Below are 1120065 nucleotides of genomic sequence, written 5' to 3' on the forward strand. Positions count from 1 at the left end.
GCGAAAATATTAATATCTCTGTTTTGTTATTGCTCATATTTAATAAGCAAATTAAATTTAATATCTTTGGCTTTGTCACAGGTTAGATAATGAAACCCTATTTATCATACCCTTAATTAAAATAAACTTGACAAGTTTTTCTAAATTTTTCCAGTTTTTTTTTTTTTTAAAGAAATAATCAAAATTGTCATCTTTTTTGTGTAATGCACAAACGGTCCCTGGCAGAGGTGGATTTGAAGATTTGCCCCCCCCCCCCCAACCATGCAGGCTTACCTTGGTTCCATGGTGGGTCGACGCGATGTCAGCGGCAGCGAGGTGGCCACGCTAAGCTTGTAATAAAACTCAAATAATGGTTGCATTGTCAACATTGAAGTTACGCTAATTATAGTTGCAATTATTGTTTTTACCATAACATACGAGATGTCACAACATTTATCAACTGGCAAATTACTAAAATATCATGAAAAGAAAGTTGAAAAATGTCAATTGGATTAAGGACAATCACATTAAAGAAGATATATTTAGGAATTACAATACAATAACTCGACTCTGATTTTAATAATACTTAGATTTAGGATTTAGGTCATCTGAAATTTATTATTTTGTAATTAATTATTACAAGTAATTTTTTCACATATTTTTAACTGTTTGAATAATTTATTTTTACCAAAATTTGCCACGCCCTGTATTCTACTGCCCTGGGCCCCATTCAGCCCATATGTAAATCCAGCCCTGGTCTTTGGTTTTAACCGATAAAACAACAATCCAGTACTTTTAGGAATTACTCATAGAAACCAAAGTTCGTTAAAAGGCATTCTTGAAAATGCCAAAATAAATCATTTAAGCAATAATAAGATATAAATAGTATAAAATTGGCTGCACAACAAAGACATGCATAGTTTTAATTACATCCTAGTCTGTGTATGAAAACTAAGATTATTTTAAAACATTGATATTAAATAAGTGTATTATCATCATACTCTCACTGTATTGGTGTTTACAAGGCATCAAAATAAATACATCAAGTACAAAAAAATCAATATATTTAGATAATCAACTACTTATTATATACAACAGTGTACAATATTGAAACAACAAACAAAAATTCTTATTACTTACTACATACATATACCTGAAAATTTGACGTGAATGAAAACTAACTATAAATAATTCTATACATGATTGTATACATTTTTTACTGGAATAATCCATAACTAATACTACCATATAATTTATTTACATTTCATTAGAGAAGATAAATTTTTATAAAATATTACAATTTAACAGTCATAACAGTAAATAAATGTGATTACTTTGAAGTTTGAAATTTGAGATCAACTGATTGTGAGAAATAATTTACTATAGGTCATAGACCAAGAGAAACTAACTAACGTATAGTTAGAGAACTTAACAGTTTTTACAATATGTGGTGCATTCACTTAGGTGATAAATTAAAAGTCGGTGCTAATTGTAGTGGTACATAAAAAATAGTTACAACAATAAATTATTGGTTAGAGACAACAATTAATGATTATAGTTCTTTCAAAAGTGCATTGCTGAGGGAAATATCATGATTTTGTTATTATCCATGGTCACTTGGTGTAGAATCTGGCAGTTTCAGAATTTCACACAGCAGTTACGCTTGTAGGAATCATTAACAGGAACCTTCAACAAGGCGTTTTAATTTTCAGTACGTGGCGCAAGGTGACCACCAGAATTGTACATAATACACGTAGGAATTTAATTTGCGCACCAAATGTGGAGCTTTGGATTCTATCCTTTTTGTCTAATCCAATATTTTGGAATTGAATACTATGTTTCTGGATTACTAGAGCTGTACAAATCTTAAAATTTGGAATCTGGTTCTTCATAATAACCAGTATGTAGGGATAGGAAACGGTTAATGTTGTCACAACTACAAAAACAGTTTTTGACATAAATTTATTATTAAAAGTAGGTCTATAGACATTTCTTAAAAGGAATTTTTTAATAATTAAAAGAATTTATATTACGATACTTAACTGATAGAATTTTTTAGATAAAATAAAATTTATTTGATTTAGAATACAATGATAAAAGTTAAAAAAACAGATCACTTAACATTAACATAACATTTTAATTTTTATAGAAATATTTTGTATGGGCACTTTGAAGCATTTATGCTATTGATTTTTTTTAATATACCGATGTTCAAAATTTCTGAGTATAGAATACAAATATAAAAAAAAATATTTATTTAATGCCAGTATCAAATTATTGCAGTTTAAAGTCATGTTAGGTTATTTTATATAAAGAAAAATGAAATAAAACAAGACAATAAAAAATTATACACACACTAGAGAAACAACATTGGATTGATTATACAAAATCATTCTGAAGTTTAAATGGACGAATGTACCAGAATTAATTTAGGATTTGAACTCTACCCTCAAACCAAAACTTCTGTCATGGTTCACATTTAGAGTAAGAAGCCTAATGAATCACAACAAAAGTAATATAATTATTCAGATAAATGTTATAGAATTACTAAAGAGTACATCTTACAGTATTCACTCTCCAAACCTTAGCCTTATAAACATGTTGTTGAAATCAATAGCAAAATTTTAGATTCATTTTAAGTTATGTTTTTAATGTACCATATTTCAAGATTTTTATTGTAAAATAATTAATTACTTCTCACATGCTACAAAATTACTTTGATGAGATAAAATATGCACAATCACAGGTTTTATAAAATACTCTTCCACAAAAGGTAACATGTTAACTTATTAGTGCGTCACAAAATACATGACTCAAATAAATATGTTTTTTCCATTAATTGTATAAATTTAACTTAACTTTCCTCAAGACCACTACTGTTTCTTCTTGCTTCATTCAGAAGAACATTTGCAATTTTAAATCTGGCCATTACTTTCTGAGAGTTTGTTTTTTCTTTAACGGGTTGTTTTTTATTAATATCTTCTTCTCTACTTTCTTTTCTTTGTTGCTGTAAACTAACGTGTTTAACAGTATTTTGGGATGAAACATCACTCTCACCACTCTCTCCACTTTCAAAATCATTTGTTAGTTTTTTAATGTCTTGCTGTGAACATTTATAGTTTTTTATTTTATTTTCATCACAAGGAAAATCTTCTACATCATTCTCATCCTCACTATTTCCTTGATCACTGTTATCTTCTGTATCAGATTGATCTGTATAGTTATCCTCTTTCATCTCATCATCTTCACTTTCAGCATGTTCATTTGATTCTTCACTATCATTACTTGATTCCACTGTGTTACTTTTAACTGTAGATTTATTTTCAAAATTTTCTTCTGTAGATTTGTTCTCTTTAGCTTTAACCTTTTTGACACCTCTATTGGCTGTGTTTAACTGTGATTTTGTAGTTTCTTTAATTTGTTGTTTCCTGATTTTACTTTACGAACAATAAATTTGCTTTGATCATTTTCATCTTCATCATCATTCTCTGACATTAACTGGTTCTCTTCATCGTTAACATCATCATCTACAGCACGGTTCTCTGTTGATGATATTCTATTTTCTTTTGTAATTGTATTACCTTTCTACTTATGAGCCTTCTTGGTGTTTTCAGGAGAATCTTTACTATCTTTTTCATTAAAATTCAGCTCTTTCTTGGGTTTATTATTTTTCATGTTCTTATTACTCTTCTTAGTTTCGGAAATTTGATTGATTTTCTGTCGTGATTTTCCTTTTTTTAATTTCCTTTTTGTAACTTTAAACTTTTCTTCACTATCTATATCTGTATCACAATTCTTTTTTGTTCTTGTTTGGCCTCCCACATCATCCAATCGCTCTGCACTCTCTGTCTGAATTATTCGGATTTCAGGAATGTCTGACCATCCGGAGTTAATTGAATCTTCTCGCTCTTTACTCATTGATTGTTTTTCTTTGGGTGATTTTTTCTTATAATTTCTTTAGTAACATCCTCCTCTTTAAGAATTTTCTTTTTGGTGTCATCTTTTTTAACTAACAGCTCTGAGTATTTTTGTACCTTGGATATATCGTACGGCAGTGAATCTTGATGCTCAATGTCAGTACCTTCCCCTGCTTCTTGAACTCCGTTTTCTTCTTCGGATGTACCTGAGGGCATTCTCTTCGCTTTTTTCATGAATTCCTCAATAAGTTCTGAAACAATACTTGACAATAGTTTAATACTTTTCTAGATATAGCTAAAATAACATGAAGATTTCAAGATGCAAACTATAAATATCAGTGAGATAATAAATTATTTTCTGACTCTTTATCTGAATGATAAATGAAATCCTCTCAAAATCTGCACAAATATAGTACTTTATGGGAATTACTATAAATAATTATAAATACGTACAAGAATAATATTTAAAAATCAATTGCATAACTAATTTTTACCTCCGTCAAATGTAAAAACAACTGTGAGGTCCCAAAATTGACATATTTTGGAAATCATTCCATCATCAGACAAGAAGATAATATAGGATCCACTGAATGGCTTCATTCTTGCAGTTAAAGTCATATAAAACACAAAAAATAAAATGAACAAACACTTATTTCACAGAGACATATTAAAAGTTGTAGTCTGTGATGGAATGATTTCCGAAACATGTAACTTTTGACAACTCACAGTTGTTTTTTTATTTGATGGAGGTTTATTAAATATAGATAAACCCATTGCTGATGAAACTTTTATAAACAAGCTGTTAATTTGGTTAATATGAAAAATTCTTAATGTGAGAAGTTTTTAGTATAAAATCAACAGTGAGTTAATATCTTGTGATAAAGTGGATATTATGTCTGAAGAAAAAGGAAAATGTTGTAAAGCACTATTAATGACTTTAACTAAAGAACAAGCGTTATTAAATTTTGAATTAATTAGGAATGATATATTTTGAACATTGGTATAACAAACTTAGTTTAGCAAGTATTAAAATTATTTTTCTATATCAAAGAAACAGTAACTTAAAGACTCTAGTGACTTAAAAGTCAAAACATATGAATTCAACAGATTATTTATAAGCTTGTGATTCTCTATAATAAGTGATTATATATGATATATACATAAAGCATTATTACTAATTTTTACCATCTCTAATTTATTTCTTCTAGCATTTGATAATAGATACGCTACATTCTATTGTATTAAACAGTATTGAATTATTCTAATTGCACGCAAACGTACCTATATTACGGCCGTTGGCTACTCAACTAAAAATCGCCAACGGCCGTAATATAGGTACGTCACGTTTTTCGCCTGTAATTTTCTTATAGTTCATCTGATTGCCGCGAAATTTTGACTAATCGATAGTCAATTAGTTGCTTTGAAACCACAAAATTGTTTATTCCTTTATGAACCGTTTGTTTGGTCGTATTTGAGCTTCGCAGCTGTTGGATTGTTTGGTAGAGAGTGAGGTTACGTTCGTGTTGCTGTGCGTTGTTTACGTTTGTATTTCTCTCATTACTTTTGTTGCTAGGGCATTTTTATTATGCCCCTTTTATTAGATTTATTGGGACTTCCATATCAGGAGATGCTGTACAGATCATCAAGAATAGTCAACTATTATCATCTTTTTATTTTTCTGCTTTCAACAGCTCATAGATTATTCTTAATGATGCTATTTCCCAAGCACTAAACTTATTTTAAAATAAGAAATCCCGATTGAGATTTACTAACCTTTTCATATATGAAGACCAAAGTAATATCTGACCTTCACTGAATAATTTAACCCTTCCAACGCGGCTAACGCCTATAGACGCGGAACTGCTGATGCTTTAAACGCGGATAACGTCTACAAACGCAAAAGCTTTACTTTTGAAATGGTGAGGAATTAGTTGTTAAAACTTCCGTAAGAGAACAGATCGATGTTCCTTTCGACTGTCGGGACTAGACAAAACGCTTTGTCATCGTTGGTGGACGTTGCAACGGTATCTACTCGGGTTGAAAGCAATCGCCGCCATTTTTTTTTATATGGCCTGTGACGCGGCATACGCCTACAGACGCGTTCGTTTCATTAAGCTGTTTACTACGTGTGTGTTGGTCGTATGTTGCTTATATTGTTAAACAAAGTGTTTTGAATCAGTCCGTTGTTATTCTAATAGTGTTTTAGTTTGTTTTTACTAACATTTAGTATAATTTTTTGTTATAATGGCTAATTCAACTTTTATCATGTTACTACGAACAACGTAGTTTGAGCGCATTTTTGGTATATTATATGTAATATTTTTTCTATTAATTGTTTTGTATTTTATACCAGTTTCACCATACAAGTCCAGTTTATTTATTCTAAATAAATAAGGTTTATAACTACAATATTTGTTTCATTTCCCTTGTAGGCTATCGTATAAATCAGTTTGTGTTGAATTTCATATTATTACAATTAAAAATCTTATAGTGAACTTATTTATTTTTATGTACTAATTATACAGAAACTTCAGTTACAATTTACTTATTATAAATAACCTGTATAAATGTAATGTAATCTGTCAAATAGTGTTCCTATGTACATTATCCTGCAATGCAGTTTATTCAAAATTTCAAATATTTTCGTGCGTATAAAATTCTCAAAAATATTTAATCTTACAGGTTTATTATTTTTTCTTATAAAGGTAATACCAAGGAATATGGAACAAAAATTAACATTGGGAAATTTGAAAAAAAATATTTTTTATGTCTTAGCGTTTGACAGTAATTTAAATTAGCGCTTTAAGGGTTAAGAACATTATGTGTGTATAATCTGTCCATATGTATTGCATCACCATTTTAATCGGTTTGTACCTCTGTGAAGATGGCAAAAGGCTAATTTGGGAATGGGAATGCTGATTCAACTAAAATTGTATGTTTTTACTTCATAGACTGCTTTCATTTTTTAACAATTGACAGCCGACTATTGGCAGCATTGATAGTAGTTTTCATATAATTTATTTTCACACCCATATATATAATATAATATTTTAAAATAAACTCATAAAAATAATATACTTGATTATTCTAGTCGTATGTGGTCTGGATTTATAAAAAATTTCTTTATTTGAAAATAGTAGTTACCAAATATAGTACCGGTATAGTATTTTTGCCACTTTTATTACAAAATCAATATTTATTATAAAATATCTAGAATTTGTAGTTCTGAGAACACTAAAAAGAACATATTTCCCATTTGAGGTAAATTTAAAAAGTATTGTTTTACAATTAATAGTCGTATTATTTGCAGTATACACATTTTCACATTGTAGTATATTTAAAGACAAATAATTACGAGAACAAAACAAAGACTTATCTAACAATAGACAGCATAAGAACTATTTTACATCACTCTGTTTGATAATGGGCTATATTTCCCTATACAGCTGAGATCTGTGAAAGTCTTGTTTCTTTCGTAGCTAACTCAGCTTTTCCCTCTCCCAAACATTACTTTTATGTCAACATCTCTTTCTCTGTATAAACATTTCAGTGTAATTGCATTATTTGTTTTGACAGTCCTATATTCAAACAGCTGATTTTAGCACCAAAATAAACTGTAAAATAGTGATATGTTTCCTTATGGAAGAATAATTACTGGACTATGAAATGCCAGATAGTCTTTTAACAGAATTAATTCTTTTTGCATCATGGTGAAAATTATCCATCAATATTCCTCTCAATAGTTCATTGCAAGGCTCGATATTATTGTCCACACTCGGCTTCGCCTCACGCGTAAATGCAATCTCACCCACAATAGACTAGTAATGAAACTTATGAGACTAGCAATGAAATGTACTATTCCTTGTACACCTGTTAACAAAAAAGTATCTGTGTTGTATACAGTATTAAACCAATAACAAACACTATTTATACATATTTTCTGTTTGATTAAAACATGATTAAGGTAATTGAAACTTACCTGTATTAGAAGTAGTAGTGGTGGGGGTGGTTGATACCATTGTTTGTGTTGTACACACTGGAAGTGAAATCCGCTGATCAGTACGGGTTGTAGTTGACTGTTCTGAAGGAACAGTGTCACATACAGTTTTGATGCATATTTGTTCCACTAATGTGCTTTCAGGAGAAACTGAGTCACTGGAAGTTGATGAACTTGTAAAATCAAAATCCTGGGTAGATAATTCTATTGAACTCGGGTAATTATCAGATGGTGTAGAGTTTTCCACAGTCACATCATTGTTAGTCAGTTCTGTTAATTGTGTTGTCTCGGATAAGCTAGGGACATTTGTGTTTACTGCAGTTTCACCTGACTCTTGAACACTTTCACTGACTGTAGAGTCTGTAAAACTACTGTCAACACTAAGAAATTCATCAGAATCTTTGAAATCATTAATTTGGTCACTATCAAATTCTACTTCAAAATCTGTTGTTGAATACGGATCTAGACTTGAGTACATTCCCAGATTAGTAGATGTTGTATCATCAAGCCCAGTCAACTGTGAAGAAGTGGTCAGATTCTGAGAGCTTGAATTGTATAACGGCGTTGAAGGAAGAGTTGAAACACTACTGAAAGAATGTCCATCATTAGAAGACAATGGAGTAAATGTACTATTTGTAGCCCAAACAGACATGAGTACAGTCATCATGGTAATTGCTGTTGTTGAAGAACAAGGAACAGTTATATTCCTACAATTCATAAATTTTTCAGCTGACAAAGTTGAATTCCATTCATAAGTATATGGTTCTGATATGGAGAGGGATTTTGGAAACTTAGCTCCGACTTGGTAAGCTGCTGAGGGAGGCTGAGATGTTGTAAAAGAGTCATTCTTTGGTCTGAGAGGTTGAAGTGTGTTGCTCTGAAATAAACACAGTAAACTTTTAGATAAGTTTCAACATATCTCAAACAATCAGTAATTTTGATCTGTGTACACTTACTTACTTATAAATACGTTAACATACATTAGATTTTGGTTAAGAAGTGAATTAAATAACAACAAATACCAATCAATTAATTGAACTTACCATCTCATTTATTTTTGAGAACGAAGCAAAAATCAAAGTGTAAATGTTCAATCAATTTAAAGCCATAATTCTGAAATCAAAACAAATTATTATTTTCATTAGATTTGACTGCTCGGACTGTGACGTAGATACTGCAAAAATTTGATATTCTAGGCATTGCATAACATATAAAAAACCTATAATACCTACTGGAGGGTAGAACCGAACGTTATGAAATCAATAATGAGTCAGTAGAATCATACTGGTTGTTAAGATCAAAACCACTATAATGTTATAGGCATACCTCAAGGATCATTCTTAGATCCTATATTGTCTATACTCTTTCTCAGTGACCTTTCAAGCTGTATTATGTCTGCACTCAGCTTCAAATGAAGACTGTTGCATCATTGGACATAAAGCAAGTCTCTCAGGAAGTGGCTAACTTAGAGCTCCCTAGGCTAAACCACCCATAACTACCCCGACAGAAAATAATCCTTCTTACATTGGAGTAAGACTACACGAATCCTCATGGATGACAACAAGGACTTACCACTAAGAGGCAGCTAGCTATTTGAACATGCTTTTTACATTAAAAAAAAGTTTCCTCAAGTCATCCACTACATTACACAAAAATATTACACCTTGTTTATATTCTTTTATCCGTATACATACTTAACAGTACGAAGTAATTGACACTAAAAATGTCTGAAAGTGTTGTCATTAAGGAATTTGAATAATTGAATCATAGCTAAAGTTGTGTTATGTTTATCCCATTACACATTAGCATAGTATTGACTGTTTTTGTATTGGTAAGACTGAACAAGCTACCTGGCTAACGGCATACACAGTTTCTTTCTAGGATGATATTGTTCAATGATGCCAAGAACTTCGAAAAAGGCCAGAAATAACGTGGTGATAAGTGAGACGATGGTGATCTCATTCTTGCGCCAACAACCGTTCTCAGCCTCAGGTTGTGTCGAGCGATGTACCACGAGTATCACAGCATACACTGACGAACCCAGCAACCACAACACGTTCAGGTGTGCGAATACACGCAGACTGGTGACCTTCCAGCTGTCACAAAGCACTGGCATTAGAAACTTATATCATGACGAACCCAGCAACCACAACACGTTCAGGTGTGCGAATACACGCTGACTGGTGACCTTCCAGCTGTCACAAAGCACTGGCATTAGAAACTTATATCATGACGAACCCAGCAACCACAACACGTTCAGGTGTGTGAATACACGCAGACTGGTGACCTTCCAGCTGTCACAAAGCACTGGACATTAGAAACTTATATCATGACCAACCCAGCAACCACAACACATTCAGGTGTGCGAATACACGCTGACTGGTGACCTTCCAGCTGTTACAAAGCACTGGACATTAGAAACTTATATCGTGACGAACCCAGCAACCACAACACATTCAGGTGTGCGAATACATGCAGACTGGTGACCTTCCAGCTGTCACAAAGCACTGGCATTAGAAACTTATATCATGACGAACCCAGCAACCACAACACTTTCAGGTGTGCGAATACACGCAGACTGGTGACCTTCCAGCTGTCACAAAGCACTGGCATTAGAAACTTATATCATGACGAACCCAGCAACCACAACACTTTCAGGTGTGCGAATACACGCAGACTGGTGACCTTCCAGCTGTCACAAAGCACTGGACATTAGAAACTTAACAAAACAGAAACATTATTTACATGGTAATCTAAATTATTTGTGATTTTTATGAAAATTGTATTTCTTATGAACAATACAGTTACTACATGTTTAGCCTTTAATAGAAAATAATTATTAGTGCATAGCAAAGTAAATAAATTTAAGTTAAGATGTATTAATTTTTCTTACATTTTTGGCAAAACTTCTCTAATAACATCGTTGAAAGTGCCCCGAAGATATATTAGACATGTTCCAGAATTCTTTTAATGTACATCAGTGTCTTAAGTAACATACAGTTGGACTTTGCCCGGCTATCAACCAAAGTTTTGAAGGAAGTTTAAACTAGCATTTTAAAAATGTTTCAACAATATGATTGCATTTCCCTTTGTAATATTTCCCATTACACTTATCAGTAAGCACACATTTTAAATGGTTTTAAATTCTTCTCTACAGAGGTTGGAAACCTCACGTGACTGGGAGTTTTAATTGCCATAGACTTACAGGAGGCTGATTCTCCTCAGAGTTATTTATAGGTAGGAATTTTCAAGCTACCCGAGTTCAGATATTTGTCGAGATAGAAAACTCATAAAGTACAGGAGATTATAAAATCTTCCAGGTGCAAAAAGTTTTTAGGGGTAGAAAGGAAAGTGGAGACACACATTTTTTATGGTCTATGAGCCCTATAAAGTGAAATCTGCCACTGCTCCTGAATACATACCATTGTGGTATTGGCCAATGGAATCACTGGACAGCTTGACTGCAAAGAGAAGTTTCTTGATCGGGTGCCAGGTGGAATCCAACCCCGTTGATACAGCTAAAACCAGAGGAATCGATGCTTTGATTTAGAAGGCGATGCAGGAAGTAAACATCTTGAAGAAACTCAACTCAAGTGGAGGCTCAACTCAACTAAAGTATAGTATTCTAGACAATAACTTGAGCAAATATTTGGATGTATTTGAATAATCAATATTTAACCTTAACAGTAAGAGTAATAATTTACTCTTTTGATCCTAATGTCCGTATACATGGACATCCACTATATCTGCATAAAATCCAATGTCCATATTAACAGACATTTACAAATTAACTGTTTTAAAATATAAAAACTTAACATTACTTATACTTGTCAGCCATTCCACAAATACAGAGACATACATTTACAAATTAACTGTTTTAAAATATAAAAACTTAACATTACTTATACTTGTCAGCCATTCCACAAATACAGAGACATACATTTACAAATTAACTGTTTTAAAATATAAAAACTTAACATTACTTATACTTGTCAGCCATTCCACAAATACAGAGACATAAGTGTAAAAACTAAAATAATTTTTTTCAACATTTAAATTAAGTTAACAATAAATAAAAATAGTATTTGAACAACACCTAATCATTTTTTCATTATCAAATAAAATTAAACATGTTTTTACCATGGTTAAACTTGGTGTTACTCTGTGGTTGCTACAGGGTGATGATATTGGTGAAATAAAGTCAAAAAAATCACTAACCATATGACACAATTTCAGTCTGCTGACTATTTGGAGGGAAACCAGCTCTTCTGCACATTTCAGAAATATAGTTTTCATTCTCATTTTATCGTTTATAGTAATGGATTTTTACTTGTTTTGAAGAAGAGATTGAGTGTCCCGTCCGTCACAATAAAGGTAAGTAAGTTTATTTTTACAAGTTATTAAAAATAAAATGTGTGATTCAATAACAAATCTTCTATTCACTGAAGCACCCCGGCCTAACCTCAAAGTTTTTAGATTTTTCTAGTTCTGTTTCTAGTTTTTATTGAATTTTGAAAATTGTCCCGTCCGTCACACTTTTTAGCAATATCTCTATACCCCATGCCCTAAATTCGTTGTTAATACTTAAATTTATTAACTAATGTTACTTTTTGAATGTACAAGTTACTAGGCCTATCTAGGCCATTGTGAGATGAATCTAGGCTAATCTTATTTTTTAATTTTATGTAAAATAGTTTATTTCTCCCAATTTCAAAATATTATGACACCCTACTATTTGTAGATTGTAAGTTATACCTACACCTAGTTTTAATTAGAACTGTAGTTGTAGTACTGATTAGGCTTTGAGACTGTTTATGCAGTGAAATATTATTTGTAGCATTTAATTAACATTGTGCTGATTAATTTGACTGATTAAAAAAATTTCTAAAAGAGCTGATTAACTACAAGATCCCACACCAAATGTCAAAATATTAAACATTAATGTTAATAAAGGGTTTTAGAGTCAGATAATGCCCTTGCACATGGGCTTACAAAAAAATGTCATGGAATATTTGCGACATCTTGTTGCGATATTGCAGTCAACTAAACATTGTGATTCTTGTAATATTTATTTACTCTAAAAACTACACGAGTTTTTGTTGATTTCAGATATCTATGGAAATGGAGACAAATGAGCTTTTAAAATCTAGAGAGAAGGCGAGACTACGAAAACAACGAAGCAGAGAAAAAAAGAAGACGAATAAAGAAGCCTGGGAGAAGAGTTTGAAGAAAGATGCAGAGAGAAAGCGAATATCGAGAGCTAAGGAAAAGGAAAAGTTAGTTACAATTAGTTCTACAAGTGCAGGTAAGAAAGAACTCAAACTTAAAAGATGCAAGGAAACTGAAAGAAAAAGAAAATACAGGTTAAAACAAAAAGAAAAGCTAGAACATGTATGTGATAAAAATAATGAACTTGGAACTTTTTCAAACAGGCAAAGCCTAGGAAAGGCTGTAGTTCGTGCAAAGAAATTTTTACCAAAAAGTCCTTCAAAAAAACTTGCTGTTGTAAGAAAACTAGTTTATGAAAACTTCCAGCTGCCAAAAAGTGATCGCTTTTTTATTAAAGAACATGTAGAGAAAAAGACGGTTTTGTCTAAGGAAACTGAAGAAAAAGTTATAGCTTTCTACAGCAGTGATACAGTCAGCAGACAAGCTCCTGGAAAGAGAGACTACAAAACAGTCAAAAGCAAAGTTTCAGGTGAAAAAGAAAAATTGCAAATTCGACATATGGTTATGACAGTAAAAGAAGCGTACGCTTTGTTTGTTGAGGAAAATCCTGGTATTGGTATCAAAAAAAGTAAATTTTATTCTCTAAGACCAATTCATATACGCTTGAGCTCAGAAATGCCACATAATGTATGTGTTTGCAAACTACATGCAAATTTTAATTTCCTTACTGAATCATTGTCTAAAGCTGTTGTAGGTTTTCCACCTACAGGTAAAGAACTGTTGGCCGCCATATGTTGTAACATAACAAGTGAAGCCTGTATGACCGAGTCTTGCAACAAATGCAAAGATACAAATTTCTTGACTAAGTTTAGTTTGAATATAGATTTAGAGGCTCAAATTTCTTGGAAGCAGTGGGGAGAGGTAAATAAACGACCAGTTATAACATATGTAGAGACTACTATTGGAGAAGCAATGGAAATGGTACAAAATATGTTAGGAAAGTTCAAAGTGCATTGCTACATAAAAAACGTACAGAGTGAGTATTTTGAGTACAAAAAGAAAAATGCAACACAAGGTGAAGCTGTCTTACAGATAGACTTTGCTGAAAACTACAGTTGTATTGCACAAGACGAAATACAGAGTGCACACTGGAGTAACACTCTTGTAACCATTTTTACAGGTGTAGCATGGGTTCCCAATGGAAAACAATGTTATGCTTTGATTAGCAATAACCTTACACATGACAAGTTTTCAATTTGGTATTTTCTTAAAAAAATAATAAGTGATCTAAAACAACAGTTCAAAATTGAGGAAGTAGCGATTTTCTCAGACGGCTGTGCTGGCCAGTTTAAAAATCGTTATACATTATCCAATCTGACATTTCTGGACAAGGACTACCAAGTAACTGGAGAATGGTGTTTCTTTGCCACTTCTCATGGGAAGGGGGCAGTGGACGGTGTAGGTGGCACTGTGAAAAGGATGGTGTGGGAACAAGTCAAATCCAGGCGCACAACAGTTACTTCTGCTGAAGAGTTTTTTGAGTGTTGTCAAAAACAGTGTGAGGCAAACAAAATCAAAGTGATGTATGTTGATGTTAAAGATATTGAAGAGTGTCAAGAGTTATTGGAGTCTCGATGGGCAGCTGTCAGACCTATTCCTAAAGTCCAATCAATGCATTATTTACGGGCATCAACACTTTACCCAGGAAGTATTGTAGCCGGAAATACTGTGAAATCAGAGCTTCAACTCTCAGAGTCTTGGAACAGTCATGATGAGTCAATTAATGAAAAACTTTCTGATGAAGATTCCTTAGATTCTGACTTTCTCACTGAAAATAAAAAGGTCCAATATTTAGATGTATATAGTTCTGAAGATGAGGACTCATATTTAAGACCTAAACCTTTAAAAAAAGATGAAATAGAAGCTGGACAGTACATATTAGTAGAACTTGTAAGTGAAGGTAAACAGAAGAGAGCTCATAAGTATTTGGCTATAACCCAGGGGTGCGTAGAAGAAGACAACAACGTGGAGGTCTTGTTCATGAGATTAGTGCAGAAGACTAAAACCAAGGACCAACTATTTGAAATAGACTCTTCTAAAACATACATAGTGTCTGTTTCAGAAATACAAGGAGTTTTTGAGGGGCCAGAAGTAAAAGAATTGAGAAATAGTATTTATTATAAGTTTGCAAAGTCAATCGAGCTGTAAGATGAAAAACCCTTGTAAATATTTAATTTCAATTATAACAGGTTCTAGTTGTAAGTAAATTTAAGTTAAATAGTTGAGTAAAAGTGTTCATGAATAAAAAAGTGTATTAAGTAACTGTTTGTTGTTTTTATACACAAGTAACCTTTTGTCCCGTCCGTCACGTCCCGTCCGTCACACGTCAACTGCTAAATTTGAATTTTTTTGTTGTAACACAGAGTTTTAAAATGGAATATAAAGCACATGATTACCAGAAAAACAACTTTACAAAACGTATACTATTATTTAAAAAAAATAATTATTGTACAATTCACAGAAAAATGTAGTAAAAGTTAGTGTAGTTTCTGTAGTGTCCAAATTACGTCCCGTCCGTCACACGCTTTAAAAATGCTGTAACTCATTTATATTTCAAAGTATTTTTTTTTAAGTGAGTTTAAAAAATGCTTAAGATATGCTGAAAAAACTGCAGAAGGTTTTAATGCATGATAACTTTTTTTTATAGATACTATAAGGAAATTTATCTCTCTGCTTGTCCCGTCCGTCACAATGGAATGGCTGTTGTGCATTACCATAATGATCACAATGAATCAATCTTTCTAATAAAGTTGCGAACCAAACTTTATAGCTAAAGTATTATATAAGTATAATCGGTGGCATTTACTTGCTATATTTAAATCAGCTGTAAAAAAGAACTGTCTATGCAGCTTATTGAAGGGTAAAATCGTATCATTGTTTGACTTCATTACTTCCTCAGAACTATTATTCTTAACATTTTTATATTTATTTTACATGAGTGTTTTTTGTTGTTTTTACTTAATGTTAACCCTATTTAATTTGATTTTAACCAGTAATTCTAAATACACTTTAATTCTTGAAAAATGTATAAATTTATCAAAAAATCCCATGTAGTTTACTTATTTATTGATAAATAAATATAATTTGGAGTGCTTGTTCATTTTTAACAAAACATTTAAATAAAGAGATCAAATAAGCGCTTACCATTTTTGACATATAGTCTATCTCTCATAAATAACTCTGTAAAAAAATGTTTGAGGCAAGTTTTATTTTTAAAGTAATGCAAGAATAAATATTTTCAGCAGTTATTATTGTGTAATTTAGAATAATCACCAGGATATGATTCAATAATTTGCCTGGAGAAATTCTGCATACACCACATTTCATGCTAAATAAAAAAAAAAAATTAAATATTTAAAAATAATTTTTGTACATACTTTTCATAGGCTTTTTTCCATAGGCTTGAAAAACAGGCCAAAGGTACTAGTTTAAAAGACCCAATTCCCATTATTTATTGATTTTCCAAAGAGAAAGTGTTTAATAAGCAACACTAATAGCAAAACTAAATTTTTCCTAAAGGGAGAAAATCCCTCTTGAGTAGTATAGTAGGCCTTTGGTAGGCTCTCAGGTATGGTGTTGACTCTTGGGTTGACAAGACAGTCTGGTAGTTAGTTTAAAGTACATTTTTATTGCTTCACGAACAAAATAACATTACTGTTATGTCATATGCAAGTCATTATTTTTTTTTTTAAATACCAGTACCTATTTTAGTTCTAAATGTATGTTGAATAAGGAATTCCCATTGAAGGATTTACTTACTCTTCTTCAAATATTTCTTATTAGCTTTTACAATTTTTAAAATCTTACTATTCTTTTTACAACCTCCTCTGTCATAATAAAGAGTTTATCACTCAATCCTTAACACTTTTCTAGTATTTTCCATTATTTATGAAAAGAGGGATTCGTAAACGTTTACTGGGCAAAGAACTGCTGAGATTGGGTAGGGTACGATAAGCGGACCTGGTTTTTTATATTGATATTGACAAACGATATTACTTAATTATAACTTTCGATATAACTAACCGATACTGATTTTGAACAATAACTAACTTGTATCAACAATAAACACTTTTTCTAAAATAAACGTATTTTATTTTATAGATAATAACAGACAGTTGAAAGCTCGTGGAGGACCGTGAAACGAAGTTTAAAAAGTGGCAAATCAGCTGACCTGCTTGCAGATCATCTCTGTATTTGTGCAGAAGAGAAGTACGGTTTACTAGACAGCCATTCCAGAAATAATGAGCCCAAGTGCAAAAAAATAAAATTATATTATATTATAATATTTTGTTAGAAAAGGCATTTAAACATTCTAAATTAACAAAATCAAAAGGTTAAATTAAAAATTTTCTTGTTAATTTAGTTTTTTAGTACTATCAAAGTTGGACTAGCTGGTACTGTGTACAATGCCTTTAAAAGTCCTCAAGTTGCACACCTGATTTTCTTCTTTATTTTTTGTCAAATCTCATCTGTTTGGTTTTTTACATCAACATAACCTCAAAAACAAACACTGTCAACCTGAGTTTACTTGTTTGTGAGTTCAGAGCTGTTACAGATATATCAACTTCAAAAGTGATCACTGGTGTCCTGTACGGAACCAAAAAGTTGGAAAAGTTAACTTCCTGAGAAAACTAACGAAGACAAATTCATCAAACCCTCCAAAAGTTAGGTAAGTGAAGTCATCAATACACTTGTACAATCAATAGTCTATAAAACTCAGTATTTTTATATGAAACAATAGTTCCGTACGGGACAGTTCCGTACGGGACATTTGTATTGTGGTTCCAAAAGTCGCATTAAATGTCTGTTTAAATGTTTTACAGCCAAATTTCAACAAGAGCCTTATGGCCCTAAATCATTTTAACCTAGAGTTAAACCATTAATATGTATTTATCTTTTCAGAAAATGGAAAACAAAGAAAGAAAGAAAAGAATTTTGAAAAGTTACGATTGGATCCTCAGCGACTTGCTGCACACCGGGAAAAGGAGAGGCAGCGTATTACAGCCATAAGAGCTAAGGAGAGAGATCTTCTTAAAGGTAGGCCAGATATCTTAGAAAATAAAAGAAAATCAGAAACTTTAAGGAAACGAGAACAAAGAGAGCGGAAAAGGTTAGCTAAATTGGGTGAAGACTCAAATTGTCCTAATGTAGACTCTTCAGAACTTGGCTCATATAAAAGACCTCAGAGCTTAGGAAAGGCTGTGAAAAGGATTAAGAAAATGTTACCAGAGAGTCCCTCCAAGAAGCGCGCTGTAGTCAGAAAACTGATTTTAGAATACCCAAATTTGATATCGACAAAAAACCCTCATAAATGTAAAAGTAAACTTTCCGATGCTGTAACGCAAGATTTTTTTACTAGAGATGATATAAGCTACCAAGCTCCTGGAAAAAGGGATACAAAGTCAATAAAGGATACTGTAACAAATAAAAGAATTACTGTGCAAAAAAGGTTTCTTGTCATGTCCGTCAAAGAAGCCTACCAACAGTTCATTAAAGAAACAGGCATGCATCAAGTGACAAAGACCACATTTTATGAACTGCGACCTTAATATGTCCTTTTAGTTAGTGATACACCACATACAGTATGTATGTGTAAATATCATGGAAATTTTAACTATCTGTTAGAATCTTTACATAGCAATAAAATACTCAACAAGGATCTTGTACCAAATGGTAAAGAATTATTGAGAAAACTGGTTTGCAGCTTAAACCAAGAAAACTGTATGTTAGGAACTTGTGCCCAGTGTAAAAGTGTGGCTGAAAATGAACTTGAACATGTGTTAACATGTGATGATTATGATGAAGGGAAAAAAATAGTCTGGAAACAATGGATAGACATTGAAAATAGGCCGAAACAAGTTGAGCACAGCGGTACTGTTAAGGAAATAAACTTAATGGTACTGTTACTGTTGGTACTGTTATGTGAAATAAAAAAAACAATTGCCTACATTTAGAGTTCATTGCTATGTTAAAAATGTGCAATCAGAAGAATTTGAAACAAGGAAACTCGAAAATGATCCTAAGTTAGGAATTCTGCAGATTGATTTTGCAGAAAACTTTTCTCTTATTTCACAGGATGAGATCCAGTCTGCACATTGGTCTCATCAACAAGTAACCTTATTTACATCTTGTGTTTGGACTGGTACTGCAACAACTTCATACACCATTGTGAGTGATGACCTATCACATCAAAAACTGAGCATTAAAGTTTTTCTGTATAAACTAGTTGAAGACATTCTAAAGAGGTTCCCTAATGTAGAAAAACTATCAATCTTCTCTGATGGTCCCTCGTCTCAATTTAAAAACAAATACACAGCTTCACTATTGTGTTCACTGCAAAATGATTTTAAAATTGATTTTGACTGGTTGTTTTTCGCAACTTCACATGGAAAAGGCTCTGTTGATGCGATAGGAGGAGCCATAAAGCACAGAGTATGGATCAAAATCAGGTCAAGAAAAAGAATAATCTCAAATCCTTATGAGTTTTATGAATGCGCCAAAGAAGAAATAAAAGGGACACATATTTTCTTTGTGTCTGAAGAAGATGTACAACATCATGCACAGGAAATGGAGAAAAAAATGGTCAGACATAAAGTCAATTCCTGAAATTCGGCAATGCCATTACTTTATGCCGTATGACTCTACAAGTATACTTGTTGCACGGACTGCAAAATCATTAATGAAAAAATACAATATTTCCAAAGCGGAAGAAGACCTCTCAAGGCAGCCCCGCCTACGCTATGAGGATGTCTATTCTTCGAATGAATCTGATGATGAGGAAATTTGTACACCTACTATACTACCAAATGGTGATGAAGAGATAGCAGTGGGGTCATGGGTTGCAGTGATATATGACAGCCAATGGTATCCAGGTAATGATTGTTTATTTTAAATAGTGTTTAATATTTTTAAATAAATTACTTACTTATACTTAATTGATGATTGATACCTAGACTCAAGAGGTTACAGGAATTCAGAACTTCTAAAAAAATTACATGCCTATATTAATATTACAAGGCAAATTTTGTAACAATTGTACATTACAAGTTAAGTATTTTACAGGGATCGTTGAAAAGAAATCGGAGCAAGACATAGCGGTCTCCTTCATGGCTAGAGTCGGTCAAAGATTCTTTTGGCCATCAAGGCCAGATATCCAAACACTTCATCATGGAAATATAATGTGCAAGATCAAGGAGCCACCACACCCAGTGTCAAATCGTCATTTTGAAATCAACGGAATACGCCTATACGATGAGATTTTCCAAAAATTAAATGTTTAGTTTTAACCTATTATTTAGAACTTATTCCTGTTTTGTAGTGTTCTCAAGAAATGTGTTCTTTAGATTGTTGAGTATTAACCATTAAACAGAGCTGTAATTAACAGGTATCAACCTCTTAAAATACAAAAACGTTTGTCATGTAAAACGTCACAATATTCAATAATTTAAAATGATATTTATTTAACAGGGCCTAAATAGCAGCATTATGATTTTAACTAAGTTGAGTACATAGTTTTGTAAGTACATTTTTAGCCTACATTGTTTTTTTTGTTGTTGTTACAGAGAAGATGCTTCAACAACTTCTCAAAAACGGTTTATCATTGCTATGCAGGAGAAAACATATAAATAATTACGCAAATTTCGTATTTCCTGTTATAAATGTTTTTTATGTTGTTATCATTACATTATTATTTATGAGTTTTTCTTATTTCCAGTTCTAATAGTTTGTTTGATCGTTGAAGCTCATTTATTATTTATAAGATTCTCACTATGTGCGTTGTATTAGTTATTTAAATTTAAATTATGATTGTGACAATGGGTATAGATACATTGATATGATTTATAAAAGCGCATTATAGTATCAATAATTGTAGGCCTACTAATCAATATAAAAAAACTGGGCCCGCTTATTGTACTCTACCCCTGAGATTTACAGCAGATAATCAACAAGAATTTTTAAAGATATTTTGCAAAAAATGTTTGGGATTGAAAGAGTTAAGGTTTATGCTGATAGTAATCTATTGTTGGGATAGTAATATATTACCAAACAACACATTCAGTATATCAACCCGGGATATCTACATATAATAAATATACTTAAATTTCAAATTTTCTGTAATGTATTTACATTTTCACGAGAATCCTCATATTTCTTCAATTTAGATGTATAATCTTAGATATAATGGACATAGTAAATCTAGTCCAAGTTCCCTAAACAAGACTATTCAAATGTAATGTTTTAAAGAATTTGCATCATTATAGCCTGATAAATTATTTTAAATGTATTGCATCATTATAGCCTGATAAATTATTTTAAATGTATTGCATCATTATAGCCTGATAAATTATTTTAAATGTATAATATACTGAATATACAGGGTGAGGCAGATTATTCGTAACAACTGAAACCCACCTAATTCCACCCCAAAGAATTTGGAGAAATTATTTTGAAATCTCTAAAACTCCCCAAAAGGGTAGTTTTTGGGGGGTAGGGGTGGTTTTTGGAAAATTTTCAAATGTAAAGGTATGTTGAGTTATACCTCATTTTAAAGGTATTTCTTCACTGATTATTTTGATGCAAAAATTTTGAACCTTTCTTGCCGCTTATGTACAGGGTACACCAAAACAATAACAAAATTAAGGGGTTTGTGGGTAATTTATTGCAACTACCTACACAAATGTAGAGAGATGATATTTTTATTGAAAAATAATGGTGAGATGGCTTATCGAAAAATATCATCAAATGCCACCCTACCCCAAAATTTACACATTTTAAAAATACATAGAATTTTGAAATACTTAACAGCCCCAATCTAAAAAAAATCAAATAGCAACCTAGGTTGTGTTGTACATAATTAGATAGGTCTTTAAAAATAAACATTTTCTACATTTAAAGTTTGTCTCTATCTCCAATGGTTTCAAAACTGTAGTACAAAAATAGATTTTTTAATAATTTTACCAAGTTAGTTTGTATTAATATCAAAATCTAATGAAACAAATGGAAAACAAGTTGTACTTTTAAGTTTAATTTGTTTTTTTTTTTAAATAATGTAGTAAAAAACACATCAGGATTTCTATCAGTGTAACATGTTTCAAAAGCAATCTAACCGTGGTGTTCATGTTTTAACAATCCCAAATACACGAGTTGCCCCTGGAAGAACTTTGGAACCAATTCGTAGTCTCTTACCTAATCTCTGTTATTATCGTCTCCCTATTCAGTTGTTCTTGTGACCACGTGGTATGAGGTGGTTAATTTAAATTTTTTTTAAAGAACGTACTGTAAGTTTTGTTTGTTCTAAAATGCTGTTCTCAAATGAGGAGGTATTCCAGATGCTTATGGTGTTAGGGGAATGTTTCCAAAATTACTCAGCTGCCGCTCTTCTTTATGCCCAACGTTACCCAGACCGCGAACATCACTTCAGGAACGTTTTTCAAAGACTTGCTAGTGGAGTTCGTGAAACAGGTCATGTTCAACCTGACCACAACAAAGGAAAGGAACTCGCTAGACCTTTTTCGCAAAGAGGTTTTGGCAGCCTTTGAACTGAATCCGCACGATTCTACACGAAGAGTAGCTCTTGATTCTGGTATGAGTCAAAGATCTGTTTTAAGAATCGTTCACGATCATAAAATGCACCCATATAGGATGTCATTACATCAAGAACTCCATGGAGATGATTACCTTCATAGAATTAACTTTTGTTAGTGGGCTCGAGAAAAACTACAACAAAATCAAAACTTTCACCGTAACATTCTGTGGTGTGATGAGGCCACGTTTAGGAGTAATGGAAAAGTGAACGTTTGCTCCTTTGTAAGACCTGGAGCAAAACATGATGAAGTCACTGAGGATGTAGAGCAGCTGGCTGGAAAACTTACACACAACGACCACCTTCTGATCATTGCTGGTACAAACAATATCCAGAACACAAGCATAAAGAGGCTCACTGACGGTATTGACAAGTTGATAAATAATACACAACATACTAATCTAATTCTGAGCACAATACCCATGAGATATGACCAGCCAAACCTTGACCTCAAAATTTCCACAGTTAATTCAAAAATTAAAGAAATAGTAGTGAAACTCCCAAATCTAAAACTTCTCCCTCTTCATCTTCTTCCCAAACATCTTTATGCTTCTGATAGTATCCACTTTAACAAAAAAGGAAAAGGCAGAATAGCGGAATTGGTCTTTAAATTGCTACATACCAATAAAGGTCATTTGAAGAAAACAGTTCTTACTACAAAAGATGTATCTGCTAGTGGATCTTCTGTTCTTGAGACTGCTATTACTGTTGTTGAAGACAATATGAGTAATATCTTTGAACAATACAAGAATAATACAACAGTTGACTTGGCACATACTGTGTCCCGTGACTTCCATATGTCGGCAGGTGTGGCGGTTAAATTTCATGACAGATTTGGCCACCCATGTGAATATGACCTCATCTACAAAAACTTAGCACACCAGAAAATCAACAATGGCCCATCTGTGTACAGCTTGGTGACTAAGGAGGTGTACTGGGGCAAACCAACTAAGGAAGACTATAATGAAGCTTTCCGTCAACTAGATTTGGACTTTCAACCCAAGAACTAAAAAATATTGATGTGCTCTGCAGTGGGCTGTGTTAGAGACTTAATCCAGCCACATCACTTTGTATAAAATATAACTAAGTTTCAGAAAGCCACAGGAGCAAAAGTGTACGTAGTGTCCTATGATCAAACAGCAAGACGGAAGCTCTGGAGTGGACTAACTCACAATGAATTTGTTAGGCTACTAAGGAACTTGATAGCAGCTGCTCAACTCCAACCACAAGAGGACAGCATAGCAGTACAAGAAACTCTGCAGGAGGACCAGTCAACAAGATCTGACACCTACACCTCCACTACCAGTGTTGAGCTCCAATCACCTGCTGCCCTCTCTGGGTGTGCAAACAGTGTTGTGCAGTGTGAAAATGGTCATTATGTTATCGAAAGTGCTACCCAAGAAAATAGTGTCCAGGAGGAAAGTTTGTCTTTGCATGATTGCTCTAAAAATAATACTAATGTTCAACTATATGTAACACAACAAAAATCACTTATACAAAATTTAAACTCCAACAAATGTAACCTTAATGTTAATGACACCAGTTTTTTAGAATAATAGACAACACAACTGTAAAAAAACCTTTAAAAATCCTTCAACTCAATATACAAAGCATTAGAAATAAACTTTTAGAATTAGAACAATTTTGCAACATTGAAAATATTGATATTATTTGTATTTCTGAACACTGGTTGCTTTCTGATGAGGTAGATCTGTACACACCACAGGAATTTGTGTCAGCTAGCTTTTGCTGTAGGAGTAATAAAAAAATGGGGGTACAGGGATTTTTATCAGACCAAACATTAAATATAAAGTAGTACAGTTTGAAGAATTTAGCAGTGAAGTAGATTGTGAAATTTGCTGTATAAAATTGGTGGAACAAAATATTGTTATTGTTAGTTTGTACAGATCACCTCAAGGTAATATTGATAAATTTTTTCAAAAATTTGAACAGGCAATAAAACACGTATCAAGTATTGATACACTGATAACTGTTTCAGGAGATTTTAATATTGAAATGGTTTTATTACGGGTTCATAAAGCTATAACCTTTTCCAACTTACGTAAGTCACTAAATTTAAAATGTACTGTTCAGGTTCCCACACACTGTACATCTTGTATAGACAATATCTTAGTTAATTTTACAGAGAATTTGTATACAATTAAGTCTTTTCAAGGATGTTTTGCTGACCATAACTCTCATGTGCTAGAGGTTTATTCTAATAAATATTGCCATAAATCTTCAAATATTAATGCAGGCAATAAAAATTTGGTGTGCAAGCAGTCAGAAAATGAAATTAATTTATTTATTGATCTTTTAAAAACTGAAAATTGGGAAATGGTTGACGACTTTAACTGTGATAAAATAACAGTAGAAGAACTATGCAACAACTTTTTAAAATGCTATATAAATCTTTGGCATTTCTGTTCTCCACCTATTAGTAAAAAAAGTAAAGATAAAATTAAAAAAGTGCAATGGTACAACCAGAGTTTAGCACAAGAGAGAAATTATATGCTTAATTTATACAATATTTATAAAAGTTTAAGAAACAGTAGCTCAGAGGGTTGGGAATTAGCTTATAGGACCTACCGTCAATGTAAAGGAAATTATAGAAATAATTTAAAGCATGCCAAGAGACGAGCATGTGAAAGATATATAGAAAAAGACCCTAATAAATGTAAAGCCGCCTGGGATATCATCAAGCAAGAAAGTAATTCCAGTACACAACACATAGTTACACTCGAACCAACAGAATTGAACAACTTTTTCCTAAATTCTGTCTCTGAACTTTCAAACAGCATCCCATCCACTAACGTTTTATTCTCTGACCTTCTAAGAAATAATCCAGTCCCTCCTAAAATTTTTAATTGGCAAACCGTTACTGTGGACCAGGTAGTAAATGTTGTATTAAATTTCTCCAACTCCAAAAGTACGGATTTATATTGGATTTCAAATTTTTTAGTAAAAAAAACTATTTATATTATCAAAGAACCATTAGCATTTATTCTTAGCAAATGTTTCGAGTTTGGTTACTTTCCTGAGTTGCTTAAAACCTCCAAAATTGTTCCAGTTTATAAGAAGGGCGATAGGCTATTGCCTCAAAATTATCGACCCATATCCATTGTTCCAATATTTTCTAAAATATTAGAGTCACTAATGCATAAACAGCTATCCCATTACTTTGAACGATTCAATCTTTTATCTGATTCCCAATTTGGTTTCCGGGAAGGTCGCTCAACTATAAAAAAGCCGTCATGGAAGTAGTAAATTAATTACTCTCTTAATGCCTTTGAAAATAAAGAATCAGTAGCCCTTTCGATGATGGATTCAAGTAAAGCATTTGACTGTGTCCCCTTTAATATTATCATAGAGAAATTGAAATTTTATGGTGTCTCAGAAGAATCATCTAATCTAATTAGGTCTTACTTAACTAATAGAAAGCAATATGTTTCAATTGGGGGTAATAATGCTTCTGTAAAACCAGTGAAAATGGGTGTCCCCCAAGGCTCAGTACTTGGCCCCTTTTTCTTTACTATTATAATAAATGATCTACCAAATAATTTGAATGTTAGTTCAGTAGTCTACGCAGACGACACTTCCCTTTTTGGAAGTAATAAAAACCTCCCTTATTTACTCACTAAAATGAAAAAAGCTGAAAATTAAGCTTTGAAATGGTTTTCCTCTAACAAGTTGCTATGTAACCAAGAAAAAACTCAAAATATTATTCTTAGCTTATCCAATAACTCTCAAGATGTCCAATCCGCAAAATTACTCGGTATTCACATTGATTCTAAACTAAACTGGTCCCATCACATTAATAATTTATGCAGTAGGCTCTCGCCAGTAAGTTATCTTTTTTGGAAACTAAGAGATGTTGTTTCTAATGAATACTTGAGGACAGCATACTTTGGTTTATTTCAGTCTCATATTTCTTATGGATTAATACTTTGGGGACATTCTTCTCACGTTAAAGATATTTTGATAATACAAAAGAGGGTTTTACGAACAATCTGTAGGGCTGAATTCTTAGAACATTGTAAACCACTTTTTATTAGTTTAAAAATTCTCACAATTAATTACAAACCTATACATCTTCCATCTATTATTACATGTAAATACTAATCTGCGCTCATTCACACTTAGACAGGATTTGCATTCGTATAATACTAGAAATCGTGATAAGCTTGATATACCCCAGCACAGGCTGGCCAAAACAGGTTCATCTCATATGGTGAACAGCATTGTTTTCTTTAATAAACTTAATGTAACAGCTTGGACTGCCTCAACTGGTGTGTTTAAGAGTAAGTTATTGCGTTGGTTACAACAAAATCCATTTTATAATCTAGAGGATTTTCTAAATCATGATGTGGATGTAGAATTTTAATTCTGAATAACTAAATAGTGCCAGAGTAGTAATTAAACTCATTGTAAAACCGCAATTGTAAAATTGTACTGTAAATTTTACGTGTCTAATTTTAAACATATTTTATCTTATGTCTATTATTATTAATACATGACTATGCCTATTTCATTATATGTAAAATGTGATCAATGGCAATAAAAATTATGATTATGATTATGAACCGTCACAGTATGAGATACTGGGCGTTTGAAAACCCACACTGGATGCAAGAAGTGGACAACCAAAGGTACTGGACACTAAATACCTGGTGCGGTATTATCGGTGACAAAATTGTAGGGCCATTCTTCTTTGACGATCGCCTAGACTGAGTAGTTTATATCAACTTTCTCATTGGTCACTTGTCTAATTTATTGATCGAAATCCCTGAGGAAGTCTTACAACGTATGTGGTTTATGCACGATGGGGCATCAGCACCAAAGATTCTTGATTAATTCTAAACGAGCAATACCCTGACAGGTGGATTGGAAGAGGCGGCCCTGTGAACTACCCAGCGAGATCTCCAGATTTAACGTGTATGGACTTTTACTTGTGGGGTAGACTAAAAGAACTAGTGTATAAATCAAGACCAACAACTAGAGAGATCATGATGCAGCGGATAAGGGAGGCTATAAACACGATCAGTAGAGAAGAGATAATTAGAGCTGTAGATAGCTTCATCTCAAGGATTGAACTCTGTCTGGAAAACAATGGGTTGCAGTTTGAGCACCAGTTTTTAACTCTTCATGAGGTCAGTTACTAGGTTATTGTTGGTTTTAGTTTGATAATTGATAATTGTCATATTGATCATTTACCATGATGCTGCTGTAACATGGTAGATTTGTTTTCAAAACCAGTTTGAAGTGTTTATTTTTTAATAATGACAGGATACTCCTTCCTTCCTTGGCATTCACATCAATGATTAAATAACAACAGGGTTTCTCCTATACATTTTGTGTAATTTAAGTGTAAAACTTTTTATAATTGAAAATGTACTAATTTAATAACTGGGTAATTTTCCTGTTTCATGAGAGAACTCAGCACTTATCGTAAGACATTGTAGTTTACAGTGTCCCAATACCTTTTTAAATTTTAAAAGACTCTTTTAAAAATTGGATACAGCATTTTTTTCCAATCATAAACATAAGAGACGAGTTTACTGTTGGATTTTTTTTTACTTGCATATTGCACTGACTTTTATAAATTATACATTGAGTAAAAGTATTAAAAAATCTATTTTTGTACTACAGTTTTGAAACCATTGGAGATAGAGACTTTAAATGTAGAAAATGTTTATTTTTTAAAGACCTTTCTAATTATGTACAACACAACCTAGGTTGCTATTTGATTTTTTTTTAGATTGGGGCTGTTAAGTATTTCAAAATTCTATGTATTTTTAAAATGTGTAAATTTTGGGGTAGGGTGGCATTTGATGATATTTTTCGATAAGCCATCTCACCATTATTTTTCAATAAAAATATCGTCTCTCTACATTTGTGTAGGTAGTTGCAATAAATTTACCCACAAACCCCTGATTTTTTTATTGTTTTGGTGTACCCTGTACATAAGCGGCAAGAAAGGTTCAAAATTTTTGCATCAAAATAATCAGTGAAGAAATACCTTTAAAATGAGGTATAACTCAACGTACCTTTACATTTGAAAATTTTCCAAAAACCAACCCTACCCCCCAAAAACTACCCTTTTGGGGAGTTTTAGAGATTTCAAAATAATTTCTCCAAATTCTTTGGGGTGGAAATAGGTGGGTTTAAGTTGTTACGAATAATCTACCTCGTTTGGTTTGGCCGCTGTACGTACTGTACGGGTGGTTTGCCTCACCCTGTATTAGTTTAATAACTGAATGAAAATACTGGTTAGTTTGGTTATTTTAATTTAACCGATTAGTCGGTTATTTTTGCTGCAACCAGTTAAATTAGTCTTAAGACTAAATTTTCTACAAGTTAAGTGATTGTGCAAACTTCGTCTATACTTGAATTAGTCGTTTATTCTAATAAATTATTTTAGTACACCAGTCTCGTACTTTAACGATCACCTTTAGGTTTTTTTGTGATTCGCAATTAAAATAAATTATAATATTGCCATTTAAGCGGTAATTACATTGTAGCCTATTAGATATTATATGATAATAACATTTCTTAACCACTGTATAGTCAGCATTGTGTTCCTGTCTTAACAGGAATAGCTCCTTTCCGCAATCCATCCCTCTGACGCCATTTGTATCAAATAATCAGTACGTGGACGGACACAGTAACGAATTCGTGATTATGGTGTTTAAACTTATTGTTCATTGTGTAATTGACGGTGACGGGTGATAAAATGGTATTTTAAAATGCAAATGAAAAATGTTCAAACATTTATTTTAGACCACTTGTAACCATTTTGTTCACGATTGAATTTGTGTGTTTTATATGTTTTAATTAGTCATTGTTACAAGTGAATACAGTGCGTTCATTTTTTTCATTTATAATTTTTTAGTTTTCTTTTGTTCTTGTAAGGTTCCATAGAAAATGTAATAAAAAGGAAAACCTAGTGCACTAATAAATAATAATAATAAATAATGAGTGTTTTGTGGTTGAGACTTACTAATTTTATTTATTATACTCTGTATATTAAATTATATTTTATTTATGTTTTATTTTTAAGTTACCAATTTTGTTTTCTTCTAATGTACTCTTAGTTGTGATTTGATTTGAAAATGTTAAAATTACATGAAATAAAAATATGAAAAACAATAATTGCAGACCAGTTTTAATTCTGATTTATTTATGCCTTATTGGAAACATGATCTACTTAACTCCAAATCGAAGATTTTCCTTATCAAAAATAAAATATTTACTTTCTTATAAGATATAGATAAAAAGTTTATGTAGCCGTTATGGTCAAGGTGTTTTGTGAATATAAAGTTTTGTTTAAATATAAAATAGGAAAATTCATTATATTAAAAGTGCAAACTCTGAAACAAGAATAAAACCTATAATATTACTAAATAAATTGCGGCAATTCAACTATTCATCTGATTAATGTGAAGTATACAATTAAGTGAATTAATCAATCTGGATTGAATTAAAAAAGTAATCGGTTATTCATTCGACTAAAATAACCGATTAACGACAAAAATAACTGACTGGTTAGTCGGTTATAAAAACGTCGGTTATCCTATCACTAAATGTATTTGCACAAATTGTTAGTAATTAAAAAAGTCAGACTATCACTCTAAGGGTTTATTTCAGCACACCTATATGAATCACTGATGAGTGATCACTGACTTCACTCATTAGTCTGTATCGTGACTAGTGCTCTCTCTAATCTCTAACAGCTGAATTTCTACTTGTAATGTATGCTTAGTCTGTTAATAAATTTTTTTTTAAACCCTTGCACGAGGCTCTAAAACATGCCGCCACTACAGGAAAAAATGACCGCCACTAGTAGGGTTAATCCGCCCTGTATTATTCTCTCACTCGCCCTAAAATGAGTGGGAGAAGTGAAAACATTAAAAATATAAATTAAAAGTAATATATATAGAAGTATATATTTTTGTGTTCAGAATTAAACATATAATAATATTAGCATTTAAAGTTGGCCTTAAAAAAATTGTTACTAAAAATTTTTTCCCATGAAATTCAAAATTTACATTTTGTTTTTAATTTGGGGGGGACCATACCTAGCAAACCAAGTTATAGTAAGAAAACTATAAAAGTGAGATAGCCATTTTGTGTCAAATTTATTCTAGTTTCAGGAAAACATTTAAGCATTATACAAATTTATGAAACGATAATAACGCTATATAACAAAAAGCAGCGATGCGCATAAATTGTGAAAATAGGGTGTATATGTAAGAGTTTGCTAATAAAAGTTTTACTAATACAGTTTTACTTGAATACATGTTATATTGCATATTTTATTACTCAGAATGAAGTAAACTGTACAGCAGCTTTCTGAAAAGCTTGAAAAAATTCAAATTTACAATAAAATACACAGTTTTACAAAATATGTTAATATTTATTTACATCACTGAAAATTGATGAATTAGGTTGAATTGACCATAAGAAAACAGTATAAAAAAAATTAAACTCACTTATTTTTAGTCAGACTCGCTTGAAGACCTTGGTGATACGGCTCGCTTCTTTTTCCTGCCACAGTATGTGGGACGCCAGTAGTGTTTCAGTTGTAGCTCACACAGTTTGTGGACCCCAACATTACAGCCAGGGCACCAACGGTTGGCACGCTTCCCACATACACCGCAGACCCTCAACCGATTTGATGGTAGGTACTCCGCTTTATGTGAAGGATCATCACCTCCAGGGCCAGCACCACGAATGGGCTCAGGATCAGAGGCAGAAGCCAGGCTTTGTATCACCTCCAGGATAAAGTTTTTCCTGTCCATGGGTGCATCAGGAATGCACTGATGTGCGTACACAACATACGCATTCGACACACACATGTCTAGGAGGTTGAAAAATAACGTTTTCCAGTAGTGACGAGTAATTCGAGTGCATGACCTGTGGTAGAGGGATTTGTCCTTACAATCAACTCCACCCATCAGCTGGCTGTACTTATCTATAAGAACAGGTTTGATGGCCTCCAAACCACTTTTACGACTGCGGATAACCCTGTCCTCTGCATGGTACGCAGTCGAAATCAGGTAGACCGGCTTTCTTGTAGGTTTCTGCTTGTAACCAACAAGAAGAACTGGGCCTCGCCTGAAGTACACAGACTTTTGCGAACCAAGCACAGTTCTCAGCACAGATTTTGGCAGGTCCTTTGAGTTCTTGTTCACAGTCCCTGTCAAAAAAGTGTTGTTATCCAACAGTCGCTGGGCTAGGGGCAACTTCGTGTAGAAGTTGTCGGTAAAGACATGGTAGCCTTTATCAAGACATCCTCCCTGTTCCAACAGATTCATAACAACCTTCTGTGTGAAAGGAGCATTTCCCTTTGCCAGATGGTCATTCCCAGAATACATGTCAACATGTACGACATACATGGTTTTGGAGTCAACAAGCTCGAACTTCTTCACTCCAAACCTTGCATGTCGTTTGTTCGGCATGTACTGGATGTATGCACACCGATTCTTCATCCCTACCATACTTTCATCTATACTCAGGTCCTGGTATGGCACGTAATGTCGCCTGAAAGCATTATTCACTGCATCCAAGAAAGGCCAGATCTTTCCCCAAGGGTCGTAGCCAGGCTGACCTTTAGGCACCGTTTTCTTGGATGTCAGATGCAACATTGCATGCAACGCCTGGAACCTGCGGCACGTCATGGTCTGACTTACCCAAGGAATGTACTGGATTGGATTGGTAGACCAATACTCAGATATAGGCTTGCGTCGGGTAAGCCCCATGTACAATACCAAAGCCAAGAACTTTTTCATTTCTTCTAATGTTACATTATGCCAAAAATGAATGCGTGAATGTTGCTTTAGTTTACCAGACCTCTGCATTTGTTCACGCTTATTTTTGGCATAAGTGTTTGTCGCCCTGGTGATGACATTTATTTGTCCTTCCGACACAAACAGATTGAAGTAATCAATCGGTTTGCGATCAACAGGACAATCTCTAGGGCCTGGCTGTCTGACACTGAATAATGAGGTCACATCCAGAGGCTGTTCCTCATACACCCTTACCCATGTCGATGGCCCATGTTCTGGCTGAGGACTGGCAGAAGGCTGCATGTCATCATTCTGCGTGTCATCATCATTCTGCGTGTCATCATCATTCTGTGCAGGTCCAGGATGGCTTGAAGATGGTTGCCCCTCATTGACCGGTCTTGAAGGTTGTGAAGAGCGGAGAGGAGCTCTCGAGTCATCTGATTCGAAGTCCCCCCCAGACTCATAAATGTCCTCACTGCCAGACGAGGAATCCAAAAATGATGGGTCATCTAATATATTGTCTATATCTGACCAATCACTAAACTCGCTATCTGAGACCTCCTCAACTAGTTCTCTCAAATCACTTGAGGTCTGAGCTCGATCCATCGTTACAATAGTCTACAGTTGCCTACAATAAATCACTATTTTTATCACCAATATTCAAGAAAAAATTAATTTCTTATTACTGAAAGACTAAATGAATTTCTTATTAGTCTGACCAAGACAAAATTTTGAATCCACAACTACATGTACCGGTATTACTAAAATAACAGTATATACGCGACTAACAATGACCCTGGAATGGTCCAAACAGTTACGCTGTGGCTATATGGCCGGCTACCGTCTGTAGATTAGACAGCCGGGCGATGAGTGGTGACATCAACCGTGACGTAACGAAAGGGCCTCCAGCCATGACTGTCACCTTTACACCACTGCCTTAGAAATATAAAAAACACAATTTGTAGAATATTTTATTAATTACATAATGCATTGGTAATGTATTGAACGGTAATGTAATAAAAGTGTACGCTTAAATAAATTTAAAATAAGAAATATACAACTAAAAATTAACTATGTACCAGAATCTACACTTCTCTCAATTTTACTGGAATGTTTCAATTAATAGCTATTAAGAGAAATCATAATTAAATATAAATAACTTTTGTCTTCTTCCATTTACCGATTAAAAATAGTTTTATTATCACTATTATCACTTATGTACTATCGGACTTTAGCAGGACTGTAAGTTCTTATAGAAGGGATCTTGGTACAGTTTAAAGTATATAGCATACAGTCTACATCACTACCTAACTTTTCTATTGTTTTCGGCAAAATACTGTCAGTTATACAAACGTCTGGATGAGTCAGACAGATGTAAAGTAAGGCAATTGTTCTCGAATCACTTATTCTTTATTGAATATGGTCCGTATTTTCTTTATTATTGATAAAAGTTTTCAACTGTTCAAAAGAACTAAACTTTCTACAACCCGCCATTTTAATAACAATGCACAGTGCTAGTGCTATTTCAAAGCCTTTGGCGTCACAGTCTGTGACGTCATAGTCGTTCCCGTTCTTTGAAACCAAGACCGGTAACCGGGCATTTAGCCACTCCGAAACAGTTATCATACATAACCAAAGAAATTACGGTAAATATATATTTGGTTGTGAAAACTATCTATTTACTAAGACTAAATATTGTTATTTCAGAACTAAAAGAGTGCCTAAAATAACGTTTAGTGAGTGAAAAACAATAACAAACTACGTGAAATGAAAATTTTAGCGAAGTCATTTTGCCATGCCTACACAGGTTCGATAATTCATCAATCATATTTCAGTAAAAAGAAATTTATTTATTCTAAAATATATTTATTTGCACTACTGCAATATCTAACAACTCACTACACACTAAACACGACACTAAAACTACTAAAACTTACTAATAAACACGACTCATCACAAAATCAAATCAGAACAACGACAACATGGCGGTCACAACACAATAAACTGCATCGTTTTCTTTTACGTTCCAAACTACGAAACGAACTTGGTACGTTGCAATTACAATACAAAGAGGAATACAACTAGAGTATTCCTTAGGCCTTTTCTTCCCGAATCCAATGGTGCATGAATCGAATCGATACGTTGCCGGAATATATTGTAATAAGTGATTATGCAAGGGAATGTTGAACAACATTACAGGATGGAAAATAACCGACAAAATTTTGTGGAACAACACTTGGAGGGAGGGGGGCAAAACCAATAAAAATAAAATATTAATAATACAAAATATCTCTTAAAATCCAAGCCACTGTGACATGACAAGTTAGGATAGATGGCATTACTAATTAATTTGTTTTTGTTAAATGTGTAAATATTGGGTTTTTATTTTAAAATAAACACATTGTGTAATATTATGAAGAATGATCAGCTGAACTGGTTCAAAGCTTGACCTTGACTCCCCACCCTCCAGTTTTACATATAATTCAGCTGTTCAAAGTGCTTTACTGTGTAGCTGATGCTATTATCAAAAGGTGCAATGTTTCCTTTAGTCATCAGGATGTACCACTAATTTAAACTGTATAAGTATTACATTTTGAAATAGTATATTTAGGAATAACATACATTTATATATGCTAGATTTGAACTGATAATTTTGAACTTGTAGTTTGAACACCACCCAGCTATACAAAGTGGTGGATTGAATAGAAAATGATGGGGAGACTAATGGGTACAAAAATAGACCCTCAATGTAGCCTAGTGTTAAGCTTAGTAAGCTGTGGCTCTCTTTCTTACCAAGTCATCAGTTGGTTACCAATCAACATAGATTTGCAAATGGGTTTGGACTCTTTTTCCTTAGAGTAATTAGTATATTCATATGAAAATGTCATTGTTGTAGAAAGAAGTGCCTCCTCCAAAATATATTCTTGGTTAAAAATCTACCAGCAATAGTTCATTCTATATGATAAAATTGTAATTTATCTTATTAAATCAACTTAATTAGGCAAGTTACAAAGTGCCATTATTGACTCTGAAAACAAATTAAATGGTATAATCTTTAAGAGTATAACCACTATTCATTGAAAAAATTCTTTAGAGTGAAATATACACTGGTCTAATTATTTCACTTTTCACTAGCAAAACAATAGCGATTACAAGTACTATATAAAACCGATTTTCCTAGAACCATTTCACTAATTACAAAACATAACATGCCTTCCACTATATTTTGCTTTCCTAACTCACGTATTTCTGTCATTCTTGAAAACAACTGTGACAATTATTGTTACAATTTCTTACATCCATTAATTATCTTTATCAGATTGCACAACGACCAACTTTTAAGTGGAAAACAATAGTGTTGTAATTTTTAGTTAACTTACGAAATTCATATTCAACACAAGAATTTTATCTGATCATTTTTAAAAGATGTCTCGTAGAATTATTTAAGATTATGAAGAGGATATTCATTTTGTGAGTATATGGAAAGGATATTTGCCTTCCTGTCCATTCAGTTTATTATCCTGTGGCTAACTTGTTACTATTTTAAAGAGTTCTCCAAGTTGTGCAAAAATATAATGTAGCAACTTCGACAACAATGTTTATATTTTGTGTGGAGTACCCATTTCTTCATCCATACTTCAAGTTCGGTGATGCCAACCACACCTGAGTATGAGGCAAATGTTCTTTATGTGGTATCAATTTACAATAACGTGACCATGGAAAGGTACCTATGTTCATTTTTTTCCCCTGAAAACAATAGTGAAGAAAAAATTCGTCGGCAACGAAAATCAAAGGAGTTACGATTTTTTGAAAACTCTGTTTTTGACAGTATCTCTGGCAATTTTACTGAAATGATGCTGACAAGTACGTTAATTCTGTCAACGATGCCTGCCCGCTGCGCAGTGCTGCGCACTGCTTGCTCTTTTAGAAAAAAAATTAACTCGAGCTTGCAAAAGTCGAATCCCAGATCACGTGATGCCCCTGATCCTTAACCCTCTAAGTGTTGTTTGACAAAATTTTGTCGGTTATTTTCCATTTTTAACGCAATAATGCCCGAAAGGCATCAATATAATACAATAATATACTTTCCCCCCAGTTTATATGCACCTGTGATAATAATACTTGGCTATAAATGCCCAACCCATGAAAAAAAGTCCATTTTTCATGGTCACGGTATTGTAAATAAATACCCTTTATGTGTCTAATCAGAATCATAACATACTTAACAGGTTGGCATTATGTAATGACTGTGAAGTTTTTTAAAATAGCTGTTATGGCGTTTATCTTTTTGTCCCAATTTATTGTGGGAGCAGTCATTCTGAAAAGTTACTTGTAGGTAACTTATGGAAATATTTATTCCAAAATTAATTTATCTTATTAGAAAAAACTCAATCTCAATGTATTAGTAAGTTTTCATCTTCTATTCAAAATTGTATATTTAGGAAATAATTAGGATTATGAGAAATGATATTGATAGTTTTACGACCATGTCTGATGTCCATGTCCACAATACTAGGCTTAGAAATAAAATTGATATAACAAGGTGTAGATTGACAAGGACACAACAATATCACAATACACTTGACGCAAAATTGTATAATAAGCTACCAATGTGCCTGGTAGAAGTAACATGTGGTAAGATTTTCTCTGACAGACTGTTTAATTGGCTTAAAATACATCCTATGTATTCTGTTGATAGTCCGGTCAATTTAGCCAAAAAATAGGGGTAACTTTGCATTAATTCCCAGAAAGCTGAAAATTTGCATAGATGTTAGAGACACCATTGTTATGAAATTGTGAAAAGTCCCCATCGATACCCATGTCTGCAAACATTTTTATTCACTGTCAAATTTCACAAAAATAGGTTTTTCGAAATTTTCAACGAAACAGTTAGTTTTATGAAAAAAATATGACAAACAAAAATTGTATATCATGCAATTATCTACAAAAATGCTCCTTATACATTTTTTCATAACACTAACCATTTTTGAGAAAAAACAGTTACAAACTTTCTTACGCTGTATTGTCCATAATAAGCATGGCTAAGCTACCTATGATACCATTTGGCGTGTAATATAAGTAAAACTATAAGTCTGTGTGACTAACACATTCATATTGACCTATATTTCTGAGAATATGATATTTTAAAAAACGGAGTCCCTAATTTTAAGGGACCATGTGCCCTTTGAACATCTGCCTGTCATTCCATTGTTCGAGTGCCCGTTCCGTCTACCTGCTTTTCTGAGGTCGCGCCTGAAAAAACCTTTCACCTTTAAAATTCCTTCGTAGTGAAATAACGTAGTTATTTCAAATATTCTCTGCTAAAGTTTGTGCTGTATTCACTTTTTGTTGAAAATATGTCACAATAGTGTTTTACAAAAACACTAGTTTTACTAAACTTTTATCTTCAAGTGAATGTGTTATTGTTGATCGCGGCATGAAGACGTTACTTAACGCGAGTATTCAAGGGAGGAATCAATTTACTGATTACTTGGAGAATGTAAATTCAGCGACAAATCATGTGCAGTGTCGCAAACAATACAATAGAAAGAGTACAATTGCAGCAGCAAAACGGCAACATAAAGAGGAATAAGCTAGTACCTCTCAAAAAGTCCTCCTCGTACTAGAGCACAAGTAAGTGAGTCATATTTTTGTTTTAAAAAATGTCGTTTATTTTGCAGCGATAAGTTGAGTGAGGATTACAAAAAGAAACGAGCACAGATATCTCGTCGTAAAATTTGTAACGTTATAATTCATTCATTTAAAGACTCAGTTATGAAAGCAGCTCAGTCTCGTTCTGATGACATCGCAAAAAATATTGTTGTTCGCATCGGGTTTGAACACGATTTAGATGCTGCTGAAGCTAAGTACCATAATGATTGCTTTGTATCATTTTTAAAGCCGACCACTGGAGGCCGTCCTCAAGATGAAGCATTGTATCTCACCATGGGGGAAATATTTTCATATATTGAAAGTAGTGATGACTGTTAGTTTACGTTAGAAGAATTAGAAAATATATGTAAAAACGTAAGTGCTGATAGTATAAGTAAAAACGTAATAGAGTCATTATTACTCAGAAGAGCAATTGAAGGTCCTATCAACTGCGGCAGCAATTATTCGGGAATATTATCAATCGGTTCAATCATATACAGTTTTTACATGCTATGACTGGCTGTGATACAACATCATCAATGTTTCGAAGGGGTAAAACAACAATTTTGTAATTGTTTGAAAAAGAAAATTTTATTCCTTGTGCAGAAGCTTTCAAAGATATCAACTCTTCACCAGAAACTCGCTTTCTTCTGTCTGTATATGGAGCTCCAAAATTTACGTCCATAGACAAATTACGTTACTTATCTTTTGCGAAACAAACACGTAATAGAAAACATGTGCAATTAGCCAGTCTTCCTCCAACCGCGGCCCGCTCACCAACAATTTTATCGTGTATAGCCTATTACTAGGTTCAGGTGTGTGGCTTGGTAATCAACTAGACCCAGAACAATGGGGTTGGAAGCATATTCCACACGCTTCTTCCACCTGAACCAGAAAACCTCCTTAATTCTGTTTCTTGGAACTGCAAAGGGGTGTAACTCTTATCTTAATACGGCCGCAAAAAAGTAGGCTTATTTTGTTCACTAGCGTGCACCACTTGTCAAGGCCAATCGTGTTCAAATGTTGAATCTTCAACAGAAGAAGGGTTTTAAATGAACGACGAACCAAATGATGTATCGCTGTTAATACAATTTACGTCTACTCAAGAAGATGAGGAAGAAGAAGAAAATAGAGAGAGAGAAGAAGATGGAGGGGAAGAAGAGGAAATAACTAATGACGATGATGATGAATAAAATATGTTTACAATCAAATATAACGGGACTTGTCACTCAAGCTGTACCTGATCGACAACGACCACACTGACCAATGTGCAACGACTAAAAAGAAGAAGGATAACCAAACATTCATTAAATTTTACTGGAATAGACGGTGGAATAGGCCTACTGGGGAAATAACATTAAAAAAATCGCGCTAGGTACACTACCTCATAATTTGCGTGGAAACGTGTTCATATTATAGGCAATACAGCGTAAGAAAATGTTATGATTGTTTTTTCTCAAAAATGGTTAGTGTTATGAAAAAAAGCATAAGAGGGGTTTTTTGTAGATAATTGCATGATCTACAATGTTTGTTTGACATGTTTTTTCATAAAACTAACCGTTTCACTGAAAAATTCAAAAAACCTATTTTTGTGAAATTTGACCTTGAATAAAAAAATTGCAGACATGGGATCGATGGGGACTTTTCACAATTTCATAGCAATGGTGTCCTTAACATCTATGCAAATTTTCAGCTTTCTGGGAATTTTCGCAAGGGCCAATGTCTAAATTGACCGGACTATGATGAATTTCTTGAATGTGAAATCGTTTTTTTTTTTTTAATTTAACAGATGTATTTTAAATTTTAATATTTGGTTTGAGTTATTTGCTATCTTCTCTTTGTAACTTGTTTTTATCTAAAGCCTTTATTCTTGTTAATTTCAATTGTTACTTTGTTATGACTTTAAAAATGGTTTATCAGTTATTTTCTTATTGGTTATCGTTATTTGATATTTTGTTGTTATTTTATATTGTAGTTTAACATTTTAAAATATTACTTTTACAATGAGGATCTTCCAGGGGCCAATACAATGTCATTTTTGTTGTCTGCTTCCTTTTTTTGGATTTTATGAACTGTTTACCACTTCTGTTTGTAGGATTAGTATTTTTTTAATTGTTGACGAGACCTATTGTAATTTTGGTAATTTCTTAATGGTCAATAAATATCTTATCTTATTTAAAAAAAATAAAACAAAATGATTTCTTACCTAGTACTGAAGTGAAGCTTAAAATTTTTGAATTTTAAGAAACAATAAAATATTTTATATTATATTCATTGGAATTTTTGTTTTAAAATTTGTTGCAGAGTGTCCAAATATTGTGCTATATGCAAAAACATTTACTGCATATTATAATATAACCAAATTATTGCTGGTACAAATAAGCAAAGTGTTGACTTTAAGTGTATCAATGAAGGGCATTACACCCTCATTGCTGGTCCATACTGAGTGAGCTTGACCAGTCGTACAATACATAATGTGTTGGTGCGTCCAGTCAATATGTAAACACATTGAAACCCAGCCCATACAGTCAATTTACAAAAAAAATACTATGATGTCATTGTGACATTGCCAGTACTAATGGCGTGGTTAGATGATGTATGCCTCATAAAGACATAATACTGGTGATTAAACTATGAATACAACATTTATTATTGTTTATTTTAGTATTACAATTTGCTAAATATGATAATATTTTACAAGTAAATTAATTTAAGTAAATATTGTCACTCAGCGTCATCAGTATTAAGAGTGCCATAGACAACTAATTATTCAATTTAGAGTTGATTATCTGAAAAACTGGTGGAAATTCAAGTCAGCTAATTTAGAACAGTTTAAACTGAAGTAATCTTAAATCTACGAAAGGACAAATCTGTGTAAAAAGGACTTTGCCAAAACTGAACCTAAATATCTAAATCAATATGCCCCCTGTATATGGAGTAGTAAGAGCATAAAATGAATCCAACATTGAGGGGGTGTTAAAGTCAAATACTTTTAGATGTTTTGTCTTCATTGAGGGTAACTTGCCATCATAGTTTTCCCTACAAGGGGAACACTGAGTAAATTTTTAGTGATGAATTTAGGCATACTGTTTCGTGTGGATTTGATGTAGTTTCTATTTTTAAACATAGAAGACGTATTTTGTTTTATTATAACAATGTGTAATGTAAAGATACCATATGTTAGATATGGTGGTACAAACAGTTGAAATATATATGAAAGTTGAGTTATAAAAATCTGATTAAGCTAATTAAGTTTGTTAGACAACTTTTAAATAATTCCAAATTAAAAATAAGCATATTTGCGAAAATATTAATATCTCTGTTTTGTTATTTTTGGTATTGCTCATATTAATTGCTTAAATTTAATATCTTTGGCTTTGGGTTTGTCACAGGTTAGATAATGAAACCCTATTTATCATACCCTTAATTAAAATAAACTTGACAAGTTTTTCTAAATTTTTCCAGTTTTTTTTTAAAGAAAAAATCAAAATTGTCCTCTTTTTTGTATAATGCACAAACGGTCTCTGGCAGAGGTGGATTTGAAGATTTGCCACCCCTGGGCTATCCACAATTTGCCCCCCCCCCCAACCATGTAGGCTTACCTTGGTTCTATGGTGGGTCGACGCGATGCAGCGGCAGCGAGGTGGCCAGCCTAAGCTTGTAATAAAACTCAAATAAAATAGGTTGCATTGTCAACATTGAAGTACGCTAATTATAGTTGCAGTTATTGTTTTTACCATAACATACGAGATGTCACAACATTTATCAACTGGCAAATTACTAAAATATCATGAAAAGAAAGTTGAAAAATGTCTATTGGATTAAGGACAATCACATTAAAGAAGATATATTTAGGAATTACAATACAATAACTCGACTCTGATTTGAATAATACTTAGATTTAGGATTGAGGTAATCTGAAATTTATTATTTTGTAATTAATTATTACAAGTAATTTTTTCACATATTTTTAACTTTTTGAATAATTTATTTTTACCAAAATTTGCCACCCCTTGTATTCTGCTGCCCTGGGACCCATTCAGCCCATATGTAAATCCAGCCCTGGTCTTTGGTTTTAACCGATAAAATAATGCAGTACTTTTAGGAATTACTCATAGAAACCAAAGTTAGCTAAAAGGCATTCTTGAAAATGTCAAAATAAATAAGTTAAGCAATAATAAGATATAAATAGTGTAAATTTTGCTGCACAAACAAAGACATGTATGCAATGCCACTATGGTATCAACGTTAAATTCTTAACTTTTTCTTTTTCTTTTTTTTTAAATAAAGTAGAAGCCGATCTCCCTTTATGCCTTATTCTGCCCGTCCTCATGGGTCACTGGCCTGTGCGAGGATCTTATCAAACAGAATAAGGAGGAGAGTCGATACAGTACGAGGTCAATGGTACTGGTAAAAAGTGCAACGGTCACAGACAGGATTCGAACCTGCGCTATCTCTAACTCAGACTCAAAGTCCAATGTCTTAGACCACTCGGCCATCGGCACTCCCAAATATATGCACTAGTTCAAATATATGCATTGTTTAAATTACATCCTAGTCTGTGAATGAAAACTAAGATTATTTTTAAACATTGAGATCAAATTAGTGTATTATCATTATACACTCACTGTATTGGTGTTTACAAGGCATCAAAATAAATACATCAAGTACAAAAAAATCCATATATTTAGATAATCAACTACTTACTATATACAACAGTGTACAATATTGAAACAACAAACAAAAATTCTTATTACTTACTACATACATATACCTGAAAATCTGACGTGAATGAAAACTAACTATAAATAATTCTATACATGATTGTATACATTTTTTTACTGGAATAATCCATAACCAATACTACCATATAATTTATTTACATTTCATTAGAGAAGATAACTTTTTATAAAATATTACAATTTAACAGTGATAACAGTAAATAAATGTGATTACTTTGAAGTTTGAGATTTGAGATCAACTGATTGTGAGAAATAATTTACTATAGGTCACAGACCAAGAGAAACTAACTAACGTATAGTTAGAGAACTTAACGGGTTGTAAAATATGTGGGTTATTTACTTAGGTGGTAAATTAGAAGTCAGTACTAATTGTAGTGGTACAGAATAAGTAGTTAGAGAGACAACAATTAATGAGTGTAGTTCTTTCAGAAGTGCATTGCTGAGGGAAATATCATGATTTTGTTATTATCCATAGTCACTTGGAGTAGAATCTGGCAGTTTCAGAATTTCACACAGCAGTTACGCTTGTAGGAATCACTAACAGGAACCTTCAACAGAGCGTTTTGATCTTCAGTACGTGGCGCAGGGGGGCCACCAGAATTGTAAATAATACATGTAGGAATTTAATTTGCTCACCTATCTCAAATCTGGAGCTCTGGATTCTAATCCTTATTTTCTGGATTACTAGAACTGTACAAATCTTAAAATTTAGAATTCTGGTTCTTTATAATAACCAATATGTATGGATATGAAACGGTTAACGTTTTCACAACTACAAAAACAGTTTTAGACATAAATTTATTAATAAAAGAAGGTCTAGAGAAATTTCTTAAAAGGATTTTTTTTAACAATTAAAACAAATTATGTTTCAATACTTAACTGATAGATTTTTTGATAGATAAACTAAAAATTATTTGATTTAGAATAAAATGATAAAAGTTAAAAAAAAAAAACAAATCACATAACATTAACATAACATTCAGAAATATTTTGTATGTGCACTTAGAAGCATTTATGTTATTGGTTTTTTTTTATAGACTGATGTACAACATTTCTGAGTATATAATACAAGTACAAAAAAAAATATTTATTTAATGCCAGTATCAAATTATTGCAGTTTAAAGTCATGTTAGGTTATTTTATATAAAGAAAAATGAAATAAAACAAGACAATAAAAAATTATACACACACAAAAGAAACAACATTGGATTGATTATACAAAATCATTCTGAAGTTTAAGTGGATAAATTGGTCAGAATTAATTCAGGATTTGTACTCAACTCTTAAACCAAATCTTCTGTCATGGTTCACATTTAGAGTAAGAAGCCTAATGAATCACAACAAAAGTATTATAATTAATCAGATAAATGTTATAGAATTAATAAAGTGTACATCTTACGGTATTCACTCTCCAAACCTTAGCCCTATAATGTTGTTGAAATCAATATGCAAATTTTAGATTCTTTTTAAGTTATGTTTTTAATGTATTATATTTCAATATTTTTATCATAAAATAATTAATTACTTCTCACATACTACAAAATTACTTTGGTGAGATAAAAAATGCACAATCACATGTTTTATAAAATACTCTTCCACAAAAGCTAACATGTTAACTTATTAGTGCGTCACAAAATATATGACTGAAATAAATATGTTTTTTCCATTAATTGTATAAATTTAACTTAACTTTCCTCAAGACCATTACTGTTTCTTCTTCTTGCTTCATTCAGAAGAACATTTGCAATTTTAAATCTGGCCATTACTTTCTGAGAGTTTGTTTGGTCTTTAACGGGTTGTTTTTTATTAATATCTTCTTCTCTACTTTCTTTTCTTTGTTGCTGTAAACTAACATGTTTAACAGTATTTTGGGATGAGACATCACTCTCACCACTCTCTCCACTTTCAAAATCATTTGTTAGTTTTTTAATGTCTTGCTGTGAACATTTATAGTTTTTTATTTTATTTTCATCACAAGGAAAATCTTCTACATCATTCCCATCCTCACTATTTCCTTGATCACTTTCATCTTCTGTATCAGATTGATCTGAATAGTTGTCCTCTTTTATATCTCCTTTCATCTCATCATCTTCACTTTCAGTATGTTCATTTGATTCTTCACTATCATTACTTGATTCTACTGTGTTACTTTTATCTGTAGATTTATTTTCAAAACTTTCTTCTGTAGATTTGTTCTCTTTAGCTTTAACCCTTTTGATACCTCTATTGGCTGTGTTTAACTGTGATTTTGTATTTTGTAGTGTCTTTAATTTGTTGTTTCCTGATTTTACTTTACGAACAATAAACTTGCTTTGATCATTTTCATCTTCATCATCATTCTCTGACATTAACTGGTTCTCTTCATCATTAACATCAACATCTAGAGCACGGTTCTCTGTTGATGATATTCTGTTTTCTTTAGTACTTGTGCTACCTTTCTGCTTATGAGCTTTCTTGGTGTTTTCAGGAGAATCTTTACTATCTTTTTCGTTAAAATTCAGCTCTTTCTTGGGTTTATTATTTTTCATGTTCTTATTACTCTTCTTAGTTTCGGAAATTTGATTGATTTTCTGTTGTGATTTTCCTTTTTTTAATTTCCTTTTGGTAACTTTATACTTTTCTTCATTATCAATATCTGTATCACAATTCTTTTTTGTTCTTGTTTGGCCTCCCACATCATCCAATCGCTCTGCACTCTCTGTCTGAATTATTCGGATTTCAGGAATGTCTGACCATCCAGAGTTAATTGAATCTTCTCGCTCTTTACTCATTGATTGTTTTTCTTTGGGTGATTTTTTCTTGTGATCTCCTTTAGTAATATCTTCCTCTTTAAGAATTTTCTTTTTGGTGTCATCTTTTTTAACTAACAGCTCTGAGTATTTTTGTACCTTAGATATATCGTACGGCAGTGAATCTTGATGCTCAATGTCAGTACCTTCCCCTGCTTCTTGAACTCCGTTTTCTTCTTCAGATGTGCCTGAGGGCATTCTCTTTGTTTTTTTAATGAATTCCTCAATAAGTTCTGAAACAATAAACCTGACAATAGTTTAATACTTTACTATATATAGCTAAAATAAGATGAAGATTTCAAGATGCAAGCTATAAATATCAGTGAGATAATAAATTATTTTCTGACTCTTTATCTGAAGGATAAATGAAATCCTCTCAAAATCTGCACAAATATAGATGATATTTAAGTACTGTATGGGAATTACTTTACATATAAATACATAAAAGAATAATATTTAAAAATCAATTACATAACTAATTTTTACCTCCGTCAAATGTAACAATTTTGGAAATCATTCCATCATCCGACAAGAAGATAATATAGGATCCACTAAATGGCTTCATTCTTGCAGTTAAAGTTATATAACACAAAAAAATAAAATGAACAAACACTTATTTCACAGAGACATATTAAAAGTTGTAGTCTGTGATGGAGTGATTTCCAAAACATGTAACTTTTGACAACTCACAGTTGTTTTTTATTTGACAGAGGTTTATTGAACATAGATAAACCCATTGCTGATGAAACTTTTATAAACAAGCTGTTAATTTGGTTAATATGAAAGATTCTTATGTGAGAAGTTTTTAGTATAAAATAAACAGTGAGTTAATATCTTGTGATAAAGCGCATATTATGTTTGAAGAAAAAGGAAAATATACAAGTTGTAAAGCACTATAGATGACTTTAAAGAACAAGTGTTATTACATTTTTAATTAATTAAGAATGATATATTTTAATCATTGGTATAACAAACTTAGCTTAGCAAGTATTAAAACTATTTTTATATATCAAAGAAACAGTAACTTAATGATTCTAGTAACTTAAAAGTCAAAACATATGAATTCAACAGTTTATTCATAAACTTGTGATTCTCTATAATAAGTGATAACATAAAGCATTATTACTAATTTTTTAATTTATTTCTTGTAGCATTTGATAATAGATATGCTACATTCTATTGTATTAATTTTTAAAGAGTTATAATAAAACACTCCATAGATGAACCACTCCATTATCTTCCTAGACAGACAAAATTAAAAATTGATGGCTTTTCAGAATTGATTGATCTCTACATTGTTAAATAGGCAATGTGAGGTCTCTCTTTTAAGCCAGTTCATATAAATATAAAGTGTGTGTGTGTGTGTGTGTGTGCGTGTGTCTGATAGAAAAATTATGGCTACTACAATACATATTGGAGATATAACATACAGTATAGGAATAAGGTCTACTGCTCCGAGAACTACTTATTATTTAGCAGTTTTCATGTGGGTTACAAGCACTTGGAATCAAAGAATATTCGGTACTTTGGGATTATACCGACCACACTAGTATGAAGAACACAAAAATAGAAATTTATAGAAACAAACATGATAGAACGAAAAAACAACTCTTCAATTACAAAATTACAAACTTACAAGCATTTTCAGGTATTGTGATCGCTGTTATCTTATCTTTCTCGAGAATCCTGATTACGGCAGGCCGCGCGCGGCATCACGTGATTTGCACGGTACATAATTGCCTTTCCATTACAATTCAATTTATATTTCTGATTAGCCCCTCTAGAATTTGATATTTTACTGATAGGTACTATCTCGAGGGATGTTTTTCTTTCGTCGACATCAGCGCGGGGCAGCACCGAAGGTGCTGCCAATGCCCGCGCTGATGGCCGGAGGCACTCGCATTTTGGGTGGCGGAATGTGATCAAGAATAAAAACAAGTTTTTAGTGTTTTTTTAATAAAGAGTTTAGTTTGGTAAATGTTTGTTTTTGTTGAATTTTTGTGTTTGGAGAAATGTAGAGGTAAAACACGGAAGTACAACAAAGCGATGCACCAGCTGAACGGGCGGCGAGGCTCTGCAATCACGTTATCTACTAGACGCTCGACTTTGACCTCTGTCTGAGGATGGGGAGGGGTTTGCGATAAGACAATTCCTGTTTTATATGGACGAAATATTGTTCTACGCTAATCTAGTAATCAGTAGAAACGAAATATGAAATAACGATTCATGTCTGGGTGTGGTCGGTATAATCCCAAAGTACCGAATATTCTTGTGTAAGATTCAAATGCTCACCTTTATGTTTTGAGTCATATTTTGCTGTTCCATTACTTATAACAGCTCCTGCTTTCAGGATATCAATTGAAATATCAGCAATTGACAACTTTCCACTTGGTGAGTTGGGCAGTGCTTTTCTCCATTTGAAAACAGGATTTTCAGCTTCTTGTCTTTTTTTGTCAACAAGCTGGAACATTTTCCGCCTCTCTTCAGTCCTTTCCCTTCGAAGTTGTATCTGGAGGCAACAGTGCATTTAAAATTTGGACAGCACATTTATTATTTCTAAAATAGATTTTGATTCATAAAACTGGCAATTATACAACGATTCTTTTTAAGAAATTCTTATATGTTTTGAAGCCTAATAGTTTAAAGGAATCAAGAGGGAGAAAAAGGTAATACAACCTATTTTTGGGAATTTGAAAATAAAAAACTAAAATCTTCAAGATAATATAATCATAAATGCAAAAATGATAAATAAATTAAAAAGGATTAAATTTGCTCAGTATAGTTAGCATATTTGCAGTTTTTTAAATTAATTATGATTAATTTGTTGGAATTATAAAATTTAAGATTTTTAGTTATTGTTTGTTTATAAAACTCATTCATTGTAACCATTTAGTTATTCACCGTTATCAAAATTAAAATGTAAACAAAAAGGCACACTTTAAACACAAGTTGGTTTAATTCAAAATAATAATGAATACATTTTTATAAAGATTTAAAATCAATAATCAACTTTGAAAAGTACTCCTCATAAATCAATGGGAAATTGATTGTGTTAACTCCAATTTTTTTACTGGTTATAAAATATACGAAGAGAAATAATAGTGAGCATCTTTTTTACATTAAACTATTTATTGTTAATTACAAGACAATGTACAAGAAGTAAATTCCAAAAAAATAACAGGATTTTGGACATTTGGCATCATTATATGTTACAAAAGGTATAGCACAACGTTTAAAGGATTGGAATCTATAATTTTTGTCAGGTGGAGGAGGTACCTAAAAATAAAAAAAATTAAGAACAGAAAGAAGAAAAGAAGGGAAAGAAAAGGGTTCAAAAGGTATTTGGAGTCCAGTCCAGGCATTGTTTCTGCGTATAAACTTCTTGTCCTAAGGATAAAAACAAATAAAAAAATAACAATGGCAAATCACGTTATTCTTTCAAATCTTCCAGTGTCAATAATCAACTTTAAACAAAGAAGTCAGGTCCATACAGTTTATGATCACTTACAAAGTAAAACTCTTTCACTATAAATTAAGGCATTATTTTGTTTGTAGGATTTTATTTAAAATTTTATATTTTTATTTTGAGGCATGAAAGGGTAAGAGTGAGTAGCAATTGTAGGAGGACCATCCCCTTTCTAATTTTTTGCCTTCTAACAGACTGAAAGAGAATACATAAGAGATATTAATTGTTATATTTATTTATTCATCTGCTTTTTGAAAGATTCAAAGTTGTAAAAGAATAATCTACAAATGAAGAGCTTCAAATCAAAAATTTTAAAATTATAAACCTCTTTTGGTAATTCATAATTGGAACAATATAAAAGATCTGGACACATTTTCAAAAATTGGAGTTCTTTTTATCTTGATTCGTTTTCTGGAAATCCTGTCTTACTTTAAATTATCTATGTCTCACTTTGAGAAATACATGTCATAATGGGGGTGTATATTTTTTTCTGTTAAAATTTTATATTGTATTTCCAATAAGATATCACAAAGACAAGTGTGTCTGAAATTTTAAACTGGAGGTATTCCCTAAAACTTTTGAACTTTCACAAGAAAATAGATCTTGCTATTTGTACCAGGTTATATATATTTTACAAATATTTACTAGGTTTTATTTTACTAATGTAATAAAAAATATATCATAATATTTTTTTAATCAGTACAGGACCATATTAGATAACTCTTTATATAGTGCTACTTACTTTGAGATCATTGTTAGCTTCTCGTAGAGCACTCGTTAGAGAAATAAGATAGTAGATGATGAGTACCAGCAGCATCAAAAGTGGAATCACGATACCAGGTGATGCCATGTAGTCAAAAGCTTTATGAAGTGACTTGTATGGTAAAGCCTGAAATAAATTAAGGGTATTTTGAGTATGAAGGTCATAATCTTAAATAACTTTCATAATGTTACATGATAGTAAGATTTTTTTGATTTCTAAGTACTATTGTTAATTCTTAAAGCAAACATTTGAGTACCACTGTACAGTTTGTTGTAAAACTGTTAAACACTTTCATTGAAATATATCCAGCAGTCTTTGGAGGACAGACACACATTTTAAATACATTGTTTGACATTTTTGAGTATTATGAAAATGTGAAGAAAGAAGGTACTGAAGCAAGCAGGTTCCTTTCATACAGACTATACTGTAAATTGTTATTATTATGAAAAATGTGTTAAACTGTAGGATAATATATCTGTATCAATACAATAAAAACCCATTTGTTACAATGCATAGGGCATTTCTACGGTACAAAGCTTTAGTAAGACCTCTTGGCATGTTTTTAAAGTACAAGCAGTTATCCACAGCTTTGAACACCATTTCATTTTGAAAAACAGGGTCAGAATGAGTATATATATTTTTTAATGACATTCCAAACAATACTGATAAGTGGTAGTCACTAAAATATATTCCAATCTCTTGATCCATTTCAAATTTGTTTAAAGATGGAACCCTGAAGTCAGTGAGTGAAACTGTTTACAGCTGAATAGCTCCAATGATCCTTTCCGAGGCTGTTATTATTTTTGAAAGCAAGTTTTATCCACTATCGGCTTGCTAGACCTGACGTAGCTTCACCAGAGCCTCGTTAGCCGTCTCTTTGAGCCGTTGCCCGTCCCTCACGACGAGGACGAGGGGTTGGACTTTGAGGGACCGAGGAAGACCGAGAGGAAGATGGAAGGACCAAGTGTGGAAAGACATAGAGAGAAGGGGACTACAGAAAATACAGGTGGAGGAAGAGGAGACCTGGAATGACAGACAAAAGTGGAGGAGGCTGTGTACGACGACCCATGATAACGGAAACGTCGGATGATGATGATGAGCTCCAATGATGTTAGTAACAATTGAACTATTTTAGGCAAGTGTAGAAAAATCCAAGCTCTAAAGGAAACTAAGGGTATTTGAATTTAAGGATTTAGGCGTAATTTTGGATCCTACTTTAACTTTCAATCCTCATATCTCATCTATTGTAAATAAGGCCTACAAAAACTTGGGATTTATTATTAGACAGTCTTCAAATTTTCATTCAATTTCAACCTTAAAAACATTGTATATATCACTTGTCCGATCAAATTTAGAATTTGCCAATATAGTATGGAATCCTTATTTTGCTAATCGCGTTAATTTAATTGAAAAGGTACAAAAAAGGTTTTTACGATATTTATATTTTAAAGAAACTGGTCACTTTACCTTCGATATTTCATATAATCAACTTTTAAGCATTTTTGAAATGGAAAGTCTTCAAAAACGTAGAAAATTAGCGAATTTACTTTTTCTTTATAAATTGCTGAGAGGTGAAGTAATGGATTCATTTTGCTTGTCAAAAATTAATTTTTACACTCCATCATTTTATAATAGATCCCAAAATTTGTTTCACATTAATTTTTCTCGTACAATGGCACATTTTTCATCACCTTTGAATACAATGATGAGATTGCATAATTCTTTGCCTGGGGAGGTTGATATATATTTTTACATAGTATTAATCAATACAAAAGACTTTGTCAGAGGGATATAAACTGAGCTAGACTATCTAATACCTTACATACACACATTTAACAAATTACTACACTACCAATATTTTTATTAAGATGTGTATACGTGATTAAAAACGCACACATGCGCGCGCGCGCGCGCATTCTTTTTGTTATGGCTTATCTTGACTTTGTTAATATTTATGATTATTTATTATTGTTGTTATTTTGTTTATAATTTTATTATAGTTACGTTGTTATATCTATATATATATGTATTTGTTATTTATCTTTAGGCTTAATTATCTATTTAATGGAACTATTTTGGTGGAACACTGGACTGGATTGAATTTATTTGAATGTGTGAATATTATTGCATGTCATCTTGATTTAAACATGCACAATGTAATTGGGTGTGTAACCTGTATTGTTGCATGTAAATAAAATAAATAAATAAAATAAAGTTGAATTCCTAAGATTTTCAGTAAACAGGTTCATGATGTAATGAATGATTTTACTACAGTTGATTAAAATTCCAATAAAACAAACCCAGACAAAAAAACTTCTGCATGTCACATTTTGTAAGATAAACCACAACAATAATTTATTATCAACTGTTTAAATGTGTATAAATTATTATTCTTGACTTTGGCAGGGGTGTTAAAGGAGTTTTCAAGACCAGTGGGAAGTAGCCTGGAGGGATTTTTGAAATAGGAATAGGTCTATTGTTAACCAAGGACCCTAAAATTATCCATGTAAAATCTCATTACAATTAATCATGTAGTTTTTATGTTATATTGACTAAAGCAAACACACAGACAGACATTATTCGATTTTGTTTGTATACCGTATATACAGTAATAATATAGCAGTATAGACTAATTTTTATTCAACTCAATCTTTTTGTTTAAAAAAAATATTCAGAAAGATGTTACTTTGCAAACATTGATTAACAAACAACAATACCTTTTTAAGACTCTTGGTGAAGATATAGTATATTTTCTGGTAGTTGGAGAAGGGACCACAGTGCCAGGAGGGCACTACCCAGACGACTGCATAGCCAACCGGTAGCACACAGAGGAACAGCATCGTCAGCAGCAAGGCCAGATAGAAGTTATTGGACCGAGATGCTCTGAATACTACCTGTACATCAAACAATTCTCTTGATTGCTTCTTCAATGACTTTAACTGTTTAACTGGAAATACATTTTTGACATTCATCATGCAGTGTCATAAAATATTCCTAGAATGTTTTTGGCCAGTCCCATTACAACAAAATGACATGTTCAATACCGAATGTTACCCTACTAGTGTGTGTTGTAACTTCGAGTATTAATCACTGTGACCCTTGGGTAGCCAAAGTGTTAAATTAAGCTTTCCCAGTATCCTCCTTTCTTTTCCAGCTACTTCCAAGAAATATCTTATTTGTATTGTTAAGGTAGCATTGGAAATATACCGGTTTTATTGACAACACTATATTATCAGTCATAACATCACATACTGGCTTTGCAGAAAATTCATTTCATAAGCCTCATGCCTAGATATTTATGGATGGCTTATACGACATAAGAAATGAATGGGTCCCTCGAACAACGTTGTAACTGACAACTTTTATGAAAATGACTTTTTCGCGGAACAACGTTGTAACTATCATTCTGCATCGTTTGGTAAATTTTGTTTTGAATAAAACCGCCCTGGCAGCCCTGAACGGGAAACTGCCATCCGCGCTCAGAACAACGTTGTATCTAGCATGATGTCGTCCGAACCTGGCGTTGTCATTTCACCCGGCGTTCAAAATCGTTTGAATAAGGGAAGAAAACGCAAAATTAAGATTAATCAATGGAAAGACACCAACCGCAAAAGAGCCAGGGATGCTGGGAACCCCTACATTTCCAAGAGGAAGAAGCCCGTTCCTGGAAAATTACCACCTGAAATGGTAAGCAGAACAACGTTGTATCTACACTTAATACTTATAGTAAAACAACCTGGTATAAACACGTCTTCACAAACACTATGTTTTTTTAAAACTAATAATAATAACTAAACTAAAATTCCAATGCATTTTGTAATTAATTGAAATTTAAATTAACCTTTTGTGTTTGATTGAAGCCGATTAAAAATCTGAATCTATTGCTCTGTTCAACACCATACATCACGTATATCTCCAAACTACTCTTCTGATTTGCTCAATAATGTAACAAAAATTTAATTATAACAAAAATAATAAATTGAAAAGGCACCTATATTAATACACTTTATTTGCTTACAGGGTAGACAATGCAGCTGCAAGTTCCAATGTGGTCAACTTAATCATGAGGAAATCCTACAACACTTCAAGAACTTTCATGGATTGAGTTACAACAGCCAGACTGCATTCCTCGCCAACTCGTGTATCAAGGTAGTTGATATCAATCGCCATACGGTGAGTGAAGGTATTTCCAAGAGGCATTGTACTGTTGAGTATTATCTCCCCAGAACAGATAGTAACATTCGCATTTGTCAAAAAGCAATGTGCCACATTTTTAAAATCACTCCTCGTCGTATCCAGATGCTTGTAGAAAATCAAATTTAATAAGCCCTTATCTGATTGCCGTGGGTCCCATGGTAAACATGGACATGTTTCTGAAGAGACCAAAGAGCTTATAAAACAGCATATTCTCTCATTCCCATATATGGAAAATCACTATTCACGGAGAGACAGCCAATCAAAATGTTTGGATCCGTCATTGAATGTTACAAAAATGTGGGAACTTCTTCGCATTCAGCATCCAGAGAACAATGTAAAACTTCACTTATACCGTGACATTTTTAACAGTAATTTTAAATTACGATTTGGTCTGCCAAGGTCCGATACATGTGCGTATTGTGATCGCCTATACATTCAACTTGCAGAGTGTAAAAATGAAAACGAAAGAAAGAAAATAGAGGCTGAAAGTAAAATACATCATTTTAGGGCAGATGCTGCTTACAAGGCTCTGGATAAAGACAAGGTAGATGCTCAACAAAATCCTACCGATGTAGTTTTGTGTGTAGACCTTCAGCAGGTTTTGTTTTGCCCTAATCTCACACACAACAATGTATTTTATCAACGACAGCTCTCATGCTACAATTTAGCAGTGCACGACATGGGCAAGAATGAAGCTTGTATGTTTGTATGGAATGAAACTGTAGGCAAACGGGGATCAGCGGAAATAGCATCATGTATTTTAAAGTACAGTGGAGTCCCGCTAATCCGAACACGTGTAATCCGAACGTCGGTTAATCCGAACAGGTCCAGGAGGAATTATTTATAACGATAATGAACAGTTATAGGAACTAATTACATAAAAAATGAAAATGGGTGCATCATTTCGTACATAAACAAAGAAAACTTTAATTAAATAGACATACAGTATTTTATTAAGACAAATTGTGTACGGTACAGTACATAAATAATGAAGTTAAATACAGTACCAAATTGAAACTTTCAGGTTAAGTATGAGTTAAATTACTGTATTAAGAAGTGAAATCAAACAAAAATTGGACGTACAGTACTGATATTATTATTGAGTACAATATTAATATTGTTAAAAGACATAAATTCAGTTATTGTCTTCTGTCGCATTGAAGAGAGTCTATTGGATGACGCGTAGTTTCGTACAACTATTGAACGCGTGGACCCGTACAATATCCAGTACGCTCACATTGCTTAACAATAGAACTCTCACACTAAATACGGTAAATGTGCTTAGTACTCGCAAACACGTTTATTTGTCAAAAAATACAATGCAACAGTCAGAAAACATGTTTTAATAAAAATGTTGATAATTCTATAACAAAATAGACCCATTCTCAAGTTTAAAACCGTATTTTTCTGTAATTCTGGCTAATCCGAACAATCACATAATCCGAATAGGGCTCGGTCCCAATTAGGTCGGATTAACGGGACTCTACTGTATATTGAACTCAACTTTCAAAAGCTCAAACCAGGCCAAACCCGTACACTGAAGCTTTGGTCAGACCGCTGCATCGGCCAAAACAATAACTGGAGATTGATCGGTGTAATGCAGCACCTGGTGACCAATCATTTCTTTACTATTGTTGAACAAAAATCCATGACTACAGGTCATAGCTTCTTCCCATGCGATCGAGATTTCGCTTTGATAGAAAAGGCAAAAAAAGGCAAGCACGTTTATGTCCCCTTCCAATGGGTTGAAATAATAGCTCATGCAAATTCAAATCACCCTTTTACTGTTTATCTTATGAACACTGAGGACTTTAAAAACACAGGCATTGTGTTGAATAGCTTGGCCACAAATAAGTTTAATATTACAAACCATGTTTGGTATCAAATGACTGCAGACGACCCAACTATTTTCCGCGGCAGGACGGCTCACAATGTCTTACAGCCATGGTATGGTCATGTATTATCCAAAATAATAAGAGAACGAGATGATGTAAATACATCAAAGACGAGCACTTCACAGAAGAAGAGGCCTTCAAAGAAGGAGGTGCGTAGATATCCTCCCATTGTAGTTCAACAATTCCCATGGTTATATGAAGGCACCTTACCAATCAAAGCTGCTAAGAAAAAAGACTTACTGGATATGTGCAGGTACATACCTCAAGAGTATGTTCCATTTTACGAGAATATTGCAGTGGAATAACCAATATAGTTTACATGAATAAAATGTAAAATTTTACATGATTGAATATTTTAGTAAAATGAACAATGAATACTGTAAAGTCCTTTTTTATAAATACATATCAATTGTGTCTTACTTAAGTATTACATAATAATAAACTACTGTTTATCTGAACTCTAGTGTCATCTTTTCAAAGCCCATATTTTAAACTGTGACTTGTCCGAAGAACAACGTTGTAACTGACGTTAGTTACAACGTTGTTCCATAAAATTTGGATGTAAATCCACTTACAACTCAAGTTACGCAATACATTTAAAGTTAATATTTGTTATATAGTTGTTATTTTATACAATGAATAGTTTTACATCAAAATAACTTCATCTCCACAGAAAATATCCCAACCAGAAAGTTTTTTTCACTTCCTGAAAAATTTAACTTTTGTCAGTTACAACGTTGTTCGAGGGACCCATTCAAATATTCATATTCAACTATCATAGAGTCTCGCAATTCCAGATAACTTGGATTGTCAACAATAAAATTACCAAAACAAAATTTTCACTTAGTTATAAAAATCAGATGTACATGTTAATCAGTTATTGAACTGCTCTCTCCAAGTGCTGTGTCTTTTAAGAAAAAGCTGATATTACATACTTATAGTACTAATCATGGACATTTAATGAACAATGAGGAATTGTGACAGAATAGTAAAATGTATGTCCAGAAAAAATATTTCCACAAGGGGGCTCATATAACAAATTATATTTAAATCAAAGTAAAGATGGTATGTTTGTTACCTCATGAGGAACATTACAAGTGAGGACGGCCCATGAGCGAAGGTACATCATGATGGCCAACTTGATAATGTTAATGAGAGGCAACCCTGGGGAGAAGAACATTCCCATCCATACCATTCCTTGATTGTTTACCAGATGCAAGATATTTTCTGCAATCTTGAAATCACCATACTGAGGAAACTTCTTCTCCAGGTCCCAGCACCAACAGTTGTTCATGAATCTCACAAATAGTGCTCGGAAGAAGTCTACCATCAAAGTGGACAGTACAGTCATCACCTACAGAATTAGATAACGTTAGTTAGTGCATTATGGTAAATGCATTGCTTCATATTTATTTCTAACCTTATTTCGTCATTTATTACAAAAATGATGTAATCTGTACCAGATCCATGACGGTGAGCTTCACCATCTCTCTGCCAAACATTGTCTCCCAACAGAGAGGTCTTAGCTTCTTGCAGGTATCAGCATCCAGAGAGTCAATATATGCAGTGAGGTCTGAGTACTGAAGGACTTCCATATCAGGAGATGCTGTACAGATCATCAAGAATAGTCAACTATTATCATCTTTTTATTTTCCTGCTTTCAACAGTCCATAAATTGATCTTAATGATACAATTTCCCATGCACTAAACTTATTTTAAAATAAGGAATCCTGATTGAGATTTACTGACTTTTTCATATATGAAGACCAAATCAATATCTGACCTTCACTGAATAATTTAAGGAAATTATGTATTATTTGAATGAATGAATGAATGAATAATATTTATTTCCCAAATACAAATTAATAACACGTACAATGTATCTATATTACTATAAATCCTACATCCATTATTAACATAATAGAAAATCATCTAAATATGGTAAAAAACGGCTGCAAATATTCAATAATACTATTCCATCAGGGAAAAATAGGGTCTACATGGGCAAGTAGCCTGTGCGTAGACCCGAGCCATTATGGCAACGATATAGGAACGGATTTTTAGAAAAAAAAAAATTAGTTATATGTGATAGAATATTTTGTAATTAAGAAAAAATTAAATAGTAAAACAATAAAAGAAATACAATACATTAATGTTTATAGTTTTCGAGCAATCAGTTAACGATGACAACAAACCCACCTCTTTAAGCTAAAAATAAAAAATAAAAAAAATAAATAAAAATATATCAAACCATAACAATCTAATATCTGTCGGATACAACTATTTCCTTCCAGGGGCAGCCGGACGCAACAATACATGACGCAATGACTGAGGGGTAGGTGAGGGGGGTCAAGGTCAGGTCCGCCTGTTGTACCCGGTCACAATGAGGGCCTCGACTTCCTCGTCACTGAGACTGATAAGCAGTTCCGACACTTTCCTTTTAAAAGTCGATAATGCAGTTGTTTGAAAAAGTTCTACGCCTTCATATTTTAAGCACAAATTTCGGTAGAGTAGTTGAGAAATGTAATAACAATTAGTAGTTGAAAAAGATTTAATAAGATTGGAGGTAGTAATTCCTATGTTTCTAGAGTATCTAGTGCTGTAATTATGAGTAATTGGAATAAATATTTCGGTAAAATTATTGAACGTGTGTATTAATACAGTTTTAATGAAAATTTGTCTGACTGTAAAAACTCTAGTCTCTTGGAATAGGGTACTGGCCGGGCAACGCTTACTCTTCCTAAAAGCAGCTTTTAATATTGATTTTTGAATTATACTAAGGTTATGAATTAAAGTTTTATTTGCTCCACCCCACGCAATAATACCAAAAGACAGAATCGACTGTACAAATGCAAAATAAGCTACTCTAATTTCGTTTACGTTCAGAATATTTGTTAACTCTTTAAAAGCAAAAATATATTTCCTTAATCTGTTTTTCAAATACTCAACATGTTCCGTCCATTTCATACGATTATCAAATATAATTCCCAGATATTTGTAACTGCTAACACGCTGTATATTTCCACAGTTACAATTAGTGTTTGTGTAATTTCCACAAGAGTGAATGGTCAAGTCAGAGAGTACATAATCTGATTGTGTAGACAACGAAATTGGCATAAATTTAGTTTTTGAAATGTTTAGTGTTAAAATATTTTGATCGAGCCATGTTTTCACTATTGCCAAATCACTTAGAGCATTTAAGCGTACTTCATTCCAGGTCTTTCCCCGCGTTAAAATAAGAGTGTCATCGGCAAAAAGAACTAATTTACTTGTTATATTCAACTTAGATATATTATTGATATATAATAGAAATAAAATGGGCCCAAGTGTGCTTCCTTGGATCACTCCGTAATTAATGGGCATTTGATCGCTGTTGACACCACATATCGTTGTTATCTGTCGCCTATCTGTGAGGTAGGACTGGAACCACGAAAGAGCGCCACCCAGAACACCCACAGCCTTGAGCTTATCTAAGAGCTTATTCCTGTTTACAGAATCAAATGCCTTTTTTATATCTAAAAAAATTAACATTAGACGCTCTTGACTTGCTATTGCTTGATTTATTTCTCTGCAGACATCGAATAGAGCATTTGAAATGTTTTTGTCTGACCGGAATCCATACTGATTCTTCGACATAATATCATGAGTAAAGAGATATTCGACCAGCTGTTCTTTTATTATTTTTTCCAATATTTTAGACAAAACACTTAACAGAGATATCGGTCGGAAATTACTTTTATCGGTATATTCGTCGGCTTTATGAATCAGTATATAACTTTAGCTATTTTAAAAATATTTGGGAAAGTACCAGAACTAATGCTCAAATTAATTAAGTGTAGTAAAGGTTTGCAAAGAATATTTAAATTAAATTTAAGAACTTCAGCATTTCAGCCATCGCAATCGGGGGCAGACCCTCCCCGCAGACCGGATACATGACGTAAGATGTGTTCCTCTGTGACAGTATGCAGTGTGAAACAACTGTTCTGTCGGTAGTCCTCGTCAGTCACAACTGGGTCGCCGCTAGGGTTAATGTTGTTTGCTAATATTTCGCCTACATTCACAAAGAAGTTATTAAATTCGTCTGCTACATTTTTAAACAAATCATTGTTTACATTAATATGTGGAAAATATTTTTGGATTTTAAAAACGTCTTTTTGTACATCCCTCCCTGCCAATTCTTTAATAATTCCCCAGAGAATTTTTGGATCTTTTCCGGATTGATCAATCTTTGATCTATAATAATTCCTTTTTGTTTGCTTGATCAAGTTACTGACATTTGCGCGATGTGCTCGAAAGATTTCTCTGACAATTGGGTTAAATGGTTGTTTTTTTACCACTTTACTTAATTTATCCCGCTCACGTATTGCTCGGATTAGCTCATATGTGATCCATGGTTTCAATTTTTTTCTTCTCGTCTGTTCGTTTTTTACTACTTTTTTAGAACTTTCTATTGAGTTTTTGATATTTTCGCATAAGATATTAGCATAACTATCGACTTCCAGACAGTTCAGCACTGCCTCCCAGTCGGACTTGGCGAGGTTGTCAGTGAGTAGGGCATGGTCTACGTAAGTGCGAGGGGGGAGTTGAGTGTCAGTGTCCGTAGCAGTTTCTGTTATCGTAAGGGCAGTACTGTAATGGTCCGTGAAAGCCGTCTGGAAAATGGCGGCTTTCACCTTGGTCATGTCACTGTATCGTACGAAAATATGGTCGATGCTGGACTGACTCTTTTCAGTTACTCTGGTAGGTTTATCAATACATTGTACAAGTCCTGCTTCAACACAGCAGTTTTTATATTCGTCAATGTGTATGTCATTTTTTAGTAAGTCCAAGTTTATGTGTCCTAGTAATATGCACATTTTGTTTCTACCCATAAATTTATAATAATTGTGTAATCCTTCCAAGAACATATCCATGTCACTGTCAAAAGTCCTGTATAAAGCTAGTACATTAAAATGTTTGTTAAAAAATATAAAATCTAACGCAATACCGTAAACGTCCCCTAAAGCCACTTGTTTTACAGTTGAAGATAAGTGTTTCCCTACATACACGGCCACTCCATCGTTCTTGTTCCGTTGTCTGTCAGTTCTGTGACAGACACCCACAATAAACTAGTAATGAAACTTATAAGACTAGCAATGAAATGAACTATTCCTTGTAAACCTGTTAACAAAAAAGTATCTGTATATGTATACAGTATCAAACCAATAACAAACACTATTTATAAATATTTTCTGTTTGATTAAAAAATGATTAAGGTAATAATTGAAACTTACCTGTATTAGAAGTAGTAGTGGTGGGGGTGGTTGATACCATTGTTTGTGTTGTGGACACTGGAAGTGAAATCCGCTGATCAGTACGGGTTGTAGTTGACTGTTCTGAAGGAACAGTGTCACATACAGTTTTGATGCATATTTGTTCCACTAATGTGCTTTCAGGAGAAACTGAGTCACTGGAAGTTGATGAACTTGTAAAATCAAAATCCTGGGTAGATAATTCTATTGAACTCGGGTAATTATCAGATGGTGTAGAGTTTTCCACAGTCACATCATTGTTAGTCAGTTCTGTTAATTGTGTTGTCTCGGATAAGCTAGGGACATTTGTGTTTACTGCAGTTTCACCTGACTCTTGAACACTTTCACTGACTGTAGAGTCTGTAAAACTACTGTCAACGCTAAGGAATTCATCAGAATCTTTGAAATCATTAATTTGGTCACCATCAAATTCTACTGCAAAATCTGTTGTTGAATACGGATCTAGACTTGAGTACATTCCCAGATTAGTAGATGTTGTATCATCAAGCCCAGTCAACTGTGAAGAAGTGGTCAGATTCTGAGAGCTTGAATTGTATAATGGCGTTGAAGGAAGAGTTGAAACACTACTGAAAGAATGTCCATCATTAGAAGACAATGGAGTAAATGTACTATTTGCAGCCAAAACAGACATGAGTACAGTCATCATGGTAATTGCTGTTGTTGAAGAACAAGGAACAGTTATGTTCCTACAATTCATAAATTTTTCAGTTGACAAAGTTGAATTCCATTCATAAGTATATGGTTCTGATATGGAGAGGGATTTTGGAAACTTAGCTCCGACTTGGTAAGCTGCTGAGGGAGGCTGAGATGTTGTAAAAGAGTCATTCTTTGGTCTGAGAGCTTGAAGTGTGTTGCTCTGAAATAAACACAGTAAACTTTTAGATAAGTTTCAACATATCTCAAACAATTTAATCATAGCTTAAACCCAATAAAAATCAGATTGAAAAAGTTTTGATACGTTAATGAAATATTATAGGTTCTCATGCTCTTTTTAGAAACATTAAAATAAATTAGAAAGTAAACACATAATATTTAAACAGTTCAAGGTTGATTAAAACATTATCAAATTTAGTACTAGATCTATTCTGAAACTAAATAAATTTCAAGGAGAGAAGGTAATGTTATCCGTATTTAACCATTTAACTACGGTCAGTATGAGTGTGGCAGTGCCCTTATTACAGAGTCAATCAACCGTTTTTTCCACCATTACAGGTTTATAGAATGGCTATTTAAAATACTACAAATTATGTGAAAGAGAAAGGCTTACATTCCATTATATGATTTGTTGAAAAACGTGTGGTCTTCTTTCAGCCTAGCCTTATAACTTTTTGACATTTTTCTTCTTGAAATAAAAGCTAGGTGTTATCTTTACTGGCAAAAAATCTTGTAATTAATAAATAATGGATATATTTGGAAATACGATTAAATACAAAACATAGGCATTTTATTGATTTGAGATTATAATCAGTAATTTTGATCTGTGTACACTTACTTACTTATAAATACGTTAACATGCATTAGATTTTGATTAAGAAGTGAATTAAATAACAACAAATACCAATCAATTAATTGAACTTACCATCTCATTTATTTTTGAGAACGAAGCAAAAATCAAAGTGTAAATGTTCAATAAATTTAAAGCCATAATTCTGAAATCAAAACAAATTATTATTTTCATTAGATTTGACTGCTTGGACTGTGACGTAGATACTGCACAAATTTGATGTTCTAGGCACTGCATAACATATAAAAAACCTATAATACCTACTGGAGGGTAGAACCGAACGTTATGAAATCAATAATGAGTCAGTAGAATCATACTGGTTGTTAAGATCAAAACCACTATAATGTTATAGGCATACCTCAAGGATCATTCTTAGATCCTATATTATCTATACTCTTTCTCAGTGACCTTTCAAGCTGTATTATGTCTGCACTCAGCCTCAAATGAAGACTGTTCCGTCATTGTACATAAAGCAAGTCTCTCAGGAAGTGGCTAACTTAGAGCTCCCTAGGCTAAACCACCCACAACTACCCCGACAGAAAATAATCCTTCTTACATTGGAGTAAGACTACACAAATCCTCATGGATGACAACAAGGACTTACCACTAAGAGGCAGCTAGATATTTGAACATGCTTTCTATATTAAAAAAAAGTTTCCTCGTCATCCGCTACATTACACAAAAATATTACACCTTGTTTATATTCTTTTATCCGTACACATACTTAACTGTACGAAGTAATTGACACTACAAATTTCTTAAAGTTTTGTCATTAAGGAATTTGAATAATTGAATCATAGCTAACGTTGTGTTATGTTTATCCCATTACACATTAGCATAGTATTAACTGTTTTTGTATTGGTAAGACTGAACAAGCTACCTGGCTAACTGCATACGCAGTTTCTTTCTAGGATGATATTGTTCGATGATGCCAAGAACTTCGAAAAAGGCCGGAAATAGCGTGGTGATAAGTGAGACGACGATGGTGATCTCATTCTTGCGCCACCAACCGTTCTCGGCCTCAGGTTGTGTCGAGCGATGTACCACGAGTATCACAGCATACACTGACGAACCCAGCAACCACAACACATTCAGGTGCGCGAATACACGCAGACTGGTGACCTTCCAGCTGTCACAAAGCACTGGACATTAGAAACTTATATGAAATATATGGGACATATTTATTAGGAATCGGTGAATAGGAATCTCAACTAGGAAGTTCTAAAATAGGTCATCATTGCCTTAGAACTAAATTCATCCTTCATTGATGTTGTGGAAATATTATTATAAAATCATAGGGAGATACCAAAACAATGTTTTGGATTACACAACTTAAATCTTTAAATATTTGGAAAGTTTTAAAATTAATTGTAAAGAAATATGACATTAAGACATTTAAAACCATTTAGTGCAAAATTACGATATCGTAAGTAATATGGTGTTCAAAGTAAAACTTTTCGTAGTAAGGAGTGCCGTTGGTTTAAAAATAAAATTTTGAACTTTTTTGGCTTGAAAAACTTTGAATCTGAGTTACAGATAGCCATGTCAGTGGCCCATGAGGACAGACAAAATAGGGTTGATAAGGGAATCGATCTCTTAAATAAAATTCCTTTAGACCAGTAAAAATAATATAAGAATAAATTAATGTTGACTTTAAATAAATGTTATTATATTAATATATTATATTATATATTAATATAAAGGGTTATTATTTAAACATTTAAACCATTCCACATTATGAAAGATTAATACAAGAATTTATTAAACATAACAAACTAATGGATGTATTAAAAATATTGATACGTTGTGTTTTTATTACTCTCTCTTCGAGAGTGTTTGAAAATACCTTTAGTACAAAAGAATTAGCCCCAACACACTCAGATTGCCTCATATATTAAATAATTGTTTATTATTTGGACTTCACTGAATAATCAAATTCTGCCACAATTAAATGTTAAACGTTTAAAAATGTAATTACTAATTTTCCTTATATGCCTGCAAACATTTGAGACAGCTATAGATTTTTAAAATATTTATTGTTGTCTTTCACTTAGGAGTTTCACAAATTTTATCCTAAACGAACCTATCTCATATTCTATATATTCCACCTCTAATCATCCCACAGCATACATACTTGCGGCCTTCATCTCGTTTCTTCTCAGCTTCCTCGAGTAGTGCTTCCTTGAAGCCCAGGATGATAGAGGCAGTGCGGTTATGGGCAGTCTCAGAGTTTCCGATCATGTAGTCCCAGCCAGTGAATAGTTTCCATGTGAAGACACACTCGTCATCCTTCTCCGACAGCTTGCTCTGGCGAGAGTTCTCTGCCATCCTGTAGAAAATGAAATGTTATTTTATTAACTTTACTTATAAAGTAATTTGTAGAAAAATTGGAATTGGGAATGTGATCACTGACCGGCGCAGTATGGCTACGAAACTGTAAATATAGACCACGAGCTCTGTGAGGAAGTAGGCAAGAGGCATCCTGTAGCCGATGCTTTTGGCCAAACTCTTGTCCTCTGGGTCCTGGTTAGAGTAGTAACCGTAGAATAGGGGCGAGTACCTCAGGACTCCATCAAAGTCCCAAAGGGTAAACAGATTGGTGGCATTGGCCTTCTCGTCTTCCGTCATCTTCTTTCGCATTCCAGCCTTTTGCTTGTTGGCCATCAGCATCTACTTGGAATAAAATAGTTACGAGATATAAAATGATACTAGTAACCCACTAAATTAAGTAAGTTTCAACAAAATATTATGTCGTGAACTCACCTCAGGGACGGCAACAAACACTATAAGGACAACAGCAGTCACAAGATTTACCCAGAATAGCCAACGTAGGAATGTGAAATATGAAGCAACCACCGATCCAAAATGAGATTCAATCTCTTTGATTCTGATTTCCCAGGGGATCAGTACATTCATCAGGTTAGCCAACTCTCTCTTGGTGTGCTGCCAGTGCTAAAACAGAGCAAAGTATACTTGATGAATCAGTTACAGGTCATTTATAAACACAATACATTTATAGGGTTTACTGTTGTTGATTTTTAGATTTATTGTTGTTAATAAATGACTATTATAGAGATAGTCATTTGATGATTCTGGTACCTTGATGAGGACAATGTTGAAGCGGGCCAGTATATCCCGGGTACTACGACTCTGTGCAAGTCGCTCCTGCAGCTCCCCTTCATGTCTGCGTATGTATGCTTGTGCTTGTCTCACCAGTCGCAGTTTTCGTCGCATGTTCCATGGCTGCTGCTTCACGCTACTAAGTACTTCTTTATGGAGTTTTATGTTCTGCAGAATCTGCTCTTGTACAGCATCCTCCACTGATATGGCAGTGCTGTTGAATAAAGTTCAAGTGTTATATTAGTTGCACTGCATTAGTAAATATGCAAGAGGAAACCCTCAAAATGACTGAGAAAAGAATGCTTAGGAGTATATTCCTTTAAAAATTTTAAATTGTATGAAATCTAGGGAAATTAATCCAAATACTGGAGCTGCAACTTCAGAAATTGATGATAGAAAACCAGGTAACTGAAGATGGAGGGCTTCACTGGAGGCTTCTTTCCGTTTGTGGGGCAGAAGATCTAGCCCGCGCGACATCGCCCCACAAAAGGCCTTTTTAAAGGCCACCAAACCTATCTCGTTTTTCACGTTTCTCGGTCAGAGAGGTGAGAGGAGAGTTTCGGCCACATAGAAGTTCTTTAACCCTCCATGCCAGGTTTCCAATTCTGGATTACTCTCTCTTCTTCATTAGTGAGCTCTTATCATAAAGGAGTGATCCTATCTTTTCAGAGGTTACTAAACGTCTTAGATCATATATGATTTCTAGGAACTGTTTTGTGCACCAACTTTAACCCACTGGCCTTACACTTATGAAGGAGTAATAATATTGTTTCAGAAGTTTTTAAACTTCATACATCTAAGATGCATTCTAAGAATCTGTTTTGTGTACCCAATTTAACCCACCGGCCTTACATTTACACATGAATTGGTTTGGAGTAAGTCCTGAGATAGAAATGTCTTTTAACGATACCTACTAGATATGCCACAACTATGCGCTACACTTAAATAGGACAGCATTCTGTGAGACAAAGTCAACATTTGCTGGAACAAAATTTCTCATCAACTTATCAGAAACAATAAAAGAATACCAGCGGTAAACTGCTCATAAAAAAACTGACTGTGGTTGCAGGGACAATCGTTCTACAGTGTACAGGAGTACCTGACCTGGAGAGAAAATGAACAGATTAAAGATTGTTTTATCAACTACTGACGTGCTATTTATAACACTTTATTTATTGTTATCTGTTGTTCGAGATTAATTCAGATCTTGATAAGCTTGTTTTAAGTCTGATCAATAAATTCAATACAATGATAATAGATATTGTTACAAATACATGTGATAAAACCTTAATAATCTAAACAAAGATTGGTGGCTAATTAATTGTGCTTTGATATTCTCCAATCACTTAATCTAGCACTAATTTTTTACTACAGTGAAAGAGATGAGTTTATTTCTAAATTGATGAATGTATTTTTGTATGAATTTAATATCAGTCAATCTGGTTAAGTTTTACAAGTTAAAAACCTTGAACAATGGCATCATGACATCAGACTTACTCTCCAGAGCTGGTTGTAAAGACGGACGATCTTCTGCGGTTACGGACACCGTTTTGGTTATCTTCCGCCTCTTGCGTAAACAGTGGACTAGAAGAGCGTCTTCTCTTGCGACTGCGGCGTGTGGAGGCTTTACGTTGGAATATTGCACTCACGCTCTGAGAGTAGTCTTCATCTTCTTCTGCTTCTGTAACAGGGAGAAAAACATTCTTACAACACTTTTGACTAACATAGTTAGTCATCTAACAAGTTTGAACTGAAAAACAGTATTTCAAACATTTGCCATCGTTGCGAAATTTAGCACTTCGTTTTGAGAGTTGGTGGAACCTATGCTCTTCTTCAGGTGTCAAAAAATATAATGTTAAGCATACCAAATTAGTTTATGGCGACGAACTCAAATCATATTCAGATGATCAACCACTAAGTCAACTTTCTGTTAAAGTTAGGCTACTTTGGTCTCCGGTATAAAAAAGAATTAGCTACAAAACCTAAACAAATTGTAACAATCTAATATGCCTCAGGTAAAATAATTCGAACACACAACTATGTCTTTGAGATGAAAAACAACAGAACGGTATTGCCCCTAACCAATGCGATACAATTTATTTTCTCAGATGTCGCATGCTCTAGAATGTACCTATATTGATTTTCTCCTCAGTATCTCACTCTCCCTGATGTCTTCAGCATGATTGTGTAGTGCGTACGTATCAAGCAGTGTTCAAGCGTGTGCTTCTCACTGCTACGAACGAAAGATACACTTGAATTCTTTGCTCGTAAAACTTGTTCAGTGGTCTTAAGTTAATCGCCATATATTCATTAGTGTTTGCATTACCATATGCATTAAGTTTTTAATACCTGAAAAAAAGGATAGTTCCAATTGTCTAAATGTACTGTTCTATTTTTGTAACATATAACGATAGTAAATGTCCGAAATCCTGTTATCCTTTCAAATTAACCATAATCAATAGCAAATTTGAAGTAAAGCATATTTGAAATTTGTATTATTATCTCAGTTTTATAATAGACCTATTCAATAAGTTCATTGAATACATACGTACATTAAAACAAGTGTGCGAGGAGAAAAATTGGGCTTTCATATTCCCAAAGTTGAAAGTATTAAAGTTTTTTCTATATTCCTGTTCTTAACTGATTGATTAATCACAATTAATTATTAAAGAGTATTCAAAGTTTTTTTTGGTAACAGTTAAACAAATTGTCTTATTTCTTGAGAGTAGCGTATAAAGGCAACTAAAGATCTTAGAGATACTACTGGGCCCTAAAATACCTGTCTGAAATCTGTGTAGCGAAACAATTTAACTTAACCAGTTTTAGGCCAAAGCGATAACTTACCAGATGGAACATTATCAGGTTCAAAGCGCACTTTCTCCATGGAGATAACGCTGGGCTCCTCAGCAGCAAACGTGACAGACAAGCGATCCACGGAGGGTTGTGGTGACACGGGCTCCACACATGGCTACAAGTCAGATCAGACGACACAGAATTATCATCAGTTGTAGCTTAATTTAAATGTGATAAATGAAAAGAACAATATGTTAAGATATTAACATTTATGTTTAAAACTACACCACAGAATACATTTTAATTTCAACAACAATGTTGTTTTTGTTTTATGTACTTATTGAATAGAAAGCTTTCTTAAGGGGAGTCGGATGGGCCTATCCCCGCAATGTTAATTTGATGACTTTTAGGTACCATTATCTTAAAAACTATAAATGGGAGCCAGTTAATTCTTTTTTTATTCTGCTCCTTGTACTTTTCTTAACATTTTGAATACAGGGTTATAAAAAATCTTTTCATATAAACGTGTGACATTTTTTTCTTTTTATGCAAAAAATATCATAAAAAATTACAATTTACTCTGATGTATAAAATTAAGTACTGAACATAAGGCAATAATATGTATTCAAAATGTAAATTATTACTTAGGGAACAAATTAAAAAAAGAATCAACAGGCTACCTATAATAGTTCTTGAGAAAAGTGTACCTATCGAACAAAAAACATAGTTTTACAGAAAACGCATTTGAAGTTCATTGTAACCAACTCTATAAAAATACAAAAACAAACTACAGTTAATAGTGTCCAGGGGCATATGCTGGATTATCTGGATCCTCTTCTTCCTCAAGCAACTCTTCCAGTCTTAATTTGGTTAATTTTGCCCTCTGCCGGCACTTCTTTTCTAATTCCTCGATGGCATTTTTTTTGCTTGTCGGATTCGGATCTCATCTTTCTGTTTCATTTGTCTGACCAAATTGTTGCCAGGATTGTAGCCTAATTGTTAAAGATAAACATCTCACAATATTACCTTGATTGAAGCAAGCAACAGCCTCATATACACCTAGTTCAAGGATTGACCTTAGCATAAATGTATTTTTAGGAAGTCGAGACCAAATTATGTTGTTGACGGATTCATTGGGGTTTTGTGTACCTCCGTGTAAACATTTCCTGAGAAGGTCTTGTGAAGCCAAGTTCCTAAATAATGGTTTTATTTTGTCCATTACCACTTTAGGCAGGTGGAAATGATCTTTATGATCATAGGCCTCCTTATTGGCCATCGCTCTCTGGTACTTGCACGTCAAAATCTCTTTGCAATTCTTTAGAAAAACAGCTATAAAAAAAGAACGAACCATCAGAAAATCTTAAGTGAAGTATTTTCTGAAAAAGAATGAAACAGGGAATACAAAATCACAAAAAAACAGTTTTCGGTAAAAAAAATTTTTTTGCCTATCCGAGTCCCCTTAATAACACGTTTAACTTTCTTTATACGTTTTTGTATAAATTATATAGAACGGTATGGAATGTACGTTATAATATTTTTAAGATAGGATGAAGTAACGTAAAAGGTTAGAATATAAAGCAAACAGTGAAAAGATTGGCGTATGATAATAAGTCTGGATTCGAACTTGTGATTTAACTATCGTCGGTCTAAACTCTGGTGATAGCTTCCTCTGTTAACTGGAAAAGTGTTAAACTTACTTTTTCTCATATTTTTAGGTGGAATGATATCTAAGGATTCTTGGAAAAGTATGATAAAAAGATAACTCATTTCTTCTTTACACATACCAGAATAAAATTGATTCCAATTTTTAATGTAATTGAAAATAAAATTCTGTATCTAATTTAATTTTAGGACCAACTCATCTGAATTATATACAATAAATCTCTTAAGTGTTTATTTTGTACTTATAGTTTCTGAACTGTCGAAATTGAAGAATATGGGCAAATGTATGAAAGAAAAACATAGTATTTTAACTGAACATTCTCAGTGATAACCAATTAAAGGAGGCAAATGAGCAACATAGAAGAATTTGGAGTATTTTAAAGATTTAATGAATTTTATTTATTAGTAGAGAATGGGTTTGGATACACAATTAAATCAAACACTCCCCATTAAAAAACGCCTGTGCGTTTTATGTGCTTTATGCACACGATAACATGTTATTCTTCTAAATACCACAGTATATGGTATAAAATATAATTAAGTAGTACTCTGTTGATATCTGTATTTTAATTTTTTAAATTTTGATACGTTATTAAATTAATGAGAACAAATGATCTTATTAAGTTCGGTGGGGAAAAAACCATTAAATGCATATTTTAATGTGAGAAATAATGAGGAAAAATACTTACTTAAATTAAGAGTAGGTACAAGACTACTACATCAATTAAATGTTATGATTAGAAAGGGTTATAATGATTGAATAACAACATGAAAAATACTGGTATTTAAATTGAGGACATACAAGTAAGAGATAAACTATAAGTTTATTAATTAGAAACAGCGCATAATTTGTTAAGATTAAATGCAACCATAGGCGAAAGTATCACTTTGGATAACAATTTAACTACCCAGAATGCTTATAGCAAAATCAGTTGTATTTCTGTACCTTTTTAATAATAAGTGCGAAGAACTAAATTGGAACATTATTAATACAAAACGGGACATTACTATTACGTAACTATTAAAGATCAACCCTGAACAAAGAGCAACACTCTGAAATAACCTTCTATGATCCCATTTCCTAGACACCTCTGATTAAATGACATGAGCACTTACTAGCAAGAAATCCCCTTCGTGTACCGTGTACTATTATCGTAATGAAAGTAATTCTGCTGAAAGCTTTGACAGTCTCTAGGATTCCTGGAAGTAGAGTGAGCATTGTCTGGATGACGTGACATGAGTCACAAGATACATTACACTGGCCAGCAGCGAACAGATGTCATTAGAGAAAATGAAAGTGCGGGTTGTACGAGGGCGGGACTACTAATCAGTCATGGCCGGCACCCTTGACCTAGGGTAACATCTGACACTGGTGGCCGACCCGAGGCCTGGGAGGAGGAGCCATCAAACAGTGGCAAGAGTATATTTGTACACTCAATCATGGAGTGTCAATTAGACGAAGGAACTCTTCATTACTTTTTTATCTTCAAAGCCCTTTATATAAGAAAAGAGCATGTAAGCTTATTGAAGCTATAGCGGCGAGTCACAAAAGCTTAAAAAAATAATTAAGAGCCGATGTAAAAAGAGTTAAGCGTGCATCAGTGTATAGAAAACCGTTAATACTTTCCATTTAGGTTTGGCGGTCTGTGGCAATGTTTAAACATATGTTTCCTTTAAAATAAGTGTATTCTGTTTATTTTTAAATTCACGAAGGGTAAGTTTAAGTTTCATTAATTCTGTTCGGTACGCGATAAAGAGTGTAACAATAAATGAATTTATGGGATTAGTAGTTATAAATACTTATAGTGTCTGCAACCGCAAATGAACTCTTTATCTAAATGATGAACTTATCTGATGGAATCCCTAATCAGGCTTTGCCTTTGGGATTCTATTTTCCTATTACAACTATACTTGATTTGTCATAACAGAATTTTGTTTTATGATATTATAGATTTGTAATACTCATATGATTTTGTCTTGGTACTAATATTTGTGTTTTTAGTTTTTACTAAATCATTTATTCATTTTATTGGTGGCCATCTCGATTTTATCCCCGTAAGACAACGTTAAACTTCATGCTGTTTTACAATCTTATTTTTAGTCGTAGAACTATGGAAGATGTCTTATTTCAAAGATATAATTAATAATCATTCAAAGGCTTTTTTAGTTTTTTCAATATTTTTATAGGTTATACAGAAAAAATATCAAACTTCGTTGTATTTCATCCTTTAACAACGTGTAATATATATTTATACAGTTATTGTACAATAGTTTAACACGTTTACATCGACAGACACCCTAGTGTGCTTGCTGTCTTATGAGACTACACAGTATAGACGAACAGTGAAGCTGTTAAATATTAAAAAATGAGTCGTCCAATTCCAAAACCGGCTAGTTGTGTGAAATGTAATTTTTGGCAAAATGAGAAAAACGGATATTTTAATACTCTGTACAATATTATATTATATGAATACTTTAAAATGATGATAAGTGTCCAAAGATTTCAAAAATGCAAGTTATTAGTCAATAAATTGTAATATAATCAAGATATTGTCAATTTTAATTTGCAACAAGCCAGTTTTGTAACAGTTTTTATTAATTAGCTAGTTTTGGAAATGGCCGCTTCGCAACTAGCTAGTTTTGGCAAAGTAAGAGCAACTAGCCACTTTTGGAATTGAAAATAAATGCGTACATTAATAGGACAGGAAATTTCTGAACAAAGGCCAATTTTATTATTTTTTATGACTTTATTATACAATACAAGTTAACACGGTCTATACAAACTTGTCAAATTGAAATGACATTTTTTAAATGAATTTTAAAAAGCTAAAAATAAAAATGAAATGGTCATTTTTCTTACAACAATCAAGACGAATGCCTATAAATCTCATTATTTTATCTAAAACAAAAATTCTTGGGCAATTAGAACTATTGAAGATAAATTCAGACATTCTGACCATAAAACACAATAGACCTACGTTATACAAAACTTTTACAATATTTTCATACAAAAAATTAATTCCATCAAAGTCTATGTGTTAAAATTCTTGGCTGTACACATCAAACTCTTGCATTCATTTCATCCATTGGCTCATAATTTTCTTCCTCATTTTCTAATACATGAGTAACTTCATTTGATGAAAAAACCTGCTGGAAATACTTATCTCTTCATTTTTCGACCACTCCTTACCATAGTGTTTAGTTAGCAATTTCGAAATACTCGTCAGTTTATCTTTTTTCACTGGGATTCCTACAGGCAGAACCATTGGTTCAATGCTGGAGATATTAAGCCCTGGTTAATTAATAGACCGAGGCTTCATAAGGTCACTTCTATAAAACATTTCTCCACGAACCAAAGCATTGTTTGTTTTACTACGTGAAATTATAAATCTTTTCGTTTTAGAGAAAGGAAAATGCCAGGACGTTGTTTGCTTAAAGACTTCAGTGCAGCTGGCTTTCCAGTTGTAGCAGAAAAAATCTTTTCCTAACTGGAAAACTGTTGCTACTTCATGGAAAGCATTGATCTTGTCGAAAGGGCTAATAATACATTCCAGTTTTCGAAATTTCTTTTCCAGGCGGCCGAAAATCCTATCTGCAGGTAAAAATGAATGGCCCGTAACCGGAAAAAATACGGTTATTTTCTTTATGTTGCGTGGAAGATCTTGAACAAGGGTTTTGCATAACATTCCAATTAAGATAGAGTTTTTATTTTGGCCAGCTGCGCCATCTGCATAGAGTTCTATTTCTTTAATATTTTCTAAGTTTGTATTAGTCAACCGATGATACAAAGCAGACGCAATTTGATTTGAGCCACGGTTATCTTCGGATTCATCCCAAGTATACACAAAAGTGTTTTGCTTGTTTTGAGAATCTGTTGAGGAACCTTCGCAAATCGTGAAGTTATACTGATACAGTTGTTTCGAGTAATAGTTACTCTGATCTGGCAGTTTTGGCAAGGGTAGTTTCTTCTGACAGTCGAAGGAAAGTTTTTTCACTCCATCCTTAGTGGTTCTAAGGTTTTCATAAAAATTACTTGCTCTCAGCTTATGCACCCTAAGCTCAGTCATCAAGTTAATTTTATCGTTACCTTGTGCACTTTTTATCTGATCCTTCAACTGCAAACAAGTGGAACAGACGTCTGTAACAGGAGTCTTAAAACTTATATTGTACTCTCCGTTAAAAATTTTCCTGAAATATTCATATTTAACCTTACGATCATCAGGTGCACTAGCATTGTACGCTAACCATAACTTCTTCACGGTCAGGTCACTTGATAGGTAATTTCTATTACAACCTTTTTCCCTGCAGTAATGAGATTCAAGGGGTTCTAAGGACTCAATGAATGTTTTAACCGAGCCATGTCTGTCAGAATACTTAGTTGTAAATCGATCCCCACCTCGCCTTTCCCTAGGGCTTTCAGAAGTTAACAGATTGCGCCTGCTAATAAGCTGCACTCGATGTTTCGATATTCCTAGTATGTCTAAAAACTGTTTTTGGCAAACCTGCACGTCATGGTGTCCACTTTCCACTCTAAATCTAGGGACAAAATATCTGTTTGTACATACCCGTTTGACAAAATGTTCGGCAGGACCAGGATTATTGTTACCTTTACGATGACTAGGCCCAGGCCTGGTTGGCGTTTCATTGCTGATGTATTTCAACAGGAATGCATCCTGTGTTATTTTATCACAAGAAGCATAGAAGGCCTGATGAAATTTTCGTACGTCTTGCATGTTCAAAGTGTCACATTTAAACACAGATTTCTTCTTTTCATCATGATTGCACCTTTTAAGAGTAGGCAGTTTCTTAGAGACATGTCTTTGTCTCTTCTTAACATTTTTCTTCCACTTAGTATGATCTGTTACCTTTTTACGGCTTTCCTTCCCACACACACTTTTAATCACTCCATCCCTTCTTACTTCATCTTCCAAAATTATTGTACTCATTTTCACAAATTAAAATTAAATCAAAACTGTTACCAAGCAAGGAATAACCTACAAACCAAACTGCACACTTTTCAATTATCTCAAGCCAAGATAAATAATACAGGCACAGAGTGAAAGTCAGTGTAGCCAACTGAAGAAATTAATGAACTTTTGAAAAAACAATGGTGTTACTATAAAAAGTGTAATAGATATTGTTGTATTAAGAATTTTTGAAAAGCTTACCAGATGAGTCAGTGCACATTTTCTGCTACAACTAGCTAGTTTTGTAACTGACCCTTATAAAGGTGCCATATTGAAATCCAGGAACTAGCCAGTTTTGAAACTGCTTATGGCATTTGCAACTGGGCAGTTTTGGAAAAGTTTTCAAATGCAATTACTGTAGACCGGTTTGAATCTGTATCCAGTTTTCACATTGAATTTTAAAAGGGAATTACCTACTTTTGCCACTTGAAAACTATTTGGACATGCGCAATTCAGTCTAATGAACATGTTTCAATAACAATCAAATCTTTTTAAATTTTGTCAATTAGCCGGTTTTGGAATTGGAATCCTCAAATATACACCTTATGACAAAAATTAAAAAGTGATTGGATGCATGTAAATTATATCTTTAATGAGACATTTCCCATATTGCTACAATTAAAATAAGTGTTTAAGACTATATGAGGTTTAACATTATTCTTATAGAGAAAAACTCAGAGTTTCTTGTGTCCATATATACTTGGACGATGACTCAATAATTATTTCTTGATTTATAACCAGTATGAAAACTTGTAAGAAACTTTTATAACTCGAAAATAAGTAATTTTAAAACCTAAAGTGATTAACATTGGAATTTAGAAAACACGGATGTACTGTCTGGTCTGGAGCGCAAGCGCAATCTTTACCGCGGCTTGGTAGATAAATTCGACCTATTTTTTTAGTTCTCGTTTTCATATGGTAACTTTCAAACGGTTTCAGTTACCACCTTTAACATTTGCACGAATATGAAATCTCTTTACATGGAAAAATGTTTAATCAATTTTTAAGGAAAGGAAGTTTTCTAGGGCAAGAAATGTACTATGAAAAGTGACCGGAGAAGCGAAAAATATCGAGATTTTCAAAACTAATTATTACATATTACAGTGCAAGTATTAAAGTACATAGTTATAGAACTATGTTAACAATTTCTATGCAGAATTAACTAAAATGAAAAATTATTGTATTTGAAAAATATTAACTACCTAAAATCGATCGCAAATGTACATAATTAAAAACACAAATAACACATTTTTAAACTCAATTAATTAAACTCATTCAGGTCAATTCGCAATACACATGGAGAACTCATCTCTCAAACGTATATAAAATCCTAAACAGTTTTTAACATTAAACATTACGGCAGTATACTACATTTCACAGGAATATGCTGACCTCGAATTTGTACATGAGCTATGTTTTTAATAGGGGATAGGGAATGAAAGGTATGAATCGGATTCCCTTTAAAGTTGTGTTAACAATCCCAAAAATGTGTAGAAAAAGGGTATGTCAATAATTGTAAATGTAAAAAGTTGAATATGTTCGATATATAAATTTTATAAATGTATTTCTTAAAGTTGTAAAGTGCTGATCAAAATATTTTTATTGTTGACGTTTTCAAAACTGATTTCGGATAAGTTTTTGAGATCTGAAACCGTTAAGAAATGTTTTTAAAATGTTTTTTATGTTAATAAAGCATAATGAGCAGGAACCGGTGTGTGGCAAAATGATTCAGATAGTTTGCTGCAACGGAAACAAATGATATTACTGTTAATAAAAACTGCACATGTCGTACAACACTTGCCCAGTGGCTGTGCCAACGAGCTGTCAAAACGAAACATCAGCACTCATAACTATGCTGGGAGGGTTCATCCAAACTGAATGTTCAGTTTAACTCCATTTCACCTTTATCTCAGTGGAGCATCTGACATGACTCCTGGAATCTGGAATCCTCGTCCGTCTGAAGAGATCCAAAAAAGTTAGAGATCCAAAAAATACATAGACTACTAAAGAATATGTCAAGGCAGAATAGAGCTAAACTAAACATTCTCATCAACACTCTGAGAGCCTATTCTCGAGAAAACCCACATACATTTTTATACATCAGAACTACTGTATGCAGTGGATGAGATTAGAACGTAAGTGCGAGTGTAGAAATACTCGTACGTAGCCAACCACGCCGACCCAAAAGGAATTCCTACATTTTAGACGATCCCCGTGTTTAAAAACATAACAATCATTAGTTTTAAGTGGTCAGTTTGATGTCTTATACTCTTAGTTAAAACCAAATTCGGACATTTTTAATTTGTTAGAACTATAAAGAATTAGATTTTACAACTCATATAAAAGTGACTGGTATAAATACATATATTTGGTATGTCATATTACTTTATTTTCATAGAGCTTAATAACGTTTCGTTAATATTTCCAAATTTAAGATACTGTACTTATAGTTATAGAAATCATTAGCATTCTATGATCTATGATTGTGACATTTACACTCATTGTATAATAACACAGACGCCTCGTGCTGAAATTGTTGAATGTGTTATTGATTTAGCGTGCAATGCCTACTACAGGTTAAGTAATTAAAGGAAATAACTTATGCTCAATAATTTCTTCCCAAAAGAACCCTGCTTTTACGGTAATCGAAGTTACACAGATGAGATTTTATTGAAATGTAGAAAACCGCTAAACCCCACTTTTATTGAGTTCTCACTGACCCCTACAGATTTGATAGCTACTTCTGTGGAACCCCATTTACTCTTTCAGACAGCGGTTGCATATCCAACGTGATATAGAACAATAGAACTGTAAGGATCAGATAACAATCAATATCGTAGAAAACCCACAATACACTAAACAACACTTTTAGCGTGTTCAGAAAATACCAGTTTAGAATATATTTATTAATGAACACCTTTTAACAACATTCTTTAAGTTTATGACAAAAAGCAATCATCAAAGTTTCGTTGAGTTTCAGAAGCATGTGGTTTATTAAGCCCTCACAGCAGAATCGATGACCAGTTAGAGAGTCGAGTAGATTCCAAATTCGGCGATTGGCAGACTAGTCTACACATCAAGCGTTATTTAGTTGTATAGTGTCTTTTTCGGTTCAGAAAAATATCATGTCATTGATAAATAGCTAGAAAAACAGGAGTCCCAAAATTGGAGTTTCGGTGACGATCTCTTGAATTAACAACATGGCCCTAATGATAAAGACTATCGACCTATAACTTTGCTCCAAGGTTTCACCCTAAAACATGGAGTTTGATGAGGTTAAGAAAAAATACAAATTTGGAATTTTTCTCAGAAAGATTATGAGACAGCTTATCAAACAACTTCCTATAGGTATTCTTTACTATAGTAAAGATATGCTGATAAGACCACAACTGATATACTGGATAAGTGATGATTTGGTGGTTTTGGAGAACCTGAACTTATCTCTCAACACAGGCAGGATCAAATTGCTATAAATGAGAAGTGGAAGTCAAACTATTTTCATTATTAAAAGATATAAATATAAGGTGACATTTATAAACGATATTATACACAAATTTCTCAGATATCTTTAATATAATCGTAAGACACTTGATTAGAAATACTTTAATGAATGTACTAAAGTGGAAAATAACGAGTTATTAATTTAAGATTGAATATAAGTTAAACTTCATAAAATGCTAAGAAAGATGCTCCTTTTAACTTTATAGAATACTTAAGAAGTGGAATGAATTTATGAGTTTGAAGTTATTTAATTAATTTCTCGAGCAATAGGCTTTAGTTAAATTGAAGACAGTTTCAAAGTTATTGAGAGAGTTAATCGATTGCGACAAATTCTAATGCTACCTACTTTATTTAGTTTTATTTTTGCTAAACCAGTAATCTCAAATTTAGCTTATCATATTTCTTTTAATATCATGATCAACTTTGACAAATTAAATCACTCACGTTAACCCAACAATGTTCGTAAATATTAGACACGAAGGCATGAATACAGATTGAAAATTGTTGTGATGAACGTAATGGAGTTCGATATAATCTATGTTTAAAACTACGAGATACCAGCCTGGTGCAGTGGGAGAGGTAGAGTGCGAAAATGGTGAAGTGTTTTAATTATTTTAGCGATGTTTGTGAACAGTTCGACACCAACTTAACTCAAAGGTCCTGCCAACCCCTCCTTTGGAACTGCAAAGGGCCTCAATTGGATAATAAACATACTTCCAAACTTCTTTAACGATACTATGGACATTCCTAACGCGTAAATTAATTGTGAATATAGAACTGACATAAGTTTTCGATATGTCTATGGATAACTAAATACGCTTATATTGATTCCAAAAACAAATTTAACATAATCTAGATTCAATAGATCAACATTTTACAACACCAAATTTGAGATTTATTTAGCGTTTTAAGTTATTTCCACAATTGCTTCTCATGAAAAGATTAGTAGATCGAATAGGAACACAGAGAATTTCGTGCAAGGAACCTAATGTGTCATGCCTGTAGGTAAAATCAGGCAAGTACATGAATATGAGACTAATGGAAGAGAAAAGTACCGAACTGGAAGACACAGAACGGTAGTTTATGGATACCTTTCTCCCAGATAAGTGTTAAATTTCATCAGTAGATTGTCAGTAAAGATGAAGAGTGTTACAATGCTGAAAACTCGATTTCAGGCTATACAGACAATTATAATGTCGGCGAGTTCACAACTCAAGATTGGAAAACTAGGCCTCACCAATGCCGGAATTGGGGCACGATTGTTGGTATTAATGCATACAAATTGTAGGTTTTAAAAAGGAAAGGATTTATGGTCATGATGAACCATACCTCTGAACATACACATTAAAACTGATAGTGGTTGAGAAATAAACGTGAATCGTAATTTTAAGAATCACAAAATGTTTTTATGAGTGTTGAAATTTCACTGGTATGATTTTTTATGGTACACACAATTAAAAATCAGTGCAGATTGTGATCTTGGGGTGAGTGAGGGACTAGTTTTAATTTTAATATTGCATCTCTATTGACGTGGTAATAAATTAAAAGCTTCAATAAAATATAAACTGGCGCTCACCACTCATGCTTCCTGTGATCATGCACGGTGTTTTAAGGAGGCCCTTGATGTCAATACCACTAAGATAAAAGAACTTCTTTTCACTACGAAAAAGAACATTGTCTCTCTTTCCAGATTGAGGCTGGATGTCACTCAGCCTGTTGTTTCTGACTAGGTACAAATATCTAGGGCTGACTCTGTATTGCAGACTGATGTGGAATGAACATTTAAATAATGTGCTTTACTAGATACTGCACTAGAAAACCGGAAATGGTCTTTTAACTGTACTGTGGTACAGTAAGTCTTCAAATAATCGGTAGTTCTCTGGTCTGGTGACAAAAGCAGAAGAAGCCACAGTCCAAGTCAAACTGACCAGATTACAAAGGGTGGCCTGTTAATAACATGAGGTTTTAAAAGAAGCCTACAGCTTTAGACTGTCCATTAGACTTTCACATTATAGCTGAAGCATATAAATTCACTAACTCATGAAAGTTACGGACCATTGGGGTATAAGTCAATCAATATGGGCCACACACCATGACCAAAACAATATGTGATTCGGTGCTTGATATGAAACCGGACATGAAAACCAAGGTGTTTTTCTCCAGTAACTCCTTTCCCGTAACTAATCGGATGCGGAAGGATTGGACAAGGAAGGAAAGAAGAGCAATAGAGGAATATAACTTGTGAAGGAAAAAATATTTCCAGGATATCTTTCAGTGATACAAGAAATCAGCAACACTGCGTTTCAAGATCTGCAATCTGATCTCTCTTCCTAAGGTGATAACTATTCAAAAACATAAATACAACAATCTAACTTTGCATATTGCATACTACAATATATTTTCCGCAAAAACTACGCAAATCGTCCGGGCGGACACGTTATTGTTTAAGGAAATATATGTTTAATTATGTTTATAATATATTTTAGTTTATTGGCGATGTAATAATCAAGATAAATAATTTATTTAAAAGTCTTTGAACTTTTTAATAGAAAATACTGAGGTGTATCAACGACATGTGTGTCAACATTTTTTCGTTGACCAAATTACCTGGTAATAAGGTGGAAATTTGTTCGGTTTGTTCAAATACGGGGACCAAATGTGTCAGGAGTAATAGTAAAAGATCAAGAACTGCTTGTTATCTTTGCCAAAAGGTTTAACATCCAATGTTTGCCAAAACATATTTTCAGATAAGCTACCCAATTTTTTTGATTTCGAAATTAAATAGCTGTAGGATACGAGGTACACCAGTCAGTTGGCTAAAATCGTACCTACTTGAAAGATCCCAATATGTTCAGCTCAATGAAAATCAGTCAAAACTTGGCCCATTCAATATGGAGTCCCACAGGGATCAATTTTAGGTCCAGTACTTTTTAAATTTATGTAAATGTAACGTCAGGCCAACTTATTCAATATGCGAATAACATTAGTCTCTGTTTCCAAGGAAATTGTATGGAAGATTGGAAAAGAAATGCTTTGAAAGTTTAAATTCTTGCTTGCAATTTTTAACAGATCTTAATTCGCGTACTAACGACTCATTATACTCTTGGAGTGATATTTTTCCAGAAAAATAAATAAAATTATATTTATAATTTTATTTATTTTTCTGGAAAAATATCACTCCAAGAGTATAATCCATCAGTAATATTAAATGAAACCGTAATCGATGAGGTAAATGAGACGAAATTCCTGGGAATGCATATTGATAGAATGCTTACTTGGGACACTCATATCGATGTTGTCTGTGGAAAAATATCCTCAGGCATTTTTGTATTGAGAAACTTATCGACATTTTGTGATGAGGGTATATTAAAAATTGCATATTACGGCCTCATTTACCCATATATGTCTTATGGCACTACTCTATGGGGTGGTTGTTCGCATCACAACTTGTCTAGATGTTTTGAGTTGCAAAAAAGAGCACTCAGAATAATTGCAAAACCTGGTTTCAGAGAGTCATGTAGGGAGAGTTGTAGAAGGCTCGAACTGCTGACACTCCCATCCCTCTACTGTACATGTACGAAACTGTCTTGTACTGTCGGTACAAATGTAAACCCACACGTAGCAGGGACGTAAATGGCTATAACACTAGGGAGATGGATGTGTTAAGGGCGGCAAAGCACAAGTTCCGAGCTGAAGCTCTACCCCTTGAGGTCGGAGCTAAATTAATAAATTTGCTTCCCCTCGGTATAAGTGAGAGACACAAGGAAACACTTTTTAAAAAAGAAAAAGAAATTAAACCAATTTTTAGTAGGGGGGGGGGGGTCTTCCTACTGAGTTCGCGGACCGTGAGTCAGAGTTTTGAGGAGCCGACCTGTTTTAAGTCTTAAACCATGTTTTTAGAATTTTTATTGTATTTTAAAGTTTTTAATTTGTTTTAAAGTTTTAACATTTAAAAGTATTTATAATTTTATATTGTTAATTATAAAAAGCTGTTGTATAAATACTGTTTAATTTGACCAAGTTTAATTCGAAGTAACCTGTACTGATTGTGTATACTTATAATTCAAAACATATGTCATGTTAAATAAATACCTGTTAAATTTTATATTAAATTAAGTTTAGTGCCCTTGACAGTTGGCTTAGAATTATTAGCTCTCCGATAACACCGAATAATTTCGCTGTATTAATGAGATTATCAGAGACTTGGGAAAGTGGCTTTATTTTAAGAACTGAAAGAAACCACCTTTAACCTACGATTTATACGTTATTGGATACATATATTTTACAGATACATTACATATATTTTACTTGAAAATATGGGCGTGTACTTGTATTACTTAAAAATATGTATTTTACATTTAAATTATTTTAAATCTCCACCCAAGTTATCCCTGAAAAAAAATTTAGGATATAAATTGACATGTATTTTTATAGAGGATATATTCACTGAGTATAAAACTACACAAATTTTGAGATATGACATTAGTAATTTTGTCTTATTTTACCGCGACTGAGCGGTTGACGTCAACTACGTGCATTGCGCATAGACGCAGCAGACCACTCGGCGATGAACAAATATAGACATATAAAATATGAACTCCAAGCTAAATAATATTTACAAAGCACAATATTTCGTTGCTTTGGTTGTGTAATTTTGCGTTTTCATACACAAAGTGAGACATAAACACGTTATAACGATCGGTTGATTATTATCTTTATAATTAATCAACGTACACAAATATAAATCGACGAAAGACATACTGACTACAAGCTTCAACCTGAGATCCAACAGGCGAGGCACTGTTTAAACAACATTTTTGTTAATCTTATACGTAAAAAATAGCCTTTTACAGTTTCTTAAAAGCAAGTACGCTGAACTTGAAAAAAGTAAACCGATAATTTTTCGTATCGAGAAACATTGCACCATGAAAACTTGAATAAAGCATTGAATGAATAACAAATCCTCAATTTTTATAATTTTTTTATAATTAATTAATAATTATTATATGTTAAAGAAGGTTGAACACAACTTATTTTTATAGTAAAATTTAACCATGCCAGGGGCTTGAATGTTGCTGTTGGCAACCCTTTGAGGGCAACCTAGAAAAATATCACCAATTCTGTTTTGATATTATTATTTAATTATATTTTATTCTTAAAATTGATGTACACAAAACATGTTCTAGTGTGTAAAGTAAAACATAAAAAAATTACGATGTTCAAGTCAGATATTATTTAAATGGCCACGATATTTCTTTGCTTTGATTGTGAAAATGTGCTTAAAATATGTTATAAATTAAATTAAAATGGTTATTCCATAACCAAAGGGTTGAAAGTTCATTATTTTATTTTTATAGGAAAGTCGACTATAAAATACTTTTTGATAAGCATCTAATTTTGTATACGTCTTACACAATTTTGGTTGAAACAGTACAGGAGAAGTGTAACAGTAACAAGTAAATTTTAATCTCTTTTAAGACTTTTAATATTTCTAGATGGTAAAATCAGCAATACAGAGGTTTTGTACTTTTATTTTACTTTTGTTAGTGCTATCACCATCGGTATACATTACTAACATAAGTTACTAATACACGACTAGCGCCAACAACGAAAACGATGAGACCTACGTTAAGACTATTAAACATTAGTTGTTCAAAGAGATAACTGGTAGTGGCAGGAGTTCATTGCCATTGCCCGCTCGCTGCCTCTCTCGCCCGAAGCGTAGGAAGTCTGTATTATATTTGTCAACCCCCACAGGTCGCAGACGGACTCGTCATTACGAAATATTACGAACCATGACTCCTGTGTTTTACTACATGTCAGCTGTAATAATTAAAATATGAAAACTAATTAAAACAAAACTGAACGATGACACATTGTTCGTCTACGAGTATAGTTTTCGTTTACAGCAAGTTAAAATATATCTTGAATATTTGTATCAATGGGGGGGGGGGATTACAACCCCTAATCCCTCTTTGTATACGCTTATGATCAAATGAATTTGTTTAACAAAATTCAAATAAGTCTAATTGTGTTTATAGACTTCAATTTGGTGGATATTTAAAAAATAAAAACAATTTGAGTTACAAACTCACCTAACAGTTTGGTGAACGGGATAAGGTATTCCGTAACATCATCGTGATAAAAGATAGATAACAATATCGACTCGAAAATATACAACAAATCTGTAAAATAAGAAACAACTTACTAAGAAAATGTAGAATTTACAATACTTGTTTGACCAGAAAAGTTGAAATAAATCCGTAACAACAAGACTGTAGTATTCGTTAGGTAAACAAAGACCAAGTTGGTTGTGCACGTCAATCCCAAGTCATCACCGAGATGCGAATGTAAACACAGCCGTCAGGATCGAACTTCCGCGCCGCGTCTACGCCGAGGAATCACTGCTCGCAGCCTGTTGCTTGCATGACCCAATCCACAATCCGAACCACACCCTCCAAATCACATTTTTCACCCCCCCTCTCCTCCTGACCATGTCATTACCCCTGATTTAGGGAGGCTCCTTGTTCACGACGTGTAACATGTCCGGGCACTATTACCTGATAAGCCGATGGCCTTGACCGCAGCACTACTGCCTGACCACGCGTCATACGGCAGTTACCGTACAGACAGTAGCAGGGTGAGTCGGGGGCTATTGTCTTCAGTTTGTGATAAGGGATGAGCCAAATATTATAGTTTCACTGAATCACTTTACTAATATAAATTATAGACGAGTCAAAGTGACACCAGCTTGTTTGGTGTCAACCTTTTCTAGTACAGGAAGCGGGACGCGTTATTCCGTACACACATTAATCCGACTCCTCGCTACTCCGAACGATCTTCAACCGCAATCAGTCGTACTTATAGTTTTAATGTCACTTCCTGCAAGCCTACGTGAGTCACAGGACACGCTAACATTACTTTTGGCGCGTTTCTGATGTTTTATTAGCATTTATTCGGTAATCCGAACATTTCGATAATCCGGACGTTTCAACAAAAAACATTCCTGTAACTGTATTCACAAAAATAATACATGGAGTGTTATATTTTGAAAAAGTTGTGGCATGTACCTGTAATGAATTAACAAGTTGTATTATGCATTTACTGTCCTGTCCGCAGAAATAACTCACTATCCTAAAATGTGCTCTATTTACGAGGCTACCGTAGCTGTGAATCTAAATTGGCCCAGTGTGTCGAAATCTGAGGAAACACCATAAAATCCATGTATGTCGCATATTAGAAGAGTTGTTACCAATAATTTATCGCTGATTGATACTTCTTTCCCTCTTCTGTTGCAGAGTACTTCTACAGACTGCGGTTGGGACACCTTCATTGTGTGAGCTATTTATTTTCTAAACTGCCGACATACTCCCAACTTCAACTTCAACCTTAGAGCCGTTTTAAACATACTTTTATTTGCTTTAAAATAGTTTTTTAACGCTATGTTTAGCATTTCGTGTTATCGTATGCCAAGACCTCGTCAAGTCAATGTACACTTTAAAAACAAAGTAAACAAATAAACGTTCATGGTCAACTCAACAGCTTTCGTGGCCATCAGCATCTGTAGTCATAAGCATTCATTGTCATCATATTTGTATTCAGCAGCATCCATGGTAAAAAGTATTTGTGATCATCAGTATTCACGGTTATCAGTAGTTGTGGTCATCTGCATTCACGAGCCAAAATGAAGAATGGCCATCAAGTTAAAAATATGTATTGTTATTTGAAAAATTATTGGGGAATTGTGAAACGTCAGGAAGGAAGGATTCAGGATAGGACCACGTTTTCTAAACATCGCTATGTAAATCATGGACTCTATTCGTCCCAAACCAAGTGTCGATATAAGTGTTTTAATAACTTATTATCAGCCTTAAAAGCTAGGATATGTTTATTAGTGTGCGCCTACTTCGGTACATGATCTACAAAGTAAATATTTATGTAAATAGAAAGAAAACAAATCATTTTTAAATAAAACGTTTATGTTACTCTATCTATATTCAATACGCTTTTTGTGCATGATAAAAACTTACAAGTAATTAATCTCTAGTTGTTTTTTTTATAGATTATAGTGTATAATAGTGTGTTATAGTGCTTTCTTATCGTTAAAACATGCTTAAAGTAGAAATCCGATACACTTAAAGGATTGTTCATATATCTATTGTTTCACGTCGGCTCTCCCATTCTCTAACGGCCGAAACAGACACATGAGTGTACAAATGTAAAAAGAAAATACGCCTCCTAATAAGTAATAAAATGAGTGCACTATAAGCTTCTCCATACAGGATGTTGGATATGGGAACCACTTGGGGTCTTGGGTAAGTCAAACTACTACGTTCTGAGACTACTAATTATAATAATTTAGATAGTATGCTATCACTTTTAACAGGAGTTCCAAGCTCAAGTTCCACTGTATCCATATATATATATATATATATATATATATATATATATATATATAAATGAATGTTTGTGTGTTTGTCCTTTATGGAATCGTACACTATTTGACCGATCATTATGAAAATTTGAATGTATATGTACTTTTCGACGGAGAAGGTTTATATGCTACACTAATTTATAAAACTCACCACGATGAGGCGCTGCAAAATATAAAAGTGTTCAAAGCGCCTGCACATTATAAACTGCAATTACGAGACAGTTACGTATATTAATTTGCCAAAGACTATTTGAAGGCACTAAGTTAGAATATATGTTTGTCTTTATGATAAATATATGGTTGAACTTAAAGCTTGACTGTTAGACCGCTTTATAATAAAATACATATACGTGTATAATGGCTATATAATAAGCATACACAGATTTTCTTGATCGTGACAACAAGGCAAACTCTACATCGGTGTTAGAAATATAATGCACTTGAATCAGAAGTGCAAATACATGGCCAAGGCTTACGTAAAGCGTGCGAAGCCGCGGGAAACAGCTAGTACTTTATAAAAGTGAATAATCAATCAAGGCAATTCTTTGTATTTGCATTCAATAGATTGTATTTTGTTACTGTGCACGCGGTCTTAATGTATTTCACTACTAAAACCACTTTCGTTTCTAAAATCGCATACCTACGTAACTTATGGTAGAAGCTTACTGTAACAAAAATCAAACAGATTATTTCACAACCACTCACAATACTAACCTGGTGTAATCCGATAAATCTAATCAAAATCGATTGTGTACCTACAAATTTTATTTCATAATGTTCATAAAAACTAAAAATCGTGTTTAGAACATTGATTTCTCCATTCTATGTGCAGAGAATAGGAAAGTTCTCAGGAATTGTCAAGATTTATAATTATGACTAATATTTATGGATAGAATCATCTTTCTAAACTAGGTTAGACCAATTATAGTTCAGTATGCCTTCAGCTAACGAACTTCAACTGCACATACCAGAAAATCTGAATCCATCACTCAATCTCATCATTACAATTAAGTCTGCAAACACATCAGCTGTACGACACGATATGCACGGACTGCACGACAGCTTCATAATCCGGGAGAAACTAATTGAATGCCGTACATTCCAGGGGCGCCACCCCTTTGTTTGTTTGGGTGGAACCTCCCTTTTAAAAAGCCATAACAATAAAATCCCCACAAAAGTATACACGAAGTTTCGTCGCGTGTTTACTACCCTCCCCCTCCCACAACCGCCGCCATCAGACTACACGCAACACGTGGGAGTTGGAGGTGGGCGACTGTGGGAGGGAGATTTGTTAGATGAACAAGCATTCTCCGAATTTCAAAGCAAATAACACTTTGGCAGAACTTGGGTGGTTCTAATAACTTGATATGTTGGAAAAAGATATTGACTTTCAGAAAAAAACATTGGTGAACATTCCTTTACAGATTGTTTTCACCGTTGGCCACCACAGTTATAATTTAATTATTGTCCTCGTTAGTTTGCAGACAGGTAGACGAACTTGCATATAGAATTGTACTTTGGAATTTGTTAGTCAACCTTTATTGTTTGACTTTTCACTGTCAAGAAAGAAATACGCTCAGAAAAGACACTTTTAATGACTTAACTAAGTGTTTAAAATGCAATTTAAAAATCTTTAAGTACTATAGTAAGATGTCCGGGTTGTAATACATTGCAGTTACATCGTGGTTTTGTGGTTTTCATCGAAATCCCTAAGACCGACTATCGTTACCTTCCTCGATATTTGTCTATTTTCCTCTCTTACCTCGCATGGTGTTGCCTCATACCTATTCACCTTCTGTGAAACTACCGATTACTAAAAGAGTTTGTTCGGCTTACTGTAGTTCCTTATAGCAGTACTTCAGTACTGGTTGCATTATGGGTCATTCCATATTCTCTTACCACCAGCTTCGCTTCCTCTAATCTCTCTATCATACAAATCTGGCGTCTTCTCCGTTCCAGAAATCTAATCAAAATCGATTGTGTATCACAACCACTGCACCCACTGCTTACAACAACTTTATCCTGGAAAAAACCTACCAAAAACATTCAGTCATCGACCTGGTCCTTCAACTTAATACTTTTGTCCTGCTTTAAAATTCTTAATCAAACGATCAAGACCATACTGGTATTCCTTCCTCCTAAGTACAACAAATCATTTCCCTTAAATGATTAGACTAATTTCTTCCCGCTACACATCTCCAGTGCCCTCCATCGGCCTTCTTATTCTATCCTCCGTATATTCTTTTTTTCTCAGCACAATTTCATCATGTTGATAAAATGAAAAAAACCTCGTAAGAAGGGAAATATTCATGAACAATTAAACATAATATAATTAATAATATTGTTTGAAAAATGTAGAGGCCTGGCAGAGCTAACAGTTGCAACCTATTTAAAGCTGACAAAAATGGCTGTCTGAAACGAGGTACTTAGACACAATTAATGATTTCAGAAATCAGAAATCAGAAATTCTTTATTCATAATCATCAAGATTAGAATACATGTCAAGTTTAAAGACAAAAAATATCTTCTTCCTCATGAGTTGGGTCTTCATGCATTGTCCCTCCAATTGAAGAACTCTTCCATGCTGTAGAAGGGTCTTTCCTGGAGCCAGGTCCGGAGTTCCTTCTTCAGGTTCTGTGGGCTGTTGGTCTTCAAGTCTTCAGGCAGTGTGTTATATATCTTGATTCCAGCATAAGATGGTTTTTTTGCATAGGTGGCTGTTCTGTGTGCCGGAAGGTGGAAGTTGCCTGCATGTCTTGTGTTGTGTCCATGCAGATCTCTATGCCTTGTTAGGTCTCTAGTAACACAAAAGAGAACAGTTTCCAATATGTAAATGGAAATAACTGTAAGAATCTTCAAATCCTTGAATGTATTTCTACAACTTTCTCTTGGGCCTTGACCAGTCATTATTCTGAGAGCCCTCTTTTGCAATTTCAGTAGGCGCTGCAGGTTGGCATTTGAAGTTCCCCCCCAAACAACTATTCCATATTGTAAGTGGCTTTGGAAAAGGGCATGGTATGCTATTTTTGAAGCTTCTGGTGAACTGACTGCTGAGGTTCTTTTTATGGCAAATATGGCAGAGCTTAGTTTTTTGCACAGATTGTCTACATGATTTTTCCATGATAAATCACTATCAAGTGTTACACCTAGGTGTTTCAGCATGTTTACATTCTGAAGATCAGGGAGTGCTGTTGAGTCCTTTCTATTTCTTCCAAAATACATCTGTTTAGTTTTATTTTGATTAAAAACAAGGTCATTACTCATGCAGTATTGTTGTGCCATGTTGACAGATATGTATGTGTCAATTTCCAAATGTTCGTTATTATTACTGGCTAATAAGAGCACAGTGTCATCAGCATACATAATTGTTTCACTGTATGGTGTCATGTACTTTGGTAGGTCATTTGTAAATAAAATAAATAGTACTGGCCCTAAGACTGATCCTTGTGGTACGCCTCTTCTTGTTGGTATTGGATCTGATCGCACAGTACTTGTTTGCCCATGTTCATTTTTCTTCACCTCTACTACTTGGGTCCGTCCTTTCAGGTAGCTTTCGAACCATTTTAGGGCTGTTTTTATAATGCCTAGGCTTTTTAATTTAACCAAAATGAGATCGTGACCAAGGCAATCAAATGCCTTACTCAGGTCTAAGTATACGCTGGAGATGGTGTTGCCGGACTCTATGTTCTCTACTATGAACTCTACCAGATCAGCAATTGCAGTTGTTGTTGACTTCCCTTTTGTAAAGCCATGTTGCTTGTCTGTCAAGAGGCCATTTTGTTGAAGGTGTGTGAGTAGTCTGGCAAGAACTATTTTCTCAATAATTTTTGAAGTAGTAGGTAGGAGAGAGATGGGTCTATAGTTGGCTGGTTCATCTTTCTTTCCTTGTTTGTGTTTGGGATATATTTGAGTGAGCAATTTTAAGTCTGGAGGGAAAGATGCCTTGGTTAAGGGACCTGTTACAGATAGCTAAAATTGGAGTCAGAAGAGTTCTTCCACAGATTTTGATGATTTTTGAAGATATGTCATCAATACCTGCTGATGATTTTGGTTTAATGGAATTTATAATTGTCTGTATTTCTTCAGTTGTTGCAGGATGAAGGATAGATAGAGGGGTTGCAATTTCAGTGAGGTTCTCCTGCGAGTAGTTATGCCTCACTTGGTTCCTAAGTGTCTCTTCAGCAATTTTTGAAAAAAAGGAGTTAATATTATTTGCAATTTTTGTAGCATCTGTCACTTCCTGTTCACCAATTTTTAAGCATGTCATAGTTACTTCTGAAGTTTCATGTGTTGCTTTCCGTTCACTGTTTATGACATCCCATATTGCTTTGCTCTTGTTACTAGCCTGTGCAATGTGTTCAGTGCTTGCTTCACTTCTAAGTTGTTTAAGCTTCAAGTCATAGGTTTTCTTTTTCCTAGCAGCTTCAGCTTTGTCTTCCTGGTTTCCTGTCAATCTATAATTTTCTTGAGCTTTAAGAAATTCATCTTTCAGGACCTTTGTTTCTTCATTGTAGACCATCTTTATATGTGACCGTCGCTGGGTAATCTGCGACTTTCTGTATGGGCATGTACAGTCCAAAGCTCTTACAATGGTATTACTGAAGTTATTATATGCTTCGTCAACATTGTCAGTGTTTAAGACATTTTCCCAGTTTTCTGCAGCTACGAGATTTTTTAATTCAGAAAGATTTCTTTTATTCAGATGTCTGCGTTTTGTGAACGATTTGACTGAACACCTTTCAGGTAGCTCTATGGTACAAAATTGTCCTGTGTGGTCTGATAGTCCAGTATGTGAAACATTTACAGTCACTTTGTTGGTCTCCAGGTTTGTACAGATAGCGTCTATTGAAGTCACAGAGTTGGCTGTTATGCGTGTTGGTGGGAGAGTCATTCTTGTTATGTTGTATGATGCTAGGAGTTCCGTTACCTCTTTTTGTTCTCTTGAGTCTTTCAGGGAGTCAATATTAAAGTCTCCAGCAATAATGATGTTACACTGACAGGCGTCCATTTTGTCCAATATCTCTGTCAAGCTATGATGAAAAGTGTCTAAAGATCCATTTGGCGGTCTGTAAACACCTAGGACACATAAATGTGTTTTCCTACTGAGTTTTATTTTTATTGCAGATATTTCACACTCCATTTCTCGGCTGTAATTTTCAACATCCAGGCTATGGGTTTCTTTGGTAAACCTAGAGTGTTTGTATATGGCTACACCTCCTTTAATGTGTTTTTCCCTACTGTAGGCAGTCACAAGTGTGTAGTTCATTAGCTTAGCATTTAAAATTGTGTCCTGTTTAAGGCCATGTTCAGTTAGTACAACTACATCTGGACTGTTGGAGTGTAGTAGGTGATTTAGCATGTCAATTTTGTTCCCCATTCTATCTATATTTTGATGAAAAATGTTTATTCTCATAGATGTGGACTTTGTATTTTTCCTGGACTTAGTGTTTCTTTTTGGCCTAAAAAAGAATTGGGCTGGTGTACTTCTGCCTGCACAAGGATCTGCATTCCAGGTTCCTGGGGAGATAGTGTGGGTATGGGTGGGTAAGACTTAGATGTTCCCTGGACTGCTTGAAGTATTTCCTGTTCCAACGTTCCCAAAAAAACTGGTGAAAGCTGGGGCAGTGTCTCAGGAGGTGGGGAAATTAGTGAGGCAATGTTTCTAGTGTAATTTTGATTTTGATTTATAATTTGAAGGTAGAATTCAATATTTTTTGTAAAAAACTCATCCACACTTTGATTTTTAGGCTTCAGTTTTGCATACATCGGGGGTATTTTTGAGAGTTGTATTTTTTGTTTGTCTGACTTACACAACATTGATGAGCCAATAGAGAAAGTATGTTCTTTCTTTTTCAACCTTTCTTGATTCTTTGAGACTTGGAGGGAAATACTGAATATGTTCTTTTTCACACCCCGCCTAGAAGAAATATTTTTTGCATTGGAGGAAACTTTGTATTTTTCTTTACTCAGGTCATGATTCAATTTTTTTATAGTAGTATAACTGGCTATCCTAGTCAAATCATGATTCAGTTTTTTTCTAGGAGTTTGGCTGGCTCTCCTGGTCGAGTCACAATTCAGTTTTTTCGTAGGAGTTTGGCTGGCTCTCCTGGTCAAGTCATGATTCAGTTTTTTTGTAGGAGTTTGGCTGGCTCTCCTGGTCAGGTCATAAAATTCATGTGTGGAAGTCTGGCTTGCTCTTTCTGTCAAATCAAGCATTAGGTTGTCTGGCAGTATGGTTTTTTCTGAATTGTCAATTTCTTTGATAGATGAGCTGACAGTGCTGGAGATGGGTTTACAGGCTTTTAAGAGAGCTTGGAGATGTTCTCTTGCAGTTCGAGCCTGTTCACACAGCTTATCTGTCAGTTGGTCACAGTTTTGTGATATTTTGTTAATCAAACTGTTTTTTTCTCCTAGTTCTTGTTCAAGAGATCTTGTACTTCTTATTAAAATATCATTTTGTTCCTGAAGTAAGTCAGTGCTACATGTTTTAGACCGAACTTGTTCCTCAAGTTTATTGATTTGGTCTTTAAAGGTCGATTTACATGACAGCAGTTCCCTTATCTGCTCTAAAAACTGTGTTTTTTCAGATTCAGCCTGATTAGTCATTTCATCTCTAAGCTTCTTTTCGTTGTTAAGTTTCTTGATTAAATGATTTATTTCAGTTTGTAGTTTTTTATTTTCATCTGTGATGTCCTTAATAAGGTCTTCTGCAGCAGCTACTTTGTCTTCTAATTCAAGGTGGTATTCAGATTTTTTATTTTTTTCCTGATGTAGTTTTTCCTTTAATATCTTATTTTCACTTAGTAATGCATTCCCGACTTCTGCAGCTAGGGTTAGAGATGTTTCATGGTCCAGACTATTTCTTTGTGAGAGATTATGTATCTTACTCTCTAGATCTTCAATGTCGGTTTGAGTAGTTTCTAAGTTTGGTTTGCATTTATCACATACCCAAGACATAGTTTCTTGAGTCGTTAGATTTTTAAATTTTTTGTCAGACCAGTTCAAACATCGTGAATGATGCCACATATTGCAGGGCCCAGAGCAGCGTATAGCTTGGTATTTAACTCCAATATTACAAATACTACAGGGGTGCTTAGACATGATAACAATCTTTGTCAATTAATTGGTAGCCAGATGTGGTAGTCAGATGTGTTTTGTAATATGCTTGCAAAACAAACTGTTGTCAGACTAGAGCTGTAGATAACCATTGTCATTGACACAAGGTGTGTAGGTCAGCGGCCTGACATCCATATGGCCAAGCAGCTGTGTTAGTCAACTGCTACCAGTTGTATTACAGCTTGGCAGTGAAGTGATATGCTATTCCACACATATGGTTACGTAGTTGTTGTGACGTCAGTGCTTAGTGACGTAGGCTTCAAATTATAGTGCAACTTATTAAGAGTGTTTGACTGATTCCTATTGTCAACTGGATGAAAGTGAGATTTTAGTGTCAATTAGTTAAAAGTAGAGTTGGATACTATATTATGATGACAATATCCAAGGTAGTAGAAGTACAGCAGCTGTGCTGTAGGTCAGCGCTGACAATGCTGACACAGTGTCTGGGGTCAGTGGTCGGGTGTTCCAGTTACAGGTGGCAAAGCAGCTGTCTGCCAACGCTGTATGATGTGGAATGTAACAACACTGTGACGTCACTGTTAATGAATAGTTTTAAGGATATTAATCCATCAAGTGTTTTTATATCTTAGTCTTAAAAGCTCAAAATTTTATAAATTTATTTAATCTTGTGTAAAACATTTGCATAATCTTCTTGGTTTGTCTTAATCTTGAGAGTTTAGTTGCTTTTCAGTGTTGCAGTATTAAGTTTTCATCTCTTTTTCAAAGTTTTTATGTTTTGTGAAGGATTATTGGTTTGTTGACTTACTTTTGGTCCAAGGTAGGTGTTGTGCACAAGTAAATAATATTTTGTTGGATTATTACCACTTAAATACACATCTATCTTGGAGCTCACTTCACTTTGACTGTAGTCAGTCAGCCATGTTTTTTTTTTTTTTTTTTTTTTTTTTTTTTTTTTTTTTTTTCAAAACCTTTGTTCCAAAAATGATTTAGAAATGTCATTGTCAAAAATAGTCTTATCATAATTAATTATACTACACAATTCTTCAGCGTGGAAGTGACTATTTTATGTGGTTAACATACAGCAGGAAGAGTGCCGGACTGAGAATGAATCCTTGAGGGACTCCACAACTCATTTTCATGGAATTTTAGATTTGAACAACTTCAGTTCATTGACTCATAACTGAGCTATAAAAGAGGCACGTCTCAAATGCCGTTGACCTCCAATCTGTCGAATTGTAAGTGGGGGTGAGGATTCAACCAAACGCTTTGGATATGTGAGAAACACTCTTAGCGAATAACTTCGTCTTCCCACTCCTCTAAAATAATCGTAACGATTAAAAATTAAGTTTATTATGAATTTGTTTTATCTGAACCCTAATTGGTTACTGGAGAGTTGCTTGTGTTTGTTAAGAAACTAAATAATTCTAGTTAAATTTTGTTTATTTTGCTCAGAACTAACAACATTTTGAGGTTAATGGTTATTGATAAATGTGGGATCACGATTTATGAAAATGAGTTAATTTCTAAAAAAATCTACTTACCTGGGCTGCAAGTTGAACTGGATTCCTGAATTCAACTGAACTACCAGAACTTCTAGGAGGTTTACCGAGGTCAAGTCGAAGAATCCCGACAGTATTCTCTCGGCGAGATCTGTCTCTGTCTCTGACTGTCGAGGTTGAAGGCAAAGCCTCCACATGGAACCTTCCTTCTTTCTTGATGCATTCCTCTTCGTTCTTTTCCATTTCCAATCACCGACCACTAAAACTATTTGACCACCTGAAACTGTTATTAAAACACATCACATTACATATACAAATTAACAATGAAATCTTCGCTAACTGCCATTAAAGAAACTTAACCTGTCATTAACCTTGCGACGTTTCACAGCACAGCGTGACGCTCAAAATGCGAGGTGGATTAGCAGATTGCATGTTGATAAGGGATGTAATTACTGAAATGTTTTTGTATTATCAAAGGGGGAATTTGCACGCGGCACAGATTAGGATGTACCTGTTATTATTACGATAAAATGCACAAATGGAGTGTTATGTTCTTTTATCTCCACTAACTTTTTTGGAGTTTCAAAAATACTAAATATTCCCGCTGCCACCGTTATAGAGTAGTTCAAATAAATGAAAGCTTTATTTAAAGCAGTTAACGTAAATGTAAAGAGTTACATTTTGTTATTAGCTTAAAGTATTTTATCTTCAAGACACAAACAAATAATAAATGCACACAGTTATGAGTTTAATATGTGATTTATGAAATTAAGATTTTATTTCATCCTAATAAAAGTACAGTAATAAAATTGTAACTAAAAGTACAGGTAATCTATCAAGAGGATCAAATTATTTTTATTGTTGACTGGGTAAGTTCTCCCCAGTCTCATCTTATATACACCGCTGTAAAGTAGCTGGTAGCAGGCTCAAATACTAAAGCTTGATGTTAATTTGGGAATTATACTCTACATTCAGAAGCTTTTCAAACTTCTATCTTAAAAACGAGTTTTGCAGAATGTGACAGGCCTTCTAATTCTTCACAGTTTCGGACATCTAGCTTCTTCTTCAGACGTCAAAACAACCAAAGACATAAGGTTCATACTTTTCAACACGACTGAACAATTTGTACGTTAAACATTGGACCTCCAAAGCGGTCAGAACAAGTACAAACCAAACGTTGCATAAACATGTGTACTGCACAAAGCATGTACATTAGACCTACATTCAAAAATTATTTATGTAAAAACGTTACATGGTTGGGATTCTTAGTTAACTTGAGGTGGACATTTTCAACTAGATTTATTTGTTTCGTTAACTGTAAATATTTGTGTAGTTCATCCTTATTGTGGGTCCATATGGTGCGTGCTTTTTCTGATCACCCTGTACTCTGAAGTAAACCAGTCTTAGGTTATTTTGAAACCTGAAGAAACGGCTAAAATAAATCTTGAAAATTCTAAAAGAGTTAAAAGTTTTTGAACAAACTGTATGTCCACACATAACGTAGCTATGTTAGGAACGGTTGATTCAACTAAAAGGTTAAATTTAGCTCCGGTCAACCTTCCTTTTATTGCAGCGTCTGGTATCTGACGCTGTCTCAAAATTGGCTTCTGGAATCAATTGTGCAACTGATGAGACAATGCGACTGCGACTTTGCCTATTTATAGGTGTCTCTGATGCCGAAACGATGTAAAGGTACGTTTTGAGCTTATTCGTCGTCAACTTTCTGACTCTTCATGACTAGTTCCAGGAGTCAAGTTTGAGACAGCGTCAGATACCAGACGCTGGAGTAAAAGGAAGGTGAACTGTAGCTAAATTTAACAATAAAAAACTGTACGGAATTGGGGTAAGATAGCACTGTCGTAAAAACATACTGACATGACATCGCATCTAGTCGGACCTTTTCTGGTTGCCTCTTTCTTAGAAAAACGCGAACGACGGTTAATTCCTACATTGTTTAAAATTATATGGATTGGTTAATCATTTACGCATTATTTATTTAGGTATTTTATAAGTTGTGTTTTACTTAGCCTATTTGTTAGAGGTTTTGTCGCAAAATTTAAGTGGTATAGGCTAATAGACTAATGTAATGTGGATTAATGTAATTCAGAATTAAGGTTATACAATGTAAACTAGTTATTCTCCATGTAATATCAATTAAAAGTGATACCTTTGATTGTATTAGTTACACAAGAAAAAACTCATTCAATGCTATAAAGTGGGGCACAACAAATTGAACACACAGACCGTTCTCTTTGGAATGAGAGAATAAGTAGTAAATAAACGGTAACAAAGTTAAGTGGCGCAGCCCTAGCGTAGGACCTCGGAACTAACCAATTAATCTCCCAGACCTCAGCAAACCCAATATGTATGCATGGTTACTTCCTGTGTAACTAATACAATGAAAGGTAATATTTAGTGTTTACATTTTATTGTCACTCCGCCTTCCTTTAATCCTTAACATACGTGGTTTGTGGACGTAACCAACTTAGTGAGAGAAGTCTACCGTTCAAAAAGAAGACTTGTAAAATACCTTGTGAGTGAAAAGCTACGTCCATAGGAGCACGGCGAGGCAGACAGTTTTAACCGGTTCAACAATCAATCTAAGTGAAGATTTTATCAGCGTAAGTGTGAGATAATTGGATGTATTAGCTCGGGTGACACTATCTCACCTGGCCATTAGTATTACTGTAATTAATGTCCGCCCAATTCGTAGAGCGCACGCAAGCGTGGTGTCTTGTAATGGGGGCACATGATTATGATTAAACGGCACGGCGACTGTAGAAGTAGAACTCCTTTCTAATATACGGAAAGATAGTGCACTGCAGTTAATTCACTAGATGGTATGAAATGTTACACGGACATCTGATATGTAAACATGAAGTCAAAAGAAATTTAAAAGAGATTCTTAGTTAATATAACATGTTTGTAAACACATGGTTAATATAACACACAAATCCCTTTTCCCTTCATGATTTAAAAACAGCGAATTTTGAAAGTTTGAAAATGAAATAACCGAATTATTTTTAATAAAATCGCAATCATAATCTGAATCGTGTTATTACATGCGGTTTTGATCGGCTTGAAAAAGATGAGGACATTTACCAGAAGTAGAATTCCGAAATCAACTACTACTTGGTTTTTATGTTAATATAGGCCTATAGGAAAAAAAAAACACTAAAAAGATTAATAAATTTTATATTCACTTAATAGGTATAAATCAAATTTTACAAGACGTTTATGCTTCTGTTTAAAATTGGTTATAGTCACCACGTTTTCCTTCAATTTCGTATACACAATATTATATATATATATATATATATATATATATATATATATATATATATATATATATATATATATATATATAAATGTTATGAAGGGCTTATATAAAAAACCTTTTTTTAAACAACTATTGAAGTGTGCTGATATTGTTACTGCTAAAGTTAAAGAAAAAAATACGTGTATTTTCTAATTTCTTCTGGATAAGGCTTACCTTTAGTTAAGGAGATATATATATATTATAAATAGCGTGTTTGACATATTATTTAGGCGAAAGAAATAATTACTGAATTTGAAAGACCACACTGAGTATGGAATGAGGTAGGGGACTAGAGGAATAGAGGGACTATGGTTGTAGGAATACGTAGCTCTAAGAACTGCACTTGCTGTTGTCCAGTAAAAATGGGTAAAACACTAAATGCACTTATAATAATTACACATTTTACAGTATTATTTTTATTGATTGGAATTTTAAATTGAAAAATGTGTAACTAACACTAATTAAAATTAGTTTAACATTTTTTCCTAGTTTCCAAAACTCTGTATTTAAAAACTTTTTTGTTTCGAAACGTATATTAACATTTTGTTATCCTAGTTTTACCCCAAAAATATACGTTTCATACAAGTTTGTAAAAGGCTAAACATTCAAATAATTTTTGCAGATTTTTTAAAGACTATCAGAATATAGAAATTATAAGACTCGAGACAGTTTCGCACTAAAAAGTTAGGAACTGTAATAATTTTTAAGAAAGAAACTAATACATGTAGCTATATCACTTGAAAACAAAAAAAAAATGAGTAGATTTTTGCAATATTCCGCCTTTACGTAACACCTGGTCGCCCTCGGAGAAAATAGCCGATCTAAAACAAATTCTGACATGTAACAGCTTTTGTAGCTTTTGATATGTATACTTTGTCTAATCATGTATGATCCTTGGAGTTTTCTTGGACGATTGGTAATATTCTAAAGGTACATAAAATTGTAAATCATTTAAGCAATATAAATAGAAACAACGAAGGAAAGGAAATATGTAGAAAAGTAGAGGAAAGGGAGAATGGAAAAAATTAAATGACGAAAACCCCTAGTGACTTTTAAAATGATCTGAATGTGAGGTCGACACTTCATCTCCGCGCATTTAGTCAGCACTCTGAAATGTCATCTCTCTGCAAGTTAGGTATCGTTAACAATAAAAAAATACTACGTTATTAACACTGTTTTTAGGGACATAAGCTTAATCAGTCTCGATACTTTTCCACTATGCATCATATAAGTTCCACTCACTACTAGACATAGAGTTTATGATATAATGATATAATGAAGTTTATTCCACAATAATTCAAATTTACAAGACATTGCAATAATGGAATAATACTAACCACTGTTACCAGTAATTGTGGCTAGTTAACAAATTTTCAATACATAATAAATATAACATATTTGAGTTCAGTTCAGTATACTGTACAATTAAGGTTGACGTGCAGCTTTGCAGTGTTTGTGGCGTGTCTTGATGTGGGGGAGGCGAACAATACATAATATAAGATAAGATAAGACAGTTACAATTTTTTACAATGAGCCTAGACTTGTTTGCAATGGATACACCGTTTAAAACTACGATTACAGAGTTATTTGATTTTATATATAAAAGTACACAGTTTAATATTTAATACAAATACAAAGGCAAACAGATACAATACTCTAATAATACTATAATACTTAATCAATCATACGTAAAATTTTAATCATACGTATAATTTTAACAAATATTTTCCTGTAAACAAGTAAGTTCTTTTTTATCTAAAAGCCATATTTTTAGTTTTTTACAAAAAAGGTTTATATTTTCTATTTCTTTAATTTCAGTAGGCAACTTGTTAAAATACTTCGGTCCCAGATATAAGAATGATTGTTTTATTATAAACTTGTTTACTTTTGGTAACATGAATAGTCTGAGTTTATTACTACGCATATTATAGTGGTTCCTTGAGAACCCTCTGTTGCCACTTCTGCAATAAAAAAGTCGTAATGTTTTAAAAGTGAACAAATGTTGTATAGGGAGGATGTTAAGGTTTTGGTAAAGAGGAAATGAAGATACTAATGTGGACTTTTTTTAGAATAATGCGTAAAAACATATTCTGTGTTCTTCTCAAGTTGTCGATAACTGTCTTTGACCCACCTGCCCAACAGACAATGCCATACTGCAGTCTAGAGTGTATTAGTCCATAATACAAACTACGCAGCAAGACTACGTCACAAAAGTTTCTTAAAAAATAAAACTTACGTAAGTTATATTTTATTTGATTATGCAAAAGTTTCCATGTGCTTTCCATGTTAGATTTTCATCAACATTTATTCCTAGGTATTTAAAAGAGCTTACTTTTTCAATGATTGCACAGTTACAGTTCAACATATTATTACAGGTATCGTTATGGTATCTTATTGGAAAACGGAAATCGAAAGTTTTGTGATCAAAATTTATATATTTTGTTTTGTTTGTATTCAACATCATTTTATTTACTTCACACCATTGTTTAATAATATTAAGGTCGTGAGATATATGAGAATAAAGGTTGTCTTTAATTTTATCAGAGTATACAAAAGCAATATCATCCGCAAAAGCAAATATGTTGCCCTCAAAATCCCGATTCAGTAGATCATTTATGAAAATAATGAATAGATTTGCAGCCAAAACAGAGCCCTGGGGCACTCCGGCCTTAACAACCTGGGGTGAACTTAAATGATTACTTATTCGCACTTGTTGGGTGCGACCCGTGAGAAAACTTGAAAACCAATTTAATGCTACACCTCTTATACCAATTGCCTCCATCTTTGATAATAAAATATTATGATCCACAAAATCAAAAGCTTTTTTGAAGTCAACAAAAAGTGCAGATGTCTTACAACTGTTATTGAAGCTGTTGTATAATAATGAAACAAAATCTATCAGCGCATCTTCGGTTGACTTGCCTTGCGTAAAACCAAATTGCCTATTGTTTTGAAAGTTTATTGTTTTTAGATATGTTATTAGTCTTTTTTTCATGCATTTTTCAAAAATTTTTGAAAAAAACTGATAGCAGGCTAATTGGACGTATATTATCTAGACTGTGAGAATTTGGTTTTTTAAGCAGTGGAATAACAATGCCCTTTTTTAGCGCCTCGGGAAAAACACCAGTTGAAAAACTTAAGTTGATTAAATGAGATAGTAAAGGAGCTATTTTTTCAGATATTTGTTTTATTAGCAGTACTGTGATGTTATCGTATCCCGTCGACTTTTTGTTTTTTAATTCTTTAATAATTTTGTTGATCTCGTTTGCATCTGTTGGTGTAATATAAAAGGAAGAAGGATAACACCCATTATCTGACCTAAAGAATGATGCAAGGTTTGTTGTGCAATTGCTTATATCACAGACACTGATAAGGAAGCTATTTACTTTATCCGCGACCTCTTGAGGCTTATCTAAGGTGCTTCCATTCTCCAGTACAATTTTGTTGACATTCTTATTTACGTTATTGCCCATTAAATTATTTATTATTTTCCATTGTTGGCCAATATCGCCATCATGCTCATTTATTAACTTAGAATAATATTGATTTTTTAGATTGTCTATATCATTTTTTAAATTAACTGTAAATGAATCGTAATATTTCTTAAAACGATTATCATAAGGTCTTCTTCTATAAATATTGTATAACTTTTGTCTTTTCTTGACTCTATTTAATATATTATTATTAATCCAAGGACTTTTAAACTTAGCTTTATCAAGCTTATTTCCTATAGTAATCTTTACAGTATTAGTATTTACAACATAATTTAACTTATCTAAGAATAATTCATAACTATGATTAACATTTACTGTATTATAAAAATCTCCCCAATTGACAACATCTATGCTCTGTTTGATTCTTTCGAAATTATACTTAATTTTTGTTTTGCTATTTTGTTTATTTTCAATTGGACAGGAAGTGAATATTTTTAAACCTATAGCACAATGATCTGATATACCAACATCAAACACTGCACTCTCAAGATTATTTATATCTCTATATCTAACATATATATGATCTACGCAGGTAGAAGACGTATTAGTAATTCTAGTTGGTTGGTTAATTAGTGATATAAAACTGTAATTATTCATTAAGTTATTATATTTTTGTACATCTGATGAACACTTGAATGTGTCTATATTTATATCACCAATATAAACTGTATTTATTTTTATCTGTAATAATTTATTTTCAAGTTCATATAGAAAGCTATTTTCAGAAAAATTTTGTAATCTATACATTGAGAGGAGATTAATTCGTGTATTATTATATTTTAACTCTAACAGAAGACAATCAGCTGTTGTCATATCGAATTTTAATTGTAAACAATCGATATCATCTCTAATGAAGCAAGCAACACCACCTGCTCGGTATGTGTCATTACAATTACCAAACGTTTTGTATCCTGGTATCTTATAAAAGGACAATTCATTGCTATTTAACCAGATTTCACTTAGAACTAAAATATTTGGCTTACTCCTAATTAAATTAAGTTCCACTAACAAATAATCAAAGTTTTTTCTCATACTTCTAATATTTAAGTGTAAAAAGGAAAATTGTGCGTTTTTTTTGGGGGGATGAATAAAATTGATCCAGGCTTTTATAAACAAAATGTTGAGCTTTTTCTAAATTCATCATATATCAATAACATCGAGGTTTTCACTTATTTCCAAACTCAATCTCAAATTCTTTCTGCTTCTTATTTTCTCTTGGATCATGAGTTTTTTAACATAGTTTCGAGAATAAGGTCCATCGGAACTACTGATCTGATTCATATTATACATAAAATAATCATTTTCAATATGAACATCTAGCTAGTTACATTACAAGTACCACAGCCAGATTTTCCATATTCCTGAAAGCATACAGCTTAAGGGTCAATTATTAGCCCCTTGTTGTTCATGTTATATGTTAATGATCTTAATATGAATCTACCAGTATTCAATAAATCAAACAATAATGCGGTCTAAGTTCAGGATCAGTTTTTAATAATATATTAAGATTTAGTTTAGTATGTCTTCACAAAACGATCACTAATTGAATGCTGAAAAACTGCAGATGTGTATTGCCATTTTTGAGACTACTGTTGCATTTTATAATTTCATTGTTCTTAAAAAAACCTCAGATTGATATAGAATTTTTCCTTAACTTATAATCACATTGATCTGAATTGTTGGGGAAGACAACTCCAGTAAGCGTTTTGTCCGTCATTACTCCTGTTTACAGTAGGAAACATTGAACTCTTTAAAAAAAATAACAATTTATTTATTCTCTCTATTCTTTCTACATCAAATTTGTATTTTCAAAACAAGATTCAAGTAAATTTTTAAAATCCTTATATTTTTGTGTGAAACATGGAAACAGATCTCTAGAGGCAAATAGTTGCAACATATTTACGCTCCAACAATTGTGAGCGGGTTGATTCTGTGATGTTTCATAGATAGTTCATCTCTCATTTATCATAAATATAATACAAATCACCTAGATACTAATATAAACAACTTTAAGTTAATTGCTTGTTAATGCTAAGATAATTTTATTGTTAGTTAATTTTTTATAATAAATTAATCTGGTGTTGTTTTCTTTATCATTAAATTCTTAATTTTAATCAACTTGTTCTAAAATATATATAATTATAAAAATATAATCTAATCTATATCTAGCTGAGAAACTACAGTAACAGATCTACCAGAGGCTGGGAGCTTCAAAATGGCAGAACGTTGAGAGAAACATTTTAGAGTATGGGATATATCAAAACTCGGGAGATACCAGAACAGAGGTGAGAAGGTGGCGGTCACCTAAGACGCACAAAATCTGGGAGCTCCCAGAATCCGGTAATTTGTTGAGGAAGGAAGTTTCCAAAAGCTGATAGTCTCCACTGGTCAAGTCTTCCCAGGAGTTGGAACTTTCAAGGGCCAAGATTGGTTGTTCCAAAAGTAGTGTGCTATACATGGAAGACCAGATTCTTTCAAACTTAACCTTATAGGTGAAGCCAGAGGTCAAACCTGGACGAGGATTTAGAGTTCTATTTTGCTCATATTAATAGTTTTTATCTGAATAATTACGCTTCTTTAATAATTGGTTACAAAGTAGCAGTAGCTTTCAGAGAAGTGGAATTCATCTGAACATAACATGTAAGGATTAATCTAAAGTTACAATGTTGATCATAGTACACAGTGCCATTTAAAACTTCCTGATTACACAGGTATTCAGTATCTCATTACCCAAGTGGGATTATGCATGTTTCTTGATTCTAATAAACAACGGATTTCCAACCGCTATGGCCAAGTAAATGTTTTGATCAATGGCATTGGATTACAGAGCTAGAGCAATACTGAAAGGTTGCATGAAAGAGAACTCTTGTAATTTTAGTAATTAAACTTTCTTAATCTTTCTAAGTTCCTATAATTTCTCACCCTAAGCACAAGAACCCTCAATGCTCTTGGTTCTTGTTGGTTCTTGTAATCAATGGTGTTTTCTTTCCTTAACACATCCATGCAGAATTTGCTGAAGTGTCTGCCTCAGTCAATGTGTTACCACCAAGGGGTGAACTGTATGCGTTATTGAAATTTAGTTACATTTTATACAGTTTTCAGAATGTTGCTTAAGGCTTTTAAAACTTAGTTTGGATGTACAATATGTGGTTATTTTACACAATATAGTAATATAGAAATACACTGCTGAAATTTATATTTAGGCAGAAAATACTTTCTTTATATTCCTTGGTATTTACCTATAAATATTATCATTTGTTAATAAATAAATCATCATTAAATGAGGTTTTTAAATAAACAGATTAAAAAAAAAATGTCATCACTTACATGAAGTTGAAAAAATAATAAAATGTACAATTTGGTGGAAAGAAATTTGTGTTCATTTTATGCTTATCAAAGCTACACAAACTGCATTTGCAGAGAAATGTACTTTATTTAAATGACAAATTAATTAATCATAAATGTTAATTTGTAGAAATTCAACATAGTCTTCTACAAAGAATAGTATTTTTAATTAATTAAATTCATTCTATACCTTAATTGTATTCATTTATTAAAGGTAATGTATATATTACGACAACATGCAATGTTTCACGCTAACAATGATCTAGATGATAACACTAAAAATACAGTAACAGATGGTATAATTTGATAAAACTCTTTTGAAGCATAAACTTTAAAACTGTTCACATAATCTATGCGTTTACTATTACTTTTTAAAAGTATAAAAAAAATTGACATCTCTAATTAAAATATGTAAAATGCGTTCCTTTTTATAGTAGTTTGTAATAGCAGTAAGTACATTTTGTAAGTGTGGTACTTGAAATCTTTTATATTACATTATTGCAGTTGCATGATATAATTATTAATAATTCCTTGACAGAAAATTCACGTTTATGATGGACCAGGTGACATATCATTATAAAGGCTGCTCAAAATTGATTAAATGACTTGAATTATAACTTACTGTATTACATTAATTTATATGAGTACTAACAGCTAGGCAAATAAAAATATTCATATCATTATTCTATACAATATAAACGTATTATAAAAATACATATTAATTAACTAACTGCATCCTGGTAGCTTGGAATTGGTTATAGCAATGATTATAAACTAACAGTATAAAAAATATTCTCCAATATGCAAAGTATTAATACATATGTATGTATTTTGTGAACATACCTGAATGGTATGGAGTGGATATAGTGTATGTATGCGTATGCGTGGCCGTCACTCTTGCGGTAGTTAGCCTAACACAACCACAACCACCCCCCACCCACTACACCTACACAACACGCTTGTGTCCCATAGGACTTGTTGCATGTTACCAACTACTTAGGCAATAGTGTTCATGGCCTTTTCTTGTACATAGTGAACTATTTTACTTCTAAGTAATGAAAATAGTTGGCATGCCTTTTTAAATATTTAACTTAGGTATATGTTATTATAAAGTATTTTTAAGTTTGATCTTTTTTCAGTATTTACAAAATATGTCTTTAGTTGATGAAATAAACAATATCAGATAAAGAAAATAAGTGTGGTAACTATTGTGTATGGGTGATTCCCTGAGTATGTCGTGTTGATTTTTATGTTGAGGATGTTGCATTTTCCAATTGATTTTAAAATAACTTAATTCACATTAAAAGTCATATTTTACAAAATAATAACTTCAGCTTATACTTCTTTTTTGTTAATTAAAGGAGATTAATTTAATTCAATTAAAATTTTCTTTTAATGACATTGTCATTCTGCTGTAAAGTGATAACTAAGCATCATCTATAATGTGTGATGTGATAAGCTTGACTGAATGCTGTCAGCAGGGACATTATTTTTTCACATTTCATTCCGTAATATATTATGGTTGTACAGTTATTTTTCGCAAAATTTAATAATCACAGTTCTCTCCTGGACAGGAAATATATAATACTGTTAGTTACCAGCGGCTTTTTAAGCAATTAAGAAGGTTTTGCACCTGAATGACCACTTTTGGTTCGAGTGAATTATATTTCCAACCTCAGTGTTTAAATTATCTTTTCGCACGATCAATAAAATATGTTAAAGAGTGTATTGTATATTTATCGTCATTGTAATTTACTTCGATGTTAGTATTTTTTGTTTCATAGTTGTTTTTGCCTCTTTTCTGATCAATAAAATATGTACATATACACAGCTCAGAGAAGCCTACTTTTATCAAAAGAAAACTAATTTAGTTTTCATAGCAGTCTTTAAATAAGTAAAATTTAGACTACATTGTTTCTTATATCTGCACTGCTAGCAGTTAACGACACCAAAGTTATTTTTACCTTGTTGCCACGATCAAGAAAATGCGAGCTGGAATGAGTGCATTATTTTAAAAGCACTTTCAGTAAACTTTCATCAAGCATAGTTCTTGCAGACTGCTTCAAAGGGAGTCTTCGGAGTTAAATTCTGACCATGTTATGTTTTAGGGCATTTTGTAAGGTAGATGATTACTTACCAAATTGCTGAAATTTGAAACATTGTTAAAAATATTTGTTAGTCGTTAATGAATATACTTACTATAAATGTAAAACAAATTTAAAATAATAAACAATGTTTACACTTGATTACATTAGACATGCTCTTTTAATTAATATTTATAAAATAATATTTATATTATAAAACTTTAGAGACCAAGATGGATTTTTTGCTACTTTAAAGGCCAGTGAGGCGTAGCTCTGAGGGATTTTTGAAATAAGAATAGGCCTATATTTATCCCAGGGATCATAAGAATGTCCATATAAAATTTCAGTACAATCGGTTTTACGAGTGAAAGCAAAACAAAGGCACTTTCGCATTTATAGTATTATTAGGATAATTTTTTATAATTCTGCAAGGAGTTGTATATACTTAATTTGAAAATTTGGATACTCTAGAAATTAGATTCAGAGAAAAGACGAAGAAGACAAGGATATGAATTTTGATAGTATGTAGTAAAAGTAAAATATAGAAGATAAAGAATTGTTTTATGAAAAAATTGTAATTTTCTTGTCATAGGTATTTAATTTAAAGCATGTATGTTCCACATTATTACACCCCTAAAGTGTGAATAGACAACAAATATTAAAACATACCTTTGTCAAACAGTTGTAATAGTAGTCATATACACTAAACAAAGATATCTGTTAATACTTATTAAAACACATCATTACTGATATACTGTACATAATGTAAAATTAATAAAATATTGCATTCAGCAATTTTTTCTAGCGACTGATTAAAAGAATTAGCCACAATACCTAATTGAAATGTCTATAAATTAGTTTTGGAGTGTTAAAATTTGTTTATGTTTTTCAGTCATCAGGAAGTTATCTTAAGAATGATGACTATGAAATTAAAATTTCTAACTCAACCAAAATATGATAGTTGCATTTTAAAGTAGTCGCATGACTTGTACCATTGCGTTAATTTAGCACATCTGATAAGTGTCTATAAAATATTTTTAGTAACTTTATAATTTATCTGACTCAATTGTTAATATCAATTTTTATATCTGTATTTATCACTTAAAATCGCTATTCAATGGTGAGTTGTATTGCATTCTTACAAGGTATAAGCAGTAACTGTTTCAACCTATTAGTTTTATTTTATTTTTTTATACCGGTACTGAATCATGGCCAAGGTAAAAATTTTGTATGGATGTAATTATCTACCTTCTTGAAACTTAATGAAATCAGAATAGTAAACAAAACTTAATAGTGCCATAGATTTCACAAAAAAGTTTGTTTCGAATCAATTGGAACCTATAGTATCTAGATATTGTTTAACCAGTATTTTTCTGAACTTTTTAACAGTAACACAAGAAGTTTTGATTTATTTAAGTCATAGCTGAGTAAAAAATATTTATAAGTATGAATATGTATGTTCTTTTTCATTCTTAAAAGCCCCATTTTGAAACTTCTAGTCAAGTTAGTCTGGCTATCCCAAATGACATAGTCCAATATTGGCAATTGTTGTCTAAATAATGATTTTAGTTGGAACTTGTTAATAAAAATAACAATTTGATTTATAAAATCCAAACTGATCATAAAAAAGAGTTTCATAGTTTAGTTTTTTGATGGTTTCAATATGATAAACTATTCTCTTTTTAAGTTTATTAGTTTTAAGCATACCACCATTTGTTGTGTATCCTTATTCTAGTACAACACTTTTTGTACTAATTTATAAAAAAATAACTGAATTGAAACAAAGTTTTGCATGGTAAATAAGTTTATTGTATAAAGCAATATGTCATTTAATCAAAATAGCTTGATTAAATACATAAATATTTCCTTTCTATTGCAAACTTAGTTATACAAGGGTTATTAAGGATCATCTTTTATGGTATGAGACTGGCCTGTTATTGGAATAGTACCAAAGATCACTATCATCGTGCTACTGTTTTTTTTTGTACGTGCTGCATATACTACATACGCACATACTTCTGTTCACTGCCTATAGATACCAGCACTGTAGTGAGGATTTAGTAAAGATAAAACAATTAATATCTCGTTTTCATAATATAAGCATTAATTAAAATTTTAAATAAACTTGTAACAGGAAAAGTTGTTTTAAATTGAAGCTATTTCCAATGCACTGGACATTTAGTTATATACTGTATATGGTGTACATAAGGCTAGAAACTTTGATTTGCCCTTTAGGAAAAGGATTTGAAGTTTCTCCCAGAGAGTTATTAAGACTGTTTATTTAGATTAAAATACATTACCTAATGAATGGGTACTAATAAAACAAGATGGTAAACCTATTTTATTAAACCTATTTTATTAAGCAGAAGGCACTTTTGTGTAATCTATCCATTTAACCATTTCTCAAAGTTTTGTTTCTGAAATTCCCCGATACCATATAACTTCAATGCATGAATTAAAAAAGTTGATCTAATTAACCAGCTTCCAAGCGAATGTTATGTTCAGCTCCATTTCATCTTCTGCTCAGTAAAGCATATGAAATCTAACTCTGTCACAGATTGAAATTCCCCCTGGAATCCGCCAGAAGAGATCCAAAACAGTCAGCAATGAAGATGTTCAAAACGAATGAGCCTTATGTGGAGTCTGTGACAATGTCAGATTTGTAAAACTTTTACAGTTCCTACATTTTAAGATTTTTTCATGTGTATTAAATGAGAGGTGATACACATTTTAGCAAAACCATCAATGTTGGTTTTATCTTGATTATTCTCTATCAAAATGTTCTCTATCTTATCACTTAATCAACACTGATTGTTATACTAGTAGATTTTTTTAAATGCATACATATTTCCATGGAAACAAATAAAACATCACAGCCTTAGGATTGAATAAAAACTTCACCATAACGTAATTTAATATTTGCCTAAATTTATTATTCAGAATAACCTTAAAAATGCTTAAAATATTTTAAAGTAGGCTAGGAAAAGTTACCATTCAATGTAAGTTGTCAGGTCTGGTTTGTAAATAATAATATATGTTCAAATTCTTCTCTTAATCTGATTAAACCCTTTATGTGTATAGTTCGCCTTGCATTACTGACACAACTTTTAATTTTTTGACTGCATCTTTGCCAGAACACATATAAAGCACATTGGGATAATATAATGATATAAAGGAGTGATCATTCATCTATTAAATAAAGCTGGAACAGTATATTTTTCAGGGTGTAAAACACCGTTTTTTAATTTCTTGTAATAGTTCAAGTATATTTAAAGCAACTAATTATTGAACTGTAATATAATTTTAAATGTTCAATTATTCAAAAGGTTAAACGTTTTTTTATAGAAAACAAAAAGAAAACACTAAATTCAGATTACATTACTGAAATTGAATAAAATTATTTGAACAGAAAGTAAACAAATATAAATTGTACATTGATGTTTTACAGTGATAAATTTAAATGCCTTGAAGAACACACTGGAAAACTCATAAAATATTACTAACACAGCTTTAAATGGTTTAACTTTTTATCTGGAAGTCATAGAAGATGATACTATTTCTTTTATATAGATATTTATTCTTATAAAGTAACAGAAAGGTCCATAATAAAATTGCAATTTGTGTAAATTGTTATTTATTTTTAAAATTTTTTAAGTATTACAAAATTAAATTTATTACATGCTAAAATTGAGTATATAATAATGTTTCTTACACATTGTTGAATTGTATAGTGCACTCATAGTTCTCTATGTAACGTAAAATAAATAATCAAATTAGAAAGGACAATATTTTTTTCAACTAAGTGCCAAGCTAATTTTTATTAAACCTGTTAAAACAAATAATACTGTTCAAGATAGGTGACAATACCCCTTTGTCATGTACACAAACAGTGCATAGAAAGCAAGATATAAATATCAGAAACTATATTATTTATAAAATGGCAACATACTGTAACATACAGTGTATAACGGATGACACCTGCCTTAGGGGACAGATATCTAACTTGAGCACCGAGTTATGTGTATGTACACCAAAACTTAAGTTTAAATCAATCTACAGAAGAACTTGTCAGGTATATTGACATATTTATATTTGTTATAAAAAGCCAAATTAATATGAAAAAAAAAAAAACAGTTATACTAAAACATGACCTGACATAGTGCACCAGACTGTCATGTATATGAACTTGACAAGTGTTATACATGTCATCAGCATCAGTCTTTCTAATAACCTACACTAAAGATCAACACGTAACTTGTGTTGTTAAGGCACTAGTTGTATCTAATGGAACATTAAAATTAATCTAAATTTCACTAAAATACACACTAATTGAAAAGTACCATTAACATTTATTTAGTGATATCTAAAATGGATTGTACAAGTCCTCCTCTTCAGTAGGAATGAACATATACATTAACCTAATATTTTTTGAATAATGAGGAATGACATCCACAGATAAAATGCTTATTGTAACAAATAAGACTTTCCTCTTACTAATAAACTAATATATAATAGCAATGATATTGTTTAACGATAATGTTTTTTTTTAATAGATTAAACACACTTTACAAAACTTTTCTTCAAAATATTAAATGTAATTGATATAAATCAGAAATATCTCAACACAATAAGACTTTGTTTACTAAGTAACCACTCAAATTAAGTTAATTTAAATTCTTGAGACATTGACACTTTTGTCTTTACTAATTAATTAATTAATTAACGTAGACTGGAATATTATAATATATAAATGTATAACTTAATAAATAAAATATTTTAGAAATAAAAAATTATAAAATACTGAATTGGTTTAACTCTTTTAACAGTAATTCAGAAAATTTTGGATTTGAGTCAATAGTTTCTTCTATAAATCCAACTGACGTCAATTTTGTTTCAGTGTACAATCAATATTCTTTGTGAAGAAACACACTAAACAAACTAGATTATTAAAAGAGCACTCAATATACTAAATAACTTTTATACTAAGAAACTCTGATAAAAAAATTACAAAATTTAAAGTGAAATGCTTAAATTAAAGCTAAGTTTTTTGCCTGAAGTGTTCTTTCTTTGTAAACAAAAGTTTCATGGATGTAATTTAACAAAATATGGCATATTTTACTACCAATTAAAAGTAATTGGATTGAAGTGAATTTTGAGCTTATTTATATTGTAATATACGAGTTATTTAGTACCTATATATTTTTGAGCTTTTTTGTTCCTACGTTTCTTAATATTGAAATTTCAAACAAATAAAGCATATTATTTATCCAAAATAACCCTGCTTGCTGTTTTTTTAATGATTTTATTATAATGAAGAAAACTAACAGTAATGTCAATAAATAATGTAAATTTATTATTTTATAATTCTTGAAGAAATGGTACATTCGATTTTTCTACTAACTATAAAGTAGAGATTAAGAATCAGTCTGAGAACCGGTTTGTATATTCAATAACCGGTTACTTCATATTGACATAGTATTTTCTGATGCCAGTTGATCATTAAAGCCATCCAAGAAATTTCAGTCTTTGGGATCATTCCGCGTTCTGTTCAGAAGGTGGTGACCCGACCGATCCGAAGACCAAGGAGTCGCTTTCGTTTGCGCCCTGGGAGCCGGTTCAATAGAGCCTCAGTGGCCTCGACCTCGGGGCCCTCCTCGGTCTCTCCTGCATCGACGAACCCACTCTCCGGGCGGGAGAGTGGCTGGAGCATCTCGAACCACCGAGTCACCTTGGATGTGGGACTCAGCTAGAGGGAAAGCATAAATACATCAGTAATTTACATAAATAAGTTTCTTACATTTGTATTAGAACAATCTATGCAACTATTTAGATCTCTAGAGAACAATATTTGGAAGAAATATTTATTGTAATAAACATTATTGAAAACTGTTGTGTTTCAATGGCAATAAAATAAAACTTACAATAAATATAACACATTCAATATTTCATATATTTGAGTTAAGTTTAATAATTGTATATAAATAAACCGTGTTGTTCCTCATAGGAGAGGAGCCAATAGCTAATTTGCATTATATATCCAACCACACAACTTAGTTTTTCTTTAAATCAATAGAGTAATTTCCCTTAAGAAAGAAATGTATATCATATGCGCTAGTTTTGGTGGATGTCGAAATAAGTGGGTATTAATAGGGTTATATAGAATTATAACTTTTATATCAGATTTTACATTTTTTAGCTTGACAAACTGAAGCCAATCATCAGAAGCTAAATAAATTTTAAATCAGTCCCAGCTAATCATGTACATACCTTTAGAGTGTATACTTTCAGTCTCTTTCTAGTTGCCTGACATTGATATAAAAATAATTGATGTTGGTGTAATAAAACTAGAAAAAATATAATCTAAGAAAAAATACAGTTTCATATTTTTAACCCTTTTCACCCTCTGCTTCCATTTCAACCTCTGCTAAAACTAGCATGGCTATCAATCAAGTTTTCAATATTAGGAAAAAATCCTTTACCGATTTCAAGAAAAACCACGCTATATGCTTGCACCATGCAAATCAGTTCCAGCTCCTCTACTATTAGGATAGGTACGTCATTCGAATTTTGATAACCCATTGGTGTAGTTATGATGCAGTGGATTTTAAGGTAATATACTCGTAATATTTATATTTATTATATGTATTACGCTAATAAAATAAATACATGTTTAGAAGAAAAATTGTCTGCAGTAAATTTTTATTAACGACATCTGTGTCTTGGTAACATTAATTTAATAAAAGAAAATGTCATTGTTTGTAATAAAAGATTGTTGCTAAGAGCTGTTGTGAAAGCAGTGGCTGGCAGGTGCATGCAGTAGGTGGTGCTATCCCTCATTCGAGAGAAACCCTTGCAATTATTGGTGCATTTGTCAGCGAGTGAACACTGGCCGAGTGCCTAGTGCCTATTAACCAGCTGCTGCTCATTTGGCTCTCACAGACTGCATAGTTGGTTGTTACGGCAGTTATTTTCTCTCCACAGAACACATCGCACATCGTTAACTATTACTGTTTTTCAATGACACGGTAACGGTTTGAATGTCCACATGCTAGTAAATGAACAAATAGATTTCCAGTTCAAATATACTGTTAATCTAGATTCATTGTAAGTTACAGATGTTCAACTGCCCTACCTTATTCTGAAAATCACTGACAAATAAAGAAGGTATGAGTAAAAATCTTAAACACAGTGATCGTTGACTTTATGACTTAACTACTAACATTTTTTCTGTCTGCAACAGTTTCAATTTTACTCACATTGAATAAAATAAAGTTAACACCTTCATGGCGCGTGTTATTTGAAATTCACAGGAAAACTATTTAATAAATGAGTTTTTGAGAAAATTAGGTTAATTGTATCTCAATGCAATACTACCTGTCGCATCTTCGACAAACAAGTTATGGCTTAGTGGTAGCAAAGTCTACCATTTAAGGATCTGAAAAACTTTCATCTGTAATAAATAAATCTGTAAATAAATTAAGTATAATCATATTACATATGATATAGTAGCAGATGTAGCTTAATGAAATGAGCTATAGACAAAATGTTGCATTCATCTGCAGCTAAGACTGTTTCTTAACAGATAATATGACATACTCCTACCTTGTATAGAGTAATGACAAAAATGTAATTATGGAATATTAAGAGAGTAAATTAAATTGAGATATTGTATAGACAGACAGGTAGAAATTAAATGTTTCCAGTCCCTCGAGTGATAGACTTCGCTAAAACTCAGCCAACTATAGAAAAGCTATACTTTGAAATCCACTTTATTATTAAAAGAACCTTTCTTACATTTTTTTGAAATTCTTAGGGTATATTTAAAAAAATTCTGATTCGTGAGGAAGTTAGCTTTGTTAAAAACTTTTTAAATTGTATATTGACATTCTTTAGTGTATTATCATAGAGTTAAGAACAGGTGTCATGAAAATATATGAACATTCATTCATTTCATTTCATAGTTCAATTTTAAGCTGTGCAAAATTTAATTTTGTATTTGTCCTATTTCAACAACAGGTTATATAATGTTCATCATGAGACTATAGTGTGTACCAAAATGAGCAATATTCATAGAGTACTCATGTCACACGGCATTTATCACAGTCAATATGGGAAACTGCAGTCAGCTTTTTTCAGTTTTACTAATGTTTAATATTTTTTTTAAATTTTAAAGTACTGAGTTCACTGTTCCAGATTTAGAAAGACAATTTTGTTCAGATTTAATTTTTGTGAATTAGAACGGCGTTAACAACAGACTTACGGGTGCCTCGGTGTTATAACAATACTTTGTTTTGCTTACAGTCTTAAAATAATAAAAACCAAAATAGTCGTTATACAGTAAAACTAAGAATATTTAAACACTTGAGACAAAACAAAAGAGAAAGAAATGAAAAGTGCTCACCGTAAATAGAGAAAGAGATCTGAGCATCTGAAGATCCATGAAACCCAAGCGGAAGCCTTTCACCTGTGTGTTAGTGAATGGCCAAGCATGGTGAGTGATAGCTTAGTTATGTCAGCAGCTGTGTTATAAAGCAAAATAATATACATACTATGTACATTAGAAAAATCCCTTTCTCTCAAGCAATTATTGTGGAGGCTGTGATTTGATATTTTATGAGAGGATGGGAAAAAGCTAAGTCAGATGTACAAATTTTTAAAAACTGAATTTTCCTATGAATATTTAAAATAACCACTGATAGATAAAATTTCTTCTTAAATACAAATTCCTGCTTGTAGATGAAGACATATGTACAGTGTGTTTCATCTATAAATAGCAACTTAATTTTTGTTGTACTTTTAGAATCTACTATTAAATAATAACCTTTTTCACAAAAAGTTAAATAGTTAACTTTGCAACACACTTTGTTACCTTTAAAGGTTTTAATTGATGAGTTGTCATATACAATGTGATTAATACATTGATTTGAACGATCACAATCAAAATTTATTGGGATAAAAATAAAAGTGTTAAAAATCCAATAAGTTCACACAACTTAACACAGCACAATTTAAAAAAAAAAACACTAGATTGTACTTGAATTAGTGAAAACAGGTAGTAAGTTCTGTTGCTAACATGACAACAGGTAGCTTAAGCCAAAGAACCGGCTCAAAATAGACATTACTAGCTTTAAATTCTGATGTGTCATAACGGTTTTTGTTAGATTATTACAAGAGCAAAAGGATCAAAATGATTTAATGAAGCATTAAGGCATGTTTGTACCAAGACAGAAATAAGCAGGATATATGAAATACGACAACAAAGGAAAAATGGAACAATAGTTTGGGACAGAAAACCTGGCAGCCATCTGTTAATCGTGGGTAAATATAACTCAAGTGGTGGGTGTTGGGGTGGGGACAGAAATGAGAGACACATTGTTATTATAAAAATACATGTATTGCAGTCATGGAACATAACTTATGGCTAGGGAAAACGCCCTCATATGCTCTCTGTACAAGCTAACATTAAATGTTGTTACAAATTCAAGAACTTGAATTCATTAATATTCAAACAGGTAAGACCGTTCCACATATCCAAATAAACTGGACATGTCTTCATATAACAAGTCATGTATGTAATTAATAAATTTGTTGACAAGAAAAAATGTATTATTCAATATACCTTGTTTATTTAATGTATTCATAATTAGAAGAGTTACATCACAATTCCTTTTAACACGGAAGACTGAAAACAAACTCATCTTATTAAGTGATATCATTTGGCACCATCTTAATTACTTTACATGTTTAAACTACATTACTACAGTAATAGGTTTCATTATTTCTTCAAGTTACAAACTGGAATACACAAGTCAAGTAATGAAAATCATTGTAATAAAACTGCAGCATATAAATTAATTATAGTAAAGAACTATTATTATAAACACGTATTATGTAGGTATATGATGAATACTCAATGTCATATCCATTCAAATATAAAATTGATTAGTAATAAAAAAACTATTCACCTGTTCTGGAAGTTCAACCTGACTAATATATTTTTATCGGCTTTATGGCACTGTTTTCTTTTTTTTGTATGGTATTTACTGATGGAGAAAAGTTATACTTCGACTTAATAAATTTGTTAAGCATAGTTATACTTTCAAATTAGGTTAATTTTGAAATATTTCCGACTTTACTATTGTTTACAACGATAAATTACAATAAAAATATGGTTTCCAATATATATGTAAACAGGATCATGAGAAATGTATAACTTCAGGGTTTCATTATGTTATCATTTATCGAAGGCTTGCTTTTTTACCTATCAGTTGATAATAAATAAATAGATATATGTATAAAAACAAAAATTGATGAAATTAGTTTTTTATTAAAAAAAAACTACACAATTCAGGCCTTTATAACTTATAACCACACATCTGTTCAGTACTGTCTTATTCTTAAAATGGAAACAGTATTGCATAATTAAAAGTAAGTGCTGTGTAATAACATATTATTGTTCTGGTAATACATTTTCAATAATAATTAAACAACACAATAGTATTTTCTGGTCTTAGAAAACAGCCAAAAAGAGTTTTAAAAATACTTTATTCTCACACAGTTAAACTATCAGTGTGATAAAATTCGTTTTTTTAAGTTTAGTTCAAGTAAATCTTGCCAAACCTTTTAGTTTATATACATATGTTAAAAATGACAACTCTATTCTTCAAACTAGGCTTTTGAAAATATTCAAAGGAGGCCAATTAGAAATAGACAATGTAATATTGTTTTATTAAACATATAGCATACCACTTAAAAAATGCAGTTCAGTTTACAATGAGCATATGTGTGAATTAACCCAGCAAGTAGTATATAGGTGTGAAAAATGGATGTAAGGATGAAAATAAGGGTGTGAACTTGTCGAAGATAGATCACATTATATAAGCACTGATATGTGAAAACTATTTCCACAGAAGGAGAGTGCCTTTTTAGCAGAGAAAATATCAAATAACCTTGTCTCGAGCAAAATATCTTGAAGAGAATGTACAGGGAAGTTAAGAAACGCAAGGAAATGAGCAGTTCATCATGAATCAATCACTTGGCACTCACATAATTAAATACATTAGGCCTTATCTAAGTCAATATAAAATGTCTTGTACTTTGTCACTATAAACTAATGTTAACAACTTCAGTGTAGTAGGTCACTGAGAAGGTTGATTCAAGAAAGAGTAATAAACTTATACACGATTGTATGCCTCAATAATAATAATAATAAAATAAAACTAAGCAAACTGTAAAAAAGGATGCACATATTTCTTGAGTCCAATGTCAAGCAAATATCACCTACAACTGTCAAAATACAAAAATCCTAAGATTCATAATACTGTTTTGACAAAATTCACGCTTCAACATATCCTGTAATGAAGAGTTTGGAATTACTTTAAACAGCTGAGAGAAAAAAAGATTATAATAATTACGAAAAGATTTGGGATATTGAGTAGGGTAACACGTAACTATCCATTAAAGGAGTTTTAAATACAAAGTTTGGAAATTAATAAGTAAAAACAAATTTTTAAGGGCTAACAAACAAATGCAATGATTTGCACTATGAATAAATATTGATTTTTATACATAGTTGTTTTACACTATTCCCTTAACGATACAGAAAATTTTATTTCTCAGCTTGAACTACTGCAGAAGTTAAGAAAAATAACAAGTGTAGAACAAATGAGCATTCCTTAAAAAGATTTTCAAATGTAATACTTGTACAAAAGGAGTACTAACTACAACTGGTTCAAAAGCTGAATGTATCATTCAAAATTACAACTGCCAAAAAATGTATTTATCTGTATTACATAAGGATCTAACCTGTCTTATTATTGCTGATTTATTTCAAAATTCAACAGTCTGGAGGAAGATAATGAAGATAAAATGTTATGATTTGAGAATAACTGGTTTGATTTTCCCTCAGTTTTATTCAAGGTGTTGAAACCTCAGGTCCATTTTACTAATGGAACGACATTGTGCCAAGAATTAGATCTATTGAAGAACAGCGCTACCGGTACTTGTGTTGAAAGTCACAAAAACCCAACCCAATCACAGAAGGCTATGAGAGAACACATAGTCCCCCTTTCACTGGACTCTAAGGTATCACAGGTTTGGGTCATTTTGTCGTGTGTCGAGCCCATGCAGTTCGTTGCACTTGGGACATTAGTTCACTTCGATTAGGAACTTTTTCACTTGTAGATCTCGTAATAAACGGTCCGTTCTGCACTAAACTCGAAGTTGGCCTGCGCAACTCCTCTTCATCCGAAGACACCCTCAGTGTAGACAAAGCTGCAGCTAGCTGATCTTGCCGTTTGCCCATGGAAGAAAGTTCTTTCTTTTTAGCCCCTGAAGGTGGAGGATCCAACCGGGGAATATCTTTATGGTCTTCATCTGAACCGACAAGTACTCTTGTTCTTCCATCGGTTTCTGTCGTCGTTATCGTTCCAACTTGTGACAGAGGACGGATAAACTGGGAGCCTTCTTCACTCTCTTGTTTCTTATGAGGGAGGACAGGAGAATTTGTATAAGAAGATGCTTGGGATACTCTGAAGTTAAATTGCTGCTGAGGTGAGGTCTGAGCTTGACTGTTCTGTGAGTACATATTGCCGACAGGAGGATAATACTGACTCTGCCGGAAGGGTGGATTAATATTCTGCAACCTTTGAAGCAGCTGATTTTGGAATTGCTGATCAGCCAGTCCAAAGTTGAAGACGTTGGGAAGAATATTCCGCTGTTGCCGTGGTGAACCAGGGACACCTCCTTGCAGATACGGTTGATTGATGTTGCGGTTTTCTATCAGACCTTGACTACTCTGAGATACCAGTTGTCGCAAAGTTTCCAGGTCCGGATAGTCTTGTAGGTACATGGATCCCAGCGATGGGGTCTGCGGGTCACACAACATTCCCATCTGCGACTGCGACTAAACCATAAAATTTGGCTAATACCAAAGTCATAAAATGGGGCTACAGACTATTCATAATTTCAGTTCCCATTTTACTACATTTTTATTTGATAAATAAATTAAACAAAAATCTTTAAAATAATCTCAGAGTCTTACACCAAATATGAACATTAAAATTAAAGTAACAAAACTAATCCATTTATTAATGTTTACAACAAAACACAAACATATGGATTATCTAGAACTTAATAGAGGGAACTGAACCATGAATAAATAATGTATTGTATATGTTTTAATCTATATCTTAATAATCAATATTCTGTAATAGTCCTAAGTATCAAACAATGTAAAAGGTTAAGAATGTTATCTACACATACAAATCATGCTTTGAGAAAATCTACAACTGCTTATTCAGAAAAGAAATCAATTAGCGAGTTGATATTATCATTGATATTATTGTTATTATTATTGGAAGGGGTGGGGGAATCCTCGCGCAAGACCTGCAAACAAGGAATACTTTGCAATCGACAAACAACACTACAAATAACTCTAAGCAACATAGTAAGCTATGATATTTTAATGGCTGTTAATTTAACAATACATACTTATTAATCCACATTTCAAAAATAAACTTTATTCTCTATTACAGCACATAACAATAACATTCATAAAAACTCTTTTGTTAATAAAATAAAAAAAATGTTAATCGGTCCTTAACAAATATCACTTGAGACATTTTTATTTGTCTAAATCCTGATCAAAGAAAATTATTGTGAGATGAAAACTACTTAATAGAATATAACATAAGTAAGTCTTACAGATGATCACTAGTAATCATTAAAAGTTACAGATTTGTACTTAAAAACTGAATTCACGTTCACTTCAAAATCCTAATTATAGTGACATAACAGTGAATAAATTACTGAAACGATGCCTACTTTGAATATTGTATAGTTTATATAAAATAGACACTCAACAATAAGTGGTCATGGAATTTTTTTTATAAATGTTGGTAAGGGTCTCAGAAAATCTATAAAACATTTTATGATAGTAACTATGCTAGGTCGAACACAATTCATAGTCTCATAACCAAAGCTACAAAAAACAACATTCACTTCTAGTAACTAGACCCATGTGTACTGTGACTAAATGATTCTAAATATCATCATTGTGTCTCAGAATTTAAGAGTATTAAAACATCAGGCCCACATAAAACATGATGAGTTTTTATAGAACTGACATCCAATTGGTGAATTCTGACACACAACATGGTTCATGAAATTAAATTACATCAAAATAGGCCTGTATAAGTCTAATTACTAGATCCAGATGCAAAATTAAAAAGATTAGCAAAAATCACAACAGTTTGTAATAATATAATTAAAATACTTCTAAGAACTTGAAATCTATACTTTTTACATGTGCCTTTTCATTCACAAATAAATAGACTTTCATCCAATTGCAATCACCTCCAACCTTTAACATATATTCACGAAAGTCTAACTCAATTTTAATATAAAACACTGCCCCAATATGATTTTGTTTCGCCATGCAATTTTCGTAGACATTTATTTACATGCAAGCACATTAATTGAAAAATGAGTCAAAAGTGCTACCAAATTGTTTAATCAAAGAAGCGCAAAGTTATGATGTAAGGTTAATGCTGCATGCTACATGCTACATGCTACATGCTGTCTAGATGTGTTACATTTATAATAACTCAAACACTGAAAATCAATACAAGCATAGGTAATGCATATGGTAGCACCACTTAAGTCTAAAAACAATAGAAACCATACTAAAGTTATTATACTAGATAGTACGTGTGAATAATATGATTGCATTAAAATATATAGTACGGTATTTGTAATACAATTCAATATCTATACTGTGTCCATTAAAGTAAACAATTACTGTGTGACATTAATGAAATGAGACATTGGGACCAAAATTCACTAGTAGGGAGTTTTAATGAACAATAGCTCAAAATCTACTTTACCAACCTCAACAAAACTGGGTATGAGTTGAGCTACTCTGATTAAATCATTAGTTAAGCCCAACAAAAATGTTTTATAAATTAAGGAAGTAGATTTGAAAACGATTCCAGTGAAATAATTTCAATTTGAATGTATAAACTGTTAACTATTACGTTGTTTAGCTGTACTAAGACAAGCACTTGCATTTCATTAACTCACAATCAATGTGCATTCAATGAACCACAAAAAAGTTCAAGTACAAGATTAACAAACATACAATGTTCTGCTAAACAACACTCATTGCTATAGTTCACGCTCCAGCCACCAGAGGCAGCAGTGTACAGGGAAAGAAGTAATGAATGTAAAGTAATATACTATGCGAGAATTGGAAAACAATGACGATCCATTACTAAACAATAATAATGTTGCAATTCAAAATTTTGGGAGACTTTGTATTAATAACTTGGAATATTAAATTAATAAAAGTAATTAAAATTGCTCCCTCTATATTAGGAGAGTAGTAAGCACTGAGGGAATAGAATATAAGTATTTTGTAAACTGACAAATGAAAATAAAATTAATTATTTAATTTAATTTATATTTTCATATCATGTAGTGAGATATTTTAATAGTGAAATAATGGTTTAAATGCTCAGACTTTTACAACCTAGAGACTTTTCCATACCTCATAATGAGTGCAGCCCATCTCAGATGGGTATGTATTCTGGTAAAATTACAGAAAATTTTCTAATCTATTACGATCTAATTCCAGCAAAAGTTTTAACAGTAGAGCTAACCTGAGGTACAGAGGTGACATGCTGCTGATGCTGCTGGTGCTGCTGATGCTGCTGAATCCTCTCAGTCTCCTGTAGGTGAGCGACCAGTGCACTGATGTGGTCCAGCAACTCCTTATTATGCACCAACAGCTGATGGGTTCGGGCCTGTACAGGTTTCAATCAAACAATAAAAGTCTGTTGAAATTCAAGCCGGTTTTATACTGGAAACTAAAATTTGTATAAAAATGGTGCATCTAACATGAGTCTGAATTTCATCATGTCTAAAGTTAGCATTTATGATGCCAACAATGATTGGTCTGTGGAACAAAATTTACTTCGACTGTGGGAGGTTTGCTGTTTTGTTTCATGACTTTAATGTCCAGTGCATTCGAGTATAAGTCATAGTTAACATTGATTTATGGGGCTGGCAGCTTTTAGGTGCAACATTAGTAGTGTTTGGGCTATATTTGTGTTGATTGATTTATAATATTACTGTACCCTACTTTCTAAAAATAGACTATGCCTGAACTGGCATTGGTCATTAAAACCACTTTGTTTACTGATCAGCTACCAAATCGGCAAATAAAATATCTAAAATTGTAATTTTTGTCACTCCCCCTTCACCTTTCATTGTACACAAAAGCATAAATTATTTAGCATTAACACAAAGAGACTGAATGAGCTCTATAAGGGAAAAGCCTTCAAAGATGTTACTTATATCCAATATGAATATTCCCGAGAACAGAGAGACTTTGACAGTTCACTTGAAGTCGGTCTGAGCAAAGTTCAGTCACAATAGAATGGCTTGTCTCATCAAGTAATTGAAACCTGTCACAACTTCCTTGGCTTAATTCACCTCACAGATTTTCAAATCTTTGTCAAGACTAATATAATCTTCATACCTCCCTTGTTGGTATATATTTATTATAACATCACAAAACTCTACTAACTTTTAAATTTTGTATACATAAGTTGATTTTTTAATAATTAATAAAACATCAACAGTTGGTTAAAATTATTGGCAAATTCCATTACAAGTCCCAGAAAACAAGACCAAAGGCAAACAATAAAAATAAATAGAGCATGGCAATGTTATTAAAAACATGTTTACATACATTCAATTAGGTTTGAAGGAAAGAGGATTGAATCATTAATTATTTTTAGTTATCCATAAGGTTTATTATATATGCAACATTATCTGTATGGTTTAAAAATTTAAACTTTAATAATGTATTATACACCATATACTGTACACCATATGCAGTTATTTCCTTCCCAAATCTGACAAAGAAAGCCTATTGATACACCTTGTAAGAATGGTGTTACACACTTATGACCCTAGGAGGGTTCACTTCTGGCTGGTTTATACCTCCATGTTGAACCCACACTATTTATATTAAAGTATTTAAATTTTCCAGATGAATTATAAAACACAACTACTGCTATAACAGCAACCAGTCTATTGTGATATATCTAGTATTGTTAATCTATATACGAGCATACACTGCACAACACAATTATGTCAAATTCAGTCATATTTCTACATTTCAATGAGATTTGCATAAAGTTATTTATAAACAGCTAGAAAATTTTTCAGAAAAGTACGAATATAGTTTACAGTAATTTGTTAATTCATATACAATATAAAATAAAAATATTTTGTCTCAGAACTTAAAAATGTTAAGGGCAATAACGAACCAATTAAAAAACCATTACTTATGGTTATAAATGATGCTATCCATTTCCCATTAAAATTTGCATACATTATATAGGCAAAAAAATTTAAAAAAATCATCCCCAATGGTAATTGAGTTTTCATTTATTCACAACCTAATTTATATTTAAACTTCATTTAATAGTCAAATATCATTACTGTTATAACATTTCTTTCATTACAGCTTTCTTTTCTTATATACATTCTTATTACTTAGGTGATAAATACTCCATATGGTGTGGGAGTGTTCCATATTGAGGGGACCTGCAGTAAAAGTTTGCACTGAGCCCTTAAGGGCCAGCCCGCCATGATTATATCATACTTATGCCAGATCATAGGGCTAATCATAGTAGATTATTTGTATAATCCTGTTTTTTTCAAGGCTATTTTAAAATTAGTTGGATTTTACAGTGTTTTATATAAAATCCTTGGGCACAATTATACTTTGGTAATTTTTTGGAAGATTTGAAATGAACATGTTGAGTACGAGACTGACCTGAGCCTCCAGTCTAGCGGCAGTCTCGGCAGCGAGCTGGTCCCTCAGCAGATGAACTTGTGCCACGGCAGCTTGCGTCTGCTGGTTCTGCTGCTCCAGCTGTTCTCTCAGCAGCTGCAGCTCGTGGTGAGCGCTGAGTGGAGTCCCTGCTGATGGCAGACTCGACTCTGCCACGTGCTTCAGTGGCTCACTCAGCGGAGAGCTGTACGTCTCTCCTCCGCTCTGTGTCGGACAATGCAGAAGTAATCACAACACTGACAAGTCCTCAACTCAGCACAAGTAATTTATCATGCCACATTGTTTCATCAAAGTATTCTGGTCCAGGAAATTAGAGATAATTTTACTGAAGTAAGAGGAATGCGCTGTAAAATTTTAAATGCTTTTTTGATTTTCGTTGAGGTGACATTACAATTTAATAAATAAGAATAAAAATAAGAGTCTAAAACGATTTTTGGGATGAAGTATTGTGATACGAGTTGTCATGGACTTCCATCACTAAGGCAAAGTAGAATGCAAACCTGCCCATTAAAATCAGGCCAAAAAGAAAATTTATAAGTGTTGTTATTTTATTAAGTTTGCTCAATGCTACTATTTTAAATTATTATTAATTTTTAACTATTGTTATATTCCTTTATAGTGTATATAGGCTACAATATAACTAATATATCAGCTTATTTGTATTTATTTTACATTGTTACTGTACAGTTTAATGTTATATGTTAGATAAGCCTTTTGGCCCTCAATAACATTTCATAATAAAGTGCTTTCAATCCTATTCTATTCAATACTATTATCGAGAAGTTGCATTAGGCAGCGGGAAAGAGGAAACAAATTTTCATGTCATTGACGTGGAGTAGAAGTACCAACCACAGATTTGCATATGTTCTAAATAAGCGAAGTTATTTCAAATTTAACTCGATATTAGAAATCTGGAGGAGTTTTAAATGTTTGAAAAGACAACAGTTTGACTGCAAGTAATAAAATGTGGTAAACAAATCAATGATACCATTTATTGGCATCATAAAGTCCTCCTGTAGGTAGTTTATCTTTTACTTCCTCATGATTTGAACATAAAGGTATTCAATATGCATATAAGATTCTCTATCATTTACTATGCAAGTTCCAACAATTCCAGACGTGGTTCAACACAGCACTTCCAAAAACCATCTAAATTTACATTAAAAGTCCACAAAGAACTAGCTAAAACATCTTATTAGCTGATTGTTTCTAAGTTACATGAATCGTGAACAGATGCTTTCACAGGTTATAACATGGAACCATGCTAAATTAATATAGTTCACTTACAAGAGGCGACCGACGAGTTGGGTGGTTGTTGGGAGGGGGAGGAATGATATCGAGTCGCAGCGGCCTCTGGGCAGGCGTCACGTCCGACTGGGCGTCCAGCGTCGACAGCGAATCGTTGGCTGCAAGCGTCTCCGAGCTGACCGGTTCCGGGAACAGCTCTGTCATACAGTCAGAATTAGTACATCTTGGGTGTTAGAACTTGGTCAGGAGTCAGGGTCGGTTAGGTCCACAACAGCAGAACAAGGAGTGTTAGACTTGGATTGATACGCTTTTTAGAGGTGGCTACTTCATCTTTGAAGTAAATTTCGTCAGGAATTTGAACTAATTGCACTATTAGAATCGATTTATAGAGATTCGCCTTGAACTTGAAGCGAGTCAGTGGTACTAAAGAGGTAAGAACACACATGCTGAGCTTAAATAATACATTTACAAGACGATAAAACACCCAGCTTAAAAAGTAAACAACTTCTGCAACTTCTGAGTAACAGTTATGCTTTCGCAGAATTTGCAGATACGTTTATAGTGTTCCAAGTATTTGTCCGAACCGTTTATCAATGGAGTCTGTCCGAACTCGTGTACAGATATATTTATAGGCTGTCTAATAGATAATGATGATTAATGTTATGATTGTCTATCAGTAATGATATTCTTTATACGAGAACGATACTTTTAAACTTTGACACTGTTTACGAATGTTCGTGTAAGGCGTAACATCTTGACAACCGTAACTTAAGAAAAAGTAACAAATATCCCTGACCAGTGTTCTTTATGGGTAATAAATATTTATTCTCGACTACCAGAACAAACAAACTCCGTCAGAAATACAGCAAACATTGCTCGGAAGAAATAAACTAAAGGTATAAATAAATCTAAGCGCATTATTATTTAGTTCAAGATCGTTGACACTGACCGGCGATACTAAGAAAACATAGGGCAACAATAAAGTAACAAAAGAAACGAGCACAAACTGAAATAAACTTAATATTTACAGACCCATTGTTGTCACTTCAAGACTTTGGAAATACAAACAAATAAAGGTTGTCGGCTGTCAGTAGAACCAATTGTCAGATCAAAGTCTGCAGAGTGCAGAAGCGAGCGGTCGGGCTCGGTGCCAAACACGTCATAAGCGACATGACGTCACAGTGTCATAAACGTCGGAGATTAGCGCTTTGGCGGGAATCCAGCCGAGGCAGGCGCGTAGATGTAGTGGTGGCTATCTATCGTAGTAAACACGCTGTTACAATGGTCTCATCTCAAGTGGATGGTGATTTGATGGCGCTCATGAAACATCCCAGGCGCAAGGTGCTGCCCCTACTCAAGGGTAATACTTGGGCGGAGATCCAGATCGGGAAGCCGCGTAGATGAAGTAATAACTGTCTACAACATTGTAACAATGGTACAATTTAGAGCCGAGGAAGATTTAATGGTGTGGTCTTACTTTTCATACTTCTATAGGTGCAAGATGCCGCCTTTGCTCAAAACTAAGACTTCAGCGTAGATTCAGATCAGAAACGATGAAGAATTAGTGGTGTAACCTTACTTGAGCGGAGATTCAGATCAGGAAGGATGAAGATGAAGAATTAGTGGTGTGACCTTACTTGAGCGGAGATTCAGATAAGAAAAGATGAAGATGAAGAATTAGTGGTGTAGCCTTACTTGAGCGAAGATTCAGATCAGGAAGGCGTGTAGACGAAGTAGTCCACTACAAAATGGTCTAAATTCGAGCAGATAAAGGTTTTATGGTCTGACCTCATTTTTATGTTTTTCCAAGTGCAAGATGCTTCCTAATAAGAGTGCATTTCATTGAATACTAATGTTTGTATACAAATTTGGTGCCTAAATTGGCGAGAGAAAGTAAAATGTTAGGCTAGTCTATTTAAATTCAATACGATAGAAAATGCAAGATCTAAAAATTTGTAATTGATATTCTCAGAACAAAAAGTACTGACATGTGTTTACAAATGTAAATCTTTAATGATATTGATAATTAATAAAAAAAAAAAAATACTTTTTAGAAGATGTAGCATGCAAACTGATGACATAAATTTCACTTAGTCAGTCTAAGTTTTCAATTTACCGCTTAAAACACTTAATGAAAAGTTTCTAAATGTTATAATTAATTGTAAAATTATTAGTTCACAAAAATAAACTCAGTTTTAGGCAGTCAGTTGTTTAACAATTCACTGCTGATCAGAAGGGGATATCTGTGCTCCTTGGAATCTAATCTGAGCCGGTGATCAGGACAATAACACAAGGTATTCCACAGAGAGGCGAGCCAAAGATAAAAGAAGCGATGGTTCGGAAGAACTCACACTGTTAAATTCGTGATTTCTTCCTCTAATACTTGTAAACAAGAAACTCATATTTCTTCTAATTTAGTGTCATATGAAATAGTGTCTAAATGGAAATAAATACGTAATTTTTTCACATACGAGTATTATTCTACAATTGAACGAAATTTTATAAGATTTAAATGTATATAAAGATTAAAACGTGCACTACAGAATAGCGTTTTTGTTTTATATCTCATAAGAATTAGATTACATAATAGTTCAAAAACCAAACTTTAAAAATTAAGTTGGAATATTAGTAATGAGATATGATCTACCTGAAATCACTTATTTACTTTCTATTGGATTAAAAATGTACGTGCCACTGACCAAAAATATAGGTGAATGATACCACGTAACTGGCTACAATGATTCCTTTTAAAATACACCATCACAACATATCCCTTGTCTGTTTTCGGAATTTTACAACAGCCAACTAAATTACCCTTTTCAGAGCTATTCCCATTCCATCAATTATTTTTCCTTCTACTGTTCTTTTACTACCGAATAGAAAAAGTATAATCCCATAACACTCGGCACTAGTGTGAACGCCATTTTGGATGAAACGGCGAGATTGGATTATCTATATCATTGATATAGGAGATGATGACTTCCATTTTCTCACAAGCTGTCTTTTTTTCTGCTAGATCTCTCTCTTCCTATCGCTCAAAGGACACTGAGCGCCGGTAACGCTAGACCGACCTCCTAAGCACGATAGGCGTAGGGGGAGATATCGACGGTGGGGCGGTGTAATGTGTACTTTTGTTAGGCTTCAATTCAACAATTTTTTTTCATCTGAGCTTTTTAAAGTATCTTTCCTTAAGAGAAGAAAAATAGTATAAAACTTTTTGACCATTCAACGAGTAATTGTGGGCATTTAAAGTAGTATCCGTGAGAGAAGAGGAGGGGGGTTGTCTTCTAATCAGGCTCACAGAACAACGGCTGAAGGATATACAGTTTGTAAAGTAGATAATTGAAGGTAACACGTTGATTTTGAAGCACATAAGACTTTTACTTTTCACTGAAAGTGGAATAAATTATTATTAAAACAAATATTATCAATTAAAGTTATAACACTTAAGAGATACGTATTTTAATACGGTCGGTCGTTATTAGGTGGAGAATAATGTCCAGACTCATCTTTAAGAGGTGTAAGATACGATCTGATAATCAAAGGGTTAAATGATTGGGTTTAAATGATGACGGTTTATCGAACTGGTAGACACAGAACGGTGGTTTATGAACGCTTGCCTTCACAGGCAGGTGTTCATTTCGTCCATGAATTACCAGATTTAATTTAAAACACTCCAACGGTCAAAGTTTGAAATGCTTTTTAGTGTAACAAACATTTTATAATATTGACTAGTTTTTGGAATTTGATTGGGAGACCACCAATTAAAAAGGCTGACTGAATTCGTCAACGGAAGTGGGAATAGTTGGTGAATGAATAGATGTAGGCAAGTTTACAAATTGCATGTTTGAATGGGGTTTCTTGTGGAGTGTATGACAAAAACTTTAGCAAGTAAAAAGTACAAATTTGACTTTTGCCATGCGTTATATAATGTTCCGGCAATAAAAATCTGATTTGATTTGATTTAAATAAAACTGCGTTACTGGCTATAGTTATCGATATTATTCAATATTGCATAACTGTCGATATTAAAGTATTTTGCAGGTGTCAGTCGCATTTGCACAGGTGTCATGAGGGTGAATCAATCCGTAGCCGTCGAGCTATAAAAACTACTCGCCAAGTCGCGTCCTACCACAGACCCACTCTTAGCGTTAAACCCTTCTTTACACGTGGGTAATATTGATATAGCTGTTCTATTCAGTGGCAAAACTGCACTTTGGTTCTGAAAGTTCATTATATTCGCATATTTTAGAAAATCTAAATGAACATAATTTTATGCATTTAAGACATTACTAATTTACAAAATATTTTTAGCAAAAAGAGATTTACAATTAGGTTATGACATATAACCAAGAATCAACAGGCCTTTTTGTAAAATAATATATATATATATACATATATATATATATATATGAAGTGAAGTTTTTTTTCTTAGTTCAATTTCTTGTCTGTCCATTGTCACGAATGTAAAAAAAATGAAAACTAACTTCGCGAATATAGAGACTGAAAGTCGCTACTATGAGGGTCTTCATACGGTTATCTGATATTGATAATTTATATACTCTGTGAAACATGTAATTTTGACGTGACAACGTCTTAAATTAGGTTGCGGCTCGGAGTCACTCATGAAAAAGTGTAACGCCCGGTAACGTTACGATGCCCGTCCAGTGGGTCCGCCGCACGGGATCCGCACGGGATAACGCAGATAACTGTGGGTCCGCCGCACGGGATAAAGCAGATAACTATGTTTATTCGTGAAAATGTGGAGTGCTTAGATTCGTCATTTACAACAACTACAACAATAAAGGTAAATAATTGTAGACTGATATTTAATTATCGTAAACTATGATTGATTGATTAATTGTTAGATTGACACAAAAGTTGAGAAACTGAGTTTATAGGTTATGTCATACTATTGACAAATGTTGATAGTGTTAAGTAAATTATTAGTTTAAATCACTCTGCAATCAATCGTAATTCAGTCGATTGAGAAGAAACAGCGCGTATTGCTAGTCAAACATTTAAAATAACAAATTATAACCTCTAACCTGTCATAACAGTGCGACCAAACAAACGAACTAAACCGACCAATCACCACGCGCGGAGTTAGAATTTAACTGTGTTTAGCAAGAATTTCAAATTCCAATTTTAGTAAATGTTTTATTCAACTTTACCATTTACAATAACAAATTTTAATTAATTTCAAATTATGTACAATGTTTTAGTAAACAAAATATATTTCTATAGTTAAAATTTGTGCAATTCTTATTTTCATTCAATTCCTTGTTCCTATTGTGCAATTTAATAATATTCATATCAATAAATATTCTACCGAGAAAAAGACGTTGTCACGTAAAATCTTCGCCCGTAAAACCGACTTTACAGGCAACCATAATTTTTTATATCTTTAATCCTTTGACACCCTCCTATTTCGACCTCCATCAAAACTAGCACTACACACAACAGATTTCTTCCTTATGATAAATTTTCCTACCGATTTAAATAAAAACCAAGTTGTGTGATGATACAATACAAATTGACTGTCGGCTCCTATAAATAGAATGATCATTTTCGTGTTTCAAGACTTTAAAATAATAGCTGTAAAGACGATAAGGAAGAGGTTATTCCGTAAAATCCACCTATTCCGAACTTAAAACTAACTGATATACTTGAATTTCTACTGATTTAAGTAAAATTGGGTATATTACGTACCATAAATGAATCAAGTGAATGCAGTTAAAACCTTAACAAAGCAAAAAACTGTAAAAGTGTTAATGCCCAATCAAAGAATCAAAATCTTGATTGCATTGTTGGAGATAGAATTACTACTTCTTATTCATCGGATTCCAGTACATGATTTAATTTGAAAGTGTCAGTTTGTAAATTGAACTTTATCATTGACAAGGGATGTCCTGTGAAAATCATTCATTCGGGAAAATTAAAATGATTCAAACAGTTAATTTCTCTGTAGAAAAAAAGAAGAGCACATTTCCCGACCAATCTCAAACACAAAAAAAGTCCAGGGAAAATTTTCATATTATTTTTCGATTACAATAACTATTTGATGAATCATACTTATATCATCAATTATATATTCCTTATACACCACACTTGTTTTTTTTTTTCAACTGTACACGTATCTTCATAAATTTTAAACTCACTATTATATATTTAATGCGATCTAAATAGGATTATAAATCTGTTTGAATGTACGAAGTATTATTTTACTAATTAATTCCGCACTAAGAACATGATTTAAATATGTTATTTTGTTAATATTATTACGTTTAAAATTCTGTATCCCTCTTGTTGCCCTCACTCAGTGCGATACAATTGGACAAGTAGGAAGGTGGCATACACAGCACCTTAACAGCTACCCTAGATCAGTGTCAAAGCGGTCTTGAGTATACAATAACATCCGGTACCTCACCGAAGTCGCCGAGGGTTTTTAAATAATTTAGTTACGATTCTTTTTTGTCAGCCCTAACGCGTTAAAATCATTCTGTCGTACGCTAACTCGCCAACCTCAAAGAGATTAAATCAATTTGAATGTTGAGTTCACCTTCCTCTTAGTGACTAGAATCTGGAGTCCTGTTCTTCAGAAGAGATAAAAAAAAGTCGGCGACGAAGAAGCTCTATATATTGTTTCGACATCAGAGACACCCAGATTACAAAATATAGTTTAATCAAGTGAAAAGGTACCCTTATCGTGTCAAGTCTGCGACAGCATCAGATTTCAGACGCTGCACTAGGAGGAAAGAAGGATCCAATCTCAACATTCACCTCAAAGAGATGTTGGAAATACACATTCATTGCCAGAAACCCTACTTTATCAGCCTCAAGTACTGAAAATATACTTCCTTCGCCGGGGATCGTAAAAGCACTTTTGACAGTATTCTTCGCCACCAATAACTGCATGAATAAATATTTTAGTTTCTCTTGCTAAAAGAGATGACCAAACTAAGATCTGCTCTGTAAACCAATGATAAATGGTACGTATTTAGTACATTATCTACTGTAACTACCAGTCAGTGTAGCTCTCGAAGTACGGCGGTAGCGTCTGATGGCTGGGCCAATCATAGTTGCCACCTGTATACCTCAGGCATGAAGCTGTCAAAGGTTACAGCTATTTTAGTTACATGCCAGCACATTTTAAATATGTTTTATTTTATATCTAAAAGTGTTTTTTATGAATAATGCTATTAATTTTTTCGAATAAAATTCACAAGAATAAAAGTTTTTAAACATTATATTAAGTTTGTAAAGAAATTGAAATTTTGTTCAACATTAAGTAGTACATATAACAGCATAATGCTACATAAATATGGAGATAGCCGTTATATTTAACTTTTCCTGGGTTTCTTTACGAATATAGATAAAGCATGTATAGTGTGTATATAATATGACTCATCTGGTATAATAGGGATAGGTTAAGAATTTCTCACTTATAAAACAGCACAGACTAATATATATATATATATATATATATATATATATATATATATATATATATATATATAAATTCCAAACGAAGGTTGATTTTTGGGTCTGAAGTTTAAGATCGATGGATATATTGCTCACTTTTCTGTAAATTCAACGAGAGCGTTTGCACCATCACACCTGTTGCTACAAGCCACACCTCGAACAGTAAAATCCCGTATTCCAGCACAACATTCCCTCATAGCTATTTCTGAACTGAGACGGCAGCATTCAGGAGCTGTCGTCGGTGCTGTCTTACAAATTAGCCTCAGAATGGACCACCTGGTTCCAATCCGGCCGGAAATAGTGGCGCATTACGGGGCCATTCTAACTGCAGATAACTACAACTAGAGGTGTTTTTAGACTACTTTAGACCACTCCCGGGCGGAACGAGTTTCTATTCGAAGAATGAAAGGAGTGTGTACAGTGTGCACGACGAAAGGCAGTGCGGAAGATATAAGTAAGGATATATTAGGCGCAACATTGTATGCATACATTAATGGACGGTTGGTTGTTAAAAAATTAGATGAAAATTCATACATATCGATACCTTTTTCTTCAAATAACAGAACGACTGGTTGATAATACAATATCAGAAGTATTAAAAAGGAGATACCGCTATACGATCCTATTTAAAGTGATGCAATCAACTTTTTGCTCGGAAAATATATCTTTCTGTTAAATGTATAGTTGTTTAAAGCAAATTCCCCTGAATACAAAAAAAGTACTGCATTCCACGTGAACTTACAGACATTTAAAGAAGGAAATTCGATTTTGTAATCAGGCTCAAATAAAAACGGTTAAAAATAAAAATGTAAAATGTTTACGGTATGTGAATGAGTTACAGCTTTAGTGACATGTGTTTATTCATTTATGACTTAGTTTTTTTTTATTCAATATAATTTAAGAAAATTATGTCATATATAATTTCTTTATTAAATATAATAAGATGTACTGTACATATTAAATGTACAGGTTGATAAGTAGGTGTAAACTTATAAATATACACGAAACAAGTAAAACGTTATTTAAAGACAAATATTGTAAAATATTCCGAGGCGTAGTCGAATAGAATAAGGGATAGATTAACCAAGGATGAATAAAAACTACGATTCTTACGATTTAAGGGCAACAATAAAAAAAATTACAATAGAATTACTGAGAGACAAAAATGTCCTTGTACCGTAAGGTTAAAGAAGAAAACACAGACAGATAAAATAGCCACGGGAATTCAATGGTTGTACAATACAAATGATGAATACTCCTTTAACAAAAAATCTGAAGCTGGGGTGCTTGAACTCGAACATTAGGACTCAATATTTTCTTGAATTAAGGTTCAAAAGACCAAAATTTATACACAATATTGGAAGCCCAGACATACTTAAATGAGAAACCTTTGGATAAATAATATAAGTATATACATGTATATAAGTATATATATATATATATATATAAATCTTGAGTCACGATGTATGTTGCCAATAAACTCCAAAACGACTGAACCAATTTCAATCAAATTTCACATGTATCCGTAATTTAGTCTAACTTAGAAGATAGGATAGTTATTATCTGAATTATTCGCTTATGTCGTGAATATAAACGAATAAAATGAAGAAAAGTTTTCAAAGCGCCTGCACATTATAACCTGCAATTACGAGATAGATACGTATATTAAACAGTGAAACACTATTTGAAGGCGCTAAGTTATGATGTATAATTGTCTAAACTAAATTTTTGGTTGAACTTAAAGGTTGAGTGGTAGACCACTTTGTAATAAAATACATTATGCATGTACAATACATTTTTGACATATTTTCTTGATCGTGACATCAAGGTAAAATCTACATCGGGGTTGGAAATATAATTAACTTCAACCAGAAATGCTCATAAGCGGGCAAAACGAAAAGCGTGCGAAGCCGCGGGAAACAGCTAGTATATATATATATATACTATATAAAATATAGTATTTTATATATTTATATATAAAACTTCAAATTTATATGATAAAGTACGTTTATGAAACTTACAAAAGTATAGGGACCTAGATACTGGAATACATGGGTTGGCGGGAAAGAAAACCCAAACTTAATTTATACGTCTAGCCAGAAAGAAGATCCAATAGTAGTTTATCATGTGTAGCCAGAAAAAGACCCACTCTAGTTTATAACGTCTAGCCAGAAAGAAGACCTTCTTAACTTAATCAAGTCTAGCCAATTTGTAACAGAGGGCACAGGTTTTACAGTAACTTCAACTCTATTGATTGTAGTCCAGTCACTTTAAACAATGAAGCTTACTCTCCAACAAGAACTTAGCGAGTAATCCATGCCAACAGTCTCAGGCGCAATGAGGCATAGCTGTTAAATTACGAACGGATTTATTTTTGTTCCAATTGTTAAATTGTATAGTCCAACTGGCCAGTTCAGAGTTCTGAAAGAGACGAAAAAAAATTAAATTCGCGTGTATAAACTGATTACAGGCAACAGATTATAAATGAGGGGTTATGTAATTTAAATTATTTGCTTCAACTTCCAAAACTAAATATGATACATATTGTTAGAAAGATTTCATAGAAATATGTCTATTGCAATCGTTTTATGACCGAATTTTCGGGTAATTTTATGAATTTTCTTCGATATGACCCCTAGAACAAAAATACCATAATTCAAAAATAATTGTGCAATATGCTTATGCCACATAACGAGAGCTTGTGCAATATAACATGAGAGCTGCCTTAATTATTAAAATATCCGGGCTGAACTTGATACAAAGGTAGTACTTATACATACCTTAAACGAGTTCGTTAGCCAGTTTTGACCAATAAAACATTTCAAAATGACGGTTATTCGAATTTGAGTGAAAATTCTATCTTAAATAATTCCCAACATAAACATTTTTTTAACTGCACTAGAAAATTATAAACAACATTTAGTCTTTTACCTTTTTCAATATCTCTTGATATTTCAAGATGGCGGTCACTAAAAGTTTGGAAAAGAAATGGTTAGATACAGGGTGTTCACAAAAGTGTGTCACAAACTTCTATGGCTGACTTTAAACGTGTTCAATAGGCGTCATTTTTTCAATATTTAGGCAGACTACAAATTATTTTTTTCATTTCTTGTCTTATTTTTCGTAAGTTATGTGCAAATTTTGTATCTGTAACTTTAATGGTTCTAGAGATATTAAAAAAATAAAAATACAAAATGGCGATTAACGGCTAAACAAAACATTTACCGACCTATGTTTAAATAACGTTTTTTGTTTGAAATAATGAGTACTATGAGCCATAGAGGTTTGTGACACCCTTATGAAAACTCCCTGTATATAAGTTATTATGCATTATAGCGCAGAACAAAAAGTGTTTTAGAAATCTCAGGTCATTTACAATGTTTGTTCTTACTTGTATTTTATTTTTTACTTATAACATTTCCCGATAGCGGGCGTACAAAGTTTCAAGTAGTATACAATATTGGGAGAATAATTTGCCGGAACAGATCGATAATTAAGGCTGTGAGTGTGCGTGCGGGTGTGATCCTTCAGGTCACTGAGCCCTCTGGGCAGAGTAGAATTATGTTGCAGCCATGAAAAAAGGTCTTTAGGGAGTCTGGATGAGCGACTTTACCCTGCCTCTATACTCTTGAGGTTATCAGTTCTGTCTATTCGAGTATAAGTTAATATAAAAGTTCATTATACTAGTTACACAAGTATACTCAGGGAAAAGATTTCCATAAGGGCGGAAAAGAGGCAGGGACAACTTACGAATCTAACAACTCAGAACGACAATTTTGAACGCTTGCCACCTCAAACTGATGTCCGACTAATCAATAGGCTCTCTGATGGTATCAACCAATTTAATTATAATAAAAATTCAATGCTCGACTCAAAGACCTCCTGGTGTTAAAGATGATTTACTCTGTTGATGAATTCAAGATGGGCCCGCAAGGATGAAGATTCTTCAAAACCATAAATGACAACAAAAACCCCCGGTTCTTATATAGGACAACTATTGTATGTTTATATTGTGAAATCAGTTATTTAAATTGTGTATTTTTAAATTTAATTTGTTGGCAGATGCAACTGACTCTACTATTACTATTATAAAATTGTATATTGTACGCAGTTTAATAATCCGTAATAAGCATCCAAAGGTTCGAATTGAATTATATGCCACCGCTTCTTGAAATCAAGTAGTTAAACAAAGCTCAATAAATAACCGGCGCTCACTCGTCTGTGAAATTAGTCCAAACAAAAAGCGTCTCTGATTTCCCCGCGGGTATCGTTTATTGTTTGTTGTAAGCATTGTTGGTGGCGCGCGGGGCGGGAGCGAGGTCTGTTATATTTAGCGCGGTTGTAGCGAGCAGTCTGAGGTCGTTAGTGGCCACACAAATACTGTGGACCAGCGAGGTGCCAAGCTGGCGTCATTAGTTATCTGTTAACAGTAACCCTCTTCTGCTGCTGCCGCTGCTGACCTTTCGGAGAAAATACTGAGGACCAGCGAGGTGCCAAGCTGGCGTCATTAGTTATCTGTTAACAGTAACCCTCTTCTGCTGCTGCCGCTGCTGACCTTTCGGAGCAAATACTGAGGACCAGCGAGGTGCCAAGCTGGCGTCATTAGTTATCTGTTAACAGTAACCCTCTTCTGCTGCTGCCGCTGCTGACCTTTCGGAGCAAATACTGTGGACCAGCGAGGTGCCAAGCTGGCGTCATTAGTTATCTGTTAACAGTAACCCTCTTCTGCTGCTGCCGCTGCTGACCTTTCGGAGCAAATACTGTGGACCAGCGAGGTGCCAAGCTGGCGTCATTAGTTATCTGTTAACAGTAACCCTCTTCTGCTGCTGCCGCTGCTGACCTTTCGGAGCAAATACTGTGGACCAGCGAGGTGCCAAGCTGGCGTCATTAGTTATCTGTTAACAGTAACCCTCTTCTGCTGCTGCCGCTGCTGACCTTTCGGAGCAAATACTGAGGACCAGCGAGGTGCCAAGCTGGCGTCATTAGTTATCTGTTAACAGTAACCCTCTTCTGCTGCTGCCGCTGCTGACCTTTCGGAGCAAATACTGAGGACCAGCGAGGTGCCAAGCTGGCGTCATTAGTTATCTGTTAACAGTAACCCTCTTCTGCTGCTGCCGCTGCTGACCTTTCGGAGCAAATACTGTGGACCAGCGAGGTGCCAAGCTGGCGTCATTAGTTATCTGTTAACAGTAACCCTCTTCTGCTGCTGCCGCTGCTGACCTTTCGGAGCAAATACTGAGGACCAGCGAGGTCCCAAGCTGGCGTCATTAGTTATCTGTTAACAGTAACCCTCTTCTGCTGCTGCCGCTGCTGACCTTTCGGAGCAAATACTGAGGACCAGCGAGGTGCCAAGCTGGCGTCATTAGTTATCTGTTAACAGTAACCCTCTTCTGCTGCTGCCGCTGCTGACCTTTCGGAGCAAATACTGTGCACCAGCGAGGTGCCAAGCTGGTGTCATTAGTTATCTGTTAACAGTAACCCTCTTCTGCTGCTGCTGCTGACCTTTTCGGAGCAAATACTGAGGACCAGCGAAGTCCCAAGCTGGCGTCATTAGTTATCTGTTAACAGTAACCCCTTTCTGCTGCTGACCTCTCGGCGCACTAGAAAATTCTTCAAGGGGACATTTCGGTGTTGCCTAATCGATAAAGACAACTCTTCAGTGATGTCTAGTTCCCCAACAAGGGAGTTGTAGACAAGGAGAGTTACACATAGCTACACAGAGGGGAATGAGATGGAACCAGCAATAAGTCATGAGACATTGTGTAGCAACAGCACTTAAAAGTAAAATTAAGTGAGTAGTAATATACTCCACAATAAAGAAAATAATGAAAGATAAACCAGGAGAATAAAAGTTAAAAACAAGAAAGATGCATTTACTAGAAACTTCAGTAGAGTTAGCTCACTTCGAGGTGGGGGGAGATGTGGTTTTAGCAGAAACACCACTTAACTCGTTGGAACCACAGCAAAGGAAGCGTTTTATTATTCAAGAGTGGACCACCGGTTAGCACCCAGAGAGTATCCAAAGGGATTTACTCCATTCCCTCCAAGAGAAAGGTTAAATGTATCAGTAGTGTTCTAGAAACGATATCTGGGGTGAGATCTCAAAAAGATTTTCAGGCATTTAAATAAAACCTTTCTAAATTGAGGCTCTTCATGTAATGTTTAGAAAATAAAAGTACGAGTATAATATATGAATGTGCTAGTTCATTTTACAAAAGTTTTCAATTGACAAGACGACATAAATAGTTCAAGATAAAGACCGCACCTCAAGCTTTAAATACTCAGGAGAACAGAAATTTAGAACATAAACTATGACGTTTCATTGTCATTGTCACCAAGTACACAGTAACAAGGAAAGAACAAATTTTCACATTTTTTCAGAAAAGTTAAGATTGTAAATTGTGTACACCTGAGTACACCAATCAAAGAACAAATTATGCACTAACTGCAGAGTTGCTGTGACAAAGCAAGGCAAGACTAAAATTAATATTTTTATCAATTTATATTGTGTTAAATATGGTCATTTTCATGAATCTTGATAATTGTTGGCAAAGTTTTCCTGTATAGGCTATATGGGCATTCAAGACATTATATCATGAAGGCCATAAAGAAGAAACGTGAAGAAGAAGCCCTTTTGACTTTACAGTCAGGTTATAGCTCTCATAAAATGTTGATTTAAGTATCATAGGCATCTTATTGAATAGCGACGAAGTTGAAGATCCAAGAAGTTGAAGAAATGTATCCAGGCCTTAGTTAGGTAATTGTGTCAAGTGTTTTTTCAAAAGAAAAAGTAAAAAATTGCAGTACGATAAACATTTTGTTAATATCAGAGAATTGTTCTCAACTGTGACGATGCCAAACAACAAGATCATGAAAATGTTAATACCCTGTAATGCAGTTAACATTTAAACAGAAATCTAAGTTCAGATCATCAAATTGACGTCATCATTATCGAAATTGGCTTATTCCACAAACAAGTCTGGATGTCTGCGCTCATAGAAGATCCTGGAGTGCGTTGATCGTTGGTTTCCAAAATAAACCGAACAATAGCCACCAACGGCTTCTTCGGATAGAATTGAATCTGTCACACCGGTTTCGCCATCAGTCCGGAGACAATAGGTGACGTCACTACGGTTGCGTCACACAATACACGTGAGTGGCCCGCTGCCAGGGATGGACTGTTTGACGTCAGAGGCGACCCAGCGCCAGGAATAGCGCAGCCCTTGTTCTCTTTACAGTGCTTTGTTCAGAAATAGGTCGGGAACCAGCATTGTTCCTGCGGACGCCGGCGCCAGCTGATAAAGGGGAGAGAGGTCCAGCAGGAGAGAGGTCCAACAGGATAAGGTATACCTTGAAGGCGCAACAGCATAGGATCATCTCAATGCAGATCATAGAGCTTTCTGTAGTGTGACTAACTATATCACTACCGAACCCACTAAGTCAATCAAGACAAAAAGCAAACCAAAATATTAAGTACTTCTTAGATCCCCACTTCAAAATTGTTTTTAATATTCATTCAGATGACAATATACCTAACTCGATTATATTACCACATCAAAAAATAAACATTGACAATTTTTAGCAGAGAACCTTAGGAATTTCCACGGAAATAAAACTATAATATGATATTGATATTCTGTGCTATGCATGGAAAGTCAAAACATAGGTAATAACAACGAACGTTTTAGAAAATAATTTGGAATATTTTAAGGCGTCAGTAAATATACATTAAAAACTAGTTGGGACATGAGGTGGCTTTAAATAACACCAAGAACCGATATAATACCAAGATAGTGTAATTAATTAATTACAGAATTAATAAAAGACCTATTATTTCTGCAATGTAGAATTCTTTTCCAAAGGATATCCGAAAATTGACTACAATAATTACCATTGTTGTTTCAAAGTTTCACTTCCTAAAGCCCAACTACCTACTGAATTTAAAAGGTTTGCGTCTTTGATTCTAGACAAACTAAATAAGATGCAGCTGTTTTTATTTTTATATTAATTCTCGTACTGGTTTACCTGTTCCGACTTGAACCAGGAAAGCATTTTCACAAAAGCTTAAGAGGAGTTTAACGATTGAAAGGTATAGTTCCATACGATGTAATATATACTGACAATTTGAGTAATACCACCTTTCTCGAAGATTAACACTTACGACTGTTAAGTCGGGGCGTGGCCTGAAGTAGGAAACTGGACTGAGGCCAACCATCAAGTCCGAACATCGGAGACATTTCGGTTCACTCACTAAAAATATCGGCGGCTCACAAAATATGTAATAATAGCGAGAATACTGTGGGCGGGAATCCGTGGAATGCGGGATCAAAACTGGAGGGTGCAACGTGACACCTGCGTCAGCCGAGAGCAGCGTCGTGACGCGCAGCGTCGCGGTGGCTGTCAACCACTGACAATATTGTCTGTCCCCTGTTCAGGTGTGCCACCTTTACTGACATCAACCTGCCATTTACGATTACAAGATTTGTTCCACAAAACTCCCACACCATGGGAAAGCAGAGCCATTTACGAGTTGTTAATAATGTTTCTAATAAAGTTTTATCTTCCATCTACTAAAAATATTATTTTAAGAAAATTCAGACGCAAAGCAAAAATATTGCATCTATTCTTAAGAAATATTAAAATATCCAAAACCAAAGCTGCTTAGTTTTAACCACTTAAGACAATTTTCTCGGAAAGAAAATGATTATAGTTTAAGTTAAACTATCAATGATGATAACAAAAACATTTTTAGAAGACAAAACTAGGGCTATAAAGAGCTTTTAACAAAACTTCTTACATTGAAGGGAAACTAAATATCAGTTTAGGAGGATACTCTAGTTAGCATCTGAGGTTCCGCTTTTGGTGGGGATGAAGTTTAAATCTGCTGTATAAATAGGAATTGTCTTAAATCCATAAACATTCCATTGTAGAAAATTTTAATGCTTAAATGGTAATGAATTGTAAAATTCACTATTATTTCTTGAAACTAATTTTTTCTAATTTATATTTAGTGTAGACTAACCCATAACAGACCATTTTCAATATAAATTACAAACCAATAGTATTAACAGATAATCGTACGTTGCCGATTAAAATGTTATTACGGTTTACAATACTTATCGGTTAAATTATAGTTTTAATTACTGTAATTAACATGCTATATAATAATACGAGTGAACTGCATACGAGTATATAGCCTACGAATAAAGCACATAACTTAAGTTCAATTTATTCGATTTAACAAAGTCCTGACACTGGGTTGTAGCACTGGTTTTCAGCTTTAGAAGTATGTGCTTCCACCTCAGTTCGCAAACTATTTTAATCTCAACTGCCAATAAAAAACCAAATTGACTGCAGTTGGTAGTCCCCAATTCCTCGATGTCTATTTTGCGGGTATAAGTTATAATGCATCTCTTTACGTAGTAAAAGCCTTTGAGGATGAAGTGAAAAGCGTGAAACACCATTCTGCAACACTTATTAGTCTTCATTTTAAAACGTGGTAGCACCATATTACAATGCCTCCACAGTTTATCGGTAGTGCAAGGAGCGGGTTTGAAAGCGAAGCCAGACTATTACCTGGGCTTGGAGTGTTGGCGGCATCGGCATGAAACAGCGGAGTAAAAGGAAGGTGGCAGAAATAGCCAGTGTTTACTACGGTCATAACGTAGAGGTGGCGATACCTTCCGTCGTGTATAGTCTGGTCAACGTACCGATCGCTCGGCGAAAACAAGGGGAACTGCCTTTATACGGTCGTTACATAATCTAATTATTAAATCTTAGCGTTGAATAAACTCCTTGTCTATGAGAAGGTTCTAAGGTTCTATCTTCAGTTCTCAAGAAAGGTATTTAATTTTTATTTACTTTCAATCGGACTGGCTAAACTGTATTACAAAACGTATCAATTGCTGTAAAATTAACGCTATTGCCACTCAATGTTTTATTTTTTTGTCGTTTAGATATCTTCATTTTAGGATCAGAGATGTTTTTGACACTTTTTACACAATCCTTTAAATGAGATGCTTCTCTACAAGGCGTCGTTAAATAACTCGGTAATCAGGGAATTAAGAAACTTTTACTTTAACAAAGATACCGAACCATCTAGGTATTGGGCTAGACCTGAATTGGCTACTTGAAAAGAGATAATCTCCAATTTTCACGTTGTCAGATGCTTGGAGAACACCTCTAGGCAATTTGGGCATGCCAGATTTCTCGAGTTATGTCCCACGTTGCAGGACGAATGATGGTGGATGATGAAACATCATGAAAATACTTAAGTCCAAACCTCCTAGCCTCAGATATCCTTCGAACTAGTCTACAAGCAGTACGGTACAGTCATACCACAAGAGATAGCATGTAATAACGGAATTGTAAATATATTAATCGTACAATTAAATTATTTTTAATAAGTGAATGTTACGTATTTGATTATGGTAACAACTACTGTTCTTACATTAGGATAGAAATAAAACCTTCCAACTAATTTTTATAAATTGGATATTTTTCCAAATGCCTTACAGCAAAGATATCCTTCCTCGTCTTTGTACTAGTAAAAGACTTCATCCATGGGATCGTTGAAACAAAAGTTTAAAGTCGTTATAAAACTCATTTCTAGTGTTTCAGTGTAATCCAGAAAGTGTAGGGTTGTACTGGCACCACACCGCCATTATATTATACTCGGCCATTCTATAAATGTGGCGGTATAAATAACACGGTGCGTACACAATAGCTCTGTCCGCGCGATACCGTGCTGTCTCGCGTACTACGCCATTCGTTTGTCATCAGTTCAAACTCGAATATTCGCAATCACAATACCTCTGTCCGCGCGATACCGTGCTGTCTCGCGTACTACGCCATTCGTTTGTCATCAGTTCAAACTCGAATATTGGCAATCACAATACCTCTGTCCGCGCGATACCGTGCTGTCTCGCGTACTACGCCATTCGTTTGTCATCAGTTCAAACTCGAATATTTGCGTTTACAATAGCTCTATACGTGAGATATGCTGTCTCGCGTACTACGCCATTCTTTTGTCATCAGTTCAAACTCGAATATTCGCGATCACAATACCTCTGTCCGCGCGATACCGTGCTGTCTCGCGTACTACGCAATTCGTGTGTCATCAGTTAAAACTCGAATATTCGCGATCATAATACCTCTGTCCGCGCGATACCGTGCTGTCTCGCGTACTACGCAATTCGTGTGTCATCAGTTAAAACTCGAATATTCGCGATCACAATACCTCTGTCCACGCGATGCTGTACTGTCTCGCGTACTACGCCATTCGTTTCTCATCAATTCAAACTCGAATATTTGCGTTTACAATAGCTCTATACGTGAGATATGCTGTCTCGCGTACTACGCCATTCTTTTGTCATCAGTTCAAACTCGAATATTCGCGATCACAATACCTCTGTCCGCGCGATACCGTGCTGTCTCGCGTACTACGCAATTCGTGTGTCATCAGTTAAAACTCGAATATTCGCGATCACAATACCTCTGTCCACGCGATAACATACTGTCCCGCGTACTACGCTATTCGTTTGTCATCGGTTCAAACTCGAATATTCGCGTTCACAATACCTCTGTCCACGCGATACCGTGCTGTCTCGCGTACTACGCCATTCGTTTGTCATCAGTTCAAAATCGAAAATTCGGGTTCAAAATAGTCCACCCGATACCATGCTGTCTCAAACACTACGACATTCTTTTGTCATCAGTTCAAACTCGAATATTCGCGATTACAATAGCTCTGATCGTACGATACCGTGCTTCAGTATCAGTTCTTACTAGAATATTCAAATTCACAAATGTTATTCGGATTGGTATTAAAGTGAACGTGCTAGTGAAAAACTATTGTTCAAGGACGGAGCCAGTCTAAAGCCCGATATAGTACATATCTTATTGTTCACAATCATGCAAATAAGTCTTACACTGAACAAAATCTGTAATATTAAAGTAAATTCACAACGATATTGTTTTAAATCGTGCACAAAAAGCTTCAAATTATTTTACGTCTATTCCTTGTTTTCTTTGCAAACTCTACCGCAGTTCTTAAAGTAATAGTATTTTGTTATTACCGAAATGTTTTTGGAGCAGCCATGTCATTGTTAATATGTATAGTTCAAAGTCAAAATTGAGGTATCAACTTGTAATTTATAAAATATCCTACGGAAGTGTCATGCGTGAAAATACACTTTGTCACCTGCATGGAGTTAAAGTTATTTGAAAAATGTATACTTCGGAAAATAAGAATAATGAAAAGGTAAAAAAATAAAGTTCACCCATATTGACGTTGGTTACTTGGGATACTTGAGGTCGGTTTGTGAAAAATACTATTCAATGGTAAAATAATAAAAGGTAATATAATAAAATAATAAAAGGAAGGAGTAATCAACAAAAATTCAAAAGGAACATATTCAAATGATGTATAATTTCAAATGACTTGATAAGACGGAAAAACTAACTTGACAAGATTATTCCTGTGCAATCCTAGCAAAACTGTAGATTTTTATTGTAGAGTAAAACATAAACCAGTTTTTTTTTAAGTAAGTTAGTCAAAGCTGGGTGTAAGGATCTAATTTTGGATAAGACAATAGACATTATTTTTATTGAGAGACCCAATAAGAGGGTCTTCTGATATATTTTATTACTGTAGAAAGGGGGGGGGAATTCAAGCTTTCCAAGTTGACAGCAATTTTATAAATTTTAAGAACTCTATCTATTCCCTCACATTTTTAGGAGAAAAAGCTGTTACAGGCTGTAAATAGGAGTAACACAGATGCTGTGAATTTTGTTTCCTTGGAGACTTGAATAGCTAACAGAACTTAAGAAAACGGAAGAAGATGATCACTCAAGTTGCGGGTATTTCAGAATCATCACACAGTCTAGTTCCTGAGCCACTTTGTGTATAAGAACCCTTCTTGCCTTGCTTTCCTTTAATGTGATAATTTTTGTGTTAATGTATTACTGTTCTTAATTTGTCAGTTTCACAATAAAGTAGCATAAAGAACTATTTAACGAGATATAAAGAAGTTTTATTTTACTTGATAAGGGATTTATATAATACTCCACACGTAGGACTGCAATAGTAGCATACTTGTGCATACTTAGAACACTCGACCTTATATTAAAAACGTGCGAAGCCTTATACCAGGGACGCAATGTGTTCATAGTACCTGACTTGATTACTGGCCAGATTTTACGCCAATATTTGCAGGACGGGTCGGGTCCGATCCCCCCCTCCCACCTCACACATTGCGGCTGGACTCTCATTTGCCTAACATGGGGATGAGAGGAGAGGGGGTGCTGACGAAGCTTTTCGCCCAAATTGGAATCGACGATCCGTATTTCATAAAGCATATTATGTGTTTAATTTGATGAAGAATAAAATATGGAATGTAATCACATTTGGTACATTCTTAATTGAAAAATTATTATTTAATGTATACATGTACGCACTTTATATTGAGTGCTAGTACAGAATTGATTTCGAGTTTGAAGCTCAGATAAAAAAAAATTGCTACTCGCTTATTCTAGAAACACGACGAATTGTTTGTTTAAAATTTGTTGTTGGCGATGAATGATTTGAAAATATAACAGCATTTCGGGCATTTACAATCGTTGTTCTTTACAAATATTTACGTATGTTCCTTATTTAATTACAATAGCAAATGTATATTAGATACCACTAAGCTCCAAGGATTAAATCTGCATTCTTTAAAATAAATGTAGGGATGATGACTATTTTGTTAAAACTAGAAACGCATCTTATCACAGCTAGGTATCAATAAAGTGATTGGAGGCACTTCCTAAAAATATGGCCGTAAAAGCCTGAATTAACTTTCACGTTTGGTGGACTTTGGGGACAAAACAGGTGTTAGAAATCCAATACTCACTGACTGAGCGTTAGAGAAGTCTTATGAGACGAGGGGTTGGAAAAATGTCCCGTCTGTCTGTCTATCAACACGATATATCCAAAAGAACTGCCTTGTGGATTTGAAATTTAGGATGCAACCTCAGCGAAGGCTGTTACGCGACACGTGGTGTGAGAACATTTACCTTTCTTTCAATCTGGAAGCAATACACATTTTTAATACGATCGAGCTTACTGTTATTTTTTAACAGCTTCATATGGTATTTCTATTTTATCCACCATGATTCAAAGACGAAAGTTTGTCCACAAATTGAAGGATATCGGGTAAAGATTCATCCTGTAGAAAGTCTACAAATTTTAAAATACATAAACACACGAACATACAAATTTGATATGTCTCAAAACGTGTTATAGAAATAAATATTTCTCCGGGGTTTAGGTGTGGCACGAAGGCGACTTATGAGAGTTCAGTAATAATGAGGGATCATATTTTTTTAATGAAAAAACTTCATGGAAATACAGGCATAATGCAGCACGATTCCTAAACTAATGAAAATTAATGGCCAGCACATTAAACCCGTAAAAGGTTCTACCCGTCGCAACCGAAGCAATATTCCACTTGGAATACATTATTGTAGTCGACCCGTTTTCAGAGAAGTCGCGTTTAGAATTTTAAAACTTGTCGTAATGATTTCCAGTCAAAATAATTCATGATGTTTCTCGAGTTGTTATTTATTGCACATACTGTAACGGTAATTAGAAATTTGTTATCACCATTCGGAGGGGTCATAAAAGTCATTTTATAGAATAAACAAATTTGACTAAATTTGCTAACATAGATCTACACACAGATTCTCTGTCACAATTAAAACACTAACACTTCCTTTTAAATGGTTGAAATATTATAGATTATACAGAATATTATAGTTCTACTATATAGGAATATCCATATTATACAACATATTATGATATTGTAAAATAGATCCATTTTCTAAATGGTTGTTGCTGTTGAATAGCCATGCTATTGGATATTTTTGTTTTGGGCAACACAAGTTATATTTATTATTACAGAGGATTATCATATAGCAAATATTATGTACTATTATTAAATAGTATATTATGCAGCACAATATATCTTCCAGTTATATATGATTCATGAAATTTATTGATTTTATATGCTTGTTAGTACATTATTATCTTAAATTTGTTCGATAATGATATACATTTTAAATATCAGTTTTAGCTACAAATACAAATTAGTAAATAATTATAATAAATTGAAGTCAATCAAGAATAAGTATTTTGAGTTTAAAATATTTATATTCACTTCTCAAGCTGGATAATTAATTAAAAATAGTATTAGTTGTTATAGTTTAGACTTGAAAGACAAGCACGCAAACTTTATAGGCCACAAAATTGCAAAACTTATTGTTTGATAAATTTAAAGGTGTTGAAATTCACCATAGTTTTTGTACTTTTCATTGTGAACGCATACGTATAGTAAATGTAGTACGAATTGGGGCGTATGTTTAGGTTGATGGCCAATTAGTTTGCGTTTGCACGCCTCTCAAATATTAAGAACAACGGTGTAACTATTACCAATCTTTCAATGATGGTCCGAAAAAATGTGTCCATTGTCTAAAAATTTCACGACGGTAAACCTCTGGATACCAGTGGTCAGTAAACCTGAAGGGCCAGTTTTTACTTAGCGTAAGACCACTTATTACTGATATTACTGTGACGGATTGAGTGTCCCAGCCCGTGGGATAGCGAACATCTTTACATTGGTCTTATGGGTAACTATGACGGCATCAAGAAATCACAGGATAAAGAAATTATCAACAAACTTAATATACTCATATGATGTTTTAACATGTGACTTAATATCACATGTAGCCTAATGAAATGGGATATAGTTTTGAAATTTGGCATGCAATCTAAACGAAGCCTGTTATGGAGTATTACTCCCTTGTTGATTTATAGAGAACGATCTCCATTGATATAATGTTGCCCTTTATCCTTGATACTATTTCGGTCTAAAGCAAAGACCGAGATCGAGCAAGCAATAAGCGCTATTCCGGAAGAATAAGAGTTTACTCTGTATTGAATTTACTTACATACGCATCGCAGTATATAAAACGTTATTCCACGTATATATTTATTATCAGCCAACATTTGTTTTTGCTATTTGTATACTTCAATAGTCTGATTCCACTTTGTTCTTAGTCCTTTACATTCCAATATTTTAATTGTTTAAAAACCTACAGAACGCTAAAACGTAGATAACGTTCAAATATTTAATAAACGGTCAAAGCTATGATCACGATAATTTGACCATTAATCTCTCTAATTTTTTTATTTTGTGATTTATATAAAGTTTCTTACACGGCACAAGATAACTCTATAATCAGAAAGAAATCCCACATTCTTAGTTCTACGTTCTTACTACTTGTTAGTGCCAACTGTATAACTGCGTGCTGTAACACTTGTGATCACCCCATCCCAGTGATATGGACAGTCACCCCGCTAACGTGTCCAGAACATTAACTACGAGCACATATTGTTCCAAGCTACCACGTATTCTCCGTTACTTACATACTGCACATTAAAGTAAACACGTGTTGTGTCTGAACTGACATTCAGAGATAACACTGTTCGAGAGTTAAGAAAGAACCAAACTAATATTTAATCACGATAAAGTGTTTATTGAATATTTTGAAACACCATTAATGTCAACAAAATAAATAGTTTTACATTTCCTGTTGAAGGTCTCTCTGCATATTTTATTATTTCAAATATTCACTGAGATGGCCATATACAAATGAAAAATTTCGTGATTGCCATTATACGAAATTTTAAGAATATTCATAAAATATTATATTTAATAGGGTAGAAAATGGATATTTATTATATTAGAACTTATATTGATACTTTTGTGCGGTTTTCGATATGAGGGGTGGTGTTTTATCTATTGGCCAATACCTCATCCCCGTAACAAAAAAAAGCACAAGAACAAAAACTTATAGGTAAGTATTGGCAGAGGTAAACTGACCATTCATTCTGTATAATGTTCAGTTCTTAGCAGGAACAACATAGGTAAAAATCTTGTACTGTCCGATTTTATAGATATTGTAATATGCTAGTACAATGTTATTTAAATTATTCTGATATCTTTAATTTACCGCTACGCTCAAATGTCCAACAGCTAAAAACTACAACAGAGGCAAAGTCAACTTTTCCAACTTCTTGTGTTCATTAAATTGGTTTGGGAGAAGCCATAAACATACATTTTTAACCAAAACAAATTGGGAAAAGGGGGTTTACCTTTTCAGTAAAAAGGTACAATCCATTAATTTAATAAAAACTATAACTTATGTAAACAAAACTTGAAATAATAATACAATTAAGTGAATAATACTGGTACGGTTAGTTGAAGCTACATCGTATTTTCATAGTGAACAATAAAATCGTATTTATAAGCGATAACAGCGTCAAAACTTCAAACCCTGCTGTAGAAATGGTAATTTAAATCAAGATGAAAATAGACGTAAGAAATAAAAGTGAAAAAATTACACAGATTTCAATGCATTTCAGAAGACAACACATATAACTTCTACATTAACAGTTGAATATTTAACTCGAATTTAAACACAGTATTGAAAAGGTGAACATGATATCAATAATGTATTATTCTGTTATAACAAGAAGTATATAATAAAAATTACCACAATATAATTTACTACAACACAATATAAAATTGATATGTATTGAAAAGTTGCTCACTTTAATTCTGAAAATAATCGAAACTTTAGTATTAAAAAAGTACGATTACGCGCCACAAATAACACTGTATTATCTCTAGAGACTAGAGAGGTTTCGTGACGCAAGAGCCAAGACGGCTGGCTCGGGGGCGCGCTGAAATGACGTCTCTTCTCTCTAGCCTTGCGAGCTTCAGAGACCCCGGGCCATACGGCTTATTCTACCCCACCCGGCCGATCCTCACAATGGAAGATTTAACAAGTTCTAATGCACTGGAATGGATTGGAAAATGTTTCCACAAACAAGAAGTTATATTTCTATTTGTTTTCTTATACTAGAATACACTTTTGGCACTAAATGCAGTAGGGGCCGGGAACAAACTTGTACTGTATAAGCACACAGCTGACACAGCTTGTTTTCTTGAAATCGATATAGGATCTTTTCTCTACGAACAAAATATTGATCATCAGCCACGCTAATTTTGGGTGGAAGTTTTGAAATGGAAGGATATCGAACGAGTCAAAAATATGAAAAGAACGTTGTTAGATTGTATTGTTCCTGGCTTGATACAGTTTAAACTGACCGTCAGCCCCATAAATATTAATACCCATATAACAGCTAGACAAATGGAGACAAAAGAGACTGAAAGTTAACACAGTTTGGGATCTTTATAAGGTTATCTGACGCTGATATAAGTTATATCTAAGTGGCAGACAGTTGGTCCTAAGTGTGTCAAAGTACGAAAAATATTAATACCCATGAATAACAGCTAGACAACTGGAGGACAAAAAGAGACTGAAAGTTAAAAACCACAGTTATGGGATCTTTATAAGGTTAACTGGACGCTGATATAAGTTATATCCTAAGTGATGGCAGACAGGTTTGGGTCCCTAAGAGTGTCAAAGTACGAAAACAATATTAATACCTCAGAAAACAGCTATGACAAACTGGGAGACAAAAGAGACTGAAAGTTAAACTACAGTTTGGGATCTTTATAAGGTTATCTGTCGCTTGATATAAGTTATATCTAAGTGGCAGAACCAGTTTGGTCCTAAGTGTGTCCAAAGTACGAAAAATATTAATACCTCCCATTATAACAGTCTAGACAAACGGGAGACAAAAGAGACTGAAAGTATAACACAGTTGTGGGCTCTTTATAAGGTTATCTGGACGCCTGATATAAGTTATAGACTAAGTGGCAGGACAGTTTGGTCCTAAGTGTGTCAAAGTACGAAAAAATAATTATACCCATATAACAGTCCTAGACAAATCTGGAGACAAAAAGAGACAAAAGTTAAACACAAGTTTTTGGGATCTTTATAAGGGTTATCTGACGCTGATATAAGTTATATCTAAGTGGCAGACCAGTTAGTCCTAAGTGTGTCAAAGTACGAAAAATATTAATACCCATATAAACAGCCTAGAAAATCTGGAAGACAAAGAGCGACTGAAAGTTAACAACAGTTTTGGGATCTTTATAAAGGTTATCTGACGCTGATATAAGTTATATGCTAAGTGGCAGACAGTTGGTCCTAAGTGTGTCTAAGTACGAAAAATTAATTAATAGACCCATATAAACAAGCTAGACAACTGGAGACAAAAAGAGACTGAAATTTAACACCAAGTTTTGGGGATCTTTATAAAGGTTATTGACGCTGATAGTAAGTTATATCTAAAGTGGCAGCCAGTTGACGTTGGTCCTAAGTGGTGTCAAAGTACGGAAAATATTAATACCCATAAAACAGCCTAGACCAACTGGAGACAAAAGAGACTGAAAGTTAACACAGGTTTGCGGATCTTTATAAGGTTTTATCTGACGCTGCATAAGTTATATCTAAGTGGACAAGACAGTTGGTCCTCAAGTGTGTCCAAAGTAACGAAAAATATTAAATACACCCATAATAAAACAGCTAGGACAACTGGAGACAAAAGAGACTGAAAGTTAACAACAGGTTTTGGGATCTTTACTAAGGTTATCTGACGCTGATATAAGTTATATCTAAGTGGCAGGACAGTTGGACCTAAGTGTGTCAAAGTACGAAAAAATTATTAATTTACCCATATAATCAGCTAGACAACTTGGAGAACAAAAGGAGACTGACAAGTTAACAACAGTTTGGGATCTTTTATAAGGTTAACTGGAAACGCTGATATAAGTTATATCTAAGTGGCAGACAGTTGGGTCCTAAGTTGTGTTCAAAGTACAGAAAAAATAATTAATACCCATATAACAGCTAGACAACTGGAGACAAAAGAGACTGTAAAGTTAACACAGTTTTGGGATCTTTATAAGGTTATCTGACGCTGATCATATAAGTTTATATCAAGTGGCAGACAGTTGGTTCCTAAGTGTGTCAAAGTACGAAAAATATTAATACCCATATAAACAGCCTAGACAAACTGGAGAGCAAAAGGGACTGAAAGTTAACTACAGTTTGGGATCTTTTTATAAGGTTATCTGACGCTGATATAAGTTATATCGAAGGTGGCAGACAGATTTGGTTCCTAAGTGTTGTCAAAGTACGAAAAATATATTACAGTAACCCATATAACAGCACTAGACAACTGGGAGAAAAAAGAGACAAAGATAACACAGTTTGGGAATCTTTATAAGGTTATCTGACGCTGATATAAGTTATAATCTAAGTGGCAGACAGATTTGGCTTCCTATAGTGTGTTCAAAGTACGAAAAATATTAATACCCATATAATCAGCTAGGACAACCTGTGACCAAAGATAGACTGAAAGTTAACACAAGTTTAAGGGGGATCTTTATAAGGATATATCTGGACGCCTGATATAAGTTATATCTAAATGTGGCAGACAGTTTTGGTCCCTAAGTGTGTCATAAGTACGGAAAATTTTAAATACCCATATGAACAGGACTAGACAACTGGAGACAAACAGAGACTGAAAAGGTTAACTCTGGTTTGGGATCTTTATAAAGGTTATCTGACGTGATATAAGTTATATCTAAGTGGCAGGCAGACTGTTGGTCCTAAGTTGTTGTCAAAGTACGAAATATATTAATACCCCATATATACAGCTAGACAAACTGGCGACAAAAGAGACTGAAAGATAACACAGTTTTGGGCTCTTTTATAAGGTTATATGCTGCCAGACGCGATAGTTATATACTAAGTGGCAGACAGTTGGGTCCTTAAGTGTGTCAAAGTACGGAAAATATTACTACCCCTATCTAACAGCTAGACAAACTGGAGGACAAAGATACGAGACTGAAAGTTAACACAGTTTGGGATCATTTATAAGGTTTATCTGAAACGCTGATTTATTTATATCTAAGTGGCAGACAGTTGGTCCTAAGTGTCTCTGTCAAAAGTCCACGAAAAAATATTAATACCTCAATTATAACAGCTAGGACAACTGGAGACAAAAAGAGGACTGAAAGTTAAACACAGTTTTGGGATCTTTATAAGGTTTATCTGACGCTGATATAAGTGTATAATCTAAGTGGCAGACAGTTGGTCCTCAAGTGTGTCAAAGTACGAAAAAATATTAATACTCCATATAACAGCTTAGACAACTTGGAGACAAAAGAGACTGAAAGTTTAACACAAGTTTGGATCTTTATAAGAGTTATCTGACGCTGATATAAAGTTAATATTTAAGTGGCAGACAGTTGGTCCTAAGTGTGTCCAAAGTAAAGGACAAATATTAATACACATATAAAAGCTAGACTACTGGGAGACAAAAGATACTGAAAGTTAACACAGTTTTGGGATCTTTATAAGGTTATCTGACGCTGATATTAAGTTTATATCTAAGTGGCAGACAGTTGGTCCTAATCTGTGTGTCAAAGAAAAGTAGCACGAAAAATAATTAATACCCATATAACAGCTAGACAACTGGACGACAAAAGAGACTTGAAAGTTATAACCACAGGTTTTGGGATCTTTATAAGGTTATCTGACGCTGATATAAGTGTCTTATATCTAAGTGGCAGACAGTTGGTTCCTAAGTGTGTCAAAGTACGAAAAATATTATACCCATATAAAAGACTAGACAACGACTGGAGACAAAAAGAGACTGAAATGTTAACAACAGTTTGGGATTCTTTATATAGGTTATCTGAACGCCTGAAATAAAGTTATTAATCTACAGTTGGGCAGACAGTTTGGAACCTAAGTGTGTCAAAGTACGAAAAAATATTAATACCCATATAACACGTAGACAACTGGAGACAAAAGAGACAAAGTTGTAACACAGTTTTGGGAATCTTTATGAAGGTTATTCCAGAACTCCGACGCTGATAAAAGTTATATCTAGAGTGCCAGAACAGTTGAGTTCCTAAAGTGTGTCCAAAGTACGAAAAATATTAATACCCAATATAACAGCTAGACAACTGGAGACAAAAAGAGACAAACGGTTAACACAGTTTTGGGATCTTTTATAAGGATATCTGACGCTGATAGAAGTTCTATCTAACGTGGCATGACTCAGATCGGACCTAAGTGTGTCCAAAGTACGAAAAAATATTAATAACCCATATAACAGCTAGACAAACTCGGAGACAAAAGAGTGAACAAAGTGTAAACACCGTTTGGGATCTATATAAGGTTATCTGGAAACGCTGTTATAAGTTATATCTACAGTGGCAGACAGTTGGTCCCTAAGTGTCGTTCAAATAGTACGAAAAGTACTTAATTAACCCATATAACAGCTAGACAACTGGAGACAAAAAGAGACAAAGTTAACACAGTTTGGGATCTTTAATAAGGTTATCTTGACTGCTGATATAAGTTATTTCTAAGTGGGCAGGACAGTTGGTCCTTAAAGTGTGTCCCAAAGTACGGAAAATAATTAAAAATATATTAATACCCATATAACAGCTAGACAACTGGAGGACTAAAAGAGACTGAAAGTTAATCACCAGTTTGGGGAATCTTTATAAGGTTAATCTGACTGCCGCTGATATAAGTTATATCTAAGTGGCAGACAGTTGGTCCTAAGTGTGGTCAAAGTACGAAAAATATTAGATACCCATATTAACAGCTAGACAACTGGAGACAAAAGAGACTGAAAGTTAACACAGTTTGGGATCTTTATAAGTTTATCTGACCGCTAGATATAAGTTATATAACTAAGTCGGCCGAGACTGTTCGGTCCTAATGTGTGTCACACAGTACGGAAAAATACTTAATACCCCATATAAACAGCTAGACAACTGGAGACATAAGAGACAAAGTTAACACAGTTTGGGATCTTTTAATAAGGTTTATCTGACGCTGTGATATAAAGTTATATCTAAGTGGCAGACAGTTGGTCCTAAGTGTGTCAAAGTACGAAAAATATTAATAATCTTACCATATAACAGCTAGGGACAACGGAGACAAGAGAGACAAAGTTTTAACACACTGTATTGGGATCTATATATAAGGTTATTGCCGCTGATCATAAGTTGATATCTAAGTGGGCAGACAGTTGGTCCCTAAGTGTGTGTCAAAGTACGAAAAATATTAATTACCCATTAATAAACAGCTAGACAACTGGAGACAAAGAGTGACTGAAAGTTAACACAAGTTTGGGATCCTTTATAAGGTATACTGACGCTGAGATAAGTTTATAGTCTAAGTGGCAGACAGTTGGGTCCTAAGTGTGTCAAAGTACGGAAAATATTATCTGAGAAAATAATTTTTTCATTTCATATTTTTAACCCTTTTGATACCTTCCAACTTTGACCTAGTAGCGCAGCTGACGATCGATTTTCGTCCTAGGGGTATTACCGTATAAATTTCATGAAACTCAGATTGTTTGCTTAAACAATGCTAATTGGCTTTATGTTTCTAAACTAGTACAGATAATTATGCGATTAATAATAGTAATAATTCACTTCATTAATTTAATGGTTGCTAGATAATATATTGAATTACAACAAAACCGATTTAAAACAAAATATTTATATAGTTTTTACATTTATTTATTGAAAATATTGACATTCGTTATTTATTCCTTATAAACAGTTTTTTTATAAAGTAAAGAATAAAATGCTTGATTTAGTAAATAGTCACTAAATTAAAATGTTATTGTATTACAATCCTTTGAACACAATGTAATCCGTTGGAAAGAAAGCGCTCTTGCCAAAATGTAGTTTGACCGATAAATCCGGAGTTCGGCGCAAACACTATAAAATATTAGGAAGCAATATATTCCGGCAACGAAAACATTGTCTTCTTTACGTATATTTTGACTAAAGTATTAATCTTTCTTTGCACGAAGGATAATGTATCTTACTATTTTCTTTGCTTTATCTCAACAAAAATGTTCAACTTCAATCATAGTTAATCAACATTACTTTTCTTATTTCACACAGCACAATATTACCTTTTCTCGGCTTGTCGGTGACCACTTCACTATGCGAGTCGCTGGGCGCCGTCTCCAAGGCGTCGGCGTCGCCGTCAGGGGCTCCGCCCACGCTCAGCTTGTGGCACACCTCGAAAGCCTGCCCCACCGTCCGCACCACCCGCATCGCTTGGCTCTGGAACATTTGAACCCTTATTAACCTGTATAGTGCCAGAGAGTCACTCAGGCAGTCAGGCCACCTAGGTAGTGTTAAATTGACCGAGATGGCTCTCAAGAAGTCATTCAGCGATTGCCAAATGGCTGTATTATATGTTGTTAAATCAACTTTACGTAATACGTTGTAAAGTCTCTTCATGGAAAGTGACGAACACCAAATCAAGAGCTCAATTTTAAAAATGGCTCGATCCTATGACAAGGTATCTTAGAGACTTGGATGGTCCCACTTTTATAACACAGCACGGCGAAAGAAAATTGTTTTGTGTTTTTCGAAAAGTTATTTTTCATTTGCGCTTCTAATGCCTTTGGTGATGGATTTAAAATGTGTAAGTTTGTTTTAGACGCAATTATGGTTGTTATCAGCTTTAAGTTTGGTGCAATCATAGCCAATTTATTGAATTATTAACTTTCTGTTTATGATTAATCGCGTTTTTAAAGGATTAGAGCCCTGAAGAAAGCAGCAGATACTGGCTCTCGAAACGTCGTGTTCTTTAGGTGTTGCACATTACGATGGTAAATGTAATTTACTCCTTAAACTCGTCCATCGTCAATATTAAACTCCAAAAAAGCATATATAGTTCAATATACGAATTTGTAATTCTTTGGTTTTAAAATAATGAGTTTACCTGATATTCTGATCACAAAAAATAAATATGGATGGAAGTAAAATGAAACAGCCAAGAAGTAAATTAACCACCGACCCACGTTCGAGTAATAATGTAAAATTTATTCATTCATTACACAGTGTAATGGAACTTCGATGTTACACGTTGTGCATGAGATCAGGTTGGTTTACATAATGTTCGATACGATAACAGCACGGTTCTGAACAGAGCTCTTGCCAGTAAATTTATGTCAAATTAATTAATCTTCTTTGTTTTATAAGTGTTGTCACTAATCGCGAAATGTACAAAATGTACAATTTGTGAATAGTGGGTCAAGTGTTAAAAGTAGTTTTAAGGTATTAATACGGACTGAAACACGACTGGTCCATTATACCAGTGTTTACAGAAGCATCAGGCGGGGATCCGTCGATAACCGAATTATCTTCATAAATCTGTCTCGTCGGATCCGAGCTCGAAGTGAATGCATTCTTAGTATAGAGATTGAACAGGAGTTTTATAAAAGAAAATTAGTGACAAATTATACGAAGTAATAATTTACACAGTAATTCACACAGTGTAGTTTAACAAAACTAATTATTCAATGGAATAAATCTTTCACGCGCTGTCAAAATAATTTACTAGGTCTGGATTTAGTTTATGGGGTTCAAAGGTCTTGCTACATGACTCACTAAATCAGTACTTATAAGTTATTGGGGAATTCCCATTGAGTCATAAACGTGAAATTTATGGAGGTGGTTCTTTAGATCTGAACATTAGATAGTTCCGTACTAGACCATGCATTGGTTTTCTGGAGGTTGAAAAGTGAGATTTTCGAAACCGAATCAGCGCAAAGATTTTTTTGGACTGACATCGACTATTCGTTTTTGGAATATATTTAAACCGTTAAAATAGGAGAGACAAAAAATAATATTTTGAAAACACAGAAATGTCTGCTAACACAAACACAAACTATAATGAATAAGAATGTAAAATCACTTATAACACAATTTTTCATATTTTATAAATATAATTTTCTCTGAATCTAAGACTAGGCTTTAAAAATATCAGTATGAAAATAATATGAGGGAAAGAAAAATATCATGAATTTTTGGTTCTAAATCTGTGCATTCATTTAAATTTTCAGCTTGTATTTTTAACATTGCTTGTATAAGCTAAAAACATAAAATATAAAAATGTTTGAGCTATATTACTATTTTATATTTTGTTTTAAATTATCTGCATCTTCTTCCTCAATTAGGAATCTATCCTAAAACACGAGAAATACTTGAGTATGTAAACAGTGGTCTAATAGTCATATTAAATAGTTATAATCGATTTTACCTCAAATTTGAGCAAGAAATTAAATAAATTTATTGCCCTACAACGCACTTATGAAGAAAATTCTACACTATCTATGTAGTCCGCCTATCACGTGCCTACGGTTACCTGATACTACCTCACTAGTTGTAATATGAGGTGTTCAGTGGTATAGTGAGTATATTAGTAAGGAATTAATAACTTTTAAATTAGTTGCTCTATAATCTTGAAATTTTCAACACTATTATTGTAGGTTGTGTGATGCATAAAATGCATAAGGTTAAAAAAAGACACGAAAAACCTATAAGTTTATAAAGTTTTTTTCATTACGAAGATCTAATAAAAATGTTTAATTGGATTTTTAAGATTTTACAATAAAAAAAATACTAAAATATTTTGTAGATAACGTAGTAACTAATGTCCAGACAAATTCCAGACCTTTTTGATGCTGCTTCAGAAGAAAACTGTACCTAAGTTAAAAAAAAACAAGGTTACGGAAATTAGTTTTTTTAAATCAAACTTTACTTACCATGACTTAAAATCCTCCTGAATAGTAGTTTTCATCAAGTTTGTCTTCCCCTCCCTCTTGAATATTCTAATTTTTACCAAGGCTTCTTTGCTTTCCTCTGCTGACTTTTCTAATTTGATAATCCTAATTTTATCAAGAGTTTTAAGGCTTTTAATTATATGCAAGTCTTACGCAACACCAAAAACCTAGAGCTTTACAAAACTTATTGGACTTACAATGATAAGATGATTATATAAAAGAATATATATTCCTAATCAGCATAAGCCAAAAAATTTTTCTATATGTTAAAATAACGATTTTTACCCAAAAAGTGCATTTCTTCCCTACAGTAATGACCATTACCTCGCAACAGCCTAATATAGCCATGTGAACACAGGGATATGATAACTCCTCACACAGAGAGTTCATTTCTCATTTTACTATCTTGGCTCACACAGGTTAAACTATAAAATGATGTAGATAAAGGTAGGTAGATCTTCTTTATTGGACCATTTTCACAAAAAACCGAACTGAAAAACATTTCGATCCATTGCATTTTTACAAGTGTCAGGTAAAAAACACAAGAGCCAAGAACGGGTTGCTATCAAAAGACATGACGATCAAGTTGTAACAGTATTATGTACAACTATGGTGGGCTCTTATTTAGAAATGTGTGGTACGGAGGGAAGGGGGGAGGGGCTTAGGTCTCAGAATAAGTTTGGCACAGCAGTGCGGACGTGGATCATAGGCGACACAATAGAACTGTCATACTTTGGTAGTGGAGGTCGTCCTACCGGGAGCCCTGACTCGTGTTTTACTTTCGTTTGGAGAACACAGCAGTGCGGACGTGGATCATAGGCGACACAATAGAACTGTCATACTTTGGTAGTGGAGGTCGTCCTACCGGGAGCCCTGACTCGTGTTTTTACTTTCGCTTGGAGAACACAGCAGTGCGGACGTGGATCATAGGCGACACAATAGAACTGTCATACTTTGGTAGTGGAGGTCGTCCTACCGGGAGCCCTGACTCGTGTTTTACTTTCGCTTGGAGAACACAACAGTGCGGACGTGGATCATAGGCGACACAATAGAACTGTCATACTTTGGTAGTGGAGGTCGTCCTACCGGGAGCCCTGACTCGTGTTTTACTTTCGCTTGGAGAACACAACAGTGCGGACGTGGATCATAGGCGACACAATAGAACTGTCATACTTTGGTAGTGGAGGTCGTCCTACCGGGAGCCCTGACTCGTGTTTTACTTTCGCTTGGAGAACACAGCAGTGCGGACGTGGATCATAGGCGACACAATAGAACTGTCATACTTTGGTAGTGGAGGTCGTCCTACCGGGAGCCCTGACTCGTGTTTTTACTTTCGCTTGGAGAAGTAGATACAAGTAGATACGAATCAGTGGATACTTTAACTTAATACTTTACTTTCCTTTTATGCACGGTACGTTGAACAGGATCGTGACGGTAAAAGTTTTCTTTCTTTTTTAGTAGAAAAATAAGAATTGTCTCCAACCGGTTATGTACTGTTTTAATGCCATTGAATCCAAATGTTTTGAACTGTTCGTTTGATAAACATTGTCATAAAAAAAATTTTTGCATTAAAAGTCCCTTCAAAAAGGGCCTTTTTTATTTTGAGTAAAAAAAATGCTAACGCAACGACGGAGATCCGAGTTGCAGTCCGTCTTGGACTTTCCGGGCCTCTAGTGGTGGTTAAACAACGAAAAGTATTGTCTAGTACGGTACGACGACGTAAAGAATGCTTGTACCACATCTTTGGTTGCTATTTATTTTCAAAGAGATAAAATGTTGACGAAGAATAACGACATATGCAATAACGCGTGTTAAAACTTAATATAGCTCTACGAATTAAACACAATTTTATGTTTACACTGTAAAAGGGCTCCCAATTTCCAGTGTCATACTGGATACTATTTGCGATCTTGGATGGACTCGCTTCTGAAATAAACAGTTAGGAGACCGACATTTATAAAATGCACTGATTTGAGTTTATAAAGCGATAAAGCAATTTGGGTTTATAAACTTATTGCGTATATTTGAGTTTGTAATAAACTACTATTGCATATCATAATAAAGAGTATACCGAGTGTCTGTATGTTAAGACGAAACAATCTCTGAAATGTTAGTGGTGAAAATAACAATAACATGTTTAATCCAATACACATGAGTTATAAAATGAGCTCAGTTCTTATCCAAAGGCCTCAAGTTACACTTTGTGTTTTCTTTTATAATAAAAACTTCAGTATTAAATGTGGTGCAGTTGGTTTTCGGTTTGAATTATTGTTTTGTGAATTTTTTATCTATATTTTGGTCAAAGCTCTCTAAGACATCTTTTATAAAGACAGCAAAAGTTGACACAAGTTTTTATTATTCCACGAAGAGTGGAATAATAATCACCAGTAGACATTTCATACTGTATGACTTTAAAATAAAAAAATCTCAACGAAAATCAATAACATTACCTTAAGATGTGAGTGATATGCATCTAAAATCTAAATTAAGTTTTGACCACGAAAGATAAATATACATTATATAAGGTAAAAAAATAAAACCTATTATATACCGTCGATAAGTAGTGTGCGAAGTCCAAATGGTTTCAGTTTTTCTATTAGACACATCTTTTCTCGGCTTGGAAGCATATTGGATTTCATTGTGCAAGAAGAAACCTGTTGGTATCTAATGAAATTAATGTCTTTTCTCTGCCAAAGCCGCATTTGTTCCATATTGATTCCAATGCAAACAATTCTGATAACGCACACCAAAAGGTTTCTTCCCGGTTTTTATATCAATTTCAAATTACTTGAGGACTATTTAAGCTATTAGGAGCTTCAGGACTTTCAATATTTATATTCTTTTCCTTTAAAGGCCTCAACAAAAAAAATCTCTAAAAGCAAACTTTTTATGTAAAACATTGCTTTCGCACATTCTTTCTTTATAGAATCCATCCAGTTGACAAGTTCATTAAAGTTAATTCTAAAGGTAAAAAATATGCCCAAATTGACGGTAAATGGTTGAATATGTGGCATGTTGATTTGTAAAACATGCATTTAACACACATAGTAAAAAGGAGCTTCCTTTTAAAGTTTCAAATAACGAAAACACTGGAAGGGTTTTTTATTACAATTACAAACATTTCTAAGCTTGTTTTGGAGTCCTTTTGCTTTTCCCAAATAATGAGGCCATGGTTATTCAACATTTTAAAATGTATCGTACCAAATGAAATGAATTATACCTGTAAAATATAGATGTATAATTTCAAATCATTTACAGAAAGCAACTGAGATAAGTTTGACCTGAAATGACAGTAACGGAAGGAAAATACCATGTAATTATAGAATAGGATATGCAGCGTCACATGTAAAATAATTGTGGAACGAAGTATTACATTTTTCTATATAAAGTACACACCAAAACGTACCTATCTTTTTATATTATTATAAAATTCATAAACATATTATATCTCAGTACTTAACTTACGAATTGAGTTGTTCATGGAAGAACACACTATGCTGTACTAACATGTATGTCTATTAAGTTTTGAGTACACAAGTCTATATGAATTTAATTACAGTAGTGTACTGGAAGTCCATTTCTACAGGAGGCACAAAATAAACTTCGAATGTTGTTAGGAATATAAAGAAGTGCTATCTCGATTTTCGACATTAAGTGCTGGCGACCTGTACTGTTCAGGATAAGTATCCGGTGCTCTGCCTCTGTTGTGTGCGAGCTCTCCTTGTAAACTCGCCCTTCTTTACGGTTATGTTCCCCGTTTTCAGAGAGCTTTCCCTGATCCCTCGAGGCCCCGGGATATCAGCTTGTACCTTCATGTCTTTCTCCTGCGCCCTTCTCTATTTATTTTAGCAGTGAGGCAAGTACACTGTGGATTCAACTGGAAATCGACCAAATATGATAAAAATTACCATTGAATAATAAAGCAGGTTAAAACGTATTTAAAGAAAACGTACAAACATTGTTTGAAAAGCTGAATGAGGGAATCTTTAAATGTAAACAGCTGTGCTTATGAGTACCTGGCAGTTTGTTCAATTACGAGCAGTACGCAAAAAAATGTAGGGAGCTTACTACAAGGTACAGTACTCAATACCATCTTAAGAGTGGATACACACTTTTTAAACTGTTCCCTCACATTTATTTTATATATATTAACAAAATAATTAAATTACTTGTATTCGCCCACGTAAAAAACCAGATGTGAGAAATTAAAACTTAATCTTAAACGTGAATTTAATAACAATAATGTCTTTATTGTTTTGCGCTTTCTCAGTTTAACAACACTGACTCACAAAAGTGCTTCAATCGTTCTAATTAAAATCCTACAACTGATATTAAAATGTAAATGTAAATAAGTAATTCTACATATATTACGCTGTACCCTAATAACGTTACAAAACACATTAATAATTGTATAGTGAGTATTAAATACTTGTATACACAATATAAATAAGTTAAATAGTGGAATAAAGCAAAGTTAGACGCATATCGACTATGAAACTAGTGAACGTCAGTTGTTTTAGAGGCTATAAGGAAGGTTCATGTACAATTTTGGTTAAAAGTAATTGAACCCTCTGTTGCCAGTTCGAGACGAGCTTCGGAAAGTGGAACACGTTGTTCTGGCGTATACAGCGCGCCAATTACGTTAATTTTAATAAGAGGATAATAAACGATAATTCACGTTATGAGGAGCGTAACGAGAGCGCGTGCAAATTGACAACTGGTGTCCGACATTATTAGCTGCTGCCATATAAAATTGCGTTTTTATTTGGATACGGAGACAGCCCGAGAGGGACTTAAATAGACAAGAGATGACGTTTGTGGCTTGACCTTAACGAGCCCTTCGGTATGTGAGAGGGCGAGAGCAGGAAGAAAGTGATGGAAATGTTGTGAAAGAGAATGTAAAAAAGTGTTTTCAGATGGAAATAATCAAATGACAGCGGTTTCTGAAGAAAACGGTCAAATAAAGGGAACAATATTTTTAAACTATATTTAAATTATTCAGTTACTTTAGAAATACGTCAGTTTACTCATGTATCGATCTAATCAATTTCGACATAGAAAGAGAATTCAACGACTCAATAATCAGGATGGAAGTTTGTTGGTTAGGAACGGGAAGAACAGTTCGGAAGGACGTTAAGGAGCGTTAGAAGTACTTCGGTCTTACATTTTAGTTCTTGATTTCAAGGTCAAGAAGAATTCTTTGTAGATTTCAGCACTGGGTTCCAGAGGTATAGTATTTTTAAAGCATACCACGAGGACAAGTTTTCAAAAGTTTAATGCAAAACAGTTTGAATGCTACAACGCCAATGTCACGTGCGTTGTAACCTCTCTCTTTCGTTAAAGCGGATACTTTCTACAATATGAGGATTTTCATTAATCATGTTAAAGCTTTTTAAAAGAAAACTGTCCAACCCCATTTCAAACTTATTATGAACTCGTGACTTCTCGTTTGAAGAGCAGCTTTACCCCTAGACTACAGCGAAAGTCAAGATCTTGATTTTACTATAGTTCCACAAAAGTTGATTAGTAACAGAAGTATGCAGTTGAAAGAAAAATCCAGCACAATACTATTCTGTTGGCAGGATTTTCAGTCGAGTATCAAAACGACCTTGAACCTAGAAAGCAGGAAATATAATTATATAACTTCTAAATATAACCTCTGACTCCAATAAACTGTGGCTCAATCTAAAAGAGCAGACGCTATATTAAACGCGAGCCAAATAGTGCGACAACAAAACATGGCTTGGAGCAAAATATAATAAGACAGATGTATATCGAGTGTTTCCATAGATCTGGCAATGCAATGGCTCTTTGCCAGGATTTCGTCTTCTGAAAGCTAAAAAGATCAACAAAAGAGATTTATAAATTTTAATCAACAAAAAAGAGAAATCATTTTCGTAGCAAATTGTATAAATACTGGTTTATAACTGCTAGGATATTGCCATCATCACTCTTCGTTTTTTTAGCTAACGAAGGTTAAATACCTTAAAAGAAGATGTAAAAGACTACACGACAAAGGATGGGGAATACAATTTTCGAAATAATTTGAACAACGCTCCATAAAGTCACGAAGACGACAACGCGTTCAACCTGAGGTGATTCATTTAATCGTTTCCCATTTCCAAAAAGACTCTTTAGTACTTCCTGATCTGGTTATGAAAAGAACTCCTTGTGGGGCGTTTAATAACATAGACATTTATATACACAGAAACGAATTATCAACTATTAAGTGTTGTTATCTTTCAGTGTAACTTTAGTGTAACAAGAGAGATAGCTTTAGTAACAATTTGTGATAATTCTAGTGATAACTTGTAACAGTTAATGATAAATTGTGATAACTGTACATAACTTGTAGAACAACTTTAGTAATAAACTGTGATAGTTGTAGTGACAAGTTGTGATACTTCAAGTGCAACTTTAGCGATAACTCGTCATAGCTTCAGTAACTAAGTTGTGATAATTGTATCTACTTGTAGAGAAACTATAGTGTTAACTAATGATAACTTTAGTGGCAAGTTGTGATACATTTAGTGGTAACTTACGACAACTTATGATACATTGTTATAATTATAGACAACTTATAGTGCAACTTTAACCCAAAACTACTATATTACTATATGAGGTAGGTGAAGTAACTTGTGATGAATTCCAACAGGATTAAGTACTGAGGACGGGACACATTTTAGAGATGAATTCCGAAACCGGAAACAGCATTGAAATGCCACAAATGGAACTGTCACCCACAATACTTGTAAATACACATGTCACACTCGCATGTTATCACTGGCGTACAATTTAATTATTCATTCGTGTATAATTTAAGCTTCTATTGAATTTTACAAGTATAAGAAAAATTAAACTTGCTATTTGAAGAACCTTGGGTTCTTTACTCGCACATTGCAAACCTCTACATTATCAGTTATGTCTAATAATGTAGAAGTTATATCTATAAAGTATTTTGAACAAATCATGACTAAATATAACTTCTTATTCTTTTCCACAGAGCAAATTAAAAAAAACTGTCACGATTTTTAAAAATGTTTAAAGATGGAATTACATACATTGAATCTATAATTTGGATTAGATGGCTAAAATGATTCATTAATGTGACATGATATAATATGTTACTGGATTATGTAATACATCTGGCATAGTATTTTTTTTTTTTATATTTAAAACTTAAAAAATATAGATAGAGTTAGTGAAAAAGGAATTTTAAAAATAGGACAGATGCATTGGCAGTGGTTAAAACCATGAGGACTTAGTGTTAGCGTTAACGTTACTACATTACACTCCTGCCTTAACCTGCGTTTTAATTATATGCCTTATTGTCTGCACCCTTTAAAGTAGTATTATGTACATGCTTTTATACTACCAAGCCCTTATTTTGGTTTCTTAACCTGATAGTAATTTCAGTAATACGTAAGAAAGAAACATAAAGAAACAAACACTAACTCATACTTATACTATATCTTGAAGGTGGCTTGACGAAATGAAACACCTTTCTGTTTTATTTTTCTCTTGCCACAAGAAGTTGAACAGTTGCTCTTAGACCCAAAAGATCCGGAGTGGCAAAATATTCTGGATATGTAAGGTTGAGAGTAGGGACATCCACCTATCGAGATCCACGAGGAAGAATTTTGGGCATTAATCTCAATCATGTCTCTAGAAGAAGGGGAGGCCAGCTATGTACCAGCCTTTCCAGTCAAAGCAGGCAGGGGTGGCATACATAACAGCCTTTAACATCTAGGGAGCCCCAACAACTCCAACAGTCATCCCAACAGTAGACTAGACCCATCGATTCGCCCTTGCACCCCAATACATGCAAATCCTGCATGGATATTGAGTAAATATGAGGTCAGAATAAAATTATGGTATATTATAAAGTCATCAATACGATTTTATTATACATGTCGATTTTATATTATTGTTATACAACAGAAGGTTTTGGAAATGTGATTAGGAATCCTCCTTGTTGATTGTATCAATGGGAAGGAATGTGAGGAGTGCGGGTTACAGGCTCTATGACTTCTTTCCAAAATCCATCCATTGAATATTTATAATTCACTACTTATTGTACACAACTGTTCTGCACTAAAATAATACAATATAGAATAGCTTTAAAAGCAAGATAACGCCCTGAAGGCAAGCAACAATAATGTATTACCACTACACAGTAGCGCTAACACAGCTCTAATGCTTTTAACCCAGCCGGAGGGTACCTAATGTTTAAGCACTTTTGTTTTTCATAACTCTCTCTCCACATTTTATTTATTATAATCAACGTTTTGAACAATACTAAATAAATATATTGCACAATTTAAACAATTTATATTTTTGGAAAATATGTTTCATGTTTTAAAATAAATACTCTTAAGTTTTTCTTACACAATTTGTTATGCGATATAAGGTATTTTTATTTTGTATTCAAGCTTTTTCTATTTTGTAACTGGTATAGAAAGTCGATTTAAATTGTGTGTATACAAATGCTGTATAATTTTCTTCGACTTATTTTACACGTTCGTATACCAATACAACGGAGTAGCAAAGGACCTAACAGAAAGTAAAGACGGACGAACGGACGAAGTGCCCTATTTGACCTTTTGAACCCGAAATCCATAACAGCGCCGCATTTATGGACATGCGGACGGACTGATAACGGCACGATTCAAGAAGGCACGTAATAAATCGTGCTTTGATTTAATATTTAATAAGGATTGAAGAGCTAACAAATCAGAGCTTATTGCCCGACCGAACCACTTGTTGGAGACAATTTGCTAGAAAAGACGTTAAAGCTTCTCGCTTCGATACGGGCGTGAAACAGCGGAACCGGTCGTAAAGACAATAAAGAATGCCGCAATTCCAACATAAACAAACCGTCGCATTACTGCCGCAACCCTGTGTCACTTGGGATGTGCTGTTATTGTTTGCCCAGTACAATATTTGTCAGGATGTAACAGATAATAACCAGTCGCCCTTGGATCTGAAATATTGCGAGATTTCTTATTAAAAGTACTTTAAAGATAATCCTGTATGATTAAAAATCTGTTCATTACAACTATTTACTTTTTATTCAACACACAAAGGTAAGTAGACAAAAACGTATTATGTAATCAGTTATTTAATAATAAACAATAAACTCGGCAGTTAATAAACTTTTGGAGAACATATATTGGGAACAACCGTATATACAGTTAAAATTCAGAACTACAAGATGTATAAATAATTACATCTAACTGTAGCCCAGATGCGGTCAAGTATTTATGCTTTAAAGGTATTACTGAATTATATTATGTAAATAATAGTTATTCGTATGCGTACTAACCTGACAATAATGAAACACCAAAGGTTAAATGTCGTGTTAATTTATTTTGTTCTTAGTTCCTTAACTCGTGCCTGATCACAACTAACTTTACTCTCGGCTTTTCAATATAACTTTCATTCTTGTCATAAATCTCACTTCTAAAATATTTCAAATTCTACAGAATTATTGGTTTGTGTTTTTGTTAATATAGCTGGGTTTGCTTGTTGCAGTATAACAAATTAAAACGTACTTCAAATTATACATTTTCTTTTAAATATAAGCATGTGAACAAATGCTAACCATTGTATAAAAATCTAACTTATTTGCATTTTGTACCATATAAAATTAAACTAATATATACATGTATACATACATATATATATATATATATATATATATATATATATATATATATATTTGTATAGAATTTCTTTAATATATATACAGGGTGAAGTTCTCCCCCCACTTCTACAGCACATTGTACTAGTAAAAATAATGAAAAAATGTTATGTAAAACATAGGTCCGAAAACGCTTCGTTAGCGAGTTACAGCTAGCGAAAGATTTCGCCTGAATTCCTGGGTAAAAAGTAAAATAAAGCCATACTGAACTTTTGGAAAGGTTAATTAAGTAAGAAATATCGTGGATTCTTATGTATTTTTACCTGATAAAGCTAATAAAATAGGTTTCAGAAAAACTGTACCTGTAGTAGTTTTTGAGGGATTCAGGGTTAAATGCAAAAAATTGGGGCACGAAAACAATGTTTTTTTAAGTTTGATGTACAATAACTTTTGTTAAATTGGTAATTAAATACATAAAATCAACAAACATTAATTGTAGAGAATTTAATTCTAAGAAAATTGATATAATCAAAGTCTAAAATAAAAGTGAAATAAGTACCAAAAAAATCGATTTTATTCAGTATAATACATTACTAGCTGTAAAAGAAATACCGTACGGTATTTAGTTAAAATAAAACAAAAACAAAATGTTTGTTCCTTAATGATGAGACAAATTGAGAAAAACAAGATTAACTGTTAAATAAATTTGTTTGTAAATAAAAATATCATGTTTTATTACGTTGTATTTTTTTTTTTTTTTTTTATAAAAATTTACATCAAATGTTCGAAAAATAAATGAAGCAAACATTTTCCCATTATTGTTTACTAATCATCGAAATGCAGTTTTTTGTTTTATTAATTTCTAAGTTGGTAACGCACGAATAACAGCTGATCAACAATGGTATTCTGTACTGTTACGTTAGAACTGTGTATTAGTGGTGTTGTGCAAGCTACAGCAGGAGATCGGAAGTGAATCGTGTTATTAAATGCAATTTTTCTGTGGAGTTATAATTCGATTGTTTATTCAGCGAAAAAATGCCTTACTTATTTACATCAGAGGAATACGCTGATATGGTTTTTATTTTGGGTTACTGTTAATGGTAATGCTAGAGCTGCTGTAGAAGAATATGAACTACGTTACCTAATAGGAGGATTCCAGATACCAAAACATTTTCAGGAACTTTTCGTACTCTTCGGGAAACAGGATCACTACCAAGTACTAGAACCAATTATGAACGAGCTGTCCAACTTGATGATGATATTGTTATTAATACTGTTCATCGCAGTCCAGGTGTAAGTACACGACGTATTTCTAGGCGGATAGGAGTTTCGCAGTCAACGGTGTGGAGGTCACTTAATCGAAACAAATTTTATCCGTTTCATAAACAAAAGGTTCAACATCTACAACTAGGGGATGGTCCGCTTCGCTTGGAGTTTTGCAACTTTTTTGAATATTAATAATCAACTCTACAAGCGTATTTTGTTTACGGATGAGGCACAATTCACTCGGGATGGTGTCAATAAACTTGCCACAATGAACACTCATGGGCAGAAGAAAATCCACATGAGGTAGTGGAACAGAACTTTCAACACCGATTTAGCGTCAATGTCTGGTGTGGCCTTTTGCACAATCGGCTGATTGGACCTTACATATTACCTGGACGCCTAAATGCTGAGTTCTATTTGCATTTCTTTCAAGAAGAGTTGCCGCAGCTGTTAGAGAATGTTCCTTTACATCTCAGACAAAATTTGTACTTCCAGCATGACGGAGCACCTCCCCACTTTTCACGTGCCGTTTCTGCTTACTTAAATCATCAATTTCCTGGGACACTGGATTGGTCGTGGAGGGCCTCACCCTTGGCCACTAAGATCACCAGATCTATCTCCATTGGATTATTGCATCTGGGGATGGATGAAAGACATTGTATACAAGACAAAAGTGAATTCTCGTGATGAATTAATTGCCCGTATTATGGATTCGGCTGTGCAGATACAGGGAAGTCCTGAAAAATTAAGAAACGCAACAAAAGCAATACACAAACGTGCTGCAAAATGTATTGATAATGATGGCCTCATTTTCGAACATCTATTATAAAAAGGTGCGTACGGTTGGCCCAACCTGATTAATTTTGCTTAAAACTAGTAATGTATTATACTGAATAAAATCGATTTTTTGGTACTTATTTCTGTTTTATTTTAGACTTTGATTATATCAATTTTCTCAGAATTAAATTCTCTACAATTAATGTTTGTTGATTTTATGTATTTATTACCAATTTAACAAAGTTATTGTACATCAAACTCAAAAAAACATTGTTTCGTGCCCCAATTTTTTGCATTTTTTGCATGCTTTATCAGGTAAAAATACATAAGAATCCACGATATTTCTTACTTAATTAACCTTTCCAAAAAGTTCAGTATGGCTTTATTTTACTCTTTACCCAGGAATTCAGGCGAAATCTTTCGCTAACTGTAACTCGCTAACGAAGCGTTTTCGGACCTATGTTTATATAACATTTTTTAATTATTTTTACTAGTACAATGTGCTGTAGAAGTGGGGGGAGAACTTCATGAATCACCCTGTATATATGTATGTATATACATATATTTGGTATCAACTGGAAGTTCTTACAGTCAAGATGTGCGCCATGTGGAATTTAAAATAAATTCAACTATGAGCCTCTTCCCCACCGGCTTTTAAAATTCCAATGTTAACCCTTATTTAAAACAATCTTAAACAGCAGATACTAAAACATGCATGAGCTCAGCCATTCTTGACCCACTAATCAAGTTGATATCAGCTGATATGTTATAACAACCTCTAACTAACTCAATATCAGTCTATTTCTGTATGATGGCTTATACTAGATTATTCTCATTGCAATATTGTCTGTTTAGATTGCAATTTTCCTGATTATGTACATTCAGGCACTGAAATGCGATTAGTTGAAACCCAAACTATGGAAGACACATTTAGCTCATATAGCCTGTCCGGACAGTCAATAAATGTATTACTATATTATGCTCAAATCAGACGTCACTAATGGGAACGTAGAAAATATGGATTTTACAGGAATCTTTATCTTATTAATTAAAATTACGGATTACAAATTTCGGTCGCCATTAATACGTCAGTCAACTTTAAAATGTCTTTTGGAAACCCCTATTTTTCTGATAGATTTGGATTTACTATGGAATACAAAATTTTTTTTTATTATATGTGTAACAAAGAAATGTGTTATTTTGATACACTTAACCCTTTAGCTGCTAGGTTCCACAGGAGTTTTCAGAATCTAATTTTCATCAATTACTAAAGAGGAATGTTTCACCATTTGAAAAATACTTTCTATTATACAAAAATGTACTTAAATCCCCGTCAAGAACAATTAAATATAATGAATTAATAAAGCAGTACTTAAAGCAGGTTTCCAAAATCATTATACATTACACATTATGTGTGTGCATCATGTGCATCGTGTGTTGTTATATTGTAATGTAACGAGCTATACTTGAACACAATACAAAATGTATAAAATTTGAGTACGTCCCAGGCAAAATGCTTTATATAAATATTTTGAATATGGATAGTTATTTAACCACTGTTAACATGTATTCTTTACAACATAAAAACGGGGAAGAGTAAAAAGTTTTAGTTTATGAGAGCAATAACAAACTTTGCTCATTCCTGTCACAACAAACAGTATTGGTTAAACATTACAGCCAACAGCATAAGTAATGTTATGATGCTTTAAATAATACTTTTTACTCACTGCATACACTAACTGGTTAATTTTTTAAGTATAAATTTGAAGTATAAAATGTTAGTGCTCATTAAAAATAAATGTGGTGTAATAATAAGATATTTTGTTCATATTTTTAAAACAAAGATTTCTTTGTAAAAGTCAACTGATACAGGAACGATTATGATGTTTTCAAAAACGTAAGTACAGTAAGCAGATGAAATCACACGATACACGCAGCTTGCTGGATGACAAAACTAAGTAATATTACTAGTAATTCATCTCTATTTTCATTAATATCAATTATGTTTTAGAGTAATTAGTCATATTAGTTTCTTGATTTGAATGGCATGTATTGCGTAAAAAGTTTATGACCCTAAAAAATTTCACTTTCAAATTTAGCAACAAACAATGTTATATATTATATGTGACATATTATATATATATATGACATATTTTATTTGTATCCTCAGTTATACGAGTATTTCGTTACAACAAAGGTATTTTCCTAATCTTCTTTAAGGGTTTCACAAGTAAAGTGTAGGAAAGAGATTAGTATTGTAAAAATGTATTTAATTTTATAGATACTTGGAGAATCTAAAAAAATATAATTTGGGAAAATACCACTTTAACACCGTAAGTGCCGATAATTCAGTAAGAGTTACCATCAATAATTTCATTAGCAAAGTAGGATATTGCAGTTACAAATACTTATATAAGTGAAATTCACTCCACCAATTAGAAATGTATTTTTTTGAAGCAAAAATGCTCTAGACTAGGAAATCTGGAGAAGAAATAGTGCGGCGCGGCGCAGCGTGGCGTCTCGCAACAAGAACAACACAGAGCCGTCATCGCGGAGTTGTGCATAAATAATGACTGGCGCAGCGCGGTGCGGGCAGAGGCAAAATGTGGGTTCCAGCACAAGAAGTCCAGACTTGACATCAGATTCCTTGACAGGAACTTTGAGAACAAATTACCGCTTTTAGCTGCTTTATAATGATCACCATAGTTAAATACGGCTGACTCCTGTTCAAACCTATTGCACAAACAATAAGGCAAAGAGGCACGTCAGGTTACTACAATGATGCCGTAAGTCGTAAAGAAGACTTGCTGGCCCTTACTTCATTAATAAAGTCATTTTTAGTTAACCAATTATTGCTATGACTCGGCATTATGTATTCCAGGTACATTCTGTTAATAAAAAAATATACGCAAAACATGGCCAATGCTTTACCAGATATGTAGTAATCATACATAGTATTTTCAATCAATACTTGTTCGCTCCTTCCTTTACTATGTGATAATCAAGTTTTTAAAAATCCGATGAGTATAAAATCAAATTCTCTGTCTAACTATATTCTTAATTAACACAAATATAAATGGCCTCAAGCCTCGTAAAATTTAAACTTTGAAATTCGCGCTATAGCGCTTTACAATTGGAACCCACTATATTCGTACGAAATTTTAAAGTGTGCACATCTCATAAACTGGAACAAATCTAAAAATTAATAAAAATTTAAAATTGATAGTCCTTTTTGTTCTTTTTCTCAGTATCTTGAAGTTATCGAAAAAATTCTAATATAACTATTACATATTGTTAGTGTTGTGTTACCTACATGGAAATCAATATACAAATTTCGTTCACACATTTAAAATGAATAAATTACTATTAGTTGAACTAGAAAAAGCATACATTTATCTCCAGCCAAAGCTAACAAACCCAACTCCTCAAAAGCAATAGAGACCTTTATGGATATTTTTCTCGGTTTCTTGAATTTTAAACGGGAATATATATAAAGAATCGTGTATAGGAGACTTTTAAACCTCTTGCTTCTAGTTTTATACTGATATTTTACGGTGATATACCGGGCCTCCGATGTGGCAGCATTCCGACTTGAACAACGCAAACGCCAGTGAGGAAGCCGGTAGCAGAGACGATTCTTTTTAAGAAAAGGAAAACCAGATGCATTACCATTCACGTCACTATTTCACACCATAAAAATCTTTTACATATTTGTTTGGGGGTTTATCACGTAAATTTTCAAATTTTAAAAAAAAAACTATATAGGGTTATTTAATTGAAAGAGGAGGTCTTCTTATTGGAAAAACAAATTATTTTATATTATTTTTTGTAAAAGAGGACATACAATTGTCCAATAATTTTTAATTTCCATGCACAAGGCTATTCGACATCTAGTGTGCTATCGTCAGGTGTGAATGAAAAATTTGAAACAATATAAATATTTTTACAATTCATAACAATCATCACACGAATAAAGCTTAATACAAGATTTATATAATTAAAAGGAAAATAAAATAAATTATGTATAAAAGTTTGGGTATAAAAGAATTTAGTTTATATTTTTAAGGAAAAGGTCAATTTTGAATCGGTCCAAAATAATTGTTTAATATTTTATACTGATGTTAGTTTATGTATAATGTTTCATAAGCGCCGAGTTCTTCTTGTTTATGGACAGGTTTTAATAATACGAAGTTTTTTAAAGGTGCGATTCGTTTCTAATGCATATTTGGTATTAGCTGATTTTGGGTTTATCCGTATTTATATCTTTCGTAACCCCCCTCCCCCAAGCACATGTCTAATCAGAACAGAGTTTAACCGGATGATAAGTTTAATTGCTATCAACCCAGTTGTATTATCAACACGCACGCTCTTCTATTTGTTGTAAAAATTTATTATGTCATCAAAAATATAAAACTTTTTTGAATGCGTCTTAGGAATGTCAGCATTGTTCTTGTATAAAGAATTGAATCTAGAACATTCTCCTATTTAAATGAAGCCCGCCATAATGATGTCTAATACCACTATTCTTCAGACAAAGGCATACATTTACCAATGAAGAGAACAATGGAGACGGTAATACCCTATTACTCTAAGGAGAAAATATGTGTGAGTTACCAGACTCTATGAATAAATATGCTTCATGTATGGACAAAAAAAATTACGTACGAAACCCTATAACAATTTTTAGAGGTAGAAATATTTACGAAATTCGTATGAAATACACAATAAAAATAGTATAATTTCAGGAATATGAAAAATTATAATATTAAACGATATTCAGCATGCATATTTTTTTTTAAGGAGAGACCGATCCCCTTTTTTAAGCATGAAAAAAACCTTTTAAAGGGGGTGGCTTATAATAACATAAAATTAAATTTACGGTCACTACAATAAAAAATTAAAATTACAGTCTCTATAATGAAAGATTATAATTTTTGCTATGGCTTCCGTTATATAGGCGATTTTTTTTTCCCTAAGATCTATCAATATAAGTTAAAGATACGTAATAGGAAATAAAATAATTATATAATGTGACAAATAGTAGAAGAATTGTTATATTCTTCAGGCGAGTTTATTGTGATTGCTTCCAATCAAACTCGGATGGTTCAATTTGAAATAAAAATTTCTCACGTATTTGTATGTATTGGTTACGTTATCTCACCAAGATATAATGTGACAAATAGTAAAAGAATTGTTATATTCTTCAGGCGAGTTTATTGTGATTGCTTCTAATCAAACTCGGATGGTTCAATTTCAAATAAACATTTCTCACGTATTTCTATGCATTGGTTACGTTATCTCACCAAGAGAAGTCTTAGCTCCCGTAAATTTGACAGTCTTACGAAATTGTGTACTATAATTTTATTGGCAAAATAACATAAGGGTGTGGGGAGGGTTAAGAATGTGATGATTTGATAGCCTTACAATAAACTCTCCCAAAAGAGGCTCTCCTCTTCGAGCAAAATAAACTTTAATTAGGAAATATTGCGCATTGTTCAACTTGATAGTCTTACGAATTTGTGTACGATAATTTCATTGACAAATTATCATAAGGGGGTGGGGAGAGTTAAGAATACGATGATTGATAATCCTTGCTCTCCTTTATCTATACAAGCAAAAAGAAACTTTTATTATAAAGATAGCGATCCTGTTGAAATATATTTCTATTGGGATTTTAGTTACTGAATCTGTTTGAATGGCCAGAGTAACAAGTAGATTGCATTTATTCCTTGAAGAAACAAATGAAAACTTTACTTTTAGGGGTTTCTTTTGATTCATTACAACTTAATTTATATTATATTCGACTGAGAAGCAAATAACTTCTTCCCTAAATACTAAAAGATTTATAAAATTGAACGGAATTGAGGATTTTATTTAAGTTTGCCTCCAACGCTAAGATTGTTGCCACAAATCATTACCATCATTTTCTAGGATAAAGCATTCAAATTTTGGTAGATGTTATTTTTCAAATTGTTTACGTATTATTACTCTACACATTTTACGTGCGCAAAATTGCGATTGTTATATTTAACAGACTCTAGGATACGTTTCTTAGCAATTTAAGTACAAATCAGAGTTTCATTTCTGATTTCATAACATGTTGTTTTTTATTCCTTCAGCCGGATACGCCGTGCCAATTTTATTATCTTAAGCAGTTACAATATTGTTCATAAAAAAATTAAGACGAGTTAATAATTTGAATTGATGTATATGATAACCTTAAGTATATTGATATGAATTATAATGTTAATTATAACTTAGGTTTATTAAACTTATTAAATTAATTGGAAGATTTTTCGAGTTTTTAGCTTTCCTCCCTGAGTACAAAGTTCTTCTTTGACAATTAAATTTTGGAGGAAATATACAGTACATAGTTTATATATATATATATATATATATATATATATATATATATAAAATGAAAAAAAAATTACAACAGCTAAATCATTATATTTTATTTAATCATTTTATCATCACGAGATACTTCGAAAATATCGGGTCCAAAATGATTATAGAGTATTTAGTCATTCTTGAATCGTTTGAAAACTGATATACGTTTTGTAAAAGCCCGCATACAAGAATCTTCTCGGATATCCTCACCCTTTTCTAACACAAAGGGTCCCTGAATCTAATGACGTTCAAAGACACCTTCGGGCACCCTTATTACAGGATTGTGTCATTAACCACATGTTCCCGTTCATACATGTGATGACAGGAACATGTGAATACATTAAATTTAGTATTTTAAAACCACTAATAAGAAACAATTAAATACATTCTTAAAATGTTTTGCGTTGAGTTGAGATAAAAAGTTATGTAAAATTACTATATGTAACTTGGACAGTAAGGGTGTTTATGGTTATTCATTTGGAAATATAAGGGAAAAAACGGACAGACACTGAATAAAGGGACATAAAATCACGATCAAAGAAAACTTTTAGTTTAATAATCAAAATACTCATTTTAAAAATGTGTATTTCAAATGTTTCATTTACGCTGTAAACGATAGAAATTAATAAATGGCTCTCTTAAAGTAACACAGTTAAGAAAGTTATAATGTTTAATAATTTTCTAAATCGAGGTTTTTTACAAAAAAAAATATCAGTAAACTTAGTTTGCCGAATCGTGAAATATAAAAATTAAAAGATATAGTTCAGGAAGCGGGAGTCAAGTTCATTATGCAATTAGTGTTTTTAGTGAAATCAAAAAGGAAATTTCCTCTAAAATCCTAGGGCGCAGTTTATTGTTGGCAGTTAAATAGGAAGGTTCAAAATGTCAACCTATGATTCTTTCTCAGATCACTTCTTTTAGCTTGGCACACTTAGTACCACCAGACAAGTACACAATAATAATTATATCACCGTGAACCAACGAGACAAGGACATTGAAATTTGCCACTTTCAGTCAACTAGTCGGCTATCATATGATTGGCTAACGCTGATTTAACTTTCATTTCCTTGCCTGTAACTTAGATTTACATGTACCAAGGTAAAATATATGATCTCAGAAAAGATTTATCATTTTAAAACCTTATATATTTAAATGCCCAAAACTTCAACTCACGCCGAAATTAGCGCAACTGACTATGGATTCATTTGTTAGGGTAAAATTTCTACAGATTTCACGAAAATCTAGGTTGTGTGATCAATTCGAATTGGTTTTCGACCCCCATACTAGTCTGATAGTTTATTAATGCCAAGTGAATGGGAGAAAATAAATTCATAACATTATACAATTTACGTAAAATGGTTTAGAACATAAATGATTTTATAATTTACAGAAACTTCGGAGTTTTAAATCATGTTTCTGTTTACCGAATACTGCAATAAGAAAGCATTTTTAATTAGGCTAATTATTGGATTTATCTTAAGACAATATAAATTTGGGACTACCCAATGTTAACGAAAATATCAAATGTATATGCAACTAAAATGACATCACTTAAATGTAGATCTGTCAGCAATGCAGCTAATAATATTTAGAAGACCCAGAAACATACTCGACATTTTAAAAGTGGCAATAACGGAAGCTACCGTTGAAAGACTCTGTTAACACTCCCAAGCTGTCCTACATTAATTGTTGTGTACAAACGTGTTAAAATAAACCGTTGAAGAAATTGTGGGAATGTTATTTCTTTTGACAAATTAAAAAAAAACTCTTGTTAAAGTGTTAATAACTTAAAATAATTCCTCCATAATATTCTTCCTATATTTTTAAAAAGTTTCATAAAATACCAGTGTAAACTCTAAACTTTTAAATATATAAAGAACATGCTATATCCATAAATATCATTTGAAACTAAGAAACTTGTATTCTTATGATATGACGAATTGCTCCCTACAATATTGCAAATGGTGACACGTTTATAGGCTACGGTATTGGTATTATTTTCTGAGCCTTCTTACAGGGCGATATTCACCAGAACTATTAAAAAAAATCCATACTTATAAATTTATTGTTTAGTTTTGAAAATAATAAAAATGACAAGTAGAGGAAGCCAACAACTAAAGGAAAGCTATTAATATAAACAATGAAATAATACTATTATTACTAAAAGTCATAAAAACGCTCGATTAAATTATTACATTAAATAAATACTATAGATTGTTAAATTTCATCGTCAGGTTACTGCACAGATTAAAATAATAACGATTTACATTTTAAGACTTTTGTACATATTTAAAACACCCACGCTAATGTAACTTGTATCAGTTTGGATTTTCAATGTAGGGTAAATAACTGAAATATGTTAAAGTTTAATCTTAAGAAACAAGTTTTAGTCATTGGCAACTCTTTTATTGAAATAATTATTAAAGACACACGTAAAGTTGTAAATTATTTTAGAGATCTTGATGGAATAAATGTATGGTATAAAAATATAAAATATGGGATACCCTTAACAAAACAGCGGCATTTACGTTCTTAAACATTGAAATGTAAATATTTTATGAATCCACGAGTTTGAGTTCAATAAACAGTCTACATCTGTGTCATTAGTTTAATTTTTTATTTCTGTATAATAACAGGTGTGAATGCTTAAAGTTTATGTCGGATTATGCTCATGTTTATGTACGTGAAACATTTAGCTATATTATTTTGTATAAACATTATATAAATAACGTATAATTGTTTGATTGACATATTACTTGTATTAAAATCTGTACTTACAATAAATGGTATAGTGCATAAACATATCAACAAAAATACAACTTACAACGTTTTTGTATTTGTAATTGCACTTTATTTATTTCTAAATACTGTAACTATACTTTTGCATTACATTATTATACTTTCTTTATTTGTAAATTTTCGCAAATCTAACCAAAAATACTACGAAAATATTTTCATTGTTTTGAAGCTCGAAAGAATAACTTACAGGAAAGTCTTCACTACTGAATATTACAGTATATACTTTTTTAATGCAAGGAAACAAAATAATTAGCGAATTCCTTTGCTGTTGCTTTCAATTCAAATTGTTCCTTTAAATTTTGGTTAGTCTACATTACGATCATTTGGAAGCTTTCCCCCACACTGTCAGTGTTTAACTGACGTATAGAAATGGTTCAATTGGTACAACGGTACAGATAAGTAAATGACAGGGGTTTCCGTCTCGAACAAGATAACATTTAGAGTTCCAATTAGTTTTAAAATACGATTATTAGGGTGGTGGATGGGGGAAAACTCTCAAAAAATTATCAGGAAAGTATAAGAGCCACTCAGATACTCCAATTTAAACCAAGAAACTTTATTATCTCGTAATATCCACGTTAGAAGCAAAAGAGTTGAATTATACAGGGTGTTCCATACCATCCGTCTCAAATGTCTAGCGGTCAAACAGTTAACTGCACAGATTTAGTTTAAACGAATTCCCACTAAATCGGCCCTAAAAAGCTTGTTTAAATTTGTCCTTGGATTTTAAATTTTCGATATTGAATCATGGTACTGTACATTCTGTTTTGGGATAATCTAAATTTTTACACAGTTGAAATTATTTTAAACGCGTTCTTTATGATCGATTTATTGGGGAATCCATTTAAGCTACATCTCTGCATTTAACTGTTTAACCACGAGACATTTGATACGGGTGGTCTAAAACACCCTGTATACATAATTTATAATGACGACTTCAAACTAGTAAGTTTTATGGTTAACTTGATCACGCTGCAATAATCGGAGGTTAAATTTAAAATATTTAATACAATAATCTACATTAAACCTTCCCAACAATATTACATAATGATTATTCTTTTATATACAAATTAACGTAGTGTTTAATCATTAGGATTAAAGAAGAATTCTAAATTTAGATTGTGAGTGCATATGAATACTACACTATCGTGTAGTGTAGTATTCATTGGTGCGTTCTTGACCGTTTAACCCTGTATTACAGGAAAACTATGCTACAATACACAGAACTCGTAGGAAGGTTTAGAGGTTTTTAAGCGAACCTCAATAGAAGTGGGATGATGTTTAATAGAAACAATCCCATGGAGCAATGGACTTCACTGGACTTAATCAAATAGTGTTAGGCTACTACAGCACAAGTCCAAATCTAGTATCACAAACAATAGCATCCAATCTCAGAATTATCACAATAGAAAGAATTACGTTCACCACTTATGTTACAAAACGAATTTTGTTGATAAATCTTTTACTTCATGTATAGATAGATGTACGCGTTTATACATAAATGTTTTACAATTGATTTACTTTTATTTCTAAGGCGCGACATCATTCCTCATTATATGACATCGGACTGAATTCGGTTTTACGAAGGTATATCATCCTATATTATTGACAATCTTATCTAAAATTAAGATATTTTGACTCCTTTAATCACTTTCAAAAATCGTTCAAATAGCTAACTGTAAATAACAATAAATAGACTGTTCCGGCGAAACCTTGGACGGTATTCAATGTTAAAAAGCAGAGTGTTGCAATACTTCAAGTCTGAAGAGGTTCGCAGGAATCGGTTGCTATATACTCGACCAAATCGGTTAGGTAATGTTTTAACTCAATGTTTGTAGTGGCGACGACAGTATTCCAGACTTCAGCAGAAATTGGCGCGCTACCAAAAACCGACTTCTCGTAGTAGAAACACAATAACATAATGCCGCACCCCGCCGTCCAAACAAGCTTGCTGACGGCTAAAATATGTAGAAAGTCATAGACGAGAAAATGAAATTTTGTTGGATTTGATAAATGAACTAAATGGTGTCATAAACTATTTAGAATGTAGAACTGAACTCTTTCTTTCAGTTATCTTAGGTTCTAAAGAATCTTTCTCAAGCAATGTTTGGAGGCAATCTGTGAAAAATGCACAGTTCACCTGGATGTGCCAATTTTGCAAACTTGCGCACACCAATTTCACCGTGTACGACGAAGTAAGTGACCGTGAAATAGAGTGGACACGGCCTCGGCATGGTTGGGGGGGGGGGGGGGCGAGAGGTGCCAAACATTCACACATCTGACGTCTGCCCGATCATCTAAATATAGTAGACATAATGTAGACTGTTTGGCTACCAGTCTACCGCACGCACTTACCGTTTCGGCGAAACTTGTGTGAGATTTTTGAAAACGCACGGGAAATAAGACTGTAGAACGAGATTTAAACGCAACGCTTTTAATTTGCTGCACTATTGAAATACAATATTTTAGAATTCATCTGTAGTAGATTTCAATTGATGGAGAGAAGATAATATTAGTAACGGTATGCTACAATAATACCGTTAAAATAAACAAAGACGTCAAATAATCGTGCAAATTTTAGTTGTGTTCTTAAAAAAACAAAATAAACAAACTCACCCTTACTTCAATATTATCTAGTAAACAAAGATTTAGCAGGAGAAAGGGTTGAAAAAAAAAACATGCTTACCATTAATATCTAATGCGACCAAAAAATGTTTAGGTTAAGACGAGAAACTGAATGATACTTAAATTTATGTTCACTACTCAATGGAATCCATAGTAGAACGTTCCACGATACCGATTGTACAATGTTTCGCCTGGTATAAATTTGCAGTCTGCATCACTAGATATACTGGACACTAAATATACTGCAGAGGTTATACCCTGATAGATGGTTAGTGTGCTTCCTGGGCAGAAATAGCAGCTGAGGTAGGTCTCATGTGTCCTATCAACTTTATACCTCGTACCTCACATGGCGGTGCTCAAATCTAGCGAAAAGTCTACACAGTTATATACAGTTATATAAAGTTGAATTAGTTACACCATTTATAACTCAAGAATGTCTGTACCGATTACAATGATCTCTGATTTGGTGGATTCGTTTTTGCCCCGGATAGCAGACTAAGTATTAAAATATCGTAACAGTTTATGCAAAAAATCTGATAAATAGTAAAAAATTTGTATATACTAATATAGATTGAAAGAGCCTGCTAAATGTAATTAATTTAAATTTTTAAGTTTTTAGTTCAACCACTATTTTAAATTTGCTTACATTTATATTATTGAAAGCATAGAGTAAGCTTGATAGTAACAAAACTTATTATGTCAACATTTTCTACAACCACTGTTGAGAGTAAAACATATCTAAATAATAAAATTAAAAGTTTAAGTACAATTATATTTTTAACTGTCAATTTGAACAAATATTAAGTATGCAGTGCTTGGCCAATACTGTAATGTAGATATAAAAAACAAAGATAATATATAACATTTACTATACATTCAAAGAAGGTTTTAAAAACTCATTTGAGTTTCTCCCATCTGAGACAAGGCAGAATCAACTATGGGATAAAAAATACTAAGACCGGAATAAATCACAATAGCCATACATATACACTTTTTGAAATAATTATTGATCGTGGCAACAAGGCCAACTCAACATTGGCGTCGGAAATATACGTAATTCACTGGAACTAGAAGTACACATACTCGTTCACGTATAACGTCTCGTGCGAAGACGCGGGTAACTGCTAGTTTCTAATAGGAACGCATGTTGTATTTAATTACCGAGATAACAGAACTGTTTTATTATACGTTACATTAGAGATCTAAAATTACTGTAAATGTTCAAATTTGTTAGTTACAACGTATGCCATTAGCGGTGATTGTTGCAAAGCATCTTTTAATTTATTTGCGGTTTATGTAATCTTATAGCACAGACAATGGATACGTTTTCTATAGAAACGTATCCATTGTCTGTGCTTATAGGGAACGTACACGACGCGCTGTAAATGCCGATTCCAGCCATAAATGCACATAAATCAATGCGTTCATACTTTTGAAACTATCGCTGAAATTTATCACTTGCTGTAGTTATTAACAAAATATTTAATATCGCGGCTAAACATTTCGATTTCTGTAGCAATTAAAAATACGTATTATTTAGTGTAACACATTGTTTACCGAAATTAAACGGTTAATAATCTTGATAGATTGTATTATATATGCTATGTGCCAACAATCATGTGGAAGTAATCACATCAATAAAATATGTAATTAATTCAAAAGTATTATACAGATCATTTGTTCATTTATCTATTATGAATAATGTTTTAATGTTTGTTATTAAAGAATTTATTAATAAAAATACTAGGGAAAAGGTGAAAAATACGTATTTTTGAATCAAGTTCTATACACTATCTGTGAGAGAAAAAAAAACTGTTTGACAAATTTTGTGTCATCTTCTATTTTAAATACATTACACCTATTGAAATATTTTATTCGTTAACTAGTATCCTGAGAAAGAAATCTTAAAAGTGTTATTTGGCTTCAAAAATGGTTAAAACTCTTGCCAACATTTGTTTACTCTCATTCCTTACAATTTCTCTGTTACGATTCCATTTCACGGAAATTTTCCTCTAGTAGAATGCTGTTCATCTCGGGCGGAAAATTCGAAATATTTTCTTACGAGACACTATATTTTCTTTTCATTATTTAGGTTAATTTAACACCGGAGCTGTTACCAGTCGTTTAGATTTTCACGCCACGTGTTGTAAAACAACATATAAGTGTAAAATTACGTATATGTCTAAGAAGACAATAGTAAACTGTAAAAAATCTGTGTTTACCAACAGCCAAGTCTGAGATTGGTAGCACAAAACTTATACTGAAAAAAAAAAAAAACATTGTCAAAGCAATAACAAAACATGATAAAAGTCGTTCATACTGTCCCAGGTGTACATCTTACAAGTAAGTTAATATTTACTCATCTACATCAGAAACTTATAGGCATTCTACACTGACAGATCATTGAATAATTACGAACTTCTTCGAGGAAATTCTTACGATTATGACTAAGCATTGACAAATCACGAAATCAGAGAGTGTTGTTGTTTCTAAAAGATACTCAATTTCAATTCTCAAGAAAAATTTTATATTCTGACAACTGGTATTACTCCTAAATTATGAGGATTTTAAAACTTTACAAACTTACAATGTTGCTCATGACTACTCAGATGAAATACGTTTAAGTAAAAAGAACGTAAGTAAAAAATAAAAATGTACTTCTACATGTTTCAAGAAATTAATTTCCTTCAAATTGTAATACTACCGGATAAGTAATAAATATATGCGGCGTTTTGTAAAGTTCAATTTAATAATAAAGATATAAAAATGATTGATTGACTGTCACACTCATCACTACTTAATTTTTGCATAATATCCAACTATATCCTATTTAATAAAATTAATCACGGTCCTTAATATAAAATAAAATAAAACAAAACGTACTGAACTAAAATAGGTTTGATGTTTGATATTTTAATGTTTTATGAAATAATGTAAAACGAAGAGTGTGAAATAAATGTGAGTAGTTGTGTAAAAGATATTTATATTTTAGGCATTTAAGACTGCGGTTCTCTAACAATAAGTCTGAGGTCGATATCCTAGAGGTGAAAGGCTTTCTCAAATGCTACAAGACACGTCTTATTGGATCACTGTAATGTGATAAAATAAGGAAACTGTTAAAACATAAATATGTATGATGGAATATTTGATTCAGAAAGGCCTTGCACAAAATAAAAAATTATATTGGAAAATTTTGTATTCCTTTATACTAGTGATAATACAATAAATATGTAGTTAAACATTATGGCACTAGTTCAAGCTGAACTTGAACTTAGTATTTATTTGAAAGTTGATAAAATTCATTATACATATATGATCGAATTTACGAGTCATGGTATCTCTTGGAAAGTATTTAAGATCTTCTCTAAGAGCACATCAACGTGACAGGTTTGTAGACGGGAGGCAGACACATGATGTATTGTAAACGTATGTGGCTCATATTTACCCATCATTCATCCATACACTACCGTATAGTCGATTTTACAAGTCAAGTTTTCTCTAGGGATGTATTTGAGATCTTTTCCAAGGCACATCATCATGACAGGTCTGTAGAAGATAGGCTGACACATGAAGTATTGTAGCAGAAGTGGTTTACATTCATCCATACACTACCGTATAGTCGATTTTACAAGTCAAGTTTTCTCTAGGGATGTATTTGAGATCTTTTCCAAGGCACATCATCATGACAGGTCTGTAGAAGATAGGCTGACACATGAAGTATTGTAGCAGAAGTGGTTTACATTCATCCATACACTACCGTATAGTCGATTTTACAAGTCAAGTTTTCTCTAGGGATGTATTTGAGATCTTTTCCAAGGCACATCATCATGACAGGTCTGTAGAAGATAGGCTGACACATGAAGTATTGTAGCAGAAGTGGTTTACATTCATCCATACACTACCGTATAGTCGATTTTACAAGTCAAGTTTTCTCTAGGGATGTATTTGAGATCTTTTCCAAGGCACATCATCATGACAGGTCTGTAGAAGATAGGCTGACACATGAAGTATTGTAGCAGAAGTGGTTTACATTCATCCATACACTACCGTATAGTCGATTTTACAAGTCAAGTTTTCTCTAGGGATGTATTTGAGATCTTTTCCAAGGCACATCATCATGACAGGTCTGTAGAAGATAGGCTGACACATGAAGTATTGTAGCAGAAGTGGTTTACATTCATCCATACACTACCGTATAGTCGATTTTACAAGTCAAGTTTTCTCTAGGGATGTATTTGAGATCTTTTCCAAGGCACATCATCATGACAGGTCTGTAGAAGATAGGCTGACACATGAAGTATTGTAGCAGAAGTGGTTTACATTCATCCATACACTACCGTATAGTCGATTTTACAAGTCAAGTTTTCTCTAGGGATGTATTTGAGATCTTTTCCAAGGCACATCATCATGACAGGTCTGTAGAAGATAGGCTGACACATGAAGTATTGTAGCAGAAGTGGTTTACATTCATCCATACACTACCGTATAGTCGATTTTACAAGTCAAGTTTTCTCTAGGGATGTATTTGAGATCTTTTCCAAGGCACATCATCATGACAGGTCTGTAGAAGATAGGCTGACACATGAAGTATTGTAGCAGAAGTGGTTTACATTCATCCATCACTCATTCCTACGGCTTTGTTATCTATACCGATACATAAAGATATAATGGTGACTGTCTGTGTGTTGTATGTGTTCTTCAATTACGTAAAAACGACTGAACCGATTGTATTGAAAAATTACATGCACATTTTCAGGGCACCTGGTTAACATATAGGTCTATTTCTACTTCGAAAATACATCCAGACTACGCCCCACTGGACTTGAGAACTCCTTATTGGCTTAATCAGCAGATAGTAGATATGATACTATTAAGTGCTGGCGATTAAATTGATAGCTGAATGTTGGCTCAGTATCCAACTATATCCTGTATAATGAATTACTATGAATCATCTGTTAACACAATAAACGCAATGTCAGTACAGTCCTAAATTACATCCAAATAAAAAAAATATTGATCTAAAACATGTTTGACCAAATAATGTATAAAATCAATCTGAGTAGATATGTTAAAAATCTTTATATTTTAGGCATTTAACAAGAGGCCTGCAGTTCTTTAACAAGAGGCCACCCCGAAGAGGTGAACAGTTTTTAACTTTTATAATAAGCACGTCTTATTAAACAACTATACTGTGATAAAATATGCCATTGGTGTAAATAATACAAAACAAAAATTATTGATAGTCAAAACACGAGGTATTGCTGAGTTTGGGTTTAGTATTGTTTGAAAGTAGATATAATTAGAAATTCAACATACTGACAACACAGTACACACACTGTACGTGTGTGTGTGTGTGTGTGTGTGTGTGTGTGTGTGTGTGTTTTTTTTGTGACATGTTATTTCGGAAAGTTCTTGTTACAAAAGAAATATGCTCGTAGACAGACGATATTCAAGATCTTACGTAAGGTACAACATCGTGTCAGGTCTGTACACGAGAGGCTGACACATGACGTATTGTGCCTGTATTGTTGTTCATACGCGATTGTTATACATACTATTATTTAAAAATGTAATGGAGTCTGTGTGTGTGTGTGTGTGTGTGTGTGTTGTATATATATATTATATATATATATATATATATATTATAATATATATATATATATATAATATTATATAAATATAAATGATAAATAATTTATAATATATAATATAATATTATAATAAGATAATAAGATAAAAAATGGGATATTTTAATAAAAACATAATTTTTATTGTACATTTTAGGAAATATTAGGTACTAAGTGCTTGATCATTAGTGTAATCCAGATATGTTATTGTCTAACAAAGACAAAGTTACTATCAAAAACAACGTTACTATCTAACTTTTGCTATAGATTTAAAGACTATTATAAAACACATCTTAGTTTTTTTTTACTTACTGAAGCCTTTTAGACAAACTCAACTACGGCACCAGAAATACCTTAGAATGGAATAAACTAAAATGGCCATAAGTATTACTTTTTTGACGAAGTAGGGATTTCAGACCTGCGTTGTGTTTATATATTCTTGAAAGGGGCATCAACGCAAAATTAATTTCCGTTTCAAATTACATAAAGCCTCATTATTTATTATATCATGAGTGACAAGCTAGGCACTTCAATTATATGATTCCTCCACGCTAGCCTAAAATGGTTTAATTCTTTACTGAAATCGGTTATTATGAAATATTGAGAGACATTCAAGCTATTTCACGGTATTTATAAAAAGTTTTTCATTATTCTACTAGGAGACCAAAAAGCACTGCTCTTTAAACATAAACCTAAAATGGATGAGGAGAACGAAATATTTTCAATAGTTTATCACCTGACTTACAGGTCCTTAAAATGTAATTTAAAAGGAATATGTCCACAACGCTTCTGTTTTTCAGCAGTAATTGCGTAATAAGCCGCAGATAACTGCTAAATTATATAAATTTCAAGATTACAGCTTGTTGTTGCTTCTGAAGAATGAAAAAGTTTTTGTAAAAAAACACAAACAGCGCAATGTATGTAAACTGGACGGTTTTGATTAGCATTCATCTATCACGCCTTATTCACAATCCAGCGACCAAAGGGCTGTGGTTACTGACACAATCGTAATAGTCTCATATAGAGTTATCGAAGTGTAGTTTCTTCTCAAAGAACAAATAATAACTGGAAAGTATGTAAACTGGACACATGTTTGTAACAGTTTTGATTAGCATTCATCCATCACGCCTTTATACACAATCCAGCGACCAAAGGGCTGTGGTTACTGACACAATCGTAATAGTCTCATATAGAGTTATCGAAGTGTAGTTTCTTCTCAAAGAACAAATAATAACTGGAAAGTATGTAAACTGGACACATGTTTGTAACAGTTTTGATTAGCATTCATCCATCACGCCTTTATACACAATCCAGCGACCAAAGGGCTGTGGTTACTGACACAATCGTAATAGTCTCATATAGAGTTAGCGAAGTGTAGTTTTCTTCTCAAAGAACAAATAATAACTGGAAAGTATGTAAACTGGACACATGTTTGTAACAGTTTTGATTAGCATTCATCCATCACGCCTTTATACACAATCCAGCGACCAAAGGGCTGTGGTTACTGACACAATCGTAATAGTCTCATATAGAGTTAGCGAAGTGTAGTTTCTTCTCAAAGAACAAATAATAACTGGAAAGTATGTAAACTGGACACATGTTTGTAACAGTTTTGATTAGCATTCATCCATCACGCCTTTATACACAATCCAGCGACCAAAGGGCTGTGGTTACTGACACAATCGTAATAGTCTCATATAGAGTTAGCGAAGTGTAGTTTCTTCTCAAAGAACAAATAATAACTGGAAAGTATGTAAACTGGACACACGTTTGTAACAGTTTTGATTAGCATTCATCCATCACGACTTTATACACAATCCAGCGACCAAAGGGTCGCTGACACAATCGTAATAGTCTTATATACAGTTAGCGAAGTGTAGTTTCTCCTCAAAGAACAAATAATAACTTACAACTATGTAGGTATACTTATATGTTAAAAGTGTTTTGGTTAACGATTATCCATTACTCATTCACAAACGATTGTTACAATATACATATCGCTCTTGTGGTGAACACTCATTCATCACTCTCTCATATACGATTGTTGCAATATTCATGTGGAGAAGATTGTGGTTGTTCCTGGAGTGCATCCAAGATCTTCACTAACAGCTCATCATCATGACATGCCTGTAGGCGAGAGGAAGACACGTGATGTATTGTAGCTGTTTGTGATTAACATTCATCAATTACTAATCTATACACATCCATACAGTTTTGTGTACGTTTGTAGTACAGTGCTTATTCCTCTTATTGGAATCTATTTAATGACAATTAGGTTTCTCTAGTGAAGGCGATATATACATACATATATATATAATATATACATAGATACATAGTATATATACAGTATTTAAAGCGTCATTGTACGTTGTGCAATTTATGTTGGGCCAAAAATGTGGCTCAGTAGTATCTATATAGTATATAGCTAGAGACATTTTCGCGTAAAATTGATTTTTGAGTCCACACAAGAGGTAGTATTACATTCAATACTAAACAACGTGGTGCTTGGGAGCAAAAGCGTTAACACGTTTGTGTATTACTTTTTTTACTTTAATTTCAAAGCATTCAAAAAATGTAATAACGCATTGCTGATAATAATTAACTGGTGAGATTAAAATCACACTTATATAGAATTTTTATAAATGCCAGTTTACACATTACAAGCTAAGAGTGAGCCACACCACATGTCTCGTAAGGTTTAGCTAAATTCAAAATTTAAGGTACATTTTACAATTTACTAGGCTACATGCGTTACTATGCCAAAATTTAACATAACATATAATTGTACTCCGTTTACAATTTTTTTCATTCTGCGATTTCCGTTTGCGACCAATGTAAAAATGTTCGTTAACGCGCCGCCAAGTCCCTTCGATAGATGTGCCATAATCGGATTCGAAGTTTTTTATGTAGAAATAAAGCTTCATACAAAGTTTAAAGTCTATGCCTCACTTTGTTTTTAAGACATCATGTGGATAGACATATTAGACTGGCATCAGATAGACAAACTTTTAGACATACAAAAATGAATTTTTTCAGTCCATGAAAATCATTATAAAATCTGATAATTATAATAATAATAATATAATGACATTTATAAAATGTCAGAGGGCAGGTCATCAGCATAAATCATAAAATTTGTTCAACATACGCTAATTTTTGGCCACAGTATATGTACATAGCTATACAGTAAAATCGCTACTAGAGCAGCCCGTACCAAAATAGTCCAACGGTAGCTCTTGCATTTTAATCCCCTCTACGTCCCGCGGCCAACCTCATTTGCCAGTTCTACGAGTATAAACAATTACTGACCCGTCTCAACATCAGGGAACAGCTGGTGGTTAGATGCGATATGGCAACACCGCATTAAATGTCATCGAATTATTTTGGTGCTGGTTGCAATTGACTCAAATACAACTCAGGGGTATTCCAATTATAACGGCATTTTAAACCTTCATTATTACAATTGTGCAGTAAAGTCTAAGAAATTGGCCGTTTATGAAAGCTAGGGCCTAATTAATAAGATATACAATTATTTGAACTCCAGAACTCAAGTCGAAGCGGCGCAGAGCTGAACAGATCAGGGAATCCTCATGCCAGGCATGTACCCAATTAGAGCACTAACTGGCATTGTTATCTGACAGCACGAGGAATACGCAATTGTGGCATCTCTCTTACTGCACCAAACATTCCTTGATTACATTTACATTTCAGATCAGGAGGTAACAAGAATTAGACATTTCCACCGCCTGCTTTTTGAAACGGCCTTGAAATTGTCCACATAACTCTTCTATACTTAAAAAAGTTAATCTCTTATTTTAACCTCAGAAGTTTACAATTTCTTATTTTTAAGTTACAATCTGTAGGTATCAAACTGATAATTTTTCACATGAGCAATGGCTTTAATAAAAGTTTAAAATTCGTGAATAATCAGACTTTAATCAGAGATTAATTTTGCTTTTATTTTGAACCGAAAAAGTAAACAGGCTTCCATGCCTTTGATGAGGACATTTTGAATGATGTGGAATTATGTATTATGTGAATTATTTATTTAAGGATTAGCATTGATATAGTTAAATACCAGAATAAATGTGATGAGCCTAACTTCAATTTATTATAGGCTACTAAATATTGTTAATTTGATTTAACTATGGATTTAAGGCATTAAACCTACACGCAACACAAAGCAAACCCCTTTAACCTGCGTTCATTTTCACTTTCAATTTGTTTATACTGTTTGTAGAAGACATTCACAAAGTAGAACTTGATTGACAATTGTATATACATTTACTCCTGCTAGCTGAACGAATACAGGACGAACACTGAACTTTTGCTGCGTGGGATATTAATAATTCATACTTCTATTCGTGTATTATACAGAAACATATCATACATGGTTAAATTTAAATGTGATTTAGACACAAAATACTAACAAACCTCATTTAACTATAGTGAAAGGTAGATACATCATAAAATGTCATTAAGCTTCACATATAATGATCAGATTATTACGAGTACATAAATTTCAGATGAATTTCCATATTGTGCATCAAGTGGATTCGGAAAACCTTTTTTAAACTCACGTAAAACAACAAAATTTACAAAAATTTGATAAATAAATTTGTATGCCTTCTCTAGTATGGCATTTATTTGAAATCGCCCTCGCACTAGAATTAATAAAAAACTAAAGAACTTGTTGGATTTAGTTACTCTATTACTAGCATTATTGGCTTCTTCGCCTCCAATCTTGACGAGTTCTCTGTTGACACTCTCGTCGTAAACATATGTGACAAGGAAATTAAAAGTTAAATTCCATCCTATAACATTTGAACTAATACAGATGAATATCAATTTTCTCGGTTAACAGTTGTGTAATAAACGTAAAACCGAAATCGCAATTGTACATTTACTTTATTAATTAACCCTAAAACCGCTGTCCATTTTCGTTGGGTGTGGCTTAAAGAGATGTTTAACGTGTACATAGATATGGTTGCGATTTAATAATAAATGCCTGGTAGAACATAAAATAAATTAAATCTTGTGGTTTTTAGTTTAAGTAAAAACAAAAACTCAACACGAGTGTTTTGGGCCTTCTACACTTATATATGAGTACACTGTTCCCATCTACTTCAACCCAAGCCAACCATCGTTAATTTAAGGTGGACCCTCGCAACCAAAAACTAGTGACTCATAAGTGTACAACAGACCGCAAACGTATAGCTAGGGAATCGAACCCGTAACCCCAAGGCTAACTTCCGGGTCCGATAGTATCCACTTAGACCATAGATTCATCTTGACTAGAACGTGTAGATAACTCATTTATCGCTTTAGCAGCGTTCTAATGCGTCGCGATCACGAATCAGAGGGAAAAAATTGTGCTTCTAAATTAATTAATTAATAATGTGTTGTTAATCATAAAATAACAATCGACTAATTAATAATTTTCTGGGACACGTTGTTATCTTTACGAAGGGAACAATAAACAGTCATTAACCACCTCATGGAGTTTCCATTCATGTATTCAAGCGTTAGTCTGTTGATATTATATACGTAGTGCGACAGTAAATAATACATGTTAACGTAGATCAATACAGCACGTATGATATCGTGCGGGGTGCATCTATAATGGAACGTATCCGAGCACAGAAGCCCCAATAGTTAGCAGGCTATGGTACAGGTTACAGGCGGAGATTGCCTGAATCAGCACATAGCCTATGGCTACTTGACCGGCCGAGCTTCCCTTTGTGCTGCGAGTGTGTTACATGTAATCTCAATTACGTACTGACAGTTCCCGGATTAGGTGACTTCACACTTAACTGAGTGATGATTCGCCCAAAATTATGCGTCCCTAGCGTAAATTAAAGTAAATTTCCTGATAGTTTTTTAATAAATTTGCAGGGCAATACTTTTAAAAGAACATTATACATAAATGTAAAACTTGATGTACTATAGTTCTAGATATTTTAAACTATGAGCATCTTTATAATAGTACGAGAATAAACACGTATTTGTTAATATTATGTTTTATTATGGCTGTTACTATAGTTCGCTATTACAACTGTATTTTTTATGTGTTTGTATGTACATGAGTACGTATGTACATAAAAACACAATAGAAACACGAAATCTAAGTAGACTACGACAAAGCTACCACCAACTTAAGCCGGTAATAAAAATTCTAAAATCAAAGTATTCAATTTTAGTGACAGAATGTTATACACATTTGATAATCCTACACATTTCTATCAAATTGTGTGGGAAACATAAATAAGGAGATGAACTTGTTCAAAGATAAAATATTTTATAACTATAGTCGCAACAAATTTGTGTCTTTTCTTAAGATATGAAACTGTTCAGATGGAATTTTTGTCACTTAATTTTTAGAAATACTAGGGCTGAAAATTAAATGTACTAATAAGACAATCAGTGGAACACTCCAATAATAACAGCAAGGATAGTAACTGACCTGTTATTATTTCTTTTTGACGTGACAACGTCTTAAATTAGGTTGCGGCTCGGAGTCACTCATGAAAAAGTGTAACGCCCGGTAACGTTACGATGCCCGTCCAGTGGGTCCGCCGCACGGGATAAAGCAGATAACTATGTTTATTCGTGAAAATGTGGAGTGCTTAGATTCGTCATTTACAACAACTACAACAATAAAGGTAAATAATTGTACACTGATATTTCATTATCGTAAACTATGATTGATTGATTAATTGTTAGATTGACACAAAAGTTGAGAAACTGAGTTTATAGGTTATGTCATACTATTGACAAATGTTGATAGTGTTAAGTAAATTATTAGTTTAAATCACTCTGCAATCAATCGTAATTCAGTCGATTGAGAAGAAACAGCGCGTATTGCTAGTCAAACATTTAAAATAACAAATTATAACCTCTAACCTGTCATAACAGTGCGACCAAACAACCGAACTAAACCGGCCAATCACCACGCGCGGAGTTAGAATTTAACTGTGTTTAGCAAGAATTTCAAATTCCAATTTTAGTAAATGTTTTATTCAACTTTACCATTTACAATAACAAATTTTAATTAATTTCAAATTATGTACAATGTTTTAGTAAACAAAATATATTTCTATAGTTAAAATTTGTGCAATTCTTATTTTCATTCAATTCCTTGTTCCTATTGTGCAATTTAATAATATTCATATCAATAAATATTCTACCGAGAAAAAGACGTTGTCACGTAAAATCTTCGCCCGTAAAACCGACTTTACAGGCAACCATAATTTTTATTGTATTGCGTATACAATAGACCTTATATACAGTCATAAAACAGTCATAGACTGACAAATTACTGTCACAAGAATATGGATGCACAACTTTGGTTCCAGAAACTTGTACGCCAATCAAGAAGTATCCAAAACAACGCTGGTATTTCAAAAGGGTATGTACATTAACTGAATTTATATTCAGATGACTATTTTAATTCCAATATTTTATTTAAAAAAAAAAAACATACAATAAGAATAGAAATCATCAAAAACGATATCTTTCTCTGACATAAAATTGTACTTCAACAATTGCCAAATTAATCTATTAAAATTTAATATAAACAAATCTTATCAACATAAATGACGCGTAATGGGGAGAGCCAGTGGACGAGCCGTGTAAGACGTCGGATTTAGTGTCAGAGCTAGAGATAGCGCAGGTTCAGATCTTGTCTGTGATCGCTGCATTTTTTATCAGTACTAAAGACTTTGTACTGTATCGACTCTCCCTCTTATTCTGTTTGATAGGACCCTCGCACAGGCCAGTGGCACATTAAGACCGGAATAAATAAGGCTTAAAAGAAAATCGGTCTCTCTGGAAAAAAAACCCAAAAAACTAAATATCACTCTATGTCATAACAAAACCGGAAAATATGCACCAGCTCGACGTTAAAATACAACGCCTGGATTCTAGAGGACTGTTATAAGTTTCTTCCAGCTCTGGACACCAAGCGCCGACTTAAAGACATAATCACAACAATTTCTGTACAGGAAACACGTCGCCTTGTGCCCAAAACGCTTTGTGACAATATCAGCCTAAAACAGAGAATAATTCTATGGTCTCAAGAGATGTCACTGTTACAGGAATAATACATTTATTGTGCTTTAAATCGTAGCTTTTGCTTCAGAGGGTAAATTCACCCTAAGAAAAATATTTGCTTTGTTTGTACTTTCCAATTGAACCTACACTACGTACAGCAAAACCAATGCGTCACTTATATCCGGGGAAACCCAGGAGGATGACCAGGAGTGAACCATAACTAAATGTTGAGGTATTGGGATAGTAGGGGAAAAGGATAGGTCTAGTCTACTGCGGGTGTTGACTGTGTGTGGGTAGAGCTCCCTTACGGTTAAAGACTGTTGCTACACTGTCCTGTCTCCTTCCCACTTTGACTGGAGAGGTTGGAGCAGAGCTGTCCTTCCCTTCTTCCTAGGTGACACAGCCCGCTACCCTTACTTATGCGATCTCGACAAAAGTTGCACCTTACCCATCCTGAACATCCTGTTACTCCGGAGGTAAGCGCAAAGGTCCTGTTAGAACTAAGTGAAGTGAGAGGTTTCTCAAAGTCTTGTCCTAAGTAAAATATTATTATTCAGATATAAAGGTTTATATTTACGTTTTGTAGAAAACACCAAAATTAAAGCAGTACCTCTATTTCTAGTTGAATATAAGTGATTATGGAAAGAAAAGGGTGCAGACTATTAACAGTGAAGTTACAAACTGAAAATATGTACAATGATGGTAGAGTGAATAGATTTTCTTACGGAACATCTTCCGACAGCTGTCACCTAGACCATAAATTACGCAGACAGCTTTCTTTTGAAGTTTGAACACTCCTCTAATTAAACTTATTACTCCTTTCCCCAAAAAACTAGTGTAAAATATGGACAGGTCTCTAAAATATACATGCACGAGAGTTCTGCTATTCCAGAAGATTTAACGTATACTTCACAATGTATACGGAATGTAAACTTTTTGACAAAATATCATAGTATTTCCCCCCAATCTAGTCTTGATAAAAAAAATCTAAAAATACAGGGTACTGTGAATTAATGAATAAATGAGCTGTTAACCATGCTTATTATTTACATTTTTAGGACTACAATTAATTGTAAATTGAAGTTTCATCAGTTTTTGAAATTAACTCTTTAACTCAAAACTAAAAGATGAAGCTTCTTAAAGTATAAAGGCTGAGATTCAAATGTGTTAGTTGATTGAATTTTAACAACAATAGATTTAAAAATGGATTGATTCTAGGCATCCACCATTTCACAAACAAAAGAGGGCTTAGTATCTCTGATTAGCTGTCATGACAATGCGTCAAATCGACATAGACATCAAAGAAATATTTAAAGATAAATATATGTACAGAATAAAAAATATAAACAACCTACTGTGTTGCTGTTGTTGGTGCTGCTATTCAAAACTATAAATGATTGTTTGTATTTCTTTTAACTGAGAGATGTGAAACAGTAGCTTATGTAGGTTTTTGCTTAGGCTACTTTGTGAATATAATAAACGGCTTTTTTTTCTTTTACCATAGAATGAAAAGTATCTCTCCTAACTTATTTCCTTTGTTTTATCAAGGATCCAGCACCAATGTCAGTTATACCAACATTGATTGTGTCCTGAAGAAAGCCACTTTTGGTATTAATTATTGAAACAGAAGTACAAATACAGAGGAATAGTTACAAACGATTAAAAGTAATAAAATTAAATCCCATTAGTACTGTACTATTTATAAAATCTTAGGCTCCTATGAAAAACATATCCTGAGTATAAAGCGGTTTTAGAGTTTACAAATTATAATGTAGTATATTCACTTCACCCATTGGGTCAATGCAACATCAGCCTGACCATTCTATCGCTGAGACAGACAACAAGATTAAAGAGTTGCACTTTGTTCGGCGAATTCTCCAGCACAGAGTGGTGGTAGAATACAAAAGTGTACTGCATCCTGCAATTCAGTCACACAGATATACAACAAGAATACAACATTGCACTGTATGAAGCAAATCCTTATGCTCAGATAGACGTTAGGAACACACATTTGTCTGTATCCTGTATATCCTTCTACATAGATATTCAGAATACACCATAGTACTGTATCCAACAAATCCTTCTGCACAGATAGATTTCAAGAATACAGATAATTCTGCATCTTCCAAATCCCTACACATGGATAAACGACAAGAATACAGATAGTACTGTATCCAGCAAATCCTTCCGCACAGATAGATTTCAAGAATACAGATAATTCTGCATCTTCCAAATCCCTACACATGGATAAACGACAAGAATACAGATAGTACTGTATCCAGCAAATCCTTCCGCACAGATAGATTTCAAGAATACAGATAATTCTGCATCTTCCAAATCCCTACACATGGATAAACGACAAGAATACAGATAGTACTGTATCCAGCAAATCCTTCCGCACAGATATATTTCAAGAATACAGATAATTCTGCATCTTCCAAATCCCTACACATGGATAAACGACAAGAATACAGATAGTACTGTATCCAGCAAATCCTTCCGCACAGATAGATTTCAAGAATACAGATAATTCTGTATTTTCCAAATCCCTACGCATGGATAAACGGCAAGAATACAGATAGTGCTGTATCCAGTAAATCCTTCCTTCCGCACGGATAGACGGCAAAAATACATATTGTTCTGACCAGTAAATCCTTCCGCACAGATAGGCAGTTAGAACACAGAATTGCACAATATCCTGTTAATCTTCCAGAAATGATGGATGGCAAAAATACATAGTTTTACTCTGTCCTTTCGTAAACAGACTACAAGAGTACAGTTGCTATGTTTCTTTATTGCAGATGTTTAATTTATAGATGCTTTAATTTGTAATGCTCTCAAATATCTTTTTATTTTTAAATATTTCTCGAAACCTATTTTATACGTTGTTACAAGTAGTTAGTATACATTGATCTCTACGGTAGGTTAAAAATTTACTTTTTAGAAACTAAGACGATTTAATACTTTCAAGATCTCCTGCTCAACCTTGTTTCGTTCATAGACGTTGAATTTTTAAATTAACAGTTTTTCTGATCCAACTACTTTTTAAATTACGAGAACACTGATATTCCATTGATGACGTTTCGATGCTCAAGATAGCCTCGTCGCGCGTTGTACCCTGAGGTAAGTCTAACATACAATTGTCTTCAAGTTGAACTGATCAGGACTGGATAGTACCCAGAATAATTATTTCATTTTTAGAATAATATAATTGTATTCTTTAGAACTAGATTATTGATCAACATTCCTATGAAATGTACTATTAGACTCGCATTTCAAAGTTATAAAAACCCCTGATCAAAGATTATATTATGTTTCTCCAACTCTTAAAGGTTGTCCTATACATAACCTCGTCCACCACCAAGTTCACCGTTGGTGTGTTTACATTACTAAAACCTAACATATAGGCCTATAACAGTGTTTAATGTGGGAAAATCTATTGCTTTCTCACAGGATAAAGTGTTACCATCTGAAGAAGAAAGCTGTAAATTAATAAATACTGATTGTATACATCCCGGCTTTTTACAAAATCAGTAACAACTCTTAAAAACAGTTGCTTCAGCGAGGCTCTGTAATTAATTTCCGACGTCTAATTAATTACCGCTGTTTTATGTTACATTATAATTAATCACCCCATTTTTATCAAACAATTCTGTAAAGAATTTTATACTTAATATAGCTTATGCTTATTTAAGTTTTCGGTTAAAGCAATGTTTGCACTTAGTGAAAAGCATAAGTTATAAATAAATATTTGAAATTATTAATTTGAAAATAGAGTAATTACAGTAATAATTGTATGAATTTTTAATTGAAAATACTGCAGTTTCCAATATTAAACGTAAGTGATACGGTATATAGATGAGTTGAGGTGACATTCGAAACTCAAAAAGATTTAATTTTTATTGCCAATGTTTCCTTTGAACTATTGTGAAAAATCTGTACAGATACACTTCAAATAATTCATAAACATTGGATGACACTATTAATTATTAAGTGGTATTAAACACACTTTGTATTAACGTTTAAAAATAAATCTTTAACAATTGAATCGAATTGAGCCAGGCTATCGGACTTTCAATGAAACGCATAAAAGGGATTAGGTGTTTTGTATGTAAATGTATGGTTTTTATCAAACGAGATACGGAATTGCCCTAGTTACAACTATGTCCAAGGCATGCAGTTGTTATTGTACTAATGCAACACAATTACTATTGTTATCATATTTAAATCACAGTTAGTAACGTAAAAAGAAGTCCTTTTCAATCACACCCTCTTAGGGAAGGTATTGTATGCATGTCCCTGAATTAAACTAATTTATTTGCAAGTAAACAATTTTGATTTAATTTAACACAAAATGTGGTATTTCTGAAATTAAATATGTAGATCTGTTACCTCCAATTCCTCCTCGTCCACCGCCTCTGCCAGAACCTCCGCCTCCTCGGGGGCCGCCTCCCTCACCGGTTTGGAGGGCGGCTTGGACTTCCCCTTCCGCGAGAAGCGCGAGGTGACTCCCTGTTTCATCTGCATGTAGTACCCCATGATCTCGGGCTCTCTGAAGGACAACTTCTTCCTGGGTCTGTCCGCGGCGACGACGGCCATGTCCGTGCTCGGGCCCTGCTCAGCCCCCGGCCGCCCTCTCAGCATCGCCCCCGACTCATGCCACACTGTCACGCACCCTCGACACGTCGCGGCGTCACACCTCACACCTCGAGCCGCGGCAGCTCACTACTGCCACCTCTGTCGCCACCCCTCCACACCGCTCAGTGCGGTAGGCTCGGCCAGCCACTGCTAGCCATTGCCAGCCACTGCCAGCGAGCCAGCCGAGCCATTTATTTACAGACGCTCGGACATGTGCAACTGTCTGCTGTTGCTGTCTGACAAAACCTAATATTTCGCTGCCCGTCTCCGAGCTCTGTTGATACGGCAACAAATTTCATGTTAGCATCTTAAGTTCTTCAACATTTTTACTGGAATTCGATGAGAAAGCTTACAACTGCTATAAAGAGAACAGGCTATCCCTCTCCCAGCTGGTCTGTTTTTTCGACTTAACCTTTAAGGCCTCAAACAATTGAATTAGAATTTCATTAAGATAATCTTGGTATATAATCACATAAGAAACAATAGCAGTAAGTAAATTTGACCTGTGGTGCTGATTTCAGAATAGAGTAAGTTTTTAATACTGCTTAAACAGTACTATACGTACAAAGTATTTTTATTGATTAAATACATTATAATGTAAACCTAAATATTATTCAGGGTACGAGAAAGATTGTGTTTTTCACCAGTATAACACTTTGTGACCTGTGGATTCTGAGAATGTTCATTTTAAAACATAACATCACTATATGAAAAAATTTGGTTATCTGGTATATAGAAGGGGGCAAATGAATTTGAATAGTGGTAACATAATACATTATAATTTAATTATGATATAATAAATAATCAAAAGAAAAATTCTCTACAAATTTTGAAAGACAAGAACTGAACCACATTAGACATAAAAGATATCTGACGGAAGTGTACATGACAAATAAACTTCGTATGATCTTTTTTTTAACAGATTGCTGATTTATAAAACGTGTAAAGGCGAGTAAATTGGAGTCAAAATGATGTAGCGTAGCTAATAAATTAAAAACAAATAATTAAGAAACATTTAAAAAATAATTATAAACACGCGTACGTGTGTTATATGTTGTGGAAATATAGAGATTATATTATGTTACTTGTAAAACTTCACATTTAAGTACAATCAAAATCAGTCCAAAACTTGCCTTAAACGCCTTTTGGTGTTTTGGTGTCTCAAGTGTTTTCTATTCGGTTGGTTAGAGCATGATGAACCGCTGGGATGAAGGATGACTGTGGTGAGAAAGAATATATTGTAAGTTTGACTGTGCGTGAGTTTGCGTAGATTAGGTGATTTGTAATCTGATATGATTTAAAGATTGTGATGCGATGTTAAATTGTGACAAGAAATGCAATAAAGATGTTACTATTATTAATGTTCGGCTAGCGGTACAGTTACCAGGGATTTTGGTTTGACCACTATCCGGAAGGTAATTGTACGTATCTATAGACAGAACTAGGAGCGAGATTACCCTTAAGATTTCAGGCATTCATAACTCCACAACATCATAATATTGTCATGAGGGAAGAGTTTTAAAACTGCAACAATTACTTATTTTAACTAGTTTATTACATTTTATATGGAACCTTTGGGGCACTGCTAGGGAAGGAGAAATTAGTTTTTGAAAAAAATTGTCGATATTTCCAGTAGAAATGGTTTGTAGTGGGTCCCAAAGAGAAATTTCACTTAGCACTGAGACTACACCGCCATGTTTATGATCTTGGCAGCGCTTGGAGCGTCCCATGTTCTTTCCAATCCATTGCTCGCAAACAATTTTCGCTCCATTTTTTAAAGCGGGGCTATTTTTATTTAATTTATGTGTCCGCACGTTAATTAATTCACAATACCATACTGCTGGTATCAGTTAAAACATACAGATACAATCAAAAGTCAATACTTAGATGAAAAATCATTAATGTGTTAATTAATATATTAATATGTGATAATTAATTTCCGACATAATTTGCTTCTTATTAATTTTGTTTCATAAGCACTTAATCTCGAATACATTGCGAATTTGTTTAAACGAGTTAGAAAGAGTGAACGTTTCCAGTGTGTTGTTACAACGGCTATACTCTTTAATTTAAGAAACGGGTCAACTAAACGTTTAAACAGCGTCTACTATAATCTGAGGATTTACTGCACACAATGATCTGACACGGTGCATAGACATTCATCTGGGGTATCACTCATAGTTGGTAAATAAAAACCAGATTTCTCTTTCAACTTCAAGGAGAAAATCAAAGGGCTCTTAAGAAATCCAATGATTCGGAAATATTAGTCTAGAGATGGAGATACTTACGAATGACCATCATTTAATACACGAAGAAGAGACAACCAATGTCGTTTTTATTATAGTGCACTAAAATAAATGCAACAACTTGTACCGTACATGTTTATGAATTCCCATCAATCATGTCCACGCTTCTGAGCTGTGACTAAAAACAAACTTTTATTAAATACTAACAGTTACCCGGGAGTTTGCACGCCATTTCCTATTGAATACAAGATACGTCACAGACTTGACCTTTTTAAATTTCTTACTAACCCAGTAAAAATAAGTAATGACAGCGGGCAGTTAAAAAACAAAACATAGTTATTCTAGGGTTGCAACCCTATTTCAACCCATATGGGTGACTGATCTTCGTGACAAATGTTTTATTTGTCTGTTAAAATCATAAGACACGTATGTGCCAAATTTCACCTGTCTAAGACATCAACAAATTGTAAAACAAAATGTAGTTCCTTTAGGGGTAGCAAGCTCAATTTCAACGCCTAAGGATGTTTGATATTTTTGAGAACTCTTTATTTTTTTCTATTTAAGTCATGAGGGAAACATGAACCAAATGTCAACTTTCTGGTATCGGTAAGTTGAAGAATTAGTGATGACTGATGCGTGAGTGAGGGAGGGCTTTGCGTTTTATATATGGAAATTACATTTTTATTGCTGCAATTTTAAGAAAAACTACATAGTTACGTTTAAGTTACATAAAAATGGCATTTAAACACATTTAAACGGTTGAGTTCATCCTGAGAGAAATTGTGTGCTCAAAAGTCGTTCTACGTGCTCAGTGAGTTCGTTGTCATTGGACGATTTAATCAGTGAGATCGTCTTCTGCGTCTTGCTTGCGCTCGGGTATACATAATTAAGAATGAAACACAGTACATTTATTTCAAAAATAAAACTGGCGTAATTATAAACCAAAACAATGCAGTATCGAAAGGTCTATCAGAACGACAGATTATGTTGTTTTCGGATAAGTGAAAACTAATGATCGATAGATCAAAATAATCCTTTTTTTAAATCTTCATAAATTGTGAAAAGTTCAAGTTGTGCCCATGAAAGGAACACAAAAAGTCTTAAGGCTGCAACGCCTGACTAGCCTAACTTTGGAAAAAACTGATTAACTTTGTTGCCCTTTGATCATTTAACTCCAAAATAAATAGGGTTCTTCCTAGGACCAAGAGAAACTGATGTACCAAGTTTCATTTCATATCTGTTTATACAGAATTTTATTTTTTTTAACGGAGACACCGGCCCCCTTTTAAGGATTGATAAGGAGAAAGCAAAAACGATCTTAATTAGAACCTGGCGGGTCCTTAATAAATTAGTCACTCACTGCTAGTAGCTACTTCAAACTTAAAAAAAAAATTGTAAAATGATTGTCCGTACATTGAGAGAGACAGGGTAAAATCAAATATAACGCAAAGGGGTCTGGTGGGTACTTCTAGATATAAATCACGTTTCCTATCTCAAGAGCTTGCGTTATTACCTAGGATGGCGCTACCGGGAAGAATCAAGGGAGATCCTGTTGCTGCCGCCAACATCAAGCACAGCACATATGAGTGTTTTCTATTCCCGGATATTCGCGGGTGGCTGTTTATTGGTAATATAAAGTGGAGGTTAGAGCCAACGTCAGCAAACACCCCCCTCCCCCTCCGCCTCACAAGACAAGGTGGACTACCCAGTGCCCACTTCACTTGTAAACTGTTTGGTTGATATTATCGCAATATCGAGATCGCTTAGCCGAAACGAGAGTAACGACAACAAACATCGACTTCTAAGACGATAGTGTTAGTCATCCAGACCAGGGAATAAGCTCTCGGAACTAATGAGTAGTTATGATAATCCGTCAGTTATTCCAGTAGACGGACTGCATTCCGCAATAAATTTGTCGCAACGAGCGTCACGCCGTCCCCCAAGTCTATAACGTTGAGATGAAACAGACGAAGATATCAAATCGTAAATTTTGCTTAGAAACAAACATTTTAGTTCACAAGTAACGTAAGATTGCAGTTAAGCAAGTTTGTTGAAACATTTCTTTTTGTAACGACTCGTTTAAATATTGCTGTATATTTATAATTTCTATATGAAAGATATGATGACAGAATATTATTCTGAATGTTTTCTTAAGTGACAATTTTAACAATAGTTATTAAATTCTTTTAGGGAATAGAACCTGAATTATCACTATCGCAAACTTGTACCATAAATAAACTTTCCACCATGATAAAACCTCATTCTGTTCTCTGCGACTATTGTGATATTAACTATAGTCTTCCTCCAATGGATATTGTGATATAGTTCAATTTTATTTAAGCATACACTGTGATAACTCAGTCTGTTCTCCGCAGATGTTGTGATAGCTTGATCTGCACCTAACGAGTATTGTTATATAGTTCAATCTTATTAAGCATACACTGTGATAGCTCAGTCTGCACCTAACGAGTGTTGTTATATATTTCAATCTTATTTAATCATACACTGTGATAGCTCAGTCCGTTCTCCGCAGATGTTGTGATAGCTCAGTCTGCACCTAACGAGTATTGTTATATAGTTCAATCTTATTTAAGCATACACTGTGATAGCTCAGTCAGTTCTCCGTAGATGTTGTGATAGCTCAGTCTGCACCTAACGAGTATTGTTATATAGTTCAATCTTATTTAAGCATACACTGTGATAACTCAGTCTGTTCTCCGCAGATGTTGTGATAGCTTGGTCTGCACCTAACGAGTATTGTTATATAGTTCAATCTTATTAAGCAAACACTGTGATAGCTCAGTCTGCACCTAACGAGTGTTGTTATATATTTCAATCTTATTTAAGCATACACTGTGATAGCTCAGTCCGTTCTCCGCAGATGTTGTGATAGCTCAGTCTGCACCTAACGAGTATTGTTATATAGTTCAATCTTATTTAAGCATACACTGTGATAGCTCAGTCTGTTCTCCGTAGATGTTGTGATAGCTCAGTCTGTACCTAATGAGTGTTGTTATATATTTCAATCTTATTTAAGCATACACTGTGATAGCTCAGTCCGTTCTCCGCAGATGTTGTGATAGCTCAGTCTGCACCTAACGAGTATTGTTATATAGTTCAATCTTATTTAAGCATACACAGTGATAGCTCAGTCTGTTCTCCGTAGATGTTGTGATAGCTCAGTCTGCACTTCAATCTTATTTAAGCATACACTGTGATAGCTCAGTCCGTTCTCCGCAGATGTTGTGATAGCTCAGTCTGCACCTAACGAGTATTGTTATATAGTTCAATCTTATTTAAGCATACACTGTGATAGCTCAGTCTGTTCTCCGTAGATGTTGTGATAGCTCAGTCTGTACCTAACGAGTGTTGTTATATATTTCAATCTTATTTAGGCATACACTGTGATAGCTCAGTCCGTTCTCCGCAGATGTTGTGATAGCTCAGTCTGCACCTAACGAGTATTGTTATATAGTTCAATCTTATTTAAGCATACACTGTGATAGCTCAGTCTGTTCTCCGTAGATGTTGTGATAGCTCAGTCTGCACTTCAATCTTATTTAAGCATACACTGTGATAGCTCAGTCCGTTCTCCGCAGATGTAGTGATAGCTCAGTCTGCACCTAACGAGTATTGTTATATAGTTCAATCTTATTTAAGCATACACTGTGATAGCTCAGTCTGTTCTCCGTAGATGTTGTGATAGCTCAGTCTGCACCTAACGAGTGTTGTTATATATTTCAATCTTATTTAAGCATACACTGTGATAACTCAGTCCTGTTCTCCGCAGATGTTGTGATAGCTCAGTCTGCACCTAACGAGTATTGTTATATAGTTCAATCTTATTTAAGCATACACTGTGATAGCTCAGTCAGTTCTCCGTAGATGTTGTGATATCTCAGTCTGCACCTAACGAGTGTTGTTATATATTTCAATCTTATTTAAGCATACACTGTGATAGCTCAGTCCGTTCTCCGCAGATGTTGTGATAGCTCAGTCTGCACCTAACGAGTATTGTTATATAGTTCAATCTTATTTAAGCATACACTGTGATAGCTCAGTCTGTTCTCCGTAGATGTTGTGATAGCTCATTCTGCACTTCAATCTTATTTAAGCATACACTGTGATAGCTCAGTCCGTTCTCCGCAGATGTTGTGATAGCTCAGTCTGCACCTAACGAGTATTGTTATATAGTTCAATCTTATTTAAGCATACACTGTGATAGCTCAGTCTGTTCTCCGTAGATGTTGTGATAGCTCAGTCTGCACTTCAATCTTATTTAAGCATACACTGTGATAGCTCAGTCCGTTCTCCGCAGATGTTGTGATAGCTCAGTTTGCACCTAACGAGTGTTGTTATATATTTCAATCTTATTTAAGCATACACTGTGATAGCTCAGTCAGTTCTCCGTAGATGTTGTGATAGCTCAGTCTGCACCTAACGAGTGTTGTTATATATTTCAATCTTATTTAAGCATACACTGTGATAGCTCAGTCCGTTCTCCGCAGATGTTGTGATAGCTCAGTCTGCACCTAACGAGTATTGTTATATAGTTTAATCTTATTTAAGCATACACAGTGATAGCTCAGTCTGTTCTCCGTAGATGTTGTGATAGCTCAGTCTGCACTTCAATCTTATTTAAGCATACACTGTGATAGCTCAGTCCGTTCTCCGCAGATGTTGTGATAGCTCAGTCTGCACCTAACGAGTATTGTTATATAGTTCAATCTTATTTAAGCATACACTGTGATAGCTCAGTCTGTTCTCCGTAGATGTTGTGATAGCTCAGTCTGCACCTAACGAGTATTGTTATATAGTTCAATCTTATTTAAACATACACTGTGCTAACTCAGTCTGTTCTCCGCAGATGTTGTGATAGCTTGGTCTGCACCTAACGAGTATTGTTATATAGTTCAATCTTATTAAGCATACACTGTGATAGCTCAGTCTGCACCTTACGAGTGTTGTTATATATTTCAATCTTATTTAAGCATACACTGTGATAGCTCAGTCCGTTCTCCGCAGATGTTGTGATAGCTCAGTCTGCACCTAACGAGTATTGTTATATAGTTCAATCTTATTTAAGCATACACTGTGATAGCTCAGTCTGTTCTCCGTAGATGTTGTGATAGCTCAGTCTGCACTTCAATCTTATTTAAGCATACACTGTGATAGCTCAGTCCGTTCTCCGCAGATGTTGTTATAGCTCAGTCTGCACCTAACGAGTATTGTTATATAGTTCAATCTTATTTAAGCATACACTGTGATAGCTCAGTCAGTTCTCCGTAGATGTTGTGATAGCTCAGTCTGCACCTAACGAGTGTTGTTATATATTTCAATCTTATTTAAGCATACACTGTGATAGCTCAGTCAGTTCTCCGTAGATGTTGTGATAGCTCAGTCTGCACCTAACGAGTATTGTTATATAGTTCAATCTTATTTAAGCATACACTGTGATAGCTCAGTCTGTTCTCCGTAGATGTTGTGATAGCTCAGTCTGCACTTCAATCTTATTTAAGCATACACTGTGATAGCTCAGTCCGTTCTCCGCAGATGTTGTGATAGCTCAGTCTGCACCTAACGAGTATTGTTATATAGTCCAATCTTATTTAAGGATACACTGTGATAGCTCAGTCTGTTCTCCGTAGATGTTGTGATAGCTCAGTCTGTACCTAACGAGTGTTGTTATATATTTCAATCTAATTTAAGCATACACTGTGATAGCTCAGTCTGTTCTCCGCAGATGTTGTGATAGCTTGGTCAGCACCTAACGAGTATTGTTATATAGTTCAATCTTATTAAGCATACACTGTGATAGCTCAGTCTGCACCTAACGAGTGTTGTTATATATTTCAATCTTATTTAAGCATACACTGTGATAGCTCAGTCCGTTCTCCGCAGATGTTGTGATAGCTCAGTCTGCACCTAACGAGTATTGTTATATAGTTCAATCTTATTTAAGCATACACTGTGATAGCTCAGTCTGTTCTCCGTAGATGTTGTGATAGCTCATTCTGCACTTCAATCTTATTTAAGCATACACTGTGATAGCTCAGTCTGTTCTCCGTAGATGTTGTGATAGCTCAGTCTGTACCTAACGAGTGTTGTTATATATTTCAATCTTATTTAAGCATACACTGTGATAACTCAGTCTGTTCTCCGCAGATGTTGTGGTAGCTCAGTCTGCACCTAACGAGTATTGTTATATAGATCAATCTTATTTAAGGATACACTGTGATAGCTCACTCTGTTTTCCGCAGATATTGTGATAACTCAGTCTGCACTTCAATCTTATTTAAGCATACACTGTGATAGCTCAGTCCGTTCTCCGCAGATGTTGTGATAGCTCAGTCTGCACCTAACGAGTATTGTTATATAGTTAAATCTTATTTAAACATACACTGTGATAAGCTCAGTCTGTTCTCCGTAGATGTTTGTGATAGCTCAGTCTGTACCTAACGAGTGTTGTTATATATTTCAATCTTAATTTAAGCATACACTGTGATAGCTCAGTCTGTTCTCCGCAGATGTTGTGATAGCTTGGTCAGCACCTAACGAGTATTGTTATATAGTTCAATCTTATTAAGCATACACTGTGATAGCTCAGTCTGCACCTAACGAGTGTTGTTATATATTTCAATCTTATTTAAGCATACACTGTGATAGCTCAGTCCGTTCTCCGCAGATGTTGTGATAGCTCAGTCTGCACCTAACGAGTATTGTTATATAGTTCAATCTTATTTAAACATACACTGTGATAGCTCAGTCTGTTCTCCGTAGATGTTGTTATAGCTCAGTCTGCACCTAACGAGTATTGTTATATAGTTCAATCTGGTTCAAGCGGATATATGTAGTAATAGCTCACTTTACAACAAAAGTGTGCTGTCGTGGGTTTTCTTATTTGATTGTTTCAGTTAGTGCAATTAGTTTTAGTATATGTGTTGTTGCATTTCGTAATTCAGACGTGTCATTACTTTTAGGATGTGTTGGTTTCTTAACTGTGTTTGTATTCTTCTCTGTTACGTTATTTATTCTCCTAAGGAAAAACAGATTTCTGAACTTGGAACAAATTGTTTCTGCATTTTGTAGTACGTAACGAAGGCAAATAAATATTCTTAACAACACTCTTGGTTTATAGTCTTTGATTGTGTACGTATAACTTCCACCACGATAAGACTTGGAAGTTGAACTTGAGATAGAAGAAGATATATTTAGATCGAGTACAATATTTCTTAGCTTTTTAAGGGAATTACGATAGGTTTTTTTCCCATAAGTTACCCAACAGAGAGGTAAATAAAACACTTTAATCAAATGATTAAGTTGTTGAGTTAACCTAAATTACTCAATCTCACAATGTGTCCACAGGAGAGGGGTACCTTTCAACATACATTGATGAAACAATAATAAACCCGTCTTGCAGTAATAATTATACTACATCATTAATGACGGTCACGTTAAGTAAGGATAGGTCAGTATATGTATTTAATTTACATTATGTAGTGGAAATGTGTCTTAGAAACATTATGCCACGATTAGTGATATAGAAAAGGCATACAGATGAGGGCATCCAACTAATAAGTAGTTACAACTAATGTTACCGATAGTAATAACTTCAATAACCTAATTACAAATGTTTCACTCAAACAAATAAAAATCCAATATATATTTATGGAAATTCTATGGAAAAAATGCATTCACTATCTCACTCTATTTGGTCAACACAATGGCAGACTAACACTTAGTTAACGACTAGGTCTTGAAACATGTGAATACTAATCAATAATAACTTATAAAATATAATAGACTAAAATATAATGAAAAGTAATACGGTAGAATAATTATGTGTCCGATTTTTAAACATCATTTACATCCTGAAATTTCCATTTATACGTAGCTCTGGTGACTAGTGAAAATGAGGATATTAAGGTTCGTTTAGTGAACTGTTTTATAGTGAAACAAGGAGACGGAAAGTCGGCAGATTTGTGTGGACGCGTGACTCCGGGCACTCTCGCAATAAATTGGAATGATATTTGCGGTGAAACAGACTCGCAATATTTCTCAACTTGTAACCACATAACTTGGAGCAATCAGTAGAGTGTTGCTATGGTTACGGTTACAGCAAGGCAAACAGATGAAAAATGGAATATCTGCCTGTCTCTCTGTTCTCTATTGTAATTTAAGGTTATTCCGTTCAACGAGTGACAAAAAACAAAGTCTTATCGCTGTACAGAAGCTGGGTTATTCACTGATCATAAGTTCTGAAGAACTGATCAATTAAACAATACTAGTCCGTTAAAGTTATCTGATACAACAAATGTTTATTATTGACGTGACTTTTATAATTAAAACTATTTACTGTTGCAAATGAGATAAGGGGCGTAACATGTGGAGAGCGACAAAGGGTTTAAAATGTATATTTCTTTAAATAACGAATATTTTTATATTCAATTATTTTAAAATTATGTTAAAGCGTCAATGCTAAAGGATTGCTAGTTTTATAGGGTGGCATTTTAAAATTATACATACTAAAATATTTCAAATAATTTTAAAGATATTGTAAAAAACTATTTTAGAATAAATATTTACAATTTATTTATAATATTTGGTGTTCTAAAACAGATGCGCTATAAACTTAAATTTGGTACATTTCTGTAGTTTTAGATATGAGTAACAGGACAAATATTTTCAACGGTTTGGGTTTCATAGTTACCTAACGAAAAATAAAATTTTATCTCAGTATATTCAAATTATTAAATTGAAGTATTTATTTATTATTCCAGAAACTGAATGTCCATTTGAATTTAGAGCAATCATATGTTGTGCGTACTGGAACCCATAAAGTGAAATACTATAAATTAGTGTAAACATTGCTGGTATTAAAAAACATATGAGGAAGAATAAAATGATACGTACTTTATTAGTGACTAGCTACGCCTAGAAGAAACCCCCTATCTACTTCCGGTATAAGGGGGAATCCTTATTTAAGTTCATGAAATATTCCAAAATAATCTTTTATTATTTTGCATTATATAAATCTTGTTAGTTTTTGGCCTGTCTTTATATTATTGAGACATGTTACTGTTTTTTCTCTGTTTTTCTTTAAGCCAATGTTTAAATGCCATATCAAAATTCCAAGGAAAACCACCAATTTTGAGTAACCTAAGTAAAAAATTTACAATTTTGTTTATTAAAGTGTTTTGTTTATATACACAGTTGGTTTATAACAGTGTTTAAGTAAAATTTACAATGAATTAGATGTTTTCATTTGTCATTGGCGCAATCCGGAGTAAAAGTTAGACATTAGCTTTGTCTTTGACATATGCATTACTGATCAAGTATTGTTCTCAAATTTAAATTGTTGCATAACATGTTTCCACCTATTTCACGAACTTCAACTGAAAGTGTAAACAGTTCTTTAGTATCAATTAAATTTAAATTATGAAACGTAAATATTATAATTTTTTCCATATTAAAAAGTAATCTAGGGAACTCTTAAGATTCCTTCGGCGAATATCAACGAATATTTGACAAAAAGAATTAGACGAATAGGTCCAGAAGTTCTGGAGATTATCGCTTAGCAAGACATTTGACGATTCATTTTTATTCACAAGACTTAGCGTACAACTTACGTTTTCGAAAAGTACAAATGTCGCTATATTTCGTGAAATATTACATATTTTTAACTTGTAAAGGCTATTACATTTATGTGATTTCTGTTGTAAAACCGAATATTACTAACATTTTTATAAATGTTAAAATTTGTGACCTTGCACCTAAAAGCTGCTAAATATGTCCAAAGTCTTAAAACATAATAGTGTGATATATGACATTAGGTGTCTTTAACATGTTAATTACATTAAATGATTATATAAAAGAATAGCACATCAAGGTGATTCCTGGCGTGTGTATACAATACTGCAAAAATTGTATTAATGTTAACTTTTTACAAGAATGTACCGTAACGTTAATGATAAACGCCAAACCAAGAAATAGCCCGTTTTTGTACTGAAGCACTCAGGCCAAGCTTGGCTAAAATAGAACCCGAACAAATGTCAACCGGTAAGGAATCAAAACCACCAAGAGGATATTGTTATACTGTGATCTTGTAACAAAGACTTTTATGTTTTGTTCAAAGACGCTTGAAACTTTGGCAAAATGCCGCTTATGGCAAACATCCAACGCTCTACAGCGGTTCCTTACCTCCACTGTGTCTACATTGGATTTTGATGGCAAAGACGAGAAAGTTCGTGGAAAGCTCATTATAGAAGTTTAAAATTAATTGGATTGAATTCCGTGACAAAGCGCACGGAAATTTCCATCTAGTCGGTTGTATTTTTCTTAGGTACGTGTTTGGTTGAAGGATTCCCTCGATCTTCAACACAAGTCATATATACTGTCATAGAACACACTTTTAATCTAGTAAAAAGTATTCCAGAATTATATCAGAACAGGTATTCTTCGGAGAAAAGTCCAAGTTATCGACATATGACAGGTTTAAAAGTAAGTCAATTCGCAGACAGAGACATGACAGTCAGTCACCAGAATTATAATAAATCCAATAACATGCTTCGATGATTCGACAAGGAAAATAAGCTCAACTTTTCCACCTGCTCGTGTCCAATATTCCCAATACTTGGCTTCAACAGCGTAACCCAACCCTCAAACTACATTTAAAAAATCTAAAACACGTGTTTTTAATTGGCTTTAAACTAAATTTAAAAAAGGGCTTTTGTAGTTTTTCAAAAGCTCGAATTGTTATGTTGCTCGGTCCACGATATTGAGAAAATCGGTTCAGAAGCCTTAATAAATTAATAAGTATGTGTAATGTTATTATTTATTAACAACGTTAAACAAAATCTATAAGAATGCTCAAGTAATACTTATATAAAATAAAAGCCGTACTTAAAAAAAATATTTTTTTAGTTCTATATACACAGTGTCTTTAATTTATTTATGATATAATTGCTATACCATTAAGTAAGAGATTTTGTACTATATTGAGAATAAGAACTTTTAAAAACTTCAAAAATACGCATTTTAGGTTTAAATATTCTCACAGATTTTAAGCACGTCTTAGATAGACGTATGTATGAAACACTTACATAAAAAGGTAATCTTAACATAAGATTATATTTACCTACGTAGACATTTACGGTTTTTAAACAATAAGTTTAAAATAACTAAAGTATTTAAACTAAGTATATACAAAGTTTCAATTCTTGTCGCTTCAGCTGTTTTTGTATTGGAAGAACAAACATCTAAAAGTTCATTATTAGCGTTACAATATTATTATGATATCATTTTAACACATACAAATCTTAACGTTTCAATAGGAACACATGTAGAAATAAAGAAGTGAAATAAATAAAAATAATAATATTGATTAATTTTATTACTTCACTATTTTAAACAACGCAATTTTGCACATATAAAATGAGAGTGCTTATTGGAGTAAATCACGTCATTAATTTATTAATATTATTATTATTAACTAATTTAAAATATTTAATCTAATAATTAAATGTTTAATGAACGAGGAGAAAAACATAGTGGTGATTGTCCGAAAATTGGCTGAAGTACAAACAGTGTATGCTTGACTTTTATCTGACAGTTTCTTTCTGGTTGGAGAGGGGGTGGGTGTACTTATATAAACAACTTTTGTGTAGTAATTTACTATTTTTCCACCATCGCTGTAAAGCTGCCAGGGCTGGGTACAGCACTGGTATATGCAGCAGAGTAAACTAATTAAGATTAGCACAAGCTGCAATATTAGTTTAATATCAGTGGATGAGGGGGTGGGGAGATCTTACAGTCGTATCATGGAGTTGATTAAATGCACCCTCCTCCTCGATGTTCACACCGCTGTGCAATCTGGAGGGTTAAAGTAAACATTTTCCGTTCTGGTAGAGTAACTGATGGTAGTAGAAAAACGTAGGGATGATAAAAGTCAGCTGTAGTAAACCTACCTTGATTTTACACAAAAAAACTGAGTTAACTACGAATACTTTTACGCCGATCATTTTGGAGATGTATTGTTTTTAAAACTTCATAAATATCCTTCAAAACTCTTTTTAGTTTCCCTTGCAAATAGTTTTCAAACGATGAAATATAAAACAGTTTGAGAGTTCTGGACAGCCCTTAAATCATTGAAACTAAAATAGCCGTTTGATACGTAGTCATTATATCTTTAAAATAAGAAATCACCAAGGAATAACAGTGTTAAAAATTCTCATATAAATCTACGACGAAAAGGTCATACAAGTATTTAAGGTATACCATTGTTCTGATGAGGCTATAATCGAGATGAGGAGTAGAATAAGGAGTACATAAAATTCAACAAACATGAAAAATATATGTAATTTTGGTGTGACAGTTTCACCTACAGAAATCTTTGGAGGAAATATTCGAATTGAAAAACCATATACAATCACTAACAGTGGTTTATAACGTTCCTTAGTTGCGTAACACACCTATTTGCTTTTGAATAAAGTAACTGATTCGGTTTTTGCCAGCAAAGATAATTTCATGAACCGCGGCCTGGCGGAAAAGATAGCGTATATAAAATTTAAATTCAACCCCACCTGATAATTGAATGAGCTGATTAAATATAATTATATTAGTTTTATGTGTATATAAATGGCACCTTCTGTATACGCAGTGGGGGAGAGTGAAGTATGGATGAAAGTGAACAACTTCATCTTCTTTAATGTCGGTATTTTTATTCATTTTGGGTCAGGCAAAGTACAAAGAGATTTGTTGATTAATGTTTCCTTCATGTTCCTTTCGGTAAAAGTCTTTACAATACTTAAAACAGAAATATTTGCTCAAAGGAACAACACACTTTTTAAAATATAATCTTTGATCTATACCGATATGTAAATGAATTAGTCGATAGTCAAATATATTACCTGGAAGAACAACCACTACGCTATTCTTAAGTTAGATAAAAAATCGTTATAAGCTATCAATTGTTATGGTAATATATTCACGGTCTCCATACACGTTGGTAATGTACGTTCCCTCGTACGTTAACTCCTGTCCATCGCAAACACTCTAAGGAGTAAAACTACACAGATTACTCGCGTAACAGGCCATGCTGAGGTCGCTTGCACAATTTCAAGCCATAGCTCATTTTATTAGACGACATGAGTTATTGTTAACATGTAACAATCATACAAGTATGATTGCACTTAGTTTGTTTAAAAATTTACTTATTTTTCGATTCTCTCGTTACTATCATATAAAACCAATATGAAAATGTTCGCTAACGCTCAGTACAATCCCAAGGATCGGTACGCATCATCATTGAATTCAACGTTTCTCATACAGAAATAGAGCTTCATACAAAATTACAAGTCTGTAGGCCAGTTCAAAGTTTCTCATATAGACATAGAGCTTTATACAAAATTACAAGTCTGTAGGTCAGTTGAAAGTTTCTCATATAGACATAGAGCTTCATACAAAATTACAAGTCTGTAGGCCAGTTCAAAGTTTCTCATATAGACATAGAGCTTTATACAAAATTACAAGTCTGTAAGCCAGTTCAAAGTTTCTCATATAGACATAGAGCTTTATACAAAATTACAAGTCTGTAGGCCAGTTCAAAGTTTCTCATATAGACATAGAGCTTTATACAAAATTACAAGTCTGTAAGGCCAGTTCAAAGTTTCTCATATAGACATAGAGCTTCATACAAAATTACAAGTCTGTAGGTCAGTTGAAAGTTTCTCATATAGACATAGAGCTTCATACAAAATTACAAGTCTGTAGGCCAGTTCAAAGTTTCTCATATAGACATAGAGCTTATACAAAATTACAAGTCTGTAGGCCAGTTGAAAGTTTCTTATAGACATAGAGTACAAAATTACAAGTCTGTAGAGCACAAAATTACAAGTCACAAAAGTTCTTATCAGCAAAATTACAAGTCTGTAGCAGTATGTTTCTCATATAGACATAGAGCTTCATACAAAATTACAAGTCTGTAGGCCAGTTCAAAGTTTCTCATATAGACATAGAGCTTTATACAAAATTACAAGTCTGTAGGCCAGTTCAAAGTTTCTCATATAGACATAGAGCTTTATACAAAATTACAAGTCTGTAGGCCAGTTCAAAGTTTCTCATATAGACATAGAGCTTCATACAAAATTACAAGTCTGTAGGCCAGTTCAAAGTTTCTCATATAGACATAGAGCTTTATACAAAATTACAAGTCTGTAAGCCAGTTCAAAGTTTCTCATATAGACATAGAGCTTCATACAAAATTACAAGTCTGTAGGCCAGTTCAAAGTTTCTCATATAGACATAGAGCTTTATACAAAATTACAAGTCTGTAGGTCAGTTCAAAGTTTCTCATATAGACATAGAGCTTTATACAGAATTACAAGGCTGTACGCCAGTTCAAAGTTTCTCATATAGACATAGAGCTTTATACAAAATTACAAGTCTGTAGGCCAGTTCAAAGTTTCTCATATAGACATAGAGCTTTATACAAAATTACAAGTCTGTAAGCCAGTTCAAAGTTTCTCATACAGAAATAGAGCTTCATACAAAATTACAAGTCTGTAGGCCAGTTCAAAGTTTCTCATATAGACATAGAGCTTTATACAAATTACAAGTCTGTAAGGCCAGTTCAAAGTTTCTCATATAGACATAGAGCTTTATACAAAATTACAAGTCTGTAGGCCAGTTCAAAGTTTCTCATATAGACATAGAGCTTCATACAAAATTACAAGTCTGTAGGCCAGTTCAAAGTTTCTCATATAGACATAGAGCTTCATACAAAATTACAAGTCTGTAGGTCAGTTCAAAGTTTCTCATATAGACATAGAGCTTCATACAAAATTACAAGTCTGTAGGTCAGTTGAAAGTTTCTCATATAGACATAGAGCTTCATACAAAATTACAAGTCTGTAGGCCAGTTCAAAGTTTCTCATATAGACATAGAGCTTCATACAAAATTACAAGTGTGTAGGTCAGTTAGTGCTCGAGATACCGTGCAAACATAGAAATACAGAAATAAAATTTCTCATCCCGTCGAGTGATAAAGCTTCGCTACCGCTCAATAATAACAAAAAAAAACAACTCAAAATCAATAATTAATATAACAATAAAAATAATATTAAATTGCAACGAAAGGTATTACAGTAACAAAAACAAAAGCATGATAATAAATCAAAATCATTCTTTAACACTATTTTGAAGGTGTTAAAATAATTTGTAAATTACGTACAATCAACAATAGATGGATCCGGCATTAGATCAGGAGAGAATATAATTGCGGAGATGTTTTAATAACCGGAATAGGAAACTTGATGACAGATAGATTATATATAGCACATAGAAGAGCTCTTTACATATTTCCCTGGAGTACAGTGGAGCGGACTCATGAATAAATTGGAACCATATATTCTTGCTATCATCGGATTAAGTTCTCGGGTTGGTAACAATAGATCACTGAAAGTACTATCAGAACGGCAGGTTTATAATTGGATTAATTACGTTTAACGTCGTTAATGCGTTAATGTGCAAGCAGAGCACCAACTTCTGAGTTACTTGTTGAGGTTAAATTTGAGAATATAAACTGCGCACTAATTTAGAACTTGATGGTTTATGAATGGCAATTATTTACGATGAGCTTAAGCCGCACTCCGTGTTTCCAACACAAGTTAGCCAGAGGATTTGCAGAGAGTAGTTGGAAATCTATCAGCGAACTTGATGGAACTGTGTTGTAACTTGGAAGACACTTAGCTCGCCGAGTTTATCACCCTTGGGGACGATTGAGAACAACCAACTGACAAGTTACAAGTCCTAACCCGGTGAACTTGAGCCGGCGTCACTCGACCACACAATCGAACTTCGGTTTGATACATTTACCGAGAAACGTGGAACAGAGTGACTGAGTTATCCTCCAATTAAATCTTTGGAAACTATTTAAAATGTCTGTTCCAAAGATAGCAAAAATATTAAAGTACTTTTTATCGCACCACGAGGACTTGTAGACATTTGAACTAGACTTTCAGGGTCTAGTTCAAGGTCTTAACATTAGGCCCATATAAAAATACTTAACTTTTAGTGTATGTACATAAAAGATGACTGGAGGAGGTGCCATATTTTTTATAAAAAAAAGTAAACTTGTATTAAGTAAAGCACCCTCATTTCATTAAATATTTCATTAAAACAATATAACTTTAAATATCGCTCCCTGATGTACACAAAAATAACATTCGTGTTCATCACTCCACAAGGAGTTGTAGGCATTTAAACTATAATTTAGAGGTATTTTAAAATCAGGACCATTTTTAAAATATTAAAATTTTAGAGTATGTATAAGAAGTGCCATGTTTCTATAAAAAATTAATTTCCTAAAGAAAAGCACTTACTTTTTAAAATTATATTTCATTAAAACAACTTTTGAAATTTATAAATACCTTAAAGTGTCGATCCCTGAAGCTATACCTAACGTACATAAAAATAACTATGGTGTTCATCACTCCTCGAAGTGTTGTAGGTATTTAAACTCGAATTTGGGGGCGTCTAAAAATCAGGCCATATCAAAATAATACATTTTTAGAATATTTATATAAAAGATGAATGGAGTAATTGTCATGTTTCTATTATAAAAACGCCATTTCCTAAAGGATAACTGTCACTTTCTTAAATTACATTCCAATAAAAACTGTAACTTTTTAAACTCATAAAGAAATTATAATTTCCCTCCCTGAAGCTATACATGATGTACATAAAAATTAACATTTTTATCTTCTGCAGTTTTTGTTTGGGTCTGGTCGTCGAGGAGATCAATAGAATTTTGTAATTATTTTTTTTCTTCACGGAAGGTATCTTAAAATTCAACGAGTTATAAATAAAAATTATGTCAATTAGAAACCAAATTAAAAGTGTTTGAACATATAATTTTCCATTTTTTATCATTTTATAATATCGTAAAGCTATACTTTTCGAAATGTCCATTATTATTTTAAACATAGAATTTAGCAGTAAACAATATAATGTTTGCCCATAAATTGCGATTTGACTGGAAAAGGGACTGTTGTAATAATTTAAAGTTCTAATAATGTTAATGTTTTAATAATATATTAATTGTTTGAAAAACAACCTACTCAAAAGAAATAAAGCCCATTATGGAAATTTTAAAAACGATTTATGTTTTTAATCACGCAAAACCACTAGAAGACCATTTAAATGGATTATGAATTAAATAACAGAGATTAGTTTTCAAACATTCATGATAGCTAATGGGAGGAATATGAAAAAGAATTCGGTTTACGTTCAAATCCAAAAATACCAACAGTAATCGATCACTGTAATAATGAAGAATGAATGAAAAAAAAAACGCACAAAAGAAAGAAATCTTTTATTGCGACGTTCTTGAGAACATAAAAAGCGAACATGTGAAGTCTGACCAGAAAGAAAGGCCAGTTGATGAAAGCGATTTGTTCAAAAGGTTGGCGAATGGAGAGAGCGCTTACCCTCGATATTGGTTCTCTAAATGTGACTTTGAAGAGGTGGCGATTGTCTATCACTTCAAAACTACTCTGTCTTCCACACACTGCATTATGTCGATTGGTAATTATTGCTGTGGTACAGTCTTTCCAAACACGTTATTAAATCCCTAAAGAAAACATATTTATAGAACATCATGAGTTAGTTATTCTCAAGGTTCTAGTGTGTGAATCATTATTACTTTTGATAAGTAATAATGTACATTATACTTTTTTATACTTTTAGCCTTACAATTATTATTTTGAGGTATTAGCATGTTCAGGGGGAAATATAATTAACAAATAAAATTATGGATTCTGCACTTATGTAATTTATTAATTAAGATCAAATTTTAGACAGCTATTTTAAATACGGTTTTTATTATTTTAATCTATCAAATTTCAGATAATGTTGGATTTTGGAACTTAAATTGAAACATGGAGGGATATATATATATATATATATATATATATATATATATATATATATATACATATATATATATATATATATATATATATATATATATACATACATACATACATATGTACATATATATATATATTTAAATTAAAATGCACATGCATGTAAACAGATTTGTTAACAGTGAAACCAATCACCTTACAAAATAAACGAAATAAATGGAAAACCTTTTAATAAAGAAAGGTAAACGTCAGCAATCCTCTGTCTGCAAGAAGCCTAACAGAACACAAATTTGGACACTTTACACAATCACCTCTGACGTCTATATCTGTCACTGGTTCGTTAATTGACAACACAGACAATCGCAAGCACATTCAAAATTTGTTCTTTTAATTTATGGAGCTCGAACACTATTTTTGTCTTTCTATTCAGCCTCGTTTCTGGCTCTTGAAGTCTCCCCGACAGTATTCTGATTAGCAGAACAGTTCCCAGAAATTAGATCCCGCTAAATTCAACTCATCCGTCAGTAACGATCAGATTCAGCGCCTTCTGAAGGTGGATGTAATTAAATTACGCCATTGTTGCTTTGAAGATGACTGGGCTGCGAATCTCAAATCTTATGAGGTTGTATCGGAAGCGCTTCCTCGGTTTCATGTTGCTTAATTGCATGCTAATATTTTAGCAAAGTTAAATGTACCAGATGGGTTTAACATAATCGTTCGTAGTATCCAACGAGCCTCTGCGAACGGAGCTCGACAGGTTCTGATTGGCAGGAGAGACATTACGGGCCACCGGATAAGATCACTTAGGATAAGCAGGTGAGAAATCTTTTATTGCACTTTGTCAAAAAATGGCTTAACGCTGCTCATTAATATCCAGGATATCCAGGATGGATAGATATTTCTGGCATGTCACCTTGGAAGGAGAGAGGCTAGCTTCGGCAAACCCCAACCTCTTCTAGTCAAATTGGGAAGGATACGGTTCTACTTCATGTCTAGGCTTGCAAAAACCATTGAAAAACCCACCCACTTGTTGAAGTTACCATCCACCGTAATCCAGGCTATCGATCTTTTTAGTCCAATATCTTGACATTTGTGGTTAGTGAGGTGCCAATCCTTGATATCCATGGGGTGTCTATGTGACACATCGACTATAGCTGTATCCAATTTTTCAACTAGAATATATAAACCAGTTACAGGTGAACCCTCCTGGAGAGGCTTTAGACCGTATGATGCGTTACTGCTTACATTTTCCTAATCCAATGCCCCTGGTCTGTCGATTATGGAATGCACTCTCGTCAGGGCAATCACAACAGGAATTGTACCAGGCTAGGACCGGAGATGTGTTACGGTCTCGGTCGCCAGTACCGCGCGTGTGGGCGAGCGGAACGAATGACGTACGGTAAGTGGGTGCCTGAGTGCTCGGATAGATGTGTAGTAGTAAGCAAACTTATCATACAGTTAGCGTAACTAAAGACCTTGTTTTGCTTTTTTATATACTTAGATACTTTGTTGTTTGACTTCTATTTTTGTTTTCACCCAAGCAAATGATTTAACGCTGTTTTTGTGCTTGAAGAATGATGATACAGCAAATATTGTACATTCGTTATAAATGTGAAATTGGCTACATTCCTTGCCTCTCCTCGAAATAAACTAGTTTTTCATTTCATCATTATTAAGAATTTTGTCCGAGTAAAGGTTTCCCACAACATTTATGTTCACACCAACAAATTCCACAGCTGACTGTAATGAGAGTGAACAAGGATGCAGAGATGACAAGAGATGGCTACATAAGGAAGTCCAGTGCTATACCGTTACCATTCATTAGGGACAACCGCTCATTCTGTGATAGTCGGGAGCTTGATGTGATCTGTAAAAGAGATCAAGATACTTCTGAGTAATTTTCATACTACGGAGTTTTTTCAAATGACAATCTAAAAGATTTATCCATCGCATTAGGCAATGTGGTTGTTGGCTCCCTAAGTGCGATTTGAGATAATTTGAAATAACTAAGTTAACTAAGTTTTGAAATAATTCTTAAATATAACCTAAGATTCAAAACTTTTTTTATAAAAGAATATCATTTTTATAAAAGAATGTTTTGGCTGACAATAGAATCTTTCAGGGAGACATCCAAGCATAAAGGTCCTATTAGCCTACCTCAGAAAGTCTTAGGTTACTTCAAACACCGTTAAAAACTTGAATTATATATCTGTGGATAATCGTGAAAACTCTAATAAGTAATAATAAAGTATGTTTTAAATTTAATAATACGGACCGGCCAGAAAGCTTGTTGCTAACCCATGGCAACTTTGAACGTATCCAGTTTTATATTGACATCTTAATATAGCGAAAGAAAAAGAAATGTAACGAGAAAGCCTCGAGAAAACGAGACAAAGAACGATAAAATTCCAAACTAAATACTCTTATATAGGATCAGACAGGAAGGATTTGGACGTCTTGACGTATCCTTTGAAGCAAAAGAATAATTTTAGAAGATTCCAGGGAAGAGAGGTTTTCTTTTACGCTGAATAAATGTAGAAGGTAAGCTGTCTGGATAGGGCTCTTTAAAAGATTCAAGAATGTAGATACTCTTTCTTCAGCTTAACGTATTATTAATATTCTAAACGAAACGTTTGTAAATTCCAATACTAAAAAAAACTATACCATAAAACGTTTAAAACAAGTTTCCACTCACTAATTCAATATAAATTAATTTTTAACAATAAGTCAATAACCAACAATAATTAAATTGTTTCTTTTATTCTATTAATTAAGTCCATCGCATACAAAAATGGAGTTGTTCAGTTTAATATCACAACACCGAAATTTACGACTGTTTTGAAACATTTTATCTGCAAGTACTAAATATTCCCATATTGCCTAAAACTGTGAATGAACTACTAGTAATATACCCTATGGTCATCCACTATAAACCAAGCGACGACGTTTAGGTCTGGTGAGAGCCAATACACAAACCCTCATCACTGTCAGTAATCTTACAAGATTTAACAGCATATTAAGTATATATTATATACTTAATATGCTGTTAAATTTTAAATGACGTATGTATTGCTGCTGAGTGTATTACGTAAAATGAGGTCATAATTATATGTATTATATAACACTCTGTAGTATTAAGGCTAACAGCGTACTTTATGTTTTCTATAACTTCATACAAAATAGAGTTGTACATTTATTAAAGTTTGAGCTATCACCATAATAGAACAAAATAGAACACCAAGCTAGCCAACGAAGTTAGCCGATATGTATATACATGAAGTTATGAACGGGAGTGCTTTGAGTTCTAGGGGTCATGTTCGGTTAAGTTATGCAGAAAGTTTTGATAAATACTGTCATGAGGAAGACAATTGCAATACGCTGATTTATGTAAGAAATATACAAAAAAAAAACAAACAAAAAATTTCACAACACATAATTCACAGCTTGTTGAAATGGAAATTTAGCCTAAATTATAGACATTTCCATGGAAATAGGTCCCCGGTTGATTTATGGTTGTTTTATTGATTTACTTACTATCCGCGTTTCTGATGATGGCACTACATTGTCATAACATGTAGAATTGTCTACGTACATAAAGGATTGAAGCTTGAAACAAGGCAAGAATGCATATTTAATTCCGAAGTTCCATCGTGCCATCGCGTCCGCATGTCGGGGACTTAAGCGCAGCTCTGTTCGACTAAAGTGATAACACGTACATAATACTGTAGAACAGAGATAGGCGGAGTGAAGTAGTGCAGACGGTACAGTGACGGTAAAACCCTCATTGTTCTATCCGTGTAGAACGCAAACCCAGGTTTATGTGTACTTAAGTTCAAGTACCTTCGATAGAAGCGACTACACCACCCTTCCGAGTGCGGTTAATAAGCAAATGTATTCTACATCAGTAAGGTGAGGGGGGGGGGTGAATTTATTCAAATGGTATTACGTTTGTTCTATGCCATTAAACCTAAATCTATGGAACTACTGAGCTCGTTCGACCTACGGAAGTGTTCAACATTAAATTTTATGAGCCAAACATGACCGCTTTTGAGGATAATCTTCCCAACCATCTCTCCACGTTTGCGTTTCGTACTAGTACATATAGATAACTAGATATATAGTACCTGTTTGTAAAATGTCGTAAATTAATATGATGCGCAGTAAAAGATTTTTACAGCAAAAACCGCCATCCAATATCTGAATTGAAAACATATGATTAGATTCGATTTCGTTTCGGGAGGCTGTATATAAAATTAAATAAGAAACCCCAAAAAATCAAATCGGGACTGCTAAGATTCCCTTAAAGCTTGGGAGACGATCTGGTGTGTATCATCAAGAGGCACAGAGACTACAATAAAAACGTTGCCACGATCCTTAGGGTTATTTTAATTTACTAGCAATTTAATTTACCTGTGGCATCACACGAAATTTCATTTTAATAAACAGGAACATCATAAGTATATTCTTTTTAAATGGCATTCCAAACATTCTGAGATGATTGATAGTGAATGAAAGATATTCTACCTCCTGTTTTTAATAAGTACCTCTAAATTTATTTCATGATACTTCATTTATTGATATCAACAACAATTGAACTATTTTAGACAAGAGTGAATAAATTCTCTGAAGTAATTCTTCTCAAGGGAATTATACTGGACCATATTTACGTTATACGAGTTGATAAAGTTGATTTATTACCAACAAAACCACAATTTATTAAACTTAATTAAAAATTGATTTTGCTGTAAAATAAAAGAATATTTTTATCAATTACCATCACTTCCAGCTTATTTAAAAGAAAGGTTGTATTCATTTATGATCCTCAATTGGAAATATCTAACTAAAGATGCATAACTGGTTTCATAGGATAATTTTTATAACAATATGGTATAAAACTTCTTGTGGAAACCATTTAAATATACTTTTGTTATTTAATATCGTTTACACATCCCATAATCGTGATATTTTGCATGGCTAAAATCGTTTTGAAATCACTTTTGTAAACGTATTTTATTATAAAAGTTTTGGTTGGCTAACGAACTTATCCAAGCCAAGTGTTATTATTTAGAGTCAGTATAAACAAATATTTATTTATTTTATTCGTACTTTTTTAATGCATTTTTATTGGGTGAACAATAGCGAAGTATATGCAGGATGTGTTCAGTACGAAATTAACCATAGATTTGAAAGTTTGAATGAAATGTGCCTGACGTACCCCTAACTTGTTTTATTACATAAGTATAATCTTGTTTTCAAACTAGGTGATTAAGCCTCCAAGACCTAAATTAAAAAAAATATTAATAATCCTTTTTTAGAATTGGGAAATGTTCTTATGTCTTACAATGCATAAAATATATCTCTTGGTGTATTAAGATTTGATAGTCATATATAACATTTTAAGTTTTATGCGTTTTAAATCGTTATTTTAGGCTTAAATCTCAAATATATATTATATAAACCAAAAGCAATAAAATTTCAGCCGATTTATTCCTAACTATACAATGTATATTTTTATGATATTATACATGAACACTATATGTATATTATTATACGTTGTATAATATTACTAAACTATTAAACTAAAAAAGTATATTAATCACCTGGTTAATAAATTAAGATAAAACTATTTATATTTTACCGCATTTGCTTAATTCTGTTAAGAGATTTGTTCCTAATAAAAGCGGCTTTGTGTATGTAATATTTAGATATAGAGAGCAGAAATCTGCTTTGATACTCAATTATTCACATTAACGCCTCTGCTTTGTGTTTGTAATATTTAGATATAGAGAGCAGAAATCTGCTTTGATACTCAATTATTCACATTAACGCCTCTGCTTTGTGTTTGTAATATTTAGATATAGAGAGCAGAAATCTGCTTTGATACTCAATTATTCACATTAACGCCTCTGCTTTGTGTTTGTAATATTTAGATATAGAGAGCAGAAATCTGCTTTGATACTCAATTATTCACATTAACGCCTCTGCTTTGTGTTTGTAATATTTAGATATAGAGAGCAGAAATCTGCTTTGATACTCAATTATTCACATTAACGCCTCTGCTTTGTGTTTGTAAAGCGCTTTGCTGGACTCCCATAGTAGCGTCTTTGTTAATTATGGGCGATGCCACTTTCCTTTGTGTGCAAAAGCTTTTCATTATTCATTACGTTAATTTTAATTATTCTGTTCTGCTCTATGAAGTTATTTAGCATAATTAATTACTAATAATATGATTTGATAAAAGGCATATTTTATAATGTGTTTGGTTGATGTTTATTGCTATAAAAATGCATATTGTTCAATTGATATTGTTAAAATTGAGAAATATATTAACAACTATATAAACAAGTAATTTATATTTCGTATTTCATATCTGGTACTATGGAGAGCTCGCATTGTCAATTTTTATTATAAAAATTAAATGCAACGTGTATTGAAAATAGTTACGATAATTTGTAAGATACGGGGACTTTTGTTTCAATCATATCACAAGGCCAACAACTGAAAATCAATCTCCAAACCGATTCCTCACTATAAAATACATTATGATGAAATACGGCTATGAAACAGTGACGCCAGAAACTAAGTATATCGAGTTTAGACTCAATGAACTTTAAAAAGGAAACAGGATTTTTTCAGGACATTTGCCATAATTCAGAGATACGAAAAATCAGTAACCCTACGTTTCGACACAATTTCCCTTTTTTACCGCCATCTTGTTTTTGCCGTGACGATCGCCATTTACTATTGGCCTCTGGTCAGTTCTATGTGGTTCGTCGGTAGGTGCATATATGTAGTAATCTGTATTCTGTAGTTCAGTTTTAATAAATAGTATTGCGGTTTGTTTTTATTAAGTGTACGTTTAGAGTTAGTGCACATGAAGTTGAAACACAACATGGTTGTTGTGATTCCTGATAATGTGTGTCACAATGCTCTTGCAAATTAGCAAGGAAAGAAAATAAGGGGTAACATTCAGTTCTAGGAAAGCAATATAGGATAAATCACACAAGCTAAAGTAAAGAAACACACCATTACTGTTTCAACAAGTCCATACTTTTTTTTTTTTGGAAAAGTGCCTTTTTTAATTTGAACAAAACAAATAACAATACGGTGAAAGGTGCAAGGACCTAACTTTCAGACACAGACAACAAACTGTGTTCAAGTGAGCAAATAATAATATTCATATATACATGCAGTCAAAAATCGTTACAGACATTTTGAGTGCCATACATAGAGCCGTAAAATGCACTAACCAATCATCCCTTTCCGACCAATAATTATGCAAAATAAGAGAATCTCACACACCGTTACTCTGTGACTGAATGTTGTTACGGTATACCTGATGTTCCTATAAAGTTTGGAGAGCTGCCATACTGATAGTCTGGTCTTCTTGAAAAAAGCTTTTGTAACTTCAAAAGAAACTAAGTATAAAGGGGTTTGTATCGGATGATATACCAGCCAATGTACACAATATACCTATAATCGTGGCATACTACAATATCTTTGTATTAGTAGCGATACATCGTATCATGTCAACCTTTTTAGACCACTGACTCAAAAGTTTAAAATGATTGTTTTATTGTTTGGCTTTAAACTTTGCGTACGATGCAAGTCAAGAGAGAGACTTCGCGTAACATAACACACTGTCTGTCCTCCCCTCACTGCTTATTTCACCCCTTGAACCACAACCTTGTACCGGTTGAATGACGTCACTGACAACTCCTCCCTCATCAAATATAAGCTTTGATTATCCATTCGTATAATCAAGGTTATATGACACAGCGGCTCGAAGATGAGGTCCCAGCTTAGGGATATATTGGTTTGTGTATCGTGCTTTGTAAATCGCAAACTTCAGTCTATGCACATTTTCACTTAGTTTAGAAATATCTTAATCGGTTTTTGGCGGTATTTTATACCGTTGTCGAGATTATAAGAAATGTGAGTTCGCAAGTAAGCCGATGATTTCTATAAAACGCACTTCAAGGTTTTGTTCTAACAAATAGTCTACTCTTGGATTGATTTTAAAACTTTTCGGGCTGGATGTGATAAAAATGATTTTTTAGACTTGCAGACAACTTGGATTGCAATTGAATCATGTTTAGCAGTTAAAACAGGCATAAATTAGAGTATCACGCGCTTCCCGCCTCTTAAGTGCTGTTCCCTAAAATCAGGTTGGCGCTGGTTAATTATGTACGGATGTGCTTTTAACGAGCGAAGCACCCCTTACCTGTGCTCACGATTACTACCACTTACTTCTCGAGGCATCTTATGTAATTAACTTTAGATGGTGTTACGGAATGTGTGCATTAGTATTATTATATTAAACATGCAAAAACAGCATAAAATGGATAACTTAAATACCAAAAGAGAGGAATATTTGGTTTCTTCCTTATAAATATAAATAAAACCATTGAAAAACACAATTAAAATTGCCCTTCTGGCTCAGTCGAAAGAAGTAGATATTGTGGTAGTATTTTGGTAGCAGAAATATAAATGATTATTATTTATATATAATATGCACATTTTTTATGGGATTTATATATAACCAACATATTAAAAACTGTTCTAGATATTACAAAAATTGTCACAAATTATGTACTATAAAATGTTATAACCACTTCAGTTAACAATTTAGTTCTTCTCTAGGTCCGTAAATACCAAGTTATATTTTTAAAGTTTAAACGGCTGCCATATTCAAACAACAAGCGTAGTGAGCTGGCTAGCGAACTCTGCTGATATACTTACAATATTAATTTTTGTACCAATATCGTATATAAACTTTGGATCAGGGGTGGTTTTGATCCCCAAGTTTCATGAAGTTAGTGTAAATTTACCTAACATGCTACCAATTAAAACAATAATTGCAATGCTATACAAAGTCAAGCTACAATGCTATAATTCCTAATCTTCTTATTGACCTTGATACTGAACAAATTCAGTCCTTTCTTTGTTTGTTTTGACAGTTTGAATTAGGACACTTTTCAATGTAGAACTGGATATTTGTTTGAACTTTATTTGAAGGGTTTATCCCAAGTTTTAGTTTTGGGAAGACCCGTATTTGCTGTTTGCACTCACTACCAATCAAGATTGTAAGTTTGCTTTTCCTGATGTATAACGCATTAGGGTCACCGTAATATGTACACATTTCAAAATTAAACAAAATTTATCTATGAATTAAACTAAAACTATCTATCTATTGTTAGGAAGTTACAGTTATGTATATAAATTTTCAATCTCACTTTCTGACTAGCTTTAATCGTATTAAAACCATATGTAATAATAAAACTCTAACTAGCAGTAGCGTACGTAAAAGAAAATTCTCCAAACATCTTTACATTTATATTCTGTGCGATTTTCAAAATAAATTTTATATACACATCTAACTTTACATTAAACATATAACTATCGCCAGTTCTATACTTCATAGTTGAGCAAATACAACTTTTCATAATTTCAACACGCCTCTTAAGAAAACCATCTAAATGTACAAATCTCACATACAGAAATACATGCAATAGTTAATGCACCATGCTCAGTAAATTTACTTTTCTTCAGAATTTCCAGATAGTACAGGAAATTCTCAAAGTGAACTAAACAGTTTATTATCCTATATAGTAAAAATCCAGTATTACCTGTTATGCGAAATACACTTATATAACAAACTAATTTATAAAATTACGAATTACTTTAATTTTTAATTCTTATACAGTTTGTTTAAAGATTTTATAAAAAGGTAGGAATGCCTTCCAAGATTTGGGCTCCTTTTTGACGTCATCCGTAGTGACAATTAATGTATATTTTAATAGTTCAAATATTTGTATTATTAAAACTCCTTGGATACATACCACATGACAACATTTTGGTTGGCTGATGTAGGAAATCCGTGTGAGATAATTTTAAAATTATTGGGCAATTAGTTTTGTAATTTTTCTACAACAATAACGTTTCCAGTAAGGATAGCTCCTCCTACAATAACACTACACTTAGGTTACACTAATGTAATCTGTATATAACAAAATATATATAAAATATACCTTTCATAAAAACTTTAGATTTTTACTATTTTTGGTCTCATATAAAACAACAAATTATGACTAATTGTAATACCAATCAACGTTAGTATTTGTATTAATTTTTACTGCAGATATATGTCTAGAAAGCTGTCTTCTTTTAGTCAGCCAGATTGATAGGTTTCCTCTACGTTGAACAGCTACATACAAGTAAGACTTAATGAACACTTGTTAATATGTATATCAATAAAACATTACCTTTTTGTTGGATTTGAACACGTTGCACTTGAAAACATTCGTAGCACCATCTCTGGCGATGTAGCTGAAGATTTTGAGATCTTGTGAATCATGAGATACGTAGAATATCCTGGAAACACAATAACAAAACAAATCAATGGTATATAGAAGGGCTTTATTAGTTCTTTGTATTCAATCATACATATTTGACATAATAAGCTGTATGATATTTATTTATAACTCTGAAGTAAAATACTTCCAGTTGTATATCTTGGAAATGTAATTCCATAGGGTGGTGGAAATCGTTTTCAGTTGGAAGAGTTTTTACAGAACATTTGGATCATAACTGTTTAAGAAAACAGAAAGAAATAGAAAGTTATTTAAGATTTCACGAGGAATTGTGAAAATTTGAAGCAGAATTTAGAACATTTTATTATAAGCCTAAAAAAAAAAAAAAAACGTTAAAGATGGGGATATGATATTTTACAATATCCACACGAAAGAATTCTGGAGGAACTAAAACCCTTTTCCGAGTAAGTAAACATCAATTTATGTACGAAAAGTTGTTAAAAATGCATATATTTACAAGTTTATTCAATTAGAAATATGATTTCCTTTCATTCATGTATTAATATTAAAAAATAATCCCTGAAGCTGTAATTGATGTATATAGTGTAAGTATTTATACAATTAAAATTATTACTTTTTACAATTTTTAGTACTTGTGATTAAAAAATGTCATAAAATTCTATCTTTAAATGTATGTAACTCCTCGTAGAGGAATAAAAAAAATGTTTACACTTTTTCTGGTTTTAGGGAACTTATATTAAAAAGCCATGGATTTAATATGAAAACAATTTTTGTAACTACAATAGTCCTGAAAAATTTAACAGCTATCTAAAATAAGTATAGCTCTTATCGATCTACCAAATTTGGGAAATACGAGTACAACAGAAAAAAAAACAGCAAATTGGTTGAGTGAAGCGGTTTTCTTATAAATAGATAAACCTCAGCTGACTTGGTAGCGAACAATGAAACAATATCCTTTGACCACAATGTAGTGACCAAGTGAACACTTGGGAGGAATTACCCACTTAACCGAACACCCCGGTACACTCTGCTCCAGCAGTCCGACAGTTCCACTGCACATTAACTCTGAGCTCTAATTGCAGATGGGGTGTGATATTGCACCTTCTAGTTCTGAGATTGCCAATATTCTAAAAGTACACAACGAAGTAAATATAAAAGAATGTCCAAGAAAATTATTTTCACAAATATTGATTTGGAGCCAAATTTAAACATTCAATGGAAAAAATGTAATTATTGAACCAAAATTGCTCTCTTTTCTTTGTAACACTTTGATTTCAAATTAAAGGGTTATAGGTCAAAATATAAATGTTATGACTTTGAAAACTGAATTGAGATAAAAATATGAATTTTAGGTGATTTAAAAATATCAAGAATCAAGCACAAGTATGAATTTTATCAAAAGTAGGTTATAATGGTCTCCATCGCAGTTTCAATTATAATCTAAACAACAGTGAAGGTAAACCTTTATAATGTAAAAAAAATCATTCTTAAAGACACAGTTGTGCTTTTTTATTCAAAATGTAATGGATTACAAATGGTAAAATTGCTATTACAATTGACCTGTAACAATTGTAATAACAATTATAATTGTTACATTCAATTGTAATAGCATTTATAATTTTGTTACATTCAATTGTAATTTATATATTATAATAATTTAACTATAAAACTACTATAATAGATTTATAATTAAATTTTAAATTTTTTATTGAAAAATTATGGTTGCCTGTAAAGTCGGTTTTAACGGGCGAAGATTTTACGTGACAACGTCTTTTTCTCGGTAGAATATTTATTGATATGAATATTATTAAATTGCACAATAGGAACAAGGAATTGAATGAAAATAAGAATTGCACAAATTTTAACTATAGAAATATATTTTGTTTACTAAAACATTGTACATAATTTGAAATTAATTAAAATTTGTTATTGTAAATGGTAAAGTTGAATAAAACATTTACTAAAATTGGAATTTGAAATTCTTGCTAAACACAGTTAAATTCTAACTCCGCGCGTGGTGATTGGTCGGTTTAGTTCGTTTGTTTGGTCGCACTGTTATGACAGGTTAGAGGTTATAATTTGTTATTTTAAATGTTTGACTAGCAATACGCGCTGTTTCTTCTCAATCGACTGAATTACGATTGATTGCAGAGTGATTTAAACTAATAATTTACTTAACACTATCAACATTTGTCAATAGTATGACATAACCTATAAACTCAGTTTCTCAACTTTTGTGTCAATCTAACAATTAATCAATCAATCATAGTTTACGATAATGAAATATCAGTGTACAATTATTTACCTTTATTGTTGTAGTTGTTGTAAATGACGAATCTAAGCACTCCACATTTTCACGAATAAACATAGTTATCTGCTTTATCCCGCGCGGCGGACCCACAGTTATCTGCTTTATCCCGTGCGGATCCCGTGCGGCGGACCCATTGGACGGGCATCGTAACGTTACCGGGCGTTACACTTTTTCATGAGTGACTCCGAGCCGCAACCTAATTTAAGACGTTGTCACGTCAAAATGAAAAGATGTAACAAATCAAAGAATGAAATAACGTTTCCACGTTATTTTACAACTATTACTGACGATATATGGTTTGAAAGGATAAAATGATTTCAGAAATTTTCCTTCATAGTATGCTACAAATGTAGAACACTAAGTTTTGAGGATTGGAATCTCTGAAGGATTGAAAAGTAATCAGAGTACCCCAAGAAGACGACTTATCCTAATTCTCGAAACGTAGAACATGTTTGTAACACAACTATGGGTCTTAATTTGAGTAATATTTACAATCCTTGATCACGGATCATAAACGTACTAGTATATGCTCGAAATTACTGAGAAAGAATATCCACACGTGTAGTAATTGAAAATGTGAACAATATTACACAATAAAGACACAACACAAAACCAAATTACACCAGTAGGTGCAAAGAGATTTACATTAAATCAGCTGCAGTATACTCAATTTTGTTTATTCTCCAACACATCACTACATTTTCTTAAATCGTATAATTATAGAATAAGACTCAATTTTAAAGATATCCTTAATATGCATACTAACGCTTTATATTTTTCTTATATTTGCATTGGTTATTCTTAAAAACAATATCATGTACTTTATCGTTTAAATAATAAAAAAGTAAACACTTTACCCAACAAACTGATTATTAATTATATCTTTATCTCATCATATTCCGTTCAAAAATAAGAGCGTAAAGTGCATTAGGTTTAATACTGTTCGTGTGGGGAAAAGTTCAAGATCGTTTTACTACTGCCTGCTCTCAACCTATAAACGACGTACCGTAGTTTCTACTATAGGGCTAGGTCTAACCAAGGGCACAACTGGGAACCAATTAAGCCTACAGCGAGGCAAGTACCTTGCTTCAGTGGCGGTGGTAACAGCCCTTTAATCCATTTAGGGTACAAGCTTGTCTAATTGGCTTTGTGAAGGGAAGAGGAGGCTTACACTACATTCGGATTGACTTAGTGTTAGCTCCGGGAAAGCGTAAAGTTACACAAAGGTTTCATTTTTCAAGCAGTACCATCCGTCTTGTTTATCAAAGGGGAATTATAAAATACACAACAGTGTTATCTTTATAACACTGTGAATGTGAACGGAATGCTTTTTGTAATCAAAATAGTGTCCTACTTTTATCAACTGGAGTCTCGTTTTGAAAAAGGTAACATTCTGGAGTATTATATTTGTATTAGCCCTCAGTCACGGAGTGTACACGGGGAAAAACAAACAGAAAAATGTATGATTAATCAAAAAGTTTATGATCAATCTTAAATAGAAGTTTGGTTTGTAAGGTGATATTCAGGTTGTAGGCCCATATCCGACTCGGATTTATTACTATCATCGCCATTACGTTCATTCTGAAATTTAAAAATCTAAATAGATTACGATTTATTGCTGTTGGACTCCTGTGAAACTTTTAATACATAGTACTCATTATAAACCAGATTGTATACTAATTATAGACCAGAGTGTATAACATTTCAAGGCTTACACTCACTTTTCATTTACGTTATTTAAATCAACAGGAAATATACATTATTAATGCTTTTTTAAATACATAATTCGCTTTTTTATGGCGAAAACAGTTTTCAAAATGTATAGAGATGCTGCTCAAAATCCTATACGGTACCACCTTAAACGTGATTGAACAAAAAAACAAAACAAGAAATATATGTGATGACGTTTAACAAACTGTGACATAACAGAAGTTAACGAAGAAAGAGATAAACACACTGAATCAATGTGGGATCAAGCCATCATTCACCCACCTGCAATCCCAGATATTTCGACGATGATCAATAGTCTACATTTTCTTTATCAACAGAGTTACACGGATATCATCCATACAGATTGCAATTTGAGAGAAATCCATATATGGTAACATTTAGACAAGCTTATTTATGAGCTGGTAAAATATTCTTTTTCATTGTTATCATAATTTCTTCCTCCCCAACTTTTTAGAATAAAAAGAGAACATATTTTTTACAATTATGTCTAGTTTTAGTTGGGAGGAAATTTCCGAATCACTTTTACTTATGAGTTTTCATTATCCACCGAGTATGGGCCCACTGTGTCCTGGATACATACCGGTTTCGATACTTTCTCTGCGGTATTGTAACATTCAGGTCCATACAATGTCCATTGTCACATCATCAACTTCACCAACGTCGACGGTCGTTCTCAACTATTTCTCTTGATCATGAATTCCACCGCCGAAAACACACCCATTTTCAGGCGTTTTCTTTAAACATAAACCATCTCAACATGAATTCTCATTACTTTCCCAACCAAAACGCCTTCTTGCAAGATCACGGGCTTAATGAGTGAGCTCTTTATTTTACCAGGCGAAGTTATTACTACATATAAATATAAAACACCTAACCAGACTGGACTAGTGTATAATTATTTACAATTTCATTGAATAAATATGATTTAAAATCTCTAATCAAGAAGACGGAGTACCCTTCTTGTCGACAATTACAGCCGAACATAAGAAGTTTTTATTTATTTTGTATTAATCTTAAATACATAGGGAAGTTATTTAAGGACCTTCACCTGTGATACCTTTAATGATTCGAATAAATTAAAATAATATATACTTTGTTTGTTACACCTATGATATTAAAATGTTTCAATTTATGTAGTTTTTTTCCATTATTTCCATTTTCGTAAATGGAGATTTAAGAAATAAAATGGTTTTAAGAGAATAGGTTTAAATTTAAATTTGTGGCACGTTTTCCTCAGCCAATAACAGCACAGGCTTGCGATATTACGGTAGGTGTTCTCAATTAACTTGCTCGCAGCCATTGCTAATTGGTGAGAAATTAACAGCTCCTGCAAGAGCGCACGAAATTAACCAGCTAGTTTACTCTCAGCTTATCGTTGCTGATAAAATATGTAGTAATCTAAGTTTCCTTAATTAAGACATAACGTGTAGATACAGTAATATGTACTGAAAAGTCATAACATTATTATATGCTTAGTATAGAAGATTTTGGAATGGCAGAAAATAGAAAGGGATTTTGTTAGAAATGTTTATCAAACGGACACATTTTTGTATAAAATGAGATCTTCAAAACGTTCCTCTGTGTGTCAATGAGACCACCTGTTGTAATCACTACGATATATATCATACATTAATATTTTGATAAAACGTGAAATGTACAGGTTTACGTTATTTCGACGAGGGTTCGTCTTGAGAATCTCATTCCGGGGATAATGTAGGAATCGCGATCTAAATCAGGTGGGATTCACGTTTTTGATGCTACGAATTAATTTTGTTAGAATGTAATACTTGACTGTTGTTAAGGGTTTCGATTTACGCAAAATCATGACTATCATGAACTATGAGACAAAGGGGTTCTCTGGGTATTTGCGCTTACATACTTGCCTGTATATCTGTAAGGGCACATTTACCTACCCGGTATATGTTTTAAAGAATCTATTCGGGTGAAATTACTAAAATTCTGTTGTCTTACATTGGTGACAATGAATAAGTCGCAAAATAAATAAATTTGTAAACAAACTGAGTTCAATCATATAAAATCTTGCCATGTTAAGTAAGAAATGCGATGAAATTACTTCGTTGGAATGGTAAGAAGTTTGTTACATAAGTAATTTCTTCGATAATGCGTTGCATCGGTTTTTGTAAGATATAATACAGGATGTATCTTGTACAATAAATAACACTATAAAACTAATATTTATACCTGCAGCATGTTTTATGGCAATACACAGTTGTTGTATACTTTCAAAGACTGTTTACATAGAAGGATTTTTAGTTGAAATAAAAATCAGACTTTTCTGAGTTCATTTACATGTAAATAATGTAACTGAAAATCTTAGAGTGCCTTGCCTTAACAAGAAGAGTAGCCAACAAAACAAACTATTGACTGATCATATCGAGTTACCAGTGTATCACTTCTGATTACAATAAAATATTCAGGTGTGTTAATGCCAGGTTTCCACGAGCAATTACAATTTAATTAATTTTTCAAGCTGTTTGAAGTGATGCAACAGAGCAAAGTGAAGGACATGTCACGATTAGTTAGTAATTTTAATTAAACGTCATTAGAAACTTAATTAAAATGTACTGTATGAACTGTAGTGCGTATCTACAGTATTTACTAATTTAAAGCAAAAACTAAAATTAGAACTACAATACTATATTTATATATTTCATAAATTTATATTAGAGGTTTCAAGAATACTTTAAATACAGCGTCATTTTCACAACTGTCATAAATAATTTAATATCATTCCTGAAACACAAAGCTCAAATATAAAACTGATTTAAATACTTTGTAATTGTAAATTATATTTACAATTTGTATATACAAATTATCTTACACTTTGAGGACATTTTTTTCTATTTCAATTAAGAAAGACATGTTTCAATTCATAAATAAGATAACTTTGTATTTAGTAAAAAAATAGTGTTACATTTTATTGATATTATTATTTTTACCATAATCATTAAATATGGAGTTAAATGCGCTAAAATCATTAAATAAATAGAAAATTACTATTTTGGTTATTTAACAGGCAGGAAACATTGATTGATTTTATTTCTTAAATTAATGTCATTACAATAATACAACTAATAAAAACGATTCACAACCAATTTACGGGAAGATAAATATATTATACAGTAATTCTTCCCATTTCATCATGTTGGTTGGCTTCAGCACATATAAAACAGTGACATGACTACACGATGTTAAGGGTAGTACTTAACACAGCCGCTCTGCGTACCTTCCCCTTCAGTAATGAGATTACACGACATTCCAGCCGACTAATTAAGACATGTTCTAATCTCCACGAGACTGTCAGTCGGTGTCACACAGTGACAAGACTACGCGGTCATAAAGGTAGTGTACCTTACAACGCCGTTCTGCGTACCTTCCCCTTCAGTAATGAGATTACACGACATTCCAGCCGACTAATTAAGACATGTTCTAATCTCCGCGAGACTGTCAGTCGGTATCACACAGTGACAAGACTACGCGGTCATAAAGGTAGTACCTTACAACGCCGTTCTGCGTACCTTCCCCTTCAGTAATGAGATTACACGATATTGACGCCGAGTAATTAAGACATGTTCCAATCTCCACGAGACTGTCAGTCGGTGTCACACAGTGACAAGACTAAGCGGTCATAAAGGTAGTACCTTACAACGCCGTTCTGCGTACCTTCCCCTTCAGTAATGAGATTACACGATATTGACGCCGAGTAATTAAGACATGTTCTAATCTCCACGAGACTGTCAGTCGGTGTCACACAGTGACAAGACTACGCGGTCATAAAGGTAGTACCTTACAACGCCGTTCTGCGTACCTTCCCCTTCAGTAATGAGATTACACGATATTGACGCCGAGTAATTAAGACATGTTCTAATCTCCACGAGACTGTCAGTCGGTGTCACACAGTGACAAGACTACGCGGTCATAAAGGTAGTACCTTACAACGCCGTTCTGCGTACCTTCCCCTTCAGTAATGAGATTACACGATATTGACGCCGAGTAATTAAGACATGTTCTAATCTCCACGAGACTGTCAGTCGGTGTCACACAGTGACAAGACTACGCGGTTATAAAGGCAGTACCTTACAACGCCGCTCTGCGTACCTTCCCCTTCAGTAATGAGATTACACGATATTGACGCCGAGTAATTAAGACAGGGTTTTCTCTTCCTGATAATGACAGTCCTACCAGAATCCAGCAATTATCCAGTTCATACTGGAGGTGTTGAACGAGGTTGACGGGAGAAGAGGTAAGTTTAGAATTAGCGTTGTTCCCTAGTGTTTATTGGTAAAAGAGAAGCTAGTAACAATAATTAATTAACCTTCTCTCATTCCAATTCCTTGTTATTCGTTTGTTACATATATTTTTTAGAAGCTTATTTAAACAAAAGCACAATCGGTTGCCAATAATTGTAATTAATTCTATAAATACCTAGTAAAGTGACCGTTAACATGCATTGATTGTAAGTTGACTCGAGAGATACTTGAGCTAAATTCAATAATGCTAAAGGAAAAAAGAGACAGTAGTTTTTTTTTATTTTTCTAGCAAAAACCTTGTATAAGAAAATAAAACTAGGTTGAATATGAAAATGTAATTTTGAAGTATTAAAGGTTTTTATTTAATTTGCAATAAGTTTATTCATGATGATCCGTAGGTCTGATTGACTGATTAACTGAAAACAGATTTGGCATGACTACGGGTTAGAGTACACCGCGAATCCCAATATAAAAGCTAATTTCCCAGGACAGGTGAAGGCGGGAGGGGAGGAATAGCCTATCACAACGAAGACGACTTACACTGACAGGATTACAGGTTGTACGGCTTCTGCTGATCCAATCATGGTCTAATATCCGACACCAGTCGACACAGCTCACCACTTCCTCCCTGCCTTAGAATGCACTTGTACGGCAACCTGTACTAGCTATCACGATTGCCCCCTTCCCGCGGCTTCTGCTGATTCAAACGTAGGCAAATACTCAACAACATTCGACATAACTCTCCGTTTTCTCCCTGGCTAAGCACTTGTACGGACAACCTGTACTAGCTATCACGATTGCCCCCTTCCCGCGGCTTCTGCTGATTCAAACGTCATGGGCAAATACTCAACAACATTCGACACAGGTCACCGTTTTCTCCCTGGCTGAGAGCACTTGTACGGCAACCTTTACTAGCTAACACGATTGCCCCCCCCCGGCTTCTGCTGATTCAAACGTAGGCAAATACTCAACAACATTCGACATAACTCTCCGTTTTCCTCCCTGGCTAAGCACTTGTACGGCAACCTGTACTAGCTATCACGATTGCCCCCTTCCCGCGGCTTCTGCTGATTCAAACGTAGGCAAATACTCAACAACATTCGACATAACTCTCCGTTTTCTCCCTGGCTAAGCACTTGTACGGCAACCTGTACTGATCACGATTGTGGCTTCTGCTGATTCAAACGTAGGCAAATACTCAACAACAGGTCCCCGTTTCCTCCCTGGCTAAGCACTTGTATGGCAACATTTACTAGCTATCACGATTGTCCCCCCCACTATGCTTTCTGCAGATCCAATAATGGGTTTATTGACACCAGTCAACACAGGTCCCCGTTTTCATCCTGGCTGAGGCTGCACTTGTATGGCAACATTTACTAGCTATCACGATGGTCCCCCCCACTATGGTTTCTGCAGATCCAATAATGGGTTTATTGACACCAGTCAACACAGGTCCCCGTTTCCTCCCTGGCTGAGGCTGCACTTGTATGGCAACATTTACTAGCTATCACGATGGTCCCCCCCACTATGGTTTCTGCAGATCCAATAATGGGTTTATTGACACCAGTCAACACAGGTCCCCGTTTCCTCCCTGGCTGAGACTGCACTTGTATGGCAACATTTACTAGCTATCACGATTGCCCCCCCCCCCCAACACTATCGTTTCTGCAAATCCAATCATGGGTTTATTGACACCAGTCAACACAGGTCCCCGGTTCCTCCCTGGCTGAGGTTGTAGTTATATAGGACCATGTACTGGATATCAAGTTGCCCTATTCTCCTCGCTAGTACACACTTACTTATGGTACTTCCTTAGTAGTACTTACTTACTAATGGCCCCTTCCATTTTAACAATGAATTGCGTTGCACGTATAAAACCATTCTCGCATCATTATTTTTATTGACACTTCCTCCATTAATCAAAAACAATCTGGGTGGGTAAATTTAAAACAGTACCTGTCATCTTCGCCAGTAATAGACACTTTTTCAACCATTCCTTGATATGTTAAAGACATTTTCTTCATAATACTGACGTTTAAAAGATTCAATTCATTACAAGTTTTCTTGTAGCAAATGTACATTGATTAAAATAACCCAAATAATATTCTGTTACTTAATTTGTTGTTACTATGCAATTGATCTATAATTACGAGAATATACAGAATAATTTTGTCCATAATTATTATGTAAATTTTTGCTAATAGCAATTAACAGTTATTTTAATTAAGAGGTAGAACCCATTTAAATCATATTAAGTAAAAAAACATTTTTTTAGCAAAAATTAGCAACAGTTGGAGAATACATCTCCAGCCAAGCAATGCGAATGAGAAAGATTCATTCATCCGCATCACCAGGCAGAATATAGAGATCATTTTCAAAATCTACAAGCTTTAATTTTGTGAGTTATGGCACACTTCTACAACCAGAAAAACCAACCATGAGTAAAAATTGAATATGTGACACAAAGTTAATAAATAATCATAAAAATCTAAATAACGTATAATTTATATTACATTGGCATAAGTAAAATCTCGTAAACTAGCTTGTATTTTCCTGAGACAAACAAAACTATATTAGTTAATACTGAACTGGCATACCACTCACCGGTAAATTGGATGTTGCATTAGAACCATGTTGTTTTCATCCATCCAAGGTTTTTTCTGAAATAAAATAAAAAGAAGCATTAATATAGTTTGTGATTGCATTTTAGATTAAGTTTAGGAAAACAAGTCACATGAAATATTAATAAGAAAGTTTAAATTTTACACATAGATTGATTTCAGAACGAAAATTTTACTACGAAGCAACCAACTAACAGGAACAAGGGGCTGAATATACCGCATGAAAGATAGAGAGGGTGTAATGGGGTTTTCGTGAGACGAATGACAGAGATAACTCTCTAAGAGAATAACATTTAGTTCTGTTCAGCGCTGTAACACGTGTGAGACCGAATTTGTTACCGCATAATCAATTTAAATTTAAATGGTTTTAGAGAAATTTTCAACGAAAGCAATTTTAATTTTTCTGAAATTGAAATGAAGCAGAATACATTACATATGAACTCGAAAAAAAATTTAATGTTTTATTTAGTTTTTGAACACAAGCAGAACTTTTAATACTAAGCAAATAGTTGAGAGTTTATAAAAATGCAATTCTTTGCCTAAAAATGTCACTGATTATGGATGTTTTGAAAGGATATTATGATTTCGGACATTAGTCATCGTTGTGTGTTATAAAAATAGAGCTACTTTTCGATGCCTGGATTAATAACTGTGTATAGGCTTAACCTTAACCTTTAAAAACATTTTACAGGTGAAAAAGAAAACAGATTTTAATCCTCGAAACATTTGTTCTAATTTTGTAACAAATATTTATTGCATACTTCCAATTTTCCGTTCAATGAAAGATTGAGTGGGATAAGTGACGACCTGTGGAGTAGACAAATTTGGATAGATTGACCCTCGGACAATTTGTATTTCATGGTCAATCACCATTTGTGGTGGAGAGGTTTGACATAGATTCTGAACTACTGCACTCAATTATTACCTTCGATAATACTCGAACATTCTGAAGTCCATAGATTACCTTAACCATAACCGACATATTCCGGTGAAATTCATATTTCACCATGAGCAGCATCAATTGAAATTTTAACCTAACTTAGGGATACCAAAAGTCTCTTAAATATCTCAAAATATTTGTTAATAAAACACATATTCACCATGAACGTCATTTGAAATTTTAACCTAACTTAGGGATACCAAAGTTTCTTAAATATCTCAAAATATTTGTTAATGAAACTTATATTCACCATGAACGTCATTTGAAATTGTAACCTAACTTAGGGATACTAAAGTCTCTTAAATATCTCAAAATATTTGTTAATGAAACTTATATTCACCACGAACGGCATTTGTAACCTAACTTAGGGATACCAAAGTCTCTTAAATATCTCAAAATATTTGTTAATGAAACTCATATTCACCATGAACGTCATTTGAAATTTTAACTTAACTTAGGGATATAAAGTCTCTTAAATATCTCAAAATCTTTGTTAATGAAACTCATATTCACCATGAACGTCATTTGAAATTGTAACCTAACTTAGGGATACTAAAGTCTCTTAAATATCTCAAAATATCTGTAAATGGTCTTTAAGTGGCTAAAATACAGCAAAGCAATATAAGAGAAAAGCGATTTAACGCTAAAATAAAATTTGTGGGAGACAAACAGCCATATTGGAATTTTTATTAAAACTAACATTATTGGTTCACAATAAATATACCAATAGTAAAATAATATAAGATTAATTTAGTTCAGTATTAATACAATTAAAATAGCGATGGGTATACATACCTTTTTCTTCTTTCTCAAAGTAACTCGCACTCCGTCCACAGATATCTCCACAGTCACCTTCTTTTTCTTTATACCTTTCGCCTTGAACTCGTACTGAAACATGTAAGTTTAAGTTAATTTTAAATTCTGAAATGTATGAAAAACTACAAGTGTTTAATAGCCAGTTGCAGGAAAACTACTTTAATCTTTGCCCCAGAAGAGCAGGGTTAGGGTTGTGGGTAATGTCTCATTTTAAAAGTGAAATGAATCGAAATTTAAACGGTGTTTTATTTAGTTTAGTAAAGTTAATAGCTTTGACTATTTAAACAATTAAATACAAGAAAGTTTGACATGTTTTTATAAATAACCAATAAAAGTAACTAAAACATAGAATTTGTTTAGTAAAGTTTGTACTTTTGAGTATTTAAACGATACTCGAAAAAACTAAAGTACATTTGAGTATCTTCCACAAGCCTATGAAAGTTGTAAAAGTACAACCGACTCTAACCAATCATATTTTGATAATTAATCCTTAATATATTTATAAACTGATTCGGATCATAGAAAAATGTTTTGATCGTGTTTTTAATTTTTCCTGTACTGTGTTCGTAAATTATATTACATCACACACGATAATATAGCTCTATTAGCCTCAGGTCCACGATCTACGTTTGATACCTGAAATTCAGGATATCAAAGAAAGTAAAAACTGAAAGAAAAACTGACGTTAGAAATACGATCGTTTTTATTAATTTAGCATAAAGGTGAAAATGTTGCTGGGTCACACACATTATTCATGTGCCCATCGGTTTGAATTTCCTTCCCCGTTTCTTGTTCAAGCTTCCAAAAGCTTGTACTTCAGTGGAGCGCTTTATACACTTCCTGATAAAGTAATCAACCGTAGCCTGCCAATATATTGGTATTCTAGTGGGCCTTGTACCGCATCTTCATCGCTTTGATGTCCCGGGGAAAACGTTTTCTTTGCTTCTCTCTGACGTCAACAAAATTGTCTATAAACAATCATGGATGCTTTAACACTATGTAGAGTACAATACATCGGTTATATGTCTGAATAAATTACCATGGATAAATAGAAGTAGTGGGAATTGTCAACAATGTCTGGGGGTTAATATTAGTAACAGGTGCATGTTTATGGAAAACTGTATTTTTGTCGATTTAAGTTGATGTCCAATTCAAATAAATGTAATTTATACCGGTTAAAATTTTGTTTTGTGGAATAGTACATAAATCTGATTATAATATAGTAGAAATATACCTTACAAACCAAATGGTAGAAACATCACAATCTTGAACAACATAATGTTGCAAGAAATAATTGTTAAAATGATTTTATTACATAAATATGTTTTGTTATCTTAAAAATTCAAAGTTAAAAATAATCAATATGGCACAATATACAAACAAGTTTACTTCAAAAGCTAAGTTACCTTACTGAGCATTCACTACGGCATTATATTAAAAAAAAAACAGTTTTAAACATTCTTTCGATCCCTCTTTACGGTAAAAAGGCATTTCTTTATCTTGGATTAAGATATAAACCATATAATAACCATACAAAAAATTGATATGATTTATCAACTACAAAAGGGCCAGAAGAATATTTAATTCCATTTTACAGCCACTTTGTCTCTTGTGGTCTTGAACTTGAAATCAACCCATAAAATCAATCCATCTAAATAACATCCTTTTAATACAGTGTTTCTAGTGTAATAAGCTGATATAACGTTGTACTGAAGGATCCCACAGAACGAAATAATTATAGCATAGACGGATAGACGGACGGACAGTCTTCTGACCCCAAATCAATAGAGTTCTTTCTTGGACCAAGTTTAAAGTATCCAGGATCTTTCTAGATCCTGGATCCTGGATAGAAATCAAGAGTTATTACACAGACGGAGGAAAAACGACAGGATTTGAAGAAACTCCTATCGGGTTCTCAATAATTACTGGAATAACTTTGTGCCCTGAGGATCTGCTCCTTTACGTCCAATTTGGCTGATGAGCTCAATTATATTTTGTCTGTATAAGAGAATGATTTGTCAAATTTTCACTGGAACTTCGGCCTTTGTTTCTTTAAGTCTAACATACAGACAAACAAGAACTGAAAAGTTTCATTGTAGGCCGTGTTTTAAGTTATATTGTGTTTTATCAACAACACTCATCAATTAATTATGGAGGATTTGTTTCAGATTTATATGAGTTTCATGTGGACCTGATGCTTTTTTCGAAATAAAATGACAACGAAAATGTGTTTGTTTTTACTTTAAAGTAAAAGGCCTTTTTTGACATTTCGACTATATAAGCAGAAAGGTTTGGTTCAGATTAAGCAAGTAAAAGTTTTTTTTTTCATTTCTACGGTTTCGTATGTTGCAGTTACTGTAATGGAACTGTTACTTCAGTTAAAGAAGGGAGAGGGTAGCGGACCATCACATCACCCTTGTGGTGCCCTCTCTGGAGATCTACGAAACTACTGAAGGTCAGCGTAAAATTTAAGCTACTCGGCCTTTTTTTGAAAAAAAAGTATAACAATAAAATAAATTCAATAAACTAAACATTTAAAAATTACGAACGTATATATGATATGATTATTAGTTATTTGTTGTAGTCTAATTATTTTAAAACAATAATGTTAACCCACTAAAAGGATGAAAAATCCACTACAAGCACACGGTTTTATTAAGAAATCTTATTTCTAGTTTGTTTTTTTTGAACTGAAATTTTAATAATTAAGTAAATCCGCCTATTATAATTAGGTAAACGTTAATCAATAAGATAAACTTTGTAGCTTAACATTTTGTAGATTTTATTTTAGGCCTCAGAGCACCATGGTGCATCGCTATATCGCTAGGGCCGAATCCAGGCGTCTCTTAATTTTAATAATTACATTATTAGTTAACTCATTTCCTATACTTTTTTATACGTTTTATCTCATTTCTATGAGAAATATGTGATATGTAATTATTAAATAGGTTTACATAAATCTCTTCAAAACAATAAATACATTAAAATACAATAATTTTAGACATTTACTACCATTCTTACTAAATATCACTAGAAATCAATAAAATCAACATATACATTCATCAATGACCACGTGATGTGAACACGAACTAATCGGGAGAGGAGCTTAACTGCACAAATCAGTAAGCTGCAGTGACGGGGACAAATACATCGCGTTAAATCATGTTCACAATGATCTACATCAGGAGGTGATGCACATTAGGCTCCTACTCTGTCTTCATATTTCCTCTTCCTGCAACCGTCTTAGCTTTTACTCTAATGACTCCTGAAATTCCAGGAACTCTACAACTTCTCTTGCCTAAATTATGTGTAAAGCATAATTGTCGTATTTTAAAAACGGGTAATTACTTTTGTTTACGTTAACCTTCACATCAATGCAGTTTTACAAAATGTTTTAAACTCGTACTAATTTTTCGTATAATATACTTATACACAACTATTACAAAATAGTTTTTAAATAGTAGTTTTCGTCATATAGTGGTTGTTTCCGTGAGAAACCGTGTTTAGGGAGCGAGGCGATGTCGGAAATATGGTATAGCGCCTAAATTAAATTGCAACTATTTTTATCACATGAAGTACACAATTAAAACCTACACTTTTAGTTCAATTTTGTTACGTATAACTCAACACACAGTAGTTATACTGTAAAAGTGTATGTTTAAGAACAGCTGTGTTTTGAATATACTTCTACTGAAATAATAACAAAGTTAGAGCTTAAACGCACTGAAAAACTGTTGATATATTTAAAAAAAAATTGAAAATCTGATATTTCAGATCTATGTTATAGGATAACGAAAAAAATTGTTTCTTGGACCAACTTAAGTATCAAAATCAGGTTTTCATCAGTACGATCAAAAGAGCTTGTTTTCTGTGTAATTATGTTTTACGAGCGAGGGGAAGTCGAGTTAGGCGATACGATAAGCGCCAAAAGACTATTTAGTTGCACATGATAAACAACTTTTTTTATCATAACAAAAAGACTAAATTAAAACTAATACGCTGTATTAATTTTTGACGTAATGATTCAACCTAATTAAATACTGTCAAATTTACGTATACAAGACAGCTATTATTTAACATACTTATACTGAAGCAAGAACAGTTTGAGGTTACCGCGCTGAAAAAATTGAATTAACTTAAATCAGCCAGCTGATTTTTCACACCGCTGTTACATGGTTACGCAAAACATTGCTTCATGGACCACGTTAACATATAAAAACCAGATGTTATTTGAACAGTATGATAAAAAAGGATTAAAAGTTTTTAAAGTCCTTTAACCATGTGTTGTAAATTATAGGACTTCAAATGCGCTGAGTCTAGACAACGTCTTATGACATGACGTCACCTTAGTGCATAGCATTATGCGCCGAGTCTAGACAATGTCTTATGACATGACGTCACCTTAGTGCATAGCATTATGCGTCCAGTCTAGACAATGTCTTATGTGACATGACGTCACCTAAGTGCATAGTATTATGCGCCGAATCTAGGCAATGTCTTATGTGACATGACGTCACCTTGAGTGCATAGCATTATGCGCCAAGTCTAGGCAATGTCTTATGTGACATGACGTCACCTGAGTGCATAGCATTATGCGTCCAAGTCTAGACAATGTCTTATGACATGACGTCACCTGAGTGCATAGCATTATGCGCCAAGTCTAGACGATGTCTTGTGACATGACGTCACCTGAGTGCATAGCATTATGCGCCAAGTCTAGACGATGTCTTGTGACATGACGTCACCTGAGTGCATAGCATTATGCGCCAAGTCTAGACAATGTTTTATGACATGACGTCACCTGCGTGAATAGCATTTCATCTAATTACCTCTGACACCCACGACAAACCCCGGGTTGACCGTTAAATTTTTGCTTAGAAATAAAAATGTTAACCTATTTGAAAGAATTTAGGAAACGGATCCAAATAAGGACCTCAGGTTTCTTACGAGTAATATATAAAACGATTTGCTTTCACAATAATAGGAGTATATTAACAAACCAAAAATAAAATGATGAGGTATGTCTAATGAATATGAATGGCGTGATGATAAAATAAATAGGTGGGTTATGGCTTATAACTCTACTGTTACTTTTATATAAACATATTCACGCCTCCACACCTGTATTCAATTTTAAAATTTTGAAGGGGTACTTAAATCGAGCTTCTTTTAACCTGGCTACTTACGTAAGTAGACAAAAACACTAACTAGCCTGAAGACTCTACAGGTCATACTTATCACTCTCATTTAATAAAACTTATAAGTCAACTTTACGAGTACCTAAATGAGTTATTTCGTACAATCGTAATCCCGTGAATGGTGAAATGTGGATCAACACCAGCATTTAAAATGTGTAGCGTGCTTTATATACTATGCAAGTAGTATTAATACATTCAACGTCAGCAATATCAGTCGATGTCTAATACGGATAATTTAAATAAACCAAGGGTGATAGGGTAGTTTTAGAAAAATTTACTAACTAATTTTACACCACAAATAAAACATGTTAAAGTGAGTAATTATTTACATATTTACAAAATAAACATGCTTTCACTATGAATAAAAAAATCACTTAAAAATATAAAAAACTGAAATTTGCTATCCCTTCCAGACTTTTTAAATTAAATAATTTCCGATATAGTTTACATTAAAGTACTGGTAAAATAGGATTTTATGCTGTAAACTACGGGATATACTGGTTTTGATCACAATTTGGGAAACAAACATCTTATTCGCAATAATATTATGAATGTGAGTTTGTTCGTTTGTTACGCTTTCACGCATAATCTATTCAAATCATCATGATAGTATACAGAAACGTCCTTAGGGTCCTTGGTTAACATATAGGACTATTCCTATTTCGAAAATCTCTACGAGCTACACCCCACTGGTCTTGAAAAAGTCCATAGTAAATGTGTTTTAATCACATGCGAAAGGATTATAATAAGTATAATAATGTATACATATTTACACAGGTGAAGGTAAATATTTTTTGCTATTTATCTGCTAAGGTAAGGTATACTTTGCAAATGGCATGTTACGTGCAGAAGCCTTTCTTTGTCTGGGTTTGGTTTTATTGACATTTCAATCAACTACGGTAAAATCCCTTTATTTGTTACATCGTTAGTGTGTAAACTGAAAAACTAATGATTTAAACTTTAGTTTCCCTTAAGACTTAATATTTCTCCACACTGGATTACAATAGCTCAATTGCTACTGATATCGTATTATCGTATCGTATTATGAGCTATTCAATATAGCTCAGAATAGAAATATATCAAATATATATATATATATATATATATATATATATATATAGAAATATATATATATTTCATGATATATTTTTATATCATGAAATATTAAAGAGATATACCAGAAATTTCAGAGATAATCAAAGCAGTTTCACTGCCGGTATCCGATTTCCTAGGCCACTTTAAATTGATGTGTATAATATTTGTATGTATAATGTTGTTATTTAAACATTTAACTAGTATAGTAACAAGATAATATAAATTTGATAGTACATTTGCACACATGTAAATATTTTTTGGAAATAAATTACGATTCAATTCAATGTTTCAAATACCGTTTAAAACCAATATGCTCATGGTGTGCCTGTTTTTCAAAACGCTTTAGCGCGCGAACAGCGGGTATCTGCTAGTCCACTATAAAGGTGAATATTAAATTGCGTTAGATTCCTAACAGCTGCTTCTGTCTCAATCAATCAAACCTGGAAGGACTCAATAGCTAATAAATAACTTGGGGATTTCACATCAGTCACGTGACGCTCTGAACTGAGAGACGAATTATTATATTTTTACGGTTCGGATTAATAATATTATTTTACTAATGAAATACAAAGTCGATCTTAGTGATAAATGGTGACAAAAGCACGAGTGGTAGCCAGTAGATCAGATCACATGACCCCGGAATGTGTGGAGGCGTTGTTAATAGCTCCTGATGAGGCGCGAGCACTCCGAGTATATTAGCCACACAATGGCCGCTTTGTGTCCCGCTGCTGTACTACTGTACAATCAAAATTAGAACAATCAAGGCTAGTGAGGCGCCTTGTTATTGTCACTTGATTGTAATAGCACAATCACTGTGTAACCGATTATTTTATCATTTTATTCGGTCTTATTAATTGGACTGATGAACGGAGTAAGAAAATGTACTTTGCAAGTACAATTTAAATAAAAAAAACTTACTTTTCTCTTACTTAAAGAGTTTTAAAAAGTAATGAAATTTTTATTGGACACATACAGATCGCCGTGATGCACACACATAGATTATTAACATTAAAAATACTTAATGTGATTCCAGTACCCGAAATAATTTGAAAAAAATGTAAATCACAAACAACTCACGGAATATCAAATTTCATCAGGAGTCAGTAGCTATGTAAACGACATAAGGTAAACTACACAAACCAATAGCAAAGTATATAGTGGCTATTGGGTTATTATTAATGGGCATAGCAATAGCAAAGCCTATCACTTGAGGGGTTGAAAAACATTTCATTTGAGTCCGACGACACCTCGAGAATGAACTGTACTATAGACTTAAAATGTCGCATAAAGCAACATCTCATTTCTACATGAGCAACATCGAGTTTTGACGATGGTGCATGTCACTCCATGGATTTTGTCTGAGCGTTAGTGAACATTTTTACATTGGTTTTGTAAATATCCATTGACAGCAACGATAAAATAGAAAAATAAATCAATTTACATACAATCTCAGTACATGACATTTTAACACGTAACATAGTGTCTAGTGCAATGATCTACAGTATATACTTAAAATTTGGCACGCAACTTCAGCGAAGCTTGTTACGCGGCAAGGCGTACTACTACTTTGTAATAACGGCACCTTTTACCTTATCACGTTTTTTTATAAATATCCAAATAAATAACGGATTATTTTACTGGAACCGTGTAATTTGTGGTATACTAATCAGAATCATTGCGTATATATGTATCAGAGTCATCTTTACTTCTTGTCATTAAGATTACAAATATCTATGTGAAGTCTTCAAAGCTTTCCCACTCTTACAAAGCAGATCCTAGGGGAGGTGGTTGAACAGCTATCTACCCATTTACGAAGGGGTTTTCTCATACAATGTGAGATAGTGGTTGGGTAGAATGTACTTTGTGTCGTGTCTGGTGTTGGTGCATGCTGATCAGTTTAGGCAGATCTTCACCGTGGACATACAATATTTTTTCCTTAATGTATAGTGCAACCGCTGTCAAGATACGCTGTGCTTTAAAAGATTCTCTACAGGATTCTCGGTTTTGGAGGTCAAAGACGATCCTAATGGGCGTTTTATCAAGATAGACTATTATGATAAAAAAAATTAAAAATATTCAAATTAGTAACAGAAGTACCCCAAACTATTAGACCATATCAAAAATGTGCCTTAAACAGAGAGAAGTATGCTGTTTTAGCTGTATGATCGTCACTTATTGATTTTATTTGTTTGATAATGTACAGGCCGGTGTTAATTTTTTTACTAACATTGTCGGAATGTGGTGTCCAGGTGAGGTTTCCATCTATTCCAAGGTATTTTGCTTGTGTGTCTGCTTATATATCAGGGAGTATTTGTATGTCTGCTGCCCCGCTTTTTAAATCCCAATGTTTTGGTTTTAAAAGGATTAAAAGCAAAACCATTTCCACAGCGATACTGATATACCATGTTAAGGCCGTATAGAAATATATTTCGATGTCATCAGGTCTTTACATTTAGAAGGAGCACGGTGCAGTCGTCATATATGGCTTTGTTACAAATACAGGAATAGATTTTCTGCGGTCGGATTGCCAGGTAAAATATTAATATATTAAGGAGAGTGGAATGTGCTGTTTAATCTCACTACACACACAGTTTTTGTGCTGTTTAATCTCACTACACACACAGCACACAGTTTTTGTGCTGTTTAATCTCACTACACACACAGTTTTTGTGCTGTTTAATCTCACTACACACACAGTTTTTGTGCTGTTTAATCTCACTAACGCACACAGTTTTTGTGTTGTTTAATCTCACTAAGCGCACAGTTTTTGCAATCAGCAATATTCACTTTAATGTACGATAACATTGTGTGCATTCAGTAAAAATGTGTTGTCCAAGCGGAATCAAATCAGGACGAAACAGAGACAGAATTATAGAGAATAAAACAAATATTCCTCCCGTGTATTCAATGATTCGATCATGTTGTTTCAGAATTTGAAAGTATAATTGAAGCCACGCTGTTATACTTACAAACATTCAAAATTATTCCTCCCTCCTTTATTCTGCTTTATTTTTGCTAAAACCTTTTTTTATATATGCGATGTTACTTATAATGTACCAAATAAAAATGCAAGTCTATTTAATTTTTAACAATTTCTTTTCAAATCAACTCTTGTTAAATTTATTATACTTATGACAATGTTTAACTCATATATAATGAATATATGAATATGAATATATATATATATATATATATATATATATATGTTTTATATACAGTAAGAAACTAAACTGAGCTTCTAACTAACAAAAACAATCTTAATCTCAAAGCATTGCAATTACGATACGGGCGTGGAGAATCAAACATTTCAACTAAAACTCATAAAGTCATACTTGACTATTTATAAAAATAGGTTTTAAGTAAATAAAATAAAAAATTTTACCATTACATCGGAAATACACCTACTTGTTTTTTATTAACAGTATTTTTATAATTTTTCGTTATAACAATTTTGAAATATATTATGTCTGTTTACTACATACTACATTGGAAGTATTTTATTTTATTCCAATTGAGAAACGAAGTGATACTCTCTGAGATTTATTGTCTAAAAGTATTACACACATACCTCGTTTCATATGGCGGCAAAATAAATTTTGCTTCACAGTACAGTATACTGTTCTATATTCTTTTCAGTACGTTTTATGAATATTTGAACAAACCGGGCGTACAAAATACCTGATTGAAAAATAACTAACTCGATTACGGTACGTGTGTGACACATCACTGCGATTCCCCGCTCTCCAATGGGGCTTCGGTTACCGGAGCAACGGGATCGGGTGACTGGATTTTTGTCTTCTATAAGGAAGTTACATTGTTACAAATTAACCAGCTGTGGTGCGAAATAAATTACCGTGTTTATCTCTTCCAAGCTTAACCCTGTTCACATAGCTGTCCAACCCAGGAAGCACAAATTAAACAGACAAGCTGCAAAATCTTTTTAAAACATTGTTTTTCATCTATATCAGGCTATATGAAATTTGAAAGCATAATTCAAATCAATTGACAAATTAGAAAATCAAACTTAATTTAAAATTTATCTGTAGAATTGATTGCGGTTTTAGTGTTATTAAGACAATGAATAAAACCACAACATAATAGTTTTGGGTACTCAAGGTTAGTTTTAAATATTTCGTTTAGACAATTACAATATCGTAACAAAAATATCATTAAGAGGCCTTTGATGATGATTTAGTTTCTTTGGGTGTAAAAACGATGGAATGGTACAAATAAATATACATACATTGTACAACCAAAAATCATGCGTCGACTTTGGACATGGCATACAACCATGAAAAACATTGGTTTTGTTGAACCATATTTAACATTTTACATATAAATACTGATCTGAAAATGGTATTTGCTAATTTATTTAGGCTTAATTCAACTATAATTTGAAAACGAGAGAAGGGTTTCAATTTTTGAGTTAGTTATGAAACAAGTTTTTCTGTGTCATGAAATGATTCAATCAGCATTTTTAACGCCATTTTAGTTTGTTCGTACGCATATGATTGTTGAGGAGTAAACGGAATGATGGCACAATTATTGAAATTGGTACAGCGTAGGGGGAGGGGGTTTCTTTGTATTTAGTACTAATGTCACAATAAAAGTGACATTAAAATTAATAACTAAAAAAAAAAATAGGTAATGAACTGTAAGAATAACAACAATTTGAGAGTACCGATTGCCGAGCGGTCTAAGACGTAGGACTTTAGATCTGATATGTAGATAAAGTAAATAATGTCTTATTTTACCAGGCTAAAACGCCTTTCTAACACTTATTCTGTGGCTTAAAGGTGACATCCGGACACCACCATCAATGGGCGAGCAGGTGGACTGCTTGCAAGGGCACTTACTTATGTTCAATGGTCACCCATCGAAGCAGCAGCCACGCTCGACGATGCTTGAACTGATCATCTTTCAATAACCGCTGTACCCTCTGCACTACGCCATTGGCAAAAAGATTGCGTGCAAATTCTACCAGTACCATCGATCTTGTACTGAGTCCTCTTATTCTGTTTGATAAGATCCTCGCACAGGCCAGTGGCCATGAGGACGAGCAGAATAGGCTTAAAAGAGGATCGGCCTCACCTTCAAAAATATTATTTTATAAAGCATTACTGGAATTATAATTTGTATTTATGGTCAAAAATAGTCTTGGATTACATAAGTACAGGAGATTAATTTCCACTGAAGAGTAATGATCTATCTCCAATCAGCAATAAGCGATGACGACGAATCTATCGACGGACTATGGTACGATGAGTGATTATGACATATGAAGACGAAACGGCAATCAGCCTGAGTGCGTTCTACTGTACACTGCAGACATGTTACTGCTTGATGATCATTATGTGCAGTTTTCGCAGTAATGGTATCATTACTTGTTTTAACACTACAACCGTTTTCGTATGACATAGTTAATCAAACAAGTAACATACGTTTTTGAAATCAATTCCTACTATGTTAAAGTATAGTTTCTTGTAATCGTTTTGTTATGTATGGTTCATAATAAGCATTTAATCGCGCTTTCCATTTCTTTTGTGATTCGCCTGTATACACATTTTACTTTTATCTAAGCGCAAGCGTTTCTCCTCTTCTGTTTCATTTGCAGCTTCTCCTCGTGTTTAATACATTTCAAACAGAACAGTAAAATCAATAAACAATAACATACTGCATGACTACATCATATTTTATTCACACCAACCGGTATATTTACAGCAGATTTGTGAATGTTGAGATTAGCTCCAGTTCATTCTTTACTTGGCACAGCGTATGGAATCCGATGTATTGACTGCTGTGTACTCAAATTGTGTACCAGATAAGTCAATGAGAATACCTCCTCACCTAGATTACATTATATTTTATACTCTGATGTTGACACGATGTAAAGTGTTCATTTTGAGCTTCTTCGTCACTGACTTTTTTTGGATTTTCTAAGACGAACATGATTCCAGATGTTTAGTCTGTGACAGCGTCAGATTCCAGACGCTGCAGTAAGAAGAAGATGAACTGGAGCTAAACTCAATATTCACATTGAATCAAACCTTCCACGCTACGTTAAAACAGATTTTTAATAAAACAACTGTAGAAGATGCTAAGTTTACTTTGAAATGTGACTGAAATTCGGACTATTTATCACTACATATCTTACGAAGATTTATTCAACTTTAGAGGCCAGTGGGGAGATCCTGGGTAATTTAATTATTCTAATTTGTTTTAAATACAATGTCCCGGGATGAGTTTATATACAAAGTTTCAGCTCAATCAAGAAATGAAAAGTGGTTTAATTTGTACAGTTATTTAGTTGCATTATATTTTTCTCCGATGTTCTTGGAACTAAATTCTTACGAAATAATAACATAATTGTACGCATAGTTAATTTTCCTATCCTCTTTCGCGGAAAGAAAACATTTTGCCCCGCAATTTAATCAAAGTAGTCGTCCTCAGTTGCCTTATTTGAGGACTACTTTGGTTCAGTCTTCCTTTTTGTGACTCTGTAGTACACACAAAAAGCGAATGCCGAGCCAAGATGCTGACGCCGAGCGTGTAAACCGATATCAACGTGAAGGGAAGTCATTTTAAAGTTCTTAAGTGAATAAGTTCGTAGGCAAGATTCCAAAGAGCATTGGAACCACTAGGTCCACCCTCACATATATTTTAATTTCATTATTACTCTTAGTGGTTAATTTGTCAAATATCAGAATTAACAAATTTAATATTCATGCCATAAGACAAATTTATTTATTTTTATCGAATTATTCACTCTATATCATGGCTGGAATGTATACGTTACACAATATACTTAAGAACAATATTCTAAATATGAGAACATCTATACATTCGAACTGAAATGGTGATGAATGGGTTAAAACGTAAGTAGTTAAATTTTTCACATCCATCGTACATCACCTTTTGTCGACTTTTACTCTCGGCTTTTCACACTCCCGCGTTTTGTTGGCTCTCGGAAACAAGATAAGTAATGGATTACATTAGCTGCTGTTTCAACAGGCATTACTCACCCTTCCCCAAACCCACCATTCCCCAACACCCTCCCACATACACATCCCTTGCGACCAGTATCGAAAAATTAAATATAGATATATGAATCTCGTCTAACTACGCGGTTGGAATTTGTTACACCCATTGAGAACAAAAATAGCTAATTGTTTATTAAAAATAAAAATATACACAATCCTGTATATATTTGGAAGAAGTGCGCCACACCACGTGTTGCATAACAGACTTCGCTGAGACTGGTTGCAACATTTCAAGCCGACAGACAGCTATGTCACATGTTCCGATCTAAGATGATTGCATACAGTTTGTTTGTATATTTATTTATTACGTAATTTTCTCGTTGCCATCATGGTTACTCATAAGACTAATGTAAAAATGTTCACTAACGCTAAGCGAAATCCTGTGGAGTGATATGCACCATCAGTGAACTCGATATTACTTATAGAGAAAAGTAAAGTCAAAAAAATTTCAAGTTTATAACTTATTTTGTTTAAGATACCGTGTTGACAGATAGAAAAATGTACTATCCCCCAAACGATAGGGCCACTACTGCTCAGCCAATAAAAAGTATGATTTGATCAAAGTGCTTAGCCACCTTACCACAATTATTAACAGCAGTTTACCAAATCACTGCCAATCCTTTCAATTCTATACAGTTTGATCAATACCGTGATCACTCTTTACAGTCGTCCTAATTCAATTCTCTATAGGTGTAATTGCTCAACCAGCTGTTGCAAGCTGATACTGTATTGCATATGTATTCGCATGATTGCTTACATTATCTGCATACTGGAATTTGATCTATAATAGCCTATATTAGAACAATGTAAATTTACATAGCAAGATTAAATGTAAAGAATTAAAGGGGTTAATCTGTTAATATTACCATATTATATAAAAAAACTAAAACTATTACATTGATGGGAGCGTTATATTTATGTGTAAGCAAGAAAGTAACAAGAATTAGCATTAGAGTTATAAAACTTCTTGGTATAATTGATTTAAGAAATGTTGGTTCAAAGATGTATTAAAATTTTGGAAATTTTAAAGTTAATCATTTTAAACACCCGTGCTAAACTTTCGTATAAGTTATAAATATTTTACTGCACAATTTCTCAAAATTTGGATTGGCACCATCCTAAAATTTTACGTCATCATGTACATCTCATGAGAATAGACAGTGTTGTTTGATCTCAGTAATTCTTAAACCTCAGGAATGCTTAAAAGAATTACCACCATCAATGCAAATTCCATGAAGCTCATAAAATTGGTGCAGCGAAACGATAAGGAATTTCAGCACAAGTGAATACGACAAGTAGCTGAGAGATACTTGGGGGTATCTCACCGTCCATGGAAGGGTAAAATGTAACGCCCTTCATGCAGGCCAACAGTTCTTTTGGGACTGATGCAATTCCGGATCTTTATCCGGAACTGCATCGATATCCAAAAAGATATCCAAACCTTTGTTTGGATATCTTTTCAGGATAAAGGAGATTCTTCCAATGAAACAAAAATACCTAAAAGATAAAAGGGTACATCTCTACATACAATTAATTATAATACCCAATGACTTGCCTACTAAAGTTTACAAGATCCAGTGGGACAGAGAAGGATATTTGGATTTTGTCCCACGACCATAATTGACCCCAGGAAACCATTATTTATATAAACCAGTTCGGAATTGTGCTGACCATCGACTAAGATATCTCATTAATGGATTCCTTTTCAACAAATCTCTAAGTAATAATATCCTACGTAATGTACACAGTGGAATAATACAAGCAAATCTGCAGGTAGCAGAAACGTTATCGTGGTACGAAACTGAGGATTACTGTTACAAGCCGATGGCCCCTTGTACTCTCTTATTCAGACGCATGAATTTCCAAGGATGAAACTTTTACACACGTTTCTCTACCATCGTGTCGTTTCATATCGTAGAAGCAGATTATTACAACAGATACCAGTTTTTACTTTCTATCTTTTAGAGCAATTTCAAATTTTCTAGTATCTGATTCATTTTAACTCACCATTTTTTTATCCAAGTAGGACAATTAACGTCCAGTTATCAGTATTACATTTTAACATGTAAATTTTAATCATGTAGGGAAGTTTTATTAAAAATGTTCGGTCTCGTTTCTTATTTCTATCCGGAGTAAGATAAGCTAATACTCTGTGCGCCTTTTTTATCGTGTTCGTAAAAGTGATTGCCTATTTCAAGCAATGTCTTTTAGATCTTAGTTACATGTGGATTCGTGGCTCGACGTTCTGTTGTTTCAGAACAAATGCATGAAAAGTGTATTGTAATTAGATGCAAGCGAATGATGGATCTAGCAGTAATGTTACTGTGCTTTAAGTTTAGCATTTGAAATGTGTTTTTGCTTTATAATATTTCAATTCTGTGTTTAAAAAGATCACATAAAAAATAGAATGTTTATCCATTTATATTTTAAAATAACTGTTTAAAGCACACTAATGGATACGTGTTGTATTTTAAACTATCTTACTTTTGTCTTCAATAAATACTTAGCAATTTCGCAGAAAAATAGCTTGCAACAAATTGCAACTGTTGCAAACACCAGAACTTAGATTTGCAAAAGCGTTTTATAAAGGATCGGAAGGATAGAATACTAAAGACAGAATATTAGAAGTTTACGTTTTATTGTTATTGATGTAAAACTGCTGTACGAAATAATTCCTGAAACATTAGATTGTAACCACTAGGTCTTTATATCAACGGTCCGACAAATATCAATTTTAATACAATGCTTATTAATAATCAGGGAAAGTTTATTATTTTATTGAGTTGAAGTTAATACCAGTATTCCACACTACTGAAAATTACTGCACTGTAATGACGAAAGTACTCGTAGTTTATTCATGGGATGCTCTCCGCAAAGTCTTGGACGAGTGTCGCGTTTAGCATAAATGCGAGCAGGCTATTTAATTCATAAACGCTACCCTTTTCAAAAACGTGCGATTTATGTAAAATAATTCAGTATTTCATCCGGATATTCCACTTTAACAGGTCACCTGAAAGACTTGCAAAAGAGTTCATTTGAATGTTTTATTTAAGCTGAATATTAACATAAAAGACGCGATTCGAATGTCGTACACGGTCTATGCAAAACAGCGAATACTAGATACGTGCAAAAACATTTAATCGTTGAAAAATCTTTCGCATTTGTTATTTGTTGATGGAAATCAATACTTAATTAGTTTTGGTTTTGGACTTTTAATTACAATGAACACTTAAAGCACGACTATTTCAAATCACATCTTCTTGGAAAGAGAAACATACAAATAAAATAAAAATGTATAGAATAAATGCAAGTGTAGGAAAGAGATATTTGAACTAGTGTCGGAATTTTAACCTAACCATTGTAACCATACAACAAGACAGGATTACGCCAAACCACGTCTCGCATAACTGACTTCGCTGAGGTGCAAAGCTAAATTTCAAGTCACAGCCATATATGGGAAAGCATTTTTACATTCCCCCGCAAATAAAAAACTATTTCAGCCTATTGAGTGATAGAATTCAAGGACGCTCAGCCCAATTTCTCTGGATCTATGGATCGGCAAGCATCATCACTTCATTCCTGTTTATATAGCAACTTCAAATCTACAGATGAAATCTTTCTCTAGATATATTGCCACAGGATTCATTAAGTAGGGTTTAATTCTAGTGTTAAAAAATAATAAAAGTCAACAAACTAAGTGTTTATAAAATGATATTGTATATTGTTACGATATCTGACTACATGTGTTAATGTGTCATATGATACAATCTCTCTGAGTTTGTTTACAGATTTATCTAACCTGATATTTTCCCGTTGACATCATCTCGTTACCCATAATACCAATGTAAAATTCCCATGGAGTTACATCCACCATAACCTAACTTAGTTTTCCTACTAAAAAAGCTTTATCCACAATATAAAGTTTATGTCATAATGTTTTCGAGATGTCGTGCGACCAGACAGACATAAATGAACATTTTCAAGCCCCTCGAGTGATAGACTTGCTAAAGCTCAGCCAATAGTTTTAGCCCGAGAGAATAGGAATTGGAGGGTAATGACGTTTGATCACCTCTCAATTGAGGTCTGTTTGGATCCGGCCAGAGAAGTCTATGTCAGGATTTGCTTTAAGGCTGACATTTGGCCCGGTTTCAGTGTATCGATTAATTACCCTTTCTTTAGTTGAGTTCAACCACACGCGGTTCCATGCCAGGGGAATCATACAAAAGGATGGTTTGTACCTTATTGTCAATGATAAAAAATACAAGTTCTTGTGAACTTCTGATTTCTTCCTAAGATTTTACGTTACGTTTTTGAACTATTGGCCGTATTAAAATGCACCTTTTTAATATTCATCCGGTTGTCTAAAAAATGGTAATTCTTTTATCAAAGATAACTACAAGACGTAAATTTATTTTTTTGCATCAATGATACATTAATTATCTAATCGTCCATAAGAGAAATGAAAACTATTTCCAATGCCGGTTTAATGGTCCAGGACATAATTAAATTTTAATCACGGGTGTGTATAACGAGGTATGCAATTATCCCCATATTTTATCCCACAATTAAGGACAGAAGTGACGGTGTGTAGCGCAGTGTGAGGGCAGTGCGGACTTCACTGTGGTCTGCCCAGGATTACATTACTCTCTGTGGGTGTTACATATTTCAGTCCTCGCGATGGTGGCGCACTGCGGCGGCATTTAAGGAGAAGCAGCAGACAGCGGCTTTATTCGTAACAAAAGTTGAACTGTTTCAGATCAATATTGTTACTGAAGAGAACACGTTATTTATCGTTATAAATTATTTTATTCGCAATAAAAATTATACCGATTTAGCTTTTTGTTCTTCTAATTTTAATTTTAAATTTTAGTTTGTGAATGAAACAGGATTTTTTTCCGGACATTTGCCATCGTTCAGTAAAACAAAAAATCAGTAACACTACGTTTCGAGATCTGCAATCTGATCTCTTCTTCAGGTAAATAACTAACCTAACACATAGTTACAAACTAGGCTAAAATAAACAAATAATACCAGAGCGTCGTTACACAACGCCTCACAACGCTGTGTTAGGTTAGTTATTTACCTGAAGAAGAGATCAGATTGCAGATCTCGAAACGTAGTGTTATTGATTTTTTGTTTCACTGAACGATGGCAAATGTCAGGAAAAAATTCTGTTTTCTTCAAAATCCTTCCATCGTCTTTAAGTTTATTGCCCATTCTCAATAAATATGCGTGTTACATTAAACTGTTTTTAAGTTTGAATACCTTAAAGCCTACATGAATAACTACAAAACATATGTAAAATGTGTCATATGTAAAATTAACTAATAAAGTTTAACGTGTACGTAACAATAAATCAATACAATGCAGCGTATTGTATAAATTAAGTATTTTATTTACAAACATTACAAAGCATCTTGCAGCATATTTCTTTTTAATTTGTACATTTAAATCATAACACTATACATTTTAAAATACTATTTATTATTATTTTAAAGAACAGAACTGAAAGACTTTAATCTGTAGAATGATGTAGAAGTACCGGATGTGAATGAATACAAGAACAGGAACGAACACAACTGTTAACCAGAGAGCAGAGAGCATTGTTTGCAGCTGCACAAGTTGGCAAGCAGTTGAAGAGCTGTAATTGTTAGACCACTAGTGCGATGTTTTGTCGATTCCGAGTCTAATGTGACCATGTCGTTACATCACTAGACACTACGATCTTTGTTTCTTTGAAACCGTTTTATATTCATTCCACGAAATACTCCTTACTACGTTGATTGGAAAAAGGTAATGGTCTAGTTTAATTTCAATACATATTAATGAACAAAATGTTCTCGCTGCATCTGAACTCGAACCCGAATATAAGATATTGTTCAGCGAACAACTGCTTCATTAAAATATATTATTATATCACTTGTCAACCAAGGCTGGATAAGGAGAAATCAATACAAATATGCAAGTTTTAACTTAATAGGTGAAGAAGCTAAAATTTAATTTTTGTCCTAAGTCATAAAGAGACAACAGTGGGTATTCCGAGAAATTCTCACGTAGAGGATGAAGGGAAGATTCACAAGTCATAATGGTTGTATTTACTTGGGATTACATAAGAAAAGAGTGTTTCTCCTAACGAAAGATATAAACATCTCTAAGAAATTCCCAAAAAAGATAATTTTACAAAACCAAAAATATCTCTCCTACTTAGAGAAATATTCCGTTTTCGAACAAAAATAAAAGATAAGCTAGAAAATTTGAAATTTGAGGAATTCAGTCAGCTATTCAGCGAAATGTGTCGGGAAGAACAGTACTATTCAATGATTGCTCTTGGAATTATAATTATTATTATTGGCTTAAAACTTTGCAATAATAAATTTTCCTAATCAACGATAAATCTGATACAAATATATTAATAAATCGTATGTAAATCTTAAAAATCATCATTGAAAAACCAATGAACTGCGTCCACATCATGATTCTAAACAATCTATAATTGAATATATTCGGAATAAGGGCCTAAAGTTAAGAAAGCATTGATTTCGAAATGCTTTCAATCACTTGGTGACTGCTATTGTTTTACTATTATTTATTACTGTTATTATATGTTACTATTATTTGGAAATATTTAGAAACTGTGTATTCTTGAAGCACCAGCCACACGTAGCACTTCAGCCAAAGAACATTTCACAAGAGATACATAATACAATTTATCCTGCAAAGGAGAAGTTACTGTTTCAGCATCATTTCATACATGGAATCGCTCTTTTGACGGTACATTGCACCGCTGGTAGTATTTTCAGTTTAACGTTCCATCAAAAAAGTAATGACACAAAAACATATCATACAATTTCCTACTTACATAACTTTAGAATATACTCATCCTGGAGAATAATGCTCTCCCCCTATCGCGAAGCACTCAGTAATCGTCAAGGCGTGAGCTTAAAAATACACTGCTTTAGGACCAATTTCGAGAATAGGTAACATGCTATTTATTACAATGAATTTCATCAAGGTTTCGTTTTTACGAACTTTTTCGAAATTATAACTTTGGTATTAGCATGAAACCCTGCGTTTTTTTATAAACCAACAAAATTTACCGATTACCCCATTGACGTTTTTGGGGGTTATGTAAAATCCATACTAGTATTTTAATTAAATTTCAAAATATACCGGAAACTAGGAATTCATCTGACGTATTATACACCTAACAGCTATCTGCGGAATTTATTTACTTTGATTCAGCGACCTCTTCAAACTTCCATTAACGAAAACGTCCAATGTTCGTAAAGGGATGGGTTTAAAATATCTAAATTTTTCATAAATTTATTAATAAAAGTAAATAATTTTAAAAATATGTGAACAAATAAGAATGGTAATTTTATACATTCTACGATAATTATCTGTCATGCAAACCCAATGTTTGAACTATCAAATAAAAATACTTGTTAGGAAAGACTTGTTTTCTTTAGTTTGTTGTCTTTAGCAGAAACTACACAAATCTGTCTTTGTAATCTTGCATGACTTGAATATTCGTCAAAAGAATTATTTATATCTTTAATATGGAAATGCTTATTACAAAAATAGTAGAATTGATTACTTTTAGAATTCAACAATGCCGATGTTTAAAATAACAGGTTATTTTGTCATTACTAGAACAACAGTTTTCGTTTTTACAGTTCTTAAAAGGCTATTAAAAGCTTTTTCATTTCCAACACAATTTCTTACGAAACATGTACTTAATGTTTTGAATAATAAGGCTTACTAAAACATTTAATAAGGATTTCTTAATCCTTAACTTTAACTCCCACATATTGCTATAAATTTAACGTAAATAAACAACATTTAACAAGATACAAAATGGAAATGAAGAGGTGCAAATCAGCATAAATTATTTCATGTCGTTTGAGAAACATTACAAAGTACGTAAGAAGTATGGGATCAGTATAATCTAAATGAAAATATAAAACTTTGTTTTGATAAAAGAACAATGGACCAAATTATTTTGCAATTGTGTTCCTGATTGTTCCATTGACACGTTGCTTTTTACGTCACCGACGTTTATTTTCAATGATCTAATAACAATTTCATTTTGCACATGTGATTTCTTTTTGAAATCATTCCCACGCATTTCAAACAGGTCGGTTGTTTTGCTTACATCATAACATTAAACAAAATTTTATTAAAATAAATCATGTAAATGCTAGTATTGAATGTTTAAAATTGATCCTTCAATAAATCATTGAGAAAAGTGAGACACTAAATATTTGTACTCATAAAATGGTACATAAGTAATAGTTACATTAAAGTAAACAGAATTTTGAAGGAAACAAACTAAAAATATAGTAATGATATTGCTGTCAGAATCCATTTTTTAAGTAACTCATATTTTAACTAAACAAGTGTAGACATGTTTTTATCTGGTAAGTATCCTTATAATCGATATGCTAAGCAGAAAAGTTAGAAAAGTCCGGTTTACCTCTTCAATTTTATATATATATATATATATATATATATATATATATATATATATATATATAAACTAAATTTAAGTTGGTGCTATCAATTTTCTGTTAGAATAATAATTTTTACTTTAGACCTTGGTTACTTCACGAGGAATCAATTACAAGTATTTATAGTAGAAGAATTTCAATTTTATGATCATACCCAATAAAAAAATTATCAAGTAAAAATGTGATTATTTTATAGTATGAGCTAAAACTTCAGGGACTGACGTTAAGTTATGAATCAAGGAAATAATATTTTTTAATTAAATATAATTTCAAATAGAATACCTCATCCACACCAGTAAACTGTAAATATGCAATCTTAAACAAAATTCTGCTTCAAATGCCTCACACCTCTCGTAGAATGATCCAAACACTTTTTATATTTTATTTAAAAATAAAAATATTCTGTTTAAAAGTCGATTGCACCACCTTTGATAATATTTGCAGACAATTTTGTACTATAACAGTAATCTATAAAATAAAATAATTTATATAACAGAATAATGCGATTCCTAAACAATAAAACAAAAGAAGGTAGTAACGATAAGTTACATAAACCTCATGAGTGTTAATCTCCGAGTCAAGAGTGTCTCATTGACTTTTACACCTCTGTGTGTGTTGTTACAGGAAAGGAGGATAAGTAATGGATTGCATTAGCTGCTGTTTCTCCAGACATTACTTACCCTTCCCCCCCCTCACACCATCCCTTCAAGGCAATGAAAGAGAAAAACTTGATATTAGGATTAAGTACGAGTCGTCTGATATACTTTACTTCTCAGTTGTTTTGCTCATAAACCTAATTAAATTCTCTCTTTAAGCTACTCTCGCGACTGGAAAATTTATCTCCAGGTAGAAGGTTTCATTTGGTAGTGTACCACTAAAACATTTCTAGATTGATAATCTAGTTTAACAAAATATTTGTAGGATTTTTTGTTTCTTTTATTACATACCAACACGTAACGCAAGTACCACAAAATGATTCAATTTTGCAAAATGCTAAAACATTGCTGATACAATTGCGTGAGTTTTAGTTGGATTTCGTATATTCAATCACCAGCTCATCAAGTAATACATGTGAACATGATAGCTGTTATAATATTTACCTAAAGATACTAAACGTGCTATAGTAATTCTGTTTTCACGTGTTTTGAAAAAGTTCGTTGGTAATTTCATCAGTAGCTTAAAGTTTGCGGCCGCAAGCAATTGGTGCTTATTTTTTATTTCAGCAAATAAAAAATCGTTTTAAACCTAAGTACATTTTAAAATAACTTCTATCATTACATATCTTCAATATCTCTTAAGTTTTCAAGATTGTAGTTATACTTTTGAAAGGAATTAGAGTTAAATATCTCAACGTGCTAAATTAAAACGGTACAATATCTTGGGACTCTGTGGTCATTTACAATGTTTGTCGACCAAGTTTGTTTAGTGTTTTGTTTAAAAATTAAGACAAAGATCTACTAAGTACAAAAATAGCATAGCAGCTGTAAGAGTGAACATAATAATCACCGTAGTTTCTAACTACAGCTGAAGTTTGTATAGCAATAGTACTTTGAAATTCCTTGGATAAGTCGTTAACTAGCCTTATGCAATAACAAGTTTCATGAAAGCAGGAGTTTCCATTTGTGCAAAAGTTTCATCCCGGCTACTGCAAAGTACATATCTAAGGTAAAACTTTGCTGTTTAAAGTATAAGAGGACTCTTTTGTGTAGCGTAATATTTAATATCTCTTAAGGTTTAATGAAAGCGGTTCAAATGTTCGAAAGTAAATAATTATATCTCAGGTAAAAGACACAGCAAAAACTGGCACTAGACGAGCCTGTATATGCTTCAATATATGTTAATATTTTATATTCCATGTGCAATAGTATTAATTTAAAAAACTATGAGTGGTTACATTTTATTATGATCAACTTTTTTGTTTTTTAAATTACTGTAATTATGAGAGGGTTGAGATTAGTCGTTTTAAGGTTATGTTCTGATATTTTGTTACAGTTACTCGATAAACGTGTGAAATAAATTAAAGCCTACTAACATTTTCTAGTTAGCGTAATATTGTCACACTAGGAAAACAAATACCTATAAAAACGATAATTACAAAATAAGCTTGTGACATTATTTTTATTAAAAAAAAACTAATAAGGAACTTACACGAATTCTTCGCATCGCCGCCACTATCTCCACCCGACTGGTAGGCCTGGGAACATCCAGGGTGCCAATATACTGCAACAAACAATAATATTGTTAGTCAAACAATTACCACTCTGTTACACACATGTTCCCCGTCTCGTAACATACACTCCTACCTAATGCGAAAAGTTATAATCTCAAAACGAGAATCAGATTAATCCACACTTGCTCTACTGAAAACTTTGAATATTTGATTTTCCTTTCAGTTATTCGCAGAAAATAAAAAAAACATATGATGGTTACTATAGTTTACAGATTTATCTTATAAATAAACAAATTCATTTTTATTTATATGAAAAAATGTTTTTTTACATCGCATGACGGGAAAATTCGTTATATCAGACTGTATAATATTACACAATAAGGAATAACCCTAGAATTCCTTTGCAAACAGCGAGTGGACTAAGTGGTAATTAGGATTGCCAACTGTTTGAGAACTACATTTTACGTCAAATATATGATTTGTATTGTATGGAAGGAAGTAGAGGAAAAATATAGAAAGTAAATATTAAAAATTAATAAATAACTTTCTCTCCATGATATTCTTAAAATATAATTAATTATAAAACATTATTTATTTATATTCCTAAAACCTTCCATCAATACCTACTAAAAATAATAAATGCAGAAGAAAAGTATTCTTAGCTAAACGTGTAGTCCAGTTGTTTTCCTTGTGGCCAATATAAATAAGAAAACACCGTGAACACTAGCAAAGTACTTATAGTAAAAATAATTACTAAGTAGATTAAACAAAACGCAACAACTGATGATAACACGTACTGTAACTATAATTAAATTTAAAATATGTAACTTCAAAACATTGTACGGCTTCTTAAAATTATTTAATTAATGAACATTTCAGTTTTATAGAATTATTGAAACGTAGACTCCACAGTAATTAGAAAACAGTTTAAAATTAATACATAAGCTTAATTAATCATAACTGAACAATTCAAATACAATTGATTTGAGAGAAATAACGTTGGAGATTACGTTTCGTAGAAATAAAAATTCAAGGAAGATTTTAAAATTTTAATGGTTGCCAAAGATCAAACAAACCTTGGCACAAAGACTTAGCGGAGATACCTCAGGGATTACCCGATAAATCTTTGATCAATAGGAATTGGATGCGAAGTGAAAATGTTTTTATTCACTGAAATATGGAAATATTTGTTTCACTTTCATATTAGTGAAACACGTCTTGACCACACATCCGGTATGTTTACAATATACTCGTACTTAAAAAAACTCGAATATTAAGTACTATACTACCGGTTTATTTTCATTCTCAACAGAAATAAAACCATATAAAAATTAATACTGATAAGTTATTTTACGTTCGTTCATAATTGTAGAAAATATTATGGTTTTATTACATTGAATTAATTGCTGGAAACCTTAGTTTATTACCTTTTAATTGTTAAATGTATAATAGGAAAGAATAACTGATGTACTGATGGTGAACGATATGACAGACACCAAAGTACTCTCGATAAGTACGTTCCAGTATTTTTCAAACGAGCTAGTAATTTACGTGTTTTAAACAGCCAGTCCTTCAGGATGAAATGAATTGCTCTTCTTCTATTTAAACAATGAATTAATTTTTTATCGGTTTAGAAATATCCCAAACTAACACAGTGCAGCGTCTGGAGTATAACGCTGTAATAACTTGATTCCGGAAATCTGGAATCAACATCCATCTGAAGATATCCAAAACGGTCGGCGATGAAGAAGCTCAAAACTAACCGTATATCGTTTTGACATCAAAACCATCTAGACCACGCACTAGATCTAGACACTTGATCTAGATTACATTTGTAGGTAGTCTAGGTGTATCTGATATTGAAACGATGTACAGTTCGTTTTGAACTTTTTCGTCGCCGATTGTTTTAGATCTTTTCAGATAAATTTTGATTCCAGATTTCAGGAGTCAAGTCTATCACAGGGTTAGACTTCAGATGCTGCACTAATTTGAAGATGAAATTGAGCTAATCTTAACATTCGTATTGAATCAACCCGTCTCTACGTTACGTGTATCCAAAAATAAGTTGCGCCAAATACGCGATTTCTGTTTATGGAAATTATACAGACCACCGAATTATGAACCCCTGTATACAACTAGTAGATACCAGACCTGTATTAGCGGCACCGCTCTACCATAACATTACCACGCACAAAGCAGAATTCGTCATTACAATTAATTAACGTCTCTGATGACGAGTAATGAGGTATGTCGGCGACCGCGCTGACATTGTCATTAGCCCTGCTTATCGTCGGGCTTATGGAGATTACTGACAACTCGAGGATTGCACTACATCTATTGTGTCGATTGTAGATCAAATGTATCGTTAATTTAGAAAATCCTATTCTTAAGCGCAGATTAGCAAAATCGTTTCATTAAATATAAGGCAAGTAATCACTGGAAAATCTTATTCATTGTATTTTGGAATAATTGTTAACCAAAGCAATACTTTAAACATTTTATATTTACATGAGATATTAATTTACTTATAAAATGCTTAAAAACAAAGTCTATTAAATATAAATATTATATTTTTACTCGACTAAAATAATTATAAAATCTGAAAGGCTGACGGTTTTGCTACAAAATTAAAATATGAGCATGGACCACGTTGCACTAATATAGCAAAATCATTTCTATATTATAGTGTCTATAACTTTTTGGCTGAGTGTTGGCAAAGACTATCACTGGAAGGGCTGGGAAAATTTCATTTCCGTCTGTCAGTCCGCAATATTATTCAAAAATCAAACTGACCTATGTATTTTCAATTTTGCAGTAACTAAATTTCTACATAGGTAATACAGATTTCGAAGACTTTACATGTCAGTCCATTGAATGTAGCCGAAAGTTGGCAAATATATCTTTTTAATGGTTTTATGAGTAATGAAGATGGCAACGAGAAAATCGCAGAATAAATTATTTATTTAGACAAACTAAGTACGATATAAACATACGAAATCTTAACATGCAAAATAATAACACATGTGGTCTAACCATCAGAAATAAGCTATAAAATTTAATTTTGCATATAATCTTAGGTAAGCTTTCACGTCTAGTAGTATCTAAGTCACCGCGCGGCCATAATCTCTGTCACAAGTCTTTCCCGCGTTTGTGAAGTAGGCCTATATCGTTTTGCGTAATTACCGAGTCTTAAGAATAATTTCATGAAGTCTGTTATATTAGACCATTATTCGTGGATCTATTTCATCCACGGTGAATCCAGTTATTACTAATCCAACTCTCCAATGTTCAACGTCGTTTTGAGATCACATTGATAGTACTGTATCTGAGTGTCCAATAAATAGAAGAAAGTTAGTTCAAATTACTTTGACGAATAGTAAAAAGTTGGAAAGTGAAGAATGTGTTATGTTATCCATTCCAAACCATCACCAACGGCCGGGTAGACAGGCTGTTTGTAAGGGTCTTGGGATAACTGCCGTACCAGCTAGACTGCGCCATTGACAATAGTGATAAGTTAGGATGGCTAGGTTACTCAGAAACACATGTAAACTAAAGAAACAGTGCGAAACAAGTAATTTTTTATAAGATCCGAAAGGGTTAACAAATTTCAACTAGTCATATTTTAATTCGTAAATTCATTATTGTCCACCACCAGTATCCAGCACAGACTTACAAAATCTTACATTCAATCATTCATATCCCACACGATACCACCATTAAAATATATTAAATAAAAAGTTATTCATCTATAGGTATGAAAAACACGAAACACACACGTATTTTAATTAGCTTTCCTTTCGAAGAATACGTTTTAGAACAATAATATCGCATCATTTGTATCAATTTTATACAAGAGCATCTGAAATAAAAACTCCTAAATCAAGCAGGTTGCCTTTACGTTTAAGATATACAGATGCAATCCAAGAATCAGGGACTGTACAGTCGGGACAATAGAAATCACTGGATCTGCACCGGTGCGGAACTGGTTCCGAGATCACTAGAGCGAAGTCTCGCGAGATAGAATCTGTGTTAAGAGATGTGAGGCGTGGTGTATAGGCGCACGAGAGAATGTGTTTAGGGATGTGAAGTGTGGTGTATAGACTCATGACATGAAATTCGTGTTTAGTGATCTGAGGCGTAGTGTATAGGCGCACGAGAGTCCGTGTTTAGGGATGTGAGGTGTGGTGTATAGACTCATGACATGAAATTCGTGTTTAGGGATCTGAGGCGTAGCGTATAAGCTCACGAGAGTCCGTGTTTAGGGATGTGAGGTGTGGTGTATAGACTCATGACATGAAATTCGTTTTTAGGGATCTGAGGCGTAGTGTATAGGCGCACAAGAGTCCGTGTTTAGGGATGTTAGGTGTGGTTTATAGACTCATGACATGAAATTCGTGTTTAGGGATCTGAGGCGTAGTGTATAAGCGCACGAGAGTCCGTGTTTAGGGATGTGAGGTGTGGTATATAGACTCATGACATGAAATTCGTGTTTAGGGATCTGAGGCGCAGTGTATAGGCAGACGAGAGTCCGTGTTTAGGGATGTGAGGTGTGGTGTATACACTCATGACATGAAATTCGTGTTTAGGGATCTGAGGCGTAGTGTATAAGCTCACGAGAGTCCGTGTTTAGGGATGTGAAGTGTGGTATATACACTCACGACATGAAATTCGTTTTAGAGATATGAGGCGTGGTGTATAGGCGCACGAGAGAATGTGTTTAGGGATGTAAGGTGTGGTATATAAACTCATGACATGAAATTCGTGTTTAGGGATCTGAGGCGTAGTGTATAAAGCTCACGAGAGAATCCGTGTTTAGGGATCTGAGGCGAGGTGTATAAACTTATGACATGAAATTCGTGTTTAGGGATCTGAGGCGTAGTGTATAAGCTCACGAGACATAATCCGTGTTTAGGGATCTGAGGTGTGCTATATAAACTCATGACATGAAATTCGTATTTAGGGATCTGAGGCGTAGTGTATAAGCTCACGAGAGAATCCGTGTTTAGAGATCTGAGGCGAGGTGTATAAGTTCACGAGACATAATCCGTGTTTAGGGATATGAGGTGTGCTATATAAACTCATGACATGAAATTCGTGTTTAGGGATCTGAGGCGTAGTGTATAAGCTCACGAGAGAATCCGTGTTTAGGGATCTGAGGTGTGGTATATAAACTCATGACATGAAATTCGTGTTTAGGGATCTGAGGCGTAGTGTACAAGCTCACGAGAGAATCCGTGTTTAGGGATGTGAGGTGTGGTATATAAACTCATGACATTAAATTCGTGTTTAGGGATCTGAGGCGTAGTGTACAAGCTCACGAGAGAATCCGTGTTTAGGGATCTGAGGTGTGGTATATAAACTCATGACATGAAATTCGTGTTTAGGGATCTGAGGCGTAGTGTATAAGCTCACGAGAGAATCCGTGTTTAGGGATCTGAGGCGAGGTGTATAAGTTCACGAGACATAATCCGTGTTTAGGGATCTGAGGTGTGCTATATAAACTCATAACATGAAATTCGTATTTAGGGATCTGAGGCGTAGTGTATAAGCTCACGAGAGAATCCGTGTTTAGAGATCTGAGGCGAGGTGTATAAGCTCACGAGACATAATCCGTGTTTAGGGATCTGAGGTGTGCTATATAAACTCATGACATGAAATTCGTATTTAGGGATCAGTGGCGTAGTGTATAAGCTCACGAAACAGAATCCGTGTTCAGGGATCTGAATTGTGGTATATAAGCTCACGAAATAGAATTCGTGTTTAGGGATTGGAGGCGTGGTATATAGAGCCACGAGATGGACTCTGTGTTTACGGATCTGAGGTGTGGTATAAAAACTCACGAGATGGAATTCGTGTTTATTGGTATGAGGGGTGGTATAATAGATAACAGCCATATATACGAATTTTCTTGATAAAAGTAAGTTTGCCAATCAAACTTTCTTCTAAGTTTCTTTCGGCGCCACGATTCACCTACTCATCTGCTAATTTACTGTGTACCCAACCATTGTGCTAATTCCGCTTAGAAGTTATGATAAAATACTAAAGTCTCAACGGAAGAAGCACGGCAGATGCTTAACTTAAGTGTAAGATTGAATTCATTAAACTTTGATGTGAAATTGTGGTAATATTTAGCTACAATTATGAAAAGAAATATCCAACTAATATGCAATGACAAAAACGTAGAACCATTGAATATTGTTTGAAAAAAAAAAATACAATATTTGAATTATATTTGGCAATAACAGCGTCACGTCATCCTTCTGCTTCAGGACAACAGAGAAATTATTGAAATCTAAGTTAATTCCAAGAAGTCAATTGTTCTATTTTGAACAGTGACGTAATCAAGCTAAACATGTTGTGAGATTGAAAATAATACCAATATTTTATTGAGATTGGCATAGGTGTATTGGGGAGCTGAAGCCTCCGCCCCCCGAAATTTAAAGACAATAATTAAAGTTGAACTTTGTAGTTTTTAGACTAAAGTATACATATAAAGTCTTAAAGCAACACAAATTCTCGGGGGAAGATCCCGAACCCCTGTTTTTGGAGGGTATTTTATACCTCGTAAACCACACGGCGTGTCAGTCCCCTAAAATAATGTTCTATATACGCCACTAGTGACTGGATAAAATGTCGAAAGAGTATATAACATTATAATAACAGATGAAGGAACTTAAAGTGAACAACGAGCAGAAATTAAAACTAAAAATACACACCGTTATAATATGGCGAGAAGAAACCAGGTATATAAACGATCATGCAGAAATCTCATTAATGTGTTTGTGGAAACACTAATCAATACTCAGTGAAACCACACTGAACCGCCACAGATTTGGGTGTAGTGCAATCGGACCGGAAGGTCAAGCTGCTACATGTCATTATCTGCGATAATTACCTTACAGTCCACGTGTGTTTAATTATACACAACTGCGGTATAGTACCCACGACACGTTTATCACGTTAGGAATGTATGCTGCAATTCAAATAAGGTATATAATTGATTGAGGTCGCTGGTGTAATTGATGCTATTACTACGTCCATTTATATTTGGTAAATACTTATCAATACTACCCAATTATAGTACTTTTAATTCTAATTGTGTAGGGCTGAATAGCTCGAACTAGGGCTTCAATAACTTCAATAAGGGCATTTTTCATTTCATTTCATACTTCATTAACCAAGAGCCTTGCTTGAAAAATACAGAATAAAATAGTTAGATATCCTACTGAATAATATTGCAAGCTCGAAAATTTATCGATCATCTATTTACAACTATCGATAATCTTTCATGGAAGCCTATCACGTATCGAGGAAGTTTAATATCTGTTGTGCTACGACTAAAAAAATTAATTTTTTATATGGATTTGTAAATAAAATAATATGTGTTTTTAATTACATATAACTATAAACAGTGTAAACTTACATAATATTATGAATCTTATTAGTTTTGTGGTTTGGGGAGGAAGTTGTATATCTATAAAAATAAATTAGTGGAATCGATGTATACTAGTTTGCTGTAGCTAAATACTTAGATAATGCGTATAGATTAATCATTTTTAGACCACATTTTTAATATTGGGCTTGTCCTAATTTAATGTTTGCTATTCTTTTATTCCTTTTCAAACAGTAGTTTTTTTTTCTTTTCAAACAGTAGTTTTTTCCTTTTCAAACAGTAGTTTTTTTCCTTTTCAAACAGTAGTTTTTTTCCTTTTCAAACAGTAGTTTTTTCCTTTTCAAACAGTAGTAGAAAGCCTGATGGGATTTTCTTTGGGTTTGTCTAAGATTATCACTTAAGTGATATGATTTTCAAGGAATTCGGAAAAACCTTTTAAACATAGGTTTAATGATTAAGCGTAAGTAATTAACTAAGTGTAAAATAGATATATCATCTCTAACAACATAACAACTATGTGCTTAATGACTATTTAATTTTCACAGTTCAAGTAACATCTATTAACCAATACTGCAAAACACAATATTAAAGTACGGTAATTGTTGTTAATTGTTTTCCGCTAAGCACATGCAAGCTAACAGACTAGTATAGTGTAAAAGCAAGAATACACAAGTATGCAGCATATACGATTCTTGCCAGCAGAAACACTCAAGCACATTCGCTACACAAGGTATGCAGGAACTATTACTGGTATCTCATTTCATATACATGATTCCTTAGTAACTTTCTAAATACCTACTAACATAGTTTTGGGATTAACATTGCTTTTAAACATGTTTTTGTATAATGCAGAAACTATTACTGGTATCTCATTTCATATACATGATCCTTGAGTAACTTTCTAAATACCTGCTAACATAGTTTTGGGATTAACATTGCTTTTAAACATGTTTTTGTATAATGCAGAAACTATTACTGGTATCTCATTTCATATACATGATCCTTGAGTAACTTTCTAAATACCTCCCTTACATAGTTTTGGGATTAACATTGCCTTTAAACATGTTTTTGTATAATGCAGAAACTATTACTGGTATCTCATTTCATATACATGATCCTTGAGTAACTTTCTAAATACCTCCCTTACATAGTTTTGGAGTTAACATTGCCTTTAAACATGTTTTTGTATAATGCAGAAACTATTACTGGTATCTCATTTCATATACATGATCCTTGAGTAACTTTCTAAATACCTCCCTTACATAGTTTTGGGATTAACATTGCCTTTAAACATGTTTTTGTATAATGCAGAAACTATTACTGGTATCTCATTTCATATACATGATCCTTGAGTAACTTTCTAAATACCTCCCTTACATAGTTTTGGGATTAACATTGCCTTTAAACATGTTTTTGTATAATGCAGAAACTATTACTGGTATCTCATTTCATATACATGATCCTTGAGTAACTTTCTAAATACCTGCTAACATAGTTTTGGGATTAACATTGCTTTTAAACATGTTTTTGTATAATGCAGAAACTATTACTGGTATCTCATTTCATATACATGATCCTTGAGTAACTTTCTAAATACCTCCCTTACATAGTTTTGGGATTAACATTGCCTTTAAACATGTTTTTGTATAATGCAGAAACTATTACTGGTATCTCATTTCATATACATGATCCTTGAGTAACTTTCTAAATACCTCCCTTACATAGTTTTGGGATTAACATTGCCTTTAAACATGTTTTTGTATAATGCAGAAACTATTACTGGTATCTCATTTCATATACATGATCCTTGAGTAACTTTCTAAATACCTCCCTTACATAGTTTTTGGAGTTAACATTGCCTTTAAACATGTTTTTGTATAATGCAGAAACTATTACTGGTATCTCATTTCATATACATGATCCTTGAGTAACTTTCTAAATACCTCCCTTACATAGTTTTGGGATTAACATTGCCTTTAAACATGTTTTTGTATAATGCAGAAACTATTACTGGTATCTCATTTCATATACATGATCCTTGAGTAACTTTCTAAATACCTGCTAACATAGTTTTGGGATTAACATTGCTTTTAAACATGTTTTTTGTATAATGCAGAAACTATTACTGGTATCTCATTTCATATACATGATCCTTGAGTAACTTTCTAAATACCTCCCTTACATAGTTTTGGGATTAACATTGCCTTTAAACATGTTTTTGTATAATGCAGAAACTATTACTGGTATCTCATTTCATATACATGATCCTTGAGTAACTTTCTAAATACCTCCCTTACATAGTTTTGGGATTAACATTGCCTTTAAACATGTTTTTGTATAATGCAGAAACTATTACTGGTATCTCATTTCATATACATGATCCTTGAGTAACTTTCTAAATACCTCCCTTACATAGTTTTGGAGTTAACATTGCCTTTAAACATGTTTTTGTATAATACAGAAACTATTACTGGTATCTCATTTCATATACATGATCCTTGAGTAACTTTCTAAATACCTCCCTTACATAGTTTTGGGATTAACATTGCCTTTAAACATGTTTTTGTATAATGCAGGACTATTCAGTATTCTGAAATCGAGTCTGTTTTATTTTATTATCGCAGAATCCAATTAAACCTGCTAAATATAATAACTGTTTCACACAAATTCAAACATTTTAGAAATAGGTGTCATTTTAATATTTAATTCCCATATAGTTTATTGTATAACTAAATCATAATTAAGGCCTTTTCTAAAAGTTGTGTCATCGTCCGTTGGTCCCTGTGTGTGATTCTTGATCGAAAGATTCTAGAGATTTCAAACATATCGTGTTTCTCTATTCCCAGGAATAACCCTATTGTATCGGGAGCCAAAAGGTCAAAGTGACTGTCCGACCTATGCCTGTCTGTCCTTCTTCCCCTCTGTACGATTAATCTTAATAGAAAAGTCCAAGGGACTTTAAAATTGGTAAATAGGTTCCCTTGGATTAACCTATTGATTTTGGGGGTAAAAAGTACGTTCTGTCGCCTTCCGATATTTTGTTGTTTCGATATATTAAGTAGGTATTCATAAAAGCGAAAAAAATGAAACAACTCCTTGTCATAATAACTCATGTACTGGGAATTAATTAATTTACGGTTACTACTCGTATACAATTTTAACACTTACAAACCTAGAACGGTATGTGGACACATACGTGCATTCAATATTAACATACAGGGCCAGCTTCTACTTGTTCAACAGTAAGACTACATAATGTATTTTAACCTTCACGATCTAGATAAATAGACAACGACGCACAATCCTCCGACTCTTGTAATAAATTTCTTAAATTTACTGCCTTACGTCGACACCAAAACCATGTGTTATCCCTCCCACCATGAAAGCTGCGTTCTGTGACTGCGTAGTTATCGTACATGCAGAGAGGTAGATGTTAATAGCATTTATTAACTGTATGTACAAATCTAAAATGAATCTATAGATTTGTTTTATGCGCGAAAAACTGTTCCTTAACAAGTGGGTTTGTTGCCAAAAATAACAAATTGAAATATTATATAGTATCATCAGTTTGTAATTCAGAAAAGTGAGTTTTAAATATTTTTAATTGTATAGTATAAATATATTTTGGTCTGCAAATAAACTACATTTAAAATATAGGAAAATGCTAAACTGTATGTATTTTTTGTAAACTTTGAAACCTCCTTTAATTTGGTAGGACTTTAATAACTCTGACGATCCTCGAGACATTTAAGAGTACGGGTGAAGGGGTGAGAAAGAACGAGTAAGGCCACGCAAAATTATATTTAACCTTTGGTATTATTTCTGTTTGTAAATTAAATTGAGCTAATAACAACTTAGATTCGTCAAACAGTTCAAACTGTAGTCACAACAGTACTATAGTTTCGACTTATAAATTGACTTATTTGGTTGTAATTTTAAATATTCGTGTGTGGTGTTATAAAATGTGTTTCTCATTATTATTTATTTATTCGTTGTGTTTTGTGCTGTGTTGATAAATTTTAAACTATGATGAATCCAGATTGATAATTCCTCTTTTTTTTTTCTATTTTTACTGATACCGACACCAGAAGACGACTTACTAAAAGTCGAAACTATAATAGTGCTGTGACACAGTTTGAACTAATTGACGGAGGTAAGTAGTTATTTTTAATGGTCAATCCGCAGTTCAGGGCCATATAATATAGAAAATAATAAATTAAGCAACCAAAAGGAGACAAGATGGAATATTTTAGAATAGGGCTTGGTTATGTTTATGGACCTTGAAAAATAAAATAACAGCTTAATTTATATTAGTAGTAACCAAAATGTTTATATTTATGTATAATGGCGTTTCTCGAAAAAAATTATCAATACATAGTATAAATTAAAGTAGCTTTTTGTATTGGTCTGTTTGTTCATCAATATTTAGTTAAAACTACTCAACGGATTATAATAGGGTTTTCACTGTCGGCTTCTTTATGAACTAGGGCAAGTTCCTACGTATAATGAATCAATATTTTAATCAGAGAAAAGTCTGTATAATGCAAAAATTGATATTTTTGAGCGATTTCATTGTTAATACTGACTAAACCTTATTAATCATTAGAATGCACAAAACTCAGATTGATATTTCGTGACTGTATGAAAATTTAGAGTACAATTTTGTTTCTGGATTAAACTTGCTACGAGTTAGAATACAGAAAATTTAAAAATAGTTTCAAAATAATTTACTGACTAACTGTAAACGATACAACGCGTTTGGAACAGGCAGGTTATCCTAAATAACAATTAACTTACGAGGATAGTGAAGAAGGAAACGGAACATATAAAAAATAAACAGACAATAGCTTTCACTCCAGGAAAAGATTTATCTGCGTTTTGTGGTAGAGTGCTCGATCATCGTTGCCATTAATTATAACATTAATGAGTCATAAAGAACGCCGTGAAACCTCAAGTGTAAATAAACATAACCACAGCTGAAGCACCCATCAGTCACTCTTGACTGGAAAGAAAATGCGTTTAAACTCTTTTGTAGTAATTACAGTATCTCTGAGATCCGTATAAACTTGCTCGAAACACGGTCTGTGAGTTTCTCTACCTTCACGATATGTGGACAACCGTTTGAGTTAAAAATATATTAATTTCTATAACCACGTATGTATCAAAACGACCTTAGCTGTCTACAGCTCTACAGAGTTGTGGCACAATATATCCTGCGCCGGGGAATCCTCTTACGCTATCGAACTTCTATATCTAATCGTAGGACGATACATGAAGTCAAGTTCAGTCATTCAAATTACTGATATTAATAGAAATAATGTTCGAATTCCTTACGTTAGTGGGAATATGTTTAAGTTATGGTCTTTTATTTTCTCAAGAAACACGTGCTTTTACAAGTTTACTGTTAATTATTGTTGTTCAGCGTATTTAAAGTATATAGTTCAGTTGATTATGTTATAAATGTACAACTTTCGTTGATAATTTATTTTACATAGCTTGCTGCAAAATTCTTAAAATATATTAAGAGAAACACATTTGACAATTTGTACATATTTGAAGATTTAGTAAATTTTGATGTCTACCGCTTGTACATGGGTGATTTTATATCAGCAACAATGTTGTGGACATATGTCTCAATTAGTTATAAATGCGGTGTTGTGCGGTTTTGTTACGAACTTCAAGCATCCGAAACGTGCTATTGAAAGATTAAAATTACAAACATGAAAATAATGAGATACAAAATGTGTCAGATAACTTCATCAAACTTGTATTAAGTAGTGAACTAATTAGAGTAAGCCAAAATTTGGCAGCAGTAAACAAGGCAACTCGGCAGCTGACATGGTTCCGGCCACAACAAAGGCCATCCCGAGATCAAACCAATACCGCAGTCCACGTCATAACGGCTGTTGTTTACTGCGCGTTGCAGTTGACAGCGTTATTAGTCCTGACACGGATCTACATCAAGCCTTGAGTGGTTAGTGTACATACATCTACCTAACGCAACCCAATACCACAGACCTCATCATAACGGCTGTTGTTTACTGCGCGTTGCAGTTGATAGCGTTATTAGTCCTGACACGGATCTACATCAACCCTTGAGTGGTTAGTGTACATACATCTACCTAACGCAACCCAATACAGCAGACCGCGTTGTAACGGGTGTTGTTTACTGTACGATGCATGTGACAGCATTATTAGTCCTGACACGGATCTACATCAAGCCTTGAGTGGTTAGTGTACATACATCTACCTAACGCAACCCAATACCACAGACCTCATCATAACGGCTGTTGTTTACTGCGCGTTGCAGTTGACAGCATTATTAGTCCTGACACGGATCTACACCAAGCCTTGAGTGGTTAGTGTACATACATCTACCTAACGCAACCCAATACAGCAGACCGCGTTATAACGGGTGTTGTTTACTGTACGATGCATGTGACAGCATTATTAGTCCTGACACGGATCTACATCAAGCCTTGAGTGGTTAGTGTACATACATCTACCTAACGCAACCCAATACAGCAGACCGCGTTGTAACGGGTTTTGTTTACTGTACGATGCATGTGACAGCATTATTAGTCCTGACACGGATCTACATCAAGCCTTGAGTGGTTAGTGTACATACATCTACCTAACGCAACCCAATACCGCAGACCGCGTTATAACGGGTTTTGTTTACTGTACGATGCATGTGACAGCATTATTAGTCCTGACACGGATCTACATCAAGCCTTGAGTGGTTAGTGTACATACATCTACCTAACGCAACCCAATACCGCAGACCGCGTTATAACGGGTTTTGTTTACTGTACGATGCATGTGACAGCATTATTAGTCCTGACACGGATCTACATCAAGCCTTGAGTGGTTAGTGTACATACATCTACCTAACGCAACCCAATACCGCAGACCGCGTTATAACGGGTTTTGTTTACTGTACGATGCATGTGACAGCATTATTAGTCCTGACACGGATCTACATCAAGCCTTGAGTGGTTAGTGTACATACATCTACCTAACGCAACCCAATACCGCAGACCGCGTTATAACGGGTTTTGTTTACTGTAAGATGCATGTCGCAGCATTAATATTCCTGCCATGGATCTACATCAAGCCTTGATTGGTTAGTGTGCATACATCTACCTAACGCAGCCCAGTACCGGAGACCGTGCCATAATGGTTATAACTAATCGTATGTTAATGTTATTCAGATGGTAACATTAAAATGGAAAAATTCAAATATAGTCAGATTAAAAGTTATGAATTATCATTAGGTTCCTAGTATCATTTTCGTTCCTATTGGTAGTGAATTGTACTCACTACCACATAATACTGTACGTAAATCTTCCTTCAAACAATGCTTCCATTATCGTTTTGTGTGCATTGTTTATTTAACTCAATTAATCATTGTGGTAATGTAGTATTGAATATAGAGATGCCCATTATGCAATACTTGGATTATCACATTACCCCTTCTATATTATTTATGTTGCCATCGGTAGTGTTCCCATTACTCATGTAAGTTTTGTGTGCATTGTTTATTTAACTCAATTAATCATTGTGGTAATGTAGTATTGAATATAGAGATGCCCATTATGCAATACTTGGATTATCACATTACCCCTTCTATATTATTTATGTTGCCATCGGTAGTGTTCCCATTACTCATGTAAGTTATTTATGACCGTGTGTTGTTTCGTTAATGAATATATATTCTCGATTGCATTGCGTAGCACTGTTGTTGCGTCACCATATTATTCCTATTAGTTATCGTAATAATATGATAATGGATAGTAATTCTTACAGAATACCTGCTACCCGCGGCTTCACACTCAATTTTTACATACAGAGGTCATAGACTAGTTGGTCAAAGCACTTACGACCCCTATGACATTTTTCAAACTTAAGTACACATACAATCAGGTACATAATATTATTTCAATGTTCGTTGTTAGACAATCAGAGATTAAAGGAATAACTCTTATATGACGTTTTGCACGAATAGAAGCATTTCTTGTTAAAATTAACTATACGAGTATTTACCATGCCACAGCTTAGTTTTCCCGATTAAGAAAATATATACACGTTTTCAAACACCTTTGATTAACCTTGATAAAAAAAACAACAAAAAACGCTTATTTCCAGCTTTTGTAATATACTTTCAGTTTCAGATTTAAAGAAATGAGAATAGGCCTATGATCACAACAGTAACCTTAAGAATGTTCATGTAAAATTTCAGTACAATCGGTTGAATATTTTACTGTGAAAGTAAAACAAACAAACAAATACATTTATAATAGCCTATTATTAGGATGCTTCGGTTTTTAAATCAAACATATCACTCCAGTAGTTGCTATTTTCAGCTATTCAACCATTCCATTACCATTGCAGCTCACTTGTAATATTAATATATAAGACAGATAATTTATTAATATACACCATCACTAAACTGTTCAAAGTTTAAATAATTTCTAAGCATAATTCGTTATATCCATGGTAGCTGTAACATCTCTCAGAGCAGTTGTACAGCTGTACACGTTGCATGGAGCACCGCCTAATGTAAAAACTTGATGAGACTTACTTGCGTGTCTGATAATTGCACTCGCTAATTTACACCATAACACCATTAATGCCTTGATCTGACTGTTGTTTCCACGTTGAGAGTTTATGAAACATATCTCATGAGTTTAATGAATAATGTATTTTTGTAGTCCAATTTCGTAACGAGGTAATTATCCGATTTTGATAATTTTTTATTTCTACAATAACCGGATTGTATGGTTTCAATATTCCAATGCGGTATTTTTAATGGTTTCGCTCGACACAGCAATTAATTTATTTGCGGAGAATAATAGTACATCCAGGTTTTATAAACATCATGAATCAAATTATACAATTTGGTATATTCGAAAATATAACTGACATTTTTAAACAGGTTAAACTTTTTAGGTTTATTAAACCGAAGTAATAATACTTACTGAGACGTCCTGGAAATTTTGAATTACACTGTATATTATAAGTCAATCTACATCAAATGAGTTCTGAACAGCTCATCATAACAATTAATTGTGTGTTATTATTTTACAAGACTACAGCTTTTTACGCGCAATAATGTACCGGTACAGTGTATTTTCTATTTTACTTTGGTTTTACCAAAACAAAATTTTACAGCAAAACTTTCTAAGACTAAGCATACCACAAGATGTTTCGAAATCCGCTGGATGACAATACATGTGTGGTAATTGTTTTGTTTGTGTTTTATTTTCAACCGATTTAAACTTTGATAATTAAATTGAATTTTTTAACTAGACTTTAATTTAAAGTATAGAAACTAAACAACAACTTTATTTATAATAAACAAAATTATTGTACAAAACTAATATTTAAAACTTTACATTGCAAATTTGCAAGCAGGTAGTCATTTTAAAAAGTAAAATTTCAAAATTCATTAAAATATTGTTTATAAAATTACTACAGCAAATTTTCATTTTAGAATTTAAATATAAGTTGTGTACAGCAATTTTGTATTTTGAGACAATTAAATATTTTTCTGCTTCTATAAATCGAATTCTTTGATCTCTCTGTTTAAATATCAGTTGTCAGAATTAAAATCGTTCAATGATTATGGGATAAAGTGTAAAAATAAATTTGCTTCAATTTGGTACTGCTTTGTGGTGGCTCAGTTGGAACTAATCTCAGCACGATTAGCCTTCATATGGAGTTATGTCCACAGCACTACGACGATGAATAAAACTATGAATACTTTCTAACGTTACAAATACAAAATGGCGGTCGAAACTGCCTGCTTTAATAGCAGCAGTACACATAAGAATATAAATTCCGGGTTTCACAAACCAAAAGTGTACCTAATTAAATATGTTAATCTATAAGTAGTTTTTATTTAACTTCAGTTTCATGAAGACAAAAAATGCAATGATACAGTATATAAATAACATGAAATAAAACTGGTTATCCTTTATCTATGTAAAGATGATTGATGACACCATGTTGAAAGTCACTTGTGTCCGAGCCCGGTGCAGTGTAGCGGGCGTGATGTGATACGGAAATTGAAATTTCCCTGGATATAAATTTATGGCGTGTATTTGGGTATAACTTGGAATCTGAAAGTGACAATGCTTAAACTTTATTGAAATTATATAATATATATATATATATATATATATATATATATATATATATATATTTAAGCACCGTTAACACTGGAATCCGAAACATAATTTACGCAACTATTTAAGTGATTACAGTGATGACCGTTTTGTGAATTTACCTCAAAAATATATTTAAACATTTCCAAAGAAACATTTTGTTATAATACACGTCTACACAATAACAACTGAATTATTTTTACATTTTTGATACAAACGTGAGCTTTACTACAAATAAGATTTAACAACAGGTTGTAGAATTGTAATAGTTGTGTAGAGTTCAGTATGTAGTTAGTGACAATAGACTAATTCCGACTGAAGTGACTTGGTCTAAGGTACCGCCATTAGCTAACATATCTATCTGTCTTGCTCCCACTCAATCTCATGCTGCCACTTAGTATGTATAGATAGTGACAATAGATTAATCCCGACTGAAGTGACTTGGTCTAAGCAGCCGCATTAGTCAACATATCTATCTGTCTTGCTCCCACTCAATCTCATGCTGCCACTTAGTATGTGTAGATAGTGACAATAGACTAATTCCGATTGAAGTGACTTGGTCTAAGCAGCCGCATTAGTCAACATATCTATCTGTCTTGCTCCCACTCAATCTCATGCTGCCACTTAGTATGTGTAGATAGTGACAATAAACTAATTCCGATTGAAGTGACTTGGTCTAAGCAGCCGCATTAGTCAACATATCTCTCTTGCTCCTATTCAATATATTGCTGTTTGTCGATTAGACACAAAAATTATTACTATAATTACCACATGATGTACTGAACATAACCTTTAATTCTAGAGTCATTAATGATTTCCAGCATTTTCAAATCGCAATGGTTCGAATAAGAGCTGATATAACGTATAACAGCTCTTGTATTTCAAACGAGTATAGGTGGGGGAATATTACGACACCATTCTGAACCCTTTACATTTGTAAAATTGTACTATATTAATGTAGCATAATGTATCATTTATTTACTTGCTGTCACTGTACCCAAACGTGAAAGAAGTTTATGCTGTATATTTTGATGCTGCCTTACATCGTCATCCCTACTCTTACTGTATTGCAGTGGCATCTTTTGAAATATTTCTTAATCATTCTTAATTTAACATTTTCAGAACTAATCAAGAGTCAATTCACAAATAATTCTAAATCTACAGCTAATTGTTTTGTAAAATGACCCCAACAAGCCCAAATTCAAATGCTGGTATTATCTCGAAAATCGTTTTCATAAGTTTGGAGGGACATCTAGTCTAGAACTGGTATTAAAGTTTCTCTGACCACATATAACCTAGATAAGGGAGAGGATGAGAGACAAACTTGTAATATACATAAGACAAACCAAAGTATTTTATACAAAAGTCCACTTAATGTAGCCTTTTATAACGCAACTAAAATAACCTGTTATATTCCACCATAAACAAAACCATTTCTCTAGCCGGACAGAACGGGTCATTACCGTCCGTCGGGATACAACGGGGTCAAACTGTGATATAAAAATAGTTGGCGCTCCCAACAAGAAAGGGGCGGAAAGAGATGAAAGGCGGGGAGAGGTAAACAAGGGATTAATGGAGGGCAATAATTGGGAGTTGGCAATAGATCGAGACGTTCTGGCAGCACACTGAGTGGCTGTGCGGTGCGGCGCGTCACGGTGCGGGATATCATGTGGGCGAATGTTACATGTATCTAAGTAACATTCTAAGTAAATTTCATATTATACTTCAAAATAAACTTAAATACAATTTTTTATTGTTTGATAAGATGACAAAATGTTGTGGAACATTATCAAAATTTAATTATATTAATCAATTCAATGTACCATCAGGTTACTGATGACTGCATATTATGGAATAATTTACCCACATCTCTCGTACGGAGTTATCTTGTGGGGAGGTTGTGCAAACACACATTTTCAAAGGATTTTCACCCTGCAGAAAAAAGCAGTTAGAATAATTGCAAAACTTCAACAGAGAGAGTCGTGTAGACCAGTATTCAAAAATCTCAAACTGTTGACGCTTCCCTGCCTCTATATTCTGGAAACATCTCTTTTTTTCAAATCGAAATGCGAGGTCATAAGAGGTAGTGACGTACACTCTTATGACACTAGAGGCAGGAATAACTACCGTACTGGAAGACACAGGACGGTGGCTTATGAACGATTGCCTTCGCAAGCAGGAGTTCAGTTCGTCAACAAATAAACAAATTCGATCAAAATTGCCACAATGCCTAAGGCATTTAAAACTCGTCTGAAAACCGCGCTGATCTCTAAAGCTTTTTATAGTTCAGACGAGTTTATGGCAAACGATTGGGGGACCACCTAATTGGCTAGCCATGTGATTAGAGTGGGAAAATTATGAAATGAATGAGAATTTGGGTGAATGAAAAAACTGTAAGTCTGAATGAGAGCCACTGTAGTGATGAATGCAAAATTTTAGCTTTAAAATGTTATGACGATTGCGATGCAATTTGTATTGTTTTTATGCAATAAAACATTGAATTGAATTGATGTTTACATAAATTCAGATCCAAAAATATTAACATAAAAATTGAAAAATACAATTTAATAAATCTACACCACCAGCATCAATCTTTCAACAATTCCTTAGTATAAAAGGCTCAACATAAGAACAATAAAAACACGATTAAAAGAGCATTTATCACACACAAAATATAGAAGAGCTAAAAAATCAGCTGTAGCCAAACATTGCATTTAATCAGGATACAGAAGATCAATTAAAAATATACAATTAATAAAAGAAGTAACAAAAGCAATGAACTTAAATGCTTGAGTAACACTACACATAAACAGAAATAAAGAACAACTCTTAAACAATGAAGGCCCTACCGAAGATTCTAGTCTTCTTTCTTCCCAATTAATTAAAAAATTAATCAGTAGTCATATTTAATTTTTAATACTGGCTGAAATATTTCAAAATTTATTTATACCATATGGTATATTATTATTATTGTAATAAAAATAATGTAAATATTTATTTGTGGAGTCGCCTGATGATTAAACATTTAGTTTCGAAAGGCCTCTTCCAAAAAACACCTATATTGGAAAAGTGTTGTATTGATAACATCTACTACTATTGACAAATTTTCCAATTGCTCCAAGAGTATATAAAATAAGATTTTTTCTTTTAGTTTGATTCCTCACTTTCTTTTTCCCTCATATTTTTTGTAAATATTAATACAGTTTGTTTTTATCTGAATAAGTGAACTAGATACACGAAAGTGTATGTTTTTAACCATGAATACAATGGCTTGTTATTGATTCTTGGAGAAAATAACCAATTTCTGAGGATATGTATATATTTAAAAATCGTTTGAATCACCTGGATTAAGGATGTCTATGTATTGAAAAAGAAATATTTTAAAAGTTAACACGCATATTGGATATATGAATAAAAATGAAAGTGTAAGGAGGTGTTCACGATGGAAAACTTCTCGGCAACTTTCCCGGCTCCTGAGATCACAAATCACCTTGATGGCCACTTTCTGCAGTCTAAAAACCACATTATGTAAGATTTCGGGTGTGATCAAGTGGCAGGCGTCTTCAATCCTTATTCTTAATACTAACAATGTATTTTAAAACGTACATTATAACTTCACCTAAACTCCGCTATGTTTGCAGGGTATCGTTTAAAACCAGCATGACGACTAGCCAATTATGTCGGTACGTCTGAGGAATACAAACCACATCAACAATCCGGGCTTAACCCCTGTACATAGGAAGCGGATCCCTCATTTACGTATCTCAGAAATAATGATGTAATTATCAATATTAAACGTATATTCACCGTAACTACTTACGGCTCATCTAATGCACAAAGTTGAAGTAGAAGCTTTTTTTGCAGGCAATGACATAAGGAATAGATCCAAGAATTTATAATTTGGTACGATCAAACTCAGTTTAAACCACATTCAAGAGGTCTTCAAAGTAAACAATTTTTCAAAGGAGAATCACCTGACCTCCTTCAACTTTTTGAGGAGATGTATGCTATACCATACACTAATGTCACTAATTATAAGCTCTCTTCGAAATAATTTATGGTACTTTAGTTATAACACGTGGTGGTTTACTAGGCATTAGAGAGAGGAAGCCGAGGTTAGCGTATCGTCTAGTATGTTAAGCTAAATTCTGAAAAAGTATCATCTTATTTTGTCACCAATGAATGGAAGTTAAGGAATAAATAAATCGTCGCTGCCATTCAACAGCTTTGTGAAGATGCATGACTTCTGGAGACATTGTCGCGAGAGAGCAGAGTTCCTGCTGTAGAACAGGGTTCCTGCTGCGTACGGCTTTTGATGTATCACAAATTTTACGCAAAATCTATAAATTTTCGAACACAAAATCAATCGAAAAGTAGGTTCAACTAATTTTGAGGTAATCAATAATAACAAAACATTACTTGACACTTCCACATAATTTTGGTATAACACCAGTTTCTTATTTAGTCGTATACGTACATAATACCTTGAACTTTAATCTCCTTGTTGAAATCTCAAAATAAAAATATTTAACAGCAGACGTGTAGTGGTAACCAGCCGTAGAACGGAATGGGGTTCGTCAGCTTGTAATAAGGATTTATACCATAAAAAAATATACATTATGAGTATTTTATATATTTTTTGTCATATACGAAGAGTAACAGATGCTGATTACACTTCAAAGTTAAATACAAGCAAGAAAAATTTAAATGCTCAGAATCAGAATATAGTAATACGTTTCAACCATTCTTAAAAAATTTTTATACGAGAAAATACCATAAAAAGTATCGTACATTTTTCAGTTTATATTGTTCAGCATAATCAGATGAGTATTAATTTTTAGGATTTTTAGATACGTATGAAAAACAGAGAGTTTTTTATACGGAGTCATATCTTACAACTCTATTTATCAAAGCAGGTAGCGAGTAGACACTTTCGAGTGACTGGACGAAGCGGTGACGCGTGTGCGCCATCTGCGCGGGTTTCAGTTTGATTGAGGTTTTGATTTCTCCAGGGAACCAATTTCCATTATTTATATATAAGTTCACATATCTGACCGTTGCCATGTGCCTCATATGTGTACATATCATATTGGTTCCATAGTAAATAGGTAATTGTCTTCGACAAGTTTTTTATCAAGCACAATTCGACCAAAGGTTTCAAGATGTGCATGAAAAATTCGGAGTAGATTTCTCTAGTCCTGCCTAGTGAGTTTGTCTAGTGTTCAAAGTTTATGAAACTGATAATCTTTTGGTTAAACAATACTTAATACAAAACTTCATGTGTATTTTTGTATTTCCCGCTTTGTTTAAACACTAAAGTGTATTTGCGAGTCGTTGGCGCGTAAAGACTTATCCTTCTAGTAGTTAAGACATTTACCATGAGCCACATTTTCCTATGGATTTTGAACACTATCAGTGTTTGTAGATAGATGATTGTATAACAGACCCAAGGGGTGAGTACGGTAGCCTCAAAAAACCCATAATCGAAAAATATAAATACAAAATTTAAAAGAAAACGTCTCATGTAACTGGTACAAGATAGGAGTAAAAACTTTAACTATCTCAACTATAAATCTTGCGTTTCAAATACATCCAAAAGTACATTTTTCACAGTGCAGAATTCCGGAGACGTTGGGCATATTCTCAAATATGTACTTTGATAAATACCGTATAAGAATATATACGATAATAGAACATTCTTGAGATAGTAATGATCAGTAACATTAATTTTGTCGATGCAACTGTAACTATTTCAGTTTATAGTTTTATATGCCAGAGAAAAGAGCTCGTGAGCTACGACCATACCTAATTAGTTTTAATTAGGTAATATAAACGTTGCAAAATTGCATGATGTGTGGATTTCATCATGCATATACTGAACATCCTAACCCTAATAATATTATAAATTTGAAAGTGCCTTTGTTTGTTTTCCTTTCATGCCTAAACCCATTGTATTAAAATTTTACATGGACATTCTTAGGGTAACTGGGATGAGCATAGGCCTATTTTTATTTTAAAAACCTCTGCAGGCTATGTCCCAAATGTCTTTAAAGTAGCGAAAATTCCATCTCGAAAAGTTGTGAAATACTAATTAAAAGACCCTGCCAAGTGCAACCAACTTTTCTGTGTAAACATTGTTTTAAGACAACACACATGTTTATTAATATAACCACTATTTTAATTTTTTTGACATTTATGTTGTATAAATTAGGAGTAACTATTACTTCTTACACCGATTTTAGATTTCAACAGTCAGGTCTTGAACACGAAAGGCAACACAGAAATCAAATTCAATGATAATTGTAGGGTTTGTTTTTAAATTACGTAATATATTCCAATAAGAAGAAGCTGGTAGAACTTTACATATTTAGCAAATATTAAGTATTAGATATAAAAAACAAAAGTTAAGATCCAACTGTTACTATAAATAAAATTGTAGACTGTTAAAAACCATTTTAGCTGTCTTTTGCCAGAAGTAAGGTTCTCTGATCTGTGATATGTTATATACCTTTATCGAGACACAAGGCTAAATCAACTATGGAACTACAACTCTAAGGATGGAGTAAATTACAATTTATGGAGTATTGTCTTGATCATAGCAAGACGGCTAACTCAACATTGGCGTCGAAAATATATTTCACTCAAACCAGAAGTGCTCATAGAGCTGCAAAACCTACAAAATTGCGGGCGAAACCGCGGGTAACTGCTAGTAATTTATAAATTAATAGTTTGAATTCTTAGCTCTCAATACACCTAAGAGTATAATTTTGTAAAAGCTTTTTAGTACACTTCCTCTCAACAGTAACCACTGATATTACATTTTAAAATTCTGTAAAAAGTAATATTTTCTTAGGGCCTATAATGAACTTTCAATTTTACTTTTCATGATATTCACTTAAGCTTTTAATGTGTTAAAATTGTCGACGATGTTTCCCTTTTTCATGAAAATTAGAAATTAATTTTCTCTCACGTGAAACACTTCTCCATAATTACAAATTTTGTAACTGTGCGTATTACAACAAAATGAGTATTACCATACACTGAAGAATTCGCGATCCTACAAAAGGCCTCAAAGCGTCTTCTAGGACAAGGACCATCCGTCCCTTCTGTTACATGGAGCGTGGGTTTTTACTTCACGGGTGACAACCAATAGCTTTCTTTACCTATGAGATTTTGCTACAATAATTACTAATTAAAGTGGTCAAAGGAGACCATTAATAATCAAACCAACTGTTAATACCTTATGACGGTATAGGAGTTCTTTAAAGTATTTTACTTCATTTACATACAGTGAAATACTGCCAGCGTACTAACCATCCATGAGTTATTATTAGCCATGTAATATGACAGTCATTATTACCTGTTGTAATATACGAGCGTATGTTACGGCTTCCACAATGTCCTACATAATGTGACACCTACCGACAGTGTCGTAAATGGCGGGTTATCGTGTAATCCCGCATCTATATCCGACCGAAGAGCCATCGTACTTTGATTAATTGTGAGCGGCCTCAATGAGTATACAGTTCAATAACCGGAACTTCAACTGATTTGATTTGGTAATAAAGTCACTTCATGATTTTCTTGAAATTGTTTGATTCACTAAAATATTATAGTTTCCAGTTGAAACAATTATTAAAATGAACCTTGCCCAAAACAATTTTGCTTCAAACACAAGTTTTCTAATAAATGCATTAGACACCTTCACTGTGACATGATACTATGGGGTAGTAACACCACGTGCGTCCGTCGCAGTCATTGTGCTGAAGTAAAAGTTTTGTATTTACGTAAAATACCATTATAAAACAACCACAATATGAAAATTTCAAATTAAATTTTAATGTTTCGTTTATTTGAAACCAATAACTGGGAAAAGACTTATTTTTAAAAGTATTTGCAAAAATCTTTCTTTAAAAAAATGACTAAATGTGCATAAAAACTTCATGAAAACCAAAATGAAAAAATGGATTAATGATTTTTGCAAAAGTTTTATCGGTCGAAATCTATACATATGAAGCTGATGAATAATATTCCCTAAAAGTTACCACGGATTCAGTGCAGAAGTTTTTACTTTAAATATTATTTAATTTATTATATACAGGTACGTTGCATTCAACCTCTAAAATAAATTAAGTGTTATTTAATTTACATCCCCGTGTTTTTAGATTCCCTTCTGTAAAATAATTTAGCAAAAACAAAAATAAAAACTCGATAAATGCTTCTTATTTAAGCCCCATTTGCAACTGAGTTATTTGTTGAGCAGCAAAAACGCTCTCATGGGATAGCGTTCATTGTGCATTTATAACGGGTTTAATTAGAGCTGGGATCTCGACGGCCACATTTTGCGGTTTTAATCATTTGCGAGACTGCAGCAGGCATTGCGTTCAGGAACAGTCGTACTGCTGGCGACCGAGCTGCTAAATATAATACTTTGATCATTAAATAATTACTCTGTGCTATAATGAATTTAAAAAATATGTATTACTAATATAAAAACTAAATGTTAATAATGTAAATTTGTTCTATGTACGTTCATGTGCATAAAAATCTGCAGCATTCCTAGAATGTTGTTTTACATTCGCATATTTTAGTCATGTTTTTCAGTTCAAACAGAGCTAACACAGTTTTCAGCTAACACATTTCAAATTGGAAAATATTTCAGCTTCGTTATGGATACTCAAAGGTAGTCAAATATTTAACATCTTTCGACTTTAAAAGCTACACATTAACCCGAAATTGTAAACATTTGTATTGTGATAGAAGCAAATGTAAACTGAAATCTTATCTGTGATGTCATTTGTGAATTCTATGTCGGTATAAGTTACTGTTTCTTTTTCTTTAATAAGTGATATCCAGATAGTATGACTATTTAGGCCAACATTGTGAACCAACTACACGAATCATAGTAGTTTTATAAAACGTTATCTAAGAGTCATATTCAGTTGTGCGTTAATTTGAAAATTTTTTAAACATCGCGGAATGCGTTCCCGATTAACCGAAGACGAGAAATAATTCCTTGGTAGGATCTTTTATCTGCCGTGAAAAACTTAAGAGGTTATACTGTGCTAATGCAATAATTCTAATCGCCTACTTTTGAAGCCTTAAAACGCGTTCCATCTTGAGTTTGGCACAGCCCTCCCCCCATAGTCTCAACCCTTACGCAAAGTGCGGATATATGAGGCCGCAGTTGGGGAAACAGTATTTTGCTACACTTCGAAAGGTAAATGTGCCAGATGTAACTCTGGCACACATATTGTCAAAAAAGTTAAAAGTACATTAACAAACTACATACGTGTTTGTTTCTTTATAAATTAAAAAAGTATTAATATTTTAGAACATTTAAAGTTGGAATTGTTATGTTAGTTCAAACTCAGAGCACAGTGAATTTTCATCTGGCATAGATCTTGCTGACTGATTCAAAGGCAGGCTGTCTTCAGTGTCAAATTTTGACCATCTTGTTTAGAACATATTCTAAGGCAGATTTCTAAGATAGAGTAGTTACATAATCGCTGAAATCTAAAAACGACATAAATACTAAATGGTTACTCCTTATAGTTTTTACACACTATGAATTTAAACAAAGTGAAAATAGTGGTTATTTTAATTATATTACTTTATTATAAATAATTATATACAGGGTGTTTCCTAAAGGTGTTCCAATATTGTGGTATTTTGTTCTAGACGTGAAAATGAGCAAAAACCTACATATGGAGGTATGTCCTAATACTTATGGTTTTCCGTCTATCTGTCTGTATGTGATTTTTACCAAAAAAGTTATATCTTTTATACCAGTAAAGATAAAGTTATGAAACTATGCAGTTGTGTTGGCCTTTTGTATGCCCATTTGAGAAAAAAAATTAACAAATTATCTTTACCCGTTTCAAAATGGCAGCCAATCATAAATTTTTATGTTAAATTCCGCAAAACCGATACCCTGTATGAAAATTTTACAAGAATATAAAAATGTTGTAAGCTTTATTCTAAATCTAACAGTGGTTGTTTCATTAAAATCGAATAACAAGCAACTATTAAACATAATACCATGTTTTACACATTACACAACAGGAAGTATAGTTTTCTAAACTGTTTTACTCTGAACAGCTGATTTAAAGTCAATGACCTGATTAATGTGAATAGCTGTTTATTTAAGCTATTGAGCTATTTAAGCTAAGAAAATTTGTTCATATTTTTTCCACAAATGGGCATAAAAAAGGCCAACAAAAATGCAAAGTTTCATAACTTTATCTTTACTAGTATAAAAGATATAACGTTTTTGATAAAAATCACATACAGACAAACAGACGGAAAACTAAAAGTTTTAGGACATACTTCCATATGAAGTTTTTTGCTCATTTTCACGTCTAGAACAAAATACCCCAATATTGGAACACCTTTAGGAAACACCCTGTACATAATTATTTATAATAAATTAATATAATTAAAATAACCACGTTAAATAAGATCGTTTTGAATTGTTTGTGTGTGAAAGCAAAACAAAGGCACTTTCAAATTTATAATATTATTAAGATTAATACCTAGTACCTCATTTGAAAAATGTTTAAATTACATAATGATTAGCCCACATTGTGTTATTTGAATGAGTTAATTAACAATATTCGTCTCAACGATTGGACATTGGCGCCGTTGCGACTCAAAAGTAAAGACTTCATGGGAAATGGCTGCAAACTAATTGCCATCTTGTTGAATCTGGCTTAATTAATTCACTTTGTTGCCAGCGTCCTTCGAGACTGTATTGCCAGCGCTGACACCAGTAAGAAATTAAAATTGCTATTTATAATTTAATTAAAAATTAAATGTAATGTACATTACAATATATGAATTACGCTTTATAGGAACATTAACAAAAATATTATATAAATGTAAAAACCTTAAGAATTTAATATATAGACCGCATATTAAAATAAAAAATATCCTATATACACGCAAACATTACTTATCTCTGCTATTTTTTTGCAGCCTCACCTTCTTAAATATTTTATAGTTAAAGATATCCAGTACAATCCAAATGTATTATACTTTACAAACATATACATTTACATTTGTGCAATTAGAATGTTGAATGATTTTAGAACACAATTAAGGTTTTTTCACACTATTTTAAAGTATGTAATATGGCCAACGAGTTATTAATCATATTTCGTCTACTCTCAACAGTATATGAATACATTTACAAGTAAGTTTTGTGTCCGGACGTGCACATCGAGCTAAGCTCCGTGCTAAGAACGTTATATCCATGCACCAATACTCGCTTAATTCGATGCATCAAATTCTCAAATACTCATTTCACATAGTATGCATCAACGCTATTATAAATCGAGTTGGTAGAATCTTAATCAACCGATCTGACAGTACTACTGGACCGCTGTCATGGCGCACGGAATTCGCAGAAGACCTCTTCTCTGACGCGACACGTCGCCCGCCACCGCACCTGTGCTGCCAAGCTTACTTTGTGCATCGCGATGAAAGCGGGCCGCTGTCTTGGTACACGGAATTCGCCGCACACCTCTACACTGACGCGACATGTCGCCCGCCACCGTAGCTGTGCTGCCAAGCTTACTTTGTGCATCGCGATGAAAGCGGGCCGCTGTCTTGGTACACGGAATTCGCCGCACACCTCTACACTGACGCGACATGTCGCCCGCCACCGTAGCTGTGCTGCCAAGCTTACTTTGTGCATCGCGATGAAAGCGGGCCGCTGTCTTGGTACACGGAATTCGCCGCACACCTCTACACTGACGCGACATGTCGCCCGCCACCGTAGCTGTGCTGCCAAGCTTACTTTGTGCATCGCGATGAAAGCGGGCCGCTGTCTTGGTACACGGAATTCGCCGCACACCTCTACACTGACGCGACATGTCGCCCGCCACCGTAGCTGTGCTGCCAAGCTTACTTTGTGCATCGCGATGAAAGCGGGCCGCTGTCTTGGTACACGGAATTCGCCGCACACCTCTACACTGACGCGACATGTCGCCCGCCACCGTAGCTGTGCTGCCAAGCTTACTTTAAAATCAAAATCAAAATCAAAATCTTTTTATTGCAGCGACATTGTATATACATTGTATGGCAAACGTCAATACGGGGTTTCTAAAATTTCCAAGCATTCATACACACAATACACATTCATACTTACAATTTTACAATCACGCCTCTTTCATTCTTCGCCAATGCAGCCCACTTGGCACAGCAGAGTCAGTTTTCTAATTGGGCGGTCTCCCAGTCAAATGCCAAAAACTCACCCGCATTATAGAATGCCTGAGACACCAAGAAGCGTTTGAGGCGAGTCTTTAAAACGCCTTAGGCGTTGGGGCATGTTTAATTGAATTGGGCAGTCTGTTGAGGAACTGCACACCCGCTTGCGAGGGTAGGCGTTCATAAACTACCGTTCTGTGTCTCCCAGTCCGGTAGTTTGCTCTGCCACGCGTCTCATACATGTGTATGTCTTGGCCTCTGGTTAAGGCACATTTACTCACACAAAACAAAGTTGTTTCCAAAATGTAGAGGCACGGCAGAGTCAACAGCTGCAATTTCCTGAAAGCTTCCCTGCACGACTCTCTAAATTTGATTTTGTCGATTACTCTAATTGCTTTTTTTTTTTGGAGTCTGAATGCTCTTTGAAACTGAGTGTTTGCGCAAGCTCCCCAAAGGACCACTCCGTAGGCAAGATGGGGATAAATCAAGCCGTAATACGCCGTAATCAGTACCTGACTCGGACAGTATTTGGCTAAAGATCTCAAAACAAAAATGCCTGAGCAGATTTTTGCGCAAACATGGTCAATGTGCTCATTCCAAGTCAGCCCTCGATCGAGGTGCATTCCTAGGAATTTTGAAGAGCAGACTTCTTCCAGTGTGGAGTCATCTAACAAAATGGCCGGCTCACACTGGTTGCCTGCAAGTGCGCAAGGCAAAATTTAAAACGTTGGTTTTTGAAGAGTTTGTTGTTAGATTGAGGCTGTGGAAGTATTGGACACAGTTGTTGATGTCAACAAAAGCCTGTTGTTCCAAAACTTCGCTTGACATTGCATTGAACAAAAGAGTCGTATCATCGGCAAACTGCACCAATTTTCCATGCAGAAGCGATGATTTTATATCGTTCACGTAAAGCAGGAAAAGCACAGGACTGAGTATAGACCCTTGAGGGACCTTCCATTATCTCAGGTCTATTGGTTTGGATGATTTATTTGATATTTGGACAACTTGGGATCCTCTGACTTAGGAACGAGCTAAGCCATTTAAGAGGCACGCCTCGAATGCCGTGGGACTCAAGTTTGTCGAGCAGTGTACCGTGATCTACGCAGTCGAATGCTTTGGACAGGTCTAAAAACACACTCATTGTGTGGTTTCGACATTCAATTCCCTCTACAATCATATCGACAAGACTCACAACTGCGTCTGTTGTCGATTTGCCCTTTCTGAAACCAAATTGTTCACTTGAGAGCTGATTGTATTTGTCCAAAAAATGAAGCATTCTTATAAGAAAATAGCTTTTCAAAAATTTTGCTTATCACTGGCAAAATTGAGACAGGCCGATAGTTAGTAATTGAAGTTGGGTCGTCTTTCTTAAAAATAGGAATAACTTTAGCAATTTTCAGGAGAGAGGGAAACACTCCTTTTTTTTGGAATGAATAATTTACTAATTGGGTTAAGGGTCTCACTAAATGCTTGCAGCATTTTTTTTATGAGCCATGGAGACATTATATTGAGGTCGTTTGATTTTTTGGCTGGGAGCTGCTGAATAATTCGGTGAAGCTCATCCTCAACGACGGGCGCCAACACACCATTGACGATGTGGGGCTTTGTCTTTGCAAGGGGCGTACTTGAGGTTCAGATGGCCGGGGCCCATCAGCAACGGATGCAAAAAAGTTATTAAACTGATCGGCAATCTCCGTTTCATCGTCCACAAGCCTAGACCCAATTTTAATTTTGACTGATTTATGAGTTTTCGTTTTATTATTAATGATGCCCCAAGTTGTTTTTGAAACATTTTTTGGAAGAGAGAATATAGATTTTGAGACATCATATGCTTTTGCAGCTTGGATCACTTTCCTGTACGTTTTTTTGTAATTCTTGAAAAAAGTTTTAAATTGTTCGTTTGAAGTTGTTTTGTAAATTTCGGAGAAAAATTTTAGTTTTTTCTCTAGAAAACTAAGATACCCGCTGTGATCCAGTTGTTTTTTTTGGAAGTTTTTTTTTTTTCGCAAACATTGATCATTTTTGTAGGACAGCAAATGTTAATGTGGAAATTTTAGAGTGTCGTTAAACAATCTAAAACTGCTGCTCTACAGGTTGGAAATGAATTTAGAAAATCCCATCTTTCTTTAGAAAGAGAAGTGTTGAGGTGAGCGATGTTTTCTGGCCTTATGTCTCTTACTGTTTGTTTAATTTTGGGCTCCCTTTTGAGTTGTACCCCACTAACGACGGCTTCTTGGCCATAGTGGTCTGAGACAGCTGTATTCACTACAGACACCGCGACACTTGAGTGGTTGGTGATGATATTGTCGATAGCAGATTGTGTTGTAGCCGACACTCTCGTCGGAGTTCTGACTAGTAACTCCAGGTCAAATGACCTAAGTAAATCGACTAATCGAATTGTGGAATGTTGAGTGTTGTCCAACGCGTCAATGTTGAAATCCCCCATCTGTGCATCGCGATGAAAGCGGGCCGCTGTCTTGGTACACGGAATTTCGCCGCACACCTCTACACTGACGCGACATGTCGCCCGCCACCGTAGCTGTGCTGCCAAGCTTACTTTGTGCATCGCGATGAAAGCGGGCCGCTGTCTTGGTACACGGAATTCGCCGCACACCTCTACACTGACGCGACATGTCGCCCGCCACCGCAGCTGTGCTGCCAAGCTTACTTTGTGCATCGCGATGAAAGCGGGCCGCTGTCTTGGTACACGGAATTCGCCGCACACCTCTACACTGACGCGACATGTCGCCCGCCACCGTAGCTGTGCTGCCAAGCTTACTTTGTGCATCGCGATGAAAGCGGGCCGCTGTCTTGGTACACGGAATTCGCCGCACACCTCTACACTGACGCGACACGCCGCCCGCCACCGCAGCTGTGCTGCCAAGCTTACTTTGTGCATCGCGATGAAAGCGGGCCGCTGTCTTGGTACACGGAATTCGCCGCACACCTCTACACTGACGCGACATGTCGCCCGCCACCGTAGCTGTGCTGCCAAGCTTACTTTGTGCATCTCGATGAAAGCGGGCCGCTGTCTCGGTGCACGGAATTCTCCGCAGACCCCTACACTGACGCGACACGTCGCCCGCCACCGCAGCTGTGCTGCCCAGCTTACTTTGTGCATCGCGATGAAAGCGGGCCGCTGTCTCGGTGCACGGAATTCGCCGCAGATTTCTACACTGACGCGACATGTTGCCCGCCACCGCAGCTGTGCTGCCAAGCTTACTTTGTGCATCGCGATGAAAGCGTGCTTCTAAATCCAGCATGGAACTCGTAGAGTTCCGTTACAACAATCTTTCAAGGTTTCATGGTTCAACCGTACGTTATTAAAGTGAGTCCCTCTCCTTCCGAATTATACTACGAATAACATTTTACTACTAATTTTACTAAAGATACTTATAATCCAGTTAAAACTGTAACTGATTCTTAAACATGAATATGGCTAATTTCCTACTAAATTACAGGTCCTACTTTAGTCTTAAAGCAATATAACATGAACAAAAACATAGAATGTAAATTTATAGAAATATTGAATTTTTTAACTTGGCTATTTTGCGTAAACGATACAAATAAAAAGTATTGTCTATACCTAGGAGCAAAGTTTTGTTACATTTTCTTGTACTTATATCATTACTTTGCAATAAATTCGCCGTAGATATTGAATTAAAATATATTGATGGATAATTATTTCATTCCAACATTCATGTATAGTACTTTTATTTTATGGCTGACATCTATTTATTTGTAAACTCATCAAAATCAATTACGTCTAAACTGAGTTCCTCGAAAATATTCAAATGCATTCAAGAACTTCTATAAAAATATAACGTATCGCATTGCTTTGAAACAAAATTGTCGAAGTGAAACAATGCGTAGTAATAACTGTTAACTAAAAACTAAGAACAAACTGATAAAATTACGATTCTAAAAGTACAGTCATTAATGTTGAAAATCTCGTATATTATTTCAAGTTTTTACCACTACAAAAAAATCAAGTTATTCATACAACCTTGAATCTGTGGAGGTGCCTTCAGTCTTCATTAAAAGTCTGATCAGGTTGACTGGGTATTCTGTCAATGTTTGATGTCTATTTTTATTCGCACGCACGTGGTCGGATATCCGGCGTGCGCCACGTACGAGCTCGCCTCTGTAGATTTGTCTGACTGCGATTGTACTTTTAGTAGTTTGTTCACCCAATACGTGGAGTAGGTAGCTGACTTAGTCATAAACCAACGCATTTATCTTAATGTCAATTAAATATATTTACTCCTATTTTAATTATTTGTTTAATTATTAGACGATTTTTATTACTTTTACTAATGGCTATATAAATCGTATTAATCGAGTTAGTTACCAAGTTACTAATTGGACTTAAACAGATAAAACAGATGTTTGAATGTAGCCGACGTCAAATACTCAACTTATAAGTGAAAAAAAGGAAGAGTAATAACAATGAGTGGCGTGTCGAGCTCGTATGTCAGTGAAAAGTTTGCTTGGACTAGAGACGGATAAAAACTTTTCATGACTTCGTTAAACTTTCTAAAAGTTTACTTCTGTTATCTTGACATATAAAATCACAGTGTTGGGCAGATTGTGGAATCTCATTTGTGACATGCGTTACACTACTACGAAGTTATATCAGAAGACATATACATGTTTACAATTCACTGCAACACAACGCTTAAAAAAGATTAAATCAAGTTAAGTGGTAAATTTTCTGAACACAACATAAATTGACAACTATAAAACCAAAACTATAGATGACTAAAGGGAATATATAAGTTAAATGATTACATTTTAGTAACAACGTTAGAATGACAGATCGAACACGATGAACGAAAAACAGATGACCCAGTTAATGACGTAGCCGTCAATAATAGTTCCTGTCACTTGAGTTGAGCAATTGGTGACATTAATTATCCTAGCAGCATCCTGTCACTGCCAACTAGGAAATACATAGGTTATGGCGCAATTTTTACTAACATCAATAATAGGTTATGAAGCGTAGCATATTCACGTCATTGCTCCTGTAACCGGACCATGAAATTTGTGTATTTAGTTTCATCGTAAATTATATGTGAAATAATTTGATGGAATTTGCCGTGCACTTGTGCTCTGTCATTACACAGATCCTATAAAACAGAAGTGAGGATGAAACCTGACGAAATATACAAGGCAGACGTTGGTTATAACAGCAGTTCAGGCGAAAAGAAAGGGTTTAGCTATGTCTACAGTCCGGTCGAGTTCAAAATACGATACTTTATTTCAACTACATGTCACTCGAATGGTATGAACAATAGTAATAGTCTCATTAGACTCTTGTATTCGACTGAGTACTGCAGGGCAATGTTAATTCTTCGCCCAAACTCTAGACGGCTCATTTAGGTTAATAAATCGACCATGAATCGACCAGAATGTAGAACATTTGTCCACGAAGAGAGTATAGTATCTTGAACGCATTTACTTCCGGAACTGCACTAACCTTTTATACGTTATACGATTTCCTTTGAGATACTGAATGTTCAGCTACACTTTTCGCTTGCATACAGTACATGTGACGAAAAGTTAAAAATATCCCCACGAAATTTATTGAGCAACAAACTATACTGTGCAATGACTACGTCGTTAATTTAAATTTTAGGTGTTTAGTTAACACTCCTAGGAGTGTTTTTAAAGGGTTGCTTTTAATCGTACTCCAATAAGAATATGTTCATTCAGAAATAATAATTCACTAATAACTCTCACGTTTACTTACAAAGTGTTTTTTCTAACAGATTCTTCCATTTAAAGCTATTTTTGGTTTGGTTATTATGTTACAATTTGTGTGAAGAAAATAATATGGTGACTAAAGTAAAAAACGATCATGGAAGTCAACTTTTTCATATTACCTTATCAGAGGTCAGAAGAAAAAAACTAATAAAGACAATAAGGTGTGGAAACGATACACGTCAGGACAGCTTTGTGGGTAATTGTGATAAAATATTGTATCCAAGATTGTGAATATTACCTGCACTAATAATAACTGCACAGCTCGATGTTCTTACGTTTCTGAAGTTTAAAACGTTTTAAAATGCCCAATTTTCAAATTAATCTTAGGATAAGGTGCAATTGCTACGTTGTATCATTCACAAACAATATATGAAAGACTAATAATGGATTTCGTAAATTTCTTTTTATATTTTATTTACTTTTAATTTCTTTAACTGAGATAGTTTACCAAAACTTTAATACTAGCTTTCTCTGTTCATGAATTTTAACTGAAACGATTTAAATTTTAATTATCCAAGCATGTACGAAATATGAAAAATGAATAATACCCATTTAGATTGTCAAATTTGTTTTATTCATTAAATGGCCTCATCAATGAACGCAGATATACATGTGTCTAAAATATATTGTAGTTTAATGAACCTCACAATAGAACAGCCATATAATGATCGATGAAAACTATCGTTCGTAAACACAAATTTACGAGACAGAGTTATAAAACGCAATGGCTATTTCACTGAATCATCATTGCAATATCCATTTAAAGTGTGTATTTTTTCATGAAACACAAGGGAAATTCCAAACAAGTATGAAGGGATAAACTCTGTTTTCACAGCAACTCGAGGCTCATCGGGGATTAATGAAGGTTTGCTAGTGTTCGATGAATGAGCAGACAAAACTCTATCGACGATTCGCGTCATTGTTACACTCCACCCGAGAGACTTTCAATTTCAGGTTAGAAATTCAACAATTAATTGAATTCGCAAATCGATGAAACTCGGATATATTAATATTCTAATGTTGCTTTTTTTAAGATGCAATCTGTAGGACCTGTCAATACGAATTTCTATCTATCTCAGTTTCTAACCGGCCATGGCAGCATTATAGATGTTCAAGATGGGAAATTTTGAAAGCTTGGAGTGTTTCTATGAGAATGCGGAGTATGGTGAAACGTTCTTCTCATGCGGGAAAGGAAAATAAGAGGGCCAACTCTTCCTAAAAACCAAGAAATTTAAACGAAAGCTGTATGCAGCATCGATGTTACCTAACCGAAGAACATAATAGATGCTGCAGGAGCCCTCTGTCGGCTTAAGTAGGCACACTCTTGGAGTAATGTAGAAAGCAGTGCCAAGTGGGAGTTATGCCTGGGTTAGTAGAGTTTTTAGTGAGTAGGAGTCCCACTCACTCGCAGATTACGCTGACGGATAACTATGATACTTTCACAAGGCTTGAAAAGGTATCTGGTTAGTTCTTAGTCTGTCAGTAAAGATAAGCTTGTTAAGAGTGACACTAGTGCTTGCCTATATAGTAGAAGCATTCATTGCGATGGTGTATAGGAAGTACTATTGTACCTTTTAAGATAAGAATGAACAACTAGACGTATGTTTTACCGACTAACTTTAATCATAAAATAAAATAAGATGATACTGTGTCAATACAGTAGCAAGATCAGCATAATCTTCAGTTAAGTTTATTGTGACGTCTCCAATCGCGCGCGAATAGTTTGATCGATAAAATATTATTAGCCTCGTGTTTTTATGGATTTCTTCAGTCATCTTATGAACCGCAGCCTTTGTTCCCATAAATACGATATCCTACGAAATATTACACGATATATTTGATTCACATAAACCACAGATCCCTATCTGCCCCCGATTTATAACCCCGTTAAATCGGGTGACTAAAATACCGAACAGATATTCCCCTCCACACACAACCAAGACAGTTTTATTGGAAAAATCAGTAGAACGCTAACTAGATTATTCATTAATTTTGATTCAACATTACCTATTGTATTCTATTTCATGCACTACATGTTAATTTACTTACTTTTTAAAATTTTTGAAAATCCTCTTATAAGAATTCCATGGTAAGTCCGAGAAATACGTAAGGGAAGTGACATAAAGATTACTATCTTATTATTATCTTTATAATAGCATGCATTGATAGTTGTAACGCATATTGTTTTGTTCATTTGTATTTTATTATGTACGTTAATTCGAGATGCTAAGAAGAAACATTCTGAGAAATAACTGAAAATAAATAATAAACAATACATAAATAAACGAAAGAACACTTACTTTTAAACATTACCTTTCTAGTCCTAGCAGAATTAATAACGCACAATTAAAATCTTTATAAATAATCTTTACATGTGTTTAAACATAATATTGCATAACATGTACTGTGTGTGATATAAGTAGAAATTTCTGCTCCATCTGACAAAAAATGGAAATAAAAAAATATATCTGATACAAATACAATAATTGTTTTACGAGGAACCGAATCATTCAGATTCTATCACATGAAAAGATTACTGAATCTAGGTTTCGGTCAATCTTACTGTATGTAATATACATGTGTTATTTTCTTTTAGTCAATATATTATGAAAGATTATCAGTTTTATACAATGAGATATTAATAATATATCTTTTGAAGGATATTGTACGTGTAGGCTCTTTCCTCTGATTACAAAGATTTTTGTAGAAACATTTTCTATCAAGTAAAACTATATTAGTTTCTAAACACTCGGCGAATAGTGAACCAAATTCAAGAATCTAAACACAATGCCAACTGTAGTTTCAGGAATAATTAAAACCGCAAAATGTGGCCACTTGGAGGCCAGTTCTGTTAAACCCGTTGTAAATTCTTAATGCACGAGCACCAAATAGCATTATCGGAGCTTAGTATGCAATATCTAGTTTTCCCTCACGATAATATTACTATATTATTCGTTGTAACGTTGGCAATACATAATCATTCGTAATACTTCGTCAAAGATTAAAGAGGAACTTCTCATTAATTCTGGAACAAGCATCTTCTCCTTGTGTTACAAGCATCTCTGACTACGTAGAATTACACATTGCTGTTATTTACGACATAATCGGCAGGTGTCATATTACGAGATACATTACGGAAGCTATAACATTCCCTCATGATTTATGGGAAGCTACATTGGCTATACAATGACATTATAAGCTACAACAGTTCATGAATATTACAATTAAAGAGGCTGTATTTGGTAATTAATATTTAACAAACATTTCCTTCTGAAGATATAATGATTTTAATTCATATATCCGGACTATGTGAGCAATATTGGCGACATCTGCTGTCTACTATATCGAAACAAGGGTTTTCGAATTTTCGTCGAATACATAGACCAATATATTAGTTTGATATAATATTTCAAAGTTCGCCAAAATGTGTAAGGCAGACACTTGTTTGTATAACAAATCAAGTATTTAATAAGTTATGAGAGCCAATTTGCATTGGATAATATCTTATACATTTTTTTCCTTGAAACTGATACAGGACTAGCATATTTATAAAATTAATTCCCTACCCTGGACACAAATTGTTTAACAGCCTTCCTGAAACAATAAGAGATTGCGAAAGTGCAACTTCCTTTTTTTAGTCATAAAGTTTTTGTATGCCGTAAAGGCTACTACTCAATAAAAGAGTATTTAGGAGACTTCTCCTAGCTTGGTTTTCTTATTATACTCCTTAATTCTTTCATAGACTATAATAGTCTTTTAAATTTTAAAGTTATAATGAATTAACTTGTACGTCTTTGTTTATTGTACGACTATGTTCTATACAATTTTTGTCTATAAACAATAACGATAATTTGTTGCTCAGATTACACACTCCTATGCTTGACATATTTAACACCGACCGTCAGACGCATAAATAATAGCTATATTATACTCATAAAACTAGATAAACAGATTGAAAGTAGCCACTTTTATTCAAATAGTCGGCGTAATGGTTAGATGGCTCTCGCTTCCTGCACTATCAGCTTCACAAATAATAATTAATTATAATATAAAGTCCTAAAGACTCTAGTCGTTTGTCTTTTAATTTATTTTTTCAGTTTTCGTTTTTTTGCTATGTATTGTGTTAAAAAATATAAACAAAGCTATTAAAAACATTACAAAATGATTTGATATTAAATACTAGTAAATGACCATATGCAATCTGATTTGTTGCTATTTAACGTACACGAATGTAATCAAGTGTCAATTTGTCATCGGATGTCCAGGGAAATAAAACTATTGAACACTGTCAGACTAGAGTGACCCATTAAAGTGGTCAATCCAATGTAATTGAAAACATGAAACTCTTTAATCCACACTAATTGCATAAGAGCATTTTGTTTCAATAAAAGACTATTTTTGCCATCAGCAATTTAAATTCAGCGATATCAACAAAGTGATGATTATCTACATTGTTAATTATAATTTTGTTGGTTAAAATACTTATAAAACATTTACGTTTTACAGATTCCTAAGTAACAAGTTATGTAAATGTAAAACTTTACGAAGCAAGCAGTTAATCTGGCTGATGAATTTGTAGTAAAATAATTAACATTTATCTCAGATTTACCTCAATATAGGTTAGGTTACAAACAGCAGTTTATTATACACATGTTTAATATTATAGCAAGCAGTTTTACCACTTTTATTATAAATGTTTTAACACTAAATCACAATATTTTATTTTGGATGGTAATTAGAGTTACATTTTATTAATCTGCGCTTTTACTGATCAATTTACAGATGACAACAAATGCGCGCAAATAAATTAATAATTCATATATATTATTATACATCTAAAACATGGCATTTTAGGGTGTGTATTGTACTAAGTCACTACAGTAATAAGAAAACAAAACAATGCAATGGTTACCACTCTATAAATACAGACTACATTAAAATTATTAAATAACCATACCATTTCAGGTGTATACCACTACTAACTAAATCAAGTTACTCATACAGCAAACACGCAACCTTGAATCTGTGGAGGTGCCTTCAGTCTTCATTAAAAGTCTGATCGGGTTGTCTGGGTATTCTGTCAGTGTTTGATGTCTATTTTTATTCGCACGCACGTGGTCGGATATCCGGCGTGCGCCACGTACGAGCTCGCCTCTGTAGATTTGTCTGACTGCGATTGTACCTTTAGTAGTTTGTTCACCCAATACGTGGAGTGGATGATTGTTGAAAGAAAACCCCAACGCATCCTTAAGCTGTATCTGATTACAGGGCTTTCAGGAAAATTATGTGTGTTTTGAGTTTTAAGTCTTCGAGAAAAAACGTTTTATACTGAATAGATAAATTTAAATTGTACCTCTTTGTATTTTAGTCCAATAGCCTATCCGATGTTTGGAGATTTATTCCAATCACGGTACATCTTTTAGTTGAGGGTTGAGTTTCGGAACTAAAGTAATACAAATATTTTATAGAGTCAAAAGTTTTAGACGTAAATCCTAAAGTTATAAGACACTAAAGGAATAATAAGCACAGAAGCTGCATGTCAAGCTTGTATGTCAGTGAAAAATTACTAGAGACGGGTAGAAACGTTTCATGACTTTCATAAGTTTCTGTAAGTTTACTTCTGTTATCTTGACACATAAAATGGTTGTGTTGGACAGATGTTCATGTCTGATTTGTGAGATTCTCAACACTAGTTTCAACATCACAGGTTTGTAAAAGGATTTTATAAAATAATATTTCGAATTTACTACATAAAATTTAAATTTTAACGTATAAGAATTAATTACAATCAAAACTCCTTTATTTCCTGTATAAAGGTTGCGAAACCACGTGTTGCATAGCAGGCTCAGCTGAGGTTGTAGACAAAATGTAAAGTTTATTGAGTTTATTTCGTTCTGATAGTTAGGTTCCTTGTATTACTATCTCACATATTAAAATATCATATAACTGAGCTCAGTGTATGTACACATGTATTTTCTCGATATATCTATCCACGTGATACATTCACAGTTTGGTCAATTGCGTTCCATATAAGTGGTTAAATAATAACCGTCAAGGTCAGCATAAAATGATATTGGATGTGTTGGGATGATTAGATTACATATGTTATAATATGTCACGTGTTAAAATATCTCATGAGTGTACTGAGGTTGTTTACAAAGTATGTCTTCTGCTATTTTCTCGTTGTCATCAAGGCTACTCATAATCAAGGTAAAAATTTTCGCTGACGCTCAGCCAAATCGCATGCAGTGACATGCACCATTATCGAACTCGATGCTGTTTATATACAAATGAAGCTTAATTTGAAGTGTTCAGATCATTTCGTTTTTAAGATATCGTGTGTACAGACAGACATAAATGATATTTTTCTAGCTTCTAGAGTGATAGGCTTTGTTAAAGCTCAGGCAATTATTTAAATTATAACTTTAAATAGAAAATGTACGATAACTGAAGAAACTGACGTGATGATCTGGTTAAAGGCATTGCCTTAATAATATAACAGCACTTGTCACTTTGGTCGAGCTGTTGGTGACATTTTAGTGATATTGTTATTACATCCTGTCATTGCCAACTAGGAAATACACAGTTTATATAGCAGTAAACGACAAATACATACAAATACATCGCTGAATATGATGTAACTGGACCATGATATTTGTAAATCTTTAGTTAAATGGTATATTTCAGTAGAATAACTTTCACATCAATCTGAATACTTTTTTTTAAGCGCACGTTTTAGTAAAGATGATCCAATATTTTTATATCATTTATTGCCCCACCACAAGAGCCAAGTGCTTGAGCTCCGTCAAGAACTAATTTTTGAAACACAAATGAGGACTAATCGTGATGCAATATACAAGTTGGACTTACTCATTTCTCGGATTAAAGACACAATTTATATCCATGCTGTAATCCACACGAGCTGAGTTCAACGTTTTAATCCTCTACATCTAGGTCTCTCGTGTTGTTTATGTTTTTTCAGGTTAATATATCAACTATCATCCGCCACCACGTCTCATTAAAATTAATTCTCAATTCTAAATAAATGTCGTTGAAGCAATGGTCCTATTATGTGATCAGTTTTCCTTCCAGAGGTTAGAACAAAATGTGTACGATTACCAAACATAAATTTCTGTATCAATATATTGTGTTTGATTTGCGGAATATAAGTTACGATAATTGAGAGAAAATTCCCCTTTATGTAATTCATCTGACCCATTTGCCATATTTATATGTTACATATAACACAGTGTACATGTATAACACAACGTTTCAAGTATTGAAATCTATCCTCTTCGTCAGGTTAGAAAAGACTAATTGTCTACATATAAATGTACTACGATTGTTTTATGGCAAACGTAATGATTTGCATAACGATGGCAAAGACTTGCCTAAGGCATTATATACAGTTGTAGAAATTTGTATAATAATCTCACAGGGGTTACTACAGTTTTACCTTTAACCTTAATTGGCAAGTAAGAATACGTGAATTAGGAACTATGTTTCAAGAAACCTTGAAACCTTTTTTTATCCTCCAACATTTCTCAGAAATTCTAAAATGACAAGCAGACTACTATTTATATACACGGTTGTAATGTTATGGTTCTAGTGAAAATAGAAACATATAACAGTAAAAGAAATTACAGTGACATCCATAATCATTATTAAGGAGCACGAGGACGAAACAAAACTTGTACTAATACACTTGGAAAGATATTGAATACTTAGTGAATAATTAGTAATAATAGTCTATATAGTTTCAAATCAAGGATCAAACTAGTACGAAACTAAAGTTGCACAGCTCAAAGTAATTTCAATAATAGTTTAATTATTCCTTTAAAGAATTCACACACACACACACACCCGCGCGCGGGCACTCACAAAATTTTCATTAACCAGGAATAGATTTTCTAAATTCAATTTTACTTTTATTTCATTTCATATTAACCTGATGTTATCTGTGAAAGCTAAAATAGTTACTCCCTTTTTTATAAATACATAATTATTAAATGCATCTCTTAAACATAGAAAGATTACTACAAAGTATAATTAATAACAAAAAATTTAAAGGGAACATATGTGGGAATATAACTAACATATATCGTAACAAAACACAATTAAAACGTGCAACTTTTCATAAAACGCGAGGGAAATTCCAAACAAGTGTAAAGGGATAAACTCTGTTTCACAGTAACTCGTGGCTCATCGGGGATTAATCGAGGTTCGCCAGTGTTCGATGAATGAACAGACAAAACTCTATCGACGATTCTCGTCATTGTTACGCTCTATTCGAGAATCTTTCTATTGTTTGTTTAGAAATTCAATCATTCATCGGATTCGTTTACATTGTTTGAATGAAACATATAAAAAAGCTTAAATATCATTCTACAACGTACAGTAGTTATAGATTTGATTGTTAATTGTTAGTTGACTTTAGTATAATCAAATATAATAGTTTTTAAAATACAAACATGTTGATGTTAGCAATTAGATAATGTGTTTAGTCAGTTGAAAAGAACCGGTACATTGACATATAAAGTATAAACGTACGAGTTTAAGTATGAAAATGATAAATACATTATATTTATTTTAGTAGGTAAACTAAATTACACATTGTAAAGAAAACATTGGATCTGAACTACATTTGTTAGAATTGGTAAAAGTATGACGATCATTTACTAGCCCTTATACCTCAGTTATCCGTACTAGCCATCGACGTCATATACTACGTATACTACAATATACAGCTTTTCTAAATTTGAAATTTAATTTTAATCAAGCAAGTCCCATTCAAATCCAAATTAAAATGACTTTATTTGTATCATATATACAAAAATGTGAATTTATTCCTGACACATATGTAACAATAGCGTGGTAATAAACTGACAATGAATGCAGTAATTACATCGTCAAGCAATTCGAGTATGTGAGGACATATTTTTATTTCTGAACATTTTCCATTGTCATTTATCTAAGAATGGATCAGCGAAAGTAAGTACAAAATTTAACGAAGAAATATACAGGTTTGAAAAAATAGTTTTGTGGAAAACAAAAAGAGAAGGAAAATAAGAAATGTTATGTAAATGTAAATTATTACTACAATATAATGTAAACTATACTACAAAAGATTTCTAATAATCCGTCGATATCATTTTATTTTATTTATACAGACAGATGAAACAAGTAACAATAAATGTATTCATTTGCTTGTACGCGTTTCTCTTCATCAGGGCAATGGGGTTGTTGCCATAAGAAAATATTATTTGAAAACAAAGCCCAGATTAATCCCAGAACAGAACACGTGGTGTCGGGAGCTCAGCTGTGCCTGGCGTGCAATACATCATTGCGAGCATGTATGAGTACAACACCCCCCCCCCCCCCAGTCCTCAAACTCTTACACACTCTCACTCTCTTTCTGCATATCGCTCGATTGCACACAAATATTGCATTTTGTTATATGTAAACTTGAATTTCAGCGTTACCAATTAAAAATCATCCACACATACCAGTAAAATACCTCTTCAAAGTAAAATATGCATTACCAACGAATTAATCCCACACATATGTATTAAGAGTTACAACAGATATTTTTTTATTTTAAAATACTTTCCTAATATACATAAAGTATAAAACAAATATTAATAAAAATCACTAGAGAAAGAAGACAGGGAAAATATTTAATACATTTAATTTACTACCGACAGAATTTTGGTATAACCATAATTATGTTTTACCAACAGCAGATAACAATTAATGTACGTAGGAATTCTGCAATATAGTAAAGGGGTCCTGCTCGACTGAATTATAGGATTATAAAAACGAATATATTAAAATAAAAATAACCTCCGGAAACGTATAATTACGCTAAAAAGGTACACAATTCGTATTTTTAGTATTTTGACAACAAACTATAGAATAAAGTAATAGAAGAGAATCTTGATATTGATATCTTAAGTAACTTCACAAAAGGTCATATTAATTCTCCTTACAGACGACTTGCCTTATCATTAATCTATCGTAAAAAAATATTTTACCAAACATAAAATTACAAACATTAAGTCTGAGAGTGATAGAATGGTAACGAAATGTACAGTATTACAATGTGTTTTCATCCAAAGTGTTGGACAGTAAACTGTTGTGCTAATCTACACGACATAGCTGTTTCAGTCGTCGTATACCAGTCAGTTACTGGTCAGAGGAGGTACGAGTAAGTATACACTATACAATAATTTGAACGATACAACCTTATATCTCATTTAGTTCCAATAAAAGCAGCACCCAATGAAGGATTTTTCAAATTAAACAACGTTATGGAAAAATACACTACCAATTACCATGAAAATAAATATACACATACCATAAACAAAATATAAATGATGAGGTGAACATACTTCCATACATACAAACGTACAACAGCGGGCAGAATAAACAATCCCAAAAGAACAATATGTTACATCATACCCCTTCTGACCAGCCACCCCAAATCAATTCTCCAGCGGGAACCGTTTGAGCCTCACACAACTAAATTTTATTTATCCATTTCGACTTTTTTATTGAAGTTCTACAAATTACTACCAGACTTATTACGGACTAATTCACATTTACGGCAGTTTAAAATAATTTATTTCATCCTGAAGAGAGAACTAAACGATAATTTTACTGAACTGCTGGGTATTATTGTATTCCGTAATAGTATTCCGTTAATGTACTTTAGTCTGTCTAACTGTTGTACTGAACTGTTTTACTTCACTCAAATCACGGTTTCACAAGTATATTATCTAAATGTTGTCTGAAACTTCATTTATACATTGACGAAAATGAGTTCTATGATGGTGCAAGTCCAACCAATTCCATATTTGTCTAAGTACAACGCAGATTGTCTGCCGGGGTGGGGTGCAGACAATTTTTTCTGTATGACTGTGTCTGTCTATCTGTCCATAGCCCATAGCGTTTTTAATGAATAACCTATATATTTGAATATTTTTAAGCAACCTCAGCGAAGCCTGTTATGCGGCACATTGTGTGGGGTACTCCAAACACTTGTTTTAAATAGGAATGATGGAGTTGTGAATATTTCCCAAAACATCAAACACCAAAAATTGGGTAATATTGATATCTGAAAATTCTATTTGAAAACAAAACCCAGATTAATCCCATAACAGAACGCGAATGAGGTGTCAGTAGTTCGGTTGCGCCTGGCGTGAAATACGTCACTGCGAACATGTCTCCCCCTACCACCCTCTCACTAACACTCTCCCTACCTGTCTATCTCTCCCTCTCTCTTCCACCTCTACCTCCCTATTTATTGTAATAAAATAAATAACGTAGTGTCGAATGACCGTAAAGAAAATATAAACATAATGAAAGAGTTAATGAAATACACAGAACGGACGGAACTCCAATTCCTTTTTTTACGAATAACCAATAGACCTCTTTCTTGGACCAAGATTAACCTATATACTGAATTTCAGGCTTCTAAGACCTTTCTATCATAATTTATTGCACAGACAGTCGGATGGACTCGCCTATTCCTTTTTCACCAAACATCAATAAATCTCTTTTTTGGACCAAGATTAACCTAATATACTGAATTTCAGGCTTCTAAGACCTTTCCATCAAGAGTTATTGCACAGACAGTCGGACGGACTCCCCAATTCCTTTTTCACCAAACATCAATAAACCTCTTTTTTGGACCAAGATTAACCTCTATACTGAATTTCAGGCTTCCAAGACCTTTCTATCAAGAGTTATTGCATTGACAGTCGGACGGACTCCCCAATTTTCCTTTTTCACCAAACATCAATAAATCTCTTTTTTGGACCAAGATTAACCTATAGGCTATACTGAATTTCAGGCTTCTAAGACCTTTCTATCAAGATTTATTGCACAGACAGTCGGACGGACTCCCCTATTCCTTTTTCACCAAACCTTAACAGATCTCTTTTTTGGACCAAGATTAACATATATTCTCAGTTTAAAGTTTCTAGGACTTTTCTACTAAGAGTTATCACGCAGAAGGGCGGCTAACGACACGATTTCAATAAGGCTCTGTCGGATCCTTAGTAGTAGACTGCTATGTTAACTTTTCAATCTTTTCTACATAGCAAGGTAGTCATTCTAGAAAAATCAGTTACTAGATATTCGGGGGAGGAATAAGTGAAATTCATAAATTAGTCTTACATTAAACAACTAATTTACTTAACACAGGTTAGGGTCGTACCTTCAACCTGAGCAACGGCACGGAATCATGCAAAAAAAACATTACTATTTACAGAGAGAACAAATATTTACAATAAAATGAACTCGGTTGTATACCCATGAAATGCACAACGGCGGACAGAAAAACATAAACTCCCAAAAGAACAATATATTAATGCACATCCCTCCTGACCATCCAGCCGCCCCGACGCGATGTTTCTCTCGAATCTCCAGCGGCAAACATTTGAGCCTCTCTCACCAGATTAATGTCAAGGCTTTTGTTTTCAATGCGAACTGTGTCGAACATAAATCCTCTTACTATCATATCTTTTTCACTAAAATTCTATGAAAAGTAAACTAAACTTTGGGCCCAACCTCTTTTAGGTGCAGTTAAACTGAATAAAATTTTCCTTCAATGATAAATCAAAACAATAATTTTAATTTATACGTTTTAACTCCAAACTGTTATACCACGTCATTTCCATTGGTATTTAAATATAAATATATTAGAAACATATTATTATGTTACAGTTATAAATATAATGTTAGTATGTTAGTAGTTTTAGTACACTTATTTTATACATTACAGTAACTTGTCATACAGGATGCATTGTAAAAGTAATGCACATCTACTAATAAAAATATATTTATTCATTCGATTGGTACAAATAGTTAAAATTCTTCAAGATAGTCTCCTCCTGCATCAATACACCTGCTGAGACGATTTTGCCACACTAGAAAGCACCCTGGAACTCCTCGACTGGAATGTCTCTCAGGAACCTTGTGTTGTGAGCTTGGATGTTCTCCACCGACATCCTGTGATTTTCCTTCAGCTCTCTCTTCAGTTGGGGAATAAAAAAAGTCACGCAGAACTAAGTCAGAGCAATTGTATGGATGGAGTTTTCCTCCTACACTGACTAAAACCGTATTTAAACATGATAAATTATGTTGTAATAGCATCGTCTATTTTAAAAACCTAAAGTCTGAATCGAAATTTATATAAGGAATTCTTAAATTAGACTAGCTAGAGATGGCGAACACAGTACTTAAGAACCCATATCAACCATAGCAGAAACAAATGTAGGAAAAAGTGTTAACTTGATTTGACTGTTGGTCAAGACAACGGCCCACAACGTGGGTATTTTAATTTAATTTCACAATAAAAGCATAAATTATAAATCTATCTTTCTACTGATAGTGCCAGAAAGATACGTTTATGAGTTCTACATACTATTTATAAATATATAACTGTTGTATCATATACTTTTTTGAGTTTGTTTTACGTATGACTATTGTTTAATACTTAAGAAGTACACACACAATATTATGAGCTTAGCGGCACAACCACCGTACTTCAAACCTTAAAAACAATGCCATCATTATATCAGATAAAGCATGGTTTAAACAAAAAAACATAAAACACAAGTTTTAACTCGATATACAAGAGAGATGAGCGGCTTACTCTAGAACCAATATTCGGTAACAAACATAGCACAAACACATGAAGGGGAAGTTTCAACCAAACTAGAGCGTCAGTGGTAGCCGTGGTAGACCAAGAACTGAACGCCGCTATCAGTGAGGTGTGTATTCAAGCATTTGAAGAGCTAAACTTTGCACCTCAATTGGAAAACAACCATTGATTTTACATATAATAAATCGATACAACATTACAACAAATAGTGTCGGAAGACCCGCCATAACGGAACGACAGAAACTGTGCACGGACTTACAGAGAGAGGCTGTTTTTTTCTGTTTGACCCTAAAATCAATAGCGTTCTTCCATGAACTAATAAGAACCCACTTACCAACATTCAAGTCTCTAGTGAATTTCCATAAAGAGTTGCACACAGACTGACAGAAGGAAGGAAAGACGTACTGACAACAACACGATTTCAATAGGGCCCTGTTGCGATCTTACAAATATATAAGAACACTGTTATAAACATTATTGTGGAATCTGTTAACAATTCATGTAAACCACACGAATTTATAAAAAAACTTCACAAATCCTTCTCTTCGTTTACATGAAATAGAAATATTGTGGAAAGAGCTTAGTGTTCCGCCATATGCTGGCTCTCACATTAATCCGATGCAGCTGTTAAAAACAGCTTCGCTTCACCACAATCCTCTCTAGATTAGACTCTGTTTTATATCCACGTACGTTGATAATACACTACTAGAACACACTATAAGTATTTTTGGAGAAACCTCCTTGCACGTTTGAAGAACCTGCGTCGCGCGTGAAATGCAAACCAGTGCCCAAATATCCGCAGTAAAATTGGTGTGGAAATGTTCAATTAGTAGAAATAAAAACTGAAAAGTATAGATTGACTATAAAAATGCAACTTTTTTACTCTAAAAAATAAATAGATAGTTATGTCAAGCCTAATTCAGACAGTAACTATGAACTACGCGTGTTGGCTGAGCGTCAGCGAAGGTTATCAGTCGAGGGGTTGGAAAAATTTTAATTTCAGTCTGTCTGTTATCTCAAACACTAACTTACCTATATACGTAAAATTTTGCACGAAGGTTCATTTGTACATGAGTAACCCTGAGTTCGATGATAGTGCATGTCACTTTACAGGATTCAGCTTAGCGTGAGAGAACATTTTTATATTGTTCTTGTGGGTGCTGGCAACGAACAATTGTAGAATAAATAAATTTGTAAGCAAAGTGAGTGAAATTATATGAGGTTTCAGCATTTTTTATTTGTACAGCAAAAAAATAAAATAAATAAATAATAGAGTGGAAAGTCGATTTTAAAACCAGTTTTGATTACAGCAAACTTAAAGAACAAAATGAATCAATGAATGTATCACGTGACTAGATATCTCGAGAGATACCACTTCATATGTGGACTTTACATTTTGGATGAAACTTTATTTTATATAGACAAGAATGAGTTCTATGATGGTGCATGTGTAACCATGGAATTTGGCAGATAGCCATATAAGTCTACCATAAGTCATCTTTATATAAAATACATAAAGATGTAATTATACCTTTACTTAAATCCTAGTTTTAGAGTTCACGTTGCTTAATGCTTTAACAAGTGTTGAATATAGTTTTCTTCTTGGTATATTAATTTCTTTGGCAAAAGCTTAATAACAGACATTTTATAACGAAGATTTTACTACTACAAGTTAAATTTAGCATGTTAGTGTAATATCACCCACAATAATTTGCAAAGCAAGACTGTTGCCAAAATTTATACTCTTATTCCTTTCCAGACAAATACTGAAAACGTATTTTGAAGACTAGAGTCGGCCATATTTCAGTATCGAAGTATTTTTATGATAGAACAATTCGTTATTTGCATATAAATATAAAATTTATAATAACTGTTAATTAATAAAAACATTTTAAAAATTAATTTTTTTTTTAACTCAGCTAGTGGATAAATCCCTGACTAAATACAGGGCTGCAGTTTCACAGATAATTGAACCACAAAACGTGACCGCTGAGAACCAAGTTCTAATTAAACCCGTTATCAATGCTTAATGAACACTATCACGTGATAACATATTGTGTTTGCAATAAATAACACATTTGCCGGTGGAGCTTGCAATAAATTCCTAATTAGCTTTCCTACTACCTTGTTAAAAGGTTAAAATTACTAATTTAACTATCTTTAACATTTAATGCCCATGAAACTACCATAGAGCATTTTACATCTTTAACTGTCCATAAATAAGAAGTATTGATAGTAAATATTCAATTTTACCCACGATATTTAAATTATTGTAATTTTTGATTGAAATGTTACGACGGGACATGCAGACAAGATTATGATTAATACGAGTATAGTGCAATTATTGTAATTTTTTATTGAAATGTTACGACGGGACATGCAGACAAGATTATGATTAGTATGAGTATAACAGTACAATTGTTGTAATTTTTTATTGAAATGTTACGACGGGACATGCAGATAAGATTATGCTTAGTATGAGTATAACAGTACAATTATTGTAATTTTTTATTGAAATGTTACGACGGGACATGCAGACAAGATTATGATTAGTATGCGTATAACAGTACAATTATTGTAATTTTTTATTAAAATGTTACGACGGGACATGCAGACATGATTATAATTAGTATGAGTATAACAGTACAATTGTTGTAATTTTTGATTGAAATTTTACGACGGGACATGGAGACATGATTATGATTAGTATGAGTATAACAGTACAATTATTGTAATTTTTGATTGGAATGTTACGACGGGACATGCAGACATGATTATGTTTAGTATGAGTATAACAGTACGTCACTAATTACGTGTTAATTTGATACCAAAGTTAAAAAAAATTATGATTTTGTAATAATTTGCTTAATTTGATGAGACAGTATATATATATATATATATATATATATATATATATATATATATATATATATATTACAACTAATTATGTCAATTTGTGTCTATAAGTCAATAACTCTTGTCGTTATCAGTTATTACAATTAATAATTTTAAATAGGGGTAGAATTTATATAGCTTTTGTCACATATTCAATCGAAATCCTCGTACGAAAATTGTAATGAAGTTGAAACAATAAAGTTCTCCAGACGTTATATCTACCTCGATTAGCACAGTACTCCTATTACACTATCGGCAGCTGACGCGTTACGAGAGACGTTATTGAGGCCATAAAATTAATTCATGATTCATGGCAAGCTATAATGGATGTAATGTTATATTATAAGATGTGATAGTTAATGGATTGATTTTTTCAAAGACTATAGTAAAGTGACTTGACTTTATAGTGCTGAAATTCCAAAGATAGCAGGACAGATCGTAAAGTTACTCACTCTAAGGGTCTGACCTAGCAAGTAAATTTCAACCTACTGCTCAACCTTAAAATATTTCTGAAAATACCGGTTAAGACGCTTAAATAACCTGAAGCATACCTATTCGGTTTATCTGTAAATTTATAATTTATTCCCACCTTTCTTTAAAATAACAGGTGTATAACAACAAACAATGTATGCCACGAGAGTTCACGTAAAAGGTAGTTACGCATGTGTTTTTAATATACCTAAAATATATTCAAACACTAACTTAGCTTCTGAATTCTCACAAAAACTATGAGAAACTAAAGCACGTTGTTAGTGTAGTGTGCTAAATTAACATACTGGGCAGTCATGTAGAACTATATTCGTCACCGATTATTAAAATTCAGTATTTTAATAAATGATGGTGATTAATGTCTGTACAGTAAATGTAAATAAATAATTATTATTATTAGTCTGCAGCTATTTAACTAATCCGTTTGTAATATCCAATTCAGTTGATTCAGCAAACAATGTAATGTAATACTAATTCTTGACGTCTAGATTGCAGAGCTGTGCTATTATCATTAGCCTACAGGGATATGTCATTAGTTTTTAATCTGATAACGAAGCATACTAACAGGGTTTTGTTAATAATTATGTGTTCTTTAATTCAAAAGTAAAACAAAAATAGCCCTTGGGTAAAAAGCTAATGTGTTAGTTGATAGATAAACCGATATCGCATTAATGTGGATGAATTCTGGGATGGATATATTTTTATCGCAATGCGTAGTAATTTTATTGTGCAAAGGAACATAACGATCTTGTGGATATGGGAGGTGCGAGAGTGAAATTGTATTATTGACTGAGCGTTAGCGAAGCCTAAAACTCGGAGGGGTACTAATTTCATTTGTCTAACCACACGACATCTCACAAAAATAAAAAAAACGAATAAGAATGTAGACTTAAATTTTGTATGACATTTTATTTCTAAATAAACAAATTAAAGTCAAAGATGGTCCATGGTTTTCAGCTGGGCGTAGTAACATTTTTACAATGGTCTTATGGTATGGTAGCAACGAAAAAAATCAAAAAAACAAATCGCTGTTTGTAGATAAACTGAGCTCAATCAAATGACATTTTGAGATGCGGTATTTAGTAGACTGGTTGGTGAGATTTGGTATATTCCATCTAATCTTTGATATTCGGTTGTATGAGTTTATTTGTACATATACAAGATTGAGTTCGATGGTGGTGAATGTTTGTCCATAGAATCTTGCTGAATATTAAGAAAGCATATAATTCAGGGTGATACCACAAGAATAAACGAGCTATAAACTTGAACTTTTCCATGTAATGTCAATTCTACATAGGCAACGTGGTGTTAGATGATGGGCATGTGACTGAGCATTATATGCAATTATACGTGGGTTATAGCCTAGCTACCACTCCTCCTTGTACAGTACGTAATTAAAATATAATTTAGCACTACAAAAAGTATAAAAACATTGTCGACAAAAAAACCTTAAACTTACGATATAAGCGAAGAAAAGGAAGAGTAATCAGAATGAGTGGCGTGTCAAGCTTATATGTCAATGGAATGTTCGCTTAAACTAGAGCCGGAAAAAACTTTTCATGACTTCGTGAAACTTTCTACCGGTTTACTTCTTTTGTCTTGACACATAAAATGGCTGTGATGAGCACATTTTAGTTCCGATTTGTGAGATTCCATTTATCATATTAAAGGTGTTAGTTTCAGACTTCTGTCTCCATTGCATCACGATTTTTGGAAAATGATTATATACAGTAAGTTTACGAATTTACCGTACACAATTTAAATTGAAAAGTTAAAACACCAAACCGATCCTCAACAAACCCCTGGTATATTTATTAAATTATATACATTAATTGATGATTTTGTGTAATTGAACAAATGCAATAAACAACGCCACTGGATATAAAATTACCGTCTATAATAGCACTTTTTTCTTTGACTGAAAGGTATGTTCGCAGCATTAAATCTTGACTGTTTTGCTCGACATATTTTTCATTGAGTTGTTGACATTTTGTAAAAAGATTTTGATTTCTTTTTACCCACATTCTTCCCGTTTTCATGTGCATTGGCGAGGACCACATCTGGTGCAATGTATGCCATATGAAAATATAAAGATTACAACGTATCATGTAATCCGTTAAATTAATTCCACGCTATAATCCGTCTGAGTTTGATGCCTAACGCTTTCCAACTTCAGTTACCAATATTCTTCAGACGATGCCTCATTTAAATTATTGTACTGATCACCAACCAAGTCTAAGGAAAATTACTTCTTCTATAAATATATATCCTGGGTTTCCATGAAAAAATTTAGCTACATTCCGAAGCCTTAAAATTATGAACTTTAATCTAACATTTTCTTTTGCTCTCACTTTATAACAGAATCATATTCTGTTATTTCGTCAAAAAAATCTTTCCGTAAGAAACTACTATAATTGTGTGAAGGAAACAGGATTTTTCCGGACATTTTCCATCATTCAGTGAAACATGTTTCACTCAATCCTTCTATCTTAAAATAAACTTCAAACAAAGAATTGATATAATTGTGTATTATGTAATGGTGTTTATGAAAATAGTAAAACATAATGATCAAGTAAGGAATTATCTTTATAAACCTATGCGCTATTATTCTACGGCCTTCTTAGGCCAGATAGGAGAATCTAAAATCCACATATAAATGAAAAATGTACTTACAGATACATGTATGATGATATGTATTTAATGTACATGATCGACGTTGCGAAAAAAGTATGTATAAAAACCAGGAACAAAACTTGATAATTATAGGTAGACTGCTAGATAATTATTTCTTTTTTTAGCGAGAGTTAAAAATAAATATTAATCCTCTAGTGTTTTTAGGGAACAGGCTATGTACCTTTCGAAGAAATTAAATATAATTTCAAAAGTAATAGATTTTTGAAACTCAATGGTTTACCTAAATGTTAAAATTTTCTGTGGCAGTTTATGAAAGCTTAAAAACTTAGACTTTAATTTCTGTTAATAACTTTTGAAAACTTTAATTTCTTTGTATGTTTTAAACATATTAAATTCAAATAAAGTTTTCATGTATACATTATATTTACATAGCTGCAAAACAGGCTGGACCGTCTTTCTATTTATTTTAATTCCTGTAGGATTGGATAGTAATTGGTATTACAAGGAAATATGATTAGCCTATTATTAAAAAATAAATCATAATTAAGTAAAAATTTATCAGTAATTACCAAAACACATAAAAAATATCCAACTCACAAAAATGAAAGAGAATATATATATATATATATATATATATATATATATATATATTATAATTCTGTCGAATGTTCTGTTTATACTGTTTATATATATATATATATATATATATATATATATATATATATATATATATATAAGTAGATATGAATATGCCGGTTCTAGACCACTTTTGGGACAGACAGAAAATCAAATGTAAAATACTGTCCCATTGAACCATAAACAAATCTAATAAAATCTAACAGGAAAAGCACGAATGTTAAATAACCGAATCTTTAGCTGTTTTAAACTGTTCAATGTTTGCTTCTACATTTATAAGCTGTTTTAATGAAAAAATCAAAAAATCTTAATAAAAAATCTTTATACAAAGTTAATTGTAACACAGTCTTCATCTTTAATAGTCTTCTTTCCAGTAACAATCATGTGTAATTTTTCATTTTTGTTTAATTCTTTAATCTTTTTCTCATCCAAAACAGTCAAAAAATCTGTTCGGCAAGTGTACTTTACAATCTTCCAACTCGGCAATTATTGTAAACCCGAATTTATCTTTCATTTTCTCCAAATTCAAGATTCTATATCTCTTTTTTTCTTCCAATTCCACTAATTTCTTATATTCTTTGAAACTTTAGTTCACCAACCTTATTCAACTCTTGTAACAGCGCTGCCATTTATTATAGAAAAATCTTTTAACTAAATTTAGTTAAAAGATTTTTCTATAACAAATAGAACAATCTGAAAACATTTGACCAGAAATTGTGCTGATTTGTGTCAAAAATCACTACTTCTCAAAATTTAAATTTTACAAATTTTTGCTCTTTAAATAGAACAATCTGAAAACATTTGACCAGAAATTGTGCTGATTTGTGTCAAGTTGTCACAAAAATCACCACTTCTCAAAATTTTAGTTTACAAATTTTTGCTCTTTAAATATGGAGCGGAAAAAGATAGAGTGCCCATACTGCAAAAAAGACATTTTTGAACATCACTATACTCGTCATTACAATTCGAAAAATCATTTGAAGAACAAAGAAATTTATAATAAAAGAACTAAATTATTTGAGGACTTGGGCTAAAAGAGAATCAAATCGATGGTCACGAAAAGATGTACAATATAGAAAAATTGCGTGAATTAAAGAAAAGCTTTAAGGAAGAGATAAAAAAGATCTCAATCTATTTAATGATGAAAAAATTCAATCAATCGCTGAAAAATTGTCCTTAGAAACAAACGATAAAACTAAGTCTGAAATGATCGAAGAAATTGATAAAACTCTTAAAGTAAAATCCGAAAATATCATTGATGTAGAAGTTTTATCCTCAATACACGGTCTTTTCAAGCAATACATTTTAACAAACTTGAACGACAAATTCCATGTCAATTTACAAATATCTTTCAATTATGCGGTCAGAAATTAAAAGTTTAATCGAGAAATTTTCAAGAAAATGTTAAAAAATATGAAGGGTTATCTCTCTTTGGAATGCGAATACGACGAACTTTAGTAAACGGTGAACGACAAACTTGCCCAATGTACTTTACTATAAAAGCAGACGAAATCTTCGATGTAAACGATTTTATCACCAAACAATTTAATAAATTAACACATCGAGAACAAACGAATAATCCAAATAAGGGTTCCGGATGGACATTTAAAAGTTGTAAACAACTAGTTTTGAGCCTTAATAAACATGAATTTATGAACGCAGGATCATATATCGATTTACCAAAGGAAATCAAAGATAAAAAAAGCTTGTGTAAATATCAAAAATAAAGATGATTATTGCTTTATTTACTCTATCCGATGCGCTATTGAAAAAACCCGAGACTCATGTTGACAGAGCAAAACAATACGAAAAATTCGTGAACGATGAGATATTTTCTGGATTCGACTATCCTATGTCTTTAAAAGATATACAATTATTTGAAAAACGAAGCAGCAAAGCAAAGTACAAGTATCCGAAAATGTCTGTAAATGTCTATACTTTTGATGAAAAACTACACATAGTACCGTTGCAAATTTCAGAAGTTTATGACGCCAAGTTAGAAGTTGATTTATTGTATGTTAAAACAAGATGATAAATCCCATTATGTTTTGATAACAGATTTAAGTAAGATTAGCGAGTTCACAGATATCAAAAAATGCTCACAAGACGTTCTTGTGTCGAAGATGTTTAAGCCATTTTTACAAATCTGGAGATTTAACAGATCACTTAGAAATTTGTAAAAATCATGAAGTTTGTAAGCCAATTATGCCATTTCCAGGTCAAACAACTAAATTTACTAATTATCAAAAGAAATTTAGCCATCCGTACGTTATTTATATGGATTTTGAAAGCATATTAGAGAAGATTCCCACATGCAAAAAACAATCCGCAAAAATCGACTACAAACCAAGATTCAGAAGCATATTCCTTATGGTTTTTACTCTATATTTAGTGTCTAATGTGGACCAATCGTATGTACAAGCCGATATGTTATCGAGCAAAAAATGAAGAAGAGTTGCCGAACGTTCCTGCAAAATTGTTTGAAAGAACTCAATAAATTATCGAAGTATATAGCTAAAAATATAATTCAAAGAACATGAAGCCCATGAAATTGACTGACGAAGAAGAAAATTTCGTATCAAAATTCAAATCTTTGCCACAATTGTGAAGAAATATCGTCTCAAGACACTGAAAAAAACTTTAGGGTTTTTTAAACCAGATAATTGGAGTTCTGCTTATGATGCATTCAAAAAAATGCAGAGATCACTGGTCATTTGACTGTGCATTCGAGGTGCAGCTCATAGAATTTGTAATCTGAATTTGAAATTTCCTCAGAATATTCCCGTTTTCTGTCACAATATGTCTAATTACGATACGCATTTGTACATAAAAGAATTGGCAAAACAATACGGTAATGTTGATTTGATTGCAAACACCGATGAAACGATATATAAATTACTCTGTAAATTCTGGATACCGGGTATGAATTTGATGGTGACAAACCTAGAAAGTTCATAAAATTCTCTTTCGTAGACACGTTTAGATTCATGGCCTCGTCTATTGAAAAGTTAGCTAAAAACCTCAAGAAAGAAGACTTCAAACATACAAATCATTTTATACAAGATGGACTGAATGAGATAATAGAAAGACAGCCAAATGACGACGACGAGATTTTTTAAAATTCTATCTGGAAAAGGAATATTTCCCTATGAATTTATCGACAGTATTGAAAAACTTGATTACACAGAAGAATTGAGAATTCAAGATTTCTATTCACTTTTGACCAGATGAGAGCATATCTGAGAAAGATTTTCAACACTACTTAAATGTTTGGAACAAATTAAAAGAGAAAAATCTAGGAAATTTACTCTGATCTCTATAAACATTCAAGATGTTCTATTGCTCGCTGATATATTCGAAAATTTCAGAAACATTTGCCTTTAATTGTTATAAAACTCGATCCGGCACACTATCTAAACAGCTCCCAGTCTCGCATGGGACGCAATGTTAAAATTAACGAAGATAGAATTACAATTAATTAGTGATTATAATATGTATTTGATGATCGAAAAAGGTATTCGCGGAGGCATTTCTCAGTGTATTAAACGATATGTGAAAGCAAATAACAAATATTTTAAAAGATTTTGATAAGACAAAGCCCGAAAACTATTTACTCTATCTCGATGCAAACAACCTTTATGGGTATGGTCTTATGCAAAAACTGCCGTTTAGTGATATCAAGTGGATGGATCCTAAAACGTATACAAAAGAAGAGTGGCAAGAAAACAATTTTAGAACTCACTGGCGACGAAGATTATGGCTATATTCTCGAAGTCGATCTTGGATATCAACAAATTTACACGAACATCACAAGGATTTACCTCTTGCTCCAGAACATTTTAAAACAAACTTTGCACAACTCTACTGGATAAAACTGAATACGTTGTTCATTTCGAGAAATTTGAAGTTCTATTTTGGAACAAGGTATGATTTTGAAACATGTGAATAGAGTTTATTGCATTCGATCAGAAGCCTTTTATGAAAGAATACATTGATTTTTAACACAAACATGAGAACCAAAGCTACAAGCGACTTTGAAAAGGACTTTTATAAGCTGATGAACAACTCAGTTTTTGGAAAATCTATGGAAAATGTGAGAAACAGATGTGATATTAAGCTTGGAAATGAAGAATTTTCAATGAAAACAAGCTAAGAAAACAAATTTCAAATGCTCTTAACATCTTTGACGACAACTGTATAGCGAGTCACATGTACAAACAAAAGGTTAAATTTAACAAACCGATTTACATAGGATTTTCAGTTCTCGACCTCTCAAAATTGCTAATGTACGAGTTTTATTACAACAAATTAAAGAAGTTTGATCCAGATTTGAATCTGTGTTACATGGATACAGACAGTTATTTTCTAGAATTGAAACGAGATCCTTTTTAAAATTATTAAAGAAAATATAGATGACTTTGATACAAGTGATTATCCAAAAGATCATGAATGTTTCACTACTAAAAATAAGAAGGTAATAGGGAAATTCAAAGATGAGTTAAATAGCGAAGTTATAGAAGAATTTTGTGGTTTAAGGTCTACAAGATGTACTCGTACAAATATCTAGATAAAAAACCCAGTTAGGTGTAAAGGAATTAAGAGAAGCGTTGTAAATAAAACAATAAATATCGAAAACTTGAAGAGATGTTTGTTCGAAGATAAAGATGAATTTAGGGAGATGACAGTCATCAAAAGTTATAACTGAGTTGTACACTGTTACCATAAAACAAGCTGGCACTGAACGCTAAAGATGATAAGAGAATTGTCCTAGAAAATAAGATCGATACAGTACCGTATGGCTATGAAGCAAAATCTAATATATTAGACGAATTAAATAAACTTGGAAACTTTGATATGTAAATGGAAGATGATTTAATTCACTGTCACAAGTGTAAAAAGAAAACGAAAAATATAGATTCAAAAAATCGTTCAAACTCAAAATGGATTGTATAGAATCGCTGCAAAATGTTCAAAATGTAAGACAAACAAGAGTAAGTTTATAAAGAATCCAAATCCAAAAACCTGTTAAGCAAGAATTGAAGACTAAAGATGAGATAGAGATTGAAGCTCGAGAATTTCAAATGCACCAGTACGAAAAAAAGTTTAAAAAGAGAAAAATTATAACATTAGGAATTGACGATTTATGGGCAGCAGATTTAGTTATAATGTCTAACTATTCGGATCAAAATGATGGATTCAAGTATATGTTAAATGTTATTGATACTTTATCAAATATGCTTGGTCAAGAGCTATCAAAAGAAAAAACGGTAAAGATTGTTTCAAAAGCCTTCGAAGATATAGTAAAAGACGCGATAAAGATCAATCACAAACCGCCAATCTCTACTTCATACAGATAAGGGTTTAGAGTTTAAAAATAAAGAATTTAAACGAAGTTTTGAGAAAATACAACATTAAGATTTATCATACTGAAAACGAAGAGAAATCAAAGTATTGTAGAGAGATATAACAGAACTCAAAATGAGAGAATGAAAGTAATTTTTGAGATTAATAAAAACTTTAAATGGATCGATATTCTTCAAAAAATCGTAAAGAAATATAACGATACTGTTCATAGCACAATCAAAATGAAGCCTAAAGACGTAGATAAAGATGCAGAAAAAGAGTTATTAGAGAGTCGGTTTTTAAGTATGTTCCACCAGAAATTCACACGAAAACTAAATTTAAAGTCAATGATCATGTAAGAATTGTTAGTAAAAAACAAACATTTTTCGAACAAATATAAGAACAATTGGTCAAGAGAAATCTTTGTGATTTATCAAATTAATAACACAGATCCTGTAACTTATAGTATAAAAAGATTTAAATAATGAAGAAATAACCGGAAAGTTTTATGAATATGAATTGAGAAAGTCAAAGATTTTTTCTATATAAATGGAGGCCCAAAGAAATGTTCAATGTGCAAAGAATTAAAAGGTTTTGAAGAATTTTATAAAGATAAGAGTAGAAAAGATGGAATTATTTATAAATTTGTAAAGATTGTTATAGGAAGTATCATAAAGAGCTGTATGATAAAATAGAAAAATTAACTTTGGAAGAGAAAGAATGTCTTAAATGTAAAGAAACTAAAAAAAATTTCAGAGTTTAATAGTGGATCACTATAGTAGAGATAAGAAAGACTCATATTGTAAAGATTGTGTAAAGAAGAATCCACCATAGATTATATTATGAAGATACTCAATGTGAATGTGGAAGAACTATAAAATGGTTAAATAATTATCAAAAACATTTACAAACAAAATATCATAATTCAAGAGTTTAACATTTCATCGTGTAATAATTTTTTTCTATATAAATGGAGTCTCAAAAGAAATGTACAAAGTGTCAAGAAGAGAATAGAAAAGACTGTTATTGTAAGGAATTATATGATAAAATGAACAAATTAACTTTAGAAGAGAAAAAATTGTTACTTTTGTAAAGAAATTAAAAAATATTTCTGAATTTAATAACTGGCAGTATAGTAAAGATAGAAAAGATTGCTTTTTGCAAAGATTGTGCTAAAAAAATTTTCAGCGAAAGTTATAAAAACGAAATGCCTTGTGAATATGAAAAAAAAAATTCTACGATGGTTACCTAGTTATGCTAAACATTTTACAAACAAAATATAATAAATCGAGAGTTTTTAGTAAAATTTAGAAACATTTTCATCGTGTAATTTAGATATTCTATAAATCAGTCGAGATTCTGCCATATTTGTAGTAAAAATGATTTCCGTTGTATAAAATATTCAAAGATTCTTTTCATTTGGTTGTAGAGATTTTATACTATTTGGATCTCCATGTCTTAATAAAAATTTCCATTTCTGGGTAATCAATTTCAAGTTCTTTCAATCTTTTCGGTATTTCTCTCTTTTGAGCTCTGATAACGTAATAAGGATATTTCCCACATGTGATTCTTCTTAATTAATACAAAAACATGGTGTTTTTTCTTATCAAAATCTTTACAAACAAGATCTGGTTTCATTAAGTCAATTTTTACACTTTTGTTTTGCAATTAATTTCCGTTTTGATTTCATCTTTAAATTTGCAAGTGCTTAACTTTGTCCTCTAAATATTTAATCTTGTTTTCAAGTTTGTACACACCAAATTTACGAATGCTTGGTAAAACATCTCTCGTAACCCATTGTTGAAAGCTTTTTTTGCTTCTATTTTATGAGATCTTAAAATTAACGAATAAAGTCCTGATTCATTAATGAAAAAATAGTATCTTTGTGAATATTTGCGAGGTGGCCCTCGAGGGCTACCTTATCTTTTAGATAAAAGTATTGAGATTTGTCACCTTCATCGACATTATTTCTAATCGCTTTTTCTGTATTGTTATATTCCAATATTTCTGCAACATCTTTAGCCTTAAAACCAAAATTCATTATTTTCGTCAACAATTGTTAAAATTTCTTTAATTATTGAATTTTAGTTGATTATTTCTTAGATCTATGACTGACTCCATTTAGATAGAAAAAATTTAACAAGCAATTTTTATTTTGAGAGACTGGTTCATTAATAAAAACAGTACAGGGATGAAGATTGTTAAGGGGCCATTCGAATAGACCCTTGTTTTTTAAGTAAAAAATATTGAATTTTGTCATCATCATCAACGTTTAATATGATTGCTTGTCTAGTGTTTTCATATTCAATATTTCTGCAACATCTTTCGCTTTAAACCAGATCACATTGTTTTCGTCTACAATAGTTAAGATATTCGTGTTATCGAATGTAAGTTGGTTATTGAGCAGATCCACAACTGACTCCATTTAGAAAGAAAAAAATTTAACAAGCAATTATTTGAGTGTAAAGTCCAGATTCATTAATAAAAATTGAACTAGGATGTAATGTTTGTAAGAGTCGCGATTCGATACCCTTGTCAGAACGTATGTTTTTTGAATATTTTCTCGGGGTCTATGGGATAGACTCCAGTGATTTATACATTTAAGGGCTATTTTCTCGTCATTATCGTCATTTTAATCTAATCGCCTCTCATCAAATCTTAAATAAATTGTTGTTTTACTCTCATTATTTAATAGATTTCCTTCAGAGTCTTGAATAGTTAGAACGATTTTTTTGAATTCTTTTAATATTTTTTTCTAATTGGAATATAATCGATTTCATTCGGTTTTTCACTGATTTTTGATCCATAAGCAACATTTGGGAAAAAAGTGTACAAAGATACAAAGTACAAGTGTGAGATGTTCGGTATGATTTTCAAAACTAGGTTCAAACGAGATTACAATGTACTTCAATTACATCAAACGGTCTAAATTTTGGCGTTTTATTTCCTAAATATACCTGATTTGGCTCAATAGTTTCTTGAACAAACCCTAATAAATCTACAATAATTGCTGAAAACATTATTCTTTACTGGTGATTTTTATTTGAATTTTATTAGAGAGATAATTTTTTTGCATTTTCAAACTTGTTTTCGTCAAAGTTTAAAGATTTATCTGATTGTTTGAATGTTTTCAGATAATTTTTAAGGGAATTTTTTTTATTTGATCGAAAGTATAATATCCTTTGTTTAAACCATAATATTTTGTTACGTTCTTCTCACTAAATCCTATGCAATAAGGAGAAACTTTCACTAATATTTATTACAAAATTGTCAGAATAAAAACCGCTTAAAACCGATAAAATAATTTGATTCTTCCTCTAAGTGTATAGGATGTTCCAAGTTTAAAACTAATTTAGAGCTTTCTGAAGTCAACTTGAACAGCTTCATTTTCGCAAGCGTTGCTTCAAGATGAAAATCTTCTATTTAAATGGAGAGAAATTTTTAAAGCAAAAATATCAGATAAAACTTCAAACGTTTGAAGAAAATAAGAAAGATCAACCAATCAGATTGTTTAATTGTTGGTTCAAGTGGATGTGGAAAAAACAACTTTATTATTGAATTTTTATCTACAATAGGTTGATTCCTTATTCCAATTTGTATGTTTTTAGTAAATCTTATAGAACAGGACGCCTATAAAAAATTACAAGAAAGATTTGAAAATATTGAGAAGAACTTAAGTAAGAAAATATCATATTTTTATAATGCTTCTGAGGACATAGTTCCGTTAAGCGAATGTAAACCCAATTCGTTAATCGTTTTTTGATGATTGTATTTTGGAAAATCAGGACGTTATTAAGGAATATTTCGTAATGTCTCGTCACAAAAACATATCTTGTATCTATCTTTCTCAAATGCTTTTCAAAGGTTGATAAACAAGTTATTAGAAATAATTTTGAATATGTTGTGTGTTTTTAAAGCAAGGACGATCACTATTCGAGAAAGATTTACAACAAATTATGTGGGATCTGATATGAGTTTTAACCACTTTAATGAGTTATGTGATAAAATTTGGAAGGAAGACTACGGATTTTTAACTATTAATCTAACTTTGAAGCCTAAAAGTGGTAAATATTTGAATAAATTTTCCAATATAAAACGTGTGATAATCTAGTTGTTTTCATGTTTTTACGTTCACGTTTACGTTCACGTTCCACGTTCACGTTCATGTTTCACGTTCATGTTTCACGTTCGTGTTTTACGTTTCACGTTCATGTTTTACGTTAGTGTTTCACGTTCGTGTTTCACGTTCCACGTTCGTGTTTCACGTTCCACGTTCACGTTTTACGTTCCGTGTTCACGTTTCGTGTTCACCGTTTTACGTTCCACGTTTAAAATTTTCCTAAATAAATGGCGAACGTAACTTCAGAAGAAGCAAAAAAACTTGATCAAATAGAAAAGAAATTAATCAAAGAATTTAAAGAACAGATTCGAATTGATGAAAAAGAACAAGAATTTATTCAAAAAATTAATCAACCTGTAAACATCTGCAATAAAAAATGTTGAGGGCAAAATTGAAAATGTTTTAAAAGCGATAATCAAAATTTGATGAATTTTGGTTCCGTTGTGTACGACAATTTGCTGATATTTTTCGATACCAGAATCTGAGTTTGAATTGCCCAAAAATTACCATCTTCAACACCATTTAGACCTCGAATCATTGAAGACTCTACCATAGTTGAACCAATAAGTCCTGGAACAACGGATATAATAATTGGTGAAATTGGTAAAAAATTTCTTCCTAGAGCAAAGGATGATAAATTTTGGTTTGTATTGGGACAGAAAAAAGAAAAGTTTTATGATTGGAAATTTGCCCGTGAATTTTGAGCATAATGATATCATTATTAATGAAAAAACATATGAAGGAACTCAAGGTTTATGGAGATTATTAACAGGCACTGATGTTCCAAAAGACGGTTTATATTCTGAAGAAGACTTGAAAAAGTATACAGAAATTTTATGGAAATCTGATTCAATTTACAAAAATAATGATCCATCAACTAAGAAACCAAAGTCAAGTAAAGGTAAAAAATATCTCAATTTGATTAAACCCAATTTGGGAAAAAACGATCGAAGGATCAGGTGTGAGAAAATACAATGATAATTAAGATTGAGTACAGATATATCGACGATTTGACAAAACTCGATGGAATTATTAATTATATTTATGCTCAAGAAAAGGCTGGAAACAACAATTTTTTGAACGAAAAAGAAAAGCGATTAAAGATTTTATTTCGAACAAACTTGATGAAATGATTGAAAAACCTGATGGAATTTAAATATTTATAAAACGAGTTTTTGCCGGCAATAAGTTCATCTATGATTGAAGGTAGCGGACTTTTGAATGATTTTATCAACAATTTACCTTTTGAATTACACGTACCAACTTATCAGTATCTTGGGGCCTGGCACAAAACTCGAAAAAAAAGACTAAAAAGAGGAGATCCTGGTATAAATAAATTAGATCAAGCTGCTATGGAAACACGATATTTTTTATGCAAAACATAGAGACACAATTCCAGACATATCGCAGATAAAGTTTTGCAAGATAAGGCAATGGATAGATTTTTATCAAAGATGCTAGTTTAGGTGAAAGATTTGTTGCGCTTCCAACAGCTGGAGCAATGTTTTTTGAAGAGAAAACTAGGAATGGGAATCGAAGAGAACTTGAAATTTTAACTATATAAATGGAGGTGAACGTAAACTTCAGCAAAAAATCAGAAAGAAAAAATAAAATCCGCTTTTTAAGAAGAAAATACCCGTTAGTATTTCAATTTAAAATAGATCAACTAAAAAAATGGCGAAGATAAGATATTTTTAACAAATAGACAATACAATAAACTCGAAAAACATAAGAAAAACAATAAAGGAACCAGAATAGAATTTTCTTATAATCAGTTGAAGAACTTAAAAATGGTGGACTTTTGAAAGATTTATTAGATTTTGGAGAAAATATTCCAGTTGTTAAAAATGTTGTTCCTTATGTTCGTAAAGCTGCTCCAATCGTTAAAAAAGATGTGATTCCTATTGTTCGAAACATTTTAAATTGGTTAGATAAAGAGTTGGGAAGATGTTACAGGATCTGGATTAGATGAAAAAACTTTGAATTACGTGAAATCAAACATCGGAAAAAAAAAATTTGAACCCTTAACATTCGGAGAATTGGAAGAAATCTGCAAAAATATTAAACATTTTAGAGGAATCTTCATGAGAGATACATTACCTGAAAAAGTTAAGAAATTTGAATGTGGAATTGTGAATTTAGACTCGATTATGGGAAGTGGAACGCATTGGATTTGTTATTATAAAAATGATAAGAATGCATGTTATTTTGATTCGTATGGAAGAATTGAGGACAAAACCACCTATAGAATTGATTAAATATTTGAAAAATCAAGCGTTTATTATAACGATTCTCAAATTCAAGACTACAAAGATCCCCCCCAATTTGTGGTCATTTATGTGTTTTTGTGTTGAATGAACTGAGTAATGGTAAAGATTTTAAAGAAGTTGTTAACAAATTATTGCTTAATAAATATGGATTCACAAAATATATTTTTGACGTATTTGGTACACAAATTATTCAAAATGTAGATAATAGTTTGAATTTTGATAGTTTAGAGAAATGAGTTTGATAACAAGTTAGAAAATGTATTACAAAACCTTCCAGATTCAGATATGTTTGCTGTCGAGATTGAAGATTTTAAAGCAGAATATGATAACAAACTTGCAAATTTCATGAGTTCAAATGAAGTTGCTGATAAAATAAAAAACATTGGAAAAAGAAGTTGATGATGGTGTAAAAAAAAAAAATTATTTACCAATTTAATGTCTCACATCGAAAAAGCTGATGAAATTACTGAAGCGATCAAAGTTGAAAAGAATTATGTTAGTTTTGGCTAATAAGAAAAGAATTGTCGGTGTTCGACCTGGTATTGACAAACATGATGTTGTTGTTAAAGAACAAATTTTTAAAACCTCTAAAATTATCAGAAAACATCGATATTGTTGATTTTACATGATCCGAATGTTAAAAATGCCTTAGATTTTAAAGGAAAAAGAATTAGCGGTGTTAGTAAAGGAATTAATCCATTTGATGTTGTTGTAATGATTCAATTAGAAGATCCTATTAAAATGTTTAATGAACTAAAAACAAAATTATGAGAATCATAAACAGCATGTTAAAGATTTTACAACAGAAAGTCTATGAAAAAACTTGAAGCGAGAAGTAAAAGATCAGTAGACGATGTTGGTGAATTACTTGATAAAGTAAAATAAACTAGAAGAAAACTTTAATACATATAAAAATAGTGTTAATGTATTAGTTGGTGAAGTAATTAACAAAATTCTGGAAGATTTTGATACACATTTCAATGAGAAAATAAACATTTTTGAAAATTTTGGTACACGTTTAAATGAGCAAATAACACATAATAATGAATTACTTAAAAGAATAGAAGATCGATACTCTTATATCTCGATAAAGTAAATAAACTAGAAGAAAACTTTAATAAATTTAAAGATAGATGTTAATAAAACTTTTGAAAATATTGATAACAGATTTAATGGATTAGGTGGTTACGATGACTAATTTTCCTGTATATAAATGGCGCTCATATATTGTGTGAGATGTAAAGAAAAAAACTGCAACAAACGATATAAAATACTATGCAAACATTAACGGAGTTAAAAGAATTTCGGGAAAATGTGCTGAATGTAACTCAAAAAAGAGTCAATTTATAAAAACTTGATTTTGAAATTTTTTCTTAATAAATAGAGATGGCGGGACATTACAGTGCTTTCGATCTTTTTAATCATGCAACACGAAAAGAGATTTGAAAAAAGAACATTGGGATGACATTTCTCAAAAATATGAATTATCCGAAGATATGATGAGATTATACGTAAACAAATTGAATTGGTATAACATTGCTAAATATCAAACTTTTATCATCAGAGTTCATTCAAGAAAATATACATTATCAATTAAAAAGATCATATGTCTGTTCTTTGTCTCTATCAACACTTGAGTATAAAAGTTTTTGGATGAAAATAAAGATACAGTTTGATTGGAACAATATTATAGATAGCGGTTTACTATCCTGTGCAAATTTTATTGAAATATGTGACCGAGATCGCAAAATTTAAGGAAGAGAATCCTGAATATGACGAAGTAGATCATTAAAAATGACTCTAATCTTTATAATTATTTTACTAAAATTTGTATCTTTTCTTATAAAAACGTACAATAGATCGATGAAAAAATGATATCTTTCTTATACATGATGTTTAAAATTTCTAAATTTTCTCTTATTAAATGGCGGACTACAGAAAAATATGTTAGTGATATTGAAAGGGCGGAGTTTAAAAATTTCTATCCAATTAGTAAACAACATTTGAATGAACCGAATAAAAGAACTGAGTTTAATATTGATTTTGGAGATAACTTTTTGCTCGTCTAACTTCCAGTTTTATATATTTCTGGAACTTTAACAAAAACAAGATGGTCAAGCATATCTTGGAACTGATAATGTTAGATTAATCGATAATTTTATACCGTTTTTATTTTCTAAGATTGAAGTAAGAAAACACAATAAATTGATAGAAGAAGTCGAAAACTGTGGCCAATTAAGCACTATTAAAGGAACTATTTCGTATTCAAAAAGTGATGTTATTTCTCAAACTTCTAATGGCTTTGAATCAGATTTTAAAATTTGGTGTTTTTGAAGCAGCTGGAAATTTATCTCATTTTGGATTAGGATTTTTTTGAAAATGTTACTATTCCGATCTATAAAGGAGGATTTTATCTAAGTTTTATAAGAGCAGAAGACGATGATGTGATTCTGAAGACTGCAACTGGAAATGTTATGCCTGTTGATGGAAAAATAACAATTACAGATTTTTTTTATTAGAGTTCCAATGATTGATTATAAAACCACGAGTAAAATTAGGTTGATATTGATGAAATTACAAAAAGTCAAAACATTATGTTTAATTTTCTAGATTGGCAGTGTATTGAACAAAAAGGTATTTCCCGGAACAACTTATTCGTTCGATATTACAAACATTTATAGAAATATCTTCAATCCCAAGTTCGTTATTATAGGTTTTTCAAACAGGTAGACAGAATAATCAAGAAAAAAATCCTTCAAAGTTTGATAGTTTGGATGTAAAAAATATCAGAGTAAAATTGAACGGTTCTTATTATCCAGATGAATTACAAAATTTAAAACATTTCAGGAGGTCTTTTCAGAATCATGTATCAGATGTATCAAGATTTTAAGAAAGTTTACTGTAATAATAAGGAAATGTATTACAATCCTAAAGAATTTTTAGCGAGTAGACCTATTTATGTCATTGATACAACAAAGAGTTTGACAAATATTTCTGGTTCAAAGAACGATATAATTATCAATATGGATTTTCCAAAAAGCTGTTACAAACGCGATTTGTTATGTTGTTGTTGTCTCTGAGAAATTTTTAGCCTATGATGTGATTAAGAAACGATATTAGAGAAATTCAGTAAAAATCGCGTTATTCGTCGGATAGTTTTTAAAACTTTACAGAATTGTTAAAGACATTGATAAAAGTATACATTTTAAATTGCATTAAAAAAATTTTGAAAAATAGGGATGATATTAGGAAAAAAAAACTATTTCAAGGTCATGGACCGGAAGTGGTGATTTTAAAAAATACTTTAATATTTACTGATCCTATATACCAAATTTCATCAAAAAAGCTCCAATAGTTCTCGAGATATAAGAGTTTAAAGATAAGGGATGATTGGGGTAGATTTTGAAAATTTTGTTATTTTCATGAAATTTTTAAGTTGAACTCGCTTGTTTTTGAAGTTTCAGATTTTTCCGATAAAATTTTTTTTATTTTTCTTTGAATATTAAGAAATAGGGGATGATTTCACCCTTATGGATAAGTTAAGTCGAAAGAGTTAAGTATTTACTATATGTGTACCAAATTTCATTAAAATCGGTTGAGTGGTTTTTTTTAACAACAAGGTTTGAAATAAATATTGATATTCACTTATTTAATATACATTGGAAACTATAACAGTTCTAATATCGATTGTAACCATCGATTTTTATTATCGATAAAAACTTCGATATTCATAATCGTTTATCGCACGGAAAAAATTTTTCATCATGGGCGTTGGCCACGTATAGTCAGTCCATTGCTTGATCCTCCTCTATTTTAACGAAATTTAACAAGATATATCATCAATTAAGAAGATTCTAATGTATTTGCAAGTTGAAGAAAGAAGATATAGACTTTATATAAGTAAGAAGATTGTGTGATGTTCTGTGTTTCTTGTTAAAAGTGAAGTGAAGTGTTCCACTGGGCGTTGCCATTCATAGTGTTATTATATTTTATAAGTTACTTTTTATATTTGGGACTCGAAGAAGAAAACGTTACAAGAAGATTGTGAATTTGTGTAGACATTCTAAACTGTGATAAAACATTGTGTGAAAATAGTGATGTAAAGTGTTCATTTGTAATACAGAATAATTAAGTGTTTTTACAGTGATTTCATTGTCTCACACGGCGTGAGAAAAGCAAGGTCATTGTTTGGTGTCACTACTGTCCTTGTACCACACACGGCGTGTGCAAAGCAAGGTCAAGCGTTAGTGACACAAACGCCTCTCACATGTTTCAATAAAAATGAGATTCGAGGTCAAGCGTTAGTGGTACAAACGCTCAACACAGCAGACGTCACAAATCTACAGTTGATTGAAATAAAATATATGATACCTTTCTTCTTCTCCCATTCCCAATTTCTTAGAAGTTAAGTAGATATCGCAAAAACACGCACACTAACAACACTCATTTTGTATGTCTTTAACAATAATTGATGAATGTTCATATTATTCTCTTTCATTCCTTCTAAAACTTCAAAAATATACTCTTTCGCTGATGAAAAAATCTCGATTTCTTCCGGAATAATCTTTGTAATCATAGACAAAATATCCTAAAATAGTTGTACAATAGAATGAAATTATTCTATTTATCTCTGTTGTAGAAATGTAAACATAAACATTTGTGCTGAAAAATTTATATCTCGGTAGACTTAGTTCCATAATCTCCATTTATAAAAAATCTTTTTGTTTAAATGGAAGAGTATAATGCCAACTGTTACAAGTGTTATAATAGAGGAGAAATTGTTGATAAAAAATATTTTCGTTTGTAGAGATTGTAATTTAATTTTGTACGAAAGACCTAAACCTAAGAAATTTCGAAATAAATTAACACATTTGAATAACCTGCTTACAAAATTGCAATATGGAGACAAGAAGCAAACAAAATTTGTTACAGAATTTAGAAAACAGAATAACAATTTTTTACTTATCTCTTGGAACCATTGACAAAATTATTTTCCTTTTCAAAGAATACATTAGGTTTGTAGGTATCGATACACACGTTTATTATGAAAAGATATTACCTGTATTTTTTTTATTATCTAGATGTAGAATTTGTTTATGATTTTGAACCAGAAATCCTCGATGATTTTATAGTACATTTGGAGAAATTAAACGAGGAACCTCTTGAAAAGAATGCGGTTTTACTCACATTCTCCCCGACTTCTCGAGTGATTGTTAGCAAATTTCATTTTTTTCCGTCTTTAAATTTTTTCTATTTAAATGGAGTTCTTGAAAGAGTTAAATGATATTGGAGAATGTAAGTTTAAAGAGTATAAGAAGTTAAATGAATTGGAAGAAAGGAAGAAACATAGAATCTTGAATTTGGAGAAAATGAAAGATTAAATTCGGGTTTACAATAATTGCCGAGTTGGAAGATTGTAAAGTACACTTACCGAACAGATTTTTGACTGTTTTGGATGAGAAAAAGATTAAAGAATTAAACAAAAATGAAAAATTACACTTGATTGTTACTGGAAAGAAGACTATAAAAGATAAAGACTGTGTTACAATTAACTTTGTAGAATAAAGATTTTTTATTAAGATTTTTTGATTTTTTCATTAAAACAGCTTATAAATGTAGAAGCAAACATTGAACAGTAAAACAGCTAAAGATTCGGTTATTTAACATTCGTGCTTTCCTGTTAGATTTTATTAGATTTGTTTATGGTTCAATGGACAGTATTTTACATTGATTTTCTGTCTGTCCCAAAAGTGGTCTAGAACCGGCATATTCATATCTACTTATCTATATATATATATATATATATATATATATATATATATACATATATATACACACACACAAAACATTCGACAGAATTATCGATCCTGAATCCAATCACAGCATGCAACTTTTTTCATAAAATATAAGAGAAACCCAAACAAATATAAAGGGAAGGGATAAACTCAGTTTCATGGCATCCCGTGGCTCATCGGGGATTAATCAAGGTTCGCTAGTGTTCGATGAATGAACAGACAAAACTTTGTCAACGGTTCCTGTCAGTTTTAAGCTCTATTCGACATTCCTTCAATCACAGGATTAGAAATTCAATATTCATTGAAATCGTTTGAATTGAGTTGAACGAGATTTATGGAAATATTAGTGTATTGTTATCCGAAATAAGTAATAATTTATTTTTATAAGAAAGAATATTATTTGTAATAAAACAATTTGAAATTTAGGATTTTATTTTTATGGACAGTACCAATGGACCTAAAATGTATATTCATGCTAGTACGGGAACTGTGTGATGCTTATTTTAGTGTTTGGAAGCTATTCCATAAAAAGGTTGGACCTGGACTGAAATAATCCAAACCTGATCGATAATTTGCTGTAATTTATAATAATTTGGCAAAATATATGGTACATACCAACCTCGACAACAATTCCAAAATAGTGTTTGACGTGGATGTCACTAAATACTTTGATAACGTTTAATAGTTTCATGTGTTATCGTTGTTAATAAGAGAGATCAACGAATTTTAAAACACGGAACAAATACTACACGATAAAAATACATCAAAAAATCTATAAAATAAAACGCAATACATAGGGTAAAAATACGTGGTAAATCTTACAACTAAGAGGTTGGCCATCTTCATTCACTCAATATTGCCCATCTTACTTGTAAGTTCTTGCGATACAATTTATATTTTCTAAATATTGTAAGATATTAAAAACATGAATAAGTTATGCATAAAACTACCATGTATTTATTTGTAAAGGGTTCTCTCTGGGACGGCAATTGCTTTATTTACATAAGAAAATGTTATTTGAAAACAAAGCCCAGATTAATCCCAGAACAGAACACGTGGTGTCGGGAGCTCAGCTGTGCCTGGCGTGCAATACATCATTGCGAGCATGCATGAGTACAGCACCCCCCCCTCCCACAACTCTTAGACACACTCTCTCTTTTTCTATTGACACACAATAAACGCACGATAGTTCTGTTATGATTATATTAGTTAAATTTAATTTTTATTACTTGTGAATCTTCAGGATATATATACTATGTACATTTAACAGTATTTAAATTCAATTTTATGATAAATAATCACACACAAAATGAGAAATAAAAATTCTCTGTCAAGAAATTATAATGTCAAACTAAAAAGATATTTACTATGGATAAACATTTAAACACGTATGTTTTATAAACAATATTCAATACGAAAAGCAAACATATTAAGGTATAACATCGCAAAAGTTGGAGGGTCTTAATTTTATACTTCATTAAAGGATTTTTAAAATTTACAAAACGTAAATACGAAAAAAATTTCAAAGTGGTACATTAATTATTTTGGTATTATAAAAGGTAAGAAATATGAATATCACAGGAAAATACAATAAACTGAAATCAGACCTCCAAAATGCACCTTGGAAATATGTGGCCTGGAAATTACTATATCATATTTATATATTTTAGGGAAAACTGCTAAAGACACAGTTTCTATTAGTTTACTAGACATAGCTAGTGAACTTGTTATATACCAATAAGTTACTACCAACGAATTTTAGTATAGTTCGTTGGTTACTACACACTGAACAGCTGATCAAGTGTAATCTAAACTTTAATCAATCTAGTACGGATCCCTTTAGTCTATTTACTACAGATTATCTGTTTCCAACCCAATCTTTGCTAAACATTAGCTACAAATATATTACCAGCAAAATGTATAACAGACAGAACAACATACACTCCCTAAAGAACAATATATCAATTCACATCCCTCCTGACCAGCTCACCCTCCCCCCTCACCACCCCCCACGCCCGACACGATGTTTCTAACAAATCTCCAGCGGAACCATTTGAGCCTCTCTCAGCAGATTAATTCCAAGTCTTTTGTTTTCAAAACGCAACGCGTCGAATATAAATTTTCTTTACTATCGTGCCTTTTTTTATTAGAATTCAAAGAATTAGTTCCAAGATTTACGATTATCTCACATTGCCACCTAGTGTTACGAAATTGAAATTCTTCTGTAAATGGGAATCAAAACGATAATTTTACTGTATGACTTCGCCTTTCATAATTTACATTTACAGAACAATAAATATAATATTACAGTTAAAATAAAGACTTATTAATTGGATTTATACCACTCTTTCCTCATGTACTAAAATCAATGAATTAGTAAGGTAATATAGAAACATTGTTCACAAATAGTTTAACAAGAAATCAATATTATGACACATTTAGCTTTAAAACAAAGTATAGATTCCAGGATTGATTACACTTATAGGGCTAATAATGTAATAATTCGTATGCTATAAAATATAATTGTCTATTATACGCGATATAGGCGAGTACAGACTTTATATCGATAATAATATAGGTAGTTTTAGTGAAAAAATACTTTTAATTGCACATTTTAGCAAATATTGAGTATGTAGCTGACTAATCAGAAGTGTAATAGACATTAAAAAAATACTATACTTTACTGCTCAGATATCTAAGATAGTACTTTACTATCTAACTTTTGCTACCGATTTAAAGACTGTTATAGCTGTTTTTATCTGAAGTAACCCTTTCAGTCAAACCCTACGATGGCACCAGAAATACCTTAGGCTGGAATAACCTTCAATGCTTATGGGTATATACTTTTTGACTGAAATAGTCTACCCAGACTTGCCTACTTATATATTCCTGACCGGGGCATCAACGAAAAATCAACTTCCGTTCAAAACGACATAGAGATCCATTATTCATTACATTATGAGTGTTTTGATTGAAAAGCTAAGAATTTCGGCTTTAGCTTCCTTCACTTTCGCTTAAAATAGTTTAATTATTACTGAATTCGTTTATCATGAAGTAATAGAAAAAATTCAAGTTATTTCTCTCGGACTCGAGGGCCCCCAAACATTACTTTAAAAAAAATTTTAACCTAGAATGGATCTGAGGATTGGAATATTTTTCAGTAATTATCACCTAGTTAAGGAGTGTTTAGAATCTTATTTAAATGGAATATTCCCACTGATATCCCTATTTTTCAATAGGAATTGAATGCGAAAATTTAGAGTAAGATCAGAAAACGAAATAAAATCAGACATATAAGATGGAGAAAACCTGTATGAACCCTAGTTCCAAAACTTAAAATTTAAAAACTTGAAGGACGCCGGATATTGCGTAGTGCTTGACCATCACTCATATTAACCACTGCCATCAGAGTGACACTTTTACGGCATTTGAAAAACGTTACATTTTTGCCCAGAAATACCGTAAACCTACCTAAGGTGTTACGATATTGTGTACTTTAATCGGAAAACGGAGAATAATTCCATATATAATACTTATGGAATGTAAAACTACAACTGTAAAGATTATTATAAAAGTTGACAATGATAAAGTAACCGCATGGGTTTTCAAAACGCATTGGTAATCCTTCTCTTCGTTTGCATGACACAGAAATGCTGCGGAAAGAGCTTAGTGCTGCGCCATATGCTGGACCTCACATTAATCCGACGCAGCTGTTAAAAAGAGCTCCGCCTCACCACAATCCTCTCTAGATTAAACGCTGTTTTATTACTGCGCTCGTTGATTATTCACTATAGCTTAGATATTATATACAATAAACAATGGCGATCATGGTATGATTCCAACATGTTTAGAAAGTATTACTTTTAGAAAAAAATAAATTCTGAAAAAATATAAAGAACTGATTACACAAATATAATACTTTTAATATCAATCTCTAATATTAGAAGGAGATACATATATCTTGTTATAGATTATTATGCATATCTATGGATACCATGGTTGTTCGATTACTGTACAACGTAGACAATAATGATAAAATGTGCTCCGGTTGTAATAAATCCGTCTATCTCTAGACTCATATTCTAACGCCATGAGATAAAAAGCTCTCCCAATTCACGTAATGTTCATGTCATGTTTATAGACTACATTCAGGAACTGAATAAATATGCTGTCACGGCGTTGGAGAGCTTTTCCATTGAAAAATATATTGCAAATGTAAGTATTTGGCAAACATAATAATTTTTAGTAGAAACAATAGAAGCAGCATAATTTTCTATTTTGGTAAGTAATTTAAATGCGAACTAGATTTAAATGCGAACTAGCGTGAGCATATAACAATAATTAGTAACAAAACAAACAAAAAACTAGAAGATCTGATTAAAAATATAAATCAGACAACGGTAAATTAAGTTTATTCAAAGCATATATTTGAAAATTATTAAGGTATTGTAAAGAAATCAACTCTAACGGTCTGTATTTTAAACATTTCAGGAATTGCTACAGTGCCGAATTATACGCTGTGCAGTGCACACAGCCTACTTTGCAAATTCCAGCACTCAGGTTTCGCTGAACACAATCTTCAAATGTGTTACCAGAAAAATATTAACCACTTCAATAACGATTAATAGTCTTAAATTCTCCCTTATCTTATTTGTAAGTTCCTTCAAATGGAATCAATTGATTACATGGGAAATACATGGTCCACACTAATTTGACAAACTTCTGCCGTTAGTTTATCAACCTCATAGCCTTATTCATAAGAGTTTGATACTACTATAAAACAGTACATCAATTCATTCACGTACAAAACTAAGGGAGCTATACAAAAGATCGGTTGGTAACTGTACAAATACTCTACCAATCAACCGAGGACTAAGACATTTCGTACATTACTATGATAATATATGGATAGCTGACGTGTTGAAGTATGGTTCTGTTGTTATTTTAAAGTCCTGGTAAATTCTGTACAATGCTCAGATCTCCATAAAACATAGCCAAATGATTATACGTATGGTTTATACATTTCATCCAGGCATTTCCTTTTGGGTTCATTAACCCATTAATTATTCTAATGAGCTTAAAATTGTATTCACCAAATACAATTCTATTCATTACAGTTTATGCTTTATGTAAATGTACTCTTAACGTGAACTGGTTAGTTGTAACAAATTAAATTACCAATGCATGTATTGTTCGCATTTATTCTTTTTAAAGTATATTTATTTTAAATACAGACTTTATTTTTTTAATGCTGTAATATTCTAGGCAATGTGAGTGCGTGGAATACGGTAATTAAATAAAATACAAACACTCTTCAAACATTTATTGACATTTGAAAGTATAATAGGATTTGAAACAACCGCCATCTTTATATACTACAAATGTTTGCAATTTATTACGAAGTCACATGTCCGAAATACTATTATCCTTTCAAACCATCCATCTTTAATAACAAACTCTTAACATTTGCAATACAAACATTAAAAAGTTAATACAACGCACAACACGTCATTCAGAAATTAGACTAGTTACTTTCGCAGACATGCGAGCTAGCAACTACTCATACTAATAAAATATCATTCATTTATAGACACTCAGAAAAACTTCCTTTTGTCTGACAAGCTATTTGAAGCAGGCCAGGTGGAAAACGAATTTCTGTTAAGAGTAACACATAGAAGATAACACTTTGGACGTCTAGTCAAGCAAATTCCAATAACACAAACTGGTACAGTGTGTTATTATGTACCCACGTAAGTTGCACAAAAGACTGAGCCAAGTCAACAAGGCACTGGACCGGCTACAGATTATTCCGCTTCGCCTCTCACAAAGTACACTGTTTGCTTTCTTGTAAGTTCTGGCACCAGTTCGTTTCTCTATATTCTTTGTGGTTTTAGTGTCTGCTACTGGACAGTATTGTGTTGTCACTGAATGCATCCCAGCATTATCCCATTACAGTGGCTTGAGCTACTTCGCTTATGGCAAAATAAACTTGTCTCTGTCCGGTTTATTACGGCATAAGAATATGTGATTTGTAAAATTAACACATAACCAACATGCATAACTTTAATTTCTTAATTTTATTTAGTAAAATTATTTAATATTACTAATAATTAAGGATGTTAACCGATATAGCTTCAATATTAAGAGTAAATTAATTCCAAACATATTAACACAAGATTGTATTTCCAAGAATTTAAAATGTTATCTAGGGTGAAAATTTATAAAATCTTTCTTTCTTCCAACTTTCCGATTCAAATACATAAAAAATATAACTTTATATACAAATATAATTTATTTTGTACTCCTGGTAAAAAACTACATCCTTGTCCGGACGACATACAAAAGTTTTCGTATGACTTACTCAGTCAGGGATATTTTACATGGTGTCTGTTTTCCTTCGATTGGTTTTCAAACTTTCCTTTGGTTTTATGTGGTGTTGGTCATGTTTATAAAAGCAATAATTTTCATAATTATAACCTCCGATAGAAAAACACTATCTTCTTACTTTCTAGTACTGTAATTTTACTAATAATGTAGGCAGAATTATATTTCATTAATTTGTCTTTTTTCTTAGCAACGAAATATGACATCGACACTGTTTTGAATCTTTGATGAATCACTATGCATTTTAATAATAAAGGTCATCTTCCAATATTTTTATTTACACAGGCCATATTGCATCTGTTCAATGAAGTACTGATGTAATGCCTTTATTTCCATATTCCGTTAAAGATATTTTCACTAATTTCTTCTTCTTAACTAGTTTGTATATTAATTTACATTCGTGAATTATTCTTCCCATTCTATTTATAGTTAAATACATGTTAATTCTTACGGTTATGAATTATCGTCCACGGCAGACACATTATACAGCGTGAGCGAAAAGATTTCTTGAAAGTTATCGGACAACAGTTAATAATGTGCTATTTAGTACTTCAAACTGTATATCAGTTAGGATTCCTAATTTAAATTGGATTGATTGCCTTTAAAGCTACATTACATTCAATGTAATTAATTTCGCTTCGGATTTCTCGGAAATTAAAACCGTCGGGAACCAAAGCACGTCATCAGAGTATCGCAACTCATTAAAGTGGCCACTGCAGGGTACCTGAACAGACACACAAAACGCTCCAATTCCACACAATTAGTATTGGAGCATTCTGTCCAATAAAGTACCTATTTTGTTACAATTATCTCAAAATTAGTAAGTATATACCAGTATTTATATTATACCGTATAATAATGTCGCCTACAACTTTAATATGTAATACCGATGAAATAAGCCTATCATATTTAACTAACATAATATCCTATAGGACAGCAAGGGAGTGAAAGTTTTGACGCAGAATTTCAATCAACCGGTGCTGCGGAGTAATCTCACATAAAGTATTTACCAACAATTTGAGTAATTCCTCCCTTTACTTCATGATTTAAGTTAAATAATAAGGTGAAGGAAAACAAATTGCTACATTTAACCAAGTGCGTTTAAAGAGGTTTTACAAGTACAAATTAATAATGTGATTCACAATCAAACGTGTGGCACAATGCATCAGTTTAAAATGTTATAATCTGTATCACGTAGAGGAAATTATAAGTTATTAGAGTTACTAGAATCCTTGACCCTAACCACAGTGCCTGCCGTAGTTTAATGGATGATTAAAACCGCAAAATGTGGCCGCCGGGAAGCCAGGTCTAATTAATACCGCTATAAATGTGCAATAAACGAGATATTATGATAACATTTTCTGATGCCCAAACTTTGCCAATGGAGCTTAAAATAACCACTAATTAGCTTTTACAGTGATATTGGGTTTTACAGTAGAGAAAACTATTTGTTCGCAAGTGAGTATAATCTAGTAGTAGAATATTTTACCACAATTTATTACAAAGAAACAGTTTATATGCTCTTGTTTGTAAATATCAACTACCGCTTTTACTTATTTTAGTTTATTTCCATTAAAGTCAAGATATTACAATTTTGAGTTGAATTCTGAACTAATGTGTTCATATGTAAATTTATACTATAGCCAAATGAAAATAGTTCATACTGTATAATAATAAGGTTTTATTCTGAGCAAATGTTGATACTAATACATCACGTTACCAAAACCCTACCGAGAAAAATAATTGTAATGCCTTTTCCGCTGAATTAGAGAAAATCGGATGGACTTTATATTACTTTTGAGTACAAATTCATGATTGATTTGGAACAATTAAATTCCTCAGTTGTCTACGTAGAGTCATATAGAATTGTCATTTATGACACTACCGGCAGGTGTCCCATTACGGGGACATTATAGAGGCCATAAAATTCCGCATGATTTATAGCCAGCTATAATGGCTGTAATATTACATTATAAGTTCCAATATTCACGAATGGAAATCACAAATCTTTTTTAAAGAAAATTGTATCACAAGTTTTAGTTTCAACGGAAAAAATAAATGGATATGTCTATTTAGTACAGTATGTCAAGCCACTGTAAATGGACAAGGCAGAAAGGAGTAAGTGACATCTCGTGCTGTGTGACAGGATTCGTTGACGTTAGATATAAAATTTTTAATCTATAGCACATTTATATCTCAAAAACTCGTTCTTGTCTACGTTAAAAAGAACTTTTATGCAAAATTTTCAAAATATTGCCATATGATACATTCACATTTTTGTTCAAAGAGTTGTGTATCATACCAGTGTTAAAATATTTCAACCACCAAGAAACCTAAAGATTATGTTGTAATGTTGTGTGTGTTAGGGCAGTTAGCCTTTGTGTTACTAAGTCACATGTTAAAATTTACATATTATTGTACTCAGTTTTTTATAAACTTATTTACTTATTTTCTCGTTCCAATCACGGTTACCCGTACGACCAATGTAAAAATATTCGCTAACGCTCAGCAAATCCCATGAAATAACAGGCACTGTCATAGAACTCAGTTTTGCCTATATAGAAATAAACCTTATTGCAAAATTTCAAGTCTATAGGTCAGTTCTTTTTTAGATACCGTGCGGACAGACACACAGACAAACAGACAAACTGAAATTAAATCTTTACAGTCCCTGGAGTTATAAACTTCACTAAGGCTCAGCCAAAAACATTTGACATTGCAATGGCCAATTTCTAAATTTTCATATGAGCGTCAGTAAATACTTTCAGCCAATTATTATACCCTGCAAACATCTATAAAACTGATAACGCACATTCAATATTTGTCCGAACTGTATATCGGTTAGGATTCTTCATTTAAATTAGACTGATTGCTTTTAAAGCTATTTACTCTATATTCAATGAAATGTCAATTTCGCTTCGGATTTCTCTGAAAATAAAACCGCCGGGCACCAAAGCACGCCATCAGCGTAGCGCTAGCGCAACCCATTAAAGTGGCCAATCCGGTGTAATTGAAAACACACAAAAGACTCCAATTCCACACCAATCGTATTGGAGCATTTTGTCCAATAAAGACCTGTTTTGTTACAAGTAATTCAAACTCAGTATTTATAACACCTAAGTAACGGATAGCAAAATAAATGTCGCTTACATCTATGTAACATGAAATACTTACGATATAAGCTTAACATTAACATGTGTAACTAACAAGTTATGTGATATCCTATAGGACAGCATGGGAGTGAGAGTGTTTACGCAGAATTGCAATAAGTCGTGAGATGCAGTAAGCTGCGAAGTAATTTGACATAATGTTTTACATGACTGTGTTATAATTATGTATTTACCAACAAATTAACTAATTTATTACTTTACTTGAGGGTGTACGGAAGACAAGTTGTTACATTTACCAAGGGCGATTATAGACCTTTTCTACAATTAACTAGAATTGTTATTACTTGCTGTTACAACTGTTATTGTTATTAAAGACGTTCCAAGAATTACATATATTTTATATATTTCAACGGTAATACCATTACATACAAAACATTTATGCTCACAGCAGATTATAGAGATTGGTGTGCATCAACAAACTTAAGAATAGTCTCATCAATAAATAAATATAAACGTAATGCATATTCATAAACTATAAGTAACAAATAAGTATAAACTGAGTTGATACAAAAACAATAATAATGTAACACCTATGTAAATAACAAAGAAATATAAACTAAATTAATACAAAAACATCAATAATATAAACAGGAAATTGACAATACTATTTCATATATATATATATATATATATATATATATATATATATATATTGTAACAGACTGCGCTTAAGAGCAACACCACCATAACTAAAACGTTCAAGTCAGCTGTTACGGTATTACCTATATGCTATTCTTCCCTTAGGCCTAAAAGGGCCGAGCTTTGTAATAAACTAACTAATAAAATACTCAACTCAAATCAAACATATACATTTATAATAAAATAAATGCCAATGTACATACAAGGAAGATTAGTATGAATAGGTTATATTGAATTCATAACCTGATGTCTGATTTTGTGAAGCTAGAAGAACAATAAAACTAAGGAAACTGTTCAACACTCGATTTGAGTATTCTATTATTTATCTCATTAACATAACAGCCATTTTATGGAAAGAAGAGAAGGATAAAAGGTACCGTATAGTTCTTGGAACATCTCTAAAATAAAAGGGGGGTTTCCTTGTATTGCATCGCAAACTAATGTATGTAAGTAGTTCATATAAAATCACTTTCCAACATGATAAGACTAATAGTAATGTAGCTTACCGTTTTTAATTTGGATGTTGAAGTTCCTACCTGAAACACAATAAATTTATATTGTAACAAATGTTTACAGCTAACACTTAATATTTTGCAAGAAGAAGTTAATGATAGCAGTTAGTGACATAAAACGGACGAACTAGCCGTCAGAATCGTCGTTTATAACAGTTTTAGAGTAAGTGGTTCTGAGAGGAATCGAAAGTATCACGCTGATAAAATAACATGTCAGGTTTCCCGACATGAGGGAGTACGCGTCCGACGCGGCATCAACATGAGGCGCATCCCAATGAATCGAGCCGGCCATTCTTGTCAAGCCTCGTTGTCTGCGTCACTAGGTTTATCTCTGACTTCCAGATTGGTTGAATATCTAAACCAACTACCGCGAATTTAATATTGTACCACCGCGAGCGCTTGTTCCTTACACCAGTTATTGTGTTACACTTGCACACCTTTGTTGGTTTAATGATTAACTAAAAAAAAAAACGGTCATACGTTAACAGTATGTTGGTGTTAACATACCGTATAAATATGCAGTTTTACGGAATGTCTTCACATAATATCTAGTTTTTAAAACTCACTCCCTAAATATAGGTTAATAAATATAAAAATATGATTTATTTGATAGTTATTGTATATGTTGTTTAATTTAATTACTGTGTTGAGAGATTTCGTAAAAATTTTAATATTTTAAATATCATTACCAGTATAGAAAGATTTGTACAAGACTGTATCTATAAAATGAGAAACGTATCTAAGATATGAGAAAAGTTCCAAAACGATTATTTAGTCTTCATAGATAGCTTCATAGCACATACTTGACAAGTAGTAGGTAATTTTTTTCTCTTTTACATGTAAGTAAACTTCTCACTATAAATGTAACCATATATAAAAATATATGAATTTGTTGTTTTAATGTCAGACAAAAAGCTGCCGTTATTTAGCAAAAGAGGTAACGGTCTGGCGCACAGTCTCTTAGTGACTTTAGCGAGTTAAGTAGCAGACATTAAGTGAAGGCACTTCTCCCTCGCTTGTGTTTGAAGGGTCAGCACCCTTAACGAGCTGTTGTTCCTGATGTCGTTTCGTGTTGAATGGCTACACTGACTTAATAGACTACATTTACCATCACTGTAGCAGACATTAAGTGAAGGCACTTCTCCCTCGCTTGTGTTTGAAGGGTCAGCACCCTTAACGAGCTGTTGTTCCTGATGACGTTTCGTGTTGAATGGCTACACTGACTTAATAGACTACATTTACCATCACTGTAGCAGACATTAAGTGAAGGCACTTCTCCCTCGCTTGTGTTTGAAGGGTCAGCACCCTTAACGAGCTGTTGTTCCTGATGACGTTTCGTGTTGAATGGCTACACTGACTTAATAGACTACATTTACCACCACTGTAGCAGACATTAAGTGAAGGCACTTCTCCTCGCTTGTGTTTGAAGGGTCAGCACCCTTAACGAGCTGTTGTTCCTGATGACGTTTCGTGTTGAATGGCTACACTGACTTAATAGACTACATTTACCACCACTGTAGCAGACATTAAGTGAAGGCACTTCTCCCTCGCTTGTGTTTGAAGGGTCAGCACCCTTAACGAGCTGTTGTTCCTGATGACGTTTCGTGTTGAATGGCTACACTGACTTAATAGACTACATTTACCACCACTGTAGCAGACATTAAGTGAAGGCACTTCTCCTCGCTTGTGTTTCAAGGGTCGGCACCCTTAACGAGCTGTTGTTCCTGATGTCGTTTCGTGTTGAATGGCTATACTGACTTTAATAGACTACATTTACCACCACTGTAGCAGACATTAAGTGAAGGCACTTCTCCCTCGCTTGTGTTTGAAGGGTCAGCACCCTTAACGAGCTGTTGTTCCTGATGTCGTTTCGTGTTGAATGGCTACACTGACTTAATAGACTACATTTACCACCACTGTAGCAGACATTAAGTGAAGGCACTTCTCCTCGCTTGTGTTTTGAAGGGTCAGCACCCTTAACGAGCTGTTGTTCCTGATGACGTTTCGTGTTGAATGGCTATACTGACTTTAATAGACTACATTTACCACCACTGTAGCAGACATTTAAGTCACTTCTCCCTCGCTTGTGTTTGAAGGGTCAGCACCCTTAACGAGCTGTTGTTCCTGATGACGTTTCGTGTTGAATGGCTACACTGATTTAATAGACTACGTTTACCATCGCGGTCGTCAATATATGTGTCGTTATATTTTTCCATTTGCATTATGGGTATGATGGAAACGAGGAATCTCAAAATAAATAAATGTTTGAAGAAAATTTAAGAAACTGAGCATAATCATATGGCCACAACGATCTGTCCAATATAAGGCTTACGGTCAGGCCTTCGGTAAAATTTCGCGCACCTCACCACCGTGCCATTACACGTGACTCTTGTGATATAATATAATTGCCCCTAATCACACTGCTGGAAGCAGTCGTTACTTTCCCTCTCCCGAACTGTACATCCAGATTTGTGCTACGCTTTTCCTGCCTCCTACTCTTCCACCGTAACATAAGTTATAGTCTGCACCACTAAACACAAATAATATTGAATGAATGTTACAGTTTTAAAAAGTATTGCAAATAAAAATTGTCTTTGTGAATTAATTTCCAATAAACAATTAAATGGTTGATTACTAAACTGGTTTGTAATATGCAATTGGCTAAGAAGTATTTACTATCTTGAATGTAATATACATATGTGATGTTTCAAAACAATGTTAGTCGAAAAGAAACTAAAGAAAACACAACAATTAATTGTGAATAAATTTTTTCTGAATTTAAAAAATGTCCTAAACCGAACAGTTTGACCTATTTGTATATCTACTTTCAGAATTAAAAGAATGTTACGACATAACAATTTCTAGATTCCTTCTCAAGGGTTGTTTACTGAAACGATCGAAAGTTATCTTTTACGTGATCTGAAAGACTTTTGTTGCTTACTTCTGCATTCCGCTTTACCGATTTCCCTAGGCAGAACGGGTCTTACAGATTTGTTAACATTATAAAATAATAATAGTAAAATATACGATCACTAACTGATATTAAACCAATGTTGAGATAATTTCGTTTCGTAGCAAGAAAATCTAATAAAAAATATGTCTCTATTTTCAAGTAGGCTATTATAAACAATTCAAAATATTCAACAAATTAAACTGTTTGAACACGAGATATTGGTAGTTTTGAATTGTTCCAAGTTTGTTATTTAATTTAATAAAGGTCCATAAATATTTGTAAAGTTATATTAGCGAAAACTATTGAGCGAAGTTCATCAAATATGACCAAATAAATCAATTGCCCAAAAAACTAAAGGGATTTTTATCCATCCTTAAATATATTACATTACTTAATAGTAATTAAATTAATTAAAACTGTATACACAGCTATCTGCCGGTGTATGATTAAGATGAATTTATATAATAATGCTAAACTTAATTTGCCAAATCAACTGTGCAGTTCACTTTCAATTACATTAATTATGTTATTTTTATAGAGATATTAAAAATAAATAATTAATTTTTTAGTGAAGTTGTTTAAATATAACTGGATAAAAAGAAACAAAAAATAAAAAACCGTAAATAATTGTAAGAATAGTGTGTCAATCACAAAATATTATTACTACATAATAATTTAAGATATTCTTTATAATTTAAAAATATATACACAAGTGACGTATTCAATCAAAAGGCATTACATGTAAGAATGAGAGTTTAAATTAGCTTCTTAAAAATTGAACGGATAAATCATGATATTTTCTAAAATATAAAAAACTTTTAATCAATACAGTTTTATCTGAGTATGAATAGACATAAATGTATGTTTTGAAAAAAAAGATAAAACATAAAACAAGTAATTTGTTAAACTTCTCTTATCATATCTATCAAAATCAGTACAATCAATGTTATTAACATTCCCACTTCATAACGGCGCCAAAAACCATAGAAACCCTTCTATGCTTAAAAGGTTATACACACATATACAGGGTGTTTCCTAAAGGTGTTCCAATATTGTGGTATTTTGTTCTAGACGTGAAAATGAGCAAAAAACTTCATATGGAGCACTTCATATGAAACTCCTCATTTTCACGTCTAGAACAAAATACCACAATATTGGAACACCTCCAGGAAACACCTTGTATATATTCTTGATCGGGAAAAGGCGAAATGCGAAATAAAAAAATACTAAGACCGGATTAAACTTTATGGCCATAAATATACATTTTTTAACAAATTTTTTGATCGTGACAACAAGGCAAATTCTATACTGGGGTAATATAATAATAATAATAATATAATTCACTCTAGGCAGAAATAGCCATACACATGCAAAGCCTACGCAAATGCGAAGGTGGGGTAACTGCTAGTAGATCATAGGCTAATATCAAATTGATTCCTCGACATGTTTGACAACAAATTAACTGTTTTCAATTGTTGATTGGAGTAACGATTGAATAACGCAGAAGTAACAGTTTATAACTACTACAAAGTCACTAACAAAAAACTCAAAAGATTGATTATTTATGTAACGTTGAACCTTACGTAAATAATGATAAAGTTTTATTTAAAGCTGTAGAAGGAGTGAATATCGAAAGTTTGAGGGTGACATGGGCCTCATTATCGCTGACATCGCAGCTGCTACAGTTCGGCGTCATCGAGCTTGCACTGGAGTGTCGCACCTCGCTCTCTTACGCAAAATAAGTAGACATCTGAAAGACTTTCTAAATAAAATGTTAAACTTTACATCACTTTCAAACCAACGTGTCTCATACATAGCATATAAAGTATTAATATTTATCATCGTGTACTATAATTAAATATAGCCAAGAGTACAAGGAAGCTTTTACTTATTTTCTGTAGAATTTACCTTATTGAAAAATGAAATTTAATTAAATACATTTTAAACATAAATTAAAATTTTACCACTTACAACTTTTAAACAAGACCTGTTTAAGGGAAACAGATGTAGTTTTATTAAGTACATAATGGACTATGAAAAAAGTATAAATAAAATAAATATCTTTTAAGAATTTATGCAATTTCTGAAAAACCACTTTAATAAGTCAGATATTACCAGACTACAAATTTTCAATGACAACAAAAAGTGACATATATCATCACAATACTTCTCCCTGTATTACTTACGAAGAAGAATGTAAAGGTATGTTTAAATGAAAAGTTATGTACATTACCTATAACTTCATACTGTAACAATTTAAGATAAACTGTGATGACGCATAAAAACACACATTATATATTTTATTCTATAAATTTCTCAAGGAGAGAGCTAACCATAACTTACACGTCAATTTTCGGAATGGTACTGCCATAATCTTGATCATCCGAAGGTAGAGAACTATATACTCAAACATACTGCAATATTTAGATTATAAATATACCTAACACAATTTAAGAAACAAAGAATCCCTCTTTAGATAAAAAGCTAAATTTAGGTGTAAGTGAATTGTAACAAACTGCACTAAAATGTTGATCGGATACGGATACGGATAGGGAAGGTTAACGCAATAAACGATTAAGCGGCTTGTTCAACACTACCAGTACATAGTGATTGTACAGCAATTCGTGATCTGTAGTCACGTAGAATACACTGTGTACTATTGTTACAAGTACGTGACATCACGTACAGAGGGGAATGTTGTAGTTCCATTCACATCACATGATGTGTTGGATTAAAGGGGTCGTGGTACATCGTCAGTGTTCATAGAAAAAACTTTTAACATTTTCCCTTAATTATCCACATGAAATAGTTAACAACTAATCGAATAATAATAGTTTTTAAGAACATTTCTTACACCCTAAATTTTAATTTCGGTGCCATATTGGTGTTAAATAGAAGAGGTCAAAATTATACTTCAAAAGTATCTGTACTTATATTATTCCGCTGAAACCAGAACGAGTCTGTTTCTTTAAATAATTCAATTCTTAGTTCATAAGCACACTGACATGATAGAGTGAAACCTTAAACACTTAATATAACAACGTCTGTACTAAAGGCCATCTTGATTTTATCCTCATAACACCTCAAATACTTAATCATAAGCCCTTAGTTTTATCGATGATTATGATGTCTCATTCTAAGGATATAATAACGTACATCAAAATATTTATTATTTAAAAACGAAATTAATTATTCAGAATAAATAAGAACTTAAAACTGTTGAAGATTTGACATTGTTCTCTTGGAGTTAAACTGGAAGTTGATTCACTACAGTCGGTTCTTAAAAATTGTTTTTAGTAGTTTGTTAAACAGAACCGTTTCAGCACTTAGCAGATCAAAACTTAACTCAGAGAATACCTTTCCTCTCTAAAAACTATTTTTAGTTTGATGAGAGAAGTCTCATAACATGAAGCAAACAATTAATTATGCTTCACAAATTTAAAATTCTACTAAATTTTCTGCACATATTATATTTAATCTAGATAGATTTTACGTGTCTGAAAGTCTTTTTTTTAACAACCCAAAAAACTGTACATTACAAGGTTTGCAATATTCTCACATAACCTTCTCCCCGTGTCGGATGTGGGCCCGGTTAATTATCTTATCCTAAACCATTATGGAACCAAGTTTTGCTTCAAATTGGAACGAAATTGCATGCAAATACGAAGTGTACAATAAAAGCGTTAATTTGGAACACTAAGTAAAAAATTCATAAGGAAGTGATAGTTTTAATATTAAGAGAATTATAAAATAAGAAATTATTAATCGTAGTAAAAAGGTAAGATTTGTATTTGTGAACTCAAATTGACAAATAAACACCAAAACATGAAACGTATGGTATTTTTAGTATATTAAGTTATCCCTTTCTCCCCTTCTTTAGGATTTGTCATGATAAAGATGGTTTCTTAATTTATGATCTTCGAAGAGGTGCCTCGCATACTTTTAGATGGTTCTTCAGTAATCAACTTTTCGGGAGTACTAATGGTTTCATTTTCATAATTATCGATGTTCGTGGCATCTAGTGTTAGTTGATTTGAAGCAGCGACCAAGGAATAACATAGGTACTCCTTGGTCGCTGGTTTGAGGAGCTAGACTCACTCTATCTGTTTCTCAAATTATCGATATATTGCCCAAATTCTTGATTGTCAATGTGGACTGTTGGTTGATTTGAAATGCTATACGCATTCTGTCTGAGTCCCCAAGTGATCGGCAAGCTGTCCAAATTCTTAATTGTCAATCTCGACTCGACTCAACAATGGTGTTATTTTAAGTAATATGGTTCCTTCTTTTTATTTTTTGCTTCTTTTTACCCCTACTGTATGTCCTTTCCTTAAAAATATTCTATTTGAGTGCTGGGCATGATAAAATTGCTGATTATTTTGAGAAAACTAGAGAAACTGATTCCTTAATCTCTCTTCCAGCGTGTCTTTAAACTTACATTACAATTACATTCTACCTCCCCGATATCAGTGCTCACCAAATGAGATGATGTATGTTCGTGAACCTGAGTAATCATACCAAACTTAAGCCTTTCAGACAAATATTATGTTTTTGGCTGATATGAATTATCCAAAAACGTAATGATTAAAAAAATCCAATTTACAATACAGAAGTAGGAAAAACGTTGTCCACAATTACCTTGTAATGTTTAGCACCAATCCATTTCAACAGTCAGATCCTTTGTGCATTACGTAGTGATGTGTTGCATACTACTCACGTGTATTTCCAGATGAAACCGTTGAAAATAGTAAGTATTTCCATGCCTCTTTCTGGGAGTTCAACGTCTAAAACCTGAACTTTGCTAAATCCACAGCAGATTCACTTGTGCGTGTGACATTATTGACTAATACTTGTTGTAAACCTTCATCCCCTGAGGGGATGCTGAGTGGGCACTGATGCCATACTACATAATATTTTGAGAATCATAAAATAAGAAATTAACAAACGCAATGAAAAGGTAAGGTATGTATTTGTGAACCCAAACCGACAATGTCAACGAAAAATATCAAAACATAAAACATATGATACATTGTTAGTTTATATTATGTTTATAACGACATTATTGCTTTTATATCTATAAACATAACTAGTGTACTTAGACGTTGTTATAAATATATTAGTCACTTTAAGGTTTGATTTTCACTCATTAATTATAATTAAAAATTGAAAAACATTAGTGAATATGGCAAAATTTAAATTATAAAAAGAAATTTTTATAAATGAATCTCGTGTAATACATAGATTGTCATTTATACAAAGGAAACAAGGCAAAAGGGCAGAATAAATCTGGGAAATGATTGTGTCTACAATTCGGAGAAACTGTAACAAATTGACAAATAATTTCCAGGACACGTCCAGCACGGACAGCCTCGTTAACTGATGTAGGTCCACTGATGAGGGTAGTGGAAGAGCAAGGGAGGGGGGTACAGACAGACAGACAGACAGACAGGCAGTCCACCACCGCCACTGCAGTTATTGTACTCGTTACCTCAAGATGCTCCTCTTAACCTCTACAGACCTTTCGACTCATATGATAACATTACTATTTCTTATAAATAAAATACACCGAGATGCTGAGTTTTATTTGGTAATATTCCTACAAATAGTTTTTTATAAACAATATAAATAATTCTATAAATAAAATAAAATCTAAAATTAACAAAAATTAATTTTGTTTAAATTGATCTTGCAAACAGGAAAAATTGATGGTAATAGTGCGGAGGGAACCGGTTTGAGGGTCTGAAATAATTTGCGAAACTTAGAATAGGATAGTTTTTGTTTCCACGGGCCGGATGGCATAAACGATATTGGCAGATACTTCTAGTTAGTTGGAGCTTTAGCACTACTGGCTATTCTTGCTTTTAAGTTATTTTATTGCTGTTCACCATTTGAGTAGATGTGTTTTCAGGTAGTTAATTTGGTGGATAGACAAGTTATTGGCTGTGAAGGTCCGGAGATTGAGTCTGGCATGTTGTTTTAATTAGACGAGCATTGGTCTGGAAGTCATTTAAAACTACACTTCTAACTCGGCGGTGTCCTATAACCGATGAGTTTACTAAATAAAATGATACTGAACGGATTATTTATTGTAAATACCCCGTCATAAAATTTCCACAGAAACGTGTTACATTAAAACATGCAATACATCAATAGTTTAATATAAAAGTTGTTTGAGTCCAATCTTTTGTCGACTAACTAAGAAAATAAGAACACAGTTCGTAAATGAGACAGAGATTAGTTCTGAAATAGTTTCTCTGGCAATTGACTACACCCTGATGATAGAGTGCACAAGGGTCCTAAGCACACAAAGCGAGGCGGGGGTGTAATGGTTTCTTAAGCCGACTGTGCTTGTGTCACCACCAGCTTGACTCGCTCGACTTCCCTACTCTACGTACTACACTCTGCAGTAATCAATGTACTAAGTGTTCTACTCCAATAGACTGCATCAAACACTATCCCTAATAAATTAAAAACAAATGTGATATACCTTAAGTTGTACTCTTTTGTCATCTTCTTACCATGAATGACACTAAATCCACTGTTGTTAACAGTAACTACGTTATAGGTGTGCATGAATCAATAGGAATGGAAGTATAATATTTACGAACGCACATACTGTATTTATATGTTTGTTTACTCCTAGAACAGCAGTTATAAAAGCTCTTGACCGAAGGGTGGAAAGAATTGTCAGGATAAGAATTTTACACCTTTTGAGAAGTAAATTCAAACTAAATACCTTATACCAAAGATATGAGCTTTCACAGTTTTGCTTGCACACTATTGGTTTGAAAAAAGATACAAAACTATACAAACCAACCCACGTTAAGATAAAAACCATGTGTAGAGTCGGTCCTGTAATGGGGGCAATTCCTTTAAAACAAGTATTATTACGCGAATACCAAAAAGCAATCAGTGTAAACCCCGGGCATTTAATAATTCAGCAAATATATAAAGCTTTCAGTGATACAGGCGGATAGTATTTAATTGACCATGAATTAATCACCCTTTCATGTCTGTCCAGGTCTGGCGTGATTGCTATGTAAGTGCTGCCAGGCAGTAAATGGTGTCGTGGTTGGAGGGACTTTTAAATGCAAATGATTGATTGAATCAGAATTTGTAAATGCCAAATGTTTGTGAAGTCGAATTAGCACACACTGTAATAGGTTAGAAGTGTATGAATATAAAATGTCGAAGTGGCGAGGTTCTGTTTTAGAATTCAGTGCCGGGCAATTTCCTCTCTTCGGCGCCATTATTAAAATGTCACCCTTTTCAGAGGTGACAACCAATTTAATAGGATGTTGTATCGGAATGTTCAATTTCCGCTCTTCATAAAACCATATACACTCTTTATCCGCGGACTTACGACAAGAGCTACTCCACGCTGTATAACACCTGTTCATTTGCTGGGTTTATCACCTATTCTTTTGGGACACTACTAAACACATAAAATAGTATTAAAATGGGTTGTTGACAGTGTATAACAGTAATGAATACAAAATTAAAGGATCGAGTCTGTTTTAATAATTCACATTCAAGTTGAATAAGTCATATCAAAATACTCTGCATAACAGTTTTTAATTAACGCAATAATTCACATTAAAGTTGAATAAGTCATATCAAAATACTCTGCATAACAGTTTTTAATTAACGCAATAATTCACATTAAAGTTGAATAAGTCATATCAAAATACTCTGCATAACAGTTTTTAATTAACGCAATAATTCACATTCAAGTTGAATAAGTCATATCAAAATACTCTGCATAACAGTTTTTAATTAACGCAATAATTCACATTAAAGTTGAATAAGTCATATCAAAATACTCTGCATAACAGTTTTTAATTAACGCAATAATTCACATTAAAGTTGAATAAGTCATATCAAAATACTCTGCATAACAGTTTTTTAATTAACGCAATAATTCACATTCAAGTTGAATAAGTCATATCAAAATACTCTGCATAACAGTTTTTAATTAACGCAATAATTCACATTAAAGTTGAATAAGTCATATCAAAATACTCTGCATAACAGTTTTTAATTAACGCAATAATTCACATTAAAGTTGAATAAGTCATATCAAAATACTCTGCATAACAGTTTTTAATTAACGCAATAATTCACATTAAAGTTGAATAAGTCATATCAAAATACTTGCATAACAGTTTTTAATTAACGCAATAATTCACATTAAAGTTGAATAAGTCATATCAAAATACTCTGCATAACAGTTTTTTAATTAACGCAATAATTCACATTAAAGTTGAATAAGTCATATCAAAATACTCTGCATAACAGTTTTTAATTAACGCAATAATTCACATTAAAGTTGAATAAGTCATATCAAAATACTCTGCATAACAGTTTTTAATTAACGCAATAATTCACATTAAAGTTGAATAAGTCATATCAAAATACTCTGCATAACAGTTTTAATTAACGCAATAATTCACATTAAAGTTGAATAAGTCATATCAAAATACTCTGCATAACAATTAACGCAATAATTCACATTAAAGTTGAATAAGTCACATTAACAGTTTTTTTAACGCAATAATTCACATTAAAGTTGAATAAGTCATATCAAAATACTCTGCATAACAGTTTTTAATTAACGCAATATATTAAAACAGGATAGAAGTGTGTCACATCATTTGACGCGTAATAGGTTTCGCTTAGGTCGCATGCAAAATTTCATGTCTACAGCTCATTGTATTCTTGAGATTCCCTGCGGAAAAACAAACGGAGATATAAATATACAAAACTTATATCCAACCGGCAGACTAAAGAGCCAGCTTCTGAGTGATTGGTTTCAATAACGCTCAGTCTAATCCTATGGATGGGCATGCACGACATAAAAACTCATTCTAATCTAGAATGTATAGAAATACATTTTATGTAACATTTCAAGTCAATAGATGATATCATTTTCGAGATATCTTACAGATAAGCAGACTACTTGTGTAACTAGGTCACCTGTTAAAACCTGTTTTATGATTGCAATAAGATGGAGCAGAAATTAACTTTTACACACGAATTTACATAAAACAATTAAAAATATCCTCATTCAATACTGATTTGGAGATTAATTTTCATTCCCCCACAGCAAACCTATTGTCTTTATCTTATCTTAAAATATGACCTTATACGACTCCCATTCATTGCATTTTGCTGTTAAAGGCATTACACTATAGTAATACGTCTGCGGTATGGTAAAATGTGTTCAAGTGTGTTGAAGTTCAATTACATTTAGTAGAAGTAATCCATAGCTCTTCATTCTATCCAACGACAGCAATAACAAAACACGTTGGTCCAAAGAGGAATTAATCAGAACTCTTACTTAATGGCTAATATTCCTAAGCTACTTTGAGGTCAGAGATGGCCATATGAGGAAACCTCATCCCATCCCGTCCCGCTATACGAAACTTATAGACACGTATGGGAATGTATGGACACAGGGAATAGAATGTCAGTAAAATGTTTCCAATTATTCCAGTGAGTGACAGCCATTGGTCGAAGTTCCGGTTTTCCGTCTCATGACGTCAAGGCACTCACGGCTTATTAATATGGTCCCTTAGGATATGTTCCCCTAACAGGAAGACCATTACTTTATCCTTGAAATTAACGTCATGCAATAAATACACATATCCACTCTTCCAAACTGCACAAGGCGTAGTATATCCTCTGCAAGGGACATTACTATACCCTCAGACCTGTGTGGAGAAATAAACTCTAGCTTCCACCAAAAGTAATGGTCACCAGAAAAATCCCCATCTTCACACTTGATACCATCTCCTAGCAATAGATATAAAGGTTTAGGATTACAAACTGGGGTGTCAAGGAGTGACGTTGAGTTGAAATATTTCGTTAGTTCCAATATTCTTAAGCTGTGTATAATAATTAACGTTTTCCTTCATCCGAATTAAGCGAAAACATAAATCAAAGTATGAGAACAAAAATTTGATTGGAAACAAAAACGTAATTGAAGTAACATACCTAAGTTTATCTCATTAAAATGATTATGCTATGTTTAATGAATAGAAAAAATCTATTGAGAGTATAATTATTTTTTAATTCTCTCTTCAAAACAACTTTCTTGATAAAGAAAGAAGATGTTCCAGTATGAATGCATTATACATAGCACATTACGTAACTTATAATTTAATGTAATTATTAATTAGTTTATAAGCTAAACTTAATAATTAATAATTTTTGTCTGAGGTAAACATTTACGGAATTGTACATGATATATTTAGTATTAAAATAAATAAATACTAATAACTAAAACAACATATATTAGGTTCTTGACTTCATAAATACCAACACGCTGGTACACATTATTCATAAAAGTTAATTGAACCTATTACAACAAACTTAAAATTAATGCAGAATTATGGCCAAGGCAAAATAAACTTAATATAAAACCTGACAATAAAACTGAGTAATAGCAAACACTTGAAAGGAATCTTGAGGGGCTTCTTTCTCATAGCTTCCAATATAATACTTCGCTGAGTGTTTGCTTTCAATCTACAGTTGAAGGAGAGGAAATTAAGGGCTGGGTTGGTTTAAAAATACTACTGCGTAGGATAAAAAGGTTGTATCCATTACGAGATTTTCAATATTTTATTGTTTATTGGAATTCTTTCCTGAATAATCTATTTTTTATATATGCGTGTTTTTAAATGTTGTAATAATATGTTAAATTATTGTTTAAATGTTGCAAAAACGGAACAAAACATAAATAGGCAATAGTATTTTAATAAACGTAAATCAAGAGGGTGAGAGATTTCTATAACCTTAAGAGCCAGCTGTAGTGAAACAACCTTGACCTTCTCCTCATAAGAAAAATATTAAACCTCATGCATGTTTACCCCTTAATTTTGCTTATATGATTATAGAACACGTATTACTTTAAAGATCTCATTAATACACATAAAAATATCTTTATTTTATATTTTTTAATGTTTAAAATGATGAAGTACAAAGTTTGAGATAATTTTATATACATGACCAATAAACATAACAAACAAACTTAGTGTTAGGATGCATGGTAGTTACATTTTCAAAATGAGAAATATTCATAATTCTAAGACTAAAAATAAGGTCGTTAGTGTGTGCTAAAAGATAATATGGCCACCGTTCCATCAGGTTCTTAATTTTGAAATTGAGAACGTGTAAAGTGGATGAAAGATGAAGGAGACGAGAGCGCAATGACTGATTTACTCGAGAAATAGACATGATTCTCAAAGTTTTGCACACTAGAGCTAGACATAGAGGACTTAGTTTAACAGTGAAACGGCCATAAATATTACGCTGCCACATAGTTAGCAGGTTTATAGTGGAACACACCTGACCACGATCATAAACCTGTGTTAGCTGATTGTTACTATCGAACACAAGTGGGTGGTTAAATTAGAAAATTGATTTCCTTCTCCGTACGATACTGAACTCAGTAATTATTAACAGCTGTTTTATTACCGGTGCTGTGGTTATTAGTCCCTTGTCGTAGCCTGTTAAAACTTAATATTTCTTATTACGGTTGGTATAAATGAAGCCAAGCGTATTTTATATTCAAAATTTAATTATTCATTTCAGTTAGTAGCTACATTTTTCAACTTGAACTAGTATTCCATAAATAATTTGCTAAGAAACATTTTATTTTCTGGCCATGTAAATTTCTACACTATGCACTTCAAATTTCTTATCTTTTTATTGTCTGTTAGAAATTCCAAGATGTGTTGCCATAGATGATAACGATCCGTTTGAAGAAGGGTCAGTAAGATTGGTGAAGTTGCAAAATGATCTTTCCTCAGGTTTTAAACAAATCTTTACTTCCAACCTGTACATCATAATTATAAAGTGTTTGTTTAAAGTGCTCATTCCTATCTTGGTTGAATTTGGTTGCACTTGTTTGTACCATTGGCCTTTGTTAGAAGTTGATTAATAACTGTGAGCTTTAGCAAGCAGTTTCTTTGTCACTTCTCTATACAAATTTATTTTTTGTAGTAATTATTTGCTTGCTTAGAAATTTTACCAGCAACTTTGATACCTGTGTTTGGGTACCCATTGTAACGCCGTGGACGTTTTACTGGTAATTAAGTTATGAAATATTGAAACGGGAAGCCACATTCTTCACTTTTTCCTTGCCACGCTGCATATATTGTCTGCAGACCTACTCCAGAATAAGTGAGTAGTAATGAATAGGAAAAATGAAAACTGCTGAAATACTTAAACCTTCTACTAATGAAGTTGTTTCATCGTTTTGTTTCACTTTTTATAATATATACTTCCAAAAATGTCAAAAGTATAAATTTTAATTTTAAGGCATCGTGGAGAAAGAATATTATGTGAGGGTTATTTATATATGTGTGTGTGTGTGTGTGTGTGTTTTTTTTTATCTACAAAAGGCACGTGTAAAGCCACAAGTAAAATAAAACAATCAAAACACAAAAAGAGCTCTTGGAACATATTTGAAATTATTATTATATTCCCCAACCTCAATTGTGTCAACTACAAACAATCATAAAACTTATTGTAGATACACGTTTTAAAATATGAGTAAAACAATTTAACGTATTTTTCAAATGCTTTGGAATAAATAAAACTAATTACTTTCTTGGTAAACGTTACAAAACGTTTATGTTAAAGTTCCCCAAAAATGAATTTCTCTTTTATAAATACACTCAGTTTGAATCCTAACTATTTTCAGAGAACTTTGCAAGTAAACACGAGAGAGGCGGAGGGTACAAAGACTTGAGCCTGTGTTAATACTGTAGATGACTAGCGGTAATAACTTACGCAGCAATTTTAGTTACGTTGTTAGGGAAGCTGAGAAGCGGCTGATCTGACGTGAGGGCAGCACTGCTGAGTCGGCAGGCCAACATTAAACTCTAGACTGACCGTGCTGACGGCAGCAGAATGTCTAACACCGCATTCAGACGAGTATCCGTGACGCATTATTAAATTGTCCGTCTACGACAGTTTTGTTACCATTGATAATGTTGTTGTAACATTATCTCAAACTGAGTGCTAAGTTGTATTCTACACACGAGATAGAACTACGAAGTTGTAACTGGCTCTAAAAATGAGTGTTAATTAATTGAACTCAACACCCGAGCTAAAACTACGATGTTATAACTGGTTCTCAAATTAAGTGTAATTTGTACTCAACACACGAGCTAGAAGTACGATGTTGTAACTGGCTCTCAAACTGAGTGCTACTCCTTTAGACTGTGACTTAATTATATTAATTATATAAGTACATTCAGTATTTACTGAATGTTTTATGCACACACTTATACACAGTGTGTTTTACTATCTTAACTGCGATAAACACTGAAAAATTACATTATAATTAGATAAAATCAAATTTTAAACCAACGTTGCATTAAAAACAGGCATTATAACACCATAATACGTTATTTATAATACGTTAACGTGTATTTCAAAACTGCTATCTAATTGCATAAATTTGAAATCTTTATGTAATTTGTATTTATCGCTATATTGACAAACTTCCAACCCGAGGAATACGACGAAGTAGCCTATAACCATTTCAGTATCTAAATTGACAAATCAAATAATACAGGGTTATACCCTCATAAACTTGCGACCATATCTTTAAATGTCTGTGTTGTCCCACATCCAGGACATGTGCAACATTAGTTGGAAACATTATATAGTAGTTCAAGTTAAATTGCTTAACGATTTTCAACATCAAAATTATTAAAAACATTTAAATATAAACTTTATAAAGCAGTAGTAAAACTATTAATTATATTCGTTTCCTAACTTTAAGCACACAAATTTCAAACAAAAACATAAGTATGATTTATAAAAAACGTTCAAAAAATTTTGCGAAACAGTAGTATCATGTTGAACTCCTTTTTCCTAGATTCTACTTGCAGATGACAAAACAATTTTATAACTCAGATTACAATAGCATTAATTAAATATTAGCTAATAGAATCATAGTTGTAAGGATAGATCACAGACACACTTTTATTTATTGGATATGTATTGTTAAAACTAATTTATAATTTTCTTAATTGACTATTATCTAACAGAACCATAATAGTGAGAATATATCACAGACACACTCTTGTTTATTGGATATTTATTTTGTAAAGTGAAGTAAAAATACTGTTTTGAAATAATAAAGTATGTTGTTAAAATAAAAATAACTTTGTTAATCATCGATAACGTTGCCTAACTTACACGTTTCTACAACCTACGAATCTATTATCACAAAGCCTTATTTTAATATTAAGATTTAAGTTTTGGTTGTGGTATTTAATACCTTAGAAATATTGAGTACAGGAGTTAAGAGAGTTAAGGTTTTAATAAATAGGGAAAATTGATTGTTCGTCTTGAAGAAAATTACTAACCGAATATGACCTGATTTTAAATGCACACTGTCAACTTTGCAAAAATGTTATTGAAGATGAAATAAAATAAAAAGCAACTTATAAATAAGCGTTGGACAAGAGATTAAGAATATGTCCACAATACACCGACACGAAGGCGGGAATGAAAGTATGTAAGAAACAACAAGAATTATACGATTGGATCGCTGGTACTAATTACTGTAATAAATTCATCTTACTCCGAAACACGGGATTGGTGTAAGGACGCCTGGCACTGCAGCCCCTGCAGCTTTGCTGGTCGTCTAAGTTCAATAAACAATGATCACGTGACAGCCTCGGTGAAGTCTGATGGTGATCATCCTAACATTGTGAGATCGCGTTTTAACTGGGATATTGTGAACATCTACCAGCATGTTGTGACCAAGTGAGTGTGCCAAAATGTCTTTCTGGTTTAAAATTTCTCAATGACAGCCCTTAAAGAAAATATAGAATAAAAAACACACGATAAGGGTTTTGGAATATTCCAGGAAAATGCTTAGGCATTTAAAGTAGAAATTTCACAAAACTTTGTGATCAGGTTATACAAAATTACAAAATCAACTTATTACGACGTATATGAGTAATGATTCCTATGAATGGATATTTATTTCATTATTGACTACTCAAGAAAATCTTATTTTTAATTATATATTCATAATGTAAAATTGTATCCTATACAAAATAAAGACTTTTACATATATGTTAAGTTAAAATAGGAATATAGAATGAAAGGTGGAAATGTACTAGAATTTTAAATCTAGATACAATTTCAGTACAATTTTCGTCTTTATTTCATTGAAAGTTAATAAATAGCGACGGATAAATTGAGATAAAAGCTTTGGTGGAAATCGGTTTTCCTCCATTTACCTTAAAATGTATCAAGCAAGTAATCATAATGAAGGCTCATAATAAATTCGTACAAGTATAAATAATTATCTATCACAATATTTATGTAATTCTGTGATTAAACAGGAAAATGGATGCATTACTAAAATAATATTTTTCTAATTGTCAGATTATTAAAAAAAAAAACACACAATTAAACTATGATTTAGATTTAGATTTTGATAAAGTAAGTGAAAAAATGTTATAGTTGTTGGTATATTAAAAAAAAGGAAATAACCATAAAGATTTTGCAAACATATGATACATAGATAAGTCTTTAAATATTCGAAATAAATTCCTAATTTGGCCTTTCACTAAACACCATCTTGAGACTGTCTACTCTACGATCAAAAGGTTTAGATATCCGAGTTTGGAAGTTGACACAAACTAACCACCAAAGCTGCAATTATGGGAGTTACAATACAATTTAGATGGTTCATATCCGCGTTTAGACATGTAAAGCGAATTATTTACAAACAATAACTTTTAGTTTGTATGTTTATAAAACTGATGGGCTGTCCATTCGTTGACGCTTGAATCCGCCAAACACCAGGATTACCTACTCCATAAACATTACCCAATTTTTATTGGGTAATGTTTATGGAGTTAATTGATTCTTAGTCCAAATCAAGGATAAAATCTGTGGAGTCCCTTGATGATTAAACCTTTAGTTTTAAAATGCCTGGTACCAAAAATTAGAATAATATTGGAAAAGTAGTTTTTACCAACTACTAGTTTTAAGGATAAAATGTTAAGATTTCAATAAACTGTTTTGAAGGCAAGATAAGCCAAATGCCCTTTTACCAAACAAATTTGGTTCTCGGAATTCAATATAGACTAGTTAAACTTGAGACAACAAAATAATTATTTACTAAATACGCTTATTCAAATAAACACTTTCTATAAGATTCATCACTGACGCCATTGAGATGCTAGTGAACATAATAATAATAAAAATACACTCATGTAGTGAATATTTAAATTATATTAAGCAATTAATGGTTCAAAACAACAAACGTACCTCAAACATTATATTTTAACTGTCCAAACGAACAAAATTAATTATGACATTTCTAAAAATATGTAAACTTATAAAACGACAAACACGTATGAAACTTATTAATACATTTAGACATTTTAAGGAAACACTTTATCTTTGCTGAAGACAAGAACACCCTCAAAGTACAGTTACTAATATATGCGTAGTAAAGACTTACGGTCGACTCAGCACCAATTACGTGAATCAATTTACCTGAAACAAAAAGTATATTATTAGGAGAATATTTGGGTCAATTAATTTGTGTCAATCTAAGAGGATTAAATAACTTTAATCCTCCTCCAACCGTGGTCACCACCACAATTTGGATCTGACGGTTGGCAACTTGATTGCTGCTGCTACAAAATCCCCTAAAATTAATCAAAATTTTATTATAGTACATCGAAATAACTTCATTTGAAATTATGTCAAATATTTTAACTTAAAAAACTACATTATATCAATGCTGTACTAAAGACAAAATTACAATTATTAACAATTAATGATAATCGAGATATGGAACAATATTTACTACAAAGAATAAATTAGATATGAAAGAATACATGGCAAAGTTTCAACTAGTATAAATTTTTATATTTAAATATAATCATTATTTGTAATATTTAGTTGCATACCTTGAGTAAATATAATATTAACGTTGGAGGAAAAAGACTACGATTGCTTATTCGTGTTGGCCTATGTTTTTATAAATAGAGAATTCGAGGTTATCTGATTTTTAAACATATTAATGGATATATTAGGTAAATATTACCCTTGTAATAAGATTAAATATTTACTATCTTACTGTACCATAATACTGATTTCATATACTTATTAAACACTGTATTATATAATCCAAATCAATCATTGTTGTCACAACAAACAAAATATATTATTTTACCTGTATTTCAACAATAACCTAAATTACTTTTCCAGTGACATGATGTTTGTGACGTGCGTGACACAAAAGTAATGGTGTTGGAGGTGGAAACAGCTGTTTCCTACTGAAATGGACCAAAATGAGATCCAGAATGACATTTCCAGCCTCCACATTCAAACTTGTTTTGAAAAATGTTTTATTACAAGTAAAAATATGGAACTACAAGTTGTATTGTATAAGTAAAACATCCTTTTCTTTACTACAGCATTACTGACAACCAAAAAATAAAATACTCGTATTTTATATTTATTATTTTATAAAGAATGATAGGCAAGTATACATAGTAACTATGTAATATGATCAGCGAGCTATATAGAGAAGTTGGAGAATATTTTCATAGTAATACACAAAAATCGTGAAAGTATCAGTTTAAAGAAACTTTAATAAAACGAATAGTAGTGCAAAAAGTATTTGATAGCAGATCATCAATTACAAAATGTACAAATTTCATTAAAACCCAATTCGTTCACATTTTTAGACCAATATAATATTTTCTAATTATACTGAACTATAATTGTTTTTCTAAACTATAAACTTATTTCTTAAAACTTATCTAATGTTTCATAAAATATATCATTGGTCGTAATAAAAAGATTATTATCAAAGTAAGATCATAATCGACACGTATGAAAAATTATGTACCTTACATATATAAATAACTTATGTAAACCAATGTATTGTGTTATATTTTGTAGATTATTTTTTATTTAATCTCTTAATGTTAAAATTCGTATTATACATAAACACAGTACAAAAACCTAGATTAAGTTTATGAACTTTGATGTATTTAAAATAATGAAATATTATATATTTTTTCCTATGTTATTTTTTTTATATATATAATTTTATATTCTGAAAAAATTATCTGTAAAATAAAAAGGGCAAACATTAAATTTCCAACCGGTTCAAACCGTGTATAAAAGAAAAATTTCTTTAAAAATAATAAAAAACTATGTTTGTTGTATAGTTATATAATGGATGAACCCATCAGTGGCGAAACTACGGCGTGGCTTTGGGGGGATGAAACTGATTAAATAGCACACCACAACGGGGGGTTCAGAATAAATCTAATTAAAAAAATTAGATAGACATAATTCAAAGTAAAAACTTCACTGGGTGTATAACAACAGTTGGATTAATTTATACTTAAATTCTTTTATTTTATAAGTTTTTTATACTTAAATTCTTTTATTTTATAAGTTTTTTGAGGGGGGAGGGGAGTTCTCCCTCACATTCCTTTATACTGAACGCCACTGAACCAAATACACGAATTATGTTTATATAATACCAATGAAGCGACTAACCCAGGAAGCTCTCATGATGCAAAAGGTCGCTACCTCAAAAATGTAATACTTTACCACAGCCTTAAGTGAATTGTAAAAAGCTAATGCTTATACCGCAATGAATGCGAAAATTAAAATGTTTAAACTTAAACTGCTTGTAATAGGCGATGAGTTTTACTTGAAGTTTTGCAGTTACACAATTTTTTAATAATGCACTCAATATCATACCAGGACAATAACTAAATATTTTTGTACCGATATACACCTTTATGAAAACTTACAATGAAAACAACCTTAAGGCACCGGAGTACCTAAATAAGTATATTATTTTTAAGGAATACAAGGATGAAGGATAAATACGATGGATTACTAAGACATTATCACGTTGTCAAATATTAAATGACTACATGACAGTGTGTCATTGATGGAATAATTAATTTCTTCTTTAAACATTAGAGAGATGTTAGTTTCGTTTCTAGTTTGATAATTAACAGTAGCGCTGTTTAAAACAACTGTCAGTATATCAGTGTCGTTAATAGGGTGTGTCATTATTATTATAGTAACGCGGCATTTTAACTGACGGTGATGTTTAACTGTGAGAGAGACGTTCAGTGATAAAACATCACAATGTAAATACGGACATTGTCAACACAGTCACATTGCCTCGGCACTCAAAGGGTCGAGCTACTGTCAACTTCTGAAATACTTTGAAGGAGTAAATTCTGTTGATATTGAATGTTTACTTCTGTTTTAGGGACGGACTGTCGGCGCCAGGTTTTCCTGAACCAATCCTAGAGCGTTTGCGTGTACGTGTGAGAGTGACAGAACGTGTATATTTGTGTGAGTCGGTGCTCGGGTGTTTGTAAACATTTGCTGATCCGTCCTGGAGCTGTCCTTGTGATGTGTCAACCCGTCAGCTGATGGAGTGGTCACGCATACGTGTGAGAGTGAGAGGACGTGTATATTTGTGTGAGCCGGTGCTCGGGTGTTTGTAAACATTTGCTGATCCGTCCTGGAGCTGTCCTTGTGACGTGTCAACCCGTCAGCTGATGGAGTGGTCACGCATACGTGTGAGAGTGAGAGGACGTGTATATTTGTGTGAGCCGGTGCTCGGGTGTTTGTAAACATTTGCTGATCCGTCCTGGAGCTGTCCTTGTGATGTGTCAACCCGTCAGCTGATGGAGTGGTCACGCATACGTGTGAGAGTGAGAGGACATGTATATTTGTGTGAGTCGGTGCTCGGGTGTTTGTAAACATTTGCTGATCCGTCCTGGAGCTGTCCTTGTGATGTGTCAACCCGTCAGCTGATGGAGTGGTCACGCATACGTGTGAGAGTGAGAGGACGTGTATATTTGTGTGAGCCGGTGCTCGGGTGTTTGTAAACATTTGCTGATCCGTCCTGGAGCTGTCCTTGTGACGTGTCAACCCGTCAGCTGATGGAGTGGTCACGCATACGTGTGAGAGTGAGAGGACATGTATATTTGTGTGAGTCGGTGCTCGGGTGTTTGTAAACATTTGCTGATCCGTCCTGGAGCTGTCCTTGTGATGTGTCAACTCGTCAACTGATGGAGTGGTCGCATTGGAAATGCCATCAGCTGGTAACGTTGATTATTTTCGCTGCAAATTTATATGAGAAAAACTGTAATAATAATTGCTGTATTACTATCACAGCAGATGTTTCTTTTATTTAAAATTTAGCATATTCTTTTTATAAATTATATTATTTTTCACTTTTACCATTCAACAAACAGATTTTATAATCAAATGGCGCGTCTTTAATATTTCCTGAGAACCTTGAGTCAACAAGAGGGTACTTAGAAATAAAGAAATATAGAAACTACGTACAACAATCATGGTATTGCTGGTAAGTATAACTGTACTGTTTTCTCTTTTGATATTTAGCAATTATCAATTTTTTCCGCAGCAAATTGTTCCTCATATTTTATTTTCTAGCGAATGCCTCATAAAATATTTATTACATTAAAAACATTTCAATATTTTGGTTTGAACCGAGTTATAGTTCTGTTTTATTTACAACTATAAATTTATATTATGTTATAGTATGAATTCTTGAGTAAATCCTTGAGCACTCTGTTTATATTTTTCATGGCAACAGCTTGTGTCTATAAAGTAGTTTTTCATCAGTATGTTATGTGATTTTTGTTATTTCATTATACAATTAGACTACATAGCACATTTATAATACATGCGGTATATTAACCGTTTGAGATTTGCATAATATGTGAGAATGCCATAAAACCAAAAGTTTATATATATTAATAAAAAAAAATTAAAATGTAATATGATAATTAATATAAGGGAGGAGTACAACACGAAACTGAGGCTGCATACACAATTTCAAGTCTACGGTATATTTAGCGTTACTATGTCACATGTTAAAATTACATATAATTGTACTCAGTTTGTTTGAAAATTTATTCATTCTGCGATATACTAGTTTCTATCATAGTTGCCCATAAGACAAAAGTAAAAATGTTCACTAACGCTCAGCCAAATAAAATACAGAGACATACACCAAAATCGAGCTTGATTTTGCTTATTAAGAAGTGGAGCTTATTGCAAAATTACAAGTCTACGGTTTTTTAAATATCGTGCAGACAGACAGAAACTAAATTTTTCAACTCCTTTGAGTGGTAAGCTTAGCCAACGCTCAGCCAACAATATTAATCTGACAGTTTAAGTCAAAATCTGATTCGTAGTATCGCAACTATAAAATAGCAATAAAACAGACTGCCATTTGTATACTTCGATAGTGACAAATGGATTTAATGGTTTACTGGAACACAACAGGTACACATTCATTTATATTTTACTGTAGAACAAAATAAAACAAAAAGAATAATACAATAAAAAAATTGATGATACAGAACGGTTTAACTAGAAACAATTAAACTAAAGACAATTGAATGTATAACATTTACATTTAGAGTATACTCTATTTTTTTGAGAATACATATTAGATAGAGAGGGAAAAGAAATCACATTCACTCTTTGGACCTACAACGTTAAATTACAACAAAAGGGTTATATATCCGTAAAAGTTACCGGGCCTGGTTTCGTTTGATACCCCACAGGCGTTGTTTGTAAAGGAAACAATTGATTTCAGTCCTACCTTTCAAATCCATTTTAATTTCTGAGGCACTTTGTGAATTATTACTTCTGTGTTTGAAAAGAGAGGTTTATTTCCACAGGGATGAGAAATTAAAAGTTATTCTCGTCTTCATTGTGTATTTTTGCGAAAAAACAGGCAAACGAAAAAAGACGTGAATTTATTACGATTTATAATTAATAAGTTCTGGTTACGGTTTGTTAAATATCGAAAATAGGTTTTACTGTGACCAAAATAGAACAATACTGATAAGTATTTGTGCCATATACAAATCAGCCTGGTAATCCTTGGATATGAAGGCTTTTTCTACTTCTATTTTCACTTTCACTTTGGTTAGCAGAAAGATATTTTTAATTAAATATAACAATTTTGGTATTTCATCCTTTTTCGTTTGTATGCCAAGCAGTTTCACTTTGTGTCTTGACTATACAATTTTGCACTCAGTTTATTTCTAAAAACCAAAGAATTTTTAAAAATCTGATCAAAGTGTATATAAACAATATATATATATATATATATATATATATATATATATATATATATATATATATATATATATATATATATATATATATATATATATATATATATATATATATATATAATATATGTATTTATCAAAGTACAAATATTTCATGGGTCATTCAACTACAAGAGTTGACATTCATTATATGCTATTCAATTTCATCTATCATTCTTTCAATGTTCCATGCACAATCAACTTTTACCAATTGTTATTTTCAGAAGTAAGCGATGAACGATTTACTTGTCAACACTTTCCTGCGGTGTGTTGCTGGATAAAAGAGGTAATCAACATGTCAGTAAGAGAAAAATAAAACCCGCCGACGCCAGTGCTTTCTCCAGTTGTTCGTTCCTGAGGTTGTTATTCAACATCAACAACACACAATTTTGATATTTATGTGGAAACATATTTACTTAGTACTGCTGTTATATCATAAACTCATTCCCCCGGACAAAAATCAAAATAAATTGCCCGATTAAATATAATTTACATAGTTCGATTTTTGCAGTTACATTGTTTTTACAGTGCAAATTGACTGGGATTATTATCAACCTGCGGGTTTTCTTAAATCAATACAACCCTGCTACCAAAAATTGCGTGCAAATTTCAAGTCTATTACTCATTTCATTAGGTTACAAATGTCAAGTCAATAGTTTAGTTCGTTCTCGAGATACCGTGCGGACAGACAGACAAATAGATAGACAGATAGACAAACAGACAGACATGCATAAATAAATAAAATTGCCCACCCTCTCGAATGATAGACTACGCTAAAGCTCAGTAAGTAAGCAAATTGCTATATATTTTTAAGGTTGTTCAAGTAAACAAGTTTGAAACCTTAATTGTTATTTGTTTGACCGATTTGATTGAGTTATTTTGGCCGAAAGCCAAGTGTGACTAAAAAAAGGTAAACATCCAATTTTACAGGTTTACTGTTGCAACTGAATGAGTAGGACTGAAAGAAGTTTGTTACCAACAATAAGTAAATTCACCAGCCCTATCCGAGTATATTTCTTTGTTAACGTTAAATTAACGTCGTAACACTCGGTTACAGTTTAATATGGATGAGAAAAAGCGAGTGTGGAGAAGGCAAGATGGTTCAGCACACGAACCAATAATATCTTAGAGTCGCATCTTACAACAACATGGAAAACTACTCCGCCGAAAGTGTGGTGCCAGCAAATAAATGCCTTTCTCCCTCTTTCATGTTCGGGTTTTGAATGATTCAAAGGAACATACTTCATGCTATCACATCTGGTCCTGCGTTACGTACATGACAGATATTTCTCAACTTTTTAAGCACGATTTGTGTATACTAGTGTTGATAGTTGTCGAAATAAAATATATATATATATATATATATATATATATATATCCCCACAAAATAGAGATAAAGGAACAGTTTATATTTGACCACAGGGATTTCATATACATTAAACTTGAAGTATTACTTACTATTACAGAAGCAAATAGATAAGTAATACGCTTGCTTTGGTACTGCTAAATTTGTGTAAATCTAAAAATAATTTTAGTTTTAAATTAGATTAAGCACGTATATCTATCTATATGATGTGTGTATATAACAGATATATTGGATTTCTTTTGTTTTTTACTTTTACATTGTCAAAAACTAATAATGCGACAAATCACTCATATTTTCGAAATGATCTCACATTAAAAATGATTGATTTTGAAGATATACAGTAATCACAGTTATTTTTTACAGCCTGTTTAGGAATAATTGAGGACAGAAAAAAGGCCTTTGTTACTAACAAAACTAATTTATATGGTTGAAACAGGAATGGACAAACACTTTGAGTAATAACTACTGATATTGCAGGGTTTGTAAATATGTCCATAGATATAACTGTTACACCACCTGTTTAAAACCCAATAAACTATTTTATAGTAAAATATCATGTTCCTTTTATTCTGTAATTAAATTAACTAAATTATGCAATTGATGGACAAAACCAAAGTAAAATGATATCTCCTGCATTTATGCAGATACATAATTCTATTCATAATGTACAAAAGAAAGTTCTCAATCAGGACTAAATCGTGTTGATTAAATATTTTCATCCCATTCCAACTAAAATTCTATTTTCTGTAAATCTCCGTACGAAACCTTAAGTTTCTACCTTTGGTAAGGATCGACATGGTTGGCGCCAATTATTTTACAAAAACAAACCAATTCAATACACAAAACAAAATTTTAATATCAAGCTTACGATACTCATAGATTGCGGACAAATATTTTGACCCTATTAAAAACAATACTCATTTTTAAGGATAAAACGTATCTTGCAACATGTATAATTCCTACTGAAAAAGAGGATAAATACAAAATAAATTATTTTACTTTTAATTTGTAAGGACACCAAGCTAAGTGTTTTAGTTTTAATTTGTCTCAATATAAATATTATAAAAAATAATGTTCATAAAACAAATTGTCAATGTGTAGTGAATATGCACTTAATAACTTGAAACAGTTGATAGGTAAGCCTATTAATTTTTTTTTAAACATATAATTACTTTTTTAACACAATAGTAACTTGGTGTCGGCTGTAAGCACGCAAGTCACCATCCCGGACCCACCAGACAGACATTTGTAGACTTTCCATAGATGTTCAAAAAAAGTACAGTATATATTATGTGGAATGGCGATAAAGCCAATGTATTCTCTGTCTGAATATAAAGTTACTGTATTTCCGGCCCCACAGTATTCTGTCTCTATGTTACCAATGCTGCTATGAAATTGATGAGAGGAAGTTGCTGATAAAACTGGTCTATTTCCAATTCTAAAATGAGCTGGCGAGACATTGATTTATTGGCAAAGTTAGTGTATTCCTATTATTAGATCGAGATAAATGGGGCCTCTGCAATAAACATGATTTAGTTGGTTGTTATAGAAACGCAAAATCTTTCTAGGAATATTGACTGTGTGGCGTTCACAACGAACTGAAGAAAGCCCACGTCAGCTTGTGTGGTGCCATTTTTATATATTTATATTTGGGAGTAAGGCGACCAACAAAATCCAAACATTTATACCACTAATAGCACAATTTGGATCACTTTTGGTAAACGTCAGCTTAATATATCGAGCGTGTTTTAAGCCTATCGTGTTTTTAAAGTAATCTCTGTACTGGCGACCTATCCATATACATTGTATACGATTTTGACGCGAATGTTCAAGTAAATGATACCTTTGTAGAACTAGTCCGTAAAAGAAACTATAATCTTTCAAATTTGGGATTAAAAAAAAGTTTCATGTTTCTTTTTCCCCGTATTAATAAGATAACGGCCGAATTGATTTCGGTACAAATTAGAGTTTCCAAGAAGATTTGTCGTTACACAAGGAAGACATCAACAGAATTTGAAAACTAACTCCACTTTTCATTTAATTAATTAAGTAATTAATAAAAAACGTACGCCATAATAATTGCAAATACATTTTCCTCTTTTGACTGTTATTCAATTATTAATATTATTTGTTTCTTTCTCTGTTTGAATAAATTTAAAAATGTTTAATTGTAGGTCAGAAATTCCTGTTTTATTATATCGGTTTGAGAAAATATACAAAAATACAAATGATTGTTAAGTTTCTATTTATATTTGTTTAGAAGAAAATTAAAACCATCTTTAAATGCCGATACAAATTGTTAAAAAAATGTTCAATGTTAAATTGATTATCTGTTTAGTAAAATATTACCATGCCACATGGGTATTGGAAGGAAGCATTAGAATCTTCAAAAACATCCGTTTATTTATCTATAGGTAATTTATTTATAGATAGGTATCAATTAAAAAACGCAAGCGTCTACTGTAACGTGTTACTAAAGTCAGTCATTAGCAGAATCAAGGAGACCGCCGACTGCGAGTACATCTTATTACTGAACTGTACGAAATGGAAGACATGAGCGTGAACCTTAGTTCTAATATGTGTCTCGTATTGCCCGTTAGAATCACTCAGCATGCAACTTCCATCCTTTGAAAACAGGTTCAAGTAAATGTCAACATTTTATTCTTCGTAATATAGTTCGTAATTTTAGGCTTAGTTTCTTAAAATGTGGTAAAATTATTACATTGAAATTCATTGCATTCTTTGAACACACAAAACGATCACTAGAAGCTCTAATGTTATTGATCTAATGTTTATTAAAATTATATTAAAGCATTGATATCTTGTTCGTTTTAAAGGTTTTGAGGCCATTGTAGGTGTTATTTCCTTTGTCTGTTTGACAAAAATAAATAGTTTATATATAAAAACATTACCTGGAGGCGCCGGGTATCGATCCCGGTACCTCTCACATGCTAAGCGAGCGCTCTACCATCTGAGCTACGCCCCCAGTTGAGATTAAACAGAGTATTCGACAATATTCTACCTGACTGACAACGGCCACGCCCTGAGGTCTGGCAGAACTGGTCGGTCGGTCATTTGATTTCTCCAGCTCTGATTAAACTTCACCTGAATTAAACTCGACCTGACTTGTTTGATTATATTGTCACTTATAATTTGATGAGCCTGAAATATTAATTACAAATAATAGCAACAAAGACTATTCATTCAAAGGATTGTAGGACTGTAGGTCCACGCCTAGTTTGACGAGGGTGACTGACGTCACTTTTCTGCAGGGTGGGACAGTTAGTTCACGCCGACACCCGTGGACTAACTGTCCTACTTTTCAAAACTGACCTGGCAGTGCATTAGTTTTTCTACCGGCACTTATTCTTTATTACTGGTCAGTGATGCTTCTACTACATTCGCACAGCGTACTGCTAAAGCAGTAAATATTAAACAACAGTTTTACTCAAGCTAACACATTTGAAGTGGATTACTAATTGGATTATATCTAAACGATTCCATATAGCATTATATTACTATCTGATTAATTTGGCATTGTCCTAATGAATCATAAACATCTACAGTAAGTTTGTATTAGTTATTCCTTACCTTGGACCACCGTTAAGATAATACTGTATATGCCAATAGAAACGTCACTCGTAGTAGTACACGTTAATTGAAATGCATGGTTTATTGTTTTATTCACATTGTTAATAGTCAAAATAACCATTTAGTTCATATCATTTTTAAAGTTGTACCAAATTAAGTTAAATAGATACATATACGAAGACAAAATATTTTATTACCTTAAATAGTGGCTCTTGACATATAATCCAAACAGTTAAACGAAACATCTGCCTACAGAGACATACTAACTTACATAATAGCGACGGTATGCCGATAACGATAGGTTGTAAATATCACTCAAACAGGAATTCGGTGAAGAACGGCTAAAGAATTTATCTTAGTTTCATTCAAAATTCCAATTGCTATCCATCGCTATATCCCTCTGCGACAAAGTTTAACGTTAGTGCAAATAGTGATCCCGGAACAAACAGGAGATATGTTAAATTACTAGCAGTTATAAGTGACTTCGAACGTATCAAATTCTTAAACCCTATTAGTTTTATTCCCCTTTAAAATTAACCGTTAACCGTTACACGTTTTAAAATTTAAAGTTTAGTTCATAAAAAAACACAAATGCTGTAAGGGTTTTGGAAAGATACACGATTACAATGCATGTTAAAAATAGTAGTTCCCCGTGGTTTTGCATGCAATTTCGTTGGCTTCCTTTTATATAAATACTTCTGATTCGAGTGAATTATATATCCGACGCCAATGTTGAGATTTCCTTATTTCTACGACCAAGGAAAAATATGTCTTAAAGTGTATACTTACAGCAATCGTAAATTATTCCAGACTTAACATTTTGTGCCCTAGTTAATATTGCTTTGTTTCCTCTCGAACAAGGTACATACAAACTCCTGAGAAGCCTACTTCTGTCAGAAGCCTGCGGCATTGTACTCTGCTAAGTAAGAACTTTTATTTGATACCAAACTTGACTATGCTGCTATTTAAGAAATTTGTCTGGACTCCCTGTGGACTGTCCTCCAAAGGGATTATCCGGTCGGTAATTGGGCAGATGTGTGCGTTACTATCACTAGTAAGCACGTGTGAACTTTGGTATTTCTTTCTATCATGGCTCAAAAATTAAAAAAGATTCCAGACTTAATTGTCACCCTGTATAGTACATTCCTTTGATGTATGCATACAGTCAGTACTCACCATGCATACTCAATATTTACTAAAGTGTACAGTTAAAAGATAGACTTTTAATAAAACTTTTTAGTTTTCTTATCAAAATTATTTGTCTTACTTGTGCTCTACAGTGGTTGCAAAAAAAGTTTGGTATAAGAATTGTCGTTATTATCAAGCTTACTCTATGCTTTCCACGACTAAATTAATTTCAGGAAATTAAGAATAGTGATCAAATTAATTTCATATATGATTGTGCTACTATAAAACAATGTTTACACAGAACGATTATTGGACTAAAGTTAACAGGCTCTTATACTATTATATAAATGTCTTGTTCTCTTTACCTGAATGTTCTATACATTCATACGATATTTTAATCGTTGTTCTCCTAGTAGGAGTGAAAACGTATCCAAATAAAGGAAAGACCATTATAATCGTTACAGCTATTCTTAAGTTAGAAATGGTGTAACTAACCTGACTTTATTTTTATCTATATAATTTTGTTTTAATTCTTTCTTCAGCTGTCTTATGTAGTGTACTGAAAAATATTTAGCAGACAAGAGTTTAGACCTCGAAACATCCGTTCAAGTGTTGCAGTGTGAGTACAACGATCCCTTGTCAACCCCTCGTCAAAAGAAAACCCGTGAGTTCGGACAGTAGGTGCCAGGCCGGGAACGTGGACCTACTTAAGAAATATGTAAGAAATGCTTTCCGACAATTTTTTTGACGTGGACCTACAGTCCGTTTACCCATTCAAAGAGTATAACGATATTCATTCCTTTGTTAAACGCCTTATCTAATTTTCTATTCCATAGCATACTCGTAATGCATTAGTTACGGTATGCAATGCTTTAGAATTGAATTCTTCCAAGAGTTTTTATTGGGGTAGTCTTTATTTAAATTATGCACATTTGTAAATGGTTGGTCAAATCCGATTTTAACTATTCAATTAAAATTTTAAGGAAATGATAATTTAAGTAAATACGGTAGGGCAATGTATATTTTATTTCAAATTACACAATTTACCATGGTAAAACTGTCCATTTTAGTAAAAAACAAAATACTTCAATCGCATTACAGTCCTCTAGAGAAAAGGGAACATTAACAAATTTAAATATGGTCACAATATAGCTGACAATAACAGCTGACAAATCTCGGTGAGAGACGCTAGTGAGTGGAGTGCACGCACATGCATTTACGGTACACGCCTTAGATCGACAAGATACGCTAATGACGATTAATCGGCGCGAGATGCTAGTGAGTGGAGTGCACACATACGCATTTACAGTACACGCCTCAAATCGTCAAGAAACGCCAATGACGATTGATCGGTACGAGACGATAGTGAGTGGTGTGCACACATACAAATTTACAGTACACGCCTCAAATCGTCAAGAGACACCAATGACGATTGATCGGCACGAGACGATAGTGAGTAGAGTGCACACATACGCATTTACACATCATAGAATTGATTATTTAGATTTACAACGCCAATCTGATGAGATTTGGGTTTATATTACTGATAATAACTCTGATTTATCACCTTTGGTTAGTTAGATGTTGGTGTGATTTGGAACATTTCGTTAAAGAACATCCCTTGTCCTTTAAAAGCCCGACACAAGGCGCTTTGTTTCTAGACGTGAAAGTGTTGAAAGTGAACACCACAACGAGATCACAGGCGTGTTGACAAATGATTTGTCGATTTAGAATCGACAATCACACCAGTAAATCAGAGCAATAGCAATAACGTGCCATTTGATATCTGTATTTCCCACTGTGTTATTGAGCATTTCCAATTGCACACGAGTGTTTGTACATTAATGATGGCATCGATCTAATGTAAACTTGAAATACACTCTAGTTATAATAAAATAGATAAGTAATTAATATTTTTATTGGTATGTTGTTGAATATTTCTCATTTTTAAAACCCTAATACATACTGATAAATATTTACCTACCGTAGATATAAGTTAACCAAAGAATCAAACATTAATTGAGAATTTGGAGATTGTAATTTGTTTCCTAATAGTGTTATTTTACAAACACTATTTTTAAATATAATGAAATATAATTTTTTTACTATTACGTGTACTGTCTATATAATATAAACAAGTTGTATTCTTCATGAATATAAACAATATAAACAAGACACTGCGGCTATTCTAAGACAACCGCTTGCCGGAAACAACACTTAAGCTCTTACATCCGCCTGCCGGAAAGTGATTTCTTTCCTATTTTTAACGGAACTGAATTTCTATTGCATTTTAGGTCAGGAGCACATTTAAAGACATCATAGCTGTAATAAAATAGTTATAACTATATGTTCTAACATGTAGGAGAAAATATAGAAACTTAAAATAATGGATGTTTTATGTACGGTTAACGCCCTTAAATCAGAGGGAATTTGAGTTTGAGAAAGAGAGAGCTATATCTATCTCAATTCCCGCCCCTAGGCGCACCTTCCATTGACACCTGTTGTAAGAAGGAAAGGCAGCTTTTTTGAAATGTCATTCCCTACAGCCTTACAATAAAATGTCATATAGGGTAAGATTGTATGCGAAGTAGCTCAAAATTATCTACGTCGAAATTTAAAGGGTTTGTAATCCTTTTCATCAATATTACTAGTTGCCTGAGCGTTAGTAAAGCTGTAATCGTGGGGCTGAAAAAATTAACGTCTGCCTGTCTGTATATATTTGTTTGCTGTCCGAATGACATCTCGAAAACAAACTAACCTTAGGATTGAAATTTTGCACGAAGCTTCATTTCTATATAAGCAACACAAGGGGTGGGGCATGTCATTACTCCATAGGATTTGGCTGAGCGTTAGCAAATATCTTTACATTGGTCTTATGAGTAACTAAGAGAGATTGCAACGAGAAAATTGCAGAATAAATAAATTACTAAACAATCTGAGTACAATCATATGAGATTTTAACATGTGACATTTACCATATTCGTAGAGTAAGAAGAAAAATAATAATCTATATAAAGGTCAATGTTATTCTCCAGGCATGTTATTGATCTTTCACTATCGGTGCGGAACCTTCGGTGCCGTCTGACTGGACAGTGTTGATGACTGGAAACATTAGTGTCAGTCCGATATGACGTGCATTCGATAACATGACAGTTCACTGGAAACTGATTTTCAATCTTCTTCTAACAATCAACAAAATTCTTTTTCTTATTTTTTTTCTACTTCAGTTTTTAGAGCAGCAAACAAAGGTTTTTGGGACGGATAACGGACTTTAACTGACTTTAAATTTTCAGAATAAGTTATTATTGAAATAAGGAACAGATTCTTTTAATTTTCAATACGTTCTTAAATGTTTAATATTTATACGAATGTATGACAAAACTTACTCAATTGTCTGTCTGCTTTCACTCTGAGGTTTTTCGTTCAAACGTATCACAGTATTGTGACATGTAGCGATAAGAACAGAAGCTAATTCCTTGATTGATCGACCCCAGACCCAATATCCCCTTCTTCCTGATCTCGGTGGAGGAATGAACCAATATCGGTCGGAAGATAAGCGTCACCTGCTGAATAAAGTGATTCAGAACGTTATATAACGTGCACAAGGCTCATAACGTGTTGTCTTGTGCAAGTTTTAAGTGAACGTTTTACAATCGAATCCACTTAAAAAAAACGCTAGAAAATCATCATTGGATTCAGTATTAGTATTTCTTACTCTGTAATTTACATCCAGTTCGTTGAAACATAAATAAGTCTACTTGCGTACTAGAACATAATAATAATAACAATTTACATTTATTGCTCATTTCAGGTACAACTGTTAGACAGCACAAAGAAGTATTAATAAACGTATATTTTAATACTGACTAGTCACATGTGTATTCTTATGCTACAGTTTTATAACAGTTAAAGGGTTACAATAAAACGTAAATGAATCTGGTTAACGTTGAAATCTCATTTGAAAATAGCGTAAAAGTGTTTATTAATAAACGTATATTTTAATACTGACTAGTCACATGTGTATTCTTATGCTACAGTTTTATAACAGTTAAAGGGTTACAATAAAATGTAAATGAATCTGGTTAACGTTGAAATCTCATTTGAAAATAGCGTAAAAGTGTTTATTATTAATAAACGTATATTTTAATACTGACTAGTCACATGTGTATTCTTATGCTACATTATAACAGTTAAAGGGTTACAATAAAATGTAAATGAATCTGGTTAACGTTGAAATCTCATTTGAAAATAGCGTAAAAGTGTTTATTAATAAACGTATATTTTAATACTGACTAGTCACATGTGTATTCTTATGTTACAGTTTTTATAACAGTTAAAGGGTTACAATAAAACGTAAATGAATCTGGGTAACGTTGAAATCTCATTTGAAAATAGCGTAAAAGTGTTTATTAATAAACGTATATTTTAATACTGACTAGTCACGTGTGTATTCTTATGTTACAGTTTTATAACAGTTAAAGGGTTACAATAAAACGTAAATGAATCTGGTTAACGTTGAAATCTCATTTGAAAATAGCGTAAAAGTGTTTATTAATAAACGTATATTTTAATACTGACTAGTCACGTGTGTATTCTTATGTTACAGTTTTATAACAGTTAAAGGGTTACAATAAAATGTAAATGAATCTGGTTAACGTTGAAATCTCATTTGAAAATAGCGTAAAAGTGTTTATTAATAAACGTATATTTTAATACTGACTAGTCACGTGTGTATTCTTATGTTACAGTTTTTATAACAGTTAAAGGGTTACAATAAAACGTAAATGAATCTGGGTAACGTTGAAATCTCATTTGAAAATAGCGTAAAAGTGTTTATTAATAAACGTATATTTTAATACTGACTAGTCACATGTGTATTCTTATGCTACAGTTTTATAACAGTTAAAGGGTTACAATAAAACGTAAATGAATCTGGGCAACGTTGAAATCTCATTTGAAAATAGCGTAAAAGTGTTTATTAATAAACGTATATTTTAATACTGACTAGTCACATGTGTATTCTTATGCTACAGTTTTATAACAGTTAAAGGGTTACAATAAAACGTAAATGAATCTGGGTAACGTTGAAATCTCATTTGAAAATAGCGTAAAAGTGTTTAGAATTACTAACTGAGATTAATTTATTAGTCAATGGATTTTTAACGAAGTTCATAGGTGTTTTATTACGTATATACATAGTTCGTCTCGTTAGTTTTTCAAAACCATATAAGGACGAACATTTACATTGATTGACTTTAGATGTGGTGTTCACTTATTCTTTGATTGGAATTTCAATAATTTTTAAATCGAGTACCAATCGCCACTGTTATCCAGCATTTAAATAAAATTACTATTCTACATTATAAGAACATTTTAAGACAATTTTTTATGAGCTCAGTCCCTCAGGAAGTGCTGACCTGTCAGGTCCAACGCTGCCCTCATGTCAGTGGAGGAATAAATCAGCATCGCTCCCGTCAGCATGCGTCCCTTGCTGAATAAAGTTACCATCAGCAAAGTTATGAATCAATCGTTTTAGGCAATTTACAAACGTTACGACTGAAAATAGAGGTAAGGTTTTACAGTACATTAGGAAAAGGTTACGAGTTCTATTATGGATATATTTTACATTATCTATCTAACATAAAGGAAAAACGCGACAAGGACAACAATAGTGAAAAAAATGGTACAAAGCGTGCCGTTACGTACAACAATGACACTTTATTCACCCAACTCCCAAATGAGAATTGAACCACAATATTAATCACTTTATCGCCAAATTCCCAAACGTGGGATGATTGAGTTGCAATATAAAGCACCTTGAGACTAAATTCTCAAGCGTATGATGATTGTATCGCGATATTGACAACTTGTTCATCCAGTTTACCAGCGTGGGGTCATTGGACCGCAATATTTACCACTTTTACACCCAACTCTCAAATGTGGGATGATTAGACCTCAATATTGATCCCTTTTACACCCAACTCCCAAATGTGCAATGATTGGTTCTTAAAACCAGTATCGACAACTTTTTCACCTAATTCCCAAACGTGGGATGATTGAGTTGCAATATAAAGCACCTTGAGACTAAACTCTCAAGCGTATGATGATTGTATCGCGATATTGACAACTTGTTCATCCAGTTTACCAGCGTGGGGTGATTGGACCGCAATATTTACCACTTCTACACCCAACTCTCAAATGTGGAATGATTGGTTCTTGATACCAGTATTGACAACTTTTTCACCTAATTCCCCAACGTGGGATGATTGGAATATATACCTTTTTTACAACCAACTCCCAAATGTAGGATGATTCGATCACAATATTGATCACTTTTACATCAAAATCACAAATGTGTAACGGTTGGATCGCAAAATTGGCTACGTACTTTTACAGCCAGCTCTGAAATGTGGGATGATTAGACCGCAATATTGATCCCTTTTATACCCAACACTCAAATGTGGAGTGATTGGTTCTTGATATCAGTATTAACAACTTTTTCACCTAATTTTCCAACGTGGGATGATTGGAATATATACCTTTTTTACAACCTACTCCGAAATGTAGGATGATTCGATCACAATATTGATCACTTTTACAAGCGATTTGCAAACTAGGGATGATTGGACTGCAATATTAACCACTTTTACATCGAAATCACAAATGTGGAATGGTTGGATCGCAAAATTGGCTATTTTTACACCCAACTCTCAAACGTGGGTTGATTGAAACGAAATATTAACTACCTTGTCAACAAATTCCCAAATGTATGATGATTGGAACGTAATATTGACCTCTTTTACAACCAACTACCAGACACAACAGTCCCGAATCTCTAGTCGTAATCTAGTTACATCTAGATATCTGCCATTGAGAACTCTGAGGGAGATTCTCCTAGGAAGGGAAAAATGAAACCCTAACTAGCCAACTGATAAGGAACTCTGTGTCCGAAAAAGAATAAACTCCGTTCACGATGAAAGGCAATGTTATTATCGTAACTATCGTACTTATAGATAGCTCTCAGCCTGATAGAACGGTAACTTCACTAAAATCCTTTACCTCTAGTAGTAATCTACACATGTTTTCTCTATCAATCACTCCAATATTTCATTAAAGCAAAAGAAAAAGCATTAAAGTTTTTTTATTACTATACCTGGCAGCTGTTAGCATGCTGAAACTCCATTTTAACGCAAAATCCATACTTTGTAGCAGTTTTATACAGATGTTACCTCAACAAGTCAGGAAACCTTTTGTAATAAACTAGAATTAGCTTTCATTTTGATACTATTACAGTATTGAAATATAAAAGCTGTTCAATAACGAAATAATTTATTTCAGCTTATCATTATCCCAGTATTTCGCTGTTTAAGATTCACGGTTTCATCCTTCAAAAGGTCTCGTTATTATAGTTTCATTTGAAATGTTTATGTTTTATTCCAATAGAATGGTTTAATAATTTATTTTCCTTTTATAATAGCTTTTATATATTAATTTACTATTTATAACATTTTATTCTATATTGCATTAAAAATTACATATGTGTGATAGTATGGTAAACAACAGCTTCATAGACACTGAGGTGTTCACCTTAATAATTTCCACATAATGTAATACAATACACATGGGAATAAAAATGTTGCATCTCTTTTACTCATACCTAATCCCACTCCGCTCTGGGTTGGCAGTCCTTAAACGCGGCTTAAACCAGCTTGCGACATCTTCAGAATAAAATATGTAGCGTATCATCATAATTTTAAAATAAATAGAGAAGACAGTAATATTGACATTTTTACAATATTGCAATAAGCGCATGTACAAACAATTCCAGGAAGACTACAAATATTGTAGGCAAAAGCTCTCAATGTAATTTCAGGTATAAAACCACAAGTGGAATAAATAGTTTGATTTTGTTGCCTGGCATTAATAATTAAAATTAAAATAATAATTAAAATATGTTTTAATAGAATAGAATACGCTGTAATTAAAAAATGTTGCTTTTGCTATTGTTATGTTGCCACCATCAGAAAAGTATTATTTTAGACATTTATTTTTTCGTTTAACTTTTTCACGGTAACCGCGTAGAATTTCTGTGCCCGATAATAGAGATATAAACAAATACTGGTTTAAAATACAGAATATGAAGCTTCATTTGCTCTATACAAAAAAATTTGTGAACTGATCTTTATGCACTACTGTTGGCGTTGCAATTTATTATCCTTCAATATAAAAATAAACACCCTTAAAATATATTTGAAGTTTATTTTTGAGTGTGTTTTATAAGTGTTTGACTTTTTAAAAATGAATTATTAAACTATGTGTAATTACCCATCCCCATACTTTTATTTAGAGTGATCTGGGGAAAAACCCCTTCTAAAGACAAAGTAAAAAACGTTTATGAAAAAACTTTTTAGACAAATTATATTTTGCATGGTATATAATTATTCAAATAATAAATATTTTAACACGTTTCTATCATATATTTAGTACATTTCACGCCGAATAAAAAGGGGGAAATCGGTTGAAAGATCATGAAAACAAATTTGGCAACGGTCTGCAAAGACTGAAAAGTAGAGATGGCATTCTTCAAACATTTTACCTATTTTTGGCGTTTTCGCTAACTATAAAAATATTTAAAATTGTTATCATAACGAACAGTTTTATTGTAAGTTAAGGACTAATTAATAAACAAAAAACTCTCATTTGAGTAAAATATTAATCGCATTAGGAGGAAGCGTAATGAGATAACGGAGGTAAACAAAGCGGTGGCGGTTCCCAGGATGAGTGTAGGAGGATATGTACATAACTGTTCTCCTACAGCAGCATGTATAAAACACCCACATTACGCGCCACAGGGGTTCTCCGAGGTGCTATTGGTTGGTAACCGACAGTCGATCGGTTTTTATGTGTTAGGATGCTTTTTTAGCCGAATAGAATTCAAAGAACTGCATTATTTAAATCGGTGATGGAATCAAACACCCACATTACGCGCCACAGGGGTTCTCCGAGGTGCTATTGGTTGGTAACCGACAGTCGATCGGTTTTTATGTGTTAGGATGCTTTTTTAGCCGAATAGAATTCAAAGAACTGCATTATTTAAATCGGTGATGGAATCAAACAGGCTGAATGCTGAATCCTTTGGTGCTTAAACAATTCAGCAAATAGATAATACTTAATGACACTTTAGTTTACTTAAATGAACTTTAATGAGTTTTACTTTAAATGAAAATTGAGTATTACTGCGCTTTATGTTAATTGTTGTTGTTGCCGCGGTTGTGCCTTTAACTTACCCATCAGGTGAGGTTATGCCAACAGCCAAAGAGCCAAAAGATTATTGTATAATGATTATGAACATAAGAATACATTAATTTATAAAAAGTAGTAGGCTATAAATACACAAATGAATTACTAGTGGTAGGCAAATTGACCTAGACGCTTCCAAATTAGGTGTAGCGCGTGCGTAGAGTTTTTAAAACTGCAAACGTTATCTGCGCACTCGCTGCATTTCGCCGTTACTGATTCGGGTGCGTCGAAGTCGGTAGTTTAACAGAAAATATCATAACACTCAATCTATCTCTTACACTCTAATGTTAGAGTTGTATAAAATATATAATATATATATATATATATATTATAATTGAAATTTTTTTTATATATATATATAGTTGAAATAACTTATGCCAGACCAGACGTCACATGTCTTAGAAAAGGTTTCGCTAAGTTTTGAAGCCTCTTGTATGAGGTTATCTAGAGAATATCGTAATGAGATATGGGTCTTCCCACATCTCAAAAAATGTCTTTGTTTCTAACTGCCAAAAATACAAAGATTTACCCTGTAACCACGCCAAGGATAATCCTGACCTTTTGGGCTCCCACCGTGTGGAGATCAAGGTCCGTACTCTTGACGTCATCCTAGCCAGATGACGGACAGAGGGATTACAATCGAACTCGATGTTGCCTTTAAGGAAATGAAGTTTCATACATTTAAAATCTGTAGCTGTATTCTTCCTCGAGATGTCCTTCTAATGGACTTCCGTCACGAACAACCAGCCAGGGATGAATTCATTTATGGAAACAATCTTGTGGCCTAATATTTTCGCCATACATTCCTGATAAATCGAACTTTTATACTAAACTGGTCAGTATAAAGCCGGAACCGTATAATAAGAAATAACGTATGTCTCGTAACAATTAACCACGCGAGTGACACAATCTCGACTACGACGAAAGGAGATGTCCCGCAGTCCCGCAGACTCGCAAGTAGATAGATGAACTGAGCCAGTCACTGTTTGTGTTTATGAGGTGTTTGATCCAGAGCTCGGATTCCGGTAAACATTTACCGTACAGCGGAACTGCTTTGATGCTGTGTCTACTTTCCTCCCGGTGGCTTTGGTTATCCCACATCGCACTCATCTTGCGTCTCGTACCTTAAAATCCAAGTTTAAGCCCATTAATGACATTTTTCGCATTTTTATTTATTTTTATTATTTCTTGTATTTTTAAGATCGGTAAGCCTTCCATCACCTGTCTTTACTTCAAACCTAGTAGTATTACTTCCCTGATGTTCTTACAATATTTATAAAGATTAATTTTTAGAAGCAGAGATCGATCCCCTTTTAAGTCCCAATTCAACCTGTCCTAATAGGCCATTGGCCTGTGCGAGGATCTAATAAACATAAAAAGGGAAGGCCGGGACTGCATATAGTATCTACCTTCCCTAGAAGGTCGATAGTACTGAAAGAAAGTGCTACGGTCACAGACAGGATTTGAATATGCACCATCTCTAGCTCCTAACCAAAGTCTGGTGTCTTAGACCCCTGGACCATCGGCTCGCCCCTCATTTACTCGTATACCCTGAAGCCCTCTCCACCGTAATTCTTCTCTGTATATTCCATGCATTCAATATGAAAATTCTTCATCTTTATCAGAAGATAAGATAGTTATATGAACTGTAACAGAAATTGTATTAAATAAGATCTTTCCATTTTTAAATCAATAATTACATACGCATCATTCACTTATTGATAATTAGACATTTTATTATATATATATATATATATATATATATATATATATATTTTTTTTTTTTTTTTTTTTTTTCCAAGATGATATACCTAATACGTACAAATTACTACCAAGTAAACGTTGTAACAATTTAAATAATAATAAAAACTGTCAGAAAGCATATTAATGTTCAACTTGAAATCATTTACCCATTCCCCATTAAAGGTCACACGATAAATAGTGGGAACATTTATCCCAACTCAAGGCAGCAATAATGTCATTTCTTAAAACATTTGGAAGATGAGTACAGAATACAAACCAGGGTTTGAACTATTTTCAAAAATAACTAATTTTAAATTATACATGCTAAAATATTCAAATAATATCGTATGGAGTATACGATGATAATTACATATTTAAGTACAGTTTAAATTGATATATTTTACTATATACATTTTTGCAATTAAATATATTTAAAAAATGTATAAAAACATTTATAATAATAGCTTACTTCATCCAACGTTCTCCTCGCAATCATAAGCTAAATATTTTAAAGTTAATATTACTCTACAAAATGCTTGCGTTATTTAAATACGGTGTCTTGCTATAATCTCAGAAGACACAAGGGACTCTCTAATGCAGAGATACTTCGTCACCATAAAATCCTGAAACAAAAACTGAGCTGGGGTGCTTTGTGTCACATTAGTTTTGTTTTGACACTCAGCCATTTATTAGATGAGAGAAATAACAATCTGTAGGTGCGATGTCGAAAGATTGGACCGACCACGGAGTGCTCGTCCACAAGTTCAATTTACAGTTATCTTCCTGTTCTTCTTGGAAGTGTTGGAAGGATAAACAATGTTATTTACAACAAGGATATCGAGGTCAGGAGAGGAAACGATTTCTTCAGATGCTGTATTATTGTGAGTGTCTTGTATTAAAAAGACCTACCTGATATTTCATACGCTTTAAAATAAACAGAACCTGTATTTCTTCTATTTGAATTATACGGACCTATAAAACAGTTTGTTTCTGTATATATATATATATATATATATATATATATATATATATATATATATATATATATATATATATAGTGTTTATATAAAAGCCCACCACCCACCCTCATTAACTTTCTTATGAATATAGATGGAGTGATTTAAATGAGGTATTTGGGGGATGTCAAAATTGTTAATGTTACTCAATCAAATTTGGTGGTCAATTAAAGTTTAAACTGTCATATTAAACCCCTACAATTTAAGTTACATTTAAAGTTATTTTATTTATGGCAGATAAAACATTCGCTCACTAGTTATTTTGAGAACTTACGGCACAAAATCATAAAAGAACTTATTACAAAAATAAACAACTATGATTAACATATCACATATTCAATATATATATTAAAGATAATTTTTATCCTTAACATCCTCTACATTACAACCGAATAAGAATGCCAATCACGATTGTGACATAACATCCTTATCGATTTTATAAACACTATTTTGCAAACATATTCTGCGTATAAAAATAAATTTTTACTGCTAAAATTTTTTTTAGTTTTAAGTATGTTTTAGTTATGTATTCTGAATTGTGCATACTGACAAATATAAATTTAATAACCAATCAACGTTTTTATTACATACATTAACTTTGTTTTCATAGTAGTTTCGGATTGGTTAATGTCCGCGGCTTTAGTTTTACCATACATTACGACACGAGATAATGTGAAGTGCAACAAACTGCGTCAGAAGTGTAAATGAGGACGCTCGTTAAGCCCAGTGTGTGAGTAGATACCGCCCTCCTCGTGTTGGGTCATTTTATTGTCACTGGATCCCTTTATGTGCAAAGTAGTCGGTGTTCACCTGCTTGGTTGTGGTTGGAACTATTATTTGACCAACATCAATATACGGTTAAATACGAGGAAGTTTCCGTACGACACGAATGATTCAACAAACTTAAGTATAAATGTTGATTATTGTCTGAGCGTTAATGAAGCCTATCATTCGAGGTGCTAGAAAATTTAATTACTGTATGTCTGTCTGTCCGCACGATATTTCGAAAATGAAGAGACCTGTGGACTTTTAGATTTTGCTTTAACTTTATTTTTGTACAAGGAACATCGAGTTCAATGATGGTGTATGGCACTCCATGGAGTTTAGCTACGCATTAAAAAACATTTTTACATTGGTCAGATGCCTCTGATGCCAACGAGAAAATCTTAGTATAAATACATTTAATAAATAACCCTAACATAATCATTAACAACCCGCAAGATTTCTTGAGAATTGTTCATCAATATACTCGTACTTTAAACTGTGCATTAGAGTTCATTCCTACACACAAGATTGAGTTCTGTGCTGGAGCATGTATGTCCATGTCCATGATATTTGGCTGAATGTTACTTGAAGACCTACCACTCGGTAGGCTGGTACAATTCTATTTTGTCTGCCGGAGGGATATAAAATGTTACTGTCTGTATGATTGCCTGTCTGTCAGCAGGCATCTCTTGAATGAAATAAACTTTAAACTTGGAACTTTAAATGCAACCTCAATGAAGCCTGTTACGCGACACATCGTATAGCGTACTTCTACCTTGTTTTTTGATACCAGTTAATTTGGAGTAGGGATCACTATTTTAAGATGATGCTAAAAAGATTACAACTCATCATATACGTAGTATTTTGAAGCAGTTATAAAATGGTATTTAGTTTTAGTTTTAATCAATTTCTTCTTTAAAAGAGTTAAATGTATTTATTATTTGGTATTTTTAAACAAAATTTTATGTAACCAATGATAAAATGTCTATTGGTACTTTTTATTCAATTTTGTGATTTTTCCAATTTTACATACGGTTTTAATTTAAATGGCGTGAAACCCGGTACGAGCTTGATAGGTATGACTGTGAGGCACGGTAAAGAAACAGCCAAAATGCTCGCCACACATCGCGTCCCAACACGGGAAACTACTCAGCCGTTGAGTGTTGCCGGCTACAAATAAAGTCTCTCTCGCTTTTCCCGTCAGTTTAATCTTGCTCAGAAGGAAATGTCTTATTCCACTGCACTGTTGACACCACTTGATAATTTAACCAGGGAGCCTCGACCTTCTTTCCACAGTTGACAACTTCCCTTGCGCTTACTTATTTATTGCAAATTTACATGCCACACAATTACACTGTAGCATACTGAAACAAACTGAATAATCTAGTGAGTAATTTTCTTATAGTTTTAAATCGATAGAAATTTGTTTAATCTGTTCATATTCTGATCTTACAATTATGAGCTTCACTTTCTATAAAACACTGTAAACTAAATGTTACAGAAACGGCCAGACAGCAAATTAACAAATTAAATAAGAGCACAAGTAGACGTAATAATAATTTTAAAATAACCAATGTATACAAAACTATTAAGAGAATACATATGCATAAAGAGAAGCCAAAGTCAGGGATAAAAATGTTCTTTAACGATTTTGATTATTAAAGGGGTAAAGTTGGACGACAGCATACCAATGTCACCAGGCAGAGCGCAGTGTACACGCATAATCACATTAATGGATTTGAGAGAGCAAAATTAGGGCTAAATAAGACTGGAATCCTAGACTAAGATCGAGGAACAGGAAAGTTTAAACGACTAATCAAGTAGCTGCAATCGATCCCCCATTTAACAGACTTTTTAAAAAGACTAACAATCCTATAAAACAACGCTTGTTAATCAAATAATAACAACAGCTCAGAAAACGTATATCACACAAATACTACAAGGTAAGAAATATGCTACACCGGGTGTCGTTGGCTTCGCTGAGGGTGCTTGCAAAATTTCAAATCTACAGCTCATTTCATTCTCTATATGTCCTCCGGACAGATAGGCAGACAGGCAATCATACAAAAAAAGACGTTGACACAAAAATGACAAGGAATGGAACTCATTCTTAAAAATAAAGTTTTGTGCAAAATTTAAAATCTGCACATAAAATCATTGTAGACCAACCTTCTTACTCATACATTCACATTTTTTTCATTACATTGTTTTTCATATAGTATTTAGAAAGTCTGTACACGAAGTCACTATAACATAATTTTGTATGCGTTGGGATACTTAAGCTACATGTGTTAATGTAATGTCATATTTTAATCTCTTGTGGGTGTATTCAGTGTGTTTATAAAAAATTTATTTATTTTTATATTTCTCTCGTTGCCATCATAGTTAGCCATTAGACGAATGTAAAAATATTCGCTAACGCTCTCAGCAAAATCCCATCGTGAAATGCACTTCCATCGAACTCAGTATTTTTCAAATAAAAATGAACTGTCTTAAACAATTTCAAGTCTATAGGTCAGTTCGTTTTCGACAAAATCATCATGCAGACAGACAGACAGACGGAAATTAAATATTTCCAGCCCCCCGGGCTTCGGTAAATCTCGACCAATTATAATTCTAGAATGATATTATAATAGGATAATAAAATAAAAAAACCTTACAACCTTAATTTGGATTTGTTTATGAGTTTAAGTAGTTATGAAACGGATGCCAAATAATTAATCTTAACTTTAAACTTCCATCCAATTAATGAGCAATACAACGACTTTAATTGCCAATTAAAATATATTTTAATTGCTAGATCTACACAACTACCTCAATCATGAATGATCGCACAATTAAAGTTTATTTTTTATTACATTAATTATTAAACAATGATGATGAATTATTTTAAATAGCCTCTTTTCAGCCTGTATATTGTAATAAACATTCTTGTAAAGCCTTTAAAACGATTACTCTGTTTATCTATTGAGTTATCGCAACAAATACACTTTAAATCATTGTTTTATGATATTATCTCTGTTGAGATGAATGATCGACCGCTTGTCTCTATAATAAAATATAAAAAGTATCTGGAGGCGCCGGGTATCGATCCCGGTACCTCTCACATGCTAAGCGAGCGCTCTACCATCTGAGCTACGCCCCCAGTTGGAGGAACTGGTTCACAGAATAAACTAGGCCTTTCACCTACTGCACGTGTTGGCTGACATCGCGGTCTGCTGAGATCTGACACAGTCACCTAGCTTCAATTTCTCTCTGAGATTTATCTAGATGCATACAACTGCTTGCCCTCAATAGTATTTCACTTTTAGTATGAATCATATGATACATAATTTGATCATTGATAGTAGCAATTGATCATTAATTAATGTGAATTTATTTATTTAATTATACGAGATTTTTATAAAGATTATAAAAGTATAAGGTTTAAAAATGACCGATGGGTTTACTAAAAAATATTTCAAAATTAAAAAAAACTGTTTCATTTCCAATATTTAGTCCAACGGATAATTTTTAATTTTTATTCTTATAAATTGTAGCATTTACCATCGGTTCTTCATCTGCTGTTTTTTTAACTCCCCGACCAATAAAATCTTAATATATCAAGAGACATGAAATGTGTATGATTAATATTATTTATTATCTATAGTTCCACATAGACAGTACTATATGTGGCGTATATATTGTCTGTACTCAGACCGGTTTTTTCGAACAATTTTACCGGGACTCGGGTCAGACCCGTCAGACTTGTACGGGGGCAGATGGAGGTACATGACGGAGCCCAGGCGGAAATTATTTTCCGGGGCCTGCCAAAGTTGAGTACGGCCTTGCATATATGAAGCTACTATAATCTATAGTGGAATCAAATTATTTCTATTTGGCATACACGAGCTTCCTGGAAACATCTTTGATATAGTCGAGTATTTCTGGAACAAGTGATTGCAATTGGAAGATATCCATATCTCCAAGAGCTTTCCTCAGTTTACAGTGATTTTAACGTATTTAACATCTCTTATTTTTATCACAATTAAAAAATATAAGAAGTCATTCAAGTAAAAATGTTGAATGCCTAAGTCCTACCAAACATCTACAGTAAGATACAAATTCAGTTCACATGTATAATTTATTTTCTATACATTACTCACTCACTATGTAGTACAAAATATTTATAACAGATTTTGAGTGAAAATTAGAAAATTTTGTCACCTATCCAGTATTTTGCGTCGCTTCTAAAACGCCAATTCAATCATAGAAAATAATTAGCATATTTACCCAAGCTGCAGTTGTGTGTTTTTCTTTTTTTTTGTCGAGCTCGTACTTAATACAGTGTTTATAATAAATATTTTTATAATACTAAAATATTCAATTTAAAACTAGTGCAATGCATACAAAGATTCTATCTAATTTAATACGATCGTTATACAATTGTAATTCATTGCATTCTAGAGGACATATATAATTAGCGGACATATAATAATACGCTTACACAGTGAAGCGTGACAAGATACGGGAAGAATGGCCCTTAACGAGCACCAACGAACAAGTAGCTGATAACGTCCCATTAGAAAACAGTTAAAGAACATGATGCAGATAACCAGAGTACCGTCGGAAGATAAAGATTTATTCCAATTACGCCATTGACATCAAAGATAAATCGAGTAGCGAAAAGAGATTGTGTACACGAATGTGAATCCTCTCAGCACTAACCTCGATGCTCCTTGATGAAACCTGACAAGATTCCTGGACCGTGGATTTCTTTCAGTAAAAGTATTGGTGTTAAGGACTCATGACTTCATTTTAGTTTCAGGATATAAATAATTCCCTCAATTAGTTTGAATGTTGTGGATATAAATAAAGCTTTCCCATAACGCCCTTGTTGGTTACCACGAAAAACCCCATATGAAACGCCCCTCATGAATCTTCCTATATGCATCATTGATATAAGGGATCTGTTGTATTCTGAATTTGACCTTCCGATGAAGGTCCTTTGAAAGGTAGAACCTCCAGATGCTATACAGTAAAATGGATCATCTCTCAATGAAGACGTTAAGAATGAATGCTTCTCATTTCTCTTGAGACCATAGGGTCTCCAGCAGTTATTGACTACCAGAATTTGTATTTTGAAATTTCTGACTTCAGAGCAATCAGTTATAGCTTCCTAATCAATATGGTTATGGATATTTCTACTTTTAGAACTCAACGTTTATCAATTACTTCCCTGAGCGTTAGCGAATGCTATCACTCAAGGGTCGGGAAGAATTCCAATCCTGTCTGTCTGTTAATCCGCACGATATCTCGCAAATGATTCTTGACTTGAAAGTATGCGTGAATCTTCATTTCTATATAGGCAGTACTAAATTCAATGATGATGCATTTCACCCCATAGGATTTGACTGGGCGTCAGCGAATATTTTTCCGTTCGCCTTTTGGCAACACGAAAATACCAGTATAAATCAATGTTGTAAACAAACTGAGTACATATTTGATTCTATCATGTGACTTTTTTATTCATAGGATAAACGACAGAATTATCAGAATGTAAACATTTGGAGACAAAATTTTATTTCAAAGCACTAATGCATTGTAGTACTCTCCCTAGCTTACTAGAACTTTTATTATTGAAACAATAGTATACAATCTAATTTAATTAATAAAAATGTGAATTTATTAATTGGCAAAAAACTTCATCTGTAGACATTAAATGTTATATGAAACTTGATTTCAACAATGATAAGAATGAGTTCGATGAAGATGAAAGTCCAACCACGGAATATGGCTTAGCACCACTTTTTTACTACTCAATAGGCTGACAATTTCTATTTTGTCTGCCGGGGTAACGTAGAATAATCTTTTACGTTTGAATGTCTGTACATCTATCTGTCCGTAGGACACATCGGGAATCAATAGAGCTATAGATTTGAAATTTTGGGAGCAACCTGAGCGAAGTCTGTTACGCGACAAGTGGTGTGGCGTAGTGCTGCCTTGTTTTAATTAATGTTGCAATATAGTCTATGAGCACCACCATTAATATTAACAAATAAGTCTTAGCTTGATTTACTGCTCAAATATGTGTTATGATAGTTTTAGAAATGATAACTTTCTTATATGACATTTTTTGTTTAAAATTATGAGTACTATCAGCCACGATGTTTGTGACACCCTTTTGTGGACACCCTGTATGTATGTATATACATAAATAAGAGCTTGGCTGCCATCGAAAGTTTTGAAGAGTTATTGACCGCATGTAACCTTGTTTCCTGTCCATAGTTGGAAGCTTCATGAAAGATCAAGCAATATTTAGGTGCACTGTACTTTAGGCCGAAGACATCTGAAACTTAACTAGTAAATAATGGCATAACTTTTAAATAGAATGCAGATTTATTGTGTAAGTACTAAGTATAATTCTTAAATCAAAGTAAAATCTAAATAATAAAAAGGATTTAAATAACTTTTAAACATTACTCTACTCATTGAAATTAAATCATTCAACACAGAGATTAATTTTTTAATATGTTTTGTTTGACTAATATAAATTACAACTAAACATTTGTAAACGTGGTATTAAAAACCGCAACTAATAATTCTGAACTGAAATCCAATTTTACACATTTTACGACATTTGATCCTCAATTTAAAGCTAAGTTTATTTGTGAGGATGCATACTGACATTACTTCCCAATGAAAATCTCTCACCTGACAAAGGGAAGGTGCCCATGGCAATAAACAGAGGTCACCACGCTTGCCACACAAGAGGAGCGAGAGAGAGAGAGAGAGAGAGACAGGGAGCGCCGGGCGCCTCATGTAATGCCCCTTCTGTGTCCTAATGGTCCTTTTACTGTTACACTACCTTTATATACTTCCCTCGCAACACGTTTTAAGCCACAAAAATTCAGAAATAATTGAAATATTGGTTTTTTAAAAATTGTCTTGGTATGTTATTATTTAAGTTTAACGACTGACGCTCAGATTTTTTAAAATGATATACTGATATCTATGTATTTATAGTTTGAGACAATGTAGGAGTACACCACACCACATGTCGACTAACAGGCTTCGCTAAGGCTCAATACTAAATTTCCAGTTTCCAAAAGTCTATAGTTCATTTCATTATTGATAGATAAAACTACTTTTACATCCCTTCGCAAACAAAATAGTGATAACCTTCAAGGACGCTCAGGCAAATTTCAAGGTCAGAAATGGAAAATTTTAAGTCTACGGTTGAAACCTTTCTCGAGATATATCCCCACGTGATACATTCACAGTTCGGTTAATTCCGTTCCATATAAGGGTTTAAATAATAAAAGTCAATGTTAGAATAAAATGACGTCGGATGTGTTGGGATTATTAGGTTACGGATACGATAATATGTCACGTGTTCAAATATCTTATGAGTGTACTTAGGTTGTTTATAAATTTATGTATTCTGCTATTTTCTCGTTGTCATCAAGGCTACTCATAAGACCAATGTAAAAATACGCTCAGCCAAATCCCGCAGGGTGACATGAACCATAATCGAACTTAGTGTTCATCATACAAAAGTCAAGCTTTTTTCAGCCCCACAAGTAATAAGGCTTACTTACATCTTACATCTGGTAACAAATTAACTTCCATGGTGCCTTGAAGACGGGCATTCAAACTCATTAACTCTGTGAAAACGGTTGGTTATAATGTAAATAACTTTCAAAATTCTTACTCATACATTCTATTCATTAAAAAGATTAGTAGATGTAAAATTCTGTAAATGATGCAAACGTATTTACATTTTAATAAAACACTCAAAGAAACGACTTTACACAGTGATTATAAAAGTGATATAAAATAGCAATAACGATATGCAAATTAAGGGTTTGCTATTAAAACAATTACCTTTTTTCGACAATTTCCCGCATTTATTTTGGGAGGCACAACTAGTATTTTTTTATCATGCAGAGCAACCAGACTACATGTCAAAAAGATGTATTATCAATTTAAACAGTGTACATTTTATAAAGTTTCAATAAATAGTAGCATTTGAATTATTCCTATTTACGTTTCCTAACTTATTGTCCCGAAATTGCTTTTTTCCGATACTACAATATGTTCGTGTAACGTTGTGTGAAAAGTTAAATAGGTGAGCAATTAAAGCATGCTGCTCGATATTTTCTACAATTGTCGTGTAAAACAAAACACCGAAACAAAATAAATTAAAGTAAACAAGTTCTATGCAAGTATCTATAAATAAATTACTAATAAAAGATCAGCTTCGCTTAGAAAATATAAAAATAAGTTTTATGCGAACAACAAATGAAAATATTATCAAAGAGCAAAAATACAAAGAAGCACTCAAGCATTTACATCATCTAATAATTATTAGAATATATGAGCTTTTACGGGCGGTAAAAAAAGGTTCAGCGCCCTTGTTTAAATTTTCTAAAAGAGATGGAAACCTCAGTGGAAGAGAAAAGTAATCGCGATTGTAAAGGGCGGCGTCAAAGGAAGGTTAAGTTGCTATCAATTCTCTTTAGTTTGAAAAACAATTTTAGTAATTTTTACGAACTGAAACTGTACGTTAATCTTTAATTTTAACAATTGCGTTTATTATGTTAAATCCCAATAAATTAATTATAGTAGTTGTGTTGTACAATATTGTGAGGGAAACAGATCTTTTCCGCAGCATTTGTCATCGTTCGCTGATAAACATTCAGTAAAACTACGTTTCGCTTCGAGATCTGTAATCTGATCTCTTCCTCAGGCTAATAACTAATTTACTATTAACTGACCAGTTCGTCAGTTATTAATCTGATCTCTTCCTCAGGCTAATAACTAATCTACTATTAATTGATCAGTTCGTCAGTTATTAATCTGATCTCTTCCTCAGGCTAATAACTAATCTACTATTAACTGATCAGTTCGTCAGTTATTAATCTGATCTCTTCCTCAGGCTAATAACTAATCTACTATTAACTGATCAGTTCGTCAGTTATTAATCTGATCTCTTCCTCAGGCTAATAACTAATCTACTATTAACTGATCAGTTCGTCAGTTATTAATCTGATCTCTTCCTCAGGCTAATAACTAATCTACTATTAACTGATCAGTTCGTCAGTTATTAATCTGATCTCTTCCTCAGGCTAATAACTAATCTACTATTAACTGATCAGTTCGTCAGTTATTAATCTGATCTCTTCCTCAGGCTAATAACTAATCTACTATTAACTGATCAGTTCGTCAGTTATTAATCTGATCTCTTCCTCAGGCTAATAACTAATCTACTATTAACTGATCAGTTCGTCAGTTATTAATCTGATCTCTTCCTCAGGCTAATAACTAATCTACTATTAACCGATCAGTTCGTCAGTTATTAATCTGATCTCTTCCTCAGGCTAATAACTAATCTACTATTAACCGATCAGTTCGTCAGTTATTAATCTGATCTCTTCCTCAGGCTAATAACTAATCTACTATTAACTGATCAGTTGGTTAGTTATTTAAATTTTTAGTCAACCATCAGTCGCAATTAGGGCGGTTTGGTTACCTATTCTGAAAATAAACTAACAAGGAAATCTGAAATATCAAATATCAAAAACATTAGATATTTGAAATAAACCAATACGAAGTCACATAAAATGATAAACTGTAATGCCCTCAGAGATACTTCCAGTGTGCTCATTTAAACTTTTAAATATGTGTACCTTAAATTTACCTCTTCGTTCTGTAACTAAATACAAAGCCAAGTCCCAACGCATGGTCCAAATTTAATAAAGTTTTACTAAGTTTTACTAAATTTCCTGAGGTAAATGGTTGCTCCATTTTATACCAAGACAAAGCTCAAAGATTTCTAAAGTTTTAAGTTACGTATATAGGTTCCTCCGTGCCAGAATTAAAGTAATTTGTTTTGCTAGGGAAAGCTCAAAAAGGTTGATCTAGAAATTTTAAGTTTTTCTAATTTACATCAAATAGTTTTAAGGAATAACTTACTAAAGTTAATAAATTGGTAAATTAAGCATTTGTGCAGCCACTTTATATAATCAAATCAACATTTATAATTTTTTGTCTACTTCATGACATCTCTTGTAATATTTGACCAATACTCTGTTAAATATTGAATTATTCATTAATGTACTCGTTGTCAACACAATTCAGCCGTAATGCCTATATTTAAATTCACAATTTCCCTAGTAATTATTTGTAATAAAATAATAATATTTTTTCATGCGACGAAACCCGAATATTGGGAGAAATCACGCGAATTCATTTAGAGCCTGAGTTAGATTTCTGATTCCTCAAAAACACATATAGTATAAGTGTTAGCCAAATCATTCCGATTGATTTCGCTCCCTTTGGAGAATTAGCTGGTATTGGAGAATGGGGTAGGAGTATGTAAGAAAACATACAATTATCTATCTATTATTTATAAATTTACATTTAAGAAAATTACTTCTTTAGTTCTTTACAAGTACATAAATTACCTGTAATTACTCACGATATTTTATTTATTCGAACTAGGCAGATAGGCTGCGGTACATAGACGATCTTGCAACGTAGTCATGTAAATTAATGCTGCGGATAAGATTTCTCCATTTTTTGTGTGTGTGAAGTTTGCAGCTTTCACATCCTATACGAGTATAAACTCGTCACCGATAAAGTGACGAGTATAATATGTGAAATTTAAATAGGCGTAAAACCGGATCTGGAAAAAAACACAGCTGACGTGTTTGTCCACTGTAATATAGAACACTTGAACTCAATTCGCTAGTAAAGTAATAAAGTATTCACGCACACCAAGGTTGCAGCAAATCGGCTCAGGTGCCGGCGTGAGAGGATTACACGCTGACCTAGCCACATTCTCTGTTGCCGCTACACCAGCGCCTTCTGTTACCGTATAGAGTGTCCGTACTTATAGAGTATCTAGCTTCAGGTGTGCCGGCATGAGAGGATTACACGGTGACCTAGCCACATCCTCTGTTGCCGCTACACCAGCGCCTTCTTTTACCGTATAGAGTGTCCGTACTTATAGAGTATCTAGCTTCAGGTGTGCCGGCATGAGAGGATTACACGGTAACCTAGCCACATCCTCTGTTGCCGCTACACCAGCGCCTTCTGTTACCGTATAGAGTGTCCGTACTTATAGAGTATCTAGCTTCAGGTGTGCCGGCATGAGAGGATTACACGGTGACCTAGCCACATCCTCTGTTGCCGCTACACCAGCGCCTTCTGTTACCGTATAGAGTGTCCGTACTTATAGAGTATCTAGCTTCAGGTGTGCCGGCATGAGAGGATTACACGGTGACCTAGCCACATCCTCTGTTGCCGCTACACCAGCGCCTTCTTTTACCGTATAGAGTGTCCGTACTTATAGAGTATCTAGCTTCAGGTGTGCCGGCATGAGAGGATTACACGGTGACCTAGCCACATCCTCTGTTGCCGCTACACCAGCGCCTTCTGTTACCGTATAGAGTGTCCGTACTTATAGAGTATCTAGCTTCAGGTGTGCCGGCATGAGAGGATTACACGCTGACCTAGCCACATTCCCTGTTGCCGCTACACCAGCGCCTTCTGTGACCGTATAGAGTGTCCGTACTTATAGAGTATCTAGCTTCAGGTGTGCCGGCATGAGAGGATTACACGCTGACCTAGCCACATTCCCTGTTGCCGCTACACCAGCGCCTTCTGTGACCGTTATTATATTTTTATATTATATATATATATATATATATATATATATATATATATATATATATATATATATATATAATCTTATTCGAATATTCTTCTTGCTCCACCGAAACCCGATCCCCTTACCTCTCACTTGTCTGGGAGGACCAAATATTTGTAAGTGAATTTGTAAAATGGCAACAGCCTAATTCTATTTTAATACAGATTTATTAACAATATATAAATATATCACGAACCAAAAGACTAAATTTTTTAAATTATCGAGTACTCTTTTAACACCATGCAGTTAGGAGCGTATGTCATTATTGCCATATTTTTCTTGCCATCTTATATTTCCCTCAATACCACATATAAGAACATAAATTATTAATTGAGCTATGTTCAAAGCTATAAATTACAATTAAAAGGCCGTATAATTAAACAAATATATGGAAGAAGAATGTTTTTTTTTCTTAAAGCCATGCAAGATTGGTGCTACTTTACGTACGGTATTTTCCTATCGATTTAATATTACGTGTTTACTCATGTTATAATTATGATATTTACGTATTTTTAACAACAAGTAAAGCTGCGTATTATTTATTAATTGACTGAGTGTCTATCACTTGAGGGACTGGAAAAATGCTATTTCTCTGTATTTGTCTGTATTTTTATCTATCTGTATGTCCGCACGTTATCTCCAAATTGAATTGTGCTTCATTTCTAAACACTGAGGAACACTGAGTTCGATGATAGTGCATGTCAATCAGTGGGATATGGCTGATCGTTAGCAAGCACTTTTACATCAGCATATATGGGTAACCATGACGGGAACAACAATGTAGCAGACTAGATAGTTGTACATATGCTATGTTACATGTAGCCTAACTATCCTAACACATACATACAACATCATTTCATAGTAGCTTGGTGTGTAGACTTTTATTATTTAAACACTGATATGAAACCTAATTTAATGAGCAAAGATGTAAATGTGACAAGGGGCAAAGTACCTCGAGAAATATTTAATTTGTAGACTTTAAATTTTGAATCAAACTTCATTTCTACATAGGCAGGAATGATTTATATCATGTAATATATATGCAACCATGGAATCTGGCTAAACGTCGTTGAAGCCTATTATTTAGTAGACCGACAAAAGTTCTCTTTTTTGTCGGGGTATGTTAGTATTCTTTTCAGAATGGTTGTGTCCTTTTATCAGTCAATAATGAAATTTACCATTGACCTGAAAGTGTCAAACTCCCAGCGAAGCCTGTTACCTAATACGTGGAGTGGCGTACTCTTACCTTGTAATAAGACAATAATATTCTAACAATAAACAGTTCTACTACTTAGACTTAACTTAGTGTCATAACTATCATGTACTCTTTCCTGTTGAAACGGCGTCAAACACCCATTATTCAACTTAAACTTTCTGTTGACTTTCCACAGCAAGGCATACATATTTAAAAATTTAGTTAATTATGTAAACAATGTTTCGACACTGTGTTAGCAAGACAACTTAAATGGTAATAAACTTTATTTATACGTATTATTAATTCTTATTCAATAAGTTAGTATTCTACTTAAAAAAGCTAGCTACGAACATACTTCAATAATCACAAGACACACCAAAATGTCTGAATTAAATGTATTATTAAATATCATGAGTGAAGAAACAACAGCGGATACCATCTTCTTTAAGACTGTTTGTAAATAACTACACTTCCTCGATTTATTTTTTCTGGAATAAATGTTGTCTGTATCAAGTGCGTATTTCGATTTATACTGTTATCCTCACCATTCTAATAAATAACTTGTGTGTTACGTTAAGGTCACGGTATTCGTGAAAGTAACACCTACATGAAACATTGTTTAAAGTTAAATATGTTGTTTCTACTTCGAACTCTAGGTACTCTAACCAATCCGATAACGATATTCACGGTAGAAATGGTTTACAGATGTTCACAAAGGTATGTAATTAACGAAATAAATTACTGTAATTATACGCACGAGCATCTATAGCACAAGTGTTTAATCTTCGAATAGAATTACTACGTGTTAATTAACAATAACACAACAGTGGTTAAATAATTGACAAACATCCAAGTTTGAATAGTTGTGGGAGAACAAGAGCGCGCATTCATAAGACAATACGATGTTGGGATATTACGTTTTTATTAAATATCCCCACAAAAAAAAATGCTGAGGAACATATAAACACGGATCAAGTTATTTTAATATTAAGCATCCTTAATTATTTTTGTTGATCATTAGATAAAATAATTGGTAATTAATATAGACGTATTATTTTTTTCTTCATTCCAACTTTTTAAAGAACATTAATGACATGTTCGAATTATATTCAAAAGTGAAAAAGTAAAACGATTTAATAATATATCCATGTGGTACTTGGGATTTTTATATTTGATAATTAATTCATAAATTGACTACATTGAAACAGAAAAATACATCTACCTGTGTATTGTTTCTATTCTAATTCATTAATTTTTATTTTTGTTTTATTTGTTTCCATCAATTTGAATAAAGAAGTACCACGATTGAATATCAATTGTATGGATGACTTAAATTTAAAGCGGGTGATTAAACATAGTATTGCAATCGTTATATATTACAAAATGAATACCTCTACATTTCTAGTATTGGAATCTAACCACATTCGTCTGTGCTGGTGACGTGTTTATGCTTTTGATGGCTATGTGTGACAAAGCCTGGGTACAGTTTCTCCTGTCTGTACTTCGAGCAATTTTCGGGTACGATTCCTTCCTTTTTTTCTATTTTTAGTACCAATCTATTGCCGCACATTGTAGGCTTTAAGTACATGTATGTGTATTAACTTTCTTCAAACCTGACGATGAGGGTAGATTTCAATACTCGAAACGTACTCTTATTAATTTTTGTAACATATAACGATGGTAAATGTCCGAAGTACTATTATCGATAACACACTTTAAATAAAGAATAATAAAGTTGATGTCAAGGACTGAAAACCCAATAAGCCACTCCTATACTTTCAGATCAGTAGCTGAACTAATCTCAAACATGATTAGTCTCGAATGTGCAAATACCCATGTTTTATGTAAAACAATATTTTAGCCATGTCATATATTATTCTTTTCAAATTAATTGTATTCATACCTAAGTCAATGACACGGTGGTTAACACTTTTGAAACTTGTCTGAATTATTTGTGTTAAACCAATTTCTCATAGCACAAGACATATTTTAGGTACATTATGAACGTGAATATTATTTATTACTAACATAGGATTTTTAAGATTGAGTCCTGACACTTCTATACGATTTTTTTTATTCCAGATAATTTAAAACATAAATTATATACTTTTATATAATTATAGTGACTTTAACTAAGCAAGTAATACAAAGCAAAAAATCTGCATACAACGAATTGTAATCTAATTTAATAGCTGATAACAAATTATTACAAAAAGTAATGCTTCATCTTAATTGCTATTAAATCTATGAATCAAACATACAATATTACAAATCTATGCCTTCCAAATCCATACAGTACATTAATTTATACGCAGAAAAAAACTTATTATCGTAGAATGTGAAATAAAAGAAAGGACCAAGTCTGTGTCTTCCATGTATATTACGCGTATAGTAGAATAGAATAAAACAGTACATTACAATACAAAATCAATATTTTAATAAAGTATAATTCATGCACATTAGCCATGGTCTGATACGGACAGCAAATTAAAATAAACTACTTTAATTTCAAGATGAGTAAATAATTTTCGCGACTCACAAGAGTTTGGAGTAGCAGCAATGGCCAAGAATGATGACAGTCGACTTTGGTTACAAAGTTATAATAATAAAATACGTCTAAGAAAAAAAGAATACAGAAACTTATAACAAAAATTAATTAATTTAAAATACGTCGTTAATAATGAGATATTCTAATATATTGGTATATCGTTGACTGCAATAAAACGTTTCCGCTTATGTGAACGATACAGCAATAGGGTGAGCTGTTTCAGTTTAAAATTCACGAGGGAATGCAGCAGAATTTCAATGGGTCAGAAAAGCATTTTTAGCTCAAAGAACCAACGTCCGTTATACGATTATTTATTATACCTATTATTTTACCGTTTTGCACAGAAGCCAGCGTATCGTTTGGGGATTCTCTTTGATGTGCTTTCCCCTATTTTTCTAAAATAAAACAACGGTTGGTCTTTTCGCGATATTGTTGTAAAATAATACTGCTAATTATAAAAATAACTGATCTTGCACTGGATAAGTAAATTAAATCATTGCATATGGTGTAGTTATTTTATTTTATTTTATTGCCTGAAGAAATATGTACAGATGCAACTTACGAAAAGTCAGCAGCATAAGTCTCACAGCACATCACCAACCTGTAACAAACAATAATATTCAATAAATATGTAAACCAACTCCATCTGGCGAAAATATAGCAGGACGAATCAGTGAACAAAATACTAACAAGAGATGTTAGCGCCATCTTTAACCCTTTTAGAACCACTACTGTTACTTGCTCGCTGTCGGTCAGTTCGCACCACTGATCGTGACTTGTTTGTGAACGAATAAAATTGGCATTAATCAATCTTTTGGCATATTAAATCAATATTCCTCATAAGGCCATATAATTTCAACACTTAAGCATTGTTTTTCCCAACTTATGTAAGTAATCTTTAAAAAAAATAATCCAAGAGCCAATGAGATAACCAGATGAAGATGCAAAAATAATATGGTTTTGGAGCCAAGGGGCCAAACACTATTACTTCATACCGAATAAAATCGAAAAACACTCACTCTTGTGAACCCAAAACTGAGCTAGTTGTGAGTGATTGCCTGGCAGAGAGCACTTCTTGCAAGCTAAAACCGGCAATCTAAAGTGGAAGTTATCGTACAAGAGTAGAAGCTCCGACCTCTTCCCTTCTCCAGATCTATTTTCTGATCCACTGACTTCGTTGTTCCTTTATTTTTTAAAGCTTAGCTAACGCATTTCCATCCTTAGAATTTGTCTCAAACTCCTACAGATTGCACAATTTCGGGCTTGACATTAAAACGAACAATACATTTATAACTAACACCACAACACGTGACGAAAAGACTATATGATCACTTACAGATACAATCAACCAATTCCATCTAATATGTGCAACAGCCTCTAGTTGCTGTGTCAGTACCACAGCAGCTGGTAAATCAATATGATTCAAGCGTTAATACAAATATTTCTAGGTCTTATCTGACCATAGTCAATACTATTACTCAGTGACTTACAGATTAATTTATTAATAAACAAATGGGTTGCACGTAAACGATTGAGAAAATGAGATTATCGCTACCAATAGAATTATTCTCTTTGAAAGCCTTCTACTCAAGTTTATTCAAGTATTAAATATATAATTGAGATATTGAAATAAAAAGCTAAATCATTAAACAATGGAGATCGCCCATTCCAATCAGCGTTTGTTACGAATCTCTAAGTAACTAACAACTTTATTTTATATAAAAAAAAGAATATCCTGGAGTATAGAATCACAACAATCGAATTTTGAGACTTAAACTCCCTTTTCTAACTATTTAGGAAAAGATTTCGATAGGTTTCGAAATACATTTTCAATTGGCACATATTACATTATAGGATTTACCAACGACTGTGTATATATAATTAATTAACCCAGCAAGTGATCTGAGAACAACCAAAAGGGAGAGATGTTTTGTGTGATGGGATGAAACCTGCCAGTCCCGTGTCAAGGGATGACAAGCTCGCCCTACAGTACAACAATAACTCTCTCGACAACGAGCGATATCCATCTATCGGTGATCCACTGCAGCTTCTGCTGACAGTTGACTTTAGATAATTGAACATACATGTTTCACGCACTACAATGACACTATCCTCCGGCAGTACTGTAATAGCACAAAACCATTGGGTATTTATTTGTCTACCTCCAAATAACAGGAGGTAAGGTTTCCTCGACTGATACTTGTCAACGATTGCGCGATTATCAAGATAGAGTTTATACTAATTCAAACACTGTTTTAAACATGCTGTTAGTGTATAAACACTGGGTTAAATAAAAACTTGGCAGTATTGAATTTTCTAAATATTTATTTATTTTTTAAATAAATTTAAATATAATATTTACATATTTAAAATTATGCTGGCTTTAAATAAATGAACTGTTTATAGAACTGTCACTAATTTATATAGTTAAACTACTACTATTAACAATACTGTCTATCTATTTACACACGAGTCTATTTAACACTGACAAAGTTCATAATTATTAACCAAATTCCAACTGTCACGATCACGAGTATTACCACAATTTTTGTTACTTAAGAAGTTAACTTCTGAAGCTTAACTGAATCACCTCCTCTCTATTGCTCCTTATAAGGTATTAGCACTTCGAAAACATTCGAATTTGAGAAATTACAATAAAGTCCTACAGGGTCACAGTGGCCACCCACAGCTCATGTAAGGAGGGGCGGGTCAGGCCAGGTAAAGAAACTAAACCTAACCCACTGAGCGCTCTCTTCAACTACGCTCTTCATCTATTTCCCTTTTTTATTGTCAGGGTTCACAAATAGTTATTCACATTCTATTAAATCAGAGGTTGACCTGTTTATCTGAAACCTTCTCCACATTTTTTTCTCAATACCATATTAACAATATTTTCACATAAGTTTTTAATAAATGTTGAAGGAGAAACTCTTTTAAATTGCAAGTTCACTTAAACAGACTCGAGTTTTTCTACTAGAACTCGGCGTCAGTATTGGAAAAAGGCCATTTGTAGATACTCTACTTCGTTCTTAAAGTATTAGAATATGTTCATCATTCTCGTACTAGGCTGAGCATTCCACGGTGTCTATTGTATAGGAAAATATATCTCCAGCAGGTGGCAGGCAGCAGGTAGGCTGAGACTCCAACAATAGCACACTCTCATTTATCGCATGGGTATGTTTGATATTCGTGTAGTGATGATGAAAGCTTACATTCCCTATCTGTGAGGAATGCACGTCGCACCGTGTCTATTGTATAGGAAAATATATCTCCAGCAGGTGGCAGGCAGCAGGTAGGCTGAGACTCCAACAATAGCACACTCTCATTAATCGCATGGGTATGTTTGATATTCGTGTAGTGATAATGAAAGCTCATATTCCCTATCTGTGAGGAATTCACGTCGCACCGTGTCTATTGTATAGGAAAATATATCTCCAGCAGGTGGCAGCCAGCAGGTAGGCTGAGACTCCAACAATAGCACACTCTCATTTATCGCATGGGTATGTTTGATATTCGTGTAGTGATCATGAAAGCTTATATTCCCTATCTGTGAGGAATGCACGTCGCACCGTGTCTATTGTATAGGAAAAATATATCTCCAGCAGGTGGCAGGCAGCAGGTAGGCTGAGACTCCAACAATAGCACACTCTCATTAATCGCATGGGTATGTTTGATATTCGTGTAGTGATAATGAAAGCTCATATTCCCTATCTGTGAGGAATTCACGTCGCACCGTTGTCTATTGTATAGGAAAATATATCTCCAGCAGGTGGCAGCCAGCAGGTAGGCTGAGACTCCAACAATAGCACACTCTCATTTATCGCATGGGTATGCGTGATAGATGTAGTGTAATGAAAGCTTATATTCCCTATCTGTGAGGAATTCACGTCGCACCAGTGTCTCGTAATTGTATAGGAAAATATATCTCCAGCAGGTGGCAGGCAGCAGGTAGGCTGATACTCCAACAATAGCACACTCTCATTTATCGCATGGGTATGTTTTATATTCGTGTAGTGATGATGAAAGCTTACATTCCCTATCTGTGAGGAATGCACGTCGCACCGTGTCTATTGTATAGGAAAATATATCTCCAGCAGGTGGCAGGCAGCAGGTAGGCTGAGACTCCAACAATAGCACACTCTCATTAATCGCATGGGTATGTTTGATATTCGTGTAGTGATAATGAAAGCTTATATTCCCTATCTGTGAGGAATTCACGTCGCACCGTGTCTATTGTATAGGAAAATATATCTCCAGCAGGTGGCAGGCAGCAGGTAGGCTGATACTCCAACAATAGCACACTCTCATTTATCGCATGGGTATGTTTTATATTCGTGTAGTGATGATGAAAGCTTACATTCCCTATCTGTGAGGAATGCACGTCGCACCGTGTCTATTGTATAGGAAAATATATCTGCAGCAGGTGGCAGGCAGCAGGTAGGCTGAGACTCCAACAATAGCACACTCTCATTTATCGCATGGGTATGTTTGATATTCGTGTAGTGATGATGAAAGCTTACATTCCCTATCTGTGAGGAATGCACGTCGCACCGTCTCTATTGTATAGGAAAATATATCTCCAGCAGGTGGCAGGCAGCAGGTAGGCTGAGACTCCAACAATAGCACACTCTCATTTATCGCATGGGTATGTTTGATATTCGTGTAGTGATAATGAAAGCTTATATTCCCTATCTGTGAGGAATTCACGTCGCACCATGTCTATTGTATAGGAAAATATATCTCCAGCAGGTGGCAGGCAGCAGGTAGGCTGAGGCTCCAACAATAGCACACTCTCATTAATCGCATGAGTGTGTTTGCTATTTGTGTAGTTACTCATCGCAGTTCTCCCTGCACTCGTCTTTCTCATATTCATAAAAACATATTATACGCATACATTTCCACTTTTAACTAGATGTATCTTTCAGTTGTTAATTAACTGTCCTTTTTTAATATTGTCTTTTTTACCCAGTTATCGATATAACATCGAGTAGATTTTTTGAAGTGCTGAATGAAAATGTGTTTAATAAAAATATTTGGAAAAACTCATGACTTTCATTAAAATAAAACTTCAATAATAGAAAATAGTTCCTGTAATGGTTGAGAACGAACTGCTTTCTAAGTGTGGGACCATCTTATAGTTATTTTAAAATTATTTAAAATTTACTATTATTATTATTTGAATTTTACAAAAAGAAATTTCCTACAACTTTATAGATATGTACATCCTGTTCACATTAGCATACAACACCTGACACGCCTCAAAATTTCAGAAATTGTCCCTATTTATTTTAGAAATTTCGAAAGCTTAACTGTTAATGTAGGCTATATATGCAACCATAAAAAATATTAACTTCATGTATAGTTATATTTTAGACGCTTAGGTGTTAAAAAATAAAAAAAATAACTAATAATAAAAATTTAAATCATGGTAATCCAAAAATTTGTAAAATTTAGTTTACTACTGTCTACACAAGACATCGTCAAAAGTGATATATTATTAAAAGTAATTATCCTATTGTCATTAATAATTGTTGCCAATAATAAAATTGTACCAATACAAGTTACAAACATTAAAAAATATAATCATGATATTAAATTTAAATAAATGAAATTACAAGAAAAGAAACAACAAGTTCAATTATCCACTAGTTGAGTTAGTACCCAATTAAGGGGATGTAGAAACTCTCACACCGAGTTGAATGCCACAATGAATTAAGCGGTGCCTTAGACGTGCTTTAAAACAATTGTAAAACTAATTCTCATCCAAGATGGGAGGCGTTCACAAACCTGTCTGCGTACTTTATATGTCCTTTCTCAGGCTCTTCTGTCATCTATAAATATTACTGCCCTGTAAACATTTCGACCTACAGAAAGTTCTACGACTTAAAAAAACTAAGCAGGTTTAGGAGGTTGAGGGACATTGTTATGTACTCTCAATTTATTAATAATTCTAACATTAGAAATAACACATACCCTATAAATAATTAAAATAAGTTTCTAACGTGACGATTCCAAGTGACAATTCTTAAGGCATTATTAAGAACTGAACAGGCACTTTTTAAAATAATGTCATTGCTTGTCTGTGCGGTACCTCTTGATAGTAAGGTCATAGGGAGACGCAAATATTAGTACATGGGTTACTCCTGATTCACGGAATACCATTACTGGTTTTGAGATCAAAATATCAAAGGGTAATAAATTGCCCTTGGGAAGACGGTAGTAAACAATCCGTACTATGTTGGTTATCATATAATTATGGATTTAGGTGGCATGTGTTTATAACAAGTATAACGAAGCCTACCACGAAGCATGAAGGCGAACATTCGACTGTAATAATGGACACCCGATATTCTTGGTTAAAAAGAGAGATGAATTAATAAGTGTTATCATTATGGTTGCGTACCTTAGGATAATAAGGCACGTCATAGTTCAGATAAAAGAGCGTGTATTGGTAACTATTTCAACCATAACATAGCAATAGTTGTTTGGCGGTGTGACTACGTCCTTAGAAATGCCTTAGATTTGTCGATACCTCAAATTAACCCTTAACCCCCAAACAAAACCTTAATACTCTGGATTTTCATTTAGAAACCCTTTCTCATAGCCACAAAAATTAGATTGGTATTAATTAACCCTGTCTATAATCATCAGTTTGTACAATCTTTAGCCCGTCGAGTACAAGTGCAAGAAACTAATAAATATGCACGAGTACTGTCAGCAACAATTGACACACAAAGCCAGACCTACCCGCTATCATAATGCTGTACACCCGCGAGAAAGCACAAAGCTACATTTCACAGCATTGAGTTAAGCTGATTGTCGGCTAATGCTGTAATGTAGCATCGCTGCTGTGACTGTGTATTAATCTAACTTCCATCCACAAAGCTCTCAACAATCCTACTATCGCTTGGAGCCACTCCCACATGTCAGCGAGTATTAGCCCATCATCATTGCTTAGTAGCGAAATTACTACAGGCTGTTTCGTAAATAACGACTGCTTCCAAAAATATTTCTCAAGGTATATAATTGAGAGTACACATCAATGAAATACGAAAACAATATCTTTAGTAATTCTTCAATACCATCAACAATTTTAAGCAAAATGACAATTCAAGTTGTTCTATACATAACTGTTCTTGATCAGATAATAACGATGAGAAAATGAAACTTGGATTCTCCCAATCAACGTCGCCAACTAAAGCATGAAAATGAAAATAGATTTATTGGAAGATTGAATACAATTAAAAAATTTCTTGGGGCTTTGTGCATATAAATTCTGTTAGAAAACCTTGTAGGTTTCATTAACCTACATTAATGTTCTGGCCAGGTAATTTTCTTACGTCTACAAATATAAAGTAATTATTTCATATTTATCATTCATAAAAATGTTCACAATGCCCTTCATAATTTTTCATAATTTTCAATATTTACTTTTTCTTATTAATGTTCTTGTCCCATCAAAAAAATAACAATGAGAATGCCTTAATCTATGGCTGTGTTAAAGGTTTTTCAAAAATTCTCGTTGGCCAAAAAGAAAAAAATGAACGTATGAGTTAAGGGCAAGATTTTATTTTTCTATGGTAATATGAAGAGTTTTAATTCTGTAATAAAAGCGTTAAGGGTGTTAACGTACTTCAAAAATTAATAAAATGGTCTAATTCTTGCAATTGATTTATTCCTTATTTCCAAAGATAACTGGATTCTGAAACCTTCGTCATCATTAAATATGGATTGACCTTCACAGTATTCTAGTGACATTCTTTAACTAAGAGGCCACAGGTTCAATTCCCCGTGAGGTTAGTAAAAATTTGTAAATGGACTGAAAGAATTTCCCCTTGAAAATGTTAAGTATTTTAAACATAAAATTTCAATAAGAAAAGTTTCAAAAAAGAGACAACGTTTTATGCCGAGAGGTCTCTCTTCAGATGTAGTCGATTATGTGTAGAAATATATTTATGCTAAAAATATTAAACTAGAGTAAAAAGTCGTGTTGCAAGGACATTGTTAGAAACCAAACACTGCAAGAACTCAAACCTAAGGCACGAGTCTGTTTTTATCGTATTACATAGATGAAGATATATCGCATTCGCAAAACCACAAGATAACTTTTCCATTAAAGTTCTTGATATTTGAACTTTAATGCAAGCACAGTCTGATATGTTCTTTTGATGCGCAAAAAAGAGCAAAGACTACAACTTTATGCGCTGTGTTTACATCTTTCTAACAAAATATGTGCAACTTTACTTGTTTAGGATGCAGCGTACTGGAAATAATCTTTAATGCAGCATTCTGCTGCTAAGATACATAACTGGTTTTCTTATACATGTCCAATTATTGAAGATTAACATAATAATGACGTAACTGACTAATTTACAATAGGCGTTTAGATATTTTATTACAAAAATAAATACAATTAAAGTGATTATTATTAAAGGGTATCCTATATTAGTTGAAATGTTTAAAAATTGGAAATCAAACTCGGTTCGGAGTGTTTGCAGTTTGGTGCAATGTTGTGCATCATGGTAAATGTTACAATACGAACAGAATGTTTTAGTCAGTATTATCATGACGATACCTACTGCTTCACAAACGTCAAGTAGTAACAAACATTTTAAGATGCACTCGGCCAACCCCTCTTATGTATTTAAAAGCGTGCTCAGGCTCAGCCAAACTTCAAACTCTACTATTTAGTTAGGGTGTTCATTGAGCATGGTATGTAAGTAAAGCTTGTGAAAACTTTGCTAAAATAAAACTTTGCTAAGATCCTTTTCTCCTTGAGGCGGGCAAAGTTTTCGTGGACTTAGTCTGAGGTGAAGGCAAAAATTAAGGCTTTGTCGGCTAGTTAAAATAAAATTAAATAAAATACTATGTACATTTCGAAATCTGTGATTTCATCTTCAGGTACTAAGGTTAAGTTATGAAAATAAATAATTAAAACCAATTTGTCATGTGTTTTTTCACTACCTTGGTGGCTAAATTTGTTGTATTTGTTGCAACAAGGTCCTATAAACATGATAATGAACACTAAATAATAAGTCTTGCTAGTACTATGTATACCCCTGTACAACAGTTTAAATTTTGAAATGACAGTTTAGTTTCAGTGTGCATGTGAAAAACTTAAGCATTATTATTATCATGAGCGTGTAAACCTTATGATCGTATACAAATTTGTGAAAAAATCCAGAAGTTATGGCTTATAGCTAAAGTGGGTAGTCTATCTTCCCTAGGGATCGGTTGTCAGCTGAAGTTATTTATTTACGGTAACACCATTAGTACATGGAAAAAACAATAAGATATTCTTATATCCAACAATAAGCTAATGAAAATGATCCACATTATAAATTATTAACAATGCCAAAATAAATTGCTACAACATAACAATAACATATAAAATAGACTATATAGAAAATAACAATAATAGCATAGCAACAATAATAAATAGTAACAGTAATTATACAATCAATTATACATCCATCTGCACTTACACATATACTACATAGGAATAATTTATTACAATAAAAGGGGGAAAAAAAAGAATCAAATGTATGCATGTAGAAAAGAGTAGAGGAAAAAATAGAAAGAAATAAATATATACACATATTACTATGAGCCAGGTGTCAATGTCTACAACAAAAGAAAATGTTTTTTCAGGTGCATAACACTAAAATATTCTCCGAATTCTATGACAGGCATTTCATTATTTGGTATGCTGGAGAGCTTTGTATAATAGAAACCTTCTTCTAAAGAAATTCTTCCACTAAACCTCCCAAGGCAAGTTGGTCAATCGGATCAAACTTTACAAAATTGCAACGTAAACTTTTTCACCGTGAATGCAGTTAGGGAACTTAAGTTTTAAAACTTTCAGACAAGAAAGTATAATGCAGAGCAGTCTGCGGCGACAAGGAGAAGTGCTTCTGTAAACAATGCTTTAGAGGAGGAGGAGGAGGGTTGAAAATCTGCCATATATAAGAAAAAACATAAAACATATATATATATATATATATATATATATATATATATATATATATATATATATATATATATATATATATATATAAGAATTATATAATATATAATATAACTTTAAGTATGTAACAACATTAACACAGTTACAGAGGTTACGCAAGCTAATTATGCAGTATATCCCAATATTTTAGTTACTTAGTTACAATGTTATTGTAATGTATGGAAACCATACATAGTTTTGATAAAAACCCAATAAATGTTAAATAAACGTTTAATTAATTTATTTTTCTTATTTTAGGCTACTGTTAAAAACGTCAGCTAAAACACCACATGTCAGTAAATTCTACGGATTATATGCAATTATAAATATTTACTTTGAAAGATATAAAATACATTTCCTGGAATATTAAATGTTTTTAATTATTCAGTACTACAAGTTCGGTACTTAACTTAACAATTTTTTTCCCAAAACGTTCTGTTTTGAACAATTTATTGAGTAATGAATTCCTGCTTTCTAAAAGATCTACAGTTCTTTTTCACTGCATAAATATGATTCTAGTACCTACCTACATGAAAAGCGTTTAAGTCAGTCGCTTCTACCATAAACCAACGAGGCTAGTCGTTACTGAAACAAATCCTATTTCAGCTAGACCAAAAATTTAAGATTTTATTTTGAAATTAGAGACATTCACCAAGCACAGTGACACGCCATTGGAAATGGACTGCCAGCGGACTCTATACCTGTATAATTGACAAGGGATTGGAAGCCACGCCATACACAATCGCAACGAGAGAGGAAGTTTTGTTTTCCGCCGACTATGAATAAACAGGCGAGGCGGATAAAACTCGCCACAGACTATAGTTTTAGTCCGCCCGTGTGCCCATATTTTTAACGAATTCTGTTTGTCAACGGTGAGCGGGACGGAGATTGAAAACAAATCTGGGCAGCGCAGCGGTAGCGGTAGCTGCAACACTGCGGACATGTCAACACAGCAGTGGCATGCCTGGCATGTTGGACCACAGGATATTGTTACACCCAGCTCATGTGTATAGATAAAACATCGCATGACAGTGGCACGAACTAGCTTGTTGATATTTTGTTGACGTAGACCAGTAACGACCCCTACGTCGTTTAGTTTATCCATTGCATTTATTTAAAACAGTTTTACTCCTATTTATCAACAATATTAATGTTTAGATCTAACAGCGTAATACATGTAGGAACTGAATATTTTTATGCGGGATCCATTACAGAACCTCGAGGAAAGAGGAAACATCTTAGTTGTTAGAAATGGTATCAACATTTTAAAATTACTGTATCTATAAACTAGCAGTTAACCGCGACTTCTCACGCACTTTTATACGTTTTGCACCTGTATGAGCACTTCTTATTCAAGTGAATTATATTTCCGTCGCCAATATCGAGTTTTCCTTGTTTCCACGATCAAGAAAATACACCAAGAAGAGTATACTTATGGCCATTGTAATGTACTTAGTTCTTAGTATTTTTTGTCCATAGTTGATTTTGCCTCATATAAGTATATAATAATAAATAATACATAAAAAATATATCACAGATCAGAGAATCTATGTTAAAAGAAAACTAAGATGGGTTTCATAACAGTTAAATTTAATTTTAGATAGTAACTTTGTCTTTTATACTCGTATATAATACTTAGTATTTGTTAAAAATTAACAGTTTTTGAAGTTAAGTAAATTAACAATGACACTAGTTACGTGTTCGTTGCTTTGTAAACTGAAAGTTATTTTTTATAGTTTAGAACATTTAGAGCTAGAATTGGTATATTAGTTCAAATGTACAGTCCAGCTAATTTTCATCTAGGATAGTTCTTGCCGACTGCTTAAAAGGTCTTCGGAGTCAAATATATTAATCTGAAGTTTATGTAAGAAAAAACATAAGAAAAAAAGACAAACAACGTATTTATTTAGAGTCTCTTATTGTATATCCACTCATATGCATAATACTGTTCGGTAACATGTGCCGTGCCAGGGCAAAAGAAACGTGGGGCTTAACTGATCGCTTCCATATCAAAGGAATGGAAATTGCAATGCAATTAGGATGCAAATCATATAGATACAAACAGGAAGGGAAACAGCTAGGGCAGCATTTGGGCACTAACACCACCATTAGATCTCGTCAGTATAATACATGTAAAAGCGAGTACTAACCCTAAAAACTAATTAATTTATGAATTACACAATTGCACTTCCCACCGTTTCAACACGTTACGGCGGGGGGAAGGGGGGCGCACTCTTGTGCACTCTGGAATAGGCGGAAGCCTCTCAGAGTCGTACCCAGTACCGATACGGTGACAACTGAATTACTTATAGGTACATTTTGTGAATCGAGCATTCCAGCGGTTGATATATGAGAGTCAAAGGTATCAAAAATAGGTTTGTTGCTTAATTTTAAGCTTTATCTATCAGCATAAGGAGTAAATATATTTTCTTTTAGGAGTAAATAGAAATGTCGTTTCAATCAAGTTTTATAGTATTCAAATTGATTTACTAGCGTACGTAATATCCAGGAGGCTACTTTAAGCGATTTCCATATTTAGCATAATATAATGTAATAACCATGTAAAAAGTATATTATTTTCAATTTTTATTTTTCATTTTGAGTTAAAAAAATATAAAAAATATTTCTGTAGCGAAGTTTACCATTTTTATACAATATGTTTTAATACAAAACAACGTATTTTTCGGAAATCTCTCTTTTTATAATTGTTGATCAAAATCTAGATATGCTGAATGTATTTATAAGCACATATTCATACAACAGGAGTATAAAAAATTGAATCGTTTCTAAAAATCTACAACAAACGGCCTGAAGGCTAACCATACAGTTTTGAAGCAGCAAAAAGTATCTGGAGGCGCCGGGTATCGATCCCGGTACCTCTCACATGCTAAGCGAGCGCTCTACCATCTGAGCTACGCCCCCAGTTATCCGATGAATATCTCAGAGAGCACTAGTCTTATTGGCCAATACGGAAGGACACGTTAAAAACAGGTTTTGTGTAGCCGCGGTGGACCGTCTTTCACCCACATTTTTAACGTGTTTAAGCTGTCTTATCAGTAAAAATAGCCTACTTATATTATTTAAGAATAGAACAACTTTTATCCGATGCTGGTTTTAAGTTATAATCATAACATTAAATTCATGTCACATCTGAAAATATAGCAAAATAATTGATTTAGAGTACAGAGGACATACATTTTCTAATTCCATCATTATATATTCTTAAATTGGTACTGCCTATCATTATAACATTGGTATACAGTGTCTGTACACAAGCGTTTTACAATAACAAGTCCATAAAAATTTGGTTAAACAAGAACAGGTTGCGTGAAAAAATAAAAAGATTCTTGGACAAATTTGGACAAGACATCTGATAAACAGATTTTTTAAAATATCATAATGAAATATTACAAATTTAGAATACGATATTCTTTAAATCACAATTAATGTCTATTACATAAAAAGTTACATATTTTATTTTGCCAAAGAATTAAATAAATATAAAATATTTCTTTGGATTATATTAATTGTAAGCTATTCTTCAAAACTAAGCACGGTCAGTAAGAACCTAATAACTTACTTTCCTAAGTACTATCATAAAAACTGCTAAAAACAAAAGAAGCGAAGAAAATATTTAGGAAATCCTACAACCAATTCAGAAAAGTATTTGTTTTTTTATCTAGGTTTATACATAAAGGAATTTTAAATTTTCCAGAAGACTTTTTGATTCTTCCTTGCACCATAATTGAACAAAATGGCGTGCAAGTTAGTCATCAACAGTAGAATGTTTATAAAATCTATCGCAATATCAAGTTTGGACTTGTTTCTGTTTTTATACAATCACTTTTTAAGGGGAGGTTGTTTTGGCCTTTGGTAGTAATTTTCAGTGATTATACGGATACGTTCGGCAAGTGATACTATGAGGAAAACGCAGTACCCTGAATATATGTAGAAAATCTACTTAAAAATAGAGGATTCTTATATTCTCGGATTTAATAAGCCGAAAATCAAAGTAAATTCAAACTTTAATTAAAATGGGCAGAAAGGCGGCGGAAGACAAAGCAATTAAATAAATCAGCGGAATTCCGGTTTAATGAGGTTTGGAGTGGGCTAGCTTCTTTGTCGGAGAATGAGTCAATTAGCACCAGGCCTGAACTTTTCGCGGAAGCTGGTCTATGTGGAATACTAATGGCGATGTCCATTTATACGGCGAATTAACGATTTCACTTGAAACTTCCATTGTTTAGGGCACTAAACTTGATTTCTATGACTTTTAGTTAGCGGCGTATACACAAAACATTTTAAAACTATATAAGTAATACATTTTACCAGCTTCTTCTTATTGGAAACTAAATGCTTAATATATGATCAAACACTCCAATAAATAAAAAAAATTTCATTTATTGGAGTGTTTGATTATATTAAGCATATATAAGTAATGTTTTGTTAGTCTGAACTAAGAAATTAGGAACAGAGGATGTTTCCTACAGGAGGCTTGTTTATTATCAGCACAACATACAGGATGTAACAAAAAGGTTGGGCTGGCTAAGCATTTTCACATTTTATGTGTGATTCTATACTCAAGATAAATAATAATTTTTTTCCAATTTCCGCTTTGCTTAGCAGCTACGCCCCATTTTGTTTTGCTTTTATTATTTATTAAAACAATTTTATTTTTCCTGTTTCTTTATGATTGTTGCAAAACTTGATTAACGGGTCCATGTCAGAAGATATTAGATAAGAAAAACACATTTTAAAATCATTTAAAATTTTTCATAATGGCGGTTACTTAGTTTTAGTTGTATGAAATATCTAATAAACCACTGATTTTAGGTAAATTTTATGACATTTCTTATTATTACATCTTTGTGTTTTAATAAACAATTTGTGTGTTCAAACTTAATTTATAATTACCTTTACACACTGGTGTCTTGCGAATTCATAGGCTGGACATTGCAAGTTTATGTGAGCGTTGAGCGAAGGACAACACTATGGTGTAAAATAATGTTTAATATCAAAAGGCCTAGACTTGATTCTGGTATGTCCAAATCTAATAATATTTACTATTTCTCACCTCCTGACATTTTTCGTACCGTACCATCGTTATGAAATGTTGTATCTTGTATTTGCTTGCACCATTTCGCCTTTTGTGACAGTTGGTACAACCGTTCATTTGCAACTGCATATTCTTTGCGTCGATGGGCCTTGGAGTCAACTGGTGGAATGTACAAATTTGTTACGTTTGTGCTATCTTCTATTGAATCTTGAGGTAGTGTCGACGAATTTGTTGTGACGTTTGTGTAATTTATGCTTAACTAAAACTGAACGTCAGTTTTAACATTGGTGCAATGGTTTCACCAATAAGGGGGCGTGGTTCGGCAACTTCTGAAATAACCCTAATATTAGAATGGCCAGTCTATTTTCTACTCGGCTTGGAAGGAAGGATCGCTCATTGGTCAAGGAGCGGCAAGCTAGTGACACTCATGCACCCAGTAGAAAACCACATTGATTATTAACATTATTTCAGACGTTTAATGTTACTAAAATACAGTATAATCTTCAAGTAGATCAAGTAATGGCTATCTCGCCTTTTCTAAAAACCAGAAATAATATAAATTTTTAAATATTTTTCTTAAATCTTTTAATAATAGTAATGATAAATACAAAGCAAATTTGTATTAATTTATTACAATGTTGTAATTTGTAAACGTACATTTTACCCTCTGTTCAAAAGTTTAGGTGCTTGGTTTTGAAATGTAACCACAGATTGAACAATAGAACTATTATAAAGGGAATTAAATTAAAATGTATCTTGTTTATTTCTGCATTTACAGTTAATTATTTACAAACAATAGTTCCTGTTATTATGCCGATAATAACAAAAAAGTACAATTTCTTTCCCCCTTTTTAACCATAATGCTACTTTGAACTCTGAAAACCTCCATTCCGATTAAGAAAAATTTGAATAAAAAACAGATAAAAGTATACCGAGTATAAGTACAACATTTTAGACTTACATAAAAAGTTGTTTTTTAATTACTATCTTAACTTTTATTCTTGATTGGACTGTTCGAAAATTCACCATTTGTCGTTTGTTCCCCAGTCGTGTTCGTGAGTCTGGGCACAAACGTAAATTATTGTGCGCCATGTAGTGCGACTTTTGACAATTTTTTAATTTAATTACGTATACTTGCAAATTCATATATTTATATTTTTAACTAGACCCACTAAACTAAACCATTATGTTTTATGATATTTACAATCTAACTCCTAAGGTTTATTGTCTCGAATAGCGCTTCCCACTCAAATTCTAATTTGTAACCACCGTTGCTGATAAATAAATCATTAGAAGAAATAACAAATAACTGTGAGGAAGAGAATATTTAAGTATGACTGGCAAAAAGGAGAAGATTGCATGTGATAGTTGCTACTTTAGTCCAACCGTAAATACTCCATTATTACACCGGAAAACATCAGTTTGGTAGCAAGCGCGAACTCCTGCCACATACAGCAGCGCACTCTGGAACGTACATTTGTGGCTTACCAATCTCACACTTCCTACGCTCATTTTGCTGAATTCTAATTGAGCAAGAGTGGTAGGGGTAGTGCAAGACTTTAAACAGCTCATCAGAGTTTCCATTATGTTCCTACACCTTTTTGTCAGAAGGAACTTGGAGATTGTTGTAACTCGATTGCTGCTCGTTCCAGCCAAAATACTTTCCACTCCAAACTTTGTGGACAGGAATTCTCTTTAACCGGTAATTACTTTATCACTTCTTCTGCAGACTTCACTGTTTTCGTGTTTTGGGCTAAACTTTTTCTATCTATTACATCCGAAACTAAACTTCGTATTGACTTAAGGTTAAGTATAGGCGGTTTAAAAGTTTAATATTTTTAGTTTGTTTATGAAGTTTTCAAACGATTCTTCAGTTAACTAATAAGAGTATTTATGTGAGCCAAAACAAATAGTAGTGAATTGGTGATTATAATCTCTTTGGTCTTGTTATTCACTTGCTATTATTATGAATGGTATATAACAAATTTAAAAATCACGTTCACAAATTTAGACGTTGTTTTTTAGTAGTAAGATTCGAGTTCTACTTTAAATACTCTACATTTAGCATAAAGGTTTAAATAAACTTCTTATGAAAAGTTCTTTATAATCTTATATAGAGATATATGAAATTAGAATGAAGTGGTTGACAAAAGTGTTTTTATAATTTCTTTTTCAAAATCACAAAATTAGAGTGGATTTTAGAGTGCCATAAAACTAAACGCGTGAGGTTATGCGTATATATTTTTAATTGAACCTAAAAAAGAAAAATAGACTTAATTTAAAATGTAAAATAATTATAAGATTCGTTTAGTCCTTTTGGTATTCGGATGAAGAGAATAATCTAAATTTTTCCCCATCCTTCCCCAACAAAAGGTCTGTAATGTTGTCGGAACCAGTCCAGTTCTCTTACAAGTACAACTAAAAATATCATTTCACTACAACATTAACCCGTATAAGCTGCAAGGGTTACATTCTACCTAATGCTGGTACAATACTATATCTGGTTTATTGGCTATGATTGAACTTTGTGTTTCGTAATAAACACAATCTCTAGTACACTGTTGTTAACTCAGAGTCGGCAATCTCTTTTACAATTAATAATACTGTTCTTTTATAAAACCCAATAAGGAATAAATGTTAATAATATTCAACTTAGTTGCACTAGTAATGGGTTTTTCGGGCATTTGTTTGAATGGAATAAAAGCTGTAGATTGATAGGAAGGTTATAACAGAATGAAAATATACTTCGTGTCAGAACAACATTTTACAGAAAGAAAGAATACAAGAATAGCCATCAGATAGAGAGATTAGATAACTGTGAGACATTAGACCACAACACCACAGTCAAGGCCAAGGCCTCTGGTACAGAGAGGGGTCAGTGACTGGAAAGTCTGAAGGCTCTCTTCTCTAATTCTACCTCATTACTCTCCTGCACATTATCTGTTACACAAGAAGTGGTCAGCGGTTTCCCCTTCATTGTAGGGTTACACATTCCACGTCAGGCGACTAGAAATGCCCCTGCTTTACCTGTTGGAAGGTAAGATAGTGTAACTGAGCTACATTCACTGCTAGAATTTGTGGGAGAGCGAGTAAATTAAGAATTACAGGCTTATTTTAGCGTCATTAAGGAGCTTATTTTAAGCCCGATTAAAGAACTCATGGAATTTGTGTTTATTCTTGCGATGACATGGATGCAAATTTTGCTTTGGCCGTAGTTGCATTTAAATTGGTCCAATGCATGTAATCAGCGTATGGTTTCTAGAGATGGTAGAGCTGTAACCTCTCTTGAATATCAGAAAAGAGCGGAGTCAAGAAGAAATTTTTTAAAATAGAAAGACTAAACACAGTGTTGTTTTATACAATTGTTAGATGCAGAGTAAAGTTGCTTTAACAAGTCAAAATTGCTCAGAACGTCAATACAGTGCGTTACTCATAAAATAGAGCACTGCCTCTATGCTGACTGATCTACCTCAATTGCTTAATAACTCCAGATATTGAAAACCTTCAAAGGCTTCCGAAGTGTACCTCTTAAATTGAGATATTTCAAAATTGTGGCGTATACTATTAACTTTCTTGTCGTTTTTTTTTTTGCGACAACTCATGTTGTTGAATTCAGGTGGGCTGTGGCGATGGTTTAGTAAAATCACGCCCACAAAGTTTATTCACGCGTGAGTCATTTAGTCTTATACATTAAACATAAATTTTAATAATTATTGGACATACAAGAATTCCTTTCTTATATAAGCGACCACGTAACAAATAAATGTGTTGTCCAAGTTTGATAAATATGGTTTACGTCTTCAAATGTTCATGTTTCTATATGAATGATTCTCTTTCGTGTTATTTTTTATTTTACAAGAAGTAGTTCTGAAATGGCCGAGAAATATTTCACAAAATCGACGCGCACACTGAATACTGATTTTTGACTTGACAAAAGAGAGCTCGTGGGTCTGATAAGAACAATATCACGCTTTACTAATGGCTGTCATTTGTCTTACAACACATCTATATAAAAACTAAATCTATGATTGGGCTTGCATCATCATACGACTTATTTTTTCTGTGTAGAAATGAAGTTTCATGCAAAATATAAAGACTGCAGATAATCTTTATCAGTTTATCTTGCCACATGATACATTCACCTGTTTGTTCATTAACCCTTTGGAAGCTAACTTCTGTTGCTCGGGCCGTTGAAGTTTATTCAAAAAACGCTTACGTCCGATTAATCCGCAGTTCGGGAAAAAATCTTTTAAAAGCTATTTATGAATTTACAAAGTTTTTTTGGACTATTTTGAACTATTTTTGAAGTAAATCTGTAATCAATATTCAAGTTGGTAGTAATAATGACCTTGACACAGCTGTTTATTTGTGGTTGCTATGCAACAGTGTTACACATTATTGTTTGTCTTTTAACAAAACATTTTGAAATTGTTCTGTGTGAAGTAGATTAAGTACAGTCCAAAGTGTAAAAGTAAAAAAAAGATATTTTTGTAAAAAGATTAAAAAAATTGTCCACCCGTTTAGTCTTTCTAAACACATGGTAGAACTTACGTAAACAAAATGTATGTGTATATACAAATTATGTACGGTATATGTATATATATGTATATATATATATATATATATATATATATTTTAGATTTTTTGACACAGCTTTTCCTTAACTTTTGAAAGAAAACTATAATACAGACTGGTAGTGAGAAAATGCTCCCATTTTAATACTATCTAAGTATTTACAAACTCTTATTGAAGAGGCATGTTTTATTTTAACGTATTTTAGATTAATTAGACAATTAAAACATATAACTATGAAAAACGCGATATGAGTTATGTATGATTATTATAACCTATTTACAAAGCCAGAAACATAATGCTGACTACTAAATGGTATAGAAATAAGTGTGTTTACTACTAGCTAACTACTCATTATATTAGCTGCATTAAGTTTCTAGATGACATCCGTATTTTTACAAACCAATGTTTGGCCCAGACTTTTGTTCGTTCAAATACTTACTGAGATATATCAACGGAGAAGGAAAAAGTTTTATAAATAATGTTATAGAATCATAAATAAATAAAAAGGTTATTATTTTATTTAAGGTTATGAACGAATTTTAAAGATTTACACTGCAATGTATGCATTATGGACATGATAACGTGAATTTGGGCGAAACATGTCTATTTTTATGAGAACTCAAACACAATATAGTTTATAAAGAGCTGTGTGAAAATACAATGTAAGCGTTTTGCTTGGTTACATTATGAATAAAAAAATTGATTTTGACTTTTTAATAGCCTTCTTATTAAATAATTTGTATTACAATCACAATGATTCTTATTCCTTGTATTAAACATAGGTGCATTAAATATGTTCAGGTAACCTGGGGGCCAATATACTTTATATCACAATGTAATACTCAATACATTGTGTGTGATGAATTACGGAACTTTCATGGACAAGAAAAACTAAATCAGTTTAACCGAATTGATGAAATTCAAGCAATAGAGGGGAATGGAATATACTGAAGTAACTGTTACTTAAGGCACAGTAATATAAATTTCCCTAAAGGCAAAACGTCTTTGCCAGCACTTTGGGGATTATTTTTCCCCGTGTCGCCTAACCTGAACACACAAAAGTTCTTGTATACAATCTTTTTATAGAGCCACGTTTTTAGCCTCTCTCATCTTAAATGCAAATCGCCAAAGTCTGTAAAGGCCAAGCAGTCGATAATATTAAATAATGAATAAATTAACAAGTTCACTTTCGATAAGTAACATCAAGAGGAGACTTCCCGTTCTCCCTTCTTCTATACAGAATTTATTAATATGTAGTCTAAATATTATCCAACAATTTAAGAGGATTTAGCACTTTCTGACACGATTTCTCTTTTTAATAAACAATGATAATTGTGTCGTCCCTGCCTTCAATAAGCGAACATCCCGAAAATAATTTAAATCAAACTTTACAGCTCGGACGAGAAAACTTTCTTCTTATCCTTCAACCCAATCCATCCTTCCCACTCGCCATTACTGAAAACTTCGTTCCACAAACAGATGTCTAGTTCGTTTAATTGTTCTTTCCTCTCATTTTAAACGAGGCGCTAATCAATTCGGAAACAACCTACTTTATTTATATTAACCTCATCAACTTTACCCTCTCACTGGTGATATACATGATTTATTATGGAATATACTTGTAATACTATATATTACAATTATTATAAATAAATTTATATCAAAATTAATAAAAAAAATCAAACATCTTTATTCAAGAACATTTTATTTTACAACAATCATTTTTTTATTTAAAAACATTGAATTATTTTATTTTAAGCTTTAAATGGACCTTAATAGTTGTTAATCTTTCTTCCGAACCATACATTCTACTGTATTAAACACCAGATATGATCCCTGTAAAAACAAATGTACGTAAATGTGAGAACGTTTGATATTTTGAATGGCAAAAATAACAATTAGGTTGTTCAACATAGTTTCGATATAAAATCTGATTTAATTAAAGAGAATTTAATTGTGTAATCGATAGTAGTTGGAATCTTACATATTGAACCGACCACACAAGACTGAGAACTAAACTATAACAAATTTATTGCTACTGTTATTTATTTTATTTCAACTTTCTTAGAACCACAGTTTTAACATTTATTTCTAGATTTGGTAGTTTGATTTAACAAGATCAAAGAGCTATGTTTTCAATAATCAATAAATGTACAAAATGGACAAATAAGCAGATATATATATATATATATATATATTTTTTTTAATTTGGAACCCATTCAGTTATTGTCTCATATATCTAACAATGAAAAATACATTAAAACTCAAAGAGTATGTAAATAATAGATTTGTATATCTCAATTCAAAAGATAGTTAACCTCGCGATCTTAAATTAAATAATATTTTCTCCTTTATAATAAGTAAAAATTAAATTAAAATTAGTTTAAATTTCACCACGCCCTTGGATTAGCGAAAGCTATATTCCTGAGCAATAGCGAAGCCATTACTCATGGTGCTGGAGAAATTCATTTGTCTGTCTATGTATTTGTGCATATGTCACCACTATATCTTGAAATCAAATTGAAACTTTACATTAGACTTAATTTCTATATAGACAACAACGAGTTCGGTATGGGAATCTATAAGATTTGGCAGAGTGTTAAAGAACATATTTACATTGGTCTTATGAGAAATTATGATGGGAACGATAAAATCGCAGAATAAATACATTTGTAAATAAACTGAGTACAGTATAATCACATGACATTTTAACATTTGATATAGTAACACATGAGTATATGTGGCAGAGTACATATTATAAGAATCTCTATAAAATTTAAATTTCAGGGCCAGAGCAGCCATCTTGTATACTGTCATCTACTGTCACATGCGTCATCTTGTATACTGTCATCTACTGTCATATGCGTCGTCTTGTATACTGTCATATGCGTCATCTTGTATACTGTCATCTACTGTCACATGCGTCATCTTGTATACTGTCATCTACTGTCACATGCGTCATCTTGTATACTGTCTCTGTATACTGTCATCTACTGTCATCATACTGTCATATGCGTCATCTTGTGTACTGTCATATGCGTCATCTTGTATACTGTATACTGTCATCTACTGTCATATATGCGTCATCTTGTGTACTGTCATATGCGTCATCATGTCATGTATACTGTCATCTACTGTCATATGCGTCATCTTGAACACTGAACAAGAAAGAACTGATTGATGCACTAATGTTGAGCAGAGGATAATTTATGTTCATCCTCTTGATTATAAAATAATAAATAAATAATTATAATTGAAATATTCAATATCTAATAAAATAATTTCTCTTAAGGATGACTCCACCAATCCGAACAGTGGTTCTTTGGCTCGCGACTGTTTTCGGTATACCGGAAATTCTTGAGATTCCCTGGCGATGTGTCATCCTTGACAACACATCCAGTAAGCTTCCATTTGGGCATCAGCCTGTAGGCGATCTTCTTACTCAGAACTGAACTCTTTTACTTTCCCTTGTAATAACTCATTAATTTCTGTCTTGTCAAAGAGTGTTCGGCTTCTTATAATTTTATAATGTTTACGCATTTTAATTTTCCATACGTAAATTACAGTAGGATGTTTCAGATCATAAACGATTCTCGCAAAATAAGTTTTATCCTAATTATAAATATTTAACTATTCAACCCTGTATCTAATCATTTATTAAAGATGCTAGGTTTGTAAGTTTCAAAGCGCTATTTCCAAAAGGTTTAAAACTATTGGCTTATAGAACCCTCACATTTAAATATAAACGAAATTTCCCGTATAATTTGAGAATATCATCACCAAAAGTGGATAGTAGGTATATTAATAACCATCAACTCCTCGTTTCGAGATTATTCAGGAACTTTGAAAAAGAGCCCAAAATACATATTCCAGTACTCTCCAATATTTTCACACACGTGTACTGTGTAGTGTAATAAATACAAATTACAAGTTTCTTAGACTCGTTAACTTACTCACTGTATTTTAAGTTTGAATTCGAATAGTACAGTTTTATTACAATTTATGTTCTGTATCATGCAATAGTTTTGTTTACAAAATTGCATTTATACTATATTTTTAATTACTACTTCTCAGTCTGTTCCAAACTTCAATGATTTTTTTATGAACTCGGCCCCACCCACAGACCATAAGCCCATGTGGGGTCTGCTCGTGCAATGGCCATTTGTTGTAATGTTTTATTATTTTGTATGTGATAAATAAAGAATTTAAATTAAGCCTAATCGCACGACGTAATTAGAAATAAATAGACTATATTTATTTGTGGATTTAAATTATTGTAGTAAACCGTATCTACGTTTTTAAACAATATTTAAAAAATAATATTTCCTAAATCCTATGAGACAATACTTAAGTAAAAAGACATTGTTACAAAAATGTATTATGAAGTAATAAAAAGAAATAAATTACAGAAATTTCAAGGTCCTTGTAAAGAAAACATTCATTAATCTAATATTTATTGAGGGAGACACAATACGTGAATGCCGTGGTTATTTCCCACTTGGTCTCGCCAATCTGGATCCACCTTCCCTCCCGCTCAGGTGGGAATGCACACCTATGCAACTTATTTACAGATTCACATCTCATTTTTACTCTGTTATAAATCAATCAGGTTATTATCAAATTTACAAACTGTTGCTTATACATAAATACGACACCATACGTAATTTATTACTGTAGATGTTCTTAAAAACATTTGCGAAGTCTGGAAGTGTCGGAGATGGTCAAAGTTGATAATTAGCTCGTTTCCTCGGACAAAGAAACTCGTACCCGCCTAACTTAGTTCAGACATTCCCCAGTCTTGTTCGTCAAATCGTTGTCTCCTCACTTAGGAACTGTCCCGCTATGAAACTATAATTATTTAAGGTGTTTCCATTAATCAGAATACCCTGCATTATGCAGTTTTAAAAATACTAACGAACAGATCTACAAGTTACTTATGAATTATATGAAGGATAGGAGTACTTTACACCACGTGTCACGTAACAGTCTTTGCTGATGCTGCATGTAAAATTTCAAGTCTATAGTATGTTATATGATTTACTATATCACGTCATATGATTGTACTCTGTTTGAAAATTTATTTACACTGCAATACTGCAATTTTCTCGTTGCCATTATGGTTACCCAAAAGTAAACAATTCACTAACGCTCAGCCAAATCCACGGAATGACATACACTATTATCGAACTTATGTAGGAATAATGCTTCAAGCAAAATTTTATCTACAGTCCATTTTATTCTGGAAATATCGAGCGGAAAGACAGACTATAATGTCATTTTCCTGCCCCTCGTAATAGGCTTCGCTAACGCTCAGCCTGAAATAAAATAAATAATCTATGATAAATAAAAATAAATTTCTAAACAAGGTTTAAACTAATAAATTCTCACATCCACCTTATTAAAAAATTATAATATTCAACGAAAATAATATGCGCAAAATAAACAAGTAAAATCATTTAAAAAAATGAAACACGTACATTTTGGAGTAAAAAGACAAAAGCGCTTGATTTAATTAAGCATGCAACGTCACGTCAGTCACATTGCATGAACTTTGATATTACCTATTCAACACGACCCTCTGCGTAAGCCGTGGAAATGTCTCGCTCAAATATCAAAGGTTGCAGCACCTCCGTGTGAAAGGTGAAAAACTAACGGTGCAACAAATTAACGCTTCAGACCCTCACAGAGAATGCTTCAAAGTTAAAATAAACAAGAAAAGAAAGCTCATTAACAGACCGGAACGCTGGCGAACAGGGGTGGGGGGAGGTGGGGATTAATTAGGGGATGAATGCCGCTGCAAATGTGCGGGAAGGGAACAGCAAACAGTTACCTCGGTGTACGTTGTTTTGTTGGACAGATTGGAGTAAACAAATCAAATCCTCATACTGATCCGGAATAAAATTACCTTGTTTAACAAACAGCAGCTGCGGTGTAGTAGCGTGCGGAAATTATTGTTTCACAATTACTGTCACATTGCATGAATAAATACGATGCAAATATAAACAAAAGTCTTTTATGTTAGGTACAGTTTTTCATCTCGCATTGTCATATCTTCTGATATTCATTACTATGCACGATAGTTGAGACGGACTTTTTAAGAAATTGAATTTGCTAAAATATCAAGATCTTTAATAAAACGTTTAGAAAGTATACAGAGCAAGAGTAAATAAGTATTACATATACTTAACAAGTGACATTTTAAAACCATACTGCTCATTAACTAGTGGGTAATGCCGAAGATACTGAATTAACTAAAGAAGGAATCTAATAAGAGTATATTGACTGTATATTTGTTGTTATCCGTCACCTGCGTTGAGAGCACAGGTACAATACTGCAAAGAGGGAGTAGAGCATAGGAATTACATCATCAGGAATATAGCACTAGGAATACAGTACGAGGTTAGTGCGTGAAAATCAGGGCACAAGAATTACATCACCAAGTATGTAGCATTAAGAGTACAGTACGAAGGGTAGTACAGGAAAATCAAGGCACACAGAGTACATCACCAAGTATACAGCACTAGGTGTACAGTACGAAGGGTAGTAAAGGAAACTCAGGGCGCACAGAGTACATCACCAAGTATACAGCACTAAGAGTAAAGTACGAAAGGTAGTACAGGAAGATCAAGGCATACAGAGTACATCACCAAGTATACAGCACTAGGTGTACAGTACGAAGGGTAGTACAGGAAACTCAGGGCGCACAGAGTACATTACCAAGTATACAGCACTAAGAGTACAGTACGAAGGGTAGTACAGGAAACTCAGGGCGCACATAGTACCTCACCAAGTATACAGCACTAAGAGTACAGTACGAAGGGTAGTACAGGAAGATCAAGGAACACAGAGTACATCACCAAGTATACAGCACTAGGTGTACAGTACGAAGGGTAGTACAGGAAACTCAGGGCGCACAGAGTACATCACCAAGTATACAGCACTAAGAGTAAAGTACGAAGGGTAGTACAGGAAGATCAAAGCACACAGAGTACATTACCAAGTATACAGCACTAGGCGTACAGTACGAAGGGTAGTACAGGAAACTCAGGGCGCACAGAGTACATCACCAAGTATACAGCACTAAGAGTACTGTACGAAGGGTAGTACAGGAAAATCAAGGCACACAGAGTACATCACCAAGTATACAGCACTAAGAGTACAGTACGAAGGGTAGTACAGGAAACTCAGGGCGCACATAGTACCTCACCAAGTATACAGCACTAAGAGTACAGTACGATGGGTAGTACAGGAAAATCATAGCACAAAGAGTACATCAGTAGCAAAACAGCACATGGAGCACAGTACCAGGGGTAGTGCTGGAAAAGAAAATGTTCACAAGGAGTACATCATCAAGAATACAGCACTAGGAGTGCAGATCGAGGCATAGTCCTTGAAAATCAGGACACAAGGAAGAAATCGCCGGAATACAGCACACGAGTACAGTACAAGATTAGTGTATGAATATCAGGGCACAAAGATACAAGGAATACAGTACTAGGAGTACAATACGAAGGGTAGCGCACGACAATCAGAGCAAGAGGAACAAGAAGACAGAACAGAATTAGAGCACGAGGAGTTTTAAAGTTCTGAAAAAAGAGCTCTTAAACAGAATATGTTAAGATAAATTTATATAAGGAAAGGTAAATTTTAAGTCTATTTTGAACTATCACTACAAAATAGTATTGTCAAAATAGCATTTACTTCATTTAAGACAGCCTAAAAACTAAACATATTATGAACGTTTATACTTCAGCTTGTAATCCGGTATACCAAAGTACCCGCCCTGAGGAACCCATTAGTCAGTGAACATCAGTAGCACTTCCCCAGAGAAATGTCCCTAACGCCTGCACTTCGGGGGCTATTTTTCATCCTCCCCGCCAACTCTCAGATCGCCAAATGTCGTTTGGTTGTTCAACTTCGTGATTCTCATTGTTTACCGAGCGAGAGCCTTTAAAGGCTAAAGCAATCGAATTTTCAATCTTCTATGTTGAATAATGAATAAATTTGCAAATATTAGAGAATTTCTGTTGAAGAGACGACTTTTCCCCCCACTGTTGTCGCTTACCGTTACCCAAACTTAATACGTTCACAAAATTTATAAATATTTAACATTAATGAGAGTACGCTTTACTTTGTGCCATTAAAATGTGTTATCTAATATAAAAGTGTCAGGGATGTTCAAACTTGATAACTGGCTCGTATTTCAGGCCAAGGAAACTTTTATCCTGCCAAACTTAGTTTCACCAACCAGATGTCTTGCCATGTTCGTGACATTGTTTTCTACTATCGTTTTAATATCGCGTTACCCAATTTAAATAGTATTTCTTTTACTTTTTACGTGCTATACGTTTAAATTAAATAATATATTAATGCACTGCAGATTGTGATTAATCAAAAATAATTTTATGTATGGCGTGTATGATAAATTCCGAAAGTTAACGCTTAATTTCCTTACTCCATCTTCTTGTTTGCACTATTCTCGTTTGTTACCTATGCTTCCGTTAACTATGCCTAAAAAATAAAAATGTTAGAGTTGGGAGGTGAGAAACATCAATCTCCTTTCTTTACTTCAGGGTTCTCGTGACCATAACAGCACAATTTATTAAAAGGTATTTCCACGCCATACTACTAATCAGGTAGTAAAGCTGTATACTCATCTCGTAGATTGTCACAAATCATAGGCATAGGCCTCCTTTCCTCATTCGACTAATTATTTCCCGTTTCAAAATTATCGTATGTCACGGATCCATACTGTAGCTCAATTCATCGACATGGACGAGAACATCTAACTCGGTTGTAGGCCATATTACTTTTTTACATTTTCTCAATCATTTTGCAATAGATTGTTAAAGAAACCTTCATCCATTAACTGTAATATGTTATTATTATTAGTTAACTTTAAATATCAAAACATAACGTTAACACTTTAAAACGTATTCATTCATATCCCTACAATTATGTATGGCTTCCAAGCTTTCTATATTCTCTAAACACAATATTAAAGTGATTTAATTTCTTGGAAGGAGAGATTAAAATATTATCTGCTATTTTTGTTTTTTTTCCGTTACTATAATCTCACATTGTCCGTCTATTACAAATATTCTTTAAAATGTTTTATTACGTTTTAAAACGTTTATTATCTTTCCCTGAACAAAGGGGCTTTATGTGCAATTATTGTACAGTAAGTATTTTTCTCTGAGAATAACCAGAACACAAAGTGGTCATAAGGAGAATTGTAGATTCATATCAATATCATTCAGTTTCTATACTTTTTATTATATAAATTTAAATTACCCAATCCACTTTTGTATAAGTATCTCTGGTTATAAATAACATAACATACTTATAGGTTTGAAGTTTACTTCTACTTTCATAGTAATCTTTTGGTTTATTCAATTACTTTCACCTTATTATAGTGGTAAGGCTGCAGCTTTCCAAACAAGAAGTGAAAGATTCGTTTCCCGGAGAGGTTAGTGAATACTTGCTAGTGAGTTTCGGAACGTTTTTCTATTAGTGTGAACATCAGATGTCACTGACGGAGAAACCCCACTTAAAATTTAGTTGACTATGTCTAAAGCACTAATATTATGAAATAAATACAAATAAGTACCTTTCATACTAAAAAAAAAAAATTATGGTTGCCCGTAAAGTCGGTTTTACGGGCGAAGATTTTACGTGACAACGTCTTTTTCTCGGTAGAATATTTATTGATATGAATATTATTAAATTGCACAATAGGAACAAGGAATTGAATGAAAATAAGAATTGCACAAATTTTAACTATAGAAATATATTTTGTTTACTAAAACATTGTACATAATTTGAAATTAATTAAAATTTGTTATTGTAAATGGTAAAGTTGAATAAAACATTTACTAAAATTGGAATTTGAAATTCTTGCTAAACACAGTTAAATTCTAACTCCGCGCGTGGTGATTGGTCGGTTTAGTTCGTTTGTTTGGTCGCACTGTTATGACAGGTTAGAGGTTATAATTTGTTATTTTAAATGTTTGACTAGCAATACGCGCTGTTTCTTCTCAATCGACTGAATTACAATTGATTGCAGAGTGATTTAAACTAATAATTTACTCAACACTATCAACATTTGTCAATAGTATGACATAACCTATAAACTCAGTTTCTCAACTTTTGTGTCAATCTAACAATTAATCAATCAATCATAGTTTACGATAATGAAATATCAGTGTACAATTATTTACCTTTATTGTTGTAGTTGTTGTAAATGACGAATCTAAGCACTCCACATTTTCACGAATAAACATAGTTATCTGCTTTATCCCGTGCGGCGGACCCACAGTTATCTGCTTTATCCCGTATCCCGTGCGGCGGACCCACTGGACGGGCATCGTAACGTTACCGGGCGTTACACTTTTTCATGAGTAACTCCGAGCCGCAACCTAATTTAAGACGTTGTCACGTCAAAAACAACACCAGGCATTGTGAATTGGAAGAATAGTTTTCTTTTTTGGGTGAAGGACAAAATTGCTAAGTATACTGTAAGGAAATCATATATTCAAACGATGATTAGCCTATTGCGAAGATCTTGGAAAAAAAGCAAAACAACCACCCGAAAAGTTCGCTTGCGCTCAGCCAATAACATGCAAATAAAATATTTAAGTACCAATTGCCTTACCTTTGATATTTCAAATAACGATTTTCAAGCCAAGATTACTTGTCGTAGGTTACAGCATTCCGTTGTGAAAAATGAAAAACTGATATTGTACAACGAATTAACACTTCACATCCTCTCACTCCGACGTTAGAAAAACAAGAAAAGAAAGCTAATTAACACAGGAACTCAGGCGAACAGATAGTGTGGGTGGAGTATTAATATTAATTAGGGGTTGAATGCCTCCACGTGTGTGAGGGGTGGGAGGAGCGAACATTTACCTCATGGACAGATTAGTGTACACAAATTAAATCCTCATATTGATCCGGAACAAATTATCTCGTTGGACAAACAGTAGCTGTGATGTTTTAACGAGACGTAATCGTTGTAAAACAAAATCTCTTCCGCGGAATTCGGAATGAGATTTAAAGGCCATTCGTTTTAAGAAAAGTATTCACTTTTTTAATCTCGGTTATTATTAAATACAGCTTTCCCTAAGAAATTTGTATTTATTTAATTTATAAATATTAGTTTACTATCTAGAATATTTAGAGAGTAAATATGACAGTTAATGTATTCATAAAATATATTTTTTAATTAACGTATCATTAAAATTGCTTCATTTATTTGCTGAGCTTTAGCGAAGAGCCCTTCATTTATGTCTGTCTATTTGTCCGCATGATATCTCGAAAACAAGATGACCTACGTAATTGAAATTTTGCATGAAGCTTCAGTTTTACACGAACAACAACAAGTTAGATGATGATGACACTCCATTGTATTTGGCTGAACGTTATCGAACATATTTACGTGGATCTTATGGGTAACCATGATGGCAATGAGAAATTATCAGAATAAATAGATTTGTAATCAAACTGCTTACAACGATATGTGATTTTAACACGTGACACCTTCCAACGTTATAAGTTCGTGACAAGATTTAATTTCAGCGTCATCTTGCGTAGTAGTACCCTCCCTTACTCACAGGAACTTTTATTATTAAAACACTGCCATGAAACTTAAATTAATGACAAAAAATATGAATGTATCATGTGGCAAGATATCTCGAGAAATGTTTCATCCTTAGACTTTAAATTTTGGATGAAACTTCATGTCTATATAGACAAGAATGTTTTCCACGATGGTGCATGGTCCAACTGCAGAATTTTACTGAGCGTAATTTTTGCTGCAATTGCTTTTCTGTATGAGTGTCTGCTTATCTTTCCGCAGGTCATCTCAAGAATTAAATCAAGTATAGAATAGACGTAGTTCATGCAACCTCAGCGAAGCCTGTTACGTGACAAGTGGTGTGGCGTACTCCTACATCTACTGCATTAGATCAGCTACTTATTCATTATTGCGGTAAAGATGAGTGACTAATCCACAGAGAGAGAGAGAGAGAGGTTCAACTCATCATCCAACATTTTATCTTCGTGGAAGAGATATTTTAGTACGATATCTTCCATATTTTGAACAAAAGCTTTTCCTACTATACACCCTATCTCATTTTGTTTAGTGCCTGTTGCAATTTACCATATTGTAGTAACCTATTATAAAAGGCATTATGATTAATATTTCCCACCCTTACCAGCCTTCACCTCCCACCCAACCACTTCTACTTCCCCAACCACTCTCACATTTCCTTCTCCCCCAAGTTTGGTTCTGCACATCTAATTTTTTAAATGTCTTAGATTTCATGCTTGAAGATTATAGGATGTACCGAATTAAGATGAATTTTTAATTTTATCAGGGTTCGTTATAAATCCAACATGTACAGCATACACAGTTATTTGCAACTATGTATTAAGATGGAGTAAAACGCAAGGCCAATCAATTTTGTTTCTTGGGTAGAATGACGTGATCTACTTCTGATTCAAAAGATTCAAGGGTGACAACGTACTTGTTTCTTCCTGCCATTTTAACCTAGGTAGAAGTTACACGTCACACCACGTGTCGTGTAACAGGCTTCGCTGTTGTTGCATGTAAAATTTCAAGTCTATATATCATTTCATTCTTCAGATATCATGCGGAAAGACATACCATAAGAAATTTGTACTTGCCTACTAAGTGATGACGCACAGCTAAAACTCGTGTATAAACTTGCACCATCATATAACTCATCTTGTCTATGTATAAATTACGTTTCATGCAAAATCTAAAGTTAGGTTACATAAATTACTACGTTACATGTTATAATGTCATACGATTGTACTAAGTATATTTAAATTGTAATTATTCTGCGGCTTTCCCGTCGTAAAAATGTTAGTTAACGCACAGCTAAATCATATGGAATGAACTCGATGTTGCTTATGTATAAATGACACATAATGCACCATTAAAATTTACAGGTCAGGTGTTATGTGGACAGAGAGAAAGAGAGAAAAAAAATATCCAACCCCTCGAAAAATAGCTTCGATAACGCTCAGCCATTAAATAAACTACTGTATTGGCAAACGTTTATGAAATGAAAAATATCCGATAGAGCCTAATTCGGAAGATAACTTTATTCTAGGCGCAGACTACGTTTTAAAATCTAGACTTTAAATTATACCGAAATTCGTGAACCCATATCCTGAATTGTTCGCTTCAAAACAGCTGGCAACTTGGACTGTAAACAAACTTCAAGGGGGTTAAAAGTAAAACCAAGTAAGAAACTTTCAAAGGGCTTGTCTCAAACAAGAATGAACAGTAGTTTGGATTCTATTCAAACTCATAACTCAGTGAACAGCGGGACACTTTTTAGCCTTCGGCGCATAAATCATGCTATTGCCATTTTATTATTCCTCATAAGTTTGGTACATCTCGCGGTTTTGTCACTCGAACTTTCAGTTGCTTTGGTTTCGTCCTTAAGAAGCATTTATCTGGCCTCTCAACAATATGTCGAAAGGTCATTATAAAATTGTTGATTGCACTGTTTTAAATTTTAATTTGTATCTACCATATCATGAAACGATTCGAAATACAATTGAACTTTTACATAAATATTTTTACCAAATAATATTAAATTTAAAACAACAAATAACGGCGAAATACATATATATATATTTAACCTTATCATAGAAAGCACCGATAAGTTGATTCTGTGAAACCCATCTTGATGTGTTTAATATAATAACCAATAATAGTAATTGTATATATTTTAAATTTTTGTACAACCGTATAATAATTTGTATACATCGTTGAGAAAGTGTCACAAATAGCGTTACCATTATATTTTCGGGATTTTAAATTATAATTTTTTGATTGACGTTTAAATAATTTATATTACTCAAAAACAAAACTACTTGATTCGTGTGGTTTAATAGAATATCCAGAAATTGAACCAGTACTTTACAATGTAATCTTCAATAAGATGTTTATTAAATTTAAGAATAAAAATATATAGTACAATAACAGCCTATAAGTACAAATCGAACACAGAATTCGGAAATCAGAGGAAAAGGAAAGTTCGTTGAAAACTGCGGTTCGTTGGTCTAGTGAGCCGGGTTTATAACGAACATACATATAAAGTTGTTTTGAAACATTTATGTTTGTGTTTCCCAAACAACTAAGAAATTCTGTTTTATGTTGATTCTGAACTATTTACCGGTCTCTATCAGAGGACCCGTATGTTGCCAGACCGTTTACACAGTATACACCCTCATACCTCACCCTATACCTCCAACACACGTTTACCCAATTATAGATCTGCTAATTATAGCTTCGTCAGCTTCTTTGGGGAATTCAGGGACGAAAATAATAAAACTACTGAATTAGTCTAGTCTTACGCGCGTTCTCTTGACGAAACAATTATAATTGTTCACATGTTTTTATAAATATTAGGATGTGTAAATACGTACTTTGATACAAAAACGTACTTGCAAAGTGATTTTATTTGAAAAGTATTGTTTCCTTACTAAATAATTTAAATGAGGAAATTTCATCGCTAAACTTAAACAAGTTAGTACATCAAATCTTCGCAATTAATTTTTTGGATGCGTTTGATATCATTTCAAAAGACTTTTTAGATCTATGGTACTACGAATTTTATATTAATACAGAAGAATAAGTTATGTCCAGCAGTTGTTAAGAAATCTCCACAAGTGGAAAATAAGAATTAACTTCTGCTTATCTAATTAGTAAGTTAAAGAAATGAAAAAATAACTAATATATCCCATAAAGATTTACATTTGTATTTATTCCATGGCTGAACAAATATAAGAAGATCTCCTAACGATTGAGATTCCAAGTTCTTATTTTCCTTTATTATATATATATATATATATATATATATATATATATACATATAGCATATCAATTATGTCATAACTCTAGTAACAGTAAGGTGTTTTGTTATAGGGTCACTAAAATGCAATATATAATTTATAATAATGAGAAACAATAGTGTAAAATGACTCTGGAATGTGTCCCACAAGAACAGAGATAAATCACTCTTATTTTTGATTAAACATGATTTAAAAACGTCTCATTTTTAATAGGATTAAAAGTTTTTTAATACGTTTATATGTTTAAGAAACCTTTACGATTTTTATGGTTTTAATATAACACTTTTTTATTTGAGGTAAACACGCTAAGGTAGTATGGCATGTATAGAGCTTGCATTTGAAATGGAGGTTAAATATCTCAATACATTTTGAAGTAAAATTGTAACTCGTAAGAACAATTTGAAATCAAATATTCCGTTATCTATACAGGTAAACTTGTGCGCCGTCATTTTCCGAACGCAATAGGTTAAACATTACAGCACAGACATAATCTAGTAGGAAGGCTCTGCGGAAACATCCATTATTGTATTTGATATTCTGTGGGAAATTTGGGATTTTGGATTAGAGTACGTAATCAGAGCAACGCTATAATATTGCAATAACAGCTTAGTTTATTGTTGTGGATATGTGCGACAAAAACTCAACTTTAAAGGGTGATTAACGTGCGCGATATACAATTGTGCAGTTAAAAATGCACAAGTGAAAAGTGTAAGATTTGTGTTTTAATTCTCAATAAAATTATCTTAAAACTAAACTACGGTTGCATACGGGTGGTAGGTAGTTGAATTGATTAAGTTTTAATTTTCCCAAAGCAGGAAATCAAGTTAGGAAGGGCTCAGAAATGGGTTTGGAAACATTTCACAATGTTATTTCTGTAAAACTTAAAACATTATTAATGGCAGGATCTATATATTACGTTTATTTAAATATCATAAAAGGTAAAATTTGGTATTTACTTCACTATCTTTGTTAAGAATTTGTAGAATTGAATAAACGTCTTGGAAAATTGAGTCAGTATTAATTTTTGCCCAAAGTTAATTGCTCTTAAAAACTTTCAAAAAGCTGCATCTTCTTCGACAGACTTTGTTGAAACTTTTTTCATCGTTCTCTCGCTTGACGTTCTGAGAGTATCGCTTTACTACGCACACTGCTACCCAGTGGCGTAACTAGGACTTAACGGGGGGGGGGGGGTGATGAATTAAAGTATTAAAGTACACAGGATGTATTAAATAAATCTAAATTTAAATATATTAAATAGACCTAGTTAAAGTAAAACTGCGGTATTTAAAACATGTCAAATTTCTGTTATACTTATATATTTTTAAATCCTGTAGGGCTTTTTGAAGTGGGGGTTTTATATACCCCTCAACCCCCTTAGTTACGCCACTGTTGAGTGCTACCTCTCTGATGCATTCACCGTTGATGGAATTTCCTTTGAAACGTGTACCCATTAACACCACTACCCATCATTGTCGTTTTCTAATTTCCGTTTATACTGTTAAGACATATGGCCCTAAATATATTATTTTAGATACCCTATAAATCAAAATCGAGGAGCAGGAAGGATAAAACATTCTTTCTTATGTTAAAGTACATCAAAATATAAATGAAATTTCAATTTACCTAAACATTGGATAGGTATTTCGTTAACACATTACAATGGCTTTAGAAACATTTTTTTCAAATTATACACAGTATTTTGTCGTTTTTTCGCATTATAAATACGTTTGGGGTTAATTTTAATTGAAGATTGCCATAAAACATATAGATTTCCACTGTAACTACTGCGTCAGCAACATTCTTGAAACTTATTGGAATGTAGTTGCTAGTCATGCAAATCAAAATTGTTAAATTGAATGAATGCAAGTTTAAAAATCTTTCAAAAAGTAGGAAATCAGCGTTGCACAAGAAAGTACTGATTAAGTGATAAAACTTTCTTTGCTACTTGCATCAATTCAACCAACTCTTCATGTATCTCTTACCTCAAACAGGAATTTTGGTACTTAGCACTAATGCTTGCTCTCTAAGTCTCTTAAAATGCTTTATTCCTACTGTACAAATATGTAGAAAGATCTACATCTACTGACAAGCAATTATAGACACTTAGTAATAGCGTTGTGAATAATACACGATGAAAAGCAAACTCCAACAATGTCTACATTCAAAAAGCATTCGTTTGTAATGGAAATTTACTTTGAATTTTCAAGCATCATCATCGAAAAATACTATTGTATATAGCTACTAAAACAAATTACTTCTCTGTTAATTTATGGATCCCCGATAAATTTGTTAAATATTATATAATTATTATATCTGTGTCTCGAACAACTAGATTTAAGATCTAATATCCTGACTTTAACTGGCTCAAATTTATCAAAATTTCAAATCAAAACGGAAAATACTTTTTGTGGTCATTAATTGAATGCATATTCTCTCAAAGAAATGTTATCAGCGTATTGTAATCCCTCTTAACATAACTCGAGGATAGACCATGGTTCAAATACCTTTTGATTATGTTTTATCACAGTAAAACTATAGCTCAAAACGTGTGAATACTGCTACTGCACAATCTCTGGAGCAACAGCTGTGGCCCTCCCAGACACCCTTGGCAGCTGAAACCCCAGGCTGGCACATTGCTTATAAAAAAATTATGAGAATAATCTGCCATGGCAATCGTCCTGGTATGGAGCTGCGTGTATTTTAAAAGTGTTGAGCGTTTATTACATCACAAAAGCAACCGTACGAAATATTGCATTTTTTTACATATCCACACACAGCATCACGACGCCGACGGTTTGTTTCAAATGGTTTTATGAATGGATATTTCACTTGACAATACTGAAGGAACACTTCTTTTAGGGCAACTGCATTCAATAGTGTCCAAAGAATTGGATTTTTTTTCACAAGATATCTATAACACTAGAAAATAAACCCCATTTTAAAATTGTTGTGCCCCTCTCGCACCCTTATTTTAGTGGCAACAGTTCATGCTCCCAAGTCAGAATCTCGGTAACGCGTAGTTGTAACATTTTATTGACGTCATAACTAAGGTTTACGTCACAATCACCACCATGCTACTGCTAGAATAGACTGAAATTTTGGACTCTTAGACTGCTCGGCCATCGACTCTCCCATGTCATGCATTTAAAATTAAGAATCTAGTACAATTCTATGCAGAAGGAATGGAATAAAGTAATGTAAAGATTTTAAAGTACTGTTCTAAATGTTTCTAAGTTTCTGAATCTGGTGGTATAGCTAGAACTACATGGACTTTAAAAAGTTATAGTAATAATAAAATACAAAAATCGTAGTTATTTTTACCTAAATCATACAATACGACTATGTGAATTGTCATGTTTGTATTCTGTTGTATATTACTCTTCAATTAACCAGACTAATAAACTTAACATTTCATCCTTATATTTATTACAGAACTACTGACGTGGTAACCTAGTCACCAACTTTGAAACGTATCTTTTTTTTAACTTGGAGAAAAATAATCGAAGTTCCCTCTCTATATTCTCGAGTGGTACATCGTGAGGATGGGAAACGACCATATGGCCAGTATAAACATGTCAATAAGTTTACTTCCGCTCTGTGTGACGTGTACACTGCACGTATTATAGTATAACTTAAGTACACTTGCCGTAGTGTTTATGTTTAGTCATATAGGCTAATAGTGTACTGCTTCAGCTCACGGACTTGTTCTGAAGCAGTCTACAGACCGTGATCTGACTCTAGCAGCGTATACTAGTAAATAATTTCATCCTAGGAAGTTCACAAGTTTGAGTTCTACGGAGAAAACCTTTAACAATGACGTATAATTCCTTTTTAGGATACAATTTGAGCGCAGTGGTAAACGTGATCTACCCTTTTTATATATAAACAGTAGATAATGTTAATGAGCAAAAAGTAAATTCTCAAGTGTCTAAAAGATCGTCCCCGCACTGTTTCAAAAAACGTGCTTTGAACTCCTGACATGATACAAAAATGTATAATTAGATCGACTATTAATTGAAAATCCTTAAGTACAAGAAATACAATTCTTTGTCTTCAAGAAAACACGCCTGATTACAAAACTAAATATTTGTAGGTACAATTATTTAAAATTGGATTTAAAATTAATTACATTAATTGGATAATCAGTAAATAATGCATATTGTATTTCAAACCCAAAATAAAAATTAATAGAATGTTAGAAGTAACATATTATAAGTTGAATGCCCACAAGACAAATATATAGTGTTGAATAGATTTTTGGTAGAAATATTCATAAACTCATAAATCTAACGTTCTGTGCATTTCTAATGCAATGCAACAATTTTAACAACACTGCATTTTAGTATTCACAATATACCAGTGCGCTACTAATTCCACTAAAGCAATAAAAATAAAATAATAAATAAATATGGAAAACAATTCAATAATAAAGAATTGTAAATTGAAGATCGTTTTCCATCCGCTTTTCAATTCTAAGGATAGTCATCCATCCATCGCTTTACGTAAAAACTGACGGTACTTACTCCCAATGAAAAATAGGACCCAGGTGATTCGAGTCAAGTGTGAAACATTATTCAGGCCGCCAACAAAAAACTTCCTCCCAAAGGAACGTTCAAGGAAGAGCATCTCTTATTCCGTGTTTTAAAAGAAAGGAATGAATGATTGAAGTAAGGCAACGTTGTATGATGTTGGCTGATAAGATTTGTTACAACTTTACTGTTCAGTAATTGTGATCAAAGATTTCTGTCCTTGGGTCTGAGAGTCACGCAATAATATATTTTACTATTGGTAAAACTCGGTTATAACTATTTTTTCGAAAGTTATATCATATCATTTAGTTAATTTCGAAATGTATATTGACGTAATACAGAATTCTTACTCACTACCACAAGGTAAATTGAAAAAACTAACAAATCAATTTATTAGATAGGATCAAATATTTTAATGTATCGTGTATTCTCAATTTGTATCTGTTTACTATTTTTGTTGTATTGAGGCTAATCTTCTACTGTTATTCTGATCACGGGCTCAGTACCGAAACATCGTACTAAAAAAATCTGTTTTACGGTTGGTAAAACTGGTTTTCAAGGTTTTCTTCGAAAGTCACATCTAATCATTTAGGTTATTGCGAAATACATATTGGCGTAATATAGAATACTTACTCACTACTATAAGCCAAACTGAAGAAAAATAAACAAAGTAAGTTATTAGATACGTAGAAATAATTCACATATTCTAATGTAACGTGTATTCTGAATTTTTATCTGTTTATTACTTTTGTTGTATTTTGAGGTTAACCTGCTACTGTTACTGCGGACTCAGTACCGAAACATCTCAGTAAAAAAAGCTAATATGTTTTAAAGCTATATTTTTATTAAACATATTTATGATATATACATACAATACGGTATTTTGTATTTTTAATTTTGATATGCTGTTAATAGTTCTTTAACATGAAAACAAAAAACAATACCCTTTCAGAATTTGGACATTTATTCAAAGAAACACATTTCCTTTCTGTAGTTATTCGTTTTTTTTTTTTATTCAAACTATGTGTTTTAAGTTGAATATCAGCAGCACTGAAAGTACTCGTATTATGAGGAAATCTTCCTGACTTGCCCAGGCCTTTTTCTGGAGCGAGACGAAAAAGTAAAGCATTTGAGAGTAAAGAATGCCATTGAAGAAGGGTCCCAAGACAGACTCCTGGGGCAGACCACATAACATACAGCAGACACGTGCTGGGTGCCGACCCTGATAACCCTCCAGCCTCCAGTTCCGAACTCCAGCCACTCCGGCTGCGGAGATGAGCATTCCGCTGTCAAGGTCGCGGACAGCGGCGTGCAGTGTTGCCACATCACACTCGGTCCAGTCCACAGTTTCCCTTTCTTTGTTTGGTGACCTTGAACTCGCAGCTGATCGTCAGCTGGTGAATGGACTCGCCACGGGATCTACCACGCCGCGCTGGTGTGGTGAGGGGAGGGGGAAGGGCAGATATATTATGGCTCCATTACAAGTACAACATGGTAGCCCTTACTTACCTTCCTCTCATCTCAAGTGTAGATTATGGCCACAAATGTAGTGAACCTATGCAACACTGTTGTATTTATAATCGAGTAAAATTCAACCATTAATAAATATGTTTACTATACTGTATTTATTAATAATTGTAAGAGTGATATCATTTCCGTTTTTAATGTTAAAAGTTATTTAAAACTAATAACTAAACAATTTGTTTTTTATAAGTAGTGTATTGAGCACTAGTCTTATTAAATACTACCCAGTTCAGTTCATACTTCATTGAACTTATATTATATGGCATTGTCATTGTAGGTGAAAACGCTAGTTATTGATTTTAACTTTACTCACATTTATCTGGCACACGTAAAATATTTGCTGTCTGTCTCACTATACCTGAAACACAGAATAATGTTAAATTAATACGTCCTTATTTTATATCGATTAAAGAGAATGACAATAATATGACGGTCATAAAAGGACTTGAATCGTGCAATTTCACAATAAAGTGGTGTTGCGTCTCTTGTACGTGCTTGTGAGGGCAAACTAAGAGAGGGTAACAGTCAACAGTTTGGTACTAATGTGTACTAGTTGTGTCTCCGTGTCTCTTCCCTCTATCGTCAGAACACACTATTACGGGTGCATTTCGGTGGTCAAGCATTCCTGGACTTTCAAGTTGAAACTAACACGATTATTAGTATTAAAATATTATAATTTGTACTCTCAGGAATACTACTTAAATTCATTCAATTTTGCATGTTCAAAAATAGTTGATCTCGTACAGTCGTTATTAATAAGTACTATTTGTTTGAGTTTTAAATTGAAATCTTTATGGCTTATAGCATGTATATAAATTCAATAAATCCATTTCAGAGGGTTACAATTCTAATATTTGTATTATTAAGTACGATTTATCAATTACATTTTCAACTCGAGTCCCTTAGGTGGTGAGCTAGTTCGTTCTGCGCTCAGCACACCAGAATGTACTATAGTATTATACAACTGGTGCTTCACGCGTGATAATTATTTACTAATTGATGAGGAATCTCATCTCGAAATTCCAGAAGCACCTCGCTAGTGACACCTACGTTATAACCTCGTAACCTGTATTTTTTCCCATTTAATCCATTGGTACAGATTATAAAACCACATTCAATATGCTGAATGTTTCCGAAAAAGATTCTCTTCCTGCCGAAAATTAGACAACGGTGATTGTCACTTTATAATACATATTTGTATCTAGTAGATGAGAAGTACCTAGTAAATTTGTTAGGTGCTGGTAGTAATCATGTCCACGAGCATAATTCCTTGTTTAGCCCAATACAGCGACTAGAATCCTTAATTAGCTGGTTACCACGACTAGAATTCCTTATTTAGCTGATTACCACGACTAGAATTAATTCCTTGTTTAGCTGATTACCACGACTAGAATCCTTCCTTTTAGCTGATTAACCACGACTAGAATTAATTCCTTGTTTAGCTGATTACCACGACTAGAATTCCTTATTTAGCTGATTACCACGACTAGAATTCCTTGTTTAGCTGATTACCACGACTAGAATTCCTTGTTTAGCTGATTACCACGACTAGAATTCCTTGTTTAGCTGATTACCACGACTATAATTAATTCCTTGTTTAGCTGATTACCACGACTAGAATTCCTTGTTTAGCTGATTACCACGACTATAATTAATTCCTTGTTTAGCTGATTACCACGACTATAATTCCTTCTTTAGCTGATTACCACGACTATAATACCTTTTTTATGTCATAATTATGGTTATAATTCCTTGTTTAGTTTATGACCACGACTAATCCCTTACTTAGGTTATGACTACGACTATAAACCTAAGTATAATCTACGACTAGTTCTTTTCATAGGTCATAGCAACGACTAGATTTTCCGATACAGCCATGCGAACTTTAGGAAATGGAACACGATTTCCCTCCACCAGATGTATACAAAGCTGTAGGGGCTACTTTGTGCCTGATTTAGCACCCCCTGGACATAGCACCCCCTCGCTCGTGACGTCAATTTGACCTCTCTTAGAGGGGTGTTGTTGTCAGACGTTCATATATACCTAATTTAATTTTTTTTTTAATATTTATGTTCTCCGATATTAAAAAACTGTTATGCAGCTAAACATTATCCAGACAATTAACATGTTTTGTTAATGATATTACCTTAGTAGATAGGAATTAATATTTTAAATACTCTTACAAACAGTAAATTAGACACAATTAAGTAATTGTAAAAAAATGCGAAATAAAAATATGTAACGGTTCTCGGTAATAGGAAAATACAAAATATAATTATTTAATAAAAATAATAAATATATTTAATTTAAATACATCTAATTCCATAAAAAAATGCAAAGTTGATAAAGGTTCTCAAAAACAATATGTGGACGAAAAATTGGTTCGTTATTTAAACTTTATTACTTAGGAATATTGGAATCCTCAAAACGCAATGTTTTATTTTTTAACATTTAGAATGGAAAATACCCAAAAGGGGGGTGCTAAATCAGCTGATTGATAGTGTGTCCATGCGCTGAATAAGCAACCCCCTTGTGCGATGTTAGAGCCTTCAGTGGTTGAAAAAGATGCTACGTCTACGAACAAAAACCCCACCCCACTATGGAAATTCGGACAATGTAATGCGACCCATACATTATTGACGGCACCAGCAACATTTCTATTACTTTTCAAATCGTAGCCACTCAACAACATGAGCAAAACACGCCGCAATAGGTAACGATGTAGATGTATCCCCATAGTAAGAGTACACAATATACGCCGCCAGCATGTTCAACATAGGTTTGGTGTTAAGGCAGACCTGCAAGAACTACCGTTCACATCAATTAATACTGGAGTTCAAAGTCCTTAAACAAACCAGACATACGACATAGGCACATTTTAAATACAGTATGTGGTCTATTGTTTTTGATGATCCGATTACGAGTTCTGTGACCTTCGTGTTAGCCTCGTATAAAAAGTTTTAATAGAAAAAAAATATCGTTTCAAAGACCAGTAAAGCCGGTTACAACAACGCTTGTTATTTAAGTGCGATCCTAGGATGGAGCGCCAGGATTCTCTCACGTGCCTGCCTACCGCTGATATAACTTATCGTTTCCTTCCCCCCTCCACACCATCCTCCTCGTCTTGTCGCTTCTTCGTTCCCTTTCATGTACGTCCCTCTGTCAGTCAGCATTTGGTACTTACATCGAACACTCCGATGGAGATTTCATTTCAGCGAAAATTTGTAATTGGTTTAAGCCAGTGTTGATATAGAATATTAGAGTATAAAGCCATACATAATCCACTCGATTATAAAAAAATCATTAAAGATCTATATTGGATTAATAACTATTATAAAGAATGCATGATGCCTTTCCCAATAGATAGTACCGACTTAACGCTGTACAGTAGTATAGAGATAGTTAAATACTTGAACCTTTATTATTTTTTATGTGTACTGTGGTACCTGACAGCAAAGTATGAACAAAATATCTTCTTTTAGTTGGATCTGAAGAATATATTACATTATTTCCAAACTTATATAACTTAATTAACGTCCAAATATTGAGGAAATGTAAGAGGACGGTTGTATATATTATAAATTCCCTGGGTTGTTTATCCCAATTATATATGCATTTAGGTTCGTATCGTTCAAAAATTTCCTTTAGCAGAGTTATAAATCGCGTTTATCGAAAGAATTGATTCTTTTAATGAACTTAACCTTTTTTTAATTTTTACAAGTTTTAAGATACCAAAAATTAAAATATAGATACACATATAGCCCTTTAATATAGTAATTTATTACTGAATGATTTTAATACATTCTTTACCCACACTAAAAATTTCAGTTTAATTGGAACTTTTAAAATTGTAAAACATAACAACATTAAAATAATAAACATTGATTATTTATTAAAACAAAGCGTATACAAATTTTGATTTATCGAAGGTGTGAAGCAAGTACCATTGCTGTAGAGGTTTCGTTATGTAAGCATTATTAGCATAACTGGTCCTAGCGGGGTCTAGGCTTACATGGCAGTGAGTGAGGTCTAAGGTCTGTAGGACACTCAACAGTGAGGTGTCTGTCTACAGCTGTCTAGGGAGCGACCGGTGGCCCCGCCCCCACCACCATCCATGGTCAAGGTGAATGTGTGTCCCCACACGAACCTCTTTTATAAACAGTAACTATGTCATAGACCCTGTAAATGACAATTCTGAAACTTCTAACAAATCATAATTTGGTAGGCCGACATGTTTCCACGCTAAATCTTCTTCGACCAATCTCAACTTCCCGTCACGTGATAGTTTGATAAATTAAAAACTTGTGATGGAAAAAAGCAAAATACAAAACAATGTACGGACACAAAGTAAGGGCTGAGTGGTTTCATAATTAGCATTCCCGCACGGCAAGTTTATGAAACAAAACAGTACCATAAGCAATTCCTGCATGGCGGCGAATAAGCTATATCTTACAGGTAAATATCCGTTCGAGTTCAGACAGAACAGAAGAAACAAGAATGGAAGAAAATTCACGTTTTTACTGTACATGTTTTACAATACAACTCGAGGTTGGCAGACTACTCAGCTACAAAGCGTCGTTCCATGAAGCAGCTATGAAGCTATAAAAAGAGTAGAGTGTAATAACCTTTAAATGACTCTCATTTATGGCACGAGGTACGTAATTGCACAATAATTTTTGTTATTACGTGAACAATTTTACAATTGCATTTCATGCGTCAGACGAATTTCTCACTCTAATTAAGACTAATTATAGCACAATAAATTATACAACGTATTTTTGGATATCAGAACTTCAACTGTTTTTGTTTCTCAATCATTTTTGAGGGTTTTCATCCTGTCGGAACAACGTAAGCTCTTTAAAAAAAGGAATCAAACGCTTTGACACTATGAGATAGTTTTTATGAGATTTTAATTGATTTGAAATGAAGTAAACACGATTTTCCCAGATATTTGCGATCAGTGATTTAAAAAAAAAAATCAGTAACATTACGTTTCGAGATCTGCAATCTGATCTCTTCTTCAGGTGAATAACCTACCACATACCTAAAATTTATGTTAAATCGATACGCAATTGCACGATTAGTTTCTTTTAACATATATTGTAAATATATGGTAGGTTAGTTATTCACCTGAAGAAGAGACCACATTGCAGATCTTGAAATGTAGTGTTACTGATTTTTTTATCGCTGAACGATGGCAAATGTCCGGAAACAATCCTGTTTTCTTAACAATCCTTCCATCGTTAAAAATCAAACTGTAAATAAAGAATTTATTTGAAATTATATTTTTAGCACCCTCAATGAGCACATTTACTAATTAACGTTAACTTGGGGCCACATATGGTCATACATTCTCATTCTGTGTGGTTTAGTTAGGTTTATATACAATGAAAAAATATAGTAGTAGGAATATTTCATTTTAGGTGTTGATGGGCAAGATTTAAAGGATGACAATAGGCATGTGTGCAAATTTCGGACCAAACCTCATTTGAATAGTCTTATTTGAGACTGCTCATTGCTAACTTCAGTCTTCAAAGTGAAGCCGACAAGCTTAACAAAACGGAATAGCGATTACTGTAAAACATAGGTTCCGGCAACAATGGCCATCGGGATTTCTGAGTTGAGATTTCATTGAGCAATTTTCAATTGTGGAGCCGTTTAAAACCACAAAATAAAACGATGAAAAACTTATGAAGCACGACGAACCGTTCCTCTATCGCAGCTTTCCTGAACTAAAAAGAACGTGACCATTTAATTTGATTTCAAAATGTACGAGAAATTAAATTCTCGTAGTAGTAACACGAGAATATAAAATAATTACATACATACAAGCGCGTGCTGAGAAATAAACAAATGACAAATTTAAAAATTTTAGCAATGTATTAAAATAAGGGGAAAAATCGCCTATACATTATTATAACTATTTAACAAAACTTTACCCAGCAAACCCTTAGCAAACTTAGTAGACATTGTTCCTGCGGAAAGACTGGAGTAGAAGAACTACGTCACATCCTTACGCTCTACAACCTATGACACGACAAAACTTACGATATCGGAAAATCTACTGGAAAGTGACCAATTGGAACATGACATTTTGATTTTCCGCCAAAAAAAGCGGGGGACGATGACGTCACAGTCGTCTGTCATGGGAGAGAGCGCCAGCTACTTTCCCGCGTAATACACGCCGCGTTATTGGATTAGCGGGAAATCGCAAAAGAACGGTGGCACTTTCCAATATCTGTGTCATCTCGGGCTGCCTCCCCTCTAACCCACTACTTCAGCCGAGTGGATAAAGGTTGAATCGATTTCCACCTCCAGATGGAAACCTTTGAAACAATCATTTCAAGTAGCCCACTTTTCCGCCAAAATGTGTATTTAAATGTATATTATAACATCTTCCCAGATTTCTTTAAGTTTGGGCTTTTAATTAGTACACTTAGAAAACCCTAATCAATTTAAAGAAGTCCTAATACTGTGATTAAATTAAAGGAAATAACGAAATAAACCCGAACGAACACTTAAAAGTTCTATATTAAAAAAATGTTCTAGTAACGAATAGAAGTATTAATAAATATACATAATTTGAAATGTGATAGTATTAACATTGGCGAGAAATAAATTCTTCAATAACAAGTTTTATTGACAACATTTTAATTTTTTCCATAACGAATAATTTCACTGGTTTTGAACTAAAAATTAAGGTAAGTACGACTATAACACGTTTTAACATTGTTGTTCCATTATGTCCTTACACAGTGTATGCAGCATAAAGGGTAATAATTTTGTTTTATAATGGTTTGCATTTTAAACTATTCTTCTGGAAATAATGCATCTAACACATTACTTAAATACGAGAGTATAGCGATTTACAACTTTACATTTTTAATTCGTTCAAACCTATTGACAAAATAAAAGTGCAATAGAAATTTTATATTAGAATTTTAGCAAGAGGCCTGTATTTGAATAAAGAGCTTTAGTGTTATAAATTTCTATATTACAACTAGTTTTTTTTTTTTTTTTCAAAATTTATATACGAAATGATTTTGCCACTTTATGTTTTCGCTAGTTAAATTTTCAAAGAAAAATTATAACCCGAATCTTATTTCACCAGCCTCCTTCTTCACTAGGCCATTACTCCTTTTCAGCATATTCTGCCAGTCCTCATGGCAACTGGACTATCCGAAGATCTTATCAGACAGAACAAGGAGAGTTGGTACAGTACATGGTCGATAATACTTTTAAAATTCTGCAGTTAGAGACAGGATTTAAACCTACCCATCTAAGTCAGATCCAAATTTGTCACAGGTATATCTATTTTAATTAAAACAATATAGGCTATATGGAACATTAAAACTGATATCTTGTAATAGTGTGTCTAATAATGCATGTAAAATAAACTCATCAGCAACATCAGACTCATTCTTAACTCATGGATAATGGTTTCTTGCAGTGCACAAGGTAATGGAGAAAGTATGATCCATACATAAGTATGAAGAGTATACACACGTAAACGACAATGCGTCACTTCTATGTCACAAGTTCAATGACTGAATGTTGAAGTTTCTGCATCAGGCAATGAAGTTGTGTAGAGTTGTGACAAACTGCGTGTTTGTCAATCATTTCCGATTAATTAAAGTTTCCTCTTCCGATTCCTGTAGCCTATATTATTTGCCACTCAATTTGCTAATTTAGCAAAGAGACAAAGTATCGTTAAGTTGACTAGATTTTGGATTTAGAAAATATTTTTTACGTTAAATTCATACCATAAACTCTAAAATACTCTGAATACAGAAGAGTAGAGATTTTTATCGCTGTAAGTGAGATTACTGGCTTAATTAGGACAAATTAGGCATTGTTTGTAAATCAGGGGCAAATAAAAACTGCTGGAGAAAGAGTTGTAAGACTTTTATAATATGTACACTCATAGTTTCAGAGAGTGAGATTTCTTTATCTATTTATTTGTTAATTACATGGTTTTTAAAATATGTTTGCGAAATCAATATTTTTTATAAATACAAAATCATGTCACAATATCTAACTTGCTTGCTTTAAATAAATGCCAATAAATTCACATTGGTAGAGTGACCAAAAAACATTTTCTACTTTTTCTTTATTCAGGGTTACGGTATTTTAAAGGCTATGAAAGTAACAAACGCAATTATTTTCCAACCCCAAAATCGATTGCATTACTTAATTGTTTTCTGGTTCTTCTGGTTCACACGAAACATCTCACGAGTTTTACTGAGTTAGAATGTGTCAACGTGATGTCGTTTGGCAACTGGAAAACATTGCTGATAGTCCGTGATATCGGCGGCAGCAACCTTACTTTGACTGAGACGCACTGGTACCCGTCGCGTGACAGGCTTCGCTGAGGTACAGATTTACAGCTCAATTGGCTACATGTGTTAAATGTTTTTATAATATATATAAAATTCGATATGATAGTTTTCTGTTTTCCTGTTGGTACTCTCATTCTGCGATTTTCTGGTTGACATCATGGTTCCCCACCAGACTGATACAAAAGTGTTCGCTAATGATCAGTGAAATCCAATGGAATGACATACACAATCATCGAACTCAATGTTGATTACGTAAAAATGAATCTTCAGTAATATTTTAAGTCTACAGGTTAGTTCTTTCTTCGATGTCGTGAAGAAAAACAGACAGAAACTTTATATTTGCAGCCTCTCTAGTGAAATTAATGTTTCCAGTGACAAGTAATGTTTACTTTATATTTTAACTTGAATGTTTTAATATATTATATTCCATGAGCAAGAGAGAGACTGCAATGCAAGAATGTGCTGAAATTAAATCTTGCCACAAATTTATAATAACGACCTTCTACTCTATTATATATTCTTTAACATTTATGAATAAAAATTACACAATTTGAAACCTCATATGATTTCACTTAGTTTGTTTATAAATTTATCTATTTAGCTATTATAAAACAGTATAAAAATATTCGCAACACTCAGCCAAATGCCATGGCGTGACATTTCCAGTATATAAGTTAGTTCGTTGTCGAGGAACTATGCAGACAGAAACACAGATAAATAGACATAAATGTCATTTTCCCATCCTATTGTGTGATAGGTTTCGCTGAAGCTCAGCCAGAAATATTTTTTGGAAAGTTATAGAATGTCTAAAAAAAAGCAAGTAAAGTAACTAATAAATCGTATTTGTTTTGTACAAAAATCAAAAAAGCATAACCTATTGATAAAACTGTTCATATTAAAACAAATGGTACAAATATGCTGCTTTTATATATATATATAAACTATTCAGTAAAAATAAGTACATTGTTCTAGGTAACTGAATCAAAGTATGTATCGGTTATTTATAAAAAATATCCTTAGGACCATAAACTCTAAGTTCCCATATGCAGCAGAACGAAATATGCTGACATATTTACGAGGTGTTCCTTATTCGCTATCTTGTCACATGCCCCTTAAACTAGATTATGGAAAAGTATCCTTTTACATCAAGGCACTGGTGGCGAAATTTTCCCTTTTAGACATTATTTATTTTAACACAGAGAACATTTGACAGTTTTCATATGCTTCAACCAATAAATGCAGTATAAATTACATCTCAATTACACAATGACAAAAAATGTAAAACAAGTAACTATTTAAACCCGGGATGGAAAATCTCTTATAGACCATGTTTAGCGATTTAAAATTTTTAATATGAAAATCAATTTTAATTTCAATGAGAGGCGAAAGATTATATCAATACCGAGAAAATACCCAATTTGCTTAAAAAAAAATTAATAAATTCACAACAGTTAATAATGCGAACTACATACGTTTATACGTTCCAACTTTTGGAGATAAAGGTTTTCTTCTATTTGCATGTCGAATTCCTTAGTATCTACCGGATATACTGTTTTTCAGTCAAACAACTAATATACAAACATTTCAGTAATACGCGAAAAATCACTAGTTACTTTAAAATAATATTTCTATGCAATGTTTTTGGGTTGGAAGGGAAATAAAAGTGGATTTTATTACACCAATGCCATTTTCGTTGATGGAATGTAAACGTTTTAATATAAAATGGCTTGAATCCGTATTTTGGTTTTGGTGACTGATATACGTAGGAATCGAATATGTGGCATCTTCGTTAGAAACATTTGATAAATTTGATAATCAATATTATAAAAATGCTAAAAGCAAAACAATATTGTAAGATAATTTCTTAACCCTCTGAGTGCCAAGGCCAATTATTCTGTATCATCATATAAAAGTACAAGTCATTCTACATATAGATAACATATGGTCCAGGAGGTGAGAGCTAATATAACACATGAATAATAGTTCATATCACCGTCAGCCAACTAGACAAACTAACCACTTTTAGCTAAATCGTCGGTCTGTGATTAGATAACATTGACATTTTTTTCTAGTTTAACGATTGGTTTAAACTAGCAGTTTCCTTTCACGCTTAACTGCTTCTTTAAGTACACCCTAGGTAAAAATATGGGAGAAAATTATTGTTTTATATTTTTTTTTTCTTTTTGATAACCTTCCAATTACGACCTCCACCTAAGCTAGCGCAGCTATACCGATTTGATTCTTAGGGGAAATTCCTCTATCGCTTTCATTCTTAGGGGAAACTCCTCTATCGCTTTCATTCTTAGGGGAAACTCCTCTATAGATTTCATTCTTAGGGGAAACTCCTCTATAGATTTCATTCTTAGGGGAAACTCCTCTATCGCTTTCATTCTTAGGGGAAACTCCTCTATAGATTTCATTCTTAGGGGAAACTCCTCTATCGCTTTCATTCTTTCTTAGGGGAAACTCCTCTATAGATTTCATTCTTAGGGGAAACTCCTCTATCGCTTTCATTCTTAGGGGAAACTCCTCTATAGATTTCATTCTTAGGGGAAACTCCTCTATAGATTTCATTCTTAGGGGAAACTCCTCTATAGATTTCATTCTTAGGGGAAACTCCTCTATCGATTTCATTCTTAGGGGAAACTCCTCTATCGCTTTCATTCTTAGGGGAAACTCCTCTATAGATTTCATTCTTAGGGGAAACTCCTCTATAGATTTCATTCTTAGGGGAAACTCCTCTATAGATTTCATTCTTAGGGGAAACTCCTCTATAGATTTCATTCTTAGGGGAAACTCCTCTATAGATTTCATTCTTAGGGGAAACTCCTCTATCGCTTTCATTCTTAGGGGAAACTCCTCTATAGATTTCATTCTTAGGGGAAACTCCTCTATAGATTTCATTCTTAGGGGAAACTCCTCTATAGATTTCATTCTTAGGGGAAACTCCTCTATAGATTTCATTCTTAGGGGAAACTCCTCTATCGCTTTCATTCTTAGGGGAAACTCCTTTATAGATTTCATTCTTAGGGGAAACTCCTCTATAGATTTCATTCTTAGGGGAAACTCCTCTATCGATTTCAAGAAAATCAGGTTGTGTGCTTAAGAAATAAAAATGGCTCTCGGTTTGGAATAATATGGTCGAGGCACTGAACGAGTTTAATATAATTGAGATATTAACACTGAATGCGTAAACAGTACCAGAGCCAGTTATCCTGCGAATTAATAATCGATAACATCCAGATTTTTTTTTAGTAAACAGTGGAGGTAGTTTTAATAATGTCGAAAATTTAATAACATGCAATAACAGTACAGCACATCCGTTACAGTTTTTCAATGGAAAATATTGACGGAATTCTACATTAAATCGAGTAAACAAGGACGGAATTCACTTGAAACATTTTAAGACAAGCGAGGGAAGTGTTGCATTCCGTTCTAAAGAAGTTAACATTACTTAGTTTAAAGTTACAAGCACAGAGGCGTCCAGTTTCCTTTCACGCTTAACTGCTTCTTTAAGTACACCCTAGTCGCTTCAATTTGTCTTGTGTTGTTTTCTGCAGACAATGAACTGAACGGTATGGAACAGTAGTCTGGATGTTTTGTCTTCTAGTATGGTTTGTTTATCTTTTTGCATAATGCCGTTACATTTTGCATACCTAAAGTTCGTCCATACGCTAACCTAATACACAGCTAAATATTGTATTAAATGTGTATGCATACAATATTATTACTAGGAAGGAGTATGCCACACAACGTGTCACGTGACTGGCCTCGCTGAAGTTGCAAGCAACACTTCAAGTGCATAGCTCATTTCATGACTGTTATTATGATGTCACATGTTAAAATTGCTTATGATTATGGTCAGATTATTTAAAATTAATTTATTCTGTGACTTCTCGTTGCCATCATGGTTTTTCATAAGACCGATGTATGGGTTCACTAACGCTCAGCCGAATCGTATAGAGTGACATTTACCTTAATCAAACTCAATGTTTTCTATACAAAAATGAAGTTTCGAGCTAAATTTTACACCTATAGGCCAGTTCATTTTCCAGATATCATGCGGACAAACAGACAGGAATTAAATTTTTTCAGCTCTTGAATGATAAGCTTAGCAAAAACATTTCTTGATTTTTGTACGATGATTAATTTATGTAAAACAATCAATTTATATACTTATTTGGTATCAATCGAAAGCTTTTAAACTGTATTATTTGCCTGTTTTTAATTTGAAATACATCCGACAGGGCTCTGTCCCAAAGGGGTTCCCAAGTCCCTAAATTAATCTTACGAGAGTATTTTTGTGTATTTTACAACAGCGGATTACGAAATACACGTTTTGTTCAAGTAATTTATTTAAAACCGACCAATGTTATATCTCATCATTTTATAACCAACTTTACTAATTGGTTATAAAATTATTATTAATTGAATATCTTATTCAAGCTGTACATTTAAACTATGACGATCCAGTGCACTTATTATTATTTGTAAAATTCTTGTACTTGAAAATTTGTCATACTTTTTTATTGAAAATGTAAAATTTTTAATGTTAGCATTATTATTATCATCAGCTACTTATTCAGGTTCTCCAAGGAGTTTAATGGGAGAATCATATAAAGACATTTTAATTAGTTTAATATATAAAATGCTCATCACCGCGATATGTTCGTAATTATAAAATCTATTACAGTAACATATAATGCAAAGAGCAGGGAAAAATAAACTATAATAAAAGTACTATCGAAATAATTGGTTAGTTCTTACATTACATTCCTCAGTTAATTTCAGAAAGATCTTAATGGTTTTTAAACGAAAAGTCAAATAGAAAACGTACAACAGTCAGGCAGCGAGAGAAGAAACTTTAATGTGGGAGTTTCAAGTGACAAACACAAATTTCAGGCAACAAACCGCTCAGCTCGTTACTCGGTGTCACACCCCCCTTCCCCCCACTCACGCCACAACGCTGACCAAGCCGACCCAGCAACCGTGAATTTGAAATAGACTGATTAAAAGAACATAGAACAGTCAGGCAGTGACTGAAGTAACTTCAATGTGAGAGTTTCAAGTGACAAACACAAACCAGTCAACAGTCTTATCTACACGGTACCTAGTGTCACCCCCCTCCTCCCTGACTACTCACAATAATGCTGATAATGCTGAAATAACGCACTCGACTCACCAGAAATTTGAAATAAACTGGTCAAAAGAATGTGAAATAGTCACGTAGTGACAGAAGTAACTTCAATGTGAGAGTTTCAAGTGACAAACACAAACCAGTCAACAGTCTGCTCTACACGGTACCTAGTGTCACCCCCCTCCTCCCTGACTACTCACAATAATGCTGATAATGCTGAAATAACGCACTCGACTCACCAGAAATTTGAAATAAACTGGTCAAAAGAATGTGAAATAGTCATGTAGTGAGAGAAGAAATTACAATGTGAGAGTTTCAAGTGACAAACACAAACACTTCTCTACACGGTACCTAGTGTCACCCCCCCCCACCACTCTGACTACTCCTCACAATAATGCTGATAACGCTGAAATAAAGCACTCGACCCCCACCAGAAATTTGAAATAAACTAGTTAAAAGAATGTGAAATAGTCACGTAGTGAGAGAAGAAATTACAATGTGAGAGTTTCAAGTGACAAACACAAACACTTCTCTACACGGTACCTAGTGTCATCCCCCCCCTCCACTCTGACTACTCCTCACAATAATGCTGATAACACTGAAATAAAGCACTCGACCCCCACCAGAAATTTGAAATAAACTAGTTAAAAGAATTTGAAATAGTCACGTAGTGAGAGAAGAAATTACAATGTGAGAGTTTCAAGGGACAAACACAAATTTCAGTCGACAAACCGCTCTACACGTTACCTAGTGTCACCCCCCCCCCCCCCTCAACCATGACTACTCCTTACAATAATGCTGACATAACGCACTCGACTCACCAGAAATTTGATATAAACTGTCCAAAGAACGTAGAATAGTCACGTGGTGAGAGAAGAAACTACAATGTGAGAGTTTCAAGTGACAAACCCAAACTTCAGTCGACAAACCGCTCAACACATTACCTGATGTCACACTCCCTCCCTTCACCTCCCATCATAATGCTGACCACACTGCTCCTATCCTCTCAAAATAACGGGAAATTTAACCGAGATCCATATAAAAACCCTATGTAACAAACCTTTTGATAACAAATGTTATTTTTTTTTAATTTATTAATTTGAACTCAAAATACAGATAATGGGTGGTGTTAGAATTTCTTACCTTGTACATTAAAAAATTACTATTAATTTCTTACGCTTTTACCACGTTCCAAATGATAATTCTATACTCAGCTCAGTCCATGAACTTAATTTAAAACTGGAACATTTTTTCCTTATAACTAATTGTGCAATACTTATTTTAGGATTGTTCCATAGTTATACCTTATAAGCAGAGTTCTTCACATCCAAATAATCAGCAGGAGAAGATTAAATATAGTTTGTTATTGTAATTATATAATGGTAACAGTATATCTAATTTGTATTAAGTACTTGTAATTTTTATTTTTAAGGATAAAATTAACACTACTGTATTGTCAAAATTATCCGTGGGGAATATCGAGACATTCTCACATTATAGTAGTGCCAGATATTAAATTACTTTCTTTTATAATTGTACTAATTACCAAACATTATAATATTAAAAAATAATATTCCAAACGCTTCAATACTAAACAGAATACGTCATTATATAGGTGTGCATTACTAGATAGTACTTGCAGAAATATAAAAAGTTTATAGTTATAGAATCATGTGATCCTTTTCCCTCAGTTTTACTCTACGTTTAGCTGTCTCTTCTTTTTTTTTATTTTCCAAATTCAATTGTAAATATAATTAAATTTTCCTCTAAGTAATTTTTCACTTGAGTCTTCCTATATCTATTAGTAAATATTTTAAATCTTTGGTTGGACTGCACTAATTTTAAAACGCGCATTTAAATACGACTTATGTGTGAACCGTAAACGTGTTTCCAAAACCTTTAAAGTTTGCCTTCAAGGGAAATTTCCTGGATTGGTTGTAAATAATAAGGCACCTCTATGATCAACAGAATTGGAAGGAATTATCAATGTGTGATTAATTCTGAAAAAGGGCAACACAAGCGATGAACCTACCAGTACGACTATCCCGAAATCGAATCGAAATCGTAGTTTCTTCGACAAATTTTCCACTGGGGATAACCATTCAAATTGCTTGATTATTAATAATGTATTATGTTTGCATTCCAAATTAAAAATTATATTACTTCTGATATAGATTGCAAAGCTAAACAGTTACATCATTTGTAACCTCCCTGGAGGGAGTCAAATAACGACGTGGGTGAATATTATTGGCACTTAAGCACACAACTCTTATCACAAAAAATCTGAGTACCTTACTGTAATAAGAGTTTTAACGTTACGATCCAGTCAATGTTTTCTCCGAACTGAAAGAAATTATTTTACATATCATTCCTCCATTGATGGCTTTCGTAAACTCATCTATCGAATTATTTGCATCACCCAACGTTGTCACAACCGAATCAGGTCATTCTACTCGAACTCGGTGTTGTGACAGTAAGCGGTTTAAGAACCCTGAACAAACGAGATGCAACAACGTTAGAGATGTTCGGCTCGGCAGTAATCAACGCCATTGTGTCAGTGGCGTTGACTCGACGTTGACAACTACTCTCAACTGGGTTAGCTGCTCGATTTGATGATCAACACTCCACACCCCGCGCCACCGTGCTTGACAAAACATGACGTCTTCAACTAGGACTGACGCATTCATCCAACATCACTTCTCTTCGGGCACAACTGTGTTTAGCAAAGCGACAGCAGCTCTCTGTAGTTTGTACATTCTAAATACGTTTTTACATAAGTTATATTTTTAAATTTCAAAATAAAATATAACTTTGTTACTGATTCCGAAATCAAGTGTTTTGTAAAATAAAACAATTTTAACAAACGATTATTAAGTTATAAATGATTCAATATAAGCACTCGTAGTAAGTCTGTAATCATTAACGTCTGTAGCACTTGGTGTGCGTAACAGACTTCGCTAAGATTGCATTCAAAATTAGAAGTCTTTAGCTCATTTCATTTTCCATAAATGCTACTGGCGAGATACAATCACAAATAAAAATGATTTTTACATACTTCCGGCAGACAAAAACAAAATTGTATCAGCCTACTGAGTAATAGGCTTCAATGACACTCAGCCAAATGCAATGGTGGGACAGACACCATCATAGAACCCATTCTTGTCTATCTAGGAAGTTTCATGCAGAAGTTTACAGTCTAAGGAGAAACCCCTTGTTAAGTTATCCTGCAAAATGACACATACAAATTTTCGTTCATAAAGTTAGGTTTCATAGCAATGTTCGGATGGTAAAATGTTCAAGAAAAGTTATTGTATTGTTATGTATAGTTTTTTTCAGATTAGTCTGTTTTTGGTTGTCCTACACAGCTCACTCAAATCGATAAAAAAGTTCAGCACAGATGGGCTGGGTTTATTTTGGGCGTAAGTGAAGCAATCACTTTCAATTCGTTCTCAAATATTATATAGATCCCGAAGTCATTTTTACACAATGTTTGCAAGATGTATCCATTGAGGACAGTAACTAAAATAATCCAACTAACATTTAAGATCACTATTTTATGTAACTTTTAAACCATTTCATGTAATCATGAAACCGTAAAAGACATAATTTTTATCGACGATTTAACCACTAACTTTCTTGATAAACAAAATCCAAAGCAGTATAAAAAGTCACTTTGATATCTTGCTTCGAAAATACACGTTGGCTTTGGACCGTTCTGCCATTTTTAGGCAATAATAATTTTAACTATTTAATTCCAAACTGATATTATTTTTCGATTAATGTGACTATTAATTGAGAACACTTCGGCTTTTATAAGGGAAAATCAACTATCGATGTTGTTACGTAGTTGGTTGATTTATCATTGATCCCTTTCGAGTCACATAGGGCAAGGCTTATCGGGTTTCTTGATCTACCAATGATAGTTAGTTGGCTGTGTAGATCACAAAACATTTACAGAAACTCAAGCAACTGTAACAATACTTGTGTGGTTTTAATCTATAGATAACTTAATCGTAAACAGCAAACACTGTAAAATATGCGCCTATATGTTACACATAGTTGGTTTTAGATTATACAATTTTTTATAGAAACTGAAACGTTTGATATACAAATTATATCACAACCTCCTCCTCCAGAATCTGTAGATCTGTAGAATAGCATGTTTAATAAATCGAAGAAAGGAACTGATAGTCAACCACGCTAATTTGGGCGAACCGAAATGGGATAATTGATCCATAACTTTTCTGTATCGATTTTACTATTCTCTATTCCTACAAAAGTAAAAATTGGATATTGCTTATAGTACATAAACAATGGTACATATAGTACAGGCGTTGGTACATAAACAATAACTCCAATATTGAAAAATAAGGTAACGCTTATCCAAAATCTTAAAATAATTAAAATTACATATTAGTACAAATGTTTTAATTGATTTTTAAAGAATTTTATATTATTATTACTCTTGCCTACATGCACTCGTATATAACTTTAAGGATTATCCCGCATTTAGTTTCCAGGTTATTGAAAGGACAAATACTGGCAATATTGCATACTAAAGGTGGGTCATTAACCGAATCAATGTATCGGTTATTTATCGAGATTGCCAAATAGCTAATGGATTGTTCTAGGCAAATACGATAACGGAAAGGTACACAGGAATATATAATATATGAAAAGTGTATTTTTTGTCTGCCAATACTAAATATTGTTTACAAATTAATATACTTTCGCAGAAAGGAAGCACTTTTAATGAAATGATTCTTAATTGAACATTTCTACTTCGTAGAGCATATTTTAAAATAGTTGTAAAAAACGGAAAAAACCTTTATCTTTGGCTTTTTTATCTTTGGTGATATAGTAAGGGTTAAGTTCAAGAGCTATTGTGTTTAGAGAGCGAGTTTAATGTATTCTTAGACAAGCTTTTTCTCAATTCTCTAATCTTCACCACGATATTCGTCAGCACCAGCACCAAGAAACCTGTCACTAATTAAATCCCCAACATCGCCTCACATTAACCAGCAGTTGACGGTACCTGCCAATCAACGGTGATTGTTACTGAGTCAACTCCTCGCGTTGATACAATAGTTGATTACGACGCTACAGCGCGGAGCGGTGTTAACAGCTATAACGTTCCTTACTCTGACAGGGAATGAACATTCTCAGAATTAATTTCTAATCATTACTTTTAAGATTAAATAGCAACTAATTTACAAAAATTTTGGATTTAATACAGCTACAACCTTCAACTGCGCGATAATTATTACTCTTTTCAATAAACAAGGCCAATAAATATAATTTTTGAATTAAATATATTTTGAAGGAAACTGGATTTTTCGGACATTTGGGATCGTTCAGTGGTACAAAAAATCAGTAACACTACGTGTCATGATCTGCATTCTGATCTTTTCTTCAGGTAAATAACTAATCTAACACATAATTACAAACTAGGTTAAAATAAACAAATCATACAATTTTTTTTTTGTCACTGAATGATGTCAAATGTCCGGAAAATCATGTATCCTTCACAATCCTTCCATTGTCAAAAACAACTTCAAACAAAGAATTCATGTATTTTGTAAGTATTTTAGAGTATTCAGCTCAGCTAAAACCGTTAACTGCGTAATAATTAACATTCCATTAATTAAAAATGGTCAACAAATTATGTATTACTGATTAATTTGTTTCCTTCGAGGTATTTAAAAAATGAACACAAAGTTATTATATATTCGTTACTTCCTCTAAATCAAAAAAGCATTAGCTTTAAAAAAACATTTAGTTGTACATAATACATTTTCTTGTGCCGCAATCAATTTTTAAATAGACTTATTATGTAAAATTCATAGCGTTAAAAGATAATTAACTGTCCTGTACCCAAAGAAAGTATTATTTAATCACTCAACGAGCAATTATAAACATTTAAAGTAATATATTTTAGTTTTACAATCAGACCTAAAAAACGGCTCATATTGTTAAGTTTTTACAGAATGTACATAAGTTGTGGTTTTAGGGATGATATGTTTTTTATTCATGTATTACTTAAAGAACCTTCTTCTTTAGGCCTAATTGGTTATAAGATCTCCAACAATTCTGCTTCAAATTTCTACAACTTCTTGTGGAATACTTAATACACACTTTTTTCCTTTCTTCAGAAAAGGCATTGCAAAAGGCTGTAACAAACATTTGATTCAATAAGAATAATTCGAACAAAAAACCTATTTTACAACCTTAATGTACATAAACCCTATATAGGGTTTGAAAGATTTTTAACATTCAGCAAGTAACTTACAAATAAAGCAGATGGTGGTTTGAGCTCAAAATATGCGTGAGTTATAAATTTCATGATATCACTTAAATGGTTTTAATTCCGACTCTTAAAAGAATGATTGTTTAGTCAATATCATCTTTGGAACAAAATGTACAGGTATATAAGTATATAATTGGACTGAGAACCCTAATACAGTTAAAAACCATCTAACTACTTCCGGAACTTTTATTCCACTTCAGCTATAAAGAATAGAATGAAAAATTAAAATTTGTATAATTAATTATATTAAACACACAAAAATCTTCAAATATAATTATCTGTGATTTAAAATATGTAGTATGATAAAGTTAAAGAAGGAATGAAATCTTGTTTTGGAATTATAAGTTTGGAACCGAAGAAGTCGTAAAAAGGGAGAAGAATTCTTGTTGAATACTTCTGACAGTACGTTTAACTTTTGTTACAGTCAAGTTACATTTGATAAAACTTCTTCTTAGTGAACGTCCAGGTAAAACTAAATTAGTAGCCATCAAATACTAGTAATTATTAATCCCCTGTCATGTTTTGTGATATGTGATAATTATTGTCTGTTTTAATTCATCTATGTTTCTACTTGTATTAATTCTGGAGCAGACATTGCAGATTTTAACCTATTGATCCAGGAGACTTCGATGCTTGAATAATATCTATTCGATTATTTGAAATAATTTTGCAGATGGATCAGAGACAAATAATTAGTAATCATCTCCAAATCGTAAATCCTGAATCTGAAAGTAACTCTCATGTTTAAAAAATCTGCATAATTAACCAGGCTGTCATTAATATATAAACTCTAATGCGCAGTTAAAATCTAAAGGGGTTGAAATACACTTTCGTAGGTAATATTAAGTGTAAATAAAATTATATGCAAACTACATTTACAAACTAATAATTTAGTTATGTTTAAGATCAAAGGGTTTAAAAAATGGGACTATGTTTGTTAATAGTCCTCTTGGCTCAGGCGGAAGAAGTAGGTAGATCTTAGTATATTGATGACAACTAGTATATCGTAAATTTATACTCCTAGGATTTATATGTACTCAATATTTCAAAAACAGTTCCCCGAGATGCAAAAGAAGAACATTTTTATTCTTTCTCTATGTTCATGTGATGGAAAAGAGTTGAATGGCCACTATATTTAAACAAAACCAAGCTGGCCAACAAACTTATTCTATTTATTTATATGACCGATTTTTGAGCCGTTTTCACTTGTTTGACCTGTTTTTGAGACACTATCGTTTCTACAAGCCGCGATATAAATAATATAAACCTTGAACGGGGGATTTTTTTCGGCTCATGTTCGATAAAGTTTTGCAAATATTTTCGGTAATGCTACCATAAAAACAATGTTAATAGGATGATTTTGTTTTAAAAAATAACTAAAAAATTTAAGAATGTCTCAGGATTTTAAATAAAAACAGACATTATCTAAACAATTTCTTTAATAAGACACGTTAACATTCAGCAATTTTTATTAGGTGTAAGAAGCTAAGATACTAAATCAAAATCATTCTGAACCAAATTTAAACCAAATCGCATCAAATGCTAAAGGAAAATCGTACATATATGCTACAATCTGGTCACACCTTCCAGATTTCTATTATTCGTATCATTAAGAAGGCGCAAAATATTCTACGATAACTTGAGGCATTTATGCGTAATGATAAGGGCTTACTGAGGGTACAGTCCAAATCAAGACTTTTCTTGCCTACGTTTTAATAAGTAGAAGCTGAACAATGTATTTCATTTATTTTGCTTATGTAAGATAATGCAATGTGAACAATACTAGTCTTCATGGCAAATATTCACATTTCAAGAAATTATGTTCGGGTTCGTGCACAGTAAACCATTACCTGGATTAAATGAGACAAACCACAAAATGTAGCTTTAGACCTGTGCCGAACACTCCACACACAACAAGTTAACTATCCGAAGGACGAGTTCGAAGGTGTGGAGTTGAATTTGCGTAATTTGCTTACCGACAGGGACGTTGTCAAAACGGTCATTGCTGGCAGGCGGTCTGTCGTACTCCAGGGAGCGGGTAATTTGCGTTCATCACGTCATCCCCCCTCCCCGGCCACCACCAATCCCAACAAATTCGACCTCGGCCCATCCGTCATCTCCAGAACTCACTAATTTGAGCGCATTCGAGTTATAAATTGCATATTAAACGGTCCGCCGCATACCTCCCTACGTTGCCAAGTCCACCTCCTCGTGGTTTTTAATTCCAATGATTTATTTAGCCCGGACTGCAGGACTAACAGATGAATGTTTGAATTAGATTTTCACCACGACCCGTTTGCCTATTAAAAAGACGAATTATAAAAACGTGTTTACCGACTCTTTATCTCAGAACGTTTCGTTTGTGTTTTTCGGAAACCTCAGTAACAAAAGAGAGAAAGGGAACTCATGTAAAGCGGCCATACAACGTCACTGGAATATGTCATCCAATCACAAACCTCTTTCTCCACGAGTGACCCCAATACCCACATCGATTTCCGATCTTCTTTGTTTAGGACTGTTTGTACAGGCCTGACACAATCAATAAGCTCTTGTTAGCGGTGGCCCCAGGTTAGCTCCATTACTGTAAGTTCTACTTGGTGATCACTCGGTTCTGAGCTGTGCTGCAACCGAGATGCAGTCAAACAGTCGAGTACCAAGGACTCGCGATTGAGACTTTACGAATAATTCGAGAAGATTTCTCCAGGGATCCGGTATATTATCCTCTTTTGCCCTCTCCAACTGAAAACGCCAGAGTAATTTTGTATTCGGATCTTCTATAAGTTTGTAGAGCCATACTGAAATGTGTGGGTGGTTCATTAATTCACTTAATAGTAGAATAACGAAAGTTGTACAACTTTAATTTAAAAAATACACACTATATTATAACACACATTATACACATTATAAGTGATTTGTCATTCTGAGGTTTGAAAATAGAAAATGGTTGTTGAAATAACGATTCTAATTTAGAATTAAAAATACACAAGTATAAAAAGCTTGCTTATGTGCGTGAATGCAAACCGAATTTTAATATGATACAAATATAGTAGAAAATCAATGATAAAGTGACCTTTGTTAACATTAATACTGATCCTCTAATTCGGCCAATTCCTGTAGGATAGGCGCTGTTACCTATACTACTGATCCTCTTTAATTTTCCTGTTTCCCTCTTTTTTGACAGGGCTGGTTTACTGAACCCAGACATCCACTGCGCTATAGGTTATTTGACTTCACCTACTGATGTGCATATGGCATTTTAACATTTGGGACAACAGTGTGAAAGATCCTTACATGTCCTGTCGACGTATGAGTAGACAGTGAAATTTTTATCGTAAGACAATAAAATTATCAGAATATCTTTTTAACACTTTGGCATCTTGCTTGGGGCCTAGGGCGATAAATTAACCACCTATACAGTATGTGAACTAGTCAGTTATAACAGTCATATTGTTAAGAAATCAGATTTTTTTTCAATGAGTCAATTTACAGGGTTGAAATTTGGTGGCTATCTATCACCTGCATATCAAAATGGTACACATCCGTCCATGGTAGTTGGTCTCCGGGCTAGTATGTTAAAACATTAGATTTTTTTGTTATTTTCTGGATAATACTTATTTATATTTACAATTATATAAACCATAATCAATATACAATTTAAAAAATAACATTTAAACTTTATAAATAGAACTAGAATGTTTTTGTTTTCATTACAATTCTAAATTCCAAAATACAAAAGTTTACTGATTATTTTCAAAGCTCCATAAATTACTGAACTCATAGCTCGTATAGTTGTTATGGAAATTATTTACTAAGGTTCATATGGTTACTTGGTATTAACTGCATGATAATATTTATTAGTTTATTTGCTCACATACTAGTATTAGGGAACTTCAGTAGAGATAGTGCAAAGTCTTAGAATTCATTGATGTTGTGATGAAATTTCTAGTGACTGTTTTAGACATAATCATCCAAGGCGTATCATGGATTTCAATTATTTGAACGGTGTTAAATCTGAAAAGTTCTGTATTGAATCTTGATAAGTTCTGAAACCTGAAATACAAAGAGTCCCATTAAAAGTTTTAATGGACTCCTACTGGAAAGACTCTTGACCTTACAGAAAGCTCGCCCATGCTTGTGAGATGAATTGCTTGTTGATTGCGCCACGACTGAGTAGTTGAAAGGGTAGTATTGAAATTTACCATTGTTGTGTGTCACTGAAATCTAGGAAATAGCGTTTATGTCGGATTGAAAAAAGAACAAAACTGGTACCGGTACCAATTCGAAACGTCCGTCAACTTGTCGTAGCACATGGTTAATGGATATGTCATAATCATAACATTGTTTCAAATCTTCTATTGTAAGTAACGAGGATCATATTCCAATTAAACGTAAGTCATTTGCTCAGAATCTAAATATTTACAAATTAGGAGTTTGACACACCATAGGTCGCGTTACAGACTTCAATGAGGTTGCATTTCGAATTTCAAGTCAATAGACAGACTTACAATCAAACAGAACATAAATATTTATTTCTCTTCGACAGGTAATAGAGAAATCGTGTAAGCCTACGGAGTAATATACTTAGATGACGCTCAGCCAAATTCGCCAATATCAACTCATTATTGACTATGTGGCAATGAAGTTAATGCGAAATTTGAAATCTTCATATGGAATCTTTTTTAAGATAAATAGATTAGGAGGTTACATATGTTACTATATCATATGTTAAAATGTGATATGATTTTACTCATTTTGTTTAAAGATGTACTAGCTGTTACCCGCGGCTTCGCACACAATGTTTAGAAAAGTCCTTATATTACTTAGTAAAAGCAATTATGCGCGATTAGCCGCGGGTAACACCTAGTTCGTCAATACATTCGTAGTATTTTATAACGAAAACTCTTGATTTTCAATAAAATACCAATTACAACCAGATACCCAGTTACCCACGGCTTCGCACGCGATTTCCTGCAGAAAAAATTGGGACATAGGAGGCATATTTCTTTTGAACGTCCTTATTACCCTTCTGAGATAAATAGTCACTGAAAGATAATCCAAGCTCATGAACTATTTAAGATTTAAATTTTAAAACAGTCTCAATATGCACTTGTGAAATAACTGGAATTTTTCTCTAATATTCTATGATTTTTTGCATACAATTGAACTATATTAGCCCAGCGTGGGCAGGAGTCAAAAGTCGAATTCATTTGCACACATACGATGTAATAAATGATGGCGCTCAATGTAATTTTGAAACGAAAATAGGCATATATAAGGTACTTATTATTACAGTCTAATGATTATGAGCTCCAGATGTTTAACGAAATTGCGTATGGTTTTTATTTTATTGAAACAAAATTTGCTAATTCTTTTAAGCTTACTTTATACTTTTAAACTATAAATGTAAAGAAATTTAAAATCTATATAAACATATAGAAACATAGAAATTTAATTAAATTATATAAACATATTTGTTTGTCTCATTATATATGTTTACAAAGAACAGCTGATTAAATTTGAACAGGCTCTTTCACTTAATAACCTATGTTTGCTGCACTGCATTTCTTACGGGTATTTCCGTAACTTTTAGAGACCAGTGGGGGCGGAATCCTGAATCGGGAACGGGATAAAAAGTATCCTATGTCCTTCTCCCAGTCCTTAGCTACCTCCCTACCAATTTTCAGCCAAATCGGTTCAGCCGTTCTTGAGTTATAAATAGTGTAACTAACACGACTTTCTTTTATATATATAGATTTATTACTGACAATCAGCTAATTTCCATGGAGGTACATGCACCACAATCAAACTCGAAAGTACTAGTAAAGAACTGAAGCTTAATGCAATTGTTCTCGGTGCAGTCTCGAGACAGATAGAAAGACAAACATACATTTTTTCCAGCCGTTTTGCTAACGCTCTTTTAATTACAATTTCATTAGACTCAACATGAAAGAGAACTCGGCCTAATTTAAAACACCTGCAAGCGATGACGACGTGGTCTGTTGTGTAATTTGCATCATGACTTCAATGTAAACTTGTATGCACACTTGTTTATAGACAGTACAAATAATTGTATAGTTTGTATGGTATTATTTGTGTGTAGTTAAATTTGAAGTTGATTTAAATATTATACACGCGCAACAAAATACACATCCTATTGTTTTAAGCGTCCATGACAATATGTATAAGAAATGTTTACTACTAAAGTAAATTATCCGATAAATAAGGTTCTAATATAGATAGCTGTAATGAGAATATTATCGGATTGACGTCCTTCTCTTAAATCAGGTTCACGCGCTGCCTTTACAAAAGGACAGCGACTGAGTATTAACTAACTCTCGTATCGTTCACATCTGCGAGTTCTCATGCAATTAAATTTACAGCTTCCAGTTTCCGTCCATTTGGTTCAAGCATTAGTGTTCTATGTTTACAATGTAAAAAGCTCTTGATGATTCGTAAAACACGTTAGTTATTTATACGTATACAAAAGGTCTCGCCCACGTATATTTCATGTGATAATGATGATAGGTTATGAATATATCTGGTAGAATATATGCGCGTGTTATATCTCTGTAATGAGCTCTGATCTACGACAACCGGTCGTAGTAGTAATACCGTTATATATCGATATTTTGCGAACTATACTTATTCATGTTAAAAATATACTTACAGTGACGTAGGTCCGTATTGTATTTCTGTAATTTACTTTGTTCCATGACTATCGGTCTTAGCAATCATACCGTTATATATCGATATTACGTTATCTATACTTATTCACGTTAAAATTATACTTACAGTGGCATAGGTCCGTATTGTATTTCTGTAATTTACTCTGATCATTGACTATCAGCCTTAGGAATCATACCGTTATATATCGATATTTCGCAAACTATACTTATTCATATTAAAAGTATACTTACAGTGGCATAGGTCCGTATTGTATTTCAGTAATTTATTCTGATCAATGACTATCGATCTTAGCAATCATACCGGTGTTAAAATTATACTTAAAAGTATACGTAGTCATGTCCGTATTGTATTTCGTAATTTACTTTGTTCCATGACTATCGGTCTTAGCAATCATACCGTTATATATCGATATTTCGCAAACTATACTTATTCATGTTAAAATTATATTTAAAGTGACGTAGGTCTGTATTGTATTTCTGTAATTTATTCTGATCATTTATGACTATCCATGACTATCGGTCTTAGCAATCATACCGTTATATATCGATATTTCGCAAACTATACTTATTCATGTTAAAATTATACTTACAGTGACGTAGGTCTGTGTTGTATTTATGTAATTTATTCTGATCAATGACTATCGATCTTAGCAATCATACCGGTGTATATCGATCTCGCAAACTATACTTAATCATGTTACACTTATACTACTTACCGTGCTGTCGGCCTGTGTCGTGTCTCTGCAATGTACTCTGATTCAACCATACCTAATGATGTTATACTTATGTACATATACTACGGAGCGATATTTACAGGGCAAGTCAAACGTACGAATGCTTAACATTAACGTTGCAATGTCATATCTCATAACTCATAGTATACCAAACTAGTAAAACCTTTGTATGGTGTGAAACCCTTTCTGTTTGTTATTGTAACTTTTCTAATTTTTTATTGCCATCGAAATCTCTCTCTCTCTCTCTCTGTAATACGACTCTGAAAATCCCTTTCTGGTTGATATTGTAACTTTTCTAAATTTTTCCTGAGAGAGTAACACAATCAGTTGTTACCCTAAAAGTACGTTGGCTTGGTATTTTAGAATTAAATTTGTCAACGGGTCTATTTTTTATTGAAACCTTAATGAAGTTCTTTAGTTGGCTACACTACATCAGATTATTCGTAGGTAAAACAAATATCGCCGACAAGCGGGACACTCTTATGTAACTAGAGACAGGAACAACTACCGAACTGGGACACACAGGACGGTACTGTTTGAACGTTTGCCTTCCCAGGCAGGAGTTCTCTTTCTCAACAGATTACCAAATTCGATAAAAAATGCCCCAATGCCGAAGGCATTTTAAGCTCGTCTAAAATCAACTTTAGTCGCAAACGCTTTTTACAACACGGACGAGTTCATGGCATTTAATTGGGAGACCCTCGATTGGCAGACTGACTAGGGACTAGAGATGGACAACTCGAATGAGTGAGAGAGTTTGACGACAAACAATGTATGTATGAAAGAGAATTTTGTGGTAGTGAATGGAAAATTTTAGCTCTCTAAATTTGACGATTCCGATACATTTCCTGTAGAAATGTCTTATGGAATAAAATATTTATTATTATTATTATTATTATTATTATTACACGGTAGGATGGCGTATCCACACCACAGTCGGCATGTCTGCAAGTAGTTTTCTCACTCGCTGGTTAAGTAAGAGAGGAGCTATTGAGTGACTTGCAAGGTCACATGAATTATCATGACAACATTCACTTGCGTTCGATTCATTTAAAACAATGCGTATGAAACAACTCAGTTTGCATGATCAAATTGTAAAAGATAACCACATGAATACACTCTATTTGCCGTTTTATGCTTAACATCATATTAGCACATTTGTCATTTCGAGCATTTTGAGACTGGTTCTAAGTTACTATATTAAAAATATAAAAGTGCGAAAAATATTTGATGATCCCTTTTTAATACACAATAATAATTAATTTGAACCACCTTAAATTCAATAGTTTGATACAAAAATTTAAATTCTTTCTAGTAAAGATATTTTAATTTTAAATTTACCACCAACATGAAATGAGTATCTTCACTTGTTTACTCGCTGTAATAAAGAATAAAGAGCACGTGTAATTCGATGTGGGCTTATATTTACAATTGTAAGGATCTCTTGAAATGGGAAATTGTATAAAAATAAATAAAATTGTCCATAACCACCTGAGTCTGGATATTTTAAAACTTATTAATATTTTCATACAAATATATTTTGTATAGTGATTATTTACAGAAGCATTTAATTGAAATTAGATTATAGCAGCTTATTTTTTGTCAGAATGTTTTACAAATTACAAATTCTTAACAATTTTTTCAGGTTTCCTACTGAAAACTTTAATAGAATTTTGTAGGCTGTTCCTCTCAACCTATAGCCTATCGTGGCTGAACGTGCTAATTCTGAAAATAAATATCGTATAAAACTTTGTTATATTCATCAATTAGCCTACGTTATGATATGAATTGTAAGAGACCCGTAAGAGATGTGAAGTTAGTAGCCTTTGTTCTAATGAGATGATTTAAGTGGCCGGAATGAAAGAAAATCTCATCATTCTTGTCATGGACCACTATCGTTTGATCTTGACATACGGTGTAGCCCAAAGATAAATTATTTACTGTACCAAAAACTTTATTTTAATTTAGGTCTTGACTAACTCATTCTTTTTAAACGTACTAAAATAACTTGTTATTTGGCTCTTCCCTCATTTTTACATTTTTAACTCTAAAATCCGGTGTTCACCTCTAGTAATAATTTAAAGGATATAAAATATAATACAAATATCGTAGTGCATTTTAAGTTTAAAACAATAATACGACTGTATATGTTGAAGATTAACAGTTATTCTTTCCAATTTAAAGGGCCATAAAATTACTATGGACTAATAAAGGACAGAGATAATACTTATATGCTGTCCATCAATGAATCAGCTGTATTATAATTATTATATTCTAGTGCCGATTTCAGTGTTCAGTTATTTGTATTATAAAGAATTGATCATTAGGAGATTTAGACGTGCCAATATTCAGAAATGTAAAAAAACATTCAACAATGTACTTGGTTGAATGATAAATGAAAGTAACTGTTTCACGGTCTTGACTAATGTTTATAAAAAAAGTATTTGTGTTAAACCTAAAAGTCGGCAAAAAGCGTTTTAGTATATGCACATGTGGTACTCATATCCTGTGCCATGGTGCTATTATTTACGTCCTAATACTCATGAGTTCCAAAATAACTGCCGTAAAAGGAATCGATGTTCTTCGCAATGCTGGTCGTTTGTACGCAAGCTTTAAATACAAATATGCTGTACACTCCTAAATCTTTTAGTAACATTTCTTATTCTAGAATTTTCCAGAGTGATGAATCTGTTAAAATGATGTTGCTCAGGAAGGGTGAAATGAGGTTGCACATGAAGGGTGAAATGAGGTTGCACATGAAGGGTGTAATGAGGTTGCACAGGAAGTGTGAAATGAGGTTGCACAGGAAGGGTGAAATGAGGTTGCACATGAATGGTGTAAAATGAGGTTGCACAGGAAGGTTGAAATAAGATTGCACAGGAAGTGTGAAATGAGGTTGCACAAGAAGGGTCTAAAGAGGTTGCACAGGAAGTGTGAAATGATGTTGCTCAGGAAGGGTGAAATGAGGTTGCACATGAAGGGTGAAATGAGGTTGCACATGAAGGGTGTAATGAGGTTGCACAGGAAGTGTGAAATGATGTTGCTCAGGAAGGGTGAAATGAGGTTGCACATGAAGGGTGAAATGAGGTTGCACATGAAGGGTGTAATGAGGTTGCACAGGAAGTGTGAAATGATGTTGCTCAGGAAGGGTGAAATGAGGTTGCACATGAAGGGTGAAATGAGGTTGCACATGAAGGGTGAAATGAGGTTGCACAGGAAGTGTGAAATGATGTTGCTCAGGAAGGGTGAAATGAGGTTGCACATGAAGGGTGAAATGAGGTTGCACATGAAGGGTGTAATGAGGTTGCACAGGAAGTGTGAAATGATGTTGCTCAGGAAGGGTGAAATGAGGTTGCACATGAAGGGTGGAATGAGGTTGGTCAGGTATTGTGCATACGACTTGGAAATGTCGGAAGTGAAAAGTTATATTTTGCAGATTACGAGGAAAACATTGACGTGCCACTCGAGTGTGACTAGGAAAAGATAGATAAAATCAGACACTGACAAGAGTAGTTTACATGTATAAGTTTTAAACCTACCTAGAAAATAAATTGAGTCTAATTTTAAAAACTTTTGGTTGTAACGTTTCAAGTAATGTCCCTTTCAAAATTACATAGTTTTATGTGTTTAGCGAAACGTTCAAATTATGAATTAACATTTTTACATATCCCAATTTTATAATAATCTAGAAATCTTGTGAGACCACTATCTTTGAAATTTGTGTGCAGAGAAATGTTGTTCTGTTATCAAACTACTGCTGCAAATCTATGCTTCAGATTTCTTTCGAATATGACCTATTATTGAACTTGCAGCTAGATGTAAAAGATGCGAACATCACGCTAAATGTAGCACTATTCGTTATCAAAGTTAGTTTTTAGTAAAATAATGTTGTATCGCTAATATTGTTTGTGTAAACAAGAAACTATAACACCTTAATAGACAGTCTGCACTAACCGTACAATGCATTCGTCTTTCAGGTACAAAAAAAAAAAACAAATGGTTTTCTTTTTGTTTCCAAGTCTGGTATAAACTTATATATGTATAAAAAATAAAAAGGGATAACCTAGAGAATCTGCTGAACTATTAAAACGCCAGACTCGTTAATGAATTGCGTGTTTTAAAATATGTTGTGCAAATAGCAGATACAGTTTCAAGGAAATCAATATTTTCTGTTGCATCAGACAATACAGCTTCATAAACAATTTCCAGCTTCTCTAGAGCACTTTGCAAGAATATTTTATAACATACAACAAAAGGTATTTAAGTTGGTATAAGAGGGGTTACGTATGTTCAAAGGATTTTTATTTCTAAGTTGACAAAACATTTTTATTTTATGACAATTATTTCTGAGAAAAAACAGTTACATTATAAAAAGTAGCATAATTTATATAACTTAATTATATCATTTTTTATATACTTTTTTATTGTGCGGAAACTTAAGGAAGAGCATGATAGGGCGATATTCACCGCGCCCGTGAGCATGACCGGGCACAGAACTGTACTGGGCAAAACCTTGTCAAAAATCCGACCTAACTGTTCGCTACAGGCTGACTGGAAGAAGAGGAGGAGCAAAAAGTCTACGGTTCGACTAAATTGAAGCGAAGTCATTTCCTGGTGAAAATTACAGGTTTCTGGTTTGTTTCTTGGAGTATTTTCCCACTTTTGCTTGATCGTCAAGTATAATATCAGGTTGTGTAACCACATAGTTGCTTTACATTGTGTAACCACATTGGTTACTATGTTGCTTCATCATATACACGATAACTTCAGATTTCTCATAATTTGGAATAACGCAGTGTACATACACGATTAAGAATAAGAATAACTTTTATTTTCTTTACGATACAAGAGTCAAGATACAATTATTCAATCATTTCTATTTCTTACATATTTGTTCACAATGATAATTATAATAGTAATAAAAATAAATTTTTTACAAACTTATGACAAAATAAAATAAAAATTTTCATGTTTAATAACTTAAATTAAATAAAACATTAAATAAGTAAATATAACTAATTAAAATGACCAATTCCTTCTTTTCTTAAAGAAAATAATTATGGTCTTTGAAGACAAAAAGCCATTCAGGTTGACAGGTTCCATTCTTGTAATTAAATTATATTTAGCGCTTTCAAACAAATTCTAACCAATACAATACACTTTTCCCACTTTAATAACTGTAAATTATAAGAAAACAAGTCCAAAATAAACTAAAAGACGAAATTTTCTTAAAAACTGGCGTTAAATCTAACACATAACATGAATGTTACATTACAAAGTGACTACTATAAATTCATCATAAATTAAGAGAAAATATGCATACTTAAAAAATTTATTTACACTATAATAAAAGAAAAATGGACTTATTAAACAACTACTTCTGTACATCAAGAATAAAATCAACATCACCAAGATTTCTTAACCAAATTTTATTTCTTTTCATAAATGGGATTTTATTTTTTGAATTTTAATCTCTGTTGGAATTTGGTTACTAACTTTTTATCCTAATGCCAAAATAACAATATTTTGTACAAAAAGTTAGTTTTGGTTTTGGAAAAAGTAGTTGTTTCTGTTTTCTTAATTTTCCTTTTATATGAATTGTTAGCGCAGGAATATTTTACTAGTTATTTAGTTTTTTTTTCTACATAACATAACATTGAACAAAACATAAATGAGCAAATCCTAAAAACCGTTATATACCTAAAAAAGCTTATTTGTTTAGTTTAAACAATTTTAACACGAACATTTCAGCCATGAAATTGTATTATTACACCACATTAATCCGTCATTTTTCAAATAACTCCGCCGTGATAATAAACAACACTTTTCCCGAAGTTTTCTTTTTATTACTACGCGAGATAGACGACCAATTACGTAATGTAACGTCTTTGTATAGACGGTGCGGCGACGGTCGTAAACAAGATATATGGAACATGCCCAGTATTGGAACCTATTGTATTCTTGGATTTTAACATTTAATACTTTTTACATTACGTTAAAACTGTTATTAAATTCAAAAGCAACCCATTACAATTTTAGAAATTTAACGTTGTTTGTAAAACTACTGTATTTTTTTAATACATATAAAAATTGTAAATACGTAGCCTATGAACAAATAAAGTTGTACACATTCCGATTTCTGTTTAATATTGTTATTCATTACGATGTAATACATTGTAATACATGTGTAATACATTACACTATCCTACTGAACTATGTTTCATTCTCCAAACGGCAAGGCTTCTTAAACTGTGATCCGACTCAGCTCGCTTAGGTCACGGCTATAATTTACAAAGTTTGTCGTATAATTTTAACGTCTACATCCATACTTTAGTTTCCACCCCATTAAGAAGAAGGTAGAGTGGGCAGGCCAGGGTGAGGGTAGGGTAGTTTATGTGTCGAGTTTCTAGAGAAGGGGTTCCGCTCGAACAACCCTCAATTCACGGGTCAACAGACCATTGCCTGGATAGTTTAATAGTTTTTACTAAAATTTTTATCATGTTCTTTAATTCTTACACGGTAATATACGTATTCTGAGAATGGAATACGATTATCTCAAATTCTACGCCTTCTGATTATTAAAAAATCTAATGTTATATACCGTCTACTAGCTTTTAATTTCATATAGTCATAATTAGTTTAAATATTCCTTTAATCAAAAATAGTCTTAAAGAATAATGCAATGTTTAATAAAACAAATTCAACTAACAGTTTCTAGAGTATATGTCAAAAATTCCTTACTTGAATAATTTTGATCCAATTATTTTTAAATTTTCCATATTTGCTACTGCGTCAAATGTCCAAATGTGATATGGTTCTACTCAGTTAATTTATAATTTTATTTATCCTACGATTTCCTCGTTGCCAACAAAACTATCAGTACGGCCAATGTAAGAATGTACGCTAACGCACCCAAATTCCATGGAGAGACAATTCCATGGACAGTTTATTTTGTTGTTTATTTAACTTAAAACGAGGCATTTTCTTATAGCTAAACCACATCTACAAAATTTGTTACTGATGAAACCATATTATATTTATTATAGAATACATCGCTGAATCATATTTAAATGTCAACCATATCTGAAGGTAACTTTTTAACAAAACATTTAACAATGGGCAAAATAATAGCGTTAAAAAGGCTTTTTCTCAATATTAAAAAAATATATCTTAATGCAATTTAAGGCGTAATGAAATATTAACCAAAACAGTATAATTTCAATATATTTGAATTGTGAAATGTGAAAAAATGTAAAATTGTTTAATATAATTCCATTCAAAAAAGTACTCTACGTAAAAAGTAAAGAGACAATACATGGTTTTCTGTTTTCTATCTGATCCTAATTCCTACCTAATCAATTAGTGTATTTGTTTTCACGTAATATTTTTTTTACAGATTTATATTTATGATAACTGTATTGGAAAAGGTTCTTTAAACTGATATCGGTTATGTTTGGCAGAACTGTCACAAACAAACGGGTTATCATCTGGAAACGAGAAATATAGAGAATTGTAGTGAAAATAATCCTCCATACTAAACTATAACATATAAAGTGAAAAACAATGATTTACAAAAATAAAATTGGTAGAATTCATACGTTTTGGAACTATTGTAAATTAGATATATACTCAAAAACATAAACTAATCCTTTTAGTTTATAGAAGCATCTACTAAGAAGAGTCACGAAAGTAGAAGATCTAAACGAGATTATAATGATAAGTATTCTGTTTGGCCAAACTTTGTATAAACTTCACACATCACTTAACTGATGGCTGGAATATCTAGAGGTTGGTTAATCCATCACGATTATCAATGGCGACCAACCCATTTACCCGGGACACCTGTCTATAAGCGTAACGTCACACATATTATAGTGATAAGTATTGGGTTTGGCCGATCTTCGTTTAAACGTCACATGTCAAATAACTGAAGACTGGCATATCTAGAGTTTGGTCAATCCATCACGCCGATCAATGGCTCCCAACCTATTTACCCGGGACACCTGTCTATAAGCGTAACGTCATACATATTGTAGTGATAAGTATTGAGTTTGGCTGAACTTTGGATTAACTTCACACATCACATAACTGATGGCTGGAATATCTAGAGGTTGGTTAATCCATCACGATTATCAATGGCGACCAACCCATTTACCCGGGACACCTGTCTATAAGCGTAACGTCACACGTATTGTAGTGATAAGTTTTGGGTTTGGCCGATCTTCGTTTAAACGTCACACGTCAAATAACTGAAGACTGGCATATCTAGAGTTTGACCAATATATCACGCCGATCAATGGCTGCCAACCCATTTACACGGGACACCTGTGTATAAGCGTAACGTCATACATATTGTAGTGATAAGTATTGAGTTTGGCTGAACTTTGGATTAACTTCACACATCACATAACTGATGGCTGGAATATCTAGAGGTTGGTTAATCCATCACGATTATCAATGGCGACCAACCCATTTACCCGGGACACCTGTCTATAAGCGTAACGTCACACGTATTGTAGTGATAAGTTTTGGGTTTGGCCGATCTTCGTTTAAACGTCACATGTCAAATAACTGAAGACTGGCATATCTAGAGTTTGGTCAATCCATCACGCCGATCAATGGCTCCCAACCTATTTACCCGGGACACCTGTCTATAAGCGTAACGTCATACATATTGTAGTGATAAGTATTGAGTTTGGCTGAACTTTGGATTAACTTCACACATCACATAACTGATGGCTGGAATATCTAGAGGTTGGTTAATCCATCACGATTATCAATGGCGACCAACCCATTTACCCGGGACACCTGTCTATAAGCGTAACGTCACACGTATTGTAGTGATAAGTTTTGGGTTTGGCCGATCTTCGTTTAAACGTCACACGTCAAATAACTGAAGACTGGCATATCTAGAGTTTGGTCAATCCATCACGCCGATCAATGGCTCCCAACCTATTTACCCGGGACACCTGTCTATAAGCGTAACGTCATACATATTGTAGTGATAAGTATTGAGTTTGGCTGAACTTTGGATTAACTTCACACATCACATAACTGATGGCTGGAATATCAGAGGTTGACCAATATATCACGCCGATCAATGGCTGCCAACCCATTTACACGGGACACCTGTGTATAAGCGTAACGTCATACATATTGTAGTGATAAGTATTGGGTTTGGCTGAACTTTGGATTAACTTCACACATCACATAACTGATGGCTGGAATATCAGAGGTTGACCAATCCATCACGCCGATCAATGGCTGCCAACCTATTTACCCAGGACACCTGTCTATAAGCGTAACGTCATACATATTGTAGTGATAAGTATTGGGTTTGGCTGAACTTTGGATTAACTTCACACATCACATAACTGATGGCTGGAATATCAGAGGTTGACCAATATATCACGCCGATCAATGGCTTCCAACCTATTTACCCGGGACACCTGTCTATAAGCGTAACGTCATACATATTGTAGTGATAAGTATTAGGTTTGGCCGAACCTTGGTTTAAATTCACACATCACATAACTGATGGCTGGAATATCTAGAGTTTGGTCAATCCATCATGCCAATCAATGGCGACCAACCCATTTACCCGGGACACCTCTCTATAAGCGTAACGTTATACATATTGTAGTGATAAGTATTGGGTTTGGCTGAACTTTGGATTAACTTCACACATCACATAACTGATGGCTGGAATATCAGAGGTTGACCAATATATCACGCCGATCAATGGCTTCCAACCTATTTACCCGGGACACCTGTCTATAAGCGTAACGTCATACATATTGTAGTGATAAGTATTAGGTTTGGCCGAACCTTGGTTTAAATTCACACATCACATAACTGATGGCTGGAATATCTAGAGTTTGGTCAATCCATCATGCCAATCAATGGCGACCAACCCATTTACCCGGGACACCTCTCTATAAGCGTAACGTTATATATATTGTAGTGATAAGTATTGGGTTTGGCTGAACTTTGGATTAACTTCACACATCACATAACTGATGGCTGGAATATCAGAGGTTGACCAATCCATCACGCCGATCAATGGCTGCCAACCCATTTACACGGGACACCTTTGTTTTAAGCGCAACGTCATACCTACTGATAAGTATTGGGTTTGGCCGATCTTTGTATTAACATCTCACGTCACAAATGATGGCTGGAATATCTAGAGGTTGGCCAATCCATCACGTCGATCAATGGCGGCTAACCCGTTTACACGGGAGACCTATATATGAGAGCCACATTATATATAAACTGTCCGGGCACAATGGTCTATTAGATGATTATCGTCTACATAGATACCTCAAGCAACAGAACAATTACTACAGCTAACGATCTGTGTTAGAATAACGTAATCATATCGATCATCATAATCATCATATCGGATATCAAAAGCAATTTGTTAAAGCAAATCTGGATAGTTTGTAAATTATGCCACGAAACCACGAAGTAACAGGCTTTGCTGATTGCAAAATTTAAAGTCTGTATTTCAGTTTGCTTTCAAGATTGACAAAAATATAAACCGAAATGTACCGCTACGCTCTACCCACCTTGGATTTTTTAAAGTTCAATATGTAATGACGTTTAAACAGACCTATACTCCCCTTTGAAAATGTTCAACAAACCTAAGATAAATTAAAGTTATTCATTTGAGTAGTATTGTTACACCAATATATTCTTAGCTATTACAGCAATATGGAGAATCGTTGTTGAATTAATTTACAATACATTTATACAAAATCTAATAAGGCTTCCCGATGGTTGCTGTATAAAGCTTAACGAGTTATACGATACAATGGAAGCTATGTAAGTGAATACACTTTTTTTTAAAGTAAGATATTAAAATCTCTACCAAAAGAAGAGTAGCCGTAACATCATTGTGTAAATGCACCTTCTACAGTTAAATGCATGTCTCAATTGCCGAAATGCACACATGAAATCCACTATTCTTCCAAGTGTACTGAAAGAAATATTTAATTATTTAGTTTTAAATTGTTGAGTATATATAAATAAAGTGATAAAATATCTTTTAATACTTGGTTTGAAGGTTATTTTTGAAGGTTGTAATTATGTATTAGGTTAGCTATTTACCTAAAGAGACATCAGATTGCAGATCTCGAAACGTAGTGTTAATGATTTATTGTTTCACTGAACGATGGAAAATGTCCGAAAAATCCTGTTTCCTTCATCTTTTAGTAATTAAAGTATTGGTAAAATATTGCGGTTATGGAATCCGGGTTTGGACATTTGCCATTGTTGAGTGTTACAAGAAATTTGATGTTACTGAATTTGTAAAACTGAATAATGATGGAAAGTGCCCAATAAACTCTTTTTTCTTCACAATCCTTAATTTATATTATTTCATTTAATAATGAAAAGTCGCCCAATTGCATACAACTTGCAACATAAATTGCAATTAATTGTCATCGATCTAAACTTTAAAATGTTACAAGGAAAATGTTGTTTCAGAAAAATAATGGAAATATTAACATTTATTTACACTTAACGACACTTATAGCTAGTCAAACAATGAGGAGATAGACTAGTTGTATCAGAGCGTCTTAGCCAGGAAAGTTTTAGTAGCAGAGTCTTCTACACTGGCTGGGATGGTGCTTGAGGAGCAAAGTTCTCAATGTTCAACTGAGTACGCTGTAGAGTTGTGCGCTACAGGTGAGTACAGAGTACTCAGTTGAAGATGGAGAGCTTTACTCTCTCTTCGAGCACCATCCCAATCAATGTAGGAAACTTCACTCTACTACTAGTCAAACAATGTTATTAAAAGACAGAGTTTTCTTGAATATATTGTGTCATATGGAGTATTACACTAAAAATTATATTTCCTTTAGGAAAGTTAAATTATACAAGGTTTTTCAGGAGGAATCTACCATACTGCACAAGCTTATTCTTCTCATCAAAATAATGAAATATGTGTATATTAACATGGCCCAAAAATACTTCGTTGGCGAGTTATACAAGGTCAAAGATTTCACCTGAAATTCAGTTTCCTCAGTGAAATTAACTGGCACTGAACTTTTTAGGGCATTAATTTAGTTTGTTAATTAGATCAGTTTTTTTAAATCGTATAAAACCTGTCCTAGAACTCTACTTCCAATAGTTTAGGATAAAATCAGGATCAAGCAAAAAAGGTTTGGTCAAAAACATACTAAAATGATTCCGTTAAGCAGCCTATAAATAAATAAAAATGTTCAATACAATTTTTAGAGAATTTTATTTAAAAAAATGCAAATACAATCAATAAAAAACAGAATATTTTTCTTTTAAATTCAATGAAACATTCCCCAATAGGTGGATTGGTCGAGAAGGCCCAACGTCGTGCCCAACGAGATCCTACGATTTGGACCCCTTAGGTCTTGTTATGAGGACAACTGAAGTTATTAGGGTATGCTCAAAAACCGGATAATCGTATAGGTCCTTCTCTAATATATAGTGCTCATTAATTATAATAAATAAACAGTAGTACATTATAATTGCGGTTGAAAACCAAAAAGCATTCTCTCTAGAGAGCGTGGTTATTCAATCTGGTTGATCCAATCGATATGTTATGTTTGCTATTTAGACTCATCCAAATGTCCGGAGACAATAGGATAATTGAACCGTTCAGCAGTGCTGACCGAACGGGAAGTGACCGATGAACCGTGACCCGGGCCGACAATGGCCCAGTAGCGGTCACGCCGCACCGCCACGGCCGCACTGTCACACCCGAACCGATTGTCATGTCAATTGGATCAGTTTGTTTCGCTTTCTTCGGCAACTGTAGGTTGGCACGACTGTTACACTACGTGTCGGCTCGGTGTACGCGATATAACATTGAGCGGTTAATCGGGACAATCGCGGATAATCGGGGTTATTCAATATTGTCGTTACCCGATTTTTTAAGCTCAACAGGCAAGAAAGTAAGTTAATGCCACAACCAAAAATATCACGAAATGCTTGTGGCTTATAGTTTTGAAACATCATAATTCTATTAGATCCATACTCCGTTCATCCTTATCTCATCAGTAATCGCAGTCGACAATCCCTTCACCGTTTGGTTTGCTATGAAAATGGCGTTGCAGGTTAAGGTAACATATTCAAGCTTTGTATGAGATCAACTAAGCCTACAAAGTAACTTCATCAAATGTGTTAAAAATTTATCATATTTAATCTTCACAATACTCTTAAAATATGTATCTATCTCTGTTTTCTCCTTATCAACGCAGTTACCCGATTTAACCAGAGTCCAATTTTGACAGACAGAAATAAATACTCCAAATGGACCGATGTTAAAAATTTTAAATACTCGTGTAGAGGTAGTGTAAAGGTTGAAATTCAAACCAAATTTCAACCTTCTTGGTTTAACGTGTTCGGCGCTACACACACAGACAGAAATCTGATTCCATTCTTCTCCCACCACTGAGAGAGGCCTCGCTAAACGCTTACCCAATACATCTTAAACTTAAGTATTATGTTAAAATCCATTAATATAATTGGTAACTTCGTAAACTCGAAGAACAATACAGTATCTCATTCACATTAAACAACAAAACTTTTATGTAATACATTTAACGACATTTTACATTTTAACATCGTGAAGAAAGTATATGGTTTATAGCTCAATGGTTACTTAACTACAGGCTTATGATAATTTGATACAGTAATTAGTGCTTAGCTCACAGTAATTAATGTACCGTATTGGTTGACAAGGCACTGCTCGCTTGATGTCACGTCGGTATCCCTTTGTACTCCATTAATTAACATAACACTTCCTTACAAGATGTCTATTACTAAACTGTTGTTTAGGTCTCAATACTTAATTCAGCATTTCAAAATGCGTATATGTGTCGTTCATAGCTATGTTATACTGAATCCTAATGAGTATGATAATTAAAATTTTTATATGACTAAACATCAGGAAGATAATTATATGGTTACTTTACTACAAGCATATAATAATTTGATGCAGTAAACGAAACTAAATTGACAGGTCCAGTTTGCAATTGGTAATTTTATGGAAAATAAATATTTATTACATGTTAAATGTTCAACAGTCAGTTTCAGTGTTGCATTTTAATTACAGTTACAGCTGATTTAAATAACAGCTGTTCAGATCCCGTCAAATTATGGGCATGTGTAATACGCAACCTTTCATGAGATTGTTATTTTTTAACCAAATTTTACCAATGAGGTATCCTTGAAAAGGAAAAGTTATTTGCAAAATTTAAATGGCCACCATTTTTAAAATATTAAAACTGATTTAAAAATATTGTTTCCGATATACTTCTTTCTGACTTAAAGTTTTGTAACAATCGTAAAAATAACAAAAACGGAATTTAGTTAATAAAAAGAAACACACACACACAAATGGCTTTCAGCTGCTGAACAAAGTTGAAATAGGACACATTTATTCTTCATTTTAGCCTAGAATCACACATAGAATCTAAAAATGCATAGTCAGCCAATTACCTTATTATTACACCCTGTATCAGTTATTATTGCATATAATCATTATTAAATGGTTTCTAGAGAATATCATTGTTCGAAGTCACAAAAGAGGATAACCATCTAAATGCATCTAATATCTTCTCTTGATAAAAGCCTAATTCGCGAAACCTGAAAGGTGGTCTTCTAGTGGTTTTCAAAATGAGCCTCGGTTTATAAAAAACAAAGAAAATATTGTAAATGTTATACACTTAATAATATAATAAGTCAATAATTAATTTGAAGTGCGTTTTATTTTATCAATATACGTACGATAGCGTGAGCACGTAATGATAACTAGAATTACGGACGAATATATTATTTTATTGTGGGTGCGATGAAATTTAACAAACGGGAGGAGAAATAAGACCAAAATAAATCAAGGAATTTTGACTACGATGGACACAGAGATGTATAGTATTTAATTCAAAAAGAATTACACGAAATTACGATTTTTGTATGCGGGGTTATCGTCTCGTATAATAAACTTGGCATTCACTGATCGTTCCAAAATTACTCACCACCAACCATGACGTTCTTTCCAGCTAACCCACCTGTAAAACACAATAAAAATAATATAGAACTAATAGAAACAACTAATATGATAGTAAACATAATACATTTTATTACAAATTACAGTAATATAAACCTGTTAAACTACTTGGTTTATTTAACGCGCTTGTGGACATTCGTAAATTTTTGGAAATAAACTTATCGGATGGAAGTGTGTTCTACAAGCGTGTAAACATTAATTACAGTGACAATACAAGGGAATTGTTCTCTTGAAGTGAACAACAGAGGACAACAGATTATCCCCTGAGTGAGAGGGGGGGGGGGGTTGTTTGGCCGTAACATCGGTGGCAACAATGGAGGACAATATCACAATATCAACAATTATCATTCACCACCGGTCGTACATTGGAAGTACTTTACTGTACGAAATTACATAAAATATCTCGATACAAATATACATATTGCAAAATTTTTAAGTTTATACATAGAGAATTGTTTTTCATGAGAGTATCAAGGGCAAATCAAATCACTTCAAAACATTTGCATAAAACAGTGATTTTCATTTACAAGTGCATGCATCATAAACTTACAATTTATTTGTAAAAAATCCAACTCGATGAACACACAGGATGAAAAATAAATGGGTTCGAAATAGATTTAATTAATTTAATCTGATTATTGGAACATGAAATAAATCACTTAAATAACGAGTCAAAATAACTATTTGACTTCAAAAGAGCTTGTTACTGTTAAATTATCGCATTTTGTTCAACGAGATAACATTTTGCTTAACGCCAACAACAATTAATCACACGCTCTCAGACAATAAATAATCGCAGCTTCTCTACAAGGGATTTAATGTTACATTATTATTTGTTTGTGCGATAATATAAAATAAATTAAAATATTATAAACAACAAAAACGTGTGTAATGTTTGTTAATAAGTTGGTGCGCATTGTTTCCTCTATTGACTTTTAATATTCAAACAATTTTTATACAATGCTTCCTGGAAAATTTGAACTGTATTTAATTTACACCGATTCAAATTACTGATGTAACAAAATAAAAGTACGCCACACCCCACGTTTCGCTTAACAGGCTTCGCTAAAGGTTGCATGCAAAATTTAAAGTCTACAGTTAATTTTGTTCTTGAGAGGTCCTGCGGAAAGAAAAAAATACAGAAAAGAGAATTGTCTACAGCTATCCTGTATAAACAAGGGAAATTGTGTTAGTCTATTGAGTGTGTAGTCTGTAATGACTCATTTCATACACCCATTTCACATTCATTTCAATATTTAATTTAATTTAGAAATTTATTAGTAATAATAATTAAATAATTAAGGAATAATTAATTATAAATTGTCTCAAATTTTAATACAAACAATAATAAATACAAAATTAAATATATCAAAATTAATCAAAATTCATCTTATTACATATAAAACTCAAAAGTTATAAAGTAAACTAAAGTCAGTGATACAGTGTGCAGGGATGATTGTTGAGTGAAGAGTGAAGAGAGCTGTGGTTTAAAAGTTTAGAGGAGAGAGGGATATAGAAGAAGTGAAGCAAGATTATTATTTTAAATAAAGAAACTGGTTACATTTTATTCAGCAGTATTTGATTCAAAAGAAAGGTTAATTTAATAAATTCATATTATCGCTGAAGTACAGAGAAGCAGAAGACAGACATTGGGTGAGAAAATTCCTTTTAAATTTAACAGTGATCCATTGGAAGAACATAAAACCCCAGAAACATTCGATTTGGCTAACAATTCAAAATTAATATAATTAAAATTTAACAAAATTATTTTTCAAATTACAATATCTTTTATTAAAAACAATACCTAATATTTCTATTTAATTAAGCCAGCACGACCACCCTATCCTAAAATTTAAGAACTGTATTTAAAAAAAATTACCATTATTGGCAATTTTGTATTCTCCATCTTGTTTCAAAATTCAAATCTTTATGTCAGTTAAATTATCATCATTAAAGTTCACATCTGTATCATACTGAGTTATTTATTATTTCTAGCTATAATGATCAGAATACAAATTAAGTTTAACCATTTATTTAAAGTGTATAGTAGTAGTATATTACAAGTCTTCAATGACACTCAGCTAAGTCCCGTGGATGGAGATGCACCAACACTCATTATTTTCCATTTTATGCAAGGTTACAGATAAAACGCAGATTAATGCAAAATTCCAAGCCTACATGTCAGTTTTTTTTTTTTTTTTTTTTTTTTTTTTTTTTTTTTTTTTTTTTTTTTTTTTTCAAGATATGGTGTCGACAGACGGATATATACATACAGAAACTAAATCTTTCCTGCACCTCGGGTATAGGCTCGTTAACGCTCAGCCAATGAATAAAATGTACAACAACGATGTCGTTGCATGTAATGGTAACAGTTTATAAAAAAGTTTGGTAGCAGTTGAACAAGAAGCAGCTGATAATAAAGATAAACTTTACGTACAGTAGCTAGTACTTTTTACTACTTTTTAATAACTGTACATAAACCTTGTTATGGTTTGCTCGTTACTTTATCCTATATTACAAATTACAGCGGTGAATTGTCAAATGTACGAGTTACGTTTATAACAATGTAATATGACATCCATTCAGCTTGAAGACGTTAACAAATAACATAGATTAAAAGTTATTTTAAATATACAGTATAATAATTCTTTAGCAGGGTGTTTTCTAACACTTAGGTTACTGACAACATCACGCGCTATATAACTTAATAATGGCTCGGGAACTCTGGATTTACTGTCTATATATAAATACTCTCGTATTTCATTCATAATTTACAAACTGTGTAAAGAATGCAGTTTCAAGTGGTTATACACCTTGTATTGAGAACTTAATGTTAGTTGTATAACAAAGTTATTTCGCTTAAAAACTGCAGCATTTTTTTTTCATTACTAACAAAGTCTACAATAAAATGTCAGACGTTGGAAAATATCAGATACGTAAAGCAATCCCAAAAACATAAAGCAACAAAAATACCACAACAACAACACCGGAACTTTCCATTTTAAGCCCTTTTTGTACGCTAATTGACTGGGCTATGAAGGGCAAATTAATATTGAACAATAGAGCATCTGGCGGCAGGAATAATGCAACATGACTGTTTAATTTTGTCGCCAAGCATGACTAACAATGCGAACTAGTTTAAGAAGACCAAGAAGACCATGCCTTGTTATAACAATTAATTGGATTTCTCGATTTCTCGGACCACAACCTGTAGTTCCGTCCATAAATACATGGTTTGGTATTCATTGGTTTTCATTGGAATGGCCATTGAATACACGGCTGTGTTCATGAAATAACCGAGTAAAGCGACATTGAGTCAGATTGCTATTTGAGCAGCTCGACCATTTTGATGATGGGCTGGCAGTCATCATTTTACCCCATAACAACGATGATAAACTTCACATTTTTATGCCCTTATTTGTATTCATACATATATAGTTGATATCGTGATTAAAATATGATTAATACACCTCTAGATATATTCGAGGTTTTGTTTGATAGTGTATACGTCAACAGAAATATTTTATAGAACGGTTTAAGATATTATTGTGAGTAAACAATATTATTATTGAAAACACTGACAAGTTTTGGGATGCGTTTTAATCCTATCTTAAAATGGGACAGTTTTCATAATTCTACGTATGATCAAAAATAAGCGTGTACAATATGTTTGAGATCTCAAGTTTGTCTTGTAAGGCTTAAACCAACCTATAGGAATATTAAATGTGCCGGGATAGCATGTCATTGAACCGACAGACTTTAATGTGATATTACTTATGATCCTGCAGAATATAAATTCTTATATTTTGGTACAAATTATTTACTAAACATAGTGTAGTTTTAAACTTAAAACTCTACAAGTGCCATGTCGCTAGTGCAGGTACTGAATGTGCCATAACTCATATTCCTGAAAGGTATAAATTCCAATACATTGGTACAAATTAGTTACTAACCATTGTGTAAGTTTAAACTTAAAATTCCCACAAGTAACAGGCTAGCATCTCGCTATTGCGGCGCTGGTTTCAAAGAATGGAGTGCGCTAAGTTGGTATAAATTCTAATTCTTTGGTACGAAATTATGACAAAATCGATATTAGTCACTGTGCACGTTTAGGCATGAATTTCCAAAAGTGAGAGTTATTAACATGTGCCTCATGTTATACCCTGTAGGAGCGTTGACTTTTTACTGGGAGTGTTATAATTAAAAATACAATTTAATTAGGGATAAAATTAAATTCATTTTTGTACTGACACTATACGAATGAATTATTAACGACAGCGAAGAGAAAATTACCTTCCACAGCATTTTAAAACACGTTATTTACCGTCTGGTAAGCTTACATGACATTAATGTGTATACAAATAAACATTAGCAATACACCGTGTGACCTTAGACTAATTTTACCATTCACTTCAACGTATGTGATAGACGTGTCTCGTCACGCCACTATTACCATATTCAAAACTCGTGAGGTCAACCATTGTTTGGAAAACAAGTCACGGGCGATACGACACCCGTCGCGCCCCGCCGTTATCTTAGGGGTGAACTCCTGTAATTCCATCACGTCTCACTCTGTATCTACAGTATCACCGTAGCGTCCCCTCGCCGACTTCAACACTTAACTTTAATGACACCGTACACTAATAAATATTCAACGAGTATAAGGTACATTATTTTCCCGGAAGTTATGAGATTATATAAAGACGTTAATGATTTGTATCAATTATTTTTTAGTAATTGACGCCTGTAATTGTATTTTTATTTTTATCTATAGAAGAAGCGAATAATCGAAGAAGTGAGCTGCTTTTACAAAAGGATATATTGCACTTTCTTTTTTAGGATTCTTGAATTTTAACGCGCGTCTTTAGTAACACATTTAGCCTATTCAAATGAGGTATTACTGTAGGCTTTAAGTTTAACTGCAACCTCAGCGAAGCCTGTTACGCGACACGTGATGTGGCGTATTTCTATTTTATTTATACCGGTTGGCGAGCATTGTTGACCGCCAGATCCCTAAAATTTCATCAGTGCAAAAATTAAATGAAAAATGAACGTATGTGTGGCGAAGTTAGGGATTTTTATGCCTCTCTTTCTCTCAACTTCGAGATATTATGCACCCTAGTATAAACAATACTAACAATATACAAGTAAAGAGAGTTGCTTTATCAAAATGTTTTTATTCTGAAGTTTCTTTAATTGTTTGCACTCCATTAGAGATTGAAGTACTGGATATAGAAGTGAAGTTGGTGTTCTTTTAAAGTTATATACGTTTATATTACAGTAACCTAAGCTAATGCAATTACATTAAAACCTCGGCAAAGTTTCTTTTAAGAGTTATCATTCCAGTCTATCAGAGACTTCAAGTATTATGTGTAGAAGAGAGGTAATTCTCTTTTTAAAACTAGATATTTTTTAACTTCATCAACGTTACTGCTATTACATTCCAATCTCTGGAAATGCACAGTTACTGGTAGTGTGACTCCATGATCTGAGCGCTGTACGTGGAATATAATGACGTCACGTTTAAGTGGATATTTACAGCGTCACCGCCGCCGAGCCGTCTACAACCCTCTGGAGACATCAGCCACTGTTTAATATTCAGCAGTAACACGGTAAACCATGACTGAAGTTCTGTAAAAATCATCCTTCTGTCAGTATAACGATATTGGCTCAATCAGTGTTCCTTTTGCTTTCATAAAGGTTTGAATATTAATTTGTATGTTGAACACCTTTAAAATGTTGTTAAAATGAAAAATGAAAAGAATCATAATAGATTAATATTCACTATAGCTATATTTATAGTTCAATCCAAATCATACAATTTAGATAAAATATACTTGATTAAATCTAAACTAGCAGGGCTCTTGACTAGGAAATAATCGATTAGACTTAGCAACTCCTTGTTTACTATAAGGGAGTGGATATAAAGTAAGTAACACACTAAATTCTATTTAGACTGTAAGTAATCGTCAACAATTACTTCTGAATCTCCAACTATATTTACTAAGCTTTTCATAGTAGTCCTTCATTTCTCATCTTTTAACCGCAGATCAAATAGATCTGATCTCAATATTAGCAGTTGCGCATTGAAACTTTGGACACCAGATATCCCAATAGATTCCAAAGTTCACACTCTTAACGGTTATTTACTATATTAAACTTAGCCAAGTTTACACGAACAGAGTAGACGGAAGAGTAGAGTAGAATATTTTACTCCACTGATTATATAAGAAATGGTCAACACGAAGCGATTAGCGCGTGGTAGAGAACTGTACTCTACTATCTCCCCCACCACCAAAACTTGGAATCTATTGTTCAATTAATTCGGCTGTCTACTCTAACAATGTAAACAGTTTCGAGTACAGTAAAGTTATTATTAGTGGTCATTAGTCCGCAACAAAACGACAGCATTGCACAATGTAAAACTTAGCAGAAAGTCTTTGTTTGGATCAAACAGATTTTGTTTCTCGCAGTATATGCTTTACAACATAAAGATGACAAGCTTTAGAAACTTAAAAAACTTTTTCTTTAACTATTATGTCAACACTGAGATTAAATAGATCTCTAAAACTTCGCAAATATGAGTTTTGATGCATCAATGATTTAAATTCAATTTACAAGAACTAAAACGAAGTGAGTTGATAAACCTGTCATTAATAACAATTACGCCATGAAAGCTGAGCATATATAAAAGAAGGAAGTAAGGTTAATTGTTAGAAGACGTAGCGAGAATTCACAGATAGAAAGAGATCGTTAGGAACCAGGTAGTGTGCTTTTATTTGTGGCTCCGCCTGGGGCTAATTTATAGACGGCTCTGCCAGATCAGATAATTTCTACATTACGTTACACTTCCAGATAACTGAGTTCATAGCGATGCTGTGTCACTGGATCGTTCTGCAGTTTCTCATCAGATTGCCTTAACTTTATATGGCGTTATCTGAAATTGGTGTGAGGTAAGTCGTAAGACTACATTATATTGTTGATTAATCGCATTTTCTCAATTTTGTATAAGCAATACAAAAATGCTGATAATTGGTAAATGCCATAAAATATGTAATCGTACGCCTTTCAACACAGAGTGTGGAAAGGCGAGTATATAAAAAGAGGAAAGGTGAAAATGTAAAGTTAATTGTTAGAAGACGTGGCGAGAATTCACAGATAGAAAGAGATCGTTAGGAACCAGGTAGTGTGCTTTTATTTGTGGCTCCGCCTGGGGCTAATTTATAGACGGCTCTGCCAGATCAGATAATTTCTACATTACGTTACACTTCCAGATAACTGAGTTCATAGCGATGCTGTGTCACTGGATCGTTTTGCAGTTTCTCATCAGACTGCCTTAACTTTATATAGCGTTATCTGAAATTGGTCTTAGGTTTAGTTAGTCAAAGCGATTTAGTTCGAAATCAAAAGTAATCCCTACAACTACAAAATAAGAATTAAATTTTAAATTTAACTTTTAACATTAAATTGCACTTTCTTGATTTTCTTGGATTTTCTGAATAATAAATGGCCATTGATTAAATGAACCTTTTGTGTGTTGTAAGAATAACTGGTTTGTCACATTTTCTATTTCTATGTTACTTTAAATATCAACATGTAAAATAAAAAAAAATTCTATAGTATTACTAAATGTAAAGATTAAAAACACTGATAACTTTTAATATAAGAGATTTTTTGTTTTTAAGATTAACTTTTCTTAATAATTAACTGTCTTACAAAACTTTTGACACTTTGAAAACTCAATAAAAAACTGAAATTAAAAAAATGTGCTTTCAAAGCATCATATATTCATTAATATGAATGTTCAGCCTAGAGCAATTATGTCACTCTAAATCGGAATTATGAGAACTAAGGAAGCTATCAAATTATGTTTTATTTCTTTTTTAAATGTATAAACAATTTTCATTATTTAAAACGCATAAAACACCGATAAATTTGAAACAGCACATAGCATTGGAAATGCGTTTATGAATATAATAACATTTGTGTTATATTTCTGAATTAAACATCAAATTTTAGACTAACCACTGGCAGTGTACTTTATTTTTCGTTACACCACACATGGGTTCTAAGAACAAAGTACTTCTAAATCTGGATACTCGTTCAAAATGTAAGATTTCTGTAAAAAAATCAAGGACGATTTATTGTAAAGGTTAAAGAGCTAGTTGCATAGTAAGACGTTAAGTTACCAAATAAAGTGGCTTACTAACACCTTTCTCTGATTGTTTTAGAGTGAAAAATATTCTTTTCACCTAAATCTGCAATATTTAATTAATATTACGTTTTCTAAATATTAAATAAGTAGAGGAATTTGTTGTTTACTTTGGGCACCGTACACTATAAGATGGATTTAGTTCTAATTCTTCTTGTACAAAATTCATTAAAACAAGTTGAGACGCTTTGCTGATAAACAACCTCAGCGAAGACAAAGCAATTAAATCTGTCCGAACATTTTTAGTTGGGAAGCTCACTGACTGCAAAGACTAATTAGTGAAATTAAACATCCGGTGTTTTTCTCCACAGAAATTCTCTCTAAAGAAACCCCTTTCCTTGGGAATAACTTCTAAAACAATTAAGTCACCGAGGTTTTATAAAGCCGCTTTTGGCGACAGAAATAGCGATCAACGTTGTAATTTATATGGTTAACGTAATACATGCTTACCACGTTGTAATTTATATGGTTAACGTAATACATGTTTACCACGTTGTAATATATTACGAATGCAACCAATCATTGAATTAGTGATTCTCTATAAGGGACAAGAGCTGTTGTGGTTATTCCAATTGTAATTAACATACAATCAGCATGAGAGGATGTAGAACATGCCGACCTATAACACGTTTTCAGCATATTTTCACGGGTTAGGAGTATGTAATCTAAGTATGTATGTTACGCTTTTTACACTCCACATATTGCTAATTACTTTGCTATAACTTTACCGAAATTCTTCTTTTTAAATATTAAGTATTTTTTATCTTTAAAATATTTTCCTTTTATATGGATCCTGTAAGGGCCTTCTCAAAGTCTTGTTGGCATCTCTTTCCGCCCGTGTAAATACCCTTGACAGAAAGGTTCTTGAGGCTTGAAACTTGGAACATACAGCAGGGTCCTCTTAGTTCAAGGAGAAAATCTATTCACTTTGGGAGCATAGGTAAATATAAAATTCTATCATTTATTAATCGGTCTTATGAGACCATTATGGCAATAATAAAATCATAGGATAAACAAATTTGTAAATAGAGCAATTTCATATGACTTTATCCGTAACACGTCATGAAATTACTTTGTAGAATTAGTACGTAAAAATATTGTTACTTTCTGTCTGGTCCCTGGATACTGCGTTCTATACGATTATTTTAATCTGGATATATGGACATTGAAATTGTTTTGAATTTTTTCATCAGTCCATTTTGCAGGTTGCTTGTAAAGAGAATCTCTTGTGCAAATAATGTAGCTTCGGCGGTAAGGGCTGATTTAATGCGAATACTGACAAACTCGATTTCATATTCCACTCAGCGCTGCGCCTGAAATCTGAAACTGGTAAAAAATGACTACGTAAATCTAGAGTTCAGGTCTGACTGAAGAAATCCACAACATTTCAGGGACGAAGACGTTCAAAATAATCATCTTGCTTAAATATACTCGAGATCAGAGCCACCTAGGCTACAAAAGGAGCTCAGTCTGGTTACCCAGGATAACCAGACTGAGCTCCTTTTAAGTCTAGATGTCTCTGATGTCAAAACTGAGCAAGGAGTTCGTTTTAAACGTTTTCGTCATCGACTTTTTATGGATCTCTTCAAGCAGACGTTGACTCCAGATTCCAAGCGTAGTTAAATTTCAAACGCTGAATTGAGTAGAAGGTGCAATAGGAGTTTAACTCAATAACGCCTTCTGCAAAGTTTTAAAATATCGTGAAAGGAATGGTTAGTCTTTGAAGTGGTAATTAAGTGAGCGTGTCAGTTTGGGGATGCATGGCAACTAAACTTAAAAGAACAATATAGGTTGGAAGTTGAAAGAATAATTAATGGAGTTAAGTAAGATGCAGGGTAGTCACCTCTGCACACAGTCAACAAAGCTTGGGAGTTAATACAGCTTTAGGCTACATGTTTGTAGATTCAAAGCAATAGCATCACTGCCTATTAATTGAATATTTTATGTTTTTTTTTTTTTTAAGTGAACTTTTGTAATTCTGTCCCAATAATCAGTTAATTTGATAAAGGAAATTGAAATGGTTATAAAATTCGGTGAATAATAAGAAACGTGTATAATATTTTAAATTATTAATATTCATTTTATTTTCCCATGTTCCAATGTGATATTGTTATCAGCGATGACATAAACATATTTAAATTCCACATATTATTCCAACTATTGCACAGCAAATATGAAAATCTAAGTAACATTTGTAAATAAATTTCACATGGCAACATTTCAAATAAAAGTTGAATCAGTAATACTTTTGTAACAAGTGAATATGAGAAAGCCTGTCAATAAAATCCGATATTGAACGGGAAAGCCGCTTCGCTTAAATCGAAATGGTAAAGAAAGTGCTATCGTCGGGAGCAAAACTCTTTCAATTTAGTTTTTCGACATTTTCGGCCTATTCCGTGAAGATGAAGAAATAACACAATAGTTATATTTTCTGTGTGATATCCTTAATAATGTCACGCCAACACAAAAAAAATATAGAACAGTTTTTTATATTTAAGTTCGAGTAATATGAATGGCAGCAAGTGAATTTGTGGCTATGTAATATGATGCACGTATTTAACAACTCTTTACGTAGTGTATTGCTACATCTTATTGCTAAAAAGTCGATCATTTATACGTAATATACGTGGTATTTTATATCAGTAGAGCCAGCTGTGTTACGTAATGAGATACGTGTAGTTCTTCTACTAGCAATGGTGTCCACTAAACAGATAACATTTTGGGGGGATATTAAAGGTTGTATTTTCTTTCTTACTACTGTAGTTAATGCTGACGAAGCTCCTAACAGTAGTACGGCCTGCGGTGTTATCACTATGTTACTGACGTGATTACATTTTCGTCAGTGACAAAGAGAGATATCCCATGTAAATAGGTTGCTGCCAGCCATTGATCAGTTTGATGGATTGATCTGGCCCGTATTAATCTATCCTTCGGTCACATGAACAATGGCTTAGAGTGCATTTTGCGTGTGGAACATATCACATTCAATACTAATTTGGAGATATTTTAGGGTGTATCCTTCCGTATTATATTCGGATGCTGACGAAGCTCTTTTAGTAATAGTACGGCCTGAGTTGTCATCACCATGTTACTGACGTGATTACATTTTCGTCAGTGACAAAGAGATATCCCATGTAAATAGGTTGCTGCCAGCCATTGATCAGTTTGATGGATTGATCTGGCCCGTATTAATCCATCTCTCTATCACATTAACAGAGATTTACCGTGCGTTGCATATACGTAATACGTAACTTTAGCAACACTGACTTCTACCCAACGAAAATACAAGGTAAAACGTAACTATCACTTCACAAAAAATCGGTGTTTAGAACGGTACTATACAGGAATATATTTATCATTATCAGCCAGTTGCTTGGTAAATATTCGATTAAAGACGTTCTACGGTACATTTCGCTACATCAACTTGTTTGAGATTAGTATTACGTTTATGTATTAAAATTTAATAAAAATATATCGAATTTGTTTAAACATGTGACTTTTAATAACATAATTTTCGTGTTATTTTTTGTATCCTCTATTTAATATTTCAGTCGTGAAAATTAATTGAACAGGAAAAATATTAACTATTTTCAGATAAGAACTTGAAAGGAGGGGCATACAATATAAAGCTTACAAGGAGGAAAATACATCAGTCTGATAAATGTGCTGTCCGACATCGTTTATACAGTCGAAGGGCAGATTGAATTTTCACAAGTACCACTCAAATTTACTTGTATGTAGGAATTAAATGAATAACTATAACATCTCCTTAAGGTTCCATAAACAACTATAATATTAAGTTAAAAGACTAACCGACTGAGCGTTAGCGAAGCTTATAACTCGAGGGACTGGGAAAATGCCATTTTTTCCTGTGTGTTTGTCTCTCCGGACGATATATCAAAAACAGAATGATCTATAAACTTAAAATATTCCAATTCTGTCAAGTCAACACCAATGATGGCGAATGTCACTCTATGGGATTTAGCTGAGCGTTAGTGGACATTTTTACATTGGTCTTATGGGTACCCATAATTGCAATGAGAAAATAGGAGAATAATCTATCTTTTAAACAAGCAAAGTATTAATTTATTGGTACATACACATCAAAGAGATCGATGATGGTGCATGCATCTCCATGATATTCTGGTATCCAATGATGATACCATTTAAAGTTTTAATACAAAAAGACATTTTTAACACTTTGACGCCCTGCTATTTCGACTAAAACTAGCGTAGCTTACTATCGCCTTCCTTTTTAGAAAAGTAACCAAAGTTGTACGCTTATAAAATGGTATTTGACCGTCTGCTCCTGGATTAAGGAGTTTTGCTTGTTGCTGATTTGTGGATTTTAAATGAATATTTTTCCATTAACTTTGCATTTAATCTCGCCTGTTTTCCAAAACACTGGCATATTCCTTTTCTTAACACAATATAAATACTTAGATCAAATGAAAAAAAATACGTTAAACAATAATACGTGTTCTATATACTAATCAAAAACATTGTGTAGATATAGACAAAAAAGAATTGTGTGGAGTTGTGTAGGTTGTGTTTTTGTGTTTTTTGTGTGATATGTACAGACACAGAAAAGATAATTAAAGGGAATAGCAATCATTATTTCCGGAAGAAAGAAATACAGTGAGTAAAAGTTCAAAAGCTTACTAAATAGTAAATAAAACATTTAATATCCTTGAATTATGGCTTTGGGGAACTTTTTTTATTAATAAGCTGTACAGTAAACAATTAATTAAAATGTTATTACTCCGTGATATTCCTTTCCATAAACAAGCAATTCATTAAAATCCTAAATTAATATCGAAATACAAGGGAAATTTAGGAAAGTAATTGATATTAAATTTTATCTCCATCTCTAAATATTGTGAATATTCTTCATAAAACATTATGAACCTTAATATTTAATTATGGCAGATTTTTTTCACAACGGGTGTCCGTGCAATAAATAACATTATTAATCGTAAACTTTACCCTAACTGTCAAAAAGCATTTCTGCACTGTAAAAATATAATATAATTAATATCAGATAGACATTTAAAACAACAGTCACTAGTATAATTACATCTTTGAACAATATATTTCTACTCTTAATTCTATGAATAGTGTGCAAATGGCAATTTGTTTAGACAAAGACATAAGTGCAAAAAAACCCTTTAAGGTCGAATCAGTCATACCTTTGTTTCTTAATACTGTCATTATTATTATTATGTGCAAAGAACTAAAATACTAAATTATCATCTACAGCGCTTCCTTTCTCTCGGGCATGGAACAAACTATTAAACTATCAGTATTGTGGTACAATATAGGTACGGTAGACATTGAAATAACCATATCAGAATCAAAGGTAATTTCTGAATGATGGTAAAGCACCCTGATGCATAATTGAACGAGCTCAGAGATAGAGAACAAAATTCCAACCCAAAACACTTAGCGCCGTACTCTAAAACGCAAACAAAAATCTTTACAATCAATTCAGCGAAGCGTCGCTAGCTAACTTTTATTTGCTCAATTTAATCAGATGCACCATAATATATTTTACAGAGCCCAAAGTTTATTAATAAAAATTAAAAATACAGGTAAGAAATTGGTTTCCGTAAAAACTATTTATTTTTGGCTACTGTGTAAAAAAAGATTAAAATTAATTCTGACGGTATCAAAAACCCACAACAAAATTCTTCCTGTGATCTTGGGTACGGAAAGGATTATACACAGTTATAAATAGAAAATTGGTAGCTTCAATTACAAAATAATGAATTAAAAGAGGAATGAAAAGCAGGAAACAGTACTTTTAATTATATTAATAACTATCAAGAGAATCACTTTAATAAATTACTTCTACACAAATATACTTGTATAATATGTATAAAAGCTGCCCAAATTAGTGTTAAATACGGAGATTAATCATTACTAAAACTGGTAGAACGCTTTGGGCAAAGGGAAATAGTGAGATAAGGTTAAGTAATGAATATTAAAAGTAACTCATCCATGTAAGGTCCTAGTATTCTCGTATGTTCCGACACCATAGACAGTAGATTGGAATAAACACAACTAATTTGTCCAAAATCCTGAATCACTTTAAATTCTTTTTTAGTTTCCCAGGTAATACATACAATTTCAATTTTAATTATTGGATATGTTTAGGTGGTTTTATCTAGTTAAATTTGTATAGAAAACATATAGGGCCAAATCATTATTACAGCTTTAAATGAATTAATATTATATGTTTTAGTCGAAATTGGTCACAGATAAAAAGAATAAAAGAGCATTATAGTATTAAAATTAATTAAAATGTAATGGTTGTTCATTAGTGATATTTCTTCATCCTGATATTCATAATGTTATATATATTATGATATATATTATTCATTTAGAGTCGTTATTCATAGTGGAACGATGGATGGACAAAAAAGGAATTTCCCTTCGGTAAGTTTTAAATAATAACACGTCAAGACGAGTTCTACCCGAAATGTGACCTCTATCAGTTGGGTAAGTAACTCTATCTGCTCTCAGAGGTTGCTGTAAGTTGGCGTCCTTGTGTTATTGTGCCTTTATTATGAGATCCTGACAGGTATTTCGTAACATTATGTTTTTGTTCGTCCATTTGTGCAATAAATCTTGTTATTAAGATCCTACAGACTTCAAACTTAGTCTTTGGGATCCACTTGGTCCAAGGTAGAAATCTGCCAGTTTTGGATAAAAGAGTTACACAACAGTCCGCCTGTCTGTCTGTCTGTCTATCTGACCGTGCACCCATATGTGCGATGTCTTAAAACTTAGTCCAAGAAAGAAACCTGCCAGTTTTGGCGTCAAAAGTCACACAGCAGTGTGTACCCATGTGTACGATAACTCTAGTAACTTCTTAGGGAAAGAAGCTTATAAATTGCACTTAGTCCTGTAAGAACCTTTGCGCTTCCTTTTTTCGTTTTCTTAGGTCAAAAAGATTATAAATTGCACTTAGTCCTGTCAGAACCTCAGCGCTGCTTCCGGAGTGACAGGATATTCATGATGGGTAGGGTTAGGGAGTAGGGGCCGTCTACTATCGATATCTATGAGGAAGAATTAGGGCACTACATCTCAAAGTAATGTCTCCCCGGAAGAAGAGGAGGCTAGCTCTGTACCAGCCTCTCCTGTCAAAGTAGGCAGGGGGTGGCACACCCTTGTTGAGGTTAACAAGAACCTCTGAGGTTAGGGAACAAACCCCACCAACTCCAACAGTCATCTCCCACAGTAGACTAGACCTATCAAATTGCCCATGAACCCCCGACATTTGCGGTTAGTGATGTGCCGCTCCTGGACATAGATCAGGTTGCCCAGATTGAAGTGACTCATCAGTTTTTGCTGTGCCCAGTGGTGGGTTCACCTGAAAAACTCTAGTAACTTAGTAACTCTAGAAAGGTCCTAGAAACTTACTTAATACCTCTTGGTCCGAGGAAGAATCCTGCAGATTTTAGAGACAAAAATTAAAAGTGCAGTCAGTAGGTCCATCTGTATGTCTGTCCGTATGCCAGTATGTGCAATAACACTTGATCGAAAGGGCCTGGAGACTTAAAACTTTACATTTAAGCTTCTCTTGATCCAAGAAAGAACCTTATTGATTTTGGGGTGAAAAGGTTAAAGGGCTGTCCGTCCGCCTGCTTGCCCATATGTGCCATACTTTTTTGGTAAATGATGTCCTGTCTTTCGTTTAATCGGTTTATTTGTATGCGTTTAGTAAAGGTTACTATAGTGTGGTACCCTTATACGGCATACTGAAGGTTATCTGGTATGATTAAATTTTAGCCTATTTTATATAATGTATAAGGTAATTAAACAACAATTTTAGCATGGAAAAGTATATGAGTGGTAACACATTTTCTTCCCAATTTTGCTTCCTGAGCGGCATTTACTATTTAAATCGCATATCACAAAAGTGCACTATAGTACCGGTTTCAATGTGCAGAGTGATTTTTTTATAGCGCGTTGTACTGTTATATTTTAAACAGGTTCTCGCTTAACAAGAACTTAAGAAACTATTCTTACTGTTTTATATCCTTTCAAAATAAATATTACAAAAACTTCAATAAACCACAGCCATTTTCCAATAAGACGGCCAACTTAGATTTTCTTAGTGGATATTTTATGATGATTTCTATTTAAATTGCGATTTTACAACTGGTTTATTCTTAGGTATTTTTTTACAAAAAAAGAGTAATACTCAATATATGAAATAAGAATAAATAAGATAACGGTAATAAATAAAATGGTTACCACGTGATTAATATCTATTATTGCCCGAGATTTAATAACATGTAAAAACTTAAATAAACTCTACTGCTATTTACTACTATTATTTCAATGCTGACTATTATGGGAAAATCTATAGTGGAACAAAAGAATACAAACTGGCACGCTACTATCCTTGCAGTGATACACGGTCGGCTTCAATACAGTGTTACTAAGTGCTTACTGCCTCAATGTAAATAACATTACATTTAATTACCACTACTTACGATATGTACTTATGTCATTAATGTTGTCTAAGAGTAAAGAGAAAACTTACTAATTACATTTACTCCATTCAATTAAGAGGTTACAGGGGAAGAGAGTACTTTTAATTCCTAAATTCAACACTATAACAAAGACATTTTTTATTTAATTGCTATTGTTTTATCCTAAATTGTATAACACGCTGATTTGAGATAAAATACTTTAAAAACCACGATTAAATAATAAATTATCAAATAGAAGGAAAACTTTGATTCAAACACCATGTAACACAGTACTTCATTCGAGAAAAAAAAGAATCTAACTATTTAAAAATTTACTAGTAAAGCAATTATAATATAGGACAGGTTAAAAAGTTGACTTTAGTTACTTAATAACACAATGACTTCTGTTATTAAATTATAGTACCGTTACATTACACCAACTTTACAATGTATAATACTTTAAGCTAAATTAGAGTTATCCTTCATTTTTCTTATAGAAAATTGGTTATTGTTAGTTTTGTATCATATTTTGAAGTTACATACATTAGTAAAATATTGATAAAAAGGTCTTAAATCGAATAAAAACTGTTATTTATGCAGCACAAATTACGCTTTGAGTGCGGGTTTACTTTAAGTATTGAAATATGCTGCAATATATCAATAAATTTAAAGCAATTACTTTGAAATAGAACCATGTTTGAGAAACATATAACGTAATTTAAAATGTATGATGATTTTCGACAACGAATGTTTGTTGACCCATATAATTTGAGAAATGTTCAAGTCATAGCTAAGCTGTTATTCAAACATTAATATAATTCCGGGACTTTGGCCAGATTGATGGATTCACCTCTCACTACTATCTCAGGTATCTCCTGTTATATGGATCTAATGTTTGTTCCTCATAAAAATACTGTATACAAAATTTAACTGTTATTATTTTTAAACCTTTCCACCCAGCTACAAAGAGGTGTCACATGTAAATGGGTCGCCCAGTCATTGTCAGAGTGATATATTGACCACCCACTGTTATATGGATCCAATATCCATTTCTCATAAAAAATACCGTATCCAAAAAGATAACTGTTATTATTTTTTAATCATTCCACCCAGCTACAAAGAGGTGTCACATGTAAATGGGTCGCCCAGTCATTGTCAGAGTGATATATTGACCACCCACTGTTATATGGATCCAATATTCATTTCTCATAAAAAATAACGTATCCAAAAAGTTAACTGTTATTATTTTTTAATCATTCCACCCAGCTACAAAGAGGTGTCACATGTAAATGAGTCGCCCAGTCATTGTCAGAGTGATATATTGACCACCCACTGTTATATGGATCCAATATTCATTTCTCATAAAAAATACCGTATCCAAAAAGTTAACTGTTATTATTTTTTTAATCATTCCACCCAGCTACAAAGAGGTGTCACATGTAAATGGGTCGCCCAGTCATTGGCCAAAGTGATGGATTGACCATCAACTGTTATATGGATCCAATATTCGTTCCTCATAAAAATGTAGTATCATGAAAATTGAATATTATATCGTACTTCAAAATGCACAATAAACATTACATAATTGCTTGTTAACAGAATTTCCAAGCATGATTGTTTTGCTTTAAACTTTTAATAGGTGAAATAATATGTTTTTAGCTTAATTATGCAATAATACGAACGTACATTCCATCTGATGAACTTTTATTCAAACCCTCTGTATAAATTGATAAGAGTAATCATAAAACTAATTTGCATAGAAATTTGATAATAATTGAAAGCCATTGTTGCTCTAACGTAATTTATTTATCTACGTTAATAATTAAAATCCATAATTGAAAATATATTTCACTAAAAAGGTATAAAATATATCGTAGCGCAATTGAATATTTGTTCGGAAATATATTCAGTATTTTAATTTACTCTTTTTGTAGGAACATAACTTTATGAAGTTACAAATTATAATGATATTTCTAAATAACTCCATTTCGTAGGGTTAGAAATCGTGAAGGAATTGCTTGAAGTATCTTTACTCTAATTTAGCATCTCTGTAAAATTACCTAGACGTTAAATTAAAAAAACAATATTGCTATAACTTTACTTCCGAAACTAAATCAGCACTTAACACAATCCTAGACAGTGTAATTTAGGCTCCTATACCAAGGTATTAAAATATATTCAAAACCGTCAACATAAGTTACAGATTACACTGATGAAAATATCAAACTATGATGACTCAAAAACTTATGTTTACAGATATCGAATGAAGTTGTCTTACGTTTTTTCAATCAATTGGTTATAACAGTATTAATTAGTCAGCTATTGTAAATAATTGCTTTCAGCTTCGCAGTAACTTATTAGTGAAAAATTTAAAAACAAGAAGAATTTACAAATATCAATTATTGAACACCAGATGGGTCAGTCGATTGCTTAATGAGGAGTGATATTTAATAAATAATGTCGGTACAAATGTATTCCATGATATGATTACTGTGCAATATTTGCTGTTTTATAAATAAACCTTTAATACTGAATAACTTTACTCTTATATATTTGGCAATCAATATCAAAAATTCAATATTTCTAAGAAAATGTATGAATAACAAATAATATAGCCTAAACAATATTGACCAATTTTCTTTACGTAATTATTATAAAATAATGCTTTCATTGGCCCAGACTTTGAATGGAGACTTATAGTTTTTACTAAATTAATAAATGACAAGAAAAAAATGGCTAATATATTAATAGTGTATATTTATATATATATATATATATATATATATATATATATATATATATATATATATACACACACACACACACAGGGTGTGCAGGAAAGTTATTTCATACATGTCAAAACAGGTTATGTCTCTCAACTAATAATAATGTTTTTTGCTCCCGGTTTGTGCAAACGTAACTTAAAAGTCGTCGTGCGCGCTTGTGCTTTGACGGATGTCGTTGAGAAAAGAACAGCTGGAATATTGAGTTTTGTTGTTTGAAAATATATATATATATATATATATATATATATATATATACACGTTCATTAAATTTGTATAAATGGCAATAGCCTTATTTAATTTCAATAAACATTGAATTGCAAAAAGTACTTGCTCCGCCGGGACTCGAACCCGGATCTCTCACCTGCCGGGTACTTTTTGCGATTCAATGTTTATTGAAATTAAATAAGGCTATTGCCATTTATACAAATTTAATGTAAATAAAAGTCATTTGACAGGTATTTGGTCTTCCGATCATATGTTAGTTTGGTTATTTAAAAAAACGCATATGTGACAGATATGGCTAAATACCAAATAATTGAATCGTAAAAAGTGAGGGCTCTGTGTTTTATATATATATATATATATATATATATATATATATGTATGTATGTATCAAATACTTTTAAATTTTCTTCTTATATGTCATCAACTATGTGCAAAGTTTGGTATCTGTAGTTTTACTAGTTCTAGATACAATAATAGTTTAAAAAAAATACAAAATGGCAGACAGCGACTAAACGATACATTTCTTGACATACATTTACAGTATTTTGTTTCTCAATCATGAGTACTATTAGCCACATAAGTTTGAGGCACACTTTTGTGCACATCCTATATCGATTTAAACCAATCAAACCATTGTGCGAATGTTGACTTCCGCTCAATTCCAGTGTTATATTTTATTTATTGTAAACCTCAGTATCCAATCATTACATTATTTCCATTCCAGTATCCACTTTTAATTTACTTACTGTAATTAAATTATATCGTTACCAGTCTGAAATTAGTATGAGTAGGCAGTGTTTTTCGTTGGTCATCCGGAAATTGTATATTTTACCAACTGAGAAGTTAATTAAGCGACGTTCATTGTTAAATTAACAAAATTATATAAACACATTGTAAATAATTATATACCAAATGTTATAATGTAACATAACAAATACGTCAGACATTAAAAAGGTCAGAGGTTAAGTACTTTTATAACAACCGTGGAAAAAATTAACATTGTTACTGTAATAACTCCGATTTCACCTCCCACGAAAAGGTGTCAAATGTAAATGAGCCCCTCGTCATTGATCAATTTGATAGATTGACCAGCTCCCAATATCGGCCAGCTTCAGCCCTCTTTAATTGATTTTGTCTCAACTAACCGATTGAATTTTGTCCCATGCTCTCTTTTGGCAATTTAAATACTATGTTTTATAAATTAAATAATTTCAATATGATATACTATAAATACTTTAAAAAATATTAATAAAAACTGTATGGATAACGGTATATTCTGTAGTTAGGCGTAACTTACAACAATGTTAAGAGGTAATAACAATGTCCTTAATAAGCACAATACAAATTAAGTAAAATCTACTTAAACGTAACATTATAATGTATAGTTTAAAAAACGGTGTTTTGAAAGGGAAATGGAAGTACAAAAGATGACAATAAATAAAACTGATAAAAATGTTGTCCGGTGCAATTAATGACACGAAGATATAAGAAAGAATATGCTGTAACGTTCTAAAAAATCTCATACTGATTGTTTTTAAAATTACAAGATGATACCTTATAACATCAGTTTGTAATATAAAAAGACCAATGTAAATTTGTTCGCTAACGCTCAGGAAAATCCCATGGAGTGTCACGCCCCGAACTCGATGTCAAAATCAAAAGACACCCCGGCTCTTTTGATTTTACCCAGCCTAAGCACAATCCAACCAGTATTTAATTGTCTTGCAGAGAGGAGAAAAAAGCAACTAATTCCGAACACATCAAAACAATACCAGCATTTGTTCGATAGGTGAAAGTAAAATAATTGATTTTATATCACAAAACAAACCACGATACAGTGGCAGAAATCAGTTACTAAAGAGACAACAGAGAGAAGCTACCAAAATCTTAAAACTTCTGTTATTGTAGAACATGCACATAGAAATATAACTGTTTATGTATACAAGACTATGATTTGTGATCCAACTTTATTCACAAACAAAAACAATGAGAAAAAATGAATGAGAAAGTGAATTAAACCAACGTAAGGTATAAATTGGCAATATGCAATCAATGCCAGTGCCATTAGAATAGTCTCTAGAGGCTATAGTTTAAACCACGAGTGTAACTGCAATATCGCGCTTTCACGTGTATTGTGTCGATATGAGTTTTGTTACGTCCAGATTAGTGGTCTCTCATTGTTTTATTTGTTTTATTGCTAAGGCAAAACTACACACCCATCACCTCTCTTTAATAATTATGTATTCTACCAATAAAGTAGTAGTGTAAACGTACCAGAAACCAAACAGAAATATATTCATAAAGATTTTTTTACACGAGATTTTTTAAGAACCTCAAACAATGACTAGAAGAAACTGATGATGTGGAGGCGTTCTTTAAAATATTTATATAAAATAATAAATAAAAAGAGAATACACGATAACAACAATCGCTTTAAGTAACTAGATTACTTTTGTCAACAATTTACTTCAAAGCCATATGAGATTCGTTTCCTAATTAATTACAATATTGTAATCGTAACGTTTCTGTATGGCCGGTCACAAATTTCTGTAAGTTCGTACAACATAGATGTCGCCATCTCAAACAGGTTGTACACCTCGAGATGTACTGTTCCTTCCTAGGACTGCAATATGTGGAAGGTACATATAAATCTTATTACAGTAGGCCTTCAACTAGCCAAAGTTAGAACTATATCATTGTTAACATAAGGTGAGCATTGTGTAAAAATTTTATATTTATATCGTATTACCTCTATTAGCATTGTCTATTAAATATTTAGACACATGCGATTATTGCACCTACTTTATTTATTCTATGTATTTGGTAGGAACAATACATTTCATTTCAATTCATTAAGCATATGTCACAAAAATGTCCCTTTAACAAGAGTTTGCTCTATAAACAATACTGCATTTTGGGAGACAGAATAATTAGTATCAAATACAGGCACACTGGATAATTCAAGGCAGTGGCTAAAACAGCTCTGAACGATTAAGTGATACACGATGATAAAACGTACTTGGTAAAACACTCACCTAAGTTGCAGCTTGGATCTGGTGAGGTTCCACACTGCATAGATCAAATACGAAATGGATTTAATTTATACAGTAAGTACTTAAAACTCATTGATTATACGCCTCATTTAGAATCAGTTGCCAATTTAACTAGCTAATAACCACCGCCAAATCCGTATAGATGTAGGCCTACAAAATATACAGAAATCCCAAAAATTTATATTGCAAACATAACGGACCCTTATTCAACCTAAGAGGTAACTGAACATGTAGTTAGTTTCGGAGGAAAAAGAAATGTCACTAATAAGGTATAAATAAAGTCCGCACAATTCGTCTCCGAATGATTATGAAATATACATTGTATGAATATATAAAATATGCTTTTCAACGGTACATTGACGGTTTCGCCCTTTCACTTTGCGGTTTTTACTTAGCCCTGCTTTTGTGAAGAACCTGAAGGCGGCATTGAAGACGTGGAAAGCCTCTTACTCATCTTGGATATAAAGCCTGAACAGTGAAAAGTGTCGGAGTGCCAAGCTTGTAGTTTGTGAACATTCTTCAGGGAACATACTGTATACAACGTCCCGCTCTCATAAGTTAAGGGTTAATTAGTACTAACAGTGATCGGAGTGCCAAGCTTGTAGTTTGTGAACATTCTTCAGGGAACATACTGTATACAACGTCCCACTCTCGTAAGTTAAGGGTTAATTAGTACTAACAGTGATCGGAGTGCCAAGCTTGTAGTTTGTGAACATTTTTCAGAGATCATACTGTATACAACGTCCCGCTCTCGTAAGTTAAGGTTTAATTAGTACTAACAGTGATCGGAGTGCCAAGCTTGTAGTTTGTGAACATTCTTCAGGGAACATACTGTATACAACGTCCCGCTCTCGTAAGATTAAGCGTTAATTAGTACTAACAGTGATCGGAGTGCCAAGCTTGTAGTTTGTGAACATTCTTCAGGAACATACTGTATACAACGTCCCGCTCTCGTAAGTTAAGCGTTAATTAGTACTAACAGTGATCGGAGTGCCAAGCTTGTAGTTTGTGAACATTCTTCAGGGAACATACTGTATACAACGTCCGCTCTCGTAAGTTAAGCGTTAATTAGTACTAACAGTGATCGGAGTGCCAAGCTTGTAGTTTGTGAACATTCTTCAGGGAACATACTGTATACAACGTCCCGCTCTCGTAAGTTAAGCGTTAATTAGTACTAACAGTGATCGGAGTGCGGTATGAAATAACAGCTTACATTTCCCACATAGCAACAGTTTTAACCAGAACAATGATTAAATAGTAACGTAAACATTGTCTGAAACACTTTCTGAATATGAACTTCTAGACAACGTAAAAGTCAATTACAAATACCATCAACTCTTGATCTTTACCAACAACTTGGTCTTATTACATTTAGATATAAAGCGATCTAGAAGGAACGTTCACAAAAATATTTTAGGGATATAAAACCATCTCTTAGGTTCATATTTTATATATTTATGTTCATTTTAAAACAATTCTAAGTATGGAAAATTTCTTATTTGAGGAGCAAATATCATCACATTTAAGGCAATTATATACGAAATATTACATTTTATAACAACTGCACATAGGACATTTGCCATCCAAGTAATACGGTAAAAGTACAAAATATATAATAATACGTTTTCTAGGAATGAAATCTAACTTCTTAGTCGAGTGAGAAGATAATTAGAACATAAATGGACGCACAGTAATGGACTGGCACTGTAAAAAGAAAGATAATGCTACTAAGCGGATAGATTTCAATCCTGGAACCGTAGTGTTATACATTTTCTATCACATAACGATGGCAAAAATCCGAAATCCTATATTCCATTCGAACCTTCCATCGGCAATAAAATTAACTTTAAACAAATATAAAATTGTACTTGGTTATAAAAAAATTGTACAGTATAAACTATTGAGATTAACAGTTAATATACCGATGGCCAGCTTACATTGTATCAACCCTTGAGGTTGGGAATTTATTTTACTTTATATTCATATCCTTTTAAGATAATTATAACAAGAAAAAATAAGTACAAACATTTTGATCACTCCATAAACAAATGTAGAAGTAAGTTCCTCTAATTTCTACCACTCCTAGTAAAATAATAAACAAAATCTTTTAAATTAACTTCTTAGTCGAGTGAGAAGATAATTAGAACATAAATGGACGCACAGTAATGGACTGGCACTGTAAAAAGAAAGATAATGCTACTAAGCGGATAGATTTCAATCCTGGAACTGTAGTGTTATACATTTTCTATCACATAACGATGGCAAAAATCCGAAATCCTATATTCCATTCGAACCTTCCATCGGCAATAAAATTAACTTTTAACAAATATAAATTGGACTTGGTTATAAATAAAATTGTACAGTATAAAATATTGAGATTAACAGTTAATATACCGATGGCCAGCTTACATTGTATCAACCCTTGAGGTTGGGAATTTATTTTACTTTATATTCATATCATTTTAAGATAATTATAACAAGAAAGAATAAGTACAAACATTTTGATCACTCCATAAACAAATGTAGAAGTAAGTTCCTCTAATTTCTACCACTCCTAGTAAAATAATAAACAAAATCTTTTAAATTAACTTCTTAGTCGAGTGAGAAGATAATTAGAACATAGATGGACGCACAGTAATGGACTGGCACTGTAAAAAGAAAGATAATGCTACTAAGCGGATAGATTTCAATCCTGGAACCGTAGTGTTATACATTTTCTATCACATAACGATGGCAAAAATCCGAAATCCTATATTCCATTCGAACCTTCCATCGGCAATAAAATTAACTTTAAACAAATATAAATTGGACTTGGTTATAAATAAAATTGTACAGTATAAAATATTGAGATTAACAGTTAATATACCGATGGCCAGCTTACATTGTATCAACCCTTGAGGTTGGGAATTTATTTTACTTTATATTCATATCATTTTAAGATAATTATAACAAGAAAGAATAAGTACAAACATTTTGATCACTCCATAAACAAATGTAGAAGTAAGTTCCTCTAATTTCTACCACTCCTAGTAAAATAATAAACAAAATCTTTTAAATTAAAAAGTGGCATCATCAAAGGCTGTGAAAAAAAGTTCTTTGAAGATAAAAATATTATTCCAACTGAAAACCAATTGCTCCATCTTTGGTCGTTTCGGTACAGAAAACGCTTTACAGATGACTTCATCTGAACAACTTCATAGCGGCGTACACAATAGCGTTGCCGGGGACAGCTTTATCCCGCCAAACTTGAACACGTCACTTGGAATACACCAAATTCACTATAACTTTATTGGTTTCCCGCAAGCTTGCAATATTAAATAACCTAGTAATTTCCTCCAACTTAACTTTACCTTAACATCGAAATGTTGTGATCGAAATTTATTAGCTTCACAGGGAGCCTAGAACACATGGGAAATAAAAGTCATAGCCAATCCTAAAGAACAATGTATTTTATTATCTTCCAATTTTCAAATATTGAGACACCCCTGGTTGTTTGATGACTCAATACCGAATTGTGATCGATTGTACCATTGCCAAAATAAGTTCATAGCTGTTTACCATCTCAAAATTTGTGTCATAGTTCAACAAATAAATCAAACCTCTATTGATATATATATATATATATATATATATATATATATATATATATATATATGTATACCAGTCGTACTAAATTCTAGTGTAACTAGGTCATTTTTAGTAACATAATTTTTTATAACTAAAAATTATAAATTTTGTATGATGGTTAAATGCAATTTTGTTTTTAAAGAACATTGATGATTCAAAAAATTTGTTTTTTTAAGACGTAACAATTGCACCATAGTACCATAGGAGTTAGTATATGTGTAACGGATTGGGTCTGTGCTATCACCTACGAGTCAGCATGAGAGGTTTTGCGCTCAAACCACAAATTTCACACTTCTCTCTACACTCCAAGCACTTTACGTGACATCCGTTACTCAACTTCCTGCCTCATAATTGTCGCAGTTTATCTCGTAAACCCTGTCAGCCGCTGATACTCCGCGCTGACAGATCTACTGACAAGGTAAATACTGGCTGGACGTCGGCTTCGCAACAGCCATGCCCTCGGCAGTTCTCCTCGCCTCCTATCTACATGGTCACTGGTCACTGGTCATGCTTTTTAATGAAATAGCAACTTATCTTTGCTTTAATTTCTTATAACTATGTGTTTTACTCACTTCTGATGGTTCTGAAAACATAAATACTATTCTTCTTAAAAGAAAAAGAAAAAAACACATTGCAAACACTAACTGAACAAATGATGTTTTCGAAATGGCCATAAATAGATATTTTTTGCATTAATAAGCCTATCACACACACATAGTTCCTGATGGACTTTTCAATTCACGGATCATTCATTAGTTAGCATAACTAATTAGGCAATATTCGAGTAATTTGTCTATACTGTCACTCCAAGTTGCTTCATTTAAAAAAATCTTATAGATAATAGATAAAAAAATAATCAAATTAATCAAACTTATTAAAAAACTATTTTAATGAGAGCCAAATCCTATTTTTATCCTTATTCTGTTGTCCTCACGCATCACTTGTCTTTACGAGGATCTTATCAAACTGAATAATTGAATAAGGTAATATTCGGTATGGTACAGTTCAACAGTACTGTTAAGTGCAAAGGACATACATCAAATTAAAACTCACATACAAAGTCTTACACCTTTGACTGTGAGGCAACCAATTTTCGTACAATAATAAAAAAAATAATCTAACTAATACCTGGACACATTTTATTTGTATTATCTATTTGCGTATAATATTTAAAAATAGTGATTATTATTATATTATATGACGTTTTTGGTGTTCATTATTCCTGATGCAATATTTGAAAGAACAATAGACAAGTAGATGGTCTAAAATCGTTTAATAAGACAATGTTCCATTGATGTTACATTCGAATCCTTTACACTTCCTTGTGTGCCTTTCTGCAGTTAAAAATGGTATAATCTTTGTTGCTACAATATAGTAGTGTTATATAATATGTGGCCTAGTAGTTTTCCCTATCACCGAATTACTCATTGATGAGTAAACCACATTGTTCGATCCCTGAAAATGGGTCCACAATCTCAACCTAACGCCTGTCTGGAAAAAAATCTTGGATACCTCAAGGATTGTATGATTTTTTTTATGGAATTGAACCAAAGTGATCAGATACGTTTGATAGAGCATTAGTGGCTTTTTATAGAAGTTTTGTTAATGTTATGCACGGAACGACATAGTATGGTCATCATCAAAGAAGGGCATTGTACTTTATGCGGTGTTTCGAACTTGTAAGTGAAATAAATAATTCTGACGTGAACTATATTTTTGAAATTAGAAAAGTTAAAGAGAATACATCGGTGTGATTATGATCAATGCAGAAATGAGGTGTTTTATTTCATTCCCTTTAACTCATCGTGCTTCATAATTCGTGATAATCAATTGGTATCTATGGTGGAAAAGGTTAAATAAAAAATGTTAACCTCTGATGTCAAAAAACTATTGAGTTAATTTTGAGCTTTGTCGCCGCCAACTTTTTTCTCCTCGGCCGAACATAGCCCGAAATTTCAGGGCTAAGTCACTGTACTAAGAGGAATGTGAACTGGAGCTAAAACCCAATATCCACATGCATTTGGTGTTCGCAACTGACTTACCAACCGTGATGTTCGTTTCAGTCAACCCACCTAAAACACACAAAAAATATCAAATGAGAATACAAAAACTAATAAATAACACTAGAAATACACAACTTATGTAAGTTAATAGCAAAGAATTTGTTTAAAAAAACTAATTATTAATTAGGTTTTATAATCTTAAGTTATTGCTCTCTAACACACTAATTACCTAACTCATGGAAAAAATATATTTTTCATACATCTGTAATGTTTTAAATGCAACATAGCCTATAAACGTTGTGCACAGCCATTGTAAACATTAATTACAATGGTATAGGAGGAAACTGTTCTCTTAAAGTGAACAACAGAGGACAACAGATTATCCCCTTGAGTGTACGTGTGGGGGGGGGGTACTGTACCGTAACATTGGTGGCAACAATGACGGACAATGTCAACAATTATCATTCCCCACCGGTCATGATTTTCTGGTATTGTGCGAATTCAATGATATTTATCACTGTTACAATCGTTCTTGCCATTGTTGTGTTTTATTACTGTTATTAGATTTTAAACCTTTGGCCCAGCATTTTTGTTTTGAACGTATTGTAAACATTATCTAATAAGTACATAATTATTGCACAAGAAGTAAAATTGGTTCATCTGTACAAATAAATAATTAGAGCATTAACTGCATAACATTAACTCGATACAATGTTTAGGATTCAAACTGTATTGTAGTTACAGAACATAAATTTCAATCTATACGTGAACTGTTGCAACATACACTTTTTTATTATTATTTGTAAAACTAACTAAACTCGTTGAAATCCAAAATCGAAAACTAACCACCAATTAGGTTAATATTGCTTTTAGAAATAGTTTATAAAGGTTAAGTGAAGAGTATATAACGAAAGAAAATATCTTAAATAACGCGGTTAATGTAAATTAGCTCACTTTTAAAGGAGCTTGTTAATGTTAAATTATCGCTTTTAGCTCACGAGATAACATTTCACTTAACGTCAACAACTAATTACTAACTCTGAAACAATAAATAATTGCAGTATTCCGAGAAAAGAAATGTAAAATCCCCTTTTTACACTCTGAGATTAAAGAATGAAATCATTTATATTTATACTATAATATAACATTCTAATTGCATTTCTGTATATGTGTTGCTCAATCACTTACTACAGGACCGACTGTACTAAAATTTTACATGGACAATCTTAAGGTCCCTGGTTAACATATAAGCCTGTTCCTATTTAGAAAACCCCCCTGGGCTATGTCCCACTAGTCTCAAAAGTTGCGAAAAATCCCATCTCGGCCTCTAAAATTACATTACAGTAAACAAATATTATTATTTGAAAGTGCCTATAAAGTGTACTCAACTGTTCTGTGCAACTATTTTCAATTTGTTTAAAAAATGTACTCTTGAAAGCATAGAGTAAGCTTGTTAGTGACACTTATTATTTCAACCTTTTTTGTAACCGTTGTTGTGCACAGAGTAATAAAAAAACCAGACAAGAAAATTAAAAGTTTTAGTACAAATATACTTTATAATTCATAATGCGTGTGTGTTTATGCTAATAATGCTTTAAAATTAACGACATTTAATAGGAAGATTGAAGTTAGCGGCTAACCTTAAAACAAAAAAGGTCGATATTCTAATTTCAGCATTTCGAACATTTTTAATGGGTTCTAAAAAAACATGTATTTTTATGAATGTAGGCCAAAATTTTGCCAAAATCGATTATCATTTACTTTTCATGGGGTCTTTGCTAAATGATTTTTTATGAATTCGCAAACTGTAAAGTTCTGTTCAAGGATTATTAAAACAACTAATATATATATTTATATATATATAAACGCTAAATATATATTTCTTCAAAATGCATTCACTTTATCCTTCTGATAGTTAAATTGTATTTTTAATATTCAAAAATGTATTGTATATGTTCTAAAAGGACCTAGTAATAAATGACTAAGTGCACTTTGTGCTAAGCCAAAGGCAATTAAGGAATAATAAGAATTTTGAAAAAACATTTTAATATCATATTCAACAATAGTTTCACAGTAAATATTAGTTTGAAACGAAAGATGTCATTCATTTGGATGCAACTGATAAATTAAACTCTACAATACGCCAGTGACGGATTTAGCACCAGAAAAGAAATACGAGTTTATGGAGTGACTTTTACTTGATATTAGATTTCAACTTGCATTTACAAACAAATTTCGCTGTCTTATTTTTGTTTTTAAAAGTTAAGAATGTTGGTTACCAACAGATTTATAATCGCAATAAAACTTTAATATAATACGACTCACAAAATGAAGAGTTAATACACTAAAAACTATTCTACACTGTATAAAAAGTAATGCCTAAGGGTATGTTTCATAAAATAAATATATTATACATGTAGTAAATTTGTAAAAGTCACTAAACACTACAAAAACGCAAGTTTATGGACAGGTTTAAGTAATCAGTGGGCAAATAGGCGACAAGCTTGCGAATTATTCTGGCCTTTCCACTGTCGCAGCTGTGCATTGAAGGACAAAGTCAAACAATAGAGCATCTGGTAGCAGGTTGCAGCAATGGCCATTTATGTTGCTAATCAAGACCAATTATATCAACTAGTAATAAAAGTATTGATAAATAAATTGTTAGATTCGCTATGTAAACCTGCAGTTAGGCTACGCCCTTCTTTCGTGCACAGTTTTGTATTCATTGGTATTTATTGGAACAGCCTAAGAATATATAAAGTGGCGGTGATCGCGAAATAACCGAGTAAAGCGATGTCGAGTGTCATTCCTTTTTGGGTTAAACGGGAGCCTTGAAAGGTGCTCGCCACTTTGATGGTATTTCGTAAAGTACGACTGTAGTTGCAGTATGACACGACTGTAGTAAAACGCCCATCCGTGTTATCCCATAATATATAAATAAATACAAACTTAAAGCCCGTATTAGTTCTTACTTTTGGTCAGAGAATAAACAGGCAAAACGGAGTATCGAAGAGCCTGATAGAACTTAATGAAAGAGATAGCGCATGTACGGACAGACGGACGGATGGACTGCCTCTTCACTTTTTGACCTTAAAATCAATAGGTTTTTTCTTTGCTGCAAAAGAAATCTATGTGTCTCTAGGACTAAGAGCTTACAGATAGACGGACAATAAGGCCGTGTAAGGTCCTCAGTAACGGGATATGTTCTCATTAAAAAGGTATCATTAATATCCAATACAAATCAAACGCTTTTGAGTTGTATTGGAAGAGTAATTTAGATAATTTAGTATGTTAACGATGTAATAAAAAGGTCTATGTTTTTTTTGTAACCCAATAAGAATACCGAAAAAAGGCGATGGGATACATATTGTAAAAATACGTTATTTTCTCGACAAAATGTAAGGGGGGAAATGTGCTTGAGATTTAGCAATGCTTGTATTTAAGACTTTAGCACAATCTATACATTTCGTCGACAAGTTATTTTTATTATAAGTCTATCGTTACCGAACTCCCGATCGTATAGTAATTTACGTTTCTATAATTTATTTAATCTCCTTGTTATATTGATATTATAACAATACTTTTAATGTTAGAGAATGAAGTATCGTTGCTTCATAGAAACGTCAAGAGTTTTTCACAGTTCGAAAATTACAATCTACATTGAAATAAATAAATTTAGCAGTGATTCCGCCAATTGACTAGTTTCTGCGCTATCACTTCAATATGCTGCACGTGACTTGTCACGTCACTATTACTATATTAAAAACTCCGGAAGGTCAGCCATTGTTTGCCAAACAAGTCACGGGCGACAAGACTCCACCCCACGCCGTAATCGTAGGGGTGAACTCCCGTAATGCCATCACGTCTCACTCTGTATCACCTTAGCGTCCCCTCGCCGACTTCACAACTCCAGGGGTACCGACCACTGATAAATATTCATAGAGGTAACCGCACACAGTGAAAAAGTAGATCAGGTTTTTAAGAATGTTTCAATCATCCGAGAGCTTTTTATCTCTATCTTTCTGTTCGCACAATATCACGACAGACTTGGAGACCTGAAATTGTGCATGAATATTCATTTATATACAAAGAAAACAGAGTGGTATACATATAGTGTCCAACGAGAATAACAGCAGATACAGCAACATGCATCGATCATGTCTTTGCGAGGGTTTCACGTGTAGACATGATGTCTGTGGAGGCAGACGTTGAGCATGCAGGCATAACTGACCACTCTTTAGTACGCGTGTGTGTGGGAGTGTGTGAGGCTAGAGACGGTGGCGGTGGCCTTGCCTCCCCCACCCCCCGCCCTGGCTTATAGAACTGATTACGATAAGCTCAATCGTCTGTTGGTCTGTGCGGACTGGGCTGATGTGTATCGCCAATCAGGATGCGTCATCTGCTTTCGATTGTTTCTTTCACACTTTCGTTTGTTTTATTTTCAATGTTAAAATCCCTATACAGAATCAAACTAAGAATAAGAAACTTAAGCCTTGGATAAATGAATCACTCTGCTTCAAAATAAAGAGAAGGAATTTACTTTTTAAAATTTTAAAAAAGACACCCGAGAGTAACGAAAAAATTAAATAAATATTACTTAAGATTTAGGAATGATTTGCAAAAGGAAATTAGAAAAGTAAAAAAACGAATATTATTTTAATAAATTTTGATAAATGTAAGGGTAATTCTAGAGCTACTTGGAATATTGTTAATGAAGTGACTGGACAAAAGAAAGAAAATAATAGGATAGTGTGTTTAGAGGTGGGCGATAGGATTGAACAAGACTGTAGAATAGTGGCAAACGAATTTAATTCATATTTTCTCAATATAGGCTAGTAGACAATCTCGATTTAGGCAATACTCCGCCTATTGGGTTCTCTTCGCTGATATTGAAAGACTATTTTCCGGTAAACCAACCAACTGAGTTCAATATTTATCTATCCCGTCTTACCACAGAATGTTGAAAGTGTAATAAAATCTCTAAAAAATAATACAGCTCCAGGAATGGATGGAATTAGTTCTTTTTTATTAAAACAGGTTTATTGTAATATATTACAAATTCTAACTTATTTAATTAATTTAAGTTTTCAGACTGGGGTTTTTCCTGAGCGTCTGAAAACTGCAGTAGTCATACCCATATACAAAACAGGCTCGAATAAAAAATGCAGTAACTTCAGGCCTATATCTTTGCTTTCATGTTTTTCTAAAGTATACGAAAAGATTATGAAGCAAAGATTGGTTAAGTTTTTAGAAAACAACAATTTCTTTAGCATGAATCAATTTGGTTTCAGGGAAGGGATGAATACTGAAAAGTGCTGTGTCAAATTTTATAACTGATATCTATAATGGAATCAATGAAAACAAATGTGTCAGTGGGTTGTTTTTAGATATAAGAAAGGCTTTCGACACTGTTGATCATGGTATTCTGTTAGACAAATTGTATTAAAAGTGGAATAAGGGGTGTTAGTCTTAAATGGTTTAGGAGTTATTTACTAGAAAGAAAACAGTGTGTTAAAATAAATTCGTACATCAGTGAAATGGGTATAATAAAGCAAGGGGTTCCTCAGGGCTCTGTTCTGGGAGCAACCCTTTTCATAATTTATATAAATGATCTATGTAATGCCAGATTTTCAAGGAAAAGTTACATCATTTGCCGATGACACTGCCCTTTGCTATGTTGGTAGAAGTTGGGATCTGGTTCAATCGTCAATGCAAAACGATCTTAAGGCAATTCAATGGTGGTTTACCAATAATAATATGCTATTAAGTGCAGAGAAAACCAAGTACGTAAATTTTAATGTAAAGAAGAACATTATTTTTGATATTAATCTGGAATATAAGTGTGCTAACTGTCTTATTTACCAGGGAGTTTGTGGGACGGGTAAATGTGCTGTTGTGGAAAGAGCGGAATACATTAAGTATTTAGGAATTAATCTTGACGAAAGAATAAACTGGAAAATTCATATCAATAAATTAAAAAAACAATTTAAACAATATTTTGAGATACTTTCATTTTTTTACGAGAAATGTGTAATGAAACATTGTTTACGAATGTTATATTTTGCTTTGGTCCAAAGTAGATTAGAATATGGAATAGTTTTTTTGGGGAGGGACATATTTTTCAAACATTAAGCCATTATACATTCTGCAAAAACATTTCATAAGATTAATATCCTTTAAAAATAGAACTGAGTTTTCACGTCCTCTTTTTGAACATTTAAAAATACTTCCATTACAAGTACTTGTTTGTCTACAATGTAATGAAACTTTTCTATAAAAAGAATGGGTAGCATGCCTCGAGATAATAATACATACAAGCATAGACTTAGGAAAAGGAATGCATTTTTTGTCCCAAAACCTTGTACAACCTTTTTACGAAAATCCTATATTTTCGTTGCCCCTAGGATTTATAATAAATTACCGGAGAGTATTAAAACTTCTAAAAAATGTAAATATATTCGTAAAAAGACTTAAAAATTGGCTATTTAGTATAAAAAGAGATTAAAACACTGCTAGAGATTCCTGGATGAGTAAATTAAAGTCGTAGTAGCAAAAATTTGCAGCAGGGTATTGTTATTTAATTGTTCGATTTCTTATATTTCAATTTTCGTAGTAGCTGTATTAATATTATTTTATTGTTATATGTATATATGTATGTATGTGTGTATGTATGTTTATATGGATATGTGTGTGAATGTATATTTTACAAGGAGTTATTTTATTTTACAATTATATGGCACAATTTAACCATATTAAATAGATGCGTGTTTTGTTTTGATTGTTTATGAGTGAGAAGTTGAATTTTATGTTTTTGTAATTCTGAAGCTGGATAAAACCATTTGTAAAAATACATTGATGGAACCTCCAAACAGGCTTAGCCTTGGAGGCCCCTATTATTTCCTCATATATATTAATATCATATTTTTATTTTGTTTTAAAAACTATAAATTAAACTGGCGTTTAATTGAATTTAAGTTTATTTTTAAGTAGGACTTATGTAGCCTAAAAAACCTGGCAACAAGACATTTGAGTTTTAGTTTTGAATTTTTCTATGTAAAAATGAATAACTTGTAAATGTTTATTTTATTTTGAGGAAATAAATATATTCTATTCTATTCTATTCTAATATCATTCCATAGGATTTGGCTGAACAATACCTTACAACTTTACATCGGGATTACGAGAAACCAGTATGAAAACGAAACAATTATGGAGTAAACAAAATATGGAACCAAACTGATTACAATAATATAACATTTTAACATGAGGCTAGTGAAATGAGCTACTGAATGAAATTTTACATGCAATTTCAGCGAAGTTCGTTATGCGACACTTGATGTGGCGTACTTGTACGTTATTTATAGTGGCTGGCGAACATATTTGACCTGCCACTATAGGTTTGATCATAAAACGTATTAATGGAATCAGTGAAAAAACTAATAAAGAGCCGTTTTGACAAGATGGCTCTTATTCTGAAGTTTATTTTAATAGTTGTCACTCCACTCTATCAGAGTCTTCAAGTATTAGATGTAGGAGAGAAGTAGTTGAACCTTTAAAGCTATATACTTTTGTATTATAGTAATCTGTTACTGCTATTACATCCAAACCTCTGGAAAGTCACTGTTTGCCAAACCAGTTACTGGTAACGTGACTCCATGATCTGAGCGCTGTACGTGGAATATAATGACGTCACGTCTAAGTGGATATTTACAACGTCACCGCCGCCGAGCCGTCTACAACCCTCTGGAGACATCAGCCACTGTTTAATATTCAACAGTAACAGGGTAAACCATGACTGAAGAATATTACTGTAAAAATCACCTTTGGTCTGTATAACGATAATGGCTCTCAGTGCTCCTTTTGCTTCAACAAGGTTTGAAACAGTCGTATATCAAACGCCTTTAATCTTGTGTTAAAACAAACATAATAAAACTAGGAAAATAAGTATAGAAAATTTAAATATTGAAATATTTCTAAAAGATTATTCACTTGAGCTTTATTATGAGTATATATTTTTGTTGAAAAGCCGTTGATAAATTTAAAACCAGCGAGACTTGCAACTTAACTAACAACTTCTTCTTTGATATACAATACTGCTAGGTATTAATATACATATCCTATTATATAACTACAATATATTAAGTCTCAACGGATGTGTAAAAATTAAAAAAAGGATTTAAACATTTTTTTCATGATTTTCCTTCACTACTCATTTTTTACTAATATATTTAACACATCTCGGCTTTCAATACTAATTAATACTAGCTACCCTACTCAAAATTATTTTATACACCCACACTCTGTTGCCATGCTGCCAAATTAAGTTTTCCTTAATGTAGCCGTGGATTACTCGTTATTCACCATATAAATTATTTCAAACATTAACCGATAAAAAGTTTTAGAGAACTTTTTTCCATAACACGGTTACTGTGTACACAGACATATACTAGGTACTTATATGCATGTACATACCATGTAATTGATATTGAATACAACAAAAATGCTGATAATTGCTAAATGCCATAAAATATGTAATCGTACGCCTTTCAACACAGAGTGTGGAAAGGCGAGTATATAAAAAGAGGAAAGGTGAAAAAGTAAAGTTAATTGTTAGAAGACGTGGCGAGAATTCACAGATAGAAAGAGATCGTTAGGAACCAGGTAGTGTGCTTTTATTTGTGGCTCCGCCTGGGGCTAATTTATAGACGGCTCTGCCAGATCAGATAATTTCTACATTACGTTACACTTCCAGATAACTGAGTTCATAGCGATGCTGTGTCACTGGATCGTTCTGCAGTTTCTCATCAGACTGCCTTAACTTTATATGGCGTTATCTGAAATTGGTGTGAGGGAAGTCGTTAGGCTACATTATATCGTTGATTTATCTCATTTTCTCAATTTTGTATAAGCAATAATAAATGACCAGAGAGAATCAACATCTCTTTTGTATGTTATCAAAATCCATTTCCTAACTGTATGTCACTTCAAGTATTATTATTAAAAATAAAAACTAAAACTTTCGAGTATTAGTAGAAAAATCGATTTAAATCACTGGTTAAAAGATCTAGTTTTTTATATATGTAAGACCAACTTAATTAAGTAACTTTCTTTACAAAGCTTAACACGTAAATAGCTCTGTGCAAATAGATATTAAAATTATTGCAATAAAGATTTTCTCTACTCATAAATATAAAAGCCATATTCACGTTATCATTTTTAGTGATTTTATTATGATAAAGTCGACGCTTTTTTGTGTGAAGTGTTCAGAGGATTAATAATGACGTTGAAGTAATCCTGTATTGAGGATTTACAGGTTAATTAACGTCTGTAAAATTAAATTACTGAAATTGCGACACAAAATCTCAAAAAATATCACGGAAACATTTAAAACAGTACACAGCATTAATTTAAAATGCCTTTTTGTAATTCAGAGTTTATCATACCGCACACTGTTATCACATCTGTTGTCGATATTTTGGTCCATGGAGTGATTGTTTTTGTTGCCTTATAACAGAAATATGAAAATTAAAAAAGCTCAAAAACTGTTTTATGTATGTTTTGTCCATTACATTGAGCAAAAAGTTTCAGTACTTAATCGCATTTCCGGACCAGATAAAGCCGAGGTTGCGCAATAACAAAAACCCACTTTTGCTCCTAGTGATGAAAAATACACATTTTCCATATTTGTGAATCGTATAAAAACACGATTTCAAATCTGATGTTAATTATTATGGGTTATCACCTCTGAAATTAGTAATGCACCTTCGAGGTTCAAATAAAAATATCGAGTATTAAATTTGTGTACTAGTTAAAACTTAGGAACTAGTAATAACAAATTTAGCTTTCTTAAAGATGCTGGTTCAAATTAAGATGTAAATTTAACCCACACAAAGAATACATATCCAAACATATAATATTGATAATATAGTTTTTGTATTGAGTATAAAATATGTTTATTAACCCGTTCTTTAAATATTTCAACAAATACACATAATAATATTTTCAATGTTAATCGTTTCTTTAGAAATATAACAGGTTTTTCATGTCAGTAAATACAAATCCACTCACCTCTTTTAGATGTGTTCCAGATCCATTATTCGTGGAATTTTATTACATAATCATAAAATTAGAAGCATAATTTAAGTTTATTTGATATGTTGTACGTAGGCCTAGAAGATGGAATTTATAATTACACTTGTAAACAATTTATTAAACAAAAGTTGAGACGGTATGCTGATAAACAACCTCTGTACAAAACAAAACAATTAAATCTGTCCGAACATTTTTAGTTGAGAAGCTCACTGACTGCAAAGACTAATTAGTGAAATTAAACAACTGGTGTTTTCCTCAATTGAAATTCTCTTCAAAGATACCTCTTTCCTTGGAAACCAAATTCTAAAACATATAAGACGCCGAGATTGTATAAAGAAGTAAGTATTTGGCGGCATAAGTAGCTACAGTGTTGCTATTTATATTATTAACGTTATACATGTTTACTACGTCGTAAAATAGATGGTTATCATATAAGAATAGCATGGTTTTGAACATTGATCAAATTAAAATAGAATAATTTTTAGTTTATATATTTTTTTTTAATTCTCAACTAAAACAGCTTTTTTTATATAACCACATATAAATAGGGCAACATTAATTGCACGACAAATGTAAAGTTCTCTCCAAACGTTAGATAATATATCCTTGTTAACTGTGGTCGAAGATTAAGAAATAATTTATTTTAAAATAATGTAGATAAGAATCTTTATTAAAGAAACAAAGTTTGCAATCGCCAACATAATAAACCCAAATTTTAAAAATATGGAATCTTTGAAGACCAGCGCATAGACCCTTGCCAGCATATCCATCGAAGCCCTAATTACTCATATCTTAATATGAATTATATTCATGTACGTAGGTCCCTGTACGTCAAGCATTACAGTACACAGGGGTTCCGTAATTTTCAAATGAATTTGATGTATTTTTTCAAATCCATCCAGACGAATAAAACATTAACTGGTTAACATAATAGGACACACGATCCAATTTTCTTTTCCATAAAAAAACTCGAGTTGTCATTACGTCATACCAAACATTAATTTTAGGTGAGCTGTGTTGTTTCAAAACCATTTGAGTTTTCAGATTCCTGCATTCGTGATTTTTCGGACACAACTCAACAACGCTTCAACTTGGGATAGATTTCTTAGGACTTCTGATTACAGATTGTGAATATAAGTTCAACTCTTTATATTCGAGGCCTGACAGTGGATGTCTGCTTGATAACTAATTTTATTTTTTCGAATTTTTGAACCAACGAAATATATTATTTCCATATTATATTGCGGTTCTCCTCCATATTAATGTAAAATGCACGTTAAACTGCTACTTGATTGGTAAATATCGTAACGCTTTAAAACACCTAAAAAATGAGCGAATTAAACTTGACTGTAAGGGAAACATCCACTTTGTAACTAACAATCAAGCTAAAGAGAGAGAGTAATACGAGTACATATCGACTTACCGAATAACGCTTTCAGGGTATTTACGAACATAAGGAGTGTATCGGTGAGTGCATGTGTATTTTCGTGAATATTTTATACACATTAAGGTAGCTATTGTTTTCCAAATTTTCTGTAACATTTATTTTTTGTATTTGCATTTTTGACGTGACAACGTCTTAAATTAGGTTGCGGCTCGGAGTCACTCATGAAAAAGTGTAACGCCCGGTAACGTTACGATGCCCGTCCAGTGGGTCCGCCGCACGGGATCCGCACGGGATAAAGCAGATAACTATGTTTATTCGTGAAAATGTGGAGTGCTTAGATTCGTCATTTACAACAACTACAACAATAAAGGTAAATAATTGTACACTGATATTTCATTATCGTAAACTATGATTGATTGATTAATTGTTAGATTGACACAAAAGTTGAGAAACTGAGTTTATAGGTTATGTCATACTATTGACAAATGTTGATAGTGTTAAGTAAATTATTAGTTTAAATCACTCTGCAATCAATCGTAATTCAGTCGATTGAGAAGAAACAGCGCGTATTGCTAGTCAAACATTTAAAATAACAAATTATAACCTCTAACCTGTCATAACAGTGCGACCAAACAAACGAACTAAACCGACCAATCACCACGCGCGGAGTTAGAATTTAACTGTGTTTAGCAAGAATTTCAAATTCCAATTTTAGTAAATGTTTTATTCTACTTTACCATTTACAATAACAAATTTTAATTAATTTCAAATTATGTACAATGTTTTAGTAAACAAAATATATTTCTATAGTTAAAATTTGTGCAATTCTTATTTTCATTCAATTCCTTGTTCCTATTGTGCAATTTAATAATATTCATATCAATAAATATTCTACTGAGAAAAAGACGTCACGTAAAATCTTCGCCCGTAAAACCGACTTTACAGGCAACCATAATGTTTTTTTACGAGTTCATTAACCGACCAAACTTAAAAAAGTAATTTCAACAAAGATGTTTACGCTATTTTTTCTGGCGTAAAGTTTTAAGATTTCCTGTAAACAGACGATGGTGAATTTGTAGACCCTTATGCATGTTTAACAAACTGGATTTTGAAATTATAAGATATGGTTGTTATGGTTTGTAATTGTCATATGTTTATATAGAGTTTATGGGTAACGAGCCTTTAAATATAAAACAACAATATCTGGTGTAAGTATAAAAAATAATTAAATTAATGTGATAAGTTAGCAGTTTTCCTCATCTGTAACAGTCCAACAGACAAAGGCATTATTACGGTTTAATAAGCTACATGGTAACGCAACTATGGTGGGAAGGGTTGATTGAATGCGAATGTGGGGTTTAGCTCCAGCTCACTTTCCTCTTACGTGCATCATCTGAAATCTGATACTGTTGCAGACAATTCCTGAAATATGGAGTCATGTAGGTAAGAGAAGGTAAACTCTTATGTTTAATAAGCTACATGGTAACGCAACTATTGTGGGAAGGGTTGATTGAATGCGAATGTGGGGTTTAGCTCCAGCTCACTTTCCTCTTACGTGCATCATCTGAAATCTGATACTGTTGCAGACAATTCCTGAAATATGGAGTCATGTAGGTAAGAGAAGGTAAACTCTTATGTTTAATAAGCTACATGGTAACGCAACTATGGTGGGAAGGGTTGATTGAATGCGAATGTGGGGTTTAGCTCCAGCTCACTTTCCTCTTACGTGCATCATCTGAAATCTGATACTGTTGCAGACAATTCCTGAAATATGGAGTCATGTAGGTAAGAGAAGGTAAACTCTTATGTTTAATAAGCTACATGGTAACGCAACTATGGTGGGAAGGGTTGATTGAATGCGAATGTCGGGTTTAGCTCCAGCTCACTTTCCTCTTACGTGCATCATCTGAAATCTGATACTGTTGCAGACAATTCCTGAAATATGGAGTCATGTAGGTAAGAGAAGGTAAACTCTTATGTTTAATAAGCTACATGGTAACGCAACTATGGTGGGAAGGGTTGATTGAATGCGAATGTCGGGTTTAGCTCCAGCTCACTTTCCTCTTACGTGCATCATCTGAAATCTGATACTGTTGCAGACAATTCCTGAAATATGGAGTCATGTAGGTAAGAGAAGGTAAACTCTTATGTTTAATAAGCTACATGGTAACGCAACTATTGTGGGAAGGGTTGATTGAATGCGAATGTCGGGTTTAGCTCCAGCTCACTTTCCTCTTACGTGCATCATCTGAAATCTGATACTGTTGCAGACAATTCCTGAAATATGGAGTCATGTAGGTAAGAGAAGGTAAACTCTTATGTTTAATAAGCTACATGGTAACGCAACTATGGTGGGAAGGGTTGATTGAATGCGAATGTCGGGTTTAGCTCCAGCTCACTTTCCTCTTACGTGCATCATCTGAAATCTGATACTGTTGCAGACAATTCCTGAAATATGGAGTCATGTAGGTAAGAGAAGGTAAACTGGAGCTAAACTCGACATTCGTATTGAATCAGTCCTTCCCACCATAGCTTCTTTTTGTGTAAACTCGGTTACTCCATCGTGTTTTATGATCGTGTCAGTCAATATCTTAGTGCACTCGCTGTGCACCTGGTGAGATAATGAGAATATATCTTTATCTATATTGCTTATCTTTAGTAGTTTAGGCGTCTCTGATGTCAAAACTATGCGGGTTGTTCGTTTTGATCTTCCTTGTTCTTCGTCACTGACTATTTTTTTATCCCTTCAGACGAACATGACTTCAGATTTCAGGAGTCAAATTTGTAACAGCATCAGATTTCAAATACTGTGCGTAAGAACAAGGTGAACTTGGAGCGAAACTCGTCATTCGCACAGGGTACATAGTTTTAGAATTCAAAGAAATTACATCGATACCTTCTGACTTATTATTTCATATTTTTATTTCACTTTTCGTGAACTTTTACAATTATCTTTCTTTTATATTAACAAGTTAATTGATAAATTACTTGAAACAGTTAGACAATTCTATGAAGCAAGAGAAGTTTGCTGAATAGTGAATAAGTATAACTTTATTAATTTCCAAGTAATATAAAGTAATATCGTTTTTCTACGTCACGTTGTACTCCAAATGTTGTATAAACATTGTATTCCTACTAACATAATACAGCAAAGTAAAAACTAAGGGTTATATTTTGTACCGAGATCTTACGTGTCAATGTTTCAAAAAAAGAGGATTCAGTAATACTGTGGTAACAAGCGAATGTAAGAGGAACTGACAATAAAATCCGATGTTGAACGGGAAAGCCGCTACGCTCAAATCGTGATGGTAAAAAGAGGGCTATTGACAGGAGCAAAACGCTTTCAATTTAGTTTCTCCAGTTTTCCGGTCTAGTTGAAGTTGAAGAAAGAATACAATAGTTATATTTTCTGTGTGATACCCTGAACACTTGCGAGCTATCGAACGAATCTCTAAGTAGTAAAATGTGAGAGCAGGTGGAGGTATGGCCGTGGAATATGGTACACTTGTTTATGTGGCGTTGTTCTCGATTGTGTTAATTTTAAAACACGCAGACATACAACCATAACTCACTAAAATATATAAAAGTAGTAATGTGGAAGAATTTTCAAACCAAGCCAAAGTAAAGCTGCTGAAGTAGGAATATGAATTTCTGCAGTGTGTTTTAAAGTTGAGACAAGATAATTGCTTTATTTTAAATATAATTTAATACACTTACACATTTATTATAACTCATGGAAATTTAAAATTGTTATATAGAAAACATGCTATTTGCTTCAGTTTTCTTTTATATGCATATTTTAAACAGTCAATACACTTAGCTTAAACGTTTTCCGTGGATTACGTTTCAATTAACAATTTAAATACAAAAATATTTTCGTGAGTAATATTCCTACTGTTTTCTGTCTGTACTAATAACTTCTAAAAACGATTATATGACGTGTCATATAACAGATTATGCTGAAGATGCGTGCTCATGATTTTGCTGAAATCCTGGAAGCTCTGCGGACAAACAGTCATAACTTTTGCTCCAGGCAAGAAAAAGAGAATTTTTCAGCTTCCTGATTGACAGGCTTCAATGGCACTCAGCCAAATCCCATAGAGAGACAAAATTCATGAAAAATTTAATTTTTACAGATGAACGCGTGTTGGAGATTAATATTCTTTTACTGCAACGGTTAAAAATGTAGAATCGTCCTGATACTTTTGTATCTGATTGCACTTATGTCAATCTGTCCACAGAATGTCTCAAAAATGAAATGATCTATACATTTGGAATTTTGCATGCAACCTCAGCGAAACCTGTTATGCGACACGTGGTGAAAAATATTTTCATCAATTAACTTAAAAGTTTGCGTGAAACTTAAATTCTACATAAACAATAATTCTATGACGGTATATGTCTAACCATGGAATTTGGCTGAGCGTCAATTAAGACTACGACTCTGTAGGCTGACACAATCTGTCTGCAGGACGTCTAGAGAGTGAAGTGAGCCATCGATTTGTAAGTTTGCATGCAACTGCAGAGAAGACTGTTATGCAACACGTGGTGTGGCGTACTCCTACCTTGCTTCTACCAGATATTAGTTCAATTACCTATCATTATTATGCTACCAAATCAATAATTTTGCTATCATTTTATCTATAAATATATGGTATATGTGTTTAATTAAATACGTAATATATAACTAATAAAAACACTACAGATATCCTAATATCCGTTTTGCAAAGGACTAATGAAAATTTGATTTTCTTGTTCCTAAGTCGCAAACAATTTTATAATATCAATACATTATCAAGTTTGTTCTACAGAAAAGTTAAATATTAACTGTGTTTCAAAGAAATCCTTGAAAGTAGGGGCACAGAATATAAAGCTTACAAGAGGGGAAATACATCAGTCTGATAAATGTGCTGTCCGACATCGTTTATGTGTCGAAAAGCAGATTGAATCTGCTCAAGTACCACTCAAATTTACTTCAATGATGGAATTAAATTAATAACTAAAACATCTTTTTGTGCTTCCAAAAACAGTTATTAGTATCCTATTAAATTGAACGACTAATCTTTATTTGTTCCATTTATATATATTATGGATCAGAATATTTGTATATAAGCGGAAGTTTAACACATTTTATAAAGAATACATAACTAACGAGAGCATGGCTTCTAGAGTGATGGTTTCTGAAGTTCTTACGTAAAAGTTCTATTCTTAACTCACTTGTGATATTTATGTAAAAAGCCCGCTTATCGGTTATCCACAGTTAGTAATTAAAAACAACTAGAAATAACCAACCAAACACATTTTTAACTCAAATTAAAAAGTTAATTTTTCATACTACTCCGTTCTATAAAGAAATTTTGGAAACAATAATGAATTGTTGGAGTTACAATGGAGTATCTGGAGGAGTGAGGTTGTGGGGATCGGCGTGTCGTCGTAACAACATGAACAATAATTGCAACAATCAAGCGTGAATATATTGTTGGCACCCACCTGTTTATTGCTTATTATTGGTTTTATTTAAATTTTATATCTCATCCAGTGAATCTGCATACTTCACAATTAATATCAAGCGTAGTCATTCCTGCGTTTGAACAAAATGTCCGAAGGACTGTAAATATTCAGAATGTATCACTGAAAGACTGAAAACTATAGAGTAATGCAAAAATACTTTCAATAAGCTTGGATGCAAACTCAGCCTTAACTTTACATATATACACAAGGTAGGACTACGTCACACCACGTGTTGCATAACAGTCTTCTCTGCAGTTGCATGCAAACTTGCAAATCGATGGCTCACTTCACTCTCTAGACGTCCTGCAGACAGATTGTGTCAGCCTACAGAGTCGTAGTCTTAATTGACGCTCAGCCAAATTCCATGGTTAGACATACACCGTCATAGAATTATTGTTTATGTAGAAATTAAGTTTCACGCAAAATTTTAAGTCAACTGATGAAATATTTTTGGGATATCTTGCCACATTGCCATTTTCGTTCATTAAATTTGGTTACATACTCATATTAAAATGATAAAAGTTTCGATGAACTGGGGGGGGGGATACTATGACACAAAAGTGCACTAAAATTAAACCTTGTCACCGAGTTTTATTTTCTGTTTACTCCATTATAAAAATCACTTGTAGAAATCTCAAATTATTAGATTAGGCTTGTTTACAAATTTATTTATTCTACTTTTTCATTTTGTTCCGTAATTAAGATGTTATAATAGTGCGTTAAAATAAAATCCAGCTAGGGTACTACAACGTATGAAGTCAACTTTGTCACCAACTTTTAACACTGACTATTTTATATGTTCTTTTTACTCTATGGATAAAAGGGTCAATTGATAAAATCTCAAATGGCTGTATACAGTTTGTTTACAGATTTATTTATTCGCCTACTTTCTCGTTTCCATTACGGTTACCTATTATAACAATGTAAAAATATTCGCTAACGCTCAGCCAAACCCATCGATGATGGAGTAACATGCACCATCATCAAACTAGATATTACCGAATAGATTAATTTTATTCGTTCTCGAGATATCGTGCGGACAAAGAGATAGAAATAAAAGTCTTGCAAACACTTAAGTGAAAAATAAATTTCATTCAATTACTTAGATTCCAAATGTCCATGTACCATAACCTAAAAACTGTAACATATCTTCTATTTATGTTATATATTATTTATGTGTAAATTTTATGAGTTTAATACATAGGTTAAACTTTTATAAGTTTTGTTTGCATAAAGTTGAAATTAGTATTGAATGTGATATGTTCCACGCGCAAAATGCACTCTAAGCCACTGTTCATGTGACCGAGGGATGGATTAATACGGGCCATATCAATCCATCAAACTGATCAATGGCTGCCAACCTATTTACATGGGATATCTCTTTGTCACTGACGAAAACGTAATCACGTCAGCAACATGGTGATGACACCGCAGGCCGTACTACTGTTAGGAGTATAGCATTCGTCAGCATCAGACTATAGTACTGAAGAATACACCTTAAAGTATCCCAAAATTGTCATTGTCAGTAACGCCAGTTGTAACTTTAGCTGTACTGTTAACCTTTAAATTTATTACCACCAATACCGACGTAGTCTCCTACAGCAACAACGGCTGTATTAATGTAAGATATTAAATATAGACACTGTGTCAATACAGCATGGAATGTTACGTAAGTGCAATAGGTTTACGTTTTATATACTTTTTTCTTAAGGAGGTGGCAAAATAATTTCTCCATTGAGAATGAATATTCTCATGAACTGAAATTTTGTTAAAAGTTTAACATTTCGAGTTCAGGTGCATTTTAATTCATAGGATTTGGCTGAGCGTTACCGAAGCCTATATTATACAGGATATCTCAAGAACCAGCACTATTCCTTTTATTTCCGTCTTCTTATTTGTATCCTTGTCTCTTTTTTTTCAAACTGTCACAATATCTAATAGATCTATGAACTTGAAATTTCGTATGAATATACATTTTTTCCGAAGAAAATATCGAGTTCAAAGTTGAGGAAAGCTTAACACTCAGGGATATCGAGAATGAATTGAGCTTTTTTGCTATCACTTCGGATCTGACAAAATTCTTCTACCGTCTGTCCTTCTGTCTAGTTTTACTCAGGACGTTAGTGACAGCGAGTTGACTTATGGAATAAAAATGTCTCCCGTGAACTCGTTTCAACACAGGCAACATCGTGTCTGATGTTATGTACTGCCTTTAGGTAGGGTACGATAAGCGGACCCGGTTTTTTATATCGAAATTGGCAAACGATATTACTTAATCATAACCATCGATATAATCAATCGATACTGTTTAATTATTTTATGGATTAATTAAATAATCTATATAAATAGCTGTAAACACTTTCTAATACTCTTAATGTAATATTTCAATTTTATATAAGTAACATTTGATTATTAAAAATGACAGTCAATTTTAGAAAACTACGCGACATTGCTTTGGAAGATGATAAGACATGTTTTTCATGACTTCAACATGTTGGACTCGTAAGGAAAAAACCCATTATGTCAAATTTGTGGGAAAAAAACAACTGTAACTGTGAGAGGATCAAATATGGTCGTCTTCAGTTTTCTTAATTTTGGTTATAATAATTTGTTTTATCACTGTAAATATTAGATTCATATTTTAATTTAAAACATATGATTGTTACTGAGAACTATAGATACTTTATATCGATTGATAGTCTAGGATTTGAGATGCGAATATTAGGTATCGATGATTACAGTCTTCGATATAAAAAACCGGGTCCGCTTATCGTACCCTACCCCTGCCTTTTTATAGGTGGAATGCACCATCATCGAACGCAGTGTTCCTAGTATTTAAATGAAGCTTCCCAACACATTTCAAGTCTATCAGTCAGTTAGTTTTCGATATATCGTCCGTACAGGTAGGCAGACAGAGATAGATGGACATAGATGAAACTTTTCCACCCCATGAGTGACAGTCTTCGCTAAAGCTCAGCCAATTAGTCCTATAGCGCCGATTTAAAAACACCCTAATCAGTATGACAGTAGAAACAGAACTTACTATAATGTTCTGTAGCACTGACATTTGGAATAATTACCATCACAAATTGGAGTAAAGTTAATTACCAGGCTTCCTGAGGGCAGACCATCAAATACAAATCAATTCAAAGCTCGTTTAAAACACCTGTTGTGGTGTCAAATGCATTTTGCTCTGTGGAATAGCAGCTGGGAAAATCTATTGGTTTCTATAACCCTATGTTTGGTTAGGTATTTCTGTTACTTGAAGTAAATAATGGTAAAAGTAAGAATGCATGATATAACTTGGTGAAGTGAATGTATTTGTGTGAATGCATGTTGATGGCAATTAAATTATTTAGTACATCAACGAACCTAATCAAAGCGGCATCTGTAGTACACTAATCATTTCTCTTCTTTTTTCTCTAACGACAATATTCTAGTTCTATATCTTATTGAAGGTAATACTACAAAATGTCTTACTTAATATCAAAATTGTAATTTTTTTAATTGGTGTAAATTTTATTATGTACTTTTAAACTATCAGTATTTTTATTTCAGGTTGAAAAATTATGCACTTTATTTTTGTTATTTAATTTTCAAACTTAATTATAATCTACTTTATTAACTCATCGAAGAACTAAATTCTAAGTCTCTGCCGTCACTAATTTGTAAATGTTGAAATGTAAATATTGAATTTTTTATTTTGTACAGTTGTAAAAACTGTGAAAATGTTGTAAATACGAGTAGATAGTAACTTAACATATCCATTTTTATGAAAGTTTAAAAATCAATAATTACAAACAATTCCTTGCGCACTTAGTGTTAGTTCACAGTCTGTGTATGCGTTACACATACGTGAAAATTATAAAAAAAGAAGAATATTTGGAAATTTTAGCATTTCCGTAATCAAACAAAATAGTTAAATGAACTACCAGTTTTTATCCCCAAAATAAATTTAAACCACGGATATAAATCACAATAAGGTTGAATTTTTACAACCAAAAATAGAAACTCAGCAGTAAATTATCTGTCGTGAAAACAATTAATTAAAATTGTTGATGCTGCGCGATATCCGTTTCCTTCCAAGAACAAGCAATTAGTCAAAGACAGGAATTAATATCTGACAATAAAGGAAAATTAAGAAAGTAATTATTGTTAAGTAAAGAACTGTTACTATAAAGTTGTTTTTTTTTTTCATTATTACGTTAAATCTCCACCTTTTCCTAATGAGTATTGTGAATATTATTATGTTTCTTAAACGTTATGAACCTTAAATAACTCTTATGCAGGATGGATTTCTTTGCTACGAATAATCTTAGATTAAATTGCCAGTTCTAAAATGTCATATAAAGTATGTTTAACTGGTGAAAACTGTTAACAATTTGTACAAGTAAGGTTTAACTAAAAACTCTTTAATAACCTTTTAACAAATATCACATTGATCCATTCGAGAGAATGTTTTCTTGAATGCATGAAAAGCTTGTTCAACTCAAGATACACAAACGGTTCTTCCTGACCATCCAGTTTTATCGAATGACATTTATATTCACACAGTTTTATATTTTGTTAACTTTATAGAACAATCCATAGAATAATTTTACCAATAATAAGTTGAACTGTTTTGATTGACGGGTCAAATTGTTATACGCCATGAGCATCATAAATTTATAACATAGCATATAACACATCTAAAACATAACAATCTCGAGTCAGCGTGTTTTTTGTCACACTCCCATTTGTTATGAAATTTTGTGTGTATATTTGGTAAGAATGAGAATAGGTAATAATATATATTTAAAATAGCTAGATGATTAGGGTCTCAATGTCCAGAAAGATTTTCAAAAGGTAAAAAAATTGTTAGAGAAATATCATTGTGACAGTTTCATTAAGATAACAACATATATCATGAAATTACTTAGGTGGAGGCGTCTCCATAGAATATAATGGATATAGTCTCTGCTCTCTGAGAGATCACGGGTTCATATCACGGAGAGGTCCAATCATGTATAGACAAGATAAACAGTGTACGTCGCCGATAATACCAGTGTGCTTCGAAGCCGGCATAGCTAACGCTGAGGCTTAAAAGAGAATTTAAAAAAATACTTTTTTGGATTGGTTGCTAAGACATTTGTTTCATTTTTTCGGGCTCTTCCATACTCCGTTGTACCATTTTATTTAAAAAACATTTAATGAATACATTTTTTACAATAAATACAATTGAGTTTCATATACAAAACGTTACTATCTAGAAAGAAACTTAACTTTTTATGTATATTCTTAATATGACATGTTCGTTTTGCAAAATTATTTGGGACCTACTTAAAGTTACCTGAATCCTTAAAAATGATTATTTATGCATGTGAAATTCCAATTACAGGCTAGAGTTTCGCCTGTAATGTACTCGTACTTTAGGTATATATGAATAGCGGTTGAGTCAAATTGGTGAGTAAGGTTAAGCCTTGATCCAGGATAAGATTTATCTCAAGCAAATGTTTAAAGTAATATATTAAAGACCGAAGGCAACCAATAAGAGTTAGATTTTTACGTTAAAGCCCACAAGTACCACGCCTTGGCTTAGTTGGTAGATTGGGTGGTAGTCAGCAGAAATACAGTTCCTAATACCAAGTGTCATCCCTGATAATAACCAATCATGATTTGGACACCAGTCCCCGTCATCCTAGCGATAAATTGATCATCACATTCTATCTCCAAGTTGCTACAAGATCCACGGCACCATTTTCTATTTGTTATGTGCTTCATCACATGAACATGAGGCTTTAGAGTAATCAATTATTTGCTACTCTGCGAATAGAAGAAAAACCGCTACGAAACTATACCGCCTCCACGCTGTGCCTGTTGGACATGGACGGAAGAAAATATGGCGCTAAGATATACAATAAGGAATCTGTAAATGGCTTAGATAAACAGTGCTATATCAGAGAGAATACATGGTACTTGACTAACACATTGACTGTGGTAGACGCGTTAGTGTGTCATATACCATTATCGCAGACATTATCACTCAGTATAGATCAACAGTGGAAATGTTAAATTATATTTTGAAGAGCCACAATAAAGATAAGGTGTACCAGCCATGAATAGACTAAAACGATTATATGTATGTTAATAAATCGTTGTGTCCTGACGAGCTTTATTTAAAAATAAAAAAACATATTCTTATAAAATATTAAACAAAAGTCTCTAAATTAGATTTGACCGATTGAGAGAAATTTTGAAGAAAAGCAAATCAAGATTTTGTAAAACTTTGTTAAATTTTGAGTGAAATTTAAATTCGGAATAAATTAAGTATTTCCGAAAAGTTGTTCTGATTTATAGAAAATTAGCTCCAGACTTTATAAATAATATGTACTATAATAACGGTACAATGTTATGAATCCTAAATGGTCGATAGAATTTAATATTAATAATATGTATCGTTGTTAGAATTGTAAGTCTAACATATGACTTTCTCATGAGAGGTTGACTTTCCAGAGTATAATATTAAAGGCAATCAAACCTAAATGTACTAATAGCCGGAACCAATCAACATAATCCGCTAGGCAAATTCCAAGGCGAAAATGTTTTGCTGGCACGCATTCCAGAATCTGAATGGTTCTCACAGACGTGAAAATTGAATTCAAACGCGTTCAATTTCCTATCGGATAGGCATTCGCATAATCGGTTAATCAATAAATTGCAAGGCCAAACGATCTTCATTTGCGGCTTAGACTTGGGCATAACTTGTTTTTCATTCGTGGCCATTCTCTGACTCACGTGGGAAAACCATCGAGCATATTATTTGTGTTGGCGAAGGACAGACTTACAATAATTGTCATACACAATTCATACTCTTCGAAATTGATATTGATTTTATTTATTTCATTTTTATACTTTACGATAAAAAAATATACTAATTTTCACACTTTACATTTACTCATCATTTTATTTATTATCTGTTTTATATATTATTTAAGTTATATCAGTTAAGTTATAAAAATAAATTGAACTGAAATAATGGATGCTTGGGGTTTTTAATTGTTATTGGCGGCCATCGTCTGCAGCGTTCCTTTCTTCTTTCTGTCAAATGGCAGACCAACACTTGCCGAGTCAGCTAGTAATTTATACATAATTGTTATAACAGTTTTTAACTGATTATTATAGACTTGCAATGTCATTAAAAACGGTAATTAGTAAATATTTTCGACTTCATACCTTGGAAACGACGTATAGAACTTGACGGTAAAAATGGAACGTATGTAATGTAATAACTTACCTGGCACTCGGATAATACGCATCTGCGGATAACCGTGGTGTGGAGGTTTATCCATCAAACTGATAAATGCAGTGCCTCAGCGATCTGAATACCCGGGAATAAAAAAGGCAGAGTGTAAGGGAATTTTATCCATATATTGCACTCTCTAGAGTATTGTTGGCTGGATCTCATATTCTACTTATTACAAGTCTCTCATGTCAATACTTTCAGATATTTTATTATATATTGACTGATTATTTATTATTCGCAGATTTTCATACAACTCTTTATGGGTATAACACATATTTATTACACAGTCTTTTACGGCATTACAACCTAGATAATTGGCACATACTTATCATTTACAAATTGTAAACTGGCTAAACAAGATAACGACATTTCTCTGAAAAACTTAACAATATACGTTACAGAAAGAAATAAACTGTGTTTTGAAAGTTTTAGAAAGTTTTTAGATATTTTGTGATTGTTTAAATTAATTATATTGCTTATTTAAAAAACAAAATACATATTACACAGAGATTCATTATAGCGGCGCAGTTCAAATCTTCGAAAAACGTACATCACAGACCAAAACTAAAATATTTAACCTCCATTTGATAACGAACGTTACTATTGTATCAGCTTGCAAACAACAGCTAATTAAATCCGAGAAGTGTATTACCCAACTAAATCATCTTTATTTATAAAATTTACTTATTATTATAATAATGTGATAAAGTAAAGATCGATACTTACACTCGTTACTTTGCCTCAAACAGGGACTTTTTAATTAATTTTTACCCCACTTTTACTGGACAAATGTGATTAATTTCATAATTTTATCCTAAAGTATATCAACTAATGGTTTGTTTTCTATGTATTTTAAAATTCTAAAAACCAACGTTTAGAAAATGGAAAACATTTATTTAATTATACGCGACACAAAACAATTAAAGAATGAAATAAATTTCAACATTGCACATTGCTTGCTGAATAAAACGAATAAAAACTATTAAAGATGAATAGGGTTTGATGTTTAGTTAGTGATTAACACAAGGGTCTCCTTTATTAAATACTTCTTGCAGCAACACTACACTTTAGTGATCACTTAAAGTTTCTTTCACTGGAAGCAATTTAATCTATAAAGCTGAAGCAGAGTTTGTTAATGTTTCTCAATACTTGTAATCTTCGTGTAATAATTTCATCGTCAAAACACAATAGATCGCTCAAAAAGAAAATAATGTATTTAGAAATATAAAATATAATGCTTGATAAACCGAAATAATTTTTAATATTTTACTTTTTATGCGCAATATTATTTTCACCATTAATATATTAATATTATATTCATTATTAAGGTAAATAGCAAAATACATATACTACTAGACTTCTGAGAAAAATAACAATATCATAATTCTCACGTTAAGATTATAAAAATAAATAATTATGACATAGAATGCATAATATAAAGTTTCCACATCTTTTAAGATGATAAAATCGACAAAATATTATTTATATCTGTTTTATTAATTATGATTCTAAAGAGTTCAGTTTCTTTAATACAGCCTACAGATTGTTGTATTCTGACAATTACATCTTGGATGATATTGTAGAAAAATTGCAGTGATTTAATTAAATTACTATTTGAAGGATATACAAGCAATAACATAAGTTTAATCTGATAATAACTTTAGATATTGAATACTTACTAACATGTACAAAAAATTATTAATTGTAGTGTAAATCCATGAATTATTTGTCTTATTGACACTTAAATATATGTTCATACGTTTTATAAGCAAACATTTTATACAAAAATACGTTATGGAACAGGGATAAAAATCGAATATTTCTGCCTGAATGTTCTCGGTACTACTTCAAAAGCTGCCTCAGATATTATTTTTTTTAAACTAGCGTTTCCCCCAACAACAAAGATTTCCTAGTCATACGTCTCTATGACATTTATGTCAGTTCCAATCAACAATTTAAATAACAAAAAAAATTGAAATTATGCACTTATTTACTTAAGTACTCAAAATTATCCAAATAGTGCAGTTTTTATATGCTGTGTCAAATAAATTTATTAGTTATACTACAAATTGTTGTTGTATAATCAACTGAAACAGTTTTTAGTTTATAATATTGTACAATAATTGTATACTGTATGTGCATATGCATTAATTTACACGGCTTTTAAAATGTACAAATATCGAAATGCGCAATCTCAAATCAATACCAGAATTCTCATTAGACGGAGGACCTCCCCTGTGACAACACAAGTGCTGCAGCGTCAGGCTCATTTGTGCATTGTGTTGATTGCGGTTTTGCATCTCATTCCAATTTATCTCATCAAGTAATATCACATCAGTATTTGTCTTCCTGCAATTTCTTTTGTTTTTTATTGTTTATAAAGGTTTTAATTTAGCTAATTTGAATTGATAAGTATAGCATGAAGACCTACTTAGAATTACATACCGAGTTGTTATCAGTAGTGGGCTACAGTAAAAGAATCTCAGAAATAAAATACCTCTATATTGCATAAACACACGAGATCCTATATTAAGTAAAAACAGACGAGATCGTATATAAATACATGAGAGACTACACATAAGTGCTGCCAGGGTTGCTGTAATAACTTATGTTTCAAAATTAAAGATTGTATTGATTGTTAATTTCATGATAATTGCAAACGCTTCGTGCAGTGTCAACCAATAAAGGTTAATACTGTATACTTAAAACTTTAAAATGTATAAACTGAAAACAAATAATCAATTCAAGCTCAAATCACTTAATTAAATACTTCATTTAGCGGTAAATGTGAAAAAATGAGTTACTGTGAGTTAAGAACGTGCAATATGTGTACTGCCATTATGGAAATTTCACGAGTTGTATGCGAAGCCTCGTGTTTTGTTAAACTGTGAAATTTCTTAATTAATTTCTGAATTGAAGAACAAAACAGGAGTTCTGTCTGGAACTGTGCGAACTGCTCATAATAAATAATTATGTTCAGATTTATACACTGATGCAGCGTTGTACATTTATGCTATTTTAAAAGGAGATAATAAAATATTAAATGTACTATAGGGACTAAATAAAAAATAAACCTTTAAGGTCAAATAATGTTTATTGACATATTTAAATATCAGTTTTCACCTATTGTTTTAACTAATAATGGAAATTTAAAAATAATTTTAACCTTTTAAATAATAACACACAGCGTAATGTCTAAGCTATGCTTTTACTAGAATCATTTAAGCAATCAAAAAGAAATTCATTAAATTGATTGAATCAGCTGACTCTACAATTAAAGTACCTTATTTAACATTTTTTTATAATTATAGGTTAATTAATTAGTTGGTTTACGAAATTCATTTATATTTAACACCTCTGAGGCATAACCTGAGTGAAGGAACACCTACATTATAACCACAAACAATGCTTTAAAAGACTACTAAAAAGGAACTATTAAATATTTCATTGTTAAACAGCAAAAAACGTTGTTGTCTACAGTCCAATAGAATAAGTGTAATCATATGGCATTCAAATCCAAACTTCTGATAGCTTTGGATAGACAGTTTGACAGTTTCAACTACAATGACGACTCAATTCGTTCAATTCCTGGATTTTCATTAGCCCTGCTTTTGTGAGAATCTTGAAAGAGACATTGAAGACATGGAAAGCCTCTTATCCTCCTTCTACGTAATTTAATAAGACTCGAACAATACCGTATCTGACAGTGAGACTTACAGTATGTGAGCAGTACACAATATGTCTGCCACATGTGCAGGGCATTGCTTTCTATTGTGGATTAATATCGATATCCAACAATAGAATGAGATTTACCATTTACATGTATTGAAAAATATATTGAACGCGAGAGACATGAAATATATTCATTCATATATTTCATATTGTATGAAGGTTGAGTGCAGATAACTACAAAAATTATTGTTTTACAAACCTCTTTATAATAATATTGATGATTGTTTTTTATTGAGCGATGGAATAAACTATCTTTTATTAATAACTAGCTGTTTCCCGCGGCTTTGCGCGCTTTTCGTAAGCTTTGCCCGTGTATGTGAAATTCTGTTTTAATTGAATTATATTTACGCCGATGTAGAGTTTGCCTTGTTGCCACGATCAAGAAAATATGTTTATGTTTATAGCCATTGTGCACGTACATATACTTTATTATAAAGTGGTCTAACACTCAAACTTTAAGTTCAATCAGAAATGTATCTTAAAGACAAATACACATAATAACTTAGCGCCCACAAATATTGTTTGGCTACGTAATATACGTAACTGTCTCGTAATTGCAGTTTATAGTGTGCAGGGGCTTTGAAACCTTTTATCTTTTGCAGCGCCGGGGCCGCTTGGTGGTTAGTTACATCAATGGGCATAGCTTATAAACCTTCTCCGTGGAAAAATACGTATACATACAAATTTTCATAATGGTCTGTCTAATATTTTGCGATTCCATAAAGGACAAACACACAAACATTCATTTATATATATATATATAAAATATATATATATATATATATATATATATATATATATATTATATATATATATTGATGTTTATGTCTTGGATATTGTCCGTCCTTCCAATCTATTTCGCTAATTAGTTACTGAGTAGTACCTGAGACAGAGTTGTAAGGAATCGGTAAAACAGTTGCTGCAATTAATTGCAATAACTGACAAATTAGTAAGTTACTGTAGAACCAATTAATTCCAATCACCAATAACAACTTGTCCAATGTCTAAATATTGTGAATGCTGAGTTTAGCTCCAGTTCACCTTCCTCTTAGTGCGTCGTCTGTTATTTGACGCTGTCACAGATTTGACTCTTGGATCTGGAGTCATGTTCCTTTAAAGAGATCCAAAGAAAGTAGCTCAAAGTGAACTTTTTCATCGTTTCGGCGTCAGAAACACCTAGACTACAAAATATAGTGTAATCTAGGTGAATAGATATTCTTGTTGTCTCATCAGGTGTACAGTCGAGTACACTACTATTTTAGACACGATCTCTAAGCACGGTGGAGCAACCGAGTTTTCTACAAATATAAAAAAGCTATCTAAAGTGGGACGGTTTAATGAATGTGAAATGGAGCTAAAATCAAAATTTAATATTGAATCAACCCTTCTCACAATAACTATGTTATGTGTAGAAAACTCAGTTCCTCCACCGTGCTTAGAGATCGTGGCTATAACATTGTAGTGTACTTAATTGTGCACCTGATGAGACAATGAAAATTTGTCCTCACTTTGATTACGATATATTTTGTAGTTTAGGTGTGTTTGATGTCGAAACGATGTAAGGAGTTATTCTTCAACTTCTTCGGCGCCGCAAGTTTTTGGATCTATTCAGTCTAACATGACCCGTGATTCCAGGAGTCAAATCTGTGACAGCGTCAAATTCCAAACGCTTAGTGAAGAGGAGGGTGAACTGGAGCTAAACTCTTGAAATTCAAATTGAATCAACCCGTTCAACCACAGCTACATCTAAATATTAATTTTGTATCCAAAACATTGATTATTTACAATCAACTTAATTGCTAACTAGCAGTTATGTTCAGGGTTCTTGAATAAATCGCTTCAATAACTATAATCTCAGGCGCGTGAGATAATACATCAATCTACGATTACTGATAAGTTTAAACTCAAGCAGTATCCTGTATAATGTGAATTCATTTATAATGTGGTGGAAATTTATTTTATATCAACCAACTGAGCTACCCTTCTATGATTTAGAATCTTACTAGCACGAAACTATTTTACTATAAGCGTGATAGGTATTTTTGTTTAATTTTGAAAATATTTTTATAAGAAAGGAGAAAATAAAACTGTTCATTTCCGAGCAGAGTGATATGCCTAGGATAGAGAATCTAGTAACCTTTTAAGTTGTTGCAGGTATTACCCATAAATAAATGTGTGAAAAAAATAAAATTTTGATCATTCAAACATGACTAGCAGTTACTGTCAAACTTCCCATATAATTGGTCTTATGGTTATACATATGAATTTTTCAATTAGTAACGTTTCAAGGTAAATCTAAATGCCAATCAAAAAGTCACGTCATGTTAGTGCGTAATTAAACAATTGATCTCTAAACAAATTCTATTTCACCGATAAGGTATCTATCTAGAAACGAAATATCTATTAATAATAATCCTAGTAAAAAGTAATAATTTAATCTTAACCAGTACGTTGTTTTGGTAGCGAGTTGACGTTTTGTGTTTCCCCATATCGAATTTCTAATAATATTCGAAGCGGGATTTTACTTTCCTTACGTGTATGACCTTTTCCACAAAAAACTACCGTTATTGTTTTAATAAAACATGTTCAGCCACCCACAAAGGGGTGTCACATGTAAATAGGTTGCCATCATTGATCAATTTGATGGATTGCCCAACCCCCAACATTCAACTTTCTGTTCTCTTTATTTGATATGCGTTTGTCAGAGGAAACTCACTAAACATTGCATTTCATGTTGTATTTTCCTTGGAGTATTTGAATACTATGTGTACTGTTTGTGAATAATATTGTTTAATTTGTCTTCGAATTCTATTATTTTATTACGGTTTAGGAACTGAAGTAGTGTAAATTAATATTTAACCAATTTTATGGATGACTATTAAACCTATAATCAGCATAAATCACAAAAATTGTAAGAAGTATAGCGAACGTTGATAACGAAAGCGAAACAATATAACTAACAAATATTGGACTGTAACTATAATGTGTATGTTACAGTGGGTGTTTTGAAATACACAATGAAAGTACACACAGCTGGAAATACATCAAACTGATAAATGTGCTGTCCGGCGCTATTTACGACCTGGAGGAGTAGGATTACTAAATTTAATGTTTTACATACATTTTATATTGTCCGAATGATCATAATATGATAAAATATTTGTGTTTGAAACGAAATATTAGACGGTTTCATTACTTTGGTTTGTAAAATAAGTATTATTATTATTATTATTATTCCATTTACATATGTATATGATAACTAATAAAATCATGTAACAACCCTATGGTAAAAAAACCTACCTCAGCAACTCCGAATATTACAAAACAGCGAGAATTAAAACTTTCGAAATAGATTAAGTTTTCTTCTGCTATTGCAACCACTTTCGTTGCTATCAGTTTTTCTAACAATGAAAAACAATTTTTTACGTATTGTTATTATTATTATTATACGCCCTGCAAAGTTTAAGGTACTAAACTATTAAATTGCATTATGTGAGTGAACGTGATTAAACCATAATTACAAACTGATTCCAAACAAATCCGACTCGACTGTATTTAATACGCTGTGAACAAGTTTACAAGCTAAATCCACTCGATTAAGGTTACAGTATTACAGCTTATAATATTTAACGTTAGCATTAATATATAAATAATCTTTTCGTGATTTCTGACAGTTTAATTGGTTATTTTTCATAATTACGATAGTAAGTTAATATTTTTCATAACTTGTCAAACAAAAGTAAGCAAATAAATGGTAGAGCATTGTAAGCTTAGAAAAATCCTTTTAACGAGCTCAGGTATGACATAGAACATATTTCAGCTGCGACTAATTAAATGTTCTTAGCCAACACTGGACTTATATAAAACTTTATTTTATTTAGTTTATTTAAAACGTTATAAAAACTAACTGTTTTGGTAGAGCGTTATCGAAATTTTATTTCTGTCTGTATGTCTGTCTGTCTAAACAATATCTCGAATACGAACTGACGTATAGACTTGATATTTTGCATGAAAGCTTCATTTCCAAAGTAACTGTTAAAAGTCGGTGACAAAATTCCAAGGAGGCAAAAAATGCCTTTTTAAGACATCTCGAGAATGAAATGGTTATAAATTTGAAATTTCCATACAACCTCAGAGAAGTCTGTTACACGACACGTGGTATGGGTTACTTCTACCTTGTAACACTATTACAATTGGAAGTTATGTTTAAGAAGTTTTATTTACTTTCCAGAACTTTAATAATTAATTTTAAACCATTAATACACACTAAATTAACCGATATCTTAGCAAAATAACTTAATCCGAAAATAATTCCTGAAATATATGTTTATTATTACAATAGATAGTATCTATTATTACAATAGATAAGTATATTTTTCTTTTAACCAGACTTAGCTAAATGTAACCAGTACCTACTATAACACCCTAAGAGTCGCAAAGTAAACGAAATTCGAAGTGAGCAATAAAACGCTTGCATTTTCGTCGATATAAAGCAGAACAATAATTAGTACTATTTCATTGCAAACAACAGATGTACGCTATCAAATGAAATACTTTTCTTTTAACATAACAGGGCAACTCTATTTTTTTTTTTTTTTTTTTTTTTTTTTTTTTTTTTTATTAATGATTTTTGACATGGAAGTAAACAAAGATATAAGCATGTTGTGACAATTTACAAAATCTAAAGTAAAATGTTACATAGGTTTCACGGACTCTATAACCGTTATTATGAATTAAGACCGATTTAATTAAGAAATGAGCATATTTGTAAATTTAAGATTAAATATGGTTATACAGGTTGAATATGCTAAATTATGCAATTTATTTCGTAAAATATAATCATAAGGAAACAGAACTAATGACAAAGTGTACAAGTATATATGGTCGATGGTACAGTAAACTACTATACAGGTTGAAATGTGCAATGTGCAATCTAATCCAGTACAATTGCAGACAGCGGATCTCCAATAGTTTAAACAGAATGTGCCTACAATGCCACACAGTTTCATGCGTTGAGTGGATACCTGTGTTGCTAGGTGGCGATTGATGGTCTATTTCATCAAGTATTTATTATTTTACTGTTCATTCTCGTTCGGATGCCTATTTTTATACCAAAAATTATTTCATTCCCAATAACCACGAATTGGGAGTATAATTTATTTGAAATAAATTTCACTTTTGCTACAGTAATTAGCTGAGCGTTAGCGAAGCATATCATTGTGCCTATTAAACGTGTGGCTGGAAAATTTTAATTTCTGTCTGACTTTTTTACTATCCCTTCGATGATGGTGCAATGTGCATGTTATTCCAAGAGATTCGGCTGAACGTTAGACAATATTTTTGCACTGGTCTTACGGGTAACCATGAAAGCAAATAGAAAACAGCAGAATAAAAGACACTTGTAAACAAGCAAGTATTTTTTTAACATGTCACATATGATCATGCCTGATTCGTGCCTTAAATAAGTTTAAAAAAGTGGAAAGTAACTGTTAAAAGTCGATGACAAGATTGTACGGAACTCTCCTACTTAACAGGAACATTTGAAATTTAAACATTAATATGAAACTTGACTGAATTAGAATGTATCATGTTGCAAGATAGTCATGAGAAGGATCATCAGTAAACTTTAAATTTTGGATGAAACTTCACTGATACGTAGACAAGAAAGAGTTCCATGGCCAACTTTGGAATTTGGCTTCGCACCATTGAAGCCTATCACTCCGTAGGTGACAATTTACCTGTCGGGGGAGGGAGGGGGATAAGAAGTTTTTCGGCCTGTCTGTCTCTCCGCAGGACATCTCGAGTTTGAAATGATGTACAGACTTGAAATGTTCGTGCAACTTTAGTGAATCCTGTTATACGTCACTCGGAGTGGCGTAATAGCATCTAGTTAGTACAAAGAGTAAGCACATTACAATAGGTTATTGCAACGACAGTATAGAATAACATCATTAAAATACTACAATATAACGAAAATAATTTTAATCTGTCACTTTAGCTGTAGCTTGGTTCTACATCGTATTCCATACTCCAGAATTATAGACGCACAATAAAATTAGCTAATAATTACATGTAAATATGAATGAAAATTGAATACCTAATTTTGTTCGTTCAGAAAGACTCCAACCGTGCAAGCTTAATATCTTGCCATTTAAGGATTGAAAAATGTTTATACCATGTATAATATACGTATTTTGAGATAGCTCAATAACTTTAGTAAGCATGAGTTTTAAAGCCTCCACCAGATTTGAGCTTCATTCAACAATAAGGTTATCCTGCAGCTGGGAAATCCCATGTACCTATTGTACTTTATAGAGCCATTTGTTTGTAAACCTTTGAACTCTGCTTGAACAACTTCTCAGTGGGAGAACAAGAGTGGTGGCTGATTACAGGAAGATCTGAGCTGTTAATAATGTACTGAGAGACGGTCTCTTTACAAACTGAGCAACCAAGATATTTCTCACGTTCCTGTTACTGAAATATATTAAATAAAACTGTAGGCCACAATGTCCAGAGCTAAAATTAAAAAAATAAATATACGGGCAAAAAATTTATATTTAATTATATTATTTATGTATTACCAAGAAGAATTATTGCAAAGGTAAAATCTTTACAACAAATTTAATCCGGCAATCTAAAATCAAAAGGTGATACTAGTGAACCAGGACCAACATTTTAAAAATCGCAAAAATAATTATTTTCAAACATTTCAATTAATACATATCCATCAAATTTATACCAGACAGACGGGAATTTCTCATTTTAAATACAAGATAACTAAACAAATACTAAGCCTCGGGATAAAATGAAAAGTTTGCCAGTAAGATATAAATGAAGCCAGTACAGTTCGCCTCTGAATGTTTCTGAAGCTTTCGTTCTTTTCAGCAATAATACTGCATTGACGGTTTCACCTATTCAGTCTGTGGTTTTTCATTAGCCCTTCTTTTGTGAGGAACCTGAAAGCGACATTGAAGAAGTGGAAAGCCTCTTACTCATCTTGGCTGTAATTTAATAAGGCTTGAACAGCGGCGATTATCTGACAGGAAAGCTTGCAGTTTTTTGGACCGTAAAATGTATAACCTTGTACACCTTAAATTGTGACATACTCGCTTCACACAGAGCAAGTTTAATCAAACTTTACACAAAGGTGGATTATTTGGATTGCAAAATTGTTCATACACTATTCTTGAAATAGCAATACCAATGAATATAGCATTTATCTTGTTTTAAACACATTTCGATCATGATCATTTAAATGCAATTCTAAAGTCATTATCATTGTAATTTGATTTAATAATTTTCATTGCTCTCCAATACTAGTACAAATCATGTTTCAAAAACTAAATTAAGTATTCAGTTTCATATGCTATTAAAATTGTATTCGATATTTTTTGAATGTGGGTTTCGCATTATAGTACCAAGTAATATTAACTTCTTGATCGAGAATAAAGCGAACTGATCCATCCGGTTCGAAAGTTGCACGACCTCAGAAATGGGTTTCACACCCATAAAGGTCCATAACCATAAATAATAATTAATCATAAGTCGGGTATTGCATGTAATCAAATCATCTCCAACGTGATTTTATAGCTCATATCGAATTCATTTAATGTCATTATAGTCGTGAATCTCGTAAACTCATTATGCCACCAGCTACGGAATTCCTTGTTGGTTAGTAAGTTGTCGACAAATGTACACGATTTTCAAATTTACACAGTGGAAAAAACAGTTTTTGATAAATTATCGACTAATATAGAATCTATATTTTGTGTTACATACTTTGTTACTCGATCTCCTCTATAAATTTACTAACCTTATTTTTCTCAAGCTATGGGGAAATTGTCTTATTTAAAATAGTATTAAAAGAAACTAAGTATAGAATTGGGATAATACACTTCGTTCGCAATACTTTACCTTCCTTGGTAAAGGAAACAGGATTTTCCGGACATTTGTCATCGTTCAGTGATACAAAAAATCAGTAACACTAGTTTTCGAGATCTGCAATCCGATCTCTTCTTCGAGTAAATAACTAACCTAACACATAATTAAAACCTAGGTTAAAATAAACAGATCATACCATCAGATTGCAGATCTCGAAATGCAGTGTTACTGATTATTTTGTATCACTGAACAATGGCAAATTTCCAGAGAACCACTGTTTTCATCACAATCCTTTCATCGTCAAAAACAAACTTCAAACAAAGAAATTCCTTGGCACTTATGATAAGCATAACTTTGGTTTATTTCATTGGCAAATACTCATTCTTGTTTTAATTTTTGCCGATATGTCGGACGTCTGTATTTTTTATTGTTACTGGCTACTGTTATGTTCAAATGCCGAAATATTCGGTATTTTGGTTGTTTAGGAGCAAAGGATAATGAAAGAAGCTATTTCAAGAACTTTGGATTTCTATTTTCGTCGTCTTTGACTAGAATTGACGAGCTACCTAGACAGCTGTCAAAACCAGTTGATCGGGTTATGTTACTGAAATCTTCGTTCGTTGTTGTTGTTGTTGTTTACAATGTTATCGAAAGTTTTTTGAAGTGTTACTTTTGTTGATCAAGGATAAAATGAGTAAAATAAGGAACTGCTCTGTTTGTAGCAAAATAAGCACAGCTAGTGGTGGGTCAAGAAAAAAATCAAGGACCATTTGTGTAGCATGTAAAAGAGGTGTGCATGCCACCTGCTTTGGACAGCACAGGTGCTAAAAACAACAGGCACGTTTAAATATTGTAAATATGTAGAAACTAGGTTTAGGTTTTGTATACTTTTTTTGTGTTATTGCTTTTTATAAACTAATGAATGAACAGAAGTATAAGAAAAAGTGTTTTCGTGTGAAACATCGCAGTGTACATCCAATGCCCAGAATTTGAGGAGTGTTGAGTTTTGGGAAAATCCTCATAGTGCAGCTATGTTTCAAGATAACACCTTCAAATTTGGTATAAATGTTCTAAGCAATTGCTCTAGTTTATAATGATATCGTGCTCATAATTTTAGTATAATTTTAAAAATAGATTATCACATGCCAAACACAATTTTAATTTTTTAATTTATTTTTTATTTACATCATTTTTTAAATTAAATAATGAGTTTGATTCAAATTAAAATGTCTTTTTATTATTTAAAAAACAGCATTTAAATACGAGTAAATAGAATAAAAATTCATGCAAAACTAATGAGAAATAAAAAAGATACAGCATTTTTTGTAAATGAATGCACGACAACGATTTTCCTCCTTGGCAATTTTGGCTGGTACAATAAAAAAATGGCCGGCAGTAAAAGGGTTAAAAAAGTATTATTTTATCCATAACGTAGCTACAATGGGAAGGTTGAATGTGAATGTTGAGTTTAGCTCCAGACCACCTACCTCTTATTGCACATCGTACAACAAGTAGTGCATTCAACTGTGCACCTGATGAGACACTGAGAATGCCTCTTCACTTAGATTACACTATAATTAGTAGTCTAGATGTCTCTGATGTCGAAGCGATGTAAAGAATTCATTTTTAGCTTCTTCGCCGGCAAACCATCTATGGATGGATCTCTTCAGACGGACATGACTCCAGATTCCAGGAGTCGGCGTCGGATTGCAGACGCTGTGCTCGGAGAAAGGTGAACTTGAGTTTACTGTATTAAACTATTATTGTATTTTGGGTATTTTTTAAAGAATAGATGTAAAAGCAACCAATCGTTGCAAAAAGACTGAAATAGCATTTTAAAGGTCTGTTAATTGACAATGAACATGATGTAGTGTATCGTATTATATTGTAACAATATATTGTATTGAGATGATAGTAACTGAAGCCTTCAAGAATATTGTAAGACAATAATAATTAGTACAAAGATATATGATTAAGATAGCGTTACTTTATTTGGGGGGTTACCAAAATTTGTGAAGGGGAATATGAACGAGTATACTAAAAATGTTTCGACATTGAATATATTTTTGTTTGTTTGTAATATTCTCTCATTTTGCCCTCCATATACTAAATATAATATAAACAATATTAGGTGGTATATTTAACTTAATACTGATTTTTTGCACTCTTTTTTCTTGTGCAGCATAAGACAGGTTTAAATTATTAAACTACATTTTGAAAGAATTTTTACTCACGTAAGGACGCTGCAGAGATATATAGCATATTTAATATGTATAATAGTTATATATGTAGTGTAAAAGGATTCTGTAACAAAAAGTGTTTAAATATATCAAGTTATATTAATAAGCATTCGACATACGCCACTCGATTGGAGTACGCTAAAGTAAAAATATAGTTTTTACGCGGCTGCGAATAACGCCGCCTTTCGGGAATACATTCACTGTAGACACCGCAGTTTTAGATCCAATTCAAGGTCAATATTTAAGGAGGTAAGAATTTCCCCACGACTATTACTAATCAAGGTAGAAGTAATCATAGCTTGTATGGATCTCCTCTTCCTTAACGAAATAACAATTAATAAATGTTTAAAGTTTTTTTTTACTTTTACATATACTTCATTCACAAATTTAAAACATAATTAGAGAAAATGTATTTAGATAGCTATATACACTCTGCATATATCATCATTGTACACCCAATGGCCCTTAAAACCTCTTCAACTAACCATTAAGGTTTAAAATCACATCCCCCTGTCAGACCAGAACAGTCAGTTAGTTCTTAGTGTGTCAGCCTGTTACACAAGGTACACAGAGAGAAAACAATATTCGATATAAAGAACACCAAAACAACCCGAAGCCATCCAGTGAACAACGATCTTATCCAAGCACAAGTTTGCGTAATAAGAATGAAACTTTTGTGTGCTCTGGATATAGACAGCCACAATTCAATACCGCGTTGAATATCAGGACGAATATTTTCCAACTTCTAAAGTAAATATTTCCTCAGCCATATGCAACGCATAAACAATATTGGGATGTGCCATCACTGACAGCAATAACTCCAACATCTGTAGGCGAGTAACATCAATCTACGACAGACGTGGAGAAATTGTCCTTCTAAGAAATGTTAATTTAATGTATTATCAAACAGTACACCAATATTTGAACAATATAAATCGCTAGTTAAAAATAAAATCTGTATTATCAAATTTCTTAACTTTTGTATAGCGATTAAAGGTATCTAAAACCAATATTTTATATACATATGTGATATGAATTGAAAGCTCTTACACTCTAGTTGTGTCTTTTTGGGTACAAACTACATGCAATATTAAGTCTCTGCCTATCGGTATTTCAAAGTTTCGATGTTAATCTCAGGAACATATTATTTTATTTTTATATTAAGCTGACTAATATTTCACTACGTGTTGCTCAGGGATTATCAGTTTACTTACCAACATCATATCAGGTTGTTTTTTTATGTAGATGAAGTTGGAAAATGTTTCAGATATGTGAAAATAAACCAAAGTTTTCTTCAAACGATATGGTCTATTTACCTTCACTTAGCGTCTGTCTTTATTTATGTATTAAAAAAGATATCATGGTTTATGTTACTGCTTATTTTTGTATTTCTTATAACTTTTTGTAAGAAAACATACACTGCTAATAATTTTAAAATTTTTAAAAACCTGTTAACATTTAAACCAAATTTTCGTGGAAACCGACGAGAAGATATATCATTGTCAAGGCACATCAAGGATTGCATATAAAACATAAAAATGTTGAAACCTTATTTATTATGAACGGATGCTAAATACGGAAATAAGAGAATAAAGCATTTTATCAAAATGCCCATGCTCTAAGTGGAATACACGAGAGTATTGGAAGTTCGGGATGCTAGGAAACGATAAGCGGTTTATGCTATGGTTCCAGGTGATCGTCCTTTTGATGACAGAACATGTGCAGTAGCAATACAGGATGGTGTATGGAGATCCATACAATATGCAGCGATTTATTTCCTTCCATCTCTGAGATAAGTTATTACTTTAAAAAAAACTCCCGCCTGTGCATTCCATCATCTCTTGCTGTTTCAAGACTGATTATTCTTTGCGACCCAGAAAGAGATCAGGACGTTATCTAAACTATATCATAAACAACGAAATGCTACCAAAAATCTCCAAAGTAAGTGAAGAATATTTGGACTATATTATGGCATTGAACGAATGCACTTTGGCCTCTATAAGACGGTCATTCGGAAACGTAATGAAATTGTAAATTTCTTTACGATTCCTTCTGGGGTAAGTAAAGACTAGTAGAAGTAAACAACATCTCTGTACTCTGTATTATATTACGTCGCTTCGGAACGAAAACTAGTTGACCACCAAAAAGGTTCGGCGAGATCATAGTTTCCAGAATCCAAATCCTCCATAATTTGAATATGTATATACAGAAAAAGTCAAATTCCCGGATACACCACGGTAATAGTAGAACGGCGTAAGGAATCATAATAGCGGGGGATGACTGTAGGTGGGAGTAAAACCTTTTTCTTTTTACTCTTTTTTAAGCCTCAGCAGTTTGATATGCTTGATCGAAGTACACTACATTTATGTCTATACAAGATTGGACCACCCTAAGATTCGAACCAGCAAAGAAAGATTTCAAATTTGTATTCCTGAGAATGAACTAGTTCAAAATTATGGCCAACACAGCCCCTTCCCATTTTAAAATGCACCCTCATTTACTCCATACTAGACTCAAGTTTTGGCTTCAACTTGTATAAACAGGGGGAATCTATTTCAAACCACATTCGCCCATCACTGATAAAATGACGAAGAATGAAAGTAACCTCGAGCAATTTCTGAAGCTCTAGAGATTATCTTATTGTGTTTATGCCTTGTACAGAATTTAAAAATGTTTTCTCTGAGTATGCAAAAGGTGACAAAATTATGATCACCTTTGAGACTAGAAGGTCTCAAACGTTCAGTCGCTGCGCCAAGTTTTGTATCAATAACGCCGCGCCAAAAGAACTTGTTGTAAACCAAAAGAAATACTTAAAAGGATGTGTTGGAACCAACATTTAGTCTTAGAAATCGGCGACTGCCTCCAGCAGAACAGAGACGTTCACATCCACTCTCAGGCTTCAATCACAGTCAGTCGCAGAAGACGCTTCAGGCCGCCTCTTTACCTGCACGAAACCCTTACATCACGTATAAACACAGGAATTACAGAATAACTATTTCTGAACACGCATAAATTAAATAATATTTATTTTGGGTGTTCAACAGAAATAGGATTTAAGGTGTAATAGTCATCCATGTAAAAATAAAAGGTAAAAATTCGAAAAACATTTAATAACTGAAAGGTTTAAATATTAAAAAAGATTTTCGAAAGCATGTTTAAATTAACAGTCTAAAAAACTATTTCTAGATTATAGTTCTTTGACTTTCAGTTTGCTCGCCAACAGATTTACCTTTTATAACCGACTGTTACTAATCATATTCATGCTGCTGATCAGTATGATTATTTTCCACGAGATTGGTACTCATGTTTCCTTTATTTATTATCTCTTTGACCTGTTTATTATTAGTGACTTTATTATAACTTTATTTTTCACATCGATTGGCACACGGGGAGTTTAAAACTTACACCGGATCGCTTTAATTCATATTTATACGCTACATTGATTAGAAGTAAAACCTCGCATGTCAACCACTCCAATTATACATAAAATTTGAGCCCATTTTTTGCTTTGCTATTTAGTGCTTCTCGCTCTTCAACGCTAAATATATTTTTGACGCATTTTGTCGATACGTTCAAATACACAATTTATACTCAGCACCATAACATACTTGTTCCATTTGTGCTACGTAATTTTAGTTACACTATTTTGATCAAATGATACCTTTAAAACTATATAAATTTTTAATCCCATTTTGGCGATAAAGTTCCAATACAGTAAAGTTTATATTCAGTGTGATACCGTAATAACTATCTTATCCATCCCGCACTTATTTATATCATTCACTCTATTTTCCTTAACTAAGGAAGTAAAAATTATCGTTGTAATCCACTTCATTTATTACATGCATAAGTACACCATTTTACCGCAAAATTTATGTTCAGTACCACTTACTCTAGGTAATCTTCTTCATAATATTTTCTCAACTACGACCTTAAAAGTTTATTTACTATATAAATTATTACTTCATTATATCATTCCAATTCCTGTATATTCTTTTTATCAGTCAATTAACATTAGTTAGTACACCGTACTTGGCGTTTATACTAGGTAGATTTTCACGCTATTTTTCTGAACTTAGACATTATATACATTTTAAACCAAAGACTTTTAAATTTATATCCCACTCGGCATACCATTAATGTTATTATATATTACTACTACTACTTTAGTTGGCCAACTAAAAATGTGTATTCATCATAATATGTGGATGCGCAAAGCCTAAGTTATGGAATACAACGGGTTAATACGTCAGTTAGGAGGTAGTTAATGTCTTGAATACAATTACCCTCCTGCCATTGCCAGACACTTAGCTGTAACAGTTACCGCACAGAATGGCATGGTCTTCGACCACCAGGAAAATTGAACCGGATAAGTTTTAAACTCAGTTAGAACCTGTACAACCAAGTTACTTGTCACGTTAGGTAGGTATAACGTTCATGGGAGTATTAGAATTACCGCACAGAATTACCTAGCCTTCGATTATCAGGATAATTGAACTGGATGAGTTTTTAACTAAGTTAAAACCTGTACAAGAAGATTGAACCGGATAAGTTTTAAACTCAGTTAGAACCTGTACAACCAAGTTACTTGTCACGTTAGGTAGGTATAACGTTCATGTGGAGTATTAGAATTACCGCACAGAATTACCTAGCCTTCGATTATCAGGATAATTGAACTGGATGAGTTTTTAACTAAGTTAAAACCTGTACAAGAAGATTGAACCGGATAAGTTTTAAACTCAGTTAGAACCTGTACAACCAAGTTAATTGTCACGTTAGGTAAGTATAACATGTATGTGTGTATTAGAGTTACCGCACAGAATTACCTAGCCTTCGATTATCAGGAAAATTGAACTGGATGAGTTTTAAACTAAGTTTAAACCTGTACAAGAAGATTGAACCGGATTAGTTTTAAACTCGGTTAGAACCTTTACAACAAAGTTACTTGTCACGTTAGGTAAGTATAATATGCATGTGTGTATAATAGTTACCGCACAGACTGACCTAACCTTCGATTATCAGGATAATTGAAGTGGATGTGCAAATGTGTATAACAGTTACCGGACAGAATTGCCTGCTCTTCAAACACCAGGAACATTGAACCAGATGAGTTTAAAACCTTGTTAGAACCTGTACCAATAAGTTACTTGTCAAGTTACGTTGGCATAATCCGCATATGTGTATAACAATTTCGTAAAATACCAAGTGATTAGTTTAAAACTCATCATTTCTATTTTCAGTAACTAATAGAATACTTGCTTACACAGTTTGATGAAATCTACGTGTGTTTAAAATTTAATGAATAGTTAGTTAGCAAAAACTGAAAATGTGAATTATATATTAAAGTTTATAAATATTAATTGTCATTATATATTGCAGGACTTTAAACTAAAAGCACCACCACTCAAGCACTAATTAAAGCACTAAGAAGCATTTCATTCTGCTTAATTACATTTTGCTGTTATTTTCCATTGTTTTATACCTGAGTAAACTTATAAACGACGTGTTCAGAATGTGTGTTTAGCTGCATTGGCAGATTCAATTTTGTTTCGAGCATAAAAGTGCGTTATCGAAGGGCTTGAAAATTCTAAGTTGGATGAATAATGATAGCCTATTTAAACCTATGTTTTGATTTAAACAATAGACCAACAAGACACATTTTCTATGATAAACAGTAACATTGATAACGGTACATAACGGCATACAGTATACAACTTTAATTAACTTTAATTCGGATATATTTACAATTTAACACAATTACATTTAAAGCTTACAATAAAGGAAAAATTCGTTGAAGAACTAGTTTATAAACCAATAAAAATTTATAAATAAGACCCCATTGGATGTAAATAAATTGAAAATATAAGTTTTGTTATTCTTCTCTCAATTATAACGGGTTTAAAGTACACTAGCGATAATACTATATGGTAATGTGTACGTAATTAAATTCGGGGAGGGGGATCAATTGCTTACTTAAACACAAGTGTGAAAGGAACAGACAAACACATAATTAATAATTCAATCACAGAAAGTGTGGGTTAAATGATGTAGTGGTAACATACTCGTCTCGCCCCAGAAGGCTTCATTTCTGGCAGGTATATACTTGCCAGTAGAACCTGTGCTGAATACTCAAAAACCGATTTTGTCACTTTTGAATAACTCAATTGATGTACATGAAATGAAAATGAAATATGCCTTTATTTAAGAGGCGGAGTTAGGGCTATTTAGCCCTATCTACCACTCAATCTCATCTCTACCACACTAACACATACACCACAACAAGTACATCACTAACATGTAAATGTACTGAGGATGGTGAATATTGTAATGGAACATCACTAACAATATGCTTAACGAGAATGATGGCTATTGGAGTGAATTATCACTAAGATGTAAATACACTTAAAATTGTAACTGTTGTAGTAGATCATCACTGACATGAAAATGTACTGAGGATAGCGACTGTTGTAGTGGATCATCACTAACATTTAAATGTATTGAGGATGAAGAATGTTGGAGTGGATGGAGCTCTTTTAGTTTTAACCGTTTTATTAAACTCCACCTGTCCGATTTGGAAGTAACTGGAACAGAGCTAGTCTCTCCTTTATCCCTGGTAATTCAGATATAGTGCTTGTTATTCTCATGAGATCCGGTATCGAATCCTAGCAAAGCAAGCGCATGTTAAATCAAACTTTATCAACAATGGATCGGACTGTTATAACGGCTCTTAAGCCTAAAAGAGATTCTAACATTACTGTGTTCCATATTCTAATTCCAGTAAAATTTTAATTCTGATTTATTTGTCACATTTTGGCAAATACAGACTGTATTGAAGAGGTGTTAAATTCTTTCGTGAATTAATGGCGGATGAATGACCTGAACGCGAGAGCCGCGCACAAATTGGCGGGAGATGAGACGACAGATGCGTGCAGGTGTCAAAGGCACGGCGATACTAATGTTACCACTGTTAATTATCCAGACTGCGTTTTCGTTCTGTCGCGGCTTTTTGCCAGGTACCGCACGCAATCCAAGGTTCATTATTTTCACATTTGATCACGTTAAATCGATCGCTTAAGAACTTCATGAACTATAAAAAGACAAACCTTTCTACAAGGGATTCCGCCAAAATATCATCTAGACCGTACCATCGATACATTTCCAGGCTGAGCCCCATGTAGTGGCGTGCGTTAAGACAAAACATTTTGTATACGGTTTTCAAATTTTGTCTATGTTGAGGGTTATTTGCCGTGATAGTTTTCCCTACCGTTAGCAGCACTGACAAAAAGGCGAGGTGGAGTTCTGTAGGAAGTGCCGATGTCCGAGCCGTCTAAGGACATTGGACTTAGGATCTGAGTTATGGATAGCGCAAGTAAATATCCTGTCTCTGAACGAAGAATTTTTATCACTATAAATCGACCTTTATACTGTAACGACTCTCCCCCGTATTCTGAGATAAGATCCTCGCAAAGGCCAGTGGCCCATGAGGACGGGCAGTGTAAGGCTTTAAAGAAGATCGGCCTATCCTTAAATTAAATTTTTTTTAAACTTTAAAAATGTAGAATGTCAAATTCCAACGCACCGATTGTTGTAAGACCACACGCGGGTTTTGCAGATCATGTTATTTTGAGGTAACGGTCAAAAACTCGAAGACAGGTGTTTTATAATATTATAAACTAAATTGTTTTTAAGATACCTAACGTGTGATTGAGAGATGTTTCTGCAAAATGTTTTAATAGATACAAAAGTTGAATAGTAGAAACCTAATTACTTACGTCTAACGTAAGTATCTTAAGCAACTGAATTATCCTGAATCAAAATGTAGAATAACATTTCCTGGCAATAAACCCACTGGCATAATATATATATAATATATATATATAATATATATATATTTTCAAACACTATTATATATTTGTTTTATTAAATTTACTTTTGCTTAAGTTTATTAAAAAACATTTAATTTTAAATCATTCAGCTTTGGGTTCGTTATAAATTTGATAACAAAACTGTATACTGTTCATACCTTTAACAATTTACCTAAAAATGGAATATTTGGTATTTTTCTGGCACATTTAAAAAAAGAAATAATAAAAATCTCACTCCTTCTTTCGAAAGTATTATGTACCAAATAAAATATGAATAATCTGAATTACTTACTTTAATACCATATTGATGTAATGATGTATAGTACTACAACTGCTCTTCCACGTAACCATCCTTACCTGAAACAACAAAAGTACGAGTTAAGAACATGCGGATTGCATAATACTATGTATTATATACTATAAGCTTTTTGTGTATGCTGTTCATCCTTGGATTTTTATTTTATAATTTGATATAAAATACTTCAAGAATTACTACATAGTAATGTAGTATACAACAGCCCAATAGGGGAAGTCACACTTGTAACCGAATAAGAATATTGTATAATCTAAAAGAATATTTAGAATTAAAATTCTACCCCATATTACATTAGTGAGCCCTTAAAACTGCTGGTTCGATTGGATCGTCAGTAAACAGACTAGATGTCTTTCTAGACAGACCTGACAAATCCAACAATGAAATAAGATAACTTCCAGAGATAACTCGCAAGTCCTGCAATCCTACCGCTTGAGTGCCAGACGATTGGAAGATATGCGGTTTATTACGTTGTTTTTTCACATTGACATGAAAGATTGATAAGATCACTTCTATAGTAAAGCCTATTACAATTTGATTGTCCAGGAGATTCCCAATAGATATCGGCCAATAAGAAAAATAAATAAAATAATAAAGATTACGGATTTTAGATATATTGAAGCCATGAAACCTAACAAACACAGGATCCTAAGTATACGATGCTCAATAGAGATAACAGTAGCCTTCCAACTTGTACAGGAAAAGAAGTATGACAGGATATTGGGGGCATACGATTGACATAAGTTAATATGGCAGCAATACATGCTTCCATTACCATCATCTTGATTAATCACAGACATGACCAATCAATTCAACCAGGCATTTACAACCAAACGCATTACAAAGAGGTCTTAAGTAAGCTTAGCTATATATTTACTATTATAGGAAGTCATTCCATGGGAGATCAGACGCATTATTCATGTTAATGGATTTCTTCATCCTTTCCAATTGACTTGACAAGATTGATAACATTTGGATTTTATATTTTGCAAATGATAAAGTTTAGACTATTTAAATATTCCTACCGAAACACGATATTTCTTTTAGACTGGAAATGTCATTCGTGGTGCAGTAACCCTACCCACACCACATGAAGAATTAATTTTATAAAACCATTTTGAAAAATATCCATAACAGAAACGCAACTTAAATCTAATGAAGAAATTTATCACATTGAAAAATAGCTGTTTTGAGTTCTTTCCACAACCTCTATAATATATGTCTGTTAAAATCAAAACACATCCGAACTGTAAATACTGAATTGAAAGGATCGTTTCACAGTTAGGTAATTTAAAGTCAATGCTATCAACGTAATATAAGATGAAACTGATCGTGAATAATAATAATCGGAACAATCTAAATATATAAATTCAACAGTAATTAATCAAAAGTTTCTCTTTGCGAATTCAAGGAAACCTATAACCCAAATATACCTATAATCCACGGTAACGAGAAAACATTATAATTTTAACAAGTGACCTTAAAAGGTTGGCTACTCATTACCTGGTACATAAACATATAGTAAATACTTATAGTTTTGATACAAATTTTAGGTTACATACTTTTATTGGATGTTATTCAATTAATAATAATAATAAAATATATTTTTATATATATTTAGAAAATAGATTTGGAAATTTGGAGAAACAACTGTGTTATAAATTTTGTTCCATAACAAGGATTTAATGGTACCATAAAAAAACAATAAACATTTCTTTTTGAAACTACTTAATACGCAGTATTAGTTCTTCTTTTTCAGAATAAAGGAATATAAGTTTTCAAACGAAATACTGCTCAAAATTCAATTAAGTCCGGAACCCTCATTGTGCAATAGGAACGTCGACTCATGATTAGTAGGATGGAACTCTCCAACTGGGTACGAAAAAGAACGGAAACCAAACTAAAAAGAGTCGGAAGACGGTCACAATGGACCGTTACGGGTGTGACGGAGACGGAGACGATGGCACGCACTGGCGACTGAGGACGAAGGAAAACAAGGACTTTCGGGACGGTCCCGGTTGGCGAGGAGGATGGATTGGTCACGGGGTCCGGGAGCGGTAGCGGCAGTAGGCAATAACGGGGTACTGGAGGGTGGTCCCGGCGCACTGCTTTTATCGGGCAATAGAACTACTGCCAGTAACCGTTGACCGTGACATAAACAATGGTTACCTTGTCGTGGTTTTGGACAGAGGCGCTGCGGGACTGGGTGTTGATCCTGGTTAGTGACAAGACAGTTCAGATACAGCTGCCCTTCAAATACTTGACCATCAACATTGTATATTTACGTTATATATCACTATCTGTATATTGGTTGAGTGTTTGCGGAGCCTATCTCTCGAGGAGCTGGAAAACAAATTATATTTTCGGAATTATTTTAGTATTTATTTCTGCACTGACTTCTACTAACAGTTTCCCATATGGTAACAAGACAGCAATAAACTCAACTGCATGTTGTTGGTTTGTTTGGTGGCTGAGCGTCAGCGAAGCCTATCACTCTAGGGGCTGGATAAATATCCTTTCGGTCTGTCTTTCCGCAAGATATCTCAAATACGATCTCACCTACAAACTTATAACTCTGCATGGAGCTTAATTTATAATTTATATGAGGTGCATCGAGTTCTATGATGGGGCATGTTACTCCAAGGGATTTGGCTAAGCGTTAGCAAATATATTTACATTGATTTTATGATTAACCCGCGTGTAAACTACAAAACCTGTAATATTTCGTAGCTTTCTATTTTCATTTTCGTTCCATTCTATCACGTCCTTCAATACTCCGTTGTCAGAAGTACTTGTACATCGAAGAGACAGAGTTAGTTGAATTAGGTGCATGTACCTACATGGAATTTGCCTGAGCGTTAGCAAAGCCTATTTTTCAGGGTGATATATCGAGAACAAATTGAGCTGTAAACTTGAAATGTTGTATATTTTGCTTAGCTACCAATGAAGGTTTAGGCATAATTCCTTTTCTGTCTGTTTGTGTATCCGTGTTCCGCTGAATATACGAAGAAAAAAAGATATGTGGGCTTGAAATTTTGCTTGAACAGTCATTTATACTTAGACAACATCATGTTTGACGATGGACATTTTCCTCTATTAAATTTAGCTGAGCCTTTCCGTAGCTTGACTGTCCGCACGTATTTCAAGACTGATTTCATCTGTAAACTTTAGATTTTGCGACTCAGATATAGTTGTGATTAAATTAAAATTTATGTATGGATCTTTGTTTTTTATTAAAGCAATGCACGTTTGATATGAAATACACAACTGTATGTATTTTTATTTTATATTATTGCCTGTGCTACTTAAGAAACCCTAGTAATACCTATGACGTCAATGTTATCAGTTTTTTACACTTTTCAGAAAAAGTAGGCTTACCAAAGATAGTTAATTGTAGTTTTTAAATCAAAACTTGGTGTTTTAGGTAGATCAATAAAATTTATATATATATATATATATATATATATATATATATATATATATATATATATATATATATATATATAACATATATGCAAAAAATTAAACCCTACTATAAAATCAACGATTTTTTTGTTAGGACTTCGTTAAAAACACAATTGGTATTATTATCAAACACATTAACATGAAGTAGGTTAATACTTGAAGTAAAATAAAAATAACGTAAAAGGTTTTAGGCCAGTATAGAGCATCTATAAAACAGCACTAAAACCAGTGTAGGAAATATTCACCCTCTTTATTTTCTATTAGTCTTTATTTTACTTTTTCTTTTCCTTGTGAAGACACCTCTACTTATGTCTCCGACTGTCTTTCTGAATCATTACAGTTTGCACTAAATTTTCGAGAAACCTTTAAAGAATAAATTGTCCTAATTTACCTGTATTGTAAGTATAACAGCTTTAAAGAAATATATTAGACCACAGTAAATTGTAGAATAAACAATGCAGAAGTACGCCACATTAAGTGAAAAATAACACTGAAGTGACTTCACTGAGACTGCGTGCAAAATTAAAGTCTACAGCTACACGTGTAACTTATGTCACGCGTTCAATCTCATATGATTGTACTCAGTTTGTTCACAGTTTTATATCATCTGTGATTTATCCTTTGACATCATGGTTACCCGTAAGACCAATTTAACTATCTTCACTAACGTTCAATCAAATCTCATCGAGTGACATTCTCCATCATCGAACACTAATATGTGTTTTCATGTACAGAAATGAAGCTTAATGTTAAATTTCAAGTCTATAGGTCAGTTCGTTTTCGAGATATCGTGCGGACAGATATACTGACAGAAATTAAATTTATCCAGCCCCTTGAGTGATAGGCTTCGCTGACGCTCAGCCACTAAACAAACAAGCTACTATATAGATTGCTACAATATGGAAAACTGTTAGAAGAAATGCAGTCACTAAAGAAATTAAATACTAAAATTATTCCTACAAAATAATGTATATGACAATACGGGCAGGACCAGGTCTTGCAAAGAGAATTTTTTCTTTCATGATACTGTCATATTAAAATTTAAAAGACATAAAGTTTCTTACTCCTTTGATATCATTTCATTGGTATAATATTGTTCAGAAAATAATATAGGGTAATAATCTATATATATATAAAAATGAAACTGTTCGTGTGTGTAACAGCATCACTCACAAACGGCTGGACGGATTCGCCTATTTTTTTTTTTAATTTGTTCGTCTTGATCTGTAGAAGGTTATAGGATACTTTTTATCCCTTTCCCGATTCAGGATTCCGCCCCACTGGTTACAGAAATACCCGTAAGAAATGCATTGCAGCAAACATATGTTATTAAGTGAAAGAGTCTTTTCAAATTTTTAATCAGCTGTTCTTTGTAAACATATATAATGCGACAAAAATGTCGCATAATGATGTTGAGAAACTTACGACCACCAAAATTGTGCAACGGCACTCGACTAACCGTCAAAAATTTACATCCAAATATCATTGAAGCAACGATTTTGTCGGGAACATCTGCCGGGGAAGATGTCTTCATCCCTCGCATCCCCTTAATTCCATCCGACTTGCCATTTGAATTTAAGAGACTTCAGTTCCCCGTTCGACTTGCGTTCGCAATGACGATTAATAAGGCACAAGGACAATCACTTAACGTCGCAGGAATCCATCTGGAACCCTCATGTTTCTCGCACGGTCAATTATACGTCGCTTGCTCAAGAGTCGGAAACCCGAAGAACCTTTATATTTATGCTCCAAATAATACAACTAATAACGTTGTTTACCAAAACGCATTAAAATAAACAAAAAACTTTTATAATAGATTTTATGATATGCTACGATGTATTAGTAGAGCAATAAATTAATTGGAAAAACGTATAATAAAATTAGTATTTCTTTTCGATGCTTGATTGATGTAGCCCTCTCTACTGCCACGCGAGCGGAGCCGCGGGTTTAGGCTAGTACAATATAAAACGACTTCCAATTTAATACATTTATCATAAACTAGGAAACTTTTAACTAGGAGGGTTTCTTTACATAAAAATATAGAGGGTAGTTTTGTACTGAACTACAAATAAAAAAATGTTATTAAGAATCTTGGACAAGAACTTCTAATTTTATTTTATTTTATTATTTTTTTGTGTGGAGTACCTAGACAAACATGAGTAACAAAATCATTTCTAATATTCTGTGTAGAAGATGTTAGAGATCCACGGTGGAGATAAAGACAGTGCTGGGAGCGTAAAAGGATTTGCGTCATTATACAGATTACTCCTCGAGGAATAAAGTAGAGGAAGAGAGGTAACTCCGCGGACTGGGCACTAACAAGAGTTCAAATCAGTGAATTAATAAACTGGTATTATTGTTATTCTTCATTTTTCCCTCCACTTTTCACCAACAGAAGCTTAAGCTTAGTGCACTAATTAGTTAAGCTACTTTCTGAGTGGCAGTAACGAGTTCACGACCTCTCGCCAAGTAGAATTAAATATTTACAATTCCCAACATGTTGTTCTTTGAATGTACTTAACTTTGCTGATTATTATTCTAAACTTATACATTAAGCTGTTCCTTTAACAAAAGCTGAATAATTTATTAACTATTATAATGCTTAGAGTGGTGTGCTCTACTTCCGAATATATATATGAATATTTAATGTATGTTAGATGAACAGATATTTTGCGTTAAAAGTAATAGTTGTAATTGAATATAAACATAACTGATTTCTAATGCACTAATAAATAAGTTATAAGGTGTTTTATGTATGTATTACGAATAGTGTCTGTAAAACCTCAATCATGTAAAATATACTGAACCGATTGTAGTGAAATTTTACATGGACATCCTTAGGGTCCCTGGTTAACATATGGACCTATTCTTATTTCGAAAATCCCTCCGGGGTACGTCCCACTAGTCAAAAAAATCCCATCTTGGTCTCTAAAGTTGCATTACAACAAACAAAGATTATTAATTGAAAGAGCCTGTTGAATGCAATCAACTTTTCTTTTGAACATTGTTTAATGACAGCACAACCATATGTTTAATTAATTTAGCCACCATTTTCAATTTGTTTACATGTATAGTGAGAAAGCTTATAGTAAACTTGGTAGTTACAGACAGCACTTCTTGTTCAACTTTTTCTGCAACAGAGTTGAACACAGAGTAAGGCATCATCTAGATAAGAAAATTAAAACTTTTAGAACAAATATACTATTAACTAAACATTTTAACAAATATCAAGTATTTAGTTGATCAGTCTTACGATGCAGATATCAAGGAAAAGTTACTATCTAACTTTTATTGCAAGTTTAAAGACTGTTATAAAATAAAACCCATGTTAGTTGTCTTTGACAGAAGTAGCGTTTTCAGACTGGTGTATGTATACTATGTAGATCGGGGAAAAAAGACAAACTCAAGTATGGCTTGTCTGTATGTAGCCGTCTTAGATCTGTGTAAGAATTTTATTGATCGGGGAAACAAAGCAAAGTCAACTATCGCACAAATAATACTAAGACCGGAGTAAATTACAATACCTATAAATACACACTTTTGACATATTGTATTGATTGCGGCAAGAAGGCAAACTCAACATTGACGTCGGAAATATAATTCACTCGACAGACGCGATATTCCTAATCTATTCCATTATAGTTCTAATACACAAGAGTAATATACAGGGTGTAAAAAGTCCGTAACGTAAGTATATCTCAAGATGGACATCTTTTTAAACTGCAAAGTAAGATGTACATCAAGTGAAGTCCAAAACCCAACCTAAAATGGATTTAGCCGATTGTTTGTCAATAGTTTTTTATTTATATAAAATGTCGTCGTGCGGTGTGTGCTCGAAGAAACTTGGTGCCAATCAAATAAAAAATTAAATGTGAAGACTGCTCACGTGTCTTTCACGGCCAGTGTGTAAAGATGAGTAAAGTGGACATAGACACTTTATTATCTGAGAAACGTTGCATGGAGGTGTGAGCCGTGTCAGTCAACAAGACGGAAGAGTATGAGACTGGAGTCACAAGCGGCCGCGGGTGAGCTAAACATCGACGATGTAATGAAGGTTTTGCGTGAGATGAGAGCAGAACAAGCCAAGATCGTAGCTGATTTTAATAAATCGCACGAAGCCCCTATACGAGACACTGGAGAGGAATACCGACGCAGTGAATGCACAAACCTCGAGGATGGAGGAAGTTTACTGAAAAAAGTACGAAGAATTAGCAACTGAAAAACAGAATGCTTAAAAAGAAGGTTTCTACACTCGAAGGGAGGCTCGAAGAGGCGGAACAGTACTCCCGAAGAAACACTATCGAAATTCAAGGCGTCCCTGAGGAATCGAGGCGGGAATCTCAAGAGCAAACAATCCGAGCTTAATAAAAAAGGTTGGATCAGGACTGGGCTACGCAATCGATAGTTCTATGATCGATGCTTGCCACAGACTTAAATATAAACCGATTCTACTAAACCAGCTGGCATTGTGGTGAGGTTTGTACGTCGTATAGACAAAGAAGCCTTGATGCAGAAGACGCGTGAAAAACGCGACTTTTCTACTCGTCATATGGGGATGGCGGAGGACAAGCCGGTCTTCATAAATGAATCCCTGACCCGCACCAGAAGAATCCTTTTCGCCAAGGCAAGAGAACTTAAGAAGAAACAAAGGATTCAAGTTTTTGTGGCAGCGAGGAGGAAACATCTTTTTGCGTAAGTGTGAGGAGGACGACGCCATCGCAATCACCTGCCAAGCGGATCTTGACAAACTTCAGTGAGTTCAACAGCGCCCTTTTCTGTTTTGATTTATTTTTTGTGTGTGGTTTTTATCTGTTTATTGAGAAAAGAGATTTAATTTTATTAGTTTCATACTCTGGTGAATTATGTTATTCTGTTAATATTAAGGTCTTAATTTTACAATTTGGCATTTTACTGTTATTAGGAACGGCGAATAACGTATTGTAAGTCGAAAATAATTTTCTAAACAATTTTATGTTTATGAATATGTTTTATTCTTGTATTTTTATGTTACGCCATATATTCAATGTCATTATAATTGAAAAAACATCGTACCAAACAACATTTTTGGATGAAAAAGGAAACAATCTAATAATTGTCCATCAGAATATAAGAAGCATGAGGAAAAATTTCGACTTTATTCATATTAGAAATTTTTTTTATGCAAACCTTTACCAGATATTATTATTTTAACTGAAATTTGGATTTATGAACATGAAAAAGATTTATACAGTTTTACCTAATTTTACTATGATTGGAAATTATAACGAACATTACAGGGCTGGTGGAGTAATGATTTATATTAAGAGTTGAAACTATAGAAGGTGTAAGTGTTTCTTCGGAAAAAATATTGTCTGCGGACATTCTAAAGTTTTCCTTTTTGGCTTATAAACAACGTTTTTCTGTATTGGCAGTGTATAGATTACATGAATCGAGTGTAGTAAATTTTCTCAATGAATTTGAACAATACCTTGACCGTTATTGTAATAAAAGAATAAATTCAAATTTTTTTATAATGGAGACATTAATATTGATATTTTAAAAGATGATTTGAATACAGATAATTATAAAATTATATTGTCAAGTTATGGGTTGAATCTGTTATAAATGAAACCCACAAGAACAGTCCGTAGTGCGGATGACTTGCACGTCGTTTCAAGCACATGCTTAGATCACGTCTATACACGAATATTGGATAAGAGCAGATTGTGTGTCTTGGGGAGCGTTGTTGAAGCGGGTATAACCGACCACAGCCTGTGTGTGGTGCGCGTGTGCAGGGGCAGGCCGGACCTGTCGTGAACGCGTCCACTGCCACCGTACGGCCGTGGCACGTCGCATTGACTATCAGCTGTTGCACGGCCGGCTTGAAAATGCGGATTGGACAGCTGTTTACAACTGCATTGACGCGTCTCTTGCTTATGACACATTTGTAAAACGTTTTTAAAATGTATGTCGAACAATGTTATATTAAAACAATACACAAAAATAAGGGAATGAAAAAGATTAAACCGTGGGTGGACAGACAAACTAATAAAGAGGATTAAACTTAAAAAATATTTATTTAAAATAGCTAAACGGAAATCCAAGCAATGAAAAATTAAGAAACAAATTTTATACGGTACAGAAATATTCTGCAGTTTGATATAAATCAAACAAAACAAAGTTATTACAGAGAATTGTTCCAAAATTGCAAAGGTGACAGTAAAGCGACGTGGAAAGCTGTAAATGAAGTTACTGGGCAAGGGGCTAAAGGGAGAGAAACATATGCGCTGGAAATAAATAATGTTATTGAACGAGATCCTTTCATTATAGCCAATCAGTTTAATTCATATTTTTTGGGGTTGTTAGAGATTTGATTTCTTTAGAGGAAAACTTTATTGATACCTTTCCTCAAAAATATCGTACATTTTTTTTAAGGAAAAAATAGAGTTATCGTCTATGTTCTTTGAACCCTTTTACAATGTATGAGCTGGAAAAGATTGTAAGTTCGTTAAAAATAAATAAATCGCCTGGAATTGATGGTTTAATAGTACTAACCTAATTAAAAACGTATTTTCAAAAATTTCAGACGTTCTTTTATTTTTGATAAATTTAAATTTAACAAGTGGCATTTTCCCAAATCAATTGAAAGAAGCAGTTGTGGTGCCTTTACATAAAAAAAGGGGCCCTAGTACTAAGTGCAGCAACCATAGGCCTGTGTCCCTTCTCTCGACCTTCTCCAAAATATTTGAAAAGGTAGTTTAAGGCAGAGACTGGTTAAATATCTTTCAAAAAAACTGAGTTTTTAAGTAAAAATCAATTTGGGGTTCAGAAATGGGTGTAGTACAGAATCTGCTTTGTTACATTTTATGAGCAAGGTAGAGCATGGGATGAGATGATAATAAAAAAGTGAAAGTGGGATATTTTTGGATATAAAGAAAGCATTCGATACGGTAAATCATGAAATATTATTAAATAAAATGTATATTGTGGAATTAGAGGTGTCGTGTATGACTGGTTTTGCAGCTATTTAAAATCGAGAAAACAGAGGGTTAGAATAAATGGACTTTTGAGTGATTTTGGGGAAATTGAGCACGGAGTCCCACAGGGATCGGTTTTGGGCCCGATTTTGTTTTTGATTTACATAAATGATCTTTGCAATGCTAAGTTCAAAGGATATGTTACATCATTTGCTGACGACACTGCCTTGTGTTATATTGAAAATAGTCGTGACGATGTAGAGCAGCATATCAATTTTTCGATCTGATATTGTTGAGGTGGTGGTTCCAAGTAACATAAGATGGTGCTCAGTCCAGAGAAAACAAATTATATACATTTTAGCCTAAGGGGAGAAAAAACAACTCAAAATCCGTTTAGTGTATACAGATGTTTAAACTGCTTAGATGGTTCCAACGTTTTGTGATGATTTTTGTTTCAAAATTAGGGGGGTTGATACTATTAAGTATCTGGGAATCGTATTAGATAGGGAACTAAATTGGAAACCACATATAGCAATTTTGAAGGGAAAATTGATGAATCAACTTCGTATTTATAATTTTCTTAGACAATTATGCCCATCAGACGTACTTCGCACGGTTTACTTTTCTTTAATTCATAGTAGGCTTGATTACGCTCTCTCCTGCTGGGGCGGAACGTATATCACAAATTTAGGAACATTAATAACAATACAAAAGATTTTTATAAGACTAATGACCAAAGCTAATTTTAGGGAACTTTCTTATCCCTTATTTGTAAGCATGAACATATTACCATGACCCTTCGTTATATGTACATTATAAAGTATTAAAATTGTTTTATATGAGAAGTGGTAATGCTCTGAAAAATGTAAATAAAGCAGAAATGAGATTAAGAAATGCAAATAATTTTTGTGTACCAAAGCCTCAAAAAACACATTTTACAAAATTTTTTTCTTTATAGCTCCGAGGACATATAAATTTACTGCCGGAATTAGTCAAAAATAGTAGGAACATAAATATATTTTTCTAAAAAAATTAGAGTATGGTTGATAGGTCAAAATGATATTGAGTATATGTTTAAGATAATAAATTTAGTGTATGGTTAGTCTTATCTGCTTAAAAAGTCATAAATCTATTTAAATAGACACGGTAGAGCATTATAAAAAAATTATTGTAATATAATATTTAATGTTTACATGTATAAAGCCTAACATTTTAATATTGTAAGTCATGCATAAATCCTTTTTATTTAATACAGCACAATAGTTATAATAAATTTAAACTTTGAAAACATACCTAATAGTACATTATTTACTACATAAGCTACAATAACTCATTTTTATAATTTCATTCTTGCTCGTTTCCGCAATTTTTATTTTTTTACCCTTTTTGTATATAGTATCCCCAACACCGGCACAGCCTTATGGGGTACCTAAATTTCCCTTATTGTATAAATTTATTGGCCTAATTTATTGGTTTAAAAAAAAGAAAGAAAAACCTAAAAGGGTGTAATCTGCTTTTTGTATTTTATTACTCTAAGTACATAAAGTAGAAATTAAAAATAAGTGGAAAACATTTTTTTTGTATTTTTTATTTACTGCTATTGTAAATACGTTTATGTAATAGTATTAATTTATTATTAAGCAACTGGCAATAATATTTGTTTGTAATATCCAGTTTGTTTATTTTGGGGAAATAAATGATTTATTATTATTATTTATAAAAATAAGAACTTTCTATTATAATAACTTATAACAAGTTTTAACCTTTATCTTTCATCTCTGCGAAACAACTCCTTTATAATGAATTATGTACATCTTGCTTGAGCTATGTATGCTTAACTCCCTTTAGATCATCCATCATTAGATGTGAAGAATATCTAAGTACCTTAAAAACTATTTTTTAAGTCCAGTATTTATTTATTAATTTTAGCTTTCACATTTTGAGCCAAGACAAAAATATTAAAATCCATCTATAACAGAATCTACATTGGAAATATTTCAAATTTTAAACCAGCATAATTTTTTAAAGAGTGAACCTTTTTAGGTCAGATTTGTGGCATTGCACTCTACCAATGAAGAAGACCTTTAATTTGATGTATTACTCGACCTATGCTTATAAATTTAAGATTTCCTTCTGACGCCTTGTGGGCCATCACCCGGACATGACAAAAAATGGTAGTTATTTCAAAAAGTAGATCTATAGCAACAGTAATGATGTACAAAGTTTTATTTCTTTAGTGTAATCATTCGGGAACTATCAAATCCACACGGGAAATTTTTACACTCTGTATAACGATTTTTGTGTTTTACACTGTAATACAGAATAGATTAAAAGAATCATCTTTTTCCCGATCATAATTTTCTTTTAGAACAAACTAATACGAAAAACTTAAATTAAGTGTTTAATATGGTAAATTTACAATTAAAACAGTAAGTACAGTAAATTTCAAATACGATTAATCTATTTCTTGAATGCAGTTTACAATATTTATCTGGCGAAATTGAAATTAGGCGTCATAAAAGAGAAATATTTTATAAAGATCTTAAATGTGGGTAAAACTGTAAACATTAATAAACGATGAAGTAATAAACATCATCGACATTGATATGTGGTCGATGTCATATATTGGTGACGATCGACAGCGCCATACGATTACACCGTGTCATTTACCAGACAACAGACAAATTAACACTGTGCAGTGGTCGACACACACTGTTCCAGGTATATTACGTCATGTACAATCATACATTTCCTGAGTGTTTTTCACTGCTTATAACACTAAGCAAGTCACCAATTAGAGTGTATGGGTGCTCAATTATTTGGGCTCGGCTTCAGATTTGACTGGTTATTTCCAGTAGCAAAACATTACAAAACATTTTTTCCAAAAAGTTTTCTAATCCTGAATGTCATAAGAATTATATTTGTTCATGTACCAACCAAAAGTTCAACTTGGGAAGTGAACTTATATCCGGATGCAAACTACGAGCCATGGTCACCCATTTTGCCATTCTAAACATCTTTCTCAACCAAGAGGTCTTCTAAAGTAATAGTAAAAAAATCATGCCCATTTGAGTAAATGTTAGAAATGTTTTTAGAGCCATCAGAAGATTGTCATGCTATTATGAAAATTATTATTAATTTGAAATATATATTCACTACATGTGTACCTAAGTTTATGAATAATCAATTTCAAAATTATTTTCGTTATTTTACGTAATACTTAATAAGCAACACTACTTTCAGGCACATCTTCTAATACTACAATGCTTATTTTTCAACAAGTCAATATTGTAAAATCAAGAAACATAAAAATAAATGTTACAATTTCCATAACTTGGATTTTACTTAAGCCATAAATCGATCCCTTCACGTATGATATACTTGATGAAAGCTAGAGATAACTACATTCATCATTTGTGTATGTAATTATATAAACATTGTATATACTGAAAATTTTATAAATATATGACGGGGAAATAATGAAATCAGTAGTCTTTAAGTACATCTGATGAGAATTTAATGTTTACTGTTGAAATCTTACTGTTTGTTTTGTTTTTTTTTTTTCAATAAAGTTACAATTTGATACTATCTTATAGGAGCCAGCTATTCTAAATGTCCAGCTTAAAGTTATCCCATAAGAAGGTAAAACTTAAACACTTTTGTGCTCTTATTTAGAATTGTAAAATTATGGGACATGTCTCATTTTAAACATTATTTAAACGCTTTTTAGTTTTATAGATATTTTTATTAGATATTTAGAAAATATTCAATACAGTTTTAGTTATCACTAATTTCAATACGTAAAAGGTATACACTGTACAAGTAATTAATGTACCTAGATTATATATTTGAAATGAGACATCTCTCATAATTTGTGAACCAAATATAAGGTCGTAAAAATGTTTGATAATTAACATTGTTCTTATAAAGCTAAATCAAGATGGCAGCCAGTACAGTCAGCTCTTAAGCTTATTATAAAGCTTTATCTAATTGTTATATAATCAATACAATTTTAAATAAGTTTATCATATAAACATATTTTGTTCTTAGTGAATTTCCAAAAGAGCTACATTGAAAGTTACTTTTCTGTTATAAAGCTTTGGGATTAGTTACGCAAACAAACCCGTTTATCTTCCTAAAACGAAAAGCAAATTACAGCTTTAGTACTCGTATAAGAAGCGGAACGAACTCCATTTTACATTCAAAGCTATCGAAACAGGGCATGCGTTCAATTGAGAAGACAGGTAAATGGAATTCTTTTTACCAGAGGAATGAGATTTATCATTCAAAGGATCTGCCAGACCCACTTATGGTCGTTTGTGATCAGCTACATAAAATGGAAATTGTTTTTCAAGGAATACAGAAGCCCTTGTGATTGTATTATTTGAAAAGTTATTGTGTTAGTCTACCTTCTCAAATGTATACTTAACTTTGAAGAAGTCACAAGCTAGACTTTTAATATTGATCATATGATGAACTCATTAAACATTTTTTCCCAAGGAGAAATCTCAATGTGAAGCATTCAGCAGAATAAATTATATGAATAACTATAAAAACAAAGTAAGGCTGCTGTCTCGAGCCTTCCATTCATTATGCATTACCACAAAACATCCGCAGCTTGTTTCTTGTGATTTGCACTAAAATATACATAATTACAGAAGCTATCTCCCTCTTTTAAATCATAATTGGGGATAAATTAGATTTCCTATTTCTTCACCGGTCTCGTTACAAAATTGGAAATCAACTTTTGAATTGAGTTATATTTTATGCTGGATGGAAATATTCGTATAGTTTAATATCTTCTAGTTTTAGACTACTCCGGTAATAAACAAATACTATGAGAACTGGCGATATTGATTGAAAAGTCATAATTTGATTAATGTGGGATAATCTGTTTTATCCCAACCATGAGCAAAAATGTAACTGTCATAATTTTAAAGTTTTCAAAAACTTCTAAGGCGCATTAAAAGCCACTATATTTGTTTCCAATAGATTATGAATGATAAAATTATAATCAAAACGTTACGGAAGGTTTTATAACATTAACTCTTAAGAAAGCACGCTAAAATGCAATTTTTAAGATTTAAATAAGTACAATATTCACTTAATCAACTAAATGTTAAGTTAGCTCAGAATCGGTCCATGCGTATGACCATTTGCAATGCTTCCACCAACACACATTATAAGGTTTAAAAACTTTTTCATTTTTGCGTTGTATAGTTATGTAGTGTTCCGGTTTTAGTATTGAAGACATTTTTATTACATCTACAACATTTTATTTTAAAAGCTCTTTCGCTGGTTAAGGCATCATCGGTTCATGCCTTCACCGGCGCTTTCGAAAACAAAGTTGTGGAAATAATAAAAATGTCTTCAATACTAAAACACCTTATGATGTACAGTTTCACTTACTACCTACACAGGGATAGACTTACTAAATGTACATACATTCTTGACTCGGGTGGCAACAACATCGAGACTTCTCACCTGAAAACCTATATATGAATTTTTCGATCGTCACACTATTTTAGAGATTGTAATATATATCAGGAAGTAAACAGTTAATATTTCATATTCTTCTCAAGGTGCTGAAAAATTTCGAAATCGAATTATAGATTTAAAATTTTGCCTAACATTTCGTTTTTACATAGGCAACACCGAGTTCGAAGATGGTACATACCACCATTCCAAGTAATTTGGCTGAGTGTTGGCGAATATTTTTATATTGGCATTATGGGTAACCATTATGGCGATGATAAACAAACTTAGTACAATCATATGATATTTCAACAAGTAACATAGTAATATCGTGAGCGTCATTGAAGCCTAACTAAGTCAGCTGACACCATTTCTCTCTGATCTACCTGCAGGATATAAAAAGTCTTTTCTGTATGATTTTTGCCTCTTTATCTGTCGCAGAACACCTCGAGAATGAAATTAGCTATAACCTTGAAATATTGCAAGAAACCTAAGCGAAGTCTGTTACGCGTTACGTAGCGTGGTGTATTCCTACCTAGTATTATTTCAAAGGACCTTGCTGACGTTGAAAGATCTTTAGAGTGAACTTAAGAGTGTAGGTAATGAAAACCAAGTGATTGTTTAGATTTATCAAAATATCGCTTTAGTTATGATTTTATTTTATTATAACTTAATGCTTAGACCCGGTTGTACACACCTTATAGCTGGAAACACGATTTATACTATTGAACAAGGAAGACTAAGACACTTTTATTTCACTTTATAAGTTCTTGTAAGGAATTCCACGACGAATCCTATATATACAGAGAGCAGAAGCTGGAATGATTACAGCTTCTATACATTACAGCACCAACAATCTCTAGCTATCAGAGCGGAACGCTACACCACGGACCGCTGTAGTCTAGTTTATTGTTATTGCTTCAATTGTCTCTGTTGTAAATTGACACTGAGAACCACAAGTACAAAGTTCAACAGAAGCTGAAATGATTACAGCTTCTATACATTACAGCACCAACAATCTCTAGCTATCAGAGCGGAACGCTACACCGCGGACCGCTGTAGTCTAGTTTATTGTTATTGCTTCAATTGTCTCTGTTGTAAATTGACACTGAGCACCACAAGTACACAGTTCAACAGAAGCTGGAATGATTACAGCTCTATACATTACAGCACCAACAATCTCTAGCTACCAGAGCGGAACGCTACACCGCGGACCGCTGTAGTCTAGTTTATTGTTATTGCTTCAATTGTCTCTGTTGTAAATTGACACTGAGAACCACAAGTACAAAGTTCAACAAGCACAGATAGCTGAGCGGACTTCCGGTGTAATTTAAGGCACTATACGAAATAATTCTCTTTGCAAAAGAAATAAGTTTTTACATCATGTCGTCTTGTAACATTTGTCTTAACTTCGGAGATGGAGAATAAACTTATACGTTACAAAATTCCAATATTTATTTCGATAGAGTTATCAATGTTATAAACAAAATTAAAAATGTAAAATTCTTTCGTTATTAAAAAAAAACAACCAGTCTTAATAATTAATTGACGGGTATAAATACTGCGACCAAAGTGAAATAACTTTGGGAAGTCAATCAATGGCTAAAATTGTGTAAACTAGGTTAGTGTAGGCCTAATAGCACGATCATTTCAACATCATTTTACAAAATACCTGTGTATTTTTCAAAAATGTGTATAATATGTCATATCAATTAAAAGCGTTCTGTTTAAGCGTTAAAAGTTCGAAATATCTCTAAAAGTTTTGATAATTTCTTCATTAATGTTACTAATTATATTTATAAAATAGGTTTTTAACTAATCCACATTGTATCAACCTTACACTACAGAAAAGGACTATTGAAATTTGACTCGATGCGTTAATTTGAAGTCGAATCGTCTAACGTAAAAACATCTTCTTACGTTTAAATGAGAATTTTTTATAGAAGCTAAGTGTAACCTCACAATTAAGAGACTTGATCAGATGCAACAAGTTACTTTAACTCCGCTGCATTACAAGGATAAATCCCCACGGACTTATCCAAGTAACGCTTTCAATTATTTTACCGTGTAGTTGTGAATGTTGTCTGTGAATCGCAAAATAATCTTGAATTTCACTAAGTTCAGCGTCATCTTGAAAAAGGTTGCTGTATATTAGAATGTGAATTTCTTTAAGAGTTATTGTGTCACACTGGCTAAGAAAATCAATAATGGAAAATGGTTGCTGGACTTAAAGTAGGTCAGCAACCTTTAGTTCTCGTACAAGGCAATGACATTTGTACAAATATAGGATACGGACTGGCTCGCGAGTGGACGACAGCTAGGTAAGGTTAGTGTCCAGGCATGAAGTACAGGTTAAGGTCTGGCTATAGCCACCTTGAGTAGGACAAGGCCTCTGCGGTAGCTGTAGGTAAGTCACTATTTAACTCATGTGTTGCAACTAATCTAACAACGATCCGAGAAGGGCGAATGGACAATTTTATAGGAGAAAGTGACATGTTGCAGGAAAAGATTGTAAAACCCTCATTAGTTAGTAGCGAGACTATCACAACATCATTAGCAAGTAGGTTTGATCTTGCAAAACTAGTTCTTGTACGATCTAGGAGTACAAAGGCAACACAATGTCATAGGAAGACATTGTGTTGTCCTGCCTTTAAACTGCAGTAATAAGAATATTCCATTCTCTCGTTGGGACATTTCGAGGTTGGTCTAAAAGAAAAAAAAATTGTTGTGTGTTATAAATTACGTATTACTTTTGTGATCCACTTTTCTCTCAGAAACAAACAAATACCACAAATGGATTTTCCACAATGCCCCCGTTAATCACTACTTATTAGGGACATTGTTTTTTAAAACCTGTTGTCTTTTTATCGTGGTGATTTACGACCTCCCATTAAAGTGAACACTCAATTTCACGCCTGTCAAGGAAGACGAGTCAATACAGTCAACACGATGGAGGTGAGCTGTTACAACCACAACTGCGGTTTCAGTGTGGTCATGGTTGCTGGCGCTCCATTTCCTTCAGAATTTAAAAATGTTAACATTGTAGCAATTTCTTATATTATAAATGTTCAAACTACTATACAAATTAACATATTTATTCTATAGCGGGCTGAACGTCAAAATTGATTCATCCTTGTAGCATCTACTGAACACAACCAAAATATAGCACACCTTTAATGATGTACTGAATGGCTTTAACCTCTCATTTAGGAAAGCAAAAGAAAAGAACATGATTCCATTAGTTTCCCAGTTTAGCTTTACAATTTGGATGAAGCTTAATTTCTACAAGAGCAACACTGAGTTCGATGATGGTCACTGTCACTGAATAGGATTTGCCTGAGCGTTAGCGAATATTTTTAATTGGTCTTACGTGTAACCTTGATGGTAACAAGAAAGTGGCAGAGAATAAATAAATTTGTAAAAAGACTTGAGTACAATGATATGAAATTTTAACATGTAACGTATTAATACATGTAGCTTATTTATACAGCACAAAGAAAATATAAATCGGAAGAATGCCTAAAACAAAAGTCGTTGACAAGATTTAATTTCCGTATTGTAGTACCCTACCTGCTTCTCCACAGAAACTTTTTTTATTTAAACACTACAACACTATGTGAATGTATCATATGGCAAGATATCTCTAAAAAGATCAACTGTGGACTTTAAAAGTTGCATGAAACATAGACTAGAATGATTTCTATAATGGTGCAGGTCCAACGATGGAATCTGGCTATACGCCCTTGCAGGCCGACACCATTCCTCTTGTGTCTGCCTGGAGGATGGAACAAAGCCTTTTCTGTGCAATGTTTGCCTGTCTATCTGTCTGCAGAAAACCTCGAGAATGAAATAGACTTGAAATTTTGCATGCAACCACGTGGTGTGGCGTACTCCTACCTTGTAATACTGAACAACTGCATCTACAATTTGAAGATGCAGGCAACAAATCAACCAGAAATACAAGATTACTGAATACGAATGCATCTATAATTACACATTTCCGCTTACAATTTCCATTGAATTGAAAGAGACTAAGAGGCAGCGCCTCGGGTCAAGCTGTTTTTTGCAGACCATCCCAACCTGACCACAGACATCAGCGCCACCTGTACCACTTCGGTCATTCACCCGTACTTTTATTCCTGATTGCAGATCTGCACCTCTGTACATCCTTCGGAAGGTGCTAAAAGACTTTACTGCCCAAGACTCTTCTTACCGGAAGCTGATAATTGTATGACGCGATCCACAATAACTTACATTCATTAAAAATGTAATTATATGTAAGTAACAAACATAATACGGTTACCAAATATCGCATTATGTCTAGATGAATGGGATTGCGTGCGATAGCATCCTAGTATCAGTTAACGTTGGCAAGGTAGAATTGCTTGGGAAGGTACAGACCGAGTACCGTCTTGAGGCTGACAGGACAAGAATGCCAGCAATGCAGAGATTTCCGGTACCGACAAAGGCGGCACTCTTATTTTGTTTGGACTTGAAAAAAATGAAGGATCCCAACCGTGATCTAAACCTCAACTGAAACAACATGGCGCTGGCGGTTGATAGTTTTTTAATTGGTTATTTTATTACGCACTTACTATTTTATTGTTACAAACCACGAATTATTATTGTAATGATTGTTTGTACCAAACTTTATTCCTCGTAAATATGGTTTTCATTTGATATATTATGAAAACGTCGTTTTGGAATACATTTTAATTTTCTTTACAAACAAAACATATCCGACAAAATTTTAAATTGGAATATTGTTAAAAAGCTATAAAATACACCGTTAAAACAAAATTTTTATGTTCTGGCTCGTTCAGATTATAATAACATTTTAAATTATATAGATGAACAGAGAAAAAAAACAATAAAGAAGCATAAAGCAAAAGATAAAAGCTTGGAAACCGTAAAAACTAAAGCATCAAAGCTTGTTCACTTTTTGGTAACAAAAGGAAAGCTCTATCAGAATGATGTACCGTATAAAACATTACTTTTCACTTTGATACTAGAAGCTGAGAGATTCAGTCTATCCCCAGTACATTATAAAAAAATGTATAAGTAGTTTTCTCTCGACAGCATATATGACTGACGAAAACGTATAGTTTGCTTATGTACATCTCTGCACTACGGTGATATGATTTTAACGGGAATTCGACATCTTTACGACGTAAACTGTTACTACTTACGTACATTTCAACAATCTGTCTAGAAAGTTCTTATCCTGATTTCTTAAGGTCGGGACTGACTTTTCTTGAGAACGTTCGTTTCTCCATTAAAAAATTGCTTCCCTGCCTATACTGTCTGTTAAAAAATTGCTTCCCTGCCTATACTGTCTGTTAAAAAATTGCTTCCCTGCCTATACTGTCTGTTAAAAAATTGCTTCCCTGCCTATACTGTATGTTAAAAAATTGCTTCCCTGCCTATACTGTATGTTAAAAAATTGCTTCCCTGCCTATACTGTATGTTAAAAAATTGCTTCCTGCCTATAAAAAATTGCTTCCCTGCCTATACTGTATGTTAAAAAATTGCTTCCCTGCCTATACTGTATGTTAAAAAATTGCTTCCCTGCCTATACTGTCTGTTAAAAAATTGCTTCCCTGCCTATACTATCACTAAATTCACTATAAAATGTTTATAACACTAGTATAATTAAAACACAAGTACCACCAAATTTTCACTTCCCGAACAGAAATACAGAATAACACAGTGACCTGTATTCTGTAGTTCAGTTTTAATGATTAGTGTTGTGTATAGTTTTTTTATTAAGTGCATGTTTTTAGAGTTAGTGAAGTTGACAAACAACATGGTGGTTGTGATTCCTGACTTAGGCGTTGCACAACGCTTTGGTACGATTTGTTTATTTTAACCTTGTTTGTAATTATGTATTAGGTTAGTTATTACCTGAAGAAGAGATCAGATTGCAGATCTCGAAACGTACTGTTACTTATTTCTTGTTTCACTGAACGATGGCCGGAGAAATCCTGTTTCCTTAATTTTTATATGCATATATAAGATTTAAATTCAGTATAATGCACTAGTCTAAAATGTTATAATATGATAAGATATCTTGTAGAATGCCACACCCAGAGTCTTTAGATAGAGAAGATATTACTATTAAGTCCAATCATTCCGCCTGAAAAATCCCGCAAAGGACTCTCATTTATGACGTGATTCAGCGTTAAACTGACTGCGTAATCAATAATCACAGAGCTGATCTTCTTTCCGTCATTACTCCGACATTGTTTCCACAAAAAATTGTGATTACTCCATTTCCTCCTCAGAATTTCACTATATTCCTCCGTCTATTCGTTATAAAGTGTCAACTCAAACTACACCGGATGACTCATATGCCTTGTTGTGAAATGTGATCCACACACCATGCTTGGATAGGCAGAATAAAATATGCTTATATCCGAAGATGTCACTAACCATCAGAGCAAGGTCACTAAACACTTTACGCTCCATTTGATATCCAGGCGAGTGTGCTGTGGAACTAACGACCAAACGGACTACTTATAGCTACAAGTGTACAATAGTTGTATTCAGTAGTTACTAGCATAAACTAAAAAGCCCTAATGCCTTAATAAACACATAACTTGACACAAATCATTATTTATAGACGAATAAATTACATGGATAAACATACTGTTTAAAATTCTTAACAAAATAACAGTGTAATGTATACATTTTACTAACTTATTTATATTTTTTTAGTAGCTGATCCTGATACTTTAATTATTTATACCGTTCAGCAGTTTATTAGCACTTATTGTTGTTCGAAAGGAAGTGGAAATCATAAAGTGCGTTATTTCTAAAGGAAACTTTCTGTGGACACTACTTCATAATAGTGCAGTGGAAAATGGAAACAAAATCTGGATACCCAAAAAGTTACTAGATTACAAATTATACTCATTCTAAATTATTACTAAGTATTTTTAAATTTTCAAACAATTGTATTTTGAAGGTAATTTATGAGATAGTATGCTGCAAACGCAGACGATCTCAATGATAAATTCAAAATATTTTTATACGATGTCATGTATTATTTTGAACCAGCCTTTACTTTGGGAAGAAGTAGGGCAATCCTAAAATAATATTCAACCAAATCTGTCCATGGATACGATTACGATTATAAAATACTATGATCAATACAACGTCTTAGGCTTATTTTCCGTAAGGTTATCGACTCTCTAAGGCCGTGGATGGCCTCAAGGTAAGCAGCCGCAGGCAAAGGAAGAAATCGAAGTTAGACATCAACAACAGAAAGAGAAAAGATTACAACGGCTAGCTGACTTGTTTCTGGCCTCAACTTGTAGCCTTGAGACCAGATGTGGCCTTTCTGCATAGTTCCATGCCACGCGTGCAACAGCAACTGCAACTGCTCATGAGTGGGCTTGGTAACCTTGGGCACGCTTCCTGTACTCGCAGGTGACTTCCATCGACACTCGGGAAGTCTGAGTAACACCGGACATTACTATGAGTGCTGTAACAGGAATGTAGGTATGGCAGGCGGCGCAGCGTCACCAGGTGAAATCAGCCCGGCTGAGACATCGGTTACAATGAGGAGCGGTAGGATCACTACAAACAGCATTGTCAATGTACTACAACTTACAAGATTTAGAATCCTAAGGACTTTCCTAAGAACTACTAGTATGTCATACTGTGACAAGGCTAGTGATAAGAATAGCTATTCAAAAATAAGGTATTTGGAATACCTGTTAAACTTTTAATGAGATTTGGCCATGTTATTTCCGAGGCACCTTACATCACCGTGTCATCGTTTGGATCTAATCTAATGAAATCTCATTTAGAGCCAACTAGTAAAATCTGGTGCATACAGATCTTTTTCAAGAGTAACGCAAGAGGTTATGGCTGCTCGGCTCGCAAAATGTCATCAAACAGTTATAAGAATCATGCTATTGCCACGTGGTTTGGCTCACACAAGTGTGAATCTTCTCACCTGGCTAATAATGTAATAAAACAAATTCTCTAACAATCAGTCGGTCTTAGATAGTAAATGATAGAATAGAACAACAATAATTCATTCCATCGTGAAGGTTCTTACCAATTCATTGAAACTGTTCTGAATGGCTTGAGAAAACAAATAAGAAGAAAATACTCTCATCACTTCAGATCTTTCGTCTCACAACAGCGAATATACCCTATATTCTATAGGTGATTGTGTGTCTATATGCAAATTCTATTCACAAAACGCAACAAATGATGACATATATCCCAGCGCCGAAGACATAAAGGATACCTATTTCTAACGCATGTTTCACTAATTGGGCATTAAAAAATATTTCCAAAACATAAAACTTCTCGTTTCAGAAATTATTAACAGTGTAGGATGAAATTCAGTTCAAACATTTTGTGCAACAGTTGTCGTGAAACGTCTCATATAGTTTACTTTCGATAAATCGTAATCTTTTACGACGGAGGCTACACAGAAGTGTAGAGAAGTAGAATATAAAAGATGCGTCAGTTTTATGGTGACTATCGATAAATACTGGTACTTTAACTTATGTGATGCCATTATGTTAAGATACATGTCTTGCATAAGTTTATAAACACGCATCGCAACAAAAGGATTCAAGATTATGTTTTATGTTTGAATTTATGCAAAAGTTTTTAATTATTTCTTTATAACTCTGGGTTTTTTTTTATTTTCCAAAATTCATTTTCCCCTAACATTTCCGGAATTAGGCCTACCGCTGATTTTTACACATATAAGGGGCTTTATGCCAGAAGTAATATTTTGTACGATATTTCGTTTATTTTACGATCATTTATTGTATAAAAAATCAATTTGCTCCTATGATAGAAAAAGTATATTAAGTAAATGTTTGAAGAATAATATATTATTTGTATAAAACTTTATTATTCTCAACTATTCAATATTTAGTGAAGTTCTTACATTAAAACAAATACGGAAAAACACTAAATTTTTAGGTATTATGAAAAATATTACGTCACACTCCATTGTTGGCATGAGTGGTAGAAGAATAAATTTTTATAGATTTGAAGTCATCGTAACACATATTGACAATATAAATGCATAAATAACACTTTTGTATTAATTTAACATGTAAGCTTATTGCAGAAACTCTGAATAGCCAGGTGAGAAGTATCGCTTACCCGATTCCATATTATAACAGTATATTAATTTCGAAATAAAACATTAATGTCGTTTATCTACTCGTAAAGTGAAAATAATTTATACTTCAAGTAAAAATCTCTAGTTACAGAGTTTTAATAAGATGTTTACTTCATAATTGTTAATAACTAATCGTGAGTTAATTAACAACAGTGCTCATTGAGTGTTCCAGAGAAAGGATAGCCAAGGTAAAGTCAATATTGCCTTGCGTCCAGTTTACAAACTGAATGAACTTTTAATCAAATTTGTACGACTAACAAGAGTTATTTCTGCACCTCTCAAGTTATCAAAGTTGACAAAACTAAGTACAAGTGTTCTTTTAACAAATTGCATAAAAAGTATTTAAACAGAAGGTAGGCCTTCCCGAAATATATTTGTAACTTTTAAAGACTTAGTTCCTAAAATTAAATTGTGTCAATTAAAAATGTATGATATTGAACACTGCAAATATTACTATTAGACATTAATAAAGTATACCACAAGCTGAAAAATATAGTTTACTATAAACTCAGGATTTTGTATAAGTTTACATAATTAGATTTCTATTTAAAGTTTACACAGATCAAAGATCAAAATGTGATTCTTCCTACCTTGCTGAAAGCTTATGTTTCAGATTTTTACTCACCATCAGTCTTGAAATATTACTGATACGTAATTTATTGACATTGTATGTATGAAAACATCTGCAAAATTTGCATAAAAATATTTTTAAATGGACAATTTGTTCAGCTTTATCAGCCTCTATATCCAAAAGAACTGGGATTGCAGAAATAATATTGGATCAGTCAAATAAAGAAGGAATAAAAAGCATCGAAGGTCTGAGAGGCTTGTATAATAAATAGCTAAGAAATCTGACAATTAATTAAGGTCTTTACAGAAACCTCCCTCCCCTCGGTGTAGAAAAAGTATTAATAGGACTTAAAAGGATTTAAAATGTTCTTCAGGACTGTTTAACGATCAGAACTTAACTGGAGATCACTGATGAAGTCCCACCCAGTATCCTAAGTTTGAAAGGATATTCAGTAGTTTTTTGTTCAAGAATTCAATCGATTAGGAACAGACAGGAAAGTGTATCTGTAGTATAAGTTCCAACGGTTAATCAGATGACCTGGAATGCAATCATCTGTCGTAACTCGGATAATCAATATCTCCGGTCATTACAGTAACACATTTTAAATGTATCTTATGCCAATGTGTTAAAACGTCATCATCATTAACTCTGGAACATTGAAAACATTGGAATACACACAATGAAAGTCCCAATAAAATCAATTTTAAAACAGCCAACGAATATACTGTAAAACTTATTTTAGCGTTGTCTTTGCTGCAATTTAACGTGTTCTAGAATCACTTACTCAATATGTACCCACTTCTTTCCTCATATAAATATATTTAAAGGCTGAGTTTGAGGTTATATGTATTTAAACAGTTATTAGTCACTGATCTGGGAATAAATAAATAACTGAGTTCCACTCTCCTGCCACGTAGGTTTATGGCACTTCAAAATATTAACTGTAAAACCTGTCAATGCAGTGCTAAGTTGAGAGAAAAAAAGGGACATAAAGATTCGATTTTGACCGCGAAGTGCAGATATACCACATCACAGTAACAATTAACCTTCCGGAAAAACCTCTTAATTCCACTTAAACCCCCTTCATTTGTTCTGCGTTACGATCATGCCCATTAATGATTTATTGTATATCATTATTTGGATCTATTTAAAAATTACTCAGGAGTTGTCCTACATTTGTTTTACAACAGAAGTAAAATGGTTCAAGTTTTCAAATACTCGTACGTTTATCATACATATTAAGAGAGCCTTACGACTAAAAGGTTACAATAAATGTGTTTTATTACTATCGGTGTAAAACATTTTCTCATTACAACAAAACGTCATTACCAACTCAGAAGATGTTTTACAACATTTTAAACCTTCTCATCAGTGCAGTGTTCACCAATCACGAAATACCAAGGGAAAAATGCAACAAACAGATAGAAGTCACAATCACTAAGGCAAGAGCAACTTACGTAAGCCGGTTCGAGCCGCAATTTGTGAAACTCTAATGAGCAAGCAGTCCAAGAAGTAAATTATTAACAGAGCAATAAAGGTGATTGTTGCACACAACACTGGCAGCCTCTACAGTAATCTAGCCAGTACATTGAGGTCATCTTACCTCTTTCATCCACTAGACTATCGATTGTTACACACAGCACGGACAGCCTCTAGAATAATATGGCTAGTACAGTACATCAAAGCCAACTTCCAGCTTTCATCCACTAGTCCATCGATTGTTACACACAGCACGGACAGCCTCTAGAATAATATGGCTAGTACAGTACATCAAAGCCATCTTCCAGCTTTCATCCACTAGTCCATCGATTGTTGCACACAGCATGGACAGCCTCTAGAATAATATGGCTAGTACAGTACATCAAAGCCAACTTCTAGCTTTCATCCACTAGTCCATCGATTGTTACACACAGCACGGACAGCCTCTAGAATAATATGGCTAGTACAGTACATCAAAGCCATCTTCCAGCTTTCATCCACTAGTCCATCGATTGTTGCACACAGGACTAGCAGTCTCTACAATTATCTGGCCAGTGCAGTACATCAAGATCATCTTACATCTTTCATCCGGTAAATTATCAATTTTTGCACACAGCACTGGCAGTCTGTATTGTAATATCACCAGTACAGTACATCGAGAACATTCTCCATTTTAATCCGTCAAACCTTCAATTTTTACACACAGGAATAGGAGCTTCAAAAATAATCATACAATACAATAATGTGGCCAGTACAGTAAACTAATGTCATATTACAGCTTTCGTTCACTAAAATATCGATTGTTACAAATTGGGTTATTCATATACGAAACGAGAGTTAACGAGCAATATAACGAATGCTTAGTTGCCAAAGTCAATATGACATTTACGTAATAACGATGTAAACAATGGGATCATGCCATTTACTACTACTCATGGCTTTACAAACTACTACTCCAGTTAATTTTTTAACGATTGCTGGTAGTAAAAAATCGAAAAGACTGTAGGTCAAGACGATCTATAATTGATAAAATGCTGGAGGTAGCCGCCGAAAGAAAGGAGGATGGTATGCTTATAGTCGTAATCATTTAAAACTCTTAGTTTACCTCTTATCGCGGTTTTTATCGGTATGGGAGCGTACTTAATTACAGATTTATATTGTATAATACATAAATCAATTATATATACATACTGTATCAATGTACCAAACAAAATTGCCGTGATGCAATGTCCACGACCACGGAACGCCTCCCGCCTCACGTGCTCATCTGTAGTAGGATATTATTAGAACTCCATTCTCCAAGTCGTGCTCTATCCACATTCTTGGTGCGTGTTTACACTTAAATAAAATAAACATTGGCTACTTTCTCGTGTTCTATTTCAAGCCTAACCTACTGTTTTGTTTTTATGGCGGTAAAATGCGAATTTATTGAATCTCTCCGTGGAATTGATTTGTAAAAAGCTTAATTTAATATGCAGTTTATATTAGGTTATACAATGTAAAGTTGTGATATTACACTAAAACGACTTAAAATTTTGTTTTGTTTAAATATGTTATTGGCAGAACTGGATGAAACTTAAAATTTGACATCTTTTTGAACATTTTCAATCTTTGTCTGTCACTCTATGAGACTTATAATCCACTTACTTATAACTATTTTCCGATAAATTAAGCAAAAAATGTTCGGCCTTTAAACTACATAACCCAATTTCTTTATTCAGTACAATCACAACCAAGGATAGTATCATACTATACGGGGACCTTGTTATTGAAACGATCGAGGATTTCATGGAGACTTCATGTGTTGACCCAAGGTTATAGGCTCTATTTCAACCAAATATGACTTAACCGAAGCCGTACATTGGACGTTGAGAATAAAATCATTAATCCGGGTTTCATTATTGGACGGATCTTACCGAAATTTGGTGTTGCTAAGGAAACCAGATTTTTTCTGGACATTTGCCATCGTTTGGCTACAATACAATCTTTTCTTCAGGTAAATGACAAAACATACCCGAGGGTTATGATACGCATAAGTCAGGAACCACAATAGCCATGTTGTGTGTCTATTCCACGCACACTAACTCTAAAACACGCACTTAATAAAAACTAAACAATAACTATTAAAACTGAACTACAGACTATAATCAATAATAATAATAATTGGTTGGTCGTAATAGGTCTGCACTCACCGGCCAACCAAGTAGAACCGAAAGTCTTTAGAAAATTTTTTTAACTTAAATTTTTTTTCATTCGCCAATTTTGACTGTTTTAATAAGTCCTTCTCTTAAAAATAAAGATCCTGGAGTAATTTTATAGAATAATCAATACGAAGACCCCAGTAAGAAGTTACTGAAAGACGAAAATAATTGAGCAGCTGTCATATGGGACGCTTCCCGAGATACAATTCCTTTGGTAAAACTTTGAGCTCTACAGAGCTTGAGACAGAACTGATTCTCGAGAAAATTTTAGTTGTTATTGGAAACCGTCTTTTCTCTTAATCCTAACCGGACTGAGATAAAACTTGTTGATCAACTTACGGAAATATCATCGGGACAATGTTTGTATTTATATTTATTATTTTAAACAACGTAATACTTTATTTAATTCTATACAATCATATTGAATATGACAAAAGATACTATTTTAAACAGTATTACGTGATACTGTATTTGAAAATAGACGCATTTATGAAAATATTTCTGTTCAGTTTTGAGACTAGAACTGAACCTAACTTTGAATTATTATGCAGTATTTATTTTGAAAGATTTTTTTATTTTAACCAGTTAAATTGGTATGCCAAAATGCTTCAAGAATCTGTTCATCAACTTCCTTCTCCTTGTTTACATTATTCCAGCAAAGGCTTAATGGAATATTTGTATTGCAACAAATAATGCTGCTATGAAGTGCTCAATTCTAAGAAGAAATTGAAATATTGTTTGTCGTTGTACACGATTACTAAGATTAGTAGCATTCTCTCAATGCTGAATTTTATGTTATTTTAAGTTCATGTTCACATTTGAATATCACAGAGATTTCTAAGAAATGTTCAGTAGTAGATTAAGGTTGAGAATTGTAAAACAGCAATTGCAAGAAACTGAAGCGTTGAAGCCGGGTTGTGAATCTTACAATATTCCACTTTCATGAATTAAAATCTAAACCCACCGGTTAAAATAAACTGAAATGTAGACCCGTGCCCTTCCCCTTCCTATTGCTTCTCACTACCTACAAACACCAACATCATCACTGTAAACCGCTCAGTGTGTACGTCTCAGGAACGAACTTGTCCGAGTGCCCCAGCCAAACAACCACCATTGGGAGATCAACGAGCTGCGAAGGAGCAGAACTGCTTCCCACTGCATGAAGTGACTGAGGTGCTTTGCTTGGCCTGTGCGAGAGAACGTTCAACAGTCATCACTTGTCGAGGCCGCCAAACTGGCACCGGAGTTCTTCGTCTGCGGTGTTAAAAGTTAGTACACTCTGAAAACTTGTTTGTTTAAATGGCTATTTTTCAAAATGACCTTTATGTAGAAGTATAAGTGCCAAAAATGCGAATGGTAACAAAATTAATCAGAAGAATTATACAAAGTTACAATTTATAATAAGCGTTTGAAAAAGTTGAGAAATATTTGTAAATTTTCTTATTGAATTAAAGCACACAAATATTTTTCGTTTTCTACCATAATTCCTTTGGCAATAGTCAGCCTCTTTATTTGGCTTTTGTAAAATTTACTACTCAACTAGAGTGTTATACAAGTTGGTATGAATATTTATCGTATTAGTTTCATAAACGTAATTGTTTTTAGGACTTCAAGCTAAAGATAAATTATTGTTAAGAGATTTTACAAATACTTTATCAAAGGCATAGTTTATAATTTATGATAAATAAATATTATGATTGGAGATCATTATTTTAAATTGCATTAACTGCCTGTTTCTCACCAAACTTATATAAAGACTTACTTCACTATATTTCCGACTGTCGATATAAAAAAAACTCAGCTGACTATCAATTGGCACCATTATTTAGGAGCAACAACGAGCAGACTATAACTGTCACATTAATAATGGCAATCATTCAGTAGCCATTCAGCGTAACTATGTGTAGTTTATGGCAGCCATTACGTGTAATGTGTGTATAAATCCGGGAGACTAGCGCATCACAACTCCACCAGTCCACCGGCAGCCATTCTCGCCGTATACACATCGCCTGCATCATCCTAGCGCCAGCGTCATCGTTACGTGTAATATGTGTATAAAATCCGGGAGACTAGCGCATCACAACTCCGCCAGTCCACCGACAGCCATTCTCGCCGTATACACATCGCCTGCATCATCCTAGCGCCAGCGTCATCGTTACGTGTAATGTGTGTATAAATCCGGGTGACTAGCGCATCACAAACTCCACCAGTCCACCGGCAGCCATTCTCGCCGTATACACATCGCCTGCATCATCCTAGCGCCAGCGTCATCGTTACGTGTAATATGTGTATAAATCCGGGTGACTAGCGCATCACAACTCCACCAGTCCACCGGCAGCCATTCTCGCCGTATACACATCGCCTGCATCATCCTAGCGCCAGCGTCATCGTTACGTGTAATGTGTGTATAAATCCGGGAGACTAGCGCATCACAACTCCGCCAGTCCACCGGCAGCCATTCTCGCCGTATACACATCGCCTGCATCATCCTAGCGCCAGCGTCATCGTTACGTGTAATGTGTGTATAAATCCGGGTGACTAGCGCATCACAACTCCACCAGTCCACCGGCAGCCATTCTCGCCGTATACACATCGCCTGCATCATCCTAGCGCCAGCGTCATCGTTACGTGTAATATGTGTATAAATCCGGGAGACTAGCGCATCACAACTCCGCCAGTCCATCGGCAGCCATTCTCGCCGTATACACATCGCCTGCATCATCCCTAGCGCCAGCGTCATCGTTACGTGTAATGTGTGTATAAATCCGGGAGACTAGCGCATCACAACTCCACCAGTCCACCGGCAGCCATTCTCGCCGTATACACATCGCCTGCATCATCCTAGCGCCAGCGTCATCGTTACGTGTAATATGTGTATAAAATCCGGGAGACTAGCGCATCACAACTCCCGCCAGTCCACCGACAGCCATTCTCGCCGTATACACATCGCCTGCATCATCCTAGCGCCAGCGTCATCGTTACGTGTAATGTGTGTATAAATCTGGGTGACTAGCGCATCACAACTCCACCAGTCCACCGGCAGCCATTCTCGCCGTATACACATCGCCTGCATCATCCTAGCGCCAGCGTCATCGTTACGTGTAATATGTGTATAAATCCGGGAGACTAGCGCATCACAACTCCGCCAGTCCACCGGCAGCCATTCTCGCCGTATACACATCGCCTGCATCATCCTAGCGCCAGCGTCATCGTTACGTGTAATGTGTGTATAAATCCGGGTGACTAGCGCATCACAACTCCACCAGTCCACCGGCAGCCATTCTCGCCGTATACACATCGCCTGCATCATCCTAGCGCCAGCGTCATCGTTACGTGTAATGTGTGTATAAATCCGGGAGACTAGCGCATCACAACTCCGCCAGTCCACCGGCAGCCATTCTCGCCGTATACACATCGCCTGCATCATCCTAGCGCCAGCGTCATCGTTACGTGTAATGTGTGTATAAATCCGGGTGACTAGCGCATCACAACTCCACCATTCCACCGGCAGCCATTCTCGCCGTATACACATCGCCTGCATCATCCTAGCGCCAGCGTCATCGTTACGTGTAATATGTGTATAAATCCGGGAGACTAGCGCACATCACAACTCCGCCAGTCCAACCGGCAGCCATTCTCGCCGTATACACATCGCCTGCATCATCCTAGCGCCAGCGTCATCGTTTTACGTGTAATGTGTGTATAAATCCGGGTGACTAGCGCATCACAACTCCACCAGTCCACCGGCAGCCATTCTCGCCGTATACACATCGCCTGCATCATCCTAGCGCCAGCGTCATCGTTACGTGTAATGTGTGTATAAATCCGGGTGACTAGCGCATCACAACTCCGCCAGTCCACCGGCAGCCATTCTCGCCGTATACACATCGCCTGCATCATCCTAGCGCCAGCGTCATCGTTACATGTAATGTGTGTATAAATCCGGGAGACTAGCGCATCACAACTCCGCCAGTCCATCGGCAGCCATTCTCGCCGTATACACATCGCCTGCATCATCCTAGCGCCAGCGTCATCGTTACGTGTAATGTGTGTATAAATCCGGGTGACTAGCGCATCACAACTCCACCAGTCCACCGGCAGCCATTCTCGCCGTATACACATCGCCTGCATCATCCTAGCGCCAGCGTCATCGTTACGTGTAATATGTGTATAAATCCGGAGACTAGCGCATCACAACTCCGCCAGTCCACCGGCAGCCATTCTCGCCGTATACACATCGCCTGCATCATCCTAGCGCCAGCGTCATCGTTACGTGTAATGTGTGTATAAATCCGGGTGACTAGCGCATCACAACTCCACCAGTCCACCGGCAGCCATTCTCGCCGTATACACATCGCCTGCATCATCCTAGCGCCAGCGTCATCGTTACGTGTAATGTGTGTATAAATCCGGGTGACTAGCGCATCACAACTCCGCCAGTCCACCGGCAGCCATTCTCGCCGTATACACATCGCCTGCATCATCCTAGCGCCAGCGTCATCGTTACGTGTAATGTGTGTATAAATCCGGGAGACTAGCGCATCACAACTCCGCCAGTCCACCGGCAGCCATTCTCGCCGTATACACATCGCCTGCATCATCCTAGCGCCAGCGTCATCGTTACGTGTAATGTGTGTATAAATCCGGGTGACTAGCGCATCACAACTCCGCCAGTCCACCGGCAGCCATTCTCGCCGTATACACATCGCCTACATCATCCTAGCGCCAGCGTCATCGTTACGTGTAATGTGTGTATAAATCCGGGTGACTAGCGCATCACAACTCCGCCAGTCCACCGGCAGCCATTCTCGCCGTATACACATCGCCTACATCATCCTAGCGCCAGCGTCATCGTTACGTGTAATGTGTGTATAAATCCGGGTGACTAGCGCATCACAACTCCACCAGTCCACCGGCAGCCATTCTCGCACACATCCAGGTACAGGCAGACCACTCGTTCGCGATCCATAAAATCCGAACCGAGAAACCTACACCTTTCGTTTTAACGAAAACCCCCATAAAACGTCAACATGATATGTAACGAGTAAATCAACAGCTCCGATTAAAAATTCTTCACCGCATTCCTACTAAACCTTTTATAACGAAGCGAACAAACTGCATCATTCTGGGATAGTACTTGATGGAATTGTGTTAAACAGGAGATGAAATCAGACACCTCTTAAAACACCAAGTTGAATAAGAGTAACTTCAATCTGAGCTTGTCTGTGATGCTAACATTCTTACAACTTTATTTTCTTCTAGTTCTCAAACAAAGGATTAAAGTTAATATTTGCAAGTTATGTTTCAGTGTACGTTCAGCGTTTCAAGTTTTAACTAACCGTGTAATAAGTGCATTTCCGATTTAAATCTTCACAGTGTATGGATTGTACTTTACGTTTTTTTTTTTTTTTTTTTTTTTTTTTTTTTTTTTTTTTTTTTTTTTATCATACAACTTAAAAACTCCTCCTCTGTACGTGTTTTCTCGTTAGTTATTTAGGTGAAAGGAAAATGTGTAACACGTCTAAGTGGCGTGTTGAAATGAACTATTAAGCTTAATTTGTTATGAAGTTTTGTTGGACTATGAAATGAAATAAAATTACTTTAAATTGGCACCTTAAATGTCATCACAGGGTAAATCATATGTAACAGAACGATAAAAATTGGGTTTTAAAATTAAAAATAGGGCACGATCTAATATAACAATAACGACTATCCTAACCCTTGCTAAAATGAAATCTATATCTCACATTAATCTAATCAGTATAAAATCTATGTGATATCTCCCAACGAAATGCTATAATTATTTGGCACACACCTATTTGTAAAGATCTGTCTGCCACATGTCTTTACCTCCAGTCTCTTTCTGACAGTGCCAGAAATGATTAAATTATTGAAAAAGAAGTAGCCAAGATACTTCGAGTGTGAAAACGTAAGCAGTTAAACGATATTATAAGAAAAAAACGTACTCTTTACTAACGTCACCTTGCGGCGTTTCATTCTGGAAAATAACGAAGAAGCAAGTTTAAACTTAGTATAACGCATGCGATGCTGAATGCCTGTTGAAGTACGGGAGAATTCATTGAATAGAACGGGGACAGCCCCGCCTTATGGGCGAACACCTAAATGTAATGATGTCATCATGCATTGCAGCATATGGTGTTGATGTTCAACATATTTCAGTATCATGTTTAAATATAGGGTGTTTTAAAATTAATGTCAACGAACTTCAGGGTGTATATCACGAGAGAAAAGACTTGTGTACTTGGAAAGTACAGTCCGTTAACGTTGGTAAAGTGACATTTTTGTCACTGCTTTCACAGTATTGCATTAGTATTGTAAAGTTTATTTTTCTAGGGGGTTTTAACTAGAAATTAGATTTATGTTCGTCTGAGTTTTAAACTAATTTTAAAGAGGAAAAGTTTTGTGCAGAAAAGTAACTAGATGTAGTTTAAAAACTCATAAGGAGTATGAATTAATTCCATTTTGAATAAGGGGAATAAGACCTCTTTACATTTCCACACCACCAAATGCCCTCCGTCACTGGGGGGGGGGGGGGCTTCTTGATATCTCGAAGAAAACGGTTTGTCGTAGCAAAATGAAGCAAAAGTCTTATCCTTTTCTTCAGCATAAATTTAAAAAAGGTGTTTAATCTAAAACCTCCAGATAAAAACATTATTGTGTTACTAAAATCAAATATATTGCGTCTAAAACCTGAGATAAAAAGATCAGTTAAACATTCTTCTGATAAACTCATAAAAATTCCTTAAAAACGCATCGATGTCCAAAGTATTAAAATCTTGCCACAAACGCGGATTGGGAGTCAAATATCTTCTACAGCATTGACGATTTTCTGGCATATGACTAACTACGAGAAAATTTACTCCAGTACCAAAGATCGGGCTCAATTGGTGGGGAGTCACTATAACATGAATATTGGAATGATTGTAAGTTTTAATGTGATATCAATATTTAAATTTTACGATTCATAGTGTGGGACACTTCATAGCTTGTGGTCCACGCGTGCGGTTTACTCGTTACTTCCTGTTCTCGAAATAAGTTTTTTTGTGTTTGTTTTTTTAATATAAAGGTACTAAAAGAAATAAATGTTGATATTGATAATATATTAAGTGATTTAACACCGTCAATTGTGGTATTTGTCACGTTTCTCTTCCGTTGAAATTCTCTTATATATCTCAAATATTGTGTATAATTTTATTTACAGAATAAAGAGATGAAAAGACGAAGAAAGAATCGATAGCCTTATTTCTCAAAACTTTTTTATTTGACCAACGTACCTTGTAGAACTCAAAGATAGTAACTATATACCTCACTCAAATCGAATAAACAAGGATATTAGAAAAAAACTCAAACTTTTAACCGGAGGATTATTTAATGCCTTACAATCTTTTAAAATGTAAATTTCCAGAACAAAAACTACTAGTCAGTTTTTTAAATTATCCAATTAGTATTCTTAACGCCAAGGTTGTTAAATATACAAATACACAAAAATTTAAATAATTTAATTCATGCTCAGCACAGCCTAGGCGTAAGGCTGCGACTCTCTAAACAAAGAGGTCACGGATTCGAATCCAGAGGAGGCAGTACAAGTGGAAAATGGGTTTGGAAAGTTTAGTACAATGAAGAATTTCTTAAATCAAGTAGATCATTAAGGATGTCTCCATATGAACTGAAAAAGTTTAATAAAAATTAAAAAAAAAGACAAACTTTTCCCGCTATGAGCGAATTTGCGTTTGCCTTTTGTGAGTCACTCCTGCGAGGGTGAACAAACACATTTACAGATAGCTTTTACCCAAATGGCCCAAGACAGCAGTAAATGTCCACCGTTAGCTGGTTTACAGTGATATAAAGTAAATGGATCCATTTACTTTCACAACAACCTTCTCTCTACAGTTGGTTTACTTCGCTATCAAATCAAAATTGTTATAGTTGCCTGGCAAAAACATAGTAAATTAGAGTAACCCATAATTTTGTATCTCTGAAATATTGTTATTTTCATAATCCTCATAAGTTACAAACTACATGCGGCATATGTATAAGAATAAAAACAGTGTTACAAATAGTTGTAATCACTTAAGAAAAGAAAGTGCAAGTCATTTTTGGAATTGAAAATACATCAAAAGTAGAAAAACAGTTATTTATTTCCATTTACGTGAAATTATAGATTATGTAGTATGTATTTGAAGGCTCCAGTGAGTAAAATGTTTTTATTCATTTATGATTTAGGTATTTATTTAAATAATTAACATAGTTAAAAAAACTTACATGTTTTAAAAATATGTTTTACATGAACCTCACTCAAGCTATACCTCAAGATATAGCTCATGTTACGGCGGTCTAGACTCCGGAGAGCATAAGACGTAACGGTTTAATCTGCCTATACTATAACATTATAGTTCGTAAGAAATAAGACAGGAGCGTAGTGATAGCTCATGTTACGGCGGTCTAGACTCCGGAGAGCATAAGACGTAACGGTTTAATCTGCCTATACTATAACATTATAGTTCGTAAGAAATAAGACAGGAGCGTAGTGATAGCTCATGTTACGGCGGTCTAGACTCCGGGCAGCATAAGACGTAACGGTTTAATCTGCCCAAACTATAACATTATAGTTCGTAAGAAATAAGACAGGAGCGTAGTGATAGCTCATGTTACGGCGGTCTAGACTCCGGGCAGCATAAGACGTAACGGTTTAATCTGCCCAAACTATAACATTATAGTTCGTAAGAAATGAGACAGGAGCGTAGTGATAGCTCATGTTACGGCGGTCTAGACTCCGGACAGCATAAGACGTAACGGTTTAATCTGCCCAAACTATAACATTATAGTTCGTAAGAAATGAGACAGGAGCGTAGTGATAGCTCATGTTACGGCGGTCTAGACTCCGGAGAGCATAAGACGTAACGGTTTAATCTGCCTATACTATAACATTATAGTTTGTAAGAAATGAGACAGGAGCGTAGTGATAGCTCATGTTACGGCGGTCTAGACTCCGGACAGCATAAGACGTAACGGTTTAATCTGCCCAAACTATAACATTATAGTTTGTAAGAAATGAGACAGGAGCGTAGTGATAGCTCATGTTACGGCGGTCTAGACTCCGGACAGCATAAGACGTAACGGTTTAATCTGCCCAAACTATAACATTATATTTTGTAAGAAATGAGACAGGAGCGTAGTGATAGCTCATGTTACGGCGGTCTAGACTCCGGACAGCATAAGACGTAACGGTTTAATCTGCCCAAACTATAACATTATAGTTTGTAAGAAATGAGACAGGAGCATAGTGATAGCTCATGTTACGGCGGTCTAGACTCCGGACAGCTTAAGACGTAACGGTTTAATCTGCCCAAACTATAACATTACAGTTTGTAAGAAATGAGACAGGAGCGTAGTGATAGCTCATGTTACGGCGGTTAAGACTCCGGACAGCTTAAGACGTAACGGTTTAATCTGCCTATACTATAACATTATAGTTTGTAAGAAATGAGACAGGAGCGTAGTGATAGCTCATGTTACGGCGGTCTAGACTCCGGACAGCATAAGACGTAACGGTTTAATCTGCCTATACTACATTATAGTTTGTAAGAAATGAGACAGGAGCGTAGTGATAGCTCATGTTACGGCGGTCTAGACTCCGGACAGCATAAGACGTAACGGTTTAATCTGCCCAAAGTGATATAATGCAGTGTTTCCAACATGATGGGCGCTGGTCTGCCAAGAATACGGTTATATTTACGCTACTATAATAAATCTTGGTCTATTGTTGTCCGATTGTGAGCCACTACAGACAGGCTGCCAACCTTCCCGCTCAATCATTCTATCTGCAGTGATACCATAGTTACATCACTAATAATTAAACACTTAATAATGTCAACTTCATAATGTGTGTAGGGATGCAATCTATATTATGCACGTTAGGGATCATAAATAAGTACGAATACAAAAGATTACTTTTGCTAGCGGCCAGAAATGTTGTTTTAAAGAGATATCGTAATGATTTTTCTTGTATATTATGAATACTATCAACGCATAACATAAATAATAAAAACATAAATATGTTTCAGTGATTTATTTCATAAATTAATATTGTTTATAAGTATGTTTATTACGATGTACTAACAAAAGGCAAACATAAACAAGTTTAAATAAGTTTTGTTTTCAAGTATAAAGTTTGTCGCAAAAAATACAGGCTATTTCAGATTAAGAAGGAAATCTTACATTGTGTCTTTTCTCAAAATATTTAGGATGCATAGACTTATAAACATAAACAAATATAATATCCAATATAAACAGTGCGTGATTATTTTTAAAATTTTTGAGATTCGAACATGGAACCTGCTGTATATAGGACCATTGTGAAATTATGTTCTTTGGGAATGATTTAGAGGTGAATTTTTACATAAAATAAATTTGTTTATGTTTTTTTAATAAATATTTACAGTTAGCCGCTTCACTACTCGATATTTGAGAGGGTGGTTTGAAACACTCAGTACAAAGATATTTTGCCCACGACGATACACCTGCCAGACGGGCGTTTTAAAGTTTCCAGCGTTAATACGACGATTCTAATAAATCCGGAATTCGTTCGCTTTATTTTGAAGTTTTAAACGTAATTTTGTTGTGAAATTACAACAAAACAACTTCAAGTAGTCTGAAGAAGATACAGCGATGCTTTCATCGCATTTTCATTGTAATACAAGACAAGAGATGCAACTAAAATCATTTTATTTCAAATTTTATATTCAGTTTTTATTTTAATACCAAATACTTTTGACGAAAACTTTTTTTATGAATAATAGCATAAATAATAGAACCATTTATATGGATAATATTATACATTTGTATAATACTATACTATACTATTGTAAACAATAGTCGTTTAAGACGTTTAATTTACTCGAACTTTGTTCACTGTGTAATTCCTTTGTTCTGTGTATTTTTTTGTTTATGATTAACAAGGAAATAGTAAGTTAAACACATATTTTTTGTTTATGATTAACAAGGAAATAGCAAGTTAAACACAAGTTCTGTCAAACAACAACAATGGCAACTATAGTTTAATTGATGGAATAATAACAACTAGTAGACAACCGCAACCGCTAACCAATATAAACCCGTCTTGATGTGCTGGTTTATTTCTCCGCTTTCGGAATTTTATAATGATTTACATCGTTAAAGACAAATTTAATAATATAATTAGTTATACAAAATTACACTATAAATATTTATTTATAAGCGTCCACAAGAATGTAAAATGTATCTTACAGTTGCTTGGTCTGCAGATTTATTTGAATAACCCTAAAATAAACTAACTACTTAAAAATACCCCGAATAAGCCAAAGAATTCTCTTTGAGATTAAAATTAGAGTGACTGTAATAATGTTAAAGTAAGTTTTATGAGTAGGTAGTAACGAGTTAAGAGTACGCCAACTCATAACTTAAGAGCTTATATCATTAGCCTACATATGCTATTTAGCCACATATTATAATGTCAAATAATTGTACTCAGTTTGTTTACAAATTTATTTATTCTGCGATTTTCTAGTTGCCGTCATGGTTACCCATAAGACCAATGTACAAATGTCTGCTAAAACTCAGTGAAATCTTATGGAGTGACATGCACCATCATCGAACTCGATGTTGATTATAAAGAAATGAAGGTCGTTGCAAAATTTCAAGTGTATAAGATGTTAGTTCTCGAGATACCGTGCAGAAATCCTGGCAACCGAACATTTGCAGCTATTCGAGTGATATGCATTACTAACTCTCAGCCAACAAAATGATTTAAAAAACAAATTGGTTTATTAATTACTAAACATAATTTTTCTTTACATAAATAATTGCATATATTCCACAGTACTTTAATAAACATAAATGTTAGCTTTAAATGTAACATGAAGAAATGATATGGTTTCCATTTAAATGAATTTTTTACTGTTTATTTCTACCATGAACAACCCAAAAGGCTGATACGAATAAATATTTGTAGGTGTCTAAAGATAAATGATTTTACTTTTTATATTTTAGTTATCTTTTTTTGGTCTTATATTTAAACGTTTTACAATAAATGGTACTCATTAAAAGACGTAACTAATAGTTTAATATTTAAGCTACTAATTGTCTACTAATTCTTTTTATTTAAAGTATATCGGGGAGACCTTAATGAACTGTACACATATCAATCAAATGTAAACAATTTCAGAAGATATATAAAAAAACTACCGTTGTATGAAAAATGTCTGTTCATAAAACTTAATCATAAGTTAATAAGTACAAGTTTAAAGTTTAAGTTACTCGTATAAAGTTTCTTCAACGTTCATAAAAGTTAAACTTCGTAAACTTTTATGCATTATTCATATTAAAATGAACGTTTTATAAAAGTAGCGTACTGTTGAGGTATCAGTATACTTTTAATATGAATCAAACATATGATTATTTACGAATAATACTTTTACCCTCGCTAATAACATGCCGTCGCTCAATCTTGATGTATACTAAAATTTACTTTCAGCGGAAAGTTCAAGTTCGCCCACTCCGTAGCGTGTTTATGTTCGGCGTTATTTAAGTACGCTTATTCGTCTCCCACAAGTTGTTTATTTGCGCCAAACAAGAAACAGTCGTGCATCTTGGTTTGAAAATATCGGTGCCAACCAAAGTGCTTTTCTGTTATCACATCCTACAGATATAATCAAAGAATTTGTTATATCTGGATGACCTGGAAGACACATGCAGGTCTTTTAACTACACGAGCATACTTCAACACTCGGACTACTTTCTTGTGAATTTGGTTTTTTATACGTCAATCTATGAAATTTGACCAAGCGTTAACTGAAAATTTTTACATTGGTCTTGTGGGCAACCATTATTAAAGTAGAATAAATACATTTTTAACAGAGTCCAACCATATGACATTTTAACAAGTTCGATACATTAACATGTGTAGCCAACTACGCTAAAAGCAAACAGTAATATGATGGAAAGTCAATGTTAAAAGTCAGTGTCAAGATTTCATTTCAGTTATATTTAGAGATTAGAGTCACGTGACATTTTAATACCTGACATAGTAGTACATGCATTGAAATGTTACACTACAGAACAAGTAGTGTGGGGTATTCACTCCTACCCTATATATAGTAAGCTGGAAAATAGTTTGAAGTGTGTCGGCAATTCAATTGTAAAGTTCTGAATAGTTAATACCTAAAAATAATGTGACGTTTATTGCTGTACAACTTTTTTACAATAAGTACAACTAAAACAATGTTATAGATATCTTTTTATAAATAAAATATAACTCATTCCCTGAACAGATGATCATACTGTAAAAGTTTTACATTTTTAACTTCACCCGTATTTACCCGGACATGATTACAAAATGGTTGCCCAATTTACATGTTCGTAATTTCGCGTATAGTGGTTAAAAAATTTTCATATTTTTGTACTCATAAAAGTAATTTTAATAGGCTATGAATTTATGATTAAAAATATTTTCCAAAATCGATTGCACCATCTTAAATGGGGAATTATTGAAATTAGCGTATTATTTATTAATGTCGTGAACGTCACTAGGAATTCAGGTATTAAGTGTGTTTACTTAATTTGGTGATATGTACAAACTAAGTAACAAAATTACACGGAATTAACCATAGCGATTTTCAGTAAATGTGACCATTAAGAAATAGTTCACTAACTGATAATTCCGATCAAATTATTATGTAATTGAATTTTAAAAACTACATGAGAACTTATTCGGATACTTCAATCCAGATACCATCACTCGGCAAAAAAATTCTTACTATGCCATCTCAAAAAAGATGTCCTGTCACAAACCTATTATATACTGAGGGGATTTTTTGGAAATCACGGGTTACAACAATTAGCCCCAATATTTGAAGGTGCTCTCCCTTCACGTCAGCGCTTCTGAGCGGCGTGTTGAGTTATTTTCTCAAAGAATCATTATCGGGTGATCCATCAAAGAAAGGCTCTCCAGGTTCAGTGGTTTGAGAGGCTTTTGGTGAGAGCGACATCAAAAACAATTTAACAAACTTAGCTCGTGCCTTTGATCAACGCCTTTTCATTATTACGTGCACTTCCCTTGTCGTAACCGGCTTCTAAGCGGCTTGAAGACTGAGCACAGAAAACACTTCACTACTTTTATAACCTACATTTCTTCAACTGGGATTTAATGATGCAATTAATAAATGCTGACATAAATAATCAAATGAAACCACATTAAGGATTAAAGCTCAGTTTAAAGTATGGAATTTGGATACATATATACCGTATACTTTCAGAGATTTTACAAACATTCTGTGACAAAAAATAAGAAGGAAGCATGGTTTTAGATTTAATATCATTCTTATTGGATAAAAACCGAGGACAGAAGGGACAACCGGCTCAGATTATCAACAACACTAAGTTTGGAGGTCTGTAATCTGATCTCTTCCTCGCGTGGATATCTAACCTCACAAATACTACAATCTAGGTTAAAATTAACAATCATACCAAACAGATTCACAACGCAAATCTATGTTACAACGCGATAACAAATCTTTGGTACAATTTCAACTGAGATTGTACTTAATTGTAGATTGTAGCAATCTACTTGAGAATAAGATAAAATTTCATATATAGAAAAGTAGTGTTGTGTTTTTCTTTGCAGCAATGGACAGTGGAAAAGGACATAATCAAGCTAATGTAATTAAACACATTATATGGTTAGAAACCAATTTTAAACAGAGTATTTCATGGCAATAAAAACCATATATAAAGCTACTTCAAATAATCTCTCAGAAATTCCTGATAATGATCTATATTACAATACAATAATAAATATTTGATACGATTTCAACTGATATTGTAGTTAAGTGTAGATTGTAGCTATCCACTTGAGAATAAGATTAAATTGCATATCTCGAAACGTAGTGTTACTGATTTTCTTTGTATCACTGAACAGTGGAAAACTATATAATCAAAGCTACGGTATAATGTACTATATAACCAAAGCTAGAGATTAAACTATCTGAAGTTCCTGGTACTAACAGGACAAATCTGATTTATTTATCTTTACCTATAAGAAAACATTGAAACATATCACCTTTTATTACTTTTAACTCAGTTTTAAGTTGATTTAATTTCTAGATTTTGTATATTGTTAATTCACTAGAATTTTATTTGTCAAAAAGGTCGACGAGCAACATGTCAACAAAAATTACGTTTGTTTACGATACAAACAATAAACCTCACGCGGCTGCTACGGAACATAAAGTTCTAGGAATATATTAAACCTCACCGACATGTAGGGGCATAGCTGCGGCTGATCAAGAAGTCACGGGGTTGATTCCCGGAGAGGTCAACGTCCAAGAGGTTTTGGACTGTTTTCCTATACTTTCAGTGTGTGATGAATTAAAAAAACATTGGCGTAGAAATAATTTGTTTAAAAATAAATATGGGTGCGACCAGACTGCGCACGAAATTATACAGTACAATGAGTTATTGTTCTATTGTACTGTGCTTTCGACACATAACTTGTCCTGGTGACAATAACCTAGATATATCCGCTGGATCCTTTCACCTGCCGTATCCCTGGGTCAATGACGCACAGGTAAACTTCAGTACGAGTCATACCTGACTTATGACGTCACACATTCCAACTGAGCGAACCATGGTGCAATTGTAGACAAGTTGTATGAAGCTACTTTCCAAATATTGACCAGCTTATTTACCGATGACGGTATATTATATTTTATTTTATTGTATAATTAAAAGATATTATGAAATACTTGCCCAAATTTATCCCACGTACCGACATGGAATAACAAACTAATGGAAACAGTCGTGTAGACTATCATTCAAAACTGAATCACTAAAGTGGCCAAATGTTCTTTCTGTAGTCAAGTCAAAATTCAATGTCATAACGTACAATTTTATGCAACTAGAGGCAGTGAAAACTCTCGAAATGCACAGGACATCAGTTCACCAGCATTTTCCCTCACACATCGAAGATAAAATTATTAATTAATTGGCAATTTTCATTAAAAATACCCAATCGTTGAAGACTTCAATAATATCAAGTCCATTATAAAATAATTAAGATTCTATAATCATTTTTTACAAGGACGAGTTCTTGGTAAATCATTAGAAGACCTTGTAATGGCTGACCAACTTACGTGCTGAAGTGAACAAGCTTGAATTAATGAGATTAATATGAATAAAAACCTGTATGTATGGTTTCATATATATAGTAAGCCTGAATGGGAAAGTTTAGATCAGTTAGAAACAATTTAACGATTTCTCAACATGTAATGATGCTACAAAATACAGACCTATTTTAATCGAAAGATCGAAGAGAGTCATATCGTTGTCGGTCTGTAATAATGAGAAAGGCCTAAAAACATTAAACTTTCAACAAAAATTCCTCTTGTACTATGTAAGCATTATTGTAATATTAATTTTGGGGTTAATAGGTAAAATCTATTCGGGGCAGTCCACTCATCTGTAGGATAACTTTCATTATGTTCCGTTCAGTCCTTAGACACACCTTTGTATCGTGTTATTTATCTACGATGAAGTCATAAATGAATGAAACATAAGAACGTAATATATTACATATATAAATATATGAATGAGGTACTGACTTAGGAATAGAGATGATTACTAGTCTTTTATAATAATAAATAACAATTGCATATACTGTACATGTGTATAATTTTAAAGGAACTCAAAACAATAAGTTTGGCCTTGTAAAAACTGAAAGGAAAGTTGGAAATAATTGGCAATTATTGAACAATTAACGACAAAGAAAAGGAAATATGTTTGCTCGCATTTCGTGATGTTTAAATTAGTAACTACCCTTTATGTAATTAGTAACTAGCCCTTCCTGTTTATATTAAAACTATATGTCCTATATCATTATTCAGCAAAAATTACATTTACAATCTAAATGTTCCTTAACCAACCAGTGCACATTTTCATGTAAATGAGTACTAGGACTTGAAACCTCTGTTAATTTAGTGTGGACGTATTTCTTCACCGGTAGCAATGAGGCGCTGACCTTTAAAACGTTGACTAAATACGTCAACTTGAGACTAATTCAATTATTTTCTCGGTGTACACGAGCTGACAATGTCAACCTAACCAAGAGAAACTTCCTAAAACACGGGAACAAGTTGATGTTGGTATAAGCTTGTTGTAATTCGCCGGTGGCGTACGTCAAGTCTTGCACTTGTTCACAGGGTCGCCTTCGCTGTTTACGCAACTTTCCATAATTACATAGAAACAATTAAATTAATAAATTAATAAAATAAACAATAAATTAAATGAACATATCAGATTTTTCTCAAAATGTACGCATTGGTGATCGCGCATTGGAAATTTAATGATACATACCAATACTCTTAAAAAAGAAAACATTATTAAATTTAATTAAGTACTTTCCAAATTATTTTTAACACAGAAAACAATTAATTACCACATTTACGTTTGAATATTTTACGAAAAAAATAGTTTTTTATTATATATTTTTAATCCGTTGTCATAATATAAAATATGTTTCCTCACAAAAAGGCATCCATTAAAAAGATATGCAAAGTTCACAATTTATGGCGAGGTTTGAAACGAGGTTTCTTTAATCTCTTTGCTGTCTTTAGTCGATGTTCTCCTTTGTTTCTCTAATTGCTTCGGGAAAAAGAACCTTTTATAACGAAACCACTTTATCATAAAACAATTGTTTTTGTACGGAAAGTGTATCTCGTCAGATCTTCCAAGAGAATAATCGACGAAAAATGAGACTATCTAGGAAACACTTTGTATCAAATCAAAATTCAGCATTCAATAATTTAAACAATTTCCAAACGTTATGATTTTATCGTAATTAATCTGACAATCAATATAAATCACTTATTTTGGTTCTTTCTGGCATGAGTTCTTATCTTCTAAAACACTTAACCTATCAATGGACCGATGCAACGAAATATCGAAAGACCTAACAGAACTCAACGAAAGGATCGTCGTACAGAATAGAAGGACGGACTGCCCTTAAACCTTTTGTACCATAATCAACAAGGTTCTTTTAGAGGAAATCAAGAGAAATATGTGTATGAAGTTAGAAGTCTGTACGATGTTTCTATTAATAATTTCTATTAATCGCATGGGCGGGCAGCAGGACATAAGGACTACCGTTTTACCATTTGATCCAAAATAAATAAGGATTTACCTTACATTTAGTAAGTAGTATTAGTATTAGTAAGTATAAGTACGTGTATTTGTTTTCTCAATAAATTATAAATTTCATAATTAAAACCAAATTATAAATTATTTTAATGGAATTATATAAGTTACCACTTAAAAAAGTAATATTCTGCAAAATAGTAAGAAAACAATTAAAAGTTTATGAAACAAAACTACAGTACAGTCATCTCTCGAGTTTTCTATGAAATATGAATTTATTAAATGAGTAAATCAAATTAAATTGTTGTCAGACAGCCACCCTTCGGTTATTTTTTAAATTAAATTCCAGAGATAAACTCCGTTTAATACATTATTGCCTGTATTCACTGAAAGTAATAACGAGTAAATGTAAACACAAAGTCTATGGCTTTGTATATGTAATAAATATTGTCTGAAGTTGAACAGTTCCCAAGTTTTTCTTGATCCCCGATAATGTTAATTAATTTAATAATGCAATACTATTTTTCCCTTTATTTTTGAAAACTAAGAATGTAAAACCGAAAATATTTGTACACTACTCGAAGGAAATAACAAGTCTAGTATTCAGGGTATGGAGAAACGTATTATACTGAATGTTTATGAACACCGAATATATTGTAAGGATTTTTTCTTTGAATCCAAGCAAACAAAAACGTAATATAAACAAATATAAACATTAGTCGGAAATTCTAGTTTACGTAGGTCTGCCTGTATGTGTTTTGGCTTTATTTTTGTTTATTTGTTAGCTTAAATTCACAATTTGCACAATTAGTTTTTGCAGTCTCAAATCAATCGAAACATTTGTACTATTTCAGCATATTACGATTCAAAATGACAGAAGGTTGAAGCTTTTAATACTTAATAACATAAATAGTTTTGAAACTACAACATAAAAACTTGATCAAGAAATAATGTAGGTCTTTAATGAAAATTTTCATTGTATACATCATTAATCGTTCATTACAACAGCTATAAACTTATACTATTTATACTACATACTGCCCGATTTTTAAGATATAGTAACAACATTTTTAAACTTAACAACTACTATTATAATTTATAAGCGTATTAGTTTTATATTATATAGTTGATATTAAGTGTTAAAAAGTTCTTGAAACTTGATACGATAATATCATGATAATTTTGCACTTGATTTGAGACTACGAGATCAATAGTTAAGCCGGTTTTGGTGTTAGTTTACTGGTTTAGGAAATAAAAAATAAATTCAAAAATACACATACAGAGAGACAGGACTGTAAACTATGCATATATAACCTATGGTTATATAACATATATTGTTTGTCTTGACGTGAAGGACAAGTTCCCAAAATGGCAACGGAGGGTTCTTAAACATTCCGTATAACATTATTACTCTATGTCCTAGGTGTCCTGATCCACTAAAAGACTTCCCCAGAAGGACAAACTACGGTTATCGTCCTTAGCTTCTCACAGTTTTACAGCTTCGCCTTGGGAGCTGTTGCTAATAAAGTTGGAGATGCACTGTAATGTTTTATGGCTACTCAAAGCAAAATACCTGGATCAGATAGATGAGGGTTTTATTTTTACGACTGACGGAAACCCAGCGGAGTATGAAGAGCGGGGTACACGTAGTTTATGGAGGGAGAAGCGTAAATAAAGACGACCACACTTTTATACAGAGTGCATGCTACTTGGGTCTTTCGTCATAAAATTATGATACACTTAACAATTTGGTTTTAAAATCATAATGTTGGTAAATATTGTGAGTTCAATGATTTGCTACACAAAAAAGTCTATTTTTAGTGTGATTTCCGCTTATATTGAGATTAAACTAACTGAAGTTTGGTAATAACAAATATATGTATATATGTTATATGTTTGTTAATATTTGTATGTTTCAAAACTCTCAATACAAAGTTTCGGATATCGGACCAAAATAGTAAACAAAAAAATACAGGCAATGGTTGTAACTTTAACCAAACTTTCGAAAAATCTTTATGTAGACAGGATCTACGTATCAACAAAAAAGTTTTGGCAGAATGTTCACAGAAAATTTCAAAATAACAACCATTATAAAAATTTAATTACAATACCTTATAAACTATTTTTTTTTAAGTAACAGAAATACAAGATAAGAAACCCCGTATATTATACTACTCTATTTATATCAAACACAATATTTTACATTTATCGTTGAGTGTTTTTCTTAATCGTTTATTTCACAGTCACGCAGGGTAATTCTTTAAATATGGGACGTTCTGGCTTTTTCGTTTACTTTTAAAATCAATTCTGAATTGTTCGAAACAATAGCCGTAACGTTTATTCGTGTAATGGACCATCTTGCACCTCACGATTAACTTCGATTTCAACCAAATTCTATTCTGTCAACACATTACAAGAGTAGTTATAAAATAAAATTAGGTTATTTGGGAACTATCACTGTTTACATATTTAACGTTTACGTGCATTGTTACGTTTTGGAAGTAATTATTTGCCCAAATTTCACGTACAACTCTTCATTGTGTTTTAACATTATTATTCAGTGCCTTTTAAAAGGTAAAGCAGCTACCAAAAGTCGGAAGAATTCATATATTGTTTATTATATTACCGAAATCTATATTTCTGTTTTAGTCCTGAAAACCCTATCGATTTTAAGACTAAAAGAAAATTTCCTCCGTTTAATCGTCAATTTAATACACTTAAACTCAGTTGTACGTCCTTAAAACAGAAGCATGAAGAGGATAGACCATTTCAGGAAATTGTAGAAATGTACAGACAATTCTGCGAGAAGACTGTAAGAAGCAAACGATGAACAAGAATCAAGTTATGCGGCTAATACGTTCTAATACATACAGGAACAAGACTCTAAAGCTATGTTTTATAGCTATACGTTTCCACAAATTATCTTTGTTGGTACTTTGGTACACATAGCCTAATGCGTATTTGTTGACCGATCTACATAAACATACGTGTTTGGTTCTTTACAAGACATATAACGAGACTACAAGGATTTTATAAATGAAATTAAAGAAATTATTAATAATTGATTAATAATTTATAGAATATTTACGTTTCATAATGTTTATAATTCTAAGCTGTGAATATTTCACAATTAAAAAACTACGTAAGTAGAATTAATAAACATAATGATAAATAGATACAATTATTATTACATGTTACAATGTAACTAAAACAATATTTATATAAATTATGATTAGATATATTCCAAAAATTTCAATTAAGCCATGCATGAAACGTGGAATGCTCGTTAATGTTACAGCAGGAGACTGTCGGCAACATGAATTTAATTTGACTGTAATTAATCTTTATCATCACAGGCGTGCTATTATTTTAAGGTTAATAGCAGTAACAGTGAGCAGCCTCATGTCTCTAAATAACTGACAAAATTGTAAATATAATAAATACACGTTTTACATTATTTTATGTATGCACTTGCATAACATTTATATCTAACATAATAAATTGATAACATAATTAATTTAGAGAATAGTCCTTAAAAGGAAATGAATTTATGCTTCTCTAAATTTATATAATAAATTATAATCACACCGCAGTTTTTTTCCCCAACTATTTAGTCAGTGTTGCAAAAATGCAGTATGTCTTATTTATCTGACAGATTATGTAATTTTAAGTTTCAAGGCTTAATTGCAGGATAGATGTTGGGCGAAATTTCAGTAACCCCGGGTAGCAATCAGTCACCAAACAGAAGAACTTTTCTGGCAAAACAGCTACGCTACATTGTCAATTCTAGATCTTACATTCTAGTTGGGTTTAGTAATGTGACGTCCCTTAGATAAGAATCAGTAATGGGTATAAATATACGGAAGGCGTCATTAGCCATACATAAAAGTTAAAAGTTAACTCCAAAATCGAGATCGGCTCCTCTGTACAATGTATTTAAAAATATAATCATTATTAATTCGGTGTGTATTACATTTTATTTATGCTTTCCGAACAATATAAGAATTATTGTACACAAATGTTTTGTTTCAGGATATCTTCAACATTTTACGTTTTAAGGAACGTTAGAAGTTTATTTTTAGTTCTTACATGTCATCAGATATTTTTTCATCTGTTAGCCACATAAGCTATGTAAAACAAGCAATAGATTAAAAAAAACACCAAAACATGAATATTGGTATTGCCAAGCACTCATGTATACTAAATTTAAGTTCCATTCTGCATGTTCTTCTACTACAGGACACATTTTCATTTTAAACTCTAATGTTTTATTGAAATGCCTTAAAAGTAGAAGCCGCAGTTTACTAACGTGCGACCTTCCGTGTACTTAAATTTTCGTTAGATTATACTGTAACTGTGTTAATACTGTAATATTTTTCAATTTGGGAGTATTTATAATAGGATATTGAGATGCAGTTAAAGACACTAACCGCATATTATTCTGAGAAAACGTCCAATAAAAGCAAAGCCACAAATAATAAAAGAGTGTGCGATTTCCCACGTGTCAAAGTATTGTAATTAGAAAAGAAGAAAAACATATTAAAAGTGACCTTCCTCTTTTAGTGCATCATCTGAAATCTGGCACTGTAACAGACTTGACTCCTGGAATCTGGAGTCAAGTCCGTCTAAAGGGATCCAAAAAAGTCGACTACGAAGATAAAATGAACTTTGCATCGTTCCGTCATCAGAGACACCAAGATTAAAGAATATAGTGTAATCTAGGTGAAAAGTTATTCACGTTGTCTCATCAACAAAATTGTCTGTTGCAGGTGCACAAAAGTCGCTGCACCAACAGGAACGTAAACTGGAGCTACATTGATCATTTACATTGAATACTTCCAACGTTGTGTGCTTGGACAAACCAGTGTCGGAACTCAGCATTAGCAATAATAGCACAACTGTGTCGTACACAACTGAACACAACGAGTAACTCACATTTCCCGAGACAGTAAGCGAGAAACAAACACAAAGATAAATAAAAACAGCTGATTTATTTTGGTCCAACTGCTCACAATTACGCGCCGAACTGGCAACGTCGCAAATACTCGTAGCCTGGACCGTGTACGTGGTGGTACATTGTATCCATCGGTGTCTTGTGGAGACACCACAATGAATACTCACTCTCCAGTCAGACCCACACCAGACACACATATTTATTGCAGACTACAGAACTAGGCCGTGTTGTGGACTGCAACATTGTATCCATCGGTGTCTTGTGACTCGAATGTGGTGACACCGCAGTGAATATACTCCAGTCAGACCCACACCAGACACACATATTTATAGCAGACTACAGAACTAGGCCATATTGTGGACTGCAACATTGTATCCATCGGTGTCTTGTGCCTCGAATGTGGTGACACCGCAGTGAATATACTCCAGTCAGACCCACACCAGACACACATATTTATAGCAGACTACAGAACTAGGCCATATTGTGGACTGCAACATTGTATCCATCGGTGTCTTGTGCCTCGAATGTGGTGACACCGCAGTGAATATACTCCAGTCAGACCCACACCAGACACACATATTTATAGCAGACTACAGAACTAGGCCATATTGTGGACTGCAACATTGTATCCATCGGTGTCTTGTGCCTCGAATGTGGTGACACCGCAGTGAATATACTCCAGTCAGACCCACACCAGACACACATATTTATAGCAGACTACAGAACTAGGCCGTGTTGTAGACAGAGCTACCGTGCCAACTCACACCAGTCATGCTTCAGTTTTTTGTTATTCTTAATACTAACTTTTCAGTATGTTATAATGCTCACATACTATGTTATTTATTTTTAAGCTGTGTCCACTTATACCATTTAAAATGATCATTTTTCCAACAACTGGGAAAATTATTAATAGTAATAACATTAACCCTTTCACCGCCAAGAGCCGATGTCATCGGCTCTGCAGTTTGATCGTAAAAACGCCGAGAGCCGATGTCATCGGCCCGCGTATGTCTACTCAAAATCGCCGAGGGCCGATGACATCGGCCCACGTCCTTGGACCGAAAATCGCCATGAGCCGATGTCATCGGCTTTTAGTTATAATTTTATTTTTTTCGTTACTATAGTGATCACAAGTCATTATTATACATGTGGCGAAAGATAAAAAGGCATTCAATGTGAAAAACACATCAAGTATATAATCTATGACTAGTGTATATTACGGAATACGAACAATGAAACAGGATCTAATCAGCTGTGGCAGACATCAGCTGTTTGACGTTTCTGCCAACCCTTAAACTTAATGGTTTCAGTCTATTGTTGTTTACAGTTTGTACTGTAACCTTTCAAGTTTGCAAGTTTGTTTTATTGTGGCTACTATTTTTGTGCCACAAAAATAAAAGCATAATAATTATTATTATAAAAATAATCTTATTATTATATAAAAATAATATTATTATGCAAAATTACATTATAAAACTCATTTTTACTAGGTATATTTAATTTATTTAGTGTTACTATTATTATTTCAACCTGTTTTATAGGATTTCTTGAAGAGCATTATGTAAAAAATGTGTGAAACATTTAGTATTTCTTCTATGCCTATATTTAGTAAAAAATGTGTTATTTTAATTAAAGTGCTATACAAAATTTATTTCTAGTTTTTTTTTTACCTGAAATTTGCAGGAAATGTTGGTAACATAATATTCTTCAATAAAACGTATAAACTAATAACAGAAACAATATTAAAAAATATTTTATCTAATTTTAAAAATAAAAATTTACAAAAATTTCAAAGTTAAAAACTAAAAAATTTAGATTAAAAAAACAGTTTTGTTTTATTATTGATTCGAAATATATAGTATTACGGAGACTTTTATTGTCTACAAAAACAAAACAAAAATTACGCAGATATCTCAATTTTTGACAGATTTATTGACGTTTTACTAAACCCTTACAATTAGTCAATATCGGCCGCGGCAGTTTTGGGGAGTGACATGCGATGCAGCGCCGGCGGTTTACGGCACACATCTGCAAACAGCGCGCGGCGTTTTTCGACATGAATCGGCCAAATTACTGTGGCAGCGAAAGGGTTAAACCTAGATTCAAATTTTACGATTTTCAAAATAGTGGATTAAAAACAATCATAAAGAGTAAGTCTACATTTACAATGTCTTTCAGCGTTAACGTTTTAATTGATGTGAAAATGCAGTACGCGCTATCCAAATATAAATAATTTGCATACACAAAAAGACAAAAAATCGTACGAACGAAAATGTCCGAATACTTGGCTCGAATACGATATAAACAGTTTTAATTTTTAACAAGAAATAGTTGTACTCCTCATATTTTGTATAAAACTACCCAGTTTCTTCAAAAAGTGTTTTATATTTTATTGCCAAATCTATTTATTGTATTTGGTATCATGATAACCTTGGCTGAGGTATAATGAATATTTTGTTATAACGCTAAAGCACCAATAGATAGTGACGTTCTGACCCTTGAATTTTGTAACGTACCGTACACATAGAGGCTACCGATTTGACACGCTCGCTGGGCCGCCCGACTGTGGTTGAGGTGCAGCACAGCGCAGTGTGAGGTGTGTGAGCGCCGCGCCGTGTGACGGGTGTGCTGTGCGTGCCGTCAACAATGCTGTCTCAGATTACTGACCTAGCCCAGCTGTCCGAGTTACCACAGCTGTATGCTGCACCTGGCTACACTGTCCGTTACAGATGCCAATATTGATAAGCTTTACTTATCTGAGAGAAATTGTAAACAGTGTTATCCGCTTATCTCATTTATATTATTTAGGTCACAGATTAGATTTTTAACTGTTATAAAAGATTAGAATATAACCCTGAGGACACTTTAATCTTATCTGGAATCATTCTCGTACATTCACGACTAACATGCTCTTTTATAAGATTCTTATATAGATAACTGTGTAGCCAGTGGGTTAGCTGAATATGGTCTTAATGGATATCAGCTTTTCTCTTCACTCTTACTCACTGTGCTGCTCACAAATATGTATGTTCCTAAAATGAATATATGTATATATAATAACACACATACGTAAACTCCCCCTTCTCATTGTCTATACGTCCATCAAACTACTCTCCACCTTGTTATGGTTGATAAGATCCTCGCATAAGCCAGCGAGCCATGAGGACGAGCAGAGTAAGGCTAAAAAATCAGCGTCACGTCAATTTTGGACACAGACAGAAAAATTCTTTTTATTGTTACAACGTTTATTAATTGGATGAACAAATTTATAACACTCACAATCACTTGTACATATACAGGAATACATGCATCATCATAGTTACATTATCATACATAATTTAGCATTTAGCATGATCATATTCATTACTGCTATCACTTGGATGTTTTCAGCTATAACAACTATTATACAAGTAATCTATAAATCCGAATCAGAAGTAATGTCACGATTTTTCTCACTTATTGTGAGTTTATCACGATCCCGAAAGTTCCCACATTCTTAGTACTAATTATCTTGGTACAAAAAATACACTAAAATACAAACGAACAGGTTTAATCTATTATAATAACTAAGAAAAGATATGTAACTTAAATTTCAAAATGGGGAGAAACAATTACGCTCCAGAGATATCCTCGACGTCACTCCAATGGGTGTCTGCGGCATATGGCGTAGCGCTACCATGGCTCTAAAAAGGCGTTAGCAGGTCGAAAAGGTACCTTAGGTCAAATAGCCCGTGACCTAAGTTAGTTTGAACCTACGAGGTAAATCTCTTATTTCAAGTTGAAGAAAGCTATTGATGTAGAGAGGGGCAGGGGATGAATAGAAGCGGAGGACGCCTCGTAAAGTGTATTAGTCATGCCCGAACAATAATGTCCACTGCCACGTCTAGAACTACTTACACAGTAAACAGAACTCTCAACCAGGGTGAACAGACGGAGTTTTTCCAATGGAGGTCATTTGCCTAGGAAAAGAATATTTACACACAAATCGGAAAACAAAACTTCTTTCTACCAACAAATACTTTTTCATAACTTCTAATAACACATTGTACTTTTAATTTTATAATCATAGCAATATTGAAATTTTATTTAATTTCATTACAGACTCGTCAATTTATATACATTACATATAATTGAGTTTATAATTGTTGTACACATCTGTTTTGTTTATATAGTATAAAAATAATAAAAGGGAAGTGAGACTAAATTTTAATCAATCTGGCATTGGTTCAGGTTGTGTTAAATAAAATTGTATTTATTAAGTTATTAAAACTTTTAGAAAATAGAAGAAAAATTATGTACAATAAACGTGAAGCCGTTGTTTATTAAGATATGATTCTTTTTTTGTCTTTACAATCCAAAAGTACAACTTTTGGCTAGTTTACACCTTTTAGTAGGACGCATACTGGATTTAGCAAAAACCATCACGTCACTTGGACACTCCATGGATTAACAGGAGTAAATGTTATAAAATCTTCAGTTCACTTTCCTCCAAGTGCAGCGTCTGGAATCTGACGCTGTCCAAGTAGACTCCTGGAACCTGGAGTCTGTTCTTTTGAAGAGATCCAAAAAAGCCGACGACGAAGAAGCTCAAAATGAACTCTTTACATCGTTTCGAGTCACCTAGACTTCAAATTATAGTGCAATCTACTGTATGTGAAGAGGTCTTCTCATTGTCTCATGAGATTCCAGACGCTGCACTAAGAGGAAGGTGAACTGGAGCTAAACTCAACATTCACATTGAATCAACGCTTCCCACCATAGCTGCATTATTTTCTAAATTGTTTAGTAGTACCACACTTTTGTATCATATACGCAGCATTAGAACAGCTACAAAATGAATCTGCATGTACAACCGTAAATAGAACGGAAGTAATCTATCACAAGTGAACAGTGAACCTACTGAAATGAATATGTGATTTGTGTTTCGCAAAACACTCCGACAGGGTGTTTACTGAACTTGAACAAACTTCAGCACTAACCGGTTCCCAACGTCCTCTAGTATCACCGTACAACACCGGCGACTGCTAGAACTTGTGTAAACGTGTGCATGCCTCAACAATACACAATAACACTGACCCAGGCTGCCCACACCATATCTCACGTCAGTATCTAAATGGCAAGGTAGCTGTTGGTATTGACTGCCATTGTTATCCGCTGATGATTCAGAGAATACATGGAGACATATCCATAACAATGGAAGTGATATATGGACAATGTCATACACCATTAGAAACGCTGTTAGTCGTATATACTTGTGATAATATAATTATATCTATTACCACATTTTTTCTTTATAACTAACGTTTGAAGGTATAATTTACAGGTTTGAGATCTTATCGCGATTATAATCTTAGTAAATTTAATATTACATACTTGGAAGTTAAGTACTTCACGACTTCAATTGTTTAGAACTCTTACAAATAAAGATAAAAGCGAAAGATAAGGTAGGAATCAATTTGAAGGATTTTCCATCTTTGATGTAAGCACGATTACTGAACAATAGTTACAGTTTATATAATTCGAAATAAATAGACAAACCTCAACATTGCTGTCAACAAAATATTGGATTGAGAAAAACATCACTGTGTAATAAATTTTGTTGATGTAACAAGAGAGTTTAATGACGTCCTAACTCTATATCCTCACATAATTACTACACAAATATCTGTTTTCATTTCATTTACTGTAAAATACTTATTGAACGGGAATAACCATTATTTACAGTTTGCACACATTTTTATTCGAATCCATTGCGTCTCTGTATTAGAAATTCGTATGAAACAAAACAATCCAAGTAATAATGTATGTAGCCTATTAGCCAAACTTACTGTGTGTATGGTTTATGGAGTTCATAAGTTCATTGAGAGATCAGGGTTCGAGTCCCGGTGGAGCAAGTCTTTTTGTGATTTACTGGCTATTGGAATTAAATCAGTATATTACCGCTTATACAAATTTAATGATCGTAAAAATCGTTTGACAGGTATTTCTTTTGGGCTCTGTGGTGTAGTGGTAGCACTTACATCCGGAAAGTGAGAGATCCGATGTAATAATTACTTTTTGTGATTCAATGTTTATTGAAATTATATGTACATATACACTTATGAAACAAGTCACTTTCGAGGACTGTTATATGTATGATCTACGGCAGCCATATTTTAGAAAACTAAAAGTATCACCGTGAACCCTGGGTTGGCACAACAAGCTGGTGTTCTTCAGAGAGTCGGATTATGTAATTACCACAACAAAATTCCTAAACTCTTAATGAACCTGGATTACAACCATGGTCACTCAAATTACTGTCGATGTTAATTACAGATATTCAATTTGAGTTGAATATTTTATACAAATTATTCGATCTTGGAATTACATAAGGTTTAGAGTAACGTCTTCATACTTTGTAAACGGATTCTATTAATACGCTTATTTCATTATTTTCCCAAGTCCCTTAACTCCCTACTCAAGTAGTGCAGAGTTAAGACCTCGAAGTGAGGGTATTCAGGTAACAGTATTAACTCAACAGAAACAGTTGTGTTGACGCTTTGTCTCTAACTCACTTTCCTTCACATTAGCTTTGAGCAATTAGGAATAAGTTAGAGAGAACAGGTCTGGATGGGATTTGTATGTTAATTTATTTTAATCAGTAGAGATGATTCAAGTTTAGTATTTTGCTCTATTTATAATGTAATCATGGGATAATGAGTACCAGCGAAGCCTATCTATCACTCGAAGAGCTGGAGTAATAATTGTCAGTCCGAGCGAAATGTCGGAAACGAATTGACCTTTAGGCTTGAAATTTGCTGTATAAGCAACATCGAGTTCGATCACGGTCATTTTGCTGAGCGTTAGCGAACATTTTTACAATGTTCTTAAGGGTAACCATCATCGCTAATATAAAATAGCACACTTCTTCGTTTATAATACAATAAAAAATTCACAAGTTGATATAACAATTTTTGCGTTGGAAGAACCTAACACAAACATTTGTTCCTTATGTGCACATAAGGAACAAATTGGTCATCTCCAAAAAACTCTTTTTTCATATTTTTAAGTTTCATCACCACTAAGTATGATAGTACTATACGTTAAATTGATTACATATACTGTAAGAAAGAGATATTTCAAAAGTGAACGTAATTGAATCAATTTGTATTTTAGACATATCAATAGATACGAACAATCCACACACCGAAGTTCAATAGCTTGCTTTAGTCGCGACCATTACACCCCCCCCCCCCTATAGCCGACATGGAGTACACCCCCCTGTGACGTCACTCCAAAGGAGTGTAACGGCAGACCCGTATCACGTTCCAAGACTGGACTTACACCCCAATTAGCAACATGGGGGTGTAGTTTCAGAGCTTGGTCATGTACAAGGGTTAGAACTATACCGGGGGGGGGGGGGGTATTCGCTTGACCAACGCCCGGGTGGTGGTGGTTGTATAACTCCCACTAGGGTACTACAAACCATCAGTAGTCGCATGGGAAATCAAAACCTGACTACACTTCTGACAATCGAGATGGTCTAAATACTTTTTCTCGTATAGGCAATGGTCAAGAGCCTTTTAACGACCTATACCTCTAGCCATCTTGTGATACTGCGTCGGTGCATTCTGTAGCACAAAACATGCTTTTTCACGTATGAGACGTTTTTGGCTACTGCTTACATATGTATGCAAATAATGGTTAGGTTAGGTTATGTTAGGTTAGGTTTGTTTAGGTTAGGTTAGGTCAGTTTGGGTTAGGTTAGGTGAAGTTAAATTTATATGTACATGTCACGCAGCAAAAGGAAGGCCATATTCAATTATAACCTGTCGAAAAACGAAACTCACTATGTCGTGTCCAGAATCTCATGACACAAATATATATTCAATTTATAGTAATGGGATGGTAAGAATATGGTTAACTGCGGACTTTTAATGCATGTTCTAAACATAAATAAAAAATAATTTAGTTTTTTTTTTTATTTCCAATCTCTACCTCTCCTGTGTTAGATTATAGAATAAAAATGTCTTAACTCATAATCAGTAAATTATTGCAGCAAGCCCTAGGGTTGTACCTTCATAGTAATGAAATAAAGGCGACATTACAGTAAATTCAGGGGAGGAGAGGTTTCTTCTGATTTCCCCTGATACCGCAATGGTAAGAATAAAGTCGGAGGAAAATACCTACTCATTACAGATTACAACTATTTATTATAGGTTTATACGCGTAATTTAACCTATTTAAAACTAATAATTCAGGTTTTGAATTGACTTTATAATTCTTTAAAATGTATTTTATGACAATACAAGCTAGTAGTGCTGCACTAAAGCAACATACCATAAAAAATTCGAGCTACGAGGGTAAAAGCCTTCCTGACCGGCCGTTAAGAGGAATGACCCGAGTATGGCCTGGCTCAAGAAGTACCTCTTAAGTTTAATGTAGGCCCAAGATAAAATGTCGGTGTAAACTAGATATATTAGTCACGTAGTTTCTTCAGTAGGAGCTTTAAAATCCGGAAGTTCCATCTGGCTAGAAATGAATAGTCCACGTACAAATAACAGTTCTTTAACAGTGTGAAATACGTAACGCGTACGTTATTACATTCTTAAATAAGAAACACATTTCCGTTACATATTACGATTATTACATACCCGACGCTGCACACTTTTCTAAATCGATTGGTTAATTAGCCTGTTGTTCAAGTTTGTTAAACTAAATATACATTGACTACCCTCACTTTCATTACTATGCTTTGACACCAATCAACGTATAATTACTATATTTTGTAAAATACTTCAAACCTCTTGATATTGCTTCTATATTTTATTAAATATTTAATATCCGTTTGTAGTGGGCCGTCTTGTTTTTAGCTCCATTAAAACAATGTTGAACCTCGTGCATTTTTTAAATATGTTTAGTCGTACAATTATGAGAGATGTCTCATTTTTAATGTATGATTAATACGCTTCCATAAGCCTTTACATTTTTCGATATTTTTATTGCATATTCTGGAAAAACTCAAACTGTTGTACTTCATTATTACAAATTGTGCTTCGTTATTTAAGCACTAAAAACGTCTAAATACATATTAATAAGTAATTTTAAATAAGATATTTCCGATAATGCTATGATAAAAAATAAGGACGTAAAAGTGCATGAAGGAAAACTTTTTCTTTATATAGAAAACTCAACGCCATTTCTATACATCCAGCTGAAATCGGTTTACTTACTGCCTTTATTTTATTGCTAAATCAAATAAAAGTCAATAGTATAAACATTAACAACTATATATCATAAAATTAAATGTTCTAATCTAATAATTAATTCCACTAGTAACTACATATATGTAATGTAGTCTACATAGATTGTGGCATGTTTAGGATTTATAAATGAACACGTTTTCAAAATGCTTTTACAAACAAAACGGTCAATCCCGTTCACTAGTCACGTTCTCTCCAGAGAGCTTTTAACAGTAACGAATGGGGGACATGGAATATACATTTGGAAATGGCTACTTTATAGTAATGCATGAAATGTGTTAGTTATAACTCTTTACTGTGTAGATATGACCACATGAGCCAGACTCAGGTAGGTACAAGTGTTTAAAGTGACGTAAATAAATTAACTTATGCTGAGAAATCGTTGCCAAATTTAGATTGATTATACACAAACGTCTGAGTATAAAGTGACGCCTCCGACAGAAGAAGAATGAAAGGAAGAACAAAATGGCTTAACAGTTATGATTTTGTCTACGGGCACTGGCCACTGACGAACCCTTTTAGCGATGTCACAAAGCGGTCATTTGTCAGAAAGTGGCCACATGAATCACCGAGGATAAAGAATAAAGATGAACTCAGTTTTAAAGAAGGGATGGTCTCATAAGTAATCTTCCGGAAAGTCATTTATTTTTGGCAGTAGGCTAGTCGATAGGACAAGACGGTTATTTCCAGACTAACCGCTGTCCGGCCCCATTGTGTACATGACGTCATCACATCTTTGATCTGTCCGTCTGTCTATCCGTCTGGTCTGAATAGATAGCCACTATTTCTGTCTGCCTAGCGAGTCCCTCTTTCTGTTACACCCGAAGTGTCATATTTTATTTAATCCTATTTTTCACAATGTGTCTGTATTTAATTTAATACACTGATGAGATTATCCAGTATATCTGCAGTGCCTGCCAGTGTTTGACGTGTTTCCAACACCTGGATTTAGTGCGGGGATCACTAAGCCTGAATCACGGTTCGCTGAACAGTTCTCAGGAAAACTTGGCACGCGAGGCTCGGGTGAGTAATCTTATTAACTGCTGAGTTAAACTGAGTCCGGGTTGCAAAACCTTTGGACGGCCTTCCAGTTGTTTTGTCTCTCACACGCTCTTGTCGCAATTACTGCGATCTGTACGAGAAGCGTGATTATGTCAATCCCTCAGCACTGAGAACCTTTGAAAGGCCTTCCAGTTGTTTTATCTCTCACACGCTCTTGTCGCAATTACTGCGATCTGTACGAGAAGCGTGATTATGTCAATCCTCTCAGCACTGAGAACCTTTGGACGGCCTTCCAGTTGTTTTGTCTCTCACACGCTCTTGTCGCAATTACTGCGATCTGTACGAGAAGCGTGATTATGTCAATCTCTCAGCACTGAGAACCTTTGGACGGCCTTCCAGTTGTTTTGTCTCTCACACGCTCTTGTCGTAATTACCGCGATCTGTACGAGAAGCGTGATTATGTCAATCCCTCAGCACTGAGAACCTTTTGGACGGCTTTCTAGTTGTTTTGTCTCTCACACGCTTTTGTCGCAATTACCGCGATCTGTACGAGAAGCGTGATTATGTCAATCCCTCAGCACTGAGAACCTTTTGGACGGCTTTCTAGTTGTTTTGTCTCTCACACGCTCTTGTCGCAATTACCGCGATCTGTACGAGAAGCGTGATTATGTCAATCCCTCAGCACTGAGAACCTTTGGACGGCCTTCTAGTTGTTTTGTCTCTCACACGCTCTTGTCGCAATTACCGCGATCTGTACGAGAAGCGTGATTATGTCAATCCCTCAGCACTGTGAACCTTTGGCTCAATACAGCTAACAAGAAAAGAGTACGCTCTCGGTGGCACTTCAAAATTTCTGCAGTGGCAGGCTATATTTAGGTGCTTTATATCTTCTGTGTGACATATCTTTAATGACATTCATTAGACGACTAGTTTATGATATTAAAATTTTTAACATATTATAAGAAAGTTGATAGTTTCACAATATTAAACTATGAAACAACTTTGTCACAAGTTTGTAAGAAACATTAACTTTTAGACAAGTTAAAGCGGATTAACGGCGTATCGACGGACCTGACAAAACAAGACAAATAGGTAGCTCACATACATATAGACAGACTGACTGACTAACCTGAAACCTATGATTTAAGTTTTAATTCTCTTGGATTTTTGTATAAAGTGCTATCGGATTGACGGACGGACAGATAGACAGACTGACTGACTACTCTGTAACCTATGATTTAAGTTTCAAGTCTCTCGGATTTTTGTATAAAGTGCTATCGGATAGACGGACGGACAGATAGACAGACTGACTGACTACCCTGTAACCTATGATTTAAGTTTCAAGTCTCTCGGATTTTTGTATAAAGTGCTATCGGATTGACGGACGGACAGATAGACAGACTGACTGACTACCCTGTAACCTATGATTTAAGTTTCAAGTCTCTCGGATTTTTGTATAAAGTGCTATCGGATTGACGGACGGACAGATAGACAGACTGACTGACTACCCTGTAACCTATGATTTAAGTTTCAAGTCTCTCGGATTTTTGTATAAAGTGCTATCGGATAGACGGACGGACAGATAGACAGACTGACTGACTACCCTGTAACCTATGATTTAAGTTTCAAGTCTCTCGGATTTTTGTATAAAGTGCTATCGGATTGACGGACGGACAGATAGACAGACTGACTGACTACCCTGTAACCTATGATTTAAGTTTCAAGTCTCTCGGATTTTTGTATAAAGTGCTATCGGATAGACGGACGGACAGATAGACAGACTGACTGACTACCCTGTAACCTATGATTTAAGTTTCAAGTCTCTCGGATTTTTGTATAAAGTGCTATCGGATTGACGGACGGACAGATAGACAGACTGACTGACTACCCTGTAACCTATGATTTAAGTTTCAAGTCTCTCGGATTTTTGTATAAAGTGCTATCGGATTGACGGACGGACAGATAGACAGACTGACTGACTACCCTGTAACCTATGATTTAAGTTTCAAGTCTCTCGGATTTTTGTATAAAGTGCTATCGGATTGACGGACGGACAGATAGACAGACTGACTGACTACCCTGTAACCTATGATTTAAGTTTCAAGTCTCTCGGATTTTTGTATAAAGTGCTATCGGATTGACGGACGGACAGATAGACAGACTGACTGACTACCCTGTAACCTATGATTTAAGTTTCAAGTCTCTCGGATTTTTGTATAAAGTGCTATCGGATAGACGGACGGACAGATAGACAGACTGACTGACTACCCTGTAACCTATGATTTAAGTTTCAAGTCTCTCGGATTTTTGTATAAAGTGCTATCGGATTGACGGACGGACAGATAGACAGACTGACTGACTACCCTGTAACCTATGATTTAAGTTTCAAGTCTCTCGGATTTTTGTATAAAGTGCTATCGTATAGACGGACGGACAGATAGACAGACTGACTGACTACCCTGTAACCTATGATTTAAGTTTCAAGTCTCTCGGATTTTTGTATAAAGTGCTATCGGATTGACGGACGGACATATAGACAGGCTGACTGACTACCCTGTAACCTATGATTTAAGTTTCAAGTCTCTCGGATTTTTGTATAAAGTGCTATCGGATTGACGAACGGACAGATAGACAGACTGACTGACTACCCTGTAACCTATGATTTAAGTTTCAAGTCTCTCGGATTTTTGTATAAAGTGCTATCGGATTGACGGACGGACATATAGACAGACTGACTGACTACCCTGTAACCTATGATTTAAGTTTCAAGTCTCTCGGATTTTTGTATAAAGTGCTATCGGATTGACGGACGGACATATAGACAGACTGACTGACTACCCTGTAACCTATGATTTAAGTTTCAAGTCTCTCGGATTTTTGTATAAAGTGCTATCGGATTGACGGACGGACATATAGACAGACTGACTGACTACCCTGTAACCTATGATTTAAGTTTCAAGTCTCTCGGATTTTTGTATAAAGTGCTATCGGATTGACGGACGGACATATAGACAGACTGACTGACTACCCTGTAACCTATGATTTAAGTTTCAAGTCTCTCGGATTTTTGTATAAAGTGCTATCGGATTGACGGACGGACATATAGACAGACTGACTGACTACCCTGTAACCTATGATTTAAGTTTCAAGTCTCTCGGATTTTTGTATAAAGTGCTATCGGATTGACGGACGGACATATAAATAGACTGACTGACTACCCTGTAACCTATGATTTAAGTTTCAAGTCCTTCGGATTTTTGTATAAAGTGCTATCGGATTGACGGACGGACATATAGACAGACTGACTGCCCTTTGATCTTTTGATCACAACATTAATACGGTTCTTCTTATATTCCAAATATTATTTTCTAGGTGCTTTTCTACAGTTATAGTACAAACTGACGAACAACGAACGATTTCAGGAACGCTTTCACCGATAAGGTTAAAATAAAGGCAAAATTTAAAAGTTTTATCTAATTTTATAATACACAATAAATTTTATTGATGGGAAAAGGAAATATATCATAGTATGTCTTACATTCTCTGCAGTATAACGTAATATTTAGAGCATGTTAGTTTGTAAAAAAGGCACAACGTGATTATTTTTAAATATGATTATCAATTTTTCATACTATTGTTTTATGTATGTAATACTTGGACGTCAGAACACTAAACATAAAAAATAAGTTGTGCCAATAAACTCAACAAACTGTGAACAAGTTGCACAATCAAGAAGCCCTGATATTAACTAAAATTACTGTGGGTTGGACAACACCGTCCAAGCAACAATTCCCTCGACTGCGTCTAATCCTGTGGTCACTGTTCCGCTCCAACGACCACAGTTCCCTTTGACACCCACGGCGCTCTTGATCAGCTGATTGTATCAAGAGTGCTCTTACGTAATTTCCGTTAACCGTTAACGCAACAGAGATCAAATCACCACATAAACATGTTGTAATGTCTACAAAAAAACTACAAACTATCTTTAAATCCAATTTTACGTGATACGATGATCTTAATAAATGTGTACTATAAACGTTGATTTTGTAATTGCAATTCAAATAAACGGATTTTTTTAAAAATGCAGAATTAATTAACTAAAGAAATATTTTAAACTATAATCAACTATCGTTTTACCACCAAAGTCTTCATATCGTCAAATCCAAGACCTGTGGTGGATAGTTCTTTACTTCTTAAATGTTTTCAAACTGAATGTATTTAACGAATTAGTAAATATTTTTTATTCAGTTGGTTATTTTGGCACAAATACATCTACATCATATATCTGAAGTATATATATACCTCCACTGGATCTAAAGAGTCAATATTTCTTAAGACCAGTATTCATGTATTAAGTTTAACTTGCACAACTATAGCCAAGACAAGATTATTAAACCACCCAGAACAGGACACGAAGTAATTGTTTCTAAAGAGTATATCTTTTGTGGTCGGATTTGCGGTATTGTACTGTACTAATAAAGACCTTTAATTTGATGTATTACTCGACGTATGCTCTTATTTAAGATTTCCTTCTGACTCCTTGCAAGCCCATCCCAGGGGGATCCCTGACATGACAAACAAATGGTAGTTATTTAAAGGTTTATTTGTAGGTGCAATAATACGGTACCAAGTCGTTCGGGACTTGTTTACATTCTGTTTTTAATTGATTCAGACCAGTTTGGATATAGTTTTCAAAATTAGTTAGTTGCATGATAATATTTTTAAATTATTTAAAGTATGGCATGAGTGAGCTCAAACTTATGCTTATAATAGTTGGCGTTTTAAACCCTATAGATAATTCTAATAATTATATATTTACCAAATACTGTGTGATGTTATAGCCGTTAGCCACGACATAATACTATTGTACCTGTCAATAAAAGAATAAACAGAACTAAATAACAGTTATTTCACTAACAGTAGCAAAAATAACAGAACAAAAACTCCGAGAACCACTTCAAGCTTTAATTGTGACGAAGATAAATGGCTTTTCGAGAGCTTCATTTCTATTCACAATTCACTGCAATTTCCCCAAGAAAAGTTCAACTTCAATTAAATGTTCTTCAGGAACTTACCAAATTATAACTTTTAGAGTGATTTCTTTATTCGTTTGCTCTTTTCGTCGACTGTGCGTTATTTTCCGCGCCTCTCGGGGCTTTAGTAGTTATGTAAACTGTACATGCAATTCTTTACTGATTCTATAGAATTTAAGGGTAAATTTATACTAATCTAAGATGAAATTACAGAATGGTTTCCAAATGATAGATATATATCTTATTTTATCATCGTGAAACAATTTTAATTCTATTTTAGAATTTTTTTTTCAACTGTTTAAAAAAGTACTGCAAACTGTTAGTTACTAAAATAGAGTATTTTAAATATAAAGTTACATTGTATAAAAATTATATTTTAATCCATTTAAAAACTACCATGTATTTTTATTTTGTTCAGCGTCCGATGTGAAACGGATATATATAAAACATCTAAATTAGTGTTTAAAAAAAAGCGTTTAGCAGTATTGTGAAAAGACACATAAAACGCAAAGCCCTTTTTCTTTGCCAAACATTGATCCAAAAGTCCAAAAACATTTTCTACGGCAGTAAAGTTTTCGAAAGAAATGTATTATTTCTGGAAAAGCAACAACATTCACGGACTTAAGAACTAAACTATTCTGGGCTTCTTCTCCACTCAATTTTGTTTTTAATTAGCTATTGTATGAACCAAGACTAAACTACACTACATTTACTCGAACTTAATTTTAATTATATTTAGATGTCGGTTACCTAAATGTGTGTAATAACGTTTAAATTTGGACAACAATTTTTGTAATAATGCAATGGCAAAGGAATAAAACTAGAAGAATATTTTTAAGTGTACATATTACTGCTTGTTTATGCTGTATACTATGATTCAAATTAGTCAAATGTTTAGTATCTTCTTACGTGTTACTCTATTTGCCGTAACAATAACAAGAGACACGAAACGTATTTCTAAAACTTGTTTAAAGGAATTTGTCTCTCCCTCTGACGTTTCCTAATAGCTTTAGTTTTAGATAAAATTATAAATTTACGCTATTATCACTAAAAAAGGAACTAAAATCCCACAAATATTGTTTTAAAAGATTTAATCGCCCAACCGAATACTGGGTGGAAAAACATGAAAATCGCTATAAGCAATAATAAAACGTAATATTTTCGTATTATTTGACGTCAACATTAGATTATTCGGTTTGAATTCTTCTTTTTATTTTCTATAGCCTAATAATACGCCATAGAAATCTTTAAAAATAAAATTATATATCTGTTGACTATTATCTGCTTGGAAAGCGTTTATATTATTGGCGTAGATTTACCCCTTCCAGTAACGTATGAGATGAGCTGAAGATATAACAAGGTATGAACACATTACGTCACACCCCTAGTAGAGTAACAAGCTTGGCTGAGGTTGCATGTTATATTTCAAGTCTGTAGCTCAGTCTATAGTTAGGATACATGTTTTACTATGTCACATGTTAAAATATCATGTAACTGTATTCATTTTTTAAACTTTATTTATTCTGTGAGTTTCTTGTAATCACCATGATTATCCACACGAAGAATGTAAACATGTTTGTTAATGCTCAGCCAAATCCCATGGCACCATTATCGAACACTATATTGCCTGAATAGAAATGAAGCTTCATAAAGTATATTGAATTTGTTCTCGAGATATCGTAAGGACAAGCTGACAGAAATTACAATTTCCCAGCCTCTAGAGTGAGGTTTCGCTAACACTTTGAATCATGATAACACACGGCAGGTAGAACAGTAATTAAGTATACATTCCTCATGTTGTTAATCCAAATCGTTAATAATAAGAACTGAACAAAATTCACATTGATATCCTATAGTTTATTATGAATGAGTGAATATAAATGGTCTTAGGCGATCATCGTGGTGACACTGACTACCATCGAACCCGATGTTACCTCAATAAAAAGAAGCTTCAACAGCAACATGTTAAGTCAGGACAGTTTGTTCTCCAGATATTTTGTGGACAGACAGACATATATACAGAAACAAATCCTCGAGCAATATGTTTTTCAAACGCTGGGGCTAGAAAAGCTGAGCTCCAATATTTCGAACGACTGCACAATACCTAACAACAAAGCAAATTGTTGTTGGAGCTAATACTTTTAGGAATTCCTTCTATCACATCATCGTTTCTGATAAGTGAAAAGTTTATTTTTAAGGAATTGTATACGTTTATTTTGTATCTAGTAACATACCTTTAGATTTATTGCATATCTGTCATTCCGTTGTCTAACAGTGCAAGCAACGGGAACATATATATAATTGTAATAAACATTTAATCACAAAAAGTACTTGCTCCGCCGGGACTCGAACCCGGATCTCTCACTTGCCGGGTGAATGCGCTGCCATTACACCGCAGAGCCCTTACTTTTTACGATTCAATGACTTTTTATTTGGCCGCATCTGTCACTTATACGGTTTAATAACCAAACTAACATGATCGGAAGACCAAATACCTGTCAAATGACTTTTGTTTACATTAATTAAATTTGTATGAATGGCAATAGCTGAATTTATATACATATATCATTTATATATATATATATATATATATATATATATATATATATATATATTATATTATATTATCGTTGCGTACATTACTAAAATATATCAACAAATTCTTTCCACAGTTGGTAGCAATTTATTTCGTTAGTGTTGCCATTTTCTGAACTTATGAATATGTCAAAATGGACGAGTTTTGTCGCACCTTATAAAGCATGTGGATCTGGAAACTCCAATATTTTCCATATTTCAAAGCGTCTACACAGTTTGGTACGCTATGTAGAAAGGTTTACACAAGACGTGCCGCCAGTGTGCGTAGTCGCCGTGTTATGAAATAATAAACACGAGATAACGCATCCCAGTTTATAGCTGATAGCAGCAGGCGTCTCTTCCTGTGCCATAAAGATCCTTATTGTGTGCCCTATCACAAGAGCCCTGGGAATACACGCGGCACTGGGAGTATTAACAGAGCCTAATACATTTTATCTAAATAAACAGAAGCATAGACATTTTTGTATTTTTTGTATTGTTTTTTGTTTTTGTTTTTTTACTTACTACACTTATAGTACGAAAGTCGAGCTTATCTTTCCGTTAAAGGGTAAAACGTTTGTTAAAACGGCCCTCCAGGTTCTTATCAAGAATTCATAGTAAAGAATGTAAACAATCACTTATTGCTAGTTTAGATCGTTTAAGATTCGGATTGGTATGACGGTCTCTATAGGATAAAAGCACAAATGAAAACATTATGATTGGCTGAGCGTTAGCGAAGCCTATCACTAAAGTGGATGAAAAATTTCATTTCTGTAGTTCTTTTTGTCCGAGCGATGTCTCGAAAACAAAATGACCAATAGACTTCGAGTTCTATCATTGTTCGTTTCATTTCATGGGATTTGATCGATAGTGAACATTTTTATATTGTTCTTATGTGTATCCATGGTGTTAATGGGAAAATTGCAGCTAAAATACATTTCTAAACGAACTAAGTACTGAGACCGCTCAGCCGTCGGCAATCATTCTTATAATCTTATACGAATGTATGGATATATGCTTCCCAGGTATGACATTGTCTCAGGATAAATATATAATATATAAATAATTTAGTCTATCCTATCAAACTCTACCGAAGATAAACATACAGACGGTTCAAATGTAAATTCTATCTTATCTATTTGGCTCTCATCAAGATATTTTAATTTATATACAACCGGTCTTATGATTAAATTTGAGTAATTAGCACCACCCCATACGGTGTGTCCCCACAGGATGCGAGTATACGAATGTTTAGTTTAGCTCCATTTCATCATTCGCGTATTACAATGTGTGAAATCTGACCCCGTCACAGACGTGCCTTCTGGAAACTGGAATCTACGTCGGTCTGAGGGATCCAGAAAGACCGAAACCAGTAGATATTCAGGATTTCATGATTTAAGTATTCGAAACTGAGTTCTTAATTGTTTCGTGTTGCATCGTTTCGGCATCAGAGACCCCTAGTCTACAAAAAAGTCCGTCCAATTTATCCAGTGTAATCTACATGAAGGCGTGTTCAGGTGCACAGCTGAGTGCACTATGACGTTTTAGACACAATCCAAAAGTACAGCTGAGCAACCGAGTTTTCTACGCATAGCACAGCTAAGGCGGGAAGGAGCGATTCAATGCAAATAAACTGCAATAATATGCAAGATGCTGCAATAACGGAATGTGAAACGGAGTCAAACTCAACATTCGCATTGTATCAATCCTACTCACCGTGGCTGTGTTGTGTGTTGGTACGAGGATATTGTAAAACAATGCTGGTCCTCTATGCTGAAGAAAACAACATTACTCAATTTAGATAATCTACCAAAACATTTCTCGAGTTATTGTTTAATCACACGATAATATTAATACTAACTGGAAGAGACATAATTATGTTATGAAATAAGAACACAATTTTAATTTTAATTTAATTTTATGTTTGCTGAACCCCAGATACAATTAAGATAACTACATTCAAAATGGCGACACATTAACACAAGTTAATAATAATTTGTCTCATCACGCCAACAAGAGAATGGAGCAGTATGGAGAAAGGGCAATGGAGCAATATCAGGAGAACACCTTGTCACCGGAAGTCAAGTAAAGTCAATGTCATGTGTCCTGTCATTGAACTTGACTCACATCAACTCCGCTCGTTTAACCGTAGAATTGCGTCTACTCCAGGTTTATACGGCTTTTCAATCAGTCGATCTCTTCTCGGGTCGTGTACTTCCACACTCACATATTCTCTACTCTATTCTTAAAAATAAATGTTTTTCATGGACATTTTCACAAAATAATTTTATAGATTGTTGCCAAGTAGACGCAAAACTAATTGAAAATGTTTAACTGTTCTATTTCAAAAATATAATTCCCAATATTAATCAGTGACTTTTTATTTACAAACAGATGCATCCCATCAAATATATAAAATTGAAAAAAATCCATATTATTTCAAAATTCTGAATGAGACAAAACCTTGAAATTTGGACATCCACAAAATAGTGGGGTTGCAATATTGAACATTTCAAACTAAATAGTCCACATTCTATCGGAGATTCCTTCAACAATAATTATTTCATCGTCAGAGCTCAAAAAAACGCGCAAAGGTTTTCGAGATTAGCCATATTTGCAAATTGCATACTTTTCCTAATTTTATTGTATTAATTTTTTTTTTCCTCTAAGGTGAACTTATTCATAAAATTATATGGACTATTTGCGATCAGTTTGCTATATAATATCATTGAAATGGCCCCAAATATTGTTCTTCACTTCAAACTGTTTCGTAGCACTGATTTTGTGTTAGGTTTTTGTAAAACATAATTATGTCAAACTGTTCACATTGAAGATTTTACGAGGGCTACTCACGGGAAATTTCCGGACAAAAACTTAATGACATCAAATTTTTGTTTTTAAGTTTTAATCAATGTTCAGAGTTTAGCCCTTCTAGGACCGAGCGGTCCCAAAATCTACTGCTCGCAAGGTACGTGCAAAAAAGACCGAGCCAGGAGTTTTTTGTAATATTTTATCTTACGAATGTTTTGTATCAAAATATCTGTCAAATGTGCTTAGTATTCCGTTAAGAATGATTTAAAGTGTTCGTATTTGCTGTTGGTAACATTGACGGTACAAAATATCAGAAAATGTTTTTCACTAAAACTAACTAACGACTCAACTTTTACTATGAACTTATGAACTTTGGAATTTTATAGAAATAAGCCATAGTCTAATAAGAATGGTCAGGACTCACACTAAATATAATTCTAGTTTCTGAGCTATAAAACACAAAAGTTAAATATATATGTATGAATTTGTTTATTAATAATATCATTCTTTAACTAAACTGCATTTATTTACTTTAAATTGACCCATAGTAAAATAATCTGAGCATTCCTAGGAGATTCGAACAATCCTGTATAGTATTGATTATATCTCTATATCAGTGTGGAAGTGTTTTTAGATTTTATGAAAGCCCATAAATATGGTTGAGCGTGTAATAAAAATGCAATAAACATCCGTAATTGATATAGACGTGTTTGATAAGAGGCACTAATCTAGCAGTGTTCGCCACATTAGCCAAGACATACACTAATTAATTGAACACACTAGTAAGGTTCAATGGTAATGGTAAGTAAACCAGTCACTGTAATCACGTGAAATTAAAAGTTTGCAGGTGATTTCACAAGCCGCAAGTGATTACATTCAGTTCAGTAAACTACAAAACTAATACGTGCAATTACAAAAGTATCATGCGCAACAGTTGGTAGCCGTGATTGTATTATTTACATAGTATTCAAAGCGGCGTACTCACGTAAACGATTTTAAATGTTTTTCCGTGGGCGGTATCGCTTAGTATATTTAATCACTAAAATAAAAGTCCATATTTTGTGAACATTATGAAAACAAACTGCCATAGTATTGCACTAAAATAGCAACGTATTTAATTTTAAATGATTAAAAGCCTGATGTTCTTAGATTTATGTCAGTCCGCGTTGCATACGTCTTCATTCATAAAATACGACTAAGCGCAAGAGTATAGATATAGAATATCATTGAAATGCGCACAGAAGAAGTAATAATATTAAGGTAGGTATTGGATATAAACATCTGTTATTTCTTTAGTACACATTTTAGTACAACTCTAGCCTATGCACAGGCTGCTTGCCCATGTAGGCTAATTTCCATTTAGAATATATATTAATATGTAATAAATACTTAAATTATATAAATAATATTGTCCAAATACTATACTTAAAATATAAATAAATGTAATATCTATGTGTATATGTTTTTGGAAATAAAAAAAAATGTTTCTATTCTATTCTATTCTATTTGATTTCAGTATCATCATACATCTGCTTCCTCTACATCAGAATGTAACAAGAATTCACTGTTACTGGATGAGAGTTAGCGAATTACCCGATGGGCTGGAATAATTCATTTTCTGCCTCTCTCCACGCGATATTTAAAAACACATATACCTACAGATACATAACATAGCTAAGTGTAAACCTGTAGCTAGCTCCAAGTAGCGTACACCTGAAACTTTGCGTGCAGCTTCAATTCTATGCAAGGAACAACGTTCGATGACGATACAAGAGACCTCACTAAGCGTTAGCGATTTTTACATTGAGTAACAATGGTGAAAGCAGATAATCATAGAATGAACAATAACATTGTAAACAGACTAAGCAATTTCCATATGATTGAATATAACACTTTAACATATTATGTGATATTTGGTGGTTGGTGATAAGATTGTCGTTATATTCTACCGAGTTCTTCGATATTCCGTCTTATAAGTTTACTTATATATAGACGAGATAGAGTAATGATGGTGCCCCTCGTGGGATTTGGCTGAGCGTTAGCAAAGCTTATATCTCAGGATGATATCTCGAGAATAAATTGAGCCTTAAACTTAAAATTTTGCATATTTTGCTTATCTTTGCATGTCTTATCTGATAGCCAAATGATTTCAAACATTTCGTAAAAAGATTATTCGTATTCAATTTTATATAGATTTACTACCTTAAATACATTAGCAATAAACTTAAAACTGGAAACGTTTAATATATTAGACTTTTAGTTTCCATAGAATGTTCATCATTAAAAAAACTTTTAAATCACTTATATGCCTTTATAAAGATATGGAGAGAGCCTTTAGAAGGGACTGTGATTCTTGTGACCTACCTAACCCTATATAAAACGCTGCTGAAGCAGATCCACATGTGTATCCCAGTTGACACTTGACACAATAAATTATTCATGTAGTGCTTTCAGAGTAGTCTCAATAAAACAGCCCAACATAAACTAAATTAGATTCAGTGGACCCTGCTTTAGTAAGCTCCTTAGTCCGTGACTGCCCCCGCCCCCCCCGCACACACACACACGTCGAGGGGTGTAAACCTTCATATCAGATTCGTTCAGCCGAACACAACATCAACGTAATTATTTTGCGCTGTTCGAATTTACTATTTATATCGGTTATCTCAAAGGAAAGAAGAACCAAGGACAATTGGCTGAGCTTTAGCGAAGCTTAGCACTCGAGAGTCTGTTTACCTCCCCCCCCCGCACGATATTTCTAAAACTAAAGACCTATAAATTAAAAATGTTGCACAAGGCTTCATTTAATTATAATAAACACTGAGGTCGATAATTTTGTATGTAATTCCATGAGTTTTGGTTGAGCGTTAGCGAATATTTTTTCATTGTTCTTATGGGTAACCATGATGGAAACGAGAAAATAGCAGGATAAATAAATGTGTACACAAGCTTAGAATCGTATGAGATTGGAACGTGTGACATTTTTATTCATACAGTAAAACGAAAACTATTGGAGTGGAAAGTCAATGTTAAAAGTTTGTGACAAGATTTGATTTCAACGCACTCTTGCGTTGTAGTACTCTACCTGAAATTTAATTATATGACACTACTATGTATCTTAATTCTATGAAAGAAATGTGAATGTATCATCTGATAAGATATCCCGAGAATGACTTTGTATATCCGTAGGCAAGATATATAGAAGGATAGAAGTACAAGATATGTGACACTTTATATTTAGCATGGCATTTTAATTCTACATAAAAAATATTTTTATGGTGGTGCATGCCCAACTGAGGAATTTGGCTGAAAATAATCTTTGGGTCAGTTTGAGTATTGTGTATGATTTTATGTCTCTCTATTTGCTCGCAGGACATTTCAAGAATAAAATAAGTTACAGTTTTTAAAATTTTGTACGCAACCTCAGTGAATCCTGTTACGCGACACGTTTTTAAATTAAAAATTAAAAAAACCGACATATTATATTCGGAAATTACTAATAATAAAATATATTTCATTAACTATTTCAAACAAAATATTACTTATCTATATGCTTTAACATGTAACTCTTATAAACAATTAAGGACACGAAGAAATAATGTTTAGATAATACTATGGTGCATTTAAATAATATTTTATGATAAAATCATAATAAATCGCTTTGTACATAACTGCATTAATTCACTTAAAAGTCGAATTTCCCATTTCTCAATAACTACTAGATAAATAACACGGAAGACATTTCAATAGATTTGGTCCAAATGAATAAGGTATAAAACGAAGGTTTCTATATAAATTTAATGAAATATGATTATTCTTTTACACATATCACTATTAACCTTTTAAATTTTGTGTAAGCTGGTGCTCAAAATAGACATACAGCTTACAGTTAAGTGTGTTACATTTCAATATTTACTTCAGTAAAAATTTACAAGAAGCATTATTTACTTTTACCAACATATTAATCAATTTACCTCTAAATAAATCCGTCCACAAAAACACACTAAGCTACTTCTGCACCCAATCCAATTACTGTGATAAGTAACAGATGACACACGAAGCCTCGTAAACCACACAGTAATTAACTTTGTTCAGTTTTGTATCAATTATTTAATCAAACAATACGGCGGAGCTTTCATAAATCAACGTTTTAATCAACTTTTTGGGAGTGCCGATGGCCGAGCAGTGTAGACGTCGTACTTTGGATTGTTTTGGAGATAACGCAGGTTCAAATCTTGTCTGTGACCATTGCATTTTTTATCAGTACTATAAGACCTTGTACTGTATCAAATCCCCTTCTTATCTATTTGACAAGATCCTCGTACAGACCAGTGGTCCATGACGACGGGCTTAAATGAGAATAAGGCTTAAAAGTCGGTCGGCCTATCCTTTAACACATATTTTGGATAATTTCTATTTTAATTAGCTTTTATGTGCGGCAACGCCTCCTATTCATATAGTGAACTTATTCTTCTATAAGCATTAACATACATACTATCCATACTTAGTGAATTACGTCGTTCTCTATTTTTTTTTTCAATTTTCACTGCCAGTAGGCCTACCTAAATATATGATTTGTTAAATGTATTCAGTTGGTTTTATTTGTACAATAAACATATGTTAAAAAATGTTAACAACTAATACTTTTCTTATAAATTGCCTACAGTTAATGTCGAAGTTAATTACTTTTAAAATCAAATTATTTGGGAGTAATATAATTATTCTATAATATAAATTTCAGCAATAAATGTACAAAGGAAAACATTAAAACATTAAAAAAACATGTTAACTATATAAATAGGAGGCGTTGCCGCACTTAGTAGCTGATTACAATAAGTTGTCCACAAAAATGTTTTAAAGGATAGGGCTATCCACTTTGAAGCCTTATTAGAATTTGCACATATAAGCCGTTGATAGTTTAAATTAATATTAGAGATTTAAAGATTTAAAACAAAAATCATCAAATGTGGATCGATTGAATTTGCTCGCATATTTAATGGAAATGACGCCACACCAAAATGTCGCATGTTAACAAACTGTCCTGTTAACAAGTATCGGTCATAATCCAGCTATTACGATGCTGAACAAAGACTGATAAACTGTACAAATATTATTCGATACATACGTGACACTGTATATTTTACACCGACACTTGGTGTGATAGGAGTTAGAATATCAGAGTAAGGTAGGGACCGATACAGATCGGTATAGGTTTCAAAATTAGTCTAGATTTTGGCAAACGTAAACTAAACCAGTTGAATTGAAGTAGTAAAAATTTCGATTAATACGACTAGATTAATCAACGATATTTCAACCTGTAATAAAGAAGTAATTTACTACTAGGGAGATTGTGTAAACATTGGCAAATTGCATAAATCCGAATATTCACTAGCCATAAATCCAACCAATAAAACTAACTATTATACTAGTCTCCCATGCAACGATCGGCTATAAATTTGAGAGTTATAATCCAATTATACTATACCACAGTTCTCTAATTGTATAGTTTTATGTCTCTGCAAAACGCCAACATACGAGTATTAAGTACGTATCAGGTAATAAAAACAATTTATGATAAAAAATAATTCATAATTCTCTCTTTGACTTTTTGTAGGGGTAACGTGTCGCGTAACAGGCTTAGTTGAGGCTTCATGCAAATTTCAAGTTTATAAATACATATGTTACAATGTCCACATTAGATTGTCACATTGTTGTAATCAGTTTCTCGTTGCCATCACGGTTAACCACAAGTTAATGTAAAAATGTAAACGCTCAGCCCCATTACATTGTATTATTCGCATGTAGGCTACACCATTTTACAGTTTATTCTTAACTTTATAAAATATTAACATTGTTTCTGTTTAGTAGAATAAAAGTTTGTTACTGAAAAATAGTAATTAAATCATAAAATCTATATTAATTGGCGGCATAAAAAGCATAAAAAATATTCTAACGAGAATATGTTATTTGTGGTGGAGGTTATATGGTTTAGTCTTCTTTCAAATAACATAAACTGGTTACATTTACTATTTTTCAATATCGAATAAAATATTTTATTACATAAAATTAGTTACTTTTTCAAGGCTAGTTCTGATGCATGTTTATATTAATGCAACAAGCTTTATAAATTCACTGTTTTATCACTGTACTGCCAATGATATTATCGTATTCCGAATCTAAGTAGTTTCACTTTATTGAAATTTTCCTAGTTCACATTTTAATAAAGGAGAGTGGATAACACAGTTCATGGTCCAAGCTCATTCATTAGCGCGAGCTATTATTTGATCTGATCAATACATCGATGTTTTCACTGCGAGGTTCAATTCAGCATTAGACTTGAATGAGACGGTCAAATGATTTCTAATTACATATAATACAGCTAATAATTCAAAAACATAACCATAATTCTTTAATGATTTGCCCCATATAAGTATTATATCCTAAACGTGAAAGATTGATAAGTCTTATAGACATACAATGTGATCAAAATGTTAGACGAGTTTAAAAATTAGAACAAAAATCTAGATCGATACGCGTACAGTATATTATAATGTAAAACTTAATATCTTTCGATTTCCCAATTCCCAAGTTCCGTGTCTACAAATTTCGGAATAGTTTGAGGTTATTATGGTGGCGAGTAATGACGAAATGATAAGTTGATGGAGGAACATGAACATCAGTTCTGTGAATGTTGTGTTGATGTTTACTTGCTACATGCAGTATGCGTTGCTTACGGGAACAGTGTGAGGAAGGAACATGCCTTATGACTCTCACTGTTAATACGCTTCATTGACGATTTCCCTATCATCGGAGAACTGCTTGTGTTGATGTCTACATGCTACATGCACTATGCGTTGCTTACGGGAACAGTGTGAGGAAGGAAACATGCCTTATGACTCTCACTGTTAATACGCTTCATTGACGATTTCCCTATCATCGGAGAACTGCTTGTGTTGATGTCTACATGCTACATGCACTATGCGTTGCTTACGGGAACAGTGTGAGGAAGGAACATGCCTTATGACTCTCACTGTTAATACGCTTCATTGACGATTTCCCTATCATCGGAGAACTGTTTGTGTTGATGTCTACATGCTACATGCACTATGCGTTGCTTACGGGCACAGTGTGAGGAAGGAAACATGCCTTATGACTCTCACTGTTAATACGCTTCATTGACGATTTCCCTATCATCGGAGAACTGCTTGTGTTGATGTCTACATGCTACATGCACTATGCGTTGCTTACGGGCACAGTGTGAGGAAGGAACATGCCTTATGACTCTCTCATTGTTAATACGCTTCATTGACGATTTCCCTATCATCGGAGAACTGCTTGTGTTGATGTCTACATGCTACATGCACTATGCGTTGCTTACGGGAACAGTGTGAGGAAGGAACATGCCTTATGACTCTCACTGTTAATAACGCTTCATTGACGATTTCCCTATCATCGGAGAACTGTTTGTGTTGATGTCTACATGCTACATGCACTATGCGTTGCTTACGGGCACAGTGTGAGGAAGGAACATGCCTTATGACTCTCACTTCTGTTAATACGCTTCATTGACGATTTCCCTATCATCGGAGAACTGTTTGTGTTGATGTCTACATGCTACATGCACTATGCGTTGCTTACGGGCACAGTGTGAGGAAGGAACATGCCTTATGACTCTCACTGTTAATACGCTTCATTGACGATTTCCCTATCATCGGAGAACTGCTTGTGTTGATGTCTACATGCTACATGCACTATGCGTTGCTTACGGGCACAGTGTGAGGAAGGAACATGCCTTATGACTCTCACTGTTAATACGCTTCATTGACGATTTCCCTATCATCGGAGAACTGTTTGTGTTGATGTCTACATGCTACATGCACTATGCGTTGCTTACGGGCACAGTGTGAGGAAGGAACATGCCTTATGACTCTCACTGTTAATAAGCTTCATTGACGATTTCCCTATCATCGGAGAACTGTTTGTGTTGGATGTCTACATGCTACATGCACTATGCGTTGCTTACGGGCACAGTGTGAGGAAGTAACATGCCTTATGACTCTCACTGTTAATAAGCTTCATTGACGATTTATCATCGGAGAACTGTCTACATGCTACATGCACTATGCGTTGCTTCACAGTGTGAGGACATGCCTTATGACTCTCACTGTTATTACGCTTCATTGACGATTTCCCTATCATCGGAGAACTGCTTGTGCGGAGAATACGTTATCTTACACAATATATTTCACGTCCCAGATACATGAATGTTACACTTACTTTGTTGATTTGTTCACAGAGAAGTCCAGCAGGTATCGACGTAAGTTACCTGTAACATGAAAATTATTTATTTATTACACGAACATAGTGATAACAAATTGATTATGCAGAATCAATTAATTTATATTGTTTTGCAATGCATGATTCTTTGCCAATTAATTTAAATTAAACTAAGTGTTAGCAAGTGAGTTCACTTGAAAATTAGTTTAGCACTTTGATATATATGATCAATGACAATTCTATAAAGAGGAATATTCATAAAATAGTGGAGACAATTTTTATTCCGGTTGAGCTCCGCCGTGCTCTATATTGAACGTTATTGCTCTTTACAAATGTTATTCCTTGAAAGGAACTAGTCAGAATACTCAGAAGTACCGAGTTTTATCTCTGAATCTATTTAGATAATTTATCCAATTCATTTATATTTCTAAAAACCTTCCACCCAATTCATTAAATATCCTTGGCCTAATTGATTCAATGGATTGTTATATTTAGAATAAATAGTGTTAAGTGTAAAAAGCGTTTTTTAAATTTGTTTTGAATTAAACTTGAAAAAAAAATATCACGTAGGTAAAATTTGAAATATTCAAACACGAACACAAATTTTAAATGCTAGCCTCTGAACAGTTTAGGTGAGAATTTACTTGGAGTTTCCATTGCTCCAAGGAGGTAATCTCATTACTGCCACTGCTTTGCTCTCTCCGGTTTCTTCTCCCTTAGACCCGTTGTTTGTTCAAGTTTCGACAACCAATTGTGTTAAACTCCAATATCTCTCGACGAGTCTTTTCTTCTCGGTAAATAATATTTTTCAAACACTCCGTATTTACCTTGGAAATTGGTCTTATTACAACAATCTTCTAACAAGGTTTTAGTGAGTTTACCAAATTTAAAAATTCTTCCAGCAGATCATAGCACTGTAAGAAAGCTATCATGAGGTTTTCCACGAATTTCTCCCAGTATAACATATGCGTCTCAAGAAAATTCTTCCTAAACATCATCCCAAGCATTATTTAAATGTGAAAGCATCTGGAACATATCTCAACCTTAGAAACCACTCAAAAGTAATTGAATATCTAAGTTGAACTTTAAATGAGATACATAATGAGTTAGTATTCAATCATACTTCACCACACTAAGGGTATAAGATACTAGTTCTACTAGTAGGCCATTCCCCTGAAGTCAGAGAGTACATCAGTTTATTATAAAACTAGAAATATGTAAAATACCGTGAACATTTTTTGAACCGTTCTGAAGATTTCATATTCGTTATGGTCAAATTTTTATCTTATAACATTAAAGACCAATAGAGTGTATTTCTGAAGCTATGGACCATAATCTAGCTGCTAAGGTACAAATCTCTTTGTAGAGAAAGTCTTTGAGGTAGCATGAATGTCCATGTAAAACGTCAATAGCTATTATTGCAGAAGTTATTGGTTGAGCGTTAGCGAAGCCTATAATTTGAGACGCTAGAAAATTTCATTGCTATATGTCTGTCTGTCCTATCTCAAGAACAAATTGACCAATAAACTTTTCATTTATACTCTATATAAGCAACATAGAGTTCGATGATGGTGCATTGACATCCCATGGTATTTAGCTGAGCGTCAGCAATTATTCTTCTATTGGTCTTATGGGTTACCATTACGGAAACGAGAAAATCGCAAAATAAATACATTTGTAACCAAGTAACTTTCTATCACCTGTAGCTTCGTTTCTATTCAACTCCCGTTGCGATTTTACAAAGAAACATTTGAGCTGATTTTGTCTACGTGAATTTACAGATTACAAATTATAACTAGATTTCCATTTAACGGGTATTGGGAGTTTTCGTTTGGAGACACAATTTATTGAAATCTGCTGATCGGGGTGGGGTTATGGATAAAGTATGGGTTAGTAGCAAGGACCAGTCAGCAGAATTCGCTAGTACAACGTTAGTTCCGGCAGTTGTTAATTAAATTTGCTGTATAGTTGAAATTATTTATGCAACCTCAGCGAATGCTGTTATGGAACACGTGGTTTAGCCTACTTCTACCTTGTTGTATTAGTGATTTTTTTCAAATATTTAATTCAATTAGCACACTCTGACACAGTATCGCGTAACTTGAAGTGAATTACAAAAATCTAAACAGCCGCTACGCACAACAAGCGGCTATAAGGGATCGACCAAGAACTGACAGCCCCTTAATCTTTGTCGAGATGGTCTTCAATTAAATTACGTCAATAGCATTGCCTTATAATTGGGTCTCACTGGAGTGTGCTCCCTCTTCCGCACTGCAGGGCTCTCCCTTTGACACCCTGGCCGCGTCTGCCCCTGCTCCTGCTTCTGCTTCTACCGTTTAATTAGTTTAAGCGATGGTCGCACAATACAGACTGCACTGTTCGCTTAACCCATTATTACGTTTTCTCCATTCATTTTTTAATCCATTATGAGTCGTTAAAATTAATACTTAATTATAATATTCGACTACTGGAAATTAAGCAATTATATTATACTTATTTCTGAACGACAAAATCACTTTAGGTTTGTTTTGTTTGAAACTTGTAGGATATAAATAAACCTAGTAGTCTAGGAGACTTTGATGTCAAAACGATGCAGAGAGTTCGTCTTAAGCTTCTTCGTCTCCGACTTTTTTCATCTCTTTAGATGAACATGACTCCAGATTCCAGGAGTTAAGTCTGTGACAGCGTCAGACTCCAGATGCTGCATTAACAGGAAGGTTTAATGCTTGAGCTGGACTCAACATTCACATTTTATCAACCCTTCCCACCTTCGCTTACGTCATACGACTATCTAAATTGACGTTATTGTTTTACCGTAGTCACGAACTCATCATCAGAATGTTTGAAGAGTTTAAAACCTACTATACCGGAAATTCGAGACAATATCAGTCCTTTAGTCCTTTTATAACATGTTGACAGATACGTCCTTCGTTTAACACGGTAAGCAATGTGGGAGCGATGAATTAATAAAGTCTTTAATTTACAATACGGAGTTAGGATTGCTTCGTTTGCCAAAAAATGATGATGACCTTAAACTTTTAATTTCCCCTTGGGCCAGTAAACGTGTAAAAATGTAAACTAGAAAAGATCAACAGTAAATATAGTTGCAACTCTCGTGGATGTAGACTCGTTTTAATATGTATTGAAGTATTTTAAACGATACCGGCTATTCTGTTCATCATGTTAATTGTGGTAATGAATGACAAACGTATAAAATGAACCACGCTTCACTCGCAGTACAATATGTTTCCCCACTGTGATGGAGAATTCTGCATTGGCACTTTTATGCGTTAAACCTGCGATCACCTCGCAACGTATAAAGGAGTGAAGGAGTAATAATAACGGAGTGTAGGATTTGTATGAAGGAGTAACAATTGCGCCAAGAAGTGAGCTAAGGTGGGCCAAGAACTGAATGCAAAACTCCGAGAACCACTTCAAGCTCTAATTGTGATGAAGATAAATGGCTTTTTGAGAGCTTCATTTCTATTCAACTCTCGCTGCGATTTTGCCAAGAAAAGTTTGAGCTGATTTTGTCTTCTTCGTGAATTTACGGATTAAAAGTTATAACTATATCTCCCTTTAACGGTTATTGAGCGTTTGTCTTTGGAGACACAATTTATTCATTTCGGAGTCGGAGTTATAAATAAATATAAGTTAGAACAAGGACATTCAACATAATGTGCTAGTGCATGGCTACTTCCCGCCAATTATAACAATATGCCTGACCATCAACTCGCACTGCGAACAATTATTCGAATTTTGTGTGATTTATATTTTGTAAGGTTCCAAATGCTTAATAAAAAGTTCTGTCGCATACCATCTAATTTTCGTCCATTTAAACCTCAAGGTCGTAAGTAATTCAATTACACCAGAGCTGCTAGACTTTTATGGACAAACCAAGAATATAAACAATAATGGACTTTATACGACGTGGAGTCGGAAATAATGAAGTCCTGTATTGTCGAACAATGCCAACATAAAAGCACGAGCTATTATTACGAGTAAATATATCACAATTTAATTATTATAATTGCAATTCGTGCAAGAGTAATGGAAATTTATGTAGTTTCACAAACTGAGGAACTTGGTGTGTCGTAATTTTTATTACCACAATAAATATACCATACGATTCTTACAGACTAAACAAATATAATTATTTAATTGAGTTTGATATATGTGGATTAAGTAATTACTAACCTAATAATGTAAAGGACTAATTGTATAATTTGGTTACTGAATATTACACAACTCTCGTCACGTTTTTAGTGGTTCTTGAACTAAAACAAAAGTTGAAACCAGCTTATTTTTTAATTTAAAGCAACTTTTGGGACCCAATGTTGTTATTCAAATCTTTTTGAGTGCTAGAATGCCAAGAATAACTATACGCATACGTTTTATGTGTCCAAAGTAGTTTCAAAAATATTTATATAAATACACATTTGCTTAATATGTCACGCTTTAGATTAAACATTATACAGTCGCTAGTATTGTACAAAATTTCACACATTAGCTTACAGTTAACACATATAGCGTCAAGTGAAAAATGTAAAACCGTGCTTCGTATGTTTATCAATACATTTAGTTATTTCACGATCAGGAAAGAGTATATTAAAATGTGGGCAAAATATTACTTATAGCTTGTTCAATAGTATCTTTAGCTAAAATCGTGGGCTTTTCGCTCTGCATCATTACAGTTAGTTTGACAAGATTAGACATTTTTTAACTTTTGATAAAACCATTGGAAAAATTTAAAATTCCTCCCAATGTTTTAAATTGGAACCAAATTTTCTGGAGATGTCTTAACAAGTTAAAAGGAATTAATTAAATCGATAAGGACATAAAGTCTGACAGAGTCTACAAACTGTTTGCCCTGTATGTTGCGCTTATAATAAACTTCTTAAATATGTGTTGTGGGTTTTTGGAAGAAGAGTATGTTCAACCCAAGAGCATATATTTCCAAACTACTGATTATAGTTTGATAATTTTTAAGTTTAAAGAACTAAAACCAAAAATATTCGTTAAATTTTTAGTGTACATGTATTGGGTTTTTGATACCTGAAGTAGACGGTAGATTTCAATCCTCGAAACGTTCTTTTTATATTTTGTAACATATAATAACTATGGATAATGTGTGAAATCCTATTATCCTTTCAAAATGAAATGATAGAACTGTGAATTCTCTCGTTGAACAAATATAGATATTTGTTTGACTTAATGATGACTTCTTCTGTACTTATGTATTTTTATCTAACTGTAGATAATGCTATAGTCAATCTTAAGATGCCGTCCAAAAGTTTCATGCTGTAGAAATAATATGTTAGTGAAGCCGATTATAACATCAAATCACATCTTAAACTTTTGAAGTAAGTAATGTAACTAAAACAGAAAAACAAATTAGTGATAAAATCTGACACATCAGTTTTGACGTGATAATTAAAGCGTGATAAACACCGGCCGGCATGACTGTGTAGATGGAGGACAATGACCAAGCTTGTACGATAGGTTAATACATTACATGTGCTGTAGCGGTACTTGTAACTACACCGTGTGACTGGACAATAAACCATAGTTCTATTCACTCACGTCCCACAATAGTTAATTGTACAGAGAGAAAATGTATGGTCTATAAATACATTGAAGCTTCACATATAGATTTTAGCGTCTATTACCCAATTCATATAATTTATTTGGGATAATGGTTTGTTTTAGGATGTTGTAGAACATCATTTTCCTCCTGCTTGACAAATATTTGTAAGAAATGATTGAAACTTTTCTTGTTACAAGTCAGTGTTGAGCCCTCACCTTTAGTTTTGGTAGGGAAGATGAGACCAACTCTAATAATATATTTCATGTATCTCATATATATGCGACACTGTCTTTTAAGGCTGGCATCTGGTTTTTTCGGTTACCGTAGCCATTTCCAAAATAAAAACTTTAAACATTTAAGTCAACAACCAACCGATGTAAACTAACGAAGTATAAGCCAAAATTAACAAAGTTCAAAAATTAATATCTGTAATTTGTTTATTTTCCATAAAACAATTATTAGTTAATTATATTAGAGAAAAGTTGTCGAAAGAGGATACAAGACCCAGTCTCAGCTATGTTTTATAATTGACAGTTTATTCGTTCTGGAAAATAGATGTTTCTTTCTAGGACCTATCTCATTCATGAGCAGGGTTATCAACAAGTTATCCCCCTGCAAAAATTTCAACAAATGCAAAGGAAAACTAAGGAAATATTTGTAAGTTCGGTAAGGCATCCCCTCCTCTATTTCCCCCCAAAACGGGTACCGTCAAATTAAAAATTCTCGACCTGCAAACTTGTTTTAAAGGATTTTGTAAAAGCGTGTATTTTGGAGTGCATGTTATCTTGATTAGCTTTTGACACAGTCAAAACCGAGTTACAATGACTTTGAAGAACCACGAAGAACGCTCATAACAGGCTGTACTGTAATACTGAATGTAGAAATCACACCGATAGTGTGTGTGAGACACCAGTTGTATTGTCGGCGAGTTGTAAGTAGCTATGCGACAATGCTGCCTCGACTGTGACAGATAACGACACACCCTTCCGGTCAAAACACTACGCCATGGAGACTCAGACAACAGGCGGCCGACATCGTACGGCGATCTGCAGGTACGCTCATTGGCTGAGCGTTAGCGAAGCCTATCACTCGAGGGGCTGAAGAGATTCCATTTCGTATGTCTGTCTGCACGATATCTCGAAAACGAACTGACAAATATACTTGAATATTTTTGTGAAGTTTAATTTCTATACAGTGTTCATTTGAAAACTTCAAACTCGCATTAAAATACTTACAGCCCAAATATCAAAATTCTTTAAACGGGAGTGTATAGTACTGAATTGGGGGGAAACAATATTTTCAAAATGGGGGTGCTCATCCACATGCCCCTCCCCGTACCCAAAGTCAAAATTTTGAAAGGCAACTAATACCATGTGACACCTCAAATTGAAATTCATAAAAAACGCTGTATTTCGGTTTAAAAAAATTGGAATCGGCCAAGCCGTTTGGTGTCAGCAGCCAATAATGTAATTTATTACACAACAATAGTCTACAAACTACTGTACTACTGCTAATAACAACAAAACTACTCACTGAATACTGTTGTAAATCCTTTGTAATCTTTTAATACGAGTTTGAAGTTTTCAAATGAACACCCTGTATAAGCAACATTGAGTTGTTGGTGCATGTAATTTTCTATGGAATTTTGTTAAGCGTTAGTGAACCGTTTGACGTTAGATTTGATGATGGCAACGAAAATCCCAAATAAAATAAATACATACATTTTTTAACAAACTGGCCACAGTACATGATAGGTGAGCACAGTAGTGATATAGTGGCACATATAACTTTATACTTTAAATTTTTCCTGCGGCCTCATTGAAGCTTGTTGCGCGACACGTATATTGGTGTATTTCAACCTTATTATCTGGTACTATTATCATCATTATTATATGGAGATGGTCTGAACAGGAGATAAAAGATCCAAAAACTAACTCCTACAATTGAACATGGACGATAGAATAATGATGTGTTACAATTAACTATAATTTTTAATGAAGTAGCTCAAATATAGAGCAGACTATTGAAGGTGACAATTGACTACGAGAATGTAAGTGATGAAGTTGGAGATTTTTGTCCGGCCACACATTAAGATGGACCCGGACCCCCGTAACCCCACCGTAGCAGCACCGAGGTGAAGGTGAGGAACTCGAGGTGGCAAGACGATTCTACTTGCGCTGTCTCGATTGGCCGTGTCGAAATTCCCATTTGTTACTGGGAACCGTCATACCATTATGGTGCTACGCTGAATGCATTTCACCGTTACATGTTATTTGTCTGCAGACTCGACAATCCAACACCACTTTTCAGGTATCTTGGCCCAGTGATGTGAAAAATTCACATTATCCACTGTGGGACTTTTCAATACATATGTGATGAAATGCAGTGTTCTTCATTTACGTAATATTCCAGTGACCTACATTAAGTGATAGCCATCTGCACTGAAGGCCATCTTGGTTTGATTTTAGCTCAATAAGAACAATGTTAAAAATAAATATATTTTTCATCTCTATTTTTGGTCGTCCAAACGCGTTTTAGATTTTTTAATTGTCATTCATAAAATAAATCACAAAACTAATTTTACTTTAGCACTTTAATTCTCAAAAAGTACACGCAAGAAAAATTAAAAAACCTTTGGATGCGTACTGAAATTTCCCCCAAAACTCAAGAACCAATAATAAGGGCTTAAAAGTGTTTAATATAAACTTTTTCTTATGGAGTAAAGTTCAAGGTCGTTTCTCTACATCCGGTTCTTAAACTATAACTCGGTAAGACAACAATAATCAGTCATGTTGAACTCTCTGGGTGCCAATACTGGATATAGTAGTAATTTGACTTTCGTGGTAGCAGTCAAATAGAATTACGGACATCTTTTTGTTTTGAGTTGCTAGAAGAGGACCACAACGTTTCAAGAACTGGTATCTGGTCTCATCTTCAGTTGAAAAACCTTAAATCATAAGGTTAAGTATGGAAGGAAGTATAGAGTACAACACAATAGTGATGTAAAAAAAACAGCAAGCAAAACATTTGTGCACCGCCAAATTTGAAACAAGCACAAGGGAAACTACCAATTTGAATACGTTATTAAGCGAGGATTTCTGAACCTCTGAATTCATCTATCGTTAACAATAAACTGTAATAAAGAATTTAGTAGAGGTCTTTTCGGCTATTCCACAGAGTTACGGTTCACAGTCTCAAGGGCTACATAATTTAGCCTTCGTATATAGAGCAGATTCTTCGGTGCAGTTAATCCAGCTCTTAATTAGGTAGAGTAAATTATTCCAAGAAAGCGGACCATGTTCCGCCCTGAGTCATGTCTTCTGAATATACAAATAAGACCTATATATACTTACCTATATATACTCTGTACAGTTCCAGTCTTGCCAACTAACTGTACCAGCAGACTCGGACATTACGTGAAGCTGAAGCATAAAATACTACTTATATAGTTAGGTAAGGTTCTGAAGTGAGATAAATTTATGGATATATCCCGTCATTAAATATTTTTAGTAAAATCATTTAAACTTATACGTCTTCTAAATTAGCAAAAGATATCAATTGCGTTATTACGCGTCTTTTTAAACTACAAGTTCATAAAGAAACTACATGAGGTTTTAACCGGAAAATCCTTCTTGTGATGTTTGAGTTTTTGTAGTCTTCTCTCAACCTTTTCGATGTATTAATTATAGTCTCGCTGACAATACATGTTTAAAATATATACAGTTCTGATTGAAAGGTCTCCCGTTGAACTTCCTTATGTGAAATTCATTAGTTTTCTTAAGTGAAAACCTCTTATTTAAGTCAAGCTGGCAGTGCTTAGATAATTCTAAAATTCGATTGTTGACAGTAGGCAACCCCACCTATTTTATTACCAGTTTAAAATATGTATTTTTAATATCGAAAATATTAATTGGACTACACATTTTATTTCTATCTTGAGTTCTAAGCAATCATTACCATGTATAATATCTTATATAATGTATAATATCTTAAACGTATGAAATACTTAAAATACACAGTTTTTAAGGCTCAATGATTGGCTGAACGTTAGCGAATCTATCACTCGAGTGGTTGAAAAGATTTAATTTCTGAATTTATGCGGCTTATATCTCAAGATTGAACCGATATATAGACCTAAAATTTTGCATAAAACTTAATTTGTTATAAAAGCAGCATCGAGTTTGGTGATGGTGTACAAATATGTCACTCCATGGGATTTGAGTGTTAGAGAACATTTTGTGATATAGTAACACATGAAATGATCTAAATGTGTGACATTTTGCATGCAACCTCAGCGAAGCTTGTTACGCAACACGTTGTGAGGCTAACTCCTACCTTGTTTAATTATGTATGAGTTTTCTCTAAGTACAGATTTATCTATACACGAGCTGCTATTCTGTAGCGTGATATAGCATGTGCACTGTAAGTAAAGAAGTGCATGTTATAACAGCCAGGAAGTTATACACTATATAACATGACGAGTTTACCAGCGTGTCCCAGCATGAGCGGTCACCACTCATCACGACTGCACTGTCGATAAAATGCTGCTATTTGTAGCCCAGCGTTTTACCGTCCGTCGGCCATTTTGCACGCAAACACTAAATCCGCACTGTATTCCCCGCGCACATGTCGCAGCTACAACGATATTGTTTGCAGTTTACAAGAGTGTCCCATAACATCGGCTACAACTGGGGAACACACTTGGACATCTGGACTTCTTGTACTCGGATACGAACCACAAGACTAAACTTGTAGCGATTATTTCACACTACCTTTACTAACTAGTATAATCAAGAGAAAACACGTATTCATTGTTAGACAAGAACATTATTCAAAGATAAACAATTTGTGTATTACCAATAACAATAATACGTAGGGTCACCTAGTTCACAAAAATGAATGGTAATATTGCTTACATGCAAAAAAGCTCAAAGCAATTTTGGAGTTTGGTAGCCAAATAGATACTATTCTAACATAAGTTTCATACTTGTCAATTTCAAGTTGTAAGATTCTGCTCTTATGCAAAACAATCAAAAAAATCATTGAAATAAAACTACTTACTTCTAGTGAATTGTTAATAAATCCACCAAAAGGTTTAAGGGAAAACACCCAAATTAAACGTTTTCTATATATAAAATAATTCTATATAATGACTATGTATATATCGCTCCTTAAGAACATATTGAACCACAATATAAGGTTACATAGTTCCTACCAATATATCCGGGTTAAAATCCAAAATCTGTCACCAAAACCGGAACTCGTTTTTTTCTGTTTTAGCTACTGAAATATAAATCCAAACCAATCAAAAAATCTCTGAGCAATATTAGACCGTATATTTTTAGTTTCCGAAGGGGGTCACCCTGATGGCTTCAGCCATCAGAGCGTGCTAAGGATTCACCTTCGGCGATGCCCCGCACTGATAACAATGAACGTAAAATATCAGTCAAGATGTATCATATAATAGATCATAATTCAAGAGGGTTTGATCATGAATGTGTGAGTGAGCCAACAAATGTTAGCTCACCTAACCATAACTTCCTAGAAAAAAGAACAGGTAGCAGGGTTTATCCTTTATAACCGGTTTTTGTACATTGATAAAAAGAATTGTTTCATTAGTTTACCTTACTATGAATATAATCACTAAAGTTAAACAAATCAGGTGTATTACTATTTGAGTATTATAATCAAGTGTAGTAGTATTATTTTATATATTTTACCAGTAAGGATAATTATAATATAGCTCTTGTTAACAATGTACAGTAATATGGAGGCTGCACTGGAGACACTACGTTAAACAATTCTGTCCCAGATACTCATTTAAACAATACCCGATGTATATTTGTAAACCTAAAATTATTCCTTAGTTAGGTTCAAATCTCCCTGTATTAATTTATTGTAAAAAAATCCACTTTTGTCAGAACAGTCACATACAAACCAGCTTTGTGTTCGAAACAAATGCACACAAAAATCGGCAGCAATATCGCGGATGGAGCTGATACATAAACACTGATGGGCGTAAAGATATGTTATCAGCCAGGTGTGGGTGAACTGCATGTTTATGGGCCATAAAGCCAACAAACTGACAGAAACAGAGATTGAATAGACTCTCCGACCGCAGTTATCACGAGTCCGAAAGTTGCTAATCTAATACCAGTTTTATGTCCCGATACTTTCTGTATTACGTTCGTGTTACGGTTCTTCTCTAAGCTACGTGATTAATTACATCTACTTAGAATCTGGAAAACTATAAATGTATATGATCCATTTGTGGATCTAGTTATGACGTGATGTATTTTGGATCAAATTTAATCTTCTGCGGGCGCGGTATAATATAATTTCTAGTGTTGTGTTAATTATTATATTATATTTAAAATCATAAGTTTACATTATACTGAGGTGCAAGCTCATTATTTCCAAAGTAACCTGAGACATTTATTTATAAGTAATTTTTTTATTTAAAAAAACATCAAATTAAAAGAGAATTTTAAGGATAGCCTAATCGTTTTTTAAGCCTTATTCTGCTCGTCTCCATGTATAATTGGCCTGTGAGAGGCTCTTATAAAACAGAATAAGAAGGAGTTTGACAGAGTAAAAGGTCGATGGTACTTATAAAAACTGCTTCTGTCAAAGACAGGATTTACCTCAGATCCAGTCTGGGTCTTAAACCACTCGGCCATTGACACTGCCGAGCGTCTGTCATTCAAATGGTATTCCGTGAAGTCATAACTCATACGAAGTGTAAAAATCACATACTTCAGCTGTTTTTCTTTCGTCCTGATTCAAAATAGAAATAAATTCCTGTTATAAATGTATAATCCTTGTGGAGTAATCAAACCTTTTGCCGATTCACCACATTGACGTCCTGAATCAAGACGGTGAGGCCTAATTTACCATTTGAAATAGAAAACAAAATATAAGTGATTTATAATAACGTATCTAGTGTTTGCCAAAAACGGAAAATTGTAGGTTTCTGAATTGTCTTTCATTGATTGTAAAAATACAAGAAAGTTTTTATCTTACTGTTATGTTTTATTTTAAAACTCAAGCAATAAGTACCTCTACAGTCTTTGACATCTTAGAACATGATATACTACATTTTTCAATTTCACTATTTGAAAAATAAAAACCCATTAAATTTATTTTGCGCCGACATTTAAAATTAGAAGCCATTTATTAGGCAGGCAAGCGATAGCGAAGGCTGTTACTCAAGAGGGCAGGAACGCTCAGCCAAATCCAACGGAGTGGGATGCACAATAGTCTAAGTCAGTGTTCCTCATATAGAATTAAAGCTTCATGTACAATTTTAAGTCTACATGTCAGTTCATTTTCGGCACCATGCGAGCAGACAGATAGTGATAGATTCGCTAACGCTCAGCCAATAATTTGAATTTATATTTCTTCCTGTCTTTGGTTGGTTTAGAATGGGTAGTATAATTTTTATTACTGATATTCTAAGGAATATTTAACTCATTTTGTATTCTAATTAGAAGACAAACCTTACTTTATTGGGTATAACCTATAGATTTTGAGTAGGGTTCTAGACTGCTACAGATTATTTTCATATTCAAAATCAAAGACAATCTGTCTTCGTTTGAGTATATTTTGTAAAACTTTACTGTTAATATGAACAAAAATACTAAGTGTTGTCCTTTTGGTAGCAATAAGAATAAAACAGACGTTGATAATAAAATACAACTGATAGAAAATGGGTTACTTAATAAGTGTTTATTTATATATATATATATATATATATATATATATATATATATATATATATATATATATATATTGGTTGCTTTATTTTATACTATTTTTACAGACAAACCACTTAGAATAGTAAATATACCTTATATGCCTTATTGTTATAGATTATAATTATTCGTCAACTTATAATGTCTATCTCTTCACTTTATAGTTTTATGAAAACAAGTAAAGCAACAAAACATGGATTTCACTAACATTTTTTTGCCATAACAGCGAATCTTTTTTATCGACATAAAAATGTAAATGAATTCTAATAGAAAGTAAAGCACATAGAGTAGATCCCACGGCACCATGACGCTGTGTGCAGAGTGCCACCTTTGTTTGTTGACGCCTAGTGAGTACTGTGCGAGACGTTTCCACTTCAATCTTATCTGCTATTCGTATTATTCTTTGGAAGTGTTTACAAACATCATAGAGGAAAAGTTTGTTTCAGGATATTAAAAATGGAAACTATGATCAAACCAGGTAGTGTTAGTTAACCTGGACCCATATTTGACCACGTAAAAAGTATTCTGTTATTGGTACAATATTTTCGAACAAACGTATTTCTAATTTATTAGCGGTATCAAATTGAAATCTTTTCGATGCTCCAAGAATATTCATTTAAATGTATTTTTGTGTTTGGGAGTTTCTATCCAACATTTTAGTGCGTTTTGGATATTATTACAAGTCAAAATTATATGAAACAAATAGCCTACACACGCTTTACAGAACAGAATGCCAGTATGTCTCACATCACTTTCAAATACCTTTCACGGACAGAACAATAATGTTTTATAACTCAACGGTGAATTGTGTGCACGTATAGGAATTAATTGGGAGCATAAGGAATGTTTACGTATATTAAATGAAATATACCAAGTTAGTGAAATGCTTGTAAACATACAAACTCGATAGAATTATTTAATAATTAATTAATGAAAACATGGGATAAATATATATTTCAATTGTATATGTTTTATGTCCGTATAATAAATATTTAAGAGACATCTTTCCCTGAAGTCGTAATTTACAGACACTACAAAAATGTCACATCCTTATCTTCACCAATTTTCCTTAGGTCTAATTACAGCACTGACAAATCTACTTATTGTCAATATACATAATTCCTCTGGAGTGATAGGCCTACTGTTTTTCTTTTCATCAAGAAGTCCTCTCAGAAGACTGTGAATCTAAAATTGAAACAAATTAGTACCACCAAAAACCGATTGCACAGTACGAACACTTGATCTCGAAACTTAAGCAACCTACAGTTCTAACTATGTTGCACACCAACATACCTGAATTGAGAATTCATGTCCAAACTTACCGGCACGCGGACAAGCATAAGATCACAGTGTCTAATCTGGTCTCTTGAGGTATCCCAAATTCTTGCCCTTTGATTAGTACAGCACAACACAAGAAGTGTTTATCCCATCCTTATTCCTACTGTGGTTGAGAATGACACATATAATAAATATTTTAGACACCGTATCCGAAGTGGTTTCAAATTCTAAGGTGTCCACGAAGAGCCACGTAACACTGCCCGATGTTTACAGGTCAGAAGGCGGATATCAACATCTCCAAATTAACTTGGCGGCTCGAAATATCCCGCAGTAAAGATTGTAACACACACAAACAGGCGGCGAGTCGTCCGTAAACAAATCAAAGCTAAAAATCGCCGAGGAGATCCACTTTATGTCGCCCATCGACAATAACTTGCGTTTTCAAAATGGACTGATAATGACCAAGTTGTCTTTTATTAGTGCACTAAAAATGAACAGTGACAGTTTAATTGAATTATAAATAATTTATCTAGGATGCATTACAAATACAGTAAAACATTTTGTATTATTTATTTTTGTTTGATTATTCCAGATGATTCAGATGATTGAAAGGGCGTGCGTGAGAAAGTAACTAATAGCATCCAAGGATCAACTCATGGAATAAAATACAATTACAGGCTACATCTCAAAGTTGTTATTATAAATGTTTATATGTACAATAAATACTACCACCTTCACCACACCATTGATAATATTTAACTTTAAGATCCGTTCAGAAAAGATTACGCACTGCAAGAGAATTCGAACTCTAATCTTCAATTGTCGCGCGAGCGTGGTACTCAATATGGGAAATAAAAAATCAATGATTTTACTTAATTATTTCAATATAAACAATTATTTGGACTTGCACACATGTAAAAGGAATGAGCCAAATATTAAATTTTTAGGTGGCTAAAAGTTTTAGTCAGACAAGTGAGATGTATGTACCCTTTTCTATTAATATTTCTTCCAAATATTAAAAGGCCTAATAAAAACAGCACAAAAATAAATAATAAAAGTACTGTAATATTCATTAAATCGTTCATTATCATTAGCGATTACCAACGTGCATTCATCAGTCAGAGATCACAAAAAGACACAAACCGACATAATGTAATGTATACTTAGACGCATTAATAATAATACATATGTTTTTAATAATAAAACATATGGTTTTAATAATGTTAAATAGCACGATCAATTTAAGATATATAACGATTATAATATCCTAAACTATAGACCTTTATAAGGACAAGATTAAGGAACGATAAAGGGGCCCGCGACATATCACACCAACGAGTAACCACATCCCCCATTAGGGATTGTAACACACATTACAACCGCAAGCAGGTTGCTTAACTAACGACGACTGGGTATGTAGTGGGTACAGTTGTAGCCACTTCCTTCTTATAAAAAGCTGAGCATACAAATAGTTATAGCTGTAGGTTTAACGGTTGTAGGTTGAACCAGTGAACAGAAATATATAATCATGACTTTCCAACGAATAGTGTAATTTCTCTTTAAAAATTAATGTATACAACTATTGCCCTATTCAACAGTAACATATTACAATTCTAAAATCCTTAGATATGTGTAAAAGCAGGAAAAACACAACTTACAAGATCACAACTTGCCGACCACCCAAATCTAAATGTTTTTAGCAATCGTTATGAATTCCATCAAGTCTATAACGTCTCGTAACTATAGAAGACAGTCTCACTATATTGTAACAAACACTAAATATGTTATTTAGAATATAGACTCTGTAGAAATCTAAGGTAATCAGTTATAACGACAAACGTAACGTATTGAAGTTGAAGAAACTTTGCCTCACATTGAATAATTTGTAAAGCTAATTTTTAACAGTGGGTACCAAATAGGCCTACGTAAAATATTTCATTTTATGAGACCTTCAGACAGAAAAGTTATCTTCAACATACATCACAAAAATACACAAAATATAATAAATTACCTATAAAATTTAAATAGTGTGGTTTCGAGATTATCCATACTTGCTTGGTTTACCTGCTAAATAAAGAAGCTAGTCTAATGTGGTAAAATAATAAAGCCTACTTATAATTCAAACTTTGGGAACAGTAACGTTTCGAGAGGGAATATTGGATTTATATGTGAAAAGGTTTTGTGTTGACAACACAAATGATGGAAAACTGTAAAATTAAAAACACAGTTTATGTAATGAAGGGGGTTAGTTAATATAATCAGAAAGGTGCAACTTATTGGAGGGAAAATGTTTTCATGAAAGTTAAAACGAATTTATGAACAAATAGCCGGTCGAGCCTTTTATTTAAAACAATTCTAATTTTTTTTTCTTTTATATGTATTAGTTTTACTTCTCTTATATTATTACTATAAACAAATAACATTTAATTACTTCTAATTACTTCAGGAACAATAAGTTAAATGATAAAGCGAGTCATTCAATGTACAACTGCCAAAAGTGCCGACAAGTCTTGTAAGAGCGGTGAAATGCATGTGAAACTGACCGCATGCAACTGACCGCACGTTTAGCCGCATCGATCACCGACACCGCGAAACTAATCGCCGCGCGCCAGGCCGCCACAGTTGCCTACACTGTGACACCTAGTTCCCCAATCATTTTACTTTCAATGTTTCATTTTAATAAACCTTTGACTTTTTTCCCACAATGGGTTTTCATACTTTTGAGTTTAAAATTAGGTATTTCCAAAAATTCAACGGTTAAAACTCATAAAGTTTATCATTGTCCTTACTACGTAAACCTCAAGGGCGTTTCACAGCACCTGGCTCTAAAAATGCAATACCAACTGACCGTCAAATCTTTGATCGGCAAAGAAGAAAGATGATTAACTAGACATAATTGTCGATAACAATAACACGGTAGTGTAAAGTATTGGTTACGTGAAGGCGGTAAAAAATGAAAAGTTGGGAGTAATATTTATTAAGAGGTATCGATAAAAATAATAAAATACCATTATAAACGCTTTAACATAATTTAAATCATTCCTTAGGAATATATGATAAAATATTTCAAAACCATAGCCCATAAAGACGTTTTTATGGGAAAAAACTTACTCATTCTTGTGGTGTAACCAAAATTAACTAAACTTTGATTATGAGTATTTCCTGTCTCGGTAATAATAAGAGTAAACTCAGGCGGTCCCTTCCGAAAAGGAGGACTTGGATTTCATTCCTATAAAAGCAATACTAGCCATTTAAGTTTTTATAACGTTATTACTTATTCCGAAAAATGTAAACTTCATTGCTCAAATATTCAGAATTAACACGCTTTAAAAGAAAAACTTTAAAGCGTTTGGATACGTACTAAGCGTACGTTGAAAACGAGATAAGAGTACGCTATACCAAGTGTCGCGTAGCCGGCTTCGCTAAGTTTGCATACAAATATTACATATCTATATAAGGCTCATTTAATTCTCTAGACGTCCTGCGGACAAATAGACATGCATACGAACGCACAGAAAAGAAATGTTTACATTCTTGTTAATGTAGAAATAAAGTGTTATGCAAAATTTGAAATGAGTAAGTCAGACGATCAGAAGGAATTACAAATGTTAAAACCCCACGAGTTCGAAAAAGCTCAGCCAGTTAGAAATGTCCCATAATTCTAGGGCGAAATTGTTTATAAAGTTATTATTGAGTAAAGCTAAGGGTCGTTTCCCACCAAACACCTGGGTGCTACGGACCATCACTGGCTGGTAAGAAAGAAAGATGACTGTAACATACAAGTGTTACAGTCTTGGTACAACGTTGTTCTTGCGGAAACACGAAAACGATTTATGCTGAAAGTGAACTGATTTTACAGCGATGAGGCAGAACTGAGATCAAACACTCTCGGTTTGCTGTCTGATTGACCGCATCAGGCTGTGACCGCCTCGCTGAACGTGGCGGAATAACATCAGTGATTTTGTCTACCATTTCAAATTATATACAATCAAGTTAAAGGTTGATCATTCGTTAATGCTTGCTCCTCTCATTATAGACATTGTCACACGATGTCAAATGGAAACATCAATTTCAAGTACCCAGTTCGGAATACATTATACGTTTGGAAAACCATCCGGCCCAGTCACAAAAGTTGAACTCTGTCTATAAAATAGTCCTTGAATATTGTGTAAAAATTACTTTAGTACAACTATTTAATATAAAAAAGTTTCAATACTTTAATGAACGTAAACTCGCATAAATAGGCACAGATTAGCATTTCTTACATGTAATAATGCATTACAGAAAAAAATATCGAGAAAAAAATAGATGCATGCACATCGAGTACGGTTCTGTAACAACAACCAAAAGATTTACGAGTATCTACAAAAAATCATGCAAGTACGAAACAAGACAAGGTAACATTAACGTTTGTAATGTATAACCGTTACTAGTACCTACCGAAAATCATGCAAGTACGAAGTAGGATAAAGTAACAATAACGTTTGTAGTGTAAAGCTTAATCGTTACGAGCACCTACCGAAAATCATGCAAGTACGAAGTAGGATAAGGTAACAACAACGTTTTGTAGTGTAAAGCTTAATCGTTACGAGCACCTACCGAAAATCATGCAAGTACGAAGTAGGATAAAGTAACAACAACGTTTGTACTGTAAAGCTTAATCGTTACGAGCATCTACCGAAAATCATGCAAGTACGAAGTAGGATAAGGTAACGACAACGTTTGTACTGTAAAGCTTAATCGTTACGAGCACCTACCGAAAATCATGCAAGTACGAAGTAGGATAAGGTAACAACAACGTTTGTAGTGCAAAGCTTAATCGTTACGAGCACCTACCGAAAATCATGCAAGTACGAAGTAGGATAAGGTAACGACAACGTTTGTACTGTAAAGCTTAATCGTTACGAGCACCTACCGAAAATCATGCAAGTACGAAGTAGGATAAGGTAACAACAACGTTTGTAGTGTAAAGCTTAATCGTTACGAGCACCTACCGAAAATCATGCAAGTACGAAGTAGGATAAAGTAACAACAACGTTTGTACTGTAAAGCTTAATCGTTACGAGCACCTACCGAAAATCATGCAAGTACGAAGTAGGATAAGGTAACAACAACGTTTGTAGTGTAAAGCTTATTCGTTACGAGCACCTACCGAAAATCATACACGTACGAAGTAGGATAAGGTAACAACAACGTTTGTACTGTATAGCTTAATCGTTACGAGCATCTACCTAAGATCATGCAAGTACGAAGTAGGATAAAGTAACAATAACGTTTGTACTGTATAGCTTAATCGTTACGAGCACCTACCGAAAATCGTGCAAGTAAGAAGTAGGGTAAAGGTAACAACAACGTTTGTACTGTAAAAGCTTAATCGTTACGAGCACCTACCGAAAATCGTGCAAGTACGAAGTAGGATAAGGTAACAACAACGTTTGTACTGTAAAGCTTAATCGTTACGAGCACCTACCGAAAATCATGCGAGTACGAAGTAGGACAAAGTAACAATAACGTTTTGTACTGTAAAGCTTAATCGTTACGAGTACCTACCGAAAATCATGCAAGTACGAAGTAGGAAAAGGTAACAACAACGTTTGTACTGTAAAGCAGGGTGCCCAACCTTTTTTTACCCAAGGGCCACATTGTAAAGCCTTTATGGCCAGGCGGGCCAACATCCCAGGGAATTTGGAACCCCAAACAAAACGTATTGCCCGGGGTTTGTTCCAGAAATCTTGTGCAAAATATGAGTTTTAAGGTTATTTGGCCCTTGTTTCCTGATTATTGTAATTTTCTTTTATTATTTATTAGTTGTTATTGAATACATTGATTTTAATTAATCCTACTAGGATACTAGGACACACAATTTACGTGGCGAGTGGTGACCTTGAGTTGGGTATGGGGTTACGTCGCCGCACCGCGCGCTGTGCTGTGCTTTACGCGCGCTCTATTCGCCAGCCGGCAGCCACCCACCGTAGTCAGTGAAATCTGTCAGCAACTACTTTACTTCTTTGAACACTCATACTCCACCAAATGAATACGGCTCGTTCTACGTGAAATCAACTGGACTGCTTGGTTCTCAAAATTTGTAATTATTTATATTTCAAATGCTTGTAAACAAATTTGGTTGTTTTGGCAACAAGGCGGGCCACATAAAACTGACTCGCGGGCCGGATTCGGCCCGCGGGCCGTAGGTTAGGCAGCCCTGCTGTAAAGCTTAATCGTTACGAGCACCTACCAAAAATCATGCACTTACGAAGTAGGATAAAGTTACAATATCGTTTGTACTGTACAGCTTAATCGTTACGAGTACCTACCGAAAAATCATGCAAGTACGAAGTAGGATAAGGTAACAACAACGTTTGTACTGTAAAGCTTAATCGTTACGAGCACCTACCGAAAATCATGCAAGTACGAAGTAGGATAAGGTAACAACAACGTTTGTACTGTAAAGCTTAATCGATACGAGTACCTACCGAAAATCATGCAAGTACGAAGTAGGGTAAGGTAACAACAACGTTTGTACTGTATAAAGCTTAATCGTTACGAGCACCTACCGAAAAATCATGCAAGTACGGAGTAGGATATGGTAACGACAACGTTTGTACTGTAAAGCTTAATCGTTACGAGCACCTAACCGAAAATCATGCAAGTACGAAGTAGGATAAGGTAACAACAACGTTTGTAGTGTAAAGCTTAATCGTTACGAGCACTACCGAAAATCATGCAAGTACGAAGTAGGATAAAGTAACAACAACGTTTGTACTGTAAAGCTTAATCGTTACGAGCATCTACGAAAATCATGCAAGTACGAAGTAGGATAAGGTAACGACAACGTTTGTACTGTAAAGCTTAATCGTTACGAGCACCTACCGAAAATCATGCAAGTACGAAGTAGGATAAGTAACAACAACGTTTGTAGTGTAAAGCGTAATCGTTACGAGCACCTACCGAAAATCATGCAAGTACGAAGTAGGATAAGGTAACGACAACGTTTGTACTGTACACTCGTTACATTAAAAATACATATATTTAAAAAAGCTATAAAGAAATATGACAAAAAGTCAAAGGCAACACTTTTACCTATTAAAGACACAAACACAAATTTGGATAAGCACTACATGGACAAATATATCTAAAGATGTATAAAAATCATTCAAAAACATACAAATAAAGACGTCCACATATAAAAAAAAACAAGCCAATTGAAGAATAAATTGAAAAATCCAAAAGATGAAGAAGAAATTAATAATAAATCAGGTATATACCCAAATTAAATGTGATGACTGCAACAAAAAATACATTGGACAAACAAGAAGAAAAAATTCATACACGATATAAAGAACATTGCTCCCACATTAAATTCAAACAGAAAAGAAAAATCGGCCGTCGCACATCACTGCATCAATACTGGACACACTATATCATAGAAAAACCTAAAACTATTAAAACATGTTAACACTCAAGATATTTAAATGCATGGGAGTTATATTACATTAATCAAACAAATACAGAAGATCTATTAAATCAAGAAGATGGGCCAATACAAAATTCAATATTACTTAAACGAAGATTACAAAAATAACATTCAAAATTGATATAGTATAATACCAGTAATAATTTTAATTGTATTTACACACTACGCCACACAGGAAAAATTTATATTAAATCACATATGTTTAACTATTATTAATAATCAAATTTACTTTTTTGTATTTAACTTTTGTGATGTGTCTGAAAGAAGACAGCCTCGCTGTCGAAAGAGCTCACAAAACAATAAAAAGTCTTAAATATTGGTTTTATGTTTTTCATCTAAGTTAAATTTAAAATACAGTTTAAAAGATATTAGATAACTCACGAATACATTGTGTTTATCTTACATCCAGGACAGACTAAGCATTTATGTTCTTAATCAGAACATGGTTACGATTATGCTAAGTAATTGTCAACTACTGCCGGAGTCAACGGGTATAAATAGCAATTACGGTATATAAAAAAATAAGAACATTCGTTAACAGTACTAATTACATACAGTCATCGATGTAAACATTAAAAACATCGATACTACATAGATCCTTATAAACAACCTTGTCTACCGCTTAAACACTAACCAATGTATAAATGGAAATGCACAAACATATCATTACGATATTTGTTGATTGTTTTCCTTCATAGTCTTAATCTATTTATTTTAATTGACTGTAAAAAGTAAAACCTAAACATTCTTACCAGGAAGAATCTTCGAGATGAAGTATTTACAAAAATGTTCGATGAAAAGAAGATATTGACCACTCGCTCCTTCACAAGGCTCTCCTTTCATCTTTCTCCCTCTTGGACACTTATTGAAATACTTGTGTAGTGATTCAGATTATGGCAAACTGAGTAAAATCAATGGAATGGTTTAGTGTAAAAGGATAACTTAAGTTAATGGTGACTCAACGAATGGCATATCCAGGAATAAAGTTTGAGCAGAGACACAAACTAAACATATCGTAACCAATTCCGATTGTGAAGGTAGTAGTTCAATCTAGTTTTCTTTAAAAATATGTATTAAAATTAACGGTTTTTTAAAAATAAATTGTACTTAGTAAAAATGGGTAAAAGGGTTTTATCATCAGAAGATTGACATAACAAACACCTCTTCTTCTTCTACTACTACTGGTATGTCTTCGTTAACTACAAAAACGCATGAAAATACGTCTCATCCAAAATTTTGCTAAGGACAACTTGAACTAGATAACAATTTTTCCTTATGTTATTTAGTTGATGGAATACATATGTATCGGAAAACTGCAAAGAAAGTTCGTAACTCTTGCCATATGTAACATACAGACTACTAAATAAAGCGGGCAAAACGAAATGCAGATTTAAACTTATGTATAATTTTATTTCTAAAGATTTATATGCCATTTGTGTATATGTATAATAATAGGATATTCTAACGAAGATAGCTTTGTTATCTAAATGCCTCATAGAATAAAAATCTATTGGTTGTTGTTATTTTTAATATAGTGATTACAAAAAGATACCATTATAAGCTCCATCATCGACATCTATCGAATTATTATATGTAGCAGTCTCATTCACAACTACCCTGATATACGAGCCGTGTTCAGAAAGTAAGTACCGTTTTTTAAATAAATTCATCAATCCGTAATCAATATATGTATTTTACTGCAGTTCTTGGAGTAAAATGCTTTTCAATTGTACAGTATGAGTAAGACAACACCAAGGCCAGAGGATTTTCTCGGCGGTCCATGCTGGTTGACGGGGGTGTGACTATCCTTTTGGGTAGTTTCTGAGAAATAATCCCAAAGGAAGCAGGAAAGATTTGAACTTCGTCAAGTCAGAGGATTTTATTATCACCCCCGTTTTCCTGTCACTAGATACGGCACTGGACTCAACCATGCCACAGGAAGTGTCCCTGTTAACCGCGTGTGTGTTCCTCTCTACGACTACAGAAGGCCCGCCCCTGGAGGCCAGCCAATGAACTAATAACTGCCGATAAAGGCTATTTGTGGCCCCGAGTTTTGCCGCCATTTCTCACTTGGCCAGTCGATACACGTGTGGCCTCCTCCACAGCACGTGCTATACTACTCTCAACTATTGTTTTATAAAAGCGTGAAAAAATTACACTCACAGAAGAAAGATTCTTTCATATATATCGTCAAGGTGTTTTACCTAGCGTCAAAATATATTTATAGGGACAAAGTTACGGAAGCTCTAATGTGTCTGAGGAAGCGTAGTGCGGATGTTGGAGCCCAAGAGGAAAAAAAGTATAGACTATCGTCATCTGTGGTTTGTGGCTGGGCGGTAGCATTACCGTGGTTCCGAAGTGACGTAACCCGCTGGTCCACTGAACCTACTGAACATAAACAATGAGGCTGGGAGATATAGCTGTTGGAACTGCAGTACTTCTGATCAGTACCATCGACCTTGCACTGTATGGATTCTCCCATTTATTCTGTTTGTTAAGATCCTTGCACAGGTTAGTGGCCAATGAGAATTAGGCATAAACTGGGATCGGTCTCTCCTTAAAAAAATTTTAATGAATACAACTAACCTCATACGATTTCTTGTGATCATTTACACAACACTGGAACGTAAAGTTACAAACACAAATGATAGGTTTATTTGCATAAATTTGGGGTTATCTTGCCTTATCTTATATTCAAGAAAATTACCAAAATTTGCACCGTTTCAGCCCTTGTGGTATTTGCGGGCTATCTATTTCAGCTCTTGTAGTATTTGCGGGCTATCAATTCAGCTCTTGTGGTATTTGCGGGTCAATTCAGCTCTTGTGGTATTTGCGGGCTATCAATTCAGCTCTTGTGGTATTTGCGGGCTATCAATTCAGCTCTTGTAGTATTTGCGGGCATTTAAGCCCAAAAAACATCGGATTAGTATTTTTGTATACAAGCCTTTGATTCAGGGGATTAAAACACTCAGGAGAAACACTGCTGTTAGGTAAATTAAAAGGCATATTTTTCCACTTGCATTTTGCTGTTTTAGATATTCTCTCACAGATGTGTAGGTTTTGTGGATAGAATAATGTATAACTACGAATGTTTTTAAGTTTTGATATTGTATTTCTTGAACAAATTATTTTAAAAAGTTTTTGGCCCACTCTTTGCCAAAAACACAGCGTTCTTCTTCTCTTTTACAAAGCACAAGTCTGATAGTTTGTCATGAAAATAAAAACCAAAATCAAGTTCAGTAGCCTCATAAAATATGAAGGATCGTTTTACTATAGTTGCGACCAATATCACCTATGCAGTGCTATGCCTGGGATAATTGAGCAAATTAACCTCAAATTTAGAGGATCAATAATTACCAGTTTTCCCAAAGAAAGAATAAACAAGTAGGTAATACGAGCCGTGTATTTTCAGAGATAACGTTATTCTAGAGTGGCGCCAAGGTAAAGGTTACTGACACAAGGAGCAAGATGGTTTATTGCCAAGAAGTTTTAAAACGTCAGGTGTTATGATTTATCTTTTGTCTTATTAGTTACTGGCCAGTGAACCAAAAGGCCTCGTTGCAGTGTGTTCCTGAGTAACTCTAATTCTCTTTCATCAACATACTTGTAGTAGGAAGGGTTTAAGGGTGTAAATAACTACAGCCTGTTGCCAAATATTTTAACAGTATTCGTATGTTAATCTTAAACATGTAAATTTAAAGATCGAAGGTATATGTTATGTTACAGTGTAACACATTAATATCACACACCTGAGTTTTGACTGACTGATTCCTGGAATATCATCCAATGCATTACCAACAGGTAAGTAAACACCGTTGCCGGTAATGGTGAATTAAACACGGTCACCAGTGTTATGAGCTGTGGTTTATGGGCCATAAACCCAACAAACCGACAGAGAGCATGAACTCAGGACTTGCAACTGTATTGTGAGTGGAGCCGACATATAAACCATGTAGGTTATCGATGTATATATTTATCGCTCGATCGCTCACGTATATGACAAGTTATAACAGAAACAAGCCGCCAATTTTAGAGTTTTGTATTTTTTTCATTATCGTAGGAGCTTTTAATCAACATGCATTCCCTCCTTGTGTATGAGAGGATGATTTGGCGAGAAAAGGGTTACCAATTACAGTAATACATGAGTTTTCAGATAAGTTATTTGAATATTTTTTTAAATATATATATATATATATATATATATATTATATTTTTTGTTTGCATAATATATAAATTTTGAAAGTAAATTCAATTAAAACTAAAAATATGTAAGGTTTGTAATTTTATTTGCACTGAAAATATATAAAATATGGTGTATTGTTGTAAACTGCAAAAATTGTACACAAATTTGAAACTGTTAAATATTTAGTGCAATTTTGTACCAAATGCTTTTTTTTATAAGTGTTAAGCTTTGTTCCAATGACACAGAGATACGCATGAAAATATTGTTATAGACTATAGCAATAATACTGCATACGTTATAACTTTTACTATTAGTTTTTGTAATTCTTAATCAAAAAAGATTATAGTTTGATATGCATTGTATATGACGCAAAAATATATTAAAAACGTTGAAAATAAGGTACCACAGGACGTAGCCTTCCATTTATATTTTTTTTTAGTCATCCCCAATAATTTGTTGAACATTATTTTTTAGGGGGCAGTAATTACACGTAATTTAAATTTAAATTCGGGAATATAATGCAGACTACGAATATTCACTGACGACATTTTATTTTATTATATATTAAAGTTGCACAAAGTACAGGGTTTTATGTAAACCCCTAATTTTGTTATGTTTTGGCCCATAATGTTCAAACGGTAAAATAGTTTGAGATACAAATTTTATCAAAATGATTCTTTTGAATGGACCTTTGAAACGATGATAACATGTGACACAGGTTTATATTTGACAATTTTTGAGATCCGAACTAGGAACTTCTAGTTTTGGCACACACCATACATAATATATGAAGAAAATATTTTAATAGATTCCCTGTGTATGATATAGTGAGGTAATATTTTGTTTCTTTGCTGTAGCTACGATTGTTCTCCCAACATACGTCAGGACACTTTAACTGATTCCCGCTGTATTTCGCTAGATAGTAATAAATTATTAAATGACTGATGCAACATATGTAGTTATAATTTGTTAACTTAATTTTACCTAACTCAAACTAACCAAAACGTATCTTTTAATTACTCCATAATTTAAACAATCTTTGTATGTTATCTTAGTTTTAGTTAAATATATTTAAAATATCAATAAAATAAGACATTAGTCGTTAGTAACAATTATCATTGCAAAATCCATAAATTTAGAAGGCTGGTAAACAAACCAAATAGTAATGAAGTACAATTAACATAAAACTGTTGATTTAAAACGCACCAAACAGATCGCACAACAATACTCCCGGGGCGACAGTACAATCACGAGGCTGTGTAAACAGTGAGGTTCATAAACAGCTCAATATTAGCTTAGCGTCCAGAAATAGCAGGTAAATAAAATGCTAGTAACGAACCCAAACAGGCAGTGGCCGGCTATAAACAAATCACTGGATATTGTACTACGCTGGGGGTCGGAACAATCAATGTTCGTAACGCATATCGCCTACAAATTGGTTTATATACTAGCAGTCCGAATTTTCACAGTCGCAAAGTATCATTGAGACAAAAAAAACTTATTCCCTTTATCACTTTCAGAACTGAAGAATTCCTTTGTGGTATTGTTTGCATCAATTTAAATCTGTTTTACTTGAAGATTTTCTAAATAAAACAGTTACAGTTCATGACTACTTCAATATGTGTGACCACAAAACTGTTGTAATCGCGATTAGTTGCGTGTTGGTAATTACAAACAATCGATAGTGGACGGTCACGACCGCGGTCACTTAAACGTTACGTACCGGGGCTGTGATCTGGCGACAATCGATATATCGAACTGCCCTCAATGAGGGGTTTAATTCAAAGCAAGTTTTAACTTCCGCTCCGAATATTAGCCTATTGAAAGACAAAGGGGATTTGGTTGGGATGCACCGATAATATCAACCAAAGCTTTATTTGTGGTTTTGTCGACGCGACCGCTAAAATTTACTAACATCATCGGTTGTCAAAACTGCATGGATCCAAAAACGAGAAAAAAAATGTGAAGCTTTAACTTATTACTCTTAACTGTTCCAAAGAAATGTCAGAAAAGAACTGAGTTTCGATAAGTCAGGAGTATGACTGCCAAAATAAATCTGACGTAAAAATAACACTTTTGTGTACAGTTGGAGTCTAATTTTACACAACGAAGTACTTATCCTTTTCTATATCACATTGACAGATTGATGCAGTCCTCTAGATGTCGATTTATATTAGTTAATGATATCTACCAATAAGCTAAACGATAAAATTTTTAACAGGCCATTTAGTACTCTACAATACATAAATTTATATTGCGATTTGAATAAACAGAATTTAGCTCCTAACAAGGATACGCCTACATTATTACTTGGCGATTACAGGTAGGTAATGGCATTATAGAAGGCTATTTCACACACTTCCCCCCTCCACCGCCTTCCACTCAGTGTCTTATAATGAACTTCCAGCCCTAATGAACAATATTTATTATCCGTTCATTAGGCTTACGCTTGGGGGTTTGGATAAAAAAAACTCTTAAAGCTTCAAACGAAAATACTTATGTTACAATACTAAAACAACGCAAACGACTTTACCGGAAGCTTCATCCTTCTCTCTATGAGGACTTCTCAGCAGGCGTATAGGCAAACTACTTTGGCCTATTTCAAGGAGGCCTTAAAACCCTTCAAGATTTAGAATATATGCTATATAAAGTTTATGGTGTTTTAATAACTTTAAACAAAAAAAGTGAAAATTTCAAAAGGTGTGATTTTTTAAATGCCAATACCTACCAACCATTGTACATATTATATGATGTAGATGTGGATATTTAATATCTCTAAAACTGTGATGAAAAGGACTCCAAAACAATAAATGCCAAAAATCCAACGTTATTACAAGTAAATGTTGAGGATTGTAAAATATTTCATCAATCGCGACATCCACAGCTACTGTGTACGTTTTTAACCTTTAAAGCTCCAGTCTCTACTTTATATAAAGATTTGTGTGCTTCTGAAACCGCGGAAGTAAGTGTTGAAGTTTGTAAAAGATTAAATGGCAACATCCACTGCTATTGTATACCTGTTTAACCTTTAAAGCTCCAGTCTCTACTTTATATAAAGATTTAGTGCTTCTGAAACCGCAAAAGTAAGTGTTGAAGTTTGTAAAAGATTAAATGGCAACATCTACTGCTATTGTATACGTTTTGACCTTTAAAGCTCCAGTCTTTACTTTATATAAAGATTTTGTGCTTCTGAAACCGCAGAAGTAAATGCTGAGGATTGTAAAAGATTAAATGGCAACATCTACTGCTATTTTGTACGTTTTTTACCGTTAAAGCTCCAATCTCTACTTTATATAAAATACTTTGTGCTTCTGAAATTGCAGAAGAAAATTCTGAGGATTGTAAAAGATTAAATGGCAACATCTACTGCTATTGTGTACGTTTTTAACCGTTAATACTCCATCTCTACCTCATATAAATATTTCGTGCTTCTGAAACTGCAGAATACAATTCTGAGGATTGTAAAAGTTAAATACTAACACCCCACTAGTTAATGAAATGTGTGGTTTTAACAATTTTATTAACGTATATAATCATTCATTTTGTATTGTAGTTTTTTCACTCTGGATCTAAAAGCTATAGAATCGCAAAAAAAACAAACAGAAAATATTTCCAACTGAGCTAAAATGTTGTGGTAAATGTAAAAATTTTAAAGGTGAATTTGGAATATGGACTTCAGGTCCAATATTAACGATTAAAAGAGAGGTGAAAAACTATCTAACCTTAATGCTTAATATATGATCAAACACTCCAATAAAATGAAAAAGTTTTATTTTTGTGCCTTTCGTGCTCAAAGAACACATCGTCAGACCCACATAACTGAAATAAAAGTAAAGTAATAATACAAACAATTTAGACTTAAATAAAAACATATGTCTTGAAAAATACAAAGAGATCAGATTTTAAAGGCCAGGAAGTATGTCTACTGTATATGTAAAAAGTTATATTTCTTTAGATTAAAGGCAGTAACGGTGAATTTTGTAGAGGTCCAGGCTCATTATTTACTAGATAATTTTGGTTCTTCTGCATAAAAAATAGTTTCGTAAGCATCAAGAAATTTGATGTTTTTGACTTCTTTTAATAATTTGTCTTGTGAAAACAGTGTCCAGTATGAAGTGCATGTTTCGCCATGGCCGATCTTTCCTCTTGTTGATACTTCAGACATGCTTTATGTTCCTTTACTCTCTTTTTTATTTTCCTTTTTGTTTGGCCAATATAAAATTACAGATTGTCACAATTAATTTGATATATTCCAGATTTTTCATCATCATCTATTTATTCTTTGGATTTCCTAATATGTAGTTTTATTTTGGAATTTGAGGATACATTAATACTGCATGTGTTTTTAAAACTTTTAGCAACGTATAGCAAATCAATCCTCAAGTTTTGTATTGTAGTTTATCTTCAAAAGATGTGCTTGGATCTACAAAATTCACCGTATAGAATCGCAATATAAAACATATACAGTAGACATACTTCCTGGCCTTTAAAATCTGATCTCTTTGTATTTTTCAAGACATATGTTTTTATCATAAAATAAGTTACATAAGTCTAAATTGTTTGTATTAAATTTTAAAGGTGACGATGTGTTCTTTGAGCACGAAAGGCCTCACAAAATAAAACTTTTTCAGTGTTTGATCATATATTAAGCATTTAGAATTTCCAATAAGAAGACGCTGGTAAAATGTATCTAACCTTAGCAGAACTCGACCTTAATGAACTGTTAAATAATGGCCACGTTACTGATGACGTATGAAAGTTTGGTATTCGACGTTAATAGTTCTACCTCAGGTATACAATACCCAAAGTTGGTGCTCATTCCACATCAAACCTACTGTAGGTTTCATACACGTAACATTCTTGTCATTAATATTCCTTACAGTGTGATCTCTCTTACTCGTATATTGGTGTATCCATTCCTAACAATAGAATACGGTTGTGTCAATTATGGTTATGTGGTGATATTGGAAGGGAAATATTGTTCCAGATTGTTGGCTAATCAATTTAATCTTAAAATTAATACCATATGCTTGTCCAGTATTTTACAAGTTGATGTGATTTTAATCCGAATCGATTCACTTCCAGTAATAAAATAGCGTATTACACACTTTAACACCATTCCTGTTTCGGAAATCTGTATGGCTGTAAAACTATTTCATCATTAGCAGTAAATTCTCACCGATTATTTGTTTATTTATTACCCATAACTAATCTTCAATTTACGATAGGAGAATATAAACCATAAAAATCTGCATTCGTAAGAAAACAAGATCATAAACTTTATTACGCTAGAATATCATAAATAGGTGCTGCGGTTCTATATCCAAGAAGTCTTTGGAGATTGGTTGTACTCGATAGTCAATGTACTCTGAATGTTTAATTAAAATTAATATAAAATAATCAACATGCCTAATGAATTAAATACCATCCAAATTTAAACAAAATTGTATAAATTACGATATAGGCTTAATATACTGAAATTGATGAAACTGGATAATACTAAAACAATGGTATGTTAATCACATGTGTGATAGCTAGACAGGTATTGTACTATAGTTTACCTGGGTGAGCTTTAGCGAAGCTTATCACTCGTGGAGCTGTAAAAATTTCATTTCTGTCTGTCTGTCCGAACACTGTCTCAAATCGAAATAGGTCATATAGGGCTTGAAATAGTGCATGAAGATTCATTTGTATATGAGGAACAATGAGTTCGATGATAGTGCATACGTTCCTTAAATTTGGCTGAGCGTTAGCGAATATTTGTACCACGATCGCAACGAGAAAATAGCAGAATAAATAAATTAGTAAACAAACTCAGTTACACTCATAAGTGATTTTAACAATTAACAACATGTGTCGCCTAACTGCCCCAACATATACAACATTTTCTAGTGATTTAGTGCGCAGACTTTTATCATTTACCCAACCATATGAAATTCAATTCAAAAACGAATCTGAATGTATCATGTGGTAAGATATCAAGAGAAAGGTTTCATCTCATAGACATTTTGCATGAAACTTCATTTCTTCAAGGATGAAATTTATGATGTGTCATTTTATATTTATGAACTAAACCATATATTAGAAATGTTGCATGTAACCTCGTGTTGCAAGCGAAGCTTGTTGCGACACGAGATGTGACTTAGTTACATCTTTGATTATCCTTCTCAGGATTTATAATTTAGGGTTCTATCTTGTTTAAAAAAAGACATTTAATTACCAATATATATAGTAGAACTGTAAACGGGATCAAACGTTGGAAATAATCCTTTGATAATCCTTTAAAATATCCTTTAATAATGATAACCTGCTTTGATTTAAATACTTGCTACAGCCAGGTATAATAATAAGCTTACACTGCTTTGATTCGAGGTCTCAGTGTGCATGCACGAGCAAATCATTGCTCAAATGCTTACCTATTAATTACTGAGAATTAGACTACTCAATTTAGTATTTATTTAAACACATTTTTTCAACATTTAAAAAGCACAATATATTACTAAGAGTAAACAGTACAGCAGTTTCATCACCACCATCAAACTTTTGCGCTTAACTATTTATATTTAAAATAGCAAACATTCTAGCATAAAGTAAAACAAGTAAATAATTAATATTCGATGGTTAAGTATATTATTTATTAAAAATGCCTAACAAAATAAGATTATTACATTATATATTCGACAATACTCCTGAAAGAAGGGTGTGGTCTTAATATAGAATCTACCATTATTCTGGAAAAAAACGAAATAAAGGAGTTGGAGAAACCCTTGAAAATCTGTGTCCACACAAAGATATATGAAAATAAACATTAATCCAAATGATATGTTGTCGACAGCCTACAGTTCAACTATACTTTTATAATATATTATCAACGTTTTTTTTTTACAAGAATTTAATCATTTGAAGTCAATACACCTTTTCACATTCCAACAAACCTTTACACCAATAATAAGAGGACCAAGTCTTCAAGACCTACTAGCAGGTCTTCGTTATCGGACCTCAACTGTCTGTACTAGGGCATCTATCAAGTTGAAATATGTTGGTTAGTACGATCAGCGACCCCTTCAGAACAAAAGAAGAAGCATGCTGATGTCTTGGAATTGTTCTGCTGCAAGACAACGCCCATGTACACAGTGCCGAAAAATGTCCCAATCTTCAAGGGGATTATGTTGAGAAGTGTACACATAACATAAGTTTAAACATAAGTGTATATACATTTTAGTAAAGAATGCTTTTTTTATTCACTTGTCTTTTATTTATTAACCATCGGAGGTTACAACACATATATCGTATATCGAGGAATTAAGCTAATGGAGATAAAGAACCGAAATAATTAGGATATTCCAAAAAAAACCCAAGGGCTGTTGCTCTGAAGGGTAAGTATAAGGATATCTGTAAAGGATCTATATAAGGGGCTGTAAAGGCGAAAAAGACCACTAACGGTCAGGGACTCTCAAAAAACAAACCGGAGTAACTCGCTGCATTACCACAGGTTGCAGTGTACCACTCTAGTTTTATGAGTGTAATCATCAACTTTATGTGGAATATAGAGCCAAAGCAGATTAGATCTCTTCTCTTCATTACCCTCTCCTACTTTACTCATTACTACATCTCTCAACAAGCAAGTCGGAGTAACTCGCTGCATTACCACAGGTTGCAGTGTACCACTCTAGTTTTATGAGTGTAATCATCAACTTTATGTGGAATATAGAGCCAAAGCAGATTAGATCTCTTCTCTTCATTACCCTCTCCTACTTTACTCATTACTACATCTCTCAACAAACAAGTCGGAGTAACTCGCAGCATTACCACAGGTTGCAGTGTACCACTCTAGATTTATGAGTGTAATCATCAACTTTATGTGGACTATAGAGCCAAAGCAGATAGATCTCTTCTCTTCATTACCCTCTCCTACTTTACTCATAACTACATCTCTTAACAAACAAGTAGGAGTAACTCGCAGCATTACATAGGTTGCAGTGTACCACTCTAGTTTTATGAGTGTAATCATCAACTTTATGTGGACTATAGAGCCAAAGCAGATAGATCTCTTCTCTTCATTACCCTCTACTACTTTACTCATTACTGTACTTCTCAACAAGCAAGTCGGAGTAACTCGCACCAATACCACAGGTTGCAGTGTTCCACTCTAGTTTTATGAGTGTAATCGGTTCTCATCAACTTTATGTGGAAGATAGAGCCAAGGCAGATAGGTCTCTTCTCTTCATTACCCCCTCCTACTTTACTCATTACTGTATCTTAACAAGCAAGTCGGAGTAACTCGCAGCAATACCACACGTTGCAATGTCCCACTCTAGTTTTAAGAGTGTAATCGGTTCTCATCAATTTTATGTGGAAGATAGAGCCAAGGCAGACAGGTCTCTACTCTTCATTACCCCTCCTACTTTACTCATTACTGTATCTCTCAACAAGCAAGTCGGAGTAACTCGCAGCAATTACCACAGGTTGCAGTGTTCCACTCTAGTTTTATGAGTGTAATCAGTTCTCCTCAACTTTATGTGGAAGATAGGGCCAAGGCAGATAGGTCTCTTTCTTCTACTTTACTCATTACTACATCTTCTCCTAATTCACTCATTTATATATTCTTTCTTACCTTCCTCATTAATCTATCTTCTTACCTTCGTCTCTGACTCCTTTTTCGTCATTACTGCATTGTTTCCCGCTTCAATCATGTCTATATTCACTTCTACCTTGGTATTACCGCATCCCTCTTTTATTTTGCTAATTACTATATTCTGTCCTGCTTTTATCATTAATATATCTACTTATGGTCTTTTGTTATTCCAAGTAGAGAGATTAAGCTGCATTTCATTCTTTTATAACCCACCCCCAACAGGTATAAACTATAAACATAAGAAAGGCATATATCATGGTGCCAACAACATAGCACCGTAATTAATGACAGATAACTTAGTCATAAGATATATTATTATACGGAACGTAGTTTTGATAAACAGTTTTTTTTTATTTGAATTGGTAAACAGGAAATTATACGTAAAAGTCTAATAATATAATAAACTTTACACATTTGAAGAATACAATTAATCAAGAGTTTATAGCATTACAAATAAAAGTGTTCAGAAAGTTTTCGAAAAAGAAACAATTGTACATATTTGTAAATACATATATTGAACATATTAATATGGTTTTATATATAGTATATAACGTAATACAGATGTTGTTACCTAAATATAATTTAAAATTGTAAACTTGTGAAGGTCAGGTGTGCTAAAGGATATATGGATGTTTTCATTAAATACGTTACAAAGGTAGCAGGAAAGTGCGAAGTCAGGATATTGAAGTCAGACTTGCTTCATGAATCCATTTGTATAATTATTCACTCCGCTTTGTCCTTTCAGCTGAAATTCTGCGTGTTTCTAAAACTTCAAACTAAATATATTAATTTATATTTTTAATATTGTGTCTATTAAGGCTTTCAACTTTTTGATCGAAACTCACCATTTTAACTATTTTTAATATTACAGTAAGAAAATATAACTTACGTGCAGCACTAATTCTATAATGATTTCTAACCGCTGGGAATACAGTGTACGGAAATAAGCGCCAAATAAATAAGGACAATTCCAACCAGCAAGAAATGCACAGAAAAAGAATTCAGAAAAAACAGGGATTGATGAAAAGAAATTGTCGTACATTTATCTATTCTGGTAAGTTCTGGCAGTTTTTAAATTGTTTTTAAAATGGTAATTAAATGCATAAATACAATCACACATTATAAATCAACTACGATTCCACCATGTGTACGATTTCCATTGTGATATTTACAATTCAGTTTTTCTTTATAGTAAAAGTTACATTGCGAAAGAAGGTTTACATAAGTGACCATCCCAACTATTTAAAAATCACACGTTTAAGAAATCACACACGTTTAAAAATCACACATTTAAAATCACACAATTTAAAAATCACACACGTTTAAGAATTGTTTATATTATACAAGTAAATGTTATTTGAGTACGAATTAAAATGTTGCATTCATGTATGCAGAACCTGTGTTCGAGTAGGAACGTAACTTCACTTTTTTAGAAAAATCTATTTAGCCCAAGAACCAAATTACCTAATAATTATAAAACGTTCCGGATAATTTTTACTCGCTTTTGCACTCGGACTAGATTAATGCAAGCCTGAAGAGGTTATTACTGTAGGCATTGTATTTGAATTAAGCGAAGAGCGCACAATAGAAGTAATTTTGGTGACCGCCCCAGTTGTTTCAAACTACAGCCGTTGCGTAAGCGCCGGTTTATCTCTTTGTTTTGTTGTCACTTTAATGATAATTTGTCGCTGTTGTACACGCAAATCTTTGTGTTTATTTTAGTCTACAGAATAACACATATGTGTGTTGTGTTATCGACCGAATGTTTTTTTATTTATTAACCGTCTGTACTTTTCTTTTTTTCAATTGAAGAAGAGATCAACAGACATCTCTTGAAACGTAGTCTTTAAGATTTTTTTATCTATAATTACAATTCTTTTGTACTTATAAATTTCAATAATGACTCCTATACAATTCAACGAGAATAATGAACTTTGAACATAGGAATATCCGCATTCAAAATGTTGCCATAAAGTGTAATTTAAGGTACTTTTTTCAAACAACCAGCATATTTTAAACACAAACTTATCATTGTTCCAGGACTAGAGTATTGACAACTTAATCTTTTCAAGAATTAGGCAAACAAACATAAAACAAGTATATATCAATCGTACGCATCGATGCTTTAATTAAAATTACGATATTTATTTTGTGGCAGTTATTGAGTTTTACTCAACCGATCTGCCACTTTTTATAACAGCTCCATCTATTTCATGATAACATTTTCAACCTCAAAGAGAACATATAGGCAATCAATACATACTGTAAAAGCGTTTATCGTTTCATATGTCGTTCCATATTTTCATCAATTCGCATGAATGGGTATTGTTTTCCAATGAGTGGAATTTTTAAAATAAAATGTATAGTTTTTAAAATAAAGCAAGCATACGTTAGTTATCATTCTCGTCGAGCATAAAATCGAAAAAACCAGCAAACATATTTATTTCTTACTAAGCTAAACTGTTACTTACTCTTATAGTAACTTAATTATACTTTAATTAAATTAATAAATGGTCAGACAAGTACAATATAATATTACATTACAATTATAATTCATTGTAAAATGTTAGTAAACCAACCCATCAGAAGGTTTTAATACAATTACTTAACTGCTGTAAAATCCATACAGGATTTCCTGACACATCACATCGATTATGGACATTTCAGTTTAGAATTTGGGTTGCGTTGTTTTTAACAGATGTCGTTGTTGATTAAATTGTAATTTATTCCAGATAAGTACTACAGACTTAAACGGAAACGGAGTAAGCGGTAAGAATGGCACTGGTTTACCAAAAATATTTTTCTTAGAATATCCGTGGATATTGATAGATAATAAGGGAATATCATTGTTCCAATGTAACACTAACATATCATCTATTTTGTTCCATCTCTTTCAAATCGTAAAATCGTAGGGGCTTCCCTTAGACCACCAGTTACAAATGGAGTTTAGAGCTAGGAATGACAATTTTCCAATATGTTACGCTGAAACCAGCCAACTGTCACAAATATATCTTATGTATTATGGTTATTCTTTGGTGTTTCATTGCACAAAAAACTGCGAACCGAATCCAGCAAACGGAACGGCGCGGTGTCGCGACGCTCTAACAATATCGCCAAGTAGGGAGGTAATGTCTCTCCGACACGCCATCTATCTCTCGGAGTGACTCATAAATCACAACTACTAACTCCTCTAATTGTGATAAACCGTACAGACACTACCGGTACTCTAGGTATACCGGTACCAGTAGGGCTATAATCGAATCCAACTCGACAAGTACAGTGTAAAATTGGTTGTCAAACCTGTTTATTAACATATTTTCAAATATTTTACATTTTATTAAATACATATTTATTATTCACAATTTTAACGTCAATTAATGCAGATTATGACTTGGAAAAACATAAGTAATACAAAAAATATTTGCTATATACGATTATATTTATCGTAGTTGGATGAAACAATCATGTAAGATAGTTAATAAAGTATTAAAAAATGTAATAAACTTACGATTGCTAAAAGTTTTTTTAATAACAGAAAGTCGGTCACCCTAGAAATATAGAACTGAATTACCTTTTATTTTAATTCAATTATGCATTATTAAAAGTAATGCCTATATTTTATAAATGATGTAATATTTCAACCACAATATTAACAGAAGCTTTAACTACCAGCTATCACATTAATTTTGATGACGTCTATAAACCACTTAACTCATATAGTTTTCAGTAAACGTATCAAGCACCAAATCGGGGTTTACTGTGTTTGTTGACTTAAGATGGCCGGACCGAAATACTTCAACATTTTACCAATTTTTCGACACGGCTGGATCCAGAAACCGTAGATAGAGTTACGACTCCGTCCGTGTGACCTTAAATTAATTAAAATCTTTGTAACTCATGTAACCGATTCTCCATTCCACAACAAAGAGGAATTTAATTAACGTCATAAAAAAGCCAGTAACACATCCTACCCTTGCTCTCTCATTGACAAGTCAACGGTAAAATCATTTACGAAGGTAAATAATAATAATAATAATAATATTCTTTATTGCATCAACAACAATTTCACAATTGCATTGCATGCGTCAACATTTGAGTTATTAAACACACAATACTTAAATGTGAGAGTCAATAAACAAGGCAGTTAACAAGTGTTTGGAATTTCATGGTAACTGGACATCAGGACTGGGAAATTGTTTGTTGATAATTTCAAGGATTTTCATCCCAGCGGCCCATCATGAACTCTTCAACGGAGTAAAATGCCTTTAACACCAAGAGGCGTTTTAGTCGAGATTTGAATGTTTTGGGATCGTCGAGATATATTTCGTTAAGCTTTGGCAAATGGCACCTTAAAACTATGCCTGATGGTGTCGTTTTTTAGGTAATCTAATGTAAGTGACAGGCTCAATCTTTCTATTTTCCAGAAACTTAAAGTTGGCATCTGAGGTTATTTCTTTAAGACGAAACAGATTCCATTTCTTCTAGATAGATTTTCTGAAATCATAGTGTTGCACGGTTATACATATGATCGATAAGTGATTGCCATAAAACTAATTTCGCATATACGAACCCACTGCATCCTGAACACGCAAACTGTAGTTTGCCTACACCTGCACAGTTTCCTTTTAAAACAGAACAGGAGGTAAATACTTGAGAAATGAACTGCCAAGCGCACACTGCGCTCTGTTCAGACTTGTCTGGCCTACGGGTACGTTTACCGCGTTCATCCACAGCACTACCTGTTCGTACATTCACTTTTAATAGAATAAGGAAGCAGCATTTTTACATATTACACATCGAGTCAAACTTGAAATTTACTTATAATTATGTGCTTGAGCGTAAGAGAAGCTACTAAGGATAACACACCCTAAAGTCTATCTGACAACACGGTACTTTTGGACCTAAAATTGTCAAATAATGTATTATAATAGTATTTTTACCATGGAATATATAACAATTTTAAACATTCTGCCATGTAAAGATAAATTTAAGAACAGGTTAAATCGTATATAGTTTTTATATGTACGAATGCGCCAGAAGTTACTAAATTGTAAATTTGATGACGCTAACAAAGATGGCAGCTATTTTATGTCATGTTTATTTGTGTTTGACGATTCAGACTAATGTATTTACAAATTATTATGTTATTCTCAACAAGAAGGTCGCCATACAAGGGCAAAAAACGAATAGGTAAATTATGGAGGTAAAACGACCGGGAGCCTGGGCGTAAGAAATAATCTTCGAGGTGGGAGTTTATAATTGCTACTCTTGAAAATTTGAGTTTACAAAATACCTCAAAGCAAACCTAAAACTAAAACCCTAGACAATTTGAATAAATCGCTTGGAACAACAAATCACTTGGATCTATAATACAACTGTACTAAACGAATATTGTATTTGCATTAAAATAAATTCTATTAACAGCGTTCAGGAATTGCAAAGATTCAAATATCGGGAAAGCCTAAAAATCATATCTCTTTTATGAGTAGGTTTGTAAGATGAGTTTTCAATCATACTCTACAAAGTTTAGATAAATAAAATTCTTTACATTTCTTAAATTACTGTTAGAAAAAAGTGTATACACTCCATTTTAAATTCTCTTCTTGAGCTCATAGCTATTAAGAATACTGTACTTGTCAACTTTCACAATCATACAAAATGATCAAATGAGTAAAATAGTTAATGAATGATTCAGTAATTTAGAATAGTAAATAAATGCAATAAGTATAATAAAGATAAATAACTAATTTAAAATATAATGTATTAAATAACTAATTATTTAGTAAAAAGTTCGTGTGTAATTTCCATTCAAAATCTAAAATGATAAATGTTGACTCCTATGGTTCAAGCAATCATCAGTCTTCATCTCTTCCTTCCCTGTGGAGGCTAGCACCTCCGTCGGAGGTTGGATTGTTCTTATAACAAACAAATATTTTTTTCCTTTAAGTATGTTTATAAGATTTATTAATATTGAAAGTGTCATCAATAACAATTTTGGCAACGCTCAATGAAATGTTTTACTATTGTTTTCCCTTGTCATATTTTATAAATTTCTTCATGCCTGACCTTTTTTGGTGTCCTATAATTTTCCTAAAGAGACAAGGACCACGGAGTATTACTACGCGTTAATAATCGTGCACGAAATTCTTCAATTTTGTTAAATTTGAATGAACCGCCATCAGTTAAATGAATTTTAGGAGTTGTTGTCATATGTTAAATATGGTATACAATAGTTGTAATAAATGTATTTTTTATGTTTGGGTGACATCTTTGAATATGTCGCTGAAGATGCATTATTGGTATACTCGTAGCATAAGAATTGTATGGCGACTCTTCTGTTAGTATATTATTTGAAGACTTACAAAAATTTAAAAGCTCAAATTAGCACAATACCCTAAATAGAAGCATAGAAATTGTTTTGAAAATGTATACTAAATGTATGTATAATGTTTGGTTGCAATCATTAAAACATTATGTTTATTGTATTCACTTGTAATAATTCGATATTACCCAATACTTTCCAAAGTTTAATCTTCTGGTATCCTTAGGATTAAATAAAACTGTTAAGAAATAATAGTTTAAAAAGAGCTGAGAATTCTAAAAGCCTTTTTCTGTTATGCTCTGCGAGCCCTAACGGCCGAGATAGTATCACCCATTTAGAAACTTTTCACTACCGTCATCTTGAAGCTCTAACTTGAATTTCCAAAATACGTGTAACTATTGGTGTATACTAAATAGGTCAAGACTAATTTTTATAGTTTACAAAATTCGAACTGCAGATATTATGAAACATTATGTTGGTAAAGATTAGTAATAAAAAATTAATGAATGAGAAAAGCCTATATTAAGTACGTTTTTAGATGTACAATTTTTCAGAAAAACTCGTGTCTTAAGACTAGTTATTATTAAAACAGCAATTTTCAAATATTGTTTATTTTGGACGTGGCCTTTTGAAACAAACTGTTTCATTTCCAGGCGACATTTTGGATCGTAATGCAATGAAATTGTGCATAGACATTCAGGTTGCTTTACGAAGAAACGGGTTCGCCCTCCAACGTCTGGACTGCGACCCACTAGCCTCTAACCCGTTCAGCTGCAGTGTCGATCTAACGTGAGGTCATCATCTTGTGTGGAGTGCAAACGTTTAACTCTCAAACCCTCAGGAGCTGTTGGGGAAATTCTAAAAGACGTTCTGTGCTAAATCCACATGTAACACCTTGTAAGCCAAGATAGGCTTCGCTAAGCCTGTATGCAAAGTTTTTATCCACATTTCTATTCAGTTATAAAGCAGTTTTTAAATAATAAAAGCCTGCACACCAAGGAATGGTATTTTATGTATTGTGGTATTTAGGGTGTATTGTTAGTATGTTACACGGTAAAAACCCAAATACTATATAGTTTGTTTACAAATTTATTCATTCTGCGATTTTCTCGTTTCCACTATTGTTATCCATGAGGACAATGAAAAATGTTCGCTAACGCTCAGCCAAATCCCACGCAGTGACGTGTACCACCACTGAAATCGGGATTACTTATATAAAAATTAAACTTCTTGCAAAATTTGAAGTATGTAGGCCAGTTCGTTCTCGAAATATCATGCGGACAGACAGACATGAAATACTCTGACACTTTCGCTAACGCTTATACGCTAAATAAATTAAACAATATCCGTTTTATGTAACTTTTATAAATCATAAAGAAATAAGATTTATATTATTAGCGAAGTTTAAGCTATAAGCTTCATACATATAAATAGCTAGTTTTACTCTCCACAATTACTATCCACCGATGACGAAATCCATGAATATCTATAATTTATGTTTATTTATCTAAATATAGATTTATACAAGCTAGAAGTACGCAACACCACATGTCACGTAAAAGGCTTCGTTGACTTTTATTGCAAAATTTCAATTATATAGCCCATTTTGCGGGGATATTACTTACAGCTAGAACGATATCCAATCATACGAAAAGTAATTTCAACATCCCCGGCAAACTAAAGAGAATATGTTAGCCTTCTGAGTTTTAAAATATTTCAAATTAGTCATGAAATAGTTTATAATAAAATATTAATCATGCATCCTACAACAATTTACAATCGTGCCAACCATACGGAAAGGAACTCATTTCTAACACAAGCTGTATAAATCCTTTAGAAAAGTTTAAAATACATTTGCATAGTTAACAAAGCTGTACCAAACGCTTCGCTTGACACTAATCCTGAACGAGGGAGCTTAAAAGATTCATCTTCAGAATGAATTTGCTCACTGAACTGGAGTTCGCAAAGGATTACTTTTGTAAAAATGACTTTCTTTTGTCGCTGTCGCCAGGATGATCGCCAAGAACTCAGGCCATTTACATTTAGTCGTTCGTAATAAATACCTACACATTGTGAATTTTGTTGACTTCTTACAGAGGCCATACGATCGTAATAAGGGGACAAAAATATATCTTAGATATATAAAAAGATACCTTCACTTTTGTTATATGTACTTTCTGTTATCATGATACTAACCCGTATAAAATGCCGTTTAACATTTACAGGAGTAGTTGAAACAATGAAAATGCTGTTACTAACAAAAAATTTATCCTTCCCCCCACCCATTCAAATCTCTACAAAATAGGAGATAATCAATTTATTAGCCAAATTCCGGCCCATTTTACAATGATGCTAATTTCTACTATACACACGCAACTGTGAAAAATCATAGTATGAATATATTCTATTCTTATAAATAAAATTTTTTTGAAGTCGGTGCACATTTACCTCAATATACACATTTAATTTATTATCAACCCTCTAACTAATTGCAATTTCGTCACAACTAAATTAAAATCTAATGCGTCCCAACATATCAAAATATATGTTATTGTGATATGTTATTACAATATATAAAATTCACGATTCGCAGCAAAAGTTAATCTTTAATAACATAACATGAGCATCAATTAGTTAAACTGATGTTTTAAAACGAACTAATATAATTATCTATTATTATACATCAATGTAGAAGAAAAGTAACAAGATGCAAAATTTAAAAAATATGTTAGAAAATTCAGAATTGAGTATGCGAATTTAATGGTTACTAATACTATGAAATAAATGAATTCAGTATACTAATTAAAAGAGTTATGTCGCTGGCCTTAAAATAAAATTTAATTATAGATAATTTAATTTTTGATAAAAATGTACACAAAAATACTCATGCTTATCGGAATCAAAGTCGAATCTCTTTCTGGGAGAAAAGTCAATATCATAAAGAGGGTCATAATTTTTTAAGAATCATTTCCTTTGTTTGTATGTCATACTTCCATTGATATTTAATTTAAAATAAAATATTGTGTATAAATGTGCATAAGCATATACAAGTGTAAAAACAACCCTAAATGTATTAAATAACATTAAAAAGCGAGTACAAATTTCAACATACACAGAATGTCCCACAACCCTCTACGAACGTATTTAGATATAATTGCTTGACCTAAGACGAAATAAAATATCACAATATAATTTATTTAAGTCAATAATTATAAAAACAGCCGCAATTTTGTTTTTTAACTTAACTATTTTTAATTTGAGATACTTGATGTATGGCTTTAGCTTATATTTAATTACAGAACAAATAATAATTCATTGCAAACTTTACTTTCAAAATAGTAGCTATATTCGAAACCAGCGCACGTAAATGTATTAAAAACTTCATGTGTTAAAAAGTTACAGTTAATATATTTAATTTAGAATATTTAATTACAAATCCAAGGTAAAACAATCGGTTGATAAACAAAGGAGATATATAACAGTTTTTGTAATTTTTTTCTTATTTAAAATATTTGAGCACTTAATTAAAAATCTATTTGTATGCTGATGTAATTACGTCTTAAAAGGCCTTACCAGGTAGGCTGGAAGTGTCTACACTTTTACTTGCAAAGGAATTCATTTCTCATCTCGCACAGCGTTGGCCGAATAAAGGATGAAGTAAATAACGTTTGAAAATTTAATCAAGAAACCCCTCTCCATCATGTGTAGGGCTGGGCAAAGTTCTGCGGGGCGCAACGTGGTGAAAGACTCGGCTCAGGTTAAACGGCGACATTATCATGCAAATTAGGTACACCTTCGCTAAACACCCCAACATGATACCTAGGATTATCTCTGTGCAAGCACCTAAGCTCGACATTACAGCGAGATTATCCACCTGGTTATAATAGCGCAATATAAAGAGATACATGTTATTTTAGTAATGCGTCCACGTATTTATTTGATCTATTAAAAGGCATTTTAAAATCGTCATAAATATGGGTTTTCGTATTAGAGTCACTCTATTCCAAATAAGGATAATTCGTCTTCCTTTAAAAACTTTCACATTGTTTATTGGAAGGTAAATCACACTCAACAATATTAGTAGTAAATACCACTAAATTTCAATTAGTGTAGTCACTGATGCTTTCAGTATTTTATTACTGCTTCCCTACATGTGGCGATTGTATTTCTAGGGAGGACATGGAACGCATTCAGAGGTTTCAAAACTCAGCCATTCGCTTTATTTTTTGTTTGAGAAGGTTTGTTCGTGTATCTCACTACCAGGAAACAGTTGATATGCTGCCTGTAGACCCTGTAAATAGGATGTTAACTTGCTGCATGACACATAGTGTTCTGACGATCCGCGAAACCGACTACCTTTACGAGAGTCTCTCTTCCCGTGACGAGGTGTCTCAGCGCAGGTCTCGCCATTGTGGAAGGCTTCACTTTCCTAAGGTAAGCTTGAATTCGGGGAGGAAGAGTTTTTCGTACTTCGGCCCCAATCTTTACAACGAGCTCCACGATTACCTCAAAAAATTGTCATACAGTACCTTTAAGTTAAGGTACAATTAGTGATATGTAATGAGATATAACATGTGTTGTATACGATTGATAAAACTTCCAAATATGTGTTTGCATAGTACAATCTTGATTTTGTAAATGTTTATTACACATCGAAACGATGTCCGTACGTTTTTTATTACATAGCGGTAACTTCCAATAAAAACTCCAAATGTATTATATAGAATTAAAACTTAAAAATAAATAATATAATATCGTTTTAAATTGTTTAGTACTAAATTAATAGGAAACGCTATATATCCGAACATCCTTAGCCTGATAAATAATGCGTCGTGTTCCGTAACAGCCAAATGTGTCAAGGCTAAATAGGCCTAAGCCAGGGCTTAACTTGGACAAAGTTGGTTCATTAAACTAACCTGCCTTCGTGGCCCGATGAAAACTTAGAATAGGCAAAGTTGTGATCGGCCACTTTGTTTAGATTAGTCATTACATCGCCTCCGGCTTTACTTAGGTTATTGACTGAAACATCATTATAGTATGCTTATTAAATGATACATTGAAACGAAAAAGGCAACTGTTAATATCTTTGTAGAGATAACTATATGAACTCTGTACTATGTTAATGGTTTTGAAAATTGTAATTCGATCTGTTTATCAAACCTGAGTTTTGAAACACATCATCCCTTGGTAGCTGAAGTGGCTAGGACCATAAATACGTTTTTCAAATTAAAATTTGTGTTTTTGTTTTGAATGTTAGTGAATGTTTTAGACACTAACAGTATGTAGGACATGTTTACATTCTGTACCAATAACAAGTTGTTTAATTGTTATATTGTTGTTATAATGTCACCTTTCCTTTTCAATATTATAATGGATGAAATTATTCTAGAAGTACAAGGAAACAGAGGAGCAGAAGAACTTAAGACAATAGCATATGCGGATGACATAATGATATGGGAAAACAGGGAAAGAAGAGTTAGAACGAGAGTTGAACAAATGGGCAAAAGTGCCGAATAAATATGGTTTAGAGATGAACATACAAAAATGTAAAGTAATGAAAATAGAGAGAAGGGAAGGAAATAACAAAGACGTGTTAGTTGAAGGAAAAAGACTTGAAAAGGTGAAGGAATTCTGTTATTTAGGAAGTATCATAACAGATAGGGGCACAATAAGAGAAGAGATGGGAAACAGAATATGGAAGAGTGGAAAGTTTTTCAATATGGTGAAGAAGATTGTGTGGAGTTGGAACATTGGGAAAGAATCAAAAGTATTGATGTATAAATCTTATTTCCAACCAATTTTATTATATGAAGCAGAGACGTGAACGTGGACTAAAAATGATTTAAGCAGATTGCAAGCTGCAGAAATGAGATTTTTAATAGGGATAGAGAAGACTACAAGAAGAGATAGAATAAGGAACGAAATAACCAGAGAAAGATTGAAGGTAGTTTCACTGCAAGAGACAATGGAAGGAAGAAGAATACAGTGGATGGGGCATGTGAAGAGGATGGGAGATAATAGAATGCCTAGAATAGCACTGGAGAAGGAGGAAGGAGGAAGAAGACCAAGAGGAAGACCGAGAGGAAGATGGGAGGACCAAGTGTGGAAAGACATAGAGAGAAGGGGACTACAGAAAATACAGGTGGAGGAAGAGGAGACCTGGAATGATAGACAAAAGTGGAGGAGGCTGTGTACGACGACCCGTGATAACGGAAACGTCTGATGATGATGATGATGATGATGAACAAGTTGTTTATTTTGAGAAAGCGATGTTTATGTGTTATATATCACTGCATCAACGGCCGCGACACAGATAACCAACAATGACAACAAAGATCAGTTTTTAAAACTTAAGTATGATCATGGCATAAAGATCAACAATTACCATTGTAGATTGGTGGGCATGGTGGTCTTTTTCCCATGGGTGTATTCATTAAATATTCCGGATTAATAAAGTATTTGTTATTTAAACCGCTATTAGATTTAATTCCATATCCTGTGGTAATGTAAATTGAAGGAGATTTAGAAAAGAGTGTTCAGTGGATAAAAATGTATACAATAATGACAGAAAAACTTAATTCCAGAAACAACTGCTTAACAAAATTTAGTACATTAAGCTTTGTTTGTATCCTCCCCATCTATGATTACGTAACGGTCTTTGAGCAGATTTTGGATCCGATATTAATCTTGTGCGCTAGGCTATCTTGCGGCAAACAAAGGAAACAGTTATTATAAATATATTTCAGAAAACTACTTAACGCATGTTATATCGAGTAAAGTCTTTATAATAACAAAAATTCTCAAAACTATAAATTCAATTTATAAAAATGAAGTAATTACTAAAAGGTTAAAATGGGTTAAAAATTATTAAGAGAATATTTAGTATATTGGCGCTACCTATGCTTTAAGGAACAGAATTAGCCTTGTCGAAAAAAATTCTGCCACACAAATACCATTATGTATGCAACGTATCTTCGCTTGAAAGTCCCTAGCTCGTATGACGAGTTTTTGGAACTACAAATGATATGCTGAAGTTATGCTAGATAATAGCCCAAATGTATCCTTAACGTGAAGATATAAGGAGTAACGCCACTCATGATAAATATCTCAGCCAATAAAATTCTTTAAGTAATGTATACAAGCACATTCTTTCATCCAAACAATACAATAACTAGTTATACTTTTTATCGTATTAAAATTTGTTTACCTAGTTGAAACCACTGCCAGCCCCTTTATCTTAGTTTATTCAGTATGTAACAACCTTCCTATTAATTATTTTGTGTAGGCTACTACACGTTCAAGACTAAGTATGATGATTATTTTATATTGTTTGGCCAACTTTAGATATATGAGGTATCATGAGAAGTACTCGTAGCCACAAGCAGTACGCAACAATAAATGTTGTTAAATTTAAAAAATTACTAACGTATTGTAACTACGGTACGTTATCACATTTCTGACTGCTTAAAAGGAAACAAAAACAGAAAAAGGTGAAAAAACCATTTTCGACTGCTTAAAAGGAAACAAAAACAGAAAAAGGTGAAAAAAAACGAAACAAAAGAAATAATCTGAAATGCGTTGCATTTTCAAAATTATCTCCCATTCCCGCTCATCCACCGAATGGTGAAGTGAGTCGCTTCGCTCTAAATCAAACAAACAGTGTTACAGTAGCCCTCGGAGGCTGAGGAACAAAAGTTTAAATGGAGACTTGTAATAATGCAATCATCTAGAGTAGGCTGCTGCTGTGCTGGAACTTTTCAGATGGCAAAGTTTCCCCATTAAAACGTGAAAGTGAGTTCTTCTCCCCTAGAATAATACCACATCTGCATATAACTGCAATGATTACAACTTGGATATTTTACCGTTTCGAGTGAACTACTTGTGTCTACCTACACATTTATAAAATGTTGTTACCAGAGGAATAGTAAACATGTATGGACAGTTCGCACAAAAACAAACACCAATCAATGAAAGTTATCATTTATTCAGTAAGTTTTTGCGTAACGGAAAAAGGTTTTGAATTTTTTAACGGACTCAAACAGTAACAAATATATAGTGTCCTGATACGAGTAATAAATAGTTTTACATCTATTTGAATATGTTATGGCACAGGGTAGAAATAAATAAAGATAGACACACACACTCACTCTCTTCGTAACTTTTTTATTAGTGAAATTAAAATAAAATTTTTTTAAGTTGTCCTGCATTTCGAGTAATAATGTACACCTATTTTGGGAAGTAGAGAGCATTTATTTATAAATCTTTATTTAGTGATGCAGTTATGATTATCAAAAGTATAATTCAGCTTTCCATAGATAATATGTCACGGTTTGAAATATGGTAGTTTATTTGAACACCGAAATGTGAAATCCCATGAGTTATTTTGTTTAGTATTCTTTAATTTGATGGATCGTGTGCTTGTCACAATTTGATAATTTTGGGTTGTCCTCTAGCTGATTTACTGCTATTTGGGTACACATCACAAAAATGTAAAAGTACTTCGTACAATAATTAGATAAATTAAATATAGTAATTATTGTTATCTAATGTGTACTATCAAAAAGATTAAGGGCGAGGAAAGACGTTTATATTTTTTACAAATTACAAATTTACATGTTTGCATTTTACGCAAAAAAAAAACTACAATAGGTAAAAAAGTACAAGTACTTCATTGCCCTTGTTACAAATTATAACAATTAGTGTCTAGTAACTCGACAAGAAAACACGCTTCACAACCTATACTGGGCGCCAAATATAAGATCCTAAATTATCGCGAGATACGAATATGTTAGTGCATGAAAGCGCATATGTATAGGTCCTAGCCACAAGTTTTTCCCTCAGTTGTTTTCAGTTTTAAATCACATTTACTAGAATTATTACAAAATAAAGAAATGTCAACAAACATTTTTAAATCAATTCCTTCCATGAGTGGGTGAGGCAGTCCAAATAAAAATCGCCTATTCTGTATCATGTTACAGAGCGTAAGGTGATAGAAGGAGAAGAGAGTCACGTGACCGGGCGTTGTGATTGGGATTCAGTAGACAGGACTGGTGGTTGGTCTCCTTGAACACAGCGTGGCGCGGCGCCCGATGTCAGGATATGTACCTCCACACTGCTGTACTGGAGAAATAGGGTGACGGAAGGAGAAGATAGTCACGTGACCAGGCGTTGTGATTGGGATTCAGTAGACAGGACAGGTGGTTGGTCTCCTTGAACACAGCGTGGCGCGGCGCTTGATGTCAGGATATGTACTTCCACACTGTCTGTACTGGAGAAATAGCGTGATGGAAGGAGAAGATAGTCACGTGACCGGGCGTTGTGATTGGGATTCAGTAGACAGGACAGGTGGTTGGTCTCCTTGAACACAGCGTGGCGCGGCGCTTGATGTCAGGATATGTACTTCCACACTGTCTGTACTGGAGAAATAGCGTGATGGAAGGAGAAGATAGTCACGTGATCGGGCGTTGTGATTGGGATTCAGTAGACAGGACAGGTGGTTGGTCTCCTTGAAAACAGCGTGGCGCGGCGCTTGATGTCAGGATATGTACCTCTACTCTGACTGTACTGGAGAAATAGCGTGATGGAAGGAGAAGATGGTCACGTGACCGGGCGTTGTGATTGGGATTCAGTAGACAGGACAGGTGGTTGGTCTCCTTGAACACAGCGTGGCGCGGCGCCTGATGTCAGGATATGTACCTACACCCGGCGGCATGATAAGTAGGTAAGGAGACAATCGCACATGGACTATGAATTTTGAACTAGGCGCCTTTGCCCGGTTGCGCATAGTAAGTCTTGTTAGTGAAATTGTCATTTTCCTAACTTGGTACTCTTTTAATTTATCCTAACGTACCAAATGTTAAATAACCAGTCTGATTAGCAAAGTAAAAAGTAAAAAAAGTAAAAGTAAAGTAAAGAATGTCTTATTTTACCAGGCGAAGTTAGGGCTAAGAAGCCCTCTCTAACACTTAACCTGGGGACCTATTTTGCCTGTTCTGAGCAAAATTTTTGAAAAAATCTTTTTACAAAGAATGCTTCAGTTTTTGAATGATCACAACCTTCTTTCTGAACACCAATTCGGTTTCAGAAGGGGCAAGTCGACAATTGATGCAATTGTGAGTCTTGTTGAAATGGTAGTAGAGGGATTAGAAAGTCGAAATCTCACTTTAAGTGTATTTCTCGACTTAACTAAAGCATTCGACTGTGTCGACCACGTGAAGCTGCTTGACAAACTTGAATCCCATGGCATCAGAGGCGTGCCTCTTCAGTGGCTTAGCTCATTTCTAAGCCGCAGAAAACAGCTTGTTCAAATCTCAAACAAATTTTCCGAGCCGTTGCAGCTGAGATATGGAGTCCCTCAAGGATCAATTCTCAGTCCAGTTCTTTTTCTCATCTATGTCAATGACATAGACTCATCACTACTGCACGGGAAACTTGTGCAGTATGCTGATGACACAACACTTTGTTTTACCAGCAAATCCAAAATGATTCTGGAACAACAAAGCTTTCTCGACGTCAACAGTTGTGTCCAGCACTTCAATAGCCTCAACCTCAAAGCAAATTCTTCAAAGTCAAACGTCCTGACTTTCGCACTGCGATCAGGAAATCTCAATGACGGTGCAGCCGTATTATTGGAAGACACAGTGCTGGATGAAGTCGAATGTTCAAAGTTTCTGGGAATATTCCTTGATCGAAGATTGACTTGGAATGCTCACATTGACCACGTTTGTTCCAGACTGTCCTCAGGCATTTATGTCTTGAGATCTTTAGCCAAGTACTGCCCTACTCAGGTACTGATGACGGCGTATTATGGCTTGATCTACCCCCACCTCACTTACGGTCTGGTGTTATGGGGAGCCTGCGCAAACAACCATTTCTTCCGAGCATTCAAAATTCAGAAGCAAGCGATTCGCATAATCGCAAAATTGAAATTCCGAGAATCGTGCAAAGAAGCCTTCAAAACGTTTGCAACTGTTGACTCTGCCTTGTCTCTACATTCTTGAGACAAGCTCATTTTGTTTGTCCAAATGTGCATTAACCCGGGGGCCGTGACATACACGAGTATGAGACAAGAGGCAGAGATGCCTACCGAACTGGAAGACACAGGACGGGGGTTTACGAACACTTGCCCTCCCAGGCAGGTATTCGGTTCATCAACAAGTTGCCAGATCAGTTAAGAAATGCCCCAACGCCTAAGGTGTTAAAAACTCGTTTAAGACGCTTTTTAGTGTCGCAAGCATTTTACAGTGCTGACGAGTTTATGGCATTCGACTGGGTGACCGCACAATTAGCAAACTGACTACCGGCGCTGGAAATGGGAATATTGGCTGGATGAATGTGGAGTTGGCTGAAAATTTGTACGTTTGAATGTGGTTTGAGGCGATGTGAAAGTTTTAAATTTTAGATATTAATTTTAGAATATCTTGACTATTGCTATACATGTGATTATGTCCTGGCAATAAAAATTGATTTGATTTGATTTGATTTGGGGACCAACGGCTTAAATGTGACTTCCGAACCACCACCAATGGCCGGGCAGGCGGGCCGCTTGCAAGGACAGGATCGCTCAGCGGTCACCTATGCAAGCAGCAGCCACGCTCGACGTTGCTTGATCTGGTTATCTTGCGATAACCGCCGTACCCGCTACACTGCGCCATTGGCTAAGTTTCCTTCTCAAAGACGCTAATTAATTCTTTTCATAAAAAAAAAACACCTGTATTACAAAAACGAATATAAGTAATAAATGTAAAAGAACTAGGCTATTTCCATTATTACAAATTTAATGAATGTGCATAAATGTAGTTTGACAGGTATTTGGTTTTCCGATCATGAGTTAGTTCGGATATTTAGACGCATATGTGCCAGAAACGGCAAAATACAAAATAATTGAATCGTAAATAGTAAAGGCTCTGTGGTGTAGCGATAGCGCACTCACCCGGCAAGTGTGAGATCCGGGTTCGAATCCCGGTAGAGCAAGTACTTTTCGTGATTTAATGTTTATTGAAATTTAAAACGAATAAAATAAATATATGAAACATTAGAAAATTCTAAGTAATACAATACATACAGTCATAGGCCTACTTTAAATATGATGTTATCGGTAAGATATCTGCAAATTCGTATACGATGGCGGGAATTCGCGTGGTAAATATCGATACAAAATTGAACGTTACTATCGATTAGGAGAGTAAAATAAAACAGAGAGTATTAGTAATGTAAGCGTAGAATCACGGCATTAACAATTCTAAATTGTACGACACAATGTTCTTCAAACGAAGACAGTATTTTCTCCTGGGCAAGCATAATATATACAACTCATACATGTAAGCATAATATTATAAAATCAACAATGCCTGTTATCAATAAACCATGACGTCAGTTGAAAAATTATAAATTGTGAGATATGTAGCAAATGAGGTAGATATCACAAATTTGTATTGACATCTAGTAACACTATAACACCAATCAAAAGATTTCCCCATACAATCAAAATTCCTTACGGACTTACATGGACGTGAGTTTTGAATTGTGGAACGCAAGGTTTTGAATGCACGGACACCGGTTAGGTCTGTCGGATTCCAAGGGGAAAAATGATACCACAACTTTGGTAAGATCCAAATAAATTTTAGTTATTGAGATACCAGAAACCCGTGCATATGAGGCGGGGAGAATCCTAATACAGAAGTATACAAACATTTTAAACAAAAAATTCAACTTAATGTTACTAAAGCCGCATCTCCGTGTGTTATATTATTCCCGTACCGTACTGCGGTACAGTTGCTCGTATGTTAACAACGTTTCTATTCACCCCGTCTCTTGTAATTACATCACTCAAATGTTACATCCGTGTGTTATATTATTTCCGTACCGTACTGCGGTACAATTGCTCGTATGTTAACAACGTTTCTATTCACCCCGTCTCTTGCAATTACATCACTCAAATGTTACATCCGTGTGTTATATTATTTCCGTACCGTACTGCGGTACAATTGCTCGTATGTTAACAACGTTTCTATTCACCCCGTCTCTTGCAATTACATCACTCAAATGTTACATCCGTGTGTTATATTATTCCCGTACCGTACTGCGGTACAGTTGCTCGTATGTTAACGAGATTACTATTCACCCCGTCTCTTGCAATTACATCACTCAAATGTTACATCCGTGTGTTATATTATTTCCGTACCGTACTGCGGTACAATTGCTCGTATGTTAACGAGATTACTATTCACCCCGTCTCTTGCAATTACATCACTCAAATGTTACATCCGTGTGTTATATTATTCCCGTACCGTACTGCGGTACAGTTGCTCGTATGTTAACGAGATTACTATTCACCCCGTCTCTTGCAATTACATCACTCAAATGTTACATCCGTGTGTTATATTATTCCCGTACCGAACTGCGGTACAGTTGCTCGTATGTTAACGAGATTACTATTCACCCCGTCTCTTGCAATTACATCACTCAAATGTTACATCCGTGTGTTATATTATTCCCGTACCGAACTGCGGTACAGTTGCTCGTATGTTAACGAGGTTACTATTCACTCTGCCTCTTGCAATTACATCACTCAAATGTTACATCCGTGGAAGGGTCTCTAATCAAATTTCGCTCACACAAAGTGGGTTAATAATGAAATGTGACGTTTCTTTGTGTAACGTGTTTGTCATTGAATACCAGCTGCAGTGCTGTCTTTATGTGAAAATTTTGGGTTGTGTATTACCTCTTTCATGCCCTGATTAAACTTTTTGTGTTTCACACTTTCAAATTTTTCTTCAGTTAACTATTAAGCAGGTTCTTGACGTTTTTTAGCAATAATAAATTTTATATTTTACTAATTTTACAGCAGAAGCAATGCTTATTTAAACGTGATTACAAAACAAGAATAGGTGTAGAGACTGTTTGATAAGGGATTAATCGTTTAAAATTTAAATAAAACTTTTTTTGCGACAAAACTCAAGTTTGTTAGGATAAGCCGGCTGGAAAGAAACGACATTGAGTTTTCTCCCATAACATTGCTAAACTTTGGTATATTTGCAACACTTATATTTTGCAACTAAAGATTTTTATTTCTAAAAGCAGTTGATTAATAATATCGCAAAAACTGAAAGATGTTTCGATGCTTATAAACGAACTTTTAAATTCAGACATATTTAAGCCTATGAGCAAACGTAAGCGAGTAAAAGCATTATTCCCACGAGAAACTTTAAGATGGCCCGGCGGATCTATAATTGGCTTAGTTTCGCGCAGTGTCATTAACCAGGGGCAATCTCATACACTTCCCGTTAAGGCTAGGCGTTTTTAAGTTAACCTTTGTTATACGAACAGATTTCCTTAGTAAAATCGGTAAACGTCCAACGACTGTTGAACTGAAAGCATAAACGGTATTGTAAAACCAGAAAACAGCAAGAGTGTACACAGAATATATGCCTGCTTCTAACTTCAACTACGCATAATATAACAAGCGCCCCAAAAGTCAAACCTTTATGCATGGATGTAAATATTTGGAGATATAAAATTACATCAGCTAAGGGCATTTTTATGTATATAAAAACGACCTCACTCTCCCAAAAAATGTGGAATGGGAAAACTAAAATATTTTAAATAGAGCGACCCATCTAGAGATATCTTAAGGGTCTTGATAAAAAACATTACTATAAAGAAAAGCATCTTTTGGTTGCTTTATCGAATATGGGAACCGTATGAACAATTTGGTGACATAATATTCGCCATTCTTCTCCTTTTATCCAAGATTTTTAAGATTATGTGTGATCAAATGGAGTTACTGTTAAAGTATTTTACATCATCCCAAACCCCCATTTATGAGGAACTTAAAACTGAGTTTAAAACTAAACTTTAACCTTTCATTGCGCTTGCTAAAAATAAAATAGGAATGGAACTTTCGGTTCCTCGAAAATTGTATCTATTAATAATGATACATTAGGAAAAAATTAAAAATTTATTAGTAAAAAACTTTACGCAAATAATCCATCGATAGATTGTCTATGATAAAAATGAAATTTAAGACAATGTAAAACTAAGAATAATTAAGACTGATTAAAATATATTAAATTACAAATTGAGTTAAATTACTTTTAAATGCATTAAAATTCAGAGTTAAGATTTTTTTCATAAATGTATCAAACTGTAACAATTTCGAAGAATTTTGATGTACCAAAAAACTTACTCTCGAAAAACAAATGAGAAACGCTCAAAGTTGATTTAAACACTGAGGATGGAAATAAAATTGATGATAACAAACCACTTTGTAAGAAATTAGAAAGATTTTATTTATTTAATTAGCGCATCAACCACCACGAATCTCGGAGAAGATACGTTGATTGATGAGCTGAGGTGTGACGGGAGTGTCAAACTTTTCTGAGAATAATCAGAAGTGACTTTAAGTATTTTATTTCGATAATCGGGCATAAAATCAAGAAACTTGACATAAACTACAGGAAAACAGTACCTGTCCGAGAAAAGCTAGAAGTTGCATTACGTTTTTTTGGTGATTCACACAGAAGTCTCGGTTATTTGTTTGCCTTGATAGAAGTGCTGAAGAATAATATCAATATAAGGCAATACACATTGCATATATATATATATATATATATATATATATATATATATATATATATTCAGTAGTTATTAAAGCCGAGTAGTAATTGAACGTAAATATTTTATACACAAGACATTGTCACTAATTCTCCCTAGTTTCCTACAAGCTGCTAGTTTCTGCAAAGTGCGCAGCAACAAATCTTCCACTTTTAGTTGTCAACTGTCTTTGATATTTACCCACACTCCGCAAGAAATCAAAATTTAGTGGAAGATTTGTCTCTCCACAAGTGGAAAACCAAAAAGTTGTTGTATATTGTAGAAAAAGCAACAAATTGCCGTAACTTGTGGTAAACTTTGGTGTGAACGCAGCTTTACGTATCTTTGTACCGAGAAAGCTAAGAAATTTGGCTGAAAAACTTGTCTTCCAGGGTTCGGCACAGCGCTAACTCCATACAACCAGTTTCACTTTCTCACTGTGAAGTAGGAGATCGGTCAGTGACGTGACATTTCCATCGAGTCATGCACCGACACCCCTCCCCCTCCCCCCAGGGAATATTAACAAAATAAAGTATAAGAAAACAGTTATTTGTTAGTGGATTCAATGTTGTGGAACTGATGATGGAATTGAGGAGCTTTTTGAACTTTAATTTTAGGTAGGACATTATGTATTCTTTGTTTCTTTCATACATTTACACATGACATAATTTTTTTGGTTTCTATGAACATTTAGTTACAACAGAGTCTCGTAATTTTGTAGTTATTTAAAGAGAAATCTTTTCATTGGCAGTAATTATAAAGAAGGGTCAACTGAGATTCTGTAGGGAAATGAAAATCATTTCTGTGATAGCCAGGGGTCTTGCTATGAAAAAGTATCCATACTACATCCTTTAGGAATCATGGTTTTCCGGACAGTGCATACATTTGGATACTGGAGCCCAAAAGATTTTCAGAATATGCTAGCAGACACCAGACAACACTCTTTAGTTCTCTTAGAAGTTTTTTTACACTCTACCAGAAAATATTTGAAACAATTTGAAACCTGGAATTCTTACAACATGACGTGGATTTCAGAGTGACTAAGTGGGTATCTTAGATTCATTAGTTAGGTGTTAAATCCTTTGGTAAAATTCCATGCTAAATTCAACTCTTTTGCCATTAAAATATTATTTGCACATGCTTATATCAAGGCCATCCTTGACTTCCCTTTATTACTTGATTCTTGTGCGGAAATCAAGTAACAAATAGAATTCATTCCAATAAACCCTTGCCCTAATTCACCCTCAAAATTGGCTTCCAAGATAGTAACTTCAAAACTTCTGTTCTCTCACCACAGTGACCCATTACTCAATCCGTGAGTGGAACCTTATCCTGATAAGGGATGATTGTCAGCTATGTAGAGTACATGTCGGTGTGCATTTCCATATTTTGTCGTTCTAAGAAAGAGAGTTAAGACTCAAGATTGGGACAAGGGAGGTATGACTCAATAACGTCAGAAATAGTTGGAAGCCAACTCCTCAGTCCACGCCACGCCAGGCTCGGCGCTGTTCAACTTCGCCCATTGTCTCGCTGCCATTGTTTGCTCTAGTTCTAGCAGGAATTATAAGCCCCAATAATCTAGCAAATGTTGCAGAGACGGTCAATTACCTTCGTTGGATCGCCGTCACGCTGTCTGACTTCATAATGGGCAAAGGAAGATTTATTGAAGGTGCCCCGAGCTGCTAACTTACGGCGTGTCTGTAGCTTCATCAACAGGTGTCGCAGAGACTAAGTATGGTACCGTAATTAAGTTATAATTCTAAGTGTTCCAGGGAAATAACAAATCGTTTGGACATATTTTCTAAAAGTTGTTAGTTGTCAATATTTTATTCTCAATGCAGGCCTGCAATCAAGATCAAGTTGCCAAATTAAAACTTTCTTCTCTGGGTAATACCAGTGATGGGATACCCCTCCTTGGAGACTACCGAGGGATGCCGAAGTCGTTTTAGGCGTTGTGCACCATTTACATTATTACCTGTAAGTTCTCAAAATATCTTCTTCTCTTTTAATAATCTATATGTCAGGTTAGAATGTTACACATTATTTATTATATTGTCAGTTTAACTCTTTTGTGGCCGTTGTTCATAATTTGGAACTGTATTTGGTCAAGTGCTAATCCTCTAATGTTTCACAATTTGATGAGGAATCGGTCACATATGGGTTAATTTACGTTATGTACGTTAATTTATGATATATGTGTTAGTTTAGGATACATCGATTAATGTAGGATATGTGGGTTAATTTATGTAACATGTACAACTAACTGCCCACACATAATAACCCCTTATTCATAGACTCAAAGAAATTAATAATTGTGGGATAACGATATCGAATAAACTTTCTATGTATGTGAAGTAAAGTGCTCTTTCATGAAAAATATTTCAAAATTTGTGTCCATCCTAAACTTTTATGCTTTAAAGTGTTGCTTTCATATTTTCTTATGTAGTCAATAAGAAATAACTAATTTTTCTTTAAGGCTGTGTTACATGAGTTGCTGCTTTAATAGTTGTATGATAACAAAAATACTAAAACCAATTGGAGGATATTGTTCTAACATTGGCCATCGTACAAAAAAATCAGTGGCACACTACTTTTGAACAATGGCAAAATTTTCGGAAAATTGTTTTTTTTCACAATCCTTCCATCGTCGAAAACAAACTTCAAACACACAATTACTAATGACTATTAATCTTTAATGACTGATTCAAATGTGTGAATTCAAATCAGACAATCACACAAAGGATGTGTCTTTTAACTCCAATCACGACAAAGCTATAATACTCGTATGTATGTCTGCAGGAAGGCGAGCAGATGGTGAAGATTGCAAAACAAACATCTTTGTCACAGATTTACCGCGTTCCTTGGAAGTTGCAGATGTTGCGCTCAGTTGTTAGTAGACTAGCAGTTCCTTTGCTTTATTTTGCTAAAACCACCACTTTGTTCAGTTTAGGGACAAAATTGGTTTTTGGTACGACTAGCAAAATAAGTTTTGCACAATACAGTATACATAATATGTGTGATATGAAAAGTCAATTACAAAATAATTAAATAATAGAAAGTATGTTTAGACATCTTATCTAATCCATAGTAGACTTAGCCCGGCAAGTGAGAGTTTTGACAAAGAAAGTAATCCTTTTTTACGCCTACGCGGTTTGTGAATCAATCTTTACTAAGTTAAATTAGCTGTTGGCATTCATACCAAAATTATGTATAACATTTAATGAAATTCAAATATCCACTTTACACCGATACGATTTTTTTAAATATTCATGCTACGCAATTACAAAGCAATTTTATTTACCTAATTAATTAATTTATTTACCTATTGCTATGAACCAACTTATTATTATATTTCGGTAATACTATCATTACTATTATAAGTTTTTTATTAGTTTAAAATTAAGAAATTGGAAGATAGTATATCCAAGTTATAGGATTAACAATGCATCTTATTTTATAGAATTATTAAAATTATAAGATGCAAGATGCTTAAATAGGAATGTAATAATTATTTAAACAATTGAATCGCTATTTGTTCAAATTTCCTAATCTTCCACGCTTAGACAAAAGGTGCAAACGACGAGTTAGAGAAAGATTTTAGCAACTGAAATGAATTAACTCTGAAGAATAACTGAACAATAATTCATTCATGTAAATTCAAATAGATAAATTATATTAGTATATTAACGAGAGTTTTTTGATGATTTATTACAAACTGAGAGTGAAATTTGATATGTAAAATTGTACGTAACAAAAATATTGTAAATAAAAATAAAATTATGTGTATTTTTACTGTATTTAGTTAAATACAATGTTGATTACGAAAAGAATCAAAGCATAAAAAAGTATTTGTAACAAGTACGTTATACTTGTCATAGATGCCAATAAAAATTGTGTCAGTTTTTGGTTAGGTTTCATATTTTTAAATTTCAGTTACAGCCTAGATAACCTCCTGAACACAGGCCTATAGGCATTCCAAGTATGAAAGCATTTTTGTAACCAGGACTAATGAAAGATGGTATAAGATATGGATCCGAAAATTAATTATGACTTTGGTTATGATGTTACGGTTAAGTATTAGTTGCGAATTATAAAAATTATGTTTTATTAAATAAATATCGTTTTAAAAACAATGCAATTTTCTACATAAAATTGAAATTTAAAATGTCATTTTCTTAATTGATAATTAATTAAAAACATATTATTATTTTAATTCATAACTCGTACATACTACAAGAAATAAAAATTCTTATGTTCACGGAAATTTTTAATTAGGCCTACAGAAAAATTATCCTAAATGGAAATGATCCGGGAATTTTTAAAATTCCCTGAGAAAACCAGTTGAACCACCTTAATCCAGCTTTGCGCCATGTTCGGAGTCTGTCCTTTAGGTGAAACTCCTAAACTTACCTAGGGGAAAAATTAATTTGTTCACTAGATATGAGCTTCTTTGGAGATTGCTTCTATCTTAGCGAGTCAAGACGGGACCGAAGAAGGTGGGAAGGTATAACTGGCGTCTTGACCGATTAATTAAGGTGGCTTTGAACCCTCTGCGGCGATTGAAAACGTAATAAGTTATTCCTTGTTTTATCAGCTTCGAGAAGTACCGTTAGAGAAGTTGTAATCGTTAGAAGGCTCTGTTCGTGTTTCGATTCTGCGATGGCTGCCCAAAGTGTAATATTTTCACAGTTTTCAGCTTTGTGAAGTAACTTTAAGAAAGTTGAGATCGTTAGACGGCTCTGTTCGTGTTTTTTATGTTCTACGAAATACGACTGTCCTACGTGAGAATTGTACCACAGTTTTCTGTTATATGAAGTAACGTAAGGGAAGTTGTGATCGTTGGAAAGCTCTAGGATTATGGACCCTCGTCGAGCCGAGCACTCCTGCGCGAGCCTTATGATCAGCCTGCCCTCTTAATTACTGAGATGTACTTCATTCTCCTTAAATTCATTTGATGTTATTATCTAACTTTATAAAACACACAGAAAATTTGGCCGAATATGATGTGGTTTTAGAAAATAAGGTAAGTGTTATAGGTATAGGGCTATATTAAAATCACCATTTTAATACTCTAACATGTCACACTTATGTCATGTTTAAACTCGTTTTCTTTTCTTTTTCATGGAGATAACATAATCCATACATTTATTTCTATACATTAAACAATTTAAAAGTAGTTATTGTACGTCATGGTACCAGTTGATGAGTCAGGGCTCCAGGTAGAGGGGTTGCGGCTGCCCTGTTAGTTTATGTGTGTAGTGGTCTAATAATTCAGGTACCACGGTTCTCTGGGCAGAGTATAATTAGGCTACCTCCGGGGGAGTGGTGGGCCAGAGAACTTTTTCTGTTCGACAGACGGTTTTGAACTCGGGGACAGTCCAAATGTTTACACCCCCTCAACAGCCTGGGTGCCACAGCTTTCCTTAGAATTCCGTTGTCAAAATTGAACTGTCGTCTGTCCCCCAACATTGCGTCATTTAGACATACATTAACTGATTCTCAGATAGAGCAAAGTTGCCATGGAACGCATGGTGTTGCCATTACGCATCTTGATGCTGTATGTAACACGGTAACAGCAACTTTATCCGATACTGATTGTATTACGGCACAATGGCAATGCAAGTGTACCGACAAACGGTGTAAATTCAAAATGGCCTGCAAAAGAAGCTACGACTTGTGTTATTGAAGCTCAATCTACCAAGGTTCCTATGCTAAATATTTCCACACCGTGTTGGTGCCTATTTATCGAGATACCCAGTCTTTGTGGGCCTTACATAGCAAGCAAGTGTAATTCAGATGATATTAGCATCATCATTACGTCGTTCACGATCATGAGGTGCTGAATTGGTCATTATAAATATTGTATTTTTAATGTTTGGTTCTCAAATCTTGAATGCTTAGCGAAATCACCAATGAGGTACTTCGAGGAGTCTATGAATATTTCTACGTGGAACAAGGATGATTACTAGAGCTTCAGAAGCTTCGTAGTGTCAGAAGTCTGTCCACACTTCCACGTCCGGTTGGCTTTTCAACTGCGCAAAATCCTTCCAATTGGGTCGTTGGTAACTCTTGATAGAAATGTCCGGAGACTTGGAACATTGGTACATAAGTATTCTAGGTTCAAGAAAGAACTGTATTGATTTTCGGGTTAAAGGTCAAAGGTCAGCAAAGTTGTGATGATACAGGAAAAGTTACAGGTATTTCCGTAAAGACTTGTTACGTTAAGTTAACACTCCACTGTATCGCTTTATTTCTTTCCTCTCCCATTAATTATCCTACTATCAAATTTTCCTTTTTCCGTTTAGATTAATGACAAATGACAAAATATAACATTTATAAACCTAAAAGTTTTTTAAACAAAACTCGTTATGTAAGAAATCATAATTTTTCACTTTTGGGATGTTGCCTTCTTTTCTAATTACAATTCCTTCTCCGTGGCTAACTATGCAAGAAAAAGAAAGCAAAAGTGCAAAGTGATCGCTCTTTGATGGATATGCAGAAAATTGCATTTACTCAGGAAAACATGTAATTGATCGATACGTGAAAAACTTGAACGTTTGTGATTATATCCAAAATAGATAACGTCAATTTTATAATCCATCTGTGAAAACTGAGCCTCTATTGCCTAGCTGACATGAACTGCAACTTGTTGGTTTTTTAACAGCGATGTTGACTACTAGTTTCCTAAGATGTAGAAAAGTACATAAAGATGCCTGAAGATGTCTGGTTTCTGTCAAAGATGATTGTTTATACACTTACCTACAATACGTTTTGTAATAACACTAGTGACTGCAATCACACTGATACCGTGTGTTCGAATTTTGGATGCGAGATAAGTAACTTTTCATAAACAAGCAAAATTCTTAAAGTCGAGTTACCTTTGCTTGGAATGTGATGCCGTGCTGGAAGGCCTCCTCAGAGTGCAAAGGAATCCGGGTGTCGTAGTCATCGTTCTGCACCAAGTTGTACTGCTTCTTGGAAGGCATCTTAGCTTCTCTGCACTGGACACTCAAAACTTCCTGAACACTTCACAAAGTTCACACAGAATGCTTTTGGAAATTCACAATTTTCAAAACTGCACAAATCGGCAACACTGCACTGAGTAAACAAAACAATAACCAAAATAGCCGGCCGGTGGTCCTAACCTCAAAGCGCTTTCAGTCTCTTTGATTTGTGTTAGGTTTTTTGTTACTGAGTGTAAACTTTTTATGTTATTTGGTATAACGCTTCAGCCTGCAATAAATTAGAGTCGTGTAGTCCAAGCTTCGCCGAATCCGGGTTCAAAACGCCGAAGATAACCTAAAAGCTAGAATTGCGAAAGTGATATTTTAAGGGAAACGCAGTCTTATTTTTAGCCTGGCACCTTTACAGTAGTTGGAGGTAAGCCTGGGCGCTCGCGTTTCCTCGGAAAAACTCTCAAACCACATTCCCAAACACGTTTCCAGCCAGGCGGAGGTCGGGCGACACAGACGCCGGGTACGAACGGAAGCGAGGCGCTCACCGGTCTAGCGTGCGGGCTAGCGCGATACATACAGACCGTGACAGGACGCCGGCGCGGCACTGTGGCGCTGCCTCGCGGGGGACGCGCCAACTACCTGCTAGATCATCCGCCTCACCGCCCGCCGCGCGGTGTGTGGACCATGTGGGCGGCTCTCAGACTCTCAGCAGCGGAACTATCTTTGTTGTGATCCAGCGCCGCTGGCCGCTTACCGTTGTACATTATTGGTCTGTTAACCAACTGACTAATTTAGTTCCACTTTCTACTTCTCGGCACAGTAATTTGTTCGGGGTGCAGCAAATGTATCAAAACAATGAAAAGTTAAACAATAATACAGTTATATGTATTATTCACTTATGTTAAGATGGTATTCTTTTATCACAATGTTATAGTCTTTAAATTCTAGTAATAATTATATAAATTAATTACTTGCTGCCCTCATCTACATACTAAACTAGTATATGATCACATTTATTTACTGGACTAACTTACATTATGACACGTAATTAACTGATTTATTGTATTGCTACGGCCGTCTGACGCCGTTTCGCCTCCTATTTCCGATGGTTCTTAATACCTCTAATGACCTACATTTGACTTTAATTAACGTTAGTAATTAATTTTGCCCAATTCAACATACGTTATTTTGATTTTTATAATTTGATATAAAAATTATTAGATTACCTATTCAGTATTATGGCAGAATTTATGAGGTCTGTGGCCAACATATTACAGTTGTTTACTTTTATTTGAGAGTTGGGATACAGTTATTCTTTTAACAATATACTAAATTGTTTATTATTAATAATATGTAAATTATTATAATACCGCTGTGCACAGCAACAAGAAACAGACTGGTCACCAGCTAAGGGCGTCCAGCTAGAGAAAGGGGGTAAAACTTAAGAGGTATCTATAATATTGCCGCCTAGCGCTTGGTAGAGAAATCTGTTACAACCGGATCAACTACGCCTTTCGCTATCCCTAGTTTTGATTCTGGGTTCTTGTATTGGAGCTCGGGTTTCACTGAAGCTGTGGTTCACAAGTACGCTCAGCCTGAGCAATAAACACGCGATCCAAAAATCACACTAGAAGTTACGTTTTACGGACACTCGGATTTAAATGTTTCCCACTTTAGGTGCAGGCCTGGATTTACATATTGGTTTAAAGGCCTATAACTAAGGTCGACTGATTACGGGGAGGGGGGGTTGGCAACCTGTAAAGGAATATACGGAAATATATATTATTAGCAAATAAAGTTCCAAAGAAGGTGGTAAAGTTACTACAACGGACTTTAACATGAGGAAATATAGTGTCGAAACGTCTCTACTAGTATCGTTGCTAGTAAAATAATCTGTGACTGAGCTTCAAACATTATCTTTGTGCTGGCTACACTATAGTACAATATACTGCGTCACACCACTGATGAAAGATGACTCGACTTCATTGTTCATACTGCAGTTATAGTACAGGTTTTATGAAAATGTCATAGAGAACATTGACTAGTTCATTCGACAAGCGGCCACCGAGACGTCATATGTAGACTAATACCTCTACTATTCCCTACACACTATGCGATCGCATAACAGATTTCAGAATTTCGCTAATTTAATGCAACGATCTCTACGATGATTGCATAGGGTGAACAGACCCTTGATAGATGTTGCCTGTCCTATGGACCATCACCCGCCAACGCTGCAGTACAAGATAACAGTTACGAAGAAAACTGCTTTTGTCACATTTTATAACAATACGCTTTTTTATCCGCAATAATGAATACGTTTTCAATTAAATTACATCTTTATCGACAGTGTAGAGACATAGAGACAGGGCAGAGTCAGCAATCCCAGCTCTCTGAAAGATTGCCTGCACGACCCCTCTATAGTTTAACTTGCCAATGAATGATTCTCACAGCCTTTTACTGAAGCTTGAAAACACGCTACGTCGCTACATTTTGCTTTTTGCACAACTTTCCCAAAATCTCATTATATATACAAAATGTGAGTATATTAAGCCATCGTAGGCCATTTTAGGACTTTTATAATAAATGAATAAACTCCCTCTATTGCTTGGTTTGCTAAGTGTGAAAGAAGAATATAATTTTGTGTATGGATGATGCATGATGAAACAATAGCATAAGACATTTAAAATTTAAAGCTAATAATATATACAATAATACACTTTTTTAACACTTTTGATATTATTATATTCTTAAAACTAATTTTATGAACGATCTCTCTACCATTTTTACCATTAAAAAAATGTCTGTTGATGTATGTTAATATTGTTTTTACAATAAAATATATTTGTATTTTAATACTTGTTGGCTGAACGTTAGTGAAGCTTATCACTCGAGGGGCTGGAAAATCTGATTGCTCGTGTCTGGCTGTCTGTCTGTCTGTCTGTCTGTCCACACGATATCTTGAAAACGAACTGAACTTTAAACTCGAAATTGTCGATGAAGCTTCATTTCTATATGAGGAACACTGAGTTCGATAATAACGTATGCCATGCCATAGGATTAGGTAATAGGGACGAGAAAATAGGAGAATAAATATATTTGTAAACAAACCCAGTCATACAAGATTTTAACATGAGACGTATTAACACATGTAGCCTAATTATTAAAACACATACAACAATATATTATGGTAACTTGAAGAATAGACTTTTATTATTTGAACACTGATATGAAATTCAGTTTAATGAACAAAAATGTGAAGTATCGTTTGGTAAGATATCTAGAGAAAGAGTTGATCTATAAATTTATAATTTTTCATGTAACTTTAAGTAGGTACTCCTAAATAAGCAAGAATGAGTTTCTATGATGGTGTACGTTCTACTATGGAATTTGGCTGAGTCGTTGAAGCCTATTACTCTTTAGGCTTACACAATATTTCTTTTGTTCAACGGGAGATATAAAAATGTATTTTCCGTGTGGTTGTCTGTTCTATCGTTCTATGTCAATAATGCAATGAGATATAGACTTGAAATGTCTCATTGAACCTAAGCGAAGCTTAGGTGTCCCGCGCCTTATACGCGGTCTGGCATACTCTTTACCTTGTAATATGTTTGTCATTCCTGTGTTTTCACAGAGCCGCTAGATAACGCACAGCTTTGCCGTTTCGTGTGACAACAGATTTTAAAGCTTGATATATTATCGCAGATCTTCTTATAGACTCTTGCAGAATCAAAGGGAGTGTCGTCTGCTGGAAGAAGGGACTGTGGTGTAAGGATAACCCTTGAGATAGACCGCCCCAAAAATCACTGACGTGAATCAAACTTAGAACTGCCGGATGGTATGAGTATAAAATATCAGAGTATCAGACTCATTTGTTGTAAATCGCAATACGGTTCATAAATGAATATTCTCAACTCACTCAACTCCGGGTCACAATCTGTTCAGTTGAAGTTATACAGGTTCGCTGGTGGTCTAGTTTTGTTAGTTATAATAGAATAGGCCTATCTGTGTGGTATTTAAACCCCTTCATAGATGGATCCTCTCGCATACTGCTAGGGCATGATCACAATTAATTAATCACACGAATCAGTGATTTAACAGATGGATATACTTAAGTCAGATTTTGGTTATCAAATAATTTTATTTATTTATTCATTTCTACGACAATATCAATGTAGGCTTACTCAAATAATATAAAACAAGATGACAATGTGTAACAATACAAAACGCTAAGAGAAAACAGAGAAATCTACACTAACATCCCTCAAAGAATCATTATTTCCCAAATCACAGTCTAAAAAACAAGAAGACTATTATAACGCAAAACCGTACAAACGATTAATTTGGAATGTTGTTGCATGAATATAGCTAATTTTCCGCGAGGCCGTCATGTGTTTCTCAGTCCAATTCCTTTATCACGACAACAAAGAAAACTCAACGATGGCACTGGAGATATCGTAGACTGAAAGTAGATTTCAAGAGCCAGAAATAGATACTTGTTGACTGAAGTAGATTTCTGAGAGCGATGTACGTACGAGTAGTTTTTAATCGGGGCAATCGGTCAATCAACCTAGAACAGGAATTTTCATTAAATAAAATTAGTTGCAGAACGTATTCGTTTGAGCCATCTTTGAAATTACGTTTTACAGGCGTTTCCTCTCATTTTTGTTATTTGTATCTTAGCCACCCGAATTGCTCAGCGATTTCTGCTTACCTATATTTCGCTCATATCGCCAGACGCTCGTATCGCCAGACGCTCGTATCGCCAGACGCTCGTATCGCCAGACGCTCGTATCGCCAGTCGCTCGTATCGCCAGTCGCTCGTATCGCCAGACGCTCGTATCGCCAGTCGCTTGTATCGCCAGACGCTCGTATCGCCAGTCGCTCGTATCGCCAGTCGCTCGTATCGCCAGACGCTCGTATCGCCAGGCGCTCGTATCGCCAGGCGCTCGTATCGCCAGTCGCTCGTATCGCCAGACGCTCGTATCGTAGCCGAGGCCAAGTCGAGTTAGAGACCGGATTAAAGTGACGCAATCGATTTTAGTAGATTTTAAATAAATGTAAAAAGCATTTAAAAATGTACAGTCACAATCCTTCAATATACCCTTCCTGAAGACAAAAAGAATAAAAATAGATTTTGTGTCACTTCACCAGGAATTATAGACTTTTGAAGTACGTAGTCATTTTGTGCCTCAATGGAAATCGGCTGATAGTGATTTCAAATTTGTACAGTAAGTACGTGAAATATGACGGAAGGGATTGAATTATTTTTTATTTTGAAAAAGAGGTAATTTTTCCATTATGTATATAAAATGTTACAGAAAAATTATAATTTTATATATTTTGGAATTTAAAATATGTCAACCACTCTGTGAGAAAAATAACTAAAATGTTGAGTTTTGTAAATTGTAAAAAACGTTTTCATACACAATCTGTGTTGATTTTTTTAAAGACAGTGTGGGCCTTCAGTTTTCCAGTCTGCTTTTTCAATGGAAATCGGCTGATAGTGATATCAAATTTGTACAGTAAGTACGTGAAATATGACGGAAGGGATTGAATTATTTTTTATTTTGAGAAGAGGTAATTTTTCCATTATGTATATAAAATGTATACAGAAAAATTATAATTTTATATATTTTTGAATTTAAAATATGTCAACCAGTCTGCGAGAAAAATAACTAAAATGTTGAGATTTGTAAATATCGTTTTCATATACAATCTGTGTTGATTTTTTTAAAGACAGTGTAGGCCTTCAGATTTTTAGTCTGCTTTTGGACTAGAATAGAAGACCTCGGTTGTCAAAACTATCTGGAATGACACCATGCAATGAAGATATATATAAAGAAATGGAAATGATGCCACAACTAATACGAGACATCCTATACTGAAAGTGAATAAAAGATACATCGTTGTACCATAAAAATAAACAGAAACTTTGTAAAATTAAGCTATATAATAAGAATGAGAACTTGTGTAATAAGTAGTGAACCAGTAAACTTCTGTTTTTATGGAGTTTTAAAGTCAGGGAGAGTCCAAATGTCACCACGGACAATTTGGCAGACCATTGCTGACCATGGGGTCAGATCAGAATATTATGTACAGTTTATCCTTATTGAAATCAATTATTACCCAACAAGAATACATAGGGAAAACGTCATTAAGATGTCTAGTGTCATATTTATTGCCATGTGTTGGTCGCTGCATCTCAGGTAATACAAAATCACCACAAAACACATTATGCGCCATGATGATCTTCTGAAAAGGTGATAACCTGTGTAAGAGACACTCTGGTATTGAGGAATCTCTGTTTTGGGGAGATTACATCACAAAAAGTACCCAAGTAATGGGAAAACACTCATTGATATATCACAAAAACTCTCTCTCTCTCTCTCTCTATATATATATATATATATATATATATATGTTAACACATGGGTGTACAGAATGGGAGGCTCAGCCCCCTTCCAAAATTTTGAATAACAAACAATACAATTACACATCTTAGTACTTTTTTTTAGACTATAACACATTTATAATGTCTTAAAGCACTACAATTTCCCAAGGGAAGATTTCTGAGTCCCAATTTTTGCGTGGTATTATATAGGGCGTTTCAGACAACGCGACCGCAATCTCCTGTAGTTGAACCATTTGACATAGAGCGATGCAATAAACTGTAACCCTAATAAATCTCGTACAGCAAAGTAAAAAAATTGTGTTTGTCACATTTAAAGTACTGTACAGGGTGTGCGAAATGAGAGTCACAGGTTCGAATCACTAAAATTTCAAATAGCAATATAATAGTCTTGTGGTACATCATTTTAAAGATGTTTTTTAAACACTGAACAATTTTGTACACAAATTTTGAAAATATCTAAAGTCTTGTCCAATTGGCAGTTCTTGTGGACATTTTTTGTTTTTTCTGTAGTACTATTATGTATAAATTTGCGAGTACCTATTTTTTATGTTGGAAAAAGCACAAGGATTTGACCATTATCATTTGTTTAACTTATTTCTATTGAGTATCTTTAGAAGTGCAAGTGTTAAGTTTTAATTTTTTCATTTTGTACTATTAGTCCCTTTGTGATTCAAACCTGTGAACCCAATTTCAGGCACACATGTATTTTAATTGTGAAAAAAACATTTTTGCAATGTTCGGCATATGAGATTTATAAGGGTTACAGTGTATTGCATCACTCTATAGTAAACAGTTCAACCACAGGAGATTGCGGCCGGGTGGTCTGCTACACCAGTTATACTAACCAACTCCTAACCAACTCAGTGTGTTACCCCCCCTTTAAAAATAATTTTCCATACACGCCACTGTGTTAACGTTGTGTACTATAGCTAGTAATGGAATCCCACTGTGCCTAGGATTTTGCTGACTGGACTATCCTCAGATGCCTTGGAGTAGACCACTAAAGAGGTTTTGCCTTGGCCCGGCACTATAGTGAGGTAGCACTTTTGTTTTTGTAATCGTCCCATCAATAGTGACTTGTTACTTATTTCATGTTTTATCTTTGTATATAAGATGTTCACTACTGAAGAGCTCAGTAATGGTGTCTGATGACACTTGTATACTTCTAGCTAGTTTCTAGGTTTGTTTTGGAAAGTGCCTCTATAAATATATTTTCAGCTAATTTTGATTAATTCAATATTTTAATGGATATTGAACACCAATTTCTCATACATTTGTGAAGTTCTATTGGACTAATAAATAATTTCATATCATGGATTTGGCAGGGAATGTTAAGGAAGTCCCTCCTTTGATAACCATATATCATCATAATCGAGTGAATAATTTGGTATAAAAATATACAATATAATCTTAATAAAAATAGTAGAGGATTGAAGGAAACAACATTAAAACACTGATGAAATAATCTTATCTATTTATTGGAAAACAACGTAAAAAAAGTATAAATCATTTCCTTAGTTATTACAGAGGTTAAATTTCACATTGAATAGAATTCTGGTTAAAGGTTTACAGACTAATATTACTTTCTCTTCAGTCTTTTTTTGGCCAACTAAACTTGTAAACAACACAAGATAAATTATAAAAGATTATTTTCATCTTAGCATTACTGGTCTTGGGAACACTTTGAAACGAGGTCAGTTTTCTATTACAGACGGTTCTAATATAAGTTCAAAGAAGCAAGTGTGCTCATAGACTTTAACAAGTTAACAAATTTATTTACAAAATGATTGTATATTTAATTACTGAAACATATATAATGAATATCTTATGGAGAAAAATAACTGAATACAGCAGAGAACATAATTTTATTTCAGTAAATAAGCTTAAAACTTGATTTCATCTGTAAGAAAAACATAAAATATTGCAACTAAATTATACTGCATTTAAAAGGCCAAAATATGAAACACCAACATTTAAAAAAGTAACTACAAAATAAAAAAAATGCTGTTCCAACAAATTTTATAGCGGCTATGGGAAAAAAAGTTCAGGAACAGGATATAACATTTAAAAAACCATTTTATGACAATTACGTTTGTGATGTGTTGATTTGCAACAATGAAGACTCTAGCTGTAGAATATACAGTTCTCATTTCTACAATTTCTATACAACTTTGAGGCAAGAATGCCATAAGGATCCCTATACATACTATCTAGCACAAGGTATTATCACAGGCTACGCAAGAATTTGTAAAACCAACCACAGTTGTAATAAAGTCGGTTTTATATTTCTGCTTAAATAATTATCTTGTCCTGAAAGACAATTTGCACAATAGTAGGAACAAGGAAAAGGGAGTGTATTTGAGGAAGGAACGAAGGTTTGGTAAAGTAATTGATAAATTTTGTTACAAAATGAGGTTACAGGGCTTAATAAATGATCAGTTTAACTTTTATTACTCTCACACATACTCTTTCTAGTAAGTAGGTAAAAAAGATCTTTCAAAAATGAACTCAATTGAATTTTCAATTTAAAGTAACTTCCAAACTGCCAGTACAAAAAATTAGAACATTTTAACGAAAGTCACATTCCCCCTCCCAAGAAAATTAAACAAGAAAACAGGATTTTTTCACATCACTTTATTAGAAAAACATGAACTTGCAAGAATGTCATGTCAGAGATCACAATTACTAAATACTGCTAAAGAAAGTAGGAAGCAAATGAAGTAGAACCACTTCTACACAAAGTTAAATAAATCACTTCCTCCTACCTGTTAATTTCAAGCTAACACATTTAACAGTATCTATAAGTTAAACATATAAACTAAGACAATAATAAGTACACAACAGGGACTGGCCTATAAAATTGAGACAAAAAAGAGACTGTTGCAATACAAATATGAAACTGATAGTAAACAAGGTTAACTGGTCGAGGCGAATTCTTCTCCAATGTTGTCGGCAAAGTGTGTCAATCTATCGCTGTAAGAAATCATCTGTAGGAAATCACGAGCCAATGCCTTACGAACATTACCGGCCCGTATCGTGACTATGGCGGTGGTGGTAACCTCTATCTCTTCCTCGGTGAGAGGTTGGCGGCGGGTGCCCTCAGGCAGCAGTGACTGCAGTACCTTCACCACAGTCAGCCCCATCTCCTCTTGCAGACTCACTGAGAAACTGCGTATCAGCTGAGACATCTTACTCAGCACTCCAATCCGGTAAGCATTGTCACTTTTATTCCACCGAGTTACCTCGTTCTGGAACAGATCAAAAATATTATAATTTCGCTATTGACTTGTTCAGTTAACCTGCTGGGTAATTCTAAGCAATATATGGGTCAACCTCGATTTTTCTCATATTACAATATAATGTTCCAATAGTCAATTAGAAAAGGAAATAACTAGAATTTCTTGCCGGAAAGCAGTTATAGGGAGCAGGCAACCGCCAGACGGTCATATATTGCTTAGAGTTACCTATTAGTGATCAGGGGCACTGACGTGATCTGGGCTTCAAATTTGGAACTACTCGAGTTAATTTTTTTTCTAAAAGAGCAAGCAGCGCGAAGCGCTGCGCAGCGGGCAGGCATCGTGCGTGATCCTTTTTTTTATTAAAAATTTCTGATAAATTGTTACTACATATTACAATATAATGTAGGTAATGTATGTAAAACAATTTTAAACACATAATTACATGCTGGAAAGCAAAGTAAACCAATATAATCCGCCCAATACAAAATCTCCGTAAAAATCTGGTAAAGGAATCTGTGTCATTCCTTTGGCCTGAATCAATTCAGTATAGACGAAGATCACGCACGATGCTTGCCCGCTGCGCAGCGCTTCGCGCTGCTTGCTCTTTTAGAAAAAAATTAACTCGAGTATTTCCAAATTTGAAGCCCGGATCACGTCAGTGCCCCTGATCACTAATAGGTAATTCTCGCGGTTGCCTGCTCCCTATAACTGCTTTCCAGCAAGAAATTCTAGTCATTTCCTTTTCTAATTGACTATTGGAACATTATATTGTAATATGAGTTGCCTGCTCCCTATAACTGCTTTCCGGCAAGAAATTCTAGTCATTTCCTTTTCTAATTGACTATTGGAACATTATATTGTAATATGAGAAAAATCGAGGTTGATCCATATATTGCTTAGAATTACCACCTGCTGTTATTAGATATTTATGGTTTCATTTGACCTCCTCAGAAGCAGTATAAAAATCTACTGTATATGAGCTATTATAAAAGTCCATAATAGTCCCCTCCCAACCAAAATGATGACTGCTATATCGTCCCCTCAGTATTTGATAATACAGCATAGATTATACCATGGTAAACTCAATATTGAATATAAATTATAATTCATTAACAGACAATCATATTTTAAAACAGTTTGTTAGCAATGACACACTAAAGTCTATATTTCTGAAGTGAAATCTTTATGGATTTCAGACAAGTTCATATATATATATATATATAATGAAGCTTTAAACTTTAGCCCCAGGTTAAAAACAGAGCCTAAGGTCCGTTTTGACAGTTTGAGGAAAACTTTGAATGGAAAAACCTGTGCTGTTGTAGTGGGAAATAATTTTGTACCATCTATAGATGACACGATGAGAATGAAATGAGATTGATCTCATAAATTACATGAACATCTTATCTACAGTAAACGGATAAACACAGTTTCAGAATTGCATAACAACACCAAATTTTCTTTAGTACTAACTGATTGATATACATCATGAAACAAATTTCCATCTGATCATACCTTAACCACATCGGTGAGATTTAATACTGCATACTTGAGGCAGTTCAAGACTGCTGGATCAGGATTCGCTTTCGTTGAGTCCAAACACAGCAGCATAGAATCGGTGACAATATTGAAGAGAAGGATGAACTCACTACACTTTGGAGTAGCCACACAGAATAGTTCCTGCCATTCCTTACATGTCAGCACCGGTAACACCTGAAAAGACAGCAAATATAATCAGTGACAAATTGAAAAAAAAAACTTTTTTAGATCAAATATTTAGTTTATTATCTCATAATTTATCATAAGTACACATATTATAAATGTATGATGTAACAGATGACTATTAATTTTACAGCACTTCATACTAAAATTTATTTGTTCAAATTATGAAAATTTATAAAATTGACTTACAAAAACTTTGTAAAACCTGTTAATTATTGTCTAGTAAAAAGATTGTTGATTATGATTTAAATTTCGTGTAGTAGCTGACAATCTAAACATTTGATTCCTGTACAATAATTATTGAAAATCTTTACTATAACCTGATGGATGGTTGAAAAAGTGAAATAAAAGTGTCAAAATATAAGTTAGTTAATAAGTGATAAAATAAAACTTACCACTTTGACTAGAATCTAGTTAATGGCGAATAGGAGGATTAGGAATTGCAGAAATAGGATTGATGATGATTTGTTTAAATTATACTTTGGTATTAGAATTTTAAATTCAAATCGATTTGATTATATTTTTTAACCCTTCCCATGCCGTAGACGGATATATTAGAATGGTAAACTTTGACCAAAACGTCACATTATATCAGATAGTACAATTATATCCGATATTATAAATTATGTCTCTTGGAGAGTTTTAGTTCACGAAAGGCCTTCGAAATGCTCAGTGCACACTCTGTGCTTATCGCGGTAGCCAAGGAAGTATTTATAAACATCCATCACTATGCGGCAGGGGAAGGGGGTGTGCCCGTACCTTACCTAACTCTGACCACCTGCTCATCAGTTCTGCGTCTCCTACAAAGCCATAATCAAACATATCCGTGATGTGTATTACTGCTTTCTCGGTTGCCACGAGCGTACACGTCTTCTATGTATCTCGTTATTATTCCTCATCGTTTGCTAGTGTTGTGATTAGTTTGAAATATTTATCTTGTTTTATAGTAAAATGTAATTAAAAGTTTTAGTGTGGGTTGGTAAGTCTGACTCGCCGTCTTCAGAAGTCTAGCGTTCGTAGCTGCCAATTTAATGTTTGAACACCGTGTTATGGCCATTGCATCAGCTGCAGAAGTGTTTTGTACATCTAGTGAGTGCTCCAGATAACACCTATGTTCTCAGAAACTCAGTAAGTTAGTTCAATGGTGCTGTAATTGGGGCTAGAACTAACACCAGTTGGACGGACTAGGCCTGTTGCTGTAATGACAGATGTGTTTGAATTCGTCATCTGCTCAAGCCAGCTGCGCATCATCCATCAGTGTGGCCACCTGCGGGAAAAATTACCCACACAAATTTCCCTACAGTTACTCTCAGCGGGGTTTCATCACAATCTGCACTGCGGGTTTTGCGTCACGAAGATGAAGGCGCCACAATAATGTAGTTAATTGCAATTAACTAGTAAAATGATATTCTCATCACCTCTATGACTGTGTATTGTTGTAAATAACTTCTTGCTCCTTCTGTATTTTTGTACAAAAGAAAGCCATTTTGATAAGCATAGGCTCAAGGATACTATATGTCAATATGAATTTTAGATAGAAACCAAGAGTCTATGTTAAACAACTTAAACAAGCTTAAGTGTAGAAATGGAACAAATTGTTCTGGAATTCCTTACGGAATCCAGATCAATAGCTGCTAACTGTCCAGATGTAGACTTTTACTAAATTCTATAGCTTAGTTATTAAACTGATTATAGAATTGGACAATTTATCTTATGAAAAGGAAAACAAACCCTTTGAAAACCTAGATTTGATGAACTTTCTTGTGAATTTGGTCTTGCTTAGGGACAAACTTTCCTACGAGAAAGAGAAAAGGCGTTTAGAGATGGACAGTTTCTTTTCAATTTCAGATCAAGCCTTTTTAGAAAAAGATGAGTTAGAAAGTAAGATTAAGGCACTTAACGAGGAAACTACAGTTATCACGGGTGGCATTTGAAAATCTTTCATCCGAAAATAGACTTTTAAATGAAAAAAAAATTGTAAACTTAGTCTAGAACAAACATCTGATAAGAATAAAATAATAGAACTAACATCTTGTAGAGACAAACTTGTAAAACAGGTGGAAAGTTCTAAATCCAGGACCAGTTCTGAGTGGTCCAAATTCGAGATGGGTTGATGGTGATACGATTCAATTTTAGTAGAACGCATGTGAGCGTGATCTCTGTGGGAGGAAAGATGTTGTGGTTATGGGACCTTCTGTTTCCCATGCCGCAAAACTCAGTGACCCTGTAGAGACCATAGCAATCCTGGAGAAACTTTATTTACGGACAAGGATTTCGTTTTGTGCTGTGTAAATGACAGTGGAAAAGGACTGACTGACGACAGTGGCTCACACTGGAGCCTGTTGTTAATTGACAACAGGTTCAAACAAGCTTTTCATTTGGATTCGATAAAAGGGTATAACTCTCTCTCGACGCCCGTGAACTATGTGTTAAGCTTGGTATACCTGATAAGGACTTCAATGAAACTTCCTTGTACACAACAAAAGAACAATTTCGAGTGTGGTTTGAGTGTGATGGTTCACTTAAAAATTAGGCTGTTACATTCAACCTAATACTAAAAGCATCTTTCCTTGACTGGTATTTGAGTATATTTAACTATCCAAGCGAATCTCAAACTTGTAAGAGGCCTGAGTTGAGCACTCTCCATTCACAAACCTCTTTCGAATAAAAACTCGAGTTCAACTCGGCATCACGTGCAATCAAGTAAAACAGAAAAGATGCCCAGCATTCCTAGCTTGAAAACTGAAGAGAGGTGGGGACAGTGAGTGGAGAGTGGTTAGCCCAAAGCACAGTGCCAGACACAGACCGGTAGCGTCATTCAACGTAAGTCTTGAAAAATTCATACGATATTCTCGTATCTGAGAAAAGTAATGTTCCTCCTTATGTTGATCGGAAAAATTACCAACAACTTAGTAAAGTTCCTAAACAAAAAAAAATCAAACTATGGTAATACAACTAAGAGCAAGGCAAGGTTGCTGCCTTCCAAACCTGCTCATGCACCTGACATTACTGTAAGTCAGCATAAAAGCAACAACAAAATATGTGTTGTCCTTTTATTAAGTGACTCGCATGGACGTGATATTCCAGAAAAACTTGACAAATTGCTAGAGCCTAAGCTTAAAGTAAAATATAGTGTTAAGGCCTGGTGCTACAATGGAGAATGTACTGGAGGGCAGCAAACCTGGCCGGAATGAGCTTACAAAGAGTGACGTTCTCGTGTTGTTTGCTGGCACTAACAATGTCCCTGACAACTGGGGTGGTATTCTTTCATCATTAAGTAAATCATTGAAAGAGTCAGTCAACACCAATGTTATCGTTTTGGGTATACCTTCTGAGGTATGATAATAGGGCCCTGAATAATAAAATCGGACAATTAAACAATGAGATCAAAAACTTAGTCAAATCCGACGATCACGTCACCTTCTTGCCTATAGAATCCATTCCAAAGCACCACTACACGAGACGGGGGCTGCACTTTAACAATCGGGGAAAGAGCCTCATAGCTACCATAATTTCTGATGCTATCTTGTCTCGTGCGGGAGTACCGTAAGTCCCACGCCTTGTGTCATGAGATCCAGAAGAGAGTCAAAAGACGTGGAAATGGTAAATCGTTCAATGATCCCCCACGGGTATACCGTACAAGAATATGGTATTAACTCTCGGTTTGGCTCGGGGCGCTTTCGGTGCGGAGAGTTCACCGCGAGAAACTCCTGAAGGGTTCTGGCCGGCGGAGGGTGTGGGTCAACTCGGGAGTTGAGGCCAGCCATTTTTTGTACGGGGGTCGAGTCCGACAGCCAAGGGGATAGCACCATCATCCAGCTCTTTCTCAGCGGCAGGGTCAGGAAAAATGTTCTTAAATGTATTTCACCAGAACATTTGTGGAATACGTTCCAGTATTGACCTACTCCAAATTCATCTGGAATGCGAGCCGCCGGATATCTTGTGTCTTTCCCGAACACAATCTTATGCAAGCGCAGTTCGAAGTTTTTAACTTGCCAGGTTACACAAGCGTTTCTGCTTTTTGCTGCAATTTCAGGCAGAAGGGAGGAGTTTGCATTCTGATGGATAGTAAACTGCAAGGTGATCATGTCGATGTTTCCCGATTTTGCTCTGAGGACGATTGTCAGTATGGCCGCAGCAAGAATACGTCTTCAACATGAGGATCCCCTTTTTGTACTGGCGGTATATAGAAGCCCGGGATATGACTGCGAAGCCTTTTTTAACTCAATCAGCCAATGTCTTGAAAAACTGCTGAGTAAATCTCGAAAAATCATAGTGCTCGGGGGACTTCAACATAGATGTCTTGAGTTCAAGGCCTTCAAGTAGAAACTTTATACATATAATGGGATCCTACGGTCTCAGGTGTACAATTTCATCGTACACAAGAGAGTTCAAAATAAAACTCCAGAACCGCAATCGACAACATTTTTTACTAACATTGGATACACACGGGATAAGCAGCAAAGTTGTTGTCACTGCCTTGTCAGGACCACCACGGCCCAGGAAGCCTTAGTAAGGTTGTCACCAGTGGTCCTCGATAGCTCTCAGTATAAGTGGTCTCGCCGTTTCTCGCCACAGAATGTCCAGACATTAGACATTACTTAAGTAATGAAATGTGGGCTGACATGCTTAGCACAGAGAATGTCAACGACAAATTTGAGGAGTTCTTCAAAGTCATCAATCACTACTTTGAGGTTTGTTTCCCTTTGGTAAAATCTAGGATTTGTCCTAGAAAAGTCTGCCGGTTGCTCTGTCACAAACCCTGAGATCTTGCATATGCGGGATAGGTTGCAGTTTTTTGCACTCAATAACAAAGGATTTCGATTCATCCCATCCCTCACGAGTATTGTATAGGAATGAGAGACGAGATTACAGGAAGGCTATTCGGAAAATCAAATCAGATCAAGTACTGACCAAGATTGCCAACTCCTCTAATAAAAGCAAAGCAGTGTGGGAAATCATAAACAACCAAAAGTCTTCAAAATTCCCAAGAAGAACTTGAACATTCAATTATTGGACGAAAATAATACCCATATTACAGATTCCTACAACAGTTGCCAATATATTCAATAAATATTTTGCTGTTGTAGGACAAACACAATCAGATGTGACTTGTGGTAACACTGCTGCTATACACTCATCTTCAACTAGTATGCAGACAATAATGAACTCCTTCTTCCTTTCACAGACGTCGGCAGAGGAAAATATCACGCGTCATCCTTGCTATGAAATCCAAGCCATCTTGCGGATCTGATGGTATTTCTTCTAAACTCTTGAAACAGATCCATGACTTGATATCACCACTGCTGGCCTTTCTTGTGAATGAATCTTTTCAAGAAGGCGTTTTTCCGGATGTTTTGAAGCATGCTATCATTCGACCACTGCACAAAAAGGGTAAAAAGGGAGGATTGCAGTAATAATCGCCCGATTTCCCTCTTGTCAACCTTCTCCAAGGTAATTGAAAAGATTTTTCTCGAGAGATTCTTGTCCTTTATAGACAAGAATAATGTTCTTTCTCCTCAACAATTTGGTTTCATCAGAGGAAAATCCACGATGGATGCCATGAACTTTGTTGTGTCATCTCTGGCTCAAGCATGGACTCAGGAGATCCGGCCTTAGGTTTGTTTTTCGACCTTACTAAGGCATTTGACATGGTCAATCATGGCCTTACTGATGGAGAAGCTTGACAGACTTGGAGAAAGAGGAATACCACATTCCTGGATCTCTCATCATACTTAACAGGGAGGACTCAGTCTGTTCAGATACGGTAACTCGGATGTCTTTGGGTGTCGTAGGTCAGCCAACTCAATCTCAGCTGGTGTTCTTAGGGGCGTTCCACCAGGGCTCAGTTTTGGGTCCTGTCCTCTTTTTGCTCTTCATCAACGACCTCCCGAGGATTGTGTCTGGTGTCAATGCCAGGATTTTGCTTGTTTGGCGGATGACACATCACTCACGGTAAGAGCTCCGAATCAGTTAAGTCTTCGGACCTTGACATCGGAGAAGGTTTGTGAGATTGTGCATTGGTTTGAGCAAAATGAGCTCAAACTGAATGGCTCCAAAACAAATCTCATGGAATTTTCCATAAGTGGGTTCGGTGAGTTCCGAGCCTCTTGCAATATCTGTGGGGAGTGACGAGATCTCTCCGTGTGCCGTGAGCAAATTTCCTCGGCCGTTCATATTGACAGCAGGCTCAAATTCCATGACCACATTGAGTTCGTTTGCAGAAAGCTTAGTTCGGCTATTTTCGTAATACGGAATCTCTCAAAGATCGCTGACACTCGAGTGACACTGGCTGCATATTATGGGTCAGTTTTATCCGTACTTGTCATATGCAGTCGGGATTTGGGGTGGTGAAAGCACGCGCACGGGGTTTATTTTTAAACTTCAAAAGAGGGCATTGAGAGCTGTCTTCAGCAAACCTAGCCGATCATCCTGCAGACCTCTTTTCAAGGAACACAAAATCCTCACATTTCCATCAATTTACATAGTTGTCTCACTTATATCCATAAAAATCCCCTCCTGTTCAGAAAATCCCACAACTCCAACACTTACCATCTCAGACATTCCAATAACCTTCAGATCCCTCCACACAAGACCAGTTTCTTTGAAAGGCAATTGCGGTTTAGTGGTATACGGTTGTTCAATGCTCTTCCCGAAACCCTTAAGGCAGAAGGTGACGGGAAATCGTTTGCTAAAGGGGTAAAGAACTTGTTGGAGGTGAAGTGCCACTACAGAGTCAGGGACTTCCTCAACGATAGTAGTAGTCTAAGGTGAAAGGTCACTCGATGATCATGTTTAAGTTATTGTTATGGTCATGTACCGTACCTTGTTATTCTTAAAATATGACTACTTTAGTATTATTTTTTATTTGTTGAATGGAACAATCCTATTTTGTACATGACGCCATTGTATGACTCCATATTGTGTTTTGTCAATAAAGAAATTTGAGTTTGAGTTTGAGTTTAATTACATTTTACAGTGAAATTAAAATTTACTTGAAAAGTTTTGCAAAGAGTTTCTTTAATTTTTATCAACAAATACGGTAATTTTAAGTGAAATGCCCTATTTTATACTTTTTTAGATTTACCTTTTATAATTTAGCTATCATAAAAATTAGCTTTGAACTTAAAGAAACAATATTTTTACACTTGTCTTGGTGTTAACAGGAAAGTTAAGTTGGCATGCGAAGGGTTAAGATTCGGAATCATATTTGAAGTCTGGATTTGCCCATTACTAGTGTATGGAGATTCAGTAATACAATATTCATTAGCCATTTCACATTCGTATGACAAACCTGAAACAAAGCAACGTTTGTCTTGGTTTGGCTAACCCAAAAATTGACACCTGTCGACTGGTGGCAAACGTCACAGAGGCGGTCTGCTACCCCTGAACTATCTTAGTACTGTTGGAGGCTGGGCTCGTCATAAGCCTTAGGTAGGAGGAGGGAGGACAAGTACTAAGTACTAAATGACCATAGGTTGTGATATAGGAAATACGAGCCTGAGCCAAGCCCTGACTGTTACCATACTATGTAAAAATACACATGAGTGATAGATGCTGCTACTTGGTACATGAAATGAAACAATAATACAGTTTTATTCCTGCAATTTTCAATTCCAATACTATTTAGAACTTATTATATTGTTCAATTCAGCAATGATTCAATCCGTCACAATGTAAGAAAGAAGAAATTGCGTAAATTGGCCACATTTCAAGACATTCAGTAACGCTAGCTTCCTGTTGTGATTGAAATTCAATAGCCACGGACAGCTGATATTATTTTTTAGTTTTTTAATGTCATAGTTTAGTGTAGTTCCAGTGAGCTATTGTGTAATTACCAAGACCAACAATATCAGAATACAGAAATTGCTTAGTTGATAGTGTTTGTTTGTTGCAGCTGACCCACATCCGGCAGCCTTCGCTTCTTTTCGCAAATGATTCTCAAAATCCAACATAACATATGTTATGTTTTTTATGTTATTGTTTCCAAGTTATTAAAAAACATTTAAGTAAATATTAAAAATTGAGAAATGCTTATGTTAACATTTTGTTATTGATTCACAGTATCAGATTTTTACCATTATTTCTCCTCATATTCAGTCAGTGTTCGATAAAAGTAAAAAAAAAGTAAAAGGCAAACTACCCCGTAAATAAAAATACTTATGGAATTTGACCCCAAATTTTTTTTATATTATTGTTTCAGAAAATAATATATAAAATATTGTAAACAAAACAAAAACTAAAATATTAAACATAGAACAAAAATACACGATTTATAACAGAAGAAGTCATATACAAACTAGGGACTAAAAGAAAATTGTTGCTGTGGTTGTGGAATAATTAATGGAATACACAGAATCTGCAGTAAGAACTGAGCATCTGTAAATTTAAGTTTTATTGACTATTGAATTTAGTTTTTTGTTCCCTGAAGAATTGATTCACCTCAATCACAAGTTTAAATAAGTCACTGTATGAACTTACATAGCAAAGAGCGAAAACCAACTTTGTTCTCTCCTCTTCTGTGATTTGTTCAATGCTCCATTCACCGATGCCATAATACGTCCGGTACATAAGCTGTAGTGAGGGTTCGTCTGGCAGCTTCTCGTCAGGTATGAGCCTTGCCAGATGGTACCGGTTCATAGGACTGATACACTTCTCCACCATCGTTGCAAACCTCCTTATCTGTCTCTCTGGAACAGAAGGCTGGGTCACATGATTAAGGTAATAAACAGTAAGATCCGATGTAGGTAAGGAAGTAGGAGCCTAGAGGAACAGGTTGAAGGTCGGTACTACAATATTATGAGAAATTGACCAATATCTGAGAGAAATTTGAGAGAAGTGAAATCACTCTTATCTGTTCCGAGTGATCGTGTCCACTGCCATTACCTTACAATATCACAAACAATACTACAAATACACAACAATACTAATAGTACAATATAAAAACCTTTCCTCTGAAATATTTAAAATTAGAAGTGTATCACAAACAGGAGAATTCCTTTGAAATTCTAAAAACAAGATTCTTTGGACAAAGCTTAAAATATTGGAAAAAAAATTGTACCAAATTGTTCAATGTAAGATCTTCAAAATGATGTCACATGACTTATCTTGCCATTTGAATTTTTTCAGATTCGAACCTGTGACCCTCATTTTTGTATCATCCTTACGTTACATGTGATAAAAACAACTTAGCGACATTTGAAATCTGAGATTTCTTAGGGTTACAGTTTATTGCATTGCTCTATGTCAAATGGTTGAGCCACAGGAGATTGCTGCTGGGTGGTCTGAAACACTCTGTAGTATAAATATTACAAATGCATGTTGAAACAGATGAGTAATCATTTTTACTGAACTTCATAATAATTTTTGTATTATCAATATGAAACTTATTATGAAAGTTAAAAAAACTTGTACACAACAACACTTATTGAAAATATTTACAATAATCTGATGGATAGCTGAAACAGTGAAATTGTAAAACATGAACATGTCAGAATATTCAGTTTTCTTTGCACTTTTTCATTGTCTGCAGCATGAACAGCAACACCAATTTTAATTTTTTTTTTAATATGGAAAATAGCTTCTAACACGATAAAAACCTCATGATCACGACAAACTGGTCTTTTCAATGCATTTTCTGTACTTGCAGAGTGAAAATTCTCTCCATGACAGTAGTTTGAAATTGCATTGCGTTAGGAGCTCATTCTCAACATAGTAGTTCTTATAATCTACACGCTAACATTTATGTTTGTTATAATTGATTGAAATCAGCATAATTTCTTTGAATTATAACAAATCAGGGACACAAATGTAATCAATTTATTGTGGTTAATATTTGGACCGATAGTTTAACATGTAGTAAAATCAAACACAATACTTTGACTAGATTCTAGTTGATGGTCAGTAGAAGGGTTAACTACCTTGTTAAAAAATCTACTTCAGCACTCCTCCCTTCTACTGATTACAGAAAGAATCAGTTATATTCTTCTGGAGTGACACTTACAACCCTTCTCCAAGTAATATAAGTTTAAAAATAATAAAAGAATTGATTATACCCATGTTCTACATCCCACTGTAATCAGTAGACAGCCATCTACAACCTTATCTGTGACACAATATTTTGACTTCAGACAGTTGAAAATGTCTACAATACCTTTTATTGCATTGCAGTATGTTATCGTATTATGCTTTAGAGCATCTGCACTCTGTGTATCAATGTATCTTTTTCATGAAGAGTGCATAGTAATAAAACCAGTTTGTGCTGTGTTATCTGGAGTACAAGACATTATGGAACAGTAATTTGGAGGTCTTGAGAAAGCAAATAACAATGATAACTTATACCTTTCTGAAACAATGAGAAGCTCTACTGCTATTTTCTCATTGATTTTTCAAAATGTCCCAAATGGTCAATGTGTGATTGGCATAGAGGTAATTTGCAAGAGTCACTGACACAAAAACTCACTTCAATGTCACATTCGCCAAGTATGTAAACAATTTAGATAATGTTGAAATGTAAAAAAATAAGATGAATGTAACAACAAACATAAAGACAATTAAAATCAGCTGGTTATTTTTATATATTTTTGTTATGACACATATGACGGGCTGCTTCAAGGATATTTATAAAGAAACTAATAAAGAAAACAAGCCACAGCACTCTATTAGGTATAATGCAAAAAATATAAAAGTGTTTCTACCATTCTTCGCTAGATCGCATACAGGGTTTGTCCGGAAAGTAATAGGACTGATTTTCTTTCGCCGAGACTGTTCTTCGGAGCGTGCGCGCAACGACTGGATTCGGTAGAGGGCGTTCCTAGCTAACGAACAAGCGGCTGGTCAGTTGTCTCCGAGCACCTGAAGAGTCAGAACAGGCATTTTCACGTGACGTGTTTCTGTGAGTGGTGCAAGCTGAAAATGCAGCGTTCGTTAAAGAAGAGGTACACAATTAGATTCAGTGTGAAACTCGGTAAATCTGCGACAGAGACATTTGATATAATCAAGCAGGCTTACCCAGATGTTGCTTTAGCAAGAAGTGGTGTGTTTCGGTGGCACCAGGCCTTTTTGGAGGGCCGGGAAGAGGTCGCTGATGAAGACCTTCGACTTCGACAAACACTGACAATGTGACTCGTGTGCCCAAAGTTTTTGAACTCAGACCATCGACTAAGTATTCGTTTAATTGCCCAGATGTTACATTTACCGAAATCTGTCGTTCATGAAATCGTGACGGAGCATTTGAACATGCGCAAAGGTGTGCGAAGATGGTCCCAAAAGTGCTCACTGGCGACCAGAAATTGCGGCTCACACCGCATTTCTTGTGAACAGCTACCTGACTAAGGCCGGCATCCCAACTCTTCCACAGCCGCCCTACAGCCCAGATGTGCCCCCCCCCAGACTTTTTTTGTTTTTCTCGCCTGAAAAGGCAAGCATTTTGAGACGACAGAGGAGATCCAAGCAGCTTGTACCGCGGCTCTCAAGGCTATTCCGGAGAATGGCTTCTGTGACGGGTTCAATGCTTGGAAATCGCGCTGGTAGCGCTGCATCGACGCAGAAGGAGCCTATCTTGAAAGTTTTTAAAGAATTGTAACGATTTGCTCAATACATTTTTTTTAATTGACTCAGTCCTATTACTTTCCGGACAAACCCTGTATGTGTTAAGGAAAACAATTATGAATCTCTAAACAATTGTGCTCGAGTAACGTGCAGGGTTACTAGTCAAAAAGTTAGTCATGTGTTGTTACTTTATAATTACTGATAATTCTGAAAATTAAATTAAAATACATTACAAAATCAACACAAAAGATGCATACATCTATAGTACATTTTGCTATTCAGTATACAAAGTTAACATTGTCAGAATATGTGCTCTTAAAAAATCTTTGAAATAGTAAATTACCATCAGGTTCAGAATGAAACCATTTAGTGATGTACTCGTCAAGCAGGATCAATGCTGATTCACACACATGTACAGCGGCCATAGAGAAAGTTGGTGGACTCCAACGCATAGTTTCCACTATTTGCATCAACATGACCAGGCAAGCAGGGCAGTTGTGTATACAGTTAATATCGCACAGCTCCTAAACATAAATATTTTAGGTTATTAATGCATAACTTAAGGACATAAATGGGTTGATAGATTAATTTACATATTTGTAATTCAATACTTAGCGCCACATCATTACCTCCCTGAAATGACCCTTAACCACATCCCATAGAGGTACGTGCACCATCATCAAGCTTAATCTTGTCTATGTAGAAATGAAGTTCATGTAACATTTTTAAGCATTCAGGTGAAATCATTCTCTGGATAGTTAGGACATTCATCATCAAAATAATTTCTGTTTATAAATAAAGTTTATACAGAATTCAGTCTATAGATCAAATTGTTTTCAAGATACTCCTGTACGAGGTGTGTCCAAAAAGTATCCGACCTTGACGTCTGGCATGAACTGATGTTACTCGGCGGCAACGGCAATCTGGTCCCCTTCAAAGTACTCCCCTCCACAAGCCACTACCTTATTCCAACGCTCCTCCCACTTCCGGAAACACTCCTTAAATTCATTTTGCGGAATGGCTAACAGGTCCTTCATTGCATTTTGTTTTAGTTTTAGTGGTCAAATCTTTTTCCTTTCAAAGAAATTTTTAATTTCGGAAATAGCCATAAGTCACAAGGAGCTATGTCAGGACTGTAGGGTGGCTGTCGTAGCTGGTTGATGTCATGTTTGACCAAAAAAACGCTGAATAAGATTTGAGGAATGAGCTGGCGCGTTGTCGCAGTGCAGGATCCAGTCACGGCTTGTCCACAATTCAGGTTGTTTCCTTCGCACTGCATCTCGTAGCCGTCTTAGGACCTCAAGATAATACTCCTTATTCACTGTCTGGCCTCTTGGAGCATATTCATGATGAACAACGCCGTCCTGGTCAAAAAAAAACTGTCAGCATTGTCTTGACATTGCTTCGACTTTGTCTTGCTTTTTTCGGCCGTTGCTCTTCGTGAGTTTTCCACTGTGAAGATTGAGCCCTTGTTTCAGGGTCGTAGCCATAAACCCATGGCTCATCACCAGTAATAACTGTTTTACATAGCCCTGGGTCACTTTTTATCAAATCCAGATTGTCCTGTGCGATTTCAAGTCAACAGTTCTTTTGGTCTTTTGTCAGCAACCGAGGAACAAATTTTGCCGAAACACGGTTCATTTTTAAATTTTCGTGTAAAATGTTACAAACTGACGATTTTGGTATTTCTAAATTTTCTTCCAGCTCTCGGACAGTCAATCGACGGTTTTCATTAATTGCTACACGAACATGTTCAACATTTTCAGCGTTTCTGGCCGTTGAAGGCCTGCCAGATCGGTCATCACTCTCCACTGATATGCGGCCATTTTTAAACCACCTAAATCACTCTTTTATTTGTGTATTGCCCATAGACATGTCACCATAAACTTTCCGTATCATAGTAATCGTCTCTGATGCTGAATGGCCAAGTTTTTGGCAAAATTTAATGCAAATGCGCTGCTCAACACGTTCAGTCATATTGAAATGCGACGCACACACATGGCAGTACTGTACGGAACAGAGCGCTGTGACTCACTGAGTGACCGGATCATATTCAATGCCTAATATGGGAAGGAGTAGGCTCGCCCCTCCCCTTCAATAACCGGTTCGAGCCGGTTGGTTAAGCCACGCCGCCTACTAGTCGACGGTCAGATACTTTTTGAACAGACCTCGTATACACTTACGGTAATGCTCAGCCAAATTCAACAGTGTAAAAATAAAGCTACATGCAAAATTCCAAGTCCATAGTTCAGTTTGTTCAGGAGATATATTGTGGAAAACAAACAAACATACATACAGAGAAGGGATTTATAGCGAGCCATACAATATTTCAAGTTTATACCTCAAGGTATTTCTCTTCTGAGCTATAGGCTTTGTTAACACTCAATCAAGCACCATCAACAAACTCGGTCATGTCTAAGAAGATATTGAGTGGCATGCAGAATTTCAAGATTCACTTGTTCCAGAGATATACTCCAGAGTTACAAGTTTTGCTAATGCTCAACCTTATTCCATGAAATGACAGGCACCATCACTAAAATAGTATTTTGTAAATAGAGTTTTGTGTAAACTTTTAAGTCTGTAGATCATAAAGGACATGTACCATCACCGAACCTGATGCTGCCTATACCGGTTGTTCAACATTTTATGCACATTGAGAAGATCTTGAAAACTATAAGAGATACAGAAAAGATTGGTGAAAAATATTCAAACTGTCACAGCTATCTTATTAGTATATTTTATAATGGCAAGATTTTTTTGCACGCAACCTGCATGGCTTTAAAATATTCTTTGTTTGAAGTTTATTTCTACTTTAATATTTTTACTTTAAAATATTGTAGTGAAAAATATAACAAGACCAGCAAGTAGGAGGTCTAGGGTTCAAGTAAAATTGTTTATAAAATGATCTATTTCTTTAACCCTACAACTAGCGGTCAGTTCATCCTATAGTGTTAGGCTGTTTAACAGCTTCATACAAGATAACAAAAATTTATTAACAATATAAATTAGGAGCAGTATCAGGGTGGCCACTCAAAACCTCTTTTCAAATTATCGGTTGAAAATTTCCAATTCAATAGTCCATTGTCAAACAAACAAAAAATGCAATGGTGTATTTTAACCCTACGCCGAGTGTAACGCTGATGGTATTTACAGGCAATGCCACGAAGCTGCAGTGATCTAACGAATTTAATCACTTTAGCGATATGCGAGTAATTTGATGACGCTTATATCGCAGTCACTACTGCTCTGCCGCTTGCCGATTACCATTCATATAGTGGTCGAGGCCCGAGACGATGGGTCGGCCGACTTTGTCCAATGGACTGTTGCGAGTTTGGGAGGCTTGCCACGATACAGCGGTAGAAATAATCCAAGATAAATTCCATTAAACTAGTAGAGAGGCAACTGGCGTCAGATAGAGCTTGTGAATATATTTCAATCTACATTCCAGTTTCACGGTTCATGTTGCGTAAAATACGATGTTTTGACATTAATCAGCTCCTGATTTAAGGAGCTGTCAAATTATTTCTTGATTTCATAGCATCTTAGAAACAGAAAATATTTTTTGAGAATTTCAGCTTATTCCCGGTTGGGTGGACTCTGAATACATATACATTTCTTCAGAATTTAACAAAGAATAATATTGGCTCTTAAAGTAAGCCATACAAAATTATTATTTAAAAACATTATTAATAAAATGCAAATAAAAAATAATAATAATTTCTCAAATTTGGGGGGGGCATGTCCATCAAATGAAGTTATTGTGAGAAGAAAGTAAATGTGAGATTGCCATTTTGTGTCAAATTTCATGTGTTTTCAATACATCAATATTTTATCACCAAAATGTTAGAAAAAGTATATTTCTTATTACTAAAATCTTATTAAGACTGAATTTATATTCAACAACTACACGGGTTACTGAAATAACAAATAACCACGTAACAAACAATGATCCAAACAGTTACCATATATGACTAAAGAAATTACGGTAAATAAATATTTGGGTATGGAAGCTGTCTATTTACCATGACTAAATTTTTTACTTCAGAACTAAAAGTGAGCCGGAAATTACGTTTAGTAAGTGAAAAACAAAAACAAACTGCGTGAAATAAAGTTTAGCCTAGCGATTTTCCAATAACCTACTCAAAGCCACAGATTTTAGTAAAAAGATATTTCTTTATTCTAAAATATATTTATTTGCAGTATTGCAATATCCAAGAACACACTACACATTTTATATAACACTAAAACACGAATAAAACTTGCTTGGCACAGACATAAAAATGAACAACGCTGGCAAGATGGCATTCACAACAAACAGACGTCATTTTCTGTTACGTTTGGAATAATCAACTTGCTATGTCACAACCAGAAAGAGCAATAAAACCAAAGTTCTTGTTAGCATGTTTACTCCCAAATCTAATGGTGTATGAATCCAATCGATACGCTACTGCCATACTACAGTAAAAAATAAGAAATGATTATGTGAGGAAACGTTTGATCGACAAAATTATGTTAAAGAACACTACAGAAACGGCAAAAGGTGACAGAAATATGTTGATTAAAACTACGACGGTTAATTTAAAAAAAGTAATTTTTGATTGATTTAAAAAATAGATATGTGTTATAGTTTCCTCGTGGGATATGTCACTCGTGAACTGACCTACAGACTTGAATTGTGCATGAAGCTTCATTTGTATACAAGGAACACTGAGTTTGATGATAGTTCATGTCACTTCAAGGGAATTGGCTGAGGATTAGTGAATATTTTTACATTGGACTTATAGGTAACTATGATGGCAACTAGAAAATAGCAGAATAAATCAAATAAGATATTCAAACGTATGATATATTAATACATGTAGTCTAAACATACCAACACATACATAGTTTTATAGTGACAGTGTGAAGATTTTTACTATCCAAAATCTGATATAAAACCCAATTTAATGAATAAAATCTGAATGTAACATGTGAGAAAAATGCAGGGAAAGATTCTATATGTAGACCTTAAATTTTTTCATGAAACTTCATTTCTACAAGAATGAGTTCTATCTATGACATGTAATTTTTGTGTTAACTTCATTTTCATATGATTGTTTATCTGTCCACAGAAAATCTCCAGAATGAAATGAGCTACAAATTAGAAATCTTGCATGCAACCTCAGTGAAGCTGTTATGACCAACTTGACATTTGCAGTTCTGAGAAACTGCAAACTTTTACAATCAATAAAAATTAACAAATGAACTGACTTTAAATGCATGGGGATTTATCATCCAACATTTATATACACAAAATTATAATAAAATTAGAAAATTTAAACTTGTACTTACTGAAAGTGTTTCCAAACAAGCTGATAAAACAATACAATCTTTTGATTTCAAGTGGAGATGCATTTTTGACATTAGACAGCCTTTGATGAGTTTGTCTCCATCCAGACATTTCCGCATGACAAGTTCTCGTACCTGCATAAAACAAATCAAAATACCCAATAATTTAGATCAGTGGTTCCCAACTTTTTTTCTTATGTTACTAATTATTGAGCTTTTAATATATATATATATATATATATATATATATATATATATATATATATATATCGTATGGGGGACAAAGGCAGACTATCCATAAATAAATAAATTAAAAATTACAATATTAAAAAAGTACGTAAGAAACAAAGTTCTTGAGTCATAAATTAAAAATAATATTAAGATCTCCCGTCACAAAGCTAAATCCAAATTACTGAGCCAGTTTAGAGACCCATCCTCTAAACCACTCAGACCAGCCAGACCACCAGAAAACAATCGCAAAGGGCAGTCCTTTTACAATGTGCTCTATTGTCTGAGAGTTTGCGCCACAATCACATGTCTGGTCGTCAGTAATGCCCCACTTAAATTTCCAGTGATTGCTTCTCCCAACCCCAGTTCGAAAACGATTCAATAAAACCCATTCCTTTCGAGGAATTTCCAAGCCACCCGCTGCTTTCGTAGATCGGGATATCAAGAACTTGTTCCGTCCATCGAATGATTCCCAGGATGACGCCCAGTTAGCATTAGGCATAAAGTTCTCCTCTATCAACTGGGATGCTGTTCGTAGTGATGGCTTGCGTGATTTGAGCCGGCTATCTTGCTGAGGAAGGTCGCGCGTAACGGGCAATTCGGGATTGGACACGATCTTATTGAACTCTCTCAGAAGAGCCTCTTTTGCGTCTAATCTCAGGTGGTGCTATATTGCTTAGCACTGGGAGCCAAGGTGTTGGTGTTGCCATGAGAGTTCCAGTAATTCTCCTCATGGCCCTATTAAGAACGCCATCGACCTCTCGCACATGTGCACTATTAAGCCACAAAGGAGCACAATATTCAGCAGCGGAGAGTACACAAGGGACAAAGTGGTACGCAGTACTTTTGCGTTGGCTCCCCAAGTTGATCCAGCAAGATGCTGTACTATATTAGCCCTTGTTTTCAGCTTTGCTGCTGTCTTTTGAAGGTGACTTTTTAAAAGTGAGAGATCGGTCTAAGGTAACTCCCAGATACTGCGGATGTTCATTATGTTTCAATTTGACACCATCAAGAGTTACATTTAACTTGTAGTTCGCCAAGTCTGTTATTTAGGTGGAAACATGATACTTCAGTTTTAGTAGGATTTGGATTTAGCTTCCAGGCTCTAAAATAATCTGCGAGGACTGAAAGATCATCAGTGAGTGCCTGTTCTGTTTTCTTTATGTCATTATGTTGGTAGGCTAAGGCAATATCATCCGCATAAATAAACTTTCTGGATAACGTTGTTGGGATGTCGGCAGAGTACACGTTGAACAACAAAGGAGCAAGTACTGAGCCCTGTGGAAGGCCATTTTTAAGTTGCCTGAAAGAACTTTCCCTCACGGCCAAGGCATACTTTTATAAAGCCTGTCGCCAATCATTGAATTAAGAAGCCGCAGAAGGAAAGGGTAAGGAATTAGATTATAATAGCTTTACTAAAAGGCCTTTTCTCCAGACAGTGTCGTAAGCTGCAGTGAGGTCTATAAAGGCTGTAGAGGTTTTTTGTTCTCTTTTCAAAACCATTCTCAATAAAAGTTGTTAGCGCAAGCACCTGGTCGCAGCAGTTACGACCAGGTCTAAAGCCAGCTTGATCTATAGGAATGCTGGCATTGAGAATGGGAAATATTCTATTATAGATCAACCTCTCCAGCAGCTTATAACACACACTCAGGGGCAGGGCTATGGGCCTATAGCTCTCAATACGCTCTGGGTCTTTGTTGGGCTTCAAAACGGCGATTATTTTAGTTCCTTTAAATGCTGCAGGCAGGTTACCTGTAGCCAATATTTCGTTGAACACCGTAAGAAGTCAGTATTTAACTTTGATTCCTGAGTACTTTAGGAATTCTGGGAAGACATTATCGATACCGGCTGCCTTCCCAACTGACAGAGCGGAGATGGCCACTTCAATTTCATCAAGTTCAAATGCTCTCGATATTTCCAATGGAGCTTGCCGGACTGCTTTTAAATTCGTTCAACTTGTAATTAAACCAGCTTGTCAGATGGGTGGCGAACTGAATTGGACAAAGCAACAATACGCTTTGCTATTGCACAGAGTTTCGGATGTGACAAAGAACTGTTCGTCGAAGGCTTGCCGGTGGAGAGCTTTCTCAAGAGGGACCAAGCTTTACGGCTACTATGGGTGAAGTTACGATTTTCCATTGTGTGTACCCACTTTTCTCTTCTTGCTTTGTCAAGAGATTGTAGCAGCTGATCAGCTGTTTCTGTGTTCCCGGTGTCATTGAACTCACTGTAAAGGTCCTCACACTCTTGACTCCAACCTGGCACGTAGCTCTTTCGAAATCCTCGTGGAATGCACAGTTTAGCAGTAGCCAGGACTAGCTTTGTGAACCGGTCATAGTTTTTATCGTGGGAGGGATGAACCTGATGCCATCATCAAGCCTGGAGTAAAGGCTTTCCAATCAGCTTTGTTAAAAATTCCAGCGAGGCCGAGGGAAGGATCTTACAAGAGGAATCTTGATTCCGGTCTGAAATAAGCACAGGCCTATGCTGAGAATGAGGAAAGGCACCAAGAACATTCCTCCCAACTGCTAAAGGCTTAAGAGAGCGGGCACAAGAGCAAAAACATAGGTCTGGAGTATAACCACGACGCCAGCGGGCTGAATAAAAAGTGTGGGCGTCTTTGGCATCATGTATTAATATTAAGTTGTTATTTTCAGCCCAACTAGTTAAACTCGTACCATTGTCGTCATCCGATTTGAGTATCCCCACGAGCTGTGATGACTGTTAAAGTCCCCAATGTAAAGGGATGGGGTGTCCAAATACGGGAAGTACTGTGTCAGACCATTGTCTATTAGGTGGTTTGTAGACATTTACTATAGTTGTTTCTGACACTTTCACCACCAGTACAAAAATATCGTCATCACAGCTCTTGTAAATCGGGGGACACATCATCGATGCCCTGCCTAACATAAGTTGCCACTCCGTATTTTCTGTGGCCAATGGCTTCTACAAGTGTATATCCAGGGATATTGCCTCTTGCACAGGTGTTAGAATTCTCAATGTGAGTCTCCTGGAGTGCTAGGACATCGACGTTGTTCTTTATCATAATTTTGCTTAGGCACCCACATTTAGATCTGCTAAGAACCTAGGCGTTAAAATAGCATATATTTAAAAGAGAGCCATTATTTAAAAAATCAGTATTTGTTTGGTCCTGAAAAGGACCGTTTGTTTGGTCTGCGATAGCTGCCCATAACTGGAAGATCACAAGAGTGACGATCCAGCTACCAAAAATTGCTGTTCGTTTAGCGTTACCCAGGGAGCACGTGTAGCAAGCTACGGACGCGAACAACTTCACCCCCCAGAGCTTTTAATGCACACATTGAAAACAACAAAAATAAAAGACGCTAATTTTATTTATAATAAGACAGAAAATATTATTTAATTTAACTTGAATACATATTACTCAAACAAAATCGGAAAATAAAAGAACTTTTTGTATGGTAAGTGATAAAATACAGTTTGTTAATGAATCTTTGTGAACATTAAACTTATTTCTTCTTAATGAGATCCTTTGTATACAATATTTTTGTGGCAGACAAAAGATTCCATGAATGTTTCCTGTCATCAAATCATAGACCTATTCTATTTGTATTGCATTTAAACCTGGAATAGATGTTTTCCATCACTATCCTATTCTGTGCTTTCAGTTGGACATAAACATACAAGTTCCAGGCAATTTTCAATCAACACTAAATCAACTTTTTTGTCAACTAATAATGTAATCTCGTACTTGTTTCAAATCTAAAGTGTGTGAGGATTTTAGAACTGTAAATACGAGCATATTATACATCCAAAAAATATCATCAAAATATACTTGGATTAAATAATCCTGACTATTGCCGACAACAACTGATTATTCAAGTCACAGCTGAGAAAATCTTATTGAAATTGTACAGTATTCTTTCATTACCGCAAAAGGATAATAATGTTCTGAAAGTGTAAAATTATTCTTAATCCTGATTTCTAACATCTGACTGGACAACATAGTTTTCATAATGTCTGTTCTGCCCTGTTCAACATTTGAACTTTCAAGCCAAACAAGGTTTCTTAATTGAAATGTAAACATTATACACATGAATCGTAGTTCAACATTTGAACTTTCAAGCCAAACAAGGTTTCTTAATTGAAATGTAAACATTATACACATGAATCGTAGAAGAAATTGATACAGAAGTAATAAAAATCACGCACATGTTAAATATTGCTGTGAAATTTCATAAATCATTCATCTCATTAAAATATGATATACGAGGTATGGCTATTAAATAACGGGACTGACGCTGCAGTGGAACGAGTGCGCATGCGCCAACCAACAATGACCAACAGCTGTGTAGTTTTGAGACTTCCTCTTCAGAATGCAGTTAGTCTCGTTTCTGTAAACAACATCGTTGTGTCATAACCTTCATTTATGTAAGTGTTGTTATTTTTGTTTTGCCGGAAAAATGGTTAGCTTAATAATACAGCAACAAATTGTTATTAAATTTCACGTTAAACTTGGAAAAACCACAACCGAAACCTATAATTTACTAAAAGAAGTGTATGTCAGTGAATGTTTATCGCGGACTCGTGTTTTTTGAATGGTTTAAGCGTTTTCAAGATGGTTGACAAGACATGGAAGATGATTCACGGCCAGGTCGTCCTTTAACATCAAAAACGGAAGACAATGTTGAAAAAGTTGCTAATTTTATTCGGTCTGACCGACGATTAAGCATTTGTGCTGTTGCTGAATCTGTAGGCATTGATAAAGAATGTGTACGACAAATTTTTACATGACAATTTGAACATGCGAAAAGTGTGTGCAAAAATGGTACCAAAAATTCTTACGACTGATCAACAAGCAGCTCGTAAAAATGTTTGTACTGATACTTTGAATGCCATTGAAAATGACCCAAATTTATTGGAAAGAATAATAACATGTGATGAATCGTGGTTTTTTTTTACTTATGATCCGGAAACGAAGCGCCAATCCATGCATTGGAAGACCTGAACTTCACCGAGAGCCAAAAAAGCAAGAATGGGCAAGTCAAAATTTAAAGCAATGATGATTGTTTTTTTCGACATTTGTGGGATTGTGTACCTTCACTGGGTTCATGAAGGTCAAACAATTAATCAACATTACTATCTTGAGGTATTAATAAACTATGTGAAAGAGTAAGAAAAAAACGACCCGAAATGTGGAAGGACAAATCATGGATTTAGCACCAAGACAATGCGCCAGCTCATTCCGCGTTATCCGTCAAGCGGTTCCTGACCAAGTACAGCATCCCAGTGTTAGAACATCCACCTTACTCACCAGACCTAGCACCATGCGACTTTTATCTTTTCCCTTAAGGTGAAATCTGCATTGAAAGGTACGAGATTTGAATCCGTAGAAGCTGTTCAAGAAAAAGCGGCAAGACTCCTGAAAGAATTGACAGAAGATGACTTTCAGCATGGTTTCCAACAATGGAAAATTCGCATGGAGCGTTGCAGGGATAGAGAAGGGGTATATATTGAAGGTAATAATAAGTAATTATGTTTAAAATGAAAATAAATTTTTTTACAATATCAGTCCCGTTATGTAATAGCCATAAATAGTTTCTTGTTAATGTTAAGTTGTTCCCTTTTTGATACAACCTCTGTGATGAATAATACGAATTTTTATGGGACCTAACCTTTACTACTTAATTAGAACTTCACACCCATAGGCTTTCTACTTTTCCAATTCTAAATCTGAAAGAAGAATTTTTCAGTATTTAATCCAAATTTGACTTTTGAAGACATACATTTTTTTACTAACCAAATTTTGTAACTTACAAACATGCTTAATATTCTCCCTTTACACGAACCTTTCTCATGAATCTCTGAAAAAGATCTTGCTGTTCTACTTAATAGCTGGCTCATCATTATTAAAAAAGATTAATTACTCCAATTAAATATTTTAACTTAACATAAATTCTTAATCTCAATGTTTAATTTAATCCAACATTATAATATTGATTTTTTAAATATTTTTTACCCAGTTTATTATATAATAGTGTATTTTCCTATTTATTTAGTACAAGTATTGTAGTATCTAATTAGCTATAATTAAAATTACCCACAGTTACATTCCAATATTTTATTACTTTCTGCTAACAATCACAGCTGTTTATTTGTAACAAACTGAAGTCTTCAACAGATAATTAGATTTTTCTAACTTGCTTAAATATGCAAGGGAATTTGATCATACTCGAGATATTGGGAATTGTTTTACTCTGTTTTATTAAGGATGTGATTATTTATTAAAAAGAATTTCATTGCATTATTAATACAAATGTGATGCAATCAACCGTTTTAAAGATTAGTCATGTTCAGATTTTAACTATGTTTTTTATACTACCAGTGCCAAGTCAGAAAGCAAATGGTTTGAACATTTCTTGCACCATGATGGTAATAAGGTGCGTTTTGATTATTGTCTTGTCTGATTATTCTCTACAATAACTATACAGTTTGTGCGCTTTTACATTTGGTTTTTACAACTTTTGTCAGCTGTATGTATATATTTATCATGCTTTTATTTCCTACATGTGTATTATATCCCGTTTGTTTTCTCGTCTTGTTAAGAAATATGTTCATGTTACGTTACGTTTATGTTCTGATATACTTAAATTGTTTTTTAAACAAGTTATCTGTGGCATGTTTCAGTGTTTTCTAGTGGTTTAATTGTAGGAAATAGGACTATGTGATGATGGAAGGAAATATTGAAAATAGTGCCATTGATATCTAGATATTGTGATGACTCTGCTGATCTAGATAATATGATACTCTCTCGACTATTGACAGACGAAACAATTCAAGTTAAACTGACAAAATGCAAAGCAAATTAGCCATGACAGTAATGGTTTCACTTTTCTATTCAAAAGTCAATGGGCCCACGATTCCAAATACTGAACAAGGCAGGGAAGATATACAGTATCAATCACAATACAAAATTAAAGTTTTCCTATAAATAAAAAATTCTTATAGTCACTCATGAATTTGCTTTATACGTAAGATTTTGCTTTATTCTTTGTAATGAACAAGACATGTCTAAATAGAAGTCAAATCATTAAAAGCGGGAATCATTTGGTAAATGATTTAAGAATTATTACAACTGGATGTTTGTTATAAAACCGTTGATTGCAAAGCCTACCAACATATTGACTGCAGTAGACATGTTAGTGTGACACTCAGTATAGAGTAGACACTAAGTTTTGGAAAGTATAACATTAATTAACAAAATAGTCCATGTAAAAAAACTTTTTTCAAGGTTTCAAGATTTTTTATTTTCGTGATTCTAAAATATTTAAAATGTTAGAGTATTATTAATATGCCAAAAATCAGCATCATCATACCATCGGCATTGTACAAATCATCTTCAGAAAGTAATAAAGCGTATCCTGTTTTATATTTCGAGACAACACATCAAATGTACCTACCTTTCTTTCTAATTTTTTTGGATATGAAAAATTAGCAAATAAATGGATGTTTTAAGAGGGTGGATGAAAAGTTTCAGGACTTGACAAAAATAGCAATGAGCGCCAATGTGGCAATGAGAACTTTTAACCTAGGACCTTTGTCCATTATTATCTGGAGGTTTTGAGAGGGCTGACCTCTACTGCTCAGCTTATTTAATTTTTTAAATTTCAAGTTTGATATTTTTTTAGGTATAGTAAAAACTTAAATAAGAGCAGTAGTAAAGTATTTTTGTCATCAAGGGACAGCTGGATGCTAAATTACAGTCTGCCCTTTCCTTTACCAGTGTAAAGAACTGGGTTGTGGACTTTTAATTGTTGCCATTTTTGTTCACTTAAGACAAAGGACACTTATGACATAGAAGATAAGAAACCTCTCATTGCACTTAGGCCTAAAAGCACCATTGCCCTACTTCTGCATGACTGGATAATCAGGATGGGCAAGGTTGGGGGGAGGGGCTGCCTCCTGTCATCATCAATAGTGACTCCAATAGTGGTACAAGGAGAGTAATATGGAAAAGAATAGTTTTTCAAGCACTTTATTCAATGCAGGAAGAAGGAGATTGGGCAATAATTTATCCTCAAGATCGCCTTTTTTAAAACAAGGGGCAATTTTGGTTTTTTTAAGCTGTTGATAAATTAATAGATTTAAAAAAATACTAATTTTAGGTAAATGTCTGATAATTTTTGTGAAACTCAAATCAACAGCAGGTAGATGCTGAATCAGATGACGAAGAAGAAGCTAGTAAACTTTTAATGGCTATTCAAATTCGGCCATAAGTAATAATTTTCTTGAGAGTGCATCATCTAGTGTTTCCTTTTACAATATAACGACAAATAAGTCATCCTTTCCTCTCCCTTTTATATCAGTCACAATAATCTTAAATTTATTATAATATTATTATGTACAATAGTATAATAATTCCATTAAAAATGTTTTACTAACAAATATATTGTACATAAAAATGTCTGTTTAATAAGACTGTAAATGGGGATTGTACCACTATATATGTTCATTTAAGCAAATTTCCTTTGTTTACTATTTAGTTCCACGGTCTAATCATAATGATGGTATACGTTATAAAAGCCACAATTTCCAATTAGTTGTAAATTGAGCTATTTAATTGATGAATACAATCATGGTGGCTGGATAATAAAAATGTGAATTTAAAACTGACATTCATTGCAGTTCATCAGCAGGCAGTAGTAGCATGTTTAGTGATGACTAGCACTTCTACTGGCCAGAACGACCCATTGTCATGAGATACAAGCCAGACATCTGCCTTTATGGAAGATTTGTCTTTGTTTCTATTGGCTGTTACATGCAAACCAAAATGTGTTGCACTAATTATAACTGAACATGTTAATCTTATTTCTATGCAAGTTTCAAAATAATAGTAATGCAGTTTTTTTAGTTTCTTAGTTATAAATAACACAGAAATCTGCATTAAATTTAGAATTGTGAACAAAATTTTGGTATTGGTATTAGAATAATTTTTAGTTGTATCGGCCCATCTGTTATTTCAAACAAAGCAGAATATAACTATATTAACATAACTCACAAAAAGTGGATAGTTAGTTTGTTCTTTCATTGGGAGGCTTGCTAGATCGAGAAGAAGCTCTTCCAGAGCCACCACTAGAAGAGGATTGGAACCAACAGGGGTATCACAAACTGGCTGGAGTCTACCGAGGATGTCAGCCATCAGGTGACCCCTTACTTCGCTGATGATGCCTTCTCTCACCGCTCTGTACACCACATCATCTGGCTTCTGCAGCGCAAGAGTCAGGAACTGGGAGTACACCTGTGGCACAATTCAAACAAACCGAATTCAATATTAATCATGTTAATATTATTTACTAGAAATCTGATACACATGAGTAAAAAAGAAGTTTTTGACAAATAATTCACACATATTAAACAATTTAAGGTTAAACATATAAAAACACCCTAAAACAATCAATCAATTTTAAGAATATCATAAATAAAGTATTTAAAGTAATTGAATAACATAACACAATTTAAAACAATAACATAAATTATTACTAGATTACTTACCTCTTTTTCTTTGTCGTCTATGCTGATAACTTTATTAAATGTTTCTACAAATTCTGTTGGATAATCATATGTCTTTAAAATGTCTGACAAACCAAAACTTTCAAGAAAACCTACCAATAATTGTGCTTGATGATTAAAATCCAAATACTTTGGTATTTCCAAAATAAAATTCTTGTGAACTGTATTATCTTTGCTGATCTTGATAAAATCAAATATATTTTTTAACAAACTCTTGAAATCAGAAAGTTGTAAACTGTTGACACGGCTTTTTAAGAATTCAAGAGATTCAGGCTGTACAGCGTGTGAAGTATGATTTACAAGAATTCTTAGCCATTTCATAGAATCTTTGCTGGGATCAGTAATGTTATTTATCACTTGGTCCAATTCTAATGAGTTTGCTTTATCTTCCTCTGACATTGGCTTCAATGCTATATTTTTAAGCCTAGTTATTACATCAAAAACTTCTTTAGAGGCGATATCGTACAACTGCACTTCTCGCAATACTTCAATACACGTGTATGCTTTTTCACCAATTGCTCGCTGAAGAGTGTCTTCTGTGTCAGGAATATCATTCAGCGGAACGTCAAACCAAAACAGCCAAAGATCAACAGTAATCGAACAGATATTCTCCAAGCACTTGGCCACTAGATGCTCGTAACACTTTTGTACTGTAATGTCCTTACTTTCATTTGACGTGATGTCAACTGTATTCGGAACGTCTCCGTCGATTTGTACACGATATAGCACAAAATCATCTAAATTTGGGTCATCTTCTTTCTTCAAAAATATGTTAGAACATCTTTCAAGAAGTGACAACATACTGGCCACAACTAATCCAGCATAATGCTTCATATCATGACTACTCAATTGACTTATCATCCTTAGAGTACCTCCTTTTTCTGCATCGTAATGTAATAGCAATGTCTGGAATGTTTCTTTGAAAGGGGTTTTGTATTTATCTTCCTCCTCCATCAGAGTCATTTTATTATAAAGAGAAACCAAAACATTTTCTACTAAGGGAACAGATTCAAACAAATCCCAGTGGAGAGCTTTAAGAGTTGTTTGAAGCACTTGGTATGACAAGCATGATGGAAAATGCACTATAGAATCATACAAACACTTTTGCAATTCCAGCCCGAGAATTAATTTCATGAACAAATACTGACTCAACTGGGGGAAGAAACCAATAAGATGCACATACTTCCTATTTTTCTTCAATTTCTTACAAATATCCAAGTCTGTATTCAAAAATAATAGTATGTACAACTTCTGTTGAGTTTTATGGTTTGATTCTTTGATTACATGTTTTATTAAGGTTATTATTTCCTTACAGTCACGTTCATCATCTGAAAAAAAAATTACACAAGTTCTTATTTTATTAATCATAAATACACTTACAAATAAACATAGGCTTAATTATAGAATACTGTTGTGCAAAGTGTTTATTAAAGTATAATTAAAACACACTTGCATGCCTGCTGTGTAGTCTTTATTATATTTATCTGATCTTTGAATGTTTTGTAGAGGACAATTAATTGATCAGCTAACTAAACACACAGGGTCAGTTTGCATACATCTTAACATGAATGCTCTCAGTTTGTAATTTGTCATTGACTTTGTTTTGCCAATGCACTGGAGAAAGAACTTAAGTAGGCCTTACAGTTACGTAATGTCATTCTTACTTTACTTTATTAATTTTTAGGTGTATTGCTAAATAAACAAAATCAATACCAGCAATATCCAGTAACCAATACGTAATAATAATGCAACAGACCAATTTATTTGTTGTCTATAAGGCATTTTATATTTACCAATAGAACTTTTCAGTCTACTTGACGCTGCTAGTCTAGGCTGTGCCAGACTTACTGAACATTAGGCATGTTCAAAGTAATCCTCTTGAGTATCTATGTACCTCTGAAGTCGTATTTTCCATTTATTAAAAGCAAAACTAGTCAGTAATTATTGAATTTTCGGATGGAGTAAAAAATTTATCTCATCATCAAATTTTAATTTCTGAAAAAAGTGATGACCGAGCAATTGTTTCTTCAGATTGAAGAATAACTAAAAGTCACATATTGCAAAGATTGGGTGAATAAGGAGGGGGTGCACCATTCAATTGATGTCACCTTGTCTAAAAATCCCAAAGTTTTTGTAGCAGGATCAAAAAAACAAAATCGCAAGCATTGTTGTGGTGCCAAATCTCCTGAAGAACTGGCAAGCATGTTCCATGTACCAACTTGCTGTTACAGGTAAAAAGCCTTCATCATTCATTGCTGTACTCGTGAAGAAAACAGGGTACATTACTTTATTTCCTGATTGTTACTTTTTCCATTGTGAGGAATGACTTGTCTACAAACACTCATAAGAGACTCTCTCCTTGAGTTGGAACGTCTCATCACCAGTGACAATTTAGGAAGTCATCCAATGAGTCATTATTAAGCACTTATCTTAAAACTACATCCAGAATCCATAAATATGAAACATTGATTATCAGGAAATTAATTTAACAGATAATATGTCTTTATAAGGGTGTTATTAAAATAGGTAAATATAATTAATACTGAGTGTATTGTTAAAACTTATCCTAAACCCAATATTATGCATATTCTATACTGTGAGACACCCAGGCCCATAGACAACCCCTCCCAAATATTCATATATGACATCATGCTATAGCACTCTATGACAACACCCTCCTCAATCCACTGCCGTACACCGAAAATGTCACTAAGTAGCACAGTGGGTAAGTGATTTGCTGCAATTAATATCTGGTAGGTTGCAGAACAATTAATTGATTTACAGTAACCTAAACTTACTTATATCACATAATAACATTGCATAGAGTAGTAATATTTCCATTGCCAACATATGCCTCATCGCTGACACGAAATGGTCTGGAAAACTAGCTACCGAGTAGCCCAAAACCAAAAACATCATTATGAGAACAAATCATTCAGCCCAGCTGTTACTAAAACAATAATATCCCGGTAACAGGTTACCATTGAATTACCTATTACTGACACTAGTAATGCAGATCTGTGATGGCAGCAAGTGAAATGGTAATGCATATTTTATTTGTGTCAAGACACGTTTATCCTTCAAAATAGTTGTTTGTTATATTTTGTAAATTCACATACTGTAATTTTAAATACAACGTAATTTGGTGTAACTAGTTGTAGTGAGGATTCTTTATTCATGAATATTGATGATTTGATATTATTGATCAATCCAGTGTTGGACGCTTATTATACTACAGCCTTCGGTAATTGTCAAATTAACGGCCGGAGCGGCAAAATACGAGTTTCGCGTTATTAACTTATTGGAATCGTCCTACAGAACAAAACAATATGACGGGGTGGAAATGAGAAATAACGAAGTTCTAGAACATCAAAATTGGAACAACTGTTCAAGCGCAGAGCAATATTTCCATGTCCTACATCCACATCGGGCATCACATGACCTTTTGTGACCATGATTCAACCTCGTGATGTCGTCATCGGATGCGGCACCATCTTTGCAAACGTAAATGAAAAATAATACTGAAATGAGCAGAATTTTGATCCAAATGAACAATGTTTTTCTTAAATTTTTCTACAAATTAATTAGTTGTTATCGAGTTGAGACGAGTGCCTCTGGCCACCTTTGGTGCTGCCGAAGCCCGCGCTGATGTCAACGAAAGAAAAACATCCATCGAGATAGTACCTATCAGTAAAATATCAAATTCTAGATGGGCTGATCAGAAATATAAATTAAATTGTAATGGAAAGACAATTATGTACCATGTAAATAATTTAATAAATCATGAATACCCCTAATATGAATACGTATATAAATGGACATTAATAGAGAACACTTACCATTAGTGTGTTCCACAGAATGTACAGAAACTAAATAATCTCGTTTCGGTCGAAATGTAACCTCTTAACATGCCCGACAAAACAATCCGACACACCAATTGCCTACGATTGGTCGAACTAGTGGATGGTTGATCTATGATCGTCACGCACTCACTCGATCCAAACTACAGTACACGATATCTAGTGAAGCACTGACTTCTGCCCCGGAGCGTTCAGATAACAGATACGCTATCAGTCCCACCCGCAGATAATATTTACAGATATCCAGACACAGCACACAAACAGAACATTAAAACATTAAGAACTTAACTATTTATGTATATACCCTCTAAAATAATGTTATTTGTCATTTGCACCCCCTAAAACCATATATATTTTTTGTTCAAGAGGATGAGCAGAATACGTTGATAACGTCAAATTCGTGATTTGCCACCTCGACCTTAATCTTATAATTTCCCAGCCTTTTGGATGGTCATGGATATCGATTATTCAATAATTATCATCTGATTGTGTTGGTGGCCACTTATTATATTGCAGCCTTAGATAATTAATCAATGATTCAATTGTGGTGGTGGTCACTTATTATAGTGAATAACTACTCATTATTTAATTATTGCTTTTTAAGATGTACAAACATCTGATTTATACCTTAATTTGATCTATAACATATTTTGCTTTGGGTATTTAGACAATCATAAATTTAATATTGATGACTCGATTAAGGTGGTGGCCACGACTTATTATATTGCAACAATCTTTCATATGTAGGTCTAGCCTAACCTCACAACCTTGCTATTTTTTAAGATCTGCTTTCTATAAATCTTAAAAATTGTACATTACATAGTATTACTATACATCATAATAATCTCTAGTTCATCGTCATAAAGGGACATTGGGTTACAATAAACAAATATTTTTACACACTTACATATAACCCAAAAAAATCCTGTCAGTTCTATATTTACAAACTGGTTAAAATATTAAATAAACACCGAAACATAGCTTATTACTATAATTCTCCATACTTGCTGGAAAATGTTAATGATTGTAAGTTGAAAATGGAACCAACCTTTAACCACGTTTTGTACTTCTATTATTTTGGTTTTATTGGTTTTGAGAATACCCTGGACTTTGAGCAATACATGATCTAATTCCATTACTATATGTATATATGGCTCAAAATTGTGTTGTTAATATTACGTGAAATAAATCCATCCAACAAAATTCAAACAAGTTGCATTCACTTCAATTCACAGAATTGACATCTTCCAGTCAACACAAGAAATTTGATTTTCTTTTCGCTCTGCACTCCTACTGGCATATTAAACTTCTTCTTCTTCTTCTTTTCGGTTTTGGATTCGGCCACAATATTAATCGAATGTGGACTGGTTGTGTAGTTCATCACTCTTCTCTAAACCGATTAAAATATATATGTATGTAATTACAACGTGGTTGCTGATCTGGTAAGGTTTCTTGTAAAACAGAAGTTGATTTATAAACAGGTTATACTGATGTAAATGGTAATTAATAGGTTAAAAATTATTTATATTATTGCTTGCTGTCATACTAGTAGAGTTAGTTTGAAAGAAGGATTTAGGAACATTTTAAGATGAATTCGTTTATAAGATACTTTGGCAAAGGTGTTTCGGAGTTCTCGCCTAGGACCTAATATCAGGCATTTCTACGCAGAAAATGTAGGCCACGATTAGAAGAAACCTGAGAGATCAAACATTTTTGTTTGAAATGTGTGTTTTTGAGATGAATGAGAGTTTTAATTTGAGTATATTTATACATGTACGGTAATAATTGCATGATAAATATATAAATCTTTTATTTGCATATGCCAAATAAAATATACGGTAAGTATACTTAAATAATTATTTTATAAAATTAATACATTTTTATCTCTGGCATGGCTGTATACTGGACTTTCTAGAATTTAATACCGTAGTCATATACGTATTATCCTCTACACAATGTACATTGTATACACAACTGTGTGAAACACGATTTCATGCAGTGTAGTCGACTATTGTTTCTGGAATGATCAAATCTCAGAATACATATTATGGTTGGTATTTTAAAACACACATTCAAACACATTATTGTGTAAAAGGAATTGGTTATGTTGTCTTATACCATGTACCTGATTTACGTGGGTTGAAAAATTCTTTCAACTGATGTCTGCTCCGGAAACGCGGTGTAAATTGGCCAAAAATTGTTTAGACTTATCTCAATAGTTTATTTTAATATATTTGAATACTGTTCGTATTATTAGAAAAGTAATCCCAAACAAGTTAACCATACATTATTAGGGATCAGAGTATAGTTTTATAAATCGTTAGTGTGCAGGCTGGCTTTAAAGTAGCATTCGTGTTAAGTAACGGGAATTGAAGAGATAAATGAGCATAAGCTTGTGTTAATTATGTATTCATATTGCCCTGTTAATTTCTTATCATGATACACACTTAAGTATTTAATGCCTTGATAATCAGCATTCCATGAAATTAAGGCGTCTTCTATCACAATATCCAGCGATGTAACGTATTTTCTCAAAGAACATACCTTAGTCTCACATTTTGTTCAATTTAGACCGAGTCTATAACTCTCTAAGTAATAAGTGTTATATATCAGTGTTTTAGTTAGAAATCAGAGGAAATTTTAAAATAATAAAATATACACTTACTGGGGGTTTTTTTGTACATAAATTCAAAAATATGTATTGTAAAATTTTTGTTTTCTAAGTTTCACTCCATGTAACTTTTACATGACTTGAGGTAGTAAGATACTATAAATGTACAAAATATACACAGCTATGTAGTGAACAAAAGAATTATAACATATATTCACTTATTTACAACACAAAACGTGTTTTAATACAAATATAAAGTATGTACTACTCTTTTTGGCAATACGCATCCATATTGGTGTCTGATGATTTTTTTGGGGCAAGAGGAATATCAGATAATGATGAATTTTTTCACTGTCATTATCAATTTGTTCACAACCAAACAACTCGCATTCCCCTGTTTATAATCATTCAGACTACCTGACAACAAATCTGACAAAGAAATACCATCATGCACTTCAATTGCCGATATGTCACTTTCATCATCAGAACTAATATTTTCATCATACAATAGTTCACGTATATCATTGGAACAAGGATCGCCCCTTCACAACATACACTTTTTTAATCAACATTTTATTTATTTACAATCTATTCAATTTGAGAAGAACAACAAGTAAATATTACACAAAGAAACAAAATTAATAATTAAAATTGAGTTAGATGTTAACCATTGTTAACACTAACATAATTATTTCAAGAACCTAAAAGGTAGATCCAGGATAGCAGTTCGGTGGAGTCTGTACACATTTTTAGAATTATCAAGTAGATTTACCGCAAGGTGGTTTGGATGATCTTCTAATCTTGAAAGATAAATGAGACTGCATTTGGTTATTTCTTATTTGATTGTTGGGATGTTCAAATCTTTATGTAACGTTTTATTGGATACATACCATGGCGCTTTTACAATTTTTCTTAACAATTTTGATTGATACCGTTGAAGTATCTCCAGATTCGAGTTTCTTGCTTTGCCCCATATCTGCACACCATATATCCATACAGGTTTTAGGATAGTTTTATATAATAGTATCTTGTTCTTCAAACTGAGTTTTGATTTAGATCCGAGTAGCCAATTCATTTTATTTGCTTTTAAATTTAGCTGTTGTCTTTTTGTCCAAATGTGGGATTTCCATGTAAGCCTTCTGTCTAAGCGCATGCCCAGATAATTTAGGCCTACTTCAGTTACTTGGGGTAAATGAACGTCATTCAATGTAACTGGAGGACATGAATTTTGATTTAACTTAAACGTTATGTGAGCTGATTTATTTTCGTTAATTTTGATTCTTCCTTGTTGTTGTGTACGTGTTACGGGGGAATCGGAAATAAAAGGACCTGAATTAGTTTACATCATCGACTGTGTCGGTTAAGGTTGGAGGGTAACTGAGAGAGAGAGACAAGGGCAGGACACTGGAAGTGGTAGTGGTGGTATGATCTGGTGGCGTGATGAGAACAGCCAAATGGCATTTATTCAAACTGATCACCCCATATGACGTCACAGCATCATACGATCATACAGTTGGTCTTTGGCTGTGGCTTTAACTTGCCAGTAACAATTTTATAATATGTATAATAATAATTATTATTATTTATTATTTGTAATTCAATACATTACATTCCCTCCCCTTCCAAATTCCAAAATAAATTGAATTCACACAAGTCATAGATAAATTAAACAATTACAAGTGTAATAATAAATATATAATAAACACATTTAAATATAAAATAACACATATCATTATTAAATGTCATCCTTAAGTACTGTAAGTTATTTACAAGTTTAATTTCTCTACAGGTTTCCTAATACGAGTTGGGTATCTGTTTGTATGATCAGCTGTTCTAGTGACAGGAGAAGGAACAGCTGAGGGTAGAGAAAGACGTGGTCTAGAATTGAGGGGTTAGTGATGTGACATGGAGAGGTATGATGCGGTGAGGAGGGGGAGAGACCAGCTGATCTAGTGAGGTCAGTGTTTACTAATTCTGACTGGGCTTGGAGTTGGCGGACACTGAGCGCCTGTCTCACGCTCCGCAACTGTACGGTCCTGAGATGGTGGAATTTGACTGTCACTGTCAACAATACTACTGTGTCAGTCCTATCAGGCTGATCAATATGTCTACTCCAAATTAAACAAGTTTTTGTCATAACAGAATACATCACATTATTTAAACTGTTTTATTTACAATGCCCTCTATCCATTTGTCTTTAGAGCGATAATCTCTCACTAATACAGATTGATTAGGAAATAGAATTCTCGTTTTTCTTACCGCCAAAATATTCTTTTTGTTTGTCCTGTTTTAATTGCACAGTTCTGGCTACATTAGGTCTGAGTTAAATCTAGGCCTGCATCTTAGTGGTCTATTGAAACATTAATTTGGCAGGTGTCTCGTTAGTAGTACTATAGAACGGAGTTTCTGTAATCAAATAACATCCTATTCAAGGCTACTTTAGTTATCAATATTTTCTTGAAAAGCCAATCTTATTTTACGTTTAGCAGACTTAAACTGAGTTCTCAGCCTGACCATTAGACTGAGGATGATAAGCTGGTGAAAATGTATGTCTTATACCATTAAGTTGCATGAAATTTTTAAATTCAACTGAGGTAAATGGTGGTCCTTATCACTATGGATAGTGACAGGTAATCCAAATCTAGAAAATAGTTCTCTTAACTTTTCTATAGGTAGCTTAGCTGAAGTAGAGCCTACTTCAAATACTTCCAACCACTTAGTGTAAGCATCAATTTACTACCAAGTAGGTCTTAATCTTTGAAAGGACCCAAGTAATCAATATGCAATCTTTCCCATGGCATAGATGGATAGTGCCAAACATGTAGATTACTCTTACTAGGACTAGAACGTTCCATAAGACAGGAAGAGCAATTGTTCGCTTAGGCTTTCAATGTTTTCATCTATATTTGGCCACCAAATATAGGATCTTGGCTACTGACTTCATTTTTACAATTCCCAAGTGACTCGCGTGTAACTCATTTAATACGTAGCTACGCCATCTTGTTTGGAACAACAATTTTATATCCCCACATAACAATGCCTACATGCTCAACTGTTAGCTCGTCCTTCCTTTGGAAATAAGGTAACAATTCCCTATTCTCTCCTGACAAAATAAATTTGGCCATCCGTACATCACATAGTTATGTATTTGTTTTATAATAGGATCATTTTGGGTTTCAGCTTTTACATCTTCAAAAAGTTAAAGGTACTGAACTTTCAGCGATACAGTGTAAATAGGTACCTTTCCACCTTGGTTCATTGTTATTATTTACAACGTGTTTAGTGCTTAATGGTAAGCGTGATAATGCGTCTGCGTTACCATGCTTTTCTGACCTTACATAATGTACATCAAAAATTGTATCCACTTAAAAAATAATGCGTATCTTTGTTAATCGGCTTGCTGCGAAAACAGTAAACCCTTTTTCGGTCCAAATATGCTAATTAAAGGTTTGTGATCAGTACACAAAGTGAATTTTCGGCCTTACAAATATTGATGAAATTTCCTTACTCCATATACTACTGCTAAAGCTTCCTTATCTATTTGTGAATATTGACATTCTGCTGGTGATAAAGTACGAGAGTGGTATGCAATAGGTTTCTCAACGCCTTCAGGGGTTATGATACTAAGTACGCAGCCCAGCCTGCCGAGCTTGCGTCTACTGCTAGTTTTACAGGCAACTTTGAATCATAATGCGCCAAAACTGGTGCTTTAGTCAAAACATCCTTGACATGGCTAAATGATTTGAGACATTTTTCATCATAAATCAAATGGCACGTCCTTTTTTACAAGTTGTACAACGGACTCAAGATTGTTGACAAATTATTGATAAACTTTCCATAATAATTTTACCAAGCCAATATAAAGCTTTGACTTGAGTGACAGATTTAGGTACAGGTGCTTGATTTATAGCTTTAATTTTAGATTCAGAGGTATGCAGTCCATCTTTATCGATAACTAAAAACCAAGATACTCGATTTTGTCTACACAAAGAACGTACATTTATCTTTCTTTACGGTAAATCCTTTTTCACTCAGGCGTTTACAAACCTCTTGCAACCTACTTACATGAGTTTCGTTATTAGGTGCGGTGATAAGAATATCATCCATGAACACTGATATGCCTTCTAAATTATGCAAAGATTGTTCAATAACTCTTTGAAATATGCCTGGGGCTGATGAGATTCCATAAGGCATTCTACAATATGAGAAAAGACCCTTATGCGTGCTAATTGTTACATAATTTTTGTGACTCACTGTCTAACTTTAATTGCATATAGGCTTGACTAAGATCTATTTTAGAGAAACGTTCTCCATGCTGTAAATTGCAAATAATTCTTCTATTCTAGGTATAGGGTACTTGTCTACTTCTAGATACTTGATTTAGGAGTAACTTTAAAGTCTCCACATAGCCTAATTTCACCGTTCTTTTTTAATACTGGTTACAAATGGGCGTTCCCCATTCCGAGCTGCTTACTGGAATTAACACTTGTTCGTCAACTAAGCGTTGTAGTTCTTTTTTCTACCTTACTTTTCAATGAGAATGGTATCGGTCTTGGCTTAAAATACCTAGGTCTAGCATTTTCTTTTAGATTTTGTTTTAACTGGTTCGCCTGTATACTGACCTAGTTTCTCAGTGAACACTTCTGGAAATATTGATTAATTAGCTCGGACGTCATTGTCTCGAAATTAGCTTGTTATCTATAGGTCTGTTTATAACACACAAGTTATTTTTAAACGAAATGTCAACTCCCAGTACTTTAAGCCAATCACGACCCATTAAAGGATGTGAACTCCTCTAATCACATTACAAATCTAAGCATTTATGTATTTTTCATAGCAAACAATCAACATTAAATTTGCCCACAGGTATAATAGGTTCATTAGTGTACGAACTCAAAGTTAGGTCGTTTTTCTAACAATTTACAAGAAACTTAAAATTATTTTCATAAAAAATCCTCACTACACACTGTGACACTAGCTCCAGTATCAACTTCAAATATGGTTTCTCGACCTTGCACTAGGACTTTAATCTTAATTGGGTCAACTCTAATTCCTTTCACCGTGAGTTTCATTTACTTTAAATAAATTCTGTATGGTCCTCGACATAACTCTCAAGATTTTCATCACTCTGAACATAATTCTTAGAATTATTTGAATCTGACAGTTTCTGAACTATCATTTACAAAATTATGTTTCTTATAATCTTTGTTTTTCTTGTTTTGAAAATTAGACTGATAAGATATACCTTTCTTAACTTTCGAAAGCTGATTGTCTGGTAAACTTACTAATTTCAGTAGATCGACATACCTTAGATATGTGATTTCTTTTACCACATTTGTGAACACACAACACCAAACAATTTGCACTGCTTCCTATAGTGACCACACTGCCCACAGCAACGTACACTGCACCTTGACTTCGTGCCTTGCGTTGTAGCTCGCGCTGCCACTGCTTGCCGCCGACTCTCAACATGTGGGTGGTGATGCGCTGCCATCCGCTGGATCCCGGCTGCCGCCGTTCACTGTCAATGCCGCCGCATTCTTCTCCGCCGCTTCCACTGAGCAGACGATTTTCACACAGCCTGGTCGAAGGTGTAGGGTGGTCCTCTCCCAACAGCCTCTGCTTGGTCGACTCATCCTGATGCCGCCTCACCAGTCTGTCTCTGAGATAGTCGTTGAGGGATGCGCCAAACTCGTAGTATGCAGACAACTTCTTGAGGCTGGCGATGTACTCTGCGACCTGATTCTCCTTCCTGCTGATTCCTTTTGCTGAACTTGTACCTTTCAGCTATGAATGATGGCTCGCTTCGGGTACAAATGGTTCCTGAATTAACTTCACTAATTCATCGAACTTTTTCAACTGAAGGTTTTTCCGGCGTACATAAATCTCGTAACAAAAACTGTACGTTTTCACACCCACGACTGTTAGTTAACGTACTAACCTTTTTGTCGTCACTAATTACTGTTACAGTCAACGAATAATATTCAAATCGTTCAAACATACGTAATTCCAAGTTTCTGCACTGTTGTCGAAGTCACCGATTCCGCCAATAATTCCCGCCATTTTTACTGTTTCACTAAATAAAGACGAAATGTTCCAATTTACGACCTTGTCTGTTCCAACATCAAAATGTACCGATTTTGAGTCCACGTGACGCCCAAACTACAGACACACTTCCTCCCACTATAATTTTCGGAGAAATTATTTACGCACAATCGAACAGGTTGCATTGCACTCGCGGGATCGCATTAATACCTCGTCGCCAATTGTTGTGTACGTGTTACGGGGAATCGGAAATTAAAAAGACTTGAATTAGTTTACATCATCGACTGTGCTCGGTTTAAGGTTGGAGGGTAACTGAGAGAGAGACAAGGGCAGGACACTGGAAGTGGTAGTGGTGGTATGATCTGGTGGCGTGATGAGAAACAGCCAATGGCATTTATTCAAAACTGATCACCCCATATGACGTCACAGCATCATACGATCATACAGTTGGTCTTTGGGCTGTGGCTTTAACTTGCCAGTAACAATTTATAATATGTATAATAATTATTATTATAATTATTATTGTAATTCAATACATTACACATGTCTTAAACCAATTAGCAATTGCATATAAGCTCTGTTGTAAGTAATGTGGTGGTCAAACACAATCTTTATGGATTGACAAAATTGCAGTATCATATGCGAAAGTTGCAATTTGAGTATGCACACAAAAAATACATCATAAATAATTAGCCTACATCATAACCTCGTCAAGGCCGTGCCGCGTCACCAGCTGCATAGTCCGTCAGCTGTATGCTGTGCGGCCTTTGGATCGATATCAGCTGACAACGAGTACTATTACGAATAAAAATTATATAAAATGAATTGATATTGATGAATAGAGGATTCGACTGATACAAGTTATGTCTTTATAACTTAAACGGTCTTCGCGTAATAATAGCGGAAAGTTAACCGACGGCTGTGCCGTCCTTATCAGTTTACAAGCGGTATTGATGAACGTCTGTGCCGTAGGTCATCAGTTGGAGGGTTAAAAAGCACAGGCCCTAATATCGAAAAATTTGATGGAAAAGTTGCGATCATTAAAGCAGATTGACAAAGAACTGGCATGTGCAAAAGAAACCCTAATTGGTATAGGTACTTTATAAAATAAGCCACCATGCCATAATTTGTCAAATGCTCGCAAAATATATAGGAATGCTTCAATAGAATTAAGTCTTCTTCCAAAACCTTTGTATTGAGTCAAATTTTGGAAAGGGTAAAACAAGCACGTCCAGGATATACAGGATCGAGTAAGTACACCACACACAAGGAACTCTCCGTGAGCCGTGTTACACTGGTGGTGGTGCATAGGAGGAGAGCAGACGGCGGAGCCAGTTACAGTGAGTCGAGGAAAGCGAGTAAATCGGGCGGGTCGTACGAATTAAATAATATTTAGTTAATTAACATACAGGAATAAATATAATTTTATAGCACAAAATATAACCTACAGTGATTGTTTTACATTTGAGTTCTTTGATCCCACACAAATGGTCCACCTCTTCTGGACCACTGTCACTGCTGTCTGTATCCGAACCATCTTCACCCGATACAATAAAGGATTCTATAATGTTGTCAATCTGGGGTTCTGAGGCTGCAAAGTGCTTTTCGATTTTCTTCACGTGCATGCACTTTATTAACCACTCTTCTGCGCCCATACTTGGTACTTGTCTTCTCAGAAAGCCATAGCTTGAGACATAGATATGATGTAATCCTTTTAGCTACATAACCTTTGACTTCAACACAAATTAACTCAATGGATTGAAGTCTAGATGGTATGGTGGAAGTCGTAAGATGTCATGACCCTCCAGCTGAACAGTTTTGTCCAAGGGCATGTTACTTTTCTCTCGTATTTCTGGTTTTTTAATTAATAATTTCCTCTTGTTTGTTGTCCTTTGCCAGGTAAACCTCAGGTCCTTTGATATTCTTTCTCACAGCGCTGAAAGTTTATTTTTTCCCTTAGCGCCTCCCTTAATAGTTTTACAGTCCATATTCGATATTCTACAATGTGAAATTGTACACTAGTCTTCTCACTACACACTTATCGAGCCATCTAAATAAGTAACTGTTCTACGTCGTCGGCTTTTTTGTGTAGTAAAACTTGCTTTGCACTGATTACTAGCCTTCATTTTTTAAGCTCACCGTTTATTTGAGTCGCAACAAGCTCTGATACACCAGTTGCTGGAGCAGTTCTTTGAGAAGTCTTCGACAATGGAATATGAATGGTTTGATGACCTGTTTCTTCCTCCATAAATTTATAAACATTACTCACGATTTCGAGAATTATTCTACCTTTGAATTTCGACTTTAGCTCATCAGACATTATCAGTAAAAGCAAAGCTCCAGCAACCACCACATTCACCACCGCACCGTCACAAAACAGACTGATTTTTAGCGAGTGACATGAGTTTATTGCGTCAGTACGATTTTGAAAAAGGAGGCTGTCGTCGATGAGTCATAGGGAATGTTTTCAGGACGCAGCGCATAACACTACCCCGCCACCCCTCCCGCCTATCACCACACACAAGGCCACACGCGCTGATAAAGTCGTTGAATTGTACTATCAGGTCCCCGTCCAGATCTCAATGCTAAAAGTAATAAATAGTTTTATAAATATTATTCTTAATTGGCTTACCTATTAAGTTTTGTTTTGACATCATAATTTGAATATAGTGATTACCAATAAGGTTTATTTATATTTAGCCTGCTTTAATTCAAGACCTAGAGTTGTTGAATTTTTAAAATTCATTGCTCATGTAATTTGTAACTAATAACCACAGTCAAACCTAATCTTAGTTATTTTTTAATTTAAATTGTAGTCAAGTGAATATTTTAAATTTTACATTTAATTTTTGGTAAAGTGGCACTCAGTGCCCTTTTTAATAGATTAAAATAAAACTAGATCCTGTGAATAATATCAGGTAAACATCTCAATTTGAAAACTTTTTTAATGTTGGTGTGCTTATAACTTACCTTTTGGGTAGATTGTATAGTATTGATCTTGACGCTCAACTACTGTACAAACACTACTAATAGGCCATGGCTGTCGATCAGGCTCATGAAAACCCTTGTATTGAGATATAAAATTTTTTTAACTCATAAAACAGTTGCATACTTTTCGAATATCTAAAGATAATATGATGCCCTTAGAAAAATGTCTAAGATCATGGAGAATTTCGGGACCTTTTTTAGGAAATCAGATTAACAGATTACAGTTTATCAGATGGAAGAAAACCGAACTGTGAATAATCTTTCCCTGAACAATAAACGAATGAGAGCTGCATCATTGGATTTACCTTTGCAACAAGTTCAAGAATATTGCAAATTCATCAAGCTGACTTGTTTGCTATTTAGGTTCTTGATACCACATTACACAGCGTCTACTGATATGAGAGAGATGATGTCTATGTTTGAAACGTTTGACATTCTCTATGTTCAAATATATATTTACCATTACAGATTACCTGCACAACTGATATTTATCAATAAATTGGTTTAGAGAAGAAAAGTGCCATAGACCATAATGTATACAAGTACTAATGTACAAGTGTTACCTGTTTTAATAGTCTATGGAAGGGCAATGATATTATAGTCTAACTCGATAGCTGGAAATACTGCTAGTAGTCAAGTTTAGATTTTACATCTCAAACTAGAATTACACAGCATACTCTTTTGTCCGTTCAACTTATGAATGGGCAGAGCTCTTCATAAAGTGAACAATATGAAATGATTGGGTACATTAATATTTTAATGTAAATAATGTAATGTTTTGTTATAAATGCATATATATATATATATATATATATATATATATATATATATATATATATATATATATATATATATATGGAGCTAATACTTTTGGGAATTCCTTCTATCACATCATCGTTTTTGATAGGTAAAAAGTTTATTTTTTAAGGAATTGTATACGTTTATTTTGTATCAAACAACATACCTTTAGATTTGTTGCATATCTGTAATTCCGTTGTATATAAGTGTAAGCAACGGGAATATATTATATATACATACGTATATATTATATATGTGTATGTATATATATATATATATATATATATATATATATATATATATAATTTTAATAAACATTGAATCACAAAAAGTACTTGCTCCGCCGGGACTCAAACCCGGGTCTCTCACTTGCCGGGTGAATGTGCTACCATTACACCACAGAGCCCTTACTTTTTACGATTCAATTATATTGTATTTGGCCGTATCTGTCACATATGCATTTAAATAACTAAACTAACATATGATCGGAAGACCAAATATCTGTCGAACTACTTTTGTTTACATTAATTAAATTTGTATAAATGACAAAGGCCTTATTTAATTTTTCAATAAACATTGAATCACAAAAAGTACTTGCTCCGCTGGGACTCGAATATATTTTGTTATTATATATATAACAAAAATAAAATAGCAATATTTTTTATTTAAGTTTGTATACTAATATAAATATATACAGGCATATCTATACAAAAGCTCCTACACACATTTATACTATCCATAATTATCAGCTGTTTTTCCATAATCATTTTTTAAAGAACAGGGTCAAAATGTAAACAAATTTGTATGTCAGTTTATTAAATGTCAGTTCATTAAATAACAATTTACTTTTTGAACATGATTGGAATCATCCAAGACTGGCTTTTGAGTCAGTTAGCTATAAATTTCAACATAAACTCTATAGCAAGTAATAATATATTTCAAGATGGACGTGTTTTTGCCGACATTTTGCAGAAATATGGGCTGCTTGACCACAACTTTAACCTTAATATAATCCCAAATAAAGATCCAGATCAGTGCAAAGTTAATCTTAAACTGCTGAAACCTATTTTTGATCTATTGGGAGTTAACTACAATGAGACTGTAATAAGAGATATTGTTGAAAATAATTCCTCAGTCATATTAAAACTTCTTTATGAACTGTATGTTTGTCTTGAAAACAAACAACACTTGTACTTTATAAAACAACAAAACTATGACAGAGTAAACAAAAATCTTATTCAAAGTTTGGAAGAAAAAGAGATTTCTGCAAATATTGTTAAGTTAGAACATAAGTCTGAGCTAAACTGTTTTGAAAAAACCATTGATACAAAATAGAGACATTATTAACTGGTATAAAATGAAATATCAAGTGATAAAAAAGGGATTGGATGAAAAATTGCAGAAGGTAAAGGAGGGACTCTGTCTAGAAGAAATAAATACTTTTAAATACAATGAAAAACCAAGATTGTGTCCATGTGCTTGTGATACAAAAGAGGAAAACTGTTTTCTTCCTGAATTGGACACATTTGTTAAATATGATAATGAGGACACTCTCCTAAGCTACGATCAGTTTATAGCGTTATTTAAGAAAAAGTTACAGCATGATGAATCAAAGAAAAGTATTCAGAATAACATTCAGAATGACTTACTCTCTGAGACATGGAACAAAATAATGGCAAAAGAAAAAGAACTATATAATTCAGTATTCTCTGAAATACTACTTAAACAATCTCAGTATGAAAAACAGTTAGTAAGTAAATTAATTCAAACCCAGTCTCAAATAAAAATACAAAATGAAAATAATGTTCTAGTTCAAAAGAATCTTCAAAATGAGCAGGAAAATCAGTTAGCTTGTGATTTCAAATTCAAAGAAGATTTTGAGGCTCTTAAGAACATGTATAAAAATGAACAAAAAAGAGTGTTAGAATTGCATAAAAAACTTTACAAAGAAAAGAAAAATCTTATTAAGCAAAGAAATTTTTCACTGTGCTGTGATATAGTTGATGCGTTAGTAGATTTAGCCATTAATACATCTGAATATAATTCAAATTATGGAGTATCTGTACCTAAAAGTTTATGGAATGACTGGATGCATTTATTTATTCAGTCACAGCCCATTCATACCCCTTTTCAATTAATGGAAAATGACATAATTGATGGTAAAATCATAAATTACGATGATGTCATTAATTTTGAAAGAGAACTTGACGGTGTTCTTAATGAAAATGATGTTGATGAATACTTGTTTACATATGGACGTTGGTTTTATGAAGATGTTGGATTTGAACACGAAATACTTAATGCAAACTGTCTAGCTTTCATTGTTTATCGTCTACTGTCCTTAAAGTATCCTCTCCCACCATCTCCTTTGCCTGCTGATCTGCCACCTTTTAAATTAGCTGGAGTTTGTAATTGATGTTTATAATGCAGACTGCATTGATAAACTTAGAACTTTACTCTCAAAACCACGTGTTCATGTATTTGATACTGAAATTGCAATAAAACGATGTATTGACATTTTTCTAAAGGAATCTGCCCCTCCAGTAGAAGAAAAGATCAAAGGAAAAGGACATAAAATTCCAAAAAATGATGCAAAGGAAAAAGTAAAGGAAAAATTGGATAAGAAATCTGCAAAAAAAGCAAAGGGCGATAAAAAAGGAAAAAAAGAATCAAAGTTGCCAACAGAAGATAATACATTAAAACTTAACAATCTAACTGACAAAGAAACACAAACATCCGTCATCAAAGAAGAAGAGGACAAAGAGCCAATCAGAACCACAATGGGGATAATTGGTGAAAAAATATCATATCAATTAAAAAGTGGGTTATCGATTGATGATGATTTACTGACCTCTGTTATTATTGAATATCTGAAAACTCTTGAAGATTGGGAAGGGTGGCTTCTACTTAATTATCCACTGACTATAAATCAAGCATTCACTATAGAACTTGCTCTCACTGGGAAGTATCTGCCCATTAATGATTATGCTACTGAGAAAAATGAAGAAGTACAAGAAAGTCAAGATCAGTTTGTTGAACAAAGAAAATCTAAGTTACTTTCTTGTCCAATAAGTGACAAGGACTCAGCACTTTTTAAAACATATTTCTCTTTTTTTATAAAAGCAAAAGAAAGTGACAAAGTGTCAGAAATACAATTGTTTACTCCCAAGGACAGCTCATTATCACTCGATGGAAACAATTTTCGAAAGAAATGATGATATGCAAAATGATCTGGAATTGGAAGTTTTACCAACAAACATTTTAGAAATGTTGTATAAGGACCAAGAAATTTATAAAGAGTTTATTTATGATTCTTTTGATATAACAACTATAAAGAAACTGGCGAGAATGATACTTAACGACGATGGTATCGAAGCTACTAATTCAATTGATTTGTTTGGAGAGGAATTTCTGAATAAATTGACAAAAGGTAAACAAAAAGATCAGAAGAGAAAGAAATCTTTACCAAGCAAGAAACAAAAATTAGGAAACAATGACAAGAAAAAGGGTAGAAAAAGTAAAAATATCAGTGAGCCGTTAGAAACAAATGTTGAAGATATTACTAAAACTAATGAAGAAGTTACCAATTTGGAAAATATGGATATAAAAACTGAGACCACAACTGAATTTGATTTGCAGTCAAAAGCCATAAATCCTGGAGAACAAGACTGGCAATACATTTCACTACCCATTAACAATCAAATAGCAGTGTTGCTTGCGACAGAGTGGGAAAATATTGAAAATTGCTATATAAACAATTTGTTAGACATTTTTTTTGAAAACCGTATGATTAGTTTACGTCTTGTTCCATATTCAACTTATGTCCAAGAGGAAGTGAAAACAGTTATGAACAAAGATGACTTAAAACAAAATGTGGTAGATGTTTTTCAAAACTATTATAACAATATAGAAAGACACTTGCGTGAACTACCTGATGTGAAAAACCAACTGCATTGTAAGGTACTTGAAATGCAACAAAACCTCTGGCAACTAGCTGATGACAAGAAAGAAGAGACAGAGAGTAAAAGACAGGAAGTGATATTTCAAAACTGGTTAGTTACTCAGTTGTGCATGTTAATAAATAACTACTTATCCTTTGTTCAAACAGAACTAACCAGATCAATAGAGACTATGAAACTAATTAATGACTATTATCTTAGCATGCTTAATAGAGATCTCCCATCTAATATTAATTTGCAAACATTAAATTTAGATATTACTAAACTTACAGAAGAAGCATTGTTACTTGTTCAGGATGAGTCGGCGATAAGTTTAAACTTGAGGAATAATAGTCTCTTTTCATCAAGTAGTTATAGTCAGAATACAAAAGAAAACAAAAACAATTTTGTGGCCCAAAGCTTGATCAACTGTTCCGAGAACGAGGACGTTCTAAAACTGCTCAGGGTTCATATAAACCAAGAAATTCTTAAAGCAATGAATATTCTTACTTCCACTTCAACAATATTTTACAATCAAATAAAAATGGAAGAAAATTTATTGGTGTCTGCTAATAAAAAGCTTGCAAAAGAGAAACAATCAACAAAATCAAAGAACACACCAAAGCAGAGTTCTGAAAAGAAAATGAAAATGAGTACAATCTCAAAACTCAATGGTAAAGATGAGTTTAACAAATCAGGTGTAGAGGGCGAGTTGTTGTTATTGGAATGGAGATTTGTAATAGATACAGAAATAAAAAGATTTAATTTTCGTATGGACTTGATTGAGACTAGAGCCAATGAAGATATAATGGAATTTTACTGCTATCTTGAATCTGTTTTTTGTGATTTACACAGTTTAATTCTATCAAGATATTCAACAGAAATTCAAAACATCAATGATTTGTGTGAATATATAAAGTTTGCTATTGAAGAAGAGATAACATTAAATCTACCTATAGTTTTGAGTAGAAAAAGCTTTTTCATAAACATAGTTAAAGGATTAAAGGCAGAGTTGGTTCCTGAAGTAAAAGAACTCTATGAAGTATCAAGCGATTTTAGTTTTACAATAAATCAGTTAAAACTGTTGCTACATATATTTAAAATTGCAGGTCCCAATGGTATCATTAGAAAACAACCATTTTGTTACATTATTCAAGATTTAATGTTGTTTAATACCGGGGACCATCAGCCACATTTGCCAAAAATGTGGAACAAGCTTAGTGAATCTGAACTGATATTTTTGATTGATCAAATGTTTGGGTCAGAGTTTGCAATAGATTGGAGAGATTTCATCATTTATAATCTGGACATAGATTATCCCAGTATTTGTGATATTTTGTCTTTGAGGGAACAGTTCTCACTGTTTGATCCTGATAACACAGAAGTTGTTTCATTAGAGAGATTTGCAACAGTTAAACTTTGGTTTGAAAACCATTTACCTGGTTCCCCCCATGAAGGTCTACGTATTATGTTAATAAAACAACTGCTGGTTGATATGTTCCGAGTGGATGATAACAACATTAATTATACAGCTTTACTCCTGTATTTTTGTAAAGACTATGATCCAAAACTTGGATTAAAAAAAGCTCTCAGTTTATCTTTGGGGAAAAATGTCATTATTTCTACAGAAGAAGTTAAAGAGTTATTAAAAAATGAGGAAGAAATAAAGGATGCGGTTCATAGTATTTTATCAAATATAATAGCAAGTATCATTCTCAATAGAGAAGGTGTTGTAATAAATGAAATATCGGACACAGAATCTGAAACAAATGTAAGTTTTAATGAATTAAATGAAAACTACATAATAAGTTCCCCACTAAGCTCTATAGTAAGCAGTGATAAAAGCAGTACACAATCAAATTTATCAAAAGATGAAGCTGAAAGTGCAAAGAATTCATCGGTGCTGCCAATGTTTTTCAATAGCAAGCAAGTGGAAGATGAAAGATCATGGACATCCAGAATTCCAGTTTCTACAGTAATTAGTGTATTTAATGCTTCTTTTCTCAATCAAGACAAAACTTATTCACTAAGGAATATTTATCTCCACTGTTTAGAAGATGAAGCTGATGATGACCATATGATTGAAGCTCCAATGTTAGTAAATTTAAGATGTATACAAAAAATATTTGCATTAACAAACAAGTTTAAAATATCATTACCCAAAAAAATATTTGAGCTTCTGAATAAAACTGAATTTTGAAGTATAGTTGTCTTTTCCATATCGAAAACCTAGTCAGCTGATAATGATTGATTCTTCCTGGACTAGCATAATAGTTTGGGTATATTTTTGTTTATATTTTAGATTATTGAAACAGCTAATAAAAAAACTACTTAACATCCAAGTGCAATTGCCTATAGTTTATTGGCCGAGCATTAGCGAAGCCTATCATGTGGAGGGCTGGAAAGATTTAATTTTTGCCTGTCTGTCTGTCTATCTGCTTCATTTATATATTAGCAATACTGAATTTAATGATTTCACCGGTCTTTCCATGAGGTTTAGATGAGAGTTTTTACATTGGTCCTAAGAGTAATTATGATGGTAACGAGAAAATATCAGAATAATTAATGTTGTAAAAATGTGTGTAAAATCATATGAGACTCTAAAAAGTTAATTTATACAGAGAAAAACAAAATATAGTAGGCTGGAGTAAATGTTAAAAGTCGGTGACTATATGATAGCACGTTCTTACTTTGAAGTACCATCACTAGTTTACAGAACTTTTGTTATTTAAACACTGCTACAGGAAAATGTTTTGTTCATAATTTACTGAAAAATACAAATGTATCATATGGCGAGATATCTCAAGAAAGATTTAATCTGTAGACTTCAAATTTTGCATGAAACTTCATTTCTACATAGACAAGAATGAGTTCTATGATGGTGCATGTCGAACCATAGGATTTTGCTGAGTGTGATTGAAGCCTATCACACTGTAGGCTGTCACAATTTCTCTTTTGTCTGACAGGGGAATGGTAATGTTACTTTTCTGTATGATTGAATGTCTGCCTATCTGCACGACATGTAAAGAATGAAATGAGCTTTATAGACTTGAAATTTTGCATGCAACCTTAGTGAAGCCTGTTATACAACGTATGGTGTGGTGTACTCTTACCTTGTATAAAGTTATTTTTAATTGGAATGGGAAGAAACGATGGGGAGTTGTTTATTTAGACGACAGTCTACACTACATTGGGGTACAACAGTTTAAACTCTGAATCGTTTTGCTATGAACTATGTAAAACAAAGTTTAATTTCATTTCATAATTAGACTGTGTTTTATCCTTATAAACTATATATTGTATGAAGGAGATAAAAAGAATTAACCCATTGCTTTGGAACAGTAATACTGTCCTGAATCAGAAGTATAAAGACAGGTTTTATGGTATCACCCATTGGAGCCACGTTTATGGTAATAAGGTTGTTGCAATAATGGATGTAAAACCAGATCCTTTATTAAGAATCAAACATGCTTATGAAGGATAACTAATCACCTTCTTCACCTGTTTTAACTGTGTAGCTAAATAAGGATAGTCTGGATGGTAGCAAAAACCACAACCACACAAATTGTATTATAAAATAACATATTTTTTTTGGAATCAATAAAGATATTCTCCTTAGATAGATCATTATCCATGCTATTTTTGAATGGCTTTGGATTCTGGGGATCTACTATATTTAGTTTTGATGGGGGTAAAAAAAGGATCATATAGAAAGACTAAAAAAATACCAAAGGATAATTTATGCATAGCTTTTACTTGTACATGTTTTTAGCTTCGCACAATTAAAATAAGTTATCAGGTAAATAATAGTTCCATCAGCGCAAGCCAGTGGGATAACAAGAATAAAAGATTGCACAAACATATCTGTATAGTTTTGTTAGTCTATGACCTATCACAAGATATTTACTACCATGACTAATGGATTTTCTAATGGTTACTCATACCTAATACCTGTGGCGTACTTTTAACGATTAGTTGAACTGATGAACATCATAATACCATAAGCTAATTTCCTAATCATAATGTTTATTTTCATTAAAAACCAAATTACTCTCAGAAAGTTTTATGGCACAATCCCTTGCATTCCTTTCTTTTAGTACACTCGTATTTGATTCGTGTTAACTCAGACAGCAGTGACTCCTGTCTTACATGACAGTAATAAGTAAGTGTGATTAAATCCAATGACTCCACGCCACGGTCAACGCCTCTGTGACTGTAGGCTTGGTTGTAGGTAATGACTACAGAGTAATTACAACCCACTGTTCGTACACTTCATCAACGACCAGACTGGGACATGATTGTACCAGGTAAGGGACAGTCTGTGAATGCAGCCACCGCTATGAAATTGTTCTCCATGCCATTTTTCACAGTTAGTGGACTCTTCCAATCTTTACCGTCTAAAGATAGAACCTAGAAATATAGAATAGAAGATAGAAATATTGCCAGTCTTTTATCAGATTGAGGTTTTTATCTAAAAAAAATCTCACAAAGAGCAGTGTTAGCTATTACTTTCTAATAACTCATCATGGCATTTACGTACATGAGGTATACATTCATTCATTTCAGTCACTCATTCTTTTTTGGATGACACACAATATAGATAACTACTATTGTTATTTATAAAATAGTTTCATAACTGATAAATATTATTTGATTTAAATGTGATTATTTCATTTCTATGTGCAACTTTTTGTACCAATAAAATTATTGACTGTATTTTAACGTACTGACTGCATTAGACACAACCAGTTAGTATTCTATCTGCCTTCAATGTTGTATGTGTCTCATGCTGCAGTGACGGTGTTAACAAGATATGCAGCTAGAGAAGTTAATTGACCCCTTAGCACCTGTAACTGATCTTCTTGCACATAGAGTTGAGCAGGAATCATTTGATTCCTGAGAAAATCAGAACTGAGATTTCACAAAGTAGCTAAAATGTGATGACTGAGTACTAGCCAATTTTCAGCCACAGTCCATTGTCCAGGTTTTAAAATCAGTCCATTGTAACAAATTAATATATATTTAATCCTAAAATTTTTGTATGTACAAAGAATAAATAAATTGATATCTTGAATAATTAATTCTAAATAAAATTATCAGTATGCAACTTGTTATGCTTATAGGACACTTTTCCAGTGTCTTGTACGCCTGGCCTGTGAGTGGTATCGGAATCTCCAACTTTATTTTGCCATGGCAAGAAATAAAGTAACAGAATAATAGTAAGGGCAATTACAGCTGAAATTACCTCCTCATTGTTGACAATTTGTAAACTTGTAGTAATAAAATTTGTTTGGATACTGTAGATTTTGTTTTGCCAAATTAAACTTTAAATTTGGTTTGATTTATTTGTATTTTAGCCAAATACCAGTTATAACATAGAATTAGTTCATTTATATACTATCATAATTGCATATGTTTCTTACTGTTAATAAGACTGTTTACTAAATTCAATCAACAACAATAAGCTATCATCAGCTGAACTATTAAATGTCATAATGAACTAACATTTTAAGTAATTAACTGTTATGTTAATTGATTTTCCTTAGTAAATCAACTCATTTACAGTAAAAAATATAGTAATAAAATTGTGCAAACTATTGTACGCTTAATAAACTGGTATTTGGCTACAATACATAATCAAACAAAACTAAATTCAAGGATTAATTTGGCAATATATATTTATTGCATATAAAATGATTTCATTATAAGGCTCACCCCTTTTTCAGGGCGTTATGGCAACAGTCATGTGAAAAGTCACCATAATGGTCAGTGGTCAGTTATTGAAGGCCAAAACATTTTCGAGACTTAGTACGTAGGTTTAGTTAAAATCGTGTTTCTAATTTTCATCAGACATATCTTACATCTACTTCTTTGTCATGAAGTAGGCTTTGAAGCAAAGTATACTTCTTTACCTGATAATGCTTGAAAAAGTTACAAAATAAATATTGTATGTGTGTGTGTGTGTGTGTGTGTGTGTATTTTGCTAAATTAGAAATAGAGACAGATGGTAGGGTGATAGTGGGTGTACAGTGGAGTCCCGCTAATCCGAACACGTGTAATCCGAACGTCGGTTAATCCGAACAGGTCCAGGAGGAATTATTTATAACGATAATGAACAGTTATAGGAACTAATTACTTAAAAAATGAAAAATGGGTGTATCATTTCGTACATAAACAAATAAAACTTTAATTAAATAGACATACGGTATTTTATTAAGACAAATTGTGTACGGTACAGTACATAAATAATGAAGTTAAATACAGTACCAAATTGAAACTTATAGGTTAAGTATGAGTTAAATTACTGTATTAAGAAGTGAAACCAAACAAAAATTGGACGTACAGTACTGATATTATTATTGAGTACAATATTAATTGTTAAAAGACATAAATTCAGTTATTGTCTTCTGTCGCATTGAAGAGAGTTTATTGGATGACTCACATTGCTTAACAATAGAACTCTCACACTAAATACGGTAAATGTGCTTAGTATTCGCAAACACGTTTATTTGTCAAGAAATACAATGCAACAGTCAGAAAACATGTTTTAATAAACAATGTTGATAATTCTATAACAAAATAGACCCATTCTCAAGTTTAAAACCGTATTTTTCTGTAATTCTGGCTAATCCGAACAATCACATAATCCGAATAGGGCTCGGTCCCAATCAGGTCGGATTAACGGGACTCTACTGTAATTCAAAATATTTTAACTGAGAAAATAAATGTAGCTATAATTTAGGACTGTCATTGCAGGTATGGTAGGACCATCCACACTAAACATTTAGCTTATGATTATGTAAATAAAAATTATTTAAAGCTGTGTTCAAAATTTACTATAAAAAATAAAAGTTTAAAACAACATTTTTCTTCCACTCTTTATTATATATAAAATACTAAAAATTATCTAAAAAAGAGTGATAAGTGTAAGGGTGATTCACACAACTCATCGCTGACCTCATACCTTCACTTACACTAATTCCCTAACAAGCAATGCAGGTCACCACTACCATTCACACGACCTCACAAAAGTCAGATGATATAGCGAGGTTACTGAGACCATCACATGTTGACAAAATTAAATAACATTTATGTTCCTACTTTTATAGAAATGGATTAACATCAGTTTATGTGGAAGTTAGATTAGATTATTAGCTATTAGATTATTTGAAAGTTAGATTACTTTATAAGCTATTATGACATTGAATTACACAAAGGTTAAAAAAAACTTCAGGCTCAAAAAGATCAATATATTTCATGTTTTATTAAACTTATATGTTTCACTAGAAGAAGCTCGAGTAGTGTGGTATTTGGATTAATAAGAAATCAGTAACCAACAAATTTACGTTTGTCTATTATCGCCATTGGCCTTATAAGAGTAAAAAAAATAGTTTGAATGATTCATCATTCATTGAATGAATCATCAGTGTTGTATTCACCCTGTCCGTCAGACAAACAAAATGCAATCACTAATAATTACGCATTAACTAGGTATAGGCATAGGTTGACTATGCCACAAGGAATAAAAAATTCATTTTACCCTAGTTAATAATAAGATAAATATTTGCTTAACCATTCTTACACTAAATATCAAATAAAAGTCAATTCATCCCAAATTCAATGAAGATTGGACACTAATTTTACTTAGAGTTAAAAAGATCATATTAACTAATTAACATGGCTTAATTAATTTTAAATGTAATTAGTACTATAAACTAAAATAAACAGTACCAAATTCACATTAGAATAGTATTTTTAACAGTTGTTCAGGGTTTTTCTTTCTTGTAGTGATTATCTGTATTTAAAACTAATGTTATTATAAATTGTAACTAGAAGAGAAATTACTTTTTAAAATAAAATCAAAATTGTATTACACCAAATATAAATTGTAAAAAATGTAAAATTCTGTAGATAAATTATGTAAAATAAGTTGATGGTAATTATAGATCAGGGAGGTGGTAGCAGTTGTCTGATCCAGTAGTTCAATTGGACGTTTTTAATGATTATTTTTGTGGAATACAGAATGATATAGATTATGATTTAATTGATTACTATAAGAATGAGAGATCTTTAGGAGTGAATTACTTTACTTTTACGAAGTCAATATTGATAATGTTTATAAAGCAATAATGGATATAGCATCTAACGCAGTTGGAAATGACGGAATCCATATTAAGTTTATTATATTGATTTTTAATGAAGTGAAGGATGTTTTATTACATGTTTTTAATTTTTCACTAAGTAAGTGTATTTATCCAAGTCAGTGGAAAAAATCTGCAATTCCACCACTTCCAAAGGTGAAGAGTCCTTTGCTGTTTAAAGATTATGCGCCCATAAATATATACAGGGGTTTAGGAAATATAATGGACAAGTTAGTTTATCAACAGTTATGTAAATATGTACATGATTATAATGTTTGACATAAGTGTCAATCTAGATATAGATCTTATTATAGTACTCAAATGGTACTAGGATAAAGAGGATAAAGATAACTAGCACATACACCTCTGACCATGTCTGCCACTTGCCTATAATTCAATTAGGAATTTCATCTGTGCTTTTCAGCATTATAACTGGTTTTTTTTTTTTAATGAATATCTAGCTAGAAAGTAAAATAGCTTTTATATTTTAAAGTTTGTGTGATATCCAATAAAGTTTCTTATTGAAAAGTTCTATATCGCTGCTATTGCTCCTCTGAAAGATAAGAGCCCGCTGTACTAGTGACCATCTTGATGTACTTAATTGTCTTTCGTAGGACAGGTTAGGTTTTGCTCATATCTGCCTACACTTAAACAATTCCTATTGAAGAATCAAACTTAACTCTTTTGATACATTGGTACTATCCTTAGCTCAATAATGTGTCATGTAAACTGTGCACTATGTCAGCAACAGTCAAATATGTTCCAACTACAAGCCCCATGAGTCCGACTATAACAATAACAATAATTCTGCTGACTTTTAGAAAGTTCAGTTCATTATTGGAGTAGAGAACACACATCTCGATTATGACAGGAAACGAGACACAGAGAGTGGACAAACAGAGAGCTCCTATCAAAGAGATGAATAGGTCCAGCATGGGTATCGTAACTGCAGCCAGCACTGCAACAATCAAATCATGTTTTTAAGTCAACATAAATTTTTTTTAATTAAATAGTTTATACGTAGGGGATTTTGATATGATTACTACATTAAATTATTATGTAGGTATTTAATTTATACTATTTAATAAACGTTTATGATGATAAAACCTAACTATATAGCTTTTCTAACTATCTACATTTATATTACATTACAGTGGTATAAACTTACGTATACAAAGAGCCAAAAACGTTCTCAGGATATTTTCAACTATTCTTGGTTTTTTGCTTTCCTCAATAATTCGTTTTAAATAATTTGATAAAATGATCTCTACTGCCACATAAAACTGAAGAGCAAATGTGAAGAAAATGGACAGTGAAAATGCGATCTTCACTACCTGAGACAATCTGAAAAGTAGAACATCTGTTATTTATAAAAAAAAAAAATACATATTACAGTAATGCAAAATTATTATCACCAATCAAAATGGGTTTTGTTTCAATATAATTAATGGATAATACACCATAGGTGACAGAAAGGATTTAAATCACACTTCAGTCTCAACTCTACTACTGCTTGTCTTTTCACAACTTAGAATTTTTAAAGTAATTGTTTGCCCTTAAAGCCAACTCCTGTACTAAGGCATGGAAAATCCTTTTCTTTGATACTCTCACTTGTGTCAAAAACATTTTAGATCTTTTTGTTATGAATATGATTTTTTTGAATCTAGTTTTCAATAAAGTATGGCATAGAATGAATTATCAGTTTTTCATCTAATATTGACAAATATGTCGTAATAAGACTTTTTATTGCATCCAACTTTCTTTTTATATATCACCGCTCTTGTATTATCTATAATTACAGATTTTGCATCTAACACAGTGATTCCAAAGTAGTCTTTTTCCTCGATTTACATAAGTTTCACTGTTAAATGAAATTGTGCAAAACTTAATAATCAGTTAAGGGACTATTTTACACTTCATACTTCACCAAATGATTCTTGATCTTCTAAGTCAACAGATGATTCCATATTCCTATTAATCATCACTCGTCAAGTAAATTAATATGATAACAGTTTTGAAATGAGTTAATATATGAGTTAATCATAATGTTTGGTTGGTAACGTGACTATGACTCGCTTACACATTTTCCGAAGGGAGATTCAGAGATACACTAGCTTCTATTTTGCATCTCCATACTTGACAATCCCACAGAATCTAATACATGTTTACGCCAGAGTAGTGGCTTGCATCAAGATGTTCAGAATACCATATCGTTTTGAAAAATTAGATATGAGTTAATCATAATGTTATATGACTGGTTATATCTACGAGTGAGCCACTTACACATTTTCCCGAGGAAGGTTCAGAGACACACTAGCCTCTATGTCATCTCCGTACTTGACAAACCCAAAGAATCCTATACATGTGTATGCCAGAGTGGTGGCACCCATTGAGATGTTGAGAACACCATATCGCTTTCCAAAAGAAGCAGGCGTCTTCATATTCCTCTCCACTGAAACCACCTAATAACAAAATAAGGTACGATTGTCATTTTTATGTACATAAGTTTCTTGACAAAATTGTGTTAATCACAAAATTAGATACCAAAACTGCATAATGTGTAAATGTCTATCAAAATGTATAGATGTCTCAAAATAGCTGAATGATTTGGATGAAAGTCAACAGACAAATTTGTTTCAAAGATAAATTTGATAAGTTGGTCATTCACAATCATGCCTTAAAAACTGTTTATTTAGCATTCATAAAATTACACAAAAGTAGTAAATAAAAAAATAACTACAAACTATTTTATAATTAAGAATGTTGTTTGTTAAATTCAACTGTTGTGTCATGTTTTCAATTGAATCTTTTTATTCACAACAGTTTTTACAAGTTTTTTTACAGAATGATATAAGAAAAGTCAAATAGAAAAAAATTGTACACATTACATATTGGAAAACATTGTAATGTAAGGATTTACCTTTTACACAAAACAATGAATATACTTACGATTTGGTTTGGGAATAATTCTACATGCTAGAAAAGTGTATGCTGTCTGTGGGCATGAGGAGTCATATTTTGCTAAAATATTATTTGATTTATTAATTTTGTATGTAAATGGTAGAACTGCAGAGAGAGAGAGAGAGAGAGAGAGAGAGAGAGAGAGAGAGAGAGAGAGAGAGAGAGAGAGAGAGAGAGAGAGAGAGAGAGAGAGAGGGAGAGGGAGAGGGAGAGGGGGAGAGGGAGAGGGGGAGAGGGAGGGAGAGAGAGAGAGAGAGAGAGAGAGAGAGAGAGAGAGAGAAGGCAATATACAACCTTACATCCACACATACCTACATTCAAAACACATACACAGACATACGCACTCAAAACACAACTTCCCTTACCACAGATCTAATGAAACATGCATTTTCTACAGACACGAACAACAGATTCATATATACACATCAATCTCTATATTACTATAAAGTTAAATAATAATATGTGTCCCTACGAAATAGTCAAAAACAAGACTTTGGACTCATACACACACAAAAGCAAACTCCACCGTATGATTTATGATCTTTGTATTGTAAAACATTATTCGACTTCAACTCATAACAAATCTTATATGCTATTTCTTTGTTTCTCCGTGGTTTTTTTCTCTTTTTTTATAAACGTTGGCAAGTAATTGCACAATTTAGGCCCCTAATAAACAGAACTTTTTGCAAAAGCGAGTTTTTAGCTCTAACAGGTCTCAGAATTCTAACAAGGTAGACTTAATTCAATTTTGATTGTATAAATGGATGATATGTTTAAATTAATATTGTATTAGAGAACATTTCTCACAAACATAATTTTCCCAGAAATATAAAATTAAAAGAATTTTTATATTTTATATAATTTTTTGGAGTAGATGTTTGTTTACATGGAAACCAAGATATTTAACACTGTTAGTTTGTGTTACTTGACTGCTACTGCTAATTATTGTTGTCACAGCTTATATTATGATACCCTAAAGGTTCCATAAAGGTAAATGTTTCAGTCAGTGAAAAATTCAAATACATTAATTTTTGTGCTTTTATTTCTAGTTTATTTCTTGTGATCCATTGGTTAAGGCATTAGGGCATGCTCTATATAGATATAAATAAGATCTATAGCCAATGAAAGATTTCCGTTTCGAGTAAAATAAGCCCACAGAATATCAGCTTCCTAAATTTCACACTCCCTGGGTTCGTATCTAATGGTATGTTTATATTATAAAATTAGACCTCCATTTGTTACATTACTACCAACTGATACCAGCAAGTAGCCCCCCAAAGAGTACAATTCAGCATCTCTAGAGTCCATTTGTCTTATAAAATAGTTAAAGAAACTCATTAATAAAAGTTGCCAATTTAGTAGCCTCTATATCTAAGTGGAACTAATGTATAATGCTGAAAATCTACCTTGCAACAGAAGCAATGCTTTTGAATAAGAAATCTTTAATTCATAAAAGTTTAAATTATAATTTTTAGAACTATTCATCCCTATGGCACCTAATTTTAACAAAAATATTATTAAACATCTTCACTACTTTAAAAATGATAGATTTTCTTACATCTGATTACAAAAACACTGATAAAAAGGAAAGATGGAACTAAAAACAGATAAATTATAGCAAAAAGTACAAAAATTGTATTTGCTATTATTACTACCATAATATTTACATACACAGTATGATAAACCAAATATGACCTGGAGAACTCTTTTGCTTATTTTAATAGGTGTAATATTTTTCTGTAATTTGTAAAAGTTCAAGTCTATTTTGATACCTATGCTTTAAAGCTATTTATAATTAATTTAACTGAAAATATAGTCAAGTTTAACATTTTTTCAAGAAACAAAATTCTTAAAATCTATAAATTTTAATAGACAAGTATTTACTTTTATATGTTGAAACCTGTAACTCACCACTCCAATAGCTGACATAGCGAATAGTGTAGTGGTAAAGAATCGCACAAATCCTTTGGGGGATCTGACCATGGGAACAGTGGAGAGAGGAGGCAGGTTGTGCAGGATGAAGAACATCATGACAACAAAGCTGAAGAGCATGAGCACGTTGGCCAACTGCGCAAGCGGTGCCAAGTGTCTGATGTTGCGGATGAAGCAAGTCACAAACAGAGCTACGAAAGTAGCAGTCATCACCAATCTCACATCCACCACCCAGAATTGATCCAAAACCTGAGCAAAATAAAATATTATCTTCATTTTCTTATCCTTTCTTATAAAATAACATTAGTTACTATTCTAATAATAAATGTTTAATATTAAACATAAAAATAAGAATTACTGTAGGTTTAAATCACATTCACTCAGTTAAATGACTTTATTTAAGTCTTATAAGTTAAATATTTTTGTCAATTGTTATATTATTCTTTAATTGAATATTTAAAAGTTAAAATTTAATTGGTGGTACTTTATATTAAATTACTTGTTCATAGAGTATATTAAATATTGTATTATTTCAACTATTTGCATTACAACCCTTGTAGTACACATAAAACATAATGTAGTTTAGTGAACAATTTTAAAATGTCTGCGTCATAGATATTACAAAATAGAAATGAGAATATAACCACACTAATAGTCTTATATTGTAATGGCCATTTTGGCCAAATGGTACAAAATATTTAGGGTACTGGCAAAAAATATGCCTGAAATTAAAAATTATAATGTATCAAACATTTTTGGTAGTTATAAAATTAAAACTGATAAATCTTACTTGGTAAGATTTATGCGCAAACTAGTAAATAAGCCATTGGCCAATTAATGGCCATAGGAAAAAAGTGGCCTTTGGCCAACTGAAAAATACCTGTTTTAGATTGTCTGCTATGAAAACAATGTATACACTGCACATTCCGAGCTGGTATAACACTAAAAAGAAGTCCACTACGACTCTGCAACATTATGGGAAAATTCGTTATAGACACAAACATACAGATACCTATTAATATCTATCAGGAATATAATAGGGAGTATTAATTAATTAATCTCCAATCATGACAGATTAAAAATTAACTAACAGAAAGAACTTTGTTTCTTAAGAATAAATTTTAAAAGATACACAAACAAAATTGATCAATTCTTAGGCCTTTCTAATCGTTCATAACCTTCACTTAAAAAATTACTTTTCTGACATTACATACTGAAAAGCTTAAAAGTGTAATAATATATATTTTTATATGACATAAACCACATTCATAATAATAATTTTTTTAGTTTGAAATATTTCATATCAGGAGCAAACCCATAATTAATAGATATATATCTAGAAATAAAACTTTTGATCTTTCACTTGTATCAGCTAAATTTCAGTAACGTGACAGTAACTGACAACAAACAACTTGCTGTATCAGATTTCTTATTGGCACATACTTTTGTGAGATTCGTCGTCATAAACCCTCTGTAATAGGAATTTATATTATTTTTTACCAAAATATAAATTTTATATTTGATTTAATAACAAATACTCTAAACGTTTAGGCTATTTTTTAAAACACTTGGTGGGTTATTAGTGAGTATTATATTTATTAAAACAACCCTTGAAATAACTTTCATTGTAAAAGCTGTAATTTTTTGAAAACCAATAATTTCTGAGCAAAAATAAAAAGTGTGAGAAATGAAAGATTGTGTAAATTTGCAATACTTAAATTTCATGTCTTTACAATTGCATCAGTATAGAATTATCTGATTTGTTCTCTACTGTGATTTCCACTTCTTCTTTTATAAAAAATGAATTTTCAATCTCTCAGTAATTATGAAATACATTTTTATGAACATGAGTTGTATGCAATTTTGTCATGCTTCTAAAGAGTCGTTACATTTAAAGAGAATCTATGTAATGACTATTTATATACATGCTAAACTAGTATTGACTTAAAACGAGGTTGGTATCAAAGTTCACATGGGCAGAATGTGCTATATATATGTACCAATATTAAGTAATCTTATTTGTTTTTGAGAAAATTTTAATTGAAAAATTGTTATTTGATGAAGCCTTCAAAAACGGAAAAAGAGGAAAATATACTGTAATTAGAGATCACATATCTGAGTACATGTAACATTTCAAAAAGTCAGCCAAGCGATTAAGGACTTGCATAAATACAATTATCAAAAATGTTTGTAAAAACAATGTTTTGTTAGTATTAACACGGGAATGAATTTTTGTCAATAGTTTCAATATTTAAAAACTTTACAAATGCACATGCGTACATGCTTGGTATATATTATAGGCCCCCTTACTGAGTAAGCTAAAGTGAGTAAATTATAACATGATGAATAAATGTAAACTTACCCTGACACCCCAGCGAATGGTCTGAATACTGGAGGCCCGTGTTCTAAAGCCACCCTCATAGAGTCAGGATAGTTCAGTATAGGCACCCTCAACCATTTGCACATCTCATATTGTGATCTTGCCTAAAAAATAGTTAATGCTGAAGTCCTAATTTCAAAGGATTTCAAAAGAATATAACACTTATTGGAGCTCAGCATGTACAAGAATGTTAGTATACATTACCCATTATCGATACTTATGAAAATACAAAAAACAAAATAGTATTATTACAATTGTAAATGCACAATTAAAAACCCTAATAAAATATACCAAAATCTGTTTATTAATTAGACCTTATAATTATGTTATAAAGCTAAAAATGTTCAAGATTGGGTCTAAAACATGCACACATCTAGGAACATAATAACAATCACTGGCAAGCGTTCAAAAAGTATGTAGTAATACATAACAATTGGTGGAATGGAGTGGAGTAAAACAAATTAGCTTAAACATTTTTTTAAATCCTAATAAAAATGATACATATAAAATAAAACTGATCTTGTGTGTATATTATTTAATATTTAAAATCAAACACTAGAAGCTCAACAATATATTTCTTTTTGACCTTTTTCCTTAACATCTTGCTTGGAATAAAGCAAATAGAAATATTATTACCTTTGAAATAATATCCTCCTTTTATCAACATTCCACCATGGAAAAAATTTGAGAATTGTACTAACTAGTCTTCTTAATATTGTTATATCCATACACTCTGCCACAAACATATGTAACATGCATAGGTGTATCCAGGGAGGGGTTTGGGGTTGTAACCCCTTCTCCCCCATTGATACAAATATTCAGTGTATTTTAACTTACATTAAATTGAAAGTATATTCGTAGTCGAACACACATAGTGGTATCATAATTCAGTTTTGTTATAGTGGTATCATAATTCAGTTTTGTTTTTATTTGTTTTCATATTTTAACTATAACAGCTGACATATTATAGTAAAACACAGGACTCATGCTCTCTAATTTTCTGGAATGACAAGTGTGTCTGTAACCCTTAGAGGTTGACAAACATAATACAGACACTGTTGCTTCCTCACTTCCTGTCTTCAGGCGAGAGAGACAAGTAATGGCCATGAACATGCACCCGTCATCTCTTTGACTAATTTTTAATAGTCTTAATATAGTTCTTTTGTTGCTGCCAGTACTCAAGCACTAGCGATTTGTGTTATTAATGACACTGATAGTGGTAGTAGTAACAAAAAATAAATAAAGGTACACAACCTCGAGTTTGCTGATTTCACTATTTTAAAACATTTTATTTCTTAAAATTTATTAACTTTTACTTTGTCGATACTGTTTCACTTCTCCAGTACTGTTATTGTGCAATACATAGTCTTAATATAGTTCTTTTGTTGCTGCCAGTAGTCAAGCACTAGTGACTTGTGTTATTAATGAACACTGATAGTGGTAGTAGTAACAAAAAAATAAATAAAAGTAAACAACCTCGAGTTTGCTGATTTTACTATTTAAAAATATTTTATTTCTGAAAATGTATTAACTTTTACTTTGTCGATACTGTTTCACTTCTCCAGTACTGTTATTGTGCAATACATAGTCTTAATATTATATATTTGTCAAAATATGTTTAATACAGTAGAACCCCTCATATCCGGCCACCACGGGACCGAGCCCCTGGCCGGATAACGATTCGGCCGGATAAACCAACCTACAGTACACAGCACTTGATGAAACAAAACAATTGTACTGTACTGTACTAACCGCACTGGAAATAATCAACGAACTGTTTACATGTTAAACCTACTAGCTCAACTGAGGACAACACAGGAAAATGTAAACAAATAGATACACCAAAATAACGCACGAGTCGTGGTAGACTAGTGCGTGCAACTGCGCGTCCGCAAGCCGTAGTAAATAAATTTCGATATTGGCTTCCGGGAAGTGGCCGGATAAACCGAGGTGCGGTAAAACCGAGGCCAGATATGAGGGGTTCTACTGTATTTGACCTACTTGATATAATAACAAGTTAGGAAATAACGCAAATGTTCACTAAAACTGCAAGTCCATAACCAAAATAAAGAAATATCGTGGTTATTTAAATAATATCTGACTGATTTCAAGTTTGTATTTAGTATGTTTTATTTTACACTCTAGAACATGTTTTCTTTACTTCAATAAATAAAATTTAAATAAATAATAATAACAAAATATTATTAGAAATTAAATGTTAAGCTCATATTAAAATAAATTCGAGAACTTCCTACAAACTTTAGAATGTCTTTCTTGATAATGAAGGACAACAATAAACCCTTCAAGAGAGAGTATAAAGGATGTCTTTAGCCAGCTGGTTTGTTATCTTAAGTGTTGGTCATCTGAATTCTTTACTGTTAAAGTGGTTCAATGAACAATGCTGCACAGTTTATGTGTGAAACTACACTATTACCACAACCTCTCTGTTTAAACATATTGTAGCAGCGAAATTCAATTATTAAAATGAAAGAAATTATAAAGAGAAAATCCAAATAACTAATAGGTTAGCTTGCTAGAGAATATGTGGTAACGTACCAGGACATGAAGACAATAGGTGGTCAGTGAGCCCAGAATGATGGTAAAGACGGTTCCAATCAACAAGCCAGATTGACTGAAGGCTTCAGGCATGGCGAGGATTCCAGTTCCCATGCATCCTCTCAGCAGAAGAACAATACTTTCAGCATCTCTTTAGAAACAGAATTGTAACATGTGTTAAAAGACAGTTCCAGCCAACAAGCCAAATTTTTTGAAGGCTTTAGCAGAGCCATCGTACTCAGCTTTGACAGGCTCCGTCATGTCCCACAACCACACCCCTTTCACCCTGTAGAGATGTGGTGGGGAGCCGGTAGAATTTTAAGAAAAAACCAGTTTGAGTACAGGCCTGGCCTTCAGGCACGGCAAGAATTTCAGTTCCTATACATCCTCTCAAAAGAACTAAAATGCTCTCTGCGTCTCTGTAGAAAAAGAATTGTACCACGTGTTAAAAGAAAGTTCTAGCTAACAAGCCAGATTTGCTGAGGGCTTCAAGTATGACTAGGATTCCAGTTCTCAAGCACCCTCTCAGCAGAAGTATAATACTTTCAGCATCTCCGTAGGAACTGAATTATAAAAAAAAATAGAAATCAGTTCCAGCTAACAAGCCAGATTTGCTGAGGGCTTCAAGTACAACTAGGATTCAAGTTCTCAAACACCCTCTCGGCAGAAGTTTAATGCTTTCAGCATCTCTGTAGGGACAGAATTGTAACATGTATTAAAATCAGACGCTGTTACAGACTTTACTCCTGAAATTTGGAATCATGTTCGTTTGAAGAGATCCTAAAAAAGTTGGCAAGGAAGAAGCTTAACATGAACTTGTTATACCGTTTTGACATCAGACACATCTAGACCACTAGATATAGTGTAATACATGTGAAAATGTATCCTCATTGTCTCGTCAGGTACACAATTGGAGTTTAACTCAAAATTCACATGGAATCAACCCTTTCCAACATAGGTACTTTATGTGCATGTATTAGAAGACAAACCAATTTTTATCAAAATAAAAAATGTGCAAGTACTTATAACAACAAATGCACAACAATTACTTTTCTTTTAAATATATTTACACACCATACAAGTGCCTAAAATAAATTAGTTATTTAATTTTATACATTGCAATATAAATGATTTTTTAAACAGTTAACAAATGCCATTAATAACTTGTCTTTAATTTAAATATAACTACACTATTACAAGGACAAAGAGTGCAGTACCTAATATTGAGAGTTTGAAAAATGTTTTGCTGTAGAGAGAATAAAAATATCTGGCCATAGCACATTTGAGTCAATCCTTCAATCCTTATAAAAGGCCCAAAGTTATCAAACCCTCTTGGGTATAAATAAACTTGCTTTTTCCATAAGCTTTTTTATTGTTCATAATTAATATTACTTTTTAAATATCTATACTTAATTTTGTATTACTTTTGATCATTATTGTTATCATACATTTGTGTTATGTAGTACAATGTAACATATGTTGACTTTGGTCAAACACATGAAACATTTAAACTAAAATATAAAAGATTAACTGATTGATATTGTCTAATAGTCAATAAATATTCTGCATAAATACAAATAACCATTATCATGAAAATAATCTAAGGCATGTGCAAGTATTACAATCAGTGTTAAATAGTTGAAATCCTCGTTAACTGAAATAATATTTTGTTCTTCTCAGAAACCCATGGTAAGTCAAGATAAAAAAGAAAGGAAATATACCTTAAAATATTTCAGAATATAATTTTATCTCTGTAAGTGGAAGAAACAAAATTATTGTATTATTTCATCTCGAATATATACAATAATCACTTGTCTGACTCAAAATACAACAGATAAGTTTGAAATGTTTTGAAATACTACTTAAGTTGTATATGTCCATAATTCATAGATTTTTAAAAGGGCTTTAATAACTTGAAAACTACTTGAGTAGAGAAACGAGTTGCACCTACTTTTATGAGTAGTATTTCTGGGGTTGTACGCAATTAATCACTAAAACATAACAGGGAATAATTTAGAAATGTACTTAATTACATTGGAAGAACGAAATGCCAATTTGTTTGTTTAACTCAAATTTTATTTGGTTAATTACTATCTTTCAATTTAGTTGTGATCTCTATAGGACAAACTTAACTTAGGCTAACCTATTTTACTCGTATTATTCACAATCTAAATATAGATGACTCGATCAAATAAGCTGTTCTTTCAAGATTCAAGCAATTGAGAATGTACTTTATTTCTATATAAAAACTTGTTTTAATCAGTAAGAAACCATGCAATTTACGGTTCAGAAGCCCTTATCCTACTGGAATAGTCAGATTTCTACACATGATGGCATTATGTAAATGTCTTATCATAACAATTCTGAAACTTGAAACATTTTTTACTGAAAAATTGAAGATATACTGAGGAAGTAAGTGTGGGTCATCCAAAACATTCTAATAATGATGTTACATTAGAGACAAGAAGTATATTCTTAATTTAATAACTGTTTCAACTCTTAAAGATGATTATGAAAATATGGAATGGTAATATTATCTGTTATTACATCACAAGTTAGTCATGTATATCATTAGCTTTCTGTACCAATAGCTTTACATTTTGAACATCAAATGGTACTGTATACAATATTGTCACCAAACAATAGTAATATACATTGTTAACCCCTTCATGGATTTTCTTATGTGCCTAAAATTATGTTGTTGTACTGTTTTTTTTCTGTTTTTTACAGAGATAGGTTTGTAGAGTTTAGATTTATACTTTTTGATACAAAAAAGTTATTTTTAGTATCTCTTTTCAAATTTTTGTTATTTTTACATATTTTCCACCAAGTTATTTTCACTATCAGTGCCTGTGTCATCATCATACAAGAATAAGCTAATCTTGTATGTGTGCATTGAATGTTTTCATGGTACAATAAACACCAGAAATAAAAACATAAAATACTCCAAGACGGTTGAGGTACAACAACAAAACACGGTAGCTGTCTGCACTGTGTGACTACAGCAAACTTACCAAGGCACAAACACTTATGACAGAGGACCAAGGAAGTACTGACTTGTAGTAGAAAATGGCAGAACTACTTGGGTGACACGCGGTTGTCACAGAAATGCTTCTTGTACAATATATGGCAGACAAAAGAATAAAACAGAAACAATATAGCGATATTACATCACAATTATACTTTTGCTCAATCGATATAAACAAAATATTGCATCAAAATCTGTGAAGGGGTTAATGTGTGCTATCAAAATTAATTTCTTTTTTTATATTCCACATTATAATAAACACTATTTACTATGTATACTAAAAAGAATCATATACTAACGTTGCAGGGTTTTTCAGCTCCCTATGTTCATAGGGATCATATGGTCTCTGTATGCCGTTTGTTGTGGGTTGTGTAACCGAAGGTGACATCTCCACTGAAACTCCATCCTTCTGACTTCCATCATCACTCTTGGAACTTGAACAGATAGTTGATCAAATAAATAAAAATTAATAATAAGTTAATATTGTGACTGTTTAGTTCAGAACCGCCTTCCTCTTAGTACAGAGTCTGGAATCTGATGCCATCACAGACTTGTTTCTAGTTGAGTTTAATTCCAGTCCACGTTGAATTAACCCTTCCCACTACAGCTATGTGATTGGTTGATGTTGTATTTGAAATTTATACTGATCATGAATATTGTTATGAACTAATTAGACTAATTAATGGTTATTATTAATGATTACAAAGTTCACTGTTTAAAGTGAAAATAACTCTTTGAAGTCCTCTAACTGTACCATAATGGTTGTGTAATCTGTTGTATATTGTGAAATGTAATTTGATAGATACCTGGTAAGTATCTGCAGATCAATTGATAAATGTTTACAGAATAATTTTTATGTTTTGGAGTAATTGATCAGGTAAACATTTTGTATTTTGGAGATATGTGTGAATGTATGTATGTAAGGAATTTTGTTTCAACCCTAAGTAATATTATTGACCTCACACAGAGAAGCAAATTCAAATTCAAATTCTTTATCGCCAGAACATCTGCACAATTTATAGCAGTGTCAGAAACAAATTCAGTATATACAATCATCTATGATATACATCTCCTATGCCTAATAACAATAGTGTCTATCCAATTACAACAAAATAATCATTTATGGGCTGATATAAATCAATAACTTTTTTAGATTTTTCTTGAAACAGTTAATTTCAAGAGATTAAAAATGAGAAGAAAGAGAGTTGTAGAGTTCAATGTCTGTTTCAGCAAAACAATTCAAAGTGGTTTTAAGACTACATTGAGATATTCTAAGAGAATTATAGTTTCTAGCCATAAGGTTATGAACAGATCTATTTGTAGGTCAAATTGTGTAAATATTCTATTTACCATGGATGATCTTCTTCGATATAAATGAAGACTATTCCTTGAGAGACAAGCATCCATAATGTATAATTCCAAGTTAAGATACACAACACCAAGGTTCCTGCATAGCCACTTAATATTTTAGTTTGTGCGCTGCAAGGTTGCAGACCATAAATCTTTTCGAGTTGTAATACTGTTGATAATGATTTGAGGTTACTGAAGTTTCTTTTTTTATGAGTTTGATTACATTACTCATGGCTTCCATCAACTCATCCAAACATAAATTCCTTCTCGGTTGTTTGTTACCAACATGTATAAAAACAGTTCTTGGGGAATGAGAAATGTCTTCCACCCTTCTGATATTGCCACAAAGCTGATTGGCTGTTGTTCCTCTATAGCATATTGTACTTCCATTTTTATTTAAACATGCTTGATGATGGAGTCACCCATAATCAGAATGGGTTTGCAATATAATTTGGGCTTATCCTTATCTAATGTGGGATTTATCCATTCATGTTTTGACAGCATTTCTTTCTGAGGGTTATTTTTTATTTTGTTTTTACTGTACTCATAAGTTTAATTCTTGTTTTGCAACTTCTCAAATGATTCTTCAGACCTTTATAAAAGGACTTGTTTATCTTTTACTTCTTCACCTTGGGAGGAATCAGTGTTTTGCTAGGGTTCTAAACCTTAAGTTACAAAGTAGAAGTTTGATTCTTGGCATTAATGAGAAGTAAATTAATCTGATTATAATAATTCTAGACATAAATTTTTCTAAAAGAATGTTATTATCTGTTAGTTGTAGGCCATTTAGTATTAGTGAGCAAGTAATATCCAAATTATGTAGTGCATGAGCACCACATTCTACCTTCCTGTTGCATGAATCGCATCTCCACCACATTTGCACACGTCTCAGCATATTCGCTATTGTATCCAGCCACAGATGCATTTTACATTTTCGTATATCTTCATTTAATTGATCATTTTTCACAGCAAAAATATACTCACTCAAGTTCTAAAGAGTCAAAAATATTATGCACAATAGTATGGTCGGTGCTAATTTTGAACTATGTGCCATGTACATGCTGGTATATAGGTTTAGTAAACTATAGTGTGCATGCACAGGCTGGTCACATGGCCTTGACTTTGTATCAGATGGCTATATGCGTTAAACACTTGTAGTGAGTGCTCATTGCATTTTGTCAGTTTTGCAGAATGTACAGAACAAAAATATTGCATCACATTTTGTCAAAAACTTGGCAATTTCCATATTGAAACCATTTGAAAAATATAACAAACCTTTAGAGATGCTTTGAATGTGACACAGATAAAGGAGGGATACATGAAGTTCAAAGATGTCTGCACGTCAGTGGACAGTAAAACTCGTTCTGGAAGACAAGCAACAAGTCTATATCATAAGATTATTGATCTAGTTCACATTTTGGTGATATAGAATCAATGGATGTACTGTCCACAAACTAACTACAGAGCTAAAGTAGTGGTTTAGTTATTTAATTTTAACAGAAAAATTGCTGGCCTTCTGTTGAGAGCTCCTGTAAAATTGTTTCTACAGATTTTATCGCCATAACAAAAGCAGTTGCAGCTTGAAATTGTTTTGGAGATGTTAGAATGTACACATAATACCCATATTTTTCTAAAAACTGTCATAATGTACCATTGACCGTCATGATGTTACAGGATTGGGAGGCGTTCCGGTTGGTTCCCCTGCCATCGCCCCCCTTAATGCACTCCTGCAAAACACAGAATTTCTACAATAAGTTAGGCCTCCTTACTCTCCTTTTATGGTACAATGTAAAGATACTTGAAAGCAGGAATGACAATACAAAACATGGTTATTCATCTGGAAGAGGCCTTCAAGACTTGATTCCAATATTGGCGAGAGTTCTGGAGGGGTTTGGAAATTCAAAGGGACTATTTTGAAGGAGAACATCTTTTATCACTTGTTAAAAAATGTTGATAAATGGATAACCTTTTTCTAGATTAAGATTGGATATTAGAATTATGTAATAAAATATGTACAGGTAGCTAGTTTAAGCTCAGCATTCAGTGAACACTATCATGGGTTTTGAAATAAAATTATTAAATAAATAATTTATATTGTAGTTGGTCCTTTAACTGTTTTTTTTTTCATAAGAAGCTTGAACAGGAGATTAAAATTAAAAGCACTTAAAATCACAAGGGTGGTACCAGTTTTTAAGAAAGATGAAAGGTCAAGCCCATCTAGTGATCGACCTATTTCATTAGTTCCTGTATTGAGTAAAGTATATTATGTGTCATGTATACAAAACACCTTAAAGAGTTATTTTATTAAGAATGATATACTGTATTTTGTAATGAACAATTTGGATGCTTTCCAGGAAAAAGTAAAGTCAAAGTAATAAAGAATATTATAAATCAAGTATTAGTACATTTTGAAGGTAAATTTTTGTCATCTGCTGTATTGATTAATTTAACCAAAACATTTATTGTCTTTTAATAGAAAAATCTTTAGATTGTAATGTTTCAACAGCAAATACTGAAATCCTAGAAACTGTCCAGTATAATGCAGATATTCATGTTACTTCGTGAGGGCTCACTAAGAAACTGTTTCAGTATCAACTCCGTGCTCCACCCCAACTGGCTAAAATGCTTCAACAACAAATATTGAAATCTTAGAAACTATCCAATCAAATGTTGATATTCATGTTACCTCGTAAGGGCTCACTAAGAAACTGTTTTAGTATAAACCCCATAGCTCGACCCTAACTGGCTAAAATGCTTCAACAACAAATATTGAAATCTTAGAAACTATCCAATCAAATGTTGATATTCATGTTACCTCGTAGGGGCTCACTAAGAAACTGTTTTAGTATAAACTCCATAGCTCGACCCTAACTGGCTAAAATGCTTCAACAACAAGTATTAAAATCTTAGAAACTATCCAATCAAATGTTGATATTCATGTTATCTTGTAGGAGGTCACTAAGCTGGCTAAAATGCTTCAACAGCAAATAGTGACACCTTAGGAAATCTTTAAGAGTTTGTTCTGAAACAGTTTCTTGGTGAGTGCTTATGAAGTAACAAGAATATCTACATTTTATTGGACAGTTCCTAAGTTTTCAGTATTTGCTGTTTGTAGTTTCCAATTTCATGCTCAAACCCACTTTAAACTTATATATTCATTGACTCTGAAATGTTCAGAAGATAGAGATATTTTTAATGACTACAATTTATTCCAAACAACATGAGACTATTTTAGGTTGCCTATGATTCTATTATTATACTGTAATGAAATGCAAAAAACAGGATTATTAGTTTTTATGTATGTCATTTCATTTCAATATCAGAAACTTTGTAGTTATGAGCTGAATTATATTTGTGGTGTTTAATTGTTTGTGTTCAATCACATCTAATTCACAGTCACTGACACTGAGAACATACCCTGTACGTGAGTAGGTCACTCGGCTCATAATTTTAGTGCTTATCAAAAGAAGCACTGTTTAATTTCTCAACATATTGTTCTGATGAGGAGTAATAACCTGTTAATGTTTGAAGATAACTTCTTATATTTGGAATGCAAGATACAGCAATTTAAAACAAAACATCAAATATCATTGTTTCAGTTAAAAAAAAACCTGTTTTGTATCTATTTGTTCATCTTCCAATGTGAATAATAATAATTATTATTTATGGATGAAAACATTGTTAATAAAAACAAATAAAAGTAAGTAAGATCTTTTGCAACAGATTAACAATATTATTCTAATACGGTTTTGAATAATTATTTATTTTATATTTCTGTTCTAGTCTATTTACTTATAATATTATTTGTGTATGTGTTTGTTTCTAAACATATTTTTTTAATCATTTTAATTTTGCATAATTTTGTTTTCTTATTGTAATATTGAGTGAGTATGGGAGCTCAGCATGTGGAACATGGAACAATCAGCCTTTTGCTATATGATGTTCAAATGATAAATTTCTACTTGTTGGCTCTTTGTAAACTAGTGGTAATGATCTTACGGTAAATTTTAAATTGAACTAAAATCTATCTACTGTTATCAACTAACCATAAACATGTACCCAGCAGGGATCACTTCTGGCTGGTTTATATCTTCCAGTTGAACCCATCACTGGACACAGCAAAAACCGATGTGTCACTTAAATCTGGGCAACCTTATGGTAGTCCAGGAGTGGCACGTCACTAACCGCAAATGTCGAGATTCTGTGGTTCATGGGTAATTCAATAGGTCCAGTCTACTGTGGAAGATGACTGTTGGAGTTGGTGGGGTTTGTTCCCTAACCTCAGAGGTTCTTGCTAGCTTCAACAAGGGTGTGCCACCCCCTGCCTACTTTGACTGGAGAGGCTGGTCCAGAGTTGGCCTCCCCTTCTTCCGGGGAGACATGACTTTGAGATGTAGTGGCCTAATTCTTCCTCATGGATCTCGATAGGAGGTGGCCCTTACTCCCTAACCTTACCCATCCTGTCACTCTGTAAGCAGCGCAAAGGTTCTTAAAGGACTAAGTGCAATTTATAAGCTTCTTGTCCTAGGAGAATTAAAAAAACCATAAAAATGTGTCATACAAAACGTGAGTAAAAAGGTATTTTTTCAATTTGGTTTACTCTTTCAAGATTAGTTTCCAATAAAATCTTGCAGCTAAATAGATACTCTTGATTGGAATTCTTGCATCAATGTTTTGAAATAAGAATTGTAACAATGAAAGATCACTTATCTTCTGTAAGCCTGTTTTAATATCAGAATAATGTTCTACACATGGCTGATGTTCAACAGATGTCTGCTATACATCGCTATTTATATCAGTGATTGGAGTATGGAATAAGCATGTTTAATGACTAGAAGAGTTAAGCTGATCAGGAAATATCTTGTAATTAGTTGATATTCAGTGAACAGAAAACTGAAAAACTGTATTTTAATCTGGAATCTCTTTATTAATGCCTTATACTTACTGACTAAATATGACAACTTAACTACCATTCTTATGGAGTAAATTATGTCATCCAGTCAAACATAGGTTTCATACTTTCTCTGGTAGTATACATATTCATTACTGACAACATGTGGACATATACTGGTAGGATTTATCAATGTTCAGTTTTTAGATCTTTGCTATAGTCAACTTCAATCTCTCAAATGTCTGCTTTTCAACTATTTATTTTACTGATTGGGTGGGTAGTATTCCCCATACATTTGAGTAAAAGAAAAATATTTTGTGTGTTGTGGATTTTATTAACCAAAAATGAGGGAAAACATGGTTATCTGTTGAAAATGTAAGCTTTCTCCTCTTAACTCATCATTATTCCAAAAGTAATAAAAGTAAAAAGAATTCTTATACAGCATATGTTGTATGTCTGATTGTATAATAAATCAGACAAACATGAAAACATAGTATTATGAAAACCTGTATTTCTTTACGTTAATGGAAACTGTTTTTAGTTTAGCTGACAATAAATAATATCTACCTGCTCATGGTGAACCTCAGTTGAAAAAGATGGAAAGAGTAACTTCAGTTAAATCAAACACACTGTTGGAAGCTAAATGGATCTGATTAATACTAGATATTTTTGTTCAGACTTTGTAATCTATACATCAGCTCATCAGCTGCTCTAATTTTTTATGTGTAGAAATGTACTTTAAATATTAACACAGATAATTTGCCAAAGGATTTTCTGACAAATTTTTTAGGTACTAAAATTTAAAGTTCTCACTCTTCCTCTACTCAATCATTTATCTTGAGCAATGTTTGAAACATTTTAGAGCTACTGCATAATGGTAAAATATGGTTTACTTACTGTGACATATCTCTTTGTCCTATCAATATGTTACTCTATCTGATAAAACTGTGTACAATATCTTCAGACACAGATTAACTGATTTTAAATAGAGTAATAGTAATTAGACAGTATTTATGGTGCAAGTTTATAGAATATTTACTACCAATTACTGATCACAATCTAAATGTTCTATAGTAATTATTTCCTCAGGAATATATTGTGTTGTGTGTAAATTTGACTCACCAATAACATTCCATTAGTACAATTAATTAATATAAGAACTCAGTGGAATAGCACTGGAAGTAGCATTTGATGAATAACATTTTTAAAGAGGTTTTCAATCCAATTTTCAACTTTAGGATGACAAGTGTTGAATTAGATCAAGTGGTTGAAATTGAATTGACATATTATTACGGTTATTAACCTCTATGCTTAACAAATAAAAGAAGTCTTAAAATTGAGTAATTCTTTTGCTTCACTTAAGTACTCAATATTACAATACTTTGCAATAAATTTATATATTTTTAAATACTAGATAATAATAATAATAGATAGCCTGTTCAAATGTTTTCATTTCGTATTATTTTTGTAAATCTGCTTTGTTGAAATAAATAATTTTACGTTTTTCTAAATATTATATACCCACATGTGTGGCTAAAATACTCGTTTACTTATTTAAGTGTACCAAATCCAACCAAAGCCTAAAATATAGGAGTATTTAATTTTGGCTTGCCATATAGATAATTACGTTTTTGCTAGTCCTAGAATTCGCTTAACCGATGAATTTAACCAACATCCCTCTAAGAGGAAGAAAGGTCCAAGTCTGCAGTGAGTCAAATTTGAGTTTATTTATAAGATATTAGTCAATTTAACATTGATAAGTAGTTTGAATACCCTGTATGTATGTATCAAAAAACTATTTTCTAACTAAATTTATTTGTAGAAAGATTAATTTTTGGAACCCAAAATCTTTAAATTCTTACAAAGTTTAATTCTCTTCAGTTATAATTTATTAAGTAAGAATTTAAAGATTTTGGGTTATGTTTTTAACAGGTAATAAAAGAAAACAAATATAAATAAATAAATCCGTTGGTTAATATTGAACAGTTGATACTTTAGGAATCATTTTACGACGTTTAATTTTTTTATGAAACATTGTAAAATTCTCAATATTTTTCTACAACTTTAATGGCTTGATTCCGGGAGGGGCCCCTGAGTCTTCCCCCCCTCCTTATATTCATCCATGAACAAAACACATAATTGTGGCATGTCAGTGGTTTCATCCAAAGTATGTAATTTGTATTCTAAAATTACAAATGGTTCACTTTACTTAGTAAAATTTCTTTTACATTTACAGCCATGTTTAATATTTTTCCTAAAACTCAACTGTTAAACAACGAAACTAAACCAAGTTGTTTCCCTTCTTTTTATCCTAACACTAACGAGACAATATCCTTAATTGCTGGTAAAATTAAAGTATCTCCTATATTACGAGGCTGACCTGTTAGGCTGCTTCTATTGCTCTTTTCATTTGAACCAGTAAATGAAGTAATAATAGCTCTGCTATTTAATTTTAGTTCAAATTTCTTCTATTTAAATAGGATTTAGATAGATTTTTCTTCAGGCTCGTAGAGTTGAACAGTTTGTATTTAGTGTTACATTGAAGGAGGGGGCTACATGTAATGTTTTGACTATGTTTAAACCAAATTACACATTGTGGTACAGGTTCAGTGACAGGTATAGTTTAAGTGAAGCCAAATAATGATAAATAGTGTGCACCACACTTTTGTTTTACTGATTTTTTGCTCTTGTCACTGCAATAAGGTATTTGCAGTACTGCAAATGAGTAACTTGGTTGCTCATTATCAGAGGTTTCATTAGCATTATGGTGTACCTTTTCCAGGTGCCAGCGTTCTTAGCTTCTTTGAACTTGAACATGTAGAATGTATTAATCACTTATCCATTAATGTTATAGCTTATATATAAAAACACAATAAAATTGATAAGACAATAAACCATGCAAAAGATGAGTAAGCTGGCCCTATTTAGATAGAAAGGACCAAGACACACTGAACAGTACAAGTGACATAACTAGCAATATGTTTTGTAGCAAGAGAGTGTGACAACAAATATTCCCTTTTGTTCTCGCTCAGTGAAATTTCCTTTACACTCTGTATCTGACACTAGTAAACCTCAGTGACCACTATATCACTGACCCGTAAGCGGTAAGCACACATCAGATTGAAAACTGCTACTCCAAACCATAAGAAAATGAACAATAAACACATAGTGTTGCTGCACTACACATGATCATTAAATTAAATTACATTATAACCCTCTTTTAAGTAATAAAACTTTATGGAAAAATTATATGGTGAGGATTCGACCTCAACATAAGATGTATCACCCATGTAGAACTAAAAAAATATGTAAATAGTTTTAAATAGAGCTATACAAAATTTGATCATCAATATATTTTGTACTACCAATTTGCACCAATAAAATAAACTACTTTTAAAATTACAGTTCATAAATAAATATCTATTATATTAAATTGCAGAATTATTTGGAACTGAGATATGAATGTCAAGATGCTGCAAAGCATTGTTAAATTCTGCATGGTAATTTTGGGAATCCCAACCACTGCACTCTATTTTTTTCACGTCAGGATGACCTCTATATGACTTAAACAGGGTCATCTAAATCTTAATATACCACCCCTGAGGCATGTGATGGCCATTGGGAGAAAACTTCATCTTTACAACCAATTCTGTCCCATATCATGTCATATTTTACAGGCTTGTCTAGAGGAACATCGACTGCAACCCAGTCGAAAACAGGGAACAGGAGAATTGAAGTTACGCTTTGTTAAAATGCTTCAACCTGGGTGGTGGGATGAGTAAAACTCACTATATTTGGTCATCACTATCATTGATGATCAGGATAGCACACTCATTAAAATGAGGGAAGGAATTCTGCCAGGATCTGGAGTAGACTATATACTATTATAGTGTTCAGTATTTTTTATGATCCAAGTTCTAAATTATTGTACATTTATTTTCAGCTTTATATGCCAGTTTAAAATTAAATCTACTTTCTTCTTTTTTCTGTGATTTATAAAAGGTTACAAAAATGTAATTTGGGTGTTGATAAATTGAACATAAAGGTTATAATTTGAAACAAGGTGAGTTAATGTAATTAAACACATATGAATCCCACCTAAGAGTTGATTAGAATCCACGTTTTATATACTAGCCAGCTACCCCCATGGGTTTTCATGCAATTTCATTTTGAAAAAAAAAGACACTATGAGTTTAAAACTATCATTCAAAACTATTCTGAGATAAATGACTCACTGAAATATATTCCAATCCTTTAATGTATTTAAAATTTAAGTTTAAAGATGCAGACCTGAAGTTAGAGAGTGAAACATATTTTATAATACCGTAACCTCGGAAATTTCTTGAATTGCATTCCAATATTTCATATTTTGTTGAATAGCTACAACAATTTCAGTAACAACTGAACTATTTTTGGCCAGTGAAAAGAAATTCTAAGTCTAAAGGGAGACCAATGTTGAAGCCCTTAGCTTTTCATTTAACAAACTTACTATGTAATAAATTATGGCATTTTAAAGTTGGTGATTATAAATCCCAATAAAACATACAGGTTGAGGTTATATGTACATCCAAACCAATATTTTTTGAGAAATGTTTACTTTGAATCTGTACATTGTACAAATCTTGGTGTGCAGAACATTTTTTTAGGTTTTATATTTTGTGTGTGTAGTTTTTGTTCAAAAGGCTTTGAAGTGACATTTTTATTGTTCACAATAAAATTTGAAACAATTTGTATATTTTTAAATATTTATAACCATGTTTTAAAACGCATTTACAACCTCAACATAAAAAAAACAAAAAGAAAAAGAATTGTTTCTATTCATCAAGACTTTTTTTAGAGAAAAGTGTTAATAGTTTTGAATTATCTTTATTTCCTAAAGCATGTTTTTCTGAAAATAATGATATATAACACATGATCTTTGAATGCATATTTGTATCTAAAAAGTGGCTTTTAAGAAACCATGTATTTTGCTTCAAAACAGCCCAGCACTTTAAAGTGATTTAATTACCACTTGGAGGGTTAAACTTTTCATTGCAACCCTTTTTGTTAAAATCTGTTTCTATTTATCCCATTATATAATGTTTTAGTAATACTGATCTGTCTTGTTTTACCAAGCTTGAAAACACCTTCTTTTTAAAAAACCAAATTTCAAACAAAAGTAACTGATCATGGAACTAGACACTTAACTTTCTAGATAATTAGAAGCGGGTATAGGAATATTATAAAATGCATTGCGGGTAAATATAAACACTACATCTGTACTTTAATCACTACATTTCATAAGTACAATAAACATAACAACAAACTACTGTTCATATAAAAGAAGTAAACTCAAACATTAGTTATAAAAACTGCAAACAGAAAACATAAATAAATACGTCTAGTTTGTAATTATTAATAATTCAAAATTTACTAATTAGAAAATAAGTGACAACAAAATATATAGTAAAAGCAAAAAAGCATTGTACAAACTATTTATAACAGAAGAGATCATGATTTATAATTTATTTTGATTTTAAGGTAATAAGTTTAAGGTAATAAACTTTGTACATATTTACCATTTCCAAGTCACTGTAAACACAATGTACACAGAGAAATGAACGGAATTTAACTGAATACTGTTAAAAATTAATTACAACTCAATTCTATATTTTTGACATGTATTTTTAACAATACATGAGTATAATCAGGTGGAATTTCAAATTAAAAAGCTTTACTGTTTCTATATTGTATCTAAAACATAACATGATATTGCTCTGTTTTATACTGTTCTGTATAAATCTAGTTTTATAAGTTCACACTCAGTCTTTAAACTGCCTTTTATGGCATTGTGTATACAAATCTAGATTTCTTATTAAAATAATATAATACATCTGATAACCTTTCTAAATAGATTGGACAGTGTACTTTAAATTTCTTCAATGTCTTAGTAAATTACTTAAATTTATATTCGTTTTCTTCATTTTACGATTTAATTTGCTCAATATTAGGATGAAAATAAATTTTTCATCTGATTGGTTTATGATAACAGTGATATTTTCTCAAGGTCATATATAGAAATTTCTCATTGTATGTTTAGAAATATCAAAAACTCTGTATCTGATCATTACCACATTAACCAGTACATATTATTATTTTTTTTTTATATATATTTATGTTAGAAAAATATTTACTTTATCACCTTTCACATGTAACTTCATTGAAAGTTGTATTAAATTAAATCATTACACTGAATACACTACAGTTAATGATACAATTATCAATTAATGATAAAAGTCCTGACAGATTAAAAATTTTACAATGGTTCATGTGAAAATTTGACTTGTGTCAAAACCAATTTCTTAACTTCAGTCAATATGATTGGGAACTGTGCAAGAATTAGAACCTTTTACTATGTAAACAGTTGGTTGAAAACCCACTTTGTACAAATAAAATAATTATTGATAGAAAAAAGGGTTAATTTTATAATATGAAAAAATGTTTTGAGCTCTTACTATAATTAGCACAAATAAACTACATACTGTATATACAAACGTTCTAAATTGATTACACCTCACTAATTCTCCCTAATTACAACAAATCGTATACACAAAAAAAGCAACAATGATTCTTACAGATCTAATCTCTATTTGGTAAGCCTCTATGAGATTCCTCTTCCTAATTCCAAGGGATGTAACCAAAATATACTGATTCTAATAGGTTTCATAACATGTATCACAGTCTATAAACACCTATATAGAAATACGTGTTAAATACAGAGATTTGACACAAAAGGCAAAAGCTGACCTATTCATTCTGTCACATAGTACATATGATGCTACTCACATTGCTTTCTTTATTTAATTAATCAGTTTTAAACCAGTGATAGAAAATTTAGGTTTTCTTTGCTTAAAAAAATATTTGCTGTAGATGAAGTTTTCACAAAATACAACTGTAAATATAAAAAATATAATTACCAGCAGCTTTTCCCTACTGTACTGTTCCATAAATAAAAATAAATAACAAATGTCAAATGACCTTTGATTATTATTCTTTCTAAACAGTCTATTGCAAGAAGAGAGGTTAGATAGCGCTCTTAAATATTTTTTAACCGTTCTTTCTTATGTTCTTACCACTTTCTTTACATTTTGAGGAAGGGTATGTACAAAAATTCAGATAAAGAAGTAGAGACATCTTGTACAAGATCTTGACTAGAAAATTTCTCATGCCAGACCTACTTTGTATTCGTATAGCCAAATATAAACAGTAACAAATGTGGCTTCTCCCATATAAATATAAGATTGGTACTTTGTGTTTATTTGTCCATTTCTGGTCCCTTATGGATTAAAATTTTAAGACAAACAACAACGTTTATTATTTTATTTTATTACTGTTTATGTTATTGTTTTAATAAATCAGGACAAGATTACAAACACAAATATTAATTTATGAAATGTAAAACTGATTTTACCTCATGTCATATCTATGTGACACTTACATGCTTCTCAAAAACATTTTATCGCTGTTATACTTAAAAATTAACTAGTCCCCATTTTTCTAAATTCAATACTAAAATTTTAAAATGTTAAAAATTGTGTATATTTTTGATAATTTTTATCTATGGGGACTGCTGATCTGTGATTTTACACCTAATCAATTAAATAAATTATAACTATATTTGTATCTTACCCTAATAAAGATCTTTTCACCAATATTGGACTTCCCCTTTACTCATGAGATTCATATTTTTCTGCACATTACTTTTGTCAATTTTTTTTGGGTTTGAGTAAACCATGGAGGTATTTTAAATACCTTACCATTTAGCAGCTAACTGTATGTTAGCCTTATTTTCTGTTATGAAATTTCCAAACCTTTCAGCTACAGCAGTTTTACACCATATAGATTTGAAAACTATGTTTATCTGTTAAATACTTCTTGACAAATCCTAAGTACCTAAGTATTATTCCCAAATAACATCCATTATCAAGTTTAAGCTTATTCAAACATGAGGTAAAACTCTTCTTTTTATTTTTATTTGGTAAAAACATTTGTTTCTTTAAACTAGCCACTGCATTAATAATAATACAGATAATGTACCTGTTACCTACACAAAACTTTTGTATTTGTATATTAACAAAAATTATAGGCTAGTTCAAAACATGTAGGTAATCCTCTAAGGCATTTGCTGTATAAATGCAAGGGTCAACCAGAAAGCAAAGTATGTATTTGCCTGTATGTAGATTAAAAAACAATGTAATAGCAAATCTTAATCTGATGACTATGGATCTCTATCTCTATTCATTTTTATAAACACTGGTTTTATAGAACATCTATCATAATGACAAGCATTCTCTTTGAACAAATGTAAAGTTTATCAATATCTCATTTATACAATTTTCTTTCTAAAACTTCTTTCATTATCTTGGAAAAAAGATAATTTCTCAGGTCTATCAGGTCATTGATTAGTCTCCTTTATAACAATACTCAAATTCTTGTCAACTATTATCTGTAATGAGGGAAATTCCGCTCCTCTTATTTGAACAGATGAATAACATATCCATTTTTTTACATGTTTGTTTAAACAAATTGCTAATCATACAATCCTACAAGTCATGAACAGACAAAAGTGAAAGTTGATTAGCTAGTAAAAAGCTACAATTTGTGAGACCCATTAGCAGTGTAGAGCACAAAGGTGCCTTGCTTTCAGGATGACTCTCACATTTTTTTGTACTTTAGGTTTTCAATTTTCATCTGTTACTTTCTCTTCTGACTGACTCACACTACAGGTGCGGTGTCGATACAGTAGAATTTGGCTGGAAAGTACTTTCCAAAGGACTGTCTCCTTCACCCATTTTCTTGACGATCTCGAGCAGACTGCAGTAGGTGCCGATGATCAAGCCAAGGATACCCACTATGATGAGTACTATGTCCTTCAGCATCAAGGGGAAGTTGAGACGGTTGCTGGAGTAGGCGACACAGAGTTCGATAATCCCTGGGAATGCAATGCCGAGAGCTGACAGACAAAGAGCCCCAAACAGGGAGATGAAGAGGTCCAGGAGAGGAATGGCCACAGCCAGACAGACTGAAATCATAAATGATATTCAACCACTTCAGCAGACTCATCATTCTCTATTTCCAGCCCCAAATTGAGAAACATTGAACAATTACAGAGATATCTGATCTTGATCATTGTAATATCTTCTGGGTGACATCATTAGAAATAAATATCTTTAATGTCTTTATACATAGATTGGTCAGATGAGCGTTGTTGGGAATTATGTTTCTCAAACTTTGAATTTTATAAATTAATTTTGCATTTGAATGTATTTTACTATCTGAGAGAAAACACACAATTCTCCCTTTACGTGTAATAAATTATAATAGTTCTGACAAATTTTTGTTTATACCGGAAAAAAAGGGATGATATGAACTTTGATTTGATATTTATTTCTTTGTGAGCAGTTAATTATTTTGTCAGCTGTTGAAACTGATGTCATTTAAGCTAGAAAACTGAATTTAGCTATTCAAACATTATCCAAATTATGCCCATTTTTGGAGTGGTCAGAAGTTGGTGTATTATTAATATCCTTAATAAATTAGAAACATCACTCAAATGGGTATTCTCATTTAAAATTTTTCTAAAAGGCCCCCTTACTCCCTATTTTGGGAAAGTAGGAGTTAACGTTAAATCCATTGTAAATGGCCTCAAGGTATCCTATTACAAATTCACAAATGGGATTTCAAAATTCTCATTCATTCAGAAGTTAAGGTGCGGTGGAACTTTTAAGATAATCAGTATATACATTGGACGATTTATTATATTATTTAGCTCAAATAATGTGATAAACAATTCAAAACATACCAAATCAAAGGTAACATGTTTAATCAGTGTGTAAATGTAAGATTTAATTGAATAGTGAAAATTTAATGGAAAATCATAAAGAACAAAAGAATTAATAATGAAAAACATCAAATAAATACATAAAACCTAGATTTCACTTTTAGATTCAACATTTTGTGTTCAAGCATACATTTAAAATAATTTAAGAGAAGTTGTAAATTAACCAACATTTTTCGTCACTCAATAAATGTTATTGGACCCTTGAAAGTTAATTAACTTAAATCTGAGTAGGTTTAGGTTCAAACCATTTATGAACTGTTTCTTTCAGGTGCTGTATTATTCTAGACCATAAAATCAATAAATGGATTCTAAAATGTATTCAAACTTTATTTCAAATAACTCAATGTTGGTGTTATTATGAATCTTGAATTGTCAAACTGTTTCATAATAAAGTTCTGTGTGAAAAATCTTTCATCGATAATCTAGGAGGTTCAGGCACTGGACATTCACATCTGATATAAGTTAATCTTGGAAAATTGTTTTACACAAATTAAATAAAAGTAACATAATCTAAACAATTAAATAAACACATAAACACTTATCGTAATTATTGTACAGAAGTAAACAAATGGCTTACATGTCAAGATTACGATGACAGTCCTCATCACATACTCAATCAACAGCTTCTTGTTGCTTTGATCCAGTTTGGCCTTCAAGTAAGTATTCCAAATTATTTCAATTGGAACATAAGCTTGAAGAGCGTATGAGATGAAAATGGCGATAGCAAATGCAATTTTCACACACTGAGCCAATCTGTTGACAAAAAATATAATAATATCAAAGTTTGGCAGGCAATGTGAATATAAATAACGGTTCTTAATATGAATCCTTAATTCTCCAACAGTTTATTCATATTTTTAGGTCTCTAATTTAATTAAATCCAATTTTTGACAGGTGTTTCAAAGAATTCAGTAGCACAACTTTCCAGTAATACTGAGTTTACTACTTATTTTAAGATTTAATCCTAATAATATTATAAATCTGAAAGTGCCTTTGTTTGTTTGCTTAGCTTTCACAAGTAAACTATTCAACCAATTGTACTGAAATTTTACATGGACACTCTTAGGTTCCCTGGTATGAATTTAGGACTATTCTTATTTTGAAAATCCCTCTGGGCTATGCTCCACTGGTCTCTAAGATAGCGAAAAATCCCATCTTGGTCTCTACAGTTACGAAATATTAATTGAAAGAGCCTGTTCAATGTAATCAGCTATTCTGTGTGAACATTGTTTTATGACAGAGAAACCACATTTTTCATTAATTTAACCACTGTTTTCAATTTGTTTACGTTTATAGTGTGAAAGAATAGAGTAGGCTTGATAATAACAACACTTCTTATTTCAACCTTTTCTGCAACTGCTATTGAACACAGAGTAAGAAATATCCAGATAACAAAATTTAAAGTTTTAAAACAAATATACTTTAACTGTAGATTTTTAGCAAATAATAAGTATTAGAAATAAAAGGCAAAGTTACTATCTAACTTTTACCATAAATTTAAAGACTGTTATAAAAACAATTACAGATGTAGGCTTCTCAGATCTGTGTATGTATATACATCTTCTTAATCAGAACAAAGCAAACTCAATTGTGGTACCAGAAATATCTTAGACTGGAAGTAAATTACAAGGGACGAAATTACCAGTAGACGCTTAATAAATGAAGTAGGTTTCTCAAACATATGTATGTATATATATTTTCTTGATCGGGGAAACATGGCAAAATGGCACAAAAAAGTACAAAGTCTAGAGTACATTACAATATCCATAAATATGCCCATAGTTTCCATGTTTTTCAATATGAAATTGCGTACAAAGCCATGGGTAACTACTAGTGGGTTATAAAAATTAAAGTCAAAGTCACTACATTTCTAAAAAAATGTGTATTTTTGTAATAAAAACGCTTTTATTGGTATCATTTCCAAAGTAAATAATATCCACTCTTGTATCTTTGATTTGTTTATGAAATATGCATGATAAAATGTGGCTATCTCTCAAAACGATTGGTTGTAATCATGTGAGAACCACCATATTCATGTAGGATCACTGATCAGTCTGTCTTCAGGAAGGATTCATATCAAAATGTTTCTTCTTTTTGTTCAACGTTTGTATTTTCATATGCATAGCATTCATTTTGAATGAATTAGCTAGTTAAATAATGTTGTTTGTATTCCTTTTCTTCATACTTTAAGGAAATTCTTTCTATGCCAATGACATTTTAACTGATTACACAAACAATTTTACAAAACTCCTACAAATTTGTATTGATCTTCCTGAGAATTGTAGTCATGATCTCCTGGTTAGCGAGTTGCACTAACAATAGAGTCAAATACACAATTTAAATATACTTAACCTTAATTTTAAATGAATACACTGAAAAATTAATTATGAAAACTTTAAACTTACAATTGTTCTTGGGGAAGGTTCAGAGTTACACTGCCCTTTGCATTGCTTCCATATTTGATAAATCCAAAGAATCCAACACCAATGTACATTATCGTAATAGCTGCCATGCCTTGGTTCAGGATGCCAAGCCATCCTCCAAATGATTTTGGAGTTTTCATGTTGTTTTCCAAAGCTATAACCTGAAAGTAACAAATCATGTCAACCATCTTATAACATGATAAAAATTAAACACTAAATGAGTTTCTAATTCTAATCTCGAGAGTGGCTGGATCAATATGGCTAATTTTTGTTCATTCAACAAAGTCCAAGTAAGTTTTTTTTATGAAGAAAATAATAAGAAAACTTTCCAGGTCAATTATAACCAATTTTCACTAGGTATAAGCACAACTTGAGTATATCTTCCTTTGAGTCTCTTATTACTAGGTACCAGACATCAGTGCACATATAGATTTATTATTTCATGGGGAGCTGATTCACTGGGTAGTTTCAAACGTATTAAATACTCTCCATAAATAGAGACTAAGGAATCTTCCCACTGGAAATTTTTAGCTGTAAGACCTCAAAGATGTGTTTTAGCTTATAACAAACCATTGGGTATAATTTTAATGTATGTCATTCAAAATTTTGGGCAGGGAGGCTAAAACCTCCTGAGCTCCCTTTTGTACACACCCATGGCAGTGAAACATTATTTTTGTTTTATACTACAAACTTTTGCAAATTTTTCTATTAACTAAGTTACAGAGTATGTTTATTTATAGAGTGATGAATAATATACACTATACTCACAACGCCCACAGCTTCCAGTGCAAACAGTGTGGTCCCTATATAGAGGACAAATGCTTGCGGTGTGCCCACCAGCCTGGCAGAACTGATCGGTGGCAGGTCTTGGAATATGTAGTACAGGATGATGGCTATGCCGATGAATGTAATGATGTTAGCGAGCTGAGAGAACGGTGCCAACAACTTCAGGTTCCGAATGTAGCAGATGAGGACCAAAGGAGTAAGCAGGATCAACATGTGAACTCTGACGTCAATTGGTTTCCAATATTGATCAGTTACCTAGAAAATAAGTTGATGCTGCAGTTTCAGTATTCCACTATGAGCTTACCAGTAGTGTAACTAAGAGAAAAAAATCTATCTGGAAAAATCTGATTGAAGAACTCACCACACTGAGGGAATTGAGTAAATCTAAATTTAAATAAATTAGATAAGAGAGGAATCCAAAGTAAAACATTTAAGTGCTATATTTGGAACAAGTTTTATTGTTGTTATACATGTATTTAAAACATGTAATGCATTTTAGGAGTTTCTATCCTCTACAGTCCTCCCCCCCACTCGTAGTTATGTAACTAGAGCTTACAAAAGCTGAATCACACAGTTCTTGTAAGTTAATATACAAGAAATACCAACATATTATCAACACTCAAATAAAATATTATTGGTAGGTTTATTCTGTTTGTCTATTGTTTATATATAACAGACATCTCACAGTTAATGGTTTACATTCATTCCCTAACATATTTTGATCAACAGTCTGGATCCTTTGGTAGATAGTAAAATTACATCAGTATCATAGTTTTGTAAATTATATTTAACTTGAAGTAACTAAGTAATTATATCTATGTTCAATATATGCTCAGCTCATGTATCTGCTGTGTCTATGTGAAGATAACAATATACTGCTTAAGAGTTTAACCCCTTAACAGTTCTTTTTGTACCTTAAACTATGTTTTTTGCTGAAGTTATTTTGTGTCTTTTTTTAAAGGTTTGTTATTGTTCACTATGTCATTTTCACTATCCATGTTTGTGTCATCATCAATTTAATAAAGCCAATTTACACGTTAATGGTAGCTGTCTGCACTGTGTGCCTACAGCAAACTCATCATGGTGCAAAATCTCATTACCAAGGAAATGCTAATATCTAGTAGAAAACTCCAGAACTACTTGTGCGGCTCGCAATTGTCATAGAAATGTGCAATATTACGGCAGACAACAGAATGAAACAGGAACAATATAACTATGTTTAATTTGGGGCTTCTATTTTTTGCCTTTATTTTCTTGTTACATAACTAGTGTCTTAATTCTAATATGGTTAAAAACAATTTCCAAATATCTTATTCTAAATAAACTTAAGGTAACATTGTCGAGTCTTAGGAGGTAGGAGAAAAGTCAATCAAGTGTCAATAAATTACTAAAATACTAAAATACTAAATAACATGCAATAATGGTAATAAATAGTTAAAATCGTCAATATATACTAAATAACATGCAATAAATAAATAAATAACTATAAAAACACATGGAAGTTCAGTCTTGCCACTGCTGGACGCCGGATACATGGGTGACATATATGTCTCGGCTCCAGCGAATGGCCTCGGAGACGCAGCGACGGGAGAGGGATGTGCCGTATCTACGGTGAACCCCGAGGCGTGCCAGGGTCCCCCAGTTGGCGCTGTCCCACGCACCCAGGGAGCCGACGATGAAGGCGTCCACGGAAGTCCTGTAGCCTCCGGCCGTCAGCATCCGGGCGAGTGGACCATAAGTGTCAAGCTTCCTCTCCCGCGCAGCCTCGATGGCCCGCCAGCCGTCCTCGTACGGAACGGCGATGTCGACGATCTTGACGATCTTGTTGTGGGCGTCGATCATCACCACATCCGGACGGCAGCGCACCATCTCCTCCGGAAAATCGTCTCGGCCTTGGAGCAGCGCTTGTAGGGGCACCCGCTGGTTCACGCGGACCTCAACTCCCTCCGCAGGTCTGATGGCAGCGACGAGGAGATCCTGGACGGCGTTGTGTCTTCGCGTGATGCCAGTAGCGAGGCTGGAGGTGCAGTGGCAGAGCACGTGGGCGGTGGTCTCGTCGTGTTGACCACACCGCCTACAACGCCGATCGTTGACTCCCCAGCGCCGGCAGCCGTTAAGAGGGAGGACATTCAACCTGGCCCGGTGAACAAACCGCCAGTCCGCAAAGCGTGTGTAGCGTCCCTCGTGCAGCATGTGGTTGGCAGTGGCGCAGGTGGTGGTGACCCTGGCCACCCTTCCCTGGTCGGGTTTCGCGGAAAGGGTGGCCCTGAAGTGTTGCTGCAGCGAGGAGCGCAGACTGGCCGACAGCGCGTGACGGGAGCCCCTGTCGACGATCCTGAGAGCCCTATCCCCAGGGATCGTGATTTGGAGCGTTGCCCTGCCGGCACACCAGCCCCAGCGCAGGTCAGGCAAGCGCTTCTTCAGCCTATTCAGAGCCGCCCGCGCGGCAGAAAAAGTGGTGGCAACATTGGAGTTCCCGGGGAAGTCGCCGTTGAGGTATCCCACAAGGAACTCCATTCCGGCGCGGGCAGCACTCCTCTGGCCCGCAGAGGCCGCTAGTCCCTCCAGCGCAAGCGAAGCCACCCTGGCATCCGGTGAGGTGAGGAGCCTGAACGCGTGGTTGATGGCGGCCAGGTCCGAGAGATCAGCCAGCGGGACGAGTCCAGCCCCGCCGCAGGAAGGTGGAAGATAGACCAACTCGGCACTGGCGCGTGAAGGGACGTTGAAGATCTTCTTCACACCACACTTGATCTTTTTGTCCAGGCTCCTAAGTGCAGTCTTGCGGATCCGCGCGGTCTTGAGGTTAAACTCCAGCTGCGGAACGATGAAGGTCCGCAAGGCGTGCAACTTCTGCCAAGGTGCCAGCACACTCTGAAGGACGGCCTCAGTCTCGGCTTCCAACCTGGCGATGGTGGCGACCGGGGTTTGATCCACCTTCATCCCAGTGGGGACTCCAAGGTGTTGGTAGGACTCCCCTTCGCCGAGGACCCGAAGCGGCGCACCGTAGATCCGGAAGACAGAAGGTCTAGTTGTCCTCCGGGCAACATGGAGCGTGGCACACTTGGTGGGCTTGAAGCGTAGTCCAACCCACGTCGCAGCTGGAATTACGGCGTCTAGCAGAGCCTGGAGAGACGCCTCCGACCTCGCCACAAGGGCGAGGTCATCGGCGTAGGCCAGGACGCTGACGCTGGTGCCGTGAAGTACTGCTCCATGCTGGTCCTCCAGTGCAGAGAGCGGCCGAATCAGGTACTCCATCACCAGGTTGAAGAGGATGGGGGAGAGTGGGCAGCCCTGGCGAACTCCAGCTCCAAAGGTGATGGGGTCAGTCGATCCTCTGGAGTGGCGGATGGAAGTAGAGCTCCCCTGGTATAAGTCCTCGATGAAGCGCAGCTGGTCTTGTGAGAGCCCCGCAGAACGGAGCGCGGCGAGGAGGGCGGAGTGGGGGACACTGCCGAAGGCGTTGGCGAGGTCCAACCACGCCACGCAGAGCTCACTCCCACGCCGTCTTGCGTCATCGAGGAGTTCCTGGAGGATGAAGTTGTGCTCCAGGCAGCCCTCCGCTGGGGTGAACCCCTTCTGAGCCCCAGAGATGAGATTGTTCTCGGAGGCCCACCTGGAGAGACGATCCGCCAGGAGACTGCAGAGGAGCTTCCCCGCAGTGTTGGAGAGGGCGATGGGACGCCAGTTATTGATGTCGCCAGGGCTGTCCTTCTTGTGAATCAGCACCGTAGAGGAAGACTTCCAGGATGGCGGGAAGCGCCTGGCGGTGATGCAGAGGTTGAAGACCGCCGCCAGCACGTGCCCTGTCGGGTCTCTACGGCGCCACACGTTGTACCGCACCCCATCAGGGCCAGGGGCAGTATTGGAGGCCCTCCTCAGCAGGAGGGAGATATCCTCAGGTAGTGCAGAGTCAAGCAGTGGAGGGGGGTGCGGAGCGGGAGGGACCAGGCAATTCGGCGGAGGGACACCGGCACATCCGTCTCTTAAGGTATAAGAAGCCTCAAAGTGTCTCTTAATGGTCTCCTCAGGGATGGAACAAAAAGGCGATGAGGAACCCAAAACTTCCCTCATCGCCTTCCGAGGAGCCCGTCGGTAGAGGCGCTGGAGCCTGGCGGCCTCCCTGACGTCCCGGCGATTGTCACGCGGTGCAGCAGCAGCACGGCGACGAGGAAGCCTAGGAGGATTTGTGGGCTGCGGTGCCGTCGAGAGTGAAGCCGTCATCTCATCCAGAGCGACGATGAACTCGTCCCATGGGGTCCCCGGGATGAATCGGGGCAGCCACTGACGCTGCCAAGCTGTGAGGCGGTCAGGAAGCTCAGCAGGAGAGCCAGGAGGTAACCCAGGCGACGGAGGATCAGGTGGAGGGTCTGGAGCTCCAGGTGAGTGACGGCCAAGCGGCATGGCTCCGTGGCAGGGCGTTGCCGGAGATGGTGGGGGGTCCGGCAAAGGAGGGCGGCCGGGCGAAGGCTCCGGCGAAGGTGGAGGCGGTGCCAAGGGCGGATTTACCGGTGAAGGCAGAGGCGGCGGCGGAGAGGGCGGAGAAGGTAGTCCAGCAGGTGGAGGGTGGTCTAAGGGGACCCTGGGAGGGGTCAATTCCCGATTCTCTGGCAGACGGCGACGTCTCAGGGCATTCCGCGCTCTTGCCGCCGCTGATCCAGCCCGCTGGAGGGTGGGCGGCGACTCAGGGGAAGATGATGATGAGGATGTGGGGGCAGGTGAAGCCTGAGACTCCTGTGTAGGACGAGCAGGGGTGGCGACCCGCAAAATGAGGTCCTGCAGGCCGTCAAAGGATGTTGAAGCGATCCCCAACTCGTCCTCATCCCCCACCTCAAATGGTGTTCCCTGGTGCTGCTCCTCAAAATGGGCCTTAGCTCTCTTGAGAGAGTACTTGTACTCACGACAACTAAATTCAATATCGCAGCACACATACGAGAGCTCCCATCCCGGTCCATGGTCTTGAGTGAGGTGCCGTTTTAGTCCCTCCCGCTTTCTGATTGTCAACACACCCGATTCACGACAAACAGGGCATTGAAACCGCTTGGTGACCGGCAGGGCAATGTATAGGGTAGGAGGAGCCTCCATGCAGGACCGGCAGTTGTAGAAATTGAAGTTGGAAGAAGCAGAAGACGGGGGGAAGCAGAATATGGGGCAGAAGCAGAGAAAAATTGGAAAAAATCATGAAAAAGACCCGTAGTAAAAAGATGGGGGCATGTAGCCAAGCCGGCATGCAATGACGAAGAAGGAGAGTTGAAGTGGGAGAAAAATGCAAAAAACCGGAACAAAATTGAGCAAAAAGAAGTCGAGAAAAAGGCAAAAAATCCGAAAAAATACAGGTTTAGGCATGCAGCCGGCCTACATAGGACACACGGTGCCGCAGACGATGGGTCAGCGGCCCACCACATTGAACAGCACCGCACTGGAGGTCTCCTACAGCTCAACGCTTTATTCGGGAAAGCTGGTGCCCCTAGCCAGCCCCACCGGGACTCCTGGTTAGGCAGGGCGAGGCTGCCAGGAGTGCGTCCCACCGGGGGCAGCTCTTTTACTCTACGAATCGTTGTCTCAACGACCCTATTTTTATATTTGCAATATCAGTGTTGGGTCTTTTACACTACTAATCGTTGACTCAACGACCCTTTCTGAAAAAATAACAAATAACAGAGGGTCTTTTACTCTACGAAGCGTTGTGACAACGACCCGATTTACTAAGAACACTAAAAGTTCAATCCAATGGTTCTTTGTCACAACGACCCATATACCGAATATAAGAATAGAACTACAAGTGGGTTCGTTGACACAACGACCCTTTTTCTATATTTTTTATCTAATTCATTAAATTGGGCCGTTTACACTACGGATCTTTGTATCAACGGCCCAAATATAAATTAAAAGTTGAAAAGTAGAAAAAGGTTCGTAGAATCAACAACCTAGTTTCAGAATAAGTTGAAATATATGTATTAAGGGGTCGTTGACTCAAAGACCCTATAATGCATCTAACCTCAAATAAGACATTCTAGGGCGTTTACTCAACTGATCGTTGTCTCAACGCCCCTCCGTCCCAAACAAGCACTTTCAAACGAAACAGGGTCAATCAGTCAACTCCTAGCCCGGTAGGCATGAAGGCGCTGCGTCTGTGCCGAGTTTAGTCCTAACATCTGATATAAGGGTAAATACTTTGTATAAGTATTATATCTAAATATTTTGTTTATTATACGTATATATTATTGAACTAGATTTAAAGTCTGGTAACAGTTGTATTTATAAAATATAAGAAATATTTTTAAGACATACATTTCTAGTTATGATTCCCATTTCTTGTTTATGTATTAAAATATATTTCACTCATGTACATAAACTGAAATAATGTAACTGTCATTCATATTTCTACTTCTGTCGGAAACAGGTTGAGGTTTCTAATTATTATTAAATGGTTAATCAAACAGTACCCAACGTTCAAATTAAAGTTAAAATGAAAACATTGCAAACAAATGAAAACACTAATACTAAATTTTGACAACTACAACTCCAAACATGCACTATGAGGAATTCGATTGACAGTGCCGAAGCCACTCATCTGAGAAGGACGAAAGATTTAATTTCTGTATGTCTGTATGACCGCACAATATATCGAAAACGAATTGACTTATATATGGTTACTGATTTATAGCGATCACTTTTAAATTGCTATTGCGGTTAACCGTACAGTGACGGGAAAATCGCAGAAGAAATAAATTTGTAAGCAAACTGTGTACAGTCATATGACATTTTTAGATGTGGCATGGTAACACAAGTACCCTATCCATCCGCAAGATATTTCTAAAAATGTCTTTTTTGTGTGCTTTAAATTTTATATGAATCTTTATTTATACATAGACAAGAAGGAGCTCCATTTTGGCGCATGTATACTCATTTTTTCGGCTGAGCGTAATATATTAGGTATATTGTAACATATACGTACTTGAATTCTGTGCGCTCCACTACCCGTATGTTATTTGTATTATATCTGATTGAGTTCATTTATAAGTCTAGGTGAGTTACTGTAGTCGACACTATATACATCATCTGATATCAAAACTTTCTTACCACTCAGTAGCTAATCCCATCGTGTAACTGTAGAATATTTAGCGTATCAACTATACCATGTAATCGATTTGTTAATTACATGTATAAGTTGTTAAAAGAGGTTTGTTTGCATTGGATAGTTTTAACAGTTTAAATTAATCTATGGTCAAATATCAATGGAATGAAACTTAAATATTCTAACTACAACTACAGAAACAACAGTGAGGTAGTCTCAGGTAAAGGCTCGGGTGAGGTGGTTCCTTCCACAAAATGGTGTCGTTAGCAGACAATGCAATAGTTTTATTGCAACCGGTCTCGAGTTTACGTATATAAAATATACGTACATGTATATTTTGGAAATTTAACATCAGAGACACACCTTTCTATAAATAAGTTGCCTGGTAGCAAAATAGTTAAACAAATTATTTAAAAATACTAATATTAAAAGGAAGTAGTTTTGGTGAAAAGGTTGATTGGCTTGCCGCAACATCTCCCTTTGATATATATTTTTCATATAAAGCCATCCTATAATTGACAACAATGACTGTAATTCTAAAAATCTAATATACCAAATAAATTGCAAGTAATGCTCCATACAATACATTGGCCAAACATCTAACCATTTATGAATCCGTATGACAGGGCATAGGTTTGATATATTCCATAAAAATAAAGAAAAACCATTAGCAAGACATGGTCTAGAACATAAACAAGAGTGTTTTACATTAAAAGGAATACACCAACTACCACCATTCCCTGATGAAAATTACAACAGATTAAAACTAAAGCACGTAGAGCAAACTCATTAAATCATGTTGAAGACAAAAAACCCATTTGGTCTAAATTTAATACAAATTTTTAAAGACATAAATTTAAATTATTGTTAAAGATTAAAAATTTGTAAAAAATTAAAAGTTTTATTCCATCCTTTCTAAAAATCAACTGTTCGAACAAGATTAAATAAGAAAAATTTTACGTCAGCTGGACTTTATCAAATGTTATGCACTGTGTTTAAATTTATCATTTCATGATTCTTGTTTACGTTTTATAGATTTGTATTAACTTAATTTAAAACTTCCTGAAGACGGTATTAAATCCCCTGAAATATAAAAGTGAAAAATGGTTCTTTTATTTTCTTCTATTTAACACAGTGACGATAAATATTATTGAACACTGCATAATTTTGTTATAGGTGAAAAGGAGATTATATATTTTACAGTATTTCTTTAAGTGCAATAGAGTTTTTTAAGTCTCCTAAAAGACAAAATTATAAGATGCAGCCTATTTTAGCTTTGTGAAATGCAGCCAGAATAAGAATGTTTTGTAAGTTTTATTGAACATTAAAACCAGCTCATTCACAATAGTGTGTTATCTTTTTAAACTATTACTAAGGATTTTTATCGTTCATTGAAATAAAAAGAAATATTTTCATATTCATTTACAACTTTATTTCACAATTGACCCTCCGCCACCCCCCCAAGTACAGACAGTACCTGAGACTACTAAGCTGTTATAGAATTTGTAACTACTGTAAGTTGGATCAATTCATAAATTCAAGAGAATGTCAGATCCTACAATGGCATTCAAGCCAATAAGAAGGAATGGCGGTATTTCTATTTATAAGAATTATTTTCTTCAACTAGTAATTTCAGGTCATGGCTTGCCGTCTCGACCGTTGACAGGGAACTGTGTTGTTGCAATCCGTAAAATTTGATTTCTTCCACTGAGATCTTTAATGTCCAGGCTACTCATCTAGATCTTTGATAAGAAATTGTGGTCGACAAGGAATTTTGCAGTGGAAATCCATCAGAGTGGTTCCGCCTCGGAGAATTTTAGGTCCAGGCTTGACATCTAGACCGCCGACAAGGAATTTTGCTGTGGCAGTCCATCAGAGTTGTTCTGCCTCGGAGAATTTCAGGTCCAGGCTTGTCATCTAGACCGCCGACAAGGAATTTTGCTGTGGCAGTCCTTCAGAGTTGTTCCGCCTCGGAGAATTTCAGGTCCAGGCTTGACATCTAGACCGCCGACAAGGAATTTTGCTGTGGCAGTCCATCAGAGTTGTTCCGCCTCGGAGAATTTCAGGTCCAGGCTTGAAATCTAGACCGCCGACAAGGAATTTTGCTGTGGCAGTCCATCAGAGTTGTTCCGCCCCGGAGAATTTCAGGTCCAGGCTTGACATCTAGACCGCCGACAAGGAATTTTGCTGTGGCAGTCCATCAGAGTTGTTCCGCCTCGGAGAATTTCAGGTCCAGACTTGACATCTAGACTGTCGACAAGGAATTTTGCTGTGGCAGTCCATCAGAGTTGTTCCGCCTCGGAGAATTTCAAGTCCAGACTTGACATCTAGACTGTCGACAAGGAATTTTGTTGTAGCAGTCCATCAGGGTTGTTCCGCCTCGGAGAATTTCAGGTCCAGGCTTGACACCTAGACCGCCGACAAGGAATTTTGCTGTGGCAGTCCATCAGAGTTGTTCCGCCTCGGAGAATTTCAGGTCCAGGCTTGAAATCTAGACCGCCGACAAGGAATTTTGCTGTGGCAGTCCATCAGAGTTGTTCCGCCCCGGAGAATTTCAGGTCCAGGCTTGACATCTAGACCGCCGACAAGGAATTTTGCTGTGGCAGTCCATCAGAGTTGTTCCGCCCCGGAGAATTTCAGGTCCAGGCTTGAAATCTAGACCGCCGACAAGGAATTTTGCTGTGGCAGTCCATCAGAGTTGTTCCGCCCCGGAGAATTTCAGGTCCAGGCTTGACATCTAGACCGCCGACAAGGAATTTTGCTGTGGCAGTCCATCAGAGTTGTTTCCGCCCCGGAGAATTTCAGGTCCAGGCTTGACATCTAGACCGCCGACAAGGAATTTTGCTGTGGCAGTCCATCAGAGTTGTTCCGCCTCGGAGAATTTCAGGTCCAGGCTTGAAATCTAGACCGCCGACAAGGAATTTTGCTGTGGCAGTCCATCAGAGTTGTTCCGCCCCGGAGAATTTCAGGTCCAGGCTTGACATCTAGACCGCCGACAAGGAATTTTGCTGTGGCAGTCCATCAGAGTTGTTCCGCCCCGGAGAATTTCAGGTCCAGGCTTGAAATCTAGACCGCCGACAAGGAATTTTGCTGTGGCAGTCCATCAGAGTTGTTCCGCCCCGGAGAATTTCAGGTCCAGGCTTGACATCTAGACCGCCGACAAGGAATTTTGCTGTGGCAGTCCATCAGAGTTGTTCCGCCCCGGAGAATTTCAGGTCCAGGCTTGACATCTAGACCGCCGACAAGGAATTTTGCTGTGGCAGTCCATCAGAGTTGTTCCGCCTCGGAGAATTTCAGGTCCAGACTTGACATCTAGACTGTCGACAAGGAATTTTGCTGTGACAATCCATCACAACTATTTTCTTCCACTAAAATTTTCTTCCACTAAGCGCTTCGCACGCTTTTTGTAAGCTTTGCCCATGTAAGAACATTTCTGGTTCAAGTAAATTATATTTCCATCGCCAATGTAGAGTTTGCCTTGATGTCACGATCATGAAAATCTATCAAAAGTGTATTGTATGTGTACATGTCCTTTATTGTAAAGTGGTCTAACACTCAACCTTTAAGTTCAACCAGAAACTTATTTTAAAGACAAATACATCATAACTTAGCGCCTTCAAATAGTATTTGGCAGTTAAATATACATAACTGCCTTGCAATTGCAGTTTATAATATGCAGGCGATTTGAAAACTTTTATCTTTTGCAGCGCCGTCTGGTAGCGAGTTACATCAATGGGCGTAGCATATAAACCTTCTCAGCGGAAAAATACATATACATACAAATTTTCATAATGATCGGCCACATAGTTCACGATTCCATAAAGGACAAACACACAAACATTCATTTTTATATATATAGATTATTAATTTGATCTATATTCTTGATATTTAGAATTGCTATTTATCGTTACAATTTCCATTTTTAATATTTATTTGCATTCCATTTTTATCACTCTTACTTGGTAATGTCTTATCATTACTGCTTATAAAGTATATCTGTATCCGGTAAAAGGGGTTTATATTAATATAATTTTAAATGAATACAAAACAAATTATTACATTTGTAAATTTATAGTGGCAAGAGAATAATGTACGCTACATCAATACGAGCGCAACATTCAGCGCCGTACGACTGGTGCGCAGTAACATCTCGCCACAATGTCCGGCTGCACGCAGTTGACACAAAGACCCTAGTAGACTAAAAGAACCTCTGAACAGTTAAAAGTAGGTCGTTGTCTCAACGACCCTCTTACTATATTTTATCCATTGAGTTAAAAATGGGTTGTTGTCGCTACGACCCTTCTTCACATTGCTTATACATTTCTCCATTTTGGTCCGTTGACACAAAGAATGGTTGAGTAAAAGACCTGGTTCTTTCAATATAAGCATTTAATATAATTTAGGGTCGTTGAGACAACGACCCATCTTTTGAAATATTAAACTAAACTGGCAAAAAGTGGCGTTGTTGCTACGAACCCAGTTGAGTAATTGACCCTTTTCATTCATTTTACTGGGTCGTTGTCACAACGAACCTATGTAGAAAATCTTAAATATCAAAATGGGGTCGTTGTCTCAACGACCTGTAGACTAAATGACCCTGTCTTATTTGTTATTTTCTCAGAAAGGGTCGTTGAGTCAACGATTAGTAGTGTAAAAGACCCGTCACCGTCCCACCACTCCCCCAGGAAATCCAAACAAAAAGCCTCAAGCGCTCGCTCTGAGACTCAAACTTATGGCTAAGATCAATTTGATCTTAGCCAAAAGGCCGAGAAGCGATCAATATCAGTAACATATTTTTACACTATCGATATGAACGTAATATAACATCAAAACTGTGAAAAAGCTAAAACAATTGTTCATAGATTTTATGTGAAAATTATACATAGATCAATGAAGTAATGAAATACTATCAAGGTTACGTAAATAGTACTTGACTTAAACTTTGTACTCAGGGATATATCTCTACGTTAAATGTATAGCCATATAGCTACATGTGTGCTGCATCTAAACTTAGATGTTAGATGCTCAATAATAAACCAATAGATTATAATATATTTACATTGGTATTTTGTGTATTTGTATATAAAATGTAGATGTTCTACAAAATATTTTTAGGTTTATGTTTAATTTTTTAATAATTGGTTGAAATGGTTTGATTTTTTAAAATTTGTTGTTGCAATACAATATACATAAAAAAATAAATATATAAAAAGAATTAACAATCAATATTCATGAAGCTTATTTTATAATTTATATACTAAAACATTGAGTATATGTAGTCAATATATTAGTTTTCTAAATATAATAGTTCCACCAGAACTCTGAGAGACTCTGTAAATCCCTTAGTAAGCCTGTTATTTTTGGCTTACTTTCTGAGTTTTCGGGCAACAGTAATGCAGCAAATGGGGGATTATGGGGGCTGCAACGTTCTCTCCATGAGGACTCATATGGGAAAACCAAGTTGTAATCAAAGAGAAAATTTAATCCATGTTATATAGTTTTTTTTTTTTACGATAGGAAAATGCATTATGCACCGTCAGGGACAGGTGTTCGCCCTGGTGTGTGGGACTCTCACCAACTAAAAACCTACTGGTCCAGGCATTGGAAACCCTCTCGGGAACGCATCTCTGCAACTACTTCAAGAGGGTGCCATCGTTCGCCCAATGGGCATTACTTCATTCTAAAATCCACCAGCATGAGCTATTCTGGTGCTTTATAGCTGCTCTCTTCTTATGTTATATAGTAATCAAATCTCTGCCAACAAATTTTAATTGATAAAACTCACCAAAACAAACTTGTGACAGGCTTATTCCATGTTGCATACATATAAATCTCCTTCCTAAATCGTGGCTACACCACTCTTAAAAGTACCTCCAATGGAAGATAAAAGAGTTATTTTATATTGGAATTAGTAATCATTAACATTTATTTTCAATGCTGTAGATCTTATTGGAATAACAACACACTCTGAATACCAATCTGTCTACAATTAGCGGTATTAAAGCTATTGTTACTAAACATTGTTTATTTGGCATAGTTTTTACAGAAGATGATTAACATTAACTCATCACTTACCTCTTTGATGTTTTCAGCTACAAACATTATGTACACACAGCAAATACCAAGCTGGTACAGGATCAGGAAGAAGTCAACTACAGGACTGCAAACAGAAAAAAACTGTTCATACAGTTGTCCATATCTTATTTTTTATCATACATGTATGATGTTTATACCATTGTAATTGTTAGAGCGTATAATCATGAAGCATTGTGTCAAGATACACAGTGGCGGATTTTGGGGGTTGTCACCAGGGGCACGAACCCATCCTAAATATTTTTACAAAAATATATTTTTTTAGTTTCAGTTAAAACAGGAAATTTTACACTCTAAAATAGATAAAAATTTGTTTTCTTAATTAAGATGTGTATTTTTAAATTTTCTTAAGGCTCCTGTGTCCTATATTCTATAGGAGGTATTCCAGATCCCCAGTAGACCCTCCTCAAAATTAATGTTAATTCTGCCCCTGGGAATACACGGATTATTTTGACAAAAATGCACGGAAATATAATTAGCTGCAACATTGTGATTATTTTAAAAAATAATGAAAATCACAAGTATTTAATACTAAATTTTAATATGTGGGTTTCCTTTTAATAGACATTTGATTCAAAATATATTTTTTCATCAAATTATATTGTTTGGGTACGCCAAACGAATGGTATTTTAAATGATATTTTAATGTCACTAATCATAACAGTGCCAATTATCCTAGGCTGAAACTGCATGGAAAACTCAACAGATATTTGTTTATGTGAAATTTCAAGTTAAGTGGTGCAAAGCTTTGTTGCATGAATAGCAAAATAAATAAAAAGTACAATTAATTAGAAGATGAGCCCTTGTTGAAAAATCCTTATAATTATAAAGTGGATGTTTTTAAATAAATTTATATTTATAATATTTGCTTTGTATTAAATTTATGTTGAAGTTCAAAACCATTAAAAGGATGAGGTGAATTACTTGAACTATTATGTAATACATAACAATTTTTAGTTATATCTTTGATTATACAGTATTAGCTACACAAATAACTAGTATAATGAAAGGTTTTACATTCATAAAATCAGTGCTGTTGACAAAAAGAAGTTTAGTTAAAACATCAAACAAAATTATCAAACAGAAAGCACTGCACAACCTTAAAAGATCTTCAAGTTATTATGGATTTGTGAATTTAGTATCCAACAACAAGCTACATGTCCAGATAGTGTTACTGAACAGAAAAAGGATGTACTCAGATATTTCTGAAAACTAACCAAAAAGGGTATTGCTGTAAACAACATTTCTCAGTTAACACAAATTATAAAAAATAATAGTATTAGTTTCTTCAATAACTTTTGTGGTTACTTACAAAACTCAATTTTTTCTATATTTCATGATTATTTTAAAAGGTAAACACTTCACAAGATGAACTAAAAATAGTTTGTATGTGTATTAATTATATCTTTAAAATGAGAACCTCCCATAATTACATGACAAAAAATTAAAGCGTAAAAGTGTGAAATTTAACATTGTTCTTATGGAATTGTATTTAGGGCCATTTCACAACAGCCCACTCATTTCCTAGTTATAAAACAAACAGCTATTGTAGAGTTATATAATCAACGTTATTAGATATCAAACCAATTGCTCCTGCTCCACAATTCAACAAAATTCAGTAACTGGAATCATGGCTTGTTACTGGCATTTCAGGCTGGAATTTCACTTGAAATCAGTCACCGCTTTTCAGCTGTGAGATGAATAATTTAAAATACTGAGTATTACAAAAACTTTATATTTTGTAAAATTAAAACATTTTAACCAATACCTTACATAGACCACTTTTTCCCCATACTATCCTACAGATATTTTTTGGAGTTCAGTCACCAAAAATCAATGGATACAGTGTAAAAAACAATTATTGGGTAAAATGTGAAGATCCAATGTAAATGGAGTATATAGAGATATTATCCTCCCCCACCACAACCATTTTGCCAATAATATTTGTAGTTTTTTTATAAAAAGAAGACACTGATCCTCTTTTAAGCCTTATTCGGCCTGTCCTCATGGGCCACTGGCAAAGAATGAGGGGGCAAGTACGTAGTCTTCAAGGGGGTCCGAGAGGACCCCCTCAAACTTTCTACTTTTTCAATAACTTTTTTAGCAAACGATTATTATAATTCAGTATCACTGACATGTACTGCTGAAAGATTCTTCTCAACATTGAAACAGGTCAAGAACTTTTTAAGGAACAAGATGGGGAATGAGTGGTTGACTGCACTTGCCTTACTTTCTATCCACTATGGGAAAATATCAATTGTCTTGACACCCCCCAAAATCTTTTCCTGGCTACGTTCTTGAGGAGGAGCTTGAGGGGGAGATTTGTTACAGAACAAGGTCAATGGTTTGGATAAAAAGTGCAACAGTCACAGACAGAATCTGCGTTATCTCTAACTTAAATAAAAAGTCCATCATTTTAGAAGGTTGTGGCACTTATTTTGAAGTTGAAGAATTGTGTTATTGTTTTAAGGTAACACGTATTATCTAAGGAAACCATACATAAATAATGATTTATTCCATTTTAGAGTACCAACACAACTATATTCAATCTATCGTTTCCTAAAAGGAACTACAGACCTGGCATATGGAAGGATTTCAGTTGATTGACATGTAAACAGCAAAGCAGTAAAAGGAATAGGGTGAAACAAGTGCAAGAGCTACATGTAACCAACAATGTCAATCTGCTGTGTTGCACTGTTGGTTATGCTCTTGAGTACTTCATTTATAAACAAATTTTGTTACAGTACTTTAAAGAAATTTTAGAGGTACATACGCTGAAATGTTGGCAAAAGGTCTGAAGGCGGCAGGTCCATGTTGCAGGGCGACTTTCATAGATTCTGGATAGCTGAGAATCGGAACTTTTAACCGTTTACACATCTCGTACTGACTACGAACCTATAACAAAATAAATAATACATAATTCTTTAACCCTAGAAATGGCAATCAACATTACAATATCAATCTGACATGGACGTTTTCTGACAGTTTATATAGTACATAAACAACACTACCATCACTATTTATATACCATTTCAATCAGAAAGAATTGTTGATTGCAATGGTGAGTTTTATTTTGCTGTTTTGGCAGCAGTAATTCATTTAGCCATTTTGAAATTAGTGATATATTTACATAATGGTATAATATTATTATTGGTTAATAGCATGGTATGGTTTATTATGTTGGCTTATAGCTTGTTATAGTTTTGTTTTAGGATATAAAATGCTAAATTTTGGTATATTTTTTAAATATTTAGTGTACAAAATTATATATTTTTTATTTTTGAAAATCGTACAATTAGTAACAAATTTAGGTTCGATCCACCACTTTTCAAAGATAAGAAATTTAGAAATTAGTTATAATTTATTGTTTTCAAGTGCATATAATTTTCTAAATTTTGGTATATTTTGAAACATTTAGTTTAAGAATTATATTTTTTGTAAATAATCCTAATCATAGTAACAAACGTAGTCTTTCGTGTACTATTTGTGGTTTTTACAATGTACGAGTATATCATTTTTCTTCGAGCGAACCTGGATACCATTATATATTTTCTGAAACTAGATGAAATGAAGAATGAATTGGCTATCTCAGATTCTAATATTTATAATATTATCAAACTTTACCAGGGGCAGTCCCACTACTCTTCAAAAAGAAATTGTGTTATCATTTTTTATGGTTTATGCATAATGTTTTTATAATATTAATGTAATTATCTGCACATTTTCCTGAAATAAATAATGTATCACACGACATATAGGTTTGTGGTAAAAATGTATTTTTTACTATGTTTAAAGTATTTAAAGTAAAGTGTGTTTGCAATTAAACGTTTATGTGGTGAACTTGAGGAGAAAGCTCTTATACAATCTTGTTTCGGACTTTTTCACTATCACTTAAATTATGGTTTGATTGTTTGGGGCTCTTCTCCTTATGCAAATGAAGTATTCATCATCCAAAAAAAAGTTGTGAGAATATTGGCAGGAGTCAATAAATATCATAGTTGCATAGAACTTTTTAAACATTTTAAAATTTTGACATTATTCTCTTTATATATAGAACAATGCCTACTTTACCTCCGAGCTAATTTAGATAAAGTAAACCTAAGGAAAAATGTTCACAATTATGAAACAAGAAGTCGTAACAATATCAACCTACCTCAAACTAGACTAGCTAAAACCGACAAAAGCCCAATGATGATGGCTATTAGACTATACAGTAAGTTACCATTAGATATAAGGATGCTAAGTGATATGGAATTTAAAGCTAAAATAAATTATTTTCCATGTAAAAGATCATTTTCTTCAGTGGAAGAGTACATCTCAACAGTGTGAACGAAGCAAGACTTTTAGAATGTTCATTGTATTACAAAAGTTGTAACATTGTATTGACGTGCCAATGTATTTTGTGGAATACTTTCTGGCAGAATAAAATTTGTATTCTTCTTCTTATTCTTATGAGTACATAACACTCAAAAATGGCCTGCCATCTGTGGAAAACATGATTGCAGTTCGAGGGTTAAAATCTTTTTATTGTAAACATGTTAAATTTATAGTTGCAAGTATCTAGTTTCTGTAATTATATGTTTTATTTCATAGATATTTAGATAATGTACGTGACATTCTTATGTAAGTAACTGACACTTTTATGACATAATAATGTATTATTATTTATGTTTTTAATACTGGTAATAACTTCAATATTTTTAACTCTATGTATTACAATCAATCAAAAATTAGAATCAATTATGAGCAGAATTTTTTATATTACAGTAAACAAGTTACTGAACATCAACAAATCAAACTAAACTATTAAAATAATTAGTCTCAAATTATAATATGCATAGTTGATTATTTCATATTTGATACATGCTTGAATATTTCACTAGTAAAGTCTGTCTAGTAAATCCTTAACAATATACTAAAAATTAATTGTTCATCAAGGATATTATTAGATTAGAATAGCTCATGGAATCTATATAGTGTGCTTCAAGGTTTTTAATATGGATCTAATCAGACTTCAAAGCCTTTTTGCAGCATGGCTTGGAAGATACACTGTCTCTTGATATACAAAATACTCTCACCTGTCCTATCATACTATTTCATATGTGTACTTAGTTTATGGTGTCATCATCCATTGATTATAAATGGAGATTAAATTTTCAACCTATGGTTGCACAATTCTCATAAAGGAAACATGCTTCTCAGAATATGTTAACATGTTCGGGGCAGCCAAAATTATCGTACTTTTTAAGATTACAATGCAATTTTTCCAATAAATTAAAAATACCTGTATATTTTATTTTCTAGCAAACATGTTCTGGAGTGATTAATAGTGTCCGTGAACATATTCTCAATGTCTAAAATGTAGCCGGATATTATTCAGAGTATTAGAAAATCATTGATGTGTGACCCATCATTTGGTCACTCCATCTGAAAAGTAAGGCACATGACCCAACAGTCCAACAAATGTGAACAATATATTTGTAAAATCTAGCACTGACCAGAACATGAAGACAGTAGGTGCAGAGAATACCAATGAGTACTGTGGCAACAGTACCGAGAGCGAGTCCAGAATTGCCGAAGGCGTTGGGCATCGCCAGAATGCCTGTCCCCAGGCACCCCTTCAGCAGATGGATCAGTGTCTCTCTATCGCTGTGTTCATAAAAAAAAACATTAATTTCATTTATAACTAGCTGAATGTATTCATTAATAGTGTTTCAAGTTACTTTTTGGTAACATATGTTAGAAAACTCACATGCATAACTATTATGAATATGTAACAATTTTTAATAGACAGAAACATTGATGTCATTACTAGAAAAATGTGTTTTTGATTTTAAAATTTTATTTTGAGCCAGAAATGATTTGATATGCATGTAAATAATCAGGTAATGATAATATCACATATATTCAAATAATTATACTGGTATTAGGGGTGATTGCGTTCTAAAACACAGAAATTATATTTTTCGATTAATTTGTTGAAGTTGTTTTAGAAACAGAATTTTTTTTACAGAGAAATTGTTATATTTTCAATTTTATTTTATATATGGTTCATGTATATTTATAGCGATTCTAAATTTCTAAATTCTTTCGTAAAAATCAATTGGCAAAATTAGATTTATAAACCATCATCATTACACCAAAAACACTCATGAAAACTGATAATTATCTATTTTCTTTGACAAATAGTATTAATTCATAATGTTAATTAATTTTCATTGGATTTAAATGTGGTTTAAAAATAACATCTGTAGACATTTCTTCCAGAAATACTTAAATGGTTTATTAAAAGTTCAGTAGTAGCTTTGAGGTTATTAATAAATAATGTTAAAATTATCTGTATTTATTGCTATTATTTCTCTAATTAACAAATATTATTAACAAGTAAGCCAATTACGTAGGAAAAGGATAGCAATTTTAAGAATCTTAAGAAACAAACCAATATATAGTCATATTGAAATTTGTACTTATTATGTTATTTGTTTTAGTTGAACTGTTTCTAATTTTTCAAAGCAAATTATTATTTGTTATTGAAATTTTATTTTTCCAGTTCATATTAAATTATAGATTTTGTTTATATTTCTAATTTTTCTCTGTGTTCTATCTAAAAAGCAGAATTTTAATAAATCAAATTATACAAGAAAATTATAATTTATTTATAACCATATTTTGTTCAGAAAGATTACCACTATTAAGTTTTAAAAGTTTTCTCTAATTATGGATAAAACTCTGCAAATAAATAGAATGATTAAAATGACAGAAAATGTTACTTTGGGACCTTTTTGAAGCTGAAATAGTGGGAGATAAGTTAATGTACTTAACCTACATTAACTTATCATTAACATTAACTTAAGTTAATGTAGGATATGTATATGTAATGTGGGTTAACCTACATAAGCTTATCATTAACATTAACTTAAGTTAATGTAGGTTTTGTATATGTAATGCAGGTTAACCTACATTAACTTATCTCCCACTATTAAGCTTTAAAAAGGCCTCAAAGTAAAAATTGTGTCAACCTACATTAACTTATCTTCTACTAATGAGCTTTAATAAGGTCTCAAATTAAAAAGTGTGCCAACCTAAATTAACTCATTTTCTACTATTGAGCTTTAATAAGGTCTCAAAGTAAAAATTGTGGCAAATGTGTTTATAACATACATTAACTTATATCCCACAATTAAGCTTCAAAAAGGTTTTAAATTAAATATTTCTGTGAATTTTATAAGTTAACCTTTTTTGAAGAGTTTTGTCCATAACGAGAGATGAATTTGTAAAACAGAATATTTTTGTATTTTCAATTATATACACTATAAATAAGTAATCAAGGTAGTTTAATTTATTATCAAATACGTACAGTTTAGCATGAAATAGGGTTTAAGGTAAATTTTCACATCACTGATAAAATAACTCTTGATAAACCAAAACAATTCAATTTTATCTCTTTGAATAATTAAGCTGATAATCACAGGAAGCCTTAAGATTACAGATTAAATGGTAGTGGCATTTAAAAATTATATTTTATATTTTTATTGTAAAACAATCAGCTAAAAACGTTTTAGGACAACTTTCAGAGAAACATCTTGCACGATTAATCTCATAAAAAAATCTCAAATCACTTTTTAATAAACACTTTTTAAATTAATATTCATAATAAATTGTGAACTTATTTTAACAGTTATAATTTTATAAAAGTATTTCAAACTTTTCAAATACACAGTATACATAAATTGTTGATCATTAGTTAAGTAGTTATATGACTTACGTAGTAGGGTTAGCCACCACTCTGTGCTCATGGGGATCATACGGAGCTCCCGAGTCCTCAGCGTAGTTGGACATTTGCATAGAAAAGTTTTTCTCGTCATTCTTTTTCTGACCTCCATTTGTCCTGTAATGATCCAGTAGTTATGTTTACGAATTAAATCCCAAAACAACTTCAAGCAATTAGCTTTTATTAACCATAATATGTTAAGGTAATAGAGTAGTCATAATATTTCTACTTAGTTATTTTTGCATTAAAGATTTCAATGTGAAACTGCAAAACAGATAATCTTAAAAAATATTTTAATTCCAATGTGTCATTTAAACTCATAGAATCAAGTCTTTATAATTGTGATATCTTTTCATTTACTTATAAATATTAAAAATAAAATATTGTATACAGTTGATCCTCGACAAGACGAACTTCAACAGCTACGGAAAAGATTCCTCTTATCTAGATATTCTTGATAAAAAAGGTTCGTTTTATCGAGGTTTAATACTGCCGTTATTAGTCTTAAAAAAGTTTCTCTTCACTCTGAGATAACAATGTAACACGAAAATTGTTGTGTCCAGCCTTTATTATACGGATCGTTGTTAACGTAACTGGAGATATTTGTCAATGTAGGCCTAGGTTAATAAGACTGTAACAATTATTAAAAAATACAGTATCCATGCATGTATGTATAAAATCACTGGCGCATTTGGTTTTAGTAACAGATCAGTATTTTACAAACAATAAAAAATTGCAATCAAATCCTGAAAAAGTCATCAATTTTTTATTGTTTACATGCATGAATAATTGCCATATCCAAAGTGGAATCTAACTGGACGATACTTCTTGGAATATAATTAAAGGAACGTCTTCCCTACATGTTCATTCAATCAATGTATCTCCATGAAAAAACACTTTAGTACGTCAATAGCACTTCCTGCGTCTTTCGTTGACAGTTCAGATCGATCACTCTCCGTCCATGCATCCTCATCATCTTCAGCTGCTTCATCTTTTTGAGGATTTGAGAGTTGAACAGAAGCCAGGATATCTTTATCCGTTAGATCTCCACATACTGCTACGTCATTATTGAAGTCAACAAATTCTTGAAACTCCATTTCTTGACTCCCAGTACTTCGCTATCTTTGCTCCAGTCCTGAAGAGGGATGGGTGGGGTGCAACAGCTGCGATTTCATGACGAGACACGCGTTTTGAGTCACTTTTTGTTTAGAAAACTACGTACTGTACCTTGAAAAACTACCTTTATAGGTCGAGGGCGTAAAATATTTGTCCTATAGAGGTCGCGTTCGTTTTGTAGGGGTTCTGTGCTAAGATTATTCGTTGTATAGGGGTTAAACAGTATTGTATTAGTTTTTAGCCCAAATCATAAAAAATCCGTCTTATGGAGGTTTAAACAATTACTGTACTACATTTTTTTGGGTTGTTTTTAGCATTGAGTGTTACAAAAAGTTTTAAAAGGATTTGAAAAAATCGTCTTATCAAAGAATTTGTTTTTTCAAAGTTTGTACTAACGAGGTTCGACTGTATTTTTTCTAAAAAAACTTCAAATGTTACATTTTATGCCAAATATAGAGACATTTTAGTTGTTTAAAATTTTAATAACTATTTCGGAAATAAGCGATGTTAGCTTGACAATTTAAATGTTTAACAACAGTGTTCATAGCACTGGTTCTGATGGGTATGCTACTGTGTGCCATGGTAAACGTTCCATTAAAGGGTAAGTGTTTGAGACTACTTATTGGTATGGCGATAAGTCAAAATTAAAAAAAAAAAACGTACCACATTGGACTGTCTGGAAATTGATTTATTGTAAAACTTTAAAAATTACATTTGTTACATAAAACGGATTTTACAAAAATATTATACATAAATATTATTAGAAAATATCAATTTCTGTTTATTTGTATTTGCTTGTTATAAACTAAGTTGGTGTGTTGAATTGTCCAGTTTAGTATAAAAATCGTTAAACCATTATATCTTACCTTATACTGTAATAATTACACTTTTTAAACATATCTGGATTGGTATAGGAAAGTTTTCAACAAATACAGTAAACCTGATAAAAATGCAGCCAGTATTGAATATTGAACTTTAAAACTTTTACTTTAAAGATATCAACAACTGAACTTTGGAACACAAAATGATATTGTAAACCTTTATTTTAATCATTTTCATGACAATAACGCTGTTTCTCCTTTATATGTTATCTTAGTCTATTGTTTTAATATTCTTTTGTTTAGTTTTATTATACTACAATAGTTTTCGCTATAAAGAAACGCTTCGTTATCTTGAAAACCATGTTATCTTAAAAACCGTAAACAATTCTATTAAATGGATTAGTTTTAGTTCTTTTCATGTATTTCAGTTTAATTATGACTTTGACCATATTCTAATAATATAAAGGGAAAACTTAGAAATATTTTGAGTATAATAAAAGCATTACTATTATAAGCATGCAATTTACAATCTTTTTAAATAATTTAGTCAGGAAGTGGCCTTTTCTGGGACGTAATCAGTGTTTTACGTTAAAAAAAGGGAAAAAAACTCCCATACGAGTTGTGAACGATAATGTTCATCACACTGCAAATATGATAAAATCAAAAATAGTAACTTATTATTATTTAACATAATGAAATAAATTAAAACAATTATAACTTTAAAAATACATTTATAAAAAGTAAAGATCATCTTATTTTTCAACAGTATTTAAGACAAACAAAACGTAATTTATTTATTAATATTTTAATTATTAGACTAATGCAAACTTACAATTTCAATGGAATGTTGTCAGACGTTTATTCACGATCACAAAGTAATAAATACCCTTGATTATGAATCATTCTGAGAAGATAAATCATCCCTAAGGGACGGGTGTGAACAGCTGGTGTACGCGATTTTACGTGGTTCGCGTACCCGCCACCAGAGTTGCAACCACCGTTTTACCCATCAGCCCCTCCCTCCACTAGCCCCTCGCCTATGCGCAAATAGCCAAAAGTTAGCATTCTTCTCTTTATTATTATACCGCAAATAGATCACAAACACTGAGAGTAGACGCTTTTTGACCAAAGTGGGGGGATTTCAAGCCTACATATGTATATAGGCTATATTTTAATCGGAACAACAAGGCAACATTAACTAAAGCTCGGGAAATATTTTGGATCGGAAGTAGATTACAAAGGCCAGGAATACACGCCTTTTGGCAGATGTAGTATTCCGAGACCTATATATGTATATTATATTTTCTTGATCAGGGCAAAGAAACAAACAAAGATGAAACACCGTAACTAAATTTTAACTACGAGAATGTCCTAGGCATGTTTATATATGTGACAATTATTGCGTGCGAAGTGCGGGTAACTGTGAGTAATTGCCTTAAAATAATAACAACAATTGTGTTTACATTAAAGTTTTACTCCTAACTAAATGATTAAGAACAGCTGATTCCAAATGCGTATTTCAACACATGTATCAGACAGCGCTATTGGTAGCCGCGAGCGCAACTCAGACAATCAGATTTGCAGCTGTTTTCCAGGTTTTGAGTATGGAAAGTAGCCACGTTGGTTACACAAAATGAGTACCAAAAGGGATTATATTCGAAGCAATTGTGTGGTAATGATTTTTTACTTGTTAATTAATGAATGTTGTTAGTCACAATCGAAGGATTATGCGCTTGTTTCTCTGTGTTATGAAATAAGTTATTGTTTTGTATTATTATACTTGGAGAGGTGTCAGACCTCCTGCCAAACTTCTACCTTGGGTAAGCCCATATGTACATAAATTCACTTGATACTAGTGGTATTTTGTGATCTGGAAAGTAATAAATTATACATGGCTAGTGGCTAAAACCTTCAACTGTCGTTGAGTTATTTCTACATAATGTAACACACAATAATCTTAAAATTGTTCATTGTACAAACGAAAAATCTGACTTTTTCACATTTTTGGACGATTGCCATGGCATCTTGAAGTCTTTAAATAACGTTTTGTAGGCTACCTTAACATGAAGATGACAGCAAAACAATTTGGGTTACAGGCAGCTTTACACAAATTTATGGCTTTTCCAAACTTTTGGACTATTTTGAATCATGCTCCGTGTGCGGCCTTCAATATTGAAGATGGCAGTACAAGTTTACCTGCAGTGAGGTTATTAAGCCAAGCTCTCTTCAACACAATATTCTATAACCCCTTGTAATGATCGACTCGCGTGGCTTCCTCTGTGAGATAAAATGCCCCGCAGTGCACGCGAGTGTTGATCAAAAAACAGATTATGAGAAACCAGACCAACTCATTTCCCAATTATTATAGTCTCCCCAAAGTTGGTACAATAACACGCAGTATGCACTCCACAGTCATACCACTCAAATGAACATCTGTTTTATTTTAATCTATTTCTTTCCACTAAACAATCGAATAAAAGTATCGAACTACCGATATCGATACCACTGCACCACATTCGATACCACCAGCATTCCACATGTTATAGTTCGATTTAAAATAAAATATGAATACAGCAACCATTGGTAATAAAAATCAGTTGTTAGTTGATTTACCGTATGTTAATATCTAGCACGTGGCTTTAAATCAAAGAGAACCACATGTTTAAATGTAAACAAGCAGGCGTTAATTCTAATGTTATGTTTTGGGTTATTTTTTACCACGATTACGTTATTTCTCGTTTGCTGATAAAGTTTTGGATTATTTTCTCGAGTCCCTCTGATCAAGACGTTAAAGTTCAGTTCGCATTATTCTACAATGTAGCAAATGTCCACAATTTCCAGTTCAATATTTTGTTTAGAGAATTATGTATAGAATATACACTTACTTTTCATCTAACGCCATTCTGGACTCTTAGTTCTTCTCCGCCCTCCTAAAACACAAATATTACAACATGAAACTCCTTTCTTTGTGTACATAGAAATCATAAGCACTGTAAGATATAATACATAACATCTACTCTGATATAACAGAAGGCTAATAAAAAGACAAACTACTTTTAAATACGCAATTATGAGTGTGGTACAAAATATGGATCTGCCGTAGCTTAATCTTTAAAATCTCTGAAATTAATATTAGTCATTAAAAAATTTTATATCATTCTACAATTGTAAAACTGCAACGTGAAAGAGCATCCTCTTTCTCAAAGGAGTGTGGCACTTTTTGTTCAAAACATAATTTATCCATTGAAACAATTTCTTACAATCTCACAGTTAATACATCCTTGGTTCTGATTGATTGATTTGTAAAAATTAATTTGCTTCTAAGAAGCCAATATAATATTTCATACTCATGACTATAGTACATGTATTATTTGACTTATAAATTAAAATTATACACTTTCTATCACTCACCCATGAAAAATATCCGATTCAAAGAAATGTAATAAATAATTTTACTTGTTTACAGTTTCAATGAGGAATTGTGTATTTCAAATATTAAAGTTTTGCATGTTTACATAAATTAAGTTAATCACTCTGTTATAATCTAAACTAACAACATTATTAATGTTACAAAAATTAGTTTACGTGATCGAAAACTTTCAATTTTACATTTTAAAAGATCAAAAGCTGATGGTAATCTATGATAGTTGTTTTAAAATGTTTATAAACGTAGGCTATAAATAAGTACATTAATTTGTAAATGGTAACTCTTCACTACCTTTCATGAAAGTCAGAAATTAGGCAAAAGTCAGAATATATATAACTTAAAAGATAAAACAGACAACCATAAACATTTGCAGTATTTTAGTGTTGAATATGTACGTCATATAAACTGCTATATACTTCAAAAATTGATAATAATTATATATATTTAGTATCCAGTACTTAATGTTTTTTTTTTAAATAAAAGAGGCATAATCATTTTTACCACCACATGGATTTTATTATTTCATATTGTGGACCTATCGTCTTACAATAACTTATAACACAATATGTAACTCAACAAAATGCTTAAATAATTTAATTATTAAAGGGCTTTCATGATAAAGTATGATTTATATATGCAGAGTTTGTATATCGAGTTCAGTTGTTCAAGTGCAATTAGTAACACATCATTAATTACACATTAATAACACAATTACATGACCATTTTAATGCTACCTATATTTAACATAAGACAATTTAATTTTTGGTTTGGTTAATTTATTAAAATTTTTAGCGCCAGCCCTTTAAAATAACTTTCACGAGTACAGGAAAATGGAAAACATCTATTATATAAGTATCACTCAACATGGAATATTAGCATACAATATTGATTTGTACAATTGTGTAACGAAGCTCAAAGAAATTGTTGTAGACCACGATATGTACGGTTAAAGTTGCCGATATCAATTACTATTTCAAGTAATTGTGTGTTTAAATAAATCTGGGTTTAAGAAACCTACGTTTTAAGGAGTAAATACTAATGTTTCAAAACATGATATTCCTTTATCGAGTTGTTAATTTATAAATTTTATCAATGCGATTTTTAACGTTTTATACTGAATATACTATTTAAGGATTGGATGAAATATGAAAGTAGTTAAGTACATTTTATTTACATTATTAGACATTTTACCACTGCATTGTTATTTCTGAATTGTATTACCACAATTTGTTACCGTAGTAGGCTACGCTATATATCCTTTCGATTTCTTTCGAAAAAATCGATTTTATACTGTCGTTTATGTGTTTTATTGAATTGAATAAAACATTGAGTTTTTAAATCATATTACTTTGCATATTTATTGCAAAGCTAATTATCTTGATATAGGGTTTACATTTAATATCTTCTGTTATTGTTTGAATAAAATACGATTCTTGTACGACAGTTCTTGCATATTTTTATTCTCCTCTACACGAAGCCTTTTTAGCTTACAATCGTCAATAATGTTTATAATTATTTCAAAGGCAATGCATTATTATGTATTATTAATAGAATCAAGGTTATTGCGATATTTTTAACACATGTACAGTACGGTATAGTGATTATAAATATCTGAATGTGAAGTCGAGTTTTATTAAATAATAATATAAAACCCAATTGTCGAATCAAACATGTACACCAACGTTGACACTCATATTCCCAGCAGTACCTGGTTAGCGATAGTATCCAATCACTTCCTTGTCAGTAAATTGTCCTCATTGTCAGTAGATGTTGAAGATGCGGTGCGTGCAGATGACACAGTCGGTCCAGAACACGAGATACACAGCCTGTGACGTCATACAGGGGTCGATACTAAGAGCGTTCCTGAGCGACTGACCGCCAACCCTACATTTCACGAGGAGTTCCTGCCGCTAGACTACAGGACTTGCGCTCAGCTCACACAGCCGGTGTGCCTGCCCCGCCTTACCGGTCGCGCCACTTCATTCATCCCTTGCGTCAGATTCACTGCTTGCCTGCTTGGTGACCCTGCCCTTTTGTGGGGGCCCTATTGTTCGCTTCACGCTAATTAGCAATTCATTCTGTGTACTCAAATACACCACATTAGGAGAGTTTTGCCGCCCCTATAATGCAAAGAAAAGAAGCTAATCCAGAATTTTTGTCGAAACTCCAAATTTGTATATTAGCATATTATATTAATGGAAAATATTACTAAGGTTGGATTAATTTTAACATTTGAGTAGAACTTATTGCTAGAGTGTGGACTTCTTTTGGTGTTTGGAGCACACAGATCGGCTGAAAACTTATCGAGTGAAATTATGACTATTATTTCTCTAAAACAGAAACGCATTTTGACGGAGAAGCTCCAAATAGTGTTGTATTTTTATTTATTTATGTGACCAACGGCAATGCATTTTTAAATAATACATATAAACACAGAGAAACAATATAATTGTATCTAAAATAAGAGACTCGGCTAAAAAAATGCAAAAAACAGGAAGTTCCACATATTTATGGTTAGATAAATAATTTGTAAGTATATCAAGAAAAACAACAATTAAAAATACTATGGATGAATAGCAATAAATAACATAACAACAAATAAATATGAAAATAATAATAATTTAAACTAATAATGTATAATTAACATACGTGTTTTGTTAGTGTATTTTGTAACTCGATAAGTTATTTTTACATAGATTCTGGAAGATAAGAATTGCATTGTGACATAGATGAAACAAAATCAACAAATTTTTCTAGGAGTGCTTGGATTCATTTTCTACATATTCCACGAACGTACTACCATTTGTCTTTATCAAGTATCGGATGACCAGGGATCTCCCTACAATCTTTTCTAGTCATATTGGTATTATTATATGTAATTGGTTACAAAATTATGATTTATATATTTAAAAACGCCCAGTCTGAGAGTAAAATAGACCTTTTAAAGCGTCCATAATAGTCAGGACCCGAGAGTTAAATTGCATTGAAAAGCACACGGCTAACGATCGATTTTCCACAAGAGGGTTCACTTCTGGTCGGTTTATACCTTCCAGTCGAACCTACATGTGTCCCTTAAATCTGGACAACCTTATGGATGTCCAGGAGTGGTAAATCACTAACAGCACATTTCTAAATTCTGAGGTGCAAGGGTAATTCGACAGGCCTAGTCTACTGCAGGAACTGAGAGTTGGAGTTTGTGGGGTTCGTTCACTAAGGGTTTTGCTAGCCTAGATGTAAGGGCGTGCCATCCCCTGCATGCTTTGACTGGTGAGGCTGGTTTAGAGTTGGTTTCCCCTTTTTGCGAGGGGACATGATTTGAGATTAGTGCCCTAAATTCTTTCTCATGGATCTGTACAGGAGGCGGCCCCTATCCTTAGTCATCCAGAATATCCTGCCACTTCGAAAGCAACGCAGAGGTCCTTATAGGACTAGGTGCAATTTGTAAGCTTCTTGTCCTCAGTGAAAAAATTCAATCGATTTTAAGAAAATTCAGGTTATGTGCTTATACAGTACAAATTGGTTCTTCGATCCAAGAATATAACCGCAATTTTAAAGCAATATAACATTCTCAAAAAATACATGCAGATCAAAGTTTAATATTTTTTTAATTCCACGCCTCAGTTTTTTTACCAAGATATTTTATCAGTCGTAATCCTGTTATCGTTTTAAAATATACATGAGCTATGGAAATCGTATTTAATAAGAAATTAAATTAATACATGTATTTAGTTATATTGAAATCACAGTGCAATTCGGTAATGGAAGAGAAGAACATTAATAAAGTTGATAAGGTTGTTTTCAACTTTGTGGTGTTTATTTTGGACATGCGATGTTGCAACAGAAAACAAACATCCACTCATACACGGCTATGCGCTGCGCTGGGACCTTGACTCTTGGTTTGGGTTAGTGATATCAGAGTAGCCAGTAGGTCAGGTACCTACTCTTAGTTTTTTATATCATGACAGTAGCATTATTTTTATTAGTAGACCTACTGTTTCTATTTGTTTTCCTCTTCTACTTGATAGAACCCCGATTACTAATTCAGGAGCCATGAGTCAATTTGCGTTTTTTACGAACAAACTATATAGTTTGTCGTAACATCATGAAGGAATTTTGATTAACAAACATGATGTTTTTTTTTTTTTCTTAAGGCAAGAAGCATAGAAACTGCACCTAGTCCTAAAAGGACCTTTGCGCTGCTTCCGGAGTGACAGGATGGATGGGTACGGTTAGGAGTATGGCCACCTCCTGTCGAGATCCATGATGAAAAATTTTGGGTGTTAGTCATATCCCTTCGGTAGAAAGGTATGCCAGCTCTGAACCAGCCTCTCCAGTCAAAGCAGGCAAGGGGTGTCACACCCTTATGTCTAGGCTAGCAAGAGCCTTAGACTCTTAGGGAACCCCACCTTCTCCAACAGTCATCTCCCGCAGTAGACTAGACCTATCGAACTACCCTTGCACCCCAGAATCTAGACATTTGCCGCAAGTAATGTGCCACTCCTAGACATTCATAAGGTTGCCCAGATATAAATGACACATCGGTTTTTGCTGTGCCCGGTGTGAGTTTAACTGGGTGGAACTGTGTCAGGGTATCGAAAGGGATAAATACATAAAACGATCAATCTTTCTGCGGGTTATATTTTAATAGCCTGAATCGCTTAAAACCAGCCGTTCCAGATACGTAAATAAAGTGTATATAAACGTTAAGCGAAATAAAGACTGTTCAGAGTCCACGTGTTGTTACTGCCATAGCGAGACAGTGAAATAAGTCATGTGCTTGATGGCGGTCTATAATACATGATATAGGCGAATAAAAGTGTAATTTTTATAACCAATGCAATTTCCATCATAATTGGAACGCTCACGTGATCTGAGATTAATTTTAAGATATTATCTTGAGGGATGTTTTTCTGTTTCTGTCAGCAATGTGGAGTGGAATCAAATCATTCAACATAAACTGATCACGGGAAAGTACGATTAAATATTTCCCTAACCCTCAGTACGGCGTTTTATACATACATGAAAAGGACATTTGCCATCGTTATGAGTTAAGAGAAACTGAAACACAACATTTCGAGAATTGGGATCTGTTCATTTTTTCAGGTGCCAAAAAACCTAAGACAAGCATATGTCAAAGGTGAACACGTACCGATGGTTCATGTTCGAAATACGGTTGTACTTTCTAAATAATTATAATATTATGAAAAAATCAAACTAAATATTGCCGTGTACACATGTTCCTCAATTGAAAAAGCACTAACATGCTCACAATTTCTTATTACTATGCTTGCAGTATTATCACAGTTTGGTGTTACTAAATAAATTATTTTCGTTAAGTATGCAGTCGTTTTACTCTCATTCACCATAAAAGTAATATTTAGCAAGGATTATACCTGTATACTACAGATACTTTACCAACCCAGTTTTACTATACTGTGATAATTACTCCATTGTAAATTATTATAGAATTCCACGCAACACTTTGTCACTTACTCCAGGCCGACTCGCGTGACACCGTCAATATCGTTGTGGTAGGAGGAGGAGGGGTATCTACCCACTACGTCATCACCCTTCGTTGACACTAATTGCAAGTGAAAACATTAGCGACATCAATTGTTGCGTCTGCAGGGACGAGCCAATCATGCAGAAATAGCCTGACCTTAGCCGTAACGGGGTCTAGAGTGGTGAACTACCCATTCTTTCCTGTACACTCGATACCTTGTCACTTGCTCCAGGTTGACTCGCGTGACTCCGCCAACAATATTTACGCTGTGGTGGGAGGAGGAGAGATTACTACCCACTACGTCATCGCCCTTCATTGATGGTGACTGCAAGTAAAAACATTGGCGATACAATCGTTGCATCTGCAGGGGCGAGCCAACCATGCGGAAATAGCCTGACCTTAGCCGTAACGGGGTTTAGAGTGGTGAACTACCCATTCTTTCCTGTACACTCGATACCTTATCACTTGCTCCAGGTTGACTCGCGTGACTCCGCCAACAATATTACGCTGTGGTGGGAGGAGGAGAGATTACTACCCACTACGTCATCGCCCTTCATTGATGGTGACTGCAAGTAAAAACATTGGCGATACAATCGTTGCATCTGCAGGGGCGAGCCAACCATGCGGAAATAGCCTGATCTTGGCCGTAACGGGGTTTAGAGTGGTGAACTACCCATTCTTTCCTGTACACTCGATACCTTATCACTTGCTCCAGGTTGACTCGCGTGACTCCGCCAACAATATTACGCTGTGGTGGGAGGAGGAGAGATTACTACCCACTACGTCATCGCCCTTCATTGATGGTGACTGCAAGTAAAAACATTGGCGATACAATCGTTGCATCTGCAGGGGCGAGCCAACCATGCGGAAATAGCCTGACCTTAGCCGTAACGGGGTTTAGAGTGGTGAACTACCCATTCTTTCCTGTACACTCGATACCTTATCACTTGCTCCAGGTTGACTCGCGTGACTCCGCCAACAATATTACGCTGTGGTGGGAGGAGGAGAGATTACTACCCACTACGTCATCGCCCTTCATTGATGCTGACTGCAAGTAAAAACATTGGCGATACAATCGTTGCATCTGCAGGGGCGAGCCAACCATGCGGAAATAGCCTGACCTTGGCCGTAACGGGGTTTAGAGTGGTGAACTACCCATTCTGTCCTGTACACTCGATACCTTATCACTTGCTCCAGGTTGACTCGCGTGACTCCGCCAACAATATTACGCTGTGGTGGGAGGAGGAGAGATTACTACCCACTACGTCATCGCCCTTCATTGATGGTGACTGCAAGTAAAAACATTGGCGATACAATCGTTGCATCTGCAGGGGCGAGCCAACCATGCGGAAATAGCCTGACCTTAGCCGTAACGGGGTTTAGAGTGGTGAACTACCCATTCTTTCCTGTACACTCGATACCTTATCACTTGCTCCAGGTTGACTCGCGTGACTCCGCCAACAATATTACGCTGTGGTGGGAGGAGGAGAGATTACTACCCACTACGTCATCGCCCTTCATTGATGCTGACTGCAAGTAAAAACATTGGCGATACAATCGTTGCATCTGCAGGGGCGAGCCAACCATGCGGAAATAGCCTGACCTTAGCCGTAACGGGGTTTAGAGTGGTGAACTACCCATTCTTTCCTGTACACTCGATACCTTATCACTTGCTCCAGGTTGACTCGCGTGACTCCGCCAACAATATTACGCTGTGGTGGGAGGAGGAGAGATTACTACCCACTACGTCATCGCCCTTCATTGATGGTGACTGCAAGTAAAAACATTGGCGATACAATCGTTGCATCTGCAGGGGCGAGCCAACCATGCAGAAATAGCCTGATCTTGGCCGTAAACGAGGTCTAGAGTGGTCGATATTAGGGTTGTACGTCACGCTTAATTTGACGAGGGTGGCTGACGTCACGTTTCCGCAGGCCATATGCCGTAAAATATTTGGTCATAAACTCTAAAATAAATATCATATTACAATAATTATTTTCGTCAAATGAAATTCAGATTTTTAAATCATGAAATAAACAATCACTCAGTATGCTTAATATAAATTTTTACTAAACATGTAAGGTAATACAAGATAAAACAAGTTATATGCATACAAACTTTCAAATCTGACTTGAAAAAATAGCAACCAATGCAGATTTTCAGCATTTAGTTGTTTTATAATAATTGAGTTGAACACAAAATCATAAATACAGAACTTAGTGTAAATATTATTTACAATGCGCAATTTATTCTCCTAGTTTCGTATCACCTATCAAGTAAGTTTGAAAACCTAATGTTTATATTATAATTTTTGTAAAATGAATTCAAACTTTGTCGAAAATTTGAATATTTATCCATAGCAACAAGAATAGTTAATTTATTCATAATGTGGGTTAATTAAATCGGAAATTAATGTATTAGTCTATTTTTTATCGTGGAGAAGCGTAAGCTAATTCTACATTACTTAATTGTAAAAAGTAAATAACGTGAACCGTAGCATATAATGATAGGTACATGATCATAATACAATGACATGAAGGTGCTAGTATAAGTTGGCCGAATGTTAACGAAGCATCACTCAGAGACTGGGAAAGTAATTCATTTCTGTCTGTCTGTCCACTATATCTCGAAAACAACCTGACTTGAAACATTACATGAAACATCATTTCTACATAGACAAGAATGAGTTATATATGATGATGCACGCCCCACCATTGAATTTGGCTGAGCGTCATTGAACCCTACCACTCAGTAGGCTAGCACAATTTTTCTTTTCTCTGTCGGGAATAAAAAATGCTTTCGTGTATGATTGTATGTCTGACTAGGTGACCGCAAGACATCTCGGGAACAAAATGAGCTATAGGCCTACATTTGAAATTTTACGTGCAAGCTCAGCGAAGCAGGTTATTTGACAGGTGTGACGTACTTCTACCTTGTATTGAACTGTATTTTATTGTAACTTCACTGTATTGAAGTAACAGTCATTTTAAAACAGTGTTACCATTAATAATTCTATTATTTATTTATAGCAGTTTTTCAATACATTTTTCTTTAATACATGATATCAACCATATACGATTCAGAAATAGAAAATAAGGTCTACATATACGATTTGTGGCTTTGAAAAATATATCGATTGAAATATTTATTTCAGTTTATACCATTCATTGGTGATATATAAATTCTATAATTGTATTATTAGTTTAAAAGCTATGGAGTTTTTGTTTAAATTTTAGATTTTATTTGCTAGTTGGAATCAGTAAAACACGGATTCACTGTACAATATTATTAGTAATATTAGCAGATTATCAGAGACATATTTCACTAAACACAACAATTTAATATTGTGTGTATGTAATTAATAAAAATAATTAGAATACTGCATGCTAAGATTTGCTATATGTAAACACTTATAAATCATACTTAACGGCATTGACATTTTACTTTAGAAACATAATTACTAGCAGTATTGTATCAATACATTTTCAGGAGTACTGACAATTGAAACTGGTTTTTAGTAAAAATAGAGTAGTATATTGAACAATTTTAATTTAAACTAACTTGGATTGCATAATAAGTAGGTCAGTTGAGGAAGTAGACAGCTTCAACGAACTTGTATGAAGTGGGTTTGTGTATTTACTATTGAGGTACATTTGTGCAATATTTTTGTACAGATACAATATGCCATTGATATAACAGGTGTATAATTATTATTTTCTCTCACAACTCTAAATCTAGAAGTAACTGTATAAGAGTAGGATTGTTTTGTTTGTTTTTTGTTTTGTTTTATTGTTTACTTATTATCTATTGTTGGTTTCATTCGGATCTACTAGTAATATTTGTAAAATTGGTGTTGTACCGTTGAAATAAATAAATAAACGAATAAAGGATGAGCAAGGTCCCTTATCAACTGCTCGTAAAAAAAATCCGTGAGACGGACCGTGGATCCAGTGTCCGTTGTCCGTCCCTTAAGAAGTAGGTAAGAAATAGTCCCGGCAGTTTTACGAAGTGGACCTACAGTCCGTTTACCAGAGTGGACAGCTACTAATCCTTTCCTCTAGATTAAAAAAACCTTGTCACTTGCTCCAGGTTGACTCGCGTGACTCCGCCAACAATAACGGTGTGGTGGGAGGAGGAGAGATTACTATCTACTACGTCATCACCCTTCATTGACGCTGATTGCTAGTGAAAACATTGGCGACATCAATTGTTGCGTCTGCAGGGGCGAGCCAATCATGCAGAAATAGCCTGACCTTGGCCGTAACGGGGTCTAGAGTGGTCAACTACTCCTCCGTTTCTTTCTTTCGGCTTGAATGAAACAACAAAATGTAACCTATTTTTCTTACTGGCGTTAGGTATAAATCTTCGAGAATAGCCAAAGCTTGTGTTTTTGCTATATTCAAAAAGTGTACACTATCATTAGATATCACTATTACATTCATCATATTTTATAAGATTACTATGGGCCACTTTTAATTACAATAGGTAGATTTTAGATTAATGTCATTTATATTAATTTTTAAAATACGTGTATAGATCCTCTATAGATTTTTTTATAATGCATCAGCTGTGTATTACTTTTAACATAGAGAAACAAGGAAACAGGATGGCATGTAACTGACTGCCACTATTTACTTAACCATTACAAAGCAAGGCACAAATTTGTTACTTTTTTTAGTTTTGTGATTGGTAACTTTTGGTTGGTAGCCCTACAGTGAAGTGAATAATCAGATAAAAGTTTGATTTAATTACGAAAAGTAATCTTAATTTTAGTAAAATCTTAAAACTGTAGAGTGAGGTCAGTTTGGGTTCTCTTGCTCTTGAACCACCTTGGCGTGAAGAACAAAAATGTAAAAAGTAACAAATAATGATTTAAGTTTAAATATTGTAAAAACAGTAACAATCAAAACACAAGGGTTTGGAATCCATTGTTGAACCTACAAATCTAGAACAAAGGTTATCAAGTGATGAGTCGATTGAGGCCCACTCACTCCCACGCACATTCCACACATGGCCACCTCTTATCAGCGAGTCAGTGACAACAAGGGCTGACCTCGACCTTGAGAGTTAACTGGTCTTTGGGCGATCATTAGGAGCATCCTGCCGGCAGACAGGGCGATCCTGTCCTAGTAGGGGCGGCAGGACCAAGGTCAAGGTCAGTTGGGCCTAAGTAATCTGGTTTAGTACCATAACTATAATAAGAGTTTTAACTCGCTATTGTACAAATATCCCTGACAAGCTGAATGAAAATAAATTATAAAAATACAATATTTAAAAATACAGAGACAAGTTTTGAATACTGTATACTACGTAGTTTTTATAGTCTGTATATCAAAGTTGATTTTCTTTTTAAATCACATTGAAGCTAAACCTATCGCGTATATAGTAATTATACCTTAAATTACAAATTCTAAGCATTACAACTTTACTCAAAAAACAAATCTTAATCAATGCGTGTTTTATTAATGTTAATTCCAATTAAAATTAAACAGCTGTAATTTTTTCTTTTAAAATTGTAACGATTCTTTGTAAAGAATTCAAGTTAAAGAACTTATATTGCTGGGTTTAGTAATCTAGAATCGATATTTCCTTTCGCTGAATATGGTATATCTCAAAGTAATGAAATAAAGTAATACAATTCGAAAATTGGCGGATTATTTATTACATGGGTACACTTCGCCATATCAGTGCTGAATTTGCCCAGAAATTCAATATAACAGTACAATATTCAATTATATAAATATAACATTAAACAAATTATACCAATATGTAAAACTGAAACCACAAAGTAAAAAATCATAATATAAAAGTAATCTTATTACTTTGCAATAAATTAAATCAGTATTCTATTTCTAGTAAAAAGAACATTCAAGAGACAATATATTAGAAACAAACAATAGAGAATGACTACATAATTTTATTAGTGAAAATTCAAAATCACGATGTAATACAAATTATAACTGGACAAAAATACTTGACGAATCTAAATTACTGCATTTGTTTTAATATTAATGGAAGGTGACATTCAAACTTCGAAAAAGATAGATTCAAACCACAAGGAAAACCACCAAGTTACCTCACAAATACATTGTAAAAAATACGTTATCTTACAAATAAAAAAAAAAACTACTCCCAAAAGATATACGAGTACTTTTTGTGTGGATGACTTCAACATGAAGATTCTGGACATTGTCAAGATGATGAAGACACCTACGTACTAATCTTCCATTGAGTAAATCAATACAGACGAAGGGTTTTCTAGTTGTGCAAAGATAAAAACGATTAAATCCATGTTAATATTTGTGAGAAAATCTGAATATAGCGAAACTTTTTCCAATATCACCGAAAAAATAGATGTCTCAACATAAGCTAAAAATAATATGGTCAGATTCCGTTATATGCCCCCAACGCTTAAACTTTTTTCAATGAACTTAGAACGTTATAAAACGATGTGGTTGAGTAACAGAACTAAAATTATGCCCCCAAAGCTAATTTTTCATTTACGGATGATTATAATGAATAACAATTGGTTAATAGCTAAGAAAAAGGGGTACTTACGTATTATATCGACCACACCCAAAAAAAAAAAAAAATAAAAATAAATAAATAAATAAAATTCAACAAAAACAAACATTACCAAACAAAAACTAAACTCTTTATTGAAAAAACACACAAAACTTGTTTTTATTCTTGATCACACTCCGCCACCCAAAATGCGAGTGCCTCCGGCCATCAGCGCGGGCTTCGGCAACATCTTCGGTGCTGCCCCGCGCTGATTTCAACGAAAGAAAAACATCCCTCGAGATAGTACCTATCAGTAAAATATCAAATTCTAGAGGGGCTGATCAGAAATATAAATTGAATTTTAATGGAAAGGCAATTATGTACCGTGTAAAAAATTTAAATAATCATGTGATGTCGCGCGGCCTGCCGTAATCGGGATTCTCGAGAAAGATAAGATAACAGCGACAACAATACCGAACGCAATACCTGGAAATGCTTGTTGATTAATGGAATGTTAGTTCTGTTACTCAACTACATCGTTTTATAACGTTCTAAGTTCATTGAAAAAAGTTTAAGCGTTGGGGGCATATAACGGAATCTAACTAATAAAATATTTGTATAGAAGGCAATATGATTTCAGGTAATCTAAATTGAACACATTAGCATCGATTGATATGGTGTGCTGGAAACCGGATCTATTTCCATGGTCAAATAATTGGTCTGGTTAGTTTGTAGCTTGACTGATAACGACCTTCTCATTAAAACTGTCGTTAAATTTTATCTTGACGTGAAAAACACATGTCTCGAGCTGGTACAGTTCAACTCAAATGTTTCTTACATTGGGACATGTTAACTTTAGGCATTTTTTCAGTATCAAAATAAAATTAATGCCTAATCATATGTATTTATCACCTGAGCAAAATCTCACTTAGACCAATTCTCTCAAAACTATTTTGTTCCTATTTCACGGAATTATATAAAATCAATACATATATCAACAATTATAAGGTTATCATTGTAAGTCTCTCTACAATTTTGAATATTAGTAGGCATGTGGCAAAAATAAGAAAATTAAAACCGAAATATTACTTTTGAGGGGAATAAATACATTTTGGGTCCTAAAATGTTATTAAAATTCAAACATAATAATTGATCAGAATAACAATTATATTTATTTAATTCTCAGGTTAGTTAGAATTGAGAACTTAATTAAATAAGATTACGAACAATTTTACATTAAATAAAAAAGTACATTTCTTTTGATGTCAAAAAAAAAAAAAACAATTTTGCTTAAAGTTTATTACTGTCGAATAATTTGAAAGGATAAAACTATTTCGGACACTTGCAATGGTTGAGTGTTATAAATTTACTACGTTTTGAGGATTTAAATGTATCTTCTTTTTCAACTGTAAAAGTCTGCTGTATATACATTACTTAACATAGAGTATATTTAGTATTTAGTGTAATAAGTTTACTAATTCGCAGTATTAATTAATTCTCGCGCATTTTATTGCATTATTCAACGCCACCTACAAAAACAAAGTGGAAACCATTGTATAAATTCAACGTAAGGTTATTTTAGATCTGAAATCAGTAATTTCTTTAAAATACTCTGATAAAACTAAACAAATAAATATACTAAAATTATGTATTAATATTTTTATTTTATTAGTAATTAATTGTTTTATATAATATTCAGAATTAAAATTTTGTTTACATTAAATAACTAGCACTATATAATAATACAATACAAATAAAAATGTGAAATTCGCAACAAAAACATGTATAATATTTTAGGTTATCGACGGGTATTTTACATTTTGACTGGTTTGAAAGTGACATTAGAGTGTATATTTAACGTAAGAACACACCACCTGCCTGATAAGAGTGTAGCTCAGGTCCGCTCAGAGCTCGCTGTAGGACGGGATGGTCTGTACTGAGCTTGAGAGATCAGAAGGCTACTGTGGCTCCCTCAATTGGTCGTATTAGCACGAATTAACCGCTGTTGCATCAATTACTACACAAGAAACAATAATCTCCACATTCCGCGGCCATTCTGTTATCTGCCGGTCACTGTGCGCCAGTCAGCTGGTAAACCGTTGTTTATCTGCAGCAGCCGGTCATAAAACCCGAGCTGGCGTTGCTTTACAACGTCACGCTGTACAACGCTACGTGCCTGTGGTTAAATATTATACTAATTGATTAAACGAGGTTCTACTAATATTCATAGACAAGGTAACAAACATAAAACGTTAAAGCTTGCAACATAAACTTTTTTGTTTAGCAGTTACCAATGTTAATTGAAAAATACACAACAAAAAATATTTCACCTCAGAATGTTTCATCACACGTGCCACCTATAATTATTCAAACTTTCCATAGTTACTTCTAACGAGTTAATTTACTGTATCAGCTCTCATCAAAACATCTGGTGGTAACCTTCGTGTATCTTAAACATCACTACAGTTTCATTGCTCATTGTGTATTTGGGAACCATGCCTTTTAAAATCGTGAAAATCGTAAAAATTCAAAATCGTTTATAGCAGTGTCTTATTAAGAGGAGCTTAGCAAATTTATTAATTTTGTAATACAGAACAGTTTTGTTTTGTAAAGCCAAATTAACCGTTATGTTAATGTTCACGTTCATATAAGCTTTAGATAGAAAGAAGGCGCAGTCTTGTGCTTAAATAAATTGTTTTGTATGTTTTCTCATTCACCATCTGGAAAAACGAGAATATGGTCGAACACTGTGTCGCCAACAATGTGCTCAAAGGTGATGAATGAAATAGTTTTCACAGATATAGGCATTTTGAAACGATGTTATTTAAATGGAAAATGAAACTGAGCGGACGAGTTCATTAATAACTCAATATATGTTATTCAACTATTAATGATCTAAGAAGTACTGTCCTCTTTCAGTTTACAAATGACCCGTCAATTAATTACTGTAGAGGATTAATGCTTCTGGGTCGTTGAGGCCAGCACCTGCATGAAAGTCAGTAATACAAATTGTTTAATTGTAAATAATGTTACGTTACATTTTGATAATGTCGCTATTGCATCGAAGATGGTTAAGTTTCTATATTCGGTTTTTGTAGGAATGGTTTATTAATTTCGAACACACATCCCTTTAGGTTACCTTCACTGAAAACATAAACAGTAGGAAACAGGTTTTCACTCCAAAGGCATTGACTGATTTTGAGGAGCTACAGGCATTTAAAGTGGGAAATGTAGGTAATTTATGCAATCAGGTCCAAATAAAATCTACTGAAGAAAAAATTTGAATATTTTACAGGATGCACATAAATTATAGCTTTCAGGGTGTGACGTGTTTTATAAATGATTTATGGGTTAAATAAACTACACTTTTATTGAAATAAAATTTAAGAAAATAACACGTTTATAAATAAAAATTTTAAAAATGTAGAATTTATTTTTTTTAGATAAATCGAAACATTAAATTGTCACCTTTTGATATATATATATATATATATATATATATATATATATATATATATATACCTCGTATATACTGTAAAAATACAAACCCTTCTCTTCATTGGGTTTCCTCTAAACCTGAATATAAGATGCTTCAGAATTCTGAATTAAATATCTAAACTCTTCTTGGAGAGACGACAAAATTATACGTTCTCTGTATTAAACAACGCATCTTGAGTGTTGTGACCAAAGGTTTGTTTAAAAATTCATTACAAACAATTTAAACCGTCTTAAAGTCACCTATAATGTTTAGAATTACCGTATCTACACAAAAAAAAATTGTTTCTCTTCAGAAAGAGATAGTCGGGTCCATACGATGACAATGCACTAAATTATCTGTGAGGACTTTGGTAGTTATATTCTCGTTAATATCTATCAAAATAAACTTGAATTTTTCCTTAAACAGTGCAGAAAAGTACAGTAATATAATTGTGTTCTTGAGTATTAGTCTTTGCCGTAAACCACATTATTTTTCATGGTAGACTAAATAAGTCCTACTTACAGCAGAACATGTTTTCTTATAGAATCCCGAGGGCGTTGAGGCGTTCTGCTTATATGTAGAAACTCAAAAATCGTCAATAACACCTATCTGTTCCATTTACTCGGAACTTGAGCCATGATTAAAAGATTGATCCATTTTTACCAGTACACGGTGGCTGGTGAGATCGGTTTTTGGTTAGGTTTGTTTAAAACTGTTGTACCACTTTTCAGTCATGATCCCTTAAAATACCTTATCTGCAGGTATGAGATAAAATTATTTGGATCATTCCAACGCGCAGTTGTGGTTATCTTAAATAAGGTCCACAGACAAATGGTTGATGATAAGGCTTTAATATTTTTGCAATATGTGTATGAAAGATGACATCTTTATACATAAACAATGCAGTTTCCGCAATAATTATTGCGGAAATAAATAATGCTTTATTATTTATTATACAGAATAATAAATAGTAAAGAAGTTAAAAATAATTATGGTTATAGTACCAGAATAATTTGAATTAATATCATAGTAATAATAATAATTTAAATGTAGATGACGTAATAATAATAACATATCAACAACGTATTAAAAACACGTAATTTCCTATAATTACTCAAAATAATCAGCAAAGTATTACGTTATTCTCTTCAGCGTTTATTCCTCGGGTTAATCAATTGAACAAAATTGCTCAAAATTCCTGTTTTAAATGCAGATAAATGCTTCGTACACGTGTGGTGATCAAAAAAGATCTGAAATTATTCTCTGTATTCCGAAGAAAGTTATCATAAAGGAATATGACTGAATTTTAATAGATTAACCCAACCAAAAGCCTTATACTTATTGTTGAAGTACAATAGAGTATCGAGAAAAGTTGTTAGAAAGAGTGGAGGTCTCTTTCTACACCAGTTAGAAATAATCTGTTAATCTGTTTATTTTCAATTATTATCCTATGGAATATTTGCTTGTCTGAGGGGGGTATAAGTCAAAGATACAGTTCACAACAAGTTATCTAACTTGTCCCTGTATCACTTCGGGTCGAAGGCAATGAGATTATTTCACAACAATAAATACTGGACTCAGATTAACTTTTATGGGTTAAAAAAATGACAGTAATTTTCTGACTCAACTATTGCACTGAATTCCTTTACAGATTTACATTCATTTTGACGCAAAATAATTTAGCTCATTGATAAGAAGATTGCATTATTAATTCAGTGCCAAAATTAGTTGCGACAAAGTCACGCACGACAGGAGGGTTACGTTTTATGCTCCACTTTCAATTTCAAGACAGAGTTGTAACTAAAGAAAAACGTTTATTAAGAATCAGTTTTTGAAGATAAAACAAAGCACAATGGGAAAGGATTTCGTGGTCCGCTTATAAGCTGATAACTTTAATTTAAATTGTTTATATTTTACTGACATTTTATCTTTCTGCTACAAAATTAGACATTCTATAATGGAATGAAAATTGTATTCTTGTTTTGACTATGACATTTTAAAAAGCTGATTGCACAACTTAGTTGTTCGGTCTCCTCGTAAAACTGGAAAACTTCGTTTAATTGGGAAAACGTGTTAATTGGATAGATTATAAAGAAATACAATGTTCACCTCACTAGCCCATCTCACAATCATCACTCTTTCTTATTTATCTTAAAGGTGTACATGAGTATATATCTGTTTCTGTATGTGTGTATGTAAATATATATATGTGTGTGTATCTCAACTTGTGAACTGGAACTTTGTTTATTTATTTATTCACGGTAAACCCATTACATCCAAAGATTGCAAAAATTGGTAGAAAAAGCTGAATAGAATAATAAAGAGTAAAGAATTTAAACATAACTATGATTATAGTACCAGAATAATTTGAATTAATAGCATAGTAATAATAATAATTTAAATGTAGATGTTGTAATAATAATAACATATCAACAACGTATTAAAAATAAATAATATATACAGTAACAACAATATAATAGTAAATAATTTAATAACAACGATCTGAAATAAATAATTTGAATAGCAATAACAGCAGTAAATAATAGAAAATGTGTAACTTAATGATAAATAATTGGATAAAAATAACATAACAACAGTTAAAAAATGAAGCAATAGCATGAAAATATAAAAAAATAAATATCTATAATAATACACTATTTTTTACAAAATAAATTAATAAATAACACCGTGTCAACCTTATGTGCATGTAGACCTATATTACTATTGTACAGTTTATGTAACAACGTGTTTGTGTTTTTTTAATCTATAAATTTCGGCTTATCACTGCTCAGAACCAAATAAAGTGACAGTTCATGTAGGCCTACACCGGTACAGCGTGGCCTAGGATGGACATGTTATAACATTTAACTTATCTCCAAGCGATACTAAGCCGTGTGTGAGGAGCGTCCATTTATGGGTTTAGCATGTAGAGATAATACAACTTTGTTACATAAATTTTACTGTGCCACATCGTGTCATTATTACCCAGAACAAAACAAGTACATTGAAGTTTTTTTGCTTGAATTCGTTATCAATGAATGTCCACTTTAGTTGTTTAACAATACAATAATTGGTAATTACGTAGCTGCCGAAATTTCACGTAACAGTCCCCAACAAACATGTAGTGGTCATACTTGGTATTAATTTTATCTTATAATATGGAACCCGACAGGAATTCTTGGTAATTACGTAGCTGCCGAAATTTCACGTAACAGTCCCCAACAAACATGTAGTGGTCATACTTGGTATTAATTTTATCTTATAATATGGAACCCGACAGGAATTCTTGGTAATTACGTAGCTGCCGAAATTTCACGTAACAGTCCCCAACAAAAAATGTAGTGGTCATACTTGGTATTAATTTTATCTTATAATATGGAACCCGACAGGAATTCTTGGTAATTACGTAGCTGCCGAAATTTCACGTAACAGTCCCCAACAAAAAATGTAGTGGTCATACTTGGTATTAATTTTATCTTATAATATGGAACCCGACAGGAATTCTTGGTAATTACGTAGCTGCCGAAATTACGCTGAGCCCCACACGTAACAGTCCTCAACAATACATGCAGTGGTCGTACTTATTTTATCTTTTAATATAGAACCGACAGGAATAGTTATTAATTATGTAACTGCCGAAATTACGCATAGCCCAACACGTACAGTACTCAACAATACAGGAGCCCAACACGTTCCCCACAATTCCCCAACAATGCATTATAGTGGTGCATTATACTTTTTATTATTTCTTCCAACATGGCACCCGACTCGAATCCCTGTTGTGGCTTTCATTGTATAGAAAATACAAGTGCTGTTTATATTATTGGACATTTTCGATATCAGAAGAAGAAAAAAATAAAATTTGAAATTCAGTCATGCACGTTGCTGAGAAAATACGACTAGAGCAGCCCTTGCCAAAATAGTCTGATGGTGGCTTTAACGTTTCAATCAGCTCTCTACAACCCGTACCGAACGCTGTTGTTGATTTTGCTATTGGCCTCTGGTCAGTCGTAGGTGGTTGGTCGACGAATGCAGACCTATTGTGACCTGTATTCTGTAGTCCGGTTTTAATAATGTGTGTTGTGTTTAGTTTTTTATTAAGTGAATGTTTTAGTGTTAGTGAAGTTGACACACAACATGGTGGTTGTGATTCCTGACTTACGCGTGTCACAACGCTCTGGTATGATTTATTTATTTTAACCTAGTTTGTAATTACGTGTTAGGTTAGTTATTGACCTGAAGAAGAGATCAGATTGCAGATCTCGAAACGTAGTGTTACTGATTTTTTGTATCACTGAACGATGGCAAATGTCCGGTAAATCCTGTTTCCTTCACTGTTGCCAAGTTTATATGTATGCAAAATTACTGATCCGTCTCAACATCAGGGAACAACTGATATTCAGCAGCGATATGGCAACACCGCATCAAATGTCATAGGACTATTTTGGTGCGGCCTGCTCTAGTTAGAATGCAGCAGCATTCTATAACGCTTTGTCACAGATGTAAAACTGTTTTCGTTCATAGTAATGTGGGAGCGCAAAGTTTAATTTTGTTTTAATCTACATCACAATTTAAAAGCCAAACTAAAAAAGATTTTGATACAAATACGCTCTTTTTTATTACCAAATCCTTTTATAGAATTATGTTGGTCGGATGGAAAGAGTAATAGCGAAGGTTTCCTATTGAATTGGATTTGTACTTCCTTCAATAGTTGGCTGAACTTATTGTCTGATATGTCAGGGTTAATATTATGGAAGACAAATTCGACAGTTAATTTGTATGTTTAATTGGATATTGACAACAAATCAGAAATTACATTCACCTCGTTCTTGAAATTTTGATAGTAACATACAAAAAAAAAATACATTAAGGTCAACTTGAAATGCAAGTTTTTCACGGTAAATGATTCTAGTGAATTTATTCCAGTGAAATTCTACTTTTTTTAAATAAGAGCAAAATGTTTTTCACATTTCGTTAAAATGAAATATAATTATAGACGAAGAAGCGCCGTTTCTAGGTGTGATTGCTAAACCGGTTGGAGGTAAAAAGGTACAACAGTGTCATTTCATTTACTTGGCCACAGTGCCAAAAGCAATACGTTTTTGGACCCAGGCATGTTTAAATAGTCGAGAATAGTAACAAAAACGTAGCCTTAAATAACTTACTCTACTGTATAGTGGAACACGAGTTGAACAACTGTTCGAACATGGTTTCACGTGCCCTTCTGGCAGCTTGCATTCATGTTCAAAGTGAATGAACTTTCTTCACGCAAGCGTCTATTTATTAATAATATTTCCCTCTATAAAGATGTAGATAACAATAAGTGAGTCAGTTAAATTTACATACATGTAGGCTACCGCATGATTTTATAACTTCGATTCAAAATTAAAATTCAAAACATATAAATTGACCATGATGGTAATTGTTTCCTCAGACACAAAAATAGTAGAATATGTCACCTCTGGAGGTTGAGTTTAAGCGTGTCAAGCTACGAAAAATATCTGAGAAAACTTGTATTTTCATATTTTTAACCCTTTTCGACGTCCACTAGATTTAGCACGGCTGACAAACTATTTCTTTCGAGGGGGAAATTTCACTTTTGTTTTTAAGAAAGCCAGGTTGTATGCTATTCAATGCAATTTAGCTCTCGGGGTCCTGACTAATACGTACGCTTTATAAGGGCCTATTTTACTCTTAGATTGGGCGTTTTTTTTTTATTTTTTTTTTTTTATTTTATTTTTTTTTATTTTAAAAACATACTTTGTAACCAATGATACCAATATGACTAGAAAATATTGCAGGGAGATCCTTGGTCATCCGATACTTGATAAAGACAAATGGTAGTTCATTCCTGGAATATATAGAAAATGAATCCAAGCACCCCTAGCAAATTTGCTTATTTTGTTTCATCTATGTCACAATGCATTTCTTATATTCCAGAAACTATGTAAAAATAACTTATCAAGTTACAACATACTCATAACTAAACACTAATGATAATTATACATTATTATTAATTTAAATTATTATCATTGCCACATTTATTTGATGTTATACTATTCATTGTTATTTATTCATAGTTTATTTAATTGTTTTTTTGTTAGACACTTTACAAATTATTTGTCTATGGTAAATAAATATGTGGATCCTCCTGTTTTTGCATTGTTTATTCGTCTTGTATTTTAAATAAAATTATATTGTTTCTCTATGTGTATATGTATTATTTTTAAACACATTGACGTTGGTTACATAAATAAATAACAATAAAATGACAAATCTGCTTTTTCATTGGCCAGTGTGGGTTCAACTTGAAGGTATAAACCGGCCGGAAGTAAACCCTGTGGGGGTAACATTGAATAATATTATTTAATTTAATGTAGACTTTCATTGATAGTGATCATAATCTTGCAACATGAAAGGCAATACGGGTTTATGTTGTATAAATACCACATCACATTGCTTTCCATGGTCCTTCCCTGTGGATTATTATTATTGGCTGAGCGTCAGTGAAGCACTCTCGGGGCGGGAAAAATGTAATTTGTGTCTGTCTGTCTGTACGATATCGCTAGAGATAACTGGCATATACACTTACATTTTTCAATGGTTCTTCATTTCTATATAGGCAACATCGAGCAAGTCATTCCATTGAATTTGGGAGAGCCTTATCGAACATTTTCACTTTGCTGATATTGGCAACCATAGTGACAACGAGCAAAATCGCAGAAAGAATAAATATACACACACACTGAGTATAATCATATAGGATTTTAACATGTGACATATTACCATATATGTAGCGTAATGAAATGAGCAATAGGCGTATAATTTTGCATGCAATCCTGGGAAACCTGTTACGTGACATGTGGTGCAGCTTACTCGTATCTGGTACACAAATGCAGATAACATTTAATTGCAGAGGATACCAATATTATTGCTATTCCATCGTGGTTTATTTCTTACAAAGTGAAGCCCACATCTTATAAATTTTCACGATAATATTTGTGAATGGAACATTCAATTAAGTAGTTACTACAGCTTTTAGTGAATGAGCATTTCTTACATTCCTGAGTGCATTTTTTTGGGCAGCATCTGTAGTCCAGCTTGTATCTGAACGAGACACGTGTGGAAATGTTCACAGCCTTTCCACAGTGCTATATTCATTCAAGCCCATGCTGAATTCAGATTTTCAAATGGAAATAGTGAGAGCGATAGAAATTACTAACCTAGAAAGTTTTAATGCATCCATATACCATTATTATTTATATAATAAAAAGAACATCTTCCTAAAATACTTAATATTTATAATTTAATTCTGACTTTTTGTTCCCTGTCCATGTAGCTAAATTCGAACCCAACTTGGTACTGTATACGGAAATAAAAGATGCTTTAAATTTCACGTTATATCAATCAGCCCATGCAATTTTTTAATATACAGAAATATTTAGCAATTATTATCTATGTTGAAGTTAATTTTCACAGTGAGTTCACGGTTAAAACAGTTTACTTCACCTAGAAATAAATACTACTACCGAATGATTTTGGAATAATATAGCAATCCCGGAATGTATGTATGCTTCATGCTGCAGTTTTGACAGTTTTATATTATTTATCAATTAAATTGATCTATTTACTAATCTAAATCATTTTAACCATCATGAAGTTGTCAGACTTCCATTATACCTAGACCTTTTTGTATGTGATTTTATCTGGTTGTATACGGATTACATCGCTTTCATGCTAAATCATGCAGAATCGTTACTCTCTTCTTCCAATAATATTTTAGAACTTGTTAGCTTCACGGTTTCTTTGCATCTTTGTTGTGTGCAGAATTAAGAACGCTGTTCCTATAACACTCCTACTAAATCTGTCATGGCTTCACTTTACACACCACTGATCTGTTTCGTCTGTTTGATTATTATTTATTCATTAAAATTCCTCTATCATAAAAATATGAACTGCTTGTTTGATATATCTAAACCATAATTTATGCTCTACAGGCGTTGTCCTCCAAGAACTATTCTTTGCCATGCGATATTGCCTAGGGGATATTAGAAATTTGCATTTATTACGTTATTATTAGTTTATTTACAAATATATCTGGGGATTCAAATATATTCCCATTGCGGCTTGTTGACAATAAGTTGACAATAGTCATACAGTAAATAGAGATGTTTTGTGCCATAGTTATTGTCGTTTACAATGAATAGCCTAATATTGAGGGCTACATATCTATATATATAAAAATGAAACTGTTCGTGTGTAACAGCATCACTCACAAACGGCTGGACGGATTCGCCTAATTTTTTTTTTTAATTTGTTCGTCTTGATCTGTAGAAGGTTATAGGATACTTTTTATCCCTTTCCCGATTCAGGATTCCGCCCCACTGGTTACAGAAATACCCGTAAGAAATGCATTGCAGCAAACATATGTTATTAAGTGAAAGAGTCTTTTCAAATTTTTAATCAGCTGTTCTTTGTAAACATATATAATGCGACAAAAAATATATTTATATATAAATTTCTTTACACTTATAGTTTTAAAGCATAGAGTAAGCTTAAGAGAAACGACAAATTTTGTTTAAAACTGTTTCTGCAATCATAATATATAAAAATGAATGTTTGTGTGTTTGTCCTTTATAGACTCAGAAACTATTGGACCGATCACTATGAAAATTTGTATTTTTCTATGTAGAAGGTTTATACGCAATGCCCATTGATGTAACTAACCACCAGGCTGTACTGCAAGATATAAAAGTTATCAAAGCGCCTGCACATTATAAATTGCAATTACAACACAGTAGTTACGTATATTAAAATATCCAAACACTATTTGAAGGCAAAGAAATATACGGGCAAAGCTTAAGAGACGCGTGCGAAGCCGCGGGAAACAGCTAGTTCTGTTTTAAATTCATGTTTAAACATGACTTGGAGTTTTTATTTTGCTAGATTCGGTTTACAACTGTGGTGTGTCCATAGAAATATATAGAAATAGTGTTATTATTTCAAACAGTTCTTAAATGTGATAAAATATTTTACGTGATACCGATATTTGATCCATTTTCAATTAATTATTTGGGGCACTTTTTTATCTAAAATTCGCCGCCCATATGAGAAATCTTTTGTCTAAATTCCATTCTCAACTTTAAATTGGTGATATTTTTGTAGTTTTGTGGTACTGACACCTTTTGGCTGTTAAAACGGATCCTTCATAACTTTACTAACTTATTTAAAAAAAGCCTTGTCTTTTATAAAGAACTTTCGAGTACAGCATTCTTGTTACAGTGTAAAAGCTTAAGATTTGCTACCTTTCCACTTGGAAGGATGGAAGGAGCTCCCGATAGTTTTACTGGTACCCCTATACTAGACAGTTGAACAGAATAACGAGCGAAGTGAATATACAGTATTGCATATGCTGGCGTTGGCTCCTCCTCTTGCCAACGTACCAGTGCCAGATGTTGCTCCATATGTCAGACTGAAGCTGGCCTATAGTGTCCTCATAACTGTCATCTCACTGGCAAAACTCCTCATGTCCTCTTCAATTCTACACCATAACTAACCAACTTGAAATTTCAGCTTCTAAGAAATACTAAGGTCAACATTTAAATGTGATAGCGGTAAAATAACTGTAATTTTTTACTCTCCTTAGCACATTTCGTGGCTGTGGGCAAATACAGTGTTTTCGTTGAAAGATATCAAATTCATGTTATACACACTTAACGAATAGTAAACACATAGGGTGTTGGAAGGAGACGCAGTGGATTATTTTTAATTTCTCTACTCCTGCCTTAAAATAGGACTTAAGAAGTGTAAAGTATATAAGGTTAATACATAGTTCATTTCAAATTATTTATTGTTTGAGCATTCTAAAATTAGCCTAAAAACGTACATGAATAGTTGAGTTGTGTAAGTAAATACGATTTTCTTTAACCATCGGCAAAAATACTTTATTTTATTTTATAAAATTACGTTATATATCTAATTAATTCAAAATATATCTTTAAAACTTGTTATTTTATTAAAATATAAAACAACAATACTTAACGAGTAAGGTTCTCCATTGTGAGATAAGATAAGACGGAGGAATGGGTGCTGGAGATAGCTTATCTTTCTTTGCCCTGTGTTCAATCGACTTGTGAACAGAATAGTGGTGAGTTCTACTGGAATATTTGACTTGTCCTTCAAACTTCAAGTCAGAAACTCAGTTTGTCTTTAGGGTATCTTTATTCTTACAGTATACTGAATAATGTCAAGTTATTTTCCAGTATATTTAGACTACTAGGTTGTGGACAGTGAGTGATTTGATTTTGATTCAGGTTTGTGTGCACACAGTCTTGCTTGATTTTATACAGGACATTTCACCTCGCATCTTCTCTTCATTCTGAGGTCTTGAATTCGTCCACCTGTCTTATTGTTATTTTTATTCAATTTTCTACATTAGACCAAATTATTTTATTTGAGTCTTTTACACGGGACTCATATTTTTTCAGTTTTATTTCATTTGAAGATTTTACGTAGAATTTCCGATTTTCTCGTACCATAAGATGGAAATTTATCTCAAATAGTTTAGTTATTTGTTATCAGTAATAACGATGTTAAACTGTATACATTAATTTTTCATAACAGCCAAGATTATTATTTTACAGTATAATTCAATTCAATAGTTTAGTTTTTAATTAATTAAATACTTATTTATCTTTTGGCATCAAAAACAAAAACATAATTTTTTACTTTCATTTTGACCATACATTTATATGATTTAATATAGGTATGTGTGAAGTTATCAGACAGTTCTAGGTTGCCAAAATTTAAGTCGTCAGATATTACACTAGAAAGTTGCAAAAAATAATAAATGAAATTTACTAATCAATTGTACAGTTTAAACATAAACAATTCTTTACTATGCACTAGAAATTGTATTACACATTTACATATTATCAGGAATTTCTTTTGTTTAAGGTTGTTTCGTTATTGACGATGGAGAATCTAAAAGGATATAAGGTTTCGAGCATTTGTCGTTGTTATATGTTTAAAAAATAAAAATATCCAACAAGACGTGTGAAAACATTTAAAAAACATACGAGTCCATTGAGGTCAGAATAAGCACAAACCATAGTCACTTCACAAAACAGGTGCATTGATTAGAGATCAGGTCTTTCACAGATATGTATTTCAGATATATCTGAGATACCATTCTCTTTTCCTACGACGTTGGTGACACGGGTGCGTTTGGCATCTGGGACATAGAAAATATAGTGGAGATATAGCGCTATTAATAGACACAACAACCAAAACACTGGGTCGATTGTAGGAAGACGTCATAGCACGCCAAGAGAGCGACTGAGACATTGCTGATGGACAGAAGAGAATTGTGATGTGGACCTCTGTCAGAGTTTGGCACTGGGTCTTTGTGTTGAAAATAGCATAGAAGATTGACGATTTTCTTGCAACTGATGCTTCCACGTCGAAAAATGGTAAAAACACCACTAAATAAAAATACAGGTAGTTAAATTCATTAGTCCCCTCATAAATGTTTCGGTGTTGGGTACCTCATTTTCACAATGGTTATCTTACATTTATGATGATTTAGTTATCTCTTAAATACATACTAAAGCCATAATTTTTCACACGTTCTCAAGGCAACAGATTTATGAAATTTATAAACTGACAATTTGTAACAAAACGTTCTCCTGATAGTACCTTATTGGCTGAGTTCTATCGAAGCCTATCTATCACTCGGGTGGTAGAAAAATTCACTTCTGTATGTCTGTCTGCACGATATCTCACGAAAATGCTGACCTATAGACTTTAAATTTTGCATGAAGCTCCACTTCAACATCGATTTTGATGATGGTGTATGTTGAACCACGGAATATGGTTGAGCTTCAGCGAAGATTTTCACATTGGTCTTATTGGTAACATTAATGGATACCAGAAACTCGTAGAATAAACCAATTTGTGAACAAACAAATACATTCATTTGACGTTTTATCGTGTAATACATATAATCACTATATTTAAAAACCACAACAACCGATAATAAAAACTTATTATTTTGTGAGGCCTATCGACAGCAAGGGCGTCTTCATCAAAGGTTGTGTTTACTTTTGTGAAGTGTGACAGTCTTAGTGATAGGCTGCCGAAAGGCCTATTAAAATATAATAAGTATTGGCTATTGTGATTTTTAATACAATGGTGAAAGTATTTGGAGTTTGTTTTCTCAATTCAGGTTTTGAGAGCCAAAATTACTTGGGGGTAACCTTCCAAAACTAAATGCAAAGATTGATATAGCAGAAGACACAGGAAAATCATTACTCCGGTCGTACAAAACAAGCTAATACAGTTTGTCAAACTGCAGCAGTGCTTGTACAGCGCAATTAATTCTTTGGCAAAATATTGAAGATACTAACCTTTTAAGGAGATACAATCATATGCCTTTTATGGGTCTTTACTATACAAGTGGACCAATTAAAATGTGCCACAACTATTAACTATGTGTTCTTGAATATAGATAGAAGACGCTGTGGGTGGAATTTGTTTCTACACTTTGTACACAAGGAAGCCAAGTATATGTAACTCGATGAACCAAAGATCGCGCTAGTGTCGACGATTAGAACGGTTCAAAGCTCAGTTCCGTCGCAATTCCGCTTGAGTCCGCTAGTAGTTAAATTATTTGCGTCACAACTGATGGTATCGCTTGTCTTCTCTATGTACAATTTATATATATATCTAGATTATACTTTTATTAAGTTCACTGAAGTGGACATAATTAATTCGATATTGGAATATGTTTAACCAAAGTTAACCTCCTAAAATAGTTTTGGAAATCAAAAGTTAACTGAAGTGTCCATAATTGATTCGAATTGGAATATCGCAAACCAACGTTAATATCCTAAAATAGTTTTGGAAATCCTAAGTTACGATAGTATTAAACAATAAAACACGAGTTGTAGTGAACTCTTGAAGTTCGACACCATCAACCATCAATCTGAAAATGAATTTGACCTCCAATAATTACAGGCATTTAAGCCTTTTCAAAAGCATTTATCACAATAAGGTAATAGCAAATATGGTACAAAAAACATGGAACTTGTGTAAAATGAAGTATTGAAGATTACAAATACAATAAAAACCGAGCTAAACCCTAATATGCTATTACGTAAAAATCACATCCATTTGACCATATTTACTAAAATTGGCCTACTCTCCAAAAATGTCTTTTGAAAAAGTATATAAAAATTGAATTGTTATTTTTACCGATGTATCAATACGAGTATGTTACTGTTTGTATAATTTGAACGTATCCTGTGATATTGTTACTTTCTCAACTTTTTAAAATAAGGTGATTAAATTAATTTATACCAAAATGACGTGCCACGTGACTATATTAACAACATTTGCCTAGTAAAAAAACAAATGATTTGAAAAGCTACCTTACTTTACTTGCAAATTAATTGGCATTTTTACATACAAACAATATATATGCATAAAAAATATATTATATTATTTTATAAGTTATATATATAAAATGTATATATTATATATATGTATATATATATATATATATATATATATATATATATATATATATTCAAATGAGGAGTGAGACATCTACACCTCGTTTTAATATTAAAAATTAAAATTTCCTTAATTATTGCTATGACTGGTATATCATATAGTACATATACAAATCTCGTGTCACGGTGTTTGTGGTTGTACTCCTCCGAAACGACCTACCGATTTGTATGTATTTTTATCTGTATACTTGGTAGGTATAAGAACAGGTCGTTAAGTATATTTTATACCACTAGGTGATCAGGGTGTCCCTTTCGTGAAAAATTTTCAAAATGTTAACAAATTGAAGAAACACTGAGAACAATCATTAAATAATTTTACAGTGACACCAACACATTTGATAAAATCACTGGTGGATTGGTTTGTAAGATTTTCATTACGTTCGTCTGGTCCTTATATTAAATAAAATTAAGCTTCATATGTACATTCAAAAAGTCAACTTTTGAGGTGCAATCTTAAATATATTATTATCGTATTGCAGAAACATTTGGGACCTGTTACCTCAATTCACTGCTCAAAAATGATTATTTATTCATGTTAATTGCCAATTACAGACTCAAGTTTCACGTCTGCATTTAAGGTAATGTAATAATGTATTGTAATAACTGTAATGTTTAAACTTACTCTCACAGTAGCGTAAAGATGTGTATACCCTACGCTATACCAGTTGGATTCACAATGTCACTTGACTACATACCAGCTTTAGACTAAATCTGTGTTATGGCATGACAAACAGATCTGCGCATTAATAGGATCGCAATGAATCCCTTGATGCATTCGGCCGTGAACTGAATAATTCTCTTTGGATGAGACAACATAATTTCGGACATTTAACATTTGACAATACCATAATTTTGACGATTCTTCAATACATGTAACTTACTCTACATAAGTAATGTCTAATTACATTTTTAGTTTGAAACAAGTAAATCATTAAAGAATCTTACACTCATACCGAAGCGAAAATTTCAAATGTTTAAACACCAGTAAGAGTCATAGACTTTTCTTAAAATTTTAACACCTTAAGATTGTAATTTAAGAATAAATTTTTGATGAGTTAAAAAAGGTTGATTATAAACAGACAAGATGTCAGAGTAACAAAGAAACGTACAATTTACAAAATTACAAGTTATCACTGCGGTGTTTATGATCTGAAAAAAAAAAAAACAAATATGGAATCAATTAAAGAAATATTTAAAACATTAAATTTAGTATCTATCTAGCATTAAACTATTTGTAATGAAAAAGTGGCTTGCTAGTTTAGTAGATCAAATTGCTTGGATCCTGGGGAAGTTGCGCTTTCCTGGTGTGACGCACATCAGCTCAGGCGAGTAAGCAGAATATACGATGGGGGGGGGGGTGAGTGGGCGGTAAAGGGAGGGTGACATTGGTGGGGTGTTTCTGACTCAATCGAGCGGGAATGTAAGTCGATAAACCAATCTTGCAAAGTGCTGATGTTTCACTAAGCAACTATGTTTCCCTCATTAAAACCACGTAAAGTAAACTTATAAAAAGTTTGAAATTATTAAATTATTAGTACCATCCGCCAATACTGGTTAAATATATAACTTTTATTACAAATTATTTCGTTATACCTCACATAAGCGGTAAAGTAACGAACCTTTTGAAGAAGTTGCATTTTAGTGTAGCATATTAAATTTGGCCCTGACATTTATTAGGCTAACATCCGTGAAATCTTTGTAAATCCGTAAATCCGTAGTAAATTTGTCCATGCCGTATATTAATTCAAAAGCTCACATTGAAGTAGTTGTAAATCCATAATACATTTATTTGTTCATGACCTTTAGCGATTCGTATGCTAACAATGAAGCCATCGTAAATCCATAATAAATTTGTCCATGCCGTATATTAATTCAAAGGCTCACAGTGAAGTAGTTGTAAATCCATAATACATTTATTTGTTCATGACCTTTAGCGATTCGTATGCTAACAATGAAGCCATCGTCAATCCATAATAAATTTGTCCATGCCGTATATTAATTCAAAGGCTCACAGTGAAGTAGTTGTAAATCCATAATAAATTTGTTCATGACCTTTAGCGATTCGTATGCTAACAATGAAGCCATCGTCAATCCATAATAAATTTGTCCATGCCGTATATTAATTCAAAGGCTCACAGTGAAGTAGTTGTAAATCCATAATAAATTTGTTCATGACCTTTAGCGATTCGTATGCTAACAATGAAGCCATCGTAAATCCATAATAAATTTGTCCATGCCGTATATTAATTCAAAGGCTCACAGTGAAGTAGTTGTAAATCCATAATAAATTTGTTTATGACCTTTAGCGATTCGTATGCTAACAATGAAGCCATCGTCAATCCATAATAAATTTGTCCATGCCGTATATTAATTCAAAGGCTCACAGTGAAGTAGTTGTAAATCCATAATAAATTTGTTCATGACCTTTAGCGATTCGTATGCTAACAATGAAGCCATCGTAAATCCATAATAAATTTGTCCATGCCGTATATTAATTCAAAGGCTCACAGTGAAGTAGTTGTAAATCCATAATAAATTTGTTCATGACCTTTAGCGATTCGTACGCTAACAATGAAGCCATCGTAAATCCATAATAAATTTGTCCATGCCGTATATTAATTCAAAGGCTCACAGTGAAGTAGTTGTAAATCCATAATAAATTTGTTTATGACCTTTAGCGATTCGTATGCTAACAATGAAGCCATCGTCAATCCATAATAAATTTGTCCATGCCGTATATTAATTCAAAGGCTCACAGTAAAGTAGTTGTAAATCCTTGTCCATAACCTATAGCAATTCTCAGGCTAACAGAGAAGTTTTAAATCCATAACGAATTTGAAGTTCTGCTATATTTTATCCAACCTCGTATGGCACGTGTATCATCTACAGAATGTATACACAAATATTTCGGACATAATTAATATTTTGGGCAAGGCATTTTGTGTATAGATTTTGCTTATGTTTCAGAAACTAATACGTGTCCGGAAATGGTTATTTCGAATTTCAAATTATTACAGTAAATTAGAACACTTGAATAGTCAACTTTTGAATAGATGTCTCATAATATATACTAATCATATTAAGAGGGTCAAGTTGAAATTTTATTTTTCATTTTCGATTTAAATTTGAAACGCTACTGTTAAAATTTAGTTGATTAACCAATCATTATAGATTGTTTCAGTTCGTTTGATTTCTAAGTGTTATACAATAACAGGAATAATAATAAACCTATTAAAATATTAATCACACAAAATATTTGTTAAATGTTTTAAGATGGCATGTCCAATATTTTAATATTATAGATTTATCCATTACATGAGAATACTGAGGACGATAGTGAAGTCAGCTTAATGATTCTGTCTCATCACATAAAGCTGGTCCTTGACTTATCGATTACATGTCAATCTTAGAAACCCCTTTTGTTGTCGTATTCATGTCATTGTAGACTCTGTCGTCATAGTATAGTGATTACTACCAGAGGAGAATTCGCAAAAACAAGTTTACCTAATTTATGGTTAAAATCTTTATCAAGACTGAGAGAACTTAATAATTTAATTTGTAAATAATTTTGTTTACATTAAAAAAATAAGAATATTACATACAGAAGGCATCATAAAATTTAATTTTCATCCTGTCCCAGTGCACAGGCATTAAGAATATCTTCTGTTACAGAGTGGGAGTGACAAAACAAACGCGTCAGACAGAGAGGTTGGACCTACTGGTCGATATCTCCAGCCTTGTTTGACCTTGACCTGATCAACTGTTGCCACATTTAGACACGAATAATGGAGTCCCGTCGGGTTATCACGAAAACATAGACCTTCCTCAACCTTATCGAAACAGATAACAAGATATCAAAGGTAGGACTCAAGAGTACCAAATGTTTGTGCGTTCCACTGTTTGTGTAATATCAAAGTACTGCACCTTCTAAAACAAATGTGCTTCACGGGTTAATCTTTAAAAATAACAATACCTTATTCTCCTTAATATGGTTGGACGTTTTAAAAATACATTTTACTCGTCAAGGAATTTTATTCCACGCTGTGGGATAGCTTCTCTGATGGTTGAGGATTTTATCACCTGTAATGATAGAGAGTTTGCTATACTATGGCACAGTAGGGTTATTCAACGCAGTAGTTTAGAAGGCGCGCCGGCGCCGTTGTACACCCGTTATGGTCTGCAGAAAGACAACGACCGTTATTATATGAACACCCAGGCAGGGGGAAAGTGCCGCCTTTAGTTTTTTGTAAATGGTCTACAAATCTGTAGGCTCTTGCCCGGAACCGTTTTTTACACCCCTGTTTACTTGGGTGTAGACCCATATGATTGTTTGGTAGCGTGCAAAATTATAGTTTTGAGTAGAATCATAGAGGAATTTCCCCTAAAATGATACTGGTATTATGCGCGCTAGCCTTAGTCGGGATCGAAATAAGAAAGTATAAAAATAGTTGAAAGTACCAATTTATAATTCTTTTCACAAGTCCGTATTCATACATTATACCACTAAATACTAACCGTTAAATTTGGAAGAAAATAACAATGTCAGCAGATGAGATAAAAACTATTTTATTGAAAATAGGACTATCTGTCTCATTTTTTTAGTGTCGTGACAGTTATTTAATGTGACATTAAAAAACTATTGATACCACATATTTTATATTTCTGCTAAAATTAACGGTTTTAACTATGGTTTTCATCAGGCAACAAACAAAATTTGATCTTCCCCTTAGAGTAATTGTAAGGCTGTGACTCTCTGTCCGAGAGGTCACAGGTTCGATTCCCGGGGAGAACAATAACAATTTGCAAATGGATTTTCCCTTATACACGTTTAGAGTAAGAATTATAATGTGATTGATGAAGAATCCACTTTAATATTTACAAGGACCCCCTTCAAATATTTTAAAGTTTTAAATACCTGACTTCAAATAGCTGTTAGTTGCTTTTGTGTTTGTGTGATATTATGATTTGTATAGTTCAGAAGATGTGTAAAATTGTTTTCAAAAGTTAAATTTGTAGGATTGCGAAATAAGTTTCGAGTTTAAAATAACCATAGAGTTCTGTATAACCCAATTACTCCGAGTGTCAATCATGGGTTCGCCACACAATGGACACGCGCCAGGTGCGAATGTCGCAGCCAAAACTCCACAGCTTCTTTGATACTATTTTTACCCGCGCGGTTCCTCTCGCCGATTCACGGAACGGTACTTGGCTGCAAGATGCGTTAGGGAGAGTGCATTTGAGGTTCAAGGCTCAACTCCCGCCGGATCTCGGCTAAATGACTCATGAATTAATTGTCTAATTGTGCTTACACTGTCTGGGAACACGACTGCTGTCATTGTTTGGCTTTGTCTAACTCGTGTGACCCGAATTGAGCTGTGTACTGATTGTTTATTGGACCAGTTCTGTCGGTCATTCCTCCGTATTACCACACATGTCAGCTATTTACAATGCGTCTTATAAATGCTGCGTAGGCCTACCATTCAAAATGTAACCAATATATGATCTTTTCACTAAATTTCAAGGCTTCTCTTTGGAATTGTATCCTTTTAGTAATTACATTTATTTTGAAATTTGTGCTGACTTCATATATTATGGTTAGACAGCCATTGTAACGTAGTCGATTTTGCACAATTGTATTAGTAGTATTTCATATAATTTGGAAAGACTGAATATAATCCAAAATAAAAAAATAACAAGACTAATTGCTAATACTTAGTACGAATTTGAAACGCAATTATATTTAATACTTTTTTATGAATTTTATTCGACAATTATAATTTCTACAATTAAGTTATCTACGAAAATCATTCTCAGATACGGAAGGCCTTTTCTAAAGCTTTGGCAGTAGCAGGAAGCAGTCTTGTGAATCGATTTATGACCTGGAGATTATTTCTTAGATAAGCTTCTAGCTTTGGCAAATACCCACATCGATTTGTGATGGTAATCCAGCCTATCTTTATTGTTTGGCGAACTCATAATTAAATTTACTGCTGACGCTTTAAAATATAGAATATGGACTGAAGATCTAAGAATGTGGATTCTGAACCACATTGACCTTTCTTGTTTCTGTCGATAACTATAGATTTTACAGACTGATAACAAAATAAGTTCACTTACCACGCTACCATCAATATGTAAAGACTGTGTGTGCCCTTTCGTTTCCAAGATCAGATGAACCATATATGATGTGAAAATGACAGCATTTAAAAAATTACATAAAATTAAACAAGAACAATAATAACCAACTTTAAAATGGACTAATATAAAAAAATACAATTCTTCTCCGCTCTTGAAGTTTAAGGCTATTTAATATTTTGGTTTAGACATGTTTATAAGCTGCATCAAACTAGAAGTCTTTTGGCAATAAAACAAAATTGAATACGTTCAGCAGATAATGTTCCTAATAGAAGTAGGCTAATTCTCTCAGTATGGTGTAATATGTAAGATCCTACCATAGTTGTCTAATCCTAGAAACGAGTAGTCTCGAAATTTAATCAAGGCAAAGCCAATTATGGGCACCTGCATAAAAACACAATTCTTACATATTATCTATAAGGTATTCAATATTTGGAACATTAATAATAAGATTGTTTGTTTAATTAATTAATTAAATAAAAAGAGGTTTTCAAATATGCTCAAAACCCGTTATGTGCACAAACACCTAAACCTGTACACGACTATTTAATTCTAAAACAGTTTTTTTTTACATTACTCTACATTGTTTACTAAGAACCTGTTTTACGCCGTTATCAATAAAACTATCCGAGTCAAATATCTTATCACTATGAAGATAACGGCTCGTTCGATCAGTCCTGTAAACTGATGTAGTCCGGTAAAATAAGGATGCAACCTCGGAATGAAAGATAATAAGCTAAACATTTGTATACGTCTTTATTTTGATGGTATAAAACTTACCTCAAAAGTCTCATATAATCACGTGCACGCGTCTTTAGATATTTAAGGTCAAAGTTCACGAAAATCAGTTTTTTGAAAATATCTCGTTTCCCCTACGCTAAATGACTTTGAAGGTGGTAAGAGAAATTGTAGAACGAAACATTCTCTTCAACTTGTGATTGAGCACGTCCTATCAAGATAACTAGCAAATCAATATCTTCTCCTACAATGACAGAAGTAATTTTTTTAAAGTTCAGACTCTGCAATAGCTGTTCCTTCAATGATAACATCACCATCATCTCTGGCTTGTTTTGTAGTGATATTAACAGTTTTTAATTTGTTGATAAGCATGTCTATAAATATTTTTTTATTAGATGAATTCGATAAAAATTTTTCTTGGCTAATTGGCACCTCCATTGTTTCATCAAAGCGGAGTTCGTAAGATTTTGAAACACCAGCAGTTCTTCTTAATTGTTCCATTGCTTTAATGTTCTTAGTGTAGTCTGAGTAACCATCAAATACAACAACGATACTTAACCCATAATGTGTTTGTAAATATTTGACGTATTTATTCAAAATATGAGAGATAGTATCATCTTTATTCCATACAACGCGATGCAAGAGAAATCAACCATCGATGATATAATATTCATATGGTATAATATTCATAGTAATATAATAGTAATATGGAAGAAAAGTATTTCTTTAATATTGTATGTTTGGTAAAAATAAAATAAGTATTATTTAGAGAATATATAATTTATAATTAATATCTATAAATATGGAATATTAAATAATAAATAATAATTAAAATGTAATAATAATGATAATAATAAAAATGTAATAATAATGATAATAATGATAACAATAATAATAGTATTAAGTAATAATAATAATAGTAAGTAAATAATTAACAATATAACTCATTTATTTATTGTATTCTACTGGCTGACTCGCATTATCTTATATACAGGTAAGCGGTCCCCTACTCTTTGCGCTGTATCTCAAAAAGGGATGAGCGTACATAAAATTACTTCAGACAAAAGTTAAAGAGAATGTTTCGTTCTACAATTTCTCTTACCACCTTCAAAGTCATTTAGCGTAGGGGAAACGAGATATTTTCAAAAAACTGATTTTCGTGAACTTTGACCTTAAATATCTAAAGACGCGTACACGTGATTATATGAGACTTTTGAGGTAAGTGTTATACCATCAAAATAAAGACGTATGCACATTTTTAGCTTATTATCTTTCATTCCGAGGTTGCATCCTTATTTTGCCTTATTTTACTGAGTTAATGAGAGAATTTGGTATTGTTGTAATTCCTTTAAATGTCACTGATAAGCCTACTGAAAGTGTATAACCTCTCTAGATAGTTAAAAATCTCAGAGCTCTTACACGGCTGTTATACTCGTAGAGCGTTCTATTTATAAGACGCCTTTGACAATTCACGACAAATACCAAAATAAAAAAAAAGATTAAATTAATATTAATTTAATATGAGTAGCGAAACGTGGTGACAATTATATGTACAGATTAAATTTATTACAATTCAGGCCTTAGGTATTTAAATTTCCTAATATTGACACATTTCACATCAACATAAGTTACATCGTACAACATTATGTTGTGTTATTGTGTAATTCACATTTGCAAAATGCAAAAATGCACAAAAAGTCGCAAAATCCTGTAACAGAAAATGGTTTACACATGTAAAATAACCTAAATCCCAATCGTATCAAAATTATTAGACCAGTCGTTTCGAACACTATATGCTATTAATTTAAGAAAGTATCTTGGAGTTTTAAAACTGTTACTTCATGTACAAAAAATGGATACTGACATTTAAATGGTTAAGAAAAAAGGTCAGTTACAAAATTATTAATGAAAAATATCTTCATTGAGTTCTGACGGTAGCATGTCACGATACACCGAAAGGACTGGTTGGAAAGACGCCTCTGTATCGACCAACCACCTGCTTCTGTGACGTGCATGAGACTATCCTTGAGCAGCTATTCCATTTATCTCCATTTTATTACAATTCAATATACATTCACTTTAAATTTAAACTTTCATGTACCAACTACAACTACAAAATCTAAACAAACGTTTATGAGTCATGCCATCATACTAGGTAAGGCTTCTGGGCCAGCCAACCTTTTATCCGATTATCAAACAAGACAATCTATATGATCAGTTTCAACGTAAATTCTATTTCTACTTTTGAAACTGCCTTTAGACTGGTCTTTTTTCCGGGTAATAAAAAACTGTCTCTGGCTTATTCTGAAGAACATTTTTGAGGATCAACTGTATGTTCTCCCAGAATCATAAGACTGTTTCTAGTGTTCAGGCCAGGAGAAAATGCGAAGCATCCAAGGAGCCTACCTTCAAAAGGAGCTGGTATACTATTGTTATCTCTGTTAGACGCTAGTTATGTTTTTATCTGTCTTAAACCACCACAGTAAGCGTTAGTGAAGTGAAACACTGGAAGGAAGAAGACTGGAAAGAGAAGGACCTATGCAACTGGAAATTTTTGAAAGTAATTCATATAACTAATTTGTTATGTTCTAATTTACTGATTTATAAAAATTCACTAATTCGTAAAAAAAAAAACTGTAATGAACCTTGTTGAAGTACTAAAATACAAGATTTCGATTTAAAATATCTTATTATATGCAATTGAATACTGCCGCGTAACATTAACCATAAATATAGGTTGCCAAACTTTATTTTGCTGTCATCCGCTGGTTTTTGTGTGTTTTCAGGAAGAAAACTGGATACTCCTAAAACAAAGTAGAGGAGAGAGGAATTCAGGAATATGTATACATTAAGTTTGAAAGAACTTTTACGCCTTTCATTTGAGACTTAAATAATTATATTTGTTTCAGTAGTTGTAACAGAACATCAGTTTTAAAAAAAACTATATTTTGTAAATACGCAAAAATACAAATACAAATATCTATTAATTATAGGGCCCTGTATTAAAAAATATACCGGGTGTCCCACAAATGAGGTTTAAACGTTTGATTTTATATAACTTTCCCATTTATACACCGAACATTTTCAAACTCTACAAAATTCATTAAATAGTTTTAAAAATAATATGTGAAAATTTCAGCTATCTAGCAATTGTTGAAACAAAATGGTGGCATTTTGATAATCTATTCTTTAAAAACAGTAAAAAAAAAACAGTATTTTTGGTTTTGTAAAATTATTTATTGTTATATTCTAGAGAAATAAAGCATTTCAATCAGAAAATTAGAACATAGCCTACAATTACAATCCACAATTATTCGAACTGTAATCCATCCACAGCGATACGCTGTTAACAGCGCTTAACAAATGAATCGTAAGCCCTTACAAAGACATTCTCTTTCCTCATTTGATCCTCTAGAGTACTTTTTACAACACTTCCAGTTTCTAACAAAAGATTTTTCCCACTTTGTCATTGTTGGATTGCTAGTTGGTTCAACTCCTGGGTAGGCAACCTGAAATTGTCTAACTGCTTCTGTAATGTTGCCGAAAGCAAAGCCCACGTACAACACTTCACGTTTTGTTCAACATTAAAAGCCATTTCTCGAACTTCAATATCAGTAAAACTATAATGGAGGAGGTTAGGTTACGTTTTTATAGCACAAGCATGTATTCTTCAGTCAAACAGCTATTTTCAACAATGAGCGTTATTAAACAGCTGTTTTTTAAAACTGCAACGCAGTAATCAAATCAAGTAATTAAGGAAATACATTTTTATAGGAAGAAAAATGGTAAAATTTTCAATATGTCACCATTTTGTTTTTACCATTTTTAGGGAGCTTTAATTTTCACAGAATATTAATTTTTAAAATCTACTTTATTAATTGTGTAGAGTATAAAAATGTTCGGTTTATTAATGGGCAAGTAATGTAAAATCAAACGTTTAAACCTCTTCGTGGAACGCCCTGTATTTAAAGATTATTAAAAATGTCATAAGCATTAAAAGTTTAATGGAATACCGTATTACTTTGATGAACAAGACATATATTAGATAAACTTCATATTTTCTTGGATAAACCAAATTAATAACCATTTGCTTCAGTACCACATATTGTTTGCTGAAAGTATAAATTAATATCTCATCAGTGAATAGTTATCCGCTGATTAACTGCAGTTTTAAAGTAACCAATGCAGTTTAATTTAATGTTTAGATTACACTATCCTTAACTGCTTACTGGGTTCAAGGAAAGTCTTATATCACTGATATACTACTACTCGTGTTTAATATTGTAGTCAAAATACTGTTTAAGGTTCGATAGCAAATTGTCGTGCCTCAATGTATAAATTATGGAAGAGAACAATATTATAACAATGAAACATTGATCGGAGTGGTTAAAATTGTACATGAAATATGTAAATGCCTGACTTTTTTGCCTTTAACAACTAAACTAGAATTAAAAAACTTATTCGTAAAATTATGAATTTGTGATCTTTTTCCATAAGACTTCTCTTTATTAATAAAAGTTACACCACAATTCTTCACGATAAATTTTGATTTTGTTAATAGAGTATGAAAAGTTTGAACTGTCCAAAAATTAAAATGGCAAAAATAGGTTATACAGTAAAAAAGATACTGTATTATATATTAGTAAGTCTCATATAATATTTATAATATTTATATTAAGAAAATATTATTACTTTTTAACAAGTCACTTAAAGCTTTGAAAATTAAGAAGTTGATTAAAAAAGTAAAATAAGTTACAAAATAAAATAAAATATTTCATTAACAGTGGCCAAATATATTATTTTTAGTTTAGTGTTTTAAATGTTACTTAAGGTGATGCAATCGAGTTTTAGTTGGGTAAATGTGTTTAACATTTCAGTGTCTTTGAAATATCTGAAGCTCTTTTAGATAACACTCCTGCGTAGAGATGTTATCTCGCCATGCAGTTGCAGATATGATGATTCTGCAGCAGGGAGTCACCACCATAAACAAATCTGCTAAATTAGTGTAATAATTTATTAGTATTTCCAAATAATCAGATGTCTTATTTTTGGAGGATTCTTGTACAACGAATTTCGCAATACCAACAGCGGCAACAAATGTTAGTAGAGTTAAGTCTATTAGTGATGTGCATTTACTGACTAAAATCTGCTATTAAATTCATCGACAATGCTAAAAACAATAAAGGTGTTTTATTGCTCTCTCAATTACATCAAAAATATAAAATGTCGGTTATTTATGTTATTTAATTTTCTCTATTAATTAGTTTCCAAGAAATGTTAGACGACACTGTCCAGGAAACCAGGTCGGTTGCTCAGGAAGATTCGTTTAACATTTATTTCTAAGAGGGCGGGCAAGGGTCCAGCTTGGAAGGCACATTTAGAACAGGCGATCTCTATCACACTCTCACCTGCCCTTACTTCCTCCCGTCTAGTATGATTTAGCAACGTAATTAATGTTACACACGTGACATAAGCACGCGCTCCAAATGTTCGTCCACCGACTATTTCACTCGACGCTCGTTAATTTATACACTTTGATATCATAAGAGTTCTTGGATATTTTACATATTCCTATTGAAATACGCGTGTATATTAGGCCTAACGTACTTTGAGAGTTAGATTGAAACTGAATACAACGTACTCAATAATTATAAAGAGGTCTGGTTGTGTAAAGAAGTTACGCAAAGACCATAACGTAAGATCCAAAGATATCTCAACAGTATAAAGTTTACAAGTCAATGCCAGCGATTGAGCCATCTTGACTTTGGATCCGAAAGCCATTGTTGTTGTCGATCAAGATCCGCAAGGCAAATGCTATCAGTAAAACTGTTGTTGGCTACCAGATGGATGGAGTCATGTTCTGTGGTCTGCTATTCCCACCACAGTCCGGGAGGCGCCTGTGAATCGATCAATGAGACTGGTCTGTAATGAGACCGGTTATGAGTAGCCGCTCCATTTCCCTCCACTTCGTTATCATTTCCCCACCCCCTTATCAGCCCACTCACTTCACCCCTCACTCTGTTGTCCATTAATAATTATCGCGGCAATTCACTTGTTTTCATTGTTATAACGTAATATTTTATAGTCTAATGTTGCATCTGTTTCTTAATATATTTTTTGTACAGCTTTTCTGTTCTGTGGAATATTTTATATTAATAAAAATAACGATATCCAAAATATACACTAATATTTTCATTTAAAATTGCTAAAAAATAAGAATTGTTATCTATTTTCATAAAAACTGACGGACTGGTCTAAATCAAGTAAACAATATTTGATTTTTTCCATGCCAATGTAGGAGTTGAACACCTGTTCACTTTGCTTTTGCTTATGACACATCAAACTGTAAACTGATTAAAACCTACATCATCGTCAGTCAATCGTATGAAGGCTGAAAAACTTTCAGTCTTTTTACAGTGGTAATTAAAGATAAAATAGTTAATATGTTCGTGTGTGATCGTCAGTTTTAAGTATGTAAAGCTTGACAAATATAATATGAATAAAATAGTTTTTAATAATATTATTAACCCTTTCGACACCCTCATATTTTGATCACCACCAAAACTAGACGACAAATTCCTTATTTCATCGATTTCATTACAACTTAGCTTTTGTGTTTATTCAATAAAATTTGGTTCTTGGCTACCTAGATCATACGAGTATTGCGTAAATATTGGAAAAAACTATTTTATAGATTTGAAGTCTGAATTACTTACCAATACTAACGTTTTGGTAAATTTAACATTTTGGCAGGCGAGATTTAGCCTTCTAGTTTACGCGTGGGTCATGATGTTGAGAAAGAAATAATGATTCAACATCGATTTTGTTTAGTCTTGTTTTAAAGGTCGAGATACGAAAACTTGGCTTTAATATTGGGCCTTCAGACAATTCTGAATCAGGTTGAACTGACGGACGGTGGCGCATGTGCAAGATTTATCTTCAATTAGAATAGGTGCAGTGTTTTGTCCCGTTTCCCAACTGGAAAATTCAAGAGTACCAAGGTATTATATTATAGCTTTTTTATTTACCTTGAGAGGAACTGCGATTTTAGCAAATGGGCTTATCTCGGTGAGGATTTAAAGATCGAGTTATCGAGGTCAGGATCGAATTATAAAATGGTGAGTGCAATCATATAATCATCTTGATAAGATAGCAAAGGCTTCTTCGAAATCGATCATATTCCCGAACCGGTCTTTACTACAGTTTTAAATTTGGTCAAGTAATGTTAGAAAAGTTGGTGTCACTAGATACCATTCTACTGTTCAGAGATATTTGCGACTTAGCAACTAATAAATCCCGATAACGATATTTTTGTCGTTATACGTTATGCTGCCGACTATTTCCACGCTACCGTTTACGGCAGTGGACTGGTATATGGGTATAACTCTCTGGTTGTCACCATCCCAGGTCGTTACAGTGACGTCCCGTCCGGATCAGTCGGGAAACGAATAGCTCGATCACAGAATACGTGGAGGTAACGAACAGTACTGTAAAAAGTGTCTCCAAGATAATAGTAAGCTCTTTTTGACAAAACAAATCATTTGAACTGTCTCGGTCTTAATTCACAATTGAGGATTAATAACACAATCTTCTCATTGATCACGATTACTTAGCGTGGTATATTTCATCTCTAAGCAACCAGTTCTCACCTGCTCAGAAGATCCCCGGGACTGGGACTTAGAGACCACAGAATAAAGTCCTTGTCTAATTGAACTAAACTGATCATCGGAGCTACAGGTGTCGCGTATCCGACTACGTTATTCAAGTGTGAAATAACCATAACCAGTTGCGAGTACTTAATGCTAATCTTTCATTTATTTAATTATATATAGTTACATATATCCGGCTATGTTGCTGAGAATAGTAAAACATGTCTTAGCAAATAAACGAGTTATTTAAATCGTGAATACTTTGCTGCAATGATACTTGTTAACATTGTTGATAGTTAAATGTTTAGTTTCGACTGGAATGTGTTGGGTGCCAGGTATTCCAGGCACGCTTCAGTACTTGCAGTTCACAAATTCTAGCCGCTAATTTAGACAAATTACCCAGTTAGCAGACTCGTCAACAATTATTACAACACTCTCGGCTGACTGGGCAGTCGTGGTGACAAAGAAACTTCCCCACGTCTACTCCACACCGCAGCCTAGTTTTGCTGGGAGCGAGTAGACGCAAGTTTGCGCATTTATGTTTTATAATTTAACAAACGGATAGTCTAATTGTAAACTGTACACAAGTTCTGTTACCAGTAACTTACCAGAGTAGTAATATTATTTTTAGTGTATATGTTGTACAAGTTACAACTAACTCGTATCTAAATATAGTCTAGAAGCCGACAACCAATTTTCATTGCATAAGAACACAACCTAGGGTAGGTTTTTCGTGAAATCTATAGATCAATTTCTATGATAATAAGTTCCGTTAATTTTGGGGGGAGCCAAAATACTCATAATGGAGGATATCAATAAAGAAATTTCAGTAAATATTATTATTCTCGGATCAAAACTTTTAGCTTCGCACATTTAAAACCAGCCGCCAAACATGTAAATAATAATTCTATCAAAATTAGTCAACGATTTAAAGAGAATTAACTTTAATATTTTCAGCCAGATACTTGGCTGACAGACCCTGATATAGCTTTTGCTTTTATTGTTCTCTTGGGATAAGAAGGTTAGAAATTGCACCTAGTCCTATAAGGACCTTAGCGTTGCTTCCGGAGTGATAGTATATTCTGGATGGGTAAGGTTGGAGGTAGGGGCCACCTCCTGTCGAGATCCATGGGAAAGTATTTAGGGCACTAATCGCGTCATGTTCCTTAAAAAGAAAGGAAAGCCAGCTCAGAACCAGCTTCTCCAGTCAAAGCAGGCAAGGGTGGCAAACTCTTATGTCTAGGCTAGTAAAATTCTTTAACTCTTAGGCAACTCACCCCACCAACTCCAACAGTCATCTTCCGCAGTAGAGACTAGACCTATCCAATTTTTCTTGCAAACCAGAATCTCGAAATATCGGTTAGTGATGTGCCGCTTCTGGACATCTATTCATAAGGTTGCCCAGATTTAGGTGACACATAGCCTTTTGTTGTGCCCAGTGTGGGTTCAGCTGGAAAGTATAAACCAGCCAGAAGAAAAACCCTCCTAGGTATGATATTTGTTTACTTCTCTGTTTGATTTGTGTGCTGGTCTTATGTGTGTGAAGCTAAAACCATAAACTACTACACAAACATTAACGTTTGAAATTTTAACCCTTTAGATACCCTCTTATGTCGTCCCACATTCAAAGTAACGTAGCTTATTACCTATTACTTTTTTTAGGGAAAATTCCTTTATAGATGAAAACAAAAATTCTTACTTGAACAATACAAGTAACAGATTAGTATGAGAAAAGTAGCCAAGAGATAATTTGAATGTAAAGAAAATAGGAAAAGCCTAAATCCCATTATTTGTACTGCTTTTAAAAGCACTTTGGAACATTAAAATATATATTTTCTATAGGAATGATTAGTCAAGGCTTAAGAAATTAAAATGTTAACTTTTTTAAATCATAAAAATGTTTAATAATTAAAAGTCTTACATCGAAACTAATCCATCAGTATGTTGAGTCAAATCTGATAGAACTTAAAAAAATCATTTGATGTGTTTATATTGTATGTTGTCTTAAGTTAGGGTGTGAATCTGACAACAATTAGTTTAAGAAACAAGGTAATATAATTAGTTAAATCAATCTGTTTATATTTATGTCGTCCTAGATTTTTAGAATTTCCATTAATGGCAAATGTCAGCTATTAGCGATAGACAAGAGTATTTTTAATGCACAGTAAATAACACTGATAACACTAGATTTTATATAATACTAACGCGTGTTTATCATATCAGATAAACGTTAGGCTTGTAGTATGAAACATACGAGCTTAAACTTACGTTATGGTAGTCCACTAGATCATCAACACACTGGTAAACACACACGGCACGGTGTAAAGGGCGAATATGGAGCGGAGAGAGAAGACTGCAGCTGGAAGTGGCGTGGTCGTGGCGCTGTGGCACTGTGTGTACCAAAAATAACTCGGATTGGTACATAGGGCAGCCTCTCGCCCTTCCCATCCGCCACCGCGTGAACATTGCACCTTCAACCGCAGAGTGGAACTGCCATCGCGTCATCGACTGTTTACAAACATAACAGTCACTATTATTGCACTGTCAATTTTTCTCTGCGAAATTAGCAAATTTTTAAAGTTGACGAAGAGCTTTAAATTATTTTAGATCCGAATTGTACAATTTGTCTTTCAACAAGAATAGACAGTAGAACAGGGCATTCATCAAATGTAGAAGTATATATATCACGTAACATCATTTAGTTACATTCATCTTGTCATTTGTCGTACCGAGAATCAATGGATGATCTCTATATACCACAACAGCAGCGAAGCTGTGGTTGCACATTTCTCTGTGATTGCGCTATAGTTTGCAGGAATTCCAAGAGGGGTTTGTTGATCATATACACCTAGGATTTGCTACAACGGGAGTTTTCGGATTGGGTGAGACAGCTATGAGTGATGGTGGATCTTTCATACATGATTCTACTTATCCTTCTCCCCAGCTTGAAGGCAAAGCTGTAGCTCTGTAACCTAGAGGCCATGGATTCGATTACTGGAAAGGGCAACACAAACTTGCAAATGTGTTTGAACAGTTTTCTCTTACAAACGTTTGCTACACTCAGTTAAAATCGCATTACATTGGTGTCAGAAGAACTCTGAAAACGAACGATATTGGGGTTCCGTAATTTATAATTTACAATCTCAACTACTAGGACAAGACTCCAATCTGTACTAACTTGAGTCATGTTCCAAGCACCAGGACCCCGTTCTCATATAAAATATGAGACACTGAAGTCTCAATGGAACACATTCACAGCGCTATCCGACGGCCAGACAAAGTACCTCTATTGACAAGACCTAGCACAACAGTAGCGAATTCTCTTGACTGGTTATAGTTACTTCAGTTCCCGATTTTTATTGTTTTTTCCAGTAAACTTTTAGCACCTGAATTTTAAAGTAGTTGTGATGCAGATTACACCCTAAACATGAGCCTCCGTATATCAAGTCACTCAATTTAGTTAATAACATATGCTGCACTATATGGAGGTTGTAATGGAGCTAAACCTAACTCAACATTCGCATTGAATCACCCTCTCCAACCGTAGCTGCGTTATGTGTAGAAATTTCGGTTGCTCTTCCGTGCTTTGGGATCGTGTCAGAAACATCGTTTTGCACCCAATTGTGCTCCTGATGCAATGAGAGAACCTCTTCGTCTATATTACACTGGATGGCTGCTTGGTTAAACAGACGGACCACTTTTGCAGTCTAGATGTCTCTAATAAATATTGAAACGATGTTTATTTTGAACGTCTTCGTCGTTAATATGTTTGGATCTCATGGTAGTATCAGATTTCACACACGTGGGAAGGGAAATAGAGCTTAACTTAACATACTGAATCAACCCAATGGGCTGTAGCTGTGTTGTATAGAACGCTTTTTGTTTTGTAATACTTTGTTGATTGATAAGGTTGATATCAAAAAAACAAAAATTGTATAAATTAAATTAATTCAGAAAATGTGTTACAACATTTCTGTAGATTTATGGAAAAGCAACAATTCGTTATCCTAATTATTTTGACCTAAAGTTAAAGAGCAGGAAAATTGGTACAATGATGAGTAATTTACCTAAATGTTATACAGATGGAATATTATATTATTGTTCCAAAAACCCTGTTGATAATGTAAAAAAGAACTAGAATTAAAAAATATATAATTATTACAATAGCAAAATTATTGTATTGTGTCATGTATTTGAAAAATAAAAAAGATAAGTTAGTGATAACAGTTTGATTCTTAAGCTTTAAAAAAGCTCTACTCAGTTACATCGTGATTATAAAATTGTAGATAGAAATCTGGTTGCTTGGTACAGAGACAATATTTATCTATATTGACTGTGTTCGTTAGCCAGCTTTAAACAATAAAGCTACTCAAATGGCTGACATTTACATTTGTGCAAAATCGATACGTTTAATCAACATATTACATAACTATAAACAACTTTTATCCAATTTATCCTTTTCTGCAACTCTTAAGGTTTTAAGATGGTAGCCGTTCAAGTTTTAGATGAAATCGATTGAACCGTTATAATGAATGGGCTATATTTACAAACTCAATTTTGGTATAATCGTAAATAATTCAAATTCAAGGTTTTAAAAACACATTTATATGCTTTTAATGATATTTGTATTGTAAGGTTTCAGAATTATGGAGTTTATAAATGTTTGAAAGTGTTACGATTATACTAACATGGAAACGTTGAAATTTATTGTCCTATCAGTGTTGAACAAATGAAACATCAAAATTAATACTGCATCTTCATTTTGACATATCGAGATAACGGTCTTATGTGAAATCTACCTTTTTTTCGACTGAGTCGGAAGGGATATTTGTTAATATAATGTATTGAAGAAAGAGCAGTAAAATTTTCATCTGTGAATATTTGCCTATCTGGTTTCTAGTTAGTATTTGATTTTATCTACAGAAACAGAGCGTTATCTTGAGATAAGGCAGAGAGAAACGAGGACAAACATGTTTGTACGAACCCGATGCACCGTTTATTACTGGATAAGATTTATCGACGTGAAAATTGACCTCATTTGAATCTTTAGAATAATAATGGCAGTAAATGTTTACTTAGTTTTGAGGTGATTATTCTTTTGAAATAGAAACTATAAAAATGTGTTCTAGTGTTTCATTTCAAGGGTAAAATATTTTATAGAATACGTTGAAACTTCTAATCTGTACATAACACATTTGAACCAGATTAGATGAACACATTTTCCTGCAAATTAAGACGTCTTGAATAGGTTTCGCAGGAAAATGTTTTGAGCAGAGTAAATCTGGCAGCATCTATTTCAAAGATTACACAAAAACATATTGCAATAGTTTCTTTAATTAATTTTAGCGTCTTTTAACATTAAATATTTAATAAACAATGTGAGCGCTGCTATAGTTCTAGTGGAACCCATTAAAAATACTCCAAAAACTAGTGGCAATGATTCCACTAACGTTTGTTTAGGTTCACTTAGCTATTTTCTTGTAAGTTTTTTGGCAATAAATTACAAAATCTTCAAAAATTGATACTACATTGCTAGCGGTCTTATTCACTGGCTGTGTTTTGCCTCAATATGTGGTGTTCTTTAAATGTATGTGATTTTCAGAAACGAAATGTTTTACATAAAACTTTCCTGATATGATTTAAATGGAAAATATGTACAAGCAAAAGATGGAAATATAGTTAAAACAATTTAAATATAGAACTTTAGCCCTACAAATAAATATTATATTACAAATCTCTTAAATTACTTTTCCAAGTAGTAAAACACATACATCGTTCGCTGTAATATTAGTAGAAAACGTAAGAAAAGAATGTAAAATTTGATCTTTTCATTCATTCAAGCTACGACGATCTGCTATACCAGTACTACTATTACTATGCGACTACTATGCTCTGTTGAAAACTTAAAGGTCGTGAGGATAAAAATATTTTGAACATTACCGAGTCTGTTGCTTGGTAAATAGTCTATACTTTGCAGAGGGTAAATATTACCAATTCCAATTGTAGTTACAGTGTAATAAATAACTTTAGTTCGAAATGTACAGATAAGAATTACTTGGTTAAAGTTTTCTGCACTACAGTTTATTACTTAATTAAAGACACACAAAATTAAATAATAAAAATAATAAAAGTTTTTTGGTATACGACAATTCCACGTTTTATTATTTACTGTATTTGTTGCTTTAAAATGGGGTTTCAATGGATATCATTGTTACATAAATAGTGGTTTACAAAACTACACGGTGAAGACAATGTCAAACTATTCTAAAATTACATACTCAATTACAATACACTTGTATATATCCTGTATAAAACATTTTCAAAGTTTAAGTTTTGTTGAAAAGTGCAAAAACCGGTATTTTTCGTTTGTATAGGTATAAAAATTGCAATTTATTGTTCGTAAACAGTTTTATATACCGAAACGCAGAAATTAAGAACCCGTTTTCTAAAAATAACTTCCGTTATTGTAGCTATATTAGTTAATTAATTTGTGCTCAACTTTCAAACTCAGATATCTATTCTTTTGGATCCGAGAATAGACTTCAAAATTTAGCATAGTTTTTATTTGTGATTTAAACTAAAATGTTTCGTTAATTTTATGATTAAATTTTGACTTCGTTAAATGCAATTCATATAAACCGTTAAAAGATTTGAATTGTCCTTGAATATGCTTCTTGGTAATTGGTGGTAGATTAGTTTTACTGTAAACTTTATACGTTCTGCTGATTTGTTCCCTATACTAGTTAAAAAGTACTATAAAAATAGTGATTTTAGGACCTAATATTTTAAAAATTTCCCGGAGTGTGGGGGGCTGGGACACCCATACTGATCTGGATGATCTAAAAGGTTTGACATAACCCCAACGCTCCAGAGTCCCAGATACCCCAGAGAAGATATCTTGGTGCTCCACGGAGCCAAGATAAAAACACAAGTTTCAGGTTGGGAAATACCTGAATGAAGGTACTCTTTTGAAATGGAGCGACTACTTCCGTCCTATGTGTGCCTTTCTCGAGAAGTTCTAGAGAAATTTGGTAACTGGCCTTTCCGTTTGGTCATTTGATAAAAATAGCTGAATACTATAGCTAAGCAAACGATTTAAGTAATGGTTTTGCGTATTTTTGTTAATAGGTGCTGCTAGCGATCTAGCGGCTATATATATATATATATTTTTATTACAAGTAGGTGTCATTTTTCTAACCCCATTGAAATCACAATACTCAAAGTTAAAAGCGTCGTTGCAGTACGACTATATATTTCTTAACCTGACAGCACGGGGGTTGTTTTCAATTCAGGTACAACTTAAATCCTCTTAGCAAGCATTTCTGCAAAACCAAAATTTCATAGTTTAAACTGAGTTGAAGGCCGTTTTAGTTTTTACCTTCATAACCCGAGTCATTCTCCAGTGCATGTTCCCAAGATCACTGTCATGTGTTCTGAGGGAAACGGCACAGGTCCATACATGAAACCCTCCCCCTCCTCCTCCTAACACCTCCTTAATCGTTAAGTATTGATTGTCAAATATGTGAATTGTGAAGTGTTTATGAGAAATAAATTGTATGAGTGAAAGTGTGAAATGAGCTTGGATCTCATTGATGTAAGTAACTCGAAACAAACCAAAAGTAAGGTAGGTGGGTGAAGGTGATTTTTCATTGATATGCGATGTGAAATCTGCAAGATATGAAATAAATCAAAATTACCTCACAGTAGCTGTTATACAAAACAGTGGAGAAGTTGCAGCAAAAACTTATACCACACTTGTGTCTTCGTTATATTTTCATCTTTCATTGTTACATCATCAATTTGACAATTTATTATAAAGCTGTAGTACTCAACAATTTAACCTACATTTAAAAGATTTTAGTATTAATCTAGTAATAATAATAAATAGCAGTTACTTGCAGCTTTGCATGCAATTTTGTTACTTTGGTACCTGTATAATTCTGGTTTGAGTGAATTTAATTTTCCCTCGTTGGCACGACCAAGAAAATACATAATACAGTGTATATTAATGGCCATTGTAATTTTCCGGTCTTAATAGTTTTTGTTCCATAGTTCATTTTGATTTTTTCCCGATCAAAAAAATATCTAAACATTCACGGCTCTGAGAAAACTACTTCTGTCAAAAGACAACTAAGATAGGTTTCATAACAATCTTTAAATATATAGTAAAAGTTAGTCTACTTTTGCCTTTATATCTGTACTGCTAGACGATACCCGCTGCTTTGCAAACAATTTAGTAGTCGTTGCACGTGTATGACCACTGTTGGTTGGGTTTTATATCAGTCTTTAAACTTATAGCAAAAGTTACATAGTAACACTCTTCTATACCTAATATCTAATATTTGATAATAATGTACAGTTAAAAGTACCTACATTAACAAAGGCACTACGCGTTTGTTTCTTTATACGCTGAAAATATTATTTATATTTTAGAGCATTTAGAGCTGGAATTGGTACATTAGTTCAAAACCACAGTTAAAACAAACTTTCATATAGCACAGTTCTTTCCAACTGCTTCAAAAGGAGTCTTCGTAGTCAAAATCTGACCATCCACCAGTAATTTAATTGGTTCAAAAGAACAGTTCTGCGAATGGCTCTAAGGGATGGGCTGACCTTAGTTCGGGGGATTTGCTTGCAGCTGGGGTTGGATATTCTCTTTCCCCTGGTGGGTATCCAGGGTAATATTTATACTGAAATAGGGGAGGTCTAGCATGGATCGACCAAAGTACTTTAGGCCGATATGTCTGTCGTCCTTTCTTCTCAAAACCAATGAGAATATGGTTGTTAGGTTTGTTTAAGAGGGATCTCTCTTGGAGTGTCCTCTATACCCAAATCAGCATGCTTACACTCTAGGAAGATCATGCTACACAGCCCTGCATCAACTGGTATGTAGGACTGAGTAGGCGCTGTCAGCGAAAAAGTAGCCATAGGTGTCTTTCTGGACATCGAAGGAGCCTTTCTTTGACAATAAAGGCACTCCGACGATTGTCAGTGCGGTCTCGAGAAGTGGTTACTCACAGACAAGGTGGTTACCATAACTTTTTACTGTGTTAAGAACAAATTCTGATACTGTTCTACAAATTGGTATAAAATGGGTACTAAATTCTGGTATACATTTTTTAATGAAATTCCGACATGACCGGGCCAGCGGCATGGTCAGGATTTTGTTAATAACGTTTGACTGTGTTGCGTTGAAAGTTCTTTGTTATTAGATTCAAACACCTGACGTTAAGTAGTAGCCAGAAAGGGAGTTCAAGTGGTCCCGACCCGCCAGATTTTCAATTATTTTCAATAACTTTTTTAGTAAACTATTATTATTGTTTAAATAATTCAGTATTACTGACATGTATTGCTGAAAGATCGTTCTCAACAAAGAAAAGGGTAAAGAACTTTTAAGGAACAAAATGGGGCCTTAATCTCTGTTCACTAGGGGGGGGGGGGAAGATATCAGATGTCTGGAACCCCCCCCCCCCAAAAAAAAAAAGAAAGTTTTTCCTGGGTGCGTTCTTGGCTGACGTGGCTCATCTCGGGCAATTACACATGTCTAATGCTTGTCACACACTGAGAAGCATATCCGGTCAAGAGATTGCTGTACGAACAGTGAAGCACATTCAAAGCAATAAAATGTGTACCTCCTGAAGAACTGATGGCTACTGTAGTGACACGTTTGTATGTTTTTATATGACTTACAGTGCAACACATAAATAAAGGATTCAACTTAATCTTATAGTGAGTGTCCATACATACACATTGTTAAATGTAGTTACAGGGGAACCTCAAGGCTCAGTCTTTGGGCCCTTTTTGTTCTTAGTGTTTACAAATGATTGTAGCTATAATATACCTTCTACATCAGTGATATACGCTGACGACACCGCGTTGATTTGCTCTAGTATTAATGTCTCACGAGTTAATTCTCAACTCACCACGTTTTTTTGAAATAGCTAAAATGTAGTATCCTGCTTTTAATCTGATTATAAACGATAGTAAGACTGAGTATGTCCTCAAGAGGGTTCATTTCTGACTGATTTATATCTTCCGGTTGAACCCACACTGGGTAGAGCAAAAACTGACGTGTCACTTAAATCTGGACTACTTGATGGATGTTCATAAGCGGCACATCACTAACCGCGGATGTCGAGATGTTGCGGTGCAAGGGTAGTTCGATAGGTCTAGCCTACTGTGGGAGATGACTGTTGGAGTCGGTGGAGCTCCCCAAGTTTTAAGGGCTGTTGCTAGCCTAGACAAAAAGGCGTGTGCCCCATGCCTACTTGTCCAGATTGCAGCCAAGCTCGCGTCCCTTCTCCCAAGGGAATTATATTAGTGCCCTAAATCTTTTTCATGAATCTTTACAGGGTGCGGTTCCTACCCCCAACTTAACTCACCCAGAATATCCTGTCATTCTGGAAGCAGCGCAAAGGACCTACTAGGACTAAGTGCAATTTCTTAGCATCTTGTCCTAAGAGAAATAAAGGACTCAGAGTATAATATTTTCATTAAAAATAATTTATATACAATTAATTAATGATAACTTTTTAAAATTTGTTCAACTACTTGGCATTTATATATATATATATATATATATATATATATATATATATATATATATATATATATATATATATATAGCACACTCTACTGGAATGAACATGTCGATGACCTTTGTAAGAAATTATTAAGAGTGTTATTCTTAATAAGAAAACTAAAGGATTGTGTGAGCCCTGATGTTTTATTGGTGAATTTTTTGGTCTCTCGCAACCAATTAAGTTACGGTGTACGCCTCTAGGGAAAGTTTGGTGCCGCAAAACATATTTTACTTGGCAGAAGAAAGCAGTAAGGGTATTTATTTGGCTGAGTTATCTAATCGAGAATATTACAGAGCAAGTTTTTTAGTATTTAAAATCATGACACATCAATATGTACATTCATAGTAATTAAATTTGTTAAAGGAAATATACAAATTTTAAAACTCAAAGTTTATTACATATTTATTAAACAAGAAACAAACAAGACCTGGCTGTACTAAGTGTTCGATTATGTAAAACAATGAAACGTTACTAATACAAACAATTGAAATTATTCACTAGGTTATCAGTTTCGATTAAGTTGTTACCATATAATGGGTTTGACAAAGTTGTATCTAAGTGGCTTAACCCTTTGAAGCACAGTGGCATCATAGTGAAACCACCTATGTTTTTATTTCTATTCCTTTCCCGCATAGTGGTGCATATACGAAACCATCTTCCAGAAGTGATTTAGGACGCATTCTAGCGGCAAATTACGTAACCGCTCCACTAGATTCGCCCAAATCCCGGCAGGAGCGTTGTTTGCCACGACTGGGTGAAAGAAGAGTCCATGCCTTGACTGAGTGTGACATATTGTATTTCTTTTGTGCTTTGATCACTTTTGGTAAGTACAAACATATATTTTTCAGTATAAATGTACTTAAATATATACATATAAACTATAATAATTTAGATTTGAGATGCCCAGGCGAATAAATATTAGGCGTTATTGTGGTGGTTTCACCACATGACCACCATGCATTTGGGGTCGGCCGTCGTTTATACTACGTACCAGTTGCTAAACCTGTTTTATATTGTTATTTTTACTATATAAAACTACTTATTACATTTTTTTTACAACTGCTTATTGATTTCAGGGAGGTACTATAACCATGGAGAACAAATCCATAGAGGCTTGGCTGGCGGAAACTGAAGACATCCCATCTGACCCTGAATCAGAGGACGACGAAGATCAAGTATACCCGGATGTTGCTGAAGGAATATACACAGTTGCAGAAAATGGAATCTTAGAGGTAGATTATTTGGACCTAGCCCAAACAGCTGAAGGTAATGAAATCCCGATTTTAATTATTAATGAAAATGACTTTCAAGATAATCATAGTGCAGAGGGGGTAGAGCCTGGCATTCCCGAAGGTAATGCAGTCTTGGACGTTCAAAATCAGCCTATGGACGTTCAATTTGATGAGGGACTCTGAGCCTTTGGCTAACAGACTTTACAAAGATAGTGTTACGTGGTATCAAAAGTACTACTCACCCAATAAGTCGTATGATTTCAATGAACGCACAGGTCCCCTAATTGACGCTTCAAACCCCAGTTGATGTGTTTTCAGCTCTTTTTCCCGACGATCTAGTTGACAAACTTGTGTTTGAAACCAATGTTTACGCTACCCAAATAGGTGGGGGCGTTATCAGATTTCCAACAACAAGGAAAGAAATGAAAGTGTTTCTAGGCCTAAATATCCTAATGGGAATAAAAAAACTTCCCTCCTACCGTGATTACTGGTCTTCAGAGGCAGATTTGAGAGATGACTACATATCTTCATACATGTCTGTGAAACAGATTTGGCTGGCTTTTAAACAAATTTACATATAAACAATAATAATGACATGCCCGAACGAGATTCTCCTAATTATGACAAACTATATAAGATCAGGCCTCTCCTAACAAGCTTCAAGAAACCTACAAAGCATGCTATGCTCCATCTCGATTTCAATCAATTGATGAGAGCATGATTCCATTCAAAGGTCGGAGTGGAATCAAGCAATATATGCCAGATAAGCCAACCAAACGTGGGTACAAAGTTTGGGTGAGGGCTGATGAAAAAGGCTTTATCAGCCAATTTCAAATCTACGAAGGTAAAAGGGCTGGAATAGTTGAAAAGAATCTTGGGCAAAGGGTAGTAACAGAAACTCACTGAAGAATTAGTAAATAAGAATTATGTAATATATTGTGACAATTTTTTTTAGCTCAGTCAATCTAATGATTTACTTACAGAAAAAACAATATTCAAGCTTGTGGTACAACAAGAGCTGACAGACAATTTTTTCCAAAAGAGTGTTTGCCTGAAGGGAAACATATGAATCAAGGAGAACATGACTTCATGTCAACTATGACTGGAATTGTAGCTGTCGAATGGAAAGACAAGAGAGGTATCTACTTTCTTTCTAATTACCACAATCCTAACGAAGTGACAACTGTAAACAGAAAACAGGCAAACGGTGAAATTGTAGCTGTTCCATGCCCTATATTAGTAAAGGACTACAATGCTCACATGGGCTATGTCGATAAGGCAGACATGTTGAAATCTACCTACTCAATAGATCGCAAGTCCAAAAAGTGGTGGCACAGAATCTTCTGGCACTTTCTGGACACAACCATAGTAAACTCTTTTATCATATTTTCAATGCTATCCCAGGGAAAACCACTGACACTAAAAGAGTTTAGGAGAAGCGTGTCAAAAAGCCCTTCTGGGAGTACCTCGTGGAGAAACTAGAGGAAGACGAAGTTCTTCAACTCCAATCAACAACTACAAACCAAAGGTTCCACAAGAACTTCGTTTTACGGAAAATGCACACATGCCAGTAAGAGGAACGTCTCGACGTTGTGCTCAATGCTCCAGCAAAGAAGAAGTTCATCGGTCGAAATGGGTATGTGAAACGTGTGGTGTTGCCCTTTGTTTGAGTGAACTAAAAGATTGTTTCCGAGCCTATCACCGAAAGGAATAAATAAAAAGTGTCCACATATGAAGTAATAATAACATTATCAACACAATCAGTTTTGGATTGTTTAGAATAGTCATTTATTGATTGTATTAAATTAAAAGTTGGTGGAGAAAATTTAATTTTATTTGCATACACCCAAAGACCGTACTTGCATAGTGGTTATGCAGTGAAACCACCTCAAAATAAATATAAATTATGATTGACAAAATCTAAAAATAAAATGTACTGTACTTACAAAGGTTATTTCTATAGGGAAACAATATAAAATCACTAAAATATTCATTTTTTGTAAAACGTGCTTCAAAGGGTTAAGTATAACATATTTTATACAATTGAAGAGTATATGTCTTGTGAAAATTTAAGATTGTATGTGACCTTTTTAAATTTTAAAATACTGACATTGTTCTAGTACATAACGTGTATTTAATTATATCCAAATGGACCTGCTTTACCTGTAGGAATAAGCAGTTGCAACTATCCTGGTGGTTTTACTTTTTAAAAACAATAAGGTAAGAGCTCTATTACTTTTATTACTATATTATTCTTTAAGAGTAAATTTTCAAGAAGTTTTCGGCTTATAAGTATTATTATACTTATTTTCACGTTTTAATACTTACGGACACAGCTCGCAGGAATTTGTCTTCGAGGCTGAGGCAGGCAATTTATCTAACGGATACCATCACACTAATACAGAACGTTAGTGTTTAATTCAGCTACGTAAAAAGAAGCGTTCATAATGTTTAGTGCTATGAAGTAATATAATTATTATATACGAAACAGTTGTTCAGTAGAAATGTCCTTATTTTTGTCGAATCAGAGATAAACGAGATTATAATATAAATAACTTAAGACTGTTTGGAACCTAGTTCCGGTTCTTAAGTTCGGCCCAAATGTTCCTGTAAGTAAAATGTTAATTTTATTGCGTCTTTGCAAATTATACATTCCTGTACTCAAATTGTGTGCAAAGTTATAGATTGGATCTCTGTAAAGTTGTCATTTCAAAATTTGTTTCATGATTGAGTTATTAACGTTTGATTAGGTCTGTATCAGTAAAACGCAATATAGTACAATTCCTTTAAAATACAAATTTATTTTAATAATTTCAAAATTCCTCGCTTTTCAAAATGGGCTTGCAGGAGATGTAATGAAATCGTCATCAAATTCTAAAACCCGTATCAGATATTATTCTTACTGAGGTTAGAAGAGGTTATTCCCATAATCCCTGATATACCCCATTGAGCTGTTATATGTATTTATCGTAGCAGCCAAATAAGCCTGTTTTAAGACGAAAAATAAAAAAAAATGGACAGTTACACTACAGCAACGCGAAATAAAACACAGGCTTGCTTAACGCCTTCAATTAGAAAACACTAAACCTCTACACCGTTATGTGTCATGTCAAGAGTGCAAGTAATGCAGGCGCTCAGGACACACTCAGAAATTAAAGATATTGTAACTTTTAGTACTTCTACTACTATCTACATTTTCAAATAATGGTCTAAAAATTCTTACAAGACAACAAACAGCGTTTTTCCCTCTTACGTGATTGTGTTCAGGCTTACCTAAACACGTGTTTGCACAAAGCTAAAACAATACTTGTTTGTTTTCGTATTCTGTAATATGCACTTTTTATGTATTTATTAGGCTTTCAATCTAAATGATCCTAGTCATACAGAATTGGGCTGCCCAACCGCCTTTATCCAAAGCTTACGTTGGGCCGTGCTGGGATTTATGGAAATATCTCTTGTATCACTTGGCTTTGTAAACAGCGAAATTTGTGTCTTATATAAACAAATAAGATTTATATGGGTTTAAAAATTACATTTGATATCTGTAGAAGAGGGTGTTGAATTACAGAGAAGTAAACGGTCGTAATCAATCTAGGTTACCCTTGATGTGATTTATATCTGTTATACAAGAATGAACGCTCGTAGAAAATGTCACGAAAGAAAGTTGTTCAAATATTTTCTTCATAGCTCGATGAATCGCTGTCCTCGACCAATCAAATCGGCCTCTTGACGCCTTCCATTCTTGTCGTATCCATCTTGCTTTGCTATCCTTTGTCAAATAGGATAGTATACAGACTTGTGCTTAGTGGCTGCCGTGTAGGGATTTCCTGATTAATCATTTGATGGAAGGACAATTCCCGGAATACCGGATCCAGAGATTTGCTTTGAGAGCTGTTTGTGTCAAGTATCCGAAGCTACGGTACTGGTTAATACTTCAAAGATTTCGATTAATGTGAATATGCACGAGGATGGAGACAAAAGTTGTTACTACCTTTATTTATATGTGATAAAGACCAAGGTAAATACGGTGCAATAATTATGAAATTCATGTACAAACTAATCTTGCTCCAGGTGAAAGTATACTTTTCTGGAGTTTTACTTGAACGATTTTGTTGCGGATGGTGCTAAATACAAGACCATGTTCCCTAGTGAATAAGATAATTGTACATCTTCATCCTTAGAGTTATAGCACGTGTAAAATATATTATAATCATCAGTGTTTTGTATATTCGATATAAAAACACGACAACTCGAACTTTTAATGTAACAATTTTTAATGTAAAATTTTTCTTCAAATATTCTTGTCAAGTACTATAATAATAAAGTGATTAGTATTTGTACGCGATTATTTTAAATAATTATCACGAATAGCCTACTTAGTTTAATTTTTTTATCGGTTATAAAACTCGCGTGAAAGCCGTATCATAAACGAATCTGATTTAAAAAAAGAATGAATGAACGAATAAGGATGGCGAACATGTAGGTACCGACCGAAGCATGTCGCTTATGAATTAACTTTCATAACTTACCACGGAACTCCGGGTTTACATCCGGAAAATAAAGATATTGGCCTCTTTGTTTAGTTATAAATTTTTTACCCTCAACGCAAAAGATACGAAACCCCAGAGCTTATTGATTGTTTAGTTTTATTAATCTTTGATAATAAAATACTATATGAGGAACAAAGTATTGACAGATATCTTATTGATGATAATGGGATCTGGGATTTGACTCTGAATATGTAGCCAGTAAAACATACCCAGACAACTTAGGTCTCTGATTTTCACATCTCCGATTGGTACTGTATATTCCAGAAAATTTAGAAAAATGTAATGAAAATCTTATGAAAAAGATTGTCTTATCATAACGGTCTGAAGAACAGGTACTGAATAAATTGTCAATGCCAGTGGCAAAATAGTTTCATGCTGAGCAGGGCCACCATGAGCCAAAAATAGGGCCACCAGTAGGGATCCATGATCGGATATCCTGGAACATCTGTCCGATTCTAGAGATGAATATTTCAAAACTCTGATCACGGCTATATAGTGCTGATGACAACCGAAAGACATTACTCGAGGTAGCACGCCACTTATCTGGCTGAGAGGTAGCAGACCACTTATCTGGCTGAGAGGTAGAAGGCCACATATATGGCTGAGAAGTAGCAGACCACTTATCTAGTTGAGAGGTATCAGGCCACTTATCTTGCTGAGAGGTAGCAGGTTACTTATCTGGCTGAGAGGTAGCAGGTTACTTATCTGGCTGAGAAGTAGCAGACACTTATCTGGCTGAGAGGTATCAGGCCACTTATCTGGCTGAGAGGTATCAGGCCACTTATCTGGCTGAGAGGTAGCAGACACTTATCTGGCTGAGAGGTATCAGGCCACTTATCTGGCTGAGAGCTAGCAGACCACTTATCTGGCTGAGAGCTAGCAGACCACTTATCTGGCTGAGAGTTAGCAGACCACTTATTATTCTGAGAGGTAGCAGGCCACTTATCTGGCTGAGAGGTAGCAGACCACTTATTTGGCTGAGAGCTAGCAGACCACTTATCTTGCTGAGAGGTAGCAGGTTACTTATCTGGCTGAGAGGTAGCAGGTTACTTATCTGGCTGAGAAGTAGCAGACCACTTATCTGGCTGAGAGGTAGCAGGCCACTTATCTGGCTGAGAGCTAGCAGACCACTTATCTGGCTGAGAGGTAGCAGGCCACTTATCTGGCTGAGAGCTAGCAGGCCACTTATCTGGCTGAGAGCTAGCAGACCACTTATCTGGCTGAGAGCTAGCAGACCACTCATCTTGCTGAGAGGTAGCAGGTTACTTATCTGGCTGAGAGGTAGCAAGCCACCTATCTGTCTGAGAGGTAGCAGGTTACTTATCTGGCTGAGAGGTAGCAGGCCATTTATCTGGCTGATAGATAACATTTGACCAAGTCGTAATTAATTAATTTATACATTTATTAGTAAGCGATACTTACTTGAACTCATCCCACTCTTACAGAAACTGTTCACCGGTGGTTGTCCTGTAGAAGACCCAACATTACCGAATTTGGATTACCAAGCGCGTCAAGTAACACTATTGCCAATTCAGTTATGATGGTCAACGAGAAAGTGGCAAAGCATCACCAATTATAGAGTTCCTAATCGAATGCCAAAGACAGTATTGTCAAGGCATAGACAATGATAACCTACGAGTTTAATATTTATATGAGAAGTTTATTACCCTTATGCAGTAATAGGTACTTTTACAGAACTCTTGAGAGTTATCTAATACCTAGGTCAATGCATGCATAAAATTGGCATGTATTTGCCAGAACCAGTTTTTACAGGGAACTTTAAGTTGTATTTTCTCGTGCCAAAAGATTAGAAGACAAAACAGTAATACCCTTGACGGCGGGGAACAAGGTAAACTACTGCCTGACGCAATTCTATTTCACTAACAACGTTGCATATATTTATTTAAATATAGGCTGCACGTGCCAAATCTCAATGTTTAAATTTAAAGATTCAAAATGCTTTGTGGACAAACATTTTGTAAACTGATTCAAGCGAAAAGATAGTTACGAAATTATTCAATGCTAGAATTTAAACATATATAAACATGAATTAGTATATTCATGAACTCTGGAATGCCTTTTAAGAGAATTTGGAAGAAATATGAAATAATTGGTAAACCATGTCTCAAAGAAATTACAGGTTATAGTTGATAATTAATTACGAGTATATAGTAGTTATATTCCTTGTTATAGTTAATCAAGCAATATGCCAATTATATAAGAAGGTAACATAAGGGTTACAATTTGGACTTACACCTTTCAACGTTTACATAATAATTAAATATTGTAAGTTTAGGAAAAAGCTATCACCCCCATACCCCCATATATGCTGATGACATTTCAGAAACGTTGATGATTCCTAAAGAAATAATTTAAATATTTCGACTCGTTTTTATATAACTAAAAACATTATAAGAAATGTAAATTTACATTTAAACATTTGAAGACTAATTACACTAAATTCCATTTAAGTTTTGAAGTTGAAAAATCGTCAAGACATTGTCCACACATCAAAATCCTTGAAAATTGTTGGCATCACATGCAAAGCTATGTTTGGTCACCAGACGAAAATGGCACCGAGTGTTATCTATCGTGTTTGGCGGAATTTTAACCAACCAAAAACAAATATATTACCAACAGCGATCGATATGAGAATTCTTTATTCCTTTTTTTAAAATCTGACGCCATTTTATTTGTTACTTATTTTATTTCTTTATTATTTATATCTTATTATTCAAGGTGATAATTATGAAACTTTAGTGTGTAATTTTGTTTCCTGAAATGTTAATACATTAATACTTAAGTTTTGCAACTGTGTTTTCAGCTATGGCCAATTTTCCTCTATCTAGACGCCTCATGTATCGAACTTGTTCATTCACACAAACAGATGTTGACCATTTTGTTACCCCAGTGTAGACTGAGCAACAACAGAGTTCTGTAAACTCCATGAGCGTAAACAACGGAATTGTGTCCTTCACTCGCAACAAACAGTTCATCAGCTTTTAAGTATCGGCGTGAATATACTACTGATATTGTATTTCTTTAATGTTCTCACTATTTTATTAGCCAATGATATTGAAATATAAATAAATAAAAATGTATTTACTTACCCGGCGTATTTCAACTTACAATTGCTTTTCAAATCAACTGTTGTCCAATAAATTACAAATAAATAAAACTAAACTTACCCTAAAAGATAAAGAAATTGTTATGGTACTATAAAGTGAAAAAAATAATTAGAAATGAATTATTCTTACTTAAGGCGTGTAATTACTACGACACACTAACCTCTCAACTGGCGTTTAAAGTTTTCACAAGAAACTACACTTTTCAGTTGCAAGGGGAGGTCTTGAACAATTCGGGGCCGAAGTACGGACATCCCTTCCTCCTGATCTCAAACTTTACTTTGGGAAAATAGAGATTACGGTTCTGTCGGTCGATGCGTTCAGAAACCTCCTCCCGGTATAACAGCCTCTCGCTTAAGTACTGTGGCTCTTTAAAAATAAGAGCTTTTTGAATCATGCAGCATGTCAGCATTATGCATACCACTTCTATGGACAGCATTTTGGCAGTCTCTCGAAAGGAGGATACATAGTCAAAGCGTTTTAAATCGAAAATTAACTTTATCGCTAAGTTTTGACGTCTTTGAAGTCTATTTATATCCTCCCATGAGATGCTGTTTCCATATGCAGAATAGAGTAGCTGGCAGAAATAATGAATGCATGAACTGAGTTTTGCAGTCTCAGGCAGCAGTGTTCTGAACTATACGGACCCCGGAACCTGCCAAGAGCACGTTGGGTGACATGGTCAGAAAACGTAATATCATGGTCAAGCACAACATCGAGAGTCTTCACTTTATCCAAACAGTCAAGCCCTCGCCATCGGGCATGACCACAATCCTACTCTTGTCAAGGGTCCGCATCAGATCGCTTGGGGCAACATAAAGTACTTTGCATTTGCTCGCGTTGAGTTCCAGACCATTACTGACCAAGTGGAACTGTGTTTTAGGTCAGAATTAACTCGTCTAATGGCTGACTCCAATTTTGCAGGCTCAAAAACCAAATGCAACTGACAGTCATCTGCATACATATGTGCAGCACACAACTTTGTGCATAGTCTGTAAAATCAGATTTGTATAAGTTGAATAAAACTGGACCAAGACAACTATCTTGAGGACATGACACAGTTTAGAGAACCACTGGGAAATATCATTGAATAGCTTGGTGACCTGTTTTCTATCCAGGACTACCTCATCGCCTAAACCATGATAGTTCATTTTCGCTAGAAGCATATCATGATTGATTGACTCAAATACTTGGGAATTATCGAGTATCACCAAAATACTAAAATTGCCATTATCTTTCGCCTTAATTATATCACAAAATAAATTTGTGGGGGCTGTACAGGTACTTTGATATTTTTATAAATTCTATATTGTAGTTTTGGAAATATTCTTCTTGCTTCAAAGTATCCCACGATTTGTTTGATTGCAATTTTTGCACTATTCTGGACATGAAAGGCAAGATTGAGATACATACAAACATTGTAGGTCTTAGTTGTTGCAAACTAGTAGGCACAGAGACTTTAGGCAGAAGGCGAACAACACTATTTTTCCATTCTTTAGGGAAGACTCCGATTATTAAACTTGTTATATTACACCATCTCGGTGTACGCTATTTATGGACAATACCTAATCCATCGTCATATATATAATATGACGATGGGTGTTCCTAAGAAATTATTCTAAGATATTCGATAACCCAACCAAACACATTCATTATTAACGTAGAATATATTTCGGTTTTTTAACATTTTATATTTAGTCTACTTAATTATATATTCAGAATATACAATTATCCACATATCATCCGTACAAACGGGTTATGATGAACATGGGAAAAATAGAGAGTATAAAACATAAGTTTTGTATTGTAAACTTTATTTAAAATATTTATTTACACTCATTGCTGTTGATCACAACCGTGTACAGGTACTGACATTCTCTACAAACAAATAGTATATGTACAATATTTACACTAACAGTAATATTATTATAACAATCATTCAAAATCTTTGTTTACTGATCATTCAGCTGTATGTTTCAGCAGTTATCCGTTACTTAAAATCACTTTTATTCAACTAACAAAATCTCAATTACATACAAAATTTCATGAATCTTAGCCATAGTCACAGTTCATTATCACATACATTATACCTTAGTTATATAATTGACAATTCTAACTAATACTTAATCGAATGACTACAAAAATGTGCTAAGTTCAATCATTAATGAGCTTTAGTTCATTCATAAGAGATTGGTTGATTCAAACTTGATAAATAATAAAATGTAACAACAAATATGAGATAAAAGCAGTTATGCAGAGGAAATTTTATACATGTAAACATTTATTATATTTGAAAACTTTTATTAATCACACAATTCCATGTGGACATCGCTTAACTTTGGATGTTTAACGGTTTTATTGCACACGAAGGAAGAAGTTGTGGTAAGTATGGTACATAAAATATTACACCGATGATCACAACAGGCACATGTGAAAACTATGTTACGAAGTAATATCAAAGTGTTCATCTGCTGACTAGCATTCAAGATCACTTGTTGCGTACAAACTGCTACATTTTCCTTAAACGTTAATTCAGATAATATTTTGATTGTAATAGGTACTTACAAGGTAATAACAACCATGAAACATGTTTTGTGAATAGTTTAGTTATTAGGACGGAGTCCCAACTAAGCATCAGTCTACGAGTTGGCTATATCTCTTGCCAATCATTTAAGCCAGTCTTCATTTTAAAAAGACATTTTAAAATTGGCCAGAATCAAACTAATTTAAAAATAATCACGAAGACACACACACATATGACCAAGTTAGTTATAGACCAATTGCTCTCCTGACTGTCCATTCAAAACTATTCGAAGAGGTAATGTTTCCTCAGGTTGTAAGAGTCCTTGAAACAAGTTAGATATTTCATTCTAAACTAAATTAAAATAACATGATATTCCTACCGCTACTAACTAGTGATTTTTTTTTAAGTAGAATGATACTTAAAACAAAAATACAAGCTCGCAATGCATAAACAACGCCATTACAGCTTCATCTCTAATTTCCATCGATAGCTTACAGTATTTGATGGTCACCGTTATTTCGGATCTTATGAAATTGTTAGATAGATCAGGCCGCTCTTTAGATTTTTGTTTTACATAACCCAATGCTGTTCCTCATGAGAAGAGGGATGGACGGCAGTGACGACGAGGCAGATCGTTTCCTCTGGGTTCCTCAAACCTCGAGTTATAATCCGGCGAAGAACTTGAGGTAGATCTCGTGGACGCTGGTTGTCACCCCTATCACGAATCCCATGAGGGCGATGGCGATTATACACAGGTTCTTTATGAGGAAGATGAACTTGGCGCAGAATCCCGGGTAGTAGTCCCAGAAGGTCAACATCTGGATGAGTGCGGGGAAGGACAGTCCCATGGTGGACAGACAGAACGCGCCGATCAGAGAGATGAAGAGTTCCAAGTTGGGGATCACGGCGGCAAAAAAGACTGAAACAAATAATTTGGTTTACTTAAGAATTCAGCCTAAGATCTGAATCTTCTGTTCTATAAATATAGATGCATAACAGAGGTCCGGTTTTAACCATTCTTATAGACTTTTAGCATCCAATACTAAAAGTTGTATTCTGCTTGGAACGTTGTGGAAATGGTTATCCAGCCGCAAAAGAAAGAAATGTCCTTGAAATTTAGGCTACCCTGAACAATAGTAAACCTCCAACACTTGTATGCCTTATATTCGGTCATAGACATGTGGAAGATGTCCACTAATTTTTAATTAAGTATTGAAAGAATAAATCTCGAACTTTATTAAACTTCTTTGTTTGAATGCTAAAAGGTATTAACAGTTACAAGAAAAGAATTTGGTTGATAATTAAAATTATGTTCTTAAAATTAGACATCGTTAATTTTTCTACCATTATAAAGGTGTTGTAAATAAATTATATATTTAAAAGTAAATATCTTCAATATTTCTACGTTTATAAAGATCGTGAACGACAACACCAGCTTCACAGTGTTTCAAGTTTAACATTGTTGTTACAGGATTAGACTAATATGGCCACTAGTACACCAGTCTCTTAATATGTCATATGAAGAAAACTCTGTCTATAATAGAAACACTCAATACTTTAAATCTAATTCATGAAAATGAGGTAATTATTATAATATTAAAGTTTCGATTTTATGATAGTCTTGATATCTAACTCCGGAATAGTCTCTGAAAAGTCAAAGGTATAATATAGTAGATTATACCTTTGACATAAGTATCTTTTTATGTACTTATGACATAAGAGGGTACATAAAAGGGTACATTTTATGTACCCTTTTTAAATAAAAATGGGTACATTTTTTAACATACTAAGTAAAAATGTTTGTGATAACTTTAAATTGTGTAATTTTTTTTATTCTTACACTTGTATAATGGATTAATATATCATGCATCAGTATCTACGAATATAAGTGTTCTGCTGACGTAGCGGTAATGACTAGATACTAACAGGTGCTGAAGACAATGAGTGTCCTTGTGACGTACTCCCACCAGAGCGCGTTCTTTGTCACGTGTTTCTTCAGCTTCTGGTTCCAGATGATGTCTATGGCAACGTAGCACTGGATCGCGTGAGTTATGAAGATCGTGAACGACAACATCAGCTTCACAGACTGGGCTAAACTGTAACACATAACACAATTCAGTGGGCTGTTAGGGCGTGATGCTGCGTAGGTTATGCATATCGTGAACGACAACATCAGCTTCACAGATTGGGCTAAACTGTAACAAATAACACAATCCAGTGGGCTGTTTAGGCGTGATGCTGCGTAGGTTATGCATATCGTGAACGACAACATCAGCTTCACAGATTGGGCTAAACTGTAACAAATAACACAATCCAGTGGGCTGTTTAGGCGTGATGCTGCGTAGGTTATGCATATCGTGAACGACAACATCAGCTTCACAGACTGGGCTAAACTGTAACAAATAACACCAAAACTCAATGGGCTGATTTGGCGTGAGTCAGAGTCGGCGATGGTCACTTTGACAGGCAGCTGTAGTTACAATCCTCTTAACTGGTGAGTACCAAAGGCAATGTGTGCAAATGACATCCGGTCCCTCCCACTATAGTCTGTAGAGCTAATTTGTCTGCGAGTGATCACAGTACACAACTCTGTACTACCTGTATATTTGATATGCCTTTCTAAATACCTCGATACCAAATACTTGGCGAAAAACATATATTCTGTTTATATTAGCATTTTAGTAAACCCTTAAGCGTATTTTCACTCACTAACAATTGTAGTTAGTTTATAAACCAGTGCAAATATCATTTGAAAAAGGTTAGGAATACCAAACAATTTGCTGAAAGGAAGACGAAAGTTATAAAAAAGTGGAATTTTAAAAAATTATGTTATACAAACTTTACCATGTAAAGTCATTTAATTGAAAGTATATGTCGTATAGCAATTTCCTGAAAACGAGAATATTTTTTAACTCCGATAGGTTTTAGCCACATTCAAATTATGAACATTTTTTTATATATTTACATAGTTATGTTCTATACCACTGTTATAATATCATAGTATGAAGACATCTAATTTTAAACTATCCATGTGCTATTATGTTTTACTAAAAATATAATAGTCTAAATTATTGCCTTATTTAATAATTTGTAATATGTTTACTGAACAGTAATGTTAAGTACATACAACGAAAAGTATACCCATCAGGTTGATGGGTGATGTCTGTCTAAAACAAACCACCTGTGTTACCATACTCCCCTGTCAGACTAGTTTATCAAGGGGTAAGGAAGAATCATGATCTTGAATCTTGATGTTACGAATCATTAATCGGACTTTATGGTTATAAAGTTTTTAGCCAATTACCATGAGATAAGATACATTGTTATACTGTTAAACCTACGGTGTATGGTTGCGTTTATATCTAATGTAAACAAAAAACTATTAGCTTTGGTTTTAACATTTTAGTAAAACTAACACGACATGCGTCTCAGCATTATACAAGAGCACTTACAAGAGCTTGAAACAAGTAAAATGTTTAAAGTCAAATAAAAAGTTTTGGACATACACTAGTAACTAACCATAGTTTAAAAAATATGTAAAGAACATTACAATTTTAAAAAATTTATTGGAAAACATTTAATACAAAAGAAAAATTAAAGGTCCAAATCTATGTGCCCGCCTTCAACTCTTAAAATTTTTTCAATCCAGCTATTTAAAGCTAAAACAATATATCATACATTATTCTACATTAACTGAGAAACAGTTTTACGACGTTATCAATGAAACTATCAAATGTCTTATCGCTATAAAGATGAGCTTCGAACTCCACCTTTTTTTCTATAGAATATATCTTTGAAAGTTAAAAATGTGATAGCTCTCTCAGATATTGCTCATCAGACCCTCTAGAATTTTATAGTCACCCCATCCATTGATGGTGTGAATATAAAATTATGAAATAATGCCTTTGGTCATCCCGAAGGCGTTATTTTCAGATCTAAAACTACTAAAATAGTAATAAATACCATGAAAACAGTCTTTATGATTGTTTAAACAAAGTTAGAAATTATTTTTAGTTTTCGAATGGTCTGCTATTAATGCCTCCGAGCATCATTGCGGGCCGCGGCTGCCCCACAATGATGGCCACAAACGATAAACATCCCTCGAGAGTGCTTATCACATAACACATAAACATTCTAGTGGGTCGATCAGAAATGCCTGAAAATACATCGTTTTATAGTGTTTAGGGTGTTTAGTTGAGAAGGAACTCACAGTTGGTCTGAAGGTAGGTTGAGGGTGATACTGCCTGCCGCCTCGGGCCCGTACTTAATGTAACCGAAGAAGCCGACCACAGTGTACAGAACTGCGATGGGCAGCATGGCACAGTTGAGCACGCCGAAGAAAGACCCGAATCTTTCCGGTGTATCCAACTCGTTCTCTATAGGCATTACCTGTAGGTAGCAACAAAGGGTTGTTAGTATGTTGAGTAAACAAGCTTCATTAGAAGTCAAACAAGAAAGTTTTAATCTACTGTTTGCATTATTGTTCTTATAAACCCTTTAAGCTCATTTGATCAAGTAACATCTTTATTCGTGGTTGTTACTGTATGAGATTTCTAAGATGTCTCAGACGTATGAATAGGAATTCAAATATTAAGACTGTCACTTGTGAAAAATCCAGATTCAATTTTCACACTAGTTGGCAATGTTCAATAATCTTCCATTGAGAATTAGAGGAAATTTTTGTTAAAGCTGTTTAACGAATAGGATTTTAAAGATATAGACAAACTGTTTTGGTTCTTAGGGCACAACAGTAGAAAAGAACCTTTATAAAGGTGAAATATTCGATCACAAACGTTAACGTAGATGTTTGTTGACGTGATGAGACATCGAGTTATACATCATACCTTATAAGGTTTAACTTTATCAGAATAGCTAGAAATTGTCGTATACTCAAGCATTTTGCTTCAAATTATTTTGAGAGATTCTTCGCCTCTGTCGAATATTTTAGTTCTATTTCCTGGAGTGATAACGAATAATTATGCATATTTTGTGACAACCGAAATATTAATAATTTATTTCTTATGGGATTAACATAGATATTTTAAATGTCGTTAGAGATACGACTATATCGCCGGTACGTTGAATTGGTAAGTTTCGTCAAACACCCATTTTTGGAAGACAAAAATATATATTATCAAACTAATTTCATCACTCAGCTGCTGGAGCAGCCATTGCAAAAACGACAAGTTTGAGGCAGCATTCGAATGCTGGATTTTGAATTTGTACACCAATCAGGTTGGAAAGTGTGGTGCATCTATACTACATTCCGCTTTAAGCTAGTAGGTGCATACCATTTAAGCTCACCAAGCTACTAAGTGGGGTGTCCCAGGGTTCCGTTCTTGGCCCATTGCTATTTTTAATGTATATTAATGACACTGGAAATATAAATAATCCTAACAAGACAATTTTACGTATTTCTACAGATTGTATAATTTTATATGCCGATAGAGAGGAGAAAGAGAGGGACGGAGAAAACCCACTGCTACTGAATATAATTTTAGCTAGAACACCTAAGAGAAATCTTACAGACCGTGCCTTGTTTCACTTACCACTCCGATGGCTTCCATGGCGAAGAGGACGGTACCGAAGTAGAGCGGGAGACGGCCGATCGGAGCCACGGGAGATCGGCTAGTGACGGGGGGCATGTCATCAAACACGTAGTAGGCAATGATACCGAAGCTGATGATGGTGACGAAGTTGCCTATCGTGGAAAAGGGTGCCAAGTACTTGAGGTCTCGTACCCAATTGATGAGGATAAAGGGGATGAGCAAGATCAGCATGTATATCCTGACATCCAGCTCGCGGATGTATTGATCTGCTACCTGACAATCAATAACACAACATGGATTTCCCAATATATAGATACAATTAATACTAGAATAATGAAAAATACTTGGATTCTCCCACATGAAGTGGGGGAAAAAATCCTTTATGGTGTCAGAATTATGGTTTTTAATGCAATAAATAATTTTTTGTCAACACATATTACATAAATTGCTCTTGAGGTTATAGTTATTCATAATCTATTTACATACACCTAAAAATGTTGGCACCATCAATACATCTATTGTAATTATTGATAATTTATATACATAAGATATTTTTTATATGAAAAACTTAGTTCTCTACGTCCTATATATTTTTTACGAATTTAAAACCTGAAAAGTGTGGAATGAAATATATATGACAAATATTTCCCAACACATCAAGAACTTTGTTGAATGAAGGATTTTACACTATTTACAAAGATTTTCAATAGTTGTATGTGTACTATTCTTCACAGCAAAATCTCTTACAATAGAATGGCTTTCATAAGAGTATATTTTAACGTTTATAACATATTAACATTTTTTAGCCTTTTTCCTAAGAAATTGTTTTGAACTGTATTATTGTGACCCAGAAATAATGAAATACGCATATTGTTATTTTTATGTTTAATAACTGCAATAACATTTTTTAATTGTAAGCAGATTTATAATTTATTGGATATAAAAGTTTAAGCTAAATTCCACGAGATTAGAAACTGTAATGAATTTTGTTGGTATAGTATATTATTCATTCTATAACATTCTGTCATTTTGTGAGTACAAATTAAAATAAAGAAATTTGCCCAAAATAAATTCTATGTACAAAATATTTGTAGAGAGTCTTAAGTTAGCTGTTTTTACCAAACATGCGTCAAACTGATAATTATTATACTTTAGTATTAAGTTGACTCTGAAAATACAACACCAAATAGTCGTTATAAACATGCGCTCGCCGTGGCGTCTGTTGGCTTACACTTATAACAAATACATGAATAAAATATATAAAATCCCAATGTGCAAAAACACGATATAAAATTACTAGATAGAATAAAAGTGCACCGAGAAATTTGAACATGAGAACAATATGTACAAATACTTTTACATACACATCACACCTAACATTCACATATAGTAGTTCAGCAATACTTACAGCTTTTATGTTGGTAGATGCGAAAACGAAGTATATACAACAGCTTCCGATTTGGTAAAGTATAAGGAACAGGTTTGCAGCGAAACTGAAACACAAACCGACCGTAAATAATAAACACAAACCTACACTGAACGATAGTAAAAAATGACTATATTGAAAATTTAGCACTAAAAATAACAATTATTTTACCCGTCTATATAGTCTACGACCAAAAGCCAAGTGATTTATTTTTACTGACAACCTATTTAAAAACCTATTTTAATTTAACTTTGATATTAAGTTTGATTTTAAGCCGAGGAAAGTCCTAAAATCAAGCGATTACCTTACCAAGACAGATATTCCACACTACACAATTAATATTTCCTTACCTTAAATACCATTAAATTATGTTTGTATTTTCACTCCAATTTTTTTCACGTTTATAATCTTGATTAAGGTGGTGCAATTAATTTTGGGTTTGGAAACTATTTTTGATCTTAAATTCATATTCATGATAGCCCTTGTAAAAGTAATAAAATAAGGAATGACGATAATTCATTAACGACTTTATAAAATTATATTTACTCAATAAAAATAATGTAAATAAATAAAATAAAAGTCACACCTTCAGTTATAGCTGATTTACGTACAGCGAAAACTCCACATTTTTTATCTCCGGCCATTTTAATTTAAGCCTGGTAACAAAATTGCCTACATTTCTTAGTTGAAATGCCTGTAATTTCACGTGCAATGATAAGTAAATCAGAAATTATCGTATATGGCAATGCCATATTTTCCTGGCCCAAAATCAATTCCACCACCTTAATTTCTTTGACAGTTAAAACTATTTAAGATTACTTACTTGTTGATATAACCAATGCGTTGTTAGCCGCTGCTATCACCACAACCTCAACATAATTTTCCTGTTGACTTGATTTGAATATTAAGTCCAAATAATATTAGAGTATTTGAAAAAGAAACTACATAAGGCATTTACGTCATGCATTCTTTAAGTCACGGCCAAATCTTGATCAACATATTAATAACATTAAGAATTATCAATAATATCAAGTGTCAAACAATAAGGTACAATAAACTTGTGTGTGTTTTATTATATTACTATACTATTATTTTACAGCATGGTTAAGCTAATTAAAGAGTTTTCTAACCTAACTTGTTTAGAGATAAATTCTTTTGGGTTTTCAGAATATTACACCATAGGATATGAGGATCATAGACAGTACATTGTACTTGGCTTTGTGATTTATGGAGTAAATTACTCCATAGTTATATTCGTGGAGTAATGCAATAAATTACTCCATAAAAGCAATATTATAATGACATTACTGTGTGTATATTATATTGCATGGAAAGTTTCTATGATGTGGTTACACGTGACATTCTCAAGATTACCTCAATACTTTGAGTAATATTACCCCTGTAATTTCAAATCCTGATAAAATTTTATTAGGAATAACTTTCGGCGATCCATTTTATTGTTCGGCTACGATAAACATTTGATGCAATAATTTGTTAATACTGCCCTCTAAAATACAAAAGCTTTTTGTTATAAACATAGCTAACAGCAAATCATCTCCTGCAGCAGACGGTACTTATGAACCGTTCAATACCTCCATTTTATCTATAATGTCAAACACTTACAAGAGCGTACGACACAGTTCGTCGGAACAGAAAAAATACCTTTACTTGGTTTGTAAACTACGGTAGATTTTTAATCATGAATCCACGTGGTAAATATCTGTAAATGTAGACTATTAAGAGGCATAGTTAGCCCTAACTACTGAATGAGCTAGTTCTGTGGTCTCCAATCAACTAGATCCTTCTTTTAGATACTTAGTCAAGAAAGCCTCTCACGACAAAAGATGAATAGATGCAAAGGAATAAACTACAACCGAGTATTTGCAGGTTAACGTTTCTGTAAGATTACTTACAGATATTTAAGGCAAGATTACTTATTTTGTTACTACATACTAAACTAAAATATAATGTGCAAAGTAACTGACTGCTTTCTCTAGTTATATTATTTACACTAACGGAATATAGTACATCAGTCCATTAGAACCGAGGTTATTTTTGTAATAATGTGTGAAAAAGTTCATAGAGAGTTTAAGCATTAAAATATAAACAAATATAAGTAACTTAAGTATACTAAAGTCTTTTAAGACGAATAAATTCAAAGAGAACTTACTCAGAATATCTCGACAGCCACCTAAACCTGGCTGGACCCTCTAGGAACGCAGCCTCCAAGGTTTCTGGGTATGTCATACTCGGCTTCTTCCTTCTGCGGCACAGCTCATACTCAGACGATATCTGGGAATCACATGTGAACATTTACTCCAAATTTCTACACACAGATTGTATTATTGTATATTCAAACCATACACGTGTTGCAATTATTGCTTATGTAGTTACTGTATTTGTTTACCAGGATGTGTATACAGTAGGTGCACAGGAAGCCGACAAAGAGAGTCCCGACGAAGCCGACGAGATACCCCGCGTTGTGAAATGCGTTGGGCATCGCAAGGATCCCCGTGCCCAAACTGGCCTTGAGTATGTGGAACAGTGCATCCGAAAACCTAAAAATAGTTCAAGACTAATTAAGAATGTATTGGCCTTAGGAGGATATTTTTTGTGTTTTATCAGGCGATTCTGAATTTTAAGGAAATACCCGATAAGGTTTCGGCGAATTTGTTACGATTCGCTTGTTAATTGTATATTATTGCAACTACAAACGCATAATGGAAACTTAAATATTTCAATTCAAATAATGGTGAGTAAATTATTACTGTTGAATTGTTCGTAAGAGAATTCAGAATTCAGGCTACTCGATTAAATAAAAGGACAATATGTGCACAAATACGACATGCTTTTTAACAGCAAAATATACATAATGACATTCTGAATGTATTTTAATCACATGGCAGTTGTCCTAGGGATTTAATATAATGCTTGTAGGAATACTAAATACAGGGAGAAAAGACAAATAGCAACTTCTGGAAGTAAATTCGTGACCTCATCTGTAACTGAGAGGTCACATGCTTGGTTTAGAAGGATACAGTCGCAAGCAATGTGTAAATACTTATTACGAATCTTCGTAGACGCGCTTTAAAAGCTAAAATTCAAGTACATAATTTAAAAAAATGTCAGATCAATCAACAATCTTATACATACATACATTTCTTAAAACAATCTTTGATGTATCTTTCAATTTTCTTATTCATTGTGTTTTCATTGCCCAAGAACTGGCAATCAACACGCTCGTATGGACACTTCATATAATACATAAATAAACACTACCACTACTATTTATATACCATTTTAAACAGAAAGCATTGCTGATTTCAATGGTTTAAATTTGTTTTGCTGTCATGGCAACAGTGATGTCACAATGACGTCATAAAACTTTTCAGAAATATTGTCTTCATCTAGCCATTTTGAGAAGTAGTGAGTGATATATCATGGGTATGGTTTATTTTATTGGTTTATAGCTTGTAAAAACTTAGTTTTAGGTTATACTATGCTAAAGTTTAGTATATTTTTAAAATATTTCTTGTATGTTTTTTTTGTTAATTGTTGAAAATAATTTATTTCCATAGTAACAAATTTAGATACGTCCCACCACTTTTCAAAAATAAAACGAACTTTGAAATTGGTTATTAATTTGTTTGTTATTTTGTAGTGCATATAATTATTTAAATTTTGGAATAATTTGGAGAAGTTTTGTATAAGAATTACATGTTTTGTTAATTATTGAAATTAATTCGTTTCCATAGTAACAAATTTAAATATGTCCTACACCTTTCAAAAATAAAACACTTTGAAATTGGTTATTAATTTGTTTATTGTTTTTTAGTGCATATATTATTTTAATTTTGGAATAATTTTAAAAATTGTTTTGTGTAAGAATTATATTTTTGGAAATTTGTGAAAGTAATAGTATCCATACAAACAAATTTAGCCTTTGATTACTATTTGTGTTTTTTACAATATATATATTTTTTCTTCAAGAGAACCTGGATACTATTACATATTTTCTAAACCTAGATAAAATGAAGAATAAATTGGCTATCTCAGATTTTAATATTTATAATATTAACACACTTTACTAGGGGTAGTCCCACCATTTTTCAATCAAAACAATTTAGTGCAGTCATTATTTATGGTTTATGCATAATATTTTTATATCATAAATATCACCACATTTTCCTAAAAATAATGTATCACACGTATAGGTTTATAGTAGAAATGTATTTTTTTTTACAAAATGTTTAAAGTACGGGTACAAAACACTCAAAAATGGCCTGCGATCTGAGGAAAAGTGACTGCCTGTTCGAGGGTTAATGTTAATGTTAATGTTAATGTTCGAGGTTCGATCATTTACACATATAATATTTTATTATAGTAAGAAGATATCTAGTAGTAATATCCGCGTATACAGAATAAATTATCCTGAATATGATTCTGAGATTGTTCTGTTTTACTCAGTTTGGTGAGAATGTTTACCTTACATGTAATTAATTACACAAACTACATAATGTTGCACGTCTAATGTCGTTACTCACGTAACGGGATGTCCGACCTCCCGGTTCTCGTACGGGTTGTAGTATTCGTCTTTAAGCGTTTTCTCTGAAGAGCTTGGAACGACAAATACTGTTTTCAGCGCCTCTTGCTTTTCACTGTAACAGTGTTACAACAGAATTTTACAACAGATATATCTGATCTAACTGTAACACTTTGTTATAATATACAGTATTATATGTAATGTAGTGTAACAAAACTCCACACAAACTTTAGGACATCTTTCCTTGGGCCAAGAGTTTAAATATTTAGGGGTACCATTTACCATGCATTACATCCACATTATTTACTAGATCTTTATGGCCTAGGTGTCAAAATGTTTGTAATTAGATTTAGCAACTTTTATTTTTCTTTAAAGGACTTGATAATGTTATCAGGTTTACGGTATTAAGCTTTATTAAGAAATGAAACCGATGTCATCTTAAAACGTGACAAAACAATAAAATATTAATTTTTCTCTTTATTTCAGAATCAAAGAAATATAATTATACCAAATTTATGTTATATATCTTTACTGGTTTCTAAAATAAAAACTAAAAACACACACAGATACATTAGTTGCATTTAGTTTTTAGCTCCTCTTCTTCAATGGAACAATATCCTAAAGTTTTGTGTAGAGTTTTCCTATACCCTGTATTATTATCTGACTTGGATTAAAAAAAATATTAGTGAATGTTTTTACTAGAAGGCCTCCATTGAGTTTCACTAGTAACCCATACAACCTATTGATACAAGATCTATACATACTTGCACCCTATACGTTGTCAATACTGACACCCAAAGCCTCAACTCGCAGTACAGTCGCAACCACAATCGGACACCATTAACTGGACAGTACGCATAAACATTAGCAGGAAGTATGGACGTCATGACATTTTAGTAAACAATCCATCCATGACAATCTAAGTATGACAAGCGCCGCTCTATTGTGATTTATTCACAACAGTTTTCCCAAGCCCTCCTTTCTTTTCTAGTCCTCTAATTAAACTCAATCTTCTCCAGTAACTGAGCTGCATTTTAGTTGCCATGTAAATGCGAGTACCATTGGCCATCTTGTATAGCTTAATACATTTTTATATTTTTAAATGTATCTGTGAAACCAACACAACTCATGAAGAAAGAAATGTAATATCATGAATGTATAACTTATTATTTAATTAATTAATATACAATAATACAACAAATAATTATATTTCTTTCACTCTGTGTTTCACTAAGAGGTTACTTCAAGTTTTAGTGTTCTATTTATTGTTATGTTAGCGAAGTTATATTCTGTTGCCAACTCAACAAACGCAATGAATTATTTTAGACACTATTTGTTTTTATACATGTGAATTAAAAATTTTATTTCAGAAAATTTGCGCTTTGAAATCTTTTTTTACAGACACTTGAAGCGTTATCACAATTGACTTGTACATTGATAAATGGATTTCATGAATACCTCTTAATCTCCGAGTATGGCGGTGGAGAGAGTGACGGCGTTGACCCCACCAAGGCTGGATTGTCGTAGCCCATCTGCAAAATAAAATATTGTAATTGTAATGTTGGTATAAATACATAATATACTTCATCTGTGATTATTGTCTTAATCACCTATTCTTTTCCCACCACCAAACATTTTATATGTGTCCGGGAGGCGAGTTTTCGTAAAATCAAAAGAATTTCACCTGAAATAGGGATATAGCCAATAGTTAAGTTATTGTTTGGGGAGGTTGCAATAGGCGGGTTGCAAATAACTTAAAAAAAAAAACAATAGGAGATATTTTTCTCAGATATTCTTAGGTGTCAAATTTTAGGGCCATTCGTCTTACATATAATATATGAACCAATAATAGCTATGTTTTCTGGTTCATATTGCAAATAGGAAGTAACATCAACAAAGATGATACCTTAGGAGTAGCGAAAACCTGGCAGCCATATTGATTACTGATTTATCAGATTGATCCACGATCTCTTAGGAGCGTAGTGAAACAACCTTGACTTTGTCTAAACAATAAAGTTACAATGAATTTACTTCATTCCGGATATTTTTGCGAAATACTTATAAAATGTCAAACGATACTTAATTCTCACATAATTCATCAAGTAAAAAATATGGCCGTAATTATCGTTGTTGTCCAGTCGCCGCTAATACAGCTGGTCCTATAGGTCTCCACAACGAGACCGAAATACTTCAAGATTGTAATTGTAATAGCAATTTTTTTCCTGTTCAGACATTATGATAGTCATGTTACAGCCATGGAAGACTAAGAATATAAAAATAAATATATTATTAAAAAATCTGCCAACTGCCGTTGGCAGATTTTTATCGATATATTTTATCGATGAATCAGAGAAAGACAATCTTTCTGTTCTATTCCAACGCCCAGATATAACGCAGGCCGATTGTACGGTCTGCAAGGAAGTGATTGTAGCTGGCCTTGATCGTTATTTCGCCCTTCGCATTTCTCAGGATACGAACACGTGTCTATCTCTTCAGCTAAACCTGTCAGACAAAGCAGTCCATCTTGAGGAACGGTGTCTGCTCTGGGGTCATTCTGTTACAATCAGTTTTTGATTATAACTTTATCGTGCATAATATATTTAAAATCAGCAATAACTCAAAATGCCTTAAATTTAATACTTAAACAATATTTACACTCGAATTTCTTAACGTCCGGATGGCAAGGTTGAATGGTTTATAAATCCTCGAAACTCAAATTCGATCAATAGAATTTAAAAATTGTCTCACAGACCGTATGAGGAAAAAATAGTACAAGTAATTCATTATTATCGCGAACGATAATCTCATCACCCGAGCCTTCAAGTGTGATTGAAGGTATTGTTTACTTTAACATATAATGCGTGTATTCTGATAAGTGTCATATTTTCTACAAAAATATCTTTCTAGTTCTGCTTCAGTTTTATCGAATATAACGATAAGTTAATATTATATTATTATTAAATACAAAACATAACGGCACGTGTATTAAGTTGCATCTATTAGGTATTTCTAAGTATCATATCCCAACATGTACTGTTTTAATTCTTTTACCTAAGTATATAAATAACGGCCTGTGTGTTACCTTCGATCTTATAGGTATTTCTAAGTATCATATCTCAACATGTACCTACGTTTTAAATTCTTTGTCCTAAGTATATAAATAACGACACGTTTGTTACCTTGCATCTATCTTAATAATTACTGTTTAAATTCTTTTACCTAAAATTATCAAATAACGGTACGTGTGTTACTCTGCATCTAATAAGTATTTCTGAGTATCATATCTCAATATAATATTTTTTTGATTCTGTTACTTAAATATATAAATAACGGTACGTGTGTTACCTTGCATCTATTAAGTATTTCTGAGTATCATTATATATTGTTTTATTTTTTTTCTTAAGTGTATAAATATCGGCACATTACATTTCATTTAAAAAGTATTTCTGAGTATCATATCGTAATAAGTATTATTTTAATTCTTTTTCCTAAGTATATAAATAACGGCACGTGTGTTACCTTGCATCTAATAAGTATGTCTAAGTATCATATCTTAATAAGTACTGTTGTAATAAATTTACCTGAGTATATCAAATGGGTTTTTCATTCCAAGCTGAAATGGCAGTAAGATGTAGATGACATCTAATTATAGTTTCTGTTCACGAATAATATTACATATATATTACATATATATATACATGTGCTGGTGATATCACTTAAGATCAACGATATGGCTAATTATATCACCCAAGTGATTTAACAGGTTGGAAGCGATGGGAGGTACGATAAGAGGTGCATATTGGACAATAAAAGCTTTGCGCTATCACCCAAAAACTATAAATGGTCTGATAAGGCTTAAAGTTTTGCCATAGAAACCTTTATGGAAAGAACCATCGTATTTCGTACAAATTTTAATAAAAAAAACTCTAATAACGACAAATTACATGAGAGAACAATGCGGTGTTTATTAAATTTTATATATAATTATATAAAAGTGTAATAGTAACTCGATTATGACCCTTACCAATTGTAAATGAATAATCTCAAATTTTGCACAACAAACTAAAATCTAATTTCATTATATATATATATATATATATATATATATATATATATATATATATATATATATTGTTATATGTAAAATCTGGCATCCCATTCGAATGTTTGAGAACGTCTACCCTCACGTCAGACAAAGGTATGGAATGTAACCAAAATAGCTAACTTAAATTTAATATTCCTTGTATTCAGTTTAACAATATCATTCAAAAAAACATTTTTAGAGTGATCAGTTCTTGCTAACAAATGTTCCATATTGCAAAAGTGAGTTGTACCAACAAAGGCTGGTGTACAATGTTCGTTCTTGTTATTATTGTATACTCTACGAAAACTTTCCTATAATTTTTCTCATTATACTAGAAAATAAATTATGACTTTAAACTTTAACCTCCACCCTTCAAATAAATCCAAAATAATAAAGGTTTACAAGCCATATGTACGAAGTGAGCCTGGATTACATACTTCAAGGAAACCTGCGAGATACTGTTTTCCATTTTGATTCTTAAATCAATCAAATATAAACAAATGCTTGTGTTTAGAATCAAAGTGAAAATAACTTGAATTGATACACATTTTTTTATTTTCTTAAAGAGTTACCTATCTATCTCATGTACGCTTATTTGCATACTGTAAAAAACAACTTTTTTGAAAAACCGAAGAGTACCTATGACAGCACAAAATATTTCTAGTAGAATTTATTCCCTGCGCCTTACCTTCCCCTGAGACGTCCCTGAAGAGTCCATTATCCTGAGTCCTGTCCTTGCTGTAGAGTATGATGACGGTCAGCCTCCCAGATCCCGTGCCTGTGCGCCTCTGAGAGCTCTGCAACAAACACCCGATATTAAAGTCTCCTCTGACCCCATTCCAGCCACGGGCCATTCTCTAGCTCTTCAGATAACGCGTATCACCTCGTGGAAAAAGTGTTTTGTTTGTTGGGCATGTCGCAATGCCCTCGAGCGCTTATACCTTCATTGGCTAGGTAAAGTTTGTTCAGAGAATTTGGGATGCTACAACCAGAGTTTGAAATAGTTCAAATTAAATTGAGTATACAAATGAATGATAATGCACTTTGTATTCATGCAGCTTACATACTTGGTTGAAAATGCTATTTTACGTTATCCCAATGTATACATTCTCATGAGACAGTGAATAGGCTTCACATGAAATATACTTCTGTTCAAAAATGTAAGCACTGTCAGTATACATGCTTGCTTATTTCTTCCTTTTGACTTCAGTTTTAGGCTGGAAGCCGAAAAGACAATACATATATCAATTGCTTTGAAAACTTAAGTTGCATTGAAGTCAACAAAGATGAAACAAATTCCAAGACCGATTATCCTGTAGCGGAACAAGCATTATTACAGAATTATAATGCTACAAACAGACAACCTAGGTCTGTGGCTTTGTATGGAGTAAAACACACATTGAAACAAATTCCAAGACCGATTATCCTGTAGAGGAACAAGCATTATTACAGAATTATAATGCTACAAACAGACAACCTAGGTCTGTGGCTTTGTATGGAGTAAAACACACATTTATATAAATTATTTACGTAGACATTCCTTATACCAAACCGCATTGGATGAACTTAGAAGTTCTCAAACTATTAAATTTATAGCTTTTTGAAAGCTTTATCCATACCACATCATTAAAGTATACCTGTAACACTGTCTACCCTGCAGAATAGACTGAGTGGTTCAAGGAGTTAGTATGAGTAAAGGGAGTTATAACTCTCAAGACGAGTTGTTAAATAAAACAACACTTCGGTTTGTTATATTAGGCATAGGTAAGTACTGCAACACTGGAGGACCGATATTATCATTTTTAATGAGAATTCGCTAACGTAGCTCACGTTACTCCTTGACGTACTAACATAACAATAATAATTAACAGAGTTTCTGGAATGGAAAATCATGGAGGTTTTATTCCGAAAAGCTACTTACTTGTTTAAGATAAGGAATTGTTGCACGTTGGGTTTCAAGGTAATAGCCGTGAGCGATAAGCTATACCTAATTAAACATCCCATGGAGCGTCATTTGGAAGAACACAATGGAGTATAAAACTTCACGGACAACTTCTGGGAAACAAGCGGAAACTGAGTCAGTGATTGCATACAATATGCTGTTATAGTGTACAATAACTCTGCAATTCTCTAAACACTACTCCTTTATTCTCCTTTTCCGCTCCTTGATGCACGAGGTCCCTGGATTTCTCACAACCACTCAGAGACGACGTTAGACCTTTTCCTTCTTCATTATGTTCTTACTCGGTTATTGAAAATGATCATAATCGAGCGGTTCTTTTTTCTAATAGATGTGCATATTTACTACATAGGTTCTCGATGTTTTAGTCTTTAATGTAGAACTCTTCTAGACCTAGTTATTCTTTTCCATTCTGTATTTTTAAAATTTCTCGTCACTAGGTTTAACTATACAGTACCAGTGCTCAATTGTTCCGTCACAAGGAAGCAACTGGTTTAACTATGCAGTACCCGAGCTCAATTGTTCCGTCAGAAGGAGATAACTGGTTTAACTATGCAGTACCCAACTATGCTCAATTGTTCCGTCACAAGGAGGCAACTGGTTTAACTATGCAGTACCAGTGCTCAATTTTTCCGTCACAAGGAGGCAACTGGTTTAACTATACAGTACCAGTGCTCAATTGTTCCGTCAGAAGGAGATAACTGGTTTAACTATTCAGTACCCAACTATGCTCAATTGTTCCGTCACAAGGAGGCAACTGGTTTAACTATGCAGTACCAGTACTCAATTTTTTCCGTCACAAGGAGGCAACTGGTTTAACTATACAGTACCAGTGCTCAATTGTTCCGTCAGAAGTAGATAACTGGTTTAACTATGCAGTACCCAACTATGCTCAATTGTTCCGTCACAAGGAGGCAACTGGTTTAACAATGCAGTTTTAGCGCTAAATTGTGTTCTCCGTTCTGTCCTAAACCCTCCTTTATATTATTTTAATTCTTATTGATCATGATCTGAAAAGTCTTTAGTCCAAATCATTTTGAGTGTCGTGGTGTACGGTCTGTCGTGGCGTCGGGCTTCGGATCTGAGATAGAGCAGGTTCGAATCCTATCTTTACCGAAGCACTTTATGTCGGTATTGTCGTCTTTGTATTACATCATCTGTCCCTCTTGTCATGTTTGATACAATCTTCGGAAAGACCAGTGGCCCATGAAAACAGGCAGAATAAAGCTAAAAAGGAGAATGGCTTCTATTTGACAAAAATGGAATGTATCAATGAATCCGAAATTAGCCCTCAGGTCCAAAAAGCTGCCTACATATTTGGATAATAGAGAAAAAGGTTTTAAACTCTCGTTCTTTGAAATTGATGATGGTGTTTTTTATTGTGTTTTATTAATAATTTGCGTAATCTAGGTTCTCTATTGCATTATCATCCATTTTGTCAACAATTATTATCGAATTAAACTTTGATGGCAGATTTACAAATCAATCTCAACTTTTGAAAATGTACAACTAAAATTTAAATACCAATGTCGATAAACATACCAGATCATATTCTATTAATTGTTTGTTCACATCAGTGATCAGCCTCGATCATTGGATATAGTCTTATAGATGTCGTTTCATTAAATTAAGAAACTTGGTTAAGATCAAAAGAAATCAGGGTTCGGATATTTACTAGAGTTGATAGTATTTTCATAGGATTTGATTATATTTTAACCAGGTCTAATTGATAAATATCATATGAAATGAAAAATGTTGAGTTAGAGCTGTAAAGCTCCCTAACAATAATTGAATACAGAAATATGTAAACTTTTAAAATACTTATTCTTTATAATAAAATGTTAATAATAATAATATAACTCTTAATGAAAGATAAAGAAATAAGTTAACAATGTGAAAGAGAAAAAAAGAACAATAACACATTTAACCGTTCGAACATACAGTCTGACCTCACACATCGCCCGTCACCCCCACAGTCCCCCCCCCCTACAGTAGTAAGTACCATGTGTGATCTTTTCATGTGAATCTGTAGAATCCTTAACTATACGACTCAGAATATATTTATGGTACAAACACCATCCGGTTGTCCACTACCTTGACACTAATTCATACATACGCGAACTGATTACATATTGAACAGAATTATCCAGTGACTCCGTGAGCCGGCCAGATCTGGGACAGTCGAGTGCGGGGTGTGGGCCAATGTCAAGTGAGCACAGGTATCAGCTGTTGGGCAAGACAGCCAGGTAAGCCCCCGCTGGGAGAGACCTCGTGATAACCAGACAATACACGCACTGTTGACAGGTCAAACACTCGCCAGGCTCGATAGTTTCAGATAACCTAAAAACTTATCTCAGGCCAACTTCCACGTAACTAGGGCCTGATTTTCAACTGCAAAGTGTCGAGATGCCCAACTACGTTTAGTTTGATCAGCCTCCACGCCAGCATTGGACATAATAGAACTAGAATAAATCGTTGAGTGGTCTATTACGGAGAGTTAACCTGTTGAGTAGCTGAAAGCGGTTCCAAAAGAGTACTGACGGTTCATCACCAAGTAGCCGTTTCATCCCAAATAAGTAATAACGGTTATAGCCGTTTCATCCCAAAAGAGTACTGACGGTTAAAGCCGTTTCATCCCAAAAGAGTGCTGACGGTTATAGCCGTTTCATCATAAAAAGTACTGACGGTTATAGCCGTTTCATCCCAAATGAGTAATGACGGTTAAAGTCGTTTCATCCCAAAAGAGTGCTGACGGTTATAGCCGTTTCATCCCAAAAGAGTGCTGACGGTTATAGCCGTTTCATCCCAAAAAGGTACTGACGGTTATAGCCGTTTCATCCCAAATGAGTAATGACGGTTTTAACCGTCCATCACTGCCTTGTTCCAATAATCAATATTACGGCTGTTTACGTTCTGCAGTGGCGTTCTTACGCACTATTGTGACTGGGAAAAGTTCAAAGTAATAGTCCGGTAAAATAAGGATGCAACCTCGGAATGAAAGATAATAAGCTAAAAATTTGCATACGTCTTTATTTTGATGGTATAAAACTTACCTCAAAAGTCTCATATAATCACGTGTACGCGTCTTTAGATATTTAAGGTCAAAGTTCATGAAAATCAGTTTTTTGCAAATATCTCGTTTCCCTTACGCTAAATGGAACTTTGAAGGTGGTTTAGAGAAATTGTAGAACGGAAAATCCTCTTCAACTTTTGTCTGAAGTAATTTTATGTACGTTCAACCCCTTTTTGAGATACAGCGCAAAGAGTAGGGGACCGCTTACCTGTATATACGATAATGCGAGGTCAGCCAGTAGAATACAATAAATAAATGAGTTATATTGTTAATTATTCACTTACTATTATTATTATTACTTAATACTATTATTATTGTTAGCATTATTATCATTTATTATTTAATATACCATATTTATAGATATTAATTATAAATTATATATTCTCTAAATAATACTTATTTTATTTTTACAAAACATACAATATTAAAAGAAATATTTCAAATGAAGTTTAATTATATAATTATTTATTGATCCAATAATCAATTTATTAAAATTACAAGTATAAAATATTTGTTTTCATTATTAGTAATTAATATTTTTGTTTAAATTTTCTCCTTTTTTATTGTCTTCTTCTCCTCCTCCTCCTCCTCTCCTTCTTCTTCTTGTTCTTCTTGTTCCTCTGGCTGTTCAATATCGGATTCATTTTCATCATTCTCGTTTACTAAATTATCAGAATAGAAAGATTCAAGAATATCATGTGCATATTCACTTTCTTCATTGAAACCATCTGAAGTTGATGAAGCGTTGAGGCATGATTTGTCCATTACACTGCCCACAAATTAAAGTGCATCGCAATCCTGATTTCCTGCATCCGCAATTAGAAGCACAACCTTTTTTGCAATTGCAAAATATTGTATTCAGCAGTTCTTCTGGTGCTGGTGGTAATAATGTTGTTATTGGTCCCAGGAGTTTGATTTTGCAGTACCCAGCCGAATTCCTGGGGTTCTAAATCATTTCCCAACCTAATTTGGGTCTAATAATAGACACGAAGGATATGCTGACGAGCTGCTGTACTTGAAGGAGGAAGACTTGATAACTGCACTAGTTTGTTGAGTCTTGTTGATTTGATGAACTGGGTGTATCGAAAAGAGTCTATATCGTCTTCTGATTTCGGAGCATTATACGTTGCTAAGAAAATACGTACTCCATTTTCAAATACTTCTTGTTCAGAGCAGTTTTTTTGTTTAAATAGTTCAGCTGATTGATTTAAATCGTGATGTTTTTCGAACATTTTAATAAACGATATTTTACCTTTTTTATAAAGCCCAGAAGTCGCATCACATCCTCTAAATGCGTGTAAAAAATAATATGTGTTTTCTTAGAAATGAGGTATTTATCAAAACTTTTCGATGAATACAGTTTTGTCTCCACATTATCCTTACACTTTTTTTGAAAACAAATTTCTTGTTGATGTGATTGAGCACTTCATATCAAGATAACTAGCAAATCAATATCTTCGCCTACAATGACAGAAGTTTTTTTTTTTTAAGTTCAGACTCTGCAATAGCTGTTTCTACAATGAGAACATCAGCATCATCTCTGGCTTGGTTTTGTAGTGATATTAACAGTTTTTTAATTTGATGATAAGCATGTCTATAAATATTTTTTTTATTAGATGATAATAATAAATAACAATAATAATAGTATTAAGTAATAATAATAATAATATTAAATGAATAATTAACAATTTAACTCATTTTATTTATTGTATTCTACTGGCTGACCTCGCATTATCGTATATACAGGTAAGCGGTCCCCTACTCTTTGCGCTGTATCTCAAAAAGGGTTGAACGTACATAAAATTACTTCAGACAAAAGTTGAAAGAGGATTTTCCGTTCTACAATTTTCTCTAATCTCCTTCAAAGTCATTTAGCGTAAGGGAAAAAAGATATTTGCAAAAAACTGATTTTTCATGAACTTTGACCTTAAATATCTAAAGACGCGTACACGTGATTACATGAGACTTTTGAGGGTAAGTTTTATACCATCAAAATAAAGACGTATGCAAATTTTTAGCTTATTATCTTTCATTCCGAGGTTGCATCCTTATTTTTGCCTTATTTTACTGAGTTATAATTATTATAGCAAGGTGGTGTCTCCTAGTGGCAGTATAATTAATTATCACAGCTTTGCCGCCAAATGTCTTGTCATTTTTAGCGCCAACTCCTCAATACGCTATTCTCAGTTATTGTACTGGAGTAAATATGACCGTTTTGTGAGTACTGTGGTTAAATGAGTGATTATATGGACTAAAGTTATCTTATTAAGGTACATGCGATCAAAAACCCTTCTTTTATTAGTGAATATAAACGAAAAGAAACTGCTTATGAGTACACTGCCTGTTAATTTGCATGTTTCAAACATTAAAATGTTAAAGGTAGTTAAAACCTACTACCACGTAATTAAATGCTGATTTTCAACTTCAATGTGTCTAGATACACAACTTTGGTTAGTGTGTTGATCTCCACGCTAGATTTGGAAATAATAAAACTAAAGTAATCGTTAAAAGGCATATTAAGGAGAGTTTTAATAGTTTTGACATTTTAGTGTTGAGTGTTATTCAATTTTTTGTGTTTTTTAGCATCTTTACAACTTTTTGACACTAATTTCAAGAGAAATCGTGTACATTTTTTCATACAAAATAAATAATATGTGGAAAGCATGAAAACCTTCCGTTAATATAAAGTTATCTTATTCTTACAAAGGCGTCAATAAATGTGTCTGGGACCAAGGAAGCAAAGTTAACTACAGTTAACGTTCTCGTTAGTAATATATTAATATATTGATTATAATAACTAATTTGCATTGACGAAATCAAATGATTTCTACCCAGCTAAATCCTACTTCTACAGTGGGCGGATTCGTTAATAACGGCTCCTATTCACTGATAACACTCAATGGAGAAACAAAAGTGTCAATCTGTTCAACTGAATTGTTCAAACTGTTCAAGTCTACAATGTTTAGTTAAATATTGTTATACGTACCGGTAATTACGAGTTCGCACACGATACTTATTTAATACATTTTTAATACGTTGCACTAATTTTATCATTTTAGCACTATTTTTTAACGTTTCGATAAATACAAAAACGTAGGTGTTAATAAAATATGTTGTAGGAATTTGTATTTAAATTACCTTTCAGCAGGCAGAATATAGTAGACCTATTATTAATATAAATTTTCATTTTTTGACTATTTCATGAATCTAAATTATAAATAATTAAACTAACCTAAAGTTCCGTTTAAATAAAAGTTTGCTGGAATCGAATTAGTTTTGAATATTTAAGTAAACACGTTTTGCGCCAAATGAATTTAACCATAACGGGAAACAGTCACTTTGTTAGTAAGTTAGTTATCGTTATGAGATATTAAAGTATTTGAGGCAAATTATAATTTTGAGAGAATTTTGAGATAACCAACAAACTCATTTTAATAATTTATTATTACCGAGAATAGTTTTAATGAGCCACAGTCTGATTTCCTAGCTTGAATAAATACTTGGCAAATAGTTATGATTTAATTGATTGAGGTCTTCAGTCCAGTATCTCATTTTTAGGTTCCGACCTTGAATAAGATTTATCTTGACAGGAGGAAGAGATAAAAAAAAAACACTGCACAGTATCAACGAGATGGTGGTACACGAGCTGATAACACAATCAGACTACTGATTAGTGATAAACACCGGTTCTCGAATGTGACTTGTTACCGCTGCACATGGACGTCTCTGTAAGCTGCGATACTGATAACATGCACACGTTCTTCGCGTTGATCGTGCTTTATCTCGCTGAGAAGCAGTGTTTTTACGACACACGGAGTCAGATCGCAAAAAAGTGTAAAGAATAACGTATCAGATATGAATAGAAATGAGTGTAGGTGTTTAAATGGGTGTAAATTGCCTTTCGCAAATCTTGTGTAGCAGTTGAAATATCATACTAATAAGTATGTAAATGAAAATCTTGCTGGACTTTAATTCGTTTTTATATAGAAATTAATTTCAATTGATATGTTTTCATGAAATAAATATTAAATATTTAATTTTAAAATAAACTATTTTCATGCAATTGTAGTGCAAGCTTAACGACTACACAACTAGGAAAACCCGTAGAATCATTGTTCAAACTAAAGGTTTTCTTTTGTAGCCACTAAAATATATTGTTAAACTACCTGTAAAATCACATGTTACAGATTTTTCATTTTGATAGGTTACATGTTTCTTTAGGCTATTTATAAATTAGCATAAATGTGGAACATAATTATAATCATTAAATATCATACAAATGTTTTACCGTTCTTATAGTCCTTATTACGGTTTCAATTTTATTTTACCTGCCTTATGTTTGTTAACTTGTAGTTGCATCTATACTTATAATTTACATTTTAAACTTACAATTATGTTTTAAAAATTCAATCCATTCTATTACAAATAGTACAGGGAATTTGAAATAGTTGCAAATTGTAACACTTCGTAATAAGTCAAATTAGCTCTAAATGCTAAAACAATCAAAACCGTTACAGTAGTTTTTAACTCTTGCTTAACTGCTATATTGTTTGGGTAAGAATTGTAAAATACAAAGACAATAAACCATTTATCTAAGCATTTTCCGACTGAGGGAAAATTTGTGAACATTTATCAGTTCCACATCAGGGTAGTGCTTAAATGGATGTTCCACTAATAAAATGCAATACATATCGCAGTAAAGTCTGATATACTATATCTAGAAGACAATTAACATTATTTAATTTAACAATTCTGGAACAAGAAAATTATTTTTTTCTTTTTACATATATAAATCAAGTCGCATTACAAAAATTTAAGTATATGAGAGATATTGTAACATGCGTCTTATAACGTTAAGACCTTGAAAAGAAAGGACCTGACCAGTCAACCTCGGTGAATTACATAAATGTCAGGCACCGCCCGACACTGTTACACTTCCTAGCAGCTTGTTATTTAATAACAACTATATTAAGTTTGTTTGGACTGCTTATATTCATACACGGGTTTTAATACTATCCATAAAATCAAAATCATAGAAAACAAAAGTAAGGCAAATGATTCACTTCGTTTTTAGAAGTCCCTTTTTAAATCTTATATTAGATCTTTGTCTCTGGGATTCAAATTCATCCTATTTATATATTCGTAAACGTATCTAAAAGATGTCTCTTAATTAATAGAGCCAAGGCAACTTATGAATGACAACAAGATCATGAACATTATTATATGTTAAAACAACAGGAACGTTAATTTTATGTGTCTTCTTCTTCGTGAAGCAATCTACATGAAGCACAAAATAAAAATTGACAGACCATTAGATACTTAAACATAATTGAGATACAGCACCAAAGTCGGAAGACGCACAAACGAAATACCACGATGCAACAAAACATACTGTAAAAAGTTGTACATTAAAAACACAAAGTGACATCCGGCACAAAAGTCAGAAGAAGCATAAACGAATTCCAGGAAGTAAAAAAAGTATCGCAACAACACATTTAGTAAAAGGTTTTACATTAAAAACACAACGTTAGATACGGCACAAAAGTTAAAAGAAGCACAAACGAATTCCAGAAGGTAACACACGTTATCGCAACAACACATTCAGTAAAAGGTTTTACATTAAAAACACAAAGTTAGATACGGCACAAAAGTTAGAAGAAGCACAAACGAATTCCAGGAGGTAACACACGTTATCGCAACAACACATTCAGTAAAAGGTTTTACATTAAAAACATAAACACAAGTGAGATCCGGCACAAAAGTCAGAATAAGCATAAACGAATTCCAGAAGTTGAAAAACGTTATCGCAACAAAACATACAGTCAAAAATTTTACATTAAAACACAAAGTGAGATCCGGCACAATAGTCACAAGAAGCACAAACGAATTCCGGGAGTTGAAAAACGTTATCGCAACAAAACATACAGTAAAAAGCTTTACATTAAAAACACAAAATGAGATCTGGCACAAAAGTCAGAAGAAGCACAAACTAATTCTAGGAGGTGACACACATTATCGCAACAACACATTCAATAAAAGGTTTTACATTTAAAACGCTAACACAAGTCAGTGAGATCTGGCACAAAAGTCAGAAAAAGCACAAACGTTTTCCAGGAGGTAACAAAGACTTGCACCATAGCAGGTAAGTTACAAATAGTGGTAAAATTCTCAATGTATCTATCTGTTGATCTTTCTTTCATGCATAATAATGTGTTTAGAACACCTGGGATAAAGGGATGTACCTCGAAATTTTGCGTCGTGTTTTTGTGAGTGTAACTCATAATGACGATAAGGGTTTCTAAGTAATCTTGTTCTCTTTGCATACTATTAACCGTCATGGATGATATATGCAAAGTATATATTTAGCATTAGTAGGCTACATCTACTACACCATTGTTTTTGCAGACATTACTTATCGCATGTGTATTGCACAGGCCTGAAGTACTATTCAAACTCTAAAGTAATAAAAGATAAGGTTGTCTCATAAAAATACCATATAAAGAGAAGAGCTAATCCGTTGCTAGAACTACTCCTAGTCTTACCTACGTCCTTGAATGTATCTATTATAATGTCTTATTCAAAATACAAGATTTATACTACTTGGAAATTCTCGCATAGTTATTTTTAACGAAAGCGAAACAGAAAATTTAATGGAAAGTGCCTTTTATGCTTCAGATAGTGGGATTAAGTTTTCAGCTTCTGTCAATGTTTATCCCTATTTAGGAATTTGCAGCAATAAATAGCATTAGCTTATCTGAAAACTAAAACATTATCCAAGGCCCCTGATAAAGCTATCAGTTAATACGCAGAACAACTACTAAAATTATAATTTTCATATCCTTTTTAAGTTACGTAATCCTATTTGAGCTAACTTCCTTCGATTCTATATTTGAAATAAAATGTATTTACAACGTGAAAAACATATTTTGCAATATTGTTTTATCTCCACATCCTACACAGTTTTTATGCTTTAAGGTGTCATAACGCTACTTTCCTTTTTCATGGGTTTTACGCAAAGCTCTCAGTATAGGATCTGAGACCCAGTTTATATTGTATAAGCACAAAACCTGGCTTTTCTTGAAATCCATAGAGTTTTTCCTTAGAAAGAAATGGCTCGTTAGCCAACGTAGTTATGGTGGTGGTATAAATGGGAAGGTAACCAAAGGTTTAATAATATTAAACTGTCCGTTTTGTTCTTAACTTGTATTTTTGTAGCTTCACTCAATTAGAACCGTACACATTAATAAGAGATTCACTAGATAAGTTACTGAAACTTTTGCTATTGGACTAACATTGCCTGACTTACAAAATTGCTTGAATATACAAAAGTATGGAGTTTCTGATTTTTTTAATAGTCTTAAATATCAAATTAAAGAAATTATTATGAATTAAAACAATTTTCTCCTCTAGTTAAATATATAATTCCTTCTAAATAATCAATAATCCAAATCTAAATTCTTGAATAATATTGTTAAATGTAAATAAAGTTTTAAGGAAAACATTTTCCCCTTCATGTTTAAATTTGCTTTTTATCTACATTAAACTGTAACAGCTGTCTGCTACTTTAACAATGATAAAGTATACTACTGTTCCGTGACGGCCGTCTGGAACTGTAACCATGACAAAAGTCAACTACTATTCCAGACGGCTGTTTGCTACTGTAACCATGACAACTACTACTGTTACCTTGACAGTTGTCTGCTACTGTAACCATGACAACAGTCTACTACTGTTACCTTGACAGCTGTCTGCTACTGTAACCATGACAACAGTCTACTACTGTTACCTTGACAGCTGTCTGCTACTGTAACCATGACAAAAGTCTACTACTGTTACCTTGACAGCTGTCTGCTACTGTAACCATGACAACAGTCTACTACTGTTACCTTGACAGCTGTCTGCTACTGTAACCATGACAAACAGTCTACTACTGTTACCTTGAAAGCTGTCTGCTACTGTAACCATGACAAAAGTCAACTACTGTTACCAGACGGCTGTTTGCTACTGTAACCATGACAACAGTCTACTACTGTTACCTTGACAGTTGTCTGCTACTGTAACCATGACAACAGTCTACTACTGTTACCTTGACAGCTGTCTGCTACTGTAACCATGACAAAAGTCAACTACTATTACCAGACGGCTGTTTGCTACTGTAACCATGACAAACAGTCTACTACTGTTACCTTGACAGTTGTCTGCTACTGTAACCATGACAACAGTCTACTACTGTTACCTTGACAGCTGTCTGCTACTGTAACCATGACAAAAGTCTACTACTGTTACCTTGAAAGCTGTCTGCTACTGTAACCATGACAAAAGTCAACTACTATACCAGACGGCTGTTTGCTACTGTAACCATGACAACAGTCTACTACTGTTACCTTGACAGTTGTCTGCTACTGTAACCATGACAACAGTCTACTACTGTTACCTTGACAGCTGTCTGCTACTGTAACCATGACAACAGTCTACTACTGTTACCTTGACAGCTGTCTGCTACTTTAACCATGACACAAAGTCAACTACTATTTCGTGACAGCTGTTTGCTACGGTAACCATGACAACAGTCTACTACTGTTACCGTGACGGCTGTCTGCTACTGTAACCATGACAAAAGTCTACTACTGTTACCTTGAAAGCTGTCTGCTACTGTAACCATGACAAAAATCAACTACTATACCAGACGGCTGTTTGCTACTGTAACCATGACAACAGTCTACTACTGTTACCTTGACAGTTGTCTGCTACTGTAACCATGACAACAGTCTACTACTGTTACCTTGACAGCTGTCTGCTACTGTAACCATGACAAAAGTCTACTACTGTTACCTTGACAGTTGTCTGCTACTGTAACCATGACAAAAGTCTACTACTGTTACCTTGACAGCTGTCTGCTACTTTAACCATGACATAACTCAACTACTATTTCGTGATAGCTGTTTGCTACGGTAACCATGACAAAAGTCTACTACTGTTCCGTGACGGCTGTCTGCTACTGTAACCATTATAACAGTCTACTACTATTAGCTTTTAAGATTTGGATTATTACATTTATTTGATTTATTTTAAACATCTGAACTAATTCGTTCTAAATTAGGTTACGAGGTTATTTATGTAAATGCTATGGGATATAAAATGCAGCTAATGCAATAAAATTCTTTAACGTTATGATATTACCTGCAGTTTGCTTCATACTGAAGTATTTGCGTTGTTTATATCTAGTAGATAATCTTTCTAACTCTTGAACGTCTTGAACACTATCTTTTGGAAACAGGTACTTTCCAAAAATAACTACATTTTTTGGAAAATGTGTCTTTTGTAATTATTTTAGATAAATGTTACAACTCATAACTAATGGATATATTCTCGGTTCTCTAACTGAGAGATCACGGATACAAATCCAGGAGAGGGCCAATCATGCATATATTCTATAAATAGTGTATTTTGCTAATAAATAAACAGTGTACTTCAAAGCAAGGATAACTAATGCTGAGGCTTAATGAAAAAGTTATGGTCTGAACGCCATATCCGGAAGTGCCTTGTTCTGAAACTTATTTTATTGCTCGGTGATGTTATTATTCTACTCAGAAATTTTTCATAGAAATTGGTGGTCTATTTATAAACTAATAATCTACTTTTAATTAATAAACATGTTTAAATCCACATTATGTGTAGAATAAAAAATATTTTTAATCTGTACGATACTTCTTGTAACATCATCTTTGAAAACAATGTTCTTATTTAATACGATTTTTTTATTACTATACTAATTAATCTGCAAACTACAGTCATAGTAACAAATTACGCCTTCGTTTCAAAATGTATTAAAAAAAATCTTTAATTGCAGTGGATAACGAAGATTCAGTTACTTAACTCTTATAAAATTTCATTAAATTTATAACCAACCTGTGAACATCTCTGGGATTCACCGTGTTAGCATCAGTCAAGTTTGTGTTTATAGGAACTGGTATTTACTGACATCGGACCAGATCCACAAACAGCTCTCCTGACAGTCGTAACAATGGAGCGACACGTTTTAAACAATCGATTGATACATCGGCCGAAACACATGTCAGATAACATAGACACCAGAGCCCGCACAACCTAACCTATCTACTCGTAGACAACACAAGTGTAATCACCACTTCCAGAGGCTACTACTACTTGTGTTGGGAGTTGCTGGGTTGGAATTTTATGACTTTTCGTTCAACTCAAGTTCACGTAGATAGTGGCTTGTCGAATGAATTCACGTTACTCTTCCAATTATTATTCTGTTCGTTCTTCTCGCAATTAATATCAGTGTGTGTACTATAAATATAAAAATTACACTGCACTATGGTTATAATATCGAAAATAATATACGATTTGTTAATGTTATTATAATTGTTTTAAGTTTGTACTATTATTACAATTTGCTATCTCGAAAATTAAGTTCATGTTTAGTAACAAAGAGGAAGGCTCCCTTTCTACCATCCTACTTGTTAAAAAAAAGTCAAGCAACTATACAAATAGTGTGCTTAGAAGATTGTTAGGTTTTGAAATGACATAACTTACTGATTCCGAATCAATTAGTCTATGGTACAGACGATTTCCAATTAAAATAATTGTTTTTTTTTTTATTTAAAACAGAATATTGTTCATAGCGCTTCAAATTACATTTTCTGAGTAGGCATTTTGAGTTGCATTTGAAGATATGTTATAATGAGGCTCAAACAAAAGCAGTTGAAGATAAGGTTATAAACTTTTTACGGAATATAAATTAAAATGAAATCTAAAATGGATCAAGAGATTGGAATTTCAGTGACTATGAATTATATCACGATTGTTTGGATGCTACTTAAAAATGATAGACTCAAGGTGTCCCTGTTTTTAAAATGAACTTGCTTGCGATGCCGTGGTTAACTGCTAATAGAGCATTAAGAGTCGTATGTCTTCCTGTAGTATCAGCTGGTTTCTTTCGGTTTTATTGGGTGTGGTTAAAATTTTGTCTACATTTCTCTTTTTAAACGTTTGTATTTTCTCGTGGAGTAACAAGGGTTTTATAAGACATTTTGATCTTAAAGGGCTGACTATAAATAATAAAAATGTCGTAACGGATAACCGACTGAAGTTGCTCGTGATTAACATGGGATCGTGAATTAATTCTTGATATGAAACAAAACCGAATAGAAAATCGGCATGTGAATACGTGATCCATAGTGACAGAACTTATTTTCACCAATTGTTTGTCGGCAGGATTGTTTGTAAACAAAGCGACAGTTCCCGGAAAATACGGAGAAGGTCAAGTAAATCAAACGTGAGAACTACAAAGAAAACTGATTTCAAGGTCACGTCATTCTCCGGCCATTGTTGTGAACACTGAAGAAACCCAGAACAAAACTCGCACGGATTGAAAAGACGGTCCTTTTTATTGGGAACTTTGGTCCGATGTGCACCATAAATAATTCTCTCGTTTTTCATTACTATTAAAAAAATATCGATAGTTTATTTTACGTCTTTTGCAGAAACTATTTTTTTAATAGATATAATGCAGATCCGTTGATTAAAAATCTGTGTAGTGTGTTATTATAAAACTTCAAAGAATTTAGATCTTGGCTTTCTCCTTAGAGAGTAAATTTAAATATTGACTTGTTCCAAGAAGATTGAGAGTATCAAACTAGCGATTTACTAAACAGATAAAAAGGTATCTTACTGTTTGTGATAAATAAAGAAATCTAATGAGTATTTTTGTAATACTTCAAATATTTTTAGGTATGAATTCAGGATGACAAATATAGAATAATCAGGAGTTACATATTCCGATTTTATCGAATTTAGAGATAGTAAAATAATTTGTTTTCAAATATTGTGATCTGTAAATGTACAAAGCTTAATCAGAAATTAAAAATGAATACAAAATGTTGAAAAGAGTATGAATTTTTGTTAAATGGTTACAAAACTACACACACACACACACTCACACACACACACACACACACACACACACACACACACACGCACGCACGCACGCACGCACACGCGCACGCACGCACGCACACACACACACACACACACACACACACACACACAGTCAGTTATACAAATTGAGCTCAATTATGTATATTAGAAAGAATATGGAGAGATATAAGTTGAGAACATGTCCTGTGAGTACTCGCTTATCTAATGTGATTGATATTGAGACTCCCATTTATTTCAAAGAGATAGGAAGAAAAAAGTTTTGTTATTCAGGAATAAAATGTTTTAATGAATTTGTATCACATTTTGGAAATTATATATTAATGGAACGGAAACCTAAATTCAAAATGAAAGTTTTAGAATATATTAACATTGGATCATAATGGACTGACAGTGTATATGTATGTATGTATATATGTGATATGATATATATATGTGTAAGTTGTGTGTGTATATGTATATAATTTATATTTATTTATATAATATGATTTGTACTATCTAATAATTTTTTTATATTTGTTAAATATAGATTTATAGATTGTTAAATATGTATTGTTTTATAGATTTTTATATAGATTTAATATTAAGAGAAAATCATGTTTCCTGAATGTATTTATATAGAATTGTACGTGTTTTTCCTGTTTATTTATTTATTATTTTATTTATGTGTTATTTATAATGTTGATAATGTTGTTTATGTCATTATAGATTTTTTGCTGGTTTTGTTAAAGAAAGTATTTGTTGTTATTGTAATGGAATTGGAGGTTGTGAAAATCTGTTAGTATTGATAATATTCACTGTTATTTAGTTTGTAAGGTTGTGATTGTGGGTTTGAGTTGTGGAATGGTAGCTGCACCAGTAAATAAAGGACTGTAAAGGACTAATTGCCAACGATACAAAAGACAATATAAAATTAAATGAAACAATGTTTTTCATTTCGCACGTGCTATACATAGCACATGAAATGTATGTATTGTACTGTAACTGAATACAAATAAAGAATTTTTGAACTTGAACTTGAACACACACACACACACACACACACACACACACATGTATATATGTTATTCATTTATGTAGTAATAACCAAAAACAGAAATAAAAATCTCTAATTTTGATATTTTTTCAATAAATTAGGTCGTTTATAGCTGTGAGACCATTTTTTTACCAGAGATTTATTTCATATTTAATCTACTTAAAAACGGGTAACTTAGATGTATTTTATTATTATATTACTACAGAAAGTTGCGAAGCTATATTTCGTGATGAATAAAGTATCAGTGTTTTAACGGATTTTGCGAAGATAATGGTGGGAATGGCAGTCCACACCTTGACGATAATTTAGACGACAGATTCTCCTTGAATATTATTTTTACATCAAAAATATTAAACCTACAGTAAACTATTAAAACCAGCAATCAAACGATCAAAAGTCTGTCAAACACGGAGTGGTCTACTCGTCATCTGATAGGGCAAAGAGAGATAAAGGTGGGTTAAAAGAAGAATTTAAGAAAGTTGAATCGAATCTCAGACGCAATGGGTACCCTCGACCAGTAATAAACTAGTGCAAACGAACCAGATGAATGATTTCTGAGTTATTAAATCAAAATAGAGAAAAATTTGAGTTAACTTCAATCCCTTGTGTACCGGAGAAAATTAGAAGAGTAGGTGTAAAGAACAACATGAGAACCGCGTTTAAAACACACAATACTCTTAGACAAGGTCTCGTGAAAACAAAAGTAAAAAATGGAACGCAGGATTACAAAAACTCTATTTACAGTATAAAATGTAGTTGCAATAAAGAATACATATGCGAGACAAAAATACCGTTAAACGTAAGAATAAAACAACGCAAAGAAAACACGAGAAAAGAGTTAATATAAAAGTCAAAAATTGTGCATCATTTCTGGTTCGAATACCATTGTATGAACTGGGATTAAGCCATCAAGAACCCCACTTATTTAAAAGGAATTTAATCGAGGCTTCATACATTAAATTAGCAAACCGGCCGACTAGTCAAACATCAGTCGAAATCAGGCGCTTGAATTACTAATTCTCAAAAATGAACTAATAAAAAAATATAAAATATCAAACATATTAGAGTTTTGTAATAAACCAATGCAGAGTCACAGTATGGTTTAAAGTAGTTCATCTAGGACGAACTAATATTTAAAAGGCCCACTACAGTTCCCTTTTTTCCGCCATCTTGTTTCTGCCATGACGATCGCTGTTTGCTATTGTACTCCGGTGCAGAAAATGGTGCTATGGCCCACCGGTAGGCTAGTCCGTTGTTAAAAATGGGGCTATGGCCCACCGGTAAGCTAATCCGTTACCAAAAATGGGGCTCTGGCCCACCGGTAGGCTACTCCGTTACCAAAAATGAGGCTATGGCTCGCCGGTAGGCTACTCCATTGCTAAATATGGGGCTAAGGTCCACCGCTAGGCTACTTCGTTGTCAAAAATGGGGCTATGGCTCGCCGTTAGGCTACTCCGATGATAAAATTGGGGCTAATGACCCACCGGTAGGCTACTCCGTTGCCAAAAATTGGGCTATGACCCACCGGTGGGTTACTCAGTATCCAAAAAATAGGGTCATGGACCACTCTTATTTACTCGGTCTTTGCTGTAACTCATCTTTTCAATTGTTCCAATGTTTTGCTACTATATAAAATATAACATATAATTTCTAATTGGAGTTATGCCTTTATTCCAGAGATAAAGTTTTTAAACTGTGTAGTACCTTAAATTTGTCATTATTCTTCAGAACTCGTGTTTATATTCCATATAACGAAAATAGTCCATCTTCCGTTGAGTATTTATGTTCACGTAAATATTTATTTTATTTACTTTTGTTCGTTTCAAATTGAGTCAGTAACAAAATCCTAGGATGTAGAAATCAATTTGTCAAACCGCTAAAATAATGGTTTGAAACAATCCTTTTCCGTCCTATTGTCGAGAGTATTTGAGTTTCGAAAACCAGACAACTACGTAACCGTTCCAGGTAATGATGAATGTGCCCAATAACAATAGGGATGTACAATAAACTGAACTAAAATAAAACTGGGTTACCTTGTATATGTTTCACTGATACCTGAATAACAACAGTCCATTAGAGAGCTGATTCATTGTCAAGAATTGAGACAACAAAACTTTCCATTAATAGACCTATATCCTGCTACACTAGTTTCCTGATACATAGATAACATTTTCACTAACAATGGTGGGTTCCTGCTTGACAAAGGTTTTACTAGCCTTTAATATAGTATAAAGTAAATGTATCAGGCTAATCATACAATTGCACAATGCACAGTTGTAATAATGGATATGATTGACTATTTTAAATTACGCGTTTAGTTTACGTCTGATTAAATAGTAATGTATCACTTTTATTTAATTTTCTCTTACTAGCAATCTCAACTTTATCCTCTATTAGAAATATTTCATATGGTTAGTACTCCAATGTTGAAAAGAAATGTATGATGTATGCTTGCTCCGGTTCAAAAAGCCTAATTTTCAAAAAAATTTCAAAATTTTCTAAACTTTTAATGATCCAAGATTGTTTAATTTTATTTCCATTAAAATAGATCATCTAGCATCATTAAATTGGTTTTTTAGTTTAAACATGTTATTATTTTCGTTACATGATTGTGAGTGTCTTCTAAACTTTTTGAACGAAATAATGTAGCCCAGTCTATTTTTTAGCTCGCTTTTATTAATTTTTTTAGTTATGTCCAATTAATCTTATTTATTCTACATCCATGACTTTTTTTATATATTTTGTAGATTAATGTATTATTTATATAGCAGTTCAAATGTATTTGAGTTTTCTTTAACCGTGTTAGTTGTATGTGATAAGCATCTTTCATCGGCCTTTATTCCTGTTGGGTGTTCCAATTTTTTTTCTACAATTATTGAGTTTTGTCGTGGTAGTATGTTCTTTTTTATTTTTAAGTTTACATTTTGTTTGTTCGATGATTATATTATTATTTATTTATTTATAAGTTTCTAGATATTTCATGATTGATACGATTTAGATATTTCTTTTATTTGTATCAATCTCTTGTGAGTTTTGTTAATATTGTGAAATAAAACCTTTTTGAAATGAAATGAATGAATACATTGCAATAATATAATGTTTTCTAAAGGACATGTAAAATAAATAAATTTGTAAAAAATATGAGCACAATCATATGATATTTTAACATCTGAGATAGTAACACATGTAGGCTAATGAAATGAGTACAGATTTGAAATTTTGCATGCAACCTCAATGAAGCCTGTTACGCGACATATGGTTTGGCCTCTCCTCCTTCCTTATATAGCCTACAGAACATACACAAAAATATTGGAGATAAGTAAATCGTTTAGTAGACACTTTCCAGTTCTATTGCAACCGATACTCCAGGTTCGCTTATAAAAATAGGTTTTTTGGCCTTTTGTACTATGTGTGTATGTAAACAGATATACAGTTTTAACCAAACAGTTTCTTTGGTTGTTATTTGCGTATATATGTGTTTGTTTATTTGTTTTATGTTTTTTCAACACTTTCATTTGTTTAATAAACCCTCAAAATGTGAATGGCATTAACGCAAAGTCATAAAAGTTTGGATTTCAGATAAATAATAAACTGGCTAGAAGAATTACAGATTAATCATCTTGACTGTAACTTCAATTGTGTGTCAACTTCACTATTGTGATCTTGGAAAATATAAATCTGACAGTTGACTTTAAATAAGCAACCTTTCCTTGTTTTAGAGAAATATATAAATATCTGCTACAAACTGTAAAAAGCCCCACCATCCCAGTATGGTGGTTACTAAGGAGTTTTTGTGGAACACTCAGTATGACAATATTGTTTTCGATAGAAACATTAGTTTTAAGTCTTTTCTGTTCTTGGCACTTTTTTGTATTTCCCTTAACAAGGAAGATATGAAAGGCAAAAATATTGAGATTCTTTACAGAGTTTAACATTGAGAAATGTCTTTTTAAATAGCGTCCATTTGAATATTCTAAAATTGTAATTTTACCATCTTAAATTAGAATATTACCTTTGTATTTAAAACAGTGCAATGTTGATTTTTCAAATACAATCATTTAGAAGCTGGATGTACTATTATGAAGCTTTAACTGAACAAAGCGTCATTTTCTAATCAGACACTGAACGAACGGATACCTTCCTTTTAGTTTCACAGTTAAGAATATTGAAATGGATGCCTATTATAAAAGGTTTTTTTTGTCAATATTGAACTTCGTAAGGGATTGCAAATCCTTGAACATTCATATTTATGTTAATAAGGAAAATATCAAACAAGTCCCAAGAGTAAAAAGGTTTCAAAATTATTTTTTATATAAAAAATAATAATAATAATAATACACAGGGTGATCCATAACAATTTCTAACTTTCTAATTAAGTAATGACTGAATAATTAATAATAACTTTTCTTGTCAGTTTATTTTAGGTCAAAATAAAGAGAATTTGCACAAGTAATAATTTTTTTATTCTTAAAATATGTGATCCGTTGGTTTAACCAATGCGCATAACAATGTTCTCAAGATAATTATTATTAAAACAATTATTATTGAACTATTAAAAGTAATAAGTAAAACTATTATTACTGTGTATAAAAGTATAATAAAACTATTGATACAAAACGATGCAGGATTCACATTTAATATAGGGGAAATAGTAAAATAAGAATTAAATCACATTTATTTCACGTATATTAGAGCGAGAAGGCTTTGTCATAATTTAGCACTGTGTGTTTAAATTAGTAATAATAAATTTTATAATGTAATAATATATGTTGGCATTGTGTAAAAAATGTAACTAAAATTAATAAGATAGTCAATGGAATATTACTACGAGTAGAGAATGCGCTGATTGGTGCTGACGAGGTACGTACCTGTGTGCAACACTCGGGCCGGTGCGGCTGAGGTGTCCGCAACTACTGATGATAACCTCGTGTTACCGACATATTTACAAGGCCAGGAGTGGGGGTCTCAGCATCTCCTAGCCTCTCTTGTTTATTCCGGTAATTTAGAGGATTTAAGCTTTACCGTAACACTATTGCCGTACAGCATAGTTACACTACGGTCGTTAACTCATTCAATAAAACAATCACGAGTATCTGGAGTAGGGGTCTCAGCATCTCCTAGCCTCTCTCGTTTATTACAATAATTCAGGGGATTTCAGCTTTACCGTAACACTGTTGCCGTACAACATAGTTACACTACGCTCGATAACTCACTCAATAAAACATACACGAGGATCTAGGGTGGGGGTCTCAGCATCTCCTAGTTGTTTTCGCTTATTCCGGCAATTTATGGCATTTCAGTTATACCGTAACACTATTGCCGTACAACATAGTTACACTACGGTCGTTACCTCACTCAATCAAACATGCACGAGGATCTGGGGTGGGGGTCTCAGCATCTCCTAGCCTCTCTCGTTTATTACAATAATTCAGGGGATTTCAGCTTTACCGTAACACTGTTGCCGTACAACATAGTTACACTACGCTCGATAACTCACTCAATAAAACATACACGAGGATCTAGGGTGGGGGTCTCAGCATCTCCTAGTTTTTTTCGCTTATTCCGGCAATTTATGGCATTTCAGTTATACCGTAACACTATTGCCGTACAACATAGTTACACTACGGTCGTTACCTCACTCAATCAAACATGCACGAGGATCTGGGGTGGGGGTCTCAGCATCTCCTAGCCTCTCTCGTTTATTACAATAATTCAGGGGATTTCAGCTTTACCGTAACACTTTACCGGCTTTATGTTGCCGTACAACATAGTTACACTACGTTCGTTAACACACTCAATAACACATGCACGAGGATCTGGGGTGGGGGTCTCAGCATCTCCTAGGTTTTTCGTTTATTCCGGTAATTTAGGGGATTTCAGTTTTACCGTAACACTATTGCTGTACAACATAGTTTACACTACGGTCGTTAACTCACCCAAAAACAATCACGAGGATCTGGGGTGGGGGTCTCAGCATCTCCTAGTTTTTTTCGTTTATTCCGGCAATTTATAGGGGATTTCAGTTTTACCGTAACACTATTGCTGTACAACATAGTTACACAATGGTCGTTAACTCACCCAAAAACAATCACGAGGATTTAAGTTTTACCGTAACACTATTGCCGTACAACATAGTTACACTACGGTCGTTAACTCATTCAATAAAACATGCACGAGGATCTGGGGTGGGGGTCTCAGCATCTCCTAGCTTTTTCGTGTATTCCGGTAATTTAGAGGATTTCAGTTTTACCGTAACACTATTGCTGTACAACATAGTTACACTACGGTCGTTAACTCACTCAATAAAACATGCACGAGGATCTGGGGTGGGGGTCTCAGCATCTCCTAGGTTTTTCGTTTATTCCGGTAATTTAGGGGATTTCAGTTTTACCGTAACACTATTGCTGTACAACATAGTTACACAATGGTCGTTAACTCACCCAAAAACAATCACGAGGATTTCAGTTTTACCGTAACACTATTGCTGTACAACATAGTTACACTACGGTCGTTAACTCACTCAATAAAACATGCACGAGGATCTGGGGTGGGGGTCTCAGCATCTCCTAGCTTTTTCGTTTATTCCGGTAATTTAGGGGATTTCAGTTTTACCGTAACACTATTGCTGTACAACATAGTTACACAATGGTCGTTAACTCACCCAAAAACAATCACGAGGATTTCAGTTTTACCGTAACACTATTGCTGTACAACATAGTTTACACTACGGTCGTTAACTCACTCAATAAAACATGCATGAGGATCTAAGGGTGGGGGTCTCAGCATCTCCTAGCTTTTTCGTGTATTCCGGTAATTTATAGGATTTCAGTTTTACCGTAACACTGTTGCCGTACAACATAGTTACACTACGGTCGTTAACTCACTCAATAAAACATGCACGAGGATCTGGGGTGGGGGTCTCAGCATCTCCTAGTTTTTTCGTTTATTCCGGCAATTTATGGCATTTCAGTCATACCGTAACGCTATTGCCGTACAACATAGTTACACACGGTCGTTAACTCACTCAATAAAACATGCACGAGGATCTGGAGTGGGGGTCTCAGCATCTCCTAGCCTCTCTCGTTTATTACAATAATTTAGGGGATTTAAGCTTTACCGTGACACTATTGCCGTACATTGTAGTTACACTACGGTCGTTAACTCACTCAATAAAACGAGCTCAAGAATCTGGAGTGTCTAACACACGCAAATTGCCCGTTTATCTTTTCTTCCGGAATGTTTCCAGTATCGCGAATGTGGAGGTGCGTGCGTGCGTGGTAACTACTTTAGTTTTCAGCCGCAATCCATAATTGCTAATAATTTATTTTCCTTTCACACATACTAAAACTGGTGTTGATAAAACAATGCAATATTGAGAAATAAAAATAATTGTTTATCGTCAAAAATATTGTTGTTAATTTAAATATACAAAATTCGTGACAATTATATTAGGTATTACGAGTAGTTTCATTTATACATTCGCAACTTCACCCCTAACAAGTGTCACTTAGTTACGTTCATTAATCTTTATGTTATTTTCAGATAATTTGTATACGGTTCATTAAAATGATGAACTGTATTGAGGTTAAGTGGAAGAGAGTACTTCATAGTTCTCTAATGTACATATACATGATACGTTTACTTCGATTTGATGGTTGAGGTATGTAAAGGTTGAGGGATTTCTGCTAGCTTTTAAAAGGTATATTTCTAAACACATTATAAAGACAATGGATTGATATAAATCTAAATGTTTAAACAATTTCCTATAAGGCATTTATTCAGAGCAGAAGACGAATTTTCTAATTTTGTAAGATTTGTTAGTGACCGTAGATCAACAGAATTGTTTTCTCCTCAAAGGTACAATGCACGCACGTCACTCCGAGTGCTCTTTTCCTCTTGTGTGGTTAATTTGCTTTGGTTGGCAATTGATTCTGTTATTTCCTTGTCCACCAACACGACAAACAGGTTTCCGTTTGGCCGGGTAAGTGCTTGGAAATACCCATCAGAAATAAGTAAACCAAACACATTGCATCAGGCTTTGGGTCAATAGCCGAATTACAGCTAGGTTCTTGTCACGTTACAGCTAGGTTCTTGTCACGTTACAGCTAGGGTCCTTGTCACGTTACAGCTAGGTCCTTGTCACGTTACTAGCTAGGTTTCTTGTCACGTTACAACTAGGTTCTTGTCACGTTACAGCTAGGTTTCTTATCACAACACAGCTAGGTTCTTGTCACGTTACAGCTAGGTTCTTGTCACGTTACAGCTAGGTTCTAGTTACGTTACTGCTAGGTTCTTGTCACGTTACTGCTAGGTTCTTGTACGTTACAGCTAGGTTGATACCACTTTAAACCTAGGATCTTGTCACATTTCAGCCAGGTTCTTGGACTCAGGAGCTTTAGATACCAATACGTGTTTTATACACTTATAGCATGCCAAGGCTTACAGTTGAGAATAATTTGCAATGAAAATCATATGTTCAATAACCGGAGTAAGGATAGAATTAAAAATAAGGATCGTGTTGAGTGATAGAGTTATGGTATAATGCCAAGGTATCAAGACGTGGTGGATAGGGAAAAGGTCAAATCAATCAGAATGGCTTTTGAGGGTAAGAAAATAACTCTAAAGTGTGACTAGAGATGTAAAATAGAAATAGTTTGGACATGATTCTAGATGGTGACTTGCCATGTAGAACCTATGTGCAAGAAGGTGAAAATAATAGCTGCGTGAAGAATGATATCAGTTGCCAACGCACGATCACACACTTCTTGCTCTTTAAAAATTGAATGAGATATAGCTAACTGTGTAGGGCAAAAGACCAAATTTGAACTAGCTACAATCACACACTTCTTGCTCTTTAAAAATTGAATGAGATATAGCTAACTGTGTAGGGCAAAATACCAAATTTGAACTAGCTACAATCACACACTTCTTGCTCTTTAAAAATTGAATGAGATATAGCTAACTGTGTAGGGCAAAAGACCAAATTTGAACTAGCTACAATCACACACTTCTTGCTCTTTAAAAATTGAATGAGATATAGCTAACTGTGTAGGGCAAAAGACCAAATTTGAACTAGCTACAATCACACACTTCTTGCTCTTTAAAAATTGAATGAGATATAGCTAACTGTGTAGGGCAAAATACCAAATTTGAACTAGCTACAAACTGCACAAATTTGAACTAGCTACAATCACACACTTCTTGCTCTTTAAAAATTGAATGAGATATAGCTAACTGTGTAGGGCAAAAGACCAAATTTGAACTAGCTACAATCACACACTTCTTGCTCTTTAAAAATTGAATGAGATATAGCTAACTGTGTAGGGCAAAAGACCAAATTTGAACTAGCTACAATCACACACTTCTTGCTCTTTAAAAATTGAATGAGATATAGTTAACTGTGTAGGACAAAAGACCAAATTTGAACTAACCACAATCACACACTTCTTGCTCTTTAAACGCCGAAACTAGGTGTTCAAAATTAAGCGGTTACAGCTATTGCTGGTCGTAGACACCTTGACAGCTGTAGCGAAGCCTTTAGAGGCTGCAGACCATGACAGTGTTTTCCTCTATTTATGAAGCTCTGTGTAGTAGAAACCAAATTCCAAAAAGTTTATCCATATATTAGGGAATATCATACACTCGGTCTAATCATACTGAAAATAAAGGAACACACCAGAATGCATTCCCTTCACCTCGTGATTATTCACGAAATTATAAGACTATATAAATCTCTTCAGCTAAACAAATAACCAACCAAATGATAGCCAGATTTGATTCCGTCAGCCAGATTGACATAATCCGTGTGAAAATCTATGTATTAATCACAGTAGATCAACCTCTTCGAGTGAAGATCCTAATATTGTCTCGTCAATTAAGTCGGCTGTTCCTGGGTAGATCATGAATGCCTCACTGCTAATTAGATATTAAATATCTTTCCTAACAATGGCGAGTGATTCTTTAAGAGTTCATATCAGTTTATGTTACCCCTGAGTACGCGTATGCTTTTTCATCTCATCTGAATGCACAGGCTGATCTTAGCGAATCTGTACTTTACGGTTTGGATCCTTGCCCACTGTTAGATGACTCGTTTTCTGAGAATGTCTTGGAATTACCTATTATCTACGAAGGCAAAGTAGACTTTTAAACTCGGAAGCAACCTTCATGAGGTTCAAAGCTTTTAATACTCACTATCTTGAAATGGTACTTGTATTAATATTACCCATTGCTTTTATACCTCTCTAGCGTAGATATTCTCAACCTTTTTGAACCTATGATGCTCTTTTTGTATCTGAAATTTTGACGAATCACAACTAAAAAAAAAAAAAAAAAACATTAAGGGTAGGGGAGGAGGCAAAGCGTTCGATACCACTAAATAAATAAAACTCGTATCCTGTAAAATGCTGTGGATTTACAGTATGGTATTTCCTAATTAAATATTTGATAAAAGCCAAATTTATTCTTTCACTAATAAAAGAATGACATTAAACTCGATAGTACGTAACGTGAAAAAGAAATCAAAATATAATATTTTTGATTGCGATAGGAAGCCTGTGCACAAGCGCGACCAGCCTATACTGTGCACATGTGGGAGATTTTATGGACTAACTTAGGGTGACGATGACTTGGTCTTTTGTATGCACGGTCTAACTTGTAAGTTTCTTATTCTTCACATGTTTATTTTGCTGTTTAGAACTGCTTCCGTGAGTAACGTGGCAGATCAAACTAAAACAGAAATGAAGAGAATAGAACGATTCTTCTTTCAAGTATGGGTTCGTGTCTCTTGGAAATAAGCAGAAGTGTGTCGTGTGTGGCGAAGTACTGTGCGCTGAATATTTCATCATCATCCATCTAAAATATTATATTATCTGGAATCTAAACATTGTGTACTCAAGGATAAACCTGTAAGCTTGAACAAAACGGATCTTTTTTTCTCTCGTGACCCCCAGGTTGGGATGAGAACCCCTGCAGTTCATTAATAACTAGAGAGAATTTTTCCTTTCTGGTTCAATGTTCTACAAAACTTAACTGAGACGAATATGACGTAGGCTAATATGTCTCATAAAAGCTACTCAGGTGTTTCACCGAAAATGGCCTCATATTGAGTATGGACAATATTTAATATTGAATGGCATTATATGGTTAGGTTCAGCGATGTTACTTCAGGAGGTGGTGAGATATAACTGACGTAGTTGAGATTTTCAAAACCACATTTACTATAAAAGTAGGATTTCCCGGGAATTTGTAAATATAGACAATGGAACATATATAAAAATCAATATTTAACCGGTTGGTAATTATTCTGTTAACTAATTTTTTTGACACTACGCAGTGAGGATTAATTTTTTTAGTACTTTCATCTCTGTCTGATGTGATACCTAATGGAAGATGATCTGTACATTCTCCCCACTGGGTGTATATATGTTTCAATATCAATTACACGTAGTATTAGATGTACAGGACACATTATTATGAAAATTGTCCGGCTTCACAACTAAAAACCCGTTGAGAACAACGTAACAACCATTGACACCTTGTGGAAATTTTACGACAGTTTTTCATTATCAACCATTCACTGTAACTATGTAATCAATACTTATCAAAATACTTGTGAATTTGTGATAATTGTCAATAACATGTCCAGACAAAGCCTCCCTATCAGTTTAAAAACCACTAAATTCAAGGATATTAATCGTATTGTGAACAGATTGTAGGTCACGTGTTACGCATTTCAAATGGCGTTTACAGTTTTACATAGATCCCAGCGTAAAGATTATATTTATGAACAGTATTTTATTGAATGTATACCCCAAAAGTTACACAATAATTTGAAACGGTACAGCTACTAACATATTGAACTGTTCTAATAAATAAACCTTAATACTATTAATCTTACTTACATGCCACACAACAAAGATCACTAGTATGAATTAGAGTAGATAATGTAATTGAATTATGATTAGGCAGGTTGTTATTAATCTTATATACTTCCCCCTCTAATTGCACTTCATGTTGTATCAAGTCAGCCAATCAGAAGTGTCATCAATAAGTCGTTCAGAATTGAGATTTAGATAGAAAGCAAACACTAGACTTTAAAATCATACGTGAGTGTTAATCTATTAAATCCATAGTTACTAAGTTTAAATATTTTTCAAATATTCCTTGTGCTCAATTTTATTGACGTGGGAGAAGGCACCTATAATACTCCATTGGGTTGTGCCATTGAGTGCAGGTGTATAGGTCGTTGCATTCGTGAATCTTTGATTCCAAAAGTCCAAAAGTTTCAATCTGATAGGAAGCACTATTTTCTAAAAAGACCAGAAAAGGTTCAGAAGTATTTTCTGTAATAAGTTTGTTCCCCTGCATTATTCTTTGCGTTGTTAGCAACATCAAATTTAACGAAGTGGGCAAGGATTTAAGTGGCAAAGAACCAATAAAACAATTCAATCTCTATTTAACACGCCTAACTTTCACGCCTGAGATGGGAGACTTATCACACGCCCCGCGCAGCCCTGCACCTCTGATGGTAATCTAGTTCCATCTACTGAAGTTCAAGAACCCTACTGGCGACTACTTAGGTACCACAGACTTCAGAACCAAAATAACCAAGAATCTCGCGGTTTGCAGACGATTCGGCTGCCGATTTGTACGATGATTATGATAGTGTTGGTGGAAAGCACCATGAAGTTACTGACCTCAACATAGGTACCACTGAGATAGGGCCAATCTCCCAATCTTAATGACTGGCCATCTCGATACTTGACCAAATTCGCAATTTGTTTTTGTTGACGACTCAACATAGGCACTCCACCTCAGTGTCAATAACACAGGTGGTCGCCTATTTTACAGACTGTGTCAATCCTAAGTTTTGACCCTGTGTCATAGTCCTAGGTGAAACCGCGAATGAGGCGCAGCCACCACAGTGTCGAGTACGATATCATGAGTTCGGTAGCATGTAAGTGGCAAACATAACCTCACTTCTGTCACGCGTATCTTGTTGGGAAGCAATGATCTAAACGTAACTCAAAAATAATCCCAGCTTGGATTCCAAAGAAGCAGGGTGCATCCATGTAGTTTAAGTTACAATTGAACTCTCCTTAGTTCAAAACAGTTAATTGAGCTCTGAAGTTCCTTCGCCTCCCTACTATCTCTGATGTTCTAATTTGTTTTCTTCTTCTCTTTTAAGCTACAGCTTTAAGCTATGCTGGCTTCGATGTACACTGGCATTTATTTTATTGCACTGGTATTTATGCGTAAAGTACATTATCAATCGTGTCTATCCCTGATTGGAACTCCCCGGGATTTGAACCCGAGATCTCTCAGTTAGAGCCGAGACTATATCAATTAATCTACGGAGGAGTACTTCTAAATATTTATACTCTCCACCGTCACCAAGTCGTTACACACCGAGCTCAAGCAATACGCTTCTAGAATGTCTCGGAACTTGACACCAATGAAAGGAGAGAATAGCCTATACACGCTCTGGACTCTGCGAAATATATCAAACCAGAAATTTTAAATGCCAGAGACGGAGAACTGTTTCAGTCTTGTCAGTAATGAGAAAAAGCCTAGAGAAACGTCCTTTGGTAGCTGCAACCACTGAAAAAGCGATCACATCAAGAGGTGTCATCTTTTCAGCATTGCTGTACGACCTCAAAACTATGACAAAAGACGAGGAATTAATGAGGAAAACAGAGAAATGTGTAGGTCCATCTGGGGTTTCCATGTCGATTAAAACCGGGTTCCCACCAAGTCAAGACTCGACCTTGTTCAAGCTGATTTGACCATTTCCAATAATCAGAAATCTTATAAAAATAAACTTACTTTCACTAAGTGGATGTGAGATAAACTAACTCGATCTTCCTACCTTTGTCGACCAGGACGAGAGACAGACCATTGTTATATGGCTGGTTGTATCGAAAACAAGTCTTTGTGATGAGGCCGCCAGCTCCATCCGATTTATATTCAAACTACAGGTAATTTAAGTTAAGGACGCAAGGGCTGTAAGAGATCAACTATTGGTTGATCTTTATTTGAAACGTATTTTGAGTGTCTTGATTTTCTTTCCCTTGCTCACAAAGGATCCTGAGCAAGATTCATCGTCCAGTAAAGTTGTACCTGCGATGACTGCATGATCTTACTTTTGGAATCGTCTTTCCATCCTGCAATAGTTTCTTGTGTGTAGAGGTGGGAGGTACTTACAAGCTGTAAGTAAGCAATCTTAGTCTCTCCATCAGTTTCATCATTTCTCAAATCTTTGCTTTATGTACTTCCTTGTTCCCTTAGGGGAATTGCTCACTGATAATCCCACATAAAATCAGTCTGTACCTATAGCTCTTGGGGAGGGAAACGTATTGGCATAACGGTACATACTGGATTATTAACAACTTCCTTATTCTTTTCTCTTCTAATGGGTTACTTTACCAGCTTGGTTATAAGATGGGTCCACGGTAGGACATCAAGATAGAGGTTCGGTATAGCTAATATTTCATTGACAGCTTCAGAAATAGCAACTTGCAGATTCCTATTCCTAAGCATTTGCCAGAGCGTAGATCGCATGTAATCCTGATGCCTGATTCTGTTAAAGAAAAAAGAATTCCTGGGTCTTCATACTTGACATTAAAACATTATAGTCGTACCAACAATACAATAATGACACTATTAATTAAAGACAGCAAGAACTGTCAATTTATTTGGTGATTGTTAAAAGTAAATACTTAATAAGTATCTGTGCTTATTTATTGAAAACAGTAATACATATAAAAATAAATCTCATCTTATATAAAACATATTATAAAAACAACAAACAAATGTAAAAGTTTATTGTTGATATTTAAAACAATTAAATGCCTAAATATATCACAATGCTTGATTTTTTTCTTTTTATAATTCCATTCATACAGAAAAGTTTACTTTTGCTGTCTGAAAATAATCATAAATTATGATTATTTTCAGACAGATTTCGCCCGCAATTTCTATGCAGAATTCCGTGTATTTGTTTGTAACACGTGTATTTGTTTGTAACACGTATAGTTGTTTGTAACACGTGTATTTCTTTTCAGAAATGCAATTTTAGATCAATGAAAAGGAACATCAAAGACGAAGTTCATAAATTTCATTGTGAAATCAATTTTTATGTAATGCGTTAGTGTCCTTTGATATTTTTAAAATAGAATTTATAAAATGTATCATGCATCAGGTATCCATTTTTTGTGTGTTCAAAATTAATAAGACGAAAGGTTATGAAAATCTATGAAAAATTTCTAGATTTGCACATCCAGTTAAAATTAATTACATATCCAACGCAAAATCGGAGTTCGATATTTTGCCCCGAGAAACAATGTAAAGTAGACTACTATATAATTTTGTAATAGGTTGGATTCAAAACAGCACTGTTTTCAAAATAGTATGGATATAGATATTGTTATTTAAAATAAAAAACTAAAATCTACATCAACAATACTAACTCATTTCAATACTTACATTATGATGGTAGTTACCATCCATACAGGAAAGTTGCCATCCATCCAGTAGTTGCCATCCACCCTGTATTATGTAAAGGTGACACAGAAAAGTACATGTTCTTGCTTCCCGATCTATGTTCGCTCTCTCATACGGTTTCCTCGGTTCAGTCTAGGAATTAAATCAGTATTTATATACCTAATCAGTATCGTATACCTGACCGTGACAAGTGAAAGTGGTTGCGATGTCCCTATCGTCAATTTTATGTCATAAAAATTGAATTTGGTTTGTGTCTCTTGTATTACTTTGTGATTCCACTTTCTTCAGCTACCGGAAATATGTCGTCCCACAATGCCCAAGAAAACCAAATAAGTTAATAAAGTAAAATCCACAATAAATTATAAATTTATTGTTTACCTTGTTGCCTGATGTTGGAATAAGAAGTGTTACTACTTTTGTTATGATTTCACTCTATAAATGTACCGGTAATAAAACTGAAAATATTGGTTAAATTAATTAAACATATAGACGTACTCCATAATAGAATGTTAACAGAGTCAACAGTTGATTACCTTTAACAGGCTCTATAAATTCATATTACACAACTTTAGAGACTAGTGGGGCGTAGCGCGAAGGGATTTTCGAAATAAAAATAAGTCCAGGGACCCTAAGAATGTCCATGTAAAATTTCAGAAAAAGATATTGAATAAATTGTGCGTGAAGGCAAAACAAACAAAGGCGCTTTTGCAATTAGAATATTATTAGGATGAGAGTCAAATTATGCAAAGCACCTCTTATATGTTTCTAACGTAGAATATGTACGATAACCGAGCAATGACAACAGACGATGTGCCTCGGTAGACTACGTAGTAACGCCTGTTTCTGCAGTGTTTACACCGCGACGGCCTTGTCCTGGTTGCTGCCTACCCTACATGGACAGGCGGCTATCGGGCAAATTATCGATTCAGGGCAAATTAGAAAATTGCACTAGTAGAAGAACTCTGCAGACACTTTCGTTATTATTTAGCATAATAATGGATGATTGTTACAGTACTCACAGTACATATCTACCGTACGTACATCTGTGAGAGGTTGTCATCAGAAGGCATGTGTTTATTTAGCATGTTTCCAATGTATACATTCATTACTGCCGTGAAATTAACAGTTGTCTCGGAATACTTATAAATAGATAGATACCTATAAACGGGACTATTTCTATGTCAATGGGATTTTTAGTGATTACACATTAATGAAAAAGCCATCTTAATCCACTTGTACATTTGTATTGACCTCTCCGGTAATTGTGCTTGCGATTTATCGGTAAGACAACACTACAAAACGGTGATGGTCAAATAGATACTTTCAATAACTAAATAAGTTTATGAAACGGAGAATAACTATGGAAAACTATGCTGCGTTTAATTATTATTTCAGGCTTTGTAAGTATAGATTGGTGAATTTATTTCATTCTTTGTTTGATTGATAAGAAACCTTGGTAAACCACTTTAGGCTTGGTAATCCTCTTTACAGTCGCCCCCTAACTCGCTCTTCTGACGGTCGATACATAATCGAGAGAATATTCTCTATCGAAATAATCTGAAACTAGGTTATGTGTTTTGCAATGAACAATGGTTTCCGGTTCCTGCGCTATCTGCCTAATTTTTACATTTTTACAAACAGAACCCGTCATAATTACGAATAAAAAAACTAGCTGAAAGTGAAAAATGGTATATCTGAAGTTTATACGTGTTTCAAGAATACTATGCGAATAAAGTATAATTGCTAATATACTAATTAAATGAATGTAATGCTGTTTTAAGATTTTAGGACTATAGAAATGAGGTTCTGGGATCTACATCGTTGTCTGATAAACTTCAGTCTATACTTTACTCATATAAATAGATTTTAATTAAAATTTACATGAGCTTCAGTGCAAAAACTTAAGAAAGCTAATTAGTCAACCAGATCAAAAGCATGGAGTTCTAGGAGGCCGAGGAATTCCCGAAACTGAAGGATCCAATAAGCTGAACGCTTCTAGGAACTAGAAGTTCTTGTAGTGCATGAACTAGAAGCTTCCACAGACCAATAGCTCTCGTAGACTGCAAGTGTTTGAAGAGTGAAAGGTCCCAGAGGTCAATAGCTCTCGTAGAATGCAAGTGTTTGAAGAGTGAAAGGTCCCAGAGGTCAATAGCTCTCGTAGAATGCAAGTGTTTGAAGAGTGAAAGATCCCAGAGGTCAATAGCTCTCGTAAACTGCAAGTGTTTGAAGAGTGAAAGGTCCCAGAGGTCAATAGCTCTCGTAAACTGCAAGTGTTTGAAGAGTGAAAGGTCCCAGAGGTCAATAGCTCTCGTAAACTGCAAGTGTTTGAAGAGTGAAAGCTTCCAGAGACCGGGAGAATCCAGAGACTGGCAGCTTCTAGAAACCGATAATTCTCAATAGTGCTCTTAACTCCAAGCTTTTAGAGATAGGAAGCCAATAGTAGCCAGAAGGAACAAAGCGCTCCGCGCTGAGAGCTCAATAGAAACGGAAGCTTTCAGAGGTTTGCACTTTCTAGTAGCTGAAATCATTCACAGCTAAGAGTTTGGTTATCGTACTTTCCATTTTATTTTATTTATTCAGGAATTATCCTCTTAAAATATAGATACTAAATATGTTGCACTGTGTACATCCCTTTAATCTTTAAAACTACTCCAGTTAATGCTCACCACTTTAAACTGTTTTGGTTATAAATTGCAATTCCAATTTGTTATTTCATCATTGAATTTTTCCTGACTCAATCAGTTTTAGCGGTTCATTATTGTCTTTATGATGAGTTAATACAATTTAAAATATAACTTAGGTACTTTTTCTTTGTAATTTCCCCTCACATAACTAACTAATGTTATAAAGTGGATGTGTCCATTTAAATACATTATTCTGGCTGAGACTACTCTCATTCATGTGTCTCACTTATGAAGAAAAGGGTTGACCCACTTAGCATTTCCATGAATTTAACATAATCAGCGAGTTCGAACCACTTCCTTTTCTGCACCATTAAGTAGCACAGGGTTCGCAAGGAATGATTTGCAAAGTGTCAAATCCACTCGATTCAAATGTGATGTTGAATTCTCCATGAATTGCCCTCATCAGCTAGTCTCGGTTATTGACAGATCTGGACCGGATACTTTATAGCGGTAAGAGTGTTCCTACACTTATTATTTGACTGGGAACAGATGTTCACTATTAATTCATATAATTTTGTATTGTAAAACAGGAAGTCATTACAAATTAATGATGTTATTGTGACTTACTGCAAGAACTCGAAGTTATTGACAATAAACCCCTAGGGAATTTAAGATAAACTACAAACAATATACTAAAAAATTAAAATTAAAAATCCGCTTAATCTTAATAACGAATTGAGTACTAAATATTCAATTGAGCATTACAGCTTTAAAACTTTGATTCATAATCTATATTTAATACTACAGAATATATATCTAAGGAGAAATGAACGAAACTACAGGACACGGTGCAGGATCAGAAGAGGTCCTGGCTTATTGTCAAGAGGATCAGGTACCAGTCCAAACCTTGTCCTCAAAATACGCGAGTATTCGCAGGCAACCGACCGTCACGTTTCTTGGAGGTCATTGCGGACAACTCTTCAAAGTTAATGATTTACCGAGTTCTGAGTATTGTACGAGACACATCGCGTTTTGTCTTCACGCAATCTTTATTGTTGTTGAAATTTTCTCCATGCAATCATTTAATATCGTTCAAACCAGTAGAGAAATTGTTCTGGTAAATTGTATGTGTAGAGTTTGTTATGTGTTGTCTCGGATTACGAGGTTGAACTACTGTCGTTGCTGCTGCTTCCAGTCCTAATTTAATTTATAGATTTTTCATCTTGTAGATTTATCGAATTACGAACCACTCTAGAACCCCGGTTATCGTTGCCTCGAACGTAGATATCTGATCATTAGATATGCTAGCTATGAATCAGTAAATTTTCGGGATTGCAGAAAATTATCTCTTTCACTTTAAACTCTGTGACTGTGAGGTTGTGAAGTTGATAAATAAATCATAAATAAACCCATATCGCCCCTAGAAAACTAACGTATAACCTGTAAAATGTTCACATTTTATCTTCAGTAGTTTTTATTGCGGCATGATTGCAAAATTGAATAATCATTCTACTTTAAATTGCTGTAAATTCACCTGGAGTGGTAAATAAGTATTCTTTTTTCTGTATTGTGGGAGGTTACTTTAAAGGAATATAAATTTAACATATACTGTACAATGTTTTCCAAGCCCAAAATCGATTACGACACCATAAGATCCTATCTTATTCCATTTTTGCGTACGATAGAGGCGCAAGCTCTTATTTTCCAAATCTTCTAGAATCGCTCAGGACATCTGACTTCCTGAGCCTGTACGAAGATTAATGGGATATGAAAACTCATGTGATATATTAATCAATATACACTGAATAAAATTAGTATAATTAAAACATTTTAACATATAAAAATTACTCAGAATTTAAATAATAACAAAACCTGCTTTGATACATCATGTGTAAATCACGAAATAACACCAGAACATCACAGCCATCAAAACCTAAAAATGAACTGCTATTTATTGTTTTATATGGTGTTAATGTACTGAAAACGTAGTCAGGTAGGCATCGGTTTGAGGATCGAATTTCTACTTAAAAGAACAAATAATAGACCGGTTTTATCGGATAATTTTACTGGGACCCCCACCACGCGTCTATTTGAAGGGACCGTGTCGACCGATGAGACAGCTAACTGTGCGCAATTATAGGCTAAATTTGTAATATTGTTCATTACAATTTCGAATAAACTGTGACTATTACTTTTAGAATCATTACGATTACGTTCAAACCCTGAGCACTGAATTTCTGTATTCAATTTATTCATCGCCCTACGTCCCGCGTACGTGTTTGGTGGTGGTTGACAAGGGTAACGGTGATTTGGGGGGGAGGGAGAGTGTGAAGGGTTGGACATACCGGGGCCCGGCCAAAAATTATTTTCGGGAGCCGCCAAAGCTAAGTACGGCCCTGCCAAGTTTTATTTTTACAATCCTAGTCTTTTCTCAATTACTTAATTATAACCCTGTGTTGCAATTCGATAGTAAACAAAGGCTTAGCAAAAAAGCAATGAATGAGCTAAAAATTCAGATTAGGTGATCAATTCAATTGAGGGTACTTGACAATGTCAATTGATATCAAATCTCAATTCTAATTTAAATATAAATATAGTCAACAGCTTTATCTGTCATTCAACAATCAATAACGGCTAGAATTAACTCATACAGCTTTTAAATAGTGTGGGACAAAAATAGTGCAAGTTCATCAGACTATAACAACATTAACAACGTGACAGCTAATCCGCGTGTGCAGGGAAATCCACTAGTCATTATTATTCTGTTCGTCCATACATGACATCAGCAGGCAAAATGAGGTGTTCGTAAGTAGAATTTTTAAATAATTATTTTTAGGGTCTATTATAAAAAAGTACAAATGTGCACTAATACACGTACTTTAGGTACTTTTTATTCTTAAGTCACAATGCTGTCTATATATTGTTATATTGTTGAGCTACACCAATATCCCTTTTTGTACTTCCAAATTTTTAAGTTTTGCTGTTTTTTATTTGTGTATACACCGCTGACTTTAATATTGATGCTTTAATTTTAAATTTCGTAATTTAAGATCGTATCTCAATAATCTCGTTTAACTACGTCATACAGCCTTCGAAAACGTCAATCCTAGAAGAGGCCATAAACGTAGTATCAGATTGTTAGGCTTATATAACAAAAGAAAACAATAAAACACTCATCAGTTACTTGAGCTGTCAAAGGACTGTCTGACGAGATACTCGGTAGAAAAACACCACTTCATCGAGGATAAGCTCTGTTTCAGATATCGGTATTATACTAATCTAATTCTCAAAAACATACGACATAAAATTCGCGAACAATCCCATATTTGATTATGGCAACTCTTGAATTGTTTTAAATTAGAATTTTTGAATGTTTAGATTATAGTGGACTTAACTGACATTTTTGAAGTAACTATCTTACATAGTTCTTATGTACAATGAGGTGTGTCGAATATAAAGGGTGTGTCTAGTGAATGGCTTAATCTTACTTCTATGCGTAGGCATGCATGGACATGTCCTCTCTCTGGCAATGCGTGAGGCTCCTCATATCATATTGCTGGCTCCTTTATTCATATGATATATTCATTCCAATTGAACGTTGTTTTTGCACAATGTAGAGCAACGGGCTGGTTAAAATTGGGTAAAAACATCCTTGCAATGTCACAAATTTGAAGACAAATTCGATTTGAGAATGCTTTGTGTAGAGAATTTTTAACTGAACATACATTCAATTCAATTGAATTCATAATTCCTGGCATTACTTTATAAAGGATACGAAATTATATAAAATACATTCAATCAATTTTGCACTCACACACTATAACCACATATTGAAAAGCGTTAAAATCAATTGAATTCCCTTCATTTCCCACTTAACGTCGGTTGCTGCGCTGCAGGAAAACGCCCACGAAAATGCGTTAGATATTAAATATTCTTGTAACTCTTTTTAAAATTTTACTTTATTGACGATGGATTTGTTTCTGGTAAACAATTTATAAATTCGACACCCATCTGAGATAGAAGATCGCCAAGAAGGTGTAACCTGTGTTGAGCTACTCTAGTTTCTCCGGTTCTAGTATTAATATCATGGACATGCTGACCTGCAGCATTGATTAACTGAAACGACAGAAAATGTTCGTATCAACCACATTCGCGGCAATTTTGTCAAGGATTCCAAAAAAAGATTTCCTAGAAGCTATATGAACGTTGTTTATTATTCATGCTAGATGAACTTGAATAATAATAAGTTCATGAAGAATGAACCAAGAATAATAATAGTAAAAAAGGCCCATTCCTGTCCCAATCCTTTTTATTTCCGCCATCTTGTTTCTGCTGAGACGATTGCCATTTGCTATTGACCTCTGGTCAGTCGTAGGTGGTTGGTAGACAAATGCAGAAGTGTTGTGACCTGCATTCTGTAGTTCAGTTTTAATGATTAGTGTTGTGTATAGTTTTTTATTAAGTGCACGTTTTAGAGTTGTGAAGTTGACACACAACATGGTGGTTGTGATTCCTGACTTGGGCGTGTCATAATGCTTTGGTATGATTTGTTTATTTTAACCTAGTTCGTAATTTATTTATTTATTTATCAACGGACAACCATTTTTTATAAGAATAATACAAATTAATTAATTCAAGACAGACAGCATAATCGAACAAATTTACAATAAAACATGGTGTATTAGTTTTGAGTATGCAATAAGTATAAAAAAATAACAAATCATAAATAAAACTAACCAACTCGAAAACTTATATAACTTGAGTATAATAACAATAATAACAACAACAAGATAAAAGAAAAACAGTGATAAACATTTAAGAATTAACAAGATAAATTTAGAGCAAATAAACAACAAGAAATAAAGTAGCAGATCTACTTGAAAAAGTCTATACAGTTACAAGAAATCAGGCAATTAACATTACAATCACATTCAGCAGTGCAATTTTAGAAACAATTATTAATTCATTAAAAAAGTACAAAACTAATAAGTTCAATTTACAACCAAGCTATTAGAAAAAAAATAATAAAATAAAAAATAAATAAATTAAGCATCATTGAGCATGGTGAAAAGACTATTTCTAAAAAAGCTATAGCTACATGCGAAATAGTCCAGATGCTGGCACACGAAATTACCCAAATGATGGACTCTGTTGCTGAAAAAGTTGGCCCGATAATTGGTGTCCACGTGCTTACGGACGAAAAGCTCCCTGGACCTAGTTTGAGCAGTGGGGCATCTGAAGGAGATCAAGGCAAGTAGTTCAGGAGCATCCACCAAGTTGTTCAGCAGCTTAAACAGGAATAGGACATCATGGACGCTTCTCCTGGTAGAGAGTGCGTGAAGAGACAGGGACTGGCCAATCGCCAAAATAGGAGCATCCCAGTAAGCAAAACCCAGAGTCACACCATTCGCAAAAAGCTGTCCTGAATTTTCCCGAGCTCTGCCTGGAAAGTAGCTTGATGCGGAGACCACACAGAAGAGGCCCAAGGTGAGATCCTTGAGGAACTCCCGACGTTGCAGAAAACTTAGAGAATCTGACCTGGAGCTGACGATCATCAAGGTAACTAGAGAACCAACTGAGTAAAGACCCAGTAACTCCTAGGGCTTTGAGTTTAGCTATGAGATGTGTATGACTAACCTTGTCGAAGGCTTTGGATTATGTATTAGGTTAGTTATTTACCTGGAGAAGAGATCAGATTACAGATCTCTAAACGTAGTGTTACTGATTTTCTTTTCACTGAACAATGGCAAATGTCCGGGAAAATCCTGTTTCCTTCATAAACATTAGCCTAGGCTAACAAGTGACAAGTCCGCCACGCGCCAGCAACTAATCAGCTGCAACCTAGTTATGCATGGGCAACGGCACGTCTAGTTCTCTTCCATCAGGGTAAGAAAAGCTTATATATTTTCTTGAGCCGTTACTTGACTAGTAAAAAAATTAAAATGGTTGGTACAAATTGGTACAAAAATATGGTGTAGTTTATTTTAATTTACGACAAAGTTGTGTTTTCAAAACGTAGACCTGTAAGCCGACTTTTAAATGGTTGATGCATTTCATCAGTTACTGGTAAAAAATTTTATTTTTGTGGTACAAAAACAGTACAAAATTCTGTTAAAGTTCTTAAAGTGATTGTTGATGTCGGCTTACACTTCTATACAGCTCTTGTGATGAGGTCGTTAGTCAATCTTAAACAATAAACTATTCAACATGGCTGCCATTCGTTTTCATAAAATAATGTTAACTCGATTATTGATCTATATAGGATGGAAAGGACAAATGTTCTTAAATTATTAGGTTATTATTAATGACTGTTACTCTTATATTCCTTATGATTTCAATATGGCGGCCGTTCAGTTTTTGGAAAAGCAATTATTATGTCTCATTATATATCGTAGAGCAAAACAATACACTGTTTAGAATCTAGGGCATAAATAATAATGTTTGCTCCTTATGTGGGTTTTCATAACTTAATGTTTTCAAATAGGCCACAAAAAGTGTTAAGTAACATTGTGGAAATAATGGTGAACACCATAATATTTCCGTAATTTCCAGCTGATTCAAACTAAACTTGGTACTAAGAAATTGCTTGAATAAGTTAGTTAGCCAATCACAAATAATAATAGGTTTCATGTTGGTCGCCATTCTCATCGGTGCCAATATTTATCTCTGGCATTGCACAACATAATTCAAATTTACGTTCTTTTTAAATTATCAAACAATTTTAAACAACATTTGTTTTTAGAATCTTTTCCATAACTCACACATTTCAAGATGGTGGCCGTTCAAAGGTTTTCGAAGTATACAATTGAATCGCTATAAGTTGTAAACATGATTTTGTATTTATTTCGTAAATCAATTTGATTTTACAAAAAAATATAAGTTTATATCGATATTGTCTTATAATATCTGAAGATAATAGAGTTTCTAAGTGTTTGGAAACGTTACTAGTATATCAACATGCCAACATTGAGCGTTATCGTCCCATCAATGTTGAGCAAATTAAACGTCTTCACGCATCTTCAGTTTGACATTTTAAGATGGCAGACACAAATGAAATCTACCTTTCTTCCAAATAAGCTGGAAGGGGTATTATTGTTTCATTTCATTACTTCTAGTCATTAGTTAATTTTGTATTATTCTTTTCCTGTTAACCTATTTCTCTTTATCTATGCCCTTATTAGCTTTATTTAATGTTAAGCATATTTAGTTTGTCTGTTACTATACTTGCACTTTATGTCAAACCTATATATCTGTAAAATAATCGTATATTTGACTGATTTGGTGACATTAATTCAAATCTTGTGTGTTAGCTTGAAATATTAAGTGATATTATAAGGGTTTTATATTTGCATACACTCCTCATAAAGACAGTCAAATAATTTTTTAGTAACATTTTTAAAGTGCTTTGTAATGTACCTTGAGAAAAATATTTTTGTTTAATATTTTACTACACTTTCTAGAGAAGAAAAGAAAAAAATCTTGAAACTTTTTTTTATAAGTGAAATATTCTTTCTAAGCTCTGCAAAAAGAACAAACTATTGCTGGGATCTTTAAGTTGATGCCTTACTGTAAATTGATGATTTTTGGAACATGCTGTAACAATAGTGGCTGTGATCGAAATGAGCAATCGGCAGCTGATCAATAGAAACTTAAAGATGACTTTGTCTTTACCACTATCAAAGATTAGTACAGCTACTATGTGATGATCGATCATAAAATGTGGTTGGTTCTAACCAGAAACTTGTCCCTGGCTCAGGACAACCATAACAAAACGTGCTGAGGAACAACGCCTCCTCATCCTCGACTGCATTGGCTAGCAGATTATAACGTGTCATGATCCAGTAACTGAACGATATAACCACCTGTTCGACCTTGATACTGACCTTGGCAATGCTTCCCTAGAACTTAGTTTATCTTCCCTCTAATTTTACTTCTGCCTTCGTATGTACACACAAATCATAAAATACTAAATATTTCTAAATGTTAGCAATTATATTATTAAAATCATAGCAAATATTTATAGGCGAATGGGGATATTAGTATTGTAACTGCTGACGGATTTATTTTGTAGTGTAATAAAATGCACGCATATAATCACATAATTGTTTGCAGCATTTTTTAAATGATGTAACCGTTTTCAGTTCCAGTATTTTATCGTAGAAACTGTACTTTAATCAATAACTTATTTACAAGATGTTTTAAGTACGAAGGGAGCATTGTACCTCACTAAAACCTCCACTGGCAAAATACACTACACCAATAGATGTCAATGAATGATAAATCAATCCCAGGGCATAACACATTGAGTTCTGGCCCCTTCTTCTTTTTAGCCTTTTAAGAGCCATATTAAGCCTCAAACACTTTTACTGCCTAATTTTTGTCGTAGAACTATGGAAGTTGTCTCATTTTAAATATAAAAATAATAAGATTCAAGCTTTTTATAGTTTCTTCTGTAATTTAATAAATTATTCAGAAAGAAACATCAAAGGTTTATGTACTTTAAAATTAATATTCAAAAATTATAAAATTTTACTAAAAGTAGTTTGAATAAGCATTAATTAACATTAAAAATGTGTCATCATCTTCCATAACTCTACGTTCAAGTGGACACTTTTATATTGTTCTTATGGAGAAATACTCAAGGTCGTTTCAATACGAGAAGGCTGAATTTTGATTGCAACGTCGAATTTTTGCGCTCCTGCCCACGAGCACCAAAACATTCGGTGCTGTAAGACGATTTCACTGTTCGACGCTAACGCTGTAAGTCTTATAAACGGTTTTCATATAATTTTGCATGTATAAATGTACCGTGACAAGTGGTCGATACATACATGAGTGTGACACAAGAAGCAGAGATATTTACCGAACTGACAGACACAGGACTATGATTTACGAACACACCCTCACAGGTAGGAGTTCGTTTTGTCAACAAGTTGTTATCATCAATTAAAAATGCTTCGACGCACAAGGCGTGAAAAGCGCGCTCAAGAGCGTTTTATAGTGCTACGAGTTTATGGCATACGCCTGGTGTACAGCACATTCTGTATACTAATAACTTGCATTGGAAGTGGTAACAGTGGCAAGAATGAATATGGTATGAGTGGGAGTACTGTAAGTTTGACTGGATTTCGATGTGGTGTGGTTGTTTTAAACATTTTAAAGTTTCATAAATTACAATGACGATTGCTATACATTTTGCTACGTTCTGGAAAAATAAATATTTGATTTGAGTCTACTTGTAGTTGTACATTTTTCAAGGTTCTTGACAGTAAAATCAACTTTACATACGAATTACCCTTATTTTGAATCTATTAAAGTTATAAAAATATGAGGTAAAATTTAAAGAACTGTTAAATATGTACCGAAAATAGAATTAAGATGACAGTATTTAAAAACTACTCCATGTATGCCTTAGAATGTAAGTGGAAGTGGCAATTGGAGTGACGTTGGATTAAATGTGCACGTGCGGTTAGAGAATAACGTGTCCACGTCTGGATCACGGCCATGACCGTCGAGTAAGTAGACATTACATCACACAATAAACATGGAGATGAAGGGTTTAGTAAAGCTACGTTATTAGTGCAATCATGATAGACCCTCATGGAGCATACATTGGAGGATGGTCAGATAAGAGCCACACCTTTGTTTTTATGGAGGCCGTAGATCATCACTTGTAGTTATTAGGAAGGCACCAACGCGGCATCAGCTTGCCGACTGTGCCGATATTGTCTAATCAATCACTTCGGACTGAGCACCTGTAGATAAGATAGGAGTCTGTCAGTAGCTAGAGGGATTGTAGCAGATGGGTAGTTCTAGGAACATGAGGAGGACCGATGAGTAAGATTCTTTGTAGGATTTACTATTACTTTGTTAACATCAATACTTCTTCAACTTCCCAATTTATATCCACCTCCACCAAAATAAACCGATCTTCTAAATAATAGTAGTTGCCTAATCTATATCAACTGCACACTATTGTTCATAGTTATGTTCATTTGTAATTGCATCATATTGTGTTTGTACCACATACGTGATGAAATTGTCAGGTGGGTTTTACAGATAACGAGATGAAAAACAATCCATCATTTAATTGATAAAAAGTTGTGTTTCCCTGTAAAAGTAAGAAGAGAGTTAAAATTGCCATTTAGATTTACCCAATACTATAATTCCTTTAAAAACAATTGGAAAGAAAAATGAGTATGTGAATGTTTTGAAGAGTTTTATGTTGTTTTTTATATTTAATTATGTATAACTTGCCTAGCTAGCTCAAGAACCACCACATCGAATTCCACTTCCCTAATTAATTATTTAAGGACGGTTGCTGTTTACTAGAACAATTTCTGGTTCAGTGCCGTGCTGGTTGGCTGGATCGAAGACATTTACCATGTAATGCAAGGGAAAGGTGCCCCAGACTACATGTCACGCAACTTACATTGACATTGTTGACACTTTATGCAAAAATCCAAATATGTGACAGATTTTCATTTTCTAAATACCCTACGAACAACAGACATAGAGATAGAAGAGAATTTTGTCAGCCATATTAGTAGTAGTAAAATCCCTGGCCCTGTATTGCTTTGCTAGCGCTCAGACAATCCGTGGATATCCACCATTGTCGAATTACATGTTTCCTATTTAGATTATATGATGTATCGAAAAAATTCAAGGCTTTAGGTTCATTCGTTTTTGAGATATCATTTAGAAGAGAGACAAAGAAACACACAGAATTTACTTATCGCTGCCACCGACTACTGAAAAAATTTGGTTAATTTTTTAATGGTGTTCACAGGTCTGGATAGTAGTGCCATTATACTTACATAGTACAAGACATATTAATGCAAGCCTGGGTTATGCGCGGTGTTGCCAGCTGTAACGGAAGAATAACTAGTGATTGGATAATCGATTGAATTTAACAACAGAGTAATCGTTACTACTCATCTTTACTTCCCATCTATCTTCCTACGTTCACGATTTAAAGTAACACATGTTTACATTCTAATACAGGACGTGAGTAAATAATAATAATAATATAAAAAACACGAAGAATAATAGAACGCCGAAGAACAAAACGGATGTAAACAAACGAACAAAGCGGGATATCGGCGCGTCGGATGCCTCATACTGAGAATCAGCTGATATGACAATGTGGCAACACCGCCAGGTGAGGGGGGAAATGGAGCATGGTAACAACTGCCCGTAAGGGCAGACTTGGAATGAAGTATATCTTTCAATTTCTATTTACAAATACCTGATTAATGAGACTTGATGTTTAAAGTTCCTTGTTGGTTTTATCGTATAAAATAAATTGAATATCATCCCAGAAAGACTGGTAGCCGAGGTTACATCAGTAACTGGAATATTTAACTTCGGAGATAATTTGGATGTCCGGTAGTTTACATAACTTGTAGATGTAAACACACCTCTTGACAATGGTCTTGATTGTGGGGAATCCTGGCCAATTGAGATGGTGTTTCGAATAAGATATTGCATTTGGTACCTAATTAGGATAGAAACAACACAATCCGATGGCCAAACCTAGCGCAACTCTGCTGAGTAGTTCTAGTTACTAGCCTCAATCAAGTATCTGGGCATTTAAACGTTTTTATTAATTCTTTTTTTCTCTTCAATGATAAAAAATTAGCTAAGAATTAGACTGGAACATTTTTAACACAGTTCAGAATTGGGATATATATAGACTAGCAGTTGCCCGCGGCTTCGCACGCAATTTCCCGTTGAAAACAGTACACTATATTCACTTATTCTTTTTCTATCACATTCTAAACATTGCTGAGATAATTGATAGTCGTTCCTTCGTGGGCGCATTATGAAGGTACGTACCATATTCCTGCCTCTATCTTTCGTGGTTTTTACTAGGTGTTGATAAGTTATTCAGAACAATTAATGTATATGGATGAATCTCGGTAAACTAATAAATTAAGTTATAAAGAATCAAATTCGTAACAAAAAGTTTCATATTATCAATGTGTATTAAAATTTTACTATTTTCGACATTGTCACGTAAAAATATATTTTCAATAATAGGGTTTTTAAGTATAGCATACGTTAAAAATTTAAAATTTATAGCTTTAACGATTACGTAGAAGAAAACTACAATATACTAATTTAATTGTTAGTATAAAATCCTATTCGTAATATTTCTAGCTTAAAATATGTTCTTAAATTTTTTTTATGTGAAACATTACGAGTATTTGGTTGTAGAAAACGTATTATAAAATTGAGATAGAAGTAGTTTTCTGCTATACTGCAATAACAGCTGTGATACAAAATGTTATAACTGCAACACGCCTTGAGACTTTGACTAGACGTTGATGAGTTGATGTAGTATTTCGTATCTTGCAGGCGAAACAGAAATTGTATTTTTGTACCTTGATATCTGTATATTCAGTATTCAAGTAATATCCTATTTTGTTACCTACAGGAAAGTTTACTACAAATGTTTTATGTTTAGTAAGAGAATTTTTGTGTGGTGTGCTTTTCTTTAATGCTTTACTAATTTGATTTCATCTAGTTACAGCATGTTATTTTACTTTAAGCAGTGTGATATCATTGTTCAATATTGCATGAAACATGTTGGTAAATAAATATGAAAGAGAAAGTCACATCTAATACAGGTACAGTTTGTGATAAAATTTAATATTTATTTTAATTTTATTGGTTAATTCAAGGTGATTCTTAAGAACTTTATCGTAATAAGAATGATATAAGTCTAAGATGTTGAAAGTCACAATGTTAAAATTAATAAATATGTATGAACATCATGTTATTGTATTGGTAAAGTGATATAGAATATACAAATGGCAAGGTTTAGACCAAGGGCCTAAGTTAACCGCACATCTCATTTTGCACCCAGCACGTCTGATGTTTTGCTTCATCCTTTGCCTTGTATGTCGAATATGATGTTTAAACATATAGTTATGATGGAAAATTTAAACTGAATATATCACTGAAAACTACTGCAGTTAAACACATTTTAAAAACGGTAACTGACAAATAAATGGTAAATTTACTTGTACTACTATCTTATGACAATATTGTATTACCGTGCATATAGATTGAGTTTATAGGTGAACGTGGTGAAACGCTGTTCAATATTAATTACTAAAGCATTACACTAATACAGATCTATTAGTAACAATAAACACAATTATCTTTGTATGAATTGTTTTGTCAGAGTGATCGGTTTGTTGACGCCAGGGTTATTATAGGTGGATGTTACTTTTATTTATTTTCAGTGCACGGCGGAATTTCGTACCCAATACAACTCACAAATTCAACCTTGTTTAGATTGAGCCTTAAATTAGTGACTGCTACATGAAAATGATCGAGTACCGTAGTGGGTAAAAACCGAGTACGGAAACGCATTTCAGGACATTCTAAGGAGGTTACGCCACGGTACGTTTCAATCATTAAAAGGATGTCAAAATCTTAATTATTTCTAGGTTTAAAATTTGACCCACAATAGTAATATGATAATCCGTTAAACACGCATTGAAATTGAGCATTGAAAACAGTCTCTCTCATCACTAATTCCCGTCTTAGCATTGAAATACGTTTATCTCTCGACTTGGAGCTAAACAAAGTCGCATTGTATCAACCCTTCCCACCATGTCTGTGTTATGTGTGGACAACTCGGTTACTCTGTTGTGCTTTGGAATTGTGTCAAAAACATGTGGATTTTGTAGTTCATTAGACAATGAGATCACCTCTTTATCTAGTTTACACTGGATGGCTACTGGGTAAAGACATAGATCTTTTTGTAGCCTAGGTGTCTCTGTTGTCAAAACGATGCATTACGAAAACAACTAGAACTCATTTTGTGGCCAAGAGGAGTTTTAACCGTCTTCAATTTTGACCGTCTAGATGATTGCCTACCATAGGTTGCCGCCCACTATTTCGTTATCTTGGTGAAGCTAATGAGTTCAAGGATACCGAACTCATGGCAAGTACTGAGTAGTGTTGCCGAGGTACTCTCCTGTTTCGGTCTTGCAAGATCCCTTCAGACAAACGTGGACTCCAGACTTCAGATTTCAGTGAAGCCTGTGACAGTTGCAGATTTCGGACGCTGCACTAAACCTGAAGTTGAAATAGAGCTAAACTCACCTTTCACATAGAATCAACTCGTCTCACCATGGTTGTGTTATGTAGTCAAGGCACTAAACCTGAAGTTGAAATAGAGCTAAACTCAACTTTCACATAGAATCAACTCGTCTCACCATAGTTGTGTTATGTAGTCAAGGCACTAAACCTGAAGTTGAAATAGAGCTAAACTCAACTTTCACATAGAGTCAACTCGTCTCACCATGGTTGTGTTATGTAGTCAAGGCACTAAACCTGAAGTTGAAATAGAGCTAAACTCAACTTTCACATAGAATCAACTCGTCTCACCATAGTTGTGTTATGTAGTCAAGGCACTAAACCTGAAGTTGAAATAGAGCTAAACTCAACTTTCACATAGAGTCAACTCGTCGTCTCACCATAGTTGTGTTACGTAGTCAAGGCACTAAACCTGAAGTTGAAATAGAGCTAAACTCAACTTTCACATAGAATCAACTCGTCTCACCATAGTTGTGTTATGTAGTCAAGGCACTAAACCTGAAGTTGAAATAGAGCTAAACTCACCTTTCACATAGAATCAACTCGTCTCACCATAGTTGTGTTATGTAGTCAAGGCACTAAACCTGAAGTTGAAATAGAGCTAAACTCACCTTTCACATAGAGTCAACTCGTCTCACCATAGTTGTGTTATGTAGTCAAGGCACTAAACCTGAAGTTGAAATAGAGCTAAACTTAACTTTCACATAGAGTCAAATCGTCTCACCATAGTTGTGTTATGTAGTCAAGGCACTAAACCTGAAGTTGAAATAGAGCTAAACTCACCTTTCACATAGAGTCAACTCGTCGTCTCACCATAGTTGTGTTATGTAGTCAAGGCACTAAACCTGAAGTTGAAATAGAGCTAAACTCAACTTTCACATAGAATCAACTCGTCTCACCATAGTTGTGTTATGTAGTCAAGGCACTAAACCTGAAGTTGAAATAGAGCTAAACTCACCTTTCACATAGAATCAACTGTTCTCACCATAGTTGTGTTATGTAGTCAAGGCACTAAACCTGAAGTTGAAATAGAGCTAAACTCACCTTTCACATAGAGTCAAATCGTCTCACCATGGTTGTGTTATGTAGTCAAGGCACTAAACCTGAAGTTGAAATAGAGCTAAACTTAACTTTCACATAGAGTCAAAATCGTCTCACCATAGTTGTGTTATGTAGTCAAGGCACTAAACCTGAAGTTGAAATAGAGCTAAACTCACCTTTCACATAGAATCAACTCGTCTCACCATAGTTGTGTTATGTAGTCAAGGCACTAAACCTGAAGTTGAAATAGAGCTAAACTCAACTTTCACATAGAGTCAACTCGTCGTCTCACCATAGTTGTGTTATGTAGTCAAGGCACTAAACCTGAAGTTGAAATAGAGCTAAACTCAACTTTCACATAGAATCAACTCGTCTCACCATAGTTGTGTTATGTAGTCAAGGCACTAAACCTGAAGTTGAAATAGAGCTAAACTCAACTTTCACATAGAATCAACTCGTCTCACCATAGTTGTGTTATGTAGTCAAGGCTCTAATTACAAACGTTAGGGTCGATCTTTAGTTACTTTTAATGCATATTATTTCGAGTACGACATTTATGAACAAAACTGCGCAAACGTAAATAAAGTAAACTATTGTCTGAAATCTTGTGTTTAAGACCTCAATTACAGCTTTTAACTACCAAATACACTTTATAAAAATAGCTATTACAAAACAAAAGCTATTAAAATTGAGTTAGTTTCAAGTCTTGGATCGAAATTCAACTTAAAATAAAGTATTTGCTACCAGGATATTGATATTTTGTAAATAACAACACTAATTGATTTCTACTTTGTCATCTAGTAAACTAATTCATTTTTTATTTGCATAAGTTAGGATAAAACGTGCAATTATTAGGAATTAGTAATATATTCCAGAATAAAACGGATGCTTTTAAATAACGCATTAATAAGCTAAGTAACCAAAAATAGGGAACTGTGAGGCTGGTCCACGAGCCGGTCTAAGAAACATAGAAAATACTTACTAAGCAATTTGTTTTATATCGATGTTTGAAGAAATGTTGTAAACATTTTTTTAAATTGCAAATTTTGTTAATGATTAGTCAAAATTATTTAGGGAATACACTAGAACCATATTAAAATGTATTTATAGCTTTTAAAACATGTTATGCAATTCTTAACAAACCTATAAAGTTTTTATCATATTTCTAAATTGAACGGTTCCCTCACATTATTCCGTCATTCATGCGAGATTCACTACGAGCGTTTCTAACAATAAGATTCCAGGGGGGTAGGGTACGATAAGCGGACCCGGTTTTTTATATCGAAATTGGCAAACGATATTACTTAATCATAACCATCGATATAATCAATCGATACTGATTAATTATTTTGAATTATTAACTTAAATAATAATCTAGTATATCAACAGCTGTAAACACTTTAAAATAATACACGCAGGATAATATTTCAATTTTACAAAAGTAATTCTCATTATAGCATTTTTACATTAGTAAAAATGGCAATCAATTTTAGAAAACTACATGACGTTGCTTTTTCGTGGTTTTCAACATGTTGGACTCGTACTGAAAAACCCATTAAGTGAAATTTGTGAGAAAGAAACAACTGTAACTGTGAGAGTAGTAAATATGGTCGTATTCAGTTTTCCTAATTTGGTTATAATAATTTGTTTGATCATTGTAAATATTAAATTCATATTTTAATTTAAAATATATGATTGTTATTGAGGACTACAGGTACTTTTATATCGATTGATAGTCTAGGATTTGAGATGCGAATATTAGGTATCGATGACTGTATTCTTCTATATAAAAAACTGGGTCTGCTTATCGTACCCTACCCTTCCAGAGTTGCTGTGGCCATTGTTGCCGTCTTAATTACTGAAACCCGAAGAATGCACTCTCTACGTCTCATAGATACTACTAGTGAACTCTAGCGGCTAGTGCTAGAACAGCCCGTATCAAAATATTCACATGACATTTATTATATTTTGCATTTTGCTTTTATTTAACATTCGCTATGACGTAGCGGTGGTAATACGAGGTGTGTCCAAAAAGTATCCGACCTTGACGTCTGGCATGAACTGACGTTACTCGGCGGCAACGGCAATCTAGTCCCCTTCAAAGTACTCGTATATTGTCTCCTGATTATCATGCAGTCTGTAAAACAGATAAATGCAATAAAGTGTACGTATACAGAGTGGTCACAAAATTGTGTCACAGACCTTTGTGGCAGATAGTATTCATCATTTAAATAACAAATGTCAAATAAACATACGCCGAGAAACAATTACCGATGGAATTTTTATACACATTTAAAAATGTTTAGCTTCTTGTAAATATTTTATAACATATAAAACAGCAAATAACTTTCATATTGACAACTCTGTTTGGCCCTGGCTGGTACAACCATACCTTGCTCGCTTGTGTGTTGACGAATTTCACTGAGCAAGGTACCGTTGCAATTGTTACAAAACAGTTGATATCTTGTAACTTTTTTATAAACATACTGGTTATTTGTTATTAGATTTTAAAAATATTCAACAAGCGCCGTTTTGTTAATATTAAAGGAAATCATACCTTTATATTTTTTCTTCCTATTTACTGCTACTACCTATGTAGAAAGTTTAGTATCTTTAACTGTACTAGTTCTGAAAATAAACATTTTTTTTAATACAAAATACAAAATGGTGGCTTAACGCCACATTTCTCAATCCATGTTTATATGACATTTTTTGCTTTAAATTACGAATACTATCTGCCACAAAAGTTTGTAAACACTCTTTATATTTTGTTAACGGTAACACGATAATAGCCAGTAGTGTTTCTTTATTGAAATACATGTTAAGACAGATCAGTAGATTTTCATAAACTTTTTACTTTATAAAAAACGACAGCGTCTTACGTGGGACATGGGGGGGAGGGTGTAGGGTGGATTCAGATCCATCAGTTATAATCGGACTATTTTCGTTCAGGCTGCTTTAGTTCTTTGCAAGTGATGACTATCGAGAATAACTTATTGCAAAGTAAAAGAACACTCCACTCTCTATTGTTTCCTCTATCAATCTTTATACAAAGATTGTGTGCTTATACAGTGCAAATTTGCTCTTGTAAAAACAGTAATTAATGTGGATTATTCATTGATAAATGTTTCCGATCTTAGATTCGTTGGTTCTGACTTTAAAGTACAAAATACCCAGTAGAATATGGGTCAAGAAGTCCTTCGAGATAGGGCAGTTCCTGATTGTTCATTATTGCTATCTTCCTGCGCTTGTTACTAAGTAGTAAATTCCATTCTGTACTGAAATGCCGGTCTGAACAGTGTTACTCTCTCGTGTCATAACATAAACTAGTTCATGTTTTTTATTTGCCTCAACGAGCCACGAGCACCAAGGAAACTGTGGCCGTTCCGGTCGGAAACACAGGCCCGCGGTAGTCGTGAAACAAAGACGGGTTGACAAGATGATCACTCTTACATCACCGGTCGCTGACAGCCTCTGGTACAGAGGCGTGCTTTAGTGTTGACGGAAACTTTAACTGCTTTCCGGACTGAGTTACGTCAAAACTGAGGTTAAACTGTAATCGCCTCTTTAAACTCTGCGGCAAGTGGGTTTAATCTGTGAAGATTGGCCTCCCGTGAAATACTCGGCTCTGACGACTGTGAAGGATTAAGTATCGAAGCGTTTGTATCTTCTTGTGTAGTATTTAGAGAGGGCGTCATAACAGTGTTAAACCTTTCTTCCTCTCAAGACCAAAGTTTTGTAACACCTTCACTGCTGGTATATATTAATGATCGTGAATAATGTTCCTATTGTACAGCGTTTGTCCAGCTCAATCAGACTGTTTGCTCAATCTATTATATCGCTTTTCCAGCCATTGATTATTGTTATTGTTGATCTGTAACTTAATATTGTGTCACTTCATAACATTCGTTTATTATATCTTATGTTTATGAAATAAGAGGCAATAACTGGTATGTAAGTAGACAAATTCTGCACACTAAATCACTTTAAGACGGCACATTTATTATAAATCATTCTTTCTGAGGAATTGGACATCACAGTCTATGATGATGACTGTCATTCGCTCACTCCTCTAATCCAGCTGGGTATGACTATGATTCGCAAATGATTGACGTCATTTAGAAATTTCACAAATTCCAACAAATCACCACTAAGTTACTGGTCAAAGACGGATAACGAACTGTTGTGTCCATTGACTGCTAGGTTTTAGAGTGCTATGACTGGTCAAGATGGCTTCAGCTACTTTCGCTAGTGGAAATGGACAATTCTTGACTAAATGTACTCCAGGATAGCTGGACCCTGTAACGCACCAACGTCTGTTTCCATGCAGCACTAGAGAATAAAACGAAACCGAGAACTCCATTAAGCCGGGTACACCCTATGTCAAGGAAGTTGTATAGCCTGGAAGCTTCCAGAATAGGGAGAGAGAGAGGGAGAGGGAGAGGGAGAGAGAGGAGAGAGAGAGAGAGAGAGAGAGAGAGAGAGAGAGAGAGAGAGAGAGAGAGAGAGAGAGAGACGACTAAAGGTCTAATGGTCTAATTCAATTTGCAAGACGGTTGGAATTTAAAGGGGTTACTCAATGCTCTAAGGCTGGTAACAAATCGTGGGAGAGTCGACTAAATTGGGTTGGGTTAATAAGTTTTAATCGAATGAAAAATGTTCTGGCCTCTTCAACTAGTAGGTTAGAATATTGCTAGGCTCCATTTCATGTAAAGTAGCATGCTAGGCTTAACATTATACCAGACAGAACCCTCTCGGTGTTGTCTTTATTTGGTTCTCTAAAGGTTGGGAAATCTTAAGCTTCAAGCTGGAAAGAGAGATTAATATCTATTAAATTTAAGTTTATTAATTTGTTACAGTTTTACAGAGCAAGAATAAATAAAGAATGTTATCCTGAGTAGTTACAGCCCTCACGTACCCTACTCGAGACAACGATTACTACAAATATTTTCGTTTTCATTGTTCGAGAGAATATGAATAGTCATTATACGGTCAGATATCTGAAGGATCAATGCATAAAAGGGGAATCAATGGATTAGTGTTATTTGTACTGATTCTACAGTTTTGTTAAGTTTGTAAATAAGACTATTCAAAAATTCGTTATTACTGTGTTCATACTTCCATTTTACGTAAGGTTTTGTGTTATTTTGATATGTTTACTGCTGATTTTGGTTATGGTCAAAATGTTAATGTTCGTTTTAATTCATGTACATTTGGATAATAAGTAAATATTCTGACCATACACGTATCTTCCAATATTTCAGAGTTTGGTATAAAAATTAATTCTACACTTAATTACATTCACAGCGAAATTCAGTTTATAAAGAGTTTTTATTCATTATTTAAATTAGGTGAATTGTAAATACTGTTGTTATTTCTACCAATGTTTTAATAACAATGTGGGCTATGTTTTATGACTTTTATACCAGGAAGCCATTGTAAAACCTTCATATTTATGGAATACTTTTAAAATACTGTTTGAAAATTTTAATCCATTACTGGGGGGAAAATTGTAGCTTAAAATTATTTCTTTACACAGGGTTATTTTGATAAAATTGCAGATTATTTCAGGGTTGATTAAGAACGTGAACATTTTTCGCGAGCATACTATTTGAGCCTCCGAATTTCAATTTTTGTGAAAACTAAAAATTTGTTATACACTATTTAAATTTGCAACCTCGTCTCGTCACGACTGGAGGGCACCTTTTGAGAGGATAAATTATTTACCGTGGATCCCCCACCAGATTTCCTCTATCCAAAGTTAACCAGCTTTGATGAGAATATTGTTAACTAATAGTTTAGATATGATTTAAAAAGTTCCATAACTATAAACTTGGGCCTAGAGTAATCCAAAGGAAAAATTTAGGAGAAACAGCTAGTTAAGATCAGATCTCGCAGGTTTACTACTATAGAGGAAATTACGCATCGCGTGTATATTCAAAGAAACATCAATCTTTAAACATGATAAATAGGTCAGGAATAGATGACCAGAATACCACAAAAACAGAACATATACGTACACGTATTAAACAGGATGGAAATGGACTGTGTAGAATACAAACCATGAATCTAAGTTGTCTACATGCTGGTAGCTATCTCTCAAATTTCTCAATTAGTAACAGACTGGCGACAAGTATATTAGCAACAAATATTCCTTTATAAAACCTCTATATATCCTACAAAATTCTGCACTTTTAACAGAATCATGTTGTATATAAATCGTATATATGTAATTAGTAAAACAAAGTAACAAAACTGTGTCCATGTTTCTCCAGAAGACCACTGCAGCCTTGCGGGTGCAAGCGGCGGGAAGGGTCGTAAATAACGAACGGTGACGTACAGGAGAAAGTGCACTAAGTGTTACTTGTCTAGGTTTATGGGAGTATTGACGTGCAAGTCTTACGAAATAATACCTACTCGACATAGCTCGTGTTCTCGTGTGAAGTTTTACACCAGGAAAGGTGGTCGTCGGTTGCACATCTCACTTCAAACTATTTTAAACACGTTGTACCAAACAAAAAATCTTCAAACTGTCTCTGGCATCTGGCATTGGGCATAACTGTGTTACACGTTATAAAAAAGCCGATGCATGAAATAACAAATCTTCAAACTATCTCTGACATTGAACACAACTGTGTTACACGTTATAAAAAATACATTGCATCAAATTCATTTAATTCTGTATTTCATTTAATGAAAATAGAATTTAACCCGTGAGAGTTCCTCTTGTTAGATGGCACCTAACAAACATAGTTGGTCTGATGAAATTGTTTTTATTTATAAATCATTCCGATAATGCACAAGTGCCTCACTGACTATATGACACATTCTTTCCCGTTAAACACGGTATGATTCATCCATGTGGGGTAGGGGGGAATTCTCTACACGAAACCGACCGCGTTTGTGCAGTTCGTAGACGGTATCTATGCATGTTAAAGATCTCGTTAGTGTTTTGTGTTACTACAAGCTTCTTAGTGTCAATACAACGTTTAGTTCGATATCGTTATTTTAGTGTGTCTTTGTAACAAACACTATCGTTGACTATCATTTTAATTTGTTAATTTTAAAACTGTTTGCTCTGATCTTACAACCCAACTGCTTTCTCATGAAAAACAGATTTACGATGTTCAAGTGTTCAGCTTGTTCAATGTCTACATGCAAGAAAATATTGCGAAAACCAGACACTGGTGCCATAATTGTGCAACAGAGAAAATATAATAACCATTTATTTATTATTTGTACCTGTATTTTCAAATATTTGATATTTTATTTATAATATTTAATAAACATTGTTTGCTTGGTAAAGAAATTAACTTGATTTATCATCTGTTGTAATTTAATAAACTAAAATGTCTTATTTAAATGACAAATATATTTATAATTTAAAAAGTTCATTATTTAAAAAAGTTTTACAAAATAATGTAATTATTTATTTACACTAAAATAGGAAAAACTGATCCAAAAACAGATACAGTACAAAATAAGTACAAATACCATTAAGAAGCATAAAAACATAGGTAACGTACAAAAACACAATGTTAGATAGCAGCTATACAGGGGATCTGCAAACGTATGTGGATAGAACGGGATCTCTCACGGGTTAAACACTAAATGTGTACGACATTCCTAATGTAGAGGACGTAGCTATGGTGGGACAGGGTTGATCCAATGCGTGTTAAACTCCGTTTCACCTTCCGCTTACAGAAGTTCTAGACAACAAAGAAGCTCAGTCCGTTAAAAATTGTTATTTGTGTAAAACTCGGTTGCTCAGCCGTGCTTTGGGATCGTGCCTAAAACATCGTAGTGGACTCAATTGTGTACCTGATTAGACAATGACAATACCTCTTTATGTAGATTACATTATATAAAGCTGGTAGGTCAAAATACTAAGGTCCTTTGTAGCCTAGGTGTCTCTGATGTCGAAAAAATGTAGCCGTTCATTTTTAACGTTTTTGGCGGGCACGGCGACAACTCTCAGAAGAAAAATGCTCTTGTCAAGTGCCTGTTCGCAGTACGGAGGTCAACATTGAGACCCACTGGCCGGCTCGCGGGCACGGCGACAACCCTCAGAAGACAAATGCTCTTGACAAGTGCCTGTTCGCAGTACGGAGGTCAACATTGAGAAACACTGGTCGGCTCGCGGGCACAGCGACAACCCTCAGAAGACAAATGCCGTTGACAAGTGCCTGTTCGCAGTTCGGAGGTCGACATTGAGAACCACTGGCCGGCTCGCGGGCACAGTGAGTGACAACCCTTCAGAAGGCAAATGCTCTTGACAAGTGCCTGTTCGCAGTACGGAGGTCAACATTGAGAACCACTGGTCCGGCTCGCGGGCACAGCGACAACTCACAGAAGACAAATGCTCTTGACAAGTGCCTGTTCGCAGTACGGAGGTCGACATTGAGAACCACTGGCCGGCTCGCGGGCACGCCGACAACTCACAGAAGTCACGCAGTACGGAGGTCGTTATTGAGAACCACTGGCCGGCTCGCGGGCACGCCGACAACTCACAGAAGACAAATGCTCCTGACAAGTGCCTGTTCGCAGTACGGAGGTCGACATTGAGAACCACTGGCCGGCTCGCGGGCACGCCGACAACTAACAGAAGACAAATGCTCCTGACAAATGTCTGTTCGCAGTACGGAGGTCGTCATTGAGAACCACTGGCCGGCTCGCGGGCACGCCGACAACTCACAGAAGTCACGCAGTACGGAGGTCGTTATTGAGAACCACTGGCCGGCTCGCGGGCACGCCGACAACTCACAGAAGACAAATGCTCTTGTCAAGTGTCTGTTCGCAGTACGGAGGTCGACATTGAGAACCACTGGCTGGTTCGCGGGCACAGTGACAACCCTCAGAAGACACGCAGTACGGAGGTCGTTATTGAGAACCACTGGCCGGCTCGCGGGCACGCCGACAACTCACAGAAGACAAATGCTCCTGACAAGTGTCTGTTCGCAGTACGGAGATCGACATTGAGAACTACTGGCTGGTTCGCGGGCACAGTGACAACCCTCAGAAGACAAATGCTTTTGACAAGTGTCTGTTTCTCAGAATGGAGGTCGACACAGAGACCCACTGGCCGGCTCGCGGGCGCGGCGACAGCCCCATAGCACAGATGGATCAATGGGCCATTCAGCTGTTATGACACAGGCGGAACACGGAGAGAAAGTGCCCGGAAATGTGCCAGTCACGGCCGATCATCGACAATTGGATTGTATTTTTTTGACACGAAAATACTCCTTCCTGCAAATTGCCAGATCACTATTTATACTTATTACTCTGGATATTAAACTCTCTTTAGGGTCACTGTGACTCTGTTCCAACCTTCTTCCTCGTGTCGTAAATAAGGATGAATCATTGGAAATTTCTGTGGAGAAGTTTACTAAGTCAAGAGTACACACATTGTGGCACTTCACATTAAGCTATGATTTATATATGGAAACTATAAACTGTCATTACTGTTAAAGAACAACTTATGCAAGCGTTAATAGTTGAAGCTACAGCCATGCTTGGCAACAGTTTACTGACAGGCCAGATGTCAGCTTCTCTCTTCAGCTTTACGAGACCTGAAATGGTTTTCTGATGGACCTAAGTTCCTCGTACCGCATGAAAATATTAATATTGATCGATGTAACATGTAGTTGCACATGCAATTCTAGAAGACTGACAATTAAATGTCGCCGTCTGTAATACAGTTATCGATTTTTATAGAAATTTGCCAGCTTTCTAAGTGTTCATACTTCACCAAACTGTGTATAGTCAAGAAGACGAGGAGAGCTAATTCGCTGTGTATTTTTCTTGAAATCGATGGACAAATTTCGCTTAAGAATGAAATCGATCGTCATCTGCGCTGGTTTAGGTGAAACTCGAGAAGGCAGAGTATCAAAAGGGTTAAACATATGAGTTGATGGGTTTTTTCAGACTATATTTTAAAACTAACCGTCAGACCCTCTAAATAAATAATAGATCAGCGTCAGCTAAGTACGAGTATATAGTAGCAACTCATAGCCTCTTAAGCTAGTTTTGGTTTTGCGTCAATTATTATTTATGTGTCTGACGGCGTGTTTTAGTGCACTAACCTAGACAAGTTATAATTTAACAAAATTTATCATTTCATATTTTTAACTCTTCTGATGCCCTGCCAATCGACCACCCCCAAGATTAGCATGGTTGATGATAGTCTTCTTTCTTTTGGAAATTTGTCGACGATTTTCATAAAAACCCGGCTGTGGACTTATACTGTATACAGTAAAAATTGGCTCTCGGCACATAGAATAATATTTTTCTCAATAATTTGTTCGTAATAATAAATCAATCATTCAAAAGTAATTCTCCCCAAGTCTATGATTTTTGTTTATGTGATGTGACTACGAGTTTATCTTTGACAAGACTTTGGAAGATTACAATATGACCGAATACCAAACTAATGTTAATAATTTTGAAGAATTATAATTATTCTATAAATGTTTATCAATGGCCCCAGTGTCTTAATTTTTTTCAAAAAATTATTCGTGTAAATAGGAATATGTTCGATGAAAAGACGATAAAGTGTAGATTTGGTTTATACAATACAAGGTTAAATTTGGAAAAAACCTACTTATGAGAGCTCTACATTGGAATGTTAGCTTTAATTTGACTTCATATTTCCTATAGATCATCCCAATAGTAAGGGAACGATTTGTAATCTCCTAGACCCTTGCTTTCGTCTTCGAGCTTTGCGATGGAGCGAACCCTTAAGTCTCCGACCGTAATCACCGCGTTTCATTATTTATGCCAACAATAGTAATTGTTGTTTGATTCATATTTCGAATTCTTTGTTCTCTCATATATTTACCGGCAGAAACGAAAAATGTTTGATAGGTTGGAGCTTTCATTATAGCGTTTGCATGGGATTTAAAATGTTTGGTTATAGTAGAGGTATGAGAGGTGTCTCATTTTAAAGATATAATTAATACACTCAAAAACCTTTTTTAGCATTTTCATTGGTTTTCAAAATAACTTAATTTTGTTTTATTTCATCATTTGAGTAATCAACAAGTGTAAACTTTCCAGGAAAAATTAAAAATCGTTTGGATCTTTAAAATAATATAACTCATATAATGTATGCAATACAGTTTGCATAATTCAACGTCTTAAATAGTTCAACATTTTTATTAAGCTTCGATTTAACCAAGTTTTACTCAACCTTCTGTATTTTTCACACATTTTTAAAATACTGTTAGTACAACTACTTCATTGAGAAGGTCGTAGTGACTTTAGCTGTGCAGAATCATCGTACTCAATAAATCTTAAAATGAAATTCAATATAATAGTTGTGTAATAACTTTACAAACGATAAAAACTCGATAATATGGTCTATAAAAGGGTTAAGGCCTTGTGTGTTATAAGTATAGGTGGTAAATAAAGTCTGTGTTGGATTATGCCCATACTACGGAGGTGAGCACTATGAATCATCAATATAAAAACCATTAAGACTGGTTATATGTCTTAAGGACGAGATTATAGTCCCAAGATGATGTGGACGACGTTCTCTTGGAGGAATTTAATCCCAGTGTTCCCTAGGACCTAGGAGACGATCATATCAACAACGCCTGTCAAAAAAATTGCTTAAGGCATTAAAGTTTCGTGCAATCATAAATATCTTTCAGCAGTTGTGTTAAAATCGGCTTACTTTGGTCTCTATTGCATCCAAACTTATCTTAAGGACTGAGATTGTGGGACTGTTCTAAACACAAGTTCGAGATAATATTCAGATAAAAAAAGAAAGCTGTAAAGATTTTTTCAAAATTAAACCCTAGAGAATTGGACAAAGATGCCTTAGGAGCTAAGTTGTTAACATACTCAGTGTCCACATATTCTCGAAGCCGTCTTTTACCATGCCGTCTTTTGGTCCATGAATATGCACCAAATCTGCTTATAATTGTTTGCTACATTGGTGAGATCCGATTTGAGTATGGAATTATTATATGGTATCCATATTATGTTACTTACTTCAAGGATGTGGTTAAAAATGTTCAAAAAATAATTAATTAATTATAAGTTTACGCGTCACTACAACAATGTTATTTCATATTCTGAGTTAAGAATATTAGAGCTTACAGGTGTATCTGAAAGGCATGACCTAATTATATTCTTATTGCTTTCTAAGTGGTTTAGTGGACGATCATGAACTTTGGTCTCAGCTGAACTACGATGTTCCCCGCCTCATGTAATTCTCAGTTTTTCCCCTTGTGTTCTCCCTCACTGACCTTGGGTATTTTTCAGCATCCAATAATTGTGTACGCTATATAATTGCAATCAACAGAAATAGATTTATTATTTTTTATGATTGTTATTAGTATTGTTGCTGATATTGAAATTATAATAATTTGTATGTGGCAAGGCCGGAATAATTTAATTTATTTATCTAATTTTTTTTATTTCGCTTGTTTAGGCCCAAATGTTTACTCTTGTTAGTTGACTTGTTAGAACCTGTATACCTATTTGTTGTTGAATAATGCATGCTCTTATAATATATATATATATATATATATATATATGTTTAAATTACTTTTAGTTATGTAGTTGATCTTGTATTTTCTCATGTTATGTCATGTTGTAGTGATTGAATGTTTAATTTGATTATGTTGCATGTTAAATTATTTGGTAAACTATATTATTAACTCTGCTATGTAATCAGCGTTCAAAGCTGTATTATGAATTAGAATGTTGTATCCTAACCTTTCCTCCGCCGTGTCTCTTCATGTTCAACAACACAATACAGTTATTACTGAGCGTTTCTCAGACACATTCTGTTTTACGTTGATTGCCTCTGTTACTGGTAATGTGGTAAAAAGGCAAACGTTTTCTACTAACCGAGGTTTACACGATTCTATCTATATCTCTATCAATAGCCTATTAATGGTAGACTCCATGACCAACAATTAATAGGCCGAGGATTGCTCTACATTGTTGAAGTTTAATTATATTTCATTATCATAATGGCCTGGTCACGGATAACAGATTGTGCAACCCCAAACGAAGCGAAGTGCTGTCAGCTGACGTCACAGCTGTAGTAGACGCCCGTCAGCTGTGCTGTGTCGACATCAGCTGATCGTCCCGCCTGGCTGCAGTTACATCTGTGACGATACCATCCAATCTCCCTGTTAATCTAGCGGTCGCTGGAACACCGGCCGGCTATTTCTCTTGATTGCTGTTTGTTTGCTCAATGCAGATGACTTCTGTATTGTTCTTGCATCAGTAAGATTTGATAGTATACTTCCTAGGCTTCAAAGCAATTCGGCATATTGGCAACATTTATATTATTTCTTTAACGAAAGTAAATAGTAGTAGATACTAAAACAACACTTTTCCAATATAATTTACTTTTATGAACGATACCTTTAGAAACCAAAGGTTTCATTGTTAGGCTATTCAACAGATACATATCTACATTATTTGTATTTATTACAAATAATGTAAAATACCTAATATGTAAATATGCAAATACAAACATTTGGAACTATTACAGCCAGTATGAAAAATTATATAACTACAGATAATTTTTTTAATAAATTGGGAAACAAATTATTGCATTTTCAATAGGTCCTTCTTCTTTGTTATGAGTTTTTGTATATTTCTGTTTATGTGTAGTGTTACCGAAGCATTTAAGGCCATTGGGGTTTGTTACTTCTTTTATGAATTTTAGATTTTTATGTGATATTGTGTGTCCTTACCTTAATAATCTCTGTAGTCAAATTGTTGTAAGAAACAGAGAGGTCAATTTATCAGGTTCTTTGTATTTAGTCTGATAGAGAGTTGTTCTAGAATTACTTTAAATAATTGTTTTTCTTTATTATCATGATGTCAATCATTTCATTTTTGTAGCCATTATATAATTCAATTTATTTAAGTTTCTTGACTTGTTTTTTATAATTTTTCGTTGATAAATGGGTATGTAAGAGCCTGTGGATTAAACTGTGAAAAGCTACTCTTTTTTGTGAATGTGGATTATATGTCGTTATCGGTTGATTATATATAAAGTATATATATATATATATATATATATATATATATATATAATACAACTGGCTATTTTGAAATTTATACATATATATATATAAATTTGTAATATATATATATATATATATATATATATATATATATATATATATTTCAAAATAGCCAGTTGTACTTTCTTAACTAATAAATCTAGAAATGGGAGTTGATTGTTATGTTCTATTTCACAAGTTAATTTTATAGAAGGATAAAAAATACGAGCGCCATCTCTCGGATTTATAAGGACTTATTGAACGACCTTTGTATATTCAGATTGTGACTATTTAAAAAGTTGAACACCAAATTTGATTGTAAAATTTGAAATTATTTTGTCACAAAAAATATCGGAGTATACCTTCCCAAGTGAAAAAAAAACGAATGAGAACAAATTTCGTACTTACTTTATGTTGATGCTTAATTATGTTAGTCATTTAAGCTTACTTATAATGGTATTATTCTTTCTATATATTAATAATTTTTGTTTGTATTTAATTCATTTAATATACAGAGTGTGTAAAAAGTCTGGAAACATCATAATATATTTTAACTCTGTCGGAAAATTAAAGCACTTTGAATATGTACTAAAATACCCTCTATTTTTTGGAGTAGGGATAGGTTTCACCTGTAATTAAGTTTGTCCTATTTTAAGGACTCATATGTAAGCCGAAATATAGTTCATTTGAACAGAGAAGAGTATATCTAGAATAAAAAGCAGACTTAGGCGAAATTTCTTTCTGCATCCCCTTGTGTTCGTTAGATTTTCAGGTTTGGTGAAGTGACACTAGATAGTATAAAAAGCTATTATGTCCATAACTGACCTAAAGGGGGCGTGGGAATATGTGGCAGCCTAGTGACGATGCTCGTTCTCAAGCTTAGACGATATGAGGTTTTGGTTACAGTGCAGGTAAATGGCATAGAGTAAAGATATTAGAGTTTTTCATTAATTACGCATTGTATGGAATATCTCGCCACGCAAGTAAAATTATCTGACGTTGTCCCTGTTGGAGTGTATAATAAGCCCCGTTATAACCAGATTAATATAATTATACAATATATTAATATACTAATATAATACAATATATAAATATACAATAAATGTTACAACTACAATCTGAATGAATATAAAATATAGGTATTTGTCCCTTTCTCAGGTCGTATCAGGCTCATCACGTCCATCATCAATATCGAATGATCGACTTGGTCGGATATAACCATGGGGAGTGCCGATGGCCGAGCGGTCCAAGTCATTGGACTTTGGGTCTGAGTTAGAGATAGCGCTGGTTCATATCCTGTCTGTGACCGTTGCACTTTTTTTCAGTACCACCGACCTTTTACTGTATCGACTCTCCCCTTATTCTGTTTGATAAGATCCTCGCAAAGGCCAGTGGCCCTTGAGGGCGGACATAATAAGGCTCAAAAGGGGATCGGTCTCTCCTTAAAAAAAACCATGGCCAACGTGTTCCATATAGGAAAATGATATGACGCTTAGTGCTCTCAGATAATTTTTACGTTCTTTCCGCGGAAAAACATAAAATAAAAGCTTCTAAGTACAAACCAGGGAACTATAGATTTTAATGTTCAAGCTCTGTCACAAGGCAATTAGTAATCTGTTTTTGTCCAATTTTACAATTACAGTGGGCTTCCTAACAATATTTTGTGTAGTTTACGTTAAAAGTGGATGTCTTTAGTATATTTAAAAAGAAATACCTTAGGTAATGTTAATGCCACTACTAGCAGCCAACACATACCCATTTAGCAAAACAATGCACATAAATCGTTTGCCGTTAATGATTTTGCCATCGCTCAAATTAGTTTGTTTCAACATTTGTGATTCCAAACCTCAATTATTTTTAAATTATTAATAACAGGCTTTTTATCATTGTTAACGCTATAAACTAATTTATTTCATTTAATATTTTGTTGAATTTAAAATATAGTTTCATGATATTTGTTAATAGCAATTCATAGGTCTTTGTAATGAAAATGGAGAGGCCGACTCCCTTTTAAGCTTTATTCTTCTCGTCTGAATAGGTCACTGGCCTGTGCGAGGATCTTATCAAACTGAACAATGAGGAGAATCGATACAGTACAAGGCCACAGCTACTTACAGGATTTTAACCTGCACCATCTCTAACTCTGATCCAAAGTACAACGACCGCTAGGACATCGGCACTCATGAACCGATCATAACTACCACTTAATAATTTAGTAGAAACACTTTTTAATTCAATTACAAATCACATATTACAAGGAAATACAGTATTTCCAAATAAATACGTAACAATAACATATATTGGAATTAAGTAAAAGATCAAGAGTCCTTAAAGATAAATGTACTGGACACTCCTGTAAAATAGAGTCTCAAGGTGTTTAGACTTTTTCTAATGCTCTGATATTTACAGAGGTCGTTAACTATGCTCGATTGTAAAGTTTCAGAATTGTTATGCGGATGGAAGAGTATGATCTTCATTTCTGCGCCATTCTAGGTATAATCATGGTCGATATAGCCTCTATGAAGTCTAAATTAGCCGCTTGTAGAACATCTTTTTGCAGTACCCAGTGAAATCTCCTAAATCATCTCTTGTGATGTTTTCTGTACAGTTCTTTTGTAAACGTACTTGTAAACAGAGCTGTAAATTTTAGTGTATATTAAATACACAGTGCTTTATTAATAGTGCAATGCAGATATAAAATACAAAGCTACTACTTAACTTATGCTACAGATTTAAAGAATGTTATAAAACACATCTTAGTTCGTTTTTTAATGAAGTAGGCCTTTTAGACAAACACAACTATGATACCAGAAATACCTTAGATTTGAAGAAACTACAATGGCAAAGGTATACACTTTTTGCCCGAAGTAGGCTTCTCAGACCTACGTACGCGTGTATATATGTGCTCTTTAAACTTAAATCTAAAATGGATCAGAAGATTGGAATAATGTCAGTGATTATAACCTAACTTAGGAGTTTTTAGAATGGCATTTAAATGGTTATGCACAAGATCTCCCCGTTTTTTCATTAGGAAATTGCGTGCAAAAAGGTGGGTAACAGCAAGTGGACTAAAATATGAAAATTACTACGATGTAATAATTTATAGTGTTTAAAACTAAATTACAATCCTCTTATATTAATAAAAGACACACAAATTCGTGATTAAATTTGCTAGTTTATTTTATAATAGCCCAAATTGTACTTTGGAAAATTTGAAGGCTTTTCATTGTGCTCACAATATAACTATCTATTTTATACAGTAGCTTACATATTTCACGGCAATTCTCTTTCGGCTACGTACGATAAATTCAAGCATACTTATATAATAAACTCAAATTTGAAATATAGGCGATTATTGTGAAATTAAATTCAACGACTGTGAGAAATTGTACATCGGCCAAACAAAAAGGAACGATTCAAAAAACATTTTTCACATATAAAATATGAAGGAACTTAAAAATCTGCTATTGCGAAACACTGTATTAAATCTAGACATATCATCTCCGATAAAAATTTAAGATTATTGAAAAAAGTTACAAACACAACACTCATTCAGCTTGGTAAACATTTTGCATAAAAAAACCAAGAAAAACTTATTAATAATGAAGACGGGACTATTGAAAATTCAATTCTACTCTCATCACAATTCATGAGAAAATTAAAAAACGATAATTAGATTTAAATATTTTACACTGGCTAACAATTTTTTTAATACTTTACCATACCTTATTTTTGTACTTATTATTTAGAAAAATGTAAATGTGTATTCATTTGTGAAGTTGCCTGACGATGGAATCTTTGATTCTGAAAGGCATCGCAAAATTAAATTAGTTATTGGATTATGTGTTGTAATTCACTAGTGGTATTAAATTAAAATGTTTAAAGTATTAAATTAATACTTTTTAACTTTTTAAATAATCTATTAAAATTTTAAAAATTACGTCCACAAGCTATATCTTCTAGACACATTACGTTATGAAAAGTAATACAGTATCAATACAATATTTCAATGCAGATGGAGTTTTAGAACTTATACGTCAGTGAACCGTAACTTTAACCACAGGACCAGAGTCATATCCATCCAATCCACAGCAATCATATTACATCTTAAGTGCTTTTATTAATAATTAATAAAAGTATATGGACTCTAATTATTAGTATATGGACTTCTACGTTTTTTATTTTAAAAAAGGGGGTAATAGCTACTATTTGTTTTGGACGCATATTGTTTTCAATTTGTACAGACCATGTGTTACCGCGTCTGACTTAAAGGTTATCAGTACAAGAAGAAATGACTCGCCACTAGGAAGGAAAAATTGTGAACACACGAACCCCGTAACAGAAAATGTAGCATGAAGGTTGAGGTTGCGCAGTTCTGCTTGCCATAACAGTGAGGCGCAGTGATAAGGCGCGGCGTGCGGGAGTCAGGCGCAGTATCTGTGTATCTGTCTGTCTGCCAGGATACTGTCCTGTCTTCTGTCTGTCTGTCTCTGTGGCACAAGGGTGAGTCACAATGTATTGGCATTACCATTCAATACTTGTCATAGCTTATATTTTTTATGGACGATATTGCTTTAATATAACCAACTTTTATCAAATGTTCTTTGAAAATGGTTTAAAATTTAATCTTAATATATTACTAATTTATATATGTATATAACACACACACACACACACACACACACACACACACACACACACACACACACACACACACACGCACGTACGTACGTACGTACGTATGTATGTGTGTATATATATATATATATATATATATATATATATATATATATATATATATATATATATATATTAATATGTATTACCTTCATGCAAAAAAAAAACCAAATAGCCAATAAAAATAAAAAACCAAATATTGGTGAACTCTTTATGAATTTTCGTACGTCTTTAGCGTTTAAAAATTAAATTATTAAACTATCTAAAGAGTGCTTTTTCCTTGTTTACAAATGTAATTTTGTAAATATTTATACAATATTTATTGTTACATCTGAAGAAGTACGCTAAAGACGTACGAAAAATTCATAAAGAGTTCACCAATATTTGGTTTTTTATTTTTGCATACATAAGCCATTTGGCATTAAACCTCAAGATTGATGACAATATATATATATATATATATATATATATTATTCTTCAAATGTATTAACAGTTTCTATATTTCGGCTTAAGCCGTCTTCAGGAAATTACAAACATATAAATAGGGCTATAAGAACATAATAAAAATAAAACATCAACACAAAAATATATATATATATATAAATTTATATAAATATATTTATTTATTTATATATATATATTTATTTATTTATATATATATATATATATATATATATATATATATATCCCACGCTCTAATAATATTAATACTTTGGGTATGATTCCGACATTTAAATTAAAAAATCAATCACATAGTAACTCTATATGAACTTTTGAGCACTGCGGATATTGTGGACAATTAAATCCATCATCGATTTTATTTTGCGTGTTTTAAAGCATCTATTCTATCCGTCGTATATATTATTTCATCCTACGTCTTAGCGTTAGCGAAGTCACTGGAATCACTCATAGGGTGGAAAAATCCTCTTCTGTCCACTAGATTGGTTCTCATATCCTAAGTACGAATTGATCTTTAAACTTGCAATTTGCCATGATGCTTCATCTCTATAGTCTATGAAGGCAATATTTATTTCGATGATTTTGTTTATGATGGTTTTCGACTTCTATGGGAGTTAACTGAGATATAGCAAAGCCTAACTGTCTGCAAGATATCCCGAGAACGAAGTGAGTTATTATTGCTTTGAAATTGTGCATATTCCTAAATTGGTGGGAAAGTTTATCTGCTTTCTGTTTATCTTTAGCAAGTATTTCGGAACAAACTACGCTACAGGTTTGAAATGTTGCATGAACTTTCTTTTTTACATAAAAAAGGTAGAATTAGATAATAGTGCTGTCTCTCCAAGGCGCTATGATGAGCGCAAGCGAATCCTATCAGGAATCTCTAGAACAAATTGGCCTATAGACTTTGACTTTGCATGAACTTCAGTGAAGTATGTTACGAGGTTTGGTGTACTTCTAATTTGTAATAGATGCTTCTCATGATACCAAATAGTGTAACCCTTATAGTACCGAAGTCTCCGTCCACATTTCAACATCAGTATGTCGTATTCCAGTTCTTGATGTTGATGGCACTCATGAGAATATGTATGTCAACATCCCACTAACTGCATCACCCTTGAGTGATTCTCATTAGCAACAGAATACTATATATATATATTAACCAAGATGTTGGCAAACAAAAGCTTTCGTTAGATTACTTGTACTGTACTTTAATAAACCGCTAATGCTGCAGAAAATGTTTGATAATCCATGCAAATAACTGACCTTATTATGTAAATTGAGAGAAGTTAATTTATCAAATAATTTTATTAAGGCAAACCCTAATCTCATTAAGTTATATTACTTCATCATTTTTAATATCTAGGGTTTCCTTAAATTCTTGGAATGACAGTTTTGACTTAACTTGTTGCATGTCAAGACATGACAATGTCGCTATTATCACTCGAGTATGATGTATTCATATCAAGAATTCGACCAATTTTTATAATTGGACGTTCCATGATAATATTTTACAAACTTATTAAATGTGTGATTTAAAGTGTAATTTTAGTTCTACTATAATGCAATTTTTAAGTTCTTTATTAATAAATATTCAGGTTTTTCTTTCTTATTTTTCATAAGTAGTAAATTCCACTTATGAAGAAATATATAACTGGTTATTTTTAACATCTCGTCATTGAACTACTGCATAAAGTATCTAAACAAATATATGATTAATAATTTAAAATTAATTAACTTGCCCTCAGGTTTTCAGTTTCAGCCTAAAACCGGTAATTAGGAATTACAACGAAAATACTGCAGTGGCTTTACTTTAAATCGTATCTTTGATATAACAATTGTAATGTACATGGGTTTAACAATATATTGTAACTATTTATATTTCCGTTACAGCATAATCGTAGACTGAATTTACTTAAATAAAAACAGACCATATCTCGTGAAAAATACATTCTACATATTAAATTAACATTTTTATTATTACATCTTGTATTATCCTCATAATATTGCAATTCCTTTATAATTTAATTGCTGAATGAATGCATTAGTTGTATTATTCAAGAGAGTATCAGTAATCGTTCTAATCTATTAATTTCTTAAAGTATCCACGCCATTAGTATTTTACTATGTTCCACTTGTTTGCATGTATCATGAACAAAATTCGTATCCTTTCCTGTAAAACTTTTATCTTGGTTCTAGACTTTGGCGGGAAGACCAAATACCTATAAAACACTTTTAATGTTCATTACATTTGTAAAAACGGCAGTAGTCTGATTTAATTTCAATACAGATTGAATCACAAACTCATTCCACAGGGACTCGAACCCGGAACTCCCACTTCCTGGGCGAGGTAGTTTATTTATTCTATGGTCAAATCGCAGACGATTTCTTACAATTTGAAGGTTAATGCAATGTTTTAATTTTGTAATTCCGCTATACATATTTTCTGCTCATATAGTAGCAATGACATGCGTAAAATTCAGATCTCTAATAAACGCAAACAGAACAAAAAACCTCCCTTTGTGGTTGCTAAACAATTCTGAGACAATTTTCAAAGAAATTATCACATCAGATAAATGTCCGCACACACCAACGTAGGTTATTATTTCAATATTTGTTTGAGAGATTGTACAGAGGACTGTATGGTTAGTGTATGGTTAGTGTTAGGGTCGTGATGGCTCTTCAAGTACAGAGAGGAACAGGGTCCGCCATAGAAACTAAGAAGAGTCGTTACAGATGTATCTTCTAGCATAAAGTTACGAATTAGATACATTATTACTCTATGCTTCTAGTAATAAATGGCCACCTGAAAAACTTGGGAATGTCAACTTCAGCGTTCCTACTGGAACAAAATCGACGAATTCCTTGTCACCGTTTTGGAGCCACACTTTATGATCATAACTGCCCTCTATTTTCGTTTATTCGTTTTAGCAATCCAGCTTCATCTGATGTCGACTGCATTGCTATTAACCTTTTAAACATTAAAAAACTCAAGGCGCTTTCTCATACCAATAAGCCTTTCTCAATCAAGTTTATTATTCACCTATTACTTTGTTATTTTCCACTATTATTAAATTATTTTATTGTTGTATATTTATTGAATTTATTGTTTCTTATTTACTATTGTTCATTATTATCAAAGTCGTCAAAGACGTCTCATTGAGGGTAATACTAGGACCAGTCATCAGAATTCGCTAACGATGCCCGTTGTTCCTCCAATGTTAATCCTAGGTCTGACCGTCGGAATGCGCTGTCAACATAGTTCAGTAAACCCTCTGTGTTCTGTCTTGTCTATGGTTGTCACTAATTTTCTCAATTAATTGTCGTTGTTTATCATGTACTGTATATACCAATGTATTTCTTTCTTCTTTGAAAAAACAGGATATACCGTTGAAAAATGAAATCATGTCAAATAAAATATACGTATTATAACTCTGGTATTAATACAATTATGAAAAAATATAAAATAAATAGTTTAGTATGCTTATTGAGTGGATAAATATCAGTAGAAACTTCTTATTATTGTATTACATTCTTATATATTGGAAACATATTTTCTGACCAAGGCGTTAAAACTGTAAGGAACGAATGTTCAAGGATGCCTGGATGCAGTTCATGGACCCAAAACACTTCAGCGAAGTGCAGCCTTCTTACATTGCATAGTCATCGAAATGCATGTTTCTCTCTCCTGAAAATAGGATGTTTACATGTATATGACCTTTAAAACAAATAATACTAATCCTCCTGTATTTCCGTCAAACGCTGCGTGTCTGTCAAGTATTATCAGTCTTATCAGATCACCGGTATAACAACTCTTATGTATTGGAGAAGTTTACGTCACAATTATTTTATAGTATTTAAAATGTTCTCGATATTAGATATCGGTAATCAATCCGAACTCAATTAATAAAATCAGTGCAAGGAAAGAAAACTTGTAGCAGCAACATTTGTCATGTACCTACAAAAAGGAGCGAGGTGAAACATAAGTTGTTGTATTTGTTGTTAGTAGTGTTACTACGTTTTTAAATGGCGATTTAAAGTGTTAAGGGGTGCGAAAAATATCAGATATTGTTTAAGTGTCTTTTAAAAGGTTTTTGTAACGTTGTTTTAAAGTGGATTGATCACTTGATTCCCTTACTGAATCCATGTGGTGCTCCGATTGAAGTTTACTTGCTGTCTTTGCTGAAGTCTGCCTTACGAAAGTTCACTGAGTTTTCTATCTGAAGTTTATATGGCTATCTTACTGAAGTTCACTCGGTTTCCTTACGGAAGTTCATTCGTTTCCCTTACTGACTTTTATTTGGCTTCCCTTCTTAAGTTCTTACAGCTGCCTTACTGAAGTTCATGTGACTATCTACTGAGGTTTACATATATGGCAGTCTCGGAGAACTCTATCCAAGGTGCCGTTGAGAGAGGGATTTTTGTGACGAGAACCTTCTCATAAATTACAGTATTCTAAGGGAAACACAAACCATGTCTCCGAAACAAACTTGCTGGAACAGAGTTTGATGGTTAACTGACGAGTGGACCCTAACACCTTTACAGGAGAGATTTCCTGTCCCTAATCTTAGTCACCTTCCTCTCAGCTCCTCTCATATCCATTCTCATCCGTGTCGTTTACTCTCATTCTCTAGTCTTAACATCTTATTTAATGTATTGCGCATCCTATATTGACGCTCCCGTGACACAGACTGGACAGTAGGGGAAAATGCAGTATCAAGTACCCTAACTTCCATCTGTTATAAGATTATCAAACATACCTCTGCATAGATGTATGAAATTAGTGTGAGTACTGTGAATAGTTCAAACAACTGGCAAAAATGATAGCAGAGCTAGTATCGTTGCAAGTGTATTTCCGGGGGAAATGTATATAAGACTGTCAGCGGAATGGTTACACTAAGGGCTAATGTTGAGGTATCTGAGGAAATCGCAAAGAGAGGGATATGAGGATGAGATATCTAGGGTATTCTTCAACAACTTCTCTATGCGTTTTCTCTATACGTTGGGCATCCCAGAGTACACAAAGGAATTTTCTTTTACGGTCATATCAATAAGTGATAGGCCGATTTAGAAACCAAATCCATTCCTGCACAACAACCGTCACTTCCTTTGCTTCGAACTTAACTTTTCTACAGTGTCCATACTCTTTTAGACCTTTCCTGGGCATAAATCACTTCACTCATCTGGATGCGATCCTTGAAGATGAACATCCGGCCTGATCTTAGTTATAATAAGTTCTCAGGCAGCTGATGAATCAAACTCATCAAGGGGCTACGGGAACATGAAAGAATTGGGAGAAGAAGCTTTCATTGGAGGGGATCCCTATGAGAGATCATCCAAAGTGTTATTTTCCTAATTTAAACGGAACTGGTAAAATAGAACCTCGGAAGACAATATGGCAAGCTACCTACATTTTCAACATGACTGGTCTCAGTATTTCATGAACACATATATTTATATATATATTGTGTCGTGTGCCATCTTTGTTGCCACTACCCCCCTCCTCCCACCCCCCGGCAAGGTGAGAGTGTTTCTAGCTCTCCATAAAGATCTCCGTATCTCTGAATTCTAATTAGACTCATTCAATTTACGTTTCCAAATAACTGTTTAGTGCATTCAGTTAGTGTTTTTATTATTATTATTACGTTTACTGTTATTAGAGTCTTGCAAAAGGGCATGCCTTAGATCGTATGTTTAACAAGACGACATACTGAATAATGAATACCGGGGAATAAATTATATATTCAAAGCAACTACTAATATTCACTCGAGATTTTTAACAGGGTTTTTCTTTGCCCGTGACATTTTAACCAGTTGTACTAAATTTTATATAGACAATTGTCCTGCGAATCGAACCCGTGACCTCTCGAGAACCGTAGTAGCGGTGAAGGTCATACATAGGTCAGTCATAGTGTTTTAGACCCATGACAGTGACCAATTCCAAAAGTTAAAACATCTGTAACACCAGTGAGGGGTCCAGGAGCATTGAAATAGATATTAATAAAATTTTGTTCAATAAGTCGTGTCATTTATTTACACAAGAGAACGTACAAGTTTTCTATGCACGTTATGTGTTTGCCCCGTAAAATACTAAACTAAGCTTAAAATCACAAAATGAGTACTAAAGTTTAAAATTTTTAAAACGAATAATGTTTTATAATATTACGATACTAGATCGAAAGGTTGATCTTCATATTTTAACAATGGTTATGTTGACAGAAACAGAGAAATACTGAGGACACAAGAGATCGAATATTCATCGCGAAATTCTGGCCACGTGTATGTTTACTCACCCGCTTGGAATCTGTGCTCTGTTCAAAAAAATATATCAAGCGTATTCACACAGTCCACATAACGTAGTTCAATCCTGTTACATTTATATAGTTTACTCTTTTATCATAGGTAGAGATGCCTTGGTATTATCCATCTACGCTAACGGTGGTGTAGGTAGCGAAACTAGTTCAACTGTAACGCGTATAATTTCCATCCAGCTGTCGTACTTGTCCCTCTTATTCTTCTTTTTATTCCACTAAGGGACATTTTGCCTTTCATTTAAGCCTCAAGTGCCTTTTGCGCACCCGAGAAGTATACCACAGTCTCCACACCACGCACACCAACCAGTCTCATATGGCAGTTCTACAAACCGCCAAAAGCAACTAATCAGGTCCTTCTGTGGAAACTCACCACTCTTTTCTTGTACCAAAGACGTCGTGGAGTTCCCTTGTTACTTCAGGACAGTCGAAGAGCAGGTGTTCAGCAGTTTACTCCTGTCCGTCACACATTCTACAGAGCGGATCCTCCCGAAAAAATCCCGACTCTGTGAAGAGGCTTCCTCAGATGACCATGTCCCGTAATTACACCCACACAACCCGAGAAGACACCAATCTACTTAAGTAGAGAAGGTCAGACGCCACCCTAGGGGAAGGCGACTGTAGAACCATTCTGCTCATTCTCAGACCCGATGTAGCCTCAGCCTTCTCTCAAATACAGCTTAACCCTCTTTAATACAATCGATTTTTCACATCACCGTGATCTGAAAGATAAAATGGTTCCTATAAACATAATACTTGTAGCATGCAACACGAAGTAAAATGATCTGACCTTGACGAAGGACAGCAGACGCACTGTGACGCCACGACTACGCATATTGGCATTAATCCTAGTAGGCATATAAAAAATGGTTGGATATATTCATTAATAGAAATTTAAATTTCATTAGAGTTTAGTCATAAAATTAATTGCCTTCTATAAGTGTACATTCTTATTAGTTTCCCATCTCATAGATTTTACACTGAGATATAAATGAAATCATCGTATCTTGTACTGTACTTCGACTCCCTTCGGTTTGTCCTTATATTACACAATGTTACGTCTAATGGCGTAAGGCATTTTTAATTAAGTTACTCCAAGAAGAATTCTAGGTAGAAGCCAACTCATTAAACTCTCTATTCATGTGTATGTGAACACCAAAGGCTATCAATACAACAGTGTTTTGACATTTCAGAATGCCCCCCTCCCCCTCCCAACACAGTACTTACGTCCCGTTTCAGTATGTTGTACATGATTATTTCATGTTATTTCAAGTACGTAGGGACCAGGTCCCGGACTAAGATGATGCAACTTTTACTCGGTCACTCGATAATATTGTTTTTCGTTTATCATGATAGGCTTTTAGATTTTTCAGTTATAGACTATCTACACCACAGTCTGATCTAAACTAATGGCATACCCCATCCCAACCTAACCTGACCTAGCTATTTTTATCAATCAAGGTTAGGTTAGGTAGTGACTATAGAATTAAAAACTGGTAGGCTATACGTATAACAGAAGAGATCCACGTTTTTACAAACACTAGACTTACTAATTTTGTAATTGTTTCTTCTTACAAAACTGTAACTATTTAATTACACAGTAAGACTAATTATCTCTAATATTGAACAATTTATTTATAAAATTTAAATCAAATTTCTTTCCTGCTTTCAACTTTTCAAACGTGTTTACAATATTAGAAAAGTCTGTACTAAGTCTTTTTCAAAACACAACAACATTAGAGAGTTTAGTTTTTCTTGTGAAAGAGTTGATCTCTTCGCATTCTTGACACGGTCAAAAGAAAAAACCCTCTTAATGCGGTACAGTTGGTGACTGGCAATGTAAGAAAAATCCTGATGAACACTTCAAGATTGGGAAATGTAGTTTTCAAATTTTTTTAATAGTGTAATCATGTAAGTCAAACAATCCTTTGAAATCTTCCTCTCTTGTATACATTTTAAAGTGATGGTACTCATTTCCAATGCCACTATCAATATCATTAAGGTACATTAATAGGGTTTGTTTGCAGCCTGTGATATATCCTCCTGATGTGGTTCATTTTGTAAGAGAATGGAAAGTATTTTGAATTTGAGGCCACATGTTCATAAGCTGCTTTTCGTCTTGACAGGTTGCAAATTAATGAGCCAAAGATTGTCATGTACACTTGAGTTTTGGTGCCACATTGTATACACGCTCGAAAAATCAGCTTGACAATTTTGTTTGGGGTAATTTTTAGCAACATGATCAACAATTGAAGAGAAAGTGGCGCCCCACGTTGCAGGGCCATTTGTATCAATACCACTAGTAACAGTTAATGAATCTTCAACTTTTGACTCAGAAATTATATATCCATCTACATTTTCTTGGTCTTTATTAATTTCAAATACAGTTAGAAACAAACAAGTTTCATTATTAGGCAAACTAGTGAGCGTAACCGGAAACTCTTGAGAGCGCACATTTAGGTCTAGAGTGTCCTCGCTTGAGCTGTAAACGAAGAGGAGCAAATATTTGAGTAAAGAAGGACGCAATTTTGGAAACTTTGTTCAAAAACTCTTGTTCCTCAGTTAACTTTTAGCAGCACGCTTCCTAAATTCATCAGTATTCAATTTTTTGCTCACATTGAAGTAAAATTGTAAACTACGTCGCACAATTCAAATAATGACCAACCGTCTTCGCTACGCCTACTAACTTCACGTTAACAATCTAACGTAAAAAGACAAAAAGAATGAGGTTAGGATTTTTCAGGCACTTGTGCCATTCCACTGGCGTGGTGTAGAACAGAAGCAGCGCCTGACTGCCTTGCATTGCTAGTGTAAAAGTATCATTTGTTATTTATTGACCAATTTCTTCATACTGTACCCTAGTGTGTACCTCGGTGTACCTTGCTGAAATAAAGTGAACAATTGTTTCCATGTTCATGGGGAGAGGGAGAATTTTGTGTGTTTTTCAAGCGGTTACTGAAACACGAATTCCTCAAGTTCTGTAAGTGATAGAGGGATGGTTGTTCTTTTTATTTGTAAATTAAAATAAAATAATTGTAGATGAGTTTTTAAAATATTCTAAAATAAAGTTACAGTATTTATTTAATATGTGAACATTTTCAATAAAATATAAAAATATAGCCCTCTTTAACTGTTAAATCATTTCTGCATTGAAAAGAATTAACTTTCTAAAAACAAAAAATGCATATTTTAGTTTTTTAAGCTTTACTTACATTAAAACCACCCAGGACCATAAGTCACAACTGCAATTTTTATATTTATTTATTATTAATGTAATAAAATTTTTAGTAACATATAAAAAATAACAAATTGGCACAAATGCTAACTATTTCTGATTTTGCAACTAAACATCCCGCTGGAGTGCCATTTAAAATGTTTTACATTGGAAGAAAATTCACATGTACAGGTTTTTACATTTTTAGTTAAATAAATATTATAAGATCAGAATAAAGTATCTATATAACAATTTTTTACCGAATCTGCGTATTTTTGCGTTAACTCTTTAAGGCTGAAAAATCCCATACGATAATAATCGTCATGTATTAGGGCCTGATTGGACAATTAAATATGAGGATGACCATGCACGCACACTGGCAGGCTTTTCACACTAGACTGAAATCATCATTTACTTACCGCACTATAATACCGCTATAATATACACCATACACATTTTAAATTTTAAACAGGTGTTTCTTCTTACCGTTCGATTTTTGCTGGAACTTTTATTCCAAATCTAAAAAAAAGTAACTCTAAGTCTTACATGTTAAATCCAATAAAACGAATTTTAAAATTTTACTTATGCTTTTACCTAAAATTAATCCAAATAAGAACAAATCACAATAATGTTTACGTCAAATATGCTACGTTTAAAACATAAATGAATATATTTCCCAGAATGCACGTGTCGACATGCTCCGTCACGTCTGGGCACGCCAGCTCCTGTACATCGTGCATGTCCGCTGGCCTGAATGTCACCATCTGGGCGGGCGAAATGGTCATTGGCAGCGTCAAATTAGCCTTGATTTCATGCCATTAACTGCCCACTCGTTCACCGCGTCTTGTGCAACTAATTCATCCGCGGTTAATCGACATTCATTATTTCGACACAGGTGTGTCACCAGACTTCCCTATGACAACTTTTTACATTCTAACTGCTGTAAAAGTAATATCATAACAGTAGTGTCAATATCAAGTCCACTTTTTATCCTTTTGGGTTACTAAAACATAAGTCGCGTTATAGTTGTTGTACATATTAAACCTATTTTCTTTGCAATCTGTTTTTAATTTGATTGTTACAATCAATCAAATTTAAATATTTACTTTTAGGACGTAATATAAAAAACTAATACATCTGAGACACGTTCAGATAGATATTGTAGGACTTGTAAAAAAGTTCGAGCAAGGGGCTGGTACATTTGTGCAGCCTAGTTTAAACGGAGATGTTCCGAGAGATGTGATTAGAAGCCCTGAATTATGTAATCCAGGAGTAAGTAAATTAATTGCACGTGCGTTTCGGTCTCAAAAGTGCTATCTGTTTTTTTGTAAGTAAAGTATTATTTAAATACTTATTGTTGGTATAAGGAATTTTAATGGGCGATAAAGTTGTTTTTATTTTATTCCTTGACGCGTGGATTTCGGATCATGTTTTATGGTATTATCTGTTACATTGTGTTCATTTCCTTACTTACATGATTCAATTCCAATATCTTGCGTAAGTTCTAAATCCATTTGGCTCAATAAAAATTGCGTCATTATAGATGTTAATTCTGAAAATATTGATTCATGTAACAATAGTAAACTGTATCGAATTTTCCTCATAGACTACTCAGAGACAGGACGGAAACTCCAGACAGTTCGACGGTGATGTTAATCCTCTCTTGGGCCGTTTCTGGGCCACTAAAGTAGTTACATCTATCTCAGGACAGAATCCTTCTCTAGAGCGGATGTAAATATTGACTGACAGCGGATCAAAGAAAGTGTTACGCAAGTAGAAAGCGAGGACCAGGAGGCTGTGTGCTGAGTCCCGTTACCTCATCTATTGTGCGTTATGTTGCGCAACTCGCTTATGTCACTGGGGCATAGGCACACTGCCCCCCTAAAGGCATGACTGGCGCTATTGTTGGTGCTGAAGCTGCAGCCCACTTCCATGAACCTTTCACCTTAGAATCGATCCTGACTAAGACTAAATGCTAAATCGTCTTCACTCTTTAGTATGATCATGCCGTTTAGTAACAATGCTCCCCAAGTTAGTTTGGTATCATCGTGGTATTCACAGCTTTTTTTCCCAAACTGAATGCCTAGAGTTAATTAATAAGATAGTGACCAGCAAGAATTACTACTGTTGCCAAATTATTCGATAGTTTTAATTAACAAATCTTTCCATCTTCCGAGAATGTTTAAGGCAATATGGAATACAATTTTTTTAACAGATTTTCTTGTTCTAGTTGTTTTATAAATAACTTGGAGAAATCTTAAAAATTATTTATATTTTGACAAAAGTTTTGATTTGAGAAAGGAGTATGTTAATACTTATGGAACTCAACTTAATTATGTGAAATAAGAGATATGACAGCAGCTGATTGAACAGCCGTTAGAATTTTTTGCATCTATAAACATTAAACAAATATGCCATGCAAAATCAATGGATCTTACAAAAGTAATTTTGAAAGAAGTAGATAAGAATAATGTAATGTTCATTATTTGTCCATATCTATTTATTAGCCATATAAAGTTAAAACTATATTCCATTTCTTAAACAAACAAGAAATTGGCGATTATGATCTTAAGGTAACTGCATAACGGAACTAGCCTCGGGTCGCTGTGGTATCCAATAAATCTACTGGTTAGCCAAAGTAAGAGATAGGGTTTGAACAGAGTGATGAGCTGGCCATAAGTAATTTTCACACATATTTAGCCATTATATAATAAATGTCGGTGAGGGAAAATATTAACCACTTCTCGCCATATACTGCATACATGTAATTTTTCAGACTTTGTAGTTTGTTTTGTATTATTTATGCCTAAAGCAGCATACGAGCTAAAATTTGAATAGTTTCCAAAAAAGTACCTTTAGAACCATATACACAGTAATGTGTAACTCGAACATCGTGCAACTTCAAATCCGTAGGCGCACAGAAAGTGGAAGTAAGCTAAGGACATGTAGTTTATATTATACATATAGAATAAGTTTACAGATCCCGTATAAACTTGTTATGTTGGTGATGTGCCACAGGCGCTATGGTGAAGGAGGGCAAGTATATGTCCCCGCTGAGCGAAGACACGCGCCGTCTGGCGAGGGAAGAACTCCGGGAAGACGAAGCCATCCGAGAGAACGCCCTCGAACACATGAAGAAGTGGGCTGAGGACAATCCCAGGATAGAGACATGTCGCACCGGTCAGTACCAGTTTCTGCAGAATGTCCGAAACATCTTGTACTAATTTGTTACTAATGTTATGTACTCTTATGAAAGCTATCTTGGTCATTTGTCCTAATCCGTTCTGTTGGTGTCTGAATATGTTTTACTTAAAATAAAATAATAAATTAAATTATAACGTGTTAAAGTTAAATTAAACAATAATTTAAACTTGAAATTTTGTTTTCCATCCTATTAAGCTAGAAATGTAAAATTATTTGCAACATAATATGCGGGCATTGAGCTCTAAGCTGTGTAGTCTACCACTTTTAGTTTTTGAGGAAATTTAATGCGCCTCGTGTACTCAGACAGAAAATACATTTTGCAAGCGCCCAGGTGAGTGGCCGCTAACGCTCAGCCAATAAGGGAATATCGCAAATGGTACGTGAAATCCTCCTCAAAGACTTACACAATACAGTTTAACCTAATGCATTCGAGCAGACATTTACACACATATCCATATTAATAAATAGTACTACTTGTTTATTTGAGTTCTTAATTTTAAAAATCTAATTCCTCAATGCTTTTTGTTATGTCTTACAGTTCCTAATAGCACCTATACGACAAATTTTATTGAGTCTTGTATAGCTGAGTGCCTTCATCCAGAAAACATACTGTAGTAAACAAACATGCACGGTACGTACTCTAAGTGGAGCAAGAATTATTTGTTCGTCTATATTTAACCTCCTGAGACCCAGGGATTTTTGTTGTTTTTTTCTAATTAACTCCTAAGTGACTAATACTAGGCCATTAACTACAACTCAGTTGAGTCCTGAGCGTAAACTGATGTATACTTAAACAAATTCCTGAGTGCCTAGTATTAGTCACTTAACTTCAAAATTCTCTCCATGGCTTGCTGGTTATCAGACTGCCCCATAGGGGGTTAGCACTGTACAGGTTAGAATGTTCCTTGTTGATGTAGTTCCTCAACTCACCGCTAGGGTGCGTCAGTGTGACACAGCATTGAAACAAACAAGATGGCAACACCACCCAGAAAATCATCCTCTACAAATCAACGATGTAAGTAGATAAAACCATTGTTTTACTTTATAAGTTATATTTATATGTCATAAACACATCACAAGGTTATTATGTAGTGTATTATAAATGCAACAATAATCAGTTTCTTTATAGGACAAATTGTTGTGCAATCTAAGTGACTAATATTAGGCACACAGGGCTAAAGACCAAAAGGCAGTATTTTACTAATACCTAATACTAGTAACTTCGGTCTTTATTATGTGGAATTTCAGTATAAACTTTTTTTACAGTGACACCAAGAAAAATCAATGCTTGTCTGTTTGGGACTGATGATTCTGAGATCGAGGATTTCAATGATGAAGAAAATGAAGGATAATGTCCTCAGTGCCAGCACAAGAGAGCAATCTTTATTTCAAGCGAATTGGAGTGACAATACTGACAGCGACCTGACTATCCTCCCTCAACTAGTGACAGCGATAACGAACCCACAACATCAACAGCAGTAAAGGTAACTTGATCATCAAATTTCTTTATCCTAACCTAACCTAATGTAATCTAACTTATACAAACAAAATACATGTAATTACTATGGTTACACATTCTACTTAAAATTCTGTTGAAAATTATTAAAATACTTTTAACTGAGTACATGATTTATTTTATTTTATTGATTGTTTTCAGAAAAAATCAACTAGCCAAAAGGAAGAAAAATACTAAACTGCAACCACCAATCAAGAGAACAAAGAACATACCTACTGCCGAACCATGGAGAAAAGGCATTTTTTCTCCTGATCCTGTGACTCTTCACGAACCTTCGTATATACCACTGGACTGTACGAATTGGAGTAATGAGAAGTTTGTTGAACTATATTATGATGATGATATTCTTTTAACAATTTGTGGAGAAAAGCAACCAGACTTATGTACTTAAGACAGGTAAAAAGTTTGAACTTATCTTTGAGAGAATTCAAAGTTTGGTTGGGAGTAAATTTTGTAATGTCATCCCTACAGTTGCCCCAAATACGTATGTATTGGGACAAGGAATGGAGAGTTGCTGTAGTTGCTGATCATATGTCTAGGGACAGGTTTTTTCAAATAAGAAATTCACTAAAAATTGTCTTTTGTTGATGACATTAATGAAGAGCAAAGGAAAGCCGATAGGCTATGGAAAATAAGACCACTGATTGACCGTGTTTTGTTAGGATGCTTAAAACAAACCAGAAATCAACACATCTGTATAGATGAGATGATGATACCCTTCAGTGGCACAAGTGACTTAAAACAGTACATTCCCAACAAGCCCAACCCCCTTAGGAATTAAGGTATTTGTTTTGGCTAATCCTACTGGGATTATATGTGACTTTGTGGTATACCAGAATCAGACCACCTTTACTCAAGATATTGCTGGAAGGCAATGTGAGTCTGCCGTTCTTTATCTAACTCGGTCTTTAGTTCCTGGTCATGTCATTTACATCGACAGATATTTTAATACTGTACGATTAGCTGAAGAACTTCTTAATCGTGGAATTAGATGCTCAGGGACTTTAAGGAAGGATAGGCTTCCCCAGGATAATGATCTTCCTGACGACAAGATTTTTAAGAAAAGCCAAAGTAGGGGTTCAGCCACTGTCAGTGTTCGCGCCGATGGTGCGATAGCATTAACAAAGTGGCTGGATAACAAATCCGTAACTAATGATCTCAACTAATGAGTCCGTAGGGCTTATTGCCCTTCGAAAATCTAGAACTAAAAAAATGGACAGTTAGATGTTTATTGCACTTTTTTGATGTAGCCCTAGGAAATGCATGGCTTCAGATGAGGGAGATTAAGAAATCGTCAGGAGTATCTCCCAAGGACATTGTTCAATTCAGGCATTTCAAGTTGGAATTAGGTAAATCCATGATTGAGAAGAATAGTGTTCGTCTGGATGTTGATTGAAAATGGGGATGAAGATCAAGGACACACAAGAAGAAGGATTTTTGGATCGTAGGAAGAGTGCGGGCCCATGTTTAGAGAAAAGACTGCAAGGCGCCACCCACTTACCGGAGGTGACAAAGAAAATCCAAAAGAGGTGTGCTCTTCCAAGTGTTTAAAAAAATCTACTGTTTTTTGTACACAGTGCAAAGTTTATCTTTGCCTTGTAGATGGAAGGAAACTGTTTTGCTAAATACCACACAAAGTAATTTGAGGGTCATGATTTAAAAATCCTAATTAACTTAGTACTTTTAATTAACTCAAAAATCAACAGAAACCATGGAAGTCTGATTACGATAGCTCAGTGCAGTAATTTTTAATTCTTTTGTACTCATGTTTAATTGACACTCAATAAAATATATGGTTTAACTGGGATGTACTATGTTTTTATACCATTTCTACCCATTTCAGTCCGAAGTGCCTATTTTATTAGGACAATCAAAAAAGGGTAGAATAAGGCACAACAGAATTTTTTAAATATTTTTTTTGGCTCTTTTTTCATTTGTTTATAGACAAGTTATTATCATGTCATATGATATTTTTTAAAAGAAAAAAAATTCTCGGGACTCAAGGCCAATTTTTTAGAGTGCCTAATAAAAGGCACTTCGGTCATAGTTGCTAAATCTTATTGAAATCCTCAGGTCTCAAGTACTATCAAGACAAGTGCCTAGTATTAGCCACTCTGGAACTCAGGAGGTTAAAGAAATTAAATTATGCTATTGCCAATTATATACTTTAGATTAGACATTACGAAAACATGGAAAGGCATTTCATCATTAAAAGAAGCAACGACAGTATATATAGAGATCCATTCTATACTGAAATCTAGCAGTATCGATTGGATACAATTAGCCTACTGCTGAATTGTTACTAGAGCAGGCCACACCAAAATAGTCCGATAACATTTGATGCGGTGTTGCCATATCGCTGTTATCACCTGTTTGTTACCTGTTGTTGATACGGATCAGTAATTTTTCAAAAACGGAAAACTGGCAATAGTTTTCGGTGCTGGATGTAGAGGGCGAATTATTATGCAACAGCCACCACCGACTATTTTGGTGCAGGCTGCTCTAGTAACAATCTAGCAGTAAGGTTAGTGTAGATTAGGTTAGGCTGCAAAGTAATATTAAGCGATTCTTTCATATATAAATTCTTTTTGAGATATTGTACAAATATGTAATAAACTACGACAATCATTAAAAAAATCAATAATTTAAATTTAACTCATAAAAATTAAAGATTACAATATTAATTAAAACTAAACAAAAGGTCCAGTACAGAAACGCTATTTATATGCTTTAAAGAACATAACTAGCTTGAATTATCAAAATTCCTATCACACAATACCTACTTGGATACAAGGTCTATTCTCAAAAATTCGAAGATTGTAGGAAGAACACGGTTTTTATTCATTTTGAATTTAAGGAAATTATATTTTTTAAATAAACATAAGTTTATAAAATTTTAAGTGTTATAAATTTTACTAGCAAAATTATTTTTGCATAAATAAATATAATATCTACCTGAAGCTATAACTATAAAAGAACATATTGTAACAATTCCACATGTTTTACGGAAGACGGTCTCCACAATGACAACGAAATATTTCAAGAATTTGACAATATTTCGACACGATGTCTATCAGAAAATTTAGAAGTCAATTTACATTGTTGTTCTTATAGAGTAAATGGAATGATTAAGATAAATTTGTTGATGCTAGATCCTTGTTTCCTTCTTCGGTTCCTGAGAGCCAAGAAATTCAGCCTTCCGATGGCTCAGGAAGCAATGGAACGTTATCTCCTGCTTAGACAAACCTACAACTACGCATTTAATAACCTGGACTGCCTGTTGCCCAACATGGACTATCTCTTCTCTGAGGGGTCAGTAACACATTGTCTCTGTTTTGTCTGTTGGAAATGGATCTTTTATTACAAATTACTCTCTGTATACTTGTTTGGAATAACGTATATATTAACTTTTACTTGTACAATAACAACTTGATGTTAATATAACAGCAAGCTCTTTTAAACCAATGTTTTTGTGGACGTTGTCATAAAGAAATGCTAATAATTATCTTCAAAGATAGAGCTTTTTTGGAAAATCAACAGTGAGAGAATTCATTGCTGATGTACGCAACAAATCAAAATAAGAACAATGTGGGTTAAGCCTTTCCTGGATTATAGAGTTTAAAGGATTTTTGGACTACAAAGATGGGTACCCAACAAGTCATTCTACTGCACAAAATGTTATAATATGAATTACAAGGATACATAACTAAATCATAATAATTAAATTTGAACAAAAGTTCTTCAACTAATAACGAACATTCTTTTATAGGGTTATTTGATTACAATAACTCCATAACATTTGATTGCACATCAGATCAAAGGAAATTGTAATAAGTAATAGTATCTTTAAGGTTAGAAATAATGTTTTAAAACATAAATAACAATCAGTTACAACATGTTTTTACATTGTCATTATGAACTTAAACATATTTTATGTATTTTGCTTTTAGTTATTTATTTGCGGCTCCAGGAAGGGACAAAGATGGACGTCGTTGGATCATCGCAAGGCCAGGTGCTGTTTACTTTCAAATTGTTATTAGAAGGATGCCAATTTTATTAGTTTTCTCTTATAACAAAACTTAAAAATGACAGGTCAACAACCAAACTAACTAGTTCATTTACACAAAAATTAGTAGTAGAAATAGTATTTTTCAGTGAGCTAGCACTCAATGCATTCAAAAAATGTTGTTTTGTTCAGGAGTATTCGATCCTCACAAGTACACAAACGCTGACATGTGCAGAATCCACGGTATAACCTATGAAACTCTGATGGAAGATGAAGAGTCACAAGTGCGAGGGTTTGTCCACTACGGTGATGGAGCTGGAGTAAGCTTCCCCCACCTCACCCTCTTCACACCTAAGGAGGCTGTTCGGATAGTCAAAAATGGAGAGGTACTTTACAGAAGAATTTTAGAATTGCTAGGATTCATAGTCTTACTTCTTAGGCTTACGCGGCCTGTGGCTTAACTAACATTTAAGTACCCCGGTTGACACACAACGGTGAAACATTGTTTTCAAAATGCAATTCTTAAAATAATTCTGCCTCGCCGTGAAGAGCCATCTTAAGCCAACACATTTGCCAACAATAACCACCAGACTGCCATTAATAACCAACAGTCTGCCAACAATAACCACCAGACTGCCATTAATAACCAACAGTCTGCCAACAATAACCACCAGACTGCCATTAATAACCAACAGTCTGCCAACAATAAGCATCAGTCTGTTTAGGTTAACCAACAACCAACAGTGACCAATAAGGCTTCTTTTTCACACACTGCCAACTTTACAACAATTTGATTCTATCTTCTTTATTGAAGTTGTTTTCTTTCTTGATTACACTAAGGTTTCTCTTTCTATCTTTGAATAAGAATATCGCATCTTTGCATGTACTTTTGTATTGTCAAATTCTATTATATGTTCGAAATAGATTTTCAGTATCCTGATGTTTTGTATGCCAAACGTTTGTAGATATTAATTAAACATTTTGTTTCCAAATGTAGACTGGGCCAGTCGTGTACAATGCAGTTGAGTTCCTCACTGGTCTCATACAGTTCTTCAATCATTGAACTGGCTTGAATATTGTGTCTTCTACTACCCTCCCTGTTTTATCAGTTGTTCCTTAGTTGTAGAGAATCTAGTTTTGGAAGTTCCTTAATTTGAAGTAATACCCGACTTTGATTCAAATGTGACACTTTCTGACACTGATGCTCATCAATTAATTGTTCTGTATCTGAGTTGCAGTACACCCATTCTCCAATAATGTTTTGTAATGAATGTCCCCTTCTCTGCATTTCTGCTACCTGATCTGTAAAGTGCACTTAATATTCAATAACTTGAATCACTGGACTGGGGATGATGATGAGATTTCTACCTTCAGATATCTATTGTTGTAGGCTGCATTTGTTTTCTATGTTTATATCAAATACCCTATACTACTGTGTGACTTCCTAGGTGTTGTAAGGTCCAATAATACTACCACTATAAGTACTGAACCATAGAAATTGAAGACAGCAGTCATTTACCATTTTTGGAGTATCGTTGACAGTTTCAATTCAACATCAGTTGATCATTCAAGATCGCTTTCCACAGTAAGGTCGAACATTTCAAGAACTTAATTGTGTAAAAAAATGTGATGCAGTTTAAACTGAAAAACTTTGCAGGTTCAACAGAATTATGTATTACATATTCAACTGGAGTGGTTTTAATTGCAGCCAATTACTAAAATAAACAATCATAATAGTTATTATGAGATCCTTTGCCCTTCCTATTACTAATTCTTCTCCTGTCTTTCTTGTTATTGTTATATTAAATTTTTATTATAAATGTTATGACTATAAAAACAGCCAACACAATTAACTGTTGTTTCAGTTGTCTTCAATTTTCATCTTCCCCAATAATTTTATCATTGATATGTAATAGCAATGTCAGAATTTGAAGAAGTAGAGAAGTGAATCATTTTGCTCTCTTGCCTTTTTATAAAACTAAGTTCACCTCCTTATTTCTTGTTGGATTTTCAGAGAACACTTCCAATGCGACATAAAGAGGTCTGGGGAATCAACGTGCACCCATCCATCAAATATGCTTTAGATTTTGGCATGAGCCTCATATCAGAGAAAATCAAGAAGAGAGTTAAGGTTTGTATGAACTTATTAATAACTTACAACTTACTAGTTTGCTTTAATTTCTAACTTGAAGGATCTCTATTTAATAGTGAATCATATAATTCATTCAACTTTTAGAACTAATTGTAAAAAAAGAACACTAAACTATTGACAAGACACATTTTTCAGTTACTATTATAGAAAAAGTCAATAGTTACTACCTTAGAAACATGGTAAATATTATCGAGTTATTCACTAACTTTTTATAGATAAATCACAAAACTGGTCATGTTATTCTTATAATAGATCGAAATTTAATTTTCAGGTTTTCACAAATCTGGAGGAAGCAAAAAAGAACATGCCAGATTTATCAATGCTCCCCAAGGAATATGGAGGTACAGTTCCAATGGCAGAAATGATAGGTAAGTTGAAATAAATGGTGCTGATTCTCATCAGTTATAAATATAACATTTTTACTAAAAGTTTACTAACAATCACAATGGTTGTGCTGATTCATCAGGTGCATAATTGAGTGCACTACAATGTTTCTAATACGATCTCTAAGAACATTATGTATGGAAAACTCGGTTGCTCCTCAGTGCTTAGAGACTGAGTCGGAAACATCGTAGTGCACTAAATTGTGCACCTGATGAGACAATGAGTGTCTCTAATATCAAAACAATATAGAAGTTTGTTTTGAGCTTCATTACAGACTTTCTTTGGATCTCTCCAGACAAACATGACTCAAGATTCTAGACTCACAAAATTTCAGTGCAGTATCACTGATTTAAAATTAAACATATTTTTCTAATAAAAAATTATTTTTGGCCTTTGTTCTAATAAATTGTTAGTTTTATAAGAAAATTTAAGGTAAAATTTAGTAAAATATACCACAATTTCAAGATTAAAAATTCGAATATGGATTATTTAATTATTCCAATACAAGATTGATAAGGTTTATAGCACTATGAATAAACTGACTATTTGTTCCTATATCAGTTTTATGAAATCATTTGTGTTCTTAAAAGAATTGTGCATGATTAGGAAGTATAGTTATGTTTGGAATAGAGCAGACTTTATGAAGCAATTAAAAAATAATTATTAATTTCTTTCAATTAATACTTTTTAATCCTTATTCTGTCTGTCCTCTACTGGCATGTGAAGGATCTTATGAAGCATAATAGGGGCAGAGCTGATACCGTACAAGGTTGATGGCACTGATAAAAAGTGCACCAGTCACAGAAAGGGTATGAACATGCACAATCTCTAACTCAGACCTATATTCCAATGTACTGTTCGGTCACTGGCCCTACCCAAAAATGTCTCTGCAAAATTTTCAAGTTTAGTAGGAGGTGGAAACATTTATTACTTTGTAGAAACTTCAATTTTTGTCTATTAGTAAATATCTGACTTTAGATAGTATAAACACGATATGGGAGTTTCCCTTAAATGTATTTTTTAACAGCCTACTTGTTGTTTGGCTCAAGAGACAGCCTAGTAAGTGAAGGAATAAATACATGACCTAAGTGCTTGGATGTAAGAATGAAATGTCTCATTCAGTTGTGAAGGCGAGGATGGCTCTTGGGCCCCATAAGTCTGCTACAACAGCTCTGAGATGTGCTTGCTGTACTAATTGCACCCACCACTGGTACAGTGTAGAGGGTACTGTGGTTATCACAAGATAACAGAGTCAAGCAATGCTGAGCATGGATGCTACTTGGATGTGTGACCGCTGAGCTATCCTGTCCTTGTAAGCAGTCCGCCTGCCCAGTCATTAGTGGTGGTTTGGAAGTCACCTTTAAACTGTTGGTCCCTAGAGGGTCCCCAGAGAGCCGTTGGTCCTTGTTGGCTGTCAGAGAGGGTTTCTTATCCCTAACTTCACCTAGTGAAATAAGACATTCTTTACTTTACTTTTACTTTCACACCCCCTTGGCACTTTTCCCTGGCCACTGTAGGCTAGAAATTTTTTAGGCCCTAGATTACTCATATATCAAGGGAATTCAACATGTAAAAACTTTAAGCATAGATTATTTATCTTCTGAATATGTTCTACAATCAAAGTTACAATATAGTTTAGCTGTTGTAAGGTATGATATGTTGGTAGCCCTGTGGAAGAAGGAGCTGCTGGCAGCCAGGCCTCAGTTATTGGCACACGACGAGATGCGGGTGCGGCTAGAACTGTTCAGTGAAGGGGCTCGGGCCGGGGCAGTGTCAGCCTTGCGCAACAACGGCTCTTGCAATCCTCAGACAGATGTTTTGGCGGGCAGCTTCCGCAAGTTACAGGTTGACTGACGGCTGAGATCTGGATTGATTGTTAAATAGTATTTTATACAACAATTAAGGATTATTTTCAATCTCAAAACCCTATATCCAAGATTGTTCAGTACAGAAATCTAAGATAAAATGTTCAAATTTTATTTATGATAGTAACATTATAGAAACATGGAATTTTATACTTTTTGTAGAATAATGTTTTGCATAATCTTTGTAGGCCAAAACAGTATTTTAGCTTTTATGTACTATTATGTAAATAGTTTGTGATATTATGGTGTGGTTAGTTCTATTTGAAACCGGCACCATCACTTCATATAATGCAATATAAAACAGGGAAATGTTTGTCTGAAAACAAATCCCAACTAGAATATTATTTCGTTTATACCATTTGCAGTAAAACAGGTTCACTATGTGACTTCTAATTTGTATTTGGCAGAATATATTTTTGGAACTCAAATAAGAACCTAGTTTAGAATCTAAAAAATCTCGTATTTAAAATTTACTAGTGTGGTAAATAAAGAACGAAATAAAACTTTTACAATAAGAAAGATATCACACAATTTTACTCAATCCTCAATGTAACTGAACAAAATCCTTTATAAGCCATAAACCCTTTCCTAGTTCAATCAATCATCTTTATTCATATTTGCACAGTGAATACAAGAATAGTGTCATATTTTATCTTATTTCTATATATATTATTATTTTTTCTTAGTAGTACACTATCACTACAATACAGAATTTTAAACAATCTAAAGATAGAACAATGCAGTTACACACTCATTTATACTTAATTAAAATTTTTTATTACCACCAAACTAACATATTTTATTGCTGACATTTTAATTGTTGTGAGAAATAAACTCTTCTATAGAGTAAAAAGCAGCGTGTGCTAAGAACTTTTTACTCAAACTTAAGAAGGTATTAGGGTTTTGCTCTTTTTTTATGATTTGGGGTAAATATTCAAAAAATTTATTTCCTTTAAAAGTGGGGTTTTTTTTTCAAAAAATAATAATTTATGAGGTTCAACCAATCTATGTGACCTAGTGTTATATCTATGGGATGTATTACCTATTGCAATTCTTTTATTGAGAAATACAAATTTAACTGACTCGTAAATGTACAAACTGTAAACTGTAAATATATTAAGTTCTGAAAATAAATGTTTAACAGAGTCTGTTTGCTTCAAATTAAACATGATTCTTAGTGCCCTTTTTTGTTGCATTAAAAGTTGGTCCATATTTCTTTTTGTTGTTGATCCATAAATGCAAATTCCGTAGGAAATATGTGAATGGATTAAAGCATAATATACATTTTTTAAAGTTTCAATATTACATGAATGGGCTAGTCTCCTTAAAGCGTAAAGACCACTAGACGTTTTACGAATTACAAGATTAACATGTTCATCCCAGGCTAAGTTTTCGTCTATAGTCAAGCCTAGAAATTTTGTTTCCTCCACCTGCTCCAATATTTCATTGTCCACAAATACTGTAGGAAAAATTTTATTCCTTGCTTGTTTTGTTGAAAAGGAAACAAAACTAGATTTAGATGAGTTTAAAAGAAGGTTTTTACTGTTTAAAAAGTCTTTTATTAATGATAGGCCAATGTACGATGAAAATTCAACTAATTCTTCAGTTTCTGCATTTACGATTACATTAGTATCATCTGCATAAAGACAGACCTTATTGTTGATATCCTGTACTACTCCAGGTAAACCTTTTAGGTAGCACAGGAATAATAAAGGACCTAAAATCGATCCCTGTGGGACTCCATATTGTGCTTTTAAAAGGTGAGAGAAATATTTTTCTTTATACTTAATTTTTTTACAATCCAAGAAATGGTCTATTTCAACATATTGTTTTCTTTGTGATAGATATGATTTGAACCAAGTTAACTCAGTGTTCTTCACTCCTAGATTTTGAAGCACATCCACTAACTTATTATGTTCTACGCTATCAAAGGCTCTTGACAAATCTAAGAAGATTCCAATTACTTTTTCACCTTTATCGACAGATTCAATAATCAACTCTATAAACTCAACACCGGCTGTTATAGTAGATTTGTTGGACCTAACCTAATCAAGTTAAAATATAACATTGCATTTTTTTTGTTTTTGCTATTGTCTTGTAGCTTTTTCTACGCCCATGTCATTGGGAGGATATTAGAATAACAAAACAACCAAGCACGTGCCAATTCCAGATGAGAGAGTACCCTGAGGTGGATCTTGGTAAGGGAAGAGTTAGCCATTTTTGATGACCTAATTAATTTATTATGTGAAACAAGAACTACCAAACCCATTACTTACAATTTATATTCCCTTACCCAAATATTATATTTTAAAATAATTAAACCTCATAGTGCAACCTGTCTACATGCTCCCCTGACCTACAGTAAAACCTACTCACACATTATTATTGAACCCGGATATGATCAAAATTATTATAAAAAATTAACAATAGTAAATATAGGCTATAGTTTATATGAACTTATCGAAAGTAGAACACCCCAAAGGAAGTTGGCACAGAATTCGGTCACCACCCGACATTCGCTGACCAGTCCCAGTCCACTCCACTTGAGATACTCTCCGTGCTTATTATGCAGACCTTATCATTTCTGCCCTTTGCCTGACTCTTTTCTCTCTTTCTCTCTCATATATTAACTAATAACCAGATACCCAGCAGGGATCACTTCTGGCTGGTTTATACCTTCCAGTTGACCTACCACTGGGCACAGCAAAACCTGATGCCATCTAAATCTGGGCAACCTCTTGGATGACCAGGAGCGTCACATCACTAAGCGCTCATGTAGAGATTTTGGGGTTCAATGGCAATTCGATAGGTCTAGCCTACTGCGGGAGATAACTGTTGGAGTTGGTGGGGTTTGTTCCCTAACCTCAGAGGTTCTTGCTAGCCTCAACAAGGGTGTGCCACCTCCTGCCTGCTTTGACTGGAGGGGCTGGTTCAGAACTGGCCTCTCCTTCTTCCGGAGAGACATGACTTTGAGATTAGTGCCCTAATTCTTCCTCATGGATCTCAATAGGAGACTGCCCCTACTCCCTAACCTTACTCATCCTGAATATCCTGTCACTCTGGAAGCAGTGTTGAGGTTCTTATAGGACTAAGTGCAATGTATAAGCTTCTTGTCCTAAGAGAAAAAAACTAATAACCTGCCCTGGTTCATTGGGTTACCCTGCCAATAGAAATAATACTGGTAAAAATCACAACCTCCCCTCCTGGTGGGGCAAGAGACAAGGATTTATGAGAAATATTCTATGTTTTGGCTTTCCATGCAGAGGTAAGGCTGCAGGATAATTTTAGGGTATTTTTTCCCAAGCAGGAACTAATAACCTCATAGGAGATGTTCTCCATCCATTGCGACTTTGCAAGGGTCCAACATTAACGTGGGAACTTGAAGGCGTGGGAAATTGTAGTAAGCTATGTAAGTTCTTAACGTATGTGAATCTTGCAATACACTTGATAGCAAAAGTTCTCTTATATTTAAATGAGACACTAGCAGCCAGACAAATATATTTACACCAAACTAATCTTGAACAACCAGACTACAAACCTATAAGAAAATGTTGAGATTCCAGTGATAGAAGAGGCTGTGAGGAGATATCATCGTATTGTTAAACTTTCACTTACACTGTTACCTTGATTTTTTTTTAAATCCAACGTAAACATGCAATAAAAATATACATAAAGAAACACTAACTGAAAATCTCACATAATATATCTTTCATGGGCATAAAGACCTATTAAAAGCTGAACTTTAGTGCTTAAATTGAACCTAGAGTTAAAGGAAAACTTTTTGTACACGGAGTTGCAATTTTTTATTTGTTATGTATGTATGCTGCTTCTTGCACCCAGTTGTACTTATACTCTTCGATTAAATTCCTATTGTCTTAGTCAGGAAATTGTTTATAAAAAATAAAGAAATTTCCTGAACAAAATTATATTACAGATATTCATTCTTAAAAAATACTAAAAGGTCGTCTTCAATTCAATGAGTTTGTCAAATAGAGCAGGAGATTCTGTAATTTGAGGAAGATTCACATGGATCAACTGAAGGAGAGGTCCTAAAATAAGACAACTCTTATAGTCAAGGCTAGTCTAGAGATCTTCCCCAGAATGTTGTGTATAAATGTTTGATTTCCGGACATTAGAAGAAAGAAAATGTAGAAGAAGAATAGAAACTCAAACTTAAAACTAATATAACTATGACAGTTTCCTGTTCATTTGATATTCACACCTCTGGTTACCACTCGGACTGATGGAACAAAAATCTTTTCAGCTGTGACAAATGTACCTACTGACTAGTTTCCCCATAATTGGTTTACTGAATTTACTGAAACTGGGAACATAAACCGTTCAATTGCACAAGATTTGCAGAGGTAATAACTACGCATTAATGTTATCAGTTGCTTTGCTCACTATTCAATCCAAACATTACTCAATCCTTAATTAAAATGGTTGTAATTTTCTTCCAAAATTGTATGATTTCACTTAAATTTTCCAGGCCTTTTTCAAATTGGTTAAGGTTTTATCCCATTTTTCTGCTACACTTTCAGGAAAATGGATTAGCTTGTAAAAATGATCAAGAGAGTGTGCTATAATGTGCCCTAAAAATAAGTTTGCAGGTAAGGTTTTGTGGCTCTCATGCTTTGCTAACGTGATAAAAACATGAATATTTCGCTCCCAGGCTTTGCGATCATCTGAATGAAATATTCTAATTGTGGTCCTTAACAGTCAACATTTCTGCCCTGTGAAGGATTAGGGTGATAAGGAGCTGCCTTATGTACTGTATCCCTAACGATAAACACATTTCCACAAATACATATAAGTTGCGTTATCAGTAACAATGTATTTAGGAAAGCCAAAATAAGAAAAGAGTCCTTAAGTCAATAATGAAACTGTAGTTTTTGAGGATGTGTTCTTCACAGGAACATATTTTGAGAAGGCATCTACTATTAATAATAAGTCTATAATCCGTAATTTTCTGGAAAGGTCTGGTACTAATTTCTTAGGAGAGGTGACCTAATTTGGCATTGTTTGCTTGCTTTGAACGCTGATATTCACATGTTTGTTATTCGAGTTTTAAAATCTGGAGCCTAAAAGAATTTACAAATTCGATCTAATTTTTTTTTCTTTTTACTCCAAAATGTGCCGTTGTTGGGCCTCATGATAATGCCTGAGTAAGAGATCAAATAATTTTTCTGTACAACTACTCCAAGATGAATTTGGTTGGGTAATTGGTACAATAGAACATTATCTTGCAATATATAATTCAGGGGTTTTTTACTTTAACTAATGACTTCCTATTTTTGTGTCATCTTTTGGGTGCTGAGCTATATTCCTATGGATTAAGCTTAACAGCAATATCTTGTAGTTCCTAAAATAATTGTGACAATCTGCTACTATATTTTATTTTCCTTTGACATGATGGACTGTACACTGAAATGAGTTTATCAAAGTTATCCATCTAGATATTTTTCCAACGTGCCTTGGACGATTCAAAAGAAATGTTAGTGCATTATTATCACAATGTAACACAAATTACCTATGCTCCAGATAACCACGATACTTATTAACACGTTCACGACGACGGCAATTTTACGTGTTGTTACATATTGAGCATTCATATATAACACAAAATCTTCAAAATAGGCGTAAACGTTGTTTTCCATAAAACCATTCTATAATGCATAAATAATGCATTTTAGGTTGAAAAACAATGATAGAATGTATATGAATAAGTTAAAACCAGTGTGTCACCGGTGGCACACGACGCCTATACATTGCCCTTCGCTTCAATGGGCGTCGTGTGTCACCGGTGACACACTGTTTTACTGAACCTAACCTACTCTATGCTACGATCAGCTGGCGGGTGGCGAGCCACATCACTACTTTCCCGCGTTTTTACTTGTTGTTGTTCTCTTCCACGCAATCATCAAGCTAACCTAGTCACTCGCTTGCGGCTGCTCTGTTCTCTTACGTCTTCACGACAGCTTGTGTTCTGTTTATCACAATTAGCTCAGTGCTACTATTGTGGTGTTTTATATTGTGTATATTAGTTGTTTTTGTGCAATTTGAATCTTAGCTTGGGAGATGGATGACAGTGACATTGAGAACGCTTTGGACGATTTTGATATAAGTGAACTAAGTGATTTTGAGTACTCAGGAAGCGAATATGTACCTTCGTCTATCTGCTCTGACGACAGCAGGGCAGAATCTGTAGGTGATATGAGTGATGTGGAAGATAACCCGCTACCTGTAAGTAATCAACAGCTTGTAAACATTGACATTGTAGCTAATCCTCAGCCCCCCCACCAGATTGTAAATAATTTACATGCTGAAAATAATCTACAAAATGATCATCACCCCAATAATAGGCCTCAACGACAAACTGAGATTGTAAGAGTTTGGGGAGAATGCACAGAAACTGTTAGGCAGTTTCCATTTACTGGAATATCTGGCTTACAGCTCAATGTTGATGTTTCTGATCCTATGTTGGTTTTTGAACAGTTTCTAAATAACGATGTACTGGACCTTATTGTGACGGAAACAAACAAGTTTGCAGATCAGTTTTTGACCAATAACGATGTAAGCCGAAGGTCTATGATGCGTCACTGGCTTCCAGTTGACAGACACCAAATAAGGCAGTTCTTAGGTATTGTTATGATAATGGGTATGTGTCCTTTACCCCACATGAGATTATACTGGTCATGTAAAGATATTTACAAAAAAGACCTGATCAAAAATACAATGAACAGGGACAGGTTTGAGAGTATTTTAAAGTGCCTTCATTTTAACAACAATGATGTTGTTGATACAGTTGAACCTAGGCTCTCTAAAATAAAGGAGCTAACCAATTTACTGAACACTTTGTTCAAAAACATATATGTTCCTGGGGAAGAAGTCGTCATTGACGAGTCGATGGTGCCTTGGAGGGGAAGACTGATCTTCCGCCAGTATAACCCTCAAAAATCCCATAAATATGGAATAAAACTTTATAAAATATGCACAACATCTGGCTACACACAAAAAGTCAAAGTATATGCAGGAAAAAGTGATGATACGGCCAACGTTGGTCATGCACAAAAAGTTGTAATACATTTGATGGAAGATTTGCTGAATAGTGGCCGTACCTTATTTTGCGATAATTTCTACAACAGTGTTCCTCTTGCTGAACAATTACTAAGCAAGAAAACCTATGTATGTGGAACACTGAGACAATATCGACGAGGCAATCCCAAAGAGTTGTGTGCTGAAAAAATGAGGAAAGGGAATGTGCATGCGAAAGAGAATGAGTTTGGGGTTAAAGTAATTAGTTGGAAAGACAAACGAAGAGTTCTGATGGTGAGCACTCGTCCAGAAGATGTCGATAACCTTATACCAACAGGAAGGCGCAACCGAAGAGGTGAGGAAGTACGGAAACCATCAGCTGTACTTGCTTATAATGCTGCAAAGAAAGGTGTAGATTATTCTGACCAAATGTCTGCATACTACACGTCTCTAAGAAAAAGTACAAAATGGTACAAGAAGGTAGCAATCGAGCTTCTGTTGGGTACATGTGTGGTCAACGCTTATGTAATATTCAACGAACATCGGCAGAAAAAAATAGAAATGTTACATTTCAGAGAATCACTGGTAAAGTCACTTATAGCACCAGCCGCAGCACCTCAGCAACCTGTTCGGAGGAGACCATCACAGAACCACAAATTTTTGCAGAGACCAGGACCAGCACGATCATCACGAAAACGATGCCTGCCGTGCTACGAGAAAATGAGCAGTGAAAGGGGAGCAAAAGAAGCACGAAAAAACTCTAAGCGGGTTGTAACTTATTGCAGTGGGTGCCCAAATGAACCTACAATGTGCCTTGAATGTTACAATGCGAAACATATGTAATTTTATATATCAAACATAAAATGTTGTAGTTGTTTTCTTCATAGTTTTGTCAACAGTGTGATTGGTTATTATACACATTTTTATTAATACTACTGAGACTTTACGTACATTTTTACCTCCCAACCACAATCACTTTATATATGAGAAAACACCATGCTAACTTTTATTTTAACCGTATTTATTAAAACAAACATTATTATGATAGGCGTTGAACATAAAACATGGCCTCAAACTCTGGCGTAAGTTAACAATTCATCATAACAACGTATAGCGATAGTGCGTCACCCGTGCCACACTCCGCCCAGTTGTAACCTATAGAGTGCGTCACCGGTGACACACGCCGGCATTCTGAACGAAGCAGCGTGTGTCACCGGTGACGCACGTCGTCGTGAACGTGTTAAAAAGATTGCTTATAATAATAACAGTGCATTTACACAACAATAAAATCATATTTAATATTTGTATGGATTTTGCAAAAATAATATTTAACAACTGTTCCCCCCCTTTACCTAAAGTCAAATGCAGAGGAAAGCATGAATCTTTCCAGGATCATTAAATATACCGTATTTCATTAAAATAAACTTATTTCAGGGTTATCAAATTCACCATGGGCTGATATACTGCCTTTCGAATTATATTTCCATTAAATAGAGCTAGCCCTTAAAGTCATTGTCTCAGACTTGTAATACGCTATTTAAAACGTTTAATTTTTAACTCAGATTTTATTGAACAAAATCTTGTTAATAATTTACCATGTTAGGCGTCTGCTCATTTTGATGTCACAAACCGGCTAAAATACCTTTTAAAGTTCAACACTGATTCTTTATCCTGTCAAGACGACTAAATAAATTTAACATTCATGAGACTTTAACAATTGACAGTTTTATTCATAGAGTATAAACAAAATATAACAAAATGGAGTCAATGTAAAAAATGAGTGGCAATATTTCCGTTCAATGAGATCTTCAATCGTAGTATAATAAATGTGAATGTTATCATGTAACAAGATAACTAAAGGAAGATTTTCTGTAGACTTTTAATTTTGCATGACACTTCATTTCTATATAGCCAGTAGGTTGACACAATTTCTCTTTTGCCTGCCGGGAGGATGAAAACATGTCTTTTCTGTATGATAGTACACCTAAAAATCAAGCTACACATGGTGTGGCGTACTCTTATCATGTAATTATTTAGTTTTTTAGCAATATGAACACCAGATCTGATGCATTGAAAGATATAAATTATAAATTTGATATTCAAATGGTTCTTAAACAGTGGTGTAGCCAAGAAAGAAGATATTAAAATGATGAACAAATGTTAAAAGTAAAATTAATTTTTAAAACAATACAAATTCAATAGGCCTTTAACAAAGGTCACACTAGACCTTCCTTTTGCCTGTGACTGTGTCCCGCTCAGCATGCTGTTTGGTCACTCTACTTTTCTCAAACACTCAATCTAGTTATGAAGATTAAGTGTTTTCTCCTAAAAAACTTAATTTAATATAATACAAAATTCAATAATTGATCTCCATTTTGTTGTTTGAATATTGTTATATTGTTACCAATTTTATTGTTTGATTTGTTAATGGTTTTATTAATTTTATTGTTTTACTTGTTAATGGTTTTAGTAATTTATTGTTTTATTCGTTAATTATTTAACTAATTTTATTGTTTTATTTGTTAATTAGTTTAATGAATGATTGTTATTACATTATGGTGTACTACAATTTTAATGTTATCTGACTCAGGAATGCTTTACAAAATAAATGTTTGACATAGGTTTTAATACTGTTAATTAGTTTATAGTTAATTTATTCATAGCTGAAAATGTTAATACTGTTATTTATAATAGAGCTTATTTATTTGTTAGCAAATCATTTTAGCTAGAATCTTGTTAAATCTATTAGTACTAACGATGGGAGACCGAAAAAAGGGAAATTTCTGACTATGTCATCTGTCTTACCAGCATAGCTGGATCTTTGTAAGATGTAATATGACAATAAACATTCATTCATTCATTCACTCAAATAAACAAAATTGATTTAAATGGCTTACATATTGGAGCAGACTTTGGCTGATAGTTATTCGGAAGATTTAAACACTTAGAAATTGGTCAAAGAAGTGTAAGGTTTTAAATTGAAAGGAATTCAATACCTCAATTGACTTTTTAAATTATTTACAAGCAACATTTGGACAAAACATCACATCCCTCCAGTATTCCTTGCCCTTCTAGTAGTCTCTGTCGCTTTGGAGGGGAAGTTCTTCAGCAAGCTAAAATTAATTAATTTACAAGTACTATGAATCAGAGATTAAAAAGTGCAAGTACCATATCAATTAAAATTAAAGAGCATTAAAAAATCACAATGTACGTAATCATTATATTTGGAACCAAAACAGCTATAAAAATAAAATTGTATTAAGTTAAAAAATAATGTTCATTCACACTCTGAATTATCTGCTAATTTATAATTAAATTTCTAGGCAGATTTGTTTGTTTTTTTATAAAATTATGTTTCTGTTTTGTTTTAAAAAATAACGTTAATAAGTAACTTGTCTTAAAACTTGAAATAATGTAAAATATTAATACTTTTAATTCTGTCATTGTGAAAAATTTTAAAATAGTAAGCAGTAAATAAAATTAATGTTTGAATATATCATTATGGCAATATTTCCATTTTATATATCTTAATATTTACGTAGAACTAACTGCTGATAAATAGGTTACCTGTACATAAATAAATTTATTTTGGTTTGTTCTCATATTTCTGATAACTAATATCATAATTATCATTAAGTACTTCTGGATTATTTAAAAGCTGAACAAAAGTATATTTTTAAATTTCTGTACTTGAGTGGTGCAAAAGGGCGGCAAATTTAAGGCTTTCCTCCTGGAAAAATATGTAGCTGCGGCTCTGGTTAAAAGTGCCATTTTGAGGCTGGCCTTTATGGCAAGTAAACTGGCTAAGGTGTTTAGAACTAAAACTGGGTTTATGGCCTAGCCTTCAAAGGGATAAGAGGTCATAAAGGAAAGATTATGTAAAATTTAAAGAAAATCAGTTTAACAATTTGATCATCGAAGTATCAAGAAAATAATCACTTAATATTTGACAAAGTAATTCAAAATATGTTTTAGAGGCTACGGACAGTACAAATTTCACCTTTCTGGACAGGTTATCCTATGAGATGAATGCGCTCTCATTTTCTCTTTAGGGATTTGCTGATGAGATAGCTGCATAAAGTTGTATTATTAACCAAAAGCTGTAATTTTAAAGCCATAGAAGTGTATACTATCGATACTAGACTTCAAATGGCAAATACGAGGGGGTATTAGAAAAATAAGGTTCCCTATGCCGCCGAGACAGAATGCAATATGTTGGAAGAAATCTGGCAACACTGTCTTACTCATCAGCTGTCCCTCTCTCTATCCATACCACTCGCACCTCGCTACGTCCAACAGTGTCAGTCTAGCTGCCTTCAAAGATGGAGCTCCCTATCGTTGTTACCGCCAGATGCGAAATTCGTGCTGTGATACGTTTTTTAAATGCAAAACAGATTTCACCTATTGAAATTCATTGCCAGTTAATCAAAGTTTATGGGGAAAACTGCATATCTGTTCAACACGTTCAGAAATGGTGTAGAGAATTCAGTGAAGGCCGCATGGAAATTCATGATGAAAACCGAAGTGGACGGCCTTCAGTTTCAGATGGAGTTATTGAAAAAGTTGAGACAATATTGCTTTTGATCGACTTGTTGCCTCAATGAACAACAGTAAACTCTGACAGATATTGTGACACATTAAGAAAACTGAGACGCGCAATCGAGAACCGCCGGAGAGGAAGATTGTCCAGTGGTGTGAGGCTTCTCCATGACAACGCTCGACCTCATGTCTCACGTCAAACTCAAGAACTGCTGACAAATTTTGGCTGGACTATTGTGCCCCATCCCCCCTACAGCCCAGACCTAGCCCCAAGTGATTATTACTTATTCCCAAAATTAAAAGAACACTTGGGTGGCCAACGCTTCAGTACCGATGATGAAGTCAAGGAAGAGGTTACTCGATTCCTCAAAGGATTGGCGGCAGAATTTTACAACATGGGGATAGAAAAGTTGGAGCATCATCTACAAAAGTGTTTGGACATAAACGGTGATTATGTGGAAAAATAGCTTGACTTTTAAGTTTTAAATTGATGTATAACACTAAGTAGAAATATAGAGCTGTCTATTTTTAAAAATCATGGGAACCTTATTTTTCTAATACCACTTGTAAATGAAATTACACCAACAAATAACGTTTCCAGTATAATAAAATCAGTTGTATTGAAATAATGTGTTTTTAAATTTTACAATGCAAATGTTAAGGTGCATGATTTTGATACAATCTTTTATATAAATAACATATTTTAGATTTATACAATTTGTATGTGACAAATTATTGTATACTTATGTGCACAAAATACTTATGGTTTCACTGTTCTTCATGAAAGAAGTGAATTTAATTCAGAATTATAAAGCTGCCAAAAAAAGAAAGCGAAACCTACTGTTATCCTCACTGTGTAATAATAAGGGAAATAAAGTTCATTATAAATTTAAAATCCTTTTTATTTACAAAATATTTTAAACAACAAACAAAAATTAAATTACTAATAGAACAATAAATTACATGAAGAAGGCTTCAATGACAATCTCAGGACATATTAAAAATACATTTACACATTACCTTGTATTTGAAAACACAATTTAGGACATGAAACAAAACTAAAAAAAAAAATAATTAATGAAATATTTTATATTCATTGTGAAGTAATTTTCACCTCACATACTCAAATTAATGATAAACCTATTTGTGCAGAGATGTTCATTTGTTAAGGTTAAATTAATTTAACAGTGTGTGGGTCATATAATGACATGCCCATCCCTCACTTAGGGTTTTTTGTTTGTGTGCTGTTTCAAACAAAGTTTTATTGAATAATAAAAATGAAGTCTACTTACTATTGCACTATTGTTTATGCATCAATATATTTAGATAGTTATTAAAACAAATCAAATTGAAAATTATTTAATTAACTTACGATTTTATTATTTGTTATAATAATTAACACAACAATACACACAGGAGGGGATTCCCTCACTTCTTAACCCTTTGGATGCCAACATCCGACTGATCAGCCTTTTAGGAAAAAATTATTTTAAACTTTATTTACAATCTTTAAAAGTTTGTTTTGTTCTGAAGTAAATAAGGACTACATTTATCAATTTTAAAGTTGGTTCACTAATGACCATGACACAGCTGTTTCTTATTAGTTATTAACTCTCCTTTTATACTTACGCTTATTATAAGAACTTCTTATCAATCTATTTTTCATAAAACTATTCTATAATTTCGTAATGAATATAAGATATAACACTTTATCAATTGATAAAGATTGATAAAAATAATTTTTGTATTTTTTTCAAAAGTGATTATTTTATGTAAATATCCTTTTTTGTAATAGTTAACATGTGATTACCAAAAAAGTTATATAGATATGCACTTTTAATTTATGCTGAAAAATAATAAAATAATAAAAGCCAATCTGAAAAACATTCAAAACAAAAAAATAATTTAATTTACCTCAAAACGAAGGGCAGTACAGAGGGAAAAGTTAAGCATTGTAAAAGTGTACAAATAGGCTTTGGCAGTTTTGGGTATTACAGCCTCTTCAACACTGGTGTTCAAAAGGTTAAATATTCCTCAATGTCAAAATTCTTTATTTTTTCACTGTAAAATTAATGTTTTATTTTATTTGTAAGTCCATACAAAAAAAAAAAAAAAACAAAGCTATATAAACCAGGAAGACATCATAAAAAAACTGATAAACATTTTGTCCGAGAGATTCACTCGCCATTAACTTAGTATTCCGTCACACAACAAAAAATATTTTAACCCTGCCTCGTGGTCACACAGTGTTTAAGTACATAAGTGCAAAATTTCATGAACTTTAGAATACCAATATTCAACACACACTTTTGTTCAATGTCCTAACAGTTTAACACTTTGTACCCTGAGCCCGAGTATAGGTCGGGCCGCTTCGGCAGCGCCTGCTACCGGCGCCTGAGTATAGCTCGGGTCGTGTTATTTAATTGTATTATTTAGCTCAGTCATCTTATTTTTGGATTCAAACATTTTGATTATGTTCATTGGTTGTCAAAGTTCGTATTTGTTGGTTTTGAGATCCCTGGGTCACGTTTTAGTAATGAAATAGTATATTTTTCGTCGTACTACAAGCGAGTCTAGACAGCTGATCATAGGCGCCGCGGCTGATCGTCGGTACTGTCAGTTTGCTTTGTAGTGTTTCACGTTGTGTGTTGTAAGTCTTAGTGATGTCTTACTAAGTTTTCTACAAATCTTTCTGACAAATACTGAAGCAAATGTTATTATAATGTATTCTAAATGTGAATTTAACTGTTTGTAAAATAATCAGAACTTTAGTTTCTTACTGAATGAAGTAAAGGCAAATGCAAGCAATGTGAGGCTATACGTGTGTTTTGTTTTGTATTTACACTCGGTTTGTTCTTTCTTCTTGACTTTCCGTTGATTTTCTTTTATATTCTTTACTTATTACTTTCGAGTTTAAATAATACGGGTGATGAAATCAAAAGTGATGCAATTCGCGATCTTTTGTTCGATTCCTAATCGGAAAGTGACAATGATTTTGATACACACCTGGGACCAAATATTGATTTTATGAATAATCTAAACGAAAATGTGCCAGATCCTGTATTTGATTCAGACCATTGTGCTTTAAAAATTACCACACTAAGGGGAACTACCTGAACTAACAAGCTATGTAGCAAAAAACTTTTTTTGTATTTTTTACATAACATTCAATATTATGTAATAATTTTATTTTGAAAATTAACTTTATATTTGTATACATTTAAAAAGAGTATGTATCTCTATTTTTAAAAAGATATATAGTATGAGTTTATAACATAATTACTGTAATAACACAGAATTTTTTAACATAAAACCCCCAGGGAGCCACACCGAAACATGTATTAAGGGCCCAGGGTACAAAGTGTTAATTTTGAGAAATTCAAACTTATTGTCGTAGAGAAAGATTGTTTTATTTGGAACCATTACATGACTCTAAAAACTATTTTTAGACCTTATAATATAATATACAGTCCATAAACCACATTCACCAACCAATTTCAACAGTTCCTCAGTTTTACTTACAAAAAATTGAAGAACTAAACACATGGATGCCCTGGTACATGATGAAGAGGAGCTTAGATTTGACCTTTGTAACTGATAGCTGAAAATGTGGATTCTTTTCATTTGGAACTTGTAATTCTTCAGTAATAAAAAAACATTTATATGATTACTCCCAAAACTTTTCCCAAATAAGTGTTAACTACCACACTGTCTGTTAATAATTTCAATTTCATTTTGCTATGTCAACACAAACTGATAAATAAAACTGTTATGACCACTCAATCTGAATGAGGTAGAACTAAAATATAACTACACATTTCTGTTACAAGCACTTGATTTTATAACACCAGGATTAGTTTATTTTACTTGTTTGTACTCTTTCCAAACAGTTTGTACAGTCCTTGTACCTGTATAATATTACCTTAGTGAAAACATACTTGCATATTGTCTTTTTATAACTGTTTGTTTACAAAGTGCTTCCGTACACAAGATAAAATTATAGTATTGAATAAAACATTAATGATTTACAAGGACTTACAGGAGTACAATTTAGTTCCACAAGTGAATATAAAGTATTACACCAGGAATCTAGTTAAGTCCACAAAACAAAATCTTTGAGAAATCCTTGAGAATACGTTATTACTCTAAATTTGATTAATTTACTTTTAAAGCCATACAACAATTTGTTACATACCCAACAGTTCACATTGTTCATATATTTGTATATATGAACAGTTCACATAGGTATCCTTGACTTTTACTTCAGGGTCAGAGTAGCTTAAATTTTAAATTCAAGATGTCAAAAATTGAGCAAAATAAAGCAGACAAATCTTAGTGAAAGGGAATTGTTACGTAAAGTTCACATCATAACACTGAGGGCAGTACATTACAAAGATAATCAGTGACAAAGAATATATTAACTTTCTTAATTAAGAAATCAATATATACAGACTAACACTGAGACCCTTAAGGCTTGCACTCCTCGTGGTAGGGCTCCAGCGTTCTCATGTCCCGAGAGGTCGGGGGGAGGGAGCTCTGCAGGTAGTTACCGCATCTCTTGCACGGCTCACTGAATAGATTGTGATAGCTGTGTAACCATGTCTGCAAAAAAACATTATAAAACTGTTGAAAAAGAAACCAAGACGATTTATTTACATAAATAAACAGATTTTATCTTCCTATAGATTTTACAAACTTATTGTCATAAAAAATGTTAATTATAATTACTAGAATTATAAAGGGTGTACTAATACAAAATATAAATTTGACTCTCAATTGCAAGATTATAGATTTTTCATTCTGAGTATGTGTTTAGATTATATTTTGTTTCTAAGTTATATCACAATAACAAAAATTATTAGAAACAAAAATTTTGATATTTAACACTGGCCAAACAACAATTTTTGATGGAGCATTAACGAACAGCTACAAAAGTGACTTTCACAGTGACAGTGGTCAAATCTGAACACCATCTCTTTGGATAGTAAATATATGAATAGTGTGGTTCAATTTAGTAGAAGGTTACTAAGTTCTTGAAGAAATTAAATAATAAATAACCTTAATTCAAATTCAAAGGACAATTGGTGAAGGTTTTAATTCAAAAAAACGAATATAGTAACTTGCACCTAGTAGATTAGGTTTCCATTTATCTTAAATAGATCTTAACATTTCAATGCCTCAGTTTTAAATATCAAATATTCAGGATATTATAAAATTCAATTCTTAATTCAAGTTCATCTTATCAATGAATTCCAAAAGTACTTTATGTACATAGACATAAATAAGCTATTTTTATTCCTATAACTTATTACAATAAGATCTAGTATGTATAGCAAACTGCCAGTAGATTCTAAATGATCTGTGTATATCTAGGAGCTACTATTAACTGCACAAGTTCTTATCCTTTAATTTATGTCACAGAAAGACTGTTGAGTAGACATTTAACTTTTGGTATTAGACATTTAGTCTAGTACTAACCAACAACGATCTGACTCCAAGTTCAGGCATGGTAGGGGAGTAGAAGTGTAGCATGGCGATGTGAGTGTTTTCTGTCAGTTTGCGGAACACCTTGTACCTGGACTCGGTCCACAGCTCCAGTGACTCACCGAAGCCTCTCACTTGCACCCACTCTATCATCATGCCCTTAAGTGTCAGTAGAGCCGTCAGTACTCGGCCTAGTGACACTTGCACAATCACCACCTGAGGCAAACAGACATGACAGGGGAGTAGAAGTGTAGCATGGCGATGTGAGTGTTTTCTGTCAGTTTGCGGAACAACTTGTACCTGGACTCGGTTACTGCTAAGATCAGCAACTTATGATTAAAGAATAATACAAGTTACTTAATTAAACACAAGATTAACCCTATGCACTCGAAGGCGGTATTTATAAAGTATGTGCAGTTCTACTGGCTACTGTCATTTTGTCAGAAGTGCGGATTAATTTTTGCTGTAATGTTATCTTAGCTTGTATGTCCAGCTGTACTGGCCAAGATATAATACGTCTATAGCTCATAAGACATACCACTGGCCACTAAACATAGCAGTTATTTTTTAATATTCTCTTAGTTTTATAATGAATGCCCATATGAGTTGCAAGGACAAACTATGGCAAAACTAACGAGCTGTCTGCAACTTTGGAGTGGCCAGTGCTACTGGCCTTTCGAGTGCAAATGGTTAATAATCAAGATTAATTCTACACCTTGATCATAAAATCAGTCAGTAAACAATGCAAATATAATCTTTTAACCGTTGTAATTCATTGATAATGATGCAGTCAGTAAACATGTAAAGAATTAATATTTTGCTGTTTATTACAATTAAAGACTTACATCTACATTAATTCTTGATTTTTATGCATTGTGTCAAAATGTTTGCAATTAAATTTATATTATTTCCCCCATATTTTTATATTATTATTATTATTTGTTTTTGTTATTAAGATTTAAAAACTTCAAACATCCACCATCTTGAAATGTGATATGATGATATTATAATATGGAATTTTTTTTTTTTTTTTGAGACTACAAGAACAGTAACTGTTCAAAATTATAATTTGTTTCTCTACTGGTTTTTTAAACAAAAGCATTACATCTAAAAAACATACAGACAGACAGACGGTAAACTAAGCATATCATGTTTATTTTACATTTTTCGTTTGCCTTGACCAGAAGAAGAAATACGAGTACACAAAATATTACCAGTGAGTTCCCTGTTCAATGTTACTATTATTCTTACTACTGTTCATAAGACAATAGCTATCATATTACAATAAATTAAAGATGATTATTACAAATGACTAGATCACTATGGAAGCAAGTTATACATAAAAGAACAATCTGTTTTTTAATGCTACCAAAATATCACCAGTGAAGTCAGAAATATGATATATAGATTAATTATTGTTTTTACTGATGATCCACCCACCAGCACACAATACACACACCACATTAGCACAGCAATACAATCCAGTGGCGTATAGAAAACTATTTCGGAAGGCGGCTAAAACACTTTCTCTGGGAAATTGTTGAGTTTTAAGACCTCATAATTGTGTTATAGCTTAAAACAAACTATTGGGTGTGATTTTAATGTTCATCTTTCAAAATTTCAGAGAGGTTGAAGCCCACTGCTTATATACGTGAATGATACAATCACTCTAAAGCAGGAGAGATTGACAGCTCAAGGGTAATTTGAAATTTTTGTAAAAAAAAAACTTAACTGGATATAGGTACCTAATTACACATACAATCATTATATAGACAATGTTTTCCAGTTATATTTCAATATGAATAAATTACTTTCAAAAAGAGAGGCTTTACCTGGGGTATACCGGCGTCGTGTAGACTTTGATATTCACGGCTGATACCCTGCTGAGTTACTCGCACCTCGAAGCATGGGACCTGACTCTGACCCAGAGGATTGTTGCGATACTCACGACACACTGACACATTCATGTCCGAAAACTGGCGGTCGATTGATGCTATCAGCGTTTCTACAGCTCTGCCAAATACAGAGAGAAAACCTATTAGTATTGCTTAAACATCTGATACCTGTATATTGCCAGTAATGTATTATGAACTGTGGAACAAGTTCTTGCTTTAATTTGTGAGAAAATGAATATTATTATAAAATAATAAATTTGTAAAGTTTTGTATTTTTAAATAAACAATGTTTAAATTAAAACAAGACACCCCCTAAGCTGTATTGTTCCGTATGATGTTTAAAAGAAAAATTATGTAAGTGATGATTTGATACACTTTTTACTTAAATGTTATATTAAGAGAAGTATTAAGCTCATTTATTTATTTTTACAGTAATAGCATTTTATAATATTATAAGATGTCTTAGTTTTTTTATATAGTAAATACATGACACAAGTAGAACACAACATATATACAGGGTGTTCAAAAAAGAGTGTCACAAACTACTGTAGCTGATATTACTCATGATTTAAAAATGTCATATAAACATAAGTCTAGAAATGTGTCATTTAGCCGCTATTCTGTATTCTTTATGAAAAATAATTTCCTCTACAACTAGTAAAACAACAGAGACCAAACACTGCACATATTTTATGAAAAGTAAAAGGAAAAAAAATATTGTGTGATTTGGTTTAATATTAATAAAATGCAACCTGTTGAAAATGGTTTAAATCAAATAAAAAAAAAAAAATAGTATTGTTACAAAACATTGACAAAATACCAAGTATTTAACAATTTTTATTATAATTCCAATGGTACTTTTTTCAACGAATTCTGTCAATGCATAAGTGAGTACAATCACTTTTAAGGAACACTTGCACAAGCTGAAAGCAACAAATGTATCAAAACAGCTGATGCCTCTCAGCTTAAGTTTTCAAGTGGTCATGCTCACTTATGCAAGAGCCAAAACTAGGTCCAATAGGACCCCTCTGTCATTAAGGACACTGTTAATCAGATGACATCCAGAGAGATACCAAATTGAGTAAGGTAGCCTCAGCTGCAGATGCCCTAGCAGCAAGTCATGGTTGAACGGGAGATTCCTAACAATAAGATACTCTAAAGTTTCAGAGAGGTAGTTTTACAATCATAACGACAATAAACTAAATACCTTACGAGTGTAAAACACCATAACAAGCTGATGGTGAGTCTAGAAACTGACAGCCAAAGTGCACTGTACAAGCACACACCCTATTCATGAAAGCAATAGAGGAATTTTTTATAAGAAAAAGTCTATTGTCGGCCACAATAGTTTTGGTGGTGGTAAACAAGGATTGTAATGGAAGGGATTAAAAACATAAAACAATGTTTATCGCAGTTCAAATTTGTGTAGCTCGGTACACTTAAAACCGACAATCAGTTACAAGTAATGTATAAGACTGAAGTTGCCACTTTGAAAGGTTTGTATAAACAATACACTCAAAAATTCAGACTGATGTGGCAGATGCCGATCCGGAGTTTAAAAAATCCGGATTTATCGGGGATTGGTATGACTCATTATTTACTTCTTTAACAATATGGACAAATAGGATGATGTGAGGCGGAACATAATGCCATAAAGCATTCGCGGTAAAATTTTCACCATCACATACACAAACAGAACCATTGTACTGAGCAGTAAACGCCCGAAAATACGAAGTGTGTTTAAGTTTGTATTATGCGGACAATTCAAATTAAAACTTTTATGTTTAAAAAAAATGTTTTTATTTGATAATCGGTACGGCTTTTATGGAGTTCAGATTAGTGCGATTTGAATTTCTATGAGTGTACTGTTTGTTAGCTGGCACTGATTTAACATTTATTTACTGACAATTAAAATTAAGACGGCCACAAGTAACGTAACTAGGAGTTGGCTTTGGAGGGATGAATCTCACTGAAGAGCACACCACGCTAGGGGTATGGTATTCATCTGAATAAATCTAATAAATAAATAAACTAGATAGGCTAGGCCTAACTAAAATAAAATATTTTACTGATAATTTACTGGATTGCTTTTATGGGTATATATTTTTTAAATTTTTAGGGCATTTGGGAGGATTCTATCTCTCCCATCCTCCTGCATTAGTCACACCACTGAAGCCAGATATGACAAAAATGACTATTTATTTCATCCTTGTATACTTTCATCATTTGTATTTGATGCACAATCAACACGCACAAGCTCCACTCAGTATTTCAACTGTTTTCTAAATTAAATCTACATGTGAAATAAAATCTTTTTCAGAGTTTAGACAAATAAACAACGATAACTTACTGGATGCTGACGTTATGACTGCTCGTTGCGTATCTGCGCCGTTTGCTACTCTGAGTCCCTGTGTATGATCGCTTCAGTGAATTCTGATTCAGCAGTTGAACCGCAAGGTTGCTGTACTCATGGATCTGCAATATTTGTAGTTACTGTATATCTCATGTGACCAGTGTAGCAACACTACCATTTTTTGCTTATTTATTATTCAAAGTCAATACTGACTGATTCAACACTTCTTAACGTTTTTCATTCATTAATTGGCCTAGTATTATTACATATCCCAAGAATAATGACATCACTGATGACGAGGCCTCTTGAGATGATGATGAACATCATATGCATACCTTTCTAAGCCTTGTGATTCTGGTTCACAAGATAGGATTAAATTCCTATTAAGAATTTTTACATCCTAAAAATGTAAACTTGATTTCTATCTCGATTCAAAATTTAAACAATTTTTTATGGGACTGGCAGGCCTACGTTTATAATCAAATTTCTGTGACAATGAAGATTTCTCTGAGCGTTTTTAGACAAATCAGTAAGAATATATCAAAAACATCAAATTTAATTTTAGTCAGAATGCCTTCAAAATGAATGAAGATCAAGATCCTCAAACAAATGCCAAAATTCATAATTGATTTCTTTCTAATGATATTATCACAAAGATGCCATTTGAAAATTTACATACTTACATACACCCAGATTCATACTGAACAAGATGATTTTGACAATTTCCTTCTCACATGAAATGGTTAAAAAATTAGCAGGGCCTATATACTTTGATCATACTGAATATATAAAATGCTATTAAATGTTCAACATGGAGAAATAAGAACCTTATCTGTCCATTTGTAGCTCAACACAAGCTGACTGTACAGAGCCAGCCGATCGTGGGTACACTCCTGGCTCAGGAAGCTTGTGTTGCCCAGAGCAAATGGTCCTGGAGGTGGTGAGAGAGAGCCTACAGCTTGTTCTACGTCCCTGTAACAGAAAATTACTTACTACAATAATATATTCACTGAATATTGTAGTCATAGAAAAAAATATTGAAAATGTTAATAAAGATGTTTATTATACATAACCTCACTTTCAGAATACACTTGCCAATCAAAAGTATTCTTTGTCAAACACTATATTGAAATTATTAGGTGATTTCCACTTCAAAAATCAATAATATTACTAAATGTGTGGATTTTGGCATATCAAGAAAAAGTGGATAAATAGAATATTACATGACAGAATCTGGTGGCACTGTTGAGACAGACACTAGGCCTCACAAAACTGGGCAAGCACGACACAGCAAGAATAAAGCAGAATATATTAGAGAGAGAATTTATATAAGAAATAAAACTGATTATTTAATTTCAATAAAATCTTATATGATTAAATTATATGCACATAAATTTCTATTAAAAAAATTCAAGAGGAAAGCTGAGTAAATTTACAGTTTACTACTTTAATCAGACATCTTAATTAAAATAAAAAACAGATTATTTTCTACTAATCATAAGGACACCGGAACACTACTTTTTATTAGGTAAATGATCAGGTACAGTTGGTATAATATTAAGAATACTCATTCAAATTGAATTAGCTCAGTAAGGGCCTTTTGTATTTTTTTTCTAGATAAATAAAAAACATCTATATTCTTTACTATAAATCCCATTTTCGAGTAAAAAGTCGTGTTAATAAATATTTTTCAATTTCTTTTGTCTATATGTAAAAATTCAAAAACTTGTTTTGAAACTATCACGCTGAGAGGTACATATACAATCATGTTGTCATGTTTACAATCAATGTTGTCTAGAAAGTAATAAATGTTTGGGACAGGCTAAAAACGGACAAGGCTAGAGCTGTCATCTTGGGGTAAAACAATTCCTAAACTCAGTACACATTGAGCAGTGGCAGTGTGTGGTCTGTATCTCTCCTCCTTTTCTCACTGTGGCTAGTTAAAATGTGCACTACAATTGAAGATCACACCACTTCTGAAATTAAGTTTTTGCTAGAAAAAGAACTAAATATCAAATGAAATCCATCACCAACCTTGTGACGTTTATGGGAATGTAATAATGAGTAAAAGCAAGGTGTATTGATTTAAAATATGGGCACACCGTGTTCACGACGAGGATCACAGTGGTCAGCCTAGCCTGGTTTCTGAAGATTTGCTGATGAAAATCAATGAGAACATTCGTGAAAAATACCATTTAACGATCACTGAACATTCATAACATTTACCCAAATTTCACAAAAATTAGTTGGTTACCAAAGATTTTGTGGCAAATGGCTTCCAAAAGTCCTTACAGAAGACCACAAAAACAAAGGCTTGCTACATTACTGAATTTCCTTGAAGACTATGATAAACATAGTAATGCAACTCTCAATCGAATCATAAGTGAAAATAAAACATAGGGGATGTCTATTCATTGTAAGATAGAAAAGCCATCCATGGAATGGGGTCAAAAAACCATGAAAACTTTTCCAAACTCTGTCAGCCAGAGAGATTGTGGCAACTGTTTTCTGGGAAAATAAGAGTGTGATTTTGGTTGCACTGCAATTGAACACAAGCCTTGAAAGAGGCTTGAATAAATCCAGAAAGTTCTTGTGAAACACTGCAGAAACCACAGAGGCAATATTAAACTAGTGTCAAACAAAAATGAGCTCAAAAATGTTGTTTCTTCGCAATAATGCAGGCCAATTTCACCCAACACCTCTTGGATGATTTTGGCTGGGATATGTTTGATCATCATCCATACAGCACAGTTCTAGCGCCAAGTTACTACCACCTCTTTCCAGCAATAAAGACCTGGCTTGAAAAGTAGCACTTCGATAGTGATGTTAAACTTCATGCCAGCATTAACTAGTGGTTTAGGTTTCATGACAAGTGCATGAATTTGAATAGGAATTACATTGAAAAATCACCTAAGAATGTAGCTTACAAATGTATATAATAAAAGTTTATTCCATCACTTTGTTAATTTGTTATTTCAAAATGTATGTTGCTTTCTGAAGAACCCTAGTAAAATTCAAATTAAATCTGGACTAATTTACATCATGTGACTTTTAATCCTTTTTACATATGTATAATGAGCTGACAATGTAACACTTACTCTTAGAAGGAATAATTCTGCATCAGTTTGAAGTTAAAGAGGGAACAAAATAAGAGGTGTGTCCAAAAAGTGCCCGACCTTGACGTTTGTCATGAGCTGACGTTACTCGGCGGCAACGGCAATCTGGTCCCCTTCAAAGTACTCCCCCCCTCCACAAGCCACTACCTTATTCCAACGCTCCTACAACTTCCAGAAACACTCCTTAAATTCATTTTGCGGAATGGCTAACAGGTCCTTCATCGTATTTTGTTTTATTTGTTCAACATCATCAAATCCTTTTCCTTTCAAAGGAATTTTTAATTTCGGAAATAGCCAGAAGTCACAAGGAGCTATGTGAGGACTGTAGGGAGGCTGTCGTAGTTGGTTGATGTCGTGTTTGACCAAAAAACGCTGAATAAGATTTGAGGAATGAGCTGGCGCGTTGTCGTGGTGCAGAATCCAGTCACGGCTTGTCCACAGTTCAGGTCGTTTCCTTCGCACTGCATCTCGTAGCCGCCTTAGGACTTCAAGATAATACTCCTTATTCACTGACTGGCCTCTTGGAGCATATTCGTGATGAACAAAGCCGTCTTGGTCAAAAAAAAAAAAAAAAATGTCAGCATTGTCTTGACATTGCTTCGACTTTTTCTTGCATTTTTTTGGCTGTTGCTCTTCGCGAGTTTTCCACTGTGAAGATTGAGCCTTTGTTTCAGGGTCGTAGCCATAAACCCATGGACTCATCACCAGTAATAACTTTTTTAAATAGCCCTGGGCCACTTTTTATCAAATCCAGATTGTCCTGTACGATTTCAAATCGTCAGTTCTTTTGGTCTTCAGTCAGCAGCCGAGGAACAAATTTTGCCAAAACACGGTTCATTTTTAAATCTTCGTGTAAAATGTTATAAACTGACGATTTTGGTATTCCTAAATCTTCTTCCAGCTCTCGGACAGTCAATCGACGGTTTTCATTAATTGCTGCACGAACACGTTCAACATTTTCAGCGTTTCTGGCCGTTGAAGGCCTGCCAGATCGGTCATCACTCTCCACTGATATGCGGCCATTTTTAAACCGCCTAAACCACTCTTTTGTTTGTGTATCGCCCATAGACACGTCACCATAAACTTTCCGTATCATAGTAATCGTCTCTGATGCTGAATGCCCAAGTTTTTGACAACATTTAATGCAAATGCGCTGCTCAATACGTTCAGCCATATTGAAATGTGACGCACACACATGGCAGTACTGTACAGAACAGAGTGCTGTGACTCACCGAGTGACCAGATCGTATTCAATGCCTAATATGGGAAGGAGTAGGCTTGCCCCTCCCCTCCAATTATCGGTTTGAGCCGGTTGGTTACGCCGCGGCCGCCTACTGGTCGGCAGTCGGATACTTTTTGGACAGACCTCGTTATGTAAGACACATCTTTCCCAACCAAATGGATGGTCTGGCATCCGATCTTTTGACCTATAAATTTAAATTTAATAAAATTCTCCAATTTAAGAAAATGAAAACTGCTTGTAAACTCATCCCATAAATGGCTTAACAATTGGACCCATATACAGCTGTTCTTTCTTCTAATAAACTGATTGAAATTAAAACTGCAATTATACATGTGTAATTAAAACACCAACACTATATATACATCTTAATAAAAACAAAATAGTTACCGAAGATGGTTATTCACAGAAGTTAGCAAGTCCTGTAGCTCTACCAAAAACTTGTTTTCCTTTCCTTCTTCACCGTGGTCCGCCCTCAGACCACTAGCAAGGCTACTGAACACTTGGCCAACACTAGAACGAAGAGTCTTCACTGCACTCAATGCAGTATACAAATTCTCCATCTCACTCGGACTGACAACAAATATTACTGTTAAATTACTCAGTACTTACTAAAAAGAGTACAAGAGAACATTGGTACAAGAGGCACTTTTGTTTTGAACAGATGACACTTCCTAAATTTCTTATCAGAATTTCTAATATATCATCTCAAATTGAATTGAGTCAGAATGACTTGTTCTTTACCAAGAAAAATAATGAAATATAACTTGATCTCTAAAATTGGAATAAGATACAATTTTTGTTAATACAAAACCAATTACAAAACCATAAGTATAGCTTCACTATAGTACAATTTTAATAGTCTAAAGCATAATTAACTTTGACATAATAATTCAAAATTAATTCTAAGTAAAACCATGTTTGGAAATAAATTTAAAGTGAAATTATTTGTTTTGTTACTAACTAAAGGCAAAAGCAAAACAATAACGATGTACGTGTGTTCTTTGTATCATAAGGAGTCAGACATGTTTGGCCTATCTTTGAAATTAGTTAAAGGTAAGTAAATGGTATTACATTGCTTGTCACATTTTATAAATATAGCATAGTTTATTAAATTTAGCGCTAATATATTAATTTTTAAGATTAAAAACCAGCAGTAATATATTGCTCTTTGAAATTTCTATTACGTTATTTGGTCCGACATCTTGTTTACTGTTTTCAGTATTATTAGATGGTCATGAATACCCATGATACAATGTATTCGATAATCATGTTCGATTGTGTTCGTGGCCACTTATTATACTGCAGAAAAAATAGTTCAATGTACTTTCTTGTTTTTATAATATATAATAATTATATATATATATATAAATCAAACTATACTAAATTTGTGACTTTTATGTAATTATAAAATTTTACAAAACACAAAAAAATTAATAGAATAATTGTTTATATTAGGTAACGTGTTATAAACATTTTCTAATATCCATAAAAAACAAAAACCTATTGTTTTCTTGAAATATTCATTATTACAGTTTTTTCTAATTTATTGAGAATGAAATGAGAAACCAAATATAGTTAGGTTTACAGTTTATAATAATTTATAAACACTATTACAAATTTATGTGTTTTTGATCACATAAACCACACTTCTTGTATGACTGTTTATCGCTGGAACTAATTTATTTACCAAAAGACTCATAAAAAACTACATTTTCTGAAACTATATTAAATTTGTGACCTTTAGGCAATCTTTGAATTTAAAATTAAAATTTATAAACTATACTATGTTTTTCAGGCACACCCCACCCCCATTTCTCCATTAAAATAACAACAAATAATTCCCCCCTTCCTGTAAAACATTCAAATGAACGATATATACCCTACTGACTTATTATCATTGTATTACACTGTTCATTGTGAACAAAATGATAACAAATACAGCTAGGATTGCAGTAAAAAACCATTGTTTACGGATTAAAAAAAAAATAGCTTGCAATACCCAGTTGCAGTGTAATAAGCGTCCAACAATCGAGTGATTGAATCATCAATATTAATGAGTTAAGAATCTTGGCTACAACTGCTTATATAAAATTATTATATTTCAATTACGTTATATTTCAAATTACAGTAAAAGGTAAAAATGTTACGATCAATTAAAAACAATCTAGAATAGGTATTTATACAATGTAACAAACAAAACAGTAGATTTACTTACTTTTAACTATTTTGAAGGATAAACGTGTCTCACACAAATAAAACATGTGAATAACCACTGCAATTACTGCCATTACAGATCTGCAAAATTAGTGTCAGTAACAGGTAATTCATTGTAAACGTATTACCTTGATACTGTTGTTTCAGTAACAGCTGGGCTGAATGATTTGTTCTCATGATTTTTTGGTTTTGGTTACTTGGTAGTCAGTAACAGCCCAGGCCATTTTGTATATGTAATGAGGCATATATTAACAAAATAAATATTACTACACTATGCAATGTTATTATACGATATAAGTTGGTTTAGATTAGGTTATCGTAAATATGTTACTAGTAGTACCAAAGTGAAACTTAACCTTTACAGGCACCGAAGGCACTACAAAAGCCCGCACTGATGGTCAGAAGCTATTCCAATCGGTACTTTCCCGATCTTAGATCACGTCTTAAATCTTACAACATGACCTGACATCAGAGAAATTGGAAGATGTGGGACGTGATCTGAAGTTGGGAAAATACCAATCAGAAATACCCTGACCATCGCCTGCGCCTGCCACCTCGCATTTCTGGTGATACAAGAAGAACATCCATCAAGACAGTACCCAAATTCAAGCTCACATTACTTAAGGCCTTGTTAAGATTATCTTTCATATTTAATATTTATAATACATACAAATGTATAGCCTAATAACAAATAGTAGATTAGGACTTCTTATTACCCAATAATTGTGTTGTACAGTCTAATTTGAATTAACCCATATATTAATTTATTAGTTTATCAGTCTATGTTACATTGTAGTGAGTTAGTTAAATTTTTGTATACTAGGATGCTACCACAACACAACAGGTCACAGGAACGTAATTACTCAAAACGTTATTTTGTAATAGGTATTGCTAAAGAACAGTATGCTACCACAGTAACAGCAACATAATAACTCAACACATAATTGTGTAATAGGTATTGACAAATAACAGTGTATCCTGTCTCTAGCGGTCATTATTCAAATACCACACATGTTTTAACTTTTTTTCAATTACTTTGGAAAAATAATGTCAAACTCAATTACGTTATACACTTTTAAGAAGATTATAGTAGGTAGAGTACAATAAGCGGACCAAGTTTTTATATCGATATTGACTAACGATATTACCTAATTATAACTATCGATATAATGAAGCGATACTTATTTTTTTAACAATAACTTACTTGTATCAACTTTAAACACTTTTTCATATAATAAATATACTGTTTTTCATAGACAATAACACAGTCGAAAGCTCATGGAGGACCATGGAATGAGTTTTAAAATGTAGCATATCAGCCAACCTGCTTGCAGATCATCTATATGAGTATTTGGACAGAAGAGAAGTACGGTTTTCTAAAGAGGATGCTTTCAAAAACTTCATGAAAGCATCCAATCAATAGTTAGTAATCATAGCTACAAAGGAGAAAACAAATAGTTATGCAAATTTTGTATTTTCGTATATATATTTTTGTTGTGTTGTTATCATGTTGTGGTATTATAGTCTACAATTGTGTCATAAAGTTTTGGCAAAATGTAAAGTGGTTATAAAAGTGAATTTAATTGTTGATTATGAAATATGAAAGTTTGAAGCAAGCTTTAATTGTACCTTTGATCAGGATTTTAATTAAGTCATAATAACTTATTATTGAATCAATATTAGACTTATATAACTAAGTAACAAAACTTACAACATATTTCCAGGTTAAAGCACGAATTTTACGTGTACTAAAACTGCCAAATGTATAATTTATGACACTTATTTAATCGTGATGAATTATTCTTTAAACACTTTATTAGTATAATAATATACACTTTTTATTAGCTGTGACAAAAATAGGGAGTGAAAGTGAATTTGAAAAACACATGAATTATTTTTTAGTTACAGTACTCTGATGAACTTGTTTCCTGTGCTATCAGTTGTGCTTGTCAGATAATCATGTGCAGAGAGCATGTTTTAACTGGATTGACAATTGCTGGACTTGACTTATTACTGTCTTCAGCTTAGAAGACTATCTGTAGTGTTCTGTGCTTTGTTTATTTGCATTCTTGCTGGTGTTGGTTGATTGATGCAAAGTAAGTTTAATAACATTCTTATCCCTCAAAAAAGTCTATAAGAATTATTACTAACTCACAGCCATTTGAACATTGGAAACCTCTTATTACTATTTGTAAAATTCAGACCATTATAAACCTGTATCTCTTTGATCTTATGAAATAATTATATCTTTCAAGTTCCTCAATAATTAGTAAAAAACTCTCAGTATAAAACACTCCCACAATACCAGGAATAAAAATGCTGCATCTATTAATTTTAATAGGTAGAGCAAAACTCTTGAAAGCCATTCTGTTATTGCACTGAGGGTATACAACCAATTGTTACCACTTGTCCTAAAGTACAATAAAAAAATATTTTTGAATATTACTTATGAATGACTGTTACATAATCCATTTTATACACTGGACGAGTTCTTCCGACTAAAAATATTTTATTTTAAATTCCCCAATGCCACTGGCTGTATTTGAGTATTGTAGTTTATGTTTAGATAACATAAGACATAGATAATCTAAGATTTATAACTGACTTGGCTATATTTATAATGAAAGCTGTAATGAGACTATGTCAATGATCTTTATTTTATGACAATAAAAAATGTTGATTGATCATTTCGTTATTATTTATGAGTTTTCATATTTCTAGTTCTAATTGTTTGTTTTATCATTAAAGCTCATTTATTATTTATCATAAATTATTGTCACTATATGTATTATATTAATTAGGCTATGTTAGTTTCGAATATGATTTTTATTATGACTATAGATATTTTGATGTGATTGATAGACTTGTATTCGATATATGATTAAACATCGATGATTATACAGGGAGCGGCAAAATAATCTGACGGTTTTCGCTGCCGTGCTGTCAAGCGAGTGAGTGGTGGGGGGTGGTGGGGATAGGGGCGTGGCAGAGCCTACGTGCGGATATTTTTAGTAGCCATGGAGCGGTGGACGGCTGAGCACCGTGCGTTCGTTGTGGAAGCATTTTTTAAAAGTGGCGATAGTATTGTTACTGTTCAGCGGCAGTTCCACAGACGTTTTAATGTGGCTCCAAGAGGGAAAGTGCCAACTCGAAACACCATTTTGCTGTGGGTGGGTAACTTTAGAGCTACCGGTTCAGCTTTAAAACGAAAATCAACAGGCTGTCCAAGGTCAGCCCGGACGCCAGAGAACGTCAAGAGAGTGAGAGGAGCTGTGGAAGCCAGTCCTCGGCGGCCTGCACATAAACAAGCTGCAGCTCTGCAGATGTCTGACCGCTCGGTAAGAAGAATATTAAGGTACGACCTGCACTTTCATCCGTACAAAATGGCTATCGTGCAACAGTTGAAGCCCAGTGATTATGCAAAACGCATTGAATTTTCAGAGCAAATGATTGATTTGCTTACAGATGAAAAAGTTCTCATTATGAGCGACAAAGCTCATTTTCATTTGAATGGTTATGTTAATAAACAGAATTTCCGATATTGGTCAGAAAACAATCCAGAAGAACTGCATGAACGACCTCTTTACAGTCCCAAGGTCACTGTGTGGTGTGGCGTAACAAAAAATTGTGTTATAGGCCCATACTTTTTTGAAGAGAACGGTCAAACTGTAACCGTCAATTCACAACAATACCTGACTATGTTGAAAAACTTCCTGATCCCCGAAATACGCATAAATCGCTTCAACCACCACAGAATTTGGTTCCAGCAGGATGGGGCAACTGCCCACACAGCCAATGTGGTAATAAACTTCTTAAGAAGCAAGTTTCGTGGCCGAGTCATCTCGCGTTTCAGGGACATTGCGTGGCCACGCTCCCCGGATCTCAGCATCTGTGACTTCTTCTTGTGGGGAATGCTGAAATCTAGAGTATACACAAACAAACCCCGCACATTGGATGAACTGAAGGAAACCATACGCCAAGAAATAGCCAACCTCTCTCCTGAAATGTTAGGGAAAGTGTTTGACAATTTCAGTGCAAGATTGGAAGAATGCATCGCCAAAGACGGACATCATTTGAAAGACGTTATATTCTAATCTTAAACGGATCAACTCGCCCTTTTTTGGTTATTTTAATAAATGTTCATAAATACCAATCTGAAATAAAACACTTTGTACCACTTTAAACATTTGAGTTGTTTACATTATAAAACCGTCAGATCGGTCATTTTGCAGCTCCCTGTACTAATCAATATAAAAACCCACTTATCGTACTCTACCCGATTACAGTATGAGCTATGGTTTTATGTCAAAGATTATATGCATTTTAGATTACATAAAATAAAACATCTATCTATATATTAAGTTTGGGCAGTTACAATTATTTAACAGGGTATACAAACATGTCTGACTGTATTTAAATCATTCTAATTGATGATTTGATACTATCGATCACTCATGTTGGATGCTTATTATGCTGCAGTCCAACACTTGGAAAACTGCTTGGCATTTAAGGCCCCCAATTACTAGGAGCAGTCTTGAGGGTTAAGAATATAACCTATTGTAACAAGAGACTTTTAACAATAATATAATATTGTCCACAAACCTTAAAATATCATGGCTCCTCTGATAACTAGAAATATAAATTTAAAAAATATATCAACCAATGTTAAAATGTATTGTTGTGTGAATAACTTTCGATCCCGCAAATTCCTTCACTTCGTGCCTAACCTCTAAAACTGCATTTTGCCAAATAATTAGCTTATAATTTAAAACCCATAATGAATAATTACTTACAAGAAATATTGGTTGCGCTGTTTAACAAAATAGCAAAACTAACAACACCGTTAAACCATTTATATTGTTTATTAATTGAAAACTTCATAAATCGAAAATCAACAACATATAAATACCACCACTACTAAGTCAGTCCCTGTAGCTAAATAAACAAAAACAATTAACGAACAACTTGTACACACAGAGACCACTGTGATACAATGTCACAGGACACGGTCCCAACATAAACAGACAATTTTTATTCTTCACTCTATATTATGACTTATGAAATGAAATAAATGAAATGAAATATGCCTTTATTCAAGAGGCGGAGTTACTACTTATGCCCATAGAGTAGAGATTGAAAATTGTGTCTACACCAGCAGAACCACAATTAATATACATAGAAACACTCACCACTGTGTCTGCATTATTTTGTTTACATTAATTACTATATGGAGTATTGTCATGTTTTGTAGCCAGTTAAAGGTTTAGTATAAAGTTTACAGTCTAACACATACATTTTAAAAATTCTGTTGCATTGAATTCTATGGAAAATGTAAGGGACTTGCGTTTTGTTTTGTTTTGAGAGGAAACAAAATTCTCACTGTTTTATCGCACGGAAATGTAGGACAATTGAATGCCCGAGGAAGAATGGTTGTCTAAATACGAGAAGAATGACTTTCGATGTGTATACTTTAAAAATTACAATTTCAACTCTTAACATTGACAATTTTTTGTTACCTTAAATAAATATTCCCATATTTATATGAAAAATTACTTCTATGTGGTAAATGGTATTTCTCAAAATTAAACATCATATTTATTAGAACATTGTATTTATTTACAATCTGATCAAATTTGTAAGTAAATATTATATACAGAAGGAACACTAACAATTAAAATTAATTTAAGAGTTAACTATTGTAATCACAAATGTAATTAATTCAAGAATCTAAAAAGTAATTCCAGGATAGCAGTTTGTGAAGTCTGTACAATACTCATCTTTAAAATTACCAAGTAGATTTACCGCAAGGTGATTTGAAGAATTTTTAATCTTGAACGATAATTGCGACTGAATTTGTTAATATATTTTTTGACGGTTGGGGTGTTCAAATCTTAATGTAACGTTTTATTAGATACATATCAATGGGCTTTTGCAATTTTGTTAACAATTTTGATTGATGCCGTTGAAGTATCTTCAGATTTGAGTTGCTTACTGTGCCCCATAACTACACACCATATGTCCATACAGGTTTTAGGATAGTTTATATAATAATATATTGTTCTTCAAACCGAGTTTTGATTTAGATCTGATTAACCAATTCATTTTATTTGTTTTTAAATTTAGTTGCTGTCTCTTTGTCCAAATGTGAGAATCCCATGTAAGCCTTCTGTCGAAGCGCATGACTAGATAATTGACTTTAGTTACATGGAGTAAATGAACGTCATTCAATGGAACTGAAGAACAAGAATTTTGATTTAATGTAAACGTTTTATGAATTTAATTATTTTCTTTAATGTTCATACTCCATGACTTAAGCAAATTAATAATCGCACCTGACCTCTGTTGTAAGTAATGAGATGTACCCAACAGGGATCACTTCTGGCTCGTTTAAACATTGTAGTTGAACCTGACACTGGGTACAACAAAAACCGATGTGTCTCTTGAATCCAGGCAACATTATGGATGTCAAAGAGTGGCACGTCACTAACCGCAAATGAAGACATTCTGGAGTGCAAAGACAATACGATAGATTTAGTCCACTTCGGGAAATGGCTGTATGAGTTGGTGGGGTTCATTCCCTAAGTTTCAAAGGTTCTTTCTAGCCTAGACATAAGGGCGTGCCACCTCATGCTTGCTTTGACTAGGGAGACTGGTTTAGATATGGCCTCCCCTTCTTTCGAGAGTATATAACTTGATATTATTACCCTAAATTCTACCTCACGGATCTCGATAGGAGGCGATCTCTACCCTCAACCATACCCATCCAGAATATTCTGCCACTCCAGAAGCAGCGCAAAGACAGGACTAGTTGCAATTTATAAGGTTCTTGTCCTGTAATGAGAGGCCCAAACACACATATTTATGGACTGACAACACTACAGTATTATCCGCGAAAGTTGCAATTTGAGTATGTTCAATTTCTGGGAGGTCAGCGGTATAGAAGTATAAAAATTGATCAGATAGACTTACTTGAGGAACTCTAGATTATATTGAATGTAGCTGAGTAAGAACATCATGGTATTTTATTTGAAAAGATCGGTTTTAAAGTTATGCTTTTAGTATTGGGAAAATATAATGAGGCAAAAACTTCTTAATTTTGTATAATATACCAGTATATCACACCTTATCAAACGCTTGAGTGACATCTAAAAAGGTAGCCAAACAATTACTTTATTTTTTTTAGATATATATCGACTACTTTATGGCCTTGTATCGTGCCATATTTTCGTCAAAAACAAAACTAATGAGCTAGTACTACAGAATCATCATCGATTGATGACTGTAGTCTTTTTAGAAGAAGTTTTCGAACAGTTTTTAAATAATAGGTAAGATGCTTATTATAGTCGAATAGATATAACTTCCGTATTGGAAGGGTGTGGAGGGGCAGCGAGCAGTGGGGAGACTGATGCCGCGGTGTTGCCTCGTTGGTGCGGACACTGCCGTGAGCGGTAACTTTCTCACCGAACACTGAGAAGAGAACATCAGACGGTGCGCGCCAGCGTACTTGCCAACAAACAACGCGTCAGTGTGTGTTGTCTTTTGATTGTTTACACTAGTAATCAGAAACGAAATTTCTCTAATTTAACACAAATATGTGCGATATTAATATGTTACCATTATACTATATAATAATCTACAACTACTAAATAATTCGGATATCGTGAAGGACAAATAATTTGGGTACTCTGAAAACATAATAAATATTCATAAAACATAAAATTCATAAACATAAAATTCATATTCATAATTCATAATTTATTCATAATTCATTCAAATTCATAAACATAAAACATAATAAATAATATATTCACAGCACGAATATATTTATTGCGGGGGCTGTCAAAATACTTTAAACACCGTCAGCATACATTCTGTTGACGTATATTTCCTGTGTTCCTTGGTCAGTTTGCACTCTATATTTGTCAGCAAAATCTTCAAAGTCACTAGTTTCACTGTCACTGTCATCTCCATTCACGTGAATTATCATTTCCTCTTCTGCTGTTTCAATGAGACCTTCTTGTGCCCACGCTTTAAAAATAGATTTTTTTGTGTGCTTTACGATATCCGTCCATTCTACGGTTGTAACTTGTTGAAGTCCTTCTTCGGTTAACCTCCTAACTTCAGTCATGTTAAATGTTTTATTGTTCCAAGCAACGTGTCCCTTAACTGGTGCCCAAACCATCTCTATTGCATTGAAATGGCAATGGTAAGGTGGCAGTCTGACAATTTTATGTCCTTGGGCTTTAGCCGTCTCATCTATAATATTCTTCGGGACCGGTGGTTTATTCATTTCACATATTTCTAACAACTCGGCTTTTGTAAAATCTTCTGCAAATTGTATGTTATGCTAGCGAAGCCATGCCTGAATTTCCGCTTTTTTGTTACCTTACGTTGGGGCCTTATCTAAAATCTTGGGGTGGTATGGGGCGTTGTCCATAACAATAACCGATGGAGCAGAAAGGTTAGGTAGAAGTGATTCTCTGAACCATTTTGGAAAAGTGTTATGGTTCATTTCTTCATGGTAGTCTGTGGTTTGCTTTGAAGCAAATAACAAGCAACAATTAGGAACAAACCCTCCAGATGTACCAGCGTGCAGTAAAATAAGCCTACCACCTTTGCCAATATGCCTTTGCCGATGTGGCAACAGTGCCTGTTGCTATGGCAACCGCGTCAGACGCTCCTCGCTCTTATTGGTCAAGTAGCCAACCAGGCAGTTCTCCCTCTCACTCCAACGTCAGAACGCCCCAGCACGCCGATACGGAAGTTGTATCTATTCGACTATAGTCTGTATGAGGCCTGCTGGGTGAGACGCTTCCCTTGTTTCGGGATGACAATTAGCATGGACTCTTATAAATTGAGCGGGAATGTGCTTCAGTCACTATAATATGGCGTAAAATAAGAATTTTAGGAATGTAATCGCTTTTCTTCGAAGTTCTTTCAGTATATTTCCGGTAAAAGAGCCATAGCCAGGAGACTTGAGGATTGAGATTGTAAGTTATAACCAAGCGAACTTCAGATGGTTTGAATTTTCGTAACGGGAAATCTAGTTGCAGTGGAGGATCTAAATACTCATATATTTCCTCTTCGTTGTTTAAAAAGCGTCATTTGGTTTGAAGACATTGGTAAAAATTCAGGAAATGCCTCAGATTTTCAATGTTACTCTTCGCCCAGTTTCCATAAGTTTTTAAAATAGGAGAAGTGGATATCTTAAGCTGTTTAATTCTTTTAGTTATTTTAAATAACAAATAGTCTGTAGCTTAAGTTGCAGAGAGAGACTGGATATACTCTTCAAACTACTGGTTTTTTTTAAATTAAACAATAATCTTTTCAGATGTTGAGCATCATTTGTTGAAGTTTGCTTTATCACTCGGATTTGGGAATGGTTTGTTTTGTACGTTCTGGCAACATTTACAATAAACAACTTCCTTCTTTTTTATTATGTGGTTCAAATAAAACTTTAGCGTTCAGTATATACTGAATTAGAAATATTTGTTATTACGATCGGAAGGCTCCAAATCAATAAAAAAACATACAGAGACATTGGTTTCTTTGTCCTGGCTCTATGTCTTTCATCGGATTTCTTGCTTTGTGGCCGTTTTATTCTATATCTATTTTTAGGTCTTCAATAGAAGTAGAGTAATGAATGTTCTTCAGCACAATCCTATATGCTCGTTCTTGCTTTAGTTGTTAAGTATGGAAACAGACGTTCAAGTCTGTGAGTCATTTAACTATTTTACAGTAAGCATCAGGAAACGAAATAAAAACATTTTAATTCTGTCGTGATTAAGACACTTGTGCGAGGATTCCGTTTTACTTAACATTGAATCCTAGGACTATGATCATCGGTGAAACATTTTTCACTCTTGGTAAAAATATGAGGGGGAGCTTTGATCTTTTAGTAGGTTGTTAGTGATGAATTTCCATGAATATCAATTGAATTGTCTTTGTTAGAAGATAGTAATTCATAGGTATAACTGAGTTGAACAGGGTCATCATTTTGTCCGGTAACTTTACTTAAACAATGGCGCTTGAGTCATGGTGTGGTGAAAAATTAATATTTCTTTTAGTGTTTCTTGACTTAACTGTTTGCCAATTATCCAAATTGTTATCAGAAATATAACCATTCGATGATTTTTAAGGATTTAATGATTTCATTCCAATACGTTAGAGTTCTTCCTAAATGACGAGATGTAATTATGATCGTGTTTATGAGCGTTCTGCTCCATAATGGAAGAAAGATAAACAAGCACACCTTCCTTGGCGTAAAAATATAAACGGAATATATCAAACTAAGGAATGTTTTCAATTGAAACTAAGGTATCGCACTGACTTTACATGATTAATTCATCACGCGTTAACAAATTAAAACACAAATATATACATCATAAATAATATCAAAAAAGTAATTGACTGATTCTCCCACAGAAAAATGAACGTGTTCTATGTCTTGCTACTCTCGCAACAAATAAAAACCATAATATGTATTTGACTATATATATGACGTGAGAGCTGTGAACATAAACCAAAGAAATAACATTTAAGTTAAAAAACCATAAAAAAACTAGATTGACATAATTTATTAGAACTAAAAAAATGGACATAAATAGAAAAGGTTGACTGTATTTTTCTACCATTATAATATATCTGGTCCATTAAAAATCAATAGTAAGAGAAATTCAAAAATTAAAATTGTTAAAAACGATTTGATAAAATTGAAGAAGGAAATTGTGGATTACTATAGCATATGAAAAGAAAACAGATAACAGCTAACAAAACAAGATTTTGGACAGTATGATCACACTATAGACAGCTTGTAAAAAATCCTAAGCAAACTGGTTTTAAAATAGGATTAAAAAGTCTAAAAAAAAGCAAGAATACTATATGTTGTACATAGTTTTATTGGCAAAATTAGAAATAATTTTGAGAAAATAACTTCAAATAATGGAAATATTAAAAGAAATAATCCAAACTAAATAATTAATTCAGCATTGTTAACTTTTACAAATATGGCCAACCAGATTAACAATTACTTGAATATTACCAATAATTGGTATATTTATGGTACATTAATAATTATTATATTTTTATGCTTTTGTTAAAAATTAAAAATTGTTTTTTTCTAAAGCTTCAAGCTGATTGATGAAAGAGAAATAAAACCACTTTAAGTCCAACACTTTTTTATAGGAGCATGTGCATCAATGGACAAAAATTGTGTAAAAATCTCAAATGCAAGCTATTACATTTTAAAATAAAAACTGCTTCTATAGAATGGAAGGTTTTTTTTCAAAAACTATAGGGCAAGGAACATTGACTCTTCTCAAGGGCAGATTGATCTACAGAAAACCGTCGTCGGGCCAATTTTAAGCGGAACTTAAAGTATCGAGTAATAAGTATTAGGTAAGGAAGCCGACTGCGTTGAACGTCGAAATCATTTAGGATCAGACCTTTTGGAATTTCGGATATTTTTCATTTGTCGTCAGCTGCCAATTGCAGCACTGTCAGGTGCTGCTGGAGTCTGCATTGTTATTAGAGATTTTTAAAAAATAAACTCTCTGGGATTTCTATATATTAAATAATGTGTGCAATCTAAAATTTTGTTTCATTTTCCTTTTGTTTCAACATGTTTATAATCTGTCTTGTGTTATGTTTGATTGTTGGATAGGTAGTGAGGGTAACGAGAAAGTCGATAAATTAGTATTAGAGGCCAGCTGTAATAGAAATGATAGGTGATTAATATTTAACAATCCCAATGGAATACTTAAGATCATTTTGTAAACATAAGTATATTAGACAAAGTACCAGTATTATTTTGCAGTCCCATAATAAACTATGGTATAAAATATATATGAGAAATGGCACCTAAAAGAATTAAATGAATAGATTAGATATAGTTAACATACGCAGATTAAGAATAAGCTATGTATATACCAATAAGACAGCTTTCTAAAAACTGCATTCTATTCCATTTTGCTTAGTTTGTACTCAAGGAGTATAAGAAATAACAGATCATTTAATTATGCTATATCCTCATTGTGTACGTTTTTAGAAATAATTGCCTTGAAATAACTTTAAATAAATATAATCAAGATATAAATGCTCTTAAATCACAGGAGGACCTTTATTTTGAAGTTAACGTTTTTAGGAACTATAAATAGTACCAGATAGGAATGACACATGAAATACATTAGAAAACATGACAAGTTTTTTTTCAATTCGTGCCCCCGCATCACTTCTGCCTGTTAGAAACGTCTGACGGGTTCCAGATAGGCAGAACTTTTCCATCCTGACTTCCTCCTTTCATGGCACCTACCCATAAAATTTCCCATATTTCATAAACATTATACTGATAGGACATATTTTCTATAAAATCGTTTCCTGTTTGTTTTAAAAATGTTTACATGTTCAACATAAACCAGGCCTGTTTATTTATTTCCACCGAACATTCATAAGAATCCCAGAATATTATTTATGTAGAAGCAAATACATGGCAGTGCACCTCAGGCTTTATGATGTCATCAAAGCCTTTATATAAGTAAATCGGAAAAAGACTGTCTCACTCAACCAAAGCCTGCTTTTAGTAAATAATTAAAACAAAACTTGGAGTGGACTAGTGGACTGTCATCGTTCGTTCGTTCGTTGATCATTCATTGGTCCCCCCTTTGTATAAATGGCAATAGCCGAATTTAATTTATTTCAATAAACATTGAATCGCAAAAAGTACTTGCTCCGCCGGGACATATAATATAATATAATATGTATTTTTAAATTTAATAATCATACAATTAATTATACTTTTTTTTTAAGTATTAAAATTTGTAATTATTTTTTCAAATTATGAATCTCCCCTAAATTATTCATTTCAAAGTCTCCATATATGTATTCATTTTAAACCTCATATGAATACGAATACAGCTCTTGGATATTTTATTTGAATACTATTTGTCAGAATAAACGAATACTCCAGGTTTGAATTCAATTCTTCCAGAGAAATTGTATTCATTTCAAAAGTATTCGAATCCATTTTGATGTATTCGAATACGTGAATACTCTGGCTGTATTCGAATACTATTCGATTCTGTATTCGATTCTCCCATCATTACCCCCTCGTCGGTCTTTGGTATTGGGCTAACTCAGATCTTGGTGTGGTGTAAGCATTCAGTGATTATCACGTTGTAGTAGTTTTGTAGGGGTTATTTTATTTTCAAGGAATTTGCATAGGAACTTCCTTTTATAATGGTATGTTTTATTATCTAGTTGAACAAATATTAGTCTAATGGGAGGCCGCGCATTTAAAAAGTAATTTAGGTTCAACATAGATGTTAGGTTAACTTTTTCAGTTGTCGGCAGTTAAAATCCATGATTGAGTATTGACATATGTCTAAATTATTTTCATAAAGAATACTCTCCTTATGGGTTTTTTTTTATAATTAATCATTTTAGTACCAGAGTTAAAAACAAACCCATGTTGAAAAATGCCTAGTTATTTGTTGTGTGATCATGTGAAAAGTGCCAGAGGGTTTAGGACGAAAACACAAGATTTTGGAAAAAATTTCCCTATAATTTATTTTTGTTCATAAAAAGCTCATTTTTATTTCTTTTTAAAGGCAAATGTATTATGTAACAGAACCATTTAACATTCAAATGTATGTTTAATGTTTTTAATTAAAAAAACACTTCAGACAAAATTTCTATGGAAACAATTTAAAAATCAAGGGCTGCAGTGTAATAAGAGGCCACCACCACTATAAAATCATAGTATATCCTTAAAAACAGTAAAAAGTAACTAAATATTAAACTGTTTTGTTTGCTTCATTTTATAACAGATAGTTTTTATATAACATAATTCGTGTCAACATTTTTGTTTATATAGTTTAGATAATCATATTGTAGTGGTGAAATATCAAGTTTGAAGTGAAATAACTAATATAAAACAACTTTATTTAGAAATTTCAATAATTTCATTATAAAGAACATTTAAAAACAACCTAAAATCATGTGTTCTAACCTAATATTCTACCATAAACAAAATTATAAAAAATAGTTAATTGTTAGAGATTATTTTTACTAAATCGTAAGGTTTCAGAAAACAATTCGGTATTTTGGGATCATACCGACCACACCAGTATGAAGAACATAAAAATATAAATTTATAGAAACAAACATGATAGAACGAAAAAACAACTGTTTAATTACAAAATTACAAGCATTTCCAGGTATTGTGATCAGTATTGTTGTCGTTGTTATCTTATCTTTCTCGAGAATCCCGATTAGGGCAGTGCGCGGCATCACATGATTTGCACGGTACATAATTGCCTTTCCATTACAATTCAATTTATATTTCTGATCTGCCCCTCTAAAATTTGATATTTTACTAATAAGTAATATCTCGAGGGATGTTTTTCTTTTGTCGACATCAGTGCGGGGCAGCGAAGGTGCTGCCGAAGCCCGCGCTGATGGCCGGAGGCACTGGCATTTTGGGTGGCGGAGTGGTATCAAGAATAAAAACAAGTTTTGAGTGTCTTTTCAATAAAGAGTTTAGTTTTAGTTTGGTAATGTTTGTTTTTGTTGAATTTTTGTGTTTGGAGAAATGTAGAGGTAAAACACGGAAGTACAACAAAGCGACGCACCAACTGAACGGGCGGCGAGACTCTGCAATCACGTTATCTTAGACCGCTCGACTTTGACCTCTGTCTGAGGGTGGGGAGGGGTTTGCGATAAGACAATTCCTGTTTTATATTGACAAAATATTGTTCTACGCTAATCTAGTAATCAGTAGAAGCAAATGTCAAATAACGATTCATGTCTGGGTGTGGTTGGTATAACCCCAAATTACCAAAATAACTATTATAAGGAAAGTTTATTTGTAAATTTGAATACCTTTATAATAAAGAGCATTTAAAGACAACTTAAAATCATGTGTAATAACCTAATATTGTACAATAAACACAATTATAAAAACTATTCAAGTGATAGATTTTGTTTTTGGTAAAAACGGACAGAGTTTTGGAAAACTACTGGACAATTAAACTGTTTGTAAACATTTTAACAATTAAAATTTGATTTCAAACATAATAAATAATTTAATTTTAACTTTGTGGTTCCTTAAAAGCCTAACTTTATTGTTCTTTACAATAGCAATTATATATAAATCAGTGCTGTAGGATCTACTAATAGAAAAATCATCCAATAAAATATTTAACATTATAAATTTAATGTATTACATTTAATTTGGTTTCTTTTAAAATCCGTTCCAATTATCAGCACCATAATGGCTCGGGTATACGCACAGGTTTACTTGCCCATGCAGACCCTAATTTCCCTAAAAGAACCGTATCCAGTACATTTATATAGTAGGTTGTTTTGTTTTCTGTTTATCAAATATAGTTAATACCTCCTTACGTTAAAATATAATGTAATGTAAGATACATACGTATTTTAATTTGTATTATTGGGAAATATATATTCATTCATCCAATAGGTATTCATAATAATTTAGTTTTAAATAATGATTGTGGTAAAAGTGGCAAAGCCTTTAGTGTTCTTTCAGCTTATTACATGATTCATAAGGCATAAACCTAGTAAGTATATGTTGCTTTTATAATTTGTTAACAATAAGATATATTTTATTTGTTTTTAATTTACAGAAACCTTTACTTCTTCAAGGTCATCAGCGTTCCATTACACAAATTAAGTACAACCGTGAAGGAGATCTACTATTCTCTGCATCTAAGGATCAAATTCCTAATGTCTGGTATTCGCTGAACGGAGAGAGATTAGGAACTTTCGATGGACATCAAGGAGCTGTTTGGTGCATTGATGTTAACTGGGAGTCAACCAGGTTCATGTCTGGTTCTGCAGACGCCTCACTTAAACTGTGGGATTGTTCCACAGGTAATAATAATGTTTCAAAAGTAGCATATACAGGGTTTAAGCTGAGATGAACATTTTCTTAGCAAAAATGCTACATGCTCTTCCTAAATTTTAGCAAAATTATTTGTCTTGTAGCACGTATTATTAATAGTATTGGTATTCCGGGATATTACAATAATACTTATCGCAAAACAGTCTGAAATTCTATAATACTTTAGCTTCCAGAACCAATATTTACATTTATATATGTATATATTTTTGTGAATATAAAATATAATTTAGAACCTCAGTAATTAAAAGATTTTAAGAGGTTTTGTTAAAAGCAGTATAGTTAGAAAATAAAATTTTATTTGTAAAAATCTATAAAAATGTCTTTTCTTAATTTAAAATACAAAATAAAATAATATGGTTATTTTTATAAAAAAGTTACTTTTAACATCAATATTATATCTTTAAAAAACTAATTAGGCACTACCATCATTCAATCTGTAGCCTACTTTGTTATGTAAACTAGGCTGGCAAGCTTGACAGTATTAGAATAGGCTTTGAGCAAATATTTCTGTAGCGAAATTCACTTTATTTTGAATTATTTGTTATTTTATGTTTGTCTTAAATTATTAATTTTCTTTTCTTTTCTAGGAATTGAAATTGGCAACATTCCCACAAATTCCTCAGTGAGAACTTGTAATTTTAGTTATTCCGCAAACATGGCTGCCTTCTCTACTGACACTGCTCGTAAACAAATTTGTGAAATCATTATTGTTGATGTCAGGAATGCTGATAAGTCAATAGGTAAGCAACAACATTTAATTCATATTTATTTAATAATTTTACTTAATTAAGTAATAATTAATCTTTTGTTGGTGCCTTTATGTGACTTAGAATAGGCTTAGTTAGAACAAAGCGAATGTTTTTTCATTATTTGCTGTCTAAAAATGTTGACTCTTTAAGACAAAATAATATGTTTTATAATCAGAGAGAAGTCTAAATTGTTTTAAAATAGATTACAATGAAGTCGCTGTTTAATATGTTTCATCGTGTAAGTGTAATGACGCGTACAATAATACAGGTTGGGGTAGAGGAACTTGCTTAATTGAATTAGGCACCATGAAGTGACGGCTATTCTGTAAAGGGTAGGGGTAGGCCTTTTTGAGAGGGAGGTTCGTAAAGTTTTTTATCCACTCAGTTTAGTCTGTATAATGAAGTGGATGAATTTGGAGCACACGTTCGGTGTTGAAGCGTACTTGTCAAATAGGCGCTCAATCATCACCACGTTCATGCATTCTGTACCACTTTATATCGCATCTTGTAGTCGTGTTCCTGGCCGTCAGTGTATTGTTTCATGGGTAAAAAACATCAGCTGTAGGATATCTACTCAAAATGTGAGGCAAATCCTTCATCAAGAACTGAAGTTTTATCCTTGGGGCATTCTCCACCAAAACGCAATATTTTATGAAAGTAGTTTTAAAATAATGTTCAGTTAATGTATTTTTTGCAACGGTTTTCAATTACATTTAACATATAAATTTCAACCATACTATCTGTCAAGTTCGTTAAACACCACTTTTTAAAAATATATACATTTCATAAATTTTAAATCCACAGACATGAGGCTTAAATGTCATGGTCATGACACGTCACACTTCATGAGTTTGAATATATATTATTGATATTATTGGTTTAAAAATAATAAATATGTTATTAAAAATTTATTTTAATAAACATATTAATAAAACAGTATTAATTAATGTCTGAGTTTGCAAAAGTCAAAATAACTCAATTTCTTATGTTTCTCATAGTAGGAAAAAAATTTCATATGCAATTTTGGAATCATTTAAATATAATATTTGCATTTTTTTCTCTGTGGTAAGGTATCTTTTTTGTCTGCACATTATCTGATTACTTCATCCAAGCTGCTCTAAAAACTCAATTATATGTACATCTTTTCTAAGCTTAATTTGGTATGTCAATATCATTTTTCCAAATTTTTCTGTTTATTTTAGCATTCTGTGTGATGTCATTAATGCAGTTTGATATGCAAGTTTGTATTTTTACTATTTAATATTTGTGTAAAATACCTGTTGTTATTCGTACATTTTCTAATGAAATATTTATGGACAGCTGTTTACACAAAACTTTGTCAAATAATAAACGTTTCTTTATATCTTTGGAGTATACAGTTTTTAAACTTGTTTTCTTGGTATCAGATTTTGAACTTCAGTTTTCATTCCCCTCTGCACTCTCTTGCACAACTTGTTTATTTTGTTATGTCATCTGTTGTTTTCTTCTTTAAGATTTTGAATTAATTTCTCTTAATTTTTCTGCTGGTCTTCTGCTAACTTTAAAATTACTCTGAGGGTTGTTTTAAATTAAGTATTTAGTCAAGTTGAGCAGGTAATGAACAATTCAAATTAAAAGTATTAGAACACTTTACTAAGTAATACTAAATACTGTTTATAATATGGGCCTGTGTTAATTAATGAAACATAACAATTTAATGCAGTTGAAAAAGCCAGCTAAATCATAACCAGAGTTAAATCTTACTCCAGGTATTAAGAGGCAATAAAACTAAGTAAAAAGTTTTAATATCTTAAAAAGTTAAAGATTCTTAAACTAATATTCACCAATCAAGACTGTTAAAAATAACTAGACTGCTAAAGAATTTTGTTTTAAAATTTATTATCATGTCTGTTGCCCACACATGTGCGTGGATAAAGCAAATCCATAGACATGATGATAATTAGAAAAGCCTGTTATTTGGTCAAGTGAATTTTAGATGACAACCTTAAAATTGCTAGATTTTATCCAATTGTAACATTTCACTTTTTATGTGATATGAAAGAAATATTGTAAAACTATCTTACCTGTACAATTTGCTGGCCACAGATATGATGATATGATCTTTACCACTTCTCAACTTCCCTTTTAACTAATAAACTCTTCAATATAAACACTTATAACCATTTCACATATTATCCAAAATGGCCAAGAATATGTCCACAGACATGATTAGTCATGTTCTGTGGACTTATTTTTATTACATTAGTCTTTGTTTTTACTTCAAACTTGATAGTGTCTTAAGATAATGTGTTATAGTTTCCAATTAATATTAAAAAATATTAATTTTATATTAAATAAATGATATTATTTATAAGGACATGTTATTTGGCAGTTTATGGAGAGTGATCCCCTTACAAACTAGCTGTTATGCAGAAACTTAATCTATGTGATTTTGTTGTTTAAGAAAACGCATGTGAGGCACTTCTTGAAATGCCTCAAGGTACACTTGCTTTCTTTAGCAAACATACTCACTTCCATATTTCAATAAACAGAACATGCGCTATTGGAGCCATGCTAATACCAGGCAACTTTATCAGTGACCACTACGTTCATATCATGTTACTGTTTGGTGTGCTATATCAAGAGTTGGAATAATTGGTCCATGGTTTTCTTGAAGAAAACTAACATCCATGAATTCTCATTGTTACAAACATATGCTCCAGGAGTTTATCTTGCCAAAACTCATTGTGATGGATATGAGAGATGTGTGGTTCCAGCAGGACGGTGTCACGGCACGAGTGTTAATGGCAGTTTTGCATCAACACTTCCCAGGACGCCATTTCTTTATAAGGGGTGACCTTTGGCCAGCACAATCCCCTGATTTAGCTCTGTACGATTATTTTTTATGGGGCTGTTTCAAAATCACTAGTCTATACTGATCATCCCAAGACCCTGGTTTAACTGAAGAACAACATTCATGAAGCTATCGCCAGCGTACTGGACGATATGCTGGAGGAAGTTGAACGAAACTTTAGAGCTCGATTAACGCAGTGCATTGACAACAATGGGCACCATCTGTCTGATGTCATCTTTAAAACTAAGTAAAAATGAACTTTAACCCTAGAACTGGCAATCGCCGCAGATGCGGCTCATTTGGTCTCCCAGAATTGGCATCGCCCCATATGCGGTCCATTTTCACTCTTTTGTTTTGATGACTTGTGAATGTGTCATTATTAACCAATCACGTTTTATCTGACACCAATGTAAAGAAGAAGAATCAATCTACATATTGATACCGGTTTTGTTGGTCTTTGCTTTTATGTTGCATTCTCATTGTACATTGCAAAATGTTATTCCGCCCCGCACTAGTCTATCGGTTGACAGCTGACGACAACAACTGTAGGGCTTGTTACACAACGTTTGTTTCATTGTATTTGATCAGTCGTTGCCGCATACTTTGTATAGGTTATTTTTGTTTTGTTTTATATTTCATTATTAAACTATTGAGTTAGATTCTGAATCATGACGATCAGATGAGTGGAAGACCTTCAATTATGACTGACGAACTTGTGGAAAAATCGAGATTGCGGTCCGTGACGATCGCAGATTGACGTTAGATGAACTTTCTGCGATGTTTCCACAAATCTCCAGATCCCTGATACACGAAACAATCACAGAAACTCTCGGATATCAGAAATTGTCTGCGAGATGGGTCTCAAAACAACTGACAGAACAGCACAAGTTGAATCGAGTGCAGAGCTACAAAGAGTTTTTGGAACGCTACAAACTTGAAGGCGATAATTTTCTCTACTCTATTGTTACTGGAGACGAAACATTGGTTACCCACTACACTATGAAACTAAGAGGCAGTCTAAACAGTTTCCACCTCGTTATAAATTTCAACCGGAGCTTTTCCCTTCACAACGAGGTAGCGAATGACGGCGCGAATCCACACTAACCTCGAATTGGTCTAGTTTTGAAGAGGAGGAGTCAAGCTACGCGGCAGTGTTGCCAACATGTCGAAAAAGTATTCCCTAAAGCTTTGAGAGTACCAGTACAATTACTTTCTGGACGTGCCTCGTAGAATAAAATACGGGTACGGATTATTGTATAAACTACTACTAAGTATAATTTTATGCATTTAAAGTGCAACAAACTATATATTTCTGAAATAAGTATAACATTTGGAGCAAAATATATATCTCAGATTTCTTACTTGATACACAGGAACTTTGCTGGGCAACGGAATATTTTGGTAAAAAAGTTTGAAAGTAAAACAAAATATATGTCTTCATTACTTTCTTTTCAATTAAATTTCGAAATAAGGAAGTTTCTTTGTCCCATCTTGTATAAGTATTTTTCTTATTTTATTTTGAATGCTGTACCCTGGGCCTGTAATACATGTCTCGGTATGGCTCGCTGAGGTTTGCTTCATACTTAAAAAATCTGTTAATAGCAAGCAGCAAGTTTATAAATATTATTTTGGATAATTTTAAAAGGCAGATTTATGAGCTTTTAAAAATGTATACATATATAAAGTTTATCTTTTAAAAATAAAATTATTACATATCCTTGATTGTTATGTAAAAATGTTAAAAAAATCACTACATAAGCTTGTTAGTTTAATTAGTTGGCCTAAGTGTGGTATTTTCAATCAAAAGTAACCAAATAACCAAATATTACTTATAAGCCAATATGAAAAAGTGGCAGTATATTTTGGCAGATTTGTTAAAAAAAACATGATTAGGACTCACAACGTACGATGGTGACTACGATCAACTATTTCAGATTCGCTTATAATATGACGAAAATAAACATTTATACATAAACATGATGCAGGGATTCCAAAATTAAGATATATGAACTTAAGAATCATAAAATACTGAGAAAAAAAAACACTAGAATTAAATACATAAGCTTGAGCTATACAGGCGTTGATAGCTAGCTGGTGCTGCAGACCCAGCCTCACCTGTAATCAGGCTCGGTATACAAAACAGAGTTATCTAGTATTGTTTAAATAATATAATAAAATGTTAAACTACATTATACATACAGACAAGACTGGTCAAAAGTGAGTAACCGTAAATTTTATTGTATTGTACGTAAAATATTTTGCTATAAACAGATTATTTTATATATATGTGTGTGTGTGTGTGTGTTATTATTTTTAAAACCACCAATATGTTGACTGTTATAAACATGAAACCTGATTTTGTTTTGTACATTCCAGAAAAGATGTTTAGAAAGTAAAATATATGTATAATAAAGTTCAACTTAAGTTATAATTTTGTATTTTTCCAGAAAATCAAGATGCTATTCTTAGGATAAAAGTTGGTGACTGCAAAGTCACATCTCTCCTGTGGGGACCTCTAGATGAGACTCTCATTTCTGGACATGAAGATGGCAAAATTGTCCAATGGGATCTAAGAGTAAGTGTGAATTTAAACATTATTTGTATTTAATACAATTATTCTTTGTTCACATATCATAGAGATAGTTATTGGAATCAAATCAAAATTACATCCAAAATTAAATTGTAGTGTTATAAATTTAGGTTTTTCACTTTAGGATTTCCTTCTCGGTATGATCCTTAAGCCACCGAAAGAGTTTTCCCTTGAGTGCTCTATCCTTTATCTTGCGTGATGTGGTCTGACAGGTTGTTGAAATACTATGCTCTTTAGTAGGTTAGCTTCCTATCGGAAAAACTTAAGTGATGAGTGAGAAGTGAGAAAGCTGAGGCATTTATGTTATGTTATGTGTTATGCTAAGGGGGTGAACTTAGCTAACTCTGTTGTTATCTTTTTCCAGCCTTGGCCAATTTTTTTTCAAATTATCATTGCTAGTGTTTTCTGAAAAAACATTATTTTATCAGCTGATTGCTGTTATATAATTTTAATCTTGTTATCAGTTAAATGGCTGCTCATATTGAATTTGTTATGATTGTGGTGTTACTAGTAACAGTGTACATGAGAATTATTGGATGATAGTAAGTTTGGATCACATAGAAGGTCCGACATGACTTGCACTTAGTCACGTGTGTTCCTGTACAGACAGGCAAGGAGATTACTAGTGTGAAAGGACACGTAGGTCTGATCAACGACATGCAGATGAGCAAGGACCAAGCATTCTTCGTGACAGCGTCCAAGGATAACACAGCTAAGCTGTTCCTCACTGACCAGCTAAACCACATCAAGACTTACAAGACCGAACGACCTGTTAACAGTGCAGCTCTCTCTCCCATCCTGGATCATGTGAGTTGTCCAACCACTAACAACACTAACTAACTAGTGGTTTCATTAACCACTTCTGCAAGGAAAGAGACATTGATTTTATCCAGTTGAATTTTAGAACCGTACCATAAGGTTTAGAATAGTGATGTGTCAAATAACTACTGCTGTAACGTGTTATTGTCGTACTTGTGTTTAAAGAACTGAAAATAGAAAATCTAATTATCATGTCATACTTTTGTAAATAATATTTTGTTTGTAGTAAGTATTTTCCATATTTATGTTAATGCATTGTCATAAGTCTACTGTGTGAATGCATGGATTTCAACAGCTCGAGAGTAAGCAAACGGATGATCGCTAATATTTGTTTACTTCACAATTTTTGTAGCCATATAAATATTTCCTCCCAGAAGGGTTCAGGCTGGTTTATACCTTCTAATAGAACCTACACTTGATACAGCAAAAACCGATGTGTTACTTAAATCTGGGCAACCTTATGGATGTCCAGGAGCTAACCACAAATTTCAAGATTCTGGGGTGCAAAGGTAATTCGATAGGTTTAGTTTACTTCGGGAAATGACTGTAGGAGTTGGTGGGGTTCGTTCCCTAATTGTCAAAGGTTCTTGCTAGCCTAGACATAAAGGTGTGCCACCCCCTGCCTGCATGACTGAGAGGGTGGCACAGAGCTGGCTTCCTCTTCTTCCGAGGAGACATGACAGAGATTAATGTCCAAAATTATTCTTCAAGGATCTTGACAGGAGGCGGTCCCTATACCCACCCAGAACATCCTGTCACCTCAGAAGCAGCACAAAGGTCCTTTTAGGACTAAGTGCAACTTCTAAGCTTCTTATCCTAAGAGAACAAATATTTCCTCTTTAAAATATGTTATGGCTCCATTTTAACATTTTTTATCACGACTAGGGGTGATTTGAAATTTTCAAACCTTTTAAGTTTAAAATATGTTTTATAAGTTACACAAACATAAGGCTATATTTTTGCCAGATTATTGGCATATAATATGGAAGCCCATATTACAATCTAAAATTAAAGTAGAATAATATTTGTAATATATAGTTGTTTCTCTGAACCTCTGCAAAACCATTTAAAATATAATTGTACGCTTAGTTAAATTTTTATATTATGGATAACTAACTTCTGTTAGTTATCCATATAACTTGCTCATGGTTTGGACGATTGACTTAATTTGCATTTTTTGTACAGCTGTTTAAACAAGACGTGATCAACTTACCACAGGACATGTACTCTTGTACAAAACAAGGGTGCAAGAGTGACGTGTTAAAAGTAGTCATATTGAAAGAAATTGGAACATTTTTTAAATTCTCAATATTTTACTTGCTCTAAAGAATGAATAAAGAATTTATTTCATCATTCTGCCGTACAGTCTTGGTGAAATTGTAAACGTTACAAGGCAAGTTGTGTTGGTGGCGGAAGACTTAGTCATCAACTCTCCATCTCAATAAATGCTTATCTACACACTAATTTAAACTATGGTTGGGCAGATTCCAAAATGTTTTTCTGGATTCTGAAATTGATTCTGATTTGATTTTTGATTTTTAATACAACTAAGGATATGTCTATTTTTTTAATTTGGATTTATAAGAACATAACAATCTTTTGTTTCATTTTCTGAAATTGATTGCAATTTTTTTATGTAATAAACTAAGGATGGGTCCATTTTAAAAATGTAAGATTTATAAGAACATAATAATCTTTTAGTTTCATTACAAATGTCATTTCACATTTAAATATTTATTTTTAAATACTTCATTTGGCAGTAGGTTAACCCTTAGTTTCTGACAGGTGGTGTTGGGTGGTGGTCAGGAAGCCATGGATGTGACAACCACCTCTGCAAGGGCTGGCAAGTTCGACTCACGTTTCTACCATTTGGTATTTGAAGAAGAGTTTGGACGAGTGAAGGGACATTTCGGTCCCATCAACAGCCTTGCATTCCACCCTGATGGCAAGAGTTACGCCAGTGGAGGAGAGGACGGATACGTCAGGCTCCACACATTTGATTCATCGTATTTTGATTTTGGTTTTGATTATTAAACTCTGGTAAATATTGTGAATATATAAGTTTTTACAGTGTAATAGTTTGTGTTTTATTTGTATTAATACCGTACCTTAATATGTTCTAAAGTCTTAAGTAAATTTACCTGTAAAATGACTTTCTAGAAACTTAGGTACTGTATGAGGCGTGGTACTGTGCACGCGACCTTGGTCAGTGAGGGTGATGGCAAGACATGGCACGGGGTACTAGGAACTAACACCGCTTACCTTTCCTACTTGCTGGTGATTACACACAAACCGAAGTTTTTATGCATGACTGTACAACTTTGGCCTGTTCAGTTACGTGCATCCTGTATTCATGCCTCTTACTGTATTGCTATTTAGATTTATTAAAATTTAGATAGTCTAAAACTATTATCCATCCGAGCTATTTTTACATTCTTTGAACTATTTAAATATTTATGTTAGTTGAAAAAACAATAAATTCATGTATGTTTATATTTTTAAATACAAGATTGAATTTTATTGTTAACAATAACTATTACTATCGTATGTGTAAGAGTTTTACTATTACACTGATTCACTCACCAGTACAAGTGGTTAAGGCATTTTAATCAATGTAGAAACTTGAAATTTGACTTGAAATGTAGACTTTGTTCAAACCACCTATAAATTTGAATGTCTACTTTTGCATTAAGTGCACCATCAGCAAAATTGTATTATGACTAAACAAATTTTTAGGTCAGTGATGATAGTTAAATTGTTCAGAATGACATTCAAGTTTGCACTCAAAACAAATCTAAATCTTGTTTATTGCTCTACAAATCAAGAAGATTATTGATAAAGTTACATTTACAGCTATAGGCAAGTCTGTCTCTACTTTAAAAGACTAGCTAAAATGTTTAAAAATTTAATATTGTGGTAAGTATCAATTCAGGTTCCAGATACTATTAAATCAATATTTATTGGGTAAAATTAATTGATCTCTCAGAATTTTTATTAACAAAATGTAGATTGTTATACATTGTGTGCAACAAATTCTTCCAGTAAATAAAAAGGGTTATCTAAAAGCCATACATAATATTTTGCCAAGAAAACCTTTTTGCAATATTTTTGAACTGATAATAGCAAATGATTGTGTACTTTTTAAGAAATTATGGAGTTAATACTGTGTGTTTTTGTTGATGTGTTGAAGTTGATCAGTTACCAAACTCTTATGCATCATGTTGGACGAGTGATTACTGTGGGGTTTTGAAAAATATATTTCATTAAATTGAAAAAATTCTGATCTATGACACTGAACTTTTAAAGTTTTAACCCTTTGAATGCCGATATAACTTTAGTATTTTTTAGATTACGCTCATTTAAGGTAAAAAATTGAAAATGAAAATTCCTTAAAGCTATTTTTTTATTCATTCCTAATGACTAATAACACACACAAAAAATAAATTTTACAATAATGTAATACTTGCAATACATAAATTTGAAAAAATAATCAAATTTTTTCATAATTATGGAATATTTCAATAAAAATCAAATTCAGGTTACAGAGTAATCAAATACATGTGATGAAAAATATGAAAACTATGTACAATATTAAGAAAACAAATAATGTGTAATATGCTGATCTTGATTAGTTTATAAGTTCTGATGATAGATTTAGGCAGTTGTATGGTAAACTTCAAAACACAAGTCGGGATGAAGCCAGAATCGTCTGGGTGATGAGCCATAATTACATAACAGAAAAGAAACAATAAAAAATTGATTATAACACCTAAAACATGGTAACAATAACTTTTTACAACTGTTTGTATAAGGAATGACAACGCAAGAACACTTCCCAAAGGCACAATGCGTGCTCCACTGACAGTCGGTGGTAATGGCGGATAGTATCATCATTGGCGTACAGACGGGAGTGGGAAAACAGCTGTCAGCAACAAAACTTATTGTTTATCTACTGCGGCAAGCTGACAGCTGCAACTGGATTATTTGGCCAAGCCAGTACATAACTTAGTATTGTGGCTTATATATTGAGCTTATAAACTTCAAAAACAGTAATAAAATATATTTGTATCGATAGGCGGATTATTTCGTCTTTGGCGTTATAAGACCTAAGAACATCGCGGATTATTCCATCTATGGAATGCTAAGGGTTAAAAATAGGTTTATAATGTTCTAAACTATCACAATTGGTAATTATTTGTATCACATTTTTATTTTTAGAACAAGTATATTATTAATTTCAAACTAGAAAATAGTTACTCAAAGTAAATTATAATGTTTATTTCTATGAAGTTCATAACTATTAATGAATGTATATTAATTCATTTATGATGTGCTTAGAGACTGTGCCTAAAACATTGTAATGCACTCAATTGTACACCTCTCGAGACAATAAGAATATCTCTTCACCTAGATTACAGTATATACTTTGTCTTCTGTGTGTCTCTGATGTCAAAACTATGTAAAGAGTTCATTTTGAGCTTCTTTGTCTCTAACTTTTTTTGGATCTCGTTTGACGAACTTTACCAGATTCCGGGAGTCAAGTCTGTGATAGCATCAGATTTCAGACCATGGACTAAGAGGAAGGTGGACTGGAGCAAATCTTAATATTCACATTGATTGTGAAGTAATATAACATTTATAATATTTTACATTTTATATCATCAAAGTTTATATATAGCCTGATTAGTGAATTAAGATTAATTCTTGCAATTCTTCCATTCTTATTTTCCCGCACTTTCACAATTTAATCACACAAACTCAATAATTGATGAACAGACAACATTGAATCATACTGACACTGACAAGTAAACTGATCTCACAGAAGAGGAAATACAATACCAATAGCAAGGTTTATTGGTTTATGCATGTAGCTGGTTTGTTTATCCGTTGGTGTACTAAAAATAGTAGCATTTGAACATCTTTTAACATTAAAATCTGGAGACGTCCAATATGATGGATGTTTGGAAATTTAGTCAGATCACCTCTGTCAGATATATCAGGCGTTGGGGTTAAAAAGTTTAAACAAAACTATAACTAAAACTAACTCGTGCTTTATAAATAATATAGAGAATATATTTGCAACAAATCCATGCAACTGAATTTGTGTTGTATAAAACTGGTACAGAAGATCGATAAAACTGGCACAGAAGATCAATAAAATTGGCACAGAAGATCGATAAAACTGGCACAGAAGATCAATAAAATTGGCACAGAAGATCAAAACTAATTTCAATCTTCCTGACATGGTTTCTATAACTTTTACTATTCACCACAGTGCTAATTTCATCTCTTCCTTACCACAGGAGCTCAGTTGAATGTTCTCGGAGGTCACTTAAAAATGCTGGATAAATAGAATTCTTCCAGACTATCTTTGTAAAAGTTTAAACAATGTCAAAAGAAAATCTTAAGAAGGTACATTTACATATTTTATTGAATCAGCTACCTAAAGTGTAAACTGAAATTTGAAATATTTGTTTTTTTTTATTCTTTGTGAATTTAAAAAATTCTCTCTATTAATGTAAAACTTATTTAGCTTCGATAATCAATCCTACTAAAGAATGATTTATTAAACCTTATTGATTAGTTCACCTGTTACTGAAATCGCCTATCTATGTTCTATTGAGATAAAATTGTAAAATATTTCCAAACATATTTATTTTTGCAGAAAAATGAAAGATTTTTCTAAAAAAACCTCATATTACATTTTTTGAGGTACATTATAAATTAAGCACTAGTAAATTTTCATTAGCATGAGAATTAACAGAGATAAAATCAAAATAAAATGGTTTTCTTTATTTCTGGGAAAAAATCTGTTTTAAAATATATTACTTGATGGGAAACATTGAAATTAAGAGCAATTCATCACCATTTTACTTTATTCATATCTCAAAAATAATTTTTGGAACTTTGGACGGATTTAGAAGCTTAAATTTGAAAAAATGTATTCACTTTTGCAAAGAAAACTTAATTTTTTTAATACACTTTTTTACAAATATTTTAAAAACAAGATAGTTACTATCAAAAATATGATAGCATACAAAATTATGGATTGTTTTTACTAAACAAAATTATGGATTGTTTTTACTAAACAAAATTATGGATTGTTTTTACTAAAGAGTTTGCTTTTTTATTTTTTTTGTACAAACAATTTTACTGAGTTACGAGGTGTGTTCAAAAAGTAACGTGAATATTTGGTATTTTCAAAAATTATTTATTTATTTGTGAATACCTATTTTGTCCCCTTCAAAGTAATCCCCCTGGGATATTATACACTTGTGCCAACGTTTTTTCCAATCTTCAAAGCACTTCAAAAAATCATTTTTTTGTATCTTGTTCAGCTCCTCCTTCGATGCCGTCTCTTTCTCGTCAATCGTGGCGTAGCGTCATCCTTTCATGGGCCTCTTCAGTTTCTGGAACAAAAAAAAGTCACAGGGGGCCAGATCTGGGGAATACGGTGGCTGCGGTATCATTAGTGTGTTGTTTTTGGCCAAGAAGTCACGTACAAGCAGCTATGTGTGAGCAGGGGCGTTATCGTGGTGCAAAAGCCAGTTTTTCCACAAATTCGGGCGTTTCTGGTGGATTGCTTCGCGCAAATTGTGCATAACTTGCAGGTAATATTCCTTATTCACCGTTCTACCTTGTGGCAAGAACCACGTCCCTGCAATCGAAGAAAACTGTAAGCAAAACTTTCACATTCAACCGAACTTGGCGTGCTTTTTTCGGTCTAAGTTCGTGCGGCAGCTTCCATTGAGATGATTGAGCTTTGGTTTCCACGTCATAACCATAAACCCACTATTCGTCACCAGTTATGGACCCTCTGGAGCAAATTCGGGTCGTCACGGACAGATTCCAACATCTCATTAGCAATGTTCATGCGATGCTGTTTTAGATCGAAATTGAGCAGTTTTGGTACAAATTTTGCGGCGACCCGTCTCATGCCCATGTTATCGATTAAAATCGAATGGCACGAGCCAGTCGATATGCCTAGGTCCTCGGCAATTTATCTTAACGGTGATTCGGCGATTGGCCAATACAATTTTCTTCACTTCATCAATTTTTTCGTATGTTGTTGAAGTGCTCGGGCGTCCAGCACACTCTTCGTTGTTCACATCTTCTCGGCCTTCTGAAAACATTTTGTACCACCGATAAACGTTGCTTTTGTCCAAAGTAGCTTCTCTTTATGCCACAGTCAACATTCAGAATGCATCTGCGCATTTAATTTTGTTTTTAACACCAAATTTGATAAAGGTTCTTTGTTCCATTTTTTTTAATAGGTAAAAATCGAAGATGAACCAAAACACGTGCAAGCAAAGCAGCTGTCAATAATTAACTCAACATTCAAAATGGCCGAAATTTTCAACATAAGTGAGAGACATATGTACCAACATAACGCCACAAAAAAAATCGAAATTCGAATATACGTAACCTGCGAAAATTCAAATTTCGCGATACTTTTTGAACACACCTCGTATAAATTGTAGAAGCTAAGCAAGACTACTACCTTTCCGAAGCCTTTCAAATTTCCAATTGAACTTTTAACAAGCTTTCAATAAATTGGTAAGTCAGTATATTTTTAAAACTGAGTAAAAATATCCATGGTGTGCCTCATGAAAGTGGCGAGAATTAAATACTTACTATTTATATATTATTATTTATTGTCTTTTTTACATGTATATTATTAAAAAATGGTAGTAAATTTTTATTCAAATATGCTTTTTTTGTATTACAAATAAATTTATTGTTTCAATAGCTTAATAAAAAGTATTAAACATATAATTCATATACAATTTTTCGTAAAGAGATAGTATTTACGGACGTTCTTGATATCTGCATACAATTTCTGCATCTGTATGTACGGACATTCACAAATTCATTGTTTTTGTGCAATATAAAACATAATTAAATTATCACTTGTGTAATACTAAAATGGTCATGAAGTATCGTATTTTCTAATACAATGATGTTTTTTACTGTATATAGGAGACTACCAGTGGTATGGAACGTATAATCAATCAGGCGTAATAGCTTGCTTCGTTTTTTCATGCTAGTCAGCTGTGAACAACCACTCTCTGCGGAGTTTGTTGCCAAGTGGTTGTTGTGTTGTTCTAACTATGATTGTTGTTATAATACATTTGATATTTTGTGCCAAGTTTCTATATTTCCCACACAAGTTTTTTTTTATATAATTTGATGTATTTTGAATACTTTGGAGAAAAAGTGAATTTTTAAAATACAGTGACAAAAAAGTTAGATATTTTAATTTTTTGTAATAAACTAATGAAAATTTGTTTATTATTAAATGTACTTTTATGCACAATGTTCAGATTAGTAATGTCTATTTTTTGTCTATACCTTTTAAGAAGTCAAATTAGAATTGAAAAAATGTTGTTAAGTAATTTCTATTATTATAAAAATGTATTGCGTATGTAATATATTTTACATTTATTTTAGATTAAATTTCATGCCAAATAAAAACAAATTGAAGTTGGTTGAAAAATTAGAAAGAAGAAATATTTTAACAAAACTTCCAAAAATGAAAATTAGTGCTGGGATTTTTGGCTGAGCCATTATGAATAAATACTGGGATTTTTGCCAGATACTTTTGAAAAAATGAGATTGAAAGGGTTGGTCTAAGCGGAAGCGTATCGCACTATGCCTGATCTCTGGTTGTGTAACAAGATTGGTCAGTGAGAAAGTTTTGCGTCAACTATAGTTGGCAATTGGTAGCGAACATGTTAACTGATAAACTATGTTATGAATATATTTGGAATAAATATGTTCAGAAAATTGTAAGGAATAAGAGATGTGACAGGTAGAGACGATTGTGGTTCATGGTAAATTATTTTAATATGTCAACAAATAAGTCAAAATTGTTTCCTATGGATTATAATTGGCTATTGTAAATGATTTACTCAACATTTCCTGCACTTTCTAGGTTAAATTTAATACTACCACGTAAAATGAAACAAGTCAACCAGATCCTTGGTTATTAATTAAACTGTACGTATCAATATTATTTTCAATAGAAAAGTAAATTGTTATCAGTAAATCTTCACAATGCTTTGCTATCCCCAGTACTTTAAAACATTTATTCATTTATTTTTAGTAATTTTTATTGCACTGTTTGTAACCCCAAAATGTCCCGGTTTGCTTTGCACATTACTGTGTTGTAGTTTTTAAGAGTTAACACAATGTGTTATAAATAATATAAAATGAAAGACAGCTATGGATTTTTATTATATTATTTCAGGAGAAAATGTTAAAAATACGGAGAAATTATTTTCTTAGCAAGAACTATTTGTTTGATTGTATAGAGAATGAAAACAAATTTCAAGGTAAGATACGGATAGTATATAGGATGTGCATCTTGCAACTGCAAAAGCAACGAATAGCCAACTTACACCATTGAGTAGTAGATTTTTAGAATCAAAATGGTTTTTTTGGACTGAATATTCTTTATATCATATTAATTAAAATTTCTCCCGTGTTTTTCCATAGTTCTTTAGTTGTTTATTTATTCATCTTGTTGACAACTGTTGAACTAATATACTCCATTGTTTTTACCATGCTATGTGCTTTTTATGGGTTCTGGTAATAAAGACTTCATTTATAATCTGATTGTACAGTAAAGTATTAGATACTTTAATGAGTACTGTTTTGTCCCTGATGGGTTGCCATGATCCTTGGTAAATGCCAGCAAAGACATTGAATTGTATCTAAGACATTGTTTGTCTATTGTAATGGACTTGCCAGGATCTTGGCTGGCAAGAAAATCCCTCAATGTTTCAGTTGGTATCAGTAATCCTTGTTGAAGCCTTGCATGCAGAATTTGGAAATATGTTTAAATATTGTTAAAACAAATGCGTGTGAAAACCTAAACTGTTCCAAGAAATCTGTGGAAGAAATCACAGTCAACCAGTAAAATAGTTTTAAGATGCACTACAAAGTTGATTGTTTTACATATTACTCTCTCAATTCAAAACAAAATCCCTTAAAAGTACTGAAAGTTGTTCTAGATTACTGTTATTAACTTAGAAAATACCACAAAAACAGAAGAATATAGTAGTTAAATAATAAATCACCAAAAGCACTGTTGTATTTGATCAATAACAGTAATAATAAAGTGCTTTGATCAAATTAAATTTTATTGCAAATTCAAAAATTTGTACAAAACTTATGCTGACCAGTGTGAACATTTTTAATGTAATTAATAATTATATATTTTAAATTGCTAGCTTCATATTATGCTATATTCAATATTTCATTTTATTTGGTAAATTTCTTGACTTAAGTATATTACATATAAAACTATCTATCTTTATTGCTATTTACATTATGTTGGGAATCATTGCTGTTATGTCTTATAAGGCTTTCTATTGTAAACAGTGATGATTTCTTCTGGCTCCTGTCTTCTGATAGTCCTACATTGTGGTTAGGCCATGGGATTGTCGTTTCTGGCCTCTGAACCTCAAGTGGTATAGCCTCTGTCTAAAATTCAAAACATATGATTAATTTACTTTTCCAGTTAAAGCATGTTTTTCTAAAGTATTGCAGATTTATCTGCATCCCAAACAAAACCCAATCTCAAAATTACGTCAGGAATAAGACATCATTGTTTTGATTTAATAATGAAAATGGGTTTATAACACAAAGTCGATTATTTTTATTACAAACAACTAAAATAATACGACAGTGTTCGAGAATACCTAGAAGAGAGAAATATGTAGACCTCTATAATTACTTTACCTTATTTTAGGTTTTATGGATAACTCTGTATTGATTACTTTTATTTATTACATTGTATATACAAGTATTTTGACAATTGTCCATGCATTTTATGTTTTTTTTGACAATAAATGAATTGAGTTGAGTTGAACTATTAAAACTTTATTAAATTTGTATTACAAACTATAACAAGATACATAATTTTGTTATTCATTGGTCTAGAGAAAAATTGTTTCTATATAGATATAGATGAAATCCAATATTTCTAAATAAACCATATTAATTCCATAACCATAATATTCGTATATTGTATATGAATAATATTGTGATTGCAAACTCGAGTGAAGATGGACTTGGTTCTCACACACAGGCTTTTGCCTATGTGGAAACCTTCTTGTATAATCTATTGGCACTATATTTGTATATATGTAAATGAGATAAATAAATAAATGAAATTTAGTAGTCACCAAATTTACCTAACTATTCTGACTGAGCCCGAAGGTACAATACAAAATAAACTGCAATTTTTAAGAATATTCCATAAAGATCAGTTATGATTTTTTAAATAAATTCAAGTCACCTAATTTGTTATACAATGTATGCAGAGAGATTAGATAATGCATTAATCTATGAAATATTATACGTGAGTCAAACTTAGTTTCAATTTCTGTACTACTAGATGGCAGAAGTAAATTTTAGAAATGGTTCTTCCTTCTATTCTTTAATAATAATATATTTCTTCTGCCATTTTATCCATCTCAACATACTTATTGATGTTATAATAAGTTTACAATACAACACATGAATTGTTCAGTTTTCTTACCTGAACCTTCTGTCTACGTGAGCGTCTGCGACGGTAGTTGCCCCTCTCGAACATGTTAGCAGCCTGAGCTGGGTCCAATGTCCAGTAACTGCCCTTGCCCCCTCCCTCACTCCTGTCTCGTGGCACTCTTACGAAGCAGTTGTTGAGGCTGAGGTTGTGCCTGATGGAGTTCTGCCAACCTTGGCAGTTGTCCCTGTAGTACGGGAACTTATCGATGATGAATTTGTATATCCCACTCAGAGTGAGTCGCTGGTCCGGTGCGGAGGTGATGGCCATTGCTATCAGCGCTATGTAAGAGTACGGTGGCTTCTCAGGTCTCGGGTAGAATATATCTGCCATGGGCTGAGGGAATTCCTGTACAAATATTTGTTAGATCAATAATTTGGACAGGGAAAGAGTGCAGTAACATTTAACCAGTTTTCCAGCTATATACATATCACATAAAATGAGGTTCCTATGACACTTTCAGAGCCATTCAAAATTCAAATATAAATACTGTAAAAAATATACCATAAACAGATTTGTAAATTCATATAGTAAATTTCCTTAGGGTTTTTGGAGTCATGAAAACATGAATGAAAAAATTTATATATATATATATATATATATATATATATATATATATATATATATATATAAAACAAATCTACAAAAATCAAACAGTAAAAGTTTCATAGATCTTTCATTCATTTTTTATGGCTCTGAAAAAGTTGTAGGAACATTTTACTATATCATTTTATAGATTTGTTTATGATATTTTAGACATTATTTATATTTTAATTTTGAATTGCTCCAAAAGTGTTGTAGGAACCCCATTTTCTAATGTACTCATTACATAAACATCAGTGTTTTACATTCATTTTTAGCCATAAATATATCGTAAAATAACAGTAATTTGTAACAATTTAAAAATTAAACTAAAAAAATGTTTAAGTACAGTAATACAAGTAAAATAATTGCAGTGCTAAAATAAGTTTGGAGAAGAGATATAAAGGAGGAAAAATCAGACAGTTGTTGTTTTAATTTTTGTGTTATATTCCAATAATTTTATATGGTTTGGTAGTGAATTAAAACAATTTAAATACTGTGTGTGTGTGTGTGTGTGTGCGCGCGCGTGTGTGTGTGTGTAGATTTTTGCAGCATTGTAAATTATGACAGGACATAATGATTTTAACTCAATTACCTGTATTATAGTTCTGATTCTCACCACACATGTCATGTTTATGGGAATTAATATTTAATACACAAACTCAAATAATATTATATTGAATGTAGAAAATATTATATTATATTTTTTTAGTCATAGAGCTAAGAGAAATGTCTCATTTATAAGATATGATGATACACACCCAAATGCTTTTAGTTTTTCTTATAAAATCTGTACTGTTTGAATATATAAACAATATTGTACAAAAAGTTTTACAATGTTAAAAACCAATACACATGTATGTTTTCCATAACTATGCAACCAAACAAAAGGATGTAGAAGTGTTGAAAAAATGTTAAAATTTATATACTCAAATAGTGTTACCACGTTGGTGCCAAATAGGGCATTACTAGCCCATGCTGCCTTTACTACTAGCTGGGGTGCCCATGGCTAATTTGTTACATCCTGTCATTAATCAGCAATATGAATAATTCATATTTGTATATAGTTATTTATATGTCAGACATTTATTTAACACTTTCAAGTCCAGCCCTATTTCAGGGTATGGCATCTGAAATCCCAAACTTAGTTTTTTAGCCTATTGTATTCATTTAGCATTATAATTATAGAATATAATTACTTTTATGAAAAATAAGTTTTTTATATAAAAAGTACTGTGGCATCTCTGGGTTTGAACGTGTTTTGTTTCTGAATACTAAGCATTCATGTAACATAAATTAAGTTTATTAAAAGATTTTTAACTGAAAAATAGTATTTTGTACACTTCAAGAGGTGTAATACGCACAAATTTTACATAAGATTATCTATATCCTATTGAACAAAGATCCTATCCTGGTTTCCAAAAACAATTCAATTTACATTACAGTTAAAATTATATATTGTTATGAAATACTTGGTATCTACACGTTAATTATAATTAAAACAGTTTTATTATGTACATTAATTTTGGTTTGAAGATTGTTCATATAATTTCTAAAAAGTATATATGTATTTCATAAATGTATTTTCTTGATTCAAATAATAACATCTATAAAGGTACCAATAATTAACTTGTGGACATTGTGAATGTAAAATGTCCTCTTTATCTGGAGTCAATTTGCCTTAGCAAACAATGTTATTTTCTATTGTTTACAATTGTGAACATTTTTATGGTCGTAAACAAGTACAAGCATTGAATACATTGATTAAATACCTCGGTCAAAGACCTTCCAAGTGGTAGGAGTAAAATATTACAAGACAAATGAAAATTATACACACAAGTGATAGCTACGAATAGAACTAACTGTGTAGGCCTCATAAATACTCATTGAAATGTATTTATTTTTAAAGAACAATAATTTTATATATTATTCAAGCAAAATAAAATATAAGGGTGGACTAGAAAACAGTTAATTAATTATATGTTCAATAGCATAGCATGGTAGCCATTATATCTCAATACGGTAACCATTCAAACTATTTTTTAATTTATAACTCCATTATTTATAGAATTATAAAAAAACAAAGAGTGTTTTGGAGTGCTTTTAACACTGTATAGGCTTTTAACATTTAACAATTTTCAATAGATTATATAAGATTATTTTTAATGGAATTGTGTAAATCCCATAAGAATGTTTCAATAAACAAGAATTGGGGAAAGAAATATTGAAACAAGGTAATATTCAAATTTGGTATAAAAATTGATTTTGTAAATCTTAGCTAAGGTCATTGGCCAGCTTGGTATACTATTTTGATCCAATGTGGCGGTCTTTCAAATAAAAAATTCACAACACCGTTATTTATGGACCTAGACAAAATGCAAAAAGTGTTTTGGATTGCATATAACAATTCCTAAACTGTCTGTTATGAACAATTTCTTTTTATCTTAAACTGTTTTCGAAATATTGAGAAAAAGTAAATCTCATAGGAAATGGATAATTAATATTTCAGTTATCACAAAATCCACCTATTCTTCAACTGAGCCGAAACGACGTTTTTAAATACAGATTTCGATATATCAGTAACCAGGACTAGAAACCTAAATACAGTAAGAGCGCACTGTCTACGCTCCAGATTTGGCACCCTTAAATTGCCCAACACAAACAAATTACTGGGGAGAAAAAGATATTTTGTTCAAATAAAAATTAAATTACAGAAAGGAATGCTTTTTTCAATATTTTTGAGCAATCTTACTGCCGTGAAGAAATAAAAATACTTGAATAGCTTTAAAAATTATTGGCCTATAATCAGACCATTGCTCAGAAGTGAGACTTGCATGGTATCTTATATAACAGGTGAAGGCGATACCTTAAGATTCTCCAAGTACGAGGGCTATCCAGAAAGTAGATTACGTTCTGATATAAACAAAAACCAAAGTACAATAAAACATTGTATTATATACAATTGAAAGTGGCACTAAAATACTATTTTTCAACATAGTCACCTAACAAACTTAGGCACTTATCATAGCGGTGAACTAGTTTTGAAATTCCAGCGTTATAAAATTCTGCCGCCTGAGACTTCAACCAGGTAGTCACACTCAGTTCAACGTCATAAAAGTATTGCATCGCAAGCCAGGTCTTTATTGCTGGAATCAGGTGGTAGTCGTTGGGTGCAAGGTCCAGACTGGAAGGCGGAGTGGAAATTTTTCCCACTGCAAAGCATCCAGGAGTCCGAGTTGTCATGTGTGGTTGAACGTTTTTGAACTTTTATAATACCTTGCAGAATATATGGTTGTACAACGTTCTAAGAAATCAAGAACTTCTTTCCTGTCCCAAAAACAGTAGCCATAATCTTCTGTGCCGACAATTTTTGTTGTATCTCCTTGGATTTTTAGGGGAGTGTGTGTGCCCCCACTTCGTAGACTGTAATTTGGTTTCGCAATTCACATGCTTTACCAAAGTCTCATCTCCTTTAATGATTCGATCGAGCTGTGAGTCACCATCTTTTTCATGAGTGTCAAAAAATGTTAATGAAGCAGCCATACGCTAATGTTTATGGGAAAATCGGTGGTGTTATCGGTCACAATGCTTGGTTGTCCACTTCATTCATGCACATTAGTTCGGCCATTTTTAAACCTAATGCATCACTGATGCACTCAACCTTCAGTAATGATATCATTCCCATAAACTTCACAGAGTTGCCAAAAAATCTCAATTGGTTTATTGTGCTTAGCCAACAAAAACCATATTACTGACTGCACTTCACAACTCACAGGATTTTTAAGTGAGTCGCACATTTTAAACTGCCAGTGTAAAACAACAAGGCATAACATTAACCTCTCACTAGCACGGCTGGATAGTCACTGAGCAGAGAAACGCCCTGATATCAAAATGGCGGCGATAGTCCCGCCCCTAGAGGCTATAGAGTGTAATGTAATCTATTTTCTGGTTAGCTTTTGTTTTTACAATTACCATACACAGCTGAGCAGAACCAGTGGTCCAGAGGTAGTTATTGCCTAGATGACTTTTCATCTTAGTCATTTGTATGAGTATAAATGCATTATATATAAAATTGAGATAGTTTGCTTTATTCAGCTGATTGGTATAGCTTTCGTTCAGTTGTGATTATTGTTTGTAATTTTGCTTGACCCATCAAAGTTGTCTACAGCCCAGATAACTTAGTACTCATTCTCAACTCACCTTGTTAATGTAACTAAATACATGTTCTCGAGTTGCCTTAGTAATGTAAGAAGTGATGTTAATGTCGACAAATTCATGATGACACAGGGAGACTCAGTGATGATTTATGCCAATTGCGATGATTCGCACTGATTACTTAGAAATTTGAAATTAACCTTATCTCTAATATTGACTCACCAAAACAATATCAACATCCAAGATTTAACTATAAACATCGGAGTCTTAACACATGTTCTCGAGTTACCTTAGTATATAATCTTGAATCATACTGATAATACTACTTGGTAGACAATCTCAGTTCGCCTTGATAGTCACTCTTTATACAAAGTCAAAAGATGCTTAGTTACAATTAGCATAAACAATTTTCTCTTTTTAGGTTTCAATGTTTTACTATTTTAAAATAGGCACATAAAAAAATGTTACAGTACTTTAAGGTCATAAGTAAAATTTTAGGAGCACTTTTGAAATAAATAATTGTCTATGATTATTTATATTTTTCATCTCTACCTACTTTTTTCTAAATTCTATCAAGTATATATTAAAAAAAAAAAAAAAAAAAACAAAAAAAAAAAAAAAAAAAAACAGTTACAACAATATTGCAATCATTGAGGATATTGTGGTACTTATGACATCAAAATAAAGTTTTACTAGATTGTATGGAATTATTTAGCGGATCAATTTGTTCAACAAGTTACATTTTGCTCAAAACCATTTAAAAAAACTATTGAACTTTGTTTATAAGTTGCTAAATCTTAAAAGTCACTACACAAAACAAATACACCCGATTCTAATAACTGTAAAATACAACTTTTGAGGATATTCTGTTTTTTTTATGTTTCACAAATCAGTTATAAGTGTAAATATTGTTTCCACAGTAAAAAGTGGAATTCACACAGAGAAACTACCAAGAACCTTTTATTTACAAAATGAATGCATAAGTAAGCAAGCATTCTGTTTTATTCTGAGACCATATAAATCAACTAAAAATCTGATAACATCCAGTCATGATAAACAATGTAAAGTTCCTACTTGTTGTTTGTAAATATAGTCTATTTACAAAGACGCTCCCATTTTTGCCCACTGCTGGGACTGCTTAAGCATAGAAGTCCTGACTCTAACAACCAAAATAATATAAACCTTGAGTTAGTAATAAAGTAGTAATAAATAAAATTGTTACTTGAGTTAGTACAAACTACTCTCACCGACAGACAAGAGATACATTTAAAATTAGCTTAACATTATTAATTAAACATAAAATACCTAGGTAAAGTTCTTTAGGGGTAGCTTGACAATAAATGTTTACTTCTCAAACGTTTTTCTCCTTGGACAAGATCCTTACAAAGTATTATATGTAGCGATCCAACACTTTTAATAACAATTGTATTGAAAATAAAATTAAAATTACCTTTAATATATTATTCATTTTACTATTCAAACTGATATAAGTTGTAAAACAATGCATACTGTTTTTTTAATATGTTAAATGTTATTTCTGAATTTCTAAAATTGTTTAATTAGTTACATGCTGGTACATTTTAATTAAATGCATAGTTGTTACAAGCCCTTTGAACCCCAGGCGACGAAATATCGTCGCCGAGAAGATATGCGAAGATCCCCGCGGCGACGATGTATCGTCGCCAATGAAGTTGCGAGGATCCCCGGGCGACGTAATATCGTCGCCATGGTATATGCGTTTAATACATATTTATTTGAAATCGTAAAATACTTATTTTATGAGTATTAATACATATTTATATGTATTTTATTAAAATACTAATTTTTTTTATTTATTTATTTACTAATTTATTTATTTAGGTAATATCAGTGATTTTTGTGTTGTACGCCTAGAGGTTTTTACAAGTCGCATACTTTTATATAAAAATTCAAAAAAAAGTTTATTTTTAGAGATATCAATATAATTATTTTTGTACATACACAAAACTAAATTTAGAAAAATAAAATGTGGGTGCCCATGGTAAAAATATTTCTTATTTTTTAATTAAAAAATCTTAAAATCAATTTTTTTGCCTAAAAATCTATATACATATATTTTAAAATTATTTTAATGCTGTTAAACATATTTTTATACTTCAGACTAATCTTTTTTTGTGTATACAATTTCATTCTGGACATTTTGGTGTGTAATACAAGACAATAGCATAAAAAATAGCAAAAGTATTAATTTTTTACAAACAGTATGCAAAACAGCTGTTTCTGCTCCGGGGATTCTCGGTAGTTCTTAGGTCAAATGATTTTGGTACGTTTTTTTCCACCATCAATATTTTGGTCTGGGGTTCAAAGGGTATATATTTGAATCTTTCAGTTAAATAATATATTTTTTAATATTGTGTTAAATAAACCAATCTTAAAAATGAATATATATATATATATATATATATATATATATAATTTAGGTAAATCGTGTTAAGTAAATATAGTTAAGTTATATATATATTTATTTATTTATTTAGTAGTCTGTAGATGACGTTAACACACACTGACAGATTGCAATACTTAAAATTGTGTGTTCTATATCAGTTAGATTTTATTACACACACACACACTGAGATATATATAAAATCTCGCATTAATAATTTAATTTCAATATAACACCATCAGGTACGACCACAATACTCTATCACTTCTGTGAAGGGCCTGCAACATGATCTGTAGGTCTGTGTATGAGTGATTCATTTCTAGAGGATGACACATTTAATGAAGAATCATCTAATTAATTTTAATATTTAGCCAGTGCCTGTATTAATGAATTGTGTTATCTTCAAGAAGCTGTCCTTTAAAATCATTGAGAATAGAATGTCAGTTAACTCAACAAATTCAACTGTGTATAATTGTTAACTCTCACTTACTCTTTTGGCCCTGGCCAGAGGGAAGTAAGGCAGTAGTCGAGCTCGGAGCTCGCATTGTTGTTGGTAGAAGAGAGGCAATGCCCAGGCGGCGGCAGCCAAGTGTTCAGCCGTGGTGGTCGACTGGTCTGTCGTGGAGGTCGGAGCTGGAGCGGGGAAGATACGCACTCCGGGTAACATGATCAGCACATGTCTACCTAGAACACCGCGGCACACAGTTACACGTCAGCTGGTAACAGCGGAAGAACAGCTGATGAGAGCGTCACGTCACGTCGCGTCGCGTCGCTCCTCACGGGTCGAGTGATAGTAGTCTCTGCCTAGCCCCTCTTGGGGAGGATAAAGCAAACACGCGGTTGTGGAGGGGAGGGGGGCGTTTATTTATTTAAATATGAGTTGTTTGGTTCCCTCATCTGTCGAGAGCAAACAAGAGCTGCAAGAACACATGTTTTGATTGCTTTTTGTTTACTGTTTATTTGTTTGCGCTGACGTGGCCGATAACGCCGCGAGGGGAAGGAAATGAACTCAAAGCAAACTTTAATAATTGTGTCTAATTGTTTCTTTATTGATCCACTGTTTTGTTATTCAAACGAGAGGACTAAGTTTTGTTTTATTTATACGATCGATGTGAACCTTACAATTACGCGACTTGATGGCGAGTCTGTCTAAATTAATAATGGGATCTACAATTATACCGTAACAGATTGTAATGTTGCCATAAACATCCACGGAGTGCGATTACGAAAGAGTTAGCTCTTTGCAGTGTACCTTACAACCTGTAATTATGCATACATTAACTCGATGTTACGTTTAACACTGTAGCAGAAGATTAGTTATAATTGAATTGTACAGTCAATGGTTATTGATAAGTCAATTAGAGACAAACGCTAACGTCTATTTTGTATTTGGCATAGTTTCAATACAATCAATTGATTTGCGTTTTGCTTTTGGTTTGTCTGTTGTAGTTAAAATCGAATCAATACATTTCGGGTAATTTACTATAGTATTTTTATTACAGGTTTGACTTTTGACTATTCACAACTGAAGTACTGATATGAATACAAACACCGTACCTATCTCCGTGATCAACAAATTGACAGTTTATAAACTAGTTACGATCTATTAGTATAGTAAACCACTCAGTTTTTTATATTATTGCCTTCCAATCATAGTGTACTTCGAAAACAGATTTGTAATAAAGTCCACTCCTTCTATGGATTAAACAGTCCGCGTGTAGGTCAAAAAGGGCAAAGCGTACCAAACAGGACGAGTGTCTAAAATTTCAAAATGTAGATTTTTAAATATTGCTGAAATGAAATTTCTAGTTACAGTTTCTTTTCATTTTTTTTGGTTTGTCAGTAATCCCTTTCGGTGTGTAGTTAACCTTGGATTATAAAGTAAATACTTAATATTATAAATAAAATTAATATATAAAACAATTTATCTAGTATAATGTAGAGCCGCATGCATAACTTATTGCGACTGCATCATGCACAATAACTCTCACATTTCCCTTTGCAATATTTATCAGACCGTATTTATTTTCGAACAAAAATTAAATTCAATACAAATTTGTTAACTTCATTCGAACCCCCGCATTAACTATATTGTACCTTTATCTACAACTTAAAATCCACATGGCACACCCCTACTGATTTTTTATTGTTTTATCAAAAAATAATCTCTTGTCGAAGTCTAAAATAAAGTTTACATTCTTCAACATTTGAAGATCCTACAAAAATCTTTACATTAGAAAGTAACTCAACTTAAAATATTTTATCCCATTTAACTTAGGTTAATTCTAAAACTAAAAAGTTTTGTTTAAATTATTAATTTAAAACTAGCTATAAATAATGTTACAAAACAATTGAGTCAGTATGTGATTTTGCGATGCAAGTAGATATTTTATCCCATATCGCTGCGTTTACTAAAGTCTTCCACTTAGTTTTCCACAAGTTACAGCAATTTGTTGCGTTTTCTACCAAATACAGCAACTCTTCCTTTCTTCCACTTTATGGAGAAACAAATCTTGCACTAAATTTTGGCTTTGTGCGGAGTGTCAGTAAAGATCAAAGAAAGTTGACAACTAAAAGTGGAAGATTTGTTGCGCGCTTTGCGTAAGTAGCATGTAGGAAAATAGTGGAGAATTAGTGACTAAGTTTTCGCTTATTATTTCACTTAATTCAAATATGTCTTATGTATAAAATATTTGCGTTCATTTTCTACTCGGCTGTAATAACTGCGGAATATATATATATATATATATATATATATATATATATATATATATATATATTTTATTCGTTTATATTCACGACATAAGCGAATAATTCAGATAATAACTATCCTATCTTCTAAGTTAGACTAAATTACGGATACATGTGAAATTTGATTGAAATTGGTTCAGTCGTTTTGGAGTTTATTGGCAACATACATCGTGACTCAAGATTTATATATATATATATATAGATATATATATATATATATATATATATATATATATATATATATATGTAATGTTTATTGACTTGTCTTGCTATCTTTCAGCACTTCTATCAAGGCATCACAAACAGTGTAATGGTTGATTTTGAGATTATAAACAAATAACCGAAACTTGTGTACGAATTAACAGTAGCCAAACAAGTAATGTAACTGCTAGCTTTTCTCGGACAAGTACTGCTTTCCAGTATTTTGTGTCAAGTTTCTTGATTTTATGCCCGATTATCGAAATAACATACTTAAAGTCACTTCTTGCCATTCTCATAATGTTTTTGACACTTAGATTGCACCTGAGCTCACCAATTAACAGATCTTCTTCGAGATTGTCACTGTGCTGCCCTAGGGTTCAACGAGGGTCTCACCTAATATCTTTTGGAACATCTTGTACAGTGGCTGGCTATGATGACACAGGCAGCCGCGGCAATAATGTGTCTTCTTCGTCCGACATCCTTGACACTACTGCTTAAATTCGCCAATTCTTTTACAAGTTTTCCACTTGTTGCTCTAAATTTGAGAACATCTTATAGTTTTCTACAAAAAAATCTTTCGCTTGTTGCTCTAATTTTGGAAAGGCAAATTTTAGTTGAAAACTTTTAGTTTTCTTCAAACAATCTTTTTTTTCAAATTTATTGTCAGTTTTGATGTAAACGCGCCTTACGGCTTTAATTAAAAATATTTTAACTCCAATCAGACATAATCATAAAACTCAAGAAGTTAATTTTACTACAACCGGCTCTTATTGCTTCACTTACTACACATTACGTAAATCTTATAATATGCAACAAAGGTTCTTGGCGTAATATGCAAAACCCGCACCAACGTCTTGTGGACAGAGGCCCTAAACCTTCCATTGGGATATGTCTTTGGCAAGTTGCCTACTACTCCTAGATCATTCCGGATGCCACTTAATTGTTCCCCTCTCCTCAAGACGTTGATATAGTCTTGAACACACTGAATGCCTGGAAAGTCGGCGATCAGTTTATATATATCCTCTGGGCGACACGCGCATTTTCATCGTAAACAAAGTGCATATTAGCACTTGAGTAGTTAACACCACGGCAACCTTCACTTTACTGAATTAAGCTCAAAATTAGTTCATTGGGGTTGAGCAGGGGATCATGCCCCCGAGGAAGATGGTGCATTCCTATTCCTAAACCTACTATCTACCTCTGCCAACCCCCGAAAGTTGAAACTTTGTATTGAGAACATTTATTAAATAAGGGTTTCATCATTCATATATGTGTTAAAAATGAAAAACTGTGTTAAGTTGTTGCAAAATTGTTTGCAAAATGTTCCTGTTTCAAATCATATTACAATTTGAATATTTTGGTCTCGCTGTGGAGGTCCATCATTAGTCAATAACTTTTTGATCAAAACTGACGGGACCAGTAATAAACTTCCGCAGGTGAGTGAAGGGGTGGAATTTTCTCGTGATTGGCCGAGGCTTAACCAATCACCGATCAGTCTGACCTTTTAGCGATCAATATGGCTTCTTTATCGCAGCTGCCAAGTTCTCGATAAACTGATACTACTATCTTCTTTGTTAAACTAACAATGAAGGTACAGCTATAAAATAAATGTTTCGGATTTATTTCTTTATTCCTTTTATTTATATTTTTAGTGGCAGAGTTAGTATATACATAGATATATTTAGGCTATAATTAATAATATTTATAATAAATATAATGTAGAATAATAACTAAGATATAATAGAATGAACTAAGTTCTAGTATTCCATATTTAACAGCAGTTGTGAAACAAACTGCAACTAAGCTATCTAACTACTCGATCACAGTGATAATAACACGAACAATAAATGTTTATAACTTAGAATAACAATTTAATAAACCTAAAATATAATTAGCTGCAAGCTTTTCTACTAATGCAAACTTAAACTTAGTTTAAAAAAACACGCGTTTGTGTCACCTTGACACTCAACAACTCCGACGACTGTCACAGCGATAAATACGCGTAGTGCGACCATTATTGGTCGGGCCGAGTGATCGCTGCAAGCTTCTCTACTAATGCAAACTTAAACTTAGTTTAAAAAAACACGCGTTTGTGTCACCTTGACACTCAACAACTCCGACGACTGTCACAGCGATAAATACGCGTAGTGCGGCCATTCTTGGTCGGGCCGAGTGATCGCTGCAAGCTTCTCTACTAATGCAAACTTAAACTTAGTTTAAAAAAACACGCGTTTGTGTCACCTTGACACTCAACAACTCCGACGACTGTCACAGCGATAAATACGCGTAGTGCGGCCATTCTTGGTCGGGCCGAGTGATCGCTGCAAGCTTCTCTACTAATGCAAACTTAAACTTAGTTTAAAAAAACACGCGTTTGTGTCACCTTGACACTCAACAACTCCGACGACTGTCACAGCGATAAATACGCGTAGTGCGGCCATTCTTGGTCGGGCCGAGTGATCGCTGCAAGCTTCTCTACTAATGCAAACTTAAACTTAGTTTAAAAAAACACGCGTTTGTGTCACCTTGACACTCAACAACTCCGACGACTGTCACAGCGATAAATACGCGTAGTGCGACCATTATTTGGTCAGGCCGAGTGATCGTTGCAAGCTTCTGTACCAATGCAAAGTCTTGACTTGGCTGATTTTGCATATATTTCAGTATGTTATGTGGTTAACAGGTTTTGGGAACACTGTTCATTTCATGTTCCCTTATTAATATAGTTATAAAACAGCCATAAAATCACTTCAAATCGACTTCAGTGCTGTACAGTACCACACTTGAATTTCTATTGAATCCCCCAAGAATATACTACCTCAGTATTGTACCAACAAGAAAGTATATTTTCTGCTCATATCCATTATGTCAGTAGTCAGCAAAAACAACTATTTTCCAAAAATAAATAACACTGAAAAATAGTTGTCATTGCTGAATACTAGTTTTAATGATATTTTCCAATTCCTCCGAGGATATTCATTACATTAGTAGGTAAGCTGTTGCCACAAAGAGATTATCAAAATATAACTTTAATTTTGTTATCGCATTTACAGACTACTGTGTCATGTGAGCTGTTGTCAGAACGACATGTCAGATCTGAATATTGTTTATTTGTTCACTGATAATAGAGCTAGAAACAGCTGTGTTTATTCGCTCAACCATATGTTAGATAGGAATGACTTCTATAAAAGAAATGTTATTATCAAGTCAAGTGTCAATGTAAACATACATTGTTAGAGTAACTATTTTTTTATGATTCCGAGCGTAAACAGCTGTTTTCATAGTTTGCCATAGACAAGAACGTATTTTTTTTACAAAGTAGTTACTTCTTCTTACACCACTACATAACCTAGAATGAAGTAATGTAACGCCCAAAAGTATCACCGTAGTTTGCAAGATTACACAATCTAAGGTGCTACACAGAAAAGTCATCGTGCACCTGACTTCAGGTATCACTAGTTGCAAGATTACACAATCTAAGGCTGCTACACAGAAAAGTCATCGTGCACCTGACTTGAACAGCGCGATCGTGTGTTTTATATTTCTAATCGAGGCTGAGATCAAGTAATGTACCATCCAAAGGTATCACCGTAGTTTGCAAGATTACACAATCTAAGGTGCTACACAGAAAAGTCATCGTGCACCTGACTTCAGGAACAGCGCGATCGTGTGTTTTATATTTCCAATCGAGGCTGAGATCAAGTAATGTACCATCCAAAGGTATCACCGTAGTTTGCAAGATCTCGAACACAAAAATGTTGGATAGAGATAGCCATTTCAAATACATTCAACAAGTCACTGAAACTCTCAGGTAAAAATCTTTCCGTTGAATAAAATGAACTTGCCAAGTACAACTCAAACAGTACAAAGTATGTTTTACTTTTTATATCTGATATTGGAAGTAAAATTGCTTTAATAAAACAATGCTATAATGGTAAAATAGGCTATAACTTTTAATAATTATTTGAATGGCGAAACATGTAAAACATACAAATGAAAATAAAATTTGTTGTAACTTTGGAATAGGTACATAAGTTGTAGTTTTATGATTTATATTTATTTGTATGCACATTTTATTGTTCCTTTTGTACATAGGCCAACATACCAAATTTGAAAAAGTAATTATTTGTATAGCTGAGTTTGGATTTCTTTTAAAACCGAGTTTTATTTTTCTTATATTTGGTATTTGTGTAGTGTTCCACATAACAATGCGCAATTTAAAAAAATAACTTAAAGGAATTACTTCTGTTTCATTGTGTTGGGAGAATAGTAGGATATGACTTATAATATTTAGTTGGGTGATAAAATCTGTTAAATTAAAAAATTATACAAACTTTCAATTTTTAATTTTGTACGTGTTTGATAAAGAAGAATTGTAATATTTTCTTAATACGTTTGTATGCGACTTTTTTATTGTATTAAGTAGGAACAAGTAAAACTTACCAATTTTCAAAAAAGTAAGTATCTGTAATAATGAATATGACTTTCATATTACGGCAAAATAATGAAAATCTGTAATAGCGTAAAAGTTTGTCTCTCATATTTTTCAAATAGCTTTTACCAGCTCTAACAAATCAAATCGTGATAGATAATCTATGTTTATTTTATATATTATGTATAAAATGAGACTAAGTGCATTACCATATAACAAAATTTAGTAACAGAATAATAAATATTTGAAAAGTCGATCTCATCGGTTCTTGGCACTGAGAGGGGTAACTAAGCAAGCAAAGTAGTATGTAATTCGCCAACGCTCAGCCAAAACCCACCGAGTGGCATTCATCATCGACTCAGGCAACAGCCTGTGTAGAAACGAATCTGCAAGCAAAATTTTAAGTCTAAATGTGTTGGAGATATCGTGCAGACGGATAAACCGAAACTAGATTTGTCAATCCCCTCGAGTAATAGGCTTCGATAACGCTCAGCTAGTAATGTTTGGTATTGTTTGTGTTCTTAAGACAACATGCTTGGAATACGTAATTTGATCGAACTCTTGTAGAACTAGTCTTTGCCCTTGTCAAGTTGTATTACTTTTGTCAGGTTTGATGGAGGCTCCACTACCAGGAAGTGAGGTACTACTTTCATGGTTGAAGTACTGTAGAATACCAATGCTTGCTAGAAATTGCTGCATGTAAGCATAATTCCTACTCTTGTACTCGGAATATTATAGGAACAAGAACAAGGACATTCAGTATTATGTGATGTTTGTGCACGTCAACCTAGTCCCAGCCTCACGCCCGTATGACGCTATTGTACAAACAGCACAGAATAAACAAAAATTAAATAAACAGACAAGTTGACCTTGTAGAAGAACAACATGCATTGCTATTGGCTGCAATTGCCTTCGACAATGGAATATGTCAGATCATTTAAAGTCTACAGGGGTGAGTCTGACCACCCGTGCAGTATTTACAGCTGTCTTAATAACTGACTTCCACACTTTTTCTATCTCTTTTCTCCATAAATTTGGCCTCTCCGAATCCGTTAAAAATTATTTTCAATTTTTGAAAAATGCCCCTAAAGGGCCCAATTTGGGGGGTAGGGGTACTTTTTGGGGAATTTTCAAATGTAAACATGGGTCGTGTGATACATCAATTTAAAAGGTCTCATTACACCGAACATTTTGGCGCAAACAAAAGTTAATTATCTTTAACCGTATGTACAGGATGTACCAAAACGTTTTGAAAATAGGACTTTAAAATAAAGTACCGTGTTACCCTACCTACAATACGGAACAGATCCAGATTTTTTTTCCTAACTTGCTATTGACCTATTTTTCAATGAAATAATGTGGTACGGGCATTTTTTTCACTGGATTTTTCTAAATTTCAAAAATATTCAAAATTTAAGAATACAAAAAATCCTAACACTCAAAATTCTTAAATAGCAACATATAATAAATTTTATATCAAATAAAAGGTCTTTTTAAAACAAACTTTTTTTGTATTTAACTTTTTTCCTTATCTTTTACTGTTTCAAAATGGCAGCCGAAAAACTGAATTACGTATGTCTGTTTACAAAATGTAACAAATTAATTTTAAATGATATGAAATAAAAATATGTCCTTTAATTTTTCATTTGCTTAATAGCTCTGAATGACCTCTGAACTAGCCATAATCTTACCTTTCATTGATTTTGCTAGTAAAGGTGCTCGAATTGTAGTCCGTCATTTGCTAAACACAGTTCTAATCTGGAACTTAAGCTATCTACAGCTCGCAACACTTCTTCGTGGCTGATTGAATTTATAGCATTCCGGATTCGCTGCATCATATCTTCGGGTGTTGTCGGTCGTAAAACATAAACTAAGTCTTTTCAGCCTACCCCAAAAGTAAAAAGTCCATACAGGTCAAATCAGGGGATCTTGGTGGGTAGTTAACTGGACCACCTCTTCCAACCCATCTTCCAGGATATTGTTCATCAAGCGTTTGTCGCACGTTGTGCGAGTAGTGAGCCGGAGCACCGTCGTGCATAAACCACATATTGCCAACAACTTCGTCAGGTACATCTATTAATAAGTTAGGCAAGTGATTAATTAAAAAATTGTTATAAGTCTCTCCATCTAGGTGTCCTTCAAAGAAAAAAGGACCTACAATTCTCCTACCAACAATACCACACCAAGTATTCACAGTCCAGTACCTCTGGTTGTCAACCTCTCATATCCAGGCGGGGTTCTCATGAGCCCAGTACCTCATGTTGTGACGGTTAACTTCGCCGTTGCTCCGAAATGTAGCTTCGTCACTCCATAGTAAAATTGCGAAAAAAATGTTCATTTTGTAGCAACTTTTCTCTTGCCCACAAACAAAAATTCATTCTTTGAATGCCATCATCACCATGAAGTTCTTGGTGCAGGGACATCTTGTAGGGATGCATTTTATTGTCTTTCAGGATCCTCACCACTGAACTTTGACTCACACCAGAATCAATAGCTATTCTTCTGGAAGAATCATATGGGTTTAGTTGCACCGCCGCCAATACTTCTGGTGCCCTATCACTTCTTACAGGCCTTGCAAGCGTTTTTCCCTTATTGCTGTCAGACTGTACCTGTCCTGTTTCACGAACTCGAATAGCAAGTCTTTGAAAGGCCATTCGTGACTGAGGTTCTCTGTTTGGAAACCGTTCGGCATATACCCTCGCAGAAGCCACATAGTTTTGAAAACATTCGCCTAACACCATTAGCATATCGAATGCCTCTGCATTTATGTACGGCATTTCGAAAAACCACAAGCTGTCCTTAACAGCAGACACCAATGAACTAACTAAGGGTAGCCTTATCACATTTGTCAGATAAAGATGTCTAGCCAGCATACCGCAAGTGATAAGCCTGTTGAGGGTGGTACAAAGTACCTTTCTAGTCCAAGACTGCATTGAGATTGTGCATACATGAATCAATGTTATCTTTAAAAGATAACATGGAAACTACTACAAAAATATTGGGCCACATTAGAAAATTAAAACATGTTTAATTTTGGCCTGATTTTTATAACAAATTCTGTTTATTTTATCACAAAAACCTGTTTGTTCAAATAAAAATAATTTGTTACATTTTGTAAACAGATATACGTAATTCAGTTTTTCGGCTGCCATTTTGAAACAATAAGAGATAGGGAAAAAAGTTAAATACAAAAAAAAGTTTGTTTTAAAAAGACTTTTTATTTGATATAAAATTTATTACATGTTGCTATTTAAGAATTTTGAGTGTTAGGATTTTTTGTATTCTTAAATTTTGAATATTTTTGAAATTTAGAAAATCCAGTGAAAAATTGCCCGTTACCACATATTTCATTGAAAAATAGGTCAATAGCAAGTTAGGAAAAAAATCTGGAGCTTGTTCCGTATTGTAGGTAGGGTAACACGGTACTTTATTTTAAAGTCCCTATTTCAAAACGTTTTGGTACATCCTGTACATACGGTTAAAGATAATTAACTTTTGTTTTGCGCCAAAATGTTCGGTGTAATGAGACCTTTAAATTGATGTATCACACGACCCATGTTTACATTTGAAAATTCCCCAAAAAGTACCCCTACCCCCCAAATTGGGGCCCTTTAGGGCATTTTTCAAATTGAAAATAATTTTAACGGATTCGGAGAGGCCAAATTATGGAGAAAAGAGATAGAAAAAGTGTGGAAGTCAGTTATTAAGACAGCTGTAAATACTGCACGGGTGGTCAGACTCACCCTGTATATTTATTAGTGACTACTGAATTCCCCTCGATTATAGAACAACGAAAGCCGTATTCCAAAATATGACCAATAATTACATCTAAAGTACACTTTAGAGAACTTTAAACTGCTCAAATTGTTAACGCCTTTACTTATGTTAATAGCTTGCTAATGTGGATCATAAAAGTAAATCCTTCCTCCAAGCTAACTCATTCGAAAGGTATCGTTATAATCGTATAGATGGACACACACAAACATAGAAATCTGCTTTCGTCTTTTTGCTACTAGGAGATACTGTGTTAAACGCACTACGCTGTGGCTAATTATAGACACAATTTTTAAGGGCACAACCTTAGATATTATTATTAATATATTGTTTTAAAGGAAGTGCCAATTTTACTGTAACGTTCCCTTATACGCAAGCCATTATATAATTTGTATTGGCATAAAACAAGTCTCCACATTAATTTGGGAGAAAAATTCTAAATATACGCCAAAATTCGATATAAGGCTCAGATATAACTCAGATATGTATACAGAATTGCAGTTATAACAGTGTTTCTATATGTTTAATAATACACACCATTTTGTTTATTACATTCACCAAAAAATAATTTATGACAAAGAAAGATATAAAATGATGAGTTACCAAATAAGTAATTTGTATCACAGCGTTTTTGTTAAAGTTTACATTCATCTGTATACGACAATCAGACACAAACCGAGTTTACTTACGTCTTCACAACCTAGAAAATAAATAAAAAAACTGCATTGATTTGTAGGTAGCAGAAGGTACTCCTTTTATTTCAAGGGCCTTATCATTTATTGGGGTTTAGTGTGTAAAGCAATAACATGCCCGACAGCACGGGGTTTCGTTCATCAGCAACTGGCGGAAGACACTTCGCTAAACTCTTAGCCGGTAGATGTTCTATTATCGTTGCAGCTATCGGAACCTTAGTAAACCTTTCATCGTATATTCTTTACGGTCTCTCATATTCTGTTTGTTGTTACCGTAGAAGTTCATAAATTCTTTGTTCTATTTTCTAACGAAAAATGCAGTACAACTTATATCAACTTATTAACTTTACATATTGGGTTTGTATGTGTCAATGTGTGAGAATGTTAAAAAAATAATTATACTACTCTACTTTTATAGGAATATTATAATTATAGGAAAGCATTTTTTTATTCTTTCTAGGCATTGAAACAATGTAATACTTCATTCCATGTGTGCAACATTAGGTCAGACAAGTGTAGGATTAAAACTTGCGTTGATAGAGCGTTAAGACTGATAACATTAATTAGCAACTTTATTATTGTTTTGTTTATAAAAAATGGAGGTACTTAATCGTTAAGTAACACAATTGACTTTTTACGATAAACAATTTGTTTGGTTTTCACTGTATTGTAAAAATGGGATTGATTTCAGGCGCATGGTTTAGAGTTTGGAGTTTTGTATCAAGGAGCATTTTCTACTGAAACTAGTTCTTAGAAGATTTTAATTAATATTATATATATATATATATATATATATATATATATATATATATATATATGGTCTTAGAATAATCCTTAACACTTTTCAAATATCAAATTTTTTATTTCCATACTTTTTGGAATTTGTTGAGTTTTTAAGCATGAGATTTTAAATTCTTATAAATTTGTAACTACCTGACCAATTTGATATTTCACTTTAAAGACCTATCAAAAAAAATTAAAATGTTATACTTTTTATACAAGTTTACTTCTCAAATAGTTTAATAGTTGTGATTCACAAAACGATTATTTTAATTTCTTTTTATCAATAATTTTTAATTGGTATTTTAACTTTTATTTAACTTACAGCAATATCCATGTATAGAAACTTACATTGTATTATAACTATTCTGTGGTATTATTTTTTACCATTGCTGTACCTTTAATAGCCTGCGTTTACTCCTTAGAGTGATATAATAACTTATTAAGGAAAGTTTAAATAACAATATTTTTTTCATAGTCTGTTTAGACTTAACTGCATTTCGCATTGAGTACTTGTTTTGGTTAACACCAGTTATATACTCTCCGATTGTACTATAGACCCGTTACATGCTCTCCAATTGTACTATAGACCAGTTATATGCTCTCCGACTGTACTATAGATGAAAAACAAAGAATAGTGACTAAAACCCAATTCTTTGCATTATTGATGGGATTCTTTCCATCTACTTGGGCAAAGAGACAACCCATCAGAAATCAATGGATACCTTAAATATCAAGGTAAGTTTAGGTAATCTCAAATAATAGGTCAAAGTGCATACCTTTAAAGGTCTCGATGGAAGAAGAAAGTAATGTGCAAAGTAAAATTTAGACATCCGTTTAAAAAATAAAAATCTATAAAAATTGTGAACTACCTGAATATTTCATTGAATGCATAAATATTAACAAAGCCGTAATAATTAGTTCGATTAATAATGAACCATGAGAATCCTCTCACCCGGCAAGAAAAACGTGTGATTTGATAACTCGTCACTTTATATCTCTGCCATAAATACGTTTTTGTGTGAGTCTAACGAACAAAATGGCGTGTATTATTTATCACTCCATATTGAAACAGTTTCATATAGCTGCGCATAATTATACCCGTTCCTTCAAAGCCTTATATGGACTTAGGCATACATTGGGAGATAAATAATCGTCGATTTTGATTTCGTTTAAAAATGTATGTATTATTCTCCTAAATTAAAAATAAATAAAATTTCCTAATAAATTATACTAATAATACAGCGTGCAGACTTCAATATTTATCATTAAAAATGTCTAACCACTCCGATACTATTCAGTACCTTGTAGCCTATTTACTACAATTTACATGTTTTGTTGTCGTACCGGGAGTAAGAGGAAAGTTATAAGGATTGAGAAAAGTCAAGAGGCTCATACTAATGGAACATGGTAAACTCCAATTATAAACCTGAGGAGGAATAGGATGTAATTAATGTTAAAGGAATTTTATATAACATGTTTGCTTAGGGCTCACCTACTAATATAAAACCTTGCTAAATAAATATGTTTGAAGTTCTAAAAATGTCTTAAGGTACGTTTTTAATTATTTAATATTGAAGTACACGTAAATCCAAAACGTACTTAGTGCTGTAAATCTAGATTGTTACGGCTGTCCATAAAGTACCACCATTCAAGTCAGGCTTTGTTATGAAAATGTTTTGCATAAACTTGATTATTATGGACTTTCTACTATTAGCTGTATGTACCCAAGGACTACCATCAAAATTGAACATCCGTTCTAGTATCCAGGAATTCAGAAATTAGACAGCATGCACACTATATATATAAAACAGTTGATTCAATGTTTATTGAAAACAAATCAGGCTATTGCCATTTACAAGTTTAATAATTAATGTTAAAGTTTTTGATAGGTATATAGCCTACCGATCATATGTTCACAAAAACTTTATTTTCCAACAATTTTACAAAAAAATACAAAGCACACGTAATATGTAATGTTATATGTTAGTTTAGTTATTTAAACACATATGACAGGAACAGTCAAATACAAATTGAATTGTAATAAGTAAGAGCTCTAATAGTGTAGTGGTAACGTGCGTAGTAAGTTCATTTAGTGATATAATGTTTATTGAAAACTAAATCAATAATTAATATTATTATTATCATTTAACGAATGATAGGCGAAATAAATAAATTTACTAAGGTTTAAATCTGACTATTGTTGACAATGACTATTCGTTATTGTGGCGGAAGGCATTCAAGAGTGTGATTTTGTTAATAACCGTTACACGGGAACTTCATATGACGTGCGCACTCGCCAACAGGTTAAATAGTATCCGCTAATTCTGTACATGTGCAGGGCAGCAATTGTACAAGTTATCTTGTCGAGCACGAACTGTGGCTCGGCACCTCGAGGCCCACTGTTTGTAAACAAAGTTAAGGCATCTTATGAATAACAGCCTCACTACCGCGTGTCTTTGATTTTTATTGTTTTTTCCGTGAAGCAGTAAAGTGGTCCAGGCACAAAGGGGTGAAGAGAGACACACGCCAGTCAGTTGCTCGTTTACTTCGATTTTCCATCGTTAACGAGGGCTGTTGGTGTTTGTCTGTATTCGGCATGGCCATGCCGATTACGTGTTTACTTTATCTGTCAGATTCTATAAAGATGTATATGAATAAGATGAATGAAGAAATATATATTATGTGAAATTTTAGTTTTAGACTTTTCATTCGCAAACAAAGACGGCTAATGAACAAAAAATTCTTAAAAACCCCCCCCCCCCCCACCCCCCCCCCCCCCCACCCCCCCCCCCCCCCACCCCCCCCCCCCCCCACCCCCCCCCCCCCCCACCCCCCCCCCCCCCCACCCCCATGAAAGAAAAGTTCTCAGGGAAGTTACATGTAATTAATGTTTCGAAAACTGTTACAAGATAATACACAAATGTTTGTCACAAAAGTTTCAGTAAATCTCATGAGCATTCAAGAGCACTTTCTGTTTTTTTCTCTAGGTTCATACATAGTTGAGAATATAGAGTTGTGTTTGAATATTGAGGTTCATAATTAGAGTTGTGAATATTTAAAAAGTTTAAACGGCCGCCATACTGAAACTAAATGCTTTCAACTTGTTTCGACTTTTTATAGGACAGTTGTCGTTTCCACAAGCCACATTATATACGAGGGCTGTTTTTTTTTCAAGTTCCGTTTGTTTTCTCCAAATAACCAGCGTAGTGGCGGGAGGCGGGGCTGCGTGTTGTGCAATTGCGCCGCTCCCCCACTACAACCAACGCCGTTGCCGGCTCCAATCCATCAGTCGTAGCCGAGCTACGGGCGAGTAAAGATGGCCGCTACGATCAATTCTCCCGCCAGTTGTGTGAGTTGCGAAGTGTGATTTCGTTTCCTTCAAGCTGAAGGATGTAGTGCATGCTGAAATCCATCGCAGAATGAGTGTTGTGTATGGTGAAACACTGTATGAGTGATAGCGCGATAAGAAAATGGTGTAGGCTATTTGCTGAAGGTCGAACAGACGTCCATGACGAAGGCGGTCAAGGACGCAAGTCGGTCGCTACTGCAAGTTTGGTTGAACGAGTTGACCAAGCGATCCGGGAGAAACGGAGGTTTACAATTGATGAACTTTCTACCGAATTTCCAGCCATTTCAAGGTCTTCCTTGTACAAGATTGTGACCACCGAGCTAGGGTACCGAAAATTTGTGTGCCCGTTGGGTACCACAAAATGTTGAGTGAGGATCACAAAACGAAGCGAATGGCGTCAGCCCTAACTTTTCTGACGCGATATGACAACGAGAAAGACAGTTTTTTAAAGTCTATTGTTACTGGGGATGAAACTTGGGTCCTGTATGAAAATCCAAGAAACCAAGGGAACAATCAAAGCAATGGATGCACGACTCCACTCCCCTAGCAAGCCCAAAAAATTCAAGCAGACTTTGACCAAAAGGAAAACAATGGCTACAGTGTTTTGGGACCAAAAAGGTGTGCTTCTGGTTGAGTTCATGCAACAGGGAACAACGATAACAAAGGAATCATACTGTGAGACTCTACATCGCCTCTGGAAAGCAATACAAAACAAACGGAGAGGAATGCTGTCATCCGGCGTGGTCCTGATCCAACGATAATGCACGACCGCATAGTGCCAATGTCACAAAACAACTTCTGCAAAAGTTCAAATGGGAAGTTTTCATCCACCATCCGCCGTATAGTCCTGTCCTTGGACTTGGCGCCCAGTGACTATCACCTCTTTCGAGAAATGAAGGCGTGGTTAGGTGGACGACGCCTTCGCTGACAACGAAGAGCTTCAAAGCAACTGTAAGGGTCTACCTGAGCTCACTGGCGGCAGACTTCTTCGAGGAGGGTATAGGAAAGCTTGTCTCTCGCTACGACAAGTGCCTCAACATTTTTGGTGACTACGTAGAAAAATAAGTAAGAAATTACGAATCTTTTGGTAATAAAATCATCTTTTTATCTCAATGTGTTTATTATTTATGGCCTATCGGAACTTGAAAAAAAAACAGCCCTCGTATATTTAACATTTTGAACAGGAGAAGGTTTTGGGCTCTGAGGGTCATGTTAGGTGAAGTTATAAAAAGATTTTCAATTGGGGCGATTGCAAGAGGCTGATTGTCTAAACAGAATCTACCTAAAAACATTTCATTCTTACTCAAACCAAAAACTTCCAACAACCACATTCTTGATAATCTTGTCTCTAGTGTATTTAGGAACTTGTTTGTCAAACAATTAGGTTATAAAATTCTAACTCTAATAATGACACCCTTTCCCAAGTGTTATTTTTAGAGATTTTTGTCTATGTTGTTCAAAACATGCATGTTAAGTGTTGACATAATATTTAGTACACTCGTATATTTAATTTTACAAGACAATATGTAGTTTACACATTTATATAAAAAATTATATGAAGATTAAGTTATTTATAGCAATAAATTTTTAATTCTCTGAGATATTTTTTATTTTATATTGCTACGAAATGGCTTGAAAACAATACACAGTAAAGTAGTACATTTTAAAATTAATAATCTCATTGAATTCACAGTTAAAATAAATTACAATAACATGTTAGGCTTAGGAACACTGGTCAGATATCTTAGTACACAGCTACTCAGAAAAACATATATACATAGTTTTGCAACTTCCTATTTTCTGTTCTAAATGTTTGTTATGACGTTAGCATTTCATTATTCTAAGTGTTTCCTATTTCCTGTTCTAATTGTTTGTCTGATCATTATAGTTTCTTTGTTATTTATGAGATTTTATGTGTATATTAAACTAATTAATTTAATTGGGAACATCATAGTTTTTAATATTGATTGATAGTCTTGCATTTGATAGACAAATTTTAATATCGATACATAATACAATGATTGTACTAGGCTTAAGTGTATGACATTAGACCGCCCCATAGAAGAAGAAGAATCCATATAAAAAACCAGATCCGCTTATTGTACTCTGCCCTAAAATAAGTTTCTTTAACACATCTTAGTATTATGACAACCAATAAGCATAATGATGTTTTAAATAGCTTAGGATAGACTAATTTCTATAACAAAAATTTGGCACTCATTTACTAGACCAACTTTGGATATTATTTTGTTTTGTTTATTTATTTACGGTAAACACCATTTTACAAAGAGAATCCTTACTAATTTAAACATGACAAAAATGAGAAAGAGAACAAAATTCTGATAATCATACAATAGTAAAAGGCTATCAAAATAACAATTTAGCAACTTATAACAATATAGATAACAATACAAGGATGACATTACCAATAAATAATAACAGACAACAGTAAAAAATTAATTATAACAACAAGCAGAATAATAATTAATTTCTGAGGTTGACACAAAAAGTTACAAAATCTTTGATGATTTCCAAATAATTATAGGATATTATTTAACTTATTTTTCGCTTTTGTTTAATTTGGGTTTGTTTACTGCATTCCTTGACTGACTGAGACCCGAGCATACTATTTTTACATCCAAGATGGTAGGACTAACTAAGTTGACACTATTAACAGATAGATCACCTGCAGAAGAGAAAAATATCCAATAGCACTGCACAGTTGTTTTTTACTCTATTTAATTGTTGAAGATGAAAGAGGTTGGATAGAATTAGAATAGAGCAATAAAAAGTGACCTGAGAGGTATTCAGAGTAATAATAATAATAATAATAATAATATTCCTTTATTGCATAAAAACAATTTACAACAATTGCATTGCAAGCGTCAGTAATGGTACAAAAAATACATCAGTTATTTGATGTTTTGTCAACTAAAATTATTATTTAATGAAAGGCAATAATCAGAACCAGGGATTTTTCTCGTTGCTCTTAATTTTCAAAATTTTCATCCCAGCGGCCCATCATGAACTCATCAACAGAATAAAATGCCTTTGATACCAGGAGGTGTTTTAGACGAGCTTTGAATTTTTTTGGATCATCGAGTTGTTTGATAACTTCAGGGAGCCTATTGATTATTCTGACACCAACTTGTGACGGCAAGTGTTCAAAAGCAATTGTTCTGTGTTGGTCGATTCTAAAGTTGTCCCTGCCTCTAGTCTCGTACTGATGGACATCCCTACCCTGCAGCAACTCACATTTGAGTCTACAGTACAGGGCGACATCGAGAATATAGAGGCAAGGTAAAGTCAGCAATCCAAGCTCCCTAAAGGAATCTTTACACGACTCTCTGGGGTTCAATTTTGAAAGAATTCTGACAGCTTTCTTTTGAGTTCTAAATACTCTTTCGAATTTGTACTTAGAACAGCTGCCCCACAGTCTCAAGCCGTAAGTCAAATGTGGATGTATCAGGCCAAAATATGCCGTTTTCAATACATCCAAAGAACAAAATTTTGCAAGATTGCGCAGGACAAAAATGCCCGAGGCAACCTTGGAGCAAACCTTTTCAATGTGATCGTCCCATGTCAGTCCTCGGTCAAGGTGCATTCCAAGGAACTTAATGGATTCAGCTTCATCAAGAAGAACATCGTCCACCATCACTGCAGGCCGTAGTTCTTGGTCTTGTTGCTGCCGGAGGCAAAAATTCATGACGTTTGATTTCGAGCTGTTTGTTTTCAGATTGAGTTTTGAGAAATGCTCGATGCATGAATTCAACTCAATAAATGCCTTCACTTCGAGATCGTGTTTTGATTTTGATCTGATGCAGAGAGTCGTGTCGTCAGCGTATTGAGTCACCTTTCCATTCTGGATTGATGACGTCAACCTATTGACGTAAATTATGAAAAGGACTGGACCTAATATTGATCCCTGAGGGACACCATAGGGCATTTTCACTTTGCTTGACATGGCATTCGCGATCTGTACGCACTGCTCTCTATCCTGAAGATAAGACGAGAGCCAGTCGTGCGGCAGACCCCGAATACCACTTGTCCACAACTGGTGCATCAGTTTTGCATGATGCACACAGTCAAAAGCTTTGGAAAGGTCGAGGAATATGCTTAGCACATGTTTCTCTCCTTTCCAGGCCATCGACAACATTGTGAATGAGATCCGTTACAGCATCGATTGTCGATTTGTTTTTCCTGAACCCGAATTGTTCGGGACAAAGAATTTCGTAACGGTTCAAAAATTTTTCGAATTGTTTGAGAAATGCTTTTTCAAAAATTTTGCTGAAAACAGGGAGGATGGAAATCGGACGATAATTGCTTGAGATGCAAGGATCGTCTTTCTTGAAAATTGGAATGACTTTGGCTGTTTTCAATGCAGAGGGGAAAACGCCTTGTGCAAAAGAGAGATTAATCAATTTTGTGATTGGTGTCAAAAAGTGCTTGAAGCACCTTTTGATTAACCATACAGACATTCCGTTGATGTCGCAAGACTTTTTTGGTCTCAGATCTTGCACGATACGGGCCACCTCAGCCTCCTCTACAGGAAAAAGAACCATAGATGAGACCGGTCCCGTCAATGGCTCTTCGCGAGAGCTGTCCAAGATAAACGAGTTATCTGGTTCAGCTACGGTCGAGAAAAATGTGTTAAATTCACTTGCCACTTTAAAGGGATCGTCAATTGTGTCATTTATTGTTTTTAGTGTCGGAAACCGAGAATTTGGAAATTTGTAGTTGATTTTTGCTGCTATTAATGATGTTCCACGCGCTTTTTGAAAAGTTTTGTGATTGTTGTAATTGGTCTTCGACGTCTCGTGCCTTGGCTTTCTTTATTTCTTTTCGATAATTTTTGTTTGTAATTGCGAAAAAAGTTTTTGAACTCTTCATTTTCAGTCTTGACATATATCGAATGGTAAAAACATGAGCCTTTCTCTTAGTTCAAGAATATCCTGAGTAATCCAGGTATTCTTGCCCTCTTTGATACGCTCTTTGAAATTTTTGAACGGGCAAGTGATGTTTAAAATGAAAATTACTTTGCCAAGAAACGCGTTGAAGGCGTCCTCTACTCGGTCAAAAGAATCCAAGAAAGACCATGATTCTTTCTCGAGATATTTTTTGAAAAGATTTACATTTGCAGCTTTTAAATCTCGTTTTGTTTTCATGGCGGGAGGTACAGATTTTTGTTTGGATTTTGTGAAAATGGCTTCCTGCGCGAAGTGGTCAGAGATGGCCGCGTCCATTACAGAGATCGAAACATCAGGAACATTTGTGATGACGTTGTCGATGGCTGTGCTCGATGTGGCGGTCACTCTTGTTGGTGAGTTCACGGACCAGTTTAAAACCGAAAGAAGCAAGAATATCGCGAAAACCGCTGGGTCAGGGGGTTGGTGCGATCCATCGCGTCGATATTGAAGTCACCAACGATAATGAACTTCAATGATTTTGAACTGAACAAATTTAGGAGGATTTCAAGGTTTTCAAAAAAAGGTTGTGCTGCACCCATTTGGGGATCTGTATAAGCCAATTATTACAATTTTTCCAACGGAATTTTGATCAATTTTTATTCCAGCCACTTCAAAGTTAAGATCACAGCTATAATCCACCCTGAAGGGCTGGAAATTCAATTGAGGATTGACAAATATTGCCACACCACCCCCTTTGAAATTTGTTCGGTGAAAAGAGTTAGCCAATTCGTAATTGTTGATTCTGAACATAGCGACAGTGTCAGCTGTGAAGCCATGTTCAGAAACAACGAATATGTCGGGGTGCAGCTCTTCTGCCATGAGTGTCAGCTCGTCTATTTTATTTGTGGCAGACTGCGCATTCTGGTGCACCACTGAAAAAACAAGGGTTGAATTTAGAATTTTGTGAATTTGATTTTTGTGATTGATTGATTTGTGATTCCCTAGTTCTGATAAATAATTTATGTTATTTGCACAAGACTTGAGGATGGACAGTTTTTTTGTGGACTTTTCACCGGAGACGAGTTTGGCAGGCCGCTTTTAACCGCCTCCGCGAATGAGTCGAAGGGCAAGAAGTGGGGCTGGGCTGCGGCTGTCAAGGTGGCAGGGTGGGTGGAGAGTGGTGGCGCAGATGCAGTCTTCTGAGGTCCGGTTGACGGCGTCTCAGTAGCGCTGGCTGCAGGCGGTTGGTATGATGGCGCTCTGAGGACAGAGGGGTTCATCCTCCGCAGACTATCCACCACCAGCTCCGCCAGCAGGTGCTTACTACCAGACCGCAGGTGCATGCCGTGTTGTGTGAAAGCACCTCTGCCGATGCGATTGAAGTCCATCACCACTGCCCCATGGTGCCTCTCGCACAGCTCTTCAATATAGTTGTTGATGAGTGCATCCAAACTCTGGTCAGCAAGTTGAGGTCTTCAAGTATTACAATAGATCAAGTCAGGTTTAAAGTGAGCAGAGTGTCTTCAAAAATAGAGTTGAAATCAGTATACTGTCTGATGGCTTTGTTGGGTGTAAGATATACAGCACTGAGAATTACGAAACAAGTATTGAATTTAATTAGTGTAAATACACATTTGATAAAACAACAGTCTGGAATAATCTCGTACGAGTTCATTCTATTATTAACATCCTCAATAATGCCTCCACTGCTCATTTTGAAAGACGATTCTTCAGTGCGGTTACAATTGGATAGTTCAGCTACTATAGAGGATAAGTTCAGCATTGTGAATATCAGGTATTAAATTGTATTCAACCAGGATAATTACACCAAAGTTAGTAGTGGATATGAAGAATTTAAGTTTACTTTAAAGACTCTTGACATTTGAAAATAAATATTTAATTTAGTCTAGCTCTCGAAGGTTAATAATTTTTTGCCTGGATTTTAACAAATGTAGGAACTCCATGAACATATTTAATAGTCAAGAGAAGTCTCTCCTTTCCTCTTTCGGTTCTCCAGTCCATTTCTGAGTTCATTCAAATATTAATATTCTCTAAAAGTTCGATCCCTATTACTTATCTTTAATTTATCATACTCATCACTAACTGCTGAAAGCAAATCTTGTATTTATTAGTAAAAATCCTTGCGTCATTTAAAGACTCAAAAATCATCTTGAGGGAATGACTTTTGCCATGAAATGGCTTTCAAAGTCTGTAGGTTTTGGTATACCCAAGTTAGTGTTCTAAGTCTAAGGCCAAAACTATTTTCAAGACGTGCTTCATAATCCTATCTGCTCTTAACATCCAGTAGATTCCTTCGAGTTGTATAATATAACTAGCTGTTACCCACGGCTTCGCACACGATTTTCTACAGAAAAATTGGGACGTAGGAGAGCATATTTCTTTTAAACGTCGTTAATACCCTTCTGAGATAAATGATAGTCACTGACAGATACTCCAAGCTCATGATCTATTTAAGATTTAAATGTTAAAACAGTCTCAATATGCACCTGTAAAATAACTGTAATTTTTCTCCAATATTCTATGATTTTTGTATACAATTGAACTATATTAGACCATCGTGGACAGGAGTCAAAAAGTCCGAATTCATTAGTGCGGAATTCAATGTAATAAATGATGGCGCTCAATGTAATTTTGAAACGAAAATAGGCATATCTTAGGTACATATTATTACAGTCTAATGATTATGAGCTTCAGATGTTAAGCGAAATTGCGTATGGTTTTTATTTTAAGCTTTGCGCGTGTATCACTTCTGGATTAAATTAGTTATATCTCCGATGCCATGATTGAGCTTGCTTTGTTGTCTCGATCGAGAGAATATGTACACACGGAGTTTTGAGAACCATACTTCTGTCAAAAAAAAAAACAACTAAAGTTGGTTTTATAACATTCTTTATATTTGTAGCCAACGTAAGATAGTAATTTTGATATCTGCATTGCTCATCTGATCAAGCATGAGCATGGTTTATATTAGATAAATACTGCAGTTAAAGGTGAATTTTTACGTCAAATTTGAATTGTATTATCTGGATAGTAAATTCTATGTTTAACAGTGATTGCAGAAACAGTTGAAACAAAATTTGCTGTTTCTCTTAAGCTTACTCTATGCTTTCAAACTATAAGTGTAAAGAAATTTAAAATAGTAATTAAATTATATTATAAACATATAAATTTCTTTTGTCGCATTATATATGTTTACAAAGAACAACTGATTAAATTTGAAAAGGCTCTTTCACTTAATAACATATGTTTGCTGCAATGCATTTCTTAAGGGTATTTCTGAACTTTTAGAGACCAGTGGGGCGGAATCCTGAATCGGGAACGGGATAAAAAGTATCCTATGCTCTTCTCCCAGTTCTTAGCTACCTCCCTACCAATTTTCAGCCAAATCGGTTCAGCCGTTCTTGACTTATAAATAGTGTAACTAACACGACTTTCTTTTATATATATAGATATTAGAGGCACATTGTGATCTACCATTTGATTCCCCAATAATAGTCCAGGTCCAAGCTAGTAATAGCCTCATTAATTACCATCTTTAAATTTTCCTCCAAAACAGTGCATTTTGCTTATAACTCTTTAGGAAGAGGTTCCAGGGAGCAGACTTTGGAATCCAGAGTTCTAATGTCCTCCTTTATAGAAGAAATATCAGTTTTCAAGCAGTAAATCTTAAAAATGAAGTTACCCATTTTCTGAGCTAGTTCTACAATCTGTGCAATCAGTTGTTGATAGTTTTACCACTATCCTCACCACAATCAACCTTATCACAGGACCAAGACAAAATTTTAATGCAGTCACATGAAACACATCAGTTGCAAGGACCATCATATCTAATGGCTTTATTCAACTCATATACCTTTTTCGTGCAGATGATGCAAACATGCCCACTAGTAAGGTTGATTCTATGTTAATGTTGAGTTTAACTCCAGTTCACTTTCTCTTATTGCAGCGTCTGATATCAACATTCACAAATGAAATAAACATGAGAAAACGCCTAACAAATAAATAAAACAACATTCCACAAAGGGGCAAAATCCCTCATGGGTATCATGGCAAATCTTCAGAGAGGGCATTTTGTGGTAATTCAGAACTTAATAGCGAAGTGGCAAAATTTGAGTTTTGCGTTATTAACCTATTGCTATTGTTCTCTTGAAAAAAATATATAAGGTTTCAATGGGTAGAAATCATAAATAACTAAGACTAAGAACTACTTTTCTCGTGCGGAGTAATATTTCATTGTTCTATGGGCGTCACATGATCTAGTTATGACCGTACTTCAACCTACTATTGGTTGCTGCTGACATCAGCCGTTACGCCATCTTTGGATATGTAAAATAACAATAATGCTGAAATCAGGAGAATTTGACCTAAATAAGACATGTTTTTGTAATTAAGACCTTCTAAGAATCAGCCTGACACAAGGCTGACATGCACTGTTGGTGGCATATGAAAAACACCTCTCAAGGTAGTACCTATCAGTAAAAAATTGAATTCTAAATGGTTTGATCATAAATGCCTCTGGCCATTACTGCTTTATAGGAAAACACGACTTGAAAAAACAAATATTGTAAATTCACCTAACCAAAATTATCTTGCAATATAGTTGTTCTATTATTAATGTTCTAAAATTCATTATTCATCATTTTCATACCCTAAAACCTAATATTGTTTGGTTCAGTAGGACAATAGTAATAGGTTAATAACATGAATAGGTGAGGATAAAAATAAATTTAGAAATAATGCATACAAACTAAATCACTTTTAACACACTAATAAATACTCATAGTGTAAAAAACAAATATAAGTTTAGTAATAAGCAAAACTAACAACCATAACTTTGTAAGACAAACTATTAGGTACTTACACATCACATGGTAACTTATCTTGATTTAAAAATAACACACGATTACAAAACGAACTCATACTCTCACTCTGAAAAAACATGATGACTACTTAAAATTAGGAAATAAATTAATTTCCTAATACTTCAACTACTCATGCAGTCCTCAAACAAACAAGTAAATAACTTTCAAGTAGTTAAGTTAAATGTGTGCCGCAATTAAATAATAGACGCCATTGTTATCAAAGAGGCAGTGAAGGATACTGTAATATCAGTTGAAGGTGCTTAACTAAGCTGTTCTGACCACAGAGCACTCAGATAAACTGTCGGGAGCAGATAATGCTGGAATTCATGGATAACAAGAAGCACAATATACAAATATAACCACAAATTTACATTTACATTCCAATTATTAAAAAAACAAAGTTATTTGTGATTTCCATATCTTAAAACCATATATATGTATTTTTGTTTGGGAGGATGAGCAGAATAGAATAGAATAACTTGATTGATCTCAAGGACACATACACATGGATCTGATCTTGTCAGTCATACTACAGATAAAACAATGATACTAAAGATAAACATAAAACAACAGTGCATTTCATAGCGTGCAAAGCAAGTAAAAAAAACACAGGCAAATAATATCTCAAAATAACAATGTTTGTGTAAAACAAGTCAAACTGAACAAGCATCAAAACGTATCTAAAAAGAGGATACTAACACAAAGTCTACATCAGCAACATTTGAGTCATAAAACTCACACAGCCTATAGAACAGATTTTCAATTAACAAGACATGCATTTTTTATATGTTAATAATACGTTAATGGTGGTTATTGAGTCTAGGGTAGATGAGACAATCAGATATTTATATTACCTCTAGGTAAGTTTTTGACAGCTTCATAAAGAAAATAAATTTTTACTGTTTTCTCATATTTGTTTAATAATTGTCAATTTAAATCTCACTAGCCTAGTCTAATTACTTAGGTCTAAGGTAGGCCTAGGAAGATGATGAAATCCCTACATTAAAGCATTTACTCCCTCATGCAAAACTTTTTCTTATTTATTGAAATTTTCCTCACTTTTTCATTAATGTTGGCACTAAAAACATTTTTTAATACAGTAGGCTACTTTCCAATTTAAGAAAATTAAATTGTACCTAAGAAGTGGAACTTGTAAACATGTGCTTAAAATTCCATAAATATTTGTGAAATTAATAAAAATAGTTAAGTATGTAGTTAAATAAAAATAACTTACCCACTTAGATACCTTTGTATAAAACAATCTGACGTTGATCTAGGTTGGTGTTCTTCCAATGGCCTATTTTCAGATGGGTTGGATAATTGACGTATAAATCCAGCTACTTTTTGACGGAATGATGGCATCATAATAAACTTTGATTGCTGTATATGTATAACTAGGACGGCATATTTAGGAAGTAGGTTTCAGTTTTTAATTTCACTTCCTGTGCAACACAAACCTAACCATGACTATTTCCAAAACAACAGTTACACACAACAAATCCACCCCAACTGACCAGACCAGACTACAATCTTGACACACCACACAGACGAGCTCCTCCCGTTTGTGTTCAATGGGGTGATCGTGACAGGCGGGGAGAAAGAGTGGGGGCAGAGCCGAGCAGTACCGATAAATCCCGAACATTCCTGACAAACCCTGTTACATGCGGCTGATAGCGACCTCAGTTCGGAACGGTTCTGATTTCTATTATCTTACGAATTAATGAGTCGTTTTATATCCGAATTAATGAGTCGTTTTATATCCGAACATATCTGCAAAACATAGAAATTATATCGAATTAATTATATTAATATTGAACTTTCTTTATAACTCCAAAGATACCTTTATAAAATGTGAGATGGTGCACAACGAATAAAATGTCATAATCTAGAATAGAATAGAAAAATTTATTTATTTTCTTGAAAATATGTACAATAGTAAAAATTATATAAACATCATTTATACCTTAAGCACAAACACAAACATTGCTCCTTAGTTGTAGACACAATTGACATGAGAATAAAAATAAATCAATGTTACTTTTTATTAAAGAAATATGAACATGTCTTTTTTTATTTTAATACAGCTAGGGTACATCAATAAACAAAATTCAAGAAAACAAAATAGGACCTCAAAAGGCAAGGAACTGCCTGTGTAGAGGCTCCAACTTTCTTAGAAAAACAAAAGAAACAACACTCAAGCAAATGAAATTAAGAAATAAATTCAAATACGATAAATCTACCCATTTAAAACTAAGCTTTAATAAAACAAATTTGAATAAAAAACACATTATATAATTTTCAAAGTCTAAAGCTAATTCAGTATACATAAAAATGCCATAAATATAAATTATAACCATATCCAGTTATCTTTTTGTGATATTGGAATATATTCAAATTAATAGGACAAAAGCAACATATTATAATGTGGAGTCCTTATATTTGTAGTAAATAAATTAATAATTACTTAACCAAAAACATAATTATAGAAATATGACAAAATCAATGACTACTACCTGACTTAAATACCTAACATAGCACGTGACATAATTAATAAATACAAAATTATCCTAATTATATTATATTATTGTACAGATTTATGATACAAATTATACAAATTTATACAATTTATTGGAATTTATTGTGTTGTCTGTCTGTCAGCTGCTGTAGATAAAAATATAAAATCAAATAAACACGAAATTGGAACTAAGAGCTTGCGTCGACAACGAATATGATTTCAGCTTAACACATTCAAGTTGAAATTTGCCCCGAATGTTTTTACCACTGTGGGTGTTACAAGCCCCAACAACACCCCTCTATTTGGGACTAAATTTTAAGATAATTTTGTTAGTAATTTTTGTAGATTCAAAATTTGTCTATAGATTATTAATATCATTCCATAATTTACTAAAAATCAACTATTCCACAAACATGATATACATTTCTCTGTAAAATGTTTTCGCTCCCTGAAATTTGCTGAAATTGGCTATAGCCATTTAAGCTTATATGTCCATCCAGCTATATGCCTAAACTACAAAATAAACCAGCTAAATGAAAATGTGGTTCCTGTTATTGTAACTCTAGTGGTTACTCTGTGGTTATTTAAAAACTCTGGTATTTATACGTTTTAATCTGAAAGCAATATATGATAAACTAGTGATAAGTCAAGCCAGCGTTTCTAACGCCAGGTTGCAGGGTTGCAGTATTGGTTGACTCATATCTCCTTTCTGTGGCATGTCCTTTGATATCTTATCGTATTTTCTTTTGAGAACTTTAGTATTTGAAACACTTTGTTAAGTATTCATATTTTTAATAACCTCAAATTATTACGATCAAGTTTTAACTTATAGCAATAGCAATATATATTTCTCTGTCTGTTTGTTGGATATATAGAGAATGAGAAATAAGCTATAGACTTGAAATTGTGCATGCAACTTCGACCAAGCCTGATAAGTGTCATTTTTGTGTCGTCTGGCGTACGCGATTATAATGCTGATCTGATCTATAGTACATGGAAATTATCGAATAATTTCTAACTAATAGTAATGTAACCTACAAATTATATTTATTTGATTAAGGCAGTTGGAAAATGCAATGAACCAAATATAATGTTTACGAAACAATTTTATTGGTTTTACATTTTAATACGAAAGGATGCAATAATTGTATTTAATTTAATTATTAAAAAAACTCAACATAATTGTTGATTTTGTGTTTGGAGACCCTGAAGATAAATTCTTTAAACTACTATGCTAAGTAGGGCTCTTTTTAATCCTCCTGGATGTTTAATCCACCCTCGAATGTTTTATAGCTACGCCACTGAATGTAACGAAGTTACTTTGTTACATTAGACTTCCTTACGTCTTTTTTGGTATTTCGATACTCCGTTGTATTGGTTTATTTGTATGTAGACAAGAGTAATTGCCTGCCATTAATTACGTTGTATAATCACGGTTCAATGAAATAAAATTTAATTGCGCTGCATCCTGCAGCATCCAGCTTTGAAAATGTAATATATATATTACATTTATACATATACATGCATATACATATTACACCACCAGGCTCTATTAAATTCAGAGGAGTACAGAGCGAGAACGCGCGGACTGCTTATTCCACTATTCTAATACGCGGGCTATCTCTAGTTGGCAGGAAGGGGCCCCTCCATCCCCACTTTTTCTCTCCGCCTGTCACGATCACCCCATTGAACACAAACGGGAGGAGCTCGTCCACCACACAGTTCAAGTTATTATTCTTGACACTACTTGACAGCTTCTGTATATTAAGTTGTATAGATTATACATCAAGGACGTTAAAATGCAAAGTATATCTATAATGATGTATGAACAGTAACGAAAAATGTAAACTTCAATCATTATACGAATTATATACTGGTGTGATTCTCGAAAAAATAATGAAAATTAAATGCTTTTTGCAACAAGGTTCAAATTGATTTAAACACGCTTTGGATACGATGACCGAAAGTGATTTAAATTATTTTGAAAAGATGGGGTAAGTTGAATCCCGTATATGTCCAGATAGATTTCAAAACAACTTTGTTCAGTAACAATATATTTTCAAGGGAAAAATGAGGTTTTTTCGCAAGACCAAATACTTTTTCAAAAACTTGGTATTTAGTTGCAGTCTATTCTCTCAAATATGGGTTCGTCATGTTAATCGCCTATGAATGTGGATTCCCAAATATTTCAGATAATTTTGCGAGTTAATTCAATGTTGTTAAAGAAAAAATGTTAACAATTTTCCGCGTTAAGAGTAAATGTAATATAAGATTTATTTTCATTTCATTATATTCTCCAGCGTTTGAGCCAACCAGGTATTAAATTCAAAACGTCTTGCAAGGTCTGGGAAACAACAAATGGTTTTTGATGAGAAACCAAAACTGGAATGTAATCTGCAAAGGTTGCAGTTAACGCAGCTTGATTCGTTGGTATGCCTGCTATGAAGAGTTTGTACAAAAAAGCCCAATCCACTCCACTGCGGGATTCTAGATTCAATTGGTGTAAACTAGAATAATAGTTTTAAAATTTAATTCTGAAGTATCTTTCAGATAGATAAGATTTAATGATTTTGTAGAAATTATTAAGTAGAAATGGTATCATGGATAAAGGCCATCATGCCAGATTTTGTCGATTGCCCGGCTTACATCAAAAACTCTGCTGAAAATATAAATAACCTTTTAAGAGTTTGTGCCATTTTATTGCCTTCTCTATGTACTTGTTCAATTTTAGAATGTTTACATCTGAATTTAAATTGTTGATTTCGAATCATATTTAGCTCAGTAATCAATGACTGCAATCTTTCAAAAAGTTTCGAAGGTATTGGTAGAAGACATCGGTCTGTACAACAAATCTTATGGCGAGGTTTGTCAGGTTTCGGTATAACAACTATTTCGGCTACCTTCCATTGAGATGGAATGTACTAAAGTCTTGAACATATTTCCTTTTCTGGGGAGCTCTCGTAACATATATCCCGGTCATAACCGGGGAATAATTTAGTATTCAGCTCTCTTATTGTGAAAGAGCTTATCAGCATTGGAAGCTGGTGTGGTGATTCTAGGAATTTCTTAATTGAAGGGCTACATTATAGTTGTCTACAGGAAGAGATAGAGTTCAATACGTTAAAAGATGGTTTTCAAACAACTCAGCTTTTTCCATCTCACTTTTCGCCCAAGTACCACCAGGATTAAAAATACAGGGATTGGGGATTGAGGCTGTTTCAACCTTTTGGCCACTTTCCACAACGAGTAGTAGCCTTTCCTTGTACAGTCTTTCCTGTACGGGAAAGAGTGGCAATGTATACCTAAAACCATACATTATTTATGTTTTTTTTTTACATTCTTTTCGATAGTTATAATTCTATTAAAGATCATTTTTTAAACATATATTTTTCACTCACACTATAAGACGCATTAAACCAGTATTTATTATATACTGATGTAGTAAATTATTTTACGCAAAACATTAGTCATATGTTCAAATTCAATTCAAATTCAAATTCAAAATATTCTTTATTCATTTGTATACATATGTTGTACAGAAGTGTCAAACTATTATGTAAATATTATAAATACTTACATTATTGTGCCAATGAAAATATTGATATAAAAGTACCGGTACTTTGGGATTATACCGACCACACCCAGACATGAATCGTTATTTCACATTTCGTTTCTACTGATTACTAGATTAGCGTAGAACAATATTTCGTCAATATAAAACAGGAATTGTCTTATCGCAAACACCTCCCCATCCTCAGACAGAGGTCAAAGTCGAGCGTCTAGTAGATAACGTGATTGCAGAGTCTCGCCGCCCGTTCAGCTGGTGCATCGCTTTGTTGTACTTCCGTGTTTTACCTCTACATTTCTCCAAACACAAAAAATTCAACAAAAAACAAACATTTACCAAACTAAACTTTTTATTAAAAAAACACTCAAAACTTGTTTTTATTCTTGATCACATTCCGCCACCCAAAATGCGAGTGCCTCCGGCCATTTTCCGGTCGACGAAAGAAAAACATCCCTCGAGATAGTACCTATCAGTAAAATATCAAATTCTAGAGGGGCTAATCAGAAATATAAATTGAATTGTAATGGAAAGGCAATGATGTACCGTGCAAATCACGTGATGCCGCGCGGCCTGCCGTAATCAGGATTCTCGAGAAAGATAAGATAACAGCGACAACAATACCGATCACAATACCTGGAAATGCTTGTAAGTTTGTAATTTTGTAATTGAAGAGTTGTTTTTTCGTTCTATCATGTTTGTTTCTATAAATTTCTATTTTTGTGTTCTTCATACTGGTGTGGTCGGTATAATCCCAAAGTACCAAGTACGACAATCACCCTTGATAACTAACTTAGACCTAATGAAGATTAACTAACATACACTTTTTCAGTAGATATTTTATAAATTTGTTGACCCAAATACTAACTATTTCTATGATTATAAAACTCTTCTAAAGAATAGCAAGATATGGTGGTAAGAAATGTCTTTAGTTTTCTGATAAATATTGTCATATTCTGTTCATTGGTAATGTTTTGAGGTAAGTACTGCATAAATTTTAGTCCTGTAAAAGTTGTTTTTTTATAGAGTTCCAAATTATGTCTCTCACTAATAAAATGATGCCTTGTATTATATGTGTGACTTTGTGATATAGTGCGAATATTAATTTGTTTACAATATTTAACTGTTTCTAAAATATATACCTATCAAATACCGTTAAAATTCCTAGTTCTCGGAAATGCATTTTTACTGACTCTTTACCAGCCAAGCCTAACATTATTCTAATTGCTTTTTTTTCTGTAATATTAATAAGTAATCAAAATTCTTTTTTGAAGTTCCGCCATAGATTGCTATTCCATAAGACATATGGGAATCAAACAAAGAAAAATATATAGTTTTAAGTGAAGTGAGGTTACAGTATTGTTCCATTCTGCCTACTGGCTCGCGAGCCAGACTCGCAGGTGTATGGGGCCCCTAATGCATAAATACTAGATGATAACTTTTTTGACACAAAGCTTACATGATCATCCCAACTTAAATTATTGTCTATAACTAAGCCAAGAAACTTCGTACTAGTTAATTGTTCTACTGAATAATCTTCTATTGTTATCAATGGATTTATTGTTTGTCTATTTGTTTGGTGTGAAAAGAAATAAAGTTGGTTTTACTGGTATTTAATAATAAATGAGCTAAATTTAAAAATTGTTTTATTTTTGCCATTTCCGTTTCTGCTTTGTGTTCAATTTCCTGTTTATTTCTTCCTGAAAAGATAATATTAGCATCATCTGCATAGAGAATCCTACCAATGACATTTTCCTCACATATAGAAGGGAGACCCGTCAAATAACACACAAACAGTAGAGGACCCAAAATGGAACCTTGTGGGACGCCACACATAATGTTGTTTAGCGATGACCTATAGCTTTCAATGTAGTTTGTGTGTTGATGTTTTATTTCAACATACTGATAGCGGTCTTGTAAGTATGACTGGAACCATTTTAACTCTTTACCTTTAACACCAAGTCTAGTTAGAATTTTGAATAATCGTTCATGTGAAATACTATCAAAGGCTTTAGATATATCCAGAAATACGCCAATAACATTTTCTTTTTTGTCTATTGCATTGATAATTATTTCTACGAAATTAACTCCTGCTGTCACTGTTGACCTACCTGTTCTGAAACCATGCTGCTGGTTGTCCAGCAGCATATTTTCCTCCAGATAATGAACTAACTGATTGTGCACCACTTTTTCGTATATTTTTGAGAAGACTGGTAATATAGATACCGGTCTGTAACTTCATATTTCCTCCATTTTACCCTTTTTAAAGATTGGAATCACTTTAGCAATTTTTAGTTGATTTGGAAATATTCCGGAAATTAAAGATGAGTTGATGATATGTGTTAATGGTTTTAATAAATAATCTTTTGTCTCTTTTATCAGACTCACAGGTACTTCATCAAAGCCCGAAGAACTTTTATTTTTAAAAGATTTAATAATATTCAGAATATCTACATCGGTTACAGGAGTAAATCTAAAACGGGTTTAAGAAAACCCCAGCTCATTTGCACTATCTATCAAAGCAATATTATCTGTACCAGACTCGTCTATGAGGTCACCTAATTTTTCTTTTAGCTTTTCTTGAACCGTATTAATAAAAAATCGTTAAATGCCGTGCATATTTTTTTAGGATCACTTACAGTTTCCTTTTTCAAATGTATCTTAAATAATTATGATTTTCTTTTTGATGTTTACCGACTTCCCTATTAATTATTTCCCAGGTAGCTTTCATGCAATTATCTGAATTTCCTTTTTTTTATCATAGTATTGTTTCTTTGCTTCAATGATTTTACTTTTGATTTCTCGCTTTTTTCCTAAGGTCCC

At 33.5% G+C, this 1120065-nt stretch overlaps 13 protein-coding genes, 1 long non-coding RNA gene and 3 other non-coding genes across 33 annotated transcripts; 5 read left to right on the forward strand and 12 right to left on the reverse strand.

Moving 5' to 3' along the window:
* Positions 1-1026: 1026 nt before the first annotated feature.
* Positions 1027-34535, reverse strand: LOC124358206 (piggyBac transposable element-derived protein 4-like). 3 transcript variants are annotated; one of them, XM_046810501.1, is made up of 7 exons: positions 34431-34535; positions 31198-33121; positions 11316-11411; positions 9744-9989; positions 8937-9006; positions 7876-8770; positions 1027-4147 (listed from the first exon to the last, which is right to left on the reverse strand). In XM_046810501.1, exon 2 carries the CDS (start codon positions 33097-33099, stop codon positions 31204-31206), a length of 1896 nt encoding a protein of 631 aa, XP_046666457.1. In that variant the 5' UTR covers positions 33100-33121; positions 34431-34535; the 3' UTR covers positions 1027-4147; positions 7876-8770; positions 8937-9006; positions 9744-9989; positions 11316-11411; positions 31198-31203. The 3 variants fall into 3 exon arrangements, with proteins under 3 accessions (XP_046666457.1, XP_046666463.1, XP_046666467.1); XM_046810507.1 differs by lacking the exon at positions 9744-9989; XM_046810511.1 differs by lacking the exons at positions 1027-4147; positions 7876-8770; positions 8937-9006; positions 9744-9989 and adding an exon at positions 9996-10585.
* Positions 11884-15944, forward strand: LOC124358190. The gene is made up of 2 exons (XM_046810485.1): positions 11884-12267; positions 13003-15944. The coding sequence occupies exons 1-2, from the start codon at positions 12115-12117 to the stop codon at positions 15268-15270; spliced, it is 2421 nt and encodes an 806-aa protein (XP_046666441.1). The 5' UTR covers positions 11884-12114; the 3' UTR covers positions 15271-15944.
* A 9316-nt stretch (positions 34536-43851) lies between the features above and the next one.
* Positions 43852-75121, reverse strand: LOC124355516 (transmembrane channel-like protein). The gene is made up of 16 exons (XM_046806710.1): positions 74954-75121; positions 68778-68901; positions 67431-67614; positions 65913-66147; positions 65577-65765; positions 65227-65483; positions 64948-65142; positions 63694-63942; positions 62889-62958; positions 61271-62165; positions 57458-57603; positions 57076-57351; positions 52623-52799; positions 49885-50031; positions 47969-48185; positions 43852-45909 (listed from the first exon to the last, which is right to left on the reverse strand). The coding sequence occupies exons 1-16, from the start codon at positions 75119-75121 to the stop codon at positions 44573-44575; spliced, it is 4866 nt and encodes a 1621-aa protein (XP_046662666.1). The 3' UTR covers positions 43852-44572.
* A 42359-nt stretch (positions 75122-117480) lies between these two features.
* Positions 117481-717297, reverse strand: LOC124358223 (carboxyl-terminal PDZ ligand of neuronal nitric oxide synthase protein). 2 transcript variants are annotated; one of them, XM_046810519.1, is made up of 10 exons: positions 716583-717297; positions 270348-270419; positions 246336-246428; positions 244584-244639; positions 233598-233706; positions 158682-158835; positions 127262-127419; positions 125957-126178; positions 123768-123911; positions 117481-121012 (listed from the first exon to the last, which is right to left on the reverse strand). In XM_046810519.1, the coding sequence occupies exons 1-10, from the start codon at positions 716688-716690 to the stop codon at positions 120209-120211; spliced, it is 1920 nt and encodes a 639-aa protein (XP_046666475.1). In that variant the 5' UTR covers positions 716691-717297; the 3' UTR covers positions 117481-120208. The 2 variants fall into 2 exon arrangements, with proteins under 2 accessions (XP_046666475.1, XP_046666480.1); XM_046810524.1 differs by lacking the exons at positions 233598-233706; positions 244584-244639; positions 246336-246428; positions 270348-270419; positions 716583-717297 and adding an exon at positions 202917-203318.
* Positions 383895-383967, reverse strand: Trnaa-agc. Its single transcript has one exon. It is a non-coding gene; the product is annotated as a tRNA-Ala (tRNA).
* Trnaa-agc lies at positions 401597-401669 on the reverse strand. The gene has a single exon. It is a non-coding gene; the product is annotated as a tRNA-Ala (tRNA).
* Trnaa-agc lies at positions 426818-426890 on the reverse strand. Its single transcript has one exon. It is a non-coding gene; the product is annotated as a tRNA-Ala (tRNA).
* Positions 717298-724532: 7235 nt separating the features above from the next.
* On the reverse strand, positions 724533-759838 carry LOC124358235. The gene is made up of 8 exons (XM_046810532.1): positions 759597-759838; positions 754671-756016; positions 754177-754416; positions 744915-745046; positions 739927-740107; positions 736515-736723; positions 727827-728024; positions 724533-726323 (listed from the first exon to the last, which is right to left on the reverse strand). The coding sequence occupies exons 1-8, from the start codon at positions 759682-759684 to the stop codon at positions 725991-725993; spliced, it is 2727 nt and encodes a 908-aa protein (XP_046666488.1). The 5' UTR covers positions 759685-759838; the 3' UTR covers positions 724533-725990.
* Positions 759839-774198: 14360 nt separating this feature from the next.
* LOC124358243 (sperm flagellar protein 2-like) lies at positions 774199-777132 on the forward strand. Its single transcript, XM_046810539.1, has one exon. The coding sequence runs from the start codon at positions 774210-774212 to the stop codon at positions 777126-777128; it is 2919 nt and encodes a 972-aa protein (XP_046666495.1). The 5' UTR covers positions 774199-774209; the 3' UTR covers positions 777129-777132.
* A 5032-nt stretch (positions 777133-782164) lies between these two features.
* On the reverse strand, positions 782165-803580 carry LOC124358250 (proton-coupled amino acid transporter-like protein CG1139). 2 transcript variants are annotated; one of them, XM_046810553.1, is made up of 9 exons: positions 802735-803580; positions 796226-796360; positions 792899-793049; positions 790325-790446; positions 788843-788927; positions 787942-788211; positions 785353-785531; positions 784238-784413; positions 782165-784027 (listed from the first exon to the last, which is right to left on the reverse strand). In XM_046810553.1, the coding sequence occupies exons 1-9, from the start codon at positions 802740-802742 to the stop codon at positions 783774-783776; spliced, it is 1380 nt and encodes a 459-aa protein (XP_046666509.1). In that variant the 5' UTR covers positions 802743-803580; the 3' UTR covers positions 782165-783773. The 2 variants fall into 2 exon arrangements, with proteins under 2 accessions (XP_046666509.1, XP_046666503.1); XM_046810547.1 differs by having other exon boundaries at positions 803065-803579.
* A 3825-nt stretch (positions 803581-807405) lies between these two features.
* On the reverse strand, positions 807406-887550 carry LOC124358265 (proton-coupled amino acid transporter-like protein CG1139). Of its 6 annotated transcripts, none has more exons than XM_046810562.1 (10): positions 887409-887550; positions 841018-841062; positions 836190-836312; positions 833923-834073; positions 831198-831319; positions 828407-828491; positions 815239-815511; positions 814453-814631; positions 812625-812800; positions 807406-811228 (listed from the first exon to the last, which is right to left on the reverse strand). In XM_046810562.1, exons 2-10 carry the CDS (start codon positions 841032-841034, stop codon positions 810927-810929), a joined length of 1428 nt encoding a protein of 475 aa, XP_046666518.1. In that variant the 5' UTR covers positions 841035-841062; positions 887409-887550; the 3' UTR covers positions 807406-810926. The 6 variants fall into 6 exon arrangements, with proteins under 6 accessions (XP_046666518.1, XP_046666545.1, XP_046666524.1 ...); XM_046810589.1 differs by lacking the exon at positions 887409-887550 and adding an exon at positions 871241-871286; XM_046810568.1 differs by lacking the exon at positions 887409-887550 and adding an exon at positions 855445-855593.
* An 18873-nt stretch (positions 887551-906423) lies between these two features.
* Positions 906424-952725, reverse strand: LOC124358298 (proton-coupled amino acid transporter-like protein CG1139). 2 transcript variants are annotated; one of them, XM_046810602.1, is made up of 11 exons: positions 952684-952725; positions 923445-923553; positions 920131-920204; positions 918674-918787; positions 916537-916687; positions 916300-916421; positions 914112-914196; positions 912704-912976; positions 911365-911543; positions 909081-909250; positions 906424-908073 (listed from the first exon to the last, which is right to left on the reverse strand). In XM_046810602.1, exons 2-11 carry the CDS (start codon positions 923472-923474, stop codon positions 907817-907819), a joined length of 1455 nt encoding a protein of 484 aa, XP_046666558.1. In that variant the 5' UTR covers positions 923475-923553; positions 952684-952725; the 3' UTR covers positions 906424-907816. The 2 variants fall into 2 exon arrangements, with proteins under 2 accessions (XP_046666558.1, XP_046666553.1); XM_046810597.1 differs by lacking the exon at positions 952684-952725 and adding an exon at positions 945652-945767.
* An 8826-nt stretch (positions 952726-961551) lies between these two features.
* Positions 961552-1016408, forward strand: LOC124358308 (alpha-tocopherol transfer protein-like). 5 transcript variants are annotated; one of them, XM_046810614.1, is made up of 8 exons: positions 961552-961713; positions 1005777-1005938; positions 1010631-1010790; positions 1011429-1011490; positions 1011677-1011870; positions 1013499-1013615; positions 1013908-1014004; positions 1015687-1016408. In XM_046810614.1, the coding sequence occupies exons 2-8, from the start codon at positions 1005782-1005784 to the stop codon at positions 1015872-1015874; spliced, it is 975 nt and encodes a 324-aa protein (XP_046666570.1). In that variant the 5' UTR covers positions 961552-961713; positions 1005777-1005781; the 3' UTR covers positions 1015875-1016408. The 5 variants fall into 5 exon arrangements, with proteins under 5 accessions (XP_046666570.1, XP_046666575.1, XP_046666564.1 ...); XM_046810619.1 differs by lacking the exon at positions 961552-961713 and adding an exon at positions 964770-964794; XM_046810608.1 differs by lacking the exon at positions 961552-961713 and adding an exon at positions 992480-992600.
* A 15449-nt stretch (positions 1016409-1031857) lies between these two features.
* LOC124358337 (mediator of RNA polymerase II transcription subunit 27) lies at positions 1031858-1048851 on the reverse strand. Of its 2 annotated transcripts, none has more exons than XM_046810643.1 (7): positions 1048558-1048851; positions 1041938-1042120; positions 1038019-1038163; positions 1037189-1037313; positions 1034776-1034956; positions 1032938-1033159; positions 1031858-1032061 (listed from the first exon to the last, which is right to left on the reverse strand). In XM_046810643.1, exons 2-7 carry the CDS (start codon positions 1042108-1042110, stop codon positions 1031927-1031929), a joined length of 981 nt encoding a protein of 326 aa, XP_046666599.1. In that variant the 5' UTR covers positions 1042111-1042120; positions 1048558-1048851; the 3' UTR covers positions 1031858-1031926. The 2 variants fall into 2 exon arrangements, with proteins under 2 accessions (XP_046666599.1, XP_046666595.1); XM_046810639.1 differs by lacking the exon at positions 1048558-1048851 and adding an exon at positions 1045476-1045671.
* LOC124358348 (eukaryotic translation initiation factor 3 subunit I) lies at positions 1045769-1068753 on the forward strand. 2 transcript variants are annotated; one of them, XM_046810659.1, is made up of 6 exons: positions 1045769-1045860; positions 1059409-1059655; positions 1060274-1060426; positions 1065716-1065843; positions 1066465-1066665; positions 1068463-1068753. In XM_046810659.1, the coding sequence occupies exons 2-6, from the start codon at positions 1059607-1059609 to the stop codon at positions 1068709-1068711; spliced, it is 780 nt and encodes a 259-aa protein (XP_046666615.1). In that variant the 5' UTR covers positions 1045769-1045860; positions 1059409-1059606; the 3' UTR covers positions 1068712-1068753. The 2 variants fall into 2 exon arrangements, with proteins under 2 accessions (XP_046666615.1, XP_046666608.1); XM_046810652.1 differs by lacking the exon at positions 1045769-1045860 and adding an exon at positions 1056864-1057000.
* Positions 1068754-1076801: 8048 nt separating this feature from the next.
* Positions 1076802-1086185, reverse strand: LOC124358363 (forkhead box protein L1-like). The gene is made up of 3 exons (XM_046810666.1): positions 1085881-1086185; positions 1078226-1078579; positions 1076802-1077165 (listed from the first exon to the last, which is right to left on the reverse strand). The coding sequence occupies exons 1-3, from the start codon at positions 1086055-1086057 to the stop codon at positions 1076986-1076988; spliced, it is 711 nt and encodes a 236-aa protein (XP_046666622.1). The 5' UTR covers positions 1086058-1086185; the 3' UTR covers positions 1076802-1076985.
* Positions 1086186-1091650: 5465 nt separating this feature from the next.
* LOC124353365 lies at positions 1091651-1092581 on the forward strand. Its single transcript, XR_006921597.1, has 2 exons — positions 1091651-1091791; positions 1091997-1092581. It is a non-coding gene; the product is annotated as an uncharacterized LOC124353365 (long non-coding RNA).
* The last annotated feature ends 27484 nt before the right edge of the window (positions 1092582-1120065 follow it).

The sequence above is a fragment of the Homalodisca vitripennis genome, chromosome 1, assembly GCF_021130785.1.
Source record: "Homalodisca vitripennis isolate AUS2020 chromosome 1, UT_GWSS_2.1, whole genome shotgun sequence".
Taxonomy (NCBI): Eukaryota; Metazoa; Arthropoda; class Insecta; order Hemiptera; family Cicadellidae; genus Homalodisca; species Homalodisca vitripennis.

Excerpts from the sequence above, each read along its gene's own strand:
- LOC124358250 (XM_046810553.1), bottom strand. Across the intron at positions 793,050-796,225 it reads GAGCTGAAAAACCCTGCAAC|AGATGCTGAAAGTATTGTTC; the intron begins GTTAGTATATGA and ends CTGTTTCTAAAG. Across the intron at positions 784,028-784,237 it reads GTTTTTGGCTCTTTGTATAC|TGCTGGCTGCAGTTACGATA; the intron begins GTAAGTTTATAC and ends TGATTGTTGCAG.
- LOC124355516 (XM_046806710.1), bottom strand. The coding sequence starts at position 75,121 with ATGCAAGACGTACGAAAATTTCATCAGGCCTTCTATGCTTCTTGTGAT. Across the intron at positions 63,943-64,947 it reads AAACGAGATGAAGGCCGCAA|CTGGAAGGTCACCAGTCTGC; the intron begins GTATGTATGCTG and ends GCTTTGTGACAG. Across the intron at positions 52,800-57,075 it reads CTTGTAATGTTCCTCATGAG|GTAGTATTCAGAGCATCTCG; the intron begins GTAACAAACATA and ends TTTGATGTACAG.
- LOC124358223 (XM_046810519.1), bottom strand. The coding sequence starts at position 716,690 with ATGCCTTCCAAGAAGCAGTACAACTTGGTGCAGAACGATGACTACGAC. Across the intron at positions 244,640-246,335 it reads CTTTGAGAAAGAAGAAAAAG|AAAAAACCTTGGATGGATGA; the intron begins GTATGTATACCC and ends ATTTTATTTCAG. Across the intron at positions 126,179-127,261 it reads CAACTCGTCGGTCGCCTCTT|AGCGGAGGAGAGACGTACAG; the intron begins GTAAGTGAACTA and ends TGTCCGACACAG.
- LOC124358235 (XM_046810532.1), bottom strand. The coding sequence starts at position 759,684 with ATGGAATTAGATCATGTATTGCTCAAAGTCCAGGGTATTCTCAAAACC. Across the intron at positions 740,108-744,914 it reads CTTGTTTGGAAACACTTTCA|GAGCTGTGCGATATTAACTG; the intron begins GTAAGTACAAGT and ends ATTTATGTTTAG. Across the intron at positions 726,324-727,826 it reads ATCTCACCGATGTGGTTAAG|AACGAGGTAACTCGGTGGAA; the intron begins GTATGATCAGAT and ends GATCTGTTCCAG.
- LOC124358308 (XM_046810614.1), top strand. The coding sequence starts at position 1,005,782 with ATGGTGAAGGAGGGCAAGTATATGTCCCCGCTGAGCGAAGACACGCGC. Across the intron at positions 1,010,791-1,011,428 it reads GACTATCTCTTCTCTGAGGG|TTATTTATTTGCGGCTCCAG; the intron begins GTCAGTAACACA and ends TTTTGCTTTTAG. Across the intron at positions 1,014,005-1,015,686 it reads TCCAATGGCAGAAATGATAG|CCCTGTGGAAGAAGGAGCTG; the intron begins GTAAGTTGAAAT and ends ATATGTTGGTAG.
- LOC124358265 (XM_046810562.1), bottom strand. Across the intron at positions 815,512-828,406 it reads TAGCTGAAAACATCAAAGAG|GTAACTGATCAATATTGGAA; the intron begins GTAAGTGATGAG and ends CTTATTTTCTAG. Across the intron at positions 811,229-812,624 it reads TGTCATCGTAATCTTGACAT|TCTGTCTGGCTGTGGCCATT; the intron begins GTAAGCCATTTG and ends TTATGATTTCAG.
- LOC124358206 (XM_046810507.1), bottom strand. The coding sequence starts at position 33,099 with ATGGATCGAGCTCAGACCTCAAGTGATTTGAGAGAACTAGTTGAGGAG.
- LOC124358243 (XM_046810539.1), top strand. The coding sequence starts at position 774,210 with ATGCAAAATGATCTGGAATTGGAAGTTTTACCAACAAACATTTTAGAA.
- LOC124358190 (XM_046810485.1), top strand. The coding sequence starts at position 12,115 with ATGACACAATTTCAGTCTGCTGACTATTTGGAGGGAAACCAGCTCTTC. Across the intron at positions 12,268-13,002 it reads TCCCGTCCGTCACAATAAAG|ATATCTATGGAAATGGAGAC; the intron begins GTAAGTAAGTTT and ends TGTTGATTTCAG.
- LOC124358337 (XM_046810639.1), bottom strand. Across the intron at positions 1,038,164-1,041,937 it reads TCTGTGAATAACCATCTTCG|GGACGTAGAACAAGCTGTAG; the intron begins GTAACTATTTTG and ends TTTCTGTTACAG. Across the intron at positions 1,034,957-1,037,188 it reads AGTCATAACGTCAGCATCCA|AGCTGTAGAAACGCTGATAG; the intron begins GTAAGTTATCGT and ends TGTATTTGGCAG.
- LOC124358363 (XM_046810666.1), bottom strand. The coding sequence starts at position 1,086,057 with ATGTTACCCGGAGTGCGTATCTTCCCCGCTCCAGCTCCGACCTCCACG. Across the intron at positions 1,078,580-1,085,880 it reads CTCTGGCCAGGGCCAAAAGA|GAATTCCCTCAGCCCATGGC; the intron begins GTAAGTGAGAGT and ends ATATTTGTACAG. Across the intron at positions 1,077,166-1,078,225 it reads CACGTAGACAGAAGGTTCAG|ACAGAGGCTATACCACTTGA; the intron begins GTAAGAAAACTG and ends TTTGAATTTTAG.
- LOC124358348 (XM_046810652.1), top strand. Across the intron at positions 1,059,656-1,060,273 it reads ACTGTGGGATTGTTCCACAG|GAATTGAAATTGGCAACATT; the intron begins GTAATAATAATG and ends TTTCTTTTCTAG. Across the intron at positions 1,060,427-1,065,715 it reads GAATGCTGATAAGTCAATAG|AAAATCAAGATGCTATTCTT; the intron begins GTAAGCAACAAC and ends GTATTTTTCCAG.
- LOC124358298 (XM_046810602.1), bottom strand. The coding sequence starts at position 923,474 with ATGGACTCTTCAGGGACGTCTCAGGGGAAG. Across the intron at positions 916,688-918,673 it reads GAGGTCGGACATCCCGTTAC|GTTTTCGGATGCACTGTTCC; the intron begins GTGAGTAACGAC and ends AACTATTTTTAG. Across the intron at positions 908,074-909,080 it reads ACTCATTGTCTTCAGCACCT|TCTTTTTTGCCGCCGTGATC; the intron begins GTTAGTATCTAG and ends TATTTGTTTCAG.